At 45.2% G+C, this 1,153,433-nt stretch overlaps 1 protein-coding gene and 1 non-coding gene across 2 annotated transcripts; both read right to left on the bottom strand.

Moving 5' to 3' along the window:
• Nucleotides 1–294,092: 294,092 nt before the first annotated feature.
• LOC138299520 (complexin-1) lies at nt 294,093–810,411 on the bottom strand. Its single transcript, XM_069237809.1, has 4 exons — nt 810,021–810,411; nt 808,097–808,219; nt 478,664–478,839; nt 294,093–299,529 (listed from the first exon to the last, which is right to left on the bottom strand). Exons 2-4 carry the CDS (start codon nt 808,125–808,127, stop codon nt 299,332–299,334), a joined length of 405 nt encoding a protein of 134 aa, XP_069093910.1. The 5' UTR covers nt 808,128–808,219; nt 810,021–810,411; the 3' UTR covers nt 294,093–299,331.
• LOC138257547 (U6 spliceosomal RNA) lies at nt 505,780–505,886 on the bottom strand. The gene has a single exon (XR_011198380.1). It is a non-coding gene; the product is annotated as a U6 spliceosomal RNA (small nuclear RNA).
• Nucleotides 810,412–1,153,433: the final 343,022 nt, after the last annotated feature.

Raw genomic sequence — 1,153,433 nt, 5'->3', positions numbered from 1 at the left:
CTCTGCCCTCTTGGTCTTTATGTCCAGAAATTTCAGGCTCAGCTCTTGAGCCAACATCATTTTTCTTACTTCCATGGCCAATCTTTTCACTTCTAAGGGCCTCTCATTCTCTGATCTGAGTTTAGCCCGCTTCAATCTCGAATTTATGTATGGAGTGATAGTGTACAATAAATTAAAGTAGGTCACTGTACAAACACAAGTGCTATCCTCACCCCTGCTCACCAATATTAGAAATTGGGCTTCTGATTGGCAGAGGTATGCACCCTGTCTAAGCAGGAAAAACAATCCTAGACAGGGTGAGTCAGATACACATCCAAAATTTACTTGTGATCACCCTCTGATAGCTTGGCACCGAGCAGGCAGGCCTCATTTAAGAGGCAATGTGTAAGAGCTGTGCAATACTTAAAACAGTAAAGCAGTGAAAACACCACACAAAAAGATACCACACCTGGTTAGAAAAATAGAAATTCATTTAATGAGCAAACAAGACACAAATGACAAAACTCCAATAAGTAGAAGTAGAATACCTGCAAATGTAGTGCTTAAAAAACATAAGCACTATCTGGCTATCTGGTTGCACTAGATCAGATGAAATCTGAAGTCATGCTAACCACAATAGAGCACAGGTCAGATACAGGGACCAGCCTTGGACCACTGAAATCAGTACCTTGGTTCCGGGCTACATAAGCATCGCAGGAGGATGTGAGGAACAGCTGAGTCCATGTGTGGTCATTGAGCCTGGTGATGCAGGTGATGCATCAGTTCTGAACCGCAGAATTGGGGATGCATTACACAGCCAAACCCCTTAGATGTAAATGAAGCACCGTCGTCGAGCCACGCAGCCAGTGATGTGATGTCTCCTTCAACAGCTAACACAGGGTTATCGGTTAGCACCCCAACCTGACTAAGTCATGGATTGGACTACCTAACTGGGTCACGTAAGATAGCAAATTAAGCACAGCATTAAACCCGACCTGATACCCAGGTCTAATTTAATACCACAAATAAAGTTTAGCCTCACAAAAACCCTGGCCCACAGACAGCTTTCTGACCAACTGGAGAGATACGTGATCAACTCCCTAGCCCAAGCACCAAGGCAGCTGCCACAGAATGAGGTGTCCCCTCCTGTCCCAGCATACTACTCAGGGTGTTAGCCCAAATGGCAAGCTTAAAAGATGAAGATGCCTTTGTGGGAGAAGTAGTTCAAACACCCCTGAGCAGGATGCCTTTTGTTTCTGCAGGTAGAATGGAGACAGGGTCAGAAAGGGAAAACTCACCCCAAACTGTTTTTACCACAGGCATGTATCCATCTGGCAGCCACATCTCTAGAGTGAGCTACCAAGCTCCTGACAACTGAGGAAGGTCATGCCATCCTGAAAGGGGCAAGAATGTAACACTCTGGGACAGCCAGATGCCACACCTGGCAGTAACTTTGTCACTAGGTAGTAGGGGACCCAGTAGACCATTGTCTAGGGACCGTGTGGTCACCTCAGGGCACTTTACTGGGATTAATATGACACTCTGACACTCTGACACTCAGATCATGCTGGAATCAGAGAATGGACCAAAGAATGTGTGTCCAGCTGCCCATGGACCGCACAAAAAGAGTCTGCACCGTTGTAAGGACTGCACCTGCTGCATTTGGGCTAGCAAATTCTGTGTTGTGTCTGAGGCTCCTGACTTGCTGAAAAGTTGATTCCCAGTCCCAACCTACAGCATTGACTCCAAAGATCAGTCAGTTATTCTCCTGAAACCATCTCCAGGGACACAAGAACCCAAGATGCCCAAACCAATAAGTTGGTAGCCACCGCAAGCGTTTTGCCACTACCAGTCTCCGGGCACCTAAGAGGACATATCCGAGATAGCCAAAAGTTGCACCTGAGTCTGCCTGATCCAGAAGTGCTATACAAGTCTGGATTTGTCACACCCAAAGGTCACTAGTCCCCACCTAAAGATTTTGCCCCAACCAAGGGGCAGGCTGATCAGTAGCCCAGCATTGGTTGGTCTGCTACTACAACATAGAGGACTTCAAGGGACCCTGACCTCTGTGACCAAGTTCACCCCACCTCACCTCTGGACTGAGGAGCACCCACAAAGACATCCTAGTTGACTGCACCACAGCAGGAGCGTAATTTGAGCATCCTTTGCTTGCATTCCTCAGCATCAGGACCACTCTATTGATGGCTATGGCAGTTGTCCTTTAAATTTTGGATCTTGCTTCAAAAACACTCTGTTGGCCAGATAACTGTTCAAAGTGTCCACCCTGCCCCCCTAAACCTCTGTCCTGCTGGAATTGGTCACTCAAACCCAGTCCAGAGTAACCAAACTAATAATATTAATTAATTAAAAAAAAATTGCAATAACTTTTTAGGATGAGGTGCAAAGGATATGGGGGTTGGGTGGGAGTGTGTAATAATACTTGTTTTTTTAAACAAAAATATTAATTAATACGTTTATTTTATTATTATTATTATTATTATTAATTTAAGATGGTATTTATAACAGGTGTAATAACATTTAAGGATGGAATGCTTAGGCATTAGGTGGGGAAGTTTTAATACCTGGATATTAATATTTGGACATAAAAAGCTGATAATGTTACTTAATAAAACATTTTTAGGATGTGGCACAAAGGATATAGGGGGTTGGGTGGGAGTGTGTATTAATACTTAGGTATCACGTTTAATACCTAAGTATTAATATTATTACAATATTGATTATTATAATAAAATATATAAAATGTTTTTTATATAAATTGTTTACAACATTTTTAAATAAGACTTGGAGTTATTTAGGATGTTTCGCGGCTTACAGCGATTTTGTTCATCTAGCCAGTGTGTCTTTGCCATTGGCTTGCAAGGGTTCTTCTTTGCTCCCCATGCCTCCTTTCTCCTTGATGTTGTTGTTTGACCATGTGGCCGGTGGCCATTTTGTCCATCCTTTTGTGCATTCAGCCAGTGTGTCTTTGCCATAGGCTTGCATGGGCTATTCTTTGTTCTCCATGCCTCCTTTTTCCTTGTTGTTGTTGTTTGACCATGTGGCTAGCAGCCAATGTATCCATCCAGTTTTTGTTCCCTTTGCCATAGGCTTGCATGTGTTCTTTCTCTGCCATGCCTCCTTGCTCCTTGTTATTGTTTGCTTGCATGTGTTCTTTCTTTGTTCCCCAGGCCACCTTGCTCCTTGTTTTTGTTGTTTGACCATGTGGCTGGCGACCATTTTTCCATCCAGCCAGTGTGCCTTTGCATAGGCTTGCATGTGTTATTTCATTAGTTAGTTCATTGTGTTAGTTCATCTAGTTAATGTGTCTTTACCATTGGCTTACAAGGGTTCTTCTTTGTTCCCCATGTCTCTTTGCTCCTTGTTATTGTTGTTTGATCATGTGGCTGGTGGCCATTTTGTCCATCCAGCCATTGTCCCTTTGTCATGGACTTGCATGTGTTCTTTGTTTGCCATGCCTCCTTGCTCCTTGTTGTTATTTTAGCATGTTGCTGACAGCCTTTTTTTGCATCCAGCCAGTGTGTCTGTTGTATAGGTTTACATACAAACATCGTTAATTATTGATTGTTTGTTTCTTTTAAGTTTCATCCACCGTGACTTAACCCTTCACTGTTTACTTTGTGTTATTTTTTTATTTTTATTCTTATCACTCATTTTGCTGTGCACTCCCCATTAAATGCCACTTAACCACAGATCATGTGTTAGAGTGATTCATCGATCAGAGACAGCTGTCTTGTTTGACATCTCTTGTACTAAAATGTTCCTCTCTAAAGAAAAACTTTTGCCATGGTCGTAATACATGGACTGTATAACCAGGAAACATCATGCATTAACAATGTATTATATACATGACACAAATCACTTGTGTTGTACATTCCCACATATTTAATTCTAGTTTGTCAATTACCACATAGAGAAGTACTGCTGCTAACTTCAGTGATAAAGCATAGGTGTCATTTATAACCAACACACAGACTTCTGAAGTTAGGGACAAGTCTGTCTTTCACTATTTCAGGAGGCAAACAGATTGCTTAAATGTATCATCAGCTAAAGCCTTATCACAAACCCATAACATAGCTCCAAAATGAGCATACCCCATGGAACTGACAGAGGTCAGTACTAATATCCCCAGTCATGAAACCTTCCACTTACCATGGTCCTGTATCTGTAGGCTTGCCACTCACCTATGTCAGTCTTCAGAGCCGTGCACATGGTCTGCAAAGTGGAAACACATTGACAGCTATGTAAAAGTTAGTTCACATACAACGCAAACCATTATGATGTTAGAGGGCCTGCACACCACATTATGACATGTTATCAGAGACATATGAACACACACATGGCACCATTGGCCCTACCACCAATACTAAACAGGTTGCTAGTGTGGAAAATTACATCACCATCCCACTGTCCTGACAGTCTGGGCGCATAACTCACACACCACAAATCTCATGCCAGACAGTACCTGGTTTAATCCATGTTCACTTCCATTGTCAGTCTGCAAATCCCATCTGCCTGTGATACTGTCTGATATTGCCAAATGAGAAAAACTGACAAACATAAGGTATCAGCCAAAATTGGTAAGTGAACTTCACACTGCCAAATCATATGTACAAATCTGACTTTGATTGTGCAATTTGAAAACATTAGACTATGTACATAACTGTTCTGCCAACAAATGCAAATAACAATCTGCATGCTTATCTGTGTCATTGGCTTTGGAGCCACTTATTACCTATCTGAGGGTCAGAATAAAAACCTTATCTGGCATTCCTAACCTCACCAATACCCCACTGACTCACTTCACATACCTTGAGTCAGATTAAGTACTGATTAATGAGATCACACCTGATGTATCCTACTGCATCCTCATCATGTTCATCCTCACTTGGGAAATCTGCATTTCCACCCACAGGAGCTGCTGGCTACCCCAAATCTGGTATGAATGGTATCTGATGTCTCAGTGCAAAGTTGTGGAGCATGAAGCAGCAAGAGTAATTTGACACACCTTGTAGGGTGAGTAGAGGAGGGCTACTCCAGACTTGTCAATGCTGCAAAATATTGCCTTCAGGAGCCCAAAAGTCTGCTCCACAACACGCCTTGTCCTTCCATGGGCCTGATTGAAGGCGACTTCACCTGGCATAGTTGAGTACTTCACTGGTGTCAATAAACAAGGATGATTTGGGAAGCCAGAGTCCCCTGTAAGGCATAGTTACACCAGTCCAAAAATAAAACTTGGATATCCACATATATCCTAATAGAAATAAATGTACAGACACTCCTGACATTTATAACTTACCAACCAACAAGGTCCCCACTGTGTACTGTTGTGTCATCAGCAGTGTGATATTGCTGTTCTGCATGACGAAGGAATCATGGTCTGACCCAGGATATTTAGCACAAACTTGTGAAATGTAGAGATCAGCCAAACAGGCCACATGGAGTTGATGGGGTGGAAGTTTTTCCTGTTCCTATGTACCTTTTAATTGGCATTTGGGGGGTGCCAAGGCTACATGGGTGTCATCCAACAACATGTGGAATGTGTCCCAAAGCATACAAATAAGCATTCACATGGGACACATTTTCATGTTGGAGAAATCTGATATAGCTGTCCAGCTGTTTTAACAATGCAGACAGTACAGCCTTCAAACCAGAGTGAACTTGGGCTGAGACATACCTGCAGTTAGGACCACTGTATTTTTTTAAAGATCCAGTGGCCAGGAAGTGTAGTACTGACATGACTTGGACAATGGAAGGTATGCTATTGGGATTGCGAATAAAAGGCATTTGATATGGCTCTAACTTATGATAGAGATCCATGATTGCCTGCCCATCGAGGCAGTATATTTGGATGACATGTCGCTCCTCCATGGTGTGCAGGTTTGCTGGTGGATGGTACACTGGAGTTTTCTTGCTCTTCTCACGACAGGGTAACTATGTGGGACAACACCAAAATGTATGTGAATTACTCAATCTATACATCATAAGTATTATCACACCAACGTCACACATAAATCTACATTATGTCACTTGAAATAGTGATAAAGTTGTACTAAGCACATACTTGGGCAACAATTGACTAATTGCTATACTCAGATCCCCTAACGCCTCGCATGATCTTTTAATGGAGAAACAGGTCACTGACAGTCAAAGTCAACTTACTTAACACGTGAAATAAATTTGGTTCACCTATGGTATGTTCAGATTGTCATTACTCTGCTGACAATTATGTTATACGTACATGACTCAAGATACTTCATTTTCACATCTTGTACATATTCCATGCACATAGATACATTTTTGCATAATGGCAGAAGTTAACACGTTAATATTAATATGATTTTTAGTACATGACACACCTTTCATAACCTTAACATACATATCTGAGCCTTAAAATAGCAGCTGCCTGATCTACTGTACTGGACATCAGGAAGTGACCTAACTCGGCGGATGTCGTCATGGCGCAACTGCGGTGAACAATGCCATTGGAAATCATTGCTGCCTTGGGTGGTCTTGGGCCAATGGTAACGTCCACTGGCAGTGACGGTTCTGTATGTTGCGGACATGACCCCCATCTTCTGCTGAATCCCTCACTTAACTCCTGACACTGCTGCCAGCAAGGCCTCCACAACCTGAGCTGCTGTGTACTGCCTCTGGGAGCAATCATGCCAGATCCTTCAGGTGATAGGATGCCTGGCTTCTCAATGGGAGAGTTCGACAAGCTTCTGGAAGAGGTCCTACCCCTAAATGAACAGTTCTATGGTGCACCAGAGGAGCAGGTAAGAGCAATGCAATGCAAATGATTGAAATGCAGAGTGTATGATGTTGTAGATGAAAGTGCTGGAATGAATGATTGAGGCAATATCTGTGGGTAGATGGACATTTGCATATGTGCATAGAAAGACTTTGAGCCCTCATACATAGTAGGAAGTATGTGATGTATGTACCCTGATCCACAAAACTACTTACCCACATTTTGATTACTGATGGTGTTTGAAATAGTTGTTTACTTATACTATTTTACAGCCATGGTTGTGGTCTAGTCATATGTTTCTAGCCAACACCTGGTACTGGATATGCATGTTGTATACCTGACTCCACTTCACACATGGCCTGACTGCTGATGGTCATTGGACAAAGAAGGGAATGTTTGAAGAAGTGTATGTTTGGATACTTGCAATAACTTTTGTTTTCACCCTGCTTGTATTGGTATGCTGCATATCGATATGACTTTTCCTCTTAACTGTGTCATCCATGCAGGTCAACGCCCATCAGTAAAAGGGGATCTGGTGTGCCATCGCCAAGAAAGTGAGGACCCTGGGGGGGCATAGCTGGTGGAGCACCCACTGTAGGAAGTAGTGGGAGAACCTGAAACGCTGGGCCTGGAAGACCGCAGAGGCCCAGCTTGGGATACCCTCCCACAGAGGAAGGGATGCCCATCAGACATTGACCCCCCCCGAAATGGCCTGCATATTGGTGGTGGCCTACCCTGAGTAGGATGGGCATTTGAGGGTAGTACTAACTTAACACATTTTCATCCCTCTGCCAGGTCTGTGTATGATGTGAAAGAATCTAAGCTGTGACAATGTGGTAAGTTCAAAAGGTAAACGATCTCCTAGGAACACATGGATATACAGTCCTCAACATTGGTTCACAGGTGTGCACATTCAATTGTGTATAGGGACATATTACTCACCTCTGTTATGTCTTCTGCACAAAAGCATATGATGATGCACATGTGACTGTCATATGTGTACCACTATTCTGCTTATTATACCCTACTGGTTGTTATTTGCCACCTACAGATCCATAATCCTGATGGTAAATTGTCCAGGTATTTGCCCTCTGTACATTTCACTGCCCCTTGATCTGTGTCCATGTACAACATAGAGCCTGACAAGTTTAAACAGTCCTACATTTCATGAGCTTTCAGATGTGTGGCAACTGCATGTGAGGCTGTGAAGTCCATGTGACATTTCACATTCCATACTTACAAAACTTACTCAGAGCTGTTAGGAGATGTTCCCCTTTGCTAAGTGAGGACTGTATATTGGCACCTGTAATGTCTCATCAGAGTGGACATCCTACATATTGGAAACCACTGAGGTATTGCTAGACTCCTATTGCAACACATACATTGATATCAGAGCTCTGGATGTTAGTAACATGTACAATGTCTTTGTGATAATAAGTGGCTACACAGCTATTTCCTTGGCCAATGTATTGTGGACATGCTACATAGGCCAATACATCTTATTAACAGGTAGAATCTTCACTGTTTTTTACCAACATCATGTGTACATGGTAAAGTTCTGTAACAAATCAACATTGTGATGTAACTTTAACATACCTTCTTTTTACATTGTGTGTATGTTTTGAATGCTTTACTATGGACAACTATTGTTTGCACTGACTACATTGTGGTGTAAGTGTGGTAGTTCACATTAACATGTGAGTGACATGGTATGTGTAGTCAGTCATTTGGCTTGCCTCAAGGTATATGTCTCTATCATGGTATCCTCAGTTGTGGTTTATGTCAATTACATTTTCCTATACAGATGTAAGACTAGTCATGTCTGAAGTGTGGATAGTGATGTTGCCACTCAAACATTGGGCAATTGATGTTGTGACTCATCATGATACGTTGAACCGTATGTGACCTTCATGCAAAAGGCAGGTATCCATTATAATTAAGGACTAGGTATGCTACCTGTGGTTGTCTATGGGTAAATTCTGTACAATAGTTAGGCCCCATATGTGTACAAGATCTTGTTTACAGGTGGAGAACGACTAAGATGAGTAGGTCTACAAAGTATGTATCAGCCTTTTCTACATGACTATTGGTACATGTCTTGGTGACATGTGTTTAGACTCCATAGACTTCAACATACTTCAAATTTTGAAATGCCAAATAGGGTAGGTGCATGTTTGCAATTTTCAGTTGTGAAGGCAATGAACTCTGTGTCATGAAATGGTTTTGGCTTGTATGCAACATACTGCTTTGTGTTTAGCATATGATAAGGCTCCATTCCTGGGACATGACATCAGGCAATGTTGCAAGTATGTCTAGATTTGGTGTATGTGTTATTTGGAAATCAATGTTACCACTATTTCCCATAGCTTGGTTGTTGGTTGGCTATGTTGCTGTGGATAAGGACCCTGATTCATGTTGCCAAGTCAGCTTGTGATGGAATGGTTAGTGAGATAGCTCTCCTGATATGATGGTATTGTAGATGTGAGATAGGCAGCCTATGTGGTGTGTGACATTGTAGTTATATAGGGATGTGGATTGTATATTGTTGTGACATGATGTAGGCAGAAAACTAGCTCTACCCGGGGATGTAGTACACCTGAACGTAATGTTAATAATGTGACAGTGTGATGAAAGTGTATGAAAAGAATGCGATGACTGTACCTTTCTTTCTGTTTTCCAGCAACGGCTGGAAAGGAGATGGGGCACAGGCGAGTGGGGAAGCTGCTGGCCAAAGGACCTCAAGTCACAAGAACACTGACACCGAGGAACCCAGTGACCTGGGAGGCAAGGGGAGTGCCACGGGGAAGACAGGATCCACCTCATTATCTTCGGTGGACATTTCCTGGCAGTGGCAAACCCATCTGGGACCATCCCAGCACCATCTCTGTCCTCCACCCCCTTTCTACCACCACCCTGCCTGTAGCTCCCCACCCAGTTGGCCATGCCTGCTCACCCAAGAGGGTGGGCATCTCCTTTGACGCCGGTACCTCTGCCCCAGCTCCTGTTAGCACTGCTGCCCTCAGTAAAGAGGCTATTGACCTCCTGAGGTCAATTTCTTTGGTTCAGTCGACCATTGTGAATGCCATCCAGGGCCTAGCAACACAAATACAACAGAGTAATGAGTTCCTGGAGGGCATTCACAGTGCAATGGCTGGCCTACAGAGATCCTTTCAGGCTCTGGCATCCACACTGACAGTAGCCAGTCAACCTTTGTCTACTGTCCTCCCTCCTCCTACCTCTTCCCAATCCCAAAACCCTCTTCCTCGACCCAGCCAAAGCACACAAATAGACAGATATACATCCACCTCAACATCCAAGGGTAGCTCAGACAAACATAAGCACCACAGGACACACCACTGGCATGCACACAAGTAACATTCAGATGCACACACACCAACAGTCACAACCTGCCCTGAGACACCACCACCCTCAGCATCACAGACAGCACACCTGACATACCTACAGATACCACACCAGCATGCACAGATCAAGCCACTACACCTATCCTACCCACAGGCACCGCCCCAGCAGACCCTTGGACATCTACCTCAGGCACGAAGCCCACAGACACCACAACCACTGACAATTCTACATGCACCACATCTACTATGCCTGCAGTCACCACCCTAACAGCCACCCACCCACCATGGCATCCCCCAGCACCTCCACCCTCCTCTTGCCAAGACACATAAAAGTCCTCATCAACCAACCAACCTACACCCACCACCCACAAGTATACCTCCCACAAACACGCACCCAAGACATCCACAGCTCCCTCGGCGCACAAACCCTTTTGCTATGACCGTTCCCATGTATGTAAAAAGCTTTCCTTTCTGAGTTTTCCCTTTTCTCTACTCCTCTCCCTTGTGAAACCCTTAAACGTGCTGTTTCCCTCCCCAAATACAAGAAGTCTACCCCTTCCATGACTAAACCCAAACCCCTCAAAACAAATCCCAAACCCCCCTCCGAAGCCTAAGCCCAAACTCCCACCTTGACCACCAATCCCCCAGATAATCCCTGAGGTGCCTTTCTGCCTTGATGCCCCTACCTGTTGAGGTTACATGGCTGTAAGGAATCAAGTTCAGGGCACCAATATGTGCCTTTGGTGCACAACACAAAATCTACGGACTGGTCTAGGGGCTTTGACTTTTATATCATTTCTAAAAGTAATAGGTTGAGTTGTTCCTGGATGACATTGATTTTGTGTCAGTCTTTGTGTGTGTGTGGTGCTTGGAATTCCTGCATTGTTTGAGCAGTCTGTGAGGTTGTGTGCAGTGTTTTTGTCCCCCAGGGATAGGGTGTTTGTGTGTCATGGGCATGTGCAAATACCATAGCCATGGTATTGAGTGGTGTTTTTGTTGACATGTGTTTGTTGCTGTGTTTTGTGGCTTTGTGTGCTTTGACTGAGTGAGTGTGCGTGTTCTGTGCATTGTATGTTAGGTGTGATGTACAGTGTGTGTGTTGTGAGTGTCGTTTGTTAAGTTGTATGATTGTGTGATTGTGTGTGTTGGTTCCCTGATGTTTGTACATTATGTTGTATGTGTGATGTGTCCCTGGGCAGAGTCTATTGTTAGCGATTGGCAATGTGTTGACGATGGTGCAGTTGTGGTGGTGTTGTGACGTGTTGTGCTGTTGTGTGGCATTGTGTGAGACTTAGCCAGTGCTGTGTTTCTGTGTTCAAGTGTGTTTTTGTGAGTTGTGTGTGGTGGCTGTAGTATGTGCACTGCTATGTGCGCTTGTGTGTTTGGCTGTATGTTAGTGAGCGTGTCAATATACTGTTCCATGTGAGTGATGTCCTCGCACCCCGTTCCCAATGGTATGTTGTGCAAGTGTACAAAATTTTTAAATATACAACAGTAACAGGTAACAGTGTGTACTTATGGTTGCTGTTGTCTGTGAATATTCTGAAGTCATTCGGCGAGCAGGAGCAGCGAGATGTCTAGTTGTAGTTCCATGGCGGCTCTGGATGAGTATGGCTTCCTGAAGGTGAGTGTCCCCTTTTATAGAGGTCATATCTGCCTGGGTTTCCGTGCTGGTGCGACTCCGGCGGAAATCTTGGCGGTGTGCAGCCTTGTAATATGTTAGTTGGAAACATGGTCTCTGCTGGCCTGCAGGTGTCTTCCATCATCTTTGGCGGTCTAACCGCAGAGGCGGTGCCAGCGGTGCTTTGGCTGTATTCCATCTGGGATTCCTCCAATGTCATAATTTGTCAGTCTTCTCCACCAGCCTGTTGGCGGTATGACCACTGCTGCAGGCATGGCAGTCCTGAGACCACCAAACTTGTAATGAGGGCCTAAGATTGCATTTGTCTGTACTATTTCAAACTGCAACAATGCCACATTTCACTAAGTACATGTTTTTTTTTTTTTGGTTGCTTTTAGGTGTACAAGGGAAAAGACGTCACATCACCCACAGAAAGTCCTCAAATCTCTTCTACTTGTGCAGCTTAGTGCAGCTTACTGCCACTGCCAACTGAGAAAGTTACTTCCAAGAAAGTGGTCAGTGAGAAGTAGTAGCTTTCCACCAGTGGTGTGCCAACAGCAACCTTTTTCAGGAAACGTGTGCCTGCCACACTGGCCTCTGGGAAGGAATCTAGAAGCTGCATTCCCGTATCTACAGCACCACCCCAACCTAAGCCCCAAGACCATGTCTGTCAGTGAGGCAGCCACTGCAATCATGGCGAGACCGACAAGCAGTGACTATGAATTGGATTTGTTTCTTTCGCAAAGTGGTACCCAATCATTTTAGGAAAGAGAACAAAGTGGACAGCAGCCAAAGCCAGAAATAGTAGATCTGTCTGAAATTGGACCAAAACAGGAGGTCGAGCTTACTGCGAAGCAAGAACCTCCTCTTTTAGAATCAATGGCTCCAAGGTCTCCAGCAAGAAATAGGAAAGAAACTACTCGCCAAGCTCCACTTCTGATGATGATGATAGGGACATGGAGTGGACCCCAGCAGAGTCTGGGAGACAACAGGAGAGGCACGGGGAAAGAAATGTCCCAGAAAGCCTTAGAATCATGGAAGTGGATGATGGTGAGGGGGATGATGATGATGAGAAGCCAGTCATTCGGTGAGCTGGCACAGAGGAGTCTGACATTAATATCCAACCTGCTCCACAGGATATGGCATAGGCAGAACGGCCAGATCCCATACTTGCATTGCCTCAGCTGAGACCTGCACCAACCCATACCTCAGAAGAGGTATGCACTGCAGAGATGCAATTGACACACCCAACTGCCTCCAGTTCTTCTTCAGGCATTGGCAGTGGTCCAATAAGAAGAATTTCTCCTCAGTTTGACACGTTTTTAAGCACTTCAAACAGGAGGAGAACATTGCAATATGCTCTATTTGTCACACAAGTGCTCGTCGAGGTAAGCCTGGCTCACATTATGGTACTAAATGCCTGAAGACCCATATGAAAAAACATCACACAATCTGGTGAGAGGAGCACCTCCCTAAAATAAATTGCTGAACATAGTCGCAGTGGTGAAGGTGAGGAGTACAAGCTACAACTGGTCAAATCATGGTGGGAGGGTAGGGAGAAGAGAGTGACATCCTCACGCTAACCAGCGCTGTCCCCAGCACTGCACCAGAATCACCTGCCTCAGTGACCTCACAATGGCAGAGGAAGACTCAGAGTCAGATGGAGACACCATGGCATACAGTGACTACACCACAACACACATTGAGTCTACCACCACCTACATCTCAAAAGCCACCTGCATGAGTGGCCCCAAAAAAGAATACAGGCTACAATTACTGGCATGTTTAGGCAGGAGAGTCCCTACAACCGCAATCAACCAATGGCACGTTTGTACAATGGAAAGCTGGCAAAAATGTTAGAGCTGGACCTCCTCTCATTTTCTTTTGTGGAAGGAGTGAGATTCTTAAGAGTTTGTGGCAGCCATCTGTATGAAATGGGAGGTTCCAGGTTGGACCTATTTTGTTTGAGTTGCTGTTCCAGTGCTGCATCATGAAGTGCTGCAACTGGTTAAACAAGCTTTGCAGCAAAGTGTTGTCCACACTATCTACCTGACGACTGACGTGGGCCAGTTGCCGGGATACTGATTACATATGCATCACTGCACACTGGATCTCCTTTGCAGGGTTAAGGGGTTAATCAAAAGCTATCAACAGATCTTGTCCCTGAAGAAATTTTTAAGAGCGTTCAGCGACACGCAACAGTAGACATGTTCACCATGGAGAAATGACATACAGCTGCAAACATCTTGGATGAAATTATTAGCAAGGTGTCTGAATGGCTGTGACCCAGAGGTCTCCAATTTGGATTTGTTGCCATGGACAATAGCAGTAACATAGTCAAGACCACGGCAGATGGTGGCTATTTTGGGGTCATGTGTTTGGTGCACTGCATCAACTTGGTTGGGCAAAACTTTCTAAAAGAAGAAGCCATAGTGAGCAACATAGTGACCACTTGCAGACAAATCTGCACTAATTTCAGCCATTCTTTTAAAGCCTGGAAGACATTGTTGATTATTCATCACGTTAACAGAGTAGCAGTTAAAGCCCTGATACAGAAGGCACCAAAACGTTGGAACTGAACCTATTATATGTTGTAACGTCTGTTTGAGCAGTACAGATAGATCAATGACTGTCATTCTAAGAGGGGATGCAATTGGGAAAGCAAATGAAAATGGATGCGGACAAACAGGACCTAGTCCAATGCCTGACACAAATGCTGCTTCCTTTTGAGGTTTGTATGTGGGAATTCAGCAAGGAGGACAGTACAATGAGGCAAGCTATTCTGTTGCTTTATCTGCTACAGGAGTAGCTAAAGAAGGTGTCAAAAAGTTTCGCACTCGCAGGTGTGAATGAAAACTCAGAAGCGTGTGCCTCAGTTGAGAGCTTAATCATTTGCATGGGTTGTAATGCAAGGCTGCAAAATGGCATTACCCCATCAAAAGAGTACATCAGGGCCACCCTACTTGATCCACAGTACAAACAAATTCTTCCCAATTTCATTCCTTTTTCTGAAGGGGATGTTTCAAAATTCATGAGGTGGATTTTTGAACAAACCGGAGAACAGGAAGAAGAACGGCTGGAACTTATAGTCCCACTCCACAGTTCTGGGGTGCCGTCTTCAAAACAGGGCAATCTTGTCTCACAGCAGCCAAAACCAGCAAAAAGAACACCGACAAAAACAGCATCAGAAGAATTGGACCCAACTTCTGCAGTGACTTGGTTTTAAGTGGCATGTCTTAAGTCCAGTGCAGAGGCAATGGCAAAAGAGGTTGAGCAAGTGGCAGCACCATTGACACTTCAGAGGATGTTCCTGGAGTATCTGAATGACCCAAAAGAGGTGTATGTGGATTGAAACCCATTGGTGTATTGGTATTTGAACATGACCCAATGGGCAGAGCTCAGCAGGCTGGCAATGAAGTATCTGACTTGTCCTGTAGCCAGCGTGTTTGCTGAACTTGTGTTCAGAGCAGTTGGGGAAGTTGTAACAGTGGGAAGGACCAGTCTCTCACCTCAAAATGAGGAGAGATAAACCATTATGAAAATGAACCAGCATTTTATACCACTTGATTGCACTGTTCCTGAAACACTACAGGAAGAGAAAGAGGATGATTGGTTAGAATCTAGTATCCTTGCGAACCAACTTCTGGGTGAACCACCTGAGTTTGAAAATGAACCTTACTTCCTGGACTAGTATGCCAGTGCCACCAAAGAACTGTTAAATCATTTCTCATTGACCTTTTTTCTTTCTTAGGAAACCAAATAAAATGCTAGTGGAACATTATGTTTGTGTCAGATTTTTGTTGCCCCACCATTTTTTAGTCACATTTATGGCATGATTGGAGTTGGCCCCGTGTACAGTGAAGAAGCCCCCACATTTCCTTAAGGACATTAGAGACTATGCCTGCCTCCCTCATATACCTTTGCCTATCCCTTTTTTTTACACCACCTAGCAGGGCTGCCTCAGAAGATCATTGATTAAAAGACTGCCAGTGTCAGCGCCAAATTCCAATGTGTTGGTACCATCAAAGAGTAGATGACATTTTGTTCAACCAGCATGCTTAGATTGGAAGAGGTAACTTTTAACTATTGAACGCATGAGTGGTGATATATTGAGTGATTGATTGTGAGCAATGATTGATGATGTATGTGGTGGCTGACAGTGAGGTTGGGAGTTCAACAAATTTGTAAACTTGTTTCCTATGAATTGCAATGTTTGGAGGCTTATGGTCATCATTTTGTATTAAAGTGATTGCCCTATAGAGTCTACTTCTTTTGTCTCGTTCCTCACACTAGACCAGTCACTTTTGTCACCAAACCCAAATATACTCTAAATATTTCAGTTCTGTTTCTCTGTTTGCTCTACAACAGCAGTGCACTACCCAGGTCTACCACGTTCAGTTTGGGACTAGGACGGAGTTACTCAGAATCAGGAGGAGGGGGATGAAAGGGCTCAGGGTGGGAAAACCTCAACAGCTAGAAGGAGAAAGTTATTGAATTCAAAGAGAAACCATGATGATGGCGAAGACTCTGAGGCCTAGTACTCAGTCAGCTTTGTGGACTGGAGAGAGGTGTGTTGATTTGGGAAATGCTGTTGAGTATATGTTTGCTACATTGCTGGCTCAAAGGTGAAACTCCTCTTATGTTCTTGCTCTGCTTCTGAGTCTTTTTGGTACACTCTGACTTCTCATGAAGCTTACTGTGCTTTCTTTTGTCCTTCTCCTTTATGATACAGTTACAATTTCTTTTTCAATACGCAGGTCTTCTCCAAGCCCTCTCCTGCACAAAACCTGGTGAAAGCTCAAGCCTACCTACCAGACAGGTTCAGCTAGAAGCCCAAGAGTGACAGACATTCTAAGAAGACTAGAGATGTACCGCCCAATTTGGCAAAACTGTGTAATTTTGCTTTTAACTATCATAATTTTTAGAACTGGGCGAGTTAACTTCAGTCCTCCAGTATTTGTATTGTTCAAACCTAGAAGACATAAACTTTAGAGATATACTACTACTTAGGTCTCTATGGGGAAGAAGGACTGTTTGCAATATATTTAACTGAACTGTGTCATACGTATCCCTTCATCATTTCCTTCCACAATAGATTGATGATGGTGTGCTGCTCAGCACCCCAATGAATATTGTTGGGGTTTCTTTTGTGCAGTGTTTGTCTTTGTCACACTTTTCCCCAAATCCCCTTTTACATTCATTCATTGAGCCCCTCACCATCTTCCCCCAGGTGGTATGATCTATGGAGGTGTGACTTAATTTTATACCATATATGGATCACGCACTGCATGATCTTCTATTACTTGAGCAATATTCCACACCAACGTCATCATTAAGGCCTTTTGTTGTGTGTTGTGTAAACGCTTAACCTTGCCAACCACTCCTGACCCCACTTCTCTTGACTCCATAATTGTATTTCCTAAGTTTAGTTTTTAAATACTGGCTCCCAACCACTGCTCAGAAGAAGTTGATATTGCTATTTTTTATTATGATATTAGGTCTTCTTTGTGTGTAAAATACTTTAATTGTGGTAGTCTGGTCTCTGTCTTCCTAAACGTATGATATAATATGACCCATATGACCCACTAACTGTCTCTTTTCTTTCAATCTAGTTGACAGTGATGGATAACCCTTTGATTAGACTTGCATTTGGAGTTTGCATTGGTCAGAGTGGCACCTTCTGTCTTCCCTGGTAGCGTGCTGGCTTGCTCCTACTACTACCCCCTTGAGATGCCACCTTTAGAAAAAACCTGCAGTAAGAAGACTGCCTCAGTTCATTTATTCAGGTAAGAGAAAAACTATGGATTTATGTGACCTTGTTTTGTTAGCAATATCCTTGTGCTGAAGATGATGTTGGTTGATGTGTATCTAGGTTTGTGAAGACAAAATAGGCAATGACAATCATCCCCTTGTTGTCAATATAGTTACGGGGACAGTAGAGCAAGTAAAAAACATACACTTTTTTTAGCAAATTAAAAAAAGCAGACTACACTAAAAGACAGCAGTTGAAACTAAAACACAAAAAATAAACATGTGAGGCATAAATCAAGTAAAATAAATGATCCCCTTTTATTTTTAACAAATAGAAACCCCACCTTTCTACTCATAACAGGCCCACCCCTCTCCCCAAACAACAGCCCGTCCCCAAAAAGTCCAACAATAGTCGAAAGTGAAACCCACTTCCAACTCCCTCCCCACCCTCTCTACCTGAACAAGCCCCTCCCACCACAAAAAAATAAAAAAGGGCTCAGAAGAGGGCACTCTCTATTTGGGTCTGGAGCTCGTCCAGTTTCTGCTCAATGCTGGCAAGCTGGCTCTTCATACTGCTCATCTGCTGCAGGATACAGTGTAGCAATTCCCTGTCAGAGTGGGAGGGGAAGGCAGCAGGTGCAGTCAGGGACCCTGACAAGTGGTGGCGGTGCCAGCGATATAGAGACAGGTAGGTTGGGACTGGCATGCTCTTGTACTGGGTGCTGGGTCAGAGGCAGCTATTTCCCTCTCTTGCTCCACCAGGATCACCAGCCATCAGTACGCGGCCTGTATTCACTCCAGCCTCTGCCGCCACAGATGTGTCACTATCTTCTGCCTTGTGGGTGGTGCTGTTGACCATCAGGAGTAGCTATATAGAGAAAACCAAAGATAAAAAAAGCCAAATTATAAACAATGCTCTGAGAAAGCACTTCTTCTAAAGTAGGTAGTGGGTGGCCCGATAACAGTACACTGCTGGTCCCCTAGGGACATTGGAATTTGATGTGATTATGATTAGGAGAGTGACAGGTTCAATTGTATTTGTTTATCCACACATGCCTCACATAAAAAGCATCGACTGTCTGGTGCAGAGGAATTAAGGCAGAATAACTCCAGATTAAAAAATAGTGATTTATTTTTCCTTTAAACTCTTTTCTAGTAATTAAACAGACACTTTTAGTCAAAAAATAAAAATGAGTTATCTCTCATTTATGAGTAAGGCAGTATGCACTATGGAGTTCAAGTTGTTGTGCCAAATAATGGAGGCATACTAGCCAGCACATCAAGTATTTTGCTACTGTCTGGAGCTGGGGCAGTTATAGTTGACAATTATCTGTCTTTAATTCCAATCGCCCAGTTCTTTTCCAAATGCCTTTCAATTGGTTTCTATCCTGACTCCAAAGAGGCAGCTGAATAATAAATAGGATTATGTTACACATGTCACGTATAACATGCATACATATTATCCTATCTGTCGTAAGTAGACAGTGGGGAAAATAAGGCATTGCAGAACAGAGAAAGCAATGGGCTAAATAGATTGCATTTGGTACATTCATCGGAGAGTGTGCCTTATGCCAAACTTGAAATCAAATTTGGTGCTTACTAGTCCCACTTTACTCACTGGCCTCACCGACCACCACAAATTCTTTCTAACAAATTAATTTGCTGGCCAGTAAGGAAAGAAAACTTAACTTACTCTACTGCAGTATCAGGCAGAGGGATTAGGCGGATAGGTAGAGCTTTTGCTATATAATAGAAGGGTGTCACTGATCTTCGATTCATCATGTGCCTAAGCTTTGGCTTATTCAGTCACTGTATAGACAAAAGTGTAAAGGGAAAAATCTGAACAGGCATTAAATAAATCTGTTATGGAAAACCATGATACATATTTTGGAAACACTTCACATGGCCATAAAAAATGTGGCACATGCCAACAATGGAATTTTCTATTTTTTTGATAGTCTGGGATGCAAGAACCTATTTAAAAATAAAGGAATGAAGTGCTAAGAGGTAAAGGGAATCACGCCTTGTGTTTTCAATGCATTGAAAACTTTATAAATGCCACGTTAACTGAAACATAAGCACATTGCACAGCCATCACTGCAGTCACAAATTGAACAATACTGCTCTTCTTCAGTCATGGTTGGTGAAATGTCATGGGCCCTCATTACAACTTTGTAACCCCTGCGCGGCCGCCAATGCGGCCACACTTCCGCGGTGGCCATTTCAACATCCCCGCCCGCCGGCCCAGCGGGGATGTCGGCCGCTACACGGGAGCCGTCTCCAAATGGAGCCGGCGATGTTGCGGCAGTGCGTCGGGTGCAGTTGCACCCGTCGCATAGCAGACAGTGAAAAACTCCATGGGGCTGTGCCAGGGGGCCCCTGCACTGCCCATGCCAAAGGGGCCCCATGACTCCCTTTTCCGCCAGCCTTTTCATGGCGGTTACTACCGCCATGAGAAGGCTAGCGGGAGGGGGACTCGTAATCCCCTGGGCAGCGCTGCAAGCAGCGCTGCCCTGGGGGATTACAACCGCCGGGACCAATGTGGTGGTAAACTGCCGGTCCTGGCGGTGTGACCGCGGTGTGACCGCGGTGCGACCGCGGCGCTTCCGCTGTGGTCGTAATACCAAGGATTGCACCGCCAGCCTGTTGGCGATGCAATCGTTGAAACAGCCCTGGTGGTCTTTGACCGCCAGGGTTGTAATGAGGGCCATGGTCATGGAGGAGGTTGCTAAAAGATGATGGGTAGGATACATACATGCCTCGAATGACAAATATAGGGCTGAATTTAAAAAATGTGACGCTGCATCCAATGAAGCACCACTTTTCTTGCACCACCCTGCACCACCCTAATGCCACCATGTGAGAGCCGTATTTCAGATACAGTGAACCATGGTGGAATTAGGAACAATAACGTCAAAATGTCAACACTATTGTGGTGCTTTGCTCCACTAGTGTCAAAGATTCTGTCGCTAGTGGAGCAAAGTGCAAGGAGGCCCATTGGTTCCAGTGGATGCATCCTTTTAACACCTGCTTTCAGCAGGCTAGTTTGCCTGTTATAATACTTTTCTGGAGATTAACTGTACCACTAATGTATTTTTTAATCTTCTTTTATTTCTTACATCAGCACTCAAGGGCAAGAAGAGGGGCACAGAGGCGGGTCCGGCAAAAGCATGCATGTATAAATGGCTGTTCCATGATTGGCATATTTGATTTACTAGTAAGTCCCTAGTAAAGTGCGCTAGAGGTGCCCAGGGCCTTTAAATAAAATGCGACTAGTGGGCCTGCAGCATTGATTGTGCCACCCACATGAGTAGCCCTGTAAACATGGCTCAGACCTGCCACCACAGTGTCTGTTTGTGCAGTCTTAAACTGTAAACTTGACCTAGCAAGTGTACCACTTGCCAGGCTCAAACCTTCCCTTTTTATACATGTAAGGAACCCCTAAATTAGGTCATAGGTAGCCCCATGTGCAAGGTGCAGTGCATGCTAAAGGTAGGGCATGCACTGATGTGCTTTATAGTCCTAACAGTGAAATATTGCCAAATTTGGTTTTCACTGTTGCAGGGCCTATCCCTCTCATAGGTTAACATGGGGGCTGCTTCTAAATATCTTTTGAGAGCAGCTTCCCTTTGGAAGCAGATAGAGATATGGAGTTTGGGGTCTCTGAACTCACAATTTAAAAATACATAGGACCTTATTTACAAGAAAGTGGTGCATCGCTAGTGATGCAACACTTTTCTTTTGGCTCTCTTGCATACCTTAACGCCACCTTGGTAGCGTTGTATCTAGAATACAGCGCACCATGGCGCATGTTGGGGCAATATCGTCATTATTTTTAACACTAGTGTAATGATATACTGATTAGCATTATAAAAAATGATGCTAATCCAGTATAGTGTTATAAAGCCCGTTATGTGCCACCTTGTAAATATGGTACTATGTAGTAGCCTTTTAGCGTCACATTTGCCCCAAAAACTTTGCAGCAAATGTAGCGCTAAGGGGCGCAAGGGCCTTGTAAATCTGCCCATTATTTTGGAAAAGTAGTTTTTTAGATTGTCGGTTTGAAAATGGCACTTTTAGAAAGTGGGCATTTTCTTGCTTAAACCATTCTGTGCCTCTGCCTGCTTATGTATTCCATGTCTGGGTCAGACTGACAGTTGGGCTGCTTGTGAATCTCCACTAGACAGTGACACAAAGGGAGCTGGGGTGTAGCCTGCATATCCTGGGCTAGAGTGTGGAGGGAGCTACTGACACTTACACCTGAAAGGGCTATGTCTGTCCTCACACAATGCAGTCTCCAGCCCCCTGATGTGTGGCTGGGGCCAGGCCTGGGCAAGGCAGGATCTTGTCAACAACAGAGAATTTCCTTTGAAGTTTGCCTACTTCAAAGTTAGAAATAGGTATAAGTAGTGGACCCAAAACCCCAAAATTTAAGATCACTTCTGGAGTTAAGAGGAACCTCTGCCAAGGAGAAGAACTGGAGGAGGAGTACTGCCCCTTTGCATATGACTGTGCTTTGCTGCGTTGGCCTGTAATTTCTGCTTCTGTCTGAAAGAGGACAAGATTGGACTTTGTGGTATATTCCTACTTGTGAAGTGTCTCCAAGAGCTTGGACTGAGCTTTCCCCCTGATTTGAACTCTCAGGGTCATCAAAGACTTACTCTTTCAGCACCTGGACTCTCTTGCTGAGACTCCTGTCCTGCCAAGTGATGCCCAGTTCAGTCCCTGGGCCCTTGAAAGGTGAAGCTGGAGGAACTAAGACTGAAATCCATGCACAGGAGCCGTGCGGGGAAAATCGATGCATCACAGCTGAGAAATTGAGGCTCCCGCTGCATCACGGCTGGGAAATCAATCAATCAATCAGTGCTTATAAAGTTCAACTACTCACCCGTTAGGGTCTCAAGGTGCTGGTGGGAGGGGGTAAAAGAGTAGCGTATACCAGAGAGGTGGCTATTAAAAAAGCCATGAAATCAACGCATCACCTGCATCGCGGTTGGAGAAATGATGCAACTCTTGCTTGCGGATGCTGAAATCGATGCAACCCCCGTGCAGCGCAGTCCCTCATCGCTGTGCAGCTGGATTTCGCAGGCATCATCGCGGTGGGTCAAAATCAACATAAACCTGAGAGGACATGAGGTACCTTTCTGGATATCGATGCATCGCTCTCTTGCTGGAGAGAAAAACAACCCGACCAGGGAAGAAACAAAGCAGGGGCTCACTTGCAAGTAAGGAATTGACGCATCGCTGACTTTTCAGATGCATGCTTGCACGTGCAGATTTCTTTTTTACACAAACCACGTACTTTGTGTAACATCAACGCATCCATTGTTTTAAATAGAGTAAGGCTCTTTTTAATTTAAAAATTCATAACATTTGTTGGATGTTTGTCATTTTGGTCTTGTTTGATTTAGATAAATATTGGCTATTTTTCTAAACTGGTGCGGTGTCAATTTTGTAATGTATTCACTGTATTACTGTGTCTGTTGGTACAAATACGTAACACATTGCCTTTGAGATAAGCCTGACTGCTTGCGCCAAGCTACCAAGAGGGTGATCACGGGTTGTCTTAGGAGTGTAACCCCCTTACTCTTACTAGAGTGAGGGTCCCTGCTTGGACAGAGTGCCAACTGGCTGCCAACCAAAGACCCCATTTCTAACATCTATACTCCTAAAATCCCTTTTCCAAAATTCCTTAAATTTGGAACAAATGCATTGCAATGAATGATCTTTGATTCTATTCTCATTTCTCAACCCTTGTGATGGACCAACTCAATTTCCCTTTTTTGCAATGCATAGATGCATACTAGTAGTACTACACATCACTGTGAAATTGCTTGGAACTGTATGGGCTATATAGATAAAAGTCACAGAGAACACTAACTCACTGATATCACTAATTCACTATGGAGGCAGGAGGACAGAGGAGTCTGCATTGCAATGGCGTCTTAAATAATCGGCCAAAGAGAATGGCAATGAGCACAATGAGGTAGCGCTGAGCACCAGCCTAGCTCTAACTGGATCACATAATAATAGGAATAATATTCTTTACGTAAACTAAACATAACTTACCTCTGAGTGTGAGTGCCATGCTATTCAGAAAAAAAGTTAACATTGTAGAACACGAATGCAATAATATGGTTAATACGCACTGAGCCCCGTAATCTCTATGCCTAGTATGTCAAGCAGATCGTACTTGCAGTCGATGATATCTGCCCAGCAGTGCCTCAGTTCCTTGATGGTGCGCTGTACCTGGCTGGAGCACCGCAAGCACCGGTGCACCCTCCCTCAATACAGCCGATGCTCGCACAGAGGGTACCTGCTACAAAGCCTGCTACCAGCATGGAGGGAGGTGCCACTGCACATAAAAAATTAGTGCTGCCACCTCACAAAAGAAAGGCCAGGGGTGTAACCCTTGACTGCACAGCTACCCACAAGGTAGGCAGCTGCTGCCACTGGCTGCCTTGGAGAGCCTGGCACTGCCACTGCCCTGTGCGACGCCCTGCTCTGCCATAGCGCTGGCCTGGGTGGGGTAAAGAAAATGAAAAGAAACAGCAGAGGGAAGGAAGGAAGAAAGGAAGAAAGGAAGGAAGGAAGGACGGAAGGAAAGAAGGAAGGACGGAAAGGGAAAATAAAATTGCAAAAAGTCATGAAAACGCGAAAAAATAAGACAAAACGTAAAATACACAGACACATAAACACACACTAATACAATAAATAAAAATGAGGTGTAAATTAATTAGAGGGGTGGAGGAGTGAAAGAAACAAGGCCCAGCACCATGAACAGAGTAGGAAATACAGAAGGCTGTGTCCATGCAAACCATGTGGTGCCTTTTAAGTGCGATTTTGAATGCAAGCATGCACTTCGTGATGCATTTGATGTAAAACAAAATGCGAACCAGCATGATGGGAACTCCACCCAACCATGGAACTCCATGTAGTGTGGCAGAGATTTTGGCCCACTTCGCAGAGTTCTCTGTGCACTCAGCCCAGGCCTAGCTATTACCTGTGTAATTGTTTGAAGCCAAACTGCAACGTGCTACAGGCATTCCTTTCAGAAAACAGTTTACCTCTTCAAAGTTAGATAGTTTTTATTTTGTGGTACCTCAGACATTGCTCATATCATGACTATGGCCTCTCCCATAACACAGCAAAACAGTTCCTGCAATAGTCTATGAAAACCAAACTGCAGACATATTTTCTTGACAAACTTGGAAATTGTATTTTAAGCATGCCACCCTAAATGTACAAATTAACTTAAACATTACCAAATCTTTTTATTTTCAATTTCTCAAACTCTGCACAATAAAAGAAATACTAGTAGGTGGGATGAAAAAGCCCCTTGCATGGTGATAGATGTTCAAACTTATCCTGAGTGCCCCAGCTGAAACAATGTCTGGATCCCCAGTGCTGATTTCTGTTGTTGTGGACGAACATGCATCATGCATGTGAACCATGACATAAGCCTGTCTCACGGACTACAGTCTTGTTGTTCCTGGAGGGGCAAACAAAGCAATACCCTCATAGTGGTGAAAGCCTACTGCCTTTGCAAGGAGTTAAGTAGCATGAGTATGGTGGTGGCAGCATACTATGTAGCAATCAGCAGAAGTGAACAGACCTTTTTAAATTTGTCACTGGAGTTAGGCCAACAGGCCCACACTTGTAAGGTTCTGTTTCTGTGTGCTTAACTCATCCTTGACCCACATCAAGTTAATATGTCGAACTGTGCAGTGCACGTATGGTTGTGTATGTATGTGTGCCTGAAAATGGCACAACACATGGAAGATTCCGGATCCCTTTTTATGAGACAGATTTGTGGATGGTTGCATTTGAGTGAGCTGAGGAAAAGAGAGCAGAGGCTCTTCAGTACACTTCAAAGGGTGCTCTTTAAATCAGGGAGAGGTCACAAGAAAGGGTCCTGGCCACATGTCAGGAAGAAGATGGGACTGATGAAAGCATCATAAAGAGTAGGACTTGGGCTCTGAGGTAACCTTTAGATGCACATATCACTGTAGCTGACATCCAGCTCTGAACCTCTCATCGCCCCCATGGCCTGTGTTGTGTGGCTATCGGATTTGGACTCACTCTTGCTGTGACGGACTGCTTTCTGGAGGAAGGGCAAGGCAGGGGAGTGGCCACTTCAAAAGGAAGCAAACCTCCAACACAGACCTCTGAGAATCATATCTTCAATCACATATGATGACTAGTAATGGACTATAATAAGGCGAGCTCAATGCCAGTGTGACCTGTGAAGAAGAGGAAATCACTTGGAGGTAGTGAGGTTCAGTTGGGACGCTGGTGAGTGGATCCCTGTAGTAATGTGTAAGGAGCCGGCTGCTGCACCAGTCAGGCTGTCTCCCATGTGCAGGTTAAAGTCGGTGACCAAATATGCCTGAAAGGATTTGCTGTGAAGATTACTGGTGTGGCAATCAGACTGTAGCCTATGTGTGGCGAGAAGTCGTCATCCTGGTGTGCCAGAGGTGGCAACCTTGATGATAATTGCTGTACAATCGTCCTATAGCATGTGTGCGAAGCGAAGTAAGAATCTATGCCATAATAGGCCGCCATGATAAGGGAGTTACTGCTGTGTCAATCAGACTGTCACCAGTGTGTGGAGTAAGGTCTGTGACCCTGTATGCCCAAGGGGCCGCCTTGAACATTATTGCCAGCTAATAGGTGTGTTGCCATGAAAAGAGAATTACTGCTGTGCTGATTGGGCCGATGCCTGTGTGTGGAGTAAGGTCGTTGTCCCCATGTACCAGAGGGGGCCACTGGAAAGGACATTGACCATTGCCTGGTTCGAGCTATTGTCAAGAGGGGAGGCCACTTTGGTGACCTGTAAGGGCCTAGCCACCAACTGAGGATTGGAACCAGAGCAATAAGCCCCCTTACACCTGTGGGAAAGATTAGAAGAACTTACCATCTCCTCAGAGGAAGTACCATAGACACCAAGCTCCTCCCCCTGCAGAGACCTAAATGCTAATCACCAACAGCAGCTGCGGAAGCTCACCACACTGTCCGTGAGTTAAGCACACCCTGAGACATTTATCGTGCAACCCCTTCAGGTTCGGGTAAAATCAATTGTACTGCTGGATGACTCTGGGTGGACTTGTTCTGCTGCATAGAGCTTCGGCTGCTGAAACCGTTTTGATTTTGAAAGAGTAGCAGCGGGACTCCTGGGACGCAGACTACTAATGGGGCTTAACCTAAATGTCACCTATAGTGAATTTGAGATTAACGCTACTGTTAGTGAGACGGAAGAAGGTCTCAGGGACCTACCTATTGAACACTGGAGACCTGATCTCAGGAGGCCGTGTATATTGATGGTGTTTGCCATATTTTACTTTGTGTTCTCCTATAAATACTGCTTTTTCGTAAAAGAAAGTATTTGACTGGACACTTACTTTTTGCTGCTATTGAATGTATTGTGAGTTGTGAACCTGTGTTCATCCCCTTGTTGCTTCTTCCCTACCATCTCCCAAGAATCGACCCATACTTGAGAACTTGGCTTAGTTGCTCCGAATCCATAGTAAGTCAGGCCCCAGTACATCGGAAGTAAAAGACCTCAACCCCCACAGTTGGACCCAGTAGTTCCTGCTTGCTGTGTGACTGTCATGAAGGGGTTCTGAAACTGGTCTATATGAAGTATTATTTTTGAAGCAATATCAAGATGCATAATTTCTAATATTTTAACATGGCAGTTGTCAAGTTACAGACTACATTTTTTTAAAGTTTTTATGTGGTGCAAACACAGCTCAAGAGTACTGGAGTAGTTTACATGAGCCCCACCTATATTACACAAAGTCAGATAGGCAAGAGGAGATTTAGGCCCTCATTACAACATTGGCAGTAAGTGCCGCTTACCGCCATGCTGACTGCCACCAACATACCGTGACGGTATACCGCTACCCGCATTATGACCCACACATAGAAATCCGCCACTATTCAGACACACACACAAGTCTGCCAGCCCAAAGATCAGTGATAAACTGGCGGTACGAAAACCCACACCGTTATGCCAACAGAAATACGGCCACAGCATCATGACCCACGAATCACCGCAGTGGTCATTCAACCGCGGTAAACCACTGGCGGTACACACCGCATGCTCAAAATACACACACACTAACAAAACAACACCACATTGGACAATTCAAACTACACACACCTGACACACATACACACACCACACTACACCCACACCAATATAAAACAAACACACACACTACCCACAACCATTTCTGATGCAAAGAATTTGGCAAGTGAGAGAGAGACAAGCCAGGAGCACCCAGTGAACCTGAGCCACAGAACACTATCACCCATACACCATCCACGCACCCCAGAGCACACACCCCAACACATCACCCCACACACCCTCACACATACCACTCACTACACCCATGGCACCACAAAGACACCCCAGGTTTTCAGAGGAGGAGCCAAGGGTCATGGTGTAGGAAATCATCTGGGTAGAGCCATAGATATTCGGATCACAGGTGCAGCGGACATCTATTGCAAGGAAGATGGAGCTATGGCGGAGAGTCGTGGACAGGGTCAACGCCGTGGGACAGCACCCAAGAACAAGGGATGACATCAGGAAGAGGTCGAGCGGCCTACGGGGGAAGGTGTGTTACGTGGTTGCAAGACACCAGATAGCTGGCGGACTGGTGGTGGCCCCCCATCTCCTCCCCTACAACTAACAACATGGGAGGAGCAAGTCTTGGCGATCATGCATCCTGAGGGACTGGCAAGAGTAGTAGGAGGACTGGACTCATGTATGTCAACTCTTTACTACTTTATCCCCCTCCCTACCTGCATGCCATCACAAACAACAACCCCTAGCCACACCCCCATCACCCCACCACCTCACATATACCCCACCATCACAACCCACCCATCCCAATACCAAGCCCTGCATGCAACAACAATGCATGGATGGATATCACTCACAGACCTGCATGGACACCCATCACCACAGCATGCACACTAATGACAATCACTTCGCCAAACCAATCACAACTCACACCAGCCAAAGCTACCTTGCTAATAACAACCATAGAGGGAAATATACCCATGCACAAGATGGCACAGGCAGAAACAATAACACTGCATTTACATCCCCACAGGACCCCGACTCAACGTCACCAGAGAGGAGGTGCCAGCCACATCCAGTCCCCCCCAGAAGAGGCCCACAGTGATGACAGCAGGTTGGCAAGCCTGAATCACGATGACCAACCGGGCCCATCAGGGACCTCTGGACAGTCGGTTACTCAGCCACAGTCCCAACCCACCACAGAGCCTCACCCCTCAGGAAACACCACCACAGCACCAGCCCAGAGGGCCCATCCTTCTGTCTCCAGGATACGTCAATCAGCAGTGTGTCCACCACTACAGGGAACCCAGGTAACCCCACAAACACAGGATGATCAGGGACCTGCGGTCAAGGTCAGTGGGCACAGGGTTCAGGGGACAGAGGCACAGGACAACAGGGAAGCTGGGAGGACTGCTGTGCAACAGGGGGAGGACAGGCACAGGGAATCGACTATCCACGAGGCACTCACAAACATCCTGGGAGCATACCACCTTTCCCAGGAGACCATGGTCCAGATACTGGCCAAGTTGCAGGAGACCCAGCGGCTGTAGGAGGGACAGTACCTGGGGATCAGTGAGGACTTGAGGGACATCCACATCACCGTGGTCACCATTGCAGGGGTGCTGGCAGACATGGCAAACACCATGAGGGAGGCAGTGGCACACCAATAGGCCCCTGACACTAGCCACACCGAAGAACAGCCCTCCACCTCTGCCGAAGCAAGTGGACAGGAGGCCCGCCACAGTAACAACAGGCCACCAGCACCCCACCCCCTGCAGAAGGAGAAGCAACCTGCAAACGGTCCCTGCGATCCATGCAGCGCCAGAGAACATTGCCTAGACCCCTGCCAGGAAATAAGACTCTCCTGATTGTCACCCTTCTGTCCCACTCTGTCACCCTGTCCACATTGAACATCCCCTTCCTATGCCCCCTTGGACAATGCACCTGTGATACAAATAGACTGGACTCTACCCTGGACTTTCCTCCATCAGCAAACCAGACCATTGCAATACCCCCACTTATTAGCACCTAAATAAACACCCTTGGAACAAAATCAAATATGGAGTCTGTTAATTGTTTGTCAAATGTATTAGTTTCACAAACTGTAAACATTGCAATTCAAATGTACTCTAATATTTACATAGGTATGACCAGTAGTGTGAAGCAGTAAACACACCAGGAGCCAGAGTGGGGCACAGAGATCTGAAAATAGAGATGCCAAAGGGTACAGTGAGTGGCCATACAATTTGGAATATCAGGCTTCCAAGTACAATATCCAACACAAAACTGCAAAGCAAGATAAAGTTACATTGTCTTACTTGTGTGTCACTGGAAGTACTGTTGAATTAGTGTAGTTCTGGTGTCCACATCTTCTTCCTCTGCCTCCTCTTCGTCACTGTCCACAGGCTACGCCGCTGCCACACGACCATCCCCAGGCTCATCCTCCTGCAGAAAAGGCACCTGGCGCCTCAAGGCCAGTTCGTGCAACATGCAACGATGATCTGGCACACCTTTTTGGGTGAGTAGTACAGGGATCAACCTGTCAGATGGAGGCACCGGAATCTAGCATTCAGGAGGCCAAAGGTTCGCTCAATGATCCTCCTTGGTCACCCATGTGCCTCATTGTAACGTTCCTCTGCCCTTGTCCTGGCATTCCTCACTGGGGTCAGTAGTCATGAGAGGTTGGGGTAACCAGAGTCACCTACAAATATCGAGGGATACCTGTTAGCCACACACTCACCCTTAGGGCCAAACCCACACACATATACCAACATCAACTGGTGGGGACCATGGGCTCACATATAAGCCATTCCTGGTGCCTCTGGAATTGAGACATCACATATGGGATGCTGCTATTCCTCAAGATAAAGGCATCATGCACAGAGCCAGGATACTTGGCATTGATATGAGAGATGTACTGGTCCATCAAACACACCATCTGCACATTCAGAGAGTGAAAGTTTTTTCTATTTCAGAACACTTCATTTTTTCCGGAGGGGGGGGGAGCAAATGCAATATGTGTACCATCAATGGCAATGATGTTGGGGATATCTCCCAGTGCATAGAAGTCAGCCTTCACTGTGGCCACACCCTCCACCTGGGGGAATACGATGTAGCTGTGCATGTGTTTCAGCAGGGCAGACAACACTCTGGTCAGCACGTTTGAGAACATAAACTGTGACATCCCTGATGCGATGGCCACTGTCGCTTGGAAAGAACCACTTGCCAGGAAATGGGGCACTGACAGGACCTGCACTATAGGGGGGATACCTGTGGGGTGATGGATAGCTGAAATCAGGTCTGGCTCCACTTGGGCACACAGATCTTGGATTGTGGCCCTATAGAGTCTGTAGATCAGGCTAATGTGCCTGTCCTCCATTGTCGCCAGGTCCACCAGGGGTCTGTACATGGGGGGTGCCTCCATCTCCTATTCATCCTCAGTGGTTGAACTCTAGGGTGAAAAACTGTGAGCAGAAGGTCATATTCACACATATTTCAACATTAATATGCAATTTTTGCTTTACAGAAACAGTATGTGAAATCGTAAGTCAGTTGATGTGCCAATGTCTGCTGTGACACAATAAGGTGCCATGGCCTGTGCCCCCTGAAATGGCGGCTGCCTGACCTGTGAGGAGGGACAAGTGGAAATTAGGTAATTTGGGCGGCATTGTGCGCTGTTGCGGTCTGCGGTCGACGACCGCCGCACACCACCACATTGTTATCATTGGGCTCTATAGGTTCCAGGAGCCACTGGCTATGTACGGCGGCAGTGACGGTATGCACCGCCGCGGATGTGACCGCCATTTTCTATCTGTGCATTCACTTTCTACCTGACCTTCAACAGGAGAGGACCTACACTGCAAGTGCTGCTGTGACCTGTGTCTGGAAGCGACAATGGCTGGAGTGTCTGGGGAAAGGGCCCCTGCCCTCACTTCGGAGGAGTTGGAGAGACTGGTGGATGGGGTCCTACCCCAGTACCCTTTACTCTATGGTCCTCCAGACAAACAGGTGAGTACACTGTGAGCATGATGCATGGGCCATGAATGTATGGATTGCTGTGTGTGTAAGATAGTGTAGGGTGCTGCATATGGTGGTTAATGTATGTGCGAAAGGGGATGGGGGGGATATGGTGGGCCATGAGTATAACAGTCCGGACGGTATGACTGATACCTTTTCTGCTGTTTTTTTTCTGCAGGTAAGCGCGCATCAGAAAAAGGGTATTTGGCATGCCAAAGCCAAGGAGGTGCGGACCCGGGGGGTCCTTGACAGGCGGAGCACTCACTCCTGCAAACGGTGGGAGGACCTGCGCCACTGGGCAAGGAAGATGGCAGAGGCCCAGCTGGGGCTGGCCTCCCAACGAGGAAGGGGTGCCCATCGTACCCTGACTCCCCTGATGTTCCGCATCCTGGCGGTGGTCTATCCGGATTTGGATGGGTGCTTTGAAGGCATCACAGCAGCCACAAGGGGGTGAGTACAGACTCAGAATCATGACTTTGTGCGCGTTAAGGTATTACCTGGGTGGGGGATGTGGGCTGTGGGTGCCCCTAGGCCAGGGCGAACATGGCCGGGTATGTTCAATGATGGGCAAGCTCAGATGCACTCCAACCCCAATATAGTTAGTGGGCATATACTACTGGGCAGGGTCCTGTGTGCTTCAGGTGTGCAGCTAATGGCGTTAGGCATTGTACTCCAGGGGCTGGTGACTAGCATTGTAACTGGTAGTGCATGGCCTAGTGCATAGGGCTGTTCCCTGTGAGTTGTGTACGCCAACGGTAGTGTTGTTGCTGGCATTGACCAAGTGTATCCTCTGTCTCTCCCCCCTTTTTGTTTTGTCACCCTGTTCTCGTGTGCATTAGCATCATCTGGCGGAGGAGCAGAGGCACTGGCGACGGAGGGAGCTGCATCCCTCATGGGCCTGGAGGCCGAATCCACCGACGGTGAGGGCACCAGGAGGACAGAGGGCGAGGGGAGCACCATGACGGAGACAGGAGGGGATAGTACCGACAGCTGCACCTCCTCCGATGACTGCTCCCTGGCAGAGGCAGACACCTCTGTGACCACCCCAACTACAGGTACAGCCGCCATCCCCGTACCAGCACCACCCTCCCAGCAGCCCCTCAGCGTGTTTCTCATGCCCGCTCACCCAGGAGGTTGGGCATCTCCTTCGCCCCAGGCACCTCAGGCCCTGCCCCAGTCAGCCCTGCTGCCCTCAGTGAGGAGGCTACTGACCTCCTGAGATCCCTCTCAGTTGGACAGTCATCAATACTGAATGCCATCCAGGGTGTAGCAGGGCATTTGCAACAAACAAATGCATACCTGGAGGGCATTCACTCTGGCGTGGCGGCCCAACAGAGAGCATTCCAGGCTCTAGTCAACTCACTGATGGCAGCCATTGTCCCTGTCTCCAGCCTCCCCCCTCCAACTTCCTCTCCCCAGTCCCAATCTCCTCAACCCTAGCCTATCCCAAGCACACCTCCAGACCAGCAATCACCCAAATCAACACACAGACGTGGCTCAGGCAAACACAAGCACCACACTTCATCTCAAAGGCACTCACATAAGCACCATCCACATGGAGACACACCAACATCCACTGCCTCCACTGTGTCCCCCACCTCCTCGTCGTCTGCCTCCATCCCAGTAGCGTCTCCACTCACACCTGCATGCACTACATCCTCATCCACTACCTTCATCACCAGCACGCCTCTCACTACTCGCCCCTCACTGGCAGTCACCACCCCCACATCCATGCACATGTCCCCTGTGTCAACTCCCACTGTGTCTGTGACCCCACGTCCAAAAGTACACAAACGCAAGCACTCAGACACCCAACAGCCATCCACTTCACAACAGCATCCAGCCCATGCACCTGCACCCAAACACACCAGACTGACACCTCCTACAACCACTCCCTCTTCCTCCACACCCAAACCTTCACCCTCTTCCCTCCCCAGTGTCCCTAAGAAGCTTTTCCTTGCCAACATTGATCTATTCCCTCCCCCCGACCTTCACCTTGGGCCAGGGTGGCCAGAACCCAGCCCTGCACCTCAGCCACCCAGTCCACGGCTACTGTGGTTTCTGCAGCAACTGCAGGTGTGAGAGGATCCAAGGAGTCACCCGTCAGCCCAGCAAGTATCCCAGCACCACCTGCCAAGGCCAAGAAGGGTCCGCCACTTTGCAAGGGCAAGAAGGGGACACCAGCCAGCAAGGGTAAGGAGGCACCACCAGCCAGCAAGGGCAAGAAAAAGACACCAGCTGGCAGAAGCAAGGAGGCACCACCATCTGCCAAGGGCAGGAAGGGGCACACAACACCAGCCATGGCACTTCAGCCGTCTGAGGCTGCAGGTGAAGGCCAGGAGCCTACCACCACCACTGCCCACACCGCCACCTGCACAGTGGACAGCACCGCCACCTGCACCGCTGCCAGCACCACCACCTCCAACGCAGCCAGCACCGCCACATGCACCGCCGCTAGCAGCACACTGCCAGCAGCAGCAGCCCCAGTGGGCAGCCGTCTGAGGCTCCAGGTGATGGCCTGGAGGCTACCACCACCACTGCCAGCACCGCCACCTGCACCACAGGCAGCACCGCCCCTGCACCGTGCCCAGCACAGCCACATGCACCGCCGCCAGCACCGCTGCCAGCAGCACCACTGCCAGCAGCAGCAGCCCCAGTGGGCAGCCGTCCGAGGCTGCAGGTGAAGGCCTGGAGGCTACCACCACCACTGCCAGCACCGCCACCTGCCGTCCAACTGTCATCCACTGAGCAGCCGTCACCGCGGTGAGCAGTGTGTAGTGGTGACTACATGGGCTGCAGTGCATCCTGGCCCCTGCAGCACCTGTCGGTGTGACACACAGATGAGAGACTGTGACCTTGCCCCATCCAGGATGAAGCACACTGAGCACAAGGCCCCCTCCAGAACCAGTGGAAGAAGGCATCCACTCAGCCCCTCCTTGCCAGAATGAAGCACACTGGGCACCAGAACCAGTGGAAGAAGGCATCCAATAGAGAGACTGTGGCTTTGCACTCCCCAGGACCAAGCAGTGGGCAAACCACCCACTTGAGAGACTGTGGCTTTGCACTCCCCAGTACCAAGCAGTGGGTAAACCACCCACTAGAGAGACTGTGGCTTTGCACTCCCCAGGACCAAGCAGTGGGCAAACCACCCACTATAGATACTGTGGCTTTGCACTCCTCAGGACCAAGCAGTGGGCATGGAGCCCCATCCTGGCCAGTGGCGTAGTACCATCTTCCGGCTGAGGTACCCCCCATTCCCCGTCCCCCTGAGGTGCCTGTGTGTTTTCGACCTAATGCCCCTGCAGTGTTCTCTTCGTATTGAGGCAGGAGTCAAGTGTGGCCTTTGTCTATGTGTTATGGCCCAGTGGGCCATGGTCATTTTGGAGTGGGTATTGTCACTCCTTTTATATATATTGTATATATTGTACATACTATTTATTGTTTAAAGATGTATTTATCTAAAATTGTACTATTACACTCATTCTAATCCATCCCTTTTGTACTTGCGTTATTCCTGAGGGTTACGGGGTGTACATGTAACGTTGTTGCATCTGTTTGTATGTATGGTGTTGAAGGTGGGGTGAGGGAGTTGTGTGTGTGTGTCACTCTCTTTTTCCTCCCCTCCTCCCTTGTTTGCTAGGTGCAATACTCACCATGGTCGTCTTCGTAGGCGTTCGTGTTCCTGGTGTATGAGAAGTTACACCAGCAATAGGAAAAAATGCAGCTCGGGCTCCATGGCATCGTGGTCCTTCCTTGAGTTTCGAGAAGTGAGTCTTTTCTCTTCAGTGTTTTGTTTCCGCAGTGCTTTTGATGGCGTTGGTACCACCCAGGAAAAGCTGGCGGATAGGCGTGTTGTAATGCTGTGGACGGTACATTGTCTTCCATCTGCCTGTTGGCGGTTACCGCCGTGGTGTTTGTTGTTACCGCTGTGGCGGTCAGAGTGTTAAAGTGGCTATTTATGTTGGCGGGTTCCGCCGTGGTCATGATTCCATTTTTTTTACTGCCAGCCTGTTGGCGGTGTTGCCTCCGCTTTATCACCGACCTCCAGGGTTGTAATGAGGGCCTTAGTGATTTGCAGGATATTGAGCTGATGCGAACCAGGCGAACAGGGCTCCCCAGATCCAAAGCCTGCAGTTCTAGCTATAGCACCACATCCTTTCCCTTGAACAATGCAGCGATGACAAGGTGAATAGTTTATAGCACAGGATTGACTTCTATAGTTGTGCAGGATTGTAAATAGTACTTGTAACTATTTATCATTTTAATAGTGCTCCTGTTATCAAGCTCATACTGATGAAAGACTAATTTGCGTCTCCCAGAATTCAGATTCTAGGGGCCAGATGTATCAAGCAATTTTGCATTCGCAAACGGTGCGAATCGCAAAATTCGGCTGTTTGAAAATGCAAAAATGCCTTTCCAGATGTATGAAAGGCATTCGGTGTGCAATTTTACGGAATCGCAAAAATAGGGATTCCTTAAAATTGCGACCTCCATTAAGGAAATCGCAAACTGTGATTCTCTAAATACGAAAGCGCAAATAGGGAAGTGCTATTTGCGATTTCCAAAGCACATGTATCAAGCATTTCCTGAATGCAAATTGGGCATTTAGGAAATGCAATTACCACCAAATCCAGTTCGGTGGTGAGCATGTGCAATTTTTAAAAATGCATTATAAATGTATTTTTCAAAATGACATGTAGCACACACATGCCCCTAGGACATGTGTGTGCATCACATGTCCTCAAACATTTTTTGGGGGTGCATCAGAGGGTTTGCATTACCTAATTTGCGAATTGTTAACTGGAATTTGCAAATTTGGAAATGCAAAACCATTCGCACCTATGGGCTTGCAGGCCAATAGGGATGAATGGAGTCCTGTTCCCTAATTGCGATTCGGTAATAGCAACTGGGAATTCTAAGAAATCGCTATTACTGAATCGCAAATTTCATACATCCCATTTTGCATTTCTTAAATAGCGATTTCTTAAAATTTGCTATTTAAGAAATGCAGACCAGGAACTTGATATATCTGGCCCTAGCTCTCCTAGTTATATCCAGAGCCATTTCCTAACAGTGGAATATGCAGTATGCTATTGGCTAATCCTACCATATTTCTGCTAGTGTTTTCTCATCAATCCACTTAGCATAAAGCCAGAAATATTGCCTTACATATGTAAGATCCCTGCTTTAAGTGTTAAGTAGTAAACAGCGCTCACTGTAAGAAGGCCTACATTTTGGACTGACTGGCTGAAAAAATGGGCAATAATTAGAAACAGTACAAATCTAGAAGGGTGGTAACCCTTGTTAGCTGAATCATAGTATAGATTTGCATCACTTGTGGTCCCGTTGGGCCAGATGTAACAAAAAAGGCATTTGCGATTCGGAAATAGCGATTTTTAAGAAATCGCTATTTCTGATTCGCAAAATTCAATGTATCATATTTGCAATTCAGTAATAGCGATTTCTTAAAAATTGCAAATGCTATTACAGAATCGCAAATTGCGATACCGGCCCCATTCGCACCGATGGGCCTGTAGGCCCATATTTGCGAATAATTTGCATTTCCCAAATTGCGAATTCCTGATTGCAATTCGCAAATTTGGTCAATGCAAACCCCAGGGTGCTGGGGGCCTAAGGCCCCCTCTGCTGCACCCCAAGAAGTTTTTTAAGGACATGTAAGGCGCACACATGCCAAAGGGGCATGTGTGCGTTACATGTCAATTTTAAAAATGCATTTTTAATTTTTTTTTTTATTTGCACATGGTTACCACCAAGTTGAACTTGGTGGTGATAGCGATTCCTTAATGCCCAATTCGCATTAAGGAATTGCTTGTTACATGTGGTTTAGAAATTGCAAATGATTCCTTATTTGCGATTTCTCATTTAGAGAATCGCAATTTAACAGGCTCGCAAATTTAAGGTATCGCTATTTTAGCGATTACTTAAATTTGCATTGCGAATGCCTTTCATAAATACAGAAAGGCATTTTTGCATTCGCAAACGGGCATTCGCACCGTTTGTGAATGCAAAAAGGCTTGTTACATCTGTCCCGTTCTTCCCAAATAGCAGCTCCAGTCTCGATCTCTGCAGAAATGATAAAGGGGCATATATTCAAAATGTGCAGCAAAGTTGCTGGACTGTGTTGTGTGAGTGGGAGATAGCTGAATATCTCCATTTCTTCTGAGAGAGGACATGTTTCAACTCTCTACCTCTGCTGGTGCCCTTGAGGCTGCCTAGCACCAACGCAGGCACCCTTTCACCATGGTCCAAGGATGCATCCTTTACGGACAGGATTGGTTTTGTGCAGGAAGAGTTGGCACACTGAAGGAGGAACTAATGAGGAGAAATAAACATATTTCTCTTTGTTACACCATGGGCAGGGTTGCCTACCGTTATGGAGCAGGACCAGTTTTACTGATTTCAGTAAATTTGGAATTGTGCCAAATTCCATGGGTGGATGCACTGTAATGCCCTTGATCCACCCATGGATGCACCCATCCACCAAAGCCCCTGCCCTGCATTACATTGTTTTGCAAAGACACACAGGATTGCACAAATCACCCCGTTGCGTTGCTTTGTAATTTTTCTTACGCTTTCACGTTGCCATGCTTCTCTTTACTGAGGCAAGGACAACTCAAAGGCATAGTAATTTGGACCGAAATATGCACGAGTTTCTCTTCCAGTCACATTCAAGGTAGGCATATTTAACATGTGCTTCTGCACTGAAGACACTTCAAAATAGAATTGCATTAATGTTCTCAGTATGTGTGCCAGCTATATTTCATTGTACTTTGCTATTTTAGGACACGGTAGTCGCAGGTGTCTCGGAACACGCATTCATTGCATCATCTGACTTCTGAACATTAGTTACATTTATTTATAGAGCACTTCACCTGGCTACGGGCATGCTGACAATGGCATGGCAGTTTGGCAAATCTACTCACATTTTATTGAATGAGATTTATGGAACAGTTATACGTTTATTAAGAAAGCCTTATTATTCATTCACACAAAAAACAAGTGGCATTATACATGAGTAATATATCTGTTAACCAGAAAATTAACACATATAGCAATGCAACCAAAGCCACGACTTTACTCATATTAGCCTGCAAATTAAATGATGAGTTGTTCTTATCTGTGTTTTAGAGACCATTAATGAAATCCCAATTAGTGTTTACTTTTAACTCCGAACAGGTTATTGCAGGATATAACTCAGGTGTATTTAGGAGTTATTTGTCAAAACATTGATGATACCTAGATATGCGGGTTTTTGGGGGGATTTTTTGGCGAGCATCGGTGTTGTTTCAGTCTTCACGCGACAAGACAGGTGAAGACTAGAACCTTAACCTTTCGTAAAGGTATGTCAAGTTTCCTACTTTGCATAAAACAAGTTTTAGGTGCAACCACTGCCACTTGTTTCCATCTGAATATTTGGCGCACTGCTGTAGCCCATATCCACATGACAATCTTCAGCAGTTCGATTCCTTGAGCTGAAAGGAGGGACTTATATCTGCAGGGCATCATTTGCGCATTGCTAAAGCCACTAGCTAAAGAGACATTTGGGGCAAGGAATTTCCGACGCAGTGCTGTCAAATTATTGTTGTTACTTTTATGTTACTTTTGCAAGCATAGAGATTAGAAGGGATTTTTGCCAGGCGCCACAAAGAGGTGTTAAAAAGACGACTTCTAACCCCTCACATATGGGCGAGTGCCCTGCGAGTTCCCGGCCTTTATCATGCACCCAACCTTCCCCCAGTGGTAATACATGCGTCCTTTGAGGTGTTAAACGGCCTCAGTTTTTATTCCACTCACATGATCAAACAATACATTTCAACATTTTTACCCCAGCATAAAACATAATTCTTGCCCAAAATGTTTGCAGCTCCAGTTCGGTCAGGTAAGCCCATAACAGCAGCCTGTGACAGCACCCTGAGCTAACGCCCCATTTCCTCAAGGGTCTGCCACATTCTGAGACCTCTAGGCTACACCTTGTTGCCGTGTGTTGTGGGTGGCCCTTGTGCCTACCCCGGGCTCAAAGTGCTGTTTCTGCCCTCTGCTGACCCCTTGCTAACCAATGGCCAGCTCCCTGTGCCCCTGCTGTAAGGCATCCCAAGGGCACATAGAAGAGGGCTCCTCCTTTGGCTATTGCGCACCCTCTGCTGTCCCTCTGTGCTTTCTCCACCCTCTGCCACCTGAGCCCTACCTGATGTCAGAAGCTGGGACGCCTGCGGTTTTTGCGTGGGTCAATGGCAAAGGGACATGACCTCCTCGGGGACCCCACTGCCTTTATAGCCTAGTGGTGTGCCCGGAGGGAGTTGCTACTGATTGGTCTATTTGAATCAGGCTGCCAATCGGCGCCTGGAATTCTCTTGGGCTCTGCTTCCTCCCGCTCGCGGGTCCTGCTTTTGGTAAGGGTTTGTTGCAGGCCCCCTAAGCAGTCCGGCTGCTCCTCCCCGGCCAGCGTGCTTATTCCTCCCAGATGGGTGAGCGCCTCCTGAGCTCCTGGCTGTTAGCATGCACCCAACCTTCCCCCAGTGGTAACATGTGAGTCCTTTGATGGTGCAAAACGACCACCGTTTTTATTCACATCGCATGATCAAGCAATGCATTTCATCATTTTCGCCCAAGTATAAAACATAATTTTTCCCAATATTGTCTGTAGCTCCAGTTTGGTCAGGTAAGTCCATAACAGTATCCTGTGACAGCACTCTGAGCAAATGCCCCAATTCCGCAAGAGTCTAGCATATCCTGCGACCTCTGGGCTACATCTTGTTGCCAAGTCTTGTGGGCTGCCCTTGTGCCTAACCCAGGCTACAAGTGCCATTTCCGCCCTTTGCTGGCCCTTTACTGGTCAATAGCCTTCTCCCCATGCCCCTTCCGCAAGGCAACCAGAGGGGTCGTAGTCGAGGGCTTCTCTTTTGGCTATTGCGTTTCCTCTTATCCACCTGTTCTTTCTTTGCCATGCTTCTTGTGGTTTACTGACCTAAGGCAGCTCCTCCAACTGCCCCACCCCTTCCGCTTTCCTAGTTTAGAGCCTAGAGGTCAAGAGCCCTTCCAGTGTTGAGGAGGCACAGGTAACGCACATCTGACATTGTTGAATCTAATTCTGTATTGAACCATTGCCAAAACAAGCACCTAGTGCAATAGCATTAAGTTACTGTGTGTGTTGGTACAAATACTTTACACCTAGCACTCTGAAGTTAAGCCTATCTGCTCGTACCAAACTACCAAAGGGGCAAGCGGGGTTAGGTGAGGGTGATTCTACTTTATCCTGACTAGAGTGAGCGTCCCTGCTTGGACGGGGGTAACCTGACTGCCAACCAAAGACCCCATTTCTAACAGCGTGGTTCGAAGAATACAACTGGTAGTATTAAGGACCATGGCTATAGGATTTAATTAATCCTTTATGGGGTTTTAGACCCGGTGACAGAGCTGTACATGTGATCGATGTCCCAAGTTGACACCAGTAAGTTAATGCGTACCCTTGCGTATGGACTGATAGCTTTTGTTGTACATTAGCTAAGTGGCTTCAAATAGCTTGGTGCTCAACGTATAGATAATATAGATTACAATTTCCTCTCCTTGACAGTCCAGGCACAAATGTGGCTAGAATTCCCAAGGGTAATTACAAGACTTTATTAGGGCAACTTACAGAAACATTGCAATGTTCATCGACATTCATGAAAGGCTGATATAGAAAAAGAGGGTAACGATTTAATTGATTATTTAATTGCACTTCCATTCAGGAAACTATGATTTGCTGCATGGCGTGGAACTCTCTGAATTTGGTGATTTCCGAGTGGCATTGTACCACCAGTGGGTGGTGAGTTGCATTTCCCCATGCGAGCAGATGTCCTCCTGCTCCATTACCCCCATGGGTGAATGGGGTGTGCGAATAAAAACATTTACCAGCCATTTGCACGGGTAAGTTGAATATGCACGAACAGTTGGCTTTTACAATCATCCCATCCTTATATCTGGTTCTTTCTGTAAAAATGCCACACCTGTATCAGGCACCCATTATCCGTCTGTTGTCTGCATTTGTCTGTCCCTGAACCTTTTAACAGGAACAGATTAACCCCATATATCTCCCGGGCACTGACTGAATATGTTTTAGAAGGGGCAATATTTATGCGAAGGTCTACGAGGTTTTACCTCAGCCAGCAGCCACCGCGCATCTTACTGGAAAAGTGTCGTCAAAGTCTAGGGGCACAAGGTCAGGCTATGAGCACAAAGGTCTCTGACCACTTGGAAGCTCAGAAAATATATCATGTCAAATTACTGGCGAGCTCCTATAGACTTCAACATAAACAAAGCCCTGTGTGTGTTAGCTAAATGCATTGAGCGAAAACCTTTATAGTGTACGAAAATGCTAAAAGAGACTGCCTGTGAATGCTTGAAATGTTCAGCAGGTTGCATTAGTATGAAGTGTAAAGATTTTTCCCTTTAAACCCAACTAAGTGAAGACATTGTGTGACACAATGTCAGATTTTAGGCTTCTCTGGACAGACATTGTTATTGTGCATGAGTCTAAAATTGATTGGGTTGTTCATTTGGCTGCCATTTTACTGTAGGGCATTGAACTCAATCCAGCGTATTTCCCTAGAAAGAACAAACTTCTTTTCTCAGTGAAGCAAAGCCTCTTTCTTGTCGGGCTCCGCTACTTTTGCTAACAAACATCAGGCAAGTGGTTTGAGTCCCTGCTAGAGGCCAGAAGTATGATTAGACACAGTATGGAAATGGTTGGCTGAGGAGAGTAGCTCTGGTTTCCCCTAGGGGACTGCACGGTGTACTGGAAACTGATCACAAACCTTGGCTTTTGTAGTCAGGTGTCTTAAACTATCATAAAGGTTTTTATACTGGGCCATTGAAGAAAAATATTTAGGGGCATATTTATAATCCGTTTGCGCCGAATTTGCGTCGTTTTTTTCGACGCAAATTCGACGCAAAACTAACTCCATATTTATACTTTGGCGTTAGACGCGTCTAGCGCCACAGTTCATGGAGTTAGCGTCATTTTTTTGCATGAACACCTTCCTTGCGTTAATGATATGCAAGGTAGGCGTTCCCGTCTTAAAAAATGACTCCGATGCATATGCGTCGTATTTATACTCCCGGGCAAAAATGACGCCCGGGAGTGTGCGGGTCTAAAAAACCCGCATTAGCGCCGGATTTTAGCGCCTGGCTCAGGGCAGGCGTTAAGGGACCTGTGGGCTCAGAATGAGCCCAGAGGTGCCCTCCCCTGCCCCCAGGGACATCCCCTGCCACCCTTGCCCACCCCAGGAGGACACCCAAGGCTGGAGGGACCCACCCCAGGGACATTAAGGTAAGTTCAGGTAAGTATTTTTTTTTAAAAAAAATTGTGGCATAGGGGGGCCTGATTTGTGCCCCCCTACATGCCACTATGCCCAATGACCATGCCCAGGGGACAGAAGTCCCCTGGGCATGGCCTTTGGGCAAGGGGGCATGACTCCTGTCTTTGTTAAGACAGGAGTCATTTCAATGGGGGTTGGGCGTCGCAAAAAAATGGCGCAAATCGGGTTGAGGCGATTTTTTTGCCTCAGCCTGACTTGCACCATTTGTGGACCCCCATACGCCATTTTCCCCCTACGCCGGCGCTGCCTGGTGTACGTCGTTTTTTTTACCGCACACCAGACAGCGCCGGCGGCTAACGCCGGCTAACGTCATTCAATAAATACGGCGCCCGCATGGCGCTTCAGAATGGCGTTAGCCGGCGCTAATTTTTTGGGCGCAAAACTGCGTTAGCGCAGTTTTGCGTCAAAAAGTATAAATATGGCCCTTAATACTCTTTATTTGTGATAAAACCTTCTGCATTAATCATGCATTCGACTCTCCCTTCTTTCCAATGCACCTATTGCCAAGCAAACCGGCTTGGTGAGCAATTAGTACAGAACAGAATTCCTCTCAAATGGAGAGGGAGGCTGGGCGAACCAGACCAGAAAATATGGGGACACTTGAGCACTCGTCTGTAATTCCTGTAACATATGGGCTTGGCTACCATGCAAGGTAAAGAGGAGACTTGCCCATTCTGTATTGCAAAGCATTGTGATTCTGGATGGTGCATGTTCTTTGCAGCAGGCCTATCAACTCTGTGCAGTACCTAACGATGAGCCAAAACTTCACAAGGCAAAATCCAATCTCATTCGAGGAAGAATATGACTCACCAGTGTTATCGTGACTGTAGGAAGTTGGCTCTGTATATGCTATTTCAAAGTAAGAAATAGTGTGCACAGAGTCCAAGGGTTCCCCTTAGAGGTAAGATAGTGGCAAAAAGAGATAATTCTAATGCTCTATTTTGTGGTAGTGTGGTCGGGCAATAGGCCTATCAGAGGGTAGTGTTAAGCATTTGTTGTACTTACACAGGCAATAAATGAGAAACACACACTCAAAGACAAATTCCAGGCCAATATGTTTTTATATAGAAAAATATATTTTCTTAGTTTATTTTAAGAACCACAGGTTCAAGATTTACAAACAATACTTTAAATGAAAGGCATTTCTCTCAGGTATTCTAGGAACTTTGAATAATCACAATATCATGTACAGTTTTGACAAAAATGGCAACAAGCTATTTTAAAAGTGGACACTGCAAAAATCAACAGTTACTGGGGGAGGTAAGTAAATGTTAAGTTCACAGGTAAGTAAAACACTTACAGGGTTCAAAGTTGGGTCCAAGGTAGCCCACCGTTGGGGGTTCAAGGCAACCCCAAAGTTACCACACCAGCAGCTTATGGCCGGTCAGGTGCAGAGGTCAAAGTGGTGCCCAAAACACATAGGCTTCAATGGAAATAGGGGTGCCCAGTTCCAGTCTGCAAGCAGGTAAGTGCCCGTGTCTTCGGAGGGCAGACCAGGGGGGTTTTGTAGGGCACCGCGGGGGACAGGCACGCACAGAAAGTACACCCTCAGCGGCACAGGGGCGGCTGGGTGCAGAGTGCAAACAGGTGTCGGGTTTCCAATAGGAATCAATGTGGAAACCCGGGGGTCTCTTCAACGATGCAGGCAGGCACAGGGGGGGGCTCCTCGGGGTAGCCACCACCTGGACTAGGCAGAGGGTCGCCTGGGGGTCGCTCCTGCACTGGAGTTCGGTTCCTTCAGGTCCTGGGGGCTGCGGGTGCAGTGTGGTTTCCAGGTGTCAGGTTCCTTGAAGTAGGCAGTCGCGATCTGGAGGAGCCTCTGGATTTCCTCTGCAGGCGTCGCTGTGGGGGTTCAGGGGGGTCAACTCTGGCTACTCACGGGCTCGCAGTCACCGGGGAGTCCTCCCTGTAGAGTTAGTTTTCTGCAGGTCGAGCCGGGGGCGTCGGGGGCGTCGGGTGCAGAGTGGAAAGTCTCACGTTTCCGGCGGGAAAAGTGTGGTCTTTAAAAGTTGCTTATTTGTTTAAAAAAGTTGCAGTTTCTTGAACAGGGCCGCTGTTCTCGGGAGCTTCTTGGTCCTTTAGATGCAGGGTAGTCCTCGGAGGCTTCAGAGGTTGCTGGACCCTGTTGGATGCGCCGCTGGTGCAGTTTTCTTTGAAGTAGGGAGACAGGCCGGTGGGGCTGGGGCCAAATCAGTTGTCGTCTCTGTCTTCACTGCAGGGCTTCAGGTCAGCAGTCCTTCTTCTTCTCTTAGGGTTGCAGTAATCTAGTGTCCTAGGTTCTGGGGGACCCTAAATACTGAATTTAGGGGTGTGTTTAGGTCTGGGAGGGCAGTAGCCAATGGCTACTGTCCTTGAGGGTGGCTACACCCTCTTTGTGCCTCCTCCCTGTGGGGAGGGGGGCACATCCCTAATTCTATTGTGGGAATCCTCCTTCCACAAGATGGAGGATTTCTAAAAGTAAGAGTCAACTTAGCTCAGGACACCTTAGGGGCTGTCCTGACTGGTGGGTGACTCCTCCTTGTTTTTCTATTTATCTCCTCCAGCCTTGCCGCCAAAAGTGGGGGCAGTGGCCGGAGGGGCGGGCATCTCCACTAGCTGGGATGCCCTGTGGCGCTGTAACAAAGGGGGTGAGCCTTTGAGGCTCACCACTAGGTGTTACAGTTCCTGCAGGGGGAGGTGAGAAGCACCTCCACCCAGTACAGGCTTTGTTCCTGGCCACAGAGTAACAATGGCACTTTCCCCATGTGGCTAGCAACATGTCTGGTGTTTGGCAGGCTGGCAAAAACTAGTCAGCCCACACTGGAAGTCGGGTATGTTTTCAGGGGGCATCTCTAAGATGCCCTCTGGGTGTATTTTCACAATAAAGTGCACACTTGCATCAGTGTGCATTTATTGTGCTGAGAAGTTTGATACCAAACTTCCCAGTTTTCAGTGTAGCCATTATGGTGCTGTGGAGTTCGTGTTTGACAGACTCCCAGACCAGATACTCTTATGGCTACCCTGCACTTACAATGTCTAAGGTTTTGCTTAGGCACTGTAGGGGCATAGAGCTCATGCACATATGCCCTCACCTGTGGTATAGTGCACCCTGCCTTAGGGCTGTAAGGCCTGCTAGAGGGGTGACTTACCTATACCACAGGCAGTGTGAGGTTGGCATGGCACTCTGAGGGGAGTGCCATGTCGACTTAGTCATTTCCTCCCCACAAGCACACACAAGCTGGCAAGCAGTGTGCATGTGGTTGGCCATGGAAATAAAACTCCCTGAAAATCACTGAAAATTGTCAAAGCTTTATTACAACCACAAAGCCAAAGTCTTCCTCCCAACTTTTTGCATTCCTCCTCCATCTTATGTTGTTTGTGCTAGCTTTAGGACTCTGAACACTATACCACTGCTAACCAGTGCTAAAGGGCATGTGCTCTCTCCTCTAAACATGGTTAAATTGGCGTATATCAAATTGGCATATTTAATTTACTTAAACGTCTCTAGTAAAGTGGTATTATATGCACCCAGGGCCTGTAACTTAAATGCTACTATTAGGCCATGAGCACTGATTGCTCCACCTACTTAAGTAACTCTTTGAACATGTCTTAGGCCTGCCATTGCAGAGTCTGTGTGTGCAGTTTAATCTGTCATTTCGACCTGACAAAATAAACCTTTTGCCAGGCCGAAGCCTTTTCTTTTTATGCATGTAAGTCACCCCTGGATAGCTCAGAGCACAGTGTATTTAAAGGGTAGGACATATACTTTTAAGGTTTACATATCCTGTTAGTGGAAAACTCTTAAATTCATTTTTCACCACTGCAAGGCTTATCTCTCCCATGGGATAATATTGGAGTTACTTTATTTCATTTTCAAAGTGTATTTTTTAAACTTGAAGAGATAAGCAGTTCGTGTTTGATATCTTTGGACTTGTGGTGAAGAGTCCTATTTTATGGTGAAATCAGGTTTTTGATCACAGTTTTAAAAAGGCCACATTTAGAAATTTGTCATTTTTCTGCCATTAGCCATTTGGTGCCTATTTCCTTGCCTGGGTCATATGACTTGGTGTAACTGACAGTTAGACTTTATGAATTCCCCTCAGGTAGTCACTCAATAGATGATTATGTGTGCCTGGATGGGCAATCTGCTATCAGCATGGGAGGACAGAGCTGAGCACAGCCTCACTTACACCTAAATAGGCTGTGCCCTGTCACTACACAAATGGACCTAACAACTCTGCATTGTCACTCCAGCCAGGTTGGAGCCAGGGCAGGATAGGCAGGAAATTTCATTCACTTCAAAGCAACTGCCTAGAAGCTTCTCCCACCTTCCAGAATTAGGGAACCAGGGTGTAAAATACGGACCTCAGACACCACCACTTCAGTACACTTCTGGACCTGAGGACGCTTTGTCAGAAAGAAGGACTGCTGCAGCTGAAGGACTGTCACTCTGCTGGTCTGCACTCTGGTGGACTCCTGCTATCCTGTGCTAACTGATTGCAAGTTGTCCTCCTGACTGTGTGAGAAGGACTGGACCTGCATCCCTTGAACGCAGAACTCAGAGTGACTCCAAGGATAAGTTGGCTGGCCTCCCTTTCTGAAGCCTCAGAGACCCCACTGGCATCTATTAACCTTGCATCTGCGCTGGGTCTCTTCCATCTTTGAGTTTACCCTGCTAAGTGGTACAACCCCAGTCCTGGACCCTTAGAAGTGGGCCTAAGCTGCTCTGCTAGCCTGTAGATCCAGCATCACCAATGTATCTCCTCCACAGTGCGGTACAAACAAGAGTAGAACCAATGCATCACCGCTACTACATGGATTAGACCCATCGCAAAGACTTGCATCGCCGCTGCAGCCCGCATTGCCTTCAGAATCACCTCCGTGCAACACCTCCTCAGTGCAAGCACTTGCATCTCTGTCGATGATAGCCTCAATGACAACAATGGCCTCCACATCGCAGTTTCACAACTTCTGAGAACCAACGTATCGCCCGACTGCGCAATGCATCCCCAACTCCATACTTTGCATCACAAGCCCTCATGAATGGAACTTTGACGCAACAAGATCTCACTCCACAGCCTCGTCATATCTTGGAACTGACACATCGCTTTGGCTGCTCTATGCATTTTCAACACAGATCCTCACAATGCTCTGATAACTAGGATTATAGTACTGTGCTCACCACGCCTAACTGGGTCACGCTCCATCTTGTTTGGATGAACTTGTGACTTTGTCCAGAACAACCAGATAGCCACAGTTGCCACTACACTTTATGGACCTATTTGCTCTAAAAAATATATATATATATTTCTAGGTCTACAAATTGGATTTTGTTGTTTTCGACTTTGTTAATTTATTAAATTCATCGCTGTGTTTCTAACCTGGTGTGAGATCCTTTTTGTGTGGTGATTTCAATGTTTTACTGTTTGAAGTGTTGCACACATACTTTTCACATTACATATAAATTAAGCTTGACTGCTCTGTGTGGGCTTGTGATCTCCTAAATTAGATTTAGGTGACACGTAATAAGGAAGTGACATCTACTACCCTCAGAGGTCATCTCAAATCTTTTGACTCAGACAGCAGTATTAAGATCATCAAAATTAATGATAAAAAACAACAGTAACAACCAATAGCAATAAACAACAACAATATATAATAAGGAGTCAGTAATTTACACTAACCATGACCTCTGTGGCCAGGAATCACTACCAATTCAGTAAAGTTTAAACATTTATGTGTCTTATATTAACAATGCTAAAGTCATGTAAATTATGCGTTAAACCAGATTATAGCAATACAGAAACAACAAAGGCTTTCTAAAATGTCTGAAGAATCTTAGCCTGACAAGAGTAATCACCATTAAACACTCCAAAATAATTCTACAAAAGAACAACAGGATTACTTGAGAAATAGTAACAGATTTCATTAATTCTGCAGTTGAATCAATCATAATCAATTAATAAACATTCAATTCAGTTATTGGGTCGGACATCCCTGCTTGTACTTCTAATTCAAAAAACATGTGTGGAGCTGGACTTTGGCAAATGCAAAATTAAAAATAAGGCAAAAATTGACATTGGATGTCTAAAGAAAATCTGCAAAGAAAAAATGCACATTGGTTATACCTCTCCTAATTAGACAGCATTTAGCAGAGTCTTCGTCAGCAGAGCACAGGAACAGCAGGTATTCAGCGATCAGCATCAGGAACATGAAAGGGCAACAGTTCAGTAGAGTTAGAATCATAAACATATAAATCTGAACATAACTGAAATATAACTGAATTTAATAGAATTTAACTGCACTACATAACTCTCACTTAACTGAATTTTATCATCTGGAACTTTGCTTAATTAATGTCCCAAAATCTACTAGCTAGACTCCTATTGGACAAGACTTTGAGGTGTGACAATGAGCTATAAATTGAATTACATTCTTTCTCCAATTTCACCTTCCGTCACATTTCCTCGAGATAGGCTCATGTTGACACTCTTCTCCGGATGGCAGTTTCCACAGAATATTAACATTGAGAAAACAGCACAGAACATGACATTTTTGCTAACATTATTTCCAAGTATAAACTAAAACCCATTGTTAAAACTTTCAGTAGGTATGACAAGGAAGTCTAGAATGAACAGAGTGAAAAAGGCAGTAGGTTTCCACTGTGAGCTTTCAATGTGAAAGCTAATAGACAAAGTTTGCAAAACACTTTCAATGAAGTCAGCATAACATTTCAACACTGTACTGTGGTAAAATACTAAAGCTTAGGCCTTTTTTACTAATGCTAATACATGAAGAATAAAACAATTTCAATAATCAAACCATGTAAGTCTTATAATTAATTAATTAATGACCCTTAATTAATATCATACATTTCAAAACATATTTAGTACATTAGTCAATAATAATTTCAAATCATTAGGTTTATTCATCAATATTAATTATCTTCTGTAAGCACAAATTTCATCAAAATATGTTTTCAAAGTTATTTATTATTTCACATAGAACTTGAGGTTGTGGACACCAGCATGTCAGTCACATATCAAACATGAACATTTTACATTTCTAGCACAAGTTTCATTAAATACGCCCTTTAGTCCACACGATTTATAGGATTTCTTTACTCATATTTTATTAATAATGTTTGCTTTTTATCATCTGTGCAAGCTACTGGGGAGGGGGGGCAGAGGTTAATTTGGGGTTTTCTTGTGCCTTACCCTGACAAGGATTGTAATTGCTGCTTGGCCAGGGGTCAAACTCCAGTAAATCAAAAACTCAGTTTCTTCCAGGTGTTATGTAAGGCATCTGTAAATGGCTCAGTACTGGGATCTCAGTGTCAGGCTCAGGATATTGATATAGTCATTGTACACTTGCATGTAGGAAGCTAGCCCTTTATGTGGTATGTGAATACCATGTGAAGGGTCCAGGGATTCCCCAGTGAGTGGACAGAGCTTGCTATGCAATCCCAAAGTGCTCTATTTAGGAGTAGTGTGGTCGAGCAGCCTTAAGGCTTAACACAGAGGAGTGCCAGACATTTACAAATGCACACAATAGTCAATAAATGAAACGCACAACTCAAGAAGGAGATCCACAAAAATTTATAAAAATTGCAAGTATCTTTATATATGTTTAGGCATCAGAGAAAAATCATTCAGTTAAGTACATTTTTAAATAAGAATTCTTTTCACTTTAAAAAGTAGACACAGTGCAATTTCTGAGTTCTGCTATGTTATCCTATGGGAGCAAAATACATTTTGAAACCTGGTACTGACTGTCGACTTACGGGACCAATTTCCAAAATTTAAGGTGAGTATTGAGCAAGGGTGAGGACCACACCAACAGGTCACTCCGGGTGGCACCAGGGTGGCCCAGTACAGATGTGTAGTACGGCATTGGGTGCCTACTGTATTTAAAGGAAATCGGTCTCTGTAGAAAAGGCTGCAGGCTCTGGCGGGGGGACCAGTCGTAGATAGCCAACAGGTATGTTACCAACGTGGGGTGCTTTAATGCAGAGTTGAACCTTTGGTCCTCTTCTCAACCGGTCAGGGGCAACAGGAGCAGAGGTGTCCTTTGGTGTTGGGTTTCTGTGTCCAGCAGAACTAGCTTTGGAGGGTCCTGTGATCTGCGGCCGCAGGTGTAGTTGGGGAGTCCAGGAGGGGTGAAACCACAGTGGACTCGAGCTTTGGAGAGCTGGGGGACATAGTTGACACCAAAGGCTCACTTCAACTTGGGCCAGAGGCGACGGGTGCAGTGGTTGTTTTAGGTGTCAGCTTTCTCTCTCCACAGAGGCAGAGGGAGAGGGGGGCTGGAGGCAGAGGCTGCAGGTGACTTGAGGGAGTCCAGGAGGGGTGAAACCATGATGGACATGGACTATGGGGAGCTGGGAAACATTGTTGGCACCAGTGGTCCACTTCATCTCGGGTCAGAGACTGAGGATGCAGTGGTGACTTCAGGTGTTGGGGTTTGCTGTTCCAGAGTCTTCAGAGTCCCTTCTTTGGAGGTGTTTGGAGAACAGGACCGCTGTACACAGGAGGTCTTGAGCCTTCAATAAAGGCAGACAGTCCTCGCAGGTTTCTGAAGTCAGTGCTGCAGGATGAGTCCACTTTGGTGCAGATTTCGATGAGGGATGCAGTCAGGCCAGCAGGGTTGATAACAAGTCAGATGCTTCCTTTCTCCTCTTCTGCTGTTGCAGCTCTTCAGTGTCTTTGTCTTCTAAAGTCCTCAAGATCTGCTTCTCTAGTGCCAGAAGCCCTCCTAAATGCAGCATTTAGGGGCATTAGCGGTGTGTTGGGTAGTAGATAATGGTCTACTGATCGTTGGGTCACTATGCCTCCTATAGGACCACTTCCTTTGCCAAGTGGGCATAACCTTGTCACAGAATTCCTAAGTATGCCATCACAAACATGGCTACTTCTGAAAAGTTGTGCCCAGCTCGCAGTACCACACCTTAGGGGTGGTTCTAACCTGGGGGTGGCAGCCCTACCTGACTAGCTAATTTTCCTGTCTGTCTAGGTGCCAAATGGGATCTGGAGTGGCTTCCTCTCCTGTGAGGGGAGCAAGATTTGTATTTCAAATGTGGCAGCTCTTTGAGGCTTGCTGCCTTAGGAAGGCTAATCAGCAGGTCATCCTGTGGGAGAGGGTGTTACATCCTCTTCCCAGACAGGCTTTTGTTTTGCGTCTCCTGAGAGTAGAAGGCTCTCACCTTAGTGGTCCAGAATGGTGTCTCAGGTGCCAGGCTGGCAGAATCTGGTCAGTGAGCACACCAGAGGCTACTAGGCTTTCAGAGAGCACCTCCAAGGTGCCCTCTGGGTGCATGTATTGGTAAATCGAACACTGGCATCAGTGTGGGTTCACCAATATGAGATGTTTGGTACCAAACATCCCTACCTTCAGTGATGCCCTCATGTAGCTGGGGAACTCATATTGACCAGTTTCCAGCACATGCATTTAAAATGGCTTCCCTGTGCACTTACTATGTCTGGGTATCAGCAAAGACATAGTAGGGGCAAATCTGCTTGTGAAGATGTGCCCTCAAGTGTAATATAATGCACTGTGCCTTTGGGCTGTAAAGCCTGCCATAGGGGTGACTTACATATATTGCATGCAGCGCTAGGGGATATGGAACGCAGGCTGTGTGCCATGTTGCGTTTTTACTTTAGTCTGCACCAAGACATGCAGCCTGCAATGACAGACTCTCCTGTGCTTAGTGAGGGGTCACTTAGGGTGGCACAATTTGTTTTTCAGCCCTTAGGAACTACCTTTAGTACCCCAGGTCCAGGGTACAAGGGGTACCATTTACTAGTGATTTATGCAGGGTGCTAAAGGTTTTGCCAATTGGGGTAACAACTGTGCAGTTTTGGGAAAGAGCTCTGGCACTGGGGACCTGGTTATCAGGAAAACAGTGGACTTTCAGTCAAAATCAGATCGTGTACCGGGCAAAAAGTGTGTGGGAGGGGGTAACCATGTCAAAAAGAGGCACTTTTCTACAGTGCATTATGTGAATCTTGATGCCCCAGGAATGGGACAGCTGTCCATGTTGCAGGTCAGGGAGTATGTGTATTAAGAGAGGTCTGTGAAAATTCTTAGTGCAGGGTAGACATGAACAGGGCTGGTACTGTGAAAGCTCTGTGGAAGTTTCAGTAGTATGACAGTTTAGCAGTTCATTGTGAGATCCCTGTCAGTGTGTCAAGTTAATGCATATCAATGCATGGCACAAGTCCTTGTATAGGTGTTGTGAGAGCCATGCTAATGTCTCAATAGTGGAATATCAGTATGTACTACAAGCTAAATATTAGAGGTATTTGGAAAGCTGTACGAGTGTCTCATTAATGGCATCCTAATTTGTACAGAGTTGTAGTATTTCTACATTATGAATACTATGGACGTTTCACTTTTGAAGTCTTGGAGACCGGAGCACTGTGAAGCAGACTCTGTAAGTACTTTGGGGTGTATTTCACGGCAAGACTGAGGTGCATTTCAAGGGTCCTTAGGATGTTTCTGGCCTATATTAGCAGTGCATGCATGGTAAAAAACAATACCTGTGAGTGCTTCCCCCCTGCAATGGCAGGGCATGGATTGTTGTAGTTAGACTCGTGTTCTAGGCAAGACTGCTGGTTTAGGGATTACAGCATTTTTATTTGTAGGCGACTGGGCCAATCCTACAACAAGTTGCAACTGTCGGCCCAACTCTCCCAGCTCACATGGAGTACCTCACCAAGAAAACAAACAGTGAAAAGTGATTTCTGTCAGCATTTACGCATGGATTCAAGAGTGCAACATCTCAGGCGAGTTGTGTTTAAATGGAGATTACCCTTTTCTCAAATGAGCAATACATCTCATTCACACACAGGCAACACAGAAGATGTAGTAAAGTTTTGAATAGATTAGATTAGATTAAGAGATTTATAGATCACATGGCTACCCGAAGGCTTCCCAGCGTTAAGAGGTAGGTAAATCCTATATCTAGTGCCAAGGAATTGCCTAGAGAGAAAATAGGAATGTCTTCAATTTCTTACGAAAAGATAATTCTGAATGTTCTCAGCGAAGTTCCAAAGCAAGAAAATTGCAGAGGTGTGCAGCTTTGACTAAAAAGGAATTGCCTCCCCTTCTGGTTTTCTTAAAGCGGGGAGTGTGAGCCAGTAAAGCAGCTGAAGATCTGAGGGGCCTAGCCGGGACATAAAATTACATATATTGCATAAGGAATTTAGGACCCTTGTTATACAAGGCTGTATGTATCATGCATATGGCCTTAAAGTTAACCCGTTGCTTTATAGGAAGTTAGTGAAGGGAACTTAATGCATGTTTGGCCGATATACATCTAGGGGTGTTTTTAAGTAGTCGTGCAGCAGCGTTTTGCACAACCTGCAGTCTCCTTATTACATAGCTAAGAGATCTAAGAAAAAGGAAGTTACCATGGTCAAAGCGAGACAATATTAAAGCTTGAATGAGGAGTCTTCTGGCCAAAAAAGGTAAAAGATTGAGGATTTTCCTCAGAGTTCTTAATAAACCAAAGCAGGATGAGGCGAGCATTTTGGATTGGTGATCCATCGTGAGGTGAGGGTCTAGCCAGAAGCCCAAGCTCTTTATATTATCTTTCGGGGGCAGAAGATATTTGAAACCATCCAGAAGTGATGTTGGGGATTGAAAAGAGTATGGTTGCCAATGATCATTACTTCCGACTTTTCATCTTTAAGTTTAAGTTTAGACTTGGTCATCCATTTAGCTACATCCTCCAAACAAGATGAGAGATTAGATTGAGCGATATTTCCAGAATTTTAAAGCGACACTACTGAGTGTCATCAGCGTATGAGATCAAAGAAAGGCCATGATGTTCCACAATTTTGGCCAAGGGAGAAAGGTAAATATTAAAAAGAGTAGGACTCAACGAGGAGCCCTGTGGAACGCCGCAAGTAAGGGAGAATGCGTTGGAATAGAATGAGCGATCCAGGACTTGAAGGGTTCTATCTTTTAAAAACGAGGAGAACCAACACAATGCAGTGCCTTCTATTCCTAAAGCAGAGAGTCTTTAAAGAAAAATGTTATGATCTACAGTGTCAAACGCGGCACTGAGATCTAATAGGATGATGGCTGCACCTCCACCACGATCTAGTATTTAGCGGGCATTTTCCATAACAGCTAGTAGGGCTGACTCAGTACTATGCTGAGGTCTAAATCCCATTTGGGAGGGATCCAGAAGTTCATGCTCTTCAAGAAAACATACTAGCTAACCATTGATTTGCTTTTCCATTATCTTAGACAAGATAGGGAGAAGGGCAATAGGTCTGTAGTTGTTCAACTGAATTGGGTCAAGATTAGCCTTTTTCAATAGAGGTTTGAAACAGCATGTTTCAAAGGTTGAGGTATCAAACCAGAACTTAAGGAATGATTCAAAATATTTTTTAATATGGGAGAGATAATGTTAGAGGCCAAAGCTAGTATATGTGGTGTAGGGGGGCCTAAGGGGGATCTCGATTTTATCATATGCAAGTAGTTGGTGACAAGAGCCTCAGTCATCGGCTGAATAGGTTTTATTAACAAGACTTAGCAATCTACTGTAAAATGCATGAGCTGCAGTGATTAGGATAATGAACAATGCAAGAATCAGAATCGTAAAAATGAGAGTTGTGAATACAAAGACCCCCACCATCTTGCAAATACATGAAAAGTAAAATATCCCTAAAACCCTAGCATGGAGAACCTAAAGAGAGCTAGGTGTGTTAAACCGAATCTGCAGTACCATGTCCATGAGAAACATCCCCTAACCCTTATTACCTTGGAATTAAGTCCCTAGATCAGACTCCATTGGGGCACGAAGGCTGGGTCTGCATCAAGGTGATGTATAGCATAGAAAGTGTTTATGGCATTTGGTAGGAATCCCTCTGATAACCTTTTCTGTGTGAGATGTATTTATACAGCTCTTGTGGGACCCCGACACAGGTTTGCACCCAAACAATAGATAAGAAGGCATGCTTGGGGTGGCAACTGTATAAACAATTCCCTCCAAAAGTACATTATGGCCCTCATTACAAACCTGGCGGTTGGTGTTAAATCGGCGGTAACACCGCCAACAGACCAGCGGTAAGAAAAATTGAAATATGACCACGGCGGAAACCGCCAACACATACAGCCACTTTAACACTCCGACCACCACGGCGGTAGCAACAAACACCGTGGCGGGAACCGCCAACAGCCAAGTTGAAGACAATGTACCGCCCGCTCCATTACAACCCACCCATCTTCCAGCTTTTCCGGGGCAGTACCAACGCCATCAAGAGCACAACAAAAACACTACTCTGAAGGGAAATGACTCATCTTTCGACACTCAAGGAAGAACCAGGACGCCAAGGAGCCTGAGCTGCAGGTGTTCCCCATGCTGGTGTATCTTCTTATACACCAAGAACATGAACGCCGGCGACGAAGACAACGGTGAGTACTGCACCTACCACACAAGAGAGGGGTGAGGAAAAAGAGAGTGACACACACACAAAAAACGCAATACCCCCACCCCCACCCTCACTCACAACACTATACACACAAACACATGCAACAACATTACATATACACCCCGTAAACCTCAGGAATAAGGCATGGACAAAAAGAATGGAGTCAAATGAGTGTAATATTAGTAATACTTGGAAATACGCTCATAAAGAAAAAACAGTATGTACAATATATACAATGTATACAAAAGGCAGGACAATGCCCACTCAAAAATTGCCTGTGGCCCACTGGGCCAAAACACATAGGCCAAGGCCACACTTGACTCCTGCCTCAATACGGAGAGAACACTGCAGGGGCATCAGGTCGAAAACACACAGCCACCTCATGGGGAAGGGGAATGGGGGGGCACCTCAGCCGGAAGATGGTACAATGCCACTGCCCCTGGAGGGGGCTCCATGCCCACTGCTTGGTCCTGGGGAGTGCAAGGCCACAGTCTCTCAAGTGGGTGGTTTGCCCACTGCTTGGTCCTGGGGAGTGCAAAGCCACAGTCTCTCAAGTGGGTGGTCTGCCCACTGCTTGGTCCTGGGGAGTACAAAGCCAGTCTCTCAAGTGGGTGGTTTGCCCACAGCTTGGTCCTGGGGCGTGAAAGTCACAGTCTCACAAGTGGATGGTTTGCCCACTGCTTGGTCCTAGGGAGTGCAAAGCCACAGTCTCTCAAGTGGGTGGGTTGCCCACTGCTTGGCCCTGGGGAGTGCAAGGCCACACTCTCTCAAGTGGATGCCTTCTTCCCTTGGTTCTGGAGGGGGCTTTGTGTCCAGTGTGCTTTATCCTGGCAAGGAGGGGCTGAGTGGATTCCTTCTTCCTCTGGTTCTGGAGGGGGCTTTGTGCCCAGTGTGCTTCATCCTGGCAAGGAGGGGCTGAGTGGATGCCTTCTTCCACTCGTTCTGGAGGGGGCATTGCGCCCTATGATGCAGATGTTTTGGAGTGCAAGATCACAGTCTCTCACCTGGGAGTAAAAATGACAGCTTTTACAGGGGCCAGGATGCTCTGCAGCCCATGTAGTCACCACTACACACTGCTCTTCGGCGGTGACGGCTGCTCAGTGAATCGCAGTTGCGCTGCAGGTGGCTGTGCTGGCAGTGGTGGTGGTAGCCTCCAGGCCTTCACCTGCAGCCTCGGACAGCTGCCCACTGGGGCTGCTGCTGCTGGCAGTGGTGCTGCTTGCGGCGGGGCAGGTGGCGGTGCTGGCTGCGGTACAGGTGGTAGTGCTGGCCGCGGTGCAGGTGGCGGTGCTGGGCGTGGTGCAGGTGGCGATACTGGCAGTTGTAGTGGTAGCCTCAAGGCCTTCACCTGCAGCCTCGGACTGCTGCCCACTGGGGATGCTGCTGCTGGCAGTGGTGCTGCTTGCGGTGGTGCAGATGGCAGTGCTGGACGCAGTGCAGGTGGTGATACTGGTGGTTGTAGTGGTAGACCCCAGGCCTTCACCTGCAGCCTCAGACGGCTGAAGTGCCATGGCTGGTGTTCTGTGCCCCTTCCTGCCCTTGGCAGATGGTGGTGCCTCCTTGCTTCTGCCAGCTGGAGTCTTTGACTTGGGCCTGCTGGCTGGTTGTGCCTCCTTCCCCTTGCTGGATGCTGTCCCCTTCTTGCCCTTGCCAGGTGGCGGACCCTTCTTGGCAGGCGTTGGTGACACACTGGCTGGGATGATGGGTGCCTCCTTGGAGCTTTTCACAGCTGCAGAAACCACAGCTGCTGTGGACTGGGTGGCTGAGGTGCTGGGCTGGGTTCTGGCCACCCTGGCCCGAGGTGAAGGACGGGGGAGGGGTAGGGAAGAGGTCAATGTTGGTGAGGAAAAGCTTCTCAGGGACACTGGGGTGGGAAGAGGGTGAAGGTTTGGGAGTGGAGGAAGAGGGAGTGGTTGTAGGAGGTGTCAGTCTGCTGTGTTTGGGAGCAGGTGCATAAGCTGGATGCTGTTGTGAGGTGGATGACTGTTGGGTGGGTTTGTGTACTTTGGCAGGAGGGGTCACAGACACAGTGGGAGAGGACACAGGGTACGTGTGTATGGATGTGGGGGTGGTGACTGCAGTGAGGGGCGTGTAGTGATAGGCGTGCTGGTGATGGAGGAAGTGGATGAGGATGTAGTGCATGCAGGTGTGATGAGTGGAGACGCTACTGGGAGGGGGTATATGAGGAGGAGGAGGGGGACACAGTGGAGGCAGTGGATGTTGGTGTGTCTGCATGGGGATCATGCTTGTGTGAGTGTCTGTGAGATGAAGTGTGGTGCTTGAATTTGCCTGAGCCACTTCTGTGTGATGATTTGGGTGATTGCTGGTCTGAAGGTGTGCTTGGGATAGGTTGAGGTTGAGAGGATTGGGACTGGGTAGAGGAAGTTTGGAGGGGCGAGGCTGGAGACAGGGACAATGGCTCCCATCAGTGCGGAGGAGATAACCTGGAATGCTCTCTGTTGGGCGGCCAAGTATGCATTTGTTTGTTGCAAATGCCTAGTGACACCTTGGATGGCATTCAGTATGGTTGACTGCCCAACAGTGAGGCATCTCAGGAGGTCAATAGCCTCCTCACTGAGGGCAGCATTGCTGACTGGGGCAGGGCCTGAGGGGCCTGGGGCGAAGGAGATGCCCACCCTCCTGGGTGAGCAGGCACGGGAAACACGCTGAGGGGCTGCTGGGAGGGTGGTGCTGGTACAGGGGGTGGCGGCTGTACCAGTTGTTGGGGTGGGCACAGAGGTGTGCACCACTGCCAGGGAGCTTCCATCGGAGGAGGAGTCGCTGTCAGTACTGTCCCCTCCTGTCTCCGTTGTGGTGCTCCCCTCACCCTCCGTCCCACTGGTGCCCTCACCGTCGGTGGATTCGGCCTCCAGGCCCATGTGGGATGCAGCTCACTCTGTCGCCGGTGCCTCTGCTCCTCTGTCAGATGATGCTTATGCACACAAGGACATGGTGACAAAACAAGAAAGGGGGGGAGATAGACAGAGGATACACTTGGTCAATGCCAGCAACAACACTACCGTTGGCGTACACAACACACAGGGATCAGCACTATGCACTAGGCCATGCACTACCAGTTACAAAGCTACTCACGAGCCCATGGGGTACATTGCCTAACGCCATTAGCTGCACACCTGAAACAAACAGGACCCTGCCCAGTAGTAGATGCCCACTAACACTATTGAGGTTGGAGTGCTTCAGAGCCTGCCCAACAAGGGACCTATCCTGCCATGTTTGCCCTGGCCTAGGGGCACCCACAGGCCACATCCCCCACCCAGGTAAAACCTTAACGTGCACAAAGTCATGATTCTGATTCTGTACTCACCCCCTTGTGGCTGCTGTGATGCCTTCAAGCGCCCATCCAACTCCGGATAGGCCATGCCAGGATTTGGAACATCAGGGGGCTCAGGGTACAATGGGCACCCCTTCCTCATTGGGAGGCCAGCCCCAGCTGAGCCTCTGCCATCTTCCTTGCCCAGCTGAGCAGGTCCTCCCACCATTTGCGGCAGTGGATGGTCCGTCTGCCAAAGACCCCCAGGGTTCGCACCTCCTTGGCGATGGCATGCCTAATGCCCTTTTTCTGATGGGCGCTGACTTGCAGGAAAATATGCATAGAAAAAGGTATTAGTCATACCGTCCGGACTGTTACACTCATGGCCCACAATATCCCTCCCATTCCCTTATGGACAGACATTGGCCACCAGACATGCAGCACTCTGCCCAGGACCCCTCAGCCCCCCTACACGGGGCTTACACACACATCAATCCATACATTCATTGCCCATGCATCATGGTTACAGTGTACTCACCTGTTTGTCTGAAGGATAATAGAGTAAAGTGTACTGGGGTAGGACCCCATCCACCAGTCTCTCCAACTCCTCAGAAGTGAAGGCGAGGGCCCTTTCCCCAGACACTCGAGCCATTGTCACTTTTAGATACAGGTCACAGCAGCACTTGCAGTGTAGGTCCTCTCCTGTTGAAGGTCAGGTAGCAAGTGAGCGAACAGATAGAAAATGGTGGTCATGTCCGCGGCAGTGCGTACCGTCACCGCCGGTGTACATCGCCATTGGCTCCTGGAACCCATAGGGCCCAATGATAACCAATTCAAAGTTGCGCGGTGGTCATCGACCACCGACTGCAACAGCGCACAACGCCAGTGGAATTACCTCATTTCCACTTGTGTCTCCTCACAGGTCAGGCAGCCACCATTTCAAGGGGGCACAGGCCATGGCACCTAACTGCGTCACAGCAGACATTGGCACATCAACTGACTCTCAAATTCCCATACTGTTTCTGTAAAGGAAGAAATGCATTTTTATTTTCACATATGTGTGAATATGATTCTCTGCTCACCGTTTTTCACCCTAGACTTCAACCGCTGAGGATGAATAGGAGATGGAGACTTCCCCCCGTGTACAGACCGCTGGTGGACCTGATGACTATGGAGGACAGGCACATTATCCTGACCTACAGTCTTGATAGGGCCACAATCCAAGAACTGTGTGCCCAATTGGAGCCAGATCTGATTTCAGTTATCCTCCAGCCCACAGGTGTCCCCCTTCTAGTGCAGGTCCTGTCAGTGTTCCATTTCCTGGCAAGTGAAACCTTCCAGGCGACAGTGGTCATGGCATCAGGGATGTCTCAGCCAATGTTCTCCAACGTGCTGACCAGACTAATATCTGCCCTGCTGAAACACATGTGCAGCTACATCGTATTCCCCCAGGTGGAGGATTTGGCCACAGTGAAGGCTGACTTTTATGCCCTGGGACATATCCCCAACATTGTTGGTGCCATTGATGGTACACATATAGCATTTGTCCCCCCCCCTGGAGAAATGAACAAGAGTTCAGGAAAAGGAAAAGCTTTCACTCTCTGAATGTGCAGATGGTGTGTTTGGCGGACCAGTACATCTCCCATGTGAATGCCAAGTATCCCGGCTCTGTGAATGATGCCTTTATCTTGAGGAATAGCAGCATTCCATGTGTGATGTCTCAACTCCAAAGGCACGGGTGTGGCTAATAGGTGAGCCCACGGTCCCCACCCTGTTGATGTAGGTGTATTGGTGTGGATTTGGCTCTAAGGGTGAGTGTGTGGCTAACAGGTATCCCTCGATATTTACAGGTGACTCTGGTTACCCCAACCTCTCATGGCTACTGACCCCAGTGAGGAATGCCAGGACAAGGGCAGAGGAACGTTACAATGAGGCACATGGGCGACCAAGGAGGATAATTGAGAGAACCTTCGGCCTCCTGAAGGCCAGATTCCGATGCATCCATCTGACAGGTGGTTCCCTGTACTACTCACCCAAGAAGGTGTGCCAGATCATTGTTGCATGTTGTATGTTGCACAACCTGGCCTTGAGACACCAGATGCCTTTTCTGCAGGAGGATGAGCCTGGAGATGGTCTTGTGGCAGCAGTGGAGCCTGTGGACAGTGACGAAGACGAGGCAGAGGAAGGAGATGTGGACAACAGAAGTACACTCATTCAACAGTACTTCCAGTGACACACAGGTAAGACACTGTAACTTCACCTTCCATTGCAGTTTTGTGTTTGACATTGAACATGATTTCCCTATGTCTATGGCCACTTACTGTACCCTTTGGCATTTCTATTTTCAGATCTCTGTGCCCCACTCTGGCTCCTGGTGTGTTTACTGCTGCCTACTACAGGTTATACCCCCAGGTTCTCTGAGGAGGAGCTAAGGGTCATGGTGGAGGAAATCGTCCAGGTAGAGCCATAGCTATTCGGATCACAGGTGCAGCAGACATCCATTGCAAGGAAGATGGAGCTATGGCGCAGAATTGTCGACAGGGTTAACGCAGTGGGACAGCATCCAAGAACACGGGATGACATCAGGAATAGGTGGAACGACCTATGGGGGAAGGTACGTTCTGTGGTATCCAGACACCAGATTGCTGTACAGAGGACTGGGGGTGGACCCCCACCTCCTCCCCCACAACTAACAACATGGGAGGAGCAAGTCTTGGCGATCATGCATCCTGAGGACCTCGCAGTAGTAGCAGGAGGACTGGACTCTGGTAAGGCAAATCTTTACTACTTTATCCCCCCCACCCCACCTGCATGCCATCACATACTCCCATCCTCACCCTCACACCCATCACCCCAACACACCACAGATACCCCACTAACACAACCCACACATCCCGAAATCAAGCTCTGCATGTAACACCAATGCATGGACACCCATCACCACAGCATGTCCAGTAGAGAGACTCAATTATGCCCCAAAATCACCAATCACCAATCACACAAGGTACACGGCAGTAATGCAAGCACAGGAGTAGAGGGTAACTCACCCATTGCACAAGATGGCACACATAGATACAATAACTATGCATTTACACCCCAACAGGACCCCTACCCAATGTCACCGGACAGGAGGTGCCAGACATATCCAGACAGCAGCTCTGCAGGCCTGGATCAAGATGACCAGCCCAGCCCATCAGGGACCTCAGGATAGTCGGTTCCCCTGACACAGTCACAAACCCCCACTGAACCTCCCGCCTCAGGAAACACCGCCACAGCATCCACCCAGCGGGCCCATCCCTCTGTCCCCAGGACACGTCAATCAGTAGGGTGTCCACCACTACAGGGAACCCAGCAACCCCACTAACACAGGACGATTAGGGACCTGGGGTCAGTGGCAGTGGGCACGCGGTTCAGGGGACAGAGGCACAGGATAACAGGGAAGCTGGGAGGACTGCTGTGCGACAGTGGGAAGCCAGGCCCAGGGAAACCACTCTCCACAAGGCACTCTCCAACATCATGGGAGCTTACTACCATTCCCAGGAGAGCATGGGCATGGTACTGGCCAACTTTCAGGAGACCCAGCGGCTGCAGGAGGAACACTATCTGGGGATCAGGGAGGACTTGAAGTCCATCAACACCACCCTGGTCACCAGTGCAGGGGTGCTGGCAGACCTTCTCAACACCAGGAGGGACACAGTGGCACACCAACCGGCCCCTGACACTAGCCTGGACAATGAACAGCCCTCCACCTCCGCGGGGCTAGTGGACAGGAGGCACTGCCACAGGAACAACAGGCCACCAGCACCCTACCCTCTGCAGATGGAGAACCACCCTGCAAATGGTCCCTGAGATCCAGGAACAAGACAGAGAACATTGTCAAGACCCCCGCCAGGAAATAAGACCCCCCTGAATGTCACCCTTCTGTCCCACTTTGACACCCTGTCCACCTTAAACTGCCATTGCTCCACTTCCTATGCCCCATTGGACAATGCACCTGTGAAACAAATAGATTGGACTCTGCCAAGGACATTCCTCCACCATCACTCCAGCCCATTTTACAACCCCCTCCACTTATTTGCACAGAAATAAACACACCTGAATCACAAAACAACCTGGAGTCAGTCTGTGCTTTCACAAATGTGTAATTCAAAATCTCTGGAATATAGCAATGTCAATGTACTTGTTCCAATACCAATGTAACACAGCTGTAGGCCAACAGTAAACATAGCAGAGGGCACAAAGTGGGACCCGGATCTGTGAAATGGAAAGCCAAAGCAACAAGACAGGGTCCATACACTGAGTGAAAATGACAGACTTATGCTAGCTCCAACAATAGTATGAGATGTGGGAAACAGTTACATCTTCTTACCTGTGTCTCACTGGAAGTATTGCATTGATGTTGTTTCGGTTGTCGACATCATCTTCTTCTGCCTCCTCTTCTTCACTGTCCACAGGCTCCACAGCTGCCACAAGACCACCATCTGGCCCATCGTCCTGTAGAAAAGGCACCTGGCGTAGCAAAGCCAGATTGTACAGCATACAGCAGACCACGATTATCTGGCACACCTTCTTCGGTGAGTAGTATAGGGATCCACCTGTCAGATGGAGGCACCGGAATCTGGCCTTCAGGAGGCCGAAGGTGTGTTCTATAATCCTCCTAGTTCACCCATGTGCCTCATTGTAGCGTTCCTCTGCCCTTGTCCTGGGATTCTTCACTGGGGTCAGTAGCCATGACAGGTTGGGGTAACCAGAGTCACCTGCAAATGTCGAGGGACAACTGTTAGACACACACTAACCCTTAGGGACAACCCCATACCCAGACACCTATGTCAACTGTGTTGGGACCTTGGCCTCACCTATTAGCCACACACAGTGCCTCTAGAATTGCCCCATCACATAAGGGATGCTGCTATTTCTCAAAATGTAAGCGTCATGCACAGAGCTAGGATACTTGGCATTCACATGGGAGATGTACTGGTCTGCGAAACACACCATCTGCACATTCATCGAATGGTAGCTTTTCCGGTTTCTGTACACCTGTTCATTCCTGTGGGGGGGTACAAATGCCACATGTGTACCATCAGTGGCACAAATGATGTTGGGGATATGTCCCAGGGCATAGAAGTCACCTTTCACTGTGGGCAAATCCTCCACCTGAGGGAAAACGATGTAGCTGCACATGTGTTTCAGCAGGGCAGATAACACTCTGGACAACACGTTGAAGAACATTGGCTGGGACATCCATGATGCCATGGCCACAGTTGTTTGAAAAGACCCACTGGCCAGGAAATGGAGTATAGACAGAACCTGCACTAGAGGGGGGATTCCTGTGGGATGAAGGATAGCTGTAATCAGGTCTGGCTCCAACTGGGCACACAGTTCCATGATTGTTGCACGATCAAGTCTGTATGTGATTATGATGTGTCTCTCTTCCATTGTCGACAGGTCCACCAGGGGTCTGTACACATGAGGATGCCGCCATCTCATCACCTGCCCCAGCAGACGTGCCCTATGGAGGAGAACAGCGAGCAGAGGGTCATCCAACACTGAGGTATCACAATGTGTTATTTGCTGAAACGTTGGTAAATAGCAATGTGCCGGTATCTGTCTGTATTCCCGGCCTAGAGAGGTGTGATGCAGTTTTTATCCATCCCATGTGGCCCGCTGAAATGGCGGCTGCCTGACCTGTAAGGTGGGACAAGGGGAAATGAGGTAACTGCGCTGGCGTTGTACACCGTTGTGGTGGGCGGTCGAAGACCGCGGCGCAATTCAGCATTGGTTAACATTGGGCCCTATGGGTCCCAGGAGCCAATGATGATGTACGCAGGTGGTGAGGGTATGCACCGCTGCGGACGTGACCACCATTTTCTATCTGTTCACTCGATACCTGACCTTCAATAGGAGAGGACCTACACTGCAAGTGCTGCTGTGACCTGTGTCTGGAAGCGACCATGGCTACAGTGTCTGGGGAAAGGGCCCCTGCCTTCACTTTGGAGGAGTTGGAGAAACTGGTGGATGGGGTCCTCCCCGGTACACGCAACTGTACGGTCCTCCAGACAAACAGGTGAGTACACTGTGAGCATGCTGCATGGGCAATGCCTGTTTTGAGTGGTGTGGATGGAAGATACATGGGGGGGGCTGAGGCCTGCATGTGAGGATGTTGAGTGTATGTGCGTCAGGGCATGGGTGGGAACTGGTGGGCAATGAGTATGACGGTCCGGACGGGTGAGTAATTTCCTTTCCTCCTGTACCTTTCCTCTAGGTCAGCACCCACCAGAAGAAGGGTATTTGGCGTGCCATCGCCAAGGATGTCCGGACCCTGGGGGTCTGCCATAGACGGAGCACACACTGCCGTAAAAGATGGGAGAACCTGTGCCTCTGGAGCAAGAAAATGGCAGAGGCCCAGCTGGGGATGGCCTCCCAACGTGGAAGGGGTGCCCGTCGCACCATGACCCCACTCATGTACCGGATCCTGGCAGTGGCCTATCCGGAGTTGGATGGGTGCTTGAGGGCATCATAGCAGCCACAAGGGGGTAAGTACACTCTCATTCAGCTGACTCTGCACGCATTACAAGGTGTCTGGGTGGGGGAGGTGAGCTGTGGGTTCCCCTAGGCCAGGGCGAACTTGGTATGCAAGGTCCCTTGTTAGGCAGGCTCTGTGGCACCCCAACCCCACTAGTGGTAATAGCCATCTACACCTAGTCAGGCTCCTGTGACTTCCAGGTGTGCAGCAATTGGGCTTAGGCCTCATACCCCATGGGCATGTGTATTTGCTAGGAACTGTTAGTGCATGGCTTAGTGCATAGGGATGCTCCCTGTGTGTTGTGTCCGCCAATGGTAGTGGTGTTCCATGTACTGAACATGCTTTTCTTCTGTCTTCCCCTCCCCCTTTTTGTTTTGTCTCCCTGTTCTTGTGTGCAATAGCATCATCTGGCAGAGGAGCAGTGGCACCGGAGCAGGAAGGAGCTGTAACCCACTTGGCCATGGAGGATGAAGCAACGGAGTCTGAAGCCACCAGTGGAATGAAGGGTGAGGGGAGTTCCAAGACGGGGACAGGAGCATACACCAGTGACAGCGACTCCTCCTCTGATGGGAGCTCCCTTGCGATGGCGGGCACCTCTGTGCCCACCGCATCAACAGGTACAGCCACCACCCCCTCTACCAGCACCGCCCTCCCAGCAGCCCCGAAGTGTGTGTCCCTTGTCCGCTCACCCAGGAGAGTGGGCATATCCTTCGCCCCAGGCACCTCAGCCCCTGCCCCAGTCAGCAATGCTGCCCTCAGTGAGGAGGCTATTGACCTCCTGAGATCCCTCACTGTTGGGCAATCTACCATTTTGAATGCCATCCAGTGTGTTGAGAGGCATTTGAAACAAACAAATGCATACCAGGAGGGTATTTATTCTGGGCATGCGGCCCAACAGAGAGCATTTCAGGCTCTGGCCTCAGCACTGATGGCAGCCATTGACCCTGTGTCCAGCCTCCCCCCTCAAACTTCCTCCACCCGACCCAATCGCCTGTACCTCAGCCTATCCCTAGCACACCATCAGACCAGCATTCACACTCATCAACACACAAGAGTGGACATGGCAAACGTAAGCACCACACATCCCGCAAGCACTCACACAAGCACCATACCCATGCAGACACAGCAACATCCACTGCCTCTACTGTGTCCCTCTCCACCATGTCCTCCTCCTCCCTCCCTGTCTTGTCTCCACTCACACCTGCATGCACTACCTCCTCAGCCACTACCTCCTTCACTAGCACGCCCATCACCATACACCGCTCACGTGCAATCACCACCCCCACTACCATGCACACATCCCTAGTGTCCTCTCCCAGTGTGTCTGTGAGCCTTCCTCCCAAAGTACACAAACACAGGCACACACCCACCCAACAGCCATCCACCTCACAACAGCCTACATCCCATGCACCTTCACCCAAATTCAGCAAACGTACACCTCCTACAACCACTACCTCTTCCTCCACTCCCAAACCCCCTCCATCTTCCCGTCCCAGTGTGTCTAAATAACGTTTCCTGGCAAACTTTGACCTCTTCCCTTCACCGCCCTCCCCCGTCCTTCCCCTAGGGCCAGGCTTTCCAGGTCCCAGCCCAGCACCTCAGCCACCAAATCCCCAGCCACAGTGGTGCCAGCAACTGCGGGATCATTGAGTGCGCCACCCATCAGGGCTGCCAGTGAGCCACGTAGCGAGGGCAAGGACATTCTGCCACCTGCCAAGGTGAAGAAGGTGCCCACATCCCGGAGGTAGAAGCCGCACCTACCAGCCACCAAGGGCTCCGCCAAAACAAAAGGGGATAGTGGCAAGACACCTGCGGCACCATTAAAGGTGGGGAAGGGCCAAAAACAGAAGATAAGGTCAGGACAGGGCACGGTGGCACTGACTGAGGGACTAGTGTCAACCCTTCTATCCATGACTACACCAACCTGTACGGCGGCGAACACCGCAACCTGCCCCACCACCTGCACCGCCACCAGCATCGCCACCTGCCCCGCCACCAGCACTGCCACTTGCACAGCCACCTGCACCACCACCGGCACATCTGCAGCCTCAGCAACAGTCCTCAGCATCATCCCCAGTGGGCAGCCATCCAAGAATACAGGAGACGCCTGCTGTGTCCCTCAACAGGTGCTGACACATGCACCACCGCAAGCACCGTGACGTGCTTGGACAGTGGCACCACCGCTGACATGGCTAGCATCCCCAGTGGTCAGTCGTCTGAGGCTGGAGAAGACTTCCTGGACCCTGCCCAGCTTCCATGAGGCATGACTTCCATCACTGTTTGCACCTACAGGTAGAAGGCAAAGCCACAGTAGTGTTGGGTATGTCTCTGCCTCCATGGCGTATCATGCTGCCTCTTCCTAGGCAATCTCGTGGCACACACACCTAGGTGAGAGAATGGGACCGGCCAGACTGCATGTGGAGCACTCTGGGCACAATGCCCCCTCCAGAACCAGTGGAGAAAGGCATCCACTACCTCTGTCCTTGGCAGGATGAAGCACTCTGGGCACAATGCCCCCTCCAGAACAAGTGGAGAAAAGCATCCACTACCTCAGTCCTTGGCAGGATGAAGCATTCTGGGCACAAAGCCCCTCCAGAATCAGTGGAGAAAGGCATCCACTACCTCAGTCCTTGGCAGGATGAAGCACTGTGGTCACAAAGCCCCCTCCAGAACCAGAGGAGAAAGGCATCCACTACTTCAGTCCTTGGCAGGATGAAGCACTCTGGGCACAATGCCCCCTCCAGAACCAGTGGAGAAAAGCATCCACTACCTCAGTCCTTGGCAGGATGAAGCATTCTGGGCACAAAGCCCCTCCAGAACAAGTGGAGAAAGGCATCTACTACCTCAGTCTTTGGCAGGATGAAGCACTCTGGGCACAAAGCCCCCTCCAGAACCAGTGGAGAAAGGGATCCACTACCTCAGTCCTTGGCAGGATGAAGCACTCTGGGCACAATGCCCCCTCCAGAACCAGTGGAGAAAAGCATCCACTACCTCAGTCCTTGGCAGGATGAAGCATTATGGGCACAAAGCCCCTCCAGAAGCAGTGGAGAAAGGCATCCACTCCCTCAGTCCTTGGCAGGGTGAAGTACTCTGGGCACAAGGCCCCCTCCAGAACCAGTGGAGACTGTTATCCTCTTGAGAGACTGTGGCTTTGCACTCCCTAGGATAAAGCATGGACAAACCACCCACTGGAAAGACTTGAGAGACTGTGGCTTTGCACTCCCCAGGATAAAGCAGTGGGCAAACCAACCACTGGAAAGACTTGAGAGACTGTGGCTTTGCACTCCACAGGATAATGCAGTGGGCAAACCGACCACTGGAAAGACTTGAGAGACTGTGGCTTTGCACTCCCCAGGATAATGCAGTGGGCAAACCGACCACTGGAAAGACTTGAGAGACTGTGGCTTTGCACTCCCCAGGATAATGCAGTGGGCAAACCACCCACTGGAAAGACTTGAGAGACTGTGGCTTTGCACTCCCACAGGATAAAGCAGTGGGCAAACCACCAATCAATCAATCAATCAATCACATTTATAAAGCGCGCTACTCACCCAAAGGGTCTCAAGGCGCTGGGGGGGAGGGGGTCAGTGCTCGAAGAGCCAGGTCTTGAGCTGCCTTCTGAAGGGGAGGTGTTCGGGTATGGCGCGAAGGTGACTGGGCAGGGAGTTCCAGGTCTTCGCTGCCAGAAAAGAGAAGGATTTTCCTCCGGCGGTGGTTTTGCGGATGCGGGGAACGGCTGCCAAGGCCTGACCGGTGGAGCGCAGAGTGCGCGGAGGGGTGTAGAAGGAGACGCGGGAGTTGATGAGTTTGGGTCCGAGGTTGTAGAGGGCTTTGTGTGCGTGGGTGAGGAGTCTGAAGGTGATCCTCTTGTTGACCGGGAGCCAGTGGAGTTTTCTCAGGTGTCCGGAGATGTGGTGGTGGCGAGGTATGTCCAGGATGAGTCGTGCTGCGGCGTTCTGGATCCGTTGAAGTTTCCTCTGCAGCTTGGTGGTGATGCCGGCGTACAGAGTGTTCCCGTAGTCCAGGCGGCTGGTGACGAGGGCGTGGGTGACGGTCTTCCTGGTGTCGATGGGGATCCAGCGGAAGATCTTGCGGAGCATGCGGAGGGTGTTGAAGCACGCTGAGGTCACCGAGTTGACCTGTCTGGTCATCGAGAGGGAGGAGTCCAGGATGAAGCCGAGGTTGCGTGCGTGGTTGGTTGGTTGGGGAGTGCTGCCTAGGGCGGGGGGCCACCAGGAGTCGTCCCATGCGGAGGGGGTAGGGCCGAGGATGAGGACCTCCGTTTTATCTGTGTTCAGTTTCAGTCGGCTGTCTGTCATCCAGGTCGCTACTTCCTTCATGCCGTCGTGCAGTCTGGTCCTTGCTGATGTGGGGTTGTTGGTGAGGGATAAGATGAGCTGGGTGTCGTCGGCGTAGGATATGATGTCGAGTCCGTGTTTGCGTGCGATGTTTGCCAGGGGGGTCATGTAGACGTTGAATAGGGTGGGGCTGAGGGAGGATCCTTGGGGTACGCCGCAGATGATCTCCGTGGCTGCGGATCTGAAGGGGGGGAGGCGGACTCTCTGGGTCCTTCCGGAGAGGAAGGAGATGACCCATTCCAGGGCCTTGCCTCTGATGCCGGCGCTGCAGAGGCGGTCTATCAGGGTGCGGTGGCAGACCGTGTCGAAGGCTGCAGAGAGATCCAGGAGAATGAGGGCCACGGTTTCACCCTTGTCGGTCAGGGCTCGGATGTCGTCCGTGGCTGCGATGAGGGCGGTTTCGGTGCTGTGGTTGGCCCTGAATCCGAACTGAGTGGAGTCGAGGGAGTCGGAGGTTTCCAGGGCGGCGGTGAGTTGAGCGTTGACGATTTTCTCAATCACTTTGGCGGGGAACGGTAGGAGGGAGATAGGCCGGAAGTTTTTGAGTTCGGTGGGGTCTGCTGTAGGTTTCTTTAAGAGGGCGTTGAGTTCTGCGTGTTTCCAGCTTTCAGGGAAGGTAGCAGTGGTGAGGGAGGCGTTGATGACGTCTCGGAGGTGGGGTGCGATGATGTTGTCGGCCTTGTTGTAAATGTGGTGAGGACAGGGGTCGGAGGGTGATCCCGAGTGGATCGAGTTCATGACGCGGGTGGTTTCCTCGGTGGTGGTAGGGTTCCAGGCGAGGATGGTGGAGATGTCGTTTGCGGCTTCCGGGGGCGGGTTCATGTTGGTGGTCGTGAAGCTGTTGTAGATGTCGGCAATCTTACGGTGGAAGAAGGTCGCGAGGGAGTCGCAGAGGTCCTGTGAGGGAGGGATGGGGTTGGTTTCTGCGTCCGGGTTGGAGAGCTCTTTGACGATGCCAAATAATTCCTTGCTGTTGTGGGCGTTGTTGTCAAGTCTGTTCTGGTAGGCTGTTTTTCGTGCGGTGCGGAGGCGTTGGTGGTGTTGGCGGGTGGTGTCCTTGAGAGCTGTCAGGTTTTCCTCTGTCGGGTTGAGGCGCCATGTCTTCTCGCGGAGGCGGCATTCTTTCTTGGAGTTTTTGAGTTCGGTGGTGAACCAGGAGTTTTTCTTGTGGTTGTTGGTGTTGGTTTGGGTCTTCAGAGGGGCCAGGAGGTTGGCGCAGTCGGAGATCCAGTTGGTGAGGTTGTTGGCGGCCTCGTTGGGGTTGCTGGTGCTGGTGGGTTGGTTCAGGGAGAGCGTTGCTGCGAGTTGTTCTGTGGTGATTCGGTTCCAGTATCTTTTTGGTGGTTGCCGGGTGTGGTGATGCACGGTGGTTTTCTTGAAGCTGAAGTGGACGCAGCTGTGGTCCGACCATGTGAGTTCGGTGGTGTGGCTGAAGGTGATGTGTTTGCTTGAGGAGAAGATGGGGTCGAGCGTGTGTCCGGCGTAGTGGGTGGGGGTGTTGACCAGTTGTTTCAGTCCCAGGTTGGCGAGGTTGTCTAGAACGGTGGTGGTGTTGTTGTCGGTGTGGTTCTCCAGGTGAAAGTTGAGGTCTCCTAGGAGGATGTAGTCGGTGGATGAGAGTGCGTGGGGGTCGACGAAGTCTGCGATGTCTTCGCTGAACTTGGTGCGGGGTCCTGGTGGTCTGTACATGAGGGTGCCTCTTAGGGTTGTCTTGGGGTCGATGTGGATCGCGAAGTGGAGGTGTTCGGCGTCGGGAAGTGAGTTGTCGGTGTGGGTCGAGATGCTGATGGAGCTTTTGTGTGCGATGGCGAACTGGAAAGACTTGAGAGACTGTGGCTTTGCACTCCCCAGGATAATGCAGTGGGCAAACCACCCACTGGAAAGACTTGAGAGACTGTGGCTTTGCACTCCCGAGGATAAAGCAATGGGCATGGAGCCCCCTCGTGCAGCAGTGGCGTTGTGATTTCATCCGGTTGAGGTGCCCCCCCTCCCCTTCCCCTGAAGTGCCTGTTTATTTTTGTTCTGATGCCCCTGCAGTGTTCTCTCCGTTTCGAGTCAGGTAACTTGTGTGGGCTTCGCCCATGCATTTTGGGACCACTGGTCCACGGACAATGATTGGTACACTATCCGGACTTGTGTAGTTGGTATACATATTTGTATATACTGAATTTTGAACTTTCACTATCAGATTTTTCATGATTACAACCGTTACAATCATTTAATTGTGTCCTTGCGTTCTTCCAGGGGCTGAGGGGGTGCATATGTAATGTTGCTGCATGTATTTGTGTGTATGGTGTTGTGGGTGAGGGTCGGGGTGGGGGTATTGCATGTTGCGTGTGTGTGTCATTCTCTTTTCCCTCCCCCCTTCCCTGTGTTGTAGGTGCAGTACTCACTGTGGTCGTCGACGGCGTCTGTCCTGCTCCTGATAGAGCAGGAGGAAGACAAGCATGGGCAGGACGTGTAGTTCGGGGTCCATGGCATCCTGGTTCCTCGTTGGGTGTTGAGAGGTGAGTGGTTTCCCTTCTGTGTACTGTTTCCGCCATGCTTTTGATAGCGTTGGTTCCGCCCCGGAAAAGGTGGTGGATAGGCCTGTTGTGATACAGTGGGCGGTAGTTTGCCCTCTGCCGGAGTGTTAAAATGGCTGTCTATGTTGGCGGTTTCCGCCATGGTTGTGATAAAAAAAAAATCCGCCGGCCTGTTGGCGGTATTACCGCTGCTTTACCACCGTCCGCCAGGGTTTTAATGAGGGCCTATGTTATTAAGGGAGTAAGGGCCAGATGTATGAAAAGTTTTTGCACTCGCAAACGGTGCGAATCGCAAAAATCGGCCGTTTGCGAGTGCAAAAACGTGGTCTGCGATGGATGAAAGGCATTTGCAGACCAAAAATAAGAAATCGCAAAATTTGCGTTTTTTTTCGGTGCGACCTGGTTTTGCGAGTCACATTTTGTGATTCCGTATTTCCAGTAGGAAATAGCGAGGCGCAAAATGCGATACGCAAAATCCAAATCGCAAATAGATGCATCAAAAAATCGCAATTAGCGATTATTCGCAGAATGGCATTTTGCACATGCAAAATACCACTAAGTGAAACCAAGTGGTAACCAGGTGCAACCTTTATAAAGAGGCACAGAATGCCTCAGACTCTTTTCCACAATGGCTGCACTCTACGTCATGGCGAGGAGGATGAGGATCTTGGCAGGTTTGAGGAGACGGAGGAGGAGACAGGAGCGCATTTTCAGGGTGCGCATTACACTATTTGACCTGACAGAGGAGGAAATATTTGAGAGGTATAGGTTGAACTCAGCCATGATACTTGATCTGATAGCTGAGCTACAACCCATACTGCAGCGCAGAACACTAAGGACTCACAGCATACCCACCCATGTGCAGGTATTATGCTCCCTACACCTACTTGCCTCAGGGAGCTATCAAGGGGTCATAGCAGCGGCTGGGGGGGTGTCACAGAGTACCCTCCCCAGATTTTTCAATGCATTTATCAACGCCATGCTAAGCAAACTCCAACAGTACATCAGATTCCCCCACAGGAAATACAGCAGACAAAAATTGATTTCTACCAGATAGCACAGTTCCCCCATGTCCTAGGTGCCATAGATGGCACACATGTGCCAATATGTCCACCATCAGTCACAGAGTATGTGTACCAAAACCGTAAATACCAACATTCTATGAATATACAGGTGATATGCAATGCCTCCTATATCATAACTGATCTCGTGGCCAGGTACCCAGGGAGCACACATGATTCTTACATCTTTCGCCACAGCGGCATTCACACAAGACTGCTAGCTGGGGAGTTTGGTGAAGGATATCTACTAGGTAATGTCCCTCTGTACACTGGCGCATAGATGACAAACCCATGTCAGATGGCAGAGTTACTCATCACACCTTCTGTCCCTTCCAGGAGACAGTGCCTACGCAGTGCGCACCTACATGATGACGCCCTACCTCAATCCCGCAACACCAGCAGAACGGAGATACAATGCAGCACACAGGGCAACCCGCAACTTTGTGGAGCGCACATTTGGCCTGCTGAAGAGTCGCTTCCGTTGCCTCCACAAAAGTGGAGGGGCACTACAGTACAGTCCAGAAACCACATGTAGAATAGTGGCTATTTGTGCAATCTTGCACAATATAGCTACAACCAGGGGCATACCTATAGAAATCAGTGACACTGAATCAGATGAGGATGACGATCCCATACCACCTCTACAGCCAGCAGACAGGACCAGTGCAGCAGAGGGAACGCAAAGGCGTTCCGACATCACACACAACCATTTCAGACGTGAGTATGAATGACAAAAATCCACTGACAACTGTACCTGTAGTGATAGAAATGTATTACCTTACGTCAGGTAATGAATGAGTGATAAATGAAGTAAACAGGTGATGGAAAAAACTAAAATTAACAAAAGAACTGAGTCACGCACTATTACGTCATAGTGGCAACACCAGTGTAATTGCGGCAAGAGTCACTTTCTCCTCCCACGCACACCACTCGGGTGCCCAGTTAACTCACTGGCACCTTGAATGTCACCTTCAGTGGCAGTGCTGCGCCTGGCACTGCGCCGTCTGGTGTCTGCTGCACTTGTGCCGCCACAGCGCGACGGGCGATGAGTACTGTGGAGTTCGCCATCCTGTTGGAGGACCTGCAGTAGCTGCCAAATATTGTCCTGAATCGGTGTTCCTGTCTGCGCCGACTATCCCTTTCATGGCGCAGCTCCTGGCAGAGGTCACGCACTGCACTAGTTAGGTCCCTAGTGTCCTCAGAAGCCTGCACCTGTCCCTCACACAGCTGTGTGATGTTCAGTGCGTCCAGTTGCCGATGCAGGCCCATCATGTGTCTATTGTGGACTCTCAGGTTCCGGTCCAAACTAAGTATGCGCTTGTTTTGCAGGCGCTGTTGCTGCAACATAGCAGCCTCAAGGCCCCCGAACAAGGACGGACCCTCACCTGCCTCATGAGGTTGCTGCTGGGACACTGTGGCACTCAAGCGTTGTGCTGGCTGACCCCTGCCCTCCAGTATCTGGCTGCGCCTGTCTGGTGCAGACGGTGTGCTTGGCCCTTCCTGCTGCACATCCGAGTCGCCGCTGAAGTCTGGCAGTGGTAGTGCCCTGGGCCTGCGGCGCACAGTGGAGATGTGGAGGGACCCACTGGTGTTGTTGTCAGAGGGCTGCTGGGTGTCCGTCTCCCCTACACATGGACTGTGTGTGGCTGCTGTGCCTGGACCACCTGCAACAACAATATGCAGCATGTCAGTTCTGTATGTTACATTATCTGTCTGAAAATGGCAATAAAGGTACAGGTACTGCTCTACATGGTGTTGTGTGTGTTGTGTTACCTTGGGTGTCACTATGCTTCAATACATTGTTATGCTACTGTCTGTACTAGTTAGTGGACCGCAACTCCCATAATGCATTGTTGTGCTGCTTCTAAGATGTGGACTGGACTACTTCACACACTACTTCACATGACATGCTAATTCCTAAGGGGCTTTTGTGCATACACATATTGGGTTCACAAACAAAATTGCACTTACCTTGGCTGGTACTCGGTTGACCGGAGGTGTCGATATCTGTGACCCCTGTCACAGCTTCAGGGAGGAGTGTGGATTCCACCAGGTCCTCCAGTGGTGTGGATGGTGGTTCAGTTGGTGGTCCGCCACCTGTGCCCCTGGCCTCCGCAAGTCTCCTTGCCACCCTCTCCTTTGCCCGGGAGCGCAGGTCGTACCACCTTTTCTTAATCTCCTCTTTGGAGCGCTGTGCCACTCCAATGGCACAGATTTTTCGCCGGATGTCCAGCCATAACCTTCTTTTTTCGCTCTCAGGAACCTGGAGTGAAGATTTCCCAAACAGGCGGTCATGGCTCCTCACAACCTCTTCAGTCAGTACTTCCAGCTCCTGTTCACTAAACTTGAGCTAGCGCTTCCTCTCCTGCTTCTCCTGTGATGTTCCCGGGGTGTCCATCCTGGCTCAGGTGTTTCTGCTCCTGCTGAGTGCTGCTCTATGTGGCTGGGCTGCTCCCTCTCAGGATGCTGGTTTGGGTGTGGCACCTGAAACTGCCTGGGATGACTCATTTCCTGCTGGTGAGGTCATCAGGCTCCTCCAGGTGTGCATTCTCGAACTTTCTCGCAATTTGTGATTTTTTACCGAATCGCAAAAAAATCGCAAATTGCGAGAATGCAAATTGCGATTCGGTAAATGGGCCTCGCAAACCACAAATAGCAATTTTTAAGAAATCGCTAATTCCGAATCGCAATTTTATTACATGGCCAATTGCGACTCGGAAATAGCGATTTCTTAAAAATCGCTATTTGCGATTCGTAGACCCCAGTTTTCATACATATGGCCCTAAATTCTGTTGAACAGATTATTCATGCCATTTTTGGCAACAGCTAAAGCCTTTCCCAAATTTTCCTTTTCTTTCTGCCTTAAATGTGCAGCTGCTTCCATTTGAGAAAGCTTCCAGATCTCATTGTACGCAGCATACAGGAATCGTTTAGAGCATGGCTTTCTGGAACCTAACAAGAAATCTTGTAAGTCTATGGCCCTCATTATGAGTTTGTCGGGCGGCAGAGGCCACATGCCAAACTCGTACTGCCACCTGACTGCCAGTGTGGCCAAAAGACTGCCATCCCTATTACGAGTTCACAGCAGGGCCTTAACATTGACGCCGGCTCATAATTGAGCTGGTGGCAATGCGGAGGGTGCAGTAGCACCCGTTGCGCTTTCCACTGCCTGTATTTTGGGCAGTGGAAAGCACGACAGAACTTTCCATGGGGGCCCCTGCACTTTCCATGCTAAGTGCATGGGCCCCCAGCACCCTCATTCCGCCAGCCTTTCCATGGCAGACCAACGGCCATGAAAAAGCTGGCGGATTGGGGAGTCGTAATCCCCAGGGCAGCACTGCAGGCAGCGCTACCCTGGTGGACTATAACCGTTGAGATTGCCAGGCTGTCGACTGGTGGCAACCTGGCGGTATCAGCAGTCAGACTGTGGCTGCTCCGCCACGGTCATAATGTGGTCATCGGACTGCCGTGGACCGCCACCGCAACTCGTCATGAGGGCCTATGTATTCAGATAGCATATTAAGGTGATCTTTAACTGCTGCTAAGGTGTTAGCCTTTAACCATTGTTGGCACAGTTTACCCACACTATATGTAGTAACTATACCTGAGTGTTGACCCAAGGCAAAGCCAGGGTCCAGCCAGCTAATCTTGAAAATCCCTGAGGAATTAACAAAATGCGTCTGACACTCATTTGTGTCCATTGGCCACAATAACCACCTGTCGGGACTGGAAAGTGATGAATTATAGGTACCAGCCTGAACCTTTACATCTAATTCTTTTAGATGTTTAGGAAGGGCTGCCAATTGGTTAATTTTGCCAGTGTTATGTTATGTTATGTTTGATTTATACAGCACCTGGCTGCCCTGAGGCTTCCCAGCGCTTGTAGGGATACTGTGCCCATTCATTTCTTTTAATTTTTGCTAACCCTAGACAGGATGTTTGTTGAATTGTCTCATTTAAAAAGATCATTTAAACATAAATAAGGCATGCGCTTAATAAAGCTTTTGGTATAACCTCAGTAAGCCCGTGTATATGAAATGGAACTTTGTCCTACACAATCTCATCTGGAATTGGTACTGCAGAAATGTTCACAAGGAACAAGTCTCTTTGGACCTTATGTGAGGAAAGATTTGGAGTTAGAACTTCATCCACTGGCTCAACAGAAGAGTGTTCAGGAAGATAATGACCATTTCTCAAGAAAAAGAAAACAGTCACAAAACCAATCCATAACAGAAAGGTAAGAAATTTCAGAAATATCCACAGATAATTCCATGGATAAACTAAATAGTTATTTTTAAGCCATTTGTACAGCTTCGTGTCTTTAAAACTGTTTCAGTTGCAGGTGCGGATGAAGTCGAAGAAGAGTCATCAAGGTTCATTAAATAATCAGAAGCAGTCTCTGCAAACACAGGAGCCGGTGCATTACTGGTTGAAAGATCCACTTTGCTTGGAGGTTCAGAGTAGACAATGTTGTCTGTTTGTGTTGAGCTGGAGTAGAAGAGAGCCCCATCTTGGACAATTGTTGTCGATGAAGTGGTAACAGGAATCAGCTAAAGCTCACTTTCCACCCTCCCCAGGCTCAAAGAGGCATTTGTATGATCATTGTACATGCTGGTGTAGTCAGAAGAGTTGTTCTTTCTTCTTTGAAGAGGTATGTCCTGTTGGGTAGTGAGAGAGGACCGAGAACTACCCAAGGGACCTTTGGGTCTCCTGTGCAGGATCGGTCACATGGTGTAATTTGATTTTGTTAATGGAGACAAATCTGTTTGCTTTAGAGCTTGGCTGTGGTGATAAGATGATTGTTCTGGTGCCTTGTATTCCCAGGACTGGGACCAGTGCTCTGTAGGATGGGCCAAATTCCTTCTTCACAGCAATCTTCTCATGAACCAGATCCCTGACTTTAGGAATCCAGCCTGTAGAAGTTGTGGGCAAATCGCTGATTCCTAAAGTGGCAGCACCGGCAGATGATTTATCCTCACAAAATTGCTGAAGCTCCTGTAAGACAGTGAGATGTTCATTTATGTCAAAAGGTGTATCTGCTGCCACCAAACCAGGGCCAACTATAAGGGACATACATAGTTATCCGAAAGAGGACCTCGTAAGGAGTGCGTCCTCCCAAGGACCGTCTTGGCAGATTATTCAGTGCTCTATGGACCCCTTTTAGGTGATGAAGCCAACTGCGGCCTGAACCTAATACTCTAGCTGTTAAGGACTGCTTTAAATCTCAATTCCTCCTCTCCACAACCAAATTTCCCTTGGGATGGTAGGGTGAGGTAATGGAGTCCATTGTCCTCATGGTGTCCCAGAATGCCTTAGAGGCAAAGGCAGGGCCCTGGTCCGAATGAAATGCTGCAACTGCATATCTACCGATAAAGATCAGCAAGTTTTTCATAACAGTTTGAGCATCAGCCGACCACTGTGGCCATACCCCCAGGAATATAGAACAAGAATCTACAGTGACTAAGATGTATTTGTATGCACCATCAAGTTGTAAGGAACTGGTCCAGGTACACACATTTTAGTGGCCTATTGGACACTAAGAGGGATGTCTGCGGTGGGTGTTTGATGTTTAAGCCTTTTATATGCTGGCAAATGTCACAGAAAAGGACATATTGCTTGGTCTGTTGTATACATCTGGCCACCAGAAGCATTTCTGTAATATTGATATTGTGGCCGCTACCCCAGCTAAAGCAGATGCAACACCCTCATGCACTGCTTTGAAAAGATCTAATCTCTTGTTTTGGTTGGGGATCACTCGATCTCCAAAACCAGGAATTGTTGCAAAAGCAACATTCTGTGCACTGATGTGGTATGAATATTTTGTAGGGTATGCTTTCAGGAGAGGCTTGCCTTCAGCCGAAGCTTTCACACCAGCCAATATTTCATTGTACAATCTTGTCTGAGAACAAGTCACTGCAGCAACAGAAGCCATAGCTACAGTGGATTTGGCCACGTCATCAGCCAAGGTGTTGCCAATAACGTGTACTCCTACAGGTTGGTGGCCCAATGTATGGACTAAATACGCATTAGGTAGCTTATCCTTGAGATCAGCCACCCTCCCCACAAAGTTCTGTCGTTTGTGGTGTTCCCCTTTCAGTCTCTGAACCTGTTCTACCGCCAATGATTGAGGTAATCATTGTGGGACTGAACACAGTAGTAGGAATCACAGACAATCAAAGTGAGTTGTCTTTGCTCTGTATGTTCTAGCACTAAGATAAGGGCTTTAAGTTCAGCCAGCTGAGCTGTGCAGTCCCCCAGGTCTGTGTGTTGGTATTGTGAGGGTGGAATGTACCATCCTTCATCACTCTTCTCACAGCTGAACAAGTGGCTGAGTACTGATGTTTAGTACCTACAGCTGGTTGTGCTAAACCATCAGTGTAAATGACAGTATGGTATCTGTCAAGCAGCAAGATGTCAAGGGGTGTGAGGTACGCCTGTTTGTATTGGAGAAATTCTTGTGTTTGACGTTTTAGATCAAAGATGTAATCAACATTGGTGGCAGTCAGGAAGGTTGCCCATTGAATCAAACATGGATGTAATGCTTTAGCATGAAAAACGCTAACTTTGGTGACAGCCTCTACAGCTGGCACCAGGGTAACAACAATAATGCTTTTCCCAAGGGCAAGTGAACTTTCCTTGATGACAGCCATCTGTACTGCAGTTATAATTTTTTCTGTGGGTGGTGTTATTATGCATTGGAGTATAAATGTGATTTGTATGCTACGGGCACTGTGTCACCTTCATTAAAGGTAACATAAGTGAACATAATGGCACCAGCAATTATTCAGATGACCAAATTTGTTTTCTTATCATGGGTTTGTAAATGTTTTGCTTCTAGCATGTCTTGCTGAAATCCTCTAAGGATGTGCATGTGTTCAGCTGTCCTGTGTCTGCTTGAGAAATCTGGGTATATTAAGTCATAGAGTGGCTTGATGAGTTGTGCATAGTCAGTGATGTAAGTTCTGGCAAAATTGAAGAAACCAAGTAAGGACTGCAGTTTCTTGATAGTGTTTTGGTGGTTTGAGTTGAGCACCTTTTTCTAAAATGTGTGGGGCCAGGCTCTTGCCCTTGTTTGATAGCTTATATCCCAGGAACAATACACTGATGAAGGCTATTCTAGTTTTCTTAAAATTGAATTTGTAGCCAAGGGCTATGAATCCTAGCATGATCCCATCGATCCTGGCAAGATGAATTTTGAGGTCATCATCTGTGAGATATATATCATCCACAACGGATAACGCCTCGGGGTCAATATCATGCAACATTGATGTTACACAGGCTAAGAACAGCCCTGGGCTGTTCTTATAGGCTTCGGGCAAATGACAGAAGAATATTTGTGAGACAAATGAGAATGCACTCAGGTCACGACTTTCGTGTTCAGATTGTTTGGCTGAAGAAACCAATGGAAATATTCAAGGTTGTTTTGTATTGTTAACACACTATGGCCCTTATTTATACTTTTTGGTGCAAAACTGCACTAACGCAGTTTTGCAGCAAAATGTTTAGCACCGGCTTGCACCATTTCTGTGCACCAGCCGGGCACCATATTTATGGATTGGTGCAAGCCAGTGCAAAGGGTAGGCTAGAGTAAAAAAAAAATGACTTTAGTCAGGTGGGGCTGGTGGTATAGAATAAGGGGGTTTAGCTCCAAAAAATGACTTTAGGCAGGTTAGAGTAAAAACAAAAAATGACTCTAACCAGATGAGTGCCATTTTATGTTGCTAAACCTACCATGCCAGATGACTCCTGCCTTAGGAAAGGCAGGAGTCATGCCCACCACCCCAATGGCCAGCTCAGGGGACAAGGGTCCCCTGGGCATGGCCATTGCACCATGTGCCATGTATGGGGTCCCTATGGCACTTTAAAAAATAAAATCCAACACTTACGTTTACTGATCTGTACTTACCTGGGATGGGGTCCCCCATCCTCCGCAGTTCCTCTGGTGTGGGTGGGGGTGCCCCTGAGGCCTGGGGAGGGCACCTGTGGGCTTATTCCACGGTGTTCCACCATGGAAATTGGCCCACAGGTCCCCTAATGCCTGCCCTGACCCAGGAGTTAAAAAACAGAGCAAAGCAAGCTTTCCACCATTTTTTGGCCCCTCCTGTGCACCATTTTTGCACGGAGTATAAATATGGCGTTATGGCCATGGAGTCATTTTTTGCACGGGAACGCCTACCTTTCTCTCATTATGGCAAGGTAGGTTTCCACTTCCAAGAAATGACTTTAACTCCATAAATTTGGCACTAGACAGGTCTAGCACCAAAGTAGACATATGGAGTTAGTTTTGCACCGAATTAGAGTAAAATAAATGACGCTAATTTCTTGCAAACAGAGTATAAGTATGCCCCTCTGATTTTAATTAGTGCAGTGCTGTGTGAGTTCTGAATTGCATATGTGTGTGTGTGACTGCTTAAATGTCTGTAATCTTAGACTATTCTATATGAATGGTCAGGCTTTGCGATGGGGAATAACGGGTTATTCATTGCAGAGACACAGGGCTCAATTACACCCTGGTACTCGAGCTGATTGAGGATCTCCCTCATCTGAGCTTTAGCTTCGTGTTTAACAGGATATTGGGGCTGATGCCGGGGTGTAGACCTAAAAGGTATTACATGGTAAGGAGAATCCTTATCCCAACCTAAATGATTGCAGAATGGCACAGGTGTCTGCGCTAAAGCCCAAATGACAGCGTAGGCTTGTTTCACCACTTCTGAAACAAGATAAGAGAAATAAGGCAATATAACATCTTCCCCATGTGGGAGCTTACGGGCATGGCCAGGAGGCTAGTCCCTTTCAGCCAATAGGATACCACAACTAGGTTCATCCCAGAATATTACACTAATGGTGTGCTCTATATCTCCCCCTATTTGAATATTTAAAGCATAAACTCTTTCGGGTGGGAGAACGCAACCGTCCGCAGTCTCAACTGCAATATAGTGGCTAGTTGCTGTTGCATCCAGATGATCTTTCAGACTATGGCAACATATCATGACTTTTGCTGCGCTGTTCAGCAGTGTCACTGCCCACGACTTGTTCTTCAGCAATGTTCTCAAGTTGCCACCTTTTTTTTTTTTAATTGTGGCTTTTGTTGTGGGGAATTGTCTTCTTTCTTGTCTGAAGACCGCTGTGAGTGTTTCTTCTGTTTCACGTAGTCAGGACATTGCTCTGACCGGCCCACTCTCTCGCTACATCTATCCGGTGCGTCCTAAAAGAAACAAGAGGGACGTGAATCAGTATACCTGTCAGGAGCTTTTATGTCTTCTCAATTTCTGAGATTCTATCTCCCTTCGGAGCTCTCCGGGTGTGGAGAGTCTGCTCTCTGACTTTGTCTGTCTTTTTTTTTATCTGATGCCTCTTAGAACCCTCCTGTGCTTGTTTGGTACCCTCTTTAGGGGGGTACTCTGTATTTCAGGCCTTTTTGGCTTGGCTCCCAAACTATCCCCTCCTATACAAGTATAGGTGTCGGAAATAAGTTTCAGTAGCTGTTTCTTCTTTCCCAAATGTGGAATTTCTCAGAGCCACTGGCATATAGTCAATGTTACTGCTTTCCCTTTAATATTACTGGGCAATATTGAGGAGACTGCGTCGAAGTTATGCATCAGTTTCATCCCCAAGTTCAGTGCTGTTGCAGCCCAGTGTTTGTTCTGAATTTGTCTTAACACTTCCGTTAAATTGGCAAGCATCGGGGTACCATATGGGGTAGTGTATGTTGCAGCGAAGACTATACCCCATGTGGTGCAGTCATCCACTGAGGGAACTATTCTGAATGGCAAGCACATTGTGGGAATTCTATGTTTCTCCTGTGGTCCCGTATGGGAAAACACAGCTTCCACCTGATTAGTCTTCTGGGCTATCCAGAACAGGATTTTCTCTCGTTGCGCGGGCACTTTGCCTATAAAAGAATGTACTGTGTGTGGATTTATCCCGGTTACGGCCAATTAGTATTCAACAGGTGCTGGCGGTGCTGGACTCACTGGTGTTGTGTTCAATGTTCGCATTACGAGCTGAATATGTCGTCTGTATACAGCTACTAGCTCATTGAAAAAATTGTGCAGATCAGCTGCTTGCATGTTTTGTACACCCAGGTGTGATGTATTTGTGGCAAACATTGGCCACGTTGGTTTATCATTATCTAAAGGACCTAATGTCCTGGGTTGTATTACGTGTTGTAGGGCGCCTTGAAACCAGTTCTGATGTTCTTGATAAGTAATCAGTACTTTAAGATACTGGTATGCTTGGTACCGCTGTGGTACGTTTGCAAGTCTGTATGTGTGTAATGTGTATGGTGTAGAGTCTTTCTCAGGAAAGGTGACCCAGGAATAGAAAGTTTCTGTTTGGAAAGCTTCATGAGCTTATATAATGAATGTGACATCCCAGCCCTCATCTGTTAAGCCATGTGCTATTAGATGAAGTGTTAATGCATGTCTGACATTCTCGGTGATGTCTATGGCATTATGCATATTATGAAATGGGTACAGAGATGGAACACTAAATAAGGAGAAAGTCCTTTTAAGTGTTCGAGCTTGAACAACCTACAGCCTAGACAGGTGCTCCCTATTCAGCTGAGCAGGATTATCCCAAAGACCACAGGCATCTCCGTGTAATGGTACTTAGGGTACCTGTTGTGAGTGAGACAGAGATTCTCATTGCATCCGTAAATTAGTGCCAAAACACCATCATTGGGGGCGCCATGCTGTAGTTGGACCCTTGCTCTAGGCAAGACTGTTGGTTTAGGGATGACAGCATTTTTGTATGTAGGTGACTAGGCTAATCCTACAACAAGATAAAACTGTCGGCCCAACTCTCCCGGCTCACAAGCAGTACCTCACCAAAAACTCAAACAGTAAAAAGGTGATTTTTGGCAGCCTTTACACATGGACTCAAAAGTGTGACATCTCAGGAGAGTCGTGGTTAAACGGAGATTACCCTTTCCTCACGTGAGCAATAAGTCTCATTCACACACAGGAAGCAGAGAAGATGCAGTAAAGTTTTCAATGAGTGTTATTAACAAGACTGCAATCTACTGTAAAATGCATGAGCTGCAATGATTAGGATTATGAACAGTGCAAGATTCAAAATTGTAAAAATGAAAGTCATGAATACAAAGAGCCCCACAATCTTGCAATAACATGAAATGTAAAAAATCCCTTAAACCCTAGCAGAGAGAACCTTATCTCTAACCTAAAAAGAACTAGGTGCGTTATACCTAATCTGCCAGTACCATGTCCATGAGAAGCACCCCCAACCCTCATTACCTTGGAATGAGGTCTCTAGATCAGGCACAAAGGCTGGGTCTGCATCAATGCGACGTGTAGCATAGCTAGCATTGATGGCACCTGGAAGGAATCCCTATGATAACCTTGTCTGTGAGAGATGTATTTGTACAGATCTTGTAGGACTCTTGGTGCAGGTATGTTCCCAAGCAATAGATAAAAAGGCATGATTGTGGTGGGAATTACATAAACAATTCCCTCCAAAAGTACATTATGTTCCTGTCACACATAAGCGGGATATGGACATGATGTGAATACCTATGCATATCACTTGTCTTTGATGCAGATAGTGACGCTTTCACAGAGTGGCGCTGATAAATTAAAGTCAAAACATCTTCCTAACTCTAAACATAGCAGCCATCTTGGAAGAAATAATTAAATTAATGTGCTAAAACAGACCAGGCTAAGTAGGTTAAAAATCACTAGGTGACAGGGGCACAGGCCTGCAAGCCAGAAGGCTAAGCGAACTCCTGATTACCATAAACACTAAATAGGATTTACTACAGGATCAGATCAGAATAAGAGACACATTAACTAAGATTCTCCCTTCTTTGGGGTGCCAGTACCAGGCATCATAGAAAGCCCTGTAAATGGAGCTCACCCTTGACATACAATGTTATTGGTCAACTGTACAGGTATAACAAGTGCAGCACTAACAAGTCATTGCCCCTCAAACGTGACATACATTAGTCGCTGATATTCTGATATCAAAATGCATGCAAATTTTCCAAGGAACATGCAATATGAAAAGCTGCAGCATTTGATTTTCCTGGACAGAGATGCTCTCAACTTGGGACGAGAAAGGGACCAGATGGAATACCCGAGCTTAGAATGGCCACTTCAAGATAAACGTTTCTCTTGGCAAACAAAAAAAATGAACCACTCTGCACTCTCTTATTTTCCCCCCTTTTTTCCCCTTTCTCCTTCCTCCATCCTCTCTCATGCATGTTCACCACTTTCGGCTCCATTTCTTCCCTTGAAATCATCTCTATTGTTTATCTTTCTTCTCATACACATGTTGAGCACCCTCTCCTCTTTTTCATCCCTCAATCCTTCCTCTGCCTTACATACCATCCTTTCTTACCTCCGTATATCACCCCTCATCTTTCAAATGTCTCATCTTGTCCCATGCTCTGAAGCAATGGTCTTTGCATCCTGTTGTCCCTGTCACTTTTCCCTAATGCATCTTCTGCCTTTTCTGCATTCTCCTGTTACCTACTATTATCCCCCTCTCTAAGTCACGCAAACCCTCTGTTACTTAAACTCTCCCCTCATGTATCCTTCTCGCTCACACCCTCCTTTACCAAAATCTTCCTATCGCTTAACCTTCTCAGACACCCTGTGGCTTTTCCCCAGGTCACTTCCTGATTCTCACAGTCAGAAATACACACATATGTACTTGCACACGGACTAACAAACATGTCAGTGCAAGCGTTGAACAATCAGTTTCGCTAAGTTGTTCTGGTGGTGCCTGAAGCTTAAATATTGTACAGGAATAAAAATGGGAAGCCGTTCATGTCAAAATTACAGCTCCCTATATAGGACACATCCTGGAATGCATAGCGTGTTGCAAAATGAATATGATATACACCAGAATGAATGTACTATGTGTCAAACTAATTATGATACCTGGCAGAGTGAATCTGACTTCAACCAAAACAAATATGAAACCAGGCAAAGTGAATATGCTACTTAGTGATTATTATGAACAACTCACAGTCAGAATTGAATAAGAGATATACTGAAATATATATCAATCATACTGAAATAAATATGGTCCTCACTGTACATAATAAAGCAATTGCTGAAACACATACAATATTTGTCAAAAAGAATGCAACTTTTCTTGAAATTACTGACATATGCCAAGAGGAATATGACACACATTGGAATGAATATGACAGCTTGAAATGAATATAAGGTACCAAAATGAAAAAGCATTATTCTGAAAGGAATATAATGTGCAATGAACATTACATTCATAAAAAAAATGAATATGGTTTGCTTTGAAAGTAATATGACACACATTTACATGATTATGATATGTGTTGCAATTGGTATGAGTCATGTTAAAATCAATATCATGCGTTAATATGAATGAGAAATCTATTGAAAGGAATAGGACACATGCTAAGATGAATATGAAATGAAATGAATATGACATTGAATGAATATGAGCCCTTTTGAAATTAATTCAACATGCCTTAGACTGAATATGACCAATGCTGACTTTAAAATGAAACTTGCCAAAATGAATGTTATGCTTTGAAATCAATATCATACACATCAACATGAATATTGCATATATTGAAATGAATTTGACCTATGTTGAAATGGATGGGACCCATGTTAAAATTATAATGGCAGGTGTTAAGATGAATATGACATCCACTGACAGGAATATACCATTCATTTAAAGCAATATGACACATGTTAAGATTTATTTGAACCATTTTCAAATGATTATGACATCTGATGAAGTTGGTATGACCCATATCAAAATTATTATGACATTCATTAAAATAAATATGACACTTATTAAAATGGATATGAAACTATATGAGATAAATATAGCATGCTTTGAAATGAATAAAGCACATATCGAAATGAACACAAGCCAGGTGTAAATTAAAATACTCACTGTTTAAATATGGCTTGCCTTGAATCGATGTTGATTTGCTTTAAAATTAACAATACATATTGAAATGAATATTACATATTCTGAAAGGATATGATATGAACACAAATTAATTAACTAAAATAAATATATGTTTTCGACTATGTGCTCATTTAGTTTTTGCCGGCTTTCGGACCCTGAGCACTTTACCACTGCTGACCAATGCTAAAGTGCAAGTGCTCTCTGTCTAAATTGACCTGATGATTGGTTTATCCATGACTGGCATAATTGTTTTACCTGTAACGTCCCTAGTATAGTGCAACATGTGTGCCCAGGACCTGTAAATCAAATGCTACTATTGTGCCTGCAGCACTGATTGTGCCACCCACATGAGTAGCCCTGTAAACAAGTTTCAGACCTGCTACTGCAGTGTCTGTGTGCAGTTTTAAACTGCCATTTCAACCTGCAAGTGCACCCACTGGCCAGGCCCAAACCTTCCCTTTTACTACATGTAAGGTACCCCCTAAGGTAGGCCCAAGGCAGCCCCATAGGCAGGGTGCAGTGTATTTAAAAGGAAGGACATATACTGGGGTATTTTACATGTCCTGATAATGAAATACTGCTGTAGGAAAGTACCATCTTCCTTGGCATGTTACCCCCATTTTTACCTGTATGTCAGAATGTTTTTGCCTGTCTCACTGGGATCCTGCTGGACAGGACCCCAGTGCTCATAGTGTATGGCCTAATGTGTGTGTCTGTATGGTGCTTGACTGTGTCACAGAGGCTCTGCTAATCAGAACCTCAGTGCTTATGCTCTCTCTGCTTTTAAATTTGTCACTGTAGGCTAGTGACTTCATTTACCAATTTCAGTTGGCACACTGGACCCATCTTATAAGTCCCTAGTATATGGTACCTAGGTACCCAGGGCATTGGGGTTCCAGGAGATCCATATGGGCTTGCAGCATTTCTTTTGTCACCCATAGAGGGCTCAGACAAACCCTTGCACAGGCCTGCCATTCCAGCCTACGTGAAACAGTGCACACACTATTTCACAGCCATTTTCACTGCACTTAACTAACTTATAAGTCACCTATATGTCTAACCTTCACTTGCTGAAGGTTAGGTGAAAAGTTACTAAGTGTGAGGACACCCTTGCACTAGCAAAGTTGTCCCCACATAGTTCAGGGCCATTTCCTGGGACTTTGTGAGTGCGGGGATGCCATTACACACATGCACTACATATAGGTCAATACCTATATGTAGCTTCACAATGGTAACTCCGAATAAGGCCATGTAATATGTCTAAGATCATGGAATTGTCCCCCCATTCCAAATCTGGTATTGGGGAGCCAATTCCATGCATCCTGGGGGCTCCAGCATGGACCCCCAGTACTGCCAAACCAGCTCTCTGAGGCTTGCACTAAAGCTACAGCTGCTGCCACCTCACAGACAGGGTTCTGCCCTCCTGGGGTCTGAGCAGCTCAGTCCCAGGAATGCAGAACAAAGCATTTCCTCTGAGAGCAGGGTGTTACACCCTTTCCCTTTGGAAATAGATGTTACAGGCTGGGGAGAGGTAGCCTCCCCCAGCGTCTGGAAATGCTTTGAAGGGCACAGGTGGTACCCTCTTTGCATAAACCAGTCTACACCGGTTCAGGGACCCCTTGTCCCCTGCTCTGTTGTGAAACTGGACAAAGGAAAGGGGAGTGACCACTCCCCTATCCATCACCACCCCAGGGGTGGTGCCCAGAGCTCCTCCAGTGTGTCCCAGACTTCAGCCATCTTGCTTTGCAAGGTGTGGGGGCACTCTGGAGGGCTCTGAGTAGCCAGTGCCAGCAGGTGACTTCAGAGACCCCTCCTGAGAGGTCCTTACCTGATTAGGTAGCCAATCCCCATCTCAGGGCTATTTAGTGTCTCTCCTGTGGGTTCTCTTCAGATTCTGCTTGCAAGTTTCCTTCAGGAATCCTTTGCAACTACTACTTCATCCTCTGACCTTGGATCAACCGCAGCCTGCTCCAGGAACCGCTGTAACAGCAACAAAGGATACTTTTTTTCTTCTGCAACTTCAGTTCCAGCCAGCAATTGCAACAGTTTCCATGGTGTGCACAATCTGGGGACTCCCTGTCTTCATCCTGCACCAGAAGGACTGAAGAAATCTCCCGTGGGGTGACGGAGTCACTCCCCTGCTCACGCAGGCACCTTCCAAGATGACAACCGGTACCCTTGGACTCCTCTCACAGCGACGAGCGTGCTCCTAAGGACACATAGGGTGGATCCTATCGACATAGGCTGTCCTGAGGTCCTGCTGATGCAATTTGGAGGAGATAAAGCCTTGCATTCCCTGAGAGCGATGGTACCCCTGTGTACTGCGTATTTTTCACCTCCTGAGGCCTCTGTGCACTATTTGCAAAATTCCTTTGTCCACAGCATGGCCCAGGTCCCCAGCACTCCATCCTGTGATGCTCAACTTGCTGAGTTGTTCTCTTTGTAGGTTAGAAACATATGTTTAAAGGAATGTTTTGTGGTACAGGTACATACCACCGAAACCTACTCTGAAGTGACATGAGTCGGCATTTGGTAGGCCACATGTCCACAGGGAAGATACTTTCCGTGCCCACCATGCCAGCCCTTTCATTGTCACTCAAATGCGAGAGTGAAGTCTGTACTGTGATAGTTGCCTGTAGGGACTGTATGCATTGAGTCAGTGTTGCAGAGTGTAAATGTGTTTGTCCAGTCAGGCCTAATGAGTTTACCCTTCAGAAACCACATTGCTGTGTGGTGTTTCATTGTGGCTCACATCATAGTACATGTTGCTAGGCCATCAAATACCTGATGTCATTAGGCTTGCTTAGTCATTGTAGGCCTTGAGCAGGGTAGTGGGTTAATCTGCAGATGAATCCAAAAGTGTGTACTCATGACCCTGTACTTATTGGCACGTGCTTCACACTTGTGGTGTTTTGACAAATTGCCCATTTTATGCTTGGTGTTTCTGATGTGTGTGACACAACCATTTGAGCAAAAACATATGTTTGTAATCGCTTGATTTGTCTCATGCATCCATATAGGTAAACACCCATCAAAAGAAGGAGATTTGGAGAGCCATCGCCCAGGAGGTGCAGACCGTGGGGGTCCATAGGCGGCCAAGTGCCCACTGTTGCAGGAGGTGGAAGGACCTGGGGTGCTGGGCCAGAAGATCTCAGAGATAAAGATAGGGCTGTCCTCCCAACGTGGGCGGGCACACCTTGAAGCATGACCCCACTAGGGGCCCGCATTCTGGCAGTAGCATACCCGGACCTTGATGGGCATTTGCAGGGAGCACAGCAGCCACAATGAGTACAGGACATATTACTGCCTGTCACACAGCCAAGTTAATGTGTTAGGTTCTGACATCTACTCCTGATGACTGGGGATGGACCATGTGTGACACACAAGATGAGTAGCTGTTTGTGTAGATAAGTAATTTGGTGCATATTGATGTGCCTTGCTTAGTAGCCCAAGTACCTAGGACATAACTGAGTACAATCCACAAAACAATTGCTCTCCAGGGATAACACATTGCTTTGTACAGTGATCAATCAAGGAAGGTTTGTTGTTGTGGTGGGTCTAAATTCTATGCAACAGATCACTACTCCTCAGTGTCCAAAGAAAAGGAAGTGATGGATCACTGTCCTCAGCCATGTGTCTGGTCAAGTGAGTAAATTGACATCTGCTCCCAAGAGGCCACTTGTTTTCAGTGTGTGATGAGTGCTGGTGCCTCACTACTGTCTGACATGTGAAGGTGGCATCACACATGTGACAGAGCATACATTGTTCTTTGGGTGCAGCTACAGATCAAAACTTTCCATTGGTAAGTGGGGAATGTGCATTGACATGATTTATGGCCCATCACTGTTGCCAAAATCCCTTGTGCTGACATGTTAGCATGTGTCCCATTCTCTTTTAACAAAATGTGTACACTGCTGTTTCATGCTTCGTCTACCTGTGTTCACAGGAAGATTTCTGTATTCCCTCACATATAGTTGCATGCCAACCTGTCTTTGGAATTGGACATATGCAATGAGGCTACATTTTATGTGGTGCCACAGACAGAAGTGTGTCACCATTGATTGTTGGCTCACACATACTCTCACCCGTCATTGCATGTCATTTGCCATGTACAACTTCAGTAGCAATGAGAGATATGATATGTAGGACTAGAGTTTTTACACACAATGTCCATTTCCATGCCATTGATGTGGCATCAAGTGGCAAAGTGCACTGCACATGTGAAATGGGAAAGATTTGTTGCCTGACTGTTGGCACACATCATGGAGTGACTTGCAGTTTTGTTGGAATCACATGTGGTTGGGTAGAACCATTCATCCACGGACATCTGGATTAGCAGGACCAAAATGGAGACAGTGATGTAGCTTCCAATTAGGCAACATGTCCAGGGCTTTCTACAAGTGCTTGTAAATCCATGGGCCTCTCCAATATACAAAGAACTAATGGCTTCTACTGATGCAATCAGAGTTTGTCATTGTAAGGGGTGCCATATAGTAGTGGTGATTTTCCGGGGGCTAGCTGTTTCATTGTGTTATGCATTTTAGCAACATATCTCCCTGTCAATTTGCACATTTTGACTACAGTGTACATTTCCATGCTAAATATGTAACATATCTGAGAAACATTAGTACTACATCCATGACTCAATGAGGACAATTTAAACATGGTGAAGTGTGCATTTTTAACATGTTTCCAGTGTGACGTGAGTATTTCCATGTCACCTTCTTCAGGATACTGTACTGCTGTCAGCAACATGGCAGGATTTGGAGCATCATTTCTTATTGTTGTGTTATTGCGTATGTGACAAATAGATGTCTGCATGACCTTGCGTGGGATCTGTTGGAATGAACTTGGCATTGGCCTACTATTGTATGACAACTGGTAATAGGTATGCTCCATGAGGCAAAGCGTTGAAGGTGATATGGTGTTCTACTTGTTCAATGGTTATTATGATTGCACAACTTCACCCATGCAATTGAAGATCTGAGACCTGATTTTCCTGTGGGCAACTGTTGACAGTTCATATGACATACATGCATATGTATGATTCACTTAGGAGCCACCTTGAAGTAGTTTGTTGCTGGGGCCTACTTGACATCATGGTACTGTTTGTAAATCACAGTTTTTATTCAGGTGTGATCAGGAACATGTGGAGACCCTTTTCCTCTTTGTATTTAGAGCATCATCCCAGGCAAGTGAAGGAGACAGGGCGAAATCAAATGGAGAAGCATCTGGCCACGGTACTTTCAGTCATGACACCACCGACACGGAGGGACACAGTGGCCTGGAAGGTGAGGTGAGTGCCAACGAGGACACAGGATCAACCTCGTCATCTTTAGATTCTACCTCCAGTGGCCACTCCGTAGTGGTGGGGGACCCATCAGGAACTGTTCCTGTACCATCCTTGTCCGCCACCCCCAGTACTAGCACCACCCTTCCTCTTTGCTCCCCACCCAGTTGGCCATACCCACTCACCTAAGAGGGTGGGCGTCTCCTTTGCCCTAAGTACCTCAGTGCCAGCCCCTGTTACTCCTGCTGCCCTGAGTGAGAAGGCTACTGAGCTCCTGAGTGGGAGGAGTATCAGGAGGTTAATAGCCTTCTGTGGGGAAGACTGCCATTGTGAATGCCATCCTGGGGTTGGTAAGCAAACTTCAGACAAATGCTTTCCTGGAAGACATTCATAGTGACATGTCAATCAATCAATCAGGAATTTGTAAAGCGCACTACACACCTGTGAGGGTCTCAAGGTGCTGATGGGGGGAGGGGGAGGGTGTTCCTACTGCTGAAACAGCCAGGTCTTGAGAAGTTCCCTGAAGGTAAAGAGGTCTTTGGTCTCGCGCAGGTGGGTGGGAAGAGTGTTCCACGTTTTGGTGGTGAGGTGCGAGAATGATCTACCGCTGGCTGTAGTTCTGCGGATGCGTGGGACGGTTACGAAGGTGAGGTTGGCGGAGCGGAGATGCCGGGTCGGGGTGTAGAAGGAGAGACGTCTGTTGAGGTATTCTGGTCCGGTGTTGTGCAGTGCTTTGTGAGAGTGGGTGAGGAGTTTGAAGGTGATTCTTTTGTTGACTGGGAGCCAGTGCAGGTGTCTCAGGTGGTCTGTGATGTGGCAGTGGCGGGGGATGTCCAAGATGAGGTGTGCAGAGGTGTTCTGGATGCGTTGCAGCCTCTTCTGGAGTTTGGCGGTGTTTCCTGCGTAGAGGGCATTGCCGTAGTCCAGTTTGCTGCTTACGAGGGCTTGGGTGGCTGTTCTTCTGGTTTCAGTGGGTATCCATTTGTAAATCTTTCGGAGCATGCGGAGGCTGCTGAAGCAGGAGGAGGAGATGGCGTTGACTTGCTGGGTCATGGATAATGGGGAGTCCAAGATGGATCCTAGGTTGCATGCGTGGTCGGTGGGAGTCTGTGCGCCACAGAGAGTGGCAAGCCTATGCAGAGGGGGTGGAACCGAAGATGAGGACTTCCATCTTGTCGGAATTGAGTTTGAGGCAGCTGCTCTTCATCCATTAGGGAATGGCCTTCATTCCTTTGTGAAGGTTGGTCTTGAGGAGTCCTTGGTGAGGGATAGGATCAGCTGGGTGTCGTCAGCGTATGAGCGTATGAGATGATGCTGAGGTTGTGGGATCGGGTGATGTTAGCAAGCAGGGCCATGTAGACGTTGAAGAGGGTCGGGCTGAGGGACGAACCCTGGGGTACGGCGCAGATGATTTTGGTGGCCTCCGACCTGAATGGGGGAGGCAGACTGTCTGGGTTCTGCCAGTGATAAATGAGGTGACCCAGTCCAGGGATCTGTCATGGATTCCTGCATTGCTGAGGCGTGGGCGTAGGGTGTGGTGGCAGACGGTGTTGAATGCGGATGAGAGATCCAGGAGGATGAGGGCTGCGGTTTCACCGTTGTCCAGTATGGTCCTGATGTAGTCGGTGGCGGCGATGAGGGCGATTTCGGTACTGTGGTTGCTGCGGAATCCAGATTGGGAAGGGTCCAGGGTGCAGTTTATTTTGAGGAAGCGGGTTAGTTGTCTGTTGACAGCCTTCTCAATTAATTTTGCCAGGAAGGGGAGCAGGGAGATAGGCCGGAAGTTCTTGATGTCCTTTCGGTCCGCCTTGGATTTTTTGAGGAGGGCGTTGATTTCAGCGTGTTTCCAGCTCTCCGGGAAGGTGGCAGACTCGAAGGAGCTGTTGATGATCTTCCGTAGTTGGGATGCGATGACGGGAGCTTGATTTGTTGAGGATGTGGTGAGTTCAGGGGTCATATGGAGAGCCGGAGTGGATGGTGTTCATGATTTCAATGGTGTCAGGCCTACAGAGATCTTTTCAGGCTCTGGCCTCCTCAATGATGACAGCAATCCATCCCCATTCCTCCCTCCCACCACCTCTCTCTTCTCTCTCCAAATTCCCTATTCCCCTCCTTGTCCTAAGAACACAGACACTTCTGCATGCACCAGCCTCAACACACACAAGCAGCACACAGTGACACAAACTCTACCAGGCACACCGGCATGCAGGCACTCAACATTCACCCACAGACACCACATCAGCCACCATTTCAACAGACACTCCCACCGCCCCACACACCACATCCACCATTCCCACAGACACCACCACAACACCAAGTGACACATCGATCTCACCCACCATACACCCAGACAACACCTGTGAGAAAGTAGCCTCTTTCTATCATGGTTACACCCACTTTTGGATTGTTTGTGAGTGTATGTCAGTGTATTTTTACCGTCTCACTGGAACCCTGCTAGCCAGGACCCCAGTGCTCATAGTTTGTGGCCTACTGTGTGTGTTGTCACTAGTGCTTAACTGTGTAACTGAAGTTCTGCTAACCAGAACATCAGTGCTTATGCTCTCTCTGCTTCCAAATTAGTCACTATAGTTTAGTGACTTCCTACACCAGTTCCAATTGGCACACTGGACCCCCTCTTGTAAGTCCCTAGTATATGGTTCCTAGGTACCCAGGGCATTGGGGTTCCAGGAGATCCTTACGGGCAGCAGCATTTCTTCTGCCACCCATGAGGAGCTCAGACAAACCTTTCCACAGGACTGCCACTGCAGCCTGAGTGAAATAGTGCACACACTATTTCACAACCATTTTCACTGCACTTAAGTAACTTATAAGTCATCTGTATGTCTAACCTTCATTTACTGAAGGCTAGGTGCAAAGTTACTAAGTGTGACGGCACCCTCCACTAGCAAAGGTGCCCCCATGTAGTCCAGGGCCAAATTCCTGGACTTCGTGAGTGCGGGGACACCATTACACGCATGCACTACATATAGGTCAATACCCATATGTAGCTTCACAATGGTAACTCCGAATATGGACATGTAAGGTGTCTAGGATCATGGAATTGTCCCCCCCATTCCAAATCTGGTATTGGGGGTCCATTCCCATGCATCCTGTGGGCTCCACCATGGACCCCCAGTACTGCCAAACCAGCTCTTTGAGGCTTGCACTGCTGGTACACCTGCTGCCACGTCACAGACAGGGTTCTGCCCTACTGGGATCTGAGAAGCCCAGTCTCAGGAAGGCAAAACAAAGCATTTCCTTTGGGAGGAGGGTGTTACGCTCTCTCCCTTTGGAAATAGCTGTTACAGGCTTGGGATGGGTAGCCTCCCAGAGCCTCTGGAAATGCTTTAGGGGGCACAGATGTTGACCTCCTTGCATAAGCCAGTCTACACCGGTTCAGGGACCCCCTGTCCCTGCTCTGGCATGAAACTGGAAAAAGGGAAGGGGAGTGACCACTCCCCTGTCCATCACCACTCCCGGGGTGGTGTCCAGCGCTCCTGCACTGTGTCCCTGGCATTGGCCACCTTGTTTTCCAAGGTGTGGGGACACTCTGGAGATCTCTGAGTGGCCAGTGCCAACAGGTGATGTCAGAGACCCCTCCTGATAGGTGCATACCTGGGTAGGTACCCAATCCTCCTCTCAGGGCTATTTAGGGTCTCTCCCGTGGGTTCCTCTTCAGATTTGGCTTGCAAGTTTCCACCAGGAATCCTCTGCAACTCCTGTTTCATCCTCTGACCCCGGATAAACCGCAGACTGTTCCAGGAACCGTTGTAACTGCAACAAAGTATCCAGAAAGACTACTGCAACTCTGCAACTTCAGCTCCAGCCAGCAACTGCAACAGTTTCCATGGTGTGCACACTCTGGGGACTCCCTATCTTCACCCTGCACCAGAAGGATCGAAGAAATCTCCTGTGGAGTGACACAGTCACTTCCCTGCTCCAGCAGGCACCTTCTAAGACGACGACCGGTTTTCTGGGACTCCTCTCCTGATAGAGCGTGCTCCTTGGAACACAGGTGGTGGACCCCTTCGACACAGACTGTCCTAAGGTCCAGCTGTCCAAATTTGGAGGAGATAAGAGCTTGCCTTCCCCGTTTGCGACAGTACCCCTGTGCACCACGTCATCTTCACCTCATGAGGCCTCTGTGCACTATTTGCGAGAATCCTTCTTGCACAGCCTGGCACAGGTCCCCAGCACTCTATCCAGTGATGCTCAACTCGCTGAGTTGTTCTCCGGCAGCGTGGGAACTTCTTTTGTAGTGCTGCAGCAACCGGAATTTGCATCTTCTTTGTACCCATGTCCTGGGACCTCTGTGGGTGCTGCCTGGTCATCTGTGGGTTCCCTCCAGTGTTGTGAGCCCCCTCTGCCTCCTCAGTCTGAGTTGAGGCCCCCAGGTCCCTCCTGGGTCCAGGCAGCACCATTTTGACACAATCTGCGCCATTGCTTGAACCAAGGCTTGTTGGACTAATCCAGCGCAACAACTCACCTGCATCCATCATCTCCACGTGGGACATCCTTTGCATCACGCAGGAACCCACGGCCATCTTCTTTGGTGCTCTTCTGCAGACTTCTTCCAACCGGAGAATCCTCTTATGCACCATCTTCTAGGTTGACAGGGGCTCCTGTCCTTCCTGGAATCTTCTGCGACTTCTGGACTTGGTCTCCTCTCTTTACAGGTCTTCAAGTCCAGGAATCCACCATTTGTTGCTTGCAGTCTTGCTTAGTTCTTGCAATAATTCTATTCATGACTTTTAGTGTGTCCTGAGGAAACTTGCAGTACTTTACTCCTACTTTCCTGGGCTCTGGGGTGGGGTATTTTACCAACGTTTGTGGTTTTCTTATACTCCCAGCGGCCCTCTACACACTACACTTGCCTAGGGGGGGATTCGTGGTTTGCATTCCCCTTTCTTAGTATATTGTTTGTGTTGCCCCAAGGCCTATTTCTTCCTATTATATTTTATGGTATTTTCTATTGTTTGCACTATCCTATGACTATTTACTTACCTGATTTTGGTGCCTGGGGCCAGATGTAGCAAAGTATTTGCACGTCGCAAACGGCGAAAATCGCCGTTTGCGAGGTGCAAATGCCTCTTTGCTATGCAGAAATGCATATTGCGAGTCGGTACCGACTCGCAATATGCATTTCAGAATCGCAAATAGGAAGGGGTGTTCCCTTCCTATTTGCGATTCGGAATGGTATGCAATGCTATTTGCGACCACATATGCGGTCGCAAAGGGTATCGCAGTTACCATCCACTTAAAGTGGATGGTAACCCACTCGCAAATTGGAAGGGGTCCCCACAGGACCCCTTCCAGTTTGTGAATGGACCCAAAACATTTTTTTCAGGGCAGGTAGTGGTCCAAGGGACCACGGCCTGCCCTGAAAAAAAAACGAAACTAAAGGTTTCGGTTTTTTTTTTAAGTGCAGCTCGTTTTCCATTAAGGAAAACGGGCTACACTTTAAAAAAAAAAAAACTGCTTTATTGAAAGCAGTCACGAACATGGAGGTCTGCTGACTACAGCAGGCCTCCATGTTTGCGAGTGCCTAGACTCGCTATGGGGCCGCAATTAGTGACCCACCTCATTAATATTAATGAGGTGGGTCATTGCGACCCCATAGCGAGTTGCAGACGGTGTCTGAGACACCGTTCTGCATACCAATTTGCGAGTTGCAAATTGCGAGTCGGAATGACTCGCAATTTGCAACTCGCAAATTGGATTTTTCCTACATCTGGCCCCTAGTGTATATATTGTGTATAATACTTACCTCCAGAAGGAGTATTGCCTCTAAGATAATTTTGCCCTTCTGTCACTAAAATAAAGTACCTTTATTTTTGGTAACACTGAGTATTACCTTTTATTGTGCATAAGTACTGTGTAACTATAAGTGGTATTGCAGGAGCTTTCCATGTCTCCTAGTTCAGCCTAAACTGATCTGCTACAGCTACCTCTATCAGCCTAAGCTGCTAGAACACTACTGCATTTCACTAATAAGAGATCACTGGACCTGGTATAAGGTGTAAGTACCTAAGGTACCCAGTACAAGCCAGGCCAGCCTCCTGCAACAGCTCACAAACCACAGCCCCACACACCTCAGTCAGCATACCCCCAGACACCACCACAACACCCACAGACACATCCACCACATTTGCTGTTGTTTTTCAATATCTGACTTTGTGGGAAGTGTTGGTCACCCAAGACAAGGGTAGATGTTCACTGTATGGATATGTGGGTATTGATCCAATTGGTGTGTCATTGCATTGTGTTATGCTTGCTAGGGTAAGTATTTCATCTTGTGTTGGCCAATGTCAGCATGTATAGTGTAGATTTGTCCCCTGATATAGATTGTACTTTTGTTTCATGTGCGGGAGCTAGAGTTTTGTTTGTCCACAGAAGGAGGGTGTTAAATTGTGGTAGCTTTCTTTGGATTTGACTGACCATGTGTCCACTTTGATGTGTGTACCTTACAGCTACATCATCTAGATGTCTGTACCATGCTGTTGCCATTGTATGTGTTTCTTGACTTGCGCTTACACATTTGGCAGCTAGGCATATCACTTGGCTCAAATATTGTTTGTCCCTGACATACATGAAGGGTCAGTTCCTATGCAAATGCTGTGTTAGAGGCATGTGCAAAGTGAAATGTGTCCATGAGTGCTCCTCATGTCGCCATCACTATTGTGCAGATATTGTTTGCATTGTGAGTTTTGGATATTTGTTTCACAAGCTATTGTGGATCCCAATGACCTTCCATTGTGTTGCAATGTGGGTGCTGTGTGGGTCCATTGATGAGCAGCACCTGCATCAGGACCTGTGTGTGATGGGCTGCATGGCGACACAGGTCATGTAACACTGCCTGCAGGTGAGTTGCTTCCTTTATGCTTTCCGTTTCCACCTGCTAGGGTGTGGTGGTTGGACTGCCGCGGTCATTCTGGCGGTAGGCAACATCATAATGTTTCCATCCGAAACACTGGCTCCGTCGGCCTTTTTGGCCTGCCTCGCCGCCGCAGTGGTCTGCGCTGCCTGATGGTGCTGGCGGGACTGCGGCAGTCTTTCCCTATGGGACTGTCAGCATCGTAATACTGTGGTCTGACTGCCAAGCAGATGGCAGTCACACCGCCGCCATGGTGGTGCACAAACCGCCAAACTCGTAATGCGACCCTTTGAGAATATGTAACATTGATTTCAATATGTAATATTAATTTTAAAGCAAATCAACATAAGTTCAGAGCAAGCCATATTCATTTAAACAGCAGTCATATTCATTTAAACATGGCTTGTGTTCATTTCAATATTTGCCTAATTCATTTCAAAGCATGTTACATTTATCTCACAGTTTCATTTTCATTTCAAAAAGTGTGATATTCATGTTACAGAATTACTTTTGATGTGGGCCATATTAATTTCACCAGGTGTCATATTCATTTCAAAGTGGCTCATATTCATCTTAACATGTGTCATATTCCTTTCTATGACTGTCATTCATTTCAATGGATGTCATATTCACCTGAAAACCTGTCCTAATAATTTTAACACTGGTCATACCCATTTCAACATAGGTCATATTAATTTCAATATATGCAGTATTTATTTTGCTGTGTATCATATCAATTTGAAAGCACAGCATATTCATTTTGACAAGTTTCATTTTAATTTCAGCATTGGTCATATTCAGTTTTAGACATGTTGAATTCATTTCGGTGGAGCTCATATTTGTTTCAATGCATGTCATATTCATCTTAGCATGTCTCATATTTCTTTCACTGGATGCTTCATTCATATTAACACATCTTAATTTTAACATGAATCACATCCATTGCAACGCATATCATCATCATGCCTATGTATATCATATCACTTTCAATGAAAGCCATGTTCAATGTGCTAAATGTCATGATCATTTTAATGTGATTCGTATTCATTTTAAAACATGTCAAATTAATTTCAATGAAGGTCATATTCATTTCAACTCATGTCATATTCATTTTAACATGTGTTATATTCTTTTCAATCAGTGTTAAGTTTATTTCAATGGATGTCATATTCATATTAACACTTATATTAATTTTAAGATGCAACTTATCAATTTTAACATATATCATATTAATTTGAATATGTATCATATTAATTTGAATATGTGTCATATTAATTTCAAGGCGTGCCATATTCATTTTAACAAATCTCATGTGAATTTCAGCTGTGGCCATACTCATTTGAAGGCATGTCAACTTCAATTCAATGGGATTGCATTAATTTCAACACAAGCCATATTCATTTTCAGTCATCTCCTATTCATTTCTGTGTGTCTCAAACTCATTGCCATCTCAGTAATATTGATTTCAACACAATTCAAATTCATTGCAACATGTTTAATGTTCATTTTAACGTACATTGTATTAGTTTCAATGTGCATTGTTTTCTTTCCAGAATATAATATATTAATTTCAATATTTCATCTTATTTTCAATCTACCATATTAATTTCACTGTATGTCATATTTCTCTTGGCATAAGTCAATCATTTCAAGAAATGCCCCATTCTTTTTGGTGAATATTGTATTTGTTTCAGTGATTGCTTTCTGTTTACAGTGAGGGCTATATTAATTTCAGTATGATTTATATGTATTTCAATGTATTTCTCATTCAATTTGGTGTGTGTGTTATTCATATTAATCACTAAGTAGCATATTCATTCTGCCAGGTTTCATATCTGTTTTGGTTCAATTCAGATTCACTCTGCCAGGTATCATAATTATTTTTATACATAGTACATTCATTCTGGTGTGTGTCATATTCATTTTGCAGCAGGCAATGCATTTCAGGAGGTGTCCAATATGGGGAGCTGTAATTTTGACATGAACGGCTTCCCATAAATAAAGGCTTAAATCAATGCACTGATGATTTTTTTTTTTAAACTGCAGGACAGGACAGACTGATTCCTTATTGTGTCATGTATTGAAGACATTTTCTTCTACAATTGTAAACGTATTAATTCATTTGAATCACCTCTTAAGTAACTCTACCCGAATGAGACATGTCCCATTAGCGTCTTTCAAATATTCATGCACGTCACGAAGAATGCGACCTCAGTCGTGGATGCTGTACCTGTTAAAATTGTTGAGAGATCCAACTGCTTAACTGTGATGAAATTCTAAAGTCTGCAGCCAATAAACAGGGGTTTTTTTTCTTTTTTTTTTTACTTTGATCGGTAGAATGAAACAGAGACAAGTAACGAGAGAAAGGAGGAAAAGAGGGAAAACGTGCGAGAGAGAACGAAAGAGGGACAAAATGAGACCAGAAGAAGAGAGAAACATAAATAGGAAGACTGGGAGAGAGAACGAAAGTGAAAGAAAGAGAGAGAGAGAGAACAAAAAGACAGAGAAACACATCTACGCTGACTGAGTCAGAAAGGGGATTTGAATGTGGGTAGAGAAGAGAACGACAATGGAAGAAAGAGGCAAGGAATACAAATGTGAGAAAGTGAGTGTGTGCTGGAACAGAAAATTAAATGAGAGAATTTGAATAAAAGACAGGAGGCAGTGTGCATGGCTAGTGAACGCTGTTAGGCATCATGGAAAATGTTCTGTTTTACTGTTATCTCTGCGTGTGCTTAGCCTCTTAGAGCCAAGTCAGAACTCTGATTCAGCTCTGGCTCTACCCATGAATTCTGTGGCGTGCCCACCTCTTCGCTTGCAATATTTAACACAATGGTGGGGAGAGGGTCCAAATAAGAAGACATTCTTGCTGAATGGAGAGACATACATGAATAATGTATGCTTCCAAATGGAGAGGACTTTACAACAGACACCACACCTGATTTCCTTGAGGAATGGATGACATACGTACATAAAATAGTAGGACACACACCACACATTGTTGTACAAAAAGGCAGACATGGTCTATGAGGTTAATCAACTAAGATCAGCCTCTAAAAACAGGGTCTATGGACTCCTGACAAGTTTCTTGGTTCAGGACGGTAACCCTCATGCACCCTTAGATGGCATGCTTCATCATCTGATCCCTCCTCACAACAGGAGCAAAGGTTCCCGGTGTGGGCTGCAACTCCCTTCAGCATGTGAGGAGAACTTTGCAGTAGTTTGTTTGTAGATAATTATGGCCCTATTATGGCTCTATGACAGTAAAGTGTGCGAATGATACACACAGAGTGCAATGTATGTGATAAGAAGAAGTAAAACTACCTCTTGGTGGGCAGAACAATTACTTTATTCTGATGTCCCCAAGGGATATATTGCAACTGAGCGTGTAAGTGAAACTTCAACTCATTTCAACATATGTTTCTGCCGCTTTTGTAATATCACAAGGACGTTTTAGGCATTCTTCTGGACCTTTATTGGATATCGTCACTTGTCAAGATGGGGCCACTCACCTGAAAAGCAGGATGTCTGCAAGGGCGATGGTTTGCTCCCCGACCTCCTGGAACACCTCTCGGCACTTCCTGGTGGGCACGGCAGGGGGGCAAAGGGGAGTGGAAGAAAAAGAGACAAAACACTGCCACGTCTTTCTGGTCCAGCCAGGCACCCTGGATTGTTGTTGACAGAGTGATAGTAGAGTTAGTGCAGTCAAGTTCTTTGAAACTGAATCTCTCTTTGTGATATGGGCACGGGAGCGGTAGAAGAACACCGGGAAGCTCCAGCACTTTTCTTGGATAATAATAACTGTTGGCACAATTACTAACACTGCATTACCAAAAACCCAAACTGAGTACCATAACAATAAGTACTGCGACACTGGGGCTGGCTTCACAGAGATTCACTGTTGCACGCTACAATTAGAACTGTGATTGCACTTATCATGCACAAGAAAGACAAACAAGGGCATTAATTATATCACGTATAATTTTCCTGCATGCATAGGTTTAAACTAAAAGGAACAAAAACAATCCAAGAAATACAAATGTCCACTCTGGATTTAAACAGTTAGGGTGGCACAGTTTGGTTTGGTTTCACTGTGTGTGTGAAAATCCTTTCAAAAGCAAATTCCTCAAACCTGAAACAGAGGCATGAATGACACAATTTAAATCCAAGAGTTATGCTATTAGAGAAAGAAAAGTCATGTAATTGCTCTTTTAAAATTGCTCTGTCACTTTTTGTCGTACTTGAGCTCAAGCAGATTTCCTGAAGCACATTTAGGCAAGTAACTACAATAATAATGTAGAATGTTAAGAAGTGCATTTGTCTCTTCAAGATAAGCACTCTGCCAAAATACGGGGTCTGAAATACATCAGCTGTTCTAGGAGAGTTCGGCGCTCAAAGAACAAACTCCCTGGAGAATACTAGTCACTTAGCTGCAGTCTTTTCCTGAGTGCTGGAGGAATTCCTGGTTCCAGCTAATAAAGGAACAAAGAAAAGAATTGCCTCAAAAGTCCTGAATATGAGGATAACAGCAAGGGCTGGATTGCCAAATCAGATGCTGAGATCAGGAAGCAAAACAAAGCCAAGCAGGGAGGCATGCTTCACTCTGCTATTTATAGCCAATCAGGAAAGCAGTTGAGTTTCCACATGTGGATGAGTCACCACACCCAATTAGAAGCACACGTATACACCACACCCAATTAGAAGCACATGTCTACATCTGCTCACATTAGCAAACAAGCATTGGTAAAACAAGCACTGATAAAACCAATTGTGTAAGACAGCACATTATGTTTACTCAGAAACATGAAGGTTTAACCAAGAACAGAGATATTATTTAACCCTAATCCCTGGGGATGCTGACAGATAATGCAGGGGCACCTTGGGGATTCCTGACATCACTCATACCAACCAGAGGTCCCTTTGTGGTGTTTACCCTAGCTTACTGCCTTGCAATCAGAGGCATGATAATTTAGGTAGATACAATAAAGGAGCACTGACATGGAACACTTGTTTGAAGGAGGCCAGTTCCTGTCATTTGACAAAGCACATACACCACAAGGAGTACAACAAAGATCATTTAGCATGACTGAGTTTCCCTAGCAACCCCTGACGGATAGGTTCGCAGGACAATCACTAACTTTGATGTCAACATCTGCTCTATATGCAGCACAGATACCCCAGTAAGTCTGGGAGGGATCAGCAATTGACTGACTCAGGGTGGGTAAGGACATGTGAGCATACCAATAATAATTGAGCAATGCCCGGTGGTAGTTCAAACAACTTAAGACCCTAGACAGGTTGTATATAATCCCTAGAATGATTTATATAAATGTACTCATTCCAGGAAGCAGTGTGTCTCAGGTGGCGACAGGGAGGATGCTGATTTCCTACAAACATAATGTAACTGTCCAGTAATTTAAAGTTTAAGGGAAGAGGTGGAGCAGATCATCCGATAATTGTTTGCTGGTTATTGATGCTCCATATTGATAATTTCTTTCTTAGATTTTGTTAAAAAAAAGTTGTCCCAATATCTGTTATTATCTAGATGTAGAGTTGCAATACATTAGCTCCAAGCAGCAAAGCACTTCTAAGCAGGTCGTGTAAGCCATCCTTGAATGGACCAGCAATGAGGGCACAGTTGCTAAAGAGCTACATAGGCTGAGGGTAAGGACTGACCTAAAAGCAGAGGAAAATATTTCCAATTAGCGATATCTGATACATTCCACACTGCCGGATCTTAATGGTCTCTGTCCATAATCAAATGAGTGCTGTCCGGGGTTGATCACGTCACTCAAGAGTGCGGCTAAATCACATGAACTAAAAAGCTGCATAGGATTTTTTTCTTTTAATTTATATGTTCATGCTTCTATTGCTTTTGCTACAGTGAAATGGTTTTGAGTCCCTATGCTACTTAAAGATGGTTTATGTTGTCTAAGCTTCAAATCGTACAAATGATGAATGTAGATTAAAACAAACAATTGACTAATGTAAAGTCATTTCCACCTAGATACTGACAGTTTCTGTTCTACACGGAAGCAAACACACTGGTTGCTAGGATTGTAGGAGCTTGTGAAGATCAAGGAGCTGGTTAACTACCCACTTTTAGGAGCTTTCTATAGGAAGGGGAAATCATTTGAAGGGACAGTAGTTGAAGAGCTAATTTGTTGTGTCATGTGGAAGATTGGCTTACTCTTAACTCGCACTTGCGAAATGGAATGAACTTTTCCTACCATTCCTTATCGAAACTAACTTTCTGGAGCTTAAGAAAAGCTGAAGGTTACTTTCCATAATATAATGTGCTTCTCTGCCCTTTGAATACTGTTGTCTACCACTAAGAACCCTTATTTGGCCAAGAGTGCACTTTGTAAAATTACATGACATAACCTAACATAATATAACTGCATTGGTACTAGGCAGCTAATTTTGCACCAGCGTAAGGGGAAGGACAGGAATGAATCATATTGAATGACTAGGGTGTATTCCTGACCTTTCGCATTTGTGTAGGGCAGAACACCAAGAAGATTTGTGGTGTGGCCCCACGCCAGTTCCCCATAAATAAGTCCCCATGAGTCTTAGAAGTCCCACAGTGGATATTCAAACTCCAAAGAGTCCCAGTACCTTTGGTGGTTCGATCAGAGCAGATTCCCCTACCACTAGGCTATGTGTCTTGAGGTGGATTCTCACCAACTGGAGAGGACATGGAAGGCCCAAGAGTGTTCAGTGGTTCTGGGTCGCAGTTGACTTTGGAGGGTGCCAGCAATGAACAGTAGTCTTGATGTGACTGGCAATGGCTTTCAACCTCCACAGCTCTCCTCTGCTGTTGTGTTAAGTATATGGTCTGTGTCCGAGGGCAGACCTGTCTTTGCTACTCAAGTTCTGATGACAATATAGCAGCTCTGTGTTAACAGTTATATGTGGTTCATGGTCTACGGCCTTTGGCTTCCTCTGCAGCCTCCCCCACCTTGTATACAGGGATTGCGAGCCAAGCACTTAAGGGGGCGTCTCTCTTTTGGTCCTTTTTGATCCATTTCCTGCAGTCTCTTCTCCCCTCTCTCCTATCAACACCTTCTCATTTGCCTTTACCTCTAGCACAGGTGCAATCCTTTTAACCCTTTGAGTCCTGTGAGAAGCCACTTGGCCTTTTTGCTTCGGAAGATCGATAAAAACATAGCCATGGCCGAACTGGCTACTGGGGTTTTTAGTGGGCTGGCAAGGCAGTGGACGGCATCTCTGCTGTGCGTGGCTTTTTGTTGCTGGGGACCTGCCGCCATGTTGCTACCTACTGAGAATCTAAGTAAAGAATTTTAAAACAATTGGTTTTAAAGTGTGCTTAACCTGTACTTTAAAGTCATTTGTTTTTGTGCTGCTTAATTAGAACGAAACTCCCAGTACTCAGTCCATACCTGGGACATAACTTGAGCAAAAAGATATCACTCACTGCACACAGCAGAATGTCCGGTTCTGGGGACACAATTGTTTGTGAGGTATATGGACATCGGTAGCAGTTCTGTTTTGTTACTAATTTTAAACAACTCAGCCAAGTATTTCCATTTACAAGAAGTGATTAGCAGCTGCCATTGCAGGCGTTCCCTGCCTGTGGTGGGACTTCACCTCTCAAACACCAGCGGGCTGGGAACAACACAATATGTGTGCCAGCAAGGGCCTGCTTCATGGGTTGCCATTGCAGAGGGTCCCTGCCCGGATTTCTGATTGAGTTTTCACCACAGAGCTGGTCTGGGTTGGGATTCATCAGACACCGTCGGCCTAGGACCGATGTGCTAAAAAAGCCAATGAAGTAATTCAGCATGGGTTGCCCTTGCAGCGGTTCTCTGCTTGCATTTCTGACTGACTTTTCACTGTGGGGTCGGTCTGGGGTGGAACTTCATCCCCCAGACACAAGCGGGACTGGGAACGTCAAGCGAAAATCACCAGCAAGGGCCTGCAATGCGGGTTGCCATTGCAGCGCTCCCTGCCCACATTTCGGACTTAATTTTCACCGTGGAGCTGGCCTGAGGTGTGACTTTATCCTCAAGATACCAGCCCGACTGGGAATGATCCACTAAAAGTGCCAGTGAAGTCCTGCAGCACAGAAATTCTTTGCGATGCGGCGGGCCAAGGGCAGGGCATCTGTACCCATCAGTGACCAGGGAAGGCTGGGCCTGGCCCCCTTATTGGCTCTGTGAGTCAATATATATGGGCTATTTTAGCTTGTGTGCCCTGCCAGCCATTTTATCTCTTCACCTTGAATAAGAGGTTCTGCCATCTACATCCTTAAGGGGCCATTTAGGAGCAACTGCATCCTTCTTCATCAGCAAGCTGTGGATTACTGGTAGGAGGTCTGATTTGTTTTTGCCTCTTCTTACCAGGCATCCTTCTGGGGTGTGATAGACAGTTAAGTGGCCCTAACATGTACTTATCAACTGTAATCTTTCTGTCTTCCATTACAGTTTTGTTGTTCTGAATCCTCATCATTGATTTGTGTTTTTTTTTCAATTGAATTTTTGGACCAGCTTGACTAGGTGTTTCAAAATGTAAGAGGTCCAAACTAACTTGAGCCACAATGGACAAGAAGAAAGCAGGCAGTTGTGGCTCTGTCACTACCCTGCCCGTGAAAGTCACTTCCATCGACTGTCTGTTTGAGCGTGTGGTGAGGGTTGTCAACACAGAAATCGCTTTATCGAACAGAAGTCTTTCTCTAAATTTAGGATGTGGTATTGGGCAAGAAATTTTTAAACTCCTCCACCACTCACCTTTGATATCTAACACAGCTGTTTTAGTTAGCCCATCTAGTCAAGTACGCAGTCCTTGCGAGGAGCTGTGCTTCCACCCTGGTACCAGCCATGAAAACTAAACAGGGCACCCAGTTTAAGTAACCTGGTAGCAGTAATACTGTACCAAAGGAAGCCTCTTTGCAGGTCGCAGGCTTAACAGCCTGTCAGCCCCAGACCCCTACACCAGCACCAGGAAATGCGAAATTGATTTATAACCCAAATCAGGATAACTTGGCAAGCTTAATAGAGTGTCATCTTGAGAGGCTTCGAATAGAGTTAAGGGTAGAAATTACTCCCCTTTTTCAGTGGTTAGATGCCAACTAAGCCAAATTGGTGTCATTACATTTTTGCATGCACCCACCATTTCAGCTACTGGTAACTCAGTTTTGCTAGCAGAGGGCATTGTACAGCAGCCAGCTAATCTGCCAATCCTACCTGCCTAACCGATTCTCCTTTATGCATAAATGAAGCATCTCTGAGAGATATACAACCAGTAGAGAAATTTTGCATGGCCAAACATTTTGGCCATACACAAGGTGCCCCCCCCCTCCCGCACAGGAACTGCCAATTCAGACAGTTTCATTGCTTCAGGTCTGAGAAAGAAGGAGCCACAACTCAACTGAAGTCCTGCAAGGACGGTTGCTAATCTTCCACCAGCTTCATGTTCATACGTAATAGTTTTGATCAGGGTTTCACCTCTATGCAATGGACAAATTAAATCAAATGATAAACTATTCTATAAAACCCTGGACTGGTTAGTGCGGTATAAAGGACTGCCAGTCTATCACACCGAAGATATCTTGTTAGTTCAAAGGTGCGCCTGGATTGGGCCAGGCCCTGTTGATACCATGGGTGACTGTGTAATCATGAATTTTCGGTTCCCTCTGTCGGCTCGTAACTTATTGTCTGGCTTTGAGTGTCAAAATGGGTAAACGGCCTTAAGGCCGACTCCCGAACAACGAAGTCCTGGTTAACGAAAGCGGAACACCGCTTTCCTTAACCACAACTTCGTTATTTTGTGCCTTAACCACGCATGTGCTGAACAACGCACATGCGTGGTTAAGGCACAAACAAGGGAGTCGGCTGAGGAGGACGAGGCGACGAGGCGACGATTCAGGTAAGTGGAGCGGGGGTGGGGGGTTGGGGTTTAAGTTTTAGGGCCGGGGGTGGGGGGTCGGGGTATTTTCTGTTTTAGGGGTGGGGGGTCGGGGTTTAAGTTTTAGGGCCGGGGGTGGGAGGTCAGGGTATTTTCTGTTTGGGGGCGGGGGTGGGGGTTTTAGGTTTAGGGCCAGGGTTGGGGGGTTGGGGTATTTTCTGGTTTAGGGGCAGGGGTGGGGGGTCGGGGTTTTAGGTTTAGGGCCGGGGGTGGTGGGGACGGGGTATTTTCTGGTTTAGGGGCGGGGTGGGGGTTGGGGTTTTAGGTTTTAGGGGTGGGTTGGGGGTCGGGTAATTTTAGGGGCGGGGAAGGGGGTTGGGGGATTTAGGTTCAGGGGCAGGTGGGGGCTCGGAGTAGTTTTAGGGGTGGGGGTTGGGGTACTTTAGGTTTCAGGGATGGGGTGGGGGTTGGGGTTGTTTTAGGTTTTGGGGGTAGGGTGGGGGGTCAGTTTTAGGGGCGGGGTGGGGGGTTGGGGTTTTAGGTTTTAGGGGTGGGTTGGGGGTCGGGTAATTTTAGGGGCAGGGTGGGGGGTTGGGGGGGTTTAGGTTTAGGGGCAGGGTGGGGGGCTCGGAGTAGTTTTAGGGGTGGGGGTTGGGGTACTTTAGGTTTCAGGTTTAGGGCCGGGGTGGTGGGGTCGGGGTATTTTCTGGTTTAGGGGTGGGGGTGGGGGTTGGGGTTTTAGGTTTTAGGGGTGGGGGTCGGGTAATTTTAGGGGCGGGGTGGGGGTTGGGGGGGTTGAAGTTTAGGGGCAGAGTGGGGGGCTTGGAGTAGTTTTAGGGGTGGGGGTTGGGGTACTTTAGGTTTCAGGGATTGGGTGGGGGTTGTTTTAGGTTTTGGGGGTAGGGTGGGGGTCAGTTTTAGGGGCGGGGGTGGGGGGTTGGGGTTTTAGGTTTTAGGGGTGGGTTGTGGTAATTTTTAGGGGTGGGGGGCCAGGGGGGACGCATGCAGGAACAATGGATGCCTATCACTAATGCCTTTACCAGGAATGCCTTTACAACGAAAAATCGTTGTTAAGGCATTCGTGGTAAAGGCATTAGTGGTAACAACGAGGTCGTTGTTCCGACCTCGTTGTTCTGGCATTCGTTGTTCCAGCAGGCGTCGTTCCGACATACAACCGTCAAAATGTCTTAAGGAGTACAATCATGCTGGTCCCTTTAGGTTATTTTTTATAAATCATCTTCTCTCGAAACCAGAGGTATGTCCTCCCACCAGAACCCACAACAATTTATATGTGCCACCCACTTGACTCCCTGCATTTCCTTTTACCATACTTGCCTGTGGCTTACCAATCTAGAATTCCTGTTAGGGAGCCTACGCGAGGATGACTATCCCCAAGAGTAAGCCCAACTATTCCTTTTTCTATTCCTACCGCTAATAGATTAGATGCCCTCTCAGATCTGGATTGACTCAGAGTAGTGGAAAATCATTTTTATGCTTAGGGAAGTAGCCAGAACCTTTTGTTTTTTAAGGCTGAACCCTTAGGTTCTAATCAAGAGCGCCCCTTTTCTATACTAATTGGAAAGTTGCAGGTTTGAAGAGGAAAATTGATAATCCTGATTGCAAGCTTTCGTTGATGAGTATGATATTATAGTCCTAATGGAAAGTTGTTTTATTTCCCCTATATCCTATGACGGTTATGTCTGTTATTCCATTCACTTGTTCCCTCAGCTTGAGGTAAATCCATGGGTGATTTATCGATTTGGGTCAGCTTGAGCCTTCTCCTAGAAGTCACAGTTATCGTTTCTAGGTCTCCAGCTATCATAGCTCTGAAGATATGTGATAATTCACCCTGTTATTTCTTTTATTTAATTAATTTTATAGCACCAATTTCACTAACGTTGTTTGTACTGATTTCACCTATCTGTTTGATGTTTTTGGTAAATTACAAACCGTAGAAGGTGACACAAAATGACCGCCTTACTCCCTATTTGGTGGCATTTTCTAACACTATGTTGGCAGGCTGTAACTAGGAACCTGGAGCTTGACTGGTGGGCCGTGGAGTAACCAGTGATGATAGAAGGGATGAGTTGTCCAGGTACATAGCAGCATACGATCTAGTTGATTTACGTGACATTCTTAGGGGGGAAGGAATATCTTTACCATCTTTTAGAGGTACTGGCTGCCCTTCAATCATCAACTATATATTTGGGTCCAATAACTTTGTACCTTAGTTCACTAAAGGGGAGCTTGTCCAGACTGGGTGGGGAGATCATAATGCTCTTCATGTCATAGGTCAACTGTCTCGGGACATCCATAAACACATTTCTCATGCTGTCCTCATTACTCAACACTCCACTGAAGCTTATATGACATCTTAAAACTCAGCCTGCTCCTTGGATTGGACACACTGTTAAAGGCTAAACAGCAGTTGTTTCTCAACTACTTATCTGAAGCTAGTGATGGTGCCAACCTTGTCCATTAGGTTAATCTAATCCAACGCATCAAACAGTCTTTGCTAAAACCTATCCAACCTGAAAAGGGAGAACCCCGCTAGTCTGTTGAGTTTTGCTTGGCAGCCAACCATAGACTGAGGAAGGCATTGGCCATCACCCCAAAATATATGGTTGTTGTTCTGGATGCCCATCTGGTTTATAAATCTATCCTTAAATCTAGGAAAGAGGCCCTGCATAAGAGTGAACTGGAACTATTGGAACACGCTGCTGCTGGGAATAATAGTACGTTTTTCTGGGACTTGGTAAAGAAGATTTGATCTAGGAATGTCTCTGAAATTCATTCAGTACAGTGTAACATCTTAGGACCTAATTGGATCTTGAATTTTTCCACTCTTCAGAAGAGACTGTAGCACTCAATGCCTCTTTTTGTGTCTCTGCCAGAAGTAGAGTTGGCAATCCGGCAGTGCTCGGATGGGAAAGTGCCTGGCCCAGAAGAGGTCCCAATTGACCTCATAAAATGCAGAACTGAACTATGGGGGCCACTGATTACTAATGTCTTTACTTAATCCCTCAATTTAAACATTTCCCATTCTTGGACACTGTCCACCATGGTCCCTATATTCAAAAAGGGAGACCATATGTCTCCAAAATGCTATCTTCCTATATGACTTATCGATAATATAATTAAAATCTTAGGGAGAGTGGTTTATATTGTCCCATTACCTGGGTCCAAGAGAATACATCCTCTACCCCTTTCAATTCGGGTTCCATTCAGGCTGGGGTACCGTGGAGCAATGTTTGAATTTGAGTTTGATAGTGAGTAAGTATATTGAAGCCAAGCATTGCTCACTGTACCTGGCCTTTATGGACCTGCCCACAGCCTTTGACTGAGTGAATAGAACCAAGCTGTGGTTGATGTTTCTGGATCTAGGGGTGGATTTACCTGTAGTGAACCTTCTGCACTTTGTGCATGTAAATCTAGTAGCACGAGTGCACCTAAATGTCAATGGGGAAATGTCCCCTGAATTTTCCTTAAGTTGAGGGATGCGACAAGGATGTATTCTAGCTCCCTTACTTTTTATTATCTATCTCAATGGCCTAGACTCTTACTTGACCTCAAATAGTGATAGTAGTAGGCACCCCAAGGATTGCTGTCTTGCAGGTGCCTGCATTAGTTCATGCAGATGATGCAGTCCTCTTAGCCCGTACCCCTAATGCCTTGTGCTTGCTGGTGGACCACTTTGTCTCCTTTATATCCAGCCTTGATTTAGTGACCAACTGTGGGAAGTTGTACATAATGACATGTGGGCCTGGCAAAACCTGTTTACCCAAACTTACTATCAAAGGTTAACCCCTTGTTAGTGTTAGTGACTTCAGATACCTAGGAGTAATTTTTAGCTCATCAGGGATGTTGCATTGCCAATTTAACAGCTGACACCTTAAGCTTAGCAGATCCTCTGGAGCAATCTGTAGTCTTATGAGGCCTACGGCAAAAGGGGCCATCTCCCCCCTTTTGAAAGTGTATAACGCACACTGAGTTACTGCCGCCTCATATGGGGCAGGGGTTTTGAGCCTTGTCAATACCTCTCTTCTTCAAGCTGAGGAAAATCACATCTGTCAGAAGATTTTGTATCTCCCACCATCTACTTCTAGTTTTATTATCTACTTGGAACTAAATATAGGCTATATTGCAGATGAAGTTCACCTAGCCCCTCCATTACTATGAGTTAGAGTCGGGGCAAATCTGTAGGTGTCATTAGGCAGAGCTACAATTCTGGATTGCCTCAGCATGGATGAGGGGTTTTTAATTCTCTGGCTGAGCTATATTTCCAAAACATTCAAAGCCCTCGGCTTATCCTCTCTGTTCACAATTCCGGGAAGTATCACCAAAGAGGATAAAACAAAGGTCAAGCCTCTTTTCTAGGATTTATTGATAAGTCAAAGGTAAAAAAAATAACTGCCCAAGAGCTTAGTGTTGACCTATTACAGGTATTTGGTGTCAATAGAATCTGTTATCTATATGTCTTTAGAGCTTACCCACTAGGAAAGATTTATTCCCATTTTGCTTTAGAGCAAGAACATTATGGCGTTTTTTTTTGTTTCAACAGCGACCTTGTATTGTTGAGGGACTCAGCTGTGCCCTGCTCTTGTGATAACATTAGTGAACGACCATCGTTGCATTTTTATGTTCTTTTGTAGTTTTTGTAGTTTTTTATTTATTTCTTTAGCCATTATTAAAGACTATGGGACACTGGAGATGCAGAGAAGCTTTGCTACATCTACAACTATTGAACTCCCCGACATATGTTTCTGGATTAGCACCGTTCCTAAATCTGCAATAAGAGCTAGAAATTCGTTCAGCATGTAATTATGTCCTACACATTCGTTTTTGAACAATGACTGATTATGTAAATATTTAGGGCCAGATTTAAAAGGCTCTAGCGCCACTGGAGCGTCAGTTTTAGTGGTGCTCTAGTGGCGCTGTGCAGTGCACCACATTTAAAAGGCGGCACTAAGCCACTTTTTGTGGCTTGTAAATATGGGCCTTAGTGTTTTTTAGGAAAGGTGTTTACTATTAGTATCATTAAATTAGTTTATTGATTGGGTTATTAAATGCTCAACCTAATGAGATAGATTAATTATTTCACCCCAGAAGCTGCTAACCTTTGTGTTTCCTGGCCGGTGTTGCTACCTCTTTGAATATTCACTTTATGTAATCTACAGGAATTTTAAAATTTATGGTTGAATGTATAATCTTTTACCCTGTTTTTCTTTGTTTTGTTCTTTTGTTACCTAATAAGGCCGAATAAAGATCTTTGGAATTTGTTTAGAAATACATAGAAACTACAACGTCTGGCACAAATACTTTTTAGATTTTCCACGAGGAACATAGGACATTTATTTTGGACACTGGTTCATAGCATCCTTTTCCGGGTTTGCCAGCCTCACCCAGCTGCGACGGTACACGTTTCACTGTCATTTGTCTTCTACTTCTTCCATCCACCAGCTTCTTCTCATGCTGTGCTCGACTGTTTCTTAGTGAGCCATGGACGTCAAGTTAACAGACAAGCGGTATCTGTAGAATCAGCGAGGAAGAGGGATAAAGGACATTATCACACAGGAGAAGCATCATGAGTGACAGGTGGCTGTAGCAGACAGGCGGTGGAGCAGTGGTATACTTCTGAAATCCCGGGTGACAACTAGGCTCCTAATGTGAGAGGAGCTCATGGCTGCTAACGCTGCCTTCCTACCCCGCTGACTCCAAACACCAGCGTGGGCTGCCGCTTAGAAGCATGCACACGACAAAGCCACTGCTTCAAAATGTGTTACTTCAACGCACACGCCACAAATCAACCCGAGAATGAAATGGTAAAATCTAGAAACTTCGAACACATTGACAACAAGCTTAGGGAACGTGAACATGCCTGGCTTTTATGTACTACTGCATGCAAATACAAGTGCAAATAGGTGAGTTGTTCGTATGCCCGATCAACCTGTCTCTTTCTGTGTCCTTTATGTCTCCGTTCTTTTATATTTCCCAGCTTATGGTGATAATGCCATGCAACGTCACAAGTGTGAGGAATAAAAAAATAGGTCGTGCACACAGAGATTTAGTACAAATAACATGAGGGCATATGAGAAAATGTTTGCATGGATCAGCACATTAAAGGAAGACCTGTTGACTTTGCCAGTACGTGTTGGTGCTGATGGCATGAATTCTGCCAAGACCTAAAAAAGAAAAATGACTTACTCATTCACCATACAGGGGAATGCTAGTCAATCAATGCATATGCTATTTATGCCTGACTATATGCCTCAAATATGGAAAAAAACAGCAAATCCAAACTGCCTTCAAACACAAAATGTGCTCACTGATGGGTATGGACAGAACTGCAGTGCTACCGATAATGATGTGCAGACGTTTAGTACTGTGCTGTCATGTATTGTCTGAACTCAACATAAAGCATGTATCTCAAAATAAATAATTCTCATTCTGAGTTATTTCGCACAACGTAGCCTCATCATATACGCAGTAATTTTACATTGTATGACACTTTCCTGTCCTTTCCCACAATGGCTGCACTTTTGGATGCCTAGAGCCATCACAGGCACCTTTTGGTCATGGTGCATGGGTGCCTGCATTGTAGACAGGATTGTTTTTGTGCAGGGAGGGAGAACTGCCTGTGCAAATGCAAACTTAAGTGACGTTTTTCTCTTTCTATGTGTGCTGCAGATTTCAGCACCTGTAGAAAGAGGAAAAAACAAGGAGAAATAAATAGATTTCTCCCTCGTTATGTATGCCTCACCTGAGGAGGCATAGCATTTTGATGCACTCCCAGGTCTACCACTGACAGAAAATCTGGGAATGTACCAAAATCCACGGGAGGAAGTGTGGGAACATCCACACTCCACCCATGGATTGCCTCCCTGGAGTAAAGTAAAGCAAGGTAGTGATTTGCCCTGCCTTGAGTTACTCTAGATATATCAAGCCATGCAGGACCACACAAAGTGGCCTTCATTTTCTTGATAAATCTCACTTAGGATTTGTGTTGCCCTTGCGTTTAGAATTTTGCCCCATAAATAAAGCGCCATTGTATTACAGAGGTCTTGAGGAGAATTTGCCAAGCCCTGACACAGAGTTTGGGGGATATGCAGATCCTTTACTACTTTAAAAGGTATCATAGAAGAATTATTGGCAGCCTTATTTTTTTTCTGTAAAAAAGCAGCCTTGGTGGGTGTAATGCCCAGATTATAACACAGCAAAAGGGCGTTATGCTTTTGTTTTCTCCTGGGCCAAGATTAGACCATCTCCGCTCTTGTCTGTGGCAATCCTATTGGAGACCCATAAGTTCAACAGAAAACCAGGGTGCAGATAGTTTACTTCTGGTAGCCATTTTAACCTTCAGTGGGGCTATGCTATCCAGATAGGTAGTAACCCAAGCTTGGAAGCCTTCTGCAGAATAACCCAATGTGTCAACAACACTGTCTCTAGAAAGTTAAAGTGCCTGCTCCAAATTAGCAAAGGTAATTTTACTCACATTTCTACAGATGATAGAATTGGGAGGAGCCTGGCTTGCACTAGGCATAGAAAGAGAGAGAAGAACAATAAGCCCCAGATTTATGCTTAAGTGGTGCAGCACAGTGCTGTGCCAAAATTAGCAGCGCCGCACTGCGCCACTTTTGAAACGCAGGGGTGCACTGTATTTAGAGGAATACAGCGCACCCCTGTATTTCCCCCAGTGCTGGCACTGAGTTAAGCTGCCTAGTGCCAACACAGGCATCCTTGCACCATAGTTCTCTCTTCTTCTCTTCTTCCTCATCTTCTTCTGTGGTCTTCTGCCTTCTGTTCTTCGTTTTCTGTATCTTCTTCTGTGTTCTTCTGTGTTCCTCTGTGTTCTTCTGTGTTCTTCTGTGTTCTTCCGGTCTTCTGTTCCCTGTTCTTCCGGTCTTCCGTTCTTCTGTTCTTCTGTTCTTCTGTTCTTCTGTTCTTCTGTTCTTCTGTTCTTCTGTTCTTCTGTTCTTCCAGTCCTCTGGTCTTCTGCCTTTGGCTCTTCTGCCTCCTCCGTCTTCTTCTCCCCGCACCTGCCCTCCTGCTCCTACCTCATCCCCCTCCCTCACTCGCATCCCCCTCTCTATCTCCCCTATCTAACCCGTTCACTATCTACCTCCCTCACTCCTCCTATCTACCTATCTCTCTATCTCTCTATCCCACTATCTATTCTCCCTCACTCTCCACCTCCTCCTATCTTCCTATCTCTCTATCTATTTCCCTATCTATCGATTTCTCTATCTATCTATTTTCTCTATCTACTTCTCTATCTTCCCCCCCTTCCCGCCACCCCCTCTATTACCTATCTTCCTATCCTCTCACTCTACCTCTCACCCTCACCCACCTCTACAACCCCCCCTCCCCTATCTTCACAACCCTACTCCTATCTTTCTCCCTAATCTCCTAAACCTCCTAACACTCACCCCCCTCCACCCTTAAACCCCCCTCCCCCAGCTCTTCTCACTCTACCTGTCCTCCCCCTCCCTCGCGCTTTCCCGCCGTGACCTCCTGCACGCCCCCGCCCCCAAGCTCCCATTCGCCCCCAGCTGACCCCTCCCCCCCCTCCTACCTCATATGGCGGCCGCTGCACGACCACGCCGCTGGCGCGCGGAAGGCGCGCCACAGGCAAGCCCGTCTGCGCCCGTCCGCGCCTGGCCCGCGCCCAGCGCCACGACCCCTGGTCCCAAGCTCTCCCAAGCCCCGCTGATCCGCTACGACTCCACCACCCTCCACGTCCTCAACCCAGGACGCTCCAACACCTGCTTCCAAGCTCACCCCAAACGCACCCATGGACCCTTCGCCTGCAACTCCTGCAAACGCATCTTCCACCACGCTACTACCACGACCACAAGCCCACGCGCCATCAACCACCTCAAGTGCATCCTAGTCAACGCTTGCTCCGTCCACAAACACGCCGTCGAACTCTGGGACCTCCTGGATTCCACAGCACCGGACGTCGCCTTCATCACGGAGACCTGGATGAACGCCTCCTCTGCGCCAGACATCGCCACCGCCATCCCCGAAGGCTACAAGATCTCCAGGAAAGACCGCACCAACCAAGCAGGAGGAGGTATCGCCATCGTCTTCAAAGACTCCATCAGCGTCACCACCTCCACCGAAGACACCCCTCTCGCCACTGAACACCTGCATTTTCAGATTCGCACCGACCCGAGGACCACCCTCAGAGGATCCCTCGTCTACCGTCCTCCCGGACCACGCGCCCCTTTCAGAGACGCCATCGCCGACTTCATCTCCCCGCACGCCCTCGCCTCACCGGACTACATCCTCCTAGGCGACCTCAACTTCCATCTGGAACAAAACAACGACCCCAACACCACCACCCTGCTCGCCAACCTCGCCAACCTCGGCCTCAAACAACTGGTGAACACCGCCACCCACATCGCCGGACACACGCTCGACCCTATCTTTTCCGCCAGCAAACACGTCTTCTTCAGCCACACCTCCGCCCTACACTGGACCGACCACAGCTGCGTCCACTTCACATTCCGACGCGAGACCCGCCACCTCCGCACTCAACCCATCCATCATCGACAGTGGAACAAGATCCCTGAAGAGCAACTCTTCTCCGCACTAGCCGCCAACCAACCCACCCTCACCACCGACCCCAACGACGCAGCCCTCAAACTCACAAACTGGATCTCCAACTGCGCAGACAACCTTGCTCCGCTCAAACGCACGCATCGACAGACCAACACCAAAAAACCTCTCTGGTTCTCTGACACCCTCAAAGAATCAAAGAAAACTTGTCGCGCCCTTGAGAAAGCCTGGAGCAAGGACCACACCGCTGACAACATGAACGCCCTCAAGAACGCTACCCGCGAACACCACCACCTGATCCGCGCTGCCAAAAGGAACTTCTTCACCGACAGACTGGACAAAAACAGCCACAACAGCAGAGAACTCTTCAGCATCGTCAAGGAGTTCTCCAACCCCAGCGCCAACGCCGTCACGCCCTCACAGGATCTGTGCAAATCCCTCGCCACTTTCTTCCATCGCAAGATCAGCGACCTCCACGACAGCTTCGGACACCAGACCCAACCAAACACCACCGAACCCGCACCCCCGGCCATCACCCTCAACAACTGGACCCACATCAACACGGAAGAAACCAAATCCATCATGAACTCTATCCACTCCAGCGCCCCTTCGGACCCTTGCCCGCACTTCATCTTTAACAAAGCCGACAACATCATCGCCCCGCACCTCCAGACCGTCATCAACTCTTCTTTTTCTTCTGCAACCTTCCCCGAATGCTGGAAACACGCCGAAGTCAACACCCTACTAAAGAAACCTACGGCTGACCCGAGCGACCTGAAAAACCTCCGCCCCATCTCTCTTCTGCCTTTCCCAGCCAAAGTAATAGAGAAGACCGTCAACAAACAGCTGACCACCTTCCTGGAAGACAACATCCTGCTCGACCCCTCACAAACCGGATTCCGAACCAACCACAGCACTGAAACCGCCCTCATCTCAGTCACAGACGACATCAGAACCCTGATGGACAACGGTGAAACAGTCGCCCTCATTCTCCTCGACCTCTCGGCTGCCTTTGACACCGTCTGTCACCGCACCCTAATCACCCGCCTCCGCTCCACCGGGATCCAAGGCCAGGCCCTGGACTGGATCGCCTCCTTCCTCGCAAACCGTTCACAAAGAGTTTACCTCCCTCCGTTTTGCTCAGAACCCACCGAGATCATCTGCGGCGTACCTCAAGGCTCATCACTCAGCCCGACACTCTTCAATGTCTACATGAGCCCCCTCGCCAACATCGTACGCAAGCACGACATCATCATCACCTCCTACGCCGACGACACCCAACTTATACTCTCCCTCACCAAGGACCCCGCCAGCGCCAAGACCAACCTACAAGAGGGTATGAAAGACGTCGCAGATTGGATGAGGCTCAGCCGCCTAAAGCTGAACTCTGAAAAAACGGAAGTCCTCATCCTCGGCAACACCCCGTCCGCCTGGGACGACTCCTGGTGGCCCACAGCCCTCGGCACCGCACCGACCCCCACAGACCACGCCCGCAACCTCGGCTTCATCTTGGACCCTCTTCTCACCATGACTAAGCACGTCAACGCCGTGTCCTCCGCCTGCTTCCTCACCCTCCGCATGCTCCGTAAGATCTTCCGCTGGATCCCCGCCGACACCAGAAAAACCGTGACCCACGCCCTCGTCACGAGCCGCCTGGACTACGGCAACACCCTCTACGCCGGGACCACAGCCAAGCTCCAAAATCGCCTGCAACGCATTCAAAACGCCTCGGCCCGCCTCATCCTAGACGTACCCCGCAGCAGCCACATCTCCGCACACCTGAGACACCTGCATTGGCTCCCAGTCAGCAAAAGGATCACCTTCCGACTTCTCACCCACGCACACAAAGCCCTCCACGACAAGGGACCGGAATACCTCAACAGACGCCTCAGCTTCTACGTCCCCACCCGCCACCTGCTCTCCTCTGGCCTCGCACTTGCTGCTGTCCCTCGCATCCGCCGCTCCACGGCGGGTGGGAGATCTTTCTCCTTCCTGGCGGCCAAGACCTGGAACTCCCTCCCCACCAGCCTCAGGACCACCCAGGACCACTCCGCTTTCCGGAGACTCCTAAAGACCTGGCTGTTCGAGCAGCGTTAACCCCCCCTTTTTTCCCCTAGCGCCTTGAGACCCGCACGGGTGAGTAGCGCGCTTTATAAATGTTAATGATTTGATTTGATTTGATTTGATAGTGCAAGGATGTCTGCGTTGAGGGGATAGATTGTTCATGTGCGGGAAGTTGTCCCTTCCCGCACATAAACAATCATCCATGGCATTTTGCTTCTTCTATGTGTGCTATAGAAGAAAAGGTAGTTTATTTGCAGTCAATCATGTACATTGTGTCTGGTGACCCTAGCAGGCCATCCTCCCTTTGATGTTCTCCCATTAGAGTGAGTTACAGTTTGTGACCTTCCTCATAAATATTAATGATGCAGTTCAATATGCACCGCACTCCCTATCCTTTCTTTGTGAGCCAACCTATTTGTACATAGGTCAGTTTGCAACCAAACTCTGTGGTTGCAAATCTACTGACTGCAAATTGTGACCAGAAAAGACTTACATATGGCCTTCAGGATTATTCCTAATTCCATCACTAATGTTATTGAGTTGTTCATTAATCGAATCAGCATTTTTCTGTTTACCATCTTCTTTCTTGCATCTGTACCGCGTCACTGGGATCATTTTGAAAGGGGCTATGCTTTTCCTCTCTCCCACTGTGCTGCTATAACACTGTTGCTCTACCCCTTTAATCTTTCATGTTGCACCCTTTATAGTGATGGAAAAGATCCTGCAGCTACCTCTATTCCACCTCTAATATAATAGTATGGATAATTTATTTTTGAAGCTTCGCTGCTAATCTAAACTTGCGACCTCACATTTACTTTGCACTCTTTTCTAACTAGCACACAGAGTCCTACGAATGTTCTCCTCATCCACCTGCACTTCATATTGAAGACTTGATTGGTAATTTGCACAGACGTTAACTAATCCTTCTGTGTCTCTAGAAAGAGTAATTAAAATAGATCTGCTCCATATGACAACCGGCAGAGCAATTTTTCTTCTGTGATATTTCTTCATTTCTCAATTATCTATCCCCCATACCAGTAGGCACATCATCTATGACATAGTTGAATTCCACTCCTCTTTTCAGGTTCCCACACTCTCTCCAATCACTTCTAAACCATCAACAGCATTGACCTATAATCACAAAATCAGAAAAACACACCTCTGCGACCTTCTCTTACTCTGAAACGCTCCACACATAACAGACAGCCCACCATAACAGTTCCCCTACTGATACTCCGCCACTCAAGGACTCAATAATTTACAGTAATCTCAGTTAACAGACTACCCACTCCCCTTAATCTGCATAACTTCTCACTTCCAACACACCCTCCACATATTACTCATCCCACACACCCTCTCTTTTGGCCGGCCGAACACTCTAGCGGCTTGCAACACTTCAGCACTGCACAATCACACATACATGCCTCTCTTCAATTGTTGAATTTAGAGTTTCAAAGTTGTACTCTATGCCCATTCACCTCCACTCATCTCAACTCACTCACACCTATCCACCATTTACAATTGCAAAAAGACACAAAAAACACAAACATATTAACATCCACAAACCACCCATCACCTGTGTTATAGAACGACCGAACCCTCTCTGTCAACCAAACATCAAAACATAATCAAACACAAACCCCAAGCTCACAAGCTGTCCTCATACTGCAACAAATATCTCCCTAGATCTCGATTAAGCCTTCTTGAGCAGGCCAGTGACTGCCAGGAAAGCTAGGATGTCCGTACCTACATTTCATCTACGCATACAGGAGTGTCACTGTCTAAAACACAAGAGGAAAAGCCTCCATACAACAATAGTGACAGGTCAAAGGACTACATCGACACTTACATATGCCTATATCACTACATCCTCAGAAACAATGTACTCTCTCTTCGATCTACTGAGAAACACAAAATTGAGCACGTAATTAATCACAGAAATTATACTGGGAGGGAAAAGACATTGCACCAATACTTCATCGGCTGTCCCATCTGGATATTGTACCATCACTCACAACCAAAAACCAGAGAGAGGAGATGTACTGGCCATTGCTTTCAAGAAATCCATAACACACTTTAAGTCAGAGGATTTTGTAATACAAGGCTGTGAAGCCACTCTTATCAGATGCAATCACTGTCCTACACTCACCTTCAATTTTCGTCTGCTCTACAGTGGTCCACCCAACAAGGAGTCTATTCAGATACTTTCTAGATGTATTGTTAGTCAATTAAATTTCAAAGTTTATCTATCCTTGCTGACTTAAAGATTCTCAATACATAGAAGCTAATTGTCACATTCCTGCAACTATTTACAGACTATGGAACAAACTCTACATGAAGGATCTAGAATCTCAATTCAACCACACAATTGGAGGCAATAATTTTAACAGAGAAATGTTTTGAGTGTCTGACCACAGCTACTGTCACGCTAATTTCAATTGAAACTTTAGAGTAAAGCAAAAAAGAGAGAGTTCGATGGCTCAATGATGATTTTAAAAAGAGAAAAAGGACAAATCACAGCACCTCAGTGGACTCCAATAACCTTTAAGACAAAAGAATGTACCAATCATTGACAAAAAAGCAAATAGACACTCCCAATTCACAATATTTCTGCTATAAATTAGAAGCTCATTACATAAATGAAGCGGACATGCTGACATTTACCTCGAACTGGAGAAAGTCACCTTCTTCGCGATTACACAATTTAAAAAACCACCACTGAGTAAATACCCCCTCACTTTCCCCCTTTCCCAAAAAAATCACAACCAAATTTCATGAGCTTGTGAAAGTCCGCAGCCCACTCATTAGTCCTTTAGACCATTGTCAAAAAGTTTCTTGAGTCAGCATCTGTAATTATCCCTGTCCGAAGCCTAATCGACAACTCCTTATGGACATGAGTCTTCTCAGAGGACTTAAACATAGTAAAAATATATCTATTCCCAAAGGAAAAATGACACAGACCTCCAAGGTTATAATGACACACTCATAGCAAACATACTCTTAATTTGAAAACTAATGGAAATAGCAACATTTCTTTAGATCACAACATTCGTAGAGAAAACTCATTTACTTCAGGCTATCAAGATTTAGGGGGTCATTACAACATTGTCGGTATAAGGTGCTTACCGCCGTGCAGAAGACTGCCAATACACCGCCGCGGCAGACCGCCACAGCTATTATGACACACATCACGGAATCCGCCGAAATTCAGACACCCACACAATACCGCCACACCAAAGGTCAGCGCTAAACATGCGGAAACAAATCCTCCACCTCCACGCCAACAGAAACACGCCCATGCTATTATGACCCACGAATCCACGCAGCGGTCTTTCAACCGCGGTATTCCATTGACGGTACACACCGCCGCGCTCAAAATACACACACATCTCCAAAACACCGCCACATTGGACAATTCCAAATACACACACCTGATACACATACAAACACCACTCCCACACACCCAACACAATATAAAACACACACCCACATCACCCACAAACCCCTACAACCACAATTTTGAGTTGAAGGCGACAGAGAGAGCACAGCAATAGACAACCCCACCACACAGAGGCACACCACACCATCACCCACACAACATCCACGCAAAAAAACACCACATACCACTACACTCACCACACTCATCAACACATACACCACTCCACACATCACACACACCACCCCATGTCACGCCAAAGACACCCCCGCTTCTCCGAGGAGGAGCTCAGGGTCATGGTGGAGGAAATCATCCGGGTAGAGCCACAGCTATTTGGCTCACAGGTACAGCACACATCAATAGCCAGGAAGATGGAGCTATGGCAAAGAAGAGTGGACAGGGTCAACGCTGTGGGACAGCACCCAAGAAATAGGGAGGACATCAGGAAGAGGTGGAACGACCTACGGGGGAAGGTGCGTTCAACGGTATCCAGGCACCACATCGCGGTACAGCGGACTGGCGGCAGACCATCACCTCCTCTGCCTCAACTAACAACATGGGAGGAGCAAATCTTGTCCATCTTGCATCCTGAGGGCCTCGGAGGAGTCGGTGGAGGAACGGACAATGGTAAGTCAAATCTTAACTATCATAACCCCCACCCTACCAGCATGATATCACACACCACCACCATCACACCCTCCCCTATCACCCCGAATCCTCACCTATCTACCCATTACACCAACCACCCATCTCAAACCCAAGCCCTGCATGACATAACTAAGCATCGACACCCATCACCAAAGCATGCCCACTGCACAGACCCAGAACACCCCCCAACCATCAACACACAAGCCCCCCCCCGCAGGAATGCCTGCACTAGGGTTCACGCACACCCAACCATTGCACACCATGAAACACACACATGCAATAATCATGTACTTATACCCCCACAGGAACCCGAAGGAACGTCACCACACCAGAGGGTCCAGACAACACCACTCCACCCCCAGAAGAGGCCCACAGTGCCGATAGCAGCTCTGCCCCACTGGATCTTGATGACCAGCCCGGACCATCGTGGGCATCGGGACAGTCGGTTCCCCTTGGCCAGCCACAGCCCAACACCGAGCTGCCACCCTCTGGTAACACCAGCACAGCACCCACACACCGAGCCCAAACCTCCCTACCCAGGACAGGTCAATCAGCTGTGTGTCCACCACTACAGGGCACCCAGGGTAACCCACCACCCCAACAACAACAGGGACCTGGGGGCAGTGGTAGTGGGCACACGGTCCAGGGGACGGAGGCACAGGAACATAGGGGAACTGGGAGGGCTGCTGTGTGACAGAGGGAGGACAGGCCAAGGGAACCCACTCTCAACGAGGCCCTCTCCTCCATCATGGGAGCATACTACCACTCCCAGGAGACGATGGCCACGGTCCTGGACAAGTTGCAAGAGACCCTGCGTCTGCAGGAGGAACAATATTTGGGGTTCAGGGAGGAGCTCAGGACCATCGGCTCCGCCCTGGGGACCATCGTAGGGGTGCTGACGGACATTCAAAAGACCTTGAGGGACACCGTGGCACTCCAAGGGGCCCTAACACTAGGCAGGACGACGAACTGCCCACCACCTCCGCCGGCGCTAGTGGACAGGACATCCCGCCACAGGACCACCACACCAGCACACCACCCCCTGCAGACGGACAACCACCACGCAAGTGGGCACTGAGATCCAGGAACAGGACAGAGCAAGATGGCAAGAACCCCGCCAGGAAATAAGACCACCCTGATAGTCCTCCCACTGTCCCACTTTGTTTCCCTGCCCAAATCGGAACTGGCCCAGCTCCACTTCCAATGCCCAGATGTGCAATGTACCTGTGAGACTAATAGACTGGACTCTGCCATGGACATTCCTCCACCATCACCCATCACCATTTTACAACCCCCCTTCATTGTTGTACACTTAAATAAACACCCTTCAAACACCAAAAAAAACAGAATCAGTCAATGATTTGTAAATCTGTGTAATCAATTACATTTGCATAATGGGTTACCCATTGGAAGGCTAACATACCTATGTCACACATCACAAGCCCTTCAAGGATGCAAACAGTTGACACGTAGGTTACCACATTTGTGGAACTGAAATGGAAGTGGACAACTCAGTTAACAAATAGTGAGTGAAATTGAGGTACAGGATATAGGTAGATGTGTGAAAGTGAATGTAAAGGTAAAATAGAAAATGTGCTCACCTGTGTGTCACTGGAAATATTGCTGTATGACTGACTCCCTGTTGTCGTTTTTGTCTTCCTCACCTTCATCCTCATCACTGTCCACAGGCTCCACAGGCTCCACAGCTGCTACAACACCGTCATCTGGATCATCCTCCTGCAGAAAAGGCACCTGGCGTCGCAAAGCCAAGTTATGGAGCATGGAGCAGGCGATGATGATGTCGCACACCTTCTTCGGTGAGTAGAATAGGAATCCACCTGTCATATGGAGGCACCTGAACCTGGCCTTTAGAAGGCCGAAGGTGCGCTCGATAACCCTCCTAGTCCGCCCATGGGCCTCATTGTACCTTTCCTCTGCCCTGGTCCTGGGATTCCTCACTGGGGTCAATAGCCATGAAAGGTTGGGGTAACCAGAGTCCCCCAATAGTCATACACGGTGCCTCTGGAGTTCACCCATCATATCAGGGATGCTGCTATTGCGCAGGATGTAGGCGTCATGCACTGAGCCAGGGAACATAGCATTTACCTGCGAGATGTACTGGTCTGCCAAACACACCATCTGGACATTCATAGAATGATAACTCTTCCTGTTCCTGTACACCTGTTCACTCCTGCGGGGGGGACCAGAGCTACATGGGTCCCATCAATGGCACCTATGACGTTGGGGATATGCCCAAGGGCATAGAAGTCACCTTTCACTGTAGGCAAATCCTCCACCTGAGGGAAAATGATGTATCTCCTTACGTGTTTCAGCAGGGCAGACAACACTCTGGACAAGACGTTGGAAAACATAGGCTGGGACATCCCTGATGCCATGGCCACTGTTGTTTGAAATGACCCACTTGCAAGGAAATGGAGCACTGACAGCACCTGCACGTCAGGGGGGATTCCAGTCGGATGGCGGATTGGTGACATCAGCTCTGGCTCCAACTGGGTACACAGTTCCTGGATTGTGGCACAGTCAAACCTGTAGGTCATGATTAAATGTCGCTCCTCCATTGTCAACAGTCCACCAGCGGTCGGTACACCGGCGGATTCCGCCATCTTCTCATATGTCCCAGCTGACGGTGCCTACGAAGGAGAACAGCGAAGAAACAGTCACTATTCTTCCAGGTATGTACCCACAGTCACACACAAGACTACCCCAGAGAATAAACCCTTCCTGTATGTGTGTTGGTGTAGGCCTCAGTATGTGTGACGCATTTGAGAATGAATCCATGTGGGCCCCTGAAATGGCGGCTGCCTCACCTCTAAACTGGGACAATGGGATTGTGGGGTAACAGCGCTGGCGTTGCACACCGTTGCAGTAGGCGGTCGTAGAGCGCGGCGCAATGCTGCATTGGTTAACAATGGACCCTATGGGTCCCAGGAGCCAATGAACAGGTGCGCCGGCGAAATGATGCGACCCGCCGCGGACGTAACCGCCGCGGTCGTCACCGCCATTTTCTATCTCTTCAATCACTAGATACCTGACCTTCGACAGGAGAGGACCTACACTGCTAGTGCTGCTGTGACCTCGGTCTGGAAGCGACGATGGCTGCTGCGTCTGGGGAAAGGGCCCCTGCCTTCACATCGGAGGAGTTGGAGAAACTTGTGGATGGGGTCCTCCCCCAGTACACGCTACTCTACGGTCCTCCAGACCAACAGGTTAGTACACAGGGAGCACGTTGTAGGGGCTAGGCCTGGGTGGAGAGGGCTGGGTGGAAGAGGGAAGGGGGTAGAAGTCATACTACAGTAAAGCATGGGAATAAATGGGCCACATGGTCAGAGTATGGAGGGGGCCACACACATTGATGGTGCAATTGGTAATGACTGTTCCTCTTCCCTTGTGCATGTCATGTAGGTCAGCGCCCACCAGAAGAGGGACATTTGGCATGCCATCGCCAAGGACGTCCGGACCCTGGGGGCCCACCAGAGACGGGGCACCCACTGCCGGAAGGGATGGGAGGACATTCGCCGCTGCAGCAAGAAGACGGCGGAGGCTCAGCTGGGGATGGCCTCCCAACGTGGGAGGGGTGCCCGTCGTAACATGACCCCCCTGATGTTCCGGATCCTGGCGGTGGCCTACCCGGAGTTGGATGGGCGCTTAAGGTCATCACAGCAGACACAAGGGGGTGAGTACAAACTCATTCTGCGGACTTTGCGTGCAGTGACGGTGTGTGGGTGGGGGAGGTGGGCTGTGGGTGTCCATAGGCCAGGGCGAGTTAGTTAGGCAAGGCCCCTCCGTAATGTAGGCCATGTGGCACTCTACCCCACCTCAGAAAACTAGCAAGTTGAGGTATCCTGTGGCATCCATGTGCGCAGATTTCCAGCATTGCCATGTAGCCCATATCCATGAAATTGCATGTGCAGAGGGCAGGAGCGTGGCGTTGTGCATGGGGCTGCTGCGTCTGTCTTGTCCGCCAACGGTAGCGGTATGCCATGTACTAAAACTCACTTTCTTCTGTCTCCCCCCCTTTTCTGCTCTCCCTGTCCGTTTGTACATCAGCATCAACAGGCGGAGGTACAGTGGCACCGGAGCACGAGGGAGCTACATCCCACATGGCCATGGAGGGCCACACCACAGACTCTGAATACACCAGTGGGACGGAGGGCGAGGGGAGCTTCACGTCGGCCACCGGATCACCAACCAGCGACACAGACTCGTCCGCCGATGTGAGGTCCCCTGTGGTGGCGGCACCATCTGTGCGCCACACTTCTACAGGTACAGCCGCCACTCCCCCTACCAGCACCGCCCTCTCAGCAGCCCCTCACCATTCGCCCCCTGCCCGCTCACCCAGGAGGGTGGGCATCATCTTCGCCTCTGGCACCTCAGGCCCTGCCCCAGTCACCCCTGCTGCCCTCAGTGAGGAGGCCATTGACCTCCTCAGGTCACTCACTGTTGGGCAGTCTACCATTGTGAATGCCATCCAGGGTGTAGAAAGGGAGTTGCAACACAGTAATGCATTCCTGGACCATACAGACCAGCATGCAGACAAGTCAACACACCCAAGTAGCTCAAGCAAACATAGGCACCCCACACACCACAAGCACTCACACAAGCATCACACCCATACAGACACTGCAACATCCACTGTCTCCACTGTGTCCCCCTCCTCCTCTTCTCCGTCCTCCCTCCCAGTCTCGTCTACACACACACCTGCATGCACCACATCTACAGGCACTAGGACTCGCACCAGGACACCCAGCACCACACGCCGCTCAACTGCACTCACCACCTCCACTGCCATTTACACGTCCCCTGTGTCCTCTCCCAATGTGTCTGTGACGCTCCCTCCCAAAGTACCCAAACGCCGGCAATCACTCACCCAACATCCATCCACCTCACGACAGCCTCCAGTACCTGCAGCTGCACCCAAAACAGCTAAAGTGACACCTCCTACAACCACCTCCTCTTCCTCCACTCCCAGACCCCCTCCAGCTACCCATCCCAGTGTTCGTCAGAAACTGTCCCTCTGTCAAATTTACCTTTTTGCCACCACCCCCCACCCCTCCAATTTATCAGTCCCGTCGTAGCGCCTCAGCCAAAAAGCCTCCAGGACCAGTGGTGCCTGTTCAAGGTTTTTGGAGTGCACCGTCCACCAGGGCAGGCAGTAGGACCCGGAGCCAAGGCACAGGCAGCCCACCCCCTGTAAAGGCTCCGAAATAGGAGAGTGGACGACGGGACCGTGGCAAGACTCCTGGTAGGACAACAAGTGAAATGGGATCGAAGGCGATTGGTGAGTCAGCTGTAACTCCAAAAAAGGTGGTGAAGGTCCAGAGGAAGTCTGCCCAGCCTGTTGTGAGTGTCACGGCGGAGAAGTGCGCCATCATTTCCGGCGGTCCAGACACAACCACCAGCACCGTCGTCACTGGTCCAGAGACCACTGCCAGAGTCACAGCCCAGGAGGGCTCAAGTATCGTAACTGGTCCAGAGACCACCGCCAGAGTCACAGCCCAGGCAGGGCCAGGATGCCACAGCCCTGCTGGGCAATGATAGAACGTCATGCCACACACCAATGTCCAGTGTGGAAATCGCCATGCCACACACCAATGTCCAGTGTGGAAATCATCATGCCACACACCAATGTCCGTATCAGAACCGCCATGTCATAGCACCGCTGAAGAGGGCAAAGACCCCCATGTCATAGCACCGCTGAAGAGGGCAAAGACCTCCATGTCATAGCACCGCTGAAGAGGGCAAAGACCGCCATGTCATAGCACCGCTGAAGAGGGCAAAGACAGCCATGTCAAAGCACTGCTGAACAGTCATGAAACGCCATGTCATAGCACCGCTGAAGAGGGCAAAGAACGCCATGTCAAAGCACAGCTGAAGAGGGCAAAGACCGCCATGTCAAAGCACCGCTGAAGAGGGCAAAGAACGCCATGTCAAAGCACCGCTGAAGAGGGCAAAGACCGCCATGTCAAGGCACCGCTGAAGAGGGCAAAGACCGCCATGTCATAGCACCGCTGAAGAGGGCATACACCGCCATGTCAAAGCACCGCTGAACAGTCCTGAAACGCCATGTCATAGCACTGCTGAAGAGGGCAAAGACCCCATGTCAAAGCACCGCTGAAGAGGGCAAAGACCGCCATGTCAAAGTACCGCTGAAGAGGGCAAAGACCGCCATGTCATAGCACCGCTGAAGAGGGCAAAGACCGCCATGTCATAACACCGCTGAAGAGGGCAAAGACCGCCATGTCAAAGCACCGCTGAACAGTCCTGAAACGCCATGTCATAGCACCGCTGAAGAGGGCAAAGAACGCCATGTCAAAGCACCGCTGAGGAGGGCAAAGACCGCCATGTCAAAGCACCGCTGAAGAGGGCAAAGACCGCCATGTCATAGCACCGCTGAAGAGGGCAAAGACCGCCATGTCATAACACCGCTGAAGAGGGCAAAGACTGCCATGTCAAAGCACCGCTGAACAGTCCTGAAACGCCATGTCATAGCACCGCTGAAGAGGGCAAAGACCGCCATGTCAAAGCACCGCTGAAGAGGGCAATGCACCGGGTAGGAATGAATGGCCCACCACATCAGGCATCCTTATCCCATGTGCAGCTGGGACAGTGACAGGACACTACCATTCATGGGGAGACTCATCCAGTCTGGGCACCAGTCACCCCCCAGTATCAGTATGGACCTGCATCAACTTGAGAGACTGTGGCTTTGCACTCCCCAGGATTGAATAGTGGGCAAACCTCCCACTGTATGGACTTGAGAGACTGTGGCTTTGCACTCCCCAGGATTGAACAGTGGGCAACCCACCCACTGTAGAGACTTGTGAGACTGTGGCTTTGCACTCCCCAGGATTTAACAGTGGGCAACCCACCCACTTGGGAGACTTGAGAGACTGTGGCTTTGCACTCCCCAGGATGTAACAGTGGGCAACCCACCCACTGTATAGACTTGAGAGACTGTGGCTTTGCACTCCCCAGGATACATCAATGGGCATGGAGCCCCGTCGTGGATCTGGCTTTGCGTTTATGTGGCTGAGGTGCCCCCCCTTCCCTTCCCCCTGAGGTGCCTGTAGTGTTTCTATCTGATGCCCCGGCAGTGTTCTCTCTGATTTTGGTCAGGTATCTCTTGTGGGCCTCGCCCATGCATTTTTGGACTGTTTGTGCACGGACATTGTTGTGTACATATCTGCACTACATCTCGGATTGTATATATGTAAATAAGAGTGATTTTAGTATACATATATTTGTTTATTTTTGTATGACATGTATATTGGCACATTACAAAGTTTGACCGAAATTCGCATTGTCTTTGCATTCTTCCGGGGGAATTGTGGGTTGTTACTGTGATGTTTGTGACTGCATTGGTGTGTATGTTGTAATATGCGAGGGTGGGGGTGTTTGGTGGGTGTCCCCCTAACTTTTGCCTCCCCTCTCCCCCGTGTCGTAGGTGCTGTACTCACCGGTATCTTCTGCGCCTACGTCGCTGTTGGTCATGAAGGAGCAGAAAGACAAGGGCAGGTAGTATATGGAGTTCGGGGTCCATGGAGTCGTCGTTCCTCGTGGGATATGTTCAGGTGAGCGTTTTCCCATAGCAAAAGCTGTTTCCGCCGTGTTTTTATCCACTGTGAATCCGCCACGGAAAAGGTGGCGGAGCGGCCTGTTGTGATACTGTGGGCGGTACATTGTCTCCCGTCTGTAGGTTGGCGGTGACCGCCACGCTGCTTGTCTGTACCGCGGTGGCGGGCGAAGTGTTAAAGTGGCTGTCTTTGTTGGCGGTTTCCGCCAGGGTCATAATTCCCTTTTTTTGTCCGTCTGACTGTTTGCGGTATTACCGCATCTTTAACACTGTCCGCCAGGGTTGTAATGACCACCTTAGTCTTTGAAGAGGCACTGATTCAGCTGTAGTCAGGAACTGGGCAACCAAGATAAAACTGTCTACAAAAATAGGTAGCTACAATGGTACTTCTGGGTGGATAAGCAGTTTATGACTTGGTCAACTATAATACTGTTGGAAATGGCCCTCTTTACAGGGTCACCACCAAACCTTTTGCCTTCCTCCTCCTACGTTTTCTGGAGTTTTGCATGTTGGCCTTAGGTCTCTGTGCACTTTACAACTGATAACTAGTGCTAAAGTGATTACACTCTCTTCCTAAAACATCATTTGGTTGCCATATATCAGATTTTTGTACCAGGGAAAAGGGAGGACCTGATTTATCAAACTTTAATGCCGCACAATTCAGCGAGCCACCTTCCTGCTCTGCATAAAAGGGAAAGGACAGGAATGTGCCCTATTTAACATTATACAGTGCATTCCTGTTTTTTCCTTGCACTGGTGCCCTTTTAACTGCCTAGCGTCAATGCAGACACTCTTGCGTCATGGTGCAAGGGTGCCTTGCTTTGCAGGCAGGATTATTTTTGTGCAGAAAGTGGCACCTTCCTGCACAAAAACAATCCTCAGAGACATTTTCATCTTTCTATATGTGCTACACATGTAGAAAGAGGAAAAGATGAGGAGAAATAAATATATTTCTCCCTGTTACACCTCCCCTAAGGACACATAGCAATTTTATGCATTCCCAGGTCTACCACTAATGGGAAAATCTGGGAATGTACCAAGATCCATGGGTGGATGTGAGGGGACACCCATGCTCCACCCATGGAATTCCTACCTAGGGCAGAGTAATGCAAGGCAGCAAGTTGTGCTGCCTTGTGTTGCTCCACATGTATCATGCCACTCAGGGCCATGCAAGGTGGCCTTGAGTGGTTTCATAAACCTGACTTTAGTGTTGTGTTGCATTTGCAACCCAGTGCGTAGTGCAAGGGTGACACAACACTGATACATCTTGCTAGTACTGTATAACTTTTGATGCAAGTGATATAGGATTGGACGCTATGATATCGCAAAAGAGAAGAAGCAAGGAGCACACAGTTACCTCCTGCTCTCCCTTCTGCCATCACTGCCCTCCAGCTCCTCCTATCCTAGGAGCCTGCCCACTGCCAGCAGCCAGAAGACCTCTTGCCAGCAGAACTAGGGGAGCAGTCCCCTGTGCAGTCCCCTGTGCCTTTCCTCAAGGCTTCCTGGCCCCAGGCCCCTCGCCGTTATCCCAGAGCTCTCTTCTTCCCACCTCCTGCTCTTCCCTTTTCCCACCCTGCCCAGCTCCCAGCTCCCTAATGCCCCCTCCATGAGGGCTATTCAATGGCTCGCTTCACGCAGTGGGGCGTGCCCCAGGTACACCCTAGGTGTGACTAAGGCAAGTCCATCTGCACCCATCCGCACCTGGACCGTGCCCAGCACCAGGACACCTGCTCCTCCCACCATCCACATCTATTCTGCAGATGAGCTCCTGGATCCAAACACCGGATGCCAAGACTCTCGCTGCTGCACGTCCTTCCTGCGCTCCACCAAAGTACCTTTCACCTATCACCACTGCCGCTTCATCTGCCTCACAGGACTGCCTACACACACAGGATACTTCACTACTACCTCCCAGAAGACCACCATCAACCCGGAACCACTATACTGTGTCTAGCTCAATACCTGCTTCCTCAGCAAACAGACAATGGAAATCAATCACCACCCTCACCCCAGATGTTGCCTTCATCACCAAAACATGGCTCAACCCCGCCTCCATTCCCAACATCACCACTGTCACCCCCCACGGATACAAGATGATACACTGGGACAGTCCCAACAAGCATGTCAGACGAATCACCATAACATTCAAAGAAACCAAAGCTTCGCCACAAATGATGACCCAATGCCTTTCATGGAGAACTTTAACTTTCTACCTCACATCTACACCAAAACAAACAGTTAAGAGGTACCCTCACATACAAATCACCAGGACCCCAGCCAGCATTTTGCGACACTATCAGCAACATCATTTCCCCCCACTCCATCGACTATCTCCACTACATGCTGCTCGGTGACTTCAACTTCCACATCAGAGACCCCAAGGATGCCAACTCCACATCCCTACTGGAGAACCTCAACAACAACGGACTCACCCAACTAGTCTCCAAACCCACCCACAGAGGCAGACACACCCTCAACACCATCTTCTCCTCCACCAACAGAATCAATGTCACTCACACCACTGAACTCTCCTGAACCGACCACACAATTGGCCATTTTACCATGTCTAAGACCCAGCAAACCATCACCAAGCACCAAAGCGCCACCCAATGCAGCTGGGGAAAAGTAACTGAGAGCTAATGGACGCAGACTGTCAGCATCATGCACCCGACACATCAGACAACCTTGACCAGGCTATTCACAACTTCTCCACCTGGGTCAGCAAATGTATGGACAAAGTTGCCCCTGTGGAACAGGTAAAAGCCAACAGAATGTCGGGGCAGCTGGTACACCCCAGAGTTCAGAGCCACTAACAGCAACTTCTCCAAGAACGCCTCCGACAGAGAGGCCCACAAAACAGAACTCAACGACTACCACTGGCACATCAAGGGGGCCATAAAAGCAGCCATCACAGACAGCATCGACACCGCAGCCAGCCACATCAAGGAACTCTTCAAAAGCATCAAGGAATTCTCTAACCCGACTGCCAAAGAAAACACAGTACACCCATCCCAACAATTCTGCAACTCACTATCCGACTACTTCACAGCAGAATTGCCACCTTTACAATAACTTTGACCCCCAACCCACCTTGCTAAGCCTCGACAACCTCATCTAACCAGCGAACCCAAGCCCAGGTATAACCACCTGGTTTGACATGTTCTGGTAGTGAAAAACTCTTACATTTTTCACTACTGTAAAGCCTATCTCTCCCAGAGGTTAACATTGTGATTGCCTTATTACACCCTAAAAGTGTAATTTACAATGTGGAAGAGATGGACTTTTCATGTTTGGTATCTCTGGAATCACAATTTAAAATCATATGTGGTAAAGTCAGATTTTAAATTGCAAATGTGAATATGCCACTTTAGAAAGTTGGTGTTTTCTTACTTTAGCCATTTGACGTCTAATGCCTGTCACTGATCACATTTCTGGTGTGAGGTGACAGCTGGGCTTTTTGTATTCCTCATAGACAGCCACACACAATGCAAGTTTAGGTGTGACCTGATGGGCCTTGATGGGCCATCCAGGGCAGGATAGGAGGGAGGGACTGAGCACAGCCTCACTTACACCAGAATAGGCTATGTCCTGTCCTCACACAAAGGACTGAATAGCCCCTTGTAGTGAGTCTAGAACCAGGGCAGGAACTCTGTGCAATTTAAAGGCATGTCTTTGAAGTCTCTCCCACGTCAAAGGACTAACTGGGTTAAATACTGGACCTCTGACATCACCACTGAGGTACACTTCGGGATCTGTGGATACTCTGCCAGGAAGAAGGATTTCTACTCTGCTGAAGGCCTGCCACTCTGCTTGACTGCTGTTTGCTGAGTTCCTCCTCTGCTGTGCTGACATGTGCCTGCTGGCCTCTTGCCTGGGAGTGAGAAGGACTGGACCTGACTGTCTCAGACCCAGAATCCAGTGTGACTCTATGGATAGTTGACTGTCCTCCTTTTCTGAAGTCTCTGGGACATAATAGACATCCATCCACCCTGCTCCTGGAATCTGTTATTTGCAAGTCCGTCCTTCCAAGTGGTGTCAACCCTGTCCTGGGCCCTTAAATCTGGATCTAAGATGCCTGCTCCGGTGGCCCAACAGGGTCCCTGTAGCCAGCCCACACTCCATTGTGATTGGACTGAATTTTTGACTTTGACCCGGCCTGGCCTGACCCGATATCCCCAGTTGTTGCTTTTGGCTTCTAAGCCCCTTTTACAGTTTATTCTTAAAAAATGTATAACTCAAGTTCTAATTACTGGATTTTTGTCATTTTGTCCACCTTGTTTATTTACTAAATTAAGTTATTTTTTCTGACCTGGTGTGGGGTCCATTTTGTGTGGTGTTTCGGCAGTTTTACTGTTTGAGGAGTTACAGAATTACTTTACACATTGCCTTCAAGATAAGCCTGACTGCTCTGTGTCAAGCTACCAGAGGGTGAGCACTGGTTAATTTGGGGTTTGCTTGTGCCTTATCCTGAGAAGAATTGTGGATTCTGCTCAACCAGGGCTCCCACCCCTGTCAACCAACAACCCAATTTCTCACAGTGAAGATTAATGGCAATGAGCCAAGAAGATTATTTGGGCATGCCTTTGACTGATAAAAAGGTGAGAGAAAGTTTCAATGATCTGCCATGAATAGGGATGTAGGTCACCAAGTGCCTCAATTTTTCTCAGAATGTCATGGGTCTGAAATATAGGACTCCACCCCTGGCAGAGGAGGGTTGGCCTGACAGTAAGGAGTGGTGAATTGAAGTTTTAGGATCTTGCTAGAGCCTATCTGTTATTAGGAGATTTTCCATTGTTCTTGTGAATTTTATGCCTTAATGGGTGGAAGTAAGCTTTGTGCTGGAGCCTGATACTAGAAGTGTGATCATGTTCTAGACTTGTTGATCTTTTTTGCAGGGATGATTTCTCTTTGGAATAACTATCCAATAATGGGGTACAATTCACTTCTAGAGACTTAAAAGAATTTCTAGATAGGGCTGGAATCAAGCATAAGAAGTGTAGCATGTATCATACTCAAGGTAATGGTGTTGCGAAAAATATGAACTGCGTTGTGGGTGAGTGAATTAGATGAGAGGAAGTTGCTGGTGTTGATGTGGAACAGCCATCTAAGACACCATGTGGACATATCTCAATATTCCTCACAGTGATACTGTGGTGTCACCGTTCAAAAGTCTTAAGGGAATGATATTGCATGACTTGTGTCTGACATAGTTGCATAAGGTAGGGGAGAGTTTGCTGAGTCAGGATAGCTTTACATCTAGCAGGGTGCTGGGAGATATGAGTGGTAGAATTGACTGTAGACGAAGAAAAAACATGGAAATATATGATTTTCTTAAGAGCTTCAAGTCATGTTGGTTGAAAAGGGGAGATGTACTTTGCATTAAATTGCTCTTGTCTAAGGTGGGAAGGATAGCAAGGGAGCTAGTATGGTGGTCTGGAATGCAACTCTGAAAATTTTGTGAGGGTTGGGAAGGAAGGATGTAGTGATGCATCTGTGTGATCTGGGATTGGAGGTAGGACCTCTTTGATGAGCATGTTGGTTGATTGGGGATGTCCTACGTTGGGTGCTGAGCAGGGAGTGGTTTGCTGCAAGAGGAATAGAACCATACTGAAGAGGTTTGAAGATTTTGTGCAACGGTACAATTAAGACTGTTATCAATGCATTGTTAAGCATCTTTTTGTCTTTTTTATCACTGTGTTTTAGTTTTCTTTTCCCAAAAGACTCTGTATATTTGTCTTTGTTTTCTAAGTTTCTAATGGGTCCTATTTCTAGCTATACAGCACAGCTTCATTTACTCTATAGGTTTGCAGTGTTAGAAACTGGGTCTTTACTTGGCATAGGTATGCACCCTGTCCAAGTAGGGACTACAATCCTAGTCAGGGTAAGTCACAATACGACCTAAATTATCCTGTGCTCACCCTCCAGTAGCTTGCCACAGAGCAGACATGCATACCTTAGAAGACAATGTGTAAAGTATTTGTGCAATAACGTATACAGTAACACAGTAAAAACACCACAAAAATAACTATACACCAATTTAGGAAAATAGACATTATTTATCTTAATAAAACAAGGCCAAAATGACAATACACCAACGTGCTCAAGTCAAGATATCACTTTTTAGAGGTTTATGAAAGTCTTAATTCATAGGACTCAATGGACGTATCTCTTAAGCACAAAGGGGGTCATTCCAACCTTGGCGGTTGGTGTTAAAGCGGCGGCTAAACCGCCAACAGTCTGGCGGTAAAAAAAAATGTAATTCCGACCCTGGCGGAAACCGCCAACAGAGACCGCCACTTCAACACACCGCATGCCACGGCGGGACAAACAAACAGCGCGGCGGTCACCGCCAACAGACAGGCGAGAGTCAATGTACCGCCCACCCCATCACAACCTAGTAATCTGCCACCTTTTCCGGGGCGGTAGCCCCGCCGATAAAAACACGGCGGAAACAGCCATTTCTAATGGAAAACGCTCACCTCCATACACCCCACGAGGAATCTGGACAGCATGGAACCCGGACTCCACATCCTCCCAGCGATTGTCTTCCTGCTCCTCTACCAGGAGCACGAACGCCGGCGCAGAAGACAACTGTGAGTACTGCACCTACGACACAGGGGAGGGGGGATGGAAAAAATTACGGGGACACACATACGCGACACACCCACCCCCACCCTCACCCACTACAACACACACATCAATGCATAGCAACAACTCAGAGTTACACCCCCCAAACCCCCGGAAGAATGCAAAGTCAAAAGGAAATGATTCTAAACATTGGAATATATTGTATCACTGGCTTAAAAATATATCACACATCTAAAACCTTTATATACATACATTTTAAAGTCCTATCATTGTAGCAGGCATTGTCCGTGGACCACTGGGCCCAAATCACATGGGCAAAGCCCACACAGGATACCTGACTCCAACGGAGAGAACACTGCAGGGGCATCAGATAGCAAAACTACAGGCACCTCAGGGGGAAGGGAAGGGGGGGCACCTCAGCCAGATGAGTCCACGACGCCAGATCCACGAGGGGCCTCCATGGCCACTGTTCCATCCTGGGGAGTGCAAAGCCACAGTCTCAGAAGTGGATAACAGTCTCCACTGGTTCTGGAGGGGAACTGGTGCCCAGAGTGCTTCGTGCAGCCCTGCCCGACACAGAGGCGGGCCTGCCCCTTCCGCCAATGGGCCAGCGGTGCTTGAGACTGCGGTGCCCTGTTCAGAGGTGCTTGAGATAAAGGGCCCAGTTCAGCGGTGCTTGAGATGAAGGGCCCAGTTCAGCGGTGCTTGAGATGAAGGGCCCAGTTCAGCGGTGCTTGAGACGGCAGTGCCCTGTTCAGCGGTGCTTGAGATGAAGGGCCCAGTTCAGCGGTGCTTGAGACGGCAGTGCCCTGTTCAGCGGTGCTTGAGACGGCGGTGCCCTGTTCAGCGGTGCTTGAGACGGCAGTGCCCTGTTCAGCGGTGCTTGAGACGGCAGTGCCCAGTTCAGCGGTGCTTGAGACGGCGGTGCCCAGTGCCGCGGTGCTTGAGATGAAGGGCCCAGTTCAGCGGTGCTTGAGACGGCGGTGCCCTGTTCAGCGGTGCTTGAGACGGCGGTGCCCTGTTCAGCAGTGCTTGAGACGGCGGTGCCCTGTTCAGCGGTGCTTGAGACGGCGGTGCCCAGTGCAGCGGTGCTTGAGATGAAGGGCCCAGTGCAGCAGTGCTTGAGATGAAGGGCCCAGTTCAGCGGTGCTTGAGACGGTGGTGCCCAGTTCAGCGGTGCTTGAGACGGCGGTGCCCAGTGCAGCGGTGCTTGAGATGAAGGGCCCAGTGCAGCGGTGCTTGAGATGAAGGGCCCAGTTCAGCGGTGCTTGAGATGAAGGGCCCAGTTCAGCGGTGCTTGAGACGGCGGTGCCCTATCCAGCGGTGCTTGAGACGGCGGTGCCCAGTTCAGCGGTGCTTGAGACGGCGGTGCCCAGTGCAGCGGTGCTTGAGATGAAGGGCCCAGTGCAGCGGTGCTTGAGATGAAGGGCCCAGTTCAGCGGTGCTTGAGATGAAGGGCCCAGTTCAGCGGTGCTTGAGATGAAGGGCCCAGTTCAGCGGTGCTTGAGACGGCGGTGCCCTGTTCAGCGGTGCTTGAGATGGCGGTGCCCTGTTCAGCGGTGCTTGAGACGGCGGTGCCCAGTTCAGCGATGCTTGAGACGGCGGTGCCCTGTTCAGCGGTGCTTGAGACGGCGTGCCCTGTTCAGCGGTGCTTGAGACGGCGGTGCCCAGTGCAGCGGTGCATCGGATGAGTGTCCAGCTCAGCGGATCCGGCCATGGCATGGAGGTCATTCGCCACCTGACCTGTGGCTGGCGGTGCCTTCCTGCCCATCGGTTGTGTGTCTGGCGGGGCCCTCCTGGGCTGCAGTACCGGGCCTGTGGGTGTCCTCCTGCCCACCTGGGATGGGGCTTGTGGGGCACTCCTGGGCTGCAGTACCGGGCCTGTGGGTTTCCTCCTGCCCACCTGGGATGGGGCTGGCGGGGCCCTCCTGGCCAGCTGGGCTGCTGGCGGACTTGTCGGGCGTGCTGCCCTTCCCAGCCTTCCCTGTTCGCCTGTGGCCCTTCCCCACCTTTGGCGGTGTGCCAGGTGGCACCACACTTCCTGCTGGAGCCATGGTAGGGATTTTGGTCCCTGGTGTCTTCGGCCTCTCGCGCCGGCCACTGACAATCTTCAGATGTTTTACTGGGGGTGGGCTGGCCGTGCCTTGGCTCCTTACTGAACTGGCTGCCCTTGAGGGTGGGGGACTCCACAGCCCATGGCACACTGTCATTACAGGTCCCGCTTTTGTGGTGGCTGAGATGCTGACTGGAGTCCTATGAGATGGACAGGGTGGGGGAGTTGTTGGAAAGAGGTCAAGTTTGGAAAGGAAAAACAATTTAGGAACAGAGGGACGGGTAGGTGTAGTGGGTATGGGAGTGGAGGAAGAGGTTGTGGTTGTAGGAGTCTTCAGTCTGGTGTCTTTGGGTGCAGGTGCTTGGGCTGGATGCTGTCGTGAGGTGGATGGCTGTTGGGTGGGTGGCTGCCTGCGTTTGTGTAGCTTGGAAGAGGGGGTCACAGACACAGTGGGAGAGGACACAGGGGACGTGTAAATGGTAGTGGGAGTGGTGACTGCACGTTTGCGGGGGGTTCTGGTGGGTGTGCTGGTGATGGACGTAGTGGCTGAAGATGTTGTGCATGCAGGTGTGAGTGGAGACGTGACAGGGAGGGAGGAGGGAGACGAGGAGGAGGAGGACACAGTGGAGGCAGTGGGTGTTGGTATGTCTGTATGTGGATGTTGCTTGTGTGAATGCTTGTGTGATGTGTGGTGCTTATGTCTGGATGAGCTTCCCTTGGGTGTTGAGGTGTGTGCAGGCTGGTCTGATGGTGTGTCTGGGATAGGCAGAGGTACAGGTGATAGGGTATGGGTGGAGGAAGTTGGAGGGGGGAGGCTAGAGACAGGGACAATTGCTGCCATCAGTGCTGAGGCCAGAGTGTTGAACGATCGCTGATGGGCAGCCTGACCAGAATGAATGCCCTCCAGGTATGCATTACTCTGGTGCACCTCCCTTTCTACACCCTGGATGGCATTCAAAAGGGTAGACTGCCCAACAATGAGCGTCCTCAGGAGGTCAATGACCTCCTCACTGAGGGCAGCAGGGGTGACAGGGGCAGGACCTGAGGTGCCTGGGGTGAAGGAGATGCCCACCTTCCTGGGTGAGCGGGCACGGGGCAAATGCTGAGGGGCTGCTGGGAGGGCGGTGCTGGTGCGCTGGGTGACGGCTGTACCTGTTGGTGCGGGGGGCACGGATGTTGCCACCACCACAAGGGAGCTCCCTTCAGAGGACGAGTCTGTGTCACTAATGTCTGCACGAGTCCCCGCTGTGGAGCTCCCCTCGCCCTCCGTCCCACTGGTGTATTCGGAATCCGTTTCATGGCCCTCCAGGGCCATGTGGGATGCAGCTCCCTCGTGCTCCGATGCCACTTCTCCTCCGTCTGATGATGCTAATGCACACATGACCAGGAAGACCACAAAAAAGGGGGGGGAAATAAAGACATGTTGAGTGCATGCATTGGCGACACCGTTGGCGGAGAGGACAGACACAGAAGCCCCCTGCACTATTCCGCGCACTTGGGGTCCACTACTCAATCCGTGGGACATGGCCTACAAGCCTATGGACGACAAATGCACACATAGATGACACAGGGCCATGGATAACTGTACTTGGCACCCTACAGAGGTGGGGGGTGGGGGCACAGGGCCATGCCTTACGGAGGGGCCTAGCCTACAGAAATCGCCCTGGCCTAGGGATACCCACAGCCCTCCTCCCCCACCCAGACACCTCCACTGTGCGCAAAGTCAGCAGAATGAGGTTGTACTCACCCCCTTGTGTCTGCTGTGATGTCCTCACGCGCCCATCCAAATCGGGGTAGGCCACCGCCAGGATCCGCGACATCAGGGGGGTCAAAGTACGACTGGCACCCCTCCCACGTTGGGAGGCCATCCCCAGCTGAGCCTCCGCCGTCTTCCTGCTCCAGCGTCGGATGTCCTCCCATCTCTTCCGGTAGTGGGTGCCCCGTCTCTGGTGGACCCCCAGGGCCCGGACGTCCTTGGCGATGGCACGCCAAATGTCTATCTTCTGGTGGGCGCTGACCTATGTGAAATGTACAGGGGGAGAAAAAGAGTAATCACCTTCTGCACCCTCAATGTGAGTGGCCCCCCATCCCTATCCTTGCCATGTGGCACATCCTGTCATCCGTCGTATGATGCATGCCTCATTCGCTCCCCTCCCCACCATCTTTCATCCACCCGACTCAACACAGGCATTGGCCACAAAGCATGGTCCCAGTGTACTTACCTGTTGGTCTGGAGGACTGTAGAGTAGCGCATACTGGGAGAGGACCCCATCCACGCGTTTCTCCAATTCCTGAGCAGTGAAGGCAGGGGCCCTTTCCCCAGTCGCATGAGCCATTGTCTCTTCCAGACCGAGGTCAAAGCAGCACTTGCAGTGTAGGTCCTCTCCTGTCGAAGATCAGGTATCGAGTGATTAAGCAGATAGAAAATGGCGGTCACGCCCGCGGCGGTGCGTAGCGCGACCGCCGGCGCACATCGTCATTGGCTCCTGCGACCCATAGGGTTCAATGTTAACCAATGCTGCTTTGCGCCGCAGTCTTCGACCGCCTACCGCCACGGTGTGCCACACCAGTGCATTGACCTCACATCCCATTGTCACACTTCACAGGTCAGGCAGCCGCCATTTCAAGGGCCCACATGGCTTACTTTTAACTGCGTCACACATACCTAGGCCTTGCATCAACATTCCTACAAACCACTCAATGCATTGGGAATTGTGTTTTGTGCAAACTGTGGTTACGTACCTGTGGGCTGATTGACTCTGTGCTCGCTGTTGTCCTACATAGGCACCGTCCGCTGGGACATGCGAGGAGATGGAGGAATCTTCCCGTGTACAGACCGCTGGTAGACCTGTCGACAATGGAGGAAAGACATGTCATACTGACATACAGGCTTGACCGAGCCACTATTCAGGAACTGTGTGCCCAGCTGGAGCCAGACCTGATGTCACCCATCCGCCAACCCACAGGGATACCACCTCTAGTGCAGGTGCTGTCAGTAATCCATTTCTTTGCAAGTGGGTCATTTCAAACAACAGTGGCCATATCATCAGGGATGTCCCAGCCTATGTTTTCCAAGGTGTTGTCCAGAGTGTTGTCTGCCCTTCTGAAATACATGTGGAGCTACATTGTTTTCCCTGAGGTGGGGGATTTGGCTACAATGAAGGGTGATTTCTATGCCCTTGGACATATCCCCAACATCATAGGTGCCATTGATGGGACCCATGTGGCTTTGGATCCCCCCCACAGGAGTGAACAGGTGTACAGAAACAGGAAGAGTTATCATTCAATGAATGTACAGATGGTGTGTTTGGCAGACCAGTACATCTCCCATGTTAATGCCAAGTTCCCTGGCTCTGTGCATGACGCCTACATCATGCGGAATAGCAGCATCCCTTACGTGATGGGTCAACTCCAGAGGCACCGTGTGTGGCTAATTGGTGACTCTGGTTACCCCAACCTGTCCTGGCTGCTGACCCCAGTGAGGAATCCCCGGACAAGGGCAGAGGAACGGTACAATGAGGCCCAGGGGAGAACTAGGAGGGTGATCGAGCGGACCTTCGGCCTTCTGAAGGCCAGGTTCCGCTGCCTCCATATGACAGGTGGATCCCTGTTGTACTCACCAAAGAAGGTGTGCCAGATCATCGTGGCCTGCTGTATGCTTCACAACCTGGCTTTGCGACGCCAGGTGCCTTTTCTGCAGGAGGATGGTCCAGATGGTGGTGTTGTAGCAGCTGTGGAGCCTGTGGAGAGTGAAGAAGAGGAAACCGAAGAGGACGACATAGACAACAGGAACACAGTAATACAGCAGTATTTTCAATGACACACAGGTAAGAGTCCAACCCGTCATATTACATATACTTAACCCCTACTACCTCTCTACTGTCTGACATTTTCCCCCTGTGTATGGTAACTGAGTTGTGACTTTCCCTTCCAATTTCAGAGATGTGGGCCAAACTGCGTGACATCTGCTTTATTTCCCCATGGACTACAGCTGTGTGACAGTGGTATGTTGGCATCACAATGTAAATATGCATTTTGGGACGGTAATGTCTAATACATTAGTACAAAATCACAGCCAGACTCCTGATTGTTTTGTCGAATAACTGTTTATTTCAGTGTTCTATATTGGTGGGTGGTTGCAAGTCGGTGAGGGGTGATGGTGGAGGATTGTCCATGGCAGAGTCCAGACTATTAGTCTCGCAGGTGCAATGTCCAAATGCCTGTGGAAAGTGGAGCATGGGCAAAATAAGAATGGACAGGGTGTCAATGTGGGACAGTGGGATGACAATCAGGGAGGTATCCTTTCCTGGCGGGGGTCTTGGCATCTTACTCTGTCTTCTTCCTGGATCTCAGGGCCCGCTTGCGGGGTGGTTCTCCTTCTGCAGGGGGTGGGGTGCTGGTGGCCTGTTGGTCCTGTGGCGGGGCCTCCTGGCCACTAGCGCCGGCGGAGGTGGTAGGCAGTTCTTGGTCCATGCTACTGTCAGGGGCCCTTTGTCCTGCCACAGTGTCCCGCAATGTGGTGACTACCTGATTCAGAGCCCCTACAATGGTGCCCATGGCGGAAGTGATGTATCGTAGTTCCTCCCTGAACCCCAAATACTGTTCCTCCTGCAGAAGCTGGATCTCCTGAAACCTGGCCAGGACCGTCGCCATCGTCTCCTGGGAGTGGTGGTAGGCTCCCATGATGGAGGAGAGGGCCTCGTGGAGAGTGGGTTCCCTGGGCCTGTCCCCCCCTGTCGCACAGCAGCCCTCCCAGTTCCCCTGTTTCCCTGTGCCTCTGTCCCCTGGACCATGTGCCCACTACCACTGCCCCCAGGTCCCTGTTGTTGTTGGGGTGGGGGGTTAACCTGGGTGCCCTGTAGTGGTGGACACACCGCTGATTGACGTGTCCTGGGGACTGAGGGATGGCCCCGCTGGGTGGGTGCTGTGCTGGTGTTGCCAGAGGGGGGAAGGTCTGCTATGGGCTGTGGCTGTCTGAGGGGAACCGACTGTCCCGAGGTCCCCGATGGGCCGGGCTGGTCATCTAGATCCAGGTCGACAGAGGTGCTGTCCTCTCTGTGGGCCTCTTCTGGGAGTGGAGTGGACATTTGTGGACCCTCCTGCGCGTTGACGTGGCGTTCGGGTCCTGCAGGGGTACGAAAGTATGGTTATTGCATTTGTGTGTGCCATAGCGTGTAATGGGTGGGTGCCCTTGTACCCCAGTGCTGGCATTCCCGTGTGGGGGCTTTTTTGACTGTGATTTGGTGGGGGATGGGTATGTGCAGTGGGCATGCTTTGGTGATGGGTGTCCATGCTTTGTGGTCGCATGCAGGGCTTGGTGTTGGGATGGGTGGGCTGTGATATGGAGACATTTGCAAGGAGCAGGATGTGATGGGGGTGAGGGTGGGGGTATGAGTTGGCATGCTGGTGGGGTGGGGGGGATGAAGTAGTGAAGATGAGACTTACCAGAGTCCATTCCTCCGCCTACTCCTGCGAGGCCCTCAGGATGCAGGATCGCCAAGACTTGCTCCTCCCATGTTGTAAATTCTGGGGGAGGAGGTGTAGGTCCGCCGCCAGTCCGCTGCACTGCGATGTTGTGCCTGGATACCATTCAACGCACCTTCCCCCGTAGGTCGTTCCACCGCTTCCTGATGTCGTCCCTATTTCTTGGGTGCTGTCCCACAGCGTTGACCCTATCGACTATTCTGCTCCATAGCTCCATCTTCCTGGCAATGGTGGTGTGCTGCACCTGTGTCCCGAAGAGCTGTAGCTCTACCCATACAATATCCTCCACCATGACCCTGAGTTCATCCTCGGAGAACCTGGGGTGTCTTTGCGGTGCCATGGGGTGTTGTGGGTGTTGTGTGGAGTGGATTGTGTGGTGATGTGTATTGGTGTGTTGTGTGAAGTGCATGGAAATATTGCTGGGTGAAAGTAAAATGCGCGTCTGGGTGCTTAGTTCTCTTTTTCTCAGTGCGTGGTCCCGATTCTGTAGAAGTGGGGGTTTGTGGGTGATGTGGGTATGTGTTTTATATTGTGTTGGGTGTGTGGGAGTGGTGTGTGTATGTGTATCAGGTGTGTGTTTTTCGATTTGTCCAATGTGGATGTGTTTTGTAACTGTGTGTGTATTTTGAGCGCGGCGGTGTGTACCGCCAATGAATTACCGCGGTTGAAAGACCGCCGCGTGGATTCGTGGGTCGTGATAGTGTGGGCGTATTTCTGTTGGTGTGACGGTGGAGGTTTGGTCATCGCCAGTTTCTCGCTGGCCTTTGGTGTGGCGGACTTTTGTGGATGTCTGCATTTTGGCGGTTTGCCTGTTGTGGGTCAGAATGACCGTGGCGGTTTACCGCGGCCGCGGCGGTATGTTGGCGGTCTTCTGACAGCGGTAAGTGGCTTTTACTGCCAAGGTTGGAATGACCCCCAAAGTACCTGGGATGTGTCAAAAATAACAATGCTGCGGGCCGCACAGGAAGTGAGAAGTCAGAATGTAAAGTTGATTTTTCTGGCACGGTGGAGGTGATGCATCAATACTTTCCACACAGGCAAGGTGATGCATTGATTTCAGGGCATGCAGCTTTGGTTACTTACTGTGGTGAGGGGTTTGATGACAAATTGACAGCCAGGGACGATAATCCAAACGTGCTGTGATGATGAAACACGCACTGCATCAATTCTTAGGTGCTGTGGTGATTTTCCAGCTGAGACAGGTGCTGCATCGATTCTGCAGGCGCAGTGGATTTTCCCCCTTAGTTGAAGTCCTTGATGGCCTTGAGATTTCTTAAACAGGAGGCTAGCTGACAAGCCCTTGGAGATCACTTGTAGGGGAAGGAAAATTAATTCCAGCAGAGTCAGGGAGCAGCAGGCAGCAGGGTAACAAGCAGGAGAGCAGTCCTTCCAGAAAAGTAGTCCAGATGAGTCATTTGGGCAGCATGTCAGAGTCTGACAGAGTCCAGCTGTAGGTCCAGAAGCATCTGATTGTAGGGGGTCTAAGACTCAGTATATGTGCGCAAAAGTGCCTTTGAAGTGGTAGAAAATTCAAAGTTTGGTTTTGAAGTGCACCAGTTTCTCTTTCAGCCCAATCCTGTCTGACAGAAGGTCTGAGGGGGGGGAGGAGGTATCAGTCCTTTTTGCAGGGTCAGGCCTCTAGCCATTGAAGTTTAAGTGAGAGGCCCTCCACACCTTCTGCCAGGAAGACCTATCAGTATGCAGATGAATGTAAATGCAGCGAAGTGTTCTGTGTTTATGGCTGTTTGGGTGGAACACACAAGGGAAGCTGTCAACCAGCACAAATCAGGCATAGAGTTGTAGGTGCAGAGAAATGCCTACTTTCTAAAAGTGGCATTTTCTAAAATAGTAATGTTAAATCCAACATCACCAGTAAGCAGGATTTCTCACTACCATTCCAGCCATACCAAACATGAAAATGCAACTCCTTTTAGATCAGAAATTACCACTTAAATGTATTTAAGGGAATTTCCAGAGTTGACCTTTGAGAGAAGCAGGCTTAACAATAGTGAAAAATTACTAGGTGGTTTTCACTAGCAGAACATGAAACACTTACAAGAACATTTCCAGCCTTTTACATAGCACCCTGACCTATGGGCTAACTAGGGCCTACCTTAGGGGTGACCTATGTGTAATAAAAGGAGACTTTAAGGCTTGGTACTTAGTTATAAATGCCAAGTTGAAGTGGCAGTGAAACTGCACACATAGGCCTTGCAATGGCAAGCCTGAGACATGGTTAAGGGGCTACTTATGTGTGTGGCACAATCAGTGCTGCAAACCCACTGGTAGCATTTAATTTACAGCACCTGGGCACATCTAGTGCATGTTACTAAGGAGTTAAACCAAGGAAAAAAGAGATCAGAAAAATGTAGGGAAGCAGGCAAAACGTTGGGGGAAACCACCCTAAAGCTGTCAGGTATAACATGCAGCTTTGCTGTTGTTTGTATTTTTTAGAACAGGGAGATGTGTTGTGACCTGCACGAAAACCTTTGGAGCTGCTGAGATATGTAGATTCTGGAATGTGAAGTGGGGAGTAGGGAAAGAACAGGAAGTGTCTAGGCTTGGAAGAAAATGAAACATGGAAATTTAGAAGAAAATTATAGATAGTTAACACTGTCTGATGTCAGCTATACATTTTCCTAGATGACCTCAAGCTATCAACCAGTATAACAAACTGGAGTATTAGATGAGAGGATGAAAACTTACTTCAAATAATAATTGCAGTCCTTGTCAGGGTGAATTTATATTTAGCTCTCTGGAGGCTTTGGCATAAAAGCAGTCAGGTGTAACTTAGTAGCAATGTGTAAAGTAATTATGCTGTGCTCAAACAGTGGTAAAGTGAATACACAACACAAAAAAACAATTTAGAAAGATAATATTTTAATACTTTAAATGAAACCAAAACAACATAAATCAAAAAAGTAGAACCACAGTTATGATTTTTTATAGATTAAGGTTCCAAACAGAGCTAAAAAGTGTTGAGCACTTATTGTGGTCATCTGGTTACACTTTACCAGCAAAAGGCTAAGGCCCATATTTCTGAAAAATGATTCACAACTGCGCTGCGCAGTTGTGTGCCATTTTTTTTAACATGAGTTAACGCCATTCCATGCACCATATTTAAGAAATGATGCACGATGGCGCTAAGGAATGGCTAGCGTCTCAAAAAAGACACTGGCTGGTGAGGGATGCTGTTAGGGGAAATGGTGCTAGTGGGTCAAAAATGATGGTAGGCTGATTAGCTGCAAAAATTCTGCCACTAGTCAACTTAGCGTCATGTTTTGACGCACAAGCAGCCAAAAAATTACTCCTGTCTAAGTGTAGACAGGAGTCATTACGCCACCCTACTGCCCTCCACAGGGGACCAGTGTCCCCAGGGCAAGCCCCACATACCCAGTGCCACCCAGGGGGCCCCATGTAAGGGCCCCCCAGTGGCACACCACACACATACACTTATCTGCAACTTACCAGGGATTGGCTCCCTCTTCCTGTAGTGTCCCTGTGGTGTGGGTGGTGGTGATGCTAGGAGTTGGGGTGGGCATCTTTGCGCCCATTCCATGGTATTTCCCCATGGAAATGGTCCTACCAGCACATTAACGCCTGGTCTGACCAGGTGTTTATTAATGACGCTAATCGGGCATAGTGCCATTATTTAGGTACCCACCTCCTAGTTGCGTGTCATTTCTGCATTGGATGTTAAATATGGTGCTGGTGAGCTAACAACATTTTTAGGGAAGGAACTCCTACCTTGCATCTCATTGACGCAAGGTGGGTTGGTGCTTCCTAGAAATGGCGCTAACTTCAATATTTTGACACTAGATGGGTCTAACGTCAAAATATAAATATGGAGTTAAGTTAGCGCCAATTTAGCATCAAAATAAATGATGCTAAGGTGACACTAAGGGGGTTATTCTAACTTTGGAGGAGGTGTTAATCCGTCCCAAAAGTGACGGAAAAGTGACGGATTTACCACCAGCCGTATTACGAGTCCATTATATCCTATGGAACTCGTAATACGGCTGGTGGTATATCCGTCACTTTACCGTCACTTTTGGGACGGATTAACACTCCTCCAAAGTTAGAATAACCCCCTAAATCTCCTTAAATATGGGCCTACATTTTAAAACCGACTGCAACGGGAGCATGGATCAGAAACAGGGACTAGGTTAATCCCAGTGAAAAGTTTAACCTTCAAACTCTGACTCATGAGCCTTGTGGCACAGGGAAGCGTTGCAAGTAATTTTGTTGCACTGCCTGGATCACAGGGAAAGGGCATGATTGTGCCATATTTATCCAATACTGCACATTCCTGAACTTTCCCCCTGCACTTTTGCACCTTACATGCAGGTTTGTTTTTTGTGCAGGAAGGGACACATTCCTACACAAAAACGATCCTGAGAGGCTGTTTCCTCTTTCTATGTGTGCTGCAGAACACACAGAAAGAGGAAATAACAAGGAGAAATAAACAGATTTCTCCCTGTTGCGCCTAGCCTGGGGAGGCGTATTGTTTTGGTGCATTCCCAGATTTACAAGTTCTTGTAAATCTAGGAATATGTTACAATCCATGGATGTTGCTTGGGAACACCCCCTGTAGCACCCATGGGAATGCGTACTTGGTGCAGAGTAACGGAATAAAGCAATTTGTGCTGCATTACATTACTGCAATACATCACTCGAGATTTATGAAGCCGTGCAGGACCATGTAAGATTGCCTTGAGGGGCTTTATAAATTTCACTTAAGGTTTGCATCACTCTTGCACCACGTTGCATAAATATGGCCCTAAGTAAAAAATCCTCAGTAGGGCAAGGCAACAGGCTGTGGCTAAAGAGGGCTCCACATTGTTGGATAGAGGCTTAATGGGGTCTTGGCGAAGATGTTTACCTTTGGCTGGAAAACTCAAAGTGTTAGAAATTTGAATTTCATGCCCAGAGTCCCTTGCTGCCTGGATACCTTGTGTGCCTTTGCCTGGTGAAGAGTTCTATCTTAGGTCTTAGATACAATAGAGCTCTACAAGGTCAGATATCTTCTATGCAAGGTCATCTGAATTTTATTTGCTGCTGTGGTACACAAATAGTGGGAGCAACCTGAATCTTTGCCCCAATGTCAATGTACCTTTGTCAGTTTGTCTTAGCAAGTTGGTCCAAGTCTCTGTCAGTTCTTAGCGCAAAATTTTCCAAAAAGTTGCTAAGTCCCAGGTTTCAAGAAACTTCAGGAGGAGTACACTTTGACACCGGCCAAGAGAACATGACCTTGGGGATAGCACTTGGGGGTCACAACTCACTCCAGAAAAGGTCAGCAGCAGGGTACTAGGCATGCCCAGTTGGAACTGGTCAGCTGGGAAAGTAGGGAAAAGGCCTCTTGGGGATTGTTGTGCCCCTGTAGCAGAAACAAGAGGTTAGTCAAGTGACCTTTGGGTTCACTTATAGGGTCCAGGGTTCAAGGCAAGCAGGTTCAGTCTTCCTTTCTCCAAATAGCAGGGCAGTCCATCTTCTGATTCTTCACAGATACTGGTACAGGATTGTCCTTAGGTGAGGTTTGTGGGGCCCACTCTTATGTCCAGTGCTACCCTGCAAATGGGGAAACTAGTGGCCACTACCTAACTAGTGGGGTAAAAGCTCACGGGGTGAATTTAACCACGTTTGTAGTACTTCCTGTGTGTTTTACTGTACACTATCCCACAGGGCCCCTCTTTACCTGACACCACCATTGTGAAATCCTTCTTGCCCTGCTTAAAGCTCACTGTGCCCACCCAGAGGCATGACTGTGATAACGGGCAAACCCTCCCTTATGGTAATTCCAAACTAGTCCTAGGGCTGCACCTCCCTCCCACTAGGCTTGGAGCTAAGATGACTAAGAAGGCAAAGGGAGGCATGCCCTAGTTGTGAGCTAATCTGCCAGTGACAGTGTATACATCCTTTGAAGCTCAGAAAGGGTCTGGACACAGCCCCTTAAGCCATCATACTCAAGAAGGAAAAGCACCTCTTCACACTCAAAACTGTTGTCTAGTGTCTGGTCACAATCCACATCTCACCACACAAGAGCCATTCACCAGTCAGGTGACAGTGGCAGAAAGACCGCCCTTTTGGCTTAAGCAGAGAAATAACAACTTTCTAAAAGTCTCATTTCTAAAACAGTACTATAAAATCTGGCTTGACTATTAAATGAATCCTTGAGTAATGTTTCTTGCTGCTCTCAAATTAAATTATGCAATACAAATTGTTATACTATAACCCAGTGTTTTCTTGTGGAAGAGTCAGTCTTGTTATGATGCAAAATGACTTTGAAGGTTTTAGGACATGGGAAACATTAAATATACATGTCCTACATTTTTAGTATAATGTACGCTACCCTATCTGCATTTAGGGTCTACCTTAGGGGTAACTTAGGGATAACTTATAACTACAATAAGGATGATTTAGGCCTGGCAAGCGCTTTTCTTTGGCAGGTTGAAATAGTGGTTTTAACACTGCACTATAGCCTGCAATCGCAGGCCTGAGACACGTTTTTCAATCCTACTTTAATGGGTGGAAAAATGAGGGCTGTAGCCCTCTAGAGACTTTTTAAATTGCAGGCAGTACCATACATGAGGGACGTATAAGTAAATTTAATGTAGCATTTAGGTATATGCCAATTCAAAAGGGAAAGAACAAATACTTTACCAATGGCTAGCAGGAGTAAAATTTGCAGAGTCCTATGGCTAAAAAAAAACAGATTCACAAATGAAGGCAAAAAGTCTTGGGAAGTACCTCACAAAAGATGGTAATTTCCAACAAATAGACATCTGGGTTGTGTGTTGCCTAAAACTCAATAGTGTAACTTGCTGAAAAGCAGTTCACTGCCTCATCAGATGTAGCACGAGCTACCTAAATGCAATTATGATACAATACAATACAATAACATTCAATACAATACAATATGGTACTGTAAAATAGAGTTAGGTGTGTGTTAGAAATTGGGCCTCTAGTTGGCAGAAGTATTCACCCTGTCCAAGTAGGGACCACAATCTTAGTCAGGGGAAGCCAGATACAGACCCAAAATTACCTTGTGCTCCCCCTCTAGTAGCAGTAGCTTGCCACAGAATGGCCAGACTTAAGTTAAGAGGCAATGTGTAAAGTATTTGTACAACACTCCCCCCCATACTTACACAATGAAAACACCACAAAACGTTTAGAAAAATTAAGAATATTTTTGTGTGTAAAGCAAGATCAAAACAACAATAATCAAATTAGTAGAAGTTGAGATATGAATATTTAACTAATAAATGTAAGATAGTGCTTAGAAGTCACTAGCTGTCAAAAGGTTACTTGAGGTGTAAACAGACTGGTGCAAATCCAAAGTTCAGGCTGAGTGTGATGCAAGGTAGGCCGGCTAGAGAACTCATAAAGGGTCCTCTGTGGCAATACCTTTAATAGAGCAAAGCATCGATGTTGAGGGTACAATGCGTCGGTTTATGCAGAGATCAGTTATAAAACCCACTTCTGAGTCCCAGGCCTGGAGGGGGAACCTAAGGCAAGTGTAGGACTCACAGATAGCAGAGTCCGGCAACACCAGAAGAGTTGCAGACAGTCTTTGATGTCCCTGAGACTGCAGAATAACAGGGGGCAAGCCAGCAAGCCATTGGAGTCACTCTTGGTTCAGCTGGATGGGTCCAGTCCTTGTACTCGGCAGGGTGGAGATCAACAAGCAGAAGGGCAGTTCAGCAAAACAGAAAAGCAGTTCCTTGGAACAGTCATTCCATGCAAAGTGGCAATCCTTATCGCACAGCAGTCTTTACTCAAGCAGCGTTCTTCCCAAACCCAGAAATCTATTGGTTTGGTGGGGTTAGAGATCTTTTCTTCCTAGCTCTGGCTGCAGGCTATGGCCCTCATTATGACATTGGTGGTAAATCCCACTTACTGCCATGCAGACAGCTGCCAACATACCGCCGTGGCGGCGGATATCCGTTCACCATATTATGACACCCACACACCAATCCATCACTATTCAGCCACAGTCACAAATCTGCCAAACCAAAGGTCAGTGATAAAGTGTCTGTATCAAAACCCACACCGTTACGATAACAGAACAACGCCCACCACATTATGACCCATGAATCACCACGGCGGACATTCAATGGTTGTAAACCAGTGGCAGTACATACCACATTGCTCAAAATACACACACAAACAAAACAACACACATTGGACAATTCAAACAACACACACCTGACACCCATACATACCACACACACACACCAACACCACTATAAAACCCACACCCACATTACCCACATCCCTTTACGACTACAAACAATTGCCACCAGAGAGATGCAGCAGGACCACTGACACAACCAGAGCCACACACCACTCACACCTATACACCACTTACGTACCCCACATCACACACCCCAACACATTACCTAACACACCCTCACCTACACACCTCACACAACACCCATGGCACCACAAAGACACCCCGGATTCTCAGAGGAGGAGCTGAGGGTCATGGTGGAGTAAATCATCAGGGTAGAGCCACAGCTATTTGGAGCACAGGTGCAGCAGATATCAATAGCTAGGAACATGGAGCTATGGCGGAGAATCGTGGACAGGGTCAACGCCATGGGACAGCACCCAAGAACCAGGGATGACATCAGGAAGAGGTGAAATGACCTACGGGGGAAGGTACGTTCCATTGCAGCAAGACACCAACTCGCTGTACAGAGGACTGGCGGTGGACCCCCACCTCCTCCCCAACAACTAACAACATGGGAGGAGCAAGTCTTGGCAATCATGCATTCCGAGGGCCTATCAGAAGTCGGAGGAGGACTGGACTCTGGTAAGTCAACTCTCTAGTACTATCACCCCCTACCTGCATGCCATCACATATCCCCACCCTAACCCTCACTCCCATCACTCCACCACTTCCCACACCCCCCACCATCACATCTCACTCATCCCAATGCCAAGCCCTGCATGCCATACCAATGCATGGACACCACTCACAGACCTGCATGGACACCTATCACTAAAGCCTGCACACTAGAGAGAATCAGCTAACCCAACACATACGAACGTACACAAGTGAATGCTGCAAGGGCAAATACAACCAAAGAGAGCAAGGCACTGATGCACAATATGTCAGACACAGAAACAATAACACATCATTTACATCCCCACAAGTATCCCAGCCAATGTCACCAGTGAGGAGGTGCCAGCAATATTCAGTCCCCCAACTAAAGACGCCCACTGTGATGATAGCAACTCTGGTCTTCTGGATCTGGATGACCAACCTGGCCCGTCAGAGACCTCTGGACAGTCGGTTACCCAAGCCCAGTCACAGTCAACTACAGAGCCTCCCCCATCTGGAAACATTACCACAGCACCCACTCAGCGTACCCACACCTCTGTCCCCAGGACACGTCAATCAGCAGTGTGTCCACCGCTAAGGGACCCGAGGGCACACCTTAAACCCATGACAATCAGGGTCCTTGGGTCAGTGACAGTAGGCACATGGTTCAAGGGACAGAGGCACAGGACAACAGGGAAACTGGGAGGAGTTCTGTGCACCAGAGGGAGAACAGGCCCAGGTAACCGACTCTCCAGGAGGCACTTGCAGAGATCCTGGGAGCATAAAAACATTTCCAGGTCACAATGGGCCAGATCCTGGACAATGTGCAGGAGAACAGGCAGATGCAGGATGGACAGTACCAGGGGATAAGGGAGGACTTGCAGGCCATCAACACAACCTTGGTCTCCATAGCAGGGATGCTGGCAGACATGGCCAATATTATGAGGGAGGCAGTCTCACAACAGTGGGCCCCTGCCACTAGCCAGACATCTGAACTGCCTTCCACCTCCACTGCCGCTAGTGGACAGGAGGCCCTGCCACAGGACCAACAGGCCACCAGCACCCCTCCCCCTGCAGAAGGAGAACCACCCCACAAATGTTCCCTGTGATCCAGGCAGAAGCCAGCGACTATTGCCAAGACCTCCATCAGGAAATGAGAAACTCCTGATTGTCACCCTTGTGTCCCACTCTGTCACTCTGTCCACCTTGAACTGCCATTGCTCCCCTTCCTATGTCCCCATGGACAACACACCTGTGCTACAGACTGGAACTATAACCTGGAATTTCCTCCATCCCATTGCACTTACCCCTCTGTTTCGTAGCACTTCAATAAACACCCTAAAAAAAAATAGAATTATGGAGTATGTCACATTTTTTAAGTATGTATACGTTTAATCATGTACAAACATTGTAATTCAACTGTACAGTAAATGAGCATATGTTAATGACCTGTAGCTGGCTGCAGTGACCACACCAGGAGCTATTGTGAGGCACCAACATCTGTAAAATGAATTGCCAAAGGGTACAGTAAGTGGGCATAGAAGTGGGAAATAACAGCAAGCCAGTGCCAAAGAATTTCAAAATAATGGTAATTAAATGTGAAGTAACACTGTCTTACCTGTGTGTCATTTGAAATATTGTCTGTTACTGTTGTTCTGTTGTCCTCATCCTCATCCTCTGCCTCCTCATCCTAACTGTCCACAGGGTCCACTGCTGCCACACGGGCATCTCCAGCCTCCTTCTCCTGCAGAAAAGATACATGGCGTCTCAAGGCAACGTTGTGCAACATGCAGCATGCCACTATTATCTGGCAGACCTTCTTGGGCGACTAGCACAGGGATCCACCTGTCAGATGGAGGCACCAAAACCTGGCCTTCAGGAGGCCAAAGGTTCTCTCTATGATCCTTCTGGTTCGCCCATGTGCCTCATTATAATGTTCCTCTGCCCTTGTCCTGGCATTCCTCATAGGGGTCAGTAGCCATGATAGGTTGGGGTAACCAGGGTCACCTGCAAATATTGAGAGACAACATTTAGCCACACACTATCCCTTATGGCCCATAACATACCAGTACCCCAACATCTACTGGGTGGGAACCAGGACTCACCTATTAGCCACACCCTGTGCCTCTGTAGTTGGCCATCACATTTGGGATGCTGCTATTCCTCAGGACAAAGGCATCATGCACCGACCCAGGATACTTAGCATTGACATGGGAGATGTACTGGTCCGCCAAGCACACCATCTATGCATTCATTGAGTGAAAACTCTTGCGATTTCGGTACACCTGTTCATTTTGACGGGGTGGGACAAATGCAATATGTAATCCATCAATCACACCAATTATGTTGGGGATATGTCCTATTGCATAGAAGTCAGCCTTCACTGTGGCCAAATCTTCCACCTGGGGAAATAAAATGTAGCTGCACTTGTGTTTAATCAGGGCAGACACCACTCTGGTCAGCATTATTGAGAACATTGGCTGTGACATTCCTGCTGCCAAGCTGTTCTGCTTTCCTGCCCTTATCTCATAACCGAGCTTACAGAACCTCTCTGGATTTCACTTCTGAGTTTAAAGAAGACATTTATTGTTATTATGACTTCACCGCAAGGTTCTTGAGAGATGAAATTAGTAGACTGGAAGCACACGTTCAAAAGTAGTCGCAGCAATGACAGCAAAATATATCAAAGAACTTCTCAGTTGCAATGTACACAGCAAAATACATATGATTATATTATAACATAACTTCAAAGCAAAGCATAAAAGTCAAAATTCATCACCTTAGGGCAAGGCTGTCAAAGTAGGGCCTAAATTCAGCTTCATCTTTCTGGGGTCTGCAAGTTGATAACTCCTGTCAACTGCGAGAAAGAGATTTTCTACCCAAACGGGAGACAGGCAACTGACATCTCCGTTCCTGTCTGAAGTCAAGCAGATTCAATCTACCTCTGCTGTAGTCCAGAGTCATCCTTAAAAGCAAACTCAGTGTGAGAACTGAAGAAACTTGGAGAGTGGCCAATTCTCCCGAGCTCCTCGTTCTCAGACTGGATTGCGAGGTAAACACAAAATCTACGTGCTCTTATCAGCTAAGGTCTGGTGTGAAGAACACTGCTTGGTCTATCATGTGGAAAAACACAGCTTGGAAAAACACAGCTCATCTGCAATGTCTCAACTGCAATGTCTAACCCCACGTTAAAGCCAATAGGCATCTAACCTAAATATCAAATGCAATGTCTAATGTCATGTCAAAGCCAATAGGCAACTAAACTGAATACAGAATGTAATGGCTAATGCCATGTCAAAGCCAATAGGCAGCTAAACTGACTGTCTAATGCCATGTCAAAGCCAATAGGCAACTAACCTGAATACAGAATGTAATGGTTAATGCCATGTCATAGCCAATAGGCAGCTAAACTGAACACAACATGTAATGTGCTACTGGTGAACATTGAGCAACTAATATGCGCAGTGGTGAAACACAAAGTCATTGGTCAAACACAATTAATAGCATCACATTCCACCCTATGACCAATGAATTTTTGTTTCATACCTGTTATTTCAAACAAAAACAAAAAACAACTAATATCAACAAAAAAACATTATAAGCAAATCAGATTTGAATGATCAAAGCGATCACTGTAAAGCAATGGAAGTGGATTAACATATTGATCTCATAACCTTTCACATCAGATACATCTACATAGAAAAGACTGAAACTTATATACTCTGATTGAACAGTGCCTCTAAAATAGCAATTTGATGTAGCATGAGTTCTACTCATGTAAAGGTACACAGTCCACCTGAAAGGTTTGCTGGAATGTAAGTTCCATACGAAAAAACACAGACAGTTAACTGTTAAGGTTGCTTAGTTCCAGTGGAAGAATGTAATCAAACAAGTTGAACTTGAACTGAAGGCGCCATTTGCGCAAAATGGATCCATGGGGTCTGTACTTTAATCAATCAGGTTCAGGTTGGGGGTTCGGTCCCTTCCCCGACCCCACATGCACACACCCGAAGGGAGACCACATAGCACACTCATGGTCAGTGGCAAAACGTGGTAGGATCTGCAAAAGAAAAAAGTATGACTTTTCTTGCAAATTACATTTGTCATCTGAAATGTGCCCTTCCTCTTCCTTTCCCTGTTTTATAATCAGCAGGACATTTTTGGGGCCCTTTGTTATGATTTCTGTAGGTTCTGGAGGGTCATTTGGGGCTTCAACCAACACCTCAGCACTGAGGTTTCTATCGGCTGCCCCACAGCTTCCCTTTCCTTGCACTGTCAGAAGGGCTGAGGCAGACTCCTTCTTTACCAAACCTCCATTCACTGCACTTTTGACAAGTTGGGCCCTTCTGTCTCCAATTTGTATGAATGAATCAGATTATTTTCTAGTTATCAGCATAATTTTGATTTCTCCTTGGTAATCTGCAGCAATCACTCCCCCTAAAGCCTGATAAATTTGCAATATCTGTCCTGGTGACTCTCCTCTCCCCAACTGCTCTGTGACTGTTTGTGGGACAGATTGCTGTTGTGCGTGCTGACAAATAAGCACAATCACAGTTTTGATCAAATCTAGGGAATGTACATCTCTCTAATCTGTGCCCACCTGTAAGTGGCTTTTTCTCCCAGCTGTCCACATTTCTGGTGCACCCACTTAGCCATCCCCACTAAGTCAGAATTCTGGGTGGACACTTCAGACTCTGAATTTTTCTCTTTAACCTCTGCAAGGGAATTGAACCAGTTATGTACAAGCCATGTGGAAAACCAAACAGCTAAACCATTGGCAGTGAACCAAGAATCAGTGTAAAAACGACACATCTCAAACAGCTCTTGCTTTAAAGTCTGACATACGTTGTAAAACACTGTTCCTTCTCTTGTGCTAGACAACAACTTTTCAGTAAATTAATCATTAGTCAAACAAACACGCTTTTTATCTTCAGGGGACACAAATTCAAATGGTGCTCTCAATTTCACTGGTGACTCTTTTACCTGTGGTACTCCCTGCACCCTCTCCACATTCTGAAAAGGGGCTTGTGACACCTGTTCATGTAGGGCTGCAGTGACTCTAGCCCTGTCTTGCATGTACCAGATCCAGTGTATGATACTAGCTTTCTGTACCTGTCCTAAACTGTGAGATTTAGGTGAATTCATCACCCACTGCATGCTTGATATTTCAGGTTTCATACTCCAAAGTTCCAGGGGCACTCTTGACTTCCCCTGTTCCTGATTTACATGTAAATCAGTGTTACCCTCTTGCACTGCGCAGAAACCTGAAGTCTGAATTATTTCATTTGAAGCGCGCAGCTGCCCATGTTTTTTTCTTGTTACTTTATACCATAGTGTTTAGATTTCAATCAGATGAGGGCTATACTGTTTCCAAAAATCAAACAAGCTCTTGAAACTCAATGTCTTTTGCTTAGTGCAAACAGTAAGAAACTATAAAATCTTTTGTTTTACTTGTGCCCATAACTGCACATTTTGCGACGGTACTTCTGCCATGTCCGAATTAATTTTTCTTTGCAGAAGCGGTCTGTAAATAACATTCTGAGCTCTGTTCTCAGTGTTATCAGTTAAGGAATGCTCTTCAACTGCCAAAAACTGAGGGGTGTTTTGCTCACACGGAGGCTCAGACTGGCCCACAGCTGTCTTAACCCCCTCATTACTGGAATGGGAAAAGCCAGATTCTTCTAAAACAGCAGTTTTATAGATTTCAGCATTATCTTGCAATAATGTGTTCTGGCTAATTTGCTCATGTAAATTCTCATTTTCATGTTCTAACTGCCTACATCTCTCCTGCATTTTTCTGTAAGCAGATAAAAGTATCCAAACTCTTCTGTCAAGAACAAAAGGAACATCATTTCTTTCAAAAGGCACATTTTCTAAATTTGCTTTATCACAGCACTCACCGGGAGACTCACACAGTCCTGATAAACAAGAAAACATGTTTCTCACAGCACCATAAGGCAGTTTAACTTCACATGCATTTTCAAACATCGTCTGCTGTGCTTCTGTAATTCTCTAAACAACAAAAAACAATGACACTTTCAAATTGTGCACTTCAAACTCCAATTCCGACTCTGAAAACTGACGACTAAGCCAAAATGTTCTGCTTTCCTGCCCTTATCTCATAACCGAGCTTACAGAACCTCTCTGGAATGCACTTCTGAGCTTAAAGAAGACATTTATTGTTATTATGACTTCACCGCAAGGTTCTTGAGAGACGAAATTAGTAGATTGAAAGCACACGTTCAAAAGTAGTCGCAGCAATGACAGCAAAATATATCAAAGTACTTCTCAGTTGCAATGTACACAGCAAAATACATATGATTATATTATAGCATAACTTCAAAGCAAAGCATAAAAGTCAAAATTCATCACCGTAGAGCAAGGCTGTCAAAGTAGGGCCTATATTCAGCTTCATCTTTCCGGGGTCTGCAAGTTGATGATTCAGGTCAACTGCGAGAAAGAGATTTTCTACCCAAATGGGAGACAGGCAACTGACGTCTCCGTTCCTGTCTGAAGTCAAGCAGATTCATTCTACCTCTGCTGTAGTCCAGAGTCATCCTTAAAAGCAAACTCAGTGTGAGAACCGAAGAAACTTGGAGAGTGGCCAATTCTCCCGAGCTCCTCGTTCTCAGACTGGATTGCGAGGTAAACACAAAATCTACGTGCTCTTATCAGCTAAGGTTTGGTGTGAAGAACACTGCTTGGTCTATCATGTGGAAAAACACAGCTTGGAAAAACACAGCTCATCTGCAATGTCTCAACTGCAATGTCTAACCCCACGTTAAAGCCAATAGGCAGCTAACCTAAATATCAAATGTAATGTCTAATGTCATGTCAAAGCCAATAGGCAACTAAACTGAATACAGAATGTAATGGCTAATGCCATGTCAAAGCCAATAGGCAGCTAAACTGAATGTCTAATGCCATGTCAAAGCCAATAGGCAACTAAACTGAATACAGAATGTAATGGCTAAAGCCAATAGGCAGCTAAACTGAACACAACATGTAATGTGCTACTGGTGAACATTGAGCAACTAATATGCGCGGTGGTGAAATACAAAGTCATTGGTCAAACACAATTAATAGCATCACACAAGCCCACTGTCACTTGGAAAGAACCAGTTGCCAGGGAATGAGGAACTGATAGAACTTGCACAAGAGGGGGGATCCCAGTGGGGTGACGGATAGCAGATACCAGGTTAGGCTACAATTGAGCACACAGCTGTGTGATTGTGGCTCTGTCAAGTCTATAGGAGAGGATGATGTGCCTGTCCTCCATTGTTGCCAAGTCCACCATGGGTCTGTACATGGGTGATGTCTCCATCTCCTATTCTTCCGCAGCAGTAGCAATCTAAGGAACAAAAGAGTGAGGAGCCGGTCACAAACTGAACAATGGGGCTACAACAGTACGATGCATGCTGTCAAGTTGTAATGGGTCAGTGAGAATTGTCCTGTGTGTCCAAAATTAAACTGTGTTGTAGTAATTATCCAGGGCCTACCCCCCCCTGAAATGGCATCCGCCTGTCCTGTGTGGAAGGACAGGTGGAAGTGAGGTGATGCCGCTGACGTCGTGTGCTGTGGCGGGAGGTGGTCGGGAACCGCTGTAAAACTCCTCATTGGTTATAATTGAGCCCTATGGGTTACAGTGGCAAATGGTGATGTATGCCGGTGGTGACGGTATTCACCGCAGCGACGTGACTGCCATTTTCTATCATATTCCTCACTTGTTACATGACCTTCCATAGGAGAAGACCTACACTGCATGTACCGCTGTGAACTGTCTCTGGAACCTACACTGGAGTCTGTGTGACTGGGGAAAGGGCCCCTGCCTTCACTTCATCGGAGTTGGAGAGACTGGTGGATGGGGTCCTACCCAGTACAGAAAGCTCTATGGGCCTCCAGACCAACAGATGTGTACACTGTGGGCACGATGCATGTGGCATGAATGCATAGAGTGGGGTGTGAAGGCATTGTGTAAGGGGGGGTGGGTGGATTTCCCCTGGGCGGCGTACAGGTTGTGTGCTCGGCTAGGTGTGTGTAAATGGTGATGTGAAGGGGTATGGTGGTCCATAAGTGTAACAGGATGGACTGTCTGACAAATACTATTTTCCTGTGTGTATTCCCTCTGCAGGTCAGCGCCCATTAAAAGAAGGGTATTTGGTGTGCCATCGCCAAGGAAGAGTGGACCCTGGGGGTCTATGGCAGGTGGAGCACCCATTGTCAGAAACAATGGGAGGACCTGAGATGCTGGACACGGAAGACGGCGGAGGCCCAGCTGGGGATGGCCTCTCAACGAGGAAGGGGTGCCCATCGAATCCTGACCCCCCCCGATGGCCTGCATACTGGCGGTGGCTTATCCAAAGCTGGATGGGCTCTTGAGGGTATCACAGCAGCCACAAGGGGGTGAGTACAGTGCCCATCATTACAACTTACCCATGGTAGGGTTGTATCCGGGTGGGGGATGTGTGTCAATGGGTGCCCCAGGCCAGGCCTGACATTGCAGTATAGGTCCCCTGGTGGCTAGGGTACAGAAGGGATAATCCTGCTACCTAGGTTGTAGGCATCTACTACTGGTCAAGGCTGCGTCGGTCCCAGGTGTGCTGGATTTGTCGTTTTGTGTGCCCCTCTCCATGCCTTGTTGGCTAGCAATATCACTGGTAGTGCAATGCATAGTGCGTAGGCCTGTACCCTGTGTGTGAGTGTGCTGTGTACGCCAACGGTGGTGTTGGTGCAGCCATTGACCCAGTGTATCCTTTGTCTCTCACCCCCTTTTTGTTTTGTTACCCTGTCCTTATGTGCATTAGCATCATCTGGCGGAGGAGCAGAGGCACCGGCGATGGAGGGAGCTGCATCCCACAAGACCCAGGAGTCCACCGATGCTGAGGGCACCAGTGGAACAGAAGGCAAGGGGAGCACCACAGCGGAGACTGGAGGGGACAGTTCAGACACAGATACCTCCTCAGATGGAAGCTCCCTGGTGGTGGCAGACACCTCTGAGACCACCCAAGCTACAGGTATAGCCGCCAACCCGTACCAGCACCGCCCTCCCAGCAGCCCCTCAGCATGCTGCCCGTGCCCGCTCACCCAGGAGGGTGGGCATCTCCTTCACCCCAGGCACCTCAAACCCTGCCCCAGTTAGCCCTGCTGCCCTGAGTGAGGAGGCTATTGACCTCCTAAGATCCATTTCTGTAGGGCAGTCAACCATTGTGAATGTCATCCAGGGGCTGGCAATCCAGATGCAACAGACTAATGAATTCCTGGAGGGCATTCACACTGGATTGGCCGCCCAACAGAGATCCATCCAGGCTCTGGCCTCCTCTATGATGGCAGCCATTGTCCCTCTTTCCACCCTTCCCCCTCCACCTTTCTCTTCCCAATCCCATCCCCCTCAACCCCAAACTATCCCAAGCACGCAGGCAGATGAGCATGCACACAAGACAACACACAAGAGTGGCACAGGCAAACACAAGCACCACACATCATCCCATAGGCAATCACACAAACACCATCGAGATGCAGACATACCAACATCCACAATTTCCACTGTCTCCCCCTCCTCCTCCTCCTCCACCTCCCTCCTAGTTCCGTCTAGACTCACACCTGCATGCACTACATCCTCATCCACTACCAGCATCACCACCACACCAAGCAGAACACACACCTCGCTGGTAGACACCTCCACAACAGCCATGCACACGTCCCCTCTGTCCTCTCCCACTGTGTCTGTCCCCCCTCCTAAAGTGCACAAACACAAGCACTCAGACACCCAACAGCCATCCACCTCACAACAGCATCCAGCCCATGCACCTGCACCCAAAATCAGCAAACAGAAACCTCCTACAACCACTCCCTCTTCCTCCACTCCCAAACCTTCTCCCTCTTCCCGCCCCAATGTCCCTAAAAAGTTCAACAATTGACCTCTTCCCTACCCCTCCCCCCTGTCCTGCACATCTGGCTAGGGTAGCAAAACCCAGCCAAGCATCTCAGACACCCAGTTCACGGGCCCAGCAGTCACCACACCCCCTAGTGTTGGGAAATGATCCAGGGCACATGTCCTGAGGGTGAAGGAGCCTGTACCAGGCAGCCTCAAGGGTAAGGAGCCTGCCCCAGTTGCTGCCAGGAAGACCAAGGAACGAGCACCAGCAGGTAGGAAGGGCAAGGAGTCTGGGGCAGGAACTCTGATGGCGCCTCCACCACCAACCATGGTTGTGCAGCCACCCGAGGCTGCAGGGGATGGGCTGGAGCTTCCCCCCACCAGCAGCAGCACCAGCACCACTTCCACCACTGAGCAGCCATCACCGCCGGCAGACGGTATGTAGTACTGCCTCCATGGGCTGCTGTGCGGCCAGCCCCCTGCAAATCATGTGGATATGACACCCGCCTGAGAGACTGTGACCTTTCACTCCCCAGGATCAAGAGCACAGGGCACGATGCCAGTTCCAAGAACCAGTGGGTAAGACACCCACCAACCCCAGCCTCCCCAGGATAAAGAGCACAGGGCACAATGCCCCCTCCAGAACCAGTGGGAAAGTCACCCACTTGAGAGACTGTTGCCTTGCACTCCCTAGAACCAAGCACAGGACATGTTGCCCCTTCCAGGGCATGTGGGAAAGTCACCCACTTGAGAGACTGTGGCCTTGCCTCCCCAGGATCAAGAGCACAGGGAACAATGCCCCCTCCAGAACCAGTGGGCAAGTCACCCACTTGAGAGACTGTGGCCTTGCAATCCCTAGGACCAAGCACAGGGCATGTTGCCCGCTCCAGAGCATGTGGGCAAGTCACCCACTTGAGAGACTGTGGCCTTGCACTCCCCAGGACCAAGCACAGGGCATGTTGCCCCCTTCAGAACCAGTGGTGTTGTTCCATCTCCAGGCTGAGGTGCCCTCGAGCCACCGTCCCCCTGAGGTGCCTGCCTATTTACCAACTGATGCCCCTGCAGTGTTCTCTCCGTGTTGATGCAAGTGACAAGTGGGGCCTTGGACTTTGCCCTGTGGCTATGTGGCCCATACAAACTGAGGACTGGGCAGTGTCCCTTGAACTGTACAATTGTAAATATCTGTAAAATTGGCTAAGTTATTTTTATACTGTGTTGATCTTATTACACTCACTTTAGTAAATTAATTTTGTCCTTGCATTATTCAGCCGATTTATGGGGAATAACTTGTTTTCTTGTGCATCTGGTTGTGTGTATGGGGTTGGGTGTGTGTGTTGTGTGTGTCACTCTCTTTTTCCTTTCCCCCTCCCTGGTGTGCTAGGTGTCTATGCTCACCATCATTGTCTTCGCTGTCGTTGGTGTTCGTGATGGAGCAGCACGTAGAAGACAATGGGGAAGACATTCAGCTCGGGCTCCATGGCGGCATGGTTGTTCCCTGTGTCTCCAATGGAGAGTCCGCCTGGCTGTAGGCGACTACCGCCTTGGTGGCTGTTGTTTCCGCCCTGGCGGTCGGTGTGGTAAAGTGGCTGTCTATCTGAGATCTTTCCGCCATAGTCATAATTTGGCGGTAATTACCGCCAGCCTGCTGGCTGTATTACCGCCACTTTTGCACTAGCTGCGAGGGTTGTAATGAGGACCTATAAGTAGGAGGTAATCAGCTCTTTGTGTGGGGTGAGGTAGTGCCTATTCAGGTGTAAGTGTGCACTCTCCCCTCCCTTCCTGCCCAGGATGAGCTATCAGAATGCATATGAGTGCTCAGACACCCCTAACCTTCCTCTGTTTTGTGATTGTCTAGAGGAATGCACAAAGCGCAGTTCTTACCCACCACAGACATGTACTGGGACAGGCTGCCGGCACATAGAGCTGTAAGAGCAGAGAAATGTCCAGTTTCTAAAAGTAGCATTTCTAAAATAGAAATTATAAATCCAACTTTACCAGTAAAGAAGTCATCATTACTATTTCAATGATATGAAACATAATATGGCTACTACTTCTAAATCAGTAGTTACAGCTTAAAAGTGTAATTAGGAATTCCCAATGTTAACCTATGAGAGAGGTAGGCCTCACAGGAGTGAAAAACAAATGTGGGAGTTTTTCACTACCAGGACATGCAAAGCTTAAAGAACATGCCCTACCTTTGACTTACTCAAAACCCTGCTCTATATGTGGTGACAGGCACTTCCCTATTGAAGTGTATTTGTGAGCTCCCCTCCTCCCTTCTAGCCCAGGAAGGCCCATCAGAATTCAGATGAATGCAGATGAGTCCTTTATCAGACCCACTCTTGTGTTTGATACTGTTTGCAGGGAATGCACAAAGTGTAGCTGTCACCTACCCCTGACATGTATTGGAGACAGGCTGCAGGCACACAAAGCAGTTTGAGGAGGGAAATGCTCACTTTCCAAAAGTGGCATTTCTGAAATTGTAATATCTAATCTGACTTCATGACTAAAGATGATTTATCATTAATATTCTAGTGATATGAAACATGATGAAACTACTCCTTTCTGATCAGGAATTACACCTTAAACGTATATTAAAGAATTTCCAATGCTGGCCTATGAAAGGAGTAGGCCTCACAATAGTGAAAAATGACTTTGGGAGTTTTTTACAATCAGGGCATGTAAACCTTAAAGGTACATGTCCTGCCTTTTACTTTTGTAGCACCCTGGCCTAGCGCCTACCTTAGGTGTGACTTATATATAATAAAATAGAAGTCTAAGGCTTGGCAAGATGTTTTGAATTCCAAGTTGAAGTGGCAGTGAAACTGCCCACACAGGCTCTTCACTGGCAGACCAGAGACACGTTTACAGGGCTTCTTAAGTGCGTGGCACAATCACTGCAGCAGGCCCACTATTATCTTTTAATTTACAGGACTTTGGTATATGGTATACCACTTTACAATGGACTTACAAGTAAACTGATTATGCCAATTGTGATTACACCATTTGTTACAATGTTTATGGAAGGGACCATATGCACTTTAGCACAGGTCAGCATTGGTAAAGTACTCGGAGTCCTAAAGCCAATAAAAACAAGGTCAGAAAAAGAGGGTGATGAAGGCAAAAGGTTTGTGGTGATCCTGCAGAAAGGGTCAGTTCCAACAGTATGATTGTCATATTGTTGTACTGTTTTGTTCTTCATTTGTGACATTTGAGACAGAGGGTTCACATAGAGATTAAAGAGGTGGGATAGAGAGAGAGAGGCAATCTTTGGGCACACCATACTTTAGATAATACAATGATTTGAATACATCAAGGTCTAGATCTATAAGCAATAGTACATAGCATTCTCCTTAATTTAGTATTTTGAGGATGTTGTCAATATTTTGAAGCGATGCTGATTCTGAGCAATGCCTTGTTCTGAATCCAGGCTGATTTTTTTGCAGAGGTTATTTTTAGTAATTCATGTAGTGAGTTGAAGTGTTACTGCTTTCTTTATGATTTTGCCAAGATGTGGTAAACTAATCACTGATGCTAAGGGGTCCCTGAACCCATAGTGTTGAAAAATGTTTTGGGTCTAGGATCTGTTCTTTGAGTAATGGTGCTACTTGTCCTGATTAAACCGCATCTGGCAAGGTGGCTTCCATTGCTGAAGTATCTACAATCTTGAGTATAAGGAGCACCGCAGCCTCTGTTCATGCTCTGATCAGCATACCTTGAAGGGCTGCTTGTAAATGAGAGGAAGGGTTGATTGTCCTGTTTCCTAGACATTTTGGGGGTCATTCTGACCCTGGCGGTCCTTGACCGCCAGGGCCAACGAACACGGAAGCACCGCCAACAGGCTGGCGGTGCTTCCTGGCCAATTCTGACCGCGGCGGTAAAGCCGCGGTCAGAAAAGGGAAACTGGCGGTTTCCCGCCAGTTTTCCCCTGGCCAAAGGATGGGGATTCCGACCCCCTTCCCGCCAGCCTGTATCGCCAGGAAGAGGCTGGCGGGAACGAGTGTCGTGGGGCCCCTGGGGGCCCCTGCACTGCCCATGCCACTGGCATGGGCAGTGCAGGGGCCCCCTAACAGGGCCCCAGAAAGATTTTCAGTGTCTGCTTGGCAGACACTGAAAATCGCGACGGGTGCCACTGCACCCGTCGCACTGCAGCAAATCCGCCGGCTCCATTCGGAGCCGGCTTCATCTTTGCTGGGGCTTTCCCGCTGGGCCGGCGGGCGATCTTTTGCAGATCGCCCGCCGGCCCAGCGGGAAAGTCGGAATGCCCCCCGCGGTCATCTGACCGCGGGGCGGTGTTTGGGTGGTTTCCGCCCGGCGGGCGGCACCTGCCGCCCGCCGGGGTAGGAATGACCCCCTTTGTGCCCAAAAGACATATCCATGACCTATGTTCCCATGGGCCAGGGTATTCATGACATCATATGTAAATACCATTAATACCACACTTTATATGAACTTTCTAGGCACATAGTAATGTTGAGACATGCAGCTCAAATTGACACACCTTGAACCCAAGCCTGTAGTGTCAGTTTGCAATAATTTATTGAGATTCCTCCAGTGAAATGTAAATATGAAAAGAGTTGCCTTTTTTTTACTAATAGACGAGATCTCCTCACTGGCCTTTTTACAATCTCAATTTATACCTCATAGACAGGGTCTGTTGATTCCATTGTGTCTTCTCTTTCAGTCCTTGCTTGTCCCGTAGGTGTTTTGGGTCATTTATATTGGGGTGTAGCTACCTACCTGGCTGGAATTCTGTCAGTCTCTGGGGAACGTCTGCCCTGCTGCTGCTTGTGTTCACCCTTTAAAAGTCTTCCTCCTAGCAGCAGAGGTTGCAGTGGTTTGGGTGGAGTTTGTTATAAAGTTTAGGATATCTGTTGGGGCTCTATATTTAAAACTTGCGTGTTCTATAGTTGTCTGGGTACTGACCTTTCTTTTGTGGTGATTGTTTGGACAGTCCACAATTATGCTTGGATAGATCCCCATGGGACGAAGGACAGGGACAAGGAAGTGCATGAGGAGGTATTGCCTCAACCACTTACTGTTAATCTCATTACTCTGAATCTGTCTTGCATGCAATTTCTTATCCCAGTCACTCCCTGGTTGGATTTATGGCTTCACCCACAGGATTCTGGGGAGTGCACTCTGGAGTCAGCTATGCATGAGGTCTGTGAGGACCCAGATATTGTTTTGTTTTTTAGGTGGTGCAGCCAGGTGGTTGTCTGGGAGATGCACGCATCTCATATTAGTAATAATGGGGATGAGGAATTGAAGGAGATAGATTATTGATAAGTAATCAAGGTGTTTCAGGCACATGGTACTCCTGCCTTTTAGTTTTACTTTCTACAGACATTCCAGTCCCGAAAACTGTCAACCACAAGTACTTTTTTAGTACAAGAAATATATTTTACCTTAAAAGTAAGGTAGCTAATATCATAAGATGGAATTAACACTACTGTAATAATAAAAAATGCTGTTTTGTCATGCTTTTAGCACTTCATACCCAACTGCTCCATTTTCTGAGTACTGTAGATGCTAGATGTTACAATTACCCAGTATAACTGTCCTCAATTTACTGACCAAGAAAAGATGAAGCTCTGAGATGCCTTTGCCAAGATTTGATCTCACAGCCTGTCAATTACACGAGATGTCAGTTACAAGTGCCTAACTGACTGAGCCACAGCGCCATACGTGAAACATATAGTGCTCCACCAACATTGATTAATGAAATCCATAACTGTTTGGAGGCTAAGCTTATCATTTAATTGGCAGTCCAAATGTGGGTTTTATTGGCTCTAACACTATGTTCTTGCCTGCAGTCCAATGCAATCCTTTGAATCCTTTTTGATTTAATGAAAGTGATATATATTGGTTGTCAGTATGTAGTTATAATTAGGACATAATTTCCATAGGGAAAGCATTTTTTGTTCTGCTAATAACTTTAGCGATGTTTGATAAACCTTCACAATATTTTCAAAACTATTTTGCTACACACTTCTGCTGATGTCTAAAAAATGTCAGGTACTCACTAATGGACAGATTGAGACACCCAGGAATAAAAGTATACACACACTGATACACACGGCCACATGCTGGTGTACATACTGATCCACCCAGACCTGAATACTGTGAGACATCTTGAGAGAGGTTTTATACATACAGTGAGAGAGTGTTGCGTAGGTTCTCATTATCCCAATGAGACTACTGGATTTGGGCGGCAGGATCACCTGGACTGCTGGGGAATGAGTCTGAACCCACATCATGTGACACCTGTAGCCCCAATCCAGGTTTGTACCGGCTAACTAGCTGTGCCTCATTTCCACCTAAGAGCAGGGATGATTGGGCAACCAAGCGCATGACATAAATGACTCCTCAGGGGAATCCTGGTTCTCTCAGATCGCATCTGTTTCTCTCAGTTAGGTTAGTCTCACGTATGCAAGGACAATCAGAGGCAGAGTGAGGTTTAATAAGGTTTTCTAGAAGTAATTGCATCTAAGATAATAAAGCATGTTTTGCAATAACTAGGATGATGAAGCACAATTGGAGTAAGATTGTGACAAGGAGAGTAAAACATAAAAATAACACTACCATTGTGTCACTAGGATGGTGAAGGATATTAAGGAACACATAGCTGCCATTCGAGAGCACCTACAACGCAGGTCTAATTAAGGGGACTGGGACTCCCTTCAGATAACAAGCCAAGTTCGCTGCCGAAGCATTGCATGCCCCGTGCAAGGACAGCTGTTTTCAAACCATCGAATGGCTGACAGAAGTCTTGCATTCACTACCAATAAGAATGACCTCTTTCATGCCACTGAGGCATTTGTACAAGAAGGGCAACTCGCACACCTCATGTATGTAACTATCTCCTAGCCTTTCATATCTGCCCACTGTAGTGTGTTTTAAGTAGGATGTGAATTGACGTGTTGAAATAGGCAGCTTGATGACCCCATGTATTAACCTCTCAACAAATGGTATTTCAGCCACAGTAAAAGGCAACTTTTCTAATTTCTCAATATTTAACATGAGATATGTCACTTCTTTGTTAGCCAGTAGTAGTTGTTGCGCTAAATTAAATGTGGAAAATATGTCCCTCGTGCTGATGTGTTGCCAGGGAACGTGACCTGCTTTCAGTGTTTGTAGTGTCCAACCTAGCTGCATCATAGATTTTAGTTGACTCTAGCCATGGTGTAAAGAGGACATGTTGCTCTGTATTATGTCTATTGCAGAGGAAACAATGTTTTTTAAGGTATATATCCAGTCGGACAGGGTATCAATCCCATTATCTACATCAGCTAATGCATTCTGTAAGTTTTCCTCATCTATTTGCCTTAACCGGGCAGCAGTGTCTTGTTGAGAAGGCTTCCAAATTTCATTATAGACTGCATTTAAGAAGCGCTTTCTGCATTGTTTTCTGGGGCCTAACAGGGAATCCTGTAAGTCAGTATTTTTAGACAGGAGACTGAGGTGTTCTCTATCAGCTTCTAGTGAGGAACTCTTCAACCATTGCTGGCACAGTTTCCCTGCACTGTATTATGTTGCTATACCTGTGTGTCCAGATGACACATAACGAGGGTCAGGCCTGCTTGTTCTAAAACCCCCGTGGAGTTTACAAAATGTTTATGACACCCATTGGTGTCTATTGGCCACAATAACCACCCACCAGGACGTGAAAATGAAACAAACGTGCCATTTTGGACCCATTCATCGAGCTGATCTTCAGTTGCATTTTTATACTTTTTCCATTTGTAAAATTTTGCAGGGGCAGACCTACTGGGCACATTCAAATCCTTAATTTTTGCTAAGCCTAAGCAACTTGTCTGTTGTACAATTCCAGTAAAAATATCCTTTGAACAGGTATCAGGCATGCTCTGAATAAAATTTCCTTTCCCTTTTTTTGCCAGTGTTTTGTTCCCCACACACTTGACTTCAACCAATATTCATAGCTTTCTATAGTCAACCGGGAAGCAAAAAAATCTGAATAAATAAATTTTGTATCTTTCAATAATATATGTACATTTTCCATAAATGGCAATTTGAAATAGTATGACATTTTTTAACATTGTGCCCAGGAAAATATGCAAATTTTTAAGAATATGTTTTAGAACGGAGTTGGACAATGTTCCCATTGTGTGTAGTTAAAAATAGTCTTTGGGGTACTTGCTCTGTAAATGAAATGGTGCATATAATAATTATAGCAAAACATGTCACCATAATTCTCTTTGGTTTGATAAACCTCCTCACTTTCAAAAACAGTAAAATACTGCAACTCAATCATCATAGAATCAACTGATTTCACATCCCAGTCATCAGAAACAACTCCGGGCATTATTACATAATTCATAAAAAGTTTAAACACATATGGTATTTGAATGACCTCCATCGGGCCGTATATGTCAAATGTGACTTTATCCCAAACATTCCCATCAGGAATTGGTATAGCGGAAATATTCACTAAAGACAAGTCTCTGCGGACTTTGCGAGAAGAAAACTTGGGTTTTAGGACCTCATCCACGAGTTCAACTGTTGATCGTTGAGGAAGGTAATGACCAAGTATTAATAGAAAGAAAGTAGTAGCAAAGCCAACCTAAAGAACGAAAGCTAACACAATCAAGGAAAGCCACGGATAGTTCCATGGGAAAATAAAGTAATTTGTTTTAAACCAATTTATCAGCTTACGTGTTTTTGGTAGTTCAAATGTAAAAGAGGCAAATGAGTCTGAAAAGGTATCAGTGATGTTGGCAAAATATCCAGAAGCAGTTTGTGCAAAAAGTTGAGCCATATATGAAGGAGAAGGACTGGTAGAAGTCTACCACGGTAATTCACTTTAAATGACGCCATCCGTTTGTGTAGAGGTTGAGTCAAATAGATAAGCAATTTCTATGTTGCTTGTTGTAATAAATGTTAGTGGAACTAATACAAGATCATTTTCCACCCTCCCCAAGCTTGGAGATCTGTCAGCGTTGCAGCTCATAACTTGTAGAGGGACATTTTGACTAGCAGTGAGAGGGATTCAAGGACATAATGGTTGTTTTTCTTGGTCTGTTGTGCAGGATCGGCCACATGGTGTAATTTGACAATGTGGATGGAGACAAAGCGGTTTTCTTTAGAATCAGGCAGCGGTGGTAGAATAACAGTTCTGGTACAGTGTATTCCCAGGAATGGCACCGGTACAGGATAGGAAGGACCTAACTCCTTTTTCACAGCAACCTTTTTACATACTTGATCCCCAACCTTTGTAATCCAGCCAGTAGATGTTATTGGTACATCCTTAATTCCTAAGGAGGCAGCACTGGCAGAAGCATTGTTGTCACAGAACTGTTGTAATTCCTGCAAGACAGTGACACGTTCATTTATGTCAAAGGGTTTTTCTGCCGCCTCCGCACCAGGTTTCAAACAGGCACTCATATGAAGTATGACCCCCCAGGGACCTTCTAGGCAGATTATTAAGTGCTCTCTGCAGTCCATACAGGTGATTAAGCCAACTATGACCCGTACCTAATACTCTGGCTGTTAAGGATTGCTTTAAATCTTGGTTTCTTGGCTCCACTACACTATTTCCCTCGGGATGAAAAGGAGACGAGTAATGTAGTTGGACCCCCTAACAAAGCCACAGCTTCCCTGAATGCCCTTGAGGCAAAAGAAGGGCCCTGGTCTGAGTGGAAAGCCACAACTTCATATGTGCCTATAAAGACTTGCAATTCTTGAATAACAGGCCGAGCGTCAGCCGAGCGTAGTGGCCACACCCATAGAAACCTGAAGCAGGAATCAAGAGCGACTAAGATATATTTGTATGCACTGTCAGGTGTTAGGGGACCACAATGGTCCAAGTACACACATTGTAATTATTTTTTTTTTATTAGGAGGGGTGTCTGTGGTGGGCGCCTGACGGTGGACCCCTTAATTTGTTGGCAATTATCGCAACAACTTATCAACAACAACAGCTTGATCTGTTTGTATAGACTTGGCCACCAAGAACGAGCCTGCAATAATGATATTGTAGTCTCCATACCAGCATGGGCAGAGGCAACCCCCCTTATGCGCTGCTTTGATCAACTCTGGTCTTAGATCTTTATTGAGAATTGCTTGAACTTCCACGTCTGGTATTTTTACTTCTGCATCAAGGAAGCCTCCCATCCGGTAGGAATATTTATTGGGATATCCTTTAGGCAAAAGTGTGCTACCAGCCGAGGCTTTCACGGCAGCCAGTACTTCATCGTTCGTTTTCGTTCTAGAAGAAGTCACTGCAGCAACAGAAGCTGTAGCTACTGCTGATTTGGCTGCTTCATCAGCTAGTGTATTCCTAGCAACGTGTATTCCAATGTGCTGGTGTCCAAGTGTATGTACAACCTGGACATTTGGTAGCGTTTTCTTTAGATCCGCTACTTTCCCCCACAGAAGTCTGGGTTTGATGTTGTTACCTTTAGAATCTCTGAACCCATTCTGGCGCAGTGATGCAGATATTCATTAAAGGACTAGATACAATAGTACAAATCACAGATAGTCAGTGTTAGCTGGTCAGGATTTGTATGTTCCAGTGCCATCCACAGAGCCTTTGGCTCTGGTAGTTGTGCAGTGCAATCCCCTGGGGTTTGCGTAAGGGTATATTGTGGATAGCATTTACTACCCTCCATACAGCCACTTACGACTGCGCAAGCAGCAAAGTATTGATGCTTTGTGCCTATAGCAGGTTGTGCTGAGCCATCGGGGTACATGACTCTTTGATACTGATCAATAGGCAATGTATTTGCCAGAAATGGGTATTCTAGTTCATATTGCAAAAATTCTTGGGTTTGTCACATTGCCCATTAAATCCAACGTGGATGTAATGCTTTAGCATTTGGCACGCTGGCCTTGGTAACAGCCTCGGGGGCTGGAATTGGAGATACAACAATAATGTGTTTCCCTTGGGCCAGTGGTCTTTCTTTAATGACAGCCATCTGAACAGCAGTGAGAATTTTCTCAGTAGGCACAAAATGTTGTTTTGTTGTTGAATGAAGATGTGATTGTATGCAATTGGGACTGTCTCACCCTCATTAAATGTTACATAGGTGAAACCAATGGCATCAGATAATTACTCTGATGACCAGATGTTTTTTATTTTCCCTTGGGTGTAAATGTTGTCCTGCAAGCATGTCTTGTTGTAGTGCTCTGAGAATGTGTGTATGTTTCAGTGTCCAGAATTTACTGGAAAAGTCAGGGCATATTAAGTCATATAAGGGTTTTATGCTTGATGTGTAATCTAGAATGTATGTTCTGCCAAAATTTAGAAAACCCAATAGGGATTGGAGTTTTTTACTGGTATTTAGAGGTTGTAACTGTGTGTATTTTTCTAAGAATTGTTGCGTTAGACTCTTTTCTTTACTTGATAATTCGTATCCCACAACCAGGACACTAAGGAAGGCTATGTTTGTTTTTTTGAAGTTGAATTTATTGCTGAAGTTGGCAAATCCCACAACAATGCGGGCTACTTGTCTTAGATGTTGCAGTAATTAATCGTCCGTTAAGTAGATATCGTCTACATAGGACAATGGTTCAGGGTCAATGTCGAGCAATATTGAAGTTACACAAGCCGTGCACAGTCCTGGACTGTTCTTATACCCCTGTGGTAAACAACAGAATTTTTTCTGAGAGCCTACTGTGCTGAAACTTGTGAGGTCCCTGCTCTCAGGAGCTAAATTTATTGGAGAAGAAACCATTTGAAATATCCAATGTTGTTTTGTATTTTTTGCGCACTATGTTGTTCATAAGAGTCGTGCTTTGAGAGATTTGTATAGCATATGTGCGTGTGTGACTGTTTAAGTGTCTGTAGTCTAAGACTATTCTGTATGAATGCTCCAGTTTATCTACAGGGAGTAGAGGATTATTCATTGGGGAGACACAGAGTTCGATTACGTCCTGGTACTCTAGTTGTGTAAGGATTTTCCTCATGGAAGCTTTAGCATCATGTTTTATTGGATGCTGGGGTTGAGGTTGATTTTTAATTGGAATTACATGATCGTGGGAATCTTTATCACACCCTTTGTGGTTGTGATAAAACGCGGGTGCCTGCACCAATGCCCAATGAAATGGTGTAGGATTCTGCAAGCTCATCGGGAACAAGAGGAGAGATAGAAGGTTTGATAACCTCTTCCCCATGTGGGCAAGTACGGACAAATTCAGTTGGCCAATCCCTTTCAGCCAGTAGAATATCATAAATGTTTACGACACGGTCCCAAAAGATTGCGTCGATTGTGCGTTCAATGTCTCCTTCTAGTTGTATCATTACTTTGTACACCCTGTCAGGCGTGGAGACACGCATGTCCGCAGTTTCAACTTGTAAGAAGGCATCAGTTGCTTTTTACCTGTAGATGCTCTTGAAGATTCCTTCCTTGAAGATTGTGACCTCTGCAGTGCTGTCTAGCAGAGCTAGTGCCCACATCTTGTTCTTCAATAGAGCCCTCTTCTTGAGTGGCATGACAAATCACAAGTGCTGCTACTTTTTACTTCTGTAGAGCGTTGGGATTACTCTCTCGGTTTCACGTACTCAGTTCTTCACTCTGACTTCCCACCTCTCTCACTGCATTTTTCCAGTGAGTCCTGAAAGGAATGAGATTGGCGAGTAACAGTATATTGATAACAGTAACGCGTTTTAATATTATCTCTATTTCTGAGATGATATCTATTCTGTGGGATCTCCATATGCAGAGATTCTCCCCTTTCTTTTTTAGGTCTTTGTTGTTTTTTATCCCGGTGTTTTTTAGAGCTTGCTTGGTAGAATCTTTATTAGATTTACCCTGAAACTGTGGTTTTGTGGGTCTGGCCCCCAGACTATCTCGACCAATACTAGAGTAGGGTGCGATAATCTTTGGCATCTCACATTCTTGGTTCTGTGGAGGAATGTCCCGGAGCCATGTGTGCACTGCTAGTGCAACTGCTTCCCCTTTAAGGTTAATTAATATGATTGAAGATACCGTGGCAAAATTGTGCATGAGTTGCATCCCCAAGTCCAGAGAGAGGGCAGCCCAGTATTCATCTTGAATTTATTTTAACACTTCCTGTAGATTGGCAATTGTCGGTGTACCGTGTGTGGTAGTATGGAGCGCGGCAAATTCCGTGCCCCCAAGTATTGCAGTTATCTACTGTGGGAACCATCCCAAATGGCAAGCACATAGGTAATATTCTATGCTTATCCTGAGATCCCGTATGGGGAAATACTGCTTCCAGTGCATTTATTTTTTGAGCTAACCAAAATGGAATCTCTTCATATTTGGCGGGTACCTTACCTATAATCGAATGTACAGTCGCAGTATTAATGCCTTGCAGTGCTGCATGCAGTTGCACCAGGGCAGCACGTGCTGGGTTTGTATTTAATGTTTGCATTACAAACTGTACTAACCGTCTGTATATTTCCCTAAGCTAAGTTTATAAGTGGTGTACTTCAGCTACTGTCAAGGTTGCTGCATCAGGGTGCAGTGTATATGTGGCCAATAAAGGCCAGGTAGGACCATCATTACTTAGAGGACCTAACCTAACGTGTAGGATTGTATGTGGTAGGGCACCATCAATCCAATTATTGTGGTCTTAATAAGATAGAGGTATTTCCAAATATGTATATGCTCTATATTGTACAGATATGTTTGCAGGTGTATAGCGATGAAACGTATTTATGTTCCCATCAGCTGCTGGAAATGTGACCCAAGAATAGAAAGTTTCAGTTCTATAGCTGGACCCCCCGGGGCCGTTAGGCTATGTGCCAATACATGTATAGTAAAGGGTGGCCGCATATTGACTGCAAATTGCTACCCGTTGCGGGTTCGCCGTGATGAATGGTAAATTTGGTTCAGAGATAAGCACACCATATGGCGATTTTCCTTTTAGGGTTCAAGCTTGAACAACCTACAGTGTTAGTTAGGTACTCCCTACTTAGCTGAGGAGGAAAATCCTCAATACCACGGACGTCTCTGTAAATGGTACTGAGATGTCTTTGCATGTAGTGAGACAGAGATACTCAGGAGGACCCGAAAATTAGTGCTTGACCAAATGTTGGCAAAGCCATGTTGCGTAGAGTTCTTATTATCCTAATGAGACTACTGGATGTGGGTGGCAAAATCATCTGGACTGCGGGGGACTGAGTCTGAACCCGCACCATGTAACACCTGTAGTCCTAATCCGGGTTTGTTCCGGCTAACTAGCAGTGCCTCATCTCTACCTAAGAGCAGGGATGATAGGGCAACCAGGCGCATAACATAAATGACTCCTCAGGGGAATCGTTGTCACTCAGATCTCATCCGTTTCTCTCAGTTATATTAGTCACACGTATGCAAGGACAATCAGAGGCAGAGTGAGGTTCAACAAGGTTTTATTGAAGTAACTGCATCTTAGATAATAAAGCATGTGTTGCAATAACTGGGATGATGAAGCACAATAGGATTCAGATTAAGAGGAGAGTAAAACACAAAAATAATGCTACCATTGTGTCACTAAGATTGTGAAGGATAGTTACTACCTAGGCTATGGTAGAGCACAGCATGGTAAGCTCTAATTCTGCTCTTCAGGTTCCCCATGGGAAGACATCATCCCTCATACCTGGGCAAGAGGCCTTTAGTCTACATAAGAAGCTGCAGCAAAGCAATCAGCAATCAGCATACAGTCGTGGTCATCTGGCTGGAATCTCCCTCTAACGTACATGGGTCCAAGTAGTGTTTTTATAATGAAACAGCTGATGTTCCAAGAAAAGATTCCTCCGAAAGAGTGCGTATGTCTCTGTGAACATTGGAGACAAAGTGTACGACTTTTGCCGGCAACCTATCTTACTGCAGCCTTGAGAAAAGCACAGAGTGAAAGAAATGTCTTGCTTAAGAACGCAGTGCTGACTTAGGCTAAGAACATCTAGATAGAGAAAATAAAACACGACTGCAAATGTGGCTATTGTTGAAATAATATAGCGAAGCTAGAATAAAACATATCTAGGTTAATGTGCACAACGGCAGGCCTAGGTTGCTAAAATAACGTGCATAAAGCTATAGCTAAAATGGCTACTCAACAAGAGTAAGTCAGAGACATATAGATAGAGTGACACATCTGGGAGTACATACATCCATACAGTAAAGCTTTGAGAAGACAGTGATACATATAGTGACATAGCCCAGGTAACACTTATAAACTTTGTTACACAGGAGACACACAGGGCCTCATTCTGACCCTGGCCGGCGGCGGTAGCCGCCGGCCTGGCGGGGCCCGCCAGAATACCGCTGCGCGGTCAAAAGACCGCCGCGGGTATTCTGGGTTTCCCGCTGGGCTGTCGGGCGACCGCCAGAAGGCCGCCCGCCAGCCCAGCGGGAAACACCCTTCCACGAGGATGCCGGCTCCGAATGGAGCCAGCGGAGTGGAAGGGGTGCGACGGGTGCAGTTGCACCCGTCGCGATTTTCAGTGTCTGCATGGCAGACACTGAAAATCTTTGTGGGGCCCTGTTACGGGGGCCCCTGCAGTGCCCATGCCATTGGCATGGGCACTGCAGGGGCCCCCAGGGGCCCCACGACACCCCATACCGCCATTCTCTTCCTGGCGGCCAAAACCACCTGGAACAGGATGGCGGTATGGGGGTCGATATCCCCATGGCGGCGCAGCTCCCCATGGCAGCGGGAAACCGGCGGTACACCGCCGGTTTTCCGTTTCTGACCACGGCTGTACCGCCGCGGTCAGAATGCCCATGGGAGCACCGCCAGCCTGTTGGCGGTGCTCCCGCGGTAGTTGGCCCTGGCGGTTTTTACCGCCAGGGTCAGAATGACCCCCACAGTGTTACTTCCACTGGTACATCTAGCAGAAAGTCTTGCATTCATACACAAACTACATTATAGAGAGAGAGTTAGAGATATAGCCTAATCTAGTGTGCACTTGTAAATCTACTATCAAGTAAACTCTGTATTAGAGAATGTTATTCTTTTTTTAAAATTTCATTTACAGTTTTGATTTCTACCTAAGTAAGAAGATTCACAATGCCCAATAAAGGAGAAACAAGGGGAAAAAAAGAAACAAATGTACTGCCTGCTTAAAGCTAACAGTAAAAAAACAAATTAACGTAGAAAATGTGCAGAAGAAGAGAACAGGCAGGAGTAGTAAGGATATTTCAGAACAAATATGCCATAAAATACAAAACAATAGAGAGATCTTAATTAAAAGTGGATTTTTTTATTGTAGTGATAACTGGAACCAATGGATGTTAATAGAATTAGGAAATCCAGTAAGAAGCCAGAGACTTTCGGACAGCAACAATTTAAGGAGTTAAGAGTAAAACAATTTCAAAACTGAGTATTTCAAAATTTGTTGAAGAAGATAGAGGAAAAGTATAAGAGAAGAAGTGCTATAACAAAACAAAAGCATCATATTGAGAACATAATTGACAAAGCATTTGTTGTAAAGAGGAAGCTACTTATTTTAATATTAAATAGAATGAATACACTGGATAAAGCAGTAATGCCCATGATTAAGAGAAGTCAAAGAAAGAGAATTATTACCAAAAATAATTTTTGCAAATTTTTAAAAAGTGAATGGATGTACACATCTAGTACAGAACTGTTTTAATGAAGAGAGTTATTTCCAGGAAAATAGATTAGTACATGCAGTTGACACAACTGGTCATTGTTATGAAGTAAAAGATGGCAATCCTGTAGAAAAAGAACAGACAGTTCCTAGGAGTGTAGAAGAAATGATAGTTGAAGAGCTACAGGGAAGACATAACCAGGCTCCTGTGTACAAGTGAAGTGTAGCAGTATTTGTAGTATTTGTCAGGAATCAAGTAATAAATTGAAAAACATCTTAAGAGAATTTTCATAGAGAACTCCGAGACAAAAAAGTACAATGCTTCTAGAATTAGATCCTTGCAGAGATAGAAAATACACTAACTTACAAGGGCATTCATTGGCTTGTCTTTCAAAGAAAGTGTGTCAAAGTCCTTTGTATAACTTAAGAATGTGAGCTGTGCATCATTCAAAAATGCAAAATTTGGTAAGGAGATTGTATTATGCGAAGACTCAGCTTTATGCTTAGGAGATGTGGATAGAGCTCTCTTTCATGGTACTATAGAAGAGATTTAGAAAGTTTCTCAAGACATTCAGGCCCATATTTATACTCCCTTTGCACAGGATTAGCGTCAATTTTTTTACGCTAATCCGGCACAAACTTAACACCATATTTATATTTTGATACTAGACACGTGTGGCATCAAAATATCAGAGTGTGCGTCATTTTCTGGATGCGTGAAACCATCTTGCGTCTATGAGATCCAAGGTAGGCGTTCCCGTCCAAAAAATGACTCAAACACCTGTGCGCCATATTTATCCAACTGGGCAAAAATGCCGCACGGATGAGAGGTGGAGCCGGAAAATGACGCAAATCACGATTTACGGCACATTTTAATGCCTGGGTCAGGGCAGGCGTTAAAATGGGGCAAACACACCACTACTTAAGGAAAACTCACACAAGCAACATCATTCCTCAAGAAGGATAACATGGAGGTGCTACTCATGCAGCATGCCAGAAGACGCAGAGCACAGGGCCAACAGCAGCAGCTACCACCACACCAACATGGACCCCAAAGGTAACGCAGAAGGCAGGAGAGGCTATTCAGGACCAGGAGAAACCTTCTGGGCCTCAGGGAACATGATATCATCCAGAGGTACAGACTCAACTGGCAAGCCATACAGCAGCTGCTGCACCAAATTGAGCCACAGTTAGCAGCCAGCTTGCAGACACCCCACATTATTCCACTGGAGACCAAGCTGCTAACTGTCCTGCACATGTTGCCGGGGTCTCACAGCCCTCATTCTCTGCCTTCCTTCCCAAGGTACTTGATGCCATCAGCCCCCTCACACCCCGCCACATCAGCTTCCCCAACACACAGCAGAAGCAGCAGGAGACCAAACAGGGGTTTTACAAATGAATGGCTTCCTGCATGTACTTGGTGCCATTGACTGCACACATGTCCAGATTGTGCCACCTGCTACAACTGAGCACCTATACCGCAACAGAAAGCACACCCACTCCATCAATGTGAAGGCCATTGTTGATCACCAGGGATTGTTCACCAACATCATGGCAAAGTATCCTGGAAGTGTGGGATGATTCTTTCATCTTCCACCACAGCACCATCAAGCGTCACTTTCAGGATGGACGATATGGCAATGGCCTTCTTGTCGGTAAGTCCAGAAACCTAGTAATTTACACACAGCACAGCAACCCTGTAGGACACACAAGACATACACCACTACATTGACACATGGCCAGGAAGACACTGAGGTGTGACACTGGTACTCATGTTTGATATCCTGACCCAATGGGATACACAACTATGGACAAATGATGGCTGCAAATAATAATAGATGCCACTCTTGAGTCACAAGGGACCAATTTAAAACCACACAGTGACAATGACATGGCCTTAACTGGCAGTACAACTTGGAAGATGAACCATTTAATATTACATTTGGCCACAGTCAATCCCACACCCTTCCAAGCAATATGTCCTATGCAAGGGGTGTGTAATGTGTGTTGCTGCAGGTCAAACACCATGAGACACATAGCATGATGATGCTGACTCAAATGAAGGTGACATGGAATTATTGAGGCAGTACCAACATCTCACATCACTCCTGGGGTAACATTGCCAGCTAGCAATAAGGAAGTAGACTGAGCTATGAAAACATGTTGATGTGACACTAATGCAAAGTACACACTGCCACACATACTGAGAGAGACAATTCCCCATATAAATAACAGATGTACAGGGAGATGGACCTTCCTACACTAAAACCTTCACCCCCACAACCAAGTTAGCAACCTCACCTGGAGCAAGTTCAGTAGTGTAGGTGCATGATTGCACATGAGCCAACTGGTAGAGGGAACAAAAATAGGTTTGCATAAAACTTGTCACACATGGGATGATTGTGCATTGTCAATACTGAACACTTCAGTGCTGCCAACTTATGGAGATGCGTTGTGCATTGTCACCTAGGCAAATCAAAGGGCCTCACTGTTGCATTTCACCTGCAATTACATATGTCTTATTGGATTGGATGTCCAGGCCATGTAGTGCAATCATGTTACCACCACAGTGGAATATATTGTGTGTGTGGAAGTATCATGTCACCTCCAGTGAATGCACATGGACATATCTTTCTCACTACATCACACATGGGACATACGCACTGAACTGCAAGTTTCTGAATATGCCAGAGATATCAGGTCAATTAGCCAAACACAAGTTTTGCTAGTCAAACAACTCAATGCAGAAAGAACCTCACAGAAGCCTAGGATCCCACACAATACAACAAACACATATGAGTGACAGAAGATACAAGATAAAAACTGCCTTGCAAAGCAACATTCCTGGTGCAACCAACAACAAAATACTTACCCCATTTTCTCTTTCAGCTGATCAGGGTTACGGGATCCAGCCATGGATCATGACCCCATTTGCCAACCCAAGCACAGCAGCAGAGTGTGCCTATAATGAGGCACATTGTAGGACACGCACCATATTTGAACTGACTTTTGGCATCCTGAAGTCCAGATTCAGGTGCCTGGACATCACCGGAAGCAGCTTCCTGTATTCCCCAGAAACGCTCTGCAAGATAATTTTGACCTGTGCCATCCTGCACAACATTTGTGTTAGAAGGAACATTCCCCTATATGAACCTGAACAACAACTGCCTGAAGAGGAGGAGGATGCTGTCTGGGAAAATCAGGGGAACATCATAACACAGCTGCAGGAATGCATCACAGACATACAGATCGTACAAAGACGTACAGATCGTACAAAGTTTTTTCCAACTATAGTCACTATCACCACTTTGTTATGATATGGAATTAAACACCTGACTTCATCACTCAATCATGCTCTGGGTAATTATTTATGCATCACATGATCTCTAGGAATCCTAATTAGAGTATTGCCTTATGGAGCATTGCAGAAAGACAAATTTGCATACTTCAGATGCCACATCACATTTGATGGGTATGAATGTACAGCAAATATCACACACAGTTTTTATGAAATACATTCTGTCTATTTCACATTTGAAGGGCAATTTCACGGGCCCACAACTATGAGACACATCCATGTTGCCAACATGGTCCATTACAGGATATGACACCCAACTAAGACACAATCAATCGTAAGGTAAAAAAGTGCATCATACATTAGGCAGTGGATGTGCAATTGCATTGGTAACAGGAATGTATGACCAGACCCTTGACAGCAGTCAGTGTGACATCAGCTATCTCTGCAAGGAGGATGTGTGACAAGAAGGGCATCAAACCTGAAAATGGATAGCATGAGTACCCCAGGTATGACAAGCATTGCTCACAAGACATGCCCTGCGCAGTCCATCTCAGGTAATAAGTCCTGCCACTGCCATGTTTTAAGTCTCTGCCCACCCTTCTCTAGGGGGCGCTGTAAATGGACTATCTGTACCCTGGGATTCATCATCTATACTCACTCAGACTCCCATTCTGACTCCTGTGTGCTTCCCTCTTCAGTATGGCGTGCCATAGTTCTAGTTCATCCATCTGCATGGACTTCAGGTCCCATAATGCACTTCCCATGTGAAAGGTCCGGTTGGCCCCTTATACTGGATTCTCAACTCCAGGACTTGTGAGAGACTGAAGGTGCACACACCTGTGAGCACTCACATGAAGCCTAGCCATTTGACTCTGCCCTGCCCTTGCTGCTGCCTGGAACTGCTTAGAAGCTGCCATTTCCTGAATCTCCTTGTTGTGCATTGGAGTACAATTCATTTGTGTACCAGAGCCCTTGTGGAATTGTGTAACAGTGCAGAGTACACCAGAAACTGCTCTTTGTTTCCTCAGTGTTGGTCCTGCTTGTCCCAGTCAGACTCTACTCACTGTGTATTTCCCTTGTTCATGTGTGTTCCTGACAGAGCCTGCATCCTGTTAGCCAGACTGGTTCCAGTCTTTGCATTAACCAGAGATGTTCCCTGTGGCTACATTTGCCTCATAGCTGGTTTCCATGCCCTCCGTTTCCTCTTGGGGTATTGTGTCTAGAAGGTCTACGATCAGTCCTCAAATGTATAGTATAGTTTAATTTGTTTTCTTATCATATTTTCTTCTGGGGCATGTTTTCAAAGGGGCAAATCCAGCCCCCATCCCTTGTCTGGTTTTGCAGGTATTCATTAGTGCCAAACAGTGACAGTGTGCTATGGCTGTATGCCTGGAATTGGTACTGTGCCTCCAGCCCAACAAACAAGGGCTGCTAACGTGTATGTAAGGACAATACATATTTGTGCCCTGACAGTCCAGACACAGATTCACTTCTGCCGCCACCTTTTGGTGGGGCTTGCGTAGTGACTAGCTGTGAGATGAATCAGCACAAAGTTACTGATATTCCCTGTTGCGGTGGGAATTTTAAAGCCCTACCCTGTGTACAAATGTAGTGATGAAACCTGCCTGTTGTTCTATTACTGATCCATAAAGTATTTGAGCACACCAAGGTTGCACTGTCGTCAGCCTTCTGAAATTTTTGCTGTACCATAGCTGCCCTATTCCCTTATATACCATTACCTGATATTTGGATTTAAGTCAAATCTGCTTTGAAGGACACTCGGTTAATTCAATGTTTGGCTCCACAGACTCCTGACTAAACCTGCACGTACCTGTTACACCATGGAGGCCTATACTGACACAGGGTACACATGGCCACACACTTGAACTGGACACTTTTGTGAAATGAACCACTGGAAATATGTGAACACATGCAGCATGGTCTGTGGTCCACAGCCACAGGAGAAACATAGGTCATTTACATTAGTCAAACTGTGGTGTACATAACAATGTTACCATTGGATTTGAGACTCTGTGTCACAAACACTGTACCTACCTAGCATGTTCAAATGCCTGACTCATGGGTAGTATACACACAAGTGACCAGGAAGTGCTAGCCAACATTTCATGACATGTGAGGGGTAACATATCTGACATAGCCCTCATCAGCCATCCTCGATCTTTCCTGTGTATAGTTAGTCATGGGAAATGTATTGTCCCCAATGTCAAGCAAGTACACACAGCATAAGAGGCAACAGATATTACAAACACATATCATGACTGATGTACCTCATTGATTGCATCTGATGGCTATACCCATTTGTAACACATTCATACATGAACATTACGCCAAATGTTTTGCATGCCGTTCCCAAAGAGGCACACAAATAATTTTAACAGACAATTCACACACAAAACACACAGGCCATGATTCACTTTTTAGTAGCGTAGCCTTGCTGTCCTCTATTGATGCAACACCTGCACAAACTTGAAAAATCCTATTTAATTTCCAAAGTTTGTGCTGCTGTTGCGTCAGTGAATAGAGCTAATCCTGCACAAAAACATGAGTATTGTGGTCCGCAGTAGTATGGCCTGCCACATTTGCCCAAACACTAGAACACACACTGCAGGTCATACCATCCTATCTTTGTCTAGTTATAAGCTGCATGCATGTTAAAATTTGAAAAATGACTCAAGCACAGTTTAAGACAGAATTTTTGATGCATACGGGTAAAAAATGACACACATGCATTAAAAAGTGACGCTCATGCACATTATACATCAATTGATCCCTAGCGTTAATTCCCCTAGCACACCCCAGGCATGCGGATATCCATTGAAAATATATTGATCCATGAATGCGTGGGATTGTCTCTCTGTGAATATGGTGATTTTATCTTCTGTGTGCTCTTGATATTGTTTTTTGGTGTTTGGTAAGTGTCTTTTGTGTCCTGTGTAAGTGTATTTGTGTCATTAATTGTATTTAGATTTGCCTTTGTACTGTTGGGAGTCTGTTTGTGGGTAGTATTAGTTGGGGTAGTTTTGGGCTGTCTTTGGGTTTGATAAGTTTCTATTTTCTACCTTCTTTTCCTGTTTTTCCCTCTTTACTTTTGATTTATTGTTTTGGTGTGATGCAAGGAAGGCCACGGCTGGGGTGCATGGGTGAGGAGGAGCTAGGGGCATTTGTGTGGCTGGTGTGCCACTTCCTTCCCCTGATGTTGGAGGCTGGGGGCCGTGTGATACAGGGGTATCACACGGAGGCAAGACGGCTGAGGTGGGCAAAGATGCTGTTCCATCTGAGGCGCATTTTCAACACCCAGCGCAATGATCACCAGCTGAAGCATCGCTGGGATGACTTGGTGGCCCGAGAGCAGGACCTGCTGGACCACCTTGGTGTGGTGATTGGTGGCCCTGTTGGAGAGTTCCGAATTGACTAATGTGTATAGTACAATGCTCTGGAGTGACAGTAGCAGATTTTGTGACATGCTGCATGCAATGTTTGTGGACATGTGGAATGCAAATTGAACAAACTGTGAGTGTGCCAGGAATGGGATGTATTTCACATGGTAATACATGGAAACAATGTCGTCCACAGTTTTGTGGAACCATGTCCGAACAGTACTCAGGGCCATACTTACCAAGCTCTTCATAACCTTCACTATTATCTTAGGTCCATATTTTTACTTTGTTTGCACTGCATTTGCGGAATTTCTGGACGCAAAAGTAGCGCACACTTGCTACATTCAAATTTCTTTTGCTAATTTGCGCAGCTGTTGCATCAACAAATGAAGCAAATGCGACACAAAATAAATTCCACATCTGGGCCTGAGTTCACTGTTTCTGTGTGTTTACGTCTGGACAAATAATCATTCAGATGGCCAAACCCAAATGGGTCATTATGCTACCAGATTGCATTATCAAAAAACAGGGTCATCTCGTGGCATTTCAGAGTAGGCGTTGAAATCCTATCATTGAGTAGCAGGGCCCAACAACATATTTAGCTTGGGCACAATTGCTGGGACTGAGCTAGTGCAGTTACCATCTGTGTCACTTTGGTGCCAACCCATTGTCAAAAGTGAAAGGGTCAGCATGGGATCCCTGCTCTCTGTGAATGCTATTTTTGAGCATGATGTTGTGCAAGGGACCACAGACTGCTTCCATGATACTATTTTAGTAAAGAAATAGGTTGTTAAATTACTTTCGGTACACCCCTGCTAAAATATTGCAGCATTTCTACAAATGTAAACTTTTCAGTATGAAGGCAGTCACAGACATGGTGGTCTGCTGAGCTCAACATGCCAGCAGTCCTGTGAGTGCCGCCATTCCCAAGGTGTTTTCAGATAGAGACCTACCTCATGATGATTGCAGAGGTAGGACATTTTCCAACCCTTTTTTTATTAGCGGACAGTGTCAGTTCGGGTCCACAACCACTGATCACCCAACTTGCCAATTGTAAGTTGGTGATTCTGACAATGTGTGATTTACAATACCTAATATAGGTACACATGGCCCAGAGCAACACATTTCTGGTGCAATGACTACACCTGTGCCCATGCATTATGTCAACGATGATCAACTAAGACACTGTCAGCATACATCATTTTGCAGTTTTGAATCAGAAAAGTGGCCAATCCATGTTTAGCGTAACATTGTCATCAAGTATCACACAGCATCCCTGCAATCATGTTGTCATAGGGGGCATATACGGCTTAGGGTACACTGCCAATGTGGCATATGTAACCTACATGCAACACTGGCACAACTATTATGGACCACTGAAAGCAAAATAATTCCTGAAAGCAAATCAACCCACATGACCATCACACAGTTACTCATTGTCCCTTGATGCACAAGCCACAATACCTCAGTCACTGGTATTGCAGTGCACCAGAAATGTGGCATTGCATGTGCCTCCCCATTACAAAAGATGAAATGGAGTACCATCTGGAATGTATTAAGCACAAAATGTAGTAATCATGTTTGGCACCACATGATTGTTGGGGCAGTGCATGTGTGCATATGTGTGTCTATCACTCACTAGAGTGACAGTGTCAATGAAGGTTTGCAGTGGTATGTCTGTTGGTGTGTTTACATGCCTGATGTGCAGCTCTATCATATAAAATGTCACACACAGTGATTTGTTGTTCCAACTTTTGTACAGTGAGCAGACATTGAGCACATATCACTCTTCCATGGTTTACAGGCGGACTAGCCCCCTACACCATAGGTGAAGTGGCTCGATTCGAGGACCCAGACGTATCCAGTAAATGTTAAAATGTTTGTCCTGTGTTGTGTTTGCAGCTGTTGCGTGATTAACTCCTGTGTGTTGGACTCATTGCAAGATATGATGAGCTGGCACATGATCTGATATGTGACTTGACTGGAGGTTGACATACTGTTCCATGGAAGAGTTAGACATTCACTGGCAGAGCGTCATATATTGGGAGTCGAGTGCTGTGCAATAGGCATGGGCAGGTGAACAAGGTGATTTGTTGCCACATGTATGCCAACATTTGATTTGGAGGTGGCCAGTGTCATAATTTAGTCATCAAGTCATACCCTAATTAACATAGAACAGTGATGCATCAGTTTTACACACCAACTTGTGCATCCCTGTTAAGTAATGAACATGTAGGGCTGTATGGGTGATTTTCCCACATCATCTAGCTCCACATGCTGTACTCCATTTAAGTGGCACTTGAGTGATATGTCATAGGAGTGCATGCAGGTCAAGGCCAGATGGGTGCTTGCATCAATGTGGTTGATTTAGGAAATGTGTCAGTGAGATCTGATGTTGATGGTTGTCCACAATTAGAAACATGAATGTAGTTGTGATTGTCCAATGGTTGACTCAATCCTAGTTGGCAGGCCTCCTTACCTGTGGTAGACTGACTAAATCCATGTACAGCTGGACAAAGCTACATGGTTGTCCTTGATGGTTAAAAATATGTATTGCATGCCCATCCCCCCGTGGCACAGGGTTAGGGGGAGAAAATATATGTAGCTAGGTGTGATGGTCACAGTGTAGAAGACAGACATGTAATTCAAGCATTCATTTGTGCCAAACTACAATGCCCCCTTATGATTACCAACTGCATACCATCCTGCCAGTTCCATATACAAATCACAAGTCTTGCGTGCCTTGCATTTGATACAGAAGATAGGGATTAGTTGGCCTGTCACATGTTGAGTACTTGCAGCATTTGTTATGTGACAAATAGCACTACATATATGCACAGATCATTTAATTAAGCATACACCTTGTTGTGCATTACTGTGCTGTTAGATAGATGAGGGGTAGGCTGCGTTGGCATGTCATTCCTCAGGGACATTCTATCATCTATACTGTGATTTGGACTGCATGTGCTATTTGTGAGGAAGTGTTAGATTATTGTCTGTACGTGTATCACACAATGATGTCACTAATGCTTGCCTGTCTCTATTTTTACAGCTGCCCACGTGCATGCACAGGAAATCTGTGAATTTCAGAGGCGGGCAGTACGGTACCGACACATCCTCGATGTAGAGGCTAGGTACCGTATGATGGCTAGGCGGTATCGTCATGAGAGAGCCACAGAGGCATGGAGGGCCTTTAGCCAAGGGGGGGCCACCATTGCCCACAACAGCCGCCACCACACCAACTCCAAGCACAGTGGACACTGGGATGACAGCCACTCTAGCTGGTCCCTCCACCTCGTCAGCACAAGACCCAACAGCAGCACCATCTGCACCACCACCTCCAACCACGGCACCAGCACCTGCAACATCAAGTGCTACTCAGACCACCACAGCTGGAGTAATGGACATGGCAGATTTCCGCAACCTCCAACGGGACATGCAACGTATGTTGCGCCACATGGACAGTCTACAGCATGAGGTGGCCCGGAACAGCAGGAGACTGCAATTGATAAAGAAAATCCTGAGGATGGCCAATCTTTGAATTTATTGCTCCTCACCCCTAATTCCATCCCCTCCCTCCTCTTTCCTCATACTTTCTTTTAGTGGGTTTAGTGGGGTTAGTGATAGGTTAGAGTAGGCTGTTAGTTTAGTTAGGATAAGTGGGTTGGGGTGGGGGGAGTTATATTATTACATGTTTGTTTGTGGGTTGGTGGGTGGGGGTTGATGTTGGGGTTTATGTGTATTTTAATTTAAAAAACTAATAATTACAAAAAAAGTACTAAAACATACATATTTGTTTAGGATTAATTAGTATGTGTTTGGGTTAGTATATGTTGTCCTACACGTGTCCCATCATATAAGCGGGTTGGGGGTTGATGTTTAGAGTGTTTAGTTACATGTGGTAAGTAGGTTTAGCTTAGGGTAGTTAGGGCCAGTTGTGGGTAAGGTATAGTTAGGATAGGTTAGGTTAGTTTAGGTGATTGACATAGTTTAAGTTTCCTTTCATACATATATAATAAAGTTTGATGTACTCCTTTAGAGTATGTGTCATATGCTTGGGGATCAGGCCCTTTGCATGAGTGTACAGTGTCAAATTTGTGTTTGCCTGTGTGTTTCATCCTGCATCCACATCCCATTCTTGACATGGTTATTCCCACTTCCAAATGAACTGTCACTTTGGCAGCTACAACAAAGCTACTTCTCTATGCATCTGCCATCCATGGAACCCACCACTCAAGGTAACTATGGTTCCCAATGTATTGTAAAGGTTAGTGTGATTTTAAATCTGTCATCGCTTGAGTCCTGTGTGGAATCTTGGGCACTGTGGGACGTGTGCCTGCAGCCTGATGTTCATGTGATCTCTGGTGTCATAATCTTATGAAGTTCAGTATACATAAATCACACGTATGATTTATTACATTGCAGTCCCAGGTAACGCTATTGTCCATACACTCGTACACATCCATTCCTGCTGTATGGTGTGGGTGTGGGATTACAGTTTAGAGTCATATGTCACATACATAATGATTGTGTTGTAGGGAATGTGGGCCACATTGAGTTTCATCTTGTAGATACTTTGGGCCTGACATATACATTTCTACACAGCATTATGCTGTTTGTGATGCTTTAACTTCAGAAATGAGACAAAGGCAGCACAGATGATGATAAAATCCAGACCCTTGTGTATAGATATCAGCCCACATTCTTTGGACACTATTGTATTGACATTCTGTGGCCATTGACATGTTACATGCATCACAAATCTCCTACATAGAGACAAAGTGGTTGTGTAGGTGCTGTTTATTTTAAAGTGCTGTAGTGTAATATTTACATAGTCCAGGATTGTAAATCCATTAGTGTGACACCTTCTATTGTGACACAACACAAGTGCAATGGTGAGGGATATGTCATTGGACATGCTGTGATGGAGTGTCATTCAGTGCAGAGGAACATGAATTGCCAATTAGGTAGTGAGAGACAACTGCAGTCCATAGTGGTAAAGTAAACAGTGTGTTGGAGAACAGTGCATGTTACCAATTGTAGCAAGACTGGCATGTTATCAAGCACAGGACATAGGAAAATCACTGCCCATGTGGCATGGAGTGGTGCTACTGGGTACTCCTACGGCTGAAGGTGATCTGTTCGACGTCTTCATCTTCTGATGTGTGTGTCGTCTCCTCTGCCCTTGGTGGTGGTGGGTTTGAGGGGGCAACACACACTTCAGTGTTTGAAGAAGTGTACTCTGAATTTCCGGTAGCTGCCAACTGTGGGGCTACTGAGGGCATGACTGCAGCAAGGAGGAGCTGCTGGTCATTGAGTATAGCAGCTACATCGCTGTGGTAGGCAGCCAGGTCAGCCCTGTGGGGGTCGTGACTGTAGTCGTTCATGCAGTGAAATGTTTGGGATGGCAGGTGTTGTGGCAACTCCCTAACTGCTGTGGTGAAATCCCTCACACACTGTTGTAGTCCTTGCAGTAGGGATTGTTGGACTTGCATGGCTGCTGATTGTTCTGCGGATGTCATCATGCACATGCGCATCCCCTCAAGGCTGGCTGCCATATTTTGCATCCCCTCCCCTCCTAGGCCAGCTCCCACTACTGTCCTCTCAAAGGTGGCACCAGTGTCATCAGAGTTCTCAGCTGTGTTTGAGCTGGCAGGTCGTACTATTGGGGTGGTGGGTGGGTCCTCTGTGATGGCTACTGCATCTGTGCTCATCCTTGTGACTAAAGGTGGGGTCTGGAGGGTTCCAAGGACATCTTGGGGGGGTTTCCTGGCTAATGGTTGTCAGCTCGTCATCCATGTCATCATGGTAGTCCAGGACAGGCATATCCACAGGAGGGCCATCGTCCTCTGCAATGAGATATTGTACAATTAGTGCGTGTGTGTTGCGGCAATTATAATGTGACGTCACTGACTTCCTATTAGTGGAACATTGTAATCTTGGTTCCTGTTCATGGTTCCTGTCATTAATATTAGCATTCTCACAGGCCTATGCCCCACCTGCATGTCACATGTAGTGTGGGCAAATCGGGGAATTGTCTGCATCACATCCTCTAGATGTAGGTTCTGTCCAAATTGTGTTTGTCCTACTCATCCCTCCCTCTACTTCCATTAGCATGGTGAGGCCTTGCAATGCCTGTGGGTGTTCTGATGCCACTTGCACCACACATAACAATATGGGACTGACCCCGTCTATTATATTTCACATACACCTATACGTTGCTGAGACCTAGCACATACCATGTATGGCATTGGCATGACACGATACAGGTGTCAGCATTGGTAGTGTGTCATGTTGATGTTTGCCAATGTGTGCTACATTGGATTGCACTGATGGGTCTGGCAGTGTTCCATTTCCTCTTATGACTGTGCGGGTGTGTTTCACTAGCTAGACACATATGTCCTCCCCCTCAATGCTGTTGTCTTAGCAGTATGACAGTTGAGATGTTGCAAGGTGGCATTGTAGCTATTGTAACATAGGCACGGGGTAGACCTTGGAATGGGCAGCATGGGTATGAAATTACTGCTGTGTACTTCTTAATGTAAGTAACAATACATGATGTTTATTGCACCTATAGACATGAGCATTTGACTGGATTTACACTTTGTTAGGAATTGAAAGGGATTGATCACGTCGTCATCCTGAACCCTCTATTTTGGGTGTGTTTGTTCCATGTGCATCTAACTGCCATTTGCTACTTGACCAGTACACACAGCACAGGTGGTAGTGGCAACTGTTGTCAATGGTAAATGCCACTTGCGGAAATGGCCTGAGACTGGACATTGTCCTCTAGTTCACGTTCTGACAATACCAGCTGTCCTGTGACAGCAGCCCAGTTTTACGTTCTACCCTACCCTCCTGAACTGGCTTTACCTTTCAAGCAGCCTTGGCATGGCGGAGTACCCCCATGCAAAGGTTGTTGGTGTTGTGTTGTGCCCATGGATTCCCCTACACAGCCCATACACCCATTCTGTGCCCCTTTGCCATTTCCACTGTCTGATTTCCATTGCTGACATGCATTGTGTAGTAGGTATGTCCCTCCCCCTGCTTGCAGTTAACATTTAGGCATTTATGTCCCCATGCAACTTACCCTGCATATGTGTTGTTTCCTGGTAGTCTACGCTGTCCTATCCTGTGATTCCTGTGATGATCTCCTCTGGGATGACAGCTGCCACCACCTCCTCCATCTCGTACAGGGCCTCCTGCGGTGCTGGACTCCCACCTCCAGTCTGCAGTGCTGCCTTCCTGTTCCTTGCCATTTTTGTCCTTTGTCCTGCGCTTGCAGTCATGCCAGTGTTTCTTGCACTCCGTGACAGTTCTCTGGACCTCTGCTAGACTGTTTATCTTGTTGAAAATGTGTTGCCAAATTGCCTTTCTCCTCCCAATTGGCAATTTTGAGGTGATGAAAAGTTGATGCTGGTGCTCTGTCACCCCTCTGACCAGTATTTCATGCTCCTCTGCACTAAAAGAACACTTCCTTTTCTTCTTGTCTCTCCCCTGGGTCTTGTATGTGTCCTCCTGGCTGGTTCCTTGTAGATTAGGGTCTCCATGGGGTCTCTCCTGGCTTCTGGGATCCATTTTAGGGCTCCTTAGCACTGTTTGCTGCGTTTGTGCCACTTTTTGACGTTAATGCAGTGGAAAATGGCGCATATCTGGTTTGCGACATCGCAAACCGGATTAGAGTCATTTTCCCTCTGTTAACGTCGTTTTGCTTTATGACACGGTGCAATGATTAGAGTTTTAAAAAAAATCACTCTAACCTGTGCTTTGCACCACCGTGGCTCAAAGTATAAATTTGACGCACTGTGGCACAAAGAAATGGCGTTGGCCCGCGTTAACTTTTTTGACTCAAAACTGCGTTCGCGCAGTTTTGCGTCAAAAAGTATTAATATGGCCCTCAATTCTGTTTCTTTGGCCCTGAAGAAGAGAATAGGGACAATGACCAGGTACTGATTGCAGCTGCAGAGGAAATAAACACAGAAATTAACATTGAAAAATTTAGAAAAGAAATAGACAAGTTCAATTCATTGTGTTCTGAGAAACCAGAGTATGTTTGTGTTTTTTGTCGACGTACTCACGACAAAAAACAAACTCGTTATGTAGATGTATTTTCTAAAACTGAAGAAGACGATAAAGATAAGTGGCAGGAATTTGGTGCAAATCTATTTGTCGAAGAACGCTTTGATTTAGCCACAAAGCAAATAATTTGTAAGTATTGTTATGACAACTTACAAGAGAATAAAATGTTAGCTAGAGCAATTTATAACAAATTAGAATTGGTACTCATGCCATATGAATTTAATTAATTAAATGTGTATGAATTAATTTTAATACAACATGCACATCCATTTCAAGCAATTGTTCCAATGGAACCAAAAACAGGGAAACTTCCAGCAACAGAACTATAAAATGATCTTAGGAGAAGAATAGTGTATTTACCTCTAGATTTATAAAAAAAAATTGATACTGTGAGTGTTGAAAAAGATGTAAATGAACCACTGATTATTCTAGTAAATTGAGCTCCCACGAAAAGTAAAGAAACCTGGCAAGAATTAGTAGGTGTCAATAAACTTAAAAAAGCTATGGTTTATTTGAAAGAAAATAACTTTTTTATACTAATGTTGATATTACTGGAGATGTATCCTGTGTTAAAGGTGAAGTAGTACAGTCTAGTAGGCAGATTCAAAAAGTAGACAAGCATAAGACAGAAAAAATATATGAACACTATAGTATTCATCCACTACATTCCAAAGATGTTGTAGGGGATTCTATTGCTTTGTTTCAAATGAAAGAAGCAAGAGGCTCTCCTTTGAGTGCCTGGGAAAAACATTTTGGTGCTTGTTGCTTTCCACATCTATTTCCAACAGGATTAGGTGGCCGTTATAATGACCGACCTACATAAGTACCAGCAGCTGAGTACAGGTCAACAAGACTACATTCAGAGGATCCTAGGTTTCGAAAATGTATTCCTTACATATTCCATCTGGTATTTGAAAGTGATTTGTCTGAACTTTCATATGCTGTTAATCATATTTCTAAGACTGGAGTTAATCTCCAAACTCTTTCTGCAAAAGATTTTGTGGATAAGATACAAGGAAAAGATTTAAATCTAGAGGACAACTTAATCAATTTGATGGCGGGCATTGGAAAAAGCTTTCTAATATAAGTTCTAACAACATATCTACGGAAGACTACAGAATCCATTTTGTCATGTGTAGTAACAGTTCCTACTGGATTAGCTGCACACGATATCATGCATCAATGCATTGTCTACTAATGCTCCCTGATAAGCACAACAATAAACTTGAATGCCAAAAGTTATCTGGTAAAGCTTGTCATGAAGTTTCCGAGTTTTGAAGAAACTAAGGGCCAGATGTAAGAAAAGTGGCGCTGCACCCAGTGCAGCACAACTTTTCTGTTGCCCCTCTAATGCCCCCATGTGTGTGCTATATCTAAGATATGGCGCACCGTGGCGGTAGTTAGGGATCTATCGTGAGAATACGCTAGTTCAGAGCTTTGCAGGATTAGCATTAAAAATGTTGATGCTAATCCTGCAAAGCCCATTGAGGCCCATTGTAAACAATGGTGGGCCTCCTTTTTATGCCTGCACTGAGCAAGCATTAAACGTGCTGAATAAAATGATGCAAAGAAATCTCTTAGATTTCTTTGAACCATTTTTTCACTTTCCCCTAAAGTGGGAAGGCCGCCTTTGCATACATTATGCCTGGCGCAGGCATAATGTAGGGCTTAGGGTTCCAAAGTGGCGCAGTGCATGCATTGTGCCTGTTTGTAAATTTGGTGCTGTGATTTTGGCCTCTGGCCACATTAGCATAAACAATAATGACACTAATGTGGCACAAGGAGGTGCTAGTGGCTCCTAAATCAGCACCTAAAGCTTTTAGTTATTGATAAGGTGAGCATGTCTCAAACTTAATGCTTTCCTTTGAGCATTTTTAGAATGCAACAGATATTAAAGACTGACTATGATGTGCTCTTTGGAGAAAAGCATATGACTGTTTTTGTTAATTTACTACAACTTACCCCTGTTAAAGGACAATCTATATTTAATACTCTGTCATATGAAGAAACTCATAGGGCCAGATTTGCAAAGCCCTAGCACCTCAATAAGCCACGTTAGCGTCAATTCACGCTAATGTAGCTCAACGAAGCAAAAATAGTCACACCATACTTACAAGGTGGCGCAATGCATGCATTGCGACCCCTTACATTACATTATGGCTGCACCAGCCATAATGTATGCAAGGGGGCGTTCCGACATTAGGAGGCCCTAAAAAATGGCGCAATGAGATCTACAAGTTTTTATTGCACCATTTTTGACATCATTTTTAATGCCTGCTCAAAGCAGTCCTTAAAGGGATGCACCCATTGAAATCAATGGGCCTCCTTGCACTTTGCTGCACTAGCGTCAGAATTGTTGATGCTAGTTCAGCAAAGTGCCACAAGAGCATAAAAAATGTTGATGCTATTGGCCTAACGTGCACCATGGTGTGCCTTATTGAAATATGATGCTCACGTGGTGTTGTTAGGTGGAGGTGGGAGGGGGCAAGACATCTGGCGCATCAGTGCTGATGCACCAGTTTCTTGTAAATCTGGGCCATAGTTCTTTAGGAAGCATTGAAATTTCCAATACAGGAAACTGATTACAAACTTGCGTCAACCATCTGATCAGCAATATTTTAAGTATTTTGAAGAATATTCAAGTTGGAATACTGTCAAAAGAAGGAATATGTTGTTTGGAAACAAGACTTATAAAGAACATATATCCTTCAAAAAATGTGCAGCAGAGCTAATGATTGAATTTACTCAGCAAGAAAAGTCAATTCTGTGCTTAATGCCTACGATTCTAGAATGCACAGATTTTAATGAACAATTACTGCAACTACAGAATGAGCAAATATTGGAATTGATATCACTTGATAAAATGAAACACAAAGAAGTAACAATAGTATTGAATGATAAACTGCAGTCAAAACTGGATTTGTTGGAAGAATCTGTTGCCAAAACAGCATGATTAGAAAAATGTCTTAGTGTTTGTAAGAACTGTAGAGTAATTTTGTCACATAATTTAAATGTTGAAGAAGGACTAGTTAATGGAGCTATTGGAAAAACAATACATTTTATTTTGTTTTCAAACAGAAATGAAGTTCAGCATCTAGCAATTAAATGTGATGATCTTGAAGATGTAAAGCAGATAGCAAGATCTATTGTGCATTTCTTACTTGTGAAAGACCTGTATGTACGTCAAAAGCAGTTTCCAATATCTCTAACATATGCTGTAAAAATACATAAGTCTCAAGGTTTAAGTGTAGATGCAGCTTTTATTAATAATGGTAGCACTGTATTTCAGGAAGGTACTTATTATGTAACATTATCACACATAAGAACTTTGTCTGGTTTGTATCTAATAGACTTTGGTGACAATAAAGTAAATGCTGATTCCAGATGGGGATTGAAGTACAACCGTTTGAGAAACTTATATGCTCCCCATCTAGAGCAGTTTCCAGTTTGTAAAAAGTCTACGATCGTACCACAATGAAAACTTTCAAAAGATCTGAGTGGTGTTTCAGAGAAAAAGAGGAAAAAAGAAAAGAAAGATGTATGACAGAGAAACAAAAGTAAAAGTGACAGTGAAATTGTAGGTTACCATTTTTCAAATTTATCTGGAGTCAACTGCTGTGCTAATGTAATTGTTAATGCACTGTTCTCCTTCCCTAGTCTGTTCTATGAACGTAAAGAGAGAAGGGAAAGACAATTATGTTCTGCATTGTTGACTTTGTTAGAACGTTGTGCAGTGGTAGGACAAAAACATACTCTACATCTTGTATTAGAGATATTGCAGACATGTGCTCTGGATTTGCACACTTTAAACGAAAATACTCAAGAAGATGCACAAGAATTTTTGATGGCCCTAATAGATATTTTAGAAGAAGAGATGATACCTTTTCTTGACCTGTTTGGACTAAGTTACTCATGGCAGCACGACTGTGAAAATTGTTAGTTTTCTTCAATAAGAGAAATAGATTCAGAACGATTTATCTACCTAACTCTACCAGAGTCTAAAACTGTCAGTTTTGAAAACTTGTTTAAAGATGCTTCACAAAATAATACATGCATGAAATGCAACTCAGACCTCCTTTCAACTTTGGACATAAGAAAAACTGGGAAGTGTATCATCTTAATGGCACAGCAATGAAAAGCAGATGGAACTAAATTGAAAACCCAAATCACAAATTTTAAAGCAGGCAAACCTCAATTTGTAGTAAAACACATATCTGCACGGCCATTATTTTCCATGAGGGAGTAAGTGTTACATCTGGCCATTATACCATTTACATAAGCAATACAACTGGATGGACAGAGTGTAATAATAATAAGCTTATATTTAAGATGACCGTATAAATTACCAAATTCTTACCTTCTGTTTCTTGAACCAGAGTTCTAAGGAGGATGACTACTGGAGAAATGGGATAGTAAATGTTTGGGACTTTTAAGAGTCATTATAAGGCATCATATGGCCTAACGAGGGTGATGTCTTTCTAAGTAATTTTTTTAATGTACAAATTTTCTTCGTATTAGATGAAAATTGGACACATACTACTACACTGAAAATAGAGATTGCAATTAGTGAACTACAATATACAATCACTGAAGATCTGAAGATAAAAAAAACTGATGATATACTATAGTCCTCTTTAATGGATGAGTGCAGTTTCCAACATCATGCAGCCTACCAAGGGTGATGTCTTGAGGCACTTTTTAAACTACCAGTGTGATTTAGGCACATTAATTGCATTAAAAAATGTAAGATTCTTTATATAATTTGACAACTATAGCTGAAAGAATTTTGTCAATATTCCTAGTGAGTACCACACATAGTAATCTTAATGTGAAATAGCTTGCTATGTAATGTTTTTTTTAAAACGTTTATATGACTGTGCCCCCCTCCCCCAACTGCTCAAGGGTAAATATCTGGATGCAGTTATTGTATAGTGTAAAAGATAGAAGCTGAGGATAATGGATAAGGAAATTTAAGATGTTTAAATAATATTGATACATTTCTATATAGTAGTAAATAGTTATGTGTTAAAATTTGCTATTTTATTTTTATTACAGATTGAAAACTTCAAATGGATAACCTAATCCAATCAAACTTTAACTTATATTTATGTTTTGTCTATTTTTATACATGAAAAAAATAATTTTATTGCACTAATGTGGGGAGCTAAGTACAGCTCTATCCATAAATATAAGCAGGCCCACATAGGTAATAATGCTAATACAGCAATACATTAATGTAAATACAGCTGTTTATGTTTATATATATATATATATATATATATATATATATGTATACACTTACACTCACAAGAAACTTTGATAAACACTCAAACATACGCTGATGTGTTGAAGCACATACAGGTATAGACTATCAAAGATTCCTTCACACACTGATGCCTTCAAATAGACACCAATGTTCACTGTCATGTATAAACTAAGACACCCAGGGACACTCTTGTGCATAGAGTGATACATACAGGCACAAAATGTACCATAGACTGACTCAGCCAGGTACACTCTCATGCACATAGTAACACAGCCAGACACACATGTATACATATAGTAACACACCAGGGTACACAGTCATTCGTACACTGACACACCCACATACATACGGGTGCATACATCAACACATACAGACAGACACTTATATGTATACTGACACACCAACAAAGACTACCCAGCAGACGTTGATACACCCAGCAACACTCTTATACATGCACTAATACAACAAAGGCACACAATGATCTATAAACTGACACCAGGTGCACTCTCATGCACATAGTGAAACTCCAAGGCACACAGTTTTTCATACACTAACACACCCAGGTACACTTCAGTTGATACACTAACACACCCAGGTCCACACTATTGCATACACTGACACACCCACATGGACACTGATGTATACACTGACACATCCAGATGCACACTAATACATACACTGACACACCCAAGTACACACTGATACATACACTTACACGTTGAGTCAAAAAGTGATGCATACACTAAGACACCCGGGTATACATTTATACACACACTGATACAGATATACAGATAAAACTGCATATACTGACACACCCAAATGGGACATCATGAATGCAATTATACACCCAGACCCTAATGATTGCATACACTGACACACTGATATGCACCCTGTTGTATACAATTGTACATCCAAAGAGACATTAATAGATACACTAACTCACCCAGATATGTGTGAATGCATACAGTGACAGACCCAGGCCGACACTGGTGCTTAGACTAACAAAGCCAATGAGATACTTATGCATTCACTCAAACATCCAGGCACACACTGTCATATACACTGACACACCACGGATCACACTTACACATAGACTGAGACACCCAGAAACACACTTATGCTTACTGTGATACACCCAAGCAGATATTATTGCATGCACTACACACCCATATGCACACTGATATATAAACTGATACATCCAGACATACACTAAAATTTAAAGTAACACAGCCAAGCACACATTAATACATACACTGAGACACCTAGCCACCGACTAATGCTTACACTGACACAAACAACTACAAACTAATGAGAAAAATAACACAGACAGGACGCTACTGATGCATACTCTTACACACCCATGCACACACTATTATATATACACTAACACACAAAAACTCACATTGATGCATGCACTGACACACTTAGGCACACACTTATGCACAGACTGAGACTCCAAGATCAATAAACGTATACTTACAAGTAGAAAGTCATATATACACTCACACAGGCATGCATATACCAATGCATTATAAAGACTCAAACACAGCTCTTTGCTTGATTCAATGGTGGTTCTAAGAAGAACCATTTTTTTTGTTTTTTGGTAGATTTGTTTTGAACAAGTTTTTATTTTTTTATGTTTTTTTTTTCAGAAAAAATATTGGAAACTTGGGAGAAACTTAAATGGAAAACCTTTGCATTATCAAAGAATAACAGTGAGCAATCACAGTTTCTTTAAAAAAAAAATTTTTTTTTAAATAGCAACGGTGCTTTTTCCGCTGCAAAAAGAAATCACAGACATCTTTAACTTTTCCAACCACAAGCTTATGGCAGATTGCATACGATGTTACCATTCGACCCAATTTGATGCATGTGGATGGCACACTGATGTTTTGAGCAGTAGCATGGGCAGATTATGATGTCCCAGCTTCAGCATAAAAATGTCTTCCTTCTTTGTCCCTCATCATCTGTTGATGGGCCTGTTCGTGGATTGTGCACACATGCTTCCACATACTCAATTTCCTGTGGCTGTATTTTTTTGATGTACCATGAGACAATTCTTTTCCACAGAGGTTACATTTAACAATTCTTTCACTAAGGTTTTTTCTCTGCTTGGTATGGTACAAAATTGCCAAACATCGCTCTCCTTTCTTGATAAAGAAGGCACCTGTTGAATTTCATATTCTTCAGCAATATCTTGGGACTGAGCAGATGGTGATGGAACACTCTTTTCAGCCATTCTGGAAAGTTTTGTAACAAAGGGTCTCAGCTAAGATGCTTCTCCCTCAACAGCTAGAAGAAGAATAACTGTTTTAGGGAGTGGCCCTACTCAAAATTAGGTGTGTTTCAAAAGTAATCAATGAAATAGCAGAATAGTCAATTATTAAGTTAATTAAAAATAATAATAATAATAATAATAATACTCTAGCATTTGACAAATATTTAAATACTCAATAGACTATAAAAGTGTATCACCATTACCATTTAAAAAAGGAATGCACATGTTCCATTCTACTTACAACAGCGTACAGTGATGATGTATTTTATTATGGGAAACAGCTTAACAAAAGGATCCCAATTACTTTTTCCCCTAGTCTTCTGGGGTTAATATCTTAGTAAGCATAACTAAAAGATTTGAATTACCTAACAAACCCAAATGTTACAGACAGGTTATAGCTCTGAAATACATGTAAAGAAACCATAGAAATGAAATGAAAAGACTGAAGGTTACAGGGACATTATAGTTAGCAAATAGATTTTTTTTTAAACTTAGAAATTCACCAAAAGAACCAAAAGGTTACAGTGATGTGATAGTTAGGAAATAGAATTCAAAAAATCTTAGAAATTCACTGAAAAAAAACAAAGGTTACAGGGACGTTATAGTTAGGAAATTGAATTTAAAAAATCTTAGAAATTCAGTGGAAAAACCTGAGGCCCAGATTTATGCTAAGGTGGCACAGCGGGGTGCTGCACCAAAAATAGCAGCGCCGTGCTGCACCACTTTTGAAAGTTAGGGGTGGGCCGTATTTAGAGGAATATGGCGCACCCCTGTATTGCCACCTGCCCTGAAGCTGAATTAAAGTGCCTAGCACCAACACAGGCATCCTTGCACCATAGTGCAAGTGTGTCTGCGTTGACGGGATAGACTGTTTATGTGCAGGAAGGTGTTCAGTACTTTTGATCTCACATCAGGGTACTGGCAGATCGCCTTGACTGGGGGAGCCAAAGAGAGATCTGCTTGTTCTACTCCTGAGGGACATTACCAGTTCAGAGTGATGCCCTTTGGTTTGAAAAATGCCCCTGGTACCTTCCAGCAGTTGGTTAACGGGTCCTGACTGGTAAGGATGCGTTCTGTGCTGCCTATCTAGGCAACATTGCCATCTACAGTTCCAGCTGGGAGGAACACCTGCTCTACCTCCAACAGGTGCTCCAGGCCCTGCAACAGGCAAGCCTGACAATCAAGGCCAGTAGGTGCCAGTTTAGGCAGGGTCACCTAGTAGGTAGTGGCAAGGTGCAGCCCCTCTAGGCCAAGATTGAGACAATCAAGGCCTGGCAAACAACTAGAACCCAAACAGAGGTCAGAGCCTTCCTTTACCTCACTGGGTACTACCATAGGTTTGTTAAGGGTTTTTGCACTATGGTGGCCCCCTTCAAAAAAGCATCCTAGGTTGATAATTTGGACAGAAGCTTGTCAGAAAGCCTTTGGCTCCCTAAAGGAAGCCATGTCCACGGCACCCATGCTCAGGGCCCATGACTACTCCAAGGAGTTCATCGTGCAGACAGATGCATCAGAGCATGGAATAGGGGCGGATCTAGCACAGCTGAATGAGGAGGGCCTAGACGAACCAGTAGCCTTACTGGCAGAAGACTGTTACCACTAGAACAGAGGTGGAGTGTCAATAAAAGAGATACATTTGCTGTGGTCTGGGCACTGAAGAAGCTGAGACCATACCTGTTTGGGACTCACTTCGGGCTTCAGATAGACCACGGGCCTCTCAAATGGCTTATGCAGATGAGGGATGAAAATTTTAGACTCTTGAGGTGAGCTATCTCCCATATATATATATGGTGGAGCATCACCCGGGGACTGACACCGCCAATGCTGATGGTCTCTCCAGATTCTTCCGCCTTAGTGATGAGAGTTCCTAAGGGGTTGGGCAGTTCTCCCCACTTTCAGCTGGAGGGGACACATGTTAGACCTGACAGACTTAGGGTGTTCATCCCCCAACGTTTTGCCTGCCCCCCTCCACTTTTCTGAGATTGTTTGCACTGCTTTATGTTGCGCACTTTACCACTTCTAACTAGTGCTAAAGTACATATGCTCTCTCCCTTCAACATGGTAACATTGGTTCATCCCCAAATGGCATATTTGATTTGCTTATAACTCTCTAGTAAAGTGCACTCCATGTGCCTAGGACCTGTAAATGAAATGCTACTAGTGGGCCTGCAGCACTGGTTGTGCCACCCACATAAGTAGCACCTTAACCATTTTGCAGGCCTGCTATGGCAAGGCCTGTGTGCAGTTTCGCTGCCACTTCGGCTTTGCATTTAAAAGTACTTGCAAAGCCTTAGACTCTCCTTTTTCTACAATAAGTCATACCTAAGGTAGGCCCTAGGTAACCCATAGGGCAGGGTGCTATGTAGGTAAAAGTTCGGACATGTACATATGTGTTTTATAGGTCTTCATAGTGAAAAACCCTTAAATTGGCTTTTCACTACTGTCAGGTCTGCTACTTTTAGAGACTAGCATTAGGACTGCCCTCATTCTTTTTGAGTGGTGGATTCTGATCTGAAAGGGGTAAACAGGTCATATTCAGTATGGCCAGAATGGTAATATTTGGATTTCATATTACTATTTTAGAAATGCCACTTTTAGAACGTGAGCATTTCTCATCATTTAAAACCATCTGTGCTTTACAGCCTGCGTCCAATCAACATCTGGTCTATGCTGGTTGACAGCTCCATTGTGCATTTCACCCAGACACGCACAAACACAGGAAACTCAGTCACACCTGCATTCATCTGCATATTGAATGGGTCTTCTGGGGCTGGAAGGGTGGAGGGCCTGACACTTACATTTCAAAGGCAAAAGTCCTGCCCTCACACAATGGACTGCTAAACCCCCTACTGGGACCCCGGCAGACAGGACTGAACTGGAAGGGGAACTTGTGCACTTCAGAACCACTCTTTGAAGTCTCCCCCACTTCAAATGCATTTTTGGGTATATAACTGGGTCGCTGACCCCACCAAACCAGACACTTCTGGACATACTCCTGCAGAGGAACTGCATGGCTGCCCAAAGGACTCATCTAGACTGCTTTGTGGAGACGGACTGCTGCACTGCTGTTGCCCTGCTGCCCTGGTGGCCTCTGACTTTGCTGAGAAGGACTCTGCCTTCCCCAAAAAGGCTCTCCAAAGGCTTGGATTGTGCTTGCCTCCTGTTTTCTGAAGTCTCAGGGCAAAAAAGACTTAGGTGGTCATTACAACCCTGGCGGACGGTGTTAAAGCGGCGGTAAGACCGCCAACAGGCCGGCGGTAAAAAAATAGCAATTATGACTGTGGCGGAAACCGCCGACAAAGACAGCCACTTTAACACTCCGACCGCCACAGCAGTATAAACAAACAGCGTGGCGGTCACCGCCAACAGACAGGCGGAAGACAATGTACCGCCCACAGTATCACAACCTACCAATCCGCCACCTTTTCCGGGGCGGATTCACCGCGGATAAAAACACGGCGGAAACAGCCATTTCAAAGGGAAAACGCTCACCTCTACACACTCCACGAGGAAGGAGGGCACCATGGAGCAGGAACTCCATATTCTGCCAGCGCTAGGCTTCCTGCTCTTCTACGAGGAACATCAAAGCCGGCAGCGAAGACCACGGTGAGTACTGCACCTACGACATAGGGGAGGGGGGGGAGGCAAAAACACAGGGACACACACAACCAACATCCCAACCCCCACCCTGACCCTCACCCACTACAACACACACACCAATGCATATCTATACATTACAGTAACACCCTCCAACCCCCCCGGAAGAATGCAAAGACAAAAGGAAATGAGTGGAACCATTGTAATATCTCAAACTACAGTAAGCAAATATATACATATATATATATACACAATAAACAAAATATACACCACGATTAGTAGTGCAGGTAATGTACCATTCATTGTCCGTGGACCACTGGGCCCAAAATGCATGGGCGAGGCCCACACAAGATACCCGATCCAAACGGAGAGAACACTGCAGGGGCATCAGATCGAAATACAACAGGCACTTCAGGAAAAGGGGGGAGGGGGGGCACCTCAGCCGGATGAGTGCACCACGCCAGATCCACGAGGGGGCTCCATGCCCATTGATGTATCCTGGGGAATGCAAAGCCACAGTCTCTCAAGTCTCTACAGTGGGTGGCTTGCCCACTGTTCAATCCTGGGGAGTGCAAAGCCACAGTCTCTACAGTGGGTGGCTTGCCCACTGTTCAATCCTGGGGAGTGCAAAGCCACAGTCTCTCAAGTCTCTACAGTGGGTGGCTTGCCCACTGTTCCATCCTGGGGAGTGCAAAGCCACAGTCTCTCAAGTCTCTACAGTGGGTGGCTTGCCCACTGTTCCATCCTGGGGAGTGCAAAGCCACAGTCTCTCAAGTCTCCACAGTGGGTGGGTTGCCCACTGTTCAATCCTGGGGAGTGCAAAGCCACAGTCTCTCAAGTCTCTACAGTGGGTGGGTTGCCCACTGTTCAATCCTGGGGAGTGCAAAGCCACAGTCTCTCAAGTCTATGCAGTGGGTGGTTTACCCACTGTAACATCCTGGGGAGTGCAAAGCCACAGTCTCTCAAGTGGATGCTGTTCTCCACTGGTTCTGGAGGGGGACTGGTGCCCAGAGTGCTTCATCCTGCAAAGGACAGACGGAGTGGACGCTGTTCTCCACTGGTTCTGGAGGGGGACTGGTGCCCAGAGTGCTTCATCCTGCCAAGGACAGATGGAGTGGATGCTGTCCTCCACTGGTTCTGGAGGGGGACTGGTGCCCAGAGTGCTTCATCCTGCCAAGGACAGACGGAGTGGAAGCTGTTCTCCAATGGTTCTGGAGGGGGACTGGTGCCCAGAGTGCTTCATCCTGCCAAGGACAGACAGAGTGGATGCTATTCTCCACTGGTTCTGGAGGGGGACTAGTGCCCAGAGTGCAGCACACACCCCGTGACGGTCCCAGTTGCGTCACTGCCCATGCCGCTAATGGGCTAGCAGTGCTTTCCATGGCGGTCTTTGCCCTGTTCAGCAGTCCTTGGCCTGTTCAGCGGTGCTTGAGTTGCCAGTGTCAGACCTGTTCAGCGGTGCTTTCCTTGGTGGTCTTTGCCCTGTTTAGCGGTCCTTGGCCTGTTCAGCGGTGCTGGAGTTGCCAGTGTCAGACCTGTTCAGCGGTGCTTTCCATGGCGGTCTTTGCCCTGTTCAGTGGTCCTTGGCCTGTTCAGTGGTGCTTGAGTTACCAGTGTCAGACCTATTCAGCGGTCCTTGCCAAGGCGGTCCTTCATTGCCCAGCAGGGCTGTGGCTGGCGGTCCTTCATGGGTCAGCTGGGCTGTGGCTTGCGGGCCCTCCTGGCCAGCTGGGCTGTGGCTGGCGGGGGCCTCCTGGGCAATGACTCTGGTGGTGGCCTCCTCGGCAGTGACTCTGGCGGTGGCCTCCTGGCCAGTGACTCTGGGGCTGGCGGTGGCCTCCTGGCCACTGACTCTGGGGCTGGCGGTGGCCTCCTGGCCAGTGACGATGGGGCTGGCAGTGGCCTCCTGGCCAGAACCTCTGGGGCTGGCGGTGGCCTCCTGGGCAGTGACGATGTGGCTGGCGGTGGCCTCCTGGCCAGTGACTCTGGGGCTGGCGGTGGCCTCCTGGGCAGTGACGATGGGGCTGGCGGTGGCCTACTGGGCAGTGGGGATGATGGCGGTCTTCTCCGCCGTGCTGCTCCTCCCAGACTTTGGAGATTTCTTCTGCCCCTTCCCCACCTTGGGAGGAGTCACAGCTGAGTCGACACTCCCCCCGGGACCCCTGTGAGCGGCTTTGATGGCTGGAGTCTTCCCCCTCTCCCGCCGGGCACTGTCCAACTTCTGGTGCTTCACAGGGGGGGGACTGGCTGTGCTGTGGCTCCGTGCCACACTGGCTGGCCTGGTGGCCGGTGCACTCCACATACCTGTAACAACAGGCACCACAGGTCCCGGAGATTTTTTGGCTGAGGTGCTAGTACGGGACCTATGAGTTGGACGGGGGGTGGGGGAAATAGGTTAAGGGTGGACAGGAAAAGTTTTTGGGAGACACTGGGACGGGTAGCTGGAGGGGGTTTGGGAGTGGAGGAAGAGGTGGTGGTTGTAGGAGGTGTAACTTTTGTGGATTTGGGTGCAGGTGCATGGGCTGGAGGCTGTCGTGAGGTGGATGGCTGTTGGGTGGGTGTGTGCCTGCGTTTGTGTATCTTCGGAGGGGGCATCACAGACACACTGGGAGAGGACACAGGGGACGTGGAAATGGTAGTGGGGGTGGTGACTGCACGTGAGCGGGGTGTGCTGGTGCGGGACGCAGTGGCTGTAGTGGTAGTGCATGCAGGTGTGACTGTAGACGAGACTGGGAGGGAGGAGGGGGACGAGGAGGAGGGAGACACAGTGGAGGCAGTGGATGTTGGTGTGTCTGTATGTGTGTGATGCTTGCGTGAGTGCCTGTGGGATGTGTGGTGCTTATGTTTACCTGAGCTTCCCTTGTGTGGTGAGGTGTGTGCAGGCTGGTCTGATGGTGTGCTTGGGATAGGCTGGGGTACAGGGGATTGGGTCTGGGTGGAGGAAGTTGGAGGGGGGAGGCTAGACACAGGGACAATGGCTGCCATCAGTGCTGAGGCCAGAGTTTGCAGGGTTCGATGAAGGGCAGCCTGACCAGAATGAATGCCCTCCAGGAATGCATTTGTGTGTTACAACTCCCTTTCTACACCCTGGATGGCATTCAAAATGGTAGACTGCCCAACAGTGAGGGACCTGAGGAGGTCAATGGCCTCCTCACTGAGGGCAGCAGAGGTGACAGGGGCAGGGGCTGAGGTGCCTGGGGCGAAGGTGATGCCCACCCTCCTGGGTGAGCGGGCACGGGGCAAAGGCTGAGGGGCTACTGGGAGGGCGGTGCTGGCAGGGGGGGTGGTGGCTGTACCTGTAGAAGTGGGGGGCACAGATGTTGTCGCCACCACAAGGACGAGTCCGTGTCGCTGGTTGCAGATCCTGTGACCGCCGTGGTGCTCCCCTCACCCTCCGTCCCACTGGTGTATTCTGAGTCCGTGGTGTGGCCCTCCATGGCCATGTGGGATGCAGCTCCCTCGTGCTCCGGTGCCACTGTACCCCCGCCTGATGATGCTAATGCATACAAGAACAGGGAGACCACAAAAAGGGGGGGGACGACAAAAGAAAGACAGGTTGAGTGCATGCCTTACCGCTACCGTTGGCGGACAATACAGACAAAGCAGCCCCCTGCACTACGTCGCGCTGTTGGGCTCTACAGATGCAATTCCTGGGAAATGGCCTACATGGCTATGGCCGACAACTGCACACATAGATGACACAGGGGCATGAATACCTGTACTTGGCACTCTACAGAGGTGGGGTGGGGTGCCACATGGCCTGCATTACGGAGGGGCCTAGCCTACGGAACTCGCCCTGGCCTAGGGAAACCCACAGCCCTCCTCCCCCACCCAGACACCTTCACTGCACGCAAAGTCCGCTGAATGATAGTGTACTCACCCGCTTGTGTCTGCTGTGATGCCCTCAAGCGCCCATCCAACTCAGGGTAGGCTACCACCAGGATCCGGAACATCAGGGGGGTCATGGTTCGGCGGGCAACCCTCCCACGTTGGGAGGCCATCCCCAGCTGAGCCTCCGCCATCTTCTTGCTCCAGCGGTGAATGTCCTCCCATCTTTTATGGCAATGGGTGCTCCGTCTGTGGTGGACCCCCAGGGTCCGGACGTGCTTGGCGATGGCACGCCAAATATCTTTCTTCTGGTGGGCGCTGACCTACATGACGTACAGGGGAAGAAGAGAAGTCATTACCAACTGCACCGTCAAAGTGAGTGGCCCACATCCCTACCCTTGCCATGTGGCACATGCATTCACAGTCCTTCATGCATGCAGAACTGTGCCCCCTTCCTTCTTACAACCAGCCCTCTCCACGCAGGCATAGCCCATACAACATGCTCCCTGTGTACTTACCTGTTGGTCTGGAAGATCGTAGAGTGGCGTGTACTAGGGGAGGACCCCGTCGACGAGCTTCTCCAACTCCTCTGCAGTGAAGGCAGGGGCCCTTTCCCCAGACGCACGAGCCATTGTCTCTTCCAGACCGAGGTCACAGCAGCACTTTCAGTGTAGGTCCTCTCCTGTCGAAGATCAGGTATCGAGTGATTGAACAGATAGAAAATGGCGGTCACGTCCGCGGCGGTGACTTCCGTGGCGGTGCGTACCATCACTGCCGGCGTACATCGTCATTGGCTCCTGGGACCCATAGGGTCCAATGTTAACCAATGCAGCATTGCACCGCGGTCTTCGACCGCCTACCGCGACGGTGTACAACGCCAGCGCAGTTACCTCACATCCCATTGTCACAGTTTAGAGGTCAGACAGTCGCCATTTCAGGGGCCCACATGGCCTAATTACCAACTGCGTCACACATACCTAGGCCTTGTCTCACAACACAAATACAGGCCACATTTTGTGTATGATTGGTGTTCTGTGTAGACTGTGCGTACATACCTCTGAGTTGTTTGACTCTGTGGTCGCTGTTGACCTTCATAGGCACCGTCCGCTGGGACATGTGAGGAGATGGCGGAATCATCCGGTGTACCGACCGCTGGTGCACCTGTCTACAATGGAGGAGCGACATTTGATCATCACCTACAGGTTTGACTGTGCCACAATCCAGGAACTTTGTACCCAGTTGGAGCCTGACCTGATGTCAGCAATCCACCATCCCACAGGAATCCCCCCTCAAGTGCAGGTGCTATCAGTGCTTCATTTCCTGGCAAGTGGGTCATTTCAAACAACCGTGGCCATGGCATCAGGGATGTCCCAGTCTATGTTTTCCAACGTCTTGTCCAGAGTGTTGTCTGCCCTTCTGAAACACATGCGGAGCTATATCGTTTTCCCTCAGGTGGAGGACTTGCCTACAGTGAAAGGGGTCTTCTATGCCCTTGGACATATCCCCAACATCATAGGTGCCATTGATGGGACCCATGTAGCTCTGGTCCCCCCCCCACAGGAGTGAACAGGTGTACAGGAACCGGAAGAGTTATCATTCCATGAATGTACAGATGGTATGTTTGACAGACCAGTACATCTCCCAGGTAAATGCTATGTTCCCTGGCTCTGTGCATGACGCATACATCCTGCGAAATAGCAGCATCCCTTATGTGATGGGTCAACTTCAGTGGCACCGGGAGTGGCTTTTAGAGGACTCTGTTTACCCCAACCTGTAATGGCTACTGACCCCAGTGAGTAATCCCAGGACCAGGGCAAAGGAACGCTACAATGAGGCCCCTGGGCGGACTAGGAGGGTGATCGAACGCACCATCGGCCTCCTGAAGGCCAGGTTCAGGTGCCTCCATATGACAGGTGGTTCCCTATTCTACTCACCAAAGAAGGTGTGCCAGATCATCGTGGCCTGCTGTATGCTTCACAACTTGGCTTTGCGACGACAGGTGCCTTTTCTGCAGGAGGATGGTCCAGATGGTGGTGTTGTGGCAGCTGTGGAGCCTGTGGACAATGATGAGGAGGAAGCAGAGGAAGAAGACATTGACAACAGGGACTCAGTCATACAGCAATATTTCCAGTGACACACAGGTAAGAAAACATTCCTGCCTACTACAAGTACTTTAACACTTCTACCTCTATCCTGTCTGTCAATTTCAACCAGTATATGGTCACTGAGTTGTGCATTTCCCTTACGGTTTCACAGGTGTGGTTTCCAATGTGTGTCATCTGCTTAGATTCCTCATGGACTTGAGATGTGTGACATAGGTATGTTGACATTAAATTAGAAAAAGCATTTTGTCACTGTCATTGCTAATACACAATTTCGAAATCACAGACTGACTCCAGATTGTTTTGTGCTTCAAGGGTGTTTATTGAAGTGCTCAATATTGGAGGGGGTTGTAAAATGGTGAGGGGTGATGGTGGAGGAATGTCCATGGCAGAGTCCAGTCTATTAGTCTCACAGGTGCATTGCCCATATGGGCATAGGAAGTGGAGCTGGGGCAGTTCCAATATGGACAGGGTGACAAAGTGGGACAGTAGGATGACAATCAGGGTGGTCTCATTTCTTGGCGGGGGTCTTGGCATCGTGCTCTGTCTTGTTCCTGGATCTCAGGGACCGCTTGCGGGGTGGTTCTCCGTCTGCAGGGGGGGTGCTGGTGTGGTGGTCCTGTGGTGGTGCCTCCTGTCCACTAGCGCCGGCGGAGGTGGTGGGCAGTTCATCGTCCATGCCACTGACAGGGGCCCCTCGTAGTGCCACAGTGTCCCTCCTGGTGTTAAGTATTTCCTTCAGCACCCTACGATGGTGCCCAGGGTGGAGCTGATGGTTCTGAGTTCCTCCCTGAACCCCAAATACTGTTCCTCCTGCAGGCGCTGGGTCTCCTGAAACTTGGCCAGGACCGTTGCCATCATCTCCTGGGAATGGAGGTATGCTCCCATGATAGAGGAGAGGGCCTCGTGGAGAGTGGGTTCCCTTGGCCTGTCCGCCCCCGTCGCACGGCAGACCTCCCAGTTCCCCTGTGTTCCTGTGCCTCCGTCCCCTGGACCGTGTGCCCACTGCCACTGCCCCCAGGTCCCTGTTGTTGTTGGGGTGGTGGGTTATCCTGGGTTCCCTGTAGTGGTGGACACACAGCTGATTGACGTGTCCTGGGGACGGAGGTATGGGCCCAGTGGGTGGGTGCTGTGCTGTTGTTACCAGAGGATGGAAGGTCTGTGGTGGGCTGTGCCTGTGTGAGAGGAACCTACTGTCCCGAGGCCCACGATGGTCCGGGCTGGTCATCTGGATCCAGTTGGACAGAGCTGCTGTCATCACTGTGGGCCTCTTCTGTGGATGGGGTGGAGATGTCTGGACCCTCTTGTCTGGTGACGTTGGGTAGTGGTCCTGCAGGGGTGTAAAAGCATGATTATTGCATCTGTGTGTGTCATGGTGTGCAATGGGTGGGTGACTGTGTACCCCAGTGCTAGCATTCCTGTGTAGTGAGTTTTCAAGATGACATTTTAATTTTTGGCAAAACTAGAAAAAGTCACAACATGGTTCTTAAGGAAGTTCTGGATAAAATTACTGATGCTGGTGTGAGAAAGTAGCCTCTTTCTAGCATGGTTACCCCCACTTTTGGCCTGTTTGTGAGTGTGTGTCAGTGTGTTTTTACTGTGTCACTGGGATCCTGCTAGCCAGGACCCCAGTGCTCATAGTTTGTGGCGTAATGGATGTGTTGTCAGTAGTGCTTGACTGTGCTTGACTGTGTCACTGAGGATCTGCTAACCAGAACCTCAGTGTTTATGCTCTCTCTGCCTTTAAATTTGTCACTGTAGGCTAGTGGCAACATTTACCAATATCAATTGGCACACTGGACCCCCCCTTATAAGTCCCTAGTATATGGTACCTAGGCCCCCGGGGCATTGGGGTTCCAGGAGATCCATATGGGCTGCAGCATTTCTTTTGCCACCCATGGTGAGCTCACACTAACCTTTGCACAGGCCTGCCATTGCAGCCTGCGTGAAATAACACAATTGTTATTTCACAGCCAATTTCACTGCACTTAAATAACTTATAAGTCACCTATATGTCTAACCTTCACTTGCTGAAGGTTAGGTGCAAAGTTAATAAGTGTGAGGGCCCCCGTGCACTAGCAAAGGTGCCCCCACATAGTTATGGGCCACTTCCAGGGACTTTGTGAGTGTGGGACGCCATTACACGTGTGCACTACATATAGGTCAATACCTATATGCAGCTTCACAATGGTAACTCTGAATATGGCCATGTATCATGTCTAAGATCATGGAACTGTCCCCCCATTCAAAATCTGGTATTGGGAAGCCAATTCCATGCATCCTGGGGGATCCACCATGGACCCCCAGTACTACCAAACCAGCTCTCTGAGGCATGCTCTGCAGCTACAGCTGCTGCCACCTCACAGACAGGGTTCTGCCCTCCTGGGGTCTGGGCAGCAAGAAGAAATCACCTGTGGGGTGACGGAGTCACTCCCCTGCTCCAGCAGGCACCTTCCGAGATGACGACCATCACCCTTGGACTCCGTTCACAGCAATGAGATTGCTCCTAAGGACACAGAGGGTGGACATCATCGACATAGAATATCCTGAGGTCCTGCTGATGCACTTTCGAGGAGGTAAGACCTTGCCTTCCCAGAGAGCGACAGTACCCCTGTGTACTGTGTCTTCTTCACCTCCTGATGCATCTGTGCACTATTTGCAAAATTCCTTTGTGCACAGCCTGGCCCAGGTCCCCAGCACTCCATTCTGCGATGCTCAACTCATGGAGTTCTTCTCCGGCGACGTGGGACCTTCCTTTGTTGTGCTGCACAATCTACTTTTTGCACCTCCTTTGTCCCCATATCCTGGAACTCCCAGGGGTGCTGGCTGGTATCCTGAGGGCTCCTTAAAGTGCTGAAAGCCCCCTCTTCTACCTCACACAGAGTTTAGGCCCCCAGGTCCCTCCTGGGTTCATCCAGTGCCATTTTGATGCAAACCACACTTTTGCCATAGCCAAGGCTTGTTGGTGACTTCCAACACGAAATCTCATCTGCAACAATCTTCACGTTGTGGGACATCCTTTGCATCATGCAGAAAACCACTGACATCTTCCTAGGGTGCATTTCTGCAGTCTTCAACTAACTGTGGACTCTTTTTTGCACCCTCTTCTTGGTTGGCAGGGGTTCCTGTCCTCCTTTAAACTTTTATCGACTTCTGGACTTGGTCCCCTTCTTTTGCAGGTCTTCATATCCAAGAATCCAGCAGTTGTCGTTTGCACACTTGGTTGGTTACTGAATAATCCCAATCATGAGGTGTAGTGTGTCCTAAAGAAACTTGCAGTACTTTACTCCTGCTTTTCTGAGCTCTGGGGTGGGGTAATTTACTTACTTTTACTGTATTCTTTCTCTCCCAGCGATTCTGCACACACTACACTTGTCTAGTGGGGAATTTGTGATTCGCATTCCACTTTCTTAGTATATGGTTTGCGTTGCCCCTAGACCTATTTTCTCCCATTGCATTCTATAGCAGTTCCTATTGTTTGCATTGCTCTATGACTATTTACTTGTCTAATTTTGGTGACCAGTGTATATATTGTGTATAATACTTACCTCCAGAAGGATTATTGTCTCTAAGATATTTTTGGTACTGTGTCACACAAATAAATACCTTTATTTTTGGTAACACTGAGGGGGTCATTCTGACCCCCGCCGGCGGTGGAAGCCGCCCGCCTGGCGGGAACCACCAGAAGACCGTACCGCGGTCAAAAGACCACGGCGGTCATTCTGACTTTCCCGCTGGGCTGGCGGGCGACCGCCAAAAGGGCGACCGCCCGCCCAGCGGGAAAGCAACAGCAACGAGGAAGCCGGCTCCGAATGGAGCCGGCGGAGATGCTGGTGTGCGACGGGTGCAGTTGCACCCGTCGTGATTTTCAGTGTCTGCTACGCAGACACTGAAAATCAATGTGGGGCCCTGTTAGGGGGCCCCTGCAGTGCCCCTGCCATTGGCATGGGCACTGCAGGGGCCCCCAGGGGCCCCACGACACCCATTCCCGCCAGCCTGGTTCTGGCGGTGAAAACCGCCAGAACCAGGCTGGCGGGAAGGGGGTCGGAATCCCCATGGCGGCGCTGCTTGCAGCGCCGCCTTGGAGGATTCACAGGGGCAGGGGAAAACCGGCGGGAAACCGCTGGTTTCCCTTTTCTGACCGCGGCTTTACCGCCGCGGTCAGAATTGCCCTTGATGCCCCGCCAGCCTGTTGGCGGTGCATCCTCCAACCCCGGCCCTGGCGGTCCATGACCGCCAGGGTCGGAATGACCCCCTGAGTATTGTCTTTACTTGGTATAAGTACTGTGTAACTAAATGTGGTACTGCAGGAGCTTTGCATGTCTCCTAGTTCAGCCTAAACTGCTCTGGTATAGCTACCTCTATCAGCATACGGTGCTAGAACACTACTACATTTCACTAATAATGGATAACTGGATCTGGTATAAGGTGTAAGTACCCAAGGTACCCACTACACACCAGGCCGGCCTCCTACAGCTGGCGTGACTCATTAAAGAAAAATGCAGATTCTGTGTAGAAGAAGTGGAATATCTGGGCTATACAATATCTGTTTTAGGAATCAGACGAAAGAGAGATCTTTTAGAATTGATAAGAAAATCACCTGTTCCACTGGACAAAGACCAATTAAGATTATTTCTAGATCTCATTTAATATTACACTAAGTTTGTTAAGAACTTTGTCGAAAAAACTGAACATAATAAGAAACTATTAAGAAAAGGGTGCAAATAGGTTAGGGAGGAGCTTCAGCAAAAGTAATTTGAGAATATCAAGCAAGAAATAAGTGCAGCTAATTTGTTGACATCTTTCAAAACCAAGTGTAAAACTATACTTACGGTTGATGCTAGTGCAGTGTGTGTAGGTGCTATTTTATCACAGGTGCACAAGGATGGAGAAAAAACAGTAGCATTTGCATGTCAAACTCTGATGGACTCAGAAAGAAACTATTCAGTTACAGAAAGAGAGGCGTTGGCAGCTATGCGTGCTGCTGAGTATTTCATAATGTATTTATGGGGGGTTTCCATCACCCTGCGAACAGATTATAAACCGTTATTGAAAGTTCTGCCTTGAGGTGGTGCAGGTAAAGGGTCTGCGAGATTAGCTCGAATATTGTTAAAAAAATACTCAGGCAGATGTGTGGTCGAGGTTGCCTTTATCATGGCAAGAAGTGCACAGAGACATGGTTGAAGCACAAAGTAAAGAAGGCGCTGTTGCAAGTGTGAATGATATGAATCCGACTCAAGTTGCCATTGGAAAGGAAAGGTGTTCAGATTGTATTGAAGAAGATGCAACTCTACAACAACTAGTGGAGATGATTTTGAAAGGACCATGAAGAGAGAGCACAGTACCGGTGAATGTGAGATGGTATGTGAAAGTTTTGGATGAGCTATTGGTAAGTGAAGGAATACAACAAGAATTTACAAGTTTGTTCCTCCACAGGCTTTAAAGTATTACCTGTTCAAGTTGACTCAGCCAAACCATGACAAAGAAGAGATTACGAGAAAAGGTTTGGTGGCCAGTAGTGGATCAGGAAGTTTCTGATTGGGTTGAGAGAAGTGCAGATTGCAAAGAAGGGGCTAAAGATTAAAAGTAGGAGAGCAATCTATCTAAGGAGAGATTGGGGATCCAGGGTTGCCATGGAACACAATTTGTTTGGATTTTATTGGGCCCTTAGGAGGGGTGGCCATGGATTTGAGATTTGCACTAGTTATAGTGGATGTGCACTCTATATGGTTATTTGTAAGATTCATGTGTGAAATTATGACAAAAAGTACTATTAAAGACTTAGAAGACATTTTCAGAGAAGAGGGGTTTCCAGTTAAGCTCACCACTGACAATGGAATGCAACTTACATCAGAAGAAATGAAAACATTTTAAAATAATTGTGAAATTGTACATGCCCGCAGATCATTTTATAATCCCCAGGCTAATGGTATGGTTGAGAGGGTCAACTGTATGGTTAAGAGAGTGAGACAAATTGCAGTGGAAAGGAGAGGTGATGTCAAAAGCATGATAAATTACTTGGTATGGGCACATCGTACCACTGAGAAAGGAGTCAAGATGGAGATTATGTTTAGAGTAATGAGAGCATGCAAACCAAGTTCTAAGATGTTACCTGTATAGATGAAAAATGTATCTGATCATAAAGAGAGAGTCAATGAAGAGGAAGAAGTCAGTGGGAAGAAGAATGCAAGAATAAAAATAGGTGATTTAGTGAAAGTGAAGCCTAGACGTATTGAAAGTGATCTGTCAAAATGTCTTGGTCGAGAGAGAGAGGTGTAAATGGCTTGTGAGTTACCACAGAAAATGGAGAACGTTGGAATGTGAGAAGGGTGGCTTTACGAAAGAGGATTTGATTATGGTAAAAGAACACAAGTTAAGAACTTCAAAAAAAAGCTGGAAAGTTGTAGTAGTTTCATGATGAGTGATTACAATGAAGTATTGGCAAAAGGTTTTCAAGAGTTAAGGAATTAAGGTAGAGACCATTCTCCGGAGGTAGGAGTGACCTGACAAAGTGTGCCACTGAATTCCCTTATTGATTATGTGTGTGAAAAGACATAATTTAAGCCGGTTTGTGCAAAACGTATAAACTAAGTATCAGAAATATATTATAGTGTTAAGAATTAGTTATAACTTTATAGGGATGTCAAAAAATGGGATAGTTGGTTAAGATGTGAAGAGAATAAGATGTGTTTTATCTTAAGTTGAATACTGTGTTTTATCTTAAGTTGAATACTGTGTGCGGAGGCCACGTTACTTTAACATTACACGTTCTATGTGTATGTTCTAGAGTATGGAATGGTGATGTGGCAGGTGTTCTCTCTGGATTCAGTTGCCTGCTGACTGGAGAGGGAGCACCAGCTGCAGTTGTCTTTGAAGATAATAAATAAAGGAATTATAAGTATCACAGCGATTCATATCTTCATTTATTACAGTACAAGAGTTCCCCGTTTGCAAAATCAGCAGCCCTGGCTGTTATGTCACATCCTCTCCCCTAGGTGTAACATATAATCAAACGATCAACGGAATTAAAAAAATATAAATATTGCAAATAATTTAAAAGTGCTTTGTCACTATTTGAGAACTCAGAAAATATGTCCTCATTTTAGTTTTTTAGAGCGCTAATCATAATTTCTATGGGAATGAAACCCTCTCATTTTTGTAATTTCTTGAGGAAATGCTTTGGGTATTATAGTTTTGAATACATCAAGATGATATCAGGTTCGCCACACTTTTGTAATAAACATACAATGTTAGCAATCTAGTTGTTCATTAGAATACTGTAGGAAGGCAGATGTCAGGGGCACGGACCCTGATAATTGAGGGCAGAGAGGAGTGTGCAAAGGGGACCACTTGACCATGCTTGGCATTGGCAAGTGGAAGCATAACGGGCTATAGAAGGCAGGGTAAAGTGGGGACAGGGGCAACAAACCCACCATGCAGGACAGGCAAGGGAGGCTGTGGCAATATTGCCTTAGGGCAGAAGGAAGGGGCATTGGCTACAACCATACCTGCCAACAGACCCGATTTAGGCAGGAGACTCCTGATGTTTTTCAGCCAAAAAGAGCTTCATTTTATCGGTCCCCTGCCTAAAATCTCCTCTTTTTCAATGTAAATTAATAGACAAAATCAATGCCTCAGGTTTTTTTTTCTAAATCTCCCTCTTACAAAGTTCAAAATGTTGGTAAGTATAGTACATTTGATCATGGAGAGCAGGAAGAATGGGGTAAGGCCATGGACTTGAATAACAGAGGGCAGGAGGGAAATGGGCAGGTGCACCAAACTGACCTTACAGGGCAGACGTCAGGGGTTGCAGCAGCACAATACACCACACAGGGCAAGCGGGGCGGCAGTGCAGCACAACAGCCCATGGAATCAAAATGGAGGGGACAGGGCTGTGCACATGGACAGCAGAGGGAAGGAGGCAAGGGCAGAAAGCTGATCATACCAGACAGACAGGAGGGACCGTTGCAGCATAATGCACCATGAAGGGCAGGAACGAGTGGGCAGGGGAACTGCAACGGCCAGGTAAGGCAAGAAGGAGGGAATAGGGACCTGCTCATGGAAAGCAGAGGGCAGGGTGCAAGGAAGCAGAGCAGGAGCAGCAAGCTGACCATGGAGGGCAAACAGGACAGGCACTGGAATCACAACACACCATGGAGGGCAACAGTGAGACTATAATGGCATACACAGACAACAGAGGAAAGGTGGGAGGGGGTCAGGAGCAGAAAAATGATCCCATTGGGCAGGTGAGGGGGCTTTAGCAAAACAGAAGACCATGCATGGCAAGCAGAAGGGTTAGTGGCGGCACAATGGCCATGGGGGACAAGGAGGAGGCAGGGGCATGAACAAAGGACCATAGAAGACAGAAGGGGGGGTAGCGGCTGGACACAGACAAGAGAGGGCAGGGGAAGGGACTTCACAACAGACCAGGCAGGGAAGGCAGGAGGAGCAGCTGCAGCACAATAGCGCATAGAGGGCAGAATGGGGTGGCAGCAAAATGGACCATGGAGGACAGGAGGGAGGGGATATGGGTATGGAACTCGGACAGTCATTGTGGAGGTGACAGCGACAGGCAGCAACCATCTGACCGTGCTAAGCAGGCGGGAATGGCAGTTGCAGTTCAGTAGAACACTCAGAGTAGATAGGATGGGCAGTGGCAGGTCCATGAAACATAGAGGGCAAAAAGGAAGGTGCACTGCATGCACGCAGACATCGGAGGGAAGGGGGAAGGAAAATAGGGGCAGTAAGCTAAGCACACAGGCTATGTAGGAGGGAAATGATGGGGTATGGACTTGGGTAACGGAGGTCAACAGGAGTGGGCAGGGACATCAAGCTAAATGGATGTCAGTGGCAGCACATCGGACCATGCAGGGCAGGGGGAGAGGTCTGGTGCATGGACTCAGACAACGGAGGGTAAGGAGTAGGTGGAAGGGGCAGAAAGCTAACTGTTCAGGGCAGACAGGAAGGACAGTGGCAGAACAACAGCCACAGAGGGCGGTAATGAGGGAGCAGGGGCATGGATTTGGACAATGGATGGCAAGAAGAAGGGGGGCAGGAGCAGCAAACTTGGGTGGAGGCAGCACAATGCAAGGCCCTGTGTCCAACCATTCCTCCCCTCCACCATGCAGCGCAATGGGCATCTTACATAACGTAAAAAAAAAAAAGAAATTCACTGAAAAAAAACAAAGATTACAGGGATGGTATAGTTAGGAAATAGAATTTAAAAAAGCCCTAGAAATTCCCTACAAAATGAAAGGCTACAGGGATGTTATAGTTACGTTCAGATTTTACACTCACAAAACAATAGAAATTCAGCTTTTATAGTTAGAGTTATTTCAAGTAACTATAACTCATGCCCTAAGGTAACTATAACTTGTGCCCTCGCCATGCACTGCTAATTACCCCAGATATTATATCACTTATGATATCTTCTATGACATCATTGATTATATCACTGTAACATCTACAGCAAAATTATTGAAGAGAAAACTATGGGTGGTCAGGGTGACAGTAGTTACCTTAGGGCAGGAGTTACAGTTACTTGAAAAACTCTAACGATAAAAGCTGAATTTCTGTGGTTTTGTGTGTGTAAAATCTGGATCTAACTATAAAGTCCCTGTAACCTTTTGTTTTTCAGTAAATGTGTGTGTGTGTGTGTATTTATATATACATGCATAGGCATATACATACCCACACATACATATATATACACCTAAACCACAAACACTTTCTTGTAATTCAGAATGCAAACTTAATAACGTATTTAAAAGAAAAACGAAACCCAAATAAGGAGGAAAATAAAAAAGATGAGCTTCTGCATCCTGCGTTGCTGACCTTCTTCCATCCTTGAAAAAATCAATGCCTTTCTCACTGCTATTTCTTTGTGCTCATATGATTGATTTGCAATCCCGCCTGCGCCGCCTTCAGTCCCATCTGTTTGTACAGAGGCGCTATTCATTTGTGCTGCAGTAATAGATGTTTAACACTTTTCGGCACAGTAAACTAACTCATCAACAGTTTCAAAGTGCATAACCCCGCTTTCGCCCACAATGCGCTGCGGCGCGGAATGCAGCATTGATCACACCGCGGAGCATAATTGTGTCTCCGTGTCAGTGGAGTAATAGCTGCTGCTCTCTGGGGTTTCAAAAAACAATCCAGCTTTTACAAAAGCTCCTATTTAGAACTCTCAGGCGCACCTCAGTTTCTTGAGGCGTTTTTTAGAACAGCAACAGATATTGATTTACGGTTTGGGCCACTATCATCCCCCTTATTTTCTTTTGTCCTTCTTTCCTTTTGCTGCGTCTACTCACGCACATTGTTAATATCTCTACTGCATCTGTTCGTGGGAGTTAAGTTCATCTGCTATTCAACTGATGATTACGGTCTTGGCACACAGCACTCACAAAATAAACCCATTCAGCACAATAGTCAGTTGTCTGTTGTGACCTACCAGGATGCTTAACACCGACAGACGACATTTTCTAAACCTGCTTCATTTGGAAAACTGCATGCTGTTCCATTCAAGGCTATTCAAAATGTTATTTGCACGCTAAGAAACGAGGCTGATCAGGAGGCAGTTGTGGGTGCTTTGTCCACAGAAAAACATGCATCCAGTGGGATCAATATGTATTTTAAGACACCGAGTTACTCTTTAGTTCGATGTGGGCCTGAACCGTCAAATGTTTTGCTCAATCTGTGACTATGGGGAAATATGTTTGTATTTAAGTAAGATGGCTCAATAGGTTATTGTTTTTGTTTAAGAGATCCTTGCAGGTCACAAATTACAGTCCTGGTAACAGCTGAGAGAGTTATGCACCAACACCTCTGGTAACCTATGTGGGATACTTTTACAACTTTGCACATTATTTTCAATCTTTCATCATTCTATGTTTTTTTTTTTAACTAGTTACTTTGGGCAGTGATAAATATACAGTAGTAAATGCTCTACAACTCGTCAGTGTAATTACACATACAGATAGATATCACCACAGCCACTGGAGACATGCAACTGTGTGGCAGCTGCGTTTTTCGCATAATTTTTTGATTTGCTCTTTTGCCACGTAATCCATCATCTGCTGCAAAACATAAAGATTCTAAATGTTTCCAGCTCAAATGGTTCAAAAGTTACTAAAAATGCAGTGACACGTCGACGTGTAAGGTAAGGCCCTTTGCAAAAGTTGACTGATCACCTTTCTGTTGCTTATTGAAATATTTGAATGTGAAACTGGTACTACTGATTAAGTTAATCCTGGTGCATAATTTGGCCCTCCCCTGTTGCACAGTCCCAGTGGCTCTGGATGTACATTACATTGTTACAAGGTATGCAAAGACCTATGTCTCATACCCTCAAAGCCAGAGAAATTTTAAAAATTTCAGTTTATCTGTTAGGCACTTGTGATATGAGACTCTGTCTGACAGTCTTTGTTTTTTCTGGCGGGGATGGATTCAAGCTGTTAGGCCACAGGTGTAATTCTTTGACATGGAACTGCTTTCAGCCAAGACACTCCTCACAGTTTTGGACTGGGACAGAAAAAGTGTGCAATTTCTGCAAATTAGGGCAGTTCTGATCTTGCATGGACATGATGTATGAGTGTTTTACAAAGTGTGGAAGACTTGAGCTTGCTCTAGACAATGTTTGGTTTAATATCACGTATATCAACATTAACAAAAAAACATCCCAGCAGACCATGAAACAGGCCCACAAACAGCTAAAAAACATTCCAGACAATGACCCACTAGCCCAGTCATTCGAGTCCAGTCTGATTGCCCTATAGAACAGTACAACTCTTATACATCAGGCAAAAGGAGCTGATGTTCAAAACATCAAGAATGTCAGGGTTTTCCACCCACAAATGATACTTTGGTAATTCAAATTCCAACTAAAAAAACAAAAAAGCGATGGGTGGATTGCTTGAGTCAAGTTGCTGGAAGCAAAACCCATGATATTCTGACACTCCATCTAGTCAAAATCTGAAACCAAACTAACCAAGGAGATAATTGGAGATTGCATGTTGTTAGACCGTTCGTACAAAAGTTTGTGGTTCTCCATGATTATGAGGACTCTCCATACTGTTGGAGACAAAAACATGAACTTCTGGAGGACTACAGAGGAAGTAGCCTGTTTCTCTAAAAAAAACATTAAAGCAATTGGACCAGGGTCAATGTGGGCAAGAACTTCTTGTTGGGGCTGAACCACGACCTAGAGTTGCACTTTATTTATCTCACATTACCCAGCAGGGTCTTCAAGGTTACCTAGGCTGGGTCCATAACCTTTATCATAGATTTCTGCTAACCGAAGTCCGCCTTTCTATTTTCCATCAGTTGGTTGAATTTCCGACCAGCACTAAGTGGGTTCACAAAGACACTTAGGGGCAGATTTAGGAGCCCCTAGTGCCGCTTTGCGCCACATTAGCATAATTGTGTTTGATGCTAATGTAGCACAACAAGGCCAAAATCGGCGCACCAGATTTACAAAGTGGTACAATGCATGCACTGCACCACTTTATAACCCTTTGCGCTACCTTATGCTGCGCCAGGCATAATGTATTCAAAGAGGGTGTTCCCCCATTAGGGGGGTGAGAAAATGTGCCAAAGATATCAAAGAGATTTCTTTGCTTTATTGTTTTCAGCACTTTTAACGCCTGCTCTGAGCAGGTGTTTAAAGGAGGCTCACCATTGTTTGCAATGGGCCTCAGGGAGCTTTGCAGAATTAGCGTCAACATTTTTTACGCTAATCCCATAAAGCTCAGAACTAGTGTAAAAAATGTTGACGCTAGTTCCCCTAACTACCGCCATGGTGCGCCGTATTTTAGATACGGCGCAGCGCACACATTGTGGTGTTAGGGGGCGCTAAGGAGTGCAAGAAAAGCGGCCTGCACTGGGTGCAGCATCACTTTTCTTAAATCAGACACTAAGGTCTGTATTTATAGGCCCCTAGCGCCACAGGGGCGTCACTTTTTGTAACGCTCCCGTGCCACTAAGCACAGCGCCGTATTTACAGGGTGGCATTAAGCCACCTTTTGTGGCTTAACACCACCTTGTAACTACGGCCCTGTTAGACGTTTCACCCTTGGCGTGGTCTCCCTTAACCTTTTGCCTCGGTTCTCCAGGTTGTTGATGTGTGCTGGACTCTGATTTTGCTGTTTTGTTACTCTAAGCACTTTACCACTGCTAACTAGTGCTAACGTGCAAGTGCTCATATAAAAAATATGTATGTAATTGGTTTATCCATGATTGGCATATTTGATTTATTAGTAAGTCCCTAGTACAGTGCACTAGAAGTGCCCAGGGCCTGTAAATCAAATACTACTAGTGGGCCTGCAGCACTGGTTGTGCCACCCACATAAGTAGCTCTGTTATCATATCTCAGACCTGCCATTGCATTGTCTGTGTGTGCAGTTTTAATTGTAAATTCGACTTGGCAAGTGTAACCACTTGCCAGGACTAAACCTTACCGTTTCTTACATGTCAGACACCCCTAAGTTAGGCCCTAGGTAGCCCCAAGGGCAGGGTGCAGTGTATGGTAAAGGTAGGACATATAGGCCCTCATGACAACCCTGGCGGTAAATCCCGCTCACCGCCGTGCAGAAGACCGCCAACATACCGCTGCTGCAGTGGAATTCCACTACAGGTATTACGACCCACAGCCCGGAATCCGCCACAGTACAGACACCCAAACAAGTCCGCCACACCAAAGGTCAATGATAAACTGGCGATAACAAAACCGACACCGTCACGCCAACAGAAATACGCATACAGTATCACGACACACGAATCAAAATACACACACACTTACAAAACACAACAACATTGGTCAATTCGAAATACACACGCCTGATACACATACACACACCACACCCACACACCCAATCCATATAAAGCACACACCCACATCACCCACAAACCCTTACTACCAGAATTGTGAAAGCACGCCAGAGAGAGACACCACCTAAAACAACACCAGCATCCACAGACACACAACACCATCACTCACACAACATCCACGCACCTCAAACAACACACACCAACACAACCCCTCACACATCACAACAGACACCACCTCACACATCACCCACACCACATCATGGCACCTCAACGACACCCCAGGTTTTCTGAGGAGGAGCTCGGGGTCATGGTGGAGGAAATCGTCTGGGTAGAGCCACAGCTATTCAGATCACAGGTGCAGCAGGCGTCCATTGCAAGGAAGATGGAGCTATGCGCAGAATTGTCAACAGGGTCAACGCAGTGGGACAGCATCCAAGAACGAGGGATGACATCAGGAAGAGGTGGAACGACCTACGGGGGAAGGTACGTTCCGTGGTCTCAAGACACCAGATTGCTGTACACAGGACTGGCGGTGGACCCCCACCTCCTCCCCCACAACTAACAACATGGGAGGAGCAAGTCTTGGCAATACTGCATCCTGAGGGCCTCGCAGGAGTAGCAGGAGGACTGGACTCTGGTAAGGCAAATCTTTACTACCTTATCCCCCAAACCCCCTTGCATGCCATCAAATACTTTCACTCTTGCCCTCACACCCATCACCCCAACAACCCACAGATACCCCTCCAACACAACCCACACATCCCAAAACCAAGCCCTGCATGTCCACTACAGGGACTCACTCATGCCCCAAAATCACCAATCACACAAGGACCAAGCCAATAATGCAAGCACTGGAGTAGAGGGTCAACCACCCATTGCACACAATGGCACACACAGATACAATAATCATGAATTTACACCCCAACAGGACCCCTACCTAATGTCACTGGACAGGAGGTGCCAGACATATCCAGTCCCCCCACAGAAGAGGCCCACAGTGATGACAGCAGCTCTGCACAACTGGGTCAAGATGACCAGCCCGGCCCATCTGGGACCTCGGGACAGTCGGTTCCCCTGACACTGCCACAAGCCAACACAGAGCCTCCCCCTCAGGAAACACCAGCACAGCACCCACGCAGTGGGCCCATCCCTCTGTCCCCAGGACACGTCAATCAGCAGTGTGTCCACCACTACAGGGAACCCAGGCAAACCCATCAACCCAAGAAAATCAGGGACCTGGGGGCAGTGGCAGTGGGCGCACGGTTCAGGGGACAGAGGCACAGGATAACAGGGAAACTGGGAGGAATGCTGTGCGACGGGGAGGACAGGCCCAGGGAACCCACTCTCCACGAGGCACTCTCAAACATCATGGGAGCTTACCATTATTCCCAGGAGACAATGGCAACGGTACTGGCCAAGTTTCAGGAGACCCAGCGGCTGCAGGAGGAACACTACCTTGGGATCAGGGAGGACTTGATGTCCATTAACAACACCCTGGTCACCATTGCAGGGGTGCTGGCAGACATTGTCAACACCAGGAGGGACACAGTGACACAACAAGGGGCCCCTGATACTAGCCTGGACGATGAACAGCCCTCCACCACCACCGGCGCTAGTGGACAGGAGGCACCGCCACAGGAACAACAGGACACCAGCACCCCACCCCCTGCAGATGGAGAACCACCCCTCAAACGGTCCCTGAGATCCAGGAACAAGACAGAGAACAATGCCAAGACCCCCGCCAGGAAATGAGACCCCCTGAATGTCACCCTTCTGTCCCACTATGCCACCCTGTCCATCCTTATACTGCCATTGCTCCACTTCCCATGCCCCTTTGGACAATGCACCTGTGAAAAAAATAGACTGGACTCTGCCATGGACATTCCTCCACCATCACCCCAGCCCATTTTACAACCCCCTCCACTTATTAGCACAGGAATAAACACACTTCAATCACAAAACAATCTGGAGTCAGTCTGTGCTTTCACAAATGTGTAATTGCAATAACTATGGAATAGAGCAATTTCAATTTACTAGTTCACATACCAATGTAACACAGCTGTAGGCCAGCAGTAAACATAGCAGATGGCACAAAGTGGGACCCACATCTGTGAAATGGAAAGTCAAAGTGACAAGTCAGGGTCCATACACTAAAAGAAAATGACACACTTATGCTAGTTCCAACAATAGAATGAGATGTGGGAAGCAGTGGCATCTTCTTACCTGTGTCTCACTGGAAGTATTGCATGATGATGTTGTTTCGGTTGTTGATATCCTCTTCTTCTGCCTCCTCTTCTTCACTGTCGACAGGCTCCACAACTGCCACAAGACCACCATCTGGGCCCATCCTCCTGCAGAAAAGACACCTGCCTTCGCAAAGCCAGGTTGTGCAGCATACAGCAGGCCAGGATTCTCTGGCGCACCTTCTTCGGTGAGTAGTATAGGGAACCACCTGTCAGATGGAGGCACCGGAATCTGGCCTTCAGGAGGCCGAAGGTGCATTTGATCACCCTCCTAGTTCGCCCATGTGCTTCATTGTAGCGTTCCTCTGCCCTTGTCCTGGGATTCCTCACTGGGGTCAGTAGCCATGACAGGTTGGGGTAACCAGAGTCACCTGCAAATGTCGAGGGACAACTGTTAGACACACACTAACCCTTAGGGACAGCACCATACCCAGACACCTACGTCAACTGTATTGGTACCTTGGCCTCACCTATTAGCCACACACAGGCGGTCATTCTGACCCTGGCGGTCTTTGACCGCCAGGGCGGAGGACCGCGGGAGCACCGCCGACAGGCCGGCGGTGCTCCAATGGGGATTCCGACCGCGGCGGTAAAGCCGCGGTCGGACCGGCACCACTGGCGGGCTCCCGCCAGTGTACCGCCGCCCCATTGAATCCTCCACGGCGGCGCAGCTTGCTGCACCGCCGCGGGGATTCCGACCCCCCCTACCGCCATCCAGATCCCGGCGGTCCAACCGCCGGGATCCGGATGGCGGTAGGGGGGGTCGCGGGGCCCCTGGGGGCCCCTGCAGTGCCCATGCCACTGGCATGGGCATTGCAGGGGCCCCCGTAAGAGGGCCCCTACATGTATTTCACTGTCTGCTGCGCAGACAGTGAAATACGCGACGGGTGCAACTGCACCCGTCGCACAGCTTCCACTCCGCCGGCTCGATTCCGAGCCGGCTTCATCGTGGAAGCCTCTTTCCCGCTGGGCTGGCGGGCGGTCTGAAGGCGACCGCCCGCCAGCCCAGCGGGAAAGTCAGAATTACCGCCGCGGTCTTTCGACCGCGGAACGGTAACCTGACGGCGGGACTTTGGCGGGCGGCCTCCGCCGCCCGCCAAGGTCAGAATGAGGGCCACAGTGCCTCTGGAGTTGCCCCATCACATAAGGGATGGTGCTATTCCTCAAAATGTAAGCCTCATGCACAGAGCCAGGATACTTGGCATTCACATGGGAGATGTACTGGTCTGCCAAACACACCATCTGAACATTCATAGAATGATAGGTCTTCCAGTTTCTGTGCACCTGTTCATTTCTGCGGGAGGGTACAAATGCCACCTGTGTACCATCAATGGCACCAATGATGTTGGGGCTATGTCCCAGGGCATAGAAGTCACCTTTCACTGTGGGCAAATCCTCTACCTGAGGGAAAACGATGTAGCTGCACATGTGTTTCAGCAGGGCAGACAACACTCTGGACAACACGTTAGAGAACATTGGCTGGGACATCCCTGATGCCATGGCCACTGTTGTTTGAAAAGACCCACTGGCCAGGAAATGGAGTACAGACAGGATCTGCACTAGAGGGGGGATTTCTGTGGGATGTCGGATAGCTGACATCAGGTCCGGCTCCAACTGGGCACACAGTTCCTGGATTGTTGCACGATCAAGTCTGTATGTGACTAGGATGTGTCTCTCTTCCATTGCTGACAAGTCCACCAGGGGTCTGTACACCGGAGGATGCCACCATCTCATCACCTGCTGCAGCGGACGTGCCCTATGGAGGAGAATAGCGAGCAGAGAGTCATCCAACACTGAGGTATCACAATGTCTTCAGAAACGTTATTAATCCGCAATGTGCTGGTATCTGTCTATATTCCCGGCCTAGATAGGTGTGACGCAGTTAACATCCATCCCATGTGGCCCCCTGAAAAGGCGGCTGCCTAACCTGTAAGGTGGGACCAGGGGATATGAGGTAACTGTGCTGGCATTGTACACCGTCGTGTTGGGCGGTCGAAGACCGCGGCGCATTTCTACATTGGTTAACATTGGGCCCTATGGGTGCCAGGAGCCAATGACGATGTACGCTCGCGGTGACCGTACGCACCGCCGCGGACATGACCGCCATTTTCTGTCTGTTCACTCACTTGATACCTGACCTTCAACAGGAGAGGAGCTACACTGCAAGTGCTGCTGTGACCTCAATCTGGAAGCGACAATGGCTAATGTGTCTGGGTAAAGGGCCCCTGCCTTCACTTCAGAGGAGTTGGAGAAACTAGTGGATGTGGTCCTCTCCCAGTACACGCAACTGTACGGTCCTCCAGACAAACAGGTGAGTACACTGTGAGCATGCTGCATGGGCAATGCCTGTTTTGAGTGGTGTGGATAGAAGATACATGGGGGGGCTGAGGCCTGCATGTGCCGATGGTGAGTTTAGGTGCATCAGGGCAATGGTGGGAACTGGGGGGCAATGAGTATGACGGTCCGGACGGGTAAGTCATTTCCTTTCCCCCGTACCATTCCTCTAGGTCAGCACCCACCAGAAGAAGGGTATTTGGCATGCCATCGCCAAGGATGTCCAGACCCTGGGGGTCTACCACAGACAGAGCACCGACTGCCGTAAAAGATGGGAGGACCTGCGTCGCTGGAGCAAGAACACGGCGGAGGCCCAGCTGGGGATAGCCTCCCAATGTGGAAGGGGTGCCCATTGCACCATGACCCCCCTGATGTTCTGGATCGTGGCGGTGGCCTATCCAGAGTTGGATGGGCGCTTGAGGGCATCACAACACCCACAAGGGAGTGAGTACTCATTCAGCTGACTCTGCGCACATAACAAGGTGTCTGGTTGGGGGAGGTGGGCAGTGGGTTTCCCTAGGCCAGGGCAAAGTTGGTAGGCAAGGTCCCTTGTGAGGCAGGCTATGTGGCACCCCAACCCCACCAGTGGTAAGAGCCATCTACACCTAGTCAGGCTCCTGTGACTTCCAGGTGTGCAGCAATTAGTCTTAGGCCTTGTACTCCATGGTCAGCTGAAATTCCTAGGAACTGTTAGTGCATGGCGTAGTGGCGAGGGCTGTTCCCTGTGTGTTGTGTCCACCAAAGGTAGTGGTGTTGCATGCACTGAACATGTCTTTCTTCTGTCTTTCCCCCCCTTTTTGTGGTCTCCCTGTTCTTGTGTGGAATAGCATCCTCAGGCGGAGGAGAATTGGCACCGGAGCAGGAGGGGGCAGCTACCTATTTGGCTCTGGAGGGCGAAACAACGGAGTCCGAAGCCACCAGTGGGACGGAGGGCGAGGGGAGATCCACAGCGGGGACAGGAGCAGACAGCAGTGACAGCGACTCCTCCTCTGATGGGAGCTCCCTTGCGGTGGCGGGGACCTCTGTGCCCACCGCATCAACAGGTACAGTCGCAACCCCCTCTACCAGCACCGCCCTCTCAGCAGCCCCTCAGCTTGTGTCCCGTGCCCGTTCACCCAGGAGGGTGGGCATCTCCTTTGCCCCAGGCACCTCAGGCCCTTCCCCAGTCAGCCCTGCTGCCCTCAGTGAGGAGGCTATTGACCTCCTGAGATCCCTCACTGTTGGGCAATCTACCATTGTGAATGCCATCCAGGGTGTTGAGAGGCATTTGCAACAAACAAATGCATACCTGGAGGGCATTCATTCTGGCCAGGCAGCCCAACAGAGAGCATTTCAGGCTCTGGCCTCAGCACTAATGGCAGCAATTGTCCCTGTGTCCAGCCTCCCACCTCCAACTTCCTCCACCCAGACCCAATCCCCTGTACCTCAGCCTATCCCAAGCACACCATCACACCAGCATGCACACTCATCAACACATTACGCCCATCAGCACACACCGCTCATGTGCACTCACCACCTCACTACCATTCACACATCCCCAGTGTCCTCTCCCAGTGTGTCAGTGAGCCTTCCTCCCAAAGTTCACAAACGCAGGCACACTAACCCTTACGGACAGCACCATACCCAGACACCTATGTCAACTGTATTGGGACCTTGGCCTCACCTATTAGCCACACACGGTGCCTCTGGAGTTGCCCCAAACACACCATCTGCACATCCACCTCACAACAGCCTCCGGCCCATGCACCTTCACCCAAATTCAGCAGACGTACACCTCCTACAACCACTACCTCTACCTCCACTCCCAAACCCCGTCCATCTTCCCGTCCCAGTGTCTCTAAAAAACTCTTCTGGCTAACATTGACCTCTTCCCTACACCTCCCCCCATCGTTCCCCTAGGGCCAGGATTTCCAGGTCCCAGCCCAGCACCTCAGCCACCAAATCCCCAGCCACATTGGTTCCAGCAACTGCAAGGTCATCGAGTGCGCCAAACATCAGGGCTGCCAGTGTGCCACGTAGTGAGGGCAAGGACATTTCGCGAACCTGCCAAGGTGAAAAAGGTGCCCACATCCCAGAGGGAGAAGCCGAAATTACTTGCCACCAAGGGCTCAGCAAAAACCAGAGGGGATAGTGGCAAGACAACTGCGGCACCATCAAAGCTGGGGAAGGGCCAAAAGCTAAAGAACAGGTCAGGAGAGGGCATGGTGGCACCGACTGAGGGACCAGTGTCAGACTTTCTGTCCACGATCAGGCCAACCTGTACGGCGACGAACACCGCTACCTGCCCCGCCACCACAACCGCCACCTGCACCGCCCCCGGCACGTCTACAGCCTCAGCAACAGTCCTCAGCCTCTTCCACAGTGGGCAGCTGTCCAAGGCTGCAGGAAACGTCCTGCTGTGTCCCTCTGCAAGTGCTGACCCATGCACTGCCACCAGCACCGCCGAAAGCACTGCCTCAACAGACACCGCCGCGACAGACACCGCCGCAAGCACCACCGCCAGCACCACCGCAACAGACACCGCCGCAAGCACCGCCACCGGCCCCGCGGCATCCTCGGATACTGGCACCACCGCTGATATGGCTACCATCCCCAGTAGTCAGTCGTCTGAGGCTGGAGGGGAGTTCCTGGACCCTGGGCAGCTTCCATGAGGCATTTCTTCCATCACTGTTTACACCTGCAGGTGGAAGGCGCAGCCGGAGCAGTGTGGAGTATGTTGCTGCCTCCATGGCGTATCATGCTACCTGAACCTCACAAATCTCGTGGCACGCACACCCAGGTGAGGAAATTGTACCAGCCACACTGCACGTGGAGCACTCTGGGCACCATGCCCCCTCCAGAACCAGTGGAGAGATACATCCACTACCTCAGTCCTTGGCAGGATGAAGCACTCTGGGCACCAAACCCCTTCCAGAACCAGTGGAGAAAAGCATCCACTACCTCAGTCCTTGGCAGGATGAAGCACTCTGGGCACCAGGCCCCTTCCAGAACCAGTGAAGACTGTTATCCACTTGAGAGACTGTGGCTTTGCACTCCCCAGGATAAAGCAGTGGGCAACCCACCCACTGGAGAGACTTGAGAGACTATGGCTTTGCACTCCCTAGGATAAAGCAGTGGGCAAACCACCCACTGAAGAGACTTGAGAGACTGTGGCTTTGCACTCCCCAGGATAAAGCAGTGGGCAACCCACCCACTGGAGAGACTTGAGAGACTGTGGCTTTGCACTCCCCAAGATAAAGCAGTGGGCACACCATCCACTGGAGAGACTTGAGAGACTGTGGCTTTGCATTCCCCAGGATACATCAATGGGCATGGAGCCCCCTCGTGCAGCAGTGGCGTCGTGCGTTCATTAGGCTGAGGTGCCCCCCTCCCCCTGAGGTGCCTGTATATTTTCGATCTGATGCCCCTGCAGTGTTCTCTCCGTTTCCAGTCAGGTATCATGTGTGGGCCTCGCCCATGCCTTTTGGGCCCAGTAGTCCACGGACATTGATTGGAACACTATCCGGACTTGTGTAGTTGGGGTACATATATGTATATACTGAATTTTGACTTTTGACTAATGGATTTTTCATGATTACAATTGTTACAATAATTTCCTTTTGTCCTTGCGTTCTACCAGGGGATGAGGGGTGTATATGTAGTGTCACTGCATGTATTTGTGTGTATGTTGGGTGTGAGGGTAAGGGGTGTTGCGTGTGTGTGTCACTCTCTTTCCTCCCCCCTCCTCTGTGTTGTAGGTGCAGTACTCACCATGGTCGCCGCTGCCGCCGTTCGTACTCCTGGTAGAAGAGGAGGTAAACCAACAAGGGCAGTATGTATAGTTCGGGCTCAGTGGCGTCCTGGTTCCTCGTTGGGTGTGGAGAGGTGAGTGTTTTCCCTTCTGTGTACTGTTTCCACCGTGCTTTGGATAGCGTTGGTTCCGCCCCCAGGAAAGGTGGCAGATAGGCCTCTTGTAATAGGATGGGCGGTACTTTGTCTCCCACCTTTCTGTTGGTGGTGACCGACGCGATGTTTGTTTCTACCGCCGTGGCGGTTGGAGTGTTAAAGTGGCTGTCTATGTTGGCTGTTTCTGCCACAGTTGTAATCCCATTTTTTTTCCGCCAGCCTGTTTGCGGTATTACCGCTGCTTTAACACCGACCGCCAGGGTTGTAATGAGGGCCATAGTAGTGTGTTTTATATGTCCTGACAGTGAAATATTGCTAAATTCGTTTTTCACTGTTGCAAGTCCTGTCCCTTTAATAGATTAACATGGGGGCTACCTTTAAATCTGATCAAGTGTTGATTCCCTTTGGGAGCAAATGGACATGTGGAGTTTGGGGCCTCTGAGCTCACAATTTAAAAATACATCTTTTAGTGAAGTTGATTTTGAGATTGTGTGTTTGAAAATGCCACTTTTAGAAAGTGAGCATTTTCTAGCTTATACCATTTCTGTGACTCTGCCTGTTTGTGGATTCTCTGTCTGGGTCAGTTTGACAGTTGTGCTGGTTGCACCTCACACTATACAGTGACACAAAGGGAGCTGGGGTGTAGCCTGCATATCCTGATGAGCCATCTGTGCTAGGGGGGAGGGTAGGAGTGGTCACTCACATCTGAAAGGGCTGTGCCTGCCCTCACACAATGCAGTCTCCAACCCCCTGGTGAGTGTCTGGAGCCTGGCCTGGGCAAGGCAGGATTCACATTCAAGAGAGACTTTGGCCCATATTTATACTTTCAAAAAATTTAGCGCCGTCTAACGCCATTCTGAAGCGCCATGCGGGCGCCGTATTTATGGAATGGCGTTAGCCGGCGCAAGCAGACCGGCGATGCCTGGTGTGCGTGGAAAAAAACCACGTAGACCAGGCAGCGCCGGCGTTGGGAAAAAATGACGTTAGGGCGTCTTAAAATGGGGCAAGTCAGGTTGAGGCAAAAAAATCGTCTTAACCCGACTTGCGCCATTTTTTAACGACGCCCATCCCCCATCAACATGACTCCTATCATTGTAAAGATAGGAGTCATGCCCCCTTGCCCAATGGCCATGCCCAGGGGACTTATGTCCCCTGGGCATGGTCATTGGGCATAGTGGCATGTAGGGGGGCACAAATCAGGCCCCCCTATGCCAAAAAAAATTATTAAAAAAAAAAAAAAAATACTTACCTGAACTTACCTGAATGTCCCTGGGGTGGGTCCCTCCAGCCTTGGGTGTCCTCCTGGGGTGGGCAAGGGTGGCAGGGGGGGTCCCTGGGGGCAGGGGAGGGCACTCTGGGCTCATTTTGAGCCCACTTGTCCCTTAACGCCATGCCTGACCCAGGCGTTAAAAAGCGGCGCAAATGCGCCGTTTTTGGCCACGCCCACTCCCGGGCGTCTCTTTTGCCCGGGAGTATAAATACCACGTAAAGGCCTGGGAGTCATTTTTTAAGACGGGAACGCCTCCCTTGCATATCATTAACGCAAGGAAGGGGTTCACGCTAAAAAATGACGCACACTCCGGGCACTTTGGCGCCCGAAGCGTCTAACGCCATAGTATAAATATGGCGTTAGTTGGCGTTAGTTTAGCGTCGAATTTGCGTCGAAAAAAACGACGCAAATTCGGCGCAACCAGAGTATAAATACGGCCCTTTGTTTTGAAGTTGGCCTACTTCAAAGGAGAAATTGGGTATAAGAAGGGCACCCAAAACAACAGACTTTAGAACACTTCTAGAAACCAAGAGGAACCTCTTCCTGGAGAAGAGCTGAGGAAGAAGAGCTGCCCTGCCTGTGACTGTGCTTTGTGGAGCTTTCCTGCAGTTGCTGCTTCTGCCAGAGTAAGAGGTAAAAGACTGAACTTTGTGTGCCTTCCATCTTGTGAAGATCTCCAAGGGCTTGATTTAGAGCTTGCCTCCTGTTGTTTGAAATCTCAGGGACAGCAAAGACTTCTCTCTGCCAGCACCTGGAGTCTCTGGAGAGACTCCTGCTCTACTCTGCTCTGCCCATCCAGTTCCTGGGACCCTGAAAGGAGAAGCTGGCAGCTATAAGGAAGAAATCCACCCACAGAACACTGTGTGGGGAAAAGATTGACTCAACTCCGATCTGCGGCTGAAAAATCAATGCGCCGCCGGCTTCGCGGCTGAAAATCGATGCTCACCTGCATCGATGCACAGAAATAGAGAAATGACACGCAGCATCGCTGACGGAGGCTGGGGAGGTCGCAACCCGCTCTGTGTGGTTTTCGGATCATCATGTGGCTGGATTTCCAACGCAAACACCGCTGGGCGAGTAAAAACAACACAAGGCCTGCCCGTACCTGAGAGTGCTGACAGGATCGACGCATCGCTCTCCTGCGGACAGAAGAAATGACGCACCCTGACCCGACGAAAGGAGAAACGACGCAAGGTCTCGTTTGTGAGTGAAATCGATGCATCGAAGCCCTTTTTGACGCACACTCGCCCATGCAGGGTTATTTTTGACGCACCCAAGGTACATTTTCACGCTAACAGTGTTAGTGTGTGTTTAAAATTACATGAAGACTCTTTTTGCATTTTTAGTGATAACTTGACTTGTATATTGTGGATTTTTGTTGTTTTGGTCTTGTTTTGTTTAAATAAATATTTCCTATTTTTCTAAACCTGTGTTGTGTCATTTTGTAGTGATTTCATTAACTTACTGTGTGTGTTGGTACAAATACTTTACACCTAGCACTCTGAAGTTAAGCCTACTGCTCATGCCAAGCTACCAAGGGGGTAAGCAGGGGTTAGCTGAGGGTGATTCTCTATTACCCTGACTTGAGTGAGGGTCCTTGGTTGGACAGGGGGTAACCTGACTGCCAACCAAAGACCCCATTTCTAACGGGCACCTTCCAACGCAGCACTGTGCGTGGATGGGGCGTGCAATGGGTGTTGCTGTGGGCGTGCCACAGCAACACTCATTGCATTTTGACGCTGCCTCAGATTTATGAAATTTTGTAAACATGAGGCAGCGCCAAAATCAAATGCCACCCCCAGGGGTGGCATTAGCAGGGTGAAACGAGGAGGAATACTTTTATTCCTCTTCATTTTTTGCTTTTTCTATGCATGCTGCATTCTGCCGCACACATAGAAAAAGCAAAATGCCAGAAATAATTGTTTATGTGCGGGAAGGTTTCCCTTCCCGCACATAAACAATCATTTGAAAATGACGCTTTGGCACTTCTGTGTGTGCTGTATTGTGCAGCACACACAGAAGTGCCAAAGCGCCATTAGTGATAGTTTATGTGCAGTAAGGGACACCTTCCTGCACATAAACAATCACACCCTTCAACACAGACATCCTAGCATGATGGTGCAAGGATGCCTGCGTTGGTGGCTAAATTTAGCGCCAGTGCAGGGGGAAACGCAGGGGCACGCTGTATTCCCTTAAACGCAGACGCAGCACAGCACTGCCAATTTTGGTGCAGCACCACCACTTTTCTTTAAATCTGGCCCTCAATGTCTCTGTGACACTCTAACGACTCAATCCACTTTACATGTTACCATCTTCTGAAAGTTCTATTTAGAAGACAGAAGAAAATACCTAACACTACTCTTCCTAAGCGAAGGTTTACCTACATATAAGACTGCTTACAACTTCCTGATGGATTTGAACGACCTAAAGACTTGTTGTACTTTAGCGATATTTTTAGTCTATGGGGGTCATTACAACCCTGTCGGACGGTGTTAAAGCGGCGGTAAGACCGCAAGCAGTCCGGCGGAAAAGATTTTGGAATTATGACTGTGGCGGAAACCGCCAACAAAGACAGCCACTTTAACACTCCGACCACCACGGCGGTGCAGACAAGCAGCGCGGCGGTCACCGCCAACAGACAGGCGGAAGACAATGTACCGCCCATAGTATCACAACCCGCCAATCTGCCACCTTTTCCGGGGCGGATTCTCCGTGGATAAAAACACGGCGGAAACAGTTTCTGCAATGGGAAAACGCTCACCTGAACACATCCCATGAGGAAGGAGGACTCCATGGAGCCTGAACTCCAAATCCTACCGGCCCTTGTATTCCTACTCATCTACGAAGACCAACGCCAGCGCCGGCGACAACGGTCAGTACTGCACCTATGACATAGGGGAGGGGGAGGCAAAAGTTAGGGGGACACACACGCAACACCCCCACCCCCACCCCACCCTCGCATATTACAACACACACACCAAAGCATTCACAAAAATCACATCAACAACCCACAACCCCCCCGGAAGAAAGCAAAGACAAAACGAAATCAGTCAAAACCTTGTAATGTATCAATATACATGTCTCAAAAATATACAGATATATTAGCTAACCATACAAAAGTATATACATTCCGAGAAGTAGTGCAGATATGCACATATAAATGTCCGTGCACCACTAGTCCAAAAAAGCATGGGCGAGGCCCACAAAAGATACCTGTCCACACACGGAGAGAACACTGCCGGGGCATCAGATAGAAATACTACAGGCACCTCAGGGGGAAGTGAAGGGGGGGGCACCTCAGCCAGAGGAGTGCAAAGCCAGATCCACGACGGGGCTCCATGCCCACTGTTCCATCCTGAGGAGTGCAAAGCCACAGTCTCTCAAGTCTCTACAGTGGGTGGCTTGCCCACTGTACCATCCTGGGGAGTGCAAAGCCACAGTCTATCAAGCCTCTACAGTGGGTGGCTTGCCCACTGTACCATCCTGGGGAGTGCAAAGCCACAGTCTCTCAAGTCTCTACAGTGGGTGGGTTGCCCACTGTACCATCCTGGGGAGTGCAAAGCCACAGTCTCTCAAGTCTCTACAGTGGGTGGGTTGCCCACTATTCCATCCTGGGGAGTGCAAAGCCACAGTTTCCAAAGTAGATAACAGCCTCCACTGGTTCTGGAGGGGGACTGGTGCCCAGACTGGATTAGTCTCCCCTTGAAAGTTCCTGTACCGTCCCTGTCCCACCCACACATGGGATAACGATGCTTGATGTGGCGGACATTTCATTCTTCTCCGGTGCATGCCCTGTTCAGCGGTGCTTTGCCATGGCGGTGTCTGGACTGTTCAGCGGTGCTTTGCCATGGCGGTCTCTGGACTCTTCAGCGGTGCTTTGCCATGGCGGTTCTGGACTGTTCAGCGGTGCTTTGCCATGGCGGTGCATGCCCTGTTCAGCGGTGCTTTGCCATGGCGGTTCTGGACTGTTCAACTGTGCTTTGCCATGGCGGTCTCTGGACTCTTCAGCGGTGCTTTGCCATGGCGGTTCTGGACTGTTCAGCGGTGCTTTGCCATGGCGGTGCATGCCCTGTTCAGCGGTGCTTTGCCATGGCGGTCTCTGGACTCTTCAGCGGTGCTTTGCCATGGCGGTTCTGGACTGTTCAGCGGTGTTTTGCCATGGTGGTGCATGCCCGGTTCAGCGGTGCTTTGCCATGGCGGTTCTGGACTGTTCAACGGTGCTTTGCCATGGCGGTTCTGGACTGTTCAGCGGTGCTTTGCCATGGCGGTGCATGCCCGGTTCAGCTGTGCTTTGCCATGGCGGTTCTGGACTGTTCAGCGGTGCTTTGCCATGGCGGTTCTGGATTGTTCAGCGGTGCTTCAACATGCCGGTTCTGGACTGGGCATTGGTGTGTGACATGACGTTCCCTCATTGCCCAGCGGGGCTGTGGAAGCCGGGCCCCTCCTGGGCACTGACTTCGGCGGTGGTCTCCTGACCAGTGATGATACTTGGGCCCTCCTGGGCAATGACTCTGGCGGTGGTCTCCTGACCAGTGACGATACTTGGGCCCTCCTGGGCACTGACTTCGGCGGTGGTCTCCTGACCAGTGACGATACTTGGGCCCTCCTGGGCACTGACTCTGGCGGTGGTCTCCTGACCAGTGACGATACTTGGGCCCTCCTGGGCACTGACTCTGGCGGTGGTCTCCTGACCAGTGACGATAGTTGGGCCCTCCTGGGCACTGACTCCGGCGGTGGTGGTGGTCTCCTGACCAGTGACAATACTTGGGCCCTCCTGGGCAATGACTCTGGCGGTGGTCTCCTGACCAGTGACGATACTTGGGCCCTCCTGGGCACTGACTCTGGCGGTGGTCTCCTGACCAGTGACGACGGTGCTGGCGGTGGCGTCCCGACAGCCGGGAAGGATGCCGCCCTTCTCCGCTGTGCTGCTCACACTAGGCTGTGCAGACTTCCTCAGGCCCTTCCCCACCTTTGGAGGAGTCACAGCTGACTCTGCAATCCCCCTGGAGCCCCTGTGAGTTGTTTTGCCACCAGGAGTCTTCACAGGGTCCCGTCGGCCACTTTCCAATTTCAGAGCCTTTACAGGGGGTGGGCTGCCAGTGCCTTGGCTCTGGGTCACACTGCCAGTCCTGGTGGCCGGTGCACTCCACACACCTTGAACAGGCACCTCTGGTATTGGAGGCTTTTTGGCTGAGGCGCTACGACGGGATTGATGAATTGGAGGGGGGGGTGCAAAAAGGTCAACTTTACACAGGGACAGTTTCTGACGAACACTGGGATGGGTAGTTGGAGGGGGTCTGGGAGTGGAGGAAGAGGAGGTGGTTGTAGGAGGTGTCACTTTAGGTGTTTTGGGTGCAGGTGCAGGTACTGGAGGCTGTCGTGAGGTGGATGGATGTTGGGTGTGTGGGTGCCCACGTTTGTGTACTTTGGGAGGGGGCGTCACAGACACACTGGGAGAGGACACAGGGGACGTGTAAATGGGAGTGGAGGTGGTGAGTGCAGGTGAGCGGGGTGTGGTGCTGGGTGTTCTGGTGCGAGTCCTGGTGCCTGTAGATGTAGTGCATGCAGGTGTGAGTGTAGACGAGACTGGGGGGGAGGAGGGAGACGAGGAGGAGGGGGACACAGTGGAGGCAGTGGATGTTGCTGTGTCTGCACGTGGGTGATGCTTGCGTGTGTGCCTGTGGGTTGTGTGGTGCCTATGTTTGCCTGAGCTACTTTTGTGTGTAGAGGTGTGTGCATGCTGGTCTGATGGTGTGCTTGGGATAGGCTGGGGTACAGGGGATTGGGTCTGGGTGGAGGAGGTTAGAGGGGGCAGGCTAGACACAGGGACAATGGCTGCCATCAGTGCTGAGGCCAGAGATTGCAGGGTTCGCTGAAGGGCAGCCTGACCAGAATGAATGCCCTCCAGGAATGCATTACCGTGTTGCAACTCCCTTTCTACACCCTGGATGGCATGCACAATGGTAGACTGCCCAACAGTGAGGGACCTGTGGAGGTCAATGGCCTCCTCACTGAGGGCAGCAGGGGTGACTGGGGTAGGGCCTGAGGTGCCTGGGGCGAAGGTGATGCCCACCCTCCTGGGTGAGCGGGCACAGGGTGAACGCTGAGGGGCTGCTGGGAGGGCGGTGCTGGTAGGGGAGGTGGCGGCTGTACCTGTAGAAGTGGGGCGCACAGATGGTGCCGCCACCACAAGGGAGCTACCATCGTCGGACGAGTCCGTGTCGCTGGTTGGTGATCCGGTGGCCAACGTGAAGCTCCCCTCGCCCTCCGTCCCACTTGTGCATTCAGAGTCCGTGGTCTAGCCCTCCAAGGCCATGTGGGATGCAGCTCCCTCGTGCTCCGGTGCCACTGTACCTCCGCCTGATGATACTGATGCACATAAGTACATGGAGAGCACAAAAAGAAGGGGGGGGAGACAGAAGAAAGACAGGTTGAGTGCATGGCATACCGCGACCGTTGGGGGACACTACAGACACAGCAGCCCCCTGCACTACGCCGTGCTCCTGGCCTCTACAGATGCAATTCCTGGGATCTGGCCTACATGGACCTCTGCACACATGGATGCCACAGGGGCATCTATACCTGTACTTGCCACTCTACTGCGGCGGGGTAGGGAGCCACATGGCCTGCATTACGGAGGGGCCTAGTCTACCTATGTCTGCCTGGCATAGGTACACCCACAGGACTCCTCCTCCACCCAGACCCCTCCACTGCGCGCAAAGTCCGCAGAATGATGTTGTACTCACCCCCTTGTGTCTGCTGTGATGCCCTCAAGCGCCCATCCAACTCAGGGAAGGCCACCGCCAGGATCCGGAACATCAGGGGGGTCATGGGGCGACGGGCACCCCTCCCACGTTGGGAGGCCATCCCCAGCTGAGCCTCCGCCGTCTTCTTGCTCCAGCGGCGAATGTCCCCCCTTCGTTTACGGCAGTGGGTGCCCCGTCTCTGGTGGACCCCCAGGGTCCGGACGTCCTTGGCGATGGCACGCCATATGTCCTTCTTCTGGTGGGCGCTGACCTACATGACATGCACAAGGGAAGAAGAGAAGTCATTAACAACCGCACAGTCAATGTGCGTGGCCCCCCTCCCTACCCTAGCCATGTGGCACATTCATTCACATGCATTAATGTTCCCTGAACTCTGCCGCCTTCCCTCTTCCACCCAGCCCTCTCCACCCAGGCCTAGCCCATACAACGTGCTCCCAGTGTACTTACCTGTTGGTCTGGAAGACCGTAGAGTAGCGTGTACTGGGGGAGGACCCCGTCTACCAGTTTCTCCAACTCCTGAGCAGTGAAGGCAGGGGCCCTTTCCCCAGACGCAGCAGCCATTGTCGCTTCCAGACCGAGGTCACAGCAGCACTTGCAGTGTAGGTCCTCTCCTGTCGAAGATCAGGTATCTAGTGATTGAACAGATAGAAAATGGCAGTGACGTCCACGGCGGTGACGTCCACGGCGGTGCGTATCATCACCGCCGGCGCACTTCCTCATTGGCTCCTGGGACCCATAGGGTCCAATGTTAACCAATGCAGCATTGCGCCGCGGTCTACGACCGCCTACCGCGACGGTGTGCAACGCCAACGCAGTTACCCCACAATCCCATTGTCCCAGTTTAGAGGTCAGGCAGCCGCCATTTCAGGGGCCCACATGGCTCCATTTACTTCTGCGTCACACATAGCTAGGCCTACACTCAACACACATACAGGAAGGGTTTTGTGTTTGGTGTTGTGTTCTGTGTAACTGTGGGTACATACCTGGAAAAAATTTAACTCGATCCTCGCTGTTGTCCTTCCTAGGCGCCGTCAGCTGGGACAATTGAGAAGATGGCGGAATCCTCCGGTGTACCGACCGCTGGTGGACCTGTTGACAATGGAGGAGCGACATTTAATCGTCACCTACAGGTTTGACCGTGCCACGATCCAGGAACTATGTACCCAGTTGGAGCCAGACCTGATGTCACCAATCCGCCATCCCACTGGAATCCCCCCTGACGTGCAGGTGCTGTCAGTGCACCATTTCCTTGCAAGTGGGTCTTTTCGGACAACAGTGGCCATGGCATCAGGGATGTCCCAGCCTATGTTTTCCAACGTGCTGTCCAGAGTGTTGTCTGCCCTGCTGAAACATGTAAGGAGATACATCATATTCCCTGAGGTGGAAGATTTGGCTACAGTGAAAGGTGACTTCTATGCCCTTGGACATATCCCCAACGTCATAGGTGCTATTGATGGAACCCATGTGGCTTTGGTCCCCCCCCACAGGAGTGAACAAGTGTACAGGAACCGGAAGAGTTATCATTCCATGAATGTACAGATGGTCTGTTTGGCAGACCAGTACATCTCGCAGGTAAATGCAATGTTCCCTTGCTCAGTGCATGACGCCTACATCCTGCAGAATAGCAGCATCCCTGATGTGATGGGTCAACTCCAGAGGCACCGTGTATGGCTATTAGGGGACTCTGTTTACCCCAACCTTTCCTGGCTATTGACCCCAGTGAGGAATCCCAAGACCAGGGCAGAGGAACGCTACAATGAGGCCCATGGGCGGGCTAGGAGGGTGATCGAACGCACCTTCGCCCTCCTGAAGGCTAGGTTCAGGTGCCTCCATATGACAGGTGGTTCCCTATTCTACTCACCGAAGAAGGTGTGCCAGATCATCATCGCCTGCTCGATGCTTCACAATCCTGCTTTGCGACGCCAGGTGCCTTTTCTGCAGGAGGATGGTCCAGATGACGGTGTTGTGCCAGCTGTGGAGCCTATGGAGCCTGTGGACAGTGATGAGGAGGAAGCTGAGGAAGAAGACAACGACAACGGGGAGTCAGTCATACAGCAATATTTCCAGTGACACACAGGTGAGAAAATTTTCTTTTTTAACATTACATTCACTGTCACACGTCTTACTCTATCCAGTGTGTAATTGAATGGTATTATTTGGTAACTGAGTTGTTCCTTTCCCTTACGGTTTCACAGGTGTGGTTACCAACGTGTGTCATCTGCATGCATCCTTCAAGGACTTGTGATGTGTGACATTGGAATGTTGCCTTAACAACTGAAAAAGCATTTTGACACTGTCATTGATCATACATTTTACAAAATCATAGACTGACTCCAGAATGTTTTGTGGTTCAAGGGTGTTTATTTAAGTGCTCAAAAATGGAGGAGGGATGTAAAATGGTGATGGGTGATGGTGGAGGAATGTCCATGGCAGAGTCCAGTCTATTAGTCTCACAGGTGCACTGCCCATCTGGGCATAGGAAGTGGAGCTGGGGCAGTTAAAGTATGGACAGGGTAACAAAGTGGGACGGTGGGGGGACAATCAGGGTGGTCTCATTTGCTGGCGGGTGTCTTGCCATCTTGCTCTGTCCTGTTCCTGGATCTCAGGGAACGCTTGCGTGGTGGTTGTCCGTCTGCAGGGGGTGGGGTGCTGGTGTGGTGGTCCTGTGGCGGGGCGTCCTGTCCACTAGCGCAGGCGGAGGTGGTGGGCAGTTCATCGTCCATGCTATTGTCAGGGGCCCCTTGGAGTGCCACGGTGTCCCTCAAGGTCTGCTGTATGTCCTTCAGCACCCCTATGATGGTGCCCAAGGCGGAGCTGATGGTCCTGAGCTCCTCCCTGAAGCCCAAATACTGTTACTCCTGCAGGCGCTGGGTCTCCTGAAACTTGACCAGGACCGTCGCCATCGTCTCCTGGGAGTGGTGGTATGCTCCCATGATGGAGGATAGGGCCTCGTGGAGAGTGGGTTCCCTTGGCCTGTCCGCCCCCTGTCGCACAGCAGCCCTCCCAGTTCCCCTGTGTTCCTGTGCCTCCGTCCCCTGGACCGTGTGCCCACTACCACTGCCCCCAGGTCCCTGTTGTTGTTGGGGTGGTGGGTTATCCTGGGTTCCCTGTAGTGGTGGACACACAGCTGATTGACGTGTCCTGGGTACGGAGGTTTGGGCCCGCTGGGTGGGTGCTGTGCTGGTGTTACCAGAGGGTGGAAGGTCAGTGTTGGGCTGTGCCTGTGCAAGGGGAACCGACTGTCCCGAGGCCCACAATGGTCCGGGCTGGTCATCAGGCTCCAGTAGGGCAGAGCTGCTATCGTCACTGTGGGCCTCTTCTGTGGGTGGAGTGGAGATGTCTGGACCCTTCGGTGTGGTGACGGTCCTTCATGATCCTGCAGGGGCATAAGAGCATGATTATTGCATGTGTGTGTGTCATGGTGTGCAATGGGTGGGTGAGCGTGTACCCCAGTCCTGGCATTCCTGTGTGGGGGCTTGTGTGATGATGGTTAGGGGGTTGTTCTGGGTATGTGCAGTGAGCATGCTTTGGTGAGGGGTGACCATGCTTAGTTGTGTCATGCAGGGCTTGTTGTTGGGATGTGTGGTTTGTGTTCTTAGTACATTAGTGTGGAGTTGGAGTGATAGAGGAGGGTGTGAGGGTGGGGGTGTGTGATAGCATGCAGGTAGGGTGGGGGATCTGATAGTTAAGATTTGACTTACCAGTGTCCATTCCTCCACCGACTCCTCCGAGGCCCTCTGGATGCATGATGGTCAAGACTTGCTCCTCCCATGTTGTTAGTTGTGGGGGAGGAGGTGGGGGTCCGCCGCCAGTCCGCTGTACCGCGATGTTGTGCCTGGAGACCACTGAACGCACCTTCCCGTAGGTCGTTCCACCTCTTCCTGATGTCCTCCCGATTTCTTGGGTGTTGTCCCACTGCATTGACCCTGTCGACTATTCTGCGCCATAGCTCCATCTTCCTGGCTATGGAGGTGTGCTGCACCTGTGAGCCAAATAGCTGTGGCTCTAACCGTAGGATTTCCTCCACCATGACCCTGAGCTCCTCCTCGGAAAAGCGCGGATGTCTTTGGCGTGCCATGGGGTGGTGTGTGTGATGTGGTGTATGTGGTGATGAGTGTAGTGATGTGTAGTGTTGTGTGGTGTTTTGTGCATGGATGTTGTGTGGGTGATGGTGTTGTGTGCCTCTGTGTGGTGGTATTGTCTATTCTGTGCTCTCTCTCTGGCCTTCTTTCTGTATTTTTGGTCGTAGGGGTTTGTGGGTGATGTGGGTGTGTGTTTTATATTGTATTGAGTGTGTGGGAGTGGTGTGTGTATGTGTATCAGGTGTGTGTATTTGGAATTGTCCAATGTGGCGGTGTTTTGGAGATGTGTGTATTTTGAGCGCGGCGGTGTGTACCGCCAATGGAATACCGCGGTTGAAAGACCGCCGTGTGGATTCGTGTGTCGTAATAGCATGGGCGTGTTTCTGTTGGCGTGAAGGTGGAGGTTTTGTTTTTGCCAGTTTAACACTGACCTTTGGTGTGGCGGACTTGTGTGGGTGTCTGAGTTTCTGCGGATTCCGAGATGTGTGTCATAATAGCTGTGGCGGAATTCTGCGGCCGCAGCGGTGTATTGGCGGTCTTCTGCACGGCGGTAAGCGGCTTTTACCGCCAATGTTGTAATGACCCCCTATATAATTAAAGCAAACAAGGCACTTAGGACATCTTGACAACTGGGGAATGGCCTGAATCAGAATATGTAGTACTGGCCTGACTTGATTTGTCCTAAAACTATAATAATGTTTCCTCTGCCTAATACAGTCCTTTTAAATTCAGTTGTATCTGCTTTTAACCTTTTTTTGAAAAATACGAAAATACATATACGGTTTGATATATTTTTGTGTATTTGCTGAGTGATTTGCTATGTGCTTTTATGATTACATTCTCATGTTCTGACTGACTAAAGATACTTAAAACAAGAGTCAATCTCAACCACTGACAACTATTTTAGGCTGCAATCCACTCATTCTGTTTTTTGACTCACTATGTCACCTCAGGCAAGAATCAATCATAAGCAAATTATCCCTAGACTTGCTCAATCAAATTCCAGCAAGAGGGTCTGTCTGCAAATCTTTTCTTTCTGGAAGGAGGTCTGTGGGTGTTGAAGAGTACGTCTATCGGCAAAACCTGAAGAATAACTCCAAACTTTTCACCTCAAAAGTACAGTTGAAGGAGTGGAAAATAGCATGAAGTAAATCAAAAGAAGAAGGTTGCATGCCCCTTAAATATAATAAATTATGGGACACAAAAGTTTGAACCCAGGCATGAGGGTAAGATTTGTTGCAGCCCACGAGAGAAGTAGCCTGAGGGTTGTCATACAAATCAAAATCTGATAGAGTGACCTTTTACTGGGAGTTCTCTAGCCACTTCTGTTTCTTTTCTGAAATATACTAATAGTGTTGCCTTGCATAAAGTCTCTCGCCACTGTCTGTTCACTTCATTGAGTTATTGTTGTATTTTGTACAGGAAGTTCTTTTGAGGGACGATGTTCACCCACGATATTGTGTTGTTTTATCCTTTTAAGTGAAACAATAAAATGTTTAGGAATAAAAGAAGAACACTCCCGAACTCCGAGGTTGGTGTGTATTCTGAAGCATTTTTCAACTATTTTGTCACCATGAAAAGTTCATAGGTTTACTCCTGCAAAGGCAGGAGTAAGTGTATTCTCAAAGTATGAATGGGAAGCATATGACCCCCAAATTCATGTTGGAATACGGGTAGGGGGAATTCGCTGGGAAAATCAATCACTTGGTTAAAATTCCACATGTGTAAACATTTCAGTACCTCAATAAATTTGTGAGCACTGAGGGCTGTGAAATGAAAGGCAAAGAAGCAAATGGCCTGTAAGGGGAAGAATCAGAAGACCTATAAATTCCAAGTGAGCCTGACACTGAGGGCCTAAGTTACAAGGCATTTGAACCACTGTTGCGTCTTTTTTTTTTTATAAAGCAGTGGTGCTAAGCAGTGCTTTACACTGCTCCAGATTTACAAACTGACGCATTGGGCCCAATGCATCAGTTTCTAAAGTTTAGCATCAAATTGTTCATGCAGCGGATATAATGTAGGCAATTTAGGCATTCCTGGGCTAAAACTCATGCAAAACTGATGTATGAAATTTACAACATTTCACTGAGTCATTCTGAAACTTGACTGCATCAAAATTGTAACGCTTGCTCAGAGAAGGTGTTAAACTGACACAGAGCTTTTGTCTATGGGAGCCTTCCTCGCATTGCTGGAGTAGCGTCAGTTTTTTTATGCTAGTCCAGCAATGCATCACTTTAGCGCTACAGATGTGTCAGACTTTTTGATGCATCTGTGAAAATATGCACCATGGACCTCTGTATAGTAAGTACAGCGCATCCAAAGTACAAAATGATTGACAGAGTGCTTCCTGCAGAGTTGATTGGTTCTGGCTGCTGATCGTCGATCGCCGTGGTCCTGGAGCAAGGTAGAAGGATGCGAGGAGATGCGAGCCAGGGAGAGCCGGAGAGAGATCAGGCCGCACTACTGCACGGCTTCTTGGCTGCACCCGAGGTGCGCCCAAGGTGAACGCTACAGCGGGGAGAGTGGGGTGCGTTGCAGGGTTTACGGCTGAGGGTGGGGTCGGATGATCAGCGGATCAGAGGAATGTGAGGAGAGAGCTGAGGGCTGTGATAAGGTTGTGGTGGGCCAGGCAACAGGGTTGGGGTGCGTTGCAGGGTTGCAGGGTTTACGGCTGAGGGTGGGGTCGGATGACCAGCGGATCAGAGGAGTTGTGAGGAGAGGGCTGAGGGCTATGATAAGGTTGTGGTGGGCCAGGCAACGGGGTTGGACAGGATCCGACCTGTCCTCTTGACCTCTGCTCCCTCTTGCCCTCCTCTCTCTCCCTGCAACCCCTCTAACCTACACAAGGGCACCAAACTTCAGCAAACATTCAAACAGCAGAGTCCCCTAAAACACCTTCACAAGACACTAATCCATTGAGTGGCCCCTCTGGCAAACAGAATTCAGGGCCAATTATTAGTACTGGGGTCTCACTGCCTACTACAAGTGGCACTCTAGCCAAAAATTGCTCACTATCTACGCCCCGGAAGAAGTGCAGACGGAAAGCGTGAAAGCACAGGCTAAAGGTACTCGAGAAGAAGACAATTACCTCCTTCTTCAGCAACTAAGCAGGGGGGACTAAAATGCCATCCAGCTTCCCTCCAGGGTCACAGAGAGGGTCTCAAATAGGTCATCTGGAAGGTCAAAGAAGGACCTCCTTGTTAAAAATAATTCCAACTCAAGCACATACCCATCATGCAGGAATTAAGGATGGCATGTTAACCAACCCTCAAGGGTCCATGGCAAAGTCCCCTCGAAGAACACCTCCCAGCCCTACCAAACTGGTGACCCATCTTAGCTCCATTTCTCTACCAAACCAACGTCAAGTAGGCATTTCTGATGGGGAACACAGGAGCAACACCGCTGCCAGTTCTCTTGAGCTGGCAAACAAGTCAGGCACTACCAGGATTGCTCCTCTTGATGCCGATAATTGTGTTTCATTCAATGCACCGCTCATTGTTACAAAAAAGTTCGACAAAAGATCCCGCCTGATCAATTTGTCGTTGAATCCATCTTATCAGGAAAATCCCAGGTGGAGTGAGCAGGGGAGAAACCATACATTGGCAGTGCCAGAAACTTAGGAGGCCACCAGACTTCAAAAAAGGACTTGCAGCATGATGCCCTCGACTCAGGTTGCCCCTGCAGATCTAGCACTGACCCGCCTTAACTGTGGCATAAGTTCGACAGCAACTTTGATGTACGTGGAATACAAATCGAGGGGCACATTAGACCTGGTGAATCGGGGGAACATTTTATGGCTGCTGAGACAGCTCCCTGAGACGGCGAGATTCACCTCAGCGGATATGGTGCAAGAAAAAAAGGCAGACCAGGGCACTCCAAAATAATAAGTCCAAGATGAGTAAAGTTGCAAGAGATATTTTAATCCTTGATATTGGGAAAGAAGAAGCAGTATTCAAAGGTATTCATGTCCATATGTAAGAAAAAAGCATATGAGAAATCAGAAAACAGCCAACACATGTTTCGTCCTCACTGACTTTTTCAAGGCTCAGAAACTAGGGTTAGGAGAGAGCCAGTTTATATTGTGCTTCTGTTAAATCTCAAATGTAGTTCTATATCCAAAATAGAAGAATAATCCCGCCGAAAGTACGGTTGTCCCTTGTATTAGACAGAAGCGTAACCTTCCAAATTCGAGGAAATGTACCGTGGAGTGTATCCGTAATCCAAGATAACACTAACATGAGGGTCTAGTTGGACCCCAGCCTGTACTTCTCCGAGATCCGAGAGTCAGGAAAAACAAGTCGGTGCAAGCGATCTTACGCAGCGCACGATACTGCTGCCGTAGTATGTGCAACCTACGGCAGCGGTATCATGCGCTGTTTAATACAAGGGACAACCGTACTTTCGGTGGGATTATTCTTCTATTTTCGATATAGAACTACATTTGAGATTTAACAGAAGCACAATATAAACTGGCTCTCTCCTAACCCTAGTTTCTGAGCCTTGAAAAAGTCAGTGAGGACGAAACACGTGTTGGCTGTTTTCTGATTTCTCATGTGCTATTTTCTTACATATGGACATGAATACCTTTGAATACAGCTTCTTATTTCCCAATATCAAGGATTAAACTATCTCTTGCAACTTTACTCATCTTGGACTTATTATTTTGGAGTGCCCTGGTCTGCCTTTTTTTCTTGCATTTTGTACCTCACAGCACGTGACATAGGTGGTTCTTGTTTTTTTCCGCCTGTGTTCTGTGTACTTCCGAAACCCTTGGTGGTTGGGTTTCCTTACCAGGTTGGCACCTTGTATAAGACTTTACATATGATATGTGACTCTGGAGCTCCCTGTTTCAGATGTGCGACGTTTAGCATCTAACCACCTTTTTCTAGTAACGTTGTCAGCGGATATGGTATCAGTGGAATTTATTTCAACTTCAGCATCCCAGATGAATGAAGCAACCAAAGTGACCTGGATTTCTGCTGAGTTAGCAGAGAAAGTATTTGAAGTTGAAAGGTCCTTCAGGAATTGGTGGATTCACGCCTCCCCTGTAATTGACCCTGTCTATCCATAGCTTCTACTTTCAAGACAGGATGACGGGGGAACTCAACCCCTGCCCTGTGTCTCCAGTGGCACTTCAAGGAACTCTCAGAGCAAGCTGTTCTCCCCTCAAAAAGCACTGGTGATCAAAGCACCCTTTCCCTGCTCCAGGGGAGGACATGGGGACAGGCTGGACTGTCCCCATGGGGAACATAGTCAAGACTGATTTACATATGGCTGGGTCCAAACTGGAATGGCATGGGTGGCAAAAAAACAATGGATTTAGGCCCAGATCTCTGTACTGGGGGTGAATGTTTGACATTGTTCAGCATTCTGTCCATCACTTGTTCTTTTTGCATTTGTATCCCCAAGTGGGAAGAGTATGTCCAGACGTGGGTCCCTTGCTCCCCATGCACTGGAGTCAAGCTAGCCTGGCTGATGAAGGGTGATACCCTGAAACCAGTCTTAGGATGCATGTTTCCAGTCCAAGGAGACCCTGGCTTGGCAGTTCGGGCTGGACTGTTGCGATGAGGAACAGGGTCAAGACTGATTTGCATTTGGCTGGGTCCAAACTGGAATGGCATGGGTGGAAAAAAAGTGATGGATTTAAGCCCAGATCTCTGTACTGGGGGTGAATGTTTGACATTGTTCAGCATTCCGTCCATCACTTGTTCTTTTTGCATTTGTTGCCCCAAGTAGGAAGGGTATGCCCAGACGTGGGTCCCTTGCTCCCCCATGCCACTGGGGTCAAGCTAGCCTGGCTGATGAAGGGTGATACCCTGAAACAGGTCTGAGGATGCTTGTTTCCGGTCCAGGGAGGACCTGGCTTGGCAGTTCGGGCTGGACTGTTCCCATGGGGAACAGGGTCAAGACTGATTTGCATATGGCTTGGTCCAAACTGGGATGGCATGGGTAGAAAAAAAACAACAGATTTAGGCCCAGATCTCTGTACTAAGGGTGAATGTTTGACATTGTTCAGCATTCCATCCATCACTTGTTCTTTTTGCATTTGTTGCCCAAAGTGGGAAGGACATGCCCAGACGTAGGTCCCTTGCTCCCCATGCCACTGGAGTCAAGCTAGCCTGGCTGATGAAGGGTGATACCCTTAAACTGGTCTTAGGATGCTTCTTTCCAGTCCAGGGAGGACCTGGCTTGGCAGTTAGGGCTGGATTGCTCTCATGGGGAACAGGGTCAAGACAGATTTGTGTATGACTGGGTCCAAACTAGAGTAGCATGGGTGGCAAAAAAACGATGGATTTAGGCCCAGATCTCTGTACTGGGGGTGAATGTTTGACATTGTTCAGCATTCTGTTCATCACTTGTTCCTTTTGCATTTGTTACACCAAGTGGGAAGGGTATGCCCAAACATGGGTCCCTTTCTCTCCCATGCCACTTGAGTCAAGCTAGCCTGGCTGCTGAAAGGTGATACCCTGAAACCGGTCTTAGGATGCTTGTTTCCAGTCCAGGGAGGACCTGACTTGGCAGTTCGGGCTGGATTGTTCCCATGGGGAACAGGGTCAAGACTGATTTGCATATGGCTGGGTCCAAACTAGAATGGCATGCGTGGCAAAAAAACGATGGATTTAGGCCCAGATCTCTGTACTGGGGGTGAATGTTTGACATTGTTCAGCATTCTGTTCATCACTTTTGCATTTGTTGCCCCAAGTGGGAAGGGTATGCCCAGACATGGGTCCCTTTCTCCTCCATGCCACTGGAGTCAAGCTAGCCTGGCTGATGAAGAGTGATACCCTGAAACCGGTCTTAGGATGCTTGTTTCCAGTCCAGGGAGGAACTGGCTTGGCAGTTCGGGCTGGACTGTTCTCATGGGGAACAGGGTCAAGACTGATTTGCATGTGGCTGGGTCCAAACTGGAGTGGCATGGGTGGCAAAATAAACAATGGATTTAGGCCAAGATCTCTGTACTGGGGTGAATGTTTGACATTGTTCAGCGTTCCGTCCATCACTTGTTCTTTTTGCCTTTCATAGGACAGCATTAGGGCTACCCTCATATACTGTTTGAGTGGTAGATCCTGATCTGAAAGGAGTAGATAGGGTCATATTTAGTATGGCCTGAATGGTAATACAAAATCCTGCTGAATGGTGAAGTTGGATTTAATATTACTATTTTAGAAATGCCACTTTTAGAAAGTGAACATTTCTCCGCACTTAAATCCTTCTGTGCTTTGCAATTCACATCTGGCTAGGTTTTGTTCACAGCTCCCTTGTGCATTCACTCAGACAAACCCCAAACACAGGATCCTCAGTCACACTTCCATACATCTGCTTATTGAATGGATCTTCCTGGGCTGGGAAGGTGGAGGGCCTGACACTTACATGTCAAAGGACAGTAGCCTGCCCTCACACAAAGGACTGCCACACCCCCTATTGGGACCCTGGTAGACATGATGGAACTGAAAGGGGACCTTGCGCACTTCTAAGCCACTCTTTGAAATCTTCCCCACTTTAAAGGCACATTCGGGTATTTAAACAGGGCCTCTGCCCCTACCCATTCATAAACTTCTGAGGTAGACACTTCTACTTCACAGGCACTTCCTGAAGAAGAGAACCTGAACCAAGACCTGCAACCTGCCAAGAAGAACTGCCTGGCTACCCAAAGGACTCACCTGACTGCTTCTCTGAGAAAGACTGCTGTGTTTCTGTTGCCCTGCTGCCTTGCTGCTCTCTGGCTGTGCTGAGAAGTGCTCTCCAAGGGCTTGTATAGAGCTTTCCTCCTGTTCCCTGAAGTCTCAGGACCAAAAAGACCTAATTCCTGCAAGAGAACTCCGTGTGCGCCGAAAATCGAAGCACAGCATGCAAGAAATGGCGCACAGCCTGAATCGCAGTGAGAAAATCACTGCACGCCGAACCGGAATGACGCAGCCTGACTTCACAAGGAGAAGATCGATGCAACGCCAGCGTTGCGACCAGAAATTCTACGCACAGCCCACTGGATCGATGCAAAGCCGAGGCGGAACAACGCAGCCTGACTTCCTGAGAGGAATCAACGCAGAGCCTGCCGTGAGGTAGAAAATTTCCACGCAGCACACACCGTATCGACGCAGCCCCTGTGATTTCGTCCTGCAAGCACCAGATTTCAACGCATCATCCCCGGGGCTTCAGAAAACCCCGCAACCTGAAGAGGATCCCAGTCTACAAGCCAGAAATTGACGCAAAGTCTGCCCTGCGTGAAAACTCAACGACGCATTGTCTGTGTTCGCCGGAAAAAAATTGACACACACCTCCCTGTTTTCCACGCAGCTCCTCCTCTGCGGTCCCTTGCAGAGAATTTGAACGCAAACCAGGTACTTTGTGCTTGCAAGAGACTTTATTGCTTTTAAGAGACTAAAGACACTTTATATAATTTTTACAGTGATATTTCAACATATACTTATTGCATCTTAATCCTTTTGATCTGCATCTTATCAGATAAATATTATGTATTTTTCTAAACACTATGTGGTGTATTTTTGTGGTGTTCTACTGTGTTATTGCATGATTTATTGCACAAATACTATACCCATTGCCTTCTAAGTTAAGCCTGTCTGCTCAGTGCCAAGCTACCACAGGGTGGGCACAGGATAATTTGGATTGTGTGTGACTTACCCTGACTAGAGTGAGGATCCTTGCTTGGACAGGGGGTAACCTGACTGCCAACCAAAGACCCCATTTCTAACATGGTGATCAGCAGTGAGGATAGGACTTGTATTTGTGCAGTGAAATACAATAGCTATGTGTACACTACCTACCCACAGTTAAATGTCATTATGAGCTGTTTTCTCCTTTTTTCTCTCCATTTGGTCATTTGTTTTCAAATTTGAATCCTACCTCTCCTTCGTAAACTTGGAATTTTGTGTTGTGCCTGTGATACCTTAATACAGCTTGGAAATGGATTCCAGCTTCACAGAAGACTACGACGAGTCAGACCTTGTACCCATTGAATCCCTCTCCAAGGCTGAGCTGAGGGAACTTTGCAAAGAGAGGGGGCTGGCTGTGTGAAAGAGATCCACTAAGCAGGAACTGCAGGATGCCTTTGTAGACTTTGAGGAAGCACGCTGGAAAGAGGAACAGGCAGCAAAGGACCAAAGGGGTGATGGCCCTGAGCAGGATGATGATGATGAGGAGAAAAATGACTTAGCAGTGGCTCCAGAGGAGAAAAGGGAACCTACAGCGAGTGAGTCCCCTACGGGATCATATGCGGGAAGCAGTGTCTCCTCTTATGCCCTGCCCCATGAGGAGCTTAGGGATAGACAGGCTGAGAGGGACCTGAGGCTGCAGCTAGCACAACTGGCTGCAGAGGAGAAAGAGCTGAGGCTGACAAAACCCTAGAAGAGGAGAGAAGAGCTGAGGCTGAGAGGGCTTTGGCAGAAAGAAAAATCTTGTTGGCTCATGAACTGAGTCTGAAGGAACTGGACTTAAAATCACAGCAAGTAGAGTCCAGTGGTGGCAGCAAACCTACAATGCCCAGTGCTGAGAAAGTGGTCAACCTACCCAGAGATTTGGTACCTGACTTCAGAGAGGGGGAGGACATAGACAAGTAGTTTGAGGTCTATGGGGTCACCATAGCAGCGCACAGGATCCCTGAGGAGGATTGGGGGGGGCTGACCTATGGGGGCATATACCTGGTAATGGGAGGGAGGCTCCTCTGGCCCTACATGGGAGAGACAGATTGAGATATCCAACCATGAAGGAGATCCTTGTCAAGAGATATGGCTTCACCCCAGAGGAGTGCAGGTTGAGATTCAAGGGCAGTAGGAAACTGCCTCACCAGTCATGGGGGGATTTGGTAGGACACTTTTGTAAGACAATGGATGGCTGGGTGAAGGTAGTATAGTAAACACTTTTGAGGGGCTGTACAATTTGATGGCCAGAGAGTACATGTTCCGTCACTGTTTTCTAGAGCTACACCACCACTTGGTTGATTGTAAGTTCCTTGACCCCAGGGAACTTGCAAAGGAAGCAGACCTCTGGGTGAGTACTAGAGTGTCTGAAAAGGCATTTGGGAGTGATCCTAAGGAGAGTGGTTTAGGTTCTCCTCAACAGAGTGGGGGGGGAGGTACACAGTGACCCAGATAGATCCCAGAATGGTAAGGGGGAAAACGGTCCCATGTCCCTTCTAAAGGTAGGCATAGAGGTGGGGGTGGGCAGAGGCCCAGGAAGCCCTATTCCCAGCCCCAGTGCTTGGACTGCTCCAACAGGGGACCCAAGCCGGGTAACCTAGTCTGCACCGAGAGACCATCCCCTGATGGGAGCTCCCCAGTGTCAGGTGAGCTCAGAGGATTGACCTCTAAGGGCCCCCTGACAGTTCAGTTGTCTGGCTGTAAAACTCCTCGGAGGAGGGCACGGAAGTCCAGAGGGAGGGGCAAGGCGAGGAAGGACTCACCCTTGGCCCCTGTTCAGCCTCAGGGTACAGACTCTGGGCTGAGTGACCAGTGTCAGGGTACCACACCTGAACTGGTGTGAGGTAGAATGAAGAAGGGGTGAAAGACCCCTGGGGCTACTTCCCCCTATTCTGAGGTGCCTCAGGGGCCCCTTGGGAGCCCCCTACCAACCCCCACAGCTGGAGGAGGAGCTCATCCAAAGGCCCCACTCAGGGTTTCCACTTAGCAGTGGATGGTCTGGGTCCTGGCTCCTGACACTGACAGCTGTCAGTGGCCTTTTTTGTTACTGTCCTTGTGGACAGAGTTTTCCCTGGGTTGGGAACAGAGGTCAGACCCAAGGAATGGAATGGGCCACATCACTTTGTTGGCCCTGGTGGTACTGTCTGCCTACTGGGATGCATCTGTGAGCAAATTAAAGTTAGGAGCTTCACAGATGGGGTCCTCAGATAAGGAAAAGGGTTCCCCATGGGTCAGTTCTGTGGCCTCAGAGAGTATAGACAGAGGAGCCTCACTGAGTTTACAATGGTGTAGAACTGGCAAGTGCCCCTGCAGTAGTGGGCCATTGAGCATGTTCTATCATCTTAAGTAGGGAAGTCCATCAGAGTGTTGATTAGCCTACCCTGACTTTAGGCTGGAAGGGGATATGTTGGAAATGGCCCTTCTGCAGGGTCACCCCCAAACTTTTTGCTTTCCTCCTTCTCTTTTTCTGACAACATTTTTGCTGGCTTTAGGACTCTGCGCACTTTACCACTGCTAATCAGTGCTAAAGTGAATGTGCTCTCTCTTTAACACATGGTGACATTGGCTCATACTCGATTGGCATATTTAATTTACTTGTAAGTCCCTAGTCAAGTGGACTACATGTGCCCAGGGCCTGTAATTTAAATGCTACTAGTGGGCTGCAGCACTGGTTGTGCCACCCACATAAGTAGCCCTCTAACCATGTCTGAGGCCTGTCATTTCAGGGCCTGTGTGTGCAGTTTCACTGCCACTTCAACTTGGCATTGCCTTAACCTCCCCTTTTTCTACATATAAGTCAACCCTAAGGTAGGCCATAGGTAACGCATAGGGCAGGTTGCTTAGTAGGTAAAAGGCAGGACATGAACATGTGTGTTCTCTATGTCCTGGTAGTGTAAAACTCCTAAATTCATTTTACACTGCTATAAGGCCTGCTCCTTTCATAGGATAGCATTAGGGCTACCCTCATATACCTTTTGAGTGGTAGATCCTGATCTGAAAGGAGTAGCCAGTTCAAATTTAGTATGGCCAGAATGGTAATACAAAATCCTGCTGACTGGTAAACTTGGATTTAATATTACTATTTTAGAAATGCCACTTTTAGAAAGTGAGCACTTCTCTGGACCTAAGCCCTTCTGTGCCTTACAATCCATGTCTGGCTAGGTTTAGTTGACAGCTCCCTGGTGCATTCACTCAGACAAACCCCAAACACAGGATGCCCAGTCACACTTGCATACATCTCCATATTGAATAGGTCTTCCTGGGCTGGGAGGGTGGATGCCCTGACACTTACATGTCAAAGGACAGTAGCCTGCCCTCACACAAAGGACTGTCATACCCCCTACTGGGATCCTGGCAGACAGGATGGAACTGAAAGGGGACCATGTGCACTTCAAAGCCACTCTTTGATGTCTCCCCTGCTTCAAAGGCACATGTGGGTATTTAAACAGGGCCTCTGCCTGTAGGAGGCTGGCCTGGCTTGTAGTGGGTACCAAGGGGTACTTACACTCTGTACCGGGTCCAGTTATCCCTTATTAGTGTAGAAGAGGTGTTTCTAGCAGCTTAGGCTGATAGAAGGTAGCTATAGCAGAGCAGCTTAGGCTGAACTAGGAGACATGCAAAGTTCCTACTATACCACTGGTGTCATATGCACAATATCATAAGAAAACACAATACACAGATATACTAAAAATAAAGGTACTTTATTTTTATGACAATATACCAAAAGTATCTCAGTGTGAACCCTCACTATGAGGATGCCAAATATACACAAGATATATGTACACAATACAAAAAATATGCAGTAATAGCAGAAGGAAGTAATGCAAGCAGTGTAAAATTACAAAGTATTGCAATAGGAGCACATAGGTATAGGGGCAACACAAACCATATACTCCAAAAGTGGAATGCGAATAACGTATGGACCCCAAACCTATGTGAGCTCGTAGAGGGTCACTGGGACTGTAAGAAAACAGTGAGGGTTAGAAAAATAGCCCACCACAAGACCCTGAAAAGTAGGTGTAAAGTGCACCTTTATTCCCCAGAGAGCACAGAAGTCGTGATAGGGGAATTCTGCAAGGAAGACCAACATCAGCAAAGCAACCAAAGTGGATTTCCGGATGAGAGTACCTGTGGAACAAGGGGACCAAGTCCAAGAGTCGCGACAAAGTCGAGATTGGGCAGTTGCCCAGGAAAGGCCAGCTGAGGGTGCAAAGAAGCTGCCACCAGATGGTAGAAGCTGTGGATTCTGCAAGAACAAAGAGGGCTAGAAACTTCTCCTTTGGAGGATGGATGTCCCACGTAGTGAAGAAGCTTGCAGAGGTGTTCCCACGCAGAAAGACTGCAAACAAGCCTTGCTAGCTGCAAGGGTTGCAGTTAGGGTTTTTGGATGCTGCTGTGGCCCAGGAGGGACCAGGATGTCGCCACTTGGATGAGGAGACAGAGGGGGCACCCAGCAAGTCAGGGAGCCCTCACAGAAGCAGGCAGCACCTGCAGAAGTGCCGGAACAGGCACTACGAAGAGGAGTGAACTGGGGCTCACCCGAAGACACAAAAGGGAGTCCCACGACGCTGGAGGACAACTCAGGAGGTTGTGCACTGCAGGTTAGAGTGTCGGGGACCCAGGCTTGGCTGTGCATGAAGGAAATCCTGGAAGAGTGCACAGGAGCCGGAGCAGCTGCAAATCATGCGGTACCCAGCAATGCAGTCTAGCGTGGGGAGGCAAGGACTTACCTCCACCAAACTTGGACTGAAGAGTCACTGGACTGTTGGAGTCACTTGGACAGAGTTGCTGAGTTCCAGGGACCACGCTCATCATGCTGATAGGGGACTCAGAGGACCAGTGATGCAGTCTTTTGTTGCCTGCGGTTGCAGGGGGAAGATTCCGTTGACCCACTGGAGATTTCTTCAGAGCTCCTGGTGCAGAGAGGAGGCAGGCTACCCCCAGAGCATGCACCACCAGGAAACAGTCGAGAAGGCGGCAGGATCAGTGATACAAGGTTGCAGTAGTCGTCTTTGCTACTTTGTTGCGGTTTTGCAGGAGTCCTGAGCAGTCAGCGGTCGATCCTTTGGCAGAAGGTGAAGAGAGAGATGCAGAGGAACTCTGATGAGCTCTTGCATTCGTTATCTAAAGAATTCCCCAAAGCAGAGACCCTAAATAGCCAGAAAAGGAGGTGTGGCTACTTAGGAAGGAGGATAGGCTAGCAACACAGGTAAGAGCCTATCAGGAGGAGTCTCTGACGTCACCTGCTGGCACTGGCCACTCAGAGCAGTCCAGTGTGCCAGCAGCACATCTGTTTCCAAGATGGCAGAGGTCTGGAGCACATTGGAGGAGCTCTGGGCACCTCCCCTGGGAGGTCAGGGGAGTGGTCAATCCCCTTTCCTTTGTCCAGTTTCGCGCCAGAGCAGGGCTGAGGGATCCCTGAACCGGTGTAGACTGGCTTATGCAGAGATGGGCACCATCTGTGCCCATCAAAGCATTTCCAGAGGCTGGGGGAGGCTACTCCTCCCCAGCCCTGACACCTATTTCCAAAGGGAGAGGTTGTAACACCCTTTCTCTGAGGAAGTCATTTGTTCTGCCTTCCTGGGCCAGGCCTGGCTGGACCCCAGGAGGGCAGAAACCTGTCTGAGGGGTTGGCAGCAGCAGCAGCTGCAGTGAAACCCCGGGAAAGGTAGTTTGGCAGTACCCGGGTCTGTGCTAGAGACTCGGGGATCATGGAATTGTCTCCCCAATTCCAGAATGGCATTGGGGTGACAATTCCATGATCTTAGACATGTTACATGGCCATGTTCGGAGTTACCATTGTGACGCTATACATAGGTAGTGACCTATGTATAGTGCACGTGTGTAATGCTGTCCCCGCACTCACAAAGTCTGGGGAATTTGCCCTGAACGATGTGGGGGCACCTTGGCTAGTGCCAGGGTGCCCACACACTAAGTAACTTGGCACCCAACCTTCACGAGGTGAAGGTTAGACATATGGGTGACTTATAAGTTACTTAAGTGCAGTGTAAAATGGCTGTGAAATAATGTGGGCATTATTTCACTCAGGCTGCAGTGGCAGGCCTGTGTAAGAATTGTCAGAGCTCCCTATGGGTGGCAAAAGAAATGATGCAGCCCATAGGGATCTCTTGGAACCCCAATACCCTGGGTACGTCAGTACCATATACTAGGGAATTATAAGGGTGTTCCAGTATGCCAATGTGAATTGGTGAAATTGGTCACTAGCCTGTTAGTGACAATTTAGAAAGCAGAGAGAGCATAACCACTGAGGTTCTGGTTAGCAGAGCCTCAGTGAGACAGTTAGTCATCACACAGAGAACACATACAGGGCACACTTATGAGCACTGGGGCCCTGGCTGGCAGGGTCCCAGTGACACATACACTAAAACAACATATATACAGTGAAATATGGGGGTAACATGCCAGGCAAGATGGTACTTTCCTACACTGCCCCTACCAACTCAGACACTTCCGAGGTAGACATTTCTACTTCACAGACATTTCCTGAAGAAGAGAACCTGAACCAGAACCTGCAAACTGCCAAGAAGAACTGCCTAGCTGCCCAAAGGACTCACCTGACTGCTTTTCTGAGAAGGACTGCTGCCTTGCTGTTGCCCTGCTGTCTTGCTGCTCTCTGGCTGTGCTGAGAAGTGTTCTCCAAGGGCTTGGATAGAGCTTGCCTCTTGTTCCCTGAAGTCTCAGGACGAAAAAGACTTCATTCCTGCAGGAGAACTCCCTGTGTGGCACACAGCCTACAAGAAATGATGCACAGCCTGCATCTCGGTGAGGAAATCACTGCATGCCAAACTGGAACGACGCAGCCCAACTTCGCAAGGAGAAGATCGATGCAGCGCCAGCGTAGGGATTAGAAATTTGACGCATGGCCCACTGGATCGATGCAAAGCCAAGTCAGAACAACGCAGCCTGACTTCCTGAGAGGAATTGACGCAGCGCCTGCCGTGCAGTAGAAATTTCCACCCAATGCATACCGGATCAACGCAGCCCCTGTGACTTCATCCTGCAAGCGCCGGATTTTAATGCATCATCCCTGTGGCATCCAAAAACCCCACAACCCGAAGAGGATCCCAGTCTACACGCTGGAAAGCGACACAAAGCCTGCCCTGCGTGAAAACTCAAAGAAGCATCGTCTGTGTGTGCTGGAAAAATGAGCGCACACCTCCCCGTTTTCCACACAGCTCCTCCTCTGCAGTCCCTTGTGGAAAATTTGAATGCAAACCAGGTACTTTGTGCTTGCAAGAGACATTTGTTGCTTTAAAGAGACTAAAGACACTTTATATCATTTTTACAGTGACATTTCAACATATACTTTTTGCATCTTAATCGTTTTGACCTGCATCTTATCAGATAAATATTTTTCTAAACACTGTGTGGTGTATTTTTGTGGTGCTCTACTGTGGTACTGCATGATTTAGTGCACAAATACTTTACACATTGTCTTCTAAGTTAAGCCTGACTGTTCAGTGCCTAGCCACCAGAGGGTGAGCACATGATAATTTGGATTGTGTGTGACTTACCCTTACAAGAGTGAGGGTCTTTGCTTGTACAGGGGGTAACCTGACTGCCAACCAAAGACTCAATTTCTAACGATCATCACGAACCTGCAGATGTGCTGCAGCATGCAACTAACACAGACAAATGGGAGGAAAATCAAATGGTCATCAGACACCACACAAGACCTGGCAGGGAAAGCCAGGCAAATGTGGTCTTTTAAACTGAACCACACAGACCTTGAGCAAACAGCACAAGCAGCACAAGAAGCACAAGCAGCCTGTGACAAGTTTGTAGGGGACTTTCTGGCATCCTGTCAGCAACAGTCTCAAGTCACAAAATATCATAGTCCTCAAGGACCTCCATTCGGATGGCTCACAAAGATACTTACACGCAACCTAAACAGCGCCCTTCGCCTCCTTCAGAAAGCCCAGAGATGAGGCCCTGAGAGCACTGGTAACAAAGAGACAAGGCAGCCGGGTTACGAGGAAAGTTCCTGCATGCACTAAAGTCAAATACGCATGCACAGTTCTGGAGACATATATACAACAAAAGGCCCATATTTATACTTTTTTGGCGCCACATTTGTGCCGCTTTGTGATGCAAAAACGGCGCAAACTTACAAAATACAATTGTATTTTGCAAGTTTGAGCCGCTTTTGCGTCACAAAATGAAGCAAATGTGGCGCTAAAAAAGTATAAATATGGGCCTAAGTTCTGTAACGCACCCTTGCTTCACAACTAACATCTCTGAGTCCACCTGGTATCAATATCTCTCCTGCCACTTTAGTCCCCCAACTCAGGGGTTTGAAGGTGAGGGTATTTGGCCTCAAGATAAAATTCAAGCTCAAGCACAAACTGTTGCTTGCTTTTTCTCATAACCATGCAGATGCCTTCAAATTCTCCCAGAAACAACAAGAAAGAGAATCATTAAGTGTTGGAGTGAGGGAGCCCCTGGACCCAATGGTATCCCTGCCGCCTTGTAGAAAGAGGACTCAGACTTTTGGGCAAAACAACTTTGGGCACTCTACTGTAGCATAGTTGTCACCAACATCATTCTGCAATCATGGAGAGGCTCAATCATCTCCCCAATTTTTAAAGGGGCCTTGACCAACGATCCAACAAACTACCACCTGATTCACTCTTAGACGTTGAGTCCAAAATCTTTGCAGGGATTCTCTTGGAGGAACTTGAAACCTGGGCTGCTGACAACAACCTGATCCCGTTTAACCAAACTGTCTACTCCAGAGGGGTAGGTATAACTATTAATCTCATCTCATCTGCATCGTTATTATTTTATCAGTCAGCGCACCAAGACGCCCCTCTTCCCCTCCTTCATAGACTATAAAGCAGCATTTGATTGTGTAGACAGAAGGACATTTTGGCCTAAGCTTGCAAACTGAGGCATCTCGGCCCACCTGTTAAAAGAAATAGCCCTTCTCCAAGCAAATACTTGGGTGACGATCAAATTAAGTGATGGCACACACCTCTCCAGAGAAGTTCCAGCCTCTCAGGGTCTGCGGCAGGGATGTGTGCTCGCACCTCTTCTTTTTAATCACTTTTTGGCTGATTTACAGACAAGACTGGACAAGGTGAACTTGCATCCACCAAAACTGGGGAAAACTGCAATGCCATGCTTGATGTATGTTGACAATCTAATTCTCTTCAGCCATACCAGAATCTGAATCCAGCGACTACTCATTACAATGGCAGAATTTTCAGAAGAAAACACTTTTCTCATTAACTTGGGGTAACCAAAAATCATGTCTTTCAGGACGACTGCGTGGCCGCGGCACCAGTGGTACCAGGGTAACAGCAAAATTGAATCAGTGCATGAATACAAATACCTAGGTGTCCTCATTGACTGCAACGGCTCTTTTAAGCCTCACCTGGAAATTCTCAGCTGGAAATCCATTTCTCTTACTTTTGCATTTAAACACATTTAGAACGCCACTGGTTGTTCAACATACCTCCCACTACTAAAGGTCATTCAAGCCCAACTAACCCCAACAATTAAATATGGCAGTGAAGCATTGAGGGCTAGGGAAGGGGAGCATTTTGTCAAAATGATCGTTAATCTCTTCAAGGGGCTGTTTAGTCTGCCAAATCGTGCTTCACTGGTCCAGGGGGGCATTTATTAACTTATGCTACGAACTTAAGACAGCCAGACAAGGCACTTTAAGATCCCTCATCTGAAATCTCTGTGCAATCCAATTCCCCTTTACTTCTTTATTTTGAGTCCTCTATGACAGCACTGGGCCTAGTAGACCAACTACCCCAACTCAGATTGTACCAGATCGTCAAGCGTGTGACTAAAGAAAGTGTCAAATCTCTTTCACAGCTAATGGACAAAGAAGCCCTATTGTTAGAAATGGGGTCTTTGGTTGGCAGTCAGGTTACCCCCTGTCCAAACAAGGACCCTCACTCTAGTCACGGTAAAAGATAATCACCCTCAGCTAACCCCTGCTTACCCCCTTGGTATCTTGGCACAAGCAGTACGCTTAACTTCAGAGTGCTAGGTGTAAAGTATTTGTACCAACACACACAGTAACTTAATTAAAACACTACAAAATGACACAACACAGGTTTAGAAAAATAGAAAATATTTATCTAACAAAACATGACCAAAATGACAAAAATCCACAATGCACAAGTCAAGTTATCACAAAAAATTCAAAAAGAGTCTTCATGTAATTTTAAACACACACTAACACTGTTAGCGTGAAAATGTACCTTGGGTGTGTCAAGAATAACCCCATACGGGTGAGTGTGCGTCAAAAAGGGCTTGCGATGAGTCGATATCACTCAGGAGCGAGACCTTGCTTCGTTTCATCTTTCTTCGGGAGGGCGTGCATTGTTTCTTCTCTCTGCAGGAAAGCGATGCGTCGATCCGGTCAGCACTCTCGGGTCTGGGCAGGCCGTGCGTTGTTTTTACATGCCCAGTGATGTTTGCATGGAAAACCACCTGCACTGTGATCCAAAAATCACACAGCGGGGGTTGCGATCTTACCAGCCTCCATCAGCGCTGCTGTGTGTCATTTCTCCAGCCGCGGGCATCGATCTTCCAGTTGTGTTGCAGACGAGCATCAATTTTCAGCTGCGAAGCCGGCGGCGCGTCGGTTTTTCAGCAGCAAATCGGAGTTGTGCTGATCATTTCCCCGCACGGAGGTTGGTGTATGGATTTCTCACTCTTGGGCTGCCAGCTTCTCTTCTCAGGAACTGGATGGGCACCTCTTTGCAGAGTAGGAGTCTCAGCAGAGGCTCCAGGTGCTGGCAAAGAGAAGTCTTTACTGTCCCTGAGACTTCAAACAACAGGAGGCAAGCTCTAAATCAAGCCCTTGGAGAGTTCTTCACAAGAAGGAAGGCAACACAAAGTCCAGTATTTGTCATCTAGCACAGGCAGAAGCAGCAACTGCAGGATAGCTCCACAAAGCACAGTCATAGGCAGGGCGGCTCTTCTTCCTCAGCTCTTCAGCTCTTCTCCTGGAAGTGGTTCTTCTTGGTTTCCAGAAGTGTTCTAAAGTCTGTGGTTTTGGGTGCCCTTCTTATACCCATTTTGCCCTTGAAGTAGGCTTACTTCAAAGGAAAGTCTCTCTTGATTGTGGAATCCTGCCTTGCCCAGGCCAGGCCCCACACACACAGCAGGGGGTTGGAGACTGCATTGTGTGAGGGCAGGCACAGCTCTTTCAGGTGTGATTGACCACTCCTCCCCTCCTCTCCTAGCACAGATGGCTCATCAGGAAATGCAGATTACACCCCAGCTCCCTTTGTATCACTGTCTAGTGCAGAGGTCTTCAATCTGTGGGTCGCGACCCCCAGGGGGGCCGTGGTGGGCTGGAAGGGGGTCGCGCATTCCCCCAGCCGATCGTCAACTTTCATTGATTGAGCATCCTGTGCTGTGAAAGGCAGCTGCACAGTCAGCTACAGAAGCCATCGTGCCAGGGGGCTGCTTCCTGAATTAAAAGCAATTGTGAGCTACGAGTTGATCTACAGATGTAAATGGGAAAATATACAAACGTAAAGTCTGCTTTGGAGCCCGTTCTGGCTTTAATTGATTGAATCAATTGAAGCTTTGTGATGACAAACATTTGTTCTTTTTGAGTGATAGTCGAAAGGATTAACAACTGGCCGGTGAAGTATGTGCTTTTAATAGTAATTGTATCTACAAAGGGCCAGATTTATGCTGGCCTTGCGCCGTTCCAACGCCACATTAGCGTCATTTTTTTACGCTAATGTGGCATTGGAAGGGGAAAAACGCTGCGCCATATTTACAAAGTGACGCAATGCTTGCATTGCGCCACTTTGTAACCCCTTCTGCCACATTATGCCTGCGCCAGGCATAATGTATGCAAGGGGGGGCGGTCCGGTGCTAGAGGGGGCTGTAAAAATGGCCATTTTTATCGGCATTTTTTAACACCTGTTAAGTGCAGGCGTTAAAAAGAGGCCCCCATTGATTACAATGGGCCTCTGGGTGCTTAGCAGGATTAGCGTCATAATTGTTTATGCTAATCCTGCAAAGTGCCGGACTAGCATAAAAATTGTGACACTAGTCACCCTAACTACCGCCATGGTGCACCGTATTTTAAATACGGCGCTACCATGGTGGAGTTAGGGGGATGCTAAGGACCGCAAGAAAAGTGGCACTATGTGCAGCGCCACTTTGCATAAATCTGCCCCATAGTGCTTACTAGCCCTGAGAAGATGTTGAAGGGACAGCTATAAAAAAATGTATTACATACGGTCTCGTATTACTTAAATCTACATTTTGGAAATTTTATCTTGAACCTTTTAGTGAATTTGTAGTGGCCAATCTTACACCATATGTAATGCAAATATAAAATAATGACTTACATTTTCACAGTGCTTTCTGTCACAGGCCGTGACCTCGTGGCACTAAAAAACACAAGTCACTATTCTCCACTGCACCAACCAAGATTTAATTCTGTGGCAGTCTGGTTACACACAGACCTCTGTGGTGCATTAATAGAGGTTTCATAATGTTCTACAGTGCATCTCCCAATGAGTAACCACTTTCTTTTATTTATTTTTCTTTTAAGCTGCCTGTTCTTTTATATGCAGCTACCTGATGTGAAAGAGTTTAAAAACCTACAGAATATTTTGGGGCATATCTATGACAGGCTTGCGCCATCAGAGCATCACTTTTATTGACGCTCCAGCCGCACAAGCCTCTCACACATACCTATGAGGCGACGCACAGCCACCCTACGCGGCTTTGTATGGCTTCATAGATACAAAGGGGCATATTTATACTCCGTTTGCGCCGAATTTGCGTAGTTTTTTTTTACGCAAATTCGACGCAAAACTAACTCCATATTTATACTTTGGCATTAGACGCGTCTAGCGCCAAAGTTCATGGAGTTAGCGTCATTTTTTTGCGTGAACACCTTCCTTGCGTTAATGATATGCAAGGTAGGCGTTCCCGTCTTAAAAAATGACTCCGATGCATATGTGTCCCCTGGGCATGGCCATTGGGCAAGGTGGCATGACTCCCGTCTTTGCTAAGACAGGATTCATTGTAATTGGGGAAGGGGGCGTCGTACAAAAATGGCGCAAATCGGGTTGTTGCGATTTTTTTGCCTCAGCCTGACTTGCACAATTTGTGGACGCCCATACGCCATTTTCCCCCTACGCCGGCGCTGCCTGGTGTACGTCGTTTTTTTTAACGCACACCAGACAGCGCCGCCGGCTAACGCCGGCTAACGCCGGCTAACGTCATTGAATAAATATGGCGCTCGCATGGTGCTTCAGAATGGCGTTAGCCGGCGCTAATTTTTTTGGCGCAAAACTGCGTTAGCGCAGTTTTGCGTCAAAAAGTATAAATATGGCCCAGAGTACGTCGTGTGTCAAGGCGGCGTTCCATGGCCGTTGCAGTGGGTGTTCCACACATCACCGAGGGATGGTGCTGCCCAGAGTCACAAAATCACGTAAACTGGAGCAGCGCCAAAACCTTACGCAGGCAGAATGAGGAGAAATGTGTTCATTTCTCCTCGTTTTTTTCCTCTTTCCATGCGTATTGCATTCTGCTGCACACATGGAAAGAGGATAATACCTGTCAGGTTTGTTTTTGTGCACGTAGGTCTGCCTTCCTGCACAAAACCAACCCTGCCTACATTGGTGCTAGGCAGCAATTTGTGCGCCAGCACAGGGGGGAAGGGCAGGAATGCACTGTATTTCATAAATACTGTGCATTCCTGCCCTTTTATATTGGCGCAAGAGGACTTGCGGCGCTGCCCTACACCAGTTCCTCATAAACGAGGACCCTTGTTTTTAGCCACACCTTGGACCACAACCCCACAGCCACTGACCTTTGGTTTGCTAAAGGCTGCTTAAAATGATTTCCTCACCGTAAAAATGATTTGTAGTGGGAATTGGGGATGTTTATGATTGTTGATGATGAGGAGTGCCAGCTTCTAGAATTTTTTGTCAGGAGGGGGTCCTTATGCCTAAAAAAACGTTTGAGAGGGGGTCCCGGCATCAAAAAGTTTGAAGACCTCTGGTCTAGTGAGAAGTGCAACCAACCCAACTGTCAAACTGACCCAGACAGGGAATCCACAAACAGGCAGAGTCACAGAAATGGTATAAGCAAGAAAATGCTCACTTTCTAAAAGTGACATTTTCAAACACACAATCTCAAAATCAACTTTACTAAAAGATGTATTTTTAAATTGTGAGCTCAGAGACCCCAAACTCCACATGTCCATCCGCTCCCAAAGGGAATCTACACTTTAATCAGATGTAAAGTTAGCCCCCATGTTAACCTATGAGAGGGACAGGCCTTGCAACAGTGAAAAACGATCTTAGCAATACTTCACTGTCAGGACATATAAAACACATTACTATGGCCCTCATTATAAGATTGGTGGCAAATGCCGCCTACCGCCACGGCGATGGCCGTCAACATACCATCGCCGTGGCTACCGACCATCCATGGCATTATGACCGTAGCTGGAATTCCGCCAGAAGGCTGGCGGAATTCCGGCTACGGTCATGGCGGCGGATGGCGGTAAGGTGGCGCTGCTGCTGGGAGCAGCGTCACCCCAGCAAAATACTGCCTACTGTATCATGTTCCATGATACGGTCTGGCAGTGTTTTGCTGGCGGACGCTGCTGCTGGCAGCAGCGCCGCGTCCCGCCTCCTGCCGGAGGACCTCCTGCAATCAGTCGAGTTCTCTGACAGGAGAGGGGGTGGGAGGTGCTGTGTGCATGTGGAGGTGTTTGTGACTGTGTTTGAATGGGTGCATGCATGTGTAATGCGTGTGTGCATGAGTGGGTGTGTCTGTATTTGCATGTTGTGTCGTGTGATTGCGAGTGTGCCTGGATGTATGTTAGTGAGTGTTGCTGTGAGTGTGTATGAATGTATGCATGCCTGGGTTAATGTGTGTATGCATGTGTGTATGAGTGGGTATGTATGTGCGTGTATGTTTGTATATGTGGGGGGAGGTTGGGAGAGGGAGGTTGGGGGAGGAATCTGGGGAAGGGGAGGGGGCGGGGGAAACCCCTAACAGGGCCAGGGAAGGAATTCCCTGGCACTGATAGTGCCTATCGCCATAGTTTCCGTGGCGGTACAGAAACCACAGAAACCATGGTGGTGGGCAGGGTCAAAATGCCATGGGAGGCCTAGTGAAGGCCAACGTAGTCTCCAGCCCTGTGGTCGTTACCGCCATGGTTGTCAGTGTGTTAACTTGGCGGTTTGGCTTTGGCCAAACCGCCAATATCAGAATAGTGGAGGTATGTACCGCCAGCTTGTTGGCAGCAATACCTCCACTATTACACCGACCGCCGGGGTCATAATGACCCCCTATATTTCATACCTAAGCCATACACAGCACACTGCCCTTGGGGCTACCTAGGGCCTACCTTTGTGGTGTCTTACATGTAAGAAAAAGGAAGGTTTAGGCCTGCCAAGTGGGTACACTTGCCAAGTCGAATTTACAGTTAAAACTGCACACACAGACACTGCAGTGACAGGTCTGAGACATGATTACAGAGCTACTTAGGTGGGTGGCCAACCAGTACTGCAGGCCCACTAGTAGCATTTGATTTACAGGCCCTGTGCGCCTCTAGTGTACTTTACTAGGGACTTACTAGTAAATCAAATATGCCAGTCATGGATAAGACAATTACATACACATGTTGTATAGGAGCACTTGCACTTTAGCACTGGTTAGCAGTGTTAAAGTGCCCAGAGTAACAAAACCAGCAAAAACAGAGTCCAGCTCACATCAACAGCCTGGGAAACAGAGGCAAAATGTTAAGGGAGACCACGCCAAGGATGAAAAGTCTAACACCTATCGAAATTAAGCCATGCCTAGCTCGTCTTGTCATCATATGATAGCCTTGTCCCACAGTCTTACCTGGGAACAGCAGTCAGCCCGCAGATTAAAGCAGCCTTCATGGAATACCGAATGGGCTGTCTTCCAAGGTAGGTCCATGTCCCCAGGTGGATGCAAAGCAACATGAGGGCACCTGTTGACTCTGCAGGATGGCCCCAGAAAGCACTGATCCATCATATATGCATCTGTAAGGTACTATGACAGACTTCAAGAGGCTCCTACAACCAGTCTGGCTTCAAAGCGGACCTCACAGGTGAAGGCCGGTGATTTTGGCTGGATTCAGAGAGGACAACGTGTGCAGCTTAGCTGCAGGCTGGTGAAATTTTGGGACAAATTAGGGAGCGAGCTCCCAGAGATCGAGAGCTTAGGGCATGCACGTATAATTAGTCAGCAAGCAAACCTGTAACATTTCACAATTAAGCTTGCATATTTTAATTTTAAAATTGGCCTTTTTATTTTATGACCTAATTACTTATGGTTATTGGTTGTGTAATGGTTTTTTATCAACCGAACACTGTTAAACAAATAAACAGTAGTTTACAGTGCATACATGATGTTGTTAGGGAATTTTTGGGCACTGCACAAAATCTTTCATCAGGCCGATGCTTCAGTTTCTTGTAAATGAGGCCCTGAGAATGTTGAAAAATGCCAGAGGAAGTAGCAGGAGTAGACCACGGCCATAACTGGGAGATTGGGGCCAACCTGAGCACTAGAGTGTTCGGGGTGACATCAGACACTGCAGCTATGTTTGGCTCAGCCTGAACCTCGTTGCATTTTCCTTGTTTGACCAACACATATCTTTCACCTTAAACTCCTTGGCCAATTCCATCTTGCCTTAGTCACTATCATGTTTACTCCATTGCCTTCACCCCGACTTTTCTTTCTATAAACACCAACATGCATCGTTGCATTGTATTTCTAGTTTCCCAGTGCTGAGATGAAAGACGAGAGGTAAGGAATTGGGAATAAGGAATTCATGACTAGCACAGTGGCACTGTGGGTGTTGCTCGGTGAGAGAACTGTGCATGATTTAAAGAGGTAATTGTGCCACATTTCACACAAATCCCCCAATCAATGTCACAGTCATGCACTCAGTAGTGCATGCACTCGAACTACTACTGTATTGGCAGTAATACAAATACTAAACTGGTTGTAAAGGGTCAGATAATTTCTGTGGCAGTTGTTATAGTGAGCACGGCAGAAAATATTTTCACTTATAATTTGGGCGGAACACTCTCCCCCACTCCACTATCCACATGAGATTGCAACGGAGCTCAACAGAAAATATTGGTCAAAATGGTCTGTAACTGAAGACAAAGGCCCGTATTTATACTATTTTTGCGCCGGCTAACGCCATTCTGAAGCGCCATGCGGGCGCCGTATTTATTGAATGGCGTTAGCCGGCGCAAGCAGACCGGCGCTGACTGGTGTGCGTGGAAAAAAACCACGGCCCGTATTTATACTTTTTGACGCTAAACTGCGCTAACGCAGTTTAGCGTCAAAAATTTTTGCGCCGGCTAACGCCATTCTGAAGCACCATGCGGGCACCGTATTTATTGAATGGCGTTAGCCGGCGCAAGCAGACCGGCGCTGCCTGGTGTGCGTGGAAAAAAACCACGTACACCAGGCAGCGCCGGCGTTGGGAAAAATGGCGCTAGGGCGTCTTAAAAATGGTGCAAGTCAGGTTGACGCAAAAAATCGCCTCCACCCGATTTGCGCCATTTTTAACGACGCCCAGACGCCATTTACATGACTCCTGTCTTAGTAAAAACAGGAGTCATGCCCCCTTGCCCAATGGCCATGCCCAGGGGACTTATGTCCCCTGGGCATGGTCATTGGGCATTGTGGCATGTAGGGGGGCACAAATCAGGCCCCCCTATGCCAAAAATTATTATTATTTTTTTTTAAATTATACTTACCTGAACTTACCTGAATGTCCCTGGGGTGGGTCCCTCCAGCCTTGGGTGTCCTCCTGGGGTGGGCAAGGGTGGCAGGGGGGTCCCTGGGGGCATGGGAGGGCAGCTGTGGGCTCATTTGGGCCCACAGGTCCCTTAACGCCTGCCCTGACCCAGGCGTTAAAAAGAGGCGCAAATGCGGGGTTTTTTGACCCGACCACTCCCGGGCGTGATTTTTGACCGGGAGTATAAATACGACGCATTTGCGTCGCAGTCATTTTTTTGGACGGGAACGCCTACCTTGCATCTCATTAACGCAAGGAAGGCGTTCACGCAAAAAAATGACGCTCTTTACTCATACTTTGGCGCTAGACGCGTCTACCGCCAAAGTATAAATATGGCGTTAGTTTTGCGCCGAATTTGCGTCGAAAAAAACGACGCATATTTGGCGAAAACGGAGTATAAATATGCCCCTCAGAGTTCGTGCTAATTTTGGGGACAAACGTTGAAAAGCGGAATCATTTCAGTAATATGTGAAATAAGGTGCAGATTCTTTCTTTACATCTAAGAGTAAATTAATCTAAAAGGAAATTAATTATGGCACACGACAGACATGTTTTCAGTCATGATGGCTTCATTGGTTGAAATGACAATGAAATATAGGTGCGAACAAGCAGCTTCTGATGGCATGTTATGGGTTGTTCACACATTGTGTATCCTGCTCCTGATTTATGCATGGAATTTGTAGCAGGAGAACGTGAATATTAGTGAATATACCTGAACCATTAATTTGAAAAACACCGATTCTGAATTATTTGTTGAGAAACATTTAAACAACTTAAATTTACATGTATTTTACATGTAAATTGAAAACAATTAGAGGCAGATTTATGAAAAGTGGTGCTGCACCTAGTGCAGCGCCTCATTTCTTGCACTGTATTTAATATACGGCGCACCATGGCAGTAGTTAGGGAACTAGCGTCAACATTTTTGACACTAGTTTGGCGATTTTTAGAATTAGCATCGAAAATGTTGACGCTAATCCTGCAAAGCACCCAGAGGCCTATTGAAATCAATGGGAGCCTCCTTTTACCTCCTGCACTGAGCAGAGGGTAAAAATGCCGGAAAAAATTACACGCCCCCCCTTACACTGGAACAACCCCCCCTGCATACATTATGCCTGGTGCAGACATAATTTGGGGCAAGATTTTAGAAAATGGCACAATGAAAGCATTGCGCCACTTTGTAAATCTGGCGCAGGGTTTTTAGCTATCTAACACCACATTAGTGTAAAAAGATAACGCTAATATGTCGTTAGAAGGAGCTCGTCCCTCTTAAATCTGGGCCTTAGTTTTAAAATGCTTGAAACATAACTTCACCCTTAGTCAATTCTTTCGAGAACCAGTGTACAGTCAAATACTTTTTCATATTAAAATAAGTATTTTATTTCTAACTCTACGCATTTAAAGAAGTATTTTGGCATAATTAATCAATGACATTATCCTCTTGAGGTCGGAGTGTAGGAAAGTACCATCTTGCCTGGCATGTTACCCCTATATTTCACTGTATGTATGTTGTTTTAGTCCTTGTGTCACTGGGACCCTGCCAGGCAGGGCCCCAGTGCTCATAGTATGTGACCTGTATGTGTTCCCTGTGTGGTGCCTAACTGTATCACTGAGACTCTGCTAACCAGAACCTCAGTGTTTATGCTCTCTCTGCTTTCCAAATTTGTCACTGCAGGCTAGTGACTAAATTTACCAATTCACATTGGCACACTGGTACACCCATATAATTCCCTTGTATATGGTACTGAGGTACCCAGGGTATTGGGGTTCCAGGAGATCCCTATGGGCTGCAGCACTTCTTTTCCCACCCATATGGAGCGCTGACAATTCTTACACAGGCTTGCCACTGCAGCCTGAGTGAAATAGCGTCCATGTTATTTCACAGCCATTTTTCACTGCACATAAGTAACTTATAAGTCACCTATGTGTCTAACCTTCACATAGTGAAGGTAGGGTGCCAAGTTACATAGTGTGTGGGCACCCTGGCACTAGCCAAGGTGCCCCCACATCGTTCAGGGCAAATTACCCCAGACTTTGTGAGTGCGGGACACCATTACACGCGTGCACTATACATATGTCTACCTATGTATAGCGTCACAATGGTAACTCCGAACATGGTCATGTAACATGTCTAAGATCATGGAATTGTCACTTCCATGATCCCCCAGGTCTCTAGCACAGAACCCGGGTGCTGCCAAACTGCCTTTCCGGGGTTTCCACTGCAGCTGCTGCTGCCAACCCCTTAGACAGGTTTCTGCCCTCCTGGGGTCCAGGCAGCCCTGGCCAATGAAGGCAGAACAAAGGATTTCCTCTGAGAGAGGGTGTTACACTCTCTCCCTTTGGAAATAGGTGTGAAGGGCTGGGGAGGAGTAGCCTCCCCCAGCCTCTGGAAATGCTTTGATGGGCACAGATCTGGCGCGAAACTGGACAAAGGAAAGGGGAATGACCACTCCTCTGACCAGTACCTCCCAGGGGAGGTGCCCAGAGCTCCTCCAGTGTGTCCCAGACCTCTGCCATCTTGGAAACAGAGGTGTTGGGGGCACACTGGACTGCTCTGAGTGGCCAGTGCCAGCAGGTGATGTCAGAGACCCCCTCTGATAGGCTCTTACCTTTCCTGGTAGCCAATCCTCCTTTCTTGGTAGCCAAACCTCCTTTTCTGGCAATTTAGGGTCTCTGCTATGGGGAATTCTTCAGATAACGAATGCAAGAGCTCACCAGAATTCCTCTGCATCTCCCTCTTCGGCTTCTGCCAAGGATCGACCGCTGACTGCTCCAGGACGCCTGCAAAACCGCAACAAAGTAGCAAGATGACTACCAGCAACATTGTAGCGCCTTATCCTGCCGGCTTTCTCGACTGTTTCCTGGTGGTGCATGCTCTGGGGGTCGCCTGCCTTCACCGTGCACCAGAAGCACAGAAGAAATCTCCTGTGGGTCGATGGAACCTTCCCCCTGCTAACGCAGGCACCAAAAGACTGCATCACCGGTCCTCTGGGTCCCCTCTCATCCTGACGAGCGTGGTCCCTGGAACACAGGAACTCTACCCAAGTGACTCCCACAGTCCAGTGGCCCTTCAGTCCAAGTTTGGTGGAGGTAAGTCCTTGCCTCCTCACACTAGACTGCAAACCTGTGTACTGTGTGATTTGCAGCTGCTCCGGCTTCTGTGCACTCTTCCAGGATTTCCTTCATGCACGTCCTAGCCTGGGCCCCCAGCACTCCGTCCTGCAGTGCTCAACCCGCTGAGTTGGCCTCCGACGTCGTGGGACCCTCTTTTGTAACTCTGCATGGACTCTGGTTCACAAATCTTCCAAGTGCCTGTTTAGTTACTTCTGCGGGTGCTGCCTGCTTCTGTGAGGACTCTCTGAGTTGCTGAGTGCCCCCTCTGTCTCATCCTCCAAGTGGCGACATCCTGGTCCTTCCTGGTCCTCAGTAGCACCCAAAAAACTCTAATGTGACCCTTGCAGCTAGCAAGGCTTGTTTGCGGTATTTCTGCGTGGGATCACTTCTGCAACCTTCATCGCGACGTGGGACATCTTCCTTCCAAAGGTGAAGTTCCTAGTACTCTTTGTTCTTGCAGAATTCCAAGCTTCTTCCATCCAGAGGCAGCCTCCTTGCACCTTCATCCGGGGTTTCCTGGGCTCCTGCCCCCCCTGGACACTGTTGCGACTATTGGACTTGGTCCCCCTGCTTAGCAGGTCTCCATGTCCAGGAATCCGTTGTTAATGCACTTCTGGTGTTTGTTGTTCTTGCAGAATCTCCCTATCACGACTATTGTGCTCTCTTGGGGTAGTAGGTGTACTTTACTCCTACTTTTCAGGGTCTTGGGGTGGGGTATCTTGGACACCCTGACTGTTTTCTTACAGTCCCAGCGACCCTCTACAAGCTCCCATAGGTCTGGGGTCCATTTGTGATTCGCATTTCACTTTTGGAGTATATGGTTTGTGTTGCCCCTAGACCTATGCTTGCCCATTGCAACCTATTGTAATTCTACAGTGTTTGCCTTACTTTTCTGACTCTTACTTACCTATTTGTGGATTGTGTACATATAACTTGTGTATATTACTTACCTTCTTACTGAGGGTACTCACTGAGATACTTGTGGGATATTGTCATAAAAATAAAATACCTTTATTTTTAGTAACTCTGTGTATTGTGTTTTCTTATGATATTGTGCATATGATATAAGTGGTATAGTAGGAGCTTTGCATGTCTCCTAGTTCAGCCTAAGCTGTTTTGCCATAGCTACCTTCTATCAGCCTATGCTGCTAGAAACACCTCTATTCTACTAATAAGGGATAACTGGAGCTGGCACAAGGTGTAAGAACCTCTGGTACCCACTACAAGCCAGGCCAGCCTCCTACATTGGTGGTGCAGCGGTGGAATAAGTACTTGTAACTGCTTTACCACTTTGTCATTGTGTACTTTTCATAAGAGAATCATATACCAAACAGTTCAGTGTATGTACACTTAACCCAAAAAGTTTGCTTTTCTATCCTAAAACTTTTTACAAAGTTCAGAAAAGTTTCTTAAAACTTCTAAAAGTTTTCTAAAAGTTAGAAAAAAATGTTTTTTTGTGCTTTCAAAAGTTCTAAAACTTTTTCTTTCTTCTCACTATCTCCAAACCTTCTACTATCATGTCTGTTGTAGATTCCATTCTCAAAACTGTCAATGCTACTTATGACAGTTTGAACTACAAAAGTTTAAGGAGTCTCTGCCTAGGTAGAGGTTTAGTTATAGGAAAGAACCCTACAAAAGAGTTTCTTTTTAACATGCTTGTTGTGGATGACCAGAACCAGTCTGGTCCATCAAATGAGAGGTTAGAAAATGTAGAAGCTTCCCAGTCTGACTCAGGAGATTTCCCTGAGAAGAGTGGGGAGGGTTCGGTTCTGATCAGGGTCTACCCCCTAGCAGGGCACCTAGTAATGCTGGTAGTGATAGAGGTTCCCATCACAGTAGGGCATCCTTTATTCCTAGAGGCCAGGTTACCAGGGTCCAGACAGTTAGGGACAGGTCCCCCTCTGAAGTTTCCAATTTGTCATCTGTGTCAAAGCATTCCCAACCCACCCACCCTGAGGATAACTTGTTAGAAAGGGAACTCAAACAGTTGAGGGTTGAAGAGACCAGACTGAAGCTTAAACAGAAGCAGCTGGCCTTAGATAGGGAAACCCTAGACATTGAGAAGGAAAGACAGAGGATGGGGTTAGGACCCCATGGTGGTGGCAGCAGTATTTCTGATAGCAATCCTGTTAGAGAGCAAGATTCCAAAAATCTGCACAAGATAGTCCCCCCTTACAAGGAGGGGGATGACATCAACAAGTGGTTTGCAGCACTTGAGAGGGCCTGTATGGTACAGTTGGTCCCTCAAAGGCAGTGGGCTGCTATTTTGTGGCTATCTTTCACTGGAAAGGGTAGGGATAGGCTCCTTACTGTTAGAGAAAGTGAAGAACAACTACACAGTATTAAAAGATGCACTCTTGGATGGATTTGGCTCAACCACTGAACAATACAGGATTAAGTTCAGAGACACCAGAAAAGAGTCTTCTCAAGACTGGACAGATTGTGTGGACTGTTCAGTGAAGGCCTTGGAAGGGTGGTTACATGGCAGTAAGGTATCTGACTATGAAAGCCTGTATAATCTTATTCTGAGAGAGCATATTCTGAACAACTGTGTGTCTGACTTGTTGCACCAATACCTAGTGGACTCGGATTTGATCTCTCCCCAAGAATTGGGAAAGAAGGCAGACAAGTGGCTCAGAACAAGGGTGAACAGAAAAGTTCATACAGGGGGTGACAAGGATGGCAAGAAGAAGGATGGTAAGTCTTCTGACAAGGGTGGGGACAAAAGTAAACATTCTGAGTTTTCATCAGGCCCACAAAAATCCTCTGGGGGTGGTGGGTCCAAATCCTCTTCCAATAATCAACCTAAAAAGCCTTGGTGTAATTTGTGTAAAGTCAAAGGCTATTGGGCAACTGATTCCAGTTGTCCTAAGAAAAACACCAAACCTCCCACCACCACAACCCCTGCTGCAAATTCTTGTGCCCCTAGTAGTAGCAGTGGTGGTGGGAAATTTACTACTAATAGCCAATCCAAGGGTGTAGCTGGGCTCACTATTGGCAATGTAGTTGGGGTTGGTCTTCTTAGGGAGACCGCAGAGACTATTTTAGTCTCTGAAGGTGCCATTGATTTGGCCATCTTGGTTGCTTGTCCCCTTATTATGGATAAGTACAAGCACCTTCCCCTAATAAATGGTGTTGAGGTTCAGGCCTACAGGGACACAGGACCCGGTGAAACTATGGTAATAGAAAAACTGGTCCACCCTGAACAACACCTACTTGGTCATCAGTACCAAGTGACAGACGCTTATAACAACACTCTTAGCCACCCCATGGCTGTTGTGAATCTCAACTGGGAGGAGGTTACTGGTCCAAAGAAAGTTGTGGTTGCCTCCGATTTACCTGTAGACTGTCTACTAGGGAATGATTTAGAGACATCAGCTTGGGCAGAAGTGGAGTTGGAGGCTCATGCAGCAATGCTGGGCATTCCTGGGCGTATCTTTTTGCTTTAACCAGGGCTCAGGCCAAAAAGCAAAAAGGACAGGGTAACTTGGATCCTGGAACAATGGACCAAGTGCTCCCTAAAGCTAGGGGTAGCAAGGGTAAATCCCTACCCACTATCCCTCCCTCTACAGATGATTCCCCTTCTGAGGAAGAGGAATTTCCTCCTTGTGCAGAACCTACACCAGAGGAGCTGGCAGCAGGCACTGCTGAGCTTTTGGGTGGAGGGGGGCCTGCCAGGGAAGAGCTGAGTGTGGTGCAGCAAACCTGTCCCACATTAGAGGATCTCAGACAGCAAGCTGTCAAACAGCAAAATGGAGATGTCAGTGACAGCCATAGAGTATACTGGGAAGATAACCTCTTGTACACAGAGGCAAGGGACCCAAAACCTGGAGCAGCCAGGAGATTGGTCATTCCCCTGCAGTACAGAGAGTTTCTTCTAACTCTAGCACATGACATTCCTTTTGTTGGGTATTTGGGCCAGATAAAAACTTGGGAAAGACTTGTCCCCTTGTTTCACTGGCCTCGTATGTCAGAAGACACCAAAGATTTTTGCAAATCTTGTGTGACCTGCCAATCCAGTGGCAAGACTGGTGGCACTCCAAAGGCCCCTCTAATTCCACTACCAGTGGTTGGGGTGCCCTTTGAAATGGTAGGGGTTGGCATAGTTGGCCCCCTTGACCCTCCTACTGCTTCAGGCAATAGGTTTATCTTGGTGGCTGTGGACCATGCCACAAGATATCCTGAAGCCATACCTTTAAGGACCACTACAGCTCCTGCAGTGGCAAAGGCCCTCCTGGGAATCTTTTCCAGGGTGGGTTTTCCTAAAGAGGTAGTATCAAACAGAGGTAGCAACTTCATGTCTGCATACTTGAAAGCAATGTGGAAGGAGTGTGGTGTTACCTACAAGTTCACCACCCCTTACCATCCACAGACAAATGGACTGGTAGGGAGGTTTAATAAAACTCTCAAAGGTATGATAATGGGACTCCCTGAAAAACTCAGGAGGAGATGGGATGTCCTGTTACCTTGCCTCCTTTTTGCTTACAGGGAGGTACCCCAAAAAGGAGTGGGCTTCAGCCCCTTTGAAATCCTCTTTGGGCACCCTGTAAGAGGTCCACTCACTCTTGTGAAGGAGGGTTGTGAACAACCTTTAAAAGCTCCTAAACAGGGCATAGTGGATTATTTACTTGGCCTAAGATCCAGAATGGCTGAGTACATGAAAAAGGCCAGTAAAAACCTTCAGACCAGCCAGGAGCTGCAAAAGCAATGGCATGACCAGAAGGCTGTTCTGATCCAGTACCAACCAGGACAGAAGGTGTGGGTATTGGAGCCTGTGGCCCCAGGAGCACTCCAAGACAAATGGAGTGGACCCCATCTAATTGTTGAGAAAAAGGGTGAGGTTACCTATTTGGTAGACCTGGGCACTGCCAGGAGTCCCCTTAGGGTGATTCATGTCAACCGCCTGAAACCCTACTATGACAGGGCTGATCTCACCCTGCTCATGGCAACAGATGAGGGACAGGAAGAAGAGAGTGACCCTCTCCCTGATCTCTTTTCCACCACTGAAGCAGATGCCTTAGTGGAGGGAGTAGTTTTAGCAGATTGTCTGACTGCAGAACAGAAAGACAACTGCATCAATCTCCAAGGACAATTTTCAGACCTCTTTTCAATTGTACCAGGTACAACATCCTGGTGTGAACACACAATTGACACTGGAGACAGCCTGCCTGTCAAAAGTAAAATGTTTAGGCAGCCTGACCATGTCAGAGACTGCATTAAACAAGAGGTGCAGAAAATGTTGGATCTAGGAGTGATTGAACCTTCTGAAAGCACATGGGCTAGCGCGGTGGTGCTTGTACCAAAACCTCACACCAAAGATGGAAAGAGGGAGATGAGGTTTTGTGTAGACTACAGATGTCTCAATCAGGTAACAAAAACTGATGCTCACCCTATACCCAGGGCAGTTGAGCTCATTGATACACTGGCTTCTGCCAAGTATCTTTGCACTTTTGATCTGACTGCAGGATATTGGCAGATCAGATTGGCAGAAGATGCTAAACCAAAGTCTGCATTTTCAACTATAGGAGGGCACTACCAATTTACAGTGATGCCCTTTGGTTTGAAAAATGCACCTGCCACTTTTCAGAGGTTGGTGAACACAGTCCTGCAAGGGTTGGAGGCTTTCAGTGCAGCATATCTTGATGATATTGCTGTCTTTAGCTCAACCTGGGACGAGCACCTAGTCCACCTTTGGAAAGTGTTGGAGGCCCTGCAAGGCCTCAAAGTGCCAGATAGGGCAGGGGAAAGTGGTTTATCTGGGCCACCTGGTAGGTGGAGAACAGATTGCACCACTACAGGGGAAAATCCAGACAATCATGAATTGGGTTCCCCCCACAACTCAGACCCAGGTGAGAGCCTTTTTAGGCCTCACAGGGTACTACAGGAGATTCATTAAAAATTATGGCTCCATAGCAGCCCCTCTTAATGATCTCACAAGCAAGACAATGCCTAAAAAGGTATTATGGACAGCTAGCTGTCAGAAAGATTTGAGGAGCTCAAACAGGCCATGTGCCCTGCACCTGTCCTAAAAAGCCCATGTTACTCATTCTTCAAACTGATGCATCTGAATTAGGGGTAGGGGCAGTCTTATCACAACTGAATTCTGAGGGCCAGGATCAACCAGTTGCTTTTATCAGCAGAACGTTGACCCCTAGAGAAAAGCGTTGGTCTGCCATATAGAGGGAGGCCTTTGCTGTGGTCTGGGAACTGAAAATGTTTAGGCCATACCTGTTTGGCCCTCACTTTATTGTTCAGACAGACCACAAACCTCTACTTTGGCTAAAACAAATGAAAGGTGAAAATCCTAAAATGTTGCGGTGGTCCATATCTCTACAGGGAATGGACTATACAGTGGAACATAGACCTGGTAGTACCCACTCCAATGGAGATGGACTCTCCAGATATTTCAACTTAGACAATGAAGACTCATCAGGTCATGGCTAGTCTTATTGTCCTTCATTTGTGGGGGGGGTTGTGTAGGAAAGTACCATCTTCCCTGGCATGTTACCCCCATATTTCACTGTATGTATGTGGTTTTAGTCCTTGTGTCATTGGGACCCTGCGAGGCAGGGCCCCAGTGCTCATAGTATGTGCCCTGTATGTGTTCCCTGTGTGGTGCCTAACTGTATCACTGAGGATCTGCTAACCAGAACCTCAGTGTTTATGCTCTCTCTGCATTCCAAATTTGTCACTGCAGGCGAGTGACTAAATTTACCAATTCACATTGGCACACTGGTACACCCATATAATTCCCTTGTATATGGTACTGAGGTACCCAGGGTATTGGGGTTCCAGGAGAACCCAATGGGCTTCAGCATTTCTTTTCCCACCCATAAGGAGCTCTACCAATTCTTACACAGGCCTGCCACTGCAGCCTGGGTGAAATAACGTCCAAGTTATTTCACAGCCATTTTTCACTGCACATAAGTAACTTATAAGTCACCTATATGTCTAACGTTCACTTAGTGAAGGTTGGGTGCCAAGTTACTTAGTGTGTGGGCACCCTGGCACTAGCCCTGGTGCCCCCACATCGTTCAGGGCAAATTCCCCTGGACTTTGTGAGTGCGGGGATACCATTACATGCGTGCACTATACATAGGTCACTACCTATGTATAGTGTCACAATGGTAACTCCGAACATGGCCATGTAACATGTCTAAGATCATGGAATTTAAGCCCATTGATTCCATGATCCCCCGGGTCTCTAGCACAGAACCCGGATACTGCCAAACTGCCTTTCCGGGGTTTTCACTGAAGCTGCTGCTGCTGCCAACCCCTCAGAGAGGTTTCTGCCCTCCTGGGGTCCAGGCAGCCCTGGCCCAGGAAGGCAGAACAAAGGATTTTCTCTGAGAGAGGGTGTTACACCCTCTCCCTTTGGGAACAGGTGTGAAGGGCTAGGGAGGAGTAGCCTCCCCCAGCCTCTGGAAATGCTTTGATGGGCACAGAAGGTGCCCATCTCTGCATAAGCCAGTCTACACCGGTTCAGGGATCCCCCAGCCCTGCTCTGGCGCGAAACTGGACAAAGGAAAGGGGAGTGACCAATCCCTTGACCAGTACCTCCCAGGGGAGGTGCCCAGAACTCCTCCAGTGTGTCCCAGACCTCTGCCATCTTGGAAACAGAGGTGTTGGGGGCACACTGGACTGCTCTGAGTGGCCAGTGCCAGCAGGTAACGTCAGAGACCCCCTCTGATAGGCTCTTACCTTTCTTGGTAGCCAATCCTTCTTTCTTGGTAGCCAAACCTCCTTTTCTGGCTATTTAGGGTCTCTGCTTTGGGGAATTCTTCAGATAACGAATGCAAGAGCTCACCAGAGTTCCTCTGCATATCCCTCTTTGACTTCTACCACGGATCGACCGCTGACTGCTCCAGGACACCTGCTAAACCGCAACAAAGTAGCAAGACGACTACCAACAACAATGTAGCGCCTCATCCTGCTGGCTTTCTTGACTGTTTACTCGTGGTGCATGCTCTGGGGGTCGCCTGCCTTCACCCTGCACCAGAAGCACAGAAGAAATCTCCCGTGGGTCAACTGAATCTTCCCCCTGCTAACGCAGGCACCAAAAGACGGCATCACCGGTCCTCTGGGTCCCCTCTCATCCTGACGAGCGTGGTCCCTGGAACACAGGAACTCTACCCAAGTGACTCCCACAGTCCAGTGGCCCTTCAGTCCAAGTTTGGTGGAGGTAAGTCCTTGCCTCCCCACGCTAGACTGCAAACCTGTGTACTGCGTGATTTGCAGCTGCTTCGGCTTCTGTGCACTCTTCCAGGATTTCCTTTGTGCACGTCCTAGCCTGGGTCGCCAGCACTCCGTCCTGCAGTGCTCAACCCGCTGAGTTGGCTTCCGACGTCGTAGGACCCTCTTTTGTAACTCTGCATGGACTCCGGTTCAAAAATCTTCCAAGTGCCTGTTCAGGTACTTCTGCAGGTGCTGTCTGCTTCTGTGAGGGCTCTCTGAGTTGCTGAGTGCCCCCTCTGTCTCCTCTTCCAAGAGGCGACATCCTGATCCTTCCTGGTCTTCAGCAGCACCCAAAAACCTCTACAGCGACCCTTGCAGCTAGCAAGGCTTGTTTGTGGTATTTCTGCATGGGAATACTTCTGCAACCTTCAGCGTGACGTGTGACATCTTCCTTCCAAGGGAGAAGTTCCTAGTCCTCTTTGTTGTTGCAGAATTCCAAGCTTCTTCCATCCAGAGGCAGCTTCCTTGCACCTTCATACGGGGTTTCCTGGGCTCCTGCCCCCCCTGGACACTGTCGCGACTATTGGACTTGGTTCCCTTGCTTTGCAGGTCCTCAGGTCCAGGAATCTGTTGTCAGTGCACTGCTGGTGTTTGTTGTTCTTGCAGAATCCCCCTATCATGACTATTGTGCTCTCTTGGGGTAGTAGGTGTACTTTACTTCTACTTTTCAGGGTCTTGGGGTGGGGTATCTTGGACACCCTAACTATTTTCTTACAGTCCCAGCGACCGTCTACAAGCTCCCATAGGTCTGGGGTCCATTCGTGATTCGCATTCCACTTTTGGAGTATATGGTTTGTGTTGCCCCTAGACCTATGCTTGCCTATTGCAAACTATTGTAATTCTACAGTGTTTGCCTTACTTTTCTGACTCTTACTTACCTATTTGTGGTTTGTGTACATATAACTTGTGTATATTACTTACCTTCTTACTGAGGGTACTCACTGAGATACTTGTGGCATATTGTCATAAAAATAAAGTACCTTTATTTTTAGTAACTCTGTGTATTGTGTTTTCCTTTGATATTGTGCATGGGATATAAGTGGTATAGTAGGAGCTTTGCATGTCTCCTAGTTCAGCCTAAGCTGCTTTGCCATAGCTACCTTCTATCAGCCTAAGCTGCTAGAAACACCTCTATTCTATTAATAAGAGATAACTGGACCTGGCACAAGGTGTACGTACCTTTGGTACCCACTACAAGCCAAGCCAGCCTCCTACACGGAGCTCTTGTGTTTAATTGATAAATCACTGTCCCACCCTCTTCCTTGTAATGTGGTCAGTGCTACTCCCCATTTACTGGTTGGTGCATCCAGGGAATGCTCACAAGTAGGCCTTTCTCAAAAGTCCACTCTGACTCTTCAGAAATAGTCATAATTGTCCATGGCCACAGTTCCTTTAGCAGTGAGTTCCCGGAGCCCAACAGGCTTGTATCAAGACTTACCTGCTGCATCAGCATGGACGCATTCAGGGCCATATTTATACTTTTTGACGCACAACTGCGCCAACGCAGTTGTGCGTCAAAAATTTTAACGCCGGCTAACGCCATTCCAAAGCGCCATGCGGGCGCCTTATTTATGGAATGACGTTAGCCGGCGCAGCTGACTGGTGTGCGTCAAAAAAAATTACCCACACCAGGCAGCGCCGGCGTAGGGGAAAATGGAGCTTGGGCGTCAAAAAATGGGGCATGTCAGGTCTGAGGCAAAATATTGGCCTCAAACCGATTTGCGCCATTTATTTTGACTCCCAACCCCCATTGAAATGACTCCTGTCTTAGCACAGACAGGAGTCATGCCCCCTTGCCCAATGGCCATGCCCAGGGGACTTATGTCCCCTGGGCATGGTCATTGGGCATAGTGGCATGTAGGGGGGCACAAATCAGGCCCCCCATGCCACAAAAAAATAAAAATAAAAATACTTACCTGAACTTACCTTAAGTTCCCTGGGATGGGTCCCTACATCCTTGGGCGTCCTTCTGGGGTGGGCAAGGGTGGCAGGGGGTGTCCCTGGGGGCATGGGAGGGCACCTCTTGGCTCCTTCCGAGCCCACAGGTCCCTTAACGCCTGCCCCGACCAGGCATTAAAAAATTACGCAAAAGCGGCTGGACGTCATATTTTTTGACCCACCCACTCCCGTGCGTCATTTTTGCACGGGAGTTTAAATAAGGCGCACATGCCTTGGAGTCATTTTTTAGACGGGAATGTCTACCTTGCATATCATTAACGCAAGGTAGGTGTCAACGCTAAAAAATGACGCAAACTCCAAGATCTTTGGCGCTAGACGGGTCTAACGCCAAAGTATAAATATGGTGTTAGCTTTGCGTCGGATTTGCGTAAAAAAAAACGACGCAATTCCGGCGCAAACAGAGTATAAATATGCCCCTCAGTGTTTCAGCAGATTTCATCGACCATGGACACTTGCAGTGCTCCAGGATTGCTTGGTCATGTAGGTCTGCATGCGGAACTTGTGGCACCCTGCAGGTGCAGGCTGTCCTCTGAGCGATCTGAGGTGTTCCAGACTTCCGCTGGCACAGTAAGTTTAGCTTTTCCTCACAAAGAGGGAGGAAGGTTGATCTTTGTGTGCCCGACTTGGTCCTAGCAGTGAAGCAAAGTCCTCTCAATGTCCCACAGAGTCAAGGGGGCAGCTCAGGAGGCAGGTCTTGATGCTCAATTCTAACTAGCAGGTCGCAGCTTCGGTTGTTCCTGCGTCACAGCCAGAAATTTGCAATTACACAATACAGACAGCCCCTTCTGCCATATGGGGATGCTGAGGTACACTCTGTCAAGGTGACAACCTTTCCTGAGCAGCCACCTATATCACAGCAGCCCCTCCTGGCTTACGGGGTCTCCTTTAAGGTCCACACAAGTGTTGGGGCTTTGTCGGCATGATCATTTTGATAGTGGCCTCCTCTGGCATATGGGGTCTCTGGAACAAGGTGGTATGGGCTTCACACTCCCCGCACAGCACTCGACTCATGGCTCAGTCCATGACGTCCCTCTCCTGGAATAGGGAGGCTGCAAATTCAATCCTGCACCTGGGCAATTACCCATTTATTGTACAGCAGTCTCCTCACATTTCGCACCGGAAATCGTCTCATCAGGGCTCCCCAGTGGGCCTTGCACCCTGCAACACTTTTCTCTTCCTCACATGGCACATGGGTCTTGGCAACCAGGCAGGTGCTGGTGCTCCAGGGCAGGTTGTCTTTAATTCCTTAGGTGATGTCCCTAGCCAGCAAGGAAACTAGCAGACCTTGGTCCCCAGTCTTGGTTACAGGCAGAAGTTTTGCAGAGCTTCTCCTCCTCACACAGCCCGTCTGACTGCTTGGCAGCTGATAGATTTTGGTGTATCAACATCCCCTTCATTTAGTCCATTTCCCAACACCAAATGAGATTTACTGTGTGGGTCTGTACAGGTTTATGTTGGTGTTCTGTTTTTTTTAAGTGTACATTTTTCTTTCTCTTCTTCCTCTTGAAAAGCTTCTGTCAGAGCAGGAGAGACAGAGACTCCGAAGCTGATAGTCCCCCAACACTGGCCCTGGAGTTCACACCTGGATGTCAGCTACAGTGATCTGTGCATCTAAAGATTAATCCTGGGCTTCCAACCTTACTCCTTATGATTCCCTTTTCAGCTCCATCTCCTTCCTGAGATGTCTCCAGGACTTTTTCTTGTGATCTCTCACTAGATGAAAGAGCACTTTTTGAAGTTTACAGGGGCAGTCTATAACTCTCCCTTCTCCACTGTGCCCTACCCAGCTCACAAGAATGCCACAATAAACAAATCTGTCTTGACAGATTCCTTTTCTCCTCATGTCTCACCAGGCAGGCTTAGACTTCCCAAAATGGAACCCAGGATACTCCATGTAATGTACCATTTCAGGCATACTGGCAGTCAATGTATGGGCACAGCACACACTCTTTTCAATAATAATATTGTCATGCATTGTGTCCTCACAGAAACACAAACATTCAACAAACACATTTGCTCTGTGCACTGTTTAGCATTGCAGTCTTTCTGTGTTGTGCCATAGTGTGCTACTTGCAGACACATTGATAGTACAATAATTCATCCTGTGCTCACTGCACAACACGTAAACGTTCATGTACAAGCACACATGCATGCAGCATATGCTTCCAATGCACATGCACTGAACAGCACTACGTCTGTCATGGAATGTATTTCTCACAGATTTACATCTACACTTAGTACAAACACTCAACATGCAGGTACTGCACAGTAGTCCTCTATCACTGTACTGTACGCTTTCAGGCACACATACATCCATTGTCGAATTACAATTTCTGTGTTGTGCAGCACTTTACATCTATCCTATGTACGCCAAAGGAGAGTTAAGCACACAGTAGCAGAAATGTAAAAAGGTGAATGAGTCTGGTGGTCCACTCCAGTAACACAGTGTAAAAAGAATCGGTTCACTCCTACTGATCAGTACGTGGTATGCTGCCACCACCACAGTGGGGCTGCTTAACTCCTGCTGAAGTCAGTAGCTTTCCACAGCTTTGAGAGTAGCGCTTTGGGCACCTCTCCCGGTCCAACAAGACTGCAATTTGTGATACAGGCCGATGTCATGGAGCACGTGTGATTCGTGTTTGCTTATGACAACAAAAACTAGCATTTGGGTTCCAGACAACAAGTTAGACACTCAGGGCAGGGATGCATGCCCTTTATCATGCAGGTGACTTTTCCGTCCCAAAAGGGCACTAGATCCAATTGACTGTCATGGTAATTTGTATTTTTGCGTGGATGAATTTCTGCTTTCAAACTTGCTATTAAAAAATAATTCGATTTTCAATATAATGTTTTAGAACTGTAGTTTTCAAACCTAATACTTTTCAAAATGATTGGTCAAACTATTTGCTAAATACCTAACAAGTGATTAGTTGAGATCAGATATTCAACTGAGTTTTGCATCATATGAAATAAAACAGATTGACTGTCGAATTCTATTTGAAAGTAACCAATTGAAAACATGTGTAATTGTGGTGATATTTGCATTGCTTCCTCTGAAGACAGACTAGAATTGAATTTCGCTGCAGAAATAACAGTGGTCAGCCTGAACCTTAAAGTTTTTTTTGCTTAGGATTTTTACGATTGTACTGGAGACACAAACATGTCTATGCAGCATGTTACTAATACTTTCGGTATGCTCACAAATGGGACTGACATATATCGTGTGCCAAACCCTTAACCTTCAGGACACTAGGGGCCATATTTATACTTTTTGACGCAAAACTGCGCTAACGCAGTTTTGCGTCAAAAAAATTAGCGCCGGCTAACGCCATTCTGAAGCACCATGCGGGCGCCGTATTTATGCAATGACGTTAGCCGGCGTTAGCTGGCGTTAGCCGCCAGCGCTGCCTGGTGTGCGTGGAAAAAAACGACGTACACCAGGCAGCGCCGGCGTAGGGGGGTATGGGGCTTGGGCGTCAAGAAATGGGGCAAGTCAGGTTGAGGCAATTTTTTCGCCTCAACCCGATTTGCGCCATTTTTTTTCACTCCCAACCCCCATAGAAATGACTCCTGTCTTAGCAAAGACAGGAGTCATGCCCCCTTGCCCAATGGCCATGCCCAGGGGACTTATGTCCCCTGGGCATGGTCATTGGGCATAGTGGCATGTAGGGGGGCACAAATCAGGCCCCCCTATGCCACAATTTTTTTTTTTTTAAAACACTTACCTGAACTTACCTTAATGTCCCTGGGATGGGTCCCTCCAGCCTTGGGTGTCCTCCTGGGGTGGGCAAGGGTGACAGGGGGTGTCCCTGGGGGCATGGGAGGGCACCTCTGGGCTCCTTCAGAGCCCACAGGTCCCTTAACGCCTGCCTTTTGCAGGCGCTAAAAAACGGCGCAAAAGCGGCCGTATGTCATTTTTTTTGACCCGCCCACTCCCGGGCGTGAATTTTGCCCGGGAGTATAAATCCGACGCACATGCCTCGGAGTCGATTTTTTAGACGGGAACGCCTACCTTGCATATAATTAACGCAAAGTAGGTGTCCACGCTAAAAAATGACGCTAACTCCATGGACTTTGGCGCTAGACGCGTCTAACGCCAAAGTATAAATATGGAGTTAGTTTTGCGTCGAAATTGCGTAAAAAAAAACGACGCAATTCCGGCGCAAACGGAGTATAAATATGCCCCTAAACATGTATATTACTTAGTTGGTGCAAGATATGGGTAGAAAAAAATTGTTCAATAAGTTGAGGATTAATCCTGGGTTTTTCTTACTCCGTGTTTGATTGCAATCTTTCTTCGTCTTCCAAAAACTTGACTATACATATTGACAATACATATGTGTAATTGTATTAAATAGATCTAGGCCTACCATTTTATTATAATGATAAGTGTAGGTAATTATTTCTAAGGGCCTCATTACAAGTACCTGGTACTTGTAGTTTGAACAGAAATAGGAGTTATTCCGTGAAGTGGGGCTGCTCAACGCAGCCGAAATCTTCAAGTAAAATACCGGGCATGAACTTGCAGAAATCAGTGTGGACATACCAATTCCATTTATTATTCATCAAAAACTCATAAACCGGTTTATTCCCATCACGCTGAAGGTAATTATGCCTCTAATATCGGTAAATCAGGAGGTGGCCAGTGGGAAGAATATCGGGTAGAAATCCACCAGACGCATAATGGAGCCTTAACTCAATAGATTGGTTGTGCGGCCGTCTTTACCTTCTTCTATCTCACTTCAATGTTCCCTTTGTTATTTCAAGACATGGTAAATTCATGTTCACTATCATTCTCGAGTCTAAAAGCCTGCTGGATGACAGCTTTAAAGGTCCACTTAGACATGCGCTTAAGTGATTCATAGCCACTTAACTATTCTGTACGATATGTAGATTTCTGTAGTTTAACCTGGTTATTATCCCGGCAGAGATCTGTATTCAGTGCAATTCTGTGCCAAATGTAATAAAGATTCATACAGGGTGGTTGTGTTGGCAACCATATTTTTTGAGCTTGGACTGCTGTGGATCTTGTTTGGCGGTTGTGCACATGGATTGTATTGGAAAAAGATGGGAGGTCGTTTTGACCATGTTCTCAGCTGACCAGTTTCAGGATAGATACCCACTCACCAAGTAGATCAAAATGTAGAGGCGGGAAAAATTATTTTTGCAATGAATCACATCTTGCATGTAGATCAATAGCCTGGAACCAGGAATCTTTCCTACCCAACCTTATTGGGTGGTGTTCATGTGATGTATCTAAACACAACTGCTGAGTAGTGTGTCAAAACCTGCACAGGAAACGGGGCAAAGGAAATTTTATGAAATCACTGTGTTTTTATTGGCTGTGATTCCACTTGAAAAGAACATTGTAATATTTATCCATCATGCAGTGAAAGGTAGCAGGCAAATTACAAACAGAATACATTCACAGTCTCTACTTCACCGACTTCTTGCTGCTCGAAATGGTACTGCATGCATCCGGAGACAGGACGTGAGCACGCTGTGGCACAAAATGCGCCTGCGGTTAGGAAAAGTGCCCTCCATCTGCTTGTGCACACCAAGCATTTGTGAAAAGACAAGTATCCAAACATTTTACAGCACACAAATAACATTAAACTGAGAAAAGATTTAGAGAGAGTGAAAGGCAAGTAGAGAAAGAGAGGGCGGAAGAAATAGAAATAGACAAGACCTTGACAGACATTGCTGATACATAAAACATTACAACTAGCTCACCACAACAGGTTTATAACAACATTACAGTTTGACATATATTTAGGCTGGTCAAAAAAGGCATGTTGAGCAGCACTGGGATGTCCTAACTCTAGCATGGGTGGTGGATGGTAAGACCTAGCTTACATACAGTCGTATAAATGTAGACAGAGAAACTCCAAAGTAGGGTAGTGTATGGTTAAGTCTCATTTACACAGAGAAGCATTTATATTTAATATTGCAGTCTGATTTCATATGGCTTTCACTAAAAGTCAATGGAGAGTCAAGATGGTTGATGACAAATAAATTGTTTCTAGAAAAACTGAAGCTTTTCAGCGTGTCTCTCTTATTTTGTTATCAAAGAGAGAGATTGCGGTACAGAGTGCTGCAGCGTTTGAATATGCTAGGACTCGAACCCCACGAGAAATTGTTAGTTCTCTACAGCAATAATAAGAAAAAGTAAAACGATATCAAACAAAACACCTCATTTACCTGAGTTTGAATAAATTAGCATATAAAGAAAGCTATGATGGTTGGCCAAGAGAAATTGAGAATTAGAACGAAGAACCAGGTTCTCTTTGGTCTTGCTTCCAAACTTTTGGAGGAACGGGTACCAGGCATTGTGGTTTGGTATTGGAAAGCGGCCGCCGCACTGTTTTTCTGTTCCACTCAAGATGGGATTCTGGACCAGAAATAGCTTTCCAAGGTGACTGTCAACCTGCATCATTAACAAAATGTTGCAATTCCCCTCAGGGGTCGCTCTAATCTTCTTAGAATTAGAAGCTTGTGGTAAGTGCCATATTTGAACAGCCCCTGAAAACATCGCAAGCGGAAGTCATCCATCTAGAAGCTGCTCTTTTTATAACATAATTGATGAGATGTGTATTTTGGAAATCAGTTTGGAAACATCAATTAGCTTTAAGGCCGAGCTTGTCAAGACACCATGTACCAAAATCTAGTTTGGCCTTCAAAATAACCAACAAATGTGTTTTTTTTTCTATGTTTCTTAAACCTTCTCATTTGAAAAATCTGAAAACCCTAGTTTATTGTTCTACATGGTGGATCGGTCATCCCAGTAATGATTTGATTGGTAATACATTGATTTATTTATGCCTGTGGTTTATAACAAAATGTAATTACCTGCACCTAAGATTGCCATTTTTATTGAAAACAGAATCTTTATTGGCATTTCTATGGGAGGGTTTTTCTTAATTCTTGCTGTTGCCTTTTGAAACGTAAAAAGGTCAAAACGATATACCATTCGTGGTGTTTCAGCATCACCCTCTGGAGAAACAGAAACAAAGAATGGTTTAGCCCGACGTCGCCACTTAATGCATTGAGGTGACTCGTAATGGCTTTTGACACTTGGGCAGGTAAGTCATTCTAACCTTGTAGGAAACTGTCCATCCTCAAACCAATGTTATGTTTGACTCAGTAAACGCTCCTTTCACGTAATACCAAATATGTGCTGTTTTTCTGCATTTGTGTCTATCTGAAACAAAATGATCCCTATTTTGTTCGAAAAAGATAATTAGGACCTTTTTATAGAGCTGTGCAATTGGTATGCAGAAGCCCCAAAACACAATAGTGACATTTCCTAAACCAGAAAAAGATTCTTATTTAGGGAAGAAATCCGGAGTTTACATTTGTGCGACAACAGGGGTCACAGCTGGCAGCTGCGAGTGCTCCTCCCAACTCATCATGAAATGAGGCGTCTGATAATTTCTAACGAGAATTGCAAAGCATGGTATATGCCTGGATACAGATTTCCAAAATGTGGTTCAGTTAAAATCAACCACACACTAAAGCCAGCTATAAATGAGCACACTTGTTAAGCCTGACCACGCACAGAGAAGGTAAACAACCTCTGTGGGATGTGTTTGGAGGTATACCGGCCCTGCAAAAAAGGGCCCAAATACTGAATGATTGACAGTGAAAAATTCCCCACTCCCTCCTTCATTAAATACAACATCAAAAAGAGTCTGTCAATTGACTGTCTGTTAAATCTTGCCTAAAAGAACAGGTCTTGATAAATTTCATCACAGCAGATTCTATAGCTGCAGGACCAAATATTAAGGACTATGCCAAATGTTAACCAATTACCCGGCGACCACTGACTTCCCTGTGGAATCTGCTTGAATGGTTTTATTTAATAAGAAGAAAATTAATTTTGAAGAATAGTGATATTTTTTCCGACCATATTTTTGTAGGCTGTAGGCGTTAGAGTTTGATGGATGTGGGACATATGTTAATATTTGGTGGATGTCCTATTTGCCCTATTTAAAGAGTACACATGTGCACTTGATTTGGAGAATATACTTATATATGCACTCTATAAAGTGCACAGAACACCAGTGAATTGTTGGCAGCTATTTCACATCTGCCAAATTTTAAATCTCTATGGCTATATTAAGAGAGCCTAGCTCCACTTTAGTGTCACCTTAGCATAATTTCTTTTACGCTAAGGTGAGGCTAAGGTGGCCTTTTCGCCAATGCATTGAGCCAATTGTAACCCTTTGCGCTACATTATGCCTACACAAGCATAATGTATGCAAAGAGGGCATTCCCACATTAGGGGGGGGGGTGAAAAATGGTGCTTAGAGATTTCTTTGTGTTATTTCTTTTGGCACTTCTAACGCCTGCTCAGAGCAGGTAATGAAAGGGGGCACACCATTATTTACAATGGGCCACTATGTACTGTTCAGGGTTAGTGCCAACATTTTGGCATAAACCCTGAACAGTACATCAAAAATGTTGATGCTATTGCCCCCTACCTTGCGCCATGATGTGCCATATTTTAGATACAGCGTACACATGGTGGCAGTGGGGGGGTGCTAAGGGGCGCAAGGAAAGTAGTGCTGCACTGGGTGCAGAGCCACTTTCCTTAAATCTGCCCCTATGTTTGTTTGTCTGTGTTTAGCACATTGTTTCAATTAACATTTGACCAGAAGAATGTAACATCAGGTTTAATAGCTGAATTTGAAATGCACTTTACAGATACTACTGGTCAAGGTCTCTTGGATCGAGGACATATTTTGCCATAAATACACAGTTTTTAATGGACTTAAAAGATATTAAAGTATTGCAAATCTCTCAAACCGTGTTTCACAAATTGAGATCGATTTCCAGCCAGTACCCTAACGTTCTTTACAAGTAACAGGTTCATCTCTATCACTTTACTGCATATCTTCTCAACAAGGCGCATGGCTTCTGCATGCCACAAACATTCTAAAGAACACTGTGAGTTATAAAATATGCCAGAAATAAAACATACTAAAAGATATGAAAAAAAAATAACTATTATTTTGGAAGATAAAGCTCTGATGTTTGCATATAGATAAACTTGAATATCACGAAAATAAGGACAACTGTTTCAATTATGTATAGAGTAATAGATCTCTTGTATACAAGGACTTTACCTGGTGACATGAATTAAAGGGTAAGATGCACTTTTTTTATTTTTGGTTATCCTGCCAGCATAGTTTATTATATGTGAATGGTTTAGCCCGAGATAAGCAAAATATCTTAATTTGGCATCTTGTAACATAGAATCAAGTTGTTACTGATGCTATTTCAAAAGGTAATACATTGGCAGTGAACACTTCATTGGAAATGAAAATTGATCGTTATGACAAAGTGCCTTTTCAAATCTAATGAAAGGTTTTTCTGAACAAGAATCCTAGATTTTTGTTTTTCTAATTTTACTTGGGTAAGATGAGAGAGCTATACACAGTTTGTGAAGTGCCCAGGACATATCTTTCAAATGACAGAAGGAGGTAAAGTTTTAAGATGAGGAACTGTCTTAGTTTTCTATGTGTAATAACAGAAAAAGTACATTTCTGGATCTTTTCTGATTGCTTCTCAATCCATTTCACTGCAAATGTTTGGAAAGAGGTTGCCGGTCGATATTAATTTTAACTTCAAATGCAATTATAAAAGATCCAGACATATTTTGTTAGTTTTGATCCAATGTGCAAAACATAATTATATATTGCTCCTATTACAATAACCTCATGATTACATTTCTCCAATGTTCTGTTCAGGAGGAAATTGCTTATACATAAGGAATGGGTTGATCTAAGAAAAGGAGGATTGAAAGGTGTGATGGTTCATTGCAGAAGATTGAAAGGTAACAGCTTCTTGTATATGGGTGCATGGAGGTCCAGAAAGAAGGTAAGAACAGTTTAATTAACTTATCTCCCATGTTTCTATTTTAGGTAAAGCCAATACGGTGGTGCAACAAAAACTGAATTTTCAGTTCTTCAACTGGTCTCCAAACCAGTCAGGAAACAAAAGTTTCACGTGGTTCAAGTTCTAAAATTATCTATTTTTTCATGAGTACGATGTGTAACCACAGATACATTTCCACAACAAGGTGGAGAGATGCAGGGATGGCAAATGCATTCAAGAGCAAACAACCAGAAAGGCCAACCATGTTCTAAATTGAAAACAACATAAGTAACTGAAAAACAACATTTTAAAAAAACATTCAGCTCACTCTGAGTGAATACTCTTCCTCGTTTTGGAATGGAAACAAACATGAAGTTGTCCCTTTTCTCTGTTAACGCTGTACACAATTGCCTTATTTTATATACTTAGTACTATGGCTTATAATTAAAGTTGTGTAGAACGCAGCTCTGTAATTTGACATCCATTCAAAGGTGTCTACGTTTATGTTACTATGTACAAAAGGATTGGATGACATCAAGGGGGTCTACAGTGAACAAAGAGAGGGCAGGGCAGGTGGTAGGGAGGGTGAGTGTGGCAATATTGGGGTTCCCCATCCTTCAATGGGAAATCCATTGCTTTAATGTTCATGACACAAACAGTCTCGCAGTCCGCTGTGATTCACTTCTTGAACATGTCTTGAAGAGGTCCGGGTAGATATTTAATGACCGTGTCCAGAATGCTCTCTTCTTCCTCCTCATCTTCATCTCCACAGCCAGCTGGGATGGCCTTCTTTGGACGGGTCAAGCTTCCTTCAGCAGTGGCTTCCATTGCAGCCTGGGCTTCTGCTTCCTTTTCTTCCTTCTTCTTGATGCCATACTAGAGAAAGAGAGAAAAAGGAGGAGTCACAAACTGTTCTAGTTGAAACAAAGTGCTTAGTCTTCCCGAAGGAGCAAACTCCACCTACATTTGAAAGAAAAAGTTGGTCTCAACCACACAATAAGTACAATTAAATAATCATATTCTGCTTGATATAAAAACACAGTTGAGCAGTTCAGAAACTATAGAGGGCCACACTGATTGTCTCTTTTTTACCAGTCTCCTGCCTCATGAGAAGGGTTTCTGACAGATCACAGTAGGGAGAAGGCTTCAAAGTGACCTTGATAGCAGTGACAGTAAGAGAACTGCTACCAATTTTAGAACAGTTTCTTGTCCAGAAATAAAAAAAAATAACGTTCCTAGGGAATGGGACTTGGGGGGTTCAGTGGGTGGGAAAGGAGTGGAAAAAAGTAGCTTGTTAATTTGGATGAAAAGTCTCATTAATTCTTCATGAAACAATAAACAGTTATCACAATTATCTGAAATGTCATTGCTGTATTGCATTTGCTATAACTGATATTGATTAAACCGGCACATATTAGCTCTCTTGGATGAGCAAAGATTCCCGCTGACATGAAATCTGTTGAAAACTTTGACAGTCACTATCAGATGGTGGCTGCATTATCTTATAGTGACAAAAACACTGAAATTCACCAACTGTAACTAACTGAGCTATCTACACCTTTCACCCTGCCATGCCCGGCTTATGACCTCATAAATTACATCACTTATGACACGGTTAATAATGAAATCATTGACTGATGACGTCTCATATGACATTATTGATGACATCACTGATGACATCACTGGTTATATTATCCAGCAAATGTACCAGTTTTGTATATGCTTATTGTACTGGAAGGTATTCAGAAAGTAACATCTATTTCTGATTTTCAATAGTCTTTTTCCTCCAATGGGTATAAGCTTTTGCAACATGCTTGGCCACCTAATGGCTCTTGAGTATCTTAAAGAAGTGAGCTTTCAGTTAATTCTTGTACACATGGCGAACACAGTACACAATAGAGGCTTGCAATCTCATGTCTCACTGATTGCCAAAAAGAGGTTGGCTATCTGTAAAAGCTTTGCTATAGGGAAATGGAGGAAGTTGGCTCTGCATGAGAAAATGTGCATTAGAGGGAAAAAGTCTGTTTGCCGTATTTACTTCCCTACCCATGTCTGGTTCATTGCCAATGAGAGATCGACTATCCATAAGGGGTTTGGTACAGGGCAAAGGCGGTGCATAGTAGGAGCCTTTCTATGTAATAGGGTTTGGGAGTCTGGGAATTCTGGTGAGTTTTAGGTGATTTAACCCTGCATAAAATGTTGATCCCCTACTGGCAATTGATGGATCATATTTGACAGAAAACTATATTCTACCACAACCTTTTTCTTAGGGGTTATAGAAGGAGCTCAAGAAAGTAAAAAGAGAGCATATTTTCTTTAAGTTCACACTATCTTTCTCAGCCACCTGAGAATAAAATCTGATATTCTGACTAAGATTTGAACTTCCAACAGCAGCATCTGCAATTCAGTGATTCCCTAGTGTTGCACTGTAGTTTTATCATAGCATTGTAATTGACAACTAGAGTACATTTAATTTAGAAGTGAAAAAATGTGCGTGTTTGTTTTATCATAAAAATTATACTCGGTGCTCTAGAAAGCTAAAATGAGGACACATTTTCTATTAGTTCTGAAATATCTTTCTCATCTATGTCAGTAAAACATTCTGACTTGCAATTTAAAACAGGTACACACAGCATCAGGATCAGTCTCTCAGTTAACCCTAGTTAGCAATTGCAGCTTCCCCACAGATTGCTAATGAACAACTAGAGTGCTAATATTCTTCATTTGTGACAAAAGTGTGACACACCCAAATGCCATCTTAGGGAATCAAAGCTGTAAAACTGAAAGGAATTTCCGACAAAGTATATTGAAGTAAATGACCAAATTGAGTGGTTTACTTTTTACATCAAACTTATGGTTATTGCTCTAGAAAACTAAAATGAGGACACATTTATATAAGTTTTCAATCAAATTCTTCATCCATTTCAGTAAAACATTCTGATCTGAGAAGAGTGAAATATATACTTCCAACACCAGCAGCAGTTTGTCAGTTAATTTCCTAGTAATAAACTGAAGTGTCACCAAGGAACAACTAAGGCACTAACATTTTGTATTCAAGATGAAAGTCAAGCACTCCTGAATGCAACTTCGTTGGCATATGAGCTGTTGAACGTAAAGCATTTCATGAGGAGCGGGCTAAAGTAAATGAACATTGAGATGTTAATGCAGAAATGAAAATCAGCAGGTTAAAATTGTGAGAGGAGGCATGGATAAAGATACATTTTTATGTTACACTGTGGCAGTTGTCCCTGTGTGGTTATAGTTATTTTTATAATTAAGACCAAATTTAGGAAATTAATATTTGGGTTTGCTAATAACTTTGGTGCCATTTAAAGAATCTTCATGAAACTTTCCAGAAATAATTCTATTCACTTCAGCTCCTTCTTGGAAAAATTCAAGGTGATCCTTCAAGCGGGAGCAGAAAAATTGGGGTGGGGGGACAAAAATGGATTTGCCCATGCAGTTTTCAATAGTAATTTTAGACAACACCACATCAAAAACGTCGGAACAGAATTACACCAAATGTGACAGAAAATTAGATGTTTCCCCAGATAGTGCGATTTTTGTGATTTGGTGTACTGAGGAACTAAATGCCAAATGCAGCACACTGATTGGATGAATATGCGAGATAGAAACAGATCCTGAGAGACCCAGCACTGTGATTGACTGGCTGCAATATGAAGAAAAATATGACAGCCACCATTTTAGGACTCAATGACTCAGACCGTGTGACCTGAAAGTATAAACAAATAAAAACAAAACAACATACAAGTGGCAGTGCAGGGTTGTGGATGGGGTCCCTGAGGGACCCAATAAGAACAAATTGGAAAAAAAAAATGTTAATCATTACCACAGACTCATTTTATTCTCAAGGTCCTCAGCACAGAAATTTGCAATAGTACAATAAAATTACCATGAGATTACAGAGGGACAAAACCCACCAAAAAAGTTGAATGGGTGTCTGTGATTTTTGTGCAAACACAGGGGTTGGCCAGCAAGGGTTGTTGGCCACTGGTGGGGGATTCAGAGCATGGGGTAGGATGGCTGCCCAAGGGGCTTGGGCACATTGTCTGACACGGCATGCAGGAGGGCTACTTAGGTATGGTAATAATAAATTACTTTATGTTAAAAAAAAACTAGAAATTCAATGAAAAAACAAAGGTTAAAATGACATTATAGTTAGGTGAAAATGTCAGTTAATCTTTGTCTGCATGGGAAGAGATGGTCGTCAATCCAGTTTGGAATATGAAGCTTGGACTGTACTGTGGTCTATGCAGTGGAAACTTGTGTGTCAGGTACCTTGAAAGTACTGTGGGACCGGCAACAATTAAAAAAAAAGGTAGAAAGCAAAGCATTGGTTGGGTGCACGCATGATTTTGGTCTAAGTCCTGGATGAAGGCTGTGTACGGCAGAGGTTGGCTGCATGTGAAGAGCAGGGTTAGGCAGACCTCATGGAGTTTCACTCCTCAGAATTCTGTGGAGTTATGTTAAAACTCTGTGAGATTCTGCAGAGTTCCACCAATGGGAAGAAATATGCATGTTGTGCTGCTTGTGCTGCAATTTAGCCGGTAGCACGAGCAGTGCTAAAAAGTCAGGGCAAACTCCACCATGCAGTGCACAAAAGTATACGTCCATTCGAGTTGATTTTGCTGCTGCTCGAGATGAAAATCCAGTTTGAGCAGCAGGAAATCTACTCGAGAAGCAGCCCTCTCAGCTTGAACACTCACATTGGAAAATTGCACTAGGGGATGCCAAATCTTGCTCGAACTGGAGACCAAGGCTATGGCGGAAACACATCGGGTGAGAAGGCTTATGTTGGAGTAAAGCACATTGGCAGATTCCAACTTTGGTGTTTCCCTGTCTTCCTTGTACGTGAGGGAAATAGGTTGGATATATATCTATATATATATATATATATATATATATATATATATATATATATATATATATATATATATATATATATATATATATTAGTCACTGAAAAAACAAGGTTACAGGGGCAATATAGTTAGAGCCCCTGCCATGCACAGTTTTTTCTTCGATAATGTGACTGTTAATTTGCATTTATATGTTTAGTAATGTTATAGAAGTTGTCATGAGTGTTGTAATATCTGGGGTAATTAGCAGTGCATGGCAAGGGTGCGAGTTATAGTTACCTTAGGGTGCGAGTTTTAGTTACTTGAAATAACACTAACTATAACTGCTGAATTTCTATGGTTTTGCATGGGTAAATTCAAAACCTAGCTATAACAGCCCTGTACCCTTTGGTTTTTTAAGTGGATGTCTATATCTTTTTAATTCTACTTTGTATGAGTAAATTCACAACCTCATGATTACGTCCCTCTAATGTTAGTTTTTTTAAGTGAATTTCTATGTTTTTTAATTCTATTTCCTAGCAATAAAATTTCTGTAACCTTTGTTTTTTTAGTGAATTTCTAGTGTTTTTTTAACGTACGTTAATTTTAATTCCTATAAATGAATCCAACCACTGCCATGCACAGCGTTTGGCTGTGCATGGCAGGGCTTGGCCGCAGGGCTTGGCCTTTGCTCAGCCAATCCCATGCCACGCATGGTCAACTACCTGCCTGTGGCCAGTCCCTGCAACCAACTCCTTATAATCACCCAATCCCGTGTCACACATATGTGAGAGGCTTGATGAGTCTCTGAGTGTGTCTTTGAATGAATGCATTAGTATCTGAATGAGTATGTGAATGTATGTTTTGCGGATATTAACAAATTCATTGCTATGTTACACGGAGGGTCCGCACTGATGGTTGTGACAAATTTGCAAATATCACACGTGGGCAATAAAAACTGTTTTTTGACATGTTATACACATCAGGGGTCTCTTCAAGACCCCTGTATTCTATCCATGGGGTCAGGGTACCGCTACCCTGACCCCTTATTCAACTTTTCATTTGAATTTTTAGCCCTGGGGACCATGTCCCATTACCAAAAATGGCAGCCGTAACTTTCTGCTCACGTTGCAGACAGTGAACCATGCCATTTGTATTGGCGGCATATTGCAACTTGTTGCGATAATCGCAAACCGGCCATGAAGAATCCGCAGACCTAGATATACAATTTTCTTTTCCCTTTAGCATTCCAAAAACTACTGAACAAATGTACACCAAATAACAATAAGCACAATCTACAGAACTAAATCTAGCTTACTGTCGAATTTGGCGTAATTCTGTCCAGTGGTTCAGGCTGTAGTCATTTTCAAAACTCCTATTCAAATTAACATGGGAAATGCACTTTTTGTTCCACCTTTCAACTTGGCCTCTGCTTCAATGATCACTATGAAACTTATCATGTGGAAGAAGAGTCACTGGCACACTTTTTTTGGAAGATTTTGAGAAGATCAGTCAAACGACACCAAAGATATAACCAAGTGAAAAACGCTCTTCCTATGGAAACACTGTCTTAACTGTAACAACCTACTGGTGACAGCCCGTAGGTAATATATATATATATATATATATATATATATATATATATATATATCTGTGTGTGTGTGTGTGTGTGAGTGTGTGTGTACAGTATATATATATATATATATATATATATATATATATATATATATATATATATATATATATATATAGATATATATCTAAATATATATATATAGAGAGAGAGAGAGAGAGTCTTTTGGATGTCATAAAATGCAATTTTTTAATCAAAAATACAACATTTGCACATATAAAAAATATCTACTTAGCCACAAAATCCTCAATCTTTACGTTGAGGCACAAGGGTTTAAAGAAAGGTATTTTTTATAAAGTTCTCCATTCAAAACATCCTGCAAAAACATCTATAAGCAATCCATAGGTGATAGAAATGAGGATACATTGTTTCTGTTGAGCAGGGGAAAAATGTTCTGGACTTAAATTAAGTGTAGGTGTTTTTATCTTCAAAGTCACACACAATGTGTGTCTGCACCACACTCATTGCAGTGACCCCTTCTGCATCTAATGTAACATCTAAAACATTACTCCAAAACATTTGCAGTAGCATTACAGGGTTATGGCAGCACCTAAAGGCTACCCATGGGCTTGAATATCATCTCTCTGTCAGTACCATACTTTAACATTCCTCTGCTTTTATTGTCACTAAGGCCTTCATTACAAATTGGCCGGTAATTGGTGCAATAATATTTTATTGTATCTCTGAAAATTCGACAGTGATGGGCCAGAATTTATCAGCTGCAATAAATAATGTACAAAATTGGAGTATTAGTGGAAGGAGGAGAGAACCCCATTCAAATAATAATCATAATCCTTGTCACGGTGAACTACTGAAGACTGAAGACTCTAAACAAACATGTGCTTCAACCTCTAGTACTTTGGCACAAAGCAGTTAAGCTTAACGTACAAAGGCAATGTGTAAAGTATTTATGCAGTACTTGATTAGTAATCAAGTGAAAGTACAAACAAAATTCCAAGCCAATTTAGAAAATAGAAAAGTGTTTATTAAATAAAATGACACCACAACAACAACACTCCAGGAAATATATCCAGAGATATGGCTTTTTAAAATTTAAATTAAAAATAGCACCAAAAAAACGCAAAGATCCACAGCCATCTGGTCATGCGCAAGGCCAACCACAATGAAACGCAAGTCAGATAGAGAGACCAGGTTTATTCTGGTACAAAGTTTACCTTCTGACTTAGAAATGTTTTTGGAGGAAAAATGGTTCTCTGCGTGTCATCAGCAGGGCAAGCCTCAAGCTGGATCTGAAGCACGGAAAGCTCAAGTGGGAAAAGTCCTAAGTTGGAATTCCAAAATCAGAAGTCTGTAGCTGGGAAGGCCTCAATGTTGATCAGATGCTGCTCGATGTCGGTCCCAATGACGCCTTCTATGTTTGGATTTTAAAAGTTTTCAAGAAGTCAAATCCCCTTCAGTGTGGGAAACAAGCAAGCTGAGGCTTAACAGCATTTCAACATCAATGTCTGTGGCTTCCATGACAATCCCGGTTTCCAATGATTGGCAGAAAGTTTCTAAGTCTCATCTTTTGTAGTTTGAGCAGGAGGAGTACATTCAAATGCCAATCAAGGGCTCCAGTACTTTAGGAATAGCACTTGGGGTTCAGGACTCACACCAACAAAAGCCACCAGCAGGGTCCAGGGCAGGTCCAGTTAAAACTGGTCAACTGGGCTCTTTAAGGAAAGATGCTTCTTGTAGCTTTTGTGCCTCTGTCAGGAGGCCAAAAGGCTAGGAGGTTAGCTAACAGACCCTCTACTGCCTTACTACAGATAATCCCACAGTGCCACTCTTACCAAAAACTACTCTTACCAAAAAGCAAACCTTTTGCAGAGCTTCTATGCCCACCCCAGGGGTGTGGCCAGGAAAATGAACAAACACTTCTCTGATCACTCAAACTGGCTCTGAAGGCACCATTTCTCTCACTAGGATTGGTGCTTGGCTGCTAGTTTTACAAAATGGGGACAGGCCCAGATTTGAGTTTCCTCTGCCAGTGAGTGTTAGGCATCTTTTGAATATGTGCAAGGGGCTGGGCACAGCCCCGTTCCCTCTGTCAGGGGAAGGCCAGCTTCTCCTCACGGTCAAGGATTTTGTTTCAGCTCTGGGAGTCAATTCGCACTTAACCAAGGAGCTATTCAGCTCCTGGATGACAGATGGAAACTCAGGCAAATAGGCTGCAAAAGGCTTTAGACAGGCTAAAGGTAACTTTTTAAAAGTACCTTTTGTAAAATATTTATCACAATTCTGACATTATCAATGAATTGGATTTGCAATAAAAACTTAAAGAAGTTACTTTTTATCTGGTTCCTATGTGAATATAACATTATGTAGTTTCATTATAAACTCTCATTGCTTAACTATGGAACAGGTGACCCTACTACAGCTGAATACTATTTTGGGCCTTTTCACTGTAAGGGTGTGTTTTACAGGCCCTACTCTTAAATACCATGTACCCTGACTTAGGGACACTTAAGGCTAACTTAGGGGTAACCTATTAATATTTAGAAGGAGGATTTAGGCCTGTCAAAATGGCTGTCTGACAGGTCAAGTATAAAGTTTAATATCCAGGCCCTGTGCACACTTGGTACTAAATTTTAAGACTTATAGGTAAGTTAAATTTGCCTATCAGGAGAATAGCCAAAATCAACATTGTTTAGGGCTCAGAACACATGCACTGGGGCCTGTGTAGCAAAGTCCCAGTGCACAGATTCAAGTCAACCAGCTTTCTTGACTCAACCGTGGCCGGTTTTCACACTGTATATAATTACATCCTTCTTCAGCGCCTCTTGGAATGTAGAATAACCAATGAAGCTCAGTCCTGGCTAGAATACTTTTATGTGGATGAATGGAGCAACTTCAGTTGGGCTCTTTATTATTGTTGCTACCTCGCTGCAGAGGGGAATTTCACAGGGCTCTTCCCTTTCCTCATTATTGTTAAATATTTATGTCTAACCACTGGTCAAGCTGCTAAACAGCCTAAATATTGCCACTTACTTACATGTTGTTGACAAATAGATCTACCTCAATAACAAAGAGAATGGAATAATCTCACCTACCACTCTCTCTACCAATCTTACTGCCATCTCTGACTGGATGAAAGCAAACATTTTAAAATGTCATACCTTTAAATATGAAAAAACCTCCAGTTTGGCAATCATATAAACCAATGAGACAATACTTTGTGACCATCCCAACTAAGGGACTGTCTATAACATGACACCTTGGTAGATAACCTTTGCTTCTTTTTAGAAACAGACCTTAACCTAGATCATCAAAACTCTATAGCAGGGTCTCCAGCCTTTTCTGCAGTAAAATCTACGTATGTACAATGAAAACCATCCAGAGCTACAAATATTATTAAAATTGTAATACTGACCATGTCAGACAAGTTTACATGTTTGTTTTAAATATACACTTCTGAGTTTTTGCAGGTTGGGCTGCACACATGAGAGCTACCTATGGGTAGATCGAGAGCTACTAGTAGCTCACGAGTTACTCGTTGGAGACACCCAGTCCTGTCTATATCAAATCTGTCTCTCATGACAAATGTTTACCTCTCAATTCAAGTGGTCAATTCATTTTTCTAATTGCGTCTCGACTATGCCAATTGGGCCTATTTTACATTACCTCTCAAAACAATCAATAATCTTAAAAAGATCCAAAATACTCTAGCCAGTGCATCTATAAGTTAAAAAGTGAAATCAGTGGCTACTCACATAAAACAAATCTATTGGCCACCCATAAGAAAAAGTGTAACATTTAAAACATCATGGATCATGTACAAGATTTGCGATAATAAAAAATCAATCTCTGCTTACCAAACATTTCCATAAATATACTTCCTCTCACAATTAAGACTGGATTCTAAACCAAACTTCTTGCTTCCCCATAACAAATACATTAAATAGGGTGGTCATTCTTTCCTTGTTCTTTCCATTCTTGTTGAAATTCACTCCTTGGCATCGCTGTTGCATTTCAGGAGGTCTTTAAAAACGTGGCTTTTTAACAACACTGACCTATGCAGCTTATCTCTGGGCTAAGAAGCTCCATTTGTGGAGATAGAACGTTTTACAAAAACTCCTAACTAAATAAATAAACTTTCAAAATCCATATGTCTTAGCATTTACCAGGCATTTTCTCTGCATAAATATAATCAGGTTTTATTTGACAAAGACTAATAATATGATTTATATCACAATTTCCTTCGTTTCGTTTAACACATGCTTTATTCGACCAATCAATCATCAAAGCGAATATACAATAATAATAAGAATATGGATAAAACCAATAATAATAATAATATTATAGAACATAGATAGAAATTATTGTGGAACATGGGTTCCTAAAAGCATAGTCTAATTAAAATTCTCAGTACACATAATACACATAATACGGTTCCAACCCCCTTCCTACAGTTCTTGTAAGAGTAAGAGAATAAAAGTAAGACTCTAGATTAAAACACAGTCTTTACAATGGAATTACGTATTCGCCATGCTGCTAATAAATATTTACTAACAGCAAGTATTAAAACCGTGGAATGGTGACTTTTTAAAATCCTCAAAGCAGAGGCACAATCTCTTATCCCCATATCGCGGCAAATATGACAGATCCACTTAGACCTGGGAAGGGAGTATGCAGGGCAAAAAAACAGAAAATGTTCAACCGTTTCTGATTTTACACCACAAGCTGGGCATGTACTTGTTTCTGTTTTTGTACCCCATCTGCACATCAATGTCTTCAACGGCAGTGACCCGAAACGGAATCTGGCATATAAGCTTTTACAGAGGATGTCAGGAATATTGTCTAAGTATGGTTCAAATTGTGGATACCACTTAAAATCTGTGAAGCGATTTGTTAAGGTGCCATAAGTTCTGTGGGTAATATGGTCATTACATACGTAGGACCAATATATGCATTTCAGCGCAATGGAGTGAGCCTTTTCTAGTTTGTGGGGTTCCTCCCAAAAGTGGCTGAGGCCGAGTTTGTTAAACCAACTGGATACATGTTTGACCCAGGGAATGGAGGTTGAATTGGGACACATTAGCAGGTCGTGGAGTGAGGTCTTATAAACGTCTAATTCGGGGTTGGTCCATAGTCGTATCCAATATAATAATGGTCTTAAGATAATTAGATCGGCTATGCGTCTCAGGCCCAAGTCTAAGAACAGTGGTATCAGTGGAGTACTAGGAGGATAAGCACACAATGACCTCGCAAAACTGTTCCCACTAATAGTGAGCCTGTTACAGTCAGAAAAAACCCAGACCTCTGCTCCATATGCGGCGGCACCCTGTGCTCTGGCGATGTAGATCTTAATTGCCGGGGAGACAGTTTTTGCTGTCGTACCCCTGTAGAAGCGCAGGATTGATGCCGCACCATGCTGCAGGCGGCCCACACTTTTATTGATCTGTTCTCCCCAGTTTAAATTATCAGCAATCCTTACGCCCAAGTAATCAATGGAGGAAACCTTATCCAAGAGGTTCCCTTCTAAATGGATAGTGCATTTCTTCCGCACTCCTGAGCGGAACGCCATTAGCTTGGTCTTTTTATGGTTTAGCTCTAGGCCGTAGTCTCGATAAAAGGAGTTAAATATATTGATAAGAGTTTGAAGGCCCATGGGAGATTTAGAAATAAGAAGAGAATCATCAGCAAAAAGAAGGATTGGAATTTTTTGAGCGCATAGGGTGGGGGCATCATTCTGGCACGTCATTAAAACCTGTCCAACCTCGTTAATAAAGATAGAGAATAAAAATGGTGCCAACACACAACCCTGGCGAACACCCCTATTTATGGGGATTTTGTCCGTTAGTTCGCCTAGGTTCCCCCATCTCACCTGCGCATATGTGTCCTCGTGCAACCGCTTTAAAAGTTGGATTAGATTGGCCGGAGTCCCTATTTTTTGTAACACCTCCCACAACTTTTCCCTCTGGACCAGATCAAATGCTGATCTCAAATCGACAAAGGCGATGTATAATGGTTGTTTGGCCAGGGCTGTATACTTCCAGTACAGAATGGCCAGTCTAAAGACCTGGTCTACTGTACTGGTCTTTGGTCGATATCCAGCTTGGAGAGGGGAAAGGATATTCTGATCTTTGGCACAATTGGTTAATCTACCTAGGAGTTGTTTGGCAAATATTTTTTGGATGTTATCGATTAAACTGATTGGTCTGTAATTTGTCGGAAGGTTTACGTCACCCTTTTTATGGATGGGGATAATTTCTGCACCCTTCCATGTCATGGGGATCTGCCCCCCTTCGGCAATTTTATTAGAGAGTGTATTGATATACCAAGTCCAGACTATTGGTTCAGACGAGTAGAGATCCCCCGGAATTTTGTCTGGGCCTGGAGCTTTCCCAAGTTTTAAAGAACTAATAGCATTGGCTGTTTCTTTAGTGGTAAAGCAGATGTGGCTCTTAAAAACCTGTGTGCCCCCTACAGGAGGAGCTGGGCCATAATGCTCATCAGGGGTAGAAGGAAGATCTTGGTCTGCTTCCCCTGTAGCTAAGATTATGGGGGTCTCAATTTTCCTGTATAGGCCAGAGAAATGGTCAACCCATTTTTCTGGCTGTATGTGGCTTCTCACACCAATCCTGCCCTCTTTCTCTCGTTTGCCTAACAATTCCCAAAACAATTTATTATTGTTGGATTGAGTAGCATCCAATAAACTCTGCCAAGTTGTGTCTTCCCAGTTTTTTTTTGCTCGGGTGATGGATTCTTTGTAAGTACGTCTAGCTAATAGTATTTCCCCATGGGAACCGTTCAAGAGGGCACCTTTTAATCCTTTCTTGGCCGTGTGGCAGGACTCGTCAAACCATGTGTTAGAGGTAGCTCCTTGGTGTCTTGCCCCAACCTTCCTAAAGAATGTATGTTGTAATCTTGTGATCATATTTTCATGTATAGATAGGAAGGGTATATCATTGGAATCGTGGTCACTGTATGGAGCAAGGATATCTATAAAGGCCTGATAAATCTAGCATAGCAGGTAAGGGTTTGACTGGACCTTTGGCCACCTGACCTTCGTAGATGTGATGTTCATGGTAGGAATAGGGACCAAAGTAGTTTGTTGGTTCGAAGTCCTACCAAAAACATCACCTGACATAGAGAGTAGCAAGGGATAGTGGTCGCTTTTAGTTCTAGCATCCACCTTCATATCATTCAGAAAGGGCCACAGTCTCACATCCACTAGAAAGTAATTGATTACGCTTGTGATTGAAGCACGTTTAAAAGTGGGTGCAGTATCCAGGTCAGAGGGCATTCGGCCATTGCATGCCCTGAGACCGTGTTTCAAACAAAGGGATGCCAATTGGATAGCTACACGAGAATTAACACAGTTATTGTCACTAGTCAACTGTGCAATTCCCCATATTTCATCTTCATCCTCTGTGAGACCAGTTAGTATCACAGAGGGTTCAAAGGTACAGTTTACATCCCCAGCTATTATTAGGTAGGAGGTTGATTGCAGGGTGTCTAGAAAATCAAGAAGCTGTTTTAAGACTAGGGACTCAGCCCCTCGCGAAACCGAGCGGGTGTAAATATTGACAAACGTTATGGTGAAATCCTGTTGGAACGTAATTTGTAGCCCCATCAGATCTGGGCTATCGAACTTTAGGGTCTTATATGTGCACTGCACAGTTTTATTTATTAGCATCAAAAGTCCACCTTTGGCTCTTCCCGTCAGTTTTGTGGAGGGTTGAGCAGCCACATTAAAAGAAAGAAAACCGTCTAGGGTAGTCGGCTCTTTGGTCCATGTTTCTTGAAAAAAGACATATGTCTTGGGTGTTGATATACGAGCACCAGTCATTGTCGTCTAATTTCCTCCCAAGGCCTGCTAGATTCCACGTCATGATTGATATGCCTTTTTCCTCAAGGACCGGGGTTGGTGGCTGTGGGTTGAGCCTCTCGTGAATCAACTCTGTATCGGTAGGTCCATCAGAAATTGTCGGACTGGGTTCCGTTAGACTAGTCCCGGGAATTGGTCCCTGGGCTATTGCCAGTCATACAGGGTTAGGCCGAATAGAAACGACATGCCTGGACTGATTGCTGGTTGAATTGTTGCGTGAGTAATCAGAAATATGTGGTTGGCCTTCCATCTCTGGTGCTGTCTCTAAGGTGATGTACCCCCTTCTTTGTTCCATAAGATGGAGAGTTCGGTCATTAAACAGAACAAGGTTTTCTACCAGGGATCTATTATGGAACTCGATTGAAATTACATCGTATGTTGATCCTAAGGGACACCACCGCTTAGTGTTACGAATATCTGAACGTATAACTGATAGACAGTTTCTTTGGTGTCGTAGCCAGTGGATTACTTTGTTAACCCTAGACTCATGATCCTCACTGAGTCCAGGAAGCAGTTTCGGGACTTGTTTCAAAAAGAGAGTATTAGTTCCAGGCTTGAGGCATTGGGGTTTTGGCAATAAGACTGGGTCGTGAGGAATCCTCTGAAGGGAAGGGGCATTAAAACAACCGGGAGCATGGTTGGGAGCAAATGGGTCGCTGTCATTAGGAATGGCATAGGACCTCCTGGGTGGGAGATTGTCAATCTGTTTATGGCTCTTTGCTGGCAGGTAGTTTGAGGGCCCTGAGGGGAGTTTATTAATGGCACCATGGTTTCCCATAGTATCCCCCTCATCTAATGGTCTTTTGCAATATTGGCCCGCCTGTGTGGTGTTGAATTCTGGGCGTGTTACATTCCCATCTGAGCCAACCCGATATGTCTTCTCCTTTTGTAGATCAGTAACCTGGCCCCCCTGTGCAAGCTGGGTTGATAGTATTGGATCAGGCATTGTATGGCCTATGTTCGCCTCTTCATCCCTATGATTGCACTTGGATCCACACTCTAAGCTCTCCCGGAAGCATTTGGCCAATTGTAGTACCAGGGATCTAACTTCTTCTATTCTCTGAAGTATAAGGGCATTGCTAGGCTCGGTGGCAGGGTGCACTGGAGGGGAGACAGGGACTGGTTTCAGGGTGCAATGGGTAGCTTCTTTGCTGATATCATCTGTTATTGTATCAAAAACTCTAGGAGTTTCATCATTCTCGGCTAGGGCCTCAAACCGGTTTCTGCAAGGTATATTCGAGATCATGTTGGTCACAGGACTCAGTGATATGGCAGGATTTAGGATGTTGCCCTCTGTTCCCACATGAGGAGATCCAATCCTGTGCACCAATACATTTGTCGTGTTTGTTGTAGCATTTGAGGGGGGGACGGATAGCAGGTGCGTTGTTGATAAGGTTGCACTGTTTTTGATCAACCCTGAGTCCAGATCTTGATCCTTTGACCTTTTCTTAAAATAGTCTTGTATCTTCCCGGGTGGAACTAGGGCATTTTTTCCGAGGGAGGCACCATTATGATTAGTGAACAGTTTAGAATTGCCTCAACCTCTTCAAACAACTGATCTATCTCCTCAAAGGTTTTTTTTGGCTTGGTGACCAATTTAGCAGTGCGCTTCCTCTGCTTTTTGCTATCTGACAAGGGGCCTAGTGAGTCAGCAGATTTTCTTTTCCCCATGGTGCCTGTAAGGTTGTGGAATACCAGGAAATATATAAGTTAAGCTTACTTGGTTTATTTAGACAGTAGATGAAAGAGAGTAGGCCCAGCCCAGCCTCCTCCGGATGATGACGGGCGCAGGACGGGCCCGCCCTTGGCCCGGGCTTTGCCCGGGCGCCGCCCGCGCGCGTCCCCGCCGGCGGGAGCGCGTTGACTGAATTTAAAGGGCTCCTGCCCTGGCTGCCGCTGTCCCGGTGGTTCGTGCTTCCCGCTGGGCGGGAGCGCGTTGACTGAATTTAAAGGGCTCCTGCCCTGGCTGCCGCTGTCCCGGTGGTTCGCGCTTCCCGCTGGGCGGGAGCGCGTTGACTGAATTTAAAGGGCTCCTGCCCTTATTAACTGGCTGCCGCTGTCCCGGTGGTTCGCGCTTCCCCCTGGGCGGGAGCGCGTTGACTGAATTTAAAGGGCTCCTGCCCTGGCTGCCGCTGTCCCGGTGGTTCGCGCTTCCCGCTGGGCGGGAGCGCGTTGACTGAATTTAAAGGGCTCCTGCCCTTATTAACTGGCTGCCGCTGTCCCGGTGGTTCGCGCTTCCAGCTGGGCGGGAGCGCGTTGACTGAATTTAAAGGGCTCCTGCCCTGGCTGCCGCTGACCCGGTGGTTCGCGCTTCCCCTCCCGGTGGTTCGCGCTTTCCTTAATTCAGATATATACAGTAACAGGACTTACTAGATATAATAAAATTTAACAGCCTGTGCATAAGGAACGTCTGAGATTGCTACCTTGAGTACTATTGTCTAAACAGGTTTCATAACTACTGTTGAAATAGTGCTACATTCAAAAGCACTAAATGCCATGAAAATAAATCTAGGCCAGCTTAAGCCTTCTCACTTGATCACAGACTAACAAGGAACTGGTTACCAGAAGCAGAGACGTGTTGTGAGGGCGTCACATTGCAGGAAGGCTCTGCACCAGGTAACCCTGCTTCTACCCTTTGCTGGATGCCTGGGTCCCAAGGAGGAGAATCTGTAAATCTGTAAATGCATCAAGAGTGTGGGGCTTTAGCATCCCAGGGAGCCTTTTTGCCTCTTCCCACAGACCTTGGCAGGAGTGAAATATTTAAGACCACCTTCTTGGTGGTCGATATATTCCATTGACCCAAGTAGGTGGCTGTGCCCACACATATTCCATATTTGCCTGGGCAAGATAACTTTCCATGTTTTCATGGGTGCAACTCTAATCCAATCATGCAATAGCCCATGCTGTTCCCCGTAGCATCTCGGGGGCTCGGAAGGGGTGGGGCGGCACGCGGGGGGGAGGAAGGGGGTTTTCAGGAGGAAATAAATATTAAATAAAAAATAAAACACTTACCTTCTCTGACTCCGTGCTCCGCTGCTTCCTGAGACGGCCGGCCAAAAACACAAGCGCTCTGAGGGGGAGTGTGTGCACTCCCCCTAATGCACGTCACCCCCTTGGCTCCGCCCCTTTACCAGAAAGTCATCACAAACCAAATTTATGGTGGTTTTCTGGTAAAGGTTTTGCAGCTGCTGGTGGGGTTGGGGGTGAGCCGGGATCCACGCTCTTCTGCCCAAAAGGAAGAGCCACCACTGGCTGTTCCATAATCCACACATTCAGAATTCCGCAAGTGTGCCCTGAAAACAGCACTGAGTACAATTTACATAGATGGCAGACGTTGTAATTTAAAGCAGCATAACAAACAATAATTCTAACTATTTGCCAGGGTTGGGCAAGAATAATATTTGGGGTATGATTGTGGCCTAGTAAAACACAGGATAGGAAGGCATTTGCAGTATTATAATGTGCATTAAGAACACCTCCTTTCATAGTATAACCTCCTATGACAGCAGGGGTGCAGTTACTAAAGATGCAGGAGGTGCATTGGTACTAGGACCCAGGGGTGTGATGGACCTTCTGCATCTCAATTATATATAAATATTTCCAATGGTCAGCTTAGAAAACGTGAGCTATTTTCATGCTAGCGTTAGGGCTCTTAAAACTCTTGCATTACAGTTGCATGACATGAAACATATGACATCACTTTAACACTCTTGACGTTGTCATAACATTATTACTTTCTTCCTCAACCTACAATAATATTGACACTGTTTAACACAAACGGAAAGTGTTCCACTTGCTCAGCTTTCTTTCATTGTTTTGAGTTTTGGTTCAGGTTCAGATTTTCCCTTTCTCCCCTTTACCAGGCCTGTTTTCACATGACATGTAACAGGTTTTTCTGCCATTCACCAAAAGTATTTTTAGACAGCTCTAGCTCTCTGTAGGAAGAACTGTTTTCTCAATACACAACATATACTTGGAGCAGGCAGTGGGACAAAGCCTTGCTCATGATTACATGTCTGTTGCTTATCTCCTGCTTATGCTCTTTTTTGAACGACTTCTCTTCCTTTTCTATTGTCTGTCCCACCCAAAAACATTTAATTCTCACAGTCTTCTGATTGGCTAACTTGGTGGGAGTAGTTTAATTATTAATCAACCAGAACCCCTCTGCAGTCCATGTGTTTCCATCGTATCTCACCTGGTTGTTCCCCTGTGAGCTCTTGTCTTCCTTCCCTCCTGAATGCTCCCAATTTTAATTTTTTACTTAATTTTACTCAAGCACACTTTATTTTCATTTTTTCACTTTTCTTAACTCTCAACATGGCAGTGTTCATTCTGGGACAGCAACTTAAAAATAACAAAATGGCCGCCATGCGGTAAGCATGCCCGAGCACATGCACACTGTCAGAATGCACACACATGCATGCTTCAGGACAAAAACACTCATTTGCTTAGTGACCCTCGAGTATGCAGCAGTGGCCATGTTGGAAGGGGTTCTTTTTAAAAGAAAACCCATTGATTGGTTCCTAGCTATGCATGCTAATGCATTATTAAACATGTGTTTATTTTCGACAAGCAGAATAAGCATTATTGAAGCAATTAACTCGGCCTTTAATAACAAAGACCTGTTGGCTTTGCCAGTGCATGTATGGCCGATATAGCTGAGTTTTGATTTCCAAATGCCACCATTATAAACCTTCCACTTTAGTTCTGTTTAAAGGTAAGCAATCTTTTCGTACTAGTGGAATGGGGAGGTTTCATTCACTTAAGCGGGTGTTCTGTCCCCTGACACTTCAGAACTCCAACCCATAGGCTGTTCTTTATAATGGCAAAGGCTATCCTTCTCATAAACGAACACCACAATTTATTTCATTTAAATGGAACATTACAGTAGCTAAGGGATCTGTCGCAATGCAGCACACAGGCCCTTTACAGCCAATTAACACGCTTTATGCTTTCGGCAGCAGACGTCCAGAGACGCCATTTGCTCTTGAAATAAAATTCAACAGTATTTGCAGAGCAGAATAAGTGGAGCAGGTGGGAGCTGGTAGGCGGGATGGTAGCAGAATGGTACAGAGATATAACGGGTTTTCATACATCCTGTTGTGGAAAAACTTGGGATTTTTTTCCAACATGCTTAGTATCATCCTTATTGTTACATATTTACAGAACTAACATCAACACGGTCACTTTGATCAACTCTAGAAGAGTCATTGAAATTGAAGGAAAAGCAGGATACACAAGCAAAAACAAAGGTGGTAGAGAGAAGATCTTTGAGAATGCGTTTTCAAAGGATAGCTCTGCATCTACAAGGACAGAGACCTATCTAAATTGTAAAATGTATAATTGTACCCACTGTACCAGCCTGCACATAATACAAATGCTTGGCAAATGCTTGGCATTAGCACATACTACTAAGGTTGCCCCATTTAGGTAACATGCACTCTGAGGTTGTTTAAGTACATTTTCTGTTTAATAAACCTATGTATTTGTATTTGTAAATGCAATTTTCTGAAATGAAAAAAAAACAATTACGTGGCGAGTGAAATAAATACCAAGAAATAATGCACAATATGCACAGTAGGAACGTTGCACTCCCTTTGATAATACCTACGTAACACAGCTCTCAAATCCCTATATTAAGAGATTTCATCAAAGCAGTAATGAACAAGCAGAAGATATTAAATCTCCAACTTTAAGCTTAAAGGATCCCAAGTAAAATGTCACGATCAAGTCACGCTGGTCACATCTTGATATTATTGCTTAGAAACAATGGAGACAACAAAATGTTCAACCCATGTAAAATAATGTCTAGGCAAATATCACAGGGCCCGAAAAAACAGATCCCTATTTTAGAATTGGGCCTGACTTTGTAGTACATGCAGTGTGGCCTGACTGTGGCCTTCTCTCTGACCTGAGCCCTGCAGTCTCTGTTTCCCTGTAACTTCAGCAAATAATCAACAAAGGCGTTTAATATGCTGCCAGGTACTGTTCTGATGACGGTTCGCATAAAAAGGCGAACTTGAGTGATTTGCATGTCTAAAAGTTGATGAAATGTATACAATTTGGCACGTTTCTTTCACTAGATCCAGAGTGTGAGAGAAATGTGCCAAAGGAAACTGGAAAATGAGTGAAACTTTGAATACAAACATATTTAGTGAATAGATCCTACTATGCCAGGGGTAGGCCATCGCTGTGATTTTTGTTTTTGATTGACTCATAACAAAAATAACATTTTGTGCAGGAAAGTGGCGCCTTTGTGCAGTTTGTGTACATTGCATCTGCTTTAATTTACCTGGATTTCTACAGCACTAACATATCTTGCACGGCTTTATGTTAAGTATAGGTCCCGGGTTTGCTCATTAATGTTGCTTTTTAAGTCTGATGTGGTTTCCAGGAAGGGTGCTCTTTCACCATGCTGCCTTCCAGACACTCTCGTCCGCATGCTCCGTGTTGCTGAGGCAGCGTGCACTGGAACGCACAAACTATGCATTGGACCTATGATACTCGGACAATAGATATCATGCATTTTCACCAATTAGCCTTCATTTGTACACCTGGGTGCTCATTAACTAGTAGTACAGAATGTGGAAATAGGACATCCCTATCATATAATGTCAATAGCGTCACCATTAATAGATGTTGTGTTACCCTGACAACCGGGCATCTCCTGTCTAAAGGAATCTGAAATGAGCAGAACATATACAATTGGAGGCTATAAACAAGAGCTGTCACATTCTGGCGGAGAGGAATGGATCCAATTGAAAGCAATGACAATCAGTCACTGCATCCATTCAGGACCATGCTGGCATCTATATTGCAGTTTATATTGTTCAAAGTATTACTTGATGCTGCAGGCTCTGATCATCACTGTCTCATTCATCCAAGAAATTTCTGGGCTATTAAAATATCTCAACTGGCCTGCATCCTATATAAAAAAAATCGCTTTTTACCATTTCCTTGTTTCCTACAGGAAATAATTGCCCTTCTATGCAAGGTTTGCAAAGAAAGAAGCAGAACAACTCTACTTTATAATGATGATATAAAACTCCTTAGACAAAAAAACGAAACACTCAATGCTTGCATCGCTATAGCTTAGATTTGTAAAGTTTTGATATATGTTTAAGTGGCATTTGTTATTTGCTATATAGTTTGCTCTATATTTAGATAGTTGAGTGAGTTCACTGACTGTAAAACCTCTTAGAATCATCTTGGGCAGAAGGCTATTTAGAAATGGATACATTCGGAGGGAAAACACGTATAAAAATAAATTTTGCACTTGACTGCATAGGATGCATGCATCTGATTTAAAACTATGCGTACTTTTAAACTGAACAAGCCATCCTGCTCTTGCATCTGCGTGGTGGCAATCCCCTACTTCATCACCTCCCAGCCTCCATAATGGCATCTTTAAAGGCATCATACACAACACAACATGTCTCGTCCAAGGCATAAAGGAATATGATCAAATCTCCCTCATCTTGATGGAATTCCAGTGGCTCTCCTTGCTGGCAACCACAATATTTAAATAGCTGCATCATTTACAAAGCCATGATTCTCAGCAGCCCTGCAAATGTGATGGACAAGTTTACAATCTCCTATGGCTCTTGGCACACCAGCAGTAAGGACACTATCAGACTGAAGACTAAAAACTATTTTAACTTTCCACCACTACCACCACAATCATATTATAATTCAGAAAAGTGTTGAAGATGGACCACTTTAAAAACACTGAATCATGATGTTGTAACAGTCCAAAACCCAGCTATCTCTCAAATCATTGGTTGATGGTATCCTGCCTTTGACCCTCTACTGCCTGCAGCTAGGTTCACACTATTCAAATATCACACATATATGCATATATTGATAAATAGATGGGGGAACTACACATAAACCGTTTGTGCCATTTTTGAGCAAAGAATTACTGCTTGATCATTTGTTACCATCAGCAGCTACCTCCAGCACAACCAGTTCTCCGTGCGAATATAGGAGTAAGCACAATCTGCTCCCAACTCCTAATGGTGGTAGGGTTGTATGTCAGCATATTGAGTCATAAATACAGAACTTCCAAAATATTGACTGCAGAATATTCACTTCTACTATATCATCAAATTCCATATGCCTTAACTCCACATCTAATCCCTTGAATAGCATGACTATACTATGCTTAACTACATATGCCTACTTTGACAATATAGGGTTAGTTGAAATTCTGGAGTCAATATTTTTTCTTAGTGTTAAAACTGGAACAAACATAATTTGTTCTTTTTTAGCACTAACTCATGGGTCTAAATAACCTAGTAGGTAGGCATCCTTGCCACTTAAAGGCATAAAATCCTACGGGTTCAGCAGACACTTTTGAGGATAATGAGAACTTTTGTTGTTGTACATGACACAACTAATGCTATTTTGCTCTCTCTGTTAGCCAGGCCACCCCCACACAAATGAAAACTGATCTGCCACGAAACTAATTACAATTGGCACCTTTCAATGCTGCTTCGAGAATACAATTAACTTTGGCACCAACAGCAATTAGGAGTTATTATATTTCACTGAATAATATACTGATCTGATAATTGATAGATTACCCCAGGTTTACTCACTGTCACATATAGGGAACCGAACGTTGATTCAATTACAATGCTACATTAAATTGTGAAATAAGATGCTCCAATAACAAAAATATTTAGATCCACTGAGATTATGTGATCCGGTAAGTGTGGCGTTTTCTTCAAAATCAGAGATTTGCCACATTTGTCACAGTATCCAGCATCTGGCACAAATGAAGCAAATGTTACTTAACAAATAGCATCACTAAGATTTCTGCCCAGCATCATATCCTTTGAAAAGGTTAATGAATCATCTTTCATTTGTTTGCTGTATTCATATGGTAAACTGTCACTACGGAGATGCTCATACAATATCAATAGTTGTTAAAATGACAAAATAGCAAAACATTTGAGGGTCCTTCTCAAAGATCCAAGCACATCTGGTCACTGAAGTGCGCAGGAGTTAATGCTTAAATTCGAGGGACTCACACAAAGTGAATACCTCATTTGCACTTCTATCATCATGTTTGTCTACATAAGGATATTATGGCTGCACTGACCAGTTAAGGAAAATGAATACAAGCTTCAAAAGGAGTGTATAGTTCCACCAACATAAAATGTAATAACATATATTTTTTTTAAAGTGAGGCCAATGAAGGGTTTCGCAAATAAAATAACAATAAATATATTCAGGTCAAATAATGGTAGTGGTGGGAGGGACCTCAGGGCCAGAGGTAGCCTTCGCATGAAGCGTATACACTTTTAAGGACTTTATTGCAGAAAGCAACCACAAGAAAGACCCCAAAGGGGACTACATGCCAATATTCTGGGAGCACTTACAGGAGGGCCCTGGGATTAATGCTGGAGGTTCCACATTATCCCTACAGTCAGCTGTAAGCCTGATGAACTGGATGCTCGCTTGGTATCGCGCTGCCCTGTCCATGAGTTAAATTTCCTGGTCTATGGGTTTTAGATGTGGGGTTAACCAGAACGGTTCGAACAAAATGAGGTATATTCCTGGTGCTTGTTGGCTGATCAGCTGGGCAGCTAGCTTAGGTCTTATCATCGCTGGCTGCCTTTGGATCACCTGTAAGTTAACCAATTGCCTGGACAAAAAATAACTAAGGCATACGTTTCTCAAATTAAAACTTATTGCACTTGTGTTATTTATTAATTCATATGCATGTACTGACTTTATTCAGCTATTGGAGATCAGCACTCTATGGCCTCACTTGGGACTACTTTGCAAAGAACGTTCACACAACACTTCCATTTCCTCTTAATAGACTTAATTTATTTGCATTTAATGTAGGCTTCACTCACCAACATGTTCAAGTAAGTTTAGGCATCTGCCTCATATGTGAAAACCGTCATTTCCATTTTTCACGTTGTTAATTATCAGAATGAATATGTGGCCTTCCGTGTCCATGCCTGACCTTCTTCATTGGCCCAACGCCCTCTATCCTGTAGACCCCGAAATACTTTTACCTTGTTCCTCTTAATATCTCTTTAATATTTTTTTAATAACTCATTTCAGAAGAGTATGTACTCGTTGATTTTAGGAATGTTTGCTCAGATTTTAGATTGTGTTGTGAATATTATGATGGATTTAATTAACTAAAACAATAAATCACTAATAATAAAATACATAACATCTCGTAAAACTTTTTTTTTCTCACTAAGAAAGTAATGCCACATCCTAAGGGAATTCAATTGCTTACAATGTTTATGTAAATAAGAGAAATATGAAAAATAATTTTCGAAATGGATACCTCATGTAAATTACTCACATATATTTCACTTCTGAGTTTTTTTGAAAGATTTACGTACATATGACGTAACAGGAGCTTTTAAACAAAGCAGTGTTGTTTTCTCATAAAAACAGAAAGGGGTACCATTTGGTGGCTAGCAAGAGAAATCAAGTTTGAGAAATCTCGAAGTGTGTTCACTCCATTCAGTTACATACGCATGAGCCCAAAGACAGCCTCCTGCGTGCCATGGCATTCCTCTAGTATTGGTGTGCATTCCTACTCACAGGATAGTGATCACCTACCATACTTGCGTTCCTGAAAACAAATACACACATCATTTAAGGAGTGCGCACACTGCAGTGTATAAGGCCTGTGAGCCACCCCAATGATACGATCGAGTAAGCCAGCGCATATGTTATCGGCCAGTATATCCACCAGCCCCGCTCACTCCCTCCCCCGTGCACAACCCGTTAAAATGAACGCATCCCACGCTGCGTCCCTCGTCGCACACGGTTGATGGTTCAACTTGCAGACAGCCTCAGGCCAGGCTCTATTACTTCATCCTTCCGCGCAGTTCTTCCTTCAGTGTAGTAAAAGGCAGGGGCCGCAATCAGAACTAGTCAAATGGTGATCGAGCGGCCCACCCAGAAGAGGGATTCTGCTTCAGTTTGGAGAATTATACTGTGTTAAAAGCCGAGAATGCCCACAGGCATGCTGCAGAATGGACCCAATAAGTCGTTCTGGTTGGGGTCAGGCTCAAGAATCAATTGCATATAGTTGTGCTCGTCAGTAATGGTGCACATGCGCAGAAAATTATCGGATACAACACTACCCGGAAAAATTAGCAACATGACCTAAGCATTTCCATTAATCAATTCTCCATTTTCTCTCTACCCAGTCTGTTCTCAGTGGCATATGTACAAACACACTGCAAGAGGATTACAAGAACTTTTTCTAAGGAGTAGATATCAATCTTCAGTAAAAAAAAAAAAAAAAACATATATTGTATTTTATAATGATCCTCACCGTCCTGGTGTAATCCCCAAATTGATTTGATGTTTCTATGCTTGTTTATGACCATCTCTTGGGACCAAAACCTGCATTTTGATCTCTGCCTGTTTCCTTCTGCGAAATTGACACATCCTTCCCCCCTCCTCACTCCATAATGGTAAAATATGGGGTCCAGGCACAAAGGGGCATATTTATAAGCCCTGTTGCCTCCTAGTGCCACAATAGTGTAATTATTTTTAATGCTAATGTGGCGTTAGGTAGGCATTTCCAATGCGCTATGTTTATAAAGTGGCGCAATGCTTGCATCAAAAATTGTGATGTTATTGTGGTATCCACCGCCATGGTGCACTGTATTGTACATACAGCGCAACCATGGTGTTGTTAGGTGGCGGTAGGGGGATGCAAGAAAAGTGGTGCATCTTCTATGATATACCACTTTCTTGTAAATATGCTCCAAAGTATCACAAAGGGCTATTGATTTGATTCCTTTGCTACTTTTTGCTTCTGGGTTGTAGGCACACAACCTCTATCAGTCTCGTGGTACTTTTAAAAGCACATTAAAGAAAATGTTATTTCTTTTTGCTGTGGTTATCTGTCACTGTGCAGCACTCTTCCAGAAGGTATCACTGGATGTTGATAAGCCTATAGTCTCATGTGTTAGAGATTCAACTATTATATGTGTTGAACCTACCCCATTTTGCTGTCTTGCCTTCCGTTGCTGAACCCGTTTTGGTTGGCATCAGGACTCTGTGCCCTTTTCCCTGCTAACCAGTGGTAAAGTGCTTGTGCGTCCTCCCTGAAACATGTTACAATTGGACGACACCTAATTGGTACATTTGATTTACTTATAATTCCATAAAATATGGTATTACATATACCCAGGGCCTGTAAATTAAATTAACTTAGAAGCTGCTAGTGGGCAGGAGCACTCACTGTGCCATCTACTGAAGTAGCCTTTTAAAACATGTCACAGGCCTGCCACTACAGACTGTGGTACAGTTTTAAATTGCCATTTCAACCTGGCAAAATAAACATTTTTTCAGGCCTAAGATTTCCCTTTTCTAATACTTATAAGTAACCCTTGAGGTAGAACTTAAAGGCTAATAGGGTAGGGTGCATTGTATTTAAAACAGTATGATGTGTACTTGTGTTTTACATGTTCTGGCAGTGTAAAACTCCTAAATCATTTTTCAAGCTACCAGACACAGATATACAAAATAAAGGATATACAATGTGTTTCAGTACGATCAATCACCTCAGTACAAAAAATCCTCATCTAGTTTTTTTAATAAGCGCCTCCTTGAATGAAGAACATGATTGGGAAATGACTGAGACTAAATTTTCATTGGAAAACCAATTATTCTCACTGTTGTAGGCTAGACTGCGGGATAGAAATCATCATCAGGTTTCCCCTCCTGACATAATTCACCAACATCGGCCCCAATGTTAAAGAGGGGACGGCCATGATATTAAGGCTTAACCCTTGCTCTTCAGACACACCAACTGTCAAAACAAGACATGAAACACTACCCAAGCCTACATTTTATACAACAATGATAACGCATACTCTAACCAACCAGCACTGTATTGTTGAGCATAAATTATGCCATTCCGATCAGAACCAAACGTCTCCTACCACTTAAAGACAGATAAGAATCAGAAGAATTACCAAGGAACATTCCTTCGCATCATGCACATGCTCCTCTGCCAAAAATACACACTGACTACTCACACATATCACCTACAAGACGACTGAACACAGAAGGAAACATTCCTTCCAGAAGCATGTCATCTTAACCAAGAGAGTTTATTTGAACTTTTCCATAACCTCTTCACACAGAACACACCAGAAAAGTGATTTTCCTAATGATAACAAAATCACAAAACTTTTAACTAACATACCCCATCTCGGTTTAACTAGACAGCCCACAATTTTGCACCCCCCCCCCCCGAAAGAGAAATAACAACTGAACAAATATGGGGATAAGAATCTTAAGAAACCAAAATACTCGGAAAAAGGAACATTAGAAGACAAGGCACATACACAGGAATGGGGACACTATGAAAAAAGAGACATTGGGTAAGTTTAATCACCAAGCTAGATATGCCATAATTAACAACAGCAAAGAAAGAGTTATCATCTGTGCCCTACCTGGACAGACCTTGGAGACCCATATTTCAGGACTTATACAGTCCATTATGTCTCTAAACTATGTATGGACGGTGATCTATCAAAGTGTCAGGTGTAGTTAAAGTAACATCAGACACCATTTTATGGCAATAACATTATAGGAAGTGAAGCAAATATGATTGTGATGTCATATAATCTTTATCCCTGATGATACTACAGTATGTACATCACAAACGTTAGGAATTTTGCAGTTAGTCCAAAATTAATCAAATACCACAATGGTTACTAAAGCAGAAGCATATCTATTTTCAACACCAAAAATATTTAATCTTGGTTGATGACAAGGTAACCCTTGGGTGTCCCCATAACCTATAATTTTACAACCTCTCTCGTTATTTCATTTTGTCTTTCTCCGTTAGCCTCTTACTTCTAATTCTCTAACCCTCATTCTTGTACCCCTTTACCTACTTGTTCCTCATTTGCCTACATCTCTCTACATTTCGGTCTCATCTTCATCACTCTTATTCTCACCAATATTCCATTTCCTTTCATGTGCAGATCTTAAACACTCTCAGGTCAATCACATCCAGTCACCATTTCATGTTATCGTTTACCACTAATTATTACTAATTATTGCTTCCTCTTCCTTTTCTTTCTTAGGTTGATTTTTAATGTCTTCATCCTGCAATTATCTTTGTAGAAAGTCGATTTCTCCTTTATTCTATCTAATCTTCTTAACTCTATATCTCTCCATCACCCTACCTACCTCACCTATATATCAAACATTCTCTCACACCCATCCTCAAGATTACAATGCTAAACTATCATCTCCCCTTTCATCTCCACCTTTCACAGTTTTCGTCTTAGCTCAATGAAGTGGCTTTTCTTCTGTCACTCTTCTACCTTTTTTCTTGCATGCTTCATATCTGCCCCCATCTCTCCCTTTCCACCCCTTCACTGAGCCTGTTACATCCCTGTTCACCTTCTCTTATCACCATTTCCACCTTGCACTGGATAACTCACTCCTCAATTTTTCGCTGTTTGACATCTACTCTCTCTTGGTATCCTTTCTTGGCCTTACTCTGTGCTCGGTTTGAGCTCCTCAGAATGTGGGAAAATTAGCTTTTTGCATGTCATGTGAGGTTTGAAATTGAGAATGACACAGTAACTGCAAACTTGGAAAATATGCTCCTGGCAGGCTCAGTATTTACCGGGTGCACAATTAGCGAACAGAATTGCATGTCTGGTAGGCAGTGGCGGACGGTAATTTTAGGACGGAGGGGGGCGGGTGGGAAGCACACGCATTCATTCACACATGCACGCACATCCATACACAACACTCATTAACATTCAAACCTACACGCATGCACCAAACATTCATTCAAAAAACACACACACACACTTACCTTCAGCTCGGAGGTCCCAGAAGGGCTGGGACTGCTGCCTTCCCTCTTTGGCTGACGTTAGATCAGCCAGTGAGGAAAGGCAGCAGTTCCAACTTCGTCACAGAGTGGGATGGGGTCAGTGAGACTTCTGACCCCACCCCACTCTGTGACAAGGTGTCACTGATTGACACTCGCCCAGGACGCTTCAGGGCTCAAACCTGAACTGCCCAGGTAGGAGTCAATGGGTGACACTTCCCCTCGTTACTGAGGGGGAGGGCCTCGAGGCACCTTTGCTGCCCATAGGAGCTGTGACCTCTTTAGCCCAGCAATGTTCATCTCAGGCAGCCAGGAGTCTGCTCAAATCGTGCATGTCTGCTCCTGGTTGCCTGAGCTGAACATGAAGAGTGTCTGTCAGGCTGACCTTTGCTCAGCATGGCAGGCACTCTTCATGAGGGACAAAAGTTGGGGGGGGGGGGTGTCCCCTCTGCCCTAAAGGACGGGCCGCTGCTGCTGGTAGGATCAAACCCTTACCATGTGGGCAGCAGTAGTGCAATGCTTCCTCACGAAACAGGTATAGCATGGGTTGCAGCTTTGTAAACCTACCTCTCAATACACATATATCATAGGCAACAGTGCAGGCCTTGGCGTGCACGCTTAGGGCCTGATCCACAAAGGTAACTTACATTTGTGAGTAAGTTGATGATTGTTTGCTATTCATTTTACGAGTAGTATCTTTATGAGTGCAGAGTCTCTTCACAATAAAACTTAGGTCTTTTATGTGCGGAGACTCTGCATTCATAAAGATACTATTCCTAAATCCTTTTGTGAACAGCAAACAATCCTACATTTACACAAAGTGCAAGTTTACTTTGTGAATCAGGCCCGGAGTTCGTGGCATCATGTCATTAGAGATGACTTCATCCAGCCGGCTTTTTACCCAATATCACCTTCCTGATTGTGGTATTTAAATGCATGCTTGTAATGTCAAAAAATGAAAAGCCCCAGAATAATGCAAATGTAAGTTAGCTAAAAAGCTAGGACTACCTGGAGCTGGAACAATTAGATAGCTTCTTATGGTCATGCAACAACTATGTGAGCAATGCTAGGCACCAATCTTTAAATGAGATGACTAAACAAGGAGCACTTGCAGCTAGAATGGGAATTGTGGTTATATATGTTATATATGTTATCATCTTTTTGGAGGAAGATATTTTATATACGGAAAAGATTTACAGAGATCTGTAAGGTAGTGAAAAGGTTAGAGAGCAAGTATATCTGTTGAAGTCTTCTAAAAAGCAGTACAAGGGATTAGCTTTATTTTTTTCAACTCGGACCCAAAGCCCAAAGACAGACTTGTATGAAGTTATTTTGTCAGTATTTGTTTAATATTAACCCTAGCTGTGCATCTTTAAATGTCGATTAGTGACGTAATTTTGTACAGACATTTGCACCAATTGACCACCGCATAAAAGCAATTTTTGCACAGGTTGATAACTGCAAATCTAATTTTTGCACCAGTCTAATCATTCAAACGGCGATCACTTTAAAGCAAGAATGGTCAGTGATCGTTTTCTTTTTAATTTTCGTGTCTGTCTATTACGGAATTTCTGTATCCTTAATGTGTCTATAGGAGTTATTGAATGAAATTCAAATATGCGGTTGAAGTTTCTTAGAATGTTTACTTCCTAATGTTCACATATATCGAAGTATACTGTATTATCTAATGGCCATGCAACAACTCCAAAATTAGAGAGCGTGTAGGACAATGTTTTATCCTGTGGATACAAAAAGACACATACATTAGGACTGTGAATAGGTGTGGCTTTAATGTGTTTCCCTCTGCACTAACAAAAGTATGTCAATCACTCTGCATTTGCATGGGCAAAACCCTCACAATGAGCTTATACAGTAACACCTTTCACCCTGCAATCACACAGGCACACCACTCAGCCTGACCTTAGGCACTTCTCACCCTCCACTTGCCTTACACGTATCCTGTAGTCACACACCTCATACCCTGACCTCTTAAACAGCATGCTCTGTACTCACATACCACTCCCCTGTGACTCATACTGCACTCACTGACCACTCATCCTGCATGCACCCACCACTCATCCTGCATGCACCCACCACTCATCCTGCATGCACCCACCACTCATCCTGCATGCACCCACCTCTCTGCTGTCACTCGCCCACTTCTCACCCTGCGGTCAGACACCACTAATTATTTGCAATCACACCACTAAACCACACCTCACAAACACTGCTCACTCTTTACTCACCAACCTCTCACCCTACACACTCACAAAACTTTAATTCTGCACATTGACACATTGGTCACCACACATGCACACACACACACCACTGACTTTGCACACACCACTTACCATCCACATTCACACATCATTTACCATGTGCACTCACACACCACTCAGTGCTCAAACTGTACTCATGAATGATTGAATGAATGAATGAAAAGTCACTTGTATAGCACGCTGTTCTCCAAAGAGTGTCCTTGCACTCTGCACACTGAACATCACTGCCAAGTAAGCTGTCAAGTATAGTCCGGTGAATTAATCCTGATTAAAGAGTTTTCAGTTTCTTCCTGAGGAAATGGCAGCTTGTTCCATGCTGATGGCCCAATAAAGAAAAGGACCACCCCCCAGCCCTGGAACACCGAATCCAAGTGTTTCTGGCCAGAAGAGTATTGGCTGAACAAAGGTACCTTGAAAGGGCATAGAAGCTAATCCTTGCCCAGAGATAGCCTGCACCAGTGTGATGAAGAGCCCTATGGACCAACACAAATGTTTTAAATAAAATTATCTTCTTTATCGGGAAACAGTGGAGAGCCCGCAAATGGGGGGACACGTGTGTTTTCAGAGGCAGGCCCAGAAGAGTGTGGGCTGCTTGGCTTTGGGCCACTCGCAATCTATTAATGGAATAGTACGGGAGGCCCAAGTACAGAGCATTACTGTAATCCAGTATAGATGTTATCAATGCCTGTGCTACCAGTTTCTTGGCTGTGAATGAAAGGAAACAAAAAAATCCATGAAATATGCAGCAGCCCAAAACAGGCCCGCATCACTATTTTAACCTGAGGTTCAAAAAGAGAGGCAGTCATTGAATTTGGCACCCAAAAATGTACTGAATTTCCCTGATGCCCTGGGTGGGGGGGGACATCAGCAGGCCAAAAGGGCCTCCATGTCTCAGGGGCCTTCAGACAAAAAAATGGCAGCTCATTCTTTTCTGCATTGCAACTAAGATGATGGTGTGTTAGCCACTGGAAGACTGCTGTAAGACAGGATCTGATAGTTTTGCCAGGGAACACTGCCTCCCTGCCCCTGGAGAAGAGCAGCTGAGTATCGTCAGCATAGCAAATCACTTTTGCTCCCAAGGCCTAGGCAAGTAAATATATGATAGGGCCCCGGCCATAAATTGGTGATGTGAGAGCGTGAGGCAGAAACTGAGTGCCTCAGCATCTCTGCGCCTTCCAAGCCAAAAATAGAAACTGCTAGGCAATCAAAGTTTTTTTTTTTTTCCATAAATCATGGCTACGCCCTCCTCTTCCACTCAAATGGTCCTTATTATATAGTTTATAACCCTTTGAGATTGCAGGATTAGAAGATTCTGATAACCATGTTTCAGTCAGGAACAACATATCTAGAATTTCCTCACACGGAAAGTCGGAAATATTAGCTCAGTGTTTTGGAAATTACTGAGCATTAATCAAGGCTGCGGAGAACCATGAGCTTTTACTAGAATCAGGCACAGGAGGGACAATAGGTTAACTAATTTGAAATAAAGGTTAGGCTTGAATCCACCATGTAAACAGGAATAATCTTCCATTAGTGTAGGTAAAAAGGACTTTGAAATACATTTCCGTGCTGGGGCCAGCATTAGCAATTGTTCTGAGCTATTACATAAGCAATGATTACCTTCTGGAAGGCCATGGCCATAATGGCTGGTGCTGTTTGCTTCTGGGATGCTGATGGGCACAGAAGGGCTTGCCTTCTGAAATACATGTGACCAGAAAAAGCTGTAGTGAACACTGCCCGAGATGGTGGCTCAAGATGTCCATCCATAAAAAAATGGCTGAAATGACAATTAAAAAGCTTTAGCTGCTCCCACCTCCCTCGTAATCAGCCCCAAACTGTGCAAATTACTGCAATGTGCAAAAACAATTCAATTCAAACCAAAGATGGTTAAAAACATTAAAAACAGGTAGAAACAGTTTTGACACAACAAGGCAGGATGTTTAGTGCAATTGCGTTCATGCCTGTTCCTGTCTGGAATGCAAATGGCCAGAAAAAAGCTAGCACACACACTGAATAAGATGGCAGCTCTAGTTGTCCCTCCAAGAGGAAAAAATGCCAAAATTACAATTAAAACGTTTTTTCTGCTGATGTCTCCCTCGTAATCAGCTCTGAACTGTGCAAATTACTGCAATGTGCAAAAACAAGTCAATTCAATCCAAAGATAGTAGTTGGAACAGTTTTGGCACAATCCGGCAGGACCTTTAGTGCAGCTGCATCTGCGTCATGTCCCATCTGAAACACGAGGCCAGAAAAAAGCTAGAGCGTGCACTGCCCAAGATGGCAGCTCCATCTATCCTTCAAAGTGGAAAAATGGCTGAAATGATAATTAAAAGGTTTTAGCTGCTCCCACCTCCCTCATAATCAGCCCTGAACTCTGCAAATTACAGGATGTGCAAAAACAATTCAATTTAAACAAAATATGGCATCAAACCCTCCATTCGCACACTACACTCCCTGAACTCACACATCACATATCCTGCACTCACCATACACTCACTCACATCTCATCCTGCACCCACATACTGCTCAACACTCCATTCACAAATGGCTCAGCATGCACTCACTCACCACTCATGCTCCACTTGCCCTCCACTAATGCACTGCGAGCCCTGCACACTCATACACCACTCGCCTTTCACAGTCATGCACCATTCACATTCTACTCACTAAACCCTAACCATGCACACTCCCACATTGCTTAACCTGCACACTCATGTTCGGTTCACCCTTCACTTATGCACTGATCACCATGCAGTCAGACACTGCTCACTCTACATTTAGTCACTGCTCACTCTGCATTCATTCCCCGACGGCCTTGCGCGCAGAAACAACTCACTTTGTATTAAACACTGCTAAATCTGTCCACACTGAACTTAGAAACCTCTTATCTTGCACTCAGAAACTGTTTACACTACAACCAAATACCACTCACCCTAAACTCGGACATCCCTTCATTCAGACACCGTTCAGCCTGCCCTCAAAACACCACTTACTTTGTACTGAATCACCATTCACTTCCCACTGATGCACCACTCAATTTGCACTCACACAGTACTCACCCTGCACTCACGCACTCAGTGCTCACCACTCGCCCTTCGCTGAAACATCACTCACTCTCTTTTCCCACACTGATACCCCTGCGGATGCGCACTGATACCCCTGCGGATACCACACTGCCCGCCACGCACTCATGCGCTGGTAACCCTGCACTGTCGACCACCTCGCAGCACTTATGCACCAGCTGGCCGGAAACATCATGCAGGTGATTTCTGAGGGTTGAACGGTGAACATTCACTGCAGGGACTGCACAGTCGAGGCAGAACTAAAAAAGGACAGCGTAAATTAAATGTTATTTCCCCATGCAGCAATGCTCACTATCAACAATTGTGAACGTGGAAACGCCTCTGAATATCCTCAAGTGAGAATTTACAAACGTGTTCCAGGAGTATGCGCAGGAACCTGCCACTAATACAGGATTGCAGACATCCTTGTAACATAAACATCGCTTTGGATTCCAAAATTTCAGACATCTGCAACAATGCAAGGTTGTAAAAGTGCTGCTGCGGCTTTAATTTTTTGTATTTGTATTTTTTATTTTTTTTTACAATTGGACTCATTGCTCACTGCAAAAGGAGAATGAAAGGCTCTAAAATGCCCCCTTCAGTCCCCCGCCACCACCCAATAAGTGCATGATGGTGCTAAAGGTTTAGAAATTGGCACCTTTAAACCCATTTACCGAAATAACAACGTTTCAGCTGCTCTGCCGTCTCTTGCCTATAACATTTAAGCATTGCTACAAAATGTCAAAAATAATATCTAGGAATAATAGTTATTTTCAAAGAACACGTTATTTTCAAAGAGAGCACGAATCATCCGTCTTGCCTCCCACTTACCGGAATAATAAATAGGAAGACTTCAGCAACAGTGGGCCGATTAAATTCGCCATTTTCCTAGGTCTAAAAAGAAACGAACGCAGAGCGAAATTCGGGACTGGAAAATAACACCTTCAAAACACATTCTTTGCATCTGGTATACATGTGGAAGATTTTCATCCACTTACAGTAACAATGTATTGTAGAAAAGAACAGCAATCCCACTGCTTTCTGTGAACCGAGCAGCAACAAAACACAGGGCCACCTGCTACATGAATGCAACTTTTAAAAGATGTAGCAAATCACGCACCATTCATGAATCCTGGCAAAAGACTGCTGGCGCTGAAAGGCACATTGAGGAACACTGAATGCATATGGGTGGGTTATGTGCATGTGAACGCTGTAAACTTACTTTAGGATTTAAAGTTCGTTAATCACCCCATTTGCAGCTCTAATGTACTGCTGCACGTGGTGAATTTGGGTAAGGAGCATGTCAGTAACCACTAATATTCTTTTCTTGTGCTGGTACCTATGCGCGTTTTAGTTGTTAGATAACGTATCCAAGTCAATGCTTGCACTCATTACCAACTGTTAGTCTTTAAGAATACAATCTAAAGAGGGGCAGGAGGGCGAGCGTGTGCACGTGTGGAAGAGAGTATGTGATGGAGAGAACTAAAGAGCGAGGGAGAGAATGATCAAAGACTAGGAGATGGGAGCTGGAGAGGCAGAGACATTAAATGGGGAGCGAGAGAAAAAGAGAGGGAAGAGAGTACTAGCACCAGTAGGAGAAAAAGAAGACAGGAAAGCGAGAGAGAGTGAGAGAGAGAGAGAGAGAGAGAGTAAGACAGAAGGGAGAGATGGGTACAGAAAGAAAGGAAGAGAAAGCAAGATAGTGAGGAGAAAATAAAAAGCCAGAGAGGGAGAACGGACGAGACTGAAACAGGCAGAGAGAGAAAGACACGGGGCTAGTGAGCCAAAAACAGGAAAAAAAGAAAAGGTCATATGCTGTAGATACCATTCTATAGAGAAGCATGCCTGCTGCCATATATGTGCGCAAGCGTCACCAGGCAAGCATGCGCCTATGCGGGGACCATTTGCTTTATTTATTTGTCACTGATTTTGGATTCCACTTGGATTGCCAAAGAAAAAATCAATTACTGGTGAAAAAGCGCTTTTAAAAATGCGGAGCATCCAGGGCCTGCAAGGGAGAGGAGAGCAATAGATCAATGAGTGGGAGGGAAGCAACAGGAAGTAGTGGGAGGAACAAAAAAGTGAAATTAAAAGCCAGGGTGAGGGGAGGAGGGACCAACATGGAGCGCATGGGGTAGGCGAGGGGCTGTAACAGGAAAAGCACCGCACAAGCAGAGAGCAAGTGGAGGGAACAACGGAGCAACACGGAAGTCACAAGTGTGGGTATTTGGGAGCAACACATGCAAGAGCAAGTAAACACATGCACTATGACAGAGTGCTTACTTAAACGAAAAAGGAAAAAAACAGTTTACCTCAATGTAACCAGAGAAAGGATTTAAGTCAGTCATTCAAAAGAGTGATAGAGTGACTACACTCCAGGGGATGGACAAATACAAGAAGAGGAAGACATGCTAACCAATAGAAAGCAGTGTACAATTTCTAAGTCCTTTGTATCTTTTAGGTATGGTCCACAAGAGACGTCCGCCTAGAGGGAGCTACACGTTTTCTGGTAGGTGAGAACTGAAAATGTCTCCTAGAAATAGTCTTGATAAATTAGGGCTCACTAATCATGAGACTAATTAATGAAAATAAAAAAAAGACAATGCACATTTTATGGCTCTCTCTACATTTGTAAGACAGAGAGCCTCTTGAAATAAATATAGGGGTCCCATTGTGGAAACCTACTGCCTTTAAAAATTAGGACACTTGAGTAAGCTTGAACCCCTATTGTCATTTTTGCAGTGCAAACTTGGACGTAGATAGATGGTCAAAACCTCTTTTCGACAGACATAGCTTCTGCCTTAAAAAGCAATGGTGATTTTTTTTGTAGTGGTAGAGCATCACGCTTCTGGTTGATTATTGATAGATGACCATGAATAGTTTTTGCAAGGGGTGTCATTATTTGTGGTCTGACACTGCCAAGAGCAAGACATGTTTTCATGATTGGGTTGTGGCAGTACAATTCTGGACCACGTGAAGTGTGATCAGATATGTTTGCAGCTGTTAAACAACCTTCCTTTCATTATTGTACTACCGAATTGTCCGTTGAGCAATATATGCTCATTCTAAGGAATGCACGGACGTTTTTACGTGACAACAGACGTTTGGTGAAATTTATCTCATATTTACTTATTTTGCCTGGCATGAACTAAAAAGACATCACTTACAACTTACCTTGTCTTCTTGCTACAAGCGCTGTAGGACAAGACTATTCATTGCTTTACCTACACGCTGGCAACGGTTAGGTTATATCTGTCTGTGTGGTTTGATCTGTCGTTCGACCCTAGAGTGGGCACCTTGGTGGCATAATAGGATTAGGCCCATAACATTTTCTTACATATTTTTTTGCATTACAGGAATTTTGCATTTTTTTTTCTGATTTTCCCTTGACGCTATTTTACAAAATGTTCTACCTTGGGAGACTGGTAGTAGCTAAACATGTCTTGCTGGAATTGCACAAATAATGTCTGCCAAAAGTGGACGGCCATTTTGTCCTTGACCCTGTCTTCTGTAGGTATTTTTCATGACTTTTGTGTGATAAAGTACTTTTCATGTAATATGCAAAATCTTTGCAAAATATAGGTGTATTTTATAAGAGATAAAAAGTCACAATTGTGAACTACGGGACGTACAATTACTTTGCCCTGCATGCTGATCTTGACTGCCCTGGATACAGATGGTAGGCAAGGACTGTTAAACTCTAGGAGTCTGAGAATTTCACTTCCAGTCGTGAACACTGTGTGCACTAGCAGTGTTCACCATGGAAAAATATCTGCTGGACTAAAGACTTAGGGGAGAAGTGGTCCTTATGATCTGATCTGTGTAAGCCTGTCTTTGAAAATGACAGCTAACATGCTGCTGTGTGCCTATATTTTGTCAGTGTCCTTTCAGTATATTTTACAATCATCTTTACATTGTACAAATAGTGACTTTTTGTATCACAGCAACTATACTCTACATTTTTCGTAAAGCCTCTCTAGAACCTCCAGAACCATTGGCTTTCATGCTCTTTTTATGTGATAGTTTTAAGGGAGTGAAAACAAGTTCTCATTGGCTGGTAAAAGTATATTTCACTATCAGTCAATGTGGACCTGGCCCTTTCAGATCATCCAAAGGTGCTCCTACTTGACTTTATGAAGGAAATAAGGTGGAAGACTGTCACTATGACCTCCAACCCAACAGTCCAAATGTCAAATCAGAATGGTATATAGGTATCCTGGCTGGCGCAGATTGAATAGGGTCCCTCTCTCTCTCTGTGTAAAATGGAAGAGTTGTCTTGGCTAACTGGCAGTACCAGAAGCATTTAAAGTAGCTAAAAACACGACAGTAACACAGTGCACAGTGTGGCGATCTTAAGTGGGCACTAGCATCCTCTGAGAATGCCTCCTACAGACAGCTCTTCAGTAGGCAGCACAATGTACCTCCAGTTCAAATCAATGTTGGAATTTGGCCTGGTCAAGCAATCTATTGCAAGACAAGGTATCTTCTCTTAAACTTTGTTTTAATTTAGGCGCTCCCCAGGAGGGCTCGCTTAACTGCTTAATTTGAAAAGAATTGGCTAATGGCTCCAAGAAATTAATGAGATGCATAAGGAACTTGCAAATTAAACAATTTTGCAATCAGTCAATGTCATTTTCAGTCTTCAAGAAGCATGTTAACCGCACCACATGGAAGTTGACTCTACACGAAGATAGAAACGTCCTAGCAAGGCGATCACACACTTGGATTGTAATTAAATACTATTAAACTCTTGGATACCAGTCTTTTCTCGGCACTTGCTATGCTAACATCATGAAATTGAGCTATATAAAACAGGATCTAGGAGGTCTCTCATCCTTAGATTATCTCCCAAAATGGATAGCGACAGGACATGACAGTCTCTGCAAATGGTGTCACCAAGCTCAAGAAACCATTGTGCAAATCATCAGCATATGCCGGGCGCTTCTCACTGAACGCCGCTGCCTAGTATAGTGCCATTTTAAAAGTTCAGGAGTACGAACATGTCGTCAAGCCATTACAGAATGTGAAAACAGAGACAATGTAAGACTTGATGCTCACACTGTCAGATTTGTAATCCTCACAGTGAAGAATTTATAATCTCATCCACCAGCATTGCAAGAGTTACTGTACGTTCACATTTATTTTATTTTTATATACACAAAGGTTAAAGTTACGATACCATTTGAAATGTCACACTGTACTGCAATTCATAATCTTGTAAAAAATTTAAACAAACCATGGAAGAAGTTTTTAATGTGACAAATATTTTTACGATGTTATTTGTGTGATTGTTTTTTAACCACACGTTATTTAATTTGACTTGACTCGACACGTACATTATTCATTTTACATTTTCTTCAAACATGAGAAAAAGCAGCCGATTTTGAAATTCTAAACATTTTTAGTGCATTGATATTTCGTGGATAAAAAGTAAGTGCACTAATCAAAGCAGAGTTTGCTTATATTAATGACACCTTAATTGAGACCAATTGCATTTGGTTTTAAAACGATGAGATTGCATCCTTGAAAAAAAAAATGAGTTCTGATACATTGGTATACTTACTATGCCCGAAATGCTTATAATAGCGATTGTTTTTCCACTACATACTTCAGAACTACTTAGCATTTAAACCTCAATCATCTTTAATCGGACCTGTTTTACTTGAGAACCGAGTTGAAACAAAAATGTTCATTGCACTTCTCACGCGGCCAACTGTGCTGTGGGCCGCTGCAGGGTGAGTGGCTGCAAGGGCTCGAACACACCAGGGTTACCTTTCTGCAGTCAGTTTATAAGGTCACTCTTTTTAGTTCAAAACTAATTGCCCAAGAATGCCGATGGCCCAAACCGAGGAAAGCTCTGAACCCTACTAGACTTTGAAGGAGCCTGCCTGGCTGTGTTTTTCCACTGGCGTCTGCTGTTTGTTTTTACCATCCCTAGAAAAAGAACCGTGTGCACAAGGCCAGTGGCGTTAGGCAGTTTTTTGGACGTTTTTTTTTTATCCCCGCAGCATTCTTCAAAAATAAAGGTCTTTGCTGTGTTTATTACTGAAAATGATGGCTAAACACGACCGCTGCAGCAGCACAAGATAGCATTGCTGATTTGAAATTCAGGTCAGCATGCCAGATTGATATTCTGTGCTGTAACTGCTAACTACCTGAAAACCTTCCCAGCGACTCCTTTGAAAAGCATACCAGGAATTAATGTCTAAATGACTGTTAGGGTTTTTGTTGCACGGAGAATCCATACATAGGAATCAGTCGTGGCACATGAAAACATTACATTGCGAGGAAGCAACTAATCCAACTGGCTATGGACAGCTTTAGCTGTGCGTAAGAGGAGGACCCAGATTTACAGGAAAGACATGAAACGCAGTGCGGCAGGAGAGCGCCATATCTACAAAGTTATGGTACTCTCCCCCCTCTCCTTAGTGCTGATTTCAGCTGCCCTGCACCACGCAGACACATTTGGGCCATGCTGCAAGGGTGTGTGTGTGAGTCTAGCATAGGCTTTGTACTGGAAGGATACCCTTCCAGTACAAAATACTATGCTTAGACACACTTTAACACTTTCCCTACTTTGTATATGTGCTGCACAGTGCAGCACGCATGCAAAGTCGGAAAACAAAGGAGAAATGAAAACATATCTCCTTTTAACGCCTGCTTTCAAATGGTGGTGAATTTTGGCACAAAACCCTGTCTACTATTGTTTCTAGATAGGGTTTTGCATCAAAAGGCATGGGTGATTGCATGGAAAGACCCATGTACCTTGGTGCTAAGTAAAGCAAAGCAGTGCTTCGGACTGCTTTCTGTTAGTTCTAGGGTACTTTCCAGCACAAAACAAGTTTTGTACTGGAAAGTAAATTATGAAAAAATACTTTGTGCTGGTTTCCACCACTTTTGTGACAAACTCAGCGCAAAATGTTTGTAAATCTCCCCCCTTGTGTCATCAGTTATTTTAAAAAGTAGAAAAAAAGTAGAGAGAGAGAGTTTATTTAGTGTTCTTTCCTTAATCCCTTGGCGTTCATGTGTTTTTCATGCTTGCCTTTTCTTGGATGGCTACATTTTCTCACTGTGTTCCCATTAGATTTTGGGCATCAAGTATTAGGGGAGTAGATGAGCCTTTCAACTAGAGGGACCAGCCTTGAAACTGGGGCGATAAGATCGAATCCAGGTTTTGACTCAACATTAAGTTATTTTTAATCTTTCTAGGACTAAAAATGTGCAAGTAATCTGGCTCTCATGCAAAGGCCACTAATCCCCCCAGGATAGAATTGCGCGGTATTAAAAAAAAGAACGCAAAACAAGAGTCCGTTTATTACTCTGCATTTGGAATATAATGAGTATTTGTCAATGAGAGCCTGTGTTATCTGACTTTACTGGCAAGAATAAAAATAATTGTCAGTAATACTGTTCCGGTTCCCCACAGTTATTCCTCATTCTTTATGGTGTAACTCACAATCACAGGGATTCCAAGTGGTGATTCTGGCCAGCTGCCTGGAAACTCCACATTAAATTATGTGCAGTTTGGGCCTTTCAATACAATCTTAATCCTCAAACTCCTTTTCATAACTTTCTTTGAGGGTACAGTTTAAAACTGTTAATGCAGTCTGTTCAGCAGAGGAGCCCTACTCTTATCTACCTTATCGAGCCCAATATATTATTTTATTATGGGATTTTCCTTCCAGGGCAGCAGGGAAGAACACTATCATAGTCATCCAACTGTTACAAAACACTTCCCCTACAAAACCCAGACTAACAGTGCTTGTTAGTAGTTTAGGCTACACAACTGTGAAATATGAACATGAATATGTGCAATTCAAAATGAAGTCATTCCCTGAACTTAACATTGAAATTCATGGGGCCAATGCAGAAAATTAAAGATATCAGATCTCATTTAGAATTTGACAAATGCAGTATTAACCATCAGCATGGTGGAGTCCTTTACTACCACCAATCTGGGGAGTACTCTGCATGTTAAGTTTAGACATGTATGCCAACCTAGCGGAAGTCTTTTGTATTGGCAGGAACCACCACCATAGTGGTTCATGTCATTTAATTGAAAACTTGATGGACGTTTCAGTCAACATGATAGAGTCGAAGAGCAAACCTCAGTATTTTTTTGTTTTCTAAAGAACAAAATCACAAAGCGGGATTTTATTTTTGAAAATAAAAAAATTATCTTCCTTGTTATGGTAGATTTCATACATAACATGGAGGTCATTTTCACGTTTTCAGTGCCTCTTACTACCAGATTTTACAAGGTTTAGACGAGCATTGAAAACGGGCCATGTAACCAACACTCTATATTTGATGGGTGGTCAAATGGCCAAAGTCTGACAACCCTTACTGTGACTGGCCGTGAGAACTGTATGTCAGCGTCAAAGACTGAGCAGTTTATCCGCTGACATTCTTCAATTCTGCTCGACTCTAAATGAGACAAATGCAACATCATTTTATTGCAGAGTGTACTCCATTGCCTTTGCCTTCCCTCCCCACCAAACTCCAAATCAGGCCCATATACATGTAAACTATGGTCCCTATTTATAATTTGGCAGGTGTATACAAAAATGGAACAAATATTTCTAGTGCATTATGATGCAAAGCACTTATAATAAGGTGAACAGGATATCCGTTATGTTTGTGATGGAAGTACCCATTGGCCAAACTCTTAATCAGGTCCTACGCAATGCCAGTGGTGTAAAGCAAAATGAATGTTACTCCCTTGTGGATCACTAACAGATTATCATAAACATAAAAATTGTGTGGACAGATATTGTGTCATAAATATCGAGGACCAAAATATCGAGAAGGAAAGTGCAAATAGGTAAGTATAGATTTACTATTTCTAACTGCAAATCCTCTCGAAAGCGCATCTGCCGGCTGGCTCTAGACTGCCGTGGGTGGGTGCATGCAACAGCACCCGTGCCCAGGGGCGGATATATAAAACAATCTCATGGAAGTGTCAACGTTGTGAACAAGGCCTATCCCAGGCTGAAATGCATGGGCATTTTTTCACATCCTCTGTTTAACAAATGAATTTGCATGCTTCCAGGAGTGCAATCCTTGTTTGTATCGGAAAGGAACACAATTGTTTAATATATATATATTCAAGGATAGTGACATATGTTTTCATATTGTAACACAGCAACAGCTCACTAATATTACTGCAAGTAATCTCTGAGGCTCCCTCCCATTTCTCATATATGAGGTCCTGTTTTGATTTAAAAGAAAGTTTTTTATTGATGTTGCATGAAGCAAACACAACATTTCTCTACAAAATGTCTATAATAGACTCTCACACATCACCCACATTAGAAATAACAGAAAATGGTATTTAAAACAATTTGTTTAAGAATTATTCAAGGTCATCAGGGCAAGACTCTCTGCAGAACAGAGCTGGCTCTACCAGGGGACCCACTGAAAGGCGGGCCCTGGACCAGAGCCCACTTTGACCCTGTGTGGGGAAACTGGGCTGATTGCAGGGGCCACACCTAGCTCCCCCCCCCCACACTTTTCACTCATACAGGTGTTTTTCTGACTCTGATGGTGCCCTGGGGACTGCTAAACAGTCCAAGGGCCTGTGCACTGATTAAAACAGTACATGCAAATTAGGTTAACTATAAATGGCTGTACCAACCTACCTATAAGTCCCTAGTATATGGTAGGGCATGTAGGTTAGGGGCCCAAGCATATGTAGTACACTCCTAGGTGCACTGCTGTGGTGCTCAATGTCATTTTAAAGGCAGACCTGTCTTGCTGGCTGCTTTTAAGTTAAAGTTAATCCCAGATTCGACGCTGGAATTAAAAGTACCAATAAAGGCCTAAGCTACCTTACCTTTATATATAAGTCACACCTAAGCTATGCTCTAAGTGCCCCCAGGGTTGGGTGCAGTGTAGCTATAAGCATGGACTTTATAAAAGATGTTTTATAAGCCCTGGTAAGGGAAAATAGCCAAAATCGCTTTTCCCCATTGTAGTGAATGGGCACCATAGGCTAGCATGGAGAGACTTTATTTTAAAATAATAAAGTCTTATTTTCCATAGGAAGGAGCTAAATATAGCAAGTTTGGTATCAAATTAAAAGTTATAACAAATCCAAGGACTTGCCACTATTGAATTTAATACAACCTGTACCTGGAAATAGTTTTAGAGCTCTTGCTAAATGTTACCAACTTCAACCCTGTAGTGCCTTTCTCTGATTGGTCAGCCTCTGGCAGCCTGAGCCGAGCTGTCTTGATAAGATGCAAAGTGGCCTGAGCTGAAACAAAGGAAGCAACTGGTGGGAGGAGATCTGCCTCAGCAGATGGTAGAACAGGATGGGGGGAGATCAGCCAAGCTGGGCTTCAAAGGAGGGAAGGACATTTCAAACAGCAGCTGTACCTCCCACATTTTCTGCAACTCCAGACAACCAGGTGCACCCTGATTAGATCATGGTAGGGCTGGAAAGGGGTGTTTTAATGGAAACTTAGCTACATTAGTGGGTGGACTCAGCAAGATCTGAACTCGAAGGTTGAAGTTTTGCCATCTTGGATTTTGGAGGAATGTTGCTCACTAGGACTGATTTTTGCCACACTTCCCAGGAAGTGGTCACTCAAGAGGGTCAAGACCTGCACATGATTGGTCAGGAGCACCCCCTTACCTGCCACTCCAGGAGCAAGGACAAATATGGCAGAGCTGTGCCACACTTCAGATCCCTACTAGAACAAGACCAGAAGAAGAACGTTTGCCCTTCTGGACCCTGGCCTGCACCTGGACAATGCATTCAGGACTGCACCAGCTGTACACTTTGGGCTTCAACAAGAAAATGACTTTGCCTTACTTCTACAACTTCAAGAAGGGACTCATTGTAAGTCATAGGTAGAAAGGAGATGACTAGAGTCCACTGCATCAGGTCCTGCAAAGATAGCCCAACTGATCAGTGGCCAGTTGTAATATTTGGATTTGAACCAGGTGTATTCTGGGAGTTGGAATCCTAACCCCCAAGGAGCATCTCAGTGCTTCTGGAACCTTGGGGTGAGTTCTGGACACCTAAAGGACCTTAAAAGTACTTATGGAAGAAGATCCACAGTTTGGAGAAGTTTGGAGCAACTTTGGAAAAAAGCTCCATAAGTGGACAGACCCAACGTTGCGAGTCAAGCTGGCCAATGTTGACCGTGACCCGGACTGACTTGCAGGTTCGTCCGGCTGAAACGTCAGACTTCCAGGATTTGACTGGGGCCTCATGAAAAGGCAATCTGATGATGTTACATCAAAATCAGCTTGCTGAGGAAGGTCGTCTGATGTTGAGAATGAAAAGCTCCAGAAAGGTTTCTTAGACAAAAGGTACAAGTTTGACCTAGGCTTCCCGTGCAGTGTATCCAAGGAGGGCTCCATCGAGGTCAGCTTCAACTTTTGACTTGGTCCGAGATGAAGATTTCTGTCCTGAAAAAGTTTTATAAGTCCGAACGTAGAAAACTTGACCTAGGCCTCCTGCGCAGAGTATCTGAAGAGGGCTCAACTTGTGGCTTTGTTCCGGTCAAGGAAAAAATCTTCAAGAAAACGACTAAGTGTGAAGGTAAAACCTAAACCAAGGCCTCCCGCTCAGTGTAGCCAAGCAGGGCTCCATCGCAGTCGGCCTCAACTTTTGACTTTGCCACAGTCGAGCGCAACTAGATTTCCAGAGTGGCGCTTTTGGTTTTCAGGAGCTGGAAATCATTTAATCTTTAAAAAGTCATGTCTCTGGTTCCCTACATTGGATTCTTGTCATTATGGTGTCATTTGTAAGATAGAATTATAATCTATTTTTATAAATTGGTGATTTATTGTGTTTTCTGTTTTACTTAGTTACTGTTTTGTTGATATTAAATGGGTTACACACCTACCTCCTAAAGTAAGCCTAACTGCTCGTTGACAAGCTACCAAGGGTTGAGCCAGGATTAATTTATTGAGACCTTGACTGGACCTAGTGGGGGTTTATGGCCTATTGCTAGGTGGAGGTACTTACCTGCCCTTACCAATAATCCACTTTCCAACACCATGCCGGAAAAAGTCTCTAAAGGACCAAATTTATTATATTGAAGACTTCTTCTGACTGCACTAACTGCACTTCAGCATACTGCTCCCAGAGGCTTAAACAAGACACTCTGTTTTCCCCTATTGTAAAATGTTCCAATTACTTCTAATAACAGAACCCACATCCACTTTTAAGCCATAGAACCTGGACATTACCAGTAATATTTAAATTAGAGTTTTCAGACACATGCTGTCCTACCACATAAGTAAAACACTTGGTCAACACACTTCTTTTTTACTAGCACTCTCATTTAAAATGTTTTCTTCTGTTTTAATAAGCAAAAAGTGTAGAAATGAGAAAGTCAAATATAGGTATTACCCAGAAAGCGTCATCTGTAAATGAATAGAAACAAATTTATAATTTTACATTTGGCATCTCCAGCCCTCCTACAGACCGAAATGTACTCAAATGTTGTAAATACTGATCAATTTCAATTAACCCTCCGTTAATGTTTTTCAATAGTAGGTCTATAGTGAGTTCATTAGATAAAATAATAATTCCCAAATGCCTAGCGCAAGAAATGTACATTATTTTCCACATCGCTTTGTGTATGCCTGCTCTCATTTTTATTAAAATGCTGAAACTGTATTTTGCAGTCACGCATGACAACTCCAAACGGATTCTAAAATTTCTGCAATCAAGAATTTCAGTTATGTTTTATGCACATTTGTGCTTTTAATTTGCATCTCTCCCCTTTCTTGGTCTAAGGAAAGAGGCTTGTGTGTATTGCCACTGGACTTGAAATCTAGCGTGATTGAATTTTAGTCTGAATTTTCAATATAATGCCATTAATGCTCTTCACTACAGTGCAAACTTAGAGATCCACATATTCAGGGCATTCAGTGAAAGAGCTTACCATTTGAAAAACGTATGTCTCATTGCCAAGGTTTGCAATGAAGAAACTGTGGATGTTACAAAACTGGTACTTTGTTCTATCTGTAAGTCATCGGCCTCAGTTTGGAATTGCCAAAAGAGCATTAAGACCTCTCAGTAGTACATAATGTGTAGGTAATAGAAGAGGGCCTGAACAGATTTTAGAATTAATAGATCGTCATGGGGCTGGCAAAAAGGGCCTCGAGAGGTATGCATTTACCGAATGCAGCAGGAAACTTTGACAGTGGGCAAGGATGCAAGGATGATCCTAATGACCTTCACATCCCCCGGATGAACATTTGACAGCTATGGACTGTACCAACTCAGGAGGAGTGTCACCCAATTCTCAAAGTCAAGTTCACGGTGGCAAAGCCAGGCAGCAAGCACAGTGGGATATGTACCTTTTGATGAGGCAACAACAAGTTCATTGGTGGAATGTTTGAATTGACATCATCCACAGGTAATTGCTTGGGGTGCATCCCAGTCAATCATTTTTTATACATTATGCCACTCTCGAGGGACCCAAATACATGCAAATCAGCATGGTCCTGTTCCACTCTTTGTTATGACGTCATCTTTTAGCAAGAGATTCCACTTAAGCTACTTAAGTTTCCTGAATGCAATGTAAACAACAACCCATCATGTTATACTTTACCACAACACATTTTATAGCAGATGTACCACAGCCATGGATTTTATTTTCCATTTGCATAAAATGTACCTTTTCCCATACAGCCTGTTACAAATTAGCAAAACAAATTATTTAGGGATTTATTTACATACATCATATTCCCAAGTTTCTCCTTTACCCATATGATTTTTCTCAGTAGCTAAAATGGATTATTGTACTTCGGGAACACCATTATTGAAAGTTTAAATTGCATTTATGAAAAAAGAGAACATTGTAACAGAAACAAATATATTTTGAATTTCTGACAGTATTCTTCTAACAGCATTGCAACTTGGACCTTAAGTGGCAGATTTATGAAACGTGGTGCTGCACGTAGTGCAGCACCACTTCTCTTGTGCCCCTTAGCGCCCTCCTAACTCCACCATGTGTGCCCCATATTTAAAATACATCACACCATCGTGGTAGTTAGGTGTATTAGTGTCAGAATGTTTTACGCTTGCCTGGCGCTTTGCAGGATTAGCTTCAAAAATGTTGACGCTAATCCTGCAAAGCACCCAGAGACCCATTGTAACCAATAGAAGCCTCCTTTTAACACCTGCTCTGAGCAGGCATTAAAAGTGCCCCAAAAAAAGGAGCAAGGAAATCTCCCAGATTTCCTTGTGCCATTTTTTTGTCCCCCCTAATGAGAAAACACCCCCTTTACATAAATTATGCCTGCTGCAGGCATGAAGTAGCACAAAGGGTTACAAAGTGGTGCAATGAAGGCACTGCACCACTTTGCAAATATGGTGCTAAGTTTTTGCCCTTCTAACGCCAAATTAGCATAAAAAACATTATGCTAATGTGCCGTTAGAATGGTGCCAGGCCTTCTTAAATCTGGGCCTAAGTACTTTATATGACTGCAGAACAATTTGCAAACATTTTAATTGAAAAAAAATGCCTTTCTTCTGTTACACCAGGATATACAATTTGAATTAGAATGTAGTCACCATAAAGGTCTTGGAAGGTTTTGTAATGAGGATAGTTAGGGCCATATTTATACTCTGTTTGCGCCGGGTTTGCGTCATTTTTTTTTACGCAAATTCGACGCAAAACGAACTCCATATTTATACTTTGGCGTTAGACGCTTCTAGCGCCAAAGTTCATGGAGTTTGCGTAATTTTTTTGCCTGGACACCTTCCTTGCGTTAATGATATGCAAGGTAGGCGGTCCCGTCTAAAAAATGACTCCGAGGCATGTGCGCCATATTTATACTCCCGGGCAAAAATGACGCCCGGGAGTGGGCGGGTCAAAAAAAATGACGTCCAGCCGCTTTTACGTCGTTTTTTAGCGCCTGGTCAGGGCAGGCGTTAAGGGACCTGTGGGCTCGGAAGGAGCCCAGAGGTGCCCTCCGATGCCCCCAGGGACACCCCCTGCCACCCTTGCCCACCCCAGGAGGATGCCCAAGGATGTAGGGACCCACCCCTGGGACATTAAGGTAAGTGCTGGTAAGTATTTTTTTTTTTTTTTTTGTGGCATAGGGGGGCCTGATTTGTGCCCCCCTACATGCCACTATGCCCAATGACCATGCCCAGGGGACATAAGTCCCCTGGGCATGGCCATTGGGCAAGGGGGCATGACTCCTGTCTTTGCTAAGACAGGAGTCATTTCAATGGGGGTTGGGAGTAAAAAAAAATGGCGCAAATCGGGTTGAGGCGAAAATTTTGCCTCAGCCTGACTTGCCCCATTTTTTGGCGCCCAAGCTCCATTTTCCCCTACGCCGGCGCTGCCTGGTGTAAGTCATTTTTTTTCACGCACACCAGGCAGCTCCGCCGGCTGACGCCGGCTAACGTCATTGAATAAATACGGCGCCCACTTGGCGCTTCAGAATGGCGTTAGCCGTCGTTAACTTTTTTGACGCACAACTGCGTTGGCGCAGTTGTGCGTCGAAAAGTATAAATATAGCCCTTAATGTCAAAGATTGGACCTGTTAAAAATAATGGCGGATGTGAACTTTATCGCACCCATGAATTACTTATGTATAATGTGGTCTCTGTGCAAACAGGTGTTTATGAAGATCACAGTTTTACAGACCCGGTGTAATCAAGTCATAAAAGTTAGTTTTTTTCCACTGTGAAATGTGTTTTTATATCAAGTATATTGTAAACAGATTCTATATGTGAAGTAGTGAGTTTTTCTTTTGTGAAATACCTTCTTTGTGAAAGATCTTTGCTCATGCTGTAATCAATCATCATTGTGTATATAACAGCAGTAAATCATTTTCGATTCATAACTAGGGACACTGTGAATGAATAGAAGAAATTGCTTACAGATCACCTTAGTGTTCGGGAGATGAATCTCCAGGATTTTGGTGGTCTTTTCATAATTTGCTCTTGGCTTGTAGATGGACCGAAATGTTCAGTGTGTTCCAATAAATAATGTTAGCAAATTTGAAATCAACGCAAATGCCTCATCTATAAAACACATCCCAATCTCAGATCATGGTTATCGAAATTGATTCAATGTACATCAGAAGAACAATGGAACACATAATTGAAGGTTCGAAAATGTTATGCTGTTTTTGTATAGCACTTTATAATTTTAAGGTTGCATCAAATACCAAGTGGAAGGCTGGGATGAGAAGCTACAAAGGAAAATATTAACCAGGAAGGAGCAAAGGGGCAAACAGAACTCTAAAAATGGAATATAGGAATAAAGGACTGTTTGACCTGACAGCCTTAGGGTGGTGTTCACCCTCACCTTCCCCTGCCTCCCTCCATTTTTCTGATCTCGTTTTTGCTGGTTTTAGGACTCAGTGCACTGTACCACTGCTGACAGTGCTAATGTGCATATGCTCTCTCCACTAAACATGGTAACATTGGCTCATACCAAATTGGCATATTTAATTTACCTACAAGTCTCTAGCAAAGTGCACTATGTTTGCCAAAGGCCTGTAAATTAAATGCTACTAGTGAGCCGGCAGCACTGATTGTGACACTCACATAAGTAGCCCCTTAACAATGTGTTAGGCCTGCCATTACAAGGCCTGTGTACACAGCGCAACTTCGACTTGGTATTTAAAACTACTCTCCAAGCCTTAAACCCCACCTTTTATTGCAAAAAATCACCCCTAAGCTAAGCCCAAGGCAGCCGGTAGGGCAGGGTCCTATGTAAGAAAAAGGCATTTACATGTCCTGGTAGTGAAAAACTCCCAAAGTAGTTCTTCATTACTGTCTTTTAAGTTAAGACTGCCTGCTCTGTGCCAAACTACTGGAGACGGTGAGCACAGGATAATTTAAGTTGTGTTGTGACTTACCCTGACTAGGATTGTGGTCCCTGCTTGAACAGGGTGCATACCTCTGCTAACTAGAGACCTATATTCTAAAAGGGACCCTCTGGATGGAGTCCTCTTGCCAGAAACTCTAACCTCAATCCTGTAAGAGGCAAAGTACATTTCGCGTAGCTGTGGGTTTTAGGTGTTTGGCTGCCAGATAGAAAGAAGGCAAAAGGGAATGTGTTTCAGATACCGTTGCAGGAGGAAGAGGTAGGTGAATGTAGAAGACATAAAAAGAGATTGCGTGTTCAGACCTCCAAAAAGATAAGAGAGTCTGAGGTCTCTGGGTCTAAGTTTTTGAATAGCATTTCACAGTAGGAGTACATTTCACAGTACACAAGCTGTAATACTGTAGTCCTACTTCACTCACTAAAAATCCCGTTTGTGAATAGGCCCTACAGTTGTTGCCTTGACAGGAGTAAATCAGCAATCATTTTCACAGTGAGAAACTACCTGCAAAAGGTTTGTAAATATTCATAAACATGTCACTGTGTATGTTCATCACTAATCCCGGGAAAAGATTTACTAGCACATGAAATTACACCTCACTGCTTACTGCTGTAAAGTTACATGTGAGTGATTTTTTTTTATGCATGGAAATTCGCTTTTTGTGAATTACAGTGTTGAATTTTAATGCCTTGATTCTGCTACTTTTGCATCTAAGTAGCACTTAGGCTTATACATATCTTTGTGAATCTGGTCCATAACATTTACCACCTCATGGAAGGAAGACACAAACTAAGAATTCAAAGTAAAGGGACAAATATATTTAAGTAATGTTAATGTTGACTTAAAAAAAAAACAGCTCTTGGGCTTTTGCCTTGATGTGTAAGCAGTTATCAGCATTTGAAGATTCCAAGCACATTTGAATAAATAAACTTAAGGCTAAAACATATCAACCCAAAGCACTCTGTTGAAGAGCGTTTATGGCTCCATTAATGTAAGCCTGTGAAATAGAGGGGGGATACAGAGGCTGAAATTAACAATGCCAGCATGTATCTATGTCTGTGCCTCACTAATTTATAAGCATGGAATTGTGTAAACTTGCAGGCTTTCCAATTACAAGGTACATTTCCACTTGCAGACATCCCAGCTCCTGGCCCATCATGCCAGCTGTTTCCAGGGGTTTTCAGCAGGGGGATAGCTATGCATGGTAAGACATGGGTTTTACCAAGTACGGTTCTGTTCGCGTTAAAACTTGAAATCTAGTGGGATGGTATCCCTGTACATACTATTCCACTAGACTCCTTCTGGGGGCTTCAGTGTTTTTAATGCTGGAGCATGCATTTTTCCTATATAGTGCTTAAAGCACATTAGTAAGGTAGTATCATTGTCCATATGTACTTCAATGGTAATGACCAGCCTTTAGTTGAGGAGAGGTTAGTCTAAGCCAGTGCCTTTTGTGATCGGTGAGTGCAAGTCCATTCTGGTGTCCACCCTTTCAGCTTTTCCATCCTCTACAAAATGGGCAAAGAATGAAAAGAAGGAGGCAGTAAAATGATATATAGACTTTGGCTGGGTAGTTGAGCCGTTATCAGCATACTTTTGGGTGACATTGAATCAGTTCAATGCCATCCTGAGTCATGTATGCATAAAAACATGCTCATCTACGAACTTGTCAGGGTAAGTTCTTGTTTGCCGCCAAGTTCACTAAAGTCTCAAATGAAATCGACTCTTTCCACACAGCGCTTTTTGCAAACATTTGCTGCCTTGCAGAAATAATTGCATTGTTATTTTAGTCCCAGTCACAGCTGATAGGGAGCGCTGTGTGTGCAGTTTCAATATGCTCTTGGCAGCAGATTACATTATTTATATGTTTGATTATAAAGATCCACCATTAATCTGTTTCATAAAATTCATTTCAGTAGCTTATCTTATAAAGGCTTCAATTAATGTTCATATATATATATATATCACTGAAAAGAATCAAAGGCTAGAGGAGGTGGTATAGTTAGGTATAGATTTCACATGCGCAAACCATAGAAATTCAGCAGTCATACTTACCCCAAAAGAACTAGAAGTCACACCCGCATCTGGTAGACAAATAGGGCAGGGAGCTTTGTGCTTAAAAGGTAATACATGTCCTTTTAAGTTTCACTGAGTCACACGGACACTGCTGTATGAGTGACCCTCTGCATCTGTCTGAATGTGTGACTGACTGAGAAAGTCTGTGGGTTGGCACACAAGTCTCTGAGTGGGTCTGTGACTGCATGCGTGAGCCTCTGAGTGGGTGTCTAAGTGTCTTTGTGTCTTGGAGTGGGTCTGAGAGTGTCTGTCTGTGCTTGTGAGTGGGTGTTAAGTGTCTCTGTGTGTCTGTAAGTGGGTGTGTGAGTGTCCGAGTGAGTTTGTGAGTGTATATTTTTTTTTTCAGCAGAATTTGTGAATCTGTTGCAAAGTTACATGGGCCCACATTGAGCATCCTGATGAATTTGTGAATCTCACGTGTGCCAAAATAAATCTTTCTGGGCACTTTCTTCTCATTATGGGTCCATCACACACCCTTATTTCGCACCCAGAGGGTCATGGTATACCTACCCTGCCCCCCTTTTACTTCATTTTGCTTCATTTCATTTTAGTTTCTGCTACTGGGCACTGTTCCTAAAATGGCAGCCGCAATGTTCTCCTCACGTTGCGGCCAGCCAATCAGAGCCTTGCTGTGGTGTGTTCACAAATCCACCACTAGTAGATTAGCAAAGGGTTTGCGCCTCTAGATATACCATTCTTCACACCACATGCTTGCATTTAGAACAACCATAAATAGAAAAAATACATTTCTGCTTCTTTTTGGGCGTTTTAGCAGATGCCGTCCAAGAAGTACTCTTCAACCAGCCTAACTCCCTCCTGCACAGATCATATGCCAACACACTCCTCAAAGTCTATAGCATATCTCTGAAAGCCTTGTAGAATCTAACACTCCCCTGCAAACACAATCATTTAAAACTCAGTTCTTCAGCACTGTGGGACTCACAAGATCTTTCCTAGACAACTGCTTCATACACAGACTTTAGCAGAAATAAAGCTGGACCAACATAACAGCATACCTCACCAAAATGAAAACGATCTGCTTTTCATGTAGAGATCTCTTCACCATAATTAAAGCCACATTCTGTAAGGCTACCTAATGAAAAGTGGCTAAAATAATTGTGTCAAGAACTGCATCAATCTGCTGCCAATCCATCCATTTACACAATCATTTAAAAATACAGTGCACTCAGTCACTTCTTTGCTGAGATCAAAAAATCAGATCTCACAGCAACAAATTAAAATATCCATTCACATTACACCTCATCATTTGACCCCCAAAATACGACAGCTGTTCATCTCCTTTGACAAATAGAACTAACCAATACCTTAAACTCACTCAAGTCTAACTTCTAGGAAGATGATATTCTTGTTTCATTCTTTATTACATTTCTTTCAAGAGATACCCTAAATCAACTATGTCATCTCTTGAATTCGCCAATGGCCCTTGCGGAATACCCTTAAGGGAGGAATGGTCCTCCACTTCTGGAGGAACAACCTGGACCCAGAAGATGTCGCCAACATTGCTAACCTAGCTTAAAAAAAATTAATAATAATTGAAATAGCCTTCAGATTAATAATCCAGATTCAGATAATGCTGAAGCATGGAGGTTGCTACTCTTCAAGTTGATCGGAATACCTTCCTGATCAATAACAGAAATTACCCTACAGATCCTAATCGACCAGTCTGCAGTGTTTGACCCAGTTGATCATGATATGCTGTTTCACACTCTAAAAACATGCATAGTCTTCTCTGACATAGTCCTATAATGGTTGATAGTTTACATAGCCAACTGCCACTTGGTCATATACCCTCCTCAAAATGACCCCGTGGCTCCATTCTGTACCCCATCATCCTCAGCTTGTACATGAAAACTACACAATCCATGCTTACAGAAAACATTAAAGTCCATCAATAAACAGTTGGCACACAAATCTACCTCAAAATAACCTCAACCAATGATATTGATGATATTTTGTGACTTAAAACCTGACACAGGCTAATCAAGAATGGGATGTCAACTGCCTACCTAATTCTCAACTTGAAAACAACTGAATTTCTCTATTCACCAACAGCTCAGAACAACTACAGATTCAAGCTTGGCAATCCATCCTGTACCTTCACATCCTACAGATGACAAACAGTGCAATATCACTTGAATTAATTTAATCATAGCCCTTACATGTAAAGAATACTCATCTAGGAAAACACCATGACACCAGCTCTCTTCCTGACATAAAATGCTTTGTTCCAAAGACAATTTCAGACTAACAGGGCAAGGTGGGGTCCTTTCTCACTTGAATAGAGTCAACACTCTGCTCAGTGGTCTCCCAGACACCATCTTGATACCTCTGAGAGGTCTCCTACGGGCCATCCCTTGACCCATAAAGAGTATGAAGAAGTTAACTCGTAGAAGTACAATGACTTCCCATCAACACCTAGCAATTTCACGTTCAGCTGCATCATCTACAGAGCCATCAGAAATTATACTCCTTTACACCAGGCCAAGAAGCTAACCAGCTTGGGTGGCAGCAGAGAAAGAATTTCCAGACTTGAGACAAAAAGATGCAAAAATTAGAAAAACAAAAAGACAGGCCTTTTCCATCTATTCGCTCAATATCTGAACTAGCATCACAACGAATATGAGAACTGCTTCAAATTGAAGGTAATTCAGATGAATATTGAAGAAACATGTCTTCAATGAACATTACTCCTACACTCAGTAGAACCTACCTGCTACCTGCCTCATTATAAATAAGCAAATCATACTCTTTGGCTCGCACCTACTGTCCTGTGTTCTGATATTTCCCAGCTATGAGTGTTCTATACAAATATGGCTTATCTACATATCCACAGAGCAACATAATTGTGCAAAAGAAATTGAGTTGCAACATTGAGAACCAGAGTGTTTGAGGCTCTCCCTTTTAAGCAGTGATTCCCAGGGTTCCGATACAACTGCACCACGATAAATGGAACAGTTTTTATTACTGAACATGGGCAAGCCGTGTCTGACCCTCGGAGCAATCAGAGTGTGTGGCCACAAACACAAGGGCACACAATATGACCATTCAAGACAATTGCGACTTGTAGGAAAGTACCATCTTGCCTGGCATGTTACCCCCATATTTCACTGTATATATGTTGCTTTAGTGTATGTGTCACTGGGACCCTGCCAGCCAGGGCCCCAGTGCTCATAAGTGTGCCCTGTATGTGTTCCCTGTGTGATGACTAACTGTCTCACTGAGGCTCTGCTAACCAGAACCTCAGTGGTTATGCTCTCTCTGCTTTCTAAATTGTCACTATCAGGCTAGTGACCAATTTCACCAATTCACATTGGCATACTGGAACACCCTTATAATTCCTTAGTACAGGGAGTGCAGAATTATTAGGCAAGTTGTATTTTTGAGGATTAATTTTATTATTGAACAACAACCATGTTCTCAATGAACCCAAAAAACACATTAATATCAAAGCTGAATATTTTTGGAAGTAGTTTTTAGTTTGTTTTTAGTTTTAGCTATGTTAGGGGGATATCTGTGTGTGCAGGTGACTATTACTGTGCATAATTATTAGGCAACTTAACAAAAAACAAATATATACCCATTTCAATTATTTATTATTACCAGTGAAACCAATATAACATCTCAACATTCACAAATATACATTTCTGACATTCAAAAACAAAACAAAAACAAATCAGTGACCAATATAGCCACCTTTCTTTGCAAGGACACTCAAAAGCCTGCCATCCATGGATTCTGTCAGTGTTTTGATCTGTTCACCATCAACATTGCGTGCAGCAGCAATCACAGCCTCCCAGACACTGTTCAGAGAGGTGTACTGTTTTCCCTCCTTGTAAATCTCACATTTGATGATGGACCACAGGTTCTCAATGGGGTTCAGATCAGGTGAACAAGGAGGCCATGTCATTAGATTTCCTTCATGTATACCCTTTCTTGCCAGCCACGCTGTGGAGTACTTGGACGCGTGTGATGGAGCATTGTCCTGCATGAAAATCATGTTTTTCTTGAAGGATGCAGACTTCTTCCTGTACCACTGCTTGAAGAAGGTGTCTTCCAGGAACTGGCAGTAGGACTGGGAGTTGAGCTTGACTCCATCCTCAACCCGAAAAGGCCCCACAAGCTCATCTTTGATGATACCAGCCCAAACCAGTACTCCACCTCCACCTTGCTGGCGTCTGAGTCGGACTGGAGCTCTCTGCCCTTTACCAATCCAGCCACGGGCCCATCCATCTGGCCCATCAAGACTCACTCTCATTTCATCAGTCCATAAAACCTAAGAAAAATCAGTCTTGAGATATTTCTTGGCCCAGTCTTGACGTTTCAGGTTGTGTGTCTTGTTCAGTGGTGGTCGTCTTTCAGCCTTTCTTACCTTGGCCATGTCTCTGAGTATTGCACACCTTGTGCTTTTGGGCACTCAAGTGATGTTGCAGCTCTGAAATATGGCCAAACTGGTGGCAAGTGGCATCGTGGCAGCTGCACGCTTGACTTTTCTCAGTTCATGGGCAGTTATTTTGCGCCTTGGTTTTTCCACACGCTTCTTGCGACCCTGTTGACTATTTTGAATGAAACGCTTGATTGTTCGATGATCACGCTTCAGAAGCTTTGCAATTTTAAGAGTGCTGCATCCCTCTGCAAGATATCTCACTATTTCTGACTTTTCTGAGCCTGTCAAGTCCTTCTTTTGACCCATTTTGCCAAAGGAAAGGAAGTTGCCTAATAATTATGCACACCTGATATAGGGTGTTGATGTCATTAGACCACACCCCTTCTCATTACAGAGATGCACATCACCTAATATGCTTAATTGGTAGTAGGCTTTCGAGCCTATACAGCTTGGAGTAAGACAACATGCATAAAGAGGATGATGTGGTCAAAATACTCATTTGCCTAATAATTCTGCACTCCCTGTATATGGTACTGAAGTACCCAGGGTATTGGGGTTCCAGGAGATCCCTATGGGCTGCAGCATTTCTTTTGCCACCCATAGGGAGCTCTGACAATTATTACACAGGCCTGCCACTGCAGCCTGAGTGAAATATTGCCCACGTTATTTCACAGCCATTTATCACTGAACTTAAGTAACTTATAAGTTACCTATATGTCTAACCTTCACCTGTTGAAGGTTGGGTGCAAAGTTACTTAGTGTGTGGGCACCCTGACACTAGCCAAGGTGCCCCCACATCGTTCAGGGCAAATTCCCCGGACTTTGTGAGTGCGGGGACACCATTTCACGCGTGCACTACACATAGGTCACTACCTATGTATAGCGTCACAATGGTAACTCCGAACATGGCCATGTAACATGTCTAAGATCATGGAATTGTCACCCCAAAGCCATTCTGGCATTGGAGAGACAATTCCATGATCCCCCGAGTCTCTAGCACATACCCGGGTACTGCCAAACTGCCTTTCCCGGGGTTTCACTGCAGCTGCTGCTGCTGCCAACCCCTCAGACAGGTTTCTGCCCTCCTGGGGTCCAGCCAGGCCTGGCCCAGGAAGGCAGAACAAAGGACTTCCTCAGAGAGAGGGCGTTACACCCTCTCCCTTTGGAAAAAGGTGTCAGGGCTGGGGAGGAGTAGCCTCCCCCAGCCTCTGGAAATGCTTTGATGGGCACAGATGGTGCCCATCTCTGCATAAGCCAGTCTACACCGGTTCAGGGATCCCCCAGCCCTGCTCTGGCACGAAACTGGACAAAGGAAAGGGGAGTGACCACTCCCCTAACCTGCACCTCCCAGGGGAGGTGCCCAGAGCTCCTCCAGCGTGCCCCAGACCTCTGCCATCTTGGATTCAGAGGTGTACTGGCACACTGGACTGCTCTGAGTGGCCAGGGCCAGCAGGTGACGTCAGAGACTCCTTCTGATAGGCTCTTACCTGTGTTACTAGCCTCAGCTCCTTCCTAGGTAGCCAAACCTCCTTTTCTGGGTATTTAGGGTCTCTGCTTTGGGGAATTCTTCAGATACCGAATGCAAGAGCTCACCAGAGTTCCTCTGCACTTCTCTCTTCACCTTCTACCAAAGGATCAACCGCTGACTGCTCAGGACGCCTGCAAAACCGCAACAAAGTAGCCAAGACGACTACTGCAACCTTGTATCGCTTCATCCTGCCGGCTTTATCGCCTGTTTCCTGGTGGTGCATGCTCGGGGGGTAGCCTGCCTCCTTCTTGCACCAGGAGCTCTGAAGAAATCTCCCGTGGGTCGACGGAATCTTCCCCCTGCAACCGCAGGCAACAAAAGACTGCATCACCGGTCCTCTGGGTCCCCTCTCAGCATGACAAGCGTGGTCCCTGCAACTCAGCAACTCTGTCCAAGTGACTCCCACAGTCCAGTGACTCTTCAGTCCAAGTTTGGTGGAGGTAAGTCTTTGTCTCCCCACGCTAGACTGCATTGCTGGGTACCGCATGATTTGCAGCTGCTCCGGCTCCTGTGCACTCTTCCAGGATTTCCTTCATGCACAGCCAAGCCTGGGTCCCCGACACTCTAACCTGCAGTGCACAACCTTCTGAGTTGTCCTCCGGCATCGTGGGACTCCCTTTTCTGACTTCGGGTGGACTCCCGTTCACTCCTCTTCCAAGTGCCTGTTCCGGTACTTCTGCGGGTGCTGCCTGCTTCTGTGAGGGCTCCCTGACTTGCTGGGCACCCCCTCTGTCTCCTCATCCAAGTGGCGACATCCTGATCCCTCCTGGGCCACAGCAGCATCCAAAAACCCTAACTGTGACCCTTGCAGCTAGCAAGGCTTGTTTGCGGTCTTTCTGCATGGGAATACCTCTGCAAGCTTCTTCACGACGTGGGACATCCATCCTCCAAAGGGGAAGTTCCTAGTCCTCTTCGTTCTTGCAGAATCCACAGCTTCTACCATCCAGTGGCAGCTTCTTTGCACCCTCAGCTGGCATTTCCTGGGCATCTGCCCTCTCTCGACATTGTTGTGACTCTTGGACTTGGTCCCCTTGTTTCAAAGGTACTCAGGTCCAGAAATCCACTGTTGTTGCATTGCTGGTGTTGGTCTTCCTTGCAGAATCCCCCTATCACGACTTCTGTGCTCTCTGGGGGTTATAGGTGCACTTTACACCTACTTTTCAGGGTCTCTGGTGGGCTATTTTTCTAACCCTCACTGTTTTCTTACAGTCCCAGCGACCCTCTACAAGCTCACATAGGTTTGGGGTCCATTCGTGGTTCGCATTCCACTTTTGGAGTATATGGTTTGTGTTGCCCCTATACCTATGTGCTCCTATTGCAATCTATTGTAACTTTACACTGCTTGCATTACTTCCTCCTGCTATTACTGCATATTTTTGGTATTGTGTACATATATCTTGTGTATATTTGGCATCCTCATACTGAGGGTACTCACTGAGATACTTTTGGCATATTGTCATAAAAATAAAGTACCTTTATTTTTAGTATATCTGTGTATTGTGTTTTCTTATGATATTGTGCATATGACACCAGTGGTATAGTAGGAGCTTTGCATGTCTCCTAGTTCAGCCTAAGCTGCTCTGCTATAGCTACCTTCTATCAGCCTAAGCTGCTAGAAACACCTCTTCTAAACTAATAAGGGATAACTGGACCTGGCACAGAGTGTAAGTACCCCTTGGTACCCACTACAAGCCAGGCCAGCCTCCTACATGACTCTTCAAGCCTTCCACATGCTAGACATCTGCACAGTAAGGCACGGTCAAGGGACTCTAAGCTTGGCTCAAGAACAGTTCTACAAACACTCAGAACACTGCAAATGATGAGGGGTCCTTCTAAGGGAGCTAATGGTTACCCAGAAGGAACAAGATGTTGGGATATCATAGATATGAAACAAGGATCAAGACAATGTTGGCACAGGGAGGGCATGTGCTTGCCAGAAATAGCCACCACTCAACTCTCCTACATTTTAGGTAGATGGATAGGTGGTTCTTTGACAGCACTCCTCCGTTCTCTGGTGACATAGAGAGTTTCTTGACACTGTCACTCACTCCCGATCAGTGTTCTTGTATCATAAAAGTTTAAATTGCAATCATTTAAGTTGGATCTGATTTTCCCTCCTTAGAGATGATGCTATGTAGAGCTGCTCTTGAGCTGCATGCAGAATGCAGTGTAGAAGGTGATGACTGTGGCACAAGACACTGATATTCTCTTGAGGTTTTGTGATACCTTGCACATTTCCTTCAGACAGGCAGTGGGGACAAAAACAAGCAAAGAGGGAGAGAAGAACTGGAGGTGTGGGCTGTCCATGGTATTTGTTTCCAACAGCAGCTATCCTCCATCATATACTCACTGATCACCCAAAAATATGATTGATGTTATATAGGTGTAATGCTAATGACATGGGTAGCAACGGTGACCATGACCAATCTTCTCTATATACTCAGTTTGATGTGTGTGATCATTATTGCATATATTTTGAAAATCTAGTGTGATGGGGGACATTGAGTACCTGGGGGCTTATTTACCAGCCCCCTGCGCCACCAGTGCATCACTTTTTCCCAAAAGAAAGTGATGCATCGGCGGCACAAGGCGTTTGTAAATAAGCCCCCTTGTGTTTAATCCTTTCAAGGGTGAGGAATTACTCACTTAAGGGAGAACAAAACGTTGTCTTATAGCTGATGCTTGCATTTTCTTCACATGTCATTCCTTACTACATGTGCTTTTATCTCATCTTTCAGTCCCAAGCAATATAACTGTTCAGCTTTGGCATCACTTGGATGCTTGGCACTCAGCCCACAGCAAATAAAGACCATGGACCGTATTCTTTCAATGTCACAGTTAGCTAATTACCCATAAAACATGCTCACATTTGTTTGTGTATATATTTGCAATGTTAAAAGAAGGATTCCTTTGCCCATACTTCTTCACCTGCTTCCTTTCATTTTTACTTAACACAAGATAAAGAATGGGGAGATCTTAGATCTCCAAATCAAGTATATCTGATTAGTAAGGCATTTTTATTTACGTAACAAAAAAACAGCCCATATGTGTTTTTTTTCTAGAATATAAAAATAACACAAAAAATGAAAATCTCCACCTGATCAATTAAATTCTTAAGGGTGCCATTGGATTCAAGATATTCTAAGAAAGGAGCCTAAACATTTACAGAGTGCATTCTGCCTTCTGTCTTTTTAACGCAGTATTTAACGCCTACACGGTTTTTAATTGAGGGTACGAACTTGCCGTACTCATTACTATTTAAGTTTGAAGACCTTAGCTACTCTGCACTGTATTTGGCATGCGCAGCAGGTTGTACTACTGAATATCAACTCCAGAATATCCCCATACAAGTATAACGAGAGCTAAATATTGTGGGTCAAACTATCGAACAAAAAATTAGGGAAGTATAGATTTACTATTCCCATGTCCACATCTGCGTATCTTGAAGCGATATATACTGTATATCACTAAGGTATATACCCGAAGTTAGATATAGAAAATCATAGTATACTTACCAGTCGTTATATTTTCTCAACATTTTGCCCTCGATATTGTATGCCATACATATTTTGGTTGTTGACATTCAGGGTGCCCAACGTACAGCAGGCATGGCAGAATTGAAAAATTTAAAAATATAGATTTTACATAGATATGCTTTTAAAGAATAATATTGCACACTGGAACCTTGCAAAGGAACACAACTCGGGTGAACACTGAAGAGGATGCAGTTATTGAAAATATATACGAAAATCTAAAAAAAATACATTTTAATTGACCCAAATATATCAAGCTACATTAAGCAAGCCGTATATGTTAGTTGTGTCAGACTTCTTGCTTCCTGTCAAATCGATACTTGACCTTCAACAAAGATGGACGATACATAGGCCCACTAGCGTATGTTCTTCTGAAGTTTTCTTCTTTGCACTTTATTATGAAAAATGTGGGCATTCCTAAGAGCTGAAAGCCAGAAATGCGTCATTAATCACATTAGTCCTGGCATTGTACATTAGGCACGACCATCTGCTTTACCAGGTGAGGAGAGCTATTTTCCATAAACGCATGCATTATCTGCTCGATTATTTAAGGAAGGCGTTATTGTGTTTATTATTTACCTTACTTTTTGTGCATGTTTGGCGTGTTTGTGTGCGCGCGCGAACGTTCGAGCGCGTGCTGTGGTAAAGTGCCTCTTGCCTCCATCTGTATGCATATGGGGACTGAGACTTGCCAGGCCTGGAAGGAGTTGATAGATTTCCTGCTCAGCCTGGTGCATGAAGACGATGCACTGATGCGGCAAATGAAAACACTTGCCAAGCACTCTCAAGAGGGAGGAAAGATATGCTATACTGCAAGGGCAGAGGTAGAGGGGGTGAAGAAGAGAGATTGAGACAGAATTAGATAAAAAGAGAGAGCGAGTGAGAGAGCAAGAGAGAAGAGAGAAGGCGAGAGCTGGAGAGAGGGCGAGAACGAGTGTGAAAGACAGATAGAGGAGGGGACAGAGTGAGCTAGAGAGAGTCAGAAGGAGAAGGAAAGAACGAGAGGGAGGGAGGAGATGAATTAATGAGACAGAGAAAGACAGGAAAAGAGAGCAGGAGACAGTCAGGGAAAATGAAACAAAGAGAGAACAGGAAACATAAAGAGAGACAAATCAGAAAAGAGAGCAATATAGAGAGACAGAGAGGAAAAGAGTGAGAGATGGCGAGTTAGAAGAAACAACACACGACATACACAGAAAGAGATAAAGAAGGAAAAAAGAGGGAGAAGACAAAAGAATGCGAGCTAGAGTAAGAGGGGAGGGGAGACAACGGATAAATAGAAAAAACAGAACGATAGAAAGAGAGAGATAAAGAGAGAAAAGGAGAGCTGAGTGGGAAAGAGGGAGACTTTGTGAAAGAGAGCAGGAGACAGATGGGGAAAGAAAACATGTTGAGAGGGAAAGAGAGAGACAGAAAGTTAGAGACAAAGTGGGAAAGAGAATTACAGAAAAAGATTAAGTGAGAAAAAGCTTAAAGAAAGAGGGATAGAGAACTGGAGGACAAAGCAATTGAGGGAAATATGTTTTAATTCTCTCTTGATTACCAGCTGGGCACGTACTTTTGTGCATCGGCTCATAGATCACAGGAACCTTCCTAGACTGAAGGTCAAAGCCAAGTTCAATCAGACACTGCACTTTATCTTACTATTTCAGCTGCTGTGAGAATCCATGTTGAAAATATTAAACAGATGTTGTTATTGCTTCAGGCAAAGACTTTGAAACGGTATTTATTTTACTATTACCCTTTCAAAATAAAAATGTCAAGGAAGACGTTGCTATTTGGAATTTCAAGGAGCAGCGCACACCTCTGCTGCCCCCGCGTTGCTGTGAAGCCCAATCTGGCCCTAGTTCGAAGAGTCCTCCCTCTGAGCCTCACACAGGCTGCGGCCTGTGATCCTCACGTGGGGGCAAACACTCGCAGCAAGCTAGGATCCGTCAGTCTTTAACAACTAGTGTGTTTGTTCGTGGCATTTGCATGCTTATTGTTGGACAGCTACGCTGTGGATGATGGAATCTTTTGTGACGTCACTAACTGAACTAATAAATTGTGTCCGTGTTACATTTTCCTAAAAGAATATCCTATTCTTAGGGTGGGATGTAATAGTTTGTGACAGGAACAAAAGGGAGAAGTAGCTCTAGATTACTATATATAAGAGGTAAGCCTATGCCTTCTGCATGTAGTATGTGCTCCAAGGCCAGAAGGACTGATGGCCTAATAGTGGCATCAGGATAGTAGAGAGAAGGAGTGGGCGGAGATGTGGTGTAACGGCCACCGCTGCCGAATTCGTTACTGGGGAACCAGGGTCCTGGTGTCAAATGAAAATTCTGTGATTCGGGGCAAATCACTTAATCTTCCTGTGCATAAACAATAACTGTCCTTATGAAATGTAAACTGGTGCTCATGTGAAGTGTTCTAATGTCCTTGGGACAAGTTCGCTCTATATGAAACTTACAAAAAAAAATCTGAGAAGTGTCCATGGCACGTGCAGACCTATATGTCTCCCATGTTTGAGGGGGAGCATTGCTGTGCCTGCTTAGTACTATGGCTGGGGTCAGCCACCAACAGAATGCGAGGAAAAAACACCAAACTGAGAATTACGTAAGAGTGCTAGTGATCAATGAGGCCAACTGCATAACACACATCCCTTATCTCTGTTTACTCACACACGTCAACATTAGCATGCAAGAGTACCATATTCTCCCCATAAGATGCGTCAGTGGTACTAACCCTCAAATAGAATTTACCAGTCATGGCACAGGCACCCAATGGAGAGTAGGAACGAGAAGAAAGAGCCACCTATGCAACATCAAATAGTAAGAGGTAACATACATGTAGAAAAACTAGAGATACATTCTGTCAGTACCAGACAGAAGAATCAAAACAGATTTGAGCACAAAGAGACAGCCTGAAATTATGCACCAAAAGGTATGTTACCACATTAAAGCACCCTCTAACTTGGATCAAATATGCACCAGATATGGACACTTAATAGCACCAAAGAACCAATCGTTAAAAACTATCCAATTTGGGTAATCTCATATAGGACAGGTGATGGTTGAAGATGGTTTTAAAGGCCGAATGACCTTCAGACAAGTTTGTGCTTTATAAACGTATTAATACAACATAACCCGTAAAACATTGTTTCTTTCTGGACTCAACAATCATAATTTAGATACATGCAGATTATACTGTCACATCAGCTGACCATCAATAGCCCTTGCTGAGAAGATTTAAGCCAACTTTAAGCGATGTTTAAATTCAAGAGAGAGTATCTTGCCCTTTCCTATGTGGATGGTGATTGTGTAGCACTGTGTGACCGTCTTAAAGGGGACGTTCGGCGAATGATATCATAATATGTCTCGAAATCCAAACAAATATCAAACAAAGGCAAATTCGAGATAAACTATTATTGGTGATTGTTAGTGAAGCAGGGCTGGATAAAAATAATTGTTTTTTTTATTCACTTGGTGGCACCACTGAAAGCATTTCACTCCTTTTCAAAATTGTCTTTAATTCCCTGACTCACTTAAATGTAGATGTTGAAAGTTTGAAAGGATTGCTATAATCTATATACCTTTATATTAATGAAAACTTCAAATTTAATGTAAATTTGAAACTGATTCATCGGTTTATAGGTTGCTAGTGTTGAAACAGAGATAGTATCGGCTACTAAACAGGTGCTCCAAGGAAAGGGCATCTTGCCTAAAAAAGTAAAGATTTTCAGCATTGTAAAATTCTAAAATTAAATTTTTTCGTATAACAGTTTATTGAGGCCCCTGCTTTGCTGAGTTTTAGAAGGTGACCGAAAACATTATGTTTAAACCTGCTTATAATTCACTTTTTTGTAGTCTCATTTGCTACATTCTGCTTCAAGTTTTGATTTTGTAGTTTTTTTCCTTTAATGTTTTAAATAATATGTCATTCAGTATACTATTCTTACCTATTAATTAGTAGTTGTAAGGCATTGGGTCCCTTGTTGGGGGAGGGGGCTGAAACCATACTGAGGCAGCAACCACAATCCTTGTTAGGCTGAAGTCACAAGCAAACCCCAAATTACCCTGTGCTGAACCATTTGGTAGAGCACAGAGCAGTCAGGCTTAACTTATTAGCAATGTGCAAATTATTTATGCAGCACTTCAAATAGTAATAAAGTGGAAACATAACAAAAATACATCCCACACCATTTTCGAACAATAGAATCAACTTTAATAAATACATTAAGACCAAAACAACACAAACCAGTCAGTAGAACCAGAGATATGCACGTTTAAAGATTTCAGTGAAAAGAGTGTAAAAAGACTAAAGTTTGAGGGTCTGACCAGGCAATAGTGTTTTTATCACTCTACACTCTCTGCACTCTGCTCAGCTCACCCACACCTTAGACTCCCATGGGTAGGTTAAGCATCCATGAGCTTCTCCTATTCTAGGAGGTGTAGCCCACATCACAACAAGTGGTTGTAGTGTGAGGAGGAACCCTATGATAAACCATGCCACCTCAGTGTGTGCGAGGGCTCTCATCCTAACAAAATCCTTTTTCCCTTCCCTGTCAGAAATATTATCCTCAAGTGATTATTCCAATATTGACCCAGATCCCAGTTGTAAGACCCAGGAACATTGTTCTGATTTGCTTTCCTTTGGGACTCTGTACCTACTGGTCCCTAAATATTCTTTGTCCTTTTTGTGTTACTACATAACATGATAACCACACCTCAATTACCATCATACATGACATAGAAACACTTCATACATATGCTGAAAGCAAAGACAAAGTTCTTCCAACTGCTCACTCCTCGGGGTGGTGTGCTATCTGTGTTGGTGAGCGCTAGAGCATCCCATAGAATGCTAATAATCACCATACAATGTTACAATACGATGCAACTAACTTAGTCTAAAGCACTAAAGTAGCAACCAAAAAAATGGCAGTAACACATTAGAGGACAGTGGTTCATGCTACAAGAGTGATTACTGAAGACAGTAAAATACCAATGGCCAAGTGTGCATTATTTGTTCTGTCTCCAAGAGAGACAAGAAGGATCTTACATACATTCAAAAGAGAAGGCAGTATGATAAAGCTTTATGAAAGAGGAGAATAGATCCGTTGATAATCTGCTGACATAGGGCAGAAGCTGAGTCCCTGCTAGTGGGGCACAACAATGATGCATAGGATCTATTACAAGTGGTAAAATGACCTTGCAGGCTTTGTCTGAGCTGTAATAGACAGTCATAAACAGTCAGTGGACCCCTCAAAGCTCTAGTTCCTGGTGCTACTACACCTGCTGTGCCAATGATACCTATGCCCATGCTTCTAACTGCAAAAATATAATGGCTGACAAGAACAATGCTAATAAGAACAACACAGAAATCAAGGTTGTAATGCAGTACAAATCATCAAATCCACCTCAAATGAGACGTGTTAACCTGGGTGGAGATGACTGAGAATAAGTGCAAATGATCTTCAGCGGCGGGCATGTCGAGTCATACACCTACCTGCGTTGCAAACTTGTTCCAGTGTTGTGCCCATTTCTAAGGAGAACTGTCTGGTAGGGCATCCTTCAAGTTTAGGCATGTTGAAAGTAAGGCAGAAAGGGGAATGTGAGGTCATGATAATCAGAAGAAATATATAACTCCACTTTTGCAGCAGCTTGGAGGTGCCAAAAATTCTAACTCTGTTGTGGTAACGACTGACATGGTGTGCAAATATGGTGCAACCATGATTGCGTTATGTGGGGGAAGGGCAACAGAAAAGAAGTGGCACATCAGGATGAATGCGCCACTTTCTCATAAATATGCCTTATAGTATGTGAGCTGTAAATCTTGTCAACTACATCCCCTAAAGGATGATACCTGCCTGAAATTGATGTTCCTGAGTTTAGAAATTATGCCCCATTTTTGTGTTTTCTTGTTCTTTGAAGCAACAACAATAAAATGTGTTGTAAAATATATATTGTTTTCTGTATGCAAAGCTTTTTATTGATCAGGACAACATTTTGTAGAATTCTAACTTTTGAGGAGGTTTTCTATCCACAACTGCATTATGCACAAATTAAATTAAATGCTTCCTACAAAGTGTTTCTATTGCCATTTTGATACTGTTTATCAAAAACAGGTGTATAACATATTATACTAGTATTGATTGTTTCGATGTGAAAGTTGTAAACGAAAATAATTCACATATTTAAAGACATTTGAAACTTTTCACCAGACCTACACAAGATTAAAAAAATATATAAAATAATAAACCTCACACACTACTACAAATAATATCACTTTGAAAAGGTAGGGGATGGTAGAGCATGGAATGATAGCTCTAAAAACAACACAAATAAAAGGTAGCAAAAGATTCCACCTAAGGCACTGGTGTAAAAGAGTTGTTTGAACTTAAGAAGATAAATTGAGTGGACACAAAACCTAAAAACTGCTTGAAAACGTGGTGAAGTTACTGCTTTGCTCTTTTCGTCCGTATTCTAAATGATAACTGCCTGTATCAATGTCACATAGCCACAGCTATTCACTCTTGACTTTGTCATTAAATTGAAGACCAGTTCAATCTGCATTTCTTCAGTACTCCAGTTCAACCACCTTGTTGCTAGGTGTTGAAGACTCTACCTGCAGTTCCAAAGCACTAACACTGACCGATGACGCTCTAAACATAGTGCTTTCTGAGAGACTGTTTCGCGCCCAGGCCATGAAAGTGCAGAAGGATGGAGTCCATGCATTAAAACAATACTACTTTACAGTATGACATAACACCTTAGCGCCACCCTAGTGTAAAAAAATGATGCTATGGCAGTGCTAAGGAGGTGCAAGGGGCATGTAAATATGCCCCTATGTTCCTCCATTCACCCTTCTTTGTCTCCAGCCCCACACACAATTATCGTCCCTGATCTATATAAAGAGGAAAGTTCAGCATAGGCTTTCTAGCTGGGTGGGATTTGATAATAGTCAAAATAGTTCAATTTTTCGGTTGGCAAGAATTGGGAAACTTCGCAAAACTAACTAGCAAAAAAAACACAAACAAAATAAACCTACACCCCTAATTACCTGTGCCATGTAAGTCCTTTTCCTACCGGTTTGTGGTTTTATGAAATGGGTTTTTAATATGGTCTGGCAGTGTGCATGTGTATCGTTTTCAGGGGCCAGAAAAGCTGAATTGGTAGAGCCAATTTGCCTCAACCACTAACTGAAACGGAGATTCAGATCTGAACAATTTGTTACTTAGTTGGCATTTGATGACATCGAAACAATTGTGAGGGACTTCTGAAGCTGGAAGTGGTCTGATCTTCCCTGTACCTCCGAGGTTGTAGTCATTTCTTTTTTGCTCAATGTAAACGCTTAATTACGAAACAACCAATGACCCGAGCTATGAAGAGTTATTTCTGTATAAATGGAAAGGCAGTATGAAAACACAAACCCATTAGACTTTACCCTTCGAAGAAATGAAATCCCTAACACCAAGAGCATTGATTTGCTGATTCCTTTGCTCACGCTAAATGCTGAATAAATTATTGACTTGTCTTGTGCTGTGATGCAGCTTCAAATACCAGATCGATGTTCTATTAAGTGAGTACAATTCAAAATCTAATGTTTACATTTCGGCCAATCGCATATCTTTAAGGATCGGACTTTGACATTGTCCAAGGTTATCTTTCCCTTTTTTCCATAGAGTTACAAAAGGGAATTTGCTCTGAAAGAGCCACGTGGTTCCCTTAATATTTATTACAAACTTTAAATGCGTACATACAGGATATGGAAGCACCTGCAGTGCTTTTATTGAAGCATTTTTTTTAAATCTAGGGTTTCAAGAGGTCCTCCTTTAAACAGTTTTCCTAGTTTTCCCCATGTGAATCTTTCCCCATATTCCTACCTCTGGTAGATTTTCCATAAAAGGAATATCTACCAACTGTAGAGCTAATGCAACACGTGATTTTGACTGTATCATTTTGAGATTACTTATTTTGTGCTGTGGTTGTGAGTGGTGGGCATTCATATTAATTTTTTAGGTTGGGACTTATTTTTCATCATCAGACATCAGAGCAAGGGAGGGAAAAGCCTGATATATAAATATACCAGGAGGAAGGAGAAAATGAGAACTGTAAGGTGTTTGCAGAAAGACACATGAGGTGGAATCAACAGTAGGTAGCCTTGGTATTCAACCCTTGCATTCAGGATCACTGGTGGGAGACTACTTTAAAAAACCTAATGTGTTTCTATTTACAATTGAGGCACTGATTTTCCCTATTTTTTCTGTAAAGGGAAAAATTATTATCTTTCTGGAGAAGCCCAAACTGTTAAGGTTTTGATTTTGCCCCTTTTGTCTTTTCAATCCAGTAAATATTCTTGCCCCATTATTTTGCAGGTATAAAGGTATGCACATTTATTTGGATGATGTGAAAAAGACGTACAACAAATACACATGCAATATTTTGTGAATCCAAACACATTCCAACAATGTGGAAATTCCAAAAAATATGCCAGTCACATTTCTTTCCTTACTTTTTCATTGCCTTACTACAGAGCTAGCAAGATATCTATCTTGGTAGATCTTTGGTCAACCTAAGTCTTATTTAAATTGATAAAATCCTACTAACATTCATTCTTCGAATCGTGATGTGACGTTTACAAATAGAAATTCATGTTTTTCCGATGTAACTGATGCAAATTAATTTGTGAATTGAAACATTTGTCACACCCAGGGATATGGGAAATTATAGTTTTGTAATTAAGGAAAACAAACTGTGTTGACACACTTAACAAACTGCCATTTGCCCTTCACTGAACAATCTCATTCTTTAGTTAACAGATCTTATTGTGCAAATGTGATACTGAGGCATTTTAATATACAACATAGATATATATATATATTTTTTAACTGGGCCACTTCTTTAGTGCATTCTTACACAATTATATACATTATACCCGGTTCAACTGTATGAGGCCCTTTTCCTATTCAAGCTTCACCCACCGACACACATACACACCAACCCACACACACCTCCCCACACACACAGGTGAAGAGGTATTTGAATTAATCTCAACTTCCCCCACTTGCATGAAGATATGTGAAATAAAAAGAAGAGCCACTTAACCGTAATGACACATTAGAAACTGTAATGTAGTAGCACTTAAAACACAAATGAAAATGATCATCAAACCAAAATGCTTAATGTTATTTCAGAACAATATAATGTATTGCTATGTGTGTTCTTTGTGTTTTATTGAAAATAAGACTGTTTGCTGAAGAAACTTTAGTGGGTTCTTTAGAATTTGGTGGTTACAGAACATCTGTCAGAAACTGGGAAATGTCCAGTCGGTCCTACTTAAATTGCATACAAATGTATACTCTGCAGTAGCTGTAAGATTCTTAGTAATCTTTTTACTTTGGAATTAGAACCATATGTGAATTGCTTTGTACTCATTTCACATTATTGTTGCATTGAGGGCTACTGCTGTGGCTTCAGAGCAAAGACACAGAGGACTGCAAGGCAGGTGTAAGTTTCATGAGGCTTCTATAAATGCGAGATGAGTGAATTCCTGGCTGGTGGTGCAAAAAAAAACAAGTCTGTAGAATAATTTTGAACTGGGGATGGGAAATAAAACATCTGAGAGGAAAGTGAGAACCTGTAAAAAGTCCTGATCATTTGCTGATTCAGAATTGAATGGAAAAATCTCATGATGCTGACTGGAGGTATTGACCCTAGAGGGGCGCTGTTTAAACATAAAAAGGACCTCTGTTTTAGAGTTGCCTTAAGTAAAGAAAGGTGGATTTTTAGAGTCTCCGTGAGCTATATTGATAAATATAGAGATATAACACCCTTAATTCTTATAACGTTTTAATAAAACATTTTGGACACAAGGGGGCATATTTATACTCTGTTTGCGCCGGATTTGCGTAGTTTTTTTTTACGCAAATCCGACGCAAAGCTAACTCCATATTTATACTTTGGCGTTAGACCCGTCTAGCGCCAAAGATCTTGGAGTTTGAGTCATTGTTTAGCGTGGACACCTACCTTGCGTTAATGATATGCAAGGTAGGCGTTCCCTTCTAAAAAATGACTCCAAACAGCTGAATACCAAGGTTTTAAGTGGTTTGTGGGACATGTAATGGTGTGACCATGTATTATATGGAAAAAAGTAACTCCTGGAGATTATGACAAGGATATTGCAAGTTACCTCAGATTTCCATAACCTTATAAAGGAACTTGGCCTTTGGCTTCATTCCTCTATATGGTTAGATGACTCCTCAGTGACTTGCAATATCCTTATAATGTACGGCAGGGGATATTTTATCCCTTATATTTATGACAGTGCTTCTGTCCAAAGCACCTTACAAATAATATAAAACAGTACACAAATAATATAACAATATATAGCAGTGATCTATGAACAGTCCTATTGCTTGATGACACCTAGCGATCCCATAGTAGTTTTTTGAAAATGGCAAGAAAAGGCACTGGTCAGACAGAAACTGAAAATGCATGTTATAAACTGGAAGCTCATAATGAAAAAGACTGCAGTCAAGATAAAATAGGACAGGCAGGCACAACATGAAGATACAATGAGGTGGACCACAAAGAGTGAATGAAAGTACATAGAGAAATAGGAAAATACAGGTAAGATGGAATCAATGAGTGTAGGCACAATGGTCCCCATTATAAGTTTGGTGGAAGAAAAACTCTGTCTGCCAAACTCCCGACAGGAGCTTTTATGGGCTTCCTGCTAGGTCATCTGGCGGAAACTGAAGTTTTCGCCGGCTAGCCTAGCGGCAAACAGCCTACAGCAATGTCTCCGGCTCATAATGGAGCCTGCAGCAGTGCTGTAGCCGGCAGGGTGCACTAGCACCCTTGCAATGTTCACTGTCTATAGGCAGACAGTGAACATTGCAAGGGTGCTGGCCAGGGCATGGGCAGTGCAAGGACTCCTGTGACCCCCTGCACCTGTTCTCCCCCAGCCTTTTCTTGTCAGTGCTACCACCATGTAACCGCTGGTGGAGACTGAGGTCGTAATCCCCATGGCACCACTGCTTGCAGCGCTGCATTGGCAGATTAGGACCTCGGCCCCCACCAGACTGAGCTGGCGGTTGCCTGGCGGTCCGACCACTAGGGTTGTAATGTGGCAGTCGGACCGCTGCATTGGCGGCGGTCGAGACAGCCACTGCAAGTGTGGTGGTCCATAGAACGCCATACTCGTAATAAGGTGCAAAGTGTCGAAACAATACCCATACCTCGAAATTTACATTGGTAGAACAAAGATTGCTTGGAAATCGAAGATTGGTAAGGAGAGATGTGAGTTTGGAGTGTAGAAAAAGAAGACAAATAAGGCATGATAAACAGCAAGAAGTGTATGAGTTAAATTTTCAGGAAGACCAATATAAAGTGAGGAATCATAATAAAGATGCTTTAGAATGTATTCATGCAAACTTTGCTTCTATATTATGAAGCAAAGTTTGCATGAATACATTCTAAAGCAACAAGATTTAGTGACAGTAGAAATCTGCAACAGATGAAGCAAAGACAACAGAAGACCTTAATAAAAAGCCAAGATTGCATGCATGGCGGGTATGAGAGAGCTGAGTTACAGGAAAGAGGACAGATGAAGAGGCAGGCACAGAAAAGTTAACAGAAAAAAAGAAGAACCTTCTTTATTTAAGAATGTTTCAGATAATAAGTAGTGATCCAAGATTAATTTACAAGGAGACAAGCATAAACAGTTTGATCTAAGGATAAAGAGAAAGAGGAGAAAGAAAATATATTTATAAAAGATTGATTAGAGTAAAAGTGTAAATCAAACCAAAGTGAAGAAATAATTGAAAATGAAGGAGATGTGTATAAGTATAAGAGTAAAGGGCCTTGAGTAGCCTCACAGTGAGCTTTGAAGTAGTTGATCTGGTATTTGATAGGCTGGCATAGTGACATAATCTCTTGCTGCTCAAAAATATGGGGTCTGAGTCATAAATATTTAGCTGTGATAGGTGTGACTTACTCATGTGGTACTCCAGGCCTAATCCTGGGATTCAGTAATAAGCCAGAAGTACTTTTGTCTTACGCCTGTATTTCAGGAGTAAGCTTGAAGTAATACAAGAGTAAGCCACACCTCCTCATAGGCACATTTTTGTGAATCTAGCATTACAGATCATAAGTTCGAATTCCAGCAGGGCCAGCATAGTATTTCAACATTCCAATGTGGGTAAATCAGGTACCATGAAGCTTTTGTGATAATACCATCTCTACTTAAAGTGAAGTGAAATGGCAGAAGTGTAGTATGAAGTACTGTATAAAACAAGTTATTATCATTGAAATACATTACACATATAATATTTCTCTTTATATTCTATTTAGAAAAAGTATTTTGAAAGAAATGGAGTTTAATGTATTAGTTGATCATGCGTTCCCACGATAATATGTAATGCATTTTGGAGAAAAATATAAGCATCATGGTCGATTACTGTACATTTCTAGCTACCTAATATGAAAAATGTTTTTGGAATCAGACCAGCTATTATCTTTTCAGTCCAGAACTCAGACCGATTCATGAAAAGAGAATAGAGTAGCCTTTGTGTTCATGGGTGCCTAATTAACCACTTAAAATATTATTGTCTGCTGCTTATATGTTTGTAATGAGTACGTACTGTATATAATTGTAGATGTTGATTAATTCCACGCTCTGGCTAATGATATGCAATTACCATAAAGGCAGACCCTTGATGACAACGTTTGGTATTCTCAAGAAGTCATGTTTACTGTGAGCATAGACAAAAAACTATTAAAATACAATGTTCTTTATTTTATAACTGAATAAATGAACATTACTACCCAGTCGTCCATTTATCTATGCTACGACCAACAACAGCTGTGCTTGGTAGCACCCCTTGAGCAGAACCACACACATGCAAGGAAATTCCCTATTCTTTAGAAACCTTTTTTTACAAACGTTATCAATAGAATGATTCATTAAAATGATTAGATTGAAAATACTTCTGGGTGAGATCATTTTAAATAGATGTTTCATCTTTAATGCTGCCGAAGCTTTTCGTATTATTTTTTTCCAAAGGAGAAGATGATGCATGTATAAGTTGTGCCGGCAGTAGTGATATTTCGAACCTGTGATTTTGAGTTGATGCAAAGCTGCTTTTGTGCCACGTAATGTTGTTTGATGACATTACTTAATTATGTCTGCTGTCATTTCACCAAGGAGCCTTTTTTAATGTTTTCATAGATCTTAACTAATTCTGACTATTGTAGATGGGGCTAATACATGTCCTTTTTAGGTCTGATCAAGAGGCAGTTCTATCTGTCTTAGAAGTCCTGAGAAATCAAACAAAATTCCTAAATATAAATAAATACATATACAAATTCACATATATAGAATGTCTTTGGGTCAACCTTATTCAGTGCGCTGGTCATTGCAACAGTCATTCAAATTTTGCTTCTAACCACCAAAGTGTACAGCATGGGCCAATGGGTCACCCTACTTACGCCATTTGCTCTCATGAACGTTGAATGACTCAGTTTTCCTGATCACATATGCTCACCCACTGAAAAAGAAATTTAGTTCTTTTCCAAGTCTGGTGAATCACCACCTTACCTTGCAAATGCTTATTTCTCTTTCTTTGTCCTTTTTAAATTAATTAGTAATGCTTTTGCATTTAAACTATGTGTTCAATTTACCTTAATTTGAAGCCAATGGTACCTTGTCTTTGCTCCAATAAGAACCATATTTTCCTGTGATGTACATGGAAATTAAAAATGGTCTCTCTAACTGTTCTATGTACAACTGTCTACTAGGAACCACTCCCACTACTTTATTAAATTTATATTGAATGGTTACTTTTTATTTGAAATTTCATTTTCTAGTATATGACTGCCATGTTGAGAAAGAAGTATGTTTTCCTTACTTTGTCGTTCTATTTTTATTGCAAATGCTCACAAGAATAAATAAATATATACCAAATAATAACTATAACACAAGCTTGCCAATGGCAGGCCTACTGGCTTTCATAAAGTTTGTAATTGTTAATGATCTTTACCCATAAGCCCTTTGGATAGATCAGGATCCACTCAACGGAAATGGACTAAAGTTGTTACACATCTGCTTTTAGATTGCCTTAGTAAATTAAATTTAGAAAACAGTTGAATTTCTTCAATATGCCCATAAATAAGAAACGGCTGGCAGAGTTGCCATAATCCTCTTTCTCTTTTCCACACGTTTATCTAAGTTATTATTGAAAGATTAATTTCACCACCTCAATCTTCTACTCTGCACAGCTTTTTTCCCCTTGCGCTCTTATGACCACTTCGACGGTGGCCGTAACCCTTCATCTGCAGCTATTCATTCTCTATAGCGCTGCATCGACATTGGTGAGTGCACAATTTTTCAGTTGAATTCCCCAGAGTACCTCCTCATCACCATCTTGTTAATGCTTCTTTTACTTTACTTTCTCTTTAGTGCTTTCAAGCCCTTCAATGTGAGTAACGGCATGGTGGCTGAATTTCACTTCATGAGTTATACAAATATATAAATATATTCTTTTGATCTAACTCTTTCATTTGGGGCCACTGTTCCTTGACCATTACGTTATACGTCGGGTCTCCAGGGTGTCCCTTGTCTTTTTAGATACAGCTAAAGTGCTAAATTGTGACCCAGGCAGTAATTGTCAGACTCAATGGCCTTATAAAAGGCGAGACAAAGGCAGAAAAGGGAGAAAGAAGTAGGAAGTAAAAGTCAGGAAAACTACAGGAAAGTGAGAAAGCAGTAATGAAAAGTAATCCACAAAAGTGAGCCCTGGAAACTGGAAGTGCAGAGTGGTGGGGACATGTGACATGAGGCGGAATCGAAACCAAGCTGGCAATCTGATTAAGCCAATGGTGGGTTCCCAAAAAACAATGGTCCCCTTTACTTATTTTTTAACAAATGAAACACTTGTTTGTGTGAGTGGCCTGCCACTTAACCCAGTATAATAAAGGTATCCAGATTACGGTACAGCCACAAACAGGTTTGCATGCCCTCCCTGAGGACCTTTCATGACACGTGCCAGCCGGATGTGCCTCGGAACTGTGTTCATGTCAAGCATGTGCACAGCCAGGTGGATTTTATTTTCACTCACTTAAAAGTGATGAAATGTATATTCTTAATTGGAGAACAGCCTGGAAAACAAGACAACCAAGGCTTGCCCTCCACTTTACTGCCTTGTTGTCCAGAATCAAAAGGCTGTTTCTTCTTGCAGGCTGCTGCCTCACCACTGCAGGGTACTAGCAGGAGAATCAAAATGGAGACTTAATGAAGGTGCCGGCTTTGGCACGTGACAGCCAAAAGTTCACAAGCCGCGGCAGAGAGCAGAACAGCACCAGATCTTAGTACAGTAAGGAATGTATCTATTTTCGCTTACATTGGAATTGAGCATTGAAAATGTTTGTATCAGAGGAAACGTGTTGGCTGTTCATTGTAAGAAATTTGCTGAAAATTGGAAACCTAGAGGCTGTTTGTTGCATATACTTGCTGGGAGATGGAAACGTAAAAGAAGAAAACCTGGAAGAAAACCAGCACATTCTATAAAGATGATGTCTTTTAGTTTCATTTTGATTCCACTGTCTCTTTCTTTCACTACCCTACACGTCTTCGCCCAAATGTACAAAGCTTTTTTTGTGTTCATAAACAGGCGATTCACACATTGGGTTTGCGATTTGGTATTAGGAAGGGGTGTGTTTAAGTGGTATGTGTGAATAGTTTGCAACCTTAATGCGGTTGCAAAGTAATTGCATTTAACCACCAACTTCAAGTAGGTGGAAACCCATTTACAAATGGGAAGGGGTCCTCAAGGAACCCGACCCCATAGTTAATGTTTGTAAAACATTTTAAAGAGCAAGCAATGGTCTCATGGACTACTGCCTACTCTTAAAAAAATTAAAATACATTTTTTCATTTTTTTAAATGCATCCTGTTTTTCTTTATGGGAAATGGGCTGCATTAGGAAAAAAGATTGCTTTATTTAAAAGCAATCATGGACGTTGTAGTCTGTTGACCCCAGCAGGCCACCATCCCTATGATTTTAGTGATTCCCAATGGGTTGCAAATCTGAAAACCTGCCTCATTAATAATCATGAGGTAAGTCTATTTGCGACCAACTGGGAATCGCAAAATGTGTAATACACTCATTAGTACACGGGTGTTTGCGATTATCAAATAGCGAATTGCAAAAATGTCCTGTTTGGTAACCGCAGACCTACATACCTACATTCATCTATCCCCTTCTCTTTTTGTTGAGATATGAACAGATTACTGGTATTTGCTTTTTAATTACTTTCATACCTTTCTCTTCTTTCTTGTTTTTTCCTTTTCTGCCTTTCTCTCTCTTGCTTTGGGTCAAACTCTGGTGATCAAAAAAAGTCTTTGTCTGCTAAACTGTGTGCTTGGGTCCAACATCTCCATCCACATCCATAAATTGGGCACTTGAATTTTTGGAGATTAAGCTGTAACAAAAACGAAATTCACCCATGGTGCTGTCTCACATACTTTCAATATTGAGAGATTAAATACTGAAAGATAAGTGTCAACATGTATGTACCTTGGTGGTATAGATACATTTTCAAGGTACGTAGATGTGGAGTTCCGAATGTTAAATCCTTACCTCCCTCTGTTCAGTTGCCTTTTGATACTTTGTTCCTCGATATTGTTGTAATAATATTTTGCCCTATTGAGATTTGAGACTCATTTTCCCTACTACAGTCCCATTCTAGGAATGACTGTCAACCCACTGAATGATTTTTGTTTGCACTATTATAACAAAGGTAATACTTGCAGTAGCATCTCACCAGGCTCAAGATGCAGAAGTACAAAAAGAGACAAATTAACACCAAGTCAGGAGACATGACCCACTGATTGTAGCTGACTCAGGGGCTTCAGCTATTCCACTGCACATTAGGCCATCCAAACCTCCTTTTAATTATATTTCCCCTCCCTGCAAAGACAAAGGTGAAGCAGTAAATATGCTCCAGGTACAGGATATGGGTAGTGGTGATAATATTATCCATTTGGTATATGTTCCAAAATTACCATTAGGTTCAACTGAGAGTCAGGATTCCCTGATAAACAAGGTGACACATTGGCTACGTATTCGACGAAATTGTCTCTCTATTATCCGTTCAGATATTTTGGCAGCAGACAGAAGTTGTGTCCCAGACACCAACTTGGATAAAATCACCATTTACCTAGTAAACAAGTCTTTGGTAACCCAGCTAAAGGACTTTGATCTCCGGACTCGTTCATATGGGGTGAAGAAGGGGGAGGCAGGTTAGGCTTATGTTAGATCCCCGCAGTTCCTGTACTGTAGTGAATTCAGATACACCAAACAGTACTTGCAGAGGTGCCCTATCCATGATAAATCCCAATCCCCCCTCGCGGTCAATCCCTGCGTGACTGGCCACTGATATGATAGTTTCTAATACGATAAGTCATGAGGCATTATACACTGAGGAGGATGGCAGGGGACTGACGTGGGATAAAGGCGGATATGCTATGGATCAAAGGGTCTCAGGTCGGCAGATTCACAAAAAAGAACCCAAAACAGCCCACTAATTTTATTGTCTTGGAATGTAGCAGCCCTTGATAAGAAATTGGATGACCCTGGTTGGGTTTCCTTTATTAAAGCTATAGACATATGCCTCTTCCAGGAAACATGGGCAGAGAGAGTCCAAACTATAGATGGATTTTCTTCCCTTTTTGTCCCTGCACACCCCCGGAGAAGGGTATGGGTCGTGCAAAGGGCGGGCTTTTGTTATGTCTAAATAAGAAAGTACAATGCAATTTTCAGCCATTAGAAATAGATTCTGTTGACCTAATGGGCACACAAATTAAATTTAAACAAGATCTTACTATTGCCATTATCAATGTTTATATCCGATCAGTTTCGCGAAGCACCGAATCCCAAACACTAGCTACATTAATCAGCTATTTAGAAACCTTACATCCTTCAACCCTACTGATTTTAGCCGGGGATATGAACTACACTTTCGAACCTTCCCCCCTGTTCAGTGGTTCAACTGACGAAGAAGACGAGCTTTGGGGGATAACTCAGCCAAACAGCACTCAGTCCTGCACACGTTCTTTTGTGGCCGTACAGCTTGCCACACTTTGCTTAAAATTTGGCCTAAGGTCCTGTAATGGCAGGACACCATCCGATTTAAACCTCGCCCCGACATTTAAATGGGGCATGTCTACAAGCACTATTGACTATTTCTGGTGGATGTCAGGTTGTGGCCATACCTAAGGGATATGAAAGTGGAAGCTAGATGTGAGAGTGACCACTTTCCCCTGCTACTCACATTGTCGGGGGAGATGTTTAGGAGAACATCTAATATTATACTTACAGAGGTCCCCTCACTGTGTTGGACCAGTCACTTCACTAAGGTCACTTGGCCTAAAGCGATGATTAATCCCCATTTGATGAGAGGGATTTATCAAGCTTTCATAGATAACCTGGCAGCATACGAGGATCAGGTTGTAGATAATATTCCAATCCTTGATATTCATGTTAATCTGACTAAACAACTACAGAAGTTTTTTTATAAAAAAAGAAGATCCAGGCCAATTGGAAGGGAAAAGGGATGTAGTGGTTGGTTTGATGAAACCTGCTCTAGGGCCAAGACAGGGTTAAAAGATACGCTTACTAATGGTTCCCAGGGGGAGATCCAACAAGCAAGACACAAATATAAAGAAATCACAATCCAAGCAAAAAAACAGTGGCAGGATCACATGTGGCAGGAACTTTTAGAATCCTTAAGAGCAAATAACAACAAGCTCTTTTGGGAACTCCTGACCAAAAGACAAACAGGAGGTAGGACCTCCCCTGCCAATTATATACAACCAGAAAGTTGGGTGGAGCATTTCTCTAGCCTTTATGCTATGCCAGTAGACCCCACCGCAGTTGCTGGGTTATATCCCCTCCCGATGGGGCCAGATTCTAGCCCAAGTCTGTCCCCACTCGGGGTGGTGACTGAGACACAAACAATCATATTTTCTTCTCCTTGGAAGAGACCCTTGAAGCTGTAAATTCCCTAAAACCAGGTAAAGCACCTGGCCCCGATAAGCTCCCAGGAGACCTCTATAGATCAGAACCAAAGCTATGGTCATGGTATATAAACACAATCTCACACAGTATAGCAGCAGGGGGATCAATTCCCGAAACGTGGAAGGGGGCAGAAATCATACCAATCCACAAAAAGGGTAATGTAAATCTTCCAATTAACTACAGACCTATTAGCCTCATAGACAATTTACAAAAGATCTTTGTAAAACAACTTCTGCAGAGGTTAACTAGTTGGGTTGAAGACCACCAGATCCTTTCCCCACTCCAGGGAGGTTTTTGACAAAAAACTAGTACGGTGGACCGGGTTTTCAGGCTGGCAGTATTGCACTGGAAATACCTAGGGCCAGATGTAGCAAATCGGCAATTTGCGACTTGCAAATTGCGAGTCCCTGCGACTCGCAATTTGCAAGTCGCAAATTGCTATGCAGTACGGTGTCTCAGACACCGACTGCGACTCGCTATGGGGTCGCAATGACCCACCTCATGAATATTCATGAGGTGGGTCGCAAATTGCGGCCCCATAGCGAGTATAGGCACTCGCTAACATGGAGGCCTGCTGACGTCAGCAGACCTCCATGTTCGTGACCTGCTTTTAAATAAAGCATTTTTTTTTTTTTAAGTGTAGCCCGTTTTCCTTACAGGAAAACGAGCTGCACTTAAAAAAAACCGAAACCTTTTGTTTAGGTATTTTTTCAGGGCAGGGAGTGGTCCCTTGGACCACTCCCTGCCCTGAAAAAATATTTTTGGGTCCAGTCACAAACTGGAAGGGGTCCCATGGGGACCCCTTCCAATTTGCGAGTGGGTTACCATCCACTTGAAGTGGATGGTAACTGCGATGCCATTTGCGACCGCGTACGCGGTCGCAAATGGTATTGCATCCCACTGCGACTCGCAAATAGGAAGGGAACACCCCTTCCTATTTGCGAGTCGGAAATGCATTTTGCGAGTCGGTTCCGACTCGCAAAATGCATTTCTGCATAGGAAACTGCGTTTTGCGACTCGCAAACGGCAAATTTTGCCGTTTGCGAGTCGCAAACAGTTTCCTACATCTGGCTCATAGTTCTTGCCAAATTGCACTTGTATGTAGTATTTATTGACTTGAGATCTGCCTTTGATTTGGTTCCTAGAGCCAAGTTGTGGGAAGTGTTGGGCAAACTGGGGGTTCCAGCTGAAATATTACATTTGATAAAGAGACTTTATGAAAATACTTATGCGCAAATGAGATGGGGGAACCAAGGCGAACTGACCGAAAACATTCCAACTGAGAGGGGTGTTCGCCAAGGTTGTGTGCTAGCCCCCTTATTATTCACCTTATTTATAAATGAGGTAGTGAAGTACATGACCTCTTGTCAAAATGATGCCCCCTCCGTGGATGCACAAAAAATCCCCATTCTTCTCTTTGCAGATGATTTGCTTCTTATCTCAAAAACTCCAATGGGGCTGCACATTCTTGTTGATAGATTCAATCTTTTCTGTAGAGAACATGGATTGGAGGTAAATGTAAGCAAAACTAAACTAATGGTGCTCCACACAGGCCCTAGCAAAAGTTGTTCCATTAATATCAACGGAGTCCCGTTAAATAAGGTTAACTCCATAGACTATTTGGGTGTCAGACTATCCAGTAAATTATCCTGGGAGGATCAGATTCTGAAGAGTGCTGGGCTCCTACAACATAGAGCTGCATCTATACTCCGCTTTTACTACAGCTCTACAACAAAAGCAGTACTCCCAGCGACCAAAATTTATATAGCCAAGGCACAGGGAGCAGCCTTATATGGTGCAGAAATATGGGGATCCAGCACTTGCAATAAAATAACAGTGGGAGAAAACAAATTTGCCAGGGCCTTGATCGCGTGCCCGCGCAGCACACCCCTGATTCCGCTTTTTTTAGATTTAGGGTTAAAACGAGTAGCCGACTTAATTACCTTGAGACCTTTAATCTATTGGATAAGGTTGTGGACTACCCCTGAATTGACCACTTTTAAAGTATCATTAGTTGATTTATTAAAAAGACAGAACGCAGCAACAATCCCCTGGATCAGACATGTTTCTTATTGGTTTCGACTACTGGGTCTGGCTGATTACTGGGAAAACCCCCATAATTTAGAAAGTTGCCAAAAAATGTCCTAAAGACAGCCTACTGGTCCTATATTAGGGCCAATTATATAACTTGTAAATCCTATGGTCGTCTAACGGATTGCTTTCTTAATTTTAAGTGGTTTCCGCAGTATGAGCCATATCTAGACATTATACTAAATCTACTGGGTAAAAGTTTATATGCAAGATTTCGATTCCGAGTTCTGCCTCTATTGTCTTTGACCAGTAAATGGGGGCAGTCCACCAGCACGGACATGTGCCCTGCGTGTGGTGGAGCGACAGAGTCTATTGAGCATTTCATGTTTTTTTGTCCTGCTTATTCCACCCCACGGACAAAGTGGATCCGCAAAACTTGCTGAGAACTGGGTCTAAATAACTGTAACCTCTCATTAAGGATCTTAAAAACCCACAGATCTAATGATCCAATACTTGCAGTTAGCAAATTCCTAGTAGCAGCTTGGCACATACGTAGCTGTTTTTTAACCAAAAACAACTAAATACCAAGTGCAACCAGACGCTGTTTTATGAATCTATGTATTTTATGCTTTTATCTTCTTTTATTATTTTATATATTGATGTTGTATCTGAATAAGAATATTTGTATTGTTGAGTATTGCTTTGAAGGTCAATGGACCAAATAAAGCTTGTTGTTGTTGTTATTAACAGCAAGTCTTTTCCTGTTACACATCCTCGATCTGCAGTTCCAACTAGTGCAGGTCCAACAATCTCATTCTATCCTCCACTTCCAGAAAGAACAAAAGACTAATCTCTTCAAGGAACAGCTCATGCATAAATACATAGATCTACTACACCATCTTCCTGGAAGTTTCATGAAGAAACATCACCTATTATAAATACCACGGACATGCTCCATACTTACCTCTCCCCTTCCTTGTACAGGCATCTTGTGCTCTTTAGCTATGTTATCACTACGTAAATAGATACACACAGCACTCATCTCTTCTATTTTCAATTTAATGAGTACCTTTCATCTAAACACTGTTTAGTGAAAACCTATTATCCTTAAAATGGGGTCTCATCATCTCATTTCTCCACAACAGTGGTGCCTAAATCTCAGCACCCTCTCTTGTATGTTTTTATCCCATCACCGGGGTTCAGTAAGCTGACATGAAAGCTACAGAGAACAGCTATTCCATGTGTTCTTTGGAGTCAGCTTAAATTGAAGGGCCATCAATGCAATGGTGTGATTGTTTAGGACAGTCAGAGGCCAATTACAGGAGATTAATAATTCCCAACGACCTGGTGATTTCAGTCATCAGCCGCATTAGGAATCACAAGTTGTACAGGAACACTGCAGATCAGAGTTTTTGGCATTTCATCATGTCCAGGTGAAAACCCAGAAGAAAATGGAGGAAACCATGTGGAAATTGACACTTTTAACACTGATTTGCTTGTGATACCTAATTATCTAGTAATCAAAGATAAGTCCATTCACTGAAATAAACAATGACTGTGGTTTTGGTACATTTGGAGGATACCGGGCTAATGACTCTCTCAGTTGTAATGATCCCATATGTGTAGGTACAGCATCCATATAAAGACCATTTTGTTGAGGGCCTGCAAGGTTGAGTGGACCTCCAAACCATATAAAATCCAGAAGAAAAAAAAAACGTATTGTTAATCTTGTTCATTCATTGGGTGTGTTTTGGGGGAATGAAAAGTGACTTGTAAAGCGCACAGATACTCCAACTGGTGTCCCATCATTGAGCTAGTTGGCCACCTCCTGAGTGTAAATGGATTGCTGAAAACTTTTTGAACAGTGAGGTGTCAGTCACTGAGCACAGCACAACAGGAAGTTTGTTCCAAGCAATAGGTCCAGGGTAAGAAAAGGCCCATCCTCCTGCTGTGGTACGGGGAATCTTAGGGGTCCTTGACAAAAGCTTCTAGCAGGACGTAAAATCTGATTCTGGCCCTAAAATAGCCTGCACCTCTGTGATGTGCCCTATGGACCAGAACTAGTGGACAAGAAGTAGTGTTTTGATTATACTTCTCTGTCTTATTGAAACAAATGAAGGGCATGCCTTTCCGGGGACACATGCCTTTTTGGAGGGATGCTGAGGAGAACAAGGACTGTCGTATTCTAGACCACCCAAATTCTATTGAGCAGACAATTAGGTATTTCTAGGAATATGGCATTACTGTACTCCAGCCTAGATGTTATGAGCACCTGGACGACCACCTTTCTAGCGAAGAGTGACAATTTAGTGCAGGAACTTTTTTAGTATATGCAGAAGCCTGAAGCATATGCCTAACACCTACTTGATTTGAGTTTGGAAGGATAGGGAATTGTCAAATATAACATCCGAGTTCTTAACTGTTCCTCACTGAGGACCTGGTGATAGGGCACCATTAGGTCAGAAAGTCTGCCATGTCACAGTAGCCTTATGTCTAAAAAAATATTATTTCAATTTTGTCTGATTTACATTTTAATTGATGGATTAATTTCCATTGGAAAACTGCAGCAAGGCAGGTTTAAAATAATGTATAGCAGCATAATTACCACTGAAAACGCTCTAAATATAAGTTATTCTGCCTCCTTCAAGCGGAAACAGCATACCTTCGAACAGGAAATTTCAAAACCAGCAAATTGTCATCCCTACAGGGACAGCAGGAGCTCAGGCTGTTTCGAGACTCTGAGTGGCACAAATATAAACAGGATTCCTTTATGCATTCATTGTTTATTCTGAAAGCACATGTAGTTCACTGCCTCTGAGAATTGGAGCTGTGCCCACTTGAGTTTGCTTTACCTTGCACTACTGACCTGCTTGCATGAAAAAGAATTGATGATGACACAGTCCGGAAGGCAAATAATATAAAAGCTCTTTTTAGAAACCATGGAACATTGAAAACGGTGAATTTTGTAAATAAAATACATTACAACATTTGTGGATCTCTCTATATATTTCAGGTGCATATATGTGAATTCAAGTAAAATAAACTGATAGATTTAAGTTAACTTACATGTATATATATATATATATATATATATATATATATATATATATATATATATATATATATATATATAGATACATATATTTTGCGTGCAAGTATATATACATATATGTGTGGGGATGTGTTTAAATATATACTTACCATCACAATATTTGGGAAGTTGATTTTTAGGTCACAGCATTTTTAGAGGGCGATATAACTTCCACAATATTCAGGTGCCATACCCTGTCCTCAATCGTTTCTACGTTCATTTGCTACCCCTTGCTGCCTTCATTTGCTCCTTTGGTATTTCCTAATAAGTTACGGAGATGATGCACAGGATATTCTGGAAATTAGATCTCTTAACTCAAAAGGTGTTAGGACTTATTTTAGTACGCTTGCCTAGAAGAGAAAAGAATGAGCAAAAACGTCCAAAAATTGTGTCTTTCAAAAGCCGACCGGCCTGTGGGTGGTGGGAAACTATATGTAATTGAACAAAGATTCCACATGGCTACGTGCACTGGGTGCAGTTCCCACACCTGCTTAATTGGTAAAGAGCTTAGGAAATGTCATGTACTCAATTGCTGACAGGTTCCTAAATCTGAAGCCGTAGTCAAAACTGTGTGATTTTCACTACAATCAAGGCCACTGGAATTTTGTGGCAGGGAAAGGCCAAATTGTGCAGCAGGGTTAAGTAAATTATGAGGGAAGAAAAGGCAAATTATGTAGCATTATGCAACACATTTTGTGATAGTATTACCTCATTATTTTGTCATCTTGAAACTTGTTTTTACTGCGTGAGCATTAGTTGCACTTCATTAATGTCAGTTTAATATCTAAATATAGCAATACGCATCAGAAGGGTGACCAGTCAAACTTTGCAAGGAGCCTTCCTTTGCTGTGTTTTTAGTAACTTTTGAACCGTTTGAGCTGCATATTAGGCGGCAGATCATGGATTGGTGGGAAATGCAGCAAATCTATAATTATGCAAACATCACCGCGGCCACACAATCACATAATTCCAGTGGCCCTGACTATATTCTCTGATGAAACCAAGACAGTTCCAGAATATTCAGCCAACTATAGCTCTGCGCAGATTCCAAAAAGATTATGAAAGTAAACAGTATTAGAGCAATTTTATAATGCAACGGAACTAGCTGCCTTTGGAAAAGCCTGCTGAGATTATACTACTGTAGGTCTTGGGGACTTGCTTGGCAATTCATATAAAAATGCTCAAGTTTAAGGTTTCAAGGGTGAGATAAAGTATTTGTAAAAGGTTTGATTGCAGAATTAGGCCATTTGTGAAACCAACAAGGCTTGCTGTTATATATAAAACCCATATTTCAATTCACTAACATTTTACTAAATCACAATTTGGGCTTGGGACCAAATATTGAATCGTTATTTGGAAAGGGCATTTTAAGGGCTTTTCTTCCAAGTACAGATTCAGAATGCAAGGTATTTTTTGTGACTGAAATCCGGTGGCAAAACATTACTATGTTACTGACTACACAATCATAATGGTAATACACTTCCAAAGGGAAGGTGTTCCCAAGGGTCCCCTTGCCCTTTTTGAATGTTAACAAAAACAATTTTTAAGAGTAGACGCTGGTCTTATTGACCACTGCCTACCCTTAAAAAATGTTCTGTACATGTTTCATTTACATGTTATGTACATGTTTCATATTCCTCTATCTTTTAGGAAAAACTGGTTGCATTTAAAGTAGGTCACACTTTGTGCCCTACCTCTTTAATATTCATCAGTTAGATCAATTGTGACCCACTACAAATTGGGTTTTTGTGAACCACCACATTGGTATGTAGGTCAGTTTGCAAAAACAGAATGGGTTCGGTAAAAGTCAGTGCTCAATTTGCAACCACTTTGACTGACATCATTCTTAGTACACCTGGCCTTATGTCCTTTAAACCGACTTCACTATGGACAGGGTTGCTTTTGTAGAAAAATAGGCCTATCAAACATAAAGAGCTTTGTACTCATATTCTACAACACATGTAATGAAGATCCTGAACTTAATTGGTGCCAGGAAGAGTGCAAGTGCAAAATGTTCAGGCACCTTGCTGCCCGAGTTCAACTTTGCCGGGTTGAAGGTGTCACAGTCCTGTAGGTGTGACCTCTTCAGCTCAGAAAAACACTTGGTGGTCCTCCTGTCATGATGCCTCGGACCTGGGCACCTACGTTTTAGGCCCTAAAGTGCTCAAGGCTGAGTGCCAATCAATGACACCTCATCACAGAGTGTGGTGGGGTCAGCCGTTTCACTTACCTCTTTCCACTCTCTGACAAGAGATTGCCACCTCCCCTCTTTGGCTGGCCTAGCATCAGCCAATGAGAGGAGGCAGCAGGGCCAATCCCCAAGAAAACTCAGAGGCTTGCCATCCAAGATCACCACTGTAGTCAGTAAGTTGTTTCTTTTTGTAATGTTTGGTTTGTGCATGCTTCTGTGTATGTATGAACATATGTGTATTTGTGAGTACATGTTGTGAATGGATGTGTGTGAATGTGTACATGTGAATGCATGGGTGTGTGAGATTGCTTGCAGAAGCCTGCTTTTCAATCCATATAAAAGTGTGCTTGTGAATGTATGGGCGTGTGAGAGTGCTTGTAGAAGCTTGCCTGTCAATCCATATAAAGACGCTCCAGTTTAAGGTTCCATAGGCCAGATGTACACAGCATTTGTAAAAGGACTGATTTGCTGAACGGGGCCATTTGTGAAAGTATCAAGGCTTTTTGTTAAGTATGAAACCCAAATTTCAATTTACTAACATGTCACCGAATAACAATATGGTTTTGGGACTAAATACCGAATCGGTATTTGGAAGGGACATGTTAAGGGTGTTTCTTCAAAATACCAGTTCGGAATGCGAGGTATTAATGTTTTCTGACTGAAATCTGGTCACAAAACAATTATATTTTACTGACTACACAAATGTAAAGATAACTCGTTTGCAGTGCAGTGTATGTGCGTGTGTGTGTGGCCCACCTGCCCCGTTCAGCTCAAATTACTGACTTCCACTGATCTGTAGGCAAGCGGCGTGGAAATTAGCTGCAGGCTGTCAATAGTGATTGATTGTATGCTAATTGATAGAAAAACACATATTCCAAGCACTATTTATGAAGGTTGATGCAGTGCCTATTATTTTGGTCAGAGCATAGAGCATGGTGTGTTAATGTCCTACTAGCGAGATTAGTGCATCTCAGAATGGTAATAAGAAAAACAAGAATGTTCCACAAATTCAGCCTGCGTTGGGGTCTATTTCACTAAGACAAACAGATCTGTCTTAAGTATGTTTATGATGACTGCTTTTTAGAGTAGAAGTTGCCAAATGTGACAGAATATTTCAACTATTTCAGTGCCCCACAGCAGCCGCTGCCAAGAAACATTACTGAAAGCAAACACCATCTGGATTCTAACAAAATTGAATTTTGCTAATGAAACATGTCAATTTTATATTATTAAGCAGGGTGATTACATAACAACCTATGTTACTTATCATGAAAATTGATATGCATGTTTTATACGTAATTTGCAATACATATGTATCATATGGCTGTAGAGACACAAACATGCTTATGTCATGGTTGCAGATCATGTTTTGGCCAAGGTAGGGATGTAGTAATGCACTGAAATTACATTTGCTGTCTAGCAAATACTACTGATAAAAAAAAATAATAGTCAAAATACATTTTTATGTAGTGATTTTTCCCACAGCGTTGTCTTTTATCAGCTTGGAAAATTGTAATTTTTTTCTGTTAACAATTTAATTGCACTTTAATGGTACTTTTATAATACTCAATTAACTGACCTCGGAAGTACAAAAAAAATTCTTGAGATTTTGAAAAAGTAGTAAGTAAGGGCCAGATGTAGGTACGTATCAAATTGCGACTTGCAATTTGCGAGTCAAAGCGACTTGCAAATTGCAACTCGCAATCCGAGATGCAGAAAGGTGTCGCAGACACCTTCTGCAACTCGCTATGGGGTCGCAAAGACCCACCTCATGAATATACATGAGGTGGGTCGCAGTTTGCGACCCCATAGCGAGTCTAGGCACTCACGGGGATGGTGGCCTGCTGGAGACAGCAGACCACCATGTCTGTGACTGCTTTTTTAATAAAGCAGTTTTTTTTTTCTCTTTGCAGCCCGTTTTCCTTAAAGGGAAACGAGCTGCAAAAAGAAAAAATTCCGAAACCATTTGGTTTCGGTTTTTTCAGAGTAGGCAGTGGTCCATAGGACCACTGCCTGCTCTGCAAAAATATTTTGTGGGCATTCACAAAGGGGAAGGGGTCCCGTGGGGACCCCTTCCCTTTTGCGAATGAGTTACCATCCACTTCAAGTGGATGGTAACTCCGAGTTGGATTGCGACCGCTTTCGCGGTCACAAAGCAACTCTACATCGCGATGTGGTCGCAAATAGGAAGGGAACACCCCTTCCTATTTGCGATTCGCAATCACATTTTGCGAGTCGGTACTGACTCCCAAAATGTGATTCTGCATCGCGGAAGGCCTTTTGCGCCTTTCAAACTACGTTTTTCGCCGTTTGCGAGGCGCAAAAGGCTCCCTACATCTGGCCCCCAATCTTGAAGCAGGATCTCCAGCATAGTGCACAGTGGAAAAGGAGTTGAGGTCTGGTGAAATCGACTTGTTATTAACAATTTTGGTACACTGATGGAAACGGGTGGTGGGCTGAGAGGGGCTAAGAGAGAAAGAAGCAAGGGAGAATGAAGATATAACCTAAGGATTATATTTTAATATACAATTAAGTGCATAACATTGAATTAAAAAGTTGTAATCTGACAGTAATGAAGGTGTGGGTGGAGAAAAAGACTTTGTTAAAAAGTTAAAGCGGCTGTTACATACAAGAGACAAGGAAAGATAGTTAGAACCGAGTGTTGGCCGGGTTCAGAATGGATATCTCACTCTTTATACCCCCTTCTCTTTTGCTATAGTTAGCCCCACCAAAGGAAGTGTTTATGCTCTCAAGGAGTGCACAGTAGCCCAGAGTGCAGCATGCAGTAAGGATTATATGACGGAACACCGAATTAAAAACAACTACTAACCTTAACAACGAGGTCGGAACACCGACCTCGTCCTTACTATTAATGATTTTACCACGAATGCCTTAACAACGATATTTCGTTGTAAAGGCATTCCCGATAAAATCATTAGCAATAGGCATCATTCACCCTACATCCCTCACCCCACTCCCCCAACCCCACCCCAAAACCTAAAACCCCCTGACCCCCCACCCACTCCCCAAAACCAAAAACGCCTCACCCCCCAACCCCACCCTAAAACCTAAAACGCCCTGACCCCCACCCACTCCCCAAAACCAAAAACGCCCCACCCCTGACCCCCCACCCACTCCGCAAAACCAAAAACGCCCCACCCCCCCAACCCCACCCTAAAACCTAAAACCCCCTGACCTCCCACCCACTCCCCAAAACCAAAAACGCCCCACCACCCAACCCCACCCTAAAACCTAAAACCCCCTGACCCCCCACCCACTCCTCAAAACCAAAAACGCCCCACCCCCCAACCCCCCCCAAAACCTAAAACCCCCTGACCCCCCACCCCTCCCCAAAACCAAAAACGCCCCACCCCCCAACCCCACCCCAAAACCTAAAACCCCCTGACCCCCCACCCCCTCCCCAAAACCAAAAACGCCCCACCCCCCAACCCCACCCTAAAACCTAAAACCCCCTGACCCCCCACCCACTCCCCAAAACCAAAAACGCCCCACCCCCCCAACCCCACCCCAAAACCTAAAACCCCCTGACCCCCACCCCCTCCCCAAAACCAAAAACACCCCACCCCCCAACCAAAACCTAAAACCCCCTAACCCCCCACCCCCTCCCCAAAACCAAAAACACCCCACCCCCCCAATCCCACCCCAAAACCTAAACCCACCACTTACCTTCGCCAACTCCCTTCTTTGTACCTTAACCACGCATGTTCGTTGTTCAGAACATACGTAGTTAAGGCACAAAAATACGAAGTCGTGGTTAAAAAAAGCGTTGTTACGCTTTCGTTAACCACGACTTTCGTAATAAAAAAGTCGTAAAAAAGGATGTTTCCCTGCAGTAAGTCTTATTTACACTATGTTAGAAATGGGGTCTTTGGTTGACAGTCAGGTTGCCCCCTGTTCAAGCAAGGACCCTCACTCTAGTCAGAGTAAAAGAGAATCACCCTCAGCTAACCCCTGCTAACCCCCTTGGTAGCTTGGCAGAGCAGTAGGCTTAACTTCCGAGTGCTAGGTGTTAAGTATTTGTACCAACACACACAGTAACTTAATGAAAACACTACAAAATGACACAACACCAGTTTAGAAAAATAGGAAATATTTATCTAAACAAAACAAGACCAAAACAACAACAATACGACATACACAAGTCAAGTTATGAATTGTTAAAGATTAAACTCAAAAATAGCGCTTAGAAACACAAAATGCTTTGATGAGGTGTTAACACGGTGTCATGATGGAGTCGTTCCCAAAAGGCGACTCCAGCGGCGCCGGACACGGAGTCGCTTAGACCCCCAAGTACAGTACCTTTGGTGAAGAGTGAAAACAAGTTGATGCGCGAAGTCGGGAATCGCGGCGTCTGTGCGAAACAATGAATCCGCGCACTTCACGACGTGGTGCGGCGACTTCCACGGAGTCAGGGACTTCAGCATGGCTGCAGCGGCATTGGGCCTGTGAAAGCCGTTGCGCTCCAGCGAAGATCACAGAGTCGGTTGCAGGCGGCGTCACCGGATTCAGCAGCGGCGTAGGTCCAAAGTCGTCTGAAGTCGATTTCCTTGGATTTCCACCAGCTTTCCTTTCAAGGGCCCAGGAACTGGATGGGCACCACTTGTCAGATCAGGAGTCTCTCCAGAGACTCCAGGTGCTGGCAGAGAGAAGTCTTTGCTGTCCCTGAGACTTCAAACAACAGGAGGCAAGCTCTAAATCAAGCCCTTGGAGATTTCTTCACAAGATGGAAGGCACACAAAGTCCAGTCTATGCCCTCTTACTCTGGCAGAAGCAGCAACTGCAGGATAGCTCCACAAAGGACAGCCACAGGCAGGGCAGCACTTGTCCTCAGCTCTCCAGCTCTTCTCCAGGCAGAGGTTCCTCTCGATGTCCAGAAGTGATCTATAGTCTGTGGTTTTGGGTGCCCTTCTTATACCCAATTTCTCATTTGAAGTAGGCCTACTTCAAAGTAAAGTCTCCTTTGAATGTGAAATCCTGCCTTGCCCAGGCCAGTCCCCAGACACTCACCAGGGGGTCGGAGACTGCACTGTGTGAGGACAGGCACAGCCCCTACAGGTATTAGTGACCACTCCTACCCTCCCTCCTAGCACATATGGCTCATCAGGAAATGCAGACTACACCCCAGCTCCTTTTGTGTCACTGTCTAGTATTAGGTGCAACCAGCCCGACTGTCAAACTGACCCAGAGAGGGAATCCATAAACAGGCAGAGTCACAGAAATGGTACAAGCAAGAAAATGCTCACTTTCTAAAAATGGCATTTTCAAAAGCACAATCTTAAAATCAACTTTACTAAAAGATGTATTTTTAAATTGTGAGCTCAGAGACCCCAAACGCCACATGCCCATCCGCTCCCAAAGGGAATCTACACTTTGATCACATTTAAAGGTAGCCCCAATGTTAACCTATGAGAGGGACAGGTTTTGCAACAGTGAAAAACGAATTTAGCAATATTTCACTGTCAGGACATATAAAACACATTACTATATGTCCCACCTTAACCATACACTGCACCATGCCCTTGGGGCTACCTAGGGCCTACCTTAGGGGTGCCTTACATGTAAGAAAAGGGAAGGTTTGGGCCTGGCAAGTGGGTACACTTGCCAAGTCGAATTTACAGGTAAAACTGCACACACAGACACTGCAGTGGCAGGTCTGAGACATGATTACAGAGCTACTCATGTGGGTGGCACAACCAGTGCTGCAGGCCCACTAGTAGCATTTGATTTACAGGCCCTGGCACCTCTAGTGCACTTTACTAGAGTCTTACTGGTAAACCAAATATGCCAATCATGGGTAAGCCAATTACATACACATTTTGAAAAGGAGCACTTGCACTTTAGCACTGGTTAACAGCGGTAAAGTGCCCAGAGTAACAAAAACTGCAACATCAGAGTCCAGCACACTTCAACAACCTGGGGAGCAGAGGCAAAAAGTTAAGGGAGACCACGCCAAGGATGAAAAGTCTAACACACTATGGGGGTGATTCTCACCCTGGCCCGCCAGAGTTCCCCCCTCCAGAATACCGCACCACGGTCATTAGACCGCTGCGGGTATTCTGGGTTTTACACTGGGCTGGCGGGCGACCGCCAAAAGGCCGCCCGCCAGCCCAGTGTAAAACAACCTTCCCACGAGGATGCTGGCTCCGAATGGAGCCGGCGGAGTGGGAAGGTGCGACGGATGCAGTGGCACCCGTCGCGAATTTCACTGTCTGCAATGCAGACAGTGAAATTCATTGTGGGGCCCTCTTACGGGGGCCCCTGCAGTGCCCATGCCATTGCCATGCCATTGGCATGGGCACTGCAGGGGCCCCCAGGGGCCCCACGACACCCCATACCGCCATCCTGTTCCTGGCGGGCGAACCGCCAGGAACAGGATGGCGGTATGGGGTGTCTGAATCCCCATGGCGGCGCAGCGAGCTGCGCCGCCATGGAGGATTCAGAAGGGCAGCGGAAAACCGGCGGGAGACCGCCGGTTTTCCACTTCTGACCGCGGCCGAACCGCCGCGGTCAGAATGCCCTGCGGGGCACCGCCAGCCTGTTGGCGGTGCCCCCGTCATTTTAGCCCTGGCGGTCGACGACCGCCAGGGTTAGAATGACCCTCTATGTAAGTCATAGGATGTTGTCTGTGTATCTACTAAATTAATCAATGTGACAGCAAACACAGAAGTGTAAAAGGTTGTTAAAATTTTTGTTTTTTGATGTGCAATTTTAGATTACAAATTAAATGTTTGAATTAATAATTGTTTGATGCACATGTTCACAACAGATGAACTAATGATTTTATGCTCAAAGCAATGATTATCTCATATAGAAGTACGATTAATAATGTACTGTAGTTGTTAGATTTTTGTGCAAAGCACCATTATTTTTCAAATGGAGTTTTTAGTGTTCTGTTCATTCTGCTTTTGCTGGTTCCCCCTTCTAATCAGGTACATGCTGCACGTTTTCTCTCCCTACAGTTTTCATGGAACACGGGGAGTAAATATATCAATGTACTGTAGTGTTAGAAAGCATGAATCTTGAATGAAAATTTCCATCATATACCTAATGCATCAGTTTGAAAGGTTTCAGCTGTTAGTTTTGAGGTAGGCATGTAGAAGTACATACTTTTATGAGTTATAGTTAAGAAAATGTTTCATATTGAACTGTACATCTCTGGAGTGCAGTTACTGAAGAAGCAAGAGGAAGATTTCTCTTACTTTAAGAAATGGGTTAGTTACCAGGTTTCCAAATTAAAAAAATGTTTTTGATTTACCAATGCAACGTAACCATGATCATGCCATGCTAAGTACTCTGTCTGATTATTTGAGATTTTTCTTACTTAGGATGCTGACAGTACTCCTTATGAGTTTGACACTTAGAATTTAGATGGACTAACTAGGATTTCTATTATGATTTATTATTCTGTATCTGGGCATTCATGGTAGAGCATGTAAACGTCTTTGCAATGCTCATTTTTATGATTCTTTATTAATCCTCTTAAACTTAATTTTGAACTGGAACTCAGTTCTTGAGTGTTACCCGTTACTAATTATGATGTTACTCTGCTAAGTTTTTGTATTTACGGGGAGGGTGGTCTCTTGCCACTAGATCAGGGAGAAGGCTTGGTAGCTGAGCTGTCTAAGGTAAGTTTCAGGGTTCAATTTGTATTGGGATTCTAGAGATTACTGAGGTTCAGCTCACATACTGTCACTCACTCTCATGGCTGTGATCAATTTCAGGATAATGAGTATAATTGTATGCTTCCTATTGCCAGCCTCTCATCTACAGAGTACCTATCTTGTCTGTGTCTGCAAACTTGCAACATTACATTTTTTTATCTTCTTTTGAATTCCTTTTTCTATGCCTTAGTTTCTAGAGTTTTGAGGTCACCTAAAAATACATCACTGCACCTATAAAGCAAAAACGTTCAGCTATCTGATCAAGTTAATGGACATTGGTTGCAATACACTTGGAGGTATCTATACGGAGGACATCCATGAAAAATGCATTTAAAGATCTTGGGCCTAATTCACAAAGGAAAACTTAAACCAAAAGTCTAAGTTTAGACCTAAAGTCTAACTTTACTCATAGTAAAGTTAGCCTTTTGGTCTAAGTTTAGACCTTTGGTCTAAGTTTAGACCAAAAATCTAAACTCAGACCAAAAGTCTATTTTACTCATAGTAAAGTTAGACTTCAGGTTTAAGTTTAGACTTTTGGTCAAAGTTTAAAGTCAGACTTTAGGTCTAAACTTAGGGGCAGATTTATGGAAGGTGGCGCTGCACCCAGTGCCCTTTAGCACCCCCTACCTCCACCATGTGTGCGCCGTAATTTAAATTCTGGTGCACCATGGTGCAGGGTAGGGGGCAATAGCGTCATTTTAAGTGAGGCTATTCATGTACTCTGTAGGAGTAGCGCCAAAATGTTGGCACTACTCCTGCAGAGTACATAGGGACCCATTCTAAATAATGGTATGCCCCCTTTTAATGCCTGCTATAAGCAGGCATTAAAGGTGCCGAAAAAAATGGCGCAAGGAAATCTCAGGGATTTTCTTGCACCATTTTTCAGCCCCCCTAATGGGGGAAAGCCCCCCTTGCATACATTATGCATGGCGCAGGCATGCACCACTTTGTAAATATGGCGAATGGGAAATGCCACCTTAACGCCCCATTTGTGTTGGAATAAATGTGGCAAATGTGGCTCTAGGGAGCTGATGTGTGTTATGCATATCCTGACGGGTCTTCCTGAACTAGAGTGGTGGGAGGAGCTGACACCTGCACCCGAATAGGGCTGTGCTTAAACAAATCTGACCCCTTGGAGTGTGTCTGAAGCCAGAACAGGGTAAGGCAGGGTCATCTGCACTACAAAAACTTCTCTTTGAAGTTTGCCTTCTACTGCAAAGACAGAAATTAGTATAAGTGCTGGACCTCATATAGTTAGAACACTTCTGGACTGAGGATGCTCTGCCAGGAGGAAGAGCTGGATGCAGCAGGAGGAACTGACTCTCTGCCTTTTGCTTTGCTTTGCAGGCCTGCTGCTTGCTGCTTCTGACCTGGGAGTGAAAAGACTGGACTTGGCTTTCTACATCCTGCTTTCCAAGGTTTTCCAAGGGTTTGAAGTGAGCTTGTCTCAGGGCCATCAAAGACTTCACCTCCCACCCCCTGGGGCTCAATTGCTGAGAGTTCAGACTTGCCAAGTGGTGCCAAATCCAGTTCCTGGGCCCCTCAAAGTGAGCTCAGGTGCAATCAAGAAGAAAGTAAGCACATCGACTCCACAGCTACTTTGGAACTGGTGCCACTCTCCGATTCTGCGCCACTGCCTGCACTGGAACCGTGGTCCCCGATAAGTGTAAAGACCGTGACCTGCAACACAGGCCCGTTGCTGCCACAGAGCTTCCAAAGTCCTGCCACAGTGTGAGTCCTGAGTGCCGTGTCACCAACATCCGTGACACTTAACTCCGACTCCTAGGCAGCACCTGTGGCCCCGTGGTGTGATCGCGACACCACAAAGTCAACGCCTCACATCTTCACATGCTGGACTCACCGACCCCACCATGTCGTAAGGAACCAACGCCTCTCTCCTGATGCCACATCACCTCTCTTGCAATGTAAGGAACCAACTCCTCACCTCCCCAGGCAATAAGGAACCGATGCCGTACCGGCTCCAGCAACGCCTCACCTCCCCAATTGTGTGCAATGTGTTTATTTTCTAATTATTTTCCAAGGTACTGCGCCTGGAGTCTGTGCAACTCCGTGACTGACCCACACTCCCTCATGAGTGGTGTTGGACTGTTGGAAGCGATTCCGTCAAGATGCTGTGGTAGTCCCAGTTGTAGTTACTGTGTTTCTAAGCGCAATGCTAAGATTTAATCTTTGAAAAGGTGTATTTTTACTTGTGTATGTTGGATTTTTGTCATTTTGGTCTTGCTTTACTCAGATAAATATTGACTGTTTTTGTAAACTGGTGTGGAGTCATTTTGTAGTGTTTTCACTGTGTTACTGTGTGTGTGCACCAATACATTACACATTGCCTCTGAGATAAGCCTGACTGCTCATGCCAAGCTACCAGGGGGGTGAGCATTGGGTTATCTTAGCTCTGTGGCTCTTTTATCCTGACTAGAGTGAGGGTCCCTACTTGGACAGGGTGCAAACCACTGCCAACTAGAGACCCCATTTTTAACAGGAGTCATTAGAGTAAAGGGTGTTGTCATACTTGGCACCTTAGACTGGTGCAAAGCCTGATAGGAGTGAAATTTAAAGACTTTGTTTTTCTTTAAGTCTAACTTTATTATGACATATTGTAAAGGCAAACAAAGAACAGTGCACTGGAGACTGACACTGTGGAGAATGTGTAAGACTAACTAAATCAAGGGAGGTCCAATAACCAAAACAATATGTACTGGAGAAAAACATGAGTTCTGAGTAAGACAAAGGAAGAAAATGATAAACCAAGAATAAGAAATAATCATCTTTCAGTTAAATAGTGTTCCGAAAACTAGAGTGTGCTACATGAAAAAGAAAGATCAGGAGCAACCTAGGAGTTACTCCTGGGTGGAGATGTTTTAGATGTTAATGAACCACATTTAGGTAGACCTGACATGGCAGTAAGGCTTGTTTAATTCTCAATATTTCTGAATTTTAGGTCTAGATTTCTCAGGCAGAGGTATTAGAGGCCAAAGTAATTCTCAATTTTCTTCACTCAATCTCATTCACCTGGTTAGACTTGATAGGGATAAACTAGAGTATTGAGGCTTGTGTAGTATTCTGCCACCAACCATCTCACCTCTAGGTAGATGTGACTTGCGCTATAAGGCCTTGAGTAATCCTCACACATCTCTTCATTTTGCTCCCAATAGACTGAACAGGATATCTTAGATTTATTTAATGGATGTATGAGGCATGTGATGGTGGTCTCTTGTATCATTATCTTACATCTAAGTCTACCTGACGTGAGAGTGTGAGACCGGCTCATATTTGTAAAATATAGGCTCTAGTCTCCTTCTAAGTAGCTAGAAAATATGGTGGCTCCACTTCCCAACAACTTGAGCTTTTTAGTCAGCATCCAGGTTGCATAGGGAATCACCAAGGCAACCTCTACTTCTGGTAAGCTTCATTGTCCTTGGTTGCTCCTCTTCTCCAGCTCTCAAGGAATTCAGCCCTCAACAATTATTTCACCATATTTGGGAGCCAGGCAGTCTCAAGCATTGACTTAGGGGGGCATCATATTTTACTTTTTAATCTGTTTAAGTTTCAACTGTACTTCATTTCCTTCTAAGCCCACTACACACATTCTCAAAGGGAATACCAAAATGCGTAAAACTGGTATAAAATGTGTTCCAGTTTCCATGGACTACAGAATCACTCTCCTGTTTTAAGGGACATGTGATTTCTGAAGGAAGACCTCACCACCTGATGTGGCTGCTGCAAGCTAAAGGCTACACTCACAGAGTCTGGCAGGATATTGCACTTAAAGACCTGGCCCCAAAGTTCTTTCAGACAGAGCTCAAAGCAGTAGTTAATATTGCTCTTCTTGTTCTTAGCAGGAGAAAAATGTAACTTCCTTCTTCTTTAAGCTTAACCATTGGTTCAATGTCTCTACTTGAGAATTTCCTGGAAAGGAACGGACTTTTCTCCAATTCCTCTATTGTGTAGGAAACTATTAGAAGGCAGGACATATAGAATGGTCACAGAAAGGTTCATCTGTATTCCACATTTAAGTGTTTCTCCAGCTCAAGTATGTTATGAAGTCTATAATCACTCTCTGATTGTTAAGTAATTGGCCTTAGCACATATATAACTATTGATTAACTGATCTGACCTCAAATGTATAAACCCACTGAAAATTGCATTGACAGCTGCCACAATTCCAGAAATCATCATTGATTTGACATTACATTTTGGAGAGATGCTGTTGAAGGTGAAGGTATCACATCTCCTTGTGTGACACAAATAGCCACATGAGTCATTGTAGATGTTAGGGTACATAAGAACTTCCAATCCTGAATATATTAGAAGTAATCAATAAGACTAGGCCAAGGTACAATATGAGAGCTAAAAAGTACTGGACCCAATCATGGGAGAGTAAAGGAGGCTATGGCCAAGCAGACGTTGGGTACCCCAGTCATTGGTGCTCGGTTGGACCAGAGAGATTCAGAATAAGGCATTTCCAGACTTTGTACAAAGACACTGTAGGACCAAGAAGACCTGCACGGTGGGATGAGAAGCGTTAGTATATGAAGCCATGTCTGCCAGGGGTCAGTGGGTTACTTGTGTTACTCATTACACACTCATTAGACACTTCACTTTCATCCCTGTACTTTATTGTTTTTGGCAGTTTCCTGGTTAGGGATCTGTTGCTGATGAATTCCCTACTACAGCTCGTTTCTGGTCTTGTGTATCTCTAAGACTTTTTCCTTCCAAACCTCCTTATTTGTGGTGTTGGTCATGCTGCTTCTGCTCCGGATGAGTTGATTTTGACCTTGTGAGTTAATCTTTTGGTTTTCCAGTGGTCTCCAGGCTGCCGGGCAACTAGTTACCATGATGTCCACTACTATATCGGGTAAGACCCCATGTTTATATATTGTGCATACCTTGTAATAACTAACTTGTAGTATCTAATTGTATTGAAGGAGTGGAAGGCATCATTATATCAACATTTCTCTTTAATGTGCCACATAGCAGCATTGAAACCATAAACAGTATGAAAATGTCACACAATAATAAGGTTTACCACCTAGCAGAGACCCTCACTGAATTGTTTTTTAGCCTCAGTGTAGCTTCTCTCAACTCCCTCTTGAGCCTCAACCATAATGCCAAGATTAGTCATGTTTTCCCTTTCGTCCTTTTATTATCACTGCCCTATAACTCCACCAATCACTGAAAAATAAATGTTTTAAATAAATACCTCTTGAAATGACTCAAAAGTTCAAAAGTAATCTCATCAATCCCCCTGCTTCAAAGTGCATCAGAAAATTCAAGATCACTTTTGAGTTGTGGGAGATAATTTGAATCAGGTCAATGCAACATGTTTTAGTCTCCAGGATTTTTACATCCTGTGATCAGTATCTTTCATCAAACTCTCTGCTTCTCCACTAGTAAGTGAGTGTGGTCACCATTAAGTACGCAAGTCATATGAAAATATACTTTGTGCACTCACATATGGTAGTGAACATCACGTAGTGGGTCTTTGTGATTTGATATGTTGTGTATTTGATCAATGGTCAGAGGTAAAACTGATGTAGAAATACTTTCAGGAAAATGTTGGAGCCTAATTAAAATAAATACATTGAATAACACTTGGAAGAGTGTGAATGTTAGGCAAGCATTCTAGTGTATCCATACTAAAACATTTTCCTAATTAGCTTGTGTCATAACAAGAAAATAAAAATGAAGTGAAATCACGTTCTGAGTTATTTCGTTACATGATTTCAAATTTCCATATCCTAACAAGGCCTCTCTCACATCCCACTACAACCCTAAAGCCTGTCCTATTCTCAGACTGTGCTTAGTGGTGGAGGAACTTCTAGGCGTTGTGGATGCCTCCCCACCTCCACTTTTCTTACCCTTGAATTCTGTGACCCAGCATCTGAATCCTGAAATCCCTACAAGGGCATTGTTGCTTTTTCCCAGACATGCAATCATCACAGAGCTCTCTGACTATGACATTGAGATCACAGCTGAAACCACCTTGTCCCTGAGTCAAAAAAGAAGAACCCCCAAGATCAGATTAGCTCAACTACTTCCAGCATACACTCGTCCCCACTGGTATCTCTAAGTGGGGGGGCGATGTGACATAAGCCCCTGTTCAATTTTTCGTGGCTTTCCTTTGGTCCTATCACTAAAGCTGTTCAATGTCACCCTATGTCAGGAGCAGACTCTGAAAAGAAACAGAAATAGCACCACGCTACACAAACTATGGAGCATATTTATACTCTATACGCATCGGATTCGCGTCATTTTGTTTTACGCAAGTCTGGCACAAACGTAACTCCATATTTATATTCTGGCGTTAAAGTCATTTTTTGCCTGAGGAAAACTACCTTGTGTCAATGAGATGCAAGGTAGGCGTTCCCGGGCAAAAAATGACTCAAAGGCCCAGGCATTTATCCTCCCGTGCAAAATCACGCACAGGATGAGGAGGGCCTTAAATAATGGCGCTAAGCCTCCTTAGCACCATTATTCAATGCCTGGGTCAGGGCAGGCGTTAGGGGACCTGTGGGACTTTTTCCATGGTCAGAGACCATGTAAACACCCCACAGGTGCCCTTCCCTGCCCCCAGGGACACCCCCACCCACCCGCACCCACGCCTGGAGGACACCTAAGGATGGGGGAACCGATCCCAGGTAAGTCCAGGTAAGTTTTTGAAAAAGTTTCTTCAAGGTGCCATAGGGGGACCTAACTTGGGGCCCCCTACATGGCCATTGGGCTGAGGGGCATGACTCCTGTCTTTACTAAGACAGGAGTCATGTCTATGCACCAAAAAAAATTACGCTAGTGAGGTTAGAGTCACTTTTTTTTACTCCAACCTGACCAGCGCCATTCTTTCCTGCACATCCTCCAGTTTTCCTTATGCCTCCCCTACCCGGTTAGCGTCATGTATTTTGACGCTAACCGGGCCTTATCTCTATTCCTTAAATATGGTGCCCGGCTGGCATCCTAGAATGGCGCTACCCTGCGCTATAATTTTTGATGCAAACCTGCGCTAACATAGGTTAGCGTCAAAAAGAATAAATATGGGCCTGTGACTTTTCACTTCAAATCAGTGATATTTTGAGGCAATGTGTGACCCAGCATGTTTACTTAAGATTTTTCAATAACTTTGTATGTGTGCCTAGATTTATATCTATATATACAGTATAGGTACACACGTGTGTAGGCACACACACAGACATACTATTCGCAAGTGCCCTTTACAGATGGTCCCGCTAGTTTTATCTGCGGCCCATTGTGTACAATTCCTAAAATTACTTCTAGAGATGCCTCTGCCTGTCTCTGTGGCTGGAGATCCATAAATCTGAACACGAGATAGGCTTGTGTAAAAGTGCAGCCATCTCAGATGGCTACAAATATGAACAGGTGTCTTCCAGGAATTGAGTAAGACTGAACGTTGCTAAACCATTTTACCTATTTTAACCCAGACACTGAGGGGCATATTTATACTCTGTTTGCACTGGATTTGCATCATTTATTGTTTACACTAGCCTACCCAGTGCACCGGCTTACACCATTCCATAAATATGGTGCCCAGCTGGTGCACAGAAATGGTGCAAGCCGCTGCTAAACATTTTGGTTCAAAACTGCATTAGTGCAGTTTTGCACCAAAAAGTATAAATCAGGGCCTGAATTCCACTGCTACATTCACTATACTTTCCACCTAAACACCACAAACAAGAGTTCCAGGGGACAGCAGGCCTCCATCAAGGGTATGATTATATGCACTATTCCACTACTGTATATTACTAACCATTCATATTGACTTGAAATTATGTATTTTTTCTATTTCTTGCTAGAAATACTGCAGCCTAGATATGAGTGCTGTCTGAAGATAATGATCTACACCCACAAGCACCCCTAGTGGTAAGACTTGAATGATCGCAGTCACTACACATGAAAGATAATGCTAAAGAAGAGATTCTTGGTACTTCAGTGCCCTCACAATAGTATCTCGTTTCTGTGAATCTAGGGAAAACATCTATACTTGTTGCAAGGAGTGGTTATTTGGATCTGCGTGCCCAGGAAACATAACATATAGGATTGGGGCGCATCCCCGAACAATCAGAGCACACTGTTCAGGGATTATGGTGCATGCAAACTGACGAAGGCATATGTAAAACACTGTTGATGCTTAACAACTCCATCCACGGATTTCAATCTCAATTAGTAGTATAATTTTAGGGATGTGAATAATTACACTTTTACTTGTGAAGTTTTAAAAGGTGATACACTTTGCGACTTCACATAGTTTTAAAATATGCCACCATTGTAAAAAGTTGTCTGCAAGTCGATTTTAATGTGAAACAACGATTTAGCAGAGGTTTTCCAACAAAAAAAGTATTTAGCTCAGATTTTGAAATAAAATATTTTTGTGAAGAAAAGTAGATTTTGCCATTTTCTGTGAGTTTCTACACACTTTTTTCAACTTTACAAATTTCATGAAAGACAAGTTTTCATAGGTTGGGCACTCTACTGATATTCACGTTATTTGAAGACAGAATTGCTGTATTCTTTTACATCTGTCTCTGTGCTCGGAAAGATGTCATATGTTGTTGTGCAGTACAGTGGCTCAAATGTGGTTCTTATTAAAAGACAGTAGACATGGGAAGATTCCTAGCGCACATGCCTACAGTGTCATTTGAGTAGAATGTTCTCTAAAATGACCTGTTTGTGTCACACTCCTTAAATGTAAGGTGACTATGACATGTTTATATTATTGCTCGTACACTGAGGAATACATTTTCACTACAACAAAAAAGCAATCAATCAACAGCTGAATTTATAAGATACATATTACAGAAGTATAATTTATAATTTTAAGTGTATGGTGGCAATCTGACTTTTATATCTTTGAAGGGAGCACCAAGTCAACGATTTCCCCCATTGCCCTAATAGAGAGCCAACATGACAATAAAGTTTCAATAAAAGTAGCCTTGGCAAATATTTGGAGCTTGGCCTCTGTATCAGAGCATTCCCCTTAGAGAAAAACAAACCAACAGATATAGTTAAATCAAAAAGAATGGTAATGGTATACACCACGTTCTCAAAATGTTTTACAATATAAATTAAAGAAAAAAAAATAGAAAACAAAAAGTGTTCAAATTTTATGAGAATATCTAAGAGTCCTTCTTTGAAGCTGCTGGAGATTTTGTGATTTCAGAGCGTTGAACTACAAATCTGTATTCATCAAGGTGGTATTGAACATGGAAGTGGCAAAATATAAAGTTAGAGAACTTGACCAGGCTGCTTCAATTAGCATTAAATGGATGAAGTTGGATCTCTTTTGTTCACAATAATTTTTTTTTTTTTTCAATTACTCCTCTGGTCCAATGATGTCCATGTTGCAGGTTCAATCATTTGAATAGATAAAGAAGTTACCCAGCAGGCAAATAGGCTTTTTCCACTAAACATATAACACATTTGTTTTGGTGTGGCGGCCAATAAGGCAACTACCTTTTCCAGTTCTTATAGCAAGTCATTCAATCAGGGACAAAATTCATAACGCTTTTACCACACCAGCAAACATAGATGCTTCAAGTCACATTATAAGATCAAGTGGGCTGAACTGAGATTCGTAAAGGGTGAATTGGATGCTTTGGTAGGGACCTCTAACATAATCCTAAACTAGTCCCACTCGTCTCATTCAAATTTGACAAAGAACCCTATTTATTTCTTGCTTTTGAAGAATGCATAATGACAGAGGAAGTTGCTCACAGTCCGCAACACATAAAATCCAAAAAAAGAGGGCTTGTGATAACCAAATTTTAACTTTTCAATAGCAAGAAAATTACAGCAATAACCTTTTGGCTCCCAGCAGGATATCCTCCAAAGCAGGGCGGGCACCGGAGAACCTGAAGGGACCATCATATGAATAAACCAATGTGGTAGCAGAGCTATTTACATACAGACGACAGAAGGGGTGGTCAAAATCATTTTTTCCTATCCTTCTGCATAGTGTGAACCATTCCTGAAGCCTGAACAGAAGCAATTTGTCAAGCAGGGGTTCATTAATTCACCATGGATGAAAAAGTTACAAATTATGCAACGCTATTATTCATAAACTAAAAACTAAGCTAGATAAATTCATTAAATTTTCAGACTTAATCTTCCTAATCAACATACAGTGATTTTGATATGGCATACATTTCTACTACTGGACCACATATACAGATGCATGGTCGAATTATCCTTTTTCTAAAGAGACATGGGCAACTACATGGCTTTTGGCCCTCAGTATTTCACATTAGGCCATACAAGACATGGTTGCATTTCAGGAAATTCATTCTATTTCACACATGCATAGCCTACACATATGTGACAGGTAAGAGTAGAGGTTACTTAAAGCGAAGTTATTGATATTTGACATTCCACGTTATGGCCCATATTTATACGTTTTGACGCAAAACTGTGCTAACGCAGTTTTGCGTAAAAAAAATTAGCGCCGGCTAACGCCATTCTGAAGCGCCATGCGGGCGCCGTATTTATTGAATGACGTTAGCCGGCGTTAGCCGCCGGCGCCGTCTGGTGTGCGTTAAAAAAAACGACGTACACCAGGCAGCGCCGGCGTAGGGGGATATGGGGCTTGGGCGTCAAGAAATGGGGCAAGTCAGGTTGAGGCAATTTTTTTGCCTCAACCCGATTTGCGCCTTTTTTTTCACTCCCAACCCCCATAGAAATGACTCCTGTCTTAGCAAAGACAGGAGTCATGCCCCCTTCTGTCCCATGGGCATGGTCATTGGGCATAGTGGCATGTAGGGGGGCACAAATCAGGCCCCCCTATGCCTAAAAAATAAATTAAAAAAAACACTTACCTGAACTTACCTTAATGTCCCTGGGATGGGTCCCTCCAGCCTTGGGTGTCCTCCTGGGGTGGGAAAGGGTGACAGGGGGTGTCCCTGGGGGCATGGGAGGGCACCTCTGGGCTCCTTCAGAGCCTACAGGTCCCTTAACGCCTGCCTTTTGCAGGCGCTAAAAAACGGCGCAAAAGCAGCCGTACGTCATTTTTTTTGACCCGCCCACTCCCGGGCGTGAATTTTGCCCGGGAGTATAAATCCGACGCACATGCCTCGGAGTCGATTTTTTAGACGGGAACGCCTACCTTGCATATAATTAACGCAAAGTAGGTGTCCACGCTAAAAAATGACGCAAACTCCATGGACTTTGGCGCTAGACGCGTCTAACGCCAAAGTATAAATATGGAGTTAGTTTTGCGTCGGAATTGCGTAAAAAAAAACGACGCAATTCCGGCGCAAACGGAGTATAAATATGCCCCTACATCTCTTAGCTTGACACCAAGTTGTACCATGAATATTTAAAAGGTATAATAACATAGCCCTCGGAAGGGAGTACAGACAGTATACAACAGTAGCAATGGAATAAAGGGTGCGGCAGGTGCTGCAGTCCCCCGTGAGATGGAGGCATATCAGAAAGATAATGGGAACACTGAGGCCTTTCAATTTGTTTTCATTCTATGTACTATTAAGTGTTTTTTCCAATAATTTCATTGAACTAGTGCCCCTGGCCAGCGCCACCAGTCATAGAATTGTTCCATCGCCACTGATTTATAGAAATAGGCATTCCCTGTGAAATTGTTACTTTAAGATTTCGCAATAAGCAAAAAAAAAAAGTAAAGTGCTAAGGTAATCACATATAATCACATATATTTATCTAACCACAAAGTGTATTAGTTATGTCTTCTTGTTTACACCTCTGATGACGGCAGCGAAATCAGAGCACATCACGTACACTTTTATACAAATCCTGATATTTATAGTTCTACAAGGTGTGGTTGGTACATTTTGGAGGTTTTGGTTTAGGAGTGGTAGAAAAATGTTTTCTTGCGTTTTTTTTTTTTTTTTTTTCTTTTAGTGTGATAGTAAAGCTGGTAGGAATATTTTTTGATTTCACCACCCAATATGTGAGGTGGGAAATGTGCATGTGTAATCTGAAGGTCACAAGTTTGAATGCTTGATGGGGAATGGAAAAAGAGGACTTGTACCATACAGCGTGGTGAAAATACTGACCTGCAAAAATATTGCATCCCCTAACTCGAACACTACTATATTGTTAACACGAGTAGACGTGGAGTTATGGATAATAAATCTATACTGATTTGTATGTACTTACTTTAATGATTCAGTGATAGTCAATGTTGTGGATGTGATATTGTTGCAGGCCAATATGTTTGCCATAATTTAGTGGCATCCAGCAGAAGGGGGCGGGTAACTGTGACAGCTTTTGATTACAGCCCCGAGAAATGTAAAAAAAAAAAAAAAAAAAAAAAACAGCGGTATTAAACGCCATGAACAGAAAGGTTATCGCAATTGTTATGGTCATTTTAACTGCACAGTTCCTCATGTCCGTCCTCCAACCATGGGCTGTAGAATGGGAGAAGGGACAAGGGACACCAAGCTGCAGTGGAGCAGCCTGTGCACAGTAGGTGTTCCACACCCAGCTACCCTTTAGGGCATAGCTCTGCTTTTAATTGATTGAATCCGTAGTGTCTTGAAAGGCATTTTTTGAGTTGTCACTACACCACTGACTCAATAACTTCCAGTCATTACGAATGCGCTGTCCTCATTCAGTTTGGTCTTTAATGAAAAAGAAAACGCTTTCCGCGGAGCCGAAGCTGATAGAGCAGGATAATTTGTAGCATTTGACCTTGGGGCACTTGCCTGTGTTCGTGGAATATTATGGGTTGTAGCTTTAATGAAGTGTTCATCAAATCTCTGTGCTCAAGTCTCTGAGGAAAGATGAAGCAGCGCGCCTCATAATAACTGTGACCTTTAAGGTCTCCCTGAGAAGAAATGGATGGTGTCTGAGACGCCTAAAAGTATTAAACTTCCTGTGAAGTCTCAGACAGCCATAACCTTCAGGCACATCATTTGTCAAATGACATTGCTTGTGTACTTTGTATCGCAGTGTGTGATGTAGGGGTGTTATGGCACACCTGTGAAGAGTAGCATAAATTAACAGCTATACTTTTGTAGTCAAAATATTGTATACTACCTCAGCTTGTCAACAAATGAAAGCATTAGTTTTTTTGTTTTTTTAGGACTTGGTCATGTGTACTTTGGGACTTATTTACAAGGAGCTTGCACCACCACTGCATCATTTTTTTGACGCAGCAGCAGTGCTGTGCTAGCTCCATTCTTACATAGTGATGCATCTGGCCATATGCGTCACTGTTCCTGGCACTGCATTAAAAATAAAAAATAAATTGTGCTGAATGTATCACATACATTGTAATGTATGCAGAGTGGACGTTCTGTCAGAAAAAGTCACTTAAAACTGACGCAGTGGTATTCACAAGATTTTTCTCATTTGATGCTTCTTCAAGATGCGTCACGCGTAGCCTGCAATGCATCAGAATTCCTGTGCCCCCAAAACCCAAGCATTGAGACTGACGCAGTGGCTTTGAAACAGGAATCTGGCCATTTGAATTCACTTCCCACCCTGGAAGATGTCTGTTTAGCACCAGCCTACCGTTTGCAGTAGGTCTATACATGTGCCATTCAAGAGTAGGACACCTTGACCTACCTGGGACCATGGAATCTATGCCACTTCTCCAAGGATGAAAGTGTCCCCAAGTCCAGGTATGCGTACTACAAAGGACAACAGGTAAGTACACACATAGGGTAGGTATTATATGTATTTCCATTCCACATTCCAACAAATACTTGTATTCACTTACATACACTGTCACCCACTATGTCACACACACTCAGGTCTCTATACACATAAGTAGACTATATCCACTGAAATGTAACACATAGCCATAATTTATACATTATCTCATACATCTAGGACCAATGTAAAAGTGTAAATGGTGATATTCCACCCTTTTACAGTCTTTTACATTGGTCTTCACACATTAGGCTCCATGTATCAATCTGAACTGATGCACCACCTCAGGTTTTTGACGTGCTGCTGAAGTTGCGTCAGTTCTGACAACAACTTCAGTAATGCATTAGTTTTTGAGTGGATGCCTTATGGCTTCCTTCCCTCAGATGCGTCAGTATTTCTGACGCATCCTGGGACCCTACGCCATGGAGATCCGTATTGTAAATATGACGCATTCAGGGCAACATAAACTTTTTTGACACAGTGTAAGTTTTTTTGACGCATCGCTGCTACTAAGCAGCAATGCATAAGTTCTTGTATTTGAGGTCCTTTTCTCTTATACCTACTGGGACGCAGAGTATATCTTTATGATTTGATAATCCTTACATGCTCGTACACGTCTTTCTAAAAGGAACATTCAAACATAAAAGGAAAGTGGATATTATAGAAAGAGAAACTCTGCATTCTTTCCTTAACCACGCATAGTTAAAGGTAGGACTCCCTTGGTCTAAACACCCAATCAGGACCTTATGTGTATAATGGAGTGGGTGTAGGGTAAACTACTGCTTGTGCTGTATGTTATACCTATAGGGACAGTGAACCGATACACCTTGGCATTTTTCATCCTTGGGTCCACTCTTGTGGGAATTGGATGTCCCGAAAAAGTGGTGGTCTAGCTCAGTATGTTGTTATTGGTGTGCACCACTATCAACGTTTGCCTTTGGACAAAAATAATAACCTTGGACAATCAAGCTACGAAAACAGTGCCACTATATTCAAACAGATGTTTATAAAGGATTCATCTCTACTTTCATATGATGGCCAGCCAAAGTTGTATAGATAAAATATTAAATGAGTGAAGTAATGAAAAAGAGATATTAAAATTAACTTCTCAGAAACAAGTGGGACAGGGACGGTGTAATCCAAAGATGAAGAACAAGTGTGTAGTTTCCGACTTTTACACTGTAGTATTGGTTCACTTTAAGCAGCCAAATAATCATTAGCAGCCATTCCATGTGTGACGTGTAATCTGTGCCATATAACAGCGAAACATGAATTATTGTGAATGAATTGTACAGGTAACACAAAATAAAATACACATGGTTTATTAGCCATTTGAAAGAAACACAATCAAATACATTGCAGCAATCCTTTTGTAGTCTCATTTAGAGTGACATTCTAATCCTCTTTAAGGCACTGATTTCTGCTTATTTTCTTCCCCTAAATTATATATATATATAGAGAGAGAGAGAGAGAGAGCTAGATAGATAGATAGATAGATAGATAGATAGATAGATAGATAGATAGATAGATAGATAGATAGATAGATTTGGGCATTCTTGCTGGATTTTGCCACAACCTCTAAAGGAGGCAGCTAGAGTTCACACCTCAGGAGCAGAGTAAGATAAAACTGAATTCAGTACTTTAGAGTGTTATTTCACTGCTAGGGGCAAGAAATACTATTTAAGCACAGTCCAAGAAAAGAGAATTCAGTCCTGTAGAATGCTAGAGTGCTATCTAACTACAGGAGTGAAGCATTGCTATTCACTCACCGTCATCCAAGAAATACTTAGGGGTTCATTCAGGAGCCCCTAGAAGCTCCCTGCACCACATTAGCGTCATTTCTTTACGCTAATGTGGCCCAATGAGGCCAAAATCGATGCACCAAATTTACAAAGTGGTGCAGTGCATGCATTGCGCCACTTGGTAACCCTTTGGGCTACATAAAGCCTGCACCAGGCATAAACTCTGCAAAGGGGGCATTCCCCTGTTAGGGGGGATGAGAAAATTCTTTCTTTCATTCTTTCGGCACTTTTAATGCCTGCTTATAGCAGGTGTTGAAAGGAGGTATGCCATTGTTTTCAAAGGGCTTCAATGGGTTTTGCAGAATTAGCGTCAACATTTTTTACGCTAATCTTGCAAAGCTTCAAACTAGCGTCAAAAATTCTGACTCTAGTTCCCTAACTACCGCCATGGTGCACCATATATTAAATACAGTGCACACATGGTGGCGTTAGGGGGTGCTAAGGGGCACTATGGGGCGCAAGAAAAGAGGCGCTGCACTGGGTGTAGTGCAACTTTTTTTTAATCAGGGACTGAATTCTGTCTTCTAGTGCACTAATCCACTGCAAAGGTCAGGCACTGCTATTGAATCAATGCCCAAGAATGACTGAATTTGGTCCTGCAGGGCACTATCCCCTGCAAAAGTCAAACATTAAATTAGTGCTTCAGGTCACTGTCCCACTGTAACAGTTAAGCATTGCTATTCAAACACTGCCCAAAGAATACTGAATTCACTCCTGCAGGACACTATACCACTGCAAGAGTCAAGCAGTGCTACACAATCATTGCCCATGAACGGCTGAATTCAGTCCAGTGGGGCATTTCCCACTGCAAGGTTCAAGCACCTCTATTCATTCACTGCCCAACAAAAACTATATTCAGTCCCTTAGGGGCCTATTTCACTGCAAGGAACAGCCTCTGCCCTACAATCACAAAGTTTGCTAAATAAAATAAATATTTGCATAAGCATGTGCTACATCTCAATTTCAAAGAGATGAAACTCCAGTGATGACGGTCTGACCTGAAATATTTGTAACTCATTTTAACTCCATAGCCACTCTTACATTACAAATAGGTGTATTATCTCATTTTGACAGCAGTTTCTGGCAATGACATCTCCCAAAATTACTGAGGTAGGGAAAGTGATATTACACGGCCTTCCATTTCTGCCTGTGACATTACAGGAAGTGACATCACATAAACATTTCCCACACAATGACTCAAAGCATGTACATATTACAGCCTTGGTTGAAACTTTAAGGCACACTCATTTGAATAAGCAGAGATTGATGAAAGGAGCTATGGTAAGGGAGAATTTGGGGCCTGCTTACTTTAGAGTTTGGTGACAGGTTACTCCATCACAAAATCACAAATATGGCAGACATCCTTTATGCCTTATCGCAAGTGCATAATATCCTATAGCACCTATTATTAGAAGGATGGTCTTTGTGTCTCATTAGTGATGGAGTACCCAAATGTCAAACTCTAAATCAGGGCCGGCCTTAGTTCCAAAAGAAGAATCATCAGAAGCCCACAGGTGGTTGTAAGAAGCAAGAGGTGCAGCAATTGCTGGCTTTCCTGTTGCTGCTCCTAAATGCGGAATCACTTTCAGAGGCGTGAGGTAATGGTTCCCGGCCATGCTCTTATTAGGTCCACTTTAGTGGAGCTCATTGTCAGTCAGAACAAAGACAACCTCAAGGCTCCTTTAACAAATATTAAAGAATGCCTTTAACACTTGGTTACTTCTATGGTTAACTAACTCAATGTAAGTGCACTGCAATGAACATCTACAGTTGTAGTTACAGTGTTTTAGCACACACAGTATAGGGCAGGCTGCCCTGACTTGATAATGAGTCTCTGAGCTTTGGGCTCAATAATAGCACTAATAAATGGTTGTCTGGATGTTTATGCTGAAGTTCCAGCATTGTACATGACCTTCTGTCCATAATGTAATAGAGCTGTCAAGTGCACTTATTCAACTGAGAAACGACAAGCCTTACTAATGAAAGAGAAAGCCACTTTAATGACTTTACAAGATGGCTCTCGGATACTACAGGACAATGCACATTGTTCTTTCTATCACCATTTGATTTTCTGTCGAGTGTTTATGATGCTAATTTTCAGTTCATGAGTGAAAACCAATTGCGCAGAATGAAAAAAGTAAAATTAAAAAAATTATAAGAAATTATATTCTGGCTTAATAGAGCTCCATCACAGCCCTTCTCACAAATAAACTAACACTTCAGATTCCGGACTTGAATGTTCCAGCAACAAAGTCACAAATGCCACCCAATTTCATCAAACTGAATGCCGGGTGTAGTTTCATAAGGCAAAATAATGAGGTCCACATGCAGAATGTGATTTGGGGCCCCTGAGTCTCCAATGTCTCACACATATTAATTTGTCTTGGATGAATGGAAGGCCCTGACCGTTTGCGGCCCTGTTCAAGTTTTGGGGCCCTCCTGCACAACAGGAGCAGCAGCGGCCTCTATTACAACCCCATAGCAGCAGCAGCCTCTATTACAACCCCAGAGCAGCAGCGGCCTCTATCACAACCCCACAGCAGCAGCGGCCTCTATTACAACCCCACAGCAGCAGCAGCCTCTATTACAACCCCACAGCAGCAGCAGCCTCTATTACAACCCCAGAGCAGCAGCGGCCTCTATCACAACCCCACAGCAGCAGCGGCCTCTATTACAACCCCAGAGCAGCAGCGGCCTCTATCACAACCCCACAGCAGCAGCGGCCTCTATTACAGCCCAGGTGGGGTTGGATGGCTTGTTGTTGGAGTCCCTTCACTTTTTTGTTCTGTTTCAGACACAAACCTGCTTGGTGGAAATGTACTTGAAAGACACAAAATTACTGTGACACTCAACAACTTTTCTAGTAGTCTGAGAAGCACTGAGGCCCTTTCCTGTTCACTGTCCAGTAAGCCGCTCGCAGTAGACCTGCGCATCAGCAGGACCACCGTGAAATGGACAGAGCCTCCAGCGCGTGCATTAAGTGGGTAGGGCGATTCCAGTAGCAAGGACCTGAACAAGCGTGCTTCCAGAACCATAGGTAGAGAACACTGCTAACTTTGATGAGTGTACAACGGAAGAGATTTCTTCTTTGGGGAAAACACAAACAAAGAAAAAACGATGTTTAATTAATGTTCAAATGCAAATTAACATTGCCTTTCTAAGAGTGGAATGTCCACCTTGTTACAATTTTGCACTGATTATTACTTAGGGCCTGATTTAGAGTTTGACGGAGGTGATTACTGCATCACAAACGTGACAAATAAACCATCCACCATGTTATGATCCCATTATTGCCTATGGAGATCTGAATACGGCAGATGGGATATCTGTCACATTGGTGACTGAGTAACACCTCCACCAAAATATAAATCAGGTCCAAAGTAATTTAAGTTTTCTTGAACATCTGTGATTATTGTAAAATTGCAAGGCTACACCAGGAATTCTTTGTTGATCTGCAAAAAACGTTGAAATTTGTAACAAACTAAGGTATAGCCCTGCAGTAGCAACTTTACATTTGTTTCGGGAAACTCGCGTGAATCAAGCCAAACTTGAAATCTAGCCTGATCCATTCTCCCATGAGTTAGCCCTCTGTTACAGCCGTATTTTTAAATGAACTCCCTGAGGACCTGACTTTAACCTTTTCTGTTTTATTGTAGCCCTGTCCTTTCAAGCATTGGGCTGTTTCTTGGGCCCTGGTTAGTGTTTCACAAATTCCTTCCATAAAACGAAACAGAATAACATCACAAATCTGGGGGGGCTACATTCAAAATCAAGATCGTATTTTAGAAATGCTTGCAGCTCAAAAAGTGAATGCTCCCGTGTTTAAAAGACTACAACGCATTCCAGAGAACAGCTGGAGAGGTGTTGACACACTACCGTCACACTCAATGAAGGCCATAAGGGTGTTTGGCTTATGCACAGAAGGTTGGTGCGGTGGGAAAACAAATACTCTAAACACCATGGGCAGACAGATGGAAAATGAGAATATGAGATGTCTGTACCAAACAAGGCCCACCACTGATGAGAATATTACAGTGATGAAAAATGGATTGATGTGTTGTGTCCTAATCAGCTGAATCCTCAGCAGAGTAAATGTGAATGTGTGTAGCTGCTGTAAAAATGGGTGGTAGCTGGCATTGAATATCTTTATGGCCGCCATGGCTAATTCATGACTGCCGGCCTGTAACGAAGACAGAGACAGGTATGCCACAGTGGCTTCAGAAAGAGACTTGATCCTTTTAACATTCAGAGCAATGGAATAGTGTTGGATCCAGAGGAAAATGTGTTCTCCTGTTTAGGTTGGATAATCATTATAGAGGAAGGATGCGCTTATCTTCTTATTTTTCATGAATAACAATGATTTCAATTGTTTTTGGTAATAAGTAAATGATTGACCACCCTCTGTCAATGGTCCCTTTTAAATAAAATTAAATGCACGTCAATCTGTGGCTTTTTCATTTTTTATCCCTTTGGAAAAGCTATAGATGATACAAAAATCTAGAATTAAGACTAAGTAGAAATTTCAGTTTTTGGCCTGCATCAGTGGGCAGACGTTGGAAGTTCCCATGTGCATCCGGTCTAGTAACTCAAATGAGGTGGAGTTTGCAGGTTCACGTCGGCACGTGACCATTTCAGCTTCATGATGATCACTGTTCATGCCTATGTCCACGTTCTTAGGTCCTTTACATTTCAGAAGTAAACATATTGGGGGGTGACCTTGGTGCTCACCAACGATCATTAGCAAGAATGTTTGTTCAAACTTAGGTCTAGGCAAACATTACAGGCTGATGTACCTAGACACAGTAAATGATCCGAACTCTACGTGTTTGCAAAAAATCAATACCAGACAAAAGAGAGTTGAGTGGGAGACTTGGCATTAATGTTAAATTAGAAATTATTGCAAAGGGCTACAGGTTTGAGGTTTGTAGATATTGCCTGCCAGCTAACATGGTTAGCTAGTGGAGCAGCCATTTGGGAACATGGTTTTAGCAAGACAACATAATCATTGGTAACAGTATTGGGTCTGCCAATGCATGCAAAGAAAAAGCACTTCCAAAGTCGATGCTGCAGAAGAGAAGGGTTACTTTCTTTTTAATAGCATCCATTTTCGTTTGTGTGTTCAGAGTTCTATCCCAAGTGCTACCAGGCTAGTCGTTGACTGATTTCAGGTGAAAAAAGTACTCATGCATTCCAACGAGTTCAAAGGAAACACCCAAACAATCAATAGAAACATAATGAGATACATTACTGCTATGGGTTGTTCCATGATGTGATTCACAGTGGCTCAAGCCAGTGGCTGAAGGCTGACGAGCAAAAGAAGGCAATGACCAAAGAAGGCTGACTGAAAGCCCCCTAATAACAGTATAGAATACAACTGCCCCCCAGGAATGGTACAAGCACCATACAAATCAAACTTATAAACAGAGAATACACTTTTCTTTTAATTACATCTTTCAGTAACTCGGTTCAGCCATTTACAAATCCAACAATAGGATAAGGCCTTACATACTCCAGTTTCACTTAGTAGTAGCTTCATTGTGTCCTTTGACCATTGAGGCATCATTTTGTTTTCAAGTGTAACCCCTGTCTCATAATCCTCCTTCCTATTCAGTTTCAAAGTTTGACACTGCACTGTGTAGTTGAAGCAAACAAAATGAGTGTTAGACAATAGACAATTGCTCATGTTCCAGAAATGTTTAGCTCACTGGACAGTGAAAGGAATGTGACTTCCAGGGTATTGTATTCTCTTGCCGTCTCCATTTAAGGAGGATAGGCGAGGAGAAGTCTATTTGAAAGTTTACCAATCCACCCACAGCTCCTTTGACACTCTAGAGTTTGAAAAGAATGATTCAGAAAAGGGAAATCTGGATTAAGATATCAATAACAACTAACGAATAGATTTGAAAAATTCACCCAGTAGAATGTAATAGAACACAACTACAGTGTACATACTAAAACACGTCTTGTATTTCCTGCTTTAGCATAGTTTAGATCATATTCAAAACAAATGCATATTGTATGTTCCAGAGAAATCAAAATTCTAGTGTGTTAAATATTTATTTATTTTTTAATCATAAACTGTAAGGATACAGAGAAGATATACAATGGTGGGATGGCATATGCCCAGCATGAATAACAGCGGAATTGATTGACACAATCATTAACTTTCAACAATATTGAGCTAAATGAGGTGTCCTAAGAGCTACTGGTAATCCCAGACATTTGTCCAGAGCGCACTGTACCACGTGGATTCAGTGTGCATTTCAAAATTATGCTCAATAAAACTTAGGGTGACCACCTACCTCCAGATCATTATAGCCACGTCTCCAGTCGTGAATTCTTCGCCCATAAAGGATTGTATTGAGGTGTGCTAATCTAAATATTAGGAAAACGGCACCCAGAATGCATTTGGCTATCACACAGATGTGCAGAACAGAAAGCAATGTCCACAATGACCTGAAATGACGTGGTCACCCTAATAGCTTGTCTGATTCTGCTGTTAAGGGAGAATGTGGTGTATGTTCCGAATGAAGTGTCCATTGTGTGAAAAGGACAAGGTTGACTTGAATATGGTAGGTCTCTGTCTGTATGGAACCAGTGACTTAGAATTGAATGCAATGCAGGCAATTATTAGCAGAGCAAACCAACAATCCAAACCCCCTCATACATTCTTTCTGTTTTCTGTCCGTGACGAGTTCATCCCAGTAATACTGTAGGATTGCAGACCATAGACCCAGTCAATAACGCTAGTTATTGGACCTCATCAGACCTATGTGTCATAATCAATGGCAGGGGATCCCAAGGAGGGTATAGAACAATACATTGTATTATTGTCTGTGTTCAAAGTTAGTAATGGTATAAGGCAAATGAATAGATCTGGCCTCTCAGTGTCCCTTCCCCTTTCACGCTAAAGATGTAGCTGTCTGTTGTGAGAGCTGGAATTCAGGGCCTGTATAATTATGGTATGTTCCTCAGAATGTGTTTTCTCTGCTTCCTAAATGTGAACATTTCACTAAAAAGTCAGACATTCGTACCTCTGACACCAATATGTTTTTCTAAGAACTTATTTCTGGAATCTGAGTCATCGGTTAACTTATACAATCGCCAAAGCACATTCACCGTGTTTCTGTCATGATCAAAAACATAAGGGCATAAGAAACACAGATACGCAGGAGCTCAATCTGACAGCAAAACATTCTGTTTCTCTTTGACATTGTTCTAAACATTTATTTTATTCAATTTCCCTGCATTGCCGAGTTCTAGAATTACACACTACACGATCAGACAGTGGCCTGGAAAAGATGTGACATTTTGTAATGACAAATCCGACGACAAAAACACTCTGAGAACCTTTGACAGTCATGAAAGCATCTGACTTTCATGTTATGAGCTGAGGGATTCACACAGACAATATTGGTGTTTATGAATTCGATTTACTTTGATGGATAATTGCTGCGCGCACCGCGTGCCGATGTGTAATTAATTGAATGTGGACAGATTTTAACATCCAAAAGTCAACAGACCTCTTCACATGTATATAGAACTGTGGGTTATGCTGTGGGACTGAGTGATAAAACACTAAAAGATGCAAGCATACACCCATAGGGCCTAAATCATAAAGATGTTGGCGCAAACAAATTGTAATTACACAATAAATGTCGACTTGCCTTTGAAAAATCACAAAATGTTAATTTTCATCCATAAACTGATTTCTCTAGAAGAATATTTGTAAGACATTGGGTTGTTGGTTGACCGGGTTGACAGTCCTGGTCAAGCAACAGCCACAATCCTTGCCAGAGTGAGGCACAAGCCAGCCCTAAATTAACCTGTGCTCAACTCTTTGGTAGCTTGGAACAGAGCAGTCAGGTTTAACTTAGAGGCAATGTGTAAAGTATTTGTGCAATGTTTCAAACAGTAAAACAGTGCACACACCACACAAAAAGGATTCCACACCAAGTTAGAAAAATAATACTTTCTTTAATAAATAACACAAGACCAAAAGGACAGTAGAACAGGAGATACGCAGTTTTGAAGATTTTAGTAAAAATAGAGCTCACTGTGGATCTCTGGTCACACCAGACAGGGACAAAGTCACAAGTTTGGTTCAGCCATGATGGAGCTTGCACCGGCTACAGGCTCCCAGTTACGTCTGTTGAACTTAAATCCTTGTTTGTGGAGCGTTGTGAGAATCTGCTTTGAAGATGAGTCGAGCAGCCAAAGTGATGCATTGGTTCCAAGATGGGGCAAGGCTGCAATGCGAGGGCGTGCATCCTCATCAAAGATCCTGTCGACAGGGCTTGCAATGTGAGTGTGGAGTTGAGAATGTGGCTCACAGTCGGGGAGATGTGTCAGTTCCGAGGAGCTGGGAGGCTGCGATGTGGAGACCAGAGTCATCATCAGCGCTGCCAACGATGTGGGATGTGCGGGATTGCACTGAGAATACATCACACAGAGGTGGTGCCAATGAGACTATGAAGGTGATGCGGGTCTCTGCGATGTGTCTAATCCACGCAGCAGCAGAGAGGCATTGGTTCTTCCTGGGTTTGCGCCACACATCACAGGAGATGTGTCGGTTTCACAGGATACACAGGCTGGCAAAGCACCCTAAGCCCACTTCTAAGGGTCCAGGATTAGGGTGGCACCACTTGGCAGAGTGGACTCATAGATACAGGAGTGCAGGTGCAAGGTTGTTGGAAGCCTGTTATGTCCCTGAGGCTTCATATCAGAAGGCCAGCCATCTTGCCCTTAGAGTCTCCCTGGGTCCTCTTTCAAGAGATGCAGTTCCAGACCCAGTCAAGAGGACAGCAGGCAGCAGGTCAACACAGCAGGGATGAGGTCTTCAAAAGCAGCAGTCCAGCAGAGTGGTTGTTCATTCAGCAGCACAACAGTCCTTCTTCCTGGCAGAGTATCCACAGGTCCAGAAGTGTACAAAAGAGTTGGTGTCTGAGGTCCAGAATTTATACCCAGTTGTGCCTTTGAAGTAGGGCGAAGCTTCTATAGGCATACCTTTAAGTGCGCAGGTGCCCTGCCTTCCTGGCTTTGGTTCCAGACTAACTACAGGGGGTATAGAGTCCTTTGGGTGGAGACAAGATGCAGCCTATTCAAGTGTCAGTGGGGCTGGGTCCAGCACCTCCCCACCATACTGCCAGGGATGGCTAATTCAGTCACACCTAGGCTCTATATTGTGTGTGCCTGCCTAGGAGGAATACATGAAGCCCAGATGTTAATCAAACCCAGCCATGTGATCTATAGACAGGATTTAGGCACCAATGACTAAGGGAAGAAAATGCCAACTTTCTGAAAGTGGCATTTTTGAAATTGTAATTTGAAATCCGACTTCACCATAAGGAGGATTTTCCTTTAAAGTTCCATAGACATCAAACATGAATTGGTTGTCTGTTCCCATTTGGAAATTACACTAATAAAATTAAACTTATAAAATGTAAGTATGTTACCTCCATTGTGATCCTATGGAAAAGGCATACCATATAGTAGTGAAAAATGAATTTAAGAGTTTTTCACTACCAGTACTTGTAAAACTTAAAAGTACATATCCTACTTTTTAAATACATTATATCCTTTGGGATGTCAAGTGCCTACCCTGGGGATGACATACATGTATTATAAAGGAAGGTTTGGGTCTGACAAAACGGTTACTTTACCAGGTCAAAATGCCTGTGATGGCAGGCCTGAAACATACTTAAAATGCTACTTAGGCAACGACCACTTTATCTGGGACACCTCTTGGTGGCTTTTTGAACATGACCTTTTACCCATACCTACGGGCCATGCCAAGAACCTTGGCATCATCCTGTACATCAACCTCTCCATGAGCAGACAGGTAAATGCCATTGCCTCATCATGCTTCCACATCCTGCAAATGCTGCAAAAGATTTTCCAGTGGCTCCCACTCAACACCAGATGACTAATCACTTATTCTCTTATCACAAGTAGACTTGACTATAGAAATGCCCTTTACTTCGGAATCCCAGCCTTTGTTTTATGCCAACTACAAACCACCCAGAACACTGCTTCCAGGCTCATCTTGAACATCCCAGAAATAACTACATCTCTCCACACCTCAACAGTCTCCACTGGCTCCTAGCAAAGGAATAATATAAATTCAAGCTACTCACCCACACCTACAAGGCACTTCAAAACACTAGTCCCTCATAACTCAACCACAGCCTCAACATCTACCAACCCACCAGGCACCTTTGATCTGCATCCCAGGCAACAGCACACCTCCTGTGCTTCAAGAAGGCCAGAAATGAAGGGTGCTCCTTCTCGTAACTCACAACCAAGAGTTGGAATGACCTCCTACAACACCTCAGAACCTCCTACTCCTTCATGGACTTCCAAAGGAACCTCAAGACGAGGCTGTTCCAAACAAAAGAGGCATGGTCTGCTCCCTCTTCAGGCTTACACTACTCAGCACCTGGATACTCTCACAAGTGAGTAGCTGCACTCCAAAAATCCACATAACAGAACATAACATACTTAAGTGGGTGGCACATTCAGTGCTGCAGATCCAATAGTAGCAGTTAATTTACAGGCCTTGGGCACATGTAGTGCACTTTACTAGGGACTTACAAGTAAATTAAATATGCCAATTGCGGAAAAGCCAGTGTTGTTATGTTTTAGTGTACAGAGCACCTGCATTTTAGCACTAGTCAGCAGTGGTGAAGTGCACAGAATCCTAAAGCCAGCTTAAATGAAGTCGGAAAAACAGAACGTCACAAGGCAAAACATCATGGGAAACCACAGCAAGTATGCCAGGTCTAACACTGAGTATTCTCCGGTGAAGCACACTTCCTATGGAATTTGCTCCCAGTCCATCTGAAAGGTGACATCTTTGGTTTTCCATTGAAAGCTGAAACACACGTGCAATAAATGTACCTGCATTGAACATTGTCCCATAATTTTGTCCCCTGCTGAAAAATGCTTATTTTCCATCTTCTGCTACCTTTCTCCCAACCTGTCTTCACCCTCTTCTTTCTCATCCAATTGTACTGCATCCCTACCCAGCTCACTCTCTTTCCTGTTCTTTCACCTCCCTCTTTTCATTGGCACATTTTTGACTCTCTCTCTCATGCAATCTCATCCCTGTAATTCACAGCATACATCATCTGGTTTACTCTACTCTTAACGTCTTTTTTGTCTCCATTAAAATGTTTCACTGTTTTGAGTTGACGTCAGATGTGAACTGCTGAACATCGTCACACTGTTCTTTCTAAAGGATGTCCGTCCACAATATCAGTTGTCATACGTACAATCCAGTGACATTTCGTAGTTGAGTGGAGCATTATACAAAATCATAAGCCAACAATTCCACATGAGGTGCCAATGTCGTATTCAGTTGGTCATGGGCCCTGGTGCAATGAGGGGAATATCTCCCCTAGCCACTGTTTAACCTGTGAACTACAACAATAAACAGGGTTCAGTTGCCCCTAAAGCCACTGTGCCCTGGTGCCACAGCATCATTTGAAGCTATGCCCATGTGAGTTGCCTGGTTCCCGATCATCATTATATTGCCCAAAAAATTGACTTACGGATACATTAACAATGCCAACCTTACAATCATATAGGTCCAGATTTACAAGAATATGGTGCATCAGTACTGATGTGCCAGATTTCTTGCACCCCCCCCCCTACTGCCACCTAACACCATGGGTGCACGGTATTTACAATACGGTGCACCATGGCGCACGTTAGACCAATAATGTCAACATTTTTTATGCTATAGTGGTGCTTTGCTTCACCAGCGTACAACATTTTGACTCTAGTGGAAAAAAGTACAGTGAGGCCCATTGATTTCAATGGGTGTGTCCTTTTAATGCCTGCTTTGAGCAGGAGTTAAAAATAACAACAAAAATGGCACAATTAAATCTTGTAGATTTAATTGTGCCATTTTTGTGGGCCTCCTAATGCCGGAACGCCCTCCTCTTGCATACTTTATACCTTGCACATGCATAATGTGGCACAAGGGGTCACAAAGTGGCACAATGCATGTATTACACCACTTTGAAAATATGGTGTGGTGATTTTTGCCTCGTTGAGTCACATTAGCATAAAAAAATGACACTAATGTGGCAGAAGGAGGCGTTATAGCCTTGTAAAGCTGTCCATAGTGTGTTCTTCTTCAACATCTGACAGTTATCCACCCATGCAGAATTCCTTAATGTATGACAAGATCGAAGAATTGTTATAGAGCAGAACACTGAACATTAATTCAAATTTATTCTAGTGATTTCTGTAAAAACACCATTTATTTTTACGTGAATTTAAATTTAATCTGTGAAATGTTTCATCTCTCTCCCCGAGAAACGTCTAGTAGCCTTAAACTCTTCTCCCAGGACTATTAAATATGTGTCTGAAAGCCAGTATTCACACATCAACAAGTGCCAGGTAACATGTAAGTTGACAGTGAAAAGTTTCACAAACACTGCATCGTTCACTTACTCAGTGCCTCACACCTCCTCGATCAACAGGAAAGAGTCCTCAAGTTCATCCTAGAGGCTTTCACAGAAACACCTTCAAGTTTCTCCAGAAAGCAGGTGCCATTGGAAAGCTCGAAAAAATAGAGGTGATTTGCTACGAATTGTGCTTATCTTTCTATTAATCAGATGGAAACAGCTCAATGCAAAGAGTAATACTCATAAAACATTTGGAATCTTCCGATGCTTAGACATACTAGAAATGTTCAAGAGTCACAGAACGTCAGAATATATGCAATAAAAGTAATTATTTTGTGATGTATTTGTTTTCCCTAAACTTCCATGTAGGATAATATTGGCAAAGGGGGAAACCCATGAATAACACGAGTGACAATATTTATTGATAAACATTCTTCCCTGCCTCTACTCTCCCTTAACTTGCCTACCCGTGCTGCATTTTTCTTGCTCATTTGGGTGGGAAAGGAACAGGTGGGTAATCAGGACCATGCAGCGCAGGTGGGCCCCCAATAATTCGGGTACTCCTTTTCAGATCGAGATCTATTAATATGTGTGAGATTTGGGAGAGTCAGGGCCCCTCTTCACATTCTGCAGGGAGGCCCCATCATTTTGTGTTATGGAACAGTAAAAGCTTAACGGTGGGCGTAAATATTACCAACTGTACAACTCTTCGGTCCATAAACCTTTAGAATTTCGAGCTCATAAGTGACATATCTGAATGTAAACATGATAGCTATTTCTGCATGTGGGAAAACTGGGCTGATTGCAGAAGCATCCTCACTTCTTGCCCCCATTTTTCACTCATTTTCGTGTTTTCCTGACACTGATTGTGCCCTGGGCACTGCTAAACAGTCCCAGGGCCTGTGCTCTGATCAAAATGGTATATGCAAATTAGGGTGATTATAATTGGCTGTACCAACCTACCTATAAGTCCCTAGTACATAGTAGGGTATGTAAGTTTAGGGACCCCAGCATAGGTAGTACACCCATAGGTCCACTGGTGTGGTGCCAAGTATAATATTAAAGGCAGGCCTGCCTTGCTGGCTGTTTTTAAGTAATATTTAACCTAAAATTCAACTTAGGAATTAAAAGTACTTCCAAAGGCCTAAGCTACCTTTTGTTTACATACAAATAACCCCTTAGGTATACCCTAAGTGGCCCTGTGATTGTGTGCAGTGTAACTATAAGTAGAAACGTTATCAAAATGTTTTATAAGACCTGGTGAAGGAAAAATAGCCATATTCATTTCCCCCCCATTGTAGTGAATTGACTCCATAGGCTAACATAGAGAGACTTTATTTTATAGTAATGAAGCGTTATTTTCAATCGGAAGGAGCTAAATATAGCAAGTCTGGTATCAAAGTAAAAGTTATAATAAATCCAACAATTTGCCACTGATGAATTTAATATACCTTGGACAAAGAAATAGCTTTAGAACTCTTGCCAAATGTTACCAGCTTCAGCCCTGCAGTGCCCTTCTCTGATTGGTCAGCCTCTGCCAGCCTGAGCCAGGCTGCCTTGATGAGGTGTGAATTGGCCTGGGCTGAAACAAAGGAAGCATCTGGTGGGAGGAAATCTGCCTTAGCAGATGTAGAACAGGATTAGGGGGCAGCCAAACTGGACTTTAAAGGAGAGAGGGACATTTGGGACAGCAACTGGAACTCACCCATTTCCTCCAGCCCCAGACAGTAGAGGGCTGGAAAGGGGTGTGGTAATGGAAACGTAGCTACACCAGTGGATGCACTCAGTCAGATCTAAACTATAATATTTAATTTTTGTCATCTTGGAATTTGGAGGAATGTTGCTCTCTGGCATTGGTTTTTGACACATTTCCCAGGAAGGGGTCACTCAAGAGGGTGATGGCCTGCACATGATTGGACAAGAGCACCCACCTGCTTGCCATCCCAGGAGCATGGATACATATAGCAGAGCTGCACCACAGTTCAGATCCCTACTGGAAAAAGACAAGAAGAAGAAGGACTGCTCTACTGAACCCCTGGCCTGCCCCCGGATCCTGCAATCAGAAGAACTGCACCAGCTCTACACTTTGGACTTTACCAAGGAAAGGACTTTGACTTACTTCTAAGTTACTCCCTGTAAGCTACAGGTAGAAGGCAGCTGACCAGCTTCCCCTGCACCAAGTCCTGCAGAAATAGCCCAGCTGACCAGTGACCAGTGGCCATTGAAGGATTTGGACCAGGTGCATTCTGGGAGTTGAAGTTTTAACCCCCAAGGAGCAACTCAGAGCTTCTAGAACCTTGGGGTGAGTTGTGGACACTTGAAGGACCTTAACTGTACTTCTGGAAGAAGATCCATAAGCTTGGAGAAGTTTAAAACAACTTTGGAAAAAAACTCCAAAAGTGGGCCGACCCGACGCCGTGAGTCAAGCCAGCCAAGGTCGACCGTGACCTGGCCTCACTTGTAGGTTTGTCCCACTGAAAAGCTCCAAAGTCCCAGACTTCTAGGATTTGACCGTGGCTCGTGAAAAGGCAATCCGATGATGTTGCATCGAAATCAACTTGCTGAGGAGGGTCATCTGATGTCAGGGAAGAAAAGCTCTGAAAAAGTTTCTAAGTCTCAAAGTAAAAGTTTGACCGAGGCCCCCCACGCGGTGTGTCCAAGGAGGTCTCCAGCGAAGTTGATTTCAACTTTCAACTTGGTCCCAGATGAAGGATTCCATCCTGAAAAGGTTTCTAAGTCAGAACATAGAAAACTTCACCAAGGCCTCCTGCACAGCGTATCCGAAGAGGGCTCCAGCGAGGTGGTCCTCAACTTGTGACTTCTTCCTGATCGAAGAAAAATCTTCATGAAAATGACTAATTGTGAAGGTAAAACCTTAACCAAGGCCTTCTGCTCAGTGTAGCTGAGCAGGGCTCCCTTGAGGTGGACCTCAACTTTTGACTTTACCCCGGTCGAGTGCAACCAGATGTCCCAAGTGCGCTTTTGCTTTCTAGTTGCTAGAAAACATTTAGGGGCAGATTAAAGAGCCACTAGTGCCTCCTTGCGCCAAATTAGCATAATTTTCTTTACGCTAATTCGGCCCAATGAGGCCAAAATGGCGGCGCCAAACTTACAAAGTGGCACAATAAATGTATTACGCCACTTTGCACCAGGCATAATGTATGCAAAGGGGGCATTACCCCATTAGGAGGAATGAAAAAATAGCGCAAAGAAATCGAAGAGATTTAGCTAGGTAATTTTTTTTCTGCACTTCTAATGCCTGCTCAGAGCAAACATTAAAAGGAGGCACACAATTGGTTACAATGGGCCTCAATGGGCTTTGCAGGATTAGTGTCAACATTTTTTAGGCTAATCCTGCAAAGCTCCGAATTAGCGTCAAACATTCTGACACTAGTTCCCTAATTACCACCATTGTGCTCCGTATCTTAGAAAGAGCACACACATGGTGGCATTAGGGGGGCACCAGGGGGAGCAAGAAAAGTGGTGCTGCACTAGGTGCAGCTGCACTTTTCGTAATAGGGCCCTTAACCTTTAAAAATTCATATCTCCAGATCCTTACATTGGATGTTTGTCATTTTAGTGATAAAAAATATAATCTATTTTTATAAATTAGTGTTGGATTTTAATTTTGTTTTATGCTTTACTTATTTACTGTTTTGTTCATATGACATGCTTTACATATCCATCTCCTAAGTTAAGACTAACTGCTCATGGCCAAGCTGCCAAGGGTTGAGAGAGGATTCATTTACTGAGGCCTGGGCTGGACCTAGTGGGGGTTTGTGGCCTATTGCTAAGTGAAGGTACCTACCTGCTCTTACCAAAATTCCACTTTCCAACACTGAAATTCAAGATCTTACTTTGCCTGAAAAATGTTGCATTATTGTGATTGCACAACTTTGTTTCAAAACCTGTCAGGGCAAGTAAGAGCTTATATTTTAGCCAATTACTGCATGTTTTTGACTAGTCTGACTTGCATTAAAATCATTCTTTTGTTCATGCCAAACCAAACAAACATGAGCACAGAATTTAACTAAATTAATAGGAAAAACTCCTGTAATAATTTATCATTAAACTTGTTCCTATGTATCTATGTTGTCCATTACAAATAAGCAAAATGTTGAATGCATTACCGGACAAGTTCAATGTTCTAATTTGATAAAGAAATGATCTTCTGACACAACACATGAGCATAACTAGCGTGTATGCTACATCAAAGCTGAAGGCCATGCGGTTTGTAAATGTCCTGAGAACTCAGAGATGATAATATAGGGCCCTATTTTGCATGTTATCAGTTATGTAATTTTTTATATTACTCGTTTATTTTAGGGACAATTAGCTTGAAAATCTGGTCTCTTCAAAGTGCACCTAACAATGGCCACTGACTCGAATAACGCTTTGCTCACCTTTATTGAATAAAGAATTAGTAAAACAATTGAAAATGGTGAGGTTTAGTGGATTTCTTATTATTTAAATATAACTAAAGTTCTCACATAATTTGCTCCTCCATGCCACACACTCGTAGTAGTCCTGCGACACTAAAGCTCTGCTGAGAGGTTTAGGGACTGTCATAACGGTTAGAAATTCTGTATTTCACATACAACCATTAACAAGTTTGCATGTTTCACAGGTTATTGTGAAATGTGAGTGTTAGACCTGGCAATCTTGGCATAGTCTCATCTGCCTTTTTTTGCCTCTGTGGAACCAAACGCATTTTTTTCAGAGATTTAGAAAAAAAAAATACTATTTAGCCCTGGCGGGTTCCTTGGCGGAACCCCTGCATCATGGCTAGGGGCTCGGGATATTCTTATCCTGGCCCTTTTTCTTTTCCTTATCTTTTTTTTTGTGGGACTCGGCTGAAGACGAGTCCCAAAATTGCTGCCAACACTTCCTTGTTTAAGTGTTGGCAGAAATCTGATATCATCACAGAGACAGTTGGCTCCGCTGAGGACCCGCGTCCCTAGATATCTATTTTTTTCCCTTGAATTTCCCAAAACCTACTGAACGGATTCACACCAATCAATAAAAACACATCTGTGTACCAAGAACTAGCTTCCTGCATAATTTGGTTTAACTCAATTCAGTGGTTCAGGCTGTAGGCGTGTCTTTTTCTTTTTCTTGCCCCTCAATTGATGGATCACTCTGAAACTTTCAAGGTAGCCGCTGAACTGACTGTCATAATAGTTTTGAATATGCTGTAAAGATTTGTCAAATGGCACCAAAGTTATTGGCAAAACAAAAAACACTTTTCCTGTGGAAACTGGGTCCTAATTATATCTACCTACTGGCGACCACCAGTAGATAATATATATATATATGCACACACACACACACACATATTTATATACATCTATATCTATCTATATACATATATATATATATATATATATATATTCGCTGAAAAAACCCAAAGGAAACAGGGATGTTATAGTTAGGTTCACATTTTAAATGTACAAAACCATAGAAATTCACCTATTATAGTTAGAGTTATTGGTAGTAACTAACTTGTACCCCGCCATGCACTGCAATCTGAGCAATAATTTTACTGCAAATGTTACAGTGACGTTAATAATTATGTTATCAAAGATGTCATGATTGCAGAAATTTGTAGGGTAATTAGCAGTGCTTGGATGCACGTTCGCTTGCCCCCATCCCCCAGGCAATTTCGGCCCCGGAGACCACATCCCTCTAAATTTGTTTTTTGGTGAGGCCCCCCCTCCCCAGGCTGATCTCTGCCCCAGGGACCCCATCCTGTGGGGCGGCACCTAAATATCTATTTTTTTTCAGGAGAAGGGGGCTATGTGGCCCCCCTCTCCAGGCCAGTATCAGCCACAGACACCACATCACCTGGGCCAAGTCTAAATATTTAATTTTTTGGGGGTACGGGACCCCATGGCCCACATCTCCAGGGTAGATCTTAGACCCGGGGACCCCATCCCCTGGTGCCTGACCATGTGACCTGGGTGCCCCTTAGGGTACTCAGTGACAATTTTGGGGACCACAGGGGAGCCTGAAGGCCCCCGTGGCCCCGCCAGCTCCCCACCCCGTGTGGGAGCCAGCCTTCATCTTGTGGGCAGAGAAACAGAGGAAAGCTCCTCCTGCATGAAGTGAGAGCTGTTTGACAGATCTCACTTCATCTGAGTAGAGTGTTTGCTGTGATTTGGTAGGAGCCGAGCCTGGAGGTGGCGGACCCCGGGGCCATGCTTGGCTCCACGTGTTTGACCCCCCTCCAAGCTAATTTCCCCAGGGAGGTGGGGTTCTGCGGTGCCAGAGGGTTCGCAATGGACGCCCTATATTTATTCAAAATTAGCCCCAGAGAAATGACAGTCCCCAGGGCTCAGGGAGGGCACGCTACCCCCACATTTAATGTTATTTTGTGCCCTGGGGAGGTGGTGGTCCCTAGGGCTGCAGGGCGGCCGGCAGTCCCACCATTGTTTTAAATAGGTGCTTCAGTGAGGTAGTGGTCCCTGGGGCTGAAGGGGGTCCTGGGTGTCCCCCCGGTTTGTTCACAATAAAAGCCCTGAGGAGGTGGTAGCCCCTGGGTCTGTGGGGAGGTCAGGCGCCCCCCTGCATGAATGTAACAGAAGTGTCCAGGGGAGGTGGTGGTCCCGGGCTGTGGGGGTGCGAGCAGCCCCCTCTCATTTAATATTATTTTGTGCCCTGGGGAGGTGGCACTCCTTCCACATTATTTTGAATCAGTGAGCCAGAGAGGTGGTGATCCCCTGGCTGCAGGTTGGTCAAGCAGCCCCCGCATTGAAAATATGAGTGCCCCGGGACCTTGACTAGCCGAGGAATCCAGTGAAACAAGCGCAAAATAGCCAGCACTTTATTTGAGATTTTCAGCGGATCCACCACAGCTACAGTCAAATGTTTTTTTTTTTAAATGTCTTTTTGCTCAGGTGGGGTCCTTCTGGGACCCCACCAGCAGAGCTAACGGGTCAGGGTGTCCCTATACTGGCCCGTTTTGTGTTTTTTCATATTTTTATCTGGGAAGCCGAGTCCCAACATGGAAGTCAACACTTCCTTGTTGAAATGTTGTCAGCCAATCAGATCCCAGCACCAGATTGGGAGGGTTTGCGGAGCCTTCGCATCCCTGAATGTACAAATGGGGATTTTCTTTAATTTTTCAAAAACTACTTAACAGATTTACACCAGATAACAACAAGCATTTGCAATGAAATAGGTCTCACATTCGCTTGAGTATGAGCAGGACTTTTCTTGCCTCATAAATTGGTCAACTCTGAAGCATAATTTGGTCATCTCTGCCACATAATTCCAATGACCATGTCAATAATTAAAGCACTTCCATTTACCTTCCTGTATCTGCAGCAAAAAAATTAAATATTGCCATCATTTATTATATTTTTTATATTATTATTTTTGGGGTCCCTCAAAAATAGTGTGGGCACCCAGAGATGACCTAGACTGAAAAAGCACATTGTGCTGTGAGTTATGGGCAAAAGGAATGCCATGCAAAGCATAATGGGGTGAGTTACCGAGTGCAGCAAATATTGTAGTATCTTGACTGTAATGCTCAGAGTAGCCCCTAGAGGGCACCACTATAAAAATAACATTTGTAAGAAACATGGTCATGTAACCATATAGTCAGCCCCTAGAAAGCATAACCACATGAGAACAGAATAGCAGAACATAATGCAGTGTACCAATATATTTAGCCCCTAGAAGGCATAGTGTATTACACTTTCAGGCTTAGCAGGTCTACCAGTAGGCCAACTAGAATAATATTCCAAACGAGGCCCTTAAAAACAAACTACTCCAAGCTGTAAAACAAAAGTTCCAGCCATGAAAAAACTTAAGAAGACACTGACTGGTGGGAAGGATTACTACTTTGTGACCCCCCCAACCAAGTGTGAGCACCCAGGGATGACTTAGACAGAAAGAGTGTGTTGAGCTGAACATTTTGATAGTGCTCCTATTGTCCTAGGACCACCAGAAGGTGAGTTATGGGCAAATATGTTTTGTAAAAGGAATGCCTCGCAAAGCATTATGGAGCAAGTTTCTGAGTGCAGAGAATATCGTAGTATCGGCTCTCCCATGTGCCGGGAGAGGTGTTTGACGATTTCTGTGTTTTTTTTCTGTGTTAAATGCTCCAGTTTGTATATTTTTCACCTGCTAAACTTGTTAAGTGGTACTCATGCAAAGAGCTCCTCAAATCAATGTCAAGCTTTATGAAACTTCACGTAGTCACGTAAAGTGCTCCTCCAATCAAGTTCTCACTATATGAAACTTCAAGTCCTCATATAAAGCGCTCCTCCGATTGAGTTCGTGCTACATGAACCATTTTAAAAAACAAATGATTAAATAGATTAAAAAGAACCCCACTCGAGCTTGCCACCTTTGTGCTCAGGCACAACAAAAACACTTTTGCTATAGAAAATAGGTCCTAACTATAACTACTTAGTGGTGATCACCACTGATAAAACCAAAGGTTACAGGGAAGTTATAGATAGGAAATAGAATTTTAAAAAACTGAAAATCACTTAAACAACCAAAGGTTACAGGCACGTTATAGTTTCATAATACAAAACTTAAAAAAATCACCAGTTATAGCTATAGTTGTTTCAAGTAACTATAATTCGTGCCCTAAGGTAACTATAACTTGCGCCCCCGCCATGGCCAGTTTTTCTATAAATAATTTTACAACATATGTTACAGTGATATTATCAATGATTTATAAAAGATGTCATGAGTCCTGTAATATCGGCAGTCATTAACAGTACATGGTGAGAGAGCGAGTTATAGTTACCTAAGGGCATGAGTTATAGTTGCTTGAAATAACTATAACTACAATTTGTGAATTTCTAAGGTTTTGTACGAGTACATTTAGAACCCAACTATAACTTCCCTGTAACCTTTGGTTTTCTCAGTGAATTTTTATGTTTTTAAAAAAAAAAAAATATTTTCATGACTATACGTTAATCCTACCAATGCTACGTATGGTCTTTGGCCGTGCGTGGTGGCGGTTGGCAGCAGGGCCTGGCCTTCAGCCAGACCCTGCATCCAACCCCCTATAACCACTCAACTTTGTGCTGTGCAGGGCCAATCCCTGCATCCAACCCTGCTAAGCACCCAACCCTGAGAGAGAGAGACAGAGAGCGAGAGAGAGAGAGAGAGAGAGAGAGAGAGAGAGAGAGAGAGAGAGAGAGTGAGAGATAGAGAAGGAGACAGCGATTCAGGCTTTGATAATAATATACTTAGTATGAGATATTATCTGACAAATTGGAAAACAAATGCTTTTGTCAATTAAAAAGAGTGAGATCACCTTTCAGTATGTTACTTAAGTATTCATAGGTGAAAAGAAAGAAATGACCATACCCTCAAACCCCTAATGTTTAGTGTGCATGAAGGTCTCCATAACCACTAGGCCAGAGGTGACTCTTTTCTGTGCACTCTCCAGACTTAGTTATGACATTCCACCCACAGATTGTAATGGGAAAAAGACTTCAATGTTCCCTCCCTAGGAATGTTTAACAGTGAAAACATTAGAAAATAAACATACACACTGCCAAGCGATACTAAGATTTGACCCTTCAGCCTACTGATTGACAGCACAAGAGCTTGACCATTAGGTCAGAAGTGACTCTGTTCTATTCTGCATCCAAATGTAACTATGACATTCGGACCAAACATCTTTCTAGTTTAACTCTTCAAGTCATTGTATGGAGAGACCATTGCAACAACAACCTCTCTCTCTATCTCTTTTCCATCCCTATATGGAATGGAAGAGAGAGAGAAGAGAGAGAGAGAGAGAGAAATGGAGAGATTGAGAGAGAGGGAGAGAAATTAAGAGAGCTTAACAGGGAGAACTTGAGGGAGAGAGGTAGAAAAGGTCTTTAGGCTTTGATGAATGATATAAGCAGAAAGCAATATTTTAGGAAAAATTAAAAGAAAAGTGCATTTGTCATTTAAAACGAGTGAGATTACCTTTCAGTATGAACTTTTGACTTTAAGACCACAGGCACACCTGGAGAAGAACCCTCAACTTTTAGTATGAGAGTCTGTGACTTTAATCATTATGCCACAGGTGACTCAGTGCTATACAGTTTCTAGACATACCTATGGCATTCAACCCATCATGTGATAGGAAAGAAACGTAAATGTTCTGTAGTGGATCCTATTTAGCTTTTATTGGTACTCAGGAGATTGCTTAACATTCTGGCTTGCAGACCTGTGCCCCTGTCATCTAGTGACTTTTAGGCTACTTAGCCTGTTCTGTTTTAGCTCATTTATTTAATTATTTCATTTAATTATTTTTTTCATGATGGCTGCTATGTTTATATTTGAAAAATCTTTTGATTTCATGTTATCAGTGCCACTCTGTGAAGGTGTTGCTATCAGCATCAAAGACAAGTGAAATATGCAGGTATTCACTTCGTGTCCCTTTCTCTCTTACGTGTGACAGGAACATGATGTACTTTTGGAGGGAATTGTTTACATAATTGCTGCCCCAAGCATGTCTTCTTATCTATTGATTTGGGAACATACCTGCGTAAGGGGTCTGACAAGATCTGCATAAATACATCTCACGCAGACAAGGTTATTAGAGGGATTCTTACCAGATACCATCAACGCTATCTATGCTACACGTCGCGTTGATGAAGATCTAGCCTTCGTGTCCCCGTGGAGTCTGATCTAGAGACCTCATTCCAAGGTAACAAGGGTTGGGGGTGCTTCTCATGGACATGGTCATGGCAGATTAGGTTTATCACACCAAGCTCTCTTTATGTTAGAGAATAGGTTCTCTGTGCTAGGGAATTAGGGCCTATTTTACATTTCATGTTATTGCAAGATGGCGGGGGTCTTTGTATCCCCAACAATTTTACAATTCTGATTTTTGCATTGTTCATTATCCTAATCATTGCAGCTCATGCATTTTACAATAGATTGCAGTCATGTTAAAAAAAAAAAAAATATTGAAAACTTTACAGCATATCCTTCATTGCCTGTGTATGGTGGGACATTAAATATGGAATTCCTAATTGAAAGTCACAATTAAATATGTATATGAGATGTGGTATAGTACAGATTATATTATTCCTTTTTTTTATTATAAAGAGGGACTGTGCAGTTGCCCCTTGGGCAGAATTGTTTCTCCATACTGGGGGATCAGTAAAAAAGGAAATTGGGTAATTGACAGTCACAATCAAGATTGTGAATAATTCAAAAATGTATGTTTGTACTGGGAAGTTTAATAAGTTGAAGAGACTTGGATATTCATTTAAGCTGATGCAAGCTACAATGTTATAAAATGGCCGATGCATTTCAGGTACTTTAAAGACAGTACTTAAGAGTCCTATGTTTATGTTGTGCATTTTGAAATCATGTGGGGTATTTACATGTGAAAACAGAAACATACCCTGACGTGATAAAGGAGCGTGTGGCTCCAAAATGAAGCTGCAGGCCATTTCTCTAGTTTTGGAGTTGTAATGGATATGAAGAGGGATTTGGTTGGTGGTGGATTTAGAGGGTTTGCTACCTTGCCATGAGCCAACAGGTGGAGGGAGGGGAATCAGCGATAAGTGTTGTTTATATATATATATATATATATATATATATATATATATATATATATATATATATATGTATATATATATATCACAAGTGGCGGGGAATCAGAGATAAGTGTGATGATATATATATTTACAAATGTACACACACACTCATATATATATTATTATTATTATTATATATATATATATATATATATATATATATATATATATATATATATACTTTCATCTTCCGCAGCAGTCTCAATGATAGAAATAAACAGCACTTAACTCATTAAGAATGTAGATATAAGACTTATTATACTCTGCATTTTTCAATGTTTAGTGTAGAAGTGTTTCTGTAAATAGATACCGAGAATACGTAAATGAGGACTTTTGAGTGTGGATAATACAAATGTGGAACGCCCAATGTTTGTTGGCCTGTATTATGTCAATAATGTAGGCTTTCACCTTTACAGTGTAATAGTAAATGTATTAGTTTACTTTCTCACTCAGTTTCTCTTGTGCTCTCTCCCATACATTTCCTTTTCCCATCTGTCTCTTAACTCTTGTCTTTCCTGTCCTATTTGTAGTTGTCTCCTTCTAGTCATTGTTCTGCCTGCCCTGCTTTTTTGTATCTTCTATCTTCTGCTCACCTTATCTTTATCAGCTTCTCTATAAAAGTATCTGGAGCCTTTTATGCAGGGCCAGGGAGGTTGTTTACAATGGCATAGCTTGGTCAGTATGATTGGAGTGGGGTGCAGATTTCCAACAATGATGCTGGGACATTGTGTTAAAACACACATATGAAAAGCAGGGGAAAGCAATTGGCAGGGGTACCTCAAATTATATATTTTTCAACTAATCAATATTTTTTAAGGCCTTCAATACATAGATGAAAGAGTGTGTGTTTTTGTTAATGTGGGCATGTAACAATTCCATGTGAAATCCCACAGACACTTCACATTACCCGACTCAAAGCACTTGTACCCCACTATTTACTGCAGAGCCCATTTTTTAGAGGGGTCACACCCCTCAAACAACCCCTGGAGCTAGGCCCGGGTCATTTATTCCACTTGGCAATTCCATTTCCCTGGTCCCCTGGAGGCAGGGGGCTACTACTGGCATCTGTCACTTTCACCAGCTACCTGAAACAAATTGCAGCAGGCACGACGGTGCTTCATTAAAGAGAGAGAGAGAGTGGGAGGGAAAGAGGTAGAGAGAAAGAGATTAAAGAGGGAGAAGAGCTAATGAAGCTGAGAGGGAGCAAGGATGGATGGAAAGAGAGAGATTGTACAAGTAAGTAAAGTGAGTGATGCAGGTATCCTTCTGCTTCCAAAATTGGCCCTGATTTATGTCTACTGTCTCTTATTCTGCTTGTCCACCACTCCTAAATGTCTACACTTTTTGTCTCTCACACTCTCTGGCACAGATTTAAGTAGGCCTACATCCACCTTGCGCCACATTAGTGTCATTTTTTATGACACTAATGTGCTCAACAAGGCCAAATTTGCTGTGCCACATCTACAAAGTGGCACAATGCATGCATTGAGCCACTTTGTAACCACTTACGCCACATTATGCCTACACCAGGGATAACATATGTAAGTTCTCCTGTTAGGGATACCACAAAAATGGCGCAGTGGAATCTATGAGATTCCACTGCACTATGTTTAGCACCTATTTTTAACGCCTGCACAGTGCAGGTGTTAAAAGGGGGCTCACCATTATTCTTAGCTCTATGCACCTTGCAGGATTAGTGCCAAAAATATTGCTGCTAATCCTTCAATCCCAATCTTACACATAAAGAGGCAACCCTGAACTTTTAAGAAAAGCAGCCAACAGAGAAAGTAAATATACAGCAAAATGTTTTTTTTCTAAATCTCTCAATATTCCCCTTTCATGGCACGAGACGGCAGCTTGGTCCGTAAGGTTAATAAGAAGTGCAAGCAGATTGCATTTCAGGATGCATCAAAGAGCTTTGCTAACCATTAGGGACACTGAGTGTGAAGGTCAGTGTTCTTCAAGTGCAGACTGAACGTTCTGGGCGAGCTCACTCTGGGCGCGAGGGATTCCCGTTACCAGAAGCAAAAAAGGAAGTTATCCTTGAAAACACACAGAGGTCACGTCACACCCTTATCAAACCTGCAGCTCCGTTCTCTATATGGCTCTCGTGCTGCGAGATTTTAAACTCCTTACTGCACACCTGTCAAATACTCATCGTAGCAGAAAGAACACAACACAAATTCACAGCATTTTGGAAAAGATAAGAAACCATTGTCAAAGAAAATAAATGAAAACATTTTCCAGTTTAGCTCATGTCGCAGGGGCGTAGCTTCAAGGGGTTGTATAAATCTCCCTAACACGTTTAATTTCTGGTAAATAGTTGGGTATAGGTGCTTTCAATAGGGGGTGGTGAGGTATCTGTCAGATTTCACCAGGAATCTTTACATACACACAGACAAAAACAAACACATAAACACTCTCCCTTTCTTGTTTTGAAAATCTGTATAAATGTTGATAAGTTTGAAAAATTGTTTTCCCTCACTTAGTACCCATACCAAACTGCATTCCTCTCCCTTTCCACTGCCATTAAGCTCCTCTGATGCGCCAGACCCCTGTATAATGTACTTATATGTCATATGCCAGCATGATTGTTGGAAAATCTGATGTTCATACCCCCCAATCCTACTTGCCAAGCTATGACCCTAGTTCTGTTACACCTAAAGGGCGATACTGAAATGTCATTTATTGTGCCTTTTGAACTCCTTCTGGATTTAGGGCATTCTGTAACTTAGGGCGGCCCTGGGGGAAGACATTACAACATATATGTAATATGAATTGGCCCAACCATCAATGGGCCAGTACAACAACAGCATAGGCATTAGAAAGTTTAAAAGATTGCATCTAACATATAAGAAATATTGACCCTTTCTGAATTGAAATATTGAAAAGTACTTTCAAATTGTCCTGAGACAGGCATACATGATTAACAACTGAAGTGCATCAACTATATTGTACAAGGATTCCACTTTAATAAAAGCTGCATTACTTGAAAGATCAACCGCAAAAAAAAAATGAAAAAAAAAATCATTTCCTTTACTTTGATTGAGATTCAGAGGAAAGTGCCCAACCTGAAGATTCTGATCAAACATTAGACCCTGTACCCATGGGGTCCACCCTGGGTACAGCTCAACTACCTCAAACCATACGGTCTGGCCGAAACGTACGAGCACCTAAACAGCCAATCGAAGAAATGTAATGCTGCTATTTCTTTGTATCTTTTGGTTATGTCTTTTTATTTAACATAGGGGAGATGTAGTGTTTTAGAACTGTAAGCGTTACGGCCCCGTAACTAGGGGCAGACTTATGAAGGACATTACATAATTAATCTGAGAGGTGTCATGGTATGGTCTTCAATGGTTATTGGGACTTCAGTTATATGTGGTATGCTGATGAGGAAAGACTTTGACTACTAGCTTTGTGTGTGGTCTGTTAATGCACCAGCTACCAGGCTGGGGAAGGCGTGACAGTATATTAAAATATGAATGTAATTCCTCCCCAGTTACAACACAAGCATAGTTATTCAACTGAGCTCTTGTTCTAATAGAGCTATATAGTCTCCCTTATTTACAACAGGGCAGACGATCCTCAATTAGCATCCACTCGAAGGCAGTGGAGTGCTTTAAGTGGAAACTTTCTACAGTTACGCTTATGACGAATCAGGCCCATTCTGGCTGCCTCATTTTGTAGCCTTTGCACCGTGTTAATGAGATTTTTTTTGGAGACCTTAAGTCATGTTACAAAATTGAGGCATGCCATGGTGGGCTCTTTAAGCCAGCTAGTCATTCAACAATCTGTGTCAGTCTCTACACTGCCAATGATGCAATAGTAGTTTTTTTCTGATAATGAAAATATGATACTTTATAAATCAACTCCAGCAGCCTTATATGTCTGAATGTGTCATCAAATGAGGTCAAATACATAATTACATCAATAGCATAAGATGTTCAAACTATTATTAGTGCATAATTTGAAAAGGGATTTACAACTCATTACTTTGTTAAGAGTAATCTAGTTTGACCTTTAAGCTACCCATTTGCTATTCTCTTCACCCAGCAGTCATAGGTATTGTCTCAGTCCAGAGAGATGGACAGTACTACATATAAAAAATAGCATAGCTCGGCTGCAAAGATAACCACACCCTTCGTAAGTAATCCTTACCCATGTTAATCTTATTTTTAAGACTTTCAGGAGCTCAACTTTCCCTTGTTTCAAAAAATTGCTCTACTACAGAAGGCTTAATTTTACAAAGAGGTCATAGAACCGCCAAATAAGTAATCCACTTCCTTAAACTGATTTTCAGAAAGTCCATTGACTGCTTTCCTATTCCATCCTCTTTTTATTCAAGAATATTATATTTTTTTTAAGGAATGGGCAAGTTGTGGTGCTTTACATGCTCAATTGGGGAAAATGGGATCATCTGAGGTACGTTTAGGAGCCGTTTTCCCATTTTTCCCCATGCATGCCACATCTGACCAGACTGAGGGAACACTTGTGGTGGTCAGGTGCAAAATCCAGATAGGGACAGCACAGATTTTAGAGGAATTCTCTTATGTGGGGGTTTTTAGGCAGGTGGGAAGGACTATGGGTGCAAACAGGGCTTCCTGCAGAGACATGATGTACATCTTGTGGATGGCACCAGTCCAGCATTTCTCTGCCTGACCCTTTGTTCAAAACCCCCCAAAACTACAGACATCTATGCACCTTTAGCAACCATCAATGAAGTTAAAAAATGCGTATTAGTGAGTCGTGAGTCTTTGCAACTTTTCACATGCTTACTTTTTAATGATATGATCCCAGGTGTCTTTAACAACAATTTCTACTTATTAGAAAGAAAACGTAGATGTTCTGTATAGTAGAATAAGGTGAAATAGTAAAGTACAGGCGAATTCACGATTACAGTCTGTTATATATATTGAAAGGATATTAGTACACAGGCCTTACCTAAAACTATCAAGGAGTAGCCATTGCTGGCATAATGTTGCTGCTTGAGTCCCCTCTGGGCTAATTTCAACACCCAGTGATACATCCCTTGGACTACTCGCCTTTCAAATGTATGGATGTCTTTTCATGCTAACACTAGGTTTTAGTTTGTAGTTTTTTTCAACACCTTTTGTTTACGTGCTTACTTGAGGAGCAATAAAGTTTCCTTGAAAATAAAGTGTCATGCCCCTCTTAGAAATAAGAAACATGAGATGTTAGTTTCTGTAAAAAAAAATAGAGCTCTGTTATCGGTTAGTGTCATTTTTTGACATTTAAAAAGATGTATATAAGCCTGGGGAAACTACAACTCTCCAGGGTATTGTGTGCCCTCTCCCACATTTTGTAGTACATTTTGGTTGTGTCCATCATTTGTGATGGGCACTTCTGTGACTTTTTGGGAATAAGCATGTTCATACATCAGCCTTCCTTCAGACAGATAGCAATTATACACCCTTGGGAGATTTGCTTCAGGCTTAAGTGCTACCTGAGTTCCCTGGACCAAGAGCTGGGATTTTCTTGTGCAGTTGACACTTTTTGGTCATATACTCATCACCTATCTTGTACCAGAAAGACATGATGATAGAAGTGTGGCATGAAGGGAACCTATCTTCAGTGCACATAACTGGATGCAGTATTGGTGCCTTACATATCACTATTTTCCACTCTCTTTTATACATGAGCAATTTCTAAACCAAATGCTGAAATCTTGTAGTAACCATACACAATGAGAATATGTAGTTGGTTGCTCGTCATTATTCACTGAAATCTACTCAAATAAGTTTTGAACGTCACTACTCATGGTCACCTTATGGGCTTCTCTGTATATCAGGCACCAGAAATCATAACAATGTTTGTCGTTTTAGGGATCTCCAGACTCCAAGGGCAGATGGACATTTCTTGGATGAGGAGTCGTTCTATACTTTTGACATGTAAATGGGTAAATTCTCAAGTTAAAATTAGAAGCTTCCATGCAGCATGTTTCACATTGTTGTCCTTAGAATGAATGTGATTTTGACCATGTTGAAGTTGTAAAATATTCTGGATTAGTGTGGTGAGGGTGGTTCAGTTTTTTTCGTTCACATTATTTTGTTTTGCCATGGAAGATGATTCACGCAAATGCACAGGTCTGTTTTTTTATTTTTTAACAAAGGATGAGTTTTAAGTACAAAGAGCACTTTCAAACATATATACTCATCTTTCCCAGGTTAGGGACTCTTTGAAGAGATAGCTTATTTTTTTTTCAGTTGTGTGTGGAAAACCGGGTATATTTATGAGTCTGGAAAAATGAGGGCGGGTGCCTTTCTGTATTAGGTGTCAACTGACCTCCGCTCTGTGTGTTTGTGTTTTTTAAGATTTGTTAATTCTCTTGCATTCAAATCTATATCATATTGAATATGGGGGAAGTCTATAGTCATTACTTTTTGCAATCAATCAGGATAAATAAAGTGCAGCATATCACCTATGAGGGTCTCGAGGTACTAGGGATGCTAGCTGCTTTGTGGTGGTCTGTTCTTTCTTGAGTCCTTTCCTGAATTGCTAGAGCAATGTGGGTGCTCCTGAGGTGCTCCTGAGGTGCAGGGGAAGGTTTTTCCAAGCTTTTTTGGCCAGGTGGGAGAAGAAGTATCCTCTGCTGTTGCCTCAGCAGGGGGGAGTCTGTGAGGAAGAGGGATGCGGATCATAGGTGTCTGGTCAGTTGGTGGAAGGTCCAGCATTTATTGATGTACACTGGTCCCTCCTTGTACAGGACTTTGTAGAGGTGGGTCAATACATTGAAATGGCATTGCTCATGGATCGGGAGCCAGTGTAGCTTCTTGAGGTGAGGTGTGATGTGGGTTTGTCTCGGGAGGTTGAGGATGAGTCTGGCCACTGAGTTTTGTATGGTCTGTAGTCCCTTCAGGAGGCATGGGGTGACTCCTACATACACTGTGTTTCCATAGTCCAGGCTGCTGGTAACTAGGGCCTGTGTGACAGTCCTTCTGGAATTGACTGGGAGCCATCCAAAGATCTTTTGGAGCATGCAAAGGGTGTGGCAGATGAAACTGTGTTTACCTGTTTCTTCATGGATAGGTTGCTGTCCACGATGATGCTGAGTTTGCGAGTGTGGTCTGTCTGAGCAGGGGAAGGACTGAGTTCACCAGGCCACCATGCATCTTTCCACAGTGAGATGTTGTTCTCAAAGATGAGTACGTTTGTCTTATCCATGGTGTGTTTGCGACAGTTGTACTTCATCCATTCAGTGACGTTTATCATGCATCTGTGGAAGTTGGCTCTGGTGGTGGAGGAGTCCTCTGACAGTGAGAGGATGAGCTGGGTGCCACCAGCCTAGGAGACGATGTTAAGTCTGTGTGATCTGACAGTGTTGGTCGGGTGGGTCATGTACATTAACAGTTGGTAACAATAACAATTGGGTAAAGGTGGGTGTTTGTAATCTGAGGTGAGAATTCTACAACAATGAGCAATAATGCATGTTGAAAGTATTTTGTTTTGTAAAACTAGTTGTGTGACTGTTGACAAAAAAAATGGCAAGTAAGCAAAGCAAGTAAGCCATATGGTTTTTAGTAAAGGTTATCATCCCATAATTGTTTTTGACAATGGGACCAATCAAAGAATGTGTAGCATAATTTATAAAATATACAGTATAAAACAGCTATATATTTTCAGCCACTTTGAAAGATAAACATCTGAGATATTCAAATACTTTGCCACTTGGCACGTTACCAAGAGAATTTCTGTGCATTTGTAAATAATGCATGTGCCTATACCCAGCCCACCAGCCTTGATAACAGCCTCATGTGTTTTTGTGTGTGGCCAGTCTAGCTCTGTGCAATGGTTGTTTGATTTCAGAGCCCCTTTGAGATTATGGTTTAGAATTCAGAAGAACCATAAAGCATCATACATTTTTTTAAATTCTCAAATATAAAGAATGAGTGGTAGATTATGCTACAAAACGTTCTTTCCAAATTGAGAGAAATGATGAGAAACAGAGTGCAAAAAAAAGAGGAGAGGAGAGAAAGATAGAGATAGCGACCCAATTGCAAAATCTTTCAATGTATCACAGACCTTAGGAGTAAATGATCACTGTGGGCTCAATACTAGTCCCTCTATAAATCAGATGAGGTCAGTAGCAAAAGTTAAAACTCCCATCTAAGCTATGAGATCCCCTGGAACACCACAGGTTCTGTGGGCTTCACCTAGAGATATCAGCTGCTGTTGAAACACCAGAGACAAATAAATCACCATGGTAGAAATGTGTTGTACTCACAGTTGCCGTACTTGCCTTCTCCCTGCTTTTCTACCTCCAAGAGATATAAAAATATTGTCTATGTCTAGCTCTGTCTCAAGCTCTCAGTGCAGGGGAGATACCAGACGGATAATTGGAGTATTCGAAATGTGGCCACAGTGGTCATAATCCACTGACAATGTAGATGCTTCCACATGGAAGGATGGCCATTCATAGTCTGTGCCACGGCACCCTTGGATCCTCCTGTAATTGAGCAATATGACAAGGGTGGAGGATTCTGAATCAAGAGACCAGGAGGATTAGTAGCACTCACATTTTTAGGAGATATATTTGTGATTGATTCTGTTGAAGCAGATATGTTAATTAGAAATTAATAATGAGTGTTTATGAGTTTTAATTAACAAAAAGTTGTTAGAAAAAAACTAAACGTAGAAAAATGAATGTGTTCGTTTGAAAATGTGCCCACGGAGAGTGGCAGCCACTTATACAAATTTATACTAAAATGATTAAAAATGCATACGATATTGAAAATGAACAATAATAATGTAGTAATATGTCATATTAAAATGTATTTTGAATTATATCGTAGAGTTAACGTAGTCGAAGTTGTGGCCTAGTTGCCAGGCCTCATGCAAAAGCTGAATTAATAAAGCATACTGGAGGAAAGCAAACGTGTTGAACTAACCTTGACCACTTGCGTTAATAAAATCTGCTTTGCCAGAGTTTTCTGCAATGTACCGACTGACAGGAGATGAGTGAATCAAATTGCAACATATGTTGTGTTGAGCAGGCTCGATGTACTTTCCCAGGACTCGAACAATAGAGACACTGACTGGAGAAGAAGATGCAGCAATTTTGTTACCTGATGAGCCGGATGATGAGGACATCGTACAGTGAACCAACCAATGAACTGAGAACGGTGAAATATTAGAATTCATAGATTTGCAAAAATAAAATTACTGGATAGAGTCATAACTGGTGATTAATTGACCAATTAGGAATTAGGGGGATGGACTGAAAAACTCTAAAAAAATGTCATGACAAGGGGCTAAAACTTCAGATGTGAGGGGAGAATTGATGACATCAAGAAATGCGATTTGAGATTCTGTCGTTGGGCTTATGCGCTTAAGAGCCTGATGCGTTGCTGATTGATTGATGACCTGAAGACGAAGACGGACTTTGCTGCTGATCCATTCTGTGGATAGGTAGCTATGACAATGTGACTGGTAACCTTTTTGTGCCTTTCTTTCTAGGTACCAACTGCGCTGTTTAAATATGTTTTTTCCTTTTACCTAGATGTTTTCTAAATTTGTGTTTCTAAATTGTTTTTCGCTTGAAGTCCCACATGCTAATGCTAATTTGGGTTAGGTAAGGCAATTTATGGGTGAGGCTGACAGTGACAAATGATTGAAGAATTGATTGCTGAACTTTGCTATTAATGCTGGTATATTAATCTTTGATGGCTTATGCTGAAACAGTCCAGCATATGTTTTCTCAAGTTCTGATTAGATTATGTTATTGGTGGTCATTAATGAACTAATTCTGAGCTGATTAAATAAAGTTTTAATTAACCTTATGACTTAGTATTGTAACTAATAGGAAAATAAAATTGTTAAAACGTATATTGAGTTGTGGTTATTCATGAAATGTTAATATATTGTCTCATGTTTAACGATTCTCTTAGTGATTGATTACAATGATAATTGATGTTCATTGATTACTACATAGGTAGGATACTCCATGCGATCCAAAAGGTTCATCCGGCTATACGCGTCCCCTTGTAAGTTTACTTACTAAGGACCAGGCGCGCTAGCAATTCCATGGAATGCTTAAAGCACAATGAAAAGGATGTTAAGTGGATCCTACAGGTCACAGAAAGTATTTCAGCAGCCTATGAAGATAACATTACCATCTTCGGTCTGAAATTATATTGTTTATGAGACTTTAATCTTTTGTTAACATTTGTCCTTGGCCCATTTCACCCTCCTTACCAACCACTGTTTTTTAACACATACAGCCATTAAATTATTGAAATGCTTATCAGAGAAACGCGTGTGAGCAAAACTGAATGATAAAAAAAAACATGCACTCACTCCCTATACCCAGGTAACGTGGGCAAATGTACCATAGTATTTATGCATAAAGCTTGAAAACCAATACATTGGTTTGACCAGAAGTTTTGTAATCCATTTGCCATTATGGTTACTTAGATCTGTAGCGCATGCCACAAGAGATGGTGTGTTGATGAAGCTTGCCCTGCACGTGTGTGGACTTCAGAGCAGTCACAATGAGTGGACAAGGAGGGGACACCCCTACTGTAACATTTCTTTTACATAATAAAACAGAAGGCCCAGCTGTTATCCTAGAGCAGCTAACGCATGAACACTGCAAGGCAGCGCAAAATACTATGGGGCATATTTATTCTCTGTTTGCGACGAATGTGCATCAAAAATTTTGACGTATATTCAGCGCAAACCTTGCCCCATATTTATACTTTGACGCCCGACCTCGCGAACGTCAAAAATCCTCTGTGTGCATAATTTTTGGGATGCGGGAAACCGCCTCGTGTTAATGACATGCGAGGTAGGCGTTCCCATCCAAAAAATGACTTTAAGGCCTGTGCTCCTTATTTATACTCCCGGGTCATTTTGACGCACAGGAGGGGGTGGGCCTTAAAAAACTTCACCCAGCCTGATGTACGCCTTTTTTAACGCCTGAGTGACGGCAGGCATTAAGGGACCTGTGGGCTCACTTCCATGTTCTCTGACCATGGAAGCAGTCCAGAGGTACCCTTCCCTGCCCCCAGGGACACCCCCTGCTACCCTCACCCACCCCTGAAGGACACCCATGGGCGGGGCACCAATCCCAGGTAAGTACAGGTAAGTTGAGGTAAGTTTTTATTTTTTTTAAGTGGCATAGGGGGGCCTAATTTCAGCCCCCTACATGACACTGTGCCCAATGACCATGCCCAGGGGACAGGAGTCCCCTGGGCATGGCCATTGGGCAAGGGGCATGACTCCTGTCTTTGCTAAGACAGGAGTCATTTCAATGGGGGGGTGTGTGTCAACAAATGGCGCAAGTCCGGTTTGAGCCATGATTTTTGCCTCAAACCTGACTTGCACCATTTTTTGACGCACAACCCCCATTTTCCCCTATGCCGGCGCTGCCTGGATTGAGTCATTTTTTTTACTCTGACCAGCCCGCAGCGCCGGCTAACATCAATCCTTAAATAAGGAGCCCGCATGGCGCGTAGGAATGGCGTTAGCCAGCGGTAAAATATTTGACGCAAACCAGCCCCGGCGCTGGTTTGAGTCAAAAAGTATAAATATGGCCCTAAGTTTTCACTTTTCCTAGCGTGCAAAGCTTCCAAATTACGAGATGCTTATTGGATCGAAACTTAAGAGATTCCTGTAAAAGTTTTGGCAAGAACCTTCCAAGAGTCTAACATGCCTGGCGGAGTGGGACCTGTTATGTATAATTTTAATAAATATTTCAACCTTGGTCTCTTCCTTGGACGCATGCGGAATGCCGCTCCCATGAAAATAACGGAAAGCCTGCATACCTTAACCCAAGCAACAATAAAAGTGTCAGGACGTAATCTGGCACTTATCTGCAGGGTGATTTCCAGTGGGCTTGCCAGCATCCATGACCTGGCAACGTAAATGTTGTTAAACAGAATTTTACAAAGGGAATTGATTGTCTTTTTTGGTGAAAAAGGAATAAAAGAGCGATCCCACTGTACATGTCAATAGAGAGTACGCGTCAAAGGCTTGTAAGAAATATTGCAGTGGAATTGTTAGACTCTTTCCAAAGGAACATGTGCAGGATTTACTGAAGATAAGTTACGTTGCAGTAGGATGGCTGATTTACAATGTATTTCATCTGCGTTTGTATTAGTTATGATTAATGTTACTCTCATGTTGAAGTATCCTGCAACATCTAAATTGGAAAATAAAACAAAAACTATTTTTTGTTAAAAGATGACAATTTCCTGACAATCAACTTTTATAGTGAAATGTCACAATTTATTATGCCTCGTGACACATTAATGCGTTTATGCCTTTTTTAATTTTAGTTTGCAAATCTGGGTTTAAGCCACACACACACACAACCCCAGTATGAATACAAAGGTATTTTAGCAGCTGCAGTTAAACAAATTGGGGCTTATTTACAAGCCTCTTGTGCCATCCTTCAGTAAAAAAATTTTAATGCAACAATTGCACAAAGCTGTCCCCTACATTGTGCCACATTTACAAATTGGCACAATGATGCCATTGAACCAGTTTGTAAAGCCGTGCGCCACATTCTACCTGCCTCAGGTATAATGTATGCAAAGTAAGCATTCCTCCATTAGAAGCCACTCAGAACTGGTGCAGTGAAATTTACATGATTTCACTGCGTCATCCTCCCCCTTCACAATGTAAAAAATTTAATGCCTGCTCAGAGCAGGTGCTAAAGTGACATAAGGCTTTTTAGAATGGAGGCCTTTATGTATTGCTTGAGTAGTGTTATTTTCATTATGCTAGTCAAGCAATGCATCATTGTAGCGCCACAGATGCGTCAAAATGTCTGACGTATCTCTGGACATTCTGCACCATGGAGTACTGTATCATAAATACAGTGCTACCATGGCATCATTTGGGGTGGTCTGGGCAGCACAAGGCATCTGATGCATCCAGAATGCAGCACACATAGAAATAGCAAAAACGAGGAGAAACAAATGTATTTCTCCTCGTTGCACCATTCTGACGCCACCCCTGGGATGGCATTAGTTCTTGGCAGTGCCTCAGGTTTACGATTTTTCGTTAATCTGGGGCAGCATCAAAATGTAATGGGTGTTGTGGTGAACGCCCACAGCAACATCCATTGCACCTCCCTTTCACGCAAAGTGATGTGTGCACAGGGCCGTATTTACAAGGCAGCCTTAAGCCACAAAAAGTGGCTTAATGTCGCATTGCAAATTGGGAGCAGGGCCCTTGCAAATGAGGCCCACAGTATTATTGGAGGAATGGTTTCTAAGAAATAGCTCACAGAGCAATGCCACCTTTGAATGCATGCAGTATAAGGACGAGGCCTTTCAAAAGTTCAAACTGAATATTTCACTTGTCACATACACAACTTTTAATGATTTGGACACTGACAAGCATTTCCTACTTCCTTGCATTAGGCTGCCCAGTCATCTGACAGTGAAACACCTAAAGTCTCTCCACAATAACTGCTATTACAAAGCCAATTTCCTCTTGGGAGCTTTCTTTTCTGACAGGGGTTAAAGTCAAGCCATGAGCAATCGGTTCTGTTCGCGGAAGATTTAAGGTTATAATGATTTAGCCCCTTCACTGGCAGTCATAGGATTTACTCTGTCTCAGGCTTAGGCAGCAAATTCTGTTCCAAAATTGCGCTCAGCAATTTGAAAGAAAATCTGGTGCCCACCCGCAGCAGAGAAAGCTTGCTGTCTTTGCCTTACTCGGGGAAAAAAGCAACGTTTTTGCCTATTGCCTTTCATTATAGGTTTGTACATAAACATAGATGAATAGGAAATGCGTGCCTTGTGCACGTGGTTAGAGACGTTTAGGCCCGTATTTATACTTTTTGACGCTAAACTGCGCTAACGCAGTTTAGCATCAAAAAATTTTGCGCCGGCTAACGCCATTCTGAAGCACCATGCGGGCGCCGTATTTATTGAAAGGCATTAGCCGGCGCAAGCAGACCGGCGCTGCCTGGTGTGCGTGGAAAAAAAACACGTACACCAGGCAGCACCGGCGTAGGGAAAAATGGCGTTAGGGCGTCTTAAAAATGGTGCAAGTCAGGTTGACGCAAAAAAATCGCCTCCACCCGATTTGCGGCATTTTTAACGACGCCCAGACGCCATTTACATGACTCCTGTCTTAGTAAAGACAGGAGTCATGCCCCCTTGCCCAATGGCCATGCCCAGGGGACTTATGTACCCTGGGCATGGTCATTGGGCATTGTGGCATGTAGGGGGGCACAAATCAGGCCCCCCTATGCCCAAAAAAATTATACAAAAAAAAAAATTATACTTACCTGAACTTACCTGAATGTCCCTGGGATGGGTCCCTCCATCCTTGGGTGTCCTCCTGGGGTGGGCAAGGGTGGCAGGGGGGGTCCCTGGGGGCATGGGAGGGCAGCTGTGGGCTCATTTTGAGCCCACAGGTCCCTTAACGCCTGCCCTGACCCAGACGTTAAAAAGCGGCGCAAATGCGGGTTTTTTTGACCCGGCCACTCCCGGGCGTGATTTTTGCCCGGGAGTATAAATACAACGCATTTGCGGCGCAGTCATTTTTTTGGACGGGAACGCCTACCTTGCATCTCATTAACGCAAGGAAGGCGTTCACGCAAAAAAATTACGCTCTTTCCTCCTACTTTGGCGCTAGACGCATCTAACGCCAAAGTATAAATATGGCGTTAGTTTTGCGCCGAATTTGCGTCGAAAAAAACGACGCTAATTCGGCGCAAACGGAGTATAAATATGGCCCTTAGCATTTAGTAGATTGCTTGCTATGTATCACTTGCACATTTGCCCACACTGAACCACATTGCTGAATCTATTAGGCTATTGCTTCAGGATCTCAGTTGTATATGGATACTCTGAATGAAATAAGTGCTCAAAAATAATATGGAAAGGTGAAGGTGGATTAGATAAAACACCTCAAGTTCGGATTTTCTCCTGTAAATCAATCATATTGTTATTAAGAAATCTAAATCTGGCCTAAACACCTCTACTTATAGAGGCATTCCAAAGACATTTCTAAAAAAAATACCACAAGTTTAATGTATTAGTTTTTCTTCCTAAATAATACACTAAAACCAATGCAATCATTATGAAAGAGATTACATTTATCACTTATAGAACATAACATATACTTTATACCAGTACAATTATCTAGTCTATTGCAATTCACTTTTGCCTTCTACAAAGGTGATATACATTCCCTCCACTCACCAAGGCAAACCCATATTAGATTACAAATTATAGTGTAACTATGTCAACCCTGGTTGCGTAAGCCCACAGGGCTGGGATTTCAGCCAAACCCTGCACATGAAGCCCATTAGGGGCTACCGCCCACCACGCACAGTGTCAGACCTGACAGCCTTAGGCTGGGCTTCCCTCAACCTTTTTGCCTGTGTGCCTCACATTTTTGCTGTATCTTCTTGTTGGTCTTAGAACTCTGAGCACTTTCCCACTGCTGACCAGTGCTAAAGTGCATGTGCTCCTCCCCAAAAACTTGATAATGTTGGTGTTTACACAATTGGCATATTTCATTTCCTTATAAGTCCCTTGTAAAGTGGTATATCATATAACCAGGGCCTGTAAATTAAATTGATTGTGCACCCTCACCAGTAGGCTTTCAAACCTGTCTCAGGCCTGCCATTGCAGGGCCTATGTGCAGTTCTATGTTGCTTCGACCTGGCATTTTAAACCTCTTGCAAGCCTTAAACTCCCTTTTTATTACATATGTCACCCCTACGGTAGGCCCTTGGTAGCTGTGTAAGTAAACAGTAGGGCATGTACTTTTAGGTTTTACATGTCCTGGTAGTGAAAAACTCCCAAAGTCATGTTTCACTCCTGAGAGGCCAACTTCTCTCATAAGACAGCATTGGGAATTCATTAACACACTTTTAAACTGTAATTTCTGGTCAGAAGCAGTAGCTTGGTCTTGTTTCATAACTTTGGAATGGTAATGAAAAAATCCTCTTTGATGGTAAAGTTGAATTTAACATTACTGTGTGTGCCTTGCAGCCTGTGTCCAATACATGTTTGGGATAAGTGACTTTTACACTTTGTGCATTCCCTCTAGACAGCCACAAACACAGGGAGGGTGGATGTGACAAAGGACTCATCTGCATCCATCTTCATCCTGATGAGCCTTCATGGGCAGGAAGAGTCGGAGGAGCTTGCACTTACACTTCAATAGGGAAGTGCCTGTCCCCACACAAAGGGCTGATTGCCGCCCTACTCATAGTCTAGAGCCAGGGCTGGGATGAAGGAGCACTTGAAGGAGCTGCTTAAAGTCACCCCAACTTGCATATAAGTACTGGGGCTCTAAGCCAACAGATCAGTACACTACTACTGGATCTGGGAAGAACTCTGCTGGAGTAAGGTGCTGTATAGCTTGCCACTGTGCCTGGACTGACAGTTTGGAGGAACTGCTTCTCTGCTTTGCTGTGCTCCACCTGACCCATCTCACTTGTGCCCAGGGTTACTCTAAGGGCTTGTTAGCTTGCCCCCTGTTCTCCTGCAGTCTCAGCGACATTAAAGACTGCAACTTTCCTGGTGCTGCTGTACTCTGCCATCTGTGAATCCTTCTCTTGTCTGAGTTGCTTCCTCCAATGCCTCAGAAGTGGGGTTAGCAGCTGCTTTGTGCTACAAACCGACACATTGTCACCACTGTGCCTTGTCAGATCTGATGCATTGCCGCTTCGATGCCGATGCAGAGGCTCTTTGACGACAGCCTGCACAGTCCGATGCCAATGCTCTGCATGGCTTGATGATGGTGCATCACATTCATCTCTATGGAGCTCGACGCTGATGTGGGACCTGCCTGCATGGAAAACATTAGTGAATTGCCTTCACATTTGCTCCTCGACGTCAGTGCTTGCTCCATACAAGGTACTTCTTCAACGGACCATGCCTGGGTTCTATAGCCAGCCTGTCCTACATTGCAGTTGTGCTGAACTTTAGCTTGCACTTGTCCCTCAGGACCTCAAGTAACCTTTTGACCACTAGTGACTTCTAAGCACTATTTTTAGTTTATTCTTTACAAATTAATATCTTGACTTCTACTGATTTGAGTTTTGTCCTTTTGGTCTTGTTTTACTAAATTAAATATTCTCTATATTTCTAAACCTGTGTGGGCACTTTTTTGCTGTTTTCATTGGGCTACTGTATGTGTGTGTTGCACAAATATTTTAAACAATGCCTCTTAAGTTAATTTCATCTGTTCTATGCCAAGTTATCAGAGGGTGGGCACACGTTATTTTAAAGTGTGTACCTGACTTACCGTGAATAGGATTGTGGTCCCTACATGGAGAGGGTACATACCTCTGCCAACTAGAGACACAGTTTCCAACACACATAATTTGGGTGATTTGCTGCAGGTCTTTGTAGGAAGGTACCCTCCTTCTAGCCTTGTTACCCCAACTTTTGGCCTGTTTGTGAGTATATGTCAGGGTGTTTTTACTGTCTCGCTGGGATCCTGCTAGCCAGGACCCCAGTGCTCACAGTGGAAACCCAATTTGTCAGTGTGTTTTATATGTCTCACTGGGACCCTGCTAGCCAGGACCCCAGTGCGCATAGTTTGTGGCCTGAATGTGTTCCCTGTGTGGTGCCTAACTCTGTCACTGAGGCTCTGCTAACCAGAACCTCAGCGCTTATGCTCTCTCTGCTTTTAAAATTGTCACTGAAGGCTAGTGGCCATTTTTACCAATTCTGTTTGGCACACTGGAACACCCTTATAATTCCCTAGTATATGGTACCTAGGTACCCAGGGTACTGGGGTTCCAGGAGAGCCCTACAGCATTTATTTTACCACCCATAGGGAGCTCAGACCATTCTTACACAGGACTGCCACGGCAGCCTGAGTGAAATAACGTCCACGTTATTTCACAGCCATTTTACACTGCACTTAAGTAACTTATAAGTCACCTATATGTCTAACCCTCACCTAGTGAAGGTTAGGTGCAAAGTTAATACGTTTGAGGGCACCCTGGCACTAGCCAAGGTTCTTCCACATAGTTCAGGGCAATTTCCCTGGACTTTATGAGTGTGGGGACACCATTACACGCGTGCACTACATATAGGTCAATACCTATATGTAGTTTCACAATGGTAACTCTGAATATGGCCATGTAACATGTCTAAGATCATGAAATTGTCCCCTCATGCCAAATCTGGTATTGGGGTGCCAATCCCATGCATCCCCGGGGCTCCAGCATGGACCCCGGGTACTGCCAAACTAGCTCTCTGGGGTTTTCACTGCAGCTACCGCTGCTGCCAACCCACAGAGCGGCTTCTGCCCTCCTGGGGTCTAGTGTTAAGGGCCTGAGAGGAGTAGCCTCTCCTGGCCTCTGGGAATGCTTCAAGGGCACATATGGTGACCTCCTTGCATAAACCATTCTACACGGGTTCAGGGATCCCCCAGCCCCTGCTCTGGCACATAACTGGACAAAGGAAAGGGGAGTGACCACTCCCCTGTCCATCACCACCCCAGGGGTGGTGCCCAGAGCTCCTTCAGTGTGTCCCAGACCTCTGCCATCTTGTATCCAGGGGTGTGAGTGCACAATGGAGGCCTCTGAGTGGCCAGTGCCAGCAGGTGACGTCAGAGACCCCTCCTGATAGGTGCTTACCTGGTTAGGTGGACAATCCTTCTCTAAGGGCTATTTAGGGTCTCTCCTGTGGGTTTCTCATCGGATAACGAATGCAAGAGCTCACCAGAGTTTCTCTGCATCTCCCTCTTGGACTTCTGCCAAGGATCGACCGCTGACTGCTCCAGGACGCCTGCAAAACCGCAAGAAAGTAGCAAGAAGACCACCAGCAACATTGTAGCGCCTAATCCTGACGGCTTTCTCGACTGTTTCCTGGTGGTGCATGCTCTGGGGGCTGTCTGCCTTCACCCTGCACTGGAAGCCAAGAAGAAATCTCCCGTGGGTCGACGGAATGTTCCCCCTGCTAATACCGGCACCAAACTTCTGCTTCAATGGTCCTCTGGGTCCCCTCTCATCTTGACGAGCGTGGTCCCTGGAACACAGGAGCTGGATCCAAGTGACTCCGACAGTCCAGTGGTCCATCTGTCCAAATTTGGTGGAGCTAAGTCCTTGCCTCAGCACGCCAGACAGTAATCCTGTGTACTGCGTCAACTGCAACTGCTAGGGCTTCTGTGCACTTTTGCAAGGAATCCTTCGTGCACAGCACAGCCCAGGTCCCTAGCACTCTGTCCTGCATTACTCAACTCGCTGAGTTGAACACCGGCTTTGTGGGACACTCCTTTGTAGTGTTGAGACAACTGCTGTGCTCAGTTATCTTGAACCCATGTTCAAGTATTTCTGTGGGTGTTGCCTGCTTCTGCATAGGCTCTTTGTGTTGCTGAGTGCCCCCTCTGTCTCCTCCTCCAAGGGGCGACCTCCTGGTCCCTCTTGGGCCCGGGCCTCACCCATTTTCTTCTACAATGACCTTTGCAGCTAGCAAGGCTTGTTTGCAGTCTTTCTGCGTGAAAACAACTCTGCATCCACCAGCGTGCCATGGGACATCTTCTGTGCAAAGGAGAAGTTCCTGGCATCTTCCATTGTTTGAGAATCTTCAGCTTCTTGCAGCCGGAGGCAGGCATTTTGCACCTTCATCCGGGGTTGAGTGGGCTCCGCCCCCCCCCCCCTGACACTTTTGTCACTCTTGGACTTGGTCCCCTTCCTTTGCAGGTCCTCAGGTCCAGGAATACGTCTTCAGTGCTTTGCAGTCTGTTGTGGTCTTTGCAGAATCTCCTATCACGTCTTTAGTGTGTTTCTGGCGAAATAGGGTAACTTTACTCCTACTTTTCAGGGTTTTGGGGTGGGGTGTTTTGGACACCCTTAGTGTTTTCTTACACTCCCAGTGACCCTCTACACACTATACTAGGCCTGGGGTCCCTAAGTGGTTCGCATTCCACTTTCTTAGTATATGGTTTGTGTTGCCCCAGGCCTATTGCATCCTACTGTATTCTACGGTGTTTGCACTACTTTTCTAACTGTTTATTTACCTGATTTTGGTTTGTGTGTATATTTTGTGTATTTTACTTACCTCCTAAGGGAGTATATCCTCTGAGATATTTTTGGGCACATTGTCACTAAAATAAAGTACCTTTATTTTTAGTAACTCAGAGTATTGTGATTCTTATGATATAGTGCTATATGATATAAGTTATATAGTAGGAGCTTTGCATGTCTCCTAGTTCAGCCTAAGCTGTCTGCTATAGCTACCTCTATCAGCCTAAGCTGCTAAAACACTACTAATCTACTAATAAGGGATAACTGGACCTGGCACAAGGTGTAAGTACCATCAGGTACCCACTATAAGCCAGGCCAGCCTCCTACAGTCTTCAGTGTGGAGCCAACCCCTTGGCGTGCACAGCTGAAGGCAATAGGCAGTGTGAGTTTGACTGCAGGCCCTGTGGCCAACCACCATGGATAGCCACCCCATGCTGTGCATGGCCCTTGGCTGTGTTCAGCATGGGTTAGCCACAGGGCCAACTGCCCACACATGGTCAACTCACTACAGACACTTATCCCCCCCTTTATTATTTTTTTCACATGGCCCCTCCACTCCAGTGGGATTCTCACGGGAATAGGGGAGTCCTGCTGGCTCCTGTGAGAATCCTGCAAGATCGCATCGACCCAATCCCTCCCCCCAACCCTGTCCCATTATACCTTATTTTTTATGTTTCAGGACACAGGGTCCGAGTCTCTGTGCCCTGAAATGGCTGTTGCAAAATTTCTCCTTATGTTGTGGCTAGCCAATCAGAGCATGAGTTTTTGCAGGACTCTCGGTAGCTTCTCACTCCAGCATTAGTGAGATAGCCCATGGGAAAAGAGGCCTTCTTGTCCAATCAGATTGCTCTATTATTTAAAACTACGTCCTTGCGAACTCCGGCAAGAGTCCTAGGAGCCCAGTCATCCTCAGCCTTAATTTCTTAAAAACTCCCAAATAGATCTACACCACAAAAAGCATGCTTTATGGGTAAAGATCTAGCTTTCTGACAAATTTGGTGTAATTCCATTCAGTCATTTGAGCTGTAGCTTTGTCTGAAAATTCATACGTAGAAGTTGCATTTTATGAACCCTTTTTTTTCTAGGGGTGGGCAGAATTTGTGGAGTTTCACTCAATGGAATTCCATGTAGTTACATAAAACACCATGAGATTCCGTGGAGTTCTATCAAAGGAAAATATGCATGGCACACTGCAATTTAGCATCGGTAGCAGTAGCAGTGCTGAAAAATCAATGAGAAAGGCACCATGCATTATGCAAGAGCGCAAAGCCATTCAAGTTTATTTTGCTGCCACTCAAGTAGAAAATCTACTCAAGTGGCAGAGAATCTACTCAAGAAGCAACCCTCTGACTGTGACTGCCGTGACCACCCACATTCGAAAACGGAGCTGGGGATGACACATCTTGCTTGCGCTTGCAGTTTGGAGCCTTGTGGGAAAAAGATTCCACCATGAGGCGATTGGCAACATTTTGCCAGAACTCCAAATTATAAGAGTAATGCAGAGCTACCAAATTCAGCAAATTCTGTGGCCCTGAGAGATCTCCGGCTGATATCTGATTGGCTGCCACCACATCAACAACAATGTGACAGGGGGAGGGCACGGGAGGGTTAACATATTTTCAACTTAGGAGGAGGGGGCAGAGTGACCCCACCACCAAGCCTAAAAAGGCCTTGGGGACCCCATTCCTCTGAACTGAATCTTTATTACAAAGCTAACAAGTTTCTCTATAATGCTTTATGCACTGTAGGAATGCTCCAACTTGCTCGGTGAGGAGGATGTATAGCATGAGGATTTTTGCATCTTTGCACAAAAGAAAGGATTTCTTCTTCCAAGCCAGCCTACAATGGGGTTTGGCCTCAATATATGTAGGACTGCGTAAATGCTAATTATAAGCACAGGTTTTTGGGATTTAATTCAAATGATTTTAGAAATTTTAAATGTTTCTACCTTTTAGTAGAATTTTCCTTGCCTGTTAACAATAAAGTCTAATTTTGCCTTTTTGCACTGTGAAATGATTTAAATGAATTAGATTTTATAATATTGTCTTACTGTTTGAAAGGTTTTAATTAACAACGTACATGAAATAAACTTCACTTGAAACTTGACTTGAAAATCCCTTGGGCCAAAATAAACAGCTGCTCCTACCGAGTAGGAGCAATTCTGGCTTTCATGGCATGCAGGGTGCCGGCTGGGGCAGCGGAGGCCATGGGACTCACCCCACAGACCCCCAGCATGCTGTTTGGTGAGCTTCTTGAGTGAGCATTGGTCCCTCAACAATAAATTAACCAGGCTCTGGGGGATGGGGAGGCCACCCAGCTTCCTTCTCCATTGCTATGTTAATTTGTCTTTGTAATAGGGTCTCCAGGTCCTATTAAGGATCAGGGAGGGGGCACATGTGGCCCTATTTCTTGGCTGGGTCCAAACTGGGGTGGCATGGTGAGCAACAAAATGATGGATTAAACCCAGATCTGGGACTGAGGGTGAGTGGTTGAAAAGATCCGGCACTCCGTCCATCATCCTTTTGTGTTGCTAAAGTGGTGTCTGAATGCCTGTTTGGGTGTGTGAGTGTGTGTGTATGGGTGTATAAGTAGGTGTGTGAGTAGCTGCGTGAGTGAGTGGCTGTGTGAGTGACTATATTGGTGAGTGAGTTGATGTATCAGTGGCTGTATAGGTGAGTGAGTGACTGTGTGAGTGCCTGGATGTATGGGTGGGTAAGTGTGTATGTAAGTGACTGTATGGGTGAGTTAGTGGATGTCTGAATGGCTGTATGAATAAATGACTGGTTGGGTAAGTGGCTGTATGGATGAGTGGGTGGCTGTTTGGTTAACTGAGCTGGTGTTTAAGTGGCTGTATTGTAGAGTGAATGTCTGAGCGGATGTGTGAGTGCTTGTATGGATGTGTGAATGGGTATTTAAGTGGTTCTGTGGGTGTGTGAATGAGTGTGTGAGTGCTTGTATGGGTGAGTGAATGGCTGTGTTGAGAGGCCTAATAGCTGAGTGTATGAGTGTGTAAGTAGCTATATGAGAGAGTGGCTCTGTGAGTGGCTGTATGGGTAAGTGAGTGGTTGTATGAGTAGTTGTATGGGTGAGTAAGTGGTTATGTGAGTGCCTGTATGAGTGAGTGAGTGGCTCTATGGATGAGTAACTGGTTGTGTGGGTACATGTATGAGTCTGTGAATGGGTATGTGAGTATCTGTGTGGGTGCATCAGTGGGTGTATGAGAGGTTGTATAGGGGTCTGAGTGGGTGTGTCAGTGCTTCTGTGGATGATGTCATCAGTGATGTCATGAGTGGGTCTGTGAGTTGGTGCATGAGAGACTAAGTGGGTCTGTGAGTGGGTGTATCAGTGTCTGAGTAGATTTATGAGTGGGTACATGAGTTTCTGAGTAGGTCTGTGAGTAGGTGAATGAGTCATAGTAGGTCTGTGAGTGAGAGTGTGATAGGGTGGCCCGGCATCCCTGATTTGCCAGGACAGTCCCATTTTTTCACCAGTTGCTCCGGCAGATTTCAAGAAATTTAGCTGATGTCCCAGTTTTCAGAGAGGGTCGACTGAAAATGATTGGAGGTGCTTTTTATGTTTTCCTATGCAGGGATGGTTAGCAGCTGTTATAAGACAGCAATGTAATTAACAGACATGAATCTGGCCTTAAATTTTGCCATTTAGATATGTTATTAGTGCCTCTACTGTAATTCTATGCTGATGAGCGATGACATTCTGTCTGCTCTGATGAAGTAAAATTGTAGTCTGTTTTCTGTTTCTATGAAATGTCCCAGTTTTTTGGTTTAAACATTCTGGTCACCCTAGTGTGTGAGTCACTTAGTGGGCCTGTGAATGGGTGCATAAGTGACTAAGTAGGTGTGTGAGTAGATACATGAGTAGGTCTGTGAGTGGGTACATGAGTCTTTGAGTGCATCTGTGAGTGAGTGCATGACTTTCTGAGTGGGTCTGTGAGAGAGTGCATGAGTCTCTGAGTGGGTCTGTGAGTGGGTACCTGAGCCTGAGTGGGTCTGTGAGTGGGTGCATGAATGTTTGAGAGAGTATGTGAGTGGGTGTGTACATTTCTGAGTGGGTCTGTGAGTGGATGAGTGAGTGTCTCAGCAGGACTGCGAGTGAGTAAATGAGTCTCTGAGGGTGTGTGTGATTGGGAGCATGAGTGTCTGAGTGAGTGTCTTAATGCATCTGTGAGTGGGTGTGGGTGTCTGTGTGGGTGTGTCTGTATCTGTGTGAGTCACTCAGCCACAAAGGAAACTCACCTCTCCTTTTATCCAACAAGAGTCCACGGTTTTGCACAAAATATCTACCCAAGTGGAGTTTTTTCTGCCTCCTGGGATAAATGTGCATTATGTATTCTACACTACAGCTGTGTAGTGGAGCACAAGGAAATGTTACCAGTGACCTTATCTGGGTTTTGGCCAAATGATTCTTCCTGGTGCATCTTTATCTAGACATATGTAATCCTATGAATCCTCCTATAGAGAGGACAACACAACTACAAAGATGTAAATCTTGACCAAACAAGGGTCCTTACTGTTCACTATATGAAGTAAGTGCTTCTTTGTTTGGTGGAGATGTCCTCATATTCTTCCTCACCAAAATTGGGGGGTAACGTGCTGGGGAGGCCTCTTGTTAAGATCCCCATCATCCTGGCAAAAGACAGGAAAACCTATAGATACTACTAAGGTGGGTGGGGACAAACAGGGAAGCATCCAAGTGATTTCCACATTTGGATACTCCTAGAAATTCACAGGGAGAATCATGGCCCCTGCTCTCACCAGGAGAGGACAATAAAAAACCCACACTTCACAGTCACATACAGATCACATACAGATTGTGCTCTAATAGCACAATGATGTATTCACCTCCACAAAGAATTCCAGATCGTTTTTCAATATGGAATTGCCAAGAAAACAAACATGCTTTGCCTTTGCCAAGTCCAGGAGTTAGAATAATTTCCCCTTTACAGAAGTGGAGCTTCAACAGGGGCAACTACTACGTTTGTATTTGTAAGTGATTAATGTTGAGGATTCATTTCTGTGTAGTGAGTAACATGGCTAGAATGGCCCCGGGGATCCCATCCCCGGGGGCCTAGCCACAACTTAATGAGGGAGGGGGGCTGTGGGGGCCAGGCCAGGTCACCTGGGTGTGCTGGGCACCCAGTGTGCACGATGGGGACTGCATTGGGAGCCTGGAGGCCCTAACAGTCCCAGCTGGTTCCCTACCTCCCATGGGAGCCAGCATTTCCATGCTAGAAAGGCAGCTCCCTCCTTGCAGGAGCAATAGTTTCACCTCTTTCCCTGTCCACATGTCTGTGGCCTGAGAAAGAGATGAAACTCCGTTTCCAGCGGGCGGGGCAATTTGACAGCTCAGGCCTACTGGAATTGGAGTGTTTGCTTTTGCTTGGCTGGAACTTTCAAAGCTCATGCCAAGCAAAAGCAAACAGCTATGTCCTGGTGGTGGGCACCCTGGGACATAGCAGGAGCTGGTCCAAGGGAGCGATGGTACCCAGGGCCATGTATGCCTCCACGATGGGGTCACATGGCCCCCCTCCTTCTATTTGCACAGGCTGCCCCGGGGAGGTGGTAATCCCTAGGGAGCAAAGGTCTGTACTGCCCTCCTGCTCCATATTTAACTAAGCCCCAGGGAGGTAGTAGTCCCCAGGGCTCGGGGTGGGGTGTGCGCAAAACACCCCAAGCATTTTCTTTGTAGTCCCAGGGAGGTGGTGTCCCCAGGGCTTGGGGGCAGTCGACATACCTCCCATATAATTTTAAATTTGTAGCCTGGGGAGGTGGTCTTGTGGCACAGGGGGTCTGCACGTCCCTCCCCACTTACTGTTAAAATTAGCCCACGGGAGGTGGTGGCCTCCAGGGCATTTTTAAGCCCTTGGAGGGGGCCCTGTGTGGCCCCTCCATTTTTTATTAAACTTTGCATGCCTCCGAGATCTGGCCCAGGCTACAACTAAAACATGTGCAGGCTTTTCTTTTAGTTATATTGCTGCACATTTTGCGAATTCGTGGCAATTAAAAAAAGAAAATGTTTTTTTGCCCTGCCAGAGACTTTATTTTGGAAAATTTCCTGAAGATCCATCAAACAGCAGGAAAGATTTAAGCAAGTCCAAATACGGTTTTCCTATGGAAATGTGGTCCTAACTATAACTACCTACTGGCGACCACCAGTAGGCCAGTAGGTTGCACACACACATATATTACCTACGGAAACATGGTCCTAACTATAACTACCTACTGGCGACCAACAGTAGGTTACGGTTACACACACACACACATAAATATCTCTCTCTCTCTCTATCTCTATATATATATATATATATATATATATATGTATATATATATACACACACACACATACATACATACATATATTACCTACTGGCAGTTGCCAGTTGGTAGTTATAGTTAGGACCACCTTTCCGTAGGATTTTTTTTTTTCGACTTGCCTATATCTTTGGTGCCATTTCTTAGTATATAATATATATCTATATCTATAGATAGATAGATATATAGAGATATATATATAGATATATACATATATATAGAAAGTTTTATATATATATATATCTACACACACACACACACATATATACATGGACATTTTTGGGGTGATCCATCAAGGGGGGGGGGCCGAGAAAAGTGGTGGTCCCAAAAACTTTTTTTCCCCATGCATTTTTCCATATGGATTTTTAACAGCAATATCGCCTGAACCACACCAAATTTGGCATCTAGGTAGCTCTTGGTTCAGAAAGCGCCCTTTTTGTTATTTGGTGTAAATCTGTTCATAGTTTTAGAGAAATTATAGAAAATCCAAATTTGTATATATAGGGGAGTGAAGCCTTTGCAAATCCTCCCAATCTTGTGCTGAAATCTCAATGGCTGCAAACACTTCAACAAGGAAGCCATCTTGGGACTTGGCTTTAGACGAGTCCCAGAAATAAAAGTGAAAAAAGGGGACAGGGTAGGGACACCCTTACCCCTTAACTCTGATGCTAGGGTCCCAGAGGGAGCCCCCACCCCTCTAAGAGCAAAAAAGCATTTTTTTAAAAAATTCAGCAGGCATTACTGTGGATCCGTGAATCTGCTGAATTTTTTTTTTTTTAATTAAAAACAAGGGTAGGATCCTGTGCTTGTTTCTGTGAGCCCCCTGGGTGGGACAGGTCCTGGGGCATTATAATTATCAATGCAAGGGGGCGACCTGGCCTCCCCCCACAGCCTTGGGGACCATCACTTACCCAGGGCACTAATCAAAACAAGTGTGAGGGACTGCCCGGCCCCCCCTGCATCCCCGAGGACCACCACCACCCCAGTGGACTAATCAAAACCAGTGCGGGTGACCACCACCTCCCCTGGGCTCTATTCAAATACATTGAGGGGGGTTGTCGGCCCCCCCTCCCCGAAGCCCTGGGGACCACCACCTCCCCGGGGCCACAATAAAAGAGTGAAGGGATTTTGTTTTGGACCTCCGAGTCCTGGGGATCACTCCTCCCAGGCGCAATGCTCATTGAGGGGAGACGCACAGCCCCCCACATGGAGTCAATAATGGCCCTGGGGACTGCCACATGCCAGGGCCTGCTGCTGATATGTCCCAGGGCGCCCACCCCCTCATCATAGCTGTTTGCTGTGACTTGGTGGGAGCTGATAGCCTTTGACCATGCACAGAACAGGGTCGGATGGTTATAGGTGTTGGCCCCAGGCCAGGCCCTGTGGCCATCTGCTACTGTGAATGGCTGATTGCCGGGAGTGGTGGTTGTTCAATTAACATATAGTAATGAAAATTACTTTACCTAAAGAAAAAAGTAGAAATTCACTGAAAAAAACAAAGGCTACAGGAATGTTAGAGTTAGGAAATAGAATTTAAAAAAACCTAGAAATGTACTAAAAAAAACAAAGGTTACAGCAACGTTATAGTTAGGCTCACATTTTGAACATACCAAACCACAGAAATTCACCTCTTATGGAGTTATCTAAAGTAGCTATAACGTGTGCCCTACAGTAACTATAGCTTGTGCCCTGGCCATGCACTGCTAATTACCTAACAAATTACGGCACTCAGGACATCTTTAATAACATACTTGATTATATCAATGTAATATAGGCAGTACATTTTTTGATGAAAAACTGTGCATGGCAGAGGCACAAGTTATAGTTACCTTAGGGCACGAGTTATAGTTACTTGAGCTAACTCTAACTATTCAGGTGAATTTCTGTAGTTTGGTACGTTTCAAATGTGAGCCTAACTATAACATCCCTGTAAGCTTTGTTTTTTTAAGTGTGTATATATATATATATATATATATATATATATATATATATATATATATTTTACGCACATCATTAATGTGTAAAGGTACTTAAATAAATCTTTCAATCCACCAAAAAATAATTACAGTGTTGCTTCCAATGGACTGTGCATCCATTTGATTTGATGATCGTCAGTAACAGACAGTTCTCACCTGTGCCACTGTTAAAGTGCATCACAGCCAATGCCACTATCTACTTCACTGCAGGCTTAACAAGGGCCTGGTGGCCATCAACATCACACAAATCAGCCTGAAGGCCTTTGAGCCCATGAGTGGCTGTACTGGTTGATGCTGTTTCATTTCAATGCTCCTGGATGTCAATGGCAAAAACCTTCAGTGTCAGGTAGCCCTAGATTCATAAATGGAAGTTGAAAGGAGTGTCGTCACATGATTTGATGATTGGCTTCATCTGGGCAGTAATGCTGCTTTTCTTTTTTGGCCTCTTTTTGGTCTTTTCTGCTTTTTTGTAAATTTTCAGTTTTAACTTCAAATAGATAGATAGATAGATAGATATTGATGTAGAATTCCCCTCAGTTAAGAGTTGTTAGTAAGTAATGAAAAGAAAAATGACAGTCAGTGACAGAAACACCAACAATGACCCGGGTTTCACACTATCCCTTCTTCTTAAGACCTATACAACATGATAGGATGCCGGGATGGAAGCTCGCTATTTTTGCTCGATGCCCTTAACCTATTCACACGCAGTGAATCTTCTCTGGGGCTTCTTCGAGCGAAATTTGTGATTGAAGATTCATTTCATATCGCTCAAAAGGAAAAAAGAAACCTCCTGCAAGCCCAGGTTTGTGAGGCCAAGACTATACTTTGAATTCTGCTTCTCTTCCTTCATTGTCCGCTCCAATTATTCTATATTTTATTACAGACAGATTCTATCAGCTCACTTTCAAAAGCCCCTGGCTGCAAACAGATCTTGCAAGAACACGGAATAGTCACTGAGTTTTCTTTTGCCTACATACGTAGAAGCAAACTGGTAGTGTAGATCATTCTCAGATTAACTGATTTTGCACAAAAAAGAAGCCACCGAGCACAGGACACCAGGGTTTGAACACAAAACATGTTGCTGTTGAGCTGCATTCGAGTTAACTAACTAATTGCCCCGATTTTTCGTTTTTTTGGAATCCCATTATTTGTCCAATATGTTTCTTCTCGGGAAATCTCGCTATGGTATATTAAAAGTAACGTATAATTTAAGGTCGGAAGAATGTTGTCAGCCCAAAAGCAAGGGTGTCAGATTTTTGCTACAGGATGTATTTTTCCATAAAATGATAATCATCACATTTCAGCCAAATATTAGCATGAAAAAACATTATTCATGACACTAAAACAAAATTACTTGTAATAATAACAGGTGAAAAAGGAATGCGAAATAAATTGATCTTTCCATTGCAAGAAGGAATAAGATTGTCAAAGAAAAAGAATCCTCTTAAATGCAAGTCATTTCTGAAGAAAAGAAAAATGCCAACCTTTACTATGTAGGGGTCTCTGAGTCAATGTAAATGCTTTTAATATCTAATCTCACTAAATTAATGATGCTTATTCAGCTTTGCTGAACCCAGTGGCAGTTTTAGGAGGGAGGGGGGTGGACGGGAAGCACACTAACACTCATTCTTTCACACACACACACACACACGCACGTACGCACAACCATTAACAACACTCATCAACATTCAAACATACACGCACCCACCAAACAGTCATTTAAAAAAATCACACACACACATGCTTACCTTCAGCTCGGAGGTCCCAGGAGGGTTGGGACTGCTGCCTTACCTCGTTGGCTGAGACGGAAGGTAGCAGTCCCAACTTTGTCACAGAGTGGGATGGGGTCAGTGAGACTGCAGACCCCTCCCCACTTTGTGACGAGGTGTCACTGATTGACACTCACCCTGGGCGCTTTGGGGCTTCAACCTGAAGCATGAGGTTGGAGTCAATGGGTGACACTTCCCCTCGTCACCTTTGCTGAGCCGAGGAGGTCACTCCCATAGGAGCTGTGACCTCTTCAGCCCAGCAAAGTTCAGCTCAGGCAGCCAGGAGTCTGCACAAATCAAGCATGTCTCTCTCCTGGCTGCCTGAGCTGAACATGAAGAGTATCTGTCAAGCTGACTTGGCTGCCAATTGCAAGTGCTGGGAAAATCCAAGGATGCTGCCAATCAAATAGTGTGAATCCAGCCTCAACCACCTGCCCCTCGCCTATCACCTGCCATTACAAAAGGGAGTAGTATTCACTCCTTGATTGTAACATTATTTGGCAGTAAGGAAGGCCGGCTATTGCCTGGCAGTTCAGCTCACTAACTGTGAGCTGGTAGTAGCCCACATGTCCCCTTCCTTGGGGATGGAATGTATGTGCAGAACCCTGAGCAAATACTCAGAGACTTTCTGCCCTGGACAGAGAGATTTGGCTCCTATCTTTTCTGCATCGCAGACAAAGAGGAATCCAGTAGAGCAAGGATGTTCAAACACTGAGTTTCAACAAGTGACTTTGTCAGACCACCATGCAGAACAAGAACACAATCATTATGGTACTAGCACTGTTATGCTGATGATCACCATATACTACATATACCATTTTTGTAGGGTGCGTCCTAATTTCAGCTCACATGAAATGTATTAAGCAAACGTGTTAGCCAATGAGGAGGCAGTCGCTGAATCTTAGCTGACTTTTGTTAGTCACTGCAGTTTTCTGTTCCAAACTTGCAGCTGTCCGGACACTCTACAACACTGTGATCCCATGCATGGTACAGTGGCTGGTGAGGTTTCAGCTGCTGATCTTGGGTTCTGTGATCCCTCTGTGTAGTGGCGTGTTATCGGTGCCACAAATTTGTGTCCTCTTGGATGGAATGGCTGGAGTGGCAGAGTTTGCTTCTTGGGCTATGCTGGGCGTGCGGTAATGTTGCCTGGGTTGGCTGGCAGCAGAGTGGTATCTCAAGTAACTACTCTGTTTGAATCTGTGGTCTTAATGGCGTTGTATGGGGGCTGTGCCTTTAACACTGTTAATCTACTATGCTGGTGGTATGAATGTTTCCAACCACAATTCGCTTCCCCACCCTTGTTTTGAAGTGAGGGCTATAGTCAAGGCAACTGTGGGGACAGTAAGGAGGGAGGAGTCAACCGCTTGTTCTCCTGCTCTGGCCTCAAGGACTTTGGTCCATTACAGCCAATGTAAATGGTTCTGTTACATCTCCTTCTATTTATTTTTTTATTTTTTGGGTGGCCGTAACATTTTCACTGGACTTTACTTCTTATTGGATGTTTTCTGATGAGGTCACCAAACCACTTGAACATTTTGCTACATGTTCTTCTTTCATTCTACCTGCTGACACAGTTGGCATTCCCTCTTCATTTGGAGGACGATGAAGACTGACACTGGGACAACTTCATTTATACAGTTACTGCTTCTGCTCTTGCTGATTTTTTTCTCATGATATGTTGTTCTTCCCTTTCTTTTGTGTTCGATTCTTACTTGTTCTAATCTCATTTTTCATTGGAATTTGTCCTTCGTTCTTTTTGTTGTTCATTGTTTGTTGTTACCATCTCGATAAATTATTGTAAAGTGTTTCGGAATAAGCACTATATACGTTTAATACTATAAATCACTAACAACAATACGAAATGGCGAGAGAAAGAATTTACAAGGAATTTCCACAAATGATTTGTGGGTTTATATGACTGTAAATTACACTTATGCCAGTGAATCATTTACCAAGAGCTGAACAGATGCCCAGAAGACAGGTGCTCTAGGAGATGCATACAACTAGGCACACTACTGCACACACTGTGGGAGTGTCCAAGATTAGGTCCCTTTTGGAAGGAGATTCCATCTAGATTACCTGAGGTCCTAAAAAGCTCACTGGAATTCAAACCCAAACTGATAACATGTGGCATCTGGGGGGGAGCGAAGACTGGATAAATACACTCTTCTATTCTGAATCATAGTTATAATATGGCCAGACGAGATGTAACACAGAAATTGAATAATGCCACCACCGAGGGTGGATGATTTGGAAATCATTGCATACAAGCAGAAGAGCAGGTCTACAAAGCAAGGCCTGCCCCATCAAGTTCTAAAAAATCTGAGGACCATGGAGAGCCCTAATGGCCAACAGGGTCTGAGACCCCGAGGGAGGGTCAGGGGGTACAAGAGGTACTATGGAGACAATTCCAGGGGAGGCCATGAGAAGGAGGGATCCTTCCACCAACCGAGACTCAGTGGAGGTGGGACATTTGCCCAGAGTCAGGAAAACAACGTGCTTCAATTACCCAAATGTGGGGACACTGAATGATTGCCGACCAAATATGCTCATAACTGGGGGGCCAGGGGTGTAGGTAGCTGTTTAATGGAGGGTCATTGGTATGTAGTGCTGGAAAAATCAATAAAACATATTTAAAAAAATAATTTGCCAAGAGGCCATATCAATTACAGTGCTTTGAGTATAATGTCATAAAACTCTGCATACATCAATCGGATCAATTTATAAGCACACTTTGAACTAGAATGGGCCAATATTAAAACATGAAACTCCTAATATTACAGTGCATCACACCATCATATGCCATAAAACGTCGACTCTTGGAAAAACGTCCTCCTTTTACAGCCAAATAAAGGACATCAACCAGTGTGAAAATGATCTCTAGTGCTTATTACTTTAAGAAGCTGGTAAATAATTGACTCTTTAATGTCCCTGCTGATAACTCGGCATCAAACTGTAAATAAAGATTACATGAAATGATTCCACAGTCGCTTTTCAATAAAGGTTCTGATTACCCGAACCTGAGAGTTCATTTGTATATATCCTTGATAAGACTCTGAAAGCCTGAACATGCCCTTGTGTAAAGCTAACCTGAAATACACCTTGGTGTAAGTTGCTATTTTTAGAAAGGTGACCTTCCTTTCCAAGGCTTCCTGTCCCCTTGAGAGGGAGTCACCATTTCTCTGGGACACATACTTCATTAACCACCAGCTGCTGTGAGAGTGCAATAGTATCCAACTGAATGCCAAGTAGAGCATGCCTGCAGCGTTCCATCAATCAGGAAAATGCGCGCAGCGCAAGGGCTTTCCGGGCCCTTTATAGGTCGACCAATCAGTGCAGAGCTATATACGAACAAAAAGTAGGTATCTAGGAGATAGCTTGGTTTTGCTGTCTAGAATGAGTCAAACATTTAAGGCATCTGTGTTGAAACAGATGATAAAGAATGGTTTTATTAACATGCTGATCTTGCAAGACAAAAAAAAACTAAATTAAATGGAACTGCACAGCGGGATGCTAATGCAGTTAAAGAGACAATTGCAATGTGAGTTGACAAGCGTGGTTATTATTTTTCTTCTACTTGCATTAGTTGACAGTCTCCACCATGAAAAGTCTCGCTGTATGCAAGAAGAAGAAAACAGAAACCATGTTTGAGTGTAAAGCTCACTCTAGTGCAGAGTAAAGGACATCAATACAAATGATATATTGTACCATGTTGACTAAATTTAATGAATTGCGGAAAAAATCTAGGGATCTGATCTACCACTCCCCGTTTGCAAACCACAATGTGAAAATCACACATTTGCATTCCTGCCCGATTTGTTGAAAAGGGATGCAATTTGCGGTATGACCCAAGATGATCTGCCCGTTGAATATTAATTAGGCAGGTTGCTATTTCTGATGTGCGATAGACTTGATGCGGGGATGATAGTCTGACGGGGCAGCAAAATTCCAACTCAGCTTTCGCACTTCCAAAAGCAAACATTTTTCTTTAAAAGCAACCTATATCCCTTTATCCTTTACAGGGACAAATACTGTTTAAAAAAAAAAAAAAAATACACATTTGTAATGACACTGCCATACCTCCCAAGGCTACCCCACGCAATTTCTAAATGAGATGCTGTCTAAGGGAGACACCTTTTCCATTGTGATTCAGTCACCACTCCACCTCGGTTGACAGAATCTGCTCAATGGTTCGTGACTGTAATAGCAGTCACAAAACATTGATACACCCCATTGCAACTCACAAATAGGAGTGGTGATCTCCTTTTCCACCATCTCCTAATTGTAATTTGGAAAGGGTTGCAAACCCTCTTTTGCAAGTCAGAAAGACTTTTTGCAGTCACAACCAAGGGGCAAATTTATTAAAAGTGGCACGTCATGTCATGATGAGCCACTTTCTTGCGCCACATTGCACCCCCCTAACGCCACCATGTGTGCTCCATATTTATGATACGGCGCACCATGGCGCATGTTAGGGAACTAGCATCATAAATTTTGCTGCTAGTTTGGTGCATTGCAGGATTAGCGACAAAAGTATTGATGCTAATCCTGCAAAGTGACAGGAGGCCCATTGAAGGCAGGCATTAAAAATGACGCTAGAAATGGCGCAGTGGAATCTCATAGACTCCACTGTGCCATTTTTCTGGGCCTCCCATACGTTATGCCTTGTGCATGTATAATGTGGTACAAGGCGTTACAAAGTGGCCCAATGCGTGCATTGCACCACTTTGTAAATATGGCGTGGCATTTTTGCCAACCTAGCGCTACATTAGCATACAAAATGGCGCTAATGTGGAGCAATGTGGCACTAAGGGCTTCTTAACTCTGGTCCCAAGGATTTCACAAATCGCAAAATTTGTAACCAACTAAAAGAGCCCTAATTCAGGCTTGTTGTCATGCTAATGCTAAGTCAGTACAATTTGACAAAGGCATTCTGATTGATACTTTGGCAGAAAAAGGTTTTGGTCTCCTCCCACCAAAGTAATATTACCTATCTCCCTTACTAACATAGAGGCTAGGTAGAATGATGATAAAGTTCACAAAGAAACCCCACTTATGCTTTTCAAGCTGGCCACCAGGTTAGTTTAGGGTGGCATTCAATTCAGACACTAGCAGTCAGAATGGTTGGTGGCCAAAGAGTAGCTTCCTTAGCTCATACTTGATGTAAGCCATCTCTACTGTAATTTCCAGGCCACATTGATTCCCTGGATCCCTCAATGGACTGTTACATAAACTTGAAAGGCTACACGCATTCCACCGTGATAAAATGAGTCTTAGTAAAGGACAAATGTCTCTGGAAATCGTGCACCCAGTGGAGACGCCAACCTGTTGGATTACTCTCCTGAGGATGTGGGTGCACGTAGGTATACCAGAGAACCTCAGGAATCCATGTGGTACATGGCTTGCATGTGTGATAGGCTTGAGGGTAGGCAGTGCATAGGATGATGTATATGTGGAGGACCACTGACTCTCTGCTATCCCCCATCATTGCCAGGAAGGAAGAGTGGCACAAAAGTGAGTGACAAGAATTATTCATCCCTGGGGCCACGCACACACACACGTTTGTTACTACAGCTGCAATTACAGACATCGACTATCTTGCCTTATTTGGCCAAATAGTGAAATAGAGCAACAGTATGATGGTAGCACAGCAATTATACTGCTTCACAGTGGCCCAACAGCCACATAATGTGTAGAAGGGTTGCCCATAACAGTGGCAGTTTAATGGCAGAGTAGAGATCAGGGCAGGGACTGCCTTCAGTCTGAATCTAATCCAGGATAATGGACACAAAGGGAAAGCGGCACTCATTACGGTTATAGAAGAGAGATTCACTCTCTCATAGGATTCACTTTGCCACTGTTCACATTACATATTAACTCCTTTCCGCAATATGGGGTCATTATGCCACCTGCCTTCAGCAAAGCACATGTTGTTGTGGACTGTAGCTCCCCCACATACGAATTTGTCAAGGCATCGGGTGGGTAGCGAACACCTATAAGTTTTAGAAACAGGTAGATAGGCCCTATTTTCATTGATATATTTCTTAATGCCTTTTTTTTTGCTTCCCGCTTGAGGACCACACTCTAATGGTCCAGCTTGTGAGGCTCTATTTAAAAAAATATCTATATCATACACATTAACAAAAATTGATTATTATTTTTACCTTTATCTAACATTTTATTTCAAGGGGTTATATCGATCTTATAATGCCTAAAAAAAACCGTTTCCTGTATTTTTAGGATTACATAAGGTTGGCCTGGATTTGAATCAGGAATGGGGAAGTTCACTCTCTGTGTGTTTCAAAATAGGTCAATATAAAACAGTGCTCTCGTAAGGCTAAAAAAAGACTGGTTTTGCTGATCATGTGCAAAATATATTCCAGGCTTAAAGAGTCAGACTGACAGGTTGTACTTTCAGAAGGAATGTTTATCAGTCTCGTGTACTTTACAATGCAAATTCCCTGCTCCACTTTTCATTGCAAAACGGCAGGTCTTTTCCAGTGTGTACTCCAAAAGCCTGCTCCTATTACCAGCTCGCATGAATTATTTTCAAAGGCATGACCCAGAGTACATCAGTATTTTCTTAATGACACAAGTGGGTTGTGTATCAGTTCAGATCCCGACGGAAAACAGAAGCGAGTCACTGAGAAGTCTGCCTCTGGCATTGCATAAATATATTGGTGTAGTACTTTCCGTGTTAACTAACTGGATATGACATTCACTGGAGGCTCCCAAACAACATATTTAAATGAAGCATGCATAAGAGAGACAAATTTCATGTTAGAAAAAAGTGAGGATGGTGCGCCCCGAAGCGCAAAGAAACAGAAGTCAGTGCTGTTGAGCATACGTTTAATGAATGTACCAAGACAATTATATAATTGGCTACTACATCAAGGGAAACATCCATTACAACGCAGTCATTACCACGCATGACTGTCACCACAGAGCAATTGCCACGCATATGCCTTTACCACGCATGCCTTTACCATGAATATACCTTTACCATGCATGCTTTTACAACGAAAATTGTTGTAAAGGCATGAATGGTAAAGGCATATGCGTGGTAAAGGTTTTAAAGGTAAGTACAGGTAAGTATTAAAGGCCTCATTACAAGTCTGGTGGTTGGACAAGCCGACAGCCAAACTCACAGTAAGGAGCCCGCCGCAGAGCTGGCAATCTACCCAGCAGCCCCATTAGAAGGTTTCCACTGGGCTGACTGGCGGAAACCAAGATATCTGCAGTTCATCCCAGTGGAAACTGTGTGATGGTATTGCTCTTGTCTCCACATGGAGCTGAGGCCAATGCCATCACATAAGGGGGCCCCCGGCATCCTCAGAATGGGTGCTGTCTGCAAAGCAGACTGTGAGCATTCTGATGGTGTTGGGCGGGGGGCCTGCACATTCCATGCCATGGGCATGGGCAGTGCAGAGTTCCCCCTGTGGGTGGCCCCCAGCACTGGCTTACCACAAGCCTTTCCATGGCGGTCAGACAAAAGTACATTGGTAGTACCATACATCCAGTGAAGAAGCGAATCCTGGAACATATGAGAGCTTTACAAAATAAGGATCCCCAATATCCAGTAGCAAGACATTTTGAGATACTACACAATAGTGACAGGGAAATAACTGTCCTTTCTTTGCATCAACCATGTACAAGTAGATGTGCGAGGTGGGGAAAAAGTGTTAAGGCTATAAAAAATCTGGAACTGAGATATATTATTGATCTCTAGGCATGAACACCTTATGGAATGAACAGTGAGGATGAATTATCACTGCAATTGGGGTAGAAAAGTGAATTATTTTGATGTGAAATAGGGTGGTGGACCAGAATTAGATGCACTTTGAGGCGAGAACATCAAATATGCTGATGAAACTCCTAAGATTAGAATCTAGGTTCACTTTGTTAATGATATTTCATGAACCCTAGGCTTATCCTGTCTCTATAACCTTATCATTGCTGCAATCAGGACATGATTTGGTTGTATTGACCTCTTAATGTCGCAATTGTTGCATGAAATTAGGAGGAAAGAGTTGATTGTGTGTCCATCCAGGGCTTTATTTTTCATTTACTTTTTCACTAATTGTCATTTATTTTACTTACAAACTGTTCATTTATGATACGACTTTATTTAGGATTTTTATAATTCTGAATGATGAATTTTGCGTTACTTGGGTGGCCGTGAGCACAATTATGACACTTGTGACTATTATATAAAAAGCTTATCAACACAGTTATAATGGTGTCGCATACACAAAGCCCGCTGATTGTGACCTCCATAAGCTGTCAATGCAATGAATTGTCTGTCTTTGATTTTGAAGGTGAATTACAGGATTGACCAATCAAATGTATAAATGTATGTATCTGGCAATAAGCCGACTGACACTGAGAAAGGCACTCGCCAAAACAATTTTGCTTTTGTGATTGCGTTCAAATAAACAAACAGATTTTTTCCTGAAACAATTGATTTGGTTCGTGCCCACCCACGTTTTAAGGTCATGCCTGCCGCGAGTGCAGGAGCTATTTAGTGGACAACAGATTGCTATATATATATATGTATATGGGTTGGGCCTTCCCAACTTAATTTAAATATAGCTTGGGGGAGGTGGTGGTCCCTGGGGCTGCGGGGGGGGGGTGCCCCTGCAGGATTATTACTGAAAAGCTCCAGGAGGTGGTGGTCCCCAGGTCTGTGGGGAGCCTCGCAGGCCCCCGCATTAATGTTCTTTAATTCCCTGGGGAGGTAGTGGTCCGTGGGGCTGTGGGGGGGCCGGGTGTCCCCTCACAGTATTACTACTGAAACTCCATAGAGGTGGTGGTCCCGGGGCTGTGGGGGGCTATTCAACTCCCTGCATTAATATAGATCATTGTCCCGGGGAGGTGGCGGTCCCCAGGGCTACAGGTGCGGGCTGGGTAGCCCTCCTGATAAAAATCAACATTGCCCCAGGACTTGACCCACCCGGGGGCTTGAAAGAAAATCAAGCATAGTAGCACACTCCTCATTTTTTTAAAAATTGTGGTGAACATTTTTTAAAAAGGCTTTTTGGTCCGGGAGGTCCCTTTGGGATCCGAGCACCAGTGCTAAGGGGTCAGGGTGTCCGTACCGTGGCCTCTTTTCTCTTTTTTTACATTGTTGTCTGGGACTCGGCTCAATCTGAGTCCCAACATGGCTGGTGAAGTGTTGTCAGCCAATCAGATCTCAGCACGAGATCAGGAGGGTTCGCGAATCCTTCGCGTCCCTATATATATAATATCAGATTTACTCAAATTTCTCAAAAACAACTGAACAGATTTACACCAAATAACAAAAAGGGCTCTTTCCGGACCAAGAGCTACTTTTCTGCTCGATTTGGTGTAATTCTGTTCAGTGGTTTTGGTGCTCCTATAGAATTAACATTGGAAAAGCTCTAAATTTCACCCCCCTCTTATCTTGGTCCCCACCTCACGGATTACCCCAAATATTTCCAGACAGCAACTCAATCGACTGTCAAATATTTTAGGAATTTCTTGTGAAGATTTGTCAAGCGGTGTCAAAGATATAGGCAAGCATAAAACAGCTTTTTCTATAGAAACTTTTGTCTGCACTCCGTGGCTGCAACGGCACTCACAGCGCTCAGAGCGCAAACCCGATTGGCAGTATCGTTTTAACATTACATGCACTCTGATCTGCTTAGTACATATTTTTTGCAACAGGCATATTAACCCTGTATGCTACCTTATGATGACTCCAAGCTTCCACTAGCCAAAAGAACGTTCTCTCGCCAGAAATAACTTAGGTCGCCAGAGTTATTTTCACATTTTTACATTACACGCACTTGCCTGGTACAGATTCTTTGTAGCAGGCACATAACCCTCTGCGCTACCTATGATGACACCAAGCATCAACTGGACAAAAGTATGTTCTCTCCAGAAAGAACATAAATTGCAAGAGTTATTTTGAAATTTTACATTATATGTACTTTGTGATTTGCCTAGCACACGTTCTTTGCAGCTGGCACATTAACCCTCTGAGCTACCTTATCATGATTCCAAACTTCCACTAGACAAAAGGACATTCTCTTCCCAGAAAGAAAATAAACCATCTGTGCTATCTTATAATGAGTCCAAACTTCCACTAGACAAAAGTACATTCTGTCTCCAAAAAGAAAATTAATTATTTTGACATTTTTATATTATATACAGTCTGATCTGCTTAGTACACATTCTTTGCAGAACACATATTCATTCTGGGACTTGTAGTTTTATTTTTATAACGTGATACAAGCTTGCAACCAGCCCGTGGAGTAGTATGCGTAGAGTTGTCCAGCTCTGTATTGCAATGAGTGATTCGCTCATTTAGTTTTTGTTTCTTCTTTGCATTCTGGGACTTGTAGTTTTATTTTTATAACATGATACAAGCTGTAAATACAAAGCAGAAACATGACTATATGAACTACACACATTTGAGTCTTGAGCTGCGTGTGTGTATTTATAAAACTAACCTCGAGGAGCGGTTACAGTTCATTATGCTGTACAATGGCCATTATTTTATACCTAATATTTCAGTTTAAGACTGATCGAGGATCATTAATATCATGTGAAGTGGCTCTAATCAAGTGTTCAAAAAATCATGGGCATTTTGTTTGACTTCTTAGACTGCAGTAAAGCAACATTGATCTAGTAAGCACAGATTCTTTGGAGTACAATTATTCATTCATTGTCCGGTGGGCAATGCCGCCTGTACCAACTGCGAAGTAAATATGTTTTGGACCTGGGAGAAGTTTGTGTTTTGAAAAATATTCCAGAAGGCCTACTAGTCCTTTAGTTAGGTTTTAGGGTGGATATGGGTTTTAGGGTGGTAAGGGGCTTTTAGGTTTTAGGATGGGTATGGGTTTTTGGGTGGTAAGGGGATTTAGGTTTTAGGGTGGGTATGGGTGTTTGAGCGGTAAGGACATTTTTAGTTTTTAGTGTGGGTATCGGTTTTTCGGTTTTAGGGAGGTAAGGGAATTTTTAGGTTTTAGGGTTGTTTTATATATATATATATATATACATATATATATATATACATACATATATATATAATGTATATCTATATAGTTATCGTTATATATATATATAGTTATATATATAGTTACGTATAGTTATATATTATAGTTAGGTCCTGAATTTCCAGGCACAAAATCAAAGAAATGCAGAGGTTATAGTTATGGTCATCTCAAGTAACTATAACTCGTGCCCTAAGGTAACTATAAATCATGCCCCGGTCATGCAAAGTTTTCTCATCAATAATTTTATTGCAAATGTTGCAGTAATTACATCAATGATGCCATAGAAGGTGTCAACAATGATGTAATATGTGGAATAACTAGCTGTGAATGGTGAAGGCTCATGTTATAGTTAACTTAGGGCGCACGTTATTGTTACTTGAGTTAACATTAACTATAACTGTTGAATTTTCTATGGTTTTGTTTGAGAAAATTAAAAACCTAACTATAACGTCCCTGTTAACTTTGTTTATTTCAGTTCATTTCTATGTTTTTTCTAGCATGCACTCACATAAATATAACCAGCACCACACGGGCCTTTGGCCATGCGTGATCGGGGTTGGCCACTGGCACTGGCCTATGGCCAGGCCCAGTTGTCAACCCTCCTACATGCACTCAAATGCAAGATGCAAATCGGATCGGGCAAAAACAGGCCCCTGTATGTGTCCAGTGTGGTCAGCATACAGGTATCCTGACCTCTTATGTGTTTTTGCACTCTTCTTTTCCCACCCCACAATCCCCCCCCACAGCCGATGTGACAAACAAACTGGTAGCCGCAACTTTTCTGTCAGGTTGCGGCAAGTCAATCCGGGCTTTGCTTTTCCTCCGGATCTGAATCCAGATTTGCGAATCTGAATCTGGGGAGGATCCATAGCCCTATATATCTATATTCTTTTAAACTCTAATATCTCAGAAACTTCTGAACGGATTTACACCAAATCACAGAAAGCTTGGTTTCTAGACCACGCTAGCTTTCTACGAAATTTGGAGTAATTCCGTTCATTGGTTCGTGCTGTAGTCGTGTTCAAAAATTTCAAAAACCTCATTGATATAGAATTGGGAGAAAGTGTATTGGGACCCCCATTTTCTCAGCCCCTGCTTTACAGATCACGCCAAAACTTTCAAGACAAATTGACCAAAGTATAGGTTTTGAAAATGTTTTGAAGATTGAATGGTGGCAAAGTTATTGGCTAAACAAAAAATGTTCCATCTACGGAAAAATCTCCTAACTATAACTACCTAACAGCGACTGCCACTAGGTAATATATATATATACAATAGGGGTATATATGGAAATATTCCTTTTCTTTCGCTCTTTTACTTTGCAGCGAAAAAACTTGCTGGTGATGGGATGATTGTCCCCCCTTTCTCCTCTCTCCCCCTCTTCCTTTCTCTCTTCTTTCTACTCTCTTCTTTCTTCCTTCTTCTTTCCTCTATTTCCTTCCTCCCCTTTTTCCTCTTTTTTTCCTCCTTGTTTCCAATTTCTGAGACATGGAAAAACTTTAGAGAAAATATCTATAATCCCAAAAAAAAAAGGTTGGATTTTTTGTATGCAAAAAAAAGACAAGGTCAATAGTTTAATGCTAATATTTTTTTCAGGTTTTAATATCTGTAAAATGTATGCTTTGTTTTATCACTGTGGTATGTGGGATAGAAGTTTTTTATTGGATTTGTTATAGGAGTAAATGTATAGAATGACAAAAAGGTGTGTATAACTACATTTCCCAGAATGCCGCATCATGGCAGACAATAGGAAAAAGTATACATTGAGTGGTAAATGGATCACTCATTCACCGTGATCAAGACCTTTGGTGGTTGAAACGCGTTTGTGAAGTTTGGGTTTCTTTTCTCTTTTGGAAGAATAATTTCTTCAAACACAAGGGCCCGTATTTATACTTTTTTAGTGCCGCATTTGCATCATTTTTTGACGCAAAAGCGGCGCAAACGTACAAAATACAATTGTATTTTGTACGTTTGCACCACTTTTGCGTCAAAAAATGATGCAAATGCGGCACTATAAAAAGTATAAATATGGGCCAAGGTTTCCTGTGTGTGCCATGTTTGACCTTGTGTCATTTGGTGGAGAAAGTAATTACAGGGGTGGCCCGTCCCTGACACGAGCACTGACTTAATGGAGCGCGCTTTGATTGGGGCCATTAGGAAAAAATAATATATATATATATATATATATATATATATATATATATATATATATATATATATATATATATATATATATATATATATATGGGATACACTTACCACACTTTTTGTTTTGACCACGCATATGCCTTTACCAACCATGCCTTTACCATGACATTTTTGTGCAAAAGGCATGAGTGGTAAAGGCATATGCATGGTAAAAACCTTTGTTGTAAATATATGCGTGGTAATAATCATGTGTTGTAGTAACTGCGTTGTGAAGGCATGCACGGTAAATGCATGAGTGTTTCCATCATACATCCCTATATCCGATGAGGTGAAAAGATGTGCCTTATTTTTCAATAAACCAACTGAGTTAGAAAGATGGGCTGCATCTTATCTTTACACGTACCTTATCCCGGATACCTTGCCGCATGGATTCTCGCTCGGCCTCCATCTTGGCATATTTTGCTTTCCTTTCCTCCTCTTGCTGTCGAAGGGCTTCTTGCTGCTCCTCCATCTTCTTCTGGGCATCGGGATCTTTCTCTTCATCTCCTCCAAGCATCTTCCCCATATCTTTGGTAGCACCTAAAGCAAAGAAGAGCAAGCATTAACAAAATGCATTATCAGTCTATCCAGGGTGCTGCTCACCATTAATCCTCATTTGCTCTCATGGCCTATGAAATGATTGGTTCTACTGTGAGTTTGGTTAGGTCGCAGAAAATAGGTGAAATCTGTTTTAAATTCAATTAACATGGAGCTGGAAAACTTGGCACCATATCTGCTTCTGGAATATTCGATTAATCATCTTTCCAATTATTTATCAGCTAGTTAATTTGCAAATGCTTGTCGATGAAGGATCATTATTGGTTTGGATCTGGAAACATCTGTGTGAAAGGTGTTAAGTCAAATATCTGTTCGGTTTTTCCATGGGTCAATTTTCTCCTTCAAGCAAACCTTTTCAAATCAAACATCTTGATCTTTTCTCACGAGAAATCGCGTTTTACTAGTAGGTGACATTTTTGTAAGATCAATGGCATTTATTAAATAAACATGGTGTCCCATGTTCATTGGTCAGATCTGAGGATTATATTAAACAGGATCTTGTTATCACTACATTCGGTCATTGTACGTATAAAAAAATATATTGCCTGTTTATTAACAGAAGTGAACTATAACTCTGAAATGATATTTATATATATATGTATATACATACATACACACACAAATATATATCTCAGTGCTCAGCATTGCGATAAAACTACATACATAATGTTTTCTAATTCCTCCGGCAGGTGTTTATTTAAGAAATCACTAAAAGATGGTAGAGCACAGGAAAAGCAGAAGAGGACAGATATCATCACACAGGAGATTATCAACTCGAAATCATGACTCTAGTATCGGGAAAAAAGCATTATACCAATAAGGTACTTTGGACATGGTGCAAAGCCTGCAAATCAAAAAACCATAGGCGTTGCAACCTCAAATACACAAATTTCAATATTTCAAAGGAAGGATGCAAGTTGGATAAGTCTTTCCAGCTTGAAAAGTGCCTCAATGACTCTTTCCAAATGTAAAGAGTAGGGAGTATGATAGGGACACACTTTTCATGTTGTGAGTCACACTTTGTATTTGTGAACTCTTTGCAACTTTAATTGAGCTCACAAACCACTGACAAGTTATCAACACATGTCTTAGGGTAGTAACCCATGCACAAATTAGCAGCTGTCCTCGTGGGTCAGTTTTCTCCCTGTGAACAGTAGTGGCTGCTTAAGAGAGTATAGGCAGGGGCCCAGGGAACCAATGCACGTTCTTCTTGTACCATTCCGTGCATGCAGGTTTTGTTAAGCAGCTCCTGGGCTTTACATGGACTGAAATGGCCTTAGAAAAGGGTCCATATGAGTGAATGCTAATGCATGTACGGCTATCATCTATATCTTATAGGGCTCATCATTTGATTCACAGAATTTTACAAGGGGGAGGGGGTTGTCACAAAATGTTTAATTTATTCAGTTTTGCAATTTTATATAGTTTGGACATGGCCCAAAGACATCAGAGCTCTTTACAACACACAGAACACAGGGTTAGAGTGGGTTACATTAATAGTTTAACTTGGACACTTACATCAGTGTTTGTATACGGTGTTACCACAAGAGACAGTTACAAAAAAGGGACAAACGACATGAACAGTTAAACGAAGGCAGATCAGGGTGCCTGGGAGGAAGTAAATAGGTCCGGCCAAGGGTGAAATAACCAAGATGGCTGTCACATTAGAGGAGTTTGAGGTCCTTTTTGAAGGTTGCTGGGCAGGTTGTTAGAAGGAGTGAGGGAGGCAGAGAGTTCCAGATTTTAGTGGCGCTGCCAGAGAAGGACTGATTCATTCATCATTCTTGCCTGATGGTGGGGGGGCCCAGGGGTAGGGATTAGGCATTTCTGGAACCACTATTTGTTCTGGAGATTTTCAGTTTCTCGTTGACATTGGGGGGTAAGGAGGAGTGTTGCTCTCTGGGTGATGCAAGTGATTTTGGATTGGGCACACGCTTCTATGGGGAGCTATTGCAGGGTTAGCAGGGCAGGGGAAATGTGGTCAAATTTCTTGAGACCTAAGACGAAGCGTGCTGCAGCATGTAGTGTTGCTCTCAGTGGGTTTAGGGGAACTTCAGGAATGCCTGAGAGAAGGACAATTTCATAGTCTAGTCTAGAGAGAACGAGAGACTACACCACTTTTTTGAGGTCTCATTCGAGAATCAGATGTCTGATGCCCCAAATCTGCCTAAGATGGTGTTGCGCACTGTTGGTCATGGCTGCTATGTGGCGGTGAATATTAATACTGATTGATACTGATTGAATAATTGATATTACTATAGTGCTGGTTCCTCTCATGCCTAAATACCTTAGGTACCACATACCCTGAAATTTGCCTTTGACGTTTTGTCAGACCAAACTTGGCAATGCCTTCGGAGGAACATGTGCAGTAAATATCTGTAAAATGCCGAATGTGCTGTGGAAAATATTGAATCCAAATGTAATTCCTCATTTACGAAGAGGAGAATTGAAGTATGCATTATTTACTCCACCTCTCAAATACAACATCCAAGAGCACTGGTTTGACAGTGTATTTTTCTGAATGCCAGGACCTGATATTTTGGCACATAATTCCAGTGCCTGGGTTTTGCTTATTTAACACTTTTTTCCATTCCTGATTACAATGTTTCAGAAAAAATGTAACCTCTGGAGACTGATGCAAAAATAAAACGTTTCATAGGAACTGTAAAACTGAAGTGTGCCAATGTCAATACTTTTTGCACTCTAAACACTCTCCCATCTGTAACATTACCTGAGGTATGCCTTCGATACAGATTTCATGAAAACGACTGGTGAAATGTTTTTTTTTTTTAAATATGTATATCGCTCCACAAAATTATACCTTTTACCAGAAGAAACAAACTGACACTAGATGGAACTAATGTTGCATATTTCAAAAACCAGTTACTGCAAAGCATTTTCCAAATGTCAGTCAGTGGAGTCATGCAGGCCCCTGCTGCCTGATTCTTCAGAAGCCCATCACCCTTCAGAGGGCCCCCTTTCAGTCCAAGCTAATGAATATCTGTGATTTGGTAGAATCACATTCTTCATATTCTGCTGAGGGCCCCATCATTTTGTGTTATGCTACTGAGTCAGCATGAGCATGAAGCAATCTCTTACAAGTGGCCTACCTGTGGTCTATCTCACTGCAAGCCTAAGCTGTAAAGCCTTCCAAACCACTGTCACAATATCATACTGCTGGTTCCTCTTGTCAGACAGATAGAAGACAGAAAACTGCCGAACACTGATTATGAATTATCCAGAGTTGTTGTAACTGCTTAAGATAAGGCTGACTCAGCGTTGAAAGGATGGGCATGGGGTGGAACATGGGCGGAAAAGAGAAAACAGAAGTGGTGCAGAAGAGGTATGAGCAGTGCTGTGATGCAAGATGATGCATCCCCCTCCGACACCACAGATATATGATAAGAAGCTTTAAAGTCTCCAATATCTTTTGTAGTGTTGGGGTCCCCTTGAGGGTTGGGCCCCTCTGTGCCACAGCTGCTGAAGGGGATTGAGTTATTCCCTTGGACATGAAAAGGTGTATGACACTGAAATAATGAAGGACTCACCAAACAGGAAGTCGTTTTCTCAGAACAAGAAGGAAGGTGGGCTACTAAAAGACACAGGCCCTCATTATGAGTTTGGCGGGTGGCCTCTCAAACTGCCAAGTGACCGCCTGTGCGGCCAAACACCGCTGGCCCTATTTGGAGTTCACTGCAGGGCCGGTGGGTGGAAACAGCGTTTCCACCCACTGGCCGTGCCGTGAACAGGGCCTTAACATTGCAGCCGGCTCATAATCGAGCTGGCGGAAATATGGCCTTGTGGCAGGTGCGGCAGCACCTGTCGTGCATTCCACTGCCTGTAATTCGGGCAGTGGAATGTGCAACGGAGCTGTGCAAGTGGTCCTTTACAGCAATCAATACTTGCTGTGCAAATACACAGGCTGGGGGCGACTCACACTGATTTTCAGTCTGAGCAGCGTTGTTCCAGTGTTAATTGGCCCATTCACGGTCATGAAGAGCCCAAAATCTTGATTTAAGAGACCACTGAGACACACCAAGGATTCACTGCCTAAGGGACACCACTTGGGTGTCAGGAACTCACTTAAGAAAGGCCCATGAGCTGTATGGAAACCTTTGATGTCCTTGAGGCCAAAATCAGGAGGCCAGCAAACTAGCTCTTTGAGTCCATTTGGAGTCCTGGGTGCAAAATGTGTTGAAGGTCCAGCTCTTCCTTCCCCAAGCAAGAGGGCATCTGGCAGCAGGTCAGCACAGCAGGGCAGCAGTTCTTTTAGAGCATCAGTCTAGCAGAGTGGCAGTCCTTGTAGCAGCACAGCGGTTCTTCTTCCTAGCAGAGTATCCACAGGTCCAGAAGTGTACTGAAGTGATGTTGTCATAGGTCCTTCTTTTATACACTGGCACCCTGCTTCTGGAAGGTAGAAGGAAATTCTGGACATTGGCTTTGAAGTGCATGATATTTTCTGTCTTCCCTGTCCTGGATCCAAGTTGGCTGAAGTGACAATACAGGGTTGTTAAGCCCTTTGTGTGAAGGCAGGGCACAAGCTATTCAGGTGTAAGTTGGGATGTGCTCAGCTCCGCCCGCACTCAGGCACATCTAATCCTTCTACTGTGTGACTGTTTGGGGGGAATTCACAAAGTCTGACAGTTACACCCAGTCACAAGAACCAGGCCAGTCTATAGGCATAAAAGTGCTAACGGCAGGAAAATGACAACTTTTGAAAATGGGGCATTTTTTAAAATTGTAATAAAAAACCAAGCTTCATCACTAAATAGGGCTTTTCGCCCAAATTCCAAAGACACCAAACATTAAATGGTCAGCGTTTCCCATTTGAAAATTACACTTATATAATGTAATAAGGCAACATCGGTGTTATCCTATTGGAGAGATAGGCTTTGCAGTACTGAAAAACAAATTTAAGAGTTTTTCACTACCAGGACATGTGAAACTCAAAAGTGCATGTCTTACTTTTTAAATACACTGCACTCTGCCCTTGGGGCTGTCCAGGGCCTGTGTTGGAACTGGCCTCTCTGCAGGGTCACTCCCAACCTTTTTGCCTTCCTTCTCTTCTTTTTCTGACCTCATTTTTGCTGGCTTTAGGACTCTGCGCTCTTTACCACTGCTAACCAGTGCTAAATTGCATATGGTCTCTCCCTTCAAACATGGTAGCATTGACTCATACCCAGTAGGCATATTTAATGTACTTGTAAGTCCCTAGTAAAGTGCACTACATGTGCCCATGGCCTGTAAATCAAATCTACTAGTGGGCCTGCAGCACTGATTGTGCCTCCCCACATAAGTAGCCCCCTAATTGCTTCTCCGGCCTGCCATTGCAAGGCATGTGGGTGCAGATTCACTGTCACTTCGACTTGGCATTTAAAAGTACTTGCCAAGACTTAAACTCCCCTTTTTCTACATATGTAACCCCTAAGGTAGGCCATTGGTAACCCATAGGGCAGGGTGGTATGTAGGTAAAAGGCAGGATATATACCTATGTGTTTTATATGTCCTGGTAGTGGAAAAACTCCTAAATTCGTTTTCCACTACTGTGAGGCCTGCTCCTTTCACAGGCTAGCATTAGGGCTACCCTCATATACTGTTTGAGTGCTAGAGTCTGATCAGAAAGGGGTAAACAGGTCATGTTTAGTATGGCCAGAATGGTGATAGAATATCCTGCTTATTGGTGAGGTTGGATTCTATATTACTATTTTAGAAATGCCACTTTTAGAAAGTGAGCATTTCTCTCCACTCAAAATCCAACTGTGCCTTACAGCCTGTCTACAATCCTTGTCTGGGCTGGGCTGGTTGACAGCTACCTTGTGTATTCTACCCAGACAACAACAAACACAGGACACTCAGACACATCTGCATTCCTCTGCACACTGAATGGGAAGCATGGAGGGCCTGACACTTACATTTCAAAGGCTAGTGGCCAGCCCCCACACAATGGACTGTCAAACCCCCTACTGGGATTCTGGCAGATAGACATGCACTGAAAGGGGACCTTGTGCACTTCAAAACCACTCTTTGAAGTCTCCCCCACTTCAAAGGCATTTTGGGGTATATAAACTGGGTCTCTGACCCCACCAAATCAGACACTTGTAGACCATGACCTGCAATCTGTGAAGAGGAACTGCCTGGCTGCCCGAAGGACTCACCTGGAGTGCTTTGCTTTAAAGGACTGCTGCCTGGCTGTTTCCCTCCTGCCCTGTTGGCCTCTGACTTTGCTGAGAAGAGCTTGGATTGAGCTTGCCTCCTGTTTTCCAAAGTCTCAGGGCCAAAAAGAATTCATCTCTTCCAGGAAATTCCTTGTGAACCGAAAATCAATGCACAGCTTGCAGGAAACGATGCACAGCTTGCAGGAAACTATGCACAGCCTGCTTTGCGATGAGAAAATCGATGCACAGCTGAACCAGAACGACGCAGCCCGCCTTCCCGAGTGAAGATTGACGCAGCGCCTGTGTTGCAACTGGAAATTCAATGCACCGCCCTACCGGATTGATGCACAGCCGAGCCGGAACGATGCAGCTCGACTTCCTGAGTGCCTGCCGTGCAATAGAAAATTTGACACAAATGCCTACCGAATCGATGCAACACCTGTGACATCATCCCGCATGCCCAGAATTTCCACACATCGTCCCTGGGCATCAAAAGACAGGCACATCACAGTGAGGACCCAAGACTGCGTGCCAAAAATCGATGCAAAGCCCTTTGAAGCGTGGAGAGAAATGACGCATCGTCTGGGCTAAGTAGGGAAATCCGACGTACACCTTATTTTTCCATGCATCTCCTCATCTGCGGTCTCCGTGCGTGTAATTTTGAAGCAAACCAGGTACTTTGTGCACACAAGAGACAACTGTTGATTTTTAAGATCTAAGACTCTTTTTAATCTTGCAAAAGTGATATTTCAACTTGAGCTTATTAAACCTTTATCGTTTTGACTTTAATTTAACCAGATAAATATCTTATATTTTTCTAAACCTACATGGTCTATTTTTGTGGTGTTTTCGCTTTGTTACTGTATGGTTTATTGCACCAATACTTTACAAATTGCCTTCTAAGTTAAGCCTGACTGCTCAGTGGCAAGCTACCAGAGGGTGAGCACAGGATAATTTGAATTGTGTGTGACTTACCCTGACTAGGATGGTGGTCCCTATTTAGACAAAGGTGAATACATCTGCCAACTAGAGACCCCATTTCTAACAGTCTGCCTCAAGTTAGGCTTATTGGCATTAAAAAGGAACCGTTAAGGCTAGCAAAAGGTTTATTTAGCCAAGTCAAAATTGAAGTTTAAACTGAAAATACTGGCTGTGTAATGGCAGGCCCTGGCATGTCTCAAGGACAGCGTAAGTGGGTGGAACAATCAGTGCTGCATACACACTAGTCACATTTAATTTACAGGCCCTGGGCAGATTTAGTACCACTTTACTAGGAACTTACAAATAAATTAAAAGTGCCACTTGTGTATAAGTTAATGATACCATGTTTTGGGGACTGAGCACAAGCAGTTTAGCACTGGGTAGCAAGGGTAAAGTGTACATAGTCCTAAGGCCAACAAAAATAAGATCAGCAAATGTGGAGTAGGTGTGGCAAAACATTTGGGGAAAGACAAGCCTAAATCTGACAGGTCAAACAAATGTCAGTCTAGAAAAGTGTACTCACTATGCCACTGTGAGAAAGTAGCCTCTTTCTAGCCTTGTTACCCCCACTTTTGGCCTGTTTGTGAGTGTATGTCAGGGTGTTTTCACTGTCTCACTGGGATCCTGCTAGCCAGGGCCCAGTGCTCATAGTGAAAACCCTATGTTTTCAGTATGTTTGTTATGTGTCACTGGGACCCTGCTAGTCAGGACCCAGTGCTCATAAGTTTGTGGCCTATATGTATGTGTTCCCTGTGTGGTGCCTAACTGTCTCACTGAGGCTCTGCTAACCAGAACCTCAGTGGTTATGCTCTCTCTGTACAAATTGTCACTAACAGGCTAGTGACCAATTTTACCAATTTATATTGGCTTACTGGAACACCCTTATAATTCCCTAGTATATGGTACTGAGGTACCCAGGGTATTGGGGTTCCAGGAGATCCCTATGGGCTGCAGCATTTCTTTTGCCACCCATAGGGAGCTCTGACAATTCTTACACAGGCCTGCCACTGCAGCCTGAGTGAAATAACGCACACGTTATTTCACAGCCATTTTACACTGCACTTAAGTAACTTATGTCACCTATATGTCTAACCTTTACCTGGTAACGGTTGGGTGCTAAGTTACTTAGTGTGAGGACACCCTGGCACTAGCCAAGGTGCCCCCACATTGTTCAGGGCCAATTCCCCGGACTTTGTGAGTGCGGGGGCACCATTACACGCGTGCACTACATATAGGTCACTACCTATATGTAGCTTCACAATGGTAACTCCGAATATGGCCATGTAATATGTCTATGATCATGGAATTGCCCCCTCTATACCATCCTGGCATAGTTGGCACAATCCCATGATCCCAGTGGTCTGTAGCACAGACCCTGGTACTGCCAAACTGCCTTTCCCGGGGTTTCACTGCAGCTGCTGCTGCTGCCAACCCCTCAGACAGGCATCTGCCCTCCTGGGGTCCAGCCAGGCCTGGCCCAGGATGGCAGTACAAAGGACTTCCTCTGAGAGAGGGTGTTACACCCTCTCCCTTTGGAAAATGGTGTGAAGGCAGGGGAGGAGTAGCCTCCCCCAGCCTCTGGAAATGCTTTCATGGGCACATTTGGTGCCCATTTCTGCATAAGCCAGTCTACACCGGTTCAGGGACCCCTTAGCCCTGCTCTGGCGCGAAACTGGACAATGGAAAGGGGAGTGACCACTCCCCTGACCTGTACCTCCCCTGGGAGGTGCCCAGAGCTCCTCCAGTGTGCTCCAGACCTCTGCCATCTTGGAAACAGAGGTGCTGCTGGCACACTGGACTGCTCTGAGTGGCCAGTGCCACCAAGTGATGTCAGAGACTCCTTGTGATAGGCTCCTTCAGGTGTTGCTAGCCTATCCTCTCTCCTAGGTAGCCAAACCCTCTTTTCTGGCTATTTAGGGTCTCTGTCTCTTGGGATTCCTGAGATAACGAATGCAAGAGCTCATCCGAGTTCCTCTGCATCTCTCTCTTCACCTTCTGCCAAGGAATCGACTGCTGACCGCGCTGGAACCCTGCAAAACTGCAACATAGTAGCTAAGACGACTACTGCAACTCTGTAACGCTGATCCTGCCGCCTTCTCGACTGTTTTCCTGGTGGTGCATGCTGTGGGGGTAGTCTGCCTCCTCTCTGCACTAGAAGCTCCGAAGAAATCTCCCGTGGGTCGACTGAATCTTCCCCCCTGCAACCGCAGGCACCAAAAAGCTGCATTACCGGTCACTTGGGTCTCCTCTCAGCATGACGAGCGAGGTCCCTCGAATCCAGCAATGCTGTCCAAGTGACTCCCACAGTCCAGTGACTCTTCAGTCCAAGTTTGGTGGAGGTAAGTCCTTGCCTCCCCACGCCAGACTGCATTGCTGGGAACCGCGACTTTTGCAGCTACTCCGGCCCCTGTGCACTTCCGGCGGAAATCCTTTGTGCACAGCCAAGCCTGGGTCCACGGCACTCTAACCTGCATTGCACGACTTTCTAAGTTGGTCTCCGGCGACGTGGGACTCCTTTGTGCGACTTCAGGTGAGCACCGTTTCACACATCCTCGTAGTGCCTGTTTCTGGCACTTCTCCGGGTGCTACCTGCTGCTAAGAGGGCTCCATGTCCCCTCTACCTCTTGGTCCAATTTGCGACCTCCTGGTCCCTCTTGGGCCACAGCAGTGTCCAAAAACGCTAACCACACGATTTGCAGTTAGCAAGGCTTGTTGGCGGTCTTTCAGCGGGAAAACACTTCTGCACGACTCTCCAAGGCGAGAGGGATCCGTCCTCCAAAGGGGAAGTCTCTAGCCCTTTTTGTTCCTGCAGAAACCTTCGCTTCTTCTGTCCAGTAGAAGCTTCTTTGCACCCGCAGCTGGCATTTCCTGGGCATCTGCCCATCTCCGACTTGCTTGTGACTTTTGGACTTGGTCCCCTTGTTCCACAGGTACCCTCGACTGGAAATCCATCGCTGTTGCATTGTTGGTTTGTGTCTTTCCTGCCTTATTCCCCTAACACAACTTCTTTGTCCTTTGGGGAACTTTAGTGCACTTTGCACTCACTTTTCAGGGTCTTGGGGTGGGCTATTTTTCTAACCCTCACTATTTTCTAATAGTCCCAGCGACCCTCTACAAGGTCACATAGGTTTGGGGTCCATTCGTGGTTCGCATTCCACTTTTGGAGTATATGGTTTGTGTTGCCCCTATCCCTATGTGTCCCCATTGCATCCTATTGTAACTATACATTGTTTGCACTGTTTTCTAAGACTATACTGCATATTTCTGGTATTGTGTATATATATCTTGTGTATATTTCCTATCCTCTCACTGAGGGTACACTCTGAGATACTTTGGCATATTGTCATAAAAATAAAGTACCTTTATTTTTAGTATATCTGTGTATTGTGTTTTCTTATGATATTGTGCATATGACACTAAGTGGTACTGTAGGAGCTTCACTCGTCTCCTAGTTCAGCCTAAGCTGCTCTGCTAAGCTACCATTATCTATCAGCCTAAGCTGCTAGACACCCTATACACTAATAAGGGATAACTGGGCCTGGTGCAAGGTGCAAGTACCCCTTGGTACTCACTACAAGCCAGTTCAGCCTCCTACAGCCACAGACCTATAAAACTTATAAGGTGGCTTCAAATCTACCTCACAAGCTTCAGTCTTAGAAAATGGGAGAACATTTTAGAAATCATCTTCATAATATGATTGAGAAAGTTCATATTTTGGCCTGATTTACGATACATCTCAATCTGGAATTAATGTTGGTGTTACTGTCTGCTTCTGAAGCACTGCTTATTAGAATGCTCAAGACCTACAAAAGGCTCCTGCTATTTATTGCACTCCGATTCCCTGCATTATCTTATCACTTTTATTTGCTGAGAACGCTAATAGAGGAGCTGAATACTAACCTCTCAATTTCCCAACTATGTGTCCAAAAGCCCAGCCAATATTACATCTGAACTCAAATTGTTACTCAACAATTGACTTGGTTGGACTTTATGTATTGGTATGTGAAGGTGGACCTCAAGGTTGCAGAGTGGTGAAGCCAAGTGCATTACATTATATTGAGTATGTTTCTGATAAAATGATTAATTCTTATTAAAAATTAAGAAACCAATTATTTATGTTCATTTTTTATGCTCGCTATAGTTCCTCCTTAGGCTTACACTGTACAAATTCTCAACATGAGTGCCGCCTTATTTAGAGTGGCACTGCTGCAGACAGTAAACCTCAATACTATGGGGGGGTAGTACTTACCAGGTGAGATATTACCTCATAATTCTGAGTTCCACGAGTTGAAGTATGGAATATACAGACACCCTTCTTGTTCCACGCTTCAAAACTCCCAATATGCTCTTTTCTTAGCAAAACCGTTGACAGATTTTACCCGACAAAAACAGTGCAATAAAAAGAGCACCAGGGGCCTGACCCTAAAGCGATACAATGGGCAAGCACAGTGCTGAGTGTCTTTATTTTGGTGCTTAAGGCTCCTTTTGTTCATACTGATAACTTGAAATTAGTTATCACATGAACTACAGAGAGATGCAAACTCGGGTAAATTGTTTCCAACTCATACTGTCAGCTTTTCCGGCATTAACTTGAAGCAATTCTGAGGTATATGTTTGAATTTTAGACACCTTAAACACAACAAATCTGGCGCACTGGTCGGGCACATTTCTTCATGAGTTGGCTCCTGTTGTTATTCCGATTTCGGAGCACTCTTGTTTGGCCCAAATTAAGAAAGTCATATAATTAAGAATGACATGCGAAGAGGTTAATGAACGTTCACGTCGAATACTAATTATTGAAATAGCTCTGCCACTGACATTTTCATATTATTCAATATGTTGTGGGGTGGGGTAAATGAGGCATGTGGAACCATCTGTGGTGACGTAATCCATATTGACTACACACAAGGTTGTCGACCACAGAACGCCTGATAACGGTTAGCTTAGTTTCAACCGTCCTCCTACAACCCCACTCCAACATTCCACATCTCTCGCGACATTCGAACGCTCGTTTCTGCTACCACATCAGAACTCGACACTTCACAAAACAAGGGCAAGAAAATGCCTCTAAACGGCAATAATCTACACACAGTACAAGGCAATTTTCTCAATTCCTCACCACAAATTGGTCTTTGTGTATTTGCCCTCGCCAATTTACTAACAAGGAAGGCCACGAATTTTCAAGCCAAATCAGGCTCAATGCAGCGCCACAGAAGCAAGGTAACCTGTTGTTTAGTAAAATGATCCTCGGTGGGGTTAGTCTGCACATACACCTATGTGGGCCTATATTTACTCTTCCAGTCACCCAAGTACGAGCCTACTCGAACCCATTAAAAGAGATCCAGGCTCCACAAGAATAACAAACCTTGACCTGATTTGACGACCTAGAAAGGGAAGTGAATAATCTAATCCAATAATAGATAAGGGAAGTTGAAAAAAACACAAGGCTACGGAACAGAAAATCAACATTGACAAAACAAGGGTTGCTGTTCTAATATTTAACGATTACAAAAAATTCTGAAACTCACAGGGACGTGTCTCAAATGACAGAATTTTACAAATGTTGAACATGAAGGCAACTGTAATATGGAGGATTTTATCCATGGATTTTTTGGGCCATATATCCAACTATAACACTAGAGACCACATGGCCCATGGCGCCTTTTAGGCACAAGCAGTGCAACACATTTGGTATCCACTTTTTGGCTGTCCAGGGGTGCTTTGGTGTTACAGAAGGAGTCGCGTCCTCTTGTGCTGCACCTTCTGAAATATAGATTGCATCAGCACAAAATGTGCACAGTAGCAATGCAAAAGGGGCGGTCCTTCATCTACATGCAGGCCTGGCCCCATGCAAATGAGGAAATGCCTGACACCCTAAGCCTGCATCCTATCACACAGAGGGAGCAAGTGGAAAGAAGCTGTTGGAAAGTGCTGATAGGGCCTCATTTATAAGGAAATGACACAGCGTGGGGCTGCTAGCCAGCTTGCTGCACCACACTGCATCATTTTGAAAGTTCAGGGATGTGTTGTATTTACAGAAATAGGACACATCCCTGTAATTTCCTCTGCACTGAGGCACAAACTGCTGCCTTGCGTCAATGCAGGAACCCTTGCGCCGAGGTGGAAGGGTGCCTGCGTTGCAGGGATGATGGTTTATGTGCAGAAAGGGTCACCTTCCTGCACATAAACAATCATTAATGGAGTCTTCCTTTTTTTATGTGTGCTGCAGAATGCAAAATAGGGAGAAATAATGTTATTTCTCCCTGTTGCACAACTTTATCAGCACCCCTGATGTGCCATTGGAATCTGACACATTCTCAGCCTTGTAAATCTGGGAATGCGTCATATTCCATGAGGTTCCATGGGTGTTGGGTGGGAACACCTACAGCAACACCCATGGAACATCCTGTACATACAGAGTTATGCATGAAAGGGGGCCATATTTACAAGACCATGAAAAGTCGTGCAAGGTGTCTTTGCATGGCCCTGTAAATATGGGCCGGAACACTGTGCCACCGGATTGTCAAACAAAAATGATGCTCCATTGGAACAGTGTGCCACTAGGGCCTTATATGTGAGGCCCTTAGTATGAACTATGTATGAGGTAGTGAATAGTCAGTGCCTCCCCTTCCCTTAAGATCACCCCATGGGAAGGTTTCATGGGTGTCCATGATTTTCTCACTCTTGTTGAGGCCCTAATGTGATTTTAAGGTAAGGTTAGTATTTACTACACCTATGGTGCATAGTGCATAAATCGACAAAGGTGTTGGTTAAATCCATCAGTGTTGAGTGTGTCACACATTTGGTGCAGAGACATGTATGCACATATTATGCTTGTGGTTATAAGCAAGTTAATATGGGGATTGGATCATAAGCAGTGTGTGCAATGACATGTCAACTGGTTTCTTGACTCTGGACACATATAATAACATTAATAACAAAAATGGTCTTAAACTGCTTTCTTTCCAGTTTCTCACAGTGGCCAAATAGGCATCCCTTAATTGTTTTTTTTTGGTGGTAAGTACTACGTTAAATAAAAAACCTCCGTGATAATCCAGGGAAAATGAAATACTTATGTGAGAGATTTTCTGTGCTTGAATTTAGCTCAAGGTTCTATAAGACCCAAACAGACAAACACACACTAACACACACACCCTTGTGTTCAACGATGTTTGTCTGGGTTGTGGTTGATTGTATTAAGCTTAAAAAATATATATATATATTTATGAAGAAAGACCTATAAGTACTGTACTGAGGCCGTGAGTCCGCGCTAAATAAATGTCTATATACACTCATGCATTCACTTTTACTCTGAAATTTTGCAAATATTAAATAAAGTGCAAAGTTCTGTTAAAAAAAAGTGCACATTCAAGAAAAGTCATTATAGATGGTAGAAACCACCAGAAAGTTTCTTCTGAGACAATGGGTTTGAATAGTATCATTAAAAAATCCTTTGAAGTTATTTAAGTGGCAAAGTGCAATTTACTGATTATTTCGCTCCACCGAAGATAATGATGAGTAACGATTGGTACTGGGTTTGTCATCAAGTATAGTTTTTATATATTTACTTATTTTAGCACTTGGGGCCTTATTTATACTTTTTGGTGCAAAACTGCACTAAGGCAGTTTTGCCCCAAAAAGTTTTGCACCGGCTTGCACCATTTTTTAGCACCAGCTGGGCACCATATTTATGGAATGGTGCAAGCCGGTGCAAAGGGTAGGCTAGCTTAAAAAAAAATTACGTTAGGCAGTTTTGAGTCAAAATAAATGATTCTGACCAGATTAACATCATTTTTTGACGCTAAGGGGCATATTTATACTCTGTTTGCACTGAATTAGCGTATTTTTTTTTTTACTCTAATTCAGTGCAAAACTAACTCCATATTTATACTTTGGTGCTAGACCCGTCTAGCACCAAATTTATGGAGTTAAAGTCATTTTTTGGAAGTGGAAACCTACCTTGCCTTAATGAGATGCAAGGTAGGCGTTCCCGTGCAAAAAAATGACTCTATGGCCTTAACACCATATTTATACTCCCATGTAAAAATGGTGCAAGGGAGGGAGGAGGGGTCAAAAAATGGGGCAAAGCTTGCTTTGCCCCATTTTTTAAGACCTGGGTCAGGGCAGGTGTTAGGGGACCTGTGGCCCTATTTCCACCATGGACACCATCGAATAAGCCCAGAGGTGCCCTCCCTAGGCCCTAGGGGCACCCCCACCCACACTAGAGGGACTGCGAGGATGGGGGACCCCATCCCAGGTAAGTGCATTTTATTTTTGAAAGTGCCATAGGGGGCCCTGAAATGGGCCCCCATACATGGCACCGGGTGCAATGGCCATGCCCAGGGGAACCCTGTCCTCTGTGCTGGCCACTGGGGTGGTGGGCATGACTCCTGCCTTTTCTAAGGCAGGGGTCATGTGGCATGGTAGGTTTAGCACCATAAAATGACGCTAATCTGGTTAGAGTCATTTTTTTTTTTACTCTAACCTGCCTAAAGCCATTTTTTGGTGCTAAACCCTCTTCTTCCATACTGCCAGTCCCACCCGATTAAAGTCATTTTTTAAAACTCTAGCCTACCCTTTGCACCGGATTGCACCATTCCATAAATATGGTGCCCGGCTGGTGCACAGAAATGGTGCAAGCCGGTGCTAAACTTTTTGGTGCAAAACTGAGTTAGTGCAGTTTTGCAGCAAAAAGTATAAATAAGGGCCAATATTTTGTAAGTTTGCGCCACTTTTGTGTCATAAAATGACGTTAATGCAGTGCAAAAAAAGTTTAAATCAGGGCCTTGGTGCTAGATGGGTCTAGCACCAAAGTATAAATATGGAGTTAGTTTTGCACCGAATTAGAGTAAAAAAAAATGACACTAATTCGGTGCAAACAGAGTATAAATATGCTGCAGAGTATAAATATGCCCCTAAATATGGCGTTAAGGCTATAGAGTCATTTTTTGCACGGGAACGCCTACCTTGCATCTCATTAAAGCAAAGTAGGTCTCCACTTTCAAAAAATGACTTTAACTCAATAAATTTGGTGCTAGAGGGGTCTAGCACCAAAGTATAATTATGGAGTTAGTTTTGCACCGAATTAGAGTAAAAAAAAATGACACTAATTCGGTACAAACAGAGTATAAATATGCCCCTTGGTATTGCGAATGACTCATTCCTAGCAGGAGTATCTTGGCACTTGCGATGCAGGGCAAAGGCAGGCATAATCAGAACAGCCAGGTTTTCAAAATCTTAAATGCCTGGAAGTCAGAACAGGAGCAAATATGAAGTGGGGGTTTATTCCAGTGGAATGGGGCTAAGTAGGAGAAAGACCTGTCACCCAGTCTAACAGTACTGATGTGCAAGGCAGAAGAAGAGCCTTAATAGATGGGCTTAGCTGCCTCGGAGGCTGATACTATCTCAGCCTGGAATGGAGAAGGGCCGGGTGAGCCATATAAAAGGCCTTGTATGTCAGACAGTTACTTAAAAACAGAGCATTTTCTGATGGGCTGCCAATGTAGTTTTTCCAGAGTAGGAGCTGAGGGAGGCTGCGAAGGGAGATTACAAATGAGCTGGGAGGTGGTGTTCTGTACCACTTGCAGTTTAGCCAAAAGAGAGACATTAACTGCTACCATTAAAGCATTCCCATTATTAAGCCTGCTGACTATGAGAGCTTGAACAATACTTTTCCTAGAGTTGGAAGGCAGCCAGGGGAAGACTTTCCTCAGGAGCCCCATAGTTGAGGAACACGTGGCACAAATGGAGTTAACTTGGTCTTTCATAGAGAGAGTAAAGTCATTTTTTACTCCAAGTTTCTTCACCACTTGTTTGGGCAAAGGGGCATGCCCAAGTGTTGGAGGACACCAATGTGCTGACCAGAGCTCCTGGGCCCTACCAAATAGTATGATTTCAGACTTTGCACTGTTGAGTTGCAGGCGCTTTGATGCCACCCAGTTGACAATTGCTGTCATGCAATGAGCAAGTTGAAGTTTTGCTTAGGCTGGATCTGGGCCGAAAGAGGTAAGAAGTTTCATCTCATCTGCATATGACACAATCTCCATACCACATGAGTTTACAATCTGAGCCAGAGGTGCTACGTAGATTATAAAAAGTGTTGGATTATAAAAGTTAAGTTTGAAATTCTAAATGTATGTCTTCCTTTAAGATTTTCAGATACGTGGCCAATATTTGATGTAACATGTGTGATGTAAATCCAAACTCATTAAAGGGCAACTTTCAAAATACAATGAGATGTAGAACCGTGCGGCTGATTACAAACTTGATTTTCACATTGCAACTTGGCTGAATCATTAGATAATTTGGAACATTCGAAATAGTTAAAGTACAGCCGCTTTTAAATTGATCTTGTCTGAGCTTTCAGGCCATGTCTAAATCATTTGCCATCAAATCTAATCTCTTTACTCAACCATGCACACTCTAGCGTCCCTCTAGGACTCACTTTTTCACTTACTTCAATCAAGGTGCATCATATCACTCTCCTACGTGATTAATTCATTTGCTCCTACTTGATACAACAAGGCAGACCAAGCACGGATCATGACACATATAACCATCAACAGATACATACTCCTGAATGAATAGATAACCTGGCATCACTTAATGCTAAACAACTGTAAGACAAATATCCTGAAACGTAGGTAAGTGCTGGGCACCTCCACATTGCCCAAAAAGCTACATTCTAGACAGTCAACAACAGCTAAAAACTTTGGTGATAACGTCAGTGCTGACCCTACCTTGGCACCACAGGCCTGTGCTGTAAAGAAATCCTCATTCGATCTACGAATAATACCCAGATGGTTCTTTCCATCATTCAATTTCCTTAGTGTGTTCAAACTACCACTGCACTGGTACTCTCAAACCTGGATTACATAAATTAACTCTAGCCATGTGCTCCAAAATTAGTCCTTGGCAGAGTGTGTAGGATTCAAAACTTAGCAAATAGGTTTTCTATATATCTATCCATTGGGCTACCCATACCCTGCTCTGAATACAGTCGATTAGCTGCTGTTATTCTCCTGGACTACATTTAAGATGCTATCTATTGCGCATCACATCTCCAGCTCTACGGGAGCAATGGTCAATTAATTGAAACTTTGCCAAGCCAGATGAAGTCTTCATTGAAGATTAATCTTTGGATTGAGAACCATACGTTCAGAATTCCCACCTTGTAGGCAGCCGGTACTCTATATCATCTGCAAAGCTTTGAAATTCTCTACCTTTATAAACTCCCACAGTCAAGACAATCGTGCATTTTAAGGGGCCATAAGACCAATTGTTTTTCAACCCCCTAAATATGATTTCCCAATCGACTTACACCATTAAATTCCTGTGACATCTTCAGACTTTCTTCCTGCCTTCCCACTAATAAAAGAAACCTCTAAAGCAAGGTGCAACACACATTGTAGCCTATCATGAGATTCTGCAACGCATACACCGTACCACAGCTGGAAGCCAGCACTTACTTGCATGGATGGGTCCTACCTTTAATCACCTTTTTCTTGCCCATTTGAAAGTTCTGATAACCTTCTTTCAGGTGAACCATTGTTAGTTGCGTACATGTTTACTTTCCTACATGCCTTTCGCTGATTGTACCAAGTTTGATGGTACATTATCTTAGCCTATCTCTGGGCCTCATGCATGAAACCTAACAGCCTTGAGGTGAAACTACTAAATGTTTTTAGCCAATGCAACAGTACTCTAAAACTATGTTAGTCTGTCAGCCACGTAAGGGATTATAATGCAAAGCAATCAACAATGTTATTCACTATCCCAATGTATCTGCTTGGTTCTCTTGACTTCCCCATCCTTTTTCAGTGTCATATGGTGCAAATAAAAGCAAATTCTCTCCTCCTCCTTGGTGAAGGAAAAAATTAAGAATTATTTTATCTCAATGCATAACTTTATATTTCATAGATACCCCTTGGTGCAGAATTCCCATATAGGGCGCACTATGCTTCCAAGATGTTCTTGAAAAGCATTTCAAAGCCACAGGGCAGTTTGTCGCTTTGTGGACTCACCAGTGCATTTGTAGATATTAGGCTGAATGAACAAGCCTGTTTGAACTCACAGAAAGTGTTGGCACACCAGGGCTCCCATCTTCCACTGGTAAATATATAACTGCATAAATATTCTAAGCCAGTTGACTAAACTGGGGACATTCGTCATTTTCACATGAGTGACTTTGTTGCAGCATTTACTATTGCTCGCCGGTCATCTAAAGACAGAGGACGTGGATTGCAAAGGTGCATTTGTTGCACTATGCACACATTTTATTTTTGGGTAGGACACTAGAATGTAGCACTCCACTGAGATTCTGAATATGCATTTTGGCCATCATAAACAAATATTGGTACCGATGATCAGGTACTTTTCATAAATATTGATTTGCAAGTGCTAGTAATTTCATTCCTGTGCATTAGCAGCATATGTCTTTCTGGCAGAAGTGATAAACCCTTTCAAGGCAATATATGCCACCAACAGACACAACTGTTAACACACAGATGTAGGGAAGTATTAGTAACAGGGGCATTTTTCATAACTAGAAATGTCCCAGAAGTGAGGGTGTGGCAAAGCTACATTGTACACAAACCTTTAAGGCATTTCTGTGTTATTTAAGGCTCCAGGCCAGAACAAGGCAGCCACTGTTGGAAGCATGAAGTACACAGCAACCACCGATGGAAGCAGAGAGTGCCCTGCAGCACTGTGCACAAAGGATGAGGAAGTGCAACCACTAACTGGGATCACAGTGGGTTAAGCAGGGATCAGAGGCATGTGATTCTCAATAACATTCGGCAGGGAGGAGAAAGTGTATTAAACAAGAGTGAGGTGTCCCCTGAGCATAGCCATTAATCACAGTGCCATGCAGGGGGCCCATATAAGGGGCCCCTGATGGCACAGAAAATAAATTAAATTAATACTTACCTTTACTTACCTATACTTACCCAGGATGGGGTCCCCCATCCTCTGGTGTCCCTGTGGTGTGGGTGGGGGTGTTTCTGGGACATAGGGTGGGCACCTGTGGGCCCATTCCATGGTGTTTGGACATGGAAATGAGTCCACAGGTACCTTAACACCTGCTCTGACCCAGACATTAAATAATGGCACTGAGCAGGCTTAGCGCCATCATTTAGGTTCGCCTCCCACCCATGCGCCATTTTTGCACAGGGGAATAAATATGGCGCTACAGGCTTAGAGTCATTTTTTGGACGGGAACGCCTACCTTGCATCTCATTGACGCAAGGTGGGTTCACACATCCAAAAAATAGCGCTAACTCCAATATTTTGAGGCTAGATGTGTCTAGAGTCAAAATATAAATATGGACTTAAGTTTGTGTCATTTTAGCATAAAAAATGAAGCTAAAATGGCGCAAACAGAGTATAAATATGCCCCATGGTGTTTCCTAATACAATGAGAATCATTATGTAACATTTATGGGGTGTACTCCAACAATGGTGAAGATAAAGTACGATCTGCATTTATATCTGCACCACAATGTTGACCACCAGCATATCCTCAAGGTAAGTAGATGTACAGCTAAGCATAGTAAATCTATAGTTTACTATGCATGGTAATTTGAAACTATTTTGAAACTTGGCAATGTGGAGTTGCTATTAGTGCAGGTCAATATAATTGATGCTGGTACTTGACATACAGTACTTTACTGCCTATCACAATTATTCGCTTTCACATTTCCACATTTGCAAGACAGTGTAATATCACACATTTACACTTGAGTAAGCAAGCAGCATTTTTCTTTCACCTTTCATGTATGTGTCCCGCATCTCTGTGTTAGGGCTACCTGTCCAGAACAGCACTCGGAAATTAAGCTGATGAGGCTCAGGGTGAGTTCCCTTATTCTGGCAAGACCTGAGGAGTGCAGGGGCCCTTCGTTGCTTCTCTGGTGAATTTACAAGTAACTGCAAGGGACTCCACCTGACCTGCTGGATAGAGTGTCATCATGGGTGGATACTGTCAAGTAACCCGAAGAAAATGATACACTTATCTACATCCTTGGGTATCTAAATGCCTCTAACTAACCATTGTAAGCACTAAAACATATGGACACCCAGTCTCCCTTTTCAGCACAATCTAAATTACTTCGCATATTCTAGGCACTCTGTGAACCCTTTGAAACACCAACACACACAGCACAAGTTTCGCACCAGGTCACTTCACAAGTGATCTGCATACTTTCATTACTTTATATACATATTTATTTTTGTGAATTTAGTCAACAATTTTAGAACTTTAAAAAAGGTGTGCATGATTTCAAGAAGATTGTACTTTAGGAGCAGAGAATTATTTCAAGTCCTTCACTGGTTTGCTCATTATCAGTTTCTGATTTGAAAGGCTAAGGGTAGGCAAGAAAGATTAAAATTGGCGTCTACCTTGTAGAACGTCCTCTTACCAATGTAAAAGAGCCCATTATTTATGAAAACGGGCTGCCTAGGGCAATTCAAACTTGACATGTGTTGCAATAATTATGAAACAGAAACTGATCACAGGAAGCCAAAAATAACTCTGGTAATCAGAAATTAACTAAAAATTAATTGCAGCTGTCGAGTCCTGCAGCGCAGAGGGAATCCTGGCCTAACAACACCACCCTTTCTGTAATTACTGTGGAAACTGGAAGGCTCAATACTTTGTGCTATGTGGCACTTTCATGTATAATGAATAACAGACTCGGCCTCTTATTAGCAGGTGTCGTCTGAGCAATCAGCATGAACAAGGGGAATCCGGAAGAGACTAATGTATAGCATTCTTCAGAGTCTAAAGAACACCGGCCTCGTGGGCTTGGAAACTGGTGTGGCGAGTGGGAGAGCAGCTGTTTCATGGAGGTAGTAACAATGCATTACTTCCTACCCACCTAATGGTTCCCACATTAGTGGGATGTCTTTTAAATCCAACCTTCTAAACAGGGCTCCTAATGCTAGCAATACAACATCAAACTCTCACACGCTCATGAAAAGGATTTTAAGGGGTAAACATTCACCCACATTACACACATCAACATCTGACGTGTCCCCACCTATCCTTAACAACCATTTTCTGTTCACTAGCTAAATTGTCAGTGTTGGGTACCTGGCCTTCCCCAGTCCTATTTCCTCTATCACTGTAGTCACCGTAGTCACACAAAGGCGACCTCTGTAATACAAATGTGTGGCACCATGTAGGACTTCAGCACACACTTTTGTCCACCCAGTACTCTTAAAATCTGCAAACCAATATAAACTCACGTGCCAAGGAACATTTACTTCGGAGGTGTCGGCCGTCGAAAAATATTTACATGCTCACGGAACAGTGCTTATGAAATTTGATCAATGATTACAAACTGGGTGGCGTTTTGCATGCAGTGTAAGCCCACATATGCATCGATTGGAAAAACCTCCCAATTATTAACAAAAAACGTAAGAGTGAGCAGAATAACTACTGGATTCTATGATCATCATACATGGGAAAGAGAGTATAGCTTGGCCATTGTCACTGCTGGCATTACCCTTGTGCCCCAAGTGTAAAAGGTCATGTGGCATTAGCAGGCTCAGAAAGCAAACATGCTTCCATTTTCTTACGATAATGGCATTACTCCTAGTCCTACTCCCTCGCCTTCCTTTTAACCAATGAGGCCTCCTGCCTCCCCCCTAGACCCTCCCTTCCCCTTTCAAAACCCCCCCCCACCCTTATCCCCTCCTGTACAAAAACCAAGCCCAAGCCGCAACTCGGACAGTCCGTACCGGGAGGGTGGGAGGGAACGGAAAAGGAAGGCGAGGGAGTAGGACTAGGAGTAATGCCATTATCGTAAGAAAATGGAAGCATTACCTCCCGTCCCTCCCTCGCCTTCCTTTTAACCAATGAGACATAGCAAGAAAAACACACAGGAGACGGACATCGAGTTGCAAGACCCTTAGTTAATATCCTGCACCAAGAACATCCCAAACATTATCTCATAGAGGATAAGACCCGGTGACCAAACACCGACTCCAAACCACCCAAGTCCGACAGCCTATAATGACGCACAAACGCCGAAGGAGAAGCCCAAGTGGCGGCCCTGCAAATCTCCACCACTGAAGTCCCCTGAAGCTCAGCCACCGTCGCCGCCATGCCTCTGGAAGACCTCCCCTGAATCCCTAGAGGAGGAACCACCTCTTTCAAGGAATAGGCCAACAGAATCAAAGATCGAACCCACCGACTCAAGGAAGCCGTGGAAGGTTTCTCACCTTAGCGCGCCGGACCAAAAGTAACAAACAGTGAATCCCCTGTACGAAAAGGAGTCACCACCCGCAGATACTCCAACAAAACCCTACGTACATCCAACAAAAGCAAACGGACCTCCTCCCCTGATGAGGGATCCGGACAAAAAGAAGGAAGGATGACCGCCTGCCTGGAATGGAACGAAGAATTGACTTTTGGAATAAAGGAAGGCACCGGAACCAGAACCACCCTATCGGGAAAAATCTTACAAAAAAGTAAAGGAACATGCCAATGCCCCCAATTCCCCCAACCGACGAGCCGAAGTAATGGCGACCAAAAAGAACGTCTTCAAAGATAGACGTCGCAAATCATAGTCCCCCAATGGGTCAAAAGGGGCCCCCGTCAACACATCCAAAACCAAGGACAGATCCCATGAGGGAAAAGAACGTACCGGGCGAGGAAATAAATTAATAAGCCCCTGAAAAAATCCAGGCATCAATCGCCCTTCAACTTGAAGATTACGCCGTGGTCCCTAAATGCCTGAATAGCCACCCACTGTACCCGAAGAGAAGCCACTGACAACCCTAAACGAGCACCGTCCTGCAGGAACTGCATCACCTCAAAGAGAGAAGCGCAGGAAGGATCCAACTCACGACTTAAGCACCAAGACGAAAACACCTTCCACTGTCTACCATAAGAAAACAAAGTTGAACGTCTCCATGAAGCCAGCAAGGTAGAACTCAAAGCCACTGGCACCTAACAGAAACGCCCTGAATAGTTGAAACGGAGGGAACGCATATAAAAGGCCCTGCGGCCAAGGACATGACATCCCGTCCACCTCCCATGCTTGGGGACACCGAAACCGGGAGCAGAAGCACTCCACTATCGCATTCTCTACTGACGCAAACACATCCAGCACTGGAAGACCCCAAAGCCGAACCAGATGCCGAAACAGAGACCTCCGGAGAGAGAAAAGTTGAGAGGAAGGAATCACTCTGCTCAGTAGATCCGCCCGAACATTTACCACTCTCGCCGAATGACATAAGCCTCGGCCACTAAGTCGTCTGTGCGAACCAGAACCGCCAACCCCTTCAGGGAATCCTGGAAATGGACCAGAGCCAGGAATATAGCCCGCAATTCTCGCCAATTAGATGACCGACTCGCCTCCCGAGAGGACCAAAACCCCCGAATCTGAGCTGACCCCATCCATGCCCCCCAACCGGAGAGGCTGGCATCCGTCGTTACCACCACGGGTCTCAGAGGTGACAAAGACACCCCTACCCTCAGGTGGTCTGCATCCAACCACCATTGCAACTCTCTGTGAATCAATCCGGACCCTGGAACCCCGTCCTTCAGAGAACCGGACCCTGGATCCCACCTACTCAAGAACCACGTCATCAAGCACAGGGGATGGAAACGTGCCCAAGAACCCAAAATATCACTGACGCCAAATGTGCAGTCGCAACCATAGAAGAGCTCGGGGAGCAGACAGTAACCATACCTTCTTTACCAAAGCCTGGAGAGCATCCAACCTTTTTTCGGACACAGTCACCAACCCTGGAATAGGCTGAAACCGAGCCCCTAGAAAAACCAGATCCTGGGACGGCACAAAGTCTGATTACACCCAATTGATCAAAAACCCGTGTTATTGCAGGACCCCCAGAACTTGGGCCACCTGCCTCTGCAAAAGGTCTCGTGAATGGGCATGAATCAAAATGTCGACTAGATAAGGGTGCAGAAACACCCCTTCTGAATGAAGCAAAGCCACTAGAGGAGCCAGCATATTCGTGAAAATTCGGGGAGAAGATTTCAGACCGAAAGGCAGAACGCAAAACTGGAAATGATCCTGCCCCACAGCAAACCTCAGGAACTTTTGAGAGGACCATGCCCCCGGTACGTGTGGGTAAGCATCCGGCAGATCCAGTGACACCAGAAAATCCCCTTGCCTGACCAATGGAAAAATAGTCCGAATGGACAGCAAGCGGAAATGCACTGTCCTGATCCAGGTATTCACCTCCTTCAGATTGAGCACCGGTTGAAAATCCCCCTGAAACTTTCCGCACAAGAAACAAGACCGCATAAGTGCCCTGACCTCGGTCGTCTAGCGGAACATGGGAAATGGCCCCCATGACCAGTAAGTCCCGCACTCCATCCAATAATGCTCCACTCCAAGACCCCTCTGAAGGCAGAGGTGTGGGATGCACCCCGGAATCTGGAGGAACCGCCACAAAATCTATGACATAACCATTGGTCACCATGTCTAGTACCCAATGATCGGTTACACTGTCCTCCCAAGCTGAAAGAAAGTGACACAGTCATCCCCCAACCGGCCCTCTGCCAGGCCCACAGCGAATGCCAGGACCCCTTCTTGAAACCACCCCGGGTCTCAGGAGTAGACTTCTTAGGTGAAAAACGCGGATGAAAACGCCATCTCCTAAACGAAAAGGATTTAGCAACCCTAGTAGGAGAAGATCTGGAATGCTTCTTCCACCCTTTACCCAAAGAAGAAACCCCTTTATAAGGTAAGGCATGCTTCCGCTCCTTAAACGCCTTGGAAAGTATGGATGGTAATAGTTCTCCAAACAAGTTACAACCCTCAAACGGCAGTCTCAACAAGGCCGCCGTTTCCCCTGGATCAGCCTTCCATGAACGCAACCAGAGGGACCTACGAGCCCCAATCAAAGACCCAGATGCCAGAGCCGAAGTACGGACTATATCTGAAGACACATCCGCCAATAATCTGGCCAGCTGTTCCATACCAGCCAGGAGCTCCGAACACTCCGCCCCTTCCTGTACAGCCACCGCCAGTTTATCAAAGCCTTGAACCAATGATTGTGACGCATAAGCAGAATAAATCCCTGCCTTCAGCGCCAGATTCTCCGCCGCAAAAGCCCTCTTAAGACCTGAATCCACTTTACGGTCTGTGGCATACGTAGGCACACAATCCTCCGGATTGACTGCCGTTTTGCCAATTAGAGTAGCCAGAATAGAGTCCAGGCGTATTGAAGGAGGAAAAACCCCCTCACCCTCAAGTAAGTAAAGTTTCTGAAGGAATCGTGGAACCTGAGCCTTCTCCACATCCTTCCACTCACGAAACACCATATCCTTCACAGGTCCCTGGAAAGGCATGGCAAACATAAAAGGCGTCTGATATTTGAGGAAATAAATGAGACTCTGAGTTTGTAGGTTGAAACACAGGGAAACCTAAACTGTCCCGAACATGTGTCATCACTTCCCACATTACCTCTTCTGGAAACCTATTTCCCCCCAGATGACGTTGATGGGGCCTCATCCTCACTCTCCGATGAGGATTTCCTTGCCGCTACCGATGAGTGCGCACGCTTAGACTGATCAGGCCTGGCCACGCCAGCTTGCAGTGCCCTGGTGACAGCCATTTCACCCATATCCTGCACTTCCTCACTAGACATGAGGGGAGTACCCCTGCCAGGTACCTGTGGGTTCTCAGGAAGAGCAATGCTACCCTCCCCTCCCACCTCCGAGGAGGAAGAAGAGACAACCACGTCTCTTTGCTGGAGCTTTAGGCATGGTAACCAAAATAACACTGCCTTTCATTCCAAAACACTACTTTTAAAAAATATGGAACGCTTCACGAATTTGCGTGTCATCCTTGCGCAGGGGCCATGCTAATCTTCTCTGTATCGTTCCAATTTTAGTATATGTGCCGCCGAAGCAAGCACCTACATATAGGACCCTGGTCCTCCCTAACAGGGCTCCACCAAACCCTAAAAAGGTCACAATCCTTGTAAAAATCCAAAAAACCACGGGCAGAACGCCCGTCCTACCTGACCAGCATCCAAAAATTGAAGTTCCTCGGTCCTCGCGGCTCCGCGGCGCGGAAACCCGGAAACTAACGCCCCAGCCACAGAGAGTACACGCCTCTCAAGCAGCCATGCCGTTCGCTCAAGACGTGACCCAGCCGTAGCACTCCTCGCGGAGCACCGCGTCCCGAGGAGTGCCTCCATCGACGACCTCCAGGCCCCGCCGTGCAGGTAAGAAAGGGAAAGAAAACCGTCTAGCGTGGGCTAGACAAAAGAACAGGAGGGGAGAAGGGTGGGGGGGGTTTTTGAAAGGGGAAGGGAGGGTCTAGGGGGGAGGCAGGAGGCCTCATTGGTTAAAAGGAAGGCGAGGGAGGGACGGGAGGTAATGGCTTTTAACACCCTATTCCCTTTTTGTAGCATACTTTCGTTGACCTTACCTCGACCCTCAGCATCGAGGAAGTTGAGGGGCTTCGAGTGGAACAAAGGATGAACTCTGTGATATCACTGAGTTTCAACTGGTACCGGATGTAACTTAAATTGCCCCTGCCATGTTAGTAAATTGAGATAGATGATTTGGTGTTTTATATGTAAATACCTTACAATAATAACCCCGCTAAATTTACCATCTCCACCGACACTGAATATATGAGTTAAATATAATTTCGAACCACAACAACCTAAAGTTACAGTTCTCACAAATACCAAAAGGAGTTAATGTAAACAAATTAAAACTTCTAATTTTGTTCCTCCTGATTAAGTAACATGATTGTGATGCTTTCTCGGTAAAGCTTTTCTAAAGCTTTTCGAAGTAATTGGGTTGTCAGTTCTAATGAGGACTAAAAAGAGACAATCAAAGCAGGCTAAATCCCGAGCATTATAATTCCACTGTGTATTTATACAGTGTGTGTAATGTCCTGAGGGCTATGCATGGAAATAACATATTTAAGGCCCCATGACGTCTGGGCTCATTAGATGTGCCCGGTAACCAAAGGGCAACTGAACCACAGGGAGGCAGGGTGACGTTCCTCAAGTATCACACTGCCAAGAGAGAGAAAGACAGCTATTTCAAAACTTGCTTCTTCATAGCAAACACACCGATCATAAAAAACGCATTTTCGTGAGGTGAATTCGTGTAATCATATTACAAACGTTATACAAATATGCATGCACCTCTGCTGGATTTGGGGTTTCTGTTAGAGTGTCTGACCTTAATAAGTAAACTTACAAGGGGACGCAAATAGGTCGATAAACCTTTTTACTCGCAATTAGGATGTTCCCACCATAACTCCAGTACATGCAGGTCAATAATCAACAATTAACCAATAACATCAACAATCAATGATAATCAATAGCATTAATAATCAATGGAGTCAGCAATTGTCACACAACATGACCTCTCATTCATGAATAACCACCCCTTTAGAAAAAGTTAGAATATTTATTTCCCTAAATTATCAATGCTAAAGTCACATAAAATAATCTCAAAATCAAATAATACACATACAGAAACACACTGGCTGTCAAAACCTGCAAAAGAAATGCAATCTAATCAAAGCTTGAACTACTACACATACTAAGGTTACAGTGCAAATTAATAATAAGAACAATTGCGCAAACAATATCACATACATTTAGATTCAGCAAAGAAACACATCAAACGTTATTCCCTATCGCAGACTTTCATTATTGAGAATATTTAACTAACACCAGATTAGAATCAGTATGTTGGGCTTCATGAAAAACAATTTAGTAAATACAAATTTGGAAAACATCTAACTATGCCTCTATCAAAACAGTGCGGTTGGTACGTAGAAAGAAAAAGCAAATAGGCATAACAAACACATGGGTATAAGAATACCTCTTCTCAATTGGATAGGCAAGCTAAAATAGTCGTTGTCATCAGGACATCAGTTCAGTCAGCAAGGGATTAGGATTCAGCATCAAAGTTCAGAACAGGCAAAGTCTTTAAGCAACTCGAAAGAATAGAGGTAAACCCTCAAAAAGAATAAAGAGAATGCTTGTCTTCTCTTGGTGCAGTGCTGTTAAGTTAAATTACCTAAAAGTATTTCCCAAGTCCCTATTGGTCAAGGGATCGCATGTTCACACTTTTTCCAATAAAACTAAAACTTCAAATCTATGAATTCTACCACTACTTCATTCACATGTCACTGATTGGCTTCTCCTGTAATGTCCTCATCATCCGGCTCCTCGGGTAACAATATTGTTGTAGCTTATGCTCCAGTCAGTGTCTTCATTGTTCTCCTCCTGAGAAAGTCAGTCTTACACACATTACACTCATAATGTTGCATTTTAGCAAGAACAGCATCTTCTAGCCATCGGTTCTCATGAGAAAGACTTTTAGCTACAAGCACATTTAGGCAGTACAGTGTAAAATCACAGCTTAATTCTCTAAGACAGCCATTTCATTAAACGTTAAGAAATACATATTGACATGAGGCCAGGCAACTAGGCCAAGACCTCTGTTAAATTAAGGTCTACAATTAATAAAGCTGATGCATAACCCTTAATATGACATATTACTACATTAGTCAAACATATACTCAACATTTCATATTAATAAACCAACAATAAGTATACTTCGTGACCATTGGCGACCACTCATCGTGATCACATTTTCAAATGCTTGCATTATTTTATAGGTTATTACATTTTCTACACAAATCCATTACTCAGAATACATGAACTATCATTAATACGTTTTATCAAAACACCTGCGCTAGCACTTGATGCATAAGAGGAGAAGCCTCAAGGGAGTCATTCTATCCCTAACCTCCCTCAATAGTACCCGGATGCCTCCAGTAGGCCCCCCGCCCCAACACCCGCCAAACGAAGACCAACAGAGTCTGATTGTTTTTGGCATTAGAATAATTTTATTTACAAATGACAATTACTTAAAATCACAAATCATAAAAAACATTTCCTGTAAATCAAAATTCAATCCTGTCATAAATCACGATAACGACACATCCAAGGATCCTCCTGCGTCCCGAACACCGTTGGACCACACAGGTGAACCGTACTTCACCTGTATCCTTGGGGGGGCGGTTCCCAACACCTCAACGTCCCTTGTCCTCGTGCTCCGGGTTCCGCCCCCACCCCAACACCAAGCTGCCGTGAGGGTGCAACAGGGTGGCCAGGAGCGGGAGCCCCGTGCCCACCCCAGCGATCTGGGCACCCTAACCCCCAAGCTGGTGTGTACATCCACCGGTTGATTCAGGACTGCAGGATCCTACCTTCGGTGTTATCCAGGGTACCCTGCCTTGGGTACCCCTCTGTTGCTTAGGGTGAATGTATTATCTCATTTCCCGCCTACTATTCCCCCTCACACCTTACCCTAAATCTCATGTCTAAAGGGATGGGAGGGTGGGTAACGCCGTTCACTGGCCGTGCCGCCCACGCCGTCTCCACTAAAAAGGCTGAGGCCTGATCCGGGGGGCACTTAAATACCCCCCAATGGAGGGGGCGGCGCAGGCGGCCGGAAGTTACACGTGCGGCCTCCGGAAGTGCCAAGGCCAGAAAACGTAAGACTAGTGTACAGGGCTCGGGCCACGGCGGCCCCGGGCACTAAGCGCCGCACCCCACCAATTGGGGAGGCGCTCTGTCACACTAGCAGTAAATTGCATATTACTCTTATCAGTTCTGCGAATATGGTTTATCTCACTCTGATTTGTAGTATTTGTTGAGAACTGTACATAACTGGAGCAGAATACAGGGTATTCAATCCTGTACTGTGATAGAATTACATTGAATAGACATAGTTGCCTCTAACAGAGGCTGTTTTTCTCTCTTAGGTGTTTCTAATATACATTCTGTGGAGCAATATGCAGAGTTTTCTCTCTGTTTTTCCACGTTAGTTCTGCTAGACTGTGACAATAACCGAGAAAGCTGCCATTTGAACTGTGGTAATCAATATGTGAATGTGTGTTGGAACAGTTGATCTTAACACCTTGTTTTGACCACAATTATTTTCACTCCCATGGCGTGTGTTTATATTTACGGACATGTGCAAGCGAATGGAGGAATACAAGTAGGAGCAGACTAAATCTGTAAAAAAAATATAACAAGCTGCAGAAATATTTTCACACTTCTGCACGAGCAGAATGTAAAATCGGTGGAAATAAAAGCGAAAAATCAAATGTATGCTTCTCAGAAGATTGCCAAAAATAATGAAAAATGTATATAAAAAACTGTATTCACTCCATTTATCTTTAAAAAAACTGAATGTTTTGAAAAAACACCCAACCATGTGGTGGGAACATAGCCCCCAGTACAATTATAGAAGAGTAATGTATTTTGGCCAATCGATAGTCTACAAAACAAAACACTTTCCAACCTAATTATTACTCTTTGCTCACAAAGTAATTTCCCCACGAAAAATGAGTAATCCTAAACATTCCCTTCAAACAATTATCCATTGTAAACTGAATATTTCAAATCGTAATAGTTCCGTCTATCTAGGCAATCGTAATGGCTTAATTATAAACCCTCCAGACTGCCCCTACTAAGATGTTGAAACCTTGACTTGTATTAAACTTGGCCTGGCCTCCTAAAGTAGTGGAAAATATACGTATGCAACCATTGCAGGCAAAGACAAGCTTTTTATACATTTTGTGTGAGAATGGAGGCTGATGTTGATGGTGTCGGAGCACGGATACCGCTTAGTTTGTTGGCAGAATTCCACTCAATTGCCTAATTGTACCTGTCAGATTGAAACACAATATCTGCCCCTACAATTGACCTCATCTTTCTCTTTAAAGCCCTCCATTCAAATGTTCTTTTTATGCACACAAATGTGAAGTCTTTCAGGGTTCGGCACTGTCTCCTATTTTGTGCGAGGTATTTGATCGATTTTAATATGTTTTTTTTAAACATTTTGACAGCAATACTTAACTTCTTTTCCGACTTCGTCTTTATTTAGGAGTTTCAACAGCCACATTTTACTAAAGAGGCCTTCCTTTCATTTATGTCTGGGTGACCAGTAACAGAGTAAAGCTAAATGTGTCATAAACTGAGTCTGTGATTGTTGAGCAGATCAAGACGACTTGGCTGCTTTCAGTGGTTCTTGCCTGCCCATGAGTCCTATGGTAAGGAATCTCTGGCTCAGATCACTTCTGATCTTTCACTTCAGGTCTGGACATAAAAGAAGGTTTCTCTTACATAACATCGATTAGACATATCTGCTCACTCCTTACGTTTTAAAACAAAGTACTGATGGTCCTAGTAATTGTGATGTCCATCGTAAGGTACAGACTTTAAACATCTAAAAATGCTTAAGAGTACTCCATTGTTTTTAATCTATCTAATTTCAGTTTGAAATGCTGTTAATTTATCTGTTCCTTAGTGCCCGGTGGCCCCAAGGGCATGTGCTACCTTCATCAAAACTATGTAAAACACAACTAGGTTATACAGAACGATTCATGAAATATATGTTTGCTCATCTGATGTTGTAGCTAGTACGTTATGCTTTAGTAGTAGCACGCACAGATATTGTATGTCAGCGACATGGGCATGGATGAGGGCATGGACATGGCCTAACACAATCCCTGGAGACATTTCTTAGCAGGTTGGGATCATTGAGCAATGAATTCATTTCTAGATTTTCCAGACCATCTTAAAAGGTACACTCACGTTTCTTCATTGATTTTGCAGTTTTCCTTGTCATCCTTTTAGGCACGTTTCATGTCTCTAGTGGCTCTAAAGAATATTTTCTTACACACAGTGTTAATCTTCCTAGCATCACTATAAATTCCTCTGTTTCGCAGAGATTTATTCAAAAGCCCAATGTGCCCTTTTGTAAAGACGCTGAAATTAGATATTGATTCTTTGACTATTCTCTAATCTTCTGCTTTGCTTTTCACTAAGGGCAGTGGAGTGCTGAGAAGCTGTGTAACCAGCAGCATTATCTTTGGAATCAACCATTTTGCTTTTAAGTAAATGCACAGCACTGTGGCAGAATATAAGGCACCTTCATTTGTACATCTAAAAGTATTTTATACCAGAACATCTCCGATGCCTGAAATAAAGTAGTCACGTACTACGTAACGTTTCTATGTGTTTCGGTTTACTCTGATCTTATAATTGCATCAAATAGGTTTTTACTTCCCTGCATATCACGCTAGGTGTGGAGCATTTTGTCACCTTTTCCTAAGGTGTAATTATGTCAGAAGTCAAAACCTGCAGATGTTTGCCCTTGTGAGCCATGGGAATGCACTAAGAAAATCAGTGGTTAAATGGACAACTAATGAATAAAAACAATTAAAATATTCCACGATGTCGCCAGGATTGGAGGGAAAAAGGTCTACAAAAACTACTTAGACTTGGAGATTTTCCATAAAAGACCTGCTGAAACGTATCTTTTTCTTACAATAACTATCTGATGGCTGACGTTTTGGTACAAACACTGGCTTCACTTGTTCAAATGTGGAAATCCACCGAAACTCACCTTACTGATAGCAATAAATGTAATAATTTCATAATTTCATACAATATTACATCTCAACACTTTATTAGTGGAAATAATAGAAAAAAATGGGTTCACTCAAATTCAGAAAACTCTTAAGGTTTTGATGTCCTATGTTTGAAAGGTACTTGTATGAAAAAAAAGCTTCTTGTTCCTAGATGAGGGGAAAGTGCACTGCGAGGGGTGGTGTGGCCAAGATGGCGGCTGAGACGGTTACTTAGTAAACAAACGCACAACTTCGGACCTGATTATAATCCTGCAGAATCCTGCCCACCCAGTCACTGTTTTGAGGAGAACACATCCCGGTTGCATCTGGTGGAATGTGGGCACCCGAGTGCTGTCCTTTCCATCTGACGAGTACTTAGGATTGGGTTTTAGGGAGAGTGAGTTGGCAGCCCCGTGGTGCGGCCAAGCCTTCCCCATAATGCCTGCACCGGAACCTGAGCTGTCACTATCTGCTGCCTGCTACCAGCGTTGATTAGAGGGCATGGGCTCCTGCAGCACCACTCCTGATGTACTGGCGGCAAAGAGATAAGCCCCGAATGCCCAACAGCCTGTCTGCTCATTGAGCAGCGTGCACTGCAGCACAAGGTGGCCAGGGCACACTGTGGGCCTCCAGGTGGCTCTGGTCCACCCACCTGCTGCAAGACACACCCACTTGACCTTGGAGAATATGTGGCCACTCTCTGCAGGTACTAACAGGACTGTCCTCGGCAAGAAGGACTGTAGCTGCAAGGCCAACACCATACTTCAAAGCTCCGCTGGAGAGCAGGATACGGGCTTGAGTGCACGCGGCCCAAGCCTCTGAGGTGGAGGGAGTGGTCAGGACTCTGCCCTGCCTGTGTGGGACAACTGTAGTGAGTGAGGGGCCCAGCTGGGACTAATGTCTTATCAAGCTGATCTCCTGACATTACCGACAGATGTGGGACTATTGGCCTGCCTGATCTCCTCTGGCTGGGTTCACCTCTTCCCTCCATTGACTGCAAACCTTACTCCTTGACAACTGGTAACAGGTGCGCAATACTGGCACCTGCGGGCACCTGCACGCTCACAGGCAGGACAATCCCCTTCCTCAGTGGCCAGACGAGACTTGCTTGCACCTACTGGAGGGTGGTGTTAACCTGCTCTGCCGTGCTCTGAGTGGACGCTAAGGTGACCACTGTTTCTTTTCACTACACAAACCTGTATCCACGCTAGTAGTGGCTCATCCTTCAACTTATCAGCAGGGCTGCTGATCATCTGCTATGTGGGGGGCAGAGGGAATCCTTGATTATCTCTCTCCCCTCTGTGGGCCAGAAAGATACTGGAGCATGTACCCACAGGGCACACACTAATGTTTCCAATCCAGGATACATGGGTAGTTACCTGATGCTCGGTGCTGCCCTCAAGCCCATGGCTTGCAGGCTTTAATGCTCCTCATTTATGATTGACAATGTCACTGTGCAACGATGAGTACAGGCCATCCTGAGTAGTGGGCTCCTGCAGGGACACCATCTCCTTTATTGACCTGGAACTTATAGTAGTGGCACTCAATATTCTCCGCACTTCTCGCCATGATACATGGTGCCCTGAAACAGCATGATGGTGAAGCCTAAATTCACCAAGCTCAAGAGCGCTCAAATTTGACACCCTCCCTAGTACCAATGGACTGCACCTCAGCCATCCTACAGTAATTGGAAGCCACTCTCCATACACACTCCATCCAGTTTCAAAGGGTCCTTCAAGCTATCCTGGACACTAAAATATCATTGTAAGGCAAGATCAACAACAGTCTCTCAGGATGTTAATCTCCTTTGTGCCGACCACTGCAAGCTAACCGACAGGGTACAGGAAACAGAATCCTCCTTTTTTGCCTTGAAACTCACCATCCAGGAGGTTCAGGCACAGATGAAACTCTTGAACGCAGAGGTAGCAACCCTACATTGCAGGGTGGAAGATGCTGAGGTGCACTGTAGTCATAACAATATCCACTTTAGGGGTTTCCCTGAGCGAGTGGAAGGTCAGAGCACTGAACTCTTCATTGAGAAATGGCTAATGAACTCTGTGCTGGCTGATAAAACGCACAGCATACCCAGCAGATCAACACCCTCCCCCCCAGGAGCCCCACCAAGACCGCTGATTGCCCAGCTCCTTAATTATCGTGATCAGGATCTGATCCTTCTGCACTTCTGAGCTCAGGGGCCTTGGTGGTTCAAAGACACTCCCATCAACACATATCCTGACTTCACAGGGGAGGTGCAGCTACTATGGGGCTCCTACATCAAGGTTAAATAGTGCCTCTGTGACAAGAACATTAAGTATGCTTTGCAGTTTCCTGTGAAACTCTGGGTCATGGATAGCGAGATGGCCCAAATCTTCTCTACACCTGAGGACATCTGGACATGCATGCATGCCCAAGGTATAACTCAACCTTCAACAGAGGAGCTCACAGCTGATGAATGGCTGACACCTCGCTGCCACCGACATAATCTGTCGAGGTCTAAATCCACCAATACTGAAGTGGCAGAGGAGCGGGCCAGGGAACTGCTGGAAGCCACCCAGTATATCACAACTTTCTTCTCAGTACTTAGAGAGGAGCTGCTCTCGGACTCTGGTTCTGCCACAAGGAACTCCAGAAATTCATTGGCGGACATAACCAAGTGCCCAGAAGTCAACCCATGGTCAGCTGATGATCTCTAAGGTGTGTCCATCGACCAATTTGCAATTGTCTGTTACTGTTCATGGCCTTGTGTGTCATTTGGTGCAACGCTCTTAGGGCCATATGTACAAACACTTTTTCCCATAGACACAGAATGGGGAAAAACCTTTGCTACATCTGGCCCTTAGATACTTAATAATTAATACATGACTGGATCCTATCTTGACACTAACAACATTACGATGCAATGGGTCTGTGCGTTCTGGATGCTGTAGTCATACCCCACTGTGGTTCGAGTGGGTCCCGGAGCGTGCAGCTGGATGGCCCTGGGCTGCCAGAATTTGAGACCCCCCCCCATGGGCAGGCTGTTGCTGCTTTCTAATAGGGACTGGATGGGGAATCATTTTCTCGGGGTCAAAGCCATGAGGTAAGACACCTTCTGAACTACCACGCCCAGCTGAGAGACTTCAACATGGACACATTCTACCCCTTGTGTTGTTTCTATTGCATAAGTTGCTGATTTGGGGTATTTGGCAGGAGGCACACATGTCAACTGTCTTGGGGGTATTAGCTATTACTGTTATGCTTGCTATTTCTCATTTATATAGGCGAGGCCGTGACATCCTACTGGGAGGAAAGGGGGTATGTCCACCATAGAGAGGTACCAGCCTTACTTGGAAGGTAATTGTAGAGAGAGGGGAGCGGGGACCGTCATGGTTGTGTAACCTTCTGTTGGAATCATGTCACACTTTCTGTTACATTGAGCGCACACACTGACGTTACTCAACACTACACAGTGTTGAAATTATATGTGTGTGGTATGGTGATTTCAATCAACCACTACCAAATTAACACACATCTCAAGCACCACTAGACGCATATTGATATTTTACAGGGAACTCACCTCACTGACACAGAGCTCAGGGAGCTCAAATCCAAATTGCAAGGGCAAGTTTATGGCACATCCTCATCAGCATTCACAGGGGAGTGTTGATGTGGATATGGGGTGCAATAGCGCAGATGAAGGGGGTTGATTTGTAGTGCTGGAAGAACATCTGAATGGGTCACCCTTGATGCTGGTGGGAATTTAGACACCCAACCATAACTAGGGAGAATTCCTTAACATATTTACTCCTGCACTTTTACATGACCTGACAGCTCCCTGCTTGTGGGGAGGAGACTTGATCTGTGTACTAGATGTGGATCTTGATTGGTCTGCCTCTCACTGCACGGAGCACCGAGCAGAAGAGTATCCAATTTTTTTGGTTTCTGGCTCATGGACAGGGGGCTCCATGACTTATGGTGTATCAGCCACCCTCTGAACTGCAAATTGCTCCGCTTATTCCCCGGTCCATGACCTCCACACTAGGATTGATTTGCTCATGGGCTCTGCCTATAAAAGCGGATCTGAAATGGGGAGGCTGCACCTGAGTATTCATACATGGCACCTGTAGAATGAGGCACTCTTAGATCCCCCTTTAGGGAAGAGCATTCAAAGTGTATTGTGCAGTACTTTGACCATAACAGAGATACCACCTCTCTTCGTGCCACAAAGTGGAATCCCCACTAGGTAGTATTGAGGGGCCATTGGATTTTGGCCACCTGGGGAGTGAGATGTGTATTGCAAGAGGAGCTGGTATCATTGAAGAAGGAGCTGGGTTACAGTATCCCTAAACTTCAAAAAAGTTCTTGATACTCTCAGTTGAGAGTTTCTGCTAATGACCCTATGCCATATGGGTTTTGGAATGGGATTCTTGATGTGCATTTGTACCTTGTATTCTAATCCTGTGGCAAGAGTTAAAACAGCACAACTGATATCAGAGAGTTTTCCGATACATAGGGGTACGAGGCAGGGGTGCCCACTTTAGCTTTTACTTTTGGTGCTTGCAATGGAGCCCCTCACCTGCCATCTGTATCTCCACGCAAAGTGATGGGGGATCCGGGAACTGGACACTCACCTCATTGTGTTGCTTTACAATGATGCTGCACTGATATTCTTGCGTAATAGTGGGACCTCCCTGCAAGACCGGATAGTTCTTCTGGACACCTTTAGAGACGTTTCCAGTCTTTGGATGAACTGGTCAAAGACCTGCCTGTTCCCCATACCCAGATTTCTGCACCCCTCAGGATCGATTTTCCAGACCACCGACTAACAGGGTGCCACGAATCCTTTAAATATATGGGTATAGAAATATACCACTCCGAGGACGCTCTTAAAGAGGGCAACCTAGGCTGCGCTCTTCGCTATATCCTTGGATTTCTCCTTTTCTGGTGCTCCCTGATGCTCTCCTCACTGGGGCATGTGGCAATAGCTAAAATTATGACACTCCCCAGGCTGCTGTACTGCTTTGTCACACTGCCTATAGTGTTTTTTAGAAGTTTCTTCTGTGAACTGAATGGTTTGCTGTTGACTTTGGTGTGGGGGAAGAACAGACGTTGCATAGCCATGGCTATTACACAGCACCTGCTCCTTGAAGGAGGCCTAAGCATGCCTGATTTCGAGCTCCATTATGCTGCCACACAATTACATTGGCTCAGCGAGTCCCCCAGTGCAGAAAAGACAGTGATACGTATGTGTCTATAAATATGCTGCCACACAATTACAGTGACCCTACTTTTGCACAGCAAGTCCCCCAGTGCGGAAAAGACAGTGATATGTGTGTGGCTATGTACGACCATTGTGTGCACATGGCTGTCTGAATGCATGTGTCCCCCACTCAAGGGATCTAATTTGATGATGGCAGCTTGAGAGTGTTGGCACCAATTTGTCCAGGACAAATCATCCACCCTCTCTTACGCTCCCCTGATCCCTATAGCCCACGTAGCGGGCAAACATGCCTTGGCAGCTTGCAATGACTTGACCCTAGGACTGTGGCAGTTGCAGTGACTGTTGGATACTTTTTAACTGAAGGATCTTTTATGTCCTATAAGGATATTATGGGCACCTACTCCATGGGCCCAGGGCATTTCCTAACGTACCATGGTAATGAGCTATCTCACTATTATGCAAAACCTTAATCACAGGCACCATATTGTCATGGAGGGTGCGCTCAACCCTTAGACTGAGGTCTTCCCACAACCATTGACTCCATAGATTTGGATGTAAGCCCTTCAACAAGTGAAAGAAGTCTTACACATTCATAGATTTTGTTTCACCGAATTCGATTACTTACAATAGGCTTCTCGGTCAACCCAAAACATTAAGTATATGTTCCTTACATTGGTGCATGAATGCCTATGATGCAGGTTAGTAGAGGCAGGGTTTTGCCATATGGTGTGGGATTGCCCTCCTCTACATGGCACTTGGCAAACGACAACTACTGTGATGGCTGAATGGAAGGGTCACCCACTGACCCCACTCCTGTATCATGCCTCCTTGGAATCCTCCCTAAAGGCAAAGGAGACAAACACTTCCACAGGATATTGACCTGGAACTTGTCAGGTTTAAGAGACAGATAGCAATGCAAGGGAAGGCACCCAAACCACCGGATACCACTGGACGGTTCCAGGCATTACTACAGTGAGCACAGGCGGAGACAAGTGCACTGTGCTCCCTGCAAGATAGGGGGCTGGCACATGGAGGGAGTGGGAGCTGGGATATTTGCCTAACTCACAGAGGTCCTAACCTACACAATGGAAGTACTGTGACAACCTCAGGCACTACTCTGGTTGAACTCTATTGATGTCAAGAAAGGTGTGCCTGAGACCCCCCCACCACACTTACTCAACCCATCACTGCGAACATCATTACCCTTACTACCTGAATATGTGACTCGCCCCCACTCCCACGAATGTATCCGATATTTTACCCTCACCCACTCTTAAGCTGTAAAACTGGCCGCCTTGATTGTACAAGTTGGGCTGTATTCATTTTGAAAACTTCTATGTAAGGTACCTGTAGCCTTCATTGATCATGTACTGTGATTGCTAATTCTACCAGCATGAGGAGCCCTTCTCTTTCTCTTCTGCTTCCTTTCTCCTTGGCTTTGCAGTTATTGATCTTGTTGTAAAACAATAAAAACAGATTTACAAAGAAAAAGTGCACTGTGAGAGAACAAATAAGTCTTATGTTTCTTGCTAACCATAATATGGTCCTTAATAGTTCTAGGTGTCCTTGGCAGAAGATTCCAGGGCATGGATGCACTCATAGAAAACAAAGGTCTCCCTGTTCTGATAAGCCTGTGTATAAGAAACACAGATTGAGAAACCATGGAACACAAATTGCTTTAGAAATGCACAGTTTGAAATTGGACATTTAGCAGCCTGTGCCCACCTCAAAAGAGTTTCTATTACACTGCAACCCCTAGTGAGCCTGATGTTTTTCACCTTGAGAGTTGGAGCTTGACAAGAGGCCACCTCAATGGGCTACAAATCATGGGTCCACATCTTTACCCTTATTGTACAGCACTCATCTGCAAACAGCTTTGACACGCCTAACCACTTAGTGACATGGATACAGCAAGAAGGACGTTTATGTCCTGTGCTTTACGGCATATAACTTCCACTCAGACATTAATATTTTATGGTGAAGAGTAACAACTCACCACTGTCTACGGTGGTAAAATACCGCTCCCTCCTCTTTTTAACTATTTAATAATCAAGTCAGCCCCAAGCTGCATTATATAAGTACCTCCTTTATACGTGAAACAGAACCACGTCTTTTGAACGGTATTAAACCATAACATTGACTCCAAAATATCGGCTGCCTATAATAGTGTGGGCCAAACTTAGATACGTGTCCTTGGGCGCTGCTGTATGTGTATGTGTTGCGTCATTGGCATCCTGTCACTGGGGGTGGGGGGGAGGGGGGGTCTGCTTGTGGAATCCGCCCAGCACACCTTGTCAGAGTTGCAGAGTCCAACCTAGTTCTGTGGTGCTGAACATGTCACCACAACCCAACTTAAGTAAGTCCTTTGCAGAAAAAACAGCATATATTATAGTAAACATAGTAAAGGCGCTTGTAAACGAAACAATCATCCATTGAACTTTGGTACGTTTTTGGGAGATTGGATCAATACAATTTTATGGAATAACTTTTCCAGCTTGGTAATATCCAGGGTCAAGCGGACCCAAAGGGGTATACAAATTGCCACTTTGTTATTCCTGTCTGGAAACACCCTGTAAAATACTGCTTCGAGTATTTCAGATAAGTCATTTTTTATTGCCTTCCATCACCCTGACAGAGTCTTTTCTTCTCGCTGAGCTCTTTGAGAAAAGAACGTGAGTAATTTTATGAAAAGGCTTTTATGAAAAGGGAAACGCTGCTTGTAATATAGATAAAAGCAAAAAATCGCTGCCTTTAGGAATAAAAGCTCTTCCTGATAAGTGAACGTTCCCCCTGTCTGAAAAAGCACAGAATTAATGCACCGCACGATGGCTTTTACAGAAAAGAGGACTCAGATTTTTATAACTTCTCCGCCTATGGCTGCCTCACATTATCAACGATTAGCTGTAGAAGGTGAGGTAAATCTCTGGCAAATTATGTTTATGTTCAAACAGCCCTTGTCGTGTTGAGAGGTGTTCATTTTCTCCTGGCTCCAAATAAATATCGATGAGATTAAATTATGGTGATTGATTTTGTAATTTAAAAAACACAGAAATGCATTCGTCTGTCAGTTTCATCGGGGTATCAGAGTGGTGTTGCTATATGCACGCTTTGGAGTGAAACTGGCTATTTTGCTTTAGCATGATACAAATTTACAGATCTGTGGCAATGAACAGTCGTCCATATGCTATGAATGCATTTTATCGGGGAAGCAGAAGTTTACATTTGAATGAACATTCACAAAGATATATGCAAAAGTTTTAATTTACGGGACGAATTGTGTGTACATTTTGACTCGTTAGTAATGCACTTACATATAGCTGACAATTCATTACATTAGGCGCATACGTGTATAAGGTAATTATGTAAACTGATGTTCTGGGTATATTTTCTTAAAACAACTGTGCGTAATATAGGATGTTGGCACATTCCCCTCCCCTCCAACACAAACACGGATGCATGCGCGCGCACACACACACAAACACACTCACCGCAAATATGCATCTGGAGTGTGGCTTTTTATGGGCATGCTCAACAGCTTTTTAAAGTGATTCTATCTGATTAATATTTAAAATGTTTGCGAACCAGCATTTGTGTAGGTATCCTGCAGTTTCTGTCGCATTTTATTCTGATACAGGACATTATAATCTAAATAGCAGCTCGCAATTAATTAACACAAAAAATAGTCTTTTTTTGTGAAAAATGACCTACGGCTACAAAACACATTTAAAGATTTCTTTGCCTTGGGAGATCCCAGTTAGGTTTCATCCATTGAGTGTAGGGGATAGCAGGACTGGTTCATTTATATTTTAGTGGTTTCTTATACTAGGCAGCTAATGCTGTTGTGGTTTTGCTGGTCATCGCAGATTTGGCCCTTATGTTTAATCCTTTACATTCTTGCATGCTGCTGAGATGCATGTGCTACATTACAGGCCTTAGGGTCTATGAAACGATGTGCTTCTTTGCAGACTGGACCCAATGATTTAATAGCTAATCTCTTCTCAAAGCTACATTCATTAATCTCAAAATGCTATTGGCTTCAGGCTATCATTCTAGATAAATCTCTTTAGGTGGATATTGGTCAAGGTAGGATGACCCGCAAGTACGTATTCGTTTGGGTGGATTTTCTAAGTTTGATATGGTGACTTCAACTGAAGTGCTGGGGGACAGTTTGCAGTAGATTTACTGAGTACAGCCATTCTGGCCAAGTAGATGCTTTTGGTTACAATTTGAATATTAACATGTTTTTCCTACTCACAAAAGCTTAGGACATAATACTGGTTATGGAGGCTAGAACGTATTATTTTCCTTCACTTAGAGTGACTCACTCTTAGTCACATATTTAATTGTCACGGATGCTGAGCATATAATGAGAAACTCTTTTGCACAGGATTAGAAACATTTGTAAAAGTATCCTTCCAGCCTCTAAACAAAAATGTCTATAAAATACCTGCATTCATGATACATGGTTCTGTAAGAAACTGGGTTACTGGTTTGGGGGAAGGTTACTTAAGCAGCAACCGAAGTCCTTAAGGTACAAGCAAGCTCTAAATTAACCTGTGTTCAACCTTCTGGTAGATTGGCACAGAGCAGTAAGTCTTAACTTGGTGGCAATATGGCACTTATTTATGCAGCACTTCAAACAGTAATACAGTGACAACACAGCACAAGAAAAAAATCCCATACCAATTTAGAAAAATGTAATAAATAAAGACCAAAACAAAAAAAATCTAAACAGTAGTGTTAGACCTGACAGCCTTAGGGTGGTCACCCCTAACTTTTTGCCTGCCTCCCTCCACTTTTTGGACTCTGTTTTTGCTGGCTTTTAGACTCTGCAAACTTTACCACTGCTAACCAGTGCTAAAGTGCATATGCTCTCTCCCTTTAAACATGGTAACCTTGGATCATACCCAATTTGACTATTTAATTTACTTATAAGTCCCTAGTAATGTGCACTGTATGTGCCTAGGGCCTGTAGATTGAATGCTACTAGTGGGCCTGCAGCACTGGTTGTGCCACCCACTCAAGTAGCCCCTTTTTCCTTGTCTCAGGCCTGCCAATGCAAGGCCTGTGTGTGCAGTTTCACTGTCACTTTTACTTGGCATTTAAAAGTACTTGCCAAGCCTAAACCTCCCCTTTCTCTACATACAAGTCACTCCTAATGTGTGCCCTAGGGCAGGGTGCTGTGTGGATAAAAGGCAGGACATGCACCTGTGTAGTTTACATGTCCTGGTAGTGCAAAACTCCTAAATTCGTTTTTACACTACTGTGAGGCCTGCTCCCTTCATAGGCTAACATTGGGGCTGCCCTCATACATTGTTGAAGTGGTAGCTGCTGAGCTGAAGGGAGTAGGAAGGTCATATTTAGTATGGCCAGAATGGTAATACAAAATCCTGCTGACTGGTGAAGTTGGATTTAATATTACTATTTTAGAAATGCCACTTTTAGAAAGTGAGCATTTCTCTGCACTTAAATCTTTCTGTGCCTTACAATCCACGTCTGGCTAGGTTTAGTTGACAGCTCCCTGTGCATTCACTCAGACACACCCAAAACACTGGGTACTCAGCCTCACTTGCATACATCTGCATTTTGAATGGGTCTTCCTGGGCTGGGAGGGTGGAGGGCCTGCTCTGACACAAAGGACTGCCACACCCCCTACTGGGACCCTGGCAGACAGGATTGAACTGAAAGGGGACCTGGTGCACTTCTAAGCCACTCTTTGAAGTCTCCCCCACTTCAAAGGCACATTTGGGTATAAAACAAGGCCTCTGCCCTACCACCTCAGACACTTGCTGGAGAAGAAACCTGAACCAGAACCTGCATCCTGCCAAGAAGAAATGCCTGGCTGCTCAAAGGACTCACCTGACTGCTTTCTACAGAGGACTCCTGCCTTGCTGTTGCTCTGCTGCCTTGCTGAACTCTTGCCTTGCTGCAGAAGTGCTCTCCAAGGGCTTGGATAGAGCTTGCCTCCTGTTCCCTGAAGTCTCAGGACCAAAATGACTTTCAACTGGACTCCTTGTGCGCCGAAAAATTCGAAACACAGCTTGCTCCATGGTGAAATATTCACTGCACGCCGATCTGGAAAGACGCAGCTCGACCCTGCAAGGAAAAGATCGATGCGACGCCTGCGGTGCGACCAGAACTTCGACGCACGGCCCGCCTGTACAATGCCGCCCGACTTCCAGAGAGGAAATTGACGCAGCACCTGCCGTGAGGAAGAAAATTCCACGCACAGCCCACCGGAACAACGCGCAGCCGGACAACAAGCCCAGGATTCCACGCACAGACCCCGGGGCATCTGAAAACCCTGCGACCCACAGAGGAGACCTGTCTGCGCGCCGGAAATCGACGTACGTCTTCCCTGCGTGAAAAATAACGATGCAATTCCGTGTGTGAAGGGACGAAACCGACGCACACACCATTTTTCCACGCATCTCCTCCTCTGCGGCCCTTTGCAGAGATTTTTCACTCCAAACCAGGTACTTTGTGCTTGAAAGAGACTTTGTTTGCTTTTTAAAGACTTAAGACACTTCATATCACTTTTCAGTGATATCTCTACAATTTCTTATTGCATCTTTTGACCTGCAAATACCCAGATAAATATTATATATTTTTCTATCACTGTGTGGTGTATTTTTGAGGTGCTATATTGTGTTATTGTATGATTTATTGCACAAATACTTTACACATTGCCTTCTAAGTTAAGCCTGACTGCTCAGTGCCAAGCTACCAGAGGGTGGGCACAGGATAATTTGGATTGTGTGTGACTTACCCTGACTAGAGTGAGGGTCCTTGCTTGGACAGGGGGTAACCTGACTGCCAACCAAAGACCCTATTTCTAACAAGTAGAAACAGAGATATGCGATTTTAGGTTTTAGGTTTTTAGGTCACAAGTTCAAGCTGATCGTGATGGAGCACAGGGACCAGGTTAGTCCTGCTGACAAGTTAACCTCTCAGGCCAGTGCAAAGAGCCCCATTTGCAGTGCAGGGAGCATGCAAAGAGAAGTGAATTGTTGGGAACAGTCATAAATGTAGCACAAAGAGCAGACCTGGCATCGGAGATGGTCATCACTGTAGCACAAAGATCCTGTTTGCATTGCAGGTAGTTGAGCCAGAGGTTCACGATGGTGCTCCCCACAAGCAGTCGATCCTGTAGGGAGAAGGGTCAGATTGACAGAACTTCATGTTTGTGAGAAGTGAGAGCGACAAGGTTTTGGTGCCCACTGGCCCATTTGTGGTCACAAAGAGCCCAAAAGCTTCAGTTGCGCACTCACTGAGGCCAGATTAAGGGTCCACAACCTGAGGGGAACCACTTGGGGATCTGGGGCTTCTCCAGCTGTGTCTGTGTACTGGTTCAGGTGGTTTGAGAGCCTATTAAGTCCCTGTGGCACGGAACAGGAAGCCAGCAGACTAGCTCTTGGAGTCACTCTGGAAGGCCTGGATTCAGGTGCAGGACCAATCCCTCTGACTCAGGCAGGAGGGCTGCATGGCAGCAACCCAGAAAGACAGCAGTCCAGGAAGGCAGTAGTCCAGCAGGGCAGGGTTCAGCAGAATGGCAGTCCTTTCAGTAGCACAACAGTCCTAATTCCTGGCATAGTCCCCAATGGTCCAAAGGTGCACAAAAGAGTTGGTGTCTGAAGTCTAATATTTACACCATGTGCCTCCTTTGAAGTGGAAGAAGCTTCTAGATGCTTCACTTTGATGTGCACAGGTTTCCTGCCTCTCCTACCCTGGTTCCAGGATATGCAGCCCTTTGTGTGGAGGCATGACCCAATCTATTCAAGTGTAGGTAGAGCTGTGCCCAACTCTGCACTTCCATCCTGCCAGTGATGCCCCATCCAGGCTCACCTACTGTCTCTATTGTGTGTGGCTGCCTATGATGAATGCACAAAGCCCAAGTGTCAGCTACACCCAGACATGTAACCTAGAGACAGGCTGGAGGCACTAAATGGATAAGGCAGAAAAATGCCAACTTTCTAAAAGTGTCACTTTTGAAATTGTAATCAATAAAGTAATCTGACTTCCCCATAAAAGAGATTTTTTTCATTACAATTCTAAAGACATCAAACATGAAATGTTTACCTGCCAGGCACTTAGTTTGTTTGCAGATGTACACAAATTTGTTTTAAATGTTTCTATGACTTAAACTAAGGCTGTTGGCTATCATCCACACTGGAAATTTAGGCTGAATATTGCAAAGAGGGCGGCCCTTGCAACTGTGATTGGTGAGTTTGTAAATTATCTGCATATAATCTGCACACGTATCTAGCCTATCTGTCAGTTTTATTAGGTGGTCATGCCAGGTTGAGGATACAAATGTAGCTATGCAGATGAGAGACAAAAATGTAGTAGATCGACTAGAATTAAATGTTTTTTTCAGTATTTACCCGTTTCTAAAATGCAGAGAAGGCATAAGGTTACTTCTGGAGAGAGCAAATAAACTAAAATGTTCCCAATTACGGAAGAAGAATCTATTCAGATACGTACTACTAGAATATTTTATGTATTGAATCAGAAGCTGTAAACAGAGCATTTTATTGGGAGCAGGGTAAGCAGCTCATTGTCTTTAGCCACCCTGGTGAATCTTGGAAGTGCAAGACTTCGGTCCTCATTACAAGTGGCCCAGGAAATGGCTGATGTTTCCCTTGACTTGAAGTTTCTGGTACCTGGAGTACCGATATGTCAAATGTGGGGAAAATTGGCCAATTACATGTTGAATTTGGTGGATATACTAATAAATACAGAATTATCAGAAAATCTGTAATTCAGTGTTTATTTTCCTGGTAATTTCTCATTTTGCCACATACTCTCTCCCCAGGATTACTTAGCAGCCGAGATCACCAGTTCAAAATTAAGAGGTTTCCAGTATCCTTGATGATCTTAAAACTCTGATAGGGCCAGTGATTTCCGTTACTGGCCTCATCAAAAATAAGTAGGCACTCCTTACGAGAGATTCAACGTGCTGTTAAGTTAAAAGAACCAAATCCCTATTACTATCAATGCCAGTCAGTCATTTCCTGTGACATAACAAAATAGTGCCTTATGATCCACGCAGCCTGACTCTGCCACACAAAACAACTGCACCTAAAATTTGAAGATCTGCAAATCTTTATGAACACGAAAGTAGTCAGGAGCAGCACTTACCCTTGTGGGGCCCATAAGACCCTAGTCAAAGGCTAGATGGCTTGTACACACCCTCTCTGAGAAAATGGTGAGACTAGTTCGCTTGTGAGGGTTGTGATGTGTGATGAATTATGTAGGTGTAGACTAATGCCATGCAGACTTGCATGGAATAAGGGATGCTGTTTATGTGCTATAGAACAATAATTCCCAACCTGTGGTCTGGGGGCCCCTGGGGGTCTGCAAAGCTTCCTCCCGGGGTCTGCGACTGCTTAGAAAATGAAATATCATTAACAGATTAGGTCACCATCTTTCAGTAATGACTTAGTGGGGGGGTCCCCGATTTCCAATAATGATTCAGTTGGGGTCCTTGAGTTCCAGTAATGATCAAGTGGGGGTTGGTAGAAATCAAAAGGTTGGGAACCACTGCTATAGAATGCAACCTAATGAGCAGAAGATGATGGGTGACTTCCTCTGCATCGACTACATTTAGGCATGGTGGTATGCCCTACTTTTTGGTTCAAGAGCCCATATCAGTCAAGGGGTCTAGGGGTGCAACAAGCATTTGTCCTCATTTCAAGTCTTGTGGGTCCTACGGATATATTACAGACTGGTCCTTATTCATTTCTAAGCCTCCCTCTGTAATAATTATTGCATAGTGGCAGAATTTGTTTCAACACAGTGAAAATGGTTTAATTCGGTCTGAAAATCGGGCTTGATAGAGCGTGTCTCTCATCTAATTCTAGTCTTTTCAATGCGGTTAGTTCAGTGACAGTAACAGGAGCAAAAGTAGAAGCATCAATTTTCTCATTCTCACCCTTTCCATGCATTGCAAGCACTATTGCCATTATTATTAGTACACATGCAATTATCAAGCCTATACACGCATATTTACAATATTTCACTCTACTGTTTTGTGTAGCCATGATCTGTATAGAATCAGAGAGCTAGAAGCACCTATAAAGAAACTATTTAGCAATTCAGTTACAACGCTGAACGAGCGCAATGTTCACACAGTTTTCTTCAAGAGGCCAGTCACTTATCGGTTAGCAGCATTTGTCTCAATTCGGCAATAACTCAGTCTTTTATCAGTTCAGCAAGTGTCTTATCCGGTTTAGCAATGTCTCAGCTGGTTGTATCACGTTAGATTGCAGCAAGCAATATCATTTATTACCCTTTCAATCGACAGAGTCCATAAAACTTTTCTTTTCTGTTGGTATCTCTTCTTCTTCGTTCTCGAGGCTAAGAGATACAAATTCGTCAGTCCAATCGTCATTGACTACATATGCCCATTCTGGACCGGAATATCTCCTGTTTGGTATCGTTTTCCTTTTCAATTTTGCTTCTCTTTTCGATTCTGCCTCACTGGTACTTTCCTCTTTGGCCAAGTCTTTTCCTTCACTTGAGGATGGTACCACGACAGTCACTTCCTTTCTTTTCTCTTTCACTTTTGGCCTTTCTCCGTCGTTCAAATTTTCTTTAGTCCTTTGTTTTATTGGTGATATACTTAGTCTCCTCTTTGCACCGTGTCCATTTGATGGACCTGCGATCTTTTCTGTGGAAGCTTGAACTGTTTCGTTCTGTTCTGCCTTGTCCCCTCCTTCTGGGGAATCAATCACGTTCTCTTTTTCTTTTTCTGTATCGTCTGCTTCTGGGAAAGCCCTCCTCTGATCAGGCTCTCCTGCTTTTTCACCTCTTTCGAGCCCTTCGTCACCGTTACTTTCTTCAGACTCTTTATCACTTTCAGCTGCTTCAGGCTCTTTGTCACCTTCAGCTGCTTCAGGCTCTTTGCTACCCTCAGCTGCTTCAGGCTCTTTGTCACCTTCAGCTGCTTCGTCGCTGTCTGAGGTTTCTCCTTGGTCTTCCCCAAGTGTGTCGGTCGTTTCGTCCTCAGAGAATATTTCTCTCTCTTCTGTTCCTGCCTGTTCGCTTTCAGTTCGGTTTTGCTCTGTCTCAGCGCTCAGCACTGTTTTATCAGGCACTGGCAGTTTCAGCGCTTCAACTTCCTCATCTGTGGGACACAACACTTTCTTTGTGTGACTGGCGTGAATCCAGTTGGGAACTCCCGCGCACTTCACAGCGGTAGTGGTCGTCAGGATCACTTGGAAAGGGCCTTTCCAACGGGGTTCCAGACACGACTTTCTCACGTGCTTCTTTACCACGACCCAGTCACCTGCTTTCAGTGTGTGTCCTGGACATTGGATCGGTGGAAAGGTGGTCGCTTCCACCTGGTGAGAGAAAGAGCGAACCACGTCAGCCAGACCTTTGCAGTAGTCTAACACCATATCATCTGTAATATTCAAAAGCGCGTTTGCGGGAACTGCAGGAAGTCTCATAGCCCTGCCCATGAGAATTTCGTGCGGAGACAATCCAGTCTTTCTATCAGGGGTGTTTCTCATTGACATTAACACCAAGGGCAATGCGTCAGGCCATTTCAAATTTGTCGATGCACATATTTTCGCCATTCTTGATTTCAATGTACCATTCATTTGTTCCACCAGTCCTGAGGCTTCAGGGCGATAGCTACAATGCAGTTTTTGCTCAATGTTCAGCGCTGCGCAAAGTAACTTTATCACCTCGTTATTGAAGTGACTTCCTCTATCTGATTCTAAAGAGATCGGGAATCCGAAACGTGGTATTAACTCCCTCAACAATAGTTTTGCAACTGTAAGGCTGTCATTTCTACGTGTGGGGTATGCTTCAATCCAGTGACTAAAAATGCACACAATCACCAACACATGCTTCAGACCTCCATGCACAGGCATCTCAATGAAGTCCATCTGCATTCTACTAAACGGGCCGCTCGCCCTACCAATGTGGCTCGCGTTCACAACCGTTCCCTTCCCTGGGTTCATCTGATGACAAATGACACATCGATGGCAAACTGCTTCTGCAGCTTGACGAAATCTGGGGTTAAACCAATCAGTTTTGAACAATCTTATCATGGCATCTCTCCCTAGGTGAGCCTGCCCATGATAGAACCGCGCTAGCTGCGATAAGAGACTATTTGGCAAAACAAATTTTCCCTCATTTGAAACCCATAACTCATCTGGTCTCTTTATACATTGTGACTTAATCCAGGAATCTCTTTCATCCTCCCTGACGTTATTCTGTAATGCTTTTAGTTCATCCATTGTATCTACGACCTTCAAGGCAAATGCTTCAGCTGGTTCGAGTTCTGGTTCACTTATCGAATTCCATTCATCTCTGAGTAATATACAGTTCAAGGCACAAAATCTTGCGACTTGATCCGCATATGCATTTCCCAGAGAAACATAGTCCTGTCCTTTTGTATGAGCACTACACTTTACCACTGCAACTTCGGCTGGCATTTGAATGGCGTGTAACAATTCCCTTATTCTCTCCCCGTTTTTCACTGGGGATCCTGAAGAAGTCAGGAAACCTCTCTGTGACCATAGTTGTCCAAAGTCGTGCACAATTCCAAACCCGTACTGACTATCAGTGTAAATGTGACTTTCATCAATGCAGACAGTTGACATGCTCTTGTAAGGGCTACGAGTTCTGCTACTTGTGCAGAATAGACTCCTTGAAGCCAGGACGCTTCCAAGACACCTGTTACAGTACATACAGCATATCCTGCTTTCAAAATTCCCATCCCATCTCTTAGACATGAACCATCAACGAAAACAATTTGGTCATTTTCATCAAGCTTAGTATCCTTAATGTCAGGTTGAGGTTTTGTGCAAAATTCAGTCACCTGAAGGCAGTCATGCTCGACGTCTTCAGCGTTCTCAATTTCAGCATTTTCACCGGGAAGCAAGGTTGCTGGATTCAACGTAGTGCACCTTTTCAGCTGCACATTCGGTGAGCCCAGAATTATCGTTTCATACCTTGTGAGTCTTGCTCCAGTCATGTGTTGCGTTCGGGAGCGGGTCAAAAGTATCTCAACTGAGTGAGGGACCATGACTGTTACTGGGTGTCCCATCACTATTCCTTCACTCTGAGTGAGGCTGATACCAACTGCTGCTACGGCGCGCAAACACCCTGGAAGTGCTGCTGCGACCGGATCCAAAGTAGCTGAAAAATACGCTACTGGTCTGTTTATGCCACCATGGGCTTGAGTCAAGACAGACAAAGAACATGCATCACGTTCATGACAAAACAATGTGAAAGGCTTTGTGTAATCAGTCATACCTAAAGCTGGAGCCCTGCACATGCATTCTTTCAATTCGATAAAAGCATCCATCTCATCTCCTTTCAGCTCAATTTGATCCAAGGCATCCTTCTGGGTCAGCTTCAGTAAAGGCTTTGCTAGAGTTGAGAAGTTGGGAATCCACTGACGACAGTAGCTTACCATTCCCAAAAACTTCCTCACCTCCCTCCTTGTCTTTGGTGGACTCATTTGAAGTACACTCGTTATTCTTTCCTTCATTATTCTCCGTGACCCTTTCTCTATCTGGTGACCCAAGTATTTCACTTTCTTCTGACAGAACTGCAATTTGGAAGGAGACACCTTGTGTCCATTCCTTCCCAAATGGTTCAACAGAGCAATGGTATCGGCTGTGCAGCCACTTTCTGTCTTTGATGCAATCAGTAAGTCATCGATGTACTGTACTAGGGTTGACTCGAATGGCAATTCTAATGCTTCCAAGTCTTTCTTTAGAATCTGATTGAATATTGACGGTGACTCAGAAAACCCTTGAGGAATTCGACACCAACTGTACACTCTGTCTAAGAATTTGAAACAAAAGAGAAATTGGCTGTCCTCATGAAGAGGCACTGAAAAGAATGCTTGTGACAAGTCGATGACTGAGAACCACTCGGCATCGCAAGGGACTTGAAACATTATCACAGCTGGATTTGGTACGACAGGGCAACATTTAATTATGATGTCATTTATTTTCCTCAAGTCCTGTACAATTCGGACCTTTCCACTCGGCTTTATTAGTCCCATGATTGGTGAATTACATGGACTGCTTAACACTTCTTTCAGTACTCCCTGCTTTACAAATTCGTCAATGAGTTGGGCAACTTTCATGAGGGTGTCTTGTGCCATGTGGTATTGTGGGGTCTGGGGAAAGGTTGCATTGGGCTTTACAGTCACTTTCACTGGTTCCACTCCTTTCATCAATCCCACCTCTTTCCCTGTCATATCCCACACTTCCTTTCCGACTGTTTCCCGTAATTCAGCTGGAATATCTTCTTCAGTTATCATCGGGAAAAGACAAATCAGAGGATACTCTTCATCAACAGTTTCCATCTCATCCCCCTCTACACTGTCCTCTTCTTCCCCATCACTGCTCGTCTGAATTTTGATTCCATCGTTCGAACACATAATCGAACAACCCAATTTGCACAATAGGTCTCTCCCTAACAGTGCTATCGGGCTTGAGTCACATACCACAAATTTATGTAACCCTTGATAGTTACCAATGCTGACTGGTACCGGATCTGTAATTGGGTTTGTCAGGTGCCTGTTTGCTACTCCCACCACTTGAACTGTTCTCCCTGAGAGTGGCAAATTTGGTACTTCAATGCTCTTAACAGTTGAACGTGTGGCTCCTGTGTCAACCAAGAATGAGACACGATGACCCATTACTCTTCCCTCCACGTACGGACCCTTTTGATCAACTTCCAAGGATGCTGCAAGCACACAATCTCCTTCCTCTCCTGAACTTTCACTCTCCAATACATTGTTTATTCCACTCTCACTGTGTAATGGGAACTGTTGTATGGTGCCATTTGTATTCATTACCTGACCCGAGACCTGTGGAGGAACCATCACTTGCTGCTGACTCATTGGTGCCAAAGGTATTTGCATTTGCTGATTAGGTACCATGGGAAACTGCTGTTGCATTGGCTGCATTTGCGTCATCTACATACGGGGCATCTGCATCTGCTGCGGCTGCATGGGCTGTAATCCCTGCAGCTGATTTATGGCTTGAAAATTTGGGTTTGGACCTCTCATTTTCGGTCCCCTCATTGTCTGAAATGCATTGACATCATTGTTTTGCTGACCAACACCTGCACCTTCCTGCACCACCATTGGGCACTCGCGTTTCCAATGACCGACAATTCCGCACACGTGACACGGCATCACCTTTTTCAATGCCTGCACACCATTCGGAGTCACAACAGTGTTCAAATCCGGACCATTATTCACAAAACCTCCTCTGCCTCTGCCTCTCGCCTGTGGCTGAAACATCATATTTCCCTGCAACTGCGGCTGCGGTTGCGGTACCTGTTGTTGGAACCCTTGCAACCCTTGCAAACCTTGCAGACCTGTCTGAGCTGCTTTAAGCTGCATCATCATCACTTTCTCTTTCAACTTTTTCTGTTTCACTTCAATTTCGTCGCTACAGTATTTCGCATAATTCAACACCTCATCAATAGGTTTCGACTGCCAACAAATCAAATGCGACTTTATCATCTGACTTATCTCTGGTCTCAGCCCTTCCACAAATCTAAACACAAAATGAAGCATGTCCTTCGCCTCTATTGTTTCCGTGCCACTGTAGTTCTTGAACGCCTTCAACAACCTCTCATAGTAACTATGAATCGACTCTTTAGCCTCTTGGGCAGTTCGATCGATCTTCTGCCAATCCACATTTTTCGCGGCAACCTTCGTCTTCAAATGCTCAATCACCTTATAGTACAAGCTCATCACCATAGGTGATGGTGCACCCGTATCCCTGTCTCTCTCTGGTTCACTTGTCGGCCAACCTACAGCTCTTTTGCAATCCTCCCACAAATCTGCCGGAACCACAATCTCAAAGAGAGTGTTCAGGTCTTCCCAGAGACATTTTGCAAGCTTCACAAACCTATCAGTCTGTTGATACCATTCAATCGGTTTCTCTCTCAGTTTGGGAAAATCATCCGTAAAAGACTGAATGTCGCTTCTGTGCCATGGTACATGTATTAATTTTCCTCCTGCTGTCTCCCTCATTGGTAACATGGTTACTGCATCACTACTCTGTGGTCTTTTCTCGTTGAGCTCTGGGACACTGTCTTTCCTCTTTTCCTTTCTCTTTACCCATCTGCTTTCCCATTTGTCTAAGCACCTCCACACTTGTGCACTCTGCAACAATTCTCTAAGGTGCGCCTTCATGCCTGCTGACCTCATGTGTTCAAAATCTGTGGTCCCGAAATCCAACCTGTAGCTCCTGCTCAAGTGTTTCGTCTTGTCTATATCAACCCCGTTTTTGTCAGCTATTTCTTGCAAGCTTCTATGTACCTTGTTCACTTCTCTCGTAATCCTGGGACATAGATACCTCAGCTCTTCTTCCGAGTAGGACTCTAACCTATTGACACCCATAGTCCCTTCCACCAATTCTTGTGCTTCCATGTTCAACCTGACCCTATTCAGATAGTCTTCTCCCTTCCCACTAGCTGACCTTTGTGTGGAATTCAGACTGTTGAACCACTGCGTCAGCTGTTGCGCATTCAACCCCATCAGTGTAGCATTCACATCGACTGCCATTGATGGTTGCGGCAACTTTTCAGTGTTCGATGATAGCGGTATCATCAGTGGGGGACTCGACCTCACCAGTGTTGACTGAGCACATATGGGACTAAACTCCATCAAGGACCCAGATCCATTTGGCAGGGCCGCTATCGGAGTAGTCTCTGGAGTGTTTTGAATGCACCTCCTTTCCATCCCGCTCTGCACCATTGATCCTTGACTGCTCATACCTGAATTAGGCTGAATGTACAAAGGTACCGGTGGACCTACAGTAATGGGTAGGGATATCGCATCTGCGTTCTGTCCATTCCCCATGTTCTGAGACATGTTCATTCCCAAACTATGGGTCATCATTGCCGGCATGCCCATCTGACTCCCCATCATCTGAGCATGTGCGTTTCCCCCCTGCATCTGCTTTTGAGGCATCAAAAACTGGGTTGATTCAGCTTGTGCCAGTGTTGGGTTGTGACCATTCTGTCCTCCCATTACGGTTGGATCTAGAATCATTCCCGTACTGTTGTCACTGCTGTAGTACCTTGGGACCTGCGGCTGATAATTTTCTGCTGGTTTCAATATGGGCACATCTGGATATATTCTCCTAACCTGCGGTATCTGCGGGGTGAACAGTAAACTCGGGTCCTTAGATCCCGATGATGCTCCTGAACTCTGAGTTTCACTGTTCTGTACCAGTGCCGGAGGGGCAGAACTGGTACTTGGACCTTGTCCACTCTCTGCATAAGGTGGTGGACGGTCGTTCAGCAATTGCATGATTAACTCCTCATCCTCTAACTCCTCTTCTCTTCTCAACTTTTCCTCGTCCTCTCTATCCTTGGAACACCTCCTGTTTGTCTTACAGGTAGCTTTCTTACCTGTCTCCTCTTCTTCCTTAGTAATTGCGGGAAACAATTTTATCCCCTGCAATACATCTGACCTCCACACCTTCTGTGCATTATCCCACCTAGCGTCCGCTAGTGTCTTTTCTACCTTTCTTATCCTGGTCTCGAACTTATTTTGCTGTTGCTGTCTAGCCATCAGTTCCCAAATTGCTAGAGCCTCAAACTGTGCTGGCCTTGGAGGTACCTTCATGTCGTACATCGCGAATCTCAAATTCTCTAGGATCCTTATATTGAATGTCCCATGGACCGGGAACGCTACGCTCCCATGTTTCTCTGTCAGCTTGTGCCATTGCTTTAGCCAAAGGCACGGAGCTACCCCTTTTTCCTCCATTACAATGTAAGCTGGTGTACCTTCGGGCGGCGTCTCCTCTCCTACGCTCGCTTTAATGTAAGACTCCCCCTTCATCGCACTCCTTAATGCTTAAAAAAATTTCATTTTCTCGTCTTTTATTTCACAAAGTTTGTAATCAATAGGTGACTTTAATTCCCGGAATACTCTTTGCTTGCCTTTCCCCTTCCAATCGAGCCCCACGGACTGCGTCCAATCCGTGCGCGACCCTTCTCTACAACCAACCTATCCCAGTGCGGCTCCTAGTGACGTCACACTCACACACTGCGGCTGACAAAGCCTCGCGGCTAGTCCTCCTTCACTCAGCTCCTCTCGTAACAACTTCTGGCATGTATCGCGAGCTACCAAAAAAATTATAATAAAACAGATCTGTCGGTTTACTACAGGAAGGGTAACACAATCGCTTCAGGACCTTAGGGATGTTTCACTAGCCTCGGCAGTTATTCCATCTTTCTCGGTCCCCACGTTCGCAAGCAAATCTGACCCGCAGACTGCTCTCAACTTGTCAGTGATCTATTCTAGTGCACTTTAGAATTTTGTCAAAGCCCGAAGTCGAAGTTTTCTTTCACTCCCTTAACACACGTACCGACTCGTTGACCACGCCCGATCAACCTACTAAACCGACCAGACCACAACATAAAACAAGTGTCTCATACACTTTTCAACATACTCCGGAGTCTCTTGACCTCGCAGGGCCCGTCTCAACAACAACAACCACGTGGACCTTTTTATGCACGAAGCGCCACATGCACATGAAGTTCGACGACTTCCCTACTCTCACACTCAGAGTCGCACCTCCGCTATTTCTATGAAGTTTTTTTTTTTTTTTTTTTTTTGTTTCAAAAGTTTTATTAAGAATATATAAGGCGGTACATACAGCATATAAACAAACTGTTTAGCTTTCAAAACATTGTTTTTGTTCGTTTACCACAATTATTTCCATTGTAAGCATATATACATGTACTGTCAGGTAAGTAAAAATTCCCAGTGGCATAGTTGAGTTGTATACCCTTATTTTGAAGAAGAGTGGAAAACAGGTGAGGGGGGTGGTAAAGGGAGGGGGAGCGAGGATAGAGTTGTGTAGGAGGGGTTGGTCTTGGTATAGGGGAGAGGCAAAATAGTCATATGAAATGGGGAGGGGGAGGGAAGGGAAAGAAAGAGGGAGAAAGAGGAAAGGTAATCGCGGGGGAATGTAGAATGAAGAGACTCGAGGTAGGCAGGGGGTCTTTGTATCCTGAGACTAGCTTGTTCAGGCCTAAGAGTAGATCGTTCTGTACTTCTCCGTCTGTAGCAAGTTATTATCTAGGGGTAGATAATATGTATGATAGGTATGGTAAGGTCGGTTAGAGAGTGTCTACATCTTATATGAGTTGATTTCTCAGTCCTTGTTTGTGTTAGGAAGCGACTTGTATTACTATGTTGGGTAGTTCAGGGTCTCGGGCATGTGACAAAATTAGAGGCCTGTGGATTGATAAAGAGAGAGAAAAAAGAGAGAGAGAAGAGAGGATAGCGTAGATGGGGAGAGAGAGAGGGGGCAATAGGAGATTAAATGTGTTTCCGGAGTCTAGGATTCTCAGAGGGTGATTGGTAATTAATATTCCCTAATCATTGAACATTGATCATCCGTTGGTCATCCACCAGCCGCTTCATGGTCTCTTCAAGAATGGGCGCCAGACCTCCTCAAACTGTTCTGCTTGGTCCTGTAGGTTATAAATCACTCGTTCATGGGTAGCCGTTTGATACATGGCCGTCATCCATTCCATGGGTGTGGGGGCAATGCTAGATCTCCAGTGCCGGAGTATGCATATTTTGGCCGTGGCTAGCGCCGTATGGATTAATCGTTTATGTGCCCGCGATAGGGAGGGATACGGGCGAATGTCATGTAGAATGATAAATGCTGGTGGGGTCGGTTTTGGTATCTGTATGAAGTCCGATAAGGCGAGGCGTACCGCGTCCCATAGTGACTGTACCGTGGGGCAGTGGCATAAGATATGAAGTTGGTCGCAATATGGCTCTGTGCATCTCCAACAGTTCGCGTGAGGTATCAACCCTGCCCTGAAAAGTTTAACGGGGGTCCAGTACCATCCCTGAAGGATTTTAAATAGGCAAAATTTCAGGCGTGCTTCACGTACGCCCCTGTCGAGGGCTTCTAGTATGTCTGGCCATTCTTCGTCCGTGTAGGTTATCTCTAGTATGTCCTGCCACTTTAAGCGTAGTCGTTCAAGTAAAGGCTGAGAGTAAAGGTGGTTAGTTAATTCGGCATAGAGGCCAGCCAAGACGCCTTTTTGTCGGCCCCATTTCTGAAGATAGGTGACGATGGGTGAGGTTTTGAGCAGCCACGGGGGGGTTCCTAATGTTCTCCGCATACAGTGTTTGAGCTGTAGATATCGCCACTCCTGGTTACTTTGGATACCGAATTCTTCCTGGAGGGAGGCGAATGTGCGGAAGCTATCTCCATCTATTATGTGAGATATATTGTGGATACCTGCGTCGGACCATTGGGGCCATCTGAGAATAGTCCCTCCTATTTTAATGCTTTTATTCCCTGCTATGGGAGCCTGAGTATGCAGGGAGGGGTGTACTCCTAGTAGTCGATGGGCTCTGCACCACGCTGTGTTTGTAGCCTTGAGGATGGGGTTAGTTAAAGGAACGTGGTCGGCGTATGTTCCTCCCATCTCCGTATACTGTCCATATAGGAGTTTCTCTGTGATCACCCATTGCGGTGGATCGGCTATATCCGGAAGCGTATATATTAGCTGTGAGAGTTGGAGGGCCAGGGAGTATTGTTCTACCGAGGGTAGTCCTAATCCTCCGTAGAGCCGTCGTGCCAGTATTATTGCAGGTTTCAGTCTTGGGCGTGAGGAGCCCCAGACGAAGGCCCTTATGGATGCGTCTATTAATCGGAGTGAGGAAAGAGGTATCTGTAGGGGAAGCATGCCTAACACGTATGTGAAGCGTGGTAAGGTGACCATTCTGACCGCCTGTGTCCTGCCCCACATGGACAGGCCTAGTAGGGACCATTTGGCAAAGTCTTGTTTCATTTTAGATATAAGGGGGTCTATGTTGTCCCTGACCATATGTTCTAGACCTCTGTTAATAAACGTTCCTAAATATTTAAGGCGGGTCGGGGTCCATTTGAATTGAAGGCCATGTATCGCTGCCCTCGTCGTTATGCGGGATAATGGTAGTGCCTCACTTTTATCCCAGTTTACCCGATATCCGGATAGGGATGCAAAGTCTTCTATAGTGGAAAGTAGTGCTGGGAGCGAGGTTTCTAGATCGGACATTGTTAACAGAATGTCGTCTGCGTAGAGATATATTTTGGATATGCCCCCGGTGATATGGATCCCTTTTATTTGGTGAGAATTTCGTATGGTGGCAGCTAGGGGTTCCATGGCCAATAAAAATAGAAGTGGCGACAAGGGGCATCCCTGGCGTGTGCCCCTTCCGATAGGGAATGGGTCTGACATGATGCCCCCACAGTTAACCTGTGCTGTGGGGTGGTCATATAATAAACGTACTTTAGAGATAAATTGTTCCCCCAGGCCAAAATGCTTCATGGTTGTGAATAGGTAGGGCCACTCAATGCGGTCGAATGCTTTCTCCGCGTCTAGGGACAGGGCTAGGGCTTCGTCAGGTAATTGTATGGATTCTAACAGTGTATGGCAAAGAGTTCGCATATGATTTCTGGAGGTACGGCCTGGTACAAATCCTACTTGGGTATTGTGAATCAACGATGGTATCACCTTGCGGAGCCGCGCTGCTAGAACACTGGCTAGGAGTTTGACATCCCCATTCAAAAGGGAGATAGGACGGTAACTGCCGCAAAGAAGGGGGTCCCTCCCTGGCTTAGGCAAGATGACAATCGTGGCTTTATTGGATAGAGCGCCCAGGGAGCCTTCTTGACATGCTTCCGTCAGTGCTTCATGTACTGCGGTTATTGCCTCCTCCCCAGCCCATTTATAGAATTCCGCAGGGAATCCGTCCTCTCCTGGTGATTTATGGTAGGGGAGGCTTGTTATAACTTGGGTTATCTCTTCTTTGCTTATGTTACCGTCCAAGAGGGCCCTGCCTGCCTCAGACAGACGGGGTAGATTGGCCGCGGCAAGGAATGTCTCCATTTGTGTTTGATCTGTCGTTGTTTCAGGAGTGTACAAATGTCGGTAGTACTTGGCGAACTCGTTTACAATGTCTTGTGGGCGAGTTAGCACTGCTCCTGAAGAAGATGTTATGGCCGCAATGGCAGAGGCTGCCTCTCTTTGTCGGAGCTGCGCCGCTAGGAGGCGACCTGCTTTTTCCCCTTGTTCGTAATGGCGGCCTCGCAATTTTTGCAGTGCGTATTCCGCCTGAGATGTATAGAGTTCATTGTGTGCCATGCGGGCCTGTTCTAAGGCGTGTCGCAGCCTAGGGGATGGTTGGGCGGTATATTGTTTAGTGAGGTCCCGTATCATGGTCTCTAAGGTGGTTTGGCGGGCTATTCTGTCTTTGTTGGCCAGTGCTGCATCTCGCATCATATTCCCTCTTAGGGTTGCTTTTGCTGCCGCCCATAGGATCCTTTTTGAGGATACAGTGCCTGAATTCTCGGCCATGTATGTGGTTACATGAGCTTTTAATTGTTCCTTCCCTTGAGGAGAGCGATATCTGTGTACAGCCAATCGCCATGGTTTACGACCAGAGAAGGAGAGTCCCACCTGGATCCGGATTAGTATTGGGGAGTGATCTGAGAGCCCACTGTCTAGGATACAGGTGTCTTGTATATGAGGGATTACAGTGTGTGATACTAAGAAATAATCCAGACGCGATTGGGTGCCATGGACGGTGGATAAGAAAGTATATTCCTTATCATTCGGGTGTTGTATTCTCCAGCAGTCCACCAGACCGACGTCAGTGGTCAGGTCTGTCAGAAGCGCTCTGTCGTGATTGTTACATACATCGACAGGGCCTGTCCTATCCATTATGGCGTCTTGGACGAGATTCCAATCTCCCCCGATTATGTATCGAGTAGTTCCGATTTCTGTCAGGAGGCGATTTAGCTGTAGAAGGAATGGGCGTTTTGGGCCGGTTGGTGCGTAAACGGATCCCACGCATAAAACAGTGTCCCCTAGTTTTAATTTAGCAAATATATACCTTCCTTCCGTATCATTCCAGGTTTTAATGATAGTGACCGGGAGGGATTTACGCACTAGTATCGCCACTCCACATTTGCGGGGTCCGTTACTTCCAGATTCCTGACTCGTTGGACGGCAGCTGAAGGCAACCCTCCCTACCCAATCCCGTTTAAGTTTACTGGATTCCAGAGTGTCAAGGTGTGTCTCTTGAATCAGGGCTATATCTGTTTTTTTGGATTGAAAATAGGACAGTATCTTTTTCCGCTTAACATAGCTCGTCATGCCGTGTACATTCCAAGAGAGTATGCGTAATGGTCGCGTCGCTTGAGGGTGGGGCTTCGACATATTAGATAATTGTGAGTAAGTAAGCACCCTGTGGGAGATATTGACTTAGTAGTTAGAGTGGGAGTTGTGTTTCGATATGATACGGTGTTTTATTTTATTTTATTTTATACGAGGGTTAGGAGCTGGTGGAGGCCAAGGGAATCCTCTGGAGAAGAAAGAGAAGAGAGAGGAGAGGGTGAAGGAAGAGAGGTAATATAAGTAGGACGAGAGCCAGATGGAGGGGAAATATGAGGGAAAAAGAAGGCAAGGAGAAATGAGAGGGAGAAGAAAAGAGGGAGAAGGGGGGGAAGGGATGGATGCGTGTGCTGAAGTTGAGATTGAGAGTATAGCAAGAGAGCGTGCAATTTGGGGGAAGAAGTGGAGAAGGGTAGGGATGAGGGAGGTTAGGAGTCCAACCTCCTTCGTTCGTTAGGTCTGTAAACGGCGGGACCGATTTCTCTCGGAGCTCTTGTGCCGTCGGGCGATCTCGATCGGGGGGGCGAAGGGGGGAAACAGCAGACAGCCAGTTATCGATATGTCGGTGATAAGGAGGGGTGGGGGGGGGGGCACACAGCAGTGCTTATGTTTATGTATCGGGAAGTGGGTCTGTTCATCGGTGGTTAGTGGCTAGTGTATTAGTTATATAACTAAAGTGTATATTGGCAGAAGTAATGATCGGTTAATAACTATAGTACCTGAGCGGCGCTGGAGAGGAGGGAGGGGGTGTCGGGTGTTGATGGGGTATGGTGTTTAGGATGTTGTGCCTAGTACTTGATGTTGTATGGTATCGTAGGGTGTTTAGGAGTTCATAAGATAGGGTCGTAGATTAAAGTAGGGACTGGGCAGACAGAAAGACTGAGACCGGCTGGCGAGGGGAGGGGGGGGGGGCAGGGCAGAGGAGGGGGGGGGAGAGAGCTCAAACAGAGTATTATAGTTCTCGCGTATGCATGGGTACATAAAGATACCAATATACAGTATAATATAATACTTCCTGAGCATTTCTTTTCAACTATAACACTGCCTCGTCTCATCTCGCCTTACAACTGTTCAATGACATATTAGGTTGATCAACATAACATATCCTGGCATCTTATCACATTATCATGTTAGGAGCCATTATGCCAAACGTCTCTCTATTAATCGTAGGATAGGTAATGAGTGTAGCTGAGCCCCGGGTTACGCGAGGATAGTGCGTATCTCATCCTATTACTAACTCCTTGCCGTGTATTATTACATCATAATACTGACCTACTAAGGTCTTGCTTGGTATGTGCCACCATCATAGTCGTTCTGTTGTTGGTGATAGTTTAAGATAGTAATAATAATTAGGATGGGGGTAGGTGCGAACATCTGGGGAAAAGAATAGCTAATAGTTTATAATTTACATTGTGATGTTATAATGTGGTGTGGAGTGGCAGTGTAGAATGTCCTAATATTTCGCTTTGTTATGCGGTATTATGTTGTATTATGTCCTCGTGTTCTATTTTTTTTCCCCCAGTTTCTTATTGTAGAATAAGGTAAAGTCAAGTAGTGGGAGCTTTGATATGTTTCAGGTTATATCGTATTGTTTGTCCCTGTATTGGAATTAATTTATCTTTACGTTATCTAGTCCCATCCCTTGGGGTGATAATGGGGGCTAAACGGGTCTAATGTCGGCGCTGGTCGAGTGTGGTGTGTATTAGGAAAGTTTCACATACTTTGTTGTTTACTACCATGAGATACTTTGTAGTGTGTGGAATGTAAGGTAAGTTCCATGATAGTTAATTAGTGTTTATTTTTTGTTATCTGTTTAATGCCCCTGTTACCTTGTTACCTTGTTATAGGGTTATAGGGTCGGGACCGGGCCCTTATTCAACATACAGTGAGTTGGTGGGGTCTGATCCCTGTTCTAGTAATCGTCATCTGTTGTGTACTGAGGGCAAATAACGATGTACTGGTAGTTTCCATTATAGGGCCTCGGCTCTAGTCATAAAGAGCATATATTTTTCATGTATCTGGTTTTAACATTGATACTAGCAGTCTTAGACAATTACAATAGTAATACACATATGATCTGGAAAGGTACTCATCCTTCCGCGGAGTCTATAGTTGTTATTTTCGACTCTCTGGCGATAGTCCCATAAGTCGTCTTGTCGCGTTACCTTCTCAAGAAGACCCAGTTGTAGGCTTTAAAGGGGAGCGGGATTTGTCTCTTTCCGATAATTGGGTGTGGGTTACTACTGCGTGTAGAATCTGACCCCTGTCATCATATGATCTAGTTAGTCTCTCCATGTCTCTACCTCTATGACTGGCTCCGGTGTCGTGTAGAGCCGTCTTCACCTGTTCTATTCCCAAGTGGGGGGTTTCGGCCCTATCACTGCCTCCTGCAATGTCATGCTCACTGTCTGTGTTGTAAGAGTCCATAGGCTGTGATTGGAAAGAGTCAAGGAAGAGTCTCAGTTCGTCGGGGTTATAAAAGTCCTTGGATACTCCATTTTTTGTAACCCACATTCTTGCAGGGTCAAAGAGACCGTACTTCATCTCTAGTTTGCGAAGCCGGGGTCGTAGGGCTAGGAAAGCCTTTCTACGTTCGTTGGTTTCCTTGGAGTAATCGGCGGTTATTCGGATCTCGTGCTGGTCTATTCGGAAAGGGCCGTGGTTGCGTGCTACTTGGAGTATTTGTCGGGTTTGATTATGCCGCAGCAAGCATGCGATGATTGGGCGGGGCCTTGAGGAGTTGTCAGAGCGTTTTGGGCCTATCCTGTGTGCCCGTTGGAATTCTAGCGGCGGGTCAAAGTCCAATGGAATCATTTTTGGAAGAGTGGAGGTCAGAAAAGTCTGCATATCCGAGCCTTCTTCGTTTTCCGGGATCCCAAGTATGCGGATATTGTCTCTCCGGCTCCTGTCCTCCATGTCCGTTAGTTTGCTCCTGAGGTAGATGAAGTCTTGTTCTCGCACCTGAGACGTGTTAATCTGCGTCTCTAGTGATCCCATGCGTTGTTCTAGCCCTGTCACTCTAGATTGAAAGCCGGCAATGTCAGATCGCATGGATTTGGTTTCTAGTGTCAATGAAGTTATAGAGGCGTCCATCCCCTCTATGCGGCGGCTGACGGTGGTGATCTCTTGTAGTATCCTGTCCATAGTCGTGGATTGATCTTTATCAGGCATCGTGGTGAACTCGTTTAAAGGTGGCGATGTTTGAGGGTTTATCTTCGTGGGGGTTAGGCGTTTGTGTTGTAGCGCTTCTGAGAATAATAGTTGTCGTGCAGGCTTGCTGACAGGTTTATGGTTCGGTTTGTTGCCGGGCATCGCCTCAATTGTCTACAGAGTCTGACCACGTGGGGCCCGAGATTCCCTCCGTAGATTCCGATAAGGATATAGATGTTCGGTGGCTTACACTGGTGTCAGTCCACTCCCTTCTCCTGTATCTCTATTCTCTTGGCTCTCCTCATCCCCGGTGCCCCCCCAGTCGCTCACCCCTCTCGTCCCCTCGCCTCCACGTGCCTCCCGTCGTGCCCCTCTGCCCTCCTCAGTATTAGTTGTCTGGAGGGGGGGGGGGGAGAAAGTTTATTATCTCAGCGGGAGGGTTTTTGTTGTCCCTCTCTCTTTGGGTTTCTCTCCCGGCTGTCGAAGGGGCCGCACCCCTTTGCTGTGTCTTCCCGTCTCCCTGTAGGGGGGGGGGAAGGTCCACGGGTGTTTGTTGGCGTTGTAGGGAGATGGATGCGGGTCGTCACGACTCCCGCAGTCCCTGCGGCCTGTTCAGCTTGCTCCTTGCTGCTACGGGCATGCCATCCGCGGTCTTCCGAAGACGCGACTCCGCCCCCTTTTTCCAGGCCTTATCGGCCTGGGGCGAGTCGCGAGTTTCCTGCCTTGCGTCCCGCTCCTACGGGGTCCCCGGACATGGTTCCGTGTCGCCGCTGTTGTAGGGGTGGAGGGGCACCGAACCCGGTGTGTTGTCCGGCTGTCTTCTCGCCCCCGTCGCCCCTCCGGGACCGCCTCGGCGCGGAGCTCTCGCTCTAAGCGGCCATCTTGTTTCGTGGCCCGGCCACGCCCCCATTTCTATGAAGTTCGACGACTTCCCTACTTCTACACTCGGAGTCGCACCTCCGCTATTCTCTAAAATCCTCGCAACCTTTTCACACAATTTGCGGCAATAAGCTGTGCAAGCGCAAAATCCTAACTCCACTCATACCATCACTAGTACCGCCAACTCTGATCTCACACCTCCATTCTCTTCATTCGCAAGCTCCGAGATCCCGGGAAAGTCGTGGTGGACTTAGCCCATCATCATTTTCTCAATCTGTTTTACCCAAGAAAATCTAATTCAACTTCTCGAGTGGGATCTCAAAAGTCGAAACCGTTAATTCAACACCATGTATGTCTCGAGTGGGGTCCCAAAAGTCTAAACCGTCCTCTGCTACCATCTACTGATAGAGCGTTCCGTACTAATAATTTACCTGTACTTGGACGCTCTTTCGGCCGATGAATCTTTTGGCTAAGTGGGACTCTCTTCACCCGAGATCAGTCAATTTAATCAAATCAATAATCAATAACGAACGTAAGCAATGCCCTGATCAACATAACACTTAACAATTAATCCAGAATACATTTCGGCGAACCATGACCTTTCGGTCATGAATAACCACACCAGTTTATTCAAAGTTAATGAATTTATTTCCCTATATTAACAAAGCTAGCACAATATAGATGTGTCTCAACACCAAATGATAAACGTAAATGAACATTAATAGCTGTCCATAACGACGAAACAGGTGCAATCTATGCAGCATTTGAATAACAAGGCATTCGATGATAGCAATGCAAACCACTAAAACTATAATCTGTAATGAGCTAATTGCATACATTTAGTCAGCATAACAAGGTCTCAAATTGCATCGTGCAACAAAAGGAATCCTCATCTAACCTCAAATTAGCATCGGCATGTGGGACTTCATGCAAAAACAATTTAGCAACATTAATTTAGAAAAACTCCTAACTAGGGCTCTTATCAAAAATCAGCAGTTGGTTACCTAAAAGAAACACAATGCAATTGTACAATTTCCTTTCATATTTACCAATTACAATCAGCATTCAAGGAAGTCTTCGTCTCACAGGTACCGTTTCTCGATCAGCATGGGACGGGGCAAAGGGGCAGGGGTGGACGGGGCAGTTGCCTCACGGCGGCAAGATAAACTACTACTTCATGCAAAGGGACAAATCAAAGTTAAAGTCTCTAGGGTAAGAATCATTTAAAGTCTCTTTCTCTCAATTAGAGAAAGCATCAAAGTCTCTTTCAAAATGGCGTCGCAGCAAGGTGGGCCATATTAGCTGCAAAATGGCTCAATGGGTGTGATGTCGGGTAAAAAAGCCCCTTTCTTCTCGTGCACCTGGTTTAAATAGACAACAGTTCAAATCCAGTAGGGTCTTCCATTGGAGGGTTCATAGGTTGGCTTCAAATTTTCCAATCAAAAACAACAGTTCTCAAGCTTTTACTTAAGCATACATTATCCTTGGAGACGGGTACGCAAGTTGCAACATTTTATACCAATTAACTCACTTTCAGAGCTTCCATTGTCCGCACCTGCAGATTGACCTTGGAGCAAAGAGAAAAATGCCAGGCTGGCACGAAACCTTAAGATAAGCATGTGAAGGATCTCAGTGGAAAAGTACAGCTTCAAGCAGAAATACACGTTTATTAGCACATTGGAAAAATACGAGCATCTAAATCGTGAGACAAGGCAACTAGGCCGAAGCCTCCATTAAAGTAATGCTAAGCTAAAACATTTCAAACAAGCAAATCATAGCACACGTTTACGATTATGTCGGATTAGTGCACTTCTAATACATCACGTTATATAAAGCACGCTTATAAATGTTGGCAAACTACTCTGAGGGCACATTTTGTCCCCGTACAATCTTTATTAGTTCGATTAAAGTCACACTCGATTATTGCAGCACTACGTTTATGCGCTAATAAATGTAAAACCTTCATTTCTGCGTCATCAGGCTCAATAACTTCCAACAAAGGTGGGAATTCCACATACATGAATGAACACATAAATCACACTAAATCATTTTAAACATACAGATATACCTCCTTTTTGTGCATGCCACAAAGCATAATGTGTGCATGTCCAGGAAGATCTTCGTGTCCTCTTTAAGGAAGAATGGCGTTGTGTTCAGAGCTCGGCTAAAGAACTTTACAGAATCAAAAGTGAAAAAGCCACCAGTATAGTTGCAGCCATTTGAAATAATGTGTATTGGAATAACGCAGCGTATATTTAGTAGCAATGTATATATAGTTAAATACGGCATTTTGAAACCGTTGCGTTAGTAGATAATAGTTAATGACTTCGAGAAGCAGATAGATGCATACTTTCATGTGATAAACTAAAGCAGCGCAGCATGTAATCTTAGTGCCATAAATGTCTCCCATCCATGTGAGTCACAGCGACGTTTCAGAGGAAAAAAAACACAAGCAAGAAATCTCATCTCTTTACCCTTTCATTGCTGAACCGACGGTTGTAATTGTCTCTGTGATCTGGTTTCACAGGGGCTGCTGTGGCCGCAGACATTGTGACGTCTAAACTAAAGGGTGCGATTTACTTTGTTATACTTATACTAAGCGCAAGTTAGCAACTTTATTTAGCTGTTAAATCGTTTAGCGCTAAAGAATGATGGGCGTGTCAATTATTTAATTATGGTGTAAAAGGGCGACCGTTTTGTGCGCGATCCATTAAGAACCACACGTGACTCACATTTCCACAGTAATTAGGACATTTTCGTGAAATTATATTTTCGAACCAGAGCTCAGCAAGACGCCGCCTTCCGGTAAATAAATAAGAGGCCGCACACTGCGCGCAAACAGGCATGTTTTCGTTTTGATCTTCCGGTGGCGACAGCAGAATTGGCAGCATATTAATCACTGATATTTCCATAATCATGCTTTAAAAATCGCCGAGGCAGTAACCGCACCGGCTCATCTGACGAATACAGCTGCCGGTTTAGGAAATAAGGTTCAAAATCCGCACGTGTTGATATGTTGTCATCCTGGCCCCATCATTTCAAAATGTCTCTGCCCTGACACTTTCTCGCATCTCGCATATCACATCAGAGCACAATACGCTGATAGTGATAATGAATCTAGCCCCAGGAACCTGGTTAGAGGGGTTTTGATAACAACCTGCCGTTGCCTGATTATCTCACACCTGAATTCACCGTCGGTTTCTGTGCTACAAGGGACGCCTAAATGTTCTCTCCTGAATAGTAGTGAGGCTCCTATGAGTGGATTTAAGGATATATTTTAACGAGGATGAAAGAGAGAAAGAAGGAAAGAAAAAGCATTGACAAAGCCAATAGGTCTCTCCTGTTTTGAGCTATTGGGTTTGCCAATGCTTTTTTCAATGCAAACAAAAATGTGCAATAAGGCAACCATGTTGCAACATTCCATATATGTGTGCTTCTCTGATGGCATAAGTGAGCTCAAGCGTCGGCACACACGCACATACCTATGGAATGGACAGTTGTAATTTGCTTTTCTTTTATTTGCTATTCCGAGATGGAGGATGCCACTGAAGGGATAAATAAAAGGACATGAATGTATACATGCACAAAAGCGTTTTTATTTATTAGAGAATAGCAAATGGCAGCTGTTGGGCCCACCATAAAATAAAACACAAATATGTATGTTTCTAAAAGACTGAGAGGACTGAGGGAGAAACGGAGGAGTGAGAGAGGGGAGGGCGTGAGGAAGCAACGAAGACTGGATGGGGGAGCAACTGATGAATCTGAGCTGCTATCGAGGAAGCAATGGACTGGGAAGGGTTGGAGAGAGCAAAATAGAGTCACGGGGTGTGGGGGAACAGCACATGAGGACAGGAACAAATGAGGAAACAATGGACACGTTTGGGGTGGGGAGATGAATCAACACAGTGTGCATGGGTGTTTGAGAGGGAAGCAGCATATGAGGGACAGAACAAGAACACAGAAGTCCTCTCACGAATTTTTGAATAAAAGATAAATAAATACATTATTCCTTGAATATGAGCAGTGGACTGATGAAAATCAGCCAATCAAAAGGATTGAAAAGAAGCTACGCTACAGGGGATGGACAAACTATTGAACCGAAGGAAAGCCATTGAAGAAAAAGCAAGCAAATGAGACTGATAGTATTAGACCTGAGATCCTTGGTGGGGTTTTTCCCCTAAATGTTTTCCTTCAACCCTCCTGTTTTGCTGATTTTGATTTTGCTGGCTTTAGGACTGCCCACTTTACCCCTGCCAACCAGTGCTAAAGCGTTTGTACTCTCTCCTTAAAACATAGAAGAGTTGACTTATACCCAATTGGCATATTTAATTTACCTGTAGGTACCTATTAAATGGGCACTAGCTGTGGCCAGGGCCTCTAAATTAAATGCTACTAGTAGACCTGTTGCACTGATTGTGGTACACACTTAACTTAAATAGCCCTTTAAACATGTCTCTGGTCTGCCATTGCAGCCTGTGTGTGTTTTAAAACTGCCATTTTGACCAGACAAAGTAAATCTTTTGCCAGGCCCAAACCTTTCTTTTTACTACATATAAGTCACATCACAGGTAGATCCTGGACTGCCCAAGGGCAGACCCTGGACTGCCCAGAATGCAGGGTGCAGTGTAATAAAAAGGTGGGCATCTACTTTTCAGTTTTTCGTGTACTGGTAGTGAAAAACTCCTAAATGTGTTTTTCATCACTGCAAGGCATATTTCTCCTATAGGATAACATTAGAATTAACTTTTTACATTTAATAAGCTGTAATTTCCAAATGAGCACAAGTAATCAGTTCAGGTTTGGTGTCTTTAAATTTGTAACGAAAAATCCTTTCATGGTTAAGTTGGATTTTAAATTACAGTTTTGAAAATGTCTCTTTTAGAAAGTTGACATTTTTCTACCTTGGCCGTTTAGTGACTGCAACCTGTTACTGGGTAGCATGATTTGCTGTAGCTGATTGTTTTGCTTTGTGCATTCATCCTAGAGAGGCACACACAATAGCAAGCTTAGATGAGCCTGGATGGGCCTTCCCTGGCAGAATGGAAGGGTGGAGCTGGGCACAGCCCTACTTACACTTGAATAGGCTGTGTCCTGCCTCCACACAAAGGGATGCATACCCACTATAGTTAGTATGGAGCCAGGGCATGGGAGGCAGGAACCTGTGCACTTCAAAAGGAAACATCTAGATGCTTCTACCACATCAAAGGAGGCACCTTACATAAATATTGAACGTCAGACACCAACTCATCGGTACACTTCTGGACTTGTGAGGACTCTGCTAAGAAGAATGACTGCTGTGCTGCTGACAAGACTGCCACTCAGCTGAACTGCTGTTCTGGTGCACTACTGCCTTGCTGGACTGCTGCCTTGCTGGATTGTTGACCTCCAGCCCTCTTGCCTGAGCCCAAGACTCCCAGAGTGACCCTAAGGGCTAGTCTGCTGGGCTTTGTTCAGAGCTACAGGAACATTACTGGCTCACAAACAACTCAACCATCACCCAGATCCAGCTGGAGGAAGTCCCTGACCCTTGAATGATGCCCCTAAGATACTGGACCCTTGGTATGGTCTGAGAGAGGCTTATTTGAGGATGTTTGGCGCTTCACAACTGCCAAGAGCCCATTGATGCCAAAACTTTGTCACCTGCGCTGCCTGCCAAAGTGAAGTTCTGTCAACCCGACTCTTTGAGCTACAGAATCGGCTAGTCACAGGGAGCTCCAACGTGAAGCTTCAGCCTAATGACTCACAATGTCAACAGCTGCAACCATCCGCAATGCTATGCCTGATCTTTGAGCTACATCGATGACCCTCAGTGACACTTCCTTTCTCCTTGCGGCCCCCTCCACTGTGAATGGGACTCTACTTTGGACTGAGGGTGACACTTTTCAGTGAGACTAACCTAGATCCTGTATCCAACTCATGCTCAATCGCTGTCAGCCTGAACTTGTGGCTTTCTCCTGGTCTGATACAACCAGATAGCTGCAAGTGGTGCTTTGGGTGTTTGTGTGCTATTTTCACTTAAATCTTCAAAGTTGAATATATCTCTAGTTCTATGTATTGGATTTTTGTTGTTTTAGTCTTGATTTATCTATTAACCTTTTCCCTATTTAGCTAAATTAGTATGATATTATTCTTGTGCTCTGTTGTCACTTTATTACTATTTGAAGTGCTGCATAAATCCTTTACATATTGCTTCTACGTTAAGCCTGATTGCTCTGTGTCAAACTACCAGAAGGTTGAGCACAGGTTAATTTGGGGTTTGATTTTGCCTCACCCGAACAAGGATTGTGGTTGTTGCTTGAGTAAGTTTTAACTCCACCCCAACCAGTAACCCAATTTCTCACCACAATAAACCCTACCAATAGTAAGCAATGGGCTGGCTATAAGTCCATAGTAAACTATTAGTATGATTCATAAGAGGTCTTTCAAAAACAGAGAGCTAAACGCTTTCTGTCAGGAATACCTAAAAGAACCTTGAATAGTGAAATAAAGTGAAAGAAAGAGAAGAGTGGTGGGAGAAAGCAGAATCTCACTTTCATTAATGTACTTGAGTCACAATTTACACCCCTGTAGCCCTTGTGAGAGTGAGTTTTAGTCTAGAGGATACCCAGCTTTCTTTATTGCCCAAATAAGTTAAAGGCAGAGTTTTAAAAAAAAAGAAATCAACAGCAAGTATTTGTCAGAACTCTCATAGAAAGACAATCATCTTTGATGTACAAGTAGAAAATCAAATTAACCTTAGAACATTTGAAAAAACTGTACAGATTACTGTTGGAAATGGCCCTTTTTGCAGGGTTATCCCAAACATTTTGCCTTCTTTGTCATATGTTTTCTGATCTTTTTTTGCTGGTTTATTGTCTCTGCACATTTTACAACTGCTGATCATTGCTAAAGTGCAAGTGCTCCCTATGTAAATTGTATTGTTGATTGGTTTACCCATTGCTGGCATCTTTGATTTACTGGTAAGTCCCTAGTAAAGTGCACTAGAGGTACACAGGGCCTGTAAAATGCTACTAGTGGGCCTGCAGCACTGATTGTGCCTCCCATATAAGTGGCCCCATAAACATGTCTCAGACCTGCCACTCCAGTGTTTGTGAGTGCAGTCTTGCACTGCCAATTCGACCTGGCAAGTGTACCGCTTGTCAGGCCCCAACCTTCCCTTTCCCTACATGTAAGGCACACCTAAAGTAGGCCGTAGGCAGTCCCAAGGGCAGGGTGCAGTGTATGTCAAAGGTGGGACATGTACTGGCATGCTGTATGTGTTTTACGTGTCCTAACAGTGAAATACTGCTTGGTTTTCACTGTTGCAAGGCCTATCTCTCTCATAGGTTAACATGGGGGCTGCCTTTTATTATCCTTAAAGTGGAGTTTCCCTTTGAGAGCAGATCGAAATATGGAGTTTGAGGCCTCTGAACTCACAATTTAAAAACAACATTGTTTAGTGAAGTTGGTTTTTAGATTGTTAGATTGAAAATGCCACTCTTAGGAAGTGGACATGTTCTTGTTTAAACCATTCTGTGCCTCTGCCTGTTTGTGTATTCCACGTCTGAGTCAGACTGAAAGTTGGGCTGATGTGAATTCCTTTTAGACAGTGACACAAAGGGAGCTGGGGTGTAGCCTGCATATCCTGAAGAGACATCTGGGAAAAAGTGGAAGGAAGGAGTGGTCACTTAAACCTGAAAGGGCTGTGTCTGCCCTCACACAATGCAGTTTCCACCCCCCTGGAGTGTGTCTAGGACAAGGCCCGGGCAAGGCAGGATCTTGTGAACAACAGAGGCTTTCCTTTGGAGTATGCCTACTTCAAAGGTAGAACTGGGTATAAGTAGTGGGCCCAAAACCCCAGACTTTTAGAATCTTTCTAGATCAAGAGGAACCTCTGCCAAGGAGAAGAACTGAAGAGCTGGAGAAGGAGAACTGCCCCATTGCCTGTGACTGTGCATTGCTGGGTTGGCCTGCAATTGCTGCTTCTGTTTTAAAAGAGAGCAAAGGGTGAACTTTGATGTGTATCCTGGTTGAGAGAGTTCTCCAAGGGCTTGGAGTAGAGCTTGCCTCCTGTTGGACATCTCAGGTATGTCACAGACGTCAACTTAGTCTGCCTACAACACTGGGAACTGTGTGTTTTGTGCTGCAACAGAAGAAAAACCACCGCAACACTGTCAACGATGCCACTGACTGCACCGTGACCTGCCGACGTCACATGGAGTCACACTGCCCCGCTTCACACCGCGATCCTGGTCTCACCAGCACTGTCATCTGGCACCACCACTGAGCCACTGCTTGCACCGTGACCTGTGGGCCCCGGACACCAGCATCGCCTTACTCCCACTGCAGCCTGGGCATCCCGATGATGCAGCTCCTGCTGACACCAGGCCGGTGCCTGCACCATGGCCTGTGGGCACTGCTTGTGAGGTACACGAAGCACCACCCTGCACTGCAACCCCAGTCCACCAATGCCAGCACCATCAACTCCAGTGTTGTCACCAGGTGTCCCTGTCTGCACCGTGACCCATGGATGCCACACGGAACCCATCCTGCACCGCACCGCCGACTTGGGCCTACCGATGACAGAGCTTCAGCAACTACGACACTGCTGCCTGCACCATGACCTGGTGACACCGCACATCACACCGCACCTCCCCGCTTCACACTGCAGCCCTGGTCTCACCGACACCGCTGGAGGCCGTTACCAAGCCGCTACCTGCACCATTACCTGTGGGCACCGCACGTCATATCGTCCCGCTGTGCACTACAGCCCCGACACCATCCACGCCAGCGTTCCTGACTTCATCAGCCCAGAGTTCTATCTGCAACATTTGTAACTTCAAGGGCCCGATGACCCCCCGCACCGATCTCTGGAACCAACACCGCAACGCCAGCGACACCGCTCTCCGGATCTCATCGCGAGGATCACAACGCCCTGCATTTCCAAGGTACTGTTTGCGGGTCATCCCGACACCGTAGCTGGCCCGTGACACTGCTGCCGGCCTGAACTGTTGGTTCTGTTGATCACGAGGCCATGATAGCCCCAGGTGAAGTATCGACGTCAAGGAACTGTACTTTTAAGTAAATGTTGCTAAATTCATATCTTTATTACTGTATGTTGGATTTTTTTAGTTTTGGTCTTGTTTTACGCAGATAAACATTGGCTATTTTTCTAAAACTAGTGTTGTGTCCAATTGTAGTGTTTTCACTGTATTACTGTGTGTTATGTGCAAATGATTTACACATTGCTTCTGAGATAAGTCTGACTGCTCGTGCCAAGCTAAGGTGAGCCGTGGTTATCTGAGCGGGTATCTCCCTTATCCTAACTAAATTGAGGGTCCCTACTTGTACAGGGTGCAAACCAGTTATGCATCAGTGTTGTGATACACTGATGGATTTGCAGCATCAGCATATTAAGGGACCTTCCCATCCATTTAATAAATTCTTGAATCGTGTAAAAATATTTGTTTTGCAAACATATATTTTCAAAGCATTATTGCAATACAGTCCAGCTTACCATATATCAGAGAGTTTCCCAAGATACTGGCTCCTAAATGATACATTTGTTTGTGCATTTTGGCACAGTGGCATTTTAGAGGCAAGTCAAAAACCGCCAAAGTAGTGTTTTTCAAGACATGGACTACACTGGAGGGCATGGATGGTTCAATCACATATCCTTGCTATGGCAAAATAATATTTTGACTATTCTCTTTGTATGGTCAATGTTTCATCTGATACTATGTTGGGGCATAGATTCCACTTATGGAAATGTGAGCTTTGCAAACTTCAAAGAGTGGATACTCCTTTGCCTTCAGTTACAGATGTGCAAGTTGCTTCCAATGTAATATTTTTTCTATTTTGTTAGCTTGGTTAGATGTGATGGTCCTATTGTTGCTAGGCAGAGCTGACAGCTGCAGTGTTCTCTTCATCTTGCCTATGTTCCATTGTGTCCCATTTGACTCACACTATTCAGGAATTGGGCGGCGGTGTTTGTGAGTCTGTGCACAAAGTAAAGCACTTCTTTTATACAGAGGCAGAACTGAAATTCGACAGCCATTGAAGCCACTGCACCCCTGCACCTTCTCCTTGAATAAACCATAAAGATCTTGTGAGGAGAAGGAGGTGCCTGGGGTTCTCTGACTATTGATATCTAGGGAAGTGTCCTCCCTTCAGCAACTGCTGCACCTGCTCCCCCAAGCAACCAAAGGATCCTTCACCTGCCGCCTCTACCACTTCTCATGCAATACAGGGCCCCCAGTCCACACAGGACCCCACACCACCCCCACCAATAAGACCACAAACTACCCGGAGCCACTCCATTGCAGTCAGCTCAATGCCTGGTCCCTCTGCAAATACACCACAGAACTCTGGAACACCATCACCTACCTCTCCCATGATATTAACTTCATCACAAAACCTGGCTCAGCCCCTCCTCGAACCCTGACATAGCCACCCACACACCCGGCGGATACAAGATGATACACCGAGACCACACCAACAAACATGGCAGAGGCATCATCATTATCTTCAAGGAAACCTGTAGTCATAAACTCCAACCACTACAAGCTACTCAGCGACCTTAATTTCCACATCGACAAACTCAACCTTGCCAACTCTGCCACTCTCCTGGAGAACATAAGCAATACTGGCTTCATCCAACTGGTCACTGAACCCACATGCAAAGCCACACACACAACCCCATTTTACCTCCAGCGGCAGAGTCAAATTTAACCACATCACAGAACTCACCTGGTCTGACCACACCATAGTTCCCTTCATCATCTCTGAAGTGACAGCCGCAGAGAGTACAATCCACCCTCCCCAAGAATTCTGTGACACCCCTTTGGACTACTTTCAGAGCAAGATTGCCACCATACACAACAACTCTGACCCCCCCATCCCACAGTCCTCAACCTCAGCAGCCTCAACTGATCAGTGCGCACCAGCCAAACTATCACCACCTGGACGTCACTCACCACTCAATCCACCTCAGCCATCATGCCATTCATCCACTTGGAGCACTTTCCAAATCATGCACCCAGCACTTCTTCAACCTCGAAACCAATCACATCAGCAGGAAACTCACTAGCATCCTCAACGCCTCCATCACTACAGCAGTCTTCCCAGACAAATGGAAACAGGAAGAGATCAGACCCATCCTAAAGAAACTATCTGCCAACCTCAGGGAACTCAAAATATACTGACCGATCTCGCTGCTCCCCTACCCCACCAAAGTACTGGAGAAGGCCATCAATCATCAGCTCACCGAACACTTGGAGAGAAAAACAGCCTACTTGAAATCTCCCAATCAAGATTCAGAGGAAAATACAGCAAAACATTAAAACACTCCTCAATAATGGAGAGACTGCAGCCCTGATCGTCCTCAGCCTCTCAGTAGCATTCAACACCATATTCCAACGCACTCTCATAAACAGACTCCACAACATCGACATACAAGTGAACACCCTCAAAGTGGATCACCTCCTTCCTGACAGGATGCATCCAGAGCTTCCATCTCCCTGTCTTCACCTCTGAACCCAAGAGCATCATATGCAGGGTACCCCAAGAATCCTACCTCAGCCACACACTGTTCAACATCTACATGACCCCCCTGGTGAAAATTATCAGATCCCATGGTCTCAACATCATGATTCCACAACATCATATGTATTGTCATATTCTACATGTGGACAATACACAGCTCCACCACTCGCTCACCGAAGACCCGCCCACCACCAGGACAAAATTCCACTACGCCATGACCAATGTAGCAAACTGGATGAAAGCAAACTGCCACAATGTCAACTCCTACAAAAATGAAGTTTTAATCTTTGGGAGAACCACATCCAATGAGACCACAGCTGGCGACCAGCCAAACTCAGGCCCACCTCCATACCTACAACCGTGCGTGCAACCTTGGCATCTTCAGCATCATCCTCGATAGCAAACTGACATGAAGTGCCAGATTAACTGACTCACCTCCTCTTGCTTCCGCACTCTCCGCCTGCTCTGCAGGATCTTCAGATGGATCCCAGTCAACACCAGGAAAACCGTCACTCAGGCCCTCGTCACCAGCTGCCCCGATTATGGCAACACACTCTGCTTCAACATCTCCACCCATTTCCTCAAAAAACTCCAGACCATACAGAATGCAACAGCTGGACTACTCCTGGGCCTCCCTCAAATGTGCCCACATCACTACCCACCACAGAAACCTCCACTGGCTTCCCACTGGCTCCCCATCCAGAAACGATGCCAGTTCAAAATCCTAACACAGGCCTACAAGACCTTACACAATCAAGGACCAGATTACATCAACCACATACTAAACTTCCACCAACCTGCCAAACACCTGCCCCACACCTCCCATGTGCACACGGTCCAAATACTTTAGAAGAATGATAGATCATATGTTTTTACTTTCTGCTTTAGTTTTATGAAAAAATTGTTAGATAACATCGAGTTTGATTATCAGAATTACCTCAGTTGATAATGGGCTAAATGAGGTACTATTCTTAGGTGTTTTACTGTATCACACAAGCCACCCGATGATGCTGAAATTATTACAGGTTTCAGAAACCTGCTGACATTGGGACTTTCCTTGAGGTGCTGGTGCAGTGCCCTGTACTGTGAACCTCCTCCCCTGCTTCTTAGAATTGGTCAGCCCAAGGAACTGGCTGGAATAGGTTAGATGAGAGACACCAGATCCACATGAAGCTGTGTCCAGTGCTGTGTGTTATTTATGTGTGATGCCATATCCACGTGGCTTTGAGGCCACCCAAAACTGCATCCTATTTGTTTTTTTAATTATTGTTTTGAATCTATTAAGTCAGCAAACTTAGCAGGGACCAGGCCATCACCTCACAACAAGTCACTCTTCCTAGGCCTGTCTCATAACTATCAAGAGTAGCAGTGCACAGGAAGAGTAATGGCTGCTTCTTTGTGATTTATACAATACAAAGTCAGGTGTCTGCAGCACCTTGTTTCACTGCTAGGAGCTACTTTAATACACATGACTAAGCATTTTAGTACAGTGATGCAGACAACCAGCACTAAAATGTATTAATCTAACCCATGATGCATCATACGTGGCAGGGTTGCGTGGAGCTGACATTGAATTTGCAAATACTCATTGAGGCAATAAGCAGCAGGTAGATGGCATTTTGGTGTGTTTCTTCATAGGTACATAGGTCACCTATGACATGATATACACTGTGAAATTTATGAACATAAATGCCTTTGTGTGTTTCTAAGAGAGTTATTGTAAGAATGTGTGAACTGCTTTGCCATGTGTTATTACTTTTGTGTGTTTGTTGCTATGAATGTTCTTCTGCTTGTACTTTTGATGCCACTGAATGTACGTTGAGTGGTGGAGAAACACTGCAATAAATATATGAATAAAAATGTTACTAGTTTAAATGATTGGCTTTGTCGATGATCTGGTTACTTACTGGTAATTGCATTCCTCTGAGTCTGTCTCTGGTTTTGAATAATTACATTATAGGGCAATGCTGCCTCTGAAACACATCCTCTACATCAAAGTTTCTTAGTTAAAAGGTCTCTCTCTCTTGTGCCACATCTTGTTTCAATCAATCAATCAATCAATTAAGTGGATTTAAATAGTGCGACTAATCACCCGAGAGAGTATCCAGGCACTTAAGGGTCATGATATTTCAGGTGACTTAGTTGAACAGTCATAAAGAGGTAAGTATATAGACATTTGCCGGGTACTGTTGAGTGCTGAGTACATGCATTTATTTAATTTTAAAGGGTGAGAACCTGAACTTCCCAGCACTGCTTAAGATGCATATAACATATTTAAGAAAAAGTGGCACATCAGCTATGGTGCACGCCTTTACCGGCACCTAACAACACCATAGTTGCACCATATTTATAATACGGTGCACCATGGTGGTCGTTAGCATAATTACGTCAAAAATGTTGACGTTATTGTGGCGGTTTGATACACTAGCGTCAAAAATGTTGCCGCTAGTGCAGCAAAGTGCAAGGAGGCCCATAGGTTACCATGGGAGTGTCATTTTATTGCCTGCTCTGAGAAGGTATTAAGGCCCATATTTATACTTTTTTTAGCACATCATTTTTGTCGTATTTTCTACTCAAAATTGGCGCAAACATACAAAATACAACTGTATTTTGTAAATTTGTGCTGTTTTTGCATCAAAAAATTATGCAAATGTGGCGCTAAAGAAGTATATATATGGGCCTAAATCTTTTTAATTTCACTGCACCATTTTTGCAGGCCTCCTAGTGCAGGAATGCCCTCTTTGCATACATTATGCCTGTTGCGGCATAATGTGGCACAAGGGGTTACAAAGTGGTGCAAAGCAGCATTGCTCCACTTTGTAAATATAGCACGGCAACTTTAGCACTGCCTTATCTTAAAAAAAATGAGGCAATGGTAGCACTAAGGTGGCGCTAGGGGCTCTTTAATAAGCCCCTTAGTCTCTGATTACAAGTATATGTGGTAGTTATCCTATATGGGAAATAACAATACCATAGGGCAGTGGTTCCCAACCCGTGGTCCGGGGACCCCTGGGGGTCCCCGAAGCCTTCTCAGGGGGTCTGCGAGAGCCTAGAAAATTAAAAAATATTAACAAATATTGACAAATTAGGTCCCCAGCTTCCAGTAATGATTCAGGTTGGGGTCCCCGGATTCCCATGATGATTCAGTGGGGGTCCCTGGGTTCCATTAATGTTAAAGTGGAGGTCCACAGAAATCAAAAGGTTGGGAACCACTGCCATAGGGTAGTAACACCTTTTAGAAGTTGTTGGGGAATAACACCCCGATTGTGGTGCTTAACACACCAAAATCCACATGATACGGTGAATACCGTAAGATTGTTTCCCGTTACATTTTTGTAGATTTGACCTGCCGAATAGTAAAGAACATTAAGGGACTTATTTATACTTTTTGGTGCAAAACTGCACTAACGCAGTTTTGCACCAAAACGTTTTGCACCAGCTTACACCATTTTTTAACACCAGCTGGGCACCATATTTATGGAATGGTGCAAGCCCGTGCAAAGGGTAGGCTAGCGTAAAACAAAATGATGTTAGGCAGGTTAGAGTCAAATAAATGACTCTAACCAGATTAGCGTAATTTTTTGACGCTATGGGCATATTTATTCTCTGTTTGCATTGAATTAGCGTCATTTTTTAAAACTCTAATTCGGTGAAAAACTAACTCCATATTTATACTTTGGTGCTAGACCCGTCTAGCGCCAAATTTATGGAGTTAAAGTCATTTTTTGAAGGTGAAACCTGCCTTGCCTTAACGAGATGCATGGTAGGCGTTCCTGTGCAAAAAATGACTCTATGGCCTTAACGCCATATTTATACTCCCCTGCAAAAATGGTGCCAGGGAGGGAGGAGGGGTCAAACAATGGTGCAAAGCTTGCTTTAAAGCCTGGGTCAGGGCAGGCGTTAGGGGACCTGTGAGCCTATTTCCATGGTGGAACACCATGGAAGAAGCCCACAGGTTCCGTCCCAAGGCTCCAGTAGTACCCCCACCCACACTAGAGGGACTGCAGAGGATGGGGACCCCATCCCAGGTAAGTACAGGTAAGATTACATTTTATTATTGAAAGTGCCTGAAATGGGCCCCCATACAAGGCACAGGGTGCAATGGCCATGCCCAGGGGACCCTTGTCCTCTGTGCTGGCCACTGGGGTGGTGGGCATGACTCCTGCCTTTTCTAAGGCAGGAGTCATGTGGCATGGTAGGCTTAGCACCATCAAATGACACTAATCTGGTTAGAGTCATTTTTTTATATTTATTTTAACCTGCCTAAAGTCTGTTTTGGGTGCTAAATCCTCTACTTCTATACTGCCAGCCCGACCCGACTAAAGTAATTTTTTTTTTACTCTAGCCTACCCTTTGCACCAGCTTGCACCATTCCATAAATATAGTGCCCAGCTGGTGCACAGAAATGGTGCAAGCATGTGCTAAACTTTTTTTGTGCAAAACTCAGTTAGTGCAGTTTTGCAGCAAAAAGTATAAATAAGGGCCAATATTTTGTAAGTTTTCACCACTTTTGCGACAAAAATTACGTTAATGCAGCGCAAAAAAAAGTATAAATCAGGAACTTGGTGCTAGATGGGTCTAGCACCAAAGTTTAAATATGGAGTTAGTTTTGCACCGAATTAGAGTAAAAAACAAGACGCTAATTTGGTGCAAACAGAGTATAAATATGCCCCAGAGTATAAATACTTCTCTAAATATGGCGTTAAGGCCATAGAGTCAGTTTTTGCACAGGAACACCTACATTGCATCTCATTAAGGCAAGGTAGGTCCCCACTTCCAAAAAATTACTTTAACTCCATAAATTTGGCGCTAGATGGGTCTAGCACCAAAGTATAAATATGGAGTTAGTTTTGCACCGAATTAGAGTAAAAACAAATTGTGCTAATTTGGTGTAAACAGAGTAGAAATATGCCCTTAAGTTATTTACTGCATCTGAAATTTATTGTATACAATTCCGTACCGGACCGAATTTAATGAGCAGCTCGTACTCAGGCCATAATTGGGAGCGTACCTGCACTTCTCAGCAGCAAACAGATACTCTAAAGAGTGAAAACCTGTACTTCTTTATTTCTATTTAAAGTACTGTAGCCACATATGCACCTATATTGAGATCAACTAAGGTTTTGTGGCAAGCCCGGGCCATTTCAGTAAGCGATCCAACAAATGAGCTGCTTTATAACATGAACTGTAATTGATGAAATTGCATTTTTGCCCATAATTTTATCCAAGATCATGTCTGACAAGTAAGCACTTGATTGGCTGTCTGGTCTCGCCCCGCCATCCTCTCCATGTGTGCAGTGTGGTTCCCAAGAAGTAAAATGATCATAAAAAAAGTTGAAAAGGTTGAGACCTGCCAGTGGGCCGTGCGTGACAGTGAGATAAAAGAGAACTGCAAAGGAACGTTTCATACCTTCTTGGAAATCTGTGCGCACTCATCTAGCGCGCGTCCCCTCTTGCTTTGGTGTCGAAATCACGAATGTGGGGTGACATGATGGTATTGTAAACAACAACAAAGGGAAAAAGGAATCTTTTGGGGAAAATACACCACACCCAAAGAGCGGCGAGCTGCAACCACCCATGAGATTCTGCTTGAGTCTGACAAACGTTTTCATTCGATCAGATACACTCACCATTGCACAACTATTTTGAACGCAGCGCAATCGCTTAAAAGCGCTACAAAATGTCATTCGGTATAAAAATGTCAAGCGTTGCATGGGCTAGTGAAATCGAGAAACATCTACAAACAATTGTATTTGCGACTACCAAATAGCGAACTCTTGCGGTTCACACTATATGGTCATCGCAAAAGCAATGTGTTATTTATACATTTTGCGATACCAAGTGGGCCGCAAAGAGGGTGCTCTCGGTTTGCTACCCATTTGGAATCGCAAAAATCACAGGGCTAGTGACCTGCTGCTGTCAGTAGACCACCATTTCTGTGATTGCTTTTAAATAAAGCATATTTTTTTAAAAATACAGTCCGTTTTCCGAAAGGAAAATTTGATGCATTTTAAAAAGTTAAATTAAAAGCTTTCTTTTCAGTTTCTTAAGAGTAGGCAGAGGTCCGTGAGACCACTGCCATCTCTTAAAAATGCTTCTACAAACATTCACAAAGAGAAAGGGGTCTCTTTGGGCCCCTTCCCTTTTGCAAATGGGTTAGCACCACATCGAAATTAGCGGTATAGCACGAATGTTTTGCAACTGCATTTCAGTCGCAAAACATTCAAACTTGCCACTTAAATTCAGTAAAAGGTTACTGAATTGCAAATAGGGTTTTCTACATACATTTGCGAATCGGCCGATTTACCACCGAATTCGACCGAATTCAGGGGCATATTTATACTCCGTTTGCGCCAAATATGCGTCGTTTTTTTCGACGCAAATTCGGCGCAAAACTAACGCCATATTTATACTTTGGCGGTAGACGCGTCTAGCGCCAAAGTATGAGTAAAGAGCGTCATTTTTTTGCGTGAACGCCTTCCTTGCGTTAATGAGATGCAAGGTAGGCGTTCCCGTCCAAAAAAATGACTGCGACGCAAATGCGTCGTATTTATCCTCCCGGGCAAAAATCACGCCCGGGAGTGGTCGGGTCAAAAAACCCCGCATTTGCGCCTCTTTTTAAAGCCTGGGTCAGGGTAGGCGTTAAGGGACTTGTGGGCTCAAAATGAGCCCACAGCTGCCCTCCCATGCCCCCAGGGACCCCCCCTGCCACCCTTGCCCACCCCAGGAGGACACCCAAGGCTGGAGGGACCCACCCCAGGGACATTCAGGTAAGTTCAGGTAAGTATAATTTTTTTTTTTTTTTTTTTGGCATAGGGGGGCCTGATTTGTGCCCCCCTACATGCCACAATGCCCAATGACCATGCCCAGGGGACATAAGTCCCCTGGGCATGGCCATTGGGCAAGGGGGCATGACTCCTGTCTTTACTAAGACAGGAGTCGTGTAAATGGCGTCTGGGCGTCGTTAAAAATGGCGCAAATCGGGTGGAGGCGATTTTTTGCGTCAACCTGACTTGCACCATTTTTAAGACGCCCTAGCGCTATTTTTCCCAACGCCGGCGCTGCCTGGTGTACGTGTTTTTTTTCCACGGACACCAGGCAGCGCCGGTCTGCTTGCGTCGGCTAACGCCATTCAATAAATACGGCGCCCGCATGGCGCTTCAGAATGGCGTTAGCCGGCGCAAACATTTTTGACGCTAAACTGCGTTAGCGCAGTTTAGCGTCAAAAAGTATAAATACGGGCCTCAGTTCGCCATTGAATTCAGTTGTTACTGCGGTTCTCAGAAGACGCCATTAAAATCAATGGTTATTGTAGTTCTCTGAAGAAAGATGTATTCTATGGGGAGAACCAACATAATATGTAGTAGAAAATACAATGTGAGATGAATCGTTTTTACTCAAAGGTCTCTGTTGTCATGAAACTGGAAACGGGAAGGATTACATAGTAATTTAGCTTGGAAACTCCGAAAGGTGATACATTCACAGGCTGCTGCTTATGCCACACGCTATTTATTACTAGATCTGTTTATTTTCATTTGAATATGCGGAGACCTCTGTATAATTGCTGAATGGAAAATAATCACTGTTGAAGAGAATAAGAACTATATTCATTCTGTTTAACATCCATGCATTACACAATTAACACACAGATCTGTCTTACTGGCTACATCAGCTGGACCAGGTATAGTACCAGCAAAATAATAACATACTTGGAAAGTATCAATACATCTTGCTAATCGGTCTGACATCTGGCAGCAAGTGACGAAGCCTACTCAGCTACCTAACCAGAGACATTTAAAAGCAATAATTATTGACTTGCTTGTTTAGTTTTCTCATAATGCCTGCAGCAAGTGTTGAAATTGCAGTTGCTACAGTCATCTCAACAGTTGTCTTCTTCTGTTGCAGATTTACAGAGCAAGGTTGAGGCTGGCATTTTTGATGATTTATCAAACCCTGGGTCCCATAGTACAAATTCAGTGGTCAAAGAATAAGGCCCTGGGCCCAAAGTTTTGTTCTAAAGCACACTGCCAGCGCTTCTGAAGGCCAGGGTACTGAATACTAATGCTGCAAATTAAAGATGCCCCCTCATGTCTCTTTAATATACCAGCAAACACTCCCTGCTGCTTTATCTCACTCTTGCAGGTTCTGTTTTTGTTAAGGATTTCTCCCCTTGTCACTGTTTTTCCATCCAGCTCCTCCTCCTTACCCCTTTTGTGTCTTTTTTTTAATTTAGTCTGGATCATCGTTTGTTGAGGAAAAATAAGTGCTGGTCCACAAAACTTAATCCTGGTGGGTCCAACCTGCAACCACCAGCTCAAATTGAGCACTGTATATCAGGCAGCATTTGTAGTGCATTAATAACAGGTCTTGTGCCCACAACTGTATTGCTTGTACGTCGTCTTGCAACTAGTCCCTTTCACTAGGACAAATAACAACAGCCTAACTCCCAGTGCCCTTAAGCGCCCATGTACCCGTTGAATCCTTCCTTCCCTGCTCATCCCTATCTTTTTCTCAAGTCCTTTGTCTACCTAACATCTTTCAGCGGTAACAGATCATTATTACCCCAACTCCCTAACCCCATAAAGCTGGCCTGTCTGTCAAGGAGCCTAACCAATACACTATCATCCCCTTACCTACCCCTAACTTCGCAACCCTAGTCCACCTCTTGACCTTAAGACCCAACCTATCCCCACCTGCAGGAAACAAACTACCTTCAAATCCTAACAAAATACGGCTGTAGTAGGGGAAATGAATCCCCTGCCATGCCCTTAACTGCCTCACTAAAAGGTGGGTGAGTAGGGAAGCACCAAGTCTCACAGTGTATGCAGGGGAAGAAAGAGGAATCCCTTCCCCGGCTCCTATGACAAAAAGTAACACACCCCACTCCTACCCTCTCATTAAGTCAATCAGCCTATTTCTCAGTTTTTGATTGCATCTACCACCTAACTAAAATTGCAGAGGGAGAACAGGACAAGTCCATCCCCCCCAGGTATCCATAGAGGGCACACTGCTCAGTCTAGGCCACGGCAACCATTTACTATGGGCAGCTGGTGGTCACTCAGCTAGTGTGGCCTATTCCAGTGTAATGTACTATTCTAAGTGCAGGTACAAACTTGTGAATGCAATGGGAACAACATATTAATGAAATATAGACCAGCACTTTGAAGCCACCATTCTGCTTTTCACTCTGTAGGTGGCAACCCATCCTAAGCATGAAATAGGAGCAGAGATACCCCTGCAGGCCGAACAAGTGAATGACTTCACCTGACTGCTTTAAGATGGGTGAGGGGTTCCAGGCAGCACTTTTCCTCACCTTTCAAGGTTTTCTTTCAATTGGGCAATGATTTTGCCCCTCCTTCGTGGGTAGATTGTGCACATCCTCATGGTGTCTTTGCATCTTGCAAATATCTGTAATATGGCTTGGGTGCAAAGGCAACAGATTCTCTCATTTGCATGTGGACATGGCTTGCCCTTTGAGATCACACTGGTACATATTTTTAACACCAACGTGCTCTGCATTACAGGAGGGGCCACGGTAATGTCTGTTGCACCTTCTGTCACATCAGCGGGTTGTAGGGTGAAAAAGCAAGCACCCATGCCCGTTGTGTCACTGGGGCATAACCACTGGTCGGCTGTCTTACTAACAGCTGTGACTGGTGTACATGAAAACTGCTTTTACATTATAGCTGATTGTGAGATCTTCAAAATAAAATTTTCTAAAAAAGCACTAAACTGAAGAAAACAAACCTATAGAAAGGCAACTAAAATAAAAGGACCACTCAAACTCACAAAGAAGAGAAGGGTAAACTCAACCTAGATAAAAACCGGCACACTGCGACAATAACTAAACGATTGTGCAAAACATTGGCAATGAACGATAAAAAGTGCCAGAGAACAAGGACACACAATTAAAAAATAAAAACTCTGGAGCGCACGTTGACAGATGAAAAATGTGATAAATGTGGGGCATGCTGAAGGGCAGTGACATTTCGGTAGAAAGAGAGAAGACCACATTTTTCGTGCACCAAGAGCAATGTGATGGTAGATGCATGATAAAATAAGCATTTCCAATACAACGGGTCTCGTATTTGCTCGAGTTGCGCTATTAGCATTGTAAACTACTAACCAGACTTTTCTTGCCACATAAATGGAGAGAAAAAATAAGAGAGTGATCGCGCTATGTAAAACCGAGTGCGATCGCGTGGAAATTTAAAACCAAAAAAACAAGCACGATCGCACTATGTAAAACCTAGCACGATCACGCTGCATGGAAAATAAAAAGAAAAAGTTGTGCAGAAACTAAGCTGAAAACATGGAGCCTCGTATATTTTCAGTAGTTGGCTGGTGCGCTAGAGGAGGGCTAAACACTGGAAAAGGCATGACGTATGCATGCCTTTCACTAATGAAATCAAGCGGATTTTAAAAGGCAAGCCCATGAACCAATCAAAGTGACAGGCATGACATGGGTGTGGTTAAAAGCCCAGAGAGAGGTTACAACAGGGACGGAGCGCTTCTGCGCTCGATCCGAAAAATGAGGAGGACTAAAGTTATGGCTGAAGAGAAGCAGAGGAGCTGATGTCACCGATAATGGCACTCTGCTGTCACGACTTTGGAGTGCCCATTCTAGGGCACTGCAAATGGTAGGGTAAAGTGGCAGGAAGCCTTACTTGTGTAGCTCTGTCAACTTACCATAGTTCTGTGCACTCCCCAGGATGGAGACGCCCACCCTGTGGTTTGGGCCAGTCTAAATCTATCTATCTATCTATCTATCTATCTATCTATCTATCTATCTATCTATCTATCTATCTATCTATCTATCTATGTATCTGTTCATGTGTCTATTTGTAATATATGCAGTTGTGCAGAATGTAATATGCTATTTATTGTTAACATTGAGTGTGGCGAGGAGCCATGGCTTACAAGAGGTGAAACTCTAGTGGGTCATGATTCCTCTTCCCTCCCTTAGCAATGACAGTATGTGGCATTAAACTATGCACTTCTTACAGCATGGCATTTATCATGTTTGTTTTAACAAATTTAATTAACCGAAATAAGGATGCATGCAATGGTTACATGCAATCTGTGAGGTAGAAAAACCTTCTGTCACTTTTGATGTACTGTGGTAATAAACTTGAATTTGGCTTCTGCGCTGCAGTAATACATATGTAAATGCAAGCTTATTAGTACATTTGCTCTGAATAAAGTGTTATTAAAACACATTTATTTTTAGCCCAAAAGCATTCATATATATATATTTAAACTATTTTAATGCTATGGCAGTATGAATAAATGTGGCTAAATAATACATTACTTAGTACAGCTGTACTAATAAACACACATTTACGCATATATTGCTACAGTGCGAAGATATAAGTCCAAAGTAACAGAACAGCATAGTGAAATTGTCATGAGAAAAACAGTTTACTGTCTCACAGATTGCATGTTACAATGACTTTACATAGGAAAACAATCCTTTTAACGGTAAAGTGGCCACTTATGTGTTATTATACCTCCGCACAACTGTGACCCTTGTATCCTGGTTTTGTTACAGTCTCTTGTTTTAAAACAAATCAACATGAAAATATGCATATAGAATATATATACATATATATTCACTCAATACAAACACATTTAAGGTGAGGTTATTGTTACAAAATAACCCTGAAAAACCGAGAAACAGATCAGTCATGGTTAACTCGGCATTCGTAACTTGCACAACACTGTGTAAACCAGTGGCGTAGCGTGGGTTGTCAGCACCCGGGGCAAGGCAAGTAATTTGCGCCCCCTAACACGTGGATTTTAGCACTCGCGAGTGCGAGCGCGCCCCCCCCCCCAGATGTTGCGCCCGGTGCGGCCGCCCCCCCCTGCACCTCCCACGCTACGCCACTGGTGTAAACCATTACTTCCACAAAAGGCAGTGCTCACCATTGAGGTGATAGATGCAATTAAATATGCCACACATAATCTTACCGACGAGGTAGGCTATCATATTACTATTAACCGTATAAATGAGATGCGGTATTAGGTAATGGGTAGATTGTGCGTTGTTATTTCATGACAATATATTTTTAGGTGTTTCTCCTTATTGGTGTATATACTGTGAGTTTTTTCCTACAGTTTTATGCAGATTCGGGAACAGCACCAACACTTATTAAGAAAATAGCTTTCGAAGGGAATTTAGTCCTAAATGGAACTTGTCTGTGCCACAGTTACATATCAATTTTCTGCAATCGCAGCCTAACTACTAACAATGTCAGATCTTTAAGGAAGAATGCTGTCAGGCCAGTTTGAGTCGCATATGTGCAATCATGCTTGTAATTTGTTTTCAAGACCTTGCTCCTTTAAATGATTGCTACTGTGGCTTGGCTGTCTCTAGTTTTGTGCGTCCCCACAAAAAGCAAAAACCTTCAGACCTAGCTTTCCATGCATTACCAGTACCTCTATGGCAGCGATGGCAGCTCATTTGCAAAACATAGTGCAGCAAATACATTGATGCACACGCTAGGCTCTACATTTACGCAGATCATTTTTAACAGTGCACCACAGTATTCCATATTTATGAAGAATGAGAGTCAAACTAGCGTTTTCATTAAGTCTTCTGACGTTTATATGGCTGATGAAACGTACCAGGACCGTTGTGGACACTCGCTTACACCTATGCATCAAAAGCTATATTTGTATCATTGATATGACCCACTGGTAGCTTAGGCACATGGAGAGCGATTCCCTTAAGGAGGAAATGCCTGTGTTTACAGACTACCCATTTGCATTGTATAACAGAATTCTACCATATTACCGTGCCATATTTTTTTAAATGTGAACTAAGTGTTTATTATTCTGCACACAAAAAAAATGGGTTGTGCACTGCAATTAAGCGCATCTCTTAGAATAGTATGGCAAAGGAATATCCTACATTTTCTGGATGAAGTGCTATTTCTGGAGGAGAATGATTCTTTAAAGTTCCCTCTATGGTTCTACCTCTGATGGATTTTTGACTACTTAAAGCGTATCTTTCACATATCAGAGGGTTTTCTATTACCACCAAACGCCAATTCTGGCATAAGTCTCAGTTTGATAAAATCCTTCAAAGCCCCTGATTGTGAGTATGACTAACCTCGGAAGCTGGGGATTATTTACAGAGTGTGACAGAATCTCAGATTCCGTGCTTGTCTGGAGAAAATGAGAGTTTGTATGCACAAAGAGATGCTCTTTGCACCTGTTTCTGCTTGTGCCAGGGCTTTCTGCACAATGTGTCCTGAAATATTTAGGCATGTTTGACCTGCTGAAATATGTTTGGAGAATAAATTGGGAGTGTGATATTTACAGCAAAATTCGGATTCTGCAGCCTGCACAAACTCCTTCTTTCACAGGGATCAGAATTAACCTCTCCATTTCGAATCAGGGGCTAAAAGGTTTGCCAACTTGAAAATTGATATCAGTATGATCAGATTAAAAGGTATTTGTGAAAAAGGTGCCTACACCCATGTGAGAGAAATCATTCCTTCATTTATTGCAGATTTTTCCACTTTTCACACACTTGCAGAATAATGAACGAAACCGTCTCAGAAGAGAAACAAATCCAGGAGTAAAGGTGTTGTTTTCTTCTACTCGGCTTAATATCTCTGTCTCTTTAAGGAGGGTGTAGATAAGCAGGACTATATTCAAAATTTAGCATCCAGAACTCTTCTTGGTTTGAAAAAAATCATTATGTGTCTGAGGCTCTTGTTCAGTTGCACTGGCTTCCAGTTAGCGATTGGATACTTCTCAAGTTTGCTTGCGTGATGCACCATCCATGTTGCTTACGTGAAGAAAGTGCAAATTGTTACCAGAAAAAAGTCACTAAATATATCTCCCCAAGAGTGTTAAGATCAAGCATTGATTTGTTGGTAAGAATTTACAAACTCAAATATAAACAAGCATTTGCAATGCAACGGTTCTCGCGTTTGCTCGTGTTAGAGCTGATAGCGTTGCAAACTCCTAACCCGACTTTTCACCTATCGGCAAAAGTGCAATTATGTACCTAACCCGAAAAGTGCAATTAACTGTGTAAAGCGCTCAACTTCTGTCAAGCGAAATCATGCTGGGAAAATAGAGAAAAAGTAGTCCACGAGCCGGTCAGAAAACAGCGAGCCTCGCATGTTTTCTGTACTTGGTCGATGCGCTCGAGGAGGGCTATCCACCGGAAAAGTCATGACATGTGCATGCCTTCCACTAATGAAATCAAGCAGATTCTAACAGGCAAGCCCACAAGCCAATGACAGACACTACCGTGATGTGGACAGGGCTCCGAGCCCTTTTTAATTACTAAAGCGTCTCGCTTAGCGAAACGCATGCGCAAGCACATGCGATGCAGGCTCGACCCTAAAAATGGTTGGCAGAGCAGTTTTCCTAGGGCTCATTATGGTTTTCAGTCTTGCCTACTTGTTGAGCAAGTTGCACAGAGAAACCCAGATGGGTGATCGTTCTGCTTTATACAGTCCTGCAAAAAGAAATCTAGGCAAGCAAATTATACATCCATTGTCACATATTGACATCAAAGGAAGATTGCCCTCAACTCAACAATGGGGTGTCCTTCAAAAATATAACAATTTCGAATGTTTGTGCCATATTTTCCTTGGCACTCGGAATAAGACCATTAGTGCTCTTTTCCCAGGAGGTGCCATTTGTGTACAGTCACTGTGCAAAAGCTAAAATTATGGAAAGATATTCAGCATGTACTTTCCAGCTTGGCTGGGATCGATTAGAGTAAAAATGGTCTTGCAGTGAGAAGAAAATTATTTGACAGTGCCAGAAAAGCTCTGTTTGCTTGAAGGTCAGATGGGAAACGTTTCAGTGCTCACGAAATTTGAGAACTGTTGTGGCTAAAAAAGTGCAAAATCATAAAGAACAGTACTATCAATCTCATTCTTCCTAGCGCCTAGTTCTCAATGAGATTTCACCCTAGCGAAGAAATAATTAAATTTCTGAAATGTCTAAATAGTTTGCTATTTCAACAACAAAATCATAAATTTTAAGGTTTTTCAGAAGGTTGAACTGAAATTTCTGAGAACTATTATGAATTAATGAACCAACAACCACAAAACACTCATTTAAATCTGTTATCGAGAAACCATGCTTCAGACAGTACAACAGTTTAAGGAATTCCACCACTTCATAAACTATACTACGGAATACTGATCTAGTAACCACTTCCTGGTCATCACAGTCTTCACACCTCTAGAACAAACACATCCCACCACCCAAACACCGCTCTGGATATCAATCAGATTAGCATGCCTCAAACCTGCACATCATTCGAAATTTTATTCCTTGTAAAATGCAAGAATTGCACTACAGGACAAAACATAGAAAAGAACAAACGGACAAAATAACTTGAATTGTTTATTTTTCTTTGATGCTGTGCATTGACATGCCCACAAATGTGATGTAGGTCTGGATCCTGGGTTTGTGAATTTGCTGTGAGATTCTTCAGCTCCACTAGTTGAACATGCATCCACCTTCATCCAGTTTGTAGTGAAAATCAAACCCTTGAGGAATATTCAAATACTTTTGTTTGGAATCATATTTACAAACTATCCTTATGGCTATAAAAATATATATTAACAATACTAATTTTCATTAAATCAGGTGGTGGACAACTGATGAGATGCACTTTTATTTTTTAGTGGTAGTGAGCGTTATATAAACGGGGGTGTGGTAATGTTTTGATCACCTTTAATCCTACAAACATGGACAACGGGAAAACTCATATTATCCTACGCCCATACAACTTTGAATTAAAGGGGTCCCCAAACTCATCAAATGAAGTATTCATTCCAGTTCTCTCGAAAAATAACCTCCTCTCCTGTTGTGTAATTCAACACTCCCCTTGACCCTCCTTAAAAGTTCTGATAATCATCTTTTCTGGAAAGCTTGCATCTATTTATCCAGTGGAAGCAGTAATTAAACTTTTTGGAAGAAGTCAAATGCATCAGAGAATGGTGGCAAGAAGAGGTGAAATTTGCACAAGTGATGCCAGCCAAATTGAGAAATGTATTCTAAAGCTCTGTCCTCTGTGCCATCTCACTGTGAAAATAAAAAATGTAATTTGTTAAATGTGCAAATTAATCTTAGCCACTGAGGATTGCATTCCAGATCATCTTGTTTTACTAAGTGTGACACCCTATGCTAGATGGGTATGACCAAATGGGGGTCCGTGCTTAAGCTTCATCTCACCGAGGTGGCCCAATGAGGCAGAAATAAGTCTAGGTTTGTTTGGTTCCTGTTTACAGGGGACTTGGCTTGGCAGTTAAGTCTTCAGCGTTTCTACTGAAGCAGGATCAAGTCTGATTTGCTTTTGGGCTGTGTCAGTCTGCAGTGGCACAGTAGACAAAGAAACAATGACAGGAAAAATAATCTAAGTATTTCCACTGGTTGGGATTAATTTCAGCATTCCATTCCACCAATCACCTTTTTAAGTTTTCATTTTTCAGGCAGCAACAACTTAAGTAAAACTGCCTCACCTGATTTGCAATCTGTAGTCGGATGTGGAATGTAAGCATTTAAAATAACAAGTGCAAAAAATGTTAACAATCATTCTAGCTGAAACTAAGGAATAGTAACCTGACACTATCAATTACCTCCTCTGCTCCAGAAAATCCCTAAAGTGATTTTATTGATGGTGGAGACTTGAATTTTGCTGATTAATGCAGACCGGATCAATTGTTCCTCTGAGAAGAAACCTTCATGCAGCCAGACTTGAATCTGAAGCGTTTACCTGCATGAGAACATCCATAGACAGATTTATATTGCTACGAAAAATGCTAGCACAATTTTGGTAGCTAAAAGCACTGATTAAATGTAGCAGAGAGATGAGCTAGCAACCTGCCATAAATGGGAAGATAAAGGGGCTTATTCCTTCATGTATTAGCTTACTGCTATGCAAATCAGGAGTGTGGAACATGCCCTAATCAAACATGCCATCGAATATTAATATATGACATTTGCATATTGGTCATTCATGATGCCTCAGCAATGATTTTAAAAATGCCGGATAAATAATGCCAGGCTGCGTTAGCGAGAGAAATTCTTCTACACTTGAATTGTGTAGTTTCTGTTGGGTTTTCCAGGTACATTAGTGCAAGGTTCTTGTGAGGAAAGTTGTGCTTCCTCCCAGCAGACGTTTATGGACTATCTGATTAAGAGACAGAATGAACAGGGATTCTGCCAGTTCTGCCTGGTACTAGCGCTGACTCTGCTCTGACACACTTCCATCAGATGGGTGACCATGTGGTTACTACCTCTGTCACCACCGTTTAGTGGTAGCTCACAGTTGACCAAATCTGTGGCCATGAGATTGCCCACACATCTCCACCATACAGGTTTGTCAGTACTGAAGGAAATTCCCAAAGTTTCAACATCCAGGAAGGGTGGGAAATTGAGGGTTCCCATGCAAGCCCATGTTGGTCAAACACCTCACTGAATGGTGGAACATAACAGTCAACTGCTCAGCTCTTAGTTTGTAAAGAAAATATAAGTACATGGACCCACAGTTTTTCTTAAAAGCTCAATGCTTGTTTTGCAGGATGCCAGGTTGCTAAATACAAAGGCAATCTCATCTAATTTCTACCTCTTGTATTTTTCTTCAACTACCCTACACTTCGTTTCTCATTAGGGCAGGATTTTTTCATCCCTTCTTTCTCAATTTTCTACCGTTTTCTATCTTGCTCTTCCTATCTACCTTTTTACACGTTCTTTCTTTCATTCCTTGCTCTCAATCAAAGTTTGTTGATGAAAAACTAAGTTCCAGTCTCCAAAAATGAATGCCCGTGCCAACACCTTGCCGGAACAGGGAAAACAGAACCTTTATTAGCCATGATATGTACATAAAAAAATAAAAAGGGGAATATGTCTCACTGGACTTCTCATAGACGTGCCTATCTATCTCTGTCATAAAGGAAAATATTGTGTCGTAAAAAAATTAATCTTGACTACCAATGCATATTCGATTTAATACATTGTGTTAACCACAGCATTGTAAAAACAATCTTTAAGAAGCTTATGAGTGTATTGTGATATATGAAAGGAAAAGGTATTGTTCTGTATCGATACAATCACAGCCTTCACTTTGGAGGTCTGGGATCAGATCCAGCCATTCCCACCTCATGCAGTATTTTGACTTTAGTTATGAGTGTGTGCGTTTGAAATCAATCCATTCTCGACAGGTTGCATTCAGGACTCATAAGTGTGTATGACAATGTATTCCTGGAATGATGATGTGGTAAGACAACAAAAGCCAGCATACTATCCCCTGCTTCGAGTCAATTTTTATTTTATATAAAATTAAAACACGGACACAAAACTCTAAATTGCTATGTGTATGGTACTGTCATGGATAATGAAACAACCGTAAAGGAAAAATGTTAAGAGGCATGGCAGCACAATAGTGTCTATTTAATTTCAGTTCTAAGCCACAGCTGATCAGTTGATATATAAAAATATGGTTCCTGATTCACAAAGTTGAGCTTAGACTTGAAGTTTAGGTTTAGATCTGAAGTTTAAGTTTACCTCTGTGAATCTTCCCATGGATTTGTATTTAAACAATGACCAACGGAACATGTGATCAAATCTAAGGGACATATTAACAATGCCCTAGCGCCCCCTTGAGCCACATTAATGTCATTATTTTTTACGTTAATGTGGCCCAACGAGGCGGAAATCCCCACGCCTTATTTACAGGGTGGCGCAATGCATGCATTGTGCCACTCTGTAAGCCTTTGCGCTACATTATTCCTTTGCCAGGCATACTGTATGCAAAGGGGGCGTTCCCCTGTTAGGGAAGCCAGAAAAAATGGCAAATGGGAATCTATGGGATTTCCTTATGCCATTTTTTATGGCACTTTTAACGCCTGATCCAGGGCAGGCGGTAAAAGGGGGCTTCCATTCTTTAGAATGGGGCCCTATGTACTCTACAGGAGTAATGCCAATATTTTGGCGCTACTCCTGCAGAGTACACCAATAGTGTCTTGAAAAATGACGCTTTTCCCCCCTCGCCTGCGCCATGGTGCACCATATTTTAAATATGGAGCACACATGGTTGCAGTGGGGGGGTGCTACGGGTCACAGGGAAAGTGGTGCTGCACTCAGTGCAGCACCACTTTCCATAAATCTTCCCCTAAATTCACAATATCACCACATCCACTTACAACCTACAGAGGTGAAAAAAGCATTTGTGCTTGATTAATATCACGGTGGTACTTTCGTTCAGCTTATATGTTTCTGGGGCATTCACAAAATGTTTCATAAAGATACAGCGGGCGTCTGCAATGCAATATAATTTTTTTTGCCATTTTTCTCTGAGGCATTGGACTTCCTTCCAAAAAGTGTTGTTGCTCTTTCCATTGGATGAATAAATTTAACCTTTGCCACAAAGACGATTCTCAAAGTTTCTTGGTAAAGCCAAGGGGAGTGACGAATTAGACAACAAGAGAGAAGGTTGTTTTTCAAGAGCACAGTCACGAACATTTAATTTGATGAGTTTTTGAAGCCCTTCAAATCAAAGTTGTATGACTGTTTGAGATCTGAGGAGTTCTCCAATTGTCCAAATATACAGTATTAAAAGTGGTCAAAATTCCACCACTATCTCACTCTTCCCTTTCTCCTCCCTAACACCCATGGACAAGGTAATGGGGCATCCTGGACATTAAGCACACACCTTCGTTGGTATTGCAATGAAGCAACAAGGGACGCGGATTGCTATTATGCGGACGATACGAGGATACAGGACCAACTATAAGCTGATGAACTAAAATTATATTATCAAAAAAATGAAAATCAGTTGCTGTTTTTTTTGTACAATGAACAAGCTTAGTGCGGACAATACCAAGAGATTTGAATATCATTTGGAGATACAAGTGGTAAATGGAGAGATTAAGCCTTGAAGAAGTCCAATGCGTGGACGAAACACATGTGGATTTGACAAAATATCATCCGGTCCTTTGACTCATAGTTTATTTCTGTGTTAGATTATGGACTTTTATTGTATCTATTTACATTATGGTTTTTATGTTAATTGGTTGTCTACTGTAGGGGTTTAGTGTTGTATGTTATTTATTATTGTCACCAATTTTTGAAATAAATATTTTCATTATATAAAATTATGAGAACCTACATTGCTTGAGGTTAATAATATATGAATGTATATGGATTGTGGACAGTCTATCACAATTTACTAATTATATAGATATATTTGACTTTTTGATTATCAATACTTTAGAAAAAAGAAAGAAAGAAAGAAAAAAAATTGTTGTGCTCCGCTAGTACATTTTGTTCTGTTCTTGAACATAGACCAAGCTAAATTACAACACACATTGTATACTAAAATATAGGCTCTTTTTTTCAGAAGTGCTTCATTCAATGTACTCTCTGAAACTGGAGTTTGATAAAGAATACGAGCAAAGCCTTAGAGTGCCTTCTCCCTTTGAGCTCTTTTTTTGTTAGCTTGTAATAAAGAGAGGCGAGGGGCAAGCCTTTGTCTCCTCACTTTCTAAGGAACACACAGGATCATATGTTCCAAGCTGCACCTCACTGATGAGGCGCCAACAAGGCGCAAACATAGAATCCAAGTTGGACCTCGACATTGATACTCAAGAAGACTGAAACTGGTCTAGGGTTGCTTGTGTTTTGGATCACAGGGGACGTGTCTTAGCAGCTTGGGCTGCATCGTCCCTATTGAAGAATCCGTATATGGTTGTTTCCATTGTGAAGTGGTGCAGGGGGAAAAAGCATGATGGACTGGAATATTGCCCAAGCAATTGCCAGCGGCTAAGCTTTCTTCTAATGTTTGACTCATCACCTTTTGTTATTTTGTTTTCATACTGGACCCTGACCATCCTCTTCTTCATCTAGTAGGAGAACATCAAATGAGAATAATGTGATATCTCCACATTTTGCTGTATCGGCTATACTGCGGAGGGTTGACGGCACACAGCAGAACCAATGACATGGTTTGCGATGCACATTTGAATAACTATGGACTGAATGTCCTTTTTGCAGGGTAAAACCTGCACAGTATGGCACCATTAAAAAGACAGAAGAGTGATTTTTATTTCAGAAACATCACATCGAAAAATGGATATACAATTAATGGAGAAAGTTGGACAATTATTCAAAAACGCTCTAGTAAAAACTTCTGTTGCATCCTGGGTGACTCTAGAGAGGAGTGAAATGTCACACTTATGTAAAAGCCCAGCAATAATCAAATGTTCTCCTTTCGTTATTTGTAGGCAAGAAATAAATCTGATTCCCACAAATTTTAGAAACTCCAAGCGATCAAGAAATCGTTGCCAGGCCTATCAGAGTTTAGTTCTCAGAATAAACAAGTTGAATTTAATTATTCTGCTGGCCTTAACCTTACTATGATTTACATTTGATGAATGTTTTTGAACTGCTGCCACCAGCATGCAACTAAGTACCACAGCTCCCTATTCTAAGTGCAGCTCCGCGATACCAGGAAACCACAGTGAAAAAAAGTTTTTTTTGTTTGTTTTTTTACCACAGAGAAAATATCTATTATGGTGTCAGTAACACACGCAGTCCTCTCAACGTTTCCGAAAAAGAGCAAATGTAATTGCAGCAAAAAGTTGACTGGTTAACTGGCGGCACACTCCTAGAGGTAAATGTATGTTTCTTTTTATCTCAATGTCAAGGGGCATAATATCTTGTGTGATTCACCAGCATGCTGCCCGTGGTTCAGTCTCAGCGTTTAAAGTCAAACCTATATAAATTAGAAATGTATGAGTCAGCCAGACGTAATACCAGAATTTAAGTCACATCTATACATAGACCAATGTTTGTGAATCAGACCAAAAATGATGATAATCAATAAAGTATTAGATATGATTAAACAAGTAGTAAATAAGGTACAACATAAATAGCCATATTCAATTAACGGTATTACTCGTGACCATGGCAGTGTCATTGATCTAAGAGAAACCAACTATGTTTCCCTTTTTTACAATCATTCCATTGTCCAGAAGGGTGATGCCATATCTTGGGAGGGGGCGTGGGGGGCGTATAACAGCTACTCTGCCTGCAAAGATGCTCAATCTCTGTAAGTGGCTGCTTTTATTCCTGGCCAGTTTTAATTAGCTAATTCATTACAATTTTTAAGCATCTATTCAATTTTGTGGCAAACCTTTTAAATATATAAACCTCCTTCCTCTTTTGCAATTTAGATAATTGATGTGTTGAATACAGGGATGCCAACTTTTCAGTACATTCCATTATGCGTAAGCCTTTTGAAAACACTGTTGTTTTGAGCTATAAAGTATCCAAGTACATCATGCGTTGCTGGTTCATTTGCATGGATATGGTGTATTGATTGTAGCACACTACCGAATCACTAATTTGCAACCTTGAGTAATGTATACCAGCTGGACTCATCAGACTGTTCACTTTTCTAATTATGTATCCAGCTACAATGGATAGCTGGAGGAAGATTAAGAGCCTGCTGGGATTTAAGTGACAGGAAATCCATCGTTTCCTTCCAGGGGTAGTCTTACTCAAGATGACCTACGAGACTATTGTTCAAGGAGAACTCTTGAGAGTGTCATGTTATGCCATTTGCATTACAATACACAGAAAATAAATTATTGTTTTAGAATTTTCTCTGAAGAAGCCATTTGACAATCTGAATTGAAAATGAAAGAGTTTGCATTTCTTTTTTCTTAATTCGCAGGTTTGCAAGGAAATCATTAAATAGTGAGCGTGGTGGCATGTCATATTTAGGAGGCTTTTCTGAAAGACGGGTGTCTGTGAGAGACATACCCTGCATGCTAATGCCATTTCAGATGGATTTATAATTAATGGAGAAAGCTGGACAATTATGCAAAAATGCTCTAATAAAAACGTCCTGTTCCAGTCCGTTTTTCTGCCATAATCGTGGTTTCTTCATTTTCTGCTGCAGTAACTGTATTCCTCTATGTCCCATACGCCGCCTTTCCATTGACCCCCTAGTAAAGCAATATTAGAAACAGGACAATCCATAGTACTAAGGGGCATATTTATACTCCGTTTGCGCCGAATTTGCGTCATTTTTTTCGACGCAAATTCGGCGCAAAACTAACGCCATATTTATACTTTGGCGTTAGACGCGTCTAGCGCCAAAGTATGAGGAAAGAGCGTCATTTTTTTGCGTGAACGCCTTCCTTGCGTTAATGAGATGCAAGGTAGGCGTTCCCGTCTAAAAAAATGACTGCGACGCAAATGCGTCGTATTTATACTCCCGGGCAAAAATCACGCCCGGGAGTGGGCGGGGCAAAAAACCCCGCATTTGCGCCGGATTTTAGCGCCTGGGTCAGGGCAGGCGTTAAGGGACCTGTGGGCTCAAAATGAGCCCACAGCTGCCCTCCCATGCCCCCAGGGACCCCCCCTGCCACCCTTGCCCACCCCAGGAGGACACCCAAGGATGGAGGGACCCATCCCAGGGACATTCAGGTAAGTTCAGGTAAGTATAATTTTGTATTTTTTTTATATTTTTTTTTGGCATAGGGGGGCCTGATTTGTGCCCCCCTACATGCCTCAATGCCCAATGACCATGCCCAGGGGACATAAGTCCCCTGGGCATGGCCATTGGGCAAGGGGGCATGACTCCTGTCTTTACTAAGACAGGAGTCATGTAAATGGCGTCTGGGCGTCGTTAAAAATGGCGCAAATCGGGTGGAGGCGATTTTTTGGCGTCAACCTGACTTGCACCATTTTAAGACGCCCTAACGCCATTTTCCCCAACGCCGGCGCTGCCTGGTGTACATGGTTTTTTTCCACGCACACCAGGCAGCGCCGGTCTGCTAGCGCCGGCTAACGCCATTCAATAAATACGGCACCCGCATGGTGCTTCAGAATGGCGTTAGCCGGCGCAAAACTTTTTGACGCTAAACTGCGTTAGCGCAGTTTAGCATCAAAAAGTATAAATACGGGCCTAAGTATACTATTGAATATCTGTGTGACGATGTAGCGTCTTAGCATGGTTGTCAGCTGTGCGATTCTGTCCACTATTAATTCTTCTATTTTCTCCTACCATTTTTCTCTGTTGGGATCAACATCTTGGAAACTAATAAAAGTGCTATACATGGTTACATTAGGCCACCATTGGTAGCTAAGCCATAGAATCATATGAATTGGAGCACACAAAGAGTGTACCCTTACCACTTGGGGACCTGCTACTGTCCACGCTACATGGGCATAGACAGTTTGGTAGGATTATGCTGTAGAAGGCGCATTGGCTTTTTTTAGCTCTTTTACTGGGAGTATCTACCTTGCCTTCTTTTCAAACCCCCATAACTGAGGGCCTGCAGTCTGTGCAAGTGTCAACGTAGCAGATTGAATTTTATCCTCTCCACCACTATGTGATTGCAGCACAAGATGGAGGTTCCCTGCGTGAGGATTAAAAAATTGAAAACTTCCCTTTATTGTGTAGAAGCCCATGATACCTATGCCACAGGTGAACTTGTAGCAGTGTTACTAGGATGTGAACCTCCCCACTCAGATGGGCCTTTTGTGCTCAACAATAACAGTTGAACAGGACCCATCCTGTGCAGTGTGATCTGTGGCTGTATCTTTGTTTTTAAGATGTCTTGGTTTGGATGCTAAGTCCACATCGCACAAGGAAAATGTTGTTCACTGTCTGCCTCGTCCCTCCTGCAGGAATGAAAGCCATGTCAGATATCCACAAAAAGATTCCCTGCTCCTATTTGTTGAGGATCTCCTATTTTCAAGTGGTACACTTACGGTTTGGGCACTGGCTCTCTACTAGTGGCCCAATTACAGACACGTACTGGTTTCCTTAAACCAGTAGTATAAACTTGTCTTGGATTTAAGGGGTCGCTCTAAGGGTTGAAAAGAACCTTGTGTCAAGATAAAGACACTTTTGCTATTTTCTAAGTTGCCGGTGATCGATCTTGTGAGCCTTACGAGCTCACAAGCTACCTACACCTACCTTGAAGTAAAAGAGGTGATCTCACCTACATGTAGATACAGCGCCTGGCGTTGAAGACAAGAGTAAAGGCTCAGATAAGCATCCAGTGAAGTGGAGAGGAATTAAAGAGGACAGCCAATTAGAAGCCACGAGGGCCCCCAGCACAGCTGACTAAAAAATACCCCACTAAAGGTGCAACACAGCAAGGGATCTGAGGACTGCTGGGAAGACCATGAGAACTAGGTCTACCTTGTGAGCCGTCTTCCCTCCGCTATGCATGGAGATGTCTCTCCACATCACTCTACCTCACTTACTTCTGGTCACCTGGCCCTGTGACAGAGTCAGTGTGTTGGAGGGCTGTCAAGAAGAAACTTGACTCCCTCCTGTACTCTACGTAGGTCCCATGTTGTTTACTGAAGTCTGGAGTATTCATGTTAACATTGTTTCCAAACCCGAAATTCATATTATTTTCCTTGCCTTGCCCCTAAGACCATTAGGCTCGAAATATTTTGGATCTGGCTGAGCTGAAGACTAGACTAGACCCTGATCCTAAACAAGGCTCTAGTGTGTGCCACATTTATGATGGGTGCCCCTGAAAAAGAAAATATGACTGCCACTTTCCAGGCCCCAGATACAGGCCTCTGATTTTTTTACCAGCCCTCTAGGATGCCATCATTTGGTGATAACCCTTCAGTCACAACCCGTGGTAGGTTTTAATTGTACCAGAGAACGATAGATGAGAATGATCACCTAAAAACTCATTTGAACAGCAACTCAAATGAGTGTAGAATGGCTGAGTTACTGGGCGCCCGCTTTGAATCAGCTTCAGGCAATCTTTGTTATTCAGGGAACCCTCTTTTGGGTGTGAACTCTTTCCTAGTTGTGTGGTAGGGGTTTGTGTTTTCATGTGGGAGGGAAAATACAGCAAGAGTACAGGCTGTTGATGCTCTTGCTGAGATGCTATCACTGAATGAGAAAACTAAAAAAATTGTCATATTTGTTCTGGTGGCTTAGTGGTTTATTGTATCCACTATAAGAGCCTGGGTTTGACCCCATGGTCACAGGTTCAAATCTTGGCATCCTTCATCCAGCTGAGGTTGATGAAATAAGTACCATTTTGTTGGGAAACAATAATCATCTCTAATTCAGCAGCAAGATACCCTTCTGGGTGAACATGTGCTTTACAAATGTACGGGTTATGTTTATATCAGAAGGGCAGAGATGCATTTATCTACATTTTAATTCATGAGATTTTACCTACTGTAAATCTGATATTTACATAACCCGGAGGGACAGCAATATGTTCTATATCTCCAGCTTTAAGTTACAGTGGTCATTGACTTAAATTTAATGGGTTAGAGTGTCTTTGAATTGGACATCTAAAAAACTATTTGGGTTTGTAACTCAAACTCATTGGATGCTAGTACCTCTTACTCTTTTGTGGGGGTCATAAATTTCTAGTGATTTAAGGAAGATTTTTCTTTCATCCTTCTGTGTGTTGGTAGAGTGGTGGAACAATATCTCCATTCCACTCCTTAGTGTTTTTAACCTTGACAAGACAGTTTATGGTCAATAAAATATGGATTTTTTTGGTTCTCAAGACAATCTTAGCTTCTTTTTTCTCCAGCTCTTCTCTGACTGTAGGTTCAAATTTGCTCCTGTATCCTCTCACCACTGCACGCACAACTAATCAAGATCTCCGGCAAAGAGCCCCCTTGTGAAGCCTGTCAGATATTACTGCGCCAGTCTGACGAGGAGCAAGCCCTATGATAAAGCATGACAGCTAATGGATGTGAGAGGGCTTTTGCTTCTATTTTTAGAAGTGCCTAGTGGATCCTTGTCTTTTCTTATGGAAAAGTGCACCTATTTGATTTATACTACTAGTGGGAATGATGTACACTGGACCATATAATCTCCCTGTCCCACTCATGGTTACGAAGACTACAAATGTCAGAATGCATTAAACTGTTGAACAAATGGATCAACGGAAATCTGAGCCCTCATGGTCGCTCTATAGGTTCCACTAATGCAGGCTAATAGATTTGAATTGTGGAATGGCTCCACTGAGTAGTCCAGACCTCCTTCTCCATGTGCTGATAAGAAATACGAAATAAAACTGAAAATAAGGGAGAACGACCAATGACTACATTTCAGCCTTTCTTAGCCCTCAATAGTGTACTGGGAATACCAGACCTCCTCCTCCATATCTGGTGATAAGAAATGCTAAAAGCTAATAATATGAGAGAGGCCCATACATGATTATCTTTCTGACACTTCAGTGATTTGGCCCATTTGAGTACTGTATAACAATAGGCGTGACACAGGGACAGGACCGAACAACAAAATGCTGGGAAAACTGAAAGAGCCTTTCTGAGCCTAAAACACACAATTACATCACCAGTTGCTGTCCCTTTACTCCCCATCTCCTGTCTCTCTGAAATATATAACTTAGCTCCAGGCCCCTGAAGACATGGCGCTACCAGTATTGAGTTTATGCCCGCTGCTCATTTAATAAAGGCGTCAACTCGGGGGTCATCACTAACGCAGGTGAAAAGGAAAGGGCTTGCAGGTGAACTGGTGAAAGAGAGCAAAAGCAGGCGAGTTCAGAAGCTCTCTCTCGACCTTTATCTCATTCTTACGCGCCATCTTTGCCCCTCTCGCTCTTTCATTGTCTCTCCTGCAACCTTCCTTTGTACCTCTCTCCACGGCCATGCTCTCACTATTTCCCTTTCTCTCACTAATATGAATGTACCTGTTTTTAAAGCTACTTTAAAATGTATTGGAAAATGCCTACTCTTAAGAGACTTACAACAGTCGTGATTTATATGAACTGGCACTTCTGTGGTATGACAGCTTTAAAGAGCGATGTGGCAATGCCTCTTTCCTGGCACCTGGCCCAGTAACATATTAATACCTCTAGGCAGTCCTCGATTTAAATCCACCTCCATTTCGCATGCTGTGATTTTAAAGCCCATAATTACAATGTCAAAAAATGAACTACATGGTACAGAACGCAATGTGCTGTGGCTGTAGCGCCAGGACGTCCAAGAGCCCCACCTGGCATGGGCCCACTCGGCTGCTATTAAAACCCTCGTGTATACTCGCATCGCAAAATCAGGCGCTTAAAATGGATCCAATCTATCCGAGTGAACAGAGTGTGATGGGACTGTGTGAATTCATATAGATCGGTAGCCGCACAAAGGCGATAGAACGCTTCCGTCATTAAGAACAAACACTACTGCTCGCATCCTTGCACCGTTGCTGCATCGAATGCCCTTGCATTTCACTCCTACCCACGTTCACAGGCTTGAGTTAAAAAGAAAAGCCAGGGAAGTCTGAAAATAAAATAGGGCGATGGATCTGGCCTGACAGCCACTAAACAAAACTAGCAAACTTAATTTCGCATTAACACCAATTCTTAAACAGTTTTTCTGAGTTTTACTTATGGTCAGTTCATAAATGTAAACACTAGGGTGTGCTGCATGACCTAAACATAATATTGAGAGTGCAGGCAAAGTTCAACTCGCAGAAACTCCCTGGTCACAATATTGGTCTTCTAGTGCAGTTCATCTTTGGTTTGAGGAGATTATAGCAGTCGCTCCAAAATCTTCAATCAGTCCTGATTTATACAGAGCAGATGGACCATCAGTCTGGCAGAGAGGGCGCTCTGCAAGAGTTGTGACGGAGAGGCCTATCCGCCAAACTCCAAACCTGTTCTTTAGTTCTCTCTCCAAGCTCCTGCTTCAGAATGATATGCAAGAATATATGCGCATCTGTGTAGTTGTGAAAAAGGGATGCATATATTTCAAGGCATTGTATTAACCATGCAGAGTATTTTAAGTCATAAACCATCAAAATATTTAAACCAACGCTATATATTTCTTTATTAACTATCGTAGAAAGCACAAAGTGCAGTGATTTAAATGGGTCGGTACAGTCCTATATTGAGTACTTGTACTTCTTCATTTTGACAGGAAGAGTACCTGCACTTCTCAGCGGAAATGCAATACTTTAAATTGGAGACTACTGGCACTTCTTGTACGCAAGTAGGTACTCTGCTATTAGTTACCTGCACTTTTATTTTCACATTTCAAGCACTGACAATATCCTCTCAGAGAGAGTTTGGGAGCGTTGTGCAGACAGGGTAGAAATGGACAATAACACCGGGGACCAGATTAAAAAGGCCCTATCACCACCGGAGCGTCATCTTTAATGACGCTCCGGTGGTGCTATGCACTGCGCCGTATTTACAAGGTGGCCTTAAGCCATATTTTTGTGGCTTAACGCCACCTTGTAAATATGACCCCTTCACACACAGCACTTTGCGTGGAAGGGGCGAGCAATGGGTGTTGCCGTGGGTGTGCCACTTAACACCCATTGCATTTTGACGCTTCCCATGAGAAATACTTTAATTTCTCCTCGGTTTTTGCTCTTTCCAGGTGTGCTGCCATCTGCAGCACACATTGAAAGAGAAAATCGCTATTGAAGATTGTTTTTGTGCAGGAATGTGTTCCTTGTTGCACAAAAACAATCTCGCCAGCAGCACAGCTATCCTTGCACCATGGCTCAAGGGTGGCTGTGTTGGCACTCAGCAGCAAATTTAGTGCCGGCGCAGGGGGCAACACGGGGTGCGCCATATTCTATTAAATACGACGCACCCCTGCATTTTTAAAATGACGGAGCGTGGTGCTGCCAAATGTGGCACAGCATCACGCTCTGTCATTTTCTTTTAAATCTGGGCCCAGGTGTTTAACATAATGCTAGCAGCAGACAGAGTTAACAACAGGTTAAGAAGCCAGTATTATGCTTGTGAGTAGCGTCACCCTCATTGTAAGGATAACGCTGCATTAGAAAATCACAAGACCATGAAGCAAAATTGCGTTTTATAGCCTATACTCAGGGCGTTGCAACAAAAGATGTACAATGAATGACGATCCCTGTAAAATAACGTTTTAAACCTATAGGTAATATCAGGGGACATCCCTAGGTATACATCAGACTGAGCAGACTGACTATGACTTCTCTGGCACAGTCAGTAGCGTAGCTTCGATGCCACAGGCTGTGGTGCAATCAAGCAGAAAGGCTCCTTTTACTTTTTTTGGGGTAGTAAAATAGAGCAATTATCAGGGTTCACGATTTAGGACCTGGTACCACTGTACCTGTTGCACCAATGGTAGCTACACCCCATGTACACAATGGAATAATTGCATCGCAAAAGCTTTGGTTCATTAATTTGTATGCCCCAGGCTAGTAAGGCATACTTTATTTTTTTGGAGAGTTCTTGTAAAGCTCTCTGTGCCCCTGTTTGGTTGCTAGAGAGTTCTGAAGATCAGTATGAGACTCTGTATTCAACGAGAGGTTAGAGTCTGATCTGCAAAGCAGAATTTTCTTCAACATTTTTTAGTGGATATTCTCTTGCAATGAAGATTAGGTTAAAGGTATTGTTGAGGAGCTCAGTTTTTTATTTTTTTCTGAAGCATACTAAGGCCTGTATTTATAGATAGTTTGTGTTGAATTAGCATCATTTTTTTTTACTCTAATTCAGCGCAAACCTAACTCCCTATTTATACTTTGGTGCTACACATGTCTAGTGCCAAAGTTATGGAGTTAACATCATTTTCTGGATGTGAAAACCTACCTTGCGTCAATGAGATGCAAGGTAGGTGTTCCCGTCCAGAAAAGGACGATGTGGCCTTTGTGCCATATTTATCCCCTGTGCTAAAATCCAGCACAGGGGATGGGGGCCTTAAATTATTTAATGCACCGTATGGGCAGGCGTTAAGGGTTCTGTAGACATATTTCCATGGTCAGAGACCATGGAAAGTGCCCACAAGTGCCCTTCCCTGGCCCCAGGGACACTCCCACCCACACCAGAGGGACACCACAGGATGGGGGACCCATCCCAGGTATGTCCAGGTAAATATATATATTTTTTCTATTATCCTGCTTGGGGGCCCTGACTTGGGGCCCCCTGCATGGCGGGCCAAGGCCATTAGGGTGGTGGACATGGCGCCTGTGTTTACTAAGACAGGAGCCATGTCCATGGGGGTTGTGCACCAGAAAATGGTGCTACACTGCTTAGAGGCAATTTTTCTGCCTCTAAACAGTGTAGTGCCATAATTCCACGCACAAGCCCCAGTTTCCCCTACGCCTCCCCCACCCTGTTAGCGTCCTTTCCAAGGATGCTAACAGGGCATTTGTCCTGGCTCGCGCCATTCCACAAACATGGCGCCCGGTCAGCGTCTTGGCATATTTATACAAGTAAAACAAAAACACAAGTTTCATCCAATGTATCACAAAAAACTGGTTATTATAGCTACTTAGCAGAAAGGATGTGCAGATATGTGGTCTAGTGGCTCTGTTGCAGACCTGGAGACAACAAATCTGACTTCTATACCTGACCAAAAAATTTTGGATTGTCGAAAATCAATTAATTTCCATATTCCTCAAATTTTAAACACGTCCACTTTTGTAATGTAAATTAAAGTGTACATCTGTGGTTTCTATTGGATTCCAAAGGGCATGCCATACTGTATGCAACACCTCATATTACGAATTCTTCTGCTGCAATAAAAATGTTCTCCGCAGGGTGATCCACTGTTCCTAGCAGCTACGTTTGTGCAATAAAATATCTGAGGAAAGTCCCACTGTCATGGTCTACATATCTGATTGTACGTGATGATTCTCGTGACCTTGCTTTCACCTTCTCTCTGAACTTTTCCTAACAATCTTCATTTGGCTGCTTAGACATGCAGGGGAGGCCCTATTGCTGAATTGCAGCCTATAAGTAGACAGCGATGTCTTGTTGTGGAAGATTTAATAGACTAGGATATGTTGATAACGTTTTGGGTAATCGGTCATTTATGACACATGGAGGCCTCATGGAGAAACTCCTGTAACCTTCTGAAATTTGCGGTTCAGTTGTCCACCCAACCGAAAATGCTTTGCATGAATGGTGATTGTCAGGGTATGGCCACTCTTAGGTCTCCAGATGAGGGCAACAAAGAGAGTTGCTAGTGCTACTGTAGATAAAGTTGACGTTTGCTAAATATGTGGCCTGTGGCTGCAGACATCATTTCTTGACATGTCTATCTTCCTGCAACAAAAGCTCTTGTTGGGGAAGCATCATAGAAACAGCGTTTGTGTTGAGGATCACATCTGTACTTGACACTGTCCTTCCGTAATACATTGTGCACGTTCTTCAACAGAAAAGGTGAATGCCCCCAACAGGAAAGCTATTTAGGAAGACAGGACTCCTGTTTTACCACTCCATGTCTAGGGCCAGGGGCCAAGTCAGTGGAAGGGCTGAATGTACCTTTTTTATTAAACATGTTTCTAACCTTTCCTGAGTGTTTAAGCCTATTGAGTTAATCATTTTTGTAGCAATTCCTCCTTCAAATGTGACTCACTCAGTAGCAAGGTACTTCTCCCAGGATCAAATTAGATCTCACCCCAATCAGCAGTGGCTCATCCAAAGTGTAAAAAAAGCATAGACCATTTACTTCGAAGGCAGGCTCAAAGAGATGTCATGTAATTCGAGTCCTTTTTATCCAAATGTACAATGTCAATGCCAGCGAAAATGTGAGCTTAGTCTGATCAATGAGGTCCCAAAGGCATTTGTGTTTGTAGTATGACGTCATCGAACAAGTAAAACTGGAACCTTCCCTTACAATTAATCGAACCGAAAACTATTTTGAATGTAGGTCATTCAGATACAAAGGAATAGCCGAAGTGCTGTGTCTATAGCATAAATGGGTCAAAAACGTCTAGCACAGATATTTCATTGCTTTTAGTTAAATGCTCGTAGGCAGCTGCCGCCATGTGCCTTTTGGTTCTGCGCGTTCCGGATGGCTCCTCATAGCTTTCGAATAATGCAAAGTGTAGACCTAAGAGTGGCAGTTCTGCTTCCCTCAGGCAAAGAGCTCTAATGCTAGAAAGCAAGATGGAGTTCTCCGCCAATGCCTGACCAATCAAACAGCTCGGAAACGCTGAAAAACTTCGCCTGGATGAGGAGACCCACTTTCTCCCGCTCTCTCTATCCACACTGAATTATTGACTTTGACTTCTGTTTCAGCTGCGACCTGAGGGATAGTCCCTTGGGTCGGCAGAGTGCATTTAGCCAAAGGATAAAAATGATACTAGCTCTCGTGTTCAAACCTCCTAGGGATGCCGGCATCTGCGTCTTGCACACCCTGCACATTTCAGTCAAGTTAATGTCGCTTAGTAACCAGGTAGAGATTACGATGGAGTCGTTTACAGCATCCCGGTCACCTGAGGGAATTCATCTAACCATACACAGAAAGTGGCATTTATTACCTCTCAAAAGCACAAGGGCAGTCTACAAAATCAGGTTTTGAATTTACAGAATTAATCGATCGATTTTGTCAGCAGAATATCAACAAAGGAATTGGTACTAGAAAATGTATCTTTTTTTATTTTTGCTTACAATAATGTCTCATTCTGATGCACTGACAAAGCTTTGGGAAAATTGTGTGTCAGTAACATAAAAGCCAAGTGGGAGATGGCCGTATGCCAATAGTCACTTTAGAGTTAACAATTGGATTTACAATCCTGGCAAAATGAGAGAGAGTTCCAGCGTTTAGAATGCAGGATAAACAGAGCTCTAAATATTTGTTTTAGTACCAACCCCATTTTGTTTGGAGCGTAGCTGGTGAGTATGATCTTCTCCGGGTGCATTTTGGGGATTAACCACAACAATCTTTTTTTTTTTTTTAAATGGGACCCTATAATACATTTCATACTACAAGATTGAATTACATAAACCGTTTTGCGTGTGCAGTGTTTAAATGTGCTTGTGGCATTTGCTGATAGTCTGAACAGTTTTGTGCGGCTGTATTTGAATTTGAGGTGTCACATGCTGTTTATATGAATACCACTAGCAGCAACAAACCACCTTATATGATGTAATATGGCCCCATTAGTAAACACTGCACAGTATACTGTCGACAAACTCCATTGTGCTAACTCAAAATTGTTAAAGTACAGGCTGGGTGGCAGAACATTCTGTGTTGTGAGCCCCTCTTTGTGGGAAACCCTGCCTCTGCGTCTATGATCAACCACTTCTCACTTTAGTTTCTACAAAAACTAGAACCTCACCTATTTAATGTATACATGTTGGGGCATATTTAAGAGCCCCTAGTGCCATTCCAACGCTACATTAGAGTCATTTTTTGACGTTAATGTGCGGCCAAAATCTCTGCACCATATTTACAAAGTGGCTCAATACATGCATTGAGCCACTTTGTAACCCTTTGTGCTACATTATGCCTCTGCCAGGCATAATGTATGCAAAGAGGGTGTTCCCTCATTAGGGGTGCCAAAAAAAATGGCACGAGGAAACATAAGAGATCTCCTTGTGCCAATTTTCAGCACTTTGAACACTTGCTCAGAGAAGGCTTTAAAAGGAGGCTTCAATGGGCCTCTGGGTCCTTTTCAGGATTAGCGTCAGAATTTTTTATGCTAATCCTGCAAAGCACCAGACTAGCCTCAAAAATACTGATGCTAGTCCCCTATCGCCGTGGTACATTGTAATTTTAAATACGTCACAAACATGGTGGCATTAGGGGGTGCTATGGGGGCACAAGAAAAGTGGTGCTCCACTTTGTTGTCCCCAGAGGCTGGGTGTTGTGGCCCCTGCCCCCTGTTACCTTTTTAATTTCATTGCTAAAGTGCATGAGGAACGTTTTTCTTTTTAAGGGCATAGCGCCTGGTGAGCATTCCCCTGTATGTGCCCAAAGCACCTTTGTTTGGTTTAGTAAATGCCTAAAAAATGCTTTCTTGTGTGCCTGGAGCACGTTGTTGGAAAAAGAAATCACCCCGGGACCTGGGCGTTTTGGAAATCGGAGCACGTCCAAAGCGCGCACCTTGAAGTGCCCCTGGAGCACAAAGAGGAGAAACCTGGAGCGAGCGTGCTCCTAATGGTGCCCCCGTGGTGAAGGACGCTCTAAGATGCGCCCCCAGGGCTCCCACTGGACCCAACTCTAGCCTAATCACCGCTGCGGCCCGGAGGGCTGACAGAGGCTCATGCACCATGTCGAGTGCAGGAGCCCTTGGAAGAGAGGGATGGACACCTCATCGGAGGCCCCCAGCTCTACTGGGCCCTGTTTTCTGTTGGTTGCGCTGAGGGCTGGGAGGAAGCCTCATCAGAGGCTCCCCGTGCTGCCAGGCCCCCAGTGAGAAGGAAGCCTCACTGGAGGCCACCTCGACCCACCAAGACCCCCGCAGGGGTATGGGAGCCGTGGGCGGAAGCCTTATTGGAGGCCCCCTTGCACCACAAGGCTCCTTCCTTTTTTCCCTCATTGAGGTTTTGGCTTTGCCCCCCCCGGAGGTCCAGTCGTGGCCCAGAGCCACAGTGATTGCTGGCACCCAATTAAGGTGCAGGCCCTAGGAGGGGCCCCGATATAAGAAGCAGAGGGGGTGTATGCCGCCCCCTCCCCCAAATCACCAAACGGCCCCCGTTTGAATGCAGAGGAGCGCCGTTGGCCACCTTGTTTTCTTTCCTCGTGCCATGGGAGGTGCCTCGCATATATAAAACAGGAACTTTTGGAGACACATGTTCATTGGGGCATTTTAGCTGATATGTTATCTGCTCATGACTTGCCACGTATTTCTCTAATATTCCTGTAATGTGTATTTTGGATTCTTTCACGATAAGTGCATTTCTACAGTAAGGTGCTGCATCTGCTAATGTTCCTTTTATGGGCATTCTATGCTAATATGTTTTCATGACATGCCATATGTTTTCTAATGTTCCTGGGGTGGGCATTTATGATACTTTTATGACAAGTGCTTTTCTATAGTAATATTTATCCTGACTACTGTTTTGTTGCAGAATAATGAGTAACCTGTGTGTTATAAATGACTACTGCTGATTTCAAAATTGTGTAACATCCTGACAACTGCTTGGGTAGCAGGGTATTACTGATATATTGTGGTTGGTCGAAGGATGCCGTATACAATACAGTTCATTCTTATGTAACTTGGTGTTGTGTTTGCTTTGTGGTGGGGATAGTGTGTCACATGTGTTGTGTGTGTTGTGCAAATGCTTTACACATTGCCTCTGTGATAGGCCTGACTGCTCGTGCCAAGCTACCAATGGGGAGAGCAGGGGTTACCTTGAGTGTATTACTCCCTTGCCCTGACTAGAGTGTGTGGGTTCTGCCTGGCTTAGGTGCACACGCTAGCCAACCAGAAACCGCATTTCTAATAATAGAGATATGGAGTTTGGGGTCTCTGAACCTACAAGTTAAAGATACATCTTTGGTGAAGGTGTTTTTAAAACTGTGTGTTTGAAAATGCCACTTTTAGAAAGTGGACATTTTCTTGCTTAACTATTCTCTTCTTCTGCCTGTCTGTGGCATACACTTCTGGGCCAGGATGACCACTGGGCTGTTCGTGAATTCATGCTAGACAGTCACACAAAGCGAGCTGAGGTGTGCCCTGCATATCCTGATGAGTCTTCCTGGACTAGAGTGGAGGGAGGAGTTGACACTTGCACCTGAATAGGGCTGTGCTTGTCCTTACACAAAGCAGTCTCCAACCCCCTGGAGTGTGTCTGGGGCCAGAGCAGAAAAGGCAGGGTTTTGTGCACTACAAAGACTTTCCTTTGACGTTTGCCTACTCCAAAGGCAGAAATGAGCAGAAGTAGTGGGCTTCTGAGTCCACAACTTCAGAACACTTCTGGATCAAGAGGAGACCCTGCCAAGGAGATGAGCTGAAGAGCTTTGAGGAGAGTACTGCTCCTTTGCTGGGTGTGCTTTGCTATATTGGCCTGAAGTTGCTGCCTCTGCTTTGGAGAGGACAAATCTGGACTTGGCTCTGTATCTTCCTTGTGAAGATTCTCCAAGGGCTTGGACTGATCTTGCCTCCTGCTAAAAAGTCTCAGGGACATCAAATAATTCACCTGCCAGCCTTCACCTGCCAGTCCCTGGGTTCTCTTGCTGAGGACCCTGCCTTGCCAAGAGGTGCCCACTCCAGTTTGTTGGGCCTTGGGAGTGAATTCTGGCAGAAAAACAAGACGAACCAGGCACACCGACTCCGGACGACTCCAGAACTGGCACCACTGCACAACTCCATGCCATTGCCTGCACCCAAAGCCGTGGTCCCACTGAAGTGCGACGACCATGACCAGCACCACAGGCCCAATGCCACCGCAGGGCCTCTGAAGTCCTGCAACATCGTGAGGTCTGAGTGCAGTGTCACTGACATCTGTGACACCAGATTCCTCCATGGCGCCTGTGGCTTAGTGATGTGCCTGCGACACTGCAAAGTTGCTTCATCGCCTCTTGATCTGCTGGACTTATTGTGACCCCGCCAGATCGTAAGGAACTGATGCTGCGCCTCCAATGCCACCTCACCTTTGCTGCCTCCGTAAGGAACCAAAACCTCTCCTACCCTGCATAGCAGTAAGGAACAAATGCCTCACCTCCCGCATAGCAGTACGGAACTGATGCTGCACCCGCTCCAGCGCAGCCTCACCTCCCCGACTCTGTGCCATGTCTTTGACTCTGCCTTGTTTCTAATGTACTGTACCTAGGATCCTTGCAACTTCGTGACCAGGACGTCAGGCCCTCATGAGTGGCGTCAGACTGTTGGGAATGACTCCATCACAATGCCATGATAGCGCCAGTTGGAGCTATTGTGTTTCTAAGTGCTTTTTGGGGATTTAATCTTTTAAAATTCATATCTTTGATTGTGTATGTTCGATTTCTGTTGTTTTGGTCTTGTTTTACTTAGATAAATATTGGCTATTTTTCTAAACCCATGTAGTGTCCATTTGTAGTGTTTTAACTGTGTTACTGTGTGTGGGTACAAATACTTAACACATTGCCTCTGAGATAAGCCTGACTGTCAAGCTACCAAGGGGGTCAGCAGGAGATATCTTAAGAGTGTGACTCCCTTACTCTGACTAGAGTGAGGGTCCCTACTTTGACAGGGTGCAAACTGACTTCCAACTAGAGACCCCATTTCTAAAACATTACGAGGAGACCTAACTTTCAATCTATGGGCTACAGAGTTCCAGCTACAGCGATAAGGTGAATAAACCCAAAATGAATGAATTTGGGCGTTGTCTGATCAACACCTTCTATATATGAATGCAAGTATTAATGCAACTTTCTCGATCTTAGGGCCTGATTTATACTTTTTTAGAGCTGTATCTGTGTCATTTTTTGATGCAAAAGCGGCACAAACGTACAAAATATAATTGAATTTTGAAAGTTTGCGCCACTTTTGCATCACAAAATGACGCAAATGTGGCGCTAAAAAAGTATAAATCAGGCCCTTAGTGTTCTGCCACCAGGTGTCTCTGCCAACCCCTAGTGGACACCCATTGGCTCCCACCTCATACTGACTTTAGTGACCTGATTTTGATGTGGACTCTTTAGTCCATTTCGGGTAGTGGATTTTGTTTTCCCTACATAACTTTCCAGGAGACCACACCAACGATTTCTGCAGCTGGGAATGTGAGGAACAAGAAAGTCAGAATCAGCATATCAACAGCAATGCCAGGGTTGTGGTTCAAGCCACTTCACAATAATCCAAGCTCTCCAAGTGCATGAAAGCCTGAGCGACTGAACCAGTGGATCATCTGTGGCCGCAGTGCCACCGAGGAATGGAAGCGGTCTAAACAAAAGCTGCATATTGCTTAAACTAACTGAGTATCCCCAAGCAGGAAGCCATCGGACAATAAGCTCTATGGGGTAGACAACTACAGTAAGGGACAAGGCAACAAGTGGGGTGCTGCCAGTGGCTACCTGCCCCAAGGTGCATTGAGGCAGTATAACGAAAAGAAGGAAGTGGCTGCTAAAGTGGGGCTTCCGTACACAGAGGGAGGAGAAACTGTTTTCAATTAAACTACTCTACTGCTGTTAGCCACAGGCTTCTAATTGTGCAATCAACAGTGTAGATACCTCACTCTGTGTGAATGTATGCAGGGCTAATGGAATTATATAATCCTGACATTTTCTCCAATATTTTGAAATTATCTCTCTTTTTTATAATCCTCTATCTGCTGCATAACTCGCTGTTTTCAACAAAATAAATGTTTCTAGCTCACATTCATCAAACGTTATTAAAAACTGTCATATGTGATGCTGCACATCAGCACACCCTTTGCAAAAGTTAACTGGTCACCTTTTTGTAATAATGAGGTGAAACCACTGTACAGACAATATTAGTGTCTATGAACATGACAAAGTATGGAAATAGCACTGCTACCACTTGCTGTATTATGCCACAAAATGTGTCTTTTCATGCTGCATAGACAAATAAACACTGCTACCTAATTTGGTTTGACATTGATTCATTACAAGATATTCATACAAAGTTCTGATTCTCTAAGCCCACATCACCTCCCTGCTCTTCTTCACAACCATGAGACTCAAAAGCTAAAAGACTGTACTTCGGAGGTAGTTACTAGTCCAGTAGGTCAGAGCATTAGGGGCAAGCTGCCCCAGTTCACACAACTGGAGCCCAGTAGCCCATATTGTCCAGTGATGCTGAAGTGACCCTGACAACCACAAAAATTAGTATTTTTTAACATAGCACGTTTCAAATTTTCTACCTCATTATTTTTATAATGTGCTAGATTTTTCAAACGTTTCTTGGGACTCTTAATAATATGTCATTGTTTGTGATGGCCTGATCAGTAGTTATTTACCAATAAAAGTTACTCAGAGTGCATGTGAGTGGTTCCTTCAGGTCACAAGGTCTACAGATGATGGTGCTGGCTCTATATTCCCTGGGTAGCCATTGCAGAGAGAAACAGGCCTTTGACCACATGGATATTGGGACTTTGAAAGATCTAAGTGCAGATTTATGAGGGTCTAGCGCCATTCCAAAGCCACATTAGCATCATTTTTTTATGCTATTGTGGCATTGGAAGACCAATAACTCCACCCCATATTTACAAAGTGGCACAATGCTTGCATTGCACCACTTTGTAACCCCTTCCGGCACATTATGCCTGCACAAGGCATAATGTATGCAAAGGGGGGCATTATGGCACTGGGGGTGGTGGCGCAAAAATGGCACAAAGAGATTTTGTTGCGTTATTTTTATCAGCATTTTTAATGCCCGCTAAGAGCAGGCATTAAAAAGAGGCTCCTGTTGTTTTCAATGGGCCTCTGGGTGCTTTGCAGGATTAGCAACAACATTTTTTATGCTCATTCTGCAAAGCGCCGGACTAGCGTAAAAAATTATGACACTAGTCCCCCTGTCTATTGAACTTCCTTTGTTGTTCCCTCCTGAGATCCTGCCGAGACTCAGGAGGCTAACTCTGGGTGCTCAAACCTGATTGATATGAATGTGCCACGTCATGAAGCAGATGTGTTGAAATAAATGTGGTCTGTTGATAAGATCAGGTCACACCCTTGTGGCTGACCCTTGAGCCCCAATGCTGTATGTTTCCACAAATTGAAGTTTCATTGTTTGTGTTGGGCACTCGCTGTCAGAATTCCTTGTCTCCTACCAGGAACTGAATAATGTATGCAGACTCCAAGGGAAAAGTATCCACAAACATTCAACACTCATTACTTGAAACATAGCACTTCTAACATACCCACCTCATTAAACACAATTTCATATTCTGTGACTTTCCCATCTGTCGTCCAAAGAACCTTTTATGATTGTTATATATAAATAACACGCACTGCGAATTTAGTTTGTGCACATCAGCATACATTTTATGCTGGTCAGTCAAAATACTAAAGCATGGTTGTTCGGCTTGCAGTACATACTTGCAAAGGAAAGCTAGCCCCCATTTTCCTTTGAAAAACGATGTGCACGTGCAGTGATTGAAAAGTAAGCAGAGAGCAATCACGGCGGCAGACGCAAGAAGGCCTCAAACACGACATAGTTTGAAAGAAGTAAAAGGGCATATGTTAAATAATGCAGTAATCACTGGGGATGAGCTGTACATATTAGTGCAGGAAGAAGAGCATCTATTCCTCAAGGGAAGTTCACATTTAGAGACTGCAGCAGCTTTTGTTTCCAGTAATCTGGCTGCGCCACACACCACAGCTGTGCCCTGACTGAAAGTGCTGACATTACGTCTGCTGCATTGCCTCCGAATCCGAAGCTGAAAGAGTACATCACAGTTACCTCACGAGTAGATGTGGCAGGGCACCTCCTCCATCTAACTACCGCCCCCCATGTCATAAGCAACAATAAAAGCACAGACTGTGCTGCGGACATATTGCTATGTCAGCCATAATGAACAGAGCTACATTACTCTTCCACTCAATGTGCGGCGTAAGGCTGCCTTTGGGGAAAGGGCAAACCTAGGACAGAGAACAGTTAGGGCCTAATTTAGATCTCGGCAGAGGGTATACTCCATCACAAACAAAACAGATATCCCGTCCGCTGTATTACAATCCCCATAGGATATAATGGGATCGTAATATGGCTGACGACATGTCCCTCATGTTTGTGACAGAGTATGTCCCTCCGCCGAGATCTAAATCAGGCCCTTGGCCTAACTGGAAGCTTGATTTGTTATTGGTACAAAACTGTTTAAAAGGGTTGATGGTTTGAACTGGGGTACCTACTAATTTATATCAAGGGCCACCGGCATTATGCGGGAGAGGGGACCAAATTATTGTGCAGAGTTGACTAAATTGTGTGGCAACAAAAGGCAAGCTGTACTATAGAACGCAGCACATTTTGTGATAGTATTGCTATGCATAATTATGTGGAAAATGTTGCACTTGCAAAATCACATTATGGTGGTCATTCTGACCCTGGCGGTCTTTGACCGCCAGGGCGGAGGACCGCGGGAGCACCGCCGACAGGCCGGCGGTGCTCCAATGGGGATTCCGACCGCGGCGGTAAAGCCGCGGTCGGACCGGCACCACTGGCGGGGTCCCGCCAGTGTACCGCGGCCCCATTGAATCCTCCGCGGCGGCGCAGCTTGCTGCACCGCCGCGGGGATTCCGACCCCCCCTACCGCCATCCAGATCCCGGCGGTCGGACCGCCGAGATCCGGATGGTGGTAGGGGGGGTCGCGGGGCCCCTGGGGGCCCCTGCAGTGCCCATGCCACTGGCATGGGCATTGCAGGGGCCCCCGTAAGAGGGCCCCTACATGTATTTCACTGTCTGCTGCACAGACAGTGAAATACGCGACGGGTGCAACTGCACCCGTCGCACAGCTTCCACTCCGCCGGCTCGATTCCGAGCCGGCTTCATCGTGGAAGCCTCTTTCCCGCTGGGCTGGCTGGCGGTCTGAAGGCGACCGCCCGCCAGCCCAGCGGGAAAGTCAGAATTACCGCCGCGGTCTTTCGACCGCGGAACGGTAACCTGACGGCGGGACTTTGGCGGGCGGCCTCCGCCGCCCGCCAAGGTCAGAATGAGGGCCTATGTTTCTAGTGGCCCTTCTTATAACTAACACATTTACTTAAATAAACTGAAACAACCATCGTGTGTGATTGAGAAGATGTGCAAAATGTACATGTTTTTCAAGGCCACCAGACTGTATTAGCGGATGGAGCAAAGCCATTGTCACTTCCATTAGACGTCCAGCTGCTTTCAGCACACAGTTCGGTACAAAATAGATGCGTCTTGTCATAGGTAATCATTTGGAAGCCAGGAAGATCCCTTAGGCAAATACGTGACACGAAATGTGAGCGCTATTGAAAAAGATTCCCTTATGCAAAGTTATGCGTGACCTAGAATTTTACCTCAGCTGCCTGGCGCCATCACTGTGGAAAACAAACTTGTCCTTCTAGACCCGTTACAAATTCATACAAAATAAATAGGATTTGACATTAGACACCAATCTTTCAAAATGCGTAAGATAGGCACACAGCGCAAACGCACATTGGGTTTGTAGGTATCATGGTCTCAATTCTCATATTGCTCATTAGCATACAGTGCGATGTATCACTGACGTATCAGGTCGCCAATTATTGACGCCGCGCTATCAATTCCTAGTCGCAAACCTTAAAACAACAAAACACATTATGATCGACTTCGAAGGAAAGAAACCGTTAGATTACATGAAGTGTGCTTGGAGTATTCGTATGCAGCGATGTCTTCAGAAGTTGTTATGTGATGGCTTTTTTACATCATAATGAGCACAAGCACTTTTCAAAGATTCTTTTTTGTCTAAATTTGCCATTTACTCTTAGTAAGTATGTGTATGCATACACATATACACACATATAATCCAAAGCTATAATGCTGTGCCTGGAGTAGTAAAAGGGTTTTGTTATTTTACAGCTCATCGAATAGCACTGTGCTAATCCTATGCTTGAAGACTTTGCTGGTGAAATGTCAAAATACTTTGTCCCTTTCTAGGTCAGTGTGAATGGCACTGTGCTAATCCTATGTTTAAAAACTGTGCTAGAAAAACAGACATTTGAGGTGAGCAGATTCAGAGTGTCGCTGGTGTTGTAGGGTGCTCTCCACCTAATCTTAGGAACTACCCAAAGGTCTCTGCCTTTCATATATATATATATATATATATATATATATATATATATATTCACTTAAAAAAACAAAGGTCACAGTGACTTTATAGTTAGGCTCACATTTTAAATGTATGAAACCATAGAAATTCACCAGTTATAGTTAGAGTTACCTCAAGTAACTATAACTCATGCCCTAACCTAACTATAACTCGTGCCACCTGTCATGCACAGTTTTTTCATCAAAAATGTTACTGCAAATATGACATTGTTATTATCAATGATGTTATCAAATATGTCATGAGTGCTGAAATTTGTGGGGTTATTAGCAGTGCATGGAGAGGGTGGCAGTTATAGTTACCTTAGGGCTCGAGTTATAGTTACTTGAGGTAATGCTAACTGGTGAATTTCTATGGTTTCATACGTTTAAAATGTGAGACTAACTATAGTGTCCCTGTAACCTTTGGTGTTTTTAAGTCAAATTCTATGTTTTTTAAATTCTATTTCCTAACTACAACATCCCTGAAACCTTTGTTTTTTTGTGAATTCGTATGTTTTTTAACATATAGTAATTTTCATTACTATACATTAATCCAACCACCGCCGCACACGGCCTTTGGCAGTGTGCGACGACAGTTGGCCAGGGGACCTGGCCCCGGCTATGCCCTGAGGTCAACCTCTTATGAGCACCCAACCTTGCACCATGCCCAGCCTTCACCTATGCACAGGGGAGGTTGCCCGCAAGACCTGGCCTGCAGCCAGACCCTCCAGCCAACCCCCCCAACCACCCAACCCCATGCTGTGCATGGCCCTTCAGCCCTAGACTGCAGCGTCTCTGGGTGTGAGAATAGGTGTGAAAGGGTGTATCTGGAGATGAGAGTGGCTGGCAGATTACATCTGTACATCTGTGTTGTTCTGAGTGTGTCACTCTGTGTGCAGTTCTGTTAGGGGGTGCATGATAGTGTCAGTGGGCCTGTGAGTTGGTGTGTGGGTCTGTGACTGGGTACGTAACTGAATGAGTGGATCTGTGAGAGGGTGCATGAGGGTGAGACTGGGGCAGTGAGTGGGTGGATAATGGTCTCAGTTTGTGAGTGGGTTTGTGAGTGAGTGAGTAAGTGTCTGAGTGTGTGTGTGAGTGGGAGAAAGAGATTGATAGAGAGGGAAAGGGAGAGAGACTTTTTTAGGCTTTTATGTATGATATAGCTAGAATGAGATATTTCTGCACAATTCAAAAATAAAAATGTATTTGTGAAGTTTTAAAAGTAAAATCCCCTTTCATATGACCCTTAAACATTTTTACTTTAAAAAAAAAAAAAAACAGGGAAACAAGCTTGGATGGACTTGAACCCTGAACACATAGGGCCTGATTCTAACTTTGGAGGACGGTGTTAAACCGTCCCAAAAGTGGCGGATATACCACCTACCGTATTACGAGTTCCATAGGATATAATGGACTCGTAATACGGTAGGTGGTATATCCGCCACTTTTGGGACGGTTTAACACCGTCCTCCAAAGTTAGAATCAGGCCCATAGTGTGAAGATGTGTGACCTTCACACTGAGCTATTTGTTTTGTTTTTTTTAAACTATTTTTTTTAGCCCTTTATGGGCTATCTGGGACCGCAAAGAGCCCTCAAGGCCTCCCCACAGTACCATTGCTTCAGCAAGCAAGGAGCTGCTTTAACAGCATCTTCGTGCTTGCTGAAGCAAACCTTTCATCTCTGTCCTCTGCACACCTATTTGTGTGCAGGGAACAGAGATGGATGGTCTGCTTTCAGACAGTGAGACCTGCTTGACAGGTCCCGCTGTCTGAAACCGGAATGTTTGCCGTGGTTTAGCTACAGCTTCAAAGTTGCAGCTAAGCCACGGGAAACAGCTATGCCCTTGAGGTGGGCACCCCAAGACATAGCAGAAGCTGGCCCTGGGGGTAGCGATCCCCAGGGCCGTCAGTGGCTCCTCGAGGGAGGCCACACAGCTCCCCTCCATTGGTGAAGAAGTCCCAGGGAGGTGGTGGTTCACGGGGCTTGGGGGTCCGAAATGGACCCCCTTTACATTAAGTAGTATTAGCCCCGGGGAAGTGGTGATCCACTGGGCTGCGGGGGGGCCCAAGCATCCCCTGCACCCAATTTGTAAATGCTCAGGGGTGGTTGTCCCTGGGGCATGGGGGGGCATGCAGCCCCCCTGCTCATATTACATTATTTGTCATGGGGAGGTGGTGGTCCCTGGAGCTGTCAAAAAAGCATTTTTGCCCTGGGGGGATGGTGGTCCCCGAGGCGTGGAGGGTCTTGCGGCCCCCCAGCTCATATTACATTATTTGCCCCGGGAAGTGGCAGTCCTAGGTTTTGTAGGGGGAAGCCAACTGGCCTGCCCACTGTTAAAAAAAAAAAAAAAATTGCCCTGGGGGTGGTGGTCCCCAGGGCACAGAGGGGCTGTGTGGCCCCCTGCTCATATTACAATATTCATCCCAGGGATATGATGGACCCCAGGGCTATGGGGGGGCAGGAGACCCCCCATTAGAAACAAAATACACCTGTCATCTGGGAGAGAGGTCTGACAGGAGAGATGTTATCAGTGATGTCATCAATTATGTCATTTGAGATGTCATTAGTGATGTAATAAATGATGTCATAGAACATGTCATGAGTGAGGTCATAAGCATGGCAGGGGCGCAAGTTATAGTTATTGTCGCTAAGTATAACTGGTGAATTTCTGTGTTTTTTACTTTAGTTCAAAACATTAATGTCACTGAGAAATTCATAACTATAACATTATGGAAACCTTTGGCATTTTCAGAGGGGATGGCACATTCATTGGTGGAACTGCTGATATGCCTAATCCAAAACCATGAAGAATGAGAGAGATACAGAACACATTTCGCCACCAAGGGCCTGCTCTGAGAAAGGCACTTCGTGGCAAAACACATTCTGTATTTTCACTTCATGATTAAAATTCACCACGAGCTACCCAGTGCAATTATGATAGACTCATTGGTGAGGGGGCTTGACATCACCACCGGCGGTTTGGTGCTTCACACCATCGCCAAAATCCAACAGTGGTGTACATATATATATATATATATATATATATATATATATATATATATATATATATATATATTTATATCTGGAACTCGAAAAAGACCTCACGGTCGAAACGCGTCGTTCGTTTGTTTGTTTGCAGTCTTGAAATAAAACAAGAATTATGGACACCTTGATGGAGTGCACTGCCAAACTTTTGTATACACAAACAAAGGTTGCAGGGATGTTACAGTTAGGAAATATAATTTAAAAAAAACAAAGAAACTTAAAAAACACAAAGGTTACAGGGACGTTATAGTTAGGTAATGAATTTACTCACACAAAACCATAGAAATTCAGCAGTTATAGTTAGAGTTATGTCATGTAACTTTAACTTGCGCCCTTAGGTAACTATACCTTGCGCCCCCTCCATGCACAGTTTTTTGTTCAATAATTTGACTGCTAATGTTTCATTTATATTTTTAATGACATTATAAAAGTTGTCATGAATGCTTAAATCTGGTGTAGTTAGCAGTGCATGGCGAGGGTGTTTCTCCACAATATGCTCAAGAGGCCGTCTCCGGAATCGCGTTATCTTATTGAAGCACAAGCTCTTCATTGCGGCCTTGTATTTCCTTGCTCTTGGGGGTATCAGACATTTTGGATGTTTGGATCTTCCCCCGCCTTCCCTCCCTTTTCCCTTGCCCGGGGTCTTTTCATCTAATAGGGCAAAATCAGGTTATTCTTCCATTAACGGTGGACCGTTCTTGAGGAACCTTCTTGCCTAAGAAGCTTTCTGGGGTCTCTTATTTATTTTAATGTACACACCCTGAGAAAGGTGGCTCCCGCAAGAGTGCGGTAACCACCAAAACGCATGATGGCATTGGAGAATTGGAGTCGATAAAAGATCCAGTGATACTCAATTAATCTTACGAACCCTGGACGTGTAGTGAATCAATTCACCCTAGTGGAATCAACATTGTAAACACATAATGAGTAAATTAGGTTGGACTAATTATATGCATGTATGTTAACCAATAATCTATAGACAAAATGGATACTATGTACTTACTAGTCCTTTGTTAGGATAATGAGCAGTTGTTTTCTTTTATGATGTGATAATGTGTATTGAATGTATGTTGTATGATTGTGTTATCTGGTATGTGCAAGTGCCAGTGTGTGAGAGACACAGATAAGTGTATGCTGAATTTTGACATTGCAGTATATCCAATTTTCCTATGGAGGTTTTGGGCATTTACCCAATGCAGCGCAAATTTATATCAGTGTGGTTCTTTAAATACATTTTGAATATATTTTGTTCTTGTTTCTTGCTCCATTCCTTTTTTGAAGATATATCAGTAGGAGGTATTCCTAGTTTAATGTATTTTGGAGCAGCAGCTGTTTCGTTTACCACCCAACCCAGCTCCATGCACAGGATTCGGCAGTTATAGTTTAGTAAACCATTAATTGCACCCCCGTCGAGACTTGCATATAACTCCACATGATACCTGATAATACCAATAGCCAGGTCACAAGCTTAATCACTCTTTTGTTCTTTCTGTTCCTTTACCAAATTGTTGTGTTGAGCATGGGTAATTGTGCAAATTGGTGGTCCCATCACTAGGTCGTCGAATAATGTGGGATGCCCATCAAGGGCAATCAAGGGGAGAGGATCCCCTTGCCTGTGGTTTGAGGAACCCATAAAGGATTTGCAGGCCTCAGTAGCCATATCAGTGATTGCAAACCCGTGTCAGGGACCCTAAATCCTACCACAAACTTTCTCCAATTTGTTATATTTTAACTTGAGAGTTGGTCCCTTTGGCGCTACCCATGCAAAACATGGAGATAGGGGAAGATTCATATTCTCGCCTTGTGGCTCCTTCCTCCCTTCTTCTTTTACTCCCACTTGGATGATGTGCATGAAACTTGTATTGCCGATCCTAAATATAATTTCCATCTTTAAAAAAAAGTTTCAGCACCAAATACATTAGCAAAACAAAAAAAATGTTTTTTCCATAGAGAGATTGATTTAAATATAACTACAAAGGGGCTATTCCTGTCTCTATCTATACATAAAAAATAATGGAATTTTGAAGTAGGTGGGAAAATTAGCGGATCTCATGCAATTAATATAAAAGGCATTTCAAAGTTCTCATGGTCAGAAATGAAAATTGATTTGACAGAATGGTTGATTTGTTCCACAGCTCAGACTTCAACTGAATATTTAATAAACTATCTGCTCGAAAAGTGAGAGAGGAGAGTGTTAATGAGGAACAGAAGTGTAGAGCAGTCCAAATAGATAGCAGGTTTGCAAAGTGTGAGAAAGTGCTTCTTTTTGAATAGTCATCCCCCATTTTTGTGGACCTATGCCACTAGTTTTTGTACTTTGTGCACCAGGGTACTGCTGTGCAGTTCCAAAGTGTATATGCTCTGACCGCTAAAACATAGTAAAATTGGCTAATCTTCAACTGACATATTTAACTTTCCAGTAAGGCGATAGTACATATTGCAGAAAAATACAGCAGTAGCATAGGAAGTAAAACATAACTTGCAGACTACAGCACCTATTGTGAAATTCACTCGCCCGACAAAGACATGTCTTGATGCCTACATGTGCAACATGAATGTTGCAGGTTTTAAATGTGCATGCAAACCAGTCAAAATAACCCTTTCGATGGGAAGGAATCCTACTACTCAATATTAAATAAATCACCCTAATTCAGATATTTTAGTCCACAAGGTAGGGCACCTAGCAATTTAAAGTGGAGCATGAAAAAATTTTGTTAGCATGCTCCTAGAGGGACTCAATCCCCAAAAAGGTTTCCACTATATACAACTGTAATAACTAGAGTACAATTAAAATATGTTTGCTGTGTGACCTAACAGCCGTAGGGTGGTCTTCCCTACAACATTTTGCCTGCCTCCCTCAATTTCCTGACCTTGTTTTTGATGGTATGAGGGTGCTGCGCACTTTACCACTGCTGACCAGTGCTAAGGTGCTTGTGCTCTCACCCCTAAAACATAGTAACATTGGTTTAACCCCAACTGGCATATTTAATGTGTGTATAATCCACTAGTAAAGAGCACTGAAGGTGCCCAGAGCCTGTAAATTAAATGTTATTTGTGGGCCTGCAGCACTGATTGTGCCACCCACTTAAGTAGCACTCTAACTATGTCTCTGGCCTACCATTGCAGAGCCTCTATGTGCAGTTTTACACTGGCATGTTGATCTGGAAAATTAACCCTTTTGCCAGGCACAAGCCTTCCCTTTTAATTCATATAGGTCACCCCTTATGGTATGTCGTAGTTAACCGAAAGTGCAGGGTGCAATGTATTTTAAAGGCAGGACATGTACCTTCTAGTTTTAACATGTCCTGGTAGTGAAAAACTAAAAAATTGTTTTTCACCACAGTAAAGCCTGTCCCTGCCACAGGATAATGTTGATATTACCTTATTCCATCATTTAAGAATAATTTGCAAGCTGCAAGAGAAATTATTTTTGAGTTTGGTTTCTTTGGACTTACAATTTAAAATCACAACTTATGGTGAAGCTAGATTTTACATTACAGTTGTAATTTTCTTAGTTTGGTCACTTGGTACCTTCTGCCTGTCTCTGAATACATGTCTCGGTGGGTGACAGCTGGGCTTTGTGCATTCCCTCTAGGCAGCCACATCATTATGAGCCATCCTGGGAAGGATGGTAGAGAGGAGCTGACACATACACCTGAATGTGTCCTGCACCAATACAAAGAGCTGAATACCACCCTGTAGTAGTTCTAGAGCGAAGGCAGGAAGGGAGGACCTCTGTGCACTTCAATGACCTTTTTTGAAGTCTTCCCCACTTCACTGGCACAACTTGGTACAAGTACTTGACCTCTGACACTGTGACTTTAGTACACATCAGGAAATGTGGATACTCTGCCAAGAAGAAGGACTGCTCTACAAGGAACTTCTGACCTGGTGCATGTTGCTGTCTTGCCTGGGGAACCAGAACTGTACCTGCAACCTCCATCTTGAACCCAGGACCCTAGAGTGACTCCAAAGGCTAGTCTGTTGGCCTCCTGTCTGCTGGCCTCTTGATCTGAGCCTCAAAGACATTACAGGCTCCCCGACGATTCTGGACTCATCTTCAAAAAGTTCCTGACCCCCAAGAGGTGCATCTCAGGTCCTGGGCCCTCGGACTTGGCTCCTGAAATCAAGATTATGGCTCTTTGCAACTGTAATCATGCCTGCTTGCACCTGAACTGGGATGCTCACCTGAAGAATTAGCATGGGCTGCCACAAGTTCGTCTATTCATACAGCCAGTTTTGTCACTTGGGACTCCAAGGCTCCAACCCACCCAGCTGCGGACCACCACCAGCGATGCTTTCTTTGCTCCTACCATACCTCTTCCCTGTGAAGGGGACTGTTGGCCCAATTCTTGAGAAGGTAAAACTTCAGCAGGACTTATCTGGGACTGTATCCAACCTGTGCTCCATCGCAGTTGGCCTAAATGATTGGATTTAATCCAGTTAAGCACAATCAGATATCACCGGTTGACGCTTCATGCTTTTAAGCACTATATTGCATTTTAATCTTTAAAAAGTAATAACACCAGCCCTACTTATTGGAGTTTTGTCATTTTGGTCTTGTTTCATTTATTACATTAAGCTCTATCTTTCTAACCAGGTGTGGTGTGTTTCTGTGTGATGTTTTCACTGTTGTACTATTTGTAGTGTTACACAAATACTTTACACATTGCCTCTTAAGTTAAGCATGACTGCTCTGTGCCAAGCTACCAGAGGGTGAGCACAGGTTAATTTATGGTGTGTTTGTGACTTACCTTGACTGGATTGTGGTTCCTGCTTGGACAGGGTTCTATACCTCTGCCAACTAGAACTCAATTTCTAGAACTTGCTAATTCTGTTTTGAAAAAAGCTATAGAGATAATTTTGAAGTTGGATTTTTGATAAATATACGGAAAAATAACCATTTGAAAGTTGTAATTTTCCTACCTGAAGCTCTGGTAGCATTAGCCTGACTGTAGAAAGTCTGTCCTTTTATTTTCCCCTAGAAAGCTAGCTGCGGGAAGGTGCATTTGCATTAGACTTCTGATATTGTTTGAGGATCCTGCTCAGGCTTTATATATCTAGTTTGAAATAAAACTAAGGTAGATTGAAATGTTAGTGACACCCATTGCTTCACTGTGGTTGTAGCACATTTGTTGGTGATGCCTATGTAATCTTCTTTTAATTATCCTGTTAAAAGATAAAAGGATCGAATTATTAGAACTTGTTTCACGTGTAACAGCCCTGACTAAGCAGTAGGATGCCTCGAAACACATGTTGATTCAATATATAAATGGCTCTAAACTACATTAAGATCAGGCTATTTCAGTGAGTCAGGATATGTATTGATTCGAAATAAAAAAACAAACTGGAACATCTTTCTATTATTATTTTGATTCCACTGATCTTTGGATATTGTGTTTTTTGGATATAAATAAACTAATAGTCAATCTCATATGCCAACTATATTGTTGTGAGAACTTTTTCTATAGAATGAGTTTCTTGCTCTTGTTCTGTAGAAGGAGAACCCCAGCGCTAATGAGGAATGCATTTTTAATTTTAAATTGTGCTTTCTTTGTTTATCTCTTCTTCGAATTAAGAATCTATTTTGATAAATGATGCTCCAGTTTTCTGTAAATGATTCCTAATACTGAAGGAGCCTCCAGCCTGCCCCAACAATCCTGAAGTAACCCATTTCATTGTATCACGTTTTAAACAAATTTGTAGGGTAGATACATGTCGTTAAAGTATCCGAAGCTAAGGAAAGGGAGACAATGTCGTAAATCTGCCTTGGCTGTGAATGTCTCTCATACAAAAGCTTTGATGGTGGTACAAGTTGGATGCTCCATTAATGGAGATTGATGGCTGCATGCCTTGTCTTGAAAATTTATTTAAAAGTATGGAGGACTATGATGCCAACTGTTGTCAATTTAATATTAGTCTAGGGTGAAAACACAACCTCAGGCCTAGTGGAGGATAGTGGAGGCGCTCATGAGTCATTCAGCCCAGGTGCCTTTTGATTGCTAAATATATTGTTTCGCCATTTGCACCACTTTGCACCGCGGGAGTGCACACACAAAACATGAGCAAATGGCCACCATAGTTTGACGGCAAAAATGGGAACGTGGTGTTTTGCTGCCATGCAAAGGTAGAAGATGATGATGGAGTCAGTTGTATTAAATACTGAAAAAAAAAATCGAAAGATCAGGGATATAATAAGTAGATGGTCCTATGACCGAAAAAAACTATTTTGCTGCCAGAGTTCAACACTCAGAAGGAATTCTTTATGACACAGAACTCTATATTATTATTATTCGTAATTGCGATTGTTTTCAGTTCTATTGACTCATTCATTAGCATATGTGTGAATTTGAAAAGGTTCATCCAAGGGCTTTACAATAACCATGTGCTGGAGTTACAAGTCGTATCTTTCTCTTCTCTTTTTTGCGATGAATCCAGGCCTGGCATAGATAGCATGGAAATCACCAGCAATTGCCCAAGAATTGGCTTTAAGCAGAGATTGATCGAGTTCTAATTTTCGATGGAGGCATAAACACTGCCTTTATTTAGAGTCATTTAACTGCCATGAAACTAAAGCAAGGACTCCTCTATTAGTTCCGGGACTGGGTAGCCGTGCTATACATGACTATAGATTGCTAAGAAGATCTTGAAAATTGACTTGTGCATTTTCATGTAATTTGTAGTATATGGAGTATATGTTGTACAAATGGGCAGGTTGTGGGCTTTGGTATTCATTTGTTTTGACCTGAACTTTTCATCATCTGACTTTATACAGCACAGGAGAGAGAAAGTCAGGAAAGAGAGAAAGGAGGAAGAGAAAGATAAAAAACGCAGTAAAGGGAGGACGTGGAGATGAAAAAGGGACCTGTAAGAGTGAGCTAAAGAAAGAGGACTTGTAGAGAGGAATAAGATGATTCAAAACTAGGTAGCATTGGTAAATGGTAAGGCAGGAATTCGCACGAGTTGCAGGGTCCTAAGAAAAATATTGTCCCCTGCACTTGTTTCAGTTTAAACACTGATGGGATGTATTGTTTGTCATATCCTTTGTTGTAAATACACCAGCCACACAATACTGACTCCTGGAGGTATCTTAGTGAGCACTCGGTAAACAGTTGTCAAGATGTTTTACGCCTGGAATTCTCTCCCAATTTAAACACATTTTCTTTATTAGAACTAATTAAGGAAGAAATTTGAGTATTTTTTAAAATGATAATACTTGTGGTCGTGCTGCCATCCATGATTTAGGCACAGCTTAATTTGTGCCGGCAGCTCAATGTGCAATGCATCTGCTTGCATTTTGGAGCCTGGGACTTTTTCCATCAACAGACTTTGATAAAGAGGAAGAGAGAAAAGCACAAACGGTGAAAGAAATAGATAAATAAAGTTTGGAAAACAGTGGCAAAGTGTTAAAACAGGGATGAAAATAAACCTGCAAGAGTGCGACTAAGAGACATAGCTTCTAGTGCACAAAGGTAAACTTACATTTTTGTGTAAGTTTATGGATTGTTTGCATGTCACAAAGGAATTCTACGAGTAGTAATTTTATGACTGTTGAGTCTCTTTCCTTGCCGCTGAGATTCTACACATGAAAAGATAGGCAGTTGTAAATATATGTAAAGATACTACTCGTAATATTCCTTTGTAAATTGCAAAAAATCATACCATCAAAAACAAGTAGGTACTATGTTCCAACTTGTATGCTGTGTATTGAGTGTCTGCTTGCTGCTTTTTCAGTCTCTGTAGATGTGCATCCTGAATTTCGACCCCAGAATATCATTTGGACACAATACTGAGGATAACATATCAGAAACAAAATACTAACCAGTAAGTCAATTTAGATTTTCTAGGCCAAACCTCATATATTATTATATATATAAATATATATATATCTACGTGGTACATATATCTACAAGCTATATCGACATGGTATTCTGAATAGTAATTCTATATGTCTGTATATGCACTTACCTTTTGATATTTGTTTCTTTCTATATTCTGTCCTCGATATTCTTCTATCATGATAATCTGGGATAGTATATTCTACCAATCAGTTCGAAGAGCTCAGAAGGGTTAGGGCTTAGCTGCTGTCAACATGCTCCTGGTGGGGTGCTATTACATGTAACTTACTTCAATAAATCAACTTCAAAGTATATTTACCCTTTGGTTACTTTACTTTGTAACATTGGGATAAACTGCGATAATACAGGACATAACACACCTCCCTTACTATTTGACAACCAGAACAGCTAAGAAAATCTCTAGTCCCTGTCATTTACTTTGATTTAGAAACTAAGCACTAGTAGTCTATATCATGGACCATTGGTACCTGACTATTTTCTTGCTGTCTTTTGTGGCAAAGAACACACTAAAAAACATATACTTCTGAAGTTATTTTATAGGGCAGTAAACACTTAATTAATTATTTATGATATCTATTTATTTAAAAAGACTAGAGTTAAAGTCCGTCTGGCATCCGTGATTTAACAATTAGTGTGAAGGATCGGCAGACTACAAGGGCACAGCACATGATATTGTGTGTGCATCCTGCCATTTCTTAATGTTTGCAGATGAACAGCTCTCTCATGTTGCTTTATCTTAAGAAATAATATACTTTGAGTAATAGGGTGTAAATCTTATTCTGCTTTGTCTTTTTCTCACTAGAGATCCCATAACTAATGACTCATGATATACTCTCCCTGCACAAAGTACAAGAAACATGTTACATACTGTAAAATACGTACATGACATGGAACACATCTTTGGACAGAGTGGTCACCACTAGAGGCTCCAATAATGATAAACCTATATGGTGTATAAGATGCTGTCATGTAGCTGAAAGGACACCTCATGCCTTGTATGCCCATAGATCAATCTTTCCCCATTACTAAGACTATGGGCCTCATTACGAGTCTGGAGGTTACTAGGCCGCCAGACTCCTCATGGCAGGTCGGACTGCCACATTACAACCCTGCTGGTCGGACCACCAAGGAACCGCCAGCTCCGCCAGGATCAGAGATCCCAGTGATCTGGGAGTAGGTGGCGGTCCTAATCTGGCCTGGGGATTATGACCTCGTTCTCCGCCAGAATTTTTCATGGCAGTAACACCACCATGAAAAGGCTGGCGGAGAACGGGAGCAGGGGGCATCAGGGGGGCCCCCGCACTGCTTATGCACTTGGCATACATGTCTGCTACAGCATTTTTTACGAGCTGGAGACAATGGTGTAGCCTGTTTCCCGCTAAGCCAGCGGGCGGAAAATCTGGTTTCTGCCCGCTGACCTAGCAGAAAACTCTTAATAACTCCGGTGGGGAGGTTGCCGCGTAAGCGGTGGCCACCCTGTCGGGAGTTTGGCAGACTGAATTTTCCAACCGCCAAACTCAAAATCAGGCCCTATCTGTATTATAGGGCTTAAGAATGGGTGTTAATCTGTAGAGCAATTAAAGACAATTACACAAAATCTGTACCTCTGCCTTTTAGGTCAGGTGTTAGCCAAGACTTTTTGATTTTATTGAAATTATTTATGTAGCATGCACACTTAGGCTTTCGATCAGTCCTCTTCATTCAACCATCTGCTGTTGTGTCATTCAAATTTTTTCACCCAGTAAAGTATCCTGCATGGGGCAGTGGCTGCATACTGCAGTCATTGGCTGGCTTCACTGTGATTTATGTCATTCTGCTCTTTGACAAGCAGCCTATTGGCAATCAAAGTAGTTATTTCATGTCCTGGACTACTAAGGAAATGTGAGTATTTTGCATCCCAAAGAATATTTCTGTTTTTACCTAATAATTTGTATATGCCTGTGAAAGCCTTGCAGCTCTCCCTGCAATGCAGGTTAACAAAAACTGTTACAAAAAAATCAAGCATTGACAAAGCCAATAGGCTGGGAGCCCACTCCAGACTCATTGGATTTTGTAATGTACATTGAACAGAAATGTCGTAGTATCTTGGTGATTATATAGGATTCATAAAAAGCAGGCAGAAGTGCTGAGGTGGGCACTGTTGAGGTGACGGCAGCTTCAGGAAAGACAATCTGCTTGTCACATGTCTCATAAAAATTGGATCTGCCTGTTGCAGATTCAGCATCAAATGCAACTCCACCTGCTCCACTTGTTTACTGGACAGCAGAAGGAGTGGAATAACAAATCAAAAGAAACCACGTCCAGAATGGTTTTAATTTTGCTTGAGTGGCTACACACTATCAGCTGGACTAGCATGGTCATTGTCTTGTCGGAGACCCTGGAGGTCTTATGGGAAGTCCATAAGTGCCCAACCTCATGTGGATGTCACATACCCAAAGGCTGATGACAGCAGTATCCTACACAGCTGGTGTATAGTGAGCCAGCAAAGGTCCTTTTCCTTCAAAAGAGAATTCCTACAGGCAGTCGGTTTCCATTATGTTCTGCTACCCTGGTGGTAGGAAGTACCCTTCTTACATAACAGGTCAGAGTCCTACATCATAGTGCCTCTGCTGCCCGAAATCTATACTGTGCTATTGAAACAAGAAGAATAGCAGTCGAAAAGTTTAATATAGATCACAGGTTTTACGTTTAGAAGCAAAACAGCATAGGGGTGTCCTCAGACTACATAATGCACTGCTCCCAGCAGACAACCAAAGATTCACCTTAAAATGATCCTTCATTTTTCTATTAAAACTTCACCTAATTTACCGGAGTTCTTTGGAAGAGGCGAGAGGACATAATAGTGAAACAAAAATAGCAGCTTTACATTAGCGAGTCCATCGAGGATCAGCGGAACAATAATATCGGAGCACTGTGTTCAAATTAAGAAGTTTTTTTTTGTTTTAAAATGCTGAGGTATTTACTTTAATGCCATCATCTATGATTATAGTTTGGTTCAATATACTGCTTTGCTGAAGTGCGGCAGTGGTTCTGTTATGTCACCAGCACGTAAAGGCATTGCTTTTGCAGAGCCAGTGCTCACATAGCAGGGGCGGTAAATGAATGGAAATGATATACTTTATTTAAACATACATGATTTATTTAATATACAAAAGACACTGTCTGTACGATTCAGTAAGTGTAAATAACATGGTGTACCCAACACTCAGCAGAACCATAACGACGCTGTACTGAGTCAGTGACGGCTTACAAATAAGGGCAAGGAGCCATACTTTGGGGCAGATTTAAGAGCCCCTAGTGCCTCCTTGTGCCACATTAGCCTCATTTTATTTACGCTAATGTTGCCCAATGAGGCCAAAATCGCCACATTAAATTTACAAAATGGTGCAATGGGCCTCAATTGGCTATGCAAGATTAGCATCAAGATTTTTTAAGCCAATCCTGCAAAGCTCTGAAATAGCATCAAAAATTCGGATGCTAGTTCCCTAACTACCATCATGGTGCACTGTATCTTAGATATAGCGCACACTATTTCTGCTTCTTGCCTCTTATAGGTCACCAGCATTTTTTATACCCTGATTTTTGTGTTTAGCTCAGACAAGCAGCAAGTGCCTGGAATTCTGGAGCCTTCTCTCATGGCAACTTGCCTTTCATGTTTCTCTGTCGTTCGAAAAGCATCCGAGCAGTAAACTCCCTGAAACGCTGCCAGCTTGCAGAGATGTTTAGCATATCTTAGTGATGTATGCTTCCATTTCCTCTTGAATGAGGTACAAAGCGAGCTGTATGGTTGGATCCTGGCCTGGGAGGCAATGACCCCATGCACCTCCCATGATTGATGGTTACCAACTCCTAGACTGGGATTGCATTCCCCAAGATCGCCATTATCCTGCCTGGCTCCTATCTCGGCTGATTTATTTCACGGCAGAATGCGCAAGCAGCAATCCATCAGAGATTGCAGTGCTGCTTCGCAGTTATGCACGTTTTATGTAGGTTGTTCATTACACCTGTCTTCTCGTTTATGGGCGACACACATCTGCATCCCCTTGCTTTCCAGGAGCTGAAAAGCCGGGATTCTTTCAGTGCTGTAGAGCAAGAGCGCAGAACTGTGCGACAATATCGTCTTGAAGTGAGATCTGCCACAGCAGCCCTAGAACCTCTGCTGTGCTTGGTGTGTGGTGTGCAAAGTGTTCTCCTTAAATTAGCAAAGAAACAATTCCTAATAGCCCCATCTGTTCGGTGACATCATTGGAAGGCACCCCGCAGGTTCAATTTGACTTACAGCAGGCACTCAAACTACACATAATGGAAACAGAGGGCAACTGCTGTAGCAGCAAACCACGGTGCACTCATACGGCAGGATGTTGCATTTAGGTGTCCAGCAAACTGGGCAAATGAAGAGAGAACATTGATTAGCATTAGAGTTTATACAGAAGGTGCTCTCCCGTGTCCCCTCCCCCTTAATAGTCTGTTTGACATCTGTTCTGCTGTTATAAGTATATTACGTTTGACAATTTTTCCTACCTATGCATATTACTCCTGACTTTGATAAAGATAAGTCCAGAGACGATACTGATGACCTGTTGTGGGTCATACTTTTTTGTATTTTTTTTGTCAGTGTGTCTGCGAGTTTATCGTGGATGTTTTCATGGAGAGTTCAAATTAACTGCCAATAAACATTCTTCCAAGGCACATTGGGTAATGTAGGCCCATATTTACTGTAAACGTCATCCTACTTCGTGTTTTGTGTGTGTGTATTGACCATGTTTTTTGCCAACCTAATTAAAAACTTTTCAAAAAAGAATAAAATGAATGCCAAACATGTGTGCTATTATTTTGGACTTCTTTTTCAGTATTCTCGCAAAGCTCTATGAATATGACATAGCCACATAACAAACATTGGGACACAAATCATCTCCTGTAATGCATCGTTTCAGGCTGAATCAGACCCTAGTCTGCGAAGGTAACCACGTGGAAAGTTGTCAAAAGAATAAAAGTGACGTGAGGCCATACCGATTGCAGAGTGTAAGCTATACAAATGACAGACATGCATCAAGAAAGGCCCATGTTTATTCTTGGGCACAAAGAAGATTAAATCAAACAAGAAACCCCAAGAATACCACTAATAATTTAAAACATTTCAAGAATTGTTAATGCAATCTGACAGAAGGTAAAAAGCAGAACATCCTCTTTGTAGTTTAAATCTTTTTACAGACGAACGAAAATGAAAAACATTGGTTTGTGCCTGAAGCATCAGTGATACAAACATACACCGGCTGATTTGCATAGAAATAGACATATGCAGATAAAGTACCCAAGACACACGTAATATTTGCACTGTTCTGCTTTACAGTGTGGGGGATGTTCATATTAATTCAATTTTCTCCTAAATGGTAGCACTCCTTACACATTCTCTATACAATCCCTACACAATTTACCCGTGATCCGATCAGGAGTAAGTTAGGCACTCAGTTGCCTTCACTACTCCCTGTGAAATCTAAATATTACAACCTTAAAGTTTAGAAGGTTCTGTTAGAGTCACCAAACACATCTGTCCAACAAAAGTGTGTGTGAAGGTGAAATGGTGGCAGAATGTAAACCTAACGCCAGGAATCAACTCTGCATTCATATCAGAATGGTCATTTAAAGAGATGTAATACATTATCTACATTCAGTTCTTTCCTATTCACTTCCGCGACATCTCCGTGTGGCACAAGAAACACTAAGAATGGGAAAGTAGCGATAATCATCTCACTTTTCACCAGATTTCCACAAAGGAAGGCTAAGATAATCGCTGGTTACCTTGGTGGTGCACCATAGATTTGGCAGTTTAGCTCATACAAAACCCTTCTTGTAGTTCCTTTAGTGTTTTTTATTTCTAGTGTATCTTCTTCCTTGGTTATATATGTGGGTTGAAATCAGAACATAAAGGCACACAGTACCTCTCTAGGTGAAGCACCAATAATTAAAAAATGCCACTCTCAGGGACTCATCTCTGATCATTGGTTATCTCAGGGCTAGCAAAAGTGTGCTCATGTTTGAGTGTTCTCTCTATGCTCTGTTATCAATATTCGTAAGATCTGAGGAAACCCTAGGAGCTCTGATAGGTTATCGATATTTATGAGCAGCTTTGACACCTTTCTCAGTGAATCTGCACCCTTAAGTGAATCTAGAACTACAAACTCTAACTGTGCTTCTCTCCTGCTATTTTAAACTGTCTATAGCCAATTCAACATTGGTTGTGTGTTCATTTTTATTTCATCTCTTGTCCTTCTTTTAGTGTTTCTCTGTGGCAGTTTTAAAGTGTTCACCTGATCTCTTCCAAAATGCTATTTGCCTCGCAACAGTAACCACCTTCAGATCAGTTACCTAGGTTGCCTCTCCATTTCCCCCTTTGGTTGTATGTCATAACAATTTATACAGAAAGACTGTCTGTCATAAAAATATTGTTCAACATATAGGCCCTCATTCTGACCTTGGCGGTCTTTTCGCAAGACCGCTGAGTTACCGCCGCGGTGAAGACCGCCGACCGCGGCGGTATGCCGCTGTGCGCATTCTGACCGCTGGGAGCGTTCCGCCGGAAAACCGCCAGCAGCCACACTGGCGGTCGGCGGGAAAGTGGAGACTGGTCAACCTCCACTGCCACGCCAGCAGAACACCGCCCAAAGAATTACGACCCACATTTCTGTGTGGCGGTCTTCTGTTGGCGGTCTTCTGTTGGCGGTCACGTCCCTATGGCTCCCGTCGCCTCCCGGAGGACCAACGCACAAGGTAAGTTGATCGTCCGTGAGGGGAGGGGGTGGGGGGGTGTTGTGTGATGTGGGCGTGCATGGGGGTGTGCGTGTGAGTGTGTAGAGGGGGTGTGTGAGTGCGTGTATGCGGGCGGGGGGTGCTGCTGTGTCTATGGGTAATGTGTGCTGTTCGGCAGGTGCGCATGTCGGCATGTATGTGTGCGGGTATGTGTCCCCGTTGTGTATGTGTGTGTAGGGGGTGTGTATATGTGCATGTTGGGGGTGTGTGCATGTCGGGGTACATGTATGTGCATGTCGGGGTGGGGGTGGGGAGGGGGTTCGTACCACCTCTGGGGGGTGGCAGGGGGGTGGAGGGTGTGGGGGGAGGACTCGGGTGGGTAGTGGGGGGTGGGGGAGACCCCTATCAGTGCCAGGGAAGGAATTCCCTGGCCCCGATAGTGCTTACCGCCATGGTTCGCACGGCGGTTCCCGCCCGCAAGAAACCGCGGCGGTAGGCAGGGTCATAATACCCTTGGCGGTCTTGGGACGACCGCCGGGCCGGAGTGCGCAAACTCCAGCCCCGCGGTCATGACCGCCGCGGCGGTCGGAGTGGAGAAGTAGCGGTCGGTCGCGGCGGGGACCGCCGCGGTCAGAATGCCATTTTTAATACCGCCGGTCTGTTCGCGGTCCGACCGCCGTCTCTCCGCCGACCGCCAGGGTCAGAATGAGGGCCATAGTTTGGAAAACTATTGCCCCATTCGATTTAGACTTTTTTGTTAACTCCAAGAGTGCAATATATTTCTAGATAATATTTAGGACACAACATTTGTGCCAAATGATATTGTGACAGAAATATTTTGGTACCATCTGTCGTTTTTATTTCTGCTTCTACTATATTTTTCATTTTAAAGAATTTAATGCAATCCTCATTTTTTCAGCTGTTTTACTATTTGATGTTTTATTTTCTACTTTCCGCCCGAGAGTTACCCTTCAACTTTGACCCACATTACCAAAAGGTGAGACATTGATTTTTGTGGTCTGGCCTGGAAACACAGATGTTGCCAGACAATTATGTAAGAGAGGCTTTGTTCCAGCTGTGTGCTTCCACAAAAGGGGCTTGCCCTCAACACAGCTGTGGTCATTTTGTTATTTATCTCACTGCCTGAGCTTGAACGTTTGGGGCACGCATATCATACTGTAATGCTATTAAAGTGTCTTAGATAACTAGATCATTTGTGTGTTTTACTTTGCCAGCAGCAAAGGTGGGAGGGGGGCGCCCATTTAAATCTATGGAGTTTTAGGTTTGGTGTGACAATTCAACAATCACCTGACCTCCTTTTAACCTACACAAATGCATATCATTCCTCATTCTATATACTTATAATGCTTCATTTTAGAATACAGCATTACTTTAAAGCCAGAACTACTGGCAATGCCAATGCTTGTTAAACTTGGTCTTTGGTTTCATGCTGCAAGTGCCTCACAATCAGCTTGTGTTATAATTTCACCTCCACAATTAAAAAAAAGTTAAGCTGAATATCTTATAGCAAAATCACACGCAATGGTTAGAGACTATCTGGTATCCTGAAAAAAGTAGAATAACAATGTGCAATTACTTCAGAACTTGTATCCGAATGTTGAAGAAATAGATGATCTGAGAAAGTGCTAGGCCTTAAAAAAGAACACTGTGTAGATGCAATACAACCAAGCATTTACAAAATAAATAGATCTGGCTATAATAGCCCATTCTATGCAACCAGTATGTGAGAATGTCTGTGTTTGCACATACTAGCAGATGGCACATGAACTGGCTTGGCGCTTCCATTGCTTGCCATTGAGCCAAAGCCAATACTGGATGTCCCACATGGGTCAGGCAGATGATATTGAAGATTCTTTAAAGAAGGTGGAATATTTAATCCCTCCTTAGCCAAGCACAAATTTATGTAGAGCCTTTCCCAAAGGTGCCACAACTAGTAATTCACTTTGAGTCTGGCAAAAGTGCCTTAAAAGTGTTGCACATAATGCCACAGGATGTTGCAGGATGTTTATCTTGGGACAGTACTCTCTGCATCAGGCCGCAATACCCCAGGTGATAAATAGTGGTGACAGACCTGTCCATTACTATCTCCTAAATCTCTTTTTCTTGAACATGCCATGGAACAGTGGCAAATATCTCAACTGTGCTTTTGTTTGGACTCTACAGGTTAGACGGAGCACAGGTTCAGCATACTATTTTACATATTCTCTTTTGATAGTCTAATGATTTGTGCTCGTTTTCCATGGGTTAAAACACTATATAAATTATGACAGGTCTGAGTGCACCTCCGGTATGTTTTGGGAGCATCAGATTATAATATTTATAAGTATTACCAGTTTCTAATATATTTTTGGGAAGTTTGTCTGATGAATGGGCAGATGTTACATTGAAAGTAAAAAAATATTAGACTTGTTATTAGCAATCGCTTTTCAGCAAATAACAAAACATTGGAAAGACTATACTCAATTATCGTATAAAGCATGGCTGTACGCAGCATGTCACAATCACAGTTTGGATACAGCCTATATGCACCCCTATATGATTAGTTTTAAGGCAAAAAATGTATGGACCCAGTTACCTACTTTCTGGACAAGTATGCAAAACTATTGTTTACCCCTTCACCTAAAACACTAGAAGTTGTTCCAGGCTCCATGACTTTCCATTCCTGATAATATCATTTTTCTCATAACATACAACGCTTTGTATACATTGTTATTTCTTCTATATATTGTTCTCAGACTATAGTTTACATGAACAATGTGCGCACCCTCTCCTTCTTTTCCCCTCCCCATTATAAAACTCTGCTGATTTTGATATTCTAATGGATTTTTTACTCAACGTGCTGAATATCCTTTGATTGTACCTTATTCAATATAATAAATTAAGACTTTTAAAACTTAAAATAAGTACCATCAGTCACTACTTCTTAGAAAGTTTCATTATTCTGTACATTGATCAGCCTTTCAGATGTCTAGAAGGTGAGTGTTAAAGGCAGATTAGCTACAAGGACAAGTAAGCAAAGAAATGCAGACATCTATATTCCAATGTCAGTGAGCTTGGTGATATCAACAACAGAATGCCCACGGACAACTGCCTACTCTTCTTAAAAAACGTTAGTTAAATTTTTCATTTTTTAAGTGCATTCCGTTTTACTTAACTTTTATTGCTTCAATTGCTGAATATATAATTTTGTTATTATTATTAATATTTTAATCATTATTTTATTATTTGTTTTTTATTATACTATTTTATTTATTTCAGTTATTCATAGCTATTTAATGACTTGTTCTAACCACATGGATTTAATTAAGAATGCTTTAAAAATAAATGTATAGACGTTGAAGACCGTTAGGGGCAGGATAAGGGTAGTTCAAATGGTATATGATGTAATTTTCAACTGTATCAAAACTTTAAATGGAATTTGAATTGGAAGCTCAAAGTTATCTGACAGACCGTTTTAGACTCACAACTATTTTTCAACTTATTTTAATATTTATAAAATGCAGCCTTCTTCCCAAATGGTGGCAAGAAGAGTATATGTGTATAAAGAAGTGGTGTGTTTGCTAACGTTGGGAAATGAGGATCCCCATTTATGACAGCATCCAGCGCATCATCTCTAATGCACAATCTCTCAAGTTCTGAATTTGCTTACATGTTTTAAAATGAAACATTTTGGCAAGCCGGATAAACTGGTAGGCTTTCCAACTGCTAAGACTTAATTTATTTATGCTTCAAAGTGCAAAGTATAAATGATGAATGATCAAAGCCCTTAAAAATCACACACGGCAAGTACAACCTATTTTTCACTTCACAAAACATATTTGCATTTCATATTTGCCTCCAATTATCTCTTTCGGTTTCTAGAAGTATATACATGTGCAAATGCAAAATACATTTCTTATCTGATGTCAGAGGCATTAAAAGTAGGCCGGGGTGTAGTTTGCAGAATTCAGCTATGCGGAACTCCATCTCGCCACCTGGATGTCACTGAGCCCAGAGTTTGGGTAAATTGCATTGTTAGCGCCGATTTTCAGCAACAGGAGTTTCTCCTGCAGTGGAAAATCAGCACACACAGTATCACGCGAAGCACTAGAGAGTGCTAACTTCTTTCCACTGGTCAAGTAGATTTTTTACTCAAGCGGCAGCTTCTTCAACGCGAGCAACAGCTTTCTCAACTCGGCGGGCACGACCTGCCATGACCGCTTGCGTTCAGACACCTCGCTCCCGCTCCCACTCACCAAAACAGAAATTTCTCTCACTCGCACCCGCCAACGAGCCGTGCAAGAGGAAAAACTACGCTCTTCATCACTTGGCAGAGTTTTTCAAACTCTGCACCGCAGGCAAAAAGTAGAGAGGGCAAAACCCTGGAAAGTCCACCAGCGGAGCAGAATTCTTTGCCCAATCCTAATTAAAAGATAACATTTTTGGCAATACTGATAAGAAGAAACATTTTTTCCCTATCCTCAGTCGTGGATGTGTGCTGCTTTTATTTGCTCTGTTTACATTTGTTTTCTTTCTACAGCCAGATTTATTAAACAACTGGCTGCAAAAATTGGTTGCAGATTGCTGGTTTTATTTTGGGAAGTATATAGCAGTGGATAATGGATGGAAGGAAATAATACAGTGCGTACAAAGATGGCCATAATCTATAAACTACCCTTAAGAGTACTTGCAGGAGGTCCAAGAACTTAACACACTACTTATACCATCCATTCTATTTTGTACTAAAGAATGTCCCATCCCGGGAAATCCAAGAAATATTAAAAAAACATTGCTTTTAGGCTGGATATTCCCATGAACACTGGTAAGTGCCAGGAGAACAGCAACGGAGGTACAGTAGGCAATAGGTGGACCAAGAAAGGTAAAGCCAGCTGCATTGGCCAATGAATCTCCTAATTTGCTGGGCTGGGACTCGGAACTCACTGAGTTTTACTTCACACAATTCCTCAGAATTACCTAAAAACTCTGCAAGATTCAGTGGAGTTCCACAAGCAGGAGAATTCTGCCAATGCCATGTGTGTTTTGAAAGCAATCCGTGGTGTGCAGACTCCTTTCAGTATGTCCTGGCCAAGGCCACTCACATACTGACAGATTTCCTTTTCCCTGCCGTTCCCTTACTCCCCCAACTCCTCACCTTTTTTTGAACCTCAGCTTTTTGTGGTCCCTCTTGAAGCTGAACTCTTCCAGCTGGGAGAAGATGATGAAAATCATCCCGCATGTGTTCTGGATGCCAAATCCAAGCCGTTGCACCATGTGGAGGCCAGCATTTCCTCCCATCCAACATTATCAACAGCCCCAGCCACCTTTCAGGAGTTCGAACTCCTTGGGCACCTCCTGTGTTGAGCCAGGAACCACCTCAGGGTCACACTGTTGTGTCAACGGGACCTCTGCCTCCCCTGGGGAACTGTAATCCCTTCTTCCAGTCTGCAGAAAGGACAGTCCCTTCTGGGGCAACCCATTCAGGGGAGCCTCCTCAGGCTCCCCGTCAGTCACCTCTTCCACTGAAAGGGCAGCGTACAGCCCTGCTACCCATATTGTGCTTCATGCTCGTTGCCCGGGGGTGCCATAATCTCCACTGTGGGTACCCTGATGTCCATTGTCTGATAGGAAGTAGGGAGATGTGTTATTGTTAGAAGCCTCATTGTGATAATAAATTAAATGCTCAGGAGTCCATCCTGGTGTTCTACAGCCCCCAGCAACCAGGTGTCCCATTTACTCTTGTCATCATTCTAACACCCTCTTACTTTTCCCTACCTGCAGCCACCTTGACCCTTACCAGGCTCCAGGCTACAGAATCTGGCTTCACTGCTTCCTGTGGCCGCCCAAAGTCTGTTTTAGATAAAATCCCAACATCTAAAGCCTGTTGGAAAAAGCACATTGAGTGAAAGAAACAGTTTCAACACAAGCCAATGCCTTCAAAAGAACGCAAAAGGATGGAAAACGTGGGCAGGAAGGTACATTCAGAGTAGTAGTGGAAGTGTAAATAAATTAAGTGGGCAGTAAACCCTACTACATGATGGTTGGCAGAGCTTTTCCTCAACTCTGTGCTCCAAGTGGAATGTGGAGTGGGCAAAACTCTGCAAACTCCTCCAGTGGAGCAGAGATTACCACCTACTCATAGCTGGGACCAGAAACACTCTTGGGGAGCTCAGAGCACGGCTGGGGGGGGTCAGGACTAAACTGTAATGCGTGAGAAAATGAAGTCTCAGATCAGGAGATCGAGTGGATGGCTGCTGAGCAGGGCCTGTCACACACTATCATCAGCAGCCCCTCATACTTTTTGTGCAGAGTTGGAAGCACCTAGCGCTGATGGGACTTAGGTAGCCCTGTTAAGGTGTTGGGTTCATCCTGGGCCCCAATACACTTTGGAATAGAGGCCAGGAATCTCCCTGCCTGTTGATGGACACAACACTGGCACATTCTACAGTACTAAGGGTTACTTTATCTAACATCTTCCCACCGTTGCCTTGCTGCCTTAAAGGCCCAAAACAAGAGACAAACCTTGAAGTTTGCATGCTTGATGGGAAAATGACAAAGAAAGGAGAACTTTAGGGTGTGAACCTGGAGGTATAATGAGGGACAAAAAAGTGTATGTGTTAGCACTACATACATTCCACTGTGAATGCTAAAGTACAATGTCCTGTTTTGTAGGCCACAGAGGTAAAAACAGATAGGAGCTAGCCTTCGGATGGCATTTCAAAATTGTGTATGACACAATTCGTAGGAGAAAAAGGCTAAAGAAGTGAAGCTCCTATACACTGAATGGGAAGAGTTAGAAAGCAAACACATTTCCATAGTAAATACATGGATGAATGTGTAGTTTTTTATATTAAACAGGGGAACGGCGAGTGTGGACATACCTAATGATCTGTATCTTTGATTGATTTTTATGTTTCATTCCAATGACCGGGTCAGATCCCTAGAACTAGGCTTGGGATTTTGCTAATAAGCAAATCACTCCAGTTGAGGATGGAGATACTTTTGAATATCAATAGACCCCTGCAGTGCTGGTATCTATCTACCAAAGCAGAACCAGGAGACTGCTGTAATCCATGCTAAATAGGATTTTTTACATACCTCTCATTAACTCCAAAGTAAACCAAGCCCACACTATACATGTGCCAGGCCTCTTCGCCTTCTTTAAGCTACACCGCTTAATTTCTGCCAGCAAAGCTAAGTTTCAATTACAAGATCCCACTATTTATGCCTTTTTACTATTATTACACATAAAATAGCTCAATGAATAGAGCGCTCACTGATATTATCTGTTTGAGATCTGCAGGATACAGGCTCAAATCCGAGCAAGTTCGATTCAGACTTTCATTCTTCTGAGGTTGGTCAAAGAAGTAGTCATTTTGACTGAGCAATAAATATTTATTCTATAAGATATGTTTTTGATGTAAAGCACTTTTGGATAAAAATGATACATAAGTGACGAATTATTTGAGCCCTTACCTAATAGAACAGAAATGCTATTACAGAATGTTTTTTACAATGCCCGTCTGCTGAAATGTGGTATTCATGGTCACCATGCGTCTTCTTTTAACACACAACAAAGTACTATCAAAAACTTTGCATCGAATGTGTACATTTTAGGCTTTACACTCATCAATTTAGAAAATCTGATAGACACATTTTAATGATTTTTTTTTAGCAGTTCTTTCTACCCCTGGAGTTAAGTGACTGTTAATTATAGGACTGGATACTTAGGGCCTCATTACGAGTTTGGCGGTCATGAGATAAACAAACTCATGATGGTGCCTGGATCACAGTGACTTTGGCAGTCCAACTGCTAAATTACGACTTTGGTGGTCGGACCGCCAAAGGACTGTTATCATTGCATGGAACATTGTTCCCGACAGCATGACGGGTGGTTAGGCTTGCAACTATCCATGGCTTTGCTGAACTCAGCACCACTTGGCTGACTGCAATCCTTCTTTCGTCCAGCCTTTTCATGGTGGGAGCCAGCCATGGAAAGGCTGGCACGAAGGAATGCTGGGGGTCCAGAGGGCCCCTGCACTGCCCACGACCATGTCATGGGCAGGGCAGGGACCCCAATGCCAAGCAATGTTGGAATGCACACTGTCTGCTTTGCAGACAATGTGCATTCTGAGGGTGCTGGAGTGTTAGGATATTGGCCTCAGTTCCCTCAAGGGAGCCAAGGGCAATATCCTAACACTGTTCCCACCAGTCAGCCTGGCAGGGAAGGGTATTGGAATGTAAACTCCGGGCTGACCGGCAGGGACATTGTAATATGCTCGGGGGAGCATCACCGCTATGGCGGTGGTGTCCTCCTTGTGAGTTTGGTGGTCCCATGGCGGGACCACCAAACTCGTAATAAGGCCCTTAGGCCCTGATTTATACTTTTTTGTGCCGCATTACGATCATTTTTGGGACTCAAAAGCGGCGCAAACTTACAAAATACAATTGTACTTTGTAAGTTTGAGCCACTTTTGCATCAGAAAATGACGGTAATGCGGCGCAAAAAGTGTACAAATCAGGGCCTTAGTTCATGCAAGGTTCAGTGTAAGATAGATACATCCTCAAATTCCACAAACAAACAGATGTAGCATTGGTTGCCAGCCTATTGGCTTTTTCAGTGCTGGTTTTGTTTTTCCATTTTTAAAAAAAATTATATTGTTGGAGTCCTTTGACAATACTGAAAAGAAAGACTGGCTGAAAGTCAAAATATTTTATTGGTTTTAAAAATCCCACATTAAGTAGTAATCCCTGGCACTTAAGTTATCTACTTTGTGTGCTGGTGTATTCCATGTGAAAGAGCAGAATGTCGTCACTGACAGTGAAGTTAGCCAATGGCTGAAGCGGACTGATCCATTGCTTTGTGTTGTGGTGGATAGAAGGAAATGAGAATGACACAACAGCACACCAGTAGGTTAATTTAGCTGGCTGAAAGCCTATATAAGCATTGTATTCTACATATGAATGTAGTAAAATCAAAATGTCTTGGTTAACGCAAAACAAAAAACTGTAAGGGGAAAATATCGAATTCTCGCTAGAACTGAAAAGTGATTTTAGTCCATTGTTTTTTTCAGTCAGAAATTAGCTTTTTTTATTCCAGGTATTTGCAAATAAGCTTCTGGCTTGAACGTAAAGGTACACATCTCTAGTCTATTGACAGCCTTACCGCTATCTTCGTCCTTAGTATATTCAAACCATAGCGTTGCCAATCAGAGTTCAAGCTCTTCCGTCCCAGGTGCTAAGATCAAACAAATCAAGGGCACTAAATAAAAAATACTACCATGCTTGTAACTCCTACTTCAGATGTACTGGGAATTAAAACGAGACTGCATTCCCTGTCGAGCTATTAGTTTTCTGTGGAGAAACCAAAAGTGCTGACCTAGACAAAGCCTTGAACAATAAAGAATGATGATTTATTGTTTTCCAAGAATGCAACGAAATCTCTATAAGTCCCTTTGCTATCCTACAGGATGCAGAGACCTTACTCCAGGCAAAATATGGGTCGATGGGGCACTTCTTGGCCCGGATTTTCTTTTTAGTTTAATAGTTTAGTTTAATTTTTACAATAATGGACAAGAGAGAAGTACTGCAGTGAATTGCAACATGCTGTAATCATAAATAGGATAAAATAACAAATAATATACCAAGTATGAATAATACATAAGCGACAGTAAAAACATAATGCATACGACTGATATTAGCAAATATAAGCATGAAGCAAACAGAACATTTCGAAGCACGTTCTGGAAGGCAGAAATCGCCATGCAGTTACTGTGACTGAATGTGTCCCTGGCATGGCATTTTCAGAAAGTGACTTTCTGCAGAATTAGGGCGCTATAAGATCAGTTTTTTTGGTTATATGAGCAATTAGCCTAAATTAAAATTGCTCATCTGCAGCCATTGATTGCACTCATTTCACACTCTGTTTCCTGTCCGTCTGTGTTAGCAATGACATTACCATGAGGGTGGCTGCAAAACAACTACATTAGCATGTTTGCCAGATTTGTGCTTCTCCTTGAAAAAAAGACAACAAAATGGTCTCTACATCGATGTCGTTCATTTCACGTTTGGTCTTCTCTCATTCAAACTACCCAACAGACCCATTTGAACAGGGCGAAGAGGCATGTGGTGAATGCTGCCACAACCTAGGGCTATATAGTTATCTTTTCTCGATATTCAAATGTAGATGACTGTATAACATGTATGGATGAAAAAGTCTCTTTTAAGAACGTGAGAATATGTACCAGAAATCTAAAGAGACACGTGAGTGTATTCAAAGAGAGAAAAATCAACAGCCACACTCTCTTGATAGTGTACATTAATAAAAATTCAAAACATGCAAAGAAAGACCGATTTGTATGGAAGGCACTAGCACAGGGGACATGAAAAAACAGAAGCACTGTTGCTATTTCTGCCCTATCAAATCATATGCCAGAAATCATTTTATTCCACATACATGCACAAAACTAACACAACTTTACACAACTCTGGGCAGCTTCTTGAACCACTAAAGACATCTTTCAATGGTAAGACATAGCTCAGCACAGTATCCTAATATACATTAAACATTTTTACCATCTGGCTAGAAGAACAGGTATGGTACATTTTCTCATGATAAGTGTGTAAAACTAGCTGTGGCCTCACCTCAGCCGATGTATAGGGAACAACTGGCACACAGATGTTGCAAATTTTGTCATGGAGATGTTGTACTGTCAATCTATGGTTGCACTAGATCATACGTGGAGTGTCCCACTGTGGGGCTTAGATCCAGCAACTGAAAGAAGACCATGATACTTCTCGTCTAAAACCCTTTATTTGGGTAATAAAGTAGTACGTTGAGAATCCCGTCAAGCAGTGTCCCCTCTCGGATCCAGAACTCCAACAACAAGCACAGTCAAAGATCAAAAAACAGAATCAAGGACCAGCCAGGAGGAAAAGGTTCACAAAACATTTATATAAAAGAAAATATTCTATTAACAAGAACGATAATGAGATGCAACACCTCCCCCTTCACAAACAAAACAATTACAATGTAAAACAAATTAAAGCAAAACATGGTAAATAATCGGGCTTCCTAGATATACGTCCACAATGACTAACGACCTCCAAATCACTGACCATATTATCCCTAAAATAATCCTGTTCCATTTACTCACACACACTTGATTCATTGTGTAATCTACTCTGTTCACACGCTTCATTAATAGTTTCGCTTCTGCTGACACGCTGTTGCTGTAATAATTTGCCATAAGTGTGTGCCGAAACACCATACTCAATCTCAATAGTAGGATGTTCTCCCACGGTACATTATTGCTCGCAATTTTTACAGAACCAGTGCCAAATTGTGCAACATATGACTAGATCTTAGTAACATTCCTACAATAATCCTGCTTTGGATTTCATGTAATAAAGCTAGGCTGTGTTTGGACCACATCTACCATCGTCCAGTTCGCCATAATTACAATTAACAGATGCAGTCCTGAATGGTCCTCAAAAATTTAAATCTTTTTTGCTTCTCCTTAATCTCATTACTTTTAACATTACCCAAGCAAAACTGACATTTCTTTGCAAAATAATTTCTGTTTACAATCATAGCAACGTTTTATTTTCCTTTGCAACAATGGCTCTTGTAGGATTTTTAATTTATTTCAAACCATTAGGGAACTAACACCGTTCTAGCATTACTTCCTCTCATTAACATAAAAGGAGCAGCATCTGTGTTACTGTGCTGCATATTATGATATGGTGATATTTTCTTACTCGAAAATCCAACAACATGTAAGAGTAGACTGAATGCCCTCCATCAGGAATTTGTTCACTTTCTCAACAGCATTACATTGTGGACTATATAGTGGTACAGAATAATGTTTGATAGCTTGTTCATGTGAACGTTTTCCATTCTGTCAGAAACTACGTGTACTTCATTGTCTTTTACCAACTCAACTGGAAAATGTTCCAAATGGAATAGTTTATCCAGAAAATCAATGGTTTAATCAGTACTTGCCTATTATGTAAAGTCATGCTACACCCACTGTGAAAAAGAATCTCTGAGAACAATTAGGAAACACATATTCCTCGGCAAATAAGTAATTGTTCCCACAAAATCAGCAGCAAGTTTATACCAAGCTGTTTACGATAGGTGCTGGGGAAGACACCTAATCTTCCGATGTTTGTTAGCTAATAAACATTGCTCACTTGAACTAATATTCCTCTCCACCAATATGTCCATGGCAGGCCACTAAAAAGACTGTCTCAAAACCTTTTTGGTAAAAGTGGCATCTAAATGACCTGCATGTTGTAGTATGACAATTTTGTCCCTCAGATCAACAAGTGGAAACATTTGGGACCCCTTCACTGAAAAAATTCACAAATTCTCCCTTGGGATGTCTGACTGATGGCCACCCATCTTGTATGTACTGGAATCATTTTTTCATGATGACATTATTCTCACATTTATCCTGTCGCTCAATTTCTGAAATGCTGCGTCGACAAAGTTAAAGAATGTCAGCTATAGTAGTCACACATTTATCATCAGATGATAATTCTTCCTCATTGACACACCTCATTGGCATTCTAGATAAGCAAACCTACTTGTACATTTGCACCTCCAGCTGTACATTGTAACACAAACTTGTGTTTCTGTAATTTCAATTTTATACAAATGAATCTAGAAGATGCAGACCCTACTCTTTCTAATAAATGAGTCAAAGTTTCATGGTCAGTGAGAACAATACATTGTGATCCCCAAAAATATATGTCTTCAATTTCTCAATACTTCAAGCACATGCTAGAGTCTTCCTCTCAATAGTTCTATACCTTTTCTCGACATCCTTAAGAGCCCTTGAAGCACATGCAATGTCATTTTTTGACCCGTTAATTCTTTGACAAAGAAAGGCACCAATGCCAACAGCATTAGCATTAATGGAAACAGTGCATTTATGTTCCGAAATTAAAGTTTTAATGCCAGTGCTTTATACAAAATGCTTGATTATGCTTTCAAAAAACTCTTGTTCCTTCTGTGACCAAACAAACTTGCTTTTCTTACTGAGCATTTTGTTAAAGGTTCAATGATAGTAGCATAAGCATCTACAAAATGGGAATATTATTCACAGAGACCAATACTTGATCTCCACTGATCCTTATCACTTGGACAAGGATCAAATAATTCTTAGGTTTAATTCTATGAGGTGGTATTCTCTACCCCAGATAATCAACCAATACATTTAAAAATGCGCACTTCTCTCATGATACTGACATTATATGTTCCTTGAGAATAATAAGACTTGATCAAGTATCCAATTGTGTTCATTAACATTCAGAGCATACATGTTAATTTCACCTGGAATGATGAACTCCAGGCACATCCTTAAACAAATAGTACATCAGTTTTTGAAAGACACTAGCCACCGAGGTTAGCGCAAAAGTTAATCTCAAATACTCATATGTATCAAACGGTGTTATAAACGTAGTTGATACCTGAGATTCTTCCTCCAACACACGTAATAAAAAACAGTCTTTAAATCAATGGTGCTAAAAGAATTCCCACCACCAATTAAAGATAATAAGCTCTACACCGTAGGTACAGGATGGCAATTCACATGAATGTTCTTATTGAGGGACCTTAGGTCAGCACAGAGATATATTTCACCCCTTTTTTTGTATGCAATACCAATGGCACTGACCAATTTGGAAGAATTCCCAGGCTCAATATTCCACTGCTACACAGTTTATCAAGATGATTTCTCAGGTCTTCAATACCGCTGAGTGGCCCATTACATACTTTAAAGGCAACAGGAATGGCATTTTCCTTCAAAACAATCTTACGTTCAAACCTGTTACCAGGCCTATTTTGTTACTGAATACATCCTTGTACCTCTGCAAGATATTAGCAAGGTCATCACCTTGCTTTGAACAAGCATACCTAGAGTATCTGTATCAGGCTTCTGCCAGCTTTATCCTGACCTACGTTTTCCATAATATCTCCTTGATGGATCGCTGCATAGATGTTTGTGAAAATGACTCAGCATGAACAATTTATAGTTTCCTCAAACATCTTTTTTCCATTTTACTGTCACCATGCCTTACAGCTTTCATGTGCAGTTTCTTTAACATTTTGTAAACCCAGAAGCTTTGGAAAGCTGACCCAAACAACATAGTGATGGAGGTCCTGAATCAGCCATAATGGTCACTTCTACACCCCCAATCAGTACTTTAGAAAATGGGCTTTTCCTATTAGCTATAATACATTCCTCAGCATCAATATGTATAGTTAAGATAACATATTCAGATTTATCAGAAACTTGTTGTTCAATTTAAGTATAAAAGTTATTAACCTTAACAGAACCACCACTCAAACAACTGCACATCTGCACAAAATGTCAATGTTTTACATTTGTTACATTTCTTCCCTTGAGCAGAGCAAGTACTATTATTTTCAAGAAGGGAAGTAGACCCTCACCTAAAACAAGTTGTGCTACGTTAAACTAATTTGGTGTTTTTAAGATCTACATCCTGTATTTTGTTTCCTATGTTCACAATTTTGCAGTCTCTTGTGAGAAATGTTTTGATAGTCTTTTCTATGCCTCAAAAAAGCATCCCATGCATACATTCTGACAGAGGATCAAAACATTTCTTCCCTTCTGTTCCCAAATAATTAAATAACAATGCCAGTTCCCTTGGCAGAGAATATTTGACCGCATCAATGGCTATCAAATAATTCTGAAATACACAAACTAGTGTTTCGATTGCTTCTTTGGATTTCCAGGATTTTGTAAAAAGCACATCAGTTGTTGGGTATGCCCACCACTTGTCATGCCAGTAGAAGAATAAAAGGAATCAACTTGCTCCAGAATTTATATGTTAGCTTGCCAGCAATTTACTTGGTGTTAAATGATACAAAATAGACAAGGAATAACCAAAAGCAAAAACATTTAGGTTTAGTGAATACTCTGTAACTTTCACAAATGTCATGTGCATAAAGCCTTAACACTTCAACCCAAGAAGGTATAAAAGCACAAGAGAAATACATATTTCTTCTCTTATTTGGAGATACATCTCAGATCCCTATTTGGACGTCACAGTATTCCCTTTGGGTCATCTGGGGAATCCATTTCTTTTGGGAGAGGAAGCCTCACACGCTGTTTGTGTCATGCTTCATCATCAGCAACCACTTCCCACCAGGGCAGACTCAAATTAAAGCCTTACCATCAAGTAAAATTAATGATAACTTTTTTAAAAACATCAGGAAGCAGCAAGAATGCTGCACCATTACCTGACACAGAAGATCAGGGAAAAAATATGGATGTAATCACAAGCTGTGAAACTGTGCATGAGCACTGTAGGAAACTCACATGACTTGCATCCAAAATGTCAGTGATGCAAACAATTATGTCAGAACTTCCATCAATGTCACAAATGTATTGTCTCACCTTCCACCCTTCATATTTTCAAAAATCTTCACATTAACCATGGTACCAAAGATAATCACTGTGTAATCTCCAAAAACACACCTTGAAGAAAGCAGCGTAGTGAGCGCACTAGCAGTTAGCCACAGTTGGAAAATGGGTTATTGGTAAGGGCCGGTAAGTACCTACACATAGAAATAGGCCACTAACCTCCACTTAGGACCAGTTAGGTCTCAATAAAAGGAATCAACTTGCTCCAGAATTTATTTGTTAGCTTGCCAGCAATTTACTTGGTGTTAAATGATACAAAATAGACAAGGAATAACCAAAAGCAAAAACATTTAGGTTTAGTGAATACTCTGTAACTTTCACAAATGTCATGTGCATAAAGCCTTAACACTTCAACCCAAGAAGGTATAAAAGCACAAGAGAAATACATATTTCTTCTCTTATTTGGAGATACATCTCAGATCCCTATTTGGACGTCACAGTATTCCCTTTGGGTCATCTGGGGAATCCATTTCTTTTGGGAGAGGAAGCCTCACACGCTGTTTGTGTCATGCTTCATCATCAGCAACCACTTCCCACCAGGGCAGACTCAAATTAAAGCCTTACCATCAAGTAAAATTAATGATAACTTTTTTTAAAACATCAGGAAGCAGCAAGAATGCTGCACCATTACCTGACACAGAAGATCAGGGAAAAAATATGGATGTAATCACAAGCTGTGAAACTGTGCATGAGCACTGTAGGAAACTCACATGACTTGCATCCAAAATGTCAGTGATGCAAACAATTATGTCAGAACTTCCATCAATGTCACAAATGTATTGTCTCACCTTCCACCCTTCATATTTTCAAAAATCTTCACATTAACCATGGTACCAAAGATAATCACTGTGTAATCTCCAAAAACACACCTTGAAGAAAGCAGCGTAGTGAGCGCACTAGCAGTTAGCCACAGTTGGAAAATGGGTTATTGGTAAGGGCCGGTAAGTACCTACACATAGAAATAGGCCACTAACCTCCACTTAGGACCAGTTAGGTCTCAATAAATTAAACCCAGCTCAACCCTTGGTAGCTAGGCAACGAGTGACAAGGCTTAACATAGGAGACAAATGTGTAAAGCATTTAAAAATCACAAAACAGTAAATAAGTAAAACACAAAACACACTAAAAGTCCAACACAAATTTATAATAATAGATTATAATTCTATCTTTAAAATGACACCAAAATTATTAAAATCGGATAAGGGGAACCAGAGACATGAATTTTTAAAAATGAATGCTTTCTAGCACATAAAAGCAACTAACGCTCAAAGGGTTAAAAAAAGGTCACACTGGAAAGGAACAAAGTCCAGGATTCAGGCCACCCACGAAGTGACACTGTCACACATAATTTCAGAAGTGTTTCTTGATTCAGGAAAGTGGTCCACAGCACCAGCAAAGGGTTCAGAAGTTCTGGTTTGCCTCTAGGGGTCTAGGACTACAACTCCCACAATGCACGTCTTCAACTTATAGAGTTGCTCCAAACATTTCCAAACTGCTGGATCATCTTCCAGAGGTCCTTTTTGGGTCCTTTAAGTGTCCATAACTTGATCCAAGGTTTCAGAATTTCTGAGTTGCTCCTTGGGAGTTGGGACTACAATTCTCAAAATGCACTTGGTCAGAATCCTCACATGGCCACTGGATGCTGGTCAGCTGGGCTCTGCTTGCAGGACTTGATGCAGGGGGCTCTGGCAGCTCCTTTGTACCTGTAGCAAATAGGGAGTCCCTTCTTGAAGCAGTAGAAGACAGGCAAAGTCCTTTTAGTGGTGAAGCCCAAGTGTGCAGCTGGTGCAGTCCTTTAGAGAGCAGGGTCCAGGTGCAGGTCAAGGGTCCAGCAGGGCAGTCCTTCTTCTTCTGACATTCTTCCTTGTTGGGATCTGGTAGGGAACTGAGGTGTGGGTGCAGCTCGGACATATTTATCCTTGCTCCTAGGTGAAAAACAGGGGGTCCTAGTTCTCCAATCAGATGCACGGCCCTCCCCCTGTGATGATCACTTCCTGAGGAGTGTGGCAAAAATCAATCCCAGGAAGCAACACTCCTCAAAAATCCATCATGGCTGAAACTGATTTTGTGTTGTTACATCTGGCTGAGCCCACCCACTGGTGTGGCTAAAAAATTCTAAACACACCCCTCTACTGCTGTCTCCTAATCTAATAAAGAGGGTACCTAATTGTCTGGGTTTACAGTATATGAGGGAGGTGCTGGATTGCTCCAAATGTCCTTCTCTGCCTTTGAAGACCAGTTTGGCAGCCCCCCCTTCCTACTTCCCCATCTGCTGAAGGGAGTTCTTCTCCCCCAGGCACATCTCTGTGTTCAGCCCAGACCACTTCACACCTCATCAAGGCAGCCCGGCCAGATTGCCAGAGGCTGGCCAATCAGAGAAGGGCACTACAGGGCTGAATTTGGCCACATTTTAGGTAGAGTTTAAAACTCTTTACCTGAACAAGTATATTAAATCAAAAAATTGTAAGTTGAGGGATTTATTATAACAATTAATTTGATACCAAAATTAAGGTATCTGACACTTAGGGCGACGTTGTTAGTTAAAATAAAGTCTCCCCATTCTAGCTTATGGAGGCCATTCAAAACAGGGAGGGAAAAATGAATTTGGCTGTTTTACCTCACCAGGACTTATAAAACTATTTTATAAGGTACCTGCATATAGTTATATGGCACACAACTCTAGGGGCACATAGGGCACACCTCACTGGTGACGTAAATGTAAAAATAAGGTAGTTTAAGGCTTTGGAAGTACTTTTAATTCCAAAGTCGAATATGCATTTAACTTTAATTTAAAAGCAGCCAGCAAGGCAGGCCTGCCTTTAAAATGACCCTAGGCACCTCAGCAGTACACCTATGGGTGCACTACCTAAGCTGGGGTCCCTAAACCTACATGCCCTACCATATACTAGGAACTTATAGGTAGGCTGACATAGCCAATTATAATTAGCCTAATTTGCATACTTATTTTCTAAAGAGCACAGGCCCTATGACTTGTTAGCAGTACCCAGGCACCATCAGAGTCAGGAAAACACCAGCAAAAAGTGAAAACTGGGGGGGAAAGTTAAGGAGCCTGTGTAATCATCCCTGTTTTCTCACAGTCACTCATGACCACAGAAGGAACAAAAGCGATCATAATAAGATCACACAACGGAATGCAGTCAGCTGATGGGCTCCATGCAATGGTCTCATCTACACTTGTACCGAAATATTTGGTGCTTCATTCAGGCAAATGAAAGAAGACCAAGATACTTCTTGCTGAAGGACAGGTCTTTGTTTGAGAAATAAAGTAAGATGAGGAGCCTATCCATCATCATCCAATCCTCAGAACCAGAACTCAACCAACAAGCACAGTCAAAGATTTAAAACAAACCGGAATCCCAAATCAACCCATATATGCCCATACCCATATCTAAATATATACACACAAAAAAGAAGAAATAAGTCTGGGTACTACCCAAGTTTAGATGGAGAGCTCTCTTTACCCAGAGTTCTCGCTTCTGTTTTGTTTTGATTGATTAACCACCCAACCCTTCAACCATGCATAGTGGGAGTTGGCAGCATGCACTGACATACATCCAGGCCCTGCAACCAACCCCCTATAACCATCCAACCCCCGCGCCAGAATGAGAAATGTTCTGACAAATTGAAAAAATGTATTTGACAAAAAGAGCGAGATCATCTTTCTGTATGTATCTTAAATATTTGAAGTTGAAAAGAGTTTAGAGGTAAGAAATGACAACTGACACACCTAAACTGGAACCCTCAACTTTCTGTGTGAGGGTCTGAGAACTGAACTACTAGACCACAGGTGACTCCTTGCTTTGCATTCTCCAGATATAACTATGACATTCAAACCAAAGATTATTGATGGGAAAAAGGCATAAATGTTCCATCACTAGCAATAATTAACTTTCAAAACAAGAGTGAATAAACAGACACACTGCCAAAGAGATACCAAGTTTTGAACCTTCAACCTAAATGACAGTCCAAAAGCTTTACCATAAGACCAGGAGAGACTCTTTTTCTGTTATGCATCAAAATGAAACTATAACATTTGTACCAAATATCTTGCTAGTGTGAAGCTTTGAAGTCATTGTATGGAGAGGCCATTACCATAACAATCTCTCTTTCTCTCTTTCTTTCATCCCACTATGGGATGGAAGGGAGAGAGAAAGAGATATTGACAGGACCACAGGGGAAGACTCAAGGACCCTGGGGTCCCACTGGCACCCATTTCCTGAATGAGCTAGCATTGCCCTAGTATGCAGAGAGCTGTTGCAAATAGCGTGTAAGAGCAATAATTTCATCACTTTCCTTGCCCACATGACAGCAGAAAGAAGAAAGAAAGAAGGGCCTGATTACAACTTTGGCGGAGGGGGTTCATCGGTCCCAAATGTGACAGATATCCCACCCACTGTATTACGAGTCCATTATATCTTATGGAACCTGTAATACAACGGGTGGGATATCCGTCACATTTGGGACAGATTAACCCCCTCCGCCAAAGTTGTAATCAGGCCCTAAGTCTCTGCTTTCAGCAAGCAGGAGCACTTTTAAAGTTCCCACTGGCTGAAAGTGGAGTGTTTGCTTTTGCTTGGCGGGAACTGTCATTGCTCCCGCCAAGCAAAATCAAACAGCAACTTCCAGAGGGTGGGCACCTCAGGAGGTAGCAGGAGCCGGTCCTGGGGGGTGGTGGTCCCCTGGCCATATATGGGTCTCTGAGGGGGCTGCATATCTCCCCTCCTTTCATCGACATGGGTCGGCCCCGGGGAGGTGGTGGTCTTCAGCACCATGTATTGCTCATGAGGCGGGACGTGCCGCCCCCTTCTTACAGGTGGTGGTCCCCCTCCCCAGGCTGATCTCGGCACGGGGGACCCCACCCTTCGGGTACCGGCCATGTGACCTAGGTGCCCATCAGGGCAACAAGTCACAAAGTTGGGGAATGTGGGGGAGCCTGAAGGCCCATACAGTCCCAGCTGGCTCCCCACCTCCTGCGGGAGCCAGAATTGCTGTCACAAAAAGGAAGCTGCTAAGGCAGCTCTCTCTCTATGAGAGCAACGTTTTCTCTGTCTCCCTGCCTGCATCTCCATGGCCAGGGAGACAGAGAAAACCTCTGCTCACAGCGAGGGAGAGCTGAGTGACAGCTCTCCCTTGCTGCAAGCAGAGGGTTTGCTGTGACATGGTGGGTGCTGTCAAAGCTGCCACCGAGCCACAGCAAACAGCTATGTCCTGGGGTGGACACCCAGAGACACCCCAGGACATGGCATGAGCTTGCCCTTGGGGGTAGCCATCCCGAGAGCCATCTGTTGCTCCTTGAGGGGGCCTTGTGGCCCCCTCCAACATAAATAGCCCCAGAAAGGTGGTGGTCCTTCGGGGTGTTGGGATCCAAAATGGAGCCTGTTGGACCTGGCTTTTTTGACAGGGTCATCCCCAAACTTTTTGCCTCCTTCCTCCTATTTCTTCTGACCTGTTGTTGTTGGCTTTTGAACTCTGGGCACTTTACCACTGCTAACCAGTGCTAAAGTGCATATGCTCTCTGTGTAAATTGTACTATTGATTGATTTATCCATGATTGGCTATTTAATTTACGTGTAAGTCCCTAGTAGAGTGCACTATATGTGCCTAGGGCCTGTAGATTAAATGCTACTAGTGGGCCCGCAGCACTGGTTGTGCCACCCACTTCAGTAGCTCTTAACCTTGTCTCAGGCCTGCCATTGCAAGGCCTGTGTGTGCAGTTTCACTGCCACTTCGACTTGGCATTTAAAAGTACTTGCCAAGTCTAGAACTCCCCTTTTTCTACATATAAGTCACCCCTAATGTGTGCCCTAGGTAACCCCTAGAGCAGAGTGCTGTGTCGGTAAAAGACAGGACATGTACCTGTTTAGTTTATATATCCTGGTAGTGTAAAACTCCTAAATTCGTTTTTACACTACTGTGAGGCCTGCTCCCTTCATAGGCTAACATTGGGGCTGCCCTCATACATTGTTGAAGTGGCAGCTGCTGATCTGAAAGGAGCAGGAAGGTCATATTTAGTATGGCCAGAATGGTAATACAACATCCTGCTGACTGGTGAAGTCGGATTTAATATTACTATTCTAGAAATGCCACTTTTAGAAAGTGAGCATTTATTTGCACTTAAATCTTTCTGTGCCTTTCAATCCACGCCTGGCTAGGTTTAGTTGACAGCTCCTTGTGCATTCACTCAGACACACCCCAAACACAGGGTACTCAGCCTCACTTGCATACATCAGCATTTTGAATGGGTCTTCCTGGGCTGGGAGGGTGGAGGGCCTGCCCTCACACAAAGGACTGCCACACCCCCTACTGGGACCCTGGCAGACAGGATTGAACTGAAAGGGGACCTGGTGCATTTCTTAGCCACTCTTTGAAGTCACCCCCACTTCAAAGGCACAATTTAGAATAAAACAGGGCCTCTGCCCTATCTCATCAGACACTTGCTGGAGAAGAAACCTGAACCAGAAACTACATCCTGCCAAGAAGAACTGCCTGGCTGCTCAAAGGACTCACCTGTCTGCTTTTTACAAAGGACTGCTGCCTTGCTGTTGTCCTGCTGCCTTGCTGAACTCTTGTCTGGCTGTAGAAGTGCTCTCCAAGGGCTTGGATAGAGCTTGCCTCCTGTTCCCTGAAGTCTCAGGACCAAAAGGACTTCTCTTTTTCATTTGGACTCTTCGTGCGCTGAACATTTCGATGCACAGCTTGCTCCGCGGCGAGAAAGACGTCGCACACCGACGCTGATCGATGCAATGCCTTCGGGGTGACCGGAACTTCGACGCACGGTCTCGCAAGGACAACACTGCCCGACTTCCAGAGGGGAAATCGATGCAATGCCTGCCGTGAGAACGAAAATTCCACGCACAGCCTCCCGGAACGACGCACAGCCGGAAAACAAGCCGAAGAATCCACGCACAGACCCCGGGACATCTGGTAATCCCACGAACCACAGAAAGAGACTGTCCGCGCACCGGAAAACGGCGAACGACTTCCCCGCATGAAAAATAACGATGCAAGTCCGTATGCGCAGGGGAGAAATCGACACAAACACCATTTTTCCACGTATCTCTTCTTCTGCTGCCCTTTGTGGAGATTTTCCACTTTAAACCAGGTACTTTGTGCTTGAAAGAGACTTTGTTTGCTTTTTAAAGACTTAAGACACTTAATATCACCTTTTAGTGATATCTCTACAATTTCACATTGCATCTTTATTCGTTTTGACCTGCAATTATCCAGATAAATATTATATATTTTTCTAAACACTGTGTGGTGTATTTTTGTGGTGCTATATTGTGTTATTGTATGATTTATTGCACAAATACTTTACACATTGCCTTCTAAATTAAGCCTGACTACTCAGTGCCAAGCTACCAGAGGGTGGGCACAGGATAATTTAAATTGTGTGTGACTTACCCTGACTAGAGTGAAGGTTCCTGCTTGGACAGAGGGTAACCTGACTGCCAACCAAAAACCCCATTTCTAACAGACCCCCTTTTATTTTTTAAAGTTTGTCCCAAGGAGGTGGTGGTCCCTGGGGCTGCGGGGGGCTGCAGAGATGCCCTGCATACAATTTACATGTTTGCCCTGCGGAGGTGGTGGTCCCTGCAGCTGCGGGGGACGGCACGGCCCCTCTGCATATTATAAATATTAGGCCCCAGGGAGAGAGCGGTCCCCAGGGCAGTGATAAGCTATGAAGGGGGTCCCATGCACTCCCTCTTTTTTTTATATGCCACCAGGACCTTGCCCACCCAGAGACTTTATAAAATCAAGTGCAGGGGACCCCATTTGTTTTTTATTTTTTTATTTTCACTATGATTTCACAGCTATGCCACATGTTTGTAGCAAAATTTAATAATATATATATTAACCCCAGCTGACCCCCTCAAGCCCAGACCTAAGGGGAGAGGGTGACTCTCCCCTAGCCCCTTTCCTTTTACACTTTTTCTGGGACTCGGCTGAAGTCAAGACCCAAGGTGGCTGCCAACACTTTCTGGTTTGAAGTGTTGGAAGCCAACAAGAGCTGCGCAGCTCCGTGCATGAGCTCTTATTCGTCGTGTAGTCATTGTGAAGGGTTTGTGACCTCAGATATACAAAGTTGTTTTCCCTTTAATATCTCAAAAACTACTGTAAGAAATTACACCAAATAAGTGAAAGCACATCTGTGTGCTGAAAGCTACCCTTCTGCCAAAATTTGCATAATACTGTACAGTGATTTAGGCTGTAGTAGTGTTCAAAGGTCCTATGGGAATTAACATGGGAAACACAACTTTCTTGACACCCTTTCTTCTCTGCCCCTGCTTGATGGATCACTCCAGAACTTTCTGTGCTCAACAAGAATCATTGGGGCGCATTGTTTTAATATTTCTTGAAGATCCGTCAAAACGTTTCAAAGATATAGGCAAGTTCAAAAACCTTTTTTCTCTGGAAACATGGTAGTCGCTAGTAGGTAGTGATAGTTAAGAATTAGGGCGGGATTACAAGTTCGGCAGCTGATTTTGCCCACTGTGGCATGACTGCTATGGTCATAATGTGGTGTTCGGACCGCTGCATTTGCGGCAGTCTGAATGCCATAGCAAGTCTTGTTGTCAAGAGACCGCCAGACTCGTAAAGTCCATCTTAGTTTCTACAGTTTTTTGACTTGCCTATATCTTTTGCGTCGCTTGATGAATCTTCATGAAAGTTTGCAAAAAATTAAATGCTCAAGTCAGCTGCTGTCTGGAAAGTTTCAGGGTGATCCTTCAAGCGGGGACTAAGAAAAATGAGGGGTCAAAAAAGGTGCATTTCCAATGTTAATTCCCATAGGGATTTTGAACTGATCTACAGCCTGAACCACTAGATGGAATTATACCAAATTTGGCAAAAAAGAAGCGCATGGTCCAGAAATCACCTTTTTTGTTATTTGGTGTGAATACATTCAGTCGTTTTTTAAATATTAAAGAATAACCAAGTGCCAGATTTAGAAGGCCCTAGTGCCTCTTAGAACCACACTAGCATCATTTTCTTATGCTAATGTGACATTAAGGAGGACATTCTCCTTTACCATATTTACGAAGTGCTGCAATGCATGCATTTCATCACTTTTGAGCTAGGGGTGGGCAATGAACTCCGTTCCCCTCATGGAGTTTGTGGAGTTTTTCCCACTCTGCGCTCAGCTTATAGCCCGGAGCTCCAAATAACGCTGCGTAGTGGAGTAGAGCAGAGCTTTTTCCTCATTTGCGCTCGTCAACAGTGAGTTGCGAGCATGAGCAAGGAAATTCTTACTCAAGACCATCTCTTGTTGAGATTTCTCAACTCGAGTGGTCGCAGATGGTTGCGACTCCTCGCATTGAGAAACCTTCCGTTCGTGTTGAGGTAGCTGTGACTTGAGTAGAAAATCAACTTGAGCGGCAGAAAGGAAGCAGTGCCCTCTTTCGCTCTGTAGGGAGCTGTTAGCACAGATTTTTCAGTGTGGGACAAACTCCTGGTGCTAACAATCAGTGCGAACAGCGTAACCTAATACAGCTTGTGGAACTTCACATAGCATGGCTGAGTTTTTTGGGAACTTTGCAGAGCTCCACATAGCGCAACTCTGTGAACTGTGCTCAGGCCCATTTGTAACTCCCTGCACCACATTATGCCTGCGCCAGGCATCATTTATGAAAAGGGGGTGTTCCCACACAGGGAGGCCCGTAAAAATGGTGCAGTGAAATTTACAACATTTCATTGCACCTTTTTAGCATCATTTTTAATGCGTGCCTAAGGTAGTTATAGTTGGGACCTAGTTTTGTTTTGTAACAGGTGAGCCTAATTATAATGTCCCTGTAGCCTTTGTTTTTTAAGGGTATATATATATATATATAAACATTTGATTAACAAGAAAGAGATGCAACACCCACCTAACGTCACCACAATACTCTTTGTGACTCAGAATAAGCCAGAATTTACATCTACCAAGCATATGGTAGACTAATAGCAACAAGCGCTCTCAGGATTATACGTTACAATTAGAATACCAGGATGTTGAAAGTCCCATTGAAGACAATGGAGATTGTTGGGGCCAACAGTGCATGGTACAGATCTACTGCTCCAAGACGTATCTTTCTATTTCTCTCTTTTCAAATTAGTGGCTGCAATATTCCAATGGCATTATAGACCTTCTGCATTGGGGAATACCAGTAGTTAACAAGATTTATAACAACCAGCATATGCTATAACGTTGGGCTACATTAAAATGAGGAGAACAAACACATTGATGTGGTTAAAGCTAAGGATGCAAGTCCTAATCCCAGAAAAAATGAGCCTCCATTTTCGCCCATCACAAAAGCAGGTTTAAGTACCAAACAGTACCAAGTTGCCACTGGAAATGACAAACGTTGCGCTACTGCAGCACTGGGTAAGGTAACATAACCAGATAAAATAACTGCCTTTATTTAATATGGCATCGGCATTGGACGCAAACTACCAACACAATAATGTTCAGTGTGTATTTGGGTCTAGCATTCCCGCCTAATTTCTTGGAAGCCCAGTTTATGTCTGAATAGGAATGAGAAAAGACAGTCACCACCCCAGTTATTGCTGTTAGTGCAATCACTGGGACCTTCCGTCACTCAGAATTTAGCGTAGTACTCCTAGCTCATCATGTACCCCACTCCTGCCTCTTCCTAAATTGCCTTTCTCAGATCATTTTATTTATTCTGTTATGCTTCATCACATTTTGTATTAATCTTTCTGCATCAGCGGGCTGCTTTGACAGACGATTTAAAACTCTCTTCATACAGATTAAAGATCTCAACAATGGGCTCCTGACAGCCATTATGTTTATGGCGCAGATAGGCTGCCTTGGTGCGTATCTGTCACAGAAGCGTGACATGGGAATATTATTCTGACGTTATGCTAATGCAGTATTGTTTTCATCTTTAGACATGGTTTCTATTACGCTTGCTGAATAGCATAATATGGGCACGCCGTTATTTATTGCTGTTTATTAACCTTCCGAAGACTGCTGAGCGCCAAACTCCCTCAGTCAAGTTGTCCTTTAATTGTGCAGATTTAACATCAAGATACAACTCGGATTACAGCAAGGCGCGATGACGGACCAGTTAAGCAAAGTCACACGTGACTGACGAAAGTTTGACGCCATTGTTCAGTCAGTGGATTCTAACAGAGCAGCAGCTTTGTGCGTCATTCTTAATTTAGACACATATAGGACAAGATGTATGTTGGCAATGAATGTTTAGAAATGGATTAATTTGTAAGGAATTTTCAAAAAGATTATGTGCAACGCTCCGAGTCTCAAGAGCAGATAAAAGATAAGTCTGAAAGCCAAGTGAATACTTTTAGCTTCGTTATTTAAAATTAATGTAGTGAGTGTTTCCTATACTTCATTTTTTATGATTGCCAAGTATACTTTGCAAGCAAAAGAAAAAGATGTAAAATGTGCAATCTGTATTTGTAATGTCAACATGCCTAAACGTGCCTAATAAGCATCAGTTGTTACCTTTCAACATGTATGTGCTTTTGGCTAACTCCTCATTGTCATCGTTTGGGGTATGAATCTGATGCATTCCCAGACCTGTAAATCTGGGAATGCTTCAAATTCCTTCGTGGTTCATGGGTGTTGCGTGGGAACACCCCAAGCAAAAACCATGAAACGCAGTGTTATGCGTGAAAGGGGTCCATAATTACAAGACAATGAAAAGCCACGAAAAGTGGTTCTGTGCGGCCTTGTAATTATGGGCATGCACTCTGCATCCACAAAGCGTAAAAAAAATATGCCTTGGTGATGCGATGTGTCGCTAGGGCCTTAAAAATAAGGCCAGTTTGTTTAAAGAGACCAGAAAATTATTTGTAAATAATACTTTTAAACCTATAATTATTTGTGTTCTTTCTGTCTAATTGTTTTGGTTTATCCCCACAAGGTAGATTTCATGCAGTGAGTTTATCAATCTGAAGTGCCCATAAAATATAATCGCAAAAAAAATAAAAAAATAAAACAGCCATAAAGTATTTAAATAAAATAAATAAATAGTATGTGATTATGCTGAGTTATGGTGATTGGCATTCATTTACACACTGAGCATATATCGAAATTGAGATTTCAAACTCCAGAAAACAGTTTGATGTTTAAGTAGAATCTCCACACCAGGGTAGCCACGATCCAGAAATGTAAAACGTTATAACAGTGCAAATGTTCCACGTAAAAAGTGTTGAAAGCTATAGCATTGCACACATGGATGATTAAACTGTCTTCGGCATGAGTCAGCGCTGAACTTTTAGAAAAGAAAACGTAGGTGCAGGGTCCCAAAGTTTTCCTTTTTGGGAGCCTGCCGCTGTTGTTTCCGAATTTGCTTCCAGTTTGTTTTAGTGCAGGAAGGTATTCCTTCCACCACCAAAACAATCCCGTCCGTACTTCAGGCACCCTTGCAACATGGCACAAGTGTGCCTGCGTTTACGTCTTCCTCTGATACCTATTCTTCTATTGCAGCATCCAGTATGCTCTCCCAGTTCCACAGAACATTGACAGCATAATGACCTCCAGAAAGTGATGTGAAAGGACTTGATGTGCACCTTCAAGGTACAGCTATTTCTGGGTCCTTCATCAATGCGCCTTCTGATTAAGAAAGAGAGGAGCCTAGAGCCATGCATATTTTGACATTGTGTTTTCAACCTTATCCAAACTAAGAAGTCTTTCTCCCTGACCTTTATACGCAATTATCTCTATTATTGTCGTATTCGTGTTTCCAATTTAAGCATGAGAAAAGTTTCCTTTTCGTAATTTGCCTTTTATGAAATGCCAAGCTACTATATGGTAATCGCTTTAAACAAAACAAAAAAAAAAACAGTAAACTCCGCTATAATATATATTTATTTTATTTGAAATGTATCTTCAGTGTCTTACCATTGAAAACAATTAATCAATTAGTTATAATTTTACATGTTCAAAAGTATCTTATGCATTTTATATATGTTTATTCAAAAGTTGCTACCTTGTAAATAGTGTCCAGATTGTGCAATATAAGTATTCTAGGGTAGAAGGGGGAACAAGTCTGACTGCATTCTTTACATAACTTACTTTGATGGCTTTGAAGACAGGCCATGGTTTCGTTAAAGAATGGCAATCTCTTTTGTGTTTATAGAAATCATAGAATATGTATACTTATATTACAAACAAGTAGCATGAAGAGCAAAAATTAGGCTTGCAATTTAGGAACAGGCATTAGCAATGACATTGATCCACGACATGGGAGGCAGATTTCTTGCTTTTCCAATGCTTTCTTGGACTTTGTCTTTAACTAAACCCATTTCAAAACGGCAGGAATACGTGCATGTGCACAATGGTCCTCTTGAAATGTGTTTTCTAAGAAGCAAAATGCATCCATGAAGGCCACCATGCATGTGCACACATGCCTGTGCGCGTAAAGCCTTCATCTAGTAATGTGTTCTTTTTAATCATAAAAACACAATTCATAATACCCACCATGCATGCATGTGCATGCATGGCTGTTATTATTGAATGGGTTTTGTTTTAAAACATAACAACAAGGATACTGATGGTAGTAGTGCATGAGAGGCTGTCTTACAACCATCCTGCAACAGTATGAAAATCATTCCAAAAGGGCCACATACCAAAACAGCATATCAAGGACTGTCACATCGCGTGGGGAAGGGGAACAGGGTACAGCGGGGGCATTATTTTATAATAAAATTGCAGGGGGAGGCAGGAGTGGATGGGGGCCTGGACGAAATAGTCCATCATGCATGGCAATGTATGACAACAGCAGCGGAAGGATGCATGCCATTCAATTAAAAACAGTGAGACTGAAATTCTCCTGAGTGGGACTAACAAAAGAATAGAAAGGTAAGCAATCAAATCAGGAAGTTGGAAGCAACAGAGACAAGAAAACTGTCTAATGATAAATAACGGATAACCTAATTACCATCTATGTAGTTTATTTCTCACAGTAGATCTTCAGCAACAAACAGCAAAGAATGTTAAGGCAAGATGTAAAGCGGACTGGAATCTGAGAGTTTGGAGGTACCTGGCAACTTATCTTATTCTTTTAATAAATTGGTTTACTTTATCCATAATCTCCTATGAACTTAATTAGGGAGTATAAAAGTTGGGTGGGGTATGAACTTAGCCTCACTCTGTAAAGTGACAATAAGTTACAGACATTGGCAAAGCCAATATGTGTGTTGTTAATGAGCTCAGCAACACATACATTCACAAATGATATTTGCATGCTTTGCATGCCAGATGCTCTTTGTCACATTAAAGCATGCCCTCCTGACTTCACTAATAATGCAGAAAAAAATAGCATTTTTTCATGTAAAGAATGCACATATGAAATAAAGAACTGAATTTGAAAATCAGCACGATTGGAGTATACTTTTCAGTTATGGAATAGACCCCTAAGCATTCCAAGGCATGTACTCCTTGGGAGTTAGGGATGATACAGCAAGGAGTAAATAGTTGAGGTCAAACTGTAATATCACCCTGGGTGGAGCCGATGTTCACTCCATGTATATTTTAAAACACAGGTAACAGTACATCTCGATGACAGCTGTACTGTGAAGCCAGATCTAAAATTCTAGGGGAAAAGTAAAGTGCATAACATTCTAATTGAAAAAGTGTTAGGCAGCAAAGAAGAAAATAGTTCATCAGCTTGTAACTGATGGGAAATGCTGCATGCCGGCACTTTTCAAATGTCAGGAAACTTTCTGGTGCTGTTTTGGGAAACTTTATCTTTTTTAGAGCCCCCTCCCCTTTTATGGAGCGAATTTTGCTGTCATAGCAACTCTGCTATTCTGGGTCACAGTGGGTGAGGTTTGTCCTTATAACCATAAGGTAAAATTAGTTACGTCGATTAGCTTACGTTACCTTTCAGCAAGGCTTCGGTAAGAGGGTGCCACACAGGATAAGCACCACTGACATGGTGGTTAATGTCACATGTTGGCAGCGGTATATATTTACACCACCCACATATATTAGTACAAACATTGCTCGGGGTACATCAGAGGGGCCTTACTGGCTGTAGTTAAATCAATGCAGTAACACATCAGAGAAAGAAACTTTAACAGGTAGAAAGTCTACTTTTATACATTAGCGAATTAACTGCTAAGTGTGCCATGTACACTCACAGTACAGTGTGCCTAATGTATAAAAGCGGGGCAAAATAAATATGAAAGAAAATTATGTCTCCACAGTGTACATTTACCACTTAATGTTTTTTATTGTAAGGTAAAGTGATATTTTGCTGATGGGGCTCTGCTTGTGAATTAAAGAAAATTCTATTTTGACAATTTCGACCAGGAAATTGGTGGAAATTTACTTACAAGTTCTTTTTTACTAAGGTATCAATAACTAGTTCAGTGAGAAATCTTTATCTGAAAGGCGTTTTTTTTTTATTATACTTTGTGCTGACTGAAAGATTTGCATTAATAAGGCAGTTCATCTGTCTTTCTATTTCCTCCAGTAGCACTAGTTAGCATCTCTCTTCAAAGTGAAAAGGGTTGTGTCAAGGAACACTCTTGTGGGACAAACAGTGAAGACGTAGCTAGATTGTTCCATTTAGGAGGATACAGGTCTCACAAAAGACAGGAGTTTAGGTCTTTACTTCTGACCTGAGATGCCACAAGCATGCACAATTAATAGAATACTTTTCATACTTTGACTCTTCTCGGACAGTTATCGCAGCCAAAAGCAGGAGGAGAAGTTTTTTGTAGATCAAAGAGGAGTGGTTCCTCCTTTTCACGTGGATGGATCTAAGAGGAGGGGCTAAGAGACCCTGAGAGGGGAGCCTTATTTCTGCCACCTTGAACGGTCGGGTTACAATCAAGTAATGGAGGAAGTGCTGAAAAAAAGGGTTGTGTTTTGGTAGGAATTCTGCATCCGCTGGGCTTTGGAATTCACCATTAACTGGCTTGTGCACTGGATAAGAATAACATCACCCTCAAACTCATCAGAGCGTTTCTGGACTTGGAAGAAACATCTGAAGATATAAGAAGTCTGCCTGACTTGCCTGTTAAGAACCATGAGGTGTCTCTGCCCTCTTCTTAAAAACAGGGACTGGAAATGTTCGCAAAGAGTCAGTAGTCCTACTGAGTGAATGCTGAGGGATTTTCAAAAGAAGAGACCTATGCCATCTCAGAATCTGCATACTATTTCAAAGTATACTCTTGTGGTCCATTAAATGAAAATATAACTAAATACAAACGTAGATTTTTTTGACTCACATGATGGCAAATGCATTTGACAATTTAGAGTTACAAACACATATATTTTCAATGTACATCTGAAACTCATACGACCCCAGAGTAGGAAATATTAATATGGGTGATAGGAACCATTTGAGAGGGATTACAAAAAGTAATTCCTCTTACAGAACCACCATGGTGCACTAGTAATTCAGGCGCTCACTTGGAGGACTGGCTGTACCACCGCAGCTACAGGGGACACAATATCCCACTGGAGAGTGATGGAGCCAGCAGATCCAAATTCCATCCGCACACAGGACAATTGAGGAACTTGAGCTTTCTATAGCTCGATTAAAACATTAAAAAAATTCTCACAAATGATCTTGAATGTGGTAGTACTAAAACGTTGCCACCATTTCTATAATACATTAAATGTGCTAAAGGTAGGCATGTCGGTCAACCAGCTAGAGATGTAGCCACTGTCATGGAACATATTCCAAGTACATTGGTGCAATTGTGGTGAGGCCACCACAGCTCTGAAGGTGAGCTGCAAGTTGTCCCTCCTGCTTGCACTGTTGCCATTGAGTAATAATGTGTGTTTGCTGCTACTTCCATCTGCCATGCCCTACCGCCAACTGCAAAATGTGTTCTTTATTATTAGCCTGAATGGCAAAGTAAGTCCCTGCATTGCCTAATACCTTCTTATAAACCCAAAATAAATAGCTAGTAGCAACAAGGAAATTATTTAGCCACCCCTGCAGACATTGAGAATTGTGAGTTCTCCAATTTTTTTGTGTGCAATCACCGCAGAGAAATCCACTGTAGTAAATCCTTTTATGCCTGCCGGGAAGATTTTGAGAATTCATGACAGACATAAATTAGGTATTTATGGATGTAAATGTAGACATACGATGAAAGATTCCTATTTTATCCCTGTCTGGAATTCACAATGGGAAACATGGCACGCATAAATACATTTTCTACTGGAGATCTATCTGCCACGAGTGCTGAGAAATCCTTAGTGGTAAATCTCCATATAGGGATAGGGTAAGAAGTTGGCATTCCAATGTGGGGTTTTCCTTGGAAGTCTGAGAATGCCTACATATACAGTATGTTTGTGGACATTCCGAAACTCCTCTCCCACTTTCTCCTGCCCTGGAAATGATTACAGATTTACTGCAGCCCAGTGCTGACAGCATTGAGAATAACAGAATTTCTGTATCCAGCTCCCAAGAGGAAGCTGCCAAAATCAATGTCAGAGGGTAAAATATATGCAGAGACTGATCTAGGCAGCTTCAGCTTCTGAAGGATCATCGACCTAACCTTGCTCCAGCTTTCAGAGTGACTCTCAAGGTCAGGAGTGACAGAAGATAAAGGGTGAGTGATGAATAACCTCTTCAGAAAGGAAGAGCAGGAGGAGGTGCAGATGGGAGGACCTGAGATAATGTGTGCCGAAAAAAAGGGGCGTAGTGTGCTGAGGAATTCGTGTTTTGCAGGTAAAATGAGCTGCAAGAGCAGTCTATACTTTTTCGATTTATTACGTACTCCTATTAACCTATAAGATGCAAATGATTTTCTACTCAACCTTTATCAAAAATACGCACAGTTATGTCACAAAAATTCCACATACTGTAATGGTTGCATGATACTTTGGAAATGTGTATAGGATACAATGTAGAGGTTCACAATTTGTTGTTGTCACTGACAGTCTGGGACAAGGGGTTAAAATCATAAAAAGTTGCTTTCCGACCGCTTTAGGGAAGATTTGATTTAGTGAATATCGTGAAATTGATTTTATTAATGTTAGTTTTTTATTCAAATAACTCATATGTAGTCCACAGGGAGGGCAAAGTGCTTTACAGAGATGCAGCAGAAGAACATAATATTGCATATTGAATAGAAAGGAACGTTACATAATATTAAAGGATGTACCAGGCATAAGATAGACATGTCAACATTTTTTAATTCATGGGCAAGACAATAACTAATATAAGACCACACATGTACTCAAGAGGACCTATCTGAGAGAGGGGGACATGCAGCAGGAGCTCAGAGAAAAGCACTGAACGTACCATACAAGTGACATTTAACGTGCAGGATTTAAAATGTGGTGTGAGTTATTAGACAGAACACAGGCATAAAATAACGCAATGGACCACATCACACAATTTTAGCACTGGAAGTGTTTGGGTTGAATTTTGTCTTAAATAGTTCAAGCAATTCAGTTTTAGCAGCTTAAATAGGTCTTAGTAAACAGTTGCTTACCATTGGTACTCTAAAACCACGCACCACATTTAGCGGGAAATGTAGCAACATTTATTGACTTCAAAAAAGTAAGCAAACAAACATAAAGACATAATTAAAGCAACATAACAACACAGGTACAAGGTAGTAGAGCACAACACAACAAAGCAGTCCAAACTTGAACACAACAACCACAGTAATGTCACAGAGCAATGATGCAACACATAAATACAAGTACAATAAAAACAACACAACACCACCTCAAAATAAAGTTACACAAATGCACAGACATTCTTGTCACATATTTCTACATTTAGAATTCTGCTTCCTTATTATGATGGTATATGATGGTTGGTCCAAACGCCACTTTACTTATCACCAAGTACAGGAAATAGCCCCAGACAAAAACATTTTGTCATCAGTCACAGTAGTTTCCAAAAAGAGGAAAAGTTGAAGGAAGATGAGAGTGGAAGTGGGTAGGGGAAACCAAGTGAGAAATGAGTGTAAGGTAAGGATGGTAAAACACTGAGAAATGTTGGGATGAGACTGTCCAAAAAGGGAAGGTAGGACATAGGGCAGTCCCTCAGATAGGGCCGACACTGAAGGTGCTATAGTTTAGGGTACCAGAGACTACAGGAAGATGCCATTGAGTCTTATATTTTTGTGGCAGGAGCATAGAGAGGTAAAGAGCTATTAGAGTACAGAAAAGAAATGTAAGATGGAACCGGGAAACAGTATTTTATTTTTATAATTAGTGAACTGCATCAGGAACCTTATTCCATCCAAAGGATCCTCAATGAACGACTGCAAACAACACGTGTTACCCAGTTGCACGCCTCTTTTTCTATAGCATATATTTATACGTAGTTTTTGTTCTTAGAGACATTTATTTGTACTTTATAAGCTATTTGCTTTTCCACTGATTAAATAGTTTACTAGAAATTAAAAGCAGAAAGTTACAACAAATGCTCAATTTACAACAAAGGAATGTACTCCCATTGATTTCCATTCACTATTTGGGAAATCAAACTACTGGTCTACACAAAAACAATTTCTGAGTCTTCTCACACTGACCCCCATTACACACAAAATACTATTGGCCAGTGCTTAAGTCGTAAACCCAAATGGAGATAAATTACATAAAGAAACAATCTTTCAGTCGTCAGGTGGCACTTCTGGACAGAATCAAGATTGTTGAGTAGATGTAGGGCAGTGTGACCTCTCCTGTAGAGTAGGCATTATACCACTGGCAAACACCCCTATGCCGGGACCTTCTGTGGGATAAATGTATGATTTGCTTATACCACCCTTTGCATCTACCATGACTGTAATAGGCCACAGTGCTGGCAGAGGGTACAATATGCATTTACAAGGGACATGCTAACAAGCAAAGAAATGTTGTGCAGGACAGAAAATAGATGCAAACAGTGTTTTTCTTGAGACTGTGCCTGCACTTTATATATCAAGTGGCCAATGCGGTCATAGAAGACAGGCCCTTGGGCTCTTTTTCAGTGGCATCCATCCAGTGGCACATTCATAGAGGGATGCCACAACACACAGAGAGGCACTTTGCAGGGAGCTTCACCCACCTGCAAGCATCCAGGCATGAAGCCACCCTGCTCAACTCTCACAACAGAAGGAACACAAGAAAGGCATCATGGAAGGAATTGGCTAAATGATACATTGTAACATTTAGTACGAGATCAGAAGTGCATCAGTTTCATCTTCTGAAGTTGACCAAATTTGTGATCCTAGCACATTCCTTAATATCCTTGTGCTACAGTTCTGCCAAATTTAGGTGAGCCTGTAAGCTTCACTATAAAGAACTATGATCTATGAAATGTACAAAGATCCTGACATACCTATATACACATTAGCATAAATTATTTTGTTACATCTAATTGTGAGGTTACTGAAAAAAGTTGCCACCACAGCATGAGCAGAGAGAGGATGGGCATGAGCAGAGCAGGCAATGCAAAAATATTCGGAAATTACAATTAAGTGCTACAGCCCCTTTAACTATGGAAGCCAAAAACGAATGTGCCAGAATATGGTCTCAATAGAAAATGGGTCCCCTTTATCCCAGGTCATCTATTGCCATTTTGAGAATACATATATCGCAGCATGGAATTGCTTACAAGGATCTTGGGTGGATCAGCTTTCTTGTATACAAAAGGCAAGTACAAGACTGCTGAAGACAAGTGCTTAACTTTTACAGGTGGGTGAAGGTGCTAGACATCAGCACTCATTTTGAGTACTAAAATGAATTTTTAATCATCAGACTATGATCCAGAGCAGAAGAGAAAACAGCAAAAGGGAGAAGAGAAAAATAGGAAATTAGTGACAACAGGAGAAAGCAGGGATGAAAAAGTATCTGTAATAGTGAGTTAAAGAGATTGGTAGGAGAAGAAAGAGGCATGAGGTAGAATGAAGTCTAGACAGCCAAATTCAGAAAGTTCAAATTTCTGCAGCAACAGAGGCCTCTTTAAAAAAAATGCCCCATGCTTATTATTTATGTAGTTATTTGCTTTTAAAAATGAGCCTTCACTGAACTCACATTCAACCGCCACCCTCTGCCTCGTTGTTTTCCGTTGGGAAAGCTCTGACTTTAAGGAACGTGGGGCTAATCCACCTGCTTCCAAGCCACACAGCCAAGAAACTACGGGAATCTTTCTCCTTAAGAGAATGTAGAACTGTCTGCAGTCTCGAGTCGGGCCTGAGGCAACCAGCTGGGTTTGACCTAGTTGGCATGTCCTTTTAGTTCCCGTAGCTAGCTCAGACGGGGCGAACACACTGACTTAACCTCGCCTGCAATAGGTAACCTATAGTAAACAAGCACTGACAACACAATTAGGTCTGTCTTTCGTTTGAGTACTAGTAAGTCTTTGTTGAAAAGCTACTGCAGAAGGAACAACAAATGCCATTGTTCTGTGTATAAACTACACACGAGATAAAAAATGTAATTTGTTATGGTTCGGTGTGCTTTTGACAAATAAAAGACTCCCTAATGTATAGTAACCTAAGAACTCAGTAGGTTGTGTAACTATGCATCAAAAGCCCAAAGCATGAGGTGAGAGAGAAATACACCTCTGGAGGAAGCCAGAGCCCACTCTCTGTACATTTCAAAGAAATGCTAATAACCGGTATATTCGACCGCTGCACTATCAAGCCAGACCTAAAAAAGAGTCACCCGGTGACATTTTGAGCCACAAAGGCTTCCTTGAACACCGAAAAAAAGAATAAAGGTTATGTTTGCTTCCTAGGATGATTATCATCACCTTTCTCTATTTACCGACTATTTTCAGCCAAGAAAGCCACAGCTGGAATCGTGTTTTTTAAGCTGATAGCTAAGTCTGTATTCAATTTTAGCCACTTCCATTTCTTACTGTACACGAATTGCAGCTTAGCTTGTGGGGGCAGCGCCCGTTTTGTTTCCATTTCCCTTTCAGGCGCACAAGGCGCTGACACACGGACAAAGAAATAATGTCTGACACGAGCAGACAGATTAATAGCGCTGTGAACACGGTGTAAATCAGAAATCATTTGCTGGATTGCTTTGAATTTCTATTTGTCTTCTGTTGTAACACTACTTTGGGATCCTTATTCAAGTAGAGAATGATTTCCCATTGGATGTCTGTGTAAGTGGTTCTCTATTCAAAATTTTGTGTTTATACCAAAGAAGCAGTCCTAGCTGCCTTACTCTCTATCACTTGAAAAAAGATCAATATTTTACATTATACTGAATGTATGACTTTATCGAAATTCATAAATCCTAAATATTTTCAAAACAATCACGAAGGCTTCACATTAAAAAAATAAAATTTAACAGCTGAAACAGGTGACACCCAAAACAAGTTAGCTAATTTTGATGGTGCTTCATGTTTTTGCCCCTCAGTGCAAGAAGAGGTCAATCCAACAATTAGCATCCGGTCTTTCAGAAAACCCAGCAAAATAACAGCACATGCGCACTGGAGGTTTCTGGACTTTACAACGTAATTATAATTATAAAGATGCCTTTCTTCAGAGCACTTGCAAAGTATGTATGATGAAACAACGGATCCGTAGCAATGCACGCCTTTACCACGTATGCATTACAACGATAATGCCATTGCTCTGCATTACTTTAAACATGCATTACAAACAACGAATATGCATGTACCATGCATGCTTTTACAACGCATTCCGTTGTAAAAGCATGTATGTTAAATTCATATATGCGGTTAAGGTTTTCCCTGCCCCCTTTTCTAAACATTAAAAACGGACCTCTTCCCCCACCCACAGCCCTTGTAAAAAAACATCAACCCCTGCACTGAACCCTAAAACTGCCCCGAGTCCTAAAGCCAAACCCCCTGCCCTGAGCCCTACAACCTAACTCAATAGTGACCCCAGCTCCCTGAACCCTCAACCCTTAAAAAAAAAAAAAAAAAACCTGCCCTGAGGCCTAACACCAACCCCACCCCAACACTAAACCTATACACCACTGTTGGAAAATGGGTTATTGGTAAGGGCAGGTACGTACCTACACTTAGCAATAGGCCACTAACCTCCACTAAGGTCCAGTTAGATCTCAGTAAATTAAACCCAGCTCAACCCTTGGTATCTTGGCAACGAGCGTCAAGGCTTAACTTAGGAGACAGAGTGTAAAGCATTCAAATATCATAAAACAGTAATTAAATAAAACACAGGAAACAGTTTAAAAATCCAAAACCAATTTCTAAAAATAGATTATATTTTTATCTTTAAAATAACACCAAAACGAATAAAATCGGATAAGGGGAACCGGAGATATGAATTTTTAAAGAATTATTACTTTTTTAGCGCCTAGAAACAAAAAGCGCCAATCGGGTCATCTGGTTGCACCTCGACCGGGGCAAAGTTTAAGGCCGACCGCGATGGAGCCCTGCTCGGCTACGGGCCGCGGGAGGCCTCGGTTAAAAGTTTACCTTCACACTTAGTCTTTTTTTCGAAGATTTTCTTCAGCGGGACGAACCTGCCAGTCCAAGCCGACCTCCTGGAGCCCTTCTCCGGATACGCGATGCTGGAATCCTCAGTGGAGATTTTTACCTTCGGACTTAGTCATTTTTTCAAGGTGAAAATCCTTCGACCGGGGTAAACCTTGATCTTGATCCGACGTTCATGGAGCCCTCCTCGGATACGCTGGCTGGGAGGTCCCGGTCAACTTTTTACCTTCGGACTTAGTTTCTTTTTCGGAGATTTTTCTTTACCGGGACGAACCAGCAAATCAGGCCGGGTCGCGGTTGAGACAAGCCGGATAGAGTTGCCGCGGCGGGTCGGTCCCTCTATGCAGCTTTTTTACAAAAGTTGTCCAAACTTCTCCAAACTTCTGGGTTTTTTCCCAGATGTCCTTTTAAGGTTCTTTTGGGGTCCACAGCTCACCCCAAGGGTCCAGAAGGTCTGAGATGGTCCTTGGGGGGTGCGGACTACAACTCCCAGAATGCACCTGGCGCAAACTCCTTTTTGGCCACTAGACAGTGGTCAGCTGGTCGCTTTCTTCAGTAGTTGGTGCAGGGGACTCTGGATAGCAATTTTTCACCTGTAGCAAACAGGGAGTCCCTCCTTGAACCAGTTGAAGCCAGGCAAAGTCCTTCTTGTGGTGAAGCCCAAGTGTGCAGCTGGTGCAGTCCTTCTGAGTGCAGGTACCAGGTGCAGGCCAGGGGTCCAGCAGGGCAGTCCTTCTTCTTCTGTTGTTCTTCCTTGTTGGAAGTGGTAGGGAACTGAGGTGTGGGTGCAGGTCTGCCAGTGTTATCCTTGCTCCTGGGTGAAAAGCAGGGGGGTCCTGGTTCTCCAGTCAGGGGCAGGGTCCTTCCCCCTGTGATGACCACTTCCTGGGAAGTGTGGCAAAAATCAATCCCAGGAGGCAACATTCTCCAAAAATCCATCATGGCTGAATCTGATTTTTGGAGGTTGCATCTGGCTGAGCCCACCCACTGGTGTGGCTAAAAATCATAAACACACCCCACTCCTGCCCTCTCCTAATCTAATCAAGGGGGCACCTAGTTGTCTGGGGTTGCAGGATGTGGGTGTGTTGCTGGTTGCTCCAAATGTCCTTCTCTGCCTTTGAAGACCAGTTTGGCAGCCCTCCCCCTTCCTGCCTCACCATCTGCTGAGGGGAGATTCCCTCCCACAGGCACATTCCTTTGTGTGAAGCCAGGCCACTTCACACCTCATCAAGGCAACCGGGCCAGGTTGCTAAAGGCTGGCCAATCAGAGCACAGCAGCAAAAACAATGCAGGGCTGAAATTGGCAACTTTTTAGGTCAAGTTTAGAACTCTTTTTCTGAACAAGTTATATTAAATCCCACAACTGGAAGTTGTGGGATTTATTACAACAATTAATTTGATACCAAATTCTTGGTATGCATCATTTAAGGAGACTTTAAAAATTAAAATAAAGTCTCCCCATTCTAGCCTATGAAGGCCATTTACTACAATGAGGGAAAAACGAATTTGGCTGTTTTTAACTCACCAGGGCTTATAAAACTATTTTTATAAGGTCCCTGCTTATAGTTACAGGGCACCCAGCCCTAGGGGCATATAGGGCACACCTTAGGGGTGACTTATATGTAAAAATAAGGTAGTTTAAGACTTTAGAACTACTTTTAATTCCAAAGTCGAATTTGCATATAACTTTAATTTAAAAGCAGCCAGCAAGGCAGGCCTGCCTTTAAAATGACACTGGGCACCTCAGCAGTGCACCTATGGGTGCACTACCTATGCTGTGGTCCCTAAACCTACATGCCCTACCATATACTAGGGACTTATAGGTAGGTTAACTTAGCCAATTATCATTAGCCTAATTTGCATATCCATTTTACACAGAGCACAGGCCCTGGGACTGGTTAGCAGTACCCAGGGCACCATCAGAGTCAGAAAAACACCAGCAAAAAGTAGAAAATGGGGGCAAAAATTTAGGGGGCCTCTGCAATCAGCCCTGTCTTCTCACAACCACCACCACAAGCCCTAAAACCTGACCTCCAGTGCGACCCCCTCCCCGATCCCTAACCCATTAAAAAAAAAAACTGCTCCCACCCTGAGACCTAACACCGCCCTCTGCCTCAAGCCTTAAGACCATCCTCCAGCACCCGACCCCAACACTTTCTTTAAAAAAAATACATGCACCCATGCCCTGATCCCTAACACTGCCCCCTGTCCCAAGACTAAGGGCCTCATTCCGACCCTGGCGGTCTCTGACTGCCAGGGCGGAGGGCAGCGGAAGCACCGCCAACAGGCTGGCGGTGCTTCCTGGGCTATTCTGACCACGGCGGTAAAGCCGCGGTCAGAAAAAGGGAACCGGCGGTTTCCCGCCGGTTTTCCCCTGGCCCAGGGAATCTTGCAGCGCCGCCATGGGGATTCTGACCCCCTTCCCGCCAGCCTGTTTCTGGCGGTTTTTCACCGCCAGAACCAGGATGGCGGGAACGGGTGTCGTGGGGCCCCTGGGCCCCTGCACTGCCCATGCCACTGGCCCCCTAACAGGGCCCCATACAGATTTTCACTGTCTGCTTTGCAGACAGTGAAAATCGCGACGGGTGCCACTGCACCCGTCGCACCCCTGCAACTCCGCCGGCTCCATTCGGAGCCGGCTTCCTCGTTGCAGGGGCTTTCCCGCTGGGCCGGCGGGTGGCCTTTTGGCTGTCGCCTACCGGCCCAGCGGGAAAGTTGGAATGGCCGCCGCGGTCTTTTGACCGCGGGGCGGTCATTCGGCGGTAACCGCATGGCGGGCGTCGACCGCCGCCCGCCGCGGTCAGAATGACCGCCTAAATCTATTCCCCCGCCCCAAGCTCTAAAACCTGACCCCCAGCGTGACCCCCCTTCCCTCACCCACCAACCCTTTTATAAAAAAATACCCTCCCACCCTGAGCCCTAACACTGCCCCCTGCCCCCTAACACCGCCCCCTGCCCCAACAATAAACCTATACCCTATCGCCTCTAGCTCTAAAACCTGACCTCCAGCTCGACCCCCTCCCCTGACCCCCAACCATTTAAAAACCAAATACTCACTCCCTATCCTAAGCCCTAACACCCCCGACCCCAAGCCCTAAAGCTTAAACCCTCCAAGCCCTAATACCACCCCGCTCCCTTCCCCTTACCTCACTCTCCACATGACGAGGCAGCTCTCCAGGCATGAAGGCAGGTCATAAACATGAAATGGAAAGGTCTTTCCGTTTCCTCTAACAACGCTGATAGCCTTTTTTCCACACCTTTACCACGCATATACCCTACCCAGCACAACCACACATATGTCCTTACCATGCATACCTTTACAACTTAATTTGTTGTAAATAGCATAGGTGGTAAAGGCATATATGTTGTAAAAAATGCATGTTTAAGGTTGTGCATGGTAAAGGTGCATGCATTGTAATACATGTGTGGTTAAGGCTGGCTTTGGTTACAGTTGCGTGTTAATGGTTGTTTCCCATTTATGATTGCCCTAAAACATAACAAGTGACTATCTGTTGCTGAATTAATTTCCGTCACTTGTGGCAGTGTGTTTTGTTAACATCACATTATGGGGCATATTTACAAAATAATGACACAGCCCAGCGCCACAAGCCATATTACAGCGCCAAGCTGTGTTTTTAGGAAAGTGCAGTGATAGGTCATATTTACAGCAATAATATGCATCCCTATACCGTCCTCAATGCTGGCGCTCAATTGGCAGCCTAGCGCCAATGCAGGCACCCTTGCACGAAGGGTGCAAGGGTGCCTGTGTTGTAGGGATGATTGTTTATTTGAAGGAAGGGACACCTTTCTGCACATAAATAATCATTAATGGCATTACCCTCCTTCTATGTGTGCTGCAAAATGCAGCACACATATAAAGAGTTAAAAATGAGGAGAAATAAATATATATTCATTGTTGCCCCACTTTTATGGCACCCCTGGGGTGGTGTAGGAATCAGAGGCATTCACAACCTTTAAAAAACTAGGAATGTGTCAGATTCCATGGGTGTTGTGTGGGAACAGCCAGAGCAACACCCTTGGAATGCCCCTTTTGCATAGAGTAATGCATGAAAAGGGGGAAATATATATAAGGTCATGAAAAGCCATGCAAGGTGGCTTTGTGCGGCCTTGTAAATATGGGCCGGCACACTGTGCCACTGGAGCATCAAAAAAAGTGACGCTCTGGTGTTGCTAGGGGCTTGTAATTATGCCCCCATGTGTCTCCATGCCCTGCCAGTGGGACTTTTTTACTTGCCAAGGCGAGTGTGTTCTTCTCCCTCTTCAATTTCCTTGGACTGAAGTGCTGACTGGAGGTGAGAGGCTAGTAAGGTGCAGGGAATGGCAAGAAAAGAAGGTTTAAATCCATTCATCATCTTACCTATCATGGCTGCCAACAGGCTATGTGTCAAGGGTGCCACATTCAGACAGAGCTTTGCCTACTGGCATGTGGTTTGATTTTTACCTTTAAAACACACCACTCTTAATTTTAGTGAGCAAAGTGTAAACATAATTTATTCAGGGCAAAGACACACTATGGAGTGAATATGGATTTTAACAATACTTACATTATATTTTGTTGTGTTATGTAAAGTGATGGTGACAAAATCTAGGATTGGCTGATATGTAACACGCAACGGGTGGCTAAGGAGATAAGCTGCCCTTGTATGGAGGTAAGCTGCCCTGTGTTTTAGCGATTCAGCAAGTGGATTTTTTACGGTGTGCTTTATCTGAATGAGAGAAGATGGTCTAGGGATGTCTGAGCTGGGCATTGGAGAGCAAGATACCATGCAGTTCAGAGGACTTAGGGCCTGATTTAGAGTTGGTGGAGGGCTTACTCCATCACAAGGTTGACATATATCCCATGCACCGAAATATAAATGCCTTAGGACATAATGGGATTTATAGTTCAGTGGCCAGGATGTCTATCACTACTGTGATGGAGCAACCCCTCCACCAAACTCTTAATCAGGACCCACCCAACTCTTAATCAGGCACTTAATCCTTAAGATTTAACAGGGTTGTTAGATAATATCAGGAGGACTTGGTTAGCAGAAGAGGGTAATTGGGACTGGGATTAACATCACAGTAGTTTAGAAAGGTCAGAGAGGTGACGCCAGGTATAACTCTGTACACACTGGTGAGTAGTTTCTACTGTTCTTGTTGAAAGACATCTTGACTGGCGTCACTAAAGAGACATAGATAAGTGTTTTGATTGTTAGCATAATATAATTGTTTCAGAAAAGATCATCAAGTTGAAGTTCAAAGCATGAGTAGGGGAAATATTCTGTCAGTAAGTTACAAGAGTAATTCAGTTTACTTATTAATTGAGTTTTGTTTAATTGATCAGCAATTTGGGGGCGGGGGATCACAAATATTCTTAATGTTGAGCAAACTTGGTGACTCCTGCAATAGAGATGATTATTATTGTAGATGCAGAGTTCATTACATTTCACCTCTATTTTACTGGCTGAGTCAGAGGGTCTTGGAGCACGAGAAGGAAAAGTGATGAGTCTGACAAGGCCAAGAAAGCAGAAAAAGTAGAGAGGTACCTAATATTAGTGATGAAGAAGTTCGGCCTGAGGACGCATGTAGTCATCATTGCCTAAAGTCTCAGAGGCAGTTAGAGATTTTGGGGACTGAAAAAAACACCATATTGCTGGCATAAAGAAGATAGGAGAAACCGAAGAAGGACATGATAATAATGAGGTAGATGGAAAAAGTAATGGAAGTACATCATCCAGGTCTGTACAATGGAGCTTTTTTTACTGGTAAGGCAGTGATGATGGAACTGGAAAGAGTATGGAGAAAAAGAGGTTTGAGAGGTAGACCAACATGACAAATAGGGACACTAAGTTATCTAGTATGGTTTCACGAATCACAGTGGGAAATGCTGCAAAGAATGCAGGAACAAAACAGCAAACAGGTAGTTGTGATGGGCTGAGGTGGACATGTTTTCTGCCTTAAATGAGCCATTTTTCTATTAAATGTAGTTGATAAAAGTCTGATTGGAGGTGCTAGAGAAAGATAGAGATCATGAAGCCTTAACAGACCTGATGAACAGACGGTATGCAAGAGTTTTAGAAAATAAACTGACGGGGTGCGCGCAAACTGCCAGCCAAGATGGCCGCCTGAAGACCGAGCTCCGCGCATCGTCGGACAGATTTTGAGGGCCAGAACCGTTTTTATTTACTTTCATGGAGTTTTGACAACATTAAACGTTTGCTGGATGTTTTGGTAAGCAGTTTCAACCTTCTGGATGCTGCCTTCATACACCTCTCCTGCAGTTCTTCGTGATTTTCTAAGAATACATTCTATAAACTCTCTGGAAACAGCTAGCCCTTCTACACATTTACTGCATGATTCTTTTAATTTATTATGCCCATTGTTAACTCTTATTGAGATGCAGCTGATGGCCCGGTCCTTCATTTGCAGTTTATATATTATATATATTGATGTTATTATATGTCTTTTTTGTTAATATTTTAGTTTTCTTTTTTACAGGTTCCTGGTGTTTTCTATGTTATTACTCTTGCTCGTATCATTTGTCCATTGATGCGTTCAGTTTCCTTGCTGTGCCGTCTTCAGTCTGTTCTGTCACCACCACTATCCTATTGTTCATTTATATCAGGTATGTTTTTACAGTCGTCTTTATTTGGCATGTACTGTCTTTTCTTTTTCTCTTGAATATCTTCAATCTTTTTACCTATTGTTTTTCTCTTCACTCTTTCTTTCCTTTGTTATCCTTGTTTTCCTATCTCTTATGTGTTTCTTCAGTTACTTATTTTACAAGACCAGTCAGTGTTATTTCTCAGGAATCAGATTCAGATGGTAGATGGCTCTTTGTAAAACTAATTATTAATGGAATTACGTTGACTATTGGTAACATTTATGGTCTTAATCACTCAGATTATCTTTTTAGGCCTAGCATTACTAAACAATGTATGCAATATAATGATGATTTTTTTCTACTTGGAGGGGATTGTAATCAAATTATTGATCCTTTTATAGATAGGCAATCCACGGTCAAATTTTCTCCCCACAAAATGCATAAACAATTCAAGGCACTTCTATCACAATGCAATTTAGTTGATTTATGGAGAATTTGTAATCCTGGCAGCAGGGATTTTTCATTTTATTCTCCACCATATGGCTCCTTATCTAGATTTGATCATATTTTTATTTCAAAATCACTTTCCCAAAATCTTATCAACTCCTCAATTGAACCTATGGTTATATCTGATCATGCTCCAGTCATTACGGATTTTGATCTACTCCCTGTACATCCCAAGTCCAAAATATGGAGAGTTAACAATTCTTTGTTGCTTGAGTCTAAATTTTCCAAATCCTTTATTGCTTTTGCGGAGTAGTTTTTTTAATTCAGTGATGATTCTCATATCTCCCCGCAATTGTTATGGGATTCATTTAAGACTGCAGCTCGTGGGCATATAATAAATGTTGTTTCTAATAAAAGAAAAGCTTATAACGCACAACGTCAATCTCTACTTCTAAAAATTAAACGTTTAGAACATCAAGATTATTCCTCTTCTTCTAACTTTAATTTACGAGAACTTATTCAAACAAAATTGCAATTTAATAAAACATCCTTTGATAATGCCTACTCCTTTCTTCTAAGCACTAGTGCCCGCTAGTATGGGGGTTGAAATAGATCGCAAAAACTTCTTGCTAGTTATTTAAAAGCCCCAAAAAAACACCACATAGTGAAGTCTATAAGTACTGATAATGGGAAGTCTCTTTTTAAGGATGACAATATTTTAGCTGAATTCATCAAATAATATCAAACACTTTATACTCCTGAGTCGACCCCGTGCTTCTTACAGATAGATGACTATTTGAAGAAAATTCCAAATCCTAATAAGACTTTATTTGATGTCTCTTCTCTAGAAGTAGATATTTCTTTGCCAGAAATTTTTAATGCCCTTTATTCTCCTAAAAAAGGTAAGACTACTGGTCCAGATGGATTCACAGTGAATTTTTTTTGCATTTTTCAGATATCCTACTTCCAAACTTTTACAGCTTTTCCAATTCTTCTCAAAATCAAATCAAATCAAACCAAAAACATTTATAAAGCCCGCTACTCACCCGTGAGGGTCTCATGGCGCTAGGGGGAGGGGGTTACTGCTGCTCAAAGAGCCATGTCTTGAGTTGCCTCCGGAATGCAAGGTGGTCCTGGGTGGTCCTGAGGTTGGTGGGGAGGGAATTCCATGTCTTGGCCGCCAGGTAGGAGAAGGATTTCCCACCTGCCATGGTGCGGCGGATGCGAGGGACGGCGGCGAGTGCAAGGTTGGCGGAGCGAAGTTGACGGGTGGGCGTGTAGAAGCTGAGGCGACGGTTGAGGTATTCAGGTCCCTTGTTGTAGACGGCTTTGTGTGCATGGGTGAGGAGCCGGAAGGTGATCCTTTTGTTGACGGGAAGCCAGTGCAGGTGTCTCAGGTGGGCGGAGATGTGGCTGTTGCGGGGTATGTCGAGGACGAGGCAGGCGGAGGCGTTTTGTATTCGCTGCAGACGTTTCTGGAGTTTAGCGGTGGTTCCTGCGTATAGGGTGTTACCGTAGTCCAGACGGCTCATGACAAGGACGTGGGTCACAGTCTTTCTGGTGTTGGCGGGGATCCAACGGAAGATCTTTCGGAGCATGCGGAGGGTGAGGAAGCAGGAGGATGATACGTCGTTGACTTGTTTGGTCATGGTGAGAAGAGGCTCCAGGATGAATCCGAGGTTGCGTGCGTGGTCTGAGGGGGTTGGTGCGCTGCCAAGGGCCGTGGGCCACCAGGAGTCGTCCCAGGCGGACGGGGTGTTTCCGAGGATGAGGACTTCCGTTTTGTCTGAGTTCAGTTTCAGACGTCTGAGTTTCATCCATTCTGCAACGTCTTTCATTCCATCTTGCAGGTTGGTCTTGGCGCTGGTGGGGTCCTTGGTGAGGGAAAGTATCAGCTGAGTGTCGTCGGCGTAGGAGGTGATGTTGATGTTGTGTTTGCGTACGATGTCGGCGAGGGGGCTCATGTAGACATTGAAGAGGGTCGGGCTGAGCGAGGAGCCTTGAGGGACGCCGCAGATGATCACGGTGGGGTCTGAGCGGAACGGTGGGAGGTAGACTCTTTGGGAGCGGTTGGAGAGGAAGGAGGAGATCCAGTCCAGGGCCTGTCCTTGGATACCGGTGGAGCGGAGGCGGGATATTAGGGTTCGGTGGCAGACGGTGTCGAAAGCAGCCGAGAGGTCGAGGAGGATGAGGGCGACTGTTTCTCCGTTGTCCATCAGAGTTCTGATGTCGTCTGTGACTGAGATGAGGGCGGTTTCTGTGCTGTGATTGGCTCGGAATCCGGACTGAGAGGGGTCGAGTAGGTTGCTGTCTTCAAGGAAGTTGGTAAGTTGCTTGTTGACGGTCTTCTCTATGACTTTGGCAGGGAAGGGGAGGAGCGAGATGGGGCGGAAGTTCTTCAGGTCGCTGGGGTCTGCCGTAGGTTTCTTCAGTAGGGCATTGACTTCTGCGTGTTTCCAGCTCTCGGGGAAGGTGGCAGAAGCAAATGAGATGTTGATGATGGTCTGGAGATGCGGGGCGATGATGTCGTCGGCTATGTTGAAGATGAAGTGTGGGCTGGGGTCCGAGGGGGCACCGGAGTGGATAGAGTTCATGGTAGCTTTGGTCTCTTCCGTGCTGATGTGAGTTCAGGCGTTGAGGGTGATGGATGGGGTTGTAGGTTCTGTGGTGGTTGGCTGGGTCTGGTGTCCGAAGCTCTCATGTAGGTCGGTGATCTTACGATGGAAGAAGGTGGCGAGGGAGTTGCAGAGGTGTTGTGAGGGCGTGATGGCGTTGGCGTTGGGATTGGAGAGCTATTTGACAATGTTGAAGAGTTCTTTGCTGTTGTGAGTGTTCTTGTCCAGTCTGTCTGTGAAGGAAGTTCTTTTAGTGGCGCGGATCAGATGGTGGTGTTCGTGGGTGGCGTTTTTGAGGGCAGACATGTTTTCTGCGGTGTGGTCCTTGCGCCAGGCTTTCTCGAGGGTGACGCAGGTTTTTTTAGATTCCTTGAGGGTGTCTGTGAACCAAAGAGGTTTCCTGGTGTTGGTCTGTCTTGGGAGGCGTCTGAGGGGTGCGAGGTTGTCTGCGCAGTTGGTGATCCAATGCGTGAGGCGGAGGGCTGCGTCGTTGGGGTCGGTGGAGAAGGTGGGTTGGTTGTCGCTGAGAGTGGAGAGAAGCTGTTCCGCTGGGATTTTGTTCCAATGTCTGCGTGGGATGGATTGTGTGCGGAGGTGGCGAGTCTCGCGTCGGAAGGTGAAGTGGACACATCTGTGGTCGTCCAGTGTATTACGGAGGAGTGGCTGAAGGATACGTGGTTGCTGGCGGAGAAGATGGGGTCGAGCGTGTGTCCGGTGATGTGGGTGGGGGTGTTCACCAGTTGCTTGAGACCGAGGTTGGCGAGGTTGTCGAGCAGGGCAGTGGTGTTGGGGTCGTTGTTCTGTTCCAGGTGGAAGTTGAGGTCCCCGAGGAGGATGTAGTCTGGCGAGGCAAGGGCGTGCGGGGAGATGAAGTCAGTGATAGAGTCGCTGAAGAGGGCGCGTGGTCCAGGGGGTCTGTAGATGAGAGTTCCTCTGAGGGTGGTCCTGGGGTCGGTGTGGATCTGCAAGTGCAGGTGTTCGGCGGCGAGGGGGTTGTCTTCGGTAGAGGTGGTGACGTTGATGGAGTCCTTGAAGACGATGGCGATTCCTCCACCGACCTGGTTGGTGCGGTCTCTCCTGGAGATCTTGTAGCCGTCAGGGATGGCTATGGCGATGTCGGGGGCCGAAGAGGCGTTCATCCAGGTCTCAGTGATGAAGGCGACGTCCGGTGCGGTGGAGTCCAGGAGGTCCCATAGTTCAATGGCGTGCTTGTGGATGGATTGTGCTTTGATCAGGATGCATTTGAGGTGGTTGTTGGCGCGTGGGCTGGCGGGAGGGGTGGTTACGCAGTGGAGGGTGAGTTTGCAGGAGAGGCATGCGAAGGGTCCGTGGGTGCATTTAGGGTTGGCTTGGAAGCAGGTACGGGAGCGCCCCGGGTTGAGGGCGTGGAGGGTGTTGGGGTCGTAGAGGTGCTGAGGGGTTTGGGAGTGCTGGGGGCCAGGGGTCGTGACGCTGGGCGCCATAAGAGGGAGGAGGGGGGAGGAGGGGTCAGCTGGGGGCGGGGGTGGGAGGGGGGTGACGAATGGGAGCAGGGGGGGCAGGGCCGAGCAGGAGGTGGCGGCGGGAAAGCGGAGGGTGGGGGGGTCAGTTAGAGGGGAGGGGAGAAAATATAGGGGAGGGGGGATTACAGAGGGGGGGAGTCAGGAAGAACAGAAGAGAGAAGAGTCAAGAAGAAGAGTAAAGAAGAAGAGGAGAGAAGAGTCAAGAGAGAAGAGTCAAGACAGAAGAGGAGAAGAACACGCAGGTCGGGGTGCAGAGAAGAACACAGATGAAGAACACAGATGAAGAAAGAAGAAAGAACACGCAGGTCGGGGTGCAGAGGAGAAAGAAGAACACAGATGAAGAACACAGATGAAGAAAGAAGAAAGAACACGCAGGTCGGGGTGCAGAGGAGAAAGAAGAACACATGAAGAGCAAAGCAGGAAGAGAACGCGGTGAGGAAGAGGAGAAATGAAGAGCACAGATGAAGAACACAGATGAAGAAAGAAGAGAGAACACGCAGCAAGTGGGCTGCAGAAGAGGAGCAGAGAGCGAAGGGAAATGGACAGCAGAGGTGCGGAGTGAGGTTGGAGGAGAGAGCGGAAGGCAGAAGACAGAAGTACAGGAAAAGGAGAGGTGAGTAGCGTGGGGCTGGGAGAGGGGCTGGGCGGGGGGAGTACTTACTGTTTTAGCAGGTCTTGCTGGGAGGTGTCAGGAGCCTGGGCTGGTGGAGCTGCAGCGGCAGGGGGAGCGACCTACCCTCGAGTCAAGGGTCGCTGACTCTGCCGTGTAGCGGGTGCCATAAGAGGGAGGATGGGGGGAGGAGGGGTCAGCTGGGGGCGGGAGGGGGCGACGAATGGGAGCAGGGGGGGCGGGGCCGAGCAGGAGGTGGTGGCGGGAAAGCGGAGGGTGGGGGGGGCAGGTAGAGGGGAGGGGAGAAAAGATAGGGGAGTGGGGACTACAGAGGGGGAGGGGAGTCAGGAAGAACAGAAGAGAGAAGAGTCAAGAAGAAGAGTAAAGAAGAAGAGGAGAGAAGAGTCAAGAGAGAAGAGAGAAGAGTCAAGACAGAAGAGGAGAAGAACACACAGGTCGGGGTGCAGAGAAGAACACAGATGAAGAACACAGATGAAGAAAGAAGAAAGAACACGCAGGTCGGGGTGCAGAGGAGAAAGAAGAACACAGAAGAAGAACACAGATGAAGAAAGAAGAAAAGAACACGCAGGTCGGGGTGCAGAGGAGAAAGAAGAACACAGATGAAGAACACAGATGAAGAAAGAAGAAAGAACACGCAGGTCGGGGTGCAGAGGAGAAAGAAGAACACAGATGAAGAGCAAAGCAGGAAGAGAACACGGTGAGGAAGAGGAGAAATGAAGAACACAGATGAAGAACACAGATGAAGAAAGAAGAGAGAACACGCAGCAAGTGGGCTGCAGAAGAGGAGCAGAGAGCGAAGGGAAATGGACAGCAGAGGTGCGGAGAGAGGTTGGAGGAGAGAGCGGAAGGCAGAAGACAGAAGTACAGGAAAAGGAGAGGTGAGTAGCGCGGAGCTGGGCGAGGGGCTGGGCGGGGGAGTACTTACTGTTTTAGCACATCTTGCTGGGAGGTGTCAGGAGCCTGGGCTGGTGGAGCTGCAGCGGCAGGGGGAGCGACCTACCCTCGGGTATACTCGGGTAATCAGGCTATACAGGGGGAACTTTTCAAGAAGCAATTATTTGTCTTATCCCAAAGTAGGGTAAGGATCAAACTTTTTGTAAACATTATAGGCCAATTTCTCTGCTTAATACAGACTATAACATTTTTGCTAAATTGTTAGCCTTACGTCTTGACCCCCTTTTGCCTGCAATGATAGGTAAGGAACAAACTGGATTTGTCAAAGGTAGACTTGCTTCTGATAACTCTAGAATAATCTTTAATGTACTCAGTAAAGCATCCACTTTTTCATACTCCTTAGCAGCAACTTCCATAGACAGTGAGAAAGCGTTTGATCGAATAGACTGGTCTTTTTTATTAAATGTCTTAGCATGGCATGGCTAAGGGCCCCATTTCATTTAGTTTATTTCTTTGCTTCATCATTCTCCAATGGCATCGGTCTTGGTTAATGGAAAATTGTCTAGCTATGTTTCATTAAGTTGTGGCGTTCATCAAGGTTATCTGCTATCTCCTCTCCTATTTATCTTAGCTCTAGAGCCATTTTTATCCTGTATTAGAAATAATATTAAAATTGAGGGGTTCCAATATGGTGAGAAACGCTTAAAACTAACGTCATATGCAGATGACATACTTTTATATATTTTGAATCATGAAATATCAATACCCTTTCTACTCCAGAAGATAGAGGATTGTTCCTTGATTTCAGGTTATAAGATAAATTTGGATAAAACTGAAATCCTCCCTCTAACAAAAATCTGTTTTAGACCACCATTTGCTATTTCTGGCTTTCATTGGAATATGTCCAAGATTAAATATTTAGGTATTTGGATTACCTCTTCCATTAAAAAGTCCATTGAAGTAAATATCTCTGATGCTTTAGAGAAGATTGATAGATCCCTTCTGTTATGGAATCCTTTATTTTTTTATCTTGGTGGGATCTTCTTGACTCTATCAAAATTATGATTTCTCCCATCAATGTATATATTCTGTCCATGATTCTGATCCCTCTTCATGCTACTTTTTGCAAACAACTTGATTCAAGATTATCTAAATTCCTTTGGAACAAAAAGAAATCTAGAATTTCTCTTAGTCAACTTCATCATTCTAAACATGTAGGTGAAGCCAACTTTTCTGACTTTCCACTTTACCATAAATCTTTTTCTTTGCGTCAAGCTTCTAGAAGGATTTCCTTGTCGAGTTCTCTGTTTACCCTCTTATGGTTGGATATTGAATGTTCTTTCCTTCTACCGTTTTCTCCTTGTGAGGTGGGGTCCTTTTGTTATAATATTTTGATTATCTCTTCCCCGCTTCTTAAACATACTTGTGCTCTTCTACGGTCTCATTATTTATCTCCATCTGTCACTTATTCCTCTTTTCTAAACTCCCCTCTTTGGCATAATCATCTCATAACTATTAATAAAAATTTTTTATTTTTGAAGGCTTAGAGACAAAAAGGCATAGCATGGTTCAAAGACTTATTTTCCAATGATACTACACTTTCGTTCTCGCAATTCCAACATCTATTTAACTGCCCATAATCCCTTCATGCCTAAATATCTCCTTCTTATCAATATTATCCTTGATGTACTATTTTCATTGCCAACTTTCCCTTCTTCTTCGGAGTTGACTTCTTCTTTGTCTTCCTTTCTTTCCTCTTTTCCTAAGGCATCAAATGTTTATAAACTTGTTCACTCTCCTATTTTGACAAGACATCAATCTAAAATTGAATCTCAGTGGAAATTGGATTTGGGTTGTACCTGGGCTATTCCTTTTTAGAACAGGATATGGCATAGGCCATATAAAATATCTAGATCAGCTTCTACCACACAATTATTGTTTTTTCTTTATCATAGACTTTATTTTACCCCATCCACCATGGTTACATTTTCTGTATCCTCAACCTCAAATTGTTGGTCATGTGACAACCAAAAGTGAGATCTTATGCATAACCTCTTCGAATGTCCTCCCACTGTTTCTTTTTGGAGAAAAATTTGGCGTCAGCTCACCTCCATTTTTCATCTGCGATCCCAATCATCTCCTTCTGTGCTCTTCCTAGGTAGTTTATCTGATGATATTGCTCCAGATGGTGATAATTTAAAGTTGATAGATCTTATGTTAGCTCTAGCCTTTCAGCAAATTACCCTCTATTGGAAAAACTCATCCAATATTTCCTATAAAGCTTGGTGGTATAATGTTTGCACTATCATAGGCTAGATATTACCACTCTATGTTGCCACTCCATTAATAGAGATCTGTATTGGTTACCTTTGACTGCTTATCTTGATGCTGTTGCTTGCAAACCTATTAATTGTACATTATCTGAAAATTTTAAGCCACCGTAAATGGTTTGCTTTCTCTGTTCTTGATTGACATTAACTTCAGTTTCATTACATGGTTTTATTAATGCTTTGTAGTTTTTAATATATATTGTACCTCTCTTCTTTTTATTGACCTTGTTCCATTTATTGTTTCCCCTCCCCTCTTTTTTTCCTCGTTTATCACCCATTACATTTAAAATGTTAAACAGCTTTTTCAATTCCTTCTACATTTATACTGCTATCGTTGCGATTGACATGTTGTACTGTTATTATGAGTTTAATGTGTATTTGATTTCACTAAAGCTGATTTACCTTAAAAAGTAGCAGCAAAAAAAAAACTGACTTTGGATACTGGTTGTTTTCTGGACAGAAAAGATGGGCTAGCTGTTTTGAGCATGGTAGAACTTCAGAATGCAAGCATACTGGGTAGGCATTGTTTAAAAGGAGAGGAGAGACAAGTTACACCTCTAGATACAAGACACATTTGCTTGTTTGTTGGCAGAAGGGGTTGAATAGAATGCAGGATGGGTTGACAAAACTGCCATATAGGAACAACTCTGGTGTGAGTGAGTAATGGACTTGAGTGCATTGGAGTGGATAAGCGGATGGCACAGTGTAGGAAAAGAGGGGAGGAGAATCAAGAATTGTGAAGAGAATATTTCTTCTTTTTTTGAATTCTCACAGAAAAGTATGAGCTATTGCCATTACCCCAGTGTTATGTAGGAGCATGAGAGAGGAGCTCTATGAGCAAATAGTAGTTCATGGTGAGGTTGGAGAGCCGAGATGAAGTTGATGCAATAAGTCACTTCTTTGAATGCAGTTATGTTGTTAGAGTACAGAAGTCCCCTTTGTAAAGGTGGATTGCCCTACAGTCCAGAGAAAGAGACTTCCAGGAGGTAGTGGGGAGCCACTTTAGACTGCCCAAGTTGCCAGATTTGGCAGTATGATGATGAATCCACAAGATGAGTAAGGCTGTGACATTTTAGGCTATTTGAAGCTGGTCAAAAAACAGTTCGGAAGACCCAAATAAAGAAAAGCTTTTTAACCCAATTTTAGAAGAACAATGGCACCAAATGCATCCATGAAGTGTGCTGAGGTAAGGAAAGAAAGCAAGAAGAGAATGAGAGGTGCACTTTGTGGTGAAGGCATGGTTGTTGTGGAATGCACCAGATAAAACCAGTACACCTGGGGTTCAAAATTTACCAGGTGCAATAACTAATACCTAATTCAAGTATTTCCCTTTAATGAGTTCATAAACAGATATCTGGTATTTTGACCTTAAAAATATGAAACCCGTCCTGCTGTTATAATTGAATATGCTACAATCTCATGTTATTTTTTAAGTAAAATGAATTGTACTTATCCCTGGTGAATCTTTCCTGTGGTACACTATGGGCCTGATTATAAGTGGCCTGTAGAATTGTGATTGCTGGTAAAGAAAAAACATCTGTTTGTGAAAGGTTTGAAGTTCTAAGAGGTGCAGTGCTTATTGCTCCCGATAATTAACAGGTCCATTAAAGTTCACACTCTCCGTTAAAATATGGCAAGTCACACCTGCTGGAATTGAAAAAGCTCAGCATTTAGGCAGGTGTACATTTTGGTGCGATAAGCACTAAAATGTGCATGTATGCACCATTAGCTGTCACTGGGCAGTAGTAGGTTGGTGTCTCATGTTAGATATTTTGTTAGTGAACAAGCATGGACCAATGAGAGCAAACAGTGAGTTAAATACTTGCGATTTAGGGCATCTATTAGGGCATCTCTTTGGTGTGGGCATTTTCTGGGAGGTCCTGAAGTAGTCCCCTAACTTTGCATCTATTAGATGTGTGAAAGTTGTGCATCTGTTAAGAAAAAGATCATCTCTCAGTTATACTAAATTACAAAAGCGTTGTCAAGTTTTTTCAAGTGAGAAATCCAGATTTTTTAGTCAACCAAATTACAAATCTATATCATAAAGCTACCTCCTTGTTAGACCTGACAGCATTAGGGTGGTCACCCCCAACTTTTTGCCTGCCTCCCTCCACTCTTTAACACTGTTTTTGCTGGTTTTAAGACTGCACACTTTACCACTGCTAACCAGTGCAAAAGTGAATATGCTCTCTCCCTTAAAACATGATGACATTGGCTCATACCCAATTGGCATATTTAATTTACTTGTAAGTCCCTAGTAAAGTGCACTGCATGTGCCCAGGGCCTGTAAATTAAATGCTACTAGTGGGCCTGCAGCACTGATTGTGCCACCCACATGAGTAGCCCCTTAACCATGTCTCAGGCCTGCCATTGCAAGGCCTGTGTGTGCAGTTTCATTGCCACTTTGACTTGGCATTTACAAAATACCTGCCAAGCCTGAAACTCCCCTTTTTCTACATATAAGTCACCCCTAAGGTAGGTCTTTGATAACCTCCAGGGCAGAGTGCTATGTAGGTAACTCAAAATTTGTGACCACTCGTATGAGGGTGTTAGTAGTAAAAATGCTCTATCTGGACTCGTGATTGGGCATAAGGCCACTGTCATTTTGAACATGTTTACTGGCTATTGGTGAACACCTGTTCTTTCAATAGGCCACTCCATGTGGGACATTTGTGTGCTTCACCAGCATATTGTCCTGAATCTTACCAAATGTAATCCTCTCTATCAAGACCTGAAGTCCACAATACTTTGCCCACCAATAAGTCCCTCCCATCTGTCAAGATGTCCATCTTGCTTTCTGGGTCTATTTTCTACTTACAGGACCCTATTTCACAAGGAGATTCTAAGTACAAGTTGCAGAATGCTGGGACAGGTCCCTTAATGCTAAAGTAAATTGAGCTCTCTGTCTGAAGATCCACTTTGCTGAGGCTGTACTCTCTTTTCTGCATTTTACATATATCCTGGAAATTTCTGGGTGCAAGTGTCCATCGGCAAGCCATCCCATCATGGGTTCAAAACATTGATTCACTATGTCACTTCTGTTCAGAAGAAAACGTTAACTTTTACCCACTGTCCCTGTGCCTGTCAACTGCCATTTTGATTACTGATTCCAGTTTCACGCCCTGGCACATTTCTTCCTTTCCACTGCTCTGTTATTTTTGGCACATATTGATCATTATGAATGTGTGTGAGTTTTGCAAATTAGAAATCTGTTCAGCTGATAGGAGGTGATATTTACTACTGTGACACTGTTTATTTATCTTTGAGATGGGTGTATCCTTTGCCTGCTTCAGATTAGGAATTATTACTCTATGACTTTTAATCAATCAAATTTTATGGAGACCTTTCCTTAGCCCGGAGAAGACCCGAGTGAAGGTAGATTACCTAGGATTGAATAGCAGGACATGTTTTAACACATTTACATTCCAGCTTTTCTGTGAAGTTTTAGGTCAGTCTCCCTACCCTTCCCTGTCTGCTTTTGCCAGTAACCAATGGTCATCTGCTCTAAATTCACTCTGCTTACCCAATTGCATGCCCCATCAAAGTAAACATTTGTGTTTATTTTGTGAAGTGCTGCTCGTAATCTTAATAATCACATGGATTCCCAATCTTCACATATATAATCTAGTCAAAGTTGGCATCTTTTATATGCACTTTCTAAAAAAGATAAAAGCTTAATGCCTCATCCTTGATTTGTTTGACCCATTGTCCTGTTGCTGGGCCACTTTTGGTTAGACACAACAAGATTTTTACTGTCTAGGGTTTGCTTCTTCAATTCTTTTTCACACAGGGCAGTGCTCCATTGTGCAGCTGGTTTTATTATGAGGTATTGCATGTGTATTTTATTACTCCAATCTCCGATGACCTTCACTGACTTATACTGGATCTTTGGATTCAATTTATTACATTCAAAGATCCATTGTATTACATTCAAGGTGTTTGTGTCTAGCCAGACATATTTATTTGCCCAGAAATCTTCATGTCCTTGAAGAAAATGTAACAATCAAAAGCAAAAATAGAGTTCCTATTGATACAGCCTATTTGAAAGTGTTCAGTGCTTCAAGTGATGTGTTCTCTTTCAATGTCCCTCAATTTGTAGAACACACTTTTGCTTGCAATTTGCCTTACTTCACCCACCTTTTCACTGAGCTCTTAAAACACACCTTTAGATCTTTAGAATTAAATCCCCCCTCTTTCACTGTTCTAGGAGTGTAAGTATGAAAATAGCTTCCTATTTTACAATATTAGCTCTGTATATCTCTTTAAAAACTATTATTTTATAATTTTTTGCCTTTTAAATCTCTACGTAAAAGTATACATACATGACTTTACTGTTTTGATTTATGTTTTTGTAGCACGGGTTGAGAAGATTGTTGAATAATATGAAAGAACGTTAATGTTAAAGTTATGTGTTAGCGTAACAATTATGGAGAAAAGGGGTTAAAAACATCCACTGATTCAGGCTTCATGTGACATAGTCTCCCCCTTGCACAATTTGGTTATTTTTTTCAAGAACAACAATGCCTATGTTACCAGGCTTTTACTACTTCCATGTAAACCAGGGCGGCTAACTGAGCTTGATGCTTATAGATGAGATAAGCAGTGATCAGAAGGTTATGAGTTTTAATCCTGGCAACGCCAACTCAGTTTTTTATATTTTGTGTTCAGTAAATTGTGTATCTTAAACTTAGTGATAATAACACCTGTTGTTTATAGAGTTTATGGTAATAGTTATTGTTAGTAGATTATGCTATTAACTGTACCTGGGAGAAAGATTGTCCTAAAGCTGTGGTTCAATCTAGAATGTTACCCCAACAAAAAAAATACAAGTTAAAAAATCATGTATCTTGATAAGAAGCATTTAAAGATGGTGTTGGTCGCCGCTATCATTTAAGAATGGTGCAATAGATCTAGCAATATTTCAATTGGCACCTCTTACTATTTCCTAGATTTGTTCAAGTGCATTACCAGGATGACAGGTAACAAACTGTAGGAACATCCAGATATAATAAGGAAGAATAAATAATCTGTTCAGTTATATTCCCAGGAAAGGTCAGCCTAGAAACATGGATGCAGTCACCATGATGACCAACTGCAGCTATTCATGCCTTGCCTGTCACATGATTTATTACAGTATCCTCAAGTTATCCTATAACAACGGTGTTCTCTATATGTTGTGTGCTAACAAAAAAATCAAGGTTTAAATTTTCATCTAGAGAAAAATGTCAGTTTCAGAATATTAACTGCCACTTTTTTTTATCAAGGTATGTTTATAGATGTGAATATAGACTTGCTATTCTTAACTGTGTACTAATGTACTTTGAAAAAATATAATTATTTCTATTGTTAAGCCAAGTAGGTGTGTGCGTGTGTGTGTGTACCTTATCACTAAAAAACACAAAGGTTAAAACAACGATATAGCTAGGTGAATATGTCAGTGACAACATTAAAGTTTTGAACTAAATAAAAACACAGAAATTCACGAGGTACAGTTAGGAGAGTTAACCATAACCTCTGTCCTCCAAAGTTCTGTGTTAGAAATGGGATGTCTACTTGGCTGTGGTTTGCACCCTGCCCAAGCAAGGACCCTCACTCTAGTCAGGGTAAGGCAGTCACACACCTGGGATTGACCTCTGCTCACCCCCTTGGCAGCTTGGCACGAGCAGTCAAGCATATCTCAGTGCCAATGTGTAAAGTATTTGTACCCACACACACAGTGAAAACACTATAAAAGAACTCAATACCAGTTTACAAAAAAAGCCAATGTTTATCTGAATAAAACAAGACAAAAATGACACATATCCACCATTCAAAAGAATCAATTTAATTGTTTAAAGATTAAATCTCAGTTAAGTGCTTAGAAACACAATAGCTCCAACTATGGCTAGCAAGATGTCATTGGCGGAGTTGTTCCCAACAGTCCGATACCACTCGCAAGGGATTGTGGGCCGGTCACAAAGTCTCACTGACCCCAGGCACAGTACCTTTGGAAAACGATGAAACAAAGACGTTGCACAGAGTCAGGAAGGTGAGGCGTCGCTGGAGCCAGTGTGGTGTTGGTTCCTTACTGCTCCAGGGGAGGTGAGACGTTGGCTCCTTACTGCCAGGCAGGGGAGGTGAAGCATCAGTTCATTACAGTTGCAGGGGAGGTGATGCAGTGTCGGTAGCGAGGAATTGGTTCCTTATAACCTGGAGGGGTTGATGAATACAGCAGCTCAAGATGCGAGGTGTCAACTTTGCTGTGTCACGATTACTCCACGTGACCACAGACGCTGTGGCGGAGTCAGTGTCATGGATGCCAGTGACATGGCACTTAGGACAGCAGCACTGGTTCTAAAGTCACTCTACCACACTGTACTGCACTCTAACCTACTTCACACCACTTCACTCTATAGCACTATAATCCACTCTGTGGCCCTCAACTCTAATCCACTGTACAACACTTTTGAGGAGTCTATGACATGGAAGGCCACCCTACTGTATGACACACCACTCCACTCCTCTCCACTCTATGAAACCTTACTCCACTGTATGATATGCCAGGCCACGCTACTCCACGCCATGCCACACCACTCTACTGTACTGTATAACACTCTACTCTATGACACTTTGCTCCACTCTATGCTATATAACCTCAGTCAACTCCACTTCACTCTACTCCGCTATATGATACTTTATCCATCTCTACACCACTGTTCAACACTCCACACTACACTGCTTGACTCTATGACACTCTCATCCACTCTATGCCACTCTACTCTACAAACTCTTATACACTCTATGCCACTCTACAAGACTCTCCTCCATTTTATCCATGTACACTCCACTATACAACACTCTACTCCATTCTATGAGACTTCACAACACTTTACGAAACAGCACTCAACTGTTCTCTACAAGACACCACTTCAGTTTATGATAATCTACTGAACTCTGCACTACACCTCTCCAATCTACTGCACTCCATGCCACTCTACTCTAAAAATGCCACTCTACTCTAAAAACACCACTTTACTCCACAACACGCTACTCCACTGCACACTGCTTCACTATGGGGGTCATTCCGACCCTGGCGGTCATAGACCGCCAGGGCCAGGGACCGTGGATGCACCGCCAACAGGCTGGCGGTGCATCCAGGACAATTCTGGGTCAGAAAAGGGAAACCGGCGGTTTCCCGCCGGTTTTCCCCTGGCCTGAGGAATCCTCCATGGCGGCGCTGCATGGGGATTCTGACCCCCTTCCCGCCAGCCTGGTTCTGGCGGTTTTGACCGCCAGAACCTTGCTGGCGGGAACGGGTGTCGTGGGGCCCCCTAACAGGGCCCAACAAAGATTTTCTGTGTCTGCATAGCAGACACTGAAAATCGCGACGGCTGCAACTGCACCCGTCGCACCCTTTCCACTCCGCCGGCTCCATTCGGAGCCGGCATCCTCGTGGAAGGGGGTTTCCCGCTGGGCGGGCGGGCGGCCTTCTGGCGGTCACCCGCCGGCCCAGCGGGAAACTCAGAATTACCGCAGCGGTCTTTTGACTGCGCTGCCGTATTCTGTCGGGGGAACTTTGGCGGGCGGCCTCCGCCGCTCGCCGAAGTCAGAATGACCCCCTATATGTCATGACACTCTACAACATTCACTGTACAACACTCTCCTCCACTGTACTTCATGACACTCCACAAAATAACGCGCTACTGGACTTTATAACATGGAACACTTTTTATGAAACCTTTTTTTAAATGAGACATTCAATGAAAAAACAAAGGTTAAACCGTAGTTATAGTTACAAAAACATGATTTATTCTTTCTATACAAGCCAAACTTAAACAACTCAACCATTAGAAATTCTGAAGTAATAGTTATAGCTTTATAATTTATGCACAATCTTCACACTATAATACCTAGCACAGCTCCATTAACACTATTTTCAGATCACTAACCCCAACACAATAGCTATAACTTGCTCCTTCTCTTTGCACTGCTTATACCATTTCATTTACATCACTTGCATCATATGAATTCATAGCATTTATAACAACACTTATGACATCTCAAATCCAATCATCTGTGAGAACACAGTGCATCGTAGAGTGGTGTTGTGTGGTTAGCGAGCTGAAAACAGTATGCAAGGAGGTGCGCTAATCATAATGTGAAGGTGGTGCATAAATAATACATTTAAGGTATAACTGTAACTTAAGGATGTGTTTGTGTGGTTTAAACCTGGTTTATAACGAAATAAAATCTTATAGTATTTTAAGGGTTGTGAGTAATTTCGAAGTATGAAGTTTAATCATAACTTTAGAATTTCAAATGTTTGTGTAGTTTGTTTGGTTTGTTCAGAAAGAATAAATGTTTTTTTCCTAATTATAACTATGTTCTAACCTTTGTTTTTATTGAAAAAAATTATGTATGCGCAAATGCGCATATATGATAATTTAGGCATAGCAAGTCTATATAAACCTATATATATACTTATATCGATGATATAGTGGAAATTGATATTTTGGAATCAATATTTCTGTAGATCAATACTTTTGAAGTAGGTATCCTGACATGCAATTTTCGCCTTTACATCTGGCATGCAACTTTCTGTGGTAATCAGACTCTTAAACTCGCACTTTACTTTTGGACACTGTAATTGAGTTGGCGATTTGACCGCGATTTCTCAATTTTTTTGCATCTAGTAACAAAGTCATTTTAAAGTTCCGGGAGAAGGAGATTCCAGCAAAACACAAGGAAACGTGGTTGTAAACACCGGTTTGTTTACAGTGGTGTTGCATCAAGAAGGCACTAAACGCCAGGTGAGGTTACACACGCAATCAAGACCAAAAACCCGTTTGAACTGTTGTTCAGTTCTTTTCTAACTGCCTTCAAACCTGCCTCCTCTTTAAGGTTCTGCCCTGGTATAGTTGTGAAAAAGACTGCGCTGCCGTATTGCCTAATATATTTTATGTTTGAATTTCAAGAGGAGATGATTCAGAACAGTTTTATCTATTTCTAAATAGGTAAGCTGAAAGATCTCACAGCAGAAGTTTGCCTTACTGGGTGACTGACCTTTGTGGAAGAAGGAAACAATGGTAAAATACATCTTATTAATAAATCTTATTTTAATTACAATGTAAAATGTGCCTGTATATCTAACTATTTAGCTCATATTCACTAACAGGCAACCCCCTGTAGAGAAGCTAATCAATGTTCCTTCATACAGATATTAGCAAAGCAGCAGGCTCTTCATATCCAAGCTCATGTCTAACTCTTCGAGTGATTGCTTGCAAAAATATGCTACATTTTGGAGGAACCCTGTTGCGATGTGTAGAGCCAAAACGTATTCATCTTAAAGTCTGTGAATATGATACGACATCAAATGTATCAGAATGTGTGATGTAAGGCAGGCTCTTTACAAGATCTGTGCATTTTCTATATTATCTAAGTATCCATGATATTGCATCACGGATCGGCAATTTTTGGAGAACAACAAATGCAATTTTTTTGCAACACAGTTGTGTCTTTGCAACCTTTTCACAACAGCTGATTGAATTTACATTCATTAGTGTTACTTACATTTAATCTCTGAAACGATGTGGCCTATTCCAACTGAGAGTTCTGTGTTTTAAAGGGGCAAATATAAAGTAGAGATTTTGTTGCACACCTCTTGGAGTCAACATTGTAAAGCCTCTGCCTGATTAGGCACAACAGCCCCTGGCTCCTACCCACAACCACAGCTGTACACTACAGGCAAAAACAAGTACCTGGATTACTGACATCACGTTATACTCCACCGCACCCCCAACTCCTCCAGCTCCTACTCCAGAGAAATAATCTCAGGTTGTGTGAATATCCTAAGTAACAGAAGTCTTTACCCAACATCATTGTTGTGCATCGTCACCAAACAGTTTCATGCCTGCTTGTCATACCATTCTCCATTCATAAACACATCCTATATTTAGCTGTTCTATCACCTTCTAAGCCTCAGACACTGCCACAAACCTAGAAGTCATGCATGCGTTTGTCCCGCCACTGTCCATCCCAACTATCTGGTTGAATAATCCACAAATAAGAGAGAAGTAGGACATCTTCCCTAACCCTTGAATACCTGGCCGCTATACCTGACATCATTCCATATCCCACAACAAACAACAAATCATGTGTGTTGTCCCAGACATCCTTCTATAACCTACTATAAAACACCACTGCCCCATACATAGAATTTAGCAAGAGCAAGCAAACACAGCTGCCCCGCTTCTTATCAAGTGTTTTGTCTGAGGGGCAAGTGTTCCTGGAATCAGCTTGTTACAATCGAAGATTGATCTTCAGTAGGAAGGTGACGTAGGTTTTATGATGAAGTTTACCTGAAGAATGAAGTCTTGGTTACAGGTGTCACTTCAAAGCCATATCAATACCCCACCAGGGGCAGCATACTGCTGCTCAGCCCACTTTCTCCAACTGATCTCCCAGACATACATATACATTCTATGACATCACCGACACACTGACTGATCACCAGGTATCAGGGAAACTAGGGAGAGAGAATGCATAATAGCTAAATCAGGATGTGACACAGCTCTATACCGAAATGCTCTCATCTATAAGCACAGTAAATAACAAGTGTTTTATCTTCTTCATATGGAAAGAAGCCTGAATTGCCTGAGATGGGATGTGAACTGGTGCACTATAGCATGTGCAAACACACACACAACAAACACACACCCATGGCAGACACTCTCTCTCTCACACACACAATTCTATAACCCCTGTCCTACACACCACCCAGGGTCCACATCTGGGAGTTGGAGATATCCACTTTCAACAATTCTGCATTGAAGGTTCCACATTTTCTATACAGACTGCAAAGTCTTCAGCAATGAATCGGGAGTAGTCATGATGACTGTATATTACAAAAAAAAACTGTCCTAATTCGGTTATTTGCAGCATCCAAACTATGTCTTCTTGTCATGACTCCTCACCCTTAACCCAAAAGGGTTTTCTGTATTTTCATCATCATCTGCCTTCTCACCCAACACCAAAAGTCCACAATGCAGATTTGTACTAAAGATGCAGCACTCTTCCTATTGTGCCCTCTCACATAGATCTCACCTAACACCAAAAGTCCACAATGCAGATTTGTACTAAAGATGCAGCACTCTTCCTATTGTGCCCTCTCACATAGATGCAGTATCAAGCTCAATTTGCCCAAATCACTCAGGAACTGGCAGATATTCCCACAACTAAGCACTGTTGGTACCCATCTGCCTCTTGTCGTCATGCACGCGCTGCCACCAGTGCCACTGAAGCACCATCACAAACTTCATGAAAGTGTCATATCCTTCACTCTTCGACAAAGGATTCCATAAATGCTCGGTCGACTTCGGACTAGAGTGACACGAGCTCATCATTGCCTCTCGGGCAAGACACCCAGATCTTTGTACCCAATGTCACACTCTTGATGACCATGTACAGGTGCCCTCGCACACAATTTGCATTCCTGGTATGCATCCCTATAAGAAGCCCTCATGTATTGTATCAGTTTGCCATACACACGACAATGAGAAAAAATCAATTGGTTAAGTTAATGTATCTCATGTATTATATTCTGTGTGAAGCCTGCTCCGTTTTCCATCATTTTATCTCACTCGGAGCACGATTTCCCACATGAATTTTCAGCATTTTTTTTGTTGAGACAGTTGATGACAGATCCTATTGTTTTTAGCAGTTCAAACTATTTTATTCACTCCAGTTTCAGGCAGTCCTCGTGCCGTCTCAGCACTGTGCGTGAGTGCCGGCGAGAGTGCCCGACAGCAGCGCACGCAGTCACGGTAATCAGAGGAAGTGGGAGTCGTGCTGTGGAAGACCCAGCCAGGCAGCCGCTAAATCTGGGGCAGACATTTAGTCACTCACTTTTAATGGAAGTGTTGAAAATAGAAACATCCCTATATACACCGGTGTAAAGCCGATATAACCGTTCCCAAGTTTTTTTCTGAAACATCCATTAATCCGTGGACTCGTATATATTTTAATCAATGTATATATTTTAAAGATTCCTTGAAAACTGTTTTTAATGTTCAATGTCGTGTTCAATTTATTGTAATTGGAAGTTGTAAAGAACATACTTTGCTGGCAAAATACATATGGGTGACAGTAAGTACGCCACTGATTCTAACCAGAGCCCTTTGAAAGAAATCAGATTAACCTTACATTTATGATTATGGGCCTCGCACGAACTCATCTTCAAATCAAGATACTCCTGCCGATTCAGCTTTGCAGCCCTGGGTAATTTGTATATAAAAACTTGCTGGTGGTCAAAGCTTTCTTCGGAAACTCGCAGCTCCTGCAATTAAATGTGCCAGCACAGAATACTAATGAAGTGAAATCCTAAAGCCATCTGGGGCCTCTATAATCCATTTACAGCCACTCCATGCCCCTTCAGCTCACTATGGCAGCTTTCTCCCTTTGTAATGCTTTTCCATCTTTCTCTTCCTCCTTATTTCCCATTAGTGTATTTTGCTTACAGTAAATTCCTGATGCAAAAATAAAAGTGCTGGTGCCCCCCGCCAGCAACCACAGGCTCAAATTAAGCACTACATTGCAGACTACTTTTGTAAAGAATGAAAATTATTTCCCATCTGTACCATGGATGGCCAGTTGAACAATAGAACGTGAAGTGAATGTGCAGCACTAATTTGTGCCAGGGCAGTCGTGGCTGGTGATCATTAAAAGTGGTGGGGCATAATCCGTGGCTTGAATTCCAGCGAGTGAAACTGGCTCATTTGCTTGGAGGGTTCGAAGCTTTCACTCACACTTACTGCAGTCAGTCTTAATCTCTCACTTATTCTCACTCGGACTTAGACATCAGTCACTTTTACTTACTCTCACTGAGTTTCATTGATTCATGCAGTCTCACTTGGACCCACTCAATCCCACTCATTCTACGCAATTCTGATTGACTCAATCTCACTCTGACTCACTTAGTCTCACTGAGTATCACTCAGTTTCACACAGTTTCACTCTGACTTGTTCATTCTCACTCATTCTCACCTAGTTTCCCCGAGTCTACTTATGACTCACTTATTCATCCTGATTCACTCAGTCCCACACACTCCGATTCACTCAATTTCACTGTGACTCACTCATACTGAATCAGTTCCACTCATTCACACTCAGTCCTATTCACAATGACTCACACAATGTCACTCCGACTCACTCAGTTTCACTCTGTCTCACTCTGACTCACTCATTCCCACTCATTCTCACTCATGCTCACTCAATTTCCCTGACTCTCCTCATAACTCACTCATCCTCCCTGATTCACTCAGTTCTATTTACTCTGATTCAATCTCACTGTGACTCGCTCATACTCAGTCTCATCCATTCACACTTAGTCCCACTCACTCTCACTCATTCTGACTCACTCAGTCTCACTGTGACTCAGTCTTACTCATTCACAGTCAGCCTCAGTCATTTGCACTCAATCTCACTCATTGTCACTGAATCACTCAGTCATACTCATTCTGATTCACTGATTCACTCATACTCAGTCTCACTAATTTACACTCATTCTGACTGAAACTCACTCAGAAACAATAATTCTCACTCAGTCTGACTCAGTCTGCCTCACTCTCACACTGACTCACTCTGTCCCATGCATTATATGACTCACTAAGACTTAATCAGACTTGACACACCCAGTCTCATACACAGTAACATTCAGTTACACTCCTTGTCATTATCCCTCACTTTATCATTCTCACTATTACTCACTCTTTATATCACTCATTGCCCTCACTTTGACTCACTCCTACACTGACACTCTAACTTTTACTCACACAAATGTACATATACACACTCTCACAGACACAGACTCTCAAACATACATACACAGCATTTCAAAGCATTTTTAGCTTACCTTGTTGTCTGTGCATGTCTCATTTGGAGTCCTGCTGCTTCTTTCAGCTTCAGTCACTTGACACTGAAACCTCAAACCTGAGCAGTTGCAGATTTTATTTTTCAGTCTCTGCTCATTCACCCCACCCTTTCCCAAATCTGTGGCGAGTTGGGAAAGGGTGGGGTGACTGGCTGAGTAACATGTGGCCATGGGCACTGCAGAGCTTAAGCCTGCAAAGCCCATGGTAAACTTTAATTGTGACTCTTCAACACGTCACATGTGTGCCAGAGGTCTGAGGGTAGGGCTGGGGGTTTGACCAGCCCTGGATAATCTCTAATGGCTGGTGCAGGCACCTTTCTGCGCTTGCGCTAGACATCAGACTTTCTCTCTAGCAGAGCTGCCCAGGGCTGCTGTGAGACAGCATTTTCTGTTTATACCAAGAGTGAATAAAAGATTCACTCTTGGTATAACAAAGCAGGGAGGCATAGCCCCGGAGTCCAGTAAAACCGCCACTATGCCAGGGGTTGGTATGAAGCTCATTTTTGGGAACTAGGACTTATCTTTCATCATCAGACTTTAAAACACAGCAAGAGGGATTAAGGGAGACAGGAATAAAAGAAAAATAGGTGAACAATGAAAACGAGCGAAAGCAGGGATAATGAAGTAAAGTCTACAGGCATGAGAAAAATAGACTAAAAGTATAAGGTGGTGAAATAAAGAGGCAGGAGGTAGAATCACGCCTAGGCAAAACATGTATTTGACCATACTGGCACCAACAGTCAGAACAGTGGGCTCCTAAGAAAAAACGTATGGCCCTTGCACAAATTAAATTTTTACTAATTAAGCAATGTACTGCTGAAATTCTGTCTGCAAAATAATTTGCCAGTGCTTAATTTTAGCTGGTGGTTCTAGGCGGGGCTCATGGGCGCTCATATTTGGAGGCCAGCACTTATTTTTCTCATCAGACAGACCCAGAGCAAGAGCGTTAACAACACACAAGAGGGAAAGAAGGAGGAAGAGAAAGATACAATCGCTGTGGCAAAAAGAGTTAGGAAGAACTTGCAAGAGTGAGCTATATAGTTTCAGGGAGTGTCTGGTGGTGCATTAAAGAGGCATGATTTAAAATCAAGACTACAGTGTCTCGGTATTTGGAACACCAACATTCAATAGCATTGGCCTTTGGCTTCTGAGCAAAGTCTTGGATCCTTACCATTGTTCTTCTACAAATTAGGCAGGGAAATTTGCAATGCAGTCTAAGGATGTAGATTGTCAAATGTTAACTAATGGGGATCCACTGCATTGAGGACGAACAGTACACTCAACCTCTTCAATTTTACTATTGGCCCAGAAATCACTTAAAATTCACTGTAGATGCTCATATAAACTCTTGCTTATTGCTTGCCACTAAAAAGGCTTCAAAAGAACTTAAATGATCATAAGCAGAGGTGTTAAGAACCACAAGTTATACTTCATTATTTCCAGAGAGGTCTGTTATTCTGTTTTTCTATATGACCACAAGAAGGTATGTAATGATGTATACATGTTATAATACAATATGCATTATTATATTCATTTTTAATGAATTTAGAAGGCTTTTGAATACCCAAGGACGTGCAAATGTAAATTAAATGTCCTAAATTAGGGTTCATTTTTTTAACCATTGGACAGCAGATGCAGAGATGCCTCTTGTGAATTTTCATACTGCACCAAGCTCTGGACACAGGGGTGTATGTTCAGGGGGGGTGTTTATAGTGTTACGCTCCCCGTACCATTAAAGGTATTATTTTATAAATAGTTGGCTACAGGAGCTTTCAGTCGGTATGGTAAGGTGTTGATCAGATTTCACCTGGGATTTTTATGTACTGAGTAAGACAAAAACACACACTCTCGCCTCTGTTTTGAAGGGCTTAAAGCATGGCTATTTTATCAAAGACTGGGGAGCACATGCATAATAATATCATGTAACACAGCACAGCAAGACACCTTACTTCGTTGCTTTGCATGGCATAGAGAGGGCAGAAATGCACCCTATGTAACCTTCTATGACACCTTCCTGTCCTCTCCTTGTGCTAGTGCGCAATGTGCTGCCGAGCACCAACAAAGGCACCCTTGCACCATGGTACCAGGGTGCCTCCATTGCAGTCAGGATTGTTTTTCTGCATGAAGGTGCACCTTCCTGAACAAAAACAAACATTTGACGTGTTTTCCACTTTCTCTAAATCCTGCAGAAAGCAGCACACATAGAAAGAGTAGAAATTGAGGAGAAATAAATATATTTCTCCTCGTTATGCCTCCCCTGGGTAGGCTTAGCATTTTCAAGCATTCCCAAGTCTACCACTTATGTTAAATCCTGGAATGCCCCAAAATCCATGGGTAGGTGCATGTGAGCACCCACACTCCACCCATGGAACACTTCCCTGGGGAGTACTGCAAGGCAGTGACTTGCGCTGCTTTGCATTTCTCCAGATTTACCAAGCCCCACGGGGAATGCAAGGTTGCCTTTGTGTGACTTGGTAAATCTCAACTAGGTTTTGCTTCATCCTCCTGTTACTTTGCATGGCAGAAGGGCGACGCAAAACCTTGAAGAAAATGGCCCTGTGTTTTAAGCACCCCACATAATCCGCACTCTTTCCCGTTTCCATTGGTCCTTAAGCTCCCCCAACAATTTTCCCCAGCCTTGATGACCAAGCTACGACCCTGTCTGGACAACTTTAAATGAATTCATTTTTATGGAAACTGACTGACAATTGGAGACCGGATTAAAAGCTCTGCTCAGATGTTTGTGCATCGCGTATCACGTGATCTCATTCTCTTTTGGTGCCCCATTACTGTGGTGAACACAAGGTGACTGCACTGTGAAGCGCCTATTTCGTGCACCAAAAATTCTTTAAGGTTGCTGTGCTAATTCAACGTAGGCTGTTTTAGTGTACAGTTCGTAACAACAGTCATACTTCCGCACTGAAATCTTAAGTTTCAAGTGAAAGTGTGACTCTTGATTACATTTAAACCTGAAAAATAAACGTTTCTTAGCATTACAATGCTGGACGAAGTAATCAGCATTCTAACCCCGGTTGCAAGGAGGCGCTGTGATGTAAAGTACGTGAAACGGCCGCAAAAGAATATTCATTTTATTCAGAGTGTAGGGCCGGGTCTAAAATGGAGTCATCTTCTGGTGTTACCTTGTCCAGAAAACGTAGATAGCTTTTTAAATATTCTAAATACAGTATAATCACGAAAGCGTCTTTATTTAAGGTTCTATCGTGGCTATGTTTTAAATCATCAGCTGAGTACAGAAACAAGGGCATGACGCAGGCCCCTGCAATCCCTGTACTCAGGGGGTCCTAGCTCTTTAGGGCCCCATAACGCATATAGCCTAAGGTCAATGAATATCTGTGGCATATAGTATACTCAGGGGCCCCTCTTCACATTTTGCAGGGGGCTTCTTCATTTTGCGTTATGCCACTGTACAATAAATAACTGGATTTTCAAATGATTTCAAAAGAATTTGCTATGTACTTCCAGTGGAAAATCTCTTCCGGATTTCAAACCTTGAAAGTTTAAGACGCTTACTGAAAAAAAAGGTTTTACAGGCTGTTTAGTTCTAAATTTTTGATAGTGTCTAAGAAAGTACCTTTTTGGTTGACAATGTGCTGTCACAATTATATTTATTTTATCAGCTGCATAAAACTGTACCACCTCTATGCACTATTACATTAGTTGCAGGCCATTTTGCAAGTTGTGCTAGGCACATTTACTTAGGCGTTAGGCCGTTTTGCACTAGCACGTGGCCATTTTGATCCTACCCATTGAATGGCACAGAATGTTCCTTTTCACTCGCCAATCAGTGCAAATGCCATTTTTTTACACTAGTCAGAGTAAACCGACATTACCTCCCGTCCCTCCCTCTCCTTCCTTTTAGACCAATGAGGCCTCCCGCCTCCCCCCTAGACCCTCCCCTCCCCTTTTAAACCCCCCCACCCTTGTCTCCTCCTGTTCTTTTGTCTAGCCCACGCTAGACGTTTTCTTTCCCTTTACCTGCACGGCGGGGCCTGGAGGTCTTCAATGGAGGCACTCCTCGGGACGCGGAGCTCCGCGAGGAGTGCTACAGCCTGGACGCAACTTTGACGAGCAGCCGGGCTGCTCAGGAAGCGCGTACTGAGCCGGCCCTCTGTGGCTGGGGCGTCGGCTTCCGGTTTTCCGTGCCGCGGAGCCCCGGGGAAATGCGGGAGTGCAGTTTTTGGATTGTCTGCAGGTAGGACGGGTGTTCTGCCCGTAGTTTTATGGTCTTTGCAGTAGTTTTTGACCTTTTTAGGGATTGGTGGATTGCTATTGGAGGAGGTCCAGGTCGCTATATATGGAGAGTGATTTTAGGTGAAGGGCAGTGTGTTTTGGATTATTAGCATGCCTAAGGTTCCGGCTAAGAGACGTAGGATTGTCTCTTGTTCCTCCTCCTCGGAGGAGGGTGCAGCTGGCGTGTCGGCTCCTGGGGGCTCCCAGTTACAGGAGGGTAGGGGTATTCCCCTCATGTCCAGGGAGGAGGTGCAGGAGATGATTGAGGTGGCTGTTACCAGGGCTCTTCAAGCAGGGATGGCCAGGCCTGGTCAGTCTAAAATTGCCCATACATCGGCAGCTGCAAGGAAGTCCTCGTCAGATAGTGAGGGTGAGGAGGCACCATCTACGTCCTCTGGGGGTAAATATGTATCCAGAGAAGAAATGTGGGAGGTGATGGCACATGTTCGGGACAATTTGGGTTTCCTAGTGTTTCAACCTTCAAACTCGGATTCTCACTTATTTCCACAATATCAGACGCCTTCTAAGTTTGGCATGCCTTTTCAGGGACCTGTGAAGGATATGGTGTTTCGCGAATTGAAGGATGTTGATAAGGCTCAAGTTCCACGATTCCTGCAGAAACTGTATTTACTTGAGGGTGAGGAGGTATTGCCTCCGTCGGTCCGCCTGGATTCAATTTTAGCTACCCTGATTGGCAAAACGGCAGTCAATCCGGAGGATTGTGTGCCTACGGATGCCACGGACCGTAAAGTGGATTCAGGTCTTAAAAGAGCTTTTGCAGCTGAGAATCTGGCGCTAAGGGCAGGTATATATTCTGCTTATGCAGCCCAGTCGTTGGTGCAGGACTTTGATAAGCTGGCGGTGGCTGTTCAGGAAGGGGCGGAATGTTCGGAGCTCCTGGCTGGTATGGAACAGCAAGCCAGATTGTTGGCTGATGTGTCTTCGGATGTGGTCCGTACGTCGGCTCTGGCCTCTGGTGCTTTGATTGGGGCTCGTAGGTCCCTCTGGTTGCGTTCCTGGAAAGCTGACCCAGGGGAAAAGGCGGCCTTGCTGAGACTGCCGTTTGAAGGTCGTAGCTTGTTTGGAGAGCAATTGCCATCCATGCTTTCCAAAGCATTTAAGGAACGGAAGCATGCCTTGCCTTATAAAGGGGGTTCTACTTCGGGTAAAGGGTGGAAGAAACATTCCCATTCTTCTCCTAAAATGGATGCCAAATCCTTTTCATTTAGGAAACGGCGTTTTCAGCCGCGTTTTTCTCCTAAGAAGTCTGCTCCTGCGAACCGGGGTGGGTTCAAGAAGGGGTCCTGACAATCACTGTGGGCCTGGCATCGGGCCGGTTGGGGGAAGGCTGAGTCACTTTCTTTCAGCTTGGGAGGAGAGTGTCAACGATCGTTGGGTGCTAGACATTGTGGCCAATGGTTATGTCATCGATTTTGTGGTGGTACCTCCAGATTCAGGGGTACGTCCCACCCCTCTGCCTTCAGGGGGGTCACGGAGAAGAGCATTATTCGACGGAGTACGGGACTTGCTGGTCAAAGGGGCCATTTCCCACGTTCCGCTGGACGAACGGGGTCAGGGCACTTATTCGGTCTTGTTTCTGGTTCAGAATGTTTCAGGGGGATTTCGACCGGTGCTCAATCTGAAGGAGGTGAATGCTTGGATCAGGACGGTGCATTTCCGCATGCTGTCTATTCAGACTATCTTTCCATTGGTCAGACAAGGGGACTTTCTAGTGTCGCTGGATCTGCAGGATGCTTACCTTCACGTGCCTGTGGCAAGGTCTTCTCAGAGGTTCCTGAGGTTTGCTGTGGATCAGGAACACTATCAGTTTTGCGTTCTACCTTTCGGTCTCAAATCTTCTCCTCAAATTTTTACGAAGGTGCTGGCCCCCCTGGTGGCTTTGCTACATTCAGAGGGGGGGTTTATTCATCCATATCTGGACGACATCTTGATTCATGCCCAGTCACGGGTCCTGTTGCAGAGGCAGGTGGCCCAAGTTCTGATGGTCCTGCAAAACCACGGGTTTTTAATCAACTGGGAGAAATCAGATTTAGTTCCGTCCCAGGATCTGGTTTTTCTGGGGGCTCGGTTTCGGACTCTTCCAGGCTTGGTGACGGTGTCAGAAAAGAGGTTAGGTGTACTCCAGTCCTTGGTAGAGAAGGTAGTGTTACTGATTGCACCCCGAGCTCTTCTATGGTTACGTCTGCAGGGTCATTGGCATCTGTGATATTTCTGGTTCCTTGGGCACGTTTCCATCTCCTGTGCTTGATGACATGGTTCTTGAGAAGGTGGGCGCCAGGGTCCGGTTCTCTGAGGGTCAGGGTTCCGGGGTCCGGATTGATTCGCAGGGAGTTGCAATGGTGGTTGGATGCAGATCATCTTCGGGTAGGGGTTTCTTTGTCACCTCTGAGACCCGTGGTGGTGACTACAGATGCCAGCCTCTCCGGTTGGGGGGTGTGGATGGGGTCGGCTCAGATTCAGGGGTTCTGGTCTCCTCGGGAGGCGAGTCGGTCGTCGAATTGGCGCGAATTGAGAGCTGTCTTACTGGCTCTGGTCCATTTTCAGGTGTCCCTGAGGGGGGCAGCGGTTCTTGTTCGGACGGACAACTTAGTGGCCAAGGCTTATGTCAACCGGCAAGGGGGGACCAGGTCAAGGGCTCTGTTCAGTCTAGCTAGGGAGATTTTTGTGTGGGCTCAGGAGTGGGTTCCTTTTCTCAGGGCTACGTACATTCGGGGGGTGGTCAATGTTCGGGCGGATCTGCTGAGCAGGGTGATTCCTTCTTCTCAACTTTTCTCCCTCCGGAAGTCTCTGTTTCTGCATCTGGTTTGGCTTTGGGGCTTCCAGTGCTGGATGTGTTTGCGTCCGCAGAAAATGCAAAGTTGGATCACTTCTGCTCCCGGTTTCGGTGTCCCCAGGCCTGGGAGGTGGACGGGATGTCATGTCCTTGGCCGAGGGGCCTTTTGTATGCGTTCCCAACCGTTTCAACTACTCAGGTCTTTTCTGTTGCGGGTGAGGGATCTGGGGTCCAGAGTTATCCTGATTGCGCCACTTTTGCCACGGGCGAATTGGTTCCCATTGTTGAGGCTGATGGCAGACGGGAGGATGTGGCCTCTGCCTCTTTGTCCGTCTCCCCTGGAGTTTCCCTGCCTCCCATTGGGGTCGTTGCGGAGGTTGCACTTGACGGCCTGGAAGTTGAACGACGGGGCTTGACGGGTCTGGGGGTACCTGTATCTTTGAGTTCTACCTTACTGGCTTCCAGGCGGCGTTCCACTTTACTTTCCTATGGTAGACAGTGGAATGTTTTTTCTTCTTGGTGCTTGAGTCATGAGTTGGATCCTACCTGCGCGTCTATCTTTGAGGTGATGCAGTTCCTGCAGGACGGTGCACAATTGGGATTGTCAGTGGCATCTCTATGGGTACAGTGGGCGGCTATTCAGGCATTTAGAGGTCCGTGGCGTAATCTTCAGGATGAAGGGCGCTTGATGCCTAGATTTTTTCAAGGTTTTATTAATTTGTTTCCTCGCCCTGTACGGTCTTTTCCTTCATGGGATCTTTCTTTGGTTTTGGATGTTTTGACGGATGCCCCTTTTGAACCATTGGGGGACTGTGATTTGCGCCATCTGTCCTTGAAGACGTTCTTTTTGGTAGCCATTACTTCGGCTCGTCGTTTAGGGGAATTGGGGGCCTTGGCCTGTTCCTTTCCTTTTTGTAAAGTTTTTCAAGATCGGGTGGTTCTGGTTCCGGTCCCGTCCTTTATTCCGAAAGTCAATTCTTCGTTCCATTCTCGCCAGGAGGTCATCCTTCCTTCATTTTGTCCAAATCCCTCCTCGAGGGAGGAGGTCCGTTTACATTCGTTGGATGTACGCAGGGCTTTGTTGGAGTACCTGCGGGTGGTGGCTCCTTTTCGTAAGGGGGATTAGCTTTTTGTTAATTTCGGTCCGGCACGTAAGAGTGAGAAGCCTTCCACGGCTTCCTTGAGTAGGTGGGTGAGATCGTTGATTCTGTTGGCCTATTCCTTAAAAGGGGTGGTTCCTCCTCAAGGGATTCAGGGTCGGTCTACCAGGGGTATGGCGGCTACGGTGGCGGAGCTTCAGGGGACTTCCGTGGTGGAAATTTGTAGGGCCGCCACTTGGGCTTCTCCTTCGACGTTTGTGAGTCATTATAGGCTGTCGGACTTGGGTAGTTTGGAGTCGGTATTAGGTCACCGAGTCTTATCCTCTATGAGGTAATAGGGGTAAGGTTTTTTTTTGGTGATCTTGGTGCAGGATATTAATAAAGTTCTTGCAACTCAGTGTCCGTTTCCTGTGTTTTTCTTGCTATGTCTCATTGGTCTAAAAGGAAGGCGAGGGAGGGACGGGAGGTAATGCTTCCATTTTCTTGCGATAATGGCATTACTCCTAGTCCTACTCCCTCGCCTTCCTTTCCGTTCCCTCCCGCCCTCCCCGTACGGACTATCCGAGTTGCTGCTTGGGCTTGGTTTTTGTACAGGAGGAGATAAGGGTGAGGGGGAGGTTTTAAAACGGGAGGGGAGGGTCTAGGGGGGAGGCGGGAGGCCTCATTGGTCTAAAAGGAAGGCGAGGGAGTAGGACTAGAAGTAATGCCATTATCGCAAGAAAATGGAAGCATTGTTCTGTTTGTGAAACACGCAAGTGTCTTTTGAGCAGATGATATGTTACTTTAACAGAGATTTGTCCAATTAACTCGTGCTATCTCTGCCATTTCATTCTTTCATGTGGGTGCTTAGCCACCCCTTTAATTACCAGGTTCTCAGACGTTGACCGGATGCCACATTCAGACTGATGCCACTGCAGCACACGGACAGCGGCTCCATACGTGTTTGTGCCTGTGAAGACATTCTTATCAATGTGCACATGTCATCAGATTTGGCATTCGGATACTATGCGGCCACAGCTTGTACCAAGCTATCAGAGCTCCAGCTGTCAAGACACAAAAAAAGATAAACACATTGCTCTGCTCTATGATTTCTCCGGCGTATTTTAGGTGGTTTAATGGGGCACGAGAGGTGTCAACAGTTCTGTAATATTTCGTGTCAGGAGTGATAAATCACACCACTCTTCAAATGCTCCCATTTTCCCTGACACAAGCTTTTGAAAACATGTATCGTTCATGCATCAAAGAAAGGAGCTACACCTCTGAGGGACAGAAAAGAAGGAAACTTGAGAAACGGCATATTTGTGTGCACAAATATTGACACATTTCTCTCAATAGCTAGCAGCTTTATTTCGGATTGACATTCTCACGTTTTCTACTGTTGAAATAGTTATGTATTCGTTTTTCATTTCGTATAATAGACGAAACGTGATGGATCATGTTTTGTTCACACAGCATCATGCCGCATATTTTTGTATGAGTATTAACAATAAACCACAACAGTTGCCACTCCGGTTATTATTCACCTAGTCTATTGTTTCTGATCGACCTGGTGTAGATTTGGTCTATTACATTACAGTTGTAAAATGATCAGCCTGTGGGTTGCCTGTCTTTGCACTGTGTATGGCTGACCCAGTTGGTATACTACCGGTTTTCCCCATAAGTGTATGAATCTGGTGTGGGCGTGACACCGCTCATCTTGGTCTCATCCTTAGGTGCAACTGAGTGTACTATTCTGTGTGCGGGAATTCTTCACATATTCCTTCAGATTTGTGCATTTTCCGCTCATGCTGTGTGTTTGTCTGTCTTTATTTCCAACGTTGCAAGAAGCGTATTGCAGTGGGTCAGTGCCTAATTTGAGTCGGAGATTGATGGTGAGGGCCACTGACACTTTTTTGAGGGACCAGCATTCATTTTCTGTCTCAGATGTTGAGAGAAAAAGAGGGAAAAAACACAAACGACTAGGAGCAAGGAAGGGAAAAACACACACATGGGAAAGAGAAAGATGGAAAACCATCTCAAAGGGAGGAAGCAGGAACTGCAAAAGTGAGCTGAAGGGGCAGGGAATGTCTGTTAGTGGAATAAAAAGGCCTAAGGTGTATTTAGGACTACACATTCTTCATATTCAGTGCATAAACATTTAATCAGGGCTTTAAGTGGGCCGGGTCCTAATGGGTCTCGCGTTTGATCGAGTTACAGCTATCAGTGTTGTAAATTCCTAACTGGACTTTTCTTGCCACATAAATTGAAAATGGAAAATAAAACAGTTGACATAAGCAAGTCAATTGAAAGCGCCATGGCTGCCATGAACGTGAGTGCCAGAGTTATTGGCTCCCTGCGTGAACGCCTAGAAAGGATTGGGGCTGGAATTAAAGGCTAACCGGAGGAGGGGCCATCACATGCTGTAACAGGAGAAAGGGTGACTTATTGCGATGGCCAACAAAGATGTTCACTCAGTAAAATCACCTGGGACGGAACTCAGCACACAAAGGAGGAACATTTCACAAAATGCACCAATATCAATGAAGCATTTAAGACAAGAACAAAAAAGAATGAATAGCAGTAGTGGGCTTGGTTGAAAGCCCACAGAGAGATTACAACAGGCCAGAGTGCTTGCGCACTCAACTCTAAAAGGCAGATGCTGAGATGGGTCCCTATCAGGCTCTCTATTTTTGCCCCTACACTTAGGTAGCAGTACCAATCTTAAATACCTTTGAGTTAACTTTAAAGATACTCCCTATAGTTATTTCGCAGTCACATTATTTAAAAACTGAAGCATTTTCAATATTATGCACAACAAAGCCATTGTTCTTACTTATTTATCGTATGTAACTAACAACCATTGACAAAGCCAATAGTTCTGTCTTATTGTAGGTGTAATGCAAGTATTTCTATTATATATATGGACGCAATAATCAAAAGAAGCAACAAACTGGCAGTCAAGTGGCACACTATGCTAAACACACATTTTTAGCTTAGGTGTTTTTAAGCCACGCCCTAATTACATAGGCAACACCCCTTAGAGAGACCCCCAAGTTTTTTCATCCCACTTAAAGGCTTGCATTTAATTTTACCAGCCACATGTATGAGAGCAGAGAGTTGGACACCAGCACTCTTTCATTTACAAATTAAGCACAGCAGTTAGAGTGCACTGTGTCGCTCCCAATTAATTCATGTATTTTCATCAGTGTGTCTATTTTGACTGTAGTCCATACATTGAAACCTTGTAGCCACATTAGAATAGACAGAGCTGCCAGCGCCTTCCAGGTATTAACTATTTTTCTTTTTGCTGGGAATTGGGTTAAGCCAAAGGTTTGCCAAGGTCAATTAACCTTTGACCCACTGGTAGGGTGGGAGTACATTTTTGGTGGGTTGTGAAAGTCTGAACAATAAATAAAGATGCCTTTAAGTCCAGCATTTAACTTGTCATATTTGCCAGTGTTTCAGAGACAGAGGTCAAACGTCAGGCTGTGTCTTCAGACAAATTGCTGCAGGATTGGCATGTACTTTTCTTTATTGGATGGCAAAATGTGAGCTGTTTTTAAAGAGAATTATATGACAATCTTGCTGAAACACAGGGAATGTGAAAAGAAGGGCTGTTGTGCTTGTTGCAACACAAGAAAAAGTAAATACCTCTGAATGAACTGTGCACTCAGAAGTTAGGAAAACAAAAATGAAGCACATTTTTGTACTACTGAAGTGTGCTGGAAACTGATATTTTCATATGATCAAAATAAATCATACACTTTACTTGGTGATACTCAAATGATAAATAATCACAGAAAGCAGATTTCCACACATTATAATTTGTGTGCTATATAGTTTTATCAGTAAATCTATATGCCTGCACAAAGTTAGTGGCCATTTCTATGTAAAATTTGCTCTCTGTAAATGACAATTAACCACCACACCATGCTTTAGTCACATTCAAAAATCAGCACTGCTCATGGTCATTTTAGTTAGGTGGATCACAAACGTTTGTTGTTTTTAAAAACGGATGATGGTTCTGGAAAGTTTGGGAACAACTGTGCTAGTGTATTTTGTTTAAACCCTGGAACTACCCCAACAAATACTAAGAGGGGCCTGCTCTATAACTTTGTCTGTAAAAGCTACTATATTTCATAGTACGTCTACCCAGTACTGTGAGATTGCTTGGCCACTTCCATACCATATGGTAAAATTCAGCTTCTGCTAAATGGCATCTGGGAGAGTTAAGGCTGGTACCATCATACATTTTAAAAATACACGAGGGATGGAGGTATGTTTGATGACTATACGTGAACTGTGTGTACTTTAAGCAGGGGTTTCCAGGTACAGTCATAGTCAGTACTAGGAATTGCATTCAGCTATTATCTGCTATAGCCACTCTCAACTTGGTTTGCCATTTCTATCTCTCTACTGTGTCATCACTCAAGTACTGTTGTAAAGTAATGTGTAATAAAGTAATAGTGTTTCTGTGACAGGCTAGACGGTATAAACCAGACTGAGACGGCGTGGTACGGTAAGTAAATAGAGTTTTATTGTTCTTGGGATTTTATTTTCCCTTTTCTCTTTTCTATCTGTTTCCCAAAGGTTTACAGGTAATTATAAAGTCAGAGTATTATGGTTTTTCTTCTTCATTAATCTTGTCCTTCTCCTTCCTCCCGCCTTCCAGGTCTGTGGCTTCTGGGCAACGCGGGTGACTCCAGAGAAAGACCGGCAAGAAAATACAGAAAAACCGAGGTAAGTAATTTGGCTAATTTCTGGGGTTAGCGTTCAGAAAGGAGTAGGGGAAAGGTAAGTGGGGATGTAGAGGTAGAGTGTAGAGACACCCGGGTGCTATACTAAATAGTGGTAATGTGCTTTTGTTATACACACAGTGCTCCCAAGATAAGAGATGATAATCAGTTGCCTTGTTTAGTTAGGGAGCTTGTCCCTCCTTTCTCTCCCCCTCCTCCCTCTCACGTCTCCCAGTTCCCTTCCCCTCTGAGTTTTCCCTCTAGGGTCTAGTGTTCCCAGCAGGGACCGTACCTTCGTGAGCCACGACCCTCCGGGGTCGTGGCTGGCTTCTAGGTTCCGTGATTCCTGTGCTCCTCGGTATGGGCCCTCCTTCTCCTCTCCGTTGTCTCTGGTTTCCTCTTCTATGTGGGTGGCGCTCTCCTCCGATGTCCGCTGACTCGTCTCCGTCTCTTCTTCCTCCCGCACACCTCCCTGGGCGTGCACTTCCCCTTTTACCCCGTCGGCGACCCGGAAGACCTCCGGTGGTTCCCTGGCAACAGGGAAACACAACCGGGACGCCGGGGCCGTTCCCATGGGAACCAACAAATGCGTATCGGGCGTGTCGGGGTTCACCGACACGGAGCAGGCTGATCCTTCCGGCGGTATGATCGGGGCTGCCCTATCACAGTTTCTGATGTCCATTTGTGAGAAGACAGTGCGATAATTCTGATCCGTATGGTTAGGTTTCATCTTATCCCCATGTCTGTGATGCAGATCTGGAAAGCGCTTCTTATTTCAAATACTGTCCCCAATGTCAGAAAATCATCCCTCAGGTTTTTAAAAGTTCCACGTTCATATAAGACTCCCACTGTAGTGAGGCCCACTTTCGTGAACAATATTTTGTCATGTGCTTTTGCAAACTTGCAGAACATGGGACGGCACCACACTTGTGTATTAGGGTAGAACATTTGTGTTCCATGTGATCTCTTCACAAAACATTGTCAACAATTCCTGGTTATTAACAGCAGTCTGGAAAACCTTCCCAAGGATTTCTTGCAGTCTAGTATCCATTCTAGTATTCTTCCTTTGGATGACATTACCTGCACATCATCCCTTTTGAGGTTCCTCCCGGTGTCTATCCATTTTAACACACTGTACGTGATCCACTAAGTAATAGTTTCATAATTTGGGGGCCTGTTTCCCAATGGGCCTTTTGTGCATTGTGGATGGCTCCTTCAAGCATCCTGACTCCATATATGTCTTGAAAAAGACCTTGAATAATGGTATAGAAAAGGCTGTGAAAAGTACACCAACTTTGACAAAACCAACTTTTATGAGATGATCTCCTAAATAATAGCCCATTATAGACAACGGGAGCCTATGCCAAAATAACATTGATTGCTGTATGGTTGTGACCACCTTGCCCAAATTCCCTGTTATGACTATCTCTTCACTATGATATACTTGTACTGCTAGGTATTTATAGATTTCATAGTTCCAAAGTAGTTGGGTTGGATCTACCATTGCTCTGTCTTGATCTACCATGGGGTGGATTAGAAATAAACAGGACATTTTCAGTGTATTTTCAGTCCTGATTTTGTACCTAATTCCTCAAAGACACCATAGTGTGGTGGCTAGTATCACCACCTCTTAAGTCTATGAGCCTGTCATCAGCATAGATGAGTACTACATGCCATTCACTCATTCATTCAAGAATCATACATTCATTTGGCCAATGAGACGTTATCTGCAGGGCTTTTTTTTACAGCTCACTTTGCCCTTACAGACACACATGCACACATATCACAGATTTAATCATTAAAGTACAAACAAGGGCACCTTTACAAGAAACTGACGCATCGTCATTGACGGGTCAGATTTCTTGCGCCTGCAACACATCCCCTAACAACGCCAAGCATGCGCTGTATTTACAATACAGAGCTCCATGGCGTATGTTTTCACAGATGCCTCACAAATTCTGACACATCTGTTGGCGCTAAAGAGCGGCTTTGCTGGAGATGTGTCTCTAAACTAATGTAACTCCAGCAATGCGAGGAGAGTCCCACTGGAAAAAGCCTTGCGTTCATTTTATGCCTGGTCTGAGCAGGCGGTAACATTTTGACACAGTGAAGTCATAGAGTAACATAGTATAAAGTTGTAAATTTCACTGCATCAATTGTATGTGGCTTTTTCCGTGGAAATGACTACCCTGCATACATTACACCTGGTGCAGGTATAATGTAATGCAGGGCTTAACAAATTGATGAATTGGTTCCGATTCGTCAGTTTGTAAATATGGAGTAGTGTAGTGCACTGCTAGCGCTACCACTGCATTAAAACAAATGATGCCGCAGCGGTGCAAGGGGCTTGTAAATGAGGTCTTCACACTCTTGGACTCCCCCATTCACGCTACTCACATACAATTGCACATTTAGATGTACACATATGCTCGCACCCACACTAGTACCCTCTCACTCACATGCCACTATAGAAATGCATGCACTTTTTAAAAACAAAACTATATAGAGAAAATCCTAGAATTGAAAAGTTTAATTTCAGAAAACTCTACAATTTAATATGAAGAAGAGACAAACATAGCAAAAGCTCTTCAAAAAGTGGGATTACTGCGCCTATTGTAAAGAAGAAGATACAGGCTCAATGTGCATCAGCACAAAATCCTGCTTTAAAATCTCATAAATCTAATCCTTTGGACACTTCTTTCTAGGTGGCAAGTAGACTTCAGACTTTTCAGAAATTTATAAACAACATCAGGTGGAGTCTAGGATATATTGGTCATGCCTACTATTGACATTATCACTCCTAGTGCCCAATACCTACTAATGAGTACTTAAAATCACCGGCTATTATTTGGGTAGAATCATGCATTTGCACATTTATGTTGTTTGCTTTCTCTTCTCTATAGGGAAATATTTGTATTCACTGACAAAACCTCTGTCTTTACTCTCACATAATTTGAGGATGTTACCTAATCACTCACACCGAGAAGCACAAGCATTCAAACTTTTAAAAAGATTTCTGACCATAACCACAAAGTTACAATGGAAGCAAATTCACAGTAGTATCGGTCACTTCACGATTGCAAGTGCACTTTGGAACTCGAAAATTCCAAATAAGAACAAAAAAAAGCCTTACACTTAAAGGGCAGAAATATTAGTTTTAGAGTTATACACACATTGTAAAACTGAGTGTTGTTTGAATTGTATAAACCCATGTGCGTGAGTGTTGACTAGCGAGCATGCAGAAGACGGGAACAGATACTAGGATCTAAGCATGAATAAGTTTACTAGCAAAAATCAAAACGATTCATGTTTAATGAGTAAGTTACTGCTCTCATTTCCTCATGCTGAAAGCCCAGAAATTGTTCCAAGTTGTTCTGCCCCTCAGAATTACCAATACATTGGACATGGATAATACTGTGGGCTTTAATTAACTGCAATTACATGTGAGACTCTAAAGGTCACCTGAGAAATTAGGAACTACCAGAAAATCGTTCTGATCCCAAATGAATTTGGTATACCTCATTTCATTTCTCCCCAATAACAGATGCACAAACTCATTACTGTTTCACAAATATCGTCTGTGGCAAACACCATCATAAACATATTGCGATACAGAAAATTGCAGTAAGAATATGATGATTTTAGTGATTAATATCGTTTTTTTTAAAATATAATTGTTTGTAGCATTGATTTTTCATCATTTTGCAATGCTTTATCGTTTTGTGTGTTTTAATTTGTTAATATGTTAAATTTACATGTTTGTAATTGTCCAATAGTTATCTTATAAATTTAGTAATTTTTTAAACATTTGCTATTGAGTTTATTTTAACTTTTTTATGTAATTAGGTTGTTTGGGTCTGTGCAGGAGTCAGGTGGGTATATACTTAAATATATATTTTAAATGTTTACGCTTTTTTTACTATGTTTAATTTTAATTGATTATTTAAATTAAAATTGACATAAATTATGTAATTGTCACTTTAATTAGAAGTTTAAATAGTGTTATTCATTCTTTTCAATCACTTGATTAGAATATGAGCAATATAGATGTTTTATTTCACTAACCATTTAATTTTATTTTTTGTAAATGTTTTATCATTTTTAATTCTAATTTGATAATTATTCTATTAATTATGTAATTTTTTTTATTGATTAAATAATCAATTTTATTTTCTGTTTTAATTTTAAAAACATGTATTTTTTATTTTGTTGTTGTAATTTTTCAGTACCATATCATATTTTGTGTGGGTTAACTGGATTGTAGTGTAAGAGGGTGAGATGGGTTTTTACTGTAAATTCTATTAGTGTTTCTAATTGGTAAAGACATTTGGAAATGTTAATTATATTTTAATTCACACATTTTCTGAAAAATATGTTCTGAGTAAATTTTTAGAGGTTTTGGGAATTTTAGTTTTTTTCAATTGTAACTTTTGTAAGAATATTATTTGATCATTTCAAATATTAATTTTAAATTCAATTTTTAAAAAAAGTTACAATAATTTGTATAAATTTTTACAAAACATTCTATACCATTAATACGTTTTTTTGGGGGGAATATGAAATCTGACCCCTGTAAAGTCCAACCCTTTCCCTACTGTTGCATAGATTATAGTGGGATTAGTTAATCTGACCCTTCCCTCAGAGTCCAACAATTTCCCTATTGTTGCTTATGTCAAGTGGCAATAGTAGATTTGAGTCATCCAAAGCCAATACTTGCACCAATGTTGAATAGGGTGAGTGGGAATAGTAAATCCAATCCCTCTATAGTCCAAACCTTTCCTTACTGTTGCTTCACTTGACATGGGGAATAGTAAATCAAACCCCTCCAAAGTCCAATACTTTCTGTACTGTTGTTGGATTGGAGTGAGATTATTAAATCTCATCTTTCTAAAATCCAACATTTTCTCAACTCTTGCTTAGATTAGAGAGAAAATAGTAAATCTGACTATCCCCAAAGTCCAACACTTTCCCTAATGTTGCTTAGATTGGATGGGAATAGTAAAACTGATCCCACTAAAGTCCATTCCTTTTACAACTGTTGGTGAGAATGGAGCTGAAATAGTAAATTTGACCCCTTAAAATCCTATAGTTTCACAACCTTTGCTTAAATTGGACTGGGAATGGTAAACCTGACTCACCAAAGTCTGATGCTTTCCAATGCTTTCTCTACTTTTGCTTAGATTAGAGATCTTGGGTTTAAGTGCATTATTAGGTCTGATCCCTACAAAGTCCAGCATTTTCCAAACTGTTGCTTAGGTTGGAGTGGGAATATTAAATCTGCCCCGCTCAAATTCTAATGCTTTGCTTATTGTTAGTGAGGTAAGAGTGCGATAGTAAATCTTTTCACTCCAGTCCAATAATTTTCCTTCTGCAGTTTAAATTGGAGTGGGATTAGCCAATGTAAGCTCCCAATGTGGATCACTTTTCCCTTCCATTTTGTATTCTGATATATTTTTGTCAGTTTCATTTTTATTTGAAATGGATATTAATTGTTTGCTATTGATTTCGAATTTGTATGTTTTTTCTTTGGATTTAGAAGTTAAAATATTTCCACTTTCTGTGGAAGAGGAACTTATATCAATTTTAGATTCGTTGTTGCAATTTATTAATACTAGTATTTGTGAATGTTGGTTGTCATTTTAATATAAGCATTCTTGCTTTGTTATTTTTGTGATTTTACTTTACAAGATATTATATGGTAATTTATTATTTTAAAATGTATTTTTATTTATTTAATAATACTATTGTATTTGTTTAATATTTTTCAGTTGTTCATTACACATGTATATTATGTACATTATATGTTTTTAAAATGTTTTCCTGCTAGTACTTCAATAATCGTTCAGTAAAAATAGTTTTATTTAATGTGATGTTGTTTATTATATTTTCATTTCTTTTCTTAGATTCAGTTTAAAATAGTTAACATACTATATTTTTAAACAATTTATTTCCTTTAGTTTTACATTTTTAATTATTTGGATATGCTATTTCATTTTTTACAGTTAAACTTTGAAATGCTTTTAAAAATATATATCTACCTATATACTCTCAATATTTAAGACTACATTATTTTGTAGACACTATTTTTGCAGTTTACATTGTAACTAAGCAAACTCGGTAGACAGTATTTCTGCTCTTATATTTGTGTATCACAATATTTTTTACATCTTTAAGATGTCATAAAAGCAAACAAAATTTCACTCTGTGACACTAGTTAGTGGTATCTATGGAGGAAATTAACCTAGGCTGTGGTGTTCATGTGGAAGTACTCACCCTGATGAGGCTAGGGCTTGTTACTATTCCCATCCGTATTAGGTGGTTATTTACAATATGCTTGTCAGTGAATATCCAGAAGTGATAATGGAAGTAGAGAGACTCAAAGGGAAGAACAACGTAATTTCCTTGCACTGAGCTGAACTGGCTAGAATTATAGCCAACCTATAGTTTCTTGTCTGAATGATCATAGTCAAGACAGCAGTTCATCTGTTAAATTCATAAAAATTAAGCTAACCAATCATATGCACATAACATACATTTGGTCAGTATTACTTTAAGGCACAGGGTGATCTCAGTTTTGGTTCTCAGTTAAGTAAATTAAAAAGTTATACCAGTATCCAATTTTATGCAGTACTATAGTATCACAACTCATATAATTCTTTTGTAGAATCATTTGCTGTTTTGATTTTTACAGTCATCGTATGTAGCTTATAGTATGTTTTTGTCCTTTATCTTGATCTTGTCTTACTGCTTTGATTTTTCTAAGGTTAGTCTATCAGTTTGGAATTCCATCTCCCAAGAGTCTCCTTTATTCTATATTATTTTCCTGTAACGTTGTTAATTTTTATTGTTGATAACTATAGAAATGCTTTTGCTTTATCTTTTTAATTTTCGATTACTGCTGGTTCTCGATATTAGAACAGTTTTTGCACATTTCAAAATGGCATAGTTGTGAGACGTGTTTTATGTTTCTTAGTTGTTTGGCCTACCATTGTGTTCTGTCCTATTGTAGCTGTGTTGTATCCTTTTGGGTTTTAAGAAATATTACTGAGTGTATCTGTTTAGTACGACTATTTTATCATTAACTAATTTCCTGGCTGTTGAAGGGTTGAATATTATGCTCCTTCTTGTTTGGTAACCTGCAAATATACCTACTGTTTTGCACAACTGATAACACATGCTATGCTGCAATTGATGCAATGACTGCACATTTTAATGTTGAAAATTTCTAATTCACCTGAGAAAATAATTTACGTGATCTGGTTCTGCAGTGGTAGGTGGGAAGGGTGTCTTCAGGAAAGGAACATTAAAAAAGACTGCTTATGAAGATGTATGGGTTGTGTAATGTTTTGTGTATGTTTCATCTTGGTTTCCAAACTTTTAAATATATCTTGCTTAACAGATAGTCCTCATCATGTGATGCACGTCTCTTTCGCATTACACCCCAACAACACTTTGTCTATCTTCAGGGAGCCTTTTAGACCCTCATTCTTAAAGACGCATCAAGACTCCTAAAAATTAGCGGATCCCGAGCTACTAACAATTTGGGTTCTTAATTTTTTCAGGACAAAAAGCTCGATTTCACTCCATCGTATACTGACGTCCCCACATACTTTTTTCTCTCATTTACTCTTTTTAATATATGTGACTCAGGATGCTGAGGGCCTCATTGCGAGACCAGACAGTCCAACCGGCACATTACAACCCTGGCAGCTGGACCACCTCAAGACCATCATCCCCACCAGAAACATTGTCCCCGATGGGCTGACTGCGGTCAGATGGGCAGTCAGCCATGGCGGCACTGAACTCAGCTCCCCATGCTGATCACAACTTTACTTTTTGCCAGACTTTCCATGGTGGTCTCACTGCCATGGAATGGCTGGGGTAAAGCCAGTGCCAGGGGCCACAGGGGGGCCCCTGCACTGTCCACGACCATGTTGTATGGCAGTGCAGGGACTCCCCTGCCCAGCACCCTCAGAATGCGCACTGCCTGCTTTGCAGACAGTGTGCAAACCAAGGGTGCTGGTGTGCTATTGTCTTGGCCTGGGCTCCCTTAAGGAAATTGAGCCCAATACTGTAGCACTTTTCCCATCTGTAAGCCCGACAGGAACATTGTAATACAATGTTCCTGCCAGTCAGCCCAGCAGCAACATTGTAATAAGATGGGGGGGATGCTGATGGCATGATGGCAGCATCCTCTCTATGGCATTGACGGTCCTGTAGTGAGACCGTCAATGTCATAATGAGGCCCTTCTGCTTTTTTATCCACAGTATTATCTCACTGTATATATGTATTTTCATTTTGGACAGTTGATGAAAGGCTGTTAGTATTCTTAGACATTTAGGTTCCGATTATGACATTGGTGGTCCAAGGACTGCCAATGCTGCAGTGGTGGTTGGGCCGCTGCGGTTGTGATGACAATGCTGCTGTCACTTTCCCACTGGGCTGACAGGAGGAAACCTTGATTTCCGCTGGTCAGCCCATCAGGAAAGTCTTAATGGGGCCGATGGGGAGTTCACCAGAATAGTGGCAACCACCCCGTCTGGAGTTTGGCGGACGGGTCTTCCCGTCTGCCAAGTTCGTAATACAGCCCGTACTCTGTTGTAGACAAGATGGTGATGGATTCCTTCCAGGTCATAGCAGACAACTTGTTCTACAGATAATTGTTTAACTTTATCTAAAGTTTTAACTGGACCATTAAGTGAATAATAGCACAAGAGATTTCAAAACCCAGCAATTGAGGTCATTTACCAAACATACTCTAGGATGCTTTTTTGTTGCAGATTGTTAGAGATGCAGAACTGTGCAAAGGCAAGTCTTTCTTCTCTAAGCCGGATGGCCCTTTCAATTACCTGCCTGTCAGTGTGCTTAGCCATTCACCTAAATCTCAGTTCTCTACTGCTACCTTAGTGTTAAGTGTGCTAGTAATTAAAATTGTATAGGAAACACACTGGGCTAAGTGTTCAATCTTCTATAGATTCTCATAAAAAGTTTAAATGAATAATAACATCTCCTCTGGGTGAGCAATGTCAATTTTTGCTAAATGATGAGGTCAGATGTTTCAGATGGACCATTTTTGGTCTCTGGGTGCTTTCTACACTGTTCCAAACATTGTCCCTGTTGAACACAGTGCTCCATGTATTTCACACATGAATGTTATCCCATGGGACAATTAGAGTTTTGAGCAATGCATCTCAGGGTCATGTATCAGGAAAGGTTGCTGTTAATATATTTTGATTTTTAGCATATAAATCTAAATTCTGTGAACTTGAGAGAGACACCCTCTGGCTTACAATTAAAAGCACTGTATTGTTCTCTGCTCATTACAGATTCAAAGCCCACATTCCATATTAGTAACTATTTAGGGGCTTGATTATGAGAGGCTTGGGCTGCTGGTAAGTCTTTATTTTTTATGCTGCGGTTACAGAAACCTCTCAACCATATCTATGCGGCCATGCAAAGCCACTTTGCATGGCTTTAAATGGCCTCATAGATATAAAGTAAGACAAAGCAGACCAAGTCGTTGTCACCTTACTCTGCGCCAAGGATGCGTTCCGTGGGCGTTGCAGAGGGTTTTCCCATGCAACACCCATGGGTTTTTAGGCTGTCCCAGATTTACTTAATCACATAAACCTGGGGAAGTGACAAAACCTTTTGCCTTCCCAGAAGAGGAGTAATGCAGAGAAATAGTTTAGATTCTCCATGTATGTTCCTCTTTCTATGTATGCTGCATTGTACAGCACACATAGATACGTCTCTGTGGCTTGTTTTTGTGCAGGAAAGTGCCCCTGAATGCAACATAGACACCCTTGCACCAAACTGTAAGGGTCCCTGTATTAGGGCTAGGCAACCAATTGAGTGCCAGCACAGGGGGAGAGGACTGGAATGCACAGTACTGCATACATATGGTGCATCCATGCCGTTTCACATTGGCGTAGGGCAGCGCAGCAAGAAGACATGCATTGCTGCCCTACGTCAATTCCCCATAAATAAGCCCCTCATTTTATAACAAATGAATTGGATATGTTTTGTGAATAGCTCTTTATATTACATTAGCATATAAAATTATATAAAATGTATTTTGACTACATACTATATGTGATCATAGAAAATACTGTCATATGTGTGTGCACAATACTCAACAATCATGCGTATGTGCCATTTATTAAACCTTTCCTTTATTGTGGGAAATTTCAATAAAGTGGTTGCCAAGCCCCTACAAAATCTTGTTTGCCATTCGAATCATATGTGTTATATACACTAGATCGCAAGTAATCCAAGAATCATGTTTAAACTATAGTGCATACTACGAGGGTTATGGAATTATAGCATTTAGATTGTGGTGGCCAAACATGTGTGTGCTCAAAAATCACACCTTTAAATATAGGCACATCAATATGCATTATCTAACAAAATTAGTCACTGACTTGCATTTGTTACTTTTCAATAATGTTTTGGGAAGTAAAAAGGCAAAGATAAAAGAGATGGCATAATCACTCACCTTAAACAGATCTGAATAAGCAGAAGCATTTATCAATTTGTACTGCAGCACGACACAGGAATTTGATATTAGTTCATGGCATCATCATCACAAATCCTATACGAGTATCACATAAATCTCAACAGTATAAAACATTTGTTCCGGAAGAGCAATGTAAATATTATATACAACAGTGTAGGTGATATAATCATGATCAGAACAGAGCTATTGTAGCAGAAAAATAACGGTAATGATTTTGAGACATAATAACATTTTTATTTCTTATGGTGACACATACAACACAAATTATCAAATAAAGAATGACATAATGCCTTCCATATTCGCATTAACAAGAGAAGGAGAATGAGGCAATACACATTTCTTTAAAAAATCAGTGCCCCTATTGTTTCTTTGAAACAGGGGAGAATAGACCAAGGTGCCAAAAATGGCCAGCGGATTGGTAACTCCTAAAGTGGGGAAAATCTGGGCCATTATAAGTTAGACACAGAGGATTATCTTAGAAAAGAGAAATTGCCAGAGGACTAGGTAATTTTGTGTCTCCTGGAATAATAAGAGATTTTTGTTGTTCAACAGAGCTGAAAGCTCTATGTGAAGATACACAGCCTCACCCCAAACACTGTAGATTTCATAATTCAGATGGTTCCAGTAACTGGTGTTGGCAACCCATCAGACTTAAGAGACCACTTGCAACAATGGCCTTAGTGTTACATTAAGCTCGCCCCAAAAACATGAAAGGGCAAAATTCATAAAGCCAATTCTTCAGTGCTTGTGGATTCCAAAGGTGTTAGTTAGGGCCATTCTTTTAGCAAATACGGCCTATTACCTCAGGATTTGATAAAGTACCTCCTTTTCAGGACTTTACTTTCTTAGTTTAGCAAGATCAAGCTACATTTACTCCTTAGAGTGTAATGCAGGCTTACACTCTCAGATACTGTTAACACATGAATAATGTGCTGTTAATGCAATAGCCAATAATTGTTAATATTTTATTAATAAAAGTACTATTCGGGTTAATTAAAAAATGATAATCAAACTGTGATATTTTTTATATGAAATAAGATCTACCCGAACACAGGGACACTCTGACTTAACTAATGTTGCATTTTCTCTTACCAAAAGCTAGCGAGCAGAGGGAGCACCAACTTGTTTGGTTGCTTATGATGTCTATGCATGGTGCCTTATCTCAGCGACTGGTTCTAAAAGTTTTATTTTAATTGTAAGTGGTTCAGTCTTATGTGAACAGGTGGAGTGGCACTGCATATTCATAACAGGCTCCTGCCACTCACAATCCTCATGTCAGCTCAGGAAAAAGGTCGGAGCCAGTTAGCATGCTTAGTGCAAGATGCAATTACTGTTCACAGAGATACAGTCACAATTCACCAGCTTATGGAAGGGAAGGGCTGCTGGTCTCTGGAGTAGGAGGAGATGCAACCAACTCAGTCAAACCACTGAAGATGCCAACAGCTGGGGGAAAGTGCAGGTGAGCCCATATACCAGGGTCTTGGGAATACAGGAAATAAAGATGCGGGTGAGAACAAGCATCTCAAGCATAGGGTAATCCAAAGCATAATATATGTTCACCCAGGTAATTGACAACTTGTGGCAGCAATAATTGTCTCTCTTTCTGTTTAAGAGGCCTCCAAGTATGAGACATTCAAGCTTTCGGCTGGACAGCAATTCAATATTATTTGGGCAATTCCTTTCTTTTAGGGAGCAGGTCCTCAGTTGTGAGATGACTTAGAGCATGACAGCCAGTCTAACCCCATATCCTCATTTGCATGCAGGAGCTGACCTTCTACATAGAACTAGTGTCGTTCTCAGACGTTTAAAGGAGGAAGGTCAGAGTCTTCCCCTAGTCCAGTCATTTCACTGTACTATCATACCGAGCTGACACCAGAACTGATAAAGTGAACTAATATCTTGGCTCAAAGGGCCATGCCATAGACCTGCCGTTAGTGATGGTTGATGCCTAGCCAACTAGTCATTCAGATAGAATGCTTGACATTTGAAAAGAGTGCATCTTCCTTGATGTGCATTTCAGCCAAATAGAAACAAGGCTTTGATTGTATGCACAGCATTTCACAGTTTATACACTGGTGACCAATGTCTCGTAATACTTAAGGACAATTAGGGCTTGAGCTGAGGCTTCGGCTCTTCTTCCTCAACTGGAAACAGCATAAGGGATTTGTGCTCAGAGCACATCTATTTGTTCAGGAGAGAAGAGATGACTATGGCTGTCGCTTCCTCCTTTGATACAGGGTTTTTCTTGTAGGTTACCGGAAACTGGCTCACTTCAGTGTTTTGAAAACCAAGACAGCATACCTGCTAGATTAAAAATTATTGATTCAAGACAGACACACAGTTGACAGCAATGACATTTCCACGGAGTCAGGAGAGGATTGGAAATGTAGAAAAATACAGAGAGATAGGAGATGTAGCAGGCAGAAAGAAAAAGTAGATTACTGTTTGCTACAGGGTTGCATCCTTCCCAAGCAGCCCTGCAGCAAGCAGTAAAATGCATTGGCAGGAACCGAGATGGTGGTGGTTACTGCCAAAGCCTTTAGAAATACCCCCAGGAAAGTGGTAATTTTTAAATCTAGGAGGCAGAGTAGTCTCTGCCTGGAGGACGTTAAGTCCTTTGCCAGGTCATGGAAGAATATTCCTTCTTCCAGAATATAAATCAGGCCCTTAATGTTTAATATTGTTTCCTTTGAACCTGCATATCAAAGTTCTAACCCTAACTTTCCCTGACGACCAAGTTGCATCTTATTGTGCAAATCACGTTATGACAAAAAAAATGGTTCCACTGGAAACTGGCTGGCGAAAGGTGTCAGATGCTATATGACAATCTGGACCTTTACCATGTACAGAGGGTTAGGGCTCCACTGGAATCATTTGAATGTAATCTAAGATTACTATGCTAATGTATCAGAATGCTGTATAAACAATAAGAGATATATCTCAGAACAGCAATAGGTGTCTAAGGGCAAAGGTGTTGGTGAATCCTTTGTGACCCTTCTTCCTTTATCAATTACATTTTTATTTTATGATTATTGCAGGATTACTCACAAATCTAACAGTTCTAGCCAACGTGCTATATTTAGCCTGCCCACATGAACACACCTTCACTAAAATGTTTATTTATGGGTTTTCTTCCGAATTTCTCTACAGTCTGCTAACCTCGGATTTGTTGTAATAACATTTTCCAAATATAACGACTGGTGTACTCTCACTATATGAAATGACAGCAAGAGCGCATCAATTATATCGACCTAACCACTGCCTCACGTTTATGTAAGAGGAGTAAATATGTACTTGTAGAGTTAAGAATAGTAAATATACACTTAACATGATGCTATAGTGGTACAAGTTGCAATGCATGCAATATTATTTTAGGTCGGCATCATCGACCCTGATATAGTGTCGTAAAACCACAATGACCATTGAAACAAGAAGAACAGTTGAATGTGATAAAATAAACATGATTTCTAACATACAAAGGGGCATATTTATGATGCCCCTAGCACCACCTTGTGCCACATTTGCGTTTTTTTTGTACGCAAATGTGGCATTAAGTTGGCATTTCCCCCATGCCATATTTACAAAATGGAGCAATTCAAGCATTGCGCCACTTTGTAAACCCTCGTGCCACATTATGCCTGTGCCAGCATAATGTATGCAAGGGGGGGCCAAGTAGAGAGGCCCAGTAAAATGGTGCAGTGAAATTCACTAGATTTCACTGCACCATTTTTTGCGTCGTTATTAACGCTTGGTAGGCAGGCGTTAAAATGACACTCCTATTGAAAACAATGGGCCTCCCTGTGCTTTGCTGTATTATTTCAATAAAGCTCCATTATTGTATTGTAAGAACGGCGTACTCGTGGTGTCTCTAGCGGGACGTAATGGGGTGCTAGAAAAGTGGGGCATCTTGAATGATGTTCCACTTTTTTATAAATATGCCCCAAAAAATTTAAATAATTCAAGGAAATATTTTTTCATTAAAAACCCTATTTATATCACGCAGTATCACAGCAAAAATGTTCTTCTTCGAAACTCACAAAGACCTTCTTTTTCTGTCACTACCAAATTACCAATAGCAGTTATTTCTTGCCTGTTCAAGGATGAAAGAATGTGTCTACATTTCCAGGTGTGGATCCTGACACCCTCAGATATGCTCAGAACCAGACTGCTCAGGCATGAAACTGGGTTTCACTTGAAAGGCTTCGAGGAGAGGGCACCGCACTTAATCGCTGCTGCAATGACTCATTGTCATAATAATGCAATTTCAGAGAAGTTGATCTTTATAAGAGGATGCGAAGTTTAGATCGGTCAGATTTGGTTACCTTCTCTAATGTGTTCATCTTCACATCCAGTTAGTTACACAGTTCAAATGACTATGCAGGGATTTCATTTTTATTAGACCTTCTCAAATTGGCGTTGTTAGACTTGGCGCCCTTGGTGTGGTCTCCCCTAACATTTTGCCTCTGCTTCCTAGGTTGTTTCTGTGTGCTGGACTCTGTTTTTGCTGTTTTGTTTGCTCTGGACACTTTACCACTGCTGAACAGTGCTAAAGTATAAGTGTTCCCTGTGTAAATTATATGTGTAATTGGCTTTCCATGATTGGTGTATTTGATTTACTAGTAAGGCCCTAGTAAAGTGCACTAGAGGTGCCTAGGGCCTGTAAATCAAATGCTACCAATGGGCACGCAGCACTGGTTGTGCTACGCACATGTAGCCCTGTAAACATGGTTCAGACCTGCCACTGCAATGTCTGTGTGTGCAGTTTTAAAACTACCAATTCAACCTAAACCTTCCACATTTCTACATGTAAGGTACCCCTAAAGTAGGCCCTAGGTAGCCCCATGGGCAGGGTGCACTGTATGTTAAAGGTGGAACATGTACTTATGTGTCTTACATGTCATAACAGTGAATACTGCTAAATTTAGTCTTCACTGTTGGAAGGCCTTTCTCTCTCATAGGATAATATGGGGGCTGCCTTTAAATAACTTTAAAGTACAGATTCCCTTTGAGAGCATATAGGAATGTGGAGTTTAGGGTCTCTGAACTCACAATTTAAAAATACATCTTTTAGTGAAGTTGGTGTTTAGATTGTTAGTATGAAAATGTCACTTTTAGAAAGTAGGCACTTCCTTGCTTAAACCATTCTGTCACTCTGTTTGTGGATTGCCTGTCTTAGTCAGTTTGACAGTTGGGCTGTTTGTGAATCCACTATAGAAAGTGAGACAAAGGGAGCTGGGTTGTAGCCTGAATATCCTGATGAGCCATCTCTGCTAGAGTGGAGGGAGGAGTGGTCACTTACACCTCAATGGGCTGTGTCTGTCCTCTCACAATGCAGTCTCCAACCCCCTGGTGTGTGTCTGGGGCCTGGCCTGGGCAAGGCAGGGTCTTGTGAACAACAGAGACTTTTCCTTTGAAGTAGGCCTACTTCAAAGGCAGAAAGGGGTATAAGTATTGGACCCAAAAGTCCTCAAAAACAGATTACTGGAGTAGTACTGCCCCTTTGCCTGTGACTGTGCTGTGCTGGGTTGGCCTGCAGTAGCTGCTTCTGCCTGAGAGAGGACAAAGACTGACTTTTGTGTGACTTCCCACTGGTGAAGAATCTCCAAGGGCTTAAACTGAGCTTGCCTCCTTTTGTTGAAGTTTCAGGGGCATCAAAGACTTCTCTCTGCCAGCACCTGGACTCTCTGCTGAGACTCTTGCCCTGCCAAGTGGTGCCCTAGGCTGTCTCTGGGCCCTTGAAAGGTGAAGCTGGTGGAAAAGGACAGAAATCCACTCAAAGACTACCGTAGAGGGAAATTTTTGACACACCATCCGCAACGCGGCTGATTAACGATGCGCTGCCGCCCTCGCGGCTAAAATTAATGCTTCACCTGCATCGCAGCTGACAGAGTGATGCATCGCAGCTGGAGAAACGATGAGCAACACCTGCATGCGGCTGCTGATAATGAAGCAAGCCCCATGCAGCAAGGTTTCCTGACACGTGCGATTGGATTTTGATTGCAACATCGCTGGGCATTAAAAATCATCGCAAGGCCTGCCCGGACCTGAGGTGCCTGTCTGGGAATCGACACATCGCTCTCTTGCCGGAGACAGAAAACGACACACTCTGACCCGACCGGAGAAGGAGTGATGCACGGTCTCACTTGAGAGTGAGAAATCGATGCATCGCTGGCTTTTTTTGACACACGCTCACCTGTGCAGCTTTTTTATTGATCCTAATCAAGTACTTTGTGTAATAACAGTGTTCTCACTGTTTTCTATGGATTAAGACTCTTAGTCCCTCATTATGACATTGGCGACAAATGCCGCCTACCGCCACGGCGATGGCCACCAACATACCGGCGCCCTGGCTACCGAACGAACGTGCCTTTATCACCGTAGACGGAATTCCACCAGAAGGCTGGCGGAATTCCGTAGACGGTCATAGCGGCGGATGGCCAAACCGCCAATGTCATAATAGTGGAGGTAGATACCGCCAGCTTGTTGGCGGTATTACCTCCACTATTCCACCGACCGCCGGGGTTGTAATGACCCCCTTAGCCTTTTAAAATTCATATCTTGACTTGTGTATGTTGGATTTTTGTCATTTTGGTCTTGTTTGATTTAGATACATATTACCTATTTTTCCAAACTGGTATGGTGTCCATTTTGTAGTGTTTTCACTGTATTACTGTGTGTGTTGGTACAAATACTTTACACATTGTTTCTGAAGTTAAGCCTGCCTGCTCATGCCAATCTACCAAGGGGGTGAGCGGGGGTTAACTGAAGGTGATTCTCTTTTACCTGACTAGAGTGAAGGTCCTTGCTTGGACAGGGGGCAACCTGACTGCAATCCAAAGACCCCATTTCTAACAGGCGTTAAGTTCTAATGATGGACAAATGCAACAATACGACATGTAATTCTATTCGCACTTCTCTCACATTACATCTTGTACATAGCATTTGGCAGTCATACTGAAAGGCAAGCGATGGTGCAATTACAATTTCTGTATTAGGATATCATTTTAATGTCTATGTAAACCTGTAGCCATTTTTCTAAAAATAAGATGTGGGACTTTAAGATGTTTGGGGAAACATGAACAAAGATACTGTCAGACAGTAGTAAAATTTTAGGGCAGCACAGCGATATTCCCGATCTGTGTCGTGGTGCACATTTATTTGTGTGCAATTGGCAAATTTATGCTGGGACTAGGAACAACTCATTAGTGAAAAGAGGAATTGCTGTCTGAAAAAAACAGTCCACACTTCACTTCACAATGTCTGTGTCCTTACATCCACATCTGTAATAAAGAATGTGGGAAAAGACAAATGTGCACCCTCATTTGCCTGGGGCAATGTGCCCTTGCAAATGAAGGAACGCTGCACAGGGTTGCATGGGAACACATTTTACTAAAGCAAGAACTGGATTAGGCTCAAGCAAGAAAAGTAACCCCTTTCTTCACAACAAGACTCCCACCATGTGATTCAGGCATTAGCTATCTCTAGAACTGATGATGACAATGCTCCTTTGGGAGGTATTTCAACATCTTCTCTAGCACCCATTAAAATGGCTCTACATTGTATGGCCAGAGTGGTTACAGGCACCAGGAAATGCCCACATATCACACCAGTTCGCAAGGAGCTGCACTGCTTACCTACAGAAATCAGGATAAATTTCAAATTGGAGTGTAATGTGTACAAAGTCTTCCTTCATTGCCAACTCCGTTAACTACATGATGCACTTATGATAGGAGGTCCAGTGAAAGAAACTCATTAAGGTATTCACTTTAAGATACGATTCCCAAATATTTTAACTAAATGTGACCAAGTCATATAGAGTTAGGAGTAAGTAATCCTTTGTCACAAACACATTTTGTGACTGTGGCCCAAAATATTTAAAATGTGCCCGGAATAATGGCTTTTAACTCAAAATTTAATTTTAAATTATAGTGTGTTTAGTGATGCTTATCGAAGACACACAACTCAATTAGAATGTAATAAGCTACTTGGAATTTTTTGTTAAAATGTCTTCATTACTGTCACAAGTCATTTAGAATGGAGTAAATCATAAAACACATTTATAATAGATTACGAAATGGAAGTCTCACTTGGAAAACTACAAACATAAATTTCTGCAAATGAGCTTTGTGCAAACATTAATCCACAAAACACGTATTATAATATTACCCAGGTGAAGTGCTTAATCTCTATATTAGTAATCATACACAAACGTGACAGACCTATATGGGGATGAAACAGTGAAAAGGACAGGCCAAAGGCAGTGTGCTATTGGAAGACTATAACATACAAAACAGTGTAAATGCTTGGTATGTTCCGTGTATCTTTTAAACTTATGATAGCCTTCTATAATGATACACACAATTTCTGCTTGTAGTACTTCCAGAGTCACAGTTCATGTTCCATAGAAGGGTTCAGCTTCATATTTTTTCCTTACAGTAAATATTTATCTTGTACATTTTTTAAATTGTGAACATATTGTGATTACTTAATATTATACATACATTGTATATTTAGTTAAGGTATTAATTAACTTTTTTTGTATGTTTCTTTTATTATTTAAATTAAGCTAGATTTGTCTTGGTTATAAATATTTTTGATAATTTTAACTTCACATTACTGTTAATATTTTAATTTAATTTTCTTTACCAAATTTCTGTTTTTGTTAATATACATAGATTGAGGCATTAAACTATTTACATTATATTTTTTAACTAATTTCATATTTTAAATAAATTACTTTAAAGTATATATATTTATGTAAAACAACTGCATTATTACCTGTTTCAGACGAAATTTTGTTCCACCGTATTGTTGAGACTTTTTTGTGTTGTTGACAACATTTTGGCATACAACTGTCTCCACCAAGCTATTTCTCTCTTTAAATTATTAGAAGTTTTATAAAATCTGCAAATTCTTTAATATAGAATTTCACCATTAAGTTCTCTTTTATCGTAACTTGGAATTTTGGCTTCAAATTAGTATCTGGTAAAAGTAAACCTGGATATTAGTTGTGCTCTAATCATCCATTTTGACTAGGCTGCGAACAAAGCTAAAAGTCTTTCACTACTTTATGCGCAGGGTTTTAGGGAAGGCCACTGTAACTGTTACCAGTTTACAATTATGATTTACTTCAGATATTCAACAGTAATTAACTGTGTGACAAAAACAAAGGATACACAGTTCCAGTAAAGAAAAAACAAAAGAAAATATGATCCCTGCCGAGTCCCAGAGGCAAGAAAGGAAGTCTCTGGGATCTAAATATACTGGAAAAAAAGCCCTCAATCACTAATAGGTGACATGCTTCATAATTGGGCTATGCTCCTCGTCAGGCCGGCACTGCAATGCCAGACAAGCCCCACAAAGGGGGCTCTTTGCCGGAGTTCTTTTACTGTAGGAAAATGACGGTTTGATGTAAATTGGATTGGCCAAGAAGGAAAGTGCTGTTAAAAATGGCTAGAGGTAGAAAAAATATTTTATTTGGTATTGAACCTCTGTCATGATTAAAAACAAGAAAGAGTAATTCAGGGAAAGGAGAATAAGGTCTCATCTCCCCTGCAAAAGGTAAAAAAACACCTTACCCTGATTTCTGGGAGGGTAGTTTGAGCAGTTATAGTAGCTCCTATACTGCTAAAAAGGTCAACATGTTTCTTGCTATACAAGTCTCTAAGATCTAATGCAATTCACCAGGACCAGAAAAAAAAAAAAATATACCTAATTTCAATTATCAAAGTACCTACAATGGGTATTGCAGTGTTTCGCAGGAACCTAAAAAATAAATGTAGAGGAGGATCAAGCGCAATGTACACTTTATATATCTCAAAATGTCGTGAGGCAAGGAACACATATTGGTGACCTGTCCCCTACGTGATGTGCATGCCTGAAAAAAGCGTGAGCAACAAATCATGCACTCATTAATTAAAATATGTTTGCGCTTACCCTCCTCGTATTAGGGGATGATCATGTGCAAGTGTGGCCTATACTATGTAGGCAGTACTATCAGACCACTCAGAGTTAGGGCGAGTGAACATTTCAGAGCTTTGAGACAAGGTGACGAAAGATACCCTATAGCAAACCATATGCGACACTGTCCTAAACAAAAAAACATTGTTGGTTTTGAATTCTTTGGATTTGATCAGGTAAATAGAGACCCCAGAGGTGGCAATAGGGAATTAGCCCTCAGGAGAAAAGAATGTTATTGGATTTTGAAACTCAGAGCGGTGGAGGAGGGTCTCAATACCAACTTTGAAATGGAATACTATTTGGGAACGTAAGAATAATCACTGATATTTATGCATCATCTTTACAATCTACTCTCCTCTCATTCTGACTTACTAAGTTCATTAAGCATATGTTATTCATGAAACCTACTGCAAGTGTAGTCTTTTGATTATATTGTGTCTCATCTATACACAAGTCACTGGGTCAAATGCTATGTGAATTGATTATACTGACTGGTGCCCAACTCAGAGGGACATATACTCTATATTTGCGGCATGCATAAATACTCATTTGGAGAGATCAGATACATATTTGTGTTAGAACAGGAATACATAGTAATGCAATGGTAGATCATCATTAACTGTCTCAGGTTTGCTTGTTTGTAATCCAAACCATGGTGTAATTTATATGTTTTAGGTATACTTGCTAGTGTGTTGTCTATACATAATATGAGTGGGGCATGACACGTTCACGTGTACTTTTCCCTTTTCTCCTTTCACACCAAATACTCACGTATAGACCTCTGGGTTTTTCGTATTAATCTATTCAGTTGGGCTGTGCGAGGGATACTACTACTTCACCTACATATATCTTGGTAGATGCGGTAATAAACAATTATGGTTACAACCAGATATCTTGGGGGAAGGAGTTCTCCCCATAGGCCATTATCTTGACACGGATGGTGGCGGTATGCAACTTAAGGAATTCCTCACAGTTATTGCTGTATTGCATGACTTAGGCTAATAAGAATTTGGGAGGATACTTATTTTACTTTTTTTACTCGTTATGTATTTGTTGTTTATACCGATTATTAATATACATCAAGCTCGGGTATATGCAGTTCCAAAATGGCGCCCATTACGGGAGATAGTCCTTCTTTTCCTCTCGTGTCCTGTTGAAGGCTGGTCCTTCTCTCCTTTTCTAAGATGGCGCCCATACTTATGGGTTAGTCCATTTTCTATTACTTCACTACTAACGCGCGGAGGCTTTAAATTTCAATCCTCCTCCGTTAGTTCGACGTTCGAGATTAATTACCGATACAGAGGACGCCGCGGGGGGATTTCGACCGCGGTCGTTGCCTTTCTTGATGATGGATACTTACGTACACGATAGGTGAGATACTGAATTTGGTCATTGGGGACCTGGTGACTTGATGTCTCAGTATTACTTTTGGGGATGTTTCCTAATCATGTTCATTTATATTTAGCATGCCTAAATTGCAGCATATAATAATTTTTCTTTCCGATTTCTTTCTTCACTCTGCATACTTAGGAAACGGTTCTTGAATACTTCATTTGCATCCTAATGTTGGATATTATATATATTTTACTCAGGTCAGTCTGGGACCTTTTGGTCACATTTGCTTGTACCCTCATTTGGGGACGGGTTTCTTTATTTAGACATGCAGGAGACTTAGTTGATCATATAGTGGATCTATGATTATTTTCCACAGACTCTGGACGGTTCTTAATGATACTGGTTATACACGTAGATATAATTTGAGTTAAGGTATGTTTCGAATTATGGGTTTTTCACTGTTTATTATGAAGGGCTCTGGTGGTGTTTCTGTTATCTTACACTGGGTAAGCTAATATTACATTGCGCACTTTGGTGTTGACTGGGTGTCTGGGGTGACTTTTCTTTGGACTTTATAAACATGCACACTCATATTGTGATAAACTTTGTACACATGGGTTATTCACATATATATTCCCATTTTGTGCTTTAACTTTATAGGCAATGTTATCATATTTTGTGATAATTTTAATAATTTTATTGTGGTGATGGGACTATATGTTAGTTCCCACCAGATGAATGATCACAAGAAGTCACAAATTATATGTTTTCGTTTTAGGATCTCACAAATTGTCACGATAAGATATATTTTATGGTCTGCTCTTGACGGTTCTGTACACATGTTATGAAGTAGTGACTGTTCTCATTTATTTTCAGCCCTGATGAAGTCCGTGAGAGTACTGTTCTCATAGGACGAAACACGTGTTGGCTGTGGCTGTATGTGCTACATGGATACTGACTTCAATACTGTGTTTACTACATGAACATGGATGTCAAAGGACAATTCTGTGGTTACTATGATGAACTTTTCTGTTGAAGAATAAATTGAGCTTGAAACTCTCCATGGTATTAATGCCATTATACATTACATATTGATATATTACTCACTTGGAATTACATATTCATGGGTGCCCTGACAGCTGTGTTTTTGTCATTGTGAGTTTCCCTGGAAACATTAGAGGAGTTAGGAAGATCCTCTTGCCAGGAGCACCATGTTAAAATTGGAAAGTTAATGCTATTATATTGACTCACTGTGAGCGCCCATATCCTATGACTTGCTTCCTATGTGCTCTCAATTTTCCCATCGGGTGCGCAGCAAGTTACTGTAGTCCTAAGAGGTCTAAATATGAAATCATTAAGTCATTTTCAAGCAGTTACAGATGTAATTACTGTAGTGGCAATATAAATAGCAAATATGACTTCAATAGGTTGGTAAATGAGTGCCCACTTTGAATGTCTAAATATCCCATTGTCCCTTTCTATCTAGGTCCTTGCTGGCGATGAAAGAATGCCCCAAGCCCTATTGGTGTGGTAATATGTCAAATGCTATGACCATATACGAGAGTGGTAAACAATGCCCTAGGGCTAAAAAAAGAAAGGTCACAAGATTGAGCAAGTTGAAAAAAAGAAAAGACGTTCAAGTCAAATGTGCCTTATTGTTGAAAAAGTCCCCGCCGATTTAGGTTCATGCAAAACACTGCAAAACCCATTGTAGGTACTGTGATAATTAGAATTAGGTAGTTTTTTTTTCTGGTCCTGATGAATCGCAGTAGATCTTAGAGACTTATGGAGCGAGAAACATGTTGACCTTTTTTAGCAGTATAGGGGCTCCTATACCTGCTCATACTACACTCCCAGAATTCAGGGTAAGGTGTTTTTTGACCTTTTGCAGGGGAGACGAGACCTTATTCTTCTTTCCCCGAATTACTCTTTCTTGTTTTTAATCATGACAGAGGTTCAATCCCAAATAAACTATTTTTTTCTACTTCCAGCCATTTTTAACAGCACTTTCCTTCTTGTCCAATCCAATTTACAACAAACCGGCATTTTCCCACAATAAAAGAACTCTAGCAAAGAGCCCCCTTTGTAGGGCCCGTCAGGCATTGCAGTGCCGGCCTGACGAGGAGCGTAGCCCAATGATGAAGCATGTCACCTATTGGTGAGTGAGGGCTTTTGTTCCAGTATATTCAGATCCCAGAGACTTACTTTTCTTGCCCCTGGGACTCGGCAGGGATCATATTTTCGCTTTTTTCTTTTTTGGAACTGTGTATCCTTTGTTTTTGTGATATTAATAGGAGTATTATACACAGGACCAGGTTTCTTTTTTCTGTCTCCAAATCTCCCACTTTCCGAGTTCCTTTTTGTTTTCTGATCATTAACTGTGTGACCTTTCTCTTTCACACTTGGTTAGTTAATGCATTCTCGCTCTTACTTCATGGAGTGACAACACACTTACATGTCCTAGGTCTCGTGGTGTCTTCTGAGTGCAATTAACAATTACGTGGATGGAAACACGATATTTCACATTGAAGGACCACCAAACCCTATCTGACATTTCAATTAACAAGAGAAGTGTGACTTAGAGAAGCCCCACACCCAGGGTAAGAGTACGAAAGATTAAATTCTGTCTACGCATTCTGAACATACTGTAAACATTTGCATTTAGATTACAAAACTGCCATGCACATTATGACAGTTTCAAATGACTGAACAGGTATGCACTCATATTAAAGGGTGACTTTTACATTCTGATAGATACTGACCTCAAAGTTAAATGTTTAGCTGTAAAGGGCTAGAACAGTGGTTCCCAACCTTTTGATTTATGTGGATCCCTACTTTAACATTAATGGAACCCAGGGACCCCCACTGAATCATCATTGGAATCCGGGGACCCCCGCCTGAGTCATTACTGGAAGCTGGGGACCTAATTGTTCAATATTTGTTAATACTTTTTAATTCTCTAAGCAGTCACGGACCCCCTGAGAAGGCTTTGCGGACCCCCAGGGGTCCCCGGACCACAGGTTGGGAACCACTGGGCTAGAAGATATGAGATAGCAGCATCACCGAAACATATATAAAAGCAAAAAGCCTGAATTTGCTGGAGTGCAATATTTCATTCTACATGACAGAAGGCAGTGAAAACAGAATGACACTTTTTATAGGGCACCACCAACACAAATAACCTGTATTCTAGTATATCCTTTCAAATGGGCAATATTCAATCGAGGATGACGCCTGAGTATGGGATGCTGAAGCTCCTAAAGACCAGTAGTATGTGCATGACAGCACCCGAAATAAGGACATATACACTTATTTTATCAGCAAGAGGCAATTTAACTGACTATAAATAAGAACATTGACCTTGAGAAAGCGAGAAGTTACATTGGTCAACTCCAAGATGGCATATTTTAATGTTTCAGCTAATGTATGTGAGCAGCATTGTTACTTATTGAAACAGGCATCTTTGGAATTAATGTGTGTTTGCTCTTGGATTAATTAAAAAAATAGTCTATGATTTTTTGTGCATTTCCAGAACTGAATGGAACAAAATGACATCAGTTCCACAGTAGGAACAGAGATGACCTACCAACCTTAGACCTGCCAAACTTAGAAACACTGTATATAATTATTGCTTAACAGATTTTACGAGGAGGCAGCGAGGCGCATTTGTGGCAATGTGGTATGTAGCCAAATTCCGTATAGGAGAGTGTCTTTTTTGGAAGAGATTGACGACAAAGGGGCATCGCTGGTACAAGCCAATGCCCACTTTTGTGCGCAGTCAAATCACAAGAGCGGGCCTGGTTTGGAGTTGTGCGAACAGGCATTACAGTTGCAGTCCCAACCACCAGGCTTTAGGCTCCTCTCATACTTCTCACCTGCAAACCACAAGGGCATTCTGGGGAGCCTCCTGTGTATTTGAGAAGCAGTCTTTCCCGGAAAGCGTTTAATCACTAGATAGCGCCCCCAAACGACTTTGAAGAAAGTTTTGTATGAGGGTTTTCTCCCATACCTCGCGGTCTCCGTGAGTGATTTGTGGGTTATCAAGTGCCTGTGCGAATAATGCCTATTCTGCGTCAGTTAGTAGGTCTGCTGAATTCACATATTTCAAAGCCTTATTTAAAAATGTACTCGTACTTATTTGGATTTTATTTTATTTCGGCAATACAATCATGAATCAAAAATGATCAACTCTAGTATTTCATATTATATTTTGGACTTACTTTGTTTACGAAGCAAAAGCCAGGAGGGTTTATATGAGTTTTGCATTGACTGGCTGCCTCCGCTTTATTCCATCTCCACTGTTTTCCAAGAAGGCCGATTTGGTTTTGCTTCACGTCGGCTAAGGAGGTTGATTCAGCTCATCAGGGAGTTTTGTTGTCTTCCTTTGTGGAAACATGACCTATATGTTGGATGCCTTGTTGTTCACAGCGGTGTCCAGCTGAGCTGCCTGTACTGTGTAATGGACTACAATACGAGAGTGTTTAGTTTTCAAATATGGGGACGATTGAGCCCTGCAAAAGGATTTGAGGGAATGGTGTGCAGGCCTCGCATGCAGGTTTCAGTGAGTTCGTACTTATAAGGGCCATGTGCACATTTACATATACCTTATTTTACAAAAAAATCAGTGACGAACTCTTTTCTCTAGGTTTTTTTAAAGTCTGAGTTTTGCTTTTGATAAAATGTATACGTTTCTGTTTATATGTTGTAAACACTAAAGCGATTGCATTACAGATGCTGAGGATAATGGTTAAGAACCATGTATATTTCCATAATAAATATCCCTATTGAAAGGCTTCCTACCGAATATTAAAAGGCACTGCTAATGTTTTTTTATATCGCTGCTTGAAGACCCACAAAAAAAGGAAACCTATGCGTTCTATTAAGAAAGGAAAGATTTGCAGGAAGAGTTATAGTACTTAGTTCGTAAATAAGTAAATAAATAAAATAACGTGGAGGACAATGTTTTTCTTAGAAGCCCACATCCAGTGTTCCAGAATGCAAAAAAACGTTGCCGATTAACAAGATTGTCTAGTCTCGAATTTCTCGGATGTGTTCTACTTTCGCACAACCTGTAATGCTCAATTGGATGTAACACCGTTTGTGCCCGATGTGCAATAACCCACTACTAAGAATGATAGTGTACATTTTTCACACTAGTAATTCAAGTATAGCTATCCCTGCTTATACATTTATTCAGTAGGACCCCAAGCTAGCCCCACTCATTTTCTCATCCAGCAAATATTCAGAACCCAAGTTCCTAAATGTTTGTCTGCCTTCCAAATGTTTGAGTTTCTAAGAGTACTTAGGGCATATAGATCAACTGAAATACTTTAGATACTTCCTACTTTTAGTTGTCTTTCTAAAGCAGAAAGGTTGTTAGATTTATATTTTCTGAAGGTCCAGTTCACAAAGATTTTGCTGTGCATCACAGTGGCGTACTATCATTGTGCTCCTGAACTAATACTGAAGTTCAGAAGTAAAGAATGAATACTACAAGAGTAAGGGCCTCATTACGAGTCTGGTGGTCCGACAAGCCGACCGCCTGACTCACGGTGAGGAGACCAATGTGGATCTGGCAGTATCAATACCACCCCCATTACAAGGTTTCCAAAGGGCTGACCGGCGGAAACCAAGGTTTCTGCTGTCAGCCCAGAGAAGACTGTGCTGCAACAATGCTGTTGCACAGGGGAACCCGCCGGCACCCTTGGAGTGGGCACTGTATGCAAAGTAGACAGTGTACATTCTGACACTGATGGCAGGGGGGGCACTGCACTGCCACGGGCAGTGCAGGGAACCCCTGTGTCCCCCAGCACTGGCTTACTGCCAGCCTTTCCATGGTGGTCAGACTGCCATGGAAAGGTTGGAGGTAAGTCGAGTTGTAATTGGCTAGGCGGCGCTGAACTCAGCACCACAACTCAGACTGCTATCAGACCATCGGGAACCATGTTCCCGGCAGGGCCGGAGGTCCCCTGGTTGTTCGACAGCCAGGGTTGTGATGTGTCAGTCGGACTGCCACAACTGTGGCAGTCCGACTGTCATTGTGAGGCTGGCGGTCTTTGGACCACCATTCTCGTAATGAGGCCCTAAGTCGCACCAAAATCTTTGTGAATAGGAGTCCTCGATATTTTCTGTAGCTACAAATTAACAGATCATACAAAAGTTGTTAGTGCTCAATTTGCAACATAGATAAGAGCAGGAGTCCATAGTTTTATTAAGGAGCCCACCATCAATGTCAACAAATATTGGGGTTGTCAAGCATCAAGGCAGCTTAACTGTATTTTCATTTCATGTCTCATTCTCCCACTACGCTACATTCCTTGTCTCCCTGTTTCCAGCTTTCAGGTTATTGTTCATCCCTGATTTCTCCCTCTATAATTTTTCCTATTTTTAAAGCCTTCTTCAAGACACCTTCATTTAGTTGCCTTTGTCTCTGAAACTTGCCAGGATTTGCTTTATTGATTATACAAAGAGAAGAAGCAACATGGAAAACTGGGACAGTTAACCTCATCAACTTTGCGGGTTAAGCGCGGGATCCTCTAAGGTACCCTTGATTAGTACCACTTTGAAGTCATTCATAGTTCCTTCCTAGAAATCAAGGAGTCTCTTATCATTCATTAGCAGCTGATTCATTGATTTATCAGCATGCATGTGTGTGTCAGGGACTTTACCACACTTTAAGTGCACATGAGCAAGGTAGTGGATGAGCAGTGGTGTAACATAGGCCACTGCAGCCCCCTGCAGTGTGGGGGGCCCACAAGCTCCAGGGGCACCCCCAGAACAGTACCCTGGCCTGAGGAATCCTGAGTGGGTCCAAGAGGGGCCCTCCTTGTAGCTTGCATGGGGGACACCTCAAGATTCATTACGCCACTGTGAGTGAGGAAATACAAGCAAGTGGCTTGAACTGAACCTCATCCAAAATTGTGACACCACTGTTTGGGTGCCCATGATCCTCTGCTTTTTTAAACCCTAATGCAGTCAATCCCATAAAGGCTAAGAGCTCAAACATAATTTGTTAGAACAGCCCATAATGTAGATGCTCAAATTGAATTAGTGGTCTAAGGATTTTTTTTTAGAAACTGCTAGCTAGGCAGAGTCACTTTATTCATCCATTCTGAACAACAGCAAATGGTGGTGGGATTCCAGATCTATCTGAACTTTGACACTACCAACGTGGCCCTATGTTGGCCTTTCAGTCCACCAGATTCTAGTGGCCGCATGTAGTGGTCTAAAGCTGAATGTGGAGTTACCTTGGTGGTGGGCTTGATTGTTGGTCAAGCTAGAAAGGATTGTGTGTACAAGTTGATATGATTGCTGTGGTGGCTACCTCTTGAGTAGAAGGTTGAATGGATGATGCTATGTTTTCTGCTTACATATTTTAATGAATTGGACAATTTGTTTGAATTGTTTGTGTCCCGTCAACTCCAGAGTTTTTTCCTCCCATGACTAGAACATAGTGATGTTGCATCCTCCAAGGTTAAATAATATCGCAACTGGAGGTTTGCAATTCAAGCACCCATGCTCTGGAATGTTCTGCCATCTGAAATTTACTATTGTGAGTCTAATATCGTGTTTCATAAGGTTTTAACAATGTTTTATTCTGATAGTCTTTACTATTGCTTTCCTAGTCCATTCACAATGCCGTCTGTTTTCTGTGCCAAGAAGCTATGTTTACAGAATCACAATATGAACAGAAATATGAACGTCAAAGACATTAAGGCCCATATTTGTACATTTTTAGCGCTGCATTTGCATCAGGTTTTGATGCAAAAGCGGCGTAAACTTACAAAATACAATTATATTTTGTAAGTTTGCTCCACTTTTGTGTCAAAAAATGACACAAATGTAGCGCTAAAAAAGTATAAATATGGGCCTAAATATGTCAATGGCAGAGAAAAAGATTGCACGTGCCATTATTTCAAACCAACTAATCGTGTATATGTGTTGCCAGTTCACCTGCAGACTGCTGTTAAAAGGATTTGAGAACAGATTTTATTTTTAGGTCAATTATTTAATATTTGCTTTTATTCAGATACTTTCTCAACAGCAGGTTAAATTTTTTTGTTGAAGCTTTTTTCTTTGTGTGATGTTTTGTTCCCTGAAAATACTAAACTGTGATTTCGAATCAAAATCTGAATCAAGTGCACTAGTGCTCATCCACTGACATCCAAATGTAATATTTTTGTCAAATTATGGCTTCTACGTCTAGAAAGGTGAATTAAAGTATCTTAAATAAAAGGTAAAACAGTGCCAGGGTAATCTAGTTTTAATACATGAAACGTAAGTCAAATAATAGCAATTTTAGTGCACCAATTCAAATAATTTCACCAAAAAGTGCAATTGTAAAGAAATATGTTAACACTGCGATTTTAGGGCCAGATGTAGCAAGGGTTTAGCGAGTCGCAAACGGCGAAAATCGCCGTTTGAAAGTCGCTAAAGCCACTTTGCTATGTAGAAATGCATTTTGCGAGTCCGAACCGACTTGCAAAATGCATTTCCGACTCGCAAATAGGAAGGGGTGTTCCCTTCCTATTTGCGAATCGCAATGCTATGCATTTTCATTTGCGACCGCGATTGCGGTCGCAAATGAAAGCGCAGTTACCATCCACTTGAAGTGGATGGTAACCCAGGCGCAAACGGGAAGGGGTCCCCATGGGACCCCTTCCCCTTTGTGTCTGGAAAAAAAATAAAAAATTCAAAGGGACCACTACCTGCCCTGAAAAATACCAAAACTAAAGGTTTCGTTTTTTTTTTCAAAGTGCAGCCCGTTTTCCTTTAAGGAAAACGGGCTACACTTTGAAAAAAAAAGACTGCTTTATTTAAAAGCAGTCACGGACATGGTGGTCTGCTGTCTCCAGCAGGCCACCATCCCCGTGAGTGCCCTGAATCGCTATGGGGTCGCAAATTGCGACCCACCTCATTAATATTAATGAGGTGGGTCTTTGCGACCCCATAGCGACTCGCAGAAGGTGTCTGAGACACCTTTCTGCATTCCAAATTGCGAGTTGCAATTTGCGAGTCGCTGGGACTCGCAAATTGCAACTCGCAATTTGGAATCTTCCTACATCTGGCCCTAAGTTCTATGTATTAAGTACACGTTGCAAAACATTTACCTTTGTTTTGCGTATTGTCTGATAAAAGATGGGAATGCTAACTCTGTGTGCTGTACCTTTGTCCCTGCTGTGATTTATGTATATGAGTAATAATAAACACAAAATGTTCTTAGGTAAAATACACTTTATATGATTGTCAAAGAGCTGCCCCATCTTTGCCTGAACTACTGACGTTGTCTCTTTCTCACATTTTGTGAATTTCATAATATTTTTTAAGTACTTGCTTCGAAAAAAGACCGGAATATGATAATTCTTCAAACCACAGGAAAACTGTGTTTAATGTTGAATGTAACAGCATGCTTCTTTCGAAACCTGCGGTTTCAAGAGCACATTACACCCACTCTTTGCAGACTCCATTGGCTGCCTGCAAAGTGATATTTGCTGTGGAAGCTTTTAGCGCAACAGCTTGATGCAGAAGTGTCTCTGGCTAAAAAAGGTGTCAAAAAGATGGTGTAAGTTATTAGCCCAATCCACGTAGGAATCCTGGGCCCAGACCAAATACAAATCGCGAACAAGAAGTCTAAATCTTTCTTTTCTCCAGCAGATACAAGAGTTATTTCTGCAAAATTACTACAAAAACGTATGGTGGCATATTTTGAAAGCAGAGCCATACTGCAACAAAAATGTATTTGAAAAAAGGCAGTGGTGTGCAAAGAATACAATAGGTTCTACTGTAGAAATGAACATGGAATGGCAAAGGCATTAGGACTACTTGGGACATCAATTTACTTTGCCATTGCTTGTTGATTTGCTTAGATGGCACTGTGCATGTGCGTGAACACAGTGGCCATACTGGATTGTTTATGGTTTTAGGAAAATACATTCAAATAAGTGTGTACAATCTCTATGTTTGATTGTGTTTTCTTAGACCAAAAGAGACCATTTCATGGTGCCTGTCTTTCATGTCCCCATGTGTGTGTCAGATAACTTGGACTAATTTTTCTATTGTTTAAAAAAAAATCATTCCAAGATAGCATAGCATGGATGCACACATATGCAGTGGCTATCTTTTTTTTTTGTCAAAAAGAAGGAAAACCTTTTCAAGATGGCTCCTGTGAATGCACGTGCAGGTATACACATTGGTGGCCATCTTAGAATGCTTTTAAACCCATTTAAAAATGTTTGCCTGCCAAAACAGCAGTGGGCAGCAGTGAGAGCGCAAGTGCTTGAGCTCCAGGGGGTGTTGGTAGGCTAATAACGTATAAAACAAGCATTTGCAATGCACTAGGGTCTCGCATTTGTCGGAGTTACAGCTGTTCACAGTTGTAAACTCCCAACCGGATTTTTCTTGCATTAAAAGAAAAAAACTGCGCGATCGTGCTGCTACATTTCACACGTAATAATACCTATCGGCGAAAGTGAAATTATGAACGTAACCGGCAAAAGTACAATTAACTGTGTAACAAGGTCGATAGTATGCGAAGCGCTTGACTTCTGCCCAACGAGATCACGCTGCGAAAATAGAGAAAAAGTAGTACACAAACCCAGCGAGCCTCGTATGTTTTCTGTACTTGGTCGCTGCGCTCGAGGAGGGCTAACCCCTGGAAAAGACATGACGTATGCGTGCCTTTCACTAATCAAAAGAAGCGGATTTTAAGAGGCAAGACAACTTGCCAATGAAAGACACTGACGTGACGTCGACGGGGCTCCGAGCCCTTTTCTAATACCTAAAGCGTCTTGCTAGCGATACGCATGCGCGAGCGCGTGCGACGCAGGTTCGACCCTAAAAATAGGACCAGTCAAGGAGGGATAGTACGGAGAGATACAGAATGGGAGAGAAAATAATCTTTTGTATTTCTACAGAGATCACCCAGCTTAATGATCTTCCATCGTTAGATGAACCTGCTAACCTAGCACACTTTAACAAAAGGAAGCTCGAACGTTTAGTTCTTAAAAACAAGGTTGTTTAGAACATGCTGAACACATATCAACAATATAATAACATAAATAACAGTTCAATCTTTCCCTAAATAAGTAACTTTAACAAGGTTGTTTTATTTGGTGGAGAAAGTATGAGGGCAATATTTTTAATATTTATGGGAGATATAGACATAATGTTATTTTCTATGCTCCCCAGTACAATGACATAAGCATTTTCCAGAGTTCTACATTTATTTTGGGTTTCCCACCTTTAATTTTGGTGTAATGGACTTTTTGACATAAATTCAGTTTTCGAGCTAAATTGTAAACATTATAAAATTATAGTTGAAGAGAATTACCTCTCATCTATCTTTTAGGGCCAAATCCATGTACAATTTAGTTAATTTATCGATTTAGAACTTTTGTGTAGCTCCAGGTTTTGTCTGTTGAGTACTTTGGAGTGCTGACAGACAAAACTTGCTTATTGGTAGTCATAGTTAGTGTTGAGTTAGGGAATGTGGGGAACCACATTCAAAATTCTGCAGCGTGACCCATACTCTATTTTGATCTAACCCGATGGCAAGTCTGAAGAGTTCCATTTACATGAGTTTACCTGAACTCAGTGGCGTAGCGTGGGGGGTGCAGGGGGGGCCGGCCGCACCGGGCGCAACATCTGGGGGGGGACTCGAGTGCTAAAATCCACGGGTTAGGGGGCGCAAATTACTTGCCTTGCCCCGGGAAAATCCACGGGTTAGGGGGCGCAAATTACTTGCCTTGCCCCGAGTGCTGACAACCCACGCTACGCCACTGCCTGAACTTGATGTGGTGTTATTCTCCTATTAGGACAGAGTTCAGGACCTTATACACCCAGAGATCTTCTAAAGGGTTCAAACTCTTCACAAATCATTGCTTGATCCACAGACAGATCTTCAACAAAGGTCTCTGGTGGACATCTAGTGGATAATTCATTTCTGCATGTGTGCCAAACATTTTCTCCAGTTATCTATGTAGCCACTGCTCAATAACTTGAATTTGATCCCCGGCTCTATCAGAGGGCAATCTAAGCATGGGTTTGAGAAGTCTCACTTGCAGAAGTTAAGGAACAATCTAGCACCTAAGTTCTGAAGTACCTGGGGCATGGAAAAGGGTGTGCCACACTGAGGACTCTTGTCATATCGATTTTGTGGTCATTTTAGGTGCGTGGAGGGTTTTATTGGTGCCTAGAAAACTGCACGTCTGATACTTTTAAAGCAGCATTGACATGTGGAGCAAAGGAGAGTTTGGTATTAGATAGTGTTTCCATATTCCTTACTTTGGCACCATCATAGGAGCTATTTTGAGGGTTGTACGTCAGGTAAGCTATAATGCACCAGGTGCAGGATCCCTGAACACAAGAGTCTCTGTTTTGGTGCTTCTCATTCATGGGAAGCTCTCCTTCATCAACTGCACGTAATCCAAGCACAGGATAATGCTGGTTGAATTCTCTACGTATGTTGTTTTCCAGGTGAAACGTGAAAGTTGATTTAAGTGTAATCAGCATGCATTTGTTACTTCACCTGATGCTGTTGAAGTAGGTATCCTTAAACTTGGTAGAAAGCAGACAAAAGAGGGATTAGCCTTAAATAATGCAACACATGAGAAGGGACTGTCCACAATGTGGCCAAAGATAAGACCCACACATAATAGTTTTCACTCACAAATAAATGAATTCAAAAGCAGTTTTGTTGATTCACAAAAGAGCAGCATGAGTTTTGTTCCTGTTTTTGCTCATACTATAATTAATTCAACCTTTGCGGATGTCAGGAAAGCTATACGTTTTCATTATTTTTCCACACATGAGCCTTCATTTTCAATAAAGCATATGTTAGGATCTGAATAAAAGGTATGACTTTTTGTGGTTTTCACTTCACAAAGTAAAAATATTTTACTGCACTAAAAAACCTGACTAGCAAAGTGGTCGAAAAGTTACGTTATGATTTTAGAAGAAATAATACAGCAATGTACAGTTTGCTTAAGCATGTGATGCTTCCCTTTTCAGGTTTTGCATGAAGGCCTGTGACAAAAATGCTCTTGTTTCTGTGGTTCACAGTCTTTTATAGTAGATCACATGCTATTTACTCATACACTTTATTATCATGTCTGTAATTTGCAGGAGTGAGTATCTTAGATATAAAAGTAAACACATTATGTGAGATGTTCTATTCTTCCTACATTTTTGTGACTAAGGCCCTAAATCTTGTCAAGGCAGACTTTTTGTTGTATGCAAGGTGCAATTTGGCCTGTCTCTGTTTCTTCTAAGTGAAAATGAGTCGTGTTTGTTTTGAACTAAAACTACAGCAACCCTAGTCAAGCATTGGCAAATGGAACAGCCTGACACTGTGCCTGACTATGTGGAAAAGGCAAATTTTATTTACTAGCATGGGTAGGCTCACAATACACAAATCCTTCCTCTATGCTGTCGATTTTAACAATTCCTAAACAACACACTAACGAATTCTGAACCCTTTGTCCCAGCCGCTAAACAATTTAACAAAGCTTTAAATCCCAACCCCTCTCATTCTTAACAATATAACTTTAAACCATTCCTCTCCACTCTTTGTTATCCCCGCATCCCTTTCGGTTTCTCGATCTTGCCTGCCCCAGGACTAGTCTTACTTTGAAATTGACCTTTTCTTCTTTATCCTCTTCTGATATTCCCTTCCTCCCTTTATGAGTCCCCAAATATGTATTCTTTAAGCCATTACTCAGCCACCAGAAAAACTTTCCGCTGAAGTGTTGTTTCTGCCCCCCCAGGGACTGTTTCTCATCCAGTTTCCCTCCATTTCCATCACTACTATCTACGACTTCTTGCGAGTGCCCTGAAATTTTCCTGTCCACTCACTTTCGTGCCCTGTTGATTGCTGCAGACTTTCTCACTCCCTCTAGAGCAGTGGTCTTCAAACTTTTTAATGCCGCGCCCCCCCAATTGAAAAATAAAAATCATTGGCCCCCCTCAGAATTTTTCACATTTATTTTAGAAAGATGGCAATGTTTAAATAGGTCTAAACCTATTTAAACATTGCAGTTAAGTATTGTTACCTTTTTAAAACTGCAATAACATGCCTTTGCTTAAAACAAAGGCATGTTATCTGTATAATATTTCTTTTGGCCAGAGTTTGGCGCCCCCCCTGGGATCACTTGAAGCCCCCCAAGGGGGGCCCGCCCCCCAGTTTGAAGACCTCTGCTCTAGAGTCTCTAGGTAGCAGCTGTGTGTGTCCAAAACAATTTCTTCCAGTCCCCTCTCCTCTCTGTTTTAATTCTGACATGTTCCTTTTTATCATCCAAGCCCATCAGTTGCACCAGGTCATTTTGCCCAAATTTATCAAGTGCAGACAATGCCATTTCTCATTCATTTCCCACAACATGTGCATCAATTATCCCCATCACATACTCCAATACCCCTCTACCTTACTACCACTTCATACAATGGCAATCATAACTGCTTCATTCAATAGTAATCACAATTGATGGCCATAGCACTGCCTTCCTGCATGCTGTCCTTCTCATTTCAGGATGGAGTGCCCACATCTTTCTTTGTAGAGCTCCATGTGCTTACACTTGTGGGATAAATAGTGTCATTACCCTACAGCTCTCATTGCTCCATACCAATCTAACATAACCTCACATGCCCCTCCATCTACCCAGTTTCTTCAATCTCTCTCTCTCCTAAATTCCAATCTAAACCCTTCTATCACTACTCCATTCTAAAATGAATGCATCCTGTATGGTCCTTCAGGACCTCATTGCTCAAAAACACCTTCAACACACCTACCATTTGCCTGCCCGATTCCATCCTCATGAACAAACAACCTCCCGGATTCCAAACCTCACAATCGTACAAACTCCTTACATGATGTACCACCCTAAGATCCTTCACGTCTAATGCACACATCCATACCTTCCTCCCTGTGCTTTTTGATCCATTTTACACTTAGACTTCCCTCCTCCAGTCTCACATGTTTCAGTATTAAATTACCATAGAGATTTTCCCCTGCCAGTTCGGATACTCTGAGAACATTTATAAAATATCACTCTGAATAACCTGAATTTCCAAATGGATGCACAAGCAAATCTTGCTTGGCCAATTACCCTCAAGATGTTCACAGTTTTCAGATTTGTTTCATCACCTCCCTTTCACTTTTACCTAGCCCAAACTTACAAAATCTATCTACCTAGTTTGCTTCCGCATAGCTCATACAACTAAAAGTTTTTCATAAAAGGCAATCCTAGCCAGTGCCTCTCCAATGTTGACTAGGGCCTAACCTTTTTCCACCTGACTCATCAGAAAGTTTGTCATGTCCCCTTTCCTTTTTGTCTAGACCTCCTGCTTCCATCCTTTCTCTTCAATCCTGATTCCACACAATCTGTCCGTGCTTCTCTGTCTGTTCCCTGGTTGAATCAGCCAGGAAATTATCTGCTGAATACATTGCTCTCAAATACTGATTCTCTATATTCCTGGCAGTACTGTGGTCCCTTCTTGATCTGACTCCGGAGCCAAACCATGGACTCTCATTCACTGTGAATGAGACAGCACATCAGCCACACTGTTGTCTATTCCTGTTATGTGTCATACCATGAACAACACATTCCATTTGAAGCACATGAGCACCGGTTCCCATAAAAGTGGCAGCACATCCATATGCTTGGTTGACATTTTGTTTATCATTGAGTACCAATTGGCATGGCATTGTACATAAAGACCTTGCTCCTGAACTGACTGCGTTGAAGTTGAAAGTCTCACAGATGCACCAGCAGCAGTAGGATCATGGATTTTACGTTCACCTTTCCCATTTCTGCTCCCATGCTGCATTTCCAGACCATTGTTAGTGTTGTGTCAATGAACGAGTATTTCACTGTACAGCAATTCTGTTCCATGAAGTCATTTATGGAACCCACTTCTGGCCACTACAGATGGTGTATCAGGTGAATTATACCTGCAGCCTTGTTCCGTACCAAACCCAAGAGGAATATCATCAGATCCAGCATAGGAATCATGTCAAAAGGGCCTGGTAACCATCCCTTCCCAACTTCTCTCGTCAGTTTGTATGTACCACTTCCGCCTGGCCCCTACAAGTTTTGAAGGTTTCTCCCTAGAGTCTAACATTTGGACCCACATTAGGGTTTTAAAAATTGCTAAGAAAAAACGTTGTGCAGAAACTCAGCTGTTCCTTTGTTCAAGTGCTGTTGCAGCCAACACCTCATCCACTCAGCCTAACCAGGTATAGTTGCTATTCTGGACCATCCCTTGACTGTCACCTACGCACCTCCCCCAGCCCTTACTCCCTTTTTGTTGCATCCCGGTTTGTTAAAATTCTAACACACTCATATTGGCTACAGTCCTGCGGCTCCTCCCCCCCCCCAGAGTGGCAAACCCTCAAAAGGTCGAGTGTGGCAACCCGCCCAGAGTGGGCTTCATTAGTGTCATATAATGTAGCCACAGCATTGTTAAACTCATTCCGTGGCTCGGCAGGATTCAAGCTTCTTCTACATCAGAATTCTTCATGATTTCTCGGCTTTGCAAACCTCCATAAATGACACTGGCCATCCTTATTACCTTCATGTACTTTAACAATGTCACTCTATTCACAGATTACTTTTTACAAATTAGACAGGCGAATATCATAAACACTGCTATCTTACTTCTTCACCCAAACCTTTCCACTATCCTCCTCTATGCTCATAGAGTGCATCCACACTTCTCCTTCTCTCTCTCTCCATTGACTTCTTGTTCCTTGCCCCTCTTGTCCCTTCTGCTCTCCTGATAGACCACTGGCTCTTGCCACAGCTTGCTCTTCCAAGCTTTTCTTGGGGCTAACATTGGTGATCCTCTTTGGCCCTGCAGAACCCCATTCCTCATCAGATCCTGACCCTAAGGATATCCACTGTTGCTTCCCTCCTGCTTTGTCTATTGCTTCATTTGCTCTTCGCTGAGCTCTTCTATTGCTCCGTCTCCTCTCCACCTCCTCATTGTTTGATCCCTAGTCACCCGAATGTTCTTTCACTATACTACCATCTTCATCTTCCCCCCTTGCCAACATCCTCTCCTTTGCCTCCACACTGTTCCGTTATTGCAAGGTCCCTTGTCTCCTTCCCTGGGCCCCAGTCCCATTCTGAGCCCTACCAACACTATTGACAGAGAGCAGCCCTAAGCTCTATGGCTGTGTTGGCTCTCTAGGTTTCTAACTGCAACTCTCCAGTGTCCCTAAAGTATCTTTCTTCTGCCATATTGTTTCTTGAAGTGTGAATTGCCCCTATGTCCTCCACCCTCTTTCCTCTCTCCAAGTAAGTTGAACGCCCTCTGTTGATCACTATTGTCCCCAATAGGGCAGGCATATGCCAATGCCCCTTCAGATCATGATCCTTGGCTGGATGCCGGCCTCCCTCTCCCTGGAGGTGCCCCTGGTAATTCCTTTGCCTTTACCTGACTGGGCAGTCATCCAGGTCCCCATGCCCTGCTGCTGCTGCATGCCTCTGCCCTTCCACTCCTACCATGCTCTGTTGATGTCCTACTCATAATAGGTCCTGTGACCTCTGCGCCACCTGCTATGAGGATGCTATTCCTTCCTTTAGTCTTCAGCCCAGTCCCCTGTTCCTGCCTGTTAGTTTACAATAAGCCTTGTCTTGTGCCCATTTTGCCTGTTTCCTGCCCCTTGTCGCGTTGCCTGTCTTTCCTTTAGTTGCTCCACCAACTCTGGCGTTTTGCTAGACCCCTTCTCGCTGGCTCTTATTATTGCTCCTGTCATCTGAAGGGGATATGCCACCTTCTCCAGGGAGTGACACTCTCTTCTTCTTGTACCCACACTTCTCCCTCTACAAAGAGGGGCTGGCCTCTCCTTCTGTGGTCCCCAGTGAACTATGCATTACTTGATTTACAGCTGCCCCGGGGTCACAGACTGGCCTCTTAATGCTCCCTTGCTTTGCTTTCCAGTGGAGGAGCCACGTGCAATACTCCAGCTGGGACCACGACAAACATTGTCCTTCTGGGCCTACCTGGTGTCTCCAATGTAACTGAGTGTCACAGCAATCCCTGCAGCGGTGGCGGCAGCCTGCAAACTTTCTTGAAGAGAATGATGGGTCCCTTGGTGTCAGCCTGTGTTGGTAGTGAGTGGCCCAACGTGCTGCTGCCCCGCTGCATGCACGTAGTGCCACGATAGAGTAAGATAATCGCCCCACACCATCCCAAGTCCCTCTCTAATGCACCCTAGGCTTAGAGGGCGGTTACCTCCTCGCCGCCCACATTCTGTGAAAGGTGCTCTGTGGTGAATAGAGGATCTTTGCCTCCAATTCTTCTATTTCTGTTCTGTTAAAAAAACAGTAACACAGAAACAGTGCAAAGATTATCTGTGTCAAAGACAAGAAAGTGTACCTGTGCACCTCCCCTTCACTAGTAGAAGGGACATATTTAGAGTTTCCAGAAGAAAACTCTTTGCTGCCTGGGATGCCTTACCTCACCAAAGACGAGGTTGACCTGTCACGACATGAAAAGGAAAAAGGGGAAATTGGTGGAAAACGTACAGTAGCGTGCTTAAGCGTGCGGGGTGGCATCAGTGGACCAAATGTGTGCTTGGAAACCAGGCTAATTATAAGAGAGAATGGCAGTTTAACTGCTTGCGCAGTACGCTGGTTCATAAATCACTGAGGCATGTGATGGCAAAGCCTGATTGTACTCGCAACCTGCAACCCCAGTCATTATCTGTTTTGGAGTCACAGTGACGACAACCACTTATTTCCTGTATCCTGAAGGACAGCTGTTTGGTAGAGCAATTACAAAATAAAGAGACGCGACATCGGTTTAATGAGGCGGTCGAGCCTGCAAAGCAAAAGCTCGTGTTCTCTCAAAACGGAACCCGTGCGTTCTTCGACTCTTGTTTGATGCTAGTTGAATCTCTGTCGCGTAGTCCATTCTGCAGTTAGATGGTAACACGTTAGCTTGCAATAAGGAACAGCCGTGGACACCAATACAGTATCAGCTGGCACATTCAAGCGAAGCCCCGGAAGTTTTTCGCCTTTTCAATGAGCTGCACAGAACGTCATGGGTCATATTATACATGATACATAAAGTGGCACACCCATTTTCGTTGTCTCAGGGCACAAGCCCTAGGAAAAATAGTGTAGTGAGTGTGTGTGGCAGAGGGGCGGGAGAGGGGGAGACTAGTTATAAAAAAATAATAATAAGAACATAAAAAAATATGAAAAGAATATGTTTTGGTGATACTTTTTATACTTTTGGTAAATCATGTGGATTTTTTTCCAAATACCTGTTGTTACACCTGACAGCGTTAGGGTGGTCACCCCTAACTTTTTGCCTGCCTCCCTCCACTTTTTGATTCTGTTTCTGCTGGTTTTAGGACTCTGCACACTTTACCACTGCTAACCAGTGTTAAAGTGCATATGCTCTCTCCCTTAACACATGGTAAGATTGGTTAATATCTAATGGGCTTATTTAAATTACTTGTAAGACCCCAGCAAAGTGCACTCCATGTGCCCAGGGCCTGCAGATTAAATGCTACTAGTGGGCCTACAGCACTGATTGTGCCACCTACATAAGTAGTCTCTTAACTATGCCTCAGGCCTGCCATTGCAAGGTCTGTGTGTGCAGTTTCACTGCCACTTCAATTTGGCATTTAAAAGTACTTACCAAGCCTTAAGCTCCCCTTATAAGTCACCCCTAAGGTAGGCCCTGGATACCCCATAGGGAAAGGTGCTATGTAGACAAAAGACAAGTCATGTACATGTGCAGTTTATATGTCCTGGTAGTGTAACACTCATAAATTTACACTGCTGTGAGGCCTGCTCCTTTCATAGGCTAACATTAGGGCTACCCTCATATACTGTTTGAGTGGTAGATTTTGATCTGAAAAGAGTAACAAGGTCATATTTAGTATGCGCAGAATGGTAATACAAAATCCTGCTGACTGATGAAGTTGGATTTAATATTACTATTTTAGAAATACCACATTTAGAAAGTAAGCATTTCTCTTCACTTAAATCCTTCTGTGCCTTACAATCCACGTCTGGCTGGGTTAGTTGACAGCTACCATGTGCATTCCACTCAGACAAACCCCAAACACAGGATGCTCAGTCACAATTGCACACATCTGCAAATTGAATGGGTCTTCCTGGGCCGGGAGGGTAGAGGGCCTGACACTTACATGTCAAAGGACAGTAGCCTGCCCTCACACAAAGGACTGCCACACCCCCTACTGGGACCCTGGCAGACAGGATGGAACTGAAAGGGGACCTTGTGCACTTCTAAGCCACACTTTGAAGTCTCCCCCACTTTAAAGGCACATTTGGGTATTTAAGCAGGGTCTCTGACCATACCAACTCAGACACTTCTGGACAAGATGCCACTGGAGAAAAATCCCTGAACCAGAATCTGCAACCTGCCAAGAACTGCCTGGCTGCCCAAAGGACTCACCTGGACTGCTTTTCTGAGAAGGGCTGCTGCCTTGCTGTTGCCCTGCTGCCTTGCTGCTCTCTGGCTGTGCTGAGAAGTGCTCTCCAAGGGCTTGGATAGAGCTTCCCTCCTGTTCCTTGAAGTCTCAGGACCACAAAGACTTCATCTCCGCAAAGAACTCCTTGTGCGGCCAAAAATCGCTGCACATCCTGCAAGAAACGACGCACAGCCTGCATCGCAATGAGAAAATCACCACACGCTGAACCAGAATGACACAGCCCGACTTCCCGACGAGGAGATCGACACAGTGCCAGCGTTGTGACCAGAAATTCGACACACGGCCCACTGGATCGACGCAAAGCCAAACCGGAACGACACAGCCCGACTTCCTGAGAGGAATCGACACAGCGCCTGACATGCAGCAGAAATTTCCATGCAATGCCCACTGGATTGACCAACCCCTGTGACTTCGTCCTGCACACCCAGGATTTCAACGCATCGTCCCCAGGGCAACTGAAAACCCCGCAACCCAAAGAGGGTCACTGTCTCTGCTCCGAAAATCGAAGCAAAGCCTGCCCTGCGTGAAAAATCAATGACACAAAATCTGTGTGCGCCAGAAAAAACAACGCACAACTCACCGTTTTCAACGCAACTACTCCTCTGCGATCCCTTGTGGAGAATTTGAACGCAAACCATGTACTTTGTGCTTGCAAGAGACATTTGTTGCTTTTTAAGTACTATAGATTCTTTATATCATTTTCTAAGTGATATTTCAACATGTACTTATTGAATCTGAATTGTTTTGACCTACATTTAATCAAATAAATATTATATGTTTTTCTAAGCACTGTGTGGTGTATTTTTTTGGTGCTCTACCGTGTTATTGCATGATTTATTGCACAAATACTTTACACATTGCCTTCTAAGTTAAGCCTGACTGCTCAGTGCCAAGCTACCAGAGGCTGGGCACAGGATAATTTGGATTGTGTGTGACTTACCCTGACTAGAGTGAGGGCCCTTGCTTGGATGGGGGGAACCTGACTGCCAACCAAAGACCCCATTCCTAACCCCTGCGTATAGCTGAGTTTGGCAATGGCTGAAAGTAACTTTTTTTAAACAGGCATTTGGAATTTGGTAAAACTGCTTTTAGTGAGCAAATATATGTGCTGAGTATATTGTTTTAAACATTAAACTGGAAGTGACATCCGTATTGGTTTTCTTGTGGTGTTCCTTATTCAGCTTCCAAGTGCTTTACATTTGCAAATTGTTGAGCAATAGAAAGGTGAATGATGTCAGGTTGTATGTTCCTCAGACAAGATAGTAAAACATAGCCCTCTCTTAGACCATCTCACAAATGGATGCTGAAAGTGGAATGGAAGTTTACAAACATTGTGATGCCAGATTACACAGAGATTGCAAATAAAAGCAGCTGAAGTGGTGGTATTACAAGGTGGCACCTCACAATCTTGGGCTAAAGAGAACAAAGTCCCCTGTCTAAAAATACCGAGGTGATTCCGTCCACCCACGATCACCCCCGACTTGTGCTCTGTGCTGTTCTTAGCTTGCACAGCACATGCTGGCTGTACATAAGGAAGTGTAAGTGTGCACTGTTAGACTATACGAGCGGACATATTAAATTTTTTGTGGCAAATGTGCTTGATATTGGGCACCGTACACTAAGTCCTGAACCCCAACAATGAGTGCCAGTGCCTACCCCCTGAAACAGCATGCTCAAATTAACCCTCAAGGAGACCTCTGTTAATGAGAGTGCATTCTATATCTGTTAAAGAAGTGATTGTACACATGTAATTCAATCATGCCTGAATTTGCCTTTTTTTTAATATGGACCCGCATTCCTGATAGAATCTGACAGTAAGGGCCACTGATTATTTACTATTTCGCCCCCTCCCCAGTCAATTAATGCTTGGAAGGGTTGTTGTTTTTTCCATCTGAGCCACTTTACTTTGGAGTGACCTTCATCTGTTCGGAGGGGAGCTGGAGTCCCATTGCACAGCATATGGAAATCTGAATCCGGCTCTAAGCCAACCTATTTCAATCTGGCTAGTTCAGATGCATTTTTTCTATATTCCCGTCAGTCCAGATCTTTGCATTTCACATGCATTATTTACGTTTAGAAATGAGTACACAGAGGGAGGTTTTGGAAGCTTCTTTGAATGTATAAAAACAAAATGCACTCCTTAACCATACATTTCCATGCCCTCATATCTCACAAAGTGCAAAATAGAGTGGACTCTGGAGCCCAAGACGAGCCAAGTTTTCATGTGGCGTCCGTCTTCTAACCACACTCTAATCTCATTCACCAAGAATTAAAGGCACACTAGCTTTTAAAGTAGAACAGTAGAGAAAACAGATGCCCATCTGGTGGCTGAATTGTAGAATGTGAAACCCTTCCACCAAATTGTGTGATCTTAGGCTAATACTTTATTTTATTTCACCACCCCTCCTTTTTTTCATTATTACTTATGAGAGCACATTGAGTTCAGGATTTGCACCAAAAGTTTCTAGTATTGCTCCACATATGGTAAGAATATAATTCCTCTAATCTTACTGCTGTAGATTGTTGGCAGAGGGGACAAACCACAGATATAAGAGTAGGAAAAAATTCAAAAGAAAAAAAAAATCTGAATCTCTTTTTTCCTCTGATAGGAATACTGTCTCCACATGGAGAAATCAATTCTTCTTCCATTACACTCATGTAAGAAATAAAAGTGTTAGCTGCACATTGGCGTAGATCCTACACAGCTCACAACTACAACATCTAAGCTTGGAAGTGGAGTAAGTGTGGGAAGTAAGAATTGGAAATACATTGCAAACGTTTGGGAACGCAGATAGAATTAAGACATTATGGGGGTTCAACTCATTAGCATTTCCGACTTATCTGGCACTCCTATTGGAAAATGCAGTTCATCTCCTCGACCTCGTACTACTACAGATACAACAGCATATCTTGCTTTCCCACGTTCCTGTGGTCAATTTCTGCTAAGGTATATCTTCAAAGTTTGCCGTTGTTAACTAGCTTCTGGGATTTCTAAAAGGAGATTTCACATTTGTGGTGTATTTCTCACCCCCGTTTGCAAAATATTAGGTAAATTGTAATATATGTCTGCAGAATGTAGATGTCTTTGTGTCAACGACACTAGGTGATTACCGGATGCAATTAGTTTTGTATTGATTGCCCTGAAGCATATTGTCATTAGAGCTGCTGTGAGAATGCCAAAAGGAAATTCAGCTGAAAATAAAGATCTCCAGCAGTGGCACTTGTTTCTCTTCCATGGCAAAACTACCACTCCCAAATTCTAGTCCCCGTAGCCACAGTCATTTATTCATAGCTACTGTAGATGTTTCCACCACTGCTGTCCTTTCTCCATTGTGGATTTGGTGCAACAAATGTATCAAAGGCAGAAATCATGAAAATGAAGAAACTATCAATGAGTTCTTCAGGCAGTGACGTAGGTTCCGAAGCACGAGTATGTTTGGAGGAAGTAAACCGGATTTTTCAAATCACTTAATTACAATGTAGATGAAATGTCAACGGGGGGTCATTCGATCTGCAAAAAGGAAAATGTGTAGTAACCTGCTTTTCTCAGATTTTGTCCTTTGCTCACATTTTGCTCTGAGCACTGTGACATATTAGTGAAGTGGTAAAACCACATTACTGCAACTGTGTACTCTGTTACCACCAGCAGTAGGATGGTCATAACTGTCTTGACTCAATGGCACAGCATACAATGATGGGGCCCCACTGTGGAATGTGATGAGGTGCCCCTGCTTCTCCCGTATCGCACAGATATTCATTGGTTTTGGCCTGAATGTGGGTGCCCAAATGGGTTGGGCAACCCCCCCGCACCACAGGGACTCCCGGGGCTTGCACTACTCCAACCTTGGCTGTCAGGAAGGGGCACCACTGCTAAAGTATTCACTCCAGAGTTAGTATCAAGTAAAATGAGAAAATGGAAAAGTACTGGGCACAAAACTAACCAGAGGAATTACTGTTACCAAACTGTCTCCATGGTACCCCGGGCATTTTTTATGCCCAAATAATTTTTTCCACATGAGAATGGGTGGGATACAGTGCATTTTCATCTAATTGACTGACTCACTTAGACTATATACTTTCCGCACTGCTTTCCCTTGATGAATTTTTTTCAGGGAGCACGTGAAAGAATTTGTACTGAGAACACCCTTGTTGCACCTACAAGTTGCAGTCAATTCAGAATATAAAATGGGGTGCCAACCATGGGCGTAGGAAGTGTGGGTGATGCAGGGAATGTATCCCTCCAGATTTTGGAGGGTAGGGGACACCGGGAACGAAGGTGGGGGGGACAAGGGGACAAAATAATTTCCTCTCTCACATCTATTATTCAGATGGCCATTAGCGCACAAAAGCACTACTTATAATAGCCTTGTACGGACCATCCTCCAATCTGATGGGAACAGAATGAAGGTGAGTCCAGAGGCCCCCTGGGCCCTCTGCCCTTTTGTTTGTCCTGTTCACAGCTGTGGGCATTAAGGGTGCTCATTAGAACAAAGGGCATGAGGAGGAGAAAAGAGTTTTGGATGATTACTGTCTGCATCACCTGCCACCTTCAAAGGGAGCTGCAAGACAATGAGGACGATCTAAAGAGGAAACAGAGCCCCACTCAGCCTGGTGCCCGCAGGCTAGAAAGGAGACTCTGTGAAACACAATATTTGTATTTGCCTAAGATCACACCAATTGGTGAAACAGTGAAGTCGAGATTGAGCCCAGATTTTACCTTTTCACACAACAATTTAGCTATTAGAAGGGTATATTTTTCTAACATTTATGTTTAATGTTTTGTTATCTAGGTAATGAAGGGCTTGATTACAGCGTGGCCAACAGGGAGAAGCCATATTTCATTTTGGGCTGTTATGTCTAGCGTTATTATTTATGTTGTTGTTATCGTTACATAATTAAGCATATTGAAGTATATTATCTTTTCTCTATCTTTTCTTCACTCTACTCTCAAACAATCTACCCTATGCCACTGCACTCTACACCATTTTTCTCCACTCTGTGCTACTCTACGCAACTGCAATCTATGCTGTACCACTCCACTCTACACCACTCTACTCTGCAGAACTCTACACTACGCCACTGCAATCTATGCTTTTCTACTCTAACCATTGTACACTACACTGCTGCACTCTGCCACTGCACTCTTCACCACTTTACTCAAAACCAATGCACTCTACGCCACTGTACTCTATGCCAATCTACTCTGCACCACAGCACTCTATTCCACTGCTTTCAATGCCACTGTACTCTGCACCACAGCACTCTATGCCACTTCACTCTATGCTACTCTGCAATACACTACTGTACTCTGCGATCCTCTAGTCTGCAACATTGCACTCTCTGCCACTGAACTCCACGCCACTCTACTCTGAACCACTGCTCTCAATGCCACTGTACTCTGTCCCACTGCACTCTCTTCTGCATCACTGCACTCTAATCTACTCTACACCACTCCACTGTAGGACACTTCACTCTACTTTTAAATCATCTCCTCTACGCCACTGCAATCTATGCAACTCCACTCTATGCTATGCCAGTCTAATCTACCCTGCACCACTCCAATGTACCCTGCGCCACTCCAATCTGCTCTGCACCGCTCTATGCTACTGCACTCTACATCACTATGCTCCACTCTGCAACAATCTACTCTTCACCACTATACTGTACTCTGCAACAATCTACTCTATGCCACGGCATTCAATGCAACTCTAATCTACTCTGCACCACTGTACTCTATGCCACTCTACTCTACACCACTGCCCTTTATGACACTCTACTCTGCAACACTGCACTCTGCCACTGAACTATACTCCTCTCTACTCTGCACCATGGCACTCTACTCTACACCGGTCAACTATATGCCATTCTACTGCACTCTACACCAATGTACTATATGCCACTACACTCTATGACACTCTACTCTGCAATACTGCGTTCTGCCACTGAACTATACTCCTCTCTACACTGCACCACGGCACTCTACTCTGCACCGTTCAACTATATGCCACTCTGCTTCACTCTACACCAATGTATATGCCACTACATCACGGGTGGTGGACTGAAGTGGTCCCGACGGTACTGACGTCCTACTGTCCAACTTTGGTGGAGGTAAGAGCTTGCCTTCCCACATAAGACAGTACCCCTGTGCACCACGTCTTTTTCAGTTGCCAAGGCTTGTTGGCATCCTTCTATGAAATTCTTTGTGCACAATGTAGCTCCGAACCCCAGCACTCCTTCCTGCAATGCACAGATTCCTGAGTGGTTCTCTGGCGGCGTGGGATCCTTTGTTTTTGTGCTGCGTGGGCCTCCTTTTGCAACTCCTTTGTCCCCGTGCTGGGGGACTCCTGTGTGCACTGGCAGGTCTTCTGTGGGCTGTCTGAGTTGCTGAGAGCCCCCTCTGACTCCTCCTCCTGGATAGAGTCCACCAGGTCCCTCCTGGTACCGGGCAGATCCATTTTTCACTAACCGTGAGCTTTGCGTGTGCCAAGGCTTGTTGCCGGAATCCAGCAATGCAAACCAGATGGCAATCACCCATCCGGTGTGGGATATCATCTGCACCAACCAGGAACCCGCATCCATTTTCTTGGGTGCAGCACTGACTGTTGTTCTTCACCAGTGGTTCTTCTTTTGCACCTTGATTCGGGTTAGCAGGGGCTCCTGTCCTCCCTGGACTCTTCTGTGCTTCTTGGACTTAGTCCCATTCTTCCACAGGTCTTTAGGCCCAGGAATCCACTCTTTGTGTCTTGAAGCATCTTCTGGTTCTTTCATTATCTTCGTTCTTGTGTTCTAGAAAGTTACTGTGATTTACTCCTGCTTTCTTGGGCTCTGCGGTGGATTCTATTACTTATCTTTGGCGTTTTCTAATACTCCCAGTGACCCTCTACACACCACACCTTCCTAGGTGGAAACCGACATTCACATTCCACTTTCTTAGTATATAGTTTGTGTTTCCCCCTAGGCCCATTTCCAACTATTGTGATTTTCACTAATTGCACTGTTTTCTAACTGTTTTAATGCCTATTTCTGCATACTAGTGTATATAATTTGTGTATTACTTACCTCCTAAGGGAGTATAGTCTCTATGGTATTTTTGGCATTTGTGTCACTAAAATAAAGTATCTTTATTTTTGTAACACTGAGTATTTTCTTTCATGTGTGTGAGTACTCTGTGACTACAGTGGTTTTGCATGAGCTTTGCATGTCTCCTAGTTAGGCCTTGGCTGCTCATCCACACTATCCCTAGAGAGCCTGGCTTCTAGACACTGCCTACATTTCACTAATACGGGATAACTGGACCTGGTATAAGGTGTACATACCATAGGTACCCACTACAAACCAGGGCAGCCTCCTCCAAACCACTGTACTATATAGGTTACTTTTTACATTTTTCTTGTAATTGGTGACAGTGGGTCATCCAGATAACTTGTGTAATGCCCAAATACCCACTACATTTGAGCTTTTATATTTTGATTGAATAAATGCATGAAACATTCCATTTGCATACTACTTTAATATCATTGTTTATGGGAGTAGTGTTGCATTTTATTCAAGGGACCCCTGTTCCTTTAAAGTTAGTTTACTGCTCCACTCTAGGACACTCTACTTACTCCATGACACTACGCCACACCAGTCGATGATACATCATTCTCCTTTATGCCATTAACTTTGAGCCATGCTGAATAGTAGTCTCACTAGTGTACAGCATGGCTAAAACACAAAGGCAAAGGCAATAGAACTTGCATAGGCAAGACCTATTGGCTTTGCCAATTCTTGTTTATAAGGTATGAACTTCAAGATGACTTGCAATATCGTTATGTACGCAGGGGGGTATTTTACCCCATATAATACATGGTCACACCACCAACTTTCCCACAAACCCCTTAAAATCTTAGTGCATAGCTTCTGTCATTCCAAGCTATTAAAGTAGAGCAGAAGAAAGAAAAGCAACATTCCATTTTTTGCTCTAAACAGCTGCATTAATTATGCTCTGTGACCTGATCTGCCTTTTACCTTGGCTGCTAGCTCTGGCAGAAGATATTGTAATGTCAGAACTCGACAGTAATAACCCTATCATAGTCATTTTCGTATGTCTTTTCTTTATAATCAGTGAATGTATTTTCTTTATACGCAGTGATTTGGTGCATCACAAACAGCCGTTTCTAAAGAAATTAGACTGACTGCAGTTATATAGAGATTAGAGAATACATGTTTATATAGCCTGTAACTCCAAGAGCGTCTTCAGTTGAAATGCTTCTAGTTATGACTGATGTGGAGCTGAGCTACCCAAGATCACACACAGGAGTAGATGTGTTATTAGAACTATGGGTTCCGAGCATAGTTTACAGCTGTTGTACCTAATCGCTTTTGATCTCTCCAGTGCGGTTCCAATTGGCATGAGGCGAAGGGCATGATAAGTGTGGGGCGCAAAGGGTATGGTCTTCCTTTTTACCCTTCTACCTTTATTTGCTTGGTGCATGAAGATGCAAGGTTAATCAACATGTTATTTTGACATTTGAGCTAATTACTTTGTGAATGTAAATAACAATAAAAGGTACTTTCAGACTGTGAAAACATGCCTTCCTTTCTCCCTAGATCACTTCCAATATATATGATTGTGTATATTTATCGGAGCATGCAGTTCGTAAACAACTAGCGATTTGTATAGGGTTGATTCAAAGACCCCAAGGCTGTCCCTGCCCCCCCCCCCAGAAATGTATTGTCTGCTACGCCCCTGGTGCCAACACCATTTGCGCCCCAGTTTGCAGTTTCTGCAGGGCTCAGAATGGCACTGCAGGTCTCGTGTCATTTCAACCGGGCTCTGAGCTCTTCACTTTCAGTATCCACTTTCCAAGCAGGTGCTTGGTTGGTAGCCAAGAGCTAAGGTGCACACACCTACGTGCGCGCTTGGTCAGGCTACAAAGTCAACAGGTAACCGTTTGCAATTGATTTACCCTCCACTCCCTGCCCCCGCACCATTTTATTAACCTGAATGTACATTGCTGCTGCTCTTAAAAGGGAAGACATTTGCTTTTGGCATGCATTTTTGTGCGTTTACATCGATTAACAGTTTTCTGTCCAAGTACTCATGTAAAAAGGACGTCGGTACCGATGATGGATGCATTATAACTTGTGGCACCGGAAATCCATTATCTGAGCATGCTTTTTTTAAATGTAGTTAATATCAACTTTATCTATGTACGATGAAAGCACAGAAAATAAGCGTGACTAAAGGGAATCGCCCATCATTGGATGAAATAGTAGTTTACAATGTGCCCACCATTAATCAACTTAAAACATTTTACACAAGATGGGAAATCTTTGTTCAACTTTCCTTTTTCCGGTCTTAAGTAGTAAGGTTTTCTCCTGTAAAACAAGCGCTCTGACATGAGTGAACATAAATGTAATCAAGCAATCCATTTTCGCAATGATGCATAGAAAATGGCTGCACTTAAATCCACGGTTTGCTAATGGATTGTCCGAGCCGACATCAAGCTATCTTAATGTTTTTTTAAATACAGTCTTCAACCAGATTTTGGCGTCTAAAAAAGAGTAAAGTCTGAAATTGGCTTTATTAGGCTACAGGAATTGTTCTTTCAATTCTTAGCTCAAAAAATAATTATACCAAAATCGTCGATGCGTCTGTAGAAGCTCGAATGAACTTGATTGGCTCACCTTAAGCTGTGAAGATTTCTAGAAGCAAAGCAGTATTGCTCACAAAATAGCAAAACATCACTGGCTGATTATCATAGGAGACTTTCTTGATCAGCAAAAATTACTTCTTTCCTTTGATCTGTGAACAAAGAGAGATCTATCTTTCTGTCTGCCTCTATCTATCTATCTACCTGTCTATCTATCTATCTACCTATCTCTCTCTATGGCCAGGGTAGTTTCACTGGCTCACATTTTCCCAAGGAGCCCTTTCCTTAATATAAGAGGGTCACTAACTAGTGTTTTCTAGTAACTCATTAAGTAAGTTCTTTTCACCCATTTATAACTTCAATAGAGTTCATTAATGAAGCTTAGGAGTTCTATTTTTTGGTCCTGAAGAAATGCCACTAGATCTGTCTTGGACTTCACAGTCATGAAACACGTCAACCATCATTTAGGGCTGTAGGACTAATCCTTCTTTTCCCTCTCTCATCTGGTTGAGTGCAGGAACATTATTTCCTTGGCCACTCCCTGTGTTTTTAACCTTGACCTAGACCCTTTCCAAGGAACTAATAAATTTATGTGAGAGTTTAGAGCAAATGTTATCGCCTGTCTCCAGCTTCTTTCCTTTCTCACAGGCGTAAATCTACCCCTACATACAACAACATCTCTACATAAAAGCTCTCTGGCAAAGAGCCCCCTTGAGGGGTCCATCAGACAATGCAGCGCCCGCCCGATGAGAAGCAGACCCTAAGAGGAAGTATGCCACCCAGTGGGTGTGTGAGGACTCTGTTTTCCACTTTTAGGAATGCCTTTCTGATCTGTGGTCCTTCAGTGGAAGAGAGCATCTTACTTATTTGTACTGTTCTCATTGGAGTCAAGATTGATTTGCTTATGGTTAGGTCCAAACTGAGATGGCATGGCATCCAAAATAACAATGGACTGGGACAAGGCTCAAGTAATTTCCTTTGGCTGAGATTAATTCAAGCATTCCATCCATCACCTTTCTGTATGCTTGTGTTTGATGCCCTAAGTGAGGTAGGTATGCAAAGACGTGGGTCTTGTGCTCACTATGAAACTGGAACAAATTATTAGGGCTGATGAGCCTTAACTAGGGTGATACCGGTCCTTGGTTGCTTGTGTTCTGATTCATGGAGGACTTGGCCTGGCAGTTCAGGCTAGACTGTTCCCATTGGAGCAGGGACAAGACTAACTTGCTTATGGCTGGGTCCAAACTGAGGTGTCATGTAGCGGAGATTAATTCAATCATTCCATCCATTCTTCAGTGTGACATCCTAAATTGGTCAGGTATGCCCAACAAGAATTCTGGTACACTGTGACACCCGAATCGAGCTCTACCCAGCTGATGAGCCATAATAAAGGTGTAACTGGTAGTGGGCTGCTTGTGTTCCACTTCAAGAAGGACCTGCCCTGGGACTTTTGGGCTGGACTGTTCTCACTGTAGTAGGGTCAATACTGATTTGCATATGACTGAGACGAAACTAAGGTGGCATGTTGTGCAAAATAACAATGGGCAGGGATCTGACTGAAGTAATTACCAGCAACTGAGATAAATTTAAGCATTCAATCCATCACTTTTTTGTATGCTTCAGTGCGAAACCTCTCCTGAGGTCATCAATTATACCCTCCTGGAGACTTAGGTGTACCCACATACAATTGAAATGGGGCCTACTATGGACTTCCTGCACTCCTGTTATCGCCAATAATAATTCCTAGATTGTTGGTGGTGCACATGCCCTCTCTGAGGCACAACAAGCAAAACATGCTTTTTTTATGCCTAGCGCCAGTTCTTTGATTCATCTGATGTGGGGGAAAACAGCTTATTTTGGTAGGGTGTCCAATTACCAAGTCGGGAGCCACAGCCACTTCCCTCCTTGGGGGTCACAAGGGAGCTCCTCAGCCATGTGTACCATTGGCTCCTTCACATGTGACAGTGCCCTAAGCACTGGCATGATAGCCACCAGCCCTCTTCCTTTCCACCCCATAAACATGGGTGGAGATCTATGGCACTGAACCACCTGCTCCCTTCACAAATAATACAGGGATTGTGCAGCAGCTGAGCATAATGTTTCTTGGGTTCTATCCCTCTCTGGGAGCACTATGCATGTTCAGGGTAGTGATGCTCATGGTTGGTTGGCACAGAAAAAATGCAATTTCAATGGAAAGTGCGACTTAACCATATGTATAAAGTGAGGACTCACACTCATTAAAAAATATGTCTCCTTTACTTTTCTGCTGCCATTTCCTCTACGCACCCTCAATTTATTTCGTACACTTTTAATTTCGCTTTTTCTCTATCTTTCTCGCCAGCTATCTCTCTCTCTCTCACACTCTGTCTTTTTCTTTCTGTCTATATCTTCCTCTCTTACACCCTTTCCTCTCTCCCGTTTTCTGCTCCTTCAATATTAGTACAATACTTCCGGGTATGCAATAATAATTGATTTGCTGTTTTCCATCTTCACTGCCCAGCAACTGATAAACATCAGGCAGGACATTAAACCGAAATGCTGACTCATCACACTATGATGTGTTTTAGCACAGTGCCTATCCTATTCACGGTGAGGTGACTTACAACTATCACATATGTTGCATTCCTGTTCACATTATGAAGCAAAAACATTTTCATGAAAGAATCACACCATTTTCATGCACATGCTAGTAGAAATGCACCAGCAATAAAGCCATTGACAACATATGCCTTCTCCAATGAAATAAAAAATGATAGTCCTGACTCTAAGTCATAGGTTGCGGCCTCTGCATCTTAATAACTCAGTATCGTACAAGACACTCTGGGGCATATTTACAACGCCCCTGCAGCACAATAATGCCGTAGCGCAGTGTGCCCACACATAGTTGCAGGGTCATGTAAAGCCACCCTGCGTGGATTTTCACGACCTGGTTATTATGGCCCCCTTTCACATGGATGTTGCTGAGGGTGTTCCTATGCACCACCTATGGAATCTGACACACCCCGAGAACTACAAGGTTTTGAGAACATGGGAATGTGTCAGATTCCTTTGCCAATCCAGGGGTGGCCTAAAAGTGGCACAATGAGGAGAAATACCTTTATTTCTCCTTGTTTTTTCTCTTTTAATGTATGCTGCATTCTGCAGCACACATCGAAGGAGGGAAACGCTGTTAATGAATGTTTATGTATAGGAAGGTGTCTCTTCCTGAACATAAACAATCATCCCTGCAATGCAGGCACCCTTGCACTATCGTGCAAGGGTGCCTGTGTTGGCGCTAGGCAGCCAATTGTGCGCCAGCGCAGAGGAAAGTACAAGGATGTGTTGTATTGCTGTAAATACAATGCATTCTTGCACTTTCCTAATGGTGCAGCACAGCGCAACAAGCTGGCTTTCAGTGCCATGCTGCGTCATTTTCTTGTAAATATGGGTGTTGAACCTGGCATCTTTTGGCGTGTTTCGTCCTGTATTTTTGCCTTCTGACCTCCTGTTTTTATGATATGCTGGACTCTGTTGTTGCTGGTTTATTGCGTCTGCGCAATTTACCACTGCATATCAGTGCTAACATGCAAGTGCTCCCTGTGTAAACTGTATTGGTGAATTGGTTTATCCATGATTGGCATATTTGATTTACTAGTAAGTCCCTAATAAAGTGCACTATATGTGCTCAGGACCTGTAAATCAAATGCTACTAGTCGGCCTGCAGCACGGATTGTGCCACCCACACGAGTAGCTCTGTGAACATGCCTCAGACCTGACACTGCAGTGTTTATGTGTGCAGCTTTAAACTGCCCCTTTGACCCAGCAGGTGCACCCACTTGCCAGGCTCAAACCTTCCTTTTCACTACTTGTAAGTCACCCCTTAGGTAGGCCTTAGGTAGCCCCATGGACAGGGTGCAGTGTATTTAAAAGGTAGAACATGTATTGGAATCTTTTTACATGTCCTGATAGTGAATTACTGTCAAATTTGTTTTTCACTATTGCAAGGCCTACCTCTTCCATAGGTTAACATGGGGACTGCCTTTAAATAACTGCTAAGTTAAGTTTCCCATTGGGAGCAGATGGAGATTTGGAGTTTGGGGTCTCTGAACTCACAATTTCAAAATACACATTTTGGTAGAGTTGGCACTATTAGAAAGTGGGCAATTTCGCAGTCGGCCTGAACTGTTTGATTTATTGCTCATGACACCGTGATAGCCCCAGACGGCGCTACTGACTTGAAGGAGCTGTATTTGTAAGTTAATTCTTGCAAAATTCATTTTTTTGTTACTGTATGTTGGATTTGTCATGTTTTGGTCTTGTTTTACAAAGATAAATCTTGGCTATTTTTCTAAAACTGGTGTGGTTTCCTTTTGTAGCGTTTTCACTGTATTACTGTGTGTTATGTGCAAATGCTTTACATATTAATTCTAAAATAAGCCTGACTGCTCATGCCAAGCTACCAAGGGGGTGAGCAGGGGTTATTTGAGCTGGGTATCTCCCTTACCCTGATCAGAGTGAGGGTTCCTACTTGTACAGGGTGTAAACCGACTGCGAACTAGAGACCACATTTCGAAAAATGGGCCTCTGTGTCTGGGCATTCTTACTAAAAGAAGAGACCAGTGTTCCACTCTGTTGGACACATAAGTAATGTAAGTTCTGATAAAGTATGTGGAGCCCTTAATCATGTTTATTCTGCATTCACTTCTAGCTGTGAGCCCATGGAAAACTCTGCTGTATGTCCCTCCCTGCAAGATTATAAGTACCACTAGTATAGGTGAAAGAGATTAATTTCATCACTAACCAGGGGAGTAGCTTCAGAGAAGGGGGTTGGGGTACTACACCCCCAGACTAAATGTATTTTCTGGCATATACATGGATACAGGTGCTTTCAGTCAGGTAAGGTGAGGTGTCTGTTTAATTTCACAAGGAATATTTCGCATGAATACAGACAAAAACGCACACACACTTTCTCCTTCTCTGCTGTGAAAGTTGACAAAAATGTTGGTTACTTTGCAAAATATTGTGTTTTCCCTCTCTTATTACCCCTGCCAATCCACATTTCTCTCCCTTTCCACTGCCCCTTTTGCTCCTCTCATGTGCCCTACTTGTTGCATTTGTTGGAAAATCTGAAGCTCACCCCCCCACCAATCTTAGTGACCAAGTTACACCCTGTCACTAATGTCATTGGTGATGTTGTTTGTGACATCCTTTTTGGCGTTGTCATTAATGCTTTATGGGGGAACGATGAGAAGAGTTAACCCTGAGAGAAATCATTAGTGATCTCATTATGAGAATAGTAGAACAGTATGATGGGGTGGAGGGATAGCATTCTGCCTTACTACAGGTTGCCTGGTGTTTCTGGACCAACATTTAATGGATCCAAAAACACTGGACCCAATTTCACTGGAGGCCACGCATGGTGGGTAGGGAAAACAGCTATGATTGACGAAGCAGATTTCTGCTCTCCATTTTCTGTCAAACTTCATTTCTAAGACAAATATCAAGACACATAACCTGGTTTGACCTATTGAAGCCAAGACTTTTAGCAAATTGCAAGCAACTAGCAGGAAACGTTGAATATCTGGTTTAGCGTACCTGAATGGTACCTAAATGCTATACACATTGTCACACTCATTTTCCTTAAGTGCCAAACTGAGAACAGGGCAATAGTCTGCCATCTGACACTTGTCCTCATTAGGATATGAATGGGCATTTCAGATAATCACCCCCACTGTCACAGTAATAACTTACATAGTTGGCTAAACATGTTTGAGCCCTCACTGTTTTTTGGGGTAGTTTGGGATGTAATGTAGCTGACTTTTCTGGTTTTGGGCTAAGAAAATGTTTAGTGTTATGCAAATTAAAAGATATTTTGCTTCATCAATGACCAGAACATTTGAAGAAATCTGGACTTCCTTAACACTGTTGTTAGGCAATATGTAAACATGAATTTCTTCTTTCTACATCTTTCTCTGTTCTGTACCAAGAAGGGCTTTTGTCATAGTAAAAACGGTTAGAAACACGAACAACCTACATGCGATGGACAAGTGCATTTTAAGATTTCATTTGTTGGGGGTTCACACCTTCTAATGGGACATGGTGGCTGAGAAATTGTGGTGAGGCAGAGGAGGCATGATTTAGGGATCTTTATCAGGTAGATAGATAGGTAGATAGATAGATAGATAGATAGATAGATAGATAGATAGATAGATAGATAGATAGATAGATAGATAGATAGATTTATTTTTCAGTTTATGCCAAAGTCCTACTATGCACGCACATCCTTCGCCCTATGCATAGCCCTTCATGGAGAGCCCACACCCTCCGGATACAAAGGCCCCATTAGGTGACCAAGCACCTGTTACACATAGCCTTCTCCCTCTGGCTGTGCATGGCTGGGATTGTCTGCAGGGCCTGGTCAGCAGCCAGGCCCTGCAGCCTACCCCCTATACCCACTAAACCTCACACCACTCAAGGAGTGCTTCTTTGTTTGGTGAAGATGTGATCATTTTCATGTGCCTCAAGAACGTGCCATCAAAATTGGTGGAAACCGTGCTGAGCAGGGGGCCCTTTTAGTAAGCTGTTCATTACTCTTGGAACATGGTGGGAGGATGATGCATACCACTAATGTTTATGGGGTGACACCAAAAGGTCAGGGCTTCAAGGTCATTTGTCATATTTGTAGTTTTAAAAAGGGAGAACACGACTCTAATCAGCAGATGACAAGAAAGAACCCACTCATCACAGTCACTACATGAGATATTGGGCTTGAAAACATCAAGAAGGCAAATACCTCCAACAAGGCTTACAGACAACTTTTCAAGATGGAAATGCATAGAAAAAACATATTCTTTTCCTTGACCATCCGCAGGAACTTAGGATGATTAGTACTTTACAGAAATGAAGCACCTGCTTTGTTTATATCTGTAAGTGCTTTTTGTTGAGGATAGATTTCTGAGAAACAGGCATCATGCCAAAATTAGTCCTATCTTATGCATTTAGGCCACCAATTTGTGCTAAATGTCTACCCACCTTAAGTACTATCTGCTTGCTAATTAGTACGTGCTCCCTTGTTGAGAAAATGTATAGTGCATCTCCTACACTACAACTGCTAAAGGACATCAAGATAAGGTATCAAGTAACCTTGTGTTGCACCTTGTGTGTCTGTAACTTTGTCAATGTGTCCCACACACCGGGAGCTGCTGAAAATGCAACTCCCTGCATGCAGAAGCAATACTTTCATCTCTTTCCCTGCCCACATGTTTGGGGCAAGGGAAAGAGATGAAAACTTCACTTTCAGCAAGCGGGAGCATTTTGACAGCTCCCACTAGCTGGAAGTGGAGTGTTTGCTTTTGCTTGGTTGGAGCTGTCACAGTTCCAACCAAACAAAAGCAAACAGCTATCTCCCATGAGTGGGCACTTCAGGAGATAGCACGAGCCAGTCCTGGGGGTTGGTGGGCCCCAGGCCATACAAGGCTCCAGGACAGGGGCTGTGTGAACTCCTTCCTCAGTTCTGCCTGAGCTGGCCCCAGGGAGGTAGTATTCAATGGGGCCATATATGGCCCGGGAGGGGGGCTGCGTGACACTCCTCCCTTCTTTAAATATTTAAAAGACCTTGGGGAGGCAGTGGTCCCCTGGGCGTGGGGGAGGGGGGTGTCCATTCAGCCCCACACAATATTTTTGTATTTGCCCCAGTAAGGTGGTGGTCCCCTGGGCCCGGGAGGTCCATGAGGCCCCCCATATAATGTTTTATATATATCCCCATGGAATTTGGTGGATCCCGGTACCCAGGGGGTCTGTGCTGCCCCCCAATAATCTTGTCTTCAACCCCAGGGATCTGGTGGTCCCCGGGGTACTATAAGTTCTTGGAGAGGAGGCCCTTGTGCCCCCTCCATTTTAATTAAATATTCCTATACCCCTGGGACCTGGCCCACCCAGGGGCTAAATGAACAAAAAGCATAGGAGACCGCACTTAAAAAAAAGAAATCCGCAGATCCGCAGACCCTCCACAGAGTTTGCTGAATTTTGTTTTTAAAAATGCTTTTTGTGCCCCTGCAGGATCCTAGGGGACCCCAGCAGCAAGGCTAGGGTGTTGGGGTATTCCTACTATGCACTATTTTCCCTATGAAAATTTTGGGTTATACCCTCACATATTAAATCACTCATAACATGTTCTATGACTGCATTGACAACATCCCTAATGGCTTCTTAAATGACTTCATTTATAACAGCAGTGTGCATGGCAGGGCACATTATGTAGTTACTTAAGGGTATGAGTTATAGTTATATGAGATAACTGAGATTTACAAATTGCAGTGGTTTTGTTATTTAAAAAAAATGTTTTAACTGAAATATTCACCTAACTATAATGGCACTTTTTCAGTTAATTTTTAAGTTTTGTTTAATGTAAAGTAAAATATTTTTACAATTTCTCACTATAAAGTCAATTTAACCTTAGTTTTTTTCAGTGCACACACACACACACACACTCACAAAATATTGATTCCTGTTTGTATTTTGATTGCCATTGCTGTGTGATTTCTATATATCGCTACTTTGGTGGGAGGGGAGTGTAAGAATAAGTAAAACAATAAATTTGCAAAATGAAGGGAACGTTAAACAATGCACTGCATTACAATATTAAAGTCCAGAGGATAATTAGCTCTGAATTAACACATATTTATCTGTCTATTGGCCACATCTATAGTTTACTTTCCAGTATATATATATATTGTGTTTTCGAGTCATCACTTTGCTCATGAGTGGATGAACCCCATTTGATTCAATGGCTTTCCTTCTTAATCTTGTGTTTTGTTCCCCTATGAGCATTCTAGTCTCACAGTGTTTCCGATTGTTTGACTTGACTCCACTGCTGACCTTGCTTGCATTCAGGAAATTACTTTTTTTCTTTACTAATAAGCACTCCATGGGAGTGTCTGTGTTTCCTTGTTCCTTGTTCTAATTCCCATGTGTTGTTTCCCTCTTAACTTTGGACTCACTGCCCTCTCATTAACTGACCCCCGCAGGTAACCTGTTAATTTACTGTCCTTCCCCATACCATTCATTTTTTTAAAATCCCACTGAAAACCATTCCTGGTTCCCCAATGCTTGCTTGGCCCTCCCCATTTGCCACCTCTTCTCCTGCCCCTCACCCATTTCCTTTTTGTTTAATTTTGTAACTTTTTTCTCATAATGCTATCTGTGGGCACCCATCTTAAAACAAGTTTTTACCTGTTCGGATGGATGAACACGGATCATGCGTGTGCTCCATGATGGAGACCTGCCTCATAGATTTCAGACTTGCTTTGATGGGGAGGGGTGCACAAAGTGCTATCTTTATAAGTGGAAAGGGCTACTGCCCTTACCAAGGAGTTGAGTAGCACGAGCATGGGGGAGGTAGCACAGCATAGCAGGCTTTAATGTTTTATTGATGATTATCAGTAGTATGAAAAGGCCTTTTTACCTGTGTCATTGGAGTGGGCCCTACTGGCCAATTCACGTAAAGTTCCACTGCTGTGTGCGTAACTCACCTTTGGCCTATTTGGAGTGAGCATGTACCACTGTGCAGCATATGTGTGTGCTGTGATATGTGTTTGCCTGTGAGTGGTACAATACGTGAAGGGTTGAGGGTTCTGTAGTGGAAGTATAGGGTCTTGAGGAAGGCATATGAAGAAGGAGGATCCCCCAAGATAGATTAGTGAATTGCTACATTCCAGAGGGATGAGTGGAACACACACTGAGAAAAAAAAGAGAGCCGGGGTCTTCTGTGTGCTTCAAAAGGACTCTTTGATTCTGAAAAGGTCACTGCTCAGTTGGGTCTGGGCAATTCTATGGAAGGATATTTGGCTGATAAGAGTAGAGCTGGGGCATTTGTGACCTTTTGGCATACATCAGTGAGATTAACATTCAGGTGTGATTCATAAGTAACACAGATAGTCTGGGTGTTTTGGGTCTATCTGAACTGGAGTTGCTCCTGCATGGACAGACTACTTTCTGGGCAAAGGACAACACAGAGGAGTAAACATTTCAAAGAAAGCACCTCCTGCAGCAAAACCTTCAAAGTATGAGACACTAAGGTGGTCATTCTGACCCTGGCGGTCTTTGACCGCCAGGGCGGAGGACCGCGGGAGCACCGCCGACAGGCCGGCGGTGCTCCAATGGGGATTCCGACCGCGGCGGTAAAGCCGCGGTCGGACCGGCACCACTGGCGGGGTCCCGCCAGTGTACCGCCGCCCCATTGAATCCTCCGCGGCGGCGCAGCTTGCTGCACCGCCGCGGGGATTCCGACCCCCCCTACCGCCATCCAGATCCCGGCGGTCGGACCGCCGGGATCCGGATGGCGGTAGGGGGGGTCGCGGGGCCCTGCACTGGCATGGGCATTGCAGGGGCCCCCGTAAGAGGGCCCCTACAAGTATTTCACTGTCTGCTGCGCAGACAGTGAAATACGCGACGGGTGCAACTGCACCCGTCGCACAGCTTCCACTCCGCCGGCTCGATTCCGAGCCGGCTTCATCGTGGAAGCCTCTTTCCCGCTGGGCTGGCGGGCGGTCTGAAGGCGACCGCCCGCCAGCCCAGCGGGAAAGGCAGAATTACCGCCGCGGTCTTTCGACCGCGGAACGGTAATCTGACGGCGGGACTTTGGCGGGCGGCCTCCGCCGCCCGCCAAGGTCAGAATGAGGGCCTAAATCACATTTATGTCATAGAAAGGGATTATAAAAAGGGAATCTAGGATGCAGCCAGCATTGACTGTACTTTGACGTGGAGAATCTCAACAAGGGTTCTACCTTGTGTGGCCCCAGTACTAGGGATTAAGGTCTGCCAGTCTCCCAGCTGAGTGATGGGACATCACCCAGGTAATTCACGACTACCTACACTGGAGTATGAAGCACCAGCACCAGCACCTGCCTGTCTGGCAAGACCAGAGGGCCCTATGCAGAGGAGGAAAGCATTTGGAGGGAACAAGATACATTGGGGAATCCTAGCAAATGGGCCTCTGTAGGAAGGTGTAAGAAAATGGCTGTTGCACCAATTGGGCAGTTGCCCATGTGCAGACCATAGTTGGCAAACCCTTAACACACTGGGGATGTCATTAAGGAAACTGATGCAGACTGGGTCATGTATGAACTAAAGTGGGTAACCCAGTGTGCAAAAGAGGCCACAATGAAAGGCAATGGCTGCCACCTAGTGCACCATATGCCAAGAACTAGGGCCATTGCCTGGTGCACTGTGTGACTTCCCCAAGCATCAGCAGGTTGTGACTTGTGTGCCTGAGCCGCAAATGAAGCATTGGAAGCCATGTGCCTGCACCTAACCTGCCAACGTTATCAAAGGAACTAACTGCATCATCCAAAGGAGCACCACAGAAAATCAGCCGCCTCCCCTGCAGCAGCAAAACTGTCACTCAATGCCAGCAGCTGTTCATTCCAACATGACACCAGAGTGCTGAACACTCACAGGTTCTTCCGTATCACAACTCCATCAGGAACAGGTAAGACTGATTGCTGGGCCAGGGAGTCCTGGGTACAGAGCATACCACTTCGGAAAAGCCGTAGTTGGACTTCTAAGACTTTGACTCACTGCGGGTCCTAAACTGAATGCTACCTACCACAAACGTGAAATAATCACTGCCAGTAGACAAAGAAGTAGGATTCAGATCTCTGCTCAGACAACGCTAGTGTGCCGGCCATAGGAGGGTTGTGTATATTGTTTGTGTATATTGTATTCAACTTTGTTTTTATATATAAATACAACTTTTTTCAGCTAGTACATTTCTGGAAATTCATTTATTGATGCTGTTCGATATAATTTAACTCTTGAGTCTGTCTTCACCTTGCACATAACATCCCCCCCACCACCACCACCACAACAAGAAGCCTTGGACCTCTTGACCTGTGCTACCCCTGAGGGTCAAGTGATGGGGGGTACTTCACACAAATGCTAAGGACCCATAGTAGGTCGGGCCCTGGGACCTCAGGAGTAAAAGGTTACAGTCATCAGTATCTCCTGCTTACCCTGTGACCCTCTAAAAGGGGTTCTGACATTACTTATTTCAAAATAACCTCCGGAGAATGCACATGCATATGATACAGACACCAAGAAATTGATTTATTTTAGTTGAACTAACCAAGTCAAAGATTATCATCGAATCTACAGGTGCATCCACCGTGGACATATGTGTATAGTTTTGTTCACATAATATGAATGCATTCAAGAATGGATGCTGTGGATGTGTGTGCATTCACGCCAGCCATCTTCCACTGCGTTTGCAATGATTTAACAGGCCCATTCCAAGCTGGCAACCATGGATGTGCATGCTTTCACAGAAGTCACCTTACACAAAAAGGCATTGGTAAAGCCAATTGATTTCACTGCCCACTCCTACTGGGTTTGCCAGTACTTATGTTATAGTTAACAACATGTTACTGAAGTTGCTAAAATATACGTGAACAGACTAAATGGAAAAATCATATTTTCAGCTAATTAAATGTGACGTCAATTATGATAGGTGTTACTGGATAGGCTATTTGGAATAAAATGAATTCTTAACTGTAGCGTAGAGGGATTCACATTGGCACAATGCAAAATATAGTGTGTTATCAAACATCTTATAACAAAGAAAGACAAGCAATCATGAACAAAAGTCCAGGCTCAAATATCGAAATTGAGAATATTTGGAAACCTGAATTTTTAGGAGTTAATCCTTGGTATCTGAGCTATAAAATACTCTGCAATGATACGGGATTTGCCACTTGTCCACTGTTTCAATATAACTCAGTTATTTAAATAACAGACACGATACATCTGATCTTATGAATCCTTCAATCTTTTCTTTTTCAAAGGGCGAAATAAGTAGGTCACTCAATCCATACATCTATGAAGACATCCATCATAGAATATGGTTAATATTGTTTAAGAAGTGTGATTGAGTTATATGACTGCCTAACATCTCAAGCAATGTTGTGGATAATGATATCTGGTTCAGGCAGGAATTGCCAAGAAGCCAAACAAACGATATCCCTCCAGTATTAATGTTTAAAAAATGATGCTTTGATGTACTCTTAACCAACACGAGCATTAAATAAAGCAATTTTCCAAGAAAAGTGAATTGAAAAATCAAGTTGACCCACATATTCTTTTTTCATGTTCTTTTCAAATGGTTCATGGAAATCACATACGTATGCTATGAGCAGCCAGGTCATGTTTCTTATTCTTCCATGAGCAATACACCAGACACACCAACTCTCATGGGACCATCATGTGCCACAGATATTAGCACTCTTCATAAGGTGTGTGAGCAAAGAGCTGGAACTCCCTGCCGAAAGTAACGCACATATTTATACTTTTTTAGCGCCACATTTGCGCCGCCTTTTAACGCACAAGCCATGCAAACTTACAAAATATAATTGTATTTTGCAAGTTTACGCCGCTTTTGTGTAACAAATTGATGCAAATGCGGCACTAAAAAAGTATAAATATGGGCCTAAGTTTCCAGTAAAGTTGGCAGGTCTGAATTACACTCATGCTCCTTTGTAGCTTTCTAGGATTAGACAGAAGATAAGTACATTACTCAAGAAGCACGATGGTACAAGCTCCAATTAAAGCTATAAGGGGAGGGCAACTCAGAAACCAGTTGTGTCTGCTGCCTTGTGTCTGTGAAACAGAGTCCGTTTTCTCCTTCGTTCCAAGTCAGATCTCGGAGAATAGGGAAGAATTTGCCAATTTAGCAATTTGATTCAAGATAGCAAGCAACTTAGATGAGTCTTATCTTTGTCCGAATTATCTAGGTAAATTGACAGTGTGCTTTAAGAATGGTGAAAAAGTGGGCAGAGTTGATAAAAAGGATAGCAAGTATAAAGAAAAACCTTCTTAAGGGACATCGTAAATGTGACTAAGGGTGGGGCCTAAATATAATGGCTACAATCATGCAGCCAATCACATAGTGCTTGATAAAAACCTAAATAGTTGTCTTCGCAGAAGAAAACAAAGTAGGCAGTGTTTTTTACCACTTATTTCCACAAAGCTATCGCTGTCTGTTGTTTGATACTAACGAGCTTATACACAGAATACAAAATCAGGATTTGTTTATCTTTCTATGAAAATGCTTTCAAATGGACCTATTAATTTGTTACTTGAGGATGGATACCTGTGTAAAAAGTCGGTTTCACCCAAGGGGTTGAGTTGAACATTTCATCTAAAAGAAATGTTGTTGGGCGGCACTGTGTTTTTTTAAGTGAAGCCTAGACAACGTTCATGCGCAGTCTGGAAGACCTGTTGTTAGGGGTATAGGCATTTGTTCACACCTGCCGTTGCTTTCCACTTCCAATAGGTTGAAGGTTGTGATGCTCTTGTAGTGCTGCCTCCTAAGTGGTTGGGCAGCCAATAGGTCACTTCCTGTACTTGTCCGAGGAGCACCAGCCAAGTACTTTTTACTTATGACTCAAATGTTTTCCTATTGTTTGGACGGACTATTTTTCTTTGTTTCCTGCCTCTCGTGTTTGTCAGTGAGCACTTGTGTTCACGTGCGCGGTTTGTTTTCTGTTTTTGCCTATCACTTGGTCCTTAGTTTACATAAGCAGTAAGGAATGAATCTTTAACAGATACTACAATATTCACTGCACTCGGGAACCTGTTGTGGTCCTAGGGCAATGGGACCACCTTCAAAACATATATATTGATGTGCTCCTTCTGTTCAGGCAGTCTTGGGGGACACACTAGGTGAGACGGGGCCCAAATATCATAACCTCTTCCACCATTCACTCTATATTTAACTTCTCTCGTAATTAAAACTTTTTTTTTTTATTGTAAAAATATATAGGTGAGAGGAGTTTGTGTTACAAGGGTCTTGTTATTCTTCTGACATTTGGACTTGGCCTGCAGATGTGTAATGATTGCTAGGTGCTCCCGATATCGAAAGGATAGTTGCTCTGAGGCACTACTGACTTAATTGGCTCGATAGGGACATCTAGCCACCACCAGTGGTACTGCACCTTCTGCAAATGAACAAATACAGTTTGGCCCATGATGATACGTTTTTAGCACCGCATTTGTGCCATTTTTTGAGGCAAAAGTAGCGCATACTTACAAATTATAATTGTATTTTGTGAGTTTGCGCCTCTTTTGCATAAAAAAATGACGTAAATGTGGCCCTAAATCAAATAAATATGGGCCTTTATTTCTGATAAAGATTTAATGTATTCACGAAAACTCAGCCCATAATGCTTTGCAGGCACTCATTGTACAACACATTTGTGCCCATGACTCAGCCTGTGGTGGACCCAGCGCAATGGAACTACCACCAGTGCATTCAGAACGGTGTGCTCTTTCAGTTCAGGCCAGCTTGTGGGTCACACTAGGTGAGAGGGGGTCTAACAATCATAACCTCTTCCACCAGTCGGTGCATATTTAGATTTTCTCATAATTGAATCTTTTGTTTCTATAGCTGAGAGGAGTTTGTGTTGTAAGGTCCTTGTATGTAGATGTGTTCTGATAGTTCTGTTTGGTCTGAAAGTATATAATGTACTGTGATATAACTCTTCATTTTGAAATGATAGGGCACTATTAACTTAGTTGGCTTGACAGGAACATTTAGCCACCACCAGTAGAATGGCAGTTTCTGCTAATAAATGAGCACACTTTATTTCTGATAAAGGTTTAATGTATTCACAGAAGCTCAGCCCATAATGCTTTGCGGGCATTTATTTTGCAACACATTGGTGCCCATAACTCAGCCTGTGGTGGTCCTAGGGCAGACATTCAGAATGATGTGCTCTTTCTGTTTAGGCCATCTTGTGGGTCACACTAGGTGAGAGGGGACCATAATATCATAACCCATTCCACCATTCAATGTATATTTAAGCTTTGTCATAGCTAAAATATTTGTTAGAGTTTGTGTTAGAGAGCCTTGTTTGTAATAGTATATTGATAGTCTTGCTTGACCTGTGCTTTGCTCTGTTTGTGGCTAAAGAGTGAGTATTGTTCCAAGGAACATCTAGGGCCAGATTTATACTTTTTGCCACAAACCTGTGTTAGCGCAGGTTTGCGACAAAAAGTATAGCACCGGCTAGCCCCACTCCTAGATACCGGCCGGGCACCATATTTAAGGAATGGTGCTAGCTGGCGCCAAGGCCCTGTTAGCGTCCTTTGAAAGGACACAAACAGGGCCTGGGAGGCGTAGGGGGAAACAGGGCTTGTGTGTCAAATTATGTCTCTACACTGTTTAGAGGCAAAAAAATTGCCTTTAAGCAGTGTAGCGCCATTTTCTGGTGCACAAGCCCCATGGACATGGCTCCTGACTTAGTAAAGACAGGAGCTATGCCCACCACCCCAATAGCCATGCCCATGGGACAGCGCCGTACAGGAGGCCACAAGTTAGGGCCCCCGAGCAGCATTGGACCACAAAATAAAATACTCGCCCGGACTTAACTGCGAATGGGTCCTCCATCAGTGGGTGACCTCCTGGTGTGAGTAGGGGTGGATGGGGGTGTCCCTGGGGACAGGGAAGGGCACCTCTGGGCAATCTGCCTACAGGTGCCCTTATGCCTGCCCAGACCCAGGTGTTAAATATTGGCACTAAGCAGGCTTAGCGCAATTATTTAAAGCCCTCCTCCTCCCGTGTGTGATTTTTGCATGAAAGGATAAATAAGGCGCTAGGGCCTTAGAGGCATTTTTTGCCCGGGAATGCCTACATTGCATCTCATTGATGCAAGGTAGGTTGCAGCAGGCAAAAAATGTCGTTAACTCCAATATTTTGGCGTTAGACATGTCTAGCGCCAAAATATAAATATGAAGTTAAGCTTCCGCCGGATTTGTGTCAATAAGATTGGCACAAATCCGACACAAACAGAGTATAAATATGGGCCCTAGTCACTGCCAGTAGTACTGCACCTTCTGATGTTGACTCTACAGGGACATTTAGCGATAACCAGTGACACTGCACCGTCTGTTGTTGACTCTGCAGGGACATGTAGCCATGGCTAGTGGTATTGTACCTTCTGCTATTGGCCAGTGGTACTGCACATTCTGCTGTTGACTCTACAGGAACATTTAGTAATGACCTGCAGAACTCCACCTTTGTGCCACTGACTCCACAGTTAAATGATATTTAAAAGGCCTGCTAGGCCTGAAAATGTGTAATACACTATGCTTTCAAGGGGCTGATTATATTATTACACTGCAATAATCGCTATCACTCTTTATGTGATTGTGCCCTCTAGGGGCTGAATATATGTTTATATGACCATGTTTTCTCCAATTGCTATGTTTACTGTGGTGCTCTGTAGGGGCTGTTCAGACCATTACAGTTTAATGTCAATTGTATGAAGGAATGCACAAATACAGTTTATTTCTGATAAAGGTTTAATGTGCTGCATGGCAAAATATTTATAAGGACCGAAATGCGAGGTTGTCATTATCATTTGCAAATCTAACAGCTCTAACTCTCGCTAATGCAAGACCTATTGCATTGCAAATGCTTGTTTTAACAATTTCCATCAGTAATTCCCCCTTTGGGAAGATTACATTTGTATCATCCATACATTAAACCTATTATGTTAAAAATATTTTCAATTATACATAACATATATAGGGGATGAGCTACTTGGCCAGTGTCTATGCAATTTCACATTTTCATGTTGACAGCAAATGGATGTTTGTGATTGAACAGTGTTCTTTACATGTATATAACTTGCCAACATGTGACCGATATACTGGTAAATATAAAGGCAGCTTCAAGTTTCATAACATTACATATTCACTACCTTCTGCAGGTTTTCATTGTACTCTCTATCATGTTCACAACCTTCCAAAGTTTAACTAGCTGAAGAAGTTCCTAATTGATAAAACAGGCAACTGCCTAATCATTACTGTAATCATAAATATTTTTTTTAAAGCAAAAATTACACCATAGCCACTAGAGATCCTCCTACAATTTCTTTAACCTCAGCTTTGTGGTTGCAATGTAGCCTCTTGGTTGTGAACCAAGTCAACAACACCACTCCCACCTCTCCGTACAGCTGCTGCAGCTTCACATATACAATGACTCTGGCCTCATTCATCTGCCTATGCAGAGATTCCTTCCTGGAACACAATGCTCAAGCTTCGTCTCTCATATAGGGTGTGTTTTTGTTGCCAGTATAAGAAAATGGACGAGCTGAGGCCATAAATACTTGCCCAATGGATACCTAATGATAACAATAGGTGCAGTAAGGCTTCGACAGTCCCTAATGCAAGCAAAAAAGGTGTCCCTTTGTCCATACCCCGCTCTTTTGGGTAGTAAAAGACAGACATAATTGGGGTGCAACAGACCCAATGCAGGCCTGAGCTCGCTTGGCACCAAACCCACTTCACCATCGACAGCCTCACTCCTGATGGCAAATACAGCAAATGTTTTTGTAGTGTATTGCTTGTTTTAGCAGAACTCCAATTTTAAACAAGCATTGGCAAGGCTAATGGGTCTGGCATTGGCTGCTGGCCTTTTGATTTTGTCAATACGTGTTTTATGTTACGTTTTTGCAAAACATTATGGTAGGAGAAGATGTTGATCCCTCATTAATCTACACAAACTATGGGCCTGATTTATACTTTTTGCCGCAAAACTGCACAAACACAGTTTTGCGGCAAAAAGTATAGCGCCAGCTTGACACATTCCACAGCGCCAGCCGGGTGCCATATTAAAGGAATGGGGCAAGCCGGCGCTAAACTTGGGCTGGCATCTTAAAAGAAGAGGCTAGCCGGGTGTGGTTGGCAGTACGGAAGGAGGGGGTTGTGCATCAAAAAATGACGCTAGCCTGGTTAAAGTCAAAAAAAATTCTCTAACCAGACTTGCCCCATTTCCTGGTGCACAACCACCAAAAACTTGACTCCTGTCTTAGGAAAGACAGGAGTCATGCCCACCACACCAATGGCCATCACAGGGTACAAGTATCCCCTGCGTATGGCCATTGCACCCTGTGCCATGCAGGGGGCCCCAGATTAGGGCTCCCGATGGCAAAAAAAATATACTTACCCAGACTTACCTGGGATGGGGTCACCCTTCCTCCGGTGTTCCTCTGGTGGGCGTGTTCCTTGGGCTTGGGGGGGCACCTGTGAACCCATTCCATGGTGTTCAACCATGGAAATGGGTTCACAGGTCCCCTAACACCTGGCGTGACCCAGGCGTTAAATAATGGTGCAAAGTAAGCTTTGCATCACTATTTAGCCCCTCCTCCTACCCGTGCATCATTTAAGTATAGAAGGATAAATATGTGGCTATGGGGATGGCATAACTTTTTCGATGGGAACGCCTACCTTGCATCTCATTGACACAAAATGGTGCAAACTCCTATATTTTGATTTTAGCCGTGTCTAATGTCAAAATATAAATATGAAGTTAGGTTTGTGCTGAATTTGCATTTTAAAAAGTGACGTAAATTTGGACTGAAGTATGTGCTCCTTCATAAAGGGGAGAATATCACTCACAGTAAAATTAGCCAAGGCTTAAGTGGACAGAGCAACTCCCCTCTGCTGTATGCTGTGTGGGTGGAAGAAAAATGTGAATGGCACAATAGCAGGCCATTGAATCAGGGAAAATTGCTGAGAACACCTATAAGTATAGAATTATATATAGATCAGACAAAAAACTATCTGGAATTCTAAACTTTGTCAGAAATCATAATATTTCACTCTCTATGACAAACCAGAACTGGAGGTTTACTGTCTTTTCTTGAACTGTCCATTATCATAAACTGTCTCCATATGTAATTCAAAATATAGGAGCCTAGATTAGTCTGATGATATCACTTGCAAATCCCATTTGTGGGGACAATGTCAAGGTAAAGTCTCCTCTAACTCTCATTGAAATACACCCCCTTTCACATGTACACATGCCCTTGCTGTATATTTACTCGCTAATATTTGTACACTTTCTTTTTACTCTTCTGCCTAGAAACAAAAGATACAATGACCTCGGCGTGTCCAGAGGTTAATATGGGCAAAACACAAATGTTCCTAACAATAGAGTTTTTCTCCCTGCTCATCAGAGACCTATTAATATTTTCCTATGGTTGTAGAAAAGAAAAATAAGTGACGTCACTGCGCCTTACACACTGCGTGCTGATGTCACTGTAACTCAGGGGCTTATTTAGTGTGCCCTAGCACTACTTTGCGCCACATTAAAGTCATTATTTTAGCAGTTAATGTGGCCCAAATGGCTGAAATCCCCATGCCTAATTAACAGGGTTGAGCAATGCAAGCACTGTGCCACTCTGTAATCCTTTCCGCTACATTATGCATGCACCAGGGAGCGTTCTCCTGTTTGGGGAGCCAGAAAAATGGCATAAGGAAATCTATGAGATTTCCTTATGCCATTTTTTACAGCACATTTATCGCCGGCAGGTGTTAAAAGGGTCCTTCCATTCTTTAGATTGGGGCCATATGTACTCTGCAGGAGTAGCACCAATATTTTGGTGCTACTCCTGCAGAGTACATCAATATCGTCATGAAAAATGACACTATTGACCCCTACTCTGCGCCATGGTGCTCCGTATTTTAAATATGGTGCACACATGATGGCGGTAGGGGGTGCTAAGGGGTGCAGGGAACTTTGTGCAGCACCACTTTCCATAAATCTGCCCCTCAGTGATCCAGTAGGGTGTCAAAGGTTGTGGCCAACTGAAGATCACTGCCAGAAACCCTATGGTTCACCGATCTTTAAATGAGATGAGGAAACCAGGAGCTTAACTTAAAGGGACCATAGCTAATTTATGACGATGCTCCTGCTTCACTAATCTCTAAGCGAGGAGCTGCATTTTTTCTATAGTGCATTTTTATTTTTGTCGACGATGCATTCTACAAACCCCCAAAGTTTGGGCCAAAGTGCACTTTCCCTAAAAGAATAAAAATTAACAGTGGTGATATAAAGGAAACAACATTTGCATCCAATATTAACACTAATATGATGAATCATTTGTTTTAGTTCAGATGGATCAGCCGGTCTTTTTGGTAAATTACTGCGACTCACTGACAGCAGTCTCTCAATTGGTAACTCAATTTGTAAAATGTCAAAGCATAATAAGAAATACAACTCCGGGAGGGCAGAGAAACTGCAAACGACGCATTTTACATGAACCAAGTCATTTTATGCACACAAAAAATGTGCAATGCCAGAGAACCAAAATATCAGTTTGATATGTCTTCTGCAATTGGGTTGCTCATTTCAACATATGGCGCTCAGATAAGCAAGGAATTGCTAGTAAAGTGACCAGAATGAAGTGTTTGCAACCTGTACACTTAGAAAGGTTATTGAAAAACCCAAAAAAATACATTTACAAACCTTAACTTAATAATGGATTTTTAAAATCGTTTATCAGCTTTAAGAGTAATTATGCAATGTTTATCCTAAAAAAGACTATGGGGGTTATTCTAACTTTGGAGGAGGTGTTAATCCGTCCCAAAAATGACGGAAAAGTGACGGATTTACCACCAGCCGTATTACAAGTCCATTATATCCTATGGAACTCGTAATACGGCTGGTGGTATATCCGTCACTTTACCGTCACTTTTGGGACGGATTAACACTCCTCCAAAGTTAGAATAACCCCCTATATTTTTACATTTTTAGAGCTCTGTAGCACACAATGATTCTTACTACATAACCTCGAGACACATTATTTATTATTCCATTCATTTCTGTGGTGTAAATATCTTGGGAGCTCCTCGTTGAACAATCAGAGTCCCAGATTTATGTACATCTGCACAGTGGAGCAACAAGTGTAGGCTCACCCTCAGAGAGTGACGGTCTCACGTTCTACTCACAGACCAGCCAACTCACACGATCTCACCGTGTGACACAGAATTTCGAATCCCTTCACACAGTCAGCTGTTGAGGAGCCGATATCACACAGTTGCAGGGAAAACAAGTTGAAAACCACTGTAAACAGTAATTTTCAGCTCGCTTTCAGAGGCTTTGAACTGCTGACATCCATCAATGGGTGTATTAGACACCTCAGTACATAGTCAACAGGCTCAGCAAGCTTATATATTTTTTAGTTTTTTTTAAGGAGAGGGCTTGGGGGAGGGGCCGAGGTAGGGGCACTAGTGCCCCTTAGGTGCTTCTCAGTACGGGGTCCACCCCCTCCAAGGCCTCAACTCCTGCTCACACAGTGTGTTTTTTTTTTTATTTAACTGGCAATATCGCACTCACCTAATATATGCCTCAAATATTCTTGAACTTATAAGGGGGTCATACTGTCTTCAATGAGAGAGAGTAAAGTCACTTGCTGCAACGTACTCTAAGACACCCTAAAGCCCGCCTTTTCAAAAGGATGGAGCATGCAATGTTAGTTCAGGATCCGGCAGAGCAGATCATTCATGCCAGTGCATTTATGTCATTAAGATTATTCCCTAATGGGACTTGTGCCAGACAATGTGCATTCCGTATTTGCATGGGTAATGACCTTATACAAATAAGCGTCAAACTTCAGAGAATGTGCAGACTTTTTTGATCTGCACTTTCTAGTGTTGCAGGAAAGTCTTGAAATGTCCTTAGTTAACTTCGAAGTACTTAAAGAAAATGAATGAATCAAGGCTCCCCACACTGCCAGGGTATTAGCTGTGACATCACACATCTTTGGATTTCTAAATTATATCATTAGGATGGCCCGGTGTCCCACCAAGAGTCCCTCATAAGTCTTTCCTTTCCTATTTGAGTGGGCCGGTATAGAAACTTACCACAACCAGGGTTGTTAAAACCCTACTTACTCTAACATTCAACCTTCCTTCATGATCACTGAGATCAAGGGCTGCAAGACTACTGCTGGGGTACCAAAGGGTATATCAGGGTTAGCAGCAGCTACTCCTTCTATCACTAACAGATGTCCTTAAAAGTATTATATTTTATCAAAAATAATACTAGTTCACCAAGTGTGAGGATCACAAACTCGATCTAACCCATATCTATAGTAGCAATGGAAAGTTTACATAAGAGGATCACCTCCTTTGCACAATACAACTATTGCTGGTCTCTGTATTACAAATCTGTTCCGTAGAGAAAATCTAATTTACTCAAAAAAAAATTAGTACAAGGATCTACTCGAACAAATGCATAGAACAGGTCCTTAGTGACGCCCAAGTGTTGCCATTGGCTTCTCTGCAGAGTGGTTGAGACACTGTCCAAGGCAGCAGTGACATCGAGACGCAGAAGTGAAGTTCTTTGGAAATGTATCTAAGGCAAGCACAACTGTAGAAATTGAGATGTTCACTCAGGATCTTGCAGGATGTCACACTGCAGGAAACATTATTTCAAACAATGGATCCCACTGCTTCCTGCTCTGTGAAATCAGGCAAAATGCTAAACATAGACGGATGAAGAAACACCTCCACATGGCTCCCCACAGTGCCTTAGACAGATGCGTGCTCCTCCTCTAAGTGCTTCACTCCTACTAGTACATGTTTCAGCTGCTTAGACAACTTAGTCCAATGATTTTAGAGCAGATTGGGGAAAACATTTCTTTACATAAAATACAGACTTCGCCCTCAAAGTCTCACTTCAAAATGAAGGCTTTCAAGGTAGTTCCAGTATAGTTGATGAAAGTCGACTTTCAAAAATGTATCGCTTCCAAAGTCAGAGAATCATAGCAAATTGAAGAGGATGTGGAAAACCATGTGGCGGTTAGAGAAAAATTGAAGAATGGGAGCAAATACAATTCTTAAATAAAAGAATTACAAAGTAAAATAAAACATTCATAGGCGGTAGAACAAGAAAGGGCACATAGTTACAATGCATTTCAAGATTAAGCACTACTAAAATATACAGAAGGTTTCAGAATGTTTCTATGAAAGTTCACATTTATGTGCCACCCACCCTTGACTGGTAAGTGGTGCCTCTAGAAGGGCATCAGTTTGACTGGCAATTTTCACAAGTGTTCAAATGACTAAAGGTACTAAAATGATTTCCATGATTGCTGCAAATGTGAATGTGGAATATGACAGCATTGCATAACAATGCCCGTTATTAATATTAGCACAAACACAATTCTTGGTTCACTGATAGTTGCAGGTTGTTCCAGGAAGGGGGGCTTTACCAACTGTACACCGATGACAGTGATCACAGTGAATACAAGAGTTATAATAGCTGCTTCATTCAACATGCATCTCCACTGAGAAATTCCGAATCCACCCAAATGTCTGCAAATTAGTGTCCTTTTCCAATGACTCATATAGAATGAGGCCTATGAATATGTTAGCCTCTTGAGGAATGGTAGTAAGGTACTGTGTACTTGCCCTGCAATTAAATGGTTCATGAAGAAAAGCGTAATAAAGATAAAGTCACCAAGGATCGCACATTTAGGGATCCACCCTCTTGATGAGATAACCTCAGCTATACAGATTGACAAGTAGTAGATATTCCACTGGAGGAAACATTTGCTTCACCATTGTTCAGACACAACTCTACTTGAAATGGTGGTGGATCAACCATATGATCTAGAGTGACTAGTGCGTCTGCAGCTCCAAGAAAGACTGAACACACAAGGCTGAACATAAACAGTAAGGTAAGCAAAGAACATTACGTATGCTGTCAAACACTGCCAGCATTTTAGAGAGACAAAATATGAGGTCACTAACAATGTCTCTGCATTTTGGATGTACATTTTCACTGTCAACATTATTCATCCTAAAATCTGCCAGGAAGACTGGGCATTGGTGGATCTCCTGCTACAATTTTCTCCACCGTTAGAATCAACCAATGGCTGTGAAACTGCCACGGTTGTGTGGATGGAATTTTCAAACCCTAAGCCAATCTTTAAGTATGTAAGTAGTTGTGGAAACAATTTGAATATATTTAAAGTATTAGGAGTATAACCACATAGTACTAGTCTCCATGTGCCAGCATTTTAAAAAAGCATCAAAGACAAATCTATTTATGGATGAAAGCATGAGGGAATAGTCTTTACACAACGTACAACACATTCAGTTGTTTGTCAATGTACTCTAGTTACTGAGTTGCATGCATGAAAGTTTTAAAAATATATTCTGATCTCGAAAAGCTCTCCCCAAATTTATGTGCACAAAGGATTATGATGCAACTGCCAGCGGCTACCACTGGTTGTTCCAAAAAAACAAACTCCACCGCATTTCTCTTGATTTTCCAGCCTAACCACAAATCTGGAGAATTTGCTATAGTAATCCTACGTAATTCTGCCCTCAGTTGTGTGATTTCCATTACCCTATATTTTGGCTTCAGCAATGATGAGGTCTGTATAAAAAAATACATACAATGTATATATTTTATGTCTTTCCCAGCAATGGCATTTTATGCACAACCTATAAAAGGTGAGCCATTGTGCAGGGAAGTCTTAACCTTCATGTAAACTGCTATATCAGACAGCACATTGAAATTAGTTTGGGTAATTGGAGGCAGCATATTGTAAACACTGAATATTCAGAATTTGGTGGGCTAGCCATGGTGCAGTGGATGCGCCTCCTCTGTCAATTTAGCTGCAGCTGGCCCAACAAATTTGAAGTTTTCTGACTCTTTGACAGACATCTTTCCTTGGTTATGGCTTCAGTGTATACGATGGTGTTAGACTTTTTCATCCTTGGGGTGGTCTCCCTTAACTTTTTGCCTTTGCTCCCCAGGTTGTTGATGTGTACTGGACTCTGATTTTGCTGTTTTTGTTACTCTAGGCAAACCAGTGATAAAGTGCAAGTGTTCCTTTACAAAATGTGTATGTAATTGGCTTATCCATAATTGGCATATTTGGTTTACTAGTAAGTCCCCAGTAAAGTGCACTAGAGGTGCCATGGCCTGTAAATCAAATGCTACTAGTGGGCCTGCAGCACTGGTTGTGCCACCGAGATAAGTAACTCTGTAATCATGTCTCAGACCTGCCACTGCAGTGTCTGTGTGTGCAAGTTTAACTGTAAATTCGACTTGGCAAGTGTACCCACTTGCCAGGCCTAAACCTTCCCTTTTCTTACATGTCAGACACTCCAAATGTAGGCCCTGGGTAGCCCCAAGGGCAGGGTGCAGTGTATGGTTAAGGTAGGACATATAGTGATGTTTTTATATGTCCTGACAGTGAAATATTGCTAAATTCGTTTTTCACTGTTACAAGGCCTGTCCCTCTCATAGGTTAACATGGGGGCTACCTTTAAATCTGATTAAAGTGTAGATTCCCTTTGGGAGCGGATGGACATGTGGAGTTTGGGATCTCTGAGCTCACAATTTAAAAATACATCTTTTAGTAAAGTTGATTTTAAGATTGTGTGTTTGAAAATGCCACTTTTTTAGAAAGTGAGCATTTTCTTGATTATACCATTTCTGTGACTCTGCCTGTTTGTGGATTCCCTGTCTGGGTCAGTTTGACAGTTGGGCTGGTTGCACCTCACACTATACAGTGACACAAAGGGTGCTGGGGTATAGCCTGCATATCCTGATGAGCCATCTGTGCTAGGAGGGAGGGGAGGAGTGGTCACTCACACTTGAAAGGGCTGTGCATGACCTCACACAACGCAGTCTCCAACCCCCTGGTGAGTGTCTGGGGCCTGGCCTAGGCAAGGTAGGATTTCACATTCAAAAGAGACTTTACTTTGAAGTAGGCCTACTTCAAAGGAGAAATTGGGTATAAGAAGGGCACCCAAAACCACAGACTTTAGAAACCCTTCTTGAAACAAGAGGCACCTCTGCCTGGAGAAGAGCTGAAGAGCTGAGGAAGAAGAGCTGCCCTGCCTGTGACTGTACTTTGTGGAGCTATCCTGCAGTTGATGCTTCTGCCAGAGTAAGAGGGCAAAGACTGGACTTTGTGTGCCTTCCATCTTGAGAAGAAATCTCCAAGGGCTTGATTTAGAGCTTGCCTCCTGTTGTTTGAAGTCTCAGGGACAGCAAAGACTTCTCTCTGCCAGCAGCTGGAGTCTCTGGAGAGATTCCTACTCTGCCCTGTGGGGCCCATCCAGTTCCTGGGACCCTGAAAGGAGAAGCTGGCAGCCCAAAGACAAGGAAATCCATGCACAGAGTGCTGTGCGGGGAAAAGATCGACGCAACTCCGATCTGCAGCTTAAGAAACAACGCGCAGCCAGCTCCACAGCTAAAAATCAATGGTCGCTGGAAACGCAACCGTAGAATCGACGCACAGAGCAGGAGAAACGACACGCAGCATTGCAACGGAGGCTGGGAGATCACCACCCACGCTGCAGGGTTTTCTGATCATCGTGCGGCTGGATTTCCGACTCAAGTACTGCTGGGCATGGAAAAACAACGCAAGGCCTGCCCAGACCTGAGAGTGCTGACCGGATCGATGCAGCACTCTCCTGTGGAGAGAAGAAACAACGCACCTCGACCCGTCGAAAGGAGAAACATAGCAAGGTCCCGCTCGTGAGTGGAATCAACGCATTGCAAGTCCTTTTTGATGAGCACTCGCCCGTGCAGGGTTATTTTTGACGCACTCAAGGTACTTTTTCATGCTAACAGTGTTAGTGTGTGTTTAAAACTACTTAAAGACTCTTTTGCATTTTTATTGATAACTTGACTTGTGTACTGTAGATTTTTGTTGTTTTGGTCTTGTTTTGTTTAGATAAATATTTCCTATTTTTCTAAACCTGTGTTGTGTCATTTTGTAGTCTTTTCATTAAGTTACTGTGTGTGTTGGTACAAATACTTTACACCTAGCACTCTAAAGTTAAGCATACTGCTCTGTCAAGCTACCAAGGGGGTAAGCAGGAGTTAGCTGAGGGTGATTCTCTTTTACCCTGACTAGAGTGAGGGTCCTTGCTTGAACAGGGGGTAACCTGACTGTCAGATGGAAACTATCTGGGGGGTTAAAACAGAGGTGTTATGTCCTGTTTTCATTCAAATCATTTCCGAAGATAGATCCCGGATGTTGGCGGTCTTTCTTCAGAAATAATGTAACTAAATTGTCCGTTGAACTGGGTTTTCCCCAGGGCATACTGAGGACATTCCTAGACATTTTTCTGACAAGGGCTGCCATGATTTACATTACTGATCTGACAGGATGGATACCAACTGGAATAGTGTCAGAGGGACTGCCCTAAATAGGAAGGCACCTGTAATGCAATTTCTGGTGATATTGAGTCCTCTGCTGGTTTTTTATAATGCCAGACAGGTGATGGCCCCTCTACTGGGAAAGGAAAACCATATTTTGCCACACTCTATTTGAAGCAGAAGATCTTTTTGCAGATATCCCATAATCGCTCTTTTCCAAATATTCTCTACATCTTTTCTATCATTATATAATGATCAATAGGCTTTCCCCTAAAAATGTAGCTCTTAAGCAGTAGATGGTCATTTGTGCAGTTTCCCCCTGCCTTTTTGTGCCTGTACACTGTCCTTGTTGTATCCATTGAAAAAGATAGCCGATCTTCGCCCTCTGGAACTGGTATGGAGTGGTTGTTGATCTGCTGGAGTGATGATCATCCACATCTGATGATGTCCCTGAAAGAAATTCAGATGGCACCAGTACTTCCCAAATCCCACTATTGGGAAGCCAGCCTGAAGCTCAGGTCTTCTGATCTAAAAAGGAATAATTTATCTCCCGGTAAGGTGAGATGCTAGTCCACTATGAGAATTAAGTGCCAGAATTTCAATAAGCAGTTTGGAGCCTTTTTAAGGATGATTTATTATAGCACCCTTACCTTCTAGCTTGGCTTAAACTACTTCAGGAGGATTTCTAATTGGTAGGCTTAGTAGCTAGAGGAGCACATTAGTCATAAAGATCACTGTGCCACTTGTGAATCTGATACTCTTATCTATCCTGTTTTGTCAGTAGGTGCTTGCCAAGAGTCTTTATGGGGCATGTGAATACTCAAAGACAAGTGTGGCTTTATCCTTGACCTGACAATAGGAACATTTTTATCAATCTGACAGAATCTCGAGGAGTGGTCAGTCAACCTATTCCTTTGGAGGCCATGTGCACTTTGGAAAAAGAAAGATATTACCACCATTGTGTGACTACAGTTTCTCTAGGCACGAGAGTACCAACCATCTGTCTCTCACATGTCATCATAAGACCTTTTACAAAATGCCTTGTCATCCTGGCTAGAACATCTCAAAGTGTTGTCTTCTGAAGAGCGAGTTGGGTAGGATCCCTAGAACTGTATAGCCTACTTCAGAGGAAGACAGTGTTTTGATCCCATTTTCTGAGCAGAGTTTAACAACGGTGGTAAGAACTCACTGCTCCATACGAACCGTTGATTCTTAGAAAATCTGTAAGTAAAATTGCTCCCAAGTGCCTTAAGGCTCGATTCACAAAGCTGGTTGCATTTGTACATTTCATGTACACTTACAAATGGCTTGCTTTATGAAAGTATGATTGCTTCCTGAAGAAAAAAATGTTTTTTACTTTTAACTCGATTGACTTCTATAAAATAGTATTGCAGTAGAGTGTATCTAGTTCCTATGGATGAAGAATAGGCATTTTGCGTTGGGCATGAACTGAGCCTTTGTGCACATCCACAGAAAGAGAGATTTAGGGCATTCAAAAGTTTTTTAAGTCAATTTCCACTGCAGAAAAGAGTAGGCCTGCTCCTGTCCAGACTTGGAGTAAATCCCTTTCCAAGGTACGAATGGATAATGAAAACCTCCACAATTGGCAGGGGGGATAGTTATTCCATGGATGAAATAAGAGGACAAAACTAAACCTATAATCGTGCTAAACAAAACCATTTTTGTTTGCACACCTTTACACTGCATTCAATTATCCACGCATAAGTGGCTTCACCAGAAAGTAAATGTGAATTCACAAATAATTTTCAGGCGTACTCCTGGAAAACTGCACCTATTCTAGTTCTACAACAACAATTTTGAAAACTTTTATTAAATACAGATTTATTTAAAATCTTCATTCAAACATAGAAGTAAATATACAGGTGTAAATTTTCAAACGTCTTTGAGAATCGGGTCGTTAGTGAACAAAATAATCTCCTCAAAAATGAGCGCTGACCAAATACAAATTACATAGCCAATTTAGAAACACCAAAACTTCAACAGAGAACGAACTGCTAAAATCTGCCTTCATGAAAAAAATGACCAGGAGTAACTTCATCCTACAGCCTCCACTAAGACAATCTGGCACTTAAAACAATTGAATGTATTCCCAAGCTCCTTCACTACAAGCACCAATCAAGCTAATTCACGGGACATCCAGACATGATCAAATCCGGCATGTAAATCCATTCTGCTTTGAAATAATGGAACTTTCCCTGGGCACTTCTTGGCTCTTCCGCTGAAGGTCGTAATACCAACACTTGGAAAATGTATAGAATCTGTAGAAACAGAGCCACTGTTAAACTCTGCTTCATTGCATTTGTGTATTATTGGGGTTACCCGTGTAATTTCAAAGTAAAAGAACTACATTCCTGTACTTTTATGGAAGTTAATGCGTGTACATGTTGTTGTCTTTAGGTCTTTATCTTTTCACATTTACCAAATGTTGTTTATTACATCTTGGTCATCTCTTGTCGGCTTAAGCCTAAACTTGGTCGCATCCTCAAAAAGTAAGCCAAGGCTCCACTGTACAATCGTTTGTGCACTCCAGTTTGTGAGAACCTCGGTCTAGATGCTGTGAAACCTCAGGCAAAAGAAATATAACAAATCATCCCCTAGCATTCCACTCTGCAATACTCATGCCACATGGGTCAGTAAAGGGACTGAGGTTACGCCCACCTACGTCGCCTACTCAAAACATTTAAGAGGTTTAGCTATCAACAATCTAGCTGAATTTAAGGTTGCACCATGACTTGTTGTCACCAAATGATTAAGCGTCCTGGTCATGTTTTTTTTTTGTTTAGTGACCTAATTCATTTTGGGAACTCTAGGCCAGGTTCACTCCTATGTACCCAAAGATCTAAACTCCTTGAAAATAGTTGTAAAAAAGCCAGAATAGTGCAGTACATCTTTAGTGAAGTGGAGTTATTTGATAAAATTAGTTAATATGTCCCATCAGGACCCCCGAACATCCTGCACCCACATTTCATGGACACCTCGATGACACTATTTCAATTTGTAATATCAGTTCCTTTTAAAACTAACAGCAAGCTGCTGATAGTCCTTAAAATTATTAAAATGAAACATAAATGCAAGGCTAAACAAAATAATTTATAAGTCAACAAGGGGAAACTATGCACTTTACTAAGTAGTGCCCTGAACTGACAAAAACTCTTATGGTGAAATAGAGTAGGAGGGTCATATTTCATAACCAAGAAAAGGCGAATGTAGGACACTCTCTTAAAATGTTAACGAGGATAAGGTAAGACATTTTTTATTGCAAAGATGAATGACATAAAAATAAAGAGGCGCTGCCTTTGATGATGTGTTGATCCTCAAAGTGCCAGCATTTTTTGACTATGTGGACGAGTGAAACATTTTTTTACCTATGAGAAAATGCCGTCGCTGACAGAAAAACAGACACGGGTTAGATCTACATATGGAAACATATCTATAACTGCAGTCCTGCGTAAACACATGCTCTGCATTTTTTATTTATTCCAGTAGGAATATACAAAGTGCATATCGTGCAATGTTTTGACAAAATCACCACATTTGTATAATAAATGCTGCCGATATTAGTTAAAAGCTTGCACTGCACTGTTTATTAGTTTACAACTCTATCTCTGTATTGCTTTAAAAAAACTTGCAAATTGAACAATGTGCGCTTCTGATATCTGCAAATATATTTAGAATAATATTTCATAAACAAATCTGATGGAGGGAGGTGGCTAATCCACAATTGCACGTAGTATGCAGATTTACGTCAATCCAGCACTCGAAGGAGTCACGAAGCAGAGGACAAATAGAAGCACGGACGCCTCCGTGCAAGATAAGAATCTGGGGGAAAATGGGGGATTAAAAGATAATAAAGCAAAGCATCCAAACGTCACATTCCCTGGGCCATCTGGAAATGAGCATCGAGTTTGTGGCCTTCAATTGATAAATAAGCTTCTTGCTTCAAGGATATATTTAGCATACACATATGTTTGTGTGCATGTGTTCATCTGTCTGCTGGTTTATTTCTGTATGTGTTTGTGGCTTCTCTTGAGCGAGCGTCTGCAAGCACGCTTTCCTGCATTTGGATGTTTGTGCATGCATGTTTGTGTGTATAGGAGAGCACGTTTGCAAGCATGTGAGTATGTGTGTGTGTCGGGTGCTTTTCTGAATGTGTGTGCGAAAGTCTGCATTTGCGTTTCTGAGGGCGAGTCTGTGACCATCTGTATGATATCGCATGTGTGCATTTGTGCATACGGGTTTGTAGCCGTTTCTGAATACACGTCTGCACTTGTGTGTTGCATGCTTCAATGGTGTATGCATTTGGAAAAACACAACTGCAATATCTAGAGTGATTGACACTGATGTTTTACAAAGTTGTCGTCTGATTATGAGCTCATTTCAAGGATTTATGAAGTCGGTTTGAGGTTAAATTGGCCAGAAGTCCAGTTCCAACGTGCCATGTCACACTGACTCTGATGTTGTTACTGTATGGGTGATGTATTTTGTATTTATATTTGTGGACTTAGGGGTGAATGTTAAGTCCCCTTAATGCTTTGGGGAGCAGGATGCTAGATCAAGATAGGTTAATTGGAAAATCTGTTCACGTCCTCCTAGGCTAATGCAGGCGAGGGGGTCAGCTGTATCCAGGGGATCAATGAAACCTCAGGAGACATAATTTGACCTGGATGTCTTCTTTAAGTCTGGATGTAAAGATATGATAGACAGCATGAAATTGTTTTGCTATGTGAATGGCGAGTAATGTAGAAGGCAGTAGATTACTAGGATGTGGCAGGCACTGCAAGGGAGCATTTTTTGTTTGTTTTGTTTTAAAACAGAGTGTTTTTCAGGTTGCAGCACAGAGGTTTGCAAAGATCAATGCTTGCTTTGGTTTCACCCTTGATTATGTAGATGGTTTAGGAAAATGTATATGGATTGATAGCAATGCACATGATTTATGTGTGTCATTCTATAAGGTTTTGGCCAAGAAACCAGCTGATACACTTATCTATGAGACAAGTCCTTTGAGTTGCCCTATTCACCAGTCCGCCCCTGCTCAAGAGAATTTGCATCATGTCAATTTAGTCTCACTTTGGCAAGAGTGGTGTTATACCTGGCATCCTTTGCAGGGTTTACCCCTGTCTTTTTGCCTCTGCCTCCTGTATTTTTGACTGTGTGTTGGATTTAATTTTTGCTGGTTTTGGTACCCTGGGCACTTGGTCAGTGCTAAAGTGCAAAAGCTCCCTGTGTATGTTGTGATTATGATTGATTATCCACAACTGACATATTTCATTTGCTATTAAGTCCATAATATAGTGCATCATGTGTGCCCAGGGCCTGTAAATCAAATGTTAATACAGGGCCTGCAGCATTGATTATGCCACCCACATGAGAAACCCTGTGAACATGTTTCAGACCTGCCATTACAGTGTCTGTGTGCGCAGTTCTAAACTGTCATGTCATCCTGGCAAGTACACCCACTTGTCAGGCCCAAACCTTTGCTTTTAGTACACAAAAGGTAGGCCCAAGGTAGCCCCATGGGCAGGGTGCAGTGTATTTAAAAAGTAAGACATGTACTAGTGTGTGTTACATGTCCTGATAGTGAAATACTGCCAAATGTTGGTGTTCACTATTGCAAAGCTTATCTCTCTCATAGATTAGATAGAGATGTGGAGTTTGGGGTCTCTGAACTCACAATTCACAAATACATTTTTAGTTAAGGTGGTTTTTAACATGTGTTTGAAAGTACAACTTTAGAAAGTGAGCATTTTCTTGCTTAACCATTCTGTGCCCCTGACTGGTTGTGGAATACACGTCTGGGTCAGGATGACAGTTGGACTGGTTGTAAATTCTCTCTAGACAGTCACACAAGGTGAGATGAGGTGTGCCCTGCATGTCCTGATGGGTTTTCCTGGGCTAGAGTGGCAGGAGGAGCTGACACTAGCATCTGAACAGGGCTGTGCCTGTTCTTACACAATGCAGTCTCCAACCCCCTTGAGTGTGTCTGGGACCAGGGCAGGAAAAGCAGAATTTGTGCACTACAAAGGCTTTCCTTTGAAGTTAGTTTACTTCAAAGGCAGAAATTAGTATAAGTATTTGACTAAAAAACCCAGACTTTTAGAACACTTCTGGATCAAAAGGAGACTCTGCCAAGGAGAAGAGCTGTGAGGAGTACTGCCCCTTTGCTGTGTGTGGTTTGCTGGGTTGGTCAGCAGTTGCCGCTTCTGCTTTGGAGAGGTCAAAGAATAGACTTTGCTATATGTCCTGCTTGTGAATTTTTTATAAGGGCTTGGACTGAGCTTGCCTTCTGTTAAGAAGTCTCAAGAAAATTACAGATTTCACCTGCCAGCCCCTGGCCTCTCTTGCTGAGGACCCTGACTTGCCAAGAGGTGCCCACTCCACTTCTTGGGCCCTTAGGAGTGAAGTCCAGCAGAAAAACAAGGAGAATCAGGCACATTGACTCCGGAGGACTGCAAAACCGGACCACTGTCTGACTCTGCACCGATGCCTGCACCCAAAGCCATGGTCCACAGTGCGACGATTGTCACCGCCGGTTCACCGCAAGCCTGACACCGCTGCAGTGCCTCCGAAGTCCTGCAACATCATGTGTTCCTGACATCCATGGCACCCGACTCCACCGTGGGGTCTGTGGCCCCGTGGTGTGACCGTGACACTGCGAAATCACCTCATCATATCTTGACCCACTGGATTCATCGACCTTGCCGGATTGTAAGGAACTGATGTCTCACCGGCAATGCTGCCTCACTTCCGGTGCCTCCATAAGGAACCAATGGCTCACATCCCCTGCGTAGCAGTAAGGAACCAATGCCTCACCTTTTGCGTACCAGTATGGAACCGATGCTGCATGGGCTCCAGTGATGCATCACCTCACCGACTCATTGCCACATCTTTGACTCTGCCTCGTTTCTAAAGTTCTGTACCTGAGGTTTGTGTGGCTACATGACCGGTGGCGCACTCCCTTGCGAGTGGCGTCAAACTGTTGGGAACGACTCCATCACAAGGCTGTGATAGAACCAGTTGGAGCAATTGTGTTTCTAAATGATTTTATTGGGATTTAATCTTTTAAAATTCATATCTGTGCTTGTGTATGTTGAATTTCTGCTGTTTTGGTCTTGTGTTATTTACATAAATATTAGCTATTTGTCTAAACTAGTGTGGTGTCCATTTGCAGTGTTTTCAGTGTGTTGCTGTGTGTGGGTACCACAAACAATCCAATAAAATATGTTGTGAAGATATCAATTACTACATAAGTCAAGAGTGTCTACATACTCTAGTGATAGAACAGGGTAGGTAAAGGGTTAATGTCACCACGGTATGTTTTTACATTGGCTCAAAAAACCTGTAATGGCATAATGGCCTACAAGGTTATTTTCATCCGAGGTTTCCAAGAAGGGCCTGTGCAGAACATCCAGAAACTGTCCTTTTCAAATGTCACTGACACCACATAGCACACTCCTCCCATTCTTATCCTTCATTATTATACTGATGCACATTCCTTTAAGTCTTGTAACCCAACTAGAACAGATAGTATTATGGGACATGTAGTACCTTAGAAATCGAAGTCTTTGCATCCCCTCTTTTTCCATCGAAGCAGGGAATGTTCAATCAGCATCTCCACTTTGTTTGCTGATGCCCTGACTGTTTTCTTGCAAAAGAGGACTGATTTTGGCCCCACGATGCAGCTTGTGTCATGGGGCCAAAAGTAAACCTCATTAGCAAAACAGCAGCCGTGCCTAATTGGTGCCCATGGTACGGGGAACGGGCATCACAATCCCTTTTAGTGAGCAAGACTCATTTTCCATCATCCGATTTCACCTGGAGAAGAAAGGGGAAGATGCAAAAGAAAGAAAGGAGGAAGAGAAAGAAGGCAGGGCGCCTGCAAGGGCGATTTATGAAGGTAGGAAGCATAGAACGCTGGAAGGAAGAGGCATGAAGTGAAATCAAAAGGAGATAGTCTTGGTACTCAGCAACCATACACAATTGGCAGCGCTATAACACTCTCATATGAAAATCTGTGCCCTCCTACACTTGCTTTTTCTAACTAAGCACAGAATACAATTAACTGAGACTGTTAAGAGGACAATCGGTCCCACAACCTTTGGAGGCTTTAGGTTGCTTCCACCTTTTCTCTCGGACCAGGGTGAACACACATCCTCGCTAAAGGTTACTGTGGTCTAGATGGGAGTCTTGGCTGTGTCAGATACATGGAGATATGTCTGGTGAGAAAGATAACGCTGTGGCCGAGGATATTAAGGTTTGAAGGGAAGGCGTTAGAAGAGGTAGGTTGCATGAGGTCAAGTGAAAATAGGAGAGCCTGGTACAAACAAAAACATCGTGATTTTATTTTTCCTGAAGGCTCAATCTAAAGATTGTTTGAGCACTTCTTGCTTTTCCAAGAAAGGAAAAATGTGTATGCTGTCATTTTGTTATGACGGGCATTTGAGAATGGTGCTAGGTTAATACATGATTTTTTTTCTATATTTTTAGGTGCCTACGCCTCACACAGAGTACATTAACCTTTCCACATCTCTGCTTCGATGCCCACATAAAAGAAAAGCACATTCAGCTACACTGAATGTGCATTTGCAGCAGATAGTATATTATATTTAATTCCATTTGTATTCATGATACTTTACCACATCTCAGACGCTGTACCTTAAACATCAGCCTCTTGGTCACTAAAATGAACTCAGGATATGGAAAACTGTTCAGCGCATGTTTCTAAAATAGCTCTGCAGCGAATTTTGCCCAGACAGGTAATTTTGATGTTTTTAATTTCCAGCAGTTATTAGCCATAATGACTTTAAAGCTTGTTTACAAGTTTGCTATAACAAACCTTCCCTCTGTTATTTCAGATATAAGGCACTCTCTTATTATTGTTTAAAATAGCAAAGCACAGTGTCTTTTTAAATTTCTTGAGGATATATTTATAGCTTGTGTTTGACACAGCTAAGAGGCGAACACTCAATTAAAAGCCTCATTCACAGCTATTAGACACACAATTAAGTACACCAAACACTTATTAACCCAAAGACAGGGTCAACCGCAGACAATCAGATGCTCCTCGCCGCGCTATTAATATGACGTCCATTGATGTTGTGATATTACTCGCCTTCCAAGTGGACATGCCCGTCTCTCCTTTTTTCTTCTTTAAATGATGCACTGACGGCCAATGTGGAAGTTGACACTGAACGTCAAAGAGATTAGCTGTGCATACATCATGTGAGATTAGATTTATGTTATTAAAATGTTGATATCTCTATTGTCGTCGTGGCACTGCGACCTTGCTAGTGTTATGTGTCGCATTGATACTCTTGTCTGATGCAAAGCACCAAGCATCCAGTCATTTTGCACATGTTGACGGTGCATGGCACAAAAATTGCTCATAGACGGCCCAGTCTGTGACCCGTAGCACCGGGCATCAGAATGTATGTGTCACAGTGAATGGCGAAAGTGACGATTAGACCCTGCACCAGGATGAAAGTGCACCTTACAATTACGTATTATATTATGTTAGACAGGCCGTGGGTTCTCATTTGCAGTCAATATAGGTTAACGTCAATGTACAGTCATTGCACAGCTTCAAGGGCCAATTACCCTATTTTGGTTGCATGTACAAAGTCGTCCAATAAGACTGTGTGCCATCAGTAGCTACAGAAACTTTCTGCTTTTATCTCAACCAGTGTCCACAAGAGGTGCATGTAGTACAGTGGATCAACGTCTGCCGAGATAGTGTGTGTGCGCACATATGTGCATCTGTTTATATAGACAACTTCTGAAACTGAGAGTTACATTGGGGTTATTTTACGCTACTTGGTGCTCAAATGATTTGGAGCCAGCTAGCTGTACTGCAGACTACTGTGATGAATGTAATTGTTGATTGAATGATTCAGTAATGTTATTGAGAGAGAAACAGTGCTCCAAAGTAATTGTTGCCTGCATTGCACAAAAAATTGTGAAGCAAAAAGCCCTACTCCAGACTGTAGGTTACAACTATTTGAATGCACTCCCTTCTTGCATATTTTTATACATTTATACCAATACCTCTAAGAGTCATAACGTGTGTTGTAAGATATATCTTTCAATGGACTATACTGGGGGAAGGTTACACAAAAGAGAAATCTGATGCAGTGCTTCTTTTGGAAGTAAGTCTTTTTTATAGCCTACAGTGCGGGAAAATGAGGACATTGCCCACCAAACGAAAGTCACTCATAAATTTACCCAAGCTGCCCAGACAAAATTTGCTGTAAGGTTTGTTCAGAGACAGTTCAGGCGTTTGGATCCAATATAGTTATCTGTCAGCAGGAACCTCAGGAGCTACAGTGATACAGTGCATCAGGAATGTATAAAGACTTCACCAAAATGGTGCGACTGGCATATGCATGGTAGCACCTTCCGCTTTCTCCATAGATTAGCGTGAGGCAAAGCGCAGTGGCAAGTGGGAGGGGCTCCTATGCTCTCCCTGGCCAGAGAACTATGCTAGGCTCTCATTCAGGAGCAATGTAGATGCATCAGGTTCGAGATACTCTTTTTGCGTTTCTTTTCTTATTGTTCTTTATTACACCAGCATTATTTATGATTTTTTGTCATCCATTTAAACAAATATTAATGTATCCGTGGCAATTTGTGTTAATAGATGGAGAATCAAAAACACGATATAAATGCTTGAGTCAATAACCATTTAATCTTACATTAAAGTATGTGTCTCTCCTGATCTTCCAAAATAAATAACTTGTTTTAGTTTCAGATTTCATCACTCAATCGTTATGTAGATATAACCTCCAAGAAAATTACTTCAAACTTCATGGTTACAGTAAAGAAAGGTATCTTACAATCAACGTCTTGGCACCTTTTGAAGCTTGATCTTCTAAGTGAGGCAGACTTGCATAGCATTCCACAAAATGATTCAGCTCTAGATACTTCTAGTCTCTACAGAATAACCCACATAGAGATATAAAAGGGATTGTTCCAGAGTCACACATATTTAGTCATGCTTGTCAATGTAGGATAAAATGCTGATGCCTTGTTTCCAAGATGAGAAAGAAAAAGTCTAGAATTCGTTTTACTCATATGCATTTACTCGGGGCTACATATTTTTTTATATTATCACTATACTATTATCACTTTATGGAATGGGGCCAGCCATCTGCAAATGAAACTTGGTCCTCAACCAATAGCAACTGTACCAACCAAAATAGCACATGAAGACCCACCAGAAACGAACATGAGCCAAGCAATTACCTTGTCAGGTCATCCCCGCCATGGAATGCGGTCCCAAGTAATGACCAGTGTCTAAGTGTAATTCAAACAATCCACTCATGATTATTTGGTTTTCCCCGTTAGATGACCTAAGTGCGGAGAATGTCCCCTGTCTATGTCATTGGACTCAAGCTCCACCTAACAGATGAGGCCAATAGAGATTGAAACAATTCTGGGATTTCGTATGATCCTGCTTAGAGGGAACTCAGCCTGGCAGTTTCAGCTGGACTGTTCCTACAGAAGTTGGAAAAAGTCCTCTCATGTATGAAGTAAGTGTGAAGGGTTGTTGAGGGACGTGCTTGGCACCACTTTCACCAACTGACCTTCTTATGCCATCCAACTCTAAATCAGGCTCTATATCTTTTAATGATAATTAGACTCCATGTCAATAAATGGGGTCCTAAAACCTTAAAACATTGCCATATTGCATACTGGAAAACAGTGGTTATAGGTGTCCTAATGGTCACCTGATAAAACAGCATAACTTTCGACAAGTTGGACAAACAAAACTCTTGTTCCAATGTGAACTGTAGCTATAAAAAATGTAAATTTGTGAATATGGAAAAAGTGTTTATTGACCTCCATCTTCGTGCATGTGCAGCAGGGGATACTCATATAGAAAGCCCAAAGAAATAAAAGGTGGCCCTTGAATGTTGAGCAGCCAATCACAGCACAGTTCATTCAGAGGGGCATTAGGTACACACACACACGTACACACACACGCACACACAAGTGCTATCTCCCTTTCTTTTTCTATCTCTGTTGTCTCTCTCTCTCTTACTACTTGCAGCTACACTAGTTTATTTGTGGTGCAAGAGCTACCGACAAGTACAAATGGATCCATTTGAATTCTGCACGCCAACCAGTCTAAATGTGGAACTGCACACATATCCCTTAAGAATTCAATGCTCCACAATTACATTTATCTCTGGCAAAGCAGTCGAAATACCTAGTTCTTCTATAAATAACATCCCAAGAAAAGACTCTGCGAGGCAAGTACTGAGGATTCCATCCTCTGTGGTGCAGGATGCAGGCTTGTTCCCTTCACCCTAACACCAGCAACTGCTCAGGTGATTTTAGAGGCATTTGCATATGAAGAAGCCAATTCCTGTATATTCATGTAAGGGCTGTACAGCTACTATCAACCACAATATGCACAAGACATGGCCAACCATAACCGTCCACATTCTGTGCTCCCCATGCAAATAAGCACTGGTCCGTGCATTCATGAATTTGGAAAACTGAGCATAACATCTATGACCCTCATTCTGAATGAATCGAAGAATGGTGTTGAGGCATATAATGTCCCTTACCCCAATAGGTTTGCTGAAACAAAATGACATTTTAGCCTCATTCGCACTAGCCCATAGCCTCTCGGTTAACAAGAGGAAAACGAAAATTATGGCAATGGATGCAAGATATCTTAAATCACCTCGGCCCTGGTGCTATCATGGGCAAGGATGAGAGTTAGTACAAAATAATGCATACTTAATAGCGAATATTAAAAACAATTTCTCTTGGGCTCTTTATGATAAACTTTGGTTCTCTAGAACAAAGTCTATAGGTTTTTGGTCTACTGCAATTTTAAATGCTTAAGGTAAGATCGTTTTCCAACTTCTTTTAAAGGTTTATGTTGCAGACATTCTTTTGTGGCTCTACGTTATCGAGACCAGGTTGATGTCTTCTCTTAATAGTGTACCGCTTACTGAATCTGAATTTTGGAAATGTTATCTTGGTATTAGTGGTTCCAGCTCGATTAAAATGATATGCCTTGAGCTCTGTCTGACTGAAATATTTTTCCGGTCGTACTCTCAGATTATCCATTATGTTTATCAATTGCTTGGTAGTCCCAAAATATTATTGAAAAATGTCCTATGGAGAGAACTTTCATGTGATAGGAATGTAACTTACACAGTTGGCAAAAATGTATTCCCACTGCCTGAAGCCTGAAGCAGATGAGTGTGAGTTGTGAAGACGTTTTATCTCATAAAAATAACAAAACACCGAAGTTTCGATTGAAAAAGATGGTACAGACAAAATGTTTTCACGATAAAAAGATTGCAATTGAATTGTTTGTTTGCAAGTTGTGATTCGATTCAATTTTACTTCAAGGGCAGTATGTGTTCAAATGTATAAAGAAGTTTTATGAAGTTTAAATTTGGTCAGATCCACACTGGTGAATATGTGTGCATTAAAAGGGATGGACCTACTGTCATAATGGTTGTCAGTATTGTGGTGCTGCATAGCAGGATATGATTCACATTTTATTTTTCAATCGTAGTCTTCTATACATACAAACAGTTAATTATTGTTAAATCCATCAAAGTTAAGTATTTGCTATTGTTTGATGAAATGTTTGGGGTTCTCTCTTAAAATGAATCTACATTTTTATCAATTTTATAATTCTGTTCTGATGACTGGTTAATGCAAGATGAATTTGAATGTTATTTTCTATTTTATGTATTTATCTTTATATGTATTGGCTGCGTTTTTTAAATGTTTTCTGTGGAATCACTTCAAAGTAAATAAATAAATAAGGTGGGGTATTTCACTTGGAGAGCTTGACTGCTGAAAGCCGAAGAGATTCCCAGGTGAAATACAGAGCAAAAACATGCAGAAACATAGATTACCTAACGCTATGCTCTAGAATCACATATTCACAAGTATTTCCACACCTTCCAGATGCCCCTAGTATTGGTTACTCGGAGGCTGGAAGGAAATACTGGTGAGAAAACTACTTCTACTTGGAGTGCAGCACTATGAAGGGATCTCTTTTATCAAGACTTTTGCCCAGATTTAGGAGGGCCTAGCCCCATTCCAACGCCACATTAGCATATTTTTTTTAATGCTAATGTGGCGCTGGAAGGCCCAAAAAACGCCACACCATATTTACATAGTGGCGTAATGCTTGCAACCTCTTGTGCCACATTATGCGTACAGCAGGCATATTGTATGCAAGGGGGGCATTCGAGCACAGGGGGGGCAGAAAAAATGGTGCAAATAAATCTAAGAGATTTATTTGCGTCATTTTTATCAGTATTTTTAACTCCTGCTAAGAATTGGTATTAAAAGGAGGCTCCTATTGTTTTCAATGTGTCTCTGGGTGCTTTGCAGGATTAGCGTCAACATTTTTGATGCTTATTCTGCAAAGCGCTGGACTAGCGTTAAAAATTATGATGCTAGTAACCCTGACTACCGCCATGGTACACCGTATTTTTAAAATGGCGCACACGTAGTGGCATCAGGGGGGGCTAAGGGGTGGAAGAAAAGTGGTGCTGCACGAGGTGCAGCGCCACTTTTCATAAACCTGCCCTTTTTCTTTTCCAGTGCCTGCTAGACGTGCATTCCAACTCTCATGTCTGATATAAATAGATTATTGTAACAAAGTTCTACATCAACTTTTAAATATCGTTCTAACAAAATATTGTAACCACAATATTAACTATCACAATATCGGAAAGGTAAGTATAGACAAGCAAGCATAGATTTACTATTCTTAACTACATTTACTTTACCAATATGTATGTATATCTTCAATTTATGCAGATGAGGAGTTAAGAACAGTAGATCTACACTCACCTATAAATGTTAACCTCAATGATATTGTGGTGGTAGATATTTTGGATATGATGACCAGAAGATATTTTGGGGCATATTTATACTCTGTTTGCGCCGAATGTGCATCAAAAGTTTTGACGCACAATCGGCGCAAACCCTGCCCCATATTTATACTTTGACGTCCGACCTCGCGGGCGTCAAAATTCCACCATGTGCGTAATTTTTTGGAAGGGGGAACCAGCCTTGCGTTAATTATATGCAAGGTAGGCGTTCCCTTCCAAAAAATGACTTTAAGGCCTGTGCCCCATATTTATACTCTGGCGTCATTTTGACGCACAGGAGGGGGTGGGCCTTAAAACACAACGCACAGCCTGATGGGCGCCGTTTTTTAACGCCTGGGTCAGGACAGGCGTTAAGGGACCTGTGGGCTCGGAAGGAGCCCAGAGGTGCCCTCCCCTGCCCCCAGGGACACCCCCTGCCACCCTTGCCCACCCCAGGAGGACACGCAAGGATGGAGGGACCCATCCCAGGGAAGTAAAGGTAAAATCGGGTAAGTATTTTTTTCAGATTTTTTATGTAGCATAGGGGGGCCTGATTTGGGCCCCCCTACATGCCACTATGCCCAATGACCATGCCCAGGGGACATAAGTCCCCTGGGCATGGCCATTGTGCAAGGGGGCATGACTCCTGTCTTTGCTAAGACAGGAGTCATGTCAATGGAGGTTGGCTGTAAAAAAAAATGGTGCGAATCCGGTTTGAGGCCTGAATTTTGCCTCAGACCTGACTGCCCCATTTTTTGACGCACAACCCCCATTTTCCCATACGCCGGCGCTGCCTGGTGTGAGTCATTTTTTTTTACGCACACCAGTCCGCAGCGCCGGCTAACGTCATTCCATAAATAAGGTGCCCGCATGGTGCGTTGGAATGGCGTTAGCCGGCGGTAAAAATTTTGACGCACAACTGCATTGGCGTAGTTGTGCATCAAAAAGTATAAATATGGGCCTTTGTCACCTGATTTTGTGATACGTGCCCCCTCTAAACACGTCAAATAGACAGAAAATGAAATGTACACCTGAATTTTTTTATAGTGAAGTATTTACAAGTGCTGGCCATGACCATTCTTTAGTAATACCTCTGTTTGCTGCGTGAATGTTTGACCTTGATCCCAAGGTCACTCCATCTCCTCATAAGGCAGCGGATTGTGACCCTGCTGACAGTTCATAAGGAGTTGGTAAGCAGTTTTGTATGGAATGAGAAATGAAAATTGTGATAAGATGCACATCAATGGTTAGCAAGATTTAATTTATTTTGTTTCCATTAAAGTCTTTTTTTGCTGTTGCTGCGTCCAACCAGTTTAAAATTAGCTCATTTAAAAACGCAGAAGAAATCAATTGAAGCCAACTCTGAGCCGGCGCGCTGAGGAGTCTGTTAATCTGTTTGTGCAGAAGTGGAAATATCCAGTTTCCTCTAAATACTTAAGATTTTTTTTTTGAATGTGCTGTGATCTCTTCCAGTGTTAATAAGTTCATTTGTAAATTCTGCCGCTCTTATTGATCTCATTATCACGTAAATCCATTAGTCAAATTTATAAAGGCACCAAATTGCTTAAAATCCAGCAGAGGACATTCAGCACCGTTGGCAGATTTTACATAATATACGCTCTTGTCATTAAATTAAGTGAGAGGGAGATGCCTCTATTCAGGAAGTGAAAGTTGTATCGCATTCAGCTACCGTGGATCAGCAGTAACAGTTAACTTCAATATTTGTCCTTAGCACAAGGATTAGAGTATAGCTTTTGAAATCAGTTTGTTCTCTCTATATTGGTTGCTGAATATAGCTTCGGTTTATATATGCAGAAGAGCTGTATCGGAAAGTCCTACTGCTAAAGATCACTTCCTGGTTACTTAAAAATAGTCACCTTGTCAGTTTGTGAAAGAAAATTAAAAAATTGGTTCAGAGAGTGGATAGGCTGGGCAAACCAAGTTGGTGCTATGGGTAGTTCAAAATCGCTTGTCGATCACTGTGTAAACTTGGTGGTGGCTCCACTGTCCGGTAGTTGAGGACTTGGGAGATCTGCTAATAGATTGGTAGGTGGTGAGTGAGGTCAGTGCAGCTAACTGAAGCAGAGGTCAATGTTTTATTGAATTCGTAGGTCACTTGTTGTTGGAAGTAGTCTAGTTCCAGGATCAGGAAAAGTGGTTTTGACATGTTGTTTGTATGAAAGTCAAACGTTTCACTGAATAAGGCAATTGGGAGTTTTTTTCCAAGTGTGCACACATTGATAAGTTGTAACGGTGTCAGTACAACAATTCAAAGCATAGCAGGAGGACACGTAAGCTACTTTGTGGAATTAAGGTCTGGCATGCAGGATTCAATAAAAGATGTCCGGATTGGGCAAAGACCGAGAGGGTAAGAAACTGTGATCTAGAAAGGAAATGAATGAAATATTGCAGACAGTGACGAGTGACTTGGAGACAAAAAACTACAAACAACACAATCACACACAGGCTACAAGGCAGGCAGTTTTCAAACTGAACACCTCTAGGAATAAAGAACAAAATGTGATTGTAAGTGTAAGCATGGCACTGAAACCAGTAACAACCAATCAACAGCCATTAAACGCTACGTCGGCATTTTGGAGCACGTTTTCATAACCTGTCTTAAAGGTAAGGGCCATTCCCTCCTCACTTAGCACTTCCAGGTTCCACAGCATACTGGAGGGACGTTAGGACCTGGAAGCACAGGATGCACCCTATACATGCCCATAACAATACCTGTGGCCTACAAAGGGAACATTTTGATTGTCAGGCTAGCTCCCAAATTTCAATTCAGAGTACTTATAACAGTTATTCTCTCTGACGCATTTTTCAGGCTGAAACTGCAGGGAAAGATGCATAAAGAACGCATGATTAGTGGTACAAGGTTGGTCAGTAATGACACTGCACATCAATACAGGGATGTTTTCCCTTTCTGTTGAGTCTGCCGCGTAATATCTTCTGATGTGAACGTTTGATCACCCTTCCAATCTTGATGAGGAGACCGGTAACACCATTAGAGTTGAATATGTGTTCTGTGACTGAAGAGTCTTCTAACACGAGTCTATCAGTTTTGTGTTGGGGTTTACCTGGAATGAACTAACCCTGGTATATCCATCTCCACTTGTCCCCTTTAAACTCTGTCACTACAAAGTACCAGGCAGCTCCTTTCTTGTCCTCTACACCTGAATATCTAAAATATCAATTGTCGTTTTTGAGCAGGGTCACTGGGATTAAGCAGCAGGGAGGTCCTAATTATGCAGCAGGATTAAGTTAATTTTGTGGCAAGAAAAGGGAAATTATTGGTGTTATAGTATTACTTAATTGTTTTTTCATGCACCTCATTAGTACCAGTTTAACACCTAACAACAGCAATAAACAACAGAAAGGTGAGCAGTTAAACTTTGGGATGGGCCTGTCACAGCAGGCCAACACGTCACTGCATTTTTAGTAACTTTTGAACTGCTTGAGCTCGAAACACATTTTTTTGTTAAAAAATGTAGATTGTGCTGCAGATGATGGATTACGTGGCAAATGTGGTAAAGTGCCACACAAGGGCATAACTCCAGTGGCCCGGGTTATGCGGTTATGAGAGATGCAACGGAGGATCTCTTGTGGCAAATAGGACTACGTTCCAAGCAATTTAATTGACTGCACCACTCTCAATTTTCAATTATTTCTTTAGATAGCAACTCTGTACTCGTGGTTTCCTAACTGCTAAATCAGCAGCCAATAATCCTACACACATACAATATAGGTGTTTTACTGAAATGTCAAACTTGCCTTTAAATCTCAGAAGTAGTATCTATATGCTATTTACACGAGTTTCTGTAGAAAAATATAACATATTTTAATGTTACTTCTGTAAGGCAAGGCCCTGCACAATTAACCTCAGGGCAATCTTCACTTGCAAAAAGATATGCTTGGTATCTTCAGCGCCAGCACTTTTTGGTAATAATATCCTGAATTATAAATCTAGGTTAGTCACTTTCAACCAGTCTAATTGCACATCAGCTACCTAAAACGTAGATTAGAGGGATAACAAAGGGGCTGGCAACCATGTTCCAAATATATCGGTCTATATTACTTTTACCCAAACTATGTAACATTTTAGAAATCAGGACAATGGTCAAATGAGCGTTTTACATGAAAAATGAATGTTTTTTTGGCTTGAAACGAAAAAGCGTAAATCCCCCCAAATGAGCAAGGTAACTTCATACTTATGCTATCTGTTTGTTTTATTTACTTTCCTAACACATTAACACTGTGAAAGGACCAAGACGTATTGGGGGGGGTGAGGCTTTCCATAAAAAAGGAGCAAAATAAATTAAAAAACAAAGTATTATTCACCATAAAATTTAGAATCGTGGATTTTAGTGGACACTGTGCATTTCTGGACTAATCCAGGCCCCAAAAGGTACACAATAATATTATTTCAAACTAGAATTTAGGTAACATTGTGCCTGATAAAGTTTGTGAGCAATAGGACGGACGCACCCAGGTTATGCGTCTCTTCGTTACTGCTTATTAACCATAGGAGTGATCTGGCTTCCTCTTTAAATTAGTTGGTCCTGGTCTTGTTATTCTTGTATAGAATAATTCATGACCCTTTGTATCCTCTAGTGCTTAGAGCAATCTATTCGGCCCTGATTTAGATGTTTGCTTTTTAGTAATGTAGGCAGGTCAGGCTGAAAAAGGCAATTAAGCCTACTTCCCAATTTAACATTGCTGAGTACCGTCTCCACCCTCACCACTTGTCATAAATTGTAATGTCATTTTCTAGTCTTTGAATTTAAGCTCTATGTTTAACCCGTACTCCTCATTCCAACCACTCTCCATATAGTCAATATCTTTCCACTAGGGATATCGCCTTGTCCATCTGTGTCTTACAATCATTCTTTTACTCAAACTTTCCACATCGACAAGAGTCCCCTGAAGTCATCTACTAATCTAACTCTAAGAGAATAGTCATACTCCCCACTAACCCAACACCTCCCGAACAGAACATTTAGTTCCAAGAGATGAAAAACAGAGATGGGTCCATACCATCTATTTCAATGTCACACTTAATGCACATCATAGACAACTCTCAGAAGTCTCCACTTGTTCGTTGGTCTACACCGTTCTCAAGGGTCTTCCTGATCAAGCCCATCCAACTGTTTACTTTTGCAGCTTTCAGGTGGGTAAAATACAACATATGCATCATGCCCTAATATTTAATTATTAAATATTTGCTAAATTTGGATAGTGCCATTGAACCTCACACAATATATGAAGCTGTTCCAGAGATGAACGTATTGTGCGAATTGGTGAGTACACAATGCCTGCTCTAGAGACTCCATCCAGAAAGGCCCATATCAGATGGAACTCCCATATCAAAACCTTTCTTCACCGTGACTAAGGAACATAAGTACTTTATGAGGTACTGTGTTCCACTATTATACAAATGTTTTATACAAAACCAGTATTTCAATAGAGAGCTCTACCATAGAAGCTTTCCTTTCAGAATTCAATAAAAAGGTTTCTTTTCAGAAATAGAAAATGTGAATCACAAGAGGAAACTAGTTTGCTTATAACACCTGATGACAATACCTCAAACTACACGTGGTACTATTAGTACATCAGACTAAAATTAGGGAGTCGCCACAACATTCTACGATTAACCAAAGAAATGTGACTACCTAGCATTTTTATTGAATTTACCATTTCTGCTTCTCAGTAAGTCCAAACAATATATCATTAAACATAGGTAAGTGTTGTACTCAGACACTGCTTTGAGTTGTGCACCCTCTAATATGATTCCTGGGTTCTAAACAAACAATAGTTAGGTAGCTAGAAGAGAAGGTTATCAAGTTTACAGAAATTCAAGAGCTAGGCATCCATAAATGAATAGTTGACCATGCAAGAGACTTGCATCCTGCTGCACAGCTGTGAAAGGCATAATCAACATTTTTTACTAATTGCATTCCTCTGATATCTCTAGAATGGTCATTTAAAGACAGTCATTAGTTAGTGGAAGACTGCTCAAAAACGTAACAGAGACATTTTAATGAGATCAAAAGTCTGGGAAACAAAGATAAGGATAATGTAGATAGCTACCATGCAACAGTAGCTGGAAAAAAATAAACAAAAACTATTTTGAAAGAGTAGGCATGGACGTGTAAATGAACAAATGCATAAAATAACTAATTAGCAATTATCTTATTACTTTTTGACAAATAAGAGAGGTGTATTAAAAATATTCTAATCCTGACTGAACTAACACATATACAAATACACAACAAATGATACATACAAAAATAAAAATTGACCTTGATGTGTTGTAACTGCAACTGTGTAATTTATGGTGATAAATATAATCCATACACATCAAAGCAATATCTATCAACTATTATGCAACCTGTGTGACTGATAATACTATATACACAATCAAATATCATTCTGCATCTAATATGCAGATCAGATCACTAGATCAGCAAAACTTTGATGGAACAAATATAACTCTCACATCCAGACTAACCCCAAAGTACCACCAGTAGCTAGCCATTTCAACGGCACAAAACATACTTTTGCACAAATGTAACCTCAAATAATAGAACATATAAAATATTCAAAGAGAGGTGGAGATTGCAAGAAAGTGGTAGACGAAAAGTAAAGTTGGTGGATTAACCAGCTCATCTCATCATCCCCTTAAGGGGTTAATGACTACCAGAATTTTATGTGTGCTTAAGGCAAAATGTGTTGAAAATAACAGCAGTCAAATTAACTCTCTCAAAGTGAGCTTGTGATAATATGTAAGGTGATAAAAGAAAAATATAATAAATCATTTAAGATAAAAGATTTATGACATGTAAGATAGTAAAGAGACACATACAGTAGCAAATTATTATAATATTGTGATATACAGAGACGTGATTTATGCAATTAATTCGAGTTACATAATTTGATAGACCTCTTTGAATTGCAGAAAATATTATTTTTAAAGTGTCATAAGGAAATCATGCCTTTGACAATAGCTACGAAAGCCATTTTTCATTTTTTAAGAGACACAAGTTACAATTTCAAAATCTGAAATTTCAGGAGCACATATATCACATCACAATTTTGATATTGAACTGTGCTACATTTGAATCATAATAGAAGTATGAAAATATATGGAAAACAAATCTACTAATGAGTTATGTTTTAAACTGGAATATATATACACAAAGTATGGATTAAAATGTTCTTTAACACAGACAAACTCCCACCTAGATCACATGTTTTAAAACAGCATTAGAAAGACTCAAAAGTAAAAGGCTGCCAATTCAAAATTGCAATGACAGGCAACCTGTTGACTTGCTGCATTGATATGATCCTGTGATTGAAACTTAGGGAGAACTTAAGCTCAGTTTATAATACAGTGATTATAACAATCATAAAGTAGGTAAACAGTGATCATCCGTTCATGAATGGAAACAGAAGATATGAAACCCTGAGATTGACGTGGGACAGCAGGATGGGTTTAAATATTTAACTAGTACAATTTCGGCTGAGGAATGTCACCATAGAAGTGGATGAGAAATTACTTTAAAGAAGCACAGAGAAATTTACCCTCTTTTCGATTTGCATAGAAGCTTTTTATTCTCTTTTCAGATTTTCAGATGAATGCCTCATGCTTACTCCATGCGATTACATGGAATTTTCATCTACCAGGTGCTGTTTCTCTGAGATTGTATAATACGAGATAAGTTAGAGAGTTAATCGTTGTTGAGTTTTTTTTGTCTTGTTAAATCAAGAGATGTGATTCATGAAATATTGTGAACTTGGATAAAACATATGTCAGCTAAGTGATGAAGGAATGCACCTAGCTATGAAAGTTATTAGAAGACGTAAGTCTATTGTTGGAAAGATGGAATTAATAGATTTATTATTTTCTTGTAAATGTCGATAGAATCAAACACAATAATGTACATTTCTTACCTTTACTTTTAGGATGTATAATTCAAATGTCATTAGTACCTTCTCAAATGGCCTTGAGCCTTCATGAGCATACATAGAATGTTACAACTGATGTATGATGTAATCTCCCACCACTAAACAGTTTTATTTGTGGAATCATAGGGCTCTTGTCTGGAAATGTACATCTTCTGATCTATGCAGTGTTTCCACAAAATAGGCCATCACTTATATTGACTTATATTAATGTATGTGCAGCAATACGTCATAGGTTTTCTGTGTCCTCTCACTGTGGCGATGCAGCATACCTTTCTTTTGTGCCCTGAATCTCTGTGAAGTCTCAGAGTTTAGAGACTAAGAGGGCAATATATCACACACTTCAGTGCATCAATAGCTCATCACTTATTCCAGTAGTCTAAATGATGGTCAAAATAATATTACAATAGCTCTATGATCAATGCATGTTCACCAATAACAAATTACCTTGAAAATATATTATATATTCCTTTGCATCTTACTTGATGACTTTAAGATATATTAGAACATTCGAACGTTGGCAGCTCCATTGAAAACAATGGAGTGCTGCGGGCTTTTACTGGCCGGTAAAAGCCCACAGCGCCAACATTCCAATGTTCGCGGGCCTTTAATAGCCGGTAGAGCCCGCTACGGCGGGTTCTAAGGCTATAGTATGGCTTGACTCAATTTTATATGCCAAATGTACTTAAAAACATCCCTTCACACTATTTGGGCAGTTATGAAAAATAGGGAATTTGTCTCAACATTTCTAAAGTGGAAAGATTATAAAATGTGAAACTCACTGGTAAAGTATAGATTGCTTTTTCAGTGTCCTGATAACAATACACAAACCTTCATCTTAAAACAACATTTTAAAATCTTCCCCTATTGATTTTTAGGTTGGATGTTCTATATTGTGCCCTTTCAGATAATGCATCTTTATGACCATCAAATCAGTCCAGTTTTGTAAATTCACAACACACTTTGGGAATGTTCCAAAATAGTCACTGTAGTCCTCTCTAGTGATTCAGCTACCATCTGAAGCTGTATCTGGTTAGATGACCAAGTAACCAGAGAGGAGAATAGGAGCTTTACTGCACAGAGGAGAGAAGGTTAAGGACATGGAAGTATGACTGCACGCCAAGAGAAGAAGAAACATTTGTCCTTGAGAAAAGATTGTGAAGAAATAACTGTATTTGTTGAATATATAACAGTTTTCAGGAACATAAATCACAACTATTTGAAAGGACAGTTAAAAACTTGCACTTGTTAAAAATAGATAATTTTACACAATCACATCAAATAACTGGTTGCCTTCATACAAAATATTAAATCTGACCAGTTAAAACAAATTGTGATTCTAACACTTCAGAAATATTTTGGATGATGCTCTTAAGCTCTTGCTTGTAGTTGCACATGTATGCAGGATGCAACAACATCAAATGCATGGGCTGTGCTGTAGCTAGTGACAGTAAACTAACCCTATTGTGCCTGCCCATTAACATTTACAATGTTACAAGATACCCTAAGGAAATGATGTCGTCCCTCACCTTATGCAGACGAGGCAGGGCAATATTGATTTCTGCTTCATCCCTAATGATGTATAACATAAATTATGATTTAGCTGGAACAATAGGAGATTCGGTCTGACATCCACCAAACCTTCTGACAGGACACATGCATATCACAGTTTATGGTGGATGAATTGCTTTTGGCTATAATCTGAAGGTATGAGTTCAGGAACTAGTGCAATTCATGTCCTTTTGGTTAAAAGGGTTAATAACTTTGAAATGGTCTATTTCACTACCCTCTTCTTATTCATATGGAGACAACTGACAGATCAATAGTGAGCCTGGGTCATCAGTCAAAGAAACAAAGATCTTGTTGGCAGGTTCTTCTCATTTTCCACTTCCTTGTGATGTCTGCTTTCGGGAGTGTAGGAGAGCAGTGAAAACATATTGTAAAAAGTATGAAATGCTTTCTGTGTAAAACAACAGTTCTGGCAATAATATTAATTGCGCATGTGGTATATCTGGTGAAAACAGGAAGGTTCATCCCGATGATAGTGCCTGCTGAAATACTGTTCTTTCAAGAGTTTCCCATTGGCTTTGTGTGTTTCTTTCTTTCACCATTTTCCTTCTCTATGTTGTATGACCACTTTTTTCTGTTGAACCCTGTGGGCTCAGTGAGGGCTTTTTAATAAGCAGAAATTGGAAACTGCTTAGTCTTTGTAGAACCTTAGCTTATTTTTCTGTTAACTCCTAATATATTGTTCTCTCTTTCATTTGATGATTTTGCTGTTGCCTCCACTGGCACATAAAACTGACAAGTCAGATTGTATTCATCAAAACAATATGAATTCATGAGTACTGTATAGAGGTTTCCATCTTTTCAAAACCCTTGTACTCAATGGGGATTATGTAGAAAGAACTAAGTGGGTGAGAGTGGAGAGTGTGGTGGAACTACGCATACAGGAAAGGTATAGGTACTAGCAAGAGTTCCATGTTGGTCGTAATGTTTAAACATAAAGAGACACAGTTTCAGCTGCTTGTATCATCACCGAACAAATACAAGAGGAGCTTTCTGCCAGCTCAGCCAATATCCTCTACATAATTTTTATGTAATTCAAAGATTTAGGGCCTGTTTTAGATTTTCATAGATGGGTTACTCCATCACAATGCTGTCGGGTATTCCGTCCACCAAAATATAAATCCTATAGGAAATAAGAGGATTTATATTTTGTCAGATGGGATAGCCATCATGTTGTGACGGAGTAACCCTTCCGTGAAAATCTAAATCAGACCCTAAGTCATTCTGGCATATCTGCCCTTCTTGCTCTTCAAATTGCATTGGTTTCATCTATGAATATGTTCATTTTCCTGTATCATATTAGTATATGTCAAGTTGTTTCCAAACTTCAAAAATCAAGATTTTTCAGAGTTCAAAATGTGAGTGAGTGACCAATAGTTCACTCATGAAGGCTTCAGGGTGGGGGCAGGAACTGTTCTAAGATCATGCTTAAAACTATGGCCCAAATTTAAGAGGGCCTAGCACCTTCTCGCGTCACATTAGCGTCATTTTTTTTATGCTGATGTGGCGCAATGAGGCCATAATCACTGTGACAGATTTACAAAGTGGTGCATTGCATGCATTGTGCAACTTTGTAACCCCTTGCGCCACATTATGCCTGCACCAGGCATAATGTATGCAAGGGGAGCGTTCCCCCATTAGGGGGCCCAAAAGAATGGCGCAAAGAAATCTAAAAGATTTATTAGCGCCATTTCTCGCAGCATTTTAACACCTGCACAGAGCAGGCATTAAAAGGAGGGACACCATTATTTATAATGGGCCTCAAAGTACTTTGCAGGATTAGTGTCAACATTTTTTACGTTAATCCTGCAAAGCACCAAACCAGCATCAAACATTTTGACTCTAGTTCCCTAACTACCGCCGTGGTGCCCGTATATTAAATACAGGGCGCACATGGTGGCGTTAGGGGGCCCTAAGGGGTGCAAGAAAAGTGGTGCTGCAGTGGATGCAGCACCACTCTTCTTAAATCAGGCCCTATGTCTTTTAATAAATACCTCTCTGTGCTCTGATATAACCTGACATAATATTGTCAGATCTTTGACATGTTAAAAAAATACAGTTTTTAGACTTTTAAAGAGTCTAATTGTATCTTAAGTAAGATTTTATGCTTTACATGGAAACATTTTCAGGGCTTGGCTCAAGCCAGACTCTTGGTTCAGCTCTCTCTGTTACTTTTTTGGCTAGCCCACCTCTACTTACCCTAAACCACATCGCATCACTATCTGTCATGTGCAATGGAGGCAGGTCTAGAGGGTCAGAGTTTGTACTATGTGCACAACGTTCGCAGGTGTTCCTGGATGCCCACATAATCAACTAGCACAGGGACAGGTATATATAAATTAACAGAGGGGTTTCTCTGCATGGGTGCTTGTATTTTTTTTTACAGTTTCTTATAGATTCAATATAAATAGATCTATATGCATATGCACATATGGAATCCATATACAGTGTTTGTACACAAGTCTTACTTGGGCCTAAGATCTCTGCCCCACCACTTTAAATCCACCAGCCACCACTGGTAGGCCAGCTTGCTGCTTGTGGAACAGTAATCTGCTGTTCCTCCGGATAACGCGGGCCGTTTAAACCACCGCTGCAGGAGATCATGGGTACATGGGGCTGCCTCAACTGTGGGGCGAACTATGCCGCCGACAGCTTTAGAGAAAACCTATGTAGATGTCAGGAAAACCCCGATTCATCGCTTGTTTCTGATCAACTACTGTTCTACAACAAGTGCTTGATTGTTCTCTGCAGATCTAAAACACAATCACAATAAAACCATAAAAAACAGAAACCGGAGACGTTTCCCTAAAGAAACAATGCTAAATGCAGCTCGTTTCAAACCAATCAAAACGTAGCAAATTGCCCTGAACAGACATTCCATTCAGCTCCTCACTGCGTCTACAATACTTCAGAATACTACTGCATAATGGATTAAATCGGGTCTTGTGTTTACTTCACAATGCCATAAAATACATGTTCAAAAAAGAACATCTGCACTAAAGCAAGGACGAAATGTCCAGAAAGTCAAAAATGTACAAACCAGCCCCATGCTTCCTGATGAACAACCTACTCTGAAAGTAGTCTCCAGGCCTGAAACCTACATGGAACTGCTAGCCTGGCAGAATGGCCCGGATCCCGCACAGCAGCATCACATCCAGCAGGCGTGGCCCCTCCTGGTGATGCAGCAGCTGTCCAGCTAGAACCAGAGAGGAAGCATAGATCTACCGCAGCTCTACGATTTATTTCTAGCTATGTGTAAACGTTTATTGCCCTCATGCATCTTCTTCCAGATATTTTCCTGAACACGAAAGTTTCCTTTAAAAAATGGTACTTGCCGCTTCTGCAGAAAACATTAGATTTCACATTAGGCCCTACTCCGTCCTCGACAGTGTCAGGAATTTGCATCCCAACTACGTCTTTCAGTCCTTGGAGCCCTTCTCATATGAAATCATTGACACATTTCAATTTTTCCAATGGCATAATCATTTCACCCACACTTCAGTGGGTTTTAATCATTTCGTTATTGATATAGCGGTGTCCCGGACAAGAGGGCCTGACAAATGGCCCAATGCCTCGGCGGTTTAATGGCATGAATCCTATTTCGCCTTTCTGCAGCATATTCCTGGAATCAGCAGATCTGGGTCCGCACATCCATCAACCGGTGCGGAGCAAGGCAAAGCACTGCTGGGGAATATTTAAAGAAAAATAAATAATAAAGGAACGGAATCGAAGCTAAGGGCATCAAATCGCTTTTATGGGCATTTTAATTTGACGTTGCCCTAATTATATCATCAGATGTTCAATGTTAAACACCTTCTGCTTTTTTTCCCTAATATGGAGGAGATGTTCTTATGGATTTGAATAATTGCAGACATTAACTATGAGGGCTGGTGATCGGTCTTCGAACAACACACTCTCGAAGAGAACAAGTGGCCACCAGTGTATCTTAGGCCTGAAGATGTTCCAAGTCTAAGAGTTTTCAGAGCTTCAACGAAATGGGTTGTTATTAATTGGAGCTGTGTGCAAATCATCCCATTATTAAAATAAAAAAATAAAAAATCTTGAAAAATATAGCACAATTTGTTTTCAGTGGTTTGGACCAGACGTGACCTGCTCAGACATGTGGGGATGGGGGTGTAAAGCGGTTAGGGGCGGTGCCTCCCCACCCCTCACCGAAATATAAAGAGCAATGATGACAAACGGTATAAATAGAAAAGTGGCAATAGTTGCGTAATAAAGGGTTTAAGGTACTGGCTTCCTAGTCACATAACTCCACCTGAAAAGTCTTACACAGTAAACTGGTGCAGAGGTGTGGTTGCTGTGGTTGTGTATATGCATGCAATGCTAAGGAAGTGCCTCGATTTTCAGTTGGCAGTGTTCAGGTTTGAAAACTGCAAACAGCACTTGTGTTGTGTATTCATACTGGCCAGGCAACGTCAGTACATGACTTTCTTGTCACCTGCCATCAGAAAGCCACCACACTGTTCTTGCAACAAGTCATTTTCTGTTATCAGATGTGATCTTTCTTCATATCTGATCAATCCCAGGTTCATGCTGGTGAGCTGAGAAAAAAGGGTGGGGGGGGGGGGTGTCACACGAGACAAAGCAGAGAGCACAACTAGCGCCTGCAGAGCTATGCAGTGCCCCTTTCTGGCTCTCAGCACTCTAGGCACGCTACTAGCGATGAGGTGAACTCAACTGGTTATGCCGTCCAGTGTGTGTGTTTATGAGTGTTCACGATTGTCATCACAAATGTGAAAGAGACCTACTATGGTGTGCTGTCCTAGAGGAGGCTGTTAGTGAAATGCTGGTAATTAGCTTATCCTCTAGGTCGAGTGATTGCGGTTGACATTGTTTGCAGCATGAATGTTAACCTAGTGGCATAACTTAAAATGATGGGATCCTCCTACACATCAGAGCCAGCTCCTCACGTCTTCAATTCCACAACAAACTGAAGACCTGGCTCTCACCTAGCCCTAACCCTCGCTCACCCATACAGCTCCTGCTAGAGTGCCATGATACCCTCCTGACTGAGTTGTGCGCTAAAAAATGTGATGAGGGGCCATGTGTTTCCCATAACTCACAGATATTCTTACACCTTGGACTGAATAGCTCCCTCTTCTTACGGGCTGGGGCACCCTACAGGAGCGGGAGTTCGTTGCTTGCAGGTAGATCTTTCAATCTTTGAATGAATACATTTTGTAGATCGCACGCTTACTTCATCCCTAAAGGTGGTGAGGTGAGAAGATGTGCTCGTGACGAGCGAGCATGTGTTTGACAGCAGTGCTTTAAATGGAAAAATAGAAGTGCAGGTACTCTGTGATAGAGTACCTGCTTGTTTCCGAGAAGTGCCGGTACTCTCCAATTAAAAGTATTACGTTTATCTTGAGATATGCCGGTACTCTCCCTCTCAAAATAAAAAAGTGCCGGTACTCAGTACCGGAGAGTACCGGCCCATTTAAAGCACTGTTTGACAGTCAACGCCCGGACTAAGCATGTTTTTCTAAAGGGGACGTGAACACATTGCACTGTCCTCTCCCATCCCGTTTGTTCATACGGTGCCCTGGGCGTGCCTCTGCAGCCCACACTGCAGATTACCTCAGCGGTGCAGTCTCCTGAGTGTTCGTATGCACAGCATGCACGAGGAGGTCAGCTCATGTACCACATGGCACGACAGGGGTTTTCATGTACAAGTCTGTTACATACTACATTATGCAGTGCACTTACCCCCCAACGCTTGCTTCATAACAAAATCCATGGTGATGGCTTCTGGTTCTTGTCTCTCACTCAGTAAGACGTCACCGGTGTCACATGCAGGTGCACTGGATCTCAGATTCTGGGGTGCAGCCCCTGACAAACAAAGAAACGGCACACATCAGGACCAACGCACACAGCACGCTTTCACTCATTACTCTTTTCAGGCTTGGCATCTGTTTTCTGCAAAGGGGCACTTCCGTTCAGAAGCTCTTAGGAGTGTGCTTTGTAAAACTATTTCTTTGTTCGGGACATAGAAAGGTGCGCTTTGCCTCACGGTCCCGAGTAATACCAAAGGCACACTAACGTGGTTTATACTGAGCCGGTTAATTAAAAAGTGGGGGGTGGTGGGGGTGGGGGGTACGAACGAGCAATGTCTATGCGTGCTCTACATTTGCGATCATAGTGGTAAATTGTGCATTGGACACCTCGGTATGTGTTTGGCCACGCTGTGTGCCTTGAAGTGCAAAATACCATGCACGTGGGTAGGTAGACTGCACGCTAGGTGTGAATGTAAAGTCAAGGACATCCTTGGCAAACCAAACAATCAGACCTGTGAGTTCTGTTAGAAATGTGAAAAACACAATGGTGAAATGGCAGTGGAGTTTGATGAAACCCCGCCCAAACGGTTCGTTCAGTGTCTCTCTCGCGCACGTTTTGCAGAAGGTGTCACTGTGACCTTGCAGGTTCAATTCGGTGACCTCTTTTATTCACCGAGTATGTGAATCAGTAGACATTTCACTAAAGTTCAGCCTTGAGCTGCCTCATTCACGCATACGGTGTTTGCAGCATGTTCTGGGAGGGGGTAGGGAGAGTTTAGGCAGCAGGGGGCGGGGGACCGGAGAGGGGGCATCTCAAGGTGAAGCGCTCCAGTCCTGTGAGTGCGATACATGCGGCAGCCGCAGCTGGCGCAGGGGCGCCCGTGGAGATCGCATTGTGCTCCCACCGTCCCTGCGGCTGCCTGAAGTGAGAGAGTGACACGCGCGCGCTCCCTCCGCCGGTGGCAGGCACAATACAAACGGCTACACTCTCGGAGGGGGGTTTCGTGTAAAACCTTAGCAGCTGCGGTGCTCGCGGAAATGCGGTGCAGTGAAAAATGTATAGGACGCGCTGGAGTAACTTGTACAATGCATAGTTGTAACACTGATTACAGAGGTTGCAGCGGTGGCACTCACAGCGCGGACAATGGAGAAGTGCTCACGTAAAAAATTCAGCGGTCCTCTGAATATATTGCTACAGTAATAACACAATTCGATGAACGCATTGTATAGTTTTTAATTTAATATAGTTAGTGATTGTAATTGTAAAGTGAGAAAGGGGTCTGCTTAGATCTCCCGTGCATGGTGGAAGTGCCCCGCACTGGCCGCCTTCTTGGGATGTGGTGAACTCCAGGATGGGTAAAAGGGAGGTGAGGCGTTCTGCCTCCCTCTGCTGGCACCTCGGCACCAGTATTCACTTAAGGAAAATCAACTTCTAGTAAAAGAGAACCTGCACTCTTCTCTGAGCACAAGCAGTTATTTTAAGCAATGAAGGCTGGCTGCATCATGCTATCAGAGATGCGTTGAAAAGCAACACGACATAATGTATCTTTATGCTGCCATTTTGCATACTCACTTTGAAAATAGCTGGTCGAAAACAAAGTTCTTTGTGCTAGAAAATGCAAGAGCAGCGATGATACAGAGAATGCATATTTAGAAAGATTTCCAAGAACTACGTCCCCCCGCTATCTAAACCCTTGCACGCCTGGAAGCAGGAGACAACTGCCAGCTACAGTGCGCTGCTTCCTCCTGGAACCCGGTAGTTGAGCGCCGGGGAAGGGATTTCAGCACCGGAGCCACCGGACAGCTCCCACCGCATCCTCCACATAGAGATAGGAAGACACAAAACATACACGTACCGGTGCCTTCACTTCCTGGGCGCTGCTACTGAGGGAGACCCGGCTCCACTCTCCCCTCTCCTCTCCCACGACAGGGACTCTGCAGCGGCTCCGTTAGCCCCGGGAACCCCTCTCCTCGCGGCGTCTCAGGCTCGGGCTAGCTCCATGTGTGGGGACGGAGCTCAAGGGCACGGAGGATGGGAGCGGCCGAGGGAGGCGGGAGGAAAGGAGCCCTGACACCGGCAGCAGCGTCTGAGCGAGGGGGTTCGACACACCGAGAGAGGGACTGAGACTTCTCTGAGCCGGGGTAGCCGGGAGGAGACGGAGAGGAAAGGGCGGAGAGAGGACGATCAATAGCCTCCCCACTCTTCTAGTCACAACTCCCTCTTTTTTTCTCTCTATCGCAGCATTTCCGGGACCAACCCACTCTGCTCTACGGTAGGATCGGCCAATCCCTCCCACTTCCCCCTCCCTCTCTGGCAGTGAGCTCTACACACCCGCCCAGGCGTCGTCGCATGCTGCATTTGTAGGTAATGGTTTGGAAGATCAGAGTGCGCGTGGGGTGGGGTGCAAGGGAAAGGAAAGGAGGGTGCCGTCAGTCCTAGCGCCCTATATGAGCTGCCCACGGCTTTCAATCGGCGCCGCTGCCTCTGGCTTCTCATTTTCCCTTTGCTGAAGGCGAAGTGCTTGCTCTGGTACTGCAGGTGCTGTTCCTCTGCAACCCCACGTTATGCTTGGGAATTACTTGGGGCCAGGTCTAATTTCTATGCATTGTGTTAGCGCAATTACAAAATCTAGCTTGTCATACCTACACATTTGTTTGTGCCCATGAAGCGACATAGAACGAGCGGGAGATGGTGCGAGATGATATACATTTAAATAGAGGGAAACATGTGCAGAAATAAACTTGCGTGCACAATTAAGCCCGTTTTCATATCAATCCCTGTGAAATAAGCATCTATTCATATTTTTTTCCCGACGATTAAGCTTATTAACTTACCGTTATCGCTCTTTAAACTTATTTGCCTTTCATTTCTGTTTCTAGGAAAGCCCATTTTAATTCACGATTTAGCCATTTTATGATGACGAGTGACATCTGTGTGCCTCTGGGTTACCAGAGGTTGTTAGCATCGTCTCACTGCATGTAGTTTAGCCCTAAACAATGCTCTCAATTGGCAAACACCAACCGACATAGCTGACTTTTAGCTAAGGCCATAGTAAAACTGTGTAAAACCTGCTCAAGCGGCATAAAAGTAAATGTGGGAAACATTTTGGCGTTATGACACTAGTTAGTGGGAATTACAAAAAAATATCAGAAGGGCTATTTCTTTCTTATCATTCAAATCTAAGCAGTTAGGACATGGTTAATAAAACCTCTTGCATTAAATAAGTAACTGCAAAATGTGCTACATAGCCTTCAAGACTCAGATGCACTATATTCATTATTGAAATGTGAAACTTATGCTAACTTACATATTTCTACAGTTAACAAGGACAAGAAAGTATCGAGGCTGCACTGGCTTACGGAAACCTACCATAGGCAAAACCTGCACTATGTTTTAGAGGTATATTTTTGTATCCAGGGATAGAGACAAGGTAGACATTTCATCCTTTATGGATTTTATTAACTAGTAAAAATCCAATTTACTGTTGAACTTGGATTTTGAGTTCAAATTTCACAGTAATGATGTCTAGAAAGGTTGCAAAATTTTGCCTTCACTGGGTTAGTATGAAAACCAGTTCAATCAGCACAAGAATTGTTTGTTGGGACGGCAAATAACACATGTTGTATTTCGCCTCAGATCAGAGCACACCTAAGAGATATGTGAAGTTCTGTAAGTAAACTGCCTTGAAGATAGTGTGTAATATGAGCAGGAGTCCTGTCTATGGGCCCATGTACACGACAAATATGATTACAGGAGATACATCTAGAAGTGGGTGAAAAATTCCACTCCTCTGGTGAGGTTTGCAGAGTTTTGCCGACTCCGTATTCCGTTTGGAGCACTGAGTTCTGGCAAAACTCTGCCAACTGCTGTGTAGCAGAGTTTTTTTTCGTGCATGGCTCGCTAACATTAAGGTAGCGAGCGCAAGCAAGAATTTACATCCTTAACGAGAATTTTGGTTGCTAGAAAGCCTCCTGGTGATATCTCTCAATGCAGACGGGCACAGCAGGTCACTTCCATTTGCCCTGAGAAAGCTGCTGCTCAAGTAGAAAATCTACTCCAGTGGCAGGCAGAAGCAGCACCTTCTGGAGTGCCGCGTGGTGCACACCGTCCTGATTTTACAGTGCAGAACAAGCTCCCAGCTCTAAAAATCAACACAATCAGAACTACATTCCCAAATTTCATCCACTGTGGAATCTCATGGAGGTTTCATGTAACTCCATGGAATTCGCGCGGAGTGAAACTCTGTGAGTTCCACTCAGGCCTAGTAACAAGTAGTTATGAGGAGAGAAGTTAAGTGCTGGTAGGTGTCCCGCAAAAAGGTGGGCATGGCTGTCTTTAACTCTCCCTCACTTTTTTAGGCAGAGCTTAGTGGCATAGGGAATTTGCAGAAGGCCTTCTCAGAGAAACACACTTACATCACCCTGCATACCTATACATATGACCAGGTTTTGAGATGCAGAGGGTGATATTTGATTAAAATGGAGGAAGGTACTTCAATTGAGAGAAGATGGTGAGAATTTGCTAGTGATAGGTTTGCCAATCAGTGTTCCACCACCATTCAGTGTTCCATTACTGCTGTAAAGAAGGGTGTCCATTTCCTGGAAACCAGAATGCTGCTAGAACCAGAAGATGATGATAAGAAACTACAAAAGGCGTACGTCTTTCACCAGAGAATAGTACTGTGCAAAAACATGCTTCCTCTTGAATGTTCAGAGCTATAAACTCAGGGCTAAGATGGTGCATCTTCTAAGTCAAAGAAATAAGAGGACTAAGGGCATCTTGTAAGAAGACCCTCATGAACAGCAGGACTACACTTTGCCGGGAGCAATTCCTGACAATATTAGTTGAGAGGCATGTCTCGCACTGATATTTGGGACCTGATACCCTATGAGTTTTCCGGAAAGATTTGCAACTGTAAGAGTGAGCAGTAAGAAGATTCTTAGCCTTTTACAAGGCTGGCACTTTGACTTTTTTTTTATCCCCCCAGAAGATTATTACAAGATGCAGCGGCTGCACGACAAACGAGTTCTCTAAGCAGGCAAGATTTCATGTTTTGTTCCCCTCAGAGCCTTTTATTGCAAGAAAAAAAGATTCAGCGAGATTATCGACTGAAAGCATGCAACTTCTTGGAGGCATGTCTTGCTATGGTCCCTAGCCTTATCTCTCTGGAGAAGATCAAGCTCACAGAAATCATAGGTACCAACGTGAAGCTTGTAAGCAGGAAAAGGTCACAAAGTGACTCCCAGCAATGAAGCAACATTGGAGGTTACAGCTTTTAACATTTTCCTGCTTACAACTTTTGGCAGCCAAGTAACTGGAACCCGGTTACCCACGAACTATGGACTTTTGAAATCACTTTGGCTTCCTATCAATGCAATTTTTCCATTTATTTAAAAAATAATATCACTTGATCCCCTCAATCACTTAGCCTGTTGCTTCAGCCAAAGCCACCAAGGGTAGGGCTAAAATTCCTCAATGAAACCTAACTTTACTTTTAAGGCCCTGGACCCTCATCATTGGGCTCCTAATTTCAATTGGTCTAGTAGCAGGAGTAATCAGCTCCATAAAATTTACTAGACCCATGGTAATGATGCAGATCGGATATTTTCCACTTACAGGCTGTACCTCCTAAAAGCAAATTCAGTCTCTGAATGAAATGCCTGGGGATATGAGAACTAAGGGTCCCATTTCTAATAAACAACAGCTCTGGCTTCCCCAACCCCAGAGTTACAAACACCCAGGGTCAGGTAAGCATTGCATAAAAAAAATCACATCAGCTACATAAACACCGTGAGAGATACATGAGATACCTCTCTCTATCTATCTCTCTCTCTATCTCTCTCTCTCTCTCTCTCTCTCTCTATATATATATATATATATATATATATATATATATATATATATATATATATATATATCTGTCTCTTCCCGCACACTCACTTGCACGCTCACAAAATAGTGACAATACTGCTGCCTTCTATATGAGATAGTTTAAAGATGGCACTTGTACTCCTGTAGGTATATAGACTCATATCAGTGTCATTATACCACAGTTCACAACACAAACCCTTTTAAAACCATTTCAACATAAAATAGTCCTGAAAATTAATTAGGAGTGTTAGAAATGGGGTCTTTGCTTGGCAGTCAGGTTACCTCATGTCCAAGCAAGCACCCTCACTCTAGTCAGGGTAAGTAAAACACATTCCAAATTATCCTCTGCCCACCCTCTAGTAGCTTGGCATCGAGGAGTCAAGCTTAACTTAGAAGGCAATGTGTAAAGTATTTGTGCAATAAATCATAGAAAAATACAGTATAACTTCACAAAAATACACCACACAGTGTTTAGAAAAATATATCTTTATCTGGTTAAATGCAGGTCAAAATGATCAAGATTTGTCTGGTCGAGGAGGGCCAGCATGTAACTGACCACATCCTGGGGAGGTTTCTTGGGAGCTTTCTCCTATCCCTCCTTCACTAAGCTTAGTGGTCCCCTGACAGGGTAACCATAGAGAAGTTCAAAGGGGCTGAACCCCACCCCTTTCTGGGGCACCTCCCTATAAGCAAAGAGAAGGCAGGTTAAGAGGACATCCCACTTGCACCTCATGGCCCCAGGTAGGCCAGTGATCATGCCTTTCAGGGTCTTGTTGAATCTCTCAACAATCCCATTGGTTTGAGGATGGTAAGGGTTGGCAAACTGGTAGGTTACCCCACGCTCATCCCACATGGACTTCATGTATGCTGACATGAAGTTTATGCCTCTATCAGACACAATCTCTTTTGGGAACCCCACACAGGTAAATATCCCCATCAGAGCTCTGGGCACCACGGGTGCAGTCACTGTCCTTAGAGGGATTGCCTCTGGATAGCTGGTGGCATAGTCCACAAAAACCAGGATAAACCTGTTGCCTAGGGCTGTTTTGGGGTCCAAGGGACCAATGGCTTTGATGCTTCCTTTCAAAGGGGTTGCCAACGACAGGCAGTGGGATCAGCAGGGCCTTAAGCCTTTTCCCTGTCTTCCCACTAGCCTGGCAGATTGGGCATCTGAGGCTACCCACATTCAAGGCCAATAAAAGTGGGTGACAAGCCTGGCAAAGGTCTTGTCTTGCCCCAAATGTCCTGCCAGGGGATGTCGTCAGCCAGGCCCAGTAGGAAAGCCCTAAAACACTGGGGGACCACCAGCACAAGTGCTGGCCCAGCAGCCAGTACCTTAGGCTCACTGTAGAGAAGATCATTCTCCCAATATATGTGGTGATCACCAGAGGCTTTACCTGCTGCTTGGGCTGAGGCCTGTTGCCTGAGACCCTCAAGAGTGGGGCACTCCTTCTGCGCTTTGCAGAATTTCTCCCTGGTTGGCCCGCCCTCCACTTGCCAGCCAGCCAGCTCAGGCAGGTTACCCAGGTTGGCAATATCCTCCCCAGTTGGCTCAGGGGCCTCCTCTTCTGGGACCCCATCAACCACCACAGGAATATCTGGGGCTGGTTTTCACCGCCCGTGCCCTTCCTCTGTGCAGCTATCTGAGCCATTGTTCCAGGCTCCTGACGCCCTTGACTCCCTTCTCGGGCAGCTATGGACCGTGTTGTCATGCAGACCCATCCAGGCAAACCTAACATCTCCAGGTGGGATCTGCGCTCTACCTTCTTCCAGACAGTGTGCTAAAGATCACTGCCTAACAGACAATCTACAGGCATGGCAGGACTCACAGCTACTTTTAGAGTACCAGATCCCCCCCACTCAAAGGAAACCAGAGTAACCGGCAGGTGGATCTCAGGATTGTGAGTGACTATGACCTGGTGGAATGTATTAGGGATGGCTTGATCTGCTGACACCAACTGACCACTGACAGTAGTCATACTGGCTCCTGTGTCACACAGAGCCTCCATCCTTTGCCCATCAATGGTGACCCACTGCCTATAGTTGGAAGTTTTGGCAGGCATGTGGGCCTTTGGCACCCTTTTCTTATCTCGCAGAGACACTAGGGATACCTCTATCTGTTCCCCCATGCTAACTGGGACTATCTCCCCCGAGTGCTACACTACCCAACCCAGGTGTTTGCCCTCCAGTGGTGGGCTGTGCCCTCTTGGGACACTGGGAGTCGCCCTCAGAGTGTCCAAACTTGAATCTCTCTAAGCATTTGGGGAAAAACGTCTTGTCAAAGAATCCCAGTCTCTTCTCAGACTCAGGCTGGGACTGGTTACCCCCACTGCCCTGGGAATTGTTTTGGGGGCCTTTTGAAAACTCCTTATTTTTAAGTTTTTCTCCCTCCTAATTCTTCTGTTGGGAACCCTGACCACCAGGTACCTTCTGGGACACTCTGGTGCTAACCCAGAGATCCGCCCCCTCAGCAAGCTTCCTAGGGTCAGTCACCTTACTGTCATCTAGGTGCTGGTGCAACTCTGTAAAGCAAAATTGAGTATATGCTCTTTAAGGATCAAATTATATAACCCCAAATAGTCCTCTACTTTACTGCCCTGCACCCATCCATCCAGTTCCTTACTGGAGATATAAAAAAAGTCTACCTCTTTTATGTGGTGAGTTTGCTGCTGTCCCTGAACCTCTGACGGTACTTCTCACGGGTCAGCGCAAACATTGCAAGCAGAGCAGTTTTCAATGGTGCATATCTGTTTTGATCCTTAGGATCCAATGCAAGGAGTGTGTCCCTTCCCACTATTGGTACATACCACCACAAGGCCACTCCCCATTGCTCTTCAGAGACCCCATGAGCCCTTAGTGCAACTTCATAAGCAGTTAACCACTTATCAATGCCATCTCCCACCACATAACTTGGTACTACATTTTTGGGTAAACAAACCTTCCTTTCCCCAGCAGGTCCTGCATGTATGCTGTCAGCATCACTGCTGGACTCAGACTTCCTCGCCTTGATATCCAGCTCTTTGAGACTCAGTTCATGAGCCAGAAGAATCTTCTTCTCAGCAAAAGCCCTTTCAGCCTCAGCTTGTTTGGCTTCTCTCTCTGCTTTCTTTTCCTCTGCTTCCATGTTTAACTTTGCCATTTGCAGGTGAAATTCTCTCTCTTCTCACTCCTTTCCTCTGCGGCCAGCCCATGGCTAGAGACACTGTTCCCTGGTTTACTAGGGGGCACAATCCCAGGGGTAACATCCCCCACTACTGGCAAAAAATCTTTTGAGGGGCCCTCCTCTGGACCCTCCTCTTCAACATTCTCATCTGAATGGGCTTCTGCCCAGGCTCTCAGTGCCTTTCAGTATTCCTCCTTTTTGGAGGCATCCTGGGTAGGTACTCCCATCCTCTTGCAGAACCCCTTAAGCTGGTTAACAGTGTATGTCTTCAGCTTGGTTAGAGACATGTTGAATGAGTATTTAGTTAAAATGTCAGGCAGAAAACGAAATTGCAGAAAAAGACAAAAAAAATCAAGTTGACCTACAACTGTGGGTAGGTAGTGCACACATAGCTACTGTATGTCACTACACAATTACAAGTACTATCCTCACCGCTGATCACCAATGTTAGAAATGGGGTCTGTGGTTGACAGTCAGGTTACCCCCTGTCCAAGCAAGGGCCCTCACTCTAGTCAGGGTAAGTCACACACAGTCCAAATTATCCTGTGCCCACCCTCTGGTAGCTTGGCACTGAGCAGTGAGGCTTAACTTAGAAGGCAATGTGTAAAGTATTTTTGCAATAAATCATGCAACAACACAGTATAACACCACAAAAATGCATCACACAGTGTTTAGAAAAATATATAATATTTATCTGGTTAAATGCAGGTCAAAATTATCAAGATTTGATAAGTACACATTGAAATATCACTTCAGAGAATGATCTAAAGAATCTTTAGTCTTCAAAAAGCAACAAGTGTCTCTTGCAAGCACAAAGTACCTGGTTTGCATTCAAATTCTCCGCAAGGGACCGCAGACAAGGAGATGCAGGGAAAACAGGGAGTTGTGCGTCAGTTTCTCTGGGTGCACGTAGACGATGCGTTGATAATTTTCCACGCAGGGAAGGCTTTGCATCGATTTACGATGCGTTGACTTGGATCCTGTTAGAAATGGGGTCTTTGGTTGACAGGCTTCTTACCCCCGTCCAAGCAAGAACCCTCACTCTAGTCAAGGTAAAAGAGAATCACCCTCAGCTAACCCCCACTCACCCCCTTGGTAGCTTGGCACAAGCAGGCAGGCTTAACTTCAGAGTATAGGTGTAAACTATTTGTACCAACATACACAGTAACTCAGTGAAAACACTACATAATGACACAACACAGGTTTAGAAAAATAGGAAATATTTATGTAAACAAAACAAGACCAAAATGACAAAAATCCAACATGCACAAGTCAAGTTATTAATTTTAAAAGCAAAAGAGTCTTAAATCCTTGAAAAAACATAAAATCACCGTTAGCATTGAAAAGTACCTGGGTAGCGTCAAAATAACATGCACGGGCGAGTGTGCGTTGAAAAGGGTAGCGATGCGTCAATTTCTCACCCGCAAGCTCAACCATGCATCGTTTTCCTCCTCAGGTTGGGTCGGCGTCCGTCGTTTTCCCTCTCCACAGGAGAGTGATGCATTGATCCGGGCAAGCACTCGAGTCTGGGCAGGCTTTGCATCGTTTTTTCCGCGCCCGTCGAAAATCCTGCCACATGGTATCAGCAAAACCATGCTATGTGGTTTGCGCCGTTATCAGCCTCCAACAGCAGGTGTTGCGTGTCATTTCTCCAGCTGCGTGTCGATCTTCGAGCCGCGAGCCTAGTGGAGCATCGTTTTTTGCCGCAAAGCCTGCGGCGCAACATTTTTCAGCTGTGTCTCGGAAGGTGCTTCAATATTTTCCCCACATGGCGGTCTGTGCGTGGATTTTAAATCTTGGTCTGCCAGCTTCACCTGTCAAAGCCCCAAGAACTGGATTGGGCACCACTTGGCAGTGCAGGAGTCTCAGCAGAGAGTCCAGGTGCTGGCAGGAGAAGTCTTTGATGGCCCTGAGACATCAACAACAGGAGGCAAGCTCAGGACAATCCCTTGGAGATTTCTTCACAAGCAGGAATGCACAACAAAGTCCAGTCTTTCTCCCCTTGCACAGGGAGAAGCAGCAACTGCAGGATAGCTCCACAAAGCACAGTCACAGGCAGGGCAGCACTTTTTCTCAGCTCTTCTCCAGGCAGAGGTTACTCCTGATGTCCAGAAGTGATCTAAAGTCTGTGGTTTTAGGTGCTCTTCTTATACTCATTTTGGCCTTTGAAGTAGGCTTATTTCAAAGGAAAGTCTCTCTTGTTTGTGAATTCCTGCCTTGCCCAGGCCAGGTCGCAGACACACACCAGGGGGTTGGAGACTACATTGTGTGAGGACAGGCACAGTCCTCCCTTCCCTCCTAGCACAGATGGCTCATCAGGATATGCAGGCTATACCCCATCTCACTTTGTGTCGCTGTCTAGAGAGAGGTGCAAACAGCCCAACTGTCAAACTGATCCAGGCAGGGAATCCACAAATAGGCAGAGTCACAGAATGGTTTAGGCAAGAAAATGCTCACTTTATAAAACTGGCATTTTCAAACACACAATTTTAAGACCAACTTTACTAAAAGATGTATTTTTAAATTGTGAGCTCAGAGACCCCAAACTCCAAATGTCTCTCCACTCCTAAAGGGAATCTACGCTTTAATCATATTTAAAGGCAGCCCCCATGTTAACCTATGAAAGGGATAGGCCTTGCAACAGTGAAAAACGAATTTGGCAGTATTTCACTGTTAGGACATATAAAGCACATTAGTATATGTTCGACCTTAAACATATACTGCACCCTGCCCATGGGGCTACCTAGGGCCTACCTTAGGGGTGTCTTACATGTAAGAAATGGGAAGGTTTAGGCCTGGTAAGTGGGTACACTTGCCAAGTCGAATTGGCAGTTTAAAACTGCTCACACAGACATTAAAGTGGCAGGTCTGAGGCATGATTACAGAGCTACTAATTTGGGTGGCACAACCAGTGCTGCAGGCCCACTAGTAGCATTTGATTTATAGGCCCTGGGCACCTCTAGGACACTGTACTAGGGACTTACCAGTAAATCAATATGCCAATCATGGAGATCAAATTACATACGCATTTTAAAAAGGAGCACTTGCACTTTAGCAGTGGTAAGGTGCCCAGAGTAACAAAAACAGCAAAAGCAGAGTCCAACACACATCAACAACCTGGGAAACAGAGGCAAAATGTTAGGGGAGACCACGCCAGGCATGCCAAGTCTAACAGATCCTCTTCGGGTTGCGAGGTATTCGGGTGCCCCAGCGACGATGTGGAGAAATCCTGGGTGTGCAGGGGGAAGTGACAGGAGCTGTGTCAATGTGGTGGGCGATGCAGGGAAATTTCTGTTGCACGGCAGGCACTGCGTTGATTCTTCTTGCAGGAAGTTGGGCTGTGTCGTTCCGGCTCAACTATGCGTCGATCCAGTGGGCCGTGTGTTGAAGTTCCAGTCACAATGCTGCCGCTGCTTCGATCTAGTCTTAGGGGGCCGGGCTGTGTTGTTCCGGTTCAGCGTGCGGGGATTTTCTCACCGCGATGCAGGCTGTGTGTCGTTTCTGGAAGGCTGTGTGTCGTATGTTTGCTGCGCAAGGAGTTCTTTGCAGGAGCAAATCTTTTTGGTCCTGAGACTTCCAGGAACAGGAGGCAAGCTCTTATCCAAGCCCTTGGAGAGCACTTCTCAGCAGGGCAGCAAGGCAGCAGGGCAACAGCAGGCAGCAGTCCTTTTCTGAAAAGCAGTCAGGTGAGTTCTTTGGGCAGCGAGGCATTTCCTCTTGGCAGGTTGCAGGGTCTGGTTCAGAGTTTTTTCACCAGAGGTATCTTGTCCAGAAGTGTCTGAGTTGGTAGGGTCAGAGGCCCTGTTTAAATACCCAAATGCGCCTTTGAAGAGGGGGAGACTTCAAAGAGTGACTTAGAAGTGCACAAGATCCCCTTTCAGTTCCATCCTGTCTGCCAGGGTCCTAGTAGGGGGTTTGGCAGTCCATTGTGTTAGGGCAACCCACTGTCCTTTAACGTGTAAGTGTCAGAGCCTCCAACTTCCCAGCCCAGGAAGACCCATTCAGTATGCAGATGTGTGCAGGTGTGACTGAGCATCCTGTGTTTGGGGTTGTCTGAGTGAAATGCATAAGGGAACTGTCAAGTAACCCATCCAGACATGGATTGTAAGGCACAGAAGGATTTAAGTGCAGAGAAATGCTCACTTTCTAAAAGTGGCATTTCTAAAATAGTAATATTAAATCCAACTTCACCAGTCAGCAGGATTTTGTATTACTATTCTGGCCATACTAAATATGACCTTGTTATTCTTTCAGATCAGAATCTACTAGTCAAACAGTATATGAGGATTGCCCTAATGTTAGCCTTTGAAAGGAGCAGGCCTCACAGCAGTGTAAAGTGAATTTAGGAGTTCTACAGTGCCAGGACATATAAACGACACAGGTATATGTCCTGCCTTTTCCCAACATAGCACCCTGCCCTATGGGTTACCTATGGCCTACCCTAAGGGTGACTTATATGTAGCAAAAGGGGAGTTTAAGGCTTGGCAAGTACTTGTAAGTGCTAAGTCGAAGTGGCAGTGAAACTGTACACACAGGCCTTGCAATGGCAGGCCTGAGGCATAGTTAAGGGGCTACTTATGTGGGTGACACAATAAGTGCTGCAAGCCCACTAGTAGCATTTAATCTATAGGCACTGGGCACATATAGTGCACTTTAGTGGGGACTTACAAGTAGATTAAATAAGCCAATTGGGTATGAACCAATGTCACCATGTTTTAAGGGAGAGAGAGCATATGCACTTTAGCACTGGTTAGCAGTGGTAAAGTGTGCAGAGTTCAGCAAAAACAGTGTCCAAAAAGTGGAGGGAGGCAGGCAAAAAGTTAGGGGTGACAACCCTAAGGCCGTCAGGGCTAGCAAAGAGGAAAAATAAAGTAAATATATACATTATGAGTATTTGTTAGTGCTTCACAATCCAGTTCATATCTAGTTCTCAGTATCTTCAAAGTACTATTTCTGGTTTCTCTACGACAATTTATGAGCATTCCACAAGTTACCCTTTTATATCCTACCATAGTGACAATGTGTTCCTGGTAACTATCCATCTTTATCGTAATACAATTGCCACCCATGCCAGCTTAATAACTTTTAGGCATTACTTCCTCATAGAGAATTTTATTCTGATGTATTCAGTTTTCAGAATTCCCAGATAGCTTCTTAACCTTAATCAGATGTGTATCAGAGTTTCTTCCACATTCACTCTAGCAGAAATAAGGGCTTTCCCAGTCAAATATATTATGTGGCTCCAATCTCCATAGCACTAATATGTTGACATTATGTAGGAAGGTAGCCTCTTTCTAGCCTCGTTACCCCCACTTTTGGCCTGTTTGTGAGTATATGTCAGGGTGTTTTCACTGTCTCACTGGGATTCTGCTAGCCAGGGCATAGTACTCATAGTGAAAACCCTATGTTGTCAGTGTGTTTGTTATGTGTCACTGGTATCCTGCTAGCCAGGACCCCAGTGCTCATAAGTTTGTGGCCTATATGTGTTCCCTGTGTGGTGCCAAACTGTATCACTGAGGCTCTGCTAACCAGAACCTCAGTGTTTATGCTCTCTCTGCTTTCTAAATTTGTCACTGCAGGCTTGTGACTAAATTTACCAATTCTCATTGGCACACTGGTACACCCATATAATTCCCTTGTATATGGTACTTATATACCCAGGGTATTGGGGTTCCAGGATATCCCTATGGGCTGCAGCATTTCTTTTGCCACCCATAGGGAGCTCAGGCAATTCTTACACAGGCCTGCCACTGCAGCATGAGTGAAATAACATCCATGTTATTTCACAGCCATTTTTTCACTGCACATAAGTAACGTATAAGTCACCTATATGTCTAACCCTCACTTGTTGAAGGTTGGGTGCCAAGTTACTTAGTCTGTGGGTACCCTGGCACTAGCCAAGGTGCCCCCACATCGTTCAGGGCAAATTCCCCGAACTTTGTGAGTGCGGGGACACCATTACACGTGTGCACTATACATAGGTCACTACCTATGTATAGCGTCACAATGGTAACTCTGAACATGGCCATGTAACATGTCTAAGATCATGGAATTGTCACCCCAATACCATTCTGGTATTGGGGGGACAATTCCATGATCCCCCGGGTCTCTAGCACAGAACCCGGGTACTGCCAAACTGCCTTTCCGGGGTTTCCACTGCAGCTGCTGCTGCTGCCAACCCCTCAGACAGGATTCTGCCCTCCTGGGGTCTGGGCAGCCCCGGCCCAGGAAGGCAGAACAAAGGATTTCCTCTGAGAGAGGGTGTTACACCCTCTCCCTTTGGAAATAGGTGTGAAGGGCTGGGGAGGATTAGCCTCCCCCAGCCTCTGGAAATGCTTTGATGGGAACAGATGGTGCCCATCTCTGCATAAGCCAGTCTACACCAGTTCATGGATCCCCCAGCCCTGGTCTGGTGCAAAACTGGACAAAGGAAAGGGGAGTGACCACCTCCCCTGACCAATATCTCTCAGGGGAGGTGCCCAGAGCTCCTCCAGTGTGTCCCAGACCTCTGCCATCTTGGAAACAGAGGTGTTGGGGGCACACTGGACTGCTCTGAGTGGCCAGTGCCAGCAGGTGACGTCAGAGACCCCCTCTGATAGGCTCTTATCTTTCTTGGTAGCCAATCCTCCTTTCTTGGTAGCCAAACCTCCTTTTCTGGCTATTTAGGGTCTCTCCTCTGGGGTATTCTTCAGATAATGAATGCAAGAGCTCACCAGAGTCCTCTGCACTTCCCTCTTCGACTTCTGCCAAGGATCGACCGCTGACTGCTCCAGGACGCCGGTAAAACCGCAACAAAGTAGCAAGACGACTACCAGCAACATTGTAGCGCCTCATCCTGCTGGCTTTCTCAACTGTTTCCTGGTGGTACATGCTCTGGGGGCTGTCTCCCTTCACCCTGCACTGGAAGCCAATAAGAAATCTCCTGTGGGTCAACGGAATCTTCCCCCTGCTAACGCAGGCACCAAAAGACTGCATTACCGGTCCTCTGGGTCCCCTCTCATTCTGACAAGGGTAGTCCCTGGAACACAGGAACTCTATCCAAGTGACCCTCACAGTCCAGTGATCCTTCAGTCCAAGTTTGGTGGAGGTAAGTCCTTGCCTTCCCACGCTAGACTGCAAACCTGTGTACTGAGTAATTTGCAGCTGCTCCGGCTTCTGTGCACTTCTCCAAGGATTCCTTTGTGTGCAGCCTAGTCTGGGTCCCCAATACTCCGTCCTGCAGTGCTCAACCCTCTGAGTAGGACTCTGACGTTGTGGGACCCTCCTTTGTGACTCTGAGCCAGCTCCAGTTCATAAATCTTCTAAGTGCCTGCTCTGGTACTTCTGCATGTGCTGCCTGCTTTGGTGGGGGCTCTCTGAGTTGCTGAGGGGCCCCTCTGTCTCCTCCTCTAAGGGGCGACATCCTGGTCCTTCCTGGTCTCCAGCAGCATCCAAAAACCTCTACCATGACCCTTGCAGCTAGCAAGGCTTGTTTGTAGTATTTCTGTGTGGAAACATTCTGCAACCTTCAACACGCCGTGGGACATCTTCCATCCAAAGGAGAAGTTCCTAGCTCTCTTCGTTGTTGCAGAATCCTATGCTTCTTCCATCTGGAGGCAGCCTTCATGCACCTTCATCTGGGTTTTCCTGGGCTCCTGCTCCCCCTGGACACTATCGCAACTCTTGGACTTGGTCCCCTTGCCTTGCAGATCCTTAGACCCAGGAATCCGTCTTCAGTGCTTTTCTGGTGTTTGTGGTTCTTGCAGAATCCCCCTATCACAACTATTTTGTTCTATTGGGGTAGTAGGTGTACTTTACTCCTAGTTTTCAGGGTCTTGGGGTGGGGTATCTTGGACACCCTGACTGTTTTCTTACAGCCCCAGCGACCCTCTACAAGCTCCCATAGGTCTGGGGTCCATTCGTGATTCGCATTCCACTTTTGGAGTGTATGGTTTGTGTTGCCCCTAGACCTATGTTCACCTATTGCATCCTATTGTAATTCTACACTGTTTGCATTACTTTTCTTACTATTACATACCTGTTTTGGGTTTGTGTACATATGACTTGTGCATATTACTTACCTTCTAACTGAGTGTACTCACTGGGACACTTTTGGCATATTGTCATAAAAATAAAGTACCTTTATTTTTAGTAACTCTGAGTATTGTGTTTTCTTATGATATTGTGCTATCTGATATAAGTGGTATAGTAGGAACTTTGCATGTCTCCTAGTTCAGCCTAAGCTTTGCCATAGCTACCTTCTATCAGCCTAAGCTGCTAGAAACACCTCTATTCTACTAATAAGGGATAACTGGACCTGGCACAGGGTGTAAGTACCACAAGGTACCCACTATAAGCCAGGCCAGCCTCCTACACATTACCTCTAATTTATGTCAGTATCCTATAAGTAAAAAAAAAAAAAACTTTAACCGTTCCACTTTACTGTCAAAGGCATTTCTAAAGTGACAGGAAACTTTACAGGTTGCATCTCTTTCTGTTTCTCATTGGTGATCCTAGCTCCTCTTCTTGACCAGGAAAGTTGTAATCCCAATATATCTTAAACTGAAATGACACTCTAAGACATGGGGCCTGATTTAGATTTTGGTGGTTTTACTGCTAAACCACTGAGTGGCAAAAGTGCCTGCAGGCAGTGTACACTGAGGCGGATTTCTGATGGAGGGAGGACCTCGCAGGACCCAATGGACATCGGACAATGGCAGTAGCTGTGAAATACAGGTAAGCCACACAAATAAACTGTACCTCTGCCATATGTGTCCCCATGCATCACACACAACACAACACACCATATACACACTGTTATCCATTGCCATTCCACCACAACACAACACGTACATGTTGCAAACACACATTGCCATACATCCATGACACAACATACACACACTATTGACACTACACGCACACACAACACAACCACAACAACCAAAACAACTACACACTCATCTACACAAACACACTCACACAACATCACAGCTACATGCATCCCAACAATGACCGCCACACAACAACACTCACCTGAATGTTACACACAGCATCACAACATACACAAAAAAATCAATGCTAAATGCAAGTGGCACGCAAAATGACACAACCACAGCACCCAGTCCATCACCCTCTACCTCAACCAGCAAATCACATTGCATACACATACACATACTGACTCACACACACAACTAGAAGTACAACATGACAGGTACGGGTCCCTTTGCAATGTGGACACATGGACATAGTTGACAGCTGTGATTGTACTGTCATTGTGGTGTCAGCATTCATTGGCCAATAAACACTGATACAAAAATGACATCTGTGTTTGTGTGGGATAGGTGTTGTGTACCAGTGTGGCCCCATCCGTGTCTGACCCACTTGTGTCCCCGACATATGCATGTGACAGTAATCTAAAAGCGTTACTGTGACATGTATAAATCTGCATTGGTCCTCAGCTCATGTGCCGTGACTTCCCCAAAATACACAGCCAATGCGGGTTATTTTCCTTCATGTCCAGCGATGTGGGGGGTTGTTACTTCTCTGTGGTTCATTGGCAGCATCCAAGGAATGTACTGTCCAGTTGTGTCCAGCCAGAAACAGAAATGGAATTAGGAATAAAGGTGAGTTTTCATCCCATTATGCCCCCAGTCTGCCAAATCACAATTGGAGGTCAGACTACCACATTTTGGTGGTGGTAAGGCACATCCAAAACATCACAGCAATAAGTGTGGATGGAGTCCCGCAGCCACCCACTCTTTCCTATAGCACCATGGTGGCTAATGAGAATCCTTGGCAGAGTCGACAAGATTCCGGCCAGTTGTTCTCTAAGGGACCACCAACATCTAAATGGGGGGAGTGGACCACTGAGGCGGCGGATGGGCTTGCTGTTGAAAAAGTGGTGGCGGATCTTTTACTGCCAACATTTATATCAGGCCCACAAACAGTAAAGTTGAAGTTATCAGAGATACATTTGTTGGTGCTCTTCTTCCATTCAGAGTATGGAACCTGGTAAAATATCTGTATGCATTACGTTTGCAGTCTTTACACCATGAACATTTGAAAATACCTTTCGCTGTGGTTGGTCACTTTATTTCTACTGATGACCTTTCTGTTTCAATGTGCAAATGGCTCCTACATGATTTTTTTCTTAAGACATAAAATTGCCTTCTTGTTATCGTAGGTCTCTTTCCCACGATCATTCCAACTATTCTACTCAGAGAACTTTCCAGTGTTTGTCAACCATGCTTGATAAGATTTTCACACATCTGCTAAATGTTGTGAATGAATACTGGGCAATGAAAATCGCATCCTTCTTTGGGTATGCATTTATTAGAACTAAAAGGTCTTTATGTCACCTCTTTTAAAAGCTTTGTTCAGAACCTTCTCAGGATAACATCTCTCCTTACATCATGTTATCATTCAGGTTCTCTTTCATTTGTAGGCCTACTTTGTAATAAAAGTTTGTCTTGTCCTGAAAAATGCTCTGTTTGGCATGCTCTATTTGAGGGCAGAGGTTTGGGGCCATATGTACGAACACTTTTTCCCATAGACACAGAATGGGTAAAAACATTTGCTACATCTGTCCCTTGATGAAATGAGCCATGCAAAATTACAAAATGGAAAATTAAATTGACAACTGTCTTTTTCACAAACACAATCACGGTTATACCCCCTTCCTTAACCTAAACTTTAAAGTTTAAATACTTCTGGACTCAGCTCAACTGACAAGTGAACACCAGATTGAAATCTACAAGTCTTTTCACCATGATCTCGCCCCTAGTCAATATCATACAGAGATCATTGATACTTCTCCAACATTGCATTACTTAGACAGTATTGTTTTCCATACCCTGGTTCAAGAGGACCTGTTCCCCTCACCAGCCCATCTTCAATTTGGCTGGAGATGGAGAAAGCAGGTCCCCACCAATGTACCTTGATTTGTCAATTTAGTTGTCCATTAAACACAACACATTTTTCTGCAAGCATTCAAAGATCTTACTCACATATAACATCTGAACTCCTACATCCCATGTATATGTTTTATGTTTGTATATACAAAAACTATACATAGTGCCATATTTAAAATATGGTTCCCATTGTATATATTATACTTTTGTAATTAAATCTGTGCTATCTCTTAGGATGTGATTTGTTTATAAAAGGGATTAGGGTGCTGTCCTCATACATCAAAGTATTTTCCATCCAACTGTCTGCGAAACAGACTACTTGTCATCTTGTGGGTTCTATTTGGTCCCTATGAGGGTTTAGAAAAGTCTGTGACACAGTTACAATAAGTCATAATACTTTCACAGTTTGAGATGCCTCATACAGAGTCTTCCTAGTGCTTAAGTTGGTAAGGTTCCATCCATTTACCAAAAAACAAGGCTCAATAGTGAGGTTATGAATCTCTGTTGTGAGTAACCTAGTTTGTGCCCATATCTGAACAAAGAACAGATGTTTCCACATTCTACTCAGACCAGGGCTGAAGGCCATTGAACTCTACCTATTCTACTGAAGCTCTGTGTGTTGTCATCTTTTTGAAACCACTACATACTGATTTTGAAATCTTTGGATGGACATGGTCGTGGCTCTGGGTTATGAACTCCAGGGCAGCTGATAAAGTGGGATCTCTGGTCTGCACAAAACATTGCTCACTTGAAGACCCTTAAAGGTCATAAAGGCATGACAAATCACCTCTAGAGTATTTATTGTCTGCTTTGGGACTCATCCTCCAGCATCAGGAAAACATTGGACTTTACTTCCATTGCTCAATGAGATAAGAGCCTGTCAAACCTTAGCAATTTCCCAGCCCCAACAAATTCTACAAATCCTCAACAAGCAACACTTGGCTACAAATTATACACCAGACCCACAAAAACACACAAAGGTTCAATAAGGTCAATAGTTCGATTGTCCTCCAGGGTATTTCAACAATGAAACCTGCACCAACCTGTTTACAATTCCTCTGTTTGAGAGCACAGAGTCCTTCATTGATACCCACCTTCATTATGTTATGGGAGTATGTAGGATACTAGCTCTTTGTATAGTGGATCAAAATGAGGTACACTATGTAAAGAGTCCAAGCAAACTCCAGAGGAATTACAGAGGCACAAATGACACCTGAAATGCTCTCTTTTGTGCTAGTGTTAGAAATGGGGTCTCTGATTGGCAGTCAGTTTGCACTCTGTCAAAGCAGGGACCCTCACTCTAGTCAGGGCAATGGAGATACACACTTAAGATAACCCCTGCTCATCCCCTTGGTAGGTTGGCACAAGCAGTCAAGCTTATCTCAAAGGCAATGTGTAAAGTATGTGTACCAAAACACACAGTAACACAGTGAAAACACTACAGAATGGACACCACAACAGTTTAGACAAATAGGCAATATTTATCCAAATAGGGAGAGACTTTTGACAGTTTTAGTTGGCCTGCTAGTGTCTGCAACAGTCTGCTGTTGTCTGGCGAAGGCTGGTGCTGTCATCTCCACCTCCTTTCCCTAAGTCTTTTGCCATCTTTGAGCCTTATGTCATGATTTTCCTTTAGCCCTGTATGTCCCATTTGTTTATGCTGTTCTGTGTTAATATGCCCAATCTATTCTGAACTGCAGACCCATCCTATGTGCAGCCCGTGTTCTGCACTGTCCTGATGCTGCTGTCACTGATGATGCACAACGGTGAATGCTCTGCTTGATTAAACTTTCCTGTCTGCTATTCTATGAGGAGAGGTATAAACTAAATGGGGTTTCTTGTTGCCTCTTTTAGCTTAGATAATTACACCAGTGTATTTTTATAGTGAGTTACCCTAGTTAGATGATTTTCCAAATTATTTTTGTCTTTCTTTTGTTTTGCCTACGTATGAGCGCGTTCCCACACATGCAAGTCCAAATTCGTATTAGAGATAAGAATGGCCCAGTTCTGAAAACTAAATATTAGTAACTGAATTTTGATGATCTACTGATGTCACCATCATCTGCTTTGAAATCTGACTAAAATGTGCACATTATAGCCTTGTTAATCTTTGTTATAATTTTGGAGAGTGTAACAATATTAATGTTCGGTAGACTTCGGCCCCTATTTATACTTTTTTTTTGCACCACATTTGCATAATGTTTTTACCCAAAAGCAGCGCAAACTTACAAAATATAATTGTAATTTGTACGTTTGCGCTGCTTTTGCATCAAGAAGTGCCACAAATGTGACGCAAAAAAAGTATAAATATGGGCGTTAATCTCTTTAGATGTTTTGGTCAGCCTATGATTTTGATGTATATATATAACTTAGTTTTGCACACATTTATGTTACACTAGCTATGTGTTTGTAATAAAGCTTTAAACTTAATTCAGTGTGGAGTTTGTTTTATAGTTACATTTGTCACAGAGTTTCAAATGTTTATGCAATCCAATTACCACACTCCTCACAGATCGCATGATCCAGTCCACGTCTAGTGTTGAGATGGTCTCTGAGTGCTTGCGGTTTCTAAACCTGAGGCAGGAAGAAGACGTCCATGGGCACTCCAGCAGCTGTAATATAGGGAGCAGTGAAATTATGGGTGTGGTAATAGGGCTGTGGTTTGTTAACCTATCCATCAAACTCTAAATGAAATGGTAAGTCCTCTCTTATACCAGCTTAGTGAAGTCATCATGGTTGTCCAAGGAAGCTTCTGTTTGAACCAAATCTATTCCAGTGCTTGCACATGGAAATTTTCATCCATTCTCTGAAAGTGGTACTTGATGACTGAGGTTACTTGTCTATATTTCTGACTGCAATCTACGCAGTTGGGTATACATTGGTATTCTTTGTTTTTTTTTTATCAGAAAGTCCCTTTTATTTTAAGCTTAAAGGATTTATAATTTTATTACTATTTCTATTGAATACGTTGACTGTTTAGCATTCACTTCCTGTGTGGATTTACTTCTGGTGCTGCCCCACAACTTCTGGAGGAATTCCCTTTTGTGCTGTCTTTTAAACTTGACATATTAATGTGTGATTTTTTGTCAATATTGATTAGTTTTCAAATATGATCTTACATATTATCCAAATTAATGAGGGCTGTGGACTTCCGTATTGCATGAAAACACTAGCTTGCACAATGCTGGACACAAGCCTATCATGTGGCAAGTGATTCTAAAAGCTTGATATAACATTGACCATGGAGGTGGATACCAGCCTTCCCTGGGGTTTCCTGCGGTGTTTACCAGCTTGATGTAAGAACAAACTGTTTGCAGCAGAAGGAAAAGTGGACCAGACTAAATGCAGGGTCAATGTACGATTGTTATTAACAAACAAAGTGGGCTCATGCTATTTTAGAGGCATTTGGCTATGGGGTCATTAACGCAGCCCTTATGTAAGAGGTAACGTCAATTCTCAATACAGAACCCATACAATTCAATTACAAAGAGGGCTTAGTAAAAATGCATGAGATTATTTAGACCTAAACTGAAGGTGAAAGAGGCAGCAATTCAGAGCTAACATTACAGATGTGTTCAGACTGGACCAAGCCACCATACTGAACAAATATAAAAGAAGTATGGAGCTTATATGGCAAGTGGAAAGGTAAGACAGACTCTGCCACTGTGTCTGAGAGTGTGCTGCAGCAACAAGGGTCTGAAGTGCTTCTCTGTAGGAAGCTGGGTTCTGGTTGCAGCACCCCTCCCCACTTTTCTGTCTGGATTTTGGTACAACTTTGACTGAAGGGCACTGGGTTCCTGCTAACCAGGTCATTAGTGCCTGAGTTCATTCCTGAAATTAAGACGCCTGGTCACTTGATCCCCACGTGGCCATCCCCTTTAGCACACAGTAAGTCCCTAGTAAATGGTACCTCTGGAACATAGGCCTAGGTACTAAAGAGGGTCCCTAATAGCAGCAGCATAACTTGTGCCACACTAAGGGGCCCGGCACCACCTCATGGAGACTGTCATTGCAGGATGTGTGATAAGGTGCTCCCAAAAGTGAAAACACAACATAGCACACAGCCTGTGTGCCATGTCCCCTAAAGCACAGCATGTAATATGTGTAAGTCACCCTTGCAGCAGGCCTTCTACACCTAAGGCAGGGTGCATGATGTTACATGTGTGGGCATATCTGCAAGAGCAGATGTGCTCCTGCTATGTCTTTGTTGATTCTTAGACATAGTAAGTGTGCAGGGAAGCCATTTTAAATACACGTGCTTCACACTGGTCAATAAGAGTTCCCCAGCTACATGATGGCTTCATTGAAATTAGGGATGCTTGGTATCAAACATCTCATATTAATAGTCCCTCACAGATTCCAATGATGGATATATTGATACATGCACCAAGAGAGCATCTTAGAAGTGCCCCCTGAAACCGTACCAACTTCTGGTGGGCTCACTGACTAGTTCTAGCCAGCCTATCACCAACAGATGAGAATTTGACCCCCAAGGGTGAGAGGCTTTGCTCTCTGGAGGTCAGAAACAAAGCCTGCTTTGGCAGGAGTGTTACATAACCCTCCCAACAGGATGACCTGCAAATCTGCATTCCAAGGCAGGTGGCATCAAAGAAGCCCACTGCCTTTGGTATACAAATCTGGCCTTCCTCAGAGGAAGATGGCGAACCCCCACCACAGGGTCCATCTGGCACCTTTGCAGGTGGGAAAATTAGCTATACAGGAGACATGCTGAATTTCAAGGCTGGACACAACCCTAAGGTGACCAGCCTGAAATGAACACAGCTCTAGACATTTTGCCATCTTGTGTGTGGTAGAGTTCGGAACTCTGGGACAGGGTGATGCCCACTCCCCATAGGAAATGGTCATCTAGGGGTGTAGTGACCCTGAGGGTAAGTAGCCAATTAGCTGCTACCCTTCACATACCTTAATGCCCCTTAAATTTAGTATTTAGGGTACCCCTGATACCAGGACCTAGGATCTTTGCTGGACACATACGAAAGAGTTGACAAAGAAGCCTGCTGACCCAAGAACCGAGGAACAAGAATAACTTGGCATCAAACCTGCCACCCTGCCTGCTACACTCAACCCCTGAGGAGCAACTGACCTGTCCTGCTACTTCAGTATCCAAGAAACTGGGAGAGCTGCCAGCTCTTCGCAAATTTCCTAGAAGAAATCCCTTGGAGCAGAGGAGTTGATTCCATGGATCTTCAGGTAACCCAAGAAAGAACTGTGAGGACTGAGACTGCCCAAAACCTGATGCCGGACATCACCACTACACCGAGACGCTGAGCCTGAGCTGAAGTGTGCCAAGGTTGTCAACGTGGTTCCCAGGCCCTCCAGAGATGAAGCTCACCTTGGGTTTGCCAACTGTGGGCTTCCTGATGGTGCTTGCAGCCTCTTTCTGCAGGCTCCCTCCAACCACAAGTATTTCCTTCACCGGAACTCAATGCCAAAAGACACCACTGCACCTGAGCCCTACAGCTCAAAGAGAATGGGGCCTACATGCCCAAGGATCTCAAGGGTCGAGCCCCCCTGTGGGTCCCTCAGACTGGCTGCCCAGTCCCTGCTTACAACCTCTTTCTGACCAGCCCGATCGCTTCTGAAACGAATGGGATGTTGATGTTGTAACATACCTCTTCACCCAGATTCCCCACAGTCCCCTGAGGTGAACTGTTGGTGTGGCCTTGGACCTTCCCCCATAATCACTTCATATTCAGAAGAGCAGTAATATAATTTGTTGCTAATTCAGTGTATGTTCCTTTCCCATATGATAACATTAGGGCATCTGAGGCTGAAAATCACCTCTGTACCCAGATGCCTCAGCTCTCCTGAAGTGACTTGTTGGTGCTGCTTTGGACCTTGCCTCATACTTACCTTAACTCTAGAAGAACAGTCCTCTAGATCATTGTTAAGTGTCCCAATGCAGTGTATGCTTCTCTTCCAATAGGATAACATTAGGGTACCCAACACTGAAAAGAACCTCTGCACCTGGATGACTCAGGGCCTTATTTATACTTTTTGGTGCAAAACTGCACTAAGGCAGTTTTGCCCCAAAAAGTTTTGCACCGGCTTGCACCATTTTTTAGCACCAGCTGGGCACCATATTTATGGAATGGTGCAAGCCAGTGCAAAGGGTAGGCTAGCTTTAAAAAAAATGACGTTAGGCAGTTTTCAGTCAAAATAAATGATTCTGACCAGATTAGCATCATTTTTTGACGCTAAGGGGCATATTTATACTCTGTTTGCACTGAATTAGCGTAATTTTTGTTTTACTCTAATTCAGTGCAAAACTAACTCCATATTTATATTTTGGTTCTAGACCTGTCTAGCACCAAATTTATGGAGTTAAAGTCATTTTTTGGAAGTGGAAACCTACCTTGCCTTAATGAGATGCAAGGTAGGCGTTCCTGTGCAAAAAAATTACTCTATAGCCTTAATACCATATTTATACTCCCATGTAAAAATGGTGCAAGGGAGGGAGGAGGGGTCAAAAAATGGGGCAAAGCTTGCTTTGCCCCATTTTTTAAGACCAGGGTCAGGGCAGGTGTTAGGGGACCTGTGGCCCTATTTCCATGGCGGAACACCATGGAATAGCCCAGAGGTGCCCTCCCTAGGCCCTAGGGGCACCCCCACCCACACTAGAGGGACTGCGAGGATGGGGGACCCCATCCCAGGTAAGTACAGGTAAGTGCATTTTGGCCCGTATTTATACTCCGTTTGCGCCGAATTAGCGTTGTTTTTTTCGACGCAAATTCGGCGCAAAACTAACGCCATATTTATACTTTGGCGTTAGACGCGTCTAGCGCCAAAGTATGGGCAAATAGCGTCATTTTTTTGCGTGAACGCCTTCCTTGCGTTAATGAGATGCAAGGAAGGCGTTCCCGTCTAAAAAAATGACGGCGACGCAAATGCGTCGTATTTATACTCCCGGGCAAAAGTCACACCCGGGAGGTGGCGGGTAAAAAAAACCCGCATTTGCGCCACTATTTAACGCCTGGGTCAGGGTAGGCGTTAAGGGGCCTGTGGGCTCAAAATGAGCCCACAGGTGCCCTCCCCTGCCCCCAGGGACCCCCCCTGCCACCCCTGCCCACCCCAGGAGGACACCCAAGGATGGAGGGACCCACCCCAGGGACATTCAGGTAAGTTCAGGTAAGTATAATTTTTTATATTTTTTAATTTTTTTTGGGTGGCATAGGGGGGCCTTATTTGTGCCCCCCTACATGCCACTATGCCCAATGACCATGCCCAGGGGACATAAGTCCCCTGGGCATGGCCATTGGGCAAGGGGGCATGACTCCTGTCTTTACTAAGACAGGAGTCATTTAAATGGCGTCTGGGCGTCGAAAATAATGGCGCAAATCGGGTTGAGGCGATTTTTTTGCCTCAACCTGACTTGCCCCATTTTAAGACGCCCTAACGCCATTTTTCCCCTACGCCGGCGCTGCCTGGTCTACGTGGTTTTTTTCCACGCACACCAGGCAGCGCCGGTCTGCTAGCGCCGGCTAACGCCATTCCATAAATACGGCGCCCGCATGGCGCTTCAGAATGGCGTTAGACGGCGCTAAATTTTTTGACGCTAAACTGCGTTAGCGCAGTTTAGCGTCAAAAAGTATAAATATGGGCCTTTATTTTTGAAAGTGCCATAGGGGGGCCTGAAATGGGCCCCATACATGGCACAGGGTGCAATGGCCATGCCCAGGGGACCCCTGTCCTCTGTGCTGGCCACTGGGGTGGTGGGCATGACTCCTGCCTTTTCTAAGGCAGGAGTTATGTGGCATGGTAGGTTTAGCACCATAAAATGACGCTAATCTGGTTAGAGTCATTTTTTTTCACTCTAACCTGCCTAAAGCCATTTTTTGGTGCTAAACCCTCTTCTTCTATACTGACAGCCCCACCCGACTAAAGTCATTTTTTTAAACTCTAGCCTACCCTTTGCACCGGCTTGCACCATTCCATAAATATGGTGCCCGGCTGGTGCACAGAAATGGTGCAAGCCGGTGCTAAACTTTTTGGTGCAAAACTGAGTTAGTGCAGTTTTGCAGCAAAAAGTATAAATAAGGGCCAATATTTTGTAAGTTTGTGCCACTTTTGCTTCATAAAATGACGTTAATGCAGTGCAAAAAAAGTTTAAATCAGGGCCTTGGTGCTAGATGGGTCTAGCACCAAAGTATAAATATGGAGTTAGTTTTGCACTGAATTAGAGTAAAAAAAAATGACACTAATTCGGTGCAAACAGAGTATAAATATGCCGCAGAGTATAAATATGCCCCTAAATATGGCATTAAGGCCATAGAGTCATTTTTTGCACGGGAACGCCTACCTTGCATCTCATTAGGGCAAAGTAGGTCTCCACTTTCAAAAAATGACTTTAACTCCATAAATTTGGTGCTAGAGGGGTCTAGCACCAAAGTATAAATATGGAGTTAGTTTTGCACCGAATTAGAGTAAAAAAAAATGACACTAATTCGGTGCAAACAGAGTATAAATATGCCCCTCAATACCTCCCAAAGTGACCTGTCGGTGTTGCTTTGGACATTGCCCCATACTTACCTTAACTCCAAAAGAACAGTCTTGTAGGTCATTGTTAAGTGCCCAAATGCAGTATATGTTTCTTTTCCCATATCATAACATTAGAGCACTTGACACTGAAAAACACTTCTGCACCCAGAAGCCCCAGAGCCTCCCTTAGTGACCCATTGGTGCTGCTTGGGCCTTGCCCCATACCTACCCTAACTTCAGAAGATGGGTTCTGTAAGTAGCTGCTACGTTTCCCTATGCAGTATATGTTTTTTCCCCTTAAGATAACATTACCACTTCAAAAATTGCACTGTCAACCTTAGAATAATTTTAAAAATCATAGCTAAAAAAGTACTCACCCAATTGCGAAGAGCTTGGTATAAAAATTTATATAAAAGTATGTGTCTTTTTGTAAATTGGTGTCAGATTTCTTGATTGAGTAGGTGTCCCGCTTACTGCCTGTGTGCGTAATACCTGCTTAGCACTAGCCTCCAATATGTCTGACTGCTCGCCCATACCACCTTCTAGACCTAGCATCCTTGGTGTGGTTTCCCCTAGCTTTTGGTCTCTACTTCCCAGGTTGTTGCTGTGTGCTGGATTCTGTTTCTGGTGTTTTTTGGTATTCTCTGCACTTTACTGCTGCTGAACGGTGCTAAAGTGTAAGTGCTCCCTGCGTACATTGTATGTGTAAATTACTTTTCCATGATTGGCATATATGATTTACTAGTATGTCCCTAGTAAAGTGCAGTAGAGGTGCCCAGGGCATGTAACTCAAATGCTACCAGTGAGCCTGCGGGCACTGATCGTGCCACCCACATGAGTAGCCCTGTAAACATGGCTCAGACCTGCCATTGCAGTGTCTGTGTGTGTAGTTTTAAACTGCTAATTCGACCTGGCAAGTGTACCCACTTTCCAGGTCCAAACCATCCCTTTTATGCATATAAGGGACAGAAAAAGTAGGCCCAGGTAGCCCCATCGGCAGGGTGCAGGGTATGTTAAACGTTGGGACATGTACTGATGTGTTTTACATGTCCAAATAGTGAAACACTGCCAAATTAGTTTTTTACTGTTGCAAGGCCTATCTCTGTCATAGGTTAACATGGGGCCTTCAAATATTTTTAAGTGTAGTTTCCTTTTGGGAGCAGATAGAGGTGTGGAGTTTGGGGGCTCTGAACTCACAATTTAAAAATACATATTTTGGTAAAGTTGTTTTTTAAATTGTCAGTTTGAAAACGCCACTTTTAGAAAGTCGCCATTTTCTTGCTTAAAACATTCTGTGACTCTGCCTGCTTGTGTATTCCCTGTCTGGGTTGACTGACAGTTGTGCTGTTTGTGAATCTCCACTAGACGGTGACACAAAGGGAGCTGGGGTGTAGCCTGCATATCCTGATGGGCCATTTGGGCTAGAGAGGAGGGAGGAGTGTTCACTTACACCTGAATGGGTTGTGCCTGCCCTCACACAATGCAGTCACCAACCCCATGGTGTGAGTCTGGGGCCCGGCCTGGGCAAGGCAGGGTCTTCTGAACAACAGAGACTTTCCTTTGAAGTTTGCCTACTTCAAAGGCAGAAAGGGGTATAAGTAGTGGACCTTAAACCCCAGATTTTCAGATTACTTCTGGAGCCAAGAGGAACCTCTGCCAAGGAGAAGAGCTGAAGAGCTGGAGGAGGAATGCTGGCCCTTTTCCTGGTACTATGCTTTACTGGGTTTACCTGCAGTTGCTGCTTCTGCCTGAAAGAGCACAAAGACTGGACTTCGTGGTATATTCCAGAATCTCCAAGAGCTTGAATTGAGCTTGCCTCCGGTTTTGAAGTCATAGGGCCATCAAACACTTCTTCTGCCAGCACTTGGACTCTCTGCTGAGACTCTTTCCCTGCCAAGTGGTGCCCTATCCAGTCCCTGGGCCACTGAAAGGTGAAGCTGGTAGAAAAAGGACTGAAATCCATGCACAGGACACCATGCTGGAAAAATGTTGACTCACCACCTGCAACGCAGCAGTAAAAACTATGCAACCCCTCGCAATGTGGTTTTTCAATCACAGTGCGGCCGGATTTCACATGCGTCATCGATGGGCGGCAAATTCATTGTGAACCTGCACGATCCGAGGTTCCTCATCCATAAACTGACCCATTGCTCTCTTGTGGGAGAGAAAAATGATACTTCGCGTACCCGACCAGAGAAGAAACAACGTACTGTCTCACTTGTGAGTAAGGAATCTACGCATCGCTGACTTTTCCAATGCACGCTCGTCTGTGCGGCTTTATTTTTGATACAAACCAGGTACTTTGTGTAAAAACAATGTTTCCATTGTTTTCTATGGAGTAAGACTCTTTTTATTGTAAAAATTCATATCTTGGCTTGTTTATGTTGGATTTTTGTCATTTTGGTCTTGGTTTGTGATTTGCCTGCGCACAAGAATCTGCATCTAATGGTAGCAGCTGACACCAAATTTGCAACTATTCCAAATTTTCTCAGAGAAAATATTTGGGCATCTAGATTAATTCATACAGTTGCGCCGCAATATAACATTTTCTAGTTGATTATAACTTCAGGATCCATTCTCAATGTATACAGGATGAGTTGAACAATTCTCACATGAAATTAATAAGACTTCCTGTCTTGTTCAACAGCTAGAACAAATGCTGTTACCTTTGTTGACATCAAAACATGTTCTCAGTCTTTGATACAATTGGACATTCAACATTACGTCAGCAACCTAGGGAATAATTCAGGTCAGAGGGAACAGAATAAAACAAGCAACTCCTCTAGTGCTGCAAAATTAATCTTCATGCCTAATCAAGCTAAGAAAGCCTAAATCCATTCTAATGAAATTTAATACATGTAAAATATATTGTGCTTCTTACAATCTGAATCAAATATGCAAAGCACATTATTTAACTACAAACATTATTTATGACATGTTAGAAGCAGTTCAAATTTGTATTTATTTTTCCACACATGTAACGTGCATTAATAAATTAATTTAACTCAATATAACTATGATTAATTGATGTTCATTTAATACTCCAATTCTAATATTCATCTAATAAACACACCTGTAATGATATTTCATGTCAGTAGCTTACTTAAATATAAATGCAGAATATCTTTCATATTAAAACAAAATGTCAAATACAAATGGAGACCACATTGTCCATTTTACACTTCATGGTAATTTTCTCTGATAAGCATTTAAATGAAGGTTTATAAGTCACCATATGCCAACTTCTATGCCGATAATATATTACTAAAATTTGATCTCTATCACAGCTATAACTAATTCCATCAAATAAGTATAACAGTCATGAAGTAAAGTGATCCCTGTCAGTCAAAAGGCTGCCTGTAGAAATCTGTGAGGTAGAAATGGGCATTAGACTGTGTTGTTTCTGTTGTTATTAAGTACATGCCGATGCTTGTAGGTATTCTGGTGTGGATTGGAGTTTGGAAATGTCTGAGATGTTTTACAGATAAAGGTTGTGTTGGTGTTTGGGTTTGTTCTGTGGGGTAGCATTGTCTGATATTGTTGTACTGATAGAGATGTATGATTTGGATGTGAAGGATTGTGGTGGTGTGGATGTTGAAGAAGACAGAGAAGGGCTGAGTTGTACAGGACAATCTTTGGGAAGTGGGAGAGGGGACAAAGAGAGGTTAGGAAGGTTAGTTGTGGGGTGGATGGGGTAAAGAGATTGTCTTATTAGTGGAGAATAGTGATGAAAGAGTGTTGTCAAAAGCTTTGGGAGGCAAGAAGAATGGGTTGTGAAAAGGGAGGTTATGATGCTAGGTTGGATAGAGGGTTGAGTGGGCTAACATGGCATTCATTGAACTTGGCAAAGGGAAGTGATAGGATGTAGGGAGAAAAGGGAGAGTGTGTGTGAGATTGCAGGGAGTATGGATAAGCACAATGTGTAGTAGTACCATAGAGGGGATATGTGTTTTTGAATTGGGGTTTAGTACAGAGTTGGTGGAAGTAGTTGGTGGGTGATGTTGAGTGGCGTAATCTTGTTTGATGGGAGTAGTAGGTGTGTGTTTATTTAGAGATTGTGTGCTTGATATTTGCTGTGGATGTCTTCTGATTCAATTGTCTAGTTTGAAAAACAGGCAGCATTTCTTGCCCCACTCTCTACCAGGGCCAAAAGGGAAGTCACACTTGCCCTCTCCACCCTTTGCCTTGATGCCTGGGCTTGGACTCATGGGAAGATGGTTGGTGTAGGCTAGTGGTGAGATCCCATGACCCTCTTTCCAGCTTTTAGCAAGCCCAGCTTAGTTTTATCCAGCAACCACCAAATGAGTGCACCTGGAGGAACAGTGCGTTCAGAGTTCTAATCCACAGCCTGTGTCTGAGAGCAGGTAGGAGGAGGACAATAGAGAAAGATGGGAGGAAAGGGGAGCAGGAAGGAAGACAGGCTGGGTCTTGATTGAACCAGTAAAGATTTGTAAATGGTGGGCAGAACTGCACAAAGTTCTCAACCGTTTACAGTTAACAGAAGCAAAAAGCAATTAGATGCCTTTACGAATGAAACACATGCAAATTGCAGTTGGCCGCAAAACCATGCATAGGTGTGCTTGCAGCTTCACATCTACTCCTACTAAGACTTGGATTATGACTGTCAAGAGGATGATATGCTAGTTATCACTCCAGATAAAAAGTGACAAGACCAGATCAAAATTTAACATGTGCAATAAAATCATTGATTAGAGGTTTTCCTCTAACAGTGCAGAAAAAACTGCAAGTTGTAGTATTTTAAGAACTAAAATATGCATGTCCCAGTATTTTTCCGGGCTTTTTCAGATGTTCAGTTTTGTGAGGTTTGTCCTGCCAAAATGAAATGAGGGAAACTTTGTGGGTGTGAATGATTACCAAGTGGTATCAAATTCTCACCTCCTCTAATTCTGAGCCCTAAGTAAACATGGAAGTCACCCCTGTCCTTTCTAGTCTTTGCTTTAATTCCTGGGCTGAGGCCCCTGGGAAGAGCGTTGGAATAGGCTAGAGTCATGTGACCCTCTTTCAGACTTTGTAATTTAATAAGACACTTATAACTGAGATCAAGGACTAAGGAAATATACACTGTATACGTCAGCACTTGCTGCATATTGATACAAACAAAACTGGTTAGAAGCCTCCCGCCAACCAATGTAAGAAAGAACTTCTTGTTTCATCGTCACACATATATCAAGATAAAGAATGATGATTCAGTGTCATGATGAAGAGCCCCTCAGCTTCAGATAACTGCTGTTAGAAAAAGGGATTCTGGCTGGCTAGAGTATGCACCTCAGCCAAGCAGAATCCACCACTGTAGTCAGGGTGAGTAAGTTACACAACAAAGATAACCTGTGCTCACCCCCTGGAACCTTAGCACAAAACAGGCAGGCTTAACTCCAGAGGACATGTTTGGTCTATGATTTATTTACAAAACAGTGTAGTTTTATGTAAAACTGTGTGGAGTCTCCTTTGTGGTGTATTTATTGTGTCACTGGAGTAAGTGTGTTGCACAAATGCTTTACACATTGTCTTTGGGATAAGCCCGACTGCTCTAGCCAAGCTACTAAGGGGGTGAGCAGGGATTATCTTGGGTGTGTTACTCCCTTACCCAGACCAGAGGGGTGGGTTCTGCCTGGCTTAAGTATACACTCACTGAAAAAAACAATTGATACAGAGACATTATAATTAGGAAATAGAATTAAAAACCATAGAGATTCAATTAAAAAAACAAATGTGACAATGGACGTTATAGTTAGGGTCACATGTTAAATGTACAAAACCATAGAAGTTCATCTGTTATAGTTAGAGTTATTTTAAGTAACTATAACTCGCACACTAAGGTAACCATAACTGACAATTGTGCCATGCACAGGTATGTGATCAATAATTTTACTACAGATGTTACAGTGACCTTAAGAATTATGTTATAAAAGATGGCATGAGTGCTGTAAATTGAGGGGTAATTAGCAGTGCATGGCAACGGTGTGATTTATAGTTACCTTAGGGAAAGAGATATAGGCCCAGATTTATACTTTTTGGTGCAAAACTGCACTAACACAGTTTTTGCATAAAAAGTTTAACACCGGTTGGCACCATTTCTGTGCACCAGCCGGGCACCATATTTATGGAATGGTGCATCTGATGCAAAGGGTAGGCTAGCGTAAAAAAAATGACGTTAGTCGGGTGGGTCTGGCGGTATGGAAGAAGGGGGTTTTGCCCCAAAAAATGACGTTAGGCAGGTTAGAGTAAAAACAAATGACTCTGACCTGCCTAGAGTCATTTTCTGACACAAAACCATCCATACCACATGACTCTTGTCTTAGAAAAGACAGGTCTCATGCCCACCACCAGAGTGGGCAGCACAGGGGACCAGGGACCCCTGGGCATGGCTATTGCACCCAGTGCCATGTATTGGGGCTGATTTCAGGGCCACCAATGGCACTTAAAATAAAATACTTACCCGTACTTACCTATACTTACCTGGGATGGGGTCCCCCATCCTCCGCTGTCCCACTGGTGTGGGTGGAGGTGTCCCTGAGTTCTGGGGGGGCACCTGTGGGCTTATTCCATGGTGTTCCACCATAGAAATAGGCCCACAGGTCCCCTAATGCCGCCCTGACCAAGGCGTTAAAAAATGGTGCAAAGCAAGCTTTGCACCATTTTTTGACCCTCCTCCCTCCCAAGCATGATTTTAGCATAAGGGGTAAATATGGCGCTAAGGCCATAGAGTCATTTTTGCACGGGAACGCCTAGTTTGCATCTCAGTGACGCAAAGTAGGTTTCCACATCCAAAAAATGACTTTTACTCCATAAAGTTGGCACTAGACGGGCCTAGCACCAAAGTATAAATATTGAGTTAGTTTTGCACCAAATTTGCATAAAACAAATACTCAAATTCAGCACAAAACAAGTATAAATATGCCTCATAGTTACTTTAGATAACTCTAACTATAACAGATAGATTTCTATAGTTTTGTACAAGTGAATTCAGAACCTAATTATAAAGTCCCTGTAACCTCTGTTTTTTTTTTTTAATGAATTTCTGTTTTTTTAAAACTTCTATTACCCAACTATACCATCTCTATGGCATTTGTTTCCTTCAGTGAATTTTTATGTTTTAAAGTATAGTAATTTTCATTACTTCATTACAGAATGTGAAGAAGCGTTCAAGAGGGTGGAATTCCGAAAAATGTTCTACCAATGGGTCAATAGCTGATCTAATATTTATATGACCGACTGTTTAACAATTTCCTCAACATTACCTACTACAGATGGTATGTCTTTTGCACCTCTTGTGTATAGTCACAATCTTTATTTCTTAAATATTTTTCCTTCTCACCATACCATTATAGTTTTTTTTTTACTTGCATGTCTCTTTTATATTCCAGATATCTCAAGTTCAAAATGGTGGCTGGTTTTCTCTTTAAGTATCCACATGGATTCTGGCTAATATGTTTACCACTATCACATTTTGTTATTTTTCTTGTTATATTCGAATCGCTCATGAAGTTCTCTCATCATCTTCTTGATCACCTGACACAGGCCTATTCTTAATTTCTTTTTTGAAGCTGAGGAATAAATCTTTGGGACAGCATGACCGCCTTTTTAGACCTCGCATCTCCCTTTCCTAAATTCTTGGGTTTTCCTTCCACAACACATTTGCACAACTTTTTGGCTTCCTGTTAACTTCTATAACATACTTATATCAGACCTTATTATACTATCTGGTCTTATGTCATTTCTTTTTCTCCCCAGCCTTGAGAAAGCCCTGGCCTATGCGCCGTTTGGGGCGAAACACGTGTTGGCTGGCCTACTTTACATTTCCTTGGACTTATGAGTATTTACACTTCGTTTATGCTTTTTTGCCCCTCTCAAATAATAAAACTGATCTTGGAGCAACACTGACATTGATGCAAGTTTTGCTTAATGTAAACCCTGTGTCCTCATAAAGGACCCGGAGAAGAATAATCATATCTATCTAGTGGGCACCTCACCGCCATTTGACTTACGTTTTGTTGTTGGAGGACCAGGGTCCATTGTCCTCTGGTGAAGTCCCAACGCAACTATAAGTCATTTATCAGGGAGTCTTGTGGTTTTCTGGACCCTCTTTTTGTTCTTTGAGTAACTTTTGCGAGTTGCAATTTGCGAGTCGGTATGACTCGCAATTTGCAAGTCGCAAATTTTGTTTCTTCCTACATCTGGCCCCAGGTTACTTATAAGTCACCCATGTAGCAGGCCTTCCAGACCTGAGAGCAGGTTGCAGAGAACCTGTGTGTGAGGGCACCGCTGCACTAGCAATGGTACCCCACAACCTTCAGGACCATTTTCCAAGACTTCGTGAGTCCAGGGACGCCCTTTTAGGCATGCACTGGACGTAGGTCACTCCTATGTCCAGCTACATAATGGTAACTCCGAACATAGGCATGTTTGATATCAAACATGTAGGAATAATACCCTCATGCTTTTGTAAGAATTGGTTGTATGATTCCATGCACTCTGGGGCCTCCTTAGAGGACCACCAGTACTGCCATTACAGCCTTCTGAGGTTTTCCAGGCATCCCCAGCTGCGGCCACCTCACAGACAGGTTTCTGCCCTCCTGTTACTTGAAAAGCTCAAGCCCAGGGAGGCAGAATAAAGGATTTCCTTTGGGAGAGGGGTGTTACACCCTCTCCCTTTGGAAATAGGTGTTACAGGCTTGGGAGGGATAGCCTCCTCAAGCTATTGGAAATGCTTTAAAGGGCACATTTGGTGCCCTCCTTGCATAATCCAGTCTACACGAGTTCAAGGACACCCAGTCCCTGCTCTGGCATGAAACTAGACAAAGGAAAGGGGAGTGACCACTCCCCTGTCTATCACCACCCCAGGGGTGGTGCTCAGAGCTCCACAAGAGGGTCACTGGGTTTTGCCATCTTGGGTTCAAGGTTGGCAGAGAGCTCTGGGAGCACCTGAGTGGCCAGTTCCAGCAGGTAATGTCAGAGCCCTCCCCTGAAAGGTGCTTACCTGTTTAGGTGACCAATCCACCTTTCAGGACTATTTAGGGTCTCTCTTTTGGGTGGTTCTTTAGATTCGGATCGCAAGACTCCAGCAGGAATCCTCTGCATCCTCCACTTCAACGTCTCACCCAAGAAACTGCATCTGGACCCTCCAGGAACTCTACAAACTGCAACAAAGGAGTAAAGACGATTTCTGCAGCATTGTATCTGCAGCTCCTGCCTGCAACTTCAACTGTTTCCCAGTCGTGCATCCTCAGAGGACAGCCTGTCTTCAGCCTGTACCAGAAGAGAGAAGGAATCTCCCTTGGGGTGAAGGAGTCACTCCCCTGCTTCAGCAGGCACCTACTGCAACATTGACCCGCTGCATGGATTTCCTCTCCTGCTGAGCTGTGTGGATCCTGCATCACAGGTGGTGGACTGAAGTGGTCCCGATGGTCCTGACATTCTACTGTCCAATTTGGTGGAGGTAAGAGTGTGCCTCGCCACTCAAGACAGTACCCCCATCATTGCGTGTTTTGCAGTTGCCAAGGCTTGTTTGCATCTTTCCATAAAGTTCTTCATGCTTTATGCAGCTCTGGCCCCCAGCACTCTTTCCTGTGATGCACATCTTCCTGACTGGTTCTACGGCGGCATGGGAGCATTTGTCATAGTGCTGTGGGCCTCCTTTTGCACCTCCTTTGCCCCTGTGCTGTGGGACTCCTGTGCATGCTGCCTGGTCTTATGTGGGCTCTCCGGGTTGCTGAGAGTCCCCTCTGACTCCCCCTCCTAGGTAGAGTCCGCCTGGTCCTTCCTGGTCCCAGGCTGCACCATTTTCTGCTAACCTCAAGTTTTGCATGTGCCAAGGCATGTTGGCAGACTCCAGCGACGCCAACCAGACTGCAACCCTCCATCTGGAGTGGGACATCATCTGCACCAACCAGGAACACGACTCCTTCTTCTTGGTTGCAGTACTGACAGTTCTTTTTTCACCAGTGGTTCTTCTTTCGCACCTTCCTTCGTGTTAGCAGGGGCTCCTGTTCTCCCTGAACTCTTCTGTGCTTCTTGGACTTGGTCCCTTTCTTCCACGTTTTCAGGTTCAGAAATGCACTGTTGGTGTCTTGCAGTCTCTTCTGGTTCTTGCATTATCTTCTTTCTCGTGTTTCTGTGCGTTCTGGGAAAGTTACTGTGTTTTATTCCTGCTTTTCTGGGCACTGGAGTGGGTTCTAGTACTTACCTTCGGTGTTTTCTAGTACTCCCAGCAACTCTCTACACACTACACTTGCCTAGATGGGAAACCGACATTCACATTCTACTTTCTTAGTATATGGTTTGTATTCCTCGTTGGCCCATTTCTAACTATTGTGACTTTCACACAGTTTTCTAACTGATTTTATGCCTATTTCTACATACTAGTGTATATATTTGTGTATTATTTACCTCCTAAGGGAGTCTAGTCTCTATGGTATTTGTGTCATTTGTGTCACCAAAATAGAGTACCTTTACTTTTTGAAAGTATTTTCTTTCATGTGTGTGAGTACTGTGGGGCATATTTATACTTTTTGGTGCAAAACTGCAGTTTTGCTTCAAAACGTTTTGCACCGGCTTGCACAATTCTCGAGCGCCAGCTGGGCACCATTTTACGGAATGGTGCAAGGGTGGGCTAGTGTAAAAAAAGGCCTTTAGCCAGGTGGGGGTGGTGGCATGGGAGAAGGGGGTTTTACACCAAAAAATGACGTTACGCAGGTTAGATAAAAAAGAAAAATGATTCGAACCAGCCTAGTGTCATTTTCTGACACAAAATCATCCCTCCACATGACTCCTGTCTCAGAAAAGACAGCCGTCATGCCCACCACCACAATGGCCAGCACAGGGGACCAGGAGGATGACTTGGTGGGTTTCTTGACTATGTTTATCCCTGCAACACTCATTGTCACTTTCAAATGTCCCCCCTGGAATTTCACAACTCACTGCATTTGATACTGATTCCCCCCTCTGGTACCTGCCCAGACACATCTTGATCTGCTGTGTGCACCATCAACACATCAGACAAATCATCATAGCATTAAAAACATGTCCTTTTTCATTACAGAGACAGCCAAGTGTTTTTGCAGTGGCATTCCCAGCAGATAGAGTTGCCAAAGGGAAAACATTTCTTAGTGTTTCACCCTAGACTATGTCAAAAGGACATCAAATATGGACTGCTAGAACTTCCAGCTGTGATCATAACAATCAACAGGATTACACTAGAATATAAGGAAACAGAGGAGCTGGAATCCTTCCTGGATGATCTTAAAGTCACACAAATGCACACTGTACTGTCCCTTGTGGCTCTACTGGGGACAGCCTACAAATATATGGGAAAACAAATTCCATACATAGAAACCTTCACAGTCAAGGCACAAATCTAGAATGCCTCTCAAGGCTTGAGAGCACAATAGAGGTGTATCTCCCTTCCAGTGACATGGGATGCTATTCTTTGTCTGTTGACTAGCCGGCTCCCAATTCTCTTCTCACTTTCCTATATCTTGCTCTCTCTATGATGGTGTGAGACTTGGTACATTTCCCAGTGTGATATCGGTTTGTGACCAGACCACTCCCTTGCCGTTCTATGGAACACTTATGCCAAAAGATCCATGACTGCCTGACCTCATGACTATACACCTACACTATACGCTGGTCTTCAGATCTCTTCTTCAGTTCAATATTTCAGTCTGAACCTTGGTGGGGAATGTTCTTCCACCACCCTTTCTTCGGATGTTGTCTCTTTATTTCAACACTACACTAACTGGCATTTGGTTCTTATTCTCAACTCCTGATACTAAACACTGGTATGTTTCACATAGAGTCTGCCTTACTGCCAGGGGCTGTGCTGCCATTGGCTAGGCTGTCATCCCTAACCTTAGATTTGCAGATTCACCGTGTTTAGAGTTGTTAGAGTCCGTAAGTTAGGTTTTTGTTGATTTTCTGTTTACACCTGACCACCCCACTGCCCCTTGGACCCTCTAACCCCCCAATCTGTACGACTAAGATCTCCCACAGTCTGTGACAGCAGTTGTCCTGTATACCCATTACAAGACAGAGAACACCACATTGTTTCTCAGGGGTATATTATCTGCTGCCTTGTTGACGGACTTTGCCTCAGAGACTACTACAGTGGATTTCTCCTTAGGTTTCATTTAGTGATGCTGAGTACCTGGTAAGACAGAGCACTTGAACAACAGCTAGATACATCAGGCCTGATTCACAAAGAGCTTTCACAATCATGGTGGAGGCTCTGCAGTCATGGTGGAATCTCTGAAATAGAAAACTGCAGTGTGGCAATCCAGCCACAAGTGTGGAGAGCCAAGTATGACTGTGGAACCTGTGCCATGACTGAGCAGGATCATTTTAAATATGACCAACCCACAAAACACACAGACATTGACCATCACTTTTTGAAATATCAACAGCTTGCCACATTATGTCACAGAAAGCCCTCACCTTTCTGAGTCATCAGCGACCTTAGATAACTCTCCTACAGGAGACCCACCTGACCCCGGGGAGGAGGAGAAGTTCCGCAGAGATTGGAAGGGCCATGTTATCCATGTGTGCATGCACCAGGGGGACGATGCGCTGTCCATGACCCAGAGCCCCCCCAAAAATAGGTACAGCAATACTCCTTCAGAAATCATTGCTCTAGAAGATCCTTCAAAGGTGGGTCAACCCTGAAGGGAAAAAGTTTTTGAGCCAAACCTAAAACCTGCAATCATATCTTGGTAGTAGAATCCAAATACACTCTGACTGCAACAAAACAGTCTTCTTCTCCCTAATAAAAAGACTCCTAGGGGCGTGGCCAAGATGGCAGCGTGAGCAGACGCGTCAATCTGAGCTCCGCCGCCCGGGTCCCGACAAAGCATTGCGGCCCCGTTTTTGAAACCTCCGGGCCCTCCTGGATTGCTGAGGGGGGCCGAGAGACAGCGGAAGCTTCGAGGGAGGGTGGAATTCCCCTCCAAGGAGAGCACCGGCAGTGTTGGGCCCTGCGGCCTGGACCGTGATTGCTGTCATCGGTCGCGGCGTGTGGCGGCAGTGCCGCAGGGGCCGGCTGGGTGCACGGCGATCGTCCGGCACCCTGGAGTGACGCAGGGGCTGATTGGGCCTGCAACGGTGCAGCGGAGGGTGCTGGCCCTGGTGACGGCGGTCCTGACATGGAGCAGAGGTGAGGTGACTCTCCGCGGCCTGCGGCAGCCTCTCCTTTCCAGCGCTGCTGCGGGCTAGAGGTCTCGGGCACGACGGGGCGCTATATTACATACTAGCACCCCTGCTCCGAGTTGGAGGAGCTTGGATGGGCGCTAAGGGGCTGGACCACATATCTGCGGTGCGTTCGGCCCGCAGTGGCCCAGCCCGAGTGCAGAAGGAGCTTGGGGCTTGTTATGGGCCTATGAACTTTGGGCCGCGTTGGAAGTAGAAATGGGCGCCCAGAGCTTCAAGGATATACAGTGTAGGATCTGGCAATTTGTCCCATACCGAGCTGTGCGAAGAGGTTCTAGACACGACGAAAGAGGCACTCGGGGCTAAGATGTCTTCCAAGCCAAAACGAGATCAGTCGCTGAGAGAATTGCTGACTAGATCCCATCCGGTGCAGGGTAAACCGGCTGAGGGCTCAGCAGCGTGTCGGTCCCCGGAGGCACGTGGAGAGACGGAGCAGGACGGGGAGGCCCTGGTCACAAAAGGTTTCCTTACCTCATTGTTTGATTCGCTGCGGAGCGACCTGCAGGAACTCCGTAGAGACATTTTTCAAGAAGTGAAAGAGCTACGAAGGGATGTCACGTCTCTGGGCGAGCGTGTGGCCCAGGTTGACGATAGGGAGATCTCTCGAGGCGAGGAGTTGGCGGGCATGCAACAAGAGGTCATATGCCTTCGTGAACAGCAGGAGCTCCTCCAGTCTGCGGTTGAAGACTGGGAAAATAGGTCGCAACGACATAACATCCGCATCCGAGGTGTACCACTCGGAGCAGAGAAAGAAGATATCAGCAAATTTGTGGTGGCGCTGTTTGACTTTGGGCTTGGCCTGGAGGGTGCCCGGGAGATCACTCTAGACAGAGTCCATCGTGTGGATCGCATCGGCGGACCCGGAGAGGGCCGCCTGATATCTTGTCATGTGTTCATAATTATGGCCTTAAACAAAGCATCTTGCAGAGGGCCCGCAATCTCCCGCAGATCCAGTTTGGGGGCACACACCCCAATTATTTCAAGCCCTCTCGCTGCGGACTCTGTAGAGGCGGTGCAAATTTAGGCCTGCGGGCACACTCGGTATCATACTCTTGGGGACATCCTTTCCGCCTCACTTTCCGTTGGGAAGAACAGCTCCGTCAGGTGAAATCAGTCCCGGAAGCGAGAAAGATTCTTCGTTTGGAGGGAGATACCCAGGAAGAGGGTACATCCACGGCCTTAGCTGATGGGGACCGACCGCGATGGCGGCGTAAAGAGAGGAAGAGGAAACAGCAGCAACCGACGACTTCGGAGCAGGCCCAGGAGCGGCAATCAGTACTCAGTAGTGTGGCCGCTGGAACATATGCTTAAGGGCTGGAGGGCCGGGACGACGGCTTGGGTGCAGGCCGCAGTGATTCAGGTTTTGTGACTGCTGCGACGGGGCCTGGGTGGCAGAGCTGGTGGACGCTACATGACAGACTTTAGTGTTTGTGCTACCCCTGTTGAGACTTTGCCTCTCAGGAGATGAGTGATAGAGGACTTTGTAGTTATGAGCACCTGTTGTGTGTTATGGTTGTAAGTTGGCGTGCTTCCCCTGGATCTTGTATACAAACTGCCTTGGCTGCTGGGCCCCTTGGTTCGGAGCGGCCTAGGGACGGGTCTGAACGCGGACTCCCCCGGTGGATTCTCCCCACTAGGGCTTTTGATACTAGATCATATGTCTCTTAAGTGTCTAAGCTTGCCTTTTACAGGAAACGCATTTGCTGGCTAGGGACACATTTCGTATGCGCTTGAGGTGGTTTCCTAGACAGTTCTGGTCCTCGTCCCCCACGAAACATGCCGGTGTGGCGGTATTATTCTCAAAGTCCTTTTCTCGGGAAGTGGTAGCACAGATTCATGAGGTGCAGGGGAGATTCCTGGCCCTTAGATTACGGGTTGGGGCCTACTGCTTAACCGCTGCCTCTCTGTACGCCCCCAATGCGCACCAAGAATCCTTCCTGAAACAGGCGATTGCCCCAGCGCTTGCGACACACGATAGTGCTGTGTTAGTGGGAGGGGATTTTAATTTGGTAATGGACAATGAGCTCGACAGATCGGGGCTCCGCTTTGGGCAGACAGGGGTGTTGACGACGGCAGGGCGACAGTGGTTGGCCGAGTGTGGACTAGAAGACATTTGGCAGAGCTCACATGCTTTGCTTAGGGACTACTCCTTTTTTTCGGCAGCTGCCAAGACGTACGCACGGATTGACTTCTTTCTGGCCAAGTTCGAGAGATCACAATAGAGCCCAGGGTCCCTACAGATCACGCGCCTATCACGGTGGAGATTGGTGTGGATGTGGGTCGGGTGGGCGTCTCGAGATGGCGTTTCAGAGACACGATCTTGCAGAATAGAGAGACGGAGGAGTCGCTTTGGCGCGTGATTTTAGATTACCTTAACCACAATGATGATGGGATAACTAGCTTGGAGTCTCTATGGGAGGCTCTGAAGGCAGTGGTGCAGGGGGAGGTAATGTCATTATCAGCAAGAGATAATAGAGCAAGGAGGGATAAGAGGGCGGTGCTAGAGATAAGGGTGGCATCACTGGAGCGATCCCACAAATCCACATGTGCTACACGAATTTGGAGGGAACTGGAGAAAACGAGGCAGCAGCTGAAGCGGCTGGACTGGGACAGGGCAGAATAAGTGATAATGCGGCTTAAGCATAAATACTATATAGGGAGTAATAGATGTGGCAGGCTCCTGGCGCATCGGTTGAGAGCACTGCGTGCGGCGGCAGCGATAAAAATGGTCCACTCACCTTCAGGGAGAGAGGCTCACTCAGACGATCACATTGCAGAAGCGTTCGCCGAATTGTACCGGGCGTTGTATATGGATGATACCCAGAGGGGGGGGCGAATCCTGCCGGATTTCTGGCAGGGATAGCAATTACTCCGCTTGCGGAGAGGGAAGCGTCTTCCCTAGATCAGGCTATTAGAGTGGAGGAGGTTATCTCGGCTATATTGCGGCTTAAAGTTGGGAAGTCCCCCGGCCCTGATGGCTTTACGGCGCTCTTTTATAAAACTTTTTGTGTGGAACTTTCTCCGCTTCTGGTGCGTCTTTTTAACTCCTTTCAGGAGTCAGGGACGCTTGTACCCAGCATGTCCGAAGCTACCATTGAGGTGATTCATAAGCAAGGGAAAGACCCTGAGGAGTGCGCTTCGTACAGACCAATCTCACTTCTGAACATAGACGCTAAGCTCTTTACTGGAACACTGGCCCATAGCCTTAACCCCTATATGCCGGCTCTTATAGATCCAGACCAGGCGGGCTTTATACCCCATCGCCAGTGCAGCAATAGTACGAAGCGGCTGCTACATCTGATAGATAAAACTAATAGATCACATAGGGAGACGCTGCTCCTCTCTTTTGACGCAGAGAAGGCGTTTGATAGGGTTCATTGGCCCTACTTATTTTGGGTATTGGAATGTCATGGATTGGGCCCGGCCTTCAGGAAATGGGTTCAGTGCATTTATTGCTCACCTAGGGCTACTGTCCGGGTTAATGGTATAGTTTCTCTGCTGTTCCCGATTGGACGGGCTGGCGGTGCTTCCAGGGCTATTCTGACCGCGGCGGTAAAGCCGCGGTCAGAAAAGGGGAACCGGCGGTTTCCCACCGGTTTTCCCCTGGCCCAGGGAATCCTCCATGGCGGCGCTGCTTGCAGCGCCGCCATGGGGATTCCGACCCCCTTCCCGCCAGCCTGTTTCTGGCGGTTTTCACCGCCAGAACCAGGATGGCGGGAACGGGTGTTGTGGGGCCCCTGGGGGCCCCTGCACTGCCCATGCCACTGGCATGGGCAGTGCAGGGGCCCCCTAACAGGGCCCCATACAGATTTTCACTGTCTGCTTTGCAGACAGCGAAAATCGCGACGGGTGCCTCTGCACCCGTCGCACCCCTGCAACTCCGCCGGCTCCATTCAGAGTCGGCTTCCTCGTTGCAGGGGCTTTCCCGCTGGGCCGGCGGGCGACCTTTTGGCGGTCACCCGCCGGCCCAGCGGGAAAGCCAGAATGGCCGCCACGGTCTCCTGACCGCGGAGCGGCCATTCGGCGGTAACCGCATTGCGGGCGGCGACCGCCACCCGCCGCGGTCAGAATGACCGCCTATGTCTGGAGGCTCTACGCCGATGGTATGATGGAGGCTGTAAAAGGGTGGGGTGTCTGTTTGATGCACAGGGATTACTCTCCTTTGATCAGATGAGAGAAACTTATGGCCTGACAGAGGCAGATAGGTTAATGTACTATCAGGTGAGGCATTGGGCTCTTCTGCCGGCGAACAGAGCTCTGATGGACAGGCCACTCACGCCGTTCAAAAAATGGCTGTTGACAAAGAAGGATGACAGGCGGGTCCTCTCAGAGCTGTATAGACTCTTACAAGGAAAAGAACGCTTGCCTAAGACTAAGGGGCAACTTAGATGGGAGAGGGAGCTAGAGAGGGAGTTCTCTGGCGAAGAATGGGAAAATATATACTATAGAGCACATCACACAGCTTTCAATGCAGCAGGGACAGAGACGGCATATAAAGTGGCTTCCTATTGGTATTACACTCCTGCCCGGATACACTCATGGGACCCTACCAAGACCAGCCTTTGCTGGAGGCGGTGTGGTAACACAGGCTCGCTGGTTCATCTGCTCTGGCACTGCCCCAAACTTCAGAGATATTGGACGAGCATTTTAGACTATATTGATAAGGTGTTCCGGACCGAGCTCCCTAGGTTTCCATCGTATATACTTTTAGGCTTGCCCAACCCGCTTTCCTTCCCGCTACGTTCCCTGAGAGGGCGACAGATGGCACTGGCACTCAACGCGGCTGTACAACCGATCCTAGCCTTATGGCGGACGGACAGGGTACCGACGTATGCGACCTGGCTTCAGAAACTGTGGTTTATTCTTGCAATGGAGAAGCTTACTCTGGTTTCCCAGCAGAGAGTGGGTGACATAAATACGTTATGGAAGCCGTTTCTTGAGATACTGTCAACTGAGTACACGGAACTGACATGCCCGGCTTACTTGAGGGTCTTGGGGTTGACAGACGCTCCTTCTCAGTAGGTGCTTGGCTGGTGGCTGGGGGTGACCTGGTACGATGTAGGCCTGTAGAGTTGGGGGGATTCCTGGCGGGAAGAGTGATATGTTAGCTGGGAGAGGAACAGTTTTTCTGCTGTTTAATTTGTTATGTTTTGTTATTTATGCACGAAGCACTGAAGTTATCAGGCCTTTGTCTTACCTACCCTGCTCTTCTAAAAGTTTGGAAGTGGGCGAAAAGGGAGAGAATGTACATGCCCTCTTGGATATCAGTTTGAAATGCTGTACCTGAGTGATTGACTCGTTTTCGATTTACACAATGTGTTTTGTGCTTTTATATGTAAAACTCAATAAAAACGATTTGATCCATAAAAAGACTCCTAGTTTCCTTTGGTAGTCTTAAGGAACTATTGGGGAAATTGAAACATCAAGCTATACCTATACTAAGTAGATTAGGAGCCCCAGATTTCCATCATGGCAAGGATAGATGTGCCTTAAAAGACCTCATACGTGATCATGCTTTAGTAGAACCCTGGTGTCTTCTTCTATCTTGTGACCAGGAACACACATTCACATCCTACCCTCACAACATATGCACTAGGATTCGTTTTTTTTTTTAAATAACACCATTGCTGGCTCAATATCTCACACAGTGCCATTAGTCCCAAACAGATATCCAGCCTCGACCTCATTGACATTTGCTTTTAAACAGATCTGATACAGCCACTCAAGGGGCTTTAGTTTGTGAACATGTCACACTTCATGGACCTACGAGACAAGGCCCACATACACTCCCACCAGAAACAATACTTGGAGGATAACAAGGATACAGTTTGGTCCGTGGAGAAATCATAGGGTGCGGGCAAGGCGTGCATTCATGGTCTCTTGATGTAGGATGCCGAGCTTGAGAAAAAACAAATACTCACCACCATACTTGATCTGGAAAAGTTGGTTCACACCTTGACAAAGTTTTACTCAGACTCCCTGACACATCAAACCCTCATAGCCCTGCTTAAGGGTAAAAGGAAATGTAATGAGTTGTACACATCCGGAGCAGAAGAAGCCTTATTTCATCTTTGCCAGCACCATTAAGCATGAGAAGAAAATGCAAGTAGACTACAGGCAGCCCAGTTGTGGCATGCTGAATCTGCAAGGCTGATACCGTACATTTGCAACAGAGGGCAAGATCTGCTATACACCTGACGGAGATCACAAAAGCATTCTAACATTATTATTAATGTCTCTACACCTTAGGTGCCTCCCTGTGAAGTCCTTCATTCAAACCTAGTCTAACTCCAGTGGCCATTTCACCTGCCCCTGCTTGCAAGGTGGCGTTGAGACCCTCATGCATTATATGCTGCTCTGCTTCATTTTTCTCCTAGCATGAAAAATATTTCTTCGCCCTCTTTTTATAAAGTATGATATCAGCATTGTATTGACACCATGCACTTATGTTTTAAAATGATATTGACTCTATGCGTAACCAAGGCTATGTGGCCTTGTCCTAGAGAGCAGAATGGCTGAGCCCTAGGAGTGCCTAAATTGTTAGTAATTCATTGTTGTCATATCATTTCTGAACAGCACCACTTTTAGTTGAAAATGTCCCTTAATTAGCCTGCAAACTCTTGCATAAAGCCCTTTACCAGGGTCCAGTGGTGACACTTTAACTACATCGCCTTGGTTATACAACGTTTTATGTTCTTTTGTTGTCTATGCTATTTACCTAGTTTGAATTTTTAATTATTCTGAATTGCCTTAGTGAGTTTATCTTTACATAAATATTCAAAGCTTACACACTTTGCACTTATGTGACTATTTTATTACCTACAAAAAGTAGGATATCGCACTTTGTATGTATATAGTTCATTTATTTTGCCTTTGAAAGACATGTCTGATCATCCAAAAAGAGCAGCCGCTCATTGAATATCGATGCAATGCCAATGTTGTCAATGGAGTTGCAAACATGCTCCTTTTGTAACTTGCCACTACCTAACTTGTTGAACCAGCAAATTAATGTTTTAGACACCCAAACAAGGGGGCCAGGCAACTGTGTGGAACAGGACCAGTATTTACTATATCCAGTATGTTCTTCCTTTGCCTTTGACAAGTATTTGAAAATCTCCTATGTTGTTGTAGCTCTGACACCTAGAAGTGTAAATTATTCATCTCCTACTAGCGCTGAACACTTTCTTAGTTTTGTTTAATGTTTTTACTTTCCAGGAAGAGTTTATAATTTGTTCAAGTTGCTTTTTGCTTTTATATCTGTGAATTATGCTAATTTACACCTTAAAATTATTTTTATTTTATTAATGCACTAGAATGAGGATTTTATTATCTGCATACTGTATCGCATATGTTTACAAGCATAAACAATAAAAGAAACTAAAGTGATAAAAAGAAAATTGACCGTTTCATAAGTCCATTGCAACAGGAGGAAACCCATCTCACTGCTATGAGGGGTAGCAAACAGACTGGCACCACTTGGCAGTCATCCCGTAAGAGAGCCATAACTCCAAGCATTTTGTGTGCCCTACTCTCCTACAATGGGCCAGTTATATAGGCCTACCTGCAAGGAAAACTCAGAAAGGTGAGATTAGAGGAGGCCAGACTGAGGCTACAGCAGCAACAGTTGGCCTTAGACAGGGAATCCCTGGATGTGGAAAGGGAAAGGCAGGGGTTGGGGTTAATTCCCCATGGTAGCAGCAGCAGTTTCAGGAATCTCAGTGTTAGGGAACCTACATTTGATTCCAGAAATCTGCACAAAGTTGTTCCCCCTTACAAGGATGGGGATGACATCTATAAGTGGTTTGCTGCACTTGAGAGGGCCTATAAGGTTCGGCGGGTCCCTCAAGCACAGTGCGCTGCTATCCTGTGGTTGTCTTTCACTGGCAAGGGGAGAGACAGACTCCTTATTGGCAGGGAGGATGACTCAGACAACTATCACATTGTCAGAATTGCACTCTTGGATGGTCTGAGCTTCACCACTGAGCAATGTAGAATAAAGTTCAGAGAGACCAGAAAGGAGTCTTCACAGGATTGGATAAACTTTGTAGACTGTTCAGTGAAGGCCCTAGGGGATTGGTTAAATGGCAGTGATGTGACTGACTGTGAAAGCCTGTATAACTTAATTCTGAGAGAGCATATATTGAACAATTGTGTGTCTGATTTGTTTCGCCAGTATCTTGTGGACTCAGATCTGACCTCTCCCCAAGAATTGGGAAAGAAGGCATACAAATGGATGAGAACAAGGGTGAGCAGAAAAGCTCATAAAGGGGGTGACAAGGACAGCAAAAAGAAAGATGGTGAAAAATCTCAGGACACACATGGGGATAAAGTGAGCACAAAGATCCTTCTTCAGGTCCAAAACACTCCTCTGGGGGTGATGATAAATCATCTTCTTCTCATTCTACACACACTAAAAAGTCTTGGTGCTATGTGTGCGAAGGTAAAGGCCATTGGCCAGGGCATAAGTCCTCCCCAGGTAAAGCCCCTCAGCCTACCACCACTAATACATCAAACTCTAGTGCCCCTAGCAGTAGTGGTAATAGTGGTGGGACTACTGGCAATAGTCAAACTAAAGTTGTAGTTGGGTTCAATTTTGGGTCCATCATAGGAACTGGGGTAGACAGTCTCAAGACAGTTTCTGTCACACCTGGTGGCATTCGCCTTGCACCCTTGGCTGCTTGTCCCCTTAACATGGATACGTACAAACAGTCAAATTTAATAAATGGTGTTGAGGCCCATGCCTACATGGACACAGGTGCCAGTATCACTTTGGTGACTGAAAACGTGGTGTCATCTGCACAACACCTCCTTGGACAGAAGTACCAAGTTACTGATGTCAATAACTTCACTCAGTCTCTCCCCTTAGCTGTAGTCCAACTTAGTTGGGGTGGAGTTACTGGCCCAAAGCAGGTGGTGGTATCACCTATCTTACCTGCAGATTGACTCTGAAGGAATGACCTAGAGGCCTCAGGTTGGGCTGAGGTAGAATTTAGGACCCATTCATCCATGCTGGGTATCCCTGAGGAACTGCTTCCTCTCATTTCTGGTGAAATGAAAAAGCAAAGAAGAGAAAAAGGTCTGAAATCTCAGGATCCCTCTCCACCAGCAGGTAAAAAGGGTATCAAAGTATCCCTTCCCCATCCTGCCACTAAGGATACCATTCCTGAGGGGAGAGAAACTTCTCCTGGGGTGGAACCTGTACCAAGGGAGATCTCAGTTACCACAGCTGGACTCCCAGAGGTAAAAGTACCTCTCTGTGGAACTACTAAAGCAGATGTGCAACATTGAACCATTTTAGTAAATATGGAGCAAAGCTCCAGCCCTCCCAGAGAAACTTTAGCGCAGCAGCCCTGCACTACCTCTGAACACTTAGGATAGCAGCCCTGTCCTAGTGTGGAGCTTATAGGACAGCGGCCTTGCCCTGCTCCAACTCAAGAGAAACAGAATGCCTGTTCTCTCTTACAGCCATATGGACAAACCTTTTGCCCAGCTATGGCTTTATTGAGATAGCCCTGCCCAACTTTAAAAAATACTAATAGAAACTCTAAGAATTTACACTCACACTGTTGGTTAGGTAAAAATCTCCAAACAGGGTGGTTTACATCTCCAAGGGAAGTAAACATACAGTGGATGATAAAGGGAGTAACAATTCTATTGCAGATCTACTCTCCACTTATCAGCACTTAGACAATAAAGTCTCAACTGGCCAAGGTTATCCTTACTGTCCTTCATTTAGGGGGGTTTGTATGAGAAAGTAGCCTCTTTCTAGCATAGTTACCCCCACTTTTGGCCTCTTTGTGAGTGTGTGTCAGTGTTTTTTTACTGTCTCAGTGGGATCCTTGGAGCCAGGACCCCAGTTCTCATAGTTAAAGCCCTATTTGTCAGTGTGTTTTGCCTGTCTCACTGGGTTCCTGCTAGCCAGGACCCCAGTGCTCACGGTTTGTGGCCTAATGTGTGTGTTGTCAGTAGTGTTTAACTGTGTTACTGAAGTTCTGCTAACCAGAACTTCAGTGCTTATGTTCTCTCTGCTTCCAAATTAGTCACCATAGTTTAGTGACTTCATATTCCAATTCCAATTGGCACACTGGACTCCACTTATAAGTCCTTAGTATATGGTACCTAGGTACCCATTCCATATTTGGATTTGGGGGGGCAATCCCATGCATCCTAGGGGCTCCACCATGGAACCCCAGTAAATAGGAGTCAGAACAACGCATGCTGGAACCACTCATGCCTAAACAATGCATTTGGAACAACGACTGCGTTGTTACCACGATTGCTATTACCACGAATGCCTTAACAATGATTTTTCATTGTAAAGGCATTTGTGGTAAAGGAATGTGTGAACGGCATGTGTGATTCCAGCATGCGACTCCCCCACCCGAAACCCCACCCCTAACACAATTGTACCCCAACCCCCCACTGCAACCCCTAAAAAGAATTCTACCACTACCTCAACCCCCACCCCTAAAACTCAAACTTCCCTGACCTCCCCACCCCGCCCCTAAAACTACCACAACCCCCTAGCCCCTAAAACCTAAACTGCCCAGTCCCTCCACCCCACCCCTGACACTACCATGACCCCCCCTAAAAGCTAACCTACCCCGACTCTCCCACCCCTGCCCCTAAAACCAAAAATACCCCCAACCCCACCCCTAAACCTAAACTACCCAACCCCCACCCCAAAAACTAAAATTACCGGACACCCTCACCTCCACCCCTAAAACTACTGGGACCCCCCCACCCCCCAAAACCTAAACTACCCCGACCTCCCACCCATGCTCTAAAACTAATGTGACCCCCAACCTCCCTAAAACCAAAACTGCCTTGATTCCCTGCCCCTAAAACTACTACGACACCCCACCCCCCAAAACCTAATCTACCCCAGACCCCCCCTGAAAATTAAAAATACCCTGACCCCCACCCCTCCCCTAAACCTAAACTACCCTGACCCCCCCACCCCACCCCTAAAACTATAAATACCCAGATCCCCCACCCCACCCCTAAAACTAAAAATTCCCTAAACCCCCCACCCCGCCCCAAACCTAAACCACCCGACCCCATGCCCAAAACCTAAAAATACCCTGACCCCCGACCCCGCCCCAAAAACTAAAAGTGCCCGACCCCTCCTCCCCAACACTAAACCCAAACTACCCCCACCCCCAAAAACTAAAAATACCCCGACCCCTAACCCCTGCCTCTAAAACTAAAAATGCCCTGACCCCCACCCCAAAACTAAAAATGCCGAAGCACCCCCACTCCCACCCCTAAAACAGCCCCAGCCCCACTTACCTGATCACGTCCTCCGACGAAGCTGACTCCCTTCATCTGTGCCTTAACCATGCATGTGCGTTGTTCAGCACATGCATGGGTAAGGCACCGAACAAGGAAGTTATGGTTAACAAAAGCATTGTTTCTCTTTCGTTGTCCACGACTTCGTTGTTCGGGAGTCATGGTTGTGGATGTTTCACACTCTCAGTACTGCCAAACCAGCTGTCTGAGGCTTGTACTGCTGCTACAGCTGCTGTCACCTCACAGACAAGGTTCTGCCCTCCTGGGGTCTGAGCAGCTCAGTCACAGGAAGTCAGAACAAAGCATTTACTTTGGGAGGAGGGTGTTACACCCTCTCCCTATGGAAATAGGTGTTACAGCCTTTGGAGGGGTAGCCTCCCAGAGCCTCTGGAAATGCTTTGAAGGGCACAGATGGTGCCCTCCTTGCATAAGCCAGTTCACATCGGTTCAGGGACCCCCAGTCTCTGCTCTGGCGCGAAACTGGACAAAGTAAAGGGAAGTGACCACCCCCCCTGTCCATCAACACCAAAGGGGTGGTGCCCAGAGCTCCTCCAGTGTGTCTCAGGTGTTAGCCATCTTTTTTTTTCCCAAGGTGTGGGGGCACTCTGGAGATCTCTGAGTGGCCAGTGCTAGCAGGTGATGTCAGAGATCGCTCCTGATAGGTGCGCACCTGGTTAGGTAGCCCTTCACCCTCTCAGATTTATTTAGGGTCTCTCCTGTGGGTTCCTCTTCAGATTCAGCTTGCAAGTTTCCACCAGGAAGCCTCTGCTACTCCTGCTTTATCGTCTGACCATCTGATCAACTGCAGACTGCTCCAGGAACCACTGTAACTGCAGCAAAGTATCCAAGAAGGCGACTGTGACTCTGTAACTTCAGCTCCTGCCAGCAACTGCAATAGTTTTCAAGGTGTGCATGCTCTGAGGACTCCGGGCCATATTTATACTTTTTGACGCAAAACTGCGCTAACGCAGTTTTGCGCCCAAAAAATTAGCGCCGGCTAACGCCATTCTGAAGCACCATGCGGGCGCCGTATTTATTGAATGGCGTTAGCCGGCGCTAGCCGACCGGCGCTGCCAGGTGTGCGTGACAAAAAACGACGTACACCAGGCAGCGCCGGCGTAGGGGAAAATGGCGTTTGGGCGTCCCAAAATGGGGCAAGTCAGGTTGAGGCAAAAAAATCGTCTTAACCCGATTTGCGCCATTTTTTTCAGGCGCCCAGACGCCATTAACATGACTCCTGTCTTAGCAAAGACCGGAGTCATGCCCCCTTGCCCAATGGCCATGCCCAGGGGACTTCTGTCCCATGGGCATGGTCATTGGGCATAGTGGCATGTAGGGGGGCACAAATCAGGCCCCCCTATGCCACAAAAAAAAAAAAAAAAAAACTTACCACAACTTACCTTTTCTTCCCTGGGATGGGTCCCTCCATCCTTGGGTGTCCTCCTGGGGTGGGCAAGGGTGGCAGGGGGTGTCCCTGGGGGCTTGGGAGGGCACCTCTGGGCTCATTCTGAGCCCACAGGTCCCTTAACGCCTGCCCTGACCCAGGCGTTAAAATCCGGCGCTAATGCGGGTTTTTTAGTCCCGCCCACTCCCGGGCGTCATTTTTGCCCGGGAGTATAAATACGACGCAATAGCATCGCAGTCATTTTTTTAGACGGGAACGCCTACCTTGCATCTCATTAACGCATAAAGGTGTTCACGCAAAAGAATGACGCTAACTCCATAAGTCCCAGAGAACAGGTCATTGCCTTTGAAGGTGCCTGCTGGAGCAGGCAAGTGACTCCGTCACTCCACAGGAGATTTCTTCAGTTCTTCTAGTGCAGGGTGAAGACACGGAGGGGCATATTTATACTCCGTTTGCGCCGAATTTGCGTTGTTTTTTTCGACGCAGATTTGACGCAAAACTAACGCCATATTTATACTTTGGCGTTAGACGCGTCTAGCGCCAAAGTATAAATATGGCGTTAGTTTTGCGTCAGTTGGTCTTCAGGTCCAGGAATCCACCATTTGCTGCTTGCAGTCTTGCTTGTTTCTTGCAATAACTCTTATCACGAATTGTAGTGTGTCCTGAGGAAACTTGCAGTACTTTATTCCTACTTTCCTGGGCTCTGGGGTAGGGTATTTTACTCACCTTTGTGGTTTTCCTACACTCCCAGGGACCCTCTACACACTACATTTGCCTAGGGGGGAATTTGTGAATCGCATTTCACTTTCTTAGTATATGGTTTGTGTTGCCTCTAGGCCTATTTCTTCCTATTGCATTCTACTGTTTTATCTACTGTTTGCAATATTCTGTGACTATTTACTTACCTGATTTTGGTCTCTAGTGTATATATTGTGTATAATACTTACCTCCAGAAGGAGTGTTGCCGCTATGATATTTTTGGCCTTATGTCACTAGAATAAAGTACCTTTATTTTTGGTAACACTAAGGTCCATATTTATACTTTTTGACGCAAAACTGCGCCAACAGCAGAAAGAAAGAAAGATGGCTGGGATAGACGAGAGTGAAAAGACAGGAACAGACCCAAAAGACTAGAGAAGCAGTATAAGCTACAAAAGACAAAGGCAGAAAAAACCCAGACTGGGAAGGTTCGAAGAGTGAGAAGATACAGACAGATAGGTCCACCAAAGAGAGTAAAAGGAACAGAGATGAGGGAGAACAGTAAACAGAGTAAAGAAGTGCCTGAAAACACTCCGAAGGTTGAAATATAAGAGGGGAAAAGGGTGAGACAGAGAAAGGGAAAGACATTTAGAGACAAGAAATCAGCTTACCGATACCTTGTCTTGTCTTTCTTCACATGCGCCTCCTGGAGCCCTGTCAGAAGGAGAGAGAAGGAAATACCATTGAAGACGAGCCGTTGACAGAAGAAACTGAACCAATAGAGGCTATATCGCATGTTCACAACTTTATATTATCCCCAAAAACAATGAAAGACTTCTGAAAACCTATTCATTGTCCCTGTGTCATCCCGGACACACCCGGTTACAAGTGGTGTCAGAAGTGGGACATTGGAAGTGCGAGAACCCAACGCCATGGAGGAAAAACACACTCTTGCAGACATGATCGCGCAGTTGGCTGAAGGGCAGCGCCACTTACAACTGGTCTGGGAACAACAGCTCAAGGAAGCCAAAGAAGAACGAGAGGCACTGCAAACAGCCCTAAAAAGCCAGGGAACCATCATGGCGAACAATCAATTGGTACATGAAACCGCGTTAGGAAAGTTAACTGATACCATCGCACACACGAAGGTGCACCCTAACGTTCCGAGTAGTGTCCTTCAGAAGTATCAAGAAAACGAGGATCACTAACTTTGAGCAAGTAGCCAGTACTGCTAATTGGCCAGAGGACAAATGGCGACAATATATCGCACCCTTGCTAACAGGACAATTGCAAGCCGCTTATCAGGCAGTAAACCCCGGAGGGGTTACACCTTACACTGAAATAAAGAAGGCCATCCTAGAACGCATCGGGTTGGATTAGGAAAGCTACAGGGCCAAGTTTCGGCAAACTAAGTGGATACACCAGGAGAATCCACGCACACTATATTACCGTGTACACCATGCATGGGGTAAATGGTTACACCCCACAGAGACTACGAGAGAAGAGATGTTTGATGCCATTATCCTTGAACAATATTTGGAAGCCCTCCCTCCCAATACACGGAACTGGGTCCGACAACATCCGGGGTTAACCAACCAGACATCCATAGAACTTGCTTGTGCATACCACAGAGCCCCTGATTTTTGTAGCATCCCCAGTAAAACACCTGCCACCACTAACCCTTGTTCCGGACAGGGGAAGCCGGAACAGTCACGACCCATGCTGCCTCACGGTTCCGACCGGGTCACACCTATCCTTTGCCCCGCCCCAAGCCATCCCGTCACAGGTCCTCAATGTTTCCACTGTTCTGAATCGGGACACATTGCCCGCAATTGTCCGTTAAAAAAAGAGACAGAAGAACCCATGGAGATAGGGATGATGAGAGGCCGAGTGTTGTGGTCAGGACATAAGCAAACAAAGTATACCCTTAGGGTTTACATTAATGGTATGGAAAGAAAAGCTGTGATAGACTCGGGGTGTAGCTAAAGTGTTGTTAGACAGATTTAGTGAGACCGGAACAAAGGGCTCCCCATTCCCAAGTTCTAATGACATGTGTACATGGAGACCAACGATTATATCCAGTGGCAACCGTGAGGCTCAGCTGGAGAGGGATAGAAGAAGCCATCATGGTAGGAATTATTCCAAACCTAGGAGAGGATTTAATACTCGGTACTGATTATCCTGACTTCAGCCCACTGAAAAGGCCTACCACGAAGATGTAACCAGCGCCTGGTGGGAAGAAGCACCACATGGGGTAGTGGAGGTAGACGATAGACGTTTGAAAACAAAACTCAGCAGAAAACCAAAACTAGAGCAACGAAAGGAACACCAAGCCACCCCAATTATTGACAGTCATATGTCAATTCCCAGGGCCGCTACCATTCTTACGTTTACAGGGAGTTTCAGACAAGCCCAACAAGAGGACCCCACACTGACAAATGCCTGGCAGCAGGCCTTACAACCGGATGAACGATCGGTAGGTCCCTCCTTTGTGATAACAAATAATTTGTTGTACAGGTCTAGCCCCAATAGTTCAGGGAAAACCCTCAGCTAGTGGTTCCTCTCACCCACAGACAACAGGTTCTGCACATGGCTCACGGGGATCAAGGGGAGGGACATATGGGAAGAGAGAAGACTGAGGCAGCAGTATTGAAAAGGTTTTATTGGCCAGGGGTCTATGTTGACAACAGAATATACTGTCAAGAATGCCCAAAATGTCAACTGATTAACCCATCTGCTTATGGGCCAGTCCCTCTACAACCCCTACCTATTATATACACCCCTTTTTCACGAGTTGGCATGGATATTGTGGGTCCGTTAACATCATCTGTCAAAGGACGCCAATACCTTTTAGTTCTGGTGGACTACGCAACCCGGTATCCTGAGGCTATACCTCTCTCTAGTATGCATACCAAAACCAGTTCACAAGCCATGATCTAATTTTTTTCACGGTTAGGTTTCCCTAAAGAAATACTTACATACCAGGGAACCCGTTTATGTCTTGACTCATGGCTGAAATGTGTCAGACACTGGGGGTCAAACAGATACGGACCTCGGTTTATCATCCACAAACAGCAGGATTAGTAGAAAGGTATAACAAAACCATAAATACCCTCCTCCGAAAAGTCATTTCAGAAGCAGGCAAAGACTGGGAAAAGAAGTTACCATTGGTCCTCTACGCCATACGCACCCATGTCCAAGCGTCCACCGGACATAGTCCTTTTGAATTACTTTTTGGGCGACAACCCCGCACCCTTTTGGAAATGTTGGCAGAACAGTGGGAGGAGGCGGAGGACGAGGTAAAAGATATTCTTACATGCACCAAGGAATTAAAAGAACACCTACACACAGTTTGGGAAGAAGCCCATACCGCATTAAGGGAGGCCCAAGAGAAGCAGAAGAGGCACTACGATTCTAAAAGCACCCTCCATAGTCTGAAAGTGGGAGATAAGGTGCTAGTCGTATTACCTACCTGTGATAATAAGTTGCTTGCCCAATGGCAAGGACCCTATGAGGTGTTGGAACAAATCAATTCAACCACATACAAACTTGAAACACCACCTGGTACGGGGCGCATCAGATCTATCATATAAATCTCCTTAAAAAATGGTCTGAGCCGACGGAAGAACACCTCAATCTGTATATAACAAAAGAACCGGAAGGGGACATTCCTATCCACCCCCTACCAACTGGTTCTCTATTAGACCATCCAATTCCCCAGCTAAACACTGACCTACTGGAAGCCAAATATAACCAGCTCAAGTGTCTTGTCAGGGACAATCTTGACGTATTCTCGAAAAAATGCTGGGACGGACTTTATTAATCCAACATTCCATACGTACTAAGTCTAATACCATATCCAGGCAACGACCATACCGCATCCCTGAGGCCAAGAAACAGATAATAGAACAGGAAGTTGACGCTATGTTAAAGGCAGGGATAATTGAGCCCTCTACCAGCCCTTGGTGTTCCCCGGTGGTACTAGTTCCAAAACCAGATGGTAGCACCAGATTCTGTGTAGACTTCAGACAAGTGAAGCATTATCATATTTTGACTTCTACCCAATGCCACGAATAGATGAACTCCTAGACTGTTTAGGCCAAGCTAGATACATGTCCACCCTGAACTTAACGAAAGGATATTGGCAGATTCCTTTACGCCAGGAAGATAGGGAAAAAAACGCGTTTGCTACTCCTTCTGGCCTTTATCAGTTCACGGTCCTTCCGTTTGGACTACATGGGGTCCCAGCCACCTTCCAACGTCTCATTGACAAAATTCTCCAACCATACCACCAGTATGCAGCCGCATACCTGGACGATATAGTGGTCTATAGCGCCATGTGGAAGGACCATCTAGAACAACTAGGCCACATAATACAGACCTTGAGGGAAGCCAATCTCACGGCCAACACGGAGAAATGTAAATTGGGACACACCGTAATTAAGTATTTGGGCTATATATTAGGGGGAGGACAAGTAAAACCCCAGGTAGAAAAGATAAAATACCATTACCCAAATACCCATTCCTCACACGAAAAAGGATATCTGAGCCTTCTTAGGTTTGGTAGGTTATTACCATAGATTTATTCCCTGGTTTTCAACCATAGCAGGACCCCTTATGGACTTAATAAAGAACACATGCCCCAACAAGTTACCTACCCTCTCTGCTATTGAAAGGAAGGGTTTTGAGATGTTAAAGCGATGCCTGTCTTCTGAACCGGTACTCTGTTGTCCTGACTTTACCAGACCCTTTGTAGTACAAACAGACACCTCAGATGTGGGCCTAGGGGCGGTATTATCCCAGGAGAAAGAAGACGGGGTGTTACACCCCGTCTTCTATATCAGCCGCAAGCTACTTCCCCGGGAACAACACTACCCCACCTTGGAAAAAGAATGTCTGGCGATTAAGTGGGCAGTGGAATTCCTATGTTATTATCTGACTGGTAGAACTTTCACCCTGATAACAGATCATGCTCCCCTCACCTAGCTCGCCCAACATAAAGATACCAATGCTCTGGTGCTCCGATGGTTTCTCTCACTCCAGCCTTTTTCCTTCCAGATTCGTCATTCCCCGGGAGCACACATGACCAATGTGGATTACCTATCTAGACACCCGGGTCTAGAGCGCCTCTATCAGCTGCTCGTTAGGGGAGTGTCTGTGATGGGCCGCTGCCGTCAAGCCCGTCTGGGGAGGCAACTGGTGCTGACTCTGCCGCCTCCAACCCAGAACAGGAACGGGCACTAGCCAATCCCTTAGCACGACCGGGGAAAAGACGGCAGAAAAAGACACCCCGCGATGCCAGGGATGTGGAGAAAGAAGAGGAGCCAGCGGACGGAGTCAACGACGCGGAAAACACAGGAGAAACAGAGACGGAGGAAGAAATGCTGCCCCTGAAGCTGGAGGTGAGGGAGGATTCCCTCGAACGCCAGGAACCAGAGAACCATACCTGCGTGGAGAGTCCCGACTCCACAGCGGACCGTGAGGCGTTTTGCTACTTTTCCAGCCACGCTTCTGGAGAAGCGTGGCCAAGCCACATGCGTCACACAGAAAGACGGGGGAAATACAGGCGGTGGAAGGGGGGGAGGAACGAGGAGAGAAAAGGTGGGACTCAGAGGGCAAAACAAGAAAGGACGAGAGGGGAGGGGAGGAGAACCAATCACAAACCTAGGAAGAGAGGAAATATAGGAAAGGGACAGTAAGCCGAGCACTCAAAAATTAAAGAGAAGCAAACAAGAAAACGTCAGAAAGAAAGAAAGACGGCTGGGATAGACAAGAGTGAAAAGACAAAAACAGACCCAAAAGATTAGAGAAGCAGTATAAGCTACAAAAGACAAAGGGAGATAAAACCCAGACTGGGAAAGTTCGGAGAGTGAGAAGATACAGACAGATAGGTCCACCAAAGAGAGGAAAAGGAAAAGAGACGAGAGAGAACAGAAAACAGAGGAAAGAAGTGCCTGAAAACACTCCGAAGGTTGAGATATAAGAGGGGAGAAAGGTGAGACAGAGAAAGGGAAAGACATTTAGAGACAAGAAAAGCAACTTACCGATATCTTGTCTTGTCTTTCTTCACATGCGCCTCCTGGAGCCATGTTAGAAGGAGAGAGAAGGAAATAACATTGAAGACGAGCCCTTGACAGAAGAAACGGAACCAATAGAGGATATGTCGCATGTTCACAACTTCATATAAACAATAAAACAATAAAAGACTACTAAAAACCTATTCATTGTCCGCGTGTCATCCCTGGCACACCCGGTTACGGCTGGCATGACTGCAAGCGCAGGACCAAGGAAAAGATGGCCAGGAACAGGAAGGCAGCACTGCAGACTGGAGGTGGGAGTCCAGCACCACAGGAGGCCCTGGACCACATGGAGGAGATGGTGACAGCCGTCATCCCTGAGGAGATCATCACAGGCATTCAAGGACAGGACAGCGCAGACTACCAGGAGACAACACAGATGCAGGGTAAGTCGCATGGGGAATTAAAATGCACAAATGTTAACTGCAAGCAGGGGGGGCATACCTACTACACAATGCTTGGAAGTCATGATATTCAGGGAGTGGAATGGGTAAAGGGGCACGGCACGGGCATGGCCCGTTCAGAGGAAACCTGGGGCACTGTCCTACACTACACCAACAACCTTTGCATGGGGGTATGCTACCATGTCAAGGATGTTGGAAAGGTAAAGCCAGTCCAGGAGGGTAGGGTACAACGTAAAACTGGCCCGCTGTCACACGACAGCTGGTATTCTCCCTACATGAACTAGGGCTCAATTAACAGTCTCAGGCCATATCTGCAAGTGGAATTTAACATTGACAACAGTTACCACTACCACCTCTGCTGTGTGTGCAGGTCAGTTGGCTATTGGTAATAACATCCCCATCGATCAAACACACCCACATTAGAGGGTTCAGGATGACAACTTTATCAATCCCCTGTAATCAATACAAATGTTCTAATCCTGACAAATGTGATTGTCCATAGTTGCTACAAACATTAGCCATTATCATAAACATTATGAGGTACATAGCACTAATGTCATACCCATGCTACATATGTCAGGGTCCACCCTGCGTCTGGGTCACAATAACTCCAGTGACACCATGCAACATCAAAAATGTCATACTGCTCAGACAACAGCATGGAGGGGGAGGACATATGTCCCCGGCTAGTGAAATTCACCCTCACAGTCAGAAAAGGAAATGGAACACCGCTAGGACCATCAGTGCAATCCAATGCAGCACACATTCCCCAACATCAACATTACACACTACCAATGCTGACATATGTAGTATGCCATGCCAATGCTATACATAGTATGTGCTTGGTCTCAGCAACATATAGCTGGATATGAAATCAGAGACTCAGGCAGTTCCAGAATGTGAAGTGTGGTGCTAGTGCCATCAGAACAACCACAGCCAGTGCAGGACCTCACCATGAGAATGGAAGTAGACGGAGGGTTGAGTAGGACAAGAAGGTGGCAATTCACAATTTGGCCAGAACCAAGACCTAGAGGATGTGATGCTGACAGGACCCCAAACTGACCACAATACATGTAACATGCAGGTGGGCATAGGCCATGGAAGAATGCTAATATGAAATACAGGAGTAATGAACCGTAACCAAGAATTAAAAGCCGCACTTTTCGGGGGGGTGGCCAAGATGGCGACCAAGACGGGTGCCTGAATCACAGACTCAGTCCCGGACCCAAGGTATTATCCTGTTCGGCGCCCTAGGAGGATTTAATTAAAACAAGGGCAAGATGCCGTACCCCTCCGGATGCTTGCGAGAGTACAGAGAGGGACCGCAGTGGCACGTATGTCCTCTGGTGGCCCTCTGATCCGAGAGAGGCCTGATGGACGGCCGAGACCGGGGCCTTGAGTGTTGGAGGGAGCCGGGGACCAGAGCTGGAGGTCCCGAGGCTCTTGGAGGACTGAGCGGTGGTGTCCCTCACCGGAGTGCGTGAGTGATTGTCAGGGGTGGTAGGGGGGGTCGCTACAAGCTGAGCGGCCCTTTCCTTGCTCCTCGCCTCCTACCCCCTCCCCCGTAAGATGTTGCTTGATGCCACAAGCGGAGCAGGGCACACAGAGGCATAGGAACATCATTGAAGACATTGCAGATAAGGTGCGGGGCTCCGCACTCATACTTCAGCTGGCCCGAAATCCTGATAACCTGAAAGAACTACTGCTGAATGAAACTGCGCTGGGTGCTTTGGCTCGAGTACTGAGATAGGACTGGAAACAAAGTATGGAACTTGCAACTAATATTATTTATATCTTCTTCTGCTTTTCAAGTTGCTCTCAGTTCCATGGGCTGATTACGCACTACAAGATTGGTGCTCTCTGGCCCAGAAGACCCCCATTGAGACCTAGGGGGCAGCGAGGCGATGTCAGGGCACGGATGGAGGGGGATATCGCAGCCTACTGTGCACTGATGCGGACACTGAAGGAGATCGCGGCGGAACGGACGTGTTCAGGCAATCCTACGTACTAGGTGAGGCCTGGTGATCCGCCGGGACGGGGACCTCGAGTGACAGGAGGGACCGGGGGCCAGGGCTGAGTGATCAGAGGTGCCCGGAGGACTGGGCGGCGGCATCCAGCACCGGAGGGAGGAAAGCGATTGATCGGGGTCAGCGGGGGGTCGCTGCAGGTCGTGCAGCCCCTCCATCATCCCCTGCAAACATTATTCAGAGCTGTGGTCAGAACGGAGCCCATGGAGAAAGTCCAGAAGCCCCCCCTACTGAGACCCAGGGAACAGCGGAGCAGTGCTGGGACGTAAACTGAGGGGGGCTTCACCACCCACCGAACCAGCACAACAGAACCTGCAGGAGGCAACAGTGAAGTAGAGTCTGGTGAACTTTCGTGCCTGTTTGCGAGGACATGGGCAGACGCTGATAAGGACAGCAGGGGATTCAAGTGGGTGGCCAACAAGATTGATCAAGAGCCTCCCCCCCTTTCCTCCCTCCTGAGGAGAAGTGACTGAGTGGCATACTTAATCGTGGGCCGGAATCCGGCTAGGAAGCATAGGGTTGCAGAGACAGGTGAAGTGTTACCTGGGTGTCGGCCCTCTAGAGGAGCTGAAAAGGGTGTTCTGCTGTCCTAAATAACACGCCGGCCCCTCTTCCTCCCCCGCACCTACCCCTCCTTCAACCCTATACCACAACTCACCTTAATGAGTAAGCAGCTGATCATCACGGCTAGTTCTGTAATTGGTGACAGATACCACCGGAAGAGGAAGGTGGGTCAGCAGAGCAAGGGAGGGGCTGAACAGAGCAAGGCCAAGGCAGCTGTGAGATGTATCCTTTCCTCCTCTTGTGTACATAGGGATCCTTGCAAAGGTGAAACAGCGGAGACCATTCGGAGTAACTTCACGCCGGACCATAGCAGTAACCCCATAGAGGAAACCACTGCAAGCCGTGTATACTGGCACATCAGCCCATCAGCGGCAGGGTGCGACTGAGCAGAAGACATGGCTGGCAAATCTAAGTCGGCAAAGGCGCAGGAGAGCAGCAAATAATTCCGAGTCTACAATCCCTAGGACAAACGCTGCAGGCCCACTCAACACAATTTGAGAAGATATTACAGGCGATTATGGACACCAAATCCTCATTAGAAAATAGAATTGATACGGTATCCCAAGACCTCAACCTACTAAGGGTGGATCATCGCAACTTAGCGGAATGAGTTGCGACAACAGAAGATACACTGAGTGGGCTGAATCCAGTAGTAACAGAAAACTAAAAACAACTCCAACGACTGGATGCTGAAGTGAAGGTCCTATGGCACAACGCAGAGGAAGCAGAAGGCAGGTCCCGACACAACAACGTTCATTTTCTGGGGTTTCCTGAAAGATCAGAGGGGCAAAACTCTGAACAATTCCTGGAGCAATGGTTGATCAATGAGGTACTGCACGGCACTCCCTCAAAGTTTTTCTCAGTGGAAAGGGCACACAGAGTCCCAGGGAGACAGCCGGCCCCAGGACAACAGCCTAGGCCGCTAATAGCAAGATTTTTAAATTATAGGGATAGGGACGCAATTCTGCAGCACTTTTGCAGTAAAGCCACTGCACAATATGAGGGCTCCTTCATCACGGCATAACCGGATTTTACCCAAGAGGTACAGAATCAGCGTAACTCCTACATGAAAATCAATCAACGGCTCCACGAGCACAACATTAAATATGCCCTGATGTTCCCTGCCAAGCTGAGAGTCATCTCGGAAGATCGAACACACGTCTTTACGTCCCTGGAGGATGCGTGGACGTGGTTCTACACCAAAGGATTGGCACAGCCACAAGAAGGCCCGAGAGAGGAAGAAACATGGCTCAATACATCGTCAAGGAGGAGACCCAGGAGGCGCTTGAAGGCTCAACCTACAGAAACACAAGTAGCTGCAGAGAGAGCTAAAGTGCTGAAGGAAGCAACACTACACACACAGAACCCCTTTGGCGCACTACAGACTGACTCAAACGATCATACAGACTCCGCTAGCTCTGACTCCACGATCCTGGAAGTCCTCTGGGGCTCGAAGTTTACACCTAGATCTGCAGATGCACTGTAATGGTTGACAGAACGAAGGGAGAGACCGTCTACGTCTCCAGGCACTCCAGAGTAAGATAATGCACAATAGCTCTCCGGAGCTGGCCAGAACAGAAGGACATTGCCTTCACATATATAAGTACTAGATGGAAAGCCCCATCCGACTATATACTTGGAATGTGCAACATTGATACTGATGCAATGGGGGGACCAGCATTACGGGTGTGCCGGAATTCGGAATATACTCAATCTAAGGGTGGGGGCCCCTTATAAGAGCCGCCACCAAGTATCAACATGTTCCTCCAGAAGTTATCCATATGGATACAGTTTCTCATTGCTGAAAGTGTGTTGAAGATTTTGTTGGCATGGATAATGGTTAAAATAATGCAAGTACAGCATAGTTTTTGGGGTTTGGTTGGGTTGGGGGGAGGGCGGGAATGTTTTCATGTTAGTTTAATTGGTCTTTTTAAAATATGTGACATCTTGCTACAGCTGATATCTTATATTTAACAGCGGGGAAGGCGAGCACTGACATGGGGCAAAACAGTATCTCAGGATATAATCCACACACGATTCCCTCATAACAGAACATGGCACAGATTACAATCCACGATATGCATGAATACAATATAATCACGTGGAACGTACAGGGGATGGCGGCACAGGGCAAGAGGCACCATATCCACACTCGCCTCAAAAGACTGGGGATGCATATTGCCATCCTACAAGAGACACACTTATTAGAGTCCGATTTGAAAACACTTAGGGGGCAATGGGACGAACAGATCACGGGCACATCATACTCGGCCTATGCTAGGGGGGTATTGATGTGGATTGCACAGGGGATACCGTATGTCCAACATGCACACAGAATAGATCAAGGAGGCAGATACGCGGTAATAGAGGGGGAACTAGATGGTAGACAGCTTACGTTAGTCGGGATTTACGCACCAAACAGTGCACTGCCTGCATTTCTGCAAACATTAACACCAGCTCTCCTGATCAACCCTGAGGCACCAGCTGTTTGGGGAGGTGACTTTAATAGTACACCGGACATGGAACTGGATAGATCAATTCCACCACCGAAGGGGTTGCCACAGGGGAATATCACTGGCCCGCTATCGACATGGGCAGGAGCCATGAGGATATACGATATCTGGCATATAGGTCACCCAGCAAAAAGAGAATATTCATTCTACTCAGTACTACATAAGGTATACACCAGGATAGACATCATATGGGTAACCTCTGATATATGCTCCCTAGTAAGGGACATTGGGCACCTGGCCAAAACGCTGTCTGACCACTCCCCACTAAAACTGACAATACGGTGGGGAGGAGACGATCCGTGATCCCCACCTGGCGCTTACAGGTGGACGCTCTCCAGGATCAAGCTTTTAGGGAAGAGCTGAATACCACAATAAGACAATATTGGGAGATCAACAAGGACTCAGGCAGGCACAAAAGCAATGGAATGGGATGCCCACAAGGTCGTTGTCCGGGGGTACTGTATGTCGGCTAGCTGGGGAGTGCGGCACTCCCTTCATGTTGAGGTCGTTCAACTGGAAAAGGAAGTGAGAAAACTAGAGGTAGCAGTGGCACAAAATAGAACATTATACTTAGAGCTAAAAGATGTGCGCGCAAAATACGATGAGGCAGATTTAAGACTTTGCCGACATGACCACAATTATTATTTGATGCGATTACAAACTGAAGGAGATAGATCAGGGAGATTGTTGGCATGGCTCCTTCGCGAGGACCATCAGCAGTCCCCCATAGGGTCCATACGCCTGGCTGATGGAAGTATAGCCACCAATCAGGAAGCAATCAACAAAGCATTTGAGGACTATTACACCGGCTTATACAGAGGGCAGACAGTGTGTACCAACCGACAACTGGGCTCCTTTCTAGGAGGGATACCTCTAGCAAACTTGGTGCAATCAGATAAGGAAATCTTAGAGACCCCTATAAAAATGGAAGAACTAGAGGTGGCCATAAAGCAGATGTCCAGAAATAAAGCATCAGGAACAGATGGCCTACCAATAGAGTACTGTACCACCCACTCAAAACACCTGAAGCTACACTTACTGGCGGTGTTTGAAGAAGCATGGTCCAATAGGATGCTTCCACCTACACAAAGAATCAAATAAAATAAAATCATAAATATTTATAAAGTGCGCTACCCACCTGTGCGGGTCTCAAGGCGCTAGGGGGAAGGGGTTACTGCTGCTCGAAGAGCCAGGTCTTGAGTAGTCTCCGGAAAGCGGAGTGGTCCTGGGTGGTCCTGAGGATGGTGGGGAGGGAGTTCCATGTCTTGGCCGCCAGGTAGGAGAAGGACCTCCCACCCGCCGTGATGCGGCGGATGCGAGGGACGGCGGCGAGAGCAAGGTTGACGGAGCGAAGAGGACGGGTGGGAGTGTAGAAGCTGAGGCGGCGGTTGAGGAGTTCAGGTCCCTTGTTGTGCAGGGCTTTGTGTGCGTGGGTGAGGAGTCGGAAGGTGATCCTTTTGTTGACGGGAAGCCAGTGCAGGTGTCTCAGGTGGGCGGAGATGTGGCTGTTGCGGGGTATGTTGAGGATGAGGCGGGCGGAGGCGTTTTGAATTTGTTGCAGACGTTTCTGGAGTTTAGCGGTGGTTCCTGCATATAGTGTGTTGCCGTAGTCCAGGCGGCTCGTGACGAGGGCGTGGGTCACGGTCTTTCTGGTGTCGGCGGGGATCCAACGGAAGATCTTTCGGAGCATGCGGAGGGTGAGGAAGTAGGAGGATGATACGGCGTTGACTTGTTTGGTCATGGTGAGAAGTGGGTCCAAGATGAAACCGAGGTTGCGTGCGTGGTCTGAGGGGGTCGGTGCGGTGCCAAGGGCCGTGGGCCACCAGGAGTCGTCCCAGGCAGTCGGGGTGTTTCCGAGGATGAGGACTTCTGTTTTGTCTGAGTTCAGTTTCAGACGGCTGAGTTTCATCCAATCTGCAACGTCTTTCATTCCATCTTGCAGGTTGGTCTTGGTGCTGGTGGGGTCCTTGGTGAGGGAAAGTATCAGTTGAGTGTCGTCGGCGTAGGAGGTGATGATGATGCTGTGTTTGCGTACGATGTCGGCAAGGGGGCTCAAGAGAAGCATTGATAGTGGTCCTACCAAAGCAGGGGCGTGACCCAACAGATGTTAAATCTTATAGAGTACTGTCGCTTTTGAATCTAGACTGTAAAATCCTAGGTAAGGTGCTAGCAAATAGGCTGGCTCCCATTATACACACCCTAATACATGAAGACCAGAATGGCTTTATCCCAAAACGCAACACATTTTTAAATATCCGCAGGCTCTTAAGCATAATGGGGAATACTCCGCTAGGGGAATATGATAATGTGGCGATGTAATTAGACATAGAGAAAGCATTCGATAGACTAGGATGGGAGTATTTGTTCATAACTATGCAAAACATGGGATTTGGTCCTAGCTACATACGTTGAGTGCAGACATTGTATACGGAACCCCGGGCCAGAGTGAAAACAGGTGGCATTGTATCTGATAGTTTCCCAATTGGCAGGGGTACCAGGCAGGGTTGCCCGCTGTCTCCTTTATTATTTGCCATAGCTATGGAACCACTGGCCACCAAATTGCGGGCGTTGGGGGAGAGATGGGGGGTACTTAGTGCAGGAACTCGTCACATTATATCACTGTACGCAGATGATGCACTGATATACGTGAGAAGGGGGAGCGTAGTGATGCCTTTAGTGATATCCCTGTTAGAAGACTTTGGGAGAATATCGGGTTTGGTAGTGAACTGGATAAATCCTGTGTATTTCCACTGACTAATTGGCCCATGGAGAACAGAGAGAATGCGCCGACGGGATGCCTGAAGTGGTGCTTTGATACATTTAAATATCTAGGGGTCCATATTTACCACAAGCCCGGAGACCTCCGGGATGGCAATTTGAGGCGCGCACTGAAATCTATGAAGGGATCCATGCGCTTCTAGTGCTCGCTACCCCTATCACCGTAAGGTAGAGTGGCAGTGGCGAACATGTTATTACTACCCAGTCTTCTCTATTTTTTTGCAGTATTGCCGGTCGTAGTGCCCAAAAGCTTCTTTTGCGAGCTAAACACAGTTTTACTGGGGCTTATAAGGGGAGCGGGCAGAATCCGAGTGGCACTAGCCACCTTGCATCACCCACTGAATGACGGTAGGCTGGGCGCCCCTAATTTCGAATTATGTTTCGCTTCTGCACAATTACAATGGATACTAAATTGAATACACAGACCAGAGGCGGCAGAATCCATATGGATCAGAACACAGTTAAATGGACTGCCACTGGCCACATGGCTGTCATGCGCTATAACGAAGGGGGCCTCGGGTAATCCGCTAATGCTGGCTGTGCATACATGCTGGTCACGATATATCCAAAAACCTAGTATGGGGTTTCCGTACTCTCCCCTTATCCCCCTGGGACAGATCCCGAGGTCGAGAGGTGCGCTTGGAATGTACTCGCCCGCTACCTGGGCGGAAGCAGGGATTTTGGCAGTAGGTGACTGCTTTGAGAATGGGGTACTGATGTCATTCAAAGCTATAAACGATCTCACGGCAGTGGGCCCAGGACAATTCATGACATATTATACTACACGTTGCCTAATCAAGAAGGCATGGTCGACACTTGACCGGGAGCCAATTATTTCCCCTGCATTCCACCATATGTTGTCATATGATAAAATCATAACAAATTTATATAACATTTTAAACAGCTTCCCCGACACAGGACTAGAGAAGGTAAGAAATCAGTGGAACACTGTACTACCGATCCAGTTAACACACAAGGAGTGGTCACAAGCCCTGCAACATGCTCGAAGGGTGTCCAGAAACACCAGATTTAGATATACCCAATGTAATTATACACACCAGACGTACCGCTCACCCGCTAGGCTGAAACGTATATTTTCTTGCTCGGACTCATGTTGTCCCCGCTGTGGCTCTACATCCGCCCACTTCTATCACATGGTTTGGGAATGTGGTCCCCTCGCAGTGGAGTGGTGGAGAATAGTGACTGATGTCTCAGAGATAACGGACCACTTGTTTCTGTTGGACCCCAGTTCCTGCCTACTGGGAATAATAGTAAGGGGGGAAAACACAGATACGTACATAAGTTTGCAGACCTAGCATTCAAAACGTACAAGAGACTGATAGCAATGAACTGGAAAGCCCTGAAGGCACAAGATGTGAAAACATGGCGAGCTCTGACATTGCGGTGGTCGCTGACAGATATTTGGTGCTACGTAAATTATCAGACCAAGGCCAGTTACATACTGGATGTGACGCATGGGAATCATTTAATACTAAATTGGAAGCCAAAGATGATGAGCGCCCACCGTGAAATCTGGCAATACCACAGGGCCAGAGGGAGGGATGTCACATACATAGACCTTCGTGCGAGCGAGGCAGTCGTACAAAATACACTCACTGCAAACACACAAATAGACAGAAACTAATTTAGATATTGGAAAAGATCAAAACCCATGGGAGTAATGGGAAAAGCCGCTGAGACCCGCACACTACATGCGAGCACATACCCACAGTTTTATCAACGGCCTAGGTGAAGTAGGGGACAGAGCATAAGCAATCCACAAGGAAGAAAATAATAAGTGATGGGAACACATATCACAACAGGAAAGAACATACACCACACCCGCCACACATTATATGTGACAAACAGATGACACACCTAGCCAATCTGCTGTTCATACCTTTATTCATATTTTTATTTATATATATATATTGTTTGATTCAGCTGTGCATAAAAGGCAACTATTGTGAGATATAATCAGACCCAAGTTGTTCTAAATGTAATATATAATCGCAGAAAAATTGGATCCTACTGTTACGATTGTAGCTACGTTCAACAAATTTCTGTGCAGAAAACAATAATAAATAATTAAATAATAAAAAGATTTTAAATAAATAAACCGAAACCAAGATCACAGTGTGCAACAAATAGGAAGGCAGACACGTCACATAACAAAACCCACAACGCAGACACACTAATTGTACCATATCTCGTTGCAGAGGACGATGGGTCTCCTGGGGATATGCCTGTCCTGGACTTCCCTGATGACATGGATGATGAGCTGATAAACAACAGCCAGCAGACCCTCCAAGATGTCCTTGTGACCCTCCAGATCCCACCTTCAGTCGCAAGGAGGAGTACAAATACAGCAACCATCACAGAGGACCCACCCACCACCCCAATTGTACGACCTGCCAGCTCCAACCCAGCTGAGGACTCTGACAACACTGGCACCAGCTTTGAGAAAACTGTAGTTGGAGTACAGTGGGAGCTGGCCAAGGAGGTGCGGGTGGGGATGCAAAATACAGCAGCCAGCCTAGAGGGGGTGCGTTCATGCATAATGTCAACTGCAGAACAGGTAGCAGCCATGCAAGGGCGAACATCTATCTGCATGAACTCGAAAAAAGTGTGAAGGAAATCAGCACAGCTGTAAGAGAGTTGACACAACACCTCCAACAACAATCCTGTCAAAGCGTGCACAAATGCAATATTGACCCCCTCAGGGCCGACCTGGCTGCCTAAAACAGCGATGTGGCTGCTATACTTAAGAACCAGCAGCTCTTCCTTGCTGCAGTACTGGCCTTAATACCCTGAATAACCCCACAGTTGGCAGCTACTGGGATGTCTGACTTCACGTCTTCAAACACTGAGGTGTGTGTTGCTCCTTCACAACCACCACCACCAACAGCAGAGGAGACAACACACACATCAGAAGATGAAGACTTGGAACAGATCACCTTCAGCCATAAGAGTACCCGGTAGCACAAGTCCCTGCCACATGGCCACTTATAACCAAGGTCATGTGCTTTGTAACATGCCAGTATTGCAACAGCTGCTCACAAGCACTGTTCTCCAGCCCACTGTTTATCTTAACCCTGCCCTGTGATTGTCTCTCACTCACTCATTGGCAAATTCTGTCCCTCTGCACTGTCTCACATTTCACCCCAGCATGTCCAATGACATGTCCTTTTGCACTTGTGTAGGAGCACAATGGAAGGTGTCACACTCATGGACAATGTACATAAAGCACTATAGCACTTTAAAATAAATAGCACTTACACAACCACTGTGTCTCTGTGTAATGTGACACATCAAACGTGAGGGAGATTAGTGATGTCTGCCTCATGTCAATGCCCATAGAATGCCAATACAACTACAGTCAGATATGAACTGATATGAAAGAATGTTGGCTGGTAACTATGCACTGTGGTCTGGATTGTACCATCATCTGCCCTTCCCGAGTGTTAATTCTGAGGGAAATAGAAACTATACAGTATAATGCTGTGTTGGACAGAATAACGCTTCCTCAAGGGATGTCTAAGCAGAAATTTATTGCCTTCAATTTTTTCTTCAAGTCAATGTTTAGGTATGTGACATTTGACCCAATTTTTACCTCACACACACCATAAAGCATGAATGGATGTGTATGAGTGTACGTACAAATATGTAACCTGGCTGAACAATATAACAAATGATAGGTGTGAGTTATGTATACCATACTACATGAGATCATACTACCACTCACCTTATAAGGCTTCGCTTGGACATCAGGCTGCAGGCAGACTTAACACAGTGTCCTCAATACCAAATCCGATTGCAAAGTATGTGAGATTGAAAACATACATAAAAAATGAACAACAGTTTGGGATCCATCGTAACCTTGAGTGGTGGGTACAATGGATGGCAGAACCTTAGCAAAGTAGCTCTGGTGTAGCTGCCAATGTAACAGTTCAATTGGGATTTGTTTGCAGGATGGGACACAAATGCAAATACTAAAGAGACACTGTTCACCCATACCAAGGCCCTGATCCCCAAGCATGTGACACATACTGTAAAGGATTACCTAAATATTTATTTAACAGTAAAAACAGAAGCTAAAACCAGGGGAAACGCCTTACCTAACCCAACCTATGTTAACTACACATTACCCACAACTGGCCCTAACTAACCTAAGGTAAACTTATTTATCACATTTAGCAAAACAATCTAAACATCAAACCCCACCCCCCTTATAGGCCTGGACACATGGAGGACAACATATACTAACCTAAACACATACTATCTTATACTAAACAAATATATATTTTTTTGTATTATTATATTTTATAAAAAAAACAAATAAACACCAAAACCCCAATATCATCAACACACACATATAAAAAAATAGATATTAAAAGTATCATACCCCCACCCACTACTACTATCTAAACTAACAGCCTATTCTAACCTAAGACTCAGCCCCCTAAACCCACTAATGAAAAGAACCAGGAAAGAGGAGGGAGGGGAGGGAATCATGGCTGAGGGTAAAATGTTTACAAGTTCGCCCTCCACAGGGTCTTCTTTATGTCATGCACCCTCATATTCACTTGTGCCACCTCCTGCTGCAGCGTGTTCATTTTCCTCAACATACGGTCAATATCACATTACATACGTTGAAAATCTGCTGGGTTAATGACTGCAGCAGGGGTGGTCTTGGTGCCAGTTTAAGATGTAGGTCCCGTTGTTAGTGCCATGCGTGTAGGAGGAGGTGCAGGTGGTGCTGTGATAGGTCCCGGAGCAGTGGAGGTTGACGGTCCAGCAGTGGTGCCTGCTATGGTTAGTGTCACCTGGGTAGTAGTGGTGGTGCTGGTGGTGGCTGTGGTGGACACGGAAGGGCTCCCTTGGGCAAATGCCCTCCACACTCTGGAGGCTCTTTCATGCCGATAACGCCTTGCCATGTTGCAGAACCCAAAATCAACATCCATAATGTGGCGGTAACGCATCACCCGGCGATGAAACTCCCGAATCTGGATGGGATTCATATTGGCAGCTGTTAAAAAAAAAACGAAACCAAACATTAGGTACTTCATTGTGTGATATGACTCCAGAAGTAAATCAGACAATACATCTAACGTACCAGAAACAGGCCATATCATCATACAGATCACTGATTGTCCCTGAGGAAGTACATGCCAACGCAGCCTACACATGTCCTATTAAACAGCACAGCAATGCGCTAAAAGATGTGTAACAACTTAAATGACCAATGCATCATTGTTCAGCCATTTGTCACGTAAAAAATGCTGCAAGTCCTCCACATATGACAGGGCAACTAATGACTAAGTTCTGGATGACAATCAAGGGCCACAGGAGCTGTGATTTGTAAATGGAATTGCCAGGATAGAATGCAGTTGCTAATCATGAGTGGGTATCCTAGTTTTGGACAAGTGATTTACAGATTTACGTGTCTGTGTACTAAACTTGGATCAACAGTCCTAGGTACACATTTCATAACCCTACATCTGTGCCTGAGGGGGGGGGGGTGGACAAGCAACAAATGCTTTCAAAGATCAAGGACACCCAAGAAGCTTTGGACAGCTGTACATGAGTTTGGGCAGTCCACCACAGGTAAGGAGGATGTCCAACTAGGATACACCCAAACCTTGGACAATCCCATCCACATTTATGTTTGGAAATGCAGACAATTGTCAACATCATTTCATACCAGTTACACATGACTTACAAGCAGATAGATGCAAGCACACATCTGGCCATGAGCTGCATGCACACCTAGGCCATTGTACTCAAGTGCTCATACACGTAGCACAACATGTGGAGCTACATACTGCTAGGAACTCAAACATACAGTCAAACATGTTCATTAGTGAATAGGGACGCTCAAGTCTGTGGGTAAAACTTTGGCATCCCTATTCTGTGAGATTCATGGTCTGACTTGCTGACTAAATCATAAATATGGTCCTCTGCTAAATTTTCTTAATAAAAGTTTTATCCACAAAAGTCACCCTATTCATATGGCCGTGCCGACAGGGCTGCACTACAATCCCAAAATATGACTAAACGCTAATGATTGGCCAACTCAAAGATGGAAAAAAATTGATACTCCACTCAAGGAACATATCCAATCAATTATCAGCGCATTATACCTTGCTATGTATCCAACACACAGGAGTCAATCACACAACAGCAGCAAACACAACACAGAACAGAAATATCAACACTTACTGGAGATGTCTGGGACCGCAAATCGAACCAACTCTCCGATAGTGTAGGGGGCAGGTCCACCTGTAAAGCATGGAAGGGAGAAATGTGCTCCATGTCTGTGCACTGTACAACACTTCCAAATACAATTATTGTGTGTAAGATTAAATCAGAAAGTCCAGCCTCTCAGGCATGATGATACTGCAACAGACATACCATGGCAAACATGTACAGACCTGGGCACTCCTGTGAGTGATACACAGATATCTGTACACATGTAGTGGCCCTAACTATCATGTGGTGGCAAACATTCTCCATCACTTGTTTGCAGACTCATTTATGGAGTGTATTCCTCTCATCATTTGTATCGATGAGAGACATGCAAATCTACTTTCCTGGAGGACTGCAATACCAGTCCCTCAGGTATTGTGGCTTTGGCATCAAAGGACAGTCCTTTACTGTGTGACACACCTGTGGGTTGAATTAAGGGCATGATTTATCATGCTTTCTATGGTCCCTTACATGTAGGGCCTGTATTGTGTCTAGGTTACATATGCTACATTAACAGTGTACCCTGAGCCACATATGCCCCCTATGACACCATAATGGCAGGGATCCTGTGCATTATTTGGTGACAGTTTGTGGCTAGCCATGGATTGAGCAGTTTTCATATTGGGATACAACAAGGAGATATATGTTGACAGTGTATATTGTATTCATCCATGACAGACTGCATAAGCACAGGTGTAGTCATTGCACCTGAAATGTGACTCTCATTGCCCTGTTTACCCAATATGGGTTTCGGAAATCACAGATGAGCCACATTCATTATCTTACATTGGCAATTTGGTTGATCAGCAGATTTATAGCAAACTGACACCGTGATATCATTAATACATGGTTTAGCAAATGTACCAGTGTGTCAATCAAGCTGATGTAGTTTTCAATTTGTATGAACCTTCAGAATGAGAGCAGTCACAGGAATGCTGGTCTACTGATCTAAGCATACACCCATGTCAGTGATAGCCTCCATACTGGGAGGTTAGTTATTAAAAAATGCTGCGCTTGATCTGCATGGGTGTGCCAAACTAAACTAGCTAAGTATTAGTCAACTTTATATGTATGATGGAATTCGTCAGTGGTCTGGTGCATGACATCATGCACCTAATCCATTGTGATCATGCATTCCCCAATGCCACGTATCCCATGATGATCCCATAACTTATGAGAAGTACATGGCAATAGAGTAACACAGATGGCAAGTGCATTAGCTCGTGCCAGCTACTCTGACTAAGACCAATGTACAACACACAGGTGCAATGTACAGAGGGCCATGGATAGTTGTTACCCCTCAATTTGTATAATTTGCTTCATTTTGTGTGCCACAGCTATGGTAAGTTGCACCAAACATTTTGATATGAACAGGTGTGCATTACTGCTGGCATCATCCATAATTTAATTGCGGCACAACCAAGTCCAAATATCAGTCTAAGATGTTACCAGAGGTCAGATATAACTTGTTACGTATGTGTCAGAATCCAGTTCAGACATGTATCAGAAATAATTGAGGGACACATTATTTCTTGAAAATATCTGGAATAATAACATGTCTTTCCTGGTACACTCACAGACCATGCATAAAACATATGTCAGAGCCACATTTGCATCATCGATTGACGTGAAGGCAGCACTAATTTACAGGCTCCTGTTGTGTTTTGTAAGTTAGTGCAGCTGTTGCGTCAACAAATGACGGTAATGTGTAGGAATTATTGTATAACTCACAGCAACTGTATGTTTAACTTGCATTCCACATGTCCAAAAACATTGCCTGCAGCACATGAACAAATCTGCTACTGTCACTACAGAGTATTTAAATGTGCACATTACTCTGAATTGTACTCACCAACAGGGCCACCAATCACAATCCCCAGGTGGTCCAGCAGGTCTTGCTCCCTGGCAACCAGGTCAGTCCAACGGTGTTTCAGCTGGTGGTCGTTGCACGGTGTGTTGTAGATTCTTTTTAGATGGTACAGGACCTTTGCCCACCGGATCCTCCTATCCTCTGTGTGATACCCCTGTATCACACGGCCACCTGCTTCAATCATTAATGGTAGGAAGTGGCACACCAGCCAAATAAGTCCCCCAAGCTCCTCCTGTCCCATCCTACCAAGACGTGTCCTACCCAAAATGCTTGAAAAAAAAATGTAATAAAGGGATACAGAGGATAATGAAGGGAAAGTAGGAGAAGGAAATGAAAACTAATTAACAGTAAAACAGCCCAACTATCCCCAAACTAACATTACCCACAACAGACTCTCAAGAGTACAAAGACAAAATAAGACACCAGAAATGACAAAAATACACTTACACAGTATAACACAGACACTTAGGAAACACCAAAAGACAATATTAAGACCACACAGGAGACAAATTCACAAAATGCACAGAGACAAGTCCAAACCCAGCCAAACAGTCTAGAAAAATCACAGACTGCAAAGTGAAAGTGGAAGTACACCCACTGTACCAATTCTGTAAACAGGATATCCTATTACATCACTTCCTGCCTCAAATGTGGTGCGTTTTTATTCGTATGTGTCAAAATATTAGAACGCTTACAGTCTGTGCGTCATTTTGTTTTGACGCACATGCTTAGAAATTACCCGCATTTATTTATATTTTCAATTCATTTTCATACTTAACCAATTTCAAGGGGTACAGTGTAGGAATTACCGCTCAGGGCCAATGGGTGGATCATGGCAGTGAGCAGCATTTTTCGATGCATATGCGGCATGTTTTGACGCATGTGCATCTTTTTTGACACGTGTGTGTCACAATTTCTGTCTTTTACTAAGTTTGGGTCATTTCTCAATTTTTATAGTACATGACAGGTGTGAGTATACAGAGATACGCTGTTTGCACCTACATTGTGCATTCCGGTGAATGGGCACATATGACAGATCATACTACTCTGGACCATGAACCTCTAGTTGTTGTACCGGATTTGCACTCTTCACTGATGCAATAGATCCCCAAATGTGTGGAATACAAATTGGTATTGCCCAGTTTGGGCATGTTGTGCGCCAATAGAGGATAGCAAGGCTATGCAACTCAATACAGTAACTCATTGCCTGTGTATCAATGTGTGTGAATTGGCTCTTACTAATGTAGTTGTCCCATTGTGTGAACATCACAAGACGCGTTTTCTTAAATGTGCTTGTATGCATGTGTTGTCAATGTGGCCAACCATCAGATGCTATTTAGTGTGGAAATGAGAAAGGAAATGTGTTTGTCATACACCTAGCAAGAAATGCTGTGCGAACTTCCCAGGTTTTTTGGGACATGAGCCTCTCCAATGACAAACCATGCACAGGATAGAAAGAAGACGGTTGATCATGGCAAAGTTCCATTACTAGGCCATCACATGTCCTGGAATGTTGGTTACCACTTCCTGGGCACTTGTTTGTATACTACCCATGAGTCAGGCATTGGAAAATGCTATGTGGATACGGTGTTTGTGACACCGAGTCCCAAAACCAATCCACAAATGAAATGTCACGCCACAGTTTGAGTCATATAAATGACCTATGTTTCTCCTGTGGCAGCAGAGTACCCGCAGACCAAGCAGCACATGTGCACATATTTCCAGTGGTTAATTGCACAAAGGTGTCCAGTTCAAGTGTTTGGGGCCATGTGTAGCCTGTGTCATTATTGGGGTCCATGTTGTCACAGTTATGTGCAGGTCTAGTTATGAGTCCGTGGAGCCATTTCCTGCATTTACAAAGTATCCTTCACAGCTGAATTGAAGGAAAGCCGAAGAGGAATTGAGAACACACATGGGGAAAGTCCAGCTATGGCACTGCAGATGTTTTATGAGACAGACAACAGGGCAACCTTGGTGTGCTTACAAAGTTAATGGATCAGGACTTTTAAACGAGCAGGTTTTATCACAACATTTGTACACAGGGTGACGTCTAAAATTCCCACTGCGGCCGGGAACATCAGTGCCTCTGTGCTGATTAATCACACAGATATTCACCACGCAAGCCCCATCAATATGTTGGGGGCAATGTGAATAAGTGTGTGGACTGTCAGGGTACAAACATGTGTTGACATTTAATGCGCATTATCTAAAGTTGTTTTTGTGCTGGAGGCACCATACCCAATCCATGCATACAGCCATGGTACACTGTCACTATTTGTCACTCATGCATACATGAAACCCAGACAAGGGATGGGACATGATTAGGCTATTTGAAGACAAGTTCCACCCCATGATACGATAAGTAAACTGATTACGCTATACAATGTATTTGAGTATTCATTATAGACCTAAATGACACAACACGCCAGGAGGAGAGTGAGGGCATGGAAAGCAACTATGAGACAAATGTAGCCACGGGGAACCTTTATGGTGACGCAAAAACAGGAACCAGTCAGGCCACCAGGATGCAGGGTCAATCAGGAACAAAAATGAACAAGGCAAATACACAGTGAGCAGACTGAAACTGGTCAAAGCTGGCACAACACTGTGGAAAATGAAAACTGAATTGTCCTGTGTGTTTGAACGTAACACAATAACCCAAGGCCTGTGTTACCTAGGTGATTTATATGGCAATGCATAACAGTGTTGTACATATAATGGCAGTTTCAATGCCGTTCCAGGCAGCTGCAAGGGCAGTGCATGTTCAAATGGCTGGTCTGCATGGAGGTGCACACAGGTGTGTTCAGCTTCAGTCTCTCACAAGTCCTGTAGGTGAGAATCAAGTTCAAAGGGCCAACAGTACCTTTCACATGGTAAGCAACAGACAGGTGATTACAGGTCCTACAGACTACAAGGCAGTGCATTATTCCACCAGAAGTCCATGCAGACAGAAGAACAATGACCACGGCATACCATACTAAAGAGGGAAGCACACTAGAGTCAGAATGTGAGTCTGGGTGTGTGTAGATGAGGGATTATCTGGGTACAAATATTCCATTTCCAGGGCGCCCTGAAGAAGGGTGGGGTGAGTCTGAGAGCATGTCAGTGACAGGACTTATGACCTGGGATGGCATGTGCAGGGGATGTCTTGTGAGCAATGCTAGTCATGCCTAGGGCACTTGTGCTATCCATTTGCTGCTTACATGGATTTCTTGTCACACATACTCCTTGCAAAGATAGCTGATGTCATACTTACTGCTGTCAAGGGTCTGGTCATACCTTCTTGTTACCAATGCTATAGCACATCCACTGCCTCACGTATGAGGCATTTTTTTCCTTAGTGAATGATGGTGTCTTAGTTGTGTGCCATATGCTGCAATGAACCATGTTGCCAATATGTATGTGTCAAATAACTGTGGACCTCTCCTATTGCCCTTTAAATGTGAAATGGACAGGATATATGTCATTTACAGTGTGTGTGAAGTCGGGTGTACATTCATACCCATAAAATGTGATGTTGATTTTTCAGTATCCTAATATGTATTTCTGCAATGCTCCATGAGGCTACACTCTGATTATGATTCTTAGGAACAATGTGATGTAAAAATGATTACCCAGACCATGATATAGTGATTAAAATAGGTGTTTATTGACATATGGTAAGACAGTGGTGATGGTGAGAAGAGCTTAAAGAAATTTTGGACAATGTGTTGTCTCCGACGCAATCCTGCAGCTGTGTTTGGCTGGTCCCCCTCATGTTGATGGACAACGTCCTCCTCTTCCTCCTCTTCAGGCATTTGTGGGTCTGGTTCATTGAGGGGAATGTTCCTCCTTACACAAATGTTATGCAGATGGCACAGGTCAAAATTATCTTGCAGACCATTTCTGGTGAGGATAGGAGGCTGCCTCCGGTGATGTCGAGGCACCTGAATCTTGACTTCAGGATGCCAAAGGTCCTCTTGACTATGGTGCGTGTCCTCGGATGTGCCTCATTATAGGCACGCTCTGATGCTGTGCTTTGGTTCGCAAATGGGGTCATGATCCATGGCTGGATCCTATACCCCTGATCAGCTGAAAGAGAAAATGGGTGAAAAAATGTTGATGTTGCTTGCACCATGATTATCCCTTTGCATGGCAGTTGTTCTCCTGTGTTGTCTGTGACTCATTGGTGTTTGTGTTATTGTATGGAATCCTAGCCTTCTAGGATGTACCATCAGCATTGGGATGTTTCATTATCTGAACTGGTGTTCGGCTGATTGACCGGATATCAGCTGTATTTTTGTAGAGTTGCAGTACATTGTGTACTCCCTTGCATTATGTCTTGTGAAAGAGGTGTCCATGTGTCTTAACTGAGAGTGACCAGATACTTCCATACACAGAATCAATTCCACAGTGGTGGTAACACTGTTGCATCTATATGGCCTGGACATCCCATCCAATTTACCATATGCAATAGAATTAGTTAAACATCAGTGAGGCCCTTAGATTTGGCAAGGTGACAATGTACAACACATCCCCATAAGTTGTCAGCACTGACGAGTTGACAATTGACAATGCACAAATATCCCATGTGTGACAAGTTCTCTGCAGACCTATTTCTCTGCCCTTGCTGAGTTGACTCAGGTTCAAACGTGTACCTATACTACTGAACCTGTTCCAGTTCAGCTGGCTAACTTGATTGTGAGGTTGTCATTTACAGTGTCAGAAGGTCAATATGCCTCTACAACTGTTGTATATATGTGTAATTGTCTCAAACGATATGTGTAGGAATGTGCCCTTTCAATATTGTCACATCAATATGTATTCTTAGCACAGTCCACTTGCTTATTGGTAGTGGGCAATGTCAAAGCAGGAGTGATGTGAGATATTGGTACAGACTCAATGATTCCATGTCCCTTTCATTAGAGTCATCATCATCATGCTTTGTGTGTCATGATCTTATGCCTGCAGCGAAACACATTACACACCCTTTACACAGTACTTGTTGCTTGGAAGGGTGTTTGATTGAGTGTTATTGATGTGATATTGAAAGGTTAATCTTCCAATTTGTACTGGCAGTTAAGGCTATGTCATTGTCATTGTGTTGTTTTAAATTGTTCCCTTGTGTCTGTGTAGTGGCAACTGTTGTTATTTGGATCTGTCAAGTGTCCCTTGGTGTGTATCCCATTGGGTGAGGATATCACACATGCCTAGCAGTGTCAAAATCTCAGTGTCTTCCTGGACATGTGTCAATGTAGTGGTGTATGTGTTGTGTGTCCTACAGGGTTGCTGTGCAGTGTGTATATAAGTAGGTTTCTGTACTTACCAAAAAGTAGGGCATTTCCATATCATCCATCCTGGAAGTGTTGATTGATGGTGCAGTGGTGGAAGATGAATGAATCATGTACACTCCCAGGATACTTTGCCACGATGTTGGTGATCAATCCCCAGTGATCGACAATGGCCTGCACATTGATGGAGTGTGTGTACTTCCTGTTGCGGTATAGATGTTCGGTAGCAGCAGGTGGCACAATGCGTACATGTGTGCAGTCAATGGCACCAAGCACGTGTGGGAAGCCGTTGATTTGGTAGAAGCCCTGTTTGGCCTCCTGCTGCTTCTGCTGTGAGTTGGGGAAGCTGATGTGGCGGGGTGTGAGGGAGATGATGGCATCCAACACCTTGGGTAGGAAGGCAGAGAATGAGGGCTATGAGATCCCGGCAACTAGGGCACCAGTGGTTTGAAAGGAGCCACTTGCCAACATGTGCAGTACAGCTAGCAGCTTCGTTTCTGGTGGAATGGTGTGGGGTGTCTGCAAGCTGGGTGCCAACTGTGTCTCAATGTTGCGCAACAGCTGCTGAATGGCTTGCCAGTTGAGTCTGTACCTCTGGATGATGTCTTGTTGCCGGAGTCCCAGAAGGGTTGTCCTGGTGCAGAATATCCTCTCCTGCCTTCTGCGTTGCCTTTGGGGTCCCTGCTGGTGTTGTAGAAACTGCTGTTGTTGGTCCTGTGCTCTGCGTCGGCGTGCATGCTGGATGAAAAGCACCTCCATGTCTTCCTTTTGGAGCTCTGCTGTTGCTTCTGTGTGTTTTCCTTAAGCAGTGGTGTGTTTGCCCCATTTTAACACCTGCCCTGACCCAGGTGTTATTTTTTGACGCAAATCGGGCTGTGCGCCATTTTCCGACTCTGCCTCCCGGCTCTGCGGTATTTTTGTGCAGTAGCATTAATATGTGTTTAAGTAATTTTTTGGACGGGAATGCCTACCTTGCATGTCATTAACACAAGGAGGTTCCCGCATCCAGAAAGTGACGCACACGGCAGACTTTTGGCGTTCAGGAGCACGGGCATCATTGTATAAATATGGTGCACGGTTTGCGCCGAATGTGCATCAAATTTATTTACGCACATTCGGTGCAAACAGAGTATAAATATTCCCCTAAGTATTGTCTTTTATTGTGTATAAGTGCTGTGTAACTATAGTGGTATTGCAGAAGCTTTGCTTGTCTCCTAGTTCAGCCTAAGCTGATCTGCTACCTCTAACAGCCTAAGCTGCTAGAACACTGACTAAATTTCACTAACAAGGAATAACTGTACATGGTATAAGGTGTAAGTACCTAAGGTATCCACTACAAACCAGGCCACCCTCCTACACAGGAGAGGACTTGGATGAGATCAGATTAGTAGAGGGACAGCTATGCTGTGTCAGATGTATGGTAGGCGGTGTTTCAGGTACGTCCTACAGCTGCCATTGCTCAATGTGTAATATAGGGGCTTCATTTTGATTCTTGGTAGCTTTTGAAAATGGTCCTTTCTGCAGGGGTACCCCTAAACTTTTTGCCTTTTCACTCCTATTTTTCCAACCCTTTTTTGGTTGGTTTCAGGACTCTGGGCACTTTACCACTGCTAGTCAATGCTAAAATGCATGTGTTCTCTACCCTAAAACATGGTAGAATAGGCTTACACCTCTTTGGCATGTCTAATGTACCTGTAAATCCCTTGTAAATTGATGTACTGAATACCCAGGGCATGTAAATTAAATACTACTAGTGGGTCCGCAGTGCTGATTGCGCCACCCACAGAAGTAGCCTCTCAAACTTGTCTCAGGCCTGCTACTGCAGGGCCTGCATGTGCAGTTTACTGCCACACTGAGTTGGCATGTGAAACTAATTTCCAAAGCCTAAACTCCCTTATTTACTACACCTAAGTCACCCATAAGGTAGGCCCTAGATAGCGCTATGGGAATGGTGTTGTATATGTACAAGGTAGGACATGTACTTATATGTTTTACATGTCCTACTTGTGACAAACAGCCTATTTTGTTTTTCATTCGTGTGAGGCCTGCTCCTTTCATAAGTTAGCATTAGGAATTCTATTTTAGATGTCTAAGTAGTAATTTCTGATATATCAGGAGTAGTGTGGGCATGTTTGGTATGTTTGGAATGGTAGTGAGAAATCCTGCTCACTAGCATAGCTGGAGTTTACATTGCTATTTCAGACATGCCACTTTTAGAAAGTGGAATTTCTCTGTGCTTCTAGCTGTAAGTGCCTTACAGCCTGACTCCAATCCACATCTATGGCAGAGTGACAGCTATACTTGTGCTTACTTTCCAGACAGCCAGAAAACAGGAAGGGCTGGGTATGACAGAAGAGGCTTTGGCATACTGATAGTCATCCTGGGCTTGGAAGCGGGAGGGTTGTTCAGAACTTACAGGTCAATAGGCTGTGTCCTGTACTCACACATTAGGCCCAATTACTCCCTACTGATATCTGGAGCCATGGATGGGTTGAAAGGGATTGTGTTAAACTTGAAAGGGTTCATCGAAAAAAAAACCTAAGCAAAGGCATTTCGGAGTATAATTACATGGGCTCTGACCCCATGATTTTAGAGCAGTCTTAGAACTGGAACTGAACCTCTATCAGAAGGACTGCTGTGCTGTACCAAAAGGACTTATCTGGACTGCCCTTTGATTTGTTGCCATGGTACCTACTGGTGCTGGATGGCATAAAGGACTCACTGGACTGTTTTTCTGTTTGGTGCCCTGCTGCTCCCTCACTGTGCCCCCCCTAAGGCAAAGGGGTACTGCCAGGAAGAACTGCCACCGGCCCATTGGCCTCATTGTGTGCTGGACTTCTTGCTGTATATTCATTTCTCTGGGCCCAAATGTTGTCCTGGGGCTGGGGCTACCCCAGAACTGGCTGTGGGACTCTGAGTACAGCCACTCAAGTGCCTCCAAATAGCACATAGTGAGCATTTCCATCTTTGTGGTTCACTGTACCCTGCACCTGGTGAGGCCTCTGCTCTTTACCCAGCTATACCAAGCGCGTGGTGAGCACTGCCTCAAACATCCTAAGGTAGAACTGAGCACGCTTAATTGCACTCAGAGGTTTCTGCAAGTGTTTTTCCCCTTCCCTTCCCGACAAGACAGCTGCAACGTTTAATCCACTGGGGACTGGTACCATGCTGAAGGATTCTGCCTATAACTCAGACCGCAGTCACGAGGGAAACCCCCCAGTGAGCTCCTTTCACCAAGAGAGAAGTAATGCCACTTGTGGGAAGACCAATGCACTGAGGAGAAACAGAGAACCTGAAGCCTGTGTCAGGAACTCTCCACTGGCAGAAGCCTCTTCCTTGCCAAGAAGAAGGTCAGGAAGGGCTCCGCCCAGGGAGGCACCACTAGTCCGTACTTCCTCACAGACAGCCCAGGTTTGTGTAGTGGCTCAGAGAGCCAAAGGACTGTGGCGCTGTGTGTGCATGCAGGGAGCAGGAGATGGGGCCTTCAAGGTCTTGTTGGAGGTTCTTGGCCCTCCCTTCCAAGCATGACCATTTGGGGTAGAGCTTGGTTGCCAGGGCCAGGTACCAGGTTAGTTCTCCTGCTGACTCCTGGATTGTGCCTTGGGGACAGAGGCATCTTGTGGACTACAGGGGACAAAACAAGGTCTCACTGTGTGGTCCTACAATGGGTACCCCACAGCCATACTATGGCCCTCATTACAACCCTGGCAGTAAATCCCACTTACCGCCTTGTCAACGGCTACCAACATACCGTTACCGTGGCGGTATTCCGCTATGGGTATTATGACCTACACAGAGAATACCACCACAATACAGACACCCACACAAGTCCGCCGGACCAAAGGTCAGTGATAAACTGGCGATAGCAAAACCCACACTGTTACGCCAACAGGAATATGACCACAGTATCACGATCCACGAATCAACGCAGAGGTCTTTCAACCGCGGTAAACCATTGGCGGTACACACCGCTGTGCTCAAAATACACACACTTACAAAACCACACCACATTGGACAATTTAAACCTGACACACATTCACACACCACACCCCCACACTCATGCCACGATAAAACACCCCCCCCCCACATTACGCACAACCTCTTGCAACCCAAAAAAAGAGACCAAGCACAGAGAGACAATCAAAGAGCACACACTCACTCAGAGGCACAGAACACCATCACTCATACACCATCCACGCACATCACTTCATACATCCCAACACATGACCCCACACATCACCTCACACATATTACTCACACCAGAGCATAGCACATCAAAGACACCCCAGGTTTTCTGAGGAGGAGCTAAGGGTCATGGAGGAGGAAATCATCCGGGTAGAGCCACAACTATTCGGACCACAGGTGCAGCAGACGTCCATTGCAAGGAAGATGGAGCTATGGCAGAGAGTCGTCGACAGGGTGAACGCTGTGGAACAGCATCCAAGAACCAGGGATGACATCAGGAAGAGGTGGAACATCCTACGGGGGAAGGTGCGTTCTGTGGTATCAAGAAACCAGATAGCAGTACAGAGGACTGGCGGTGGACCCCCACCTCCTCCCCCACAACTAACAACATGGGAGGAGCAAGTCTTGGCAATCATGCATCCTGAGGGCCTCGTAGGAGTAGAAGGAGGACTGGACTCTGGTAAGGCAAATCTTAAGTACTTTATCCCCCCCACCCTACCTGCATGCTATCACATACCCCCACCCGTACCCTCACTTCCATCACTCCATCACCTCACATCCAGCCCACCATCACAACCCACACATCCTAATACCAAGCCCTGCATGCCACAACAATGCATGGACACCCATCTCAGCCCTTCATGGACACCCATCACCACAGCATGCCCAGTAGAGAGACTCACCCAGCCCACACAATCAGCAATCACACAAGGCCAAGGAGACAGGGAAAGCACAATTCTACAATGGAAACACACCAATTGCACAAGATGGCACACACAGACACAAAAATAATGCATTTGCATCCCAACAGGACCCCTACCCAACGTCACCGGACAGGAGGTGCCAGCTACATCCAGTCCCCTCCAGAAGAGGCCCACAGTGATGACAGCAGCTCTGCACGCCTGGATCACGATGACCAACCTGGCCCATCTGGGACCTCTGGACAGTCGGTTACCCTGCCACAGTCCCAAACCACCACAGAGCCTCCCCCTCAGGAAACACCACCACAGCAACCACCGGGCGGGCCCATTCCTCTGTCCCCAGGACACATCAATCAGCAGTGTATCCACCACTACAGGGACCCCAGGCAACCCCACTAACCCAGGACGATCAAGGGCCTGGGGGTAGTGGCAGTGAGCACACGGTTCAGGGGACAGAGGCACAGGACAACAGGGAAGCTGGGAGGACTGCTGTGCGACAGGGGGAGGACAGGCCCAAGGAACCGACCCTCCAAGAGGCACTCTCAAACATCATGGGAGCATACCACCATTCCCAGGAGACCCTGGGCACAGTACTGGCCAAGTTTCAGGATACCCAGCGGCTGCAGGAGGGACAGTATATGGGGGTCAGGGATGACTTCACAAAAATCTACACCATCCTTGTCACCATAGCAGGGGTGCAAGCTCATATGGGCAAGACCATGAGGGAGGCAGCGGCACAACAAAGGGCCACTGACACTAGCCAAACTGAGGAACAGCCTTCCACCTCCGCCGGGGCTAGTGGACAGGAGGCCCCGCCACAGGAACAACAGGCCACCAGCACCCAACCCCCTGCAGAAGGAGAACCACCGCGCAAAAGGTACCTGCAATCCGGGCAGAAGACAGAGAACATTGCCAAGACCCCAGCCAGGAAATAGGACCCACCTGATTGTCACCCTGCTGTCCCACTCTGTTACCCTGTCCACCTTGAACTGCCATTGCTCCCCTTCCTATGCCCCCTTGGACATTGCACCTGTGATGCCATGAGACTGGACTCTACCATGGACCTTCCTCCACCATCACCCCAGCCCCTTGCACATACCCCTATACTTATTATCACCTAAATAAACACCATTGAAACAAATACCAATCTGGAGTCAGTCTGATGATTCACAAATGTATTAGTACAACATTAGCAAAGCATTGCAAGGTGTATGTTCATTTACTCATACCAATGTATGACAGTTGTTGGGCAGCAGTACAGATAGCAGAAGCCTGAATGGGGTACACAGATCTGAAAGAAAGGAAACCCCAAGGGAACAGTCAGTGTCCATTAACAGAGGGTAAGAGGCAGCCATGTACAATGTCCTAAAGTATACTGAAACGTGAAGAGGAGTTACAGTCTCTTACCTGCGTGTCACTGGAAGTACTGCAGGATAATGTTTGTCCTGTTGCCAACATCTTCTTCCTCTGCCACCGCTGCAACAAGGCCATCACCAGGCTCATCTTCCAGCAGAAAAGGCACCTGGCATCTCAATGCCAGGTTGTGCAACATACAGCATGCCACGATGATCTGGCACACTTTCTTGGGTGAGTAGTAGAGGGTATAGGGAGCCACTTGTCAGATGGAGGCACCGGAATCTGGCCTTCAGGAGGCCGAATGTCCTCTCAATAATCCTCCTGGTTCGCCCATGTGCCTCATTGTAACGTTCCTCTGCCCTTTTCCTGGGATTCCTCACTGGGGTGAGTAGCCATGACAGGTTGGGGTAACCAGAGCCACCTGTAAATATCGAGGGACAATTGTGAGACACACACTAACCCTTAGGGGCAACCTCATACCCAGACACCTATTCATACTGTGTGGGGACCTTGGGCTCACCTATTAGCCACAACTGGTGCCTCTGGAGTTGGCCCATCACATAAGGGATGTTGCTATTTCACAAGATATAGGCGTCATGCACAGAGCCAGGATATTTGGCATTCATATGGGAGATATACTGATCCGCCAAACACACCATTTGCACATTTATCGAATGAAAGCTTTTTTTATTCCTGTACACCTGTTCGTTTCTGCGGGGGGGGACAAATGCCACCTGTGTATCATCAATGGGACCAATGATGTTGGGGATATGTCCCAGGGCATTGAAGTCAGCTTTCACTGTGGCCAAATCCTCCACCTGGGGGAACACGATGTAGCTGTGCATATGTTTCAGCAGGGCAGACAACACCCTGCTCAACACGTTTGAGAACATTGGCTGAGACATCCCTGATGCCATGGCAACTGTAGTTTGGAAGGAAATGGCGCTCTGACAGGACCTGCACTAGAGGGGGGATACCTGTAGGCTGGCGGATAGCTGACATGAGGTCTGGCTCCAACTGGGCACACAGTTCTTGGATTGTGCACCATCAAGTCTGTATGTGATTATAATTTGTCTGTCCTCCATTGTCAAAAGGTCCACCAGGGGTCTGTACACCGTAGGATGCCACCATCTCATCATCTGCCTCAGCGGTTGTAGCCTATGGAGGAGAACGGTGAGCAGAAGGTAATTTACCACATAGATAGCCCAACTGTGTCTGAATTAATGTTACAGAACCAGTGTGTGAAATTGAGAGTAAGTATATGTGCTAATATGTGCTGTGACGCAGTTAGGTGCCATGCCATGTCCCCCTCTGAAATGGTGGCTGACTGACCTGTGAGGAGGGACAAGGGAAAATGAGGTAACTGCACTGGCGTTGTGCAGCGTCGTGGTAGGCAGTCGAAGACAGCCGCACAACTCCGCTTTGGTTATCATTGGGCCCTATGGGTTCCAGGAGCCAATGGCAATGTACGCCGGCGGTGAGGGTACGCCCCGCCACAGATGCCACTGCCATTTTCTACCCATTCACTCACTTGATACCTGACCTTCAACAGGAGAGGACCTACACTGCAAATGATGCTGTGACCTGTGTCTGGAAGTGACAATGGCTCATGTGTCTGGGGAAAGTGCCCTGCCTTCACAGCAGAGGAGTTGGAGAAACTGGTGGATGCGGTCCTCCCCCAGTGCACACTACTTTACTGTCCTCCAGACAAACAGGTGAACACACTGTGAGCATAATGCGTGGGCAGTGCCTGTTTGGAGTGGTGTGGATGTAAGCCACATGTTGGGGGGTGCTAAGGTGTCCTGCCCTGACTGCTGCGTGAGAGGTGGTCAGTGTATGTGCATCAGGGCATGGGTGGGAACTGGTGGGCAATGAATATGACGGTCCGGACAGGTGAGTAATTACATTTTCCGTTGTCTTTACCCTCTGGGTCAGCGCCCACCAAAAGAAGGGTATTTGGTGTGCCATCGCCAAGGAGGTGCGAACCCTGCGGGACTATCACAGGCGGAGCACCCACTGGCGCAAGAGATGGGAGGACCTACGCCACTGGACCAAGAAGACGGTGGAGCCCCAGCTGGGGCACCATTATCCCCCTGATGTTCTGCATCCTGGTGGACCCTATCTGCAGTTGCATGGGCGTTTGAGGGCATCAAAGCAGCCACAAGGGGGTGAGTACAGTTTCAGAAAGCTGACTTTGTGTGCTTTAAGAACTAGATGGCTGGGGATGTGGGCTCCGGGTGCCCCTAGGCCAGGGCGATCATCCCAGGGTAGGTCCCTTGTTTGCAGGCTGTGTAGCACCCCTACCCCAATGGGACAAGTGGCTAACTACTACTGTGCAGGGCCCTGTGGGTGTCAGGTGTGCAGGTGCTGGCATTAGGCATTGTACCCCATGGGCCGGTGACTACCTTAGTGGGTGGTTGGGCATGGCCTAGTGCATAGGGCAGCTCAGTGTGTGTTGTATATGCCAACGGAAGTGGTGTTGCTGGCATTGACCATGTGTGTCCTCTGTCTAGCCCCCCCTCTTGTTTTGTCTCCCTGTTCTTGTGTGCATTAGCATCATATGGCAGAGGAGCAGAGGCACCGGCGACAGAGGGAGCTGCATCCCCCATGGCCCATGAGGGTAAATCCACGGAGGGTGAAGCCACCAGTGGGACGGAGGGCGAGGGGATTTCCACAACGTGGACAGGAGGGGAGACCAGTGACAGCGACTCCTCCTCTGATGGAAGCTCCATGGCCGTGGCGGACACCTCTGTGCCCACCCCAACAACAGGTACAGCAGCCTCCCCTCCACCAGCACCGCCCTCCCAGCAGCCCCTCAGCGTGTTTCCCGTGCCCGCTCACCAGAGAGGGTGGGCATCTCCTTTGCCCCAGGCACCTCAGGCCCTGCCCCAGTCAGCCCTGCTGCCCTCAGTGAGGAGGCTATTGACCTCCTGAGATCCCTCACTGTTGGTCAGTCAACCATTCTGAATGCCATCCAGGGTGTCGCGAGGCAATTGAAACAAAAAAATGCATACCTGGTGGGCATTTATTCTGGCGTGGCGGCCCAACAGAGGGCATTTCAGGCTCTGGCCTCAGCACTGATGGCAGCCATTGTCCCTGTGTCCAGCCTCCCCCCTCCAACTTCCACTACCCATATCCAATCCCCTCTACCTCAGCCTATCCCATGCACACCTTCAGACCAGCATGCACACACATCAACACACAGAAGTGGCTCAGGAAAACATAAGCACCACACATCATCACACAGGCACTCACACAAGCACCATACGCATGCACACATACCAACATCCACTGCCTCCACTGTGTCCCCCTCCTCCTCTTCCTCCATCTCCCTCCCAGTATCGTCTCCACTCACACCAGCATGCACTACCTCATCAGCCACTGCCTCCATCACCAGCATGCCCATCACAACACACCCCTCACGAGCAATCACCACGCCCACAACCATTCACACGTCCCATGTGTCCTCTCCCAGTGTGTCTGTGAGCCCTCCACCCAAAGTACACAAATGCAGGCACACACTCACTCAACAGCCATCCACCTCACAACAGCCTCCAGCCCATGCACCTTCATCCAAACTCAGCAGACGTACACCTCCTACAACCACTACCTCTTCCTCCACTCCCACACCCCCTCCATCGTCCCATCCCAGTGTGTCAAAAAAAAGTTTCCTAGCTAACGTTGATCTCTTCCCTAACCTCCCCCCGTCCTTCCCCTAGGGCCAGGATGTCTAGATCCCAGGCCAGCACCTCAGCCACCAAGTCCGGGAGGATCGAAGGGGGCACGGGTCAGGGCTGCCAGTGTGCCACCTACAGATGGTAAGGACCACACGATTCTACAACCTGCCAAGTTCAAGAAGGGGCCGGCATGCAGCTGGGAAAAGTCGCACCACCCACCCAGCAAGGCCTCGTCCAAACCCAAAGAGGACAGTGCCAAGGTCCCAGCAGCGACTACCAAGGTGGGGAAGGGACACAAAATCAAGGGCAAGTCACCTCAGGGCACGAAGCCTCCTGGTCAGGGACTGGTGACCACAATTTCCCCAGACAGGCCAGCAACCTGTATCACGTTCAGCACCGCCGCAACGACTGCCACCTGCACTGCCACATGCACCACCACCTGCACCGCCACCTGGCCCGCTGATGCCACAACAACAGTCACCAGCATGCTCCACAGTGATCAGCCATCCAAGGCTGCCAGAGCCGGTTTGGTGTCTCCCTCCACTGCTACAGACACCTGCACCATGGGCAGCACCGGCAGCATCCGCGCCGCAGACACCGCAACCGCCACCTGCAAAGCCATCTGCACTGCCATCTGCACCACCATGTGCCCAGCCGGTGCCACTACATTGGACATCAGCAGCATCCCCAGTGGGCAGCAGTCCGAGGCTGTAGGTGACGTCATGGACCCTGCACACACCAGGTGAGGCACCACCACCAGCACTTGCACTACCAGCAGTTTACAGCCTAAGTCGCCGCAGGATGGAGTCTGGCTCTGCCTCCATTGAGTATCATTCTACCTGTTCCCTGCACATCTCGTGCCTCAGACACCCAGGTGGGGGAATGGGAACTGCCACACCCCAGGTGCAGCATCACTGGGCACAAAGCCCCCTCCAGAACCAGTGGAGAGATGCATCCACTCCCCCAATCCTTGGCAGGATGAAGCAGACTGGGCATGAAGACCCATCCAGAACCAGTGGACCGATGCATCTACTCACCCCCTCCTTGGCAGGATGAAGCAGACTGGGCACAAAGCCCCCTCCAGAACCAGCGGAAGAAGGCATCCACTCATCCCCTCCTTGGCAGGATGAAGCAGACTGGGCGCAAAGCCCCCTCCAGAACCAGTGGAGAGATGTATCCACCAACCCCCTCCTAGGCAGGATGAAGCAGACTTGCCACAAAGCCCCCTCCAGAACCAGTGGAAGAGGCATTCACTAACCCCCTCCTTGGCAGGATGAAACACACTGGGCAACAAAGCCCCCTCCAGAACCAGTGGAGAAGCCATCCACTTGAGAGACTGTGGCTTTGCACTCCCTAGGACCAAGAAGTGGGCAAACCACCCACCTGAGAGACTGTGGCTTTGCACTCCCCAGGACCAAGCAGTGGGCAAACCACCCCCTAGAGAGACTGTGGCTTTGCACTCCCCAGGACCAAGCAGTGGGCAAACCACCCACTTAAGAGACTGTGGCTTTGCACTCCCCAGGACCAAGCAGTGGGCATGGAGCCCCCTCGAGTAGCAGTGGCCTGCTACCATCCTCCGGCTGAGATGCCTCCCTCCCCTTCCCCCTGAGGTGCCTGTGTTGTTTCGACCTGATGCCCCTGCAGTGTTCTCTCCATTTTGAGGCAGGTGTCATGTGTGGGCTTCGCCCATGATTTTTGGGCCCGCTGGTCCACAGACATTTACAAGGGACAGTGTATGGACTTCTGTACATAATGTAAATATTTGTATATACTGATTTTTTTTTCATTCGATTGCTATATATGAATGTTTCAAAATATCACTGGTTAAACTCATTTCCTTTTGTCCTTGTGTTCTTCCAGGTGGTGACCGGGTGTATCTGTCATGTTGTTGGATGTGTTAGTATGTATGGTGTTGTGGGGGTGGTGGAGGGGGTGTTGTGTGTTTCGTGTGTGTGTGTCACTCTCTTTTTCCTCCCCATCCCCTGTGTGCTAGGTGCAGTACTCACCGTCGCCGCCACCTTCTTTCTACTTCCTGGTGTATTAGTAGATACACCAACATGGGGAGGGCCTACAGTTCAGGCTCCATGGCGTCCTAGTTCTTTATGGAGTTTTGGAAGGTGAGTGGTTCCCTTTCAGTGTACTGTTTCCACCATGCTTTTGATGTCATTGGTACCTCTCCGGAAAAGGTGCGGGTTGGCCTGTCATAATAGGGTGGGCTGTACATTGTCTCCGGTGTTTGTTGCTACCACCCTGGCGGTCAGAGTGTCAAGGTGGCTGTCTATGTTGGCGGTTTCCGCTGTGGTCGTAATCCCATTTTTTTTTACCACTGGCCTGTTGGCGGTGTTCCCGCCGCTTTAACACTGACCGCCAGGGTTGTAAATAGGGCCTATATTCCTTTCCACATGAATGCAATTGTTTTCTTTGTGCATTATTATCTCTGCACTTATGGGGATGTTTAATAATGCAGGTGTGTTTCTCCAAATGTCTTGGCATTACCTGCACTACTGTAGGAGATATGTGGTGCATTTACTAATTTCACAAGGTCATTTTGTCCCACATTATTGGAGCACTGGGTCATCTTATAGTAATTGCCTTTTTGTGCCCAAAATATCCAATGATCTATGCCCTTTTACCCATCAGTGGTTAGGGAAACTGGGTACTGTCCTAAGAACTGCATAGTTTGCACAGTAATTGGGGTACATGATGGTTCATGTGTAGTCTGCACTAACCAACCTGCTGTGTCTCATGCTCTGATGTTGTGATATCTGACACTTCTATTCTTGCCTTGCCAAGATAATGAGTACTGATTCAGGATTTGCATAGGGCACACAGGCCCATTATTATACTTGCTTTGTGCCAAATTTGCGTCATTTTTTTTATGCATATTCGGCGCACAACTAACTCCAAATTTATATTTTGGCGATAGACCCATCTACTGGCAAAGTTATGGAGTTAAAGTCACTTTTTTTTAGCGGGAAACTATTTTGCGTCAATGAGATGCAAGGTAGGCGATCCCGGGCAAAAAATGACGATATGGCCTTGGCACCATATTTAACCCCCCGCTGCTTGATTTTAGCATGTGGGGAAGGGGGCCTTAAATAAGGTCGGCTAAGCTTGCTTAGTACCGTTATTTAACGCCTGGGTCAGGGCAGGCATTAGGGGACCTGTGAGCCCATTTCCATGGTCAGAGACCATGGAATGGGCCCACAGGTGCCCTTCACTAGCCCCGGGAACACCCCACCCACACCAGAGGGATGCCAGAGGATGGGGGGACGTAAGGTAAGTACAGGTACGTTTTTTTTTTAAGTGCCAAACTTGGGCCCCCTACATGGCACTGGGACCAATGGCCATCCCCAGGGTACATATGTCCCCTGGGCACGTCCATTGGGGTGGTGGGCATGACTCCTTTCTTTACTAAGACAGGATTCATGTCCATGGGGGTTTAACGTCAAAACATGATGCTAGTCTGGTTAGAGGCATCTTCATGCCTCTGCCGCTACTACCGATGTCCTTTGACACACAACCTCCTGTTCCCCCTACACTTCCCCCACTCGGCTAGTGTCCTTTTTGATGATGCTAGCGGGGCCTTACCGCCAGCTACCGTCATACCATAAATATGATGCCCGGCTGGTGTCTTGGAATAGCTGTAGCCGGCGGTATACTTTTTCACACAAAACTGCGTTAACACAGTTTTGCGTGAAAAAAATATAAGTATGCCCCACAGTATTTATGAATAATGTCATTGTGGTGTGTGTATGTATGTGTGTGTGTGTGTATATATATATCCTACTGGCGGTCACCACTAGGTAGTTATAGTTAGGACCATGTTTCCATAGAAAAAGTGTTTTTTGACTTGCCTATATCTTTGGTACCATTTGACGAATTTTAACAACATTTTCCAAACAAAAGTGTTGCAGTTATTCTTGTTGCACATGGAAAGTTTCGGGGTGATCCGTCAAGCGGGAGCAGAGAAAAAGGGGGGATAAAAAAAGCTCTGTTTCCCATGTTAAATCCCATAGGATCTTTGGACACATCTACAGTCCGAAACACTTGACAGAATTCCCCCAAATTTGGCAGAAAGCGAGCTTTCTGCACAAAGATTGTGCTTTTGCTTATTTGGTGTAAATCTGTTCAGTAGTTTTTTAATTTTTTTAGGGAAATCCAAATTTGTACAACTCTGGCCGCAAAGTATTCATGAAAAAAGATGAGCTCGTGCAGGGAAATACACAGCTCTGATTGCCTGACAATGAACCAGGAAGTGTTGGCTGGCCATTTTGGGACTCCCCTTCAGCCGAGTCTCAGAAACAAATCCCCCAAAATAAAAGGGGCCAGGGTATAGACACCCTGACTCCTTCTCTCTGGAGGTGCGCCAGAACAAAAAAGCATTTTTTAATTATTTTTTTTTTGCAAAAAGTTACAAAAAAAACAAGGGCTTGTTTTATAATAAGCCTCAGGTGGGATAGGTTTGCGGGGCATTCATAATTTTGAATGTGGGTGTGCCCCCCAGACCCCCATAGCCCCGGGGACCACCACCTCCATGGGAAGATTATTGTGATACATGAGGGGGCCCGCGGCCCCGTGCCCCGGGTGCCACCATATCCCAGTGACAAAATGCTTTACCTGTATGTGGGAGGCCCATTGGCCTCCCTCACAGCGCCGGAGACCACTACTTTCCAGGGGTTATCTTTGTGACGTATATGCTTGGGCCTGTGGCCCCACCACACCCTCAGGACCACCACTTCCCTGGGGCAAAATGCTCTAATTGTGTGAGGGAGGCCTTTTGACATCCACCACAGCACCACGACCTCTCCAGGGCATTCATCTGATTGTCTGTGGGGGGGCCCCCCACACCCCTAGAAACCACCCTGGGTCTATGCATGTTGGAGGGGGGGCCCTCAAGGAGCCTCTGATGGCTCTGGGGAATGTCCCACCCCTCGGACATAGCTGATTGCTGTGGCTTGGCTGCAGCCAAGTCACAGCAAACACTCCACTTCCTGAGAGCAGGACCTGTCAAACAGGTCACGCTGTCAGAAATTGGAGTTTTCATCTCTGTTCCCTGCAAGCAGGTATGTGTACAGGGAACTGAGAAAAAAGCATTGCTCCAGCGACCCAAGAGTTGCTGTTAAAAGTCTTGAGGCTCCCCCTTCACTCCCAGAAAGCACACAAAAGGCATATAATAAAATACATTTTTAAAAAATGGTCAGGGGCTGCCAGGGAGGCCTTGAGGTTTCTCCCACAGTTCCAGATAGCCCTTAAAGGGCTAAACAAATATATTAAAAAAAATAGATTAAGTCTGAAGGTCACAGACCTGCACACTGAGTGTTGAGGGTGCAAGTCCAAGTGTATCCCTGGTCATTTACCTCCTTTTCTTTCAACTGGAAATGTTTACGGCTCATACTGAAAGGTGATCTTACTGTTGACAAATACATTTTCTTTCAATTTGTGCAGAAATATCTTTTTTCTACCTTGTAGTGTGTACCTAAGGTACTTACACCATATGCTAGGTCCAGTTATCCCTCTTGAGTGAAATGTAGGCAGTGTCTAGATGTAGCTGAGCAGCCAAGGCTTATCTAAGAGACATGCAAAGCTCATGCAATACCACTGTAGTCACTCAGGGGCATATTTATACTTGCTTTGCTCCAAATTTGCGTAATTTTTTGTGACGCAAATTCGGTGCCAAACTAACTCCATATTTATACTTGGCGCTAGTTATGGAGTTAAAGTCATTTTTGGGATGTGGAATCCTACCTTGCGTCAATGAGATGCATGGTAGGCATTCCCATGCAAAAATTGACTCTATGGCCTTAGCGTCGTATTTATCCCCCCATGCTAAAATCACACGGGGAGGAGGGGTCAAATAATGGTGACAAGCAAGCTTTGCACCATTACTTAACGCCTGGGTCAGGCCCCCCCTACATGGCACTGGTTTGCAATGGCCATGCCCTGGGGATCTGGTACACCTAGTATGCATACATTGCCTCTTTGACTTTGATATTCGAGATCTATAGTCTTCACAGCCGCGCTCATGGAACCAGTGGATACCTTGATGCTCGCAAGTTCTTTCAGTAGGGTGTCAAGGGTCATGTCTGTGACATCAGGTGGTGATGACATAGTTGAAAGCTGGGAGGGTGGCTGCAGGAACTTAACAAGGGCTTTAGAAAAAAGCATATGCAATGCAACAGGTCTCACAGTTGTGAGATTTAGAGTTATTGGCATTATAAATGACAAGGCCTTTTACCCATGTGTATTGGCTTGGAGTGGAGTTAATATATGTGGTGTGGAGTGGAATTATGAGGACTGGATTGGAATTCTTGGATGTGGAATTGTGTGGGGTGGAATTGTCTGTTGTGGAGTGTGTTTGTGTAGGGAAATTATGTGGGTTGGTGGTTCGATAGAGTTGAGATCTGTATAGTATAGATATAAAGGAAGATAGAGAGGGATAGGTAGTTTGTGTATGAAGTGGTGAATGAAATGACGTGCTGTGCTGGTGCTGACATGGTGCTGTAGTGGGGTTGAGTGATACTGAGGAGATGCTGCATTGGTGCTGAGGTGGTGCTGAGTGATGCTGTGGTGGAGCTGAGTGATGCTGTGCTAGTACTGTGCTGATGTGGTGATGCTGAGGTGAAAGGATGTTGAGGTTGAGAAAGATGATTGTAGGAGGCTGGCTTGTTTGTAGTGGGTACCTTGGGTACTTACACCTTATACCAGGTCCAGTTATCCCTTATTGGTGAAATGTAGTAGTGTTCTAGCAGCTTAGGCTGCTAGAAGTAGCTTTAGCAGAGCAGCTTAGGCTGAACTAGGAGACATGCAAAGTTCATGCAGTAACACTTATAGTTACACATTACTTATACACAAGAAAAGACAATAAGCAGTGTTACCAAAAATAAAGGTATTTATTTGGGTGACACAGTACCAAAAATATCTTAGTGACACTACTCCTTCTGGAGGTAAGTATTATACACAATATATACACTAGACAAAAACAATTAGACAAGTAAATAGTCATAGAACAATGCAAACAGTAGGAGATCCTATAGAATGCAATGGGAGAAAATCGGTCTATGGGCAACACAAACCATATACTAAAAAAGTGTAATGTAAATCACAAATTCCCCCCTAGACAAGTGTAGTGTGTGGACAATCACTGGGAGAGTAAGAATACAATAAAGGCGAGTAAGTTACCCCACCCCAGAGCCCAGAAAACCAGGAGTAAAGTACTGCAAGTTTCCTTAGAACACACTACACCTCGATTTTGGGATTTTGCAGCAGCCAACCAAGTCTGCAAAGAACAACTGCTGGATTATTGACCCTGAAGACCTGCAAAGGAAGGGGACCAAGTCCAGAAGTCGAAAGAAGTTTCAGGAAGGACAGGAGCCCCTGCCAACCCAGAAGAGGGTGCAAAAGAAGAGTCCCCTGTTAGTCAAACACTGCAGAAATGCACCATAGGAAGATACCAGTGGGTTCCTGCATGATGCAAAAGATGTCTCACGGCATGCAGATTGTTGCAGGTGAGATTTCGTGTTGGAAGGTGCCAACAAGCCTTGGCTACAACAAAAGTGCATTTTTCATCAGAATGGCACTGGATGGACCCAGGAGGAACTTGGAGGCCTCAACTCCATCTCTGCACTTTAGAGAGCCCTCTGGATGCCAGCCAGTACCCCCAGAAGTTGCAAGATCCGGGTTCAAAGGAGGTGCAATACATTGTTGATGCAGCACAACAAAAGAAGATCTAAGGCCGCCAGAGAAAAACTCAGCGAGTTGAGCATCGCAGGGTGGAGTGGTGAGGACCTGGGCCAGGCTGTACACAGAAGAATTTTGCAAAGAGTGCACAGAGGCTTCAGGAGGTGAAGAAGACACAACACAAAGGGGTTACTATCATGCTCAGGGAAGGAAAGGTTTTACCTCCTCCAAATTGCGTCAGCAGGACCTCAGGACAGTCTATGTCGATGATGTCCACCCTCTGTGTCCTTAGGAGCATGCTCGTCATTGTGAGAGGAGTCCCAGGTTTCTGGTCGTCATTTTGGGAGGTGCCTGCTTGGAGCAGGGAGTGACTCTGTCACTCCACAGGAGATTTCCTTGGTTCTTCTGGTGCAGGATGAAGACAGGGAGTCCCCAGAGCGTGCACACCATGGAAACTGTTGCAGTTGCTGACTTGGAGCTGCGGTTGCTGAAGAAAAGTGTCTCTTGTAGACATTTTGTTGCAGTTACAGCGTTTCTTGGAACAGGCTGCTGTTGATCCGAAGTCAGAAGAGTCTGAAGTTGTTGCAGAGGATTCCTGAAGGAAACTTGCAAGCAGAATCTGAAGGGAACCCACAGGAGAGACCCTAAATAGCCCTGAGACAGGGATTGGCTACCTTATCAGGAATGGACCTATCAGGAGGGGTCTCTGATGTCACCTGCTGGCACTGGCCACTCAGAGCCCTCCAGAGTGCCCCCACACCTTGAAAAGCAAGATGGCCGAAGTCTGGGACACACTGGAGGAGCTCCGGACACCACCCCTGGGGTGGTGATGGACAGGGGAGTGGTCACTCCCCTATCCTTTGTCCAGTTTCCCACCAGAGCAGGGGAGAAGGGGTCCATGAACCTGTGTAGACTGGTTTATGCAAGGAGAGCACCATCTGTGCCCTTCAAAGCATTTCCAGAGGCTGTTGGAGGCTACACCTCCCCAGCCTGTAACAACTATTTCCAAAGGGAGAGAGTATAACACCCTGCTCTCAGAGGAAATGCTTTGTTCTGCCTTTCTGGGACTGGGCTGCCCACACCCCAGGAGGGCAGAACCCTGTCTGTGAGGTGACAGCAGCTGCATCTGCAGTGCAAGCCTCAGAGAGCTGGTTTGGCAATGCTGGGGGTCCATGGTGGAGCTGCCATGATGCATGGAATTGGTACTGACCTATATATATGTAGTGCACACGTGTAATTGTGTCCCCGCACTCACAAAGTCTGTGGAAATGGCCCTGAACTATGTGAGGGGCACCTTTGCTAGTGCAAGGGTGCCCTCACACGTAGTTACTTTGCACCTAAACTTCAGCAAGGGATGGTTAGACATATAGGTGACTTATAAGTTACTTACGTGCAGTGAAAATGGCTGTGAAATAGTGTGTGCACTATTTTATGCAGGCTGCAATGGCAGTCCTGTGTAAGGGTTTGTCTTAGCTCCCTATGGGTGGCAAAAGAAATGCTGCAGCCCATATGGATCTCCTGGAACCCTGATGCCCTGGGTGCCTAGGTACCATATACCAGGGACTTAAAAGGGGGGGGGGTCCAGTGTGCCAATTGAAATTGGTAAATGAAGTCACTGGCCTACAGTGACAAACTTAAAAGCAGAGAGAGCATAAGCACTGAGGTTCTGATTAGCAGAGCCTCAGTGACACAGTTAGGCACTACACAGACATACACATTAGGCCACAAACTATGAGCACTGGGGTCCTGGCTAGCAGGATCCCAGTGAGACAGGCAAAACATACTGACATATAGGTTTTTATCTATGAGCACTGGGGTCCCTGGCTAGCAGGATCCCAATGACACAGTAAAAACACACTGACACACACTCACAAACAGGCCAAAAGTGGGGGTAACCATGCTAGAAAGAGGCTATTTTCTCACAATTATCCTGGAGATAAATATTGCTGAAGGTTATCATGGTTTGTTGATACAATATTACCAATTTTCAAATATGCAAATGAGGTTTGTGGACAAAAGAAGTAAGATTACTTGAGCTGATGTACAGACCACTTGAGGAGCTTTGGGAATTTATGCGGAGGGTTGTAGTGAGACAGTGGGTGGAGTGTGGAGCATGTGGAGAGGAAGTGAGAGCATGGGGCGTGTGCAGTGTGAGGAGGCCTGGAGAGACACTTTGAGGAGAATGGAGCATGTGGAGACACTGTGCACATGAGAGGAACTATGAGCACTCAGACAGACAGTGGCTGGCATTAAGCTATATAAGCATTTGGAGACAATTCAGCCTGCACTATAAAGTCTTTGTGTGCTCGTAGCTCACTGCATGCTTAAAACAACTAATACACAGCACTGCCAGTGCAATCCTGTGACTTTGATAATAGCAGAGGTTCATGCCGATCTTGAGGCTACAAACAGGCTCAGCCCAGAGTCATCCGTCTGTGTCCATCAACTGGAGGGTGGGGGTAATGTCAGTTTTCCCCTTATGGAGATCCCTTGCCTGTGGGTGGGGAAGGGTCTCTCCTTCAACCAAATATTCTCATGAAGCAAGGGAGACACAAAGCCCCCTGTGCTTTCCCAGTGCACCTCTTCCCCTTCAACATTGCCGCTGAGATTTGTACTCCCCAATAAAACAAGAATCCTATGAGTGAGTGATGCTCTCCATTGGGGGGGTGAGGGAATCTGATTGGGCAATACTCCTCACCTGGCATCCAAGCTCCTCTGCAACAGAAAAATCCTGCCTCCAAGCAAGCAGGAGCAATGCAGTCACTACTGCTGTCGCCAATATGAGGTAAGGGTGGCGGCTGCCACTTCTGTCTAGAGTCTATGGCACCTCTGCGGGTGTTCCACTCTGCTACATCATTTTAGGGGTACCCAGCATGGCCTTCAATGATGGATCTACAGCCTGGTGACTGAGTTTGCCACAGAAGCAATATCAGTGTGCCTCCAGGCTCATGGGCATCAAACTCTGCCATAGTTTCACCATTCCACTTCTACAAAGTCCTTTTGCAGTCAGTTCATGTTAATATAGAACTAAATCAAGACAAGTAAGTTGGAAACATTTCTATTTGATTCTGACTTCAAGAGTTTGTGACCTGTTCTTGGCATGAAATGCTAGTTGCGTTTTCAAATTGTACTTAAATATAAAAGTAATTAAGAACAGCTTTGGAGGTGTATAGAAATGAGAATGAGAAGAGAGATGAAAAAGGCAGATTGGAAGTGCTTAAGAGCGACAGAAATGGAATGAGGAAGGTGAGAGAGGAGAACGTAGACAGGTAGGGATGAGGGAGATGAAGAAGAAAGTGTGCAGTACTACAAACATGGACATCAAATAGGACTAACCAGAGAAAGCAATCATTACCCCTTTCATAGCAGTGGCATCCCCTTTCCTACCCATGTTCTCATGGTCTTAAATATATTGACAGGAACACAAAGTAAAAAGTGCTTGTGTACAGACATCTTGAGTTGTCTGTTGGCAACAGATCTACTGTATCCAATAAAGATTTCGAATGGGCATTTTCCCCATCCCTTGCTCACAATTTAATGCCTTTCCTGCCCATCACAGTTCTCAGACATTGCACTGCAGTGCATAAGGGACTATTTTCTCTCACTCTATGTCTCTTCCAGCTTTCTCTGTTCCTTATCTGCTCCTCATTCTCTTTATGAAAAAGTTACCCCATCACCTGTGGATCATTGGCTAAAATACAGATTTATTGCCAGATTACACGCCACTAACCTGAATGAAGGCTGTTCTGTCTCATGGAAGCAATGCTAATCCGCTAAACCACCTTTGTCCTCCTAAGCACTAAGGCCCATATTTATACTTTTTGACGCTAAACTGCGCTAACGCAGTTTAGCGTAAAAAAAATTTGCGCCGTCTAACGCCATTCCGAAGCGCCATGCGGGCGCCGTATTTATGGAATGGCGTTAGCCGGCGCAAGCAGACCGGCGCTGCCTGGTGTGCGTGGAAAAAAACCACGTAGACCAGGCAGCGCCGGCGTAGGGGGAAAATGGCGCTAGGGCGTCTTAAAATGGCGCAAGTCGGGTTGACGCTAAAAAATCGTCTTAACCCGATTTGCGCCATTTTTTCGACGCCCAGACGCCATTTAAATGACTCCTGTCTTAGTAAAGACAGGAGTCATGCCCCCTTGCCCAATGGCCATGCCCAGGGGACTTATGTCCCCTGGGCATGGTCATTGGGCATAGTGGCATGTAGGGGGGCACAAATAAGGCCCCCCTATGCCACCCCAAAAAAATTGAAAAATATAAAAAATTATACTTACGTGAACTTACCTGAATGTCCCTGGGGTGGGTCCCTCCATCCTTGGGTGTCCTCCTGGGGTGGGCAGGGGTGGCAGGGGGGGTCCCTGGGGGCAGGGGAGGGCACCTGTGGGCTCATTTTGAGCCCACAGGCCCCTTAACGCCTACCCTGACCCAGGCGTTAAAATGTGGCGCAAATGCGGGGTTTTTTGACCCGCCACCTCCCGGGCGTGATTTTTGCCCGGGAGTATAAATACGACGCATTTGCGTCGCCGTCATTTTTTTAGACGGGAACGCCATCCTTGCATCTCATTAACGCAAGGAAGGCGTTCACGCTAAAAAATGACGCTCTTTGCCAATACTTTGGCGCTAGACGCGTCTAACGCCAAAGTATAAATATGGCGTTAGTTTTGCGCCCAATTTGCGTAAAAAAAAACAACGCAAATTCGGCGCAAACGGAGTATAAATACGGGCCTAAGGCCCATATTTATTCTTTTTTAGCACCACATTTGCGCAGCTTTTTGATGCAAAAGCGGCTCAAACTTACAGAATACAATGAGCAATGTTATTGTATTTTGTAAGTTTGCGCCGCTTTTGCGTTAATAAGCGGCGCAAATGCGGCGCTAAAAAAGTATAAATATGGGCCTGTCAGTGAGCTCAATAATGTCTCTCTGACTGAATATGAGAGATACATGATAAAAGATTTGAAGACAGTGCCTCACATTCTGTGCCTTTTTCCTAAATCAACCTTGCTTGACCTTGGAGGTCAGCTGCCTGAGATCTGATGCGATTTCTATTGCACACACAAAAGAGAAAGCTCGGTTACCTTCCTTCTGTGAATCTCGTTCTACAATTTGTGCACCTACTTCACACAATAAAGATTTCTTCACGTTATCTGTTTATCTAGCTGTCCATATATCTTGTGATTCTCTTGTGGCCCACATAACTTTGTGTGAATAGATCATTAAATTTGACACACTGCAGAGGACAACATTATCTTTCTGTCTCAAATCTAAACATCAAACTTTTGTCAAAAACATTTGTAAAAAGCATCTGAATTGTCTTTGCGATTTTGCCAAGTTTTTCTTTCAAATGCTTGTGCAGTCTGTTAAGCCAGGGTGTTTTTTCTTGCCATGTTTAAAGCACAAGATGTTCTGTTCCAGAAACCGGCTTTCCCGAACATAGAAAATGTACTTTTTTTATCACATGTCTTTTTGATGGCGATACTTGCCCAATGTTCGATTATGAAGAAATCAGCCCAAAATTTGCACTGATGCCGTTACTGTTGCTGGGTCGATGGCAGCAGAAAGACCTTAGCAGCCATCTTCCTCGTTCACATTTGTACCGTCAATGTCCATCAACCAGGATGTCCCACCCATGGCTTATTAATTGATTCAACAGCTGATGATGCAAGTATGACAAATTACTACCTTTAAATAGTTTTTAAAGCATTCCAAGAGGGTCACCCATAGCGACATGTTTACGTGCGTGGCAGCCATCATAGAATGTGCTGTGCATGTGCACTTTTGCGTGGCAACCATGGCTGAATGGTTTTTCATAAAGCAAAGGAAAAGTAATTCCAAGATGGTCACTGGGTATGTGTACCCACCCATAGTGCCATCTTGGAAAAAAAAATTATAATGCAAACGAAAAAGCATTGAAACATAGCCATTGTGCAGGCGCATAGATGCAGGGGAAATATTTCAAAATAATTTTACTTAAAGGAAGGAAAAAACATTCTAAGACGACCACCAAACAAGCATGTATGCTCTAAACAGCCATCTTGCAATGATTTTAGTTTTGCTTTAAGAAAAGTAAACTCCACGTGTCCAGCATATGTGTGTGTGTATTTATGCACAATGGCCAGCTATGAAAACTAAATGATTGGCATAGCCACTATGTATGCAACCCTGTGTCGTAAGTGAGAACTATGGCTTTGCCAGTGCTTGTTACTTTCCATAGTGTGCACCCCTTGTGCATCACTTAGACCCTTCAGACCAAATAGAGGGATGTTAAGATGATAGGCGTTCAACAAGGTGGTTACCAAGTGCTATAACCCTTGCGTTTTTCTGTTTATGTAACCCCCTTTGTATTTCATATATTCTTACATTTTACATTTACAAGTGTAGTGCATTTAGCATTCAGTTACACATCTCCAATATATTACATGCGCTTTCTAACAGCTAAATTCTACTTCAATTGTTCACATACACGTACTCATATGATTTACAATACATGCCATAATTCAGAGACGGTGCAACTAGATTAATCTGAGAAATCTGGCATTTTGCATCATTCTTACACCTATCTTTTTTTGAATAACTCATAACTCATTACGTCTATTTAAGCTTGGTGCAGACATGAATTAGGTAGAGATGATATTCTTTGACTTTTTAGGAGACTTGGTTGTTAGTGTGAACTATAACTTTACACATGCTCACTTAAAGCCAAAGGCTTTTCTGAGCAAGCCTGGTCTTATTGGTTCACTTTGGAACAGCTAAACAGAGACACAGAGACAAAAAGGAACCTTCTTGAAGAACAGACCTACAGGCCCGCTTATCAATGAAGGGGTTGGGCTGGAGACCTCCTAAATAAATACGGGCAGTCTCCTCTGGTGCTAAGACAGCTAGTTAGTAGGTAGAAGAGAGGGGGCTGGTGAAACAAAGACTGTTCACATCAATTAATGAAATACTATCACAATGCTGCAATTCTTTTTATTATTTTAGTTAATTGCTTTTATTACCACTATGTTTTTGTAGCCACATTCATGCACATTATCTGCATTAAATTAGGATGTTTGTTTTTATAAAAAAAAACATCTTTTAATATATCAATAGTGTGTAATGTTGTGTGTCCCAAAGTCTCACTGGGCTGATCGTTGTTCAGAAAGTACTGTGAGGGTGTGAATTTTCTAACATGTTTATTAATGATTTTGGTATACTAAATATGTAATGAATTAATGTGTAAAACAGGTGACTTTTGAAAATGGTCACCACAGTTCATTTTTTGTTCCTAACTGAGCAAAATTCGAACTAAATGTTGTGGTTATTTTCCATAATCCATTGCTTACATAAATGTGCATTCAGTGTTTTAATACATGTGTCTACAGCTACCCCTAGTGGGTTGCTGTATTATGTCTTACAAGGCCACATTTTAACTGAGCATTGCATAAGTTGAATGTTCTATTGTTTGAAAATGTTACTAATACGTGATTTCTTCTTAGAGGATGGAAGTGAAGTTTGCAACTGTAAAGGCTTCTTCCTGGGGAGAGAAGTTAAGTCGAGATGGAAGAATGGAGCTGCAGACGAGACGGAAGAGGAAAAGTTACTGATGAGAAAATGTTCTAGTTAATGTAATATTGACGTATTTTAGGTTATCAATTTAGTTTTCTATTGGCTGAAACATAACCACCCCATGAACTGACCAATCATAAGCTTTTTAAAGATTAGTAGAACAACTTGAGTTGGATTCTTCTTTAGGCAGATTGCAGATTTTAGCAGGAGAGATTGAAGTCGTTAGATTCCAGTGTTCCTGTTGATGGTTCGAGTCATATTAGCAGTGTGGGTTTAGCTGATGTTAGGCCCGATTCTCCTTAAGGCATACCTGATGGTGTCCCCTTGCCGAAGTAGTCTGCATGTTATGGTCGAATAGAGTAACGTATGACATTTTGATGTTATATGTGTCTCTTTTGCTTTACAGGTACCAGCTGCAACTTGTAATTTGATTGCAACATATTAATAACATTTTTATTATTAACCCGAATTGAAGCGTTTTTCCAAATTTGTGTTTCTAAATTCTTTTTACATGAAGCCCAACATGTTAATGCTAATTTGTGGTTAGCGAGGGTAGTACCTTTGAATGCTCATGATTTACACTGACATCTTTTGAATGTTGTACTAATATATACTTAGCAATTATTACCAGTTCCGGTATTATTAATAAGTGTGATTCTTTTGGAGATTATTTGTTTGGTTATTTTGATCAAATAAGATATATGAGACTTTCTAATCAGCCACTATTAATTCTATATGCTTACCAATTGTGTTTGAGATTTATTTTCGTAACATTAGCATTGTTGATTTAGGGAAATAGATTTTATAATCCTTCTTAATAAACTGATGTGGTTATTGTCTGAGGTTTAATATTTTTGATTATTGTTGATGTTTACATTACTCATTGATGACATCCCCTGAAATCTATGTCGCTTCGATCCATAGACCTCTAGCACAGAATCTACTATTCAGTATAAATAGTAGCTAGGATTCCGTGGCACTGCAGCAGTTTTTGGTAGCAGATTACGGTTACATCATTGTTTGATGATGTCATAATGAGGTTAATGTAAGGTTCTTTTTGTGAAATAAAAATATGTTGGGTTTTCTTTTTCTAAAATGTTATATGGATTTAACAAGATGAGTTGCTCTTTGCCTTAAGTGACTTTCCCGGTTCTTGGAGACCCTCTAGGTTGAAGGGTATGTTCTGTAGCGGTGTTTGGTTGAATTGAGTGGAGTGATTTGCACTTGCACAGCTTTAGCTAATTTGCAGATGATTGAGGTGAATATGAGTTTAGAGGAGTGGGGAGATACACAAGTAGGTTTTTAAATGGAGTGGGCGTACTCCTATTGACGTGAGAGTAGGGAAGCAGCGTTCTTCATTTGAATGTGGCGCTTGATGCAGGAAAATTATCCACATGGTTGTTGATGACAGACCTAAGGCGAGAGATCTGGGACTCTTGAGTATATTGACAAGTGTAGTGAGACACTTGGTATATGTTGTAATTCGTTCATTCAATAGACTGATCCGGCGTGATTGGTAAGTCGAGTTTGTGATATAATTGGTGTGATTGGAACTATACTGAAGACTTGGTGAGTACTAAGTGCACTAGGACTACAGTCCAAGGATCAGTTGAGAAGTGAAGTTCACAGGTCTAATTTTATTCACGATTGTGGAAACTGTGAAAAAGAGTAGGCAAAAGCTGAAGGTTACTTTGGAAGGTTCTAAAGCGATTGTATCACCCTACCTGTAGTAAATGAGCGAATTAGTTTTCTTATTTTTTTGGTTTAAGTTAGCTCATGAATTAATATTGCGTTGATTTTATTTGTGAGTTGTGAAAGGAATCGGTACGATAGGCTTTGTCAGTGTCTCAGTGAGCTAGCTGAGGAGCGGTGTATATGTTAGTGTGATGTAAGTGCTGCCACGCTAGGATTGGTTGATTAGTGAGAAGGGTCGCACACGGAATCGTCGATCAGTCTGACAGTAGAGTAACATGATTGGAAGGTGAGAGGGTCGACGGGAATTGTGGGATGGTAGTCACTTTTCTTGATTGGTTGCTCTGTTTCCCTTTGATTTACTATTTGTATTTGTTTAGTTTGATTGAGTTTGTAAATAACTTTTGTTGTGGAAATCAGGTTTAAACAAATTTCAGTTGAATATGAAGTTTTTCAAGGTTTTGAGAAGCGCACTGAGAGGTGATGAGTATATTCCGGCACTTTAAGGAGAGGTTTGTCCGCCAGTAAATACTCTGGCGTATATTGTGTTTGAGAGAAGGGAGCAGGAGCATGTCTTTGGTTGAAACTTTGGGTCAAAGTTACAGGAAAAAAAGGTTATTTGGCTTTTCCAGAAAATTGAAAGTTCAATTTGAGAACTTTGGATAATTTGAGATAAAACATGTACAGTTTAAAACCTCCACTGAGGCCAGCAAAATACAAAGCTTTAACAATTTGGGAACTAGTTGCCAGACAGCAACAGGCATTAAAATGTGAAAAGAAAATGAGGAGAGTGGAAAAGACGCTAGCGGAAGCTAGATGGGATGAAGAGCAGAAAAGGTGGAGAGTAGAAACATTACAGGGGATTAGATTATTTCCTGCAAGAACAAAAGAGGATGAGGATGAAACAAAAGATGGGAAGAAAAAGAAAAACGGTTCAACAGAGACTAAAGAACAAAAATTGAAAGACTTAAAACGAGTCATGTTTAATGATGATGATGAAATGGGTGAAGATGAGATAGTTTGTCAGATTTTAGAGACCTATCCTCCACCAAATGTGAATCAGAGGAGTGATAATGGATCAAATAGGAGTGGAATTAGTAATACAATTCCTACTGCACCATCCACATCAGAATTATCAAGGGGTATCTTGAACAACGAGAGAGTTCAGATGCAGAGTAGTTTCAATGATTCATTGAACAACAGACAGCAGACCAGAGGCTCAGATTGTGAGAGCGACTACTAATTTAGTGTTGTCATAAGGTTAGCAAGGAATGCACATAAGAGAGCCTGTTCAAATACAGATTCCACAAATGCAGAGCTCCATTTTATGCACATGTAGACAATAGTGGAGGGGGTTCATTGATTAATGTTCAAAATTGAGTTTTGGAAAAATCAATTCCTTGACAAGGACAAAGCATGAATGAGACTAATTATTTAATAGATTTGTTCCTTTTGAGAATTCTGGGATTGCATTCTGTAATAATCAGGGACAGAGAGTAATGGTTCCGCAACAATGTGCGAGTTCAGGACAAGAGTGAGACATAGGTGCACAAGCTAATGGAGTTTCATTGAAAGGTTTGCCTGCACAAGAAATAACAAAATGGTTGGAAGATTTAAGTAATTCAAAATCACAAGAGAGAAAAGATAGAGAGGAAGAAACAATAAACAGAGTCAGATTGAACATGAAAGGAAATTAACTCGTGGAAGGGACCATGGGTGTAAATTGACTTGAGTCCTATACTGAAGCTCAATCAAGATATCAATGTAAAATAATTAATAGAGGAGCAGAGAGAGTCTACCAGCTGTTACAAGAAGTAGCAGACGACTATAACATTGATTTGTCAAAAATGAAAACTTTGAAAAGAAGTTACAGAAGAACCTTTTATACACATGAGATCTGCAGGGATGAGAACAAATCTTAGATACTTACTTGAGAAGGTACATGTTTGCAGTGCATTAGATAAATGGGAAGGTAGATGTGTCAAGAAGAGAGAATGACCAAAGAAAGATGATGTGACACAGGCAGGAGAGTCAGTAAAAATGCTGCCAACAAGAGAAACACAGGAGGGAATTCTATACATGCACCTTGGCATAGGAGTGATATTTTAAGTTTTACAAATGATTACCCAAGGTTGAGAGAGAAACCAATGAAGTGGTACCAGCAAACAGACAGGTTTGTAAACTTGTGAAGTGTCTATGGGAAGATCTGAATACACTCTTTGATATTGTTGTTCCAGCAGATTTGTGGATTGAATGCAAAAGGAGTGTTGATTGGCCAACAAGCGAACTGCAAAGAGATTTGAAAACAGGTGCACCATCTCCTAAAGTAATAAAACATTACTATAAGGTCATTGAGTTTCTAAAAACGAGAATTTTGCTGAAAAATGTTGATTGGCAATGCATAGATAGAACATCACTTGTGGGTGGAGAGGGTGGGGAGGGATTTGGTTTGGACTTTAGACCTTTTATTGGTCTTTTTGGGGATGGGGTTATTTGTTTGGGGAAAGGGATGGGACTGTTGTGGGTGGAGCGGCAGGGTTTTCCATTTTTAAATAATAAAGGGGATTTTTTTTAACTTCAGTTGCATCTCAAATCTTTATTTTGGTGTTTTAGACTTTTAGGCCCATATTTATACTTTTTTTTTGTGCCGCATTTGCGTAATTTTTTGACGCAAAAGCGGCACAAACTTTCAAAATACAATTGTATTTTGTAAGTTTGCTCCGTTTTTGCATCAAAAAGCAGCACAAATGCGGCGCTAAAAAAGTATAAATATGGGCCTTAGTTTGCACTGCTCTCTTTTAGTGAACCTGGTATTTTTCATCTGCTAAAAAAAGTGTATCTTGTATACTTACACCATTGCTAAATTGCCCTCTGCAACTATTATTGACCACTAGGGGATGATTTCCCTTCCCTGTTTTGCCCACATAAACCCAGTACACACAGACAACATCTTCTTCAGTAGAAGTTAAATATTAACTAAGTTGACTTCAAGCCATAGTTCTTCTCTTACATGAATAGATGAAGCGAGGAAGTCTTCTTACTGCAGGGATTTTCCAAAGATGACATCTTAAGGGGGTGATAGGTAGGTTATAGTAGTAGCAGGCTAGCACACTAACAGGGAGGTCAACACTTGACAGAAGGTGCCACTCCCACCTATGCAAACTCCAACTACAGGATTAATTAAATGGTTATCCATCACTGTCAACTCAATTGAAAGAAAACAGAGAGTAAGTGGGTCATCATCATATTATCCTAACTGTAGAAAGACTGAAACCAGAATACCAAATTGACAGTATTGACACACAGCAACGAAGACCAGATGTGATAATAAAATTTGGCAATATCAATTTCTTCTGAGCAACGGTGGGGAACTATAGTATAAAACTAAACTTAGTAAATGAGATCACTGAACAGAAGTGGGCTTAGACTCAAGAGTGTTTGGACCAGGTTAAGTGTTCAGGAACACACATTCAAGAAAAGAATGAAGATGTTGATGGGGCCAGTGTGGACTATTTCTCAGGTAATAGACAGTAGAAGCTCATGCAGGGAGTTGGTTTTCCTTTCACCATATCCGCCCCAGCAAGTGTGTGACTTATTTATGGTGTAAATTAAATTAGGTCACACCTCAATAAATCACACAGCCCAGGGGAAGAGAACTAGGGGTCAATGAATGGATGAGAAAGGGAATTTGGGAAAAGGTGTGACAAAGAAAAGCACTACACAAAAGAAACCACAGCAATGTGTGCTGGGGCGCTGAGCAAACCACTATCATCAATCTGTTGTGGAAAGAAAAAAAGGGGTAGGTAAGTATGACACAGTTCAGTAAATTCATTGAAAACAATCCTTCTGCCCCAGAGAGACTCCAGATAGTATATCCTAAGTGTTATGTCTTCTAGTTCTGAAATATGGAAGATTAAATGTAATACACCCAGCTCTAAAAATTATGATTGTTGAAAGGAAAATACTATGGGCCATAATTTTACTTTTTGACGCAAAACTGCGCTAACGCAGTTTTGCGTCAAAAAAATTAGCGCCGTCTAACGCCATTCTGAAGCGCCATGCGGGCGCCGTATTTATTCAATGACGTTAGCCGGCGTTAGCCGCCGGCGCTGCCTGGTGTGCGTGAAAAAAAATGACGTACACCAGGCAGCGCCGGCATAGGGGGATATGGAGCTTGGGCGCCAAAAAATGGGGCAAGTCAGGCTGAGGCAAATTTTTCGCCTCAACCCGATTTGCGCCATTTTTTTCGACTTCCAACCCCCATTGAAATGACTCCTGTCTTAGCAAAGACAGGAGTCATGCTCCCTTGCCCAATGGCCATGCCCAGGGGACTTCTGGCCCCTGGGCATGGTCATTGGGCATAGTGGCATGTAGGGGGGCACAAATCAGGCCCCCCTATGCCACAAAAAAAATTAAAAAAAATACTTACCTGAACTTACCTTAATGTCCCTGGGATGGGTCCCTCCAGCCTTGGGTGTCCTCCTGGGGTGGGCAAGGGTGGCAGGGGGTGTCCCTGGGGGCATGGGAGGGCACCTCTGGGCTCCTTCCGAGCCCACAGGTCCCTTAACGGCTGCCCTGACCAGGCGCTAAAAAACAGCACAAAATCGGCTGGACGTCATTTTTTTTGACCCGCCCACTCCAGGCGTGAATTTTGCCCGGGAGTGTAAATACGGCGCACATGCCTCGGAGTCAATTTTTTAGACGGGAACGCCTACCTTGCATATCATTAACGCAAAGTAGGTGTCCACGCAAAAAAATTATGCAAACTCCATGGACTTTGGCGCTAGACGCGTCTAACGCCAAAGTATAAATATGGAGTTAGTTTTGCGTCGGAATTGCGTCAAAAAAAACAACGCAATTCCGGCGCAAACAGAGTATAAATATGCCCCTATATTACCAAATGTGGTGATGCATCTCTATTCTTGGAATGTCTGTCCCTCTGGTGGCTGTCTGAACCTGTCTGGAATATAAACTGGATTCTTGAGCTTTGCAAGTTTTGTTTGTGCAGGAGAGGACTAGGAGAGGGCCTGTGTATTGAACAAAATGTAGCTGTATTATAGAGTAAAGGAAAAAGACAAACACAGAAAGGTAAGCTTCATGAGGAATCAGTAGTGTACCAAAAAGACTCAGATGCAGAGCAAGAACATAAGAGGATTTTCATGTTTGAGCTAGCATTGCAGGAACCAGATACTCATTTCCAAATCAACACCCCTCTCTCCATTTCACAGAGCTGAGTGAGTATTAGACCTCAGAGTCTTTGCCCTCATCATGGGCTCTCTTTGAAGTTGAACATTTTCTTCTTTCTAGCTGTTGAGGTAGATTCAGATTTAGAGAAACTCCGTCCCAGTCCCAAACCCAGCTAGGTGGACATGTGAAGTGCACTGCAGTTTAAGAACACATAGAGAAACAGAACTGCAGTATTTAGATTTGTGTTTGGTGACTAAAGTGTCTGGTCGGTTGTGAGGAACCAGAAAAAAGGAGTAGACCCTGCAGGTAAATTTCACTACATTTAAATGGCCATCCACTTTCAGGAAAAAATTATCGCCCGTCAGACCCCAAACATTGAAAATCATTGGAAACAAGTTTATAGTTTTGAGGAACTCCCTCCCTCATTGTCAGCCACCACATACATCAGTCATCACTCACAAATTCACAATCACAATCAATCAATATATCAATATTCATTGGTGTAATAGTTACTTATTTACCTCTTCCAACCTAAGCACGGTAGTTGAACCAAATAAAATACCTGTTCTTTGATGGTATCCACATATTGAAATTAAACATTGGCTCTTGCAGTCTTCTAATCAATGATGTTCTAGGGCAGCCCTTCTAAGTGATGTAAAAATAGGATAGGCAATATCATGTGAAGGAGGCAGGCATCATCTCCAATGTCCTGTAGGGTATGTGGGGGCTTCTTCACTGCACACGGGTCCAACTTCAATTTTTGCTTGTATGTGACTATAAAATCAATGGTGGGGCAGAATAAATCAAACAGAAACATAATGTTGCACTAGTATATATATATATATATATATATATATATATATATATGTATATTTTGCAATCAAAGTAAGAAAAAAATATGCTGAACGAGAAATAATGAAACATTTCTGTGGTGGCACTGGCATACTCAAACTGGGAAGTAGATTTCATCCTCAAACTCTGATGCTTCACCCAGAAGTTGTTCAGTTAACATGCTTGATTTTGACCAATCATCCTCTTCCTCCTCCTGTGTTGTTTTAGAAATGGTGTAATCAGGTGGTATAAAATGCTGCTTCATTCTAATCATGGTCAATCTCTCCATATTTTAAGTTGAGAGACTGGTCCTTCTCACTGTAACAACTGTACCAGCTGCACTGAACACACGTTCAGCAGGCACCCTGGCTATGGGACAATCCAGAAATGTTATTGCCAGCCTGCTGAGATCTGGCATTGGTGCATATTTCCGTACCAATACCCCAATGGGTTTTGATCTACATACACCTCTTTCATTTCATATAGTTACCCCTGGAACCTTCTTTGAATGGTCATTGGTGCTGCCACCTGCTCAACCGCTTTTTCCTTTGCCTCTGCACTGGACTTATGACCTGCCACTTGAAACCAAGCCAATGCAGAGGTTGTGTCAGATGCTTCTGTTGCTAGTGTTATCGGTTTTCTTCTTGGTGGGGTTGGCGGATATGAGACAAGACTGCCATCTCTGGAAGCTGAAGGTGGCACCCCAGAGCTGCACAGTGGGACTCTAAGTTCTAGCCATTCTTCTTCCAGTTCTCCAGCCTGCTCAACAATCCACCTCTAGTATTGTGAAACATTCCATTCAGAAAAAGGAAGGATAGCAGAAATAATTTTTTTTTGTAGCGTGGATCAAGGAGTCTGGCTCAAATGTACTCTTTGGACGAGATGAGGTCATTTTGCAGCCTCATATTACAAGTCAACGGATAGTTTTGGCTATTAACCAAGGCATGCGCTTCTGGGTTTTTGTTTGCACCACAGCATGCGAACCTTACAGACACCTTCTTTAGCTGCTCCTGTAGCAGATGCAATAATAGGACAGCTTAGCACATAGCACTGTTCTCCTTGCTAACTTCCTGTGTGAAAACCTCAAAAGGGAGCAGCATCTGTGTGTGAAGGATTTGACTAGGCCTCATTTGTCCACATCCATGGTCAAAGCTTTCCCAATTGTATGAGCTCCTCTTTGAATGACATTGTCATTGATCTGTTTGTACTGTTTAAACAGACGTTGCAACATATAATAGGTTGAGTTCCAATGTGTTCGCATCTCCTGTATCAGGGCTTTAACTGGCACTCTGGTATCACTCTGAATAATCCGCAAATGTTTCAAGGCTTTAAAAGAATGACTGAAATGAGTGCAGAGGCGTTTGCAGGTAGTCAGTATGTTGCTTACTATGTTCTTATTTAGGAAAGTCTTGCACAACCAGGTTGATGCATTGTGCCAAACACAGGAACCTGAAATAGCCACTACCTACCAAGGCCTTGACTATGTCACTGCCATTGTCTGTGGCAACAAATCCAACTCGAAGACCTCTGGGCCGCAGCCATTCAGTCAACTTACTATTAAATTCCTCCAAGATGTTTGCAGCTGTGTGACTTCTCCATTGCGAACATGGCTACTGTTGCATGCCACCGAACCCTCTTAAAAATTTCTTCAGGGCCATATAGCTTTTGCTTTACCACCAGAAAAGAGATGCAGTGCGCAGTGGTGCAGTCACCTGACAACTGTTCCACATGCCTGTCGTCAGGTGGATAGTGTGGACAACACTTTGCTGCAAATCTTGCCCAACCAATTGCACTACATTGTGGTGCAGACCTGGAACAGCAACCCTGGCAAAAGAGGTTCGGCTTGGAAACGTCCATTTCAGGCAGAGGGCTGCCACAAACTGTAAGAATCCCACTCCTTCCACAAAAAAGGGAGGAGATCCAGTGCTAACATTTTTGCCAGCTCCCATTGTACAAACTTGCCATTAAGTAGTTGCAGTCATAAGGCCCCTCCTGTCTAAACATGCCTGTATTTGTAGCCTGGATTTTTTTCTTTTGGGGGGCCACTGATGCAGGTGACTTTTCAGATGTGGGTGGAGGAAATTTCAATGCATGTCGTGGTGCAGTCACTGTATGCTGTGGAGTCTCCACCTGACTCTGAGTCTTCCTGTGCCATTGTGAGATTACTGAGGCAGGTGATTCTGGTACACTGCTGAGGACAGTTGTAGTTGATGTTTTCTGGCTCTCCTCACCTTCACCACCGCAACCACGTTGAGATGTTTTTTTCAAGGTGCTCCTCCCACATTGTGTGATGTTTTTTCATGTGGATCATCTGGCCTCCAGTACAATAATGTGAACCTGGCTAACCTCAACAATCACTTGCATGGCAAATGGAGCATATGGCAATGTTCTCCTCCTGTCTGCTAATCGTAAAAAAATCCCAAAGTGGGGAGGAGAACTTTCTTTTTGGGCCACTGCCAAAGCCTGAAGAAGAACTGGAGCTAGGTGGGTTTGTCTAATGCGTCTCTGCAGTGCATGCTTCTATTGAGGTACAGGTTGGTGCAGGTTTCTGCAGGAACCTTTCAAACATGGGTACTGGTGGTGCTGCTTGTGTGTCATCACTCAGAGCAGGCTGGATAGTAATGTCAGACTCCTCTGTTCTTGCTTCCACAATGACTGGCTCATCAGCATCATCCTCATAATCCTCTTCCATGACTCTAAGGCTTTCTGGAACGTTTCTTTTCCCTTGCCTCTCCTGGCATCTCCTGATCTCTCAAGGGGTCCACTCCATGTCCCTATCATTGTCATCAGAAATGGTGCTTGGAGAAGATGGTGGAGTAGAACCCTTTCTTTTTCTTGCAGGGGATCTGGGAGCCTTTGATCTAAAAGAGCAGGTGCTTTACTCAACAGAAAGCTCAACCTCCAGTTCTGCTCCAACTTCAGGAAGAGCTGGCTTTGGCTGCTGTCCACTTTGCTCTCTTTCTTGAAACAATTGTGTACTACTTTGCGAAAGGGACAAATCCAATTCAACACCACCGCTCAGTGGCATCACCATGATTGCAGTGGCTACCTCAATGACAGACATGGTCTTGGGCTTGGGTTGGGGTGGTGCTGTTGATGTGGGAGTGCTGTTCCCAGATTCCTTCCCCAGAGGCCGGTGTGGCAGGCACACATCTCCTGAAAAAGGTTGCACTTGAGGAAAGCTGCTTCTTCTCACTAGCCACTCTCTTGTGAGCAACTTCCTTTGGGTCCATCTTAAGCTCTACTTTGGCAGTGGCACTAAGATGCACAAGAACATGAGTTTGGTACCTGTGGACCAAAGTAACTGTAAGGCCTCTACTTTGACAGTACTGCGGTGATGTGGGGTCTCTTCTGTTGTGCACCTAAAACAATCAAGCAAGAAAAACATGTAGCTAGTGAAACATGGCATTGTTGCAGGTTGAAAATAGCACAGAGAAATGCAATCTTAGAGCGGTTGGTTACTTGTGTAATATATCTATTTAATAAAACATTGTAAAGGCAAATCATACCACCACACCACAAAAATATTACACTTCACGCAACAGGCAGATCTAGTTCTTTGCTTTATCACCATTTGTTTTAAAGGAGACACATGGGTAGTCAGAGAGAGGGGCATGGGTAAATGGAATAATTCTTTAATTAACCTATGGCAGCAAGGTGGTCCAGGGGAAATGAAATAATCATTAACAAAATAAAGTAGGCTGTTGATGCTCCACAGCCAGGGTGTCCCGGAGGAAATGGAATTACATCTAAGAAACTGAATGCTGTAGTGCAGCTATGTTTGGTGGATTGATGGATGGAGGAATGGAAGGGATCGGATGGACGCTCGTTACTAGGTAGTAATACTTAAGACTTTTTTTACCATGGATCAAGGCTAAATGCAGAATTAAATACAAATAAAAAAAAAGAAAAACATTTTTTATAAAAAAGTAATATAAAAAGGAAATTAAGAATTAAAATTAAAAATTATTTTTTAAATTAAAAATTCTAAAAATAAAATATAAAAATAAAAATAAATGAAACAATTAAAATAAAAAATACAAATAACAAATAAAAAAGTAAACAAAACATATAAAAAATAAAATATAGAAATTAAAATAAGACAGAAATTTAAAAAATGAAATGAAAACTTGCATTAAAAATTGAAACTAAAAATACAATTTTTAAAATTAAAATAGAAAAAAAAATAGAAACCTAAAATACAAATAGTCAATAATTAAAGATGTTTGTATGTAAGCCTATGTCAGTGAAACACTAGCTGCACAGTACACACACAACATGTCTGCCAGACAGCCACATGGTCAAACAACAAGGAGCAAAGAGGTAGCATGGAGACCAAAGAACACATGCAAACCTATGTCAAGAGACACTGGCAAAAGACACTGGATGGATGAACAAAAATGGCTGCCAGCCAGCCACACGGTCAAACAACAACAACAAGGAGCCTTGGCAAATACAGAGCACATTCAAGCCCATGGCAAGGGACATTGGCTGCATGCACAAAATGGCTGCAAGCCGCATGGTTAAATGACAACAACAAGGAGCAAGGAGAACAAAGAAGAATACATGCAAACCTATGGCAAAGGGACACTGGCTGCATGCACAAATGGCTGCCAGCCACATGGCCAAACAACATCCTCCTATGTCATCAAATATTATTACACCCACAATATTTACACATTTTGCAAAAAACAAAATGAAATGCAAAAAATAGCCAACATTTTTAATTTAATCCAATGCTATCCCTGTCCTAAATGAAGTTTTAAAAATATATATCACTGAAACAATTATTTTATGCACTGATGACTAGTATTGGCCTGGGCCGACCGGCTAAATGACCCTTTGGATATCCAGGCCACATACTAAAATAATTTACAAATGTTACAAACATGTATAAAAGATGCAATAATTTTCCTTTTAAAAAGATGAAAAATCAATTAAATGCAAAATAAATAATAACTGAGCCCATACTTAAGCTCCAGGCCACCCACCACTAAACAAAGTAGTTAAATCCAAATCATATCCAGGAGTCAAAGAGAGTTATCCTTCCACCTTGAAATTCAAGTGAAAAGAGACCAGGGGATGGACAAAGCACTGGGAGGAGCCTGCTGGATAGGAACAGGAAGTTTGAGTCTCCGACACACTTCCTCCCTGTTTGGAAAAAAAAGCTTCTTAATCTGAAAAACAAATTGCAGGGTCCATTGGAGAAGAAAATCTAGTCAAAAATATATTTTTGTCTAGATTTAGTGGCTCTGGATTAGAAAATCGACTTCAGAAGTGAGTTCGCTCTCATGAGCAGCCCGTTTTGGCCACCTGCACGGCTGAAAGTAAACGCAAGAGAGCATGAAGTCTTGCATACACTCGCTAGCGGTCTGAGAGTATTGTCACGCTCGCGAGCACCAAAACCCAATTTCATGAGTGTGAACAAACTCTGCTGCGCTCTGGCGTGTGGAATTCAGGAACTCCACATTACTCCACTTAGCACAAAGTGTTCTAATTCCAAAAACTCCTCCAGCGGAGCAGAGATCGATGCCCAGGCCTTCTAAATAAATCCATATATATACATACATATATATACATATATATATATATATATATATATATATATATATATATATATATATATATATATATATATATACATACATACATATATTGCCTTATGACGCTCGTCACTAGGTAGTAATACTTAGGACTTTTTTTTTACCATGGCCGGAGCATATTTTTGTCTGTCAATAACTTTGGCACCACTTGACAAATCTTCATGAAATTTTCAAAACATATAATTTGGTCAGTTCAGCTTTGGAAAGTTTCATGGTGCTCTGTCAAGCGGGGGCTGAGAAAAAAGGAGAGAGGGCCCAAAACCTTTTCCCCCATTCTGTTTCAATGGTATTTTTCAATTTTTTTTAACACAACTACAGCCCGAGCCACTGTACGGTATTACACAAAATTTGGCAGACAGTTAGGTCTTGGCCCAGAAAGAAAGCTTTTTGTGATTTGGTATAAATCCGTTCAGTGGTTTTAGAGATATTTAAGGACAAAAAATATAGATATCTAGGGATGCGGATCCTCCAAAGATCCACTGCAGATTGATCCACAGATCCATGAGCCACAGGAAGAATCTGATTTGGTGGCCGCAACCTGACAGGGAAGTTGTGGCTGCCATTTTGTTTTATCAAGGAACAGTACCCGGTTCTGAAATGTGTGGAGCAATATACATGGTGGGGCCAAGATAGAGGTTCCCTTACCCGAGGAGGATGTTTTACCTCTGCCTTAGGAATGAATACTTTAAAAAAAATGCATTAAAAATATTTTTTTAACATTTTCTGAGATTTGCACATTCACCCGCGGATTCACACAGGGGGTTTAGCTGAGCCCCACGGATGGATCCAGGGATCTCAGAAAATGTCCAAAATTTTTATGCATTTTCTGCAAATTAAATATAACTTCCCTACATTCATATGATCCCCCTGTGGTCATGGAAGCTCTAACCTAACCCTTTTAGATTGATTGAAACCTCCTCCATTCTAGATCTGGAAAGCGATGCACCTGCCACTTTGTTGCCTTGGGAAGGGTCCCCTGGGTGGAAATGTGAGATAAATGGAGCTAAAAGGGTTAGGATACAGGTTCCCTGAACACCGAAGGATGATAAGAATGTGCTGAAGTTGTAAATAATCATGAGAAAATGCACATATGCTCTTATTTTGTTTGAACTTTTTCTGAGATCTGTGGATCCCACCACAGGGCTCAGTGTGGCCCCATGTGTGAATCCACTGGGTGCATGGATGCCTGGGTGGACTCAGGTATCCATGCACTCATTCTCACACCCACTCTCACACCAAGACAGACACTCTCACATCCACTCTCACAACCAGACACTCTTACACCCACTCTCACAGAAAGACATACCCTCTCACATCCACACTCACATCCAGACAGGCACTCTCACACTCACTCCCACACACAGACACTCCCACACCCTCTTTCACACCAAGACAGACACTCTCACGTCCATACTGGCACTCTTATACCCACTTGCCCACAAACAGAGATACTCCTATACCCCTCTCACAGCAAAACACAACTCTCACATCCACTCCCGCACCCAGAAAAACACCCCAGACACTTCACACCCAGACACTCTAACACCCACTCTCACACCAAGACAGACACTATCACACCCACTCTCACAACCAGACAGATACTCTCACACCGGGTAAGGGTCGCTCTCCAGGGGGGGCAAAATATTTCTGGTCCATTTCTGCCAGACAAGGGTCACGCCCGGGGGGGTAAATTATTTTTAGGCCATTTATGGGCCCCCTGGGGGCAGATCGGCCTAATATAATTATGCAGGTCTGGCCCAAGGGAGGGCAGAAACCACTAGACACCAGGGATTTTTTTTTAATATACTTACGTATAAGGGGAGCGGCCCCCTAGACAAGGGCCGCTCCCCATGAGGGGGGCAAAATATTTTTAGGCCTCTTCTGCCCCCCCCGAGGCAGATTGGCCTAATATATTTAGGCTGATCTGCTCCCGGGGGGACAGAAACCTCTAGACACCAGGCATATATATTTTTTGATTTTACTTTATGTTTTTGCATATGGGGAGCTACCCCTTAGGCAAGGGTTGCTCCCCTGGGGGGCAAATTGCATTTAGGCCATTTCTGCCCTGCTTGGGGGCAGATTGGCCTATTTTCAATAGGCCAATCTAGCCCCAAGGGGGGCAGAAACCACTAGATATCAGGGGTTGATGTGTGTATGTGTGTGTTTTGTTTGGGAGAGCAGCCTTTGGGCTAGGGTCGCTCCCCATGGGGGCACATTACTGTTGGGCACATCTGCCCCCCTTGGGGGCAGATCGGCCTATTTTTGGAAGGCCCATCTTCCCACAAGGGGGGCAGAAAGCCCACCAGAGACCAGCAAACATTTTCTCTAAAAAAAAAAGAGGGTGGGGTATGGCCATACCCCCACTCAAAATAAATGGGGCCAAAGTTGTTCTGCCCACTAGTGGGCCCACTAGTGGGCAGATTGGGCAATTACCACAGATCCACACTGCGAAGGTCAGAAAGTGTACTAGATGCCAGGGAATTTAAAAAAAAATAGTGGGGTGGTGGCTACCAACCACTATAGGCCTGGTTATGTCCCCACCCCAACTGAAGGGGGTAACAGTCTTTCAGCTCTCCCCCCACACACTAAAACATCTTATCCCACTGCAAGCAATACAGCATTTTGGGTTCTGGTTTTACATTTGGGCCATGAGAGCTTGGAAACTCTCAAAATTGTCCCACTTGTAATGGTGAGAGCTGCACTTTTTTGACTTTTGGACGCTGCCATGTAGGAAAATCCATAAGACCTAGACACTTCTGAAAACTAAACATCTGGTTGATTCTAGAGTGCCGACCCCTGTCAGGAGTTCGAGGCCCTCCTCTACCCGCAGGCTTCTGCCTGTGCCTCATCCCTGGTGTCTAGTGGGAGAGCTCTGCTTTCCTACTAGGCTACCATCTGCCTCTCTCTCCTCCTTTTGCTTTGCTTTGTTCTGCTCTTTGCTCCAGTACTGTCCCTTAGTGCTCCTTTTCCTTGTTTCTCTCTCACTCACCTCTCTCTCTCTTACTTTCACTCTTCCACTCTCTCTCTCTCTCTCCCCCGCCGCTGCTGCCCCTACGCCCGCCCCTTTTGCGCTCTACCTCCCTTTTTTGCACCCTTTTTTGTCCCCATCCCGTCTCCCAGCTATCCTCTCCTCCCCCCACCTCCCTACTTAATGGTGGCCGCAGGCACGCAACTGCCGCACTGAAGGCACGCCAAGGGCAAACCCTTCTGCACCCGTCCATGCCGTTACTGTGCCCATCACCAGAACCCCTGGCTCCCGCACCCCCTACCACCACCGCACATGTCTTCACTACGACGCCACCATCCTCTGCGCCCTCAACACTGGCCGCTCTCCTGCCTGCCTTCAAGCCTCCCCTAGCACCACCCGCGGACTCTTCTCCTGCCAGAACTGCACCTTCACCAGCCTCCACGCCAACGACACACCCACCAAGGCAGGACGCAACCATCTCAGATGTATCCTTCTCAACACCGCTCCGTCCACAAGCACGCAGTAGAGCTATAGAATCTACTTGACTCAGCCTCCCAGACGTCACCTTCCTCAGCGCCTGACATCGCCATAGCCATCCCGGACGGATACAAAATCACCCGCAGGGACCGTTCCAACAAACCAGATGGAGGCATCGCCATCATCCAGAAGAACACCCTCAGGATCATGACCAACACCGAAGACACCATCAGCAGCGCTGAACTCCTGCACTTCCAAATCCACGCTGACCCAAACACCACCCTTTGAGGGACCCTTGTCTACAGGCCCCCGGCCCACGACAGCAGTTCAGTGACTCCATTACCGACATCATCAGCATGCACGCTCTGGCATCCACTGACTACATACTCCTCGGAGACTTAAACTACCACTTTGAGAACTCTAAGAATAACAACACCTCCACCCTGCTCGACAACCTCTCTAACCTCAGCCTCAAACAGCTTGTCATGACACCAACACACTCCGCAGGACACAAACTCTACCCTATTTTCTCTGCCAGCAATCACGTCTCTTTCAGCCACACCACTGAACTCCACTGGACAGACCTCCGCTGCATCCACTTCTCCTTCAAGAAACCCACACCACACCCACAACGGATCCCCCACTGCAGTTGAAACAAGGTCCCAAAGACCAACTCATCGCGACCTTCTCCCAGGACTCACCCATCGATACCACTGACACTGATGCAGCTGCCCGCAACTTCAGGCAATGGGTCAACACCTGTGCCAATACTCTCTCCCGAATCAAGAATCCCTCCATTAGACGCACCGACAGAAAGGCCTTCTGGTTCACCGCCAACCTCCACGAATCTAAGCAAAGCTGCTGAAGATTAGAAAGAAAGTGGCCCTAAGATCAGACTCTGGACAACCACACAGCCTTCAAAAATGCCATCCGCAGACACCACCAACTCATCTGAGCAGCCAGAAGAACCGCCTTCAAAGACCGAATCCACAACAACGCACACAGCCACAAGGAGCTCTTCAACGTCGTGAAGGAACTCTCCAACCCCAGCTCCAATGACATCCCACCATCCCAAGACCTCTGCGACTCCCTAGCCTCCTACTTCCACCGCAAGATTGCAGACATCCACAACAGCTTCAGCACCCAGACCCCCCCAGCAACCACCAACACCACAGATTCACCTCCGACCAACCTCCTGCTCTCCTGGACCCCCGTCAACGACAACAATACCATAGAAATCATGAACACCATCCACCCCGGCTCTCCATCTCATAACTGCCCTCACCACATCCTCAACAAAGCAAGCTCCGTCATCCAACCCCAACTACGGAAGATTATCAACAGCTCCTTCGAGTCTGCCACCTTCCTGGAGAGCTGGAAACACGTTGAGATCAACGCCCTCCTCAAAAAACCCAAGGCGGACCCTAAGTTTCTCAAGAACTTCCGGCCTATCTCCCTGCTCCCCTTCCTGGCAAAAGAAGGCTGTCAACAGACAACTAACCCGCTGCCTAGAGGAGAACCGCACCCTGGACCCTCCCCAATACGGATTCTGCAGCAACTACAGCACCGAAACTGCCCTCATCGCCGCCACCGATTACATCAGAACCATACTGGACAGTGGCGAAACCGTGACCCTCATCCTCCTGGACCTCTCGCCCGCTTTCAACACCGTCTGCCACCACACCCTATGCTCATGCCTCAGCAATGCTGGAATCTATTACAGAGCCCTGGACTGGGTCACCTCCTTTCTCACCGGCAGAACCCAGAGAGTCCACCTCTCCCCTTTCCACTCAGAGGCCACCAAAATCATCTACGAGTACCCCAGGGTTTGTCCCTCGGCCAGACCCTCTTCAACGTCTACATGGCCCGCTTGCTAATATCGCCCAATCCCACAGCCTCAACATCATCTCATATGCCGACGACACCCTGCTGATCCTCTCCCTCACCAAGGACTCTGCCAAGACCTACCTCCAAGAAGGAATGAAGACCATCGCCGAATGGATGAAGAGCAGCTGCCTCAAACTCAATTCAGACAAGACGGAAGTCCTTATCTTTGGCTCCACCACCTCCGCATGGGACGACTCCTGGTGGCCTGCCACTCTCGGAACCGCTCCGACTCCCACCGACCACGCACGCAACCTAGGATTCATCTTGGACCCTTAACTATCCATGACCCAGCAAGTCAATGCCATCTCCTCCTCCTGCTTCAACATCCTCTGCATGCTGCGAAAGATCGAAAAATGGATACCCACCGAAACCAGAAGAACGGTCATCCAAGCCCTCGTAAGCAGCGAACTGGACTACGGTAATGCCCTCTACGCAGGAACCATGGCCAAACTCCAGAAGAGGCTGCAATGCATCCAGAACGCCTCTGCACGCCTCATCCTGGACATCCCCTCTCCACTGCCACAGTGCAGACCACCTGAAAAACCTGCACTGGCTCCCAGTCAACAACAGAATCACCTTCAAACTCCTCACCGACGCTCACAAAGCTCTGCAAAACACCGGACCAGAATACCTAAACAAACGACTCTTCTTCTACACACCGATGCAGCATCTAAGCTCCGCTGACCTCGTCCTCGTAACCGTCCCACACGTCCACAGAACTACAACCGGAAGTAGATAATTTTCACACCTCACTGCAAAACGTGGAACAATCTTCCCACCTGTCAGGGAGACCAAATCCTCAGGGTCTGGGCACGTTCCCAACATGTACACCAGTAGACAGCTCCAAGACTCTGATAGATGAATCACAGAGACTGAGAGAGTCCAAGCGGGGGAAAAGTGGATTAGGATGGGAACAGCTAGTAAGGAGACCTGTAGGAATCAAAAAGGTTAAAACACACAGGTGGTCATTACAACCCTGCCGGACGGTGTTATAGCGGCGGTAAGACCGCCATCAGGCCGGCGGTAAATAAATTGCAATTATGACCGTGGCGGAAACCGCCAACAAAGATAGCCACTTTAATACTCCGACCGCCACAGCGGTATAAACAAACAGCGCGGCGGTCACCGCCAACAGACAGGCGGAAGACAATGTACTGCCCACAGTATCACAACCTACCAATTCACCACCTTTTCCGGGGCGGATTCACTGCGGATAAAAACACGGCGGAAACAGCCATTTCAAAGGGAAAACGCTCACCTCTACACACTCCACGAGGAAGGAGGGCACCATGGAGCCGGAACTCCATTTTCTGCCAGCGCTAGTCTTCCTGCTCCTCTAAGAGGATCATCAACGCCAGCGGCGAAGACCACAGTGAGTACTGCACCTACGACATGGGGGAGGGGGGAGGCAAAAACACAGGGACACACACACTCAACACCCCAAGCCCCACCCCGACCCTCACCCACTACAACACACACACCAATGCATATCTATACATTACAGTAACACCCCCAACCCCCCCGGAAGAATGCAAAGACAAAAGGAAATGAGTGGAACCATTGTAATATATCAAAATACAGTAAGCAAATATATACATATATATATATATATATATATATATATATATATATATATATATATATATATATATACACAATAAACAAAATATTCACCACGATTAGTAGTGCAGGTATTGCACCATTCATAGTCCGTGGACCACTGGGCCCAAAATGCATGGGCGAGGCCCACACAAGATACCCGATCCAAACGGAGAGAACACTGCAGGGGCATCAGATCGAAATACAACAGGCACCTCAGGGGGAAGGGAAGGGGGGGGGCACCTCAGACGGATGAGTGCACCACGCCAGATCCACGAGGAGGCTCCATGCCCATTGATGTATCCTGGGGAGTGCAAAGCCACAGTCTCTCAAGTCTCTCCAGTGGGTGGCTTGCCCACTGTACCATCCTGGGGAGTGCAAAGCCACAGTCTCTCAAGTCTCTACAGTGGGTGGCTTGCCCACTGTACCATCCTGGGGAGTGCAAAGCCACAGTCTCTCAAGTCTCTACAGTGGGTGGCTTGCTCACTGTACCATCCTGGGGAGTGCAAAGCCACAGTCTCTCAAGTCTCTACAGTGGGTGGGTTGCCCACTGCTCAATCCTGGGGAGTGCAAAGCCACAGTCTCACAAGTCTCTACAGTGGGTGGGTTGTCCACTGTTCAATCCTGGGGAGTGCAAAGCCACAGTCTCTCAAGTCTCTACAGTGGGTGGCTTGCCCACTGTACCATCCTGGGGAGTGCAAAGCCACAGTCTCTCAAGTCTCTACAGTGGGTGGCTTGCCCACTGTACCATCCTGGGGAGTGCAAAGCCACAGTCTCTCAAGTCTCTACAGTGGGTGGGTTGCCCACTGTTCAATCCTGGGTAGTGCAACCCCACAGTCTCACAAGTCTCTACAGTGGGTGGGTTGCCCACTGTTCAATCCTGGGGAGTGCAAAGCCACAGTCTCTCAAGTCTCTACAGTGGGTGGCTGGTCCACTGTACCATCCTGGGGAGTGCAAAGCCACAGTCTCTCAAGTGGATGCTGTTCTCCACTGGTTCTGGAGGGGGACTGGTGCCCAGAGTGGTTCATCCTGTGCAGGACAGACGGAGTGGATGCTGTTCTCCACTGGTTCTGGAGGGGGACTGGTGCCAAGAGTGCTTCATCCTGCCAAGGACAGACGGAGGGGATGCTGTTCTCCACTGGTTCTGGAGGGGGACTGGTGCCCAGAGTGTTTCATCCTGTGCAGGACAGATGGAGTGGATGCTGTTCTCCACTGGTTCTGGAGGGGGACTGGTGCCCAGAGTGCTTTATCCTGCCAAGGACAGACGGAGTGGATGCTGTTCTCCACTGGTTCTGAAGGGGGGCTGGTGCCCAGAGTGCTTCATCCTGTGCAGGACAGACGGAGTGGATGCTGTTCTCCACTGGTTCTGGAGGGGGCTGGTGCCCAGAGTGGTTCATCCTGCCAAGGACAGAGGTAGTGGATGTAAATCTCCACTGGTTCTGGAGGGGGACTGGTGCCCAGAATGCTTCATCCTGTGCAGGACAGATGGAGTGGATGCTGTTCTCCACTGGTTCTGGAGGGGGACTGGTGCCCAGAGTGCTTCATCCTGTGCAGGACAGACGGAGTGGATGCTGTTCCCCACTGGTTCTGGAGGGGGACTGGTTCCCAGAGTGCTTCATCTTGCCAAGGACAGAGGTAGTGGATGTAAATCGTCACTGGTTCTGGAGGGGGACTGGTGCCCAGAGTGCTTCATCCTGTGCAGGACAGACAGAGTGGATGCTGTTCTCCACTGGTTCTGGACCGGGACTGGTGCCCAGAGTGTAGCACACACCCCGTTACGGTCCCAGTTGCGTCACTGGCCCTGCCACAAATGGGCTAGCGGTGCTTTCCATGGTGGTCTTTGACCTGTTCAGAGGTCCCTGGCCTGTTCAGCGGTGCTTCAGTTGCCAGTGTCAGACCTGTTCAGCTGTGCTTTCCATGGCGGTCTTTGCCCTGTTCAGCGGTCCTTGGCCTGTTCATCGGTGCTTGAGTTGCCAGTGTTAGACCTGTTCAGCGGTGCTTTCCATGGCGGTCTTTGCCCTGTTCAGCGGTCCTTGGCCTGTTCAGCGGTGCTTGAGTTGCCAGTGTCAGACCTGTTCAGCGGTGCTTTCCATGGCGGTCTTTGCCCTGTTCAGCGGTCCCTGGCCTGTTCAGCGGTGCTTCAGTTGCCAGTGTCAGACCTGTTCAGCGGTGCTTTCCATGGCGGTCTTTGCCCTGTTCAGCGGTCCTTGGCCTGTTCATCGGTGCTTGAGTTGCCAGTGTTAGACCTGTTCAGTGGTGCTTTCCAAGGCGGTCTTTACCCTGTTCAGCGGTCCTTGGCCTGTTCAGGGGAGCTTGAGTTGCCAGTGTCAGACCTGTTCAACAGTGCTTTCCAAGGCGGTCCTTCATTGCCCAGCAGGGCTGTGGCTGATGGTCCTTCAAGGGTCAGCTGGGCTGTGGCTTGTGGGGCCCTCCTGGCCAGCTGGGCTGTGGCTGGCGGTGGCCTCCTGGGCAGTGACTCTGGCGGTGGCCTCCTGGGCAGTGAGGATGGGGCTGGCGGTGGCCTCCAGGGCAGTGACGATGAGGCTGGCTGTGGCCTCCTGGGCAGTGACTCTGGCAGTGGCCTCCTGGGCAGTGACGATGAGGCTGGCGGTGACCTCCTGGGCAGTGATTATGAGGCTGGCGGTGGCCTCCTGGGCAGTGACGATGAGGCTGGCGGTGGCCTCCTGGGCAGTGACGATGGGGCTGGCGGTGGCCTCCTGGGCAGTGACTCTGGCAGTGGCCTCCTGGGCAGTGATGATGAGGCTGGCGGTGACCTCCTGGGCAGTGATGATGAGGCTGGCGGTGGCCTCCTGGGCAGTGACAATGGGGTTGGCGGTGGCCTCGTGGGCAGTGACTCTGGCGGTGGCCTCCTGGGCAGTGACGATGGGTCTGGCTGTGGCCTCCTGGGCAGTGTTGATGGGGCTGGCGGTGGCCTCCTGGCCAGCGGGGATGATGGCAGTCTTCTCCGCCGTGCTGCTCCTCCTAGACTTTGGAGATTTCTTTTGCCCCTTCCCCACCTTGGGAGGAGTCACAGCTGAGTCGACACTCCCCCCCGGACCCTTGTGAGCGGCTTTGCTGGCTGGAGTCTTTCCCCTCTCCCGCCGGGCACTGTCCAACTTCTGGTGCTTCACAGGGGGGGACTGGCTGTGCTGTGGCTCCGTGATAAACTGGCTGGCCTGGTGGCCGGTGCACTCCACATACCTGTAACAACAGGCACCACTGGTCCCAGAGATTTTTTGGCTGAGGTGCTAGTACAGGACCTATGAGTTGGACGGGGGGGTGGTGGGAAATAGGTTAATGGTGGACAGGAAACGTTTTTGGGAGACACTGGGACGGGTAGCTGGTGGGGGTTTGGGAGTGGAGGAAGAGGTGGTGGTTGTAGGAGGTGTAACTTTTGTGGATTTGGGTGCAGGTGCATGGGCTGGAGGCTGTCGTGAGGTGGATGGCTGTTGGGTGGGTGTGTGCCTGCGTTTGTGTATCTTCGGAGGGGGCATCACAGACACACTGGGAGAGGACACAGGGGACGTGGAAATGGTAGTGGGGGTGGTGAGTGCACAGGAGCGGGGTGTGGTGGTGGGTGTGCGGGACGTAGTGGCTGTAGTGGTAGTGCATGCAGGTGTGAGTGTAGACAAGACTGGGAGGGAGGAGGAAGACGAGGAGGAGGGGGACACAGTGGAGGCAGTGGATGTTGGTGTGTCTGTATGTGTGTGATGCTTGCGTGAGTGCCTGTGGGATGTGTGGTAGTAATGTTTGCCTGAGCTTCCCTTGTGTGGTGAGGTGTGTGCAGGCTGGTCTGATTTTGTGCTTGGGATAGGCAGAGGTACAGGGGATTGGGTCTGGGTGGAGGAAGTTGGAGGGGGGAGGCTAGACACAGGGACAATGACTGCCATCAGTGCTGAGGCCAGAGTTTGAAGGGTTCGACGAAGGGCAACCTGATCAGAATGAATGCCCTCCAGGAATGCATTTGTGTGTTGCAACTCCCTTTCTACACCCTGGATGGCATTCAAAATGGTAGACTGCCCAACAGTGAGGGACCTGAGGAGGTCAATGGCCTCCTCACTGAGGGCAGCAGAGGTGACAGGGGCGGGGGCTGAGTTGCCTGGGGCGAAGGTGATGCCCACCCTCCTGGGTGAGCGGGCACAGGGCGAAGGCTGAGGGGCTGCTGGGAGGGCGGTGCTGGTAGGGGGGGTGGCGGCTGTACCTGTAGAAGTGGGGGGCACAGATGTTGCAGCCACCACAAAGGAACTCCCATCGGAGGATGAGTTTGTGTCGCTGGTTGCAGAGCCTGTGACTGCTGTGGTGCTCCCCTCGCCCTCCGTCCCACTGGTGTATTCTGATTCCGTAGTGGGACCCTCCATGGCCATGTGGGATGCAGCTCCCTCGTGCTCTGGTGCCACTGTACCTCCACCTGATGATGCTAATGCACACAAGAACAGGGAGACCACAAAAAGGGGGGGGGTGACAGAAGAAAGACAGGTTGAGTGCATGGCTTACCGCTACTGTTGGCGGACAATACAGACACAGCAGCCCCCTGCACTACGTGGCGCTGTTGGGCTCTACAGATGCAATTCCTGGGAAATGGCCTAAAAGGCTATGGACGACATCAGCACACATAGATGACACAGGGGCATGAATACCTGTACTTGGCACTCTACAGAGGTGGGGTGTGGTGCCACATGGCCTGCCTTACGGAGGGGCCTAGCCTACTGAACTCGCCCTGGCCTAGGGAAACCCACAGCCCTCCTCCCCCACCCAGACACCTTCACTGCGCGCAAAGTCAGCAGAATGAGAGTGTACTCACCCCCTTGTGTCTGCTGTGATGCCCTCAAGTGCCCATCAAACTCAGGGTAGGCCACCACCAGGATCCGGAACATCAGGGGGGTCATGGTTCGACGGGCACCCCTCCCACGTTGGGAGGCCATCCCCAGCTGAGCCTCCGCCGTCTTCTTGCTCCGGCGGCGAATGTCCTCCCATCTTTTACAGCAGTGGGTGCTCCGTCTGTGGTGGACCACCAGGGTCCAGACGTCCTTGGCGATGGCACGCCAAATATCCTTCTTCTGGTGGGCACTGACCAACATGACATGTACAGGGGAAGAAGAGAAGTCATTACCAACTGCACCGTCAAAGTGAGTGGCCCACATCCCTACCCTTGCCATGTGGCACATGCATTCACAGTCCTTCATGCACGCAGAACTCTGACCCTTTCCTTCTTACAACCAGCCCTCTAAACACAGGCATAGCCCATACAACATGCTCCTTGTGTACTTACCTGTTGGTCTGGAGGACCGTAGAGTAGTGTGTACTGGGGGAGGACCCCGTCGACGAGCTTCTCCAACTCCTCTGCAGTGAAGGCAGGGGCCCTTTCCCCAGACACACGAACCATTGTCTCTTCCAGACCGAGGTCACAGCAGCACTTGCAGTGTAGGTCCTCTCCTGTCGAAGATCAGGTATCGAGTGATTCAACAGCTAGAAAATGGTGGTCACATCCGCGGCGGTCACGTCCGCGGCGGTGCGTACCATCACCGCCGGCGTACATCGTCATTGGCTCCTGGGACCCATAGGGTCCAATGTTAACCAATGCAGCACTGCTCCACGGTCTTCGACCGCCTACTGCGACGGTGTACCACGCCAGCGCAGTTACCTCACATCCCATTGTCCCAGTTTAGAGGTCAGGCAGCCGCCATTTCAGGGGCCCACATGGCCAAATTACCAACTGCGTCACACATACCTAGGCCTTGTCTCACAATACAAATACAGGCCACATTTTGTGTATGAATGGTGTTCTGTGTAGACTGTGGGTACATTCCTCTGAGTTGTTTTACTCTGTGGTCGCTGTTGTCCTTCATAGGCACCGTCCGCTGGGACATGTGAGGAGATGGCGGCATCCTCCGGTGTACCGACCGCTGGTGGACCTGTCGACAATGGAGGAAAGAAGTTTGATCATCACCTACAGGTTTGACGGTGCCACAATCCAGGAACTGTGTACCCAGTTGGAGCCTGACCTGATGTCAGCAATCCGCCGTCCCACAGGAATTCCACCTCAAGTGCAGGTGCTATCAGTGCTCCATTTCCTTGCAAGTGGGTCATTTCAAACAACAGTGGCCATGGCATCAGGGATGTCCCAGCCTATGTTTCCCAACGTGTTGTCCAGAGTGTTGTCTGCCCTTCTGAAACACATGCAGAGCTATATCGTTTTCCCTCAGGTGGAGGACTTGCCTACAGTGAAAGGTGACTTCTATGCCCTTGGACATATCCCCAACATCATAGGTGCCATTGATGGGACCCATGTAGCTTTGGTCCCCCCCCCACAGAATTTAACAGGTGTACAGGAACCGGAAGAGTTATCATTCCATGAATGTACAGATGGTATGTTTGGCAGACCAGTACATCTCGCAGGTAAATGCTATGTTCCCTGGCTCTGTGCATCACGCCTACATCCTGCGGAATAGCAGCATCCCTTATGTGATGGGTCAACTCCAGAGGCAATTAGGGGACTCTGGTTACCCCAACCTGTCATGGCTACTGACCCCAGTGAGGAATCCCAGGACCAGGGCAGAGGAACGCTAAATTGAGGCCCATGGGCAGTCTAGGAGGGAGATCGGACGCACCTTCGGCCTCCTGAAGGCCAGGTTCAGGTGCCTCCATATGACAGGTAGTTCCCTATTCTACTTACCAAAGAAGGTGTGCCAGATCATCTTGGTCTGCTGTATGCTTCACAACTTGGCTTTGCGACGTCAGGTGCCTTTTCTGCTGGAGGATGGTCCAGATGGCGGTGTTGTGGCAGCTGTGGAGGCTGTGGACAGTGATGAGGAGGAAGCAGAGGAAGAAGACATTGACAACAGGGACTCAGTCATCCAGCAATATTTCCAGTGACACACAGGTGAGAAAACATTCCTGCCTACTACAAGTAATTTAACACTTCTACCTCTATCCTGTCTGTCGTTTTCAACCAGTGTATGGTCACTGAGTTGTCATTTTCCCTTACGGTTTCACAGGTGTGGTTTCCAACGTGTGTCATCTGCTTAGATTCCTCATGGACTTGAGATGTGTGACATAGGTATGTTGACATTACATTTGAAAAAGCATTTTGTAACTGTCATTGCTAATACACAATTTCGAAATCACAGACTGACTCCAGATTGTTTTGTGCTACAAGGGTGTTTATTGAAGTGCTCAATATTGGAGGGGGTAGTAAACTGGTGAGGGGGGATGGTGGAGGAATGTCCATGGCAGAGTCCAGTTTATTAGTCTCACAGGTGCATTGCCCATATGGGCATAGGAAGTGGAGCTGGGGCAGTTCCAAAATAGACAGGGTTACAAAGTGTGACAGTGGTTTGACAATCAGGGTGGTCTCATTTCTTGACGGGGGTCTTGGCATCGTGCTCTGTCTTGTTCCTGGATCACAGGGATCGCTTGCGGGGTGGTTCTCCGTCTGCAGGAGGGGGTTGCTGGTGTGGTGGTCCTGTGGCAGTGCCTCCTGTCCACTAGCGCCCGCGGAGGTGGTGGGCAGTTCATTGTCCATGCTAGTGTCAGGGGCCCCTTGTAGTGCCAAAGTGTCCCTCCTGGTGTTAAGTATTTCCTTCAGCACCCCTACAATGGTGCCCAGGGCAGAGCTGATGGTTCTGAGTTCCTCCCTGAACCCCAAATACTGCTCCTCCTGCATGCGCTGGGTCTCCTGAAACTTGGCCAGGACCGTTGCCATCGTCTCCTGGAGTGGTGGTATGCTCCCATGATGGAGGAGAGGGCCTCGTGGAGAGTGGATTCCCTTGGCCTGTCCGCCCCCTGTCGCACGGCAGCCCTACCAGTTCCCCTGTGTTCCTGTGCCTCTGTCCCCTGGACCGTGTGCCCACTGCCCCCAGGTCCCTGTTGTTGTTGGGGTGGTGGGTTATCCTGGATTCCCTGTAGTGGTGGACACACAGCTGATTGACGGATCCTATGGGCCCGCTGGGTGGGTGCTGTGCTGGTGTTACCAGAGGGTGGAAGGTCTGTGGTGGGCTGTGCCTGTGTGAGGGGAACCGACTGTCCCGAGGCCCACGATGGTCCGGGCTGGTCATCTAGATCCTGTTGGACAGAGCTGCTGTCATCACTGTGGCCCTCTTCTGTGGGTGGGGTGGAGATGTCTGGACCCTCCTGTCTGGTGACGTTGGGTAGTGGTCCTGCAGGGGTGTAAAAGCATGATTATTGTATCTGTGTGTGTCATGGTTTGCAATGCGTGGGTGACCGTGTACCCCAGTGCTAGCATTCCTGTGTGGGGGCTTGTGTGATGATGGTTGAGGGGGGTGTTATGGGTATGTGCAGTGGGCATGCTTTGGTGATGGGTGTCCATGCTTTGTTGTGTCATGCAGGGCTTGGTGTTGGGATGTGTGGTTTGTGTTATTAGTACATTTGTGAGGAGTTGGAGTGATAGGGGAGGGGGATAGGGTGGGGGTCTGTGATAGCATGCAGGTAGGGTGGGGGATATGATAGCTAAAGGTTTGACTAACCAGAGTCCATTCCTCCACCGACTCCTCCGAGGCCCTCAGGATGCAGAATCGCCAAGACCTGCTCCTCCCATGTTGTTAGTTGTGGGTGAGGAGGTGGGGGTCCGCCGCCAGTCCGCTGTACCGCGATGTGGTGTCTTGAGACCACGGAACGCACCTTCCCCCGTAGGTCGTTCCACCTCTTCCTGATGTCGTCCCGATTTCTTGGGTGCTGTCCCACTGCGTTGACCCTGTCGACTATTCTTCGCCATAGCTCCATCTTCCTAGCTATGGAGGTGTGCTGCACCTGGGATCCAAATAGTTGTGGCTCTACCCGGACGATTTCCTCCACTATGACCATGAGCTCCTCCTCCGAGAACCTGGGGTGTCTTTGCCGTGCCATGCGGTGGTGTGGGTGATGTGTGGGGTGGTGTGTGTGGTGATAAGTGTGGTGATATGTAGTGGTGTGTGGTGTTTTGTGCGTGGACGTTGTGTGGGTGATGGTGTTGGGTGCCTGTGGCTGCTAGTTTGTGGATGGTGGTGTCTCTCTCTTGCCTTCTTTCTGAATTTTTGGTAGTAGGGGTTTGTGGGTGATGTGGGTGTGTGTTTTATATTATATTGGGTGTGTGGGTGTGGTGTGTGTATGTGTATCAGGTGTGTGTATTTCGAATTGTCCAATGTGGCTGCGTTTTGGAGATTTGTGTGTATTTTGAGTGCGGCGGTGTGTACCGCCAATGGAATACTGCGGTTGAAAGACCGCTGCGTGGATTCGTGGGTCGTGATAGCGTGGGCTTATTTCTGTTGGCGTGACGGTGGAGGTTTTGTTTTCGCCAGTTTATCACTGACTTTTGGTGTGGCGGACTTGTGTGGGTGTCTGAATTTTGTCGGATTTCAAGATGTGGGTCATAATAGCTGTAGCGGAATTCCGCAGCCGCGGCGGTGTGTTGGCGGTCTTCTGCACGGCGGTAAGCGGCTTTTACCGCCAATGTTGTAATGACCACCACAGTATCAAGATTATATCACATTAATCTTTACTAGACTATGATTCTAAGCATTGTCATATTGTAACCATGGATAAATTAAGCATGGACTAAATAACTAGGCCTCAAGACGTCTGGTTACCTGGTAAGAAATCATGAATGATGAATACAACTTCTCAATGAACCTCTTAATAAAATGTTACACATTGACTAGGAATATAAGAACTCTCTGGAATTATGTTTTCAAAATCAAACACTTTTTTTTTTGCATGAGGACAAGAGAAAAATCTGAACGTTTTCTAGAACACAATAGGAGTTGAATTAAGGGACTTATTATGCACATATAATATAACATCTAGAATTTGAACACTTAGGGGGTCATTACAACCTCAGCGGTCTTTTTGCAAGACCGCCGAGGGACCGCCGTGCGGAAGACCGCCTGTGCAGGCGGTTTGGCGCTCGGCGTATTATGACTGTTGGCTGCTCTCTGTCGTTATTCCGACGGAGAGCCGCCAACAGCCATACTTGCGGGCGGCGGGGTATTGGAGGTTGCTCCACCTCCACCACAACGCCAACAGAACAACGCCCAGGGAATCACGTCCTGTGATTCTCCGTGGCGGTGTTCTGTTGGCGGTGTGGTGTCGGCAGAGCTGCCCCCATGGCTCCCGTCCCCTCCCGGAGGATCGACGGACCAGGTGAGTCGATCGTCCGTTAGGGGAGGGGGTGAGTTGTGTGTTGTGTGCGTGCATGGGGGTGTGCGTGTGTGTATGTACAGGGGGTGTGTGATTGCGTGTATGCTTGCGGGGGTGTTGTGTGTATGGGAATGAGTGCGTGTATGGCTGTGGGTATGTCTGTATGGATGTGTGCGTGTATGTTTGAATGTGGGTGTGCGTGTCTGACTGTGTGTGTGGATGTAGGCATGTATGTCGGGGTGTGTGCGTGTGTGTGTTGGTGGTGCCTGCATGCGTGTCGGGTGTGTGTGAGTAATGTTATGTTGGGGGTCGGGGTGGGGAAGGGGGCCCTGCCACCTTTGGGGGGTGGCAGGGGTGGTGGGGGGTGTAGGGGAGGGAGTCGGGTGGGGGTGGGTGTAGGAGGCTGGACTGGCTTGTAGTGAGTACCAAGGGGTACTTACACCTTGCACCAGGCCCAGGTATCTCTTATTAGTGTAGAGGGGTGTCTAGCAGCTTAGGCTGATAGAAAAGGTAGCTTAGCAGAGCAGCTTAGGCTGAACTAGGAGACGAGTGAAGCTCCTACAGTACCACTAGTGTCATATGCACAATATCATAAGAAAACACAATACACACATATACTAAAAATAAAGGTACTTTATTTTGATGACAATATGCCAAAGAATCTCAGTGAGTACCCTCAGTATGAGGATAGCAAATATACACAAGATATATGTACACAATACCAAAATATGCAGTAATAGCAATAGAAAACAGTGCAAACAATGTATAGTCACAATAGAATTCAATGGGGGCACATAGGGATAGGGGCAACACAAACCATATACTCTAGAAGTGGAATGCGAACCACGAATGGACCCCAAACCTATGTGACCTTGTAGAGGGTCGCTGGGACTGTAAGAAAACAGTGAGGGTTAGAAAAATAGCCCACCCCAAGACCCTGAAAAGTGGGTGCAAAGTGCAACTAAGTTCCCCAAAGAGCACAGAAGTCGTGATAGGGGAATTCTGCAGGAAAGACCAACACCAGCAATGCAACAACGATGGATTTCCAGACGAGAGTACCTGTGGAACAAGGGGACCAAGTCCAAAAGTCACGATCAAGTCGGGAGTGGGCAGATGCCCAGGAAATGCCAGCTGTGGATGCAAAGAAGCTGCCACCGGATGGTAGAAGCTGAGGATTCTGCACGAACGATAAAGGCTAGAAACTTCCCCTTTGGAGGATGGATGTCCCACGTCGTGAAGAGTCGTGCAGAAGTTTTTTCTCCCAGAAAGACTGCAAACAAGCCTTGCTAGCTGCAAGGGTCGATTTTAGGGTTTTTGGATGCTGCTGTGGCCCAGAAGGGACCAGAATGTCACCATTTACGTGAAGGGACAGAGGGGGCGTCCAGCAAGACAAAGAGCCCACTCAGAAGCAAACAGCACCCGCAGAAGTGCCAGAACAGGCACTACGAATTGGAGTGAATTGGTGCTCACCCGAAGTTGCACAAGAGAGTCCCACGCCGCCGGAGGACAACTATGGAGGTCGTGCAATGCAGGTTAGAGTGCCGGGGACCCAGGCTTGGCTAGGCACGAAGGAAATCCTCAGTGAGTGCACAGGAGCAGGAGTGGCTGCAAAACACGCGGTTCCCAGGAATGCAGTCTGGCGTGGGGAGGCAAGGACTTACCTCCACCAAACGTGGACTGAAGAGTCACTGGACTGTGGGAGTCACTTGGACAGAGTTGCTGGGTTCAAGGGTCGTGCTGAGAGGAGACCCAGAGGACCGGTGATGCAGTTCTTTGGTGCCTGCGGTTGCAGGGGGAAGATTCCGTCGACCCACGGGAGATTTCTTCTGAGCTTCTAGTGCAGAGAGGAGGCAGACTACCCCCACAGCATGCACCACCAGGAAAACAGTCGAGAAGGCGGCAGGATCAGCGTTACAGTGTCGCAGTAGTCGTCTTTGCTACTTTGTGTCAGTTTTGCAGGCTTCCAGCGCGGTCAGCAGTCGATTCCTTGGCAGAAGGTGAAGAGAGAGATGCAGAGGAACTCTGATGAGCTCTTGCATTCGTTATCTAAGGAATTCCCCAAAGCAGAGACCCCAAATTGCTAGAAAAGGAGGTTTGGCTACTTAGGAGAGAGGATAGGCTAGCAACACCTGAAGGAGCCTATCAGAAGGAGTCTCTAACGTCACCTGCTGGCCCTGGCCACTCAGAGCAGTCCAGTGTGCCAGCAGCACCTCTGTTTCCAAGATGGCAGAGGTCTGGAGCACACTGGAGGAGCTCTGGGCACCTCCCAGGGGAGGTGCAGGTCAGGGGAGTGGTCACTCCCCTTTCGTTTGTCCAGTTTCGCGCCAGAGCAGGGCTGAGGGATCCCTGAACCGGTGTAGTCTGGCTTATGCAGAGATGGGCACCATCTGTGCCCATCAAAGCATTTCCAGAGGCTGCGGGAGGCTACTCCTCCCCAACCCTGACACCTTATTCCAAAGGGAGAGGGTGTAACACCCTCTCTCTGAGGAAGTCCTTTGTTCTGCCTTCCTGGGCCAAGCCTGGCTGGACCCCAGGAGGGCAGAAACCTGTCTGAGGGATTGGCAGCAGCAGCAGCTGCAGTGAAACCCCGGGAAAGGCAGTTTGGCAGTACCCGGGTCTGTGCTAGAGACCCGGGGAATCATGGGATTGTCTCCCCAATACCAGGATGGCATTGGTGGGGCAATTCCATGATCTTAGACATGTTACATGGCCATATTCGGAGTTACCATTGTGAAGCTATACATAGGTAGTGACCTATGTATAGTGCACGCGTGTAATGGTGTCCCCGCACTCACAAAGTCCGGGGAATTGGCCCTGAACAATGTGGGGGCACCTTGGCTAGTGCCAGGGTGCCCACACACTAAGTAACTTAGCACCCAACCTTTACCAGGTAAAGGTTAGACATATAGGTGACTTATAAGTTACTTAAGTGCAGTGTAAAATGGCTGTGAAATAACGTGGACGTTATTTCACTCAGGCTGCAGTGGCAGGCCTGTGTAAGAATTGTCAGAGCTCCCTATGGGTGGCAAAAGAAATGCTGCAGCCCATAGGGATCTCCTGGAACCCCAATACCCTGGGTACCTCAGTACCATATACTAGGAAATTATAAGGGTGTTCAAGTATGCCAATGTAAATTGGTAAAATTGGTCACTAGCCTGTTAGTGAAAATTTGGAAAGAAATGAGAGAGCATAACCACTGAGGTTCTTATTAGCAGAGCCTCAGTGAGACAGTTAGTCATAACACAGGTAACACATACAGGGCACACTTATGAGCACTGGGGCCCTGGCTGGCAGGGTCCCAGTGACACATACAACTAAAACAACATATATACAGTGAAATATGGGGGTAACATGCCAGGCAAGATGGTACTTTCCTACAGTGTGGGAGACCCCTATCAGTGCCAGGGAAGGAATTCCCTGGCACTGATAGTGCTTACCGCCATGGATTTCATGGTGGTTGAAATCTCTGGAAATCCACAGCGGTATACTGACGGCCGCCGTGCTGGAGACCCAGGTCTCCAGCCCGGCGGTCATCTCCGCCCTGGCAGGCGGGACGGAGAACCGGTGGCTGACCATGGCGGTAGCCGCCATGGTCATAATACACCAAGGTAAGACTGTTGGCGGTCTTACCGCCGGTTCTCCGCCATCCGCCAGGGTTGTAATGACCCTGTTAGTTTTAATTGCAGAAAACATGAATCACACTCACTGCTGATTTCAACAAGAATATGCAAATGCCATGAAATAATCACACACACAGCAAGCGATCTGAAGCATCAAGTTTTAATTGGGGGAATGAATCGCGATTCTTGCAGATTCCAATGCCGCCTTGTAAATGCCAAGAAATGGTTGCGCACAATGAGTATCAAGAGTTAAACACAAGGAATGAATCGCGTGTCTTGCTGATTCAAATGTCACCATGTAAATGCCAAGAAATGCTTGCGCACAATGAGTATCAAGAGTTAAACACGAGGAATGAATTGCCCGTCTTGCCGAGTTGAATGCCACCACGTAACTGCCAAGAAATAGGAGCGCACAATGAATAACAAGAGTTAAACACGAGGAATGAATCGCGCATCTTGCCGATTCGAAGGCCCCCATGTAACTGTCAAGAAATGGTAGCGCACAATGAATATCAAGAGTTAAACACGAGGAATGAATTGCGCGTCTTGCCGATTCAAATATCAACATGTAAATGCCAGAAAAACCAAGAGCACATTCACACGCACAAGGTAAAATCTCTCAACATGAAAATTAGGCCCAAAAACTCGAATGTCTTCGAAAACAGGATCGGGGGCCCAGCCTGACCTCCGTCTTACCGCCCTGATCAAGGATCACCGATACAATGAAGGGCAAGGCCTGGAAGATCAAAGTAGGCCTATGGAACAGGAGCTCAGGAAGTTGCTGCTGCTCTGCACCGGGACCTCTGAATAGTGAGCACGTGGAGCTGGGCTGGCTCCCTTATATAGAGTCTGGCCCAGCCCACAAACCACACCCAATCATGCTGCAGAGAAAGCTTCTAGAAGGCCCTGGAAAGGGACCACACCCTGACACACTCTGAAAACCTGCAGCAATACATTGCAAATGAACAGTATTTATAAGCACCTTGAATATAAGTCTTCAGGATTAAACTCTGCAATGGAAAAGGTTAAACAACAGCATATCAGCATAATGCATGAATTACGTTATCTCATAAGTGCTAGGTTTTTGCATTCCAGTCGCCTGTAGAGCGCACACTGCCCTGATGTTGACAGCACTCCCCTCTCCCAGACATGCCCTAGGGCTTGGCTTGCCTGGATTGAGAGGATGAAAGCACCTCACAAGTAGTGGAGCATGAATATCAGATGCAGAAACCCATGAGTTACTTTCGGGGCCATAACCTTCCCACGAGATTAAGTACCATAGGTTACACCCTCTCAGTTTGGAATCCAACACCTTCTTGACTTCATATTCCACTTCCCCCCTGTACTAGAAATGGAGCTGGATGAGGGCGGACCTTCTGGACTGCCTTTTTCAGGACAGAAGTGTGGAACACTGGATGAATACGTAATGACCTTGGTAATTGCAGTTTATAGGTCACAGGATTGATTTGCAGAAGGACAGTGTAGGGGCCTATGAATTTGGGATTAAACATGTGCTTTTTCTTGAAGTCTATGGGGGTCATTCTAACCCTGGCGGTCGGTGATAAAGCGGCGGCCAACCCGCCAACAGGCCGGCGGTCAAAAAAAGGCAATTCTGACCCTGGCGGGAACCGCCAACCCAGCCCGCCGCATTAACACTCCGACCGCCACGGCGGAACAAACAAACAGGGCGGCGGTCACCGCCAACAGCCAGGCGGCAGACAATGTACCGCCCACCCTATCACGACCCACCAATCCGCCACCTTTTCCGGGGCGGGAGCACCGCCGATAAAAACACGGCGGAAACAGACATTTCCAATGGAAAACGCTCACCTCGAGACACTCCACGCGGAATCCGGACAGCATGGAACCCGAATTGAACATCATACCTGCTCTCGTCTACCTGCTCATCTACCACGAGTACGAACTCCGGCGCAGACGTCAACGGTGAGTACTGCACCTACGACACACGGGAGGGGGGAGGAAGAAAGGTTACGGGCATATACATATGCGACCCCCCCACCCCCCCAATATGTACACACCAATGCAGAGCAGGAAGTCACAGTGACACCACACAAACACCCTTAAAAAATACAATGACACAACCAAATTTTGAATACATTTTCATGTTCAAAAAAAGCACCTGGAAATAATTGAGCAACCGTGAAAAATATTTACAAAAACCAAAAATATATACACATCAGTGTATCACTGAAGTAACAAGTCCTGCACATCCTACGAATCTAACATGTCCGTGGGCCAAGGTTCTGCGAAACAAGGGCAAAGCCCACACACGAGACCTGAGTCCTTTGGAGAGAACACTGCAGGGGCATCCGATGTCAAAACTACAGGCACCTCAGGGGGAAGGGAAGGGGTGGCCACCACAGCCACATGAGTCCACGACGCCAGATCCACGAGGAGCCACCATGCCCACTGTACCATCCTGGGGAGTGCAAAGCCACAGTCTCTCAAGTCTCTGCAGTGGGTGGATTGCCCACTGTACCATCCTGGGGAGTGCAAAGCCACAGTCTCTCAAGTCTCTGCAGTGGGTGGGTTGCCCACTGGACCATCCTGGGGAGTGCAAAGCCACAGTCTCTCAAGTCTCTGCAGTGGGTGGGTTGCCCACTGGACCATCCTGGGGAGTGCAAAGCCACAGTCTCTCAATGTCTCTACAGTGGGTGGATTGCCCACTGTACCATCCTGGGGAGTGCAAAGCCACAGTCTCTCAGGTGGATTACAGAGTCCACTGGTCAAGGAGGAGGCATGGTGGGCACAGTGAACCATAAACAGTGCCTGAGACGGCGGGACCCAGCGCAGCGGTGCATGACATGGCGATGTCCAGCGGAGCGGTGCTTGAGACGGCGGGGCCCAGCGGAGCGGTGCTTGACAGGAAGGGCCCAGCGGAGCGGTGCTTGAGACGGCGGGGCCCAGCGGAGCGGTGCTTGACAGGAAGGGCCCAGCGGAGCGGTGCTTGAGACGGCGGGGCCCAGCGGAGCGGTGCTTGAGACGGCGGGGCCCAGCGGAGCGGTGCTTGACAGGAAGGGCCCAGCGGAGCGGTGCTTGTGACGGCGGGGCCCAGCGGAGCGGTGCTTGACAGGAAGGGCCCAGCGGAGCGGTGCTTGAGACGGCGGGGCCCAGCGGAGCGGTGCTTGAGACGGCGGGGCCCAGCGGAGCGGTGCTTGACAGGAAGGGCCCAGCGGAGCGGTGCTTGAGACGGCGGGGCCCTCTTCAGCGGTACCTGTCTTCACGGCGGGGCCCTCTTCAGCGGTGCTCTTCTGCACGGCGGGGCCCTCTTCAGCGGTGCTCTTCTGCACGGCGGGGCCCTCTTCAGCGGTACCGGTCTTCACGGCGGGGCCCTCTTCAGCGGTACCTGTCTTCACGGCGGGGCCCTCTTCAGCGGTACCTGTCTTCACGGCGGGGCCCTCTTCAGCGGTGCTCTTCTGCACGGCGGGGCCCTCTTCAGCGGTGCTCTTCTGCACGGCCGGGCCCTCTTCAGCGGTACCGGTCTTCACGGCGGGGCCCTCTTCAGCGGTACCTGTCTTCACGGCGGGGCCCTCTTCAGCGGTACCTGTCTTCACGGCGGGGCCCTCTTCAGCGGTACCTGTCTTCACGGCGGGGCCCTCTTCAGCGGTGCTCTTCTGCACGGCGGGGCCCTCTTCAGCGGTGCTCTTCTGCACAGCGGGGCCCTCTTCAGCGGTACCGGTTTTCACGGCGGGGCCCTCTTCAGCGGTACCTGTCTTCACGGCGGGGCCCTCTTCAGCGGTGCTCTTGCAGTATGTCAAGGGAGTCATACCTGGCCTGGACACCCTGCTCAGTCGCCCTCCGACCGTGCTGTGTCAGGCCCCTTCGGGGAGTGAGTCCTGGGCCCTTTGGTGTTGTCCATTGCAGCCGGGATGGGGCTTGTGGGGCCCTCCTGCTCCGCGCACCTGGTGGTTGTCCTCTCCGCCCTGCTGTCCTTCCGCTCCTTAGATGGGGCTCTCGGGCCCTTGCCTCCCCTGGCTGCTGTGGCCGGTGAAGTGGCCGGAGTCACCTCCTTGGGGGCAGCCGTCTCTGTCCGCTCACGGCGGCCCTTCAATTTCCGGGTCCTCTTGCCTGGGGGGGGGCTGGCTGTCCCCTTGCTGCTCACCGAAGTGTTACTGCCACCAAAGGGTGGACTCCACATGCCATGCACCACTTGCACTGTAGTAGTTGGGCTGGTGGTGGCTGAGGTGCCCTTGGGACTTTTCCCAGTTGGAGGGGGTGGGTCGGGGGAGGAAAAGAGGTCAAAACTGGAGAGGTAATTTTTCTTGGGACCAAGGTAAGGGGTAGGAGTAGTGGTGAGAGAAGTGGAGGAAGAGGATGTGGTTGTATGAGAGCCAGGTGTGCTGTCCTTGGGTGCAGGTGACTGGGACGTAGGCTGTGGTGAGGTGGTTGGCTGTTGTTTGGGTGTCTGCCTGCGTTTATGTGTCTTGGAAGAGGGGGTGACAGACACAGTGGGAGAGGACACAGGGGACGTGTAAATGCCAGTGGGGGTGGTGACTGCAGGTGTGCGGACTGTAGTGGAGGGTTTGCTGGTGGTGGAAGAACTGGCTGATGTTGGGGTGCATGCAGGTGTGAGTGTAGACATCACAGGGAGGGAGGAGGGAGACGAGGAGGACGGGGACACAGAGGTGGTAGTGACTGTTGATATGTCTGCATCTGTGTGTTGCTTGGGTGAATGCTTGTGTTTTCTGTGGTGCTTATGTTTGGATGAGCTGGCCTTGGGTGTTGAGGTGTGTGCAGGCTGGTCTGATGGTGTGGATGGGATAGGTTGAGGTACAGGAGACAGAGAAAGGGTGGAGGCAGATAGAAGAGGGAGACTGGAGACAGGGACAATGGCTGCCGTCAGTGCTGAGGCCAGAGCAGTGAACGATCGTTGATGGGCAGCCTGACCCGAATGAATGCCCTCCAGGTAGGCATTGCTCCGATGCACCTCCCTTTCCACCCCCTGGATGGCATTCAGAAGGGTAGTCTGCCCAACAATGAGCGTCCTCACCAGGTCAATGAGCTCCGCACTGAGGGCAGCAGGGGTAACAGAGGCAGGGGCTGAGGTGCCTGGGGCGAAGGAGACGCGCGCCTTCCTGGCCGAGCGGCCACGGAGCGAAGACTGAGGGGCTGCTGGGAGGGCGGTGCTGGTGCGCTGGGTGGCGGCTGTACCTGTTGTTGCGGGGGGCACAGATGGTGCTGCCCCCGCCAGGGAGCTCCCAAACGAGGACGTGTCCGTGTCGCTGGTGTCTCCACCGGCCCCCGTTGTGGTGCTCCCCTCGCCCTCCGGATCACTGGTGCCCTCGGTGTCTGTGTCAGTGCCCACCGGGTCCTGGTGACCTGCAGCTCCCTCCTGCTCCGACGCCAAATCTCCTCTGCCGGATGATGCTAAAACACAAGAAGACAAAGATTTAGGGTGGGGGGAGAAATTAAACAAAGTTGAGTGCATGCCTTAGCAATACCCTTTGCGGAGAGGACAGACACAGGTGCCTCGTGCACTAAGTCGCGAACTTGGGGTACACTACTCAGTACCTCTGACTAGGCAAACAGGTATAGGGACAACACACGCGCACATGGGTGATGCTGGAGCATGGGTAGCTGCACTTGGCACCCTACAGAGGTGGGGGGCGGGGGCACAGGGCCATGCCTAAGGGAGCAGACTACACTACAGAGAGCGCCCGGGCCTAATGTCACCCACAGCCCTCCTCCCCCCCCAGACGCCTCCAATGCGCATACAGATGGGAGAATGTGCGGATACTCACCCCCTTGTGTCTGCTGTGCTGTCCTCAAGCGCCCATCCAAATTAGGGTAGGCCACCGCCAGGATCCGGGACATCAGGGGGGTCATGGTGCGACTGGCACCCCTCCTAGGTCGGGAGGCCATCCCCAGCAGTGTTTCTGCGGTCTTCCTCGTTCCGCGGCGGATGTCCTCCCACCTCTTGCGGCAGTGGGTGCCCCGTCTGTTGTGGACCCCTAAGTTCTGGACTTCCTCGGCGATGGCACGCCAAATATCGATCTTCTGGTGGGCGCTCACCTGTTTGACATGTACAGGGTGGGAAAGAGAAACCGTCACATATCTGCATGTTTGGAGTACATGCCCCCCCCTCCCCAACCTTGTCATGGTTCCCATTCTCTCATCTGTCGTGCCTTGCACTCCCCATTCCCTCCACACCCCACCAACTTACATCCCCCCCCCTCCACACAGGCATAACCCATTCAGGGCCATATTTATACTCTGGTTGCGCCGAATTTGCGTCGTTTTTTTCGACGCGAATTCGACGCTAAACTAACGCCAACTAACGTCATATTTATACTATGGCGTTAGACGCTTCGGGCGCCAAAGTGCCCGGAGTGTGCGTCATTTTTTAGCGTGAACCCCTTCCTTGCGTTAATGATATGCAAGGGAGGCGTTCCCGTCTTAAAAAATGACTCCCAGGCCTTTACGTGGTATTTATACTCCCGGGCAAAAATGACGCCCGGGAGTGGGCGTGGCCAAAAACGGCGCATTTGCGCCGCTTTTTAACGCCTGGGTCAGGCATGGCGTTAAGGGACAAGTGGGCTCAAAATGAGCCCAGAGTGCCCTCCCCTGCCCCCAGGGACCCCCCCTGCCACCCTTGCCCACCCCAGGAGGACACCCAAGGACGGAGGGACCCATCCCATGGACATTAAGGTAAGTTCAGGTAAGTTTTTTTTTTTTTTTTTTTTGTGGCATAGGGGGGCCTGATTTGTGCCCCCCTACATGCCACTATGCCCAATGACCATGCCCAGGGGACATAAGTCCCCTGGGCATGGCCATTGGGCAAGGGGGCATGACTCCTATCTTTACAATGATAGGAGTCATGTTGATGGGGGATGGGCGTCGAAAAAAAATGGCGCAAGTCGGGTTACGACGATTTTTTCGACGTAACCTGACTTGCCCCATTTTAAGACGCCCATACGCCATTTTCCCCCTACGCCGGCGCTGTCTGGTGTACGTGGTTTTTTTCCACGCAAACTAGGCAGCGCCGGTCTGCTTGCGCCGGCTAACGCCATTCCATAAATACGGCGCCCGCATGGCGCTTCAGAATGGCGTTAGACGGCGCTAAATTTTTTTACGCTAAACTGCGTTAGCGCAGTTTAGCGTCAAAAAGTATAAATATGGGCCTCAATGTGTACTGAGTGTACTCACCTGTTGGTCTGGAGGACCGTACAGTTGCGCATACTGGGGGAGGACCCCATCCACGAGCTTCTCCAACTCTTCTGAACTGAAGGCGGGGGCCCTTTCCCCAGTCGCAGCAGCCATTGTCACTTCCAGACCGAGTTCACAGCAGCACTTGCAGTATAGGTCCTCTCCTGTGGATGATCAGGTCTCGAATGATTGAGCTGATAGAAAATGGCGGTCACGCCCGCGGCGGTGCGTACCGCGGCGGTGCGTCCCGCGACCGCCGGCGCACATCGTCATTGGCTCCTGAAACCCATAGGCTTCAATGTTAACCAATGCGTCTTCGACCGCCTACCGCCACGGTGCGCCCCGCCAGCGCAGTGACCTCACATCCCATTGTCCCACTTCACAGGTCAGGCATCGGCCATTTCAAGGGCCCACATGGCTTAATTTCTAATGCGTCACACAGGCCTAGGCCTTGCAATGGCACACATACAAACATATCAAACCATACATTTACCTGTACTGTGCAAGCTGTGTTGTACGTACCTGTGAGTGGATTGACTCTGTACTCCATATTCTCCTTCCTAGGCACCGTCCGCTGGGACTAGCGATGAGAAGGAGGAATCCTCGCGTGTACCGGCCGCTGGTGGACCTGTCGACAATGGAAGAACGCCATATAATACTACGATACCGACTTGACCATGCCTCCATCCATGAACTGTGTGCCAAGCTGGAGCCAGCCCTGATGTCCCCCATCCGCCAACCCACAGGAATTCCCCCTCTGGTGCAGGTTCTGTCTGTCCTCCATTTCTTTGCAACTGGCTCATTCCAGACAACAGTGGCCATGTCATCTGGGATGTCTCAGCCTATGTTTTCCAAGATCTTATCCAGAGTGTTGTCTGCCCTGATGAAACTCATGCGGAGCTACATCATTTTCCCAGAGGAGGGTGATTTGCCTACAGTGAAAGCTGATTTCTATGCCCTTGGACACATCCCCAACATCATTGGTGCAATTGATGGAACCCATGTGGCTTTAGTCCCCCCAAATGACGATGAACAGGTGTACGGGAACAGGAAGAATTACCATTCAATGAATATCCAGGTGGTCTGTTTGGCTGACCAGTACATCTCCCATGTGAATGCCAAGTTCCCTGGGTCAGTGCATGACGCGTATGTGATGCGAAATAGCAGCATTCCCTATGTGATGGAACAGCTACAGAGACAGCGTGTGTGGCTAATAGGTGACTCTGGTTACCCCAACCTGCCGTGGCTATTGACCCCAGTGAGGAATCCCAGGACCAGGGCAGAGGAACGGTACAATGAGGCCCATGGGCGTACTAGGAGGGTGATTGAGCGAACCTTTGGGCTCCTGAAGGCCAGATTTAGGTGCCTGCATATGACAGGTGGATCCCTAATGTACTCACCAAAGAAGGTGTGCCATATCATCGTGGCGTGCTGTATGCTCCACAACCTGGCTTTGCGACGCCAGGTGCCTTTCCTGCAGGAGGATGGTCCAGATGGTGGTGTTGTAGAAGCCGTGGAGCCTGTGGAGAGTGAAGAGGAGGAAGACTCTGAGGACGACACAGACAATAGGGACAGAGTGATACAACAGTATTTCCAGTAACACCCAGGTAAGAATCACCCACGCCATTTCACCATTGCTTATAGCCTCCTGCATCTGTACATTCTGTAGTTCCCAACAGATGTTTTTCATTGATTTTTGCCTTTCCCTTCCCTTCTCAGTGCTGTCTGACTCAGTACCTGACTTCTGCTTGGTTCGCCCATGAAATACAGCGTATTGACATTGGTATGTTGTCATGACTAATTGACAGAACAGAAATTGAACAGTAATATGTAATACATTTGTTAATAATACAGCATGACTCAAAACTGATTTGTGTGCAAAATGTGATTTATTTACAGTGCTAGATATCGGTACATGTGATTCTAAGGGTGATGGGTGGGGGTGGAGGAATATCCATGGCAGAGTCCAGTTCTCAGTCTCACAGGTGCATTGTTCTTTTGCCTGTGGAAGGATGGAGCATAGGCAGTTCATGGTTGGACAGGGTGGCAATGTGGGACAGTGGGAAGACTTGAGGGGGTATGTCCTGCTGGCGGGGGTCTTGACATCCTACTCTGTCTTTTTTTTTGGTCTCAGGCTCCTCTTACGGGGTGGTTGTTCTTCAGCAGGAGGTGGGGTTCTGGGGGGCTGTCGAGGTGTTGGGACCTTCTGTCCACTAGCGCCGGCGGAGGTGGTAGGCTGTTCCTGGTCCGGCCTAGTGACAGGGGCCCTGTGTGGTGCACCATGGTCCCGCAACGCGTCCTCTATCCTGTGGAGGGCCAGGACGATGGTCCCCATTGCGGTCCCGATGATTCTCAGCTCCTCCCTGAACCCCATATAGCGTTCTTCCTGCTGTGCCTGGATCTCAGTGAACCTGGCCAGTACCGTCGCCATCGTTTCTTGGGAGTGGTGGTATGCCCCCATGATGGTGGTGAGGGCCTCTTGGAGAGTGGGTTCCCTGGGCCTCTCCTCCCCCCCCTGTCGCACAGCAGCCCTCCGAGCTGCCCGGTTTCCCCCGGCCTCTGTCCCCTGGCCGGTGTGCCCGCTACCACTGCCCCCAGGTCCCTGTTGTTGTTGGGGTGTTGGGTTAGCCTGGGTGCCCTGTAGTGGCGGACACACCGCTGATTGAGCTGTCCTAGAGACAGAGGCATGGGCCCGCTGGGTGGGAGCTGTGCTGGTGTTGGCAGAGGGGGTCGGGTCTGGTGTGGCCTGTGGCTGCCTGAGGGGAACCGACTGCCCAGAGGTCCCCGATGGTCCGGGCTGGTCATCAGGTTCACTGTCGACAGAGCTGCTATCCTCAGTGTGGGCCTGTTCCGGGGGTGGGATGGACACTTCTGGACCCTCCTGGCTGGTGTGTTGTCGTTCGGGTCCTGCATGGGGTAAGAGAGTTTGGTTATTGTTTCTGTGTGTGCAATAGCGTGCGTGTTATGGGTGCCCTTGTCCCCCAGTGCAGGCATTCCCTTGAGGGAGGTGTTGTGAGGGTAGTTAGGGGGGGGGGGTTAGTGCAGTGGTCATGCTTAGGTGATGGGTGCCCATGATTTGTGTTGGCATGCAGGAGTTGGTGTTGGGATGGGTGGGTTGTGCTGGTGAGACATTGTCAGGGAGGATGTGTGCTGGGGGGTTGGGGGTGAGGGTGGGGGTGTGGGTTGGCATGCTGGTGGGGTGGGGGGGATATAGTAGTTGAGATTGGACTTACCAGAGTCCATTCCTCCGGATACTCCTGCGAGGCCCTGAGGATGCAGGATGTTCAAGGCGTCTTGCTCCCACGATGTGAATTCGGGAGGGGTGGGTGGGGGTCCGCCGCCAGTCTTCTGGACCGCGATGTTGTGCCGGGAGACCATCGATCGGACCTTCCCCCGTAGGTCGTTCCATCTTTTGCGTATGTCCTCCCTATTCCTGGGATGCTGTCCCACCGCATTGACCCTGTCCACGATCCGCTGCCATAGCTCCGCCTTCCTAGCTATACTGGTGTGCTGCACCTGCAAGCCGAAGAGCTGGGGTTCCACTCTTAGGATTTCCTCCACCATGACCCAAAGTTCTTGGTCAGAAAAGCGTGGGTGCCTTTGGGGTGCCATGGGGTGGTGTGGGTGTGGTGTGGGGTGGTGTATGTGATGATAAGTATGTTGGTGAGTGGTGCTTTGTGCTACTATGTGGTGTGTGTGATGGTGTAGTGTGCCTCAGTGTGTCTTGCTTTGGATTGTCTGCTGTGTCTCTCTCTCCTTCTCTCAGTAATTCTGGTCGCAGGGGTTTGTGGGTGATGTGGGTGTGTGTTTTATAGTTGGTTGATTGTGTGGGAGTGGTGTGTGTATGTGTATCAGGTGTGTGTATTTCAAATTGTCCAATGTGGCTGGGTTTTGGTGATGTGCGTGTATTCTGACCGCGGCGGTGTGTACCGCCAATGGAATACCGCGGTTGAATGACCGCCGCGTGGATTCGTGGGTCGTAATGGCATGGGCGTATTTCTGTTGGCGTGACGGTGGAGGTTTGGTCATCTCCAGTTTATCGCTGCCCGCTGATGTGGCGGGCTGCAGTGGAGGACGGAATTTTGGAGGTTTGGCCGTTGTGGGTCAGAATGACCGTGGCGGTTAACCGCGGCCGCGGCGGTGTTATGGCGGTCTTCTGACCGGCGGTAAGGGCCTTTTACCGCCGAGGTCAGAATGACCCCCTATATGTCTTGCAGAAAGCCACACTTTATCACCTGGTTGATACTGAGATCCCTCACAATGTTTTCCAGAAATTGGATGCAAATTGTGACCCTCGATCGGAGAGAATCATTTTCGGCAGCCCGTGATAACGGACCTCTCTATTCAGTAAGATGGTTGCCAGTTCCCTGGAGGTGGGCATTTTCTTACAGGCAATGAAATGTCCATATTTCCTGAGACTATCTACTACCACAAGGATTACTGAATGTTGTTGAACCACTGATAGTCCTGTAATGAAGTCTAAAGAGGTGTGTTCCCAAGGTCGACATGGAGTTGGGAGTGGATGCAACAACCCTTTCGGTTTTGAATGACTTGTCTTGATGCGAGCACAGACTTCACAGTCGTTTACCATTGTTTTGAGGTCTTTTGTCAGAGTAGGCCACCAAAAGTAGTGCTGGATTAATTCAAGAGTTTTAGGAGTACCTGGATGACCTGCCGTAGGCCTAACATGCAACCAATGAAATACAAACTTGCGAAGCTTGGTAGTGGGCACGAACAATCGAGCGTCATGGAAAGGTAGTCCTTGCTTGATTGACCTTTTGGGATCTGCTTGAGCCCATGTCTGCCATTTCTCAATGGTGAAGGAATTACGGATGTCTTCAAATAAATCTTTAGTTTTTATGATGCAGAGGACATTGTCTGGAGCAATGATAGCTCTGGAGGGTTGGGCTGCAGGCAATGTGGTAGACTCTTGGCGGGACAAGATGTCAGCTTTGCAATTGTCTTTACCAGGACGGAAAGTTACCAAAAATAAAATTCGGCAAAAAACAACATCCAGCGTAATTGCTGAGGAGTCAAAAGTCTGGCTGAACTCATGAATTGGAGATTGTGATGATCAGTATATACTGTGACAGTGTACTTAGCACCCAACAAATTATGGGGGTTATTCTAACTTTGGAGGAGGTGTTAATCTGTCCCAAAAGTGACGGAAAAGTGACGGATTTACCACCAGACGTATTACGACTCCATTATATCCTATGGAACTCGTAATACGGCTGGTGGTATATCCGTCACTTTACCGTCACTTTTGGGACGGATTAACACTCCTCCAAAGTTAGAATAACCCCCTTTGTCTCCATTCTTTAAAGGCGTCACAAACTGCCAGAAGCTCTTTTTCAGCAATGACATAGTTCTGTTCAGCTTCGTTCAGTTTTCGAGACATGTAAGCTACAGGATGAAGCTGGCCATTGTCTTTGCTTCGTTGTGACAAGGCTGCACCAATTCCCACATCTGAGGCATCGGCTTCCACTATGAAGGGACGATCCACATAAGGGTAAGTCAAGACTGGAGCAGTGGAAAAAGCTTCTTTCAAAGTTGAAAAGGCTTGGTCAGCTTCTGGGGACCATACACATTTTTCTTTCTTTCTGAATAACTTAGTGATTGGGGCCACTGTTTGAGAGAAATGGTTTATAAACCTGCGGTAAAAGTTTGCAAACCCCAGGAAACATTGTACATCTTGAACAGTCTTTGGAGTGGGCCAATCAGATACGGCTTGTACTTTCTTTTCTGCCATAATCATACCTTGATGGGTGGCCTCCAGTCAAGAGTTTTCCATCTACTGCTTGTATTATTTCTGGAGTCTTCTTCTCGATACATGGGATCCCCCATGCGCGGACCAACTGGGGTTCAACAAAGTTCCCGGTAGCCCCAGAATCTACGAGGGCCTTCTTGAAATAGTTCTTTTTCTTTACTTGAACTTTTATGCCCTGCTTGAGATGTCTAGATTGTGAAGGGTCCATGGTGACACCCAAGAGCAACCCTTCTTTACATCTTGGGTGATTTAGTTTTCCGGCTCGACTTGTGCATTGGCTGCAATTTTCTGGGCAGGACCTCGTTTGCTCTTTGGTTTGATTGGACATTCTTTCTACGTAGGTCCTTTTTGTCTTTGGTCAAAGGCCTCCTGATTGTTCCAATTTCCATAGGCCCTGGCGTTCTTTCTTTTTGAGTTCTTGATTCTCTATTATCGTGAACACGCCAGGAATATTTCTCAGTCTTTTTGCGTGTTCCCCTTCGTTCTGCTAAACGATGATCCAGTCTCAAAACAAGGTTTACCAGGTCTTGACAGTCTGTCGGCTGTGGGTCTATTTGAGCTAGAATATCTTTTAGCTCCACCTTGAGTCCCTTGTAGAACAAGGCTGCTTGCTTTTCATCCGGCCAGGATGTTTTGGCTACCAGACGATTAAAGTTAGCTAAATATGACACTAGATCCTGGTTACCTTGTCGCAAGTCTAATAATTCACGATCTGCCGACAATGTTAGACGATCAAATACTCATTCAAACTCACAAACAACATTTCTCCAACTGTAAAGCAGGGTACTGTCTTTACGCACAAGAGGAATAGCCCAGCCCATCCCCAGTCAGGTATGATAAAAAGAAAGCCACTCTGGATTGGGCATCAGGGAAAGTGTGTGGTCGGCAGGTAAAATGTAATTCCACTTGAACCAGGAAAAATTGTGCTTTCAAGGGATCGCCTGAGAAACGTTCTGGAGGAGCTAGGGGAATGGCCGAAGGAACGTTGAGGGAAATGTTCATAGGAGGATTACCTCCAGAAGCCTGAGAAGAAGGACCAGGCCAAGGCACACCTAAGGGATTCTGTTCCTTCTTCTCTACCTTTTCCTGTAACTGACTCACGCTCTCCGCTAGGCTAGCTTTTGATGACACTACCTCTGCTTGGAGCTGCGTGATAGCCTTGACTAGCTCGTCCAATGTGGCCATGCTGGGAACACACGCAAACCAGGAGAATAATTAAGACGTGGGCTCACTATTCTGTCAGGGTGACCAAATCCTCGGGGTCTGCGCACGTTCCCAACATGTCCACCACTAGACAGCTCCAAGACTCTGATAGATGAACCAAAGAGACTGAGAGAGTCCAAGCAGGGCAAAAGGGGATTCGGATGGGAACAGCTGGGAAGGAGACCTATAGGAAACAAAAAGGTTAAACACACAATATCAAGATTATATCACATAAATCTTTACTACACTATGATTCTAAGCATTGTGATACTGTAACCATGGATAACTTAAGCATGGACTAAATAACTGGGCCTCAAGACATCTGGTTACCTGGGAAGGAATCAAGAATGATTAATGCAACTTCTCAATGAACCTCTTAATAAAATGTTACACATTGACTGGGAATATAAGAACCCTCTAGAATTATGTTTTCAAAATCAAACATGGTTTGTTTGCATGAGGACAAGAGAATAATCTGAACGTTTTCTAGAACACAATAGGAGTTGAATTAAGGGACTTATTATGCACATACAATATAACATCTAGAATTTTAACACTTAGGCCCTCATTACAACCGTGGCTGTTGGTGGTAAAGCAGCAGTAAAACCGCCAACAGACCGGGGGTTAAAAAAATGGAATTATGACCATGGAGGAAACCTCCAACATAGACAGCCACTTTAGCACTCCGACCGCCACGGCGGTACAAACAAACAGCATGGTGGTAACCGCCAACAGACAGGCGGAAGACAATGTAACGCCCACACTATTATGACAGGCCAATCCGCCACCTTTTCCGGGGTGGATTCAACGCGAACAAAAACACAGCGGAAACAGGACCTGGAAGGCAAAACACTCACCTCTACACACCCCACGAGGAACCAGGACGCCCTGGAGCCTGAACTCCAAATACTCCCTGCGATTGTCTTCCTGCTCCTCTACCAGGAGCACGACTGACGGTGGTGACGACCACGGTGAGTACAGCACCTACGACACAGGGGAGGGGGGAGGTAAAAGAGAGTGACACACACATGCAACATGCAACACCAGCACCCCCACCCTCACCTACAAAAACACACACACTCCAATACATGCTGAAACATTACATTTACACCCCCCAAGCCCCCCTGGAAGAACGCAAGGACAAAAGGAAATGATTGTAACCTTTGTAATCAATAAACATCCATTAGTCAAAAATGTATATACACTATAAACAAATATGTACACCAAGAATTCAAGTCCAGGTACTGCACCTATATAGTCCGTGGACCACTGGGCCCAAAATGCATGGGCGAGGCCCACACAAGATACCCGATCGAAACGGAGAGAACACTGCAGGGGCATCAGATTGAAATAAATCAGGCACCTCAGGGGGAAGGGAAGGGAGAGCACCTCAGCCGGATGAGTGCAAGACGCCAGCTTCACAAGGGGACTCCATGCCCATTGATGTATCCTGGGGAGTGCAAAGCCACAGTCTCTCAAGTCTCTCCAGTGGGTGGGTTGCCCACTGCTTTATCCTGGGGAGTGCAAAGCCACAGTCTCTCAAGTCTCTCCAGTGGGTGGGTTGCCCACTGCTTTGTCCTGGGGAGTGCAAAGCCACAGTCTCTCAAGTGGATAACAGTCTCCACTGGTTCTGGAGAGGGCTTTGTGCCCAGAGAGCTTCACCCTGTCAAGGACTGAGGTAGTGGATGCCTTTCTCCAGTAGTTCTGGAGGGGGCTTTGTGCCCAGAGTGCTTCATCCTGCAAGGACTGAGGTAGTGGATGCCTTTCTCCACTGGTTCTGGAGGGGGCTTTGTGCCCAAGGTGCTTCATCCTGCCAAGGACTGAGGTAGTGGATGTGGTACTCCACTGACGGTGGGGCAAAATGGAAGCTGCCCAGGCCCCTGGAACTGACCACCAGCCACATATGGATGACCACTGGGGATGGCAGCCATGTCTGCGGTGGTGCCACTGGCTCAGGTTGTCGCTGGGCCAGTGGCGGGGCTGGCGGCGGTGTCATTAGCCGCGGTGCTTGCAGTGGTCATTGTGGCGGCAGTGCTGGTGGCTGGCTCACCGACTGCCATTCTGGTGGCTGGCTCACTGACCGTGGTGCTGGTGGCAGTGTCACTAATGGCGTTGCTGGTGGTGGGCTCACTGACTGTGGTGCTTGTCGGTGGTGTCAGTAATGGCGGTGCTGGTGGCGGGCTCGCTGATCGCGGTGCTGGCAGCGGTGTCAGTAGCGGCGGTGCTGGTGGGGGCCTCACTGACTGCGGTGCTGCTGAAGGGCTCTGTATCTGGGCTGCTTGCGGCAGTGTCCTTGGCGGCGGTGCATGTGGGGGTACCGGTGGCGGTCTTGTCCGCCATACAGGTTGGCAGCGACGTTGACTTGCATTTCTGCTTCAGGCCCTTCTCCACCTTGGATGCTAGCACAGCTGTCTTGCCACTCCCCACACTTGTCTTGGCTGAGTCCTTGGTGGCAGGTGTTTTGGCCTTCTCCCTCTGGGATGTGGGCAACTTTTTCTGTTTTGGAGGTGGGGGAATGTCATTGGCCTCGCTCCTTGGGACACTGGCAGCCCTGTTGCTTGGCGCACTCCAAAAAACGGGTATTGCTGGCACCACTGTGCCCGGTGATGTGGTGACTGGGGTGCTGGGTTGGGACCTGGTAAGGCGGGCCCTAGGGGACGGACGGGGGGGAGGTGTAGGGTAGAGGTCAACATTTGAGAAGTAAGGTTTTTTGACACACTGGGACGGGTGGTTGGAGGGGGTTTGGGAGTGGAGGAAGAGGTAGTGGTAGTAGGAGGTGTTCATTTGCTGGGTGAAGGTACATGGGCTGGAGGCTGTCGTTAGGTGGATGGCTGTTTGGTGGGTGTGTGTTCTGCGTTTGTGTAGTTTGGGAGGAGGGCTCACAGACACACTGGGAGAGGACACTGGGGTTGTGTGAATGGTAGTGGGGGTGGTGAGTGCACGTGAGCGGTGTGTGGTGATGGACGTGCTGGTGATGGAGGTAGTGGCTGAAGATGTAGTGCATGCAGGTGAGAGTGGAGACGTGACAGGGAGGGAGGAGAGAGACGTGGAGGAGGGGGACACAGTGGAGGCAGTGGATGTTGGTATGTGTGCATGGGTATGATGCTTGTTTGAGTGCTTGTGGGATGTGTAGTGCTTATGTTTGCCAGAGCCACCCTTGTGTGTTGAGGTGTGTGCATGCTGGTCTAATGGTGTGCTTGGGATAGGCTGAGGTACTGGGGATTGGGTCTGGGTGGAGGAAGTTGGAGGGGGAGGCTGGACACAGGGACAATGGCTGCCATCAGTGCAGAGGCCAGAGCCTGAAATGCTCACTGTTGGACTGTCTGGCCAGAATGAATGTCCTCCAGGTATGCATTTGTCTAATGCAACTGCCTCTTTACACCCTGGATGTCATTCTGAATGGTAGACTGCCCAACAGTGAGGTATCTCAGGAGGTCAATAGCCTCCTCACTGAGGGCAGCAAGGCTGACTGGGGCAGGGCCTGAGGTGCCTGTGGCGAAGGAGATGCCCACCCACCTGGGTGAGCGGCCGCAGGACACACGCTGAGAGGCTGCTGGGAGGGCAGTGCTGGTAGGGGGCAGGCGACTGTACCTGTAGGTGTGGTGGGCACAGAGGGTCCTGTAACCGCAAGGGAGCTCCCATCAGAGGAAGAGTCAGTGTCGCTGGTCTCAGCTCCTGTCCCCACCGTGGAGCTCCCCTCGCCCTCCTTCCCTCTGGTGAATTCAGACTCCGTTGTCTGGGCCCCCAGGGCCACGGGGATGCAGCTCCCTCCTGCTCCAGTGGCACAGCTCCTCCGCCTGATGATGCTTATGCACACAAGAACAGGGAGACCACAAAAAGGGGGGGGAGAAAGAAGAAAGACATGTTCAGTGCATACAATACCGCTACCGTCGGCGGACACTACAAACAGAGCAGCCCTCTGTACTACACCATGCACTTGGAGTTCCCTAATTAATCACAGGGACATGGGGTACATGGCCTATGCCCAATTGCTGCACACATGGAAGTCACAGGAGCCAGATGGCTCTTACCACTGGTGGGGATGGGGTGCCACTTAACCTACCTCACAAAGGGTCCTTGCCTACAAAGCTCCCCCTAGCCTAGGGGAACCCACTGCCCATCTCCCCCAGCCAGACACCTCCAATGCATGCAGAGTCAGCTGAATGTGAGTGTACTCACCCCCTTGTGGCTGCTGTGATGCCCTCAAGCGCCCATCCAACTCCGGATAGGCCACCGCCAGGATCCGGAACATCAGGGGGGTCATGGTGCGAGGGGCACCCCTCCCACGTTGGAAGGCCATCCCCAGCTGAGCCTCCGCCGTCTTCTTGCTCCAGCGGCGTAGGTCCTCCCATCTTTTATGGCAGTGGGTGCTCCGTCTGTGGTGGACCCCCAGGGTCCGGACGTCCTTGGCGATGGCACGCCAAATATCCTTCTTCTGGTGGGTGCTAACCTAGAGGAATAGTACAGGGGAAAATGTAACACTTTTACCGTCCGGACCCACACAGTCATTGTCCCACGTTCCCACCCTTACCCTGACGCACATACACTCACCATCCGATCATGCAGGCTTCATCTCCCCCCGCATCTTCCATCCACACCACTCCAAACAGGCATTGCCCATACAGCATGCTCACAGTGTACTCACCTGTTTGTCTGGAGGACTATACTGGGGGAGGTCCCCATCCACTAGTTTATCCAACTCCTCCGATGTGAAGGCAGGGGCCCTTTCCCCAGACAGATGAGCCATTGTCGCTTCCAGACTGAGGTCACAGCAGCACTTGCAGTGTAGGTCCTCTCCTGTCGAAGATCAGGTATCAAGTGAGTGAACAGAGAGAAAATGGCGGTCACGTCCGCGGCGGTGCGTACCGTCACCGCCGGCGTACATCGTCAATGGCTCCTGGGACCCATAGGGCCCAATGTTAACCAATGCAGGATTGCGCCGCGGTCTTCAACCGCCTACCGCGACGGTGTAGAACGCCAGCGCAGTTACCTCATATCCCCTTGTCCCACATTACAGGTCAGGCAGCCGCCATTTCAGGTGGCCACATGGCATTATTTTTTAATGCATCACACATATATATGCCTTGCATATACACAGAGACAGGCACATAGCGTATTGACACATGTGTGCAATGCAATTGTTTTTTCCTACCTCTGTGTTGGCTGACTCTGTGCTCACTGTTCTCATCCATAGGGCACGTCCGCTGGGGCAGGTGAGGAGATGGCGACATCCTCCGGTGTACAGACCGCTGGTGGACCTGTCGACAATGGAAGAGCGACATGATATAGTCACCTACAGCCTAGATCGTGCCACAATCCAGGAACTGTGTGCCCAGTTGGAGCCAGACCTGATGTCAGCTATCCGCCATCCCACAGGAATCCCCCTCTAGTGCAGGTCCTGTCAGTACTCCATTTCCTGGCAAGTGGGTCTTTTCAAATAACAGTGGCCATTGCATGAGGGATGTCCCAGCCTATGTTCTCCAACGTGTTGTCCAGAGTGTTGTCTGCCCTGCTGAAACACATGCGCAGCTACATCGTGTTCCCTCAGGTGGAGGATTTGCCTACAGTGAAAGGTGACTTCTATGCCCTGGGAGATATCCCCAACATCATAGGTGCCATTGATGGTACACATGTGGCCTTGGTACCCCCCGCAGGATTGAACAGGTGTACAGAAACCGGAAGAGCTACCATTCTATGAATGTGCAGATGGTGTGTTTGGCTGACCAGTACATCTCCCATGAGAACGCCAAGTTTCCTGGCTCAGTGCATGGCACTTACATTCTGCGAAATAGCAGCATCCCTTATGTGATGGGGCAACTCCAGAGGCACCGTGTGTGGCTATTAGGTGAGGACAAGGACCCTATACCATGTGAATAGTTGTCTGGGTCTAGGGTTATCCCTATGGGTTAGTGTGTGTCTAACAGTTGTCCCTCGACATTTGCAGGTGACTCTGGGTACCCCAACCTGTCATGGCTACTGACCCCAGTGAGAAATCCCAGGACAAGGGCAGAGGAACACTACAATGAGGCACATGGGCGAATTAGGAGGATTATTGAAAGAACCTTCGGCCTCCTGAAGGCCAGGTTCAGGGGCATCCATATAACAGGTGTTCCCTGTACTACTCAGCAAAGAAGGTGTGCCAGATCATCGTGGCCTGCTGTATGCTGCACAACTTGGCTTTGTGATGACAGATACCTTTTCAGCAGGAGGATGGTCCAGAAGGAGGTCTTGTGGCAGCTGTGGAGCCTGTGGACAGTGAAGAAGAGGAGGCAGAAGAAGATGACATAGACAACAGAAACACCGTGATCCAGCAATACTTCCAGTGAGACACAGGTAAGAAGACATCACTGCCTCCTACATTTGATAAAATTGTTAGACCTATCGTCTGTCTGTCACTTTCACCCAGTGTATGGACCCTGATTTGTCACTTTGCCTTTCAATTTCACAGATGTGGGTCCCACTGTGTAACTTCTGCTATGTTACCTCATGGACTAGAGCTGTGTGACATAGGTATATAGACATTAGAATGGACATTGGGTTTTTCCTCAGTTATTGCAAATACACAATTGTGAAAGCACAGACTGACTCCAGATTGTTTTGTGATTCAAGGGTGTTTATTTAAGTGCAAAATAGTGGAGGGGGTTGTAAAATGGGCAAGGGTGATGGTGGAGGAATGTCCATGGCAGAGTCCAGTCTCTTTGTCCCCTAGCTGCATTGTCCAAAGGGGCATAGGAAGTTGAGCTAGGGCAGTTTAAGGATGGACAGGGTGACAAAGTGGGACAGAGGATGACATGCAGGGTGGTCTCATTTCTCGGTGGGGGTCTTGGCATTGTTCTCTGGCTTTGTCCTGGATCTCTGGGACCGCTTGTGGGGTGGTTCTCCATCTGCAGGGGGTGGGGTGCTGGTGTGATGGTCCTGTTGTGGTGCCTCCTGTCCGCTAGTGCCAGCAGAGGTTGTGGGCAGTTCATTGTCTAGGCTAGTGTCAGGGGCCCCTTGTTGTGCCACAGTGTCCCTCCTGGTGTTCACAAGGTCCTTCAGCATCCCTACAATGGTGCCCAGGGTGGTGTTGATGGGTTTGAGTTCCTCCCTGAACCCCAAATACAGTACTGTTCCTCCTGCAGCCGCTGGGTCTACTGAAACTTGGCCAGTACCATTGCCATCGTCTTCTGGGAATGATGGTACGCTCCCATGATGTTGGAGAGGGCCTCGTGGAGAGTGGGTTCCCTGGGCCTGTCCTCCCCCTGTCGCACAGCAGACCTCCCAGTTCCCTGGTTTTCCTGGGCCTCTGTCCCCTGAACCGTGTGCCCACTGCCACTGCCCCCAGGTCCCTGCTGTTCTTGTAGTGGTGGGTTTGCCTGGGGTCCCTGTAGTGGTCGACACACTGCAGCTTGATGTGTCCTGGGGACAGAGGTATGGGCCCGCTGGGTGGGTGATGTGGTGGTGTTTCCTGAGGAGGGAGGCTCTGTAGTGGCCTGTGACTGTGTCAGGGGCACCGACTGTCCAGAGGTCCCAGATGGGCTGGGCTGGTCATCTAGATCCAGTTGGACAGAGCTACTGTCATCACTGTGGGACTCTTCTGTGGGGGGGGGGTGGACATGTCTGGAACCTCCTGTCCGGTGACGTTGGGTAGGGGTCCTGCAGGGGTGTAAATGCATGATTATTGCATATGTGTGTGCCATGGTGTGCAATGGGTGGGTGACCCTGTACCCCAGTGCCTACATTCTTGTGTAGGTCCTTGTGTGATAATTGTTTTGGGGTCTGTGTGGGTATCTGTAGTGGACATGCATTGGTGATGGGTGGCCATGCTCTGTTGTTGCATGCAGGACTTGGGTGGTCATTCTGACCTCGGCGGTAAAAGGCGCCTACCGCCGGTCAGAAATCCTCCATAATTCCGCCGCGGTCGCGGTAACCCGCCACGGTCATTCTGACCCGCAGCAGCCAAACCTCTGAAAATCCGACAGCCACAACAGACCGCCAGACCAGTGGTCGGCGGAAAAGTGGAGGTGACCAAACCTCCACCGTCACGCCAACAGAAATACGCCCATGCCATTACGACCCACGAATCCACGCGGCGGTCTTTCAAACGTGGTTTTCCATTGGCGGTACACACCGCCGCGGTCAGAATACACACAAACGAACAAAACTTAGCCACATTGGCCGATTTGAATTCCACACACCTGATACACATACACACACCACTCCCACACACACAATACAATATAAAACACACACCCACATCACCCACAAACCCCTACGACCAAAAATTCAGAAGGAAGCACTGAGAGACACAGCAGCGATCACAGAATACCATCACACAGAGGCACACTACACCATCACCCACACAATATCCACACACAAAACAACACACACCACCACACTCAACACACTTAACTACACATACTCCACCCCACACATCATACACACCACTCCATGGCACCCCAAAGACACCCCCGCTTCTCAGACGAAGAACTCAGGGTCATGGTGGAGGAAATCGTTCGGGTAGAGCCCCAGCTATTCGGCACACAGGTCCAATACACCAGCATTGCCCGGAGGACGGAGCTATGGCAGAGGATTGTCGACAGGGTCAACGCTGTGGGACAGCACCCCAGAAATCGGGAAGACATCAGGAAGCGATGGAACGACCTACGGGGGAAGGTGCGTTCCATGGTATCCAGGCACAACATCGCCGTGCAGAAGACTGGCGGAGGACCCCCACCTCAACCCCCACAATTTACAACATGGGAGGAGGAAGTCTTGAACATCCTGCATCCTGACGGCCTCGCAGGAGTCGGCGGAGGAATGGATACTGGTAAGTTGAAGCTTCACTACTGCTTCCCCCCCACCTGCATGCCAAATCATACCCCAACCCTCACCCCCATCCTCGAACCCCACCCTCACCCCCACCCCCATCCTCACCCCCACCCTCACCCCCACCACCATCCTCACCCCCACCACCATCCTCACCCCCACCCCCAGCACACCTATTCCCTGCCAATGTCTCACCATCACAACCCACACATCCCAAAACCTAGGCCTGCATGCGTCCACTAAGCATGGACACCCATCACCAAAGCATGCCCAATGCATATACACATCCCCCCCACAAGCCACCCTCACCAAAGCCCCCACACACGAATGCCAGCACTTGGGGACACGGGAACCCACAGATACACCCATATGCCACACATTGAAACTATAACCATACCTCTATACCCCTGCAGGACCCGACCGTCAACACACCGCCACGGAGGGCCCAGAATTCTCCACACCCCCCACCCAAGAGGCCGTCAGCGATGGCAGCAGCTCTGTCGACCTGGACACCGATGACCAGCCCGGACCATCGAGGACCTCTGGACAGTCGGTTCCCCTCACACAGGCACAGGCCACTACAGACCCAAACCCCTCTGGGAACACCAGCACAGCTCCCACCCAGCGGGCCCATGCCTCTGTCTCCAGGGCGCGTCAATCTGCGGTGTGTCTACCACTACAGGGCACCCAGGATAACCCACCACCCCAACAACAACAGGGACCTGGGGGCAGTGGTAGTGGGCACACCGGCCAGGGGGCAGAGGCCCAGGGAAACAGGGCAACTCGGAGGGCAGCTGTGCGACAGGGGGGGGACGGGCCCAGGGAACTGTCGCGGTTCTCAACGGTCTTACCCTCGCAGCGGAGAGGCATAGGGGAACGGTCCTTGTTCCGACGGGTTCTGCTCTGGCCGAGGTAGGGGCGACCCCTTCCGGTAGCCACGGTGCTGTTTGGTATGAGCGAACCACTACAGTCCGTGCCCTCCAGAAGGAGTCCCAGAGGAAAAACCCCAGTAGGGTAAAAAACCTCCACAGGAACTCCCTGAAACGAAAGGAGGACACCAGGGTATTAGGACCGCAGTTCAGGAAGGCAGGAAAACAAAGCAAATCAGGAACAGACAGGATTCGCAGAAGGATATCAAATAGGAGCGTGACTATCACCAAGGAGTGTTGCAACGCAATGAACAGGCAGTTGGAATCCCCTTAAATACCCCTGGACAGGAAACAGGAAACAGGAAGTAGAACACCGCCATCTTGGATTGGGGAAAAGAAAACAGTAATGAATTAGGTATGTGTGTTAGACAATGCATGCTGGGTAGAGAGGAAGTGGTAAGCATGCTGGGAAGAGAAAAAAGGCAAGTATAAAGAACCCCCAGTGTAAGGGTTCGGTTTGTCCTAGGAACATCGGTAAGTGGTGGTGGGCAGGTGAATACATGCAAGAGAAATAAATGTTAAGCGCATAATGCGCTGTGTGCGGCCATGCCTGAAACCCCCTCGGGGTTTCAGGCTCTGCCGCGTCTGCCTTTAAGGCAGAACTTGAAAAAGGGGGAGCGGCGAGCGCCGTGACCCCCAGACCGGCTCCCTGGAGCCTTTATGGCCCTCGCCGGAGCCGCGGCGACCCCCGCGACCTGGGTGTTTGCCTCGGCGTCTACCGCGGCCCGGGCGTCGGCCGCGGCAAAATTAACGTGCCGCGCCGCGGCAACCTGAGCCCGCGGCCGCAGCGAGCGCTGCGGTGTAACAGTATGCCCCCTCCCCGAGGCCCCGGGTTTGTGAGGGAAGAGCCGAAAAAAGCGGCGGATTAAAAGAGGAGCATGGACTGAAGAGGCATCCTCCCAGGAACACTCACTCAAAGGGTACCCCTTCCAATGAATAAGGTATTGGAGGCGCCCATGGAAAAATCGAGAGTCACAGACCTCCTGCACTTCGTATTCAGGCACATTGTCAACCAACAAAGGAGGGGGACAGGGCAACTGCCTATGAAAGAGATCAGGACGGTAAGGTTTCAGTTGCGAGACATGGAATACTGGGTGGATCTTCCATGTCCGAGGTAGGCGAAGACGCATGGACACTGGGTTGATCTTCTTGAGAATGAGAAAGGGACCATAAAAGCGGGGCTTGAATTTGTTTTGGGTGAGTCGGAGAGGTAGGAATCTAGAGGAGAGCCAGACCTTATCATGGACTTGATATAGAGGAGCCGCACAGCGTCTCCTATCTGCTATTGTCTTCATGCGGGACTTGGTGGACACAAGGTTAGAATGGATAATTCGCTGTATACCCCGTAGCTGTCGAACGAAAGAGGAGATGGCGCGAAGGTTGGAGTTGTCTCTCAGGGGAGTTGGGAAGGCCCTGGGATGGAAACCATAGGAGCCATAGAAAGGAGAGACTTTAGAGGCACTGTGTAGAGAGTTATTATAGGAGAATTCGGCAAGCGGTAAGTAGGGAGCCCAATTACTTTGTGTAGCGTTACAGAAGCTACGTAAGTACTGCTCGAGACCCTGATTGAGTCGTTCTGTTTGTCCATTGGTTTGAGGGTGGAACCCGGATGACAAGGCCACCTGGATCCCCAAGATCTTGCAGAATTGGTTCCAGAAACGGGAGATATATTGGGGACCTCTGTCTGATATAATAACTTGGGGTAGCCCATGTAGCCTGAAAATTTCTTGAGTAAAGACCTGACTTAACTCCTTTGCCGTGGGTAACTTTCTCAAGGCCGTGAAGTGGGCCATCTTGGTGAAGGAGTCCACAGTTACCATTATGACGTGGTTTCCCATTGAGGAAGGTAAGGCGCACATAAAATCGGTGGATATGGTAAGCCATGGGCCTGGGGGAACAGGTAATGGGCGGAGTAAGCCCACAGGTCTGGTTCGGGGTGTCTTGGCTTGAGCACATGTAGGACAGGATAACACATATGCCTCAGTGTCAGCCTTGAGAGTTGGCCACCAGAAAGAGCGAAGCAAAAGATCTTGAGTCGCTTTCACTCTTCGATGACCCGCAATAGGAGAATCATGGCACATGTGTAAGGCTTCGATTTGCACTGTTTTAGTGGGTAAAAACAGGGCCTTATCATGATAATAGTAGTCATGATCTATGTGCAGCTGTGGACGTAACCTCTTTAGTTCTGTTTCGTGTAGACGGGCATATTCAGACTTAACTTGATCTAAAAAGGTCTGTGCTACCCCTATGATTTTATTGTTGTCGAATAAGTTTTGAACCGCGGAATCACCGCACCCAGGATAACGTCGGGACAGGGCATCCGCCAGGATGTTCTGAAAACCAGGGATGTAGGTGATATAGAAATCATACTGGCTGAAGAAGAAGGCCCATCGAGCTTGCCGGCTATTTTGGCACTGGAAATTTCTTAAACACTGTAGATTTCTATGATCGGTCCGGGCTTCGAAGGGCTCCTTTGATCCCATCAAAAAGTGTCTCCATTCAGTGCACGCGACCTTTAAGGCGAGTAATTCGCGTTCTAGCACGGAATAGTTTCGCTCAGAATCAGATAGAATGTGGGATAGATAGAATACAGGGTGTTCTAGGTCATCATCGTCTTGTCTTTGTAACAAGGCAGCCCCAATGGCTCTTTCTGAGGCGTCTGTGACAACAATGAATTGTTTGCTAGTGTCTGGGTGTCGAAGAGTAGGGGCTTGACTAAAGGCTTTCTTTAAGTCCTGAAAAGCTGACTCAGCGCCTGGTGTCCAACAAAAACCTTTCTTTAGGTGTTCCTTTTTGAGGGTTTGAGTAATGAAGCTGGTTCTCTGGGCAAAGTCTGCTATGAACTGCCGGTAGAAGTTGGCTAGTCCCAGAAAACATTGAGTCTCCTTGATGGAAGAAGGAGATGGCCAGTTCAATATAGCCTGTACTTTGTCTGAGTCCATGGCAATTCCGGTTTGGTCTATACAGTATCCCAAATATTTCACTTCTATCTGATCAAATTCGCATTTTTCAGGCTTACAGAACAAATGATGTTGTCGGAGTCTTTCTAAGACTTGGCGGACGTGTTTGGAATGTTCCTCTGGATGAACCGAATAAATTAGGATATCGTCAAGATACACTACCACTGTTTGTTGCAAAAGATCAGAAAAGATAGAATCCATGAATCTTTGAAAGATGGACGGGGCATTAGTGAGTCCGAAGGGCATTACTCTATATTCGTAGTGACCAAAAGGTGTTCTAAAGGCGGTCTTCCACTCATCACCTTCTCTGACTCTTAGCAGATGATAGGCTCCTCGGAGATCCAGCTTAGTGAACCTCTTGGCTCCTCTGACTGCTTCTAAGATGTCTTTGATGAGGGGTAGCGGATACCGGTCTTTGATAGTGATCCTGTTTAACCCTCTGAAGTCGATACAGGGACGCAGGTCTTTGGTTTTCTTTGGTACAAAGAAAAGAGGAGCCCCGGCGGGTGAAGAGGAGGGAGTTATTAACCCACTTTGTAGATTCTCATCTAGGTACTCCTTCAGAATTTGTTTCTCTGGTTCGGTGAGGGAGTACATCCGCCCAAAAGGAACTACAGTGTCTGGCTCTAAAGAAATGGCACAGTCGTATTCTCTGTGGGGTGGCAATTCAGGTCTTTCTGGCTTCTGGAATACATCGATATAGTCCTGATACTGTCTGGGAACTCCCTGTAGAACATTAATGGATCCTCCCACCTGGGCAGGTGCTGTTGAGAGACTTTTTGGGGACCAATAATCCCCGGCCGGATAGCAATGGTGTTGACAAAAATGGGAGGATAACGAAATGGTTTTTGTTTCCCAGTTGATGTAAGGATTGTGCCGTGTAAGCCATGGAATTCCCAGGATCATGACATGGTGTGGTGATGAGATTAAGTCAAACGAGAGAATTTCCTGATGTTTACCGAACTGTAAACAGAAAGTAGGGGTGGTGTATTGTACCGGTCCAGAGGCCAAGAGTGACCCATCAACAGTATGTACCTGTTCTGGTATTTCTTTGGGTATTTGTGTTATTTGTTGTTCTTTGGCCCAGGTTTCATCTAAATATAGGCCACTGGCTCCGCAATCCAATAAAGCCAAAGTTCTTGCTTCGCGGCCATCAGTTAAATGGAGGATAACTGGTAAGAGAAAAAGAGCAGTTCCTTCCTCCCTGGAAGAGCAAATAGAAGGTATATCACGATATCCCGTCCTCACCCTTCTTACTGGGGACGGGAGTTGGCGTTTCCCAAGGGCTTGGTTGGACGAATGGGGCAGGCGCGAATTAGGTGACCAGCTGCACCACAATATAGGCAAAGCCCCTTCCTTCGTCTATGTTCCCTTTCGCTGGCGGATAGAGGTCCGCGAGCTGTGTCAATCTGCATGGGCTCTTCCTCGGTATTCCCTTTGGATTCAGGGCGGGCTTCCTCGGAACGATGGGCGAAGGGACGAGATGGTACTGAGTGAAAAGGCAAACGACTCTTCTTTTTCTCCATTCGTCGTTCATTTAACCGATACTCTATAGTTAGTGCTTGGTCCATCAACCCTTTGAGGTTTTCTATCCTGGCAGAATGTACTAGTTCATCTTTGATGTCCTCTCTTAGACCTCTACGGAAGAGTGTCACCAAGGTACGTTCCACCCAGGTTGTTTCTGCAGCTAATTGTCTGAAACGGGTGATGTATTGTAATACATCCTGACTCCCTTGTTGGACTTCGCAAAGAGCCTCTTCTGCTGACGCCTCGAGTCCAGGGCGTTCAAACATCTGTTTAAAAGTAGTGATAAAGGTGGAATAATTAGATAGACAGGGATCGTTTCTGGTTACTAGAGGTGTGGCCCAGGCCAAGGCTGGTCCTGATAAGGCACTAATCAAATACCCCACCTTGGTCTTATCTTGTACAAATTGCGAGGGGCGAAAGGCAAAGTACACCGTTAAGGCATCCAGGAATTCTTTTAATGTGGTGGGATCCCCGGAAAATCGAGGTGTAGAGGCGGCTACTGCAGGGACATCTGTGGTCCTGGAGGCAAAGGTTTGTCGATAAACAGTATTCTCAGTACGTAATTGCTGGAGTTCTTGAGCCTGTTGTTGTATCGTCGCCAGCAGGTCCTGGTTAGTAGGTTCTGTGTTTACCACTGGGTTATCCATAGTTCCGGACTGCAACAGGAATTGTGGGCGTTGCAATCTGTCGCGGTTCTCAACGGTCTTACCCTCGCAGCGGAGAGGCGTAGTGGAACGGTCCTTGTTCCGACGGGTTCTGCTCTGGCCGAGGTAGGGGCGACCCCTTCCGGTAGCCACGGTGCTGTTTGGTATGAGCGAACCACTACAGTCCGTGCCCTCCAGAAGGAGTCCCAGAGGAAAAACCCCAGTAGGGTAAAAAACCTCCACAGGAACTCCCTGAAACGAAAGGAGGACACCAGGGTATTAGGACCGCAGTTCAGGAAGGCAGGAAAACAAAGCAAATCAGGAACAGACAGGATTCGCAGAAGGATATCAAATAGGAGCGTGACTATCACCAAGGAGTGTTGCAACGCAATGAACAGGCAGTTGGAATCCCCTTAAATACCCCTGGACAGGAAACAGGAAACAGGAAGTAGAACACCGCCATCTTGGATTGGGGAAAAGAAAACAGTAATGAATTAGGTATGTGTGTTAGACAATGCATGCTGGGTAGAGAGGAAGTGGTAAGCATGCTGGGAAGAGAAAAAAGGCAAGTATAAAGAACCCCCAGTGTAAGGGTTCGGTTTGTCCTAGGAACATCGGTAAGTGGTGGTGGGCAGGTGAATACATGCAAGAGAAATAAATGTTAAGCGCATAATGCGCTGTGTGCGGCCATGCCTGAAACCCCCTCGGGGTTTCAGGCTCTGCCGCGTCTGCCTTTAAGGCAGAACTTGAAAAAGGGGGAGCGGCGAGCGCCGTGACCCCCAGACCGGCTCCCTGGAGCCTTTATGGCCCTCGCCGGAGCCGCGGCGACCCCCGCGACCTGGGTGTCTGCCTCGGCATCTACCGCGGCCCGGGCGTCGGCCGCGGCAAAATTAACGTGCCGCGCCGCGGCAACCTGAGCCCGCGGCCGCAGCGAGCGCTGCGGTGTAACAGGAACCCACTCTCCACGAGGACCTCACCACCATCATGGGAGCATACAACCGCTCCCAGGAGACGATGGCGACGGTACTGGCCCGGTTCCAGGAGATCCAGGTACTGCAGGAGGAACACTATCGGGGGTACAGGGAGGACATCAGAGCCCTCACCTCCACCCTGGTTACCATGGTAGGGCTGCTGCAGGACCTCATCAACACCAGGACGGACACTCAACAACAACAAAGGGCCCCTGCCACTAGCCTGGACCAAGAACAGCCAACCACCTCCGCCGGCGCTAGTGGACAGGAGGCCCCCGCACAACAGCAGCCCACCAGACCCCCACCTCCTGCAGGAGAAGAACCACCCCGCAAGAGGGCCCTGAGATCTAGCAAGAAGACAGAGTAGGATGTCAAGACCCCCGCCAGCAAAGGATACCACCTGATGTCATCCCACTGTCCCACATTGTCACCCTGTCCATCCTTGAACTGCCCATGCTCCATCTCTCCACAGGCCTCTGGACAATGCACCTGTGTGACTGTTACTCTGGACTCTGCCATGGACATTCCTTCACCATAGCCCCCACCCACTTGAAACCACCCATCCCATTTTGAGCACTGAAATAAACACCCATTTAGCACAAAACTATCTGGAGTCTGGCTGTGATTTCAAAATATTGTAATTGACATGACAGTGCAAATATGTCCTTGTACATAGTGAAGTCAACAAACAGCTGCCACAAAGCTGTAGTCCATGGGGAAACGAAGCACAGGACTCGTAGTGGGGACCCCAGATCTGAAATAGGGAGGGAAAAGCCACAACTCAGTCATCATACACTGGGGCAAATAGACAGGCAGCAGAGATGCAGGAGAGTAGTTCACATTTACTAAATTATGTTTGAATTGTTACCTGTGTCCTATTGGAAGTACTGTTCAATGATTCTGTCCCTGTTGTCTGTTTCAGCCCCGTCGTCTACCTCCTCGTCACTCTCCACAGGTTCCACAGCTGCCACTACACCACCGTCTCGACCATCCTCCTGCAGGAAAGGCACCTGGCGGCGCAAAGCCAGGTTGTAAAGCATGCAGCAGGCCACGATGATGTGACACACCTTCTTAGGTGAGTACATTAGGGATCCACCTGTCATATGCAGGCACCTAAACCTGGCCTTTAGGAGGCCAAAGGTGCGTTCGATCACCCTCCTAGTACGCCCATGGGCCTCATTGTACCGTTCCTCTGCCCTGGTCCGGGGATTCCTTACTGGGGTCAGTAGCCACGACAGGTTGGGGTACCCAGAGTCCCCCAATAGCCATACACGGTGTCTCTCTAACTGTTCCATCACGTAAGGGATGCTGCTATTCCTCAGGATGTAGGCGTCATGCACTGACCCAGGGAACTTGGCATTTACATGCGAGATGTACTGGTCAGCCAAACACACCACCTGGATGTTCATGGAATGGTAACTTTTTCTGTTCCTGTACACCTGCTCCCTGTCTCTTGGGGGAACCAAAGCCACATGGGTCCCATCAATGGCACCAATGACGTTGGGAATATGTCCAAGGGCGTAGAAATCACCCTTCACTGTAGCCAATTCGCCCACCTCAGGGAAAATGATGTAGCTCCTCACGTATTTCATCAGGGCAGACAACACTCTGGATAACACCTTCGAAAACATGGGCTGAGACATCCCAGAAGCAATTCCCACTGTTGTCTGAAATGACCCACTTGCCAAGAAATGGAGTACTGACAGGACTTGCACCAGAGGGGGAATCCCTGTGGGTTGGCGGATGGGGGACATCAGGTCGGGCTCCAGCTGGGCACACAGTTCATGTATAGTGGCACGGTCAAGCCGGTAGGTCAGGATAATGTGGCGTTCTTCCATTGTCGACAGGTCCACCAGCGGTCGGTACATGCGAGGATTCATCCGTCTCCTCGCCAAACCCAGCGGACGGTGCCTAGGAAGGACAACATGGAGCACAGAGTCAAGCAACCCACAGGTACGTACTCACAGCTTGCACAGTAAACGATTCTCTATGCAGTGAATGGCGTGTCTGAGTGGCTATGCAAGGCCTAGGCCTGTGTGACGCAGTTGAAATTGAGCCATGTGGACCCTCGAAATGGCGGCTGCCTGACCTGTGAAGTGTGACAATGGGATGTGAGGTCAATGCGCTGGCGTGGCACACCGCGGCGGTCGGCGGTCGAAGACCGCGTCGCGAAGCCGCATTGGTTAACATTGAAGCCTATGGGTTTCAGGAGCCGGCGGGGATGGGGGGCATGTTGGGCCTGGCGGGGGCCTGGCAGGAGAGGACCTATACTGCAAGTGTTGCTGTGACCTCGGTCTGGAAGGGACAATGGCTGCTGCGACTGGGGAAAGGGCCCCTGCCTTCACTGGAGAGGAGTTGGAGAAACTTGTGGATGGGGTCCTCCCCCAGTATGCGCTACTCTACGGTCATCCAGACCAACAAGTGAGTTTAATTCAATATGGATTTGGGGCCACTGGCTGGCATGTTGGGCCTGGCGGGGGGCATGGCGGGGGGCCTGGCGGGGATGGGGGGCATGTTGGGCCTGGCGGGGGCCTGGCGGGGGGCCTGGTGGGGATGGGGGGCATGTTGGGCCTGGCGGGGGCCTGGCGGGGATGGGGGGCATGTTGGGCCTGGCGGGGGGCATGGCGGGGGGCCTGGCGGGGATGGGGGGCATGTTGGGCCTGGCGGGGGCCTGGTGGGGGCCTGGCGGGGGGCCTGGCGGGGATTGGGGGCATGTTGGGCCTGGCGGGGGCCTGGCGGGGGGCCTGGCGGGGATGGGGGGCATGTTGGGCCTGGCGGGGGGCATGGCGGGGGGCCTGGCGGGGATGGGGGGCATGTTGGGCCTGGCGGGGGGCATGGCGGGGATGGGGGGCATGTTGGGCCTGGCGGGGGGCATGGCGGGGGGCCTGGCGGGGATGGGGGGCGTTGGGCCACTGGCAACGAAAATGCAGACAAACTTGAACGTGGTATTTCTCCCTCCCTGTACGTGTCACATAGGTCCGCGCCCATGAGAAGATCGGGATTTGGCGTGCCATCGCCAAGGAAGTCCGGACCCAGGGGGTCCACCATCGACGGGGCACCCACTGCCGCAAGAGGTGGGAGGACATCCGCCGCGGGACCAAGAAGACCGCCGAGTCTCTGCTGGGGATGGCCTCCCAACGTAGGCGGGGTGCCTGCCGTCAAATGACCCCCCTGATGTTCCGGATCCTGGCGGTGGCCTACCCTGATTTGGATGGGCGCGTGAGGGCAGCACAGCAGACACAAGGGGGTGAGTACAAGCATTATCTACTCTGTTGTCGCGCAGTGGAGGTGTCTGGGTGGGGGAGGAGGGCTGTGGGTCCCCCTAGGCCAGGGCGATATCTGTAGGCTGGGCACCCCCGTAAGCCCCTGTGTCCCCAGCCACCACCCTCAGTAGTGTGTCAGTACAGCCATCCCTGGGCCGTGTCATCCATGGGTGCAGTTGTCAACTCTAGGCGTGTAGGGCATGTTCCACGGAATGCGTAGCGGACCCCAAGTGCGCAACTTAGTGCAGGGGGCATCTGTGTCTGTCATGTCCGCTAACTGTACCGGTGATCCATGTACTCAAAATCTCTTTATTTCTCTCTCCCCCCCCTTTTTGTTTGTCTTTCTGTGCTTGTGTGCATCAGCATCATCAGGCGGAGGAGAAGTGGCATCGGGGCAGGAGGGAGCTGCATCTCACATGGCCCAGGAGGGCCATGCCACAGAGTCTGACTGGACCAGTGAGACGGAGGGCGAGGGGAGCTCCACAACGGGGACGACTGGAGCATGCAGCGACACGGACACGTCCTCGGAAGGGAGCTCCCTTGCGGGGGTGGCACCATCCGTGCCCCCCACCATTACAGGTACAGCCGCCACCCAGCGCACCATCTCCGCCCTCCCAGCAGCCCCTCAGCGTTCGCCCCGTGCCCGCTCTGCCAGGAAGCCGGGCATCTCCTTCGCCCCAGGCACCTCAGGCCCTGCCCCTGTTACCCCCGCTGCCCTCAGTGAGGAGGTCATTGACCTCCTCCGAACGCTCATTGTTGGGCAGACTACCCTTTTGAATGCCATCCAGGGGGTGGAGAGGGAGGTTCATCGCAGCAATGCGTACCTGGAGGGCATTCATTCGGGTCAGGCTGCCCATCAGCGATCGTTCCAGGCTCTGGCCTCAGCACTGACGGCAGCCATTGTCCCTGTCTCCTGCCTCCCTCTACTAACTCCCTCCTCCCAGTCTCCTGTTCCTCTGCCTGTCCCACCCACACCATCAGACCAGCCTGCACACACCTCAACACCCAAGAGCAGCTCATCCAAACACAAGCACCACAGATCACGCAGACATTCACACAAGCAACATTCCGATGCAGACATGCCAACAGTCACTTCCACCTCTGTGACCCCCACCTCCTCGTCTCCCTCCTCCCTCCCTGTGACGTCTACACTCACACCTTCATTCACCTCACCATCAGCCAGTGTTTCCATCATCAGCACACCCTCCAGTACAGTCCTCAAACGTGCAGTCACCACCCCCACTGCCATTTACACGTCCCCTGTGTCCTCTCCCACTGTGTCTGTCACCCCCTCTTCCACACCACACAAACGCAGCCACCCACCCACCCAACAGCCATCCACCTCACGACAGCCTCCCGCTCCTGCACCTGCACCCAAAGACAGCAAACTTGTCTCGCCTACAACCACATCCTCTCCCTCCACTCCCATACCCACTGTACCTACCACTATCCATTGTCCCAAGAAAATCTATCTCTCTACTGCTACCTTCTTTCCTGACCCTGAGCCCCCCCCTCCTTCTCGTCGGGGTAAAAAGAGCACCTCAGCCACCACCAGCCCTGCAGCCCCCTTGACAAGGGTGCAGGGGTATTGGAGCCCACCAGCCCGCAGGTCTGGATCTTCGCCCAGCAGCAAGGGGACAGCCAGCCCACCCCCTGGGAAGAGGAGCAGAAGGCGGAAGGGCCGCCGCCGGAGCCCGGATTCGATATCCCCCCAGGACACTAGCCAGCCACCGTCAACAGCCACAGCTCCAAAGGGAGGAAAGGGCCACAGACTCCCGACTAAGGAGGGCAAGGGCAGCAAGGCGGAGAAGTCAGGCAGCAGGCCTGCTGCCCATGGAGGACCCGTCACAGCTGCCCAGGAGGAGCCCGCAACCCCCATAGCCGCTGCCCCGGGAGGAACCGGCACAGCTGCCCCGGGAGAGCCCACCACCCCCATAGCCGCTGCCCAGGGAGGACCCAGCCCAGCTGGCCAGGAGGGCCCCACCACCCACAGCCCAGGTGGGCATTGAAGGAGCACCATACCCGCTGCCCAGGAGGGCACCACCAGGCAATGAGCAGTTGGCCATAGAATGTCCGCCGTTTCCAGCACCGCTCCGCTGGGGACCGCCGTCTCAAGAACCGCTGAACTGGGCCCTTCAAGGCAAGAACCGCTGAACTGGGCCCCGCCGTCTCCAGCACCGCTCCGCTGGGGACCGCCGTCTCAAGAACCGCTGAACTGGGCCCTTCAAGGCAAGAACCGCTGAACTGGGCCCCGCCGTCTCCAGCACCGCTCCGCTGGGGACCGCTGTCTCAAGAACCGCTGAACTGGGCCCTTCAAGGCAAGAACCGCTGAACTGGGCCCCGCCGTCTCCAGCACCGCTCCGCTGGGGACCGCCGTCTCAAGAACCGCTGAACTGGGCCCTTCAAGGCAAGAACCGCTGAACTGGGCCCCGCCGTCTCCAGCACCGCTCCGCTGGGGACCGCCGTCTCAAGAACCGCTGAACTGGGCCCTTCAAGGCAAGAACCGCTGAACTGGGCCCCGCCGTCTCCAGCACCGCTCCGCTGGGGACCGCCGTCTCAAGAACCGCTGAACTGGGCCCCGCCGTCTCCAGCACCGCTCCTCTGGGGACCGCCGTCTCAAGAACCGCTGAACTGGGCCCTTCAAGGCAAGAACCGCTGAACTGGGCCCCGCCGTCTCCAGCACCGCTCCGCTGGGGACCGCCGTCTCAAGAACCGCTGAACTGGGCCCTTCAAGGCAAGAACCGCTGAACTGGGCCCCGCCGTCTCCAGCACCGCTCCGCTGGGGACCGCCGTCTCAAGAACCGCTGAACTGGGCCCTTCAAGGCAAGAACCGCTGAACTGGGCCCCGCCGTCTCCAGCACCGCTCCGCTGGGGACCGCCGTCTCAAGAACCGCTGAACTGGGCCCCGCCGTCTCCAGCACCGCTCCGCTGGGGACCGCCGTCTCAAGAACCGCTGAACTGGGCCCTTCAAGGCAAGAACCGCTGAACTGGGCCCCGCCGTCTCCAGCACCGCTCCGCTGGGGACCGCTGTCTCAAGAACCGCTGAACTGGGCCCTTCAAGGCAAGAACCGCTGAACTGGGCCCCGCCGTCTCCAGCACCGCTCCGCTGGGGACCGCCGTCTCAAGAACCGCTGAACTGGGCCCTTCAAGGCAAGAACCGCTGAACTGGGCCCCGCCGTCTCCAGCACCGCTCCGCTGGGGACCGCCGTCTCAAGAACCGCTGAACTGGGCCCCGCCGTCTCCAGCACCGCTCCTCTGGGGACCGCCGTCTCAAGAACCGCTGAACTGGGCCCTTCAAGGCAAGAACCGCTGAACTGGGCCCCGCCGTCTCCAGCACCGCTCCGCTGGGGACCGCCGTCTCAAGAACCGCTGAACTGGGCCCTTCAAGGCAAGAACCGCTGAACTGGGCCCCGCCGTCTCCAGCACCGCTCCGCTGGGGACCGCCGTCTCAAGAACCGCTGAACTGGGCCCTTCAAGGCAAGAACCGCTGAACTGGGCCCTTCAAGGCAAGAACCGCTGAACTGGGCCCCGCCGTCTCCAGCACCGCTCCGCTGGGGACCGCCGTCTCAAGAACCGCTTAACTGGGCCCTTCAAGGCAAGAACCGCTGAACTGGGCCCTGCCGTCTCCAGCACCGCTCCGCAGGGGACTGCCGTCTCAAGAACCGCTGAACTGGGCCCCGCCGTCTCCAGCACCGCTCCGCTGGGGACCGCCGTCTCAAGAACCGCTGAACTGGGCCCTTCAAGGCAAGAACCGCTGAACTGGGCCCTTCAAGGCAAGAACCGCTGGCCCTTTGGCAGACGTGGCAGGGCAGGATCTGTCTCGGGCAGGGCTGCAAGATGTCCTCTGGCCAACATGCCTCCTCCAGTGGCAGTGGAGTCTGTTATGGACTGTATGGACTGTGGCTTTGCACTCCCCAGGATGGCCCAGTGGGCAGGCCACCCACTGTATGGACTGTATGGACTGTGGCTTTGCTCTCCCCAGGATGGCCCAGTGGGCAGGCCACCCACTGTATGGACTGTATGGACTGTGGCTTTGCTCTCCCCAGGATGGCCCAGTGGGCAGGCCACCCACTGTATGGACTGTATGGACTGTGGCTTTGCTCTCCCCAGGATGGCCCAGTGGGCAGGCCACCCACTGTATGGACTGTAGGGACTGTGGCTTTGCTCTCCCCAGGATGGGCCAGTGGTCATGGAGTCCCCTCTTGGATCTGGCGTCGTGTACTCAAGTGGCTGAGGTGCCCCCCCTTCCCTTCCCCCTGAGGTGCCTGTCCTTTTTTCTTTCTGATGCCCCTGCAGTGTTCTCTCCGTGGAGTTCTTGTCGTGGGACTGGGCCTTGCCCCTTTGCTCAGGACCCCTGTGGTCCACGGACAGTGGTTGGACTACATTTAGTAGCTGTATATATTTTGTACATAGTTTATTTATTTATTGGGATTACTGCTGTCCATATTTCAATATATCTGCCCGTTTAAGTTCTCTTCTTTTGGTCTTTGCATTATTTCGGAGGGGGGGGTTTGTGGGTTGTGACAGTGATCTGTGGGAATGCATTGATGTGTGTGTTGTAGTGGGTGTGGGTGGGTGGGTGTGTGCCGGTAATCTTTTCCCTCCCCTGTGTCGTAGGTGCAGTACTCACCGATGTCTTCCGCGCCGCCGGGCGTGCTCCTGGTACAGGAGCAGGTATAGGAGTGCGGGGATGACCTGCAACTCGGGTTCCATACTGCCGGAATCTCGCGTGGAGTATGTGGAGGTGAGCGTTTTCCCGTTCGTAGTCTGTTTCCGCCGTGTTTTTATCGGCGGTGCTCACGCCCCGGAAAAGGTGGCGGATTGGTGGGTCGTGATAGGGTGGGCGGTACATTGTCTGCCGCCTGGCTGTTGGCGGGGACCGCCGCGCTGTTTGTTTGTTCCGCCGTGGCGGGCGGAGTGTTAATGCGGCGGGCTGTGTTGGCGGTTCCCGCCAGGGTCAGAATTGCATATTTTGGACCGCCGGCCTGTTGGCGGGTTGGCCGCCACTTTATCACCGACCGCCAGGGTCAGAATGAGGGCCTTGGTGTTGTGATGTGTGGTTTGTGATAGTGGGACATTTGTGAGGAGTTGGAGTGATGGAGGTGAGGGTTGGGGTATGTGATGGCATGCAGGTAGGGTGGAGTATATGGTAGTTATAGATTTGACTTACCAGAATCCATTCCTCCAGAACTCCTGCGAGGCCATCAGGATGCAGTATAGCCAAGACCTGCTCCTCCCATGTTGTTAGTTGTGGGGGAGGAGATGGGGTTCGCCGCCAGTCCTCTAAAATGCAATGTGGTGTCTTGAAACCATGGAACGCACCTTCTCCCGTAGGTCGTTCCACCTCTTCCTGATGTCATCCCGTGTTCTTGGGTGCTGTCCTACTGCCTTGACCCTGTCCCCGATTCTGCGCCATAGTTCATTCTTCCTAGCTATGGAGGTGTGCTGCACCTGTGATCCGAATAGCTGTGGCTCTACTCGGATGATTTCCTCCACCATGACCCTGAGCTCTCCCTCAGAAAACCTGGGGTGTCTTTGCGGTGCCATGGGGTGGTGTGGGTGATGTGTGAGGTGGTGAGTGTTGTGATGTGTGGGGTGATGTTTAGGGGTGTGTGTTGTTTTGTCCGTGGATGTGTATAAGTGATGGTGTTTTGTGCCTCTGTATGCTGGTGTGGTCTTTGCTTTTCTGTCTCTCTGCTTCTTCCAAATTTTTTGTTGTAAGGGTTTGTGGGTAATGTGGGTGTGTGTTTTATATAGCATTGGGTGTGTGGGAGTGGTGTGTGTATGTGTATGAGGTGTGTGTATTTCGATTTGTCCAATGTGGTAGTGTTTTGTAAATGTGTGTGTATTTTGAGCCCAGCGGTGTGTACCGCCAATGAAATATTGCGGTTGAAAGACCGCCGCGTGGATTCGTGGGTCATGATAGTGTGGGCGTATTCCTGTTGGCGTGACGGTGGAGGTTTTGCTATTGCCAGTTTATCACTGACCTTTGGTGTGGCGGACTTGTGTGGGTGTCTAGATTTTGGCGTATTCCGAGCTGTGGGTCGTAATAGCTGTGGCGGAATTACGCGGCCGTGGCGGTGTGTTGGCGGTCTTCTGCATGGCAGTAAGCGGGACTTACCGCCAATGTTGTAATTAGGGCCTTAGTTTTAAATGCAGAAAACATGAATCGCGCACACTGCTGATTTCAACAAGAATATGCAAATACCATGAAATGATCGCACACACAGCAAGCGATCTGAAACATCAAGTTTTAATTGAGGGAATGAATCAGCGCGTCTTGCCAATTCGAACGTCACCTTGTAAATGTCAAGAAATGGTTGCGAACAATGAGTATCAAGAGTTAAACACAAGGAATGAATCGCGCGTCTTGCCGATTCAAATGTCACCATATAAATGGCAATAAATACTTCGCACAATGCGTATCAAGAGTGAAATGCAAGGAAATGAGTCGCGTGTCTTGCCGATTCGAACGCCACCATGTACATGCCAAGAAATGGTTGTGCACAATGAGTATCAAGCGTTAAACACAAGGAATGAATCGCGTGTCTTGCTGATTCGAATGTCACCATGTAAATGCCAAGAAATGCTTGCGCACAATGAGTATCAAGAGTTAAACACAAGGAATGAATCTTGCGTCTTGTTGATTCGAATGCCACCATGTAGCTGCCAAGAAATGGTAGTGCACAATGAATATCAAGAGTTAAACACAAGGAATGAATCACACGTCTTGCCGATTCGAAGGCCACCATGTAACTGCCAAGAAATGGCAGCTCACAATGAATATCAAGAGTTAAACACGAGGAATGAATCGCGCGTCTTGCCGAATCAAATGCCACCATGTAACTGCCAAGAAATGGTAGCACACAATGAATATCAAGAGTTAAACACGAGGAATGAAACGCGCATCTTGCCGATTCGAATATCAACATGTAAATGCCAGAAAAACCAAGAGGACATTCACACGCACAAGGTAAAATCTGTCAACATGAAAATTAGGCCCAAAAACTCAAATGCCTTTGAAAACGGAATCGGGGGCCCAGCCCGACCTCCGTCTTACCGCCCTGATCAAGGATCACCTATACAATGAAGGGCAAGGCCTGGAAGATCAAAGTAGGCTTCCGGAACAGGAGCTCAGGAAGTTGCTGCTGCTCTGCACCGGGACCTCTGAATAGTGAGCACTTGGAGCTGGGCTGGCTCCCTTATATGGGGTCTGGCCCAGCCCACAAACCACACCCAGTCATGCTGCAGATAAAGCTTCTAGAAGGCCCTGGAAAGGGACCACACCCTGACACACTCTGAAAACCTGCAGCAATACATTGCAAATGAACAGTATTTATAAGCACCTTGAATATAAGTCTTCAGGATTAAACTCTGCAATGCAAAAGGTTAAACAACAGCATATCAGCATAATGCATGAATTACGTTATCTCATAAGTGCTAGGTTTTTGCATTCCAGTCGCCCGTAGAGCGCGCACTGCCCTGATGTTGACACCACCCACCTGTGCCAGACCAAAGACCTCTTTCAGGAAACTTCTCAAGACCTGGCTGTTCGAGCAGTAGCAGCATCACCCCGCCACCTCCTCCCCCTTCCCTCCTCAGCACCCTGGAACCCTCACGGGTGAGTAGTGCGCTTTACAAATCCCTGATTGATTGAGTGATTGGTGTGCTTCACATGCACCCCACACCATTTTCTTACCCACAATGCCCTGCAAACCTCCAACTTTTCTGAAAATCACACATTTTTCCCACATTTTTGTGATGGAACGTACCGGAATCTGCAGGAATCCACAAAATTTCTACCACCCAACATTGTCTCATCTATACCGATAAAAATTCTGCTGCACTTGTCATCCTAAAAATGTTCTTTTTCAAACTGCCCTTTTGGACCCGCTTTGGTTCCCCCTCAATTTCGACGTGTTTTTGGCTCTTCCCTGTCACAGGCACTTGGCCCACCTACACAAGTGAGTTATCATTTTTACCGGGGGACTGAGGGTAATGTTGGATGGTAGGAAATCTGTTCTGGTGTGGTGATCCCACAAAGTGTTTTTTTAGCTAAATTTGAGGTTTACTGAGGATTCCGGTTAAGAAAACTTTGGGGGATCCACGCAAGTCAGACCTCCCTGCACTCCCTCGGGTGTCTAGTTTTCAGAAATGTCGGGGTTTGGTAGGTTTCCCTAGATGGCTGCTGAGACCAGGACCAAAACCGCAGGTGCCCCCCGCAAAAACAGGAAGTTTTGTATTTGATCATTTTGATGTGTCCAGATATTGTTTTGGGGCATTTCCTTTTGCGAGCACTGGGCCTACCCACACAAGTGAGGTACCATTTTTATCGGGAGAGTTGGGGGAACGCTTTTTGGAATAATATTTGTCGCTCCTCTCAGATTCCAGAACTTTCTATCACCGAAATTTGAGGAAAAAGTGTTTTTTGGCCACATTTTAAGGTTTCCAAAGGATTCTGAGTAACAGAACCTGGTGAGAGCCTCACAAGACACCCCATCTTGGATTCCCCTCGGCGTCTAGTTTTCAAAAATATGCAGGTTTGGTAGGTTTCCCTAGGTGCCGGCTGAGCTAGAGGCCAAAACCCACAGATAGGCACTTTGCAAAAAACAGCTCTGTTTTCTTTGTGAAAATGTGATGTGTCCATGTTGTGTTTCATGTCGCGAGCATTAGGATAACCCACGTAAGTGAGGTACCATTTTTATCAGGAGATTTGGGGTAACACAGACTAGCAAAACAAGTGTTATTGCCCATTGTCTTTCTTTACATTTTTTCCTTCCAAATGTAAGACAGTGTGTAAAAAAGACATCTCTTTGAGAAATGGCCTATAATTTGCATGCTAGTATTGTAGTGTGGTCAGTTTTATGTATCATTTGCACGTTAGCTTCAGGCGTTAGGCCTTTGTGCACTTTGCCCTGGAGGTATTTTATTTCTTTGCTCGCAGATTAGAGCCCTTGTGCAATTTGCTCTAAATGCTTTTTATTCAGCTTCGTACTGTTATTTTTCAAATAGCCAGTTCTACGGTCTTGTTTTATTTTTTATATCCCACTGTTTAACCTACTTCAGCACTGGAGTTCTCAATGACACATTCTTGTTCACTCTGTGCTTCAGTCAAGGATACAGTCTGGTACATTGCCGATAGACGTGGTAGGAGTTTAGTCTTTGGCATTCTTGCGTAGGGACATTTTGTGATCACACTGACATGTTAGTTATAAAAACACTTCCTTGTCCTAATACAGGCAAGAGGGAGATTCTGACCAGGGAACCACAACTAGACGCTGACTGCCTCGTTGCAGATGCTGAACCAGATCACAGGCCTTTGCTCAGGTATGAGGGTTGATGGCTTCCCAGGGAATCTGAAAGGCAAGTTAGAAGCTTAACATGCTGTGCTCGAAATGGAACTAACTGAGAGAGAGTAGAATTTATTAACACCATGATAGCGTTATTCTTATGTTTCACTCTCCTCATGACTATTTCAATCCTACTGTGTTGTATGGTTCTGGTTATTGCGGCTCACGCCTTAATATCTAAAATGCAGTCATTTTATTAAAACAATCGATAAAACTCAAACTGCCTTTGTCATTTGTATATGAGATCATACTGTAAATGAGAGAGCTGGTTTGGATCTGAGTGACCACGACTTCCCTGAGAAGTTCCAAAGATGTCATGCGCTCGGCTGCCCAATCATCTCTTCTCCTTGGGAGAGATGAGGCACTGCTAGTTAGCCGGAGCAAAACCGGATTTGGGGTGACAGTGGTCCTTCCTAGTGGGTAAGACTTAGTCCCCCACACCAGGAACAACCCATCTACCTAGAAATCCAGTAGTCTCATTTAGGATAATGAGAGCCCACGCGACAGTATGGGCACCCCCAAATTCAGAGATGTGAAAATAACCACTGCTTCTCAACACCTTGTCTTGTACCCATTTTGGAAATACAAAGGTTTTCTTGATACCTATTTTTCACTCTTTATATTTCAGCAAAATAATTGCTGTATACCTGGTACAGAATGAAAACCCATTGCAAGGTGCAGCTCATTTATTGGCTCCGGGTACCTACGGTTCTTGATGAACCTACAAGTCCTATATTTCACCTCAACCTAAAGAGTCCAGTAGACGTAACGGTATATTGCTTTCAAAAATCTGACATCGCAGGAAAAATTTACTGAGTAAAACGGTCAGAAAAATGGCTGTTTTTTACCTCAATTTTAATATGTTTTTATTTCAGCTGTTATTTTCTGTAGGAAGCTCTTGTAGGATCTACACAAATTACCCCTTGCTGAATTCAGAATTTCCTCTACTTTATAGAAATTTTTAGCTTTCTTGGATCCAGCATTGGTTTCACCCCAATTTCTGTCACTAACTGGAAGGAGGCTGAAAGCATAAAAAATAGTAAAAATGGGGTATGTCCCAGTAAAATGCCAACATTGTTTTAAAAAATTGGCTTTTCTGATTCAAGTCTTCCTGTTCCTGAAATCTGTGAAGATGGTGATTTTAGCACCGCAAACCCTTTGTTGATGCCATTTTCAGGCAAAAAAACCACAAGCCTTCTTGTGCAGCCCTTTTTTCCCATTTTGTTTTAAAAAATTAACTTTTCGCTGTATGTTTGCTAATTTGCTGGTCTCCTTCAGGAGGGGAACCCACAAAGTCTGGGTACCTCTAGAATCCCTTAGATGTTGGAAAAAAAGTACACAAATTTGGCGTCGCTAGCTTATGTGGACAAAACGTTATGAGGGCCTAAGTGCGAACTGCCCTAAATAGCCAAAAAAAATGCCTGGCACCTGAGGGGGGAAAAGGCCTGGCAGCGAAGGGGTTAAAAACACCATTGAAATTCACTTAAAAAAACAAAGGTTACGTGATGTTATAGTTAGGTTCTGAATTTGCTTGTACAAAACCTAGGAAATTCAGCATTTTACTGATTTGGTGTGAATCCATTCTGTAGATTCAGAGAAATTTAAGGGCAAAAAATATAGATATATAGGGACGCTAATCCACTGTGGAACCAACTGTTCCTGTGGTGATATCTGCTTGGCTGCCAAAACTTCAGCAAGGAAGTGTTGGCAGCCATCTTGGGGCTCAGCTTCAGCTGAGTACCAGAAAAAAAGACGAAAAATAAGAAAAGGGAACCCACCAGGGCTAAAAAGCTTTTTTTTTTTAATCTCAGAAAAAATCATGGAAGAATCTGCAGATTTTTCAGAGATTTAAAAAAAAAAAACAGCATCTTGTACTATTTTTAATTGCCCCCGGGTTGGCCAAGTCCTGTGGGCATCATAGAGGAGGAGGCGCATGAGGCCACCTTCTTGGGCTTTAATAAGCCCTGGAGACTGCCACCACACCAGGGCGAATGTCAGATTAAGAGTAGGGGCTGCAGCCCCCCTCCTGGCACCCTGGGGACAACCACTCCTGAGGCAAAAATGTTTTTTAGTAACTGGGGGAGGCCCAATGGCCACCACCTTCCAGGGGCTATCAACTTAATTAATGTGTGGGGCCTGTGGACAACCACCCCTGGGGTAAAAAGCAATTTATTTTTTGGGGGGCGCATGGCCTATGGGACACCACGCCCTGGGGTGGGGCTACCACCCAGGGCTGGATCCTGCTATGTCCTGGGTGCCACAGGTCCCGCTATCAAACAGCAGAGCTTTCATCTCTGTCCCCTACACATGTGCAGGGGACTGAGACGAAATGCTTCAGCAAGCACAGAGCTTCTTTGAAAGCAGCTCCGTGCTTGCTGTAGCAATGGCACTGCAGGGGTAGCCTTAACGCGTCCCCTGCAGTGCCAGGTAGCCCGTAAAGGTCACTTAATAAAAAAAATAAAAAAATAAAATACTTTTTTTTAAAAAAATAAGGCAGGACCATGGGGGAGCCCTTAAGGGCTCCGTTTCAGTCCCACAAAGCCCCGAAATGCCCAGAAAACCAAAATACCTGCAGCTCAGAGTGAAGGTCTCAAACCTTCAGACTGAGCTTTGTGGGTTCGAGACGAGGTGGGATCATTACCTTTTTTTTTTTAAATAATAAAATATTTTATAAAAAATATATATATATATATATTAATATATATATATATATATATGTAGATATATATATATATATATATATTCATTATTTGTTTTAATTTGGATAGAAATATCTCATTATAGGTATATCAGACATCAAAGCCTAAAAAACTCCATCCCTCTCCCTCTCCCTCTCACTTTCTTTCTCTTTCTCTCTCTCTTTCAATCATTCCCCCCATGCACACATCCATTCAGACACTTACGCACCCACTCACAGACCTACTCTGACACTCATGCACCTACTCGCAGATCAACTCAGACCCTCATGCACTCACTCAGAGCCTCATTCAGACCCTCACGCACCCACTCAGATAGTTACACACCCCCTCACACACCCACTCAGACCCACTGACACCTTCAAGCACTTACTCACAGACCTGCGCACACACTGACGCACCCACTAAACTCTGATGTGCGCACTCTCACACCCAGACAGACAATCTGACAGTCATTCTCACCCTCAGATGCGCTCTCTCACACCTATTCCACACCCAGAGTGGCTGTGTACAACTCCCACCACGCATGTCCAAAGAGCAATGCGCAGCATGGGATTGAGTGGTTAGGGAGATTAGCCGCAGGGTCTGGCTTCAGGCCAGGTCTTGCGGGCAACCTCAGCTGCACGTGGATGAAGGCCGTGCACAGTGTAAGGTTGGGTGGTTATAGTGGGTTGGCCATAGGACCTGGCTGCGGCGGTTGGATTAATGTGTAGTAATAAACATTACTACGCGTTAAAAAAAATAGAAATTCACTGAAAAAAACAGAGGTTACAGGGATGTTATACTTAGCCTCACATTTTAATTGTACAAACCTTAAAAAATCACCAGTTAGAGTTATCTCAAGTAACTATAACTCGTGCCTTGAGGTAACTATAAATGTAAGTTTAAAATGTGAGCCTAACATTATATATATATATATATATATATTGAAACAGTGTTTCCCCAAAGAGGACCCCAAGATAAACATAGAATTCTCACAATGTGGTTGCTACTTGGGATGGTTCCCTCAATTAATGACTGTGCCACATGGGGTACAGTTTACTGAAATATATACTGTAACCCATGGTACATCATCTCCTCCTGTGGGAGGCACCCTCACTGGCTGTTTGCAAGTGCTTCACTCCAGTTCCATTAATAGATAAGGAGTGCAAGTTGCCTAGCAATTCTAAGACCTATACATCTGAAGGTTGCGATAATCTAGGGGCCGGACCAAATAAACCACATCTTAAAGGTAATCCTGAAAAGGATAATACCAAGCAAGCACCAAAGTCTTCTAAAAAACATTGGGAAAAATTAAGAAATATTAATGAGAAAACAAAATCAGGAGAATCTCCACAGTCAGAGAGCTTTGAAAAACATTACATTTTACGTAACCATTGATACTTTGAAAAAGCCAGACAGGTATCAGTACACTCATACACGTCCTTCTTGCTCCTTTCAGGACTCATCTGACAAACAACCAAAGAGAGCAGATGGTCAGATCACAGACAAGAAGAGTATGTGGCACCAAAAAAGGGCTCACAATGCTCATCGGACATCATCATAAAAAAGGAAGAAAAACTTCTGCAACAGAAATGCAAATTCAAAAAGAAGGTTGCAGGAATTTCAACAAAATATGCCACACATACTGAACATTACTTCAGAAGAGGATGTGGAAAATTACTCTGCTAGACAGTGCCGCAGAGGTCAAAACTGTTCACCAGAATCTTTGAGAATTTCTGGATGTCTCCGAGTAGCTAAGCCAGATCATTCCTACAGAATTGTCTTAGATTATAGGCATTTAAATATAGTCACACACGCACATTTGCAATGCAAAATTCACAAAGTATGGCTTTAATGAACAATATTGTCTGTACAAAATACACAGCTACCCTGTACATTTACAACTGAGGTTTTTGCCACAGTATAGCACCTGATAGCAGGGATCTAATCGATTTTTCAACATTCTGCTTTTACTGGCTCCTCCAGGGGTGTAAGAACAGTCCAGGACTGTACTCTGCCTGTGTAACATCAATATTGCACGAAATTGATCCAGAAGCATTGTCCCACGTTGTGACATATACCTTATGGATGATGACCTAAACACTCATTTGGCCAGGGTAGATAACATTTTTTGGGATTTGCTGCGCATGGCTGCCAATTCAACTTTAAGAAAACAAAAATTGCCTTTTTTAGTGACCTATTTCTAGGATACAGGTTATACAATGAAATGAAGTATCTGGCAGCACAATTCCTAGAGAAGTGTGCTCAAACTAAAACCACCAAACCTACATTCTAGACTATGTACAACACATAAAACAATGATATAATTTCATTCATCCAGATTTTTTGAGTAAACATTGGACAGCAGAACATACTTACATTTTCAGATCATTACAGACTGACGTGCTTGGAGCATTACACTTACACACACGTGTCAACAAATAAATGTGGTCATCTGGATAAGGCTGGGTGTCATTGGCTTTACTTATGTCACATTCAATGATATGAAGTCCTGTTTGGCATCCAGATGTGCATACCAGATCTTAATGGTCCTGTCACAGAGGTGGCAAAAGCACCCTTTGACATAATTGTACATCTCACTGTCTAACAGGAGCTCCAAGACTTCCAAGATGAGTGTTCCACCACCCATGCCATCACTGAAGAATTGAAGGTACAGCTAGCACCTACCAGCTGGATTCCAAGGGTTGGGGATCTAGTTTGAGAAAAGATTGTGGTGAAGAAAGAATTTGGCACATCATACCATGCACAAATGGCAGACCTAGGGATTGAAAGTACCAGAACTGTAAATGTGTCACTATTTGTTAGTTGTAAAGACAAATGCTTAGCTTCCATTGATCAAGCAAAACTGTATCATGTGGCTGATACTCCACAGTACGCCCTGAGGACTCGTGGGTAGTTCCTTAACCTCTCTCATTACCATATAGTAAATACCTCTTCAAGTGTTGAACAACACCAACATTATTTCCCTTAGGTTATGGAGCGCGGAGAATGAACTTTTGTTGGTTCTAGTTTCCGTTGCAAATTCAAGAAGCACATTTGATGTAAGTCAAGAATTTTCTACTACTTCTCAAAGCAACAGAGTTGTTTATGATCAATCACCTTTGGAGGTGTCTACAAGCTCTGTTTCACCTGCTGCGTCTCCTGTCTTCACAAACACTGCTTCTGGGTATTTTGTCGACATAGACGACTTCTCTTCACATTCCACTACCATTTATCTTCATGGTATACATACATTTTTTAATTGGCTCAAACACACTTAAGTAATTCGTCCATGGTATTATTTGTGGATTACACTTGTCTTGTTTGCTATCTTCTTGTGGATTGGATTTGTGACAGTTTTCTTCTTGCTTATAAATGTGCATTATCTTCCTGAACACTCTGATGTTGCTGAACATTGCCCGACTCCAACAGTGGGTAATGCAAAAATATGTTAGACAAATTCGCAAATTTTTCTGGGCATGAAACTTGAGATCCTGTTTCTTATTTTTTTAAATTAACGCTTTCAGAAGTGAAGAAAAACATGTTGACTAATACTAAGTTAATGTATTCAGATTCATTTATTTCCCAGTTAGCTACTAAAGGCCATGAATATTGGAAACACACAATTTATTTAGAATCAGTTTGGGGGACTAAAGATTGGCAAGTGCAGGGAATGGATCATGTATTTAAAGCGTTTCTGATTCCTTTGCAGATAATTGTTCTGAATGACACAGTTCATCAGACTCCTTGCCTGGGTCTAGCAAAAATTAAAGAACTTAATGTGGCCAGGATCCCTTCAATTGCACTATTTGACAATTGGAAACATTAAGGGCCAGATGTAGCAAGGGTTTTGCTAGTCGCAAACGGCGAAAAACGCCGTTTGCGAGTCGCAAAAGCCTCACCGGAATGCAGAAATCCATTTTGCGAGTCAGATCCGACTCGCAAAATGCATTTCCGACTCGCAAATAGGAAGGGGTGTTCCCTTCCTATTTGCGACTCACAATGCTATTCATTTTCATTTGCGACCGCTTTACCATCCACTTGAAGTGGATGGTAACCCTGGCGCAAACGGGAAGGGGTCCCCATGGGACCCCTTCCCCTTTGTGTCTGGAAAAAAAATAGTTTTTCAGAGCAGGCAGTGGTCCCATGGACCACTACCTGCCCTGTAAAATACCGAAACAAAAGGTTTCGGTTTTTTTTTCAAAGTGCAGCTCGTTTTCCTTTAAGGAAAACGGGTTGCACTTTGAAAAAAAAACCTGCTTTATTAAAAAGCAGTCATGGACATGGTGGTCTGCTGTCTCCAGCAGGCCACCATCCCCGTGAGTGCCCCTACTCGCAATTGGGTCGCAAATTGCGACCCACCTCATTAATATTAATGAGGTGGGTCTTTGCGACCCCATTGCGAGTTGCAGAAGGTGTCTGAGACACCTTTCTGCATTCCACATTGCGACTTGCAATTTGCGAGGTGCAGGGACTCGCAAATTGCAAGTCGCAATTTGGAATCTTCCTACATCTGGCCCTTAGTGAACTACGTAAAAAAACAGTTCAATGTTACGGTACAGAATGATGCATTTTCAGGTCCCAACGTGTGGTTATTGTGGCCAGTGGAAACAAATGGTTGTCATGCATTTTTATAAACTCTTTGTAGGGTTTTAAAGTGAGGCGACTGGACCCTTGTTATGTCCAGACACAACACCTGGGGAATGTCATAACTAGTAGGGAAGGTATGTCAGCAGTGGTTGCCACATTCCACATTATCAGCTGTACAAGAGCACCACTCTCTCCTCTCTGATGACATGGATTTATATGACTTCTTGTTAGGTCCTAGCTCACTATGCACCAAAATATTCCTGTACATCATTTATATTGAAATTTGGAAGCTTTCTCAAATGGAAGCAACTGCTCGCTTAAGACAAATGGATCCGGCTAATTTGGAAAAAGCATTGGTGGTTATCGATAACGTTGTCCACACATATTTACATATTGAAAAACAGTGTGTATTCTGCAATTGATATCATTCAAAATGACATGCTTTTTAACATCATGGCCAAAGTCAACTTAAATCTATTATGCAGTTAAGTTGGCCATTGCAGGTCCTGAAATTGAACCGCATGCCTGGGAAGCACCTTGCACAAAATATTTATTTCTGCTGTTTAATTTAACATGCAAACAACAGATAATGACAAAGAAAATCACCACATACACAATGCTTATTATAGAGAAATTAGAAAAGTTACCTTTTACAGTGGCCGAATCACCATCAGCAGTATGGGTAATACACAGAGTCATTTCTCTGCTAATATCTACATTTCACTTTACATCATGTTTGAAACATTTTTCAGTAGGCAGATATGAGGCTTTATGGGAGAGTTTTATACACAAGGTATGGGAATTACCTTCGATTACAAATGTACGAGTAGGGACAGAGAATTTTCTCTTAGTGGAAACAAATGTGAAACTTCTGTAAGCTACTCAATGATTTGGAAACAGGTGACATTACACGGAGTCGGTAACACCTCCGGGGCCAATGTGGCCAGTTTCCTTGATTTGCCTAGTGCTTCAGTTTCTTTCAAATGGAAGTTGCCTAATGCTGAATGATCACAGCTGTTGTGGGATGAAAGCAGGTGTCTTTTCTGTTTTTTCTGTTTCTCAAATAGTGAGTTCAGTGGTAATGTTCTTCCCCAACCCACAAGATTAGGGTAACTAGCTTGTGGCCTTCCATTCCAACTTTTAATGTTAACTTCAACAAGCTAAGACAACTTAAAGCCCTATTGTTTCAGAAATAAATGGCACTTACACCTGCCTGTGAAATCCTTGAATTACAAGTTGCAAGGTCATCCTCTGAAATACAGTAACTGATAAATACCAACTTTTCAAGATACGTTGGTGAACTTGTGAGTCACCTCTTTAATGCTTTTAACACAGCAGGTGTTGTGCACCTTTTTTAAGGGTGATTGGCTCTGGGTTTGTCAGCACTTTTCAGACTGTTTTTAGAGTAATTCCGTCCTTTATACAATCCTTGATTTTGAGTGTATGTGGAGGTATGCCGTTTGTTTAATTCTCAATTTGTGGTATTCTAATTCTACTTTTGTTGCTCCACAATAGATATCTCATCTTGAAGCCAAAAGCTGATGGCACTGCCACAAGTGCAGATGTGTCAGGTACACATGATAGAGTGCTTTGGCGTTCCTTTTCTGGAGGAGCTCAATTACAACTGGTCCTTGTCATTCCGGCCAGCATGGTTCTACTGTGTGCAGCCTGTGTTCCTCTGTCTTTGGTGTCCTTTCGAGTGTGCACTGGATGTGTGTATTGTACCTCAATTGGTACTATCTATGGACATGACTCTGGTGATAGTCCCATTTAGGGCTCATTTTTGGAGTTGTCATATTAGACTATGATTGCGTCAGGATGCCTTTTTATGAGCCATTCTAAATGGATGTGACACTACGACTGCAGGATTCCTTCCCTCTGGCTCACCCACTGTGGGCACTGCACAGTAAGTTACTTCCTCTGTGGAGGCTCTTGATCATGCTTGTTCCTTCAACGTACTCACCAAGGCTCTCGAGGTTTTGTCATCGGCAGATGTGGGATTTATTTTGGATTCCTTTACCACTGACAATTTATATGACATCATGGCTGCCTCCACTGATTTCTAAATTTGGTCCCTGATTTTAAGCAGATTGTCATGTTTTAATTGGCTTTTTATATATTCTGCTTACTTTGCTTGTAGGAGTCAACATTTCATTCATTTTATTGCCTTTTATTAGCAAAGGTTTTTTAGAACCTATCTTTTTCACTGGCAAGGGGAGGGTGTCGTCAGGACCTCTTACACCCAAGTTGGTTCCCTTGTTTTTGTAGCTTCATTTAATAAGTTATAATGTACACATCTTTAGCTGCATCGTCTTTAGCTTTGGCATTTTAAATGTTTTCTTTGTATAATATTCTTCTAAGAATGTGATGTACAATTTGCTTGTTTAGTTTGCCTATTCTCGATGTGTAATCAGAACATTTTGTTCAAGGCTAAGAACACTGTATATGATATCCTTGAGCTTGTGTCGCCCATTCAGGGCACAACTTCTAACATTCAGTCATAGGATTACGTCTAAACTGTGCTTCTAGCTTAGTGGGGGCTTATTATATAAATGATGCATTGATCTGGAAGGGGGAGGGGGCATTCCAGCTGCAACCATCCTGTCACAAATGCTGTTTTTGACTTGTAGATTTGCTAGTGTTAATCTTCCACCTGCCTGAGACGATTGCCACCCACACTGCAGGCTGACTCCAGACACTATCTCCAGGTACAGGGCTAAGGCTAATCCCTTAATTGGGCCAGGCAGAAGGGTACATCTGTTATGCTCTCAGTAGTGTTTTAGGGTTAGGTAGGAACATCTAGAACCTCTTACACCCATTTACCATTGGTGGATTATTAATTGCCTTTACCATTTGCATAATGTTGGCTACCTTGCTTCGTTCCATCTGCCTAATTATCACAGGTCATTCTTGTTATGCAAGATTATGATTGTTTCAGTAAATGTATTGAAAATGTATCTTGTATCTCTTTTGTGTTTCACCTAGGCATCCATGAGTAATACAACAAAAGAGTGAAAGAGCGTCACGTTCAGATTGACGTAATCATCTTGCACCCAGGTAGGTTCAGGGGTTCAGGTGAGGCAATGTGAGATGGCCAGGAATTGGGCAAGCAGTTTCTGATGATGTGGATGGACTAAGTCTCACACATTCTGAAATTCTCCAATCATAACACACCTTCCTTTTATCTTAGTAGGAACCATTTATCTGAGTTTCCGAAATATCTGTGGTTGATTGATAGTGTGAACTATGCTTCATGTAAAGTGTATGTTATAGGGTCAATGATGTACATAATACTTGCTTTCAACACCTAAGGAAGATGTTTCTGTGTTTGCAGAAATTATGCCTGATCTTGTCCTGAGCTGTAATGTACTTACCATCAGACCTGTAATGATGTAGTAATTTATACATCTCTATGCAGGAAAACAAAGTTTGGATGATGTCATCAGTGATGACATCAATGATGTAATTTTAGATGTCATCAGTGATGTCATAAAATATGTTATATGTATATAACTTTTATGCTGTTTTTTAACTTCAAAACGTCAACATTGTCACTGAAAAATGTACCTAACTAAAACAGTACTTTAACTTATGAAATTATAACTAGTGCCCTACGATTACTACAACTTGCACCCACGCCATGCGCTGTTTCCTTATCAATCATTTTTCTGTAAATGTTGCAGTCATATTATCAATGATGTCATAGATGATAACCCGACTGATGTAATATGTGGTATAATTAGCAGATTAGCTGTGGATGGCGAAGGCACAAGTTATATTTACCTTAGGGCATGAGTCATAGTGGATATATAAATATATATATATATATATATATATATATATATATATATATATATATATATAGATGTATAGATATATAGATATACAAATATAAATACACACACATATATATATAATATATATTATTAATATATATATGCAATATATGTATATATATAATAATGCATGGTAAAGGCACATTGTGTGGTATTTGGGGTAATTACTGCATTGTAAGTGATGTTTCCATTTCAGCTCTTTGGTCTTGGACCTTCTAGGAGCTTTTCTTCAAATCCTGATACTTTTTTATTCACAGCCAGAGACAGCTTTTATATTCCAAGTACCTGCAACTAGTTCTCTGTGTATTCTTAATCTGTAGCAGAGGCAACAGGTTTTTAAAATGCTATTCAACCCTTACTCTGTGAAAAGTATTTGGAAAAAATTGGAAAAATAACCATTTCTGACAAATGAAAATGTTCAGTTTCATAATAACTTAATATATGCCTTTGCTTTTACTCCAGTGTTTTGACATGTTATTTCTTTTACTTTCTTATGTTGCTTAAGTAACAGGCATTGGCTATGCCAGTAGTCTGGTACGTGCCTTACAGAGGTAAGACATGTTGATTTTGCTATTACTTGCCTTGCTTCAGTGTGAACACAAACAGTCTTGCGTGTTATAAATGTTCAGATTTGGTGCTACCATTTTTAGGTATTATATGTGTATATCATGATGAAATCCGTACAGAAGAAATAAACCACAAGTTCTAACTTAATATAGCTTCAGAGCCTTCCCTCCTCTTGTTAATGTACCATAGCTGTAATTAGCTTAATTTGCTCTGGGGTACAATATTACCATTTGACTTAGCATATCATCAAAGGCAACAGGGCTTGCTACAACTTCACAGTTTAATGAGATAAACATTTCTGTCTATTTACTCAGCACAAACAAGAAAAATGTCATTTGAATTCACCATGGGAACAACTACATTGTTATTTATTATTAGCTTGGGGGGAAAACTGTCACTAAGATTGGCTTCGGAAAGCACAAATGAGAAAGAACATAATATATCTTACCAGATGACCATTGTAAATAACAGCACAGGAACTGTCTTCATGTCAGAATAACTGCAACAGGGGTTTCCAATGGACATTCATCCACTCCACTGGGTTGGCCCTACTATGCATGTTCTATTATTGACGGAGACATGGCTATGAAACAAATCCTACTTATTTATTATGTAAATAAAATATGCCTGCTACTTACAGCCGAAGATACATACCTTATGTGAAAATTCACTCTACCTATGTAGCTTACCTGCCTATTTATCCTTTTTCACCTTAACAGTTTGACAATTTCACCCTTTAATAGAGGAAAGCAGGCACTTTTAAACTGTTTATTGACTTTGTGGTGCTACCCACAAACCTGTAGAAGTAGTAACATCTTTACTTCCAAATGTTCATTGAGTTATAATAGTTATATTTACAAATGTCCACAAAAGCAGAATATGTACCATAAGTTTACTCCTGAATTTGTAAGGCTCTGAATCTTTTTGTTTGCAATATTATGTGTAAATCAAGGTGTCCCATAACTTTCTAACCACATTGGTTTATGTCTGAAATGTAGCAGACTAGGTAGATGTAAGACTGAATATTTTAGCTCTTCCCTTCTAGGGTATTCAGGTATTGGAGTAATAAAGTAAGGCTGTTTCTGGTCTTTTATTCCTAGAGAATGGAAAATTTGTGCAATAGGAAAATGAGCAGAAGATTCCCATTTGTAAAAAAACGCTTTGGGCACCCCTTGGAAAGCATTGCAAGAAACAGCAACCTGTTGAACCTGTTGAGGTGGACACCACTCAGCATCTTTTAACCTTATGAATGCAGTGTCATAATAGTATGGGCCTCATTTACAAGGCCCTGCTCCACCGGAGTGTCATTTTTTTGACAGTCCGGTGGCACAGTGTGCCAGCCCATATTTACAATTCCACACAAAGCTGACTTGCATGACTTTTCATGGCCTTGTAAATATGGACCCCTTTCACGCATAACACTGTGCAAAAGGGGCATTCCATGGGTGTTGCTTTGGGTGTTCCTACACAACACCGATGGAACCCAAAAGAATCTGATGCATTTACAGATTTACAAGTCTGGAAATGTGTCAGATTCCTACGCCACCTCCTGGGTGGCATAAAAGTAACATAACAGGGAGAAATATCTTTATTTTATTTTGTCCCGTTTTTCTTCTTTCTCTATGTGCTACATTCTGCAGCACACATAGAGGAAAACACCTCTTGTGATAATTTTATGCAGAAAGGTGAGAGAGATCAAAATTTTATTATAAATTAGTGGCATAGACGTAGCATTTGGCATTTAATAAATCTATAGTTTTGAAAGTCTACCAGAGAAATTAACGTGCAATTGAAAATGTACACATTTAAATTGTAGAGGACATTTGTGACTACCATTGTTATTTTGACACCAAGTTTAACATGAATTTACTGTTCAATCATAAATGTGTGAATTATTAATGAATTAATAAGAAAGTATTACATTTAGGCAGAAAAAGTAGAAATAACATTTATTATGAGTATTAAATGAATTTGAATTAAACACAGTTGTATTGAAATACATGAATTCCATTAACATGCAAGTAAAAATAAATGTACATTTAAAATTGCTTTGACATAAAATGAATAATGTTTGCAATTAAATATTTGGTGTTTTATATTTGATTTGAATTGTAAGGTGTGCAATAGGTTTATTAACATATTAAATGTGTTAATGTGTATTAAGGCTTCCTTAACTTGACTAGGCCTGAAGAAGAGAGTTAATTTTGCAAAAATCACTTGTTTACTCTGTTCCCTTTGACCTGAATTCTTTCTCTAGGCAGCTAATGTAATGTTAAATGTTTTCTCGTATTGCAGGAAAAGAGCACGTTTCAAATTTAGTTAATGCAACAGTATTTGTTCCAGCTGTTGAATCGGAAAGGAAATCACAGTGTTCATGTGAAAGAATTTTGGTTTACCTTATTGTGGATCATGTGAAAGGAACTGTAAGTAGCAAATTATTTGAAAATGTAATATTTTGGTGGAATTGTTTGAAGTCATTCAGCAATCAACGCACGTTTGCTGAGAAGATTCTTTAAAGTATCAGATCTTGGTGGTGCTCTCTGCAATGATTAGATGCTGAAATCAGTGCCCAGAGTGTGCCCACCTGAATGACCAATCGAGTGGCCCTCAGTTATTTTAATCATTGATGATCTTTGAAACTCAAGTCAGTCCTTTTTGACATCTCCTTAGAGTCAGTTCCACACTTTTTTAAGTCTGCTGTCACATTCTCTTCTCTGAGTTCCCTGATGAGTTTCCTCATCATTGTTTAACTGCCCTATTCTGTTGTGCGGTTCGGTACTAAAAAGGCCAACTAATTCTGAACTGCTGAACTGTTCTATGTGCAGCCCATGTTCTGCACCACCCTGATGCTCTATCAACTGACGTTGGAAGGAGGTGACTGTTCCTGTGCAATCATTCTGTCTGCTGTCCTATGAGGAGAGGTATAACTAAATGTGGTTTCTTGTTTTCCCTTTAGCTTTGTCCCTTACACCAGCATATTTTAGAGTTAGTTGCCCTAGTTAGATATTTTTTAACTATTTTTGTCTTTTTCTAATTTTGCTTTTCCCAGCATGTGTTAACCCGTTCCCACACATGCAAGTCTCACTTCTGGTTAGTGTTAGGAATGGCCCAGCTCTGAAATTTTAAATTAATTGTTAAAACTGTATTTTCATGATATATTGATGTCACCATCATCTGGTTTGAAATTGGTAAAAATATTAATATGGTGTGGTTGCTAATCTATATCATTCTTTTGGGAGGCCTTACAGTAATGATGTTTGGTAGATTGAATCTTTTCCGACAAATAGGTCGGCCTATGGTTTTCATGTATGTCTATAACTTAGTTTTGTACACCTTTTACGTGACATTGATTATGGGATTGTAATAAAGCTTTGAAGCTTTATTTGTTTTGGAGTTTGATTTAGTGTTTACATTGTTATGATGTTTAGTTTTGTTGGTGATACAATGTCATTGATTGTTATTGAATGATTATGACTACTATGCTCTTTGCCAAGTCTAAAGATCCAGTCAACCTCAGAACGTGAGAGTTTGTGATGTTGTCCCACCCCCGAACACTTGTGGTTGTTGAGCCCAGAACTGCAGTGTAGGAATTTTTCTAGACTCCAGCAGTTTTGGTAGCAGAGCTGTAGTTTTGTCTTGTGAGGAGAGTCAGAATTTGCCCACATTGTCAGTTGTTCTTGGTGTAGTGGAAGGGTTGGTGAAATCTCAGGGTTGTGTTCCAAGTGTACTGTATGAGTTTTGAGTATGGTTTGCTTTTGCAATGCTTTGGAAAATTGCGGAGAAGTGTGATGTATGAAGTGAAGTACGTAGTTTGTGTACTCCAAGGTAACTGAGTAGGGAGTTTGCGTACTCCAGGTAAGAGAGTGGGGAGTTGGCAACCTCCAAGTAAATGCTGTTCTTTTGCTAAATAATTGCCCATGTTGTTGTTGTTGTAATGGGTCCTGAGAGGCCTGACACTCCGGAGTATTGTACAAGTGTATGGAGACACTTGGGCCCATATTTATACTTTTTGATGCAAAACTGCGCTAACGCAGTTTTGCGTCCAAAAAATTAGCGCCGGCTAACGCCATTCTGAAGCACCATGCGGGTGCCGTATTTATTGAATGACGTTAGCCGGCGTTAGCCGCCGGCGCCGTCTGGTGTGCGTTAAAAAAAAGATGTACACCAGGCAGCGCCGGCGTAGGGAAAAATGGAGCTTGGGCGTCAAGAAATGGGGCAAGTCAGGTTGAGGCAATTTTTTCGCCTCAACCCAATTTGCGCCATTTTTTACGACTCCCAACCCCCATAGAAATGACTCCTGTCTTAGCAAAGACAGGAGTCATGCCCCCTTGCCCAATGGCCATGCCCAGGGGACTTATGTCCCCTGGGCATGGTCATTGGGCATAGTGGCATGTAGGGGGGCACAAATCAGGCCCCCCTATGCCACAAAAAAAAAAAAAAAAAAAACTTACCTGAACTTACCTTAATGTCCCTGGGATGGGTCCCTCCAGCCTTGGGTGTCCTCCTGGGGTGGGCAAGGGTGACAGGGGGTGTCCCTGGGGGCATGGGAGGGCACCTCTGGGCTCCTTCAGAGCCCACAGGTCCCTTAACGCCTGCCTTTTGCAGGCACTAAAAAACGGCGCAAAAGCGGCCGTACGTCATTTTTTTTTACCCGCCCACTCCCGGGCGTGATTTTTGCCCGGGAGTATAAATCCGACGCATATGCCTCGGAGTTGATTTTTTAGACGGGAACGCCTACCTTGCATATAATTAACGCAAAGTAGGTGTCCACGCTAAAAAATGATGCTAACTCCATGGACTTTGGCGCTAGACGGGTCTAACGCCAAAGTATAAATATGGAGTTAGTTTTGCGTCGAAATTGCGTAAAAAAAAAACGACGCAATTCCGGCGCAAACGGAGTATAAATATGCCCCTTGGGGGCATATTTAAGAAAAGTGGTGCTGCAGTTTTATAATTAATGAAAGCCCCCTTTTAAGGTCGGCTCTGAGCAGGCTCTAAAAGTGGCATAAAAAATTACACAAGTAAATCTGTTAGATTTCCTTGTTCCATTTTTTTGCCCCCCTAACGGGAACGCCCTCCTTTGCGTACATTATGCCTAACACAAGCATAATGTGGCGCAAAGAGTTACAAAGTGGTGCAATGCATGGACTGTACCACTTTGTAAATGTGGTGTGAGGATTTTGGCCTTGTTGGGCCACATTAGCGTCAAAACAAATGGCGCTAATATGGTGCAAGGTGGCGGTAGGGGCTTATAAATATGCCCCTTGATTAATTTATTGTCTGCAGGTAAGGTGTTGGCTGATTGAGCGCTGTCAAAAACTCCTTTGAGTGTGGTGTTTGTGTTGTTGCGTGATATTAGGTGAATCCTGGATGCACCTGGAAGATCTGTATGAATTAGACATTGTATATTTGAGAAAGCCATAGCCGGAAAAATAGCTGGTTGTGCGAAATGCCACAGTCGAAATTTCAATACAGCTACAGTGCCTGAGTTCTACCCGTAGTGAGCAGACAGGTTTAGGTTTTTGTGCTCGCAATATTTTGCATTTATGTTTTGCATGGGAAGTGTGTGAGACAGCTCTGAAGTGAGTCACAGCTGCTGAATGGAGTGAGTGTGACATCATTTGGTCTGCGTTGGGATGGGTTGATTGGTGAGAAAGGCCACGCACAAATTGGTGGTCAAGATTGTTTTGCTACAATTTGAAAATGCCTTGTGAGTAGGATTGTGGGATTGAAGTTTACTTCCTGGTTACATAGATTTTGTGTTTGTGAATTAGAATTGTGTCAGAATGAAGTTATTCAAAGCTTTGAGGAGTGCGTTGAGAGGAGATGTTTTTACTCCAGTTAGGAAGGGTGAGCCTACTCTACCTAAAGATACACCAACTTTCAAGATAATGGAAGAGAGACGAGGTTCAGCATGTCTTTGGTTAAATCAACGGTGCAAAATAACTGAGAAGGACAGTAGCTTAGCTTTCCCTAGTTATGCAACTTTTAATTTGAGAATTTTGGATAATCTGAGGAGGATATTGTATGAACAAAGCCTCTCCCTACACCTGCACAATCTGAAGCATTTTCTATTTGGAATTAATTGCGAGACAAAAAAGAGACTTAGAAATTTGAAAGGAGAATGAGGAAATCAGAAAAGACACTAGCAGATGCTACATGAGGTGCAGAGAATGTGGAGAGCAGATACATTAAACACAGTGAAGTTATTTACAGTGATAACACAAAAAGGTGATGGAAGAGTTAAGCCTAAAGCCAAAAAGAAATCTGAGGAAGATTCAGGAAAGATTTTGGGTGAAAATAAGAGAGTAGCAGATGTTGAGAGGTATTCAGATGATGACTTTATAACACAGTTGTTACAAGATCGTTCCCTACCGTATAATGCAGTTAAATCAGTAAGTCAGAATGTAGACCCGAATGTTGCCACAGTCCCAGTTGCACAAAGGTAGATGCAAATAATTCCAAACATGCCTATTACAAATGTATCACAGGTGCCAGTGATTAATCTGACAGTTCCAAATGTTAACACAGTTAAAAATGTTCCAGTTCCAGTTATGCCACTGCCAATTCAGAATTCAAGAATGACTCAGTCTCAGTCCATACCTAATGTACAGATGTTAGCAATGGGATCTCTGGTTGGCAGTCAGTTTGCATTCTGTCCAAGCAGGGACCCTCACTCTAGTCAGGGCAATGGAAATACACACTTAAGATAACCCCAGTTCACCAACTTGGTAGCTTGGCACAAGCAGTCAGGCTTATCTCAAAGGCAATGTGTAAAGTATTTGTACTAACACACACAGTAAAACAATGAAAACCCCACAAAATGGACACCACCCCAGTTTAGAACAATAGGTCATATTTATCTAAATCAAACAAAACCAAAATGACAGAAATCTAACATACTCAAGTCAAGACATACATTTTTACAAGAATAAGGGGGTCATTCTGACCCTGGCGGCCGGTGGCCGCCAGGGCCACCGACCACGGGAGCACCGCCAACAGGCTGGCGGTGCTCCCACGAGCATTCTGACCGCAGCGGTTCAGCCGCGGTCAGAAGCGGAAAGTCGGCGGTCTCCCGCCGACTTTCCGCTGCTCGGGGGAATCCTCCATGGCTGCGGAGCGCGCTCCGCAGCCATGGGGATTCTGACACCCCCTACCGCCATCCTGTTCCTGGCGGGTCTCCCGCCAGGTACAGGATGGCGGTAGGGGGTGCCGCGGGGCCCCATAAGAGGGCCCCGCAAAGTATTTCAGTGTCTGCCATGCAGACACTGAAATACGCGACGGGTTCAAACTGCACCCGTCGCACCCCTGCAACTACGCCGGCTCAATTCTGAGCCGGCGTCCTCGTTGCAGGGGCATTTCCTCTGGGCCGGCGGGCGCTCTTTTGGAGAGCGCTGGCCGGCCCAGAGGAAATGTTAGAATGGCCGCCGCGGTCTTGTGCGCCTCCGCCGTCCGCCAAGGTTAAAATCAGGCCCTAAGAGTCTTACTCTATAGGAAACAATGGAAATGTTGATTTTACACAAAGTACCTGGTTTGTGTAAAAAATAAAGCAGCACATACAAGCGTGCGCCGGAAAAGTCAGCTATGCATTGATTCCTTACTTGCAAGTGAGGCTGTGCGTAATTTCTTATTCAGAGTAATCGGCGATGCTTCGTTTTTCTCCTCCACAAGAGAGCGATGCACAGATTTCAGGACAGGGCACGTAGGATCCACACAAGCTCACAATGACTTTGACGCCTAGCGACGATGCTTGAAAAATTTGGTCACACGGTGTTAGAAAACCGCACAGACTTGGGATTGCATCATTATCAGCAGCAGCAAGCGGGTGTTGCATCATTTCTACAGCCACAATGCCTCCATCTCCCAGTCAGGATGCAAGTGGAGCGTCGATTTTAACCACAAAGTGGGTGGCGGGTGGTTTTTAGGCCGCGTTGCAGGGGGTGTATCACAAAAATTCCCTGCACGGTGTTCTGTGCATGGATTTCAGTCCTTGTTCTGCCAACGTCACCTTTCAAGGTCGAAGGGACTGGATGGGGCACCGCTTGGCAGGGCAGAAGGCTCAGCAGAGAGTCCAGATGCTGGCAGAGGAAGTCTTTTATGGCCCTGAGACATCAAAACAGGAGGCAAGCTCAATACAAGCCCTTGGAGATTCTTCACAATCAGGAATATACCACAAAGTCCAGTCTTTGTCCTCTTTCAGGCAGAAGCAGCAACTGCAGGCCACCCCAGCAAAGCACAGTCACAGGCAAAGGGACAGTACTTCTCCTCCAGATTTTCAGCTCTCCTCCTTGGCAGAGGTTCCTCTTGATTCTAGAAGTAATATAAAAATCTGGGTTTTAGGTCCACGGCTTATACCCCTTTCTGCTTTTGAAGTAGGCAAACTTCAAAGGAAAGTCTCTGTTGTTCACAAGATCCTGCCTTGCCCAAGCATGGCTCCAGACTCACATCAGGGGGTTGGAGACTAAATTGTGTGAGAGCAGGCACAGCCCATTCAAGTGTAAGTGACCACTCCTCCCTCCACTCTAGCTCAGATGACCCATCAGGATATGCAAGCTACACCCAGCTCCCTTTGTGTCACTGTCTAAAAGGGATTCACGAACAGCCCAACTGTCAGTCTGACCTAGACAGGGAATACACGAGCAGGCAGAGTCACAGAATGGTTTAAGCAAGAAAATGCCTACTTTCTAAAAGTGGCATTTTCAAAATGACAATTTAAAAACCAACTTTACCAAAAGATGTATTTTTAAATTGTGAGTTCAGAGACACCAAGCTCCAATTTCTATCTGATCCCAAAGGGAAACTACACTTAAAAGTTATTTAAAGGCAGACCCAATGTTAATCTATGAGAGAGATAGGCCTTGAAACAGTGAAAATCAAATGTGGCAGTATTTCACTGTGATGACATGTATAACATAGCAGTATATGTCCTACCTTTAACATACACTGAGCCCTGTCCATGCGGCTACCTAGGGCCTACCTTAGGGGTACCTTACATGTGGAGAAAGGGAAGTGAGCACACTTGCCAGGTTGAATTGGCAGTTTAAAACCGCACACACAGACACTGCAGGGGCAGGTCTGAGTCATGTTTACAGTTTTTACAGGGCTAATCATGTGGGTGGTATAACCAGTGCAGCTGGCCCACTAGTAGCATATGATTTACAGGCCCTGGGCACTCCTAGTGTACTGTACTAGGGACCTACTAGTAAATCAGATGTGCCTATCATTGCAAAGCCAATGTACACATACATTTTACACAGAGAGCACTTTAGCACTGGTCAGCAGTTGTAAAGTGCCTAGAGTACTAAAAACAGTGAAAACAGAGTCCAGCAGAGGAAGCATAGGAATAAAAAGACAGGGGAGACCATGCCAAGGATGCCAGGTTTAACAACAGACACCCGCACAATTTGTGAATCAGAGACAGGACATGCCATTGTATTCTCCAGTAATGACACCGTAGAATGTTCCACTGAGTCAGTCAAGTCAAGCTTTTGGTACAGTATTAATTGGCCAAAGTAAAGTATTAATGTTCCTGCAAATTCAGTTGAATTTGTTAGGACCAGAAATTAACTGTCCCTGTAACTATAGGTCCAGTACTCCCGTTGTATCCCCAGGGCAATAATGAGGGTGGTCCCCAGAGTTCAAATCCAGTATCAACAATGAATTCACCTTTTGGAACTAATGCAGAAATGAAGAGACTGAGCACTACTGTGCCAGCAATGACCCCTAAGAATGCTTTTGGTTTGAACCATCCACATAAAGGAATTGGTCCACTAATTGATGTGACATGTCCCCTGTGTTCAGTGGGATCATCTGCGATGACTCAGGAACAGGTAATGAGAGCCCTGTGTAATGCACCACAATATGTGCCCCAAAACAATGGTAATAACATTAGCTTACAAGGGTTGTCAGCTCAACAATTGACTAAATGGTTAGATCATTTGAGTAAAGCATCAGTTCCAGGTAATAGGCCTAAGGGAGAAAGGACATTAAACATGGTTAGATTAAAATTGGAATTAAATTAAATGATTGTGGGAATCCTTAAATTGAATAGAGTAGATTCTTACAATGAAAATGAATTGGGCTTCATGTGCAAGGATGTTACTCTAAGAGCAGGACAAGTGCATGAGCAGTTAGTTAATTTAGCTGAGAAATATGAAATTGAGATGAATAAATCTAATAAGGTAAAGAGGAGTTATATATTAGAATTCGATTTGAGAGACATTGCAAACATGAGATCACCTGGAATGAAAATTCACATTAGGGAATTGATTCAAAGCACTCAAACATGAGGAGCATTAGATAAATTGGGAGCCATATGGGCAAAGGAAAGAGATCAGAGGAAGAAACCGACTGCATCTTCAAATGATGTACAACAGGCTGAGGGAGCTGTAAAAATGATGCCAGTGAGAGAGGTTCCGGGAGGGAATTTTGTTCATGTCCCTTGGCGCAAAATTGACATACTGTCATTTACAAAAGATTACCCAAAGTTGAGGGAGAAACCAATGTAGTTGTATGAGCAAACTGAGAGGTTTGTCAAGCTTGTGAAGTGTTTGTGGGAACATCTGAACACTTTATTTGAGATTGTGGTTCCAGCAGATTTGTAGGTTGAGTGTAAGAGGAGTATTGATTGGCCAAAACGTGAGCCGTGAGAGATGCAGTAACAGGTGCACCGTTTGAAGAAGTGGTGAAGAGCTATACCAAGTGAATGAGTTTCTAAAAAAAACAGAGTTTCCCATAAAGACATTGATTGACAAAGAATTACCAGGACATCCCTGGAGGCAAAGGATTCTATTCATGCATATTATGAGAGACTGATGAAATAATTCCAACAATACATTGGCACATCAATTATTGATGTGAGAGACATGATTCATTTTGTGTTTAGGTTTGTTCAAGGAATGAAGCCTGAAGTTAGTGATATGATTAAGAATCATTTGATTTGCTGGCAAGGAAAGCCAATTGATGAAGTGCTGCAATACACAAAATATTGTATTGATGAGATTGATCTGAACAAGAAAAGGTTAAAGGAAAAGTCAATGGTGATGCAGATTAAATGTACCCAAGCTGCTGGTATGCAGAGTTTGCAGTGAATGGGGAATGTAGTAGGAATGCGTGGTATCTCAGTTCAGAGGTAGGGGTTGTGGAGTTCGATTGGATTCAAATGCAAATGTGGCTGATGTTCAGAACATGAAGAAAAAGCTTCCTTGTCATGTGTGCGGAAACACTAGACATTTTGGAGTGTCCCTTTAATAATGTAAATAATTTGGTGCAAGGTGGAGGCATTGCACAGATGGTTGACAGCAGTCAATTTCAAAATGCAAGAGTTCAAAGACCCCAAAATCAAAGCATGAATGTCCCTAATGGAGCAGTCTGAATACAGATTTCCCAGCAAAAAAACAATTTCTCCAACAGCAAATTCATGTCCCACAGCAGATGCAGATATAACAAGCTCCAATGACACAGCAACACATGATGGTTCCTCAGCAAAATGTGAACCAAAGAACAAATGCAAATGTAAATCAATTAATCACCCAATACCAATTGATTTATTTCAGTGATGATAAGATGAGTGAAGAATGCATGAATGAGAGTTCGGAAGAGGAAGAGTGTATGTTGGCTGACTCATTGGAGGCAGATCAGCATGGTCCCTATGTGAAAGCGAGTGCAATGGGTCATGATGTTTCATTCCTGGTTGACACAGGAGCAGCTCATTCTACTTCAGATCTGCAGAAGTCCCTAATGTGACCCTTTCAGGAAGAACAGTTCAGGTTGCAGAAGTAGCAAATCAGAATATGGTAAATCCCATTACAGAGCCCATTCCAGTTGAAATAGGAACCTATGAGGGTCTGCACCGATTTGTGGTTTGTGATTAAAGTCCTGTGAGTCTGTTGGGAAAAGACTTGCTATGCAAATTAAAATGTTCCATTAATTGTACACAAGAAGGAATAGAAATCCAAACCAAAAAGTGATGATGACACTTCCAGTCAAACTGATGAGATCTATCCTCTCATTACACTGTTAAAGACTTGCCAGATGAATTAAAAGAGATAGTAATGTTGAGAGTATAAGATCTCTCCGGAAAAGATATTGGACTATTTTGAGGTGTTGATCCAGTCAAAGTAACTGTGAGGCAAAACACAGTTTTCACCAGAACACCACAGTATCATATGACCTCAGAAGTGGTTGAAGGTATTACCCCAGTAATTACTGATTTTGTTGAACAGGGAGTGTTAAAAGAAGTAATGGGCAGCCCACATAATTCACCAATTGTTGGTCTGCGAAAGCCAAATGGGAAATATCGCATAGGGCAGGATTTGAGAAAGATGAACAAAATGATGGTATCCGGTTCCGTAGTGCCAAATCCAGCAGTGATTTTATTCCAGATTCCATGTGAAACAGAATGGTTTTCAGTCATTGCTTTGTCACAAGAATTTTTCTCAGTGCCTCTGCACAAGGACAGTCAGTTACTCTTTTATTTCCAATTCAGCAGCTGTGTGTACTCATGGTGTGGTACTCCACAGGGTTTTCCGAATCACTATCCATTTTTAATCAGATCCTGATAAAGAACTTAGGCCCTCATTATGAACACGGCGGGTTGGGCTGCCATGCCGGCGGGCAGTAATTACCGCCACCGGCATGGTGGCCCAGACCACCATATAATAAACGTGGCAAAACCGCCACTGGAGTAACTCCACCACCGTCAGGCTTCCACCACCAGAGAGCCTGGCGATGGTGGAATTACACATCCGACAGGGAAGCGCTGCAAGCAGCGGTGCCCGCCGGATAATGTACCTGATACCACCAGCCATTCCCTGCTGGTTTCCCCCGCCAGGGAGAGGCTGGTGGAATGGGTGTCTCGGGCCCCCATGGGGGCCTGGCAGTGCAGGGTCTCCCGTGCACAACCCCGTCGTGCATGTCACTGCGCGTCGGGTGCTGCTGCACCTGCCGCACTGCTACATTGTGTCGGCTCCATGTGGAGCCGTCGTCAATTTGCAGGCCCTGCATTCCACTGGGCTGGCTGGCAGACACACTGTTTCCACCCGCCAGCCCAGCAGAATGTTCACAATGTGGCCGGTGGGGTATTCAACGCACTGGTGGTCTTTTGTTGACTGCCAGCACCGAACTCGGCGGGTTTTCCTTCCAAGTTCATAAGGAAGGCCTTAGAGACTTTGAACATGCTGTTTCAGTCTGCTTTATTGCAGTGCATTGATGACCTGATGGTTACATCCAATACTCGAGAAGCTTGCAGACAAGATACCATAGCTGTGTTGAATCATTTGGGTGAAAAAAGACACAAAGTTTCATCTGCTAAATTACAGTATTGTCAGAAATAAGTAAATTATTTGGGTCACCAAATTGAGAAAGGTACGAGAAAAGTGTCCCAAGAGGGAGTTGTAGCAGTTATGCAAATTAACCCCCAGTTACACAGAGAGATGTAGAATGTTTTTAGGCATGGTGAGCTATTGCCACCAATCGATCCCAAATTTTTCACTAATTTCCAAACCGTTGCAGAAATTAACACACAAGAAAGTCACTGATCCAGAAACCATTAATGAAGAGTGCATGACAGCTTTCACTGAGTTGAAAGAGAGTTTGTGAGGGCTCCAGCTTTAGGAACGCCTTATTGCATGAAAGGCTTTGCACTGTTTTGTCATGAACATGATGATTCTGCTCTTTCTGTTTTGATGCAGTCACATGGGGGAATAAACTTGCCAGTGGCATAATTTTCTGCCATATTGGATCCTGTGGATACTGTTTTGTCTGGCTGTCTGCAAGCAGTTGCTCCTGCTGGTGTGAGCATTAGTCAATGCAAAGGCATTGTGATGAGTCACTGTTTAACTGTTTATATCCCACACTCAGTTGAAGTACTCCTGACCAGGTCGAAGCCCCATATTTGACCAATGCCCATCTTACCCGTTATGAATTACTGATCGTGGGATCTGGAAATGTGACAGTCAGGAGGTGTGCTGCCTTAAAGCCCCCCACAATGTTGCCTGCAAATGTTCATGTCTCAATTGATGTTGACGAAATGGAACTTGACTGCCTCAATGTTACTGAACTGTGCACCAAACCCAGACCTGATATTCAGGATACTCCTTTAGAGGAGACTGACCAAGTTGTCTAAGTTGATGACTCCTGTTTAAGACACAGTGAAGGCACTCTGAGAGCAGGTAATGCAGTTTGCACCCTCTCAGGAGTTGTTGAAGCTTCATGGATTCAAAGAGTCGTTTCTGCGCAAGTAGCCAAATTGGTTGCTCTTACAAGAGTATGCTGAGTATCAGAATAGCTCAAATGGACAATATTCACAGATAGTCAATATGGATTTAGTATTGTGTATGATTTTGGCCAGTTATGGCACTAGCAAGGTTTCATGACCCCGTCTGGATCACCTATTCAAAATGGTGAAAGAATTCCTGATTTGTTAAATGCTTTACAGTTACCTAAGAAGATTTCTGTGGTCAAGTGCGTGGCCTACCAGAGGTTAAATGACTATGTAACATTGGGCAATGTCTATGCTGACCAAATTGCCAGATAGTTTGCACTCCATTGTGTCACCTTCTATGAAGAATGGAGTACTGAAAGTGACACCAGTGAGACAAATCAAAGTTTCTTGATGTCAATGGTTGATACATAGGAAGAAATTAAGAGGTTGCAGTAAGAGGCAACAGAGGAAGAACACGGAGGTTGGATAAAAGCAGGTTGTATTCAGAGGGAGATGATAACTGGATCTCAAATGAAGGGAAAGTTGTGTGCCACATTGTTTGCTGAATTTTTTGGCTATGTATAAACATGATCAGGTTCTTCTCGGCAGGGATGCAATGATTAACACATTCAAACAGACATGATACAATTCTAGATTTAGATTGGGTGCTGAAGGGATTTGTCAAGGATGTCTTACATGCCAATAAATGAACATAGGGAAATGTACAGTGGTTAATTTAAGCCACATAGGCAGATCAGGAGGTCCATTTAACAGAATGCAACTTGATTTCATTGAGATGCCTGCCTGCAATTGACTGAAGTATGTGTTGATCATCAAATGTGTGTTTTCTAAGTGGATTGATGCTTATCTAACATGTAGGAATGATAGTCTCACTGTAGCTAAGCTGCTGCTCTTGGGAACTAATACCTAGTTATGGATTCCCGATTTCTCTGGAATCAGATTGAGGAACTCATTTTAATAATGAGATCATAAAGTTGTTGTGTGCAGTACTGAACATTGAGCAGAAATTGTACTGCAGTTACAGACCAGAGGCATCTGGATTGGTGGAGAAAATGAATGGAACACTGAAAGCACAATTGGCAAAGGTTTGGGCCTCTTCAGCATTGAAATTGCCTGATGCATTGTCACTTGTCCTGATGAGCATGCGTAGCACCCCTGAAAGGAACACAGGACTGTCTCCCCACGAAATCTTGATGGGTCATGCAATAAGACTACCAGCAGCACCCACAAATGCACTTGTGAACATAACAGATGACTTAATGCTGGAATATTGCAAAGGTCTGGCTGATGTGATTCACTCTTTGTCTAATCAGGTTGAAGCACCAACAGTTCAACCAGCTCAAGAACATTTCTCAGCCCAAAGGCTGGAGCGTGGGTGCTAGTTACAAAACATGTGATGAAGACTTCCCTGGAACCAAGGTGGAAAGGCCCATTTCCAGTCATCCTGGTGACGACAACAGATGTAAAGTGAGCTGGTCTTCCAAGCTTGGTACATACAAGCTACACATGCAAAGTTCTGTGTCCTCTTGAAAACACAGTCTGATCCTGCAAGAGCAAAGGCTGATGAAGAAGGGGTGGCCTTGACCAAGCTGTGAGGATGGTACCTGTGGCTTTAGCAGAAAACGTGAAAAGTGGTGAAGGCATGTGCGGCCTGCATGCAGATAAAGGTGCATACAAAAGAGCAAGCAGCCTACAAATGGACAAACGTACAGAAGAATAGAGTCAAAGTCAACCGATTCATGCCAGTGCAGTAAACGTGGTAAATGCAGTTGCCCCAGGAAAGAGAACTGTAAAAGGAGAAAAGTGGCCTGCAGCCGCACATGAACTGTTTGCTGAGAATCTTTCCTCAGTAACAGAAGCAGTTGAAGAGTCAAATCAGATTGAAGATGAAGATGGTGCTATAAGGAGAACAAAAGAAAAAAGAGTGCCAAGTCACAGATACTCTTCACCTGAATGGATCCATGTTGCCACAAATTAATGGAAAAATCGAGTTTACATCCTTTTGTTTTGACCGAGAGAATTCAGCTGAACATTCTGGTACTTGAAATTGCATTTGAACTGAGCTTTGAATTAACCTTGCCAATTAAACAGCAAAGACATTACATTCTGGAAGTAATTATTAGAGATCAACAGACTGTGTTCTATTGAAAATGAACATTTAAACTGATTTTTGATGACTTTTTGCTGAGCTCAAGAAATTTCTTGACGATCGAGAACTGCTATAAATAGTGCAAGAGGCTTTGAAAATACATTTTTGTTTTGATTTTGCTCGCTTTTGCATTTTTTATTTTTATTTCTTTCCTTCTCTGATTCTGTAGAAGCCATTAATCCTGAACAGGGCAAACACAATAAATGTAAATATGTGTACATTGGTTTGATTATAGTGTACATGATTGTGTGCATTGTATTGATTGTAGAAATGATCGATTCAATAAAAGGAGACTTTCAAGCCACAGCATTTCCAGTGCTGGAAATGACAACATGTAAGCAGGATGAATATTATGAGGATGAGGGATAGCTTCACTTAGATAACACGAAGAGAGATGTATCTTCCAATGTATTATTATAATTCGCTGTATGAACTTGTGGACACGATGAATGTGCATGATTGCTATGGGTGTACGTAAATTCCTACATCAGTGCAGGAGGGAATCACTTAGCACTATCCTATAGGATTCATTGGAGTCTATTTTTAACACATTTGTACAACCAGGAATACATTCAGTATTTTTACTCAAATTTTGATCTAGTTTTCTTTTTTGTTCTCATTAATCAACATTTGAGCAGCATTGCAAAGGCTAGGAAAATAGCCATAATGGGAGGTTTCTTTAAGCCTACATTGCCATTTGGCACAGCATAACCACACAGGAATAACCTAACATGTATTCTCACACAGGTAGAAAAAGAGTTCATTAATTAAGTTGATGATAGAAGAAAAACAATGAAAGAAAGGATTAACAAGGGTATAGTTAGCAAGACGAAATCAGTTCATATCACACCTGATGCACAAGGATGATTAGCTTTAGATTGGCAACATGTAGGAAATCATTGTATATATAGGCAGGAAGGAAAAGCTGACAATAGGTTTGTAGGAACGAGTGAATGAAGGCATATATTCCTGTTCAAGAGTGTATGGTATAAATGGACTAGACTCCACTGTACCTGGTGTCTATTACATCTCTGGTAAGAACGCTTATTACAAATTGCCGAAAGGCTAATATAGCACTGTTAGAAATGGGGACGTGGGTTGGCAGTGTTTGTAGGAGGCTGGACTGGCTTGTAGTGAGTACCAAGGGGTACTTACACCTTGCACCAGGCCCAGGTATCCCTTATTAGTGTATAGGGTGTCTAGCAGCTTAGGCTGATAGATAATGGTAGCTTAGCAGAGCAGCTTAGGCTGAACTAGGAGACGAGTGAAGCTCCTACAGTACCACTAGTGTCATATGCACAATATCATAAGAAAACACAATACACAGATATACTAAAACTAAAGGTACTTTATTTTTATGACACTATGCCAAAGTATCTCAGTGAGTACCCTCAGTATGAGGATAGCAAATATATACAAGATATATGTACATAATACCAAAAATATGCAGTATAGTATTAGAAAACAGTGCAAACAATGTATAGTTACAATAGGATGCAATGGGGACACATAGGGATAGGGGCAACACAAACCATATACTCCAAAAGTGGAATGCGAACCACGAATGGACCCCAAACCTATGTGACCTTGTAGAGGGTCACTGGGACTGTAAGAAAACAGTGAGGGTGAGAAAAATAGCCCACCCAAAGACCCTGAAAAGTGAGTGCAAAGTGCACTAAAGTTCACCAAAGAGCACAGAAGTCGTGATAGGGGAATTCTGCAGGAAAGACCAAAACCAGCAATGCAACAACGATGGATTTCCAGATGAGGGTACCTGTGGAACAAGGGGACCAAGTCCAAAAGTCACGACCAAGTCGAGAGTGGGCAGATGCCCAGGAAATGCCAGCTGTGGGTGCAAAGAAGCTACTACTGGACAGTAGAAGCTGAGGATTCTGCAGGAACGATAAGAGCTAGAAACTTCCCCTTTGGAGGATAGATGTTCCACGCCATGGTGAGTTGTGCAGAAGTGTTTTCCTGAAGAAAGACTACAAACAAGCCTTGCTAGCTGCAAGTCGTGCGGTTAAGGTTTTTGGATGCTGCTGTGGCCCAGGAGGGACCAGGATGTCGCCAATTGCGTCAGGGGACGGAGAGGGCGTCCAGCAAGACAAAGAGCCCTCTCAAAAGCAGGCAGCACCCACAGAAGTGCCAGAACAGGCACTACAAAGAGGAGTGAAATGGTGCTCACCTGAAGTTGCACAAAGGAGTCCCACGCCGCCGGAGGACAACTCAGGAGGTCGTGCAATGCAGGTTAGAGTGCCGTGGACCCAGGCTTGGCTGTGCACAAAGGATTCCCTCGGAAAGTGCACAGGAGCCAGAGTAGCTGCAAAAGACGTGTTTCCCAGCAATGCAGTCTGGCGTGGGCAGGCAAGGACTTACCTCCACCAAACTTGGACTGAAGAGTCACTGGACTGTGGGAGTCACTTGGACAGAGTTGCTGGATTCAAGGGACCTCGCTCGTCGTGCTGAGAGGAGACCCAGGGGACCGGTGATGCAGTTCTTTGGTGCCTGCGGTGGCAGGGGGACCATTCCGTCGACCCACGGGAGATTTCTTCAGAGCTTCTAGTGCAGAGAGGAGGCAGACTACCCCCACAGCATGCACCACCAGGAAAACAGTCGAGAAGGCGGCAGGATCAGCGTTACAGAGTTGCAGTAGTCGTCTTCGCTACTTTGTTGCAGTTTTGCAGGCTTCCAGCGCGATCAGCAGTCGATTCCTTGGCAGAAGGTGAAGAGAGAGATGCAGAGGAACTCGGATGAGCTCTTGCATTCATTATCTAAGGAAATCCCCAAAGCAGAGACCCTAAATAGCCAGAAAAGAGGGTTTGGCTACTTAGGAGAGAAGATAGGCTAGCAACACCTAAAGGAGCCTATGAGAAGGAGTCTCTGACGTCACCTGCTGGCCCTGGCCACTCAGAGCAGTCCAGTGTGCCAGCAGCACCTCTGTTTCCAAGATGGCAGAGGTCTGGAGCACACTGGAGGAGCTCTGGGCACCTCCCAGGGGAGGTGCAGGTCAGGGGAGTGGTCACTCCCCTTTCCTTTGTCTAGTTTCGCGCCAGAGCAGGGCTGAGGGGTCCCTGAACTGGTGTAGACTGGCTTATGCAGAAATGGGCACCATCTGTGCCCATGAAAGCATTTCCAGAGGCTGGGGGAGGCTACTCCTCCCCTACCTTAACACCTTTTTCCAAAGGGAGAGGGTGTAACACCCTCTCTCTGAGGAAGTCCTTTGTTCTGCCATCCTGGGCCAATCCTGGCTGGACCCCAGGAGGGCAGAAACCTGTCTGAGGGGTTGGCAGCAGCAGCAGCTGCAGTGAAACCCCTGAAAAGGCAGTTTGGCAGTACCCGGGTCTGTGCTACAGACCCGTGGGATCATGGGATTGTGCCAACAATGCCAGGATGGCATAGAGGGGGCAATTCCATGATCATAGACATGTTACATGGCCATATTCGGAGTTACCATTGTGAAGCTACACATAGGTATTGACCTATGTGTAGTGCACGCGTGTAATGGTGTCCCCGCACTCACAAAGTCCGGGGAATTTGCCCTGAACAATGTGGGGGTACCTTGGCTAGTGCCAGGGTGCCCACACACTAAGTAACTTTGCACCTAACCTTTACCAGGTAAAGGTTAGACATATAGGTGACTTATAAGTTACTTAAGTGTAGTGGTAAATGGCTGTGAAATAACGTGGGCGTTATTTCCCTCAGGCTGCAGTGGCAGGCCTGTGTAAGAATTGTCAGAGCTCCCTATGGGTGGCAAAAGAAATGCTGCAGCCCATAGGGATCTCCTGGAACCCCAATACCCTGGGTACCTCAGTATCATATACTAGGGAATTATAAGGGTGTTCCAGTATGCCAATGTAAATTGGTGAAATTGGTCACTAGCCTGTTAGTGACAATTTGGAAAGAAATGAGAGAGCATAACCACTGAGGTTCTGGTTAGCAGAGCCTCAGTGAGACAGTTAGTCATAACACAGGTAACACATTCAGGGCACACTTATGAGCACTGGGGCCCTGGCTGGCAGGGTCCCAGTGACACATACAACTAAAACAACATATATACAGTGAAAAATGGGGGTAACATGCCAGGCAAGATGGTACTTTCCTACACAACCCCCCCCCCCCCAAAAGAAGGACAATAAGACTAGTCATTACCTGATGTGTCTTCATTGTCTAAGTGGAAATATCTGGAGAGTCCATCTGCATTGGAGTGGGTACTCCCAGGTCTATGTTCCACTGTATAGTCCATTCCCTGTAGGGATATGGACCACCTCAACAATTTAGGATTTTCACCTTTCATTTGTTTTAGCCAAAGTAGAGGTTTGTGGTCTGTCTGAACAATGAAGTGAGTGCCAAACAGGTATGGCCTCAACTTCTTCAGTGCCCAGACCACAGCAAAGGCCTCCCTCTCTATGGCAGACCAACGCTTTTCTCTAGGGGTCAACCTCCTGCTGATAAAAGCAACAGGTTGATCCTGGCCTTCAGAATTAAGTTGTGATAAGACTGCCACTACCCCTAATTCAGATGCATCAGTTTGGAGTAACAGGGGCTTTTCAGGACAGGTGCAGAGCACATGGCCTGCTTCAGCTCCTCAAAAGCTTTCTGACAGCTAGCTGTCCACAATACCTTTTTAGGCATTTTCTTAGAGGTGAGGTCATTAAGAGGGGCTGCAATGGATCCATAGTTCTTTATGAACCTCCTGTAATACCCAGTGAGGCCTAAGAAGGCTCTCACCTGGGTCTGACTTGTAGGGGGAACCCAATCTATAATAGTTTGGATTTTCCCCTGAAGTGGTGCAATCTGTTCTCCACCTACCCGGTGTCCCAGATAAACCACCTTCCCCTTCCACCTTCAATCCAAAAGGCATTACTGTGAATTGGTAATGGCCTCCAATGGTTGAAAATGCAGTTTTTGCTTTTGCATCTTCTGATAATTTGATCTGCCAATACCCTGCAGTCAAATCAAAAGTGCTTAGATACTTGGCAGATGCCAGTGTATCTATTAGCTCATCTGCCCTGGGTATAGGGTGAGCATCAGTTTTGGTTACCTGGTTGAGACCTCTATAGTCTACACAAAACTGCATTTCCTTCTTTCCATCCTTGGAATGAGGTTTTGGTACAAGTACCACAGGAGAGGCCCATGGACTTTCAGAGTGCTCAACCACTCCTAGTTCAAGCATTTTCTGCACCTCTTGCTTTATGCAGTCTCTGACATGGTCAGGCTGCCTATAGATCTTACTTTTGACAGGCAAGCTGTCTCCAGTATCTATAGTGTGCTCACACCAAGAAGTGGTACCTGGCACAGTAGAGAAGAGTTCAGAAAACTGACCTAGGAGATTTATGCAGTGATCTTTCTGCTCAGCAGTAAGACAATTTGCCAGTACTACACCTTCCACTAGAGCATCTTGTTCTGTGGAAGAGAAGAGATCAGGGAGAGGGTCACTCTCTTCTTCCTGTCCCTCATCAGTTGCCATGAGCAGGGTGAGATCAGCCCTGTCATAGTAGGGTTTCAGGCGATTGACATGGAGCACCTTAAGGGGACTCCTGTCAGTGCCTAAGTCAACTAAGTAGGTGACTTCACCCTTCTTTTCAAAAATTATGTGGAATCCACTCCATTTGTCTTGGAGTGCTCTTGGGGCCACAGGCTCCAAGACCCACACTTTCTGCCCTGGTTGGTACTGAACCAAAACAGCCTCCTGATCATGCCATTGCTTTTGGAGCTCTTGGCTGGCCTGAAGGTTTTTACTGGCCTTTTTCATGTACTCAGCCATCCTTGATCTGAGGCCAAGTACATAGTCCACTATGTCTTGCTTTGGAGCTTTTAAAGGTTGTTCCCAACCCTCCTTAAAAGTGTTAGAGGACCTCTCATAGGGTGTCCAAATAGGAGTTCAAAGGGGCTGAAGCCCACTCCTTTTTGGGGTACCTCCCTGTAACCAAAAAGGAGGCAATGTAACAGGATATCCCATCTCCTGCGGAGTTTTTCAGGGAGTCCCATAATCATGCCTTTGAGAGTTTTGTTAAATCTCTCCACCAGTCCATTTGTTTGTGGATGATAGGGTGTGGTGAACTTGTATGTAACACCACACTCCTTCCACATGGCCTTTAAGTAAGCAGACATGAAATTGCTTCCCCTGTCTGATACTACCTCTTTTGGGAAGCCCACCCTGGAAAAGATTCCCAGGAGGGCCTTTGCCACTGCAGGAGCTGTAGTGGTCCTTAGAGGAATTGCTTCAGGATATCTGGTGGCATGGTCCACTACCACCAAGATAAACCTATTGCCTGAAGCAGTAGGAGGGTCATGGGGGCCAACTATGTCAACCCCTACCCTTTCAAAGGGAACCCCAACCACAGGCAGTGGAATAAGGGGTGCCTTTGGAGTGCCACCTGTTTTGCCACTGGCTTGACAGGTTTCACAGGACTTACAAAATTCCTTTGTGTCCTCTGACATTCTAGGCCAATGAAACAAGGGAACAAGCCTGTCCCAAGTTTTCATTTGCCCCAAATGTCCAGCTAAGGGAATGTCGTGGGCTAGAGTTAGGAGGAACTTTCTGTACTCCTGAGGAATCACCAATCTCCTGGCAGTTCCAGGTTTTGGATCCCTTGCTTCAGTGTACAAGAGGTTGTCCTCCCAGTAAACTCTGTGAGAGTCACTGACATCCCCATTTGCTTGTTTGACAGCTTGCTGCCTTAGACCCTCTAGTGTGGGACAGGTATGCTGTGCCACACTCAGCTCCTCCCTGGCAGGCCCCCCTTCACCCAAAAGCTCAGCCGTGTCTGCTTCCAGCTCCTCTTGTATAGGTTCTGCACAGTGTGGAAATTCTTCTTCCTCAGAAGTAGAATCCACTGTAGAGGGAGGGATAGTAGGTAGTGCTTTACTTGTACTAGCCCTAGCTTTAGGGAGCACTTGGTCCATTCTTCCAGGATCCAAGTCACCCTGTCCTTTTTGCTTTTTGGCCTGAGCCCTGGTCAAAGCAAAAATATGCCCTGGGATGCCCAGCATTGCTGCATGGGCCTCCAACTCCACATCTGATCAAGCTGATGTCTCTAAATCATTCCCTAATAGACAGTCTACAGGTAAATCTGAGGCAACCACAACTTTCTTTGGGCCAGTAACCCCCCCCCCCCCCCCAGTTGAGATTCACAACAGCCATGGGGTGGCTAAGGGTGTTGTTATGAGCATTGGTTACTTGGTACTGGTGACCAAGTAGGTATTGTTCAGGGTGGACCAGTTTCTCTATTACCATTGTAACACTGGCACCTGTGTCGCTGTAGGCCTGAACCTCAACACCATTTATTAGGGGTAGTTGCTTGTACTTATCCATGTTAAGGGGACAAGCAACTAAGGTGGCTAAATCAATAGCCCCCTCAGAGACTAACACAGCCTCTGTGGTCTCCCTAACAAGACCAACCCCAACTAAGTTACCAAAAGTGAGCCCAGCTACTCCCTTGGATTGGCTATTAGTAGGTTTGCTCCCACCACCACTGCTATTACTAGGGGCACTAGGTGTAGCAGCAGGGAAAGTAGGGGTAGGAGGCTTGGTGCTTTTCTTTGGACAACTGGGATCTGTTGTCCAATGGCCTTTTATTTTACATAAATAGCACCATGGTTTCTTATCTTTGTTTTGATTTGAAGAGGATTTGGGCCCACCACCCCCACCAGAGTGTTTTTGTGGGCCTGATGAAGACTCATTTTTAGATTTGTCCCCACCCTTGTCAGAAGACTTCATCACATAGATTTATTCGGTTACTTTCAACCATAAAAGCAAAAACAACCAATAATTGAATGAAAAGAAAATAGGATTTAAGTTAAAAAGGGATAAGAAAAGTAAAAAAAGATATGTTTCAGCCTTAAAACACATAAAATTACTTCCTTAAAAATGCACCTAACCCCCTAATACCTATCATTTAAATTAAACATGGGGTTTTATTTCAGTCTAGGTGTATAGTTAAAATTTAGCAGCTAAAACATTTCTTTAAAAAAAAAAAAAAAATTGTTCCTCATCAACTTTTATCCCCAGAAATTTAATACGTATATGCCAGACAGCTACAATATACTTGCTAACCGCACAGGATAGGGGGAGAGAAGTTTCCCTCATCATGATCCTTAAGGCAACAATACAGTGTCTTGCCCCCATATTCCTGCACACAGGTCGTAACCACTTCCATCGCGCAGTCAAATAAGCAGGGCATATAAACATAAAATGTACAATAGATTCTGAAATGTGATTACAACTCGGACAAAGATCAGGTCTTGGAGTCGCACTCCGCGTACTACCATAGGATTTAAGAGGCAGACAACCATATCTGAACTGAATATATATACTCTTACTTAATGGGTCAAGAATTGTATCCATAAATGGTTCCAGATACGGGTACCATTTAAAATCAAAAAATTGTGAAGTCAATCTGCCGTGTGTTGAACACAGCAGGTAGTTTTCCCTGACATATATCCAGTAAACAGTTTTCAAATGATTCTTCTGATCCTTCCTTATACTTTCTGGATGACTCCAAAACTCACTAAGACCCAATCTATGAAACCATTTTGAGATGTGGTTAAACCAGGAAATGGTAAGTACATTTGGTCTATCTAGAATGTCTTGAATAGACTCCTTGTATGTGGATAGCTCAGGGGTGGTCCATACACGAACCCAGAAGAGCAATGGTCGTAGGGCAATTACATCTGAGATGCGTGAAAGGCCAAGGTCCCAGAATATTGGCAGCAGTGGGTTACTGCGAGGACAGGCCAAAGTTGAACTTACAAAGTTGTTTTCCCCCACTGCAAGCTTGCCAGTGTACGAGAACCCCCAAATTTCTGCCCCATAGACCGCAGCACTCTGTGCCTTTGCTCGGTAAATTTTAATAGTTGGAGTAATCACTCTCTCAGAGGTAGACTTGTGGAAGCGTAAAATGGCCCCAGATCTCTGTGCCAGAAGAGCTAAGCTTTTATCGATTTGGGCCCCCCAATGCAGATTGTTGCTAATTCTCACCCCCAAATAATCTAAGGAGTTTACCATACCCAGGGGGGTTCCATTATAGAAAATTGAGTATCTCTTAGTGGGGCCACAGCCTAGGGTCATAAGTTTAGTTTTGCTATGGTTGAGTTCAAGTCCATAGTCACCACAAAACGAACTAAACTTATCCACAAGTACCTGAAGACCCATGGGAGTTCTGGAGATCAGGAGGGAATCATCAGCAAATAGCAAAATTGGAATTTTATGGTTATTCAGGGATGGAGCATCATTTTGGCAGTTGGTAACAACTTGCACCACCTCATTGATAAACAAAGTAAATAGTGTTGGGGCAAGAACACAGCCCTGGCGCACTCCTCTCCTAATATCTATTTTGTTGGTGAGTTCCCCCTGATTACCCCATCTGACTTGTGCAAATGTTTTTTCATGTAATCTTTGAATTAAATGCACTAAGTTTCCTGGGATACCGATTTTGTTTAATACTCCCCATAGTTTCTCTCTTGGGACAAAATCGAATGCAGATCTTAGATCTACAAAAGCAACATAAAGTTTTTGCTTGGACAGGGTGACATACTTTCAAAATAGTAATGACAGCCTGAAGACTTGGTCCATGGTGTTAGTTTTAGGCCGAAAACCGGCCTGTAAGGGGGATAAAATTTGGTTGTCTTGGATCCAATCGGTAAGCCTATCTAAGATTTGCTTAGCAAACGTCTTCTGAAGGATATCGATAAGGCTAATTGGTCGATAATTTACAGGTGAACCTGCATCACCCTTTTTGTGAATCGGTATTATTTCTGCGCTACGCCAAGAATCTGGAATGGGGCTACCAGCTTCTATGGCATTAGACAATAAATTGATGTACCATGCCCATATCTTTGGTTCTGATTTGAACAGGTCCCCTGGGATCGTATCTGGACCAGGGGCTTTGGCTGGCCTCAGAGAATAGATTGCAGCTGTTGTTTCAGCTAAGGTAAAAACAATGCTCTCATTTGAAGTCTTGTTAGCAGCCCAACACTCATCATATCCAGGTTCCTCCAGAGCTTGCGGTGCAGGCAGAGCATAAATTCCAGAAAAATAGGACACCCATCTTTCGGGCTGTATGTACATACCAATGTCATCATTGCCCCTTTTCGAACTAGAGGTCAACAGCCGCCAAAAGGAACTATCATTTTTATATTTGACTGCTGCCAGCAGCTTCTGCCATATCTCATTGTCCCAGTCTTTTTTTGCTTGTTTCAGGGTATTAGCATACCTACGTCGGGCCTCTTTAATAGCCACTTGGGTAGATTTTTTTACAGCCTCGTTTAAATTAGATCTTGCTCGCACACAATCCTGATTATATCAATCCCTACGAGGGGTGTCAGCAGGTCTCGGTTTGGAAGGGATTTCCCTATAGAAGATACCCTGTAGGGAATCCACCAATTTGTTGTGGATAGCCATGATGGGAATATCAGAGGCTTCTTGTTCCTCATAATCTACAAAGAGTTTTAAGAAAGATGAATATATTTCCCCAATCAAGTACGGGTTGGATTCAAACTTTGGCCAGCAGACCCGAGAACGTCTATGATTCAGGTAAGGGAGTAGAACGTTAGTGATCATTGTGTGCTGGACTCTTAGAAATGCATGGTTGGTCAGTACAAGGCACAGAGGATTATGATCGCTATCCAAGCGAGGTAAAATTTCCATGTCCTGTGAACTTGACCATAGCCTAATGTCCACCAGAATATAATCAATAGTACTAAAGGAAAGCCCTCGCTTGAAAGTGATGGCTCGCTCTGAATCAGATTTAGTGCGGCTGTTACATTCTCCTAGGCCATATTTCAGACAAAGGGAAGACAACTGAGATGCAACACAGGAAACGGGCAAAAACGCCATTTCCTTAGATTGGGGAATACCCCAATATTCGTCCTCCTCAGTAGTCAGATTGCTGATGGTGTTGTCCAACACAAAGGAACAATTAAAATCACCTGCTATAATCAGAAGATCTGAAGGGTCCAGAAGCTCTATATAATCCGTCAGCTGGGTGAGAACAATTGATTCTGACCCACGGGGAACGGATCTTGCATAAGTATTCAGAACTATCATCCTGAATCCAGGTCGGAATATGAGTTGCACACCCAGCAGATCATAGGAATTAAACTTTATCATGGAGTGGTCACATTCTAGCTTATTGTTCAGTAAAATCATTAACCCTCCTATCTGTCTTCCAAAGCCACCAGAGGCAGGTTGGGCAGCAGAAAAATAGGTTGTAAAGCCTTGTATGGATAACTGTTCTGCAGTCCAGGTTCCCTGAAAAAGACAGATATCTTGTTTATTAACAAGGCTTACCCATTCCGGGTCATCCAACTTTGATTTAATTCCTGCAACATTCCAAGATATAATATTGATTTTGGGAGGCGTAGATATTGACTTAGTTCTCATTAGGGAGGCGGGAGATGGGGTCCCTATAAGTTGACACTCATCATTTACTATTTTAGGAAGTACTGTGCAGGGGGCAATCAGTCAGTCTAATTCAGAAAGAAAGGGGGAAGGGTTCTCAGATTTAGATGTTGCAGAATTATCTGAAGAAAAGATAACCCCGGCTGCAATAGTTCCAGATGTACAACATCCTCTACATAGCGGCTGACTACTAAGTCTAAGATTCGATTCCCTACCTGTACATAATGTACCTGTCCGTGTATCAAAGGCCAGAAGATCATTAACTAAACTACTATCATTAAAAAGAATCGAAATATATTCAAATTCTGACCCTAACTGATTATATCTGTGAGCCTCACATATATCAGACCGGATAACAGAGAGACAGTTCCTCTGGGAGCGTATCCAATGAATGACTTTGTTAATTAGAGAGTCACTCGACTCTCTATTGCCCTGAGGTAGCTTTGGCACCCTAGTCAAATATATGATGGCGTCTTCCCTCCTCCTTCTTAACCTTCCCTTGAGGTCACAGGTCTGCGAGAGTGTCAAATAATCAGGGTGAGTGGCTGAACGGGAACTAACACAACAACTTGCTGCAGAGGGTGTTCCTCCTAGGATTAACTGGGTTTTTTTTGGGCGAGGAGTACCTTTGTCCCCCCATCCAAAGATGGATCCACACTTGTTTACATCTAATTTTGGAACTCGCTCATGGGTGGAAGACATGGTCTGACAGGCAGACTTACCATGCCTTTGGGACCTGCCGTTACTTCCCCTAGCGATGTTATGTGTAGAAGAAGATGTCAATTTTTCACCTACGGTAAGAGGACTAGGTTTTTTAGTTTCCATCAATAAATCTGAAGAAGGAACAAACTCATATGACACAATGCAATTACAACCAGACTTTTGATCATGGAGTCCAGCGATTTTGTTAATCAAAGATACCAACAGACACTTAACGTCATCTAATTTCTGAGAAATGATGGCCAACTGAGAAGCTTCGTTGTTGCCCATCTTTCCATCCAGAGAGTCTTTGTCAGTACCTTCTACAAGTAAGGTTTGTGAATGTCCAGGACTTACAGAATTAGAGGACAAAACCGAAAACCTATTTGAACAAGGAATGATAATAGGAGGTGGAGACGTGCACCTCAAATAAGGTGCACCTTCTACAGGTAAACATCCATTTGTTTCCACCAAGGATGGTGAAATCTCCAAAAGTGAAGGGATTACACCCTGGGAGAGAGGAGGGAGGTGTAAATCAGCCTTGACCTCTACTCTATGCATATGTGTTTTTTTCTTGAAGAGATCAGGAATCTTTTTGGGAGGAATGGTATCCGGTATGGAAAGGCCAACAACAGACGGACTCCTCAGTATAGCCTCGACCTCTTCAAACAATGAATCAATAGTTTTGAATTGCTGTAGATTTGTAGTAGAACATCCCTCCACTTTCCCAACAGAACGTTTCTTGGGTTTTTTAACCCGAGACTGGGGTACTGATACATCATAGGCCTTCCTCTTCCCCATATCGTCTATCCAATGGCCCAGCTGAATAATTTTCAAACACGTCTGAAAGAAAAGAATGGCCCAGCCCTGGTTCCTACTATCAAGTACGATTGGTATCAGGAAGAAAAGAAGCCCCTAGAAGCGATAGGTAATAAAGACTTGCTCCACTGGCCCCTTTGGTGCCAAGTGGAGCACGTGGTCAAGTAAAACTAGACAAACTGAGCAAAGGAAATTCCTGAGACCTCTATACCAGGACCAAATATCAGAAAAACAAAACTTTGGGGGGGGTGGCCCAGCCCAGTCTCCTCCTGGCGATGACGGGCGCAGGATGGGCCCACCCTTGGCCCGGGCGCGTCCCGCGCGGCGGGAGCGCTGTTCAAAGTTTAAAGGGCTCCTGCCCTGACTGCTCCTCCCTCAGGTGAAGCGCTACCTGCGCGGCGGGAGCGCTGTTCAAAGTTTAAAGGGCTCCTGCCCTGACTGCTCCTCCCTCAGGTGACCGCGCTACCCTTCTTCTTGCCATCATTGTCACCCCCTGTATGAACTTTTCTGTTCACCCTTGTTCTGACCCATTTGTCTGCCTTCTTTCCCAATTCTTGGGGAGAGGTCAGATCAGAGTCCACCAGGTACTGGTGCAACAAATCAGACACACAATTATTAAGAATATGCTCTCTCAAGATTAAGTTATACAGGCTTTCATAATCAGTAACTTTACTGCCATGTAACCACCCCTCCAAGGCCTTCACTGAATGGTCAACAAAGTCTACCCAGTCTTGTGAAGACTCCTTTTTGGTTTCTCTGAACTTCATCCTGTACTGTTCAGTGGTTAAGCCATAACCATCTAGGAGTGCATTCTTAAGAACTTTGAAATCATTGGCTTCACTTTCTTTCACAGTAAGGAGCCTATCACTACCTTTTCCACTAAATGATAGCCATAGGATAGCAGCTCACTGCCTTTGAGGGACATCCTGTACAACACAGGCCCTCTCAAGTGCAGCAAACCACTTGTTAATGTCATCCCCCTCCTTATAAGGGGGAACTATCTTGTGCAGATTCCTAGAATCATGCTCTTTTACAGGATGACTATGGGGAATACTGCTGCTGCCACCATGGGTTTCTAAACCCAATTTCTGTCTTTCTCTTTCCACTTCTAAGGACTGCCTATCCAAATCCAGCTGTTGCTTCTTGAGCTTCAGTCTGGTTTGTTCCACTCTCAATCTATTGAGCTCCCTTTCTAACACTCTGTCATCAGGGTGGGTGGGTGGGACATGCCTTGAAACAGAAGTATGGTGAGAATGAACAGAAGGAGACCTGTCCCTAACAGACGGCACCCTAACAGCTTGGCTAACAGAAACATCACTTCTACTATGATGAGAAGGAATACTCTTACTGTGATGTGAGACAACACTATCAGTATGGTGTGACTCTACATCAGTACCAGCTATGCTAGGTTGTCTGACAATGGGCAGGCTAGGAAGTTTCCTTTCTAAGGGCCAGATGTAGCAAAGGGTTTGCGCCTCGCAAACTGCGAAAATCACCGCTTGCGAGGCGCAAAAGCCTCTTTGCTATTCAGAAATGCATGATTCGGAGTGGAATGCAATTCCATTTGCAACCGCATATGCGGTCGCAAATGGAGTCGCAGTTACCATCCACTTGAAGTGGATGGTAACCCACTCGCAAATTGGAAGGGGTCCCTATGGGACCCCTTCCACTTTGTGAATGGACCCACAAATATTTTTTCAGGGCAGGGAGTGGTCCAAGGGACCACTACCTGCCCTGAAAAAATACCGAAACTAAAGGTTTCGTTTTTTTTTTAAAGTGCAGCTCGTTTTCCTTTAAGGAAAACGGGCTACACTTAAAAAAAAAAAAAACTGCTTTATTTAAAAGCAGTCACGTACATGGAGGTCTGATGACTACAGCAAGCCTCCATGTTTGCGAGTGCCTAGACTCGCTATGGGGCCGCAATTAGCGACCCACCTCATGAATATTAATGAGGTGGGTCATTGCGACCCCATAGCGACTCGCAGACGGTGTCTCGCAACTCGCAATTTGCAAAGTTGCTACATCTGGCCCCAGATCTTTTGCTAGGGGTGCCCCAGGGTCAGATTGGGAACCATCAGCTAATTTCTCAACAGAAGTGGCACCTCTGGCCTTATCCTGTTCAACAAGCATATTAACTAACAGTTCTCTAGAGGGATTCTTCCCTACACTTAAACCTCTTTCTATGCAGAGACTCCTTGCTCCTTTCCAGCTAAGGTGATCATAAGCAAGTTTGGACAGATCAACAGTTTGGCCTGTGCCAGACATTTTAGAAAGTGTTTAATTGATAGAAAAAGTGAGAAAAAGTTTTTCAGAACTTTTTGAAAGACAGAAAAAAACTTTTAAAACTTTTTAAGAACTTTTAAAAAAGTTTAGAGGTACTTTTCAGCACTTAGAAAAGAAGTGAAAGGAGAAAAGCAAAACTTTTTGGTTAGGTGTACATACACTGAACTTGTTTTGTATATTTTTCTCTTATGAACAGTACAATGACAAAAGTGGTAAGTAGTTGCAAAGTACTTATCCCACTGCTGCACAACCAATGTAGGAGGCTGGACTGGCTTGTAGTGAGTACCAAGGGGTACTTACACCTTGCACCAGGCCCAGGTATCCCTTATTAGTGTATAGGGTGTCTAGCAGCTTAGGCTGATAGATAATGGTAGCTTAGCAGAGCAGCTTAGGCTGAACTAGGAGACGAGTGAAGCTCCTACAGTACCACTAGTGTCATATGCACAATATCATAAGAAAACACAATACACAGATATACTAAAAATAAAGGTACTTTATTTTTATGACAATATGCCAAAGTATCTCAGTGAGTAACCTCAGTATGAGGATAGCAAATATACACAAGATATATGTACACAATACCAAAAATATGCAGTATAGTATTAGAAAACAGTGCAAACAATGTATAGTTACAATAGGATGCAATGGGGACACATAGGGATAGGGGCAACACAAACCATATACTCCAAAAGTGGAATGCGAACCACGAATGGACCCCAAACCTATGTGACCTTGTAGAGGGTCGCTGGGACTGTAAGAAAACAGTGAGGGTTAGAAAAATAGCCCACCCAAAGACCCTGAAAAGTGAGTGCAAAGTGCACTAAAGTTCCCCAAAGAGCACAGAAGTCATGATAGGGGAATTCTGCAGGAAAGACCAAAACCAGCAATGCAACAACGATGGATTTCCAGACGAGGGTACCTGTGGAACAAGGGGACCAAGTCCAAAAGTCACGACCAAGTCGAGAGTGGGCAGATGCCCAGGAAATGCCAGCTGTGGGTGCAAAGAGGCTACTACTGGACAGTAGAAGCTGAGGATTCTGCAGGAACAACAAGAGCTAGAAACTTCCCCTTTGGAGGATAGATGTCCCACGCCGTGGAGAGTCACGCAGAAGTGTTTTCCTGAAGAAAGACCACAAAAAAGCTTTGCTAGCTGCAAGTAGTGCAGTTAAGGTTTTTGGAAGCTGCTGTGGCCCAGGAGGGACCAGGATGTCGCCAATTGCATCAGGGGACAGAGGGGGTGCCCAGCAAGACAAGGAGCCCTCTCAGAAGCAGGCAGCACCTACAGAAGTGCCAGAACAGGCACTACGAAGAGGAGTGAAATGGTGCTCACCTGAAGTTGCACAAAGGAGTCCCACGCCGCCGGAGGACAACTCAGGAGGTCGTGCAATGCAGGTTAGAGTGCCGTGGACCCAGGCTTGGCTGTGCACAAAGGATTCCCTCGGAAAGTGCACAGGAGCCAGAGTATCTGCAAAAGACGTGGTTCCCAGCAATGCAGTCTGGTGTGGGGAGGCAAGGACTTACCTCCACCAAACTTGGACTGGGAGTCACTTGGACAGAGTTTCTGGATTCAAGGGACCTCGCTCGTCGTGCTGAGAGGAGACCCAGGGGACCGGTGATGCAGTTCTTTGGTGCCTGCGGTTGCAGGGGGACGATTCCGTCAACCCACAGGAGATTTCTTCAGAGCTTCTAGTGCAGAGAGGAGGCAGACTACCCCCACAGCATGCACCACCAGGAAAACAGTCGAGATGGCGGCAGGATCAGCGTTACAGAGTTGCAGTAGTCGTCTTCGCTACTTTGTTGCAGTTTTGCAGGCTTCCAGCACGATCAGCAGTCGATTCCTTGGCAGAAGGTGAAGAGAGAGATGCAGAGGAACTCGGATGAGCTCTTGCATTCATTAGCTAAGGAAATCCCCAAAGCAGAGACCCTAAATAGCCAGAAAAGAGGGTTTGGATACTTAGGAGAGAAGATAGGCTAGCAACACCTGAAGGAGCCTATGAGAAGGAGTCTCTGACGTCACCTGCTGGCCCTGGCCACTCAGAGCAGTCCAGTGTGCCAGCAGCACCTCTGTTTCCAAGATGGCAGAGGTCTGGAGCACACTGGAGGAGCTCTGGGCACCTCCCAGGGGAGGTGCAGGTCAGGGAAGTGGTCACTCCACTTTCCTTTGTCCAGTTTCGCGCCAGAGCAGGGCTGAGGGGTCCCTGAACCGGTGTAGACTGGCTTATGCAAAAATGGGTATCATCTGTGCCCATGAAAGCATTTCCAGAGGCTGTGGGAGGCTACTCCTCCCCTGCCTTAACACCTTTTTCCAAAGGGAGAGGGTGTAACACCCTCTCTCTGAGGAAGTCCTTTGTTCTGCCATCCTGGGCCAAGCCTGGCTGGACCCCAGGAGGGCAGAAACCTGTCCGAGGGGTTGGCAGCAGCTGCAGTGAAACCCCTGAAAAGGCAGTTTGGCAGTACCCGGGTCTGTGCTACAGACCCGTGGGATCATGGGATTGTGCCAACAATGCCAGGATGGCATAGAGGGGGCAATTCCATGATCATAGACATGTTACATGGCCATATTCGGAGTTACCATTGTGAAGCTACACATAGGTATTGACCTATGTGTAGTGCACGCGTGTAATGGTGTCCCCGCACTCACAAAGTCCGGGGAATTTGCCCTGAACAATGTGGGGGCACCTTGGCTAGTGCCAGGGTGCCCACACACTAAGTAACTTTGCACCTAACCTTTACCATTTAAAGGTTAGACATATAGGTGACTTATAAGTTACTTAAGTGTAGTGGTAAATGGCTGTGAAATAACGTGGACGTTATTTCCCTCAGGCTGCAGTGGCAGGCCTGTGTAAGAATTGTCAGAGCTCCCTGTGGGTGGCAAAAGAAATGCTGCAGCCCATAGGGATCTCCTGGAACCCCAATACCCTGGGTACCTCAGTACCATATACTAGGGAATTATAAGGGTGTTCCAGTATGCCAATGTAAATTGGTGAAATTGGTCACTAGCCTGTTAGTGACAATTTGGAAAGAAATGAGAGAGCATAATCACTGAGGTTCTGGTTAGCAGAGCCTCAGTGAGACAGTTAGTCATAACACAGGTAACACATTCACGGCACACTTATGAGCACTGGGGCCCTGGCTGGCAGGGTCCCAGTGACACATACAACTAAAACAACATATATACAGTGAAAAATGGGGGTAACATGCCAGGCAAGATGGTACTTTCCTACACAACCCCCCCCCAAACGAAGGACAATAAGACTAGTCATTACCTGATGGGTCTTCATTGTCTAAGTGGAAATATCTGGAGAGTCCATCTGCATTGGAGTGGGTACTCCCAGGTCTATGTTCCACTGTATAGTCCATTCCCTGTAGGGATATGGACCACCTCAACAATTTAGGATTTTCACCTTTCATTTGTTTTAGCCAAAGTAGAGGTTTGTGGTCTGTCTGAACAATGAAGTGTGTGCCAAACAGGTATGGCCTCAACTTCTTCGGAGCCCAGACCACAACAAAGGCCTCCCTCTCTATGTCAGACCAACGCTTTTCTCTAGGGGTCAACCTCCTGCTGATAAAAGCAACAGGTTGATCCTGGCCTTCAGAATTAAGTTGTGATAAGACTGCCCCTACCCCTAATTCAGATGCATCAGTTTGGACAATGAATTTTTTGGAGTAACAGGGGCTTTTCAGGACAGGTGCAGAGCACATGGCCTGCTTCAGCTCCTCAAAAGCTTTCTGACAGCTAGCTGTCCACAATACCTTTTTAGGCATTTTCTTAGAGGTGAGGTCATTAAGAGGGGCTGCAATGGATCCATAGTTCTTTATGAACCTCCTGTAATACCCAGTGAGGCCTAAGAAGGCTCTCACCTGGGTCTGAGTTGTAGGGGGAACCCAATCTATAATAGTTTGGATTTTCCCCTGAAGTGGTGCAATCTGTTCTCCACCTACCAGGTGTCCCAGATAAACCACCTTCCCCTGCCCTATGTGGCACTTTGAAGCCTTGATAGTGAGGCCTGCCTTTTGCAGGGCCTCTAAAACTTTCCATAGGTGGACCAGGTGATCATCCCAGCTGGAGCTAAAGACAGCTATATCGTCTAGATATGCTGCACTAAAAGCTTCCAGCCCTTGCAGGACTGTGTTCACCAACCTCTGAAAAGTGGCAGGTGCATTTTTCAATCCAAAAGGCATTACTGTGAATTGGTAATGGCCTCCAATGGTTGAAAATGCAGTTTTTGCTTTTGCATCTTCTGATAATTTGATCTGCCAATACCCTGCAGTCAAATCAAAGTGCTTAGATACTTGGCAGATGCCAGTGTATCTATTAGCTCATCTGCCCTGGGTATAGGGTGAGCATCAGTTTTGGTTACCTGGTTGAGACCTCTATAGTCTACACAAAACCGCATTTCCTTCTTTCCATCCTTGAAATGAGGTTTTGGTACAAGTACCACAGGAGAGGCCCATGGACTTTCAGAGTGCTCAACCACTCCTAGTTCAAGCATTTTCTGCACCTCTTGCTTTATGCAGTCTCTGACATGGTCAGGCTGCCTATAGATCTTACTTTTGACAGGCAAGCTGTCTCCAGTATCTATAGTGTGCTCACACCAAGAAGTGGTACCTGGCACAGTAGAGAAGAGTTCAGAAAACTGACCTAGGAGATTTATGCAGTGATCTTTCTGCTCAGCAGTAAGACAATTTGCCAGCACTACACCTTCCACTAGAGCATCTTGTTCTGTGGAAGAGAAGAGATCAGGGAGAGGGTCACTCTCTTCTTCCTGTCCCTCATCAGTTGCCATGAGCAGGGTGAGATCAGCCCTGTCATAGTAGGGTTTCAGGCGATTGACATGGAGCACCCTAAGGGGACTCCTGTCAGTGCCTAAGTCAACTAAGTAGGTGACTTCACCCTTCTTTTCAACAATTATGTGGGGTCCACTCCATTTGTCTTGGAGTGCTGTTGGGGCCACAGGCTCCAAGACCCACACTTTCTGCCCTGGTTGGTACTGAACCAAAACAGCCTTCTGATCATGCCATTGCTTTTGGAGCTCTTGGCTGGCCTGAAGGTTTTTACTGGCATTTTTCATGTACTCAGCCATCCTTGATCTGAGGCCAAGTACATAGTCCACTATGTCTTGCTTTGGAGCTTTTAAAGGCTGTTCCCAACCCTCCTTAACAAGTGTTAGAGGACCTCTCATAGGGTGTCCAAATAGGAGTTCAAAGGGGCTGAAGCCCACTCCTTTTTGGGGTACCTCCCTGTAACCAAAAAGGAGGCAAGGTAACAGGATATCCCATCTCCTGCGGAGTTTTTCAGGGAGTCCCATAATCATGCCTTTGAGAGTTTTGTTAAATCTCTCCACCAGTCCATTTGTTTGTGGATGATAGGGTGTGGTGAACTTGTATGTAACACCACACTCCTTCCACATGGCCTTTAAGTAAGCAGACATGAAATTGCTTCCCCTGTCTGATACTACCTCTTTTGGGAAGCCCACCGTGGAAAAGATTCCCAGGAGGGCCTTTGCCACTGCAGGAGCTGTAGTGGTCCTTAGAGGAATTGCTTCAGGATATCTGGTGGCATGGTCCACTACCACCAAGATAAACCTATTGCCTGAAGCAGTAGGAGGGTCAAGGGGGCCAACTATGTCAACCCCTACCCTTTCAAAGGGAACCCCAACCACAGGCAGTGGAATAAGGGGTGCCTTTGGAGTGCCACCTGTTTTGCCACTGGCTTGACAGGTTTCACAGGACTTACAAAATTCCTTTGTGTCCTCTGACATTCTAGGCCAATGAAACAAGGGAACAAGCCTGTCCCAAGTTTTCATTTGCCCCAAATGTCCAGCTAAGGGAATGTCGTGGGCTAGAGTTAGGAGGAACTTTCTGTACTCCTGAGGAATCACCAATCTCCTGGCAGTTCCAGGTTTTGGATCCCTTGCTTCAGTGTACAAGAGGTTGTCCTCCCAGTAAACTCTGTGAGAGTCACTGACATCCCCATTTGCTTGTTTGACAGCTTGCTGCCTTAGACCCTCTAGTGTGGGACAGGTATGCTGTGCCACAGTCAGCTCCTCCCTGGCAGTCCCCCCTTCACCCAAAAGCTCAGCAGTGTCTGCTTCCAGCTCCTCTGGTGTAGGTTCTGCACAGGGTGGAAATTCTTCTTCCTCAGAAGTAGAATCCACTGTAGAGGGAGGGATAGTAGGTAGTGCTTTACTTCTACTAGACCTAGCTTTAGGGAGCACTTGGTCCATTCTTCCAGGATCCAAGTCACCCTGTCCTTTTTGCTTTTTGGCCTGAGCCCTGGTCAAAGCAAAAATATGCCCTGGGATGCCCAGCATGGCTGCATGGGCCTCCAACTCCACATTTGATCAAGCTGATGTCTCTAAATCATTCCCTAATAGACAGTCTACAGGTAAATCTGAGGCAATCACAACTTTCTTTGGGCCAGTAACCCCCCCCCCAGTTGAGATTCACAACAGCCATGGGGTGGCTAAGGGTGTTGTTATGAGCATCGGTTACTTGGTACTGGTGACCAAGTAGGTATTGTTCAGGGTGGACCAGTTTCTCTATTAGCACTGTAACACTGGCACCTGTGTCCCTGTAGGCCTGAACCTCAACACCATTTATTAGGGGTAGTTGCTTGTACTTATCCATGTTAAGGGGACAAGCAACTAAGGTGGCTAAATCAATAGCCCCCTCAGAGACTAACACAGCCTCTGTGGTCTCCCTAACAAGACCAACCCCAACTAAGTTACCAAAAGTGAGCCCAGCTACTCCCTTGGATTGGCTATTAGTAGGTTTGCTCCCACCACCACTGCTATTACTAGGGGCACTAGGTATAGCAGCAGGGGTTGCAGTGGTAGGAGGCTTGGTGCTTTTCTTTGGACAACTGGGATCTGTTGTCCAATGGCCTTTTATTTTACATAAATAGCACCATGGTTTCTTTTCTTTGTTTTGATTTGAAGAGGATTTGGGCCCACCACCCCCACCAGAGTGTTTTTGTGGGCCTGATGAAGACTCATTTTTAGATTTGTCCCCACCCTTGTCAGAAGACTTCATCACATAGATTTATTCGGTTACTTTCAACCATAAAAGCAAAAACAACCAACAATTGAATGAAAAGAAAATAGGATTTAAGTTTAAAAGGGATAAGAAAAGTAAAAAAACATATGTTTCAGCCTTAAAACACATAAAATTACTTCCTTAAAAATGCACCTAACCCCCTAATACCTATCATTTAAATTAAACATGGGGTTTTATTTCAGTCTAGGTGTATAGTTAAAATTTAGCAGCTAAAACATTTCTTTAAAAAAAAAAAAAAATTTGTTCCTCATCAACATTTTTCCCCAGAAATGTAATACGTATATGCCAGGCAGCTACAATATACTTGCTAACCGCACAGGATAGGGGGAGAGAAGTTTCCCTCATTCTGATCCTTAAGGCAACAATACAGTGTCTTGCCCCCATATTCCTGCACACAGGTCATAACCACTTCCGTCGCGCAGTCAAATAAGCAGGGCATATAAACATAAAATGTACAATAGATTCTGAAATGTGATTACAACTCGGACAAAGATCAGGTCTTGGAGTCGCACTCCGCGTACTACCATAGGATTTAAGAGGCAGACAACCATATCTGAACTGAATATATAGACTCTTACTTAGTGGGTCAAGAATTGTATCCATAAATGGTTCCAGATACGGGTACCATTTAAAATCAAAAAAATTGTGAAGTCAATCTGCCGTGTGTTGAACACAGCAGCAGGTAGTTTTCCCTGACATATATCCAGTAAACAGTTTTCAAATGATTCTTCTGATCCTTCCTTATACTTTCTGGATGACTCCAAAACTCACTAAGACCCAATCTATGAAACCATTTTGAGATGTGGTTAAACCAGGAAATGGTAAGTACATTTGGTCTATCTAGAATGTCTTGAATAGACTCCTTGTATGTGGATAGCTCAGGGGTGGTCCATACACGAACCCAGAAGAGCAATGGTCGTAGGGCAATTACATCCGAGATGCGTGAAAGGCCAAGGTCCCAGAACATTGGCAGCAGTGGGGTACTGCGAGGACAGGCCAAAGTTGACCTTACAAAGTTGTTTTCCCCCACTGCAAGCTTGCCAGTGTTCGAGGACCCCCAAATTTCTGCCCCATAGACCGCACCACTCTGTGCCTTTGCTCGGTAAATTTTAATAGTTGGAGTAATCACTCTCTCAGAGGTAGACTTGTGGAAGCGTAAAATGGCCCCAGATCTCTGTGCCAGAAGAGCTAAGCTTTTATCGATTTGGGCCCCCCAATGCAGATTGTTGCTAATTCTCACCCCCAAATAATCTATGGAGCTTACCATACCCAGGGGGGTTCCATTATAGAAAATTGAGTATCTCTTAGTGGGGCCACAGCCCAGGGTCATAAGTTTAGTTTTGCTATGGTTGAGTTCAAGTCCATAGTCTCCACAAAACGAACTAAACTTATCCACAAGTACCTGAAGACCCATGGGAGTTCTGGAGATCAGGAGGGAATCATCAGCAAATAGCAAAATTGGAATTTTATGGTTATTCAGGGATGGAGCATCATTTTGGCAGTTGGTAACAACTTGCACCACCTCATTGATAAACAAAGTAAATAGTGTTGGGGCAAGAACACAGCCCTGGCGCACTCCTCTCCTAATATCTATTTTGTCGGTGAGTTCCCCCTGATTACCCCATCTGACTTGTGCAAATGTTTTTTCATGTAATCTTTGAATTAAATGCACTAAGTTTCCTGGGATACCGATTTTGTTTAATACTCCCCATAGTTTCTGTCTTGGGACAAAATCGAATGCAGATCTTAGATCTACAAAAGCAACATAAAGTTTTTGCTTGGATAGGGTGACATACTTTCAAAATAGTAATGACAGCCTGAAGGCTTGGTCCATGGTGATAGTTTTAGGCCGAAAACCGGCCTGTAAGGGGGATAAAATTTGGTTGTCTTGGATCCAATCGGTAAGCCTATCTAAGATTTGCTTAGCAAACGTCTTCTGAAGGATATCGATAAGGCTGATTGGTCGATAATTTACAGGTGAACCTGCATCACCCTTTTTGTGAATCGGTATTATTTCTGCGCCACGCCAAGAATGTGGAATGGGGCTACCAGCTGCTATGGCATTAGACAATAAATTGATGTACCATGCCCATATCTTTGGTTCTGATTTGAACAGGTCCCCTGGGATCTTATCTGGACCAGGGGCTTTGGCTGGCCTCAGAGAATTGATTGCAGCTGTTGTTTCGGCTAAGGTAAAAACAATGCTCTCATTTGAAGTCTTGTTAGCAGCCCAACACTCATCATATCCAGGGTCCTCCAGAGCTTGCGGTGCAGGCAGAGCATAAATTCCTGAAAAATAGGACACCCATCTTTCGGGCTGTATGTACATACCAATGTCATCATTGCCCCTTTTCGAACTAGAGGTCAACAGCCGCCAAAAGGAACTATCATCTTTGTATTTGACTGCTGCCAGCAGCTTCTGCCATATCTCATTATCCCAGTCTTTTTTTGCTTGTTTCAGGGCATTAGCATACCTACGTCGAGCCTCTTTAATAGCCACTTGGGTAGATTTTTTTACAGCCTCGTTTAAATTAGATCTTGCTCGCACACAATCCTGATTATACCAATCCCTACGAGGGGTGTCAGCAGGTCTCGGTTTGGAAGGGATTTCCCTATAGAAGATACCCTGTAGGGAATCCACCAATTTGTTGTGGATAGCCATGATGGGAATATCAGAGGCTTCTTGTTCCTCATAATCTACAAAGAGTTTTAAGAAAGATGAATATATTTCCCCAATCAAGTACGGATTGGATTCAACCTTTGGCCAGCAGACCCGAGAACGTCTATGATTCAGGTAAGGGAGAGGAACGTCAGTGATCATTGTGTGCTGGACTCTTAGAAATGCATGGTTGGTCAGTACAAGGCACAGAGGATTATGATCGCTATCCAAGCGAGGTAAAATTTCCATGTCCAGTGAACTTGACCATAGCCTAATGTCCACCAGAATATAATCAATAGTACTAAAGGAAAGCCCTCGCTTGAAAGTGATGGCTCGCTCTGAATCAGATTTAGTGCGGCTGTTACATTCTCTCAGGCCATATTTCAGACAAAGGGAAGACAACTGAGATGCAACACAGGAAACTGGCAAAAACGCCATTTCCTTAGATTGGGGAATACCCCAATATTCGCCCTCCTCAGTAGTCAGATTGCTGATGGTGTTGTCCAACACAAAGAAACAATTAAAATCACCTGCTATAATCAGAAGATCTGAAGGGTCCAGAAGCTCTATATAATCCGTCAGCTGGGTGAGAACAATTGATTCTGACCCACGGGGAATGGATCTTGCATACGTATTCAGAACTATCATCCTGAATCCAGGTCGGAATATGAGTTGCACACCCAGCAGATCATAGGAATTAAACTTTATCATGGAGTGGTCACATTCTAGCTTATTGTTCAGTAAAATCATTAACCCTCCTATCTGTCTTCCAAAGCCACCAGAGGCAGGTTGGGCAGCAGAAAAATAGGTTGTAAAGCCTTGTATGGATAACTGTTCTGCAGTCCAGGTTCCCTGAAAAAGACAGATATCTTGTTTATTAACAAGGCTTACCCATTCCGGGTCATCCAACTTTGACTTAATTCCTGCAACATTACAAGATATAATATTGATTTTGGGAGGCGTAGATATTGACTTAGTTCTCATTAGGGAGGCGGGAGATGGGGTCCCTATAAGTTGACACTCATCATTTACTATTTTAGGAAGTACTGTGCAGGGGGCAATCAGTCAGTCTAATTCAGAAAGTAAGGGGGAAGGGTTCTCAGATTTAGATGTTGCAGAATTATCTGAAGAAAAGATAACCCCGGCTGCAATAGTTCCAGATGTACAACATCCTCTACATAGCGGGGCCCCAGGTGGCTGACTACTAAGTCTAAGATTCGATTCCCTACCTGTACATAATGTACCTGTCCGTGTATCAAAGGCCAGAAGATCATTAACTAAACTACTATCATTAAAAAGAATCGAAATATAATCAAATGCTGACCCTAACTGATTATATCTGTGAGCCTCACATATATCAGACCGGATTACAGAGAGACAGTTCCTCTGGGAGTGTATCCAATGAATGACTTTGTTAATTAGAGAGTCACTCGACTCTCTATTGCCCTGAGGTAGCTTTTGCACTCTAGTCAAATATATGATGGCGTCTTCCCTCCTCCTTCTTAACCTTCCGTTAAGGTCACAGGTCTGCGAGAGTGTCAAATAATCAGGGTGAGTGGCTGAACGGGAACTAACACAACAACTTGCTGCAGAGGGCGTTCCTCCTAGGATTAACTGGGGGTTTTTTGGGCGAGGAGTACCTTTGTCCCCCCGTCCAAAGATGGATCCACACTTGTTTACACCTAATTTTGGAACTCGCTCATGGGTGGAAGACATGGATGACAGGCAGACTTACCATGCCTTTGGGACCTGTCCTTACTTCCCCTAGCGATGTTATGTGTAGAAGAAGATGTCAATTTTTCACCTACGGTAAGAGGACTAGGTTTTTTAGTTTCCATCAATAAATCTGAGGAAGGAACAAACTCATATGACACAATGCAATTACAACCAGACTTTTGATCATGGAGTCCAGCGATTTTGTTCATCAAAGATACCAACAGACACTTAACGTCATCTAATTTCTGAGAAATGATGGCCAACTGAGAAGCTTCGTTGTTGCCCATCTTTCCATCCAGAGAGTCTTTGTCAGTACCTTCTACAAGTAAGGTTTGTGAATGTCCAGGACTTACAGAATTAGAGGACAAAACCGAAAACCTATTTGAACAAGGAATGATAATAGGAGGTGGAGACGTGCACCTCAAATAAGGTGCACCTTCTACAGGTAAACATCCATTTGTTTCCACCAAGGATGGTGAAATCTCCAAAAGTGAAGGGATTACACCCTGGGAGAGAGGAGGGGGGTGTAAATCAGCCTTGACCTCTACTCTATGCATCTGTGTTTTTTTCTTGAAGAGATCAGGAATCTTTTTGGGAGGAATGGTATCCGGTATGGAAAGGCCAACAACAGACGGACTCCTCAGTATAGCCTCGACCTCTTCAAACAATGAATCAATAGTTTTGAATTGCTGTAGATTTGTAGTAGAACATCCCTCCACTTTCCCAACAGAACGTTTCTTGGGTTTTTTAACCCGAGACTGGGGTACTGATACATCATAGGCCTTCCTCTTCCCCATATCGTCTATCCAATGGCCCAGCTGAATAATTTTCAAACACGTCTGAAAGAAAAGAATGGCCCAGCCCTGGTTCCTACTATCAAGTACGATTGGTATCAGGAAGAAAAGAAGCCACTAGAAGCGAGAGGTAATAAAGACTTGCTCCACTGGCCCCTTTGGTGCCAAGTGGAGCACGTGGTCAAGTAAAACTAGACAAACTGAGCAAAGGAAATTCCTGAGACCTCTATACCAGGACCAAATATCAGAAAAACAAAACTTTGGGGGGGGTGGCCCAGCCCAGTCTCCTCCTGGCGATGACGGGCGCAGGATGGGCCCACCCTTGGCCCGGGCGCGTCCCGCGCGCGTCCCGCGCGGCGGGAGCGCTGTCCAAAGTTTAAAGGGCTCCTGCCCTGACTGCTCCTCCCTCAGGTGACGCGCTACCCGCGCGGCGGGAGCGCTGTTCAAAGTTTAAAGGGCTCCTGCCCTGACTGCTCCTCCCTCAGGTGACCGCGCTACCCTTCTTCTTGCCATCATTGTCACCCCCTGTATGAACTTTTCTGTTCACCCTTGTTCTGACCCATTTGTCTGCCTTCTTTCCCAATTCTTGGGGAGAGGTCAGATCAGAGTCCACCAGGTACTGGTGCAACAAATCAGACACACAATTATTAAGAATATGCTCTCTCAAGATTAAGTTATACAGGCTTTCATAATCAGTAACTTTACTGCCATGTAACCACCCCTCCAAGGCCTTCACTGAATGGTCAACAAAGTCTACCCAGTCTTGTGAAGAATCCTTTTTGGTTTCTCTGAACTTCATCCTGTACTGTTCAGTGGTTAAGCCATAACCATCTAGGAGTGCATTCTTAAGAACTTTGAAATCATTGTCTTCACTTTCTTTCACAGTAAGGAGCCTATCACTACCTTTTCCAGTAAATGATAGCCATAGGATAGCAGCTCACTGCCTTTGAGGGACATCCTGTACAACACAGGCCCTCTCAAGTGCAGCAAACCACTTGTTAATGTCATCCCCCTCCTTATAAGGGGGAACTATCTTGTGCAGATTCCTAGAATCATGCTCTTTTACAGGATGACTATGGGGAATACTGCTGCTGCCACCATGGGTTTCTAAACCCAATTTCTGTCTTTCTCTTTCCACTTCTAAGGACTGCCTATCCAAATCCAGCTGTTGCTTCTTGAGCTTCAGTTTGGTTTGTTCCACTCTCAATCTATTGAGCTCCCTTTCTAACACTCTGTCATCAGGGTGGGTGGGTGGGACATGCCTTGAAACAGAAGTATGGTGAGAATGAACAGAAGGAGACCTGTCCCTAACAGACGGCACCCTAACAGCTTGGCTAACAGAAACATCACTTCTACTATGATGAGAAGGAATACTCTTACTGTGATGTGAGACAACACTATCAGTATGGTGTGACTCTACATCAGTACCAGCTATGCTAGGTTGTCTGATAATGGGCAGGCTAGGAAGTTTCCTTTCTAAGGGCCAGATGTAGCAAAGGGTTTGCGCCTCGCAAACTGCGAAAATCACCGTTTGCGAGGCGCAAAAGCCTCTTTGCTATTCAGAAATGCATGATTCGGAGTGGAATGCAATTCCATTTGCAACCGCATATGCGGTCGCAAATGGAGTCGCAGTTACCATCCACTTGAAGTGGATGGTAACCCACTCGCAAATTGGAAGGGGTCCCTATGGGACCCCTTCCACTTTGTGAATGGACCCACAAATATTTTTTTGGACCACTACCTGCCCTGAAAAAATACCGAAACTAAAGGTTTCGTTTTTTTTTTAAAGTGCAGCTCGTTTTCCTTTAAGGAAAACGGGCTACACTTAAAAAAAAAAACAACTGCTTTATTTAAAAGCAGTCACGTACATGGAGGTCTGATGACTACAGCAAGCCTCCATGTTTGCGAGTGCCTAGACTCGCTATGGGGCCGCAATTAGCGACCCACCTCATGAATATTAATGAGGTGGGTCATTGCGACCCCATAGCGACTCGCAGACGGTGTCTCGCAACTCGCAATTTGCAAAGTTGCTACATCTGGCCCCAGATCTTTTGCTAGGGGTGCCCCAGGGTCAGATTGGGAACCATCAGCTAATTTCTCAACAGAAGTGGCACCTCTGGCCTTATCCTGTTCAACAAGCATATTAACTAACAGTTCTCTAGAGGGATTCTTCCCTACACTTAAACCTCTTTCTATGCAGAGACTCCTTGCTCCTTTCCAGCTAAGGTGATCATAAGCAAGTTTGGACAGATCAACAGTTTGGCCTGTGCCAGACATTTTAGAAAGTGTTTAAGTGATAGAAAAAGTGAGAAAAAGTTTTTCAGAACTTTTTGAAAGACAGAAAAAAACTTTTAAAACTTTTTAAGAACTTTTAAAAAAGTTTAGAGGTACTTTTCAGCACTTAGAAAAGAAGTGAAAGGAGAAAAGCAAAACTTTTTGGTTAGGTGTACATACACTGAACTTGTTTTGTATTTTTTTCTCTTATGAACAGTACAATGACAAAAGTGGTAAGTAGTTGCAAAGTACTTATCCCACTGCTGCACAACCAATGTAGGAGGCTGGACTGGCTTGTAGTGAGTACCAAGGGGTACTTACACCTTGCACCAGGCCCAGGTATCCCTTATTAGTGTATAGGGTGTCTAGCAGCTTAGGCTGATAGATAATGGTAGCTTAGCAGAGCAGCTTAGGCTGAACTAGGAGACGAGTGAAGCTCCTACAGTACCACTAGTGTCATATGCACAATATCATAAGAAAACACAATACACAGATTTACTAAAAATAAAGGTACTTTATTTTTATGACAATATGCCAAAGTATCTCAGTGAGTAACCTCAGTATGAGGATAGCAAATATACACAAGATATATGTACACAATACCAAAAATATGCAGTATAGTATTAGAAAACAGTGCAAACAATGTATAGTTACAATAGGATGCAATGGGGACACACAGGGATAGGGGCAACACAAACCATATACTCCAAAAGTGGAATGCGAACCACGAATGGACCCCAAACCTATGTGACCTTGTAGAGGGTCGCTGGGACTGTAAGAAAACAGTGAGGGTTAGAAAAATAGCCCACCCAAAGACCCTGAAAAGTGAGTGCAAAGTGCACTAAAGTTCCCCAAAGAGCACAGAAGTCGTGATAGGGGAATTCTGCAGGAAAGACCAAAACCAGCAATGCAACAACGATGGATTTCCAGACGAGGGTACCTGTGGAACAAGGGGACCAAGTCCAAAAGTCACGACCAAGTCGAGAGTGGGCAGATGCCCAGGAAATGCCAGCTGTGGGTGCAAAGAGGCTACTACTGGACAGTAGAAGCTGAGGATTCTGCAGGAACAACAAGAGCTAGAAACTTCCCCTTTGGAGGATAGATGTCCCACGCCGTGGAGAGTCATGCAGAAGTGTTTTCCTGAAGAAAGACCACAAACAAGCTTTGCTAGCTGCAAGTAGTGCAGTTAAGGTTTTTGGATGCTGCTGTGGCCCAGGAGGGACCAGGATGTCGCCAATTGCATCAGGGGACAGAGGGGGTGCCCAGCAAGACAAGGAGCCCTCTCAGAAGCAGGCAGCACCTGCAGAAGTGCCAGAACAGGCACTACGAAGAGGAGTGAAATGGTGCTCACCTGAAGTTGCACAAAGGAGTCCCACGCCGCCGGAGGACAACTCAGGAGGTCGTGCAATGCAGGTTAGAGTGCCGTGGACCAGGCTTGGCTGTGCACAAAGGATTCCCTCGGAAAGTGCACAGGAGCCAGAGTATCTGCAAAAGACGTGGTTCCCAGCAATGCAGTCTGGTGTGGGGAGGCAAGGACTTACCTCCACCAAACTTGGACTGGGAGTCACTTGGACAGAGTTTCTGGATTCAAGGGACCTCGCTCGTCGTGCTGAGAGGAGACCCAGGGGACCGGTGATGCAGTTCTTTGGTGCCTGCGGTTGCAGGGGGACGATTCCGTCGACCCACAGGAGATTTCTTCAGAGCTTCTAGTGCAGAGAGGAGGCAGACTACCCCCACAGCATGCACCACCAGGAAAACAGTCGAGAAGGCGGCAGTATCAGCGTTACAGAGTTGCAGTAGTCGTCTTCGCTACTTTGTTGCAGTTTTGCAGGCTTCCAGCACGATCAGCAGTCGATTCCTTGGCAGAAGGTGAAGAGAGAGATGCAGAGGAACTCGGATGAGCTCTTGCATTCATTAGCTAAGGAAATCCCCAAAGCAGAGACCCTAAATAGCCAGAAAAGAGGGTTTGGATACTTAGGAGAGAAGATAGGCTAGCAACACCTGAAGGAGCCGATGAGAAGGAGTCTCTGACGTCACCTGCTGGCCCTGGCCACTCAGAGCAGTCCAGTGTGCCAGCAGCACCTCTGTTTCCAAGATGGCAGAGGTCTGGAGCACACTGGAGGAGCTCTGGGCACCTCCCAGGGGAGGTGCAGGTCAGGGGAGTGGTCACTCCCCTTTCCTTTGTCCAGTTTCGCGCCAGAGCAGGGTTGAGGGGTCCCTGAACTGGTGTAGACTGGCTTATGCAGAAATGGGCACCATCTGTGCCCATGAAAGCATTTCCAGAGGCTGGGGGAGGCTACTCCTCCCCTGCCTTAACACCTTTTTCCAAAGGGAGAGGGTGTAACACCCTCTCTCTGAGGAAGTCCTTTGTTCTGCCATCCTGGGCCAAGCCTGGCTGGACCCCAGGAGGGCAGAAACCTGTCTGAGGGGTTGGCAGCAGCAGCAGCTGCAATGAAACCCCTGAAAAGGCAGTTTGGCAGTACCTGGGTCTGTGCTACAGACCCGTGGGATCATGGGATTGTGCCAACAATGCCAGGATGGCATAGAGGTGGCAATTCCATGATCATAGACATGTTACATGGCCATATTCGGAGTTACCATTGTGAAGCTACACATAGGTATTGACCTATGTGTAGTGCACGCGTGTAATGGTGTCCCCGTAGTCACAAAGTCCGGGGAATTTGCCCTGAACAATGTGGGGGCACCTTGGCTAGTGCCAGGGTGCCCACACACTAAGTAATTTTGCACCTAACCTTTACCATTTAAAGGTTAGACATATAGGTGACTTATAAGTTACTTAAGGGTAGTGGTAAATGGCTGTGAAATAACGTGGACGTTATTTCCCTCAGGCTGCAGTGGCAGGCCTGTGTAAGAATTGTCAGAGCTCCCTATTGGTGGCAAAAGAAATGCTGCAGCCCATAGGGATCTCCTGGAACCCCAATACCCTGGGTACCTCAGTACCATATACTAGGGAATTATAAGGATGTTCCAGTATGCCAATGTAAATTGGTGAAATTGGTCACTAGCCTGTTAGTGACAATTTGGAAAGAAATGAGAGAGCATAACCACTGAGGTTCTGGTTAGCAGAGCCTCAGTGAGACAGTTAGTCATAACACAGGTAACATATTCAGGGCACACTTATGAGCACTGGGGCCCTGGCTGGCAGGGTCCCATTGACACATACAACTAAAACAACATATATACAGTGAAAAATGGGGGTAACATGCCAGGCAAGATGGTACTTTCCTACACAACCCCCCCCCCAAACGAAGGACAATAAGACTAGTCATTACCTGATGGGTCTTCATTGTCTAAGTGGAAATATCTGGAGAGTCCATCTGCATTGGAGTGGGTACTCCCAGGTCTATGTTCCACTGTATAGTCCATTCCCTGTAGGGATATGGACCACCTCAACAATTTAGGATTTTCACCTTTCATTTGTTTTAGCCAAAGTAGAGGTTTGTGGTCTGTCTGAACAATGAATTGAGTGCCAAACAGGTATGGCCTCAACTTCTTCAGTGCCCAGACCACAGCAAAGGCCTCCCTCTCTATGGCAGACCAACGCTTTTCTCTAGGGGTCAACCTCCTGCTGATAAAAGCAACAGGTTGATCCTGGCCTTCAGAATTAAGTGGTGATAAGACTGCCACTACCCCTAATTCAGATGCATCAGTTTGGACAATGAATTTTTTGGAGTAACAGGGGCTTTTCAGGACAGGTGCAGAGCACATGGCCTGCTTCAGCTCCTCAAAAGCTTTCTGACAGCTAGCTGTCCACAATACCTTTTTAGGCATTTTCTTAGAGGTGAGGTCCTTAAGAGGGGCTGCAATGGATCCATAGTTCTTTATGAACCTCCTGTAAACCCAGTGAGGCCTAAGAAGGCTCTCACCTGGGTCTGAGTTGTAGGGGGAACCCAATCGATAATAGTTTTGATTTTCCCCTGAAGTGGTGCAATCTGTTCTCCACCTACCAGGTGTCCCAGATAAACCACCTTCCCCTGCCCTATCTGGCACTTGGAAGCCTTGATAGTGAGGCCTGCCTTTTGCAGGGCCTCTAAAACTTTCCATAGGTGGACCAGGTGATCATCCCAGCTGGAGCTAAAGACTGCTATATCGTCTAGATATGCTGCACTAAAAGCTTCCAGCCCTTACAGGACTGTGTTCACCAACCTCTGAAAAGTGGCAGGTGCATTTATCAATCCAAAAGGCATTACTGTGAATTGGTAATGGCCTCCAATGGTTGAAAATGCAGTTTTTGCTTTTGCATCTTCTGATAATTTGATCTGCCAATACCCTGCAGTCAAATCAAAAGTGCTTAGATACTTGGCAGATGCCAGTGTATCTATTAGCTCATCTGCCCTGGGTATAGGGTGAGCATCAGTTTTGGTTACCTGGTTGAGACCGCTATAGTCTACACAAAACCGCATTTCCTTCTTTCCATCCTTGGAATGAGGTTTAGGTACAAGTACCACAGGAGAGGCCCATGGACTTTCAGAGTGCTTAACCACTCCTAGTTCAAGCATTTTCTGCACCTCTTGCTTTATGCAGTCTCTGACATGGTCAGGCTGCCTATAGATCTTACTTTTGACAGGCAAGCTGTCTCCAGTATCTATAGTGTGCTCACACCAAGAAGTGGTACCTGGCACAGTAGAGAAGAGTTCAGAAAACTGACCTAGGAGATTTATGCAGTGATCTTTCTGCTCAGCAGTAAGACAATTTGCCAGTACTACACCTTCCACTAGAGCATCTTGTTCTGTGGAAGAGAAGAGATCAGGGAGAGGGTCACTCTCTTCTTCCTGTCCCTCATCTGTTGCCATGAGCAGGGTGAGATCAGCCCTGTCATAGTAGGGTTTCAGGCGATTGACATGGAGCACCCTAAGGGGACTCCTGTCAGTGCCTAAGTCAACTAAGTAGGTGACTTCACCCTTCTTTTCAACAATTATGTGGGGTCCACTCCATTTGCCTTGGAGTGCTCTTGGGGCCACAGGCTCCAAGACCCACACTTTCTGCCCTGGTTGGTACTGAACCAAAACAGCCTTCTGATCATGCCATTGCTTTTGGAGCTCTTGGCTGGCCTGAAGGTTTTTACTGGCCTTTTTCATGTACTCAGCCATCCTTGATCTGAGGCCAAGTACATAGTCCACTATGTCTTGCTTTGGAGCTTTTAAAGGCTGTTCCCAACCCTCCTTAACAAGTGTTAGAGGACCTCTCATAGGGTGTCCAAATAGGAGTTCAAAGGGGCTGAAGCCCACTCCTTTTTGGGGTACCTCCCTGTAACCAAAAAGGAGGCAAGGTAACAGGATATCCCATCTCCTGCGGAGTTTTTCAGGGAGTCCCATAATCATGCCTTTGAGAGTTTTGTTAAATCTCTCCACCAGTCCATTTGTTTGTGGATGATAGGGTGTGGTGAACTTGTATGTAACACCACACTCCTTCCACATGGCCTTTAAGTAAGCAGACATGAAATTGCTTCCCCTGTCTGATACTACCTCTTTTGGGAAGCCCACCCTGGAAAAGATTCCCAGGAGGGCCTTTGCCACTGCAGGAGCTGTAGTGGTCCTTAGAGGAATTGCTTCAGGATATCTGATGGCATGGTCCACTACCACCAAGATAAACCTATTGCCTGAAGCAGTAGGAGGGTCAAGGGGGCCAACTATGTCAACCCCTACCCTTTCAAAGGGAACCCCAACCACAGGCAGTGGAATAAGGGGTGCCTTTGGAGTGCCACCTGTTTTGCCACTGGCTTGACAGGTTTCACAGGACTTACAAAATTCCTTTGTGTCCTCTGACATTCTAAGCCAATGAAACAAGGGAACAAGCCTGTCCCAAGTTTTCATTTGCCCCAAATGTCCAGCTAAGGGAATGTCGTGGGCTAGAGTTAGGAGGAACTTTCTGTACTCCTGAGGAATCACCAATCTCCTGGCAGTTCCAGGTTTTGGATCCCTTGCTTCAGTGTACAAGAGGTTGTCCTCCCAGTAAACTCTGTGAGAGTCACTGACATCCCCATTTGCTTGTTTGACAGCTTGCTGCCTTAGACCCTCTAGTGTGGGACAGGTATGCTGTGCCACACTCAGCTCCTCCCTGGCAGGCCCCCCTTCACCCAAAAGCTCAGAAGTGTCTGCTTCCAGCTCCTCTGGTGTAGGTTCTGCACAGGGTGGAAATTCTTCTTCCTCAGAAGTAGAATCCACTGTAGAGGGAGGGATAGTAGGTAGTGCTTTACTTCTACTAGACCTAGCTTTAGGGAGCACTTGGTCCATTCTTCCAGGATCCAAGTCACCCTGTCCTTTTTGCTTTTTGGCCTGAGCCCTGGTCAAAGCAAAAATATGCCCTGGGATGCCCAGCATTGCTGCATGGGCCTCCAATTCCACATCTGATCAAGCTGATGTCTCTAAATCATTCCCTAATAGACAGTCTACAGGTAAATCTGAGGCAACCACAACTTTATTTGGGCCAGTAACCCCCCCCCAGTTGAGATTCATAACAGCCATGGGGTGGCTAAGGGTGTTGTTATGAGCATCGGTTACTTGGTACTGGTGACCAAGTAGGTATTGTTCAGGGTGGACCAGTTTCTCTATTACCATTGTAACACTGGCACCTGTGTCGCTGTAGGCCTGAACCTCAACACCATTTATTAGGGGTAGTTGCTTGTACTTATCCATGTTAAGGGGACAAGCAACTAAGGTGGCTAAATCAATAGCCCCCTCAGAGACTAACACAGCCTCTGTGGTTTCCCTAACAAGACCAACCCCAACTAAGTTACCAAAAGTGAGCCCAGCTACTCCCTTGGATTGGCTATTAGTAGGTTTGCTCCCACCACCACTGCTATTACTAGGGGCACTAGGTGTAGCAGCAGGGGTTGTAGTGGTAGGAGGCTTGGTGCTTTTCTTTGGACAACTGGGATCTGTTGTCCAATGGCCTTTTATTTTACATAAATAGCACCATGGTTTCTTATCTTTGTTTTGATTTGAAGAGGATTTGGGCCCACCACCCCCACCAGAGTGTTTTTGTGGGCCTGATGAAGACTCATTTTTAGATTTGTCCCCACCCTTGTCAGAAGACTTCATCACATAGATTTATTTGGTTACTTTCAACCATAAAAGCAAAAACAACCAACAAATTAATGAAAAGAAAATAGGATTTAAGTTAAAAAGGGATAAGAAAAGTAAAAAAACATATGTTTCAGCCTTAAAACACATAAAATTACTTCCTTAAAAATGCACCTAACCCCCTAATACCTATCATTTAAATTAAACATGGGGTTTTATTTCAGTCTAGGTGTATAGTTAAAATTTAGCAGCTAAAACATTTCTTTCAAAAAAAAAAAAAATGTGTTCCTCATCAACATTTTTCCCAGAAATTTAATACGTATATGCCAGGTAGCTACAATATACTTGCTAACCGCACAGCATAGGGGGAGAGAAGTTTCCCTCATCATGATCCTTAAGGCAACAATACAGTGTCTTGCCCCCATATTCCTGCACACAGGTCGTAACCACTTCCGTCGCGCAGTCAAATAAGCAGGGCATATAAACATAAAATGTACAATAGATTCTGAAATGTGATTACAACTCGGACAAAAATCAGGTCTTGGAGTCGCACTCCGCGTACTACCATAGGATTTAAGAGGCAGACAACCATATCTGAACTGAATATATAGACTCTTACTTAATGGGTCAAGAATTGTATCCATAAATGGTTCCAGATACGGCTACCATTTAAAATCAAAAAATTGTGAAGTCAATCTGCCGTGTGTTGAACACAGCAGGTAGTTTTCCCTGACATATATCCAGTAAACAGTTTTCAAATGATTCTTCTGATCCTTCCTTATACTTTCTGGATGACTCCAAAACTCACTAAGACCCAATCTATGAAACCATTTTGAGATGTGGTTAAACCAGGAAATGGTAAGTACATTTGGTCTATCTAGAATGTCTTGAATAGACTCCTTGTATGTGGATAGCTCATGAGTGGTCCATACACGAACCCAGAAGAGCAATGGTCGTAGGGCAATTACATCTGAGATGCGTGAAAGGCCAAGGTCCCAGAACATTGGCAGCAGTGGGGTACTGCGAGGACAGGCCAAAGTTGACCTTACAAAGTTGTTTTCCCCCACTGCAAGCTTGCCAGTGTTCGAGGACCCCCAAATTTCTGCCCCATAGACCGCAGCACTCTGTGCCTTTGCTCGGTAAATTTTAATAGTTGGAGTAATCACTCTCTCAGAGGTAGACTTGTGGAAGCGTAAAATGGCCCAAGATCTCTGTGCCAGAAGAGCTAAGCTTTTATCGATTTGGGCCCCCCAATGCAGATTGTTGCTAATTCTCACCCCCAAATAATCTATGGAGCTTACCATACCCAGGGGGGTTCCATTATAGAAAATTGAGTATCTCTTAGTGGGGCCACAGCCCAGGGTCATAAGTTTAGTTTTGCTATGGTTGATTTCAAGTCCATAGTCTCCACAAAACGAACTAAACTTATCCACAAGTACCTGAAGACCCATGGGAGTTCTGGAGATCAGGAGGGAATCATCAGCAAATAGCAAAATTGGAATTTTATGGTTATTCAGGGATGGAGCATCATTTTGGCAGTTGGTAACAACTTGCACCACCTCATTGATAAACAAAGTAAATAGTGTTGGGGCAAGAACACAGCCCTGGCGCACTCCTCTCCTAATATCTATTTTGTCGGTGAGTTCCCCCTGATTACCCCATCTGACTTGTGCAAATGTTTTTTCATGTAATCTTTGAATTAAATGCACTAAGTTTCCTGGGATACCGATTTTGTTTAATACTCCCCATAGTTTCTCTCCTGGGACAAAATCGAATGCAGATCTTAGATCTACAAAAGCAACATAAAGTTTTTGCTTGGATAGGGTGACATACTTTCAAAATAGTAATGACAGCCTGAAGACTTGGTCCATGGTGTTAGTTTTAGGCCGAAAACCGGCCTGTAAGGGGGATAAAATTTGGTTGTCTTGGATCCAATCGGTAAGCCTATCTAAGATTTGCTTAGCAAACGTCTTCGGAAGGATATCGATAAGGCTGATTGGTCGATAATTTACAGGTGAACCTGCATCACCCTTTTTGTGAATCGGTATTATTTCTGCGCCACGCCAAGAATCTGGAATGGGGCTACCAGCTGCTATGGCATTAGACAATAAATTGATGTACCATGCCCATATCTTTGGTTCTGATTTGAACAGGTCCCCTGGGATCTTATCTGGACCAGGGGCTTTGGCTGGCCTCAGAGAATTGATTGCAGCTGTTGTTTCGGCTAAGGTAAAAACAATGCTCTCATTTGAAGTCTTGTTAGCAGCCCAACACTCATCATATCCAGGGTCCTCCAGAGCTTGCGGTGCAGGCAGAGCATAAATTCCAGAAAAATAGGACACCCATCTTTCGGGCTGTATGTACATACCAATGTCATCATTGCCCCTTTTCGAACTAGAGGTCAACAGCCGCCAAAAGGAACTATCATCTTTGTATTTGACTGCTGCCAGCAGCTTCTGCCATATCTCATTATCCCAGTCTTTTTTTGCTTGTTTCAGGGCATTAGCATACCTACGTCGGGCCTCTTTAATAGCCACTTGGGTAGATTTTTTTACTGCCTCGTTTAAATTAGATCTTGCTCGCACACAATCCTGATTATACCAATCCCTACGAGGGGTGTCAGCAGGTCTCGGTTTGGAAGGGATTTCCCTATAGAAGATACCCTGTAGGGAATCCACCAATTTGATGTGGATAGCCATGATGGGAATATCAGAGGCTTCTTGTTCCTCATAATCTACAAAGAGTTTTAAGAAAGATGAATATATTTCCCCAATCAAGTACGGGTTGGATTCAACCTTTGGCCAGCAGACCCGAGAACGTCTGTGATTCAGGTAAGGGAGTGGAACATTAGTGATCATTGTGTGCTGGACTCTTAGAAATGCATGGTTGGTCAGTACAAGGCACAGAGGATTATGATCGCTATCCAAGCGAGGTAAAATTTCCATGTCCAGTGAACTTGACCATAGCCTAATGTCCACCAGAATATAATCAATAGTACTAAAGGAAAGCCCTCGCTTGAAAGTGATGGCTCGCTCTGAATCAGATTTAGTGCGGCCGTTACATTCTCTCAGGCCATATTTCAGACAAAGGGAAGACAACTAAGATGCAACACAGGAAACTGGCAAAAACGCCATTTCCTTAGATTGGGGAATACCCCAATATTCGTCCTCCTCAGTAGTCAGATTGCTGATGGTGTTGTCCAACACAAAGGAACAATTAAAATCACCTGCTATAATCAGAAGATCTGAAGGGTCCAGAAGCTCTATATAATCCGTCAGCTGGGTGAGAACAATTGATTCTGACCCACGGGGAACGGATCTTGCATCAGTATTCAGAACTATCATCCTGAATCCAGGTCGGAATATGAGTTGCACATCAAGCAGATCATAGGAATTAAACTTTATCATGGAGTGGTCACATTCTATCCTATTGTTCAGTAAAATCATTAACCCTCCTATCTGTCTTCCAAAGCCACCAGAGGCAGGTTGGGCAGCAGAAAAATAGGTTGTAAAGCCTTGTATGGATAACTGTTCTGCAGTCCAGGTTTCCTGAAAATGACAGATATCTTGTTTATTAACAAGGCTTACCCATTCCGGGTCATCCAACTTTGACTTAATTCCTGCAACATTCCAAGATATAATATTGATTTTGGGAGGCGTAGATATTGACTTAGTTCTCATAAGGGAGGCGGGAGATGGGGTCCCTATAAGTTGACACTCATCATTTACTATTTTAGGAAGTACTGTGCAGGGGGAAATCAGTCAGTCTAATTCAGAAAGTAAGGGGGAAGGGTTCTCAGATTTAGATGTTGCAGAATTATCTGAAGAAAAGATAACCCCGGCTGCAATAGTTCCAGATGTTCCAGATGTACAACATCCTATACATAGGGGGGCCCCAGGCGGCTGACTACTAAGTCTAAGATTCAATTCCCTACCTGTACATAATGTACCTGTCCGTGTATCAAAGGCCAGGAGATCATTAACTAAACTACTATCATTAAAAAGAATCGAAATATAATCAAATTCTGATCCTAACTGATTATATCTGTGAGCCTCACATATATCAGACCGGATAACAGAGAGACAGTTCCTCTGGGAGCGTATCCAATGAATGACTTTGGTAATTAGAGAGTCACTCGACTCTCTATTGCCCTGAGGTAGCTTTGGCACCCTAGTCAAATATATGATGGCGTCTTCCCTCCTCCTTCTTAACCTTAACTTGACGTCACAGGTCTGCGAGAGTGTCAAATAGTCAGGGTGAGTGGCTGAACGGGAACTAACACAACAACTTGCTGCAGAGGGCGTTCCTCCTAGGTTTAACTGTTTTTTTTTTGGGCGAGGAGTACCTTTGTCCCCCGTCCAAAGATGGATCCACACTTGTTTACACCTAATTTTGGAACTCGCTCATGGGTGGAAGACATGGTCTGACAGGCAGACTTACCATGCCTTGGGGAGCTGCCGTTACTTCCCCGAGCGATGTTATGTGTAGAAGAAGATGTCAATTTTTCACCTACGGTAAGAGGACTAGGTTTTTTAGTTTCCATCAATAAATCTGAGGAAGGAACAAACTCATATGACACAATGCAATTACAACCAGACTTTTGATCATGGAGTCCAGCGATTTTGTTCATCAAAGATACCAACAGACACTAAACGTCATCTAATTTCTGAGAAATGATGGCCAACTGAGAAGCTTCGTTGTTGCCCATCTTTCCATCCAGAGAGTCTTTGTCAGTATCTTCTACAAGTAAGGTTTGTGAATGTCCAGGACTTACAGAATTAGAGGACAAAACCAAAAACCTATTTGAACAAGGAATGATAATAGGAGGTGGAGACGTGCACCTCAAATAAGGTGCACCTTCTAAAGGTAAACATCCATTTGTTTCCACCAAGGATGGTGAAATCTCCAAAAGTGAAGGGATTACACCCTGGGAGAGAGGAGGGGGGTGTAAATCAGCCTTGACCTCTACTCTATGCATCTGTGTTTTTTTCTTGAAGAGATCAGGAATCTTTTTGGGAGGAATGGTATCCGGTATGGAAAGGCCAACAACAGACGGACTCCTCAGTATAGCCTCGACCTCTTCAAACAATGAATCAATAGTTTTGAATTGCTGTAGATTTGTAGTAGAACATCCCTCCACTTTCCCAACAGAACGTTTCTTGGGTTTTTTAACCCGAGACTGGGGTACTGATACATCATAGGCCTTCCTCTTCCCCATATCGTCTATCCAATGGCCCAGCTGAATAATTTTCAAACACGTCTGAAAGAAAAGAATGGCCCAGCCCTGGTTCCTACTATCAAGTACGATTGGTATCAGGAAGAAAAGAAGCCCCTAGAAGCGAGAGGTAATAAAGACTTGCTCCACTGGCCCCTTTGGTGCCAAGTGGAGCACGTGGTCCATTAAAACTAGACAAACTGAGCAAAGGAAATTCCTGAGACCTCTATACCAGGACCAAATATCAGAAAAACAAAACTTTGGGGGGGGTGGCCCAGCCCAGTCTCCTCCTGGCGATGACGGGCGCAGGATGGGCCCACCCTTGGCCCGGGCGCGTCCCGCGCGCGTCCCGCGCGGCGGGAGCGCTGTTCAAAGTTTAAAGGGCTCCTGCCCTGACTGCTCCTCCCTCAGGTGACGCGCTACCTGCGCGGCGGGAGCGCTGTTCAAAGTTTAAAGGGCTCCTGCCCTGACTGCTCCTCCCTCAGGTGACGCGCTACCCTTCTTCTTGCCATCTTTGTCACCCCCTGTATGAACTTTTCTGTTCACCCTTGTTCTGACCGATTTGTCTGCCTTCTTTCCCAATTCTTGGGGAGAGGTCAGATCAGAGTCCACCAGGTACTGGTGCAACAAATCAGACACACAATTATTAAGAATATGCTCTCTCAAGATTAAGTTATACAGGCTTTCATAATCAGTAACTTTACTGCCATGTAACCACCCCTCCAAGGCCTTCACTGAATGGTCAACAAAGTCTACCCAGTCTTGTGAAGGCTCCTTTTTGGTTTCTCTGAACTTCATCCTGTACTGTTCAGTGGTTAAGCCATAACCATCTAGGAGTGCATTCTTAAGAACTTTGAAATCATTGGCTTCACTTTCTTTCACAGTAAGGAGCCCATCCCTACCTTTTCCACTAAATGATAGCCATAGGATAGCAGCCCACAGCCTTTGAAGGACATCCTGTACAACACAGGCCCTCTCAAGTGCATCAAACCACTTGTTAATCTCATCCCCCTCCTTATAAGGGGGAACTATCTTGTGCAGATTCCTAGAATCATGCTCTTTTACAGGATGACTATGGGGAATACTGCTGCTGCCACCATGGGTTTCTAAACCCAATTTCTGTCTTTCTCTTTCCACTTCTAAGGACTGCCTATCCAAATCCAGCTGTTGCTTCTTGAGCTTCAGTCTGGTTTGTTCCACTCTCAATCTATTGAGCTCCCTTTCTAACACTCTGTCATCAGGGTGGGTGGGTGGGACATGCCTTGAAACAGAAGTATGGTGAGAATGAACAGAAGGAGACCTGTCCCTAACAGACGGCACCCTAACAGCTTGGCTAACAGAAACATCACTTCTACTATGATGAGAAGGATTACTCTTACTGTGATGTGAGACAACACTATCAGTATGGTGTGACTCTACATCAGTACCAGCTATGCTAGGTTGTCTGATAATGGGCAGGCTAGGAAGTTTCCTCACTAAGGGCCAGATGTAGCAAAGGGTTTGCGCCTCGCAAACTGCGAAAATCGCCATTTGCGAGGCGCAAAAGCCTCTTTGCTATTCAGAAATGCATGATTCGAAGTGGAATGCAATTCCATTTGCAACCGCATATGCGGTCGCGAATGGAGTCGCAGTTACCATCCACTTGAAGTGGATGGTAACCCACTTGCAAATTGGAAGGGGTCCCCAGGGGACCCCTTCCACTTTGTGAATGGACCCACAAATTTTTTTCAGGGCAGGGAGTGGTCCAAGGGACCACTCCCTGCCCTGAAAAAATACCGAAACTAAAGGTTTCGTTTTTTTTTTTAAGTGCAGCTCGTTTTCCTTTAAAAACGGGCTACACTTAAAAAAAAAAAAAACTGCTTTATTTAAAAGCAGTCACAAACATGGAGGTCTGCTGACTACAGTAGGCCTCCATGTTTGCGAGTGCCTAGACTAGCTATGGGGCCGCAATTAGCGATCCACCTCATGAATATTAATGAGGTGGGTCATTGCGACCCCATAGCGACTCGCAGACGGTGTCTGAGACACCGTTCTGCATTGCAAATTGCGAGTTGCAAATTGCGAGTCGCAGGGACTCGCAAATTGCAACTCGCAATTTGCAAAGTTGCTACATCTGGCCCCAGATCTTTTGCTAGGGGTGCCCCAGGGTCAGATTGGGAACCATCAGCTAATTTCTCAACAGAAGTGGCACCTCTGGCCTTATCCTGTTCAACAAGCATATTAACTAACAGTTCTCTAGAGGGATTCTTCCCTACACTTAAACCTCTTTCTATGCAGAGACTTCTTGCTCCTTTCCAGCTAAGGTGATCATAAGCAAGTTTGGACAGATCAACAGTTTGGCCTGTGCCAGACATTTTAGAAAGTGTTTAAGTGATAGAAAAAGTGAGAAAAAGTTTTTCAGAACTTTTTGAAAGACAGAAAAAAACTTTTTAAACTTTTAAAGAACTTTTTAAAAGTTTAGAGGTACTTTTCAGCACTTAGAAAATAAGTGAAAGGAGAAAAGCAAAACTTTTTGGTTAGGTGTACATACACTGAACTTGTTTTGTATATTTTTCTCTTATGAAAAGTACAATGACAAAAGTGGTAAGTAGTTGCAAAGTACTTATCCCACCGCTGCACAACTAATGTTGGAGGCTGGACTGGCTTGTAGTGAGTACCAAGGGGTACTTACACTTTGCACCAGGCCCAGGTATCCCTTATTAGTGTATAGGGTGTCTAGCAGCTTAGGCTGATAGATAATGGTAGCTTAGCAGAGCAGCTTAGGCTGAACTAGGAGACGAGTGAAGCTCCTACAGTACCACTAGTGTCATATGCACAATATCATAAGAAAACACAATACACAGATATACTAAAAATAAAGGTACTTTATTTTTATGACAATATGCCAAAGTATCTCAGTGAGTACCCTCAGTATGAGGATAGCAAATATACACAAGATATATGTACACAATACCAAAAATATGCAGTATAGTATTAGATAACAGTGCAAACAATGTATAGTTACAATAGAATGCAATGGGGACACATAGGGATAGGGGCAACACAAACCATATACTCCAAAAGTGGAATGCGAACCACGAATGGACCCCAAACCTATGTGACCTTGTTAGAGGGTCGCTGGGACTGTAAGAAAACAGTGAGGGTTAGAAAAATAGCCCACCCCAAGACCCTGAAAAGTGAGTGCAAAGTGCACTAAAGTTCCCCAAAGAGCACAGAAGTCGTGATAGGGGAATTCTGCAGGAAAGACCAAAACCAGCAATGCAACAACGATGGATTTCCAGACGAGGGTACCTGTGGAACAAGGGGACCAAGTCCAAAAGTCACGACCAAGTCGAGAGTGGGCAGATGCCCAGGAAATGCCAGCTGTGGGTGCAAAGAAGCTACTACTGGACAGTAGAAGCTGAGGATTCTGCAGGAACGACAAGAGCTAGAAACTTTCCCTTTGGAGGATAGATGTCCCACGCCGTGGAGAGTCGTGAAGAAGTGTTTTCCTGAAGAAAGACCACAAACAAGCCTTGCTAGCTGCAAGTCGTGTGGTTAGGGTTTTTGGATACTGCTGTGGCCCAAGAGGGACCAGGATGTCGCCAATTGCGTCAGAGGACAGAGGGGGCGCCCAGCAAGACAAGGAGCCCTCTCAGAAGCAGGCAGCACCCGCAGAAGTGCCGAAACAGGCACTACAAAGAGGAGTAAAATGGTGCTCACCTGAAGTTGCACAAAGGAGTCCCACGCCGCTGAAGGACAATTCAGGAAATCGTGCAATGCAGGTTAGAGTGCCGTGGACCCAGGCTTGGCTGTGCACAAAGGATTCCCTCGGAAAGTGCACAGGAGCCAGAGTAGCTGCAAAAGACGCGGTTCCCAGCAATGCAGTCTGGCGTGGGGAGTCAAGGACTTACCTCCACCAAACTTGGACTGAAGAGTCACTGGACTGTAGGAGTCACTTGGACAGAGTTGCTGGATTCAAGGGACCTCGCTCGTCGTGCTGAGAGGAGACCCAGGGGACCGGTGATGCAGTTCTTTGGTGCCTGCGGTTGCAGGGGGACGATTCCGTCGACCCACGGGAGATTTCTTCGGAGCTTCTAGTGCAGAGAGGAGGCAGACTACCCCCACAGCATGCACCACCAGGAAAACAGTCGAGAAGGCGGCAGGATCAGCGTTACAGAGTTGCAGTAGTCGTCTTCGCTACTTTGTTGCAGTTTTGCAGGCTTCCAGCGCGATCAGCAGTCGATTCCTTGGCAGAAGGTGAAGAGAGAGATGCAGAGGAACTCGGATGAGCTCTTGCATTCATTATCTAAGGAAATCCCCAAAGCAGAGACCCTAAATAGCCAGAAAAGAGGGTTTGGCTACTTAGGAGAGAAGATAGGCTAGCAACACCTGAAGGAGCCTATGAGAAGGAGTCTCAGACGTCACCTGCTGGCCCTGGCCACTCATAGCAGTCCAGTGTGCCAGCAGCACCTCTGTTTCCAAGATGGCAGAGGTCTGGAGCACACTGGAGGAGCTCTGGGCACCTCCCAGGGGAGGTACAGGTCAGGGGAGTGGTCACTCCCCTTTCCTTTGTCCAGTTTCACGCCAGAGCAGGGCTGAGGGGTCCCTGAACCGGTGTAGACTGGCTTATGCAGAAATGGGCACTATCTGTGCCCATGAAAGCATTTCCAGAGGCTGGGGGAGGCTACTCCTCCCCTGCCTTAACACCTTTTTCCAAAGGGAGAGGGTGTAACACCCTCTCTCTGAGGAAGTCCTTTGTTCTGCCATCCTGGGCCAAGCCTGGCTGGACCCCAGGAGGGCAGAAGCCTGTCTGAGTGGTTGGCAGCAGCAGCAGCTGCAGTGAAACCTCTGAAAAGGCAGTTTGGCAGTACCCGGGTCTGTGCTACAGACCCGTGGGATCATGGGATTGTGCCAACAATGCCAGGATGGCATAGAGGGGGCAATTCCATGATCATAGACATGTTATATGGCCATATTCGGAGTTACCATTGTGAAGCTACACATAGGTATTGACCTATGTGTAGTGCACGCGTGTAATGGTGTCCCCGCACACACAAAGTCTGGGGAATTTGCCCTGAACAATGTGGGGGCACCTTGGCTAGTGCCAGGGTGCCCACACACTAAGTAACTTTGCACCTAACCTTTACCAGGTAAAGGTTAGACATATAGGTGACTTATAAGTTACTTAAGTGTAGTGGTAAATGGCTGTGAAATAATGTGGACGTTATTTCCCTCAGGCTGCAGTGGCAGGCCTGTGTAAGAATTGTCAGAGCTCCCTATGGGTGGCAAAAGAAATGCTGCAGCCCATAGGGATCTCCTGGAACCCCAATACCCTGGGTACCTCAGTACCATATACTAGGGAATTATAAGGGTGTTCCAGTATGCCAATGTAAGTTGGTGAAATTGGTCACTAGCCTGTTAGTGACAATTTGGAAAGAAATGAGAGAGCATAACCACTGAGGTTCTAGATAGCAGAGGCTCAGTGAGACAGTTAGTCATAACACAGGTAACACATTCAGGGCACACTCATGAGCATTGGGGCCCTGGCTGGCAGGGTCCCAGTGACACATACAACTAAAACAACATATATACAGTGAAAAATGGGGGTAACATGCCAGGCAAGATGGTACTTTCCTATAGTGTTACACCCTGTCCAAGCAAGTACCCTCACTCTTGTCAAGGTAAAGGAGAATCACCCTTGGTTAACCCTTGCTCACTCCCTTGGTAGCTTGGCACGAGCATGCAGGCTTAACTTCAAAAGCAATGTGTATAGTATCTATACCAACACAAACAGTAAGTCAGGGAAAGAACTACAAAATTACACAACACAGGTTTAGAAAAATGGGAAATATTCATCTAAACAAAACAAGACCAAAACGACAAAAATCCATCATAAACAAGTCAAGTTATGAATTTTCAAAGAATAAGAGTCTTAAATCCTTTAAAAAACAGTGAGAACATTATTAGTGTACAAAAGTACCTGGGTAGTGTCAAACTAACACAGCACAGGTGAGTGTGCATCGGAAAAGACTAGTGAGGCGCCGATATCTCACCTGCAAGCGAGACCGTGCATTGTGCCTTATCTGGCCGGGTCAGCGTGGGTCATTTCTCCTCTCCCGTAAGAGAGCGATGCATCAATCCGGACAGGCACCTCGGGTCCGGACAGTCTTTGCACTGTTTTCTCATGCCCAGCAATGTTGTGTTGAAAATCCAGTCACACGGTATCACAAAACCGCGCTGTGTGGGCTTTGCGTCATTATCAGCCTCCGTTAGCGGATGTTGCGTGTCATTTCTCCAGCCGTGTTGCGTCAATCTTCCAGACGCAATGCAGGTGGAGCGTTGATTTCTGCCACGAAGCTGGTGGCGCGTCGTTTATCAGCTGTGTCACGGAAAGTGCATCAAAACTTTCCCCACAAGGTGGTCTGTGCATGGATTTTCAGTGTTTGTCTGGCAGCTTCACCTTTCAAGGGCCCAGGAACTGGATAGGACACCACTTGGCAGGGCAGTCTCAGCAGATAGTCCAGGTGCTGGTGGGGAAGTCTTTGATGGCCCTGAGACTTCAACAGGAGGCAAGCTCAGTTCAAGCCCTTGGAGATTTGTCACAAGCAGGAATGCATAACAAAGTCCAGTCTTTGACCCCTTTCACAGGCAGAAGCAGCAACTGAAGGATAGCTCCACAAAGCACAGGCACAGGCAGGGCAGCACTTCTCCTCAGCTCTTCAGCTCTTCTCCTTGGCAGAGGTTCCTCTTGATTTCAGAAGTGATCTAATTTTCAGGGATTTGGATGCTCTTCTTACACCACTTTCTGCCTTTGAAGCAGGCCTACTTCAAAGGAAAGTCTTCCTTGTTTGTGAAATCCTGCCTTGCCCAGGCCAGGCCCCAGACACACACCAGGGGGTTGGAGACTGCATTGTGCGAGGGCAGCCACAGCCCTTTCAGGTGTAAGTGACCGCTCCTCGCCTTCCTCATAACACAGATGGCTCATCAGGATATGCAGGCTACACCCCAACTACCTTTGTGTCACTGTCTAGGGAGAGGTGCAAACAGGTTAACTGTCAAACTGACCCAGACAGGGAATCCACAAACAGGCAGAGTCACAGAATAGCTTAAGCAATAAAATGCTACTTTCTAAAAGTGGCATTTTCAAACACACAATCTGAAAACAAGCTTCACTAAAAGATGTATTTTTAAATTGTGAGTTCAGAGACTCGAAGCTCCACATGTCTATCTGCTCCCAAAGGTAATCTACACTTTAATCATATTTAAAGGGAGCCCTCAGGATAACCTTTGAGAGAGATAGGCCTTGCAACAGTGAGAACCGAATTTGGCAGTATTTCACTGTCAGGAAATTTCAAACACATTAGTATATGTCCTACCTTAAACAAACACAGCACCCTGCCCATGGAGCTACCTAGGGCCTACATTCGGGATTTCTTAAATGTAAGAAAGGGGATGTTTTAGGCCTGGCAAGTGGGTACACTTGCCAAGTCGAATTGTCAGTTAAAACTGCATTCACAGACACTGCAGTGGCAGGTCTGAGCCATGTTTACAGAGCTACTAATGTGGGTGGCACATCCAGTGCTGAAGGCCCACTAGGAGCATTTGATTTACAGGCCCTGGGCACCTCTAGTGCATTTACCAGTAAATCAAATATACCAATCATTGAAAGCCAATTACACATACATTTTCACATAAGAGCACTTGCACTTTAGCACTGGAGAGCAGTGGTAAAGTGCCCAGAGTAACAAAAACAGCAAAAACAGAGTCCAGCACACATCAACAACCTGGTAAAGAGAGGCAAAAAGTTAGGGGGGAACCACGCCAAGGATGGCAAATCTAACACGCACATGCTATCTAGAAGTATTTTTCCAAAACAGCATATGCTCTCAAGGTTAGTAAAAAAGACTGTGCAGTATGATGCTGCTGTTTTTCTGAAACCATCATCATCGTTCGACACCGCGATTCAGCAAAATATTGGTGCGAGGTATACCACATAAATAGATTGTTTGATGGCTTCATAGATGCCCTAGAAGAAGTAGATGATAAGAAAACCATTAAGTATTTAAAGAACCTTGACAGTGATAGGGTAAAAGAAGTGCTGAACAAAATCTTGCATACTGATAGAACATACCATCAGGCCTTGGTGATTTCTGCACTAGGGCACCTGGGATGCACTCATGCTATTTCCAGGCATTAAAAAATATTTCCATTGACCCTGCACTTATGTAGTTCAAAAGTACTAGGCTGCTTTAAACTTGTTTTGAGCCTGGACAGGCACCAGAGAAATAACAAGAATTCCAATGTGCGTCATGTACGGGGAGTCTCTCACAAATGGCTTACCTCTTTGCAGCCCTTGGTTCATAATAAATGTGCCCTAGTAGTGATGTAGCCTGAATCGCATGAAATTCTTTTCCATGGGTGATGCAGGCTGAGGTCCTGCGTGATGCTGTAGGCTTTTAACATCAATCGTCGCAGAAAATCCTGCATTTTAGAGCAGTCCATTTTCAATGTTTGGGTTTAGGTGAACAGGGACTGTCCCCTCCTGTGGGTGTAACTTGGCACATTTGTTGGATAACTGAATTTTTAAATTGCCATAAAGATGCTTGTTACCTGCACTTAATTTCAGATGCTGGAAAGTGTGTTTTACAATTAAGTTTCATGAGGAAATACATCACTGCTTTTACACTAATGAAAAATACAGGCATGTTTTGAATAAATATATTTGAGGGTGAAGTGGCAGGATATAACTGATTCTCATATTATACACTAGGTAAGTCATTATTTCTCGTAAATATGTGTATTTGAAAATGGATACTGCACTTAAGGAACTTGTGTAACTAGCACCACCTTCTGGAATGGTTCAACTGTAGATAAATTTAATGAAAAAGTAAAGAAATCATCTGTAGCTCTATCTATAATTGTGAAGTGATAGCATGAAGCATAGACAGCGCTTCTATTCAATGTGCAGCATGAACTAATTTGTGGGATCTTGAGAAAGAATGTAAACAGGATTTAGGATTGGTTATGTTGTTTGGTGGCTTGTTTGCAGCATATTTTGTACTTACTGAATGGGCACAAGCGGTGGTTGAATATCAGGGAAATAGGGAGTACGGTAACTGGATGTTTCATAAAGTGGCAATGGTTTCTAGGGCTAGATCGGATGAGCAAGTGGAGATTGAGCATTACCGGATGGGAAGATGTTGAGTGAAACTCTCTTTTGGCCACATCTTTTTTGTAGATATTTACTTACCTGTGCCTAAAAATGTCATCAGCTTTCATATGTTTACTAACAAAAATGATCAGGTTAAGAACAGTAGCTCTTCCTGTTATTATTAATGGTGAGCATATTGTAGGCAAACCTAAATTCTAAACTCCTTGAATGCCCATGGAAGAACTTTCTGTCACCGAGCAATATATCTTAGTTCTTTCTTCCCCGCCACTCGCAAATTTCAACAGCCGCCACTGCCCTCAGATCAAAGAAGCATAGGGTACCAAGTTACAATCTGATGCTGAATGTTGACTGTGAAAGGAAAATTATTTTTCATCAAGTGAGACAGCAAACTGGTGAAACAATGGATGAATTTGTTAAAAGACTTGGGCCCGTGTTTATACTTTTTGACGCTAAACTGCGCTAACGCAGTTTAGCGTCAAAAAGTTTAGCGCCGGCTAACGCCATTCTGAAGCGCCATGCGGGCGCCGTATTTATTGAATGGCGTTAGCCGGCGCTAGCAGACAGGCGCTGGGGAAAATGGCGTTAGGGCGTCTTAAAAATGGTGCAAGTCAGGTTGACGCTAAAAAATCGCCTCCACCCGATTTGCGCCATTTTTAACGACGCCCAGACGCCATTACATGACTCCTGTCTTAGTAAAGACAGGAGTCATGCCCCCTTGCCCAATGGCCATGCCCAGGGGACTTATGTCCCCTGGGCATGGTCATTGGGCATTGAGTCATGTAGGGGGGCACAAATCAGGCCCCCCTATGCCAAAAAAATATATATATATTTTTTTTTATACTTACCTGAACTTACCTGAATGTCCCTGGGATGGGTCCCTCCATCCTTGGGTGTCCTCCTGGGGTTGGCAAGGGTGGCAGGGGGGGTCCCTGGGGGCATGGGAGGGCAGCTGTGGGCTAATTTTGAGCCCACAGGTCCCTTAACGCCTGCCCTGACCCAGGCGTTAAAAAGAGGCGCAAATGTTTGGTTTTTTGCTCCGCCTACTCCCGGGCGTGATTTTTGCCCGGGAGTATAAATACGACGCATTTGTGTCGCAGTCATTTTTTGGGACGGGAACGCCTACCTTGCATCTCATTAACGCAAGGAAGGCGTTCACGCAAAAAAATGACGCTCTTTCCTCATACTTTGGCGCTAGACACATCTAACGCCAAAGTATAAATATGGCGTTAGTTTTGCGCCGAATTTGCGTCGACGCTAATTCGGCACAAACGGAGTATAATCATGCCCCTTGATTCACTTATCAAACACGTAATTTTAGTGAATTTAATGATGAAGAAGTCATACTCCTTCAAAGTCATTGCTAGAAATTGGGTCTTTGGTTGGCAGTCAGGTTACCCCCTGTCCAAGCAAGGACCCTCACTCTAGTCAGGGTAAGTCACACACAATCCAAATGATCATGGACCAGATGTATCAAGGTTTTTTGCATTCGCAAACGGTGCGAATGCAAAAAGCCAGTTCAGAATGTATGAAAGACATTCTGAATGCAATTTTAAGGAATCGCAAAAATAGCGATTCCTTAAAATTGCGACCCTGTTTAGAGAGTCGCAAATTGCGACTCTCTAAATAAGAAATCGCAAATAAGGATTCCTTATTTGCGATTTCTTGGCACATGTATGAAGCCATTCCTAAATGCGATTTGGGCATTTAGGAATCGCTAATTACCACCAGGTTAAACCTGGTGGTAACCATGTGCAAAATTTAAAAATGCATTTGAAATGCATTTTTAAAATGTACATGTAAAGCACACATGCCCTTTTGGCATGTGTGCACCTTACATGTCCCCCCCAAAATTTTGGGGGTGCAGCAGAGGGGGCCTTAGGCCCCTGCACCCTGGGGTTTTGCATTTCCAAAATTGCGATTTCTGGTTAAGAAATCGCAATTTTGGAAATGCAATAAATTCGCGAAATGGACCAACAGGCCCATAGGTGCGAATGGGAACAGATTCTCTATTTGCGATTCAGTAATAGCATTTGCGATTTTTAAGAAATCGCTATTACCGAATCGCAAAAATCATACATACCTTTTTGCATTTCTGAAATAGCGATTTCTTAAAAATCACTCTTTGAGAATCGCAAATCGGTTATATGATACATCTGGCCCCATGTGCCCACCCTCTGGTAGCTTGGCACTGAGCAGCCAGGCTTAACTTAGAAGGCAATGTGTAAAGTATTAGTGCAATAAATCATACAATAACACCGTATAGCACCACAGAAATACACCACACAGTGTTTAGATAAATATATAATATTTACTGGATAAATGCAGGTCAAAACGATTAAAATGCAATGAGTATATGTTGAGATATCACTGAAAAGTTAAATAAAGTGTCTTAAGTCTTTTAAAAGCAAACAAAGTCTCTTTCAAGTACAAAGTAGCTGGTTTGCATGAAAAATCTCTGCAAAGAACCGCAGAGGAGGAGATGCGTGGAAACAAAGGGGTGTGCGTCGATTTCTCAAGCCGCACACATAGATGCATTGTTTAGTTTTCATGTGGGTACGTCTGTGTGTCGATTTCCGGCGCTCGGTCATAGATCCTCTTCGGGTTGCGGGGTTTTCAGATGCCCCAGGGACGATGCGTGGATTTCCTGCACTGGCAGGACGAAGTCACAGGAGCTGTGTCAATCCAGTGGGCGTTGTGTCAAATTTTCTACTGCATGGCAGGCGCTGCGTCAATTCCTCTCTGGAAGTCGGGCTGCGTCGTTCCGGCTCAGCTGTGCTTCGATCCAGTGGTTCGTGCGTCCAATTTCCTGTCGCTATACTGACGCTGCATCGATCTTCTCGTTGCGAAGTCAGGCTGCGTCGTTCCGGTTCGGTGTGCAGTGAAATTTTCACTGCGGTGCAGGATGTGCATCGTTTCTGGCAGACTGGGCGTCAAGTTTTGCCGCACAGGAAGTCATTCTTGTAGAGATTAAAGGGGTCATTCCAACCCTGGCGGTCGGTGTTAAAGCGGCAGCCAACCCGCCAACAGGCAGGCGGTAAAAAAAATTGAATTCTGACCCTGGCGGGAACCGCCAACACAGGCCGCCACTTTAACACTCCGACCGCCACGGCGGGGCAAACAAACAGCGCGGGGGTCACCGCCAACAGACAGGCGGCAGACAATGTACCGCCCACCCTATCACGACCCACCAATCCGCCACCTTTTCCGGGGCGGGAGCCCCGCCGATAAAAACACGGCGGAAACAGACCACGAACGGGAAAACGCTCACCTCTATACACTCCACGAGGAATCTGGACAGCATGGAACCCGAATTAAACATCCTAACAGCGATTGTCTACCTGCTCCTCTACCAGGAGCACGAACGCCGCCGCAGGAGACAACGGTGAGTACTGCACCTACGACACAGGGGAGGGGGGAGGAGAAAAGATTACGGGCACACACATACGCGACCCCCCCCCAAATCCCCACACACCAATGCAGAGCAAAAAGTCAGAGTTACACCCTCCAAACCCCCCGGAATAATTCAAAGACAAAATAAAATGATCATTAAAATAGAAGTATATTAAAGCATATTTGAATTTAAGTGAAATATGAAATTTATAAAATAAATAAATCACAACATGAACAATGTATACATAGTCCAAAAGTCCGGCACATATTGGCAACATGCCATTGTTCGTGTGCCAATGTTCATAAACACATGGGCAAAGCCCACACACGAGACCCGATTCCATTGGAGAGAACACTGCTGGGGCATCAGATAATAAAACCACAGGCACCTCAGGGGGAAGGGAAGGGGGGCACCTCAGCCACATGAGTCCACGACGCCAGATCCACGAGGGGCCTCCATGCCCACTGTACCATCCTGGGGAGTGCAAAGCCACAGTCTCTCAAGTCTCTACAGTGGGTGGATTGCCCACTGTACCATCCTGGGGAGTGCAAAGCCACAGTCCATCAGGTGGATTACAGACTCCACTGGTTATGGAGGAGGCATGGTGCCCAGAGTGCTTCGTGAAGCCCTGCCCGACACAGATCCGGCCCTGCCAATGGGCCAGCGGTGCTTGAGATGAAGGGCCCAGCGGAGCGGTGCTTGACAGGAAGGGCCCAGCGGAGCGCTGCTTGACAGGAAGGGCCCAGCGGAACGGTGCTTGAGATGAAGGGCCCAGCGGAGCGGTGCCTGACAGGAGGGGCCCAGCGGAGCGGTGCTTGAGATGAAGGGCCCAGCGGAGCGGTGCTTGACAGGAAGGGCCCAGCGGAGCGGTGCTTGACAGGAAGGGCCCAGCGGAGCGGTGCCTGACAGGAAGGGCCCAGCGGAGCGGTGCTTGACAGGAAGGGCCCAGCGGAGCGGTGCAGAGACGGCGGGGCCCAGCGGAGCGGTGCTTGAGATGAAGGGCCCAGCGGAGCGGTGCTTGACAGGAAGGGCCCAGCGGAGCGGTGCAGAGACGGCGGGGCCCTGTTCAGCGGTGCTTCTCTTGGCGGGGCCCTGTTCAGCGCTGCTTCTCATGGCGGGGCCCTGTTCAGCGGTGCTTCTCTTGTCGGGGCCCTGTTCAGGGGTGCTACTCACGGCGGGGCCCTGTTCAGTGGTGCTTCTCACGGCGGGCCCTGTTCAGCGGTGCTTTGCTTGGCGGGGCCCTGTTCAGCGGTGCTACTCACGGCGGGGCCCTGTTCAGCGGTGCTTCTCTTGGCGGGGCCCTGTTCAGCGGTGCTACTCAAAGCGGGGCCCTGTTCAGCGGTGCTTTTCACGGCGGGGCCCTGTTCAGCGGTGCTACTCACGGCGGGGCCCTGTTCAGCGGTGCTACTCACGGCGGGGCCCTGTTCAGCGGTGCTTCTCACGGCGGGGCCCTGTTCAGCGGTGCTACTCACGGCGGGGCACTGTTCAGCGGTGCTTCTCTTGGCGGGGCCCTGTTCAGCGGTGCTACCCACAGCGGTGCTTCTCACGGCGGGGCCCTGTTCAGCGGTGCTTCTCTAGGCGGGGCCCTGTTCAGCGGTGCTTCTCACGGCGGGGCCCTGTTCAGCGGTGCTTCTCTTGGCGGGGCCCTGTTCAGCGGTGCTACTTACGGCGGTGCCCTGTTCAGCGGTGCTTCTCTTGGCGGGGCCCTGTTCAGTGGTGCTTCTCTTGGCGGGGCCCTGTTCAGCGGTGCTTGTCTTGTGTTCCTAGGGAACCAGATCTGGTCAATTATTCCCGCTCAGTCGCCATCCGACCTATCGCTTGCGGGGCCCTCCTGTGCTGGACTCCTGGGCCCATGGGTGTCCTCCGTCACACCCCAAATGGGGCTGGTGGGGCCCTCCTGGGCAGCTCGCCTGCTGCCGGACTTGTCCGCCCTGCTGCCCTTGCCCCCCTTGGCCGAATCTCTGGGGCCCTTGCCTCCCTTTGTGGATGGGCCAGGTGACGGTGCAAGGGTGGTGTCCTTGGGGGCAGCCATCTCAGGCCTGTCGCGCCGGCCCTTCCCTTTTTTGGTTCTTTTCCCAGGGGGTGGGCTGCTGTCCCCTTGCTGCTGGCCGATGTTCCTGCCCTAGGAGCTGGTGGACTCCAATAGCCCTGAACGATGGTCCTAGTAGGTGCAGGGCTTGTGGTGGCTGAGGTGCTGTTTGGACTCTTACGAGATGGAGGGGGTGGGTCAGGTGATGCAAAGAGGTTAATTTTGGAGAGCAATAACTTTTTAGGAGCAATGGGAAGGGTAGGTGCCGTGGGTATGGGAGTGGAGGAAGAGGATGTGGTTGTAGGAGAGTCAAGTGTGCTGTCTTTGGGTGCAGGTGCTTGTGCTGGAGGCTGTGGTGAGGTGGATGGCTGTTGGGTGGGTGGCTGCCGGCGTTTGTGTGGCTTGGAAGAGGGAGTGACAGACAACCTGGGAGAGGACACAGGGGACATGTAAATGGCAGTGGGGGTGGTGACTGCACGTGTGCGGACTGTTCTTGTGGGTGTGGTGGTGATGGACGTAGTGGCTGATGGTGGTGTGCATGCAGGTGTGAGTGGAGACATCACAGGGAGGGAGGAGGGAGACGAGGAGGAGGGGGACACAGAGGAGGCAGTGGCTGTTGGCATGTCTGCATGTGGATGTTGCTTGGGTGAATGCTTGTGTGATCTGTGGTGCTTATGTCTGGATGAGCTGCCCTTGGGTGTTGATGTGAGTGCAGGCTGGTCTGTAGGTGTGGCTGGGATAGGCAGAGGAACAGGGGAGTGGGACTGGGTGGAGGGAGTTGGAGGAGGGAGGCTGGAGACAGGGACAGAGCCAGAGCATTGAACGATCGCTGATGGGCAGCCTGACCCGAGTGAATGCCCTCCAGGTATGCATTACTCTGGTGTACCTCCCTTTCTACACCCTGGATGGCATTCAAAAGGGTAGACTGCCCAACAATGAGCGTCTGGAGGAGGTCAATGATCTCCGCACTGAGGGCAGCAGGGGTAACTGGGGCAGGACCTGAGGTGCCAGGGGCGAAGGAGATGGCCGGCTACCTGCCCGAGCGGGCACGGGGCGGAAGCTGAGGGGCTGCTGGGAGGGCGGAGCTGGTGCGCTGGGTGGTGGCTGTACCTGTTGTTGCGGTGGGCACGGATGTTGCTGCCACCACAAAGGAGCTCCATTCCGAGGACGTGTCGGTGTCGCTGACGTCTCCACGGGTCCCCGTTGTGGAGCCCCCCTCGCCCTCCGTCTCACTGGTTAACTCCGAGTCGGTGGCAGGGCCCTCCGGGGCCATGTGAGATGCAGCTCCCTCGTGCACCGATGCCACTTCTCCTCCGCCTGATGATGCTAATGCACACATGAACAGGAAAACCAAAAAAAAGGGGGGGGGAGAAGAAAGAAAGACATGTTGAGTGCATGCATTGGCGGCACCGTTGGCGGAGAGGACAGACACAGAAGCCCCCTGCACTATGCCGCGCACTCGGGTACACTACTCAATTATAGTGACTTGGCCTACAAGTCTATGGACGACAAATGCACACATAGGTGAGCCCGGGCCATGGGGGGCGGGGGCACAGGGCCATGTCTAACGGAGGGGCCTAGCCTACAGAAACCGCCCTGGCCATGAGATAGCCACAGCCCTCCTCCCCCACCCAGACGCCTCCACTGTGCGCTAATATAGCGGAATGTGCTGATACTCACCCCCTTGTGTCTGCTGTGATGTCCTCACGCACCCATCCAAATCGGGGTAGGCCACCGCCAGGATCCGGGACATCAGGGGGGTCAATTGACGACTGGCACCCCTCCTAATTTGGGAGGCCATCCACAGCAGAGCCTCGGCGGTCTTTCTACTCCCACGGCGGATGTCCTCCCACCGCTTGCGGCAGTGGGTGCCGCGTCTGTTGTGGACCCCCAGGGCCCGGACGTCGTTGGCGATGGCACACCAAATGTCGATCTTCTGATGGGCGCTGACCTATGTGACATGTACAGGGTTGAAAAATAAATATCATCACTTTTCTGCATGGTCGATGTGCGCGGCCCCCCCTCCCCAACCTTGCCATGTGGCACATGCTCTCATCTGTCGTGCGTTGCACTCCTCATTCGCTCCCCTCCCCACCATCTTACATCCACCCCACTCAACACAGGCATAGCCCATACTACGTGCTCCCAGTGTACTTACCTGTTGGTCTGGAGGACCGTAGAGTAGCGCATACTGGGGGAGGAACCCATCAACAAGTGTATCCAATTCCTCAGATGTGAAGGCAGGGGCCCTTTCCCCAGTCGCAGCAGCCATTGTATCTTCCAGACCGAGTTCACAGCAGCACTTGCAGTATAGGTCCTCTCCTGTGGATGATCAGGTCTCGAGTGATTAAGCAAGTAGAAAATGGCGGTCACGCCCGCGGCGGTGCGTACCGCGGCGGTGCGTACCGCGACCGCCGGCGCACATCGTCATTGGCTCCTGAGACCCATAGGGTTCAATGTTAACCAATGCTGCTTTGCGCCGCGGTCTTCGACCGCCTACCGCCACGGTGTGCCACGCCAGCGCATTGACCTCACATCCCATTGTCACACTTCACAGGTCAGGCAGCCACCATTTCAAGGGCCCACATGGCTGAATTTCTACGGCGTCACACAGGCCTAGGCCTTGCATTGCCACTCATACAAGCCATTCAATGCATAGCGAATCGTGTACTGTGCAAGCTGTGGTTACGTACCTGTGGGTTGCTTGACTCTGTGCTCCATGTTGTCCTTCCTAGACACCGTCCGCAGGGACTTGCGAGGAGATGGAGGAATCCTCCCGTGTACAGACCGCTGGTGGACCTGTCGACAATGGAAGAAAGACATGTCATACTTACTTACAGACTTGACCGAGCCACTATACAGGAACTGTGTGCCCAGCTGGAGCCAGACCTGATGTCCCCCATTCACCAACCCACAGGGATTCCCCCTCTGGTGCAGGTTCTGTCAGTACTCCATTTTTTGGCAAGTGGATCATTCCAAACAACAGTGGCCATTTCATCAGGGATGTCTCAGCCTATGTTTTCTAAGGTTTGGTCCAGAGTGTTGTCTGCCCTGATGAAATACATGTGGAGCTACATTGTTTTCCCTGAGGTGACCGATTTGGCTACAGTGAAGGGTGATTTCTATGCCCTTGGACATATCCCCAACATCATTGGTGCCATTGATGGGACCCATGTGGCCTTGGTTCCCCCCAGTGGGAGTGAGCAGGTGTACAGGAACAGAAAAAGTTATCATTTTATGAATGTCCATGTGGTCTGTTTGGCTGACCAGTACATCTCCCATGTAAATGCCAAGTTCTCTGGGTCAGTGCATGACGCGTACATCATGCGAAATAGCAGCATCCCTTATGTGATGGAACAGCTACAGAGACACCGTGTGTGGCTAATAGGTGACTCTGGTTACCCCAACCTGTCGTGGCTACTGACCCCAGTGAGGAATCCCAGGACAAGGGCAGAGGAACGCTACAATGAGGCCCATGGGCGAACTAGGAGGATTATAGAAAGAACCTTCGGCCTCCTGAGGGCCAGGTTAAGGTGCCTGCATATGACAGGGGGATCCATAATGTACTCACCAAAGAAGGTGTGCCATATCATCGTGGCCTGCTGTATGCTTCACAACCTGGCTTTGCGACGCCAGGTGCCTTTCCTGCAGGAGGATGGTCCAGATGGTGGTGTTGTAGCAGCTGTGGAGCCTGTGGAGAGTGAAGAGGAGGAGGACGACGGGGACGACACAGACAACAGGGACACAGTGATACAACAGTATTTTCAGTAGCACACAGGTACGAATCAACCACGCCATTTTACATTTACTTAAAGTCTCCTGCCTCTCTACTGTCTGAGTTCCCCCCCAGTTCCTGTTAACTGAGTTGTGACTTTCCCTTCCGTTTTCAGAGCTGTGGGCCCCACTGCGTGACCTCTGCTTTGTTTGCCCATGGACTACAGCTGTGTGACAGTGGTATGTTGTCATCACAATGTAACTGAACATTTTGGCACTGTTATGTCTAATACATTTGTTCAAAATACAAGCAGACTCCAGATTTTTTTAGTGCAAGAAGTGATTTAATTAAAGTGCTAAATTTAAGGAACATGGGGCCATATGTACTAATACATTTTCCCATAGACACAGAATGGGTAAAACCCTTTGCTACATCTGGCCCATGATTGTAAAACGGGGATGGGTGATGGTGGAGTAATGTGCATGGCAGAGTCCAGTTCTCAGTCGCACAGGTGCATTGTCCATATGCCTGTGGAAGGATGGAGCAGGGGCAGTTCAAGGTTGGACAGGGTGACAATGTGGGACAGTGGGATGATATCAGGGGGTATTGTTTGCTGGCGGGGGTCTTGGCATCCTACTCTGTCTTCTTGTGAGATCTCAGGTTTCGCTTGCGGGGTGGTTCTTCTTCTGCAGGAGGTGGGGTTCTGGTGGCCTGTTGTTGTGTGGGGGCCTCCTGTCCACTAGCACCGGCGGAGGTGGTAGGCTGTTCCTGGTCCAGGCTAGTGACAGGGGCCCTTTGTGGTGCCACAATATCCTGCAATGTGGTGACTATCTGGTTTAGGGCCACGACGATGGTCCCCATTGCGGAACTAATGTTCCTCAGTTCCTCTCTGAACCCCATGTACTGTTGCTCCTGCATGACCTGGATCTCCTGGAACCTGGCCAGTACCGTAGCCATCGTCTCCTGGGAGTGGTGGTATGCTCCCATGATGGAGGAGAGGGCCTCTTGGAGAGTCGGTTCCCTGGGCCTGTCCCCCCCCTGTCGCACAGCAGCCCTCCCAATTCCCCTGTTTCCCTGGGCCTCTGTCCCCTGGACGGTGTGCCCACTACCACTGCCCCCAGGTCCCTGTTGTTGTTGGGGTGGTGGGTCAACCTGGGTGCCCTGTAGTGGTGGACACACCGCTGATTGACGTGTCCTGGGGACAGAGGCATGGGCCCGCTGGGTGGGAGCTGTGCTGGTGTTCCCAGAGGGGGTTAGGTCTGGTGTAGCCTGTGGCTGTCTGTGGGGAACCGACTGTCCCGAGGTCCCCGATGGGCCGGGCTGGTCATCAGGGTCCAGGGAGACAGAGCTGCTGTCATCACTGGGGGCCTCATCTGGGGGTGGGATGGACATCTCTGGACCCTCCGTGGCGGTGTGGTGGCGTTCGGGTCCTGCAGGGGTATAAGAGTATGGTTATTGCTTCTGTGTGTGGCTTTTCGTGTAAAGGGTGGGTGGCCGTGTCCCCCAGTGCTGGCATTCCCTTGTGGGGGCTTTTGTGACGGTGGCTTGTGGGGGTGATGGGTGTGTGCAGTGGGCATGCTTTGGGGATGGGTGTCCATGCTTTGGGGACGCACGCAGGGCTAGGTTTTGGGATGGGTGGGATGTGATGGTGAGCCATTTGCAAGGAGTTGGTGTGATGGGGCTGGGGGTGAGGGTGGGGGTATGATTTGGCATGCATGTGGGGTGGGGGGAATGGAGTAGTGAAGATTTTACTTACCAGAGTCCATTCCTCCGCCTACTCCTGCGGGCCCTCAGGATGCAGGATGTGCAAGACTTCCTCCTCCCATGCTGTGAATTCTGGGGGAGTAGGTGGGGGTCCGCCGCCAGTCTTCTGCACCGCAATGTTGTGCCTTGATACCATGGAACGCACCTTCCACCGTAGGTCGTTCCACCGCTTCCTGATGTCGTCCCGATTGCGTGGGTGCTGTCCCACTGAGTTGACCCTGTCCACTATTCTTTGCCATAGCTCCATCTTCCTGGCAATGGTGGTGTGCTGCACCTGTGCCCCGAAGAGCTGGGGCTCTACACGAACTATTTCCTCCACCATGACCCTGAGTTCTGCGTTAGAGAAACTGGGGTGTCTTTGGGGTGCCATGGGGTGGTGTGGATGAGGTGAGGGGTGGTGTATGTGTTGTAGAGTGTGGTGAGTGTGGTGGTGTATGGTGTTTTGTGCGTGGAAATTGTGTGGGTGATGTTGTGATTTGCCTCTGTGTGATGGTGTACTCTATGCTGTGCTCTCTCTCTCTGTCCTTCACTCGCAATTGTGATCGTAAGGGTTTGTGGGTGATGTGGGTGTGTGTTTTATATTTAATTGGGTGTGTGGGAGTGGTGTGTGTATGTGTCTCAGGTGTGTGTATTTTGAATTATCCAATGTGGTTGTGTTTTGTAAAGGTGTGTGTATTTTGACCGCGGCAGTGTGTACCGCCAATGGAATACCGCGGTTTAAAGACCGCTGCAGGGATTTGTGGGTCGGAATGGTATGGGCGTATTTCTGTTGGCGTGACGGTGGAGGTTTGGTCATCGCCAGTTTCCCGCTGACCTTTGGTGTGGCGGACTTTTGTGGATGTCGGGTTTTTGGCGGTTTGCCAGTTGCGGGTCAGAATGACCGTGGCGGTTTACCGCAGCCGCGGTGGTGTTATGGCGGCCTTCTGGCCGGTGGTAAGCGACTTTTATCGCCGAAGTCAGAATGACCCCCTAAGTCTTTTTGGTCCTGAGACTTCATGGAACAGGAGGCAAGCTCTATACAAGCCCTTGGAGAGCACTTCTTCACCACAGTCAGAGAGCAGCAAGGCAGCAGGGCAACAGCAAGGCAGCAATCCTTCACAGAGAGCAGACAGGTGAGTCCTTTGGGCAGCAGGCAGTTCTTCTTGGCAGGATGCAGGTTCTGGTTCAAGTTTCTTCTCCAGGAAGTGTCTGAGTTAGAAGGGGCAGAGGCCCTGTTTATATACCCAAATGTGCCTTTGAAGTGGGGGAGACTTCAAAGAGTGGCTTAGAAGTGCACCAGGTCCCCTTTCAGTTCAATCCTGTCTGCCAGGGTCCCAGTAGGTGGTGTGGCAGTCCTTTGTGTAAAGCCAGGCCATCCACACTCCCAGCCCATGAAGACCCATTCAAAATGCAGATGTATGCAAGTGAGGCTGAGTATCCTCTGTTTGGGGTGTGTCTGAGTGAATGCACAAGGAGCTGTCAACTAAACCCAGCCAGATGTGGATTGTAAGGTACAGAAAGATTTAAGTGCAGAGAAATGCTCACTTTCTAAAAGTGGCATTTCTAAAATAGTAATATTAAATCCAACTTCACCAGTCAGCAAGATTTTGTATCACCATTCTGGCCATACTAAATATGACCTTCCTACTCCTTTCAGATCAGCAGCTACCACTCAAACAATGTATGAGGGCAGCGCCAATGTTAGCCTATGAAGGGAGCAGGTTTCACAGCAGTGTAAAAACGAATTTAGGAGTTTTACACTACCAGGACATGTAAACTACACAGGTACATGTCCTGCCCTGTGGGTTACCTAGGACATACCTTAGGGGTGTCTTATATGTAGAAAAAGAGGAGTTTTAGACTTGGCAAGTACTTTTAAATGCCAAGTCAAATTTGCAGTGAAACTGCACACGCAGGCCTTGCAATGGCAGGCCTAAGACAAGGATAAGGGGCTACTGAAGTGGGAGGTGAATCAGTGCTTCAGGCCCACTAGTGGCCTTTAATTTACAGGCCATGGGCACATATAGTGCACTCTACTAGGGACTTATAAGTAAATTGAATGGACCTATTGGGTATGGTCCAATGTTACCATCTTTAAAGGGAAAGAGCATATGCACTTTAGGACTGGTTAGCAGTGGTAAAGTGCACAGAGTCTTAAATCCAGCAAAAACAGTATCTAAAAAGTGGAGGAGGCAGGCAAAAAGTTAGGGGTGACCACCCTAAGGCTGTCAGGTCTAACATGTGTCCCCCTCAGCTGAAAGTTGGGAGCGCTACCCAACCTCCTGGGAGCTCTCATCGCTAAGGCGGAAGTATCTGCAGAGACCATCAGCGTTGGCGAGGTCAATCCCGGGCGATGCTCCACTGTAAAGTCCATCCCCTGTCGGGAAATAGACCACATCAAGGCCCATATTTATACTTTTTGACGCAAAACTGCACTAACGCAGTTTTGCGTCAAAAAAATTTGCGCCGGCTAACGCCATTCTAAAGCACCATGCGGGCGCCGTATTTATTGAATGACGTTAGCCGGCGTTAGCCGCCGGTGCCGTCTGGTGTGCGTGGAAAAAAACGACGTACACCAGGCAGCGCCGGCATAGGGGAAAATGGAGCTTGGGCGTCAAGAAATGGGGCAAGTCAGGTTGAGGCAATTTTTTCGCCTCAACCCGATTTGCGCCATTTTTTTTCACTCCCAAACCCCATAGAAAGGACTCCTGTCTTAGCAAACACAGGAGTCATGCCCCCTTGCCCAATGGCCATGCCCAGGGGACTTCTGTCCCCTGGGCATGGTCATTGGGCATAGTGGCATGTAGGGGGGCACAAATCAGGCCCCCCTATGCCACAAAAAGAAAAAAAAAACACTTACCTGAACTTACCTTAATGTCCCTGGGATGGGTCCCTCCAGCCTTGGGTGTCCTCCTGGGGTGGGCAAGGGTGACAGGGGGTGTCCCTGGGGGCATGGGAGGGCACCTCTGGGCTCCTTCAGAGCCCACAGGTCCCTTAACGCCTGCCTTTTGCAGGCGCAAAAAACTGCCCAAAAGCAGCCGTACGTCATTTTTTTTGACCCGCCGACTCCCGGGTGTGAATTTTGCCCGGGAGTATGAATCCGACACACATGCCTCGGAGTCGATTTTTTAGACGTGAACGCCTACCTTGCATCTCATTAACGCAAAGTAGGTGTCCACGCTAAAAAATGACGCAAAACTCCATGGACTTTGGCGCTAGATGCGTCTAACGCCAAAGTATAAATATGGACTTAGTTTTGTGTCGAAATTGCGTCAAAAAAACCGACGCAATTCCGGCGCAAACGGAGTATAAATATGCCCCCAAGAGTTTAGGATTCTCATCCCTCATCTGTATGAGCCATCTGAGGGGCCTGTGGTCTGTCTGAACCCAGAAGTGAGTCCCAAACAGGTATGGTCTCAGCTTGTTCAGTGCCCAGACTACAGCAAATGCTTCTCTCTCAATAGCACTCCACCTCTGTTCCCATCGTAATAGTCTTCTGCTAATAAAGACTACTGGTTGGTCTGAGCCCTCCACATTTAGCTGTGTGAGAACAGCCCCTTTTCCATGCTCTGAAGCGTCAGTCTGCACAATAAATTACTGGGAGTAGTCAGGGGCCTTGAACACGGGGCCGTGCACATGGCTTCCTTCAGGGAATCAAATGCTTTCTGACAAGCATCTGTCCAATTCACCAACCTAGGTTGCTTTTTGGAGGTACGTTCTGTCAAGGGTGACACAATGATATGATAGCCCTTCACAAACCTACGGCAGTATCCAGTGAGGCCTAAGAAGGCTCTCACTTCGGTCTGTGTTCTAGGTGGTTGCCATGCCTTCATAGTTTCAATCTTGGCCTGGAGTGGCTGCACCTTGCCACCACCTACTAGGTGTCCCAAGTACACCACAGAACCTGCCCAATCTGGCACTTACTAGACTTGATGGTCAGTCCTGCCTGTTGCAGAGCCTGAAGCACCTCCTTGAGGTGGAGCAGGTGTTCCCCCCCAGCTGGAACTATAGACAGTTATGTCATCTAGGTGGCTGTACAGTACGCATCCTTGCCAGCTAGGATCCCGTCAACCAACTGTTGGAAGGTAGCTGGGGCATTTTTCAACCCAAAGGACATCACCCGGAACTGGTAATGGCCATCAGGTGTGGAAAATGCAGATCTCTCTTTAGCCCCCTCAGTCAAGGCGATCTGCAAGTACCCTAATGTGAGATCAAAAGTACTCAGGAACTTGGCAGCGCCTAGCCTGTCAACGAGCTCATCAGCTTGGGTGATGGGGTGAGCATCAGTCCGTGTGACTGAGTTGAGACCCCGGTAGTCCAGACAGAATCAGAGTTCTGGCTTTGCACCGGGGGCAGCAGCCTTAGGTATCAGCACCACAGGGCTGGCCCAGGGGCTATTGGACTTCTCAATAACCCCTAGGGTCAACATCTTTGAGACCTCCTCCTTGATGCTGGCCTTCACTTTATCCGACAACCTGTACATTTTGTTCTTTACAGGGGGACTGTCTCCTGTGTCAATGTCATGGACACACAGATGGGTAAGTCTAGGAGTTAGGGAAAACAGGGAAGAGAACTACTCCAATAACTCATAACAGTCTCCTCTCTGATCTAGAGTCAGGGAGTCCGAGAGAATGACACCGTCCACTGACTCAGCACCTTCTTTGGCAGAGAGGAGGTCGGGGAGAGGTGCACTCTCCACTTCCATGCCCTCATCTGTGACCAGGAGCATTTTGACCTCAGACCTCTTAAAGAGAGGTTTGAGCTTGTTGTGATGGAGAACCCTTAGGGGGTGCCTATGGGTCTTGAGGTCCACTAGGTAAGTGGCCTCTCCCTTCAGCTCCTTAATCTCAAATGGGGCAGACCAGCAGTCCTGGAGAGCCCTAGGCTCTACTGGCTCCATTCCCCAAATCTTGTCTCCAGATGAGAACTCAACCAGAGTGGCCTTCCGGTCATACCACTCCTTCATCACCTCTTGACTGGCCTCAAGGTTTCTCTAGGCCTGCTTCCAGAAGCATTGGGTTTGGTTGCAGAGGGTCAGCATGTAGCTGACCACATCCCTGGGGAGGTGTCTTGGGAGCTTTCTCCCAGCTGACCACGTCTTGGGGAGGTGTCTTGGGAGCTTTCTCCCAGCTGACCATGTCCTGGGGAGGTGTCTTGGGAGCTTTCTCCGAGCCCTCTTTAACTGTGCTTATTGGTCCCCTGACAGGGTGACCATGGAGAAGCTCAAAGGGGCTGCACCCCACCACTTTCTGGGGCACCTCCCTATAAGCAAACAGCAGGCATGGCAAGAGGATGTCCCACTTACGCCTCATGGCTTCTGTTAGGCCATTGATCATGCCTTAAATGGTCTTGTTGAATCTCTCAACAAGCCATTGGATTGAGGATGATAAGGGGTGGAAAACCGGTAGGTCATCCCACACTCATCCCACATGGACTTCGTTTATGCAGACATGACATTTGTGCCTCTGTCAGACACAACTTCCTTAGGGAATCCGAACGGGTAAATATTCCCAGCAGTGGTCTGGTCACCACCGGTGCAGTCACTGTTCTCAGAGGGATAGCCTCTGGATAGCGGGTGGCATTGTCCACCAAAACCAGGATAAACCTGTTGCCGAAGGCAGTTTTGGGATCCAAGGGACCAACGTTGTTGATGCCTACCCTTTCAAAGGGGGCGCCAATGACGGGGAGTGGGATCAGGGGGGCTTTAAGCTTTTTCCCTGTCTTCCCACTAGCCTGGCAGGTGGGGCAGGCTCTACAGAAATCATCTGAGGCTACCCGCATTCTAGACCAATGGAAGTGGGTGACAAGCCTGTCAAAGGTTTTGTCTTGGCCCAGATGTCCTGCAAGGGGAATGTTGTGAGCCAGACCCAGTAGGAAGGCTCGGTAAGACTGGGGGACCACCAGCACATGTACTGTCTCAGGGCCCGGAACCTTGGGCTCACTGTAAAGGAGATCATTCTCCCAGTAGATATGGTGAGTGCCAGAGGCTCCACTAGCTGCTTGGGCTGTGGCCTGTCGCCTCAGACCATCAAGGGTGGGGCATTCTTTCTGCACCTTGCAGAATTCTTCCCTGATTTGCCCACCCTCTACTTGCCAGCCAGCAAGTTCAGGTAGATTGCCCAGGTCAGCTATGTCCTCTCCAGTTGGCTCAGGGGCCTCCTCCTCCCCAGGGGCCCGTCCACCACCGTGGGAACATATGAGGTGGGTTTCCCGTGTCTCCTGCCCTTCCTCTTTGCAGCTGTCTTGGCCATTGTTCCAGGCTCCAGACACCCTTGACTCCCTTCCCGGGCAGCCATGGACCTTGTGGTTGTGCAGACCCACTGAGCCAAACCTACCATCTCCAGGTGGGATCCGAGCTCTACCTCCTTCCAGGCAGTGTGTTCGAAATCATTGCCTAACAGACAATCTACAGACATGGCAGGACTCACAGCTACTTTCAGAGTACCAGAGGACCCCCCCCACTCAAAGAGAACCAGAGCCACTGGTAGGTGACTCTCACGATTGTCAGTGACTATGACCTGGTGGAATGTATTAAGAACTATCTGCTCTGCTGACACCAGCTGACTCTTGACAGTAGTCATACTGGCTCCTGTGTCACGCAGAGCCTCCACCCTTTGCCCATCAATGGTGACCCACTGACTATACTGTGAAGTATTTACAGGCATGTGAGCTTTAGACACCATCTCTCTATCTCCCAGGGACCCTAGGGAAACCTCTGTCTGCCCCCCAAATCTAACTGGGACTGTCTCCGCCCGAGCGCTACATTAGCCAACACAGGTCTCTGTCCAGTAGTGGACTGTACTCTCTTGGAACACTGGGAGTCGCCCTTAGAGTGTCCATGCTGGTAGCACTCTAAGCATTTGGGGATGAACTTCCCTAACTTTCTGACAAAGAACCCTGGTTTCTTCCAAATCTAGAAGAGGAATGGTTACCATCCCCCCTTGGAAATTCTTTTGGGGGCCTTTTGAGAACTCCTTATCTTTAAGTTTTTCTCCCCCTCTTTCTTCTGTTGGGAACCTTGACCACCTTTGTGGATGTCCCCCCCAGATGCCTTCTTGGACACACTGGTGCTAATCCAGAGGTCCGCTTCCTCAGCAAGCTTACTGGGATCAGTCAGCTTGTGCAACTCTGTAAAAGAAATACTAAGCATATGCTCTCTCAGAATCAAGTCATATAACCCTTTGTAATCATCTACTTTGCTGCCCCGCACCCATCCATCCAGTGCCTTATTTGAGAAATCACAACAATCTACCCAAGTTTGTGTGGAAAGTTTGGTGCTGTTCCTAAACCTCTGACAGTATTTCTCAGGGGTTAGCCCAAACTAGGCCAGTAAAGTGGCTTTCACGGTTGAATAGACATTTCTATAATGTGGAGCTAGTGTGAGAAGTGTGTCCCTCCCCACTGCTGGTACATAAAACCACAAGGCAGCCCCCCATTCCTCCTCAGAGGTCCCATGGGCCCTTAGTGCAACTTCATAGGCAGCCAACCACTTGTCAATGTCATCTCCCACCACAAACCATGGCACCACATTCTTGGGTATACAAATGTTTTTCTCCCCAACAGGTCCTGCATGTATGCTGCCACCATCACTGCTGGACTCAGACTGTCTCGCCTTGATCTCCAGCTCCTTGAGACTCAGTTCATAAGCCAACAAAAGTTTTTTTTTTTTCAGCCAAGGTTCTCTCAGCTGCTGCTTCAGCTCTCTCAACTTCAATCTGCTTGGCTGCTCTTTCAGCCTCAGATTGTTTGGCTTCTCTCTCTGCCCTCCTTTCCTCCTATTGAGTCTCAATTTTCAACCTTGCCATCTGCAATTGAAACTCTCTCTCCTCTCTCCTTTCCTCTGCGGTCAGGCCTTGATCAGAGACACTGCTCCCTTATTAGGCAGGGGGCACAATTGCAGTGGTAACATCATCCACTGATGGCAAAAAATCCCCTGAGGGGCCATCCTCTGGACCGTTCTCCTCAACATCCTCCTCTGACTGGGCTTCTGCCCAGGCCCTCAGTGCCATTTGGAATTCCTCCTTCCTGGAGGCTTTCTGGGTAGGTACACCCATATCCCTGCAGTACGCCATCAGCTGTTTAACAGTGTAGGTCTCCAGCATAGCCAGATCAAAATCTTTATCTCCTGCATGAGACCCAGCCAGAGACATGTTGAATGAGGATTTTAGTTAAAAATTGTCAGGAAAAACGAAATTGTTGAAAAAGATAAAAAATCAAGTTGACCTTCAACTGTGGGCAGGTAGTGAAATACTTAGCTACTGTATGTCACTGCACAAATACAAGTCCTATCCTCACCGCTGATCACCAATGTTAGAAATGGGGTCTTTGGTTGGAAGTAGGGTTACCCCCTGTCCAAGCAAGGACCCTCACTCTAGTCAGGGTAAGTCACACACAATCCAAATTATCCTCCGTCTGGGAGCTTGGCACTGAGCAGTCAGGCTTAACTTAGAAGGCAATGTGTAAAGTACTTGTGCAATAAATCATACAATAACACTATATAGCACCACAAAAATACACCACATAGTGTTTAGAAAAATATATAACATTTATCTGGATAAATGCAGGTCAAAACGATTAAAATGCAATAAGTATATGTTGAGGTATCACTGAAAAGTGATATAAAGTGTATTAAGTCTTTTAAAAGCAAAAAAAGTCTCTTTCAAGCACAAAGTACCTGGTTCGTGTGAAATATCTAGGCAAAGAATCACAGAGGAGGAGATCCATGGAAACAAAGGGGTGTGCGTCGATTTCTTGGGCCACACACGGCGATGCTTCGTTTACTTTTCACGTGGTGGTGGCTGTGCGTCGATTTCCGGTGCTCGGTTGTAGATCCTCTTTGGTTTGCGGGTTTTTCAGACGCCCTGGGGACGATGCGCTGGCAGGACGAAGTCACAGGAGTTGCATCGATCTGGTGGGCATTACGTTGAATTTTCTACTGCACCGCAGGCGCTGCGTCAATTCCTCTCTGGAAGTCGGGCTGTGTCATTCCGGCTCGGCTGTGTGTCGATCCTGTGGGCAGTGCATCAAATTTCCTGTTGCTACTCTGGCGCTGCATCGATCTTCTCGTTGCAAAGTCAGGCTGCGTCATTCCGGTTCGGCGTGCAGTGACATTTTCACTGTGGTGCAGGCTGTGCATCGTTTCTGGCAGGCTATGCATCGAATTTTGCCGCACAAAGAGTCCTTCTTGTAGAGATGAGGTCTTTTTGGTCCTGAAACTTCAGGGAACAGGAGGCAAGTTCTATCCAAGCCTTTGGAGAGCACTTCTTCACCACAGCCAGAGAGCAACAAGGCAGCAGGGCAACAGCATGGCAGCAGTCCTTCACAGAAAGCAGACAGGTGGGTCCTTTGGGCAGCCAGGCAGTTCTTCTTGGCAGGATGCAGGTTCTGGTTCAAGTTTCTTCTCCAGGAAGTGTCTGAGTTAGAAGGGGCAGAGGCCCTGTTTATATACCCAAATGAGCCTTTGAAGTGGGGGAGACTTCAAAGAGTGGCTTAGAAGTGCACCAGGTCCCCTTTCAGTTCAATCCTGTCTGCCAGGGCCCCAGTAGGGGGTGTAGCCGTCCTTTGTGTAAAGCCAGGCCCTCCACCCTCTCAGCCCAGGAAGACCCATTCAAAATGCAGATGTATGCAAGTGAGGCTGAGTATCCTGTGTTTGGGGTGTGTCTGAGTGAATGCACAAGCAGCTGACAGTTAAACACAGCCAGACATGCATTGTAAGGTACAGAAAGATTTAAGTGCAGAGAAATGTTCACTTTCTAAAAGTGGATTTGCTAAAATAGTAACATTAAATCCAACTTCACCAGTCAGCAGGATTTTATATCACCATTCTGGCCATACTAAATATGACCTTCCTACTCCTTTCAGATCAACAGCTACCACTCAAACAATGTAAGAGGGCAGCCCCAATCTTAGCCTATGAAGGGAGCAGGCCTCACAGCAGTGTAAAAAAGAATTTAGGAGTTTTACACTACCAGGACATGTAAACTACCCAGGTACATACCCTGCCTTTTGCCTACACAGCCCCCTGCCCTATGGGTTACCTAGGGCATACATTAGGGTGTCTTATATGTAGAAAAAGGGGAGTTTTAGACATGTCAAGTACTTTTAAATGCCAAGTCGAATTGGCAGTGAAACTGCACACACAGGCCTTGCAATGGCAGGCCTAAGACAATGTTAAGGGGCTTCTTAAGTGAGAGGCACAATCAGTGCAGCAGGCCCACTAGTATCATTTAATCTACAGGCCCTGGGCACATATAATGCTCTCTACTAGGGGCTTATAAGTAAATTAAATAGTCCAATTGGGTATGATCCATTGTTACCATGTTTAAAGGGGGAGAGCATATGCACTTTCACACTGGTTAGCAGTGGTATAGTGCTCAGAGTCTTAAAACAAGCAAAAACAGTGTCTAAAAAGTGGAGGGAGGCAGGCACAAATTAGGGGCGACCACCCTAAGGCTGTCAGGCCTAACAGTCATATATAGCTATCTTTCATATTCTTTCGGAAGATGTGTGTTGAGAGAGACACTCAGTTTAGAGAAACTTCTCATGGATGCAAGAGCTCATGACGAGCAGATCGACAAGCTGCTGATATGGAAGCTGGAACAGTGAAAAATGAATCATTGTTGGTCATGAAATGCAAGAACAAGTACATGCAATTCAACATCTTCAAAAAACAAAATGTGTTTCCGATGTGGTTTTAATTTTCCCATGAAGGTAAAAAATCCAGCCATAGGACAGATGTGCAAAGGAAGGAAAGTCACTTCATAACAGTTTACAAACCGAAAGTAAAACCAAAAACTTCACATTGAGAAGAGAAAAGGGACGCAAGAAGGTTCCAGAAGAATTCTCGCCACACCCACAATGCCAAAAAGCAACATTAGTTACGACAAGTAGAAACCAGACAAAGTCAGTCGTTGTCAAGCCCATCTCACAAAGGCTTGTCAACTTCATTATCATGCACCAGTAAAGAGGATGGTAATGATGGTATCTAACAAGGAACAACAGGCACATATCAGTTTGGCTGATTGCAAGGAAGAAAAAAAGACAAAGGCAAACCATCAAAGAAATAACCAAATTAATTTGCACACGGCCCTAAGATTACAATAAAGTTTAATGGTTGCCCTATAGCCTTAATCATAGACAATGGTGCATCGATTAACATAATGCCAGTCAAGAAGTTCAATAGCCTGTCTCCTGCGCCATGCCTTTACCTGTCAAAACACAAATACATGTGAGATGCTTCTAAACCATTGCACAGACAGGAGTCAATCACAGCGACAATGCACCATAAAGCAGTACTAGTGTGAGTGCCAATTCATGTTCTGCAATGATCTTTGTCCAGTGCATGCCCACTCATTTTTGCCACAGCTGCTGACATGGGACTAATCCCTCAAATCCAACCACCACATTCAATCTGAAATCATGAGTCAGTTCCTGTTGTTATTTCATGGCCAAGGAAGACTTAAGACAACAAAAGCGTGACTTCACATTAATGAGGTCATTCACCCATTGCCCAGTCATTTTTCACTTGCAAGAAGCAGCTGAGAAAGAAATAGATATGGTCTTGAAACATGACATCATTGGGTGTTCCACCAGTCTTACTCCATGGGTTTCACCCATAGGGGAGGTAGCAGTAAAGGGCAGTGGAGGTGCAATGCGTATCTGTGTTGATATATGTCAGGCCGGCAAAGCAATTGAGAGAGAAAAACATCTTGGTCCTCACATAGCAGACATGATCATGCAACTGAATGGTGCCAAAGCCTTTTCCCAGCTTGATCTGACTAAGGGGTACCATCAAGTTGAGATAGAAGAGAACTGCAGGTACATTACTACTTTTTCAACTCATGTCGTGTTTGTTCAGATACAAAAGGTAGAGTTTTGGAGTGTCGTCAGCTGCAGAAGTATTTCAGGATGTTATACACTGAATAAATCAACCTGTCATGCATGTTTTTAATTACAGTGATGACATACTGGTATGTGGAGCAATGCCAAAGGAGCATGATGCCTGTCTCACTCTGAACTCAGCAGAGTGTGAGTTTTCACAAGACCGAACTTAAAATTATATGGCCATGTATTCCCTAATAGAGGAATGCCACCTGACCTAGATAAAGTGCAAGCATTGTCAGCTACGTGCCCCCTACAATATATCACCAAGCTGTGATCCTTCTTAGGCATGGTCAGTTATTTCTCAATGTACATTTGTGACTTTGCCTCAGTAAGTTCCCAGGGAGGGAGGACCCACAGCAAACCCATGGAAAGCCACTTTAATGAATGAAATGGGCCATATTTACAAGCCCATTAAAAGTCAAGCAAGGTGGCTATGGGAAGCCTTGTAAATATGGGCTGGGACACTGCACCACAGGAGCATCAAAAAAATTATGCTTCAGTGGTGCAGTGTGCTTCTAGGGTCTCGTAAATGCAGCTTCGAGTGTGGTTCCCCTGCCTAAATGAGAGAGTTAGGAGAAAACTTAAAGAGAGCCATTTTTGTAACTGCCTTTCCCCCAAAGTGACGCTGCATCCATTGACAATGTCTGACCTTCCGGCACAGGTTTGGGAAAAAGTTGCAGTTTATTGCTTTGGGTTCTTAGCAAACTGTCCTCCTCTCATGCTAGTCATTGATGAGTATTCATGCTTTCCTTTTGTAGAGGAGTAATCATCAACAACAAAGTCATGAAGTGGCTGGATGGCATCAGTGCAGTGTATAGTATACCATTCTCAAATCTGACAAATAATTCAAGGAGTTTATAGTCAGACTAAATGTCAAGCATCAAAAGAGTCCACCTATGTGGCCCCAAGCTAATGGTGTTGTGGAACGATTCATGAGTACCCTCAAAAGGGTAATTTAATGAGCATCGATGGAGAGGGTTGAGTTAAACCAGGCCTGTGTCAAGCCCTCCGTGTTTATCGTTCAACTCCTCATTCCACAATTGGTGAGAGTTCTGCCACCTTGTGATGTGGGAGGGCCATTGGGACCAAACTGCCACGATGAACAGCGATGCCACTGACACTTTTTGAAAGTGCAAAATGGAAACATATGCCGATCCGCGTTGATGAGCTCAGTTCTCGTTAAGCAGCAACGAAAGTGAATAACTGACACTCTGTTTGCTGTCAATCCTCTAAGGGTGGTGACTTGCAAGGGAGACATGGTGATGGCGCATCGTCCCAGTGAGTCCATCACTCAGGACTCATCACTCTTTAATGCTTCTACCTGAATGTTTGTCAGCTCCTTCAATTGTGAGCAAGGCTATCCCACCTAACAGTCTAGATTAAGCATCAAACCCTGTGCCATAGGTATAGAAACAGAGTGCGTCTCAACCACCTCATACCACTTGTTCTGGCCAACTAGTGTGAACGCCTCAATGACTTATTGAAGAAATATAGGCCCTCATTACAACCTTGGCGCAGGCTGGTGGTGCTTCCCTTAGAATTTTTCTCACCACTTTGGTCCCTGCAGTTTCCCACCACTTTGGTCCCGGCGGTTGTAATCCCCCAGGGCAGTGCTGCTTGCAGCGCTGCCCAGGGGATCACAAGTCCCCCTCCCGCCAGCCTTTTCATGGTGGTATGAACTGCCATGAAAAGGCTGGCAGAAAGGGTAGTCGCGGGGCCCCCTGCCACGGCCCCTTGGAGCTTTTCACTGTCTGCATAGCAGACAGTGAAAAGCGCAATGGGTGCAACTGCACTCGTCGCACTGCCGCAACACCGCCAGCTCCATTTGGAGCCGGCTCCTGTGTTGCGGCCGACATCCCCGCTGGGCCGGCAGGCGGAAACTAGGGGGCATATTTATACTCTGTTTGCGCTGGAATTGCGTAGTTTTTTTTTACGCAAATTCGACGCAAAATGAACTCCATATTTATACTTTGGCGTTAGACGCATCTAGCGCCAAAGTTCATGGAGTTTGCGTCATTTTTTAGTGTGGACACCTTCCTTGCGTTAATGATATGCAAGGTAGGCGTTCCCGTCAAAAAAATTACTCCGAGGCATGTGCGCCGTATTTATACTCCCAGGCAAAACTGACGCCCGGGAGTGGGCGGGTCAAAAAAAATGACGTCCAGCCGCTTTTGCGTCGTTTTTTAGCGCCTGGTCAGGGCAGGCGTTAAGGGACCTGTGGGCTCAGAAGGAGCCCAGAGGTGCCCTCCCATGCCCCCAGGGACACCCCCTGCCACCCTTGCCCACCCCAGGAGGACGCCCAAGGATGGAGGGACCCACCCCTGGGACATTAAGGTAAGTGCTGGTAAGTATTTAAAAAAAAAAAAAAAATTGTGGCATAGGGGGGCCTGATTTGTGCCCCCCTACATGCCACTATGCCCAATGACCATGCCCAGGGGACATAAGTCCCCTGGGCATGGCCATAGGGCTAGGGGGCATGACTCCTATCTTTGCTAAGACAGGAGTCATTTCAATGGGGGTTGGGAGTCTAAAAAAATGGCGCAAATCGGGTTGAGGCGAAAATTTTGCCTCAGCCTGACTTGCCCCATTTTTTGACGCCCAAGCTCCATTTCCCCTACGCCGGCGCTGCCTGGTGTAAGTCATTTTTTTTCACGCACACCAGGCAGCTCCGGCGGCTAACGCCGGCTAACGTCATTGAATAAATACGCCGCCCGCATGGCGCTTCAGAATGGCGTTAGCCAGCGTTAACTTATTTGACGCACAACTGCGTTGGCGCAGTTGTGCGTCAAAAAGTATAAATATGGCCCTAGGTTTCTCGAAATGGCCTCCGGGGGAGTGCAGTTGCATTGGCGGCCACACGACTGATACAACTTGGCGGGCGGCATAATGTGATGTTGTTTGCAGTTTTTAACAAAGGAGGAGATGTAGTGTTGTGAGACTATGGGGCATATTTATACTCTGTTTGCGCCGAATTAGCATATTTTTTTTTTACTCTAATTCTAAATCGGTGCAAAACTAACTCCATATTTATACTTTGGCGCTAGACCCGCCAGATTTATGGAGTTAAAGTCATTTTTTTGGACGTGGAAACCTTGCCTTAATGAGATGCAAGGTAGGCGTTCACATGCAAAAAATGACTCTATGGCCTTAACGCCATAGTTATACTCCCATGCAAAAATGGTGCACGGGAGGAAGGAAGGGGTCAAAAAATGGTGCAAAGCTTGCTTTGCCCCATTTTATAATGCCTGGGTCAGGGCAGGCGTTAGGGGACCTGTGGGCCTATTTCCATAGTGGAACACCATGGAATAAGCCCCAGGTGCCCTCCCCAGGCCCCAGGGACACTCCCACCCACACCAGAGGGACAGCGGAGGATGGGGGACCCCATCCCAGGTAAGTACAGGTATTTTATTTTATTTTTTAAAGTGCCATAGAGGGCCCTGAAATGGGCCCCCATACATGGTACAGGGTGCAATGGCCATTCCCAGGTGACCCTGGTCCCCTGTGCTGGCCATTGGGGTGTTGGGCATGACTCCTGACTTTTCTAAGACAGGAGTCATGTGGTATGGATGGTTTTGTGTCAGAAAATGACTCTAGGCAGGTTAAAGTCATTTTTTTATTTTACTCTAACATGCCTAATGTCATTTTTTGGTGCAAAACCCCCTTCTTCCATACCACCATCCCCACCCGACTAACATAAATTTTTATTTTTTTACACTAGCCTACCCTTTGCACCGGCTTGCACCATTCCATAAATATGGTGCCCGGCTGGTGCACAGAAAGCCGGAGCTAAACTTTTTGGTGCAAAAACTGTGTTAGTGTAGTTTTTCCACAAAAAGTATAAATCTGCTTTTTTTTACTCTAATTCAGTGCAAAACTAACTCCAAATTTATGGAGTTAAAGTCATTTCTTGGATGTGGAAACCTACCTTGCCTTAATGAGGTGCAAGGCAGGTGTTCCTGTGCAAAAAATGACTCTATGGCCTTAACACCATATTTATTCTTATATGCAAAAATGGGGCACGGGAGGGTGGAGGGGTCAAAAAATGGTGCAAGGCTTTCTTTGCCCCATTTTTTAACACCTGGGTCAGGACAGGCGTTAGGGGACATGTGGGCCTATTTCCATGGTGGAACACAAAGGAATAAGCCCACAGGTGCCCTCCCCAGGCCCCAGGGACACCCCAACCCACACCAGAGGGACTGCGGAGGATGGGTGACCCCATCCCAGGTAAGTACAGGTAGGGATTTAATTTTATTTTTTAAAGTGCCATAGGGCCCTGAAATGGACCCCCATACATGGCACAGGGTGCAATGGCCATGCCCAGGTGACCTTTGTCCCCTGTGATGGCCATTGGGGTGGTGGGTATGACTCCTGTCTTTTCTAGGACAGGAGTCATGTGGTATGGATGGTTTTGAGTCAGAAAATGACTCTAGGCAGGTTAGAGTAATTTCTTTTTACTCTAACCTCCTAACATCATTTTATGGTGCAAAACCCCCCTCTTCTATACCCCCAGCCCCACCTGACTAACGTAATTTTTTTTTTTACCCTAGCCTACCCTTTGCACCGGCTTGCACCATTCCATAAATATGGTGCCCTGCCAGTGCACATAAATGGTGCAAGCCGGTGCTCAACTTTTTGGTGCAAAACTGCGTTAGTGCAGTTTTGCCCCAAAAAGTATAAATCAGGACCTTAGAATTTTAAGTAGAGTTGCAGACCAAAACACATACAAATATCTATGCTATAGATCAGAAAAGCAGTATTTTATCAATAGTTAATAAATTGAGGCACATTGGACCCACACATTCCTGGGCCATGCTGTCACTACACCTGTGGCACTACTTTAAGCTGTTTCCTTGGTTCTGAGTATGTCATACTTTCCAGAGTGTGAAATATACACTCCTGAGGTCAAGCAGTAGCTAGCCAGAGGTACTAAACAGAATACATATGGAAATGCTGTTTTCTGCACCACCGATTTGTGCAAGGTACCTTATGCGTCCTAAGTCTCACTTGCCAGAAAAAAACAACTGTTGTGATTTCCAGTGACTGAGACCATACTTACAAACTCGAGTCACATGCTGACTTTAATGTATTTTAATTTTTTCCTTTTTGTAGTGTAGAAGCCAATGACCATCTGTGCAACTCTTTTGTCTTCATCATTTTTGCCTTTTGCACTGGTGAGTCCCCGTTAGTTTGCCTTTTGGGTGCATTTGGAGTGGCCCTCGGTTCAAGGGACCCCGCCAAATCACATATTTGTTGCTTCTTAGGAACACTCTTGATCTGCCCTCAAATTGGATAGACATTAGTTTGTCTCCTCGATATATAGTCTTGAGGGGGTGACTATCTCACTCCCCATTCTTCCGCATCTTGACTGGTTACAGCAATGTGTTGATTTGGCATACAGTAGCTGTTCCCATGGGCAATGATTACTCACCTCCCCATTGTGAAAACTGGGATCCCTTTGGGTTAATTTGTTTTTAAAGATGGTAGATGTCCAGGAATATCATAACATGGAACATTTACACATTCACCCCTTTCAGCATCTTGTCCCTGAACAACAGATATTTATAGTTAACCACTTCAATTGTACTTACTTTATCAACTTCGGACAGATGAAATGCTGAGTGAATTCACCAGCATTTAAACCTGTGAACATGCTGCCCTAGGTTTAAGCACAGATTTCTGGAATAGATGCATTAGTTCACTGAGACACCACACATATATTATTATCATAAAAATATATTACATTCATAATCATAATTGTGCACATGGGAGCAATTGCAATCAGAAATTTCATTAAGATCGCCTTCACTATAGTATTCATTAGAATTAGTCTTAAACGTTCCTCAACATATTCATAGTCTGAATTGGCGAGTATAGGTTGAAGAGTAGCCAGAAAGAAACAAGGAAACTCGATTCCCCACTTCCTTTCCCGCTGTTTTGTCTCCATGTCCTGTCTGAAGAGAAAAAAAGGTGCAATCCAGAGAGAAGAATCTCCATGTAGAGCTCTCTGCACACATATATTTCTGCCTGTGAGTTGGTGGGGATGTCAGCCCAGGTGCAATTCACCAATTCAGGGTAAAAATATCCACCTAGCCGTCGGTTTATGAGGCTCCACCATCTTAGATGAGGAGGCGGAGATTTTTACAATGTAAATTACGACTGTAAAGCTACCAATAGTAACTTTCCAACTGCATTTTAGATCTATCCCTCAAGATGGAGACTTTATCAGCCAAGACTGATTCATGTGGTAGGGGTTCGTTTTTCAGCTCACACTCCCCATCACCCACATGCCTCAGCAGGGGATGTCTCCTCACAGTCCCACCCATCTGTAAAGTGCTACTAACAGCTTGTCCTCTGCCCAGTGCCCTCTAAGCCACTCCAGGCCTCTCACGCTATGGGTCAGGCTGCAATTGGTATGTTACAACTGGCACTGCTTGATGTTCACGATCCAGTGTGGCATAACTGTCAGGCCTAGAAGGTAGAGAGGTACCCACTTACAATCCTGACCCCTTGTGCCTTCCACACTTGCACCCAAAATCTATACCTCTACATTACAATTTCTCTGCACTCATGACTGAGAACCTCACACATAAAAGATAAGGAAGGTGCAGCAGAGGTGTCTGGCTGCAGATTGCAAAACAGCATTTGTAAGTTTGTGAAGGTGTACTATCTGAGTAATACTTCAGGTACTCAAAATATTTTAGCATGAATGAATCCCAAGGTCTCCATCTAGAACCATCCACATAGATTGTATATTCGTGATATCCTGGTGAAATCGGTTCCTGCAGTTCCGGTCACATTCACCTGTCAGAGTCGGTGCGAGCTGCGGGTGCAAGTCCTGCTTTCAAATGTCCAAGAAAAATTGTGTTGATAGGTAATCACACAGAAAGGCTCTCACTCAATCTATGGCAACGTTTTTCAACACTGCACTCTTCATCACAGCCCAAAGCATTCATGTGCAAGGTCACCTTTAAAAACAATTCTTAAACCATAGAAAAGATACTGCACATGTCTACATATATGAACATAAGAAAGAACCTTTACGTGTTGTGTCAGAAAAAAGGCTCCTATTAACAATTGACATCTAAAGTATATGAATTCATCATTAATCCCAAAATGTTATTATATGCATATGAATTAAATCTTTCATGCTGATTTTATAGGACAGCATGACAAATCATCATTAACAGCATCAGATAATGGCCATGTGGCCTTTTTTAATCAATTCATGACAGAATTCCGGAGAAAACACACTCATAATTAGGCGTGTAACATCATATCATACTGGCTCAGTGGCACTAAAAATCAAAATCTCCCTAAGCCCTGTGGAAGGTAGTCAACAACAACAGAAAAGTAAAGAACATACTGAAAAACACTCTTGCATAGTCCTCAGTGTATGTGTAAAACGTGCATATGCAAGTCCCTATCAAACACATTCCTAACCAACCTATAAACAAACCTGCATGGAAAAGAACAAAATGAAATTGACTCTGGGAAATACACTGCAACTCCTTTCTCCTAAAAAAAATAAAAAATATATACAGTGTATCACAAATGCTGACCGTATCCTGAGAGGCACAATGAAAATACACCTAAAAAAAAAAATATTTCAGAGAAATATTCTGTAATAAGCAATAAGGAACACACCTCTGTCTTCAAAGGTATATGGAAGGGTATTCAATCAATGTGTATTTTAAGTTCCTCGTTCACATTCAAACCTCCAGGCGATTTGTTGTGGAGGAGAATGATATATTCAGATTATAAGGGGCATAGTTAAGAGCGTCATTCCAATTCCACACTAGTGCTAATGTGGCATTAAAAGGCCAAAAACGCTGTGCCATATTTGCAAAGTGGAGCACTGCATCAATTGATACACTTTGTAAACCTTTGTCCTACATTATGTCTGCTCCAGGCATAATGTATGCAAAAGGGGCATTCCCCCCTAAAGGGGGTTGGGGGCGGGGGCAAACAATGGTGCAAAGAAACCTAAGAGATTACCTTGTGCCATATTTTTTGGCACTTTTAACGCCTGCTCAGAGCAGGCGTTAAAAGGAGGGTCCATTGTCTACAATGGGCCGCTGGGTGCTTTGCAGTATTAGACACAGAGGGGGTCATTCTAACCCTGGCGGTAAAAAAAGCCAGGGCGAATGACCGCGGTAGCACCGCCAACAGGCTGGCGGTGCACCGCTGGGCATTCTGCACGCGGCGGTTCAGCCGCGGCCAGAAACGGAAAGTCGGCGGTGTACCGCCGACTTTCCGCTGCCCTTGAGAATCCTCCATGGCGGTGGAGCGCGCTCCGCCGCCATGGGGATTCTGACACCCCCTACCGCCATCCTGTTCCTGGCGGGTCTCCCGCCAGGAACAGGATGGCGGTAGGGGGTGCCGCGGGGCCCCGTAAGAGGGCCCCAAAAAGAATTTCAGTGTCTGCCTAGCAGACACTGAAATTCGCGACGGGTGCTACTGAACCCGTCGCACTCCAGCAACTCCGTCGGCTCCATTCAGAGCCGGCTTCATCGTTGCTGGGTCTTTCCCGCTGTGCTGGCGGGCGGCCTTTTGGTGGTCGCCCGCCAGCACAGCGGGAAAGCCAGAATGGCCGCTGCGGTCTTGTGACCGCGGTGCGGTCATTTGGCGGTAACCGCATGGCGGGCGGCGACCGCCGCCCGCCGCGGTTAGAATCACCGCCAGAATTTTTACACTAATCCTGCAGACCACCACACTAGCTTAAAGAATTCATATGCTAGTTTGCTAACTACCACCATGGTGCACCATATCTTTTATACGGCGCACACATAATGGCATTAGGGTGGTGTTAAGGGATGCAAAAAAAGTGGCACTGCACTGTGTACAGCGCCACTTTTCTTAAATATGCCACTAAGGCCCATATTTATACTTTTTTAGCATCACATTTGCGTTGTTTTTTGACGCAAAATTGGCACAAACTTACAAAATACAATTGTATTTTGTAAGTTTGCGCTGCTTTTGCTTCAAACAATGACGCAAATGCAGCGCTAAAAAAGTATAAATATGGGCCAAAGTGTCTTAGCTGCTTCACGCTGTCTCCACCTCTCAGAGTCGAGCCAATCCTGTGTATCCCAAACAAGGATAAAGTGTCAGGGTTTTGCTCATGTTCTTAACACCAGTGTCTAGCTGTAGGATAATTAGGAGCAGCATTTTTTATGGATCTTAGATGATTGAGAATTATTTTATTCACTGCTAAGATTGTGCTGCCAACATACTAGAATGCAGTATCTTTTCTACGCCAAAGGTTTAAGAATTGTTTTTAAAAGTGATTGTGCACAGGAATGTTTTGGGCCATGATGAAGACTACCAAGTTGAAACGGGTTGCCATTGATTAAACTTTTGAAACCAATCCAGGCGTGCAATCCGTTCTGAATTCTTGATATGATATATACACCAGCACCCATAGTGCATTCTCGGAGAAGTATAAAGGTTGACCTTCCCAGAACCCTTCTTGATGAGAGATACTCTACCCCAAAATGGTTAGGTGGACATTGCATTGATTGGCAATGGATTGCTAGCAAAATGCCTACAATGGGAATATAATCTAAAAGTCAACTGTAGTTTACTGATGATAGTAATCAGCATAGGCCTGCAAGGGCTCTGCAGTGATGTTTCCTGTACATTGGTCTGTGTGCTGCCCACTTTCTCAAAGCTATAGCTAAAGCTGATGCCCAGTTAAAGCCACAGGTCAAGAAGCCAGCTCTGCTGTCCTTTCGACAGAGACAAGACAAGGGCTACCTACAAATTAACAGCATGTAAGTTTAGGTGAACTGATCAAAAACTTTACTGATTAACACATACCCTCACTGTGCTAATGTTTATACTTGTGGGAACACCCATAGAACATTTCCTATTACCAATTACCTTTATCCCATTGTGGTGTGAGCATGGAAAATCACTTACCTTAAAGGCTCTGGGTGCTGAAACAAGTGTCTCCTGCCCTGTAGGGTGAAGGTCCGATGCCCAGCTGGTTTTCATACTACTCAGAACTAGTTAGCTTTAAAAGGGCCAGAAGTATGCAATTGTATTTGTCACATTTATGTATAGTGTGGATCAATACAGGCTGGCTGTCAGTGTACTTTACAAATAAAAATAATGTTGGAACACAGGAAAACTCTTTACATTGAAAACAAAGAATTGTACCTCAGGGCTCACAAGCCAATTGCCTCTATTCATCAGACTGCTGTCAGCTTCCCCATCAATACCTAGAACTACTCCCACACCTTCACAGTAGAACAAATGAACTGGTGTTAGTAGAATTCCCATGTCACAAGACAGATATTTGTCAAGGAACAGGTAGACCCTGACTCTTAACCGATAGATAAGCACATTATCCCAGTTAATACTGAGACACTTGATCCCACTATTGTAGGTTTCTATTTTCATCCATTACCATGTTTTGTGTATTGCTGCATTCCTATGAGCATGAAGGGACACATGCTGGAGGGAAAAAAAAGACCCCCTTAACACTTAAAAAGACAGCTTTTTGATTCAGTGATAGTTCACAAGGAAGGGGCCCGGACATATTTTAGGAAGGGAGAAGGGGAAAAATTAAGAGTAGGGCTGTAGCTCTGGGTTTAACCTTTCAATGCACATACTACCGTGGCTGACATTCAAGTGTGAACTCTGGTCACTCCAATGGACTGTGTTGTGGAACAATCAGCTTTGGAGTCTTGCCTACTGTGACAGACATAGTTCATAAGAAAAAAAGAAAGAGAGAGTGTTCACTTGGAAAGAATCAAAACCCCAACATAAAACCTCAAATACTCAGATCCTTAATCATATTTAGTGTCTGGAAAAGGGATATATGACGGGGAGGTTGAGTCCCCAAAAATGTATCATCTGCCAAGGTGCTAAATGGGTTGTGTGAGAAGGGGAAGCTCTGCAAGATGTGGTCATGTGACCAGGACTGGGGGCCAAGGTGTGCTAGTCTCCCTGCTGGGTGAGAGGACATCACCCAGGACACCAAGATCATCTAACCTGGCGCGTGGAGCACTATTACCTGACTGCTTGACAACATTAGTGTGCCCTGTGAGGGAAAGGAGAGTGTTGTATGGAGTGAAGTCCAGTGGGGAGCCCTGCACAAGGATTTCCTGAGCAAGGTATGAGGCTGTGCACCAATTGGGCCATTGCCCTTGTGCAGTATCAGCTCTGTGACCCTTGTATGCAAGGAGAGGACTGCCTTCTTGTGAGCCATGTTCAAGCGCTGAGTGGGAAGCACGGGGCTGCACCACCACACCACAGAGATGCAGTATGCATGGGGTGTCATTGGGGAACTGATTCTAGGGCAGGAGTACAGGACTTGTGACTGCCAGAATTAGCGACCCAGTATGCAAGGAGGGCGGACCATCTGGGGAGCCTGTGTCCGGCTCGTGATTATCATGGCAACCATGCAGCTATGTGGGTATCACTTGGGCCTGAGATTCAGGTCATCGCTCGGACCGGAGGAAGACTGCTGTGACCAGCAGGTGAGTCTGCACAATGTGATCTGCATAAGATAAGGTTCTGAGATACACCAAGAAGGAGCCGAGGTTGAAGCACCCTCATTGAAGTGCCAATCATGAGATGGAGGATACATAAGCACCCTCTCCCCACTGCTAGGAGGAAGAGCAACTTACAATTTGTGTTTGCTGAGCAGGAGCAGTTCCAATGACAGGAATGGCCTGGCCATGCTGCTCAAAAGAGAGAGGCTGAACTTCCAGGTGCAGCCACATCCCTTGCAAGCTGCCTGACTTTACCATACCGGATCCAAACTCGTAAGCTCCCAAAAAGAGGACACTCGCTGCAGTGCCAAACATTGCCATACTGCTAAAGTGGGTACGACTCAATCCAGACCTTTGGGGCTCACGGAGACTTGTTCCTAACAGTGCTGCAGCACCATAAAAACTTTGGACTAATTACTAAAGAGTCAGAGGGAGAACACTTGAGTACAGCCTAACAGTTTGCACTTCCTGGATGCAGCCACCAGTGAATGTGGAATATCTCTGCACACAGTACACGAAGGAGGGTGAGACCGGGATTGACCTGATAACTACTGGAGCCCAACCATAAGGGGGATTGAGTTATTGCTTTTGAATGTCGTCTACCTTTGCATGTGTAGAGCTAGAAATAAAAATACTTATTTTTCTCTAAAAATGAATATTGGACTGGACATTGATTTATTGTTTGTAGTGTTTGCACTTTGACTTATGAGTCATGCTCACTGACCTGTATCTGAACCCACCCCAAGGAGCTTGACTGCTCAACTACAATTACCACTGAACGTCAAGTGAAGAAGTGGTATTTGGCCCCGTTGCTCAGGATCCATAATAAGTCTGGGTCTGAGACATACCATAGTAAATCTAGCCCTGAGACATAAGGAGTAAAAGGCCTCAATCACTGTGGCTGAGCCCAATAGTCCTGGGGTGCCACATGGCCCTCCTATGAGGGTTCCGACATGCAACTTTCTGTATAACTTCTAGAGCATGTGATCAATTACTGACCTTTCACTGCATTCCTGTTGTTTTGACAGGACTATCGCAATCCTCTGTTTATTCTTATTTGCAAACAAATCATTATTTATATAGAGTTAGTCACTATGAACAGTACATGTTGTGTGTAACTTGGTGACCAGTGTTCCATCTGCAATTGTTTGAATCTGTTTTTAAACTTATACAATTTGTGTGCTTTAAATACTTTGGTCATTATTTTTTCTATATACACATTCATATTTTTGAGGTATTATTAAATTGTTGCTGTTTCTGGCTGTTCTCCTCTGTATTGCAGCCGTGATTTTTAGGGTGTGCCATAATTTGTCTCATCATTCAGAGAGACAACTTTGAACTAGGCCTTAAGTGTTCAACCAAGATATCTTAGGTTAAAGAGCCTCGGAAGCCCAGCTATTCAGAGAATTCTGGGTTTGTCTTGTGTCCTGATTGACCTGGTTAGCAGGGAATAATTGCAAATTCGCCATTGATATTGCTATGATGCCCCTTTGATTGCAAAGATTGAGGTAAAATCATAGCAACAACTGTGTAACATGTTTTTTGCTCCTGTTACTATTCCCCAAGACAAGCAACATGGAGAAGTCCCAGGTGTACTCCCAGCTGCCACAACTTACTTGTCAAATGGCCGACATTCAATCACTTGGCGGTTTCCATCAAATTGTGTGCAGGTGTGTGACAAGAAGAGACCATGGATGCCTGACAGCCATTATAGAGTATGATAATAATAGCAGTACCTGAGTAGGGATCCATGTCACAGTAGTCAGGAAGGGTTTCTGCACCACTGAGGCAGTACCAAATAGAAAGGTGCAATCAACATCGAAAAGAGATTCACTACACAGAAGGAAGATCCAGAGTGCCAATCATCAGCCTCCTACCTCCCACATTTTACCAAAAGAGTTGCATCACAGCCATTGCTCTTTGAGAGAAACTGGCTCAGCCCATTGACCGTAAATGTTTACTAGTCCATTAGGACACAGGAAGAGCCATGCTCAAATCAGCTTATCCTAATCTTTCCCAGGGAGAAGCCAGTTCCAGAGAATGAAGTATTTAAAATTGATGGAATCCCAAACAAAAATGGTTGAAACAGGCACAGGTTTGTCAATCACTCACTATCACTTTTTGTTCTCTAGGCAAGTAGTGTCTTAGGTATGAAGACTAGAGGATGATGGCTATTGTTGGGATAGGATTAATGGAAGCAGATCAATGAGAGTGTCAATGATTTGAGAGCCCATATTCTTCTCTAAGTTTATATCACATCATTAAACAGTCCTAATGAGAGACATAGCATCCAAGGAACTGCTGAACGATTTGCTGGTGCAGGATCTCAAAGACAGACTACCTTAGCTATATATGGGCTATGTTGTAATAGTTCCAGTGTTATGTACACATACCTGTTTAAAGGGAGAGACAGTACTGTATTGCATAGACTAGGAACCTATGTGTTTCTAATTAACATAAAACACAGACAAGACAAGATTCAGCAACTGTGAAAATTACACATGAAAAGAACTAGAAAGTGAAGATAGAAGTTGCCACAAAGTTATCCTTTGTCCTACTTGGCTCTTGAAAAGGAGAGATGTACCAAATTGATAAATTCACAAAGACTTGTGATGAAGTGCAAAAAGTGGCAACAATTGCATTTGCTTCCATTTCAACACTTGCTTCTATAAGAAGCAGAGTGTAAACTGTACTCTCTCATGTTTTCTCTGAAAGTCTGGAAACTCACCAACATCTTTAGGCTGGAGGTTACTGCCTGTGTAAAACAATGTAATTCAGGTACAGTTTAAACAAGACCATTTTGTGCACCAAAAATGTCTAAATCAAGTGCAAATGACACTCAATGCCGAAAGCATATTTCTGTGCCTGCTTTTTACAACTGTGTGTTAATGAGAATGTAATATATAAAAGGCGAGACTGTGAAGAGAAAGGACACTTTGGTCAATGGGGCAAAAGTGTGACTGTTAGACTTTCTGCAGGGTCAACCCCATACTTTTTTTGCTGATCTCGTTTTTGTTGGCTTTAGGACTCTGCTCACTTTATCACTGCTAATCAGTGCTAAAATGCGTATGCTCTCTCCTCTAAACATGGACAATTGGTTACAATACAATTGACACACTTAAGTTACTTGTAAATCCATAGTAAAGTGGTACTACATATGGCTAGGGCCTGTACATTAAATGCCACTGGTGGGCCAGCAGTGCTCATTGTGCTTAAGTAGACCTTTTTAACCTGTCTCAGGCCTGCCCTTGCGTCTTGTGTTTGCAGTTTTGAAACTGCCATTTCAACCTGACAAAATTAACCTTTTACCATGCCCAAACCTTTCATTTTAATACACATAAGAAACCCCTAGGATAGGCCCTAAAGAGCCCACAACGCAAGGTGCCATGTATATAAAAAGTAGGACATGTACTTTTAAGTTTTACATGTCCTGATAGTTAAAACCTCTTAGATTCATTTTTCACTATTGCAAGGCCTACCTGCCCCTTAGGATAACATTTGAGATACATTATTATATTTTATAAGTTTAATTTATAAATGAAAATAGGTGACTAGTTCATGTTTGGTGTCATTGGAATCCTAATTTTGAATCCCAAACTATATTGAAGTCAGATTTTAAATTCCAGTTTCAAAAATGCGACTCAAACTTCCAAATGGGAACAGGTAAACAGTCCATGTTTCATGCCTTTGGAATTGTAATGAAAAATTATTTTTATGGTTAACGTGTTTTTCTCATCCTCCACAGGATTTGAAAATGCTTCTCTGAGGTCGTGGGATCTTTGGACCCAGTGTAGAGTGTGGCTAACTATACACAATCATTCCAAACCCAAACAAGAAATGTAAACACCATGACCCATGTGGCCATGGAAGAAAACTCCAATCAGTAAATGTTTGAAAGCTTTATTAACTTGTGCACAAAATCAAATTGTAAAGATAAATAAAAACCATGATTTGACCAAATCAATGAAACAAGTTTAATCTACTCAGCATCAACACCATTGAACGTTCAAGAAGAATAATGCATATCACTAATCACACAATTTGAGAAACAGAAATATACTTTAAATCAGACTGTTGAAGACATTAGTCAAATCAAACTACAAAGACTTTGAAATCAGGATTTGGGCATAGGTTTTCCCTACTAGTAATCAAATTGGGACATGTGTGAGAATGGCCTAACACATGTGGGCAAAAGTCAAAAAGAAAGACAAAATAACTTGGAAAATAATCTATCTTGGGCTAAGTTTAAGTAGAAAAGTAAAATAAGCAGATGTCAGCATGCTAACTTTTACTAAAGAAAAACACAGGTCAGAGGAAACACAGCATTTGCAATAGAACATACCTCTCCGAGGATCAGCATTCAATTCAGTTTCATCAGCAAAGCAGGTAAATAATAAGCAAAGTCCATTAAAAGCACCATCAAGGGAAGTGTAGAACACGGGCTGCACAGGGAAACAATCAGGAAACATCCAAGGAACAAGGAACAGAAGAAGACTCTAAGGGAAACTGACTGAAAACTTTCCCTAATTAGAAATACTCAAAACAACTTGATTGGTCAGTTCGATGAGTCCATAACACGCAAAAAGGGCAAAGTCCAATTAAAATTCAAGGTCAAATCGAATTTGCAAGATGACAGAAAAATCCCAGGTTTGATACAAAGTCATCCCTTTTTTCCGTGTGAATCCAATAGCCAGTAACAAATTTAGTACATCACTTGATAACATTGCACCTTCTTTTCAGGGTGTGAGACGATTTCAACAGTTCTCATGAGAATGTTCATGTTAATAGTATCAAATGCTGGATGAGCTATCACTGGCAGGATGAGAGGGTGGAGTTAGGCACAGAAACACGTACACCTGAATAACCTGTGTCCTGCCTTCACACAAAGGATTGCATACCTCCTGTAGTTAGTCTGAAGCCAGGGCAGTGGAGGCAGGAAACCGGTGCACTTCAAAGGGAAATGTATAGAAGTTTCTCCCACTTCAAAGGAGGCACTAGGTATAAATGTCAGAGCTCAGACAGCAACTTTTCAGTACACTTCTGGACATGTGCAACACTCTGCCAAGAAGGAGGACAGTTCTGCTGCTGAAAGGACTGTGACTCAGTTGAACTGCTGCCTCGTGGCCTGCTGCCCTGCTGCCCTCTTACCTAGTGAAGAAGCACTGGACCTGCAACCTGTACCCAGGACTACCAGAGTGACTCCAACGGCTAGTCTCTTGTAACTAGCACCTGGAAATTGCAGCTGTGAGTTCTACGCATCCTCAACACATGCCCTCGCACTGGAGCTCTCATCAGTGGTAGCCTCCACGACGATGCATGACTTTGCATCACAAGCCCTGCAGCTTCTTCAGAACCAGTCAGTGTGCAACACATTCTGGACTAAGGACTTTGAATTGCAAACAACCCTCATCGATACCCTCCTCAACGATGAAGTAGGACCTCGTATCACTGCTCCTTAGAAACTATGCTGTATGACACATCTCCTACCCGCAGTGGCTCAGCTGCCCAACTCCACAATGCAATGCTCCATAACCAGGAGTTAAGTTACTCTTGTTCAGTAGACTTAACTGCGTTCCTGTAGCCAACCTATACTCCATTGTAGTTGGCCTGAACTTGGAAATTTGTCTCCGTCCAGTGAAACAAAATAATTGCAGCTTTTGCTTTTTAGCTCTATTTTCACTGAATTCTTTAAAATTGCATATCTCCGGTTCTTCTGATTGGAGTTTTGTTATTATGGTATTGTTTTATCTAGTAAAATGTATTCTATTTTTCTAATCTGGTGTGGGATCCCTTTTGTGTTGCGTTTTCACTTTGTTACTGTTTGAAGTGTTGTACAAATACTTTACACTTCCCTCTGAGTTAAGCCTGACTGTTCTATGCCAAGCTACCAGAGGGTTAATAACAGGCTAATTTAGGGTCTGCTTGTGACTTCACCCTGACAAGAATTGTGGTTCCTGCTCCAGTGGGGTTTCACCCCTTCAACCAGCAAGGCTATTTCTAAGAATGACACTACACGCTCCTCACTTTAATGTTTCTGACTGGCTCAGTATAGTTCCTGTACAAGACATTTGTAACAATAGCCAAATAGGATTGCACACGTTTTTAGAATATGTTGTGCACCACCGAACTCATTAATGTGTGATGTCTTTACATTCTTAAACCAGTATTTGCTGTAATTAAGTCAATCCCAAGTAACCTGATGAGGGAATTTAAGATAATAGTTTGCAGTTTCTGAATCAATGCTCTGCAAGTTATTTAACTTTACTTTAACTAAACAACATGTTATTTCAGTGTCGTGTGCACAGAAATATTCCCTTTGCCACCGTCTGTGCCTCTGTAAATAGATTATTTTTACTGACTTATCTTTTTTAACGAGTCGCACAAAGAATGTGATAATATTTGCGGCACATTAGTGAAAAAAACACCAGATGGTGCGCTACTTTCTTTTGATATGCAAACGAGGACACGTTGTAGCAGTTATCTCATAATGTTATTAGTTTCAGAAGCGCTATGTAAAAAACAGCAGTGTTATTTTAATGTGCTAAGTCAGTTTTATCTTCTATGAATGCTGCATATCTCATTTGCAAAGCAGTCCTTAATGTGAAATACGACCCTCAACTTCAAATCAACACCTTAATTCTATGAGCAGGTAAACAGAAAAAATAATACCTGCATTTCAGCACAAATCAAAGACCTAATGGGAAATTCAGGGCTTAATTAGTGCTTGTTGGTGCGGGGGAGGAGGAACCGGGCACTCATTTTGTGGATCAGGTCCTATATTGCAACATCAGATCACAAGACAAAGCAAGAGCGAACAAGAATTAGAAAGTCAGTGGGTCTTGGCTATAAAATGTAGAGCGATTGGCTCCGTCAATGATATTTTTCCAATTGCATGCATGCGTTTGTACTAAGGCATGCACATTATGGCTCACAATCTTGGGATGGGTTTCCTATTGAAAAAACACATTTCAAGATGGCCATCAGTGAACATGCATTCGTCATATGTCACATGCAGATGTGCATCCTAAATACACGGGCGTGCACGTGACTATGTACTACGGCCATATTATACCAGTAAATTACAATGATCTGTGGTCAAGACCTGAAAAGGCAGAAAAGGAAGAAACAAAGAGGAAGATAAGAAAACACTGTCTAAAGGAGAAAGCAGCAATGAAAAAGTATTTGCAAAAGGAAGATAAAGAGACAGTAAACGTTGGTGAGTGAATGAGGCATGAGGTGGACTAGGCAGCACTGGTATTTACCAAAGATGTCTACAAGTTGACAAGTATAACCTTCATTACAGAAAGGCAGCTTTTTACCATGGTCCACGTGTTGCCAAGAAATGCCACATTATGCGAAAGCCAACATGTTACTAAGGGTGAGCATTATACAACGGATGCCCACGAGATGCAATCATTGGGTCTATTCCAGCGCCAATCCAGTATTTTAACAAAGTGGGAGGTGTGCACAAGGGTCAGAAAGAAACACCCAAACACAAAATGCTTAAAAAAACACCCAATTACTATTAGTAAAATGAAACTAGTAGTTTGTGAATTTTACAAAAAGTAATAAACTTGAACAAAACTGTTCACACAAATAAGTTTATTTTTGTGAATCAAGCCCATAGGTTTGTGAAGATAAAGGCGCCTATAATTGAATATACAAGGAGACAAAAAAGGTTGTCAATCAAACAATATGGAAGCCTGTTCCAGTGAGAGAAAATAGAAGGTTTGGCCAGTACGCAAAGGACATCGGAAAAATGAATACCTTGCCCCCATCAAGAATGGGACTCCTTTTTGTCAAGAGTTCTATGCGATCTGCTCCCAGTAGTGAAGGTTATCTCATATGGCTGTACTTGGTATCTTTGAGTCAAATATAAGTATGATAGATACAGAGACAAAACCACCTCTCCAATATGGCTCAACTTTGGGTTAAAAAAACAATGGAGTCTAGGAAACAGAAAGAAGTGATTGACGTCACTCACATCAGTATTCAACCCACTAACACAACCATAGAATATGTTCAGGGTAAGACCTTTACAATGTCGAACTCAAGCCTTTAAAACATTCCATTCTCTCTCACTGTTACAGGGTCCTGCATTGGTAAGTTTGAGAAGCTTGTGTTGGCTCCACGAGAAATGTAGTATTTGATAATGATGACTCTATTTACACAAGCTAGCTCCCACATCAGAAATCTGTTACTTCAAGTCATAGCACTATTCAGGAAACTACTACATCCACCCTGTGCAAGAATTTAAGAGTGTTCAGACGTATTAATCCCACATATTCAAGTTCCCACTTAAGGCCTCAGTGTCTGATTTTCCATTGACAAAGCGCATTGTTGCGGTTTGCCTGCCACCTGTTATTTTACATTTGGTTATACCTTTTATTTACAAATCTTATTTTAGTTTGTTAAGATCTATCTAAGTACAATAAATCGAAATCCTCATGCGCAACTTGCTCATGAGCGAAATCTGTCAGCTGAAGTACTAGTTGGCAACATTTTTGATTCGTAAAACTAATGTGTTTGACTTGCAATTTATAAGAAGAAAATAGGCCACCAATTAACTTGTTTCCACATCAGCTGAAAGTCTCTTTTCAGTTCTTGACAAATAATACATAAGACAACCAAAAATTCAAGTCGTTAGATTTTTTATTATGTTTTGCCTCAGATTATACACATATTATAATTTTAAGCATTATTACAAATCATACGTGTAAGTAAGCTATCATCTTATGTCTATATCTAATTACTTCAGTACTAAGGTCCGCTGAGTACTTTATGAATAACCGTGACTGGGTCAAGCACACGCCTAGTAAAGCAAATGGAGCAGCCCTAGCTCTTCAGGTACAGTTATGTGAAACATTTGGGAAACGCTACACACACCAACTGTTGGAAATGTCCCTTTCTCCAGGGCTATGCACACACTTTTTGCCTCCCTTCTCCTATTTTTCTGACCCACTTTTTGTTGGCTTTAGGACTTTAGGCACTTTACCACTTCTGATCAGTGCTAAAGCGCATGTGCTCTCAACCCTCAAAGTTGGTATGATTGGCTTACATTTGTTTGGCATATTTAATTTACCTGTTTGTCCCCTGTAAAGTAGTATACTATACACCCAGGGCCTGTAAATTAAATGCTACGGTTGTGCCTGTAGTGCTCTTTGCCCCACCCACAGAAGTAGCCTTCAAACCTGTCTCAGGTCAGCCACTGCACAGTTTACTCCTACATTGACTTGGCATTTCAAACTATTTGCCAAGGCCTAATCCCCACTCTTGCTACACCTATGTAATTTCTAAGGTAGGTCCTAGGTATCCCAATGGGCAGGGTGCTGTGTATGTAAAAGGTAGGACGTGTATTTTATGTTTTACATGTCCTAGTAGTGACAAACAGCCTATTTCATGTTCCCCGTTGCGAGGTCTGCTCCTCTCATAGGTTAGCATTTGAAATTCCCTTATATTTTTTTAAGTGGTAATTTGTGATCTGAAAGGAGTAGGGTGGGCATGTTTGGTATGTTTGAATGGTAGTGGGAAATGCTTCTTACTGATGTAGTTGGATTTTACATTACTATTTTAGAAATGTCACTTTTAGAAAATAGGCATTTCTCTGTGCTTCTAACTCTAGTGTTTAGCAGCCTGACTCCAATCCATGTCTAGGGCAGAGTGACAGCAACACTTTGCGCATACTTTCCAGACAGCCACAATACAGGAGGGGCTGGAAGTGATAGGAGAAGCATCTGTCTCCATCTGCATACTGATAGTCTTCCTGGGCTGGGAGAGGTAGAGGTCCTTCACATCTTACATGTTAATAGGCTATGTCCTGCCCTCACACAAAAGACTGCTTAACCTCCTACTGATGCCTGGAGCCAGGGCTGAGTTGAAAGGCATTGGGTTGCACTTGAAAGGTTTCCTTTGAAGTCACCCATTGAGCAAATACATTTTGGAGTATAAGTACATGGGCTCTGATCCCATATTTCTAGAGCACTTTTGGAACTGGGACTGAACCTCTGTCAGAAGGACTGTTGCACTGCACAAAGGACTCATCTGGACTGCTCTTCTGCTGTTGCCCTGATGCCTGCTACTTGCTGGGTGGCCTAAAGGACTCACTGATTTGTTTTTCTGTTTGTTGCACTGCTGTCAGTTGCTCCATGACTTTGTCCTGCTAATGCACTGCAGTACTGCCAGGAGAGATCACCATTTGAGACACTTGCTTTGTTGTGTGCTGGACTACTCGCCTACTAGGCTGCTGGATAGACTGCCACCCTGCTATTAGGACTGTGCTGCTCTACCTGGCTACTGCTCCCTGCTTTGTGCCCAGTGCTCCTCAGGGTCATGTTGGTCTACCCTACTCGGTTCTACGCAATCTCAAGCCCCTAAAAAGATTGTCGCTGGGCACTCTTGCTGTGGGACTGTAATTCCTATAAGTCCAGCAGCAGAGTGTTTCACCAAAGCAGCTGTGACTGACTCCCTTGTGTCCTCAAAACAGTGCATGGTGAGAGGTGCATTGTTTTTGCAGTTTCTTGTTGCTGGTGCATGGTGAGTGATTCATCTCCGTTGTTTAATCTAGTGCGTGGCAAGTGCTTCATCATCCACTGTGATGGGTGTTTACAGTGCGTGGAAAGTGGTGTGTGTTTCCCCAGCACCACTGGCCAAGGAAACCCCCTCTGGGAATCTCTTTCCTGCATTTGGAGCCGCAGCACCGTAGAGAAGACAATGCATTGGAGAGTCACGGTCGCAGTTCTTTCTCATCAGCACGTCTGTGCCCCACAGCTCCTTGTGCTCCCTCACATGCCAGCCAGTGTTACAGGGTTGAAGGCACACACAGGGTCAGTGTCATCACCCCTTGTCCCAGCAGGGGCATTTGGAGAAGGAAGCAGATTACTAGGTGAGACCAAAGGAGGTCTTCCTCCTCACTGCCTGCTTTTGGCTGTATTTCCTGTACAATCAGCTGCTTAACCACACATTTGCAGACAGATGCCCCATTCCAGTTTTGCATGCGAGGGACTAAGTGAAGTTTCCTGGCTGCCGCATACATTGTGTGTGCCCCCACCGTTGGGCTATGCCTGGGGGCACTGGTGCTGTCTGAGGATGGTCTTGTGGGCTAAGTCCTCCATGAAATCCCCGCTGTGATTCTGATCACCGGGACAATTACCATAAACTACCAATGAGGAGTGCGGGCCTCTCTGTGCTCTGCAGCTGAGTCTTAAACCCTGCATTTCTAATCTGATTCCCTCTACAAATTACCGTAACCCCGCTAATAGAGGGTCAGGTGTACTAATATACTGATAGTACTGTTGGGTGATGTATGTTCTTGATGTGTCTCTGAGTATCCTGTATATTTTGTTTCTAATCAAATTGCTACAACCCATGCCCTGTTGTCATAATGTGTATCATTCTGACTTTTACATTATCAGAATACCAAGTGCTACATTTCAGCAATCGCATATAATGCATAGTACTTATGATTTATGTAATTTATTAATATAAGGAACACATTTTAATATAACCCTGTGTGGATTCATTTTTGTTGTTGTATTTATTTTGTCACTGGTGTGCATGTGCTGAACAAACGCTTTACACATAGCCTCTGGGGATAAGCCTTACTGCTCTGCACCAAACTACCAGGGTGTGAGCACAGATTATCTTTTGTGAGTACCTTCCTTGCCTGAGTAGAGTGGTGGGATCTGCCTGGCTCAGGTGCACACCCTAGCCAACCAGAAACTCAGTTTCTTACACAAACACCTTTAATTCTCTTTACATTTCTAAAAACTATATATCCGGCATGAATGCAGGATGGGTTTGTTTGCATACCTTTCATTGCATTCTTTCCAGAATGCCCTGGAAGTGGTAAAGTATAAGAGTAAAAACATGATTTCTTCATATTTATGTGACAGGAAATTCCAGGAGTACAAACTAACACCAACATTCTTCCCATTATGCATACCCTTGCTTGGCTCAATAGAAACAGTACTGAAGAGGAACTGGCCTGAATTGTGACCTTATGCAGTCAATGTAAAGCCAATGTGTTCTTCACATGGTCACAGTACTTGTTTGTTCACATTGCATGTAACAGGCCAATTTATACATGTATGGGAATATTGTGTTTTTTTTTAAAGAGAACTTGTGGGAATAAAGAATGGTAGAATTGTTTATGAACTTTTCTGTCACATGTGCATGAGGAAATTGAGATTTTATTTCCATTGCCTTGATATTTGCATAATATTGGAGTCAGGAAATAGTGATTGTATCCATGCAAGCTTTACAACCCTGTATTCCTTTGGGTATCTAGATGTCATACATTCCCAGGGTTTGCAGGGTTTCATATGTACCAACTGACCCTGGGCCCAAATACTGAAACCTCTCCCCCCCAATTTTTTTTAGATGAAATGATTTCTTTTTTAGGTACAGAGTTAACATAAGCAGAGCATTCTGGGTAAGAAGACAATCACGGATACAAGCAGGCTGGATTTTCCAAGGTGTCTTCCTAATAGAAATGTTCAGGGTTGGTAAGGTTCTCTGGCCTCTAGCTCACCCAAGCAAAATACTGCAGTCATCCCCAAGCCCACACTATGGCCTTCATTATGTACACGGCGAGAAACACTGCACCGCCGGCAGTAAAAACCGCCAACAGAGGAGCGGTCCGGACAGCCAAATAATGAACTAACTGAAACACAGGCATCCTGAAAACCACCCACCGCCAGTAGAGGAGTGCCGACAATGACGAGATGCCGCCCACAGGCCGACGGAAAGGCCAACCTGCCCATCAAATAATGAACCACTAGACCACTGTCAGTTCCGGGGCGGGAACCACCGCCATGCAAAGCCAGGTGGAAACAAACCAAATATAAGGAAACACTCACCAGAGGCTCACACAACACGCCAAAGCAGACATGGATAGAGACCTGCAGAGCATGCCACCCCTTCTCCTTGCCATATACTTCCACAACCAAACCGCCAAGGAAGAGCCAATGGTAAGTACTGCAACCTACGAAACAAGGGTAGAAAGGGCAGTTACATACCCAGCCACTCCACCCACCCTGCAACACTCCCACAACCCTTCATACCAGAACAACCCATAAATCACACAGCAAGAGGTACTTACCCCACACAAGGCAAATCCAACCTGACCATAGTACATACAAATGCCCCACACCCACAAACAATGAAATGAGAGACCAGGGAGCAAGAGTGTGCCGCCAAAACACAGGCCACACATAAACGTTTAATGCAGTTCTCTGAGCAAACAATTGTCAATTAAGGCCAATGACCAGTCCATAGTGCTAGAGTCCAATGGGCTACAATAGCCCCAACCTGACTCCCAAAAGTGCAATGGTACTCCACCTTACAGGGGCAACAATGGGGCATTCAGGCACCTCAGGGAACAGGGGCATGGGGTGGTGGGGGTGGGAATTTGCGAAGGGGGTGGGCCTTGGATTTGCGCTTGGAAGGTGGGGGGTGGGGTTTGGGTTTGCCCTTGGAAGGTGGGGGAGTGGGCTTGGACTTGGTGGAGCCAGAAGGAATTGAATCTGCATGGGCTTCTTCCTCTCTGGGGAAGGGGCACAGGAATGTGAAGGGTGGACAGGGGCGGGCTATGAAGTGGAAGGAGTGGAAAGGGCAAGGAGGTGCGCACGTTTAGGGACAAGACAAGTTGGGCCAGTGGGTTGGAAGAGGTCAGCACGGGAGAGGAAAAGTTTTTGGGGAGTAATTGAGTTGAACCTGGAGGAGGGCGTGGAAGTGGAGGCCGAGGGTGTGGACGTAAGTGGTGTAGGTGTGCGTGTTGTGGGTGCAGGTGACTGGACTGTATGCTGAGGTGTGGTGGATGTGCGGTGGGTGGGTGTTGTGGTGCGTTTGTGTGTTTTTGGAGGAGGGGGGTGGACACAGTGGGAGAAGACAGGCTGCCAGTGTGAATGTATGTTGTGTGGGTGTCTGCAAGTCTGGTGAGTGTGCTGCATGTTGTAACACAACCAGAGAATTTAAGGGAGATAAGAAACATGTATTTGGTGGGAATCAGCCCATACTAGCTCCCTACATCTAAAACCAGTCAACACAGAAAAATATGGGGTTCACCAATGATATGGAGCTACAGTCATGAGAAATTATCCGTGGGCTCCTAGACCTCGCTGGGTGTCGAAAACGGGTGGTGTGGGTGCTGTGTGGGGTGAGTGAGGGGAGGGGGTATTTCCTTTACGGAGAAGGTGGTCTCACACACTATATAGTGTCATGCTTCATTATTTGATCACCTAGCCCCACCCAGGTAGGACAGTGCCACCTGGGCGGACTCGACCTCACAGTTAAAAGAATGGGAGGGAGTGCGTAAATATATTTTTATCTGGAGATAGTGGGATCCAGCTAAGCTAAGGAAATATAAAAATACCTAGGCAGTTACCTGTGTGTGATCTACACTTTTAATAGTGGTGTCTGCTGGTGTATTAAAAACAAGGATGGGACACCTCGGTGAGAGTAAGGACTCACTGGGTCGCCTATCTAAAAAACAGCCAACATGTTTCTGCCCTCTACTATGAACCATGGAAGGTCTGGGGGCATTCTTCAGGGCCTAGGATCCCTAAACATCATGCAAAATGCAGATAGACAAACCACCCCTAATAGGGGGGGGCGGGGACAGGTAATTTGAACAAATGAAAGGGCCTACCTGTGGCAAAGAACTACCTTGCGGAGGCCCCAATATCTAAGGCTACTGGCCTCAGATTCCAGGTGGGGGAGTGTCCCCTTATAGTCACACTTACATCAAAGGAGGTGCTCGGTGTGCGCCTAAACCGACCCCTCGCTGGACCGCTTGGTACATGAGTACATCTTACATGTGAATGCCATGTTCCCCGGTTCAGTCCATGATTCCTTTGTGCTGAGGAACAGTAGTATGCCACACAAGATGGAACAACTACAAGAGGGCAGAGGGTGGGTCATAGGTAGGTGTTTCTGTCACTAACTGCCACCTAGCAGACAGCCAGGCTGTCTGACTCTAAGGCTTGTCAATGACAGTTCTGTTTTGCACCTTTTTCTAGGTGATTCTGGCTATCTCAACTTGCGTTGGCTTCTGACACCAGTGAGGAATCCTGGGACAGATGCAGAGAGGAATTACAATAAGGCCCATGGACGTACTAGGAGGGGGATTGAGCGCACAATAGGTCTCATGAAGGCTAGATTTTGTTGTCTATATATCTCTGGGAGTTCCCTGGCCTACGGGCCTGAAAAGGTGTGTAGAATAGTGGTGGCCTGCTGCATGCTGCACAACATGGCAGTGAGGAATTCTATCCCCCTCTTGGAGGTGGAGGGTGATGTATATACAGACCAGCTTCATCAGAGAGGGGACGAAAGTGAATATGAGGAAGGGGAAAATGTCAATTCCAGGACCCAACTTATACAACTATACTTCCAGTAACTATATGGGACTAAGGGATGAGATTGGTGTTTGTGAAACATACTGTCAGTGTGCCTTGTCATGTAGGGGGGTTTGAATGTACTAATTGCAACTGTGTCCAGCTCTGCATAGGACAGAATACAATTTAGTGGTTCTCTTTCTCAACATATTTAGGCACAACAACATGTAAGGCGAGTGTGTACTTTCATGCTACACAGGTACAAATAAAGTAGTTATCAGCCAGTTGCATCCATACTTCGCTTGGTTCACACATTATGATAGGGCACAGTGTTACAGGTGTGATATGTGTTTTTATTGTGCAGGGATTGAATCATGCTAATTAGAGTGATGGCAGTTGGTCATGGGTGGTTATCCTAAATGCCAACATGGTGGCAGCCTTGTTGTAAGTATTGGTGGGTCCATCATTGCTTACATGACTTCTTATTTATTGTTAGCACTGTTTGGTGGTTGAGTGTGTGGGATAGTTGGTGGACAGATTGTTGCAGAGTCACTTCTTTAAGGGGGCCTTGTTTTTGGCATGTGTTCCAGTCCCATATCTTGGCCTGAGGGTCTGTTGGGGCGCCTGTTGTTGACCTCTAGGGGATGAAATGGTTGTTCCTTGTGTTTCCTCTGAGAGTAGCTCGTGGGAAGTTGCTGCTGATGCAGTCATTGTGCAGTCTGTCTCCTCTGCTGTAGTAGAAGCTTCCTGTACTGTGTGGATCTCAGATTGGGTTTGTACAAGTTGCAGCAGCACACCTGCTATGCTGGCCATTGTGGCGATGTGAATTTTCCACTGCTCCATGGCCTCTTGGTAGTGTTCCTTCTGCATCCTCTGACTCTGCTCCAGGGTGGATATTACCTGGGCCAATCTGTCATGGATATGCTGGTAGGCCCCTCTGGACCTCTGATATCATGTCCCGGGCTGCAGCACCCATCCTGTTGCCTCCCCCCTGGGCCAGTAAAGCCCTCCCACTGGGCCTAGCCCCCTGGGACTGTGTCCCCTGCACAGGTCTGGCGGTGCCTCTTGTACTTGGGCAATCGTCTTCCTGCCTGTTGGTAGGGGGTGACTGTGGCCTCTGTACTTGTGTTCCACCAGTCTGTGGCCTGGACACACAGGTGTGTGGACGGTTGCCCTGGGCTGCTGTTCTTGCCTGGGTGGTAGGGGTGTCAGTGGGATCCTGGGTGGGGCTGCTGGATGGTGACAGTCCAGGACTGTGTGAGGGGCCAATCTGCTCATCAGTGTCCAGGGTTCCATCCCCAGTTTCCTGTGAGGTGCCTCTGTCTCCCTGGGGGGCACTAGCACTCCTTGTCCTGTCCGTCAGGGTGGCATGGGTGGTGGTGCCTGTTGGGGAAAATGGACATGTCTCATATTTCTGCACTGTGGGTGTTCTAGCCCATTTAGTTTCCTTGCAGGGGTGGGAGGCTGTGCACAGGGGGAGGGATGTGGGCCTGTTAGTGGGTTTGTGAGCATGCATGGGTGGTGGATACAGTAACTGTGGGCTGGGTGGGGTATTGGTCCTAGTGTGTGTTGTAGGGTTTAGGTGGTGCATGCATTCCAGGTGTGATGGATATGGGGTAAATGCAGATGACTTACCCGAGTCCATTCCTCCAGTGAGTCCAGTGAGTCCCTCAGGGTGCAGGATGGCCAGTACCTTTTCCTCCCAGTCAGTGTAGTTGGGTGGTGTTGGTGGTGGTCCTCCCCCAGTCTTCTGGACTGCAATGTGGTGCCTGGATGCCATTGCCCTGACCTTCCCCCGCAGGTCGTTCCATCTCTTGCGGAGGTTGTACCTGGTGCATGGATGGTGTCCCACTGCATTGACACTGTTGACAATGGTCTGCCATAGCTCCATCTTCCTGACGATGGGTGTGTGCTGTACCTGAACCCGAATAGTTGTGGGTCCCCCTTCAGGATGTCATCCACCATGGTCCTTAGCTCCCTTTCTGTGAAGCATGGATGTTTGGGGGTACACCGTGAGTGTGGTCAATGGTGTCGGGGGTGGAATCGCGGGGAGGGTGCTCTTCTGTGGTTCGGTGTGAGTCTTGTGTATCGTGGCGTTCGGTGTCTGCTTCTGATGTTCTCTGTCTTTGTTGGCCTACTTTCATTACAAAGGATTGTGGGGTATGTCTGTGAGTGTTTTCATGGTGTTGTGGATGTGTGTCAGGTGTGTGGGTTTGTAACTTATCCAATGTGTGCACTTCTTACTGTTGGGTCCACTTGCCTCCCGTGGCGGTCTGCACCACCAATGGTCGTTCGTCTTCCACTGACCACCAAGGTGATTTGTGCTTCATTATTTGGAGGGGGGATATGGATGTGCTAGGCGGTGGTGGGGGGGAGGTCCATCATTTCCGCCGACAGGGTCCTGACGGAGACTGGTGGACTGGTGATTTTTGACGGAATCAGGTTTTTGGTCCATTATATGGCGGGTTTCTATTCACCGCCAATGGCGGTCTTCTGTTCACCGTCGCCACGGCAGTCAGTGGTGATTACAGCCATGTTCATAATGACCGCCAATATCAGAAAAATACGATTACTCATTACTGATCAAAACAGGACCATTACTACAAAAATCCAATTAGTGGATCTTGAGCAATTAAAATTTAGGTGCAGTTCCAATGTTAAAGACATGTTAGCGTCTAGTAGGCCATTTGACATCAAAAGAGAAAAATGACAACTCTCTGAGCAGTGGATGGGCAGATAGGCTTTCTCAAAATTTTAGAGCTAAAATAGTGCTTCCGAAGTTATTAAAAATCAAGACTACTGCATGTACCTAGAGGGCAGGGTAATTCCAGCTAGTCCAGCCACCTGAGATAAAACTCAGGTCAGCTACAGAGACCTTGCGGGTCTAGGTGCACACAGTACCTTTCTTAATGGGAAGCAGCGAGGTCAATGGTCTCATGGACGGGCCAACGGTGCTGTGATCCCCTCCTTTGGCTGGACTGCAGTGTCACAGCAGGCTGCACTGGGCTATCATCGAGCGGTGCTACTGTGACCACCATGGTAGACTCGTTGTCATGGTGGAAGATGGCAGGTGCAGTGACCTCCCTCCATTTGGTCCTGCACCATCAATAACCCTTCACCTCATGGTTGTTGGTGTGGACTTAGAGCCATGCCTTCGAGCAGTGCAGCAGTGGAACAGACAGGTGTAATGATCTCCTTTGGTCAGTGCACGGGCAAAACAGCTGCAGAAGCCCAGGTTTAAAGCCCCAGACTTGTTTTAGGCTATCTCAGAAGTGCAGCAATCCAGAAGAGCCGAGTCCAGCAACAGTAAGGGTAGGAGCAAAGCCTTTGATGGCCCTGAGCTTTCCTGAACATGTGGCCAGCCAACAAGCCCTTGGAGTTACTTAGCAAGGGGTAGCAGGCAGCAGGCCAACACAGTAGAACAGGTAGCAAAGTAGCACTCACTGCTATAGCACAACAATCAGCAGGCAGCAGGTCAAAACAACAAAGAAGTTAGCAAAATTGCAGTCCCTCTTGCAGGGCAGCAGCTCTTATTCTTGGTAGAATCTCCTCAGGTCCCAAATGTGAAGTGATTTGGTGGGGTTTGGGGTCCAGTACTTATTCCCAGATAAGGCTTTGAAGTGGGGGTGACTTCAAAGAGAGGCCTTTGAAGTGCACAAGGTCCATGTCCTTCCTTCACTGGCACCAGGCACTCTAAAGGGGGTTATGCAGCTCTTTGTGTGGGGAGAGGCACAGCTCTAATCTGGAGTAAGTGTCAGCTCATCCCTCCCATTTAGCCCAGGAAGACCCATCAGCCTATTGATTGGCCACCAGTATGCAAATGTCACACCACAGCTACCATTGTGTGTGACTGTCTTGAGGGAATACACAAACACAAAGCCCAGCTGTCACATACCACAGATGTGTATTCAGAGAAAGGCAGAGGCACAAAATGGCTAAAGTAAGAAAATGCAAACATTCTAAAAGTGGCATTTTCAGACTTCCAATTTAAAATCCAACTTCCCCATTAGTTGTGATTTTACATTGTGAGCCCAGAGACACAACACTTCAAATTTCTATATTTTCCCAACTGGAAGTTACACTTAAAGGTTGCTTCAAGGTAACCCAAATACTAACATATGGGAGAAATAGGCCTTCCAGTAGTGAAAAACAAATCTAAAGGTTTTTCACTTCCAGGACATGTTAAACATAAAAGCATATGCCAACTGTTTTAAACACACTTAACCCTGCCTTTTGGATCTAACTAGGGCCTACCTTAGGGGTGACATATAAAATAAAAAGGAAGGTTTGGGCCTGGCAAGTAGGTGCACTTGCCAGGTTGAAATTGCGGTTTTAAACTGTTGACACATGCTCAGCAGTGGCAGACCTGAGACAGGTATAAATGGGCAATTTAGGGGTGGTACACTCAGTACTGCAGGCTCACTAGTACCATTTAATTTACAGGCCCTGCACACCAATAGTGCACTTTACTAGGGAATTACAAGTACATTCAATATGACAATAGTGGATAAGCCAATATGTCCATGTTTTAAGGTACAAAGCACCTGCAGTTTAGCACTGGTCAGCAGTGTTAACATGCACAGACTCCTAAAGCCAGCAAAAATGAAGTCAGAAAACCAGGAGGTCTGAAGGCAAAATGTTAAGGGAACCACGCCAAGGATGCCAGGTCTAACATGTGCCCCCCAGCAGAAGGTAGGGAGAGCTACCCAACCCCTTTGGAGTTCTCTTCACTAAGGCGGAGGAACCTGGAGAGACCATCAGCACTGAAGTTGTTGGTTTCAGGTCGGTGTATCACCGTAAAGTCCATTTCCTGTAGTTTCTTGAGGAAAGTGCAGTGTACAGCTTCTCCACAGCAGCGATTGTCGGGTCTTGGGTGCAGCAGGCAGGGTTTGGCATCTTTAATTTGTGCAGCTGGTCCACAGTTCTCATGCCTTGGTTCTTCTAGGTGCTGGTCTTCTTTGTGTCCTTTGAATCTAGACTCTTTGTCTAGGGATGCTGCATTTAGTGGGTTTTGTAGGGGGACACTTACCTTTGGGTGGCTACACCCACTACAGTGACTACTTCCCGTTGGAATGATCACTTCCCTAAAACTGATTGGCTATTTTCCTTCCATCTAAGATGGAGGAAAATCAAATGGAGTGTCCCCCTCTCAGGCAACACCCTAGGGGTGGTGCAGGCCAGGTGTGGCCACTCCCCTTACCCTTTGTAAACGGGGAGGCCACCTGCTGTTAGCAGCAGGCCTGGGGGTCAAGTTTCAAGGGCCATGAGCCCTTTGAAGCTCACCACTAGGGCAGCGCACATTCCTGAGGGAGTGGGTGCTAGCTCCTCCACCCATGAAGGGCATTTTTGTTTTACAAACCAGAGAGACAGGGCTCTCCCCCAAGGTTTGTATATTGACTGTCTGGAGAAGGCAGGCTGGATAGAACTAGTCAGCAACAATGCAAGGATAGTTAGCTTTTGTAGGTGGCACTTTTAAGGTGTCCCCTGAGTACATTTTATAATAAATCCAGTACTGGTACCAGTCTGGATTTATCATTCTGAGTTGTTTGATACAAAACAACCCAGGGTTCAGAGTAGCCTTCATGTACCTGGGAAACTTGTGTTGAACACTGTCCAGCACATGTATTAAAATGGCTGCTCGGTTCGCTCACTATGTCCCAGGTTTTGCAAGGACACAGTGGGAGCATGTTGCTCATGCAGCTATCCCCTCACATATAATATGATGTACCCTGTCTTGGGGCTGTAAGGCCTGCCAGAGGGATGTCTTACCCATAGTAAATGCAGTGTATGGGGGACAATGCACACAGGCAGTGTTCCGTGACAAGTTTGTATTTTACGTTTGTACCAGGACACTCAGACAGCAACGGCAGGGCTGGGTGCATCTGGATGCATGGCCCAAGAGGGTAGCACAATCAGTGCTGCTGCCCTCAAGGGCCTATCCGTAGTACCTCTTGCCCTAGGTACCTAAGTACCTTTTACTAGGGCCTTATAGTGATAGCTAAAGGTGTATCCAATTATTTTTACATTGTTTTAGAGAAAGAACACTGGCACTGGGAACCTGGTTAGCAGGATCCCAGTACACTCCAGTCCAAGTTGCCTCCAGGAGCCAGGCAAAAAGTGTGTGGGGGGTACTACAAGAAGCTGCCAGTTTCCCACAGTGCCCTTTGCTGAGTCTACATCATATGCTGGACTTCTCGTGGCAGCAGCAGCATTAGCCTGGCCTAAGTATTGTGTTTGGTGTCCCGAATTTCCTGGTGCAGAACTTGCCAAGAACTGCCCTCACTTCCGGTGATGGCCTGCCATCATGGGGACCACTGCACGCCAAAACTTGTTGTTGGTGTAAACAGGATCACCCAGTGCGGGACCCAAGGCGGGGGCACTATTGTTGGATGTATCGCATTTCTCTCATGTGAGCCCCAACTGCAAGCTCAATGTGTGCGTGGTCCTGCTCATTGGTTGCAACCCTTGGAGTTGGTGGTGCAACGTGAGTTATGCTGTACCTAGCCATGTATGGTTTGACTGATCTTGTGCTGAAGTGTGTGACTGGGGAGCCTGGTGTAACTGCAAGTCATTGTGTACTAGAGAGTGTGCCTCATTCCAGAAGGTACGAAAACCAAGTTTTGAGTGTGACTGGATGGTCTAGTGTGACTCAAGTCATTGTGTGCTAAACGTTATGCCTTCTAGACGAGCATGGGATTTACACCTTTTGTGGGAGAGTCCAGGAGAATCTGGTGCAGTTCAAGTCATCAGTCCGAGGTGGTCCCATCTTGGGAATTAGCTTGGTAATGATTTTACAGTCTGGGCGACTCAGATCAGCAGATCCCTGACTTTGGGCCTCCATTTTGTGAAGGTACAGCCCTGGGCACTTTTCATGTGGATTCTTCACTATCTAAGGTCACTTATGTCTTCATGCTCAAGATGCATCATCTCCTGGTACAGGCCTAGTAACTTATCATGCAACTGGAAGTGTCACTGGTGACTCACGTCAGCAATCCTTGATGGCGCTCTCCATCCAAACGGAGCTGAAAGTGGTAACTATTTGGTAACATTGAATTTTCTGGCTGGACTGGCACCTCTGTGTCTAATGGCAGCCTCAGTGACTCACCACCTGTCTTTTGCAGACCTCCGAGAGAACCTCATGTGCGGAGCCTGAATGTTTGCTTAATTGTTTATCGCCTGTTATCTTTCCTTACCCCTACCTTGACACCGGAACCCTGAGAATTGTGACTTAGCCACGAACGCCCAGTAACCAGGGAAAGGTTGATGCAATCTTTGGTTCATAGAGGGAAGGTATAGCTGAAGCTAGTTGGTGGGTGAGGTGTGGTTTGAGACCCAGTGTGCTTGCAAACACAGTGGCACCCATTATCTGGAAATCAGGGCACTGCATTAGGGTGCCAGGTTAAGTGAATGCGAGTGAGTGTGTATATGTACCGGCTGATACTCATGGCACCGCACACCAGTGCAGAGTGGATGTGCAAGAGTGAGTGTGGGTGAATGTGAAGGCAGTACAGTGGTGCTACTGGTCACGTTTATTCTGTCAGGAAGTTCTTACGGTTGACAATACGTCATACTATTGCAGCTTCTGGCGCAGTGCTACGCAAAAGTTTTGTAAGCCTTTTATGTACTATATTTCTGGTAATGTTGGCAACTGGGGTGCACCATGAATTTATGTATTACACTGATTGTGGGGAATTCTAGGGTGCGTCTTGCGCTGACCATGTTTGGTACCTTATGTGGTTGCGGGGAGGGAATGTACTGTTTTCCTTGTGTACATACAATAGTTAGGCCCTCATTACAACCCTGGCAGTCAATGTTAAAGCGGCGGTAATACCGCAAACAGGCCAGCAGAAAAAAAAATGGAATCATGACCATGGCATAAACCGCCAGCATAGACAGCCACTTTAACACTCCGACCGTCACCGCGGTACAAACAAACACCACGGCGATAAACGCCAACAGAGAGGCGGAAAACAATGTACCGCCCACCCTATCACAAGAGGCCAATCCGGCACCTTTTCCAGGGCGGAACCAACGCTAACAAAAGCACGGCGGAAACAGTACACAGAAGGGAAACCACTCACCTCTCCACACCACACGAGGACCAGGACACCACGGAGCCCAAATTGCAGATACTGCTGATGCTGGTCTTCCTTCTCTTCTATCAGGAGCACCAAAGACGGCGGCGATGACCACAGTGAGTACTGCACCTACAACACAGGGGAGGGGGAGGGAAAAGAGAGTGACACACACACAGACAACACGCAACACCCCCACACCCAACCTGACCCACAACACCATAAACACAAATACATGCAGCAACATTACATATACACTCCCCCACCCCATGGAAGAATGCAATGACTAAAGGAAATCAGTTGAACGAATGTAATCATGTGAAATCTCATTATCAAAATTCAAAATTCAGTATATACAATTATGTACACCAACTACACAAGTCTGGATAGTGCACCAATCATTGTCCGTCGACCACTGGGCCCAAAATGCATGGGCGAAGCCCACACATGATACCTGACTGGAAATGGAGAGAACACTGCAGGGGCATCAGATCGAAATGAAACAGGCACCTCAGGGGGAGGGGGGGCACCTCAGCCAGATGAATGCACAACGCCACTGATGCACGAGGGGGCTCCATGCCCATTGCTGTATCCTGAGGAGTGCAAAGCCACAGTCTCTCAAGTCTCTCCAGAGGGTGGTTTGCCAACTGCTTTATCCTGGGGAGTGCAAAGCCACAGTCTCTCAAGTCTCTCCAGTGGGTGGTTTGCCCACTGCATTATTCTGGGGAGTGCAAAGCCACAGTCTCTCAAGTGGATAACAGTCTCCACTGGTTCTGGAGGGGGCCTGGTGCCCAGAGTGCTTCATCCTGCCAAGGACTGAGGTAGTGGATGTGATACTCCACTGGTTCTGGAGGGGGCCTGGTGCCAAGAGTGCTTCCTCCTACCAAGGACTGAGGTAGTGGATGTGATACTCCACTGGTTCTGGAGGGGGCCTGGTGCCAAGAGTGCTTCCTCCTACCAAGGACTGAGGTAGTGGATGTGATACTCGACTGGTTCTGGAGGGGGCCTGGTGCCCAGTGTGCTTCATCCTGCCAAGGACTGAGGTAGTGAATGTGATACTCCACTGGTTCTGGAGGGGGCCTGGTGCCCAGAGTGCTTCATCCTGCCAAGGACTGAGGTAGTGGATGTATCTCACCACTGGTTCTGGAGGGGGCCTGGTGCCCAGTGTGCTCCACCTGCAGTGTGGCTGGTACAATTCACTCACCTGGGTGTGCGTGGCATGACATTGGCGAGGTACAGGTAGCATGATATGCCATGGAGGCAGCGACATACCCCACTCTGCTGCGGCTTCGCCTTCCACCTGCAGGTGCCAACAGTGAAAACAGTAATGCTTCATTGAACCTGACCAGGGTCCTGGAACTCTCCTCCAGCCTCGGACGACCGACCACTGGGGATGGTAGGCATGTCAGCGGTGGTGCCACTGTCCAAGGATGTCGTGGGGCTGCTGGCAGGGCTTGCGACGGTGTCTGTGGTGGCGGTGCTGGTGTCGGGGTCTGTGGCGGCAGTGCTTGCAGTGGTGTCTGTGGTGGCGGTCCTGGTGGCAGGGTCTGTGGTGGCAGTGCTGGCGACGGGGTCTGTGGCGGCGGGGCTGGTGGTGGTGCATGTGTCAGCACCTGCTGATGGAGAAAGCAGAATGTCTCCTGCAGCCTAGGACGGCTGCCCACAGGGGAAGGGGCTGGGGACTGTCGCAGTGGCTGTAGACATGCCGGAGGTGGTGCAGGTGGCGGTGCAGGTGGCGGTGTTCGCCACTGTACAGGTTGGCGTGGATGTGGACAGAAGGTGTGACACTGGTCCCTCAGTCGGTGCCACCATGCCCTCTCCTGACCTGCCCTTCTTTTTTTGGCCCTTCCTCACCTTTTATGGTGGTGCAGTTGTCTTGCCACTATCCCCTTTCATTTTCATTGACCCCTTGGTGGCTGGTGGTTTCGGATTCTCCCTCCGGGATGTGGGCACCTTTTTCACCTTGGCAGGTGGCAGAATGTCCTTGCCCTCGCTACGTGGCACACTGGCAGCCCTGATGGTTGCCGCACTCCATGACCCCGCAGTTGCTGGCCCCACTGTGCCTGGGGATGTGGTGGCTGAGGTGCTGGGCTGGGACCTGGAAAGCCTGGCCCTAGGGGAAGGATGGGGGGAGGTGTAGGGAAGAGGTCAATGTTAGCCAGGAAAAGTTTTTTAGACACACTGGGACAGGTAGATGGAGGGGGTTTGGGAGTGGAGGAAGAGGTAGTGGTTGTAGGAGGTGTACATCTGCTGAATTTGGTTGAAGGTGCATGAGCTGGAGGCTGTTGTGAGGTGGATGGAGTTGGGTGGGTGTGTGCCTGCGTTTGTGTACTTTGGGAGGAGGGCTCACAGACACAGTGTGAGAGGACACTGGGGATGTGTGAATGGTAGTGGGGGTGGTGATTGCACGTGAGTGGTGTGAGGTGATGGGCGTGCTGGTGATGGAGGTAGTGGCTGAGGATGTAGTGCATGCAGGTGTGAGTGGAGATGAGACTGGGAGGGAGGAGGGAGACGTGGAGGAGGGGAACACAGTGGAGAAAGTGGATGTTGGTATGTGTGGATGGGTATGTTGCTTGTGTGAGTGCTTGTGGGATGTGTGGTGCTTATGTTTGCCTGAGCCACTCTTGTGTGTTGATGTGTGTGCATGCTGGTCTGATGGTGTGCTTGGGATAGGCTGAGGTACAGGGGACTGAGTCTGGGTGGAGGAGGTTGGAGGGGGGAGGCTGGACACAGGGACAATGGCTGCCATCAGTGCGGAGTCCAGAGCCTGAAATGCTCTCTGTTGGGCTGCCTGGCCAGAATGAATGCCCTCCAGGTATGCATTTGTTTGTTGCAAATGCCTCTCCACACCCTGGATGTCATTCAGAATGGTAGACTGCCCAACAGTGAGGGATCTCCGAAGGTCAATAGCCTCCTCTCTGAGGACAGCAGGGCTGACTGGGGCAGGGCCTGAGGTGCCTGGGGCGAAGGAGATGCCCACCCTCCTGCGTGAGCGGGCATGGGACAGACGCTGAGGGGCTGGTGGGAGGGCGGTGCTAGTAGGGAGGGTGGCGGCTCTATCTGTTGAGGCAGTGGGCACAGAGGGGCCCGCCACCGCAAGGGAGCTCCCATCAGAGGAGGAGTCACTGTCGCTGGTCTCTGCTCCTGTCCCAGCCGTGGAGCTCCCCTCGCCCTCAGTCCCTCTGGTGGCTTCAGACTCCGTAGCTTCACCCTCCAGAGCCAAGTGGGATGCAGCTCCCTCCGGCTCTGGTGCCAATGCTCCTCTGCCTGATAATGCCATTGCACACAAGAACAGGGAGACCACAAAAGGTTGGGGGGACAGAAGAAAGACATGTTCAGTGCATGCAACACCACTACTGTTGGCGGACACAACAGACAGTGAGCAGCCCTCTGCACTACGCTATGCACTTATAGTTCCTAGATTTTTCACATGCCCATAGGGTACGAGGCCTAAGTCCAATTGCTGCACACCTGGAAGTCACAGGAGCCTGACTAGGTGTAGATGGCTCTTACCACTGGTGGGGTTGGGGTGCCACATAGCCTGCCTCACAAGGGACCTTGCCTACCAAGATCGCCCTGGCCTAGGGGAACCCACTGCCCACCTTCCCCGCCCAGACACCTCGTAATGCATGCAGAGTCAGCTGAATGAGAGTATACTCAGCCCCTTGTGGCTGCTGTGCCCTCAAGCGCCCAACCAACTCCGGATAGGCCACCGCCAGGATTCGGAACATCTGGGGGGGTCATGGTGAGACAGGCATCCCATTCCACGTTGGGAGCCCATCCCCAGCTGGGCCTCCGCTGTCTTCTTGCTCCAGCGGTGCAGGTCCTCCCATCTTTTACGGCAGTGGGTGCTGCGTCTGTGGTAGACCCCCAGGGTCCGGACGTCCTTGGCGATGGCACGCCAAGTAGCCTTCTTCTAGTGGGTGCTGACCTAGAGGAATGGTACAGGGGGAAAGGACATTACTCACCCAGCCAGACCGTCATACTCATTGCCCACCAGTTCCCACCCATACCATGATGCACATACACTCACCATCCGCACATGTAGGCCTCTGCCCCCCCTGTTTCTTCCAGCCACACCACTCAAAGCAGGCAGTGCCTATTCAGCATGCTCACAGTGTACTCACCTGTTTGTCTGAAGGACCGTACAGTTGCATGTACTGGGGGTGGACCCCATCCACTAGTTTTGCCAACTCCTCTGAAGTGAAGGCAGGGGCCCTTTCCTCAGACACTGTAGCCATCGTCTTTTCCAGACACAGGTCACAGCAGCACTTGAAGTGTAGGTCCTCTCCTGTTGAAGGTCAGGTATCAAGTGAGTGAACAGACAGAAAATGGCAGTCACGTCCGCAGCGGTGTGTACTGTCACCACCGGCATACATCGTCATTGGCTACTCGGACCCATAGGGCCCAATGTTAACCAATGCTGAATTGCGCTGCGGTCTTTGACCTCCCACCACGAAGGTATACAACGCCAGCGTAGTTACCTCATATCCCCTTGTCCCACCTTACAGGTCAGGCAGCCGCCATTTCAGGGGGCCACACGGCATTAATAATAACTATATCACACCTATCTAGGCCTGGAATACACACAGTTACGGGCACATTGCGGATTAATCAATTTTCTGCAAATTACATTTTGTGATACCTCAGTGTTGACTGACTCTCTGCTCACTGTTCTCTTCCATAGGGCACGTCCGCTGGGGCCAGAGATGGTGGCATCCTCTGGTGTACAGACCCCTGGTGGACCTGTCGACAATGGAAGAGAGACACATCATAGTCACATACAGACTTGATCGTGCAACTATCCAGGAACTGTGTGCCCAGTTGGAGCCAGACCTGATGTCAGCTATCCGCCATCCCACAGGGATACCCCCTCTGGCGCAGGTCCTGTCAGTACTCCATTTCCTGGCAAGTGGTTCCTTTCAAACAACAGTGTTCATTGCATCAGGGAAGTCCCAGCCAATGTTCTCTAATGTGTTGTCCAGAGTTTTGTCTGCCCTGCTGAAACACATGCGCAGCTACATCGTGTTCCCTCAGGTGGAGGATTTACCCACAGTGAAAGGTGACTTCTATGCCCTGGGACATATCCCCAACATCATTGGTGCCATTGATGGGACACATGTGGCATTAGTACCCCCACACAGGAGTGAACAGGTGTACAGAAACCGGAAGAGCTACCGTTCGATGAATGTACAGATGGTGTGTTTGGCAAACCAGTACATCTCCCATGTGAATGCCAAGTTTCCTTGCTCACTGCATGAAGCTTACATTTTGAGGAATAGCAGCATCACTTATGTGATGGGGCAACTCCAGAGGCACCGTGTGTGGCTAATAGGTGAGGCAAAGGACCTGATACAGTGTGAATAGGTGTCTGGGTATGGGGTTGTCCCTAAGGGTTAGTGTGTGTCTAACAGTTGTTCCTCAATATTTGCAGGTGTCTCTGGTTACCCCAACCTGTCATGGCTACTGACCCCAGTGAGGAATTCCAGGACAAGGGCAGAGGAACGCTACAATGAGGCACATGGGCAAACTAGGAGGGTGATCGAATGCACCTTTCGCCTCCTGAAGGCGAGATTCCGGTGCCTCCATATGACAGGTGGTTCCCTTTACTACTCACCAAAGAAGGTGTGCCAGATCATCATGTCCTGCTGTATGCTGCACAACCAGGCTTTGTGACAGCAGGTGCCTTTTCTGAAGGAGGATGGGCCAGATGGTGGTCTTGTTGCAGCTGTGGAGCCTGTGGACAGTGAAGAAGAGGAGCCAGAAGAAGAGGATATTGACAACCGAAACAACATAATCATGCAATACTTCCAGTAAGATGTCACTGCCTCCCACATCTCATACTATTGTTGGAGTTAGCATAAGTCTGTCATTTTCACTCAGTGTATGGACCCTGACTTGTCACTTTGCCTTTCCATTTCACAGATATGGGACCCACTTTGTGCCCTCTGCTATGTTTCCTCCTGGCCTACAGCTGTGTTACATTGGTATGTGCACAAGTAAATTGACATTGCTATATTCCATGGTTATTGTAATTACACATTTGTGAAAGCACAGACTGACTTCAGACTGTTTAGTGATTGAAGTGTGTTTATTTATGTGCTAATAAGTGGAGGGGGCTGTAAAATGGGCTGGGTTGATGGTGGGGGAATGTCCATGTCAGAGTCCGGTCTATTTGTTTCACAGGTGCATTGTCCAAAGGGGCATAGGAAGTTAAGCAATGTCAGTTTAAGGATGGACAGGGTGACATAGTGGGACAGAAGGTTGACATTCAGGGGGGTCTCATTTCCTGGCGGGGGTCTTGGCAATGTTCCCTGTCTTGTTCCTGGATCTCAGGGACCGTTTGCAGGGTTGTTCTCCATCTGCAGGGCGTGGGGTGGTGGTGTTGTGTTCCTGTGATGGTGCCTCCTGCCCACTAGCGCCGGCAGAGGTGGAGGGCTGTTCATCATCCAGGCTAGTGTCATGGGCCCCTTGTTGTGCCACTGTGTCCCTCCTGGTGTTGACAAGGTCTGCCAGCACCATTGCAATAGTGACCAGGGTGTTGTTAATGGACTTCCAGTCCTCCCTCATCTCAAGGCAGTGTTCCTCCTGCAGCCGCTGGGTCTCCTGAAACTTGGCCAGTACCGTTGCCATCATTTCCTGGGAATGATGGTAAGCTCCCATGATGTTGGAGAGGGCCTCGTGGAGAGTGGGTTCCCTAGGCCTGTCCTCCCCCTGTCACACAGCAGTCCTCCCAGCTTCCCTGTTATCCTGTTCCTCTCTCCCCTGAACCGTGTGCCCACTGCCACTGCCCCCAGGTCCCTGATTTTCTTGGGTTGGTGGGTTTGCCTCGGTTCCCTGTAGTGGTGGACACACTGCTGATTGATGTGTCCTGGGGACAGAGGGATGGGCCCACTGGGTGGGTGCTGTGCTGGTGTTTTCTGAGGGGGGTGGCTCTGTGGTGGCATGTGACAGTGTCAGGGGAACTGACTGTCCCGAAGTCCCTGATGGGCCGGGCTGGTCATCTTGATCCAGTTGTGCAGAGCTGCTGTCATCACTGTGGGTCTCTTCTGTGGGGGGACTGGATAGCTCTGGCACCTCCCGTCCGGTGACGTTGGGTAGGGGTCCTTTAGGGGTGTAAAAGCATAATTATTGCATTTGTGTGTGCCATCGTGTTCAACGGGTGTGTGACCCTCTACTCCAGTGCTTGCATTCTTGGCTTGGTCCTTGTGTGATAGTTGGTTTGGGGTCTGTGTGGGTATCTGTAGTGGACATGCTTTGGTGATGGGTGTCCATGCATTGGTGTTACATGCAGGGCTTGTTTTTGGGATGTGTGGGTTGTGTTGGTGGGGTATCTGTGGGTTGCTGGGGTGATGGGTGTGAGGGTAAAGGTGGGGTGTGTGACGGCATGCAGGTAGGGTGGGGGATAAAGCAGTAAAGATTTGCCTTACCAAAGTCCAGTCCCCCTACTACTCCTGCGAGGCCCTCAGGACGCAGTATTGCCAAGACTTGCTCCTCCCATGTTGTTAGTTGTGGGGGAGGAGGTGGGGGTCCACCGCCAGTCCTATGTACAGAAATCTGGTGTCTGAAGAACACTAAACACACCTTCCTCCGTAGGTCGTTCCACCTCTTCCTGATTTCATCCCGTGTTCTTGGATGCTGTCCCACTGCGTTGACTCTGTCGACAACTCTCCGCAATAGCTCCATCTTCCTTGCAATGGAGGTGTGCTGCACTTGTGCTCCGAATAGCTGTGGCTCTACCCAGACGATTTCCTCCACCATGACCCTGAGCTCCTCCTCAGAGAAACTGGGGAGTCATTGAGGTGCCATGCATGATGTGATGTGGGTGATGTGTGAGGTGGTGTGTGTTGTGATGTGTGAGGGGATGTGTTTGTGTGTGTTGTTTGAGGTGCGTGGATGTTGTGTAAGTGGTGGTGTTGTGTGTCTGTGGATGCTGCTGTTGTTTAAGGTAGTGTATCTCTCTGGCCTTCTTTCAGATTTCTGGTTGTAAGGGTTTGTGGGCAATGTGGGTGTGTGTTTTATATTGGATTGGGTGTGTGGGTGTGGTGTGTGTATGTGTATTAGGTGTGTGTATTTCGAATTGTCCAATGTGGTGGTGTTTTGTATATGCATGTGTATTTTGAGCGCAGCGGCGTGTACCGCCAATGGTTTACCACGCTTGAAAGACCTCCCCGTTGATTCGTGGGTCGTGATAGTGTGGGTGTATTCTTGTTGGCATGACGGTGTCGGTTTTGCTATCGCCAGTTTATCACTGACCTTTGGTGTGGCGGACTTGTGTGGGTGTCTGTATTGTGGCGGATTCCGAGCTGTGGGTCGCAATACCTGTAGCGGTATGATGACGGTCTTCTGCACGGCGGTAAGTGGGATTTTCCACCAAGGTTGTAATGAGGGGCTTAGGGCCTTATTTATACTTTTTGGTGCAAAACTGCACTAACGCAGTTTCACACCAAAAAGTTTTGCACCGGCTTGCACCATTCTTTAGCACCAGCTGGGCACCATATTTATGCAATGGTGCAAGCCGGTGCAAAGGGTAGGCTAGCTTAAAAAAAAATTACATTAGGCAGGTTTGAGTCAAAATAAATGATTCTGACCAGATTAGCATAATTTTTTACGCTAAGGGGCATATTTATACTCTGTTTACACTGAATTAGCGTCATTTCTTTTTTACTCTAATTCAGTGCAAAACTAACTCCATATTTATACTTTGGTGCTAGACCCGTCTAGCACCAAATTTATGGAGTTAAACTCATTTTTTGGAAGTGGGAACCTACCTTGCCTTAATGAGATGCGCGGTAGGCGTTCCCGTGCAAAAAAATGACTCTATGGCCTTGACGCCATATTTATACTCCCATGCAAAAATGGTGCAAGGGAGGAAGGAGGGGTCAAAAAATGGGGCAAAGCTTGCTTTGTCCCACTTTTTAAAGCCTGGGTCAGGGCAGGTGTTAGGGGACCTGTGGGCCTATTTCCATGGTGGAACACCATTGAATAAGCCCACAAATGCCCTCCCCAGGCCCCAGGTGCACCCCCACCCACACCAGAGGGACTGTGGAGGATGGGGGACCCTTTGTTTTTAAGTGCCATAGGGGGCCCTGAAATGGGCATGGTAGGTTTAGCACCATAAAATGACGCTAATCTGGTTAGAGTCATTTTTTTTACTCTAACCTGCCTAAAGTCATTTTTTGTTGCTAAACCCTCTTCTTCTATAGTGCCAGCCCCACCCGACTAAAGTCATTTTTTTTTACTCTAGCCTACCCTTTTCACCGACTTGCACCATTCCATAAATATGGTGCCCGGCTGGTGCACAGAAATGGTGCAAGCCGGTGCTAAACTTTTTGGTGCAAAACTGAGTTAGTGCAGTTTTGCAGCAAAAAGTATAAATAAGGGCCAATATTTTGTAAGTTTGCACCACTTTTGCGTAAAAAAAATGACGTTAATGCGGCGCTAAAAAAGTATAAATCAGGGCCTTGGTGCTAGACGGGTCTAGCATCAAAGTATAAATATGGAGTTAGATTTGCACCGAATTAGAGTTAAAAAAATTATGCTAATTCAGTGCAAACAGAGTATAAATATGCCGTAGAGTATAAATATGCCCCTAAAAATGGCGTTAAGGCCATAGAGTCATTTTTTGCAAGGGAACACCTACCTTGCATCTCATTAAGGCAAGGTAGGTCTTCACTTTCAAAAAATGACTTTAACTCCACAAATTTGTCGCTAGAGGGGTCTAGCACCAAAGTATAAATATGGAGTTAGTTTTGCACCGAATTAGAGTTAAAAAAATTATGCTAATTCGGTGCAAACAGAGTATAAATATGCCCCTTAGTGTTTAACCCTGCTGGGCTTCATATTGTGACTTCTATTGTTAATTGAGGCAGAGGCATAGAGTTACATTTTAATCATACCTTGTTGACAATGTGTGTGTTGAATACAATCTTTTTATACACACCCTGAGTCTCCTTTGTGCCATGCAGCGTTGTTGTGGCATGGAACTGCTGTGTCTTTGCTTTACATATAGTCTCTGTGATATGTCTGACTGCACAAGGGTGAGCACTGGTTATTCCATAAATTTGATCACCCGCCCTTGTTGGTGGGGTTCTGCCTGGCTGGGGCCCTGCATTAGCCACCAGAATGTGCCACTTCCAGCAACCTGTAAATGTTGTTCTTTACAGGTGGACTGTTCCCAGTGTCAATATCATGAGTGCACTATCTAGTGAGTCCTGGGGTAAGTGAAAAAAGAGAGGTGAATGGCCTCAACAACTGGTGTCAGTCTTTTTCTTGATCTAGGGTCAGTGTAGGGGAGGCTGACCCCTTCCACTGACCCATCCTGTTCTTTGGAAGATAAGAGGTCGGGGAGCGGGTCACTCTCCTCTTCCACCCCATAATCAGTTACCAAGAGCATGGTAATCTCGGACCTCTCAAAGTGAGATTTGAGGTGGTTTACGTGCAGGACCCTCAAAGTCCTCCTAAGAGTTTTGAAGTCCACCAAGTAGGTGAATTCACTCTTCTGCTCCTTCTCCTCACATGGGCCAGACGAGCAGGCACTACAGAGAACCGTACTCCACGGTATCCATGACCCACATTTTTTGACCACTCTAAGCCTCCACCACAGTGGCATTTTGGTCACACCAACATTTCATGTCCTCCTAACTGGCTTCTAGGTTCTCCTGGGTGAGCTTCCTGAAGTGCACCGTCTGGTTGCAGTGGGCTAGCATACAGCTGACCATATCCTTGGGAGCTCTCCTGGGAGGTGGCTCCCATCCCTCCTTCATCAGAGTGAGAGGCCCTCTCCCTGGGTGTCCATATAGAAGTTCAAAGGGGCTGTAGCCAATCTGCTTCTGAGGTACCGCCCTGTAGGCAAACAACAGGAATGGTAGTACGATGTCCCACTTTTACCTCATGGGTTCAGGTTGACCCATAATCATGCCCTTGAGGGTTCAGTTGAATCTTTGGTTTGGGGATGGTGTGGATTACCCCATACTCCTTTTCATGCAGATGTGCATGAAGTTGGTACATCTGTTGGATACATCCTCCTTGGGGAAACCCACACGAGTAAAGATCCCCATCAGTACCCTGTCCACAGCAGAGGCAGTCACTATCCTTAGAGGGATAGATTCAGGTTACTGGATGGAACTGTCCACCAAGACCAGACCCAATCTGTCGCCCATGGTTGTCTTGGGATCCAGAGGCCCCTGCTCAAAAGTTGGGCTAATAAAAAGTAAAGGTTGCAGGGGAGACTTGCACTTCCCCCTTGACTTATCATTCACCTAACAGGTAGGACAGGACCTATATTACGCAGCTGAGGCCTTCCTCATTTGAGGCCAATGAAAAGGGGCGACAAGGTCTTATCTTGCCCCAAATAAACTGCCAGTGGCACATCATGAGCCAGACTTAATAGGAAGGCCCTGTAGCTCTGGGGGACCCTCAACACACAGATCACACCAGGCTCAGGATCCTTCGGCTCGCTATACAGGAGATCATTCTCCCAGTAAAGCAGGTGTTTGCCAGGAGCTTCACGAGCTACCTGGGCCTCAGCTTGCTGGCCAAGATCCTTGAGAGTAGGGCACTCTCTCTGCTTATTGCAGAACTCCTTCCTTGTGGGACCCTTTTCCTGCTGTCAGTTGAACAGCTCAGGCAGGTTGCCAAGATAGGCCACTTCCTTCCCTGTGGGTACCGGGACCTCCCCCTTGGGTTCAGCCTTTTTCAGGGCAATTTTTTCAGGCTGCAGGTCCTTCTGACCACCTCCTCCTCCCGGCATGAATCGTATCGTCAGGCACACTCTCTCAGGCAATCCGAACATTCCCAAGTGTGACCTAAGCTCAACCTCCTTCCAGATGGTATGCTCCAGGTCATTGCCCAGCAGACAATCCACAGGCATAAACAGACTCACAGTTACCTTCAGCATACCTGCGATGCTCCCCACTAAAAGAGAACCAGATGCACTGTGTAGCGGCTCTCCTGGTTTTCAGCATTAAGAACTTAGTGGAATGTGTTAAGGGCTACCTGTTCTGAAGACACCAAATAGCACTTGACAGTAGTCATGCAGGCTCCTGTGTCTTTCAGAGACTCCAACCTTTGCCCATTGATGGATGGATCACCCACTCACTGTACTTCCCAGTATTATCAGGCATGTGGTTTATTTGTACCGTCTCCCCATCACCCAGGGACAGTAGGGTCAATTCTGCACTCCCCCAAAACTATCTGTGGCAATCTCATTTGTGAGCGCTACACTAGCCAACCCCATAGACTGTCCACCAGCGGGAGGCTGTGTCCACTCGGGACACTTTGCATCTCCCCTGTAGTGTCCGTCCTGCTAACACTCATAGCACTTTATTGGAGCCTTCCCTGCAAACTTACTGCCGGGAAACCATTTATTCTGCTCAGTATGGAGATGGGAACCTTGACCTTGGCACAGATCTGTAAAACAAAGACAGAAGAGGTGTGCTATTGCAAACAAACTGTACAGCCCCTGGTACAGCCTTGTACAGCCTCATAGCTCTTCAACCAACCATCCAGTGCCTTTCAAAAGGAATCCACACAATCCCCCCAGGTCTGTTGGTAAAGTTTCTGACTGTCCCTGAACTTCTGCCTCTACTTCTCTGGGTCCATACCAAACTTCCTGATTGGGTCCTCCTTCATAGGGAGATACCTTATCCTGACTCTCCCTTCTGGGGCCAGTAGATTGCCCCTTCTCTCACTTGGAATGTGCCTCTATAGACTGGCTCCCCAGTCCTCCTAAGGGACCCTTTCTATCTGTAGAACATTCTCTTTGGCCTCAACCCTTTTGTATATGTTGTCTCTCACCAGAAAGTCAGACACCAGATCTTTGGGTATGTCGACCCTCAGGGCACAGAAGAATTGCTGCCACCATTATTGCTGGACTCAGCCCTCTTGACTTTGGTGTCCAGTTCTCTAAAGCTTAATTTCTGAACCATGTGAGAAAGTAGCCTCTTTCTAACATGGTTACTCCCACTTTTCTCCTCTTTGTCAGTGTGTTTTGACTGTGTCACTGGGATCCCGCTAATCAGGACCCCAGTGCTTACAGGTTGTGCCCTACATGTCAGTATGCTTGACTATGTCACTGCTAATCAGAACTCGAGTGCTTATTGTCTGCCTGGTTCCAAATTTGTACTTACATACTGGTATCCCAGTATTCCACTCCAAATTGTTATACTGGATGCCCTTATAGGTCCCTAGTACATGGTACCTAGGTACCCAGGGCATTGGGGTTCCAGGAGATCCTTATTGGCTGCAACATTTCTTTGCCACCCATGAGGAGTTAATACAAACACTTCTTCAGGACTGCCATTGCAGCCTGAGTGAAATAGTGTAAGCACTGTTTCACAGACATTTTCACTGCACCAGGTCACTTATAAGTCACCGACATGTCTAATCTTCAGACGCTGAAAGCTAGATGCATAGTACCTGTATGTGAGGACCCCCCTGCACTAGCAGAGGTGTCCCCACATCACCAAGGCCCATTTTCCAGGACTTTGTGAGTGCGAGGACGCCATTATAAGTGTGCACTATATGTAGGTCAAAACCTATATATTGCTTCACAGTGGTAACTCCGAATATGGCCATGTGAGGTGTCTAACAACTGGGAGTTGTACTGATTCCAGTATTGGTTGCATAATACCATTAACTCTGGGGGCTCCGCCATGGTCTCCCAGTACTGCCATACCAGTCATCTTAAGTTTTTCACTGCAGCCCCAGCTGCTGCCACCTCACAGACAGGCTTCTGCCCTACAAGGGCTGGAGCAGCTCAATCCCATGAAGGCAGAACAATGCATTTCCTTTAGGAGAGGGGTGTTAAACCCTCACCCTTTGGAAATAGGTGTTGCAGGCATGGGAGGTGGTCTCCTCCCAGAGCCTCTGGGAATGCTTAGAAGGGCATAGATAGTGCCCTACTTGCATAATTCAGTCTACACTGGTTCAGGGTCCCCCAGACCCTGCTCTGTCATGAAACCGGACATGGGAAAGGGGAGTGACCACTCTCCTGTCCATCAACACCCCAGGGGTGGTGCCCAGAGCACCTCCAGAGTATCCCTTGGTTTTGAAATCTTACTTTCAGGATGGTAAGGGAACTCTGGAAGCATCTGAGTGGCCAATGCCAGCAGGTGACATCAGAGACCCCTCCTGATAGGTGCTTACCTGGTTAGGTGACCAATCCCCCTCTCAGGGCTATTTAGGGTCTCTCCTCTGGGTGTTTCTTCAGATTTGGATTGCAAGACTCCAGCAGGAATCCTCGGTATACTTTACTTCATCTTCTACCGATGTATCAACCGCTGACTGCTCCAGGAACTCTACAAAACTGCAACAAAGAAGCAAAGATGACTTCTGCAACCTTGTAACTTCAGCTCCTTTCAGCAACTGCAACAGTTTCTAGGTCGTTCTTCCTCCGAGGTCTGCCTACCATCAGCCTGCACCGGAAGAACTGAAGGAATCTCCCATGGAGTGACGGAGGCACCTCTCTGCTTCAGCAGGCACCTCTCTGCAGCGATGGCCGGTGGCTTGGACCCACTCACCAGACGACAGGCGTGGATCCTGCAACACGGGTGGTGGACTAAATTGACTCCGGCAGTCCCACCGTCTAGCTGTCCAACATTGGTGGAGATAAGAGTTTGCCTCTCCACGCAAGACAATACCCCGTGCACCACATGACTTGCAGTTGCTTAGGCTTATGTGTGACCTTCCAAGAAGTTCTTCATGCACAGCACAGCTTAGGCTCACAGCACTCCATCCTGCGACGCACAGCTTCCTGAGTGGTTCTCCGGCGGCGTGGAAATCCATTGTGTCATGCTGCGTGGGCCTCCATTTCCACCTCCTTTGTCCCCATGCTGTGGGATTCCTGTGCATGCTGCCTGGTCTTCTTAAGGCTCTCTGAGTTGCTGAGAGCCCCCTCTGTCTCCGCCTCCTGGGTAGAGGGCACCAGGTCCCTCCTGGCCCCAGGCAGCGCTATTTTCCGCTAACCGCAAGCTTTGCATTTACCAAGGCTTGTTGGCAGAATTCAGCGACTCAAAACAGACTGCATTCATCCATCCGACATGGGACATCTTTTGCACCAACCAGGAACCCGCATCTGTCTTCTTTGGTGATATACTGACTTTGTCTTCTCACCAGTGGTTCCACTTTTGTACCTTCATCCGGGTTAGCTTGAGCTCCTGTTCTCTCTGGACTCTTCAGTGATTCTTGGACTTGGTCCCCTTCTTCCGCAGGTCTTCAGTACCAGGAATCCATTGTTGGTGTCTTGCAGTCTCTTCTGGTTCTTGTATTATCTTCTATCACAACTTCCTGTGTGTTTTAGGAAACTTGCTGTGTTGTACTCCTGCTTTCCTGTGCTCTGGGGTGGGGTATATTGCTTACCTTTGGTGTTTTCTTACACTCCCAGCACCCCTCTGCACACTACACTTGTCTAGGTGGGAAACCGTCTTTTACAGTCCACTATTTTAGTATTTGGTTTGTGTTCCCCTATGGAGATTTTCGCTATTTGCACTGTTTTCCTACTGTGTACTTACCTGTTTCTGGTTACTAGTGTATATATTGTGTGATCTACTTATCTCCTAAGAGAGTATAGCCTACAAAGTATTTTTGGCAATGTGTGACCAAAATAAAGTACCTTTATTTTTGTCACATAAATAAGTACTGTGTGACTACAGTGGTATTGCAACAGCTTTGCATGATTCCTAGTTCAGCCTTGGCTGCTCTGTCTACAGCTACCTCTAGACAGCCTGGCTTGTAGACGCTGACTACATTTCACTGATAATGGATAATTGGACCTGGTATAAGGTGTAAGTACCTCTGGTACCACTAGAAACCAGGCCAGCTTCCTACAGACCAACATAATTTTCTTTTCCTCCATAGCCAATTTTCTCTCCTCTAAGGCTCTTTCCTTTTCCAATTGGAGCTTAGCCAGCTCTAACTTTAATTTCCTCTCTTCTCTCCTGTCTTTCATCTCCTCTGGTGACAGGCCTGCACTGCTTCCTTCCCTGGGGGAGTCCATCTCTCCTCACAGGCTGGTTTTGCCACAGGAATTCCCAGGGTCTCCACTGAATCCCGGTGCAGATCATCATTATCCTTTACTTGCACACCATCCTCCACTTTGGTCTGATTGGCTGCAACTCTAGATTCCCACCAGGCCCTCAGCATCTTTTCCACCTCCACCTTCTTGGTGAAGCCCTTGGTAAAGACATGAAATCCCTTGCAAAAATCCTTGAGTTGTTGCACTGTGTATTTCTCCTAATTGGACAACTCAAAATCCATGTTTGAGGGTGCAGTTATGAAACCCCCAGTCAGAGAAATGTATAAAAATAAAAATGCCAACCGGGTAGAATTGAAAAATTAAAAACATCAATTAAAGAGAGCAAGAAAAAATGTAATGGGGCTCAGAGACAATTGATTTGAATTGGTCTAGATGTGGATAGTAGTGGACACCAAATTACTGTATGGTACTGCACAAACACAAGTCTCAGCCTCACTACTGATCACCGATGTTAGAAATTGGGTCTATAGTTGGCAGAGGTATGTACCTTGTCTAAGTAGGGCGACAATACTAGTCAGGGTAAGTCAGATACATAACCTAAATTAACCTGTGCTCACCCTCTGGTAGCATGGCACAGAGTAGTCAGGCTTAATTTAAGAGGCTATGTATGAAGTACTTCTGCAAGCAGCAAAGTCGACTGCCTCATGGATGGGGCTCATGGTCCTGTGGTCTCCTTTTTTGGCTGGACTCTAGTTTTGCAGCAGGCAGTGCTGGGCCATCCTCCAGAGGCGCTTGGGTGGCGGCCGCAGTAGACTCAGTGTCTTGGTGGAAGATGGCAGGCGCAGTGGCCTCCCTCAATCGGGTCCTGTGCTGTCCATGACCCTTCACCTTGAGGTTGTCGGCAACAAACTTTGAAATGCTATTGAATGGAGCAGTGGCAGGACAGGAAGAGACATATTTTTTTCTCGGGGAAGGCAGACGTGGCCTCTATGATCAGCAGACAGGCCAAACTGCTGCAGAAGCCTTGGTTTGATGCCCCGGACTGGTCTTGTGTAATCGCAGATGGGTACGACTCCAGGAGAGCTGAGTCCAACATCAGTTATCAGAGGAGCAAAGTATTTGATGGCCCTGAAACTTCCTGAACAGGGGGCAAGCCAACAATAGCTTGAAGTTACTTAAGTTATTGGGGTAGAGGTTGTAGAGAGAAGGACCAGTCCTTCTCACTGCCAAGCAAGGGGCATCAGAGCAGGTAGCAAAGTAGTACTCCCTCCTGCAGCACAGCAATTATAAGGCAGCAGGTCAACACAGCAAAGCAGTTAGAAAAGTGGCATTCCCTCATGAAGCACAGCATCTCTTCTTCTTGGTAGAATTTCCTCACCACAAAAGTGAACTTATTAGGTGGGGTTTGGGTTCCAGTAATTATACCCAGTTGAACCTTCAACATGGGGGAGACTTCCAAGAGAGGTCTTTGAAGTGCATAACACCCCTGTCCTTCCTTCCCCTGCCCAAGCAGCTCTTTGTCTGGGGAGATGCACACCTTATGCAGGTGTAAGTGTCAGCTCCTCCCTCCCATCTAGCCCAGAATAACCATTCAGCCTGGTGACCGGCCATCTGTACGCAAATGTCATATCCCAGCTGCCTTTGCGTGGGACTGTCTAGAGGGAATAAACAAAGCCCAGCTTCCACCCACCCCGGACGTGACTTCTGAGACAGGCAGAGGCACATAGGGGGTCATTACAACATTGGCGGGCGGCGGAGCTGTAACCGCCATGCGGCCGCCAATGCGGCCGCACTCCCGTGGTGCCCATTACAACATCCCCGCTGGGCCAGCGGGCGCAAACCTAGTTTACGCCCGCCGGCCCAGCGGGGATGCGGCCGCAACATAGGAGCCGGCTCCTAATGGAGCCAGCGGTGTTGCGGACATGCGACGGGTGCAGTTGCACCCGTCGCGCTTTTCACTGTCTGCTATGCAGACAGTGAAAAGCTGCACGGGGCCCCCAGGGGCCCCAGGACTCCCCTTACCGCCAGCCTCTTCCTGGCGGTGTAAACCGCCAGAAACAGGCTGGTGGTAGGGAAGTCATAATCCCCAGGGCAGCGCTGCCCTGGTGGAATATCACTGGCGGGGCTAAAACGGCGGGAAACCGCCGGCCCCGGCGGTAGCGCCGCGGTCGAAATACAGGTCTCCGTACCGCCAGCCTGTTGGCGGTACGGATGGGTCGTAATGACCCCCATAATGGTTAAAGTAAGAAAATGTCAAGTTTCTAAAAGTGGCATTTTCAGACTTACAATTTAAAATCATGATAAGTTGTGATTTTAAATGGAGAGTTCAGAGACAACAACCTCTAAATTTCTATATTTTCCGAACCACAAGGTGCACCTAAAGGTTGCTTCAATGTAACCCCAATGTTAACCTTTGAGAGAGATGGGACTTGCAGTATTGAAAAACAAATTTGTGTTTTAAATATACTGCACCCCGCCACTGGGGCTAACTAGGCCCTACCTTATGGGTGACTTAAATGTAATATAAAGTAAGGTTTGGGCCTAGCAACTGGGTACACTTGCCAGGTCAAAATGGTTGTTTAAAACTGCACACAGGCTCTGCAGTGGCAGGTATGAGACATGTTTAAAGAGCTACTGTAGTAGGTGGTACAACCAGTGCTGCAGGCCAACTAGTAGCATTTAGGGGCATATTTATACTCTGTTTGCACCGAATTAGTGTCATTTTTTTTTACTCTAATTCGGTGCAAAACTAACTCCATATTTATACTTTGGTGCTAGACTCCTCTAGCACCAAATTTATGGAGTTAAAGTCATTTTTTGAAAGTGGAGACCTACTTTGCCTTAATGAGATGCATGGTAGGCGTTCCCGTGCAAAAAATGACTCTATGGCCTTAACGCCATATTTAGGGGCATATTTATACTCTGCGGCATATTTATACTCTGTTTGCACCAAATTAGTGTCATTTTTTTTTACTCTAATTCGGTGCAAAACTAACTCCATATTTATACTTTGGTGCCAGACCCATCTAGCACCAAGTCCCTGATTTAAACTTTTTTTGCACCGCATTAACGTAATTTTATGACACAAAAGTGGCGCAAACTTACAAAATATTGGCCCTTATTTATACTTTTTGCTGCAAAACTGCATTAACTCAGTTTTGCACCAAAAAGTTTAGCACCGGCTTGCACCATTTCTGTGCACCAGCCGGGCACCATATTTATGGAATTGTGCAAGCCGGTGCAAAGGGTAGGCTAGAGTTTTAAAAAATGACTTTAGTTGGGTGGGGCTGGCAGTATGGAAGAAGAGGGTTTAGCACCAAACAATGGCTTTAGGCAGGTTAGAGTTAAAAAAAATGACTCTAACCAGATTAGCGTCATTTTATGGTGCTAAACCTACCATGCCACATGACTCCTGTATTAGAAAAGGCAGGAGTCATGCCCACCACCCCAGTGGCCAGCACAGAGGACAGGGTTCCCCTGGGCATGGCCATTGCACCCGGTGCCATGTATGGGGGCCTATGGCACTTTCAAAAATAAAATGCACTTACCTGTACTTACCTGGGATGGGGTCCCCCATCCTCGCAGTCCCTCTAGTGTGGGTGGGGGTGCCCCTAGGGCCTAGGGAGGGCACCTCTGGGCTTATTCCATGGTGTTCCACCATGGTAATAGGGCCACAGGTCCCCTAACACCTGCCCTGACCCAGGTCTTAAAAAATGGGGCAAAGCAAGTTTGCCCCATTTTTTGACCCCTCCTTCCTCCCTTGCACCATTTTTACATGGGAGTATAAATATGGTGTTAAGGCCATAGAGTCATTTTTTGCACAGGAACGCCTACCTTGCATCTCATTAAGGCAAGGTAGGTTTCCACTTCCAAAAAATTACTTTAACTCCATAAATTTGGTGCTAGACGGGTCTAGCACCAAAGTATAAATATGGATTTAGTTTTGCACTGAATTAGAGTTTTAAAAAAATGACGCTAATTCAGTGCAAACAGAGTATAAATATGCCCCTTAGCGTCAAAAAATGATGTTAATCTGGTCAGAATCATTTATTTTGACTCAAAACTGCCTAACGTCATTTGTTTTTAAGCTAGCCTACCCTTTGCACCGGCTTGCACCATTCCATAAATATGGTGCCCAGCTGGTGCTAAAAAATGGTGCAAGCCGGTGCAAAACTTTTTGGGGCAAAACTGCCTTAGTGCAGTTTTGCACCAAAAAGTATAAATAAGGCCCTTAATTTACAGGCCATGCGGACACATAGTCCACTTTACTAGGGACTTACTGGTAAATTAAATATGCCAATTGTTAATAAATATGCCAATATCACCATGCTTTAGGGTACAAAGCACCTACACTTTACCACTGGTTAGCAGTGGTAACGTGCACAGAATCCTTAAGCCAGCAAAAATGGAGTCAGAAAAACAGGAGGACAGAAGGCAAAAAGTTAATGGAAACCACACCAACGATGCCAAGCCTAAAACTGGGTCTGCACGAGAAGATCTAGCATTGAGGGCAGGGTGCAGTGTGGAGCCCTTTTGCCATGCACACAAAATGTTTTCGAGCACTGGGTGTGTTGACATGACCTCCATAGCCTGTACACCCCACATGCAGTATGTGGCTGTGGATGTCACTTCCTCCACACCAAAGAGGCTAAGGAAAATGCTTATAATGTTGTGGTGCCCTGCCCTTCTCTTCTTCTTTGATGCCTCCCTTGTTCTGCCACGGCTTCTTTCACTTCTGCCAGTAGCTAGAGCTTGCAGGTCACTTGTTCAGCCTAGCAAAGGTATCATTCATCTTATACCCATCTGTGGAAAAACAGAGATGCAGTACCAAAGACACCAAGGGGCAGATTTATTAAAAGTGGCGCTGCACCTAGTTCAGTGCCACTTTTCTCTTTCTCTCCTTAGCGCCTCCTTAACACCACCATGGTAGTGGCGTATTTAAAATATGGTGCACCATTGCGGTAGTTAGGGTGACGAGTGTCATAACTGTTTTATGCTAGCCAAAAATGATGATGCTAATCCTGCAAAGCACCCAGAGGCCCATTGTAATCAATGTGAGCCTCTGTTTAATGCCTGCACTTAGCAGGCGTTAAAAAAAGCCACTATAAATGGTGTCAAGGAATCTATGAGATTCCTTTGTGCCATTTTTTCAGGGATTTACTTTTTGGTGGGAAGCAGACCCTTGGCCAAGGGTCAGTGCTACTCTCCCCTGACAAAGAGCAATACTGTCTTTTTGCTCCCTGTGGCCAGATAGAGGTGATTGCCTCAAATTTCACCACCCAGTACGGTCAAAATCTGACTAGGCACCAAGGGTGTCTTTAGGTAGGGTCTTCTCTCAATCCCAGAACGGTCTCAACAGTCACTTTGCCCCCCTCGAGGCATAGTCAGGGCTTATCATGAATCTGCACTCAGCGGGGCAGTAAGCCCACTAGACACCAGGGATATGTATACATTTTAGGAACAAATATGGCTTGGTTTGGACCACCAATGTCTCAGGCCTGTCCCCTAACCCTAAAGCTGTTAACAGTGTTTTTTACCACCTATGCCACAGCATCCCTACCCCCATGGCAAATGAGTGGAAGCTGGAATGTTTTGCGTGTAGTTTGGACATATAGGTTTGAGATTAGGATGTAAATCCCAATTTCCATCGATTTATCATGCTGACAGTTACAATTGTTGGTCTTGGGTCCTTCCGGCAACATAGGAATCCTACTAAACCCAGACATTTCTGAAAACTAAACACTAGGACTGTCAATGGTAGTGTGACTTGCATGAATCCTACAACATTTTTGTACGCACAATGCCATGCAAACATCAAACTTTACCTAAAAACATGCATCTTCCTCACATTTCTGTGATGAGCTTCTGGAATCTGTCAGGATTCACAAAATTCCTACCACCCAGTGTTTTAACACTTCCTCCAATAAAAATGATACCCCACTTTTATAAAGCGGCCTAGAGACCACAATGAGAACAAATCAAACCAGGAATCATGCGAAGTTTGGGTGATGTTCACATGGTCCCTATTTTGTAAGGAAAATATGTGATTTTGGCCAATGTTTGAGGTTTGCAGGGCATTCTGGGTAAACATATGTTGTGAGATTCATACAAATATGACCACCATTCACTCCCCTGGATGTCTAGATTTTAAAAATGTCTTAGGCCCATATTTATACTTTTTTAGCGCCGCATTTACGTCATTTTTTTACGCAAAAACGGCCCAAACTTGCAAAATACAATTGTATTTTGTAAGCTTGCGCCGTTTTTGCATCAAAAAGCGGCGCAACTGCAGCGCTAAAAAAGTATAAATATGGGCCTTAGTTTGGTAGGTTTTCTTGGGTAGCACCTAAGAGACGTGCCCAAGTACTACAGCTACAAACATCACCAAAACAGGTCATTTTTTATGGGAGTTACTGGTGTCTCCTGGTTGCAATTTGGGAAAAGCTCTATGCCATGCCATAGAAGTGTGTGTTTTTTTTATTGGGAGACGTGTGGCAATACAGAATGGGATAATACTTGTTATTATGAGATGAATTTGTCTACATAATTGGATTCTAAAAGCGACCCAGTGTGCAAGAAAGTTTACATTTTGCAAATTGCTCTCTGAATCATATGATAACTTGGGGAACCCAACATCCAGAAACAAGTTATCACTATTCTTAGAATCATTAGCTAAGGCAATTTAAAGATGTCTAGATTTCCTTTATATGCATTTTTCATTCATTACATTTTACCTTATGAATTAATGCATGGTCTGTACAGAATTAAATGTCATTATGAGATGCAGCTCACTTGTTAGCTCTGGGGATCATATGTGTTTAGACAACCATTAAACAGTTTATACCTCAACAAATAGAAGGATCTGACAGATGTAATGACAGCTTGTGTTTTTTAAATCGCCTATCAGGTCAAAATTTTACAGATGAAAATGCTGTCAGCTATTTCTGTACTTTTCTATTTTCCCCTGACTTTTTTTTATTTCAACATCTAATTTCTATGTGAAAACCTTGAGCTCTCTACCAAAATCACCTCTTGCAGAATTTAGAATTTTGCCTATTTTTCAGAAATATATAGCTTTTCACCTTCAACATGGGCTTTGATATCCACTTCCACCACAAACTGCAAGCATGTTCAAAACACAAAAACATTGGAAAATAGACTACTGCTTAGAAATATGGAAAAATTGGGGATAAATAGTTTTTTTTACCATCATGCATGTTCCATAAAACTGGGAAGTTAGTGGTCGTAGCACCAGAAATCTTTGACACATATCATTTTTAGAAAAAAATAAGCTTTCTTGCACAACACTTCCTTTCCATTTAAAAAACACATTTATCTACATTTTGTTTTTTTCCTCTGTTCCTTCAAGGGAAATCCACAAACCATGTGTACCTGTAGAATCAATCCTCAGTATGTGGGAAAAAGGCATACGAATTTGGACTTGATAACTTTGGTTATGAAGACTTAATAGTGAAGAACCCCAAACATCAAAGAAATGAGCCAAGCTACCGCCGCTGAATGACCGCACCGCGGTCAAAAGACCGCGGCTGCGATTTAGACATTTCCTCTGGGCCGGCGGGCGCTCTCCAAAAGAGCGCCCGCCGGCCCAGAGGAAATGCCCCTGCAACGAGGACGCCGGCTCAGAATTGAGCCGGCGGAGTTGCAGGGGTGCGACGGGTGCAGTTTGCACCCGTCGCGTATTTCAGTGTCTGCTTAGCAGACACTGAAATACTTTGCGGGGCCCTCTTACGGGGGCCCCTGCCGTGCCCATGCCATTGGCATGGGCACGGCAGGGGCCCCCAGGGGCCCCGCGGCACCCCCTACCACCATCCTGTTCCTGGCGGGCGAACCGCCAGGAACAGGATGGCGGTAGGGGGTGTCAGAATCCCCCATGGCGGCGCAGCAAGCTGCGCCGCCATGGGGGATTCAAAGGGCAGCGGTA

The sequence above is a fragment of the Pleurodeles waltl genome, chromosome 1_2 (assembly GCF_031143425.1).
Source record: "Pleurodeles waltl isolate 20211129_DDA chromosome 1_2, aPleWal1.hap1.20221129, whole genome shotgun sequence".
Lineage (NCBI taxonomy): Eukaryota > Metazoa > Chordata > Amphibia > Caudata > Salamandridae > Pleurodeles > Pleurodeles waltl.
Note: the sequence above shows the minus strand (reverse complement) of the source record. Positions and strands in the feature narration are given on the sequence as shown.

Bases quoted from the DNA above. Each gene is read 5' to 3' on its own strand.
- LOC138299520 (XM_069237809.1), bottom strand. From the start codon at position 808,127: ATGGATTTTGTTATGAAGCAAGCGTTGGGGG. The intron at 478,840-808,096 runs GTAAGTGCACTG...TCTTTGCTTTAG, and splicing joins TATGAAGCAAGCGTTGGGGG to GTGCTACCAAAGATATGGGG. The intron at 299,530-478,663 runs GTACGTGTAAAG...CTCTTTCTCTAG, and splicing joins GGCAAGGTATCCGGGATAAG to TATGGCATCAAGAAGAAGGA.